At 37.5% G+C, this 947403-nt stretch overlaps 3 protein-coding genes, 2 non-coding genes and 3 pseudogenes across 6 annotated transcripts; 3 read left to right on the top strand and 5 right to left on the bottom strand.

The window, feature by feature from the left end:
• The first annotated feature begins 28345 nt into the window (after positions 1-28345).
• Positions 28346-30456, top strand: LOC144256947 (protein FAM221A-like; annotated as a pseudogene).
• Positions 30457-65539: 35083 nt separating this feature from the next.
• On the bottom strand, positions 65540-162924 carry Cnst (consortin, connexin sorting protein). The gene is made up of 11 exons (XM_077802369.1): positions 162656-162924; positions 123753-124182; positions 100635-100828; positions 98093-98123; positions 95778-95864; positions 94895-95009; positions 92819-92840; positions 92544-92640; positions 87446-88344; positions 72396-72531; positions 65540-68171 (listed from the first exon to the last, which is right to left on the bottom strand). Exons 2-11 carry the CDS (start codon positions 124129-124131, stop codon positions 67966-67968), a joined length of 2166 nt encoding a protein of 721 aa, XP_077658495.1. The 5' UTR covers positions 124132-124182; positions 162656-162924; the 3' UTR covers positions 65540-67965.
• A 119-nt stretch (positions 162925-163043) lies between these two features.
• Positions 163044-186967, top strand: Tfb2m (transcription factor B2, mitochondrial). 2 transcript variants are annotated; one of them, XM_077802445.1, is made up of 8 exons: positions 163044-163478; positions 164198-164286; positions 169982-170135; positions 170993-171141; positions 175707-175796; positions 179886-179948; positions 183400-183560; positions 186197-186967. In XM_077802445.1, exons 1-8 carry the CDS (start codon positions 163166-163168, stop codon positions 186399-186401), a joined length of 1224 nt encoding a protein of 407 aa, XP_077658571.1. In that variant the 5' UTR covers positions 163044-163165; the 3' UTR covers positions 186402-186967. The 2 variants fall into 2 exon arrangements, with proteins under 2 accessions (XP_077658571.1, XP_077658572.1); XM_077802446.1 differs by lacking the exon at positions 175707-175796.
• Positions 186968-204382: 17415 nt separating this feature from the next.
• On the top strand, positions 204383-916218 carry Smyd3 (SET and MYND domain containing 3). The gene is made up of 12 exons (XM_026390740.2): positions 204383-204625; positions 372921-372984; positions 399312-399419; positions 400276-400333; positions 403916-404052; positions 757432-757499; positions 759009-759111; positions 770149-770259; positions 807917-808004; positions 813741-813915; positions 896930-897038; positions 914105-916218. The coding sequence occupies exons 1-12, from the start codon at positions 204462-204464 to the stop codon at positions 914204-914206; spliced, it is 1287 nt and encodes a 428-aa protein (XP_026246525.1). The 5' UTR covers positions 204383-204461; the 3' UTR covers positions 914207-916218.
• On the bottom strand, positions 333986-334230 carry LOC113184134 (SS18-like protein 2 pseudogene; annotated as a pseudogene).
• Trnav-cac (transfer RNA valine (anticodon CAC)) lies at positions 401256-401328 on the bottom strand. Its single transcript has one exon. It is a non-coding gene; the product is annotated as a tRNA-Val (tRNA).
• Positions 659549-660645, bottom strand: LOC113184151 (histone deacetylase 1 pseudogene; annotated as a pseudogene).
• Positions 668332-668436, bottom strand: LOC113184172 (U6 spliceosomal RNA). The gene has a single exon (XR_003300959.1). It is a non-coding gene; the product is annotated as a U6 spliceosomal RNA (small nuclear RNA).
• Positions 916219-947403: the final 31185 nt, after the last annotated feature.

The following is a 947403-nucleotide window of genomic DNA, read 5'->3' as shown; positions in this document are numbered from 1 at the left end:
ATTTTATTTTTATGTGGTGCTGAGGATCAAACCCAGCGGCCTCCCCTCCCATCGCGTGCTGCGAGTCACATCCCCAGCCCTAAATTTATTAGTTTATCTTGGTACTAGGGATGGAACCCAAAGGTGTTCTACCACTAAGGTACATACCCAGTTCAGCCTATAGGCTGCCCTGGAACTTGCCATTCTCCTTCCTTGGCCTCCCTAGTAGCTGAGATTTCAGGTGTGCACAACTACTCTCTTGGCAATCTAAAAGTTATTTGTGTGCATTTGTACCGGATATGTGTAAATAAGTCATCTCATTTAGTGCCATTCAACAAGCATTTCCAGGGACTCTACTATGTGTTAGACTCTGAAGTAGGCCCAAGGAAGATAATGATTAATAAGACAAGTTCATTGCTCTTCCTCAGAGGGAGTTAAATAGCTACATTGAAGTACACGAAGAGAGGAACTAACTCTGAGATGGAAGAAATGAGAGGAAACCCTTGTCTCAGGCTGTACTCTGTTGGTGGTACCCAATATTATGCCAAGGACTCTTGCATACATGGTAATATTGTTTATTGAAGGGTGAAGTATTCAGAGAAGAACTTGGAATTAATTGGACTTGGATATAGAAGAATTGAGAGAGGGATAGATATTCATTTGTTCAAAAAACATTAGGCATATCTTATATACTGTACTAGAAAACAGAGCCAGATTTTGAAATGAAATGATATTTTAATAAACACTGACAAGGTATTAGATAAAACGCAGCATCTATTCCTAATTTAAAATTTTTTCATTAAAATAGGAATATATGTTTTTTTAATTATGAAATTTATTAGTCAAAAAAGGTAAAACAAACAAAAAAAAACCACAAATATGTACCCAAGACATAGCTTAAAAAAATATTCCAGATAGGCTTTTGGGTGCCCATCCTTGAACACATTTCCTTCCTTATCCCCCAGGAAGCCCACTTGCCCAAATTTGTTGTTTATCATTCATATTCCAATCTTTCTTTCTTTTTTTAATGTTTATTTCTTAGTTTTAGGTGGACAAAATATCTTCATTTTACATTTATGTGGTGCTGAGGATGGAAAGTGCCTTGTGCATGCTAGGCGAGCACTCTACCACTGAGCCACAATCTTAGCTACTATCTTTCTATTTCTGCTATACATGTGTGTATTTCTAAACATGATAATGCATTTTTGCATATTTTGAATATGTTATAAATACTAATTCTTCTGCAGATTTTCTGTTTGGTCATGATGTTTTTAACTTACTCCCAAATAGTTCAGAGTAAAAACATTATACTGTGGTATGTATACACAGAGAGGGTATAATATACACATGATAACAGTGCATTCATATAACACAAAGAATGGTACAATAAAATTTGTTAACATTTCTCCTTGTGCACATGTTCAATACATATCTACTATGTATTAGGAATGGAAACAGTTGGTCCTAGAATATGCATATTTGAGATGTTATTAAAGTGCTCTCCAATAAAATGAACTAAGCTACACTCTTAGGATATGAAAACTTTCTGTTACTTTACATCCTTGCCAATAATTGGTATTGTCAGACTAAATTTTTGTCTGTCTTATATGTGTAAAAACGGTAGGTATGTCAAGAATTAATTGCTAAATAGTAGAAATAAAATACTGGGGAAATAGCAAAAAACAAAGAATGGAGGAGGAGGGGAAAAGGAGAATTTTGTAGAAAGGAGGGGAAGTTTGCACAAAGCTCTTTTAAAAAGTAAAAACCAGGACTGGGTTTATAGTTCATGGATAGAGTGCTTTTCTAGAATACACAAGACCCTAATACTTCCATCCCTAATACTAAAAAAAGAAAAACATTACAAATTGATTTAATAGAGAATAGAATCTATTTTTCCTGACTCCATCAATCATTAACTTAAGGCAAGTTACCTAACTTCCAGTTCCTTGATTTTCTTTGTTGTTGTTGTTGTTGTTGTAGTTGGACACAATACCTTTATTTTATTTATTTATTTATTTTTTTTTAATTTTTTTTATTATTATTTTTTGTATTGGTTGTTCACAACATTACAAAGCTCATGACATATCATATTTCATACATTAGATTGAAGTGGGTTATGAACTCCCAATTTTACCCCAAATGCAGATTGCAGAATCACGTCGGTTACACATCCACAATTTTACATAATGCCCAATTAGTAATTGTTGTATTCTGCTACTTTTCCTATCCCCTACTATCCCCCCTCCCCTCCCCTCCCATCTTCTCTCTCTACCCCATCTATTGTAATTCATTTCTCTCCTTGTTAATTTTCCCATTCCCCTCACAACCTCCTATATGTAATATTGTATAGCAATGAGGGTCTCCCTTCATTTCCATGCAATTTCCCTTTTCTCTCCCTTTCCCTCCCATCTCATGTCTCTGTTTAATGTTAATCTTTTCTTCCTGCTCTTCCTCCCTGCTCTGTTCATAGTTGCTCTCATTATATCAAAGAAGACATTTGGTATTTGTTTTTTAGGGATTGACTAGCTTCACTAAGCATAATCTGCTCTAGTGCCATCCATTTCCCTGCAAATTCTATGATTTTGTCATTTTTTATTGCTGCATAGTACTCCATTGTGTATAGATGCCACATTTTTTTTATCCATTCATCTATTGAAGGGCATCTGGGTTGGTTCCACAGTCTAGCTATTGTGAATTGTGCTGCTATGAACATCGATGTGGCAGCATCCCTGTAGCATGCTCTTTTAAGGTCTTCAGGGAATAGTCCGAGAAGGGCAATAGCAGGGTCAAATGGTGGTTCCATTCCCAGCTTTCCCAGGAATCTCCAAACTGCTTTCCAAATTGGCCGCACCAATTTGCAGTCCCACCAGCAATGTACAAGAGTACCCTTTTCTCCACATCCTCGCCAGCACTTGTTGTTGTTTGACTTCATAGTGGCTGCCAATCTTACTGGAGTGAGATGGTATCTTAGGGTGGTTTTGATTTGCATTTCTCTGACTGCTAGAGATGGTGAGCATTTTTTCATGTACTTGTTGATTGATTGTATATCCTCCTCTGAGAAGTGTCTGTTCAGGTCCTTGGCCCATTTGTTGATTGGGTTATTTGCTATCTTATTGTCTAATTTTTTGAGTTCTTTGTATACTCTGGATATTAGGGCTCTATCTGAAGTGTGAGGAGTAAAAATTTGTTCCCAGGATGTAGGCTCCCTATTTACCTCTCTTATTGTTTCTCTTGCTGAGAAAAAACTTTTTAGTTTAAGTAAGTCCCATTTGTTGATTCTTGTTATTAACTCTTGTGCTATGGGTGTCCTATTAAGGAATTTGGAGCCCGACCCCACAATATGTAAATCATAGCCAACTTTTTCTTCTATCAGGCAAAGAGTCTCTGATTTGATATCAAGCTCCTTGATCCATTTTGAGTTAACTTTTGTGCATGGCGAGAGAAAGGGATTCAGTTTCATTTTGTTGCATATGGATTTCCAGTTTTCCCAGCACCATTTGTTGAAGATGCTATCCTTCCTCCATTGCATGCTTTTAGCCCCTTTATCAAATATAAGATAGTTGTAGCTTTGTGGATTAGTCTCTGTGTCCTCTATTCTGTACCATATTTTATTTATTTATTTTATGTGGTACTGAGGATCAAACCCAGGGCCTTGCACATGCTAGGCGAGCGCTCTACTGCTGAGCCACAACCCCAGCCCCAAGTTCTTTGATTTTCTTTTGGTAAAAGATAGGACCTGATGAGAAGACATTATTTTGTAAAAGAAATCTAACAAAACATACACATATTAATCAGTAATGATATTCACTTGTTGAATCAGTCATCTAAGTGATATAATTGCTCAGCCAATACTATGCTCAAATAAAAACTGAAGGACCATGAATCATTGTCTCAATCTACTTATTTCTAATTGTTAAAACCAGTAGTTGTAAGGACATGATCCTAGGAAATAAGACATAATATCTTATCTTTCAATATGCTTTCTTTCAGGAAAGCCAGGCAGGGTGGTGTACATCTGTAATCCCTAAGGTTTGGGAGACTGAGACAGGAGGTTCATGAGTTTGAAACCAGCTTCAGCAACTTAGTGAGGCCCTAAGCAACTCAGAGAGACCCTATCTATTTAAACTTTTTTGTTGTTTAAAAGGGTAGGGGATGTGGCTCAGTAGCTAAGTACCCCTGGGTTCAATCCCTGGTAACAACAACAAAAATCCTTCAAGAAGGTGTTATTCATACTCACCTGCCAACCAATAAAAGTTAAACAGCTTTCCAGTCTTAGATTGACAAGAAGATTTTTTGTTGTCATGTTCCAGCAGAAATGTCTCAAAGACTCTTTTCATCTTCACCAAACAATTTCTTGCCAAGGGCCATGGAAGACCAGCACACACCCATAATAAGTAATGTATCGTTATTTTTGTATTGATTACCTTAATTTTCAATGGGCATATGGGGAAGGCGATCCCCCACTCACTGTCTTGACAGGATCACAGTGAGAAAAAGTGTTGGCAAAGCCGCTCTCCCACTGTCTTGACAGGGTCACAGTGAGGATGAATGCTGGCAAAGCCATGCTGGTTGGTGGGTAACCGAAACCATGAGACCCTTTTTTATGTAATTGGGACTTTGCATTTTCATGCTTATGTTTCTCTCAGGAGGCATGAGTATGTTAAATGCCAAACAAATTAAATTTCAGATGGCTAGAACAGAACAGGTAGTTCATGCCTTGGAGGCTGTTCTACTACCCGTCAGCATATCTAGGACAAAGTAGAAGGCTATTCTTCTATCTTAGTACATTGTGGACAAACCTAATAACGGACAACAATCATCCTCTGAAAGGTCATGAGAACTAGTGCACCTTGACTGAGAAACAAACTCTTTGAGAACTAGTGCACCTTGACTGAGAAACAAACTCTTTGAGAACTAGTGTACCTTGACTGAGAAACAAAGAAGCTCTTTGAGAAAGCAGCTCAACCAGTTTTATGAGAATAAATTTAGGAATCAATTAAAATAGCTTTATAAGACACAGTTTTAGAATAATGTTAGAAATATTATTTTATTTAGATTCTTAAGTTTAGAAATTCTTAAGTCTTTAGTTGTATAGGTTTCTGATATGTTTTAAGGATGATTCATAAACTTTAGGATATTTTAAATATAAGATTTAAAGGGACTTTTTTAGATGGGAATTTTAGATTAAAAATAAAATACAAGTGTACTTTAAGTTAATGATTGGTTAGGAGACTTAGAGTCTGGTTACGTAGTTTGGCATTAGTTAATAAGAAAATAACATATCTTGGGAAAAATAGTGAATCTTGGGAAAATCTGAAGGGTGTAAATTGGTGACATGTTTTATTGATGATTCTGTACTTTTGATGATTGTATGGCTGGGGGTCATATCCTGGAAGGATGTAGATTGGTGTGCCCTCAATCATAGTTAAGGAAATGTCATGTCTTGGAAAAGTTTTAAATTATATAATTAATGACGTATTGTGAATCTATAATGATGAGAAAAATTGTAATAAAAGGGGGACCCAGAGAAAGCAGCTTTAGCTCTCTCTCTGAAGATTGCTCAAACAGAACGACTCTTGTCTTTTCGCCGACGCCACTCATCCTTCAGGACTCCCTGGACCCCGCTGGGGCAGGACCCCGGCAATTGGCGCCCGAGCCAGGGACCTGAAGGTAAGCCCCCTAGGCATTTGCCCCCTAGTTTTCGGAGTGGATAGGCCATTACCCGTGGGTTTCGCGAGCCCCCTGTTGGCAGAACAGGTAAGAGTGGGTAATTAGGTAAAGGAAAAATGGGAAATACAGAATCTAAGGAACGAGGATTATTCACTGATATTGTTAAACATATGCTTAGAAAAAAAGGAGTTCAGGTTCCCACTTCACAATTACAGAGGTTTTTTCATTTTATTCAGGAATGTTGTCCTTGGTTCCCAGAAGAGGGAACCTTAGATCTAAAAACATGGGTAAAAATAGGAGAAGCTTTAAGAGCATTTTACTCTAATTATGGACCAGAAAATATGCCTGTAGATGCTATAGCATTATGGAATCTTTTAAAAGATATGTTAGATCCAGCTCAAGAAGCTGAAATCTTAAATAGGATCAACTTAACTGTCCCTACTGAAGAATCTCCCCTAAGGAAGGACTCTAGAAGTGAAACTTATGTCCTAAAAAAAGATGAGGAGAAGGATCAGTCTTGTTTAGAAAATAAAGATAATTTAGAAGAAGCAGCTACTGAATATCATAATGAAGAATTCTTTGCCCCCATAAGTACACATTCTTGCGGATCTTCTACCAAAAATAAATTGGGTTCCAAAATGAAAAATACTTTACCACCTCCTCCACGGAATGTAGGATTTAAAGGAGCTATGAAAGAGGCTCTACAATCTGGAGATTTAAGTTTTACTCTCCCTATCACTTTTGATTCAAATGATGAAAATTATATGCCTCAATGGGAGCCCCTTCCTTTAAAACTTTTAAAAGAATTAAAACAGTCTGTTCATGATTATGGGCCCACTTCTCCTTATACTTTACAGATAGTAGAAATTATTGCCACTAGATGGATGACTCCATATGATTGGTTTGCTACTGCAAAATCTTGTCTCCCTGGAGGAACATTCTTATTATGGAAAACAGATTATAAATATAAATAAATATAAATATAAATAAAAATAAATATAAATATAATAAATATAAAATAATATAATATAAATATTATATATAAATATAATATAAATATAAATTTTATAAATATAAATAAATATAAATATAAATATAGTTCTCCTCTTCATGTTTTACAACATGCTTTGTTTGTGATTAATCATCTTAATTGTGATTATAAAGGAGTAACTCCCATGTTAAGACATTGGGAAAATGAAAAAATATCAGCAAAACCCTTGGTAAAATGGAAAGATCTTTTGACAGGTAAATGGAAAGGACCTGATGTATTACTAACTTGTGGGCGAGGATATGCTTGTGTCTTCCCACGGGACGCAGATTCCCCCATTTGGATTCCTGGCAGACTGATTCGATCCTATGTCCAGCCTCCGGACCAGAAAGCGGAACAGATCGTGTCCTCCAAGTCTCCGACACGCCTCACCATTGACCACAGTTCCTGAGGAAGATTTGATGACTACCTTGATTCCATCTTTCTCCCGAATGAACTTTGATGATCCTCAATCCTTATTCAGACCATCATCTTCTACAAGATTTGCAGAATTACCAACTTGGGGACAATTAAAACAATTGACTCATCAAGCTCGAGAACTTATTTCTACTCAGTCAAACCCCTGCACTCCTGAAAAAATGTTTGTTGCTATACTAGCTATTCTTGCCTGTCAGGTAACCAATGTGTCTTCTGAATATTATTGGGCATATTATCCTGATCCACCTTTATTTCATCTCACTACTTGGGGAAAAGGAGATATTAAGGTATTTACCAATAATACTAATCTCCTGGGGGGTAAATCTAATTCTTTTATTACTCCTATATCAACTCATAATTTTAGTTTTAAGGGTCATAGTCATTTACCTCCTCTGTGTTTTAGTTATAATATTATTCCAATTGTGGGCTGCATACCACTTAATTATAGAATTTTTATGACAAATTCTCCAAATGAGGAAAGTGATATAAAGGATCTTTGGATGCTTTCTATTTTAACTTTAGATTTTCCTGATTTTAAAGAAAATTTGCCTTCAGTAAAGCCCCCTCCTATGTTTCAAGATTGTGAAAAAGCTGATCATTCATGGGTAAAAATAGATAGACAATTTGGATTTCCAATGTGGTATACATGTATGTTTATTAAAAGAGGATTTAAAATCTTTCCAAAAAATTCTTCTTTTCCAATATATGATTTTTCTATCTCTAAATCTGAATTTGATGCTCCTAAAATTTTATCATCACCTTCATGGAATACTCCTCAAATACGAATTATTAGGAGCGTTCCACTTGAACCCATGAATGAATGGTTCTCAGCTGGATGGATTGCCCCTTTATATTTTACTAAAATTAAACATTATCAGATTTATACAGAACTTTATAGATTATTGGCTTCTTTAGACATAATATATATGATTAGGCCTTCTTCAGTACATCAGAGTCATTTTGTTACAGCTTGTGTAGGATCTCCTTATGCAATATTACTTAAAAATCAAGGAACACTAAAGATTTCAAAATTAGAGGATGAAACTTATGATGTTGTTTGTGAAGGTTGTACATTAACAAATTGTATTGATCCTAGCATATCAGCATCCAATCATATTTTAATTGTACATCAACCTTATTATGTTATGTTGCCTGTTAAATTAGATTCTATTTGGTATGATGATCCTGGGTTACAAGCATTAGATTTAGTTAATCAAGCCTTAATTAGACCTAAACGTTTTGTAGCTACCTTAATTTTAGGAATTTCAGCATTAATTGGTGTAATAGGGTCCATAGTTGCTTTCACCACTGCATTAGTTAAAGAAGTTCATACTGCTCATCATGTAAATCAGTTGTCAAAAAATATTTCTACTGCACTTATGATTCAGGAACATATAGATAGGAAGTTAGAAGCTAGAGTTAATGCTTTAGAAGAGGCTGTCCTTTACATTGGTAATCAAATTCAAAACATAAAAACTCGAATGACAACTAGATGTCATTCTCAATATAAATGGATTTGTGTTACTCCTCACACATATAACTATTCTGAAGAAACATGGTCTCAGATACAATGTCATTTACAAGGATTATGGAAAAACACTAATTTAACTCTAGATATAGATGAATTACAGGAAAAAATTAAAGACATTAGCCAGGCACATATTTCAGAAACAACCATTCCAAAATTAGCTGACACTTTTGTTTCCAAATTAAATTCTTTAGTCTCCAGCAAAACTTTATTTTCTATTTTAATTAATAGTGGTTTAAGTATTTTAATTATTCTTGTCCTTATTTCTGTCCTTCCAGTCCTGTTCAGATTGCTGAGTCGTGGAATTCGTTCAGCCCATCTGGAACTAAAGTTACTTCATTTAAAAAAAAAAAAATTGGTGAAAGCGATCCCCCACTCACTGTCTTGACAGGGTCACAGTGAGAAAAAGTGTTGGCAAAGCTGCTCTCCCACTGTCTTGACAGGGTCACAGTGAGGATGAATGCTGGCAAAGCCACGCTGGTTGGTGGGTAACCGAAACCATGAGACCCTTTTTTATGTAATTGGGACTTTGCATTTTCATGCTTATGTTTCTCTCAGGAGGCATGAGTATGTTAAATGCCAAACAAATTAAATTTCAGATGGCTAGAACAGAACAGGTAGTTCATGCCTTGGAGGCTGTTCTACTACCCGTCAGCATATCTAGGACAAAGTAGAAGACTATTCTTCTATCTTAGTACATTGTGGACAAACCTAATAACGGACAACAATCATCCTCTGAAAGGTCATGAGAACTAGTGCACCTTGACTGAGAAACAAACTCTTTGAGAACTAGTGCACCTTGACTGAGAAACAAACTCTTTGAGAACTAGTGCACCTTGACTGAGAAACAAACTCTTTGAGAACTAGTGCACCTTGACTGAGAAACAAACTCTTTGAGAACTAGTGCATCTTGACTGAGAAACAAACTCTTTGAGAACTAGTGCACCTTGACTGAGAAACAAACTCTTTGAGAACTAGTGTACCTTGACTGAGAAACAAAGAAGCTCTTTGAGAAAGCAGCTCAACCAGTTTTATGAGAATAAATTTAGGAATCAATTAAAATAGCTTTATAAGACACAGTTTTAGAATAATGTTAGAAATATTATTTTATTTAGATTCTTAAGTTTAGAAATTCTTAAGTCTTTAGTTGTATAGGTTTCTGATATGTTTTAAGGATGATTCATAAACTTTAGGATATTTTAAATATAAGATTTAAAGGGACTTTTTTAGATGGGAATTTTAGATTAAAAATAAAATACAAGTGTACTTTAAGTTAATGATTGGTTAGGAGACTTAGAGTCTGGTTACGTAGTTTGGCATTAGTTAATAAGAAAATAACATATCTTGGGAAAAATAGTGAATCTTGGGAAAATCTGAAGGGTGTAAATTGGTGACATGTTTTATTGATGATTCTGTACTTTTGATGATTGTATGGCTGGGGGTCATATCCTGGAAGGATGTAGATTGGTGTGCCCTCAATCATGGTTAAGGAAATGTCATGTCTTGGAAAAGTTTTAAATTATATAATTAATGACGTATTGTGAATCTATAATGATGAGAAAAATTGTAATAAAAGGGGGACCCAGAGAAAGCAGCTTTAGCTCTCTCTCTGAAGATTGCTCAAACAGAACGACTCTTGTCTCATCTTTTCGCCGACGCCACTCATCCTTCAGGACTCCCTGGACCCCGCTGGGGCAGGACCCCGGCAGGCATAGTACATTTTAAACATACTTCCAGAAATTAATCGTGTAACTGTTAGCAATTACACAAATCCATTTTAGATACTGCTATTTCTTCAAGAAGTTAGAGATTTCGTTTTGTTAAAATTAGTTGGTGCCCCTCCAGAGCTCAGGCCTGGCCCAGGACTGCCTCCACCAACTTATAGAGAAGCCCAGGCCCAGAGTAGGCCCAGGTTCTCCCCACCACCCACCTAGGAGCCCAAGCTTAACCTACTTCCATCTTGAGTCACTGCAGCCATCCCAATAGCCTTCCCCATGCAGTAGCCTCTACTTTGGGATAACAGACAGGGCCTAGAAGCAACTGCATCTAGGAGCAGGCATCCCAAAGCCAGTATAAGGCCCACCCTTTTAGCCCCATCTCTAAAAGACGTGGCATCCATCTTGGGGCAATTCCACTGCTATCTTGAGTTACCTCCTCTATTGCTGCCACCACCCTTAGTTGCAGTAGTATCTATCATGGGTTACCGGCAGTGTCTGGAAGTCCAACGCCAAGGTGAGGTACAGATAATCTGCACAGATACCATAAGATTGTAGGGTAGAAACTAATATTCAGATCCACACTGCAAGAAAGGAAGACACATAAACAAGGTGAAAAAAAAAATAAGAGAGGAAAATGTCCCAAATAAACCAGGATATAATAACAAAACCAATGGACAGTGCAGTTGATGAAATGTCAGAAAAGGAGTTCAGAATGTTCATAATTAAATAATGACTAATGAATGAATTAAAGAATTACCTAAATGAGCAAATATAGGCCAAAATTGATCATTCCAACAAAGAGATAAGACAGCAAATACAGGCAACCAATGATGACACCAATAAAGAGATAAGGGAGCAAATACAGGCATCCATTGATCACACCAACAAAGAGATAAGGGAGTAAATATAGGTAGCAAAAAATTACTTCAAGAAAGAGATAGAGATTCTGAAAAAAAATCAGAAATCCTTGAAATGAAGGAAAAAAATAAACCAAATTAAAAAAAAAAAAAAAAAACTCAGTGGAAAGCATCACCAACAGACTAGATCACTTGGAAGACAGAACTTCAGATAATGAAGACAAAGTATAAAATCTGAAAAATAAAGTTGAACACACAGTGAAGATGGTAAGATACCATGATGAGAACATCCAAGAATTATTGGATAACATCAAAAGACTAAATCTAAGAGTTATTGAGATAGAGGAAGGCATGGAATTTCAAACCAAAGGAATGCGCAATCTCTTCAGTGAGATAATATCAGAAAATTTCCCAAACATGAAGAATGAATTAGAAAATCAAATAAAAGAGGCTCGTGTACACCAAATGTACAAAATTACAATGGATCTAAAACCAAGGCACATTATAATGAAAATGCCTAGCACACAGAATAATGGTAGATTCTTAAAGGCCACAAGAGCGAGGAATCAGATCACATATGGGGGAGAGCAATTCATATCTCAGCAGATTTTTCAACCCAGACCCTCAAAGTCAGGAGATCCTGGAACAACATATACCAAGCTCTGAAATAAAATGGATGTCAACCAAGAATCCTATATCCAGCAAAATTAAGCTTTAGATTTGATGTTGAAATAAAAACCTCCCATGATAAAGATCCTAAGTCATTTACATAAGAAATATCAAGAGCAGGGATGTCTCAGCTACTGGTGAAGGTGCAGGAATGGGTTCGATCAACTGCATATTTGGAAAAATAAAACTTTACTAAATAAAAAAAAAATTAAAACAAGACTGATTGGTCATGGCTGTATTTCCTTAGCCAGGTTCAACTACAGGTTTGGCACTGAGTTATCAGAGAGCTTGATACAAGAAGGATTAGGCTTAAGCCCAGCAGGGTGGTGCAACAAGGGGTGCTATTTATGGATTTCAGTTGTCTCCCTGATGAACAGAGGATTTGTGTTTTTGTTGGAGGGACAAACGAGGCAAGGCACCAAAGATGGCAGGAAACAGTTTTATTTGGCTGCAGCCAGGTTCAGAGGGCACAGATTTTGCTGTAATTAATTAATCCCCTGAACCCTGAGTTCAGGTAGTTTCAGCGTTTTATACTCAGCAGATAAGGGAAGAAGATAAGGCTCAGAAGTTCATAGTCTGCAGAAGTTCACATAAAAGCAGCTTTTTTAATCACTGTTTTATGTAAGTTAACCCTTCAAGGACAACACCTGAGAAGGAAAGAACTTCTTCTCCCCTTTCTTTCCTCCCCTGCCAGTTGTTACCATGGAGCCCAGATGGTAACTTATCTTAAAAATGTAGACATCTCTGTGAAGCCCCAGCTCAAGGCCAGAGGCCTTATTTGCACATTTCTACAAACTACTATACTGGATAGGTTTGTGAAAAACTAGTAAAGGGGTGCCCAGCACCTGGAGTGCTGGTATCTTCCTGGCCAGTGGCCAAGTAAAAGGGGGGGAGAGGCGACAAGAAAATAGAAATTTTATCTACATTGAACTCTTTTGCAGAGACTCTTTTGCTGACAGTCCTAAAATCAGCCCTGGTGAAGATTTCTGGAGAAGCCCTGTTAAGATTTTTCTGTGTAGTAATTCACAACTCCCCCTTTTAATGATCCTCCCCATAATTTAATCCTTTAAATGTAAGAGCATCATTACCATTATCTTGGCTTAAAGCCTCATATAATGCCAAAACTTTAGTTGTTGTCCTTTCAACAGCAGCTTCTATAGTGGACCCAATAGTTTTAATGTACAGTGGAGCCAAACATGGGACAATAATCAGGTTAACTGTAGAATACGCACTATACCCGTTAAGACTTTAAATCTACCAAGAGTTGAAAACCATCTCCGAAAAGCATATTTGGGACCCAACTTTAATGCCCTTCTAGGTATGCACTAGCACGTGTGCTAGTTCTATTGTATTGTTGGCTATATCCTTAACTGCTTGTCTATTGTCACCCATTTGGATGCAACAATCTGAGCTGTTGAACTCTGCACATATATTCTTTCCTCAGCCAGTAGATAATCTAATGCCAAGCTGTTTTGATAGTTAGCCACTTGCATCTGGGTCTTTTGTGTAGCTAGGAGGTCAAAGGCTGTGGCAGTCTGATTAATAATAATTCTAGTACAGTTTGTAAGTGAATAATTCTGTTTAACATGTAAATAGGAGTTCTATAGCTCCAACTGAATTTTGTGCCCAGGTAGCGGGACCATAAGTGGCAATAATCCTCTGGGGTGGCCAGTTACCTTCACCCCAAGATTGGTGACCTCCTAAATCAACTTCCTTCCCAATGGACTTCTTTTTCATTTCAAAACAGTCATCCATCTGTAGCATTCCTCTGGCAGGACAGATCCTAAATATGTGTTTTATCACCTCTTGATTATAGTGGATTGTCGTGACACATGGTTCACATGATCTCCATGGTTGGAATAGGAGTAGGATAGAACCCCTTATCAAAGGAAACCAAACTAAATAATAGACTAACATTTTGGTTAGCATAGGTTAAACAGCATAAATTAACAAAGCCAAACTAATAACATCAAACAAATCCTAGAAAAAAAGATAGATAAAAAAGTATAAGTGAAATTTTGTTACCAAGAGTCCAGTCAGTAGGAGTTACTGTTATCAAACCAGTAGCAAAAACCAAACAGAGAACTGTGTATATATCTAGAAGCAAGGGGTGGCAATGCATTACAATATAAGAACTATCTTAGAGGTTAAAAGAGTTCTTTAGTCCTGGTGGGAAGTTTATTTTCCACCTTGCATTGATCAGCCAGTTTCTCCTGTGTGGCTGAAACAGGGCCGTAGTCTCCTCAAGCTTCGGCCTTGTGTAGACCAGTCAGCTTCCGGAGTGACTGGAGCAGGGCTGTTGTCCTTCTGATCCTCAAGCTTCTCCAGTGCTCCTTTTTTTTTTTTTTTTTTCCTAGACAGTCAGCTTCAAGAGCGTAGCAGCATCTGGAGTGCCCACTCAGTCTGCAGCTGCAGGCTTGAGTCTGGTGTAGTAAATCCAGGGACCTATTTCTGCAAACTTTATCGCAGTTGGGGTGAATAAAATAACAGTGAAAGGGCCCTTCCAAAGAAGTTTAGGGGTTAAATATTCCATTCTTTGACCCATACTCAATCTCCAGGCTTGAAAGAGTGTACACCTGTGGTCAAATTTAGTGACAATCTTTCTCTAACCCAATGGTTGAGAACCTGTAAAGTTTTCCTTAAGGCCTGAAACTGTCATCTCAAGGTTAATTCTCCTTTCTCTCTTAAGTCTCAAAATAGTCCCCTAATAAAATGGAGGCCTCACATACATTATCTTATAAGGAGAGAATCCAGTCCTCCTAGTGGGAGTGGATCTAATCCTCAACAGTGTAGTAGGGAGAAGTTCATCACAATGTGAGTCTCCTGACACAGCTTACCCAACTGAGCCTTAAAATCCTGTTTATCCTTTTAACTTTACCAGAACTCTGCAGTCTATAGGTAGTATATAACTTCCATCTGATGTTTAAACTCTTGGTCAGTAATTGTATCACCTCTGCCCAAAAGCTGGCCCATTGTCTGAGCCAATAGTTATTGGGACACCAAATCTGGGAATAATTTCCCAGAGAAGCATCCTGGTTATCTCCCTAGACTTTTCAGTGCAGGTGGGAAAGCTTTCCACCCAGTCAGAGTAGGGACACACAAAAACCAAAAGTTACTTATAGCCCCGTGAGCGTGGTAGTTCAGTGAAGTCTATTTCCAAGTCTTCAAAAGGTGCTCCCCCTATAGTTTGGATTCCTGGTAAAGCTCTGGCCCCTGACAAGGATTGTTGTGAGAACAAATCTCACAATGTTTGCAGATCATCCAGGTGATGTTTTTGAGCCAGGGGACATAGAAATGTTGACTCAGAACTGTCTCAAGTGCTGTATGTCCAACATGTTCTCCTGTGGAACTGTTTGATACAGGCTGGGCCTAGAATCTCTGGGATGGCTTTACCAGCCATCAGAAAATCATCATCCACCTGGGAGAAAATTTTCTTGTTCAGTCTTATATCATTTACTTTCATGTTGGGAGTATGTCGGCCAGGCAGAAGGGCAGCATTTAAACCTGAGAATGGATTTTCTTCTCATTTCTTGCAGACAGCTAACCTGGCCTCTCTGTCAGCTCTCCAGTTGCCCTGAGAAACCACAGTGTTTCCCTTTCGATGACCTTGGCAATATATAAATCATAATCTTCCTGGGAGCCCACAGTGCATCCAAACGTTTAAGAATTTCTTGCCTGTACATCATGCCTTTTTTTCTCTTGAGTTAGTTAGCCCCATTTCCTTTCATAAGGCCCTATGAACATGAAGGGTAGTGAATGCATATTTTGAGTCTATGTAAATATCCACACAGACTCCTGCTGTCAACTGAGGTGCTTGAGTCAAAGCAATAAGTTTTGTGTTTTGTGCTGAGGTTCCCTGAGACAGAGGTTCTGCCTCGACAATGGGTGGAGTCCAGAGTGACCACTACATATCTGGTAAAACATACCCCATCTTTTATAAAACTACTTCTATCTGTGAAGTACTCTACATCAGGGTCCCTGAGGTATGGTCTGCCAGGTCTGGTCTACTGGAGAACATTTCATCCATGACTTCAATACAGTTGTGATCAGGTTGTCCAAGTCTGAGGGGCAACAAAGTTGATGGGTTCAGAGTCCAGATGACTTTAACATGGATATGTGGGTTTTCACATAACATGTCCTGGTATTGACCAATCTCTCATTAGTCAACCAATATTGTCCTTTGTACTCTAACAATGTCAAAATTGAATGAGAAACCCTGAAAACCAACTTTTGTCCCATAGCCAGTTTATCGGTTTCCAACACCAGAAGATCTGTGGCTTCAAGGGCCCATAACCAAGGGGGCCAGCCTTGGGCTGCAAAGTCTAGCTGTTTGGATAGATGTCCATGTCCCCAGCACCTGAATCAAGACTCCTACAGTCACTCCAGACTATTTATAGATGTACAGAAAGAAAAGCTTCTGTGAGGTCAGGGAGCCCTAGTCCAGATGCACTGGGAGTGCTTGTTTAATGTCCTCAAAGGCCTTTTGTTTAGTTGGCCCCCATATTAGAGGATCCCATTCTCCCCCCCACACCCTTTGTGGCTTCATAGAGGGGTTGTGCCCTAACTAAAAGTTGGGGATCCGTATATGGCTGAATCCAGTAGCCCCCAAGAATTTTCTAGTCTGATGGCAGGTTGAAGGGACTGGAATTGAGCAGATCTCCTATTTATTTTGAGGCCCAGTTGCTGATGTCTGTTCTGTTGCTGAGTCAGATTGTAACCAAGTTATGTGACTTTTTCCTTCATAAATGTGGGCTTTTAAGTCAGAGTCCAGTGCTGTCACAAAGATGGTGTACTCAAGCACCTGGGAGGAACTGTCATTTAGGGAAGGGAAGCATACATAGAGCCTCTGGTGCTTTAAGATGAAGGAATTTTTTTTTCTTTTTTTTTTTTTTTAAAGAGAGAGTGAGAGAGGAGAGAGAGAGAGAGTGAGAGAATTTTTTAAAATATTTATTATGTTTTAGTTCTTGGCGGACACAACATCTTTGTTGGTATGTGGTGCTGAGGATCGAACCCGGGCAGCACGCATGCCAGGCGAGCACGCTACAGCTTGAGCCACATCCCCAGCCCCAGGAATTTTTTTTTGTTATCTCCCGGTGCCAGATCTTGGCAGCTGGGATTCTCCAACTCTCAAATCTAATGTAAATCTTAGCAGAGATTGATGGCCTGGGGCATCATTTGTATACAAGGCACCTATGTAAATCTCGCCATGGGCTATCTGCCAAGGTTGGAGGGCAGCCGTGTGGTCCCCTGCAGGTCCCAGTGTGGCAGCCACGTTGGGCCCACCTAGGTGTTGCTCTTTGTCTGCGTGGCTTTCTCCTCTTCGGCCCTTCCCTTTGTCCGTCTCATTCACACATTTTCTCACACTTTCACACAGACATGGCCAGGACAGAATTTCTATACCATCCAAATTCCAACAATTCCAAACCAAACGGAAAAGGGAGTCACGGTGTCCCCTCTGCTAGATGACGCCAAACAGAGACTACTCAGGTGACTCCCCAGGTCTGTTTCAGCTCCAACCACTTTAGAGGGTTCTCGGGACCCAACAGAGGGTGATCAAGCCTCTCTTCCACCCGCTTAGGCCTCGAAGTGGAAGTCAGGTGGGCTACAAAACCAAATGGACCCGGGTCCTACCTGCTCAGATGGGCGGTGCTCCAAAACCCTAATTCTGGCTCCTGCTGCCTGTGGGTTCTGTTGTGCTCCAGGGAGGCAGCCCCAGGGCGCTGGGTGAGTGGGTCCTCCTTCAGGCGAAAAGTAGCCTGGGGCGCCAAGGGGACCGCTGTCCCTCACAGCCCCAGGAAAGCCAGTCCAGGGAAGCAGAATAGCCTTCCCTACCTCCCCTGTCCCATCTGGGTCTCCAAAAATGTTGTAGGGACAAATGAGACAAGGCATTGAAGAAGGCAGGAAACAGTTTTATTTGGCTGTAGCCAGGTTCAGAGGACACAGCTTTTGCTGTAATCAATCAATCCCCCTGAACCCCGAGTTCAGGGAGTTTCAGAACTTTATACCCAGCATGTAAGGGGAGGGCTCAGAAGTTCACAGTCTGCAGCAGTTCACATAAAAGCAGCTTTTTCTGTCACTATTTTGGGCAAGTTAATCCTTCAAGGACAACACCTGAGAAGGGGAGAGCTTCTTCTCAGCTTTTTTCCTCCCCCTGCCAGCTGTTACCATGGAGCCCATTTGTAACTTATCTTAAAAATGTAGACATCTCTGTGAAGCCCAAGCTCAAGGCCAGAGGCCTTGTTTGCACATTTCTACAAACTACTATACTGGATACATGTTTGTGGAAAAACAGTAAGAGGGTGTCTAGCACCTGGAGTGCTGGTATCTTCTGGGCCAGTGGCCAAGTAAAAGAGGGCAACATGAAAATAAGAAGTTTATCTACATTGAACTCTTTTGCAGAGACTCTTTTGCTGACAGTCCTAAAAATCAGCCATGGTGAAGATTTCTGGAGTATCCCTGTTAAGACTTTTCTGTGGAGAAGGAGGGGTACCACTTCATTTTGATTATATATATATATATATATATATTTTTTTTTTTTTGCTTTCTTTCTACTGCCTCTTATTTTTGCCTATTGCTCCAAATAGTAGGCACAGAGAAATTTTATTCTCACTTAGTTGGGAACAGGTAAAACATCAAAACCTAATGTTTAAATTCAAAATAGTATAAAAATGGGGCAGCTGTTGTATCATGTATTTGGATAAAGAAATGTATGAGCCAAGAAAATCATGAAGGTGCTCAGGGCACCAGTTCTTTGAGAGAAAAGAGAGTAAATGGCATCAGGGGAGTGAACTTAGTCTGTTTTAGAGCATTGATTATGTATAGATTTCTTAAAGTCTGTGATCAGGCTTCTCAACCTTGCCACTACTGACATTTGGGGTCAGATAAAACTTTGTTGTGTAGAGCATTGTAGGATATATAGCAGCATCCTGGAATTTTGCCCTCCACATACCAATAGCAGTCCCTAACTGTGACAACCAAAAATTTATCAGCCATTGACAAATATCCCTGGGACTGGAGGGGAGAAAAACTGCCCCAGTCGAGAAACACTTTGGCCACCCAACTCCTGCTAATACTTAGCAAGACAAGGAGTGAAGTGAAGAGGGCTTGCTAAACCCACTCACTTGTCCTCACAAGTTGCAGGTTAGGCTCAGAAACTTACTGAGGCCCTGTCTCCAAATTCAAAAATAAAAAATAAAAAAGGCCTGGGAATATAGCTCAATGGTAAATCTTGAGTACTCAAAAAAAAATTATAATGTTAGGCCCTTACCACAGACTGAACCACTGGAACCCAATCTTAGACATATAGCCTCCAAAACTGTAAACTACATCTTTCTCCTTAACCTTGTTAAGAATATATATAAAGATTTGCAACATGTTTTAATATGCATATACATATCCTTTGATAATTTGAGTTTCACATTTTATTCTAATTTATGAAAAAAAAATCTGTATGCTAATAGTAGAATTTTAAAACTAGTCTATAAATGTACATTTAGGCCATCTGTCCCTACTAAAATAATGCCACTCTATGTGTGTGTGTTTTTTTTTTAAAGAGAGAGTGAGAGAGGAGAGAGAGAGAATTTTTTAATATTTATTTTTTAGTTCTCGGCAGACACAACACCTTTGTTAGTATGTGGTGCTGAGGATCGAACCCGGGCCTCACGCATGCCAGGCGAGCGCGCTACCGCTTGAGCCACATCCCCAGCCCACTCACTCTATGTGTTTTTATAAAATGTTTTTCATAGTTTTATTATTTCCAGGCCTGAGATTACTGAATCAAAAGCTCTTAGTATGTGTCTTATATCTGCAATGTGTTTATCAAGGATCCCTAATGGGTATCACTTAGACTACTCCCTACTTATCAATAGAAGTATTTGAACTGCTTTTTCAGTTATTGCAAAGATACAGGTCAGGTCTGACAAAGAAAAATTCTGGTGGGAGTATATGGTTTTCAGAATTCCAATCAGATCATATTTTGATAAGGAGGGAGGGAAAGTAGTATCTTTCTTCACAGATAAATTGTAGCAATAAGCAATCATTTGGCCTTCGTTAGCAGAAAATAGATTATGACTCACGTGTACGTGGCAGAAAAGATTTCCCACAAGATATTTGGGAAGCGTTTGAAATTACTCAACCTGCCTGCTATATTCTGTCATTAATGTCTCACTACAGAAAGAGCTTTGTGTGTATTTGTGCGTTTTGCTGGAAATTGAACTCAAGGCCTTGCATGTGCTAAGTGTGTGCTCTACCATTGAGATATACTACCCTTCACCCAAAAGAGCTAATTTTAAATAAATCTTATAGATAGAGGGTGTTATGGTTTGAATATGAGGCATTCCCCAAAATCTTTTGTGTTAATGCAGAAATATTCAGAGGTAAAAATATGGGGTTGTGAGAGTTGAAACCTAATCAGTCCGTGCTAGTTTGAATGAACTAACTGGGTAATAACTGTAGGCAGGTGGGGCATGGCTGGAGGGCCACTGGGATGGAGGGTACTCTGGAAAGGAGCATCTTCCTGGTGTCCCTTCCTCCCTCTCCTTCTCCCTCCTCCCCACCCACACCCACCCCCATCTTTCCTCCCACATGCCCTCCCACTGATGTGCTGCCTCACCTTGGGCCCAGAGCAATGGAGTTGCCTCACCAATTACCAAACCTCTAAAACTGTGAGCCAAAATAAACTTGTCCTCCTCTAAGTTGCTCTTATCAGATATGTTGGTGACCGCAATGCAAAGCTGACTAATACAGAGGAAAAACAACCTTACCACTAAGATGTTGAACATTACATTCTTCTTTCTCCCTAATGTTTATTTTCTGAAAATGCTCAAGCCCACAGAAAGATTGACCCAGAAGAATGCAATGAACATACATAAACTCTTCTTGGTTCACCATTTAGCCACTTTTATTCTCTATCTCCATAGGGAGTTTTTTTGTTGAACCATTTGAAAGAAAATTGCAGATATAGTGACCTTCACTCCTAAAAATTCCTGCATTTATTTCCTGGGAACAAAGACCTTCTTTTAGCTAAACTTGACACCATTCCCATATTTAAGCATTGTAATGATAATATTAGCAAATATTTGGTACACATTCAGATTTCAACTTGTTTCTGAGGTATATCCCAGGATTTTTAAAAATCAAGGATGCAGGGCTGGGATTGTGGCTCAGTGGTAGAGCACTTTCACCACATAAAATAAATAAATAAAATAAAGATATTGTGTCCAACTACAACTAAATAATAAATATTTTTTTTTTTTTAAATCAAGGATGCGGGCCGGGGTTGTGGCTTGGTGGTGGAGAGCTTTCCTAGCACATGTGAAGCACTGAGTTCAGTATCACATAAATAAAATAAAGTTATTAAAAAAATCAAGGATGCAATGAAGCGTCATACATTGCATTTGGTTGTCATCTCTCTTAAATTTCCTTAAATCTAGAAAAGTCGCCTACTTTAAAAAATTTTTTTTCATGACATTGATAATTTGAAGAGTTTATGCCAGTTGTTATGTAGAATGTTACACAATCTGGATTTGTCTAATTGTATCCTTGGGATTGGATTCAAGTTAAACACTTTTGGCAAGAATACCACCACATCAGTGACTTTGATAGAATTCTAAGATGATCCTAGAGTGACCTTGGATCTTATATAATCTCCTGCTCTTGGGCTGGGATTGTAGCTCAGTGGGAGAGTGCTCGCCTAGCACATACAAGGCCCTGGGTTCGAGCCTCAGCACCATATAAAAATAAATAAAGTTATTGTGTCCAACTATAACTAAAAGAATAAATATTTAAAAAGAGTGTTTTATTAAAAAAAAATAAAAATCTTCTGCTCTTGAACATGGGAAGAACCTGTAGATAACATGAGCTATTCTTCCTCTGGTCATGTAACCTCATGTGAAAAGTGGGATTTGGGGGCTGGGGCTGTAGCTCAGTGGTAGAGCATTTGCCTTAGCATACATGAGGTGCTGGGTTTGATCCCAGCACCACATAAAAATAAACAAATAAAATAAGGGCATTCTGTCCATCTACAACTACAAATTTTTTTTAAGTAGGATTAAAGTCCAAATCATTTGGCATTAACTTGGAGAGATTATTCAAGCGGGCCTGACCTTTAAATCTCAAGAGATCTAGAGATCAGAGATGGGAGAAGCCAGAGCACTGAATCCCAAGGAACATTCCTGTGTCTTTGCTGGCTGGCTTGAAGATGGAGGAATCCACAGAATCAAGAATTCAGACAGCCTCTCAGAGCTGAAAGCCAGCAAAGAAACAACCTCAGACCTGTTGGATTCTGTCAACAAGAACAAGTTTTAAAGCAGATTTCTGGTAGAACTTCCAGATGAGAACACAACCTGGTCCACACTTTGATTTAGGACTCATGCTCTTGTGAGCAGAGCACCCAGGTATTTGGGGCCAGACTTCTGGCCGGAGAACTCTGAGCTGATAGGTGGGTGTTGTCTTAAGGTGCTAGATTTGTGGAGGTGTGTTATGCAGCAATAGAAAGAATCCAACACGAGTGCAGGGCTGTTGTATGCTTTTCACTGTCATTCTGGAACACAGAGAGGAAGGTGCTGTCAGTTTGTCTCATTGTGTGAGATGTTAAGTTATATCTTAGCTAAGGAAAACTTTTTTTCTTTGTAATGAAGAGGTCATCTATCATGTAGAATTTAGTGGTTGGGCAATGACTTTCTGGTCGTAACACTCGTTAATGATTCTTACTTGAGTTAATTATTACATCAGTATTTGCAAAACAGTGACTTTTTAAAAATATTTTTCAGTTATAGATGGACACAATACCTTTATTTATTTATCTTTATGTGGTGCTGAGGATCAAACCCAAGGCCTCACACATGCTAGGCGAGCACTCTCCCACTGAGCCACAACCCCAGCCCCCAAACAGTGATTTTTTAATGACTTTCTAGTCCTATCTTTCCTTTTACTTTAGGAAATAAATAAAATAAAGTTATTATGTCCAACTATAACTAAAAAATAAATATTAAAAAAGAGTGTTTTATTAAAAAAATGATAATCTCCTGCTCTTGAACATGGGAAGAACTTGTAGATATGATGAGCTATTCTTCCTCTGGTTATGTAACCTCATATGAAAAGTGAGATTTGGGGGCTGGGGCTGTAGCTCAGTGGTAGAGCACTTGCCTTCTAAAAAAGAAGAGATGTATTTCTTCTTCTATTTTTTAAAAAAAATTACTAAAGATTTATGAGTTCCATTTTAATTAAATATGCCATAATCCATTACAATCCTTTTTTAATGGTGAAATTATCCCAAATTTGGCCAATGTCAAGCCTTTTTAAACTATATCTGTTTATTTATTTTAATGAGGTAAATTTTGTATGCAATGAAGTGCACTAAACTATACAAGGGAAAAATTTTTTAATTTAAAAAATATGTGTAACTGCCAGGCACGTACGCCTGTAATCCCAGGTGCTCGGGAGGCTGAGGCAGGAGGATGACAAGTTCAAAGCCAGCCTCAGAAACTTAGCAAGACCCTAAGTAACTCAGTGAGACTCTGTCCCTATATAAAATTCAAAAAAAGGGTTGGGAATGTGGATCAGTGGTTAAGCACCCCTGGATTCATTCCCCAGTAACAAAAAAACAAAAAAAAAAAATGTGTAACTGATACCCAAATAAGACATAGAACATTGCCATTGTGCCAAAAACTTCTGTATTGTCCTTTGTTAGTCAATCCTTCCCTCGATGGGCAACCTCTTTGATAATTTCCTTCACCATGAATTAACTGTGCTTGTTCTTCCCAGATCCTTCTCTCGTGTCCATTAGTCTTTGAGCATTTTCTTCCTTTCAGATACAGACAGATGTTTCAGGCTCACTTTGCATTTTCTCATCTGCAGGCATAGAATTGACCATTTCATTAAGGACTGCTCATTCCTTTGGATGAGAAATGGCCCTTAGAATCAAGATCTGAATGTCCTTTTTTTAAATTAATTGTTGCTTTTAAGACTTTTCAATGGATAGAGAAAACTGACAGAAAATTTAGAAGTACATTAAAAACCAACTGAAAATAAGTTTGCTTACCTAATGCTACATTACCCTGATAGTATGTATTTTCCATAAATTTTTTTTTCTAAAAAAAATTTTTAGTTTTAGATTATTTTTAGTTTTTTAATTTTAGTTTATTTTTTTCTACTACTACAAAAAAAAATTTTTTTAAAGTGGGATTTTACAGATGTACTTAAAGTCTATATCATTTGGCATTAACTTGGAGAGATTATTCAAGCGGGCCTGACCTTTAAATCCTAGAGGTCTAGAGATCAGAGATGGGAGAAGCCAGAGCACTGAATCCCAAAAAGCATTCCTATGTCTTTGCTGGCTGGCTTGAAGATGGAGGAATCCACAGAATCAAGAATACAGACAGCCTCTCAGAGCTGAAAGCCAGCAAAGAAACAACCTCAGACCTGTTGGATTCTGTCAACAGAATCCTTAAAAAAAAAAAAAAAAAAAAAAAAAGCATACTTAGATCTTGATTCTAAGTGCCATTTCTCATCAAAAGGAATGATAATAATCTAAAACTTAATAAAACTATCAAAAAAATCAGGAAAATGACAGTGATACATCATTACCACCTGATCCTAGACTCCAAGTTTGGCTGAATTTGTCCCAATAATGTTTGAATCCAAAAGGCTCAAGTTAGAATCACACTTTGCATTCAATTGTCCTGAATCTTTGATTCTCTTCATCCAAAATAGTTCCTCAGTTTTTTCTTAATTTTCACAACCTTGACACTATTGAAAATTAGAGACTGATTGGTTTGTTGAGTTCCCTCAGTATTGGTTTGTCTGATGTGTCCTTAGGATTAGATTCAGAAACTCTGGTGATTTCAGTGAAAATTGAGAGGTAAGAATCTCCAAAAATTCCCTCCTCTATAAAAGCAACAAGAAAGTTGTCAAAAACTGTCAGAATACACTTTTTCCTGAGCCTTTGAAACTAATCAAAGACTTACAGCAGCCGGCAGATTGTTTATTCAGAAAAAATGGCAGAATCTAAACAAGTACTGTGAGATTTGTGGCATTTTAACTTGCCCTACTCCAATTCTCTTCTCTCCAGCTGCCAATAACCTAGAGTGACAGTGAAAGTCAGCAGTGTGGCAGTCACTGGAAAAGGCAGAATGGGGTTGAAACTTCTGCAGAGCCTTCTTCTCAGAGAATTGCCATTATTTTACCTGTATGGTGTGGGGATATCTCACTTGCAAGGCTTCTTTGAAAGGCTAGGAGCTCACCTACTAGGGCATTTGCCAAAATATCTAGGTACAGTTTCTTTGGGGGTTTTTTTGTTTGTTTTGTTTGTTGTTTTTTATTTTTACTTTGCAATGTAATGCCAGATTCGTGGGACCCCAATAGAACTCCAGGAGCCAAATCCGATGCAATCACACGAGAGTCTTTATTGCAAGTTCGAGCCTGGACTCTCAACCGTTTCTGACTCAGCGGTCCCAGAGAATGAGTCCCGGTCCTTTGTTCAGTGAGATTTTATAGGTTTTGGGGGGATACTCCATGCATCACAACATCACACAGCAAATCATTCCATACCTCGGGAAAATCAAACAACAACTCTTAACATTGATTAGCCCTTTCACTGGCAGGAACAAGTTGGGTAGGGGTGATTGGTGAGTACAAGAGGGGGATTCCTTTGAGCTGATTGGTTTAGGCCACGAGGGGTGTACGTGCTGAACTACATGGTTTCCCAACATGTTATCAACCACCATAAACTACTGGGAGGTCATCTGGCATCCCAGGTATTTTCCCTGTCTCATGCTGATTGGTGGTCCCTAGGCGGTTGCTATGGGTCCTCACCTAGCCTAACCGAGTCAGGGACACCTGGCGCCGCAGATCTCTCCTGTTATTTGCAGACAAACAACTCAGCAGGGTGGGTATGTGCCTAGGAGTGCTCTGTGGGTTTTTCCCAGGACAAGGGTCATGTCCCCTTCCTTAGGACAGGCCTTGAGGTGGAAGCTGGTTTCTCAAAAATGGAGTCACATCAGTTTCTCAGCAACTGCCTAAAGTTGGTAGATAATGATTAAAGAAAATGAAGTATAACAGAAAAGGTCAAAAGGAGAAGTTGGACGAGATGACTGAGGGGGACTTTGAAAAGCTCTGACCTCTTCTTGGGACTCTAGAAGGCCACACACATGCACAGGGCAGTGCACATGCCCAGAGAAGGCCCTAGATCTCACCTCAGACTGACCTTGAAGCTCCATGCAAGCAGAAGGCAAATGTTAAGGTGGAATTATAAACTGTCATGCCGAATGTTCAAGTTAAGTCCCAAAGTCCCAACATGCTCATCAAGCCCCTCAGCAAAGACTTCTCCATGCTTCATTTTAGAGGCACCTGAGATTCATTTGTCCCATTGGCTTTGATCACTTGGTTAATGTAGTGTCAAGCTTCCCCGATGTGTTACCATCTTTCCTTTGCTAATAAATACTTTGAGGGGGTTGGGATTGGGGTTGGGATTGTAGTTCAGTGGCAGAGCACTTGCCTAGTATGTGTGAGGCATTGGGTTTGATCCTTAGCACCACCTGGAAATAAACAAATAAAATACAGGTATTCTGTTCATCTACAACTACAAAAAAATAAAAATAAAAAATAAATACTTTGAGGGCTGGGAATGTGGCTCAGTGGTAGAGAGCTTGCTCAGCATGCATGAGGCCCTGGTCAGATCCCCAGCACAGCAATATAACAACAACAACCACAAAAAAACAAAAACAAAAACCACTTTGAAGCTATGTGAATATCCCAAGGCTCCTCAAACTTTCTCCCACTAGTTTCAGCATCCTTTGATGGTTTGTGCCTGAATTCATCATTACTGCAATGGTTGCTAAATGGTAATTTCCTAATTTCAACATTCCATCTACATGTATTAGTTGTGTTTCTTCCCCAATACATACACATACACACATTGTTTTTATCTTTGAGGCAGGGACAAGTTCAGGCAGTCAGTGTAGGTAATCCATGATGGGGGCAAGAAGGTGATGACTGGTTATCTAGGAGAGAACCCTGAGTTGCTAACAGTTAACCTCCATGCCTATGCTCCTAGTCATGTACACGGGAAGAAGGAGAAGGCAATGATTAAATCAGGGGCTTCTGGGGTCTATAAGAAAGCAAGTCGCACCCCCTCCCATGAGCTTTCAGCTCCGATGTCTCCTTCTCTTCCGAGAAGTCTGTCTCTATCACTTTCTTAAATAAAACTAGCTTGCTGTGCCTTGGCATTTCTCGAATGTTCTTTCTTCAACGCTGGGGAACAAGAACTTGTTTCCTATCCCAATGGAAGCATACATATCAGCATCATTATCAATCTGGATTTATTAGCTTTTATTTATTCAATGGGTTGTGATTTTTTACTGGCATTGTTCATTTTGGTATTCAAACTGTCCCAGATTTAGCCAGTGGGAACCCCTTCAGACTGGCTTCTGTGTCAGTAAAGATATTTTTTTGTTTTTATTTTAAGAATCTTAAGTCCCAAACTATCACCACAATTAATATTAACAATAATTCCTTAATATATTCTCATACCTAGTTCACATTCATATTTGTCTCAAATGTCTTTTTTTTTTTTTTTTTGGTACTAGGAATTGAACTCAGGGGCACTACTCAACCACTGAACCATATCCCCAGCCCTATTTTGTGTTTTTATTTAGAGACAGGGTCTCACTGAGTTGCCAAGCACCTCGAGTTGCTGAGACTGGCTCTGAACTCTCGATCCTCCTGTCTCAGCCTCCAGAGCCATTGGGATTATAGGTATATGCCACCATGCCCGGCTTCAAAATGTCTTTGTAAAAATTATTTCATTTAAATCAGGATCAAAATTTGTGTTGATATATCTTGTAAATCTCTTTTAATCTACAAAATTTTTCTACCCTCACTTATTTTCATGCCATTTATTTGTTAAAGAAATCATGTGTGAGCTAAATAATTTTCTCTTCCTTATGAAGTACCCAGCCTTAAGTATTTTGTTATAGCAACAGAAAACAGAATAAGATACTCTGTTAAAAAAAAAAAAATCACTAAGCCAGGAGTGGTGGTGCACACCTGTAATCTCAGTGACTTAGGAGGCTGAAGAAAGAGGATCACAAGTTCAAAGCCAGCCTTGGCAACTTAGTGAGACCTATCTTAGAATAAAAAATAAAAAAGAATGGGGATGCAGCTCAGTGGTAAAGCATCTCTGGGTTCAATTTGTACTGGGGAAAAAGAAAAGAAGACAAAAGAAAAGAAATCACATCTTTTGTCCCAAATTCAGATTCATATTCTGAATTTGATTGACCACATCCTCAGTATGCCATCTAATATTTTCCTTTTTCCTCTGTATTTCCTATAAAGTGGTTACATTTGGTTCATATCTTTTTTTTTTTTTTTTTAACAAATGTAAAAATGGGAGAGAGAGAGGAAGTCAGATGCCCTTTTAAACTCGATCTCCAAAACTCATCTCCTGGGTTACTGAATTGTTGGTGAGGATGATGGAGGGAAACTTTTTACTCCTGAAGAATATGAAGAATACAAAAAGAAAGTTTTACCTATGTGATTACAGAACAGATTATTTGTGAGCTGGTGATCACCAACAGGAATGGATTGTAAACTCATTGGTCCAGAGACACTGTGTTTTTGTACACATAGGGATAAGCAACATAAAACTGACTTTGAAACAATTCCACAGCAGCGACCCATTGATCTTTGCCGAGTGACTGTCTGCCAGTGCAGGGCTTACCTTTTTGTGCCTTTGAATGGCACGCAGCCCATTCGCTGCAGGTGCAAGCACTTTGCTGATCAACACAGCCCTGCACCTGGTTTTACATGCAATGCATGTAAGTTACACTATTATACATAGCCACAGGTTCCAAGTGTTCAGGATTCCATAGCTCTTTCACATGTGCTTGTGGTCAGCCTGCATACGCCCGTGACACAGTCGTGGAAACAAAGCAAGAAAGAATGGCTCAGGGTGGTGAAGGCGATCCCCCACTCACTGTCTTGACAGGGTCACAGTGAGAAAAAGTGTTGGCAAAGCCGCTCTCCCACTGTCTTGACAGGGTCACAGTGAGGATGAATGCTGGCAAAGCCACACTGGTTGGTGGGTAACCAAAACCATGAGACCCTTTTTTATGTAATTGGGACTTTGCATTTTCATGCTTATGTTTCTCACAGGAGGCATGAGTATGTTAAATGCCAAATAAATTAAATTTCAGATGGCTAGAACAGAACAGGTAGTTCATGCCTTGGAAGCTGTTCTGCTACCCACCCCTCAGCATATCAAGGACAAAATAAAAGGCTATTCTTCTATCTTAGTACATTGTGGACAAACCTAATAACAGACAACAATCATTCTCTGAAAAACAAACTCTATGAGAACTAGTGTACCTTGACTGAGAAACAAATTCTTTGAGAACTAGTGCACCTTGACTGAGAAACAAAAGAAACTCTCTGAGAAAGCAGCTCAACCAGTTTTATGAGAATAAATTTAGGAATTAATTAAAATAGTTTTATAAGACACAGTTTTAGAATAATGTTAAAAATATTATTTTATTTAGATTCCTAAGTTTAGAAATTATTAAGTCTTTAGTTATATAGGTTTCTGATATGCTTTAAGGATGATTCATAAACTTTAGGATATTTTAAATGTAAGATTTAAAGGGGGGGCTGGGGATGTGGCTCAAGTGGTAGCGCGCTCGCCTGGCATGCGTGCGGCCCGGGTTCGATCCTCAGCACCACATACAAACAAAGATGTTGTGTCCCCCGAAAACTAAAAAATAAATAAATATTAAAAAATTCTCTAAAAAAAAAAAAAAAGATTTAAAGGGACTTTTTTAGATGGGAATTTTAGATTAAAAATAAAGTGCAGGTGTACTTTAGGTTAATGATTAATTAAGAAACTTAGAGTCTGGATACGTAGTTTGACATTAGTTAATAAGGAAATAACATATCTTGGGAAAAATAGTAAATCTTGGGAAAATCTGAAGGATGTAAATTGGTGACATGTTTTATTGATGATTCTGTACTTTGATGATTGTATGGCTGGGGGTCATATCCTGGAAGAATGTAGATCGGTGTGCTCTCAATCATGGTTAAGGAAATGTCATGTCTTGGCAAAGTTTTAAGTTATATAATCAATGACGTATTGTGAATCTATAATGATGAGAAAAATTGTAATAAAAAGGGGACCCAGAGAAAGCAGCTTTAGCTCTCTCTCTGAAGATTGCTCAAAGGGAACGACTCCTGTCTCATCATTTCGCCGACGCCACTCCTCCTTCGGGACTCCCTGGACCCCGCCGGGGCTGGCCCCCGGCATCAGGGAAGTGGGACAGGATGTTCCTTATGCAGCAATGGGAAGATTAACTGGTTTCAGCTCACTGGCAGAAGGCTACATGCCATTAGATGACAGTGGGATCCGTGCACCTCCGGTTGCATTTTTAAATTCTCCAGTTTCGGCCATGGACCACCAGTTTCTAAAAGCATTGCAAGGACCATCTACTTCTTCTCCAGAAATACTAACAAATGGTAAAAATTGAAAAGGCTGCTAAGATGAAAGGAAAATCTCCGTTGCCATCAACTACAAAACCTTCGTGAAGGCTGTTGGACAACTTAAAACCATCATTTAAATGTAATAATAGAGTTTATCTTCTCTCAAATTATTTACTTTTTTATTGTGTAAATATGTCTTTTGGATGTTTTCTTCATTTATTGAAAGGAAAAGTTGCCTTATATCATTTTGATAAAAATAATGATTTACTTCTTTGTATATACTTTTCTCTCTCTTGGGTAGGGAAGTTAGGGTATTCTCATAGAAGTCAAACTCTGAAAATAGAATAAATATTTTTAGTCTATTATAATTTAACTTTTCCAGCCTCTTTAAAAAATTAAAGATGTTATCAATGTTTTTTTTTTAATGTAACTTTTTTTTAACTTAATCAGTGCTGAAGACTATTAGTGGAAGTTCCAAGAACATATTCACATGGAGCATGTTTAGATGTGATTAATTTTTCAAAATATTCCTCATGTCCCACTACTTAAACTGAATTGGTTAGAATATTTTATCATTTCTTTCTCTATTTATGTTCACTTAGTCTTGTGAGTAAACAATGAAATATATGGTCAGGTTTTAAAGTATTTGTTCATCAGAGAATCCATTATTTTAAATATTTGAGTCTTTCACACAAGGTGGTAAGAAGCTACTCGATTTGCCCTTAGAATTAAAAACCTCCAATCTTCTTGAAAATGTACATTGAGGAATATATTTGGACCTCTCTTTGTTTTTCTTCTGCTATAGTTTCATTGACTTGAAGCAGTTGGTTATTTCCTTTATGTGTTTTCTGAGAAAAAACACCTCCTTTGTAAAAAACATAAAAGAGATTTGGATTTGGAGATTTTCTCTATGGAATTCTGTTCAAAATGCTCTTCATCTTTTAACATGCTTTAATATGATTCACTAACAGGCAAGGCAATTATTTTATTTTTGGCAATGTTAAGGGGTAGTGGTGATTACTATTCCAAGTGTTGTTAACAATCATGTGGTACATGTCCAGACACCAAGTAATCACACAAGAGCAGTTGTTATTTATTTTATTAATACTGATTAACTTTGATAAAAAAATTGTTTTAAGTCACTTTGAGACATTAATCTATACTCGAAAATTGATTTTTTCAAGAGAATTTATTGTATTTCTTGCAATTGCAATTCTACTTCCAGCCATATTTCAGTGTTCCTCTGCTGAGGGCCATTACCAAGTAGGTATGACGCATCAAAATCTCCTTGCCAGCGTACCCCATGCTGCTTAGAGGACATTTGATGGGACATTGCATGTATGCTTTAGTAAGATGACCCTGCTCAAGGTGATCGAGGGTGGATCCAGGTTTGAGGAAGTATCCTGCAGGTTTGAGGAAGTATCCTGGTCCTTGGGTTTAGGGTGTTCCCGGTTTAAGAATATGGGTTTTAGGGAAGTTGAGGTTGAAGATTATTGCTGCTGGGATTAGGGTGTTCCTGCTGCTTGTTCCCGTTGAGTTCTCCTGAGATTAAAATGGGATTTGGAAAAAGCCTCGTGGAGTAGGTGGATTGTGCGGGCAGATTTTAGACTGCCCCTGAACGTGTGTGGAGGCTGGTGTGAGATCCGGAATAAAGAATTGCTGTTTGAACCTACAAAGCTGTGTGGTGGCTCGTGATTCTGTGCCAAGCCGAGACATTGGCACTTGGCATTTGGCATTCCTCATGCTCTGACTCCTTATACTCGAGTAAAGGACATTAATTAAAATATTATTGAGAAGCAAGTTAAGTCCTACAGACATTTATAATGTGCATATGGTGTTGGCTTTCAGTCCTGAAAAACAATTTTTATGGTTGTTGTTACTATTTTTAGTGCATTTTAATTATACATAACAGTGTGCTTCATTATGACATATTCCTACATGCATAAAACACACGTTGAGCATATCCACTCTCCTTAGTCTGTCTTACCCTCCTTTCTCACCGCATCATGACCCCCTTACTCTTCTCTAATAGTCTTTACTCTGTTTTTATGTTATCTTTTTTTTCCATCCTAGATTCTACATGTGAAGAAAACATGGGCCAATTTTCTTTCTGAGTCTGGATTATTTCACTTAACATTATATAATCTCCAGTTCTGCCCATTTTTCTAAGAATTCTTCTTTATGGATGAATAATACTCCAGTTAAATAAACCACATTTTCTGTATTGATTCATCTGTTCCTTGGCACCTAGACTAATTTCATAACTTGGCTGATTCATATCTTTCAATGTGAATACTTCATACATGGTGCTATGGTCTTCTATTATATCACATCGTGAGGCACATTATGTGAGACTGTCCCACACTCTGTGATGCCCAGGCTGATCAGTGGATGGGGGTAAGGTCAGTTTGATCCCTCCATATGAAGTTTATTATTAACCTTTCACCTGATTAACAAGCACTGATATTCATTGCCTAAAGCCTTTATTTCCCTAGCATTGTGAAATGACAGTTTAATAATTCTATTGTTCCTTCTGCATTTATTGGCTGAAACATTTTTATGATGGAAAAAAAATTTCTTCATCGATCATTTACTTTGAATTATGGTTGATAAGAAACAACAGGAGAAATGCTTGATTCCTTCCTCTTCTCAAATTTCAGGATAACAATGATCAATGAACATTTTTAGGATTATTCTAATTGCATTTTTCTTGCTTTACTACATCATAATCAAAATCTTTTTCTTTTTTTGCAGTACTAGGAATTGAACTCAGACCCCCTATACATGCTAGGCTACATCTCCAACCTAACTTTTTACTTTATTTTAAAAATTTAAGACAGCCTGTCTCAAAGCTTGAACTTGTAATCCTCCTGCCTTGACTTCCCAAGTAGTTGGGATTACAGCTGTGTACCAGCACTCCTGGCTGTTTAGTGATTTTTTTTTTTTTAAACAGAGTATCTTAGTCTATTTTCGGTTGCTGTAGCAAAATACCTGGGGCTTGGTGCTTTATAAGGATAGAGAAAATTATTAAGCTCACAGTCCAGAAGGTTTAAAGTCCAAGATTAGGCAGCCCCATCTGTTCAGCCTCTGGTCACAACATAGCGGGGAATGCAGAGTGGGAATCAGCCACATGTAGAAAAAAAGCCAAGTGCATGGGGTCACCTTGCTTTATCACAACTCATTGTCATGAGAATTAACTGCATGGACTACATTGATTTCTTCCAAGGGTAAGCCCCCATGACCTGCCGCGTCCGGCTAACAGAGCCAAGTCCGGCGAGAGACGGTGGGGTTAACAAATACACAGGACACCAAGGTTCTTCATCCAGGAGGAGGCGTGTGTGCGCTTTATTATCAAAGTTTATTCCCTTATATACCTTCTATAACTGCAGTGGAAATTTAGCCAAAACAGGGGAGGAATAACACCTGCTACTCTTGGGTTACCATGACCGTCCCTTATCAGGAAGCTCCGAGAAGGCCAAGATGTTCCCAAAAAGGCACATATGTCTGAGGCAGATAAACATGAAACCGCCAGCCTGCATCATGACCCTGTGAGCTGGCCACTTTGACATGCAGAACAAGGAACTGGGGGCTGGGCCCCGGGGGCCAGGGAAGGCCTGCTACCAGCAATGACCTAATTACCTCCCACTAGGCTCCACTTTGAATACTGGGAAGCCCAGGAGTGCTTAACCACTGAGCCACATCCCCAGCCCTTTTTAATATTTTGCTTAGAGACAGGGGACTGTGAGTTACTTAGGATCTCACTAAATTGCTAAGTGCTGGATTTGAACTTGTCATCCTCCTGCCTCAGCCTCCCAAGCTTTTGGGATTACAAATGTTCACCCAGATTTGCCTGGTAAATCTTTACTTTTACTAATATTTATTTTTTAGGTGTAGATGGACACAACACAATGCCTTTATTTGTATGTGGTGCTGAGGATGGAACCCAGGTCCTGCCAGTGCTAGGCGAGCGCTCTACCGCTGAGCCCAGCCCCAGAATCTTTACTTCCTAATGGCTTCACCACCTCTCTTATTGCCACAATGGGGTCCAAGCTACCAGCACATGAACCCTGATATCCAAACCATAGCACAGATAGTGATAGGATGTCTGGGATTACTTCAAAATAATCCAAGACACATATTAGCACTGAAAGTTAAAACATCTTTATATCCCTGAATAGTTTTTTTTAATAATCTGGAAAATTTTTTTATGAAAATTAAAATATTCCCAAGATGAATAAGGAGGATAAATATATCACATCTAATAAAACATACTTATTTAATCATGTATTGATTCCAACTAATTATACACCCACAGCTAACTGTCAGACACACTATTTCTGCAGTTGCCATCTGTTGCCTGCACATGTGAGTTGCCAAATTCCAAAAGTGTGTGACTCAGAGTTGCTGGGGAAGGTTTCATTTTGGTTGCCTGATAATGACCCCCATCTCTGCCTTCCAAGAATAGGTGCAGGCACAAAAGGAATCCAGCTTCATCCTCAGATCTGCTCTCCTCCTATGCACAGAACTTTAGGCTACCAAACATTCATGAGTAATCCAGTAAGCGTGGTGTGTCACTGGAATTAGGCCTTCCCTTGTGCTATTTACCCCCCACCCACCCACCCACCTGTATTTATTTATTTATTTATTTCTGGTGCTGGTCTAACCCAGGTCCTTACCTAGGCAAAGCTCTTACTTCACCACTGAGCTCCAGCCCTAGACCCACTTTCTTCTCTTTCTTGTCTCTTTGATCTCTCCTGCTCTCTCTGGCACATTTACAAATGTATATTTTATTTCTAAATTAGTTCTTTATTCATTTTTTTCCCCTATATTTTATTTGAACCCTATGACATTGATGCATACAAAATCTTTTTGAAATTCTAGTAGGGAAAAAAAACCTCACAAATTATTGCAAACTAGAAGAACATTTCAAATCCTGTAATCACAAAGATGACACAACCTGTAAAAAGTGATAAACACGATGTGTCATATAATTAAGGACGGGGAGCTGTGGCTGTGGCTCAGTGGTAGAGCACAGCATGCATGAGGCCCTGGGTTTGATCCTCAGCACCACATAAAAATAAAGAAATGAAATAAAGGCATTCTGTCCAACTACCTAAAAATTTTTAAAAATAATAATAATAAATAAGGCTGGGACTCCTAAATTAATGAAGATTATTTAGTTGCCACTTTTGTTTTGAACATAGAACATTTCAAGTAAAAAGGAGATCTTTAATTACAACCTCCTGGGGTGGGTAGTCAGCCCCCTATTTTACATGTTTGAGGCTCCCTAGCTGTTGTTTGGAACTTGGTGTTTTATCTGAAAGGTCTCTTCCTGTTTCTCCCATTCTGTGAGAGGTGGGTCTTGGTTTCTCCCTACTGAGTCAGCCCCATCAGAACAGAAATTTGTGGAAGTCACTAGATGGAGCTCATCTGGTTCTTCCTGCCCATAGTCTGTATGTTTTGATTGGCTTGTGTGCTCTCCGGATAAAAGAACCCCAGGGAACTCTCATAATAACTCTTCCCACTGTTTTGGCTATTAATAGTGACTCTGCCCCCCACAGTGTCCTTAGCCTGGGCCCTGTCTGAAGCCTGTTTTGTCTGCTCAGCCAACAAACCAAATCTGTTTCACCCTCTTCCTGAGATCATCCTCATAAAATAAGCATATTTAGGACCAATGGAAACATTTACCAAATACAAGTTTTTCCCTCACTTATAGATGTGCCACCATGAAAGGGACATTTGTGGGACCTGGAAATACAAGGTAAGCACTGCAAGCCACTGTTGCCACTTTTCTTCTCTCTATCACGTCCACACAGCATCTCCTGTGTGTGTTCGGGGAGGGACCTGTGGGCAGCAGGTCTTCTAGCAAGCATTGTAGACACTTATTCATATCTAACAGTCAGTATTAGACAAAAGGGTTTGCCCTCCTGGTGCTCCTCTCTGAAGTCCTGGGTGTCCACTAAAATGGGTACAATGCAAGAAGTCGTGGGAAGCAAAGTTGGAAGGGTAGAGAGTGAGTAGGAAAGGAAGAGGGGCTTCAAGTTACCCCCTCATAGTGGTATAAGCCTGGAGTGAAAAATTACATTTAGGGGAAAAAAAAAATTTGCACCATCATGTAGCCCCTGAGGATCAATGGTTATTGATGGGTGTTCTAGTCAACTTTCCAAGTCTATGACGAAAAACATGAGGTGATCAACTTATGAAGAGAAAATGTGTATTTTGGCATGCATGCTTGGTTGGCCCCATTGCTTTTCAGCCTGTGATAAGGCAGTACAACACAGTGGGAGAATGTGGTGGAACAAATCTGTTTATATCACAAGCCAGGGAGCAAAGAGAAAGTGAGTAGAGGGTCCCACAGTTTATTTCAAGGGCACACCCCCAATGACCTAAATTCCTTCCACTAGGCCCCACTTCCCATTAGTGTCAAGCTAAGAACCAAATCTTTAACAAGGGCCTTGGGGGAACATTCCAGATCCAAACCACTGAAGTGGGTAAGAATGAGTTCTGAATGCCCAGCAGGAATACCTGGGCATGATAATGTTGAGGGGTGATTGCTATTCTCTTTTCTCCATGGCTCATGCAAATCTACCAGACCCCAGCTACTCCCATCAGAATCAAGTCAGAGAAACTGGTGTTAGTTTAGTGGCTTTGTTTATGTGAGCCCCTGTTACATTTTCTAGTTATCTGAAATCCTAAATCACTCAAAATAGACTTCTATTTACATAGGAAAATTAAATAAGGATAAGAATAAGCACACGATTTGCTTCTTGGATTGTGAATAATTGGATCCAGATGGGTGTGGGAGGCCAACCTTACGGGTGACTGAGTTACACTCCCCAGCTGGGTGCCGAGGCGCTCAGTCACAGAAATGGGTGTGTCTTGCTACAGCCCCATGGGTGAAGCTATGCTCACCTGTTCCTTTGTAATATAACCCCTTGCCCTGTTTAGGATAGAATCTTCCATGGAAGTGCCTTGTGTGTGTCCCCTTCTCTTACTGTGCCCTTGGGTGTGGTCTACCCAGGTGTCAGTCAACCTGCTGTCAGTGGACATCAAGAAGATAGACTCAGCCCCCCTGAAACCTGACCCCTTGCCTCATTTGAATAGCTTCTCCTCAATAAAAGGGGTCAGCACGTGCTCTCGCTCTCTCTCTTTCTGCAGACCCTTAAGGTCAGAGGAGCCGTCACAGCGACCCCAAAGAAAAAGGTATTTGTGTCTCTTGTGTGGTTATTTCATGCAGCCCAGTTAGCCCAGTTTAACTAGAGTGACCCCTGAACCTTTTAGTCAGAACAGAAACCCGGCAGATGGGGTTGAGGGGGCAGCTCTAACAGGGACTAACTTTGGGGCTGGCCTTCCCTTGTGATTTCCTGAGCTGTGTTCTGAGAGAGAAGGTGGCATATTTCTGCTGGTTGACATCGTGTCCTCTGGTTGCAGCACTATGTTCTGCCTGCCTGAGGCCCTCCCCTCTCTAGCCCTGTGCCCTCCTCCTCTCTGATTCTGAGGAATGTGGGCAGGTGAGACCAGGCGAGTTTCCTGGGTGTAGTGACCAATCACTATGAATGTACTCACTCTTCTTGGATAACAGGTGCAGGAGTTTTTGTTTTGTTATTTGGGGCGGGTACCAGGGATTGAACTCAGGGGCATTCAATCACGGAGCCACATCCCCAGCCCTATTTTTTGTATTTTATTTAGAGACAGGGTCTCACTGAGTTGTTTAGTGCCTCACTTTTTGCTGAGGCTGGCTTTGAACTCGCGATTCTCCTGCCTCAGCCTCCAGAGCTGCTGGGATTACAGGTGTGCACCACCAGGCCCAGCCAGTGAAGGAGTCTTGCCTCAGTTCTTTTAACAGTCAGCTGATGAAAACCGGTTCAAAGAATCCCTTGCCTTCCTCCAGTGTCAGTAAGAATTCCTAGTTGTATCAATTCCATTCAGATTTTTGACAGGATTTTTCCGCATCCGGATGGCAGTGGGAGAATCCTTTTCATCAGCATTATTTTCCTCCAGTGAGGCTTGGCACCTCCAAGATTTTGGGACTGCCTCCAAGAAGTCCCTGTTCATCCCCACCACAGACAGACAGACACAGACAGACAGACAGACACAGACAGACAGACAGACACACACACACACACACACACACACACACACTTTAGTCACTTGACAATCTTTAGCCCTCCTGTCAATCTTTGGCGCGAGGCCAAACTGGTGCACTTCCTCTTAAAAACCACGAGGTGGAGCAGCTGAGCTCAAGGCCGCAGCCGAAGCCCTGGATTCCCCTGGGCTCTGGGCAGCAGGCTCCTGAGCATATCCTCACTTGGCAGTTAGTACTCCGATTTATTCATCATTTTTTTTTCCATCAACAAACATTCACTGAGTGCTACCAGGAGCCCAGAAGTGGAAAATTATTAAAACGGACATCGATGGGTATAGTTCTGGACCACTTGACCACCTACCAGCGCTTTCTCCATAGCTGCCGGGACCCTAGACTGAGCAGGAGAGAGAGCAAAGACTAGGTCTTGAGGGATGGGTGGGGCTTATAGTGAGCTGGAACATGGAGGGGTTTGCAGGTGGGGGCAGCCAAAGCCAAGGCAAAGGGGTTGGGAGTCGCGTGGAATGAGTTTGTCTGGGCCTGTTTCTTCTCTATGTAAGGCAGGACTGGACTTCCTCAGGATCCCCATGCAGCTCTATAAGGGCCTCTGTGGCACAGGTGTGGCCCATGCCACCACCTTCACCAGACGTGTAAGCAACAGCCAGGAGGTCCACTTCTTCCTCGGTGCCACAAGTTTTTGCCTTCTTCTGGCTGCAAGGTGCAAAGTGAATGCTGGAGACCACGAGATGGACAGACCTGCATTAAAAACCCAGCTCCACCGGCAGCTGTTTCAGTGACCTTGGACAAGTCACCTCTTCTGAAAGGTGGGATTGATGAAACTTGCTTCTATCTGGGAAGATGTATTCTGTAGGGTTTAAGGGCCAGGTGGCCTCGATTCAAGTTCAGCCTTAGCCACATACTGATCATGTGTTCTCAGGAAATCACTGATCCCACTGAGTCCATTTCTTCAGCTCTCCTAAGGGATATACCACCTCATGGAATTAATGGGAACTTAAATAAGGTGGCATTTTTAATACAGAACCTAGAGCATAGTGAAAATTGGTCACCATTACTTTCCCCCTGTAAATTCACACAGCGTTTGCTAATACAGCTTAGCGGTATAACCCTTCTTGTACTGCTTAGGGATGTTATGTTTGTTGGCCCCGTCTCCACAACAAGTTTTTAAACTTCACAAGGTCATGGATCACGTTGCCTAGCACCATGCCCAGCACACAGTAAGCACAGAATAAACAATTCTCTATGCCAAACACAAAGACCAAAATATACAGACCTTTGATCCAGTTAATATTCGAGGAGCTACTATGTTCTTACTTATAAATTCTGGAACTTTTGCTTTGCAGGATTTAAACTTTCTGTACAATGTTCTATACATGAGATGCTCCTGGGATTAGAGTGGTCTTTTGGATCATAATAGCTAATCCTATTGGATGCTTACTATGTGTCAATATATTTTATGAACATAACCTTATTTAATCCTTATTACAGCCCCAAGAGGTGATTTAACATTATTCTCACTTTACAGACAAGGAAACTAAGGCTCAAAGAAGTTGTTAAGTAATTGAGCAGAGGTTCACACAGCCCAGAAGTGGGAGAACTGGGATTTGAGTTCAAGACTTTCTGATATTGGATTCTTGCCCATGGTCACCTAATCACACTGCCTCCCAAGTGCTGACATATATACAAACACTGAGTGCCTGCCACATAGTAGGTACTCAGTAAAGTTGGCTCTCTTCCTTCAATCAACAGGTGTATCAAGAAGTAAGTCTAGACTGAAGCAGGCACTTGAATGGGTGAATAGGTGGATATAAAACCTTATCCCTACCCTCAGGTACTACACTATCCAGTCGTAAGTTCTAATGTGCTATGGGGAAGCCACTGATGCTTGGGAATTTTCAAGTGAAACATCTGGAAAAAGGTTTTGCTTCAGGCAAGATATGAGAAAGTGTTCAGGCTTTGCTGTTCCTTATCCAAGCAGGCACTGTATTCACTGATGTCATTGCAAGGCACAAAGGTCTGTTTCCAGGAGTGGACATAGAAAGGTATTATGGTTTGGATATAAGATGTCCCCCCAAAGCTCCTGTGTTAATGCTGGAGAATTCAGAGGTGAAATAATTGAATTGTGAGAGCTGAACCTCAGTCAGCTCTGAGTCCACCCTAGTTTGAGTGGACTAACTGGGTGGTAACTGTAAGCAGCTGGGGCATGACTGGAGGAGGTCGGTCACTGGCCATGGCTTGGAAGGGTGCATCTTCCTTGCAGCCTCTTCTCCTTGCTGTCTTTTCTTCCTGGCTAGAGTAAGGCAAGCAGCTTTCCTCTATTGCTATCTTTCCACCCTGATGTTCTGCCTCACCTTGGGCCAAGGGCAATGGAGTCAGTTGGCTGAACCTCTGAAACTGTGAGCCCAGATTAACTTTTCTTCTTCTAAGTTGTTCTGTCAGGCATTTTGGTCAGAGTAATGAAAAACTGACTGACACAGAGGGCAAGGAGAAAGTATAGGTCCCTGAAGGATTTAGGAACTAACTTGGTAATCTTGAGAGACAGATCTGTGTCCCTGTCCTAACTCTAAAACCCACAGCCTGTGATATGTATGTGCAGGAGCAGACTCTCAGTCAAGAGCTGGTCTTTGGAATTTCTTCCTTGGGGTAGAGGTTGGGGGGAAACAACATGAGCTTGCCAGGGAGCCTATTTGTGAAACAAAGATGCGGAGCTATTTTGAGCCACCATCCCCAGGAATCATGATAGCCCAACTTGGGTAACTGGAACTAGGTCACCAAGTAATCTCATCAGAGTCACAAGAAATGCATCTTGGAAGAACACTCACTCAGGAAGAAGAGAGAGGAGACCCTGCTTTGCCTCTTGTTAATTCACCCACATTACCAGGGAAAACTGAAGACACCAGAGATACAGGTTAGGTGTATATTATGTAATTCATTCAGATTGGCTATAATGTGGACACACACACACACACACACACAGTAAAATTACCAAGTCCCCTGGTTCTTGTTTTGGCATTATCATAGCTGCTGATGGTAGTCATGGAAACCAGCAGAGGTGTCAAATCTCAGCTTTCACAGTCAGAGGAGGTCCTGGAGTTATTCTGATCTGAGCTTTTTAAATATAGAAACTGTCTTAAACCTGGATAAACAGGCCTCAAAGTTCTTCCTCAAAGTTTTGCCTGGCTTGGAGATGTTATTTCTGTTTTGTCATTTCTGGTTAAACAGAAACTAATAATAATGCATCAAGAACTGGTTCTGGTAAAGTCCATACAAGGCCACATTAGCTCTCTTTTCAGTTGCCAGAGGCAGAAACCTAAATCAAAATAGGTTGGATAAGAGAAGAAAAACACAAACGGGAAGGAGATTCATTAATTTATATAGATGGAAAGGTCGGGAACTGGTCTGAGAATATTTAGGAGCTCAACTACAGTTTGGATCTGAAATGTCCCCCACCATGTGTTGAAGGCTTGGTCCGCAGAGACATGCTATTGGGAGGTTATGAAACCTTTGAGATGCTGTCAAGTGGGAAGTCTGCAGGTCATTAGGGGTGTGTCCTTGAAAGGAATGGTGGGACCCCACCCCTTCCTCTTCCTCTCTCTTTGACACCGAGCCATGAGGTGAACAGACCTCTGCCACCACACAGGCTCCCCATGAGGTACTTTGCCTCTGCAGGCCCAAAGCAATGGGCCTAATTGGTCACGGACAGAAAGCTCCCAAACTGTGAGCCAAAATAAACCTTTCCTCTTTTCAAGTTGATTATCTTGAGTAACAGAAAGCTGATGAACAGATTCAAACATGGCACTAGGGATGTGCCCTGCCTTGCCCCCTCTTATCTTGGTATGCATCACACTCTAAGGCTCCTCCTTGGCAAAGTCTGCCACAACACAGTGCTCAAGTCTCGTGGTTTCGTAGTCTTCCAGCTTTGGTTCAGGGTAGAGAGGCTGAATTCAGGATCAAAACATCCCAGGTGGGTTCTTGTGGGGAGCCATTCTCACACGTGATTGGGTGCCTCCCGTTGAGGGTCTGAGGCACTTTGGCATAAGTCGAAGTTTTTCCCGGCCCTCTCCTGATGAGAGAGCCCATCCGTGTGGGGGTGTGCCTGACCACTGACCCCGGGGACCCAATCGCTGACCCTGACCTTGGAGTGCAGCCCCCCCTCAACCTTCATTGGATGGAATTCTCCCCTGAATCTCTGGTTCCCTAATAAAAGGCTACTCCCCGGCGTGCTCGCTCTCTCTCTCCTGCTAGCCCTGAGTAATCCCTGCTGCCCTGCTGGGCGGCTAGAGGAGCGAACCAGAGAGGGGAGCCGTCTCGGACCTAGCAATAGAATTAAGGTAATTGAGTCTTGTGTTTTTATTTCGATCTCGTCTAACTAACTTTATGCCTAGAACCTCATTAATGAAACCACTGCGCAGGCTGCGTGGTAGAGGTTCTAATTGCCTCAGCTTGGAACAGCTGCTTGCACCCGGCCCACCAGGGAATGTGTGAGGGAGGAGGAGGGAGTCCTGAGATGAGATGAGATTTGTTGTCCACCCGTAATCACGTGAGTGGAGTGCTCAAGTCTTCTGCCCAAGGCTCATCCACTACATCAAAATTTGCTCTCAGGTAGCCAAGTATTGTAAAGGATCCTAAAAATAAAGATCTAAGAAACAAATTTTGTCTCAAGTGTATATACAGAAGGTAACCACATGCATTATTTTTTCCAAGGAGCACATACTTAAATGAGTTTGAGTTCAACCAGGACAGAGAAGTCACATAATAATATGAACAAAGTTTAATGTGAAGAATTTATTTTTTCATTTAAAAAAAAATTGGGGATGGCAGTGCTAGGGATCAAACCCAAAGGCTTGCACATGATAGGTAAGTTTTCTTGTACTGAGCTGTAGCCCAGCCTTGAGGTACAATAGGGGGTTGCAGTTAGGAGGGATTGACTAGTAAGAAAGAGAACTCTAATAGTAATGGAAACAGCAGATGTAAGAACCAGCCTTAGGGCTGAGAGCACCCAAGAAAATGCTGCCCACTCACTCCCAAGCAGGGTGGAAAGGCAGAGCTGTGCAGATATGATTTACTAAATGGCAAAGTGGTAGTGGCAGAACTTTCTGGAAATGTGCCTCCTGAGGTGCCCAGGATAGTGGTTCATGGGCAGTCTGTTCCACCTTCAGAGGCTCTGCTAGGTAAAACAGCACCAGGGATGGAGGGGCTTCCAGCTTGAGCAGGGGAAGTGCTGTCTGCTGGGGGCTGCTGGCTGCCATTACTGTAGGCACAGGCTAGTACAGAGGAACTAGACGGTGAACATACTGCAGCTAGGAAGCAAGCAAACCTCTTTTTCTTCTGTGGTGTCTCTCCTCATGCTCTGTTGACAAAATGACAATGCCAGCTAACACAGGAGGAAAAAAAAAATATTTAAAGGACCAGATCAATTTTCATCAGAGTCCAAAAGGTGAATTTGGAGCTGAGTCCCTAAATTGATAAGCTGAACAATACCTAAGATGGTTACTCTCTGTGGGAGAAATATCCAGATTTAGGTGCCACAACACAGCCAATGGGTATCCATCATCTATCATGTGTTACGTTTAGATTTGGATATAATGGGAATAAGGAATCTTAGGCCTTTCTTTCCTTTTCTTTTTTAGCAATTGTGTGATATGATGGGCAGAATTCTACAGCACAAAGATTCCTTTTTAGAGACTTTAAATCACTTTGTACACCAGGCGTAGTAGTGTGCATCTGTATTCTCTGTTACTCAGGAGGTTGAGGGAGAAGAATTGCTGGGATCCAGGTGTTGGAGGCCAGCCCTGGGCGACTTAGTGAGTCCCCATCTCAAAACCAATAAAACAAAACAAAACAACAACAACAAAAAAATAAACAAACTCACTGTGGAGGAGAGTTTGCTTCCTCTCTAGTAATGTGTTGGCAAAAACAAATAAGATAATGAAACCCAGGGCTGGCCAGGAGTTAGTTACAGATATTTGCAAACACAGCTTTCAACTTCAGTGCAGAAATTGTGTCTTTATAGAGAAAAATAATAAAATAAGAGCCTTATGATGGCATTCTTTACTCGGTAATCCAAACAACATTGTTCATGAAATTAAGAACTATCTATACAATAATATTTATAGTGGTATTAAAGAGAATTATAGCCAGGCACAGCAGCACACGCCTGTAACTCCAGCTGCTGGGGAGGCTGAGGCAGGAAGATGGTGAGTTCAAAGCCAGCCTCAGCAACTAAGCAACTTAGTGAGACTGTCTCTAAATAAAACACAAAATAGGGCTGGGGATGTGGCTCAGTGGTTGAGTGCCCCTGAGTTCAATCCCCAGTGCCCCCCTCCCCTCAAAAAAGAGAATTATAGAAAAGGACACCAGCAGTTTCTGGAAGCCCAACACCAAGGTGAGGTACCATAATCTGCACAGATACTACAAGATTATAGGGTAGAAACTGTAATATCTCAGATCTGCACTGCAAGAAAGGAAGACACATAGACAACATGAAAACACAAGGAAGGAAAGTGCCCCAAACAAACCAGGATGCTACAATAACAGAACCAGTGGACCACGCAGTTGATGAAATGTCAGAGAAGGAGTTCAGAATGTTCATAATTAAAATGATCTGTGAATTAAAGAATGACATAAATAAGCAAAGGCAGGCAAAAATTGATCACTCCAACAAAGAGATAAGACAGCAAATACAGATAGCAAAAGACTACTTCAAAAAAGAGATAGATTCTGAAAACAAAAACAAAAACAGAAATCCTTGTAATAAAGGAAACGATAAACCAAATTTAAAAACTCAACAGAAAGCATCACCAACAGACTAGATCACTTGGAAGACAGAACGTCAGATAATGAAGACAAAGTATACAATCTGGAGAATTATAAAAAGGTAGAAAGCCAAACCATCTAGTGAATACAGAACAGTTATATAAGCAAAGATATATTGACATGATAGTATATTATCCCTTGGTTTAAAATGATAAATGTGGGGCTGGAGGTGAAGTTTAGTGGTAGAACACTGGCCAAGCATAGGTCTTTGCACCTGAAAAAATAAGTAAAATAAAATAATAAATATGGCAGCTCTATGGAAACAGAAACATGAAAATGGATTAGGAAAAATGAAGAAAACAAAACAGAAAAGTGTTTACATACCATGATTATTACTATGGGCAAGATGCTTTATACATAAGGCAAATGAATATACTAAAACCCACCCAATTATATACTTTAAATTGGTGGATTTTATGGCATATGAATTCATATTTCAAATCTTTGAAAAAGACTAAATTAATCTGTAGAAATATAGAAATATCACTTAAGTGTTCCTTCAGAGTTGTTGAAACCTGAATAAATTTTTAAAAAGTTTGATTCTGTAGTCTCTACCCTACTTTACTGAGTAGGTCAAAGATGTTTTCACTACACAGCACTCAGTGAGGTCACTCTCAGTTTATAAGGGGTCTTCCAATCCCATAGGGCGAGAAGCCAGGCTGTGGACACCAAGCCCAGATCCTTGCTGGTGGGAAGAGTTCAGAGGCACTCGGATGGGCAATGGTGCTTTGACCTCTACGGGTTCATTTCACTCATGGTCTGCCCATCAGGTGTAGTGAGAAGCCTGGAATTCACACATGTGCAGAGTTTTTACCCCAATGCTAAGTTAACTCAGCAATCAGAGCTTCCACCCAACCCAGGATGGCCATACTCTCCAGGGCACACCCTGCACTTGGGCACACAGGGGTAGGTCTATAATACAGATTTTTTTTCTGGATGTCCTTTGGAGACTGGGACACCTTTTGTTCTCCAAAGTGCTCCTGGGCAGGGAGCAGGGGGCGGGGAAAACGGTGGTGATGTAGGAGTTGGGGGACACAATAGAACTGCCAAAGTCAAATTTCAGGGTTTCTACCTCCCTCAAAATATCCATTTTCTTTCTTCTGGAATGCTGGCCCCATTAGTAGGGTAACCATACAACCAAGTTTGTCTGAGACACTCCATTTTACACCTACTGTCCTTGCATAATTATAATAGAGTCCTTAGTGACTCTCCAAAGCTCTTGGTTGTAAGATAAATTAAAGATCATCTGACCCTTTGGTGGTAACTGTGTCTCATGTTAAGCCTGCCCTCTAGTGGTGAGAAAGGCTCATTACCCTTCTCCCTGCCTTGGTCCTGGAGGAGGTTGCTCTGGGGACCCCAAGCTTGAAGGGGTAATATGAGAGGTATGAGAGGGAGGAGACGAGGTGCTGCCTTGGGATATGGAGCTGGAGCCTACTTCCAAGCAAAGTCTCTTGTCTTAGAGTCCCTGAATCCCCAGGGGGGCCTGTCAGGATTATTAATAAACATCCACAGGGAAGGAAGAGAGCTAGTTACAAAAACAAAACAAACTAGTTCCCAGCCCTCCAGAAGTTTCTAATTTAGATGAGACCTAGAAACATCAATGACGGTGAAACATAGTTTGTACCTAGTCATGTAGGCATTTATTTACTGAACCATTAATTCATTCAGGTAACATGCATTATAATATCTCAGGCTCGTGCTGGGGATAGACAGGCCAGTACCACATACAGGATGGTACATGATAAACCAGAGTCACATGGTTGGCTCATTCCATCTGTGTTAATCAGTTTTCCATTACTATAACAAATACTTGAGATAAATCGACTTGAAAAGGGAAAAGGTTCATTTTGGCTCACAGATTTGGAGTTTTCAATCCTGTTGTTTGGGCCTCTAGTGGCACAGTACTTCCTGGTGTAAGCCTGTGGAGAAGGAGGCCTGTTCACCTCAAGACAGCCAGGAAGCAAAGAGAGGGGAAGAAGAGGGGATCTTGTCCTATTATTCCCTTCAAGGGAAGGCCCTCAATAACCTGCTTATCTCTCATTAAGCATTGAAGGTTCTACCACCTCTGGATAGCACCAGGCTGTGGACTGAGTCTTTAATGTGGGCCTTTGGGGGACATTTCAGATCCAAACACAAGCAAGGTCTAATTCCAAACTTACCTTGAAAGCTCTCTTCATTATTTTTATTTTTTTGAGAATTTTAATATTTATTTTTTAGTTCTCGGCAGACACAACATCTTTGTTTGTATGTGGTGCTGAGGATCGAACCCGGGCCGCACGCATGCCAGGCGAGCACGCTAGTGCTTGAGCCACATCCCCAGCCCTCTTCATTATTTTTAAATAAGAGTAAATAGCACTTGCCTCAAGGTGCTGACCAGCGCACTAGGGAGGGTTGAGTCCTTGTTATTTTGCACTGAAAGAGGCAGCTCTGGGAGAAGTGGTGTGGGAGTGAGGAGAAGGGACAGAGCTGGAGGGGAGCTCATGTTACGAAGAAAGACTGCCTTGTGAAATTCTTAAGGGGGACTTACCTTCTTAGGGCTCTCTGAGTGTCCAGCATGCCAACTATACGGTAATACTATCTGAGGAACAAATGAAAGAATATCCCCACAATGGCAAAAAGATTAAACACTACTCATGCCAACTGTGAAGCTTAGGAGGAGGGGTCTGGGAAAGGTGTCCCAAACCTGGTACGAAGACATTCTGAGATCTCTCCTGGGCATTTACTCCTCCTGGAGAAGAACAATGACCCTGCCCACAAAGGGCAGTGTTGGAAACTGGCGGCCACTGTCAGTAGGGGCCAAGGCTATGTTTGAGTTCCAATTCTGCACTCCTGGCATGGGAAGCAGTCAGTGTGTCTGTGCTGGGGTAGACAGAGTCTCTCTAGAGGCCCAACTTAAGAAGGCAGAACTTAATGAGAAATAATGCCTCATGAATAAAAAGACCTACTCTTAAGTGGTTTAGATGGAACTACAAGAATCTTTGCCCAACTTTAAATGCTGATTAATGAGTTCCCTGGGCTGGCCAATAAGTGGATGTTCAAAGACCAAAGCTACTCCCATGGGGGTGACCTTTCTCCAGGGGATAGGCTCGGGTTATACATTTACATGATGGTGCCTCCTGGCTTTTGAAGGAGTCACTGTTTGAGAGTTCCTTGAAGTCCTCTGGGCCAGGTCTTATCTGCTCCCCATGTTCCACCTACTTCTTTTCCCAGTGACCTGTTAGGCCTTGCACTAGATGGAGATCTAATCACTCAGCACCACCTCAGGCATCATCTGACTTCTTCCGAGAAGACCTCTCCTCATTGCCAAGATCAAAGCCTCTTCCTCCTCCTCCTCCTCCTCTGGGAAGCATGATCCATTTTTGCTCCATTTGGACCCCCACCCTTCACCTCAAGCCCTTCCCACACTCCTTCTCTCACCCCCAACTCCAGTTAACCTTGTGATTCCTACCAGTTATCATCCCTTTCTTTTTCCTTTTTTTTTTTTAAAGAGTATCTTGCTTATTGGGAAAATTTGAAAAATACAAAAAAATATAAAAAGGAAAAAAAAAATCTAAAGTTCCACTACTGTGAGACAAACACTGTTAACAATCACTGAGCTACATCCCCAGACCTTTTAATTTTTTATTTTGAGAAAAAGTCTTGCTAAGTTGCTGAGGCTGGCCTCAAACTTGCTTGAAGCAACTTGTCCAGGATCACACAGCAGGCACAGAATGGAGTGAGCCCTTGAGCTCCATCCTTGTGATGACAGCCCATGATTTATGACATCATCGATACCGGGCAAGCTTACATGCCATATCTAAAAGCTCCCTCATCTCAGGTGGGATTTTTTGACATTTATAAGGTTCTGTTCTGCCCACATCAATTAGCATAAATCTTTCCATATAATTGGGAAGCTAATATTGTTTAATATTGTTTGAATGGATTAAAAAATGAATATTGAATGAATAGAAGAGACAAAGTGATCATAATAGGCTACTTCTTTCTGTACTAAGATATTATCCCCAGAAAATCCAGTTATCCTGTTATCTCTAGAAAATCCCCCTTTCCCTTGAGGATGTGAACATACATTATTGTGAACATGGTATAAATGCATGTGTGTGCATGAACATGCTTTGACTGTGCTGGCCAACGTTAAGGTTACTTGGATTAAGCAGAGTGTATACAATAATATCCATGTTACTGGATTTAGGAAGACAGAATTATTTTATTTTTTAAATTTTATTTTAGGTGCAGGGGATTGAACCCAGGGCCTAATGTATGCTAAGCACATTGAGTTACACTCCCAGTCGTGGCAGTATGATTTTAAAAGGTTACTAATTGGCTTCTTATTTAGCAGTTGAAATTCTGTAACTCTATGATTTTCCTTTGATTTAACCTTATCTTATGTAGTTACATGTTGGGAGTGGTGATTTGAATCACAGTCTTTGAACTGTCCTGCCACAGAGCACACCTGAGCTGGGAACTCCTGATGTAAAGGCATAGTTGAGACTGCCCAGTTACTATGGTGATACCCTGTTCCAAGGAGATTCCATGCTTGCCACAGGACTATCAGTCTTGACACTGAGTTAAGACCCCAGCTGCAGGGGGTAAAGAATTATGAGCGCAGAGTTGATAATTATAATTGGGCTGCCCAGAATTCTGTCCTTCACCCTGTATACTCTGAAGAAACTTTCTCACAAAAAAACTTTGACGTGTGGGCTGGGGATGTGGCTCAAGCGGTAGTGCACTCATCTGGCATGCGCGAGGTGCTGGGTTCGATCCTCAGCACCACATAAAAATAAGATAAAGATGTTGTGTCCACCGAAAACTAAAAATAAATAAATAAATAAATATTAAAAACTCTCTTTTAAAAAAAAAACTTTGATGTTAAAACCTATATAATAAATGTGTCGAAAACTTATGCAATAAATATGTTGAGCTGGCTCTGGGTCATTCATCCCTCATCAGAGGATGGAGAACCACTGGTCCCCAGCTTTTCTCTGTGTCTGTTTGTCTTTTCTCCATCCCCCATCACCCCTCACTGGTATTCCGAACTAATGGCTGTGCAGGTTGCAGCATTTGAACGTTGAATTTGGTCTTTTATAATTACATGGGGATGGATGTGTGCTAAATGCCTGGGGTTTAGTAAACCTTGGGATATTAAGATCTTGATGTAGCTTGGGACCCTGGAGGACTTCCAGCCCTTCTGACCTTAGGGTTCTTGAATTCACCTCTTCACCCATCCCTCATCTTTCCAATAATCAGGTTTTCTTTGAACATCTCTTCTTTGAAGGTCATCTCATCTTCAGAGGATGCCTATTCCACTTCAGGCTGCTTTGCCTAGCTGGTAGAAAGCTATGTAGATTAACCAAAATAATTGTCCAAGTTCTGAAGGCAGCTCTGCAAGTCTGACATGACTACCCCCAGAGAACTGGCGCAATTTCAGTGCAGCTGGGGAGCAGCCCCTGAGCTGGATTTTAGTGTGCAGGATGTTGCTAAAGTATACCGTTAGTATCAATACCCTTGAAAAGGGGGACAGAAGCAGGGCTGAGCAAAGGAAAAGATGAACTGCAGTGCAGGCCCCAGGACAGCTTCAGCCAATCCACAGAGATCTTAGAGCATGAAAGCTCTTCAGAGGTGTCCTGATCTGGGCTCAGATGGCTAGGTCTTTGTGCCCTGCATTGACTCCTCATTGGGTATGGGCTGCTCTGAGAGTGTATAGCCTTGGGGAGACAGCAATTCCCAAAACCTCTATCCAGAAGACAGTGCAGCTCTTTGGAGTCTCTTATTTGGGGGAAAACAATGCAAGCTTTCCATAGAGCTTATTTATGAAGCAAACTCAAGAACCACCTTGAGGGACTATCTCCAGGAATCATCACAGGCAAATGGTTACAGACCTAGGTCACCAGTTACCCTCACCAAACCAGGAATTGTGAGTGTTGACAGCTATATTCACCAAACCATCCTGGTTCTATACATCTTTAATTAATGCAATCTAAGTCATTTCATTAGCATATGGGATCACATGTTAATTTTGGCTTGTGATGACTGTCCACTAAATCCCTTAATTCTTTTTCACATATGCAGAAACTTTTTTTCAAATTTTCCAGAGAAGAAGTGGCCCAGATTTTGCTTGGATAGAATTCCATGCTAGCTTAGGATAAAAATTAAAATTTTTTTTGTCACCTATATATGGTTCTGCCTTGGACCTCATCAAGTTCCTCCAAAATAAAATAATAAAGATTATTATTTAGCTAATTTCTTGGAGCTTCTGAAGGGGAAGCTACACTAGATTTCCCTTTACACACATTCTCTGCCAGCCCCCGCCCCCAACACACACACTCTGGCCCCGGGGCAAAGGTGAAATGAATTCCACTCACTGAATGGGATTAGGAGCAATTTTCTTTTATGTGCTATGCTAGGCATTTCATGAATAACTGAATTAAAAAGAAATCTTGCTTTCAAGTTGCTCCTGTGATATTTGATACATTTATTAGTGCTGAACTGCCTGATGAGCCCTCCATCAACCTGGCTTTATGGGAACAGAATCTGAAAGACAATATTCCTGCAGTAGTAGGATTGGAGCCAAGCCAAGTGCTCCCAAACAGCATCGATCCAATGGGCTGGAAGAAAACAAGAGGAATAAGATATGCTGAGTGTGGGGCCCAGAGTGCAGACCATGCAGGGAAGCAAAGTCCAGAGAATCTGGGCCCTTTGGATAGAGCGCTTATAGCCACATCAGGAGCAGGGGAGGAGAGTTTCCACCGGCCTCTCTCTTCTAACTTGCACTTTGTTTTTGAGTTTCACATAAGAATCTTTTTTAAAAACCTCAGTTGAAGTTAAATCCTAAAGATTGGAAAACCATGCCTCATTCTACCCTTTTCTTTCTTTTCTCTTTCCTTCTCTAAATAATAAGAACATAGCAACAAAGACCCAGACACCCAGCTTTCCATGCAGACTTATCTGCACACTATAGGATGAGGGTAAAGATTTGATGTTGATTTTTGTTGTTGTTATTTTGTCCACAACCCTGATTAGTGGAGAAAGAGAAGGTGTCAGGCTCTGATTTGTAGAGAAGATGGGGGGGGGGGCGGGAGGTAACTGCACTGCAAGCCCTGATTGGTGGACAGAAGAGGTCAGGTTCTGATGGGCAGGGAGTTTCCCTGATGCAAATCAGGTTCATTTCTGCAATTCAGTCAAATAATTCTTGTCGCCTCTTCCAAGCCTGTATGGTCGCTGACTTTCTTCCGGGTCTGATCATGTTTACCCTTTAAGCTGTCTGAGTGCCAGTCCCTCTCTACCCAGAGGGTTCTTGCTGAACCTCACCTATGAAGATTCCTGGAGTTGAGGGCTTGGAAATGTAAGGCTGTCTGGCTCTGGGACATGGGAACTTTTTGGAGAGGGGTCCATGTGGCCCTCAGTGATCAGCTGCAGCCTGCCCCATGTAACTCAACCAACACAGAAAAGATGACATGCATTAAAAGTCATGTCTAATTATGTTGACAACTTATTAGGAAATATGGAAAATAATGCTCACTTCCTTATCAATATCTGCAGATTTAAGGAATGCTGTTGAAGAAGACTAAAGATCCACTCTCCAATGCCTGCCTTCCAATTGGTTTAAATATCTGTTAGAAAGTCTCTGTGCTCTTTCCAGCCCCAGATTCCAGTCCCCTCTCTCTAGCAGTCCTCAGACTTGTGTACCACTGCCGCAGTCTGGCTGGGAACGATTCAGGAGCCACTTGTCAAAAGAAACAAACTTTATTTTTAGAACCACACACGCCAAACAAAACAGCTCCTCAGGAAAAACCCTCAGAGCCCAACTGCCACCACCGGCTTCCCCCAAGCCTCTCCCTCCAAACTACAAGCCTCTCCACCTCCCACAATCCTCCTGCTCTTGAGGCCGATTGGCTGGGTTGCGTGGGCGGAGCCAAAAAAATCCCCCAATGAGCAGCTCCGTGGTCTGAAAGGGCAGGGAAACAGCCCAATGAGCATCACCGCAGAGGAGCCAATCAGCTAGATGTTGCTAGGGCCGCTGTGAGCCAATCAGCAGCTGGCAGTCTGAAAGGGCAGGGAAACAGCTCAATGAGCATCTCCAATGAGCATCACCACAGAGGAGCCAATCAGCTAGATGTTGCTGGGGCCGCTGTGAGCCAATCATTAGCCGGCAGCTGGAAGTTTGCTGGCAGCTGGAAGTTTGCTGGGGCCCCTTCAGCTGTGGCTCTCAACATACCACAAGAGCCATGGTCTCAGAAAAGCATCCCAAACTGAGGTTGCTCTCTTGTTGAGGTCATCTGAGGCCCTGACTTGTCTACTTGTCCTTATTGGATTAAAAAAGATTCAGTTTTACCATAGAAGAACTGAAAATACTGTTGGAAAAAAACAGCACCATTAGAAAAAGGACTTGGACTAGTTAAGGGGGAAACATGAAGGGCATCTATCTCATAAGTAGCTGCAGAAACTCCAGTGGCTGCTGGCTGCACATTTACTCATGCAGCTGAGACAATCAGCACATGAGGTAACAGAAGGGCTGCTTGAAGGGTTCCCCTGGTTATCTGCCTCTTGGCAGCTGGGGAAGGGAAGTGCAGGCCCTGGAAAAAGGTCTTTTGAAGAAGGTAGGGCCCATCTCCCCCAAGATCCCGTCCTCTCCCAGGTCTCTGTTTTGGAATTTTTGTTCTTTTCTTTTCAATGTTTTCTACTTAGATTATTATTATTATTATTATTATTATTATTATTATTAGATTGAACCCAGTGGTTCTCTACCACTGAGTGATATCCCTGACCTTTTTAAACATTTTTTAAAAATTTAAAATAGCGTCTGCTAAATTGCACAGACTGGCTTTGAATTTGTGATCTTCCTGCCTAAGTCTCCCCAGTCAGTAGGATTATAAGCATATGCCACCATGCCTGGCTCAATGTTAGTTGTTATTTCAATTATTGATTCTTTAAGTGTTTATGCCCTGCCAGACTTGTAACTAGCAAAAAAAAAAAAAAAAAAAAAAAAAAAAAGAAAAGAAAGAAAGAAAAGAAAAACACACAATATACTCATAAGGTTTCTAAACTTCTGTTGTCTTTCCTTGCTTTTTCCTCTATATTTACTTACTTGCTTTTTATCTTCTGACAAACCCAGAATACTTTGAGGACATGCAGGCAGACGTGACACAGGCTGTGTCCTCCATTAAAACCTGCTTTGCCTTTACACAGTGGCCAGAGAGCTCCAGGGGAGGGACTTCAGGTGACACAGCACATTTTGCAGCAGGAGCCCTGCGTCATGCCCTCCAATGGCCTGTTCCCCCTTTCCATTCCTTTCTGCCCTTTTAATAGTTCATCACTCTTTGCTGAAGGGAAGAGACCAGATGGGGTTTGGCTATGGCTAAGACTAATGCACTCCTATTTATGAGTAATGATTTTTAATACAAAATGGGATTTGCTGCCCTGAAGAGAAGGTCAGACCAGGAAGTCCAGCACTTTCATCAAGAGCTTATCTCATCCTGTGAAAATAAAAAAAGCAGAGGGACTCAGTCGATGTCCCAAACAGTGAGGACAGAAAGCTATGCCCAGGAATACAGTGAACTGAAAAGTCATCTTTTATCCACCTAGAGTGATTGCATGTTGGCTGGCCGGGTGCAGTCAGCAATCTCATATCTGGAACAAGTCCTGAATCAAAACAAGATGATGTAAGAGTTAAAACAAAATAGGCACCATAGGCCATTTCTCATATTTGTGTTTTTAGTTAGTGCTATCTGAAAACCAGGAGCCAATCTCACCATTTTGTGAATTTTGAGCAGTGGTTGTGATGGGTACTAGAGGCCAAATGGCATGCAGAACCACATCTGAAAGATTTTTAAAAAATATTGAGTACTCAGTTATTTGCATTATACTCTAGGCTGTGATTAAATTTTCATTTTTGCAAAAGATTAAAAACAGTTTACATTCTACGGAGCTTTGAGTACCACAAATAGCAACCTGTTCTGACACCATCTTGCCCTTTGGCAGACTTACTGTTCTCCCAGCTGGGTGGATGCCATGTCTTCTATGCAAACCAAGACCGTGGCATGCTTGGGGAATCCAGATAGAGGAGCTGGAAGCTGCTTCCCAGAGCTACGACTGATCCCCCCCCCCCCCTGCTTCTCTGGCCTTGATGATCCTTGCTTCTCTGGTTTTCAATGTTTGCATGGCACTGATAGGATTCCCCAGATTAAGCAAACAAAAAAATTCAGGATGCCCAGCTACATTTCAATTTCATGTAAACATCAAGTACTCTTTTGTGTAAGTATAGCCCATGCAGCACCTGGGCATCTGTGTTTTCTCTGGCAGCCTCCTAGAGTGTGTACATCTTCTTCCCGGGATCCCCTCCCCAAAACTCACAAAGTAGAGATGACACACAGATATGAAGTAGCTGCCTCTATTGTCTTTTTCCATAGGTAAGACCCAGTGACCAAAGAGCAGGAAGAGAATGCATTCCAATCTTCTTTTCTTTCCTGCTGGGAATGGAATCCAGGGCCTGAGAAGTGCAAGTTCTAACACTGAGCTACACTCCCAACCTCTTGTGGGTATTTTCAGTTACTCAATTAGAAGTGGTATGTCTTAAAGCAAGGCATGAAGCAACTCAGTGAGACCCTTTCTCTAAATAAAAACATACAAAAAAGTAAGGCTGGAGTCATGGTTCAGTGGCTGAGTGCCCCTGAGTTCAATTCTCAGTATCCCCCCCCCCCCGCCCAAAAAAAAAGTGATCTTTCCTATCTGTTACTTTTCTGATTTTAAGTAAGTCACTGAAACTACTTGAGTCTCAGCTTTATTTCTGCCACAACAGGGCAAATCAGATAGTGTTTACCTTCAAATAACATAATTTTAAAGGACTAGGTAATATTTAGCACAAGATCTGTGGTGCAGATTATTTCAATTTACAGGTTATAGACTCTTTCTCCCATCACCTTGTGAATGGAGCACACATAATAAAAAGCACTCTCCCAGTGCCAGGCCTTCTGGAACTGCAATATTGTTTGGGTTAGGTCTTGGTGACTCTCAAGAGTAAGATTCGCTTTCTGCTCTAGTGGCTCTGCTGTTTCTGGACTCTTCCACCTTCTGCTTTCCCTGTCACCTGCTAGGGTTTCTGCTCCTTCCTATTAACAGGGCTGCATGCAGATTCTGTGCCCCAAATTCAAATTAGCTGAGAAATGACCTGCTTGGGCAGATACGATCTGCAAAAACTCCTGATTCTATGTTGTTCTGGAGATATGAACTCCCCAGAGAACTCATTCTCATCTGGACTATCCTCCCTTACATTCAAATTTCAAGGAGTGCATCAGACTAAGGCATGCATCCCTGACCTAACCACCTGCAGCCAGAATTGCAGGATAGTATCATACCAAGCACTGCATTTTTTTGATTAATTTTAATTTTTTGTTTTTAGTTATACAGACAGTAGAATGTATTTTCGTAGAATATACATACATAAAGTATAACTTCTTCTATTTAGGTTCCCAGTCTTGTGGTTGTACATGATGTGGAGTTACCCTAGTTGTGTATACAAACACAAGGCTAGGAAAGTTTTGTCTAATTCTATAATCTTTTCCTATTCCCCTCCCCACTGCCTTCCCTTCATTTCCCTTTGTCTAGTCTAATGGATTTCTACTATTCCCCTCCCCTATCTCTCTTGTTTTAGATTAGCATCCACAAATCAGACCATTTGGCCTTTGGTGTTTGGGGATTGGCTTATTTCACTTAGCATGATATTTTCCAGTTGCATCCACTTACTGGCCCATAATTTCATTCTTATTTATGGCTGAGTAATATTCCATTATATATACCAAAAAAAAACAAAAAAAAAAAGAAAAAAAAATATATATATATACCACATTTTCTTTATCTAGGTATCCATTGAAGGGCACCTAGTTTGTTTCCGTAGCTTGGCTATTCAAATTAGCTGAGAGATGACCTGCTATTGTGAGTTGAGCTGCTATAAGTATGGTTGTGGCTGTGTCACTGCAGTATGCTGTTTTTAAGTCCTTTGTGTATAGACTGAGGAGTGAGCTAACTAGATCCAATGGTGTTTCCATTCCAAGTTTTCTAAGGAATCTCCATACTACTTTCCATAGTGGTTGCACCAACTTGCAGTTCCACCAACAATGAATGCTACATTCTTGCCACCATTTATTGTTACTTGTATTCTTTATAACTGCCATTCTGACTGGAGTCAGATGGAATCTTGGTGTAGTTTTTTTTAATCTATTTAATTTTTTTTGAGAGAGAAGAGAGAGAGAGAGAGAGAGAGAGAGAGAGAGAGAGAGAGAGAGAATTTTAATATTTATTTTTTAATTGTTGGTGGACACAACATCTTTGTATGTGGTGCTGAGGATCGATCTCTGTACACATTCTTGTTTTCTTTGCTGGGAAGAAGCTTTTCAGTTTGATACCATCTGATTTATTGATTCTTGATTTTATTTCTTGTGCTTTAGGAATCTTGATGAGGAATTCGGTTCCCAAGCCGACATGTTGGAGAGTTGGTCCTACTTTTTTTTCTAGTAAGTACAGGTTCTCTGGTCTAATGCCTAAGTCTTAGAGTTTTGTGCAGGGCTAGCATCACATCTCATGGAGAGGGAACCATCCATGACAGGCTTTTCCTTAGAAGGGGAACTATGGACATGGTGGGTGCCTCAAAGTCTATGGATCTATCAGTAGATGCCATCTCTTACCTCCACTTACAGCTTCAAAGAATTCCCATCCAATCAATCCAACTTCACCCACCAAAAACACGAATCCAAGTTGTCTTTTCTAAATGAGAGAAAGAAAAATACTTCTGGATATTCAAAAAATTAAGAAGGACCACATGGCGGGATGTGGTTGCACGCCTGTAATCCCAGCAATTTGGGAGGCACGGAGGATCGTGAGTTCAAAGCCAGCCTCAGCAATTTAGTGAGGCCCTAAACAACTCAGTGAGATCCTGTCTCTATATAAAATACAAAAAAAGGGGGGGGGCTGGGGATGCTCAATGGTTAGTGGCCCTGAGTTCAATCCTTGGTACCAAAAAAAAAAAAGAGGGGCCAGGCCAGGCATGATGGCAAATGCTTATAATTCCATGGTCCCAGTGAGTCAGGAAACTGAGGCAGGGGGATCAAAAGTTCAAGGACAGCTTGGACAATTTAGGGAGACCCTAACTCAAAGTGAAACTCTAACAAATGGCTGAAGATATAGCTCAGTTATAGAGAGCTTTGAAGGAAAAAAAAAAGAGGCTTTTAAAGTTTGAATTTTTCTTAAAAATTGCATAAATCAGGAAACTGAAGAAGAGGTTGAACAGCTAGTTCATATTATCTCATTCATCATTAAGATTCCAACTCAAGGGACTTCTTCCCTTTGTTACTCTTAACTATCACTACTTTATTCCTATCTCAGCAATTTAGGGTTTTACTCAAGAAAAATAAAGAAGAAAGAAAGAAAGAGGATTGTCTACTTTTACAGACACATTTGGACCAAGTTCCCATCCAGATCCAAAGCTTAGACAAAGGTTTTCTTCTTTGTTTGGCTTATACAGTCTTGTCTACCTCAAGTCTTGCACTTGGAAAATAAGAAGCAGCCATTTATAGGCTGTTGCCATTCTGATGAATGATGTAAGCCACTTTTGTTCCCTAAGTGCACATCTCCTTCCTGACCTTTGATCCGAGGCAATTAAGAATAGCAATAAAATCATGAAACCTCACTTTTGATCAATGCCTTCTGACCAGAGGAGATCAGATTGTCCTTACAGAATACCTATAATTAGATTGGGTTTGAAATTTAGACTGCTGCATCAAGCAGAATAAAAGCACAGTTTTAAATCACCAACTCAACATTGAAAGGAACTAGAGGGATCTCAAAGCAGTGAACAGAATTAGGAATGAAATCAAGGCATTTTGAACTAGCAAGTTTATTGCAACACAGTATTAGCAATGAGTTGAGTGGTTAGTGCTTGTATAAATGAGGGCTGATGCTTGGAGGTCACCAAAAAAGATTTATCCCCCCTCCATTAAGCAACAACAGTGAAAGGGAATAAGATGTTCTGAATGACAGTAGGGGTGACCTTGTCCCTCCTATTACCTTGAGATGTGATGCTACAAACTGGGCATATTTTTTTTTTTTGACAATTAAACTTTATTGAGGTATAATTTCTGTACATAACTGCTTCCATTTAACATGTTCAGTTCAATGCGTTTTGAAAGATGTATGTGTCTATGAAATTCACAGCACAACCAAGATACAGACTGTCATTAGTATCAAAAATTGCCACGTGCCCATTGTGGACTTTCTCCCTCCAACCTCATCCCTCAGGGAACCAGTGTTTTTTCTCTGTCACTATGAATAAATTTGCATTTTCTAAATATTTAAATGGAAAAATGTGATGTGTGTAGTCTTTTGTTTCTGCCTTGTTTCATCTGGAGGACTTACCTTTTGAGATTCTTTGACTTCACATGTGTATCCGTTAATTTATTTATTTAGAATCACATATTTCTCTTGTATTGTTGATGATCATTGGAGTGTTTCCAGGTTTGGGTTATCATGGAAAAAACTGCTATGGACATTTGGGTGAGCATTTTTTTGTGGACACGTTTCCATCTCTCTGAGGTTAAGAACCTTGGTGTAGAATTGCTGTGTCATGGAGTAGATGGTATATTTAACTTCAGAAGAAACTGCCGAACTGTTTTCCGAAGTGGTTGTACCATTTCATAGTCCCACTAGTTGTATCTGAGAATTTGTTCCACATTCTCATCCACACTTGGTAGCTTGGGTATGTGTTAAAATACATGTAATATAACATTTGCCATTTAAACCATTTGTAAGTGTACGATTCAGCGGCATTAAGAAATTCAACACTGTGCAACCATCCCCAATATAAATTTCTAAAACTTTTTCACCACCCCAAGCAAAAACACTGCGATAATTAAGCAATAACTCCCCACTTTACCTTTCCCTAGATGCTAGAGCCTCTAATTTACTTTGTCTCTTTGAGTTTGCTTGTTATAGATATTTCATAAAAGTGAAATCATACAATATTGTTCTTTTGTGCCTGACTTATTTCACTCAGCATAAATTTCTACCACTGAGCTACATCCTGAGCCTTTTTTATTTTTTACTTTGAGACAGGGTCTTACTAAGTTACTCAGGTTGCCCCTTGTATTTGCCATTCTCCTGCCTCAGCCTCCCCAACCAGCTGGGATTATAGGTGTGTGCCACCATACTTGGTTCATTGTGGTTTTGATTTCCCTGATGACCAATGGGTGATGTTCAACATTTTTTTTTCATTTGTTTACTCTTTATTTTTATATATTTGGAGAAAGGCATAATTCAGTATTTTCTCTATTTAATTTTTTTAAAAAATTATATTACACATTCTAGATATAAAACCCTTACTAGATATATGATTTACAAATGCTTTTCCCCATTCTTTGGGTTGTCTTTGAATTTTCTTAAAAATATCCTTCGATGATATATATATATATTTTATTGGGCATTGAACCCAGGAGCACTTAACCACTGAGCTATATCTCTAGCTCTTTTTGTTTTATTTTGAGACAGGGTTTTGCTAAATTGCTGAACTTGAATTCTCTGTCTCAGCCTCCTGAGCCACTGGGATTATAGGTGTGCATCACTGTGCCTAGCAATAAAATATTTTTGATGACATCCAGCTTATCTTTTGTTTGTGCTTTTTGTGTCATATCTAAGAATCCATTGCCAAATCCATGGTTATAGAGATTTACCCCTATGTTTTCTTCAGAGTTTCAACTCATATTTAAGTTGTTCATCCATTTGGAGTTAATTTTTGCAAATGGTGGGAAGCAGTGGTCCTACTTCACTCATTTGCATGTGGAAATCCAGTTGTCCCAGCACAAGCTAGAGAGGAGAGTATTCTTTCCCCATTGAGTGGACCTGATACCGTTGTCAAAAGTAAATTGGGCAGGGTTAGGGATATAGTTCAGCTGGTAGAGTGCTTGCCTTGCATGCACAAGGTCCTGGGTAGAGTCCCCAAAACCCCCGCTACACACACACACACACAAATAAGCAAAGAAATATGGGTTTGTTTCTGGACTCTAGATTCTATTCTAATGATTTGTCTATTTGTATGCCAATATCACACTGACCTGATTACTGTAGTATTGTTAAGTTGGTAAGCGTAGGTTGTCCAATAGGTTCTTTTTCAAGATTGTTTTGGTGACTTTTGGGTTTCCTTTCAATGTCATATATATTTAAAAATAAATAAATAAATAAATAAATAAATAAATAAATAAATAAATCTGGTTGTAGATGGACACAATACCTTTATTTTATTTATTTTTATGGATGCTGAGGATTGAACCCAGTGCCTCACATGTGCTAGGCAAGTGCTTTACCACTGAGCCCCAGCCCCGGCCCCGCCATATAATTTTGATAAATAATTTTTGCTTTCCTGCCCCCGACTCTCTCAGAAGAGTTGTTAGAGTTTTGAGCAAGATTGCATTGAATCTGTAGATTGCTTTGGATAGTACTGACATCTTAATAACATTGTCTTCTGAGACACGAATGTGGGATAGGTTTTCATTTATTTAGGTTTTAATTTCTTTAGCAATGTTTTGTAGTTTTCAGCATATAAGTCTTTTAACCCCTTGGCTAAATTTTCCTCTAGATATTCTATTCTTTTTGAAGCTATTGGAAAGGGAATTGCCACCTTAATTTCCTTTTTGTATTGTTAACTGCTGATGTATAAAAAAAGCTGATTTTTATATATTGGACTTGCACCCTGTGACTTTGATGAATTTGTTTACTAGCTATAGAAAAGCTTTCTTGTGGATTCTTTGGGGTTTTCTCTCTCTATAGCAACTTGTCTGTGGAGTTTTGATTCTTCCTTTCCAAAATGGTAAAAATGAGCATCCTTGTCTTCTTCCTGATCTAAGGAGGGAAACTTTCAGCCTTTTACCATTATGATGTTAACTAATTTTTTCACAAATGCTCTTTATCATGTTGAAGAAGTACTCTTCTAGTCCTGGTTTAATCATGAAAAAATGTCTTTTCTACATCCCAAGAGATAATTATGTATTTGTTTCTTTCCTTTGGAGTATTGGGGTTAAAGTTCAGTGGCACAGTGCCACAGAGCTACATCCCTAGCCCTATTTATTTTTTGAGACAGGGTCTCGCTAAGTTGTTTAGGGCCTTGTTAAGTAACTGAGGCTGGTCTCAAACTTGTGATTCTTCTATCTTAGCTTCCTGAGTTGCTAGGATTACAGATGTGCACCACTGTGCCTGACAAATTATGCATTTTTTCCTGTCAATGTTGTGTTAATTTTCTTATTCTGAACTCCCCTTGCATTCCTGGAGGTAGTGGTCAGTCTTAGTCATTCTAATGAGGGTGTAGTAGTAGCATTCATTTTCCCAGTGACTACAATACTCACCATCTTTTCATGTGCTTACTGGCAATTCCTATGATCTCTTTTGAGAGGGTGTTCAGAGTTTTCAAGGTGTCATAACACTGAGTTGTATGGATCTCTATATACTCTGGATACAAGGTCTTTACAACATAAATGTACTGTGAATACTTCCTCCCACTCATTGGTTTGCCTTTTCATTTTCCTAAGTGTGTTGTTTGAAAGGCACATTTTAAAGTCCAGTTTATCAATTGTTTCCTTTTATGATTTGTGTGTCTTGTATTCTAAGATTTTTTTTTTTTAGCTAAAGGTTACAAGCATTTTTTCCTCTTATAGCTGTTTTATAGTTTTAGCTTTTAGATTTAGATCCATTTATTTTATTTTTATTTTTTTAAAGACAGAGAGAGAGACAGGGGGAGAGAGAGAGAGAGAGAGAGAGAGAGAGAGAGAGAGAGAGAATTTTAATATTTATTTTTTAGTTCTCGGGGGACACAACATCTTTTGTTTGTATGTGGTGCTGAGGATCGAACTCCGGCCGCATACATGCCAGGTGAACTTGCTACCGCTTGAGCCACATCTCCAGCCCAGGATCCATTTATTTTAAATTAATGTTCCTCTGTCTTGTGAAGAAGTCTATGTTCATTTGTTTCCCAAATAGATATGCAGTTTTTCTAGCATGCAGCATTCTGCAGCCCCTTTGAATTCTCTTTTTAAACAATTATGTCATTTGTAAAAAGTTTTATTTTTTTCTTTCTAATTGGGATGCTTTTTCTTGCTATAGATTCCCCAGTACAATGTTGAATAGAAGTGGTCTTTGCTTTGTTCCTGATCTTAGAAGAGAACCATTTGGTCTTTCTCCATCAAATATCTAATATTAATTGTCCTTATTTATTAAGCTGTGGGAATTAACTTCTAGTTTCAGATTTTCATATGAATGATGTATAATTAATGCATACTCATCAACATGATCATATGGATTTTCTTTTTATTTGGTTAAAATGATGAATTATATTGAGTTAATTTTGAATATTAAACTCATGGTATTTCTGGCATAAATCGAATTGATCATGATAGTCCATTGTCCTTTTATATGTTCTATAAAGTTGACCTACTATTTTGTTAAAGAATTTGTTTCTAAGTTCTTCAATGAGATTGGTCTTAGTTTTCTTACTGTCATTGTCTCGTCTTGGTATTAGAATAAAATTGGTCTCATAAAATGAATTAACAAGTACTCTCTCTCTCTAAAAGAGTATTTGGTAGGATAGATATCAGGTCTTACTTAAATGATTGACAGAACTTACTGTGAAGCCATCTGGGACTAGAGTTTTCTTTGTGTGAAAGTTTTCAATTCAGGGAAATTAAGACTTTAAATTTCAAAGAAGGCTTATGGAGATGATTTCCACTGCTGGAAAACCTGCCAGCTATTAATGCCAGAAGTGCTAACTACAAGTGAAAAGTAATAATTACTAGGTCACAATTACCAGGTCTTTGGCTGAGAGAAATGATCCCCATCAAGATTCCTATCAAACTGCTGTGCAGGTGGCCTAGATAAAATTTGACTTTTATTCCTAATAGTACATGACACATGATGATAGGAAAGAATGAGCTCCACCCCTAGGAGTAGCATATTCTCCAGTTTCTTCTTTTTTATTCCCTTTTCAAAAACACATTTCCCTTACCAGATGCTAAATCTTTAGGCTGGTACTATTTCTAATTTCTGGAGCCCCCACATGCTCTGTGCCAGGAACACTGCAGACATCCAAATGTCTGTCAAGGTACATGTAGTGACAAATACTGAAGCTCATGGCTCTGCACTGATCTGAGAGAGTTTAGGGAGTAACCCTTCCTTGACCAGAGAGAAGAGATGATCATAGGTCTTACCATTTCTCTCAGCAGCCTAAACTCAAGGAAATTTAAGTAGTACTGGAATTCCATAAAGAAATTTTAAACATGAGGCTCAAAAATGCTTATCTTTGAGGTTGTTGAGATAGAAGATGACACTAGAATTTGTGCCATAAATCCTGGACTCATTCTTATTTCTTTTTTTAAAAAATTAGTTTTAGTTGTAGATGGACACAATACCTTTACTCATTTATTTTATGTGGTGCTGAGGATCAAACCCAGTGCCACACACGTACGAGGCAAGAGCTCTGCCACTGAGCCACAACCCCAGCCTCCATTCCTAATTCTTTTTTGAAGGTGAAGGAAACATGACAGAATAGAAAGTATAATGGTTTTAGGACTTATAAGACCTGGACTTGAGGATATGTGTTTACTAATCTAAGCATTAAATGAATAAATATTAAAATGCTACGAATAATGCATAAAGTAGTACACAAGAGTCAGTTAATATTAACTGAGCCCAAAGAAATGAACAGAGTTACACAGGTCACATCAGCACCAAAGTTAAAAATTCATCTCCATTTGTATTTGGAGTACATGCCACAAGTCTAGACTAACTTCAGCCAAATGGGCTAACAACTGAGGGATTTCTTTGTTTTTATCCATCTTCCCTCTTTTTCTCCTCAACTCTTACCCCTTTTTTCATACTGGCTGTTCCCCTCACCCCATATTCTCCTATCATTCCAGCAAGACCAAACTTGGATCTGTCCTTACAAAATAAGGAAGGCCCACCTTCAAATTTCAAATCTTCTCCACATTTAAGACACAAATTCACAGCTTGATGAAGTAAACCTCCCAGAGGATTTTGATTTTCAAATCTGAGAGACTGTATTTTTAGAGTGGATTTCAGCCACTGTGTCAGGCAGATGGGGGAGGCGTTTTAGAAGCAGAGGAACCTTTACTTAGGGGGTGATTAGACTTCCCCAAATATCGGTGGGTCAGACCAATTCCTGAAATTACTTTTTTTGCTTTAAAGCAGTTTTTCTGAACATTCAAGGATTCAAATAAATTCTCTGAGACACTTCATTGGTGTAGATTTTAAATTACAAGCCCGATGTGATACCCTCAAATACAGTTCTTAAGGAAGATTAGTTACAAACAGTTATCAGTACTTTCAAATGAGAGGAAAAATTACATTTCAGTAAAACTGGATAAACTTTTTACGCATGATATAACAATCCTTTCATCACTGGATGGAATTACTCCAATTCATGCAATAATTTACTATTACATTTTTTAAAGTTTCCCTAATTTTTTCTAAGTGAGATTTCATGCCTATGTTAAGTCAAGATATTTGATATGCTCCTGAGCTCACCTCACCACCTCTGGGCAGTGGTGAAGATATCCTTGGTTTCTCAAGACATGACTGGGAGCCCTGACTAACAAGGTATTATCTCAACTTTTTCATTATAATGTGAAGGTTCCTAGGAAATCCCAGGTTTCAAAAAAGTGGCCTAGGTTGCAAACAGAACATCAGAGATTATATAGGACTCTCATGGTGACCTAAAAAGGTAAACAGGAGGGAAATTTTGACTTCTCTTGATATAAAATTGGCTAAAATAAGGATCACCAAATTCCTGCAACTAAAAATTATGAGGGTAGCACAGAAGAGGTTTGTCTATGACAAGGAGGCTCCATACAGTAGATCTTGTGAGCGGCTTTTATAGAACCACTTAAGATAGTACCGTGGACAGATTACATATTTTATATACAATTTGAATACAAAGTCTTAAAATTTATATTACATCATTAAAATAATCTTCTAATAAAATCAGCCTTAAGTATAAGGAATCTAAATTTCAGTATCTTGTTCACTTCTAAATAAATATCTTTGATCTATAACCATTCGAAATATTACAGTTTATAGTGACATGATAAAGACAAGCCAGACAGTATTACAAGAAAAAAACAAAACATCAGTTTAAAAATAAACAAGCCCCAAAACACACTGAGGTGAAATTATAGAAAAATCAAAACACTAGTACATAATAATTAAGTATCTAGCATTGGGATAACCAAATGCATGCTTAGCAACACACTTTCAACTTATAAAAAGCCCTTTAAATTCATATAATCTAAATAAATAAGCAAAAACACAAAGGAAAGTACTGTACCAGCCAGTAACAACTAGAAAGCAATTTCTCCCTTTTTCTTTCAAATGATCCTAAGAGGAAAAACAGAAAATAATAATCACTTGCTAAAAAACTATAATTCATGTTTTTTGTTTTTTAAATGCTGCCTGCGATATAAAAAGTCAAAGCAAGGCTTCCTAAATGTTAGGCCACCTAACTGACAGATTTAAATAAAAATCATACTTTTGCCTATTTAAGGTATGATTGAATTTTCACTTAATGACCCCACAATAGAGTCTAAATCAAGCCCATGATATGAATGCATATTAAAACACCTGAATGCATGATCTGTTAATACTGAATTATATATGGTGATTTAATTTCACTCGCCAAGGGACTGGCTTACTTTATATGACCAGAATTAAGACATCTGTAGTAGGGATTTTATATTTATGTCCATATTCTGGTTTTTAGATTCTCAGAACATAATAGATGCTCAATGTGTTTGCTGAATCATGTTGATTTCAGCGTTCACCACTTCAGGAAGCACTGAGTCCGTGATCAAACTGTTCCTGAGACTCAGGGGGAGCTCTTTAATTTTGCCTTCAGGCCTGTGATTAATTTCTGGATAGTCAATCAATTTAATTGCCACAGATCTGTCACAGTTTCTCATTTCAGGGCCACCATTTCTACAATTCATCTATTCTACAGCTAAGCCTTCTTCAAATATTTGTGCCTGCACATCATAGTCAAGTTAAAAGAATAAAGATAATCTCTGTTACTCTATGTTGGATATTTGCTTATGAGAACTGCTTGAGATACACGCGTGCGCGCACACACACAAACACACACACACACAGCCATTTCACAAATGGATAGCAGAATCTGGAAATAATGCAAAAGGCCTAAATTACATAGCTCCCAAGGGTAACTAAAAAATGACATTGGAACCATAAGGAACTCTGATTATAAACAAACTTATTGCATGATGGCTAGAAGCAATGACTGTAGACCAACAAATCTAAACCAGAGGTGTCCTTTAACCATTAGCTTGACAGGAGCTAGAAACAGTGTGGTTACAAGACTGCCCAGCATAATCTGCTCAGTGTTCCTCATTGCTCTAAGAAGCAGTGAAGAGATGGATACCTCTCCAAAGATCATTTCTTCATCCATGATGGTTACATCAATATCACCTCATTATGTAGATATTCTAACAGATGTCCTCTGGATTGCCATTTAAAGTTGCTGTTTTGGGTATTCTTGGGTCCTCATTGGGGGTTAGGGGGAATGTTTCAGAACTCTGAAATAAAAGCTGTTTAGAAAGTTTCACATCTTTCATTCTCACTGCCAATGTGACTGTCCCCCTTGAGTGTTGCTAGGAGAGGTAGATCCAGTGTTTCAGTTCTGCCATTCCCTGGAGTAACTTGGTGTAATAGAAGTCCATGTTGTCTGCAAAGTCTGTACAAACAGGTGACTCCATGTCGCCAAAAGTGCAGTATAATGCAGTTCCTCCAACACTAAGGAAAACTGTTGCTATGCACAGCAAGATCAGTAAAATACAAGAGCCACCTCCAACTTCATCTGCAAACATGAGAGGAGAGTGAGGTTAAATTGTCATCAATGGAAATCTTAGCATCTGCTGTCTCTCCCCTGATTAAGATAATAGGATGTTTCGTAGTTAAAACTCTAGAATCAGGGCTTTTAGACAGAAAACATGTGAATCTACAAACCCCACAAAGGCCTACCTATTAGTTACTACAAAGATTCATATTTGTGGAGCTTGTGAATGCTGAAATTAAAACCAGCTCATTTGTACAATGAACATAACTTCCATCAAAAAGACGAAAAATGGCAATATTCCTCAGATGGTGTAATGATGTTATTTTAGAATATACACTTTGGCTTTAATTACAATGTCTTTGAAGTTTATGTTATGGGACCACCTTGAATGAAAGTCAATTTTATGTAACACAATGAAAATGTCTTTGGGTGGGATCCCCTTTGCATTCTAGTCATACTCATTTTTGTTCTTATTTAGTGGGACAGAGAAGTTCTAAAAATTGTTATAATTTCTTCTTATTTTGCTTAACAATTTTGGCAGGCTTGTTTCTAATAAAAATGTCCACATTGGTCTTTCTATATTGGGGAAAATAACTATTCTTTGGTTGAAAAATCCTAATGATCTTTATAATTAAAGAAAACTAAAAATATTTTGGGAAGACTAAATAATTTTAAATCTTCAGCACAATGAAGGTGAATATAAACTTTTTTGGGAGGTAAAGTGGCAGTATCTATTAAAATTTAAAACTAATTTATGTTCTAGCCTGGACATGTCTAAGAGTGACACAAGGTTAACTGAATACAATGCTGAGACCCCTGGGAAAAACCAGGACTGTCTCGGGCCAACTGTGATATATGATCTCAACATTTAGTCCAACAAATCCACTTTCAGGAATTAGCTCACAGATGAGCCTAATATGTAACAACATATGTACAAATTTTTCACTGTAACAGAATCTGCTTAGCAGAATGATGCAAATAACCTGGTTAATCATGTTACATGGGATAGTTTAATTATGAGATATTTATATGATGGAATATTGTACAATTATTAAGCGGAATGAAGTAAATTTAGGAAATGTTCTTTCACAGAAAGATATTCAAGATTCATTGGGCTGGGGTTGTGCCTCAGTGGTAGAACACTTGCCTAGCATGTATGAGACACTGGGTTTAATTCTTAGCACCACATATAAATAAATAAATAAATAAAATAAAGGTCTACTGACAACTAAAAAAAAATATTTTTAAAAAAGATTCATGGTTAAATTTTAAAAAGAAGTCACCTAGCAGGATATATAGAACTCATATAGACACATGTACACACACATATGCACATATATACACAGAATATGACTTGAAAGAATGATAAGAAATTCCAAGCAGCACTTAGGAAAAGTGCTGTCTGAATTCATGATTAGCATATATTATTTCTTGAAAAATAAATTTTATAAAACCTAATCGATACAAAATACCCTTTATATGAAAGATTTTACAGTAATATATGAATATATTCTTCTTATAAAAATTTGAACATAAAGTATCTAAGTCTAAGGATCTGTCCCTTTTTCTCCTACAATCATATTCTCTTCCCTTCTCAGAGTTACACGCTGTTAAATATGGTATGCACCTTTCTAAATCAGATATATCTAATTTTAGAACTTTTATACAGATAGTATATGTAATCATATGGTTCTTTGATTTGCATTTTTACTTTTTTTTTTTTTGGTACCAAGGATTGAACTCAGGGGCACTCAACCACTGAGCCACATGCCCAGCCCTATTTCGTATTTTATTTTGAGACAGGGTCTGAGTTGCTCAGTGCCTCACCATTGCTAAGGCTGGCTTTGAACTTGCAATCCTCCTGTCTCAGCATCCTAAGTTGTTGGGATTACAGGCGTGTGCTATCATGTCCAGCTTGCATTTAAAAATAGTTCATTTTTTGTTAGTTTTTCTTGGCAGTGCTGGGAATGGAACCCAGGGCCTTGTGCATACTAGGAAAGTGCTCTACCACTGAGCAACACTTGCAGCTCAATACAAATTTTAAAAACGTAGAATTATATCATTGACATTGTGTTTTTTAAGTTTTGGTCAGTTCGAGCTTTCTCTTTCTTTCTTTTTAAAATATAATTCCCTTTCATGCGCTTATTTAATGCGTATGCATCTTTCCATATTTATCTTCATTATCATTTATAGTCAGCCCTCCATATCTGTGGGTCCTGCATCTGTGGATTCACTAACCACAGATGGAAAATATCCCAGGGGGTTGGGGACCAATTTCTATTGAGTATGCAGACTTTTTTCCTCATCATTATTCCTTAAATAATACTGTATGTCAACTATTTACAATGCATTACATATTATAAGTAATAGGGATGAGTGAAAGTATACAGGAGGGTAAGCATAGGTCATATAGAAATACTATGCCATTTATGTAAGGGATTTGAACATCCACAGATTTTGTTCAGGGATCCTGGAACCAGGATGATTGCATTCATATACGGTACAAATATCTGAGCAGTTTAAATGTTTAAAAATACTTCTTCTGTTTGTTTTATCTATATGTACTAAAACAGTTTAGAGCCATGCTTTATAATGTGAAAGTCATGAGCTGCATGTGGCTGTTGAGAACTTGACATGTGGCTGGTCTGAACAAATATGCTATCAAGTGCAAAAAATGCATACCAGATTGGGAAAATTCAGTGTGAAAAAAAGAGGTGAAAACCCATTTTTTTCAGATTGCTCACATGTTGAAATAAATATAAACTTTTTTTTCCAGTGGAAATGGGGATTGAACCCAGCAATGCTCCACCACTAAGTTGTCCTCTGCAATCCTTTTAATTTTAAATATTGAGACATGATCTCATTAAGTCGTTAAGGCTAGCTTTAAACTTGTGATCTTCCTATCTCAGCCTCCCCAGTAGCTGGGATTATAGGTATGTGCCGCCAGGCTTGGCTACAATTGATTACTATTTAAACATAGCTATTATAGAATTTAAAATCACATGAGTCTCACATTATATTTCTAGTGAATAGAGATGATTTAGTGGAAGAAGTGATTCAGCAGAATAACTTCCTTTCAGGAAGCTTTGGCAGAAGGTGAGGCTTATTCCTAAGCACTATGTAAGCTACACAGCTTTGGAATAAATCATTACCAGCATCAAACATTTACACAAAACTTTCATAACTGTCAAAATGACTTCATATTCATTGTCAGATGTTTTTCGGTTCTCATAAAGGCAGAGATGCAAATGCTATTCTTTTTATCTTTAAAGATGATGAATCTGAATCTCCCAAAGTTAAATGACTTGGTCTGGCTACTAAGTGAAATAAGAACTGAGATTTACAAATCCAGGTTCCACCTACTAAGCAGATTTAGTATAAATTAGCACAAACAGGACCAAGCACTTTACATGGAGAAGATCTTGACAGTGAAAAGCAAGGTGCAAGTGAGGGGTTAGAAAAAATTATTTCAAGGCCCCTACAAGCTTTATAGTTGTTAAGAGTTTAAAGGTTCTTGGCCATTTTTCCACTCTTATTTATCTGTGTTTCAGGTAAGCCTATTTGAAACCTCAAGAGGTAGCACTGTTTGCTAGGGCAACCACCTTAAGCATAAGCCTAGGAGGGAAAAAAATCAAACCATAGTAACAGTGTTAAATTGTTGCTCTTGGGAGACACTATTTTCTACAAAGTGAAGAAGGAATTGCTGAAAAGAACATACTCGTGATTCATAAATATTTTTCACAATTAAGGAGGAATATTAATTGGCTATTGAATATTAATTGGCAAGCTTGTTTTGTAAAAAAAAAATGCTAAAGAAAGAAATTGAAATGAAGTCTCAACATGCTGGATTATCTATGGAACAGGGAAACCATGAATTGAACTTCTTAACTTGCTCACTTATTTGAGCAAAATGCTTCAAAATAATTTATGATGATGGTTTGAATGTATATTTTATACTTTTCCTTCTCAGCAGATAAAGCAACTAAGTTCATATATTCTTTTACCTATTCTGTCAGCAAACATCACATCATATAGTAATTGATTCTTCCAGCAAACACTGACTGTTAACAGCATTAGAAAAGTGCTCAGCAAGGGCTGGGGGTGTAGCTCAGTGGTTAGAGTGCTTGCCTAGCACATGTGAGGCATTGGGTTTGATCCTTAGCACCACATATAAGTAAACAAAATAAAAGTATTATGTCTATCTACAACTAAAAATATTAAAAAGAAAAGGGCTCAGCAGTTTACCTGGATCCAAGTTATCATCTATTTCTTGGAATCTCACTCTTCTCTTAGATGATTTCTGCTGCATTTGGGCAGGATGATCTCCTACAGTATCATTCCTTTTCTTTAATATAGAGACCAACCCTTCAGCAGGAACAACCTGCCAGAGATCAAAGAATGATTTGTTATATTAAGGTGGGATATGTCAACAATATTTTACATGTTGTAAAAAGGCTAATTCAATTCAACAGATATTTGAATTTTTATTCAGGTATATCCAATTCTTATGGGAAAAAAATCATAATCAACATATAACAGAAAAAAATTTTCAATTCCATGCAGGTAGCTGACAAACACATAAGTCCAACCCCCTGACTCCTCTTCCTGACCTGGGACTGACTCCAGGAACCAGCAGGAGACCTCAAGAACTCCATTAACTACCTTGCTTTGTAGTTTAACTTCCCCTTAAGTTATCTGTACATGATCACTTACAGCCCTGGTTGCTTAATGCTGGTTTTGCTTTATACTGAATGCTTAAACTCCACCACAGCTCTTTTCATTCATCAGTAATTTTTAAGAAATAAACACATGAGACTTAGAAAGTATCCAACATCAAGCTTTTAACATCAAATGAGATTTATCTTCAATTCCTCTGAGAAAGTATTCATTTACTAAATAAAGCTCTATATTCAAAACATATTAGGGACATCTCTAGAACTTCTCTCAGAGCCAGTCTACCATAGATATATTATTTTATATACAGAGGTGGGCAAACTATGCCCAGCAGGCCAGAGAATCATTGTGCATTTTTATAAATAAATTTAACTGGAATCCAGTCCAGCCCCTCATCTACATATTGCCCATGGCTGTTCTGGGGATATAATGGCAGAAAGGTAGTTACATCAGACCATTAAGTCTAAAATATTTACAATTTGACCCCTCATGGGAAAAGTATCCCAACACCTCTTCAGGTCCCCACCACTACCCTTTTCTATGTTGCCTTCTAGTTTTCACCTGGGCTACCTCTCTCCTGCTTATGTTCTATTTCTTATTTAAAAACAAAAACAAAAACCCTTGCCATTTAGGAACTAAAAACTCCAAGATGCAGTGAGAGAGAAGAGGATCAGTAGGAAAGGCCAGGCTGGGAGGCAGAAGGCCTTCACATGGGCTCCTAGGCAGCAGACTCATCCACAGAAGTTGACTTGTGAGTTACCTGCTTGTTCTGAGCTACAGGTGATGACATAGGTGGCCATTGTGGGCCTAACACTGTGGATGTCAGCAACTTGCTGGTATCAGATCACTGTAAGCTGAGGATTGCCTGTCATGTCATTTATCTGATCAATGCCATAAAATGCTTAATATGATTTCCAGCTCTAGCCAGCAATCTCTGATAATGTGCTATGCATAAACATTAATGATTGTATTAGGTCTTTTTATAACTCAGGGCTTTTAGGGGTAAATAACTCCAGATAGTCTTCTACAGGCTTTTCTGAACATGGATCTACGGAAACCATAATGTCAAAAAAAAATCAATATTCAGCAATTTATTCTTTTTATAGGAGATATATATTTCATTTGTCTTGTTCTGAGAAACCTAAAATACTTTAGTGACATTAGGAATAGTCTTTAAAATCTTTCTTTATAGGGCTGAGGATGTAGCTAGCTCTAGCATGTGAAAGGCCTGGGGTTCCATCTCCCTCTCCCTGACACGCACTAAGTCTCCAATCTTTCTTTACAAAGAAACAATATCAAAGAGCTCCTTCAGGGCTGGGGATGTGGCTCAAGCAGTATCACGCTCGCCTGGCATGCATGCGGCCTGGGTTCGATCCTCAGCACCACAAACAAACAAAGATGTTGTGTCCGCCGAAAACTAAAAAAAATAAATAAATATTAAAAAATTCTCTCTCTCTCTCTCTCTTAAAAAAAAGAGCTTCATAAATAAAGAAAAATTATTTTATAAGCATCGTGCTGAAACTGAGAGGGAAGAAATTCTGAAGAGAAATCTTTCTAAAGAGCAAGAGATGGAAAATAGAAATTAATTTAAATTAATACATTGGTACTAAAGATGCATCACTGAAGTTGGGCATGGTGGTACATGTCCATAATGCCAGCAACTTGGGAAACAAAGGCAGGAGAATCCCACATTTAAGGCCAGCCTTGGCAACTTAGCAAGGCCCTGTCTCAAAAAAAAAAAAAAGAAAGAAAAAAAAATTAAAAGGACTGGGCATGTAACTCAGTGGTAAAGAGCCCCTGGGTTGAATCCCCAGTATGGAAAAAAAAAAAAAAAAAAAAAAGAGGGGACTCACAGAGTCATTCAATACCTACTTTCCCATAAAATAAATATGTACATTTACCAAAAGTGAATTTACCTACTGTGGGAGTTTTTGTTTTGTTGTGCTTTTTTTTTCCCCTTCACATTTTTAAATGTGAAGGGAAACTATGATGCATTATAGTTGTATATATTGATGGAATTTGTTTGTTGTGCTTTTGAAATAGGGGTCTTTGCTACATTACCTGACTAATCTTCAATTTCTGGGCTCAAGTGATCCTCCTGCCTCAATTTCTTGTGTGGTTAGAACTACAATCACCTACTGTACCATGCAACAGAACTGTTTTTTGTTTTGAGTAGTATTGGGGACTGAATCCAGGGCTTCATCCATGCTAAGCAACGGCTTGACCATTCCCTCCATTCTGGGAGCTTTTAAGGTGCTCTTTTAACTTTGAAAAAAAATTTTTTTCAGATTAAAAATAGTTCTAAGGTGTGGTATTACTTTAATTTTATCTTTCTGATATGAATTTGGAATCCATAAAAGCAAGAAATAAGCACAAACAATATTGTAAGTATGAATAAATGGATATTGACAGACTAAGAAAAGCTCTTAAAGTCCTCTGGAAAAGCACAGAATGTACCACCTGGACCCAGAGCTGGCCTGATGCAGCAGCTGCTCAGACCCTACCTTAGCTCTGCTCAACTTGTGGGGTGTTTTGCTATGGAAGCCATACTCTTAACGCACACAAGCCTGATCAAGCAATCCCACCTTATTCACTATATGGGCAGCAATGAACTTGGGCAACTTTTTTTTAAAGAGGAAAGAGGCAGAGTATGAGAAATTACAGTTGTGAGTTGTGTGGGATGAATCAACATTTTGTTTTGACTTGTCCTTCCCTTCATCCGTTAATTCTTTGTTAAAAATCTAACCACATATTTTCTTTTTTAAAAAACCCTATAAAAATCTTTTGTTTCAGGAGGGCCTGTCCCAGCTGTCCTAAGTGAAGAAGGGTGTTCTTTTCAGGGATATTCTCTAGGGTGTTTTCTTCCCCCCCTAACTGTTTTCTGGTCTTATAGATGAAGAACAAAGGAGGATGGGACCAACTTGAGGCAAAAAGATGTCCACCAACCTGGAAACTCTTAGAAATCAGGAGGTATGACAGGATTTGTCCTTTTTCATTTTTGCAAGAGCCTGGGACAGAGATCTTAGACCTACCATCACACAAAATTCCTATTTGCTCCATTGGGACAGAGCAAGAAACTACTTTGGTGGGCTTGCCTTATTTCCATGGTCAAAGGGCAAGTAAGCCCAAACAGGGTCATGGTCTTGGCTTACGGTGTCACTAAAGTATGCCAAGGTTTTCTAAAGAAAATAAAATATTGATTTAGGACGCACTGCAATGTGTCTCCTCCAAATTATTCTTGAAAAAAACATTTTTAAACCAGGCTTGGTGGTACATGCCTATAATCCCACCTATTCAGGAGCCTGAGGCAGGAGCATTGCAAATTTGAGGACAGCCTGGGCAACTTAATGAGAACTTGCCTCAAAATAAAATTTAAAAAATATTTTGTTTTCTTTTGCTGTTGTTACTATAATGTCAATATTAAAAGATAAAATAGATTGATTTTTGTAGGGCTGGGGATTGAACCCACCACTTTATGCATGCTGAGACAGATGAAGAATCTTAAAAAGCTCAAAAACAGCTTTAAAACTAAATTTAATTTCTCATTTCAATTAGCAAACTGTTTCCTACCCAAACAAAATATGCTAAACCCTTCTATTGAGAACAAAAAGGATGTCTGCGCCATAATTAATGTAATTGTTATTGGTGGAACTTTATGAATAAATGCAGAGCTTTAAAAAAATCCATCTGGCTGGGTCCTCTATATTTGCAAATAAACTTGCCCTCAAAAATCAATGACCACCTTACGCAGCATTTTCAGAATGAACTGGTTATAAAAACAAAATTATTTTGCAACTCTACTGGAATAGTAATTCCTAATAGGATAAGGAAAACATTCAGAATGGACTGCTGTTAGAGTAAACACATTCATTGCTCATGGGATTAAAGGAGAAAACAGATATCAAATATTATTTTAATGATATAGGGTTAACTTAATCCAGAACCTCCAGGCTAGTAAATTTTGAGCAAAAACATATGCTTGGTTTCCAACTAAACTGACAACATTCATAAATGGTATTAGTATATTATAAATACCTTAAATGCCAATGATTTTTCTGCAGAAGCACTTTCAAATTTACATCTAGCTTTCTTCCCTAAAAAAACAAGTGATGTGCTGGGAGTGTAGGTCCCTGGTAGAGAGCTTGCCTAGCAAGGAAAAAGCCCTGGTTCTATACCCAGCAGCACCACAAACAAACAAACAAACACCTGTGATTGTCTCTGCTTGCTCATTTAGTTTTAGGTACCACAGTGAGAACTATAGTGTATCCTGTGTCTTTAGATAACATACCGCGTTCAATCTTCACAACTCTCTTTTATAGGCCTTACCAGACCCATTATACAGATGAAGACACCAAACTTAAAAGAGCTTAAGTAACTTGCTTAAGCTTGCATTGCCCAGTAACTAGCAGAGTTTGAATATAAACTCAGGATTAAATCTCTTGCCATTTCCCCAATGTGAAAAGATCTTATTTTCTAAGACTAAGAAAATTTTGCTTTGTGCCATATATTTTTTTTTTTGAGAGAGAGAATTTTTAATATTTATTTTTTAGTTCTCGGTGGACACAACATCCTTGTTGGTATGTGGTGCTGAGGATCGAACCCGGGCCGCACGCATGCCAGGCGAGCGCACTACCGCCCGAGCCACACCCCCAGCCCGCCATATATTTTTTTTTAAAAAAGATTTACTTGTTTTCTTCTTCTTTTTTAAAATATTTATTTTTTAGGTGTAGATGGACACAACACAATGCCCTTATTTTTGTGTGGTGCTGAGGATAGAATACTGGGTCCCGCCCATGCTAGGCGAGCGCTCTACCACTGAGCCACAATCCCAGCCCCTCTTCTTCTTCTTCTTTTTTAAAAATCTTCATTTATTTTTATGTGGTGCTGAGGATCGAACTCAGTGCCTTGCATGTATGAGGCAAGTGCTCTACCGCTGAGCTATAGCCCCAGCTGCGTGTCATATCTTTTGATACAATTAAAATGGGATGAACAGAACTTTCAAATAAAACTAATGAGTTCATATTTTTGCCAGAAATTCTAATCTTATATATTTCCCCATTTCAGATACTTAAACTAGGGGATAGGGGTGGTACCTCAGTGGTAGTGTGTTTGCCTTGCAAACATGAGGCCGTGGGTTTTACCCCTGGTATCTCTCTCTCTCTCTCTCAAACACACACACACACACACACACACACACACACACACACACACACACCTTTTTTTTTTAAAGGAGATATTTAAACATATGGCTAAACTTGCCAATCTAGAGACATGGGGAAATGGGTGATTAGATAGAAAACCTTTCGTGGAAAGAGATTAATGTCATGGCCATTACTATAGCAAATTAAAAGAAGTAGTGACAGCTGGACCCAGGGGTGCCAGCTACATGGAGGAAAAACCATCTTCAGAAAGAGCAGGTGGTCAAACCCACAACCTTGAATTTTAGAGCACTGCAATAAGGAGAAAGTGCAAAATAGGAAAAAGACAAATTATGATGGAGTGAGTCAGTGTGGAATTTGGAAAGATTATGGTAAGAAGGAAAGAGTTTTTTGTTTAAAATAAGGAGTTTCATTAAGTAAATTTCTAGATTAGGCATTACTTCATATTTTTATAATTTGTTTTGCTTGCTTAAAGGGACAATTTAATAAATATTAAGATAGGAAAACAAATGGTAAGAATGTCAGCTACCACCCACTTTTTAACTTCCATAAAGTTGTTTAAAAAAACTACCAGTTAATGGGTCTGGGATTGTAGCTCAGTGGTATAGTACTTGCCTCACATATGAGAGGCAATGGGTTCAATATTCAGAACCACATAAACAAATAAAATAAAGTTATTGTGTCCATCTACAACTAAAAAATATTAAAAATTTAAAAAAAACCAAAAACTATCAGTTAAGTTACTTTATATCCCCTTACCTTGTGAAATTACTTGATAGCCCTTGCCAATATTTGAAACTACATTAATTTTATATGACCTTGTTTATGTGTCTCTCCCTCTAGAAAATAAGTTTCATGAGAGTAGGGACTTGATCTGTATTCACTACCCTCTCTCCAGTTTCTATTACATAGTAGGTGCTCAATAAACATGCCAAAGAGTAAATAAATACACAGATGAAGAATTTACATAAGGACAGTATCTAACATACTTCTTTGAACAATGTAGGTTTTCCTTGAAAATTATCAAAACAATCTATTTTCAAAGGTTATTTATTGTTGTAAGTGAACTTGGGGGGAAAAAAAGCCTTATTGGATATAGTGGTTGTTATTAACAATGGTCTATGTTGGTTTTATAGTGATATAAGATGTACCCAGCAGCATCCTTACCCTTACGGAATCTGCAATTTGGTGCAGAAGACAATAAGTGTCTTCCTATAATAACAAGGGAAGATTACACTGGGGACAAAACTTTATGGGAAGTATGCCTCTTCCCTGAGTAGAAATTCAGATAAGGGGCTCGGGATGTGGCTCTGTGGTAGCGTGCTCACCTGGCATGCATGAGGTGCTGGGTTCGATCCTCAGCACCAAATAAAAATAAAATAAGGATATTATGTCCACCTAAAACTAAAAAATAAACATTAAAAAAAAGAAGTCTAGATAAATAGTTCCAAAGGTCAAACATTATGAACTTCAGTGACCAAGGAACATGGCAGCAGTTAGCACTTGCTGAGAAGTCACCAGGAGCCAGGTACTATGCTTGGCACTTTGCACACTTTAGGCATGAATAGACGTTAAGGGCTGGGGATGTGGCTCAAGCGGTAGCACGCTCGCCTGGCATGCGTGCGGCTCGGTTCGATCCTCAGCACCACATACAAAGATGTTGTGTCCACTGAGAACTAAAAAATAAATATTAAAAATTCTCTCTCTCTCTCTCTCTAAAAAACAAAACAAACAAACAAACAAAAAAAACAGGCTTATATGTCAGATTGATACCCTTGGATGTATTTAATTTAATTATAGAGTGCTTCAACTTCAAAAGTGAATCTTTCTAGACAAGGCATGGAACCCTTCCTGTCACTCTACATTTAAGTCATTTCATTTACCTCTATTATCTAGCTGGGCCCTTGGGTATTAGTTTGGGACCCCAGGTTTATACAGTTAAAACGTAAAACCATTTGAGTTGGAAAGGTGAAATGAAGGATGGGGCAAAATTTTAAGTAGCCATTGAAAAAATTCAGGAAGAAGATATAAATTTTAAAAAGTAATTAAAATGGAAAAGGAGGTGGGTTCAAGAAACCTGACAATTAAGACATACATTAACTAATTAGAACACTTAAAGAGTAAGATAAAAATTGAAAGGGAAAGATGACACCATCTGGCCTAAATTAAGAATGGGTAATCTCTGGGTCTTCCCCTGGGGGCTCATTAGACACCTACATAAACCCTGGGTCAACCATGCTCCATAAACCCTTTTTCTCCTATTGTAAGGAAGCTGGACTTAACCTGCTGCCTTTGAAAGAGCTACTCTGGGCAGAACCACAAGGATCACTGTTTTAACGCTTTTCTTTTCTCTAAGACCCATGAAACAGTTACCTATACAATTTCATAAAGCCCTATTGCTTACTGTTAGCTATCTTAACTTGGTGAGAGAACCCTAGAGCAGCTAATCTTAAGTAGTTTCCCTGATCTCAGTGATCTAGGCAAGAGACAGCTACCTCAAGTAAAAGGCATCAGGGATGAGGAGTTCACAGAAGCCACTTTAACTGGATAGCTTTGCTGAAGTCAAACCCAACCACAATTTTGTGCTGTCATTTCTCTCCCCCACTAGACAGTGCCAGGTTACTTCCTCCTCTAGATTTTGTTGCGCTCAAGAAAAATAGACCCTCAGACATCTAACTAAATGCTGTTAATCTAGACAAAGAGTAAGGAACATGAGCTGCCCTCTCCCAGATTAATAGATTTCTTAAAGTCCTAAGCATTAGCAATGTGGTTCCTCCACCAGCTTTTAGAAATAACAGGATCATTCAAGAAAAATCATTTGGATCTGAATCATTTAAAATAAACACATGTCATCTCTATAAGTAGATTATATACATATGTATTAGTGAAGAAAAATGAATAGTTTTATTTCCATATGACATATCATATCTGTTCACATAGGGATTCTCTGAATTATATACTGTTTTTCATTTTTGTTATTTCTTTATTTTTGTTTCTTTTTCTGAGATAGAGTCTCTCTATGCTGCCCAGGTTGGTCTTGAACTTGTGAACTCAGGTGATCCTTCTGCCTCAGCCACAAGGGTAGCTGGGACTACATACAGGTATCTTGAACACACCGGTTTACTTTCAATGTTTTAAAAACAGACTCATCCTGTAGTCCCAGCTACTCTGGAAACTGAGGCAGGAGGATCACTTGAGCCTAGGAGTTTGAGGCCAGCCTGAGTAATAGAGATCTCAACTAAAAAATAATAATAATAGTTATAAAAAGAGAATAAAATCATGGAATTTGCAGGTAAATGGATGGAGTTGGAAAATATCATGCAAAGTGAAGTCAGCCAATCCCCAAAAACCAGAGGCCGAATGCTCTCTCTGATAAGTGGATGTTGATCCATAATGGGGGGAGGGCATGGGAAAAATGGAAAAGCTTTGGGCAAAGGGGAGGGAGGAGTGGGAAGGGGACATGGGGGCAGGAAAAATGGTGAAATGAGATGAATATCATTACCCTATGTACAAGTATAACTGCATATATGGTATGATGCTACATAGTGTACAACCAGAGAAATGAAAAGTTGTGCTGCAGTTGTGTACAATGAATCAAAATGCATTCTGCTGTCATATATACCTAATTAACATACATTAAAAAATTTTTTTAAAAATTCAATATTCAATTTACATGTCACTTATTTAGAAAAACAAAAAACTCCCTTACCCTCACATATGTAACAATCTACAAAAAGACAGGAAAGCTGAGTGGGCTTTTATTGCTAGTATGGGGCTGGGTCATCACGCTTCTTTGAATTTGCATAGCATATTTCTGCTATCAAATTTTTTTCTTCCTCTTTTATTTTTTTGGTGCTGGGAATCAAACCCAGGGCCTCACACATGATAGGTGAGCACTCTATTACTGAGATAAATAGTTTCAAATTTTGATGCTAGCCACTCCCTGTAATTCTCATGCTAGAGGATGGAAAAGCTGCAGAGTTTAAAGCGAAGATCCTTCCAAGTTCCAGAACCACTCAAATCAATGATTTATTTGCATTATCAGTTTCTGGGCAATGGGGTCTTGGATTCTGACATTAAAATAATCTTGTCAGGGGCTGGGTTGTGGCTCAGTGGTAGAATGTTTGCCTAACATGCACGCACTGGGTTCAATCCTCAGCACCAAATATAAATAAAATAAACGTATTATGTCCACCTACACCTAAAAATATTTTTTTAAAAAATCATGTCAGTATATCATGAATATCACAATAAAATTTCATCTTCTGTCAAAACCTCAAGATACTAAATGCAGGGCTGGGGACGTGGCTCAAGCGGTAGCACGCTCGCCTGGGTTCGATCCTCAGCACCACATACAAACAAAGATGTTGTGTCCGCCGAAAACTAGAAAATAAATATTAAAAAATTCTCTCTCTCTCTCTCTCTCTCTTTTTTAAAAAAAAGATACTAAATGCAGAAAGACAACACACTTAGAATCAGACAACTGTTAGATTATAGGCTTCATCTGTGCAATATCCTTACCTGTATTTTTAATTACTGCATTTGTAATGTTATAAGACTCGTGTAAAATTTGCTCACAATATTACTGAATGAAAGAAGTTTCTCCCTTTTTTTGTTTTGAGACAGGGTCTCACTATGTTGCCCCATGTTGGCTGCAAACTCGTCTCCATGCCTGACCTTATGAATAACTCTCTAATTTGCTATCTAATACTGCATAAATGATAATTTTTTTCTTAAAAATCTATAAAATGAAGTTGGGTGCGGAGGCACATGCTTATAATCACATCACAACCACTCAGGAGGCTGAAGCAGGAGGATTGCAAGTTTGAGGTCAGCCTCAGCAATGTAGCAGGACCCTATTTCAAAATAAAAAATAAAAAGGGCTGGGCATGTAGCTTAGTGGTAGAATGACCTTGGGTTTAATCACTATCAACATACAGACACACACAGACACACAGACACACACACACAGACACAAACACACCTATGAAATGAGGATAAATGCTTTTGATGTTTTTTTGTTGGGGGGACCAGGGATTGAACCCAGGGGTGCTTAACCACTGAGCCACGTCCCAGCCCCCCGCCCCTTTTATTGAGACAGGGTCTTGCAAAGTTGCTTCGGGCCTTACTAAGTTGCTGTGGCTGCCTTTGAACTTATGATCCTCCTGTTTCAGTCTCCCAAGTTGCTGGGATTACAGATATGTACATTGGCATTTTTGGTGTTTTTTTTTTTTTAAATATCTTTTTAGTTGTAGATGGACATAATACCTTTATTTTATTTATATTTATTTTTAATTTATATTTATTTATTTTATTCATATTTATTTGTTTATTTTTATGTGGTGCCAGGAATTGAACCCAGTGCCTCAGGCATGCTAGGCAAGCGTTCTACCACTGAGCCACAACCCTGGCCATGGTGCTGTTTTATAACATTGGAGACTACACTATTGATGATAGGTGTCATTTTTTTCTTTTTTACACAAAAAAGATAAGCAATACATCAGATATTAAGCTATCATTAAGCAAAATTATTTGAGTTTGAGATATATTTACCAACCCTAGAAATGTTTCATCTATGCATGTCACTATATTAATAAATTAAAGTAATAGAGTAGCTCAGTGGTAGAGCACTTCCCTAGCATGTGTGAGACTATGGGTCAGATCCTTAGCAATACATACACACACACACACACATACACACACAAAAAAAAACCCCACAAAAATAAAATAACAGAGATGTTTTTAGTTCTCCACAAACTTTTGTGAAATTTATTTTATTTTTACATGATGAATCTAATAGTTTAAAACAATACAACAAAACAAGTGCTTCCACTGGGCTGGCAGTGGTTATCAAAACCAAGTTTAGCCAAAGCTGAGCAACGCAGAAAAACAAGGGACAAAAAAAAAAGGGGAGAAAACTAGCAAAGAAAGAGCATACCAGTGTAGTCTACCCAAAACACAGAGGTAGGAAAAGTTTGTAGTCAGTGTGGTGCAGAATCACTGATGGGGGAGAAATGATAGGGAGACTGGGAAACAGAGTAGAGGACTGAAAAAAACAAATAGCAATATGTGGAGATGAGTAAGCTTAGGTGCCTTAGTGGCTCCCAAGGGCATGAAAATTACTATTCCAATGTTTAGTTATTAAGAAACTATGCTCACAAAAGGAGGGAAGCATACACAATATTTCAGAAACAACTGTAGTAAAACTAGCCAAATGTGATAGCCTAAAGATAATACAGAAGGCTAAGAACTGTATCTGATCCCTCACTGCATCCTCAGCACTAGATAGAGAGCTCTTAATAAAATTTTAATGCTTATTTTTTAATTATAGGTGGGCACCATATCTTTATTTTATTATTTTATTTTTATGTGGTGCTGGGAATCAAACCCAGTGCCTCACACATGCTAGGCAAGTGCTCTACCACTGAGCCACAACCCCAGCCCTCTTAATAATATTTTACTGAAAGCAAAACAAAGTGTTTGAATTAAAAAGTTATATGTTTGTACGTAAATTTTTAAAAATAGGATTTAATTTTTAATTTTAAAAATTAGGAGTTAGGGCATAATTCAGTGGTAGAGAACTTGGGTTTGATCCTCAGCATCAAACAATAAAATAAAAAAATTTGTAAGTTGCACTGATAAGCAAAAAACCAATTGACCTGGATATTTTAATCCAAACCCTCATTCTATTTATTTGTTTGTTTATCTATTTATTTATTATATTTGAGATGAATTGCATTTTTTTTTATGCAGTACTAAGGATCGAACCCAGTGCCTCACACATGCTAGGCAAATGCTCTGCCACTGAGTTACAGCCCCAGCCCCAAACCCTCATCCTTAAGGATTAAGATAACAGTAAGCATTAGTGATTTTTAGCTCTGAAACTTCAAGACCTCCTCTGCTGGCAGTTACATTTTACTAAAACATACCTCTCAAAATAGAGAAGGGATTACGTAGACAGAAAGCAAACATTTAACCATCTATTTAGAATTATCAAAGGAAAATAAACTAGTGTTGCTAATCATATGTATCTTTTGGGGTCCCTAAAATAGCCTAACTTAATAGTGCAATAGAATTTTAGGAAAAGGGGTCATTTGGTATTAATTTCCCAGAAAAGACAACCTTGAGCCTTAAGCACATATAACTTCCACTGCTAGCTGCTATTTTAGGAGGAAAAGAGACACTGTTTTATGAGTTTGAGGAAGGAATATGCCATTTAATACGCAATAGTAACTCAATAATTTGCTAATTCCCTGTACCAAAGATCTAGTTAAAATAAGCAAGACAGGGCTGGGGCTGTAGCTCAGTGGCAGAGCACTTGCCTAGCATGCTTGAGGCACTGGGTTTAGTCCTCAGCACCACATAAAAATAAACAAATAAAATAAAGTCATTCTGTCTATCTACAACTACAAAAAAATATTTAAAAAAATAAGCAAGACAGGGGCTGGGGTTGTGGCTCAGTGGTAGAGCGCTTGCCTAGCATGTGTGAGGCAATGGGTTCAATTCTCAGCACCACATGTAAATAAATAAAATAAAGGTCTATCAACAACTAAAAAAATTTAAAAAAAAATATTTTTTTAGCTGCCAATGCATTTTTAACTTTGTTTATTTATATGTGGTGCTGAGGATCGAATCCAGGCCTCACACATGTTAGGCAAGTGCTCTACCACTGAGCCACAACCCCAGCCCCTAAAAAAATTTTTTTTTTTTAAAAGTAAGACAATAAATATTGTATCTAACACTTTATCATAAACACTATTGAGCTGTTACTTAAAAATGACTTTTAAAATTGTGGTGAAATGAATGATTGATGAATGAACAAATAAAAAAATAAATAACATAAAATTGCCATTTTAACCTTTTTAAATATACAATTTGAAATGTTGTATAGCCATTACCACTATTTCTAAAAACTGTCATCACCCCAAACAGAAACTCTGCATACATTAAGCAATATTAAATAATTTTGTTAAGAGAAAATCAAGAAGCAAAACTCATAGTTTGTGGACAACTAGTTATAAATTACAATCCAGTGGTCTGGTTAAAATAAACAGAAAAATAAACAGTAGAACAAGTGCTTTACTAAAATCTACCTAATTTTGTCAAAGGGGAAAAAAAAAAACAACTAAGAAGAAAAACCATACTCTGGAGAATTGACTAAATGGCAACAAAGGAAGCTAGTAATATAATAGTTAAATTACCTCAGAAAGCTTTTCACAGAATTCTATATTTTGTTATATACTTTTGCTTTGATACTTTTAAAATTTTCTCTGAGGTCATTTTTTCAATGATAATGCTAAATTAAAATATAACGGGTATAAATGGAACATAAAGCCAATATGAGAAAAAATTAGGGTTAAGAAAAAGAAAGTCGGCTCGGATCCTAATTTTCAGAGAAAAGCAAGCAGGTTTAGAGAGGAAAAAAGCAACTTCAGGAGACTGGTGAAATGGTAGAATCCTTTTGGAACCAAGGCAAAATGATTCCACTATTCCCATCACAGCAGCCTTGGTGAGGGGGGCGAGAGTTTTGGTATGGCTTTTATCTTTCCTTTTTCTGAACTTCTTTATTGTACTATCAAACAAAAGAGAATGGTCACCTTTCCTTGACCTTTTTTTTCCCCCTCCCTGCAACTTAATAGCTTAAAAATTTATCTACTACCTGCCAGTCTCATTATATTTTAAAATGCTTCCTTCATCCTGTTATACTGTTTTAGAGAATTCTAAAAATATATTAACAAAAGGAAGAAACTATATGTAAGAGTACATACTATATGTAACCTTACAGACATATAAGAAGAAACATAAGATTTCCTTAAAGAATGTGACTATTTGTCTTCATCATAATTCCTGGGTATGCCAAATAAAAACCATAAGACTATTTAAAAAATCATGTTCATAATAATACTCATTGTAGGGGCTGGGGATGTGGCTCAAGTGGTAGTGCGCTCGCCTGGCGTTCGTGCGGCCTGGGTTCGATCCTCAGCACCACATACCAACAAAGATGTTGTGTCTGCCGAGAACTAAAAAATAAATATTAAAAAAAAATTCTCTCTCTCTCTCTCTCTTTCTCTCCTCTCTCACTCTCTCTTTAAAAAAAAAATAATAATACTCATTGTATCTGGAGACATGCAATATAACTTATTAAAATATAAACATAATGATTACAAGTTATCTTATTCAATACCTACAAAAAATAAAGACAGTAACAAGTGCTGGAGTTGTGGCTCAGTGGTAGAACGCTTGCTTAGCATGGTGAGGCACTGGGTTCAATTTTCAGCACCACATTTAAATAAATAAATAAAGGTCCATCAACAACTAAAAAAAAGATAGTAATGATAAAAAGCTCATTAACTAAAAAATTTCCCTCATGTTTCAAACCATGTTTGAAAACTTAAAAAAAAAAGCAATATTTTGTACATGTATCAGCTTTTAAAATTTCATTTTACTTTATCTCTAATTTACCTCTGCAATCTCTATCCTTTTGGCAAGATCATCAAGAGAAAGACAGCTATCATCAGAAGGCAGATTCTCCTGTAGACTGTAGGATGCTTCCTCTGGAGAAAGATCTTGAAGGAGATCAGAGTCCTCGTCTTGGCTGTCTTCATAGGAAAGAGGATTTTCAGTATCTTTTAAGCATCCTTCCAAAAGGCTATTCAAATAGTCTTCTGTTTCCTTATTGACTTGGTCTTCCTTATCTCCCTTTTCCTCAGGGGCCATATACACTTCTGGAAGCAATGTACTTAAGTCAGATATTTTATTATTTTCACAAAGTACATTCTCTGAGCCTTCAGAGTCAGTCTGGCCCTGTGGCAATTTTCCATCACTGTCTGTGAGATCAGGTTGCTGCAGCTCATTTAATTCATTGTTCTCAGGCTGGTCCTCTGGCACCGCCTCAGAAACATCCTTTAGGGGCAACTGGAGTTCTTTCCTTCGTGACTGTGAATATTTTCCCTTGGAATTCAACACAGGACATGATATATGGTCACAGCCTGGTAAGATCAATGGTTCTCTCACTGACTCACCAGAAGGTAACACCTGAGGGTCTTCAGCAATGCCCCCTGTTTTAGCCACATCTGGTCGGTCCTCTGTGGCAGCAGCCTGCAAGCGTCTGTCATTCTCACAAGCATTCTCTGAAGAGTCTGGCTCTGACCTGCTCCAGGCTGTCTCGGAGGGCTGGGTGTGGAGCTCCAGCGTGGCTTCCGTGCTGCAGAGCGGCTCCGTGTGGTCCTTTCCTGCAGTTACTGGAAGGCTTGGGGAATTTGCCTGTCCATCCATCTGATTACAGCTGGGCCTGCTTTCCTGAGGCTCTTCCGTATGTTGGCTTTCTTTACTTGGTTCCATGCCAAGACAAGTATCACTCTCTAAAGAAGAAAACAAATAAGCTGTTTTAAAATTCCAAACAATGCTTTGTATGGAAAGGAAGAGAAAGGATGTATGAATAACATGGAACACAATATTCTAACCTCTCAAATACAAATTCTATCTGTTGCATTATAGTGTTCTTAGAGAAGACAATCACAAAACATTCAGTAAATAACCCTTTACATATAAAAATTAACAGACATTATTTAAAATCATGTTAAGATGAATATTTAATTATCAATATAATTGAAAAAGTAAAAACCTTATTAACTTAATACCCTTAATAAATGGTATTTTGAAATTGCAACTTCTTAAAGCAGGGAAGCAAAGGGTAGCAATAAAAGAATACGTTATTGGGCTGGGGATGTGGCTCAAGCGGTAGCGCGCTCGCCTGGCATGCGTGCGGCCCGGGTTCGATCCTCAGCACCACATACAAACAAAGATGTTGTGTCTGCCGAAAACTAAAAAATAAATATTAAAAATATTCTCTCTCTCTCACTCTCTCTTAAAAAAAATACGTTATGGGGCTGGGGTTGTAGCACAGTGGTAGAGCACTTGCCTAGCATGTGTGAGGCCCTGGGTTTGATCTTCAGCACCACATAAAAATAAATAAATAAAAATAAAGGTATTGTGTCCAACTGCAACTAAAAAATAAATATTAAAAAATTTTTCCTTCATAATAGACTGGAGATGTGGCTCACACCAGTCTAATTCCCAGTACCCAAACAAAAAATACATTAAAAATAATAAAAAAGAACTAAAGTAAGCTGGACATGCTAGTGCATGACAATAATTCTAGGGATCTGGAAGGCTGAAGCAGGAGGAACAAGTTTGAGGCCAGCCTTAGCAGTTTATCAAGATGCTTAGCAAGTCAGTAAGACCCTATCTCAGAGTAAAATATAAAAAAGACTGGGAATATAGCTTGTATATACACATAGTATGATATATATACAATGAAATTGTATCATTTTCAGGAAAATGAATGTAACTCATTGTTAAGTGAAATAAGTCAAACAGAAGGTCAAGGGTCACATATTTTCTCACATATGCTGAATCTAGAGAGGAAAAGGAAAAAAAAAAAAGGTAGTTGTGGGGGTTGGATCTCATGAAAATCAAAGGAAGATCAGTAGAGGAAAGGGACCAAGGAGTGGGTGGTGGAGATGGAGGTGGGAAGTGTTAGGGATTGATACTGGCCAAATTATATTGTTATGCTATATGCATGCACAAACATGAAACAATAAATCCCATTATTATGTACAACTACAATGTACCAATAATAATGTAAAAAAAAATGTTTTTCTTTCAGAGCTGGGTTGTGGCTCAGTGGTAGAGCGCTTGCCTAGCATGTGTGAGGCACTGGATTTAATTCTCAGCACTGCATATAAATAAATGAAAAAAATAAAGGCTCGTCAGTATCTTAAAAATATTTTTAAAAATATTTTTCTTACAAGATAGATAAAATAAGAATTTTATTCTGTTTGCTTTTTAGTTTAATGGGTACTGTATAACCAACTAACAACTGAGGCCACTACCATACCAAAGAAAAGGGAATTCTTAAATGCTATATTAAGATTTCAGGGGCTGGGGTGTGGCTCAGCGGAAGAACACTCATCTAGCACATGGGAGGCCCGGTTCGATCCTCAGCACTACATAAAAATAAACTAAAGGTATTGTGTCCACCTACAACTAAAAAAATACATTAAAAAAAAAAAAAAAACACAAGGCAGAGAGACATCCACATCAGAGAAATAGGGTGTGCTACCCCCAGCTGAGGTCAGTTATTTTGGGGACAGAACAGCAGATCAGCTGGTCCTTCTGGACTCACCATGCTTCCCTACAACAGAACAACCTGATTCAGCCCTAAGCACTAATCTGGGTAGCTCCAGCTGCAGTACCCTCTGCTCCTAGTCCCGGCAGTTGGAGAGCAGAGAAGAACTTTGAATAAAATGAGATTTATCTAATGAAGTTTGGAGTTGAATAGAACTAAGTCCTCAGGAATCAAAATAAGACTATTTAACGATTAGTGTGTGGTGGCATACCTCTAATCCCAGATACTTCAGAAGCTGAGGCAGGAGGATTGCAAGTTCAAGGTTAGCTTCAGCAATTTAATGAGACCCTCAGCAATTTAGCAAGACCTTATCTCAAAATAAAAAAAATTAAAAGGACTGGAGATGTGGCTTACACCAGTCTAATTCCCAGAACCCAAACAAAAAATACATTAAAAATAATAAAAAAGAACTAAAGTAAGCTGGGCATGCTAGTGCATGACAATAATTCTAGGGATCTGGAAGGCTGAAGCAGGAGGAACAAGTTTGAGGCCAGCCTTAGCAGTTTATCAAGATGCTCAGCAACTCAGTAAGACCTTATCTCAGAGTAAAATATAAAAAAGACTGGGAATGTATCTTGTATATCACCCAAATCAATCCACAATACCAAAAGACAAAACTAAAACCAACCACCCTCCAAAAAACCTCTCAAACACTCCCCAAAACCAAAAAAGGACAAAACCATAAGTGACTGAAAAGTTACTGAGTCAGTCTAAGAAGTCATGCTGAGTGGGAAGTGAGTTTACCAACTACCATGACTGGACAAAATACAACTATTTTAAGTACTGTATCTAGTGAACTGAAATATCACTTTAATGGTAACAAATACTATCTATAGGTCCAATGTATTTACAAACTAATGAGAAAACAATTATTCCATCTTTAGAAATACAAAACATCACATATGCACACAACACACACACACACACACACACACACACACACACACAATGATGCAAAAGGCAAGAATTCCACACTACATTTGAACAGTCATCCCCATTGCTGACATTTCTCTTAAAAACATATTGTTTTATCAGGCTGGGGCAAGACATCCTCCTCCAGGACTTAGTCCCCACCCCTTCAAAAATGGTTGTTAATAGGATATCTGAATCATTGAAGCCTTTGATAATCCCCAATTCCTACAGTTTACTCATGCTGTGGGAAAACAAAACAAAACAAAACAAAACAAAAAAAACATGCTGTGCTCAATTAGAAACCAGAAGTCCCAGGTTCTAGCTGAGAAGCAAAGCACTCAGCTATTGTCTTTAAAGTTGGTACATCAGTTTCTCCATCCACATGCAGCCATGCAAAGGCCAAGCTAGTGCTGAGCAGCAACCAGTGCAGAGTCTCAGATTCTAAAGAACTGTAACAGCACTCTTCCTAATGTGTAAGATATGGAGACACGTCCACGTTCAAACTAGGTGGCTATTTAGGGATTCTCCCCGCCCTTTTAAGATGGTTATAAAGGTTATTTTACTATGGTTTCTTATTCAAAAATGTAGAAAACAGACAGAAAGAACAGAGTATAGTAGGGGTGACTCAAGGCATTATCTCCCCCTTGTCTCAAAAGGGAAAAGAGGATAGAGATTAAAAAAAAATTAAAAAGTACTTTAAAAGAAGAAATGGCTACTTGATGGTAGCATCTTATATCTTCAGGGTCACTCAACCAAAACAAACCCCTCAAACCACCTTATACCTCCTTTTCAATATGAGGACTTTCAGGCCCTAGAACATAAACCTTGGGATATACATTAGTAGTGAAATCAGATGCCAGGGGGAAAATCACCCTAAAACTTATTTATTTTTTATTTTCAAAAGTTTATTTAGAAAAAAGTTTCTAAAAATCTTTTGACAAAAGGCATAGGTTGATATAAAATATATCATAAATGTTTTAGAAGTATATATATACAAATTATATGTTAGTGTGTATAGCAATGTATAAAACACAGGAGAGACAAGGATATATTGCTATAAATAAATTATCAAAACACCAAACTACTAACTATCTAGATTTATAGAAAGATATCTGGTAAAGTCCATTCGGTGCTTGTTTTTTAAACAAAAAAGGACATCTAAATACACCAAAAACAATTCCATTTAAGAGCACTTTTGTACAATCTTTTAATATTCTGTTAGATACATAAAACCGCCTGCTGAAAACATGAAAATACTTTTATGTTTTTACAAGAATTTATATTTTATATTATCTACTACTGGGTAACTAAAAATGGAATTACATCATAAAATTTTTGCTTTGGTATTTTTTTCTACAAGAGGTGTAGACACAAAAATGTTCAGATATAACACTGAACAAAATATTAAAGGAAATAGGTATCTTTTACATTCCTCCCTAACTTAATTTAAAAACATACCTGACTCTTTGGCTGTAGCTCCTCTTTCCTTTGGATCTTCAGACACTATTAACCGTGTAAAGCATTGCCTTCCCAGGGTCTTTTCTATAGCTGTTATCTAAAAATTTTAAAACATCAACCAAATAAAACACAAAAAAAACATTTTTGGAAACTGTTGCATTAAATTAGAAACCTGAAATAACTTGAGAAATGTTTCTTTATTTTCTAAAACAGTCCATACAACAGACATGTGACAATATTTTCCCAATAAGTATTTTCAAAAGAAACAAACTTACCTTGTGTTTGGATAAAAGAGGACTGTAGAAAAAAGAAAGAAAAAAATTTTTTAAGTACAGCATGCTTCCAAACAAATGTCACTGAAATGGCTATAAAAAAAAATACAGCTTCTCTGGATTCTAATATTAGCACAGAACATTTCCATAGCTGAAACATTACCACAGGGTTACATAGTTCAAAGTGCAGCTATATCATGTGTTAAACTCCTTAGGTAGCCAATTATTATTGAAAACCCCCAAGGAAGCTATAAATGCTAAAAATCCTGAAGTAAAACAGAGTGTTAACCTTTTGCTAATAAGGTACTTAAAGACAATTTCACACACATTTTTAAAATCTCAGTTTATGTCATAATCTAAAATAGATTTTGGCAAAAAATGATTTGTTAAAATTATCCATGGAAACAAATTACCAGAAAAGTAACTTTTTAATATTAAATTTTAGGTAATACCCAACATAATGGGATATGAGTATATCTAGCAAAGGCATGAAAAAAATGCATAGCCACTTTATAATTCATAATGTTCAAAAACCAGGAGCAACTCACAGGTCTAGGAACAACACAATGGACAAGCTATTGCACAGTCATAGAGTGAATCTGCACACCAATAAACACAGTAAACTTCCATTACATGCAACCACGTAATGCGACACAATGCTGGATACAGCAATTCTTATTCTATGCAATATCAATTTCAATAATATGAAATTACAGAATAGGCAAAAGTAGAACTCAGATAGTGGTGACCATGGGGGGAAGGTGAGTATGGACTTCGTACTCGCATGATGGAGCCTTCTGAGAGGTGGTATGTTCTGAATCTTGGATCTTTCTCTGGAGTGGTACTCATGTAGACATACATGTATGTGGAAAAAAACTTATCAAGCTTGTATGCTTAACTATCTATAACTTGAGAATATTCTTTAATATTAAAATTATGAGTAATAATTTGGGGCAATTATCTAAAGATACCACACTCATATTATGCTCCAAATATTTGTTTATTAAATACTTAAAACATTTGTAACATGATAAGAAGTTATTAGTTCCATAGAAAGGGCAGTACTTAGAGTATTTGGAGGTTTTCTTTTCTTCTTTCTTCTTACTGGGGATTAAACCCAAGGGACACTCTACTATTGAGCTATACCCCCATCCCTTTTTATTTTGAGACAAGGTCTCACTAAGTTGCCCAGGCTGGTATTGAACTCACAATCCTTCTGTCTCAGCTTCCCAAATTGCTGGTATTAGAGGTATGTGCCACTGTGTCTGGCATACATTATTTTGAAGTTCAAAAAAAAATTTTTAAAAGATTCCATGATTATTAAATGTTACAAGGTTGAAAGTTAACTTATTTTAATTTGCTAAGAAACTAGGTTATAACTCAGAATCCTTGAAAATACTGTTTTAAACATAAGAGAATGTTTATTGTGAGAGATGAATGAATCTAGAATCATTCTTCAAAGGCCGACTCCAAAACAATAAGGTCCCACAGCAAGTTATCTATCTTCTGCATGAACAAAAGCAACAATTACTTAGGAATGTTTCATTATTAATAAATAGAGCTTTTGTTTACTCTTCATGTGTCTGAGAGAAAAGGAGAAAAAGTTATTAACAGAACAGAAAGCCTTTCACCTTCATATTGAGGACTCAAGTCCTGAGCCTCAGAGGGCTGCAATGAACACTATCATGCCCCCACATGTTCAGAACCTGAGTCTTCAAGTAATGAATTTAAAAATTGGGGGTGGGAGTTGGGGGGTAAAATTAATAAAGAAGTCCTAATGTAGAATTAAGTTCATTTGGATTGCCTAATCTCTTACACAAAAAGATGTCAAAATTAGATGTTATATTTTAAAATTACTAATTATAAGAATCTTTTGAGCCTATGTAAAATGACTGTTCACCAAGGTCAATGTAAAAAACAGTAAGAGCTGAGAAAGAAACCTAAAATTTTATTATACCCATTTTAATTTCTGTAGTTGAAAACATCAACAAAACAAAGGCCCTTGTATTTCAATACTCCATACAATGCTTCTTCAACATTCTACTGTAACTCATTGCAACTAAATTCTGACATACTTACTCTTGATGTGTTGTGCAAAATTTAGCAAGCCGTTCAAAATCTTCACCATTAAATCCTTTTTCTGAATTCCTTAGTGGTGTAACTGTATGTGGTTGTACAGTTTTCCATTTTGTTTCTAAATTTAAAATATTTATAAGTCACTGGCTCTTAAAAAAATATTTTGGAGGAAAAAAATGTTAACTGAACCACTGATAAAAATTAATATGCAAAATTATCTTCTCAAACACCAAAAAGTTAACAGAAATAGCTAAGTTATTATTTTGAAGTATAAGTAAATTCCATCCCAGAGACTGAATTAGCCAATAGGGCATGCAATATGTTCAGAAGAAATACAAATAGCTGCAAGTGTTCTTTTCTTGGCACTTAGTACAAAGAGCAAAATACAAAGAAAACAATTTTCTCACAGTGAAATAGACATGATAAAAATGCTACATTTTTTGAAAAATCTTTCCTTTTTGTCCCTCCCTCCCCCGGCCCTCATGACTCTGAGGATTAAACTCAGGGCCTGGTGCATGATGGGCAAACATTCTATTGAGCTATATCCCCAGTTCCATATTTTGCAATATTAACATGATTAGAAATTTCTGACTTATAAAACCAGGTTAAATGTGTTAACTTTCTTTTCTTGTTTTTCCCCTGGGGATTGAACCCAGGGGAACTTTATCATTGAGCTACATCCCCATCCCTTTTTATTTTTTTGAGACAGGATCTTGCTAAAATTACTTTGGGCCTTATTAAATTCCTGAGGCTGGCCTTGAACTTGCAATTTTCCTGCTTCAGCCTCCTGAGTTGTTGGAATTACAGGTATGTACCATCGCACCCGGCAAATAACAAATTTGTTAGATTAGAGATAGTTTCACATTCTATATTAGTCTATACTCACCCCACTGTTCCTGAATGGCAGAAAGATTTGCAAGCAATTGCTCATGATATAATCGTTCAAGCTGAATGAATTTCATTGCTTTCTCATCTGAATAGAAAATTTGAGGAAAACAGAAATCCAGACTATTTACATTAAACCCCATATTTGAAAAACAATGTCTTAAACAAGGTAAGAGAGAGAGAGAGAGAGAGAGAGAGAGAGAGAGAGAGAGAGACAGACACACACAGAGAGAGAGAGAGAGAGAACTCTAGACATTCTTAAATTTAAACATATCTAAAGTAATGCTTCTTGGTTTTGAAGTAGATAAATTTTATTCTAGTATATTATGCAGTAGCTATATGGATTCCATATTATCAGCAAACAGCAGGAATTAAAAGGTTTTCGTGCTCAAAGAGTGCCTGCTTGCTAACATACTTCTAGCAGAGTCAATAGAACCCACATGGAATCTGGGAGACTATTTGTTTTCCTTTTTGAAATTTTTCTCCTGAAATTACTTTCTGTCAAGCAACTATGTGACCTGAGACATAAGTGTTTATTTCTGGTTTCAGCTAACCTTCATCCTTGACTTATTTCCCACTGAGTGCTTTTCTCTTATAAGACCAAAAGACCACATGTCCAGACAATGGTGAGCAAAAATTATATGGATCTTTTCTAAAAATTTTAATTACTACAGTGGTTTTCAAAAGTGTCATGTGATTCCAGTTTTATGTAGATCTTATTACAAACTTTTGCCTTCCCATCTGTATCACAAATATGTGCATCTTCTGTGGTCAAGATACACTGTCCAATTTTCTACCTTCCTCTGGGCAGTGTTCTAAATGTTGACCCAGAAAAAAGAAAGAGAAAAATTCACAGTTTAGCTTTGCGTCCTTTCCATAAACACTCAGAGGTTCAGTTCTCCCTCTCATTTGTTGTCTTAAAGATATCCCTGGGATCCTAAAATAGGCCCAGGAGAAATGGGAACAATTTGTTCTTTCCTCTGCCATGTCTTAAATACACCAGTGTTTCTCAAACTTTATTGAACATAAAAATTATCTGAAAAATTTGTTAAAATACTGATTCATGGGCTAAGGTTGTGGCTCAGTGGTAGAGTGCTTGCCTGCCATGTGTGAGGTACTGGGTTTGAGTCTCAGCGCCACATATAAATAAATAAATAAAATAAAGGTCCATTGACAACTAAAAAAAAAAAAGAGCTGTGGTTGTGGCTTAGCAGTAGAGCGCTCGCCTAGCAAGGGCAAGGCCCTGGGTTTAATCCTCAGCACCACATAAAATAAAGGCATTGTGTCTAACTACAACTAAAAAATAAATATTTTTTAAAAAATATTGATTCATGGGTCTGATCCCTCAGAAGCTCTGATTCTGAGGCCCATGAACTTGCATTTCTAGGAGCTTCCCAGGGCTGCTGATATTGCTCTACATTGCTCTATATCAGATATTCATTCTTTGTTTAAGAAGAAGGGGTGGGGTGCAAGGAAAGGGAATGAATGCACATGTGTGAGTTCCCTCTTCATTTCACTAGAGTTCCAACATATTTAGGAAGCAAACTGTCCTTCTTTGAAGTACCTCAGTTAATTTGACAGGGTTTAGGACAATAACTGATTATCCTCAATCTGGTCAGAAAGGTGAAAGTCAATAAGGTTAGAAAGAAAAGTAAACTGTCTAGACAGTGTACACTAGGCCATCCCTTCAAAAGAAAAGCAATCTTCATTCTGTTTATTACTAGTGAAGAACTATTCTTTCCTTTGCAGCTATATACAGTCATGTACCACATAACAATGTTTTGGTCAACAATGACCTAACAACACAATAGCTGTCTTAGTATGACATTTGCAATGACAAAATCACCTAATGATGCATTTCTCAGGACATATCCCCACTGTCAAGTAACACATGACTCTAGCTGTAATAAGATAGTCATGAGATAATGTGTAATATATCTGACATGCTCCATCATGTAAATATCACTTGACTTTTATGTCTGTTTAATTTCAAAGAAAGAAAATCCAAAAGATTTTTACATCTTATTTTCAGCAAAATGTCCTTTTCCTCCTTCTTGAATATAAATATTTAATTTGGTAAAACTAGGGTTTATTCATGGAAGGTCAACTTTGGGTGGTTTTAAGAGTTTTCTGAAGTGACAGATATTTTCAGAACCTTGCTTTCTGAAGTAGTTACATGGGTACTAAAATTGTCAAAATCCACTAGAACCATATGATTTATACTTTTTATTATGTAGACCCCCATTTTAAAAATAAGGATTTGGTGAGTTTCTATAAGGGTTTAGTGAGTTTCTTCCAGTAATTAAGAAAGGATACAGTCCTCTTCCTGGAAATAGGACTCAGCTATCTGTTAAAAACAAGCAAATGAAAAAGAAAGCCAGAGGAAATTAAATTACTATTTGGGTTTAATGACAAATTTGGAAGAAATAAAAATTTTGAAACTCTAAATGTTTCTAATATGAAAGTAAGAAGACTCTTAATTAACTGGTTCAGAAGAGCTTTGTAGGCACAGGAAACAATTCTAAAGTCTGACACATTTCAAGCTGAGCAAACACAGGCATTCTCCAGTCTTTACATAAACACATTCTATTGTATTTAGAGTCATAGCAATCTTCTTTCATGAGAAAAACGTTACAGAAGCTTAAAAAGGTATAACATGAATAAAAAGATCATTCTATTTATTGTGAATTAAAAAGCAAATATGCCACATTATGTGAGGCCTTTACATCCATTCATTTTATTTTTATTTTACCAACTATCAGCTGAAGACCTCATGGACACTAACTTTTTGATTCTGTTTTGATATTAAACAAAAGGCCAGGCCAAGTGCTCACAATTGAATAATGGTGTTTGGAATTATGTACACAGTGCTGCACATTGTACAGAACGCTAGTCAAGAGTTCAGAGCCATGTGTGTTGGCAATTACCTATGATACTAGCTACAAGAATGCTCTCCTACAAACCTAAGATGCCATTATTCACTTGTAGAAATCATACTTTGACACAATAATATTATTTAGGATATTTCCTATACTCAAATTTCTTCCAGGTTGCTTCAAAAACAGATGCACTAAAATGGAGTAAAGCCATTCTAGCATCAGTGTTATAAAAACATGCTTTGTGATGGAGCCTTGTTTTCCCCCTTTGTGAATAGATGATGATAATACTTAATACTCCAGGTTGTTTGGAGGATAAAACAACATGAACTGTGAATACCCTTTGCAAACTCAACCTACTGAGCAAACGCTACAGAGGCTGAAAGATTAGAAGGCTGCCTTGGTGCTGGAGTTCCTCAACAATGACAAGTCAGTAATGGTCTAGGAGCCAAACAGCAGTACATATTTTCTCAAAGGCCTGCCTCAAGTTCACAAAGGAGGTAATAGAAATTTCTAAAAATATACATTTTCCTACCTTGGGTTTATTTTTTTTAAGATTTTACTATTTAATTTTGTCTCACATAAGTTAAAATGATATATTAGTAAATGTAAAAAGTAGAACTTTTTCCATTCCCACATATCAATTATTTTAAGTGAAAAAAAATGCAGTTTTATTTTTCCTGAATGGGCTCTTATGTAAAAAGAATTTCCACTCACTGGACAGTGAGTGGAAAGGCTGCCTATTTTCCAGGCTGTCCATCTTCCAATTTACCCTCCTAGTCATCAGAAGAATTATGTTTCTAAAGTTCAAACTGAATTTCAGGGGGCTGGGGCTGTAGCTTAGTGGTACAGCATTTGTCTATCATGCACAAGGCCCTTGTGTTTGATCCTTAACATCATAAAACAAAAACAAAAACTATAAAAACAAATTTAGTCCTGAAATTTTCATTATTAAAAAAACACCCAGCCCTTGGAGCTGGGGTTGTGGTTCAATGGTAGAGGACTTGCCTCGCATATGTGAGGCTCTGGGTTCGATCCTCAGCACCACATAAAAATAAAGTAAACAAAATGAAGATATTATGTCCATTTACAAGTAAAAAAAATTAAGAAAAAACATATCTATTAAAAACAACAACAACAATAACAACAACAACAACGCCCAGCCTCTCAAACTAACGCCTTATGGTCCCCAGCTATCAAGTCTCACCTGTCTCTTTTCCCACCTTCATCTCCAGCATTGTCCCAGCTGTGTCTTCTACACGCTGATGTCTCTTTTGGAAGCAGCTCACTGGGTCATCTGGTGAGCACCTAATCATCCTGAACAACCCAGCCCAAGGACCACCTTCTTTTCCCTAGTGCTTACAGGACAAAGTTAATCGCCCATTTTGTGCTAAACCTTAACCATGTGTCTATTTCGACACTTAATACAGAATTCTACATTTAGGTATCTTTGTAACTTTCTCTTATTCTCCACAGCTCTTTTAAAAAATTTTTTTAAAGACAGATACAACATTTTTAAAACTTTATTTATCCATGTTTGTGTGGTGCCAAGGATCAAACCCAATGCCTCGCACATGATAGGCAAGCACTCTACTACTGAGCCACAACCCCAGCTTCCACAGCTCTCTTAAGGACATTCCCTGATAAGTGATCCCCCCACCCCCCATGTCTAGCATAATTTTGGCATCTAATCAGTGTTTACTAAGTTGTTGTCACACTGATTCCTATTTGTATACAGCTTAATCACTGAATAAAAAGTGTTAACCATTATCCAAATGATGAGATTATTCAAGAGCAAAGTGTGGTCACTAGTCAGTAATATGCCAATCCACCAGCCACATATCCAGCCATTGGTCATCTTCATCTGGATTCAACAACCCTAGGTGGGTCAGAAGCAATTACAGAACACTGGATTTTAGATGATTACAAATACTGGTATCAGAATTTAAGTGAAGCTGAAAGTGAAGGGTTTAATGTGGTACCTGATGAAGGCAAAGAGGAAGTGCTCTTGAATCCAACTGCTCAACTTCGCCTCGTATTAGTGAAAACAGAGATTGCAAAACTAGATTTGGAGCTTCTGGTTGGGCATTAGCATTTACTTCAGTAGCCTCTTCACCACCAACAGGATGTGTGGCTGCACTTAATATCTTTTTTTCCATCAAAGGTGCAGTATCTCCTGAAAAAAGTGGATTATTTTAAAATAATTATGCCTATTAATCACAAAACTCTCAAATAAAACTGACTATAGGAAAAAAACCAGAAACCTCAAGTTATTGGCCTCATTAAATTAAGATTGTGGCACTTATTACCACTATTAGCATAAATGTAAACAATTTTTGCAGAAGTATAATTAAGGGTATTACCAAAAAAGGAAGCCAAAGAAAAACATGCAAGTTAAAACCTGACTCCAAACTTGATTCTCCCAAAGGCAAATTATATTAATTATCATTAGACTCATGGCTTGCAGAAAATAAAACAGAACTAAACAGGAGGGTAAATGAGTTATCCTATGACATGGCTAAAGATGTTGAATATTTTCTTTTTAAACTCCAGAACTGTGTCCAGAGTCCAGGAGAGTAGTGGGAATTCAGATGCCAGAGCCAAGAGCCAATAACATTCTTTTCCGGATTAAAAAAAGGGCTAAACAACATAAACCTTTGGGGAAAAAAAAAAATCACTAAATGCTTGACCCACCGTTCCTGAAATATGCAAAAATTTTTTAAAATAATCAATTATAACTTCACCCATGACCAAAATCTCAGTAACAGTTCCAATATTCATGTTCAAATTAAAAAGTTCATCTGCCTGTGTATCTCCTGCTAGTTTGTATCAGAAATGATCTTTCTCAGTAATAGGGTCTGTATATACCACATCCAGGATGCCCTCCCTTGACAGAGTGCCCAGAAGCCAGCCGGCCTGCTTCTGCCCTCCAAATAAACCCAGTATTTGCCTTCCAAATAAACTCAGACTGGTCCATTCTTCAATTTCCTAGTAAAATATTCTGTGCTTTCCAAAGCAATTACGGATCCCATCAATGTGCATTCATGTTCTACCCCAACAAGCTCTGTATCCTTCCATATAACATGAGTTTGAAACCAGTTAATTTCCTTCTGAATCCTGTAAATGGTATTATATTATACAGGACTGCATTATAGTAATTGGTGTGAAATCTTGTCTTTATTGGATCATAACTCATGCAGTTTGCAGGGGTTAATTTATAAGTGATGCCATTCCAATTACATTCAAGACAAGTGTCTTTTAACACTAAAATTCCAAGTTATCACTATAGTGATAACTTATATTTTGGAGAATTCTACAAACTTTGTCAGTTGGTCTTTAGATATACAAGGCCAGTGATGGCTTCCCATTTTGTAGAGACAGTATTTAATAAAAACATAAGTGATTCTTTGATTTTTCCAATTTTCTAACCACATGGTAGTGGGACCAAAAGAATATCAATGTGGTACTTGACATGGTGGCACATGCCTGTACCTGCAACTTGGGAGATTGAGACAGGAGAATATCAAGTTCAATGCCAGCCTCAGCAACTTAGTGAGACCCTGTCTGAAAAAATAAAAGTGGTTGGAGACATGGCTCAGTGGTTAAGTGCTGTGAGTTCAATTCCTGGTACAAAGAAGCTTTCTGTAGATAACTGCAAAGAAACGAGGAGAACAGTGTTTTCTTCCACTTTTCCCAGCCACGGCACTATGCCCAACTATGCCTAAGACATTCAACCTCATAATGACTGTGAGAAAACCAGCTTCTCATACACTGTTCTTTTGATTAACTTTGCTCCATATGGTTATCAAGATATTATTCTATGCTTCTTATTTGTTAAAAAAAATGCTGAGGCTGGGGTTGTGGCTCAGTGGTAGAGTGCTCATCTAGTATGTGTGAGGCCCTGGTTTGATTCTTAGCACCAAATAAAAATAAAGATATTGTGTCCAACTACAACTAAAAAATAAATATTTTTTTAAAAAATGGCTGAAATTTTACTAATTTTATTTGTAAAAAAAATGGCTCATTTTCACTAACAGGGAATTAAATAAAGTCCCCTAAGTCAATTATCAAAAATGAAAGGACCCTCAAATGTAAATAAAAAGGAACTGATGATTTCTTTTTCTAAAGGAGGCAGAAAAATAGTTCTGAATTGTGATTATCTCAGATTCATGATGGTCAAGTTTCCTGAATTACTTCAATAAGCAATGTTACATTATAAACAAGCCATATATCATTATATAGAAGTATGTAAGCTTGGCATAGTGATGCACTTCTATAAACTCAGTGACTGGGGAGGCTGATGCAGGAGGACTGCAAATTCGAGAGCAACCTCAACAACTTAGCAAGACCCTCAGCAGCTTATCGAGTCCCTGTCACAAAACAAAACAAACAAATGACTGGGAATGCAGCTCAGTGTTAAAGCATCCTTGGGTTAAATCCAGTACTAACATAAATAAATAGGTAATCAAAGACATTTGAATTGAAAGATGACTTTTAATTATAAAATACAACCAAGATAAGTCCCAAAAGTCTACAGGAGTCCAGGATTCTAAGAGCAACAGAAAGATGAAATGGGTGATTATAAAGAAGATGCCTAGTGTGGGGAGGGAAATATGACCTTATCTAGACCCAAGATAGATCAAGAGGTCAGCAAGTCACCAGACTAATACTACAAAAGGATTATCTTCCAGGGCTTAAAGATCATGAGCTTCAGAGATAAATGAACTATACCACCACCTTACCCCTTGAGATAATGTTTTTTGCTGGGACAGAGTATGTAATATAAATCACAGGGCACTGGAGCAGGGTTTAGGGACTTGAGCTCTGCCATTATTTTTCCAAGTGAACTTGGATCATTTTTCTTTTTTTTTTTTAATATCAGAGACTGAACCCAGGGGTGCTTAACCACTGAACCACATCCCCAGCCCTTTTTGTATTTTATTTAAACAGAGGGTCTTGCTGAGTTGCTTAGGACCCCACTAAGTTGCTTAGGCTAGCTTTGAACTTTCGATCCTCCTGTCTCAGCTTCCAGAGCCACTGAGCCTGGTGGATATATCACTCTTCCTAGGTAAAGTTTCATTATCTAAAATAAAGGGACTGGCCACTTGATCTCTTAAGTTGTTCCTAGATCTGACTGTCTAAAACATTCAAAATACCCACAGAGATTTTGGTAATTAAGAAAATAAGGGAGGGGTCTCACTGAGTTGCTTAGTACCCTGCTGTTGATAAAGCTGGCTTTAAACTGGAGAACCTCCTGCCTCAGCCTCCTAAACCACTGGGATTACAGGCGCATCGGGTGTGCACCATGGTGCCCAGATTTTGCCTAGATTGTTAACTGCATAAAAAGTAGCACATTAGATTTTTAAGGCAAGAAAATAAACCAAATTTAGTTGCAAAAAGAGTTCCACACTGGGTGTGGTGGTATAGGCATGTTAATCCCATCCCAGCAACTCAGCAGATTGGGGAGGAAGGATGGAGACCCTGTCTCAAAATTTAAAAAATATAAAAAGGACCAGGGAATGTAACTTGGTGGTACAGCGTTCTAGTACCGGGAGGAGGGCAGAGGAAGAGTTCCATAACATTCCATACTAAAGAGTAGATTTTTATTTCTAGCTGTGCCAAACTTTGAGGAATAGAACTCTATTGTGGCTTAAATAATCGCATAAATTGTAGTGCTATTAAACATCAAGGAAACATTTTACCTTAGGTAAACAAAAAATAAACATTTAGCCATATTCTAGTTTCATGGAATTGTAAACTACTAAAAATATGGCCTTATTAGTTTTATGGTAAAGCATTCATATTAGAAAACTACCTATTGCTCACTCAAGATTTATAAAAAGAATGATATGAAAATCAGAGCAGCAAGCTTCTACTGCTTATTTTATGCACTGTTACCAAGTTACATAATCTCTTTGATCCCCTGATTTCTTTCTCTGTAACATGGGAAAAATAACATCTGCCTTAAAGATTATTGTAAGGATTAAGAGAGACAGTGTGTACAAGAAGCAGGTGTGCTCCCAATCCTCAGCCTAAAAAGAGGCTTCACTGTCATTTAAGTGAAAAAGGTTACAGGATTGTCGAAACACTTCTGAAATAGTCCATTTTTTTTTAATTAGAAGAAAAACATTCAGAGGCAAGGATAAGTGAAACTAATAAAGCTTATACTCCTAAAGTTACAGAATATAATAATAACATTTATAACTATGTTGGATTATTAAAATGCTTAGTTTATTTCCACCAATACTATTGCTTGAACATGATTGAACTTGTTTTGTTTTCTTTCTATACAGTAACATAGAGTATACAGCCTTTTTAGGTTGGCTTCTTAGTAATACGCATTAAAGTTTCCTCCATGTCTTTTTAAAAGCTCGTTTCTTTTTAGCACTGAATAATATTCCAGGAATTTGTTTTTAGTAAGGTCAATGAGAAAGAAAATGAACAGCAGTATAATCCTGAGCACTTACCCAGGTTAACATATAGTGATGTACTAAAAGATTTAAAAATAATATTAATAAAGCATTCACAATGCAACATGGAAGTTTGAGTATTTTTCCATGTGAATTTTGAAATGATTTTGATGTTCTTTTTTTGATTAGTTCTAATCAGTTATACATGACAGCAGAAAGTTCTTCAATTCATTGTACACAAATGGAGCAGAATTTTTCACTTCTCTGGTTGTACATCAAATAGAGCCACATCATTCATGCAATCATACATGAACCTAGGGTAATGATGTCGGTCTCATTGCACCATCTTTCATACTCCCTTGCTCCCTCCCCGCCCCCTTTGCCCTATCCAAAGTTCCTCCACTCCTCCCATGTCCCCCTGATGTTCTATTCTTGATGCAACTTGAATCTTACAAAAGTTTTGCTTGAAAAAAAATGAATTTAAAACAAACTATAACTGTATTTCATGAATAAGTGTTAAAATTTCTTCTAATATATAAAAGGTTTTCTCAACTTGGGATGCCAAAGCAGGAGAATCCTAAATTTGAGGCCACCTTAGAATTTATCTAGGCTCTGTCTCAAAAAATAAAAAGGTGTAGGGATGTAATTCAGTGATAAAGCAACCTTGGATTCAGTCCCCAATTCCTAAATAAATAAATAGAAGATTTTTCTGGTAGATATATTAAGAAAGAAAACCAAATCAAAACATGAACTGCTATATGTAAAATCTCATCCAGTATAAATGAAGCTTTCTGTTGCCACATATGAATCAATAGCTGGACATAAACAAAAACATTGCATGTATCTTCACCTGTGAAAACCACACAAGTTATAGTTAAAATTACTCATTAAGAAATATGGATATGAAAAATTGTGCTCTGTATGTGTAATAAGAATTGTAATGCATTCCACAGTTGTTGTGTATTTTTTAAAAATAAAATCAATAAAAAAATAAAAAAGAAATATGGCGATGCTATTCATAAGTATTTATACATAATAACAAACAAATTTATAGGACCTAATTAAATTTAGTTTCATACCTGTCAACTTCATCAAGCTCTAAAATAGATGCAGCTTACATGTACCTATTAAGGTTCTATTTATTTTTAAAAAATTTGTAAAAACCTTGTGAGAGAGATTGGAGGAATTACCTTGACTGAGATATTTTATTAAATTTGTCATACCATCTGAATTCTGTATCAGTTCTGATACATAACTGAATTCATCCCTGATGTGGTCAAGAGGCAGTTTGTGGAAGAATATCAGAGTATTCTTTAATGACCTTTATCTTGAAACACTAAGAATATACCCTGATGTTCCTGCTCCTTTTAATAATTTAGCACTGATTTGCTCTTTGTAACTAAAGGACACCCCATTTCTCTTCATGATAGGGACAGTGATGTGACCAGATGATTGAAAGGCAAATATCTCATAGCTGGTATTTTAGGCAATCAAGAGAATGAAAAATTATCACAGATAAAATAGGGATTTGAAAGATGTCACATAGATGACATCAGGCCTAGGTTAAGACAGTGATAATAATTATACTTATGATGGGGGATGCTGACAACATAAGCTAAGCTGATAGGGATGTTTGGGGACAGGAACTAAAACATTTTGAATTCTGTACACTACAACTCTGCATAAGCACACCATTCTAGAAGCAGGATTTAGGGGGGGAAATATGCCTCTGTTCATGCTGTTCCCTCTGCTTTGACTGTCAGGCTTTTAGAGTGCAAGTGACTGAGTCACCATTATGATCTCAGGATGTAACACAGTGTTTGACCCACAGCATGTTTTGGAGGAAAAAACTGCTGCTAGGCATCATGAAGTACATGTATAACAAACCACGTACACCATATCATCTGAGTTTCATAAGATTATGAAGCAAATATTAGAAATTACAGATGAAGTAATTTAAATTCATCAGAGATTAAAATGAGAGCATGGGCTCACAAGTCAGAATGCCTGGGTTTGAATTTCTAATCTACTGCTTTCGGCTAGGGCACCTGTAATCACAGATAATTGGGAGGCTGAAGCAGGAGGAACATGAGTTTGAGGCTGGCCTGGCAATTAGTAAGAGTTTGTCTCAAAATAAAATTTAGGAAAGGTTGTTTGGGGATGTAGCTCAGTGGCAGAGCTCTTGCCTTTCATACCCTAAGGCTCTGGGTTCAATCCCCAGTAGTGCAATAAAAACAACAACAAAACAAACAAAAAACCCTACTGCTTTCTAGCTCTGTGACTTTGGGCAAGTAAGTCTCTTTAAACCTTAATTTCCCCATGTTAAGTGGGGATACTACTTTATTATCATATGGAGTCTGCTAAGAAATTATCTTTAATAACAAAGTAGAGGCTCTTCTATTTATTCACATTTTAGCTATCTCTCTTCTTTCAAATTTTGGGCAGAAATATATCAGAAAACAAACTACCTTTATTGCTTTTATTAAAATGTGTTGACTTATGTTGAATAAAGTTCCTTTTTACTGAAATAAAGCTAGATCAAATCAAGAATCTTAGAGAAAGTTATACTGTCAATCAGAGAAAATTACTGAAACAAACCAAACTCCACCACTTTCTTTAAGAGTGAACCATCCACCCTTTCTCTGATCATGTTTTGTCTTGTTGAGGCTGGCAGGCAGGAATTGTTTTGCAGAAACAGCTACCTACACACTCAAAGGAAAAGCATGTGCAACAATTAGGTGGCAAATTGTGGCAAGTCAAATATAAAAGAGAATTCCTTTAAACACACTTGAAATTTCAGCAGAAATGGGATTGTATGGTGTAACAACAGACCCAGAGTTTTAAGTCATTGCCTGGGATCATATCCTCAGTGTCAATTGTTAGCATTATGACAACAGGCAAGTTATTTAAAATCTTTGTGTTTCAGATTCCTCATTTATAAATTAGGGCTAACTGTAGTACTGCTTAATAAGAAAGGACTGAATGAGATAATCCTTATAAAGTATGTATCATAGTGGTGGCACATAGTAAAAGATAAATGTTTTTAATTTAGCAAACTATAATAAAATTAAGCTCTGTATGTTCCTAAGTTGATTTTTAAAATAAATATATAAGACAAAATTCAACATTTTACCATTTTGAAGTTCATAATTCAGTGGCATTAAATATATTCACAATGTTATGCAATCATTACCAATGTCTATTTCCAGAATGTTTTCATCATCCTCAAAAGAATATCTGCACCCATTAAACACTAACTGACATTTCCCTCCCCCCTCCAGCCTCTGGAAACTTGTTCCACTTTCTCTCTCTATGGATTTGCCTGTTCTAAGAATTGACTAAGTGAAATTACACACTATCTGTCCTCATGTCTGGTTTATTTCACTAAGCAAAATGTCTTCAATGTTCATGTTCTAGCATATATCAGATGATCATTCCTATTTAAAGCTAAGTAATATTACATTGAATATATATAAACCACATTTTGTTTATCCATTAATCCAATCAATTAAAATCTGGAATGTTTCTACTTTCAGCTATTGTGAATAATGCTGCTATGAATTTTGATGTTCAAGTATCTGTTTAAGTCCCTGCTTTCAATTCTTTTCGATATATACATAGAAGTGGAAGGGCTGGATTATACAATAATTCTGTTAAATTTTTGAGGAACTGTCCAACTGTTTCCCTAAATCTCTGATTTAAAAATTATTTTAATCACTGTATTGAGATGTCAATATTTGTGCAGTTTTTTTCCCACCTCTAAAACAGATATTGCTACTTCCCAAAGATTAAATGGCTGATGTTTCTAAATCAATGGTATTTTTATCTAAAACATGCTATTGTACAAAAATACAACATGGTATTCCTTTAATTTAATTCCCTGCTTCTGAGCATAGTTCTTGCTATTGAAGTCCTAAAATTTAAAGTCCTTGAGTGACATAAGTAAAATAGTAGAAGAGGCAACTCCAAACTCCCATGTCTGTAGAAAAGTATAAAAAAAAATCACAACTGTCAGAACTGACTTTGTCATAACTCTGGAAAAACCAAGATATACAGCAAAGTGAACAATAAATCAAGAAAAAGACTTGTTAAAATGGTAGGAAAGTTCTGAGTGTTTTTATTTGCCCTTGCCTTACCCCTACCCAGTGCGACAGTCTTCAAGCTTGGATCTTGGGGGAGAGTAGATCTCAGCTGCAAATCATTGTGTTTGTCTAATCTAATTTATCTGGAACTACCCAAAGGACTCACACAAAGCATTTGCCTCTATAGAACAGAAGAGTTCTGTTCTATAGTACCCATCTATAGAACAGAAAAGTAGTTCTGGAAAATACTGTCAGGTAATTGAAAAAAAAAAACAAAAAAACAGCAAACCACAGGAATGGTCTAGGGCTGGAATTGTGGCTCAATGGTAGAGTGCTTGCCTAGCATGTGTGAGGCACTGGGTTCAATTCTCAGAACCACATATGAATAAACAAAATAAAGTCCATTAACAACTAAAAAAATATTTTTAAAAAAATGGTCTAGACAAAACAGACATTTAAAGCCAGGAAGAAAAGCCAGGAAGACAGTTCCCTTAGGAAATCGCATTCAAAACTGTTGTATTGTGTGTGTGTGGGGGGCACTCTCGCCTAGCATGCGTGAGGCACTGGGTTCAATCCTCGGCACCACATAAAAATAAAATAAAGATATTGTGTCCACCTACAACTAAAAAAAAAAATCTTACATAGCAAAAAAAAAAAAAAAATTGTAGGTACTGGGGAGGTGAGAAAGCCACACTTGTCCAGGACAATATGAACACTTAAAAAAAAAAAAATCTGAGAAGACCCCGAGTTTTCTCCACTGGATGATCTGTATATGCAGGGCAAGCAGGAAGTGAAAGCTGAGCACAAGCCACTCTGTAAAGACTTCAGCAATCAACCACATCATAATATTCAAATGTCCAGTTTCCTATAAGTAAACATCACAAAAGCATACAAAGCATACAAAGTTAGAGTACAGAATAGCCCATCTGAGGAAAGAAAGAAAATAAGAAAACATACCTGAGGATGACTTACCATTGGATTTACTGATGAATTTAAACAAATTACCTTAAACATGCTCAAAGGAAATCAGAAAAACATAAAATATGAATAAAATGAAATTATTAAACTATAGAGACAAACTACAAAAAGAAATGGGTATAGAGACTCTGTTTGTGGTAACAGTGGTGAAAGCTATACAACATTATGAATATCATTAAAGCCCCTGAATTATACACTGAAATGCCTAAAATAGAAAACTTATGTTTCAATGTAAAAAATGCTTTCAGTTCTAATTTTACATTATAATTCTTTGAATCATTGCATAACTGAATTCTTCAAAGCACCTTATCCATTAATGTTGATTCCTATCCTGGCCATAATTTGGAAGACAGATGAAATGTGAACTTTAATCCATGGGTTATGTAGTTGCTATGCTAGGTTCTGTGCCTTGCTCCTTTTCCCCCTCATTTCTTCGCTCTAAGGTACTAGTTAATGCCATGAAAACAGAGGAGAGGGCTCACTGTTTAAATATCTCCAGTCCTTGTCTGAACACACTAAAGTGGCAAAAAGGAAATGTCCCTTCCTTCTCCACAGGAGACACTAGAATTACAAGTTAGATAAATCTAAAAACTGAGTCAAAGTCTTTCTGACCTGACCTGGGGTCAAAGGGATGTATTATGTAATTATGGCATGATTACCAACTGCTCCACGTGGCACATTCTCCTCCCATGCCAAGGGAGCAGGGCAGTGCTGTGGTTCAGAGTTGAGGCTGAAGTCAAGTCACCCTATTGACCCAACCAAAACTCTCAACCAAACTCCCTGTAAATTAATGGTAAAGGATAAAGAAAGAGTAACATAAAAAGTGCACCTCCAACTTAGGAAGCACTCCAAGTGGACACACTGTTCTCTTGATTGAGTGTTCAGTCAGTAGTTTCAATGTCAGTTCAGGGATGAAAAAACAAAAGCAGCCACTGGGCTTTATTTTGGGTAGCATCTTGGAAATTACTATTAATACTTCAGGTTTGTTTTGAGGAACAGGACTCCCCTGAGGCTGAGAGACCACAGTTCTCATTTGCTAAGTTACCTACTTTTTAAATGCTGTTATAGCAGACTCTGGAGAGCAACATATAAACAAACCTTCCAAAGAATATTCTAATTTTCCTCTTTGGTAGAGCGTTTGAGTGGAAGGAGCAAGCCCTTTTTATAGTTTGCTTGCTTGGCAGCACTCTTAAAGGGACAAAGCTCTAATTACTCATTAGAAATTTTAATGAATTACACAGAAACCACTGGCTCTAAGCCCATCTACGTATTTAAATACACCTATGCCTCCATCCAGACTATCCTGAACCCAAAAACCTTATTTATTTTCTTCTTTTGATCAAAAAGCATCATTAGGTCTGAAAGACACACTTCTATCCTAAATTCAGTATTGAAATTTTATGGATACACAGTGGATTTGAAAAAGCATTTCACAAAGTGAACTTCAGGAAACTAAACAGAGAATTTAACAAATGCATGTAGATGACAGCTCCCCAGGCTAATGTCTAAGACCAGTCTCCCTGTCCCCAAGGATGTAAAGAAAGATAACTCCAAGGGCAGTTACATCCTTTCTACCATTTGCTCACTACTTTCTAAAGCTTGCTCCAGGCTATTTTCATTTTGTATTCAAGGCACAATTAGTACACATAAATATTGCTGGGATTTAGTCTCTAAATTATGTAGCACATGCCAATTAGCACATGCCAATTAGCACGAACTTTTGGATTCCCTAATTTTCCTCTTTGATGCTATTTATAGTTTAACACATTTTATTTTTTTTAAATATTTTTTTAAACATTTATTTATTTATTAGTTATTGGCGGACACAACATCTTTGTTTGTATGTGGTGCTGGAGGATCGAACCCGGGCTGCACGCATGCCAGGCGAGCGTGCTACCGCTTGAGCCACATCCCCAGCCCCTAACACATTTTATTAAAAATGGGAAATATGCAGGATTTTCCCAAGCATGCATTAGTCATGTATTTCTTAAATTTCATATCTAGGTCCACTAACAACTCCAGCACAAAGTTTCAAATGAAATAAAATATTTCCTGGTTCTCCAGGATAAAAAATATATAAATAGGGACTAGGGCTGTAGCTCAGTGTCAGAGTGGTTGTCTTGCATGTGTGAGGCACTGGGTTCAATCCTTAGCACCACATAAAAAGAATTAAAAAACAAAAATAAAGGCATTCTGTCCTTCTACAACTACAAAAAAAAAATTTAAAGATATATATATAAATAAAATCCTCAAATTTTATGTGAAATTATAAGAAATCTTACATCTGAAAATACACATACTTTGTTTCTCTAGCAAATATAAAGGCATATATTTAAATTCAAACCTTAAAACTGGCATTTATTTGCAGAAGAAGGGGAGTCTAATAGTCAAAGGAAACCAAGCTGTGAAATTTTCCTTAAAGAGTTCCCTCTTTTTAACATTTAATCCTAGGGACTCAGGAGGTTGAGGCAGAAGGATGGCAAGTTCCAGGCTAGCCTCAACTTTGAGACCCTGTCTCAAAATTAAAAATAAAAAGGGCTGGAGATGTAGCTCAGTGGTAGAGCACCCTGGGTTCAATTCCCAGTACCCACTGGTCCACCAAAAATGTAATGGTAGTCCTTGCTTTGGCAACTCGTATGCCAAAAGTTGGAATGATACAAAAAGATCAGTAGCATGGTCCTTGCTTATAGATAATGGGCAAATCTGTGAAGCATTCCATATTTTAAAAAATAAAAGCTACTGACATCAGGGATTCTCTTTGTTAAGGAAACCATGTGAGAAAGGAAGATTTAGAAAATTCAGGAGTTAATTCTGAATTTTCAATAAGTTAAAGAAAAGCACAGGAAACATTATTTAATGACATTTTATTATATAGTTTGTAGAAAATTACAAGATATCAAATTTCATTACACCAGTAATCTAAATTTTCTAGAGACCCTGTTTCTATATATCACCAGACCAATTACCATCACATCCTTTTTTTCTTTTAAGAAAAGTTTTACTAAAATATAAGTGACATGATATACATTCATCCATTTAAACTGCATATATTTTCAGTGACTTTAGTATATACATTGTATACAACCATCCCCACAATCAATTTTAGAATGTTTTCATTGCTCCCTAAAGAAATTCTTGCATTCTTTAGCTGTCACCTCCAATCCTTTATTGCCCCCAACCTCCCTAGCCCTTATGCAACCAATAATCTATTTTTTGTCTGTATGAATTTGCCTCTTCTGGATATTGCATACATCTGGCTTTTTTCACTAAGCATAATGTTTTCAAGGTTCATCAGCCCTGTTATAGCATATCTTCCTATATTATTATTTTTTAAATATTTTTAGTTCTCAATGAACCTTTATTTTATTATATGCGGTGCTGAGAATAGAATCCAGTGCTTTGCACATGCTAGGCAAGCACTCTACCACTGAGCTATGACACCAGCCCTTCCTACATTATTTTTTTTTTTTAAAGAGAGAGTGAGAGAGGAGAGAGAATTTTTAATATTTATTTTTTAGTTCTCGGCGGACACAACATCTTTGTTGGTATGTGGTGCTGAGGATCGAACCCGGGCCGCACGCATGCCAGGCGAGCGCGCTACCGCTGAGCCACATCCCCAGGCCCCCTTCCTACATTATTTTTACTACCAAATAATATTCTACTGTAGGCATAAACCTTCTCTATCTGCTTTTGTATGGCTTTATTTTTCAAATGCTCATTCATATGTCAAATTAGAGAATCAGGTGTATATAATAATTTTGTTTGAAAAGGAACTTTTAAGGGCTGGGGTTGTGGCTCAGCAGTAGAGCGCTCGCCTCACATGTGTGAGACCCAGGTTCGATCCTCAGCACCACATAAAAATAAATAAACAAAATAAAGATATTGTGCCCTCTATAACTAAAAAAAGTATGTGTATATATATATATATATATATATATATATGAAAAGAAACTTTTAATTAGTTGTAGTTTTGACCCTATAAGTGATGCTTAGAAGGGTTTTTATCTTGTTGTTTTGTTATGCTTTTAAACAAATGAAGATAAGACATTGATTCTTTGCAGGGATCATGATCCAGCAAAAGGAGATTATTTGGAAAGTACTGACATTGAAAAGTCTGCCTCTAACAGTACAGAATTGAGAGAAGGCCAATTTCCCTAAACATCCCATCTAAATGTATGTTTCCCTTAAGCTTTCATTAAGTTGAGTTCTATGAAATCAATAAGAAAGTATTCTTAAGTATGGTCTACAAAATATTCCTTTACCTTAAGTAGATATTCATCCATTGATTCATCTATGTTTATAGTAACTACACTTAAATGAAGATGCTGATGTAAATTTTTTTCTTTTTTTAAAAGGGGATTGAACCTAGGGCCTCACATGAGCACTCTATCACTGAGCTACATCCCTGGCCCTTTTTATATTTATTTTGATACAAGGTCTCACTAACTTACTCACTTGTTTTGCACCTGTCTCAGTCTCCCAAGTAGCTGGGATTACAGATGTGGATCAATGTGTCAGGCTGAAATGTAAGTTTCTTAATTTTTCTTCATATATAATATCATAATACTTTAAAAAATGCACATCTTATTCCTGGGACTTGATGGAGAATGGTGGTTTCAGGACACAATTTGAAAGACTGGACTGATAGTATTTCAGTAATTATTCAGTAATTTTTAAACCTTATCTCTATGCAGATATTGAATTTTAAGAGCATGATAGAAATATTGGAAAAATAACTACACAAGGAGTAGAAAACTGCCTCCCTGGCCTGTCTGTACATACCATCATATCAGCTGACTCCCAACAGCAATCTCAGACCAAGGCACTCAGAAAAACAAAAAATAAAAACAAAACTTGAGTACAGAACTGCCTCTCAAAGGGCCCTTGCTACAATCTGAGATGCCGACATTCTCCTGGACAACTGTGGTGGGCAGGCTCTAAGATGGCCCTGGTGATCCTCTTGTCAATTCCATGTCTAAAGCTTTGAGTCCACTTACTTTTCTTCAGCCCCACAGCTACTCCCTCAGTACAGATTTCCTGTCTCCCTTGAAAACACCCTTAACTGGTTTCTTGGTTCTGATCTTAATTTGTTTCAATCTATTCTCCACATGGCAGATTAAGCAATCTTTCTAAAAAATGTGACTATGTCATTGTCTTGTTCAAACCTGTTGGTAAGGCTCAAATTGGCTATTTTAATACAAAAATAATATGATCAAGACCTTGTTAATCTCCGGAGCCTCAGTGTCTCTACAGCTCTACCCTCTACTACTTCTCCTTGAGTCTCCCTTTCCTTTTATTCTCCTCCAGCCAAGTGAATATTAACAGTTGCCGAAACATAGAATGTTCTCTCCTTGTCTTCTGTCCATGGTGTGCCTGTGACCTCTAATGATTTCACTCTTTATCCCTTTTTCTTTACTTAACTAGGATTTATTTGTTTTATCTCAGCCTAGATACTGATTCCTCCTAGAACCCTTTCATAATTCTCCTTTGACACAGTATTTCCATACACAAGTGCTTGCTCATCCCAGTTAAGACTCATCTTGCTAGACTACACTTGTTACTTGGCTCCCTCACTTTAGCAATTAAAACTGAAAGACAGGCTCATCATTGGTTTTATAGTGCTCAACATACATGCTCAATAAATATCTTTTGACTAACTAAGTAACCCTGTATGGTTCTACAAATAAAAAAAATATAATGAAGAATTTTTATAAAGTGAAGAACTATTAGGTAAAGTCATCACTAGTCTACATTAATTAAAATTGTTTTGAAGTGGGCAGAATAATAGCTATGAGAGATGATGGTGTCCCAATCCTCAGAACCTGTAAATATGTTATAATGCATTGCAAAAGGAAATTAAAGTAGTAGATGGATTTAAGATGGCAAATCAGCAGATCTTCAAAAAGAAAAATGATCCTGGACTATCTGGGTGGGCCCAACATAAACACAAGGGTCCTTAAACATGGAAGAGGGAGGCAGAATTGTCAGTCAGCCATGGTGATGTGATGTAAGAAGGACTCTCCAAACCATTGCTGGCCTTGGAGGAGGAAGGGCTCCATGAGTAGAGGAATGTGGGCAGCCTCTGCAAGGTGCAGAAGGCAAGGAAACAGATTCTTCTCTGGAGCCTCCAGAAAGAAATGCAGTTCTGCCATCAACTCGACTTTAGCCCAGTGACAGCCATGTTCCTGACCTTCAGAACTATAATAAATATGTGCTGTTTTAAGCCACTAAAATTGGGATAATTTGTTATGGTAGCAATAGAAAATGAATACATTTTAATATCAGAGTGTTTTTTCCCTGAAAGGAGTTTTGGCCAGTTGGCCTTAATGTATCTTCTGATTCTAAAATCATTTGACTATTTATGAATCCGGAATCCTTTTATTGTTTGTATGCATGGAAAAGCCCAAAAGGTAAATCAGGACTTCAGAATTTTAGAAGTAATATAGTCTGTAAGGAAGTTAAACTGTCCATTTACTTACCTAGTGAACATAATACATTACTATCCCCAAACCTCAAACATAGACCCAGTAGTTCTCTTATGGGGTCTTATCTAGGGGTTACACTTTTAAAATGTGAATATACTTAGTTAGGTTATGTACACTCCAATTGCAGTGATCTTCACCAGTTGTAGTGATCTCAATCCTGGTCATTACTGCCAAGATTAGATGTTACCCGACTGATTTCACTAGGCATTTGAATTTGGAGGCCAGTTACAAAGGATCTACTATGGTCAAAACCAGATATGTAAAATGCAAATATGCCTGGGGGTTTCATATATATGGCATACCAATTATTATTTTAGACATCAATTAACATGCCAGCAGGCATATCATACCCAATACTACCCTAGAGCAGGAAATACATATTTAGGAGTACACATTAGGGGAGAGGGATGGGGACAGGAAAGCCTGAAAAGAATATTAGAAAGATCCCAGAAGATATTTTCAGTACTAAGAAAAAAGACAAGATGGTTTTTAATGCCACTTAAAAATCATTTTGTGACACACATAATGATAACAAGTACCATTCAGAAGTAGCTGTGTTTTGCTGGGTATTTTACAAATTCCTTTATATACAGGATTGACATTTCATGAACAATCCTGCAAGATATGTAGAATCATCCCTTCTTACAAATAAGGAAGAAAATGAGTTCCTTTTTTAAGATTACATAGGTAGGAAAAGGCAGAGCCAAGATTCAAACAAGTCTTGGCTCTTCTAACTCATAAGTTTGACCTAAGGCCACAGATCCATTTATGAGGTTTGTCTCCCAGTAGCTTTATGACCTCCCTGTCAAATTGTGAGAAACTCTAGTGGAACAAGACAGGGCACCAAACTATGGCAAGTCAATCTGAAAGGGTCTTCCTTTCTTACTCTTCATGTGCTGTCTTTCTGTGGCTTCCTGCCATTTACTGAACTGTTTTGTTAAATGCTTATACACTATGGTAACTAGAGCTAAGTAAATAACTAATGTTGGTATGGCAACCATCAGACACTTAATCTGAACTTGACTCTTACAACCATTCAAAATTTATGGGCTACTGGTAGCCAGGGGCAAAGTAAAGGGAGGAATGAGGGATGATTGCTAATGGACACCGGTTTCTTCCCCCACCCCCTACAATTTTTTTATTGGTGCATTATAGTTGTACATAATGGTGGGATTTGTTGTTACATATTAGTACATGCACAGAATGTAACAATATAATTTGGCCAATTATCACTCCCCAGCACATGGTTTTTTTAAGAGGGGATAAAATGTTCTGGATTAGATAACGGTAATAGCTGTAGAAGCTTGTGACTACATTAAAATCACTAAATTGTACATTTTTTATTTGCTTGTTTTTTTCCAATTGTACACTTTTTTTTTTTTTGGAACTGGGGGTCGAACCCAGGGCTTTGCGAATGCAAGGCAGACGCTTTGCCACTGAGCTACATCCCAGCCCTCCAATTGTACACTTTTTAAAGGTGAAATTTAGCTGTGGTGATGCATGCCTATAATCCCAGCAATTCAAGAGGCTGAGGCAGGGGGATCACAATTTCAAAGCCAGTCTTACCAATTCAGCAAGACTCTAAGCAATTTAGCCAGACCCTGTCTCAAACTAAAATAAAAAAAGGGATTGTTGAGAGCTACAGCCAAAGGGGCCCCAGCAAACTTCCAGCTGCCAGCTGATGATTGGCTCACAGCGGCCCCAGCAACATCTAGCTGATTGGCTCCTCTGCGGTGATGTTCATTGTGCTGTTTCCCTGCCCTTCAGACTGCCAGCTGATGATTGGCTCACAGCGGCCCCAGCAACATCTAGCTGATTGGCTCCTCTGCGGTGATGTTCACTGGGCTGTTTCCCTGCCCTTCAGACTGCCAGCTGATGATTGGCTCACAGCTGCCCCAGCAACATCTAGCTTATTGGCTCCTCCACGGAGCTGCTCATTGGGCTGTTTCCCTGCCCTTTCAGACCACGGAGCTGCTCATTGGGGGACTTCTTTGGCTCCGCCCACACGACCCAGCCAATCGGCCTCAAGAGCAGGAGGATTGTGGGAGGTGGTGAGGTTTGTGTGGGGGAGAGGCTTGTGGAAGCCGGTGGTGGCAGTTGGGCTCTGAGGGTATTTTTTCCTGAGGAGCTGTTTTGCTTGGAGTTTGTAGTTCTAAAAATAAAGTTAGTTTCTTTTGACAAGTGGCTCCTGAATTGTGCCCAGCCAGACTGCGGCAGGGATGGGGATTAAAGTATTCCTGAGTTCAATTTTATGGTGTGTGGATTACATCTCAGTAAAAAAGAACTATAGGGCTGGAGTTGTAGCTCAGTGGTAGAGCGCTTGCCTTGCACGTGCAAGGCCCTGAGTTCGATCCTCACCACCACATAAAAATGTGAAATAAAGGCATTGTGTCCAACTACAACTAAAAAATAAATATTAAAAAAAGAACTATAGCTATAATCTAAGAATCAGGTATCCACAAATGTTGATAAACATATGAAGGAATTATAAATCAAAATCTTGCTGTTAGGAAAATAAATTTGTATAACTGGTTTAAAAACAGTTTGGGCCAGGTGAAGCAGTACACACCTATAATCCTAGTGACTCAGGAGCTCAGCCAGCTTCAGCAACTTAGTGAGAATGTTCAAAAAATAAATAAATAAATAAATAATAAAAAAGGCTGAAGATTAACTCAGTAGAAAAGCACCCCTGGGTTTGATCCCCAATACTAAGAGAGAAATGAGAATGGGCTGAGAATGTAGTGCTTGCCTAGCATGTGTGAGGCCCTGGGTTTAATTCCCAAAACAGAGAAGAGAGAGGAAGAGAAAGAGAGAGAGAGGGGAAGAGAGAGAGAGAGAGAGAGAGAGAGAGAGAGAGAGAGAGAGAGAGAGAGAGAGAAATATTGAATTTAAGATCCTCCAAATGACAAACATAAAGTTACAGCATTATCTAGTCATTCTATACATAACCAAGAAAAATAAAAACATCTGTCTACACAAAAACTTGTACACAAATATTCATAGAGGCATTGCTTATAATAGTCAAAAACAGAAGCAACTATTCACCCATATCAACTGATGAATGTATAAATGATACATTTATACATCATGCATATGGTATATCCATGCAATGGAACATTATTTGGTCATTAAAAAGAATTGATATATGTTAAAACATGGGTAAATAATAAAAAGAGTATGTTAAATGAAGCTAGTCACAAAGGACCATCTATTATGTGATTCCATTGATATAAAATTCCAGAGTAGGCAAATCTATAAAAAAAGTAAATTAGCAATTGGTGTAGGGCTGGATTGGCTCAAAGAAAATGAGAAACAACTGCTATGGGTACAGGGTTTCTTTACTGTAGTGAAGAAAAATACTAAAGTTGACCATGGTGATAATTGTACAGCTCGATAAATATACTAGAAATCATGAAAATGTACACTTTAAATGAGTAAATGTATGCATGTGAATTATACCTTAATAAAGCTGTCAAAAATTCATAGGCTAATTTCCATTAGTCTGTAAGATAATTTCTTACCTAAAGCTTTACCAATTTTATCTATAGTGAAAACTGCATGTAACACAGCTTGAATACCTGGTTAGTTGACTACATCTCTTAAAGGAGGGGGCGGGGGAGAAAAAGAAAGAAAAAAGCCCATAGTATAATGACAACTGGACTTCTCTGGGGATAAGTTCAAGATTTTAGCTGGTCTATATGGATACTGTCTCAGAAAACCTGAAGTAATGTTGCCCTATATATATTTTTCCAGTACTAGCCTTGGAATACAAAAATTAGAACAAATCAAACTAAGGGAGCATAACAGTAAATTAACTTATATTTCCATAAAAGTATTATAAGAATATCTACATACAAAAAATTTTTTTCTAGTTTAAAATTGAACATCATGGGCTGAGGATTTAGCTCAACTGGTAGAGTGCTTGCCACGTATGCACAAGGCCCTGGGTTCAATCCCCAGCACCATCAAAAAAAAAAAAATTGAGTGGGCTGGGGTTGTGGCTCAGCGATAGACCGCTCGCCTAGCATGTGTGAGGCCCTGGGTTTGATCCTCAGCAGCACATATAAATAAATAAATTAATTAAATTAAATTTAAAAAATTGAATATCATGTCTTATATGTCATGTCACATTTGAGAAGCTATTCTATTATTAGATAAGTACTCATCTACAAAATATTGAAACTTTACCTAGGATCTGAGAATTTATAGCAAAATGGGCAATAAGAGAGAGTAAATATCTAAAATTTTATGCATAAACTCTTTACATTGTTAGTATTTTTTAAAAATTTTCATTAGTTATGATGGACTTTTATTTATTTGTTTGTTTATATGTGGTGCTGAGACTCGAACCCAGTGTCTCACACATGCTAGGCAAGCATTCTACCACTGAGCTGTAATCCCAGCCTGGCCTGGCATTGTTAGTTTTTATTTTTATGTATGTATGTATGTATGTATGTATGTGTGTGTGTATGTATGTTTGTTTGTTTATTTATTTATTCATTCATTCATTTATTGGTGCTGGGGATTGAACCCAGGGCCTTGTGCATGCACGGCAAGCACTCTACCAACTGAACTGTATGGAAAACAAGTATGGAAGCAAGATGGAAAACACACTTAGGGAGCTTTTGTAGTACTCCAGTCAAAGGTAATGTTGAACTATGGCAGTGTAGATAGGACGAAAGAGACCAGCAATGTCACAGGGAAATACAGTCACCTGGACTTAGTGACTGGATACACACTGAGAGAGGATAAGCTTAGATGATCTTTCCAGGATGGGCCTGGCAAATAACTCTAAGGAGAGTTCCCCAGGCCAATTTAAAGGTTCTCTTTCCAGGTCCTTTCCAGTCAAAAAAGGGATGGTTCTATCCTCTAAATAATCCTTCCTTTCAGTTTAAAATTCTTTTGCCTATTTAACATGTTCTTTCATTTAATAACAAAATTTAAAAACCAAAATGTATCCCTTAAATAGAAAAAACAACAAAAGATACCCTCAAGGTGAGTCACCAAATTTTAAAGGAGTAGAGACTATACTCTCTCTGTTCAGAAATCTAAGAAATTTACAGCTTAGAAAGGAATTTTGTAGATTTGTGTGCATGAACATTATCATTATACAGAAGAGAACAAGGAAGTACAGGAGGGCTCAGTCTCACCAAGTGACCTAGGATTAGAAGTGCATCTTGAACTTAGATTTTACAATTCCTGATTCAGTTTTCTTACTCTCTCATTGTTTTTGTTTTGGTACTGGAGATTGAACTTAGGTACACTTTACAATTGAGCTACATCCCAGCCCTTTTCATTTTTTGAAACAGGGTCTTTCTAAATTGTCTAAGCTAATCTTGAATCTGGTAATCCTTCTGCCTCGGCCTCCAGAGTAGCTGGGATTACAGGCAAGTGCCTAGCTTCTTAATTCTCTTAAACTCACATTATATATTTGTGTCCTTTTATATATAAATATGACATATATAATTTTATATATAATAATTAAAAAATAAATTGTACAAAAACTACCCCTAAATTTTACATATATTTCAAATGATGGTGATTCTATACTTTCTCACAAGACAACGAATACTAACTTTAAATTATATAATCACACCAAGGGAAACAAATAAGGCCACTGAAGAGAGGAATAAAAAGACTCATAATCTTGAAGTTATGACTGATCCTTATACATATGCTGCTAGGTATCAGTTCTTAAACACATCACAAGATCAGATTAGAGAGGCAGTCAATCTGCCCTTGAATGATGGTTACAAAATAAATCCATTTATATACATATTTCACCATACACAATCTCTGTTAATCCTTAGGTCTATTAAGAAAATGCTTTTGTATCTCTTGTAAAAATAATCATTTTTTAAATTTTTTTTTGGTTTGGGGGGACATTGGGGATTGTACCCAGTTCAATTTTTATTGAGACAGGTCTCACTAAATTGCTCAGATTGGTTTCAAACTTGTGATCTTCTAACCTCATCCTCCTGAGGGGCTGGGATTACAGGGTATGTTCCACTGTGTCTGGCAAAAATTATCTTAAGTCTACTAAGAACACAAACGGATGTGAAAAGCCAAATTACTAGTTACATTAAAAAGTTATGAGGGCTGGGGTTGTGGCTCGGTGATACAGTGCTTGCTTGACATGTGTGAGGCACTTGGGTTCAATTCTCAGCACTGCATATAAATAAGTGAATAAAATAAAAGTCCATCAACAACTAAAAATATATATATTTTTAAAGGTTATGAACTCACCTTATTGAATAAGTAAAAACATACAAAAAAAAAAAAACAGGTTATGACAATACCTCTAATCAGCCAAAGAGGTACAAGATAACATAAGAGAAGACATTCCACTTTGTTCACTAGTACTTATGCAAAGACTGTTGCCTTGGGTAAAGAAGCAGTACACTGTTTAAAATTCTTTTGCCTACTTAACGTGGAAGGAGTCCCAGTCTAGGGCATACCAGCACTCTCCAGTCCTGCATATTTCTGATCAAAATAGCCAGAGGCTGCCTTTTTGTGAGGATACCCTGTGACTCAGACACAAAAATCCATAGTTTTAAACCTTAACTGCCAAACTAGTTAGAAAAATTGAGTTAATTTTGTTACCAAAAATATATAAATACACAATTAGAACCAGATAGCTTATTCAACATTAGTATGAGGAGTATGTTAATACATGTTCATATATATTATTCACCTATAGAATGAGATAAAAAAAAAAGATCCTATAAAGATCTTACGAGCATATAAATTCACAGGTGAGAGATCAAAGCCACAGTGATGGCAGAAAGAAATTATTAAGGCTTGTATTGGTAGAAAAGGATAATTTATAAAGGAACGAGATTATAGATAATGTACTTAGTATGAAAACGTACACAAAGAATGTCAATTTCAGCATGCTTACTACAGTAAAAGACTGGGAACAGCCATAAGGAAGAAGTTAAATAAATTATGACACACCTAAGTGATGGAACACTGTGGAGACATATCACATGCATGGAATACCACACAGCTGGATCAACATGTGCTGTTGTAAAAAAGCTCTGAAAATATTAAGAGAAGAAAAGCAATATGCAAGACAGTGTACACGGTATGTGATAGGGTTTATTTTCTTTAAAGAATAGTATAAATAATAACTTAAAAAATACCTGGTGGTATCTTCTTAACAGTTCCTCTTTTGGTTCTTGTACTTCTTTTTCCAGCTGCTCTTTTGTCCTTTTCAAAGAATGTCTGTTCATCTCTGGGGCCTTCACACAGAGTGTATTCTGAGTTCTCACATGCAGGCACCTCACAACTGGACATGAAGTTTTCATTATTATTGAGACTGTCCTGCTCAAACACTTCAGTTTTTCCCATTGCACTGTCACTGCTGGTCAGAAGCTCAGGCCCATCCCCATCAAGTTGATTTTCATTTTCATCAGACACAGAAGATAAGCATGTTACTCTGCTTTCCACGCTGTCACCAGGATGACATCCATCTTGTGGTTCCAATTGCAGATTATATGTAGGAGTGCCGCTGTCATCCATTAGCGCATCCTTTGTTGAACCGTTTAAAGTTTCATTAAAGTCCTTCCATGTCTACAAAGACAAAGAAAAAGAAACTATTTCATTTTCTATCCTCTGGTGATTCAAGATGATCTTTGATTTTCCTCTTCTCCCGAGCCATTTCACTGTGAATTAAGAGAAAAAAATTACTCAATTCATTTCATTTCTCCAATTGAAGCCCATCCCAATCTCACCTAGTTCTTGCTTCAATACAATTGGTTCTCAACCCTGGCTGCTCCTTACAATTACCTAAATTTATCCCAGACACTAAATCAGAGTCTCTAAGGACTGCACACACACTGATATATCTTTTTTAAGTTGTCTAAGTGATCCTAATGTGTATCAGGTTTGGACTGCTGACTCAGTGAAAAAAATTCCTGGCTAAATAGGTCATCTGCTAAAATCAGTCACTCATGTTATCCCTGGACACTTACTAGACAAGTGAAGGCTAGTTGTATAAGTCCTTCTTTGGTTAAACAGTAGCAATTTTTGCAAAAGTAAGCATTTAAAGATACAGTATTTATTATTAAAAAAATAGAAAAGGGGAAAATTCATGTAGTATATAGTCTCATTTATCAAGAGGTATTCTTTTTTTTTTTTAAAGAGAGAGTGAGAGAGGAGAGAGAGAGAGAATTTTTAATATTTATTTTTTTTTTAGTTCTCGGCGGACACAACATCTTTGTTGGTATGTGGTGCTGAGGATCGAACCCGGGCCGCACGCATGCCAGGCGAGCGCGCTACCGCTGAGCCACATCTCCAGCCCTATCAAGAGGTATTCTAACATGAACTTGCAGTTCAAATTACAGGGTCCTACTTGTATCTCCAAAAGACCCCACAGGTTACCTGCCAGGGGGGCCTGCCAGTGGAAGTAGAAAGCAGCTTTTGTAACCCCAAACAGAAACAATCACCTCTTCCTAAGTTTCCTACACACATCAGAAACTGTGTCAGGCACTTTACATACCTTATTTCTAGTCTTCAAAACAAGCCTATATAGTAGATAGCCATACTATATTTTAGATAAAGAATCTGAGGCTTAGAGAGGTAAAATGAGTTAAGACCATATTCCTGGAATGAAGTGGAAATGGATCTAAAAACCAGGTCTTTCTGATGTTGGAACCTTTGCAGTTCAGCATAATGGCCAACAGCAAAGGCAGACCTATGTTCAAATTCTGACTCTGTCATTAAACAAGCTTAGGCAAGTTACCTGGCATCTGCAAGCCTCAATTCCCTTGTTTGTAGAAGTGAAGAAGTGCAATACCTTCCTCAAGGTCATTTTTTACATAAGTAAAGCACTTAGTGGAGTGCTTGGTCCACAGTAAATGCTCAGTAAAATTACTGCTTCCCAATAAATCTCACATGTTGGCATTAAGCACTGCTGAGTTTACTCAAGAGGGTCCTGGCCTTCTGCAGGTTCAGAAATAGCTTTTCCAAAAACCCAGAAATGATCAGGTTTTTAATAAATGATCAAGTTTTAATAATTTGAGAAACTTAAAGTATTGATTTATCATGGGGATATTTCCTTTCATTCCTGGAACGTATAAATGCCTGTTCTAAATATCCTGTTTCAGATGACTAAGATATTTAGGAATTAGTGATTAAAATTTGTAAGTTGAGTATAAAAACTACAGATCATGTTTACAGCTTTGTTGAATGTCATATACCAGGTCCTGAGTTAAACTATTCAGATCAACAGTTTATTTAACTCTCAGAATTACCCTAGAAGATAGGTAATTCTAGTCCCATTATAGTGATAAAAAAACCAAGACTTATATCTTGTCAAATTATTCATAGAACGAGTTTAGAAATGGAATTTGGAGTAGTTATTATCTTGAGACCACATTCTTAATCTTTATAGTCTAAGGATATAAAGGAGCAAATAGTGAAAGAATATTTCACTTCAGCTGTGCTTTACCCTATAGCAGAAACTTTTCTAATGACCAAGAAGTTCAAGTCATTCTTCCCCAGAAAGTGCTGGATCCACACATTAGACCATTTGCAATGCACCTCACCTTCTTCTGTTGAGAAATTCTTGGTAGTGGTTGGGGAAAGGGAGTATATACTATGTAAATGAAGTGGCTATTCCCAGCAAAGTAGGTATTCCTTTCCATGGGCTTCAAGATATTTTGCCTCTGACTCTTTTATGATAACATAATTAGTTTAATTCTCAAAAGGAAATTTTATAAACTACTATCTAACATTGATTTTCATATTCTCTCCAAGGTATGCACATGCTGTAATCCTTCCTCCTTCCTTCCTTCCTTCCTTCCTTCCTTCCTTCCTTCCCTCCCTCCCTCCCTCCCTCCTTCCTTCCTTCCTTCCTTCCTTCCTTCCTTCCTTCCTTCCTTCCTTCCTTCCTTCCTTCTAGGAAGGAAGGTAGGACACCTATCAGTGCATCAAGAACTGGTTCAGTAGTCACTTACCCAATTTATCTTCTCTGATTTCCTATCCCCATGACCCATACAGTTCCCCTCTGAAAAGGGGAAATTCAGATTGTACATAAATTTCCATCAACATCCCTGTTCCTAGTCTGAGAGGAGAAGAGACCTATTGCACAGTATTTGGCTTCTATGGTTATTCTGATAACATTTACACATTTTATTAGAGTATCTTAATTAACAATAGATAAAAAAAATTTTAAGAGAAGGTCTTAACCAGGCTGATTTCAAACTCCTTGGCTCAAGTGATCCTCTTGCTTGGCCTCCCTGAGCAGTTGGAACTATAGAAACATACCACTGCTAGGCTAGGATAGTAGCTCAGTGATAGAGCGCTTGGCTAACGTGTGAGGCACTGGTTCGATTCTCAGCACCGCATATCAATCAATAAATCAATAAGTAAATAAAATAAAGTTCCAGCAAAAACTTACTTTCTCCACCCACCTCCCTCCCTCCCTCCCTTCCTTCCTTCCTTCCTTTTTGGGGGTACTGGAGATTGAACCATCTTGCATGTGCCAGGCAAGCACTCTTACCATTGAGTTACACTCCCAGACCTTTTTTGTATTTTCAGACAGGGTATTGCTAAATTGCCCATGTTGGCCTCAAACTCGTAATCCTCCTGTCTTAGCCTTCTGAGTTACTTGGATTATAGGAATGCAACATGGTACCTGGCTAAGATAAACTTATTGGAATTTCTAATCGGTAGTGTTCTACTGCTTTAGGAAATAGTTATAAATAAAATGTTATATTTGTCTCTTTCTCCTCATTCTTCTCTCCCTGTGCTACACCAACAATATTTTGATAGGCTGATCTTCTAGTACACATGCATCACTAAATTAAAATACTTGGGTAAAGCTAGATGCAGTGGCGCATGCCTGTAATCCCAGTGGCTTGGGAGACTGAGACAGGAAGATCACAAGTTCAAAGCCAGCCTCAGCAATATAATGAGGCCTTAAGCAACTCAGTGAGACCTTGTCTCTAAATAAAATACAAAGAAGGGTTGGGGATGTGGCTCATTGGTTAAGTACCTTTGAATTCAATCCCCAGTACCTCAAAGATAAATAAATAAATAAATAAATAAATAATACTTAGGCAAGAGAAAAATTATAAGGAGAAAGGGCCCCTGTTCAGTAACAGTATTTAAAAATATATGCTAACACTGCATGGGACCTGAGGGTTCTCAGTACAGTAGAGGTTGTATTCAAACTTATTTGCTCTATCTAAATAATATGGCTATTTTGCAAAAGTCCCTGTATCTAAACCAATTCCTACAAAAGAAACAGTGACACATTGTAACCACTGCTACAGCAGTGACTCTAACATATTTTGCCTTTTAAAAGCATGATAGTGAGTACTTCCCAAGTTTCCACACTCTTGTGGCAAAATAGCATTCCAAATATGTACACTGTATAAAAGCTATTTGACATGCTGGTTGTCTTCAGAATTCAAAGCAAACATATTCCAGTGAGGCTATAAAAAAGATGACAATCCATACAACTTTGAGAAAGATACATTAAATAAATAACTAAATTAACAGACCAAGAAAAAGAAATTTACAATTTGTTAAAAGCATAATCTCAGGGTTAGGGATGTGGCTTAGTGGTAGAGTGCTTGCCTAGCATTTAAGACCTTGGGTTCCATCCACAGGACCCATAAAAAACAAAACAAATAAGCAAAAAACAAGAAGCATAATCTGAATCCCAAATAGGATTTAGCTTTATTTTGTAATAAATGTGTGGTAAGACTAAACATCAGGTTTTACTAAAACTTTAATAATTAACATCCAAGAAGAGTTAAATGTATACTATCATTTATTTTATTGAAATGTTTTAAGGAGATTGTGAGTGCCATTTTTCCTGTAATCCATATAATCATTCCAAAACACTATTTTTTTTTTTTTTTTTTTTTTTACTTTTAACCAAGATCTTTCTTAAGAATTAAAACTGGGGTTAGGGGCTGTGCATGGTGGTGTATGCCTACAATTTTAGCAACTTGGAAAGCTGAGGCAGAATTGCCAAGTTTGAGGCCAGCCTTGGCAACTTAGTGAGAGCCTGTCTCAAAATAGAAAGCTGGGGATATAACTTGGTGGTAAAGTCTTGAGGATTCAAGTTCCAGTAGTCTCACCCCAGATTGCAGGTAGGATATAGCTCAATAGCAGACTGCTTACCTAACATACATGAGACCTTGGGTTCAATTCCCAGCAGTGCAAACAAAGAAATAAGACCAAATTCCAAATTTAAATGTGGTTATTTAAACTCAAATAAAAATTTATAGGAATACAAGGACCAAAATGATAATGTCAAATTTATCTTCTAGTTAATTCAGAATTGAGGAAGAAAGTCATTATACCCTTAAGTTGTTCTATTTATTATGGCCATTATATACTATTTTACATTTATTTTACCATCTTAGACACTAGATACCTTTTAATAGCACTCATATCTCATTGCTAAATCCATAGTTTTCTTTGATTAATGCTATGTTTGTTTAGTACACTGTACCTATAGACAATATTCATTAGAGCAGCAATCAAAAGTACACACAGGCTGGGTGCAATGGTGTGCACTCACAGTGCTTGCAACTCAGGAGGCTGACGCAGTATAAAGAGATTCAAGGCCAAACTCAGGAACTTAGAGGAAGGAAGGAAAGAAAAAATAGTGGAAGGAAGAAAAAAAGATGCTAGGTCAACCTCAACGACGCAGTGAGAGGAGGGAATGAAAGAAAGGAAAGGGGAAAGAAGAAGAAAAGGAATAATTCTCAAAAATTTTGTGACTCAGAATTAATTCATTTTTCATTGAAATCCCATAAACGCAAAATATACACATATATGTAACTAAAGCAAAGGTTCCCTAAACCTTAACAGATGTGGAACACTCTGATACGTCTCTATTCTATCCAATAGTATTCTGTGTATTTTTAAAATGCTGATCAAAGATCTACTAGATTGATTTCATATCCCAGTAATGGGTGTTGACCATAGTAATACTTTCCAGGAATTAACAGTGTCTCAACCTGAGGACCACCAACTGAGGACCAGACAAAGCTGTGGTTATCTCCACATCATTTCCTGAAAACAATGCTGAACCTATGAAACTCAGATATAAAACTTCATTCAAAATGTAGTCCTCATAATTTCAATACAAGTTCAAAGCCAGCCTCAGCAATATAATGAGGCTTTAAGCAACCTAGTGAGACCCTGTCTCTAAATAAAATACAAAGAAGTGTTGGGGATGTGGCTCAATGTTTATCATGCTTTTCACTTTAAAATCTAGCTAAAAGACTATCCTTGATTCAGGATTCCTTAGCTGACTACTTCCACTGTCAATTATATTCTCTGCCTAGTTTATCCCACATGGCAAACCATTAACCATATTTAGCTATGGAGGAACTGGAACATAAACTCATACTGAGGGGCTGGGGATGTAACTCAGTGTTAGAGCACTTGCTTTGTATGTGCAAAGCCCTAGGTTCAATCCCCAGTACTGCCAAAAATAAATAGATAGATAAATAAATAAATAGCTCACACTGAGGAACAGAATTGTTAATTTTATAATTTTAATTAATTAAAAATTATAAAGAGTATCAATTCAGTAATCAAAAAATTTAAACATGTTTGGAACTCCAGCATCCAAACCTATTTCACCTATATGCTTTATGAAACCAAAATACAGATCAAAGCTAGGTAAAGTGGTGGGCACTTGCAGTCCCAGCTACATGGGAGGTTGCGCCAGGAGGATCCCTTGAGCCCAGGAGTTCAATACCAGCCTGGACAACACAGTGAAACACTGTGTCAAAAGCAAATAAATAGACCAAGGATTTCCAATGAAAACTGTGTCCAAATTGAGATGTGCTATATATATATAAAATACACACCACAGCTCAATGAATTACTATGAATAAGAATAATTTTTAAAAAACAATAATTTTAAATGATTAAATGTTAAAATAATATTTTTAATATAATGGTTTGAACAAAAAATTATTAAAATTAATTTCAATGGGCTGGGGGTCTAGCTCAGTGGTACAGTATGTTCTTAGAATGTGAAAGGCTCTGGGTTTGATCCCTATCCCCCAACCCACACACAATTAAATTTTATTTCTAAAAATGTTTTTTTAGTATGGTTACTAGAAAAAAAAATTACACATATAACCCACATGACATTTCTACTGGTCAATGCTAGTATGACATGCATTGCCATTGTTACAGTAGTCAAAGTCATGGCTCCTGGTTAATCACCCCATGCCAGATTCTTGCTAATACAAGTTATGCTATAGGCATTTCCTGGCTTCAGATGTTATAATTACTGTAATTCAATGATGCAAATACTTACTGGAGGAAACAGATACTGTATGCCTTTAAAATTAACTTTTATGTATTTATTTCCTGTTTTCAGAATGTAAAACTCAAGGTTAATCTGTCTCTTTTTTTGTTACTTCCTTGTATTCAAAACATTCCTGGCACTTCATAAAAGTGGAATGGCAATTATAACTGGTAAGACAGTCTTTCAGGAAGGAACCCTTCTAAATACTTGTTTCTTCTATATAATTGTATATTACAAAAGTGTCATGAACCATCAATGGGCTGTGAGTGAACTATGTTGCGCATAGTAGCCTAATGAGGGGATAAGTCTGACACTGGGACCTCCCGTGGCACTCCCACAGGAATTGATCGCCTGATGCAGGTGAACTTCCCCCTCAAGCTCTGCCAGAGATCCCACACAGCACCTGAGATGGATGTGACCTGCCAAGATGTCAAGCAACCTGCTGACTACAAGATACCAAGAAGCAAGACTCCACCCTTAAAACTTATCCCTGTCTTTAATGTCCCTGGATATAAATAAAGCAAGCGGGGGCTCCATTTTGCCGTAGTATAGAAGCTTGATCCCTATGATCCGCTAACCCATCCTGCCCTTGCTTTCTGAAAATATTTTCTGTGTCCTGTAGATTTTTGTCATTCTATTTTTCTTAGCTTTTATTTCTCAGCCAGTCCATTCCACACAGGGGAACCCCATTTTCATTGCCTGTGCAGGACATGGGAGAGACAAAAGTACATCAGGGATAGGAGGTATGCAGCTAAGTGACACAGCATTTACCTACTCTAAGAAGGGAAAAAGAAAGAAAAAGAGGGGAAAAGGATAGAAAAGAAAGACTAGAGATTGTTTTAATATTTCTTTAGGAAGAATAAAAAACCCATTGTCATAAAAGAACCCTTTTCTTTGCTTCCTTTCTTACTCCACTCCCCCTCCTCTTCCTTCTTTCCTTGTTGAAGGATTAAACCCAGAAAACAACTTTTTCTTGTGAGCCAGAATACATCTGTATTCCAATCCACTCAGGAGGCTGAGACAGGAGGATCGCAAGTTGGAGGTCAGCCTCAGCAACTTGGTGAGACCCTGTCTCAAAATAAACATTAACTAGAGCTGGGAATGTAGCTCAGTGGCAATATACCCCTGGAATATTTTTTGTTGTTGTTGAAACACAGTATTGCTAAACTGCCCATGCTGGTCTTGAACTCAGCCTCCAGAGTAGCTGGAATTTTACCAGCAAGCATCACCTTGTCCAGCAAGAATTAGTTCTTAATATAGGAAAAAGAAAGGTCATAGAAAATTCATGTGATAATGTAAATGAGAAGAATAAAAATAAGATAAAGTATTATACACATTATATAAATTAATATAAAAATATAGGAGAAAAAACAGAAAAAAGAAATGGGAAAGCAATGATTTTAAAAGAGGAAACATTAAATATGGATTTTAATTTATGCAAAGAAAACACTTCTTAAAATATAAAGAAATTAACTGAAACTATGTGACTCATATGCCTAAAACAACCTTGGACTGATAAATGGAATGAAAGGTGACACAATTTGTTTCACTCTCCCTAGCCTCCAAAGCTCAGATCAACACAGCTTACAAATACATGGGGCCTCTGAGTTCATAATTCATTACAAAAATGGACAAGATATCTTAAAAGCCTCATTGTGGGAACAGATGAACAGTGCAAAGATACAGGACCCTCCCGTCCCATATACAGAGACATATACAGTTTATGTAAAGAAACAAAACAGAAGCAAATCTCTAAAACAGTATGTTTTCAAAGATGCCTTCAGGCATTCAGAAACATGCAATTATGGCAATACTTTCTACTATATATTTTTTAAACTAACAAACATCATTAACTGGAAATTTTGCCTACATCAAGGGACTGAATTTATGTTTCAAGATGTTTCTGGAAATTACAATTTCTAGTTTTCATTTGTAGCCAAAAGGATGCACAAATCAGACCATATGAACTTACCACAGCCATACAAACATTTTCTTCAGTTAGTTTCACAGTTAAAAACACACACATAGAAGGAATCCATCAGTTTAGGGGAAGAAGTCATCTCCCCAGGCCACACACGTTGTGCTTATTTGGATTTAAATGCCTTTTGTTGTAAAACATATTGCAGTCATATTTTAAGCCACAAGCAACAACATCTAAGTCTTGGAAATATTTCTCCAGACAAAAACTACCCTTTTAAAAACAAAAATCATGTTTACTGCTGAATTTCTATCATATATCCTCATGGAAACTATTTTTTTTGTTTTGTTTTGTTTTGACACAGGGTCTATGTTACCCAGGTTGGCCTTGAACTCCTAAGCTCAAATGATTCTCCTACTTCAGCCTCCCAAGTAGCTGAGACAACAGTCACACACCACTGCACCTGATTTTATTTTTTACAAAGCTGGGGATCAAACCCAGGGTCTTGTACATGATAAGCATGTGCTCCAACACTATGCTATTATCTTCAGTCCCATCTTTCTAATTTTTAAACTTCAATCATTTTGCTATATGACTAGTGATATAAAGCAATCTACCTATAATCATTAAATATACACAAAATTATATATTTTGTTTTAAAATGTTAATTTCTGAAAATATAATGGCAAACCCAAATAATTTCTTAGAAACTTCCTTTAAGAGGCCTAACAAGTGTTTGCTTTGGTAGCACATATACTAGAAATGGCCCCTGCACAAGGATGACATGCAAATTTGTGACGCATTCCATATTTTTATGGAAAAATCAAATATAAAATTTACCAGGGGATGAAGGCTCAGCAATCCAAACCAAAGTAATGCACAATCTTTTAAATAAAATTATAGCAGAAAATTTCCCAAACCTTAAGAATGGAATGGAAAATCAAATATATAAGGCTTACAGAACCCAAATATACAAAATTACAACAGACTCACACCAAGGCACATTATTATGAAATATACAGAATAATGACAGAATTTTAAAAGCTGCCAGAGAAAAATGACAGGTCACATTTAGAGGGAAACCAATCTGGATCTTATCTGATTTCTCATACCAGACCCTCAAAGCTTGGACATCTTGGAATAATATATACCAAAAAAGAAAGTATATAAAGCCAAGAATACTATACCCAGCAAAATTGAGCTTCTGAATTGATGAAGAAATATAAACTTTCCATGATAAAAGAATTCATAACTAGAAAGCCTGCACTACAAAACATACTCAATAAAATATTTCATAAAGAAGAAATGAAAAATAAGTGAAAACCAGCAAAGGAAGAAACTACACTAGAAGAATAGTCAATCAAAGGAGCAATTAATTCATGTTAGAAGCCAGAAATTAACTGACAGGGAATAAGAATCATTTCTTAATAATAGCACTGAACGAAAATGACCTAAATTCATCAATCAAAAGACACAGATTGGCAGACTGGATTAAAAAACAAGACCCAACAACATACTATCTCCAAGAGACTTGCCTCATAGGCAAAGACATCCAGAGACTGAAGGTAAAAAGATGGGAAAAAAAAATATCATTCACATGGATCATATAAACAAGTAGGGGTTTCTATCCTCTTATCAGATAAAGTGGACTTCAAGCCAAAGATAATCAGAAGGGACAAAGGAGGCCATTTATATTGCTTAAGGGAATTATATATCAATAAGACATAACATTTGTAAATATTTATGCCACAAACAGTAGCATCTATGTACATCAAACAAAGCTTTCTCAATTTCTAGAATGAAAAGGACCACAACACAGTAATACTGGGTGACTTTAATGTGCTTCTCTCATCGGTGGATAGATCCTATAAACCAAAACTAAATAAAGAACCTATAGACGGTCTGGGGCTGGGGCTCAGTGGTAGAGTGCTTGCCTAGCACGTGTGAGGCCCTGGGTTCAATCCTCAGCACTACATAAAAATAAATAAGTAAAATAAAGATAGTGTGTGCAACCACAACTAAAAAAATAATATTAAAAAAAGAAGCTCAGGGCTGGGATTGTGGCTCAGTGGTAGAGCACTCGCCTAGCATGGGCGGGACCCGGGTTCGATCCTCAGCACCACATAAAAATAAAGGCATTGTGTTGTGTCCTAATAAATAAATAAATAAATAATTTAAAAAATACAATTAATAATTTAGACTTTACAGACATATACAGAATATTTCATCCAGAAATATACTGTATATACTTCTCAGAAACACATGGATTCTTCTCTGAAATAGACCAAATCTTAGGCCACAAAGCAACTTTGAGCAAACACAAAACAATAGAGATAATACCTTGCGTTCTATCAGATCATAATGGAATGAAATTAGAAATCAATGATAAAATAAAAACTAAAAGCTACTATAACACCTGGAAACTAAATAATATGCTATTGAATGACCAATGAATAGCAGAAGAAATCAGGGACAAAATAAGAAATACTTAGTTACATGAGAATAGCTCATTTTAAATAATTTTTTTAATATTTATTTTTTAGTTGTAGTTGGACATGATACCTTTATTTATTTATTTGTATGTGGTGCTAAGGATTGAGCCTAGGGCCTCAAACATGGTAGGCAAGAGCTCAACCACTGAGCCACAACCCCAGCCCCAAGAATAGCTCATTTTAAAGGGATACAAATAGGGGCTGGGGATATATCTCAAAAAAAAGTTAACCCAAAAAACCTCCAACAAATAATGTAATCAATAAGTGGGCAAAGGAACTGAACAGGCACTTCACAGAAAAAGAAATAGAAATGGTCAACAAATATATTTAAAAATGTTCAACATTTCTAGGAATTAGATAAATGCAAATTAAAACTACACTGAGATTCCACTTCACTTCAGTCAGAATGGCAATTATCAAGAATACAAGTAACAAGAAATGCTGGCAAGGATGTGGGGCAAAATGTACACTCATCCTTTGGTGGTGGGACTGCAAATTGGTACAACCACTCTGGAAAGCAGTATGGAGATTCCTCAGAAAACATGGGAATAGAACTACCATTTGACCCAATTATCCCAATCCTCAGCATATATCCAAAGGTATAAAATCTGCATACCACAGTGACATAGCCACATCCATGATTATAGCAGCTTAATTCACAATATCTAAGCTATGGAATAAATCTAGGTGCTCTTCAACAGATAAATGGATAAAGAAATTGTGGTATGTACACACAATGAAATAGTACTCACCATAAAAAAGAATTATTTAGCTGGTAAATGGATGGAACTGGAGACTAACATTCTAAGTGAAATAAGCCAAGACCACTCTGCTAGTATGTAGCAAAGTCAGGATTCACACTCAGTGTCCCCAGACCCTCAACCACTATAACCATTTTTATAGTAATTTTAAAAACTCTACTCTCAGATGTATGTATTGTAAACACCAAACTGCTACGTTTAAGGACAATTTCCAGTATCCTGACATATTTTTCTGATATACAGAATTTAGAAAAATAGGTTAAGAGGCAAAATAAAACCTACCATTATTTCCTGTGTTCCTTAATTGATAGAGTAATTTCTTCAAGTTTATATGTTAAGTTTATAACACACCTGTTAGAAATCATCATTAGGTATTTGACATTTACCCCAGTATATATAGAAAAATTTCTATGAGACAGGTCATAGGTATTTAGTGAATCAATATTACATCTAAAGAGGAGGAAATAAAAAGCAAGAGTTTCCAAACTTGGATAGTATGCTTATAAGGAGCCAAGCTCATGCATTGTTATGTATTTCTATCCCTAGATGATATGCACATATACTTCACTAAAATGTGTATACATTCATTTTAAATATGCAAAAATAAACATTAAGAAAGGATGAAAAGGGCTGGGGATGTGGCTCAAGCGGTAGTGCACTCGCCTGGCATCCGTGCAGCCCGGGTTGGATCCTCAGCACCACATACAAACAAAGATGTTGTGTCCACCGAAAACTAAAAAATAAATATTAAAAATTCTCTCTCTTAAAAAAAAAAAAAAGAAAAAGAAAGAAAGAAAGGATGAAAAAGTTCTACCTCTGGAGGGCAGATCAGCTTGGTTCAAATACATTCCTCTGCTGCTAACAACTAAAAAATCTGGCAGAAAGCATCACAACAAAGGCCAGAAAGGCTGAGCAGAGCTTTCAGCAGACTCATAAGGCTGGCAAAAGCCCCCAGAATTCAGGGCCTGCTAAGAAGATGGGGGTGGGAGTAGACTTTCAGGTGGGAACCTAAAAAAGCTTCTCTCCAAAAGAAAAGATAAGCCAAAGCAGACCAGCGCTCACAGAGAATGAAGACCGACAGAATAATTTCATCTTGGAGTTAAGGTGATCTGCCAGAAAGAGTAAATACTCTTGGGAAAGAGTTAGGGTAGACGAAATAAGGAGAGGTAGAAAGAAGACAAAAAGGAAAAGAAAGAGGGATTGTAGCTTTAAGTCTAAAAGCTCTGTGAACCACCTCACCTTCACTTCAAAAGCCTGTTTTCCTCCAGCAATGAATTTTTAAAAGGTCCAATAAATCTTAAGAGTACTTAAGTCCAGTTAATTACTGCCTATATACTTTGTTAGTTTATAGAATGTATTTTTTAGACTGACTAAAAGAAGCCTAGAGAGAGAGAGTGTTAGAGACCCAGGATGTGAGTACAGTTCCTGTACTACTACAGATGATATCAAACTCTGAACCGGACAACTGCGGTGTAGTCTGTGTTCCATGATTGAAAGATCTGAGCTCATTAAGCTTATGCCACCCCAAATACCTCTCATGTTTGCCATTTACAAAGTTTCTTTTAGTAGAAGCCGCCTGAAACCCCAAAAGAAGTGCCATTTACTCTGGAGCACCAGCTTTCCCTCTTCCTTTAAGTGTGTATCCTGATTTATTGCTTGCTTTCCTAAATAAATCTCTGCTTGTGCTCCCCCCACTTTTTGTACTGGGGACTGAACCCAGGGGTGCTTTATCACTGAGCTATATCCCCAGTCTTTTTTATCTTTTTATTTTGAGTCAGGGTCTTGGTTGCTGAGGGTCTCTCATTAAATCACTGAGACTGACTTTGAACTTGCCATCCTCCTATCTCAGCCTCCAGAGCCTCTGGGATTTAGGCCTGCACCACACCTGGATTTGCACCTATTTTGATGTGTCTTGATATTCCTTTTTGCCACATAAATTGATAAGCTGCCAGGGATGAGGTGAGGTCCCCTTTTCCCTTCTCAGGACCAACGGACAGAGATCCTATCTGGTGATAGGAAGAAAAAAAATCCAAAAAGGCTCAAACTACTGCCACAAGTTTTAATCTATAATATCCTGTATATATGCCATACCAAGAGATCAAGTTGTGATAATCAAAGAAATAACTCTTAAGAGATGCATATATTGGAGAGGGGTAGGGGAAAGATAGTATGTTGGGAGGAAGCCTTGGGAAGTATACAGAAGGTATAAAAAAGTCAGTATGGTAATATGGGGCTAGGGATATAGCTCAGTTGGTAGAGTGCTTCCCTCGAATGCACAAGGCCCTGGGTTCAATCCCCAGAACCACACACATACAAAAAAAATCAGTGTGGGAAATTGTAACAATTAGGGCTAATGCCTACCTTCTCCTGAAATAATAAATCTGAAGTTTGCATCCTATTTGGTTATACATACTGTCTTCAAATTAATCTCACAAAGAAAATAAACAACAGCATAGCATCTTTTCTTCTAACCTTTTACATGAGTACAAAGTATCAATAGAAATAAATGGAATTTTCCAGAGTAATGGAAAGCAATTTCTTCAACCTATCATAACAATTTTCATTTATGTTTTCTTTATTTTGCATAGTTCTGTCATTCTTCTTCCTACTTCTTTATGTGGACAACTTAAAAGAGGCCTAGAGAGAGACTGTTAGAGACCCAGGATGTGAGTGCAGTTTCTAAAACCCTTGCTTCCGGTTTATTCAATAAAAAGGATGGGGTGGGGTTGCTAAATTAGAGTTCAGTGTCAGAGTACACACATATTATTAGCACGCACACGGCTCAAGGTCCTGGATTGCTTTGATCCCCAGCAACACACACACACACACACACACACACACACACACACCCCCCAAAAACCCAGAAATTTTCCTAAAGTGCCTCATTTTAACCTCACAATGCTATTCACCACTCTTTAGTGGTTCTGCATCATTTAGAGATATTTATTTTCTAAAATGTCATCTTTTATGTTGATGTCAACTTCAAATTTCATCTTATTTCTATCACAGATAGGAAACAAAATTCTTAAACCTATGTAAAAAGGCCAACATACTGACTTAAAGAATAAGAAAACAAGAGCTCTGATGTTATCTGTTGGTATCTAAGAGACCTCCTAACTTTAACATTTGATTCTAATTTAGGTCACAAGTTCTCTGTCATTTGTCTTTTACTGCTTCAAGTCTAAAATAAATATCACTTTCTAGTTTGCTGGGTATGTGAATTACAGTTACTTGTTATGTACTTTAAAAGTATTGCTACAGGCAGAATTCACACATTTTCTTTTGCCTCTCTTTTGTCTAAAAAACAATAATACAATGTTGTTTTTTGAATGAGTACTTGAAGTGCCTGCCCCAAATCCAAGAGAACACTGGTTTTGAACTGGTTACACAATATAGGTGTTAATTCTTTGTTTTACCTTGTGTTCTTTGAAAGAAAGCACATATCTGGCAAGCATTAAAGGTTTAACAGGAGGATACAAATGAAACAAAGCAAATATATCTCTGTGTGGAGACCAAAGTTTGACCTCAGAAGTTTAGTGCTTTAACTGAGCTAACCAGATGTCAAAGTAATCAACTGACTACCACCAACAAGCTATGCTTATTAAATACAATGGGGTAAAGAGAGAGAAATGGAAAAAGCGGGGGGAGGGGGATGAGACACAAGCTACCCTTAAGAGTTCTTACTGGAAAAAAAAAAAGAAGAGTTCATACTACACTGTAAAGTTGGATAATAAAAAGAGTTTATACTTCTATTTGGAAATAAACTGTAAGATATCTACAAACTATTCCCTCATCTTCCTTTTCCTCAAACATCTTGGCAACAAAGAATGTGATAAAGAACAGCTAAATTATTTGAGAGCCAAAGGAAGATTACTTGTGCTTGCGGAGAGAGGAATATGTGAATATTTAAGAATATCCAATTCTATTATAGAAAATAAGACCAAAATGGGGAAGCAAGATGAAAATAAGTACCAAATCAAACATCGTATATAGTTAGATTTAGAAAAAGCAAATAGAACATATGCATGCTAAACATAGAAGGGAAGCAATTAAAAAAATCAAGACCACCAAATATCCATGATACCACAGAAGAGACATCAAATATTCATGAAGGCATTGATACTCATGAGTTGTTAAAACAGTCACCATGGGTGACGTCCATTTCTAGACCTGTATGACCTTTGTCCCAGAAACAGATGAAATTCATAGCTGCTCACCATGCTCACAGGCAGGGAACAGTACCAGCAGGTGTACCTGGCCCTGTATTTTCTGAAAAAACACATGAGTTATTGGCTCCAAGCACCTTCAGTCTGTTAAGCTGTTTGGTTCACCTCAACTCTGGTCTACAACAATGGTAAAGAATGGTGATATAGCAGAGAGGATACAACATATGAATATTGTGTCACCCAGCTGCTCTAAGGTGGTATGTTCCTTCCATTCTACTTGTACCCCCACCTCAAGTGCACGGAGAGGCAATTTTAAGAGAAGAAAGAAACATGAACAAAAGCAAAAGGTAAGCAAACAGGGTGTGAACATCACTAAACAGATGTACTTTGGAATGAGTGCTGAAGGGAAGTAGTAAGTGATGAGAATAAATTATATGTGGCTAGATCATATAATTTATATGATTATACCTGCTGTGAAACACCAACTTTTTTTTTTCTTCTTAGAAAATCATGAACCAGTTACTTGGAGAGGGGATACAAACAGTCCCAATATTTAAAATTCTTGCATTAATAGAAAATTTATTCTGTCAAGACACTGTGAAAGTTTCTAAACACTCAACTTCTCTCTTTCTCTCTCTCTCTCTCTCTGGAATAATCTCAATGCACACAGATAACAAACAGTTGGTGAACTGTCACTGGACCAAGGACAAGAATTTGAGTGGCACCAATTTACTTTCTGTGATTGGGATCAAAAAGCCAGTAAAAGGGGCTGGGGTTATAGCTCTGTGGTAGAGCACTTCCTTAGCATGTGTGAGGCACTGGGTTCGATTCTCAGCACCACATATAAATAAAATAAAAATAAAATTCTATCAACAACTAAAAAAATATTTAAAAAAAGAAGCCATTAAAAGTTGGGCATGGAGGTCTGGGGTTGTAGCTCGGCGGCAGAGTGCTTGCTTTGCATGTATGAGGCACTGGGTTCAATCCTCAGCACCACATAAAAATAAACAAATAAAATAAAGATATGCTGTCCATCTACAACTATGAAAAAAAATTTTTTTTTTAAAGCTGGGCATGGTGGGGGGGGTACACACCTATAATGTCAGTTACTTGGGTGGATGAGGCAGGAGGATTACAAGTTCAAGGCTAGCTTGAGCAAGGTAGCAAGCCCCTGTCTCAAAAATAAAAATAAAGGATTGCAGATGTAGCTCAGTGGTAGAACACCTGCCTAACCTAGCATGCGCAAGGCCCTGGGTTCCAACCTCTGTGTGTGAGAGAATGGGGAACAACAGAAGCAGAGTGGGGAGCAACAGAAGCAGCAGCTGCAGTTGCCATTGAAGGCTTCCAAATATAGGGGACAGAGTATCAGAAATGTACTGCATGCAGACAAATCTGATGGTAACATACACAATTGATTTCAGCAAGAGAAACTGGGCTAGAGTGATGAGATGTAAGAAATGAAACCCTGATCATCTAGGATGAGAGTGATGGGAACATAAATGAGAAAATGTGAAAGTGGAATTTACAGTTTGGTCTACTGAGTAGATGTGGAAAGCAAGAGACCATCAGGAATTCAGGATACCTTTCAGACTTTGATCTGAGGTCTGGGAGACAGCAGTAGAAGAAAAGAGAAAATAAACAAAGAGGAACCAGTCTATTTACCAAGTATCTTCTTATCAGTCACAGCTGTCTATTAGCTATCTAACCCAGCACCTCCAGATACCTTTCTCTCCTCAAGTGTGCAGTAATAGGTGGTAGAAGATAAACTATTATGGCAAAAATAGAGGAAAGACAACGGAAGAAGCTGTTTTAACTTCACTTTTATTTGTGTAAAGAGTACATAAATTAATAACTCTTAGTTACATATCCAAATGTATGTTATTATTATTTTCATCTTATAAAAATGAGAAGTATATGTAAGATATTAATAATTCCATATTTGACTGATATATTAGTAAATATCCTATCATTTGTCTATAAATCAACATTCCGTGAATGAAATGTAATCAACATTTTGTCTGTATATTATTTCTTTTTCTCACAGAATCCAGTTTAGACATAAATAAAAATAAGATAAAGTATTAGTGGGCTACTGTTCAGGGGAATCAGTTAAAAATGTAATGTTCATTCAAACTCATAAAGAGTACATCATCTATTTATTTATATAATTTTTTGTGAAAGCTTGTAAGAAATATGAAACTGTAAAATGCAATGTACTCTTGCACACATAAAGAGTTTGCAATCGAAATGGTATACATTTAAGCAACCATTAACTTTACAAAGACCCAGACTAAGTTTTCTGAAAGATTGGGATTAGTTGGGGTACATTATGAGACACTGATGATTTATCCAATGTGATTAGATCATTACCATATCCACACATGGGGCTGGGTGGGAAAGAAAAATATACAATTAAAAGGGAGAAATAGCACAGAAATAGTACATGAGAACAGAAGGTCACTCGAGCAGGCATCAGTATGAGTGGATATTTTGATGAACTAATTTTTTTATGTGCTTTAAGAAACCTTCAGAAAAGTTCTTAAAATTGAATCCATATAAACTATGCCTAATCTTAAAAAAAACAATAATTCAATTAGGAACACTAATGAATGAATAGGGACTAAAAAGGTAGCTCCTTTTCACATGGAATTCATGAACTATTTGAAAGCCTACAATGCACAAAGTATTACAGAAATCTATAGACTCCATTAACAATGAAAATATGTCTGAAACTTTGCTTCAGGCCTTTGTGATCAGAGTAGACCAACTTAACTGTTCTCTCTAGTCATTAACCTAAGGTATGTTAAACTACATATTGGTAAATGGCAAAATAACACCTCACCATTGTGATAAAATTATTAGGGATTATTTTCAAAGTGTACTCAGTGAATTCCAATACTTTCAAGCACTCACATAATTTATGATTGAATGTACTTTAAATGTCACATCAGCTTTAATATTTCTATGTCAAGAGTAAAATCTACATATAAGCCTTGAAAAAAGTTCAGAGGTTATTTTATTTTAAAAAAAGAAAAACATCAATAAAAATAAGCACTTGGTAATGTTATATTTTAATTCAAAAAGTTTTAGAAATATATTTTCAAGAATCTAAGTTTTTATCATTCCTAGGTGTTAGAAATTCCGTTTCAAAACTAGAAACTAACAGTAGGGATAGGATAAAGCAACATAAAGGGGAGTCATTCCTTCCTCAGTTTGAATACAGATTTCTTTGCTTGCCAGCTGTTTAATCTATGTGCCTCGGTTCATTTGTTTTAAGAATGAAATGAGATAAGGTACAGGAAGTTGCAAAGGCCATCCAGAAAGATAAGAATGTCCTCATAAATATTCCTGAGATGCCAAGACACTCGAAACCCTATGCTTAGATTTAAAAGTCAGCTATTTGATCAGAGATATTTCTTGCCATGTATTCTAAATAGAAATATAGTTTTACTTACTCTGCTTAGGACTATGATATTCATATCTGAGTATTTATGTTTCATCAATTCTGAAAAACAATCAGCAAGTATCTCCTTAAGTAGTCTCTCCCCCATTTTGTTACTCTCTCCTTCTGTAACTCCTGTTAGCTTTCCTTACTCTATGGGAACTGAATCAGGGACCCAACTTCCCAAATATCTTCCATTTAAGTACTTCTTCTTTCAGCCGTGTGTAAAATTTGCTACCTACCTTGTCCATTTACTTCATTCCTGTGACTATCTTTTATTTTCAAGTCATATCTAGTATTATTTTTAAAGTCTTTAGTTTTTTAATTGTATTGTTTCCATTTCAAAAATTTAAAATTTTAAAGTCAGCGTAAACTCACTTTTTAAAGTTTTTTGAAGTCTAAATATGTTGTTTGTCATTTCCACCAATCTTTTTTTATTACTAGCTTTTTGTTTGTTTGTTTGTTTAAATTACTTGTTCTGGGCTGGGGATGTGGCTCAAGCGGTAGCGCGCCATGCCTGGCATGCGTGCGGCCTGGGTTCGATCCTCAGCACCACGTACCAACAAAGATGTTGTGTCCGCCGAGAACTAAAAAATAAATATTAAAAATTCTCTCTGTCTCTCTCTCCTCTCTCACTCTCTCTTTAAAAAAAAATAAAAAAAAAAAAATAAAAAAATAAAAAAATAAAAAAATAAATTACTTGTTCTTCTACAATGAGGGGCTTTATCTGTGGAGATCTTGCATAAGCTGACCTAAGAATTACTCTTTCACAAGTGCTTTTGCTTAGAACCAAAGGTGTGTTACCAGCCAGGACCACTTTTTATAATATATATGAGCCTCAAACCTTAGGTTTAACAGATCATGGTTACAAATTATCAGGAAGGCCTCTCTTCAAAAGAATATCCAGGATGAGAGAGAAAAACTTCTCCCTTTTCTACTGGGAATATTTGATACCCTACCCTAAATCCATCACTTTTGAAAACAGATCTTCAAGGGTCCTAGCATTAGACTTTTAGTTCCAATGTTCTATGGGGTTCCCTGGCTCAGATTCAAGGCCTCCTTTTCTATTCCCATGTGGCTCCAACCATTGGAATTGTGTACGGTGGTACACACCTGCAATTCCTGTGACCTGGAGGCTGAGGCAGGATGACTGCAAGTTCAAGGCCAGCCTCAGGAATTTAGTGAGATCCTGTCTCAAAATAAAAATCAAAGATCACAGGACATGTATCTCAGTTACAAAAAATGTCCTTCCATTCAATCCTCAGTCCAAAAAAATAATAGAAAAAAAAATTCAAACCCATTGGATACATGCACCAACCTATTCTCTTAAAATAGCTCTTGATAACATCTAACTTTTATTGAACATTGCATCAATGCCAAGTACTATGCTAAAACTTTACATATTTCATTTAATTCTCACAGAAACCCTGTGATTTCCCCCCAATTCTATGGACCCAGAAACAGAGATAAATAACTTGCTCAAGTTTATTTAGCAAGTAAGCTGCAGAAGATTTGAACCCTATCTGTTTGAATTTAGAAAGTACCCTGTTAATCACCATATGCTGCCACTTCTCAAAAGGTATTCCTAGTACCCAGGTGGTGCTAGAGACATCATGGTCACTGAAGCAAGATCTTTTGAAAAAACAGGGACCTATAAAACCACTATATGAGAAATGTACATATTTTGGTAACACCAATTCATTCCAAATATTGAGGTTAGGGGGCAGACACTAATTTATGTTCAAATAAACATGCTACAGAGCAGAACACAAAAAATATAAAATTGAAAAAAAAAAGACCTTTAGGTTCAAATACATTATTTTTTGGAAAAGTTGAAGTTTATTTAAGTCCATTGTGAAGAGTAATCATAAAATAGTATGAGACTAATAACAAACATTTATATGTTGCTTCCTCTGTACTATACACATAGTATCTCATTTATTTTCACAATAATTCTATTAGGTATCTATTTTTAGCATTGCTATTTTATAGATAGCAAATGGAAGCACTTAGGTTAAGTAACTCATCCAAGGTCAACCAATTCTCAGAATTAGAACCTTAAACCTAGTCATATTAGCTCCAGAGTATGCACTATCTCTGATATAGCAGACTCCATAAACATGGTGGAATCAACTGAGGTGTTGAAGAAGAGGAGTTTGGACAAGTTAGAAGAAGTAGGAAGGGAAATTGCCAAAATGTTACTTAGCCTTAGACTAATCCAAAGGTAACATGAGGCATAGTGAAATACTAATTTTACAATGAAACATTTTCAGAGACCTACTTCCTTAAATGAAATAAACATTATAATTGCTTTAGTATCCAGTGGACACTGTCTCAAATTTGCTTATTTATTGCTTTATTTTTTATTTCAAGTTATTTCATGCACATATCCTGTTATTTCCCAATCTGAATTTAAGCACTGGAAACAAGTTAATGTGTCTATTGTTTCCTTACCAGAACACAGCCCTGGGTACATGAGGGGTGCTTAATAAATGCTTGTCCAAATGAACTACAACAATAAAGTTGTTCTTTAACTATTTCTTACCTAAGGATACAGATAGAGAAAAACATATCATTTAAAATAACATTTAAGGGTTGGGGTTGTGGCTTAGTGGTAGTGGGCTTGCCTTGCATTTGTGGGGCACTGAGTTCGATCCTCAGGACCAAGTAAATAAATGAAATAAAGGTATGGTGTCCATCTACAACTAAAAAAATGTAAAAAAAAAATTGTTTTTTTTTAAAAATAACATTTAAAATTTACTTTTAAACCAGGCATGGTGGTGCACAAGGTTGGGCAGGAGGATTGAGGCTGGGCAGGAGGATTGCAGAGTTCAAAGCCTGCCTCAGCAAAAGCTAGGCCCTTAGCAACTCAAAGAGACCCTGTCTCTAAATAAAATACAAAATAGGGCTGTGGATTTGGCCCAGTGGTAGAGTGCCCCTGAATTCAATCCCTGGTATCCTGCCCCCAATTTACTTTTATAAAACCCCACAAATATTATTTGATAGGAAACAGAAATACCATGGAAACATCAGAGCTGATGGTATTTTTGTCAGTGGAACATAAATATGATAACAACAAGTCAGCAAACTACAAAAAAAGAAGTATGAATTAGTAAATAAATAAATTAATTCAATAAGTGGGTTTACTCTACTTTTTGACATAACAATGTAGAAAAATTGTGAGTATGTAATTACAAATCTTTGGTGCCTGTGCTTATGCAAATTAAAAGATTTAAGTTTCAAAAACTCAAAGAAAATATCTAGGAACTGTGTTAGGATCTTTTCTAAAATGGAGATGAGACAAATGGAATTAGACCAAGGTCAAATTTATTTTAACCTAGGCTTTCTGCTTTTTTTCTTCAACTATAATTTCACTTAAAGGCTCACCTTCTCACATTTTTTGTTTGTTTGTGTTTTTTGTTTGTTTTGGTACCAGTGATTGAAATCAGGGCTGCTTAACCACTGGAGCCACATCACTAGCTCTTTTTATGCTTTATTTTGAGACAGGGTCTAAGTTGTTTAGAAACTTGCTAAATTGCTGAGGAAGGCCTCAAACTTGCAATTCTCCTGCCTCAGCCTCCTGAGTTGCTGGGATTAAAGGCATGTACCACCCCACCTGGCTTTACATTCTTTGTTTATTTAGTTGTTTTTATGTGATGATGGGGATGGAACCCAGTGCCTCATGCATGCTAGGCAGGTGCTCTACCACTGAGCCACAACCTCAGACCTCCCCCACCCGCCTACCCCCAACCTCCCTTCACATTCTTAATGAGGTTTCCCCACTGTAGAAAAGTATGAAGGATAATTCCACATGTTTATACAAAGGCAAAATGAAAACCTAGGAAACAAATGGAATAAAACTAGTTCTAGTCAGAATTATGATTACCTTTATGAAAATTTAGAAAATACTTTATTTTACTAATAGGATGCTCCAGAGATTTTAAAGACTAAAATAATAGAGTACTCTAAGGTGTCCAAGTGAAAGTAGAGACATAATTTTGAAAATTTGAATAATGGTATAAAATATTGGTTGAAGTAAAATGCATTTTCCATTCTACTGAGTTTTGGAGGTAATTTTAATTTTAATCCAAAATTCAGTTCAAAAATAGACCCAGAGGATGGCTAACGGGTCTAGAAAGAGAACTGAAATAAGGAAGTAAATAGGAGGTTTTAAAGTGGGCTGGAATAGCTCAGTGTAGAGCAGTTGCCTAGCATTTGCAAGGCGCTGGGTTCACTTTCCAGCACTGTAGGGGGGGAAAGTCATAGTAACAGTATCACAGGATTTGGTTGTATTGTTTAAACTTCTGTTTCATAAGAATAATCAATTCTGAAGATTTTTTTTTAAGCATAAAAGCATTTTCACCTGAATGATGTCCTTAGTATATACTCTCTTCCTTACTAAATGGTCAATGTTCACCTTAGTATCTTTCCAAAAAGCATAATTTGGGCAATGTCAGAAAGAAATAGAGAGAGGGAAAGAGGGAGGGAGGGGGGGAGGGGGGAGGAGAGAGAGGGGGGGAGAGAGAGAGAGAGAGAGAGAGAGAGAGAGAGAGAGAGAGAAGAGAAGAGAAAGAAGAGAGAGAAGAGAAAGGGAGGGAGGAAGGGAAAGAGGGGAGAGGGGAGGAGGGAGAGGGGACAGGGGAGAAGGGAGTGGGGAGAAGGGAGAGGGAAAGGGAGAAGGAAGGGGGGAGAAGGCAGAGGGGAGGGGGAGAGGGCACAGGGGAGAGGGAGAGGGAGAGGGAGAAGGGAAGGGCAGAAGGTAGAGGGGAGAGGGCGAAGGGAGAGGGGAAAGGGAGAGGGGAGAGGGAGAGGGGGAGAGGAGGAGAGGGAAAGAGGAGAGGAAGAGGGGAGAGGGAGAGAGGGAGAGGGAAAAGGGAGAGGGAAGAGGGAGAGAGGGAGGGAAAGGAAAAAGAAAAGAAAAAAAGCAAGAGGGCAGGACAGTTTCTGAAAACCTAATTCAATAATTAAAACTTTAAAAAGTAAAAGCATGTTGTAACAAGACTTCCAAATGTTTCCACTCTGGCACTTGCCTGAATTTGGAAGCCAAGTTTCCATGGATTCCTAAAAGGCAAGGTTAATGTCCTTTATCAAACATTCACTGAGTGGCCTGATAAGTACATACTAGCAGGCTCACTGCAGCCTAAAGTAGGGGAGGATGAAAGAATTAAAAGCTGTAATTTGTGTCCAGGAATTCTCCACTTGAAGAGACAAAAGCACATGTAGAAGAAACCACAGCTTTTGAAAGGCAAGTTTTCAAAAGGATTAAGAGTAAGGGAGGAAAAAATGATAAATCTTAGGAAAAGTAAAACAAAACATTGAACTACAAATATTGAACTCTGTATTCTAATCCAATCTCTGTTAATAACTTGTTTAAAGACTTTGGGCAAGACACTTTTCCTCTGTGAACTTTAATTTCTTTACAATAAAAATCAAAGGATTGGATAGAGATCTGTAAGGGTCCTTTCAATTCAAAGCATTTATGCCACTATTTCTTGTAAATGGCTCTACAAAATAAATAATTATGATGGTCTTTAATCAATAACATATTCTATTTACTTATAAACTCATTTAAAGGGGTAGAAACAATTCTTACATGCTTATAACTCTAATAAAGCAAATCTTAAACCATATCAAAATGACAAATACAAGCAATAAAAACATCAATAAAATTAAAATAACATTAATATGATACAGCTCCGTAAAAATTAAAGTGCTGTTCACAATTGAATGTGGTGGAAATTCTGACTACATAGGTTCTTGCCTGTTTGGTACTTTGCTTATCACTGGCACATGAGGACCCAATTCTCCCACCACTATTTTCTACTCGCTACTGAAAATTTTGGTTTTTAAAACACCCTATACTATGTAGAGCCAAAGGCATAATTTATTAATTTTACTACCATGTTTATAAACAAATGGAAACTCAGACATTGAAATCCCATAGCAGAACGTTGTTTTAAGATGCTGATCTTGATTATGAATAAGCTTATATTACTTTCTTTCAGTTTGTCATTGAAATGAAAATACAGAATTTAAAAAATTCTAATAACTTTTCTTCTTTTTGCAATTTTCTGTATTTTACACATTTTTATGATAAGCCTTATATTTTTTTCAATTGAGTTTTAAAATTACAGCTTTATTAAGATATAATTCATATATTGTATAATCTTCATATCAAATGTACAATCTTCATATCAAATGTACAATTCATTATGAGCATATCCACATAAACTATCATTACAAACAATTCTACAATATTTTCATCACCCCAAAAAGAATCTCTTGTTCCATACCCACTAACAATTACTTCCCATTCACCCCAGCCCTAGGTACCAAAGTGTTATTCTACTTTCAACCTATGTAGATCTACCTATTCTGGACATTTCGTATGAATGGAATTACATGATGTGTGGTCTTTTGTGATTGGCTTCTTCCACTTACTATAATATTTTCAAGGTACGCCGATGTTGTAACATATATCAATATATCATTTCTTTTTATTCCCTAATATTTCATTGCATCAACTGTTTTCCAAGGGATCATACGTGTTACATTCCTGCCAGCAGTGCAGGAGGATTCTGATTTCTTTGCCTCTAAAAGTGAAGTGTGTGGTTTCAATTTGCATTTCCTTTTTGGCTAATGATTTGGAACATCTTCTCATGTGCTTACTGACGATTTGTGTATAACTTCATTGGAGAAAGGTCCATTCAAAACCTTTGCCCATTTTGAAATTGGGTTGTCTTACTGAATTATAAGTTGTATTTTTTCCTCAGAATACAATTTTCAAAAAAAAATGGACATATGTTAATATTGCTTTAAAATAAAATGTAAATATTGTGGGTGGAATGGTTTATCTAATTGGTAAATTTGGTAATATCTGAGATTAACTCAGACACCTTCTTTCTCCCTCTAAAGAGCTTGTTAGTAGACAACACACTGCTTTGTTGTGCTATTTTAGCTGGCCAGGCCTCCTGTGTAAGAAAAGACAAGAGGAAGCTCAGAATGAATCACAATAAGAGGGAAAGATTAAATATCTGGAACAGAGAGGTAGGAAGGAACAGTACCCCAATACGTAGAGAAAAAGAATATTTAGAGGACCTGGGCACACCAGGTTGATTATATGGAAAAGTATAAGAAGTTTGTGGAGACTTGCCGCTAGATTAACACTGCCCCTACTACAGTTTTAGTCCTTAAGAAGAACTGTAAGGATCATGTCACTCACGCAGTCCCACTCCCAAGCCTTTCTACAGGCTCTCAGCAAATCATCTCCCTAACTCTAGTAGTCTTCTATAAATCCTGTTCCCTAACTAAAATAGGCAATTCATTTGCTTCTCAAACTAAAAAGAATTTTTTAAAATGATAATATGCAATACTTGTGTGGGTGCAATGAAATATGCACTGTCACACGTTGCTCATGAACAATGTAAATTGGCACAGCTTACTGGAAAATGATTTCATAATATGTTATGAGAATATTAAAATAATTAAGTATTTTCATTTATTCACGTATTTACTTGTTTGTTTTTGTGCGGAAAATTGAACCTTAAGTCTTTTTATTTTAGGTATTTACATTAAGGAAATATTTTAAAGAGCAAAAAAAAAAGAAAGAAAAAAAAAGAGGGGTATCCACTATGTATAACAATGAATGTGGAAGCATTATTTTAAAGGCTATTTTTGGTTTTTAGCACTGCTCTATATATTCTATCCAAACTACCTAAACCAATCTTCATGGGTATTATCTTTCTTATTTACAAATGGGAAAACTAAAGGGAAAAGTAGTTAAATAGCTTGTCCAAGGTTACTGGTGGCATGGAGTGAAAAACTGGAAACAACCTAAATGTTCACTAATAGAGGAATGATTAAGAAAATTAGCTCATACTCCAAATGTTACAAGTCATAAAAAGGGTACATGACAAATCAATAATAAAATGAGGGAAGTAGAAACCAAAACTAATCATAAATATAATCTCAACTATGGAAAAACATACTCCAGGGGCTGGGGATGTGGCTCAAGCGGTAGCGTGCTTGCCTGGCATGCGTGTGGCCAGGGTTGGATCCTCAGCACCACATACCAACAAAGATGTTGTATCTGCCGAGAACTAAAAAATAAATATTAAAAATTCTCTCTCTCTCTCTCTCTCTCTCTCACTCTCTCTAAAAAAAAAAAGAAAAGAAAAGAAAAAAAGAAAAACATACTCCAAAGAGAATGAAAGTAAATATACCAAAATATTTATAGTTTGCTATTGGTTGATGGAAGCACAAGTGATTTTTCTTTTTTGCACTTTTCTGTATTTTGCCTATCTAATATGTACAATTTTTATACTCAAAAAACATACAGCATTGGATCAAGGACATAGAGTGTTTTGTTTTTTTTTTGGGGGGGGGTATAGTTATATTTTATTTATCTATTTTCTTATACCTTTATTTTATTTATTTATTTTTTATGTGGTGTGGAGGATCAAACCCAGGGCCTCACACATGCTAGGCGAGCGCTCTACGGCTGAGCCACAACCCCAACCCCAAAGTATCTATTTTTTATGTGGTGCTGAGGATCGAACCCAGTGCCTTGCACATGCTAGGCGAGTGCTCTACTGCTAAGCCACAATCCCAGCCCCCACATAAAATGTTTTTTAAAATCACTATGAATGCTAAATATTAATATTTTCACTTCTTTACAAAGAAAATATCCAAATAGGGCTGGGGTTGTGGCTCAGTGGAAGTGCACTTGCCTAGCATGTATAAGGCACTGGGTTCAATTCTCAGCATCATATACAAATAAATAAAATAAAGGTATATCAACAAATAAAAAATATTAAAAAAAGATAAAATATCCAAGTAAATACAAGCTTATAATGAAAATTTAGCAAATAAAAAACAAAAACATACCAATTACTAAGTGCCTTCTCATATCAAACACTGAAGGCAGGCACTTTCACAAGTATTATCTTATGTAATATCTTTGGGGCTTATTTATTTATTTTTTTCAGATAGTGCATTCACCAACCATTTTAGGAGCCACTCATTGCCATAGGGCTCTATTTTAGAGCATCAAAGAGTCACCCCATCTAATTGCCATAACCTACAGAACCAGGAATTCCTACAAAACCAGTTCTCAAGGGCACTCAGTGGAAACATTCATGACAGAATTGCAGAGAGCTTAGAAATGAGCCCATCTGATTTGTCTCAGAACTTTGCCCTATATGTTTACAGAATCCTAATTCAGAAATGTGACATTTAAAACTCTGGTAGCCAGGCACAGTGGCTCAGGAGGTGAGACAGGAGAATGGCAAGTTCAAAGCCAGCCTCAGCAATGGCAAGGCACAAAGCAACTCAGTGAGACCCTGTCTCTAAATAAAATACAAAATAGGCCCAGGGATGTGACTCAGTGGTCGAGTGCTCCTGAGTTCAATCCCTGGTACCGTAAATAAATGAATAAATAAAACTCTGGTAAAATTAAGAAAATTCTACACAATATTTATGAATTAATTATAAATTATACTAACCAAAAAAAGTTTCCACATGTATTTCCTTTTCTTTCTAAAAAACATTAAATCATATCTACCTAAAGTCAAGAGTGAAATTTATATTTATATTTGTATATATACATACACACACATATATATGTGTGCATGTATTTGGGACTTGTATTTTTCATCAAATATTCAGTGAAGGTCTTATACAAAGTGCTCTGTGTGGGCGTTGTAAATCCCATAGTACTTAGTATAATGCTGATTATCTATGGGGCTCCAACATTAGCCATCAAGTTGACAGAAACTAATGTTGGGTTTGGAGTCATTCACAAGACACCATACTTCAAAATTGTTCACCAAAGTGACAGATTTCTTACGGTATGTATATTATAATATGTAAATTTATATGGATTATCAGTTCACTATTTATTTATTTATAACTTCATAATTTAACTACAATAAGGAATGTAATATTCCATATGGCAAACAATTTTAACACTTTATTTATACTATACAACCTATAAGCAGATGGGGGGAGGACAGGAGGGAAAATGGGGGGGGGAAATGGGGAGATCATGAACTAAAATAGATTTCCACCCATGTTTGAGTTTATTGGGATGAACTCAACTGCTATGTATAACCATAAAGTTCCAATCAACAAAACAAAACCTAAGCAGTATTTCACTAGCTTATTTCCTATTTGTCTTCAAGGAGCAAAAACTCATTAATTCTACCATTTCAAAAGTTAAGAAATTTCAAAGAGTTTAGGCTAATGTTACTGTTTTGTTTTGTTTTGTTTTGGTGCTAGGGATTGAACTCTGGGCCTTGTACATGCAAAGCAGGCAGTCTACCAACTAAGCTATATCCCCAGCCCCCGATGCTACCTTTAATCAAATGTTCTCATCAACTTACACATCCCTTTCAATCCATCTTGCACATCAAATGCAGATTAATCTTTAGAAAACACTACATTTCTGTTTCACATAATATGAACAGTAACTCCATATATTTGTGGAATAAATAAATCTCCATTGTCTCAGAAATCTATAATGTCACCCTAGTCTTATGGTTTACTGAGCATCAAAATAAACAATATGTTTGACTCACTCCAGATGAGTCTCAACATCCAACTACCAATATCTTGGTATCTGGCCCTAAACTCTTTATCATTTACTCATAATCTCTTACTTTCATTATCACAGCTGTTCAACCACAGCAAGAACTCCAGACTCCTACCTTCTTTTCTTTCTTTTTTCTTTTAACTATAGTAGTCAGTCAATCTCCTTCTGCCGTTACTTTTTTTTATATCTAGTGCTGTATCCTTATCATTTCTCTAGTTCCTTCCTTAGAACCCCCAACCCTAATCAGGCAAACTGCTATCCATTGGTAAAGAATATCACAACTATGTACATTAATACAGTGTCCACACACCCTCCGCTACAGCCTCAATGCTGGCTGGATATCCTTCCCTCATGAAGTTCCGAGAACCAGATACCCCTCCAAAGCTACTCTAAACCTTTACCACAAGTCTCTAGACTTGTCTCCATTGTCTACCTGGACTCAACAGCTTCTACTGGACAAAGAAATTACCAAATATCAGTAATAAGCATATCTTCCCCTGTTATCTAGAATTCCTCTACTGCTCTTCAGGGGTAATCTTCTTAGTTGTACCTATTTTCTCAACCCTTTCTATTCATCAGAGAGCACGTCTATATAATCACACCTATCCATGGCTTATTTTTCTTACTAGGAAGGGCTTCATAAGACAGAGGTCTATTTATCCTAATCTCAAGTCTATAAACAATTTTTTGGACTTCAGCAAAAACTCTACCATAGGAATTGTTCACCTTCCCATAAAACACAAAAATGACAAAAAAAACCAAAGTATCCTGCAAGATCCCAGAGAAGTACAAAGAAAAAATCCTAAAGTCCTAAAAGATGCAAGGGAAGATATCAGAAGATTTGTTTTTAAAAGAATCACTGCGAGGGCTGGGGTTGTGGCTCAGCGGTAGAGTGCTCACCTCGCAGGTGCGAGACCCTGGGTTCGATCCTCAGCACCACATAAGAAAAAATAAACAAGTGAAATAAGGATGTTGTGTCCAACTACAACGAAAAAATAAATATTAAAAAAAAAAGAATCACCGCGAGCCTGGTGTAGTAGTGTATGCCTGTAATCCAAGATATTTGGGAGGCCGACGCAGGAGGATTGAAAGTTTAAGGCCAGCCTAGGCAACTAAGTGAGACTCTGTCTCAAAATAAAAAATAAAAAGGGCTGAGGATCTAGCTTAGTGGTAAAGCACTTACCTAGCATACACAAGGTCCTGGGTTCAATCTCCAGTATGGAAAAAAAGAAGAGTGAAACACTATGCTTTTCTTATAAAGTAATTAATTAAATTATTTTTGTTTTAAGTAAAATTATACTAAACGTGAAGCATCAACACAGGGATCCTTACAAAACTATAGCTGCTTAAAAGAGAGATTTAGGAAGTATATTTAATAACCAAGTACAACTTGGGAGACTGAGGCAGGAGGATCCTAAGTTTGAAATAAGCTTCAGCAACTAAGCAAGACTCTGTTTCAAAATTAAAAATTAAAAAGGGCTGAGGATGTGGCTCAGGGGTAAAGTGCCTCTAGGTTCAATTCCCAGTACCAAAAGAAAAAAAGAAAAGAAAATCTGTAGTTCTTGTCTTTTTTGGGGTGTCATGGACACTAGGAACAATTGGATAAAACCTAAGAACCCTATTCTCAGAATAATAGATTTACAGTACCACTAATTTACAAATGTAATTCAGGGAACCTACTAACCAATGTAGACTATTTTGGAGCTCTAGGTTAAAAACTTTGATTATTCCAAAGAAATTGTTAAAAAAAAAAAAACTTTTCTGTAGTGTTGAGAATCAAACCCAGGGTCTTGGACATGCTTGCACCACATCCTCAGCCCAAGAAATTATTTTTAATGCATACCATATGGTAAGCTACCATCTTCCATCCCTACAACACAACGCCTAAGTAAATAAATACAACATTAATCCTTATTTTGATCTTATGTTTGAGATAATGATGGCATACTAATTTATATCTCCAACACCTTGAAAGTTATTAGATAGGCAGGAAGGCAGATAGGTGTAAAATGAATGCATTTTCCTGAAATGAGTCATCCAAGAATGCATATTTTGATGGGGTTTTGGTAAAGAAAACATTACAGAGAAAGGGCAATGTTAGATTAGAAGTTCTAAGAAAAGGATAAACCAACAATTTTTATGTCAGAGGAGGGAGAATACCTTCTAGTGCTCAGAAGATTGCTGGTAGAATATATTTTTTCGCCAAAGATGTATGATATAGTACCAGTGCACAGATTTGCTTTGTACTGGAAGTTTCTTCTTGGCTAATTCATTATATATTGTTATCAGTAGGATGAGAGAGATTAATGGGTTCTGACTGTTAATGTTTCTTCTTTAGTTTTCCTTATTGAAAAAATACTAATTTTTAAATAACTGTTTTTCTCAGATTAAAATTTATTTACCTTTTTCTCTTTGGAGAATTATTACTTTTATAAAAGGAAAGTAAATCAAAAGTGAAAAGAATAACATCTATGTTCCTATTTTCTCCTCTTTCAAGTTTACAAAAAGCTGTAACTAGTTCCTACCTTTAGGCTTTCCACAGAAAGTGAAAAAACTTGGGGTAGGAGGAGCTGAGGGAAGGCAGAATATGCTTTGGTGGCATTCTGGATCTCTCTCTTTTTAAAAAATTTTTTAAAAGTTGTATATGGACTCAACACCTTTATTTGTTTTTATGTGGTCCTAGGATCGAATCCATTGCCTCACACTTGCAAGGCAAGTGTTCTACCACTTAGCTACAATTCCAGCCTCTGGATCTCTTTTTAAGTACTCCAAAGAGCTAGAGTAAAATGGAAACTCTCCAAAGTACTCAGCACCACATAAAAATAAATAAACAAAATAAAGATAAATTTAAAAAAAGACTTGAGAACTTTTTAAATGATATATTTATTTATAGAATATTCCATATAAACTATTTCAATGTTTAAAAAAACAACAACAGTATTCCCTGGTTGAAAGGAAATATAATCTCCCCATGAGAATGATTCAACTGCATTGAACCCAGGTAAGGGGCACTCTACACTGAGTTACATCTCCAGCCAAAACACATATATACTACATTAGAATATCAAATGAGAACACAATCCTACAGGAAACTCTTCAAATCTCATAAGGGATTTAAAAAAATTTTTTTTTAATTGCACTGGGTGCACTCACTGTAATCCCATTTACTGGGGAGGCTACAGCAAGTTCAAGATCAGCAACTTAGCAAAACCCTGTCTCAAATAAAATGAAGATAAAAAAAGCAGGGTGGAGATGTAGCTCAGTGGTAGAGTGCCCCTGGGTTCAATCCCCAGTATTGCAAAAACAGACAATAAGAGGAAAAAGAACTATCAATTATTTTTCCTCAAATAACTAAAATAAATTTTCAAAGGCTAATTTGAAATCAAACTATGAATCAAATTAAATTCAATTAATCGTTGTTTAATTGAATCAAACAATGTGTTTTCTTTCCGTGTCTTCTTTCTTTCTCTCTTTTTCCTTTTTCTTTTTTTCTTTTTTTTTTTTTTTTTTTTTTTGAGACTGGTGCTTATTTTGTTTCCCAGGCTTGTCTTGAAGCAATCTTCCTGCCTCATTCTGCCCAAATAGCTCAGACTACAGAAAAAACTGGGTAATTCTCATAAAAAAATTTAAAAATATGACAATTTCAAAGTAATGCTAACTTCTACAATCACTTAGATACTGCCAAATAAAATATCAAATGCTCGAATATTAATAAAGATTGCTAAATTTGCCACTATTCCACAATTCTTATTAGAGAGTCGAATAGGAAAATCTTAAAAAAAAAAAAAAAGAATATGGTACTGTCTATATATAAAAAAAGAATATGGTACTGTCTATATAACATATATATATATATATATATATATATATATGTTATAAGATACAAATACATAGGGGAGGGGAGGGGGGATAGGAAGGGCAACACAATACAACAGACACTAGTATGGCCCTATGTATAAACGTGGCTGTATAACCAATGTGATCCTGCAATCTGTACACCTGGAAAAAATAAAGATTACGTACCCCATTTGAATCAAATGTATGATATGTCAAGATCATTGTAATGTTTTGAGCAACTAATAAAAAAATTTTTAAAAAATGAATCACACAGACATGAACTGTATTCTCAAAAAAAAAAAGAGATACAAATACATAGTAAAAATTATTATAGTGAAACAAATTAACACACTCATCATCTCACATAGTTAACCATTTTCCTCCCTGTGGCAGAAGCAGTTATAATCTACTCCTTTAGCAAAAATTCAGAATACAACTCAATATGGCCCTCATGTTGTACATTATATCTTTTCTACCTGTTCATCTTATATATTGGTTTCTTTGTATCCTTTTAGCTACTTCTCTCCATTTCCTCCCTACAACACTGACTTAGTGTTTTCTTTCTTATTCAAATAAAATAACACCAATGGATAATCATCTAGTTTTTAAAATATTTTTATTAGTTATTGATGGACCTTTATTATTTACTTAATTGCTTATATGTGGTGCTGAGAATCAAACCCAGTGTCTCACACATTCTAGGCAAGCGCTCTACCACTGAGCCACAACCCCAGCCCCTAGTTGTTTTGTTTTGGGTTTTTTTAATATTTATTTTTTAGGTGTAGTTGGACACAATACCTTTATTTTACTTATTTATTTTTATGTGGTGATGAGGATTGAACCCAGGGCCTTGAACATGCTAGATGAGGGCTCTACTACTGAGCCACAACCCCAGCCCATCATCTAGTTTTAAATGCAAATGAAAACACTCTATTATCCTATAGAACATGCCCACAGTTCTTAAGAAATAAGCAACAACCAATATCCATACTCTTCTCCAATTCTGTGTTTGATCCTCTAATATTCCACACACTGCCTTATCCTGTGTCAGGTCTATAAAGACTAGATTTTATGGTCAGTTTACTGACCAGGTAATTTAAAAATTCTTTAATGTTATAAAGGTTAGGAGGAGGGCATGTTTCTTGTATTAAATTACAATGAATTTTAATTAGGGCTTCAGGCTAATTTTGACATTAAATGTAGATGAAACACATTGCAGCTAGAGTCAAGCTGGGGAGTTTACTAGAGCACGGGGTCAAGATAGGAACAATGATGGATCTGACTGATCCCCCACTGGGGTCAGCTGGCTTCAGTGTTATTTTTCAGCTCTGAACCACAGATGGCTTCATGCAAATCACCATTCCTTGTTGCAAAACATTTTATGCCATGTACCTAGACTATATGTCAGTAGCTTTATAAAACGGTCATATTTCAGGTTTCTAGAACCAAAACAAACCCCTTTTCCTTCTAAATCTTGAAAAAAAAAGTTTTGATCTTTCCCTTCATAAGAAACAGAGAAGTGCATTCCTAAAACTCTTAGCCATACCAAAAACTGGTTCAGAAAATAACAACAGCAGTTTACAATAAAGTTAAATCTTTTGAAGATTCTTAAGTTCTTCCTACTTAATGGCAATAAGATTTAGTAGACAAAGATTATTATTAGTACAGTGCCTTGACACGTTATTGACACAAAGATGTAAATAATGTAACACCACGCTGGGAAATGACTGAACACTGTATTCATCTTATGATCCTCATTAAACAAGCACTGGGCATCAGTGCTCACTAAATAAGCTTGGAACTCCGCGTTAACACTGTCAACACTAAGAGGAAGAGAATTCTTAGAACTATTTTCCAGCATAGAAGCTTCTCAGATTGAGTACCAAAGTACATCAAGAAAAGGAGTTTTTAATTAACCCCACAGAATCAGACTCTTTGGGTGAGAAGGTGTTTTAAACATAAAATGGCAATCCTATTGATACATGCTGCCACAGGCTGGGGATGTAGCTGAGTGGTAGAGTGTTTGCCCCACCTGCCTGGGGCCCTGGGTCCAATCCCAAGCAATGTAAAAAGAAAACAAACAAACCAAAAACCAGATCTGGTGCTACCAACTGAGGTAGTCAATCAACCATATGAGACTACTGAGTACTTGAATAGTAGCTAGCTAGTCTGAATTGAGATATGTGATAAATGTAAAATATACACCAGAATTTGCAGATTTAGTGTAAAATCATGAAAAAAAATCTCATTTTAAACTTTATTTGCATCTGTTTTGAAATGATATACATAGGACTAAATGTTATTATTAAAAGATATTATTAAAACTTAATTTCGTCTATTTCTTTTTACTTTGTTAATATGTCTACTAGACATTTTTAAATTACTTTTCTGGCTTGCAGTATAGTTTTGTTTTGTTTTAACATTTACTGCTATAGAACTACAACCTTGATTCTGACAGCAAACTGGTATTTCGCAGTTACAGATGTAATTTAAAAGCTAAAAAAAAAAAGCAGTTTGAGATAATAAGAAAAATAACTTCAAGCAGTCATAAAAATACTAAGCAGGATAACTTAGTTCTGGCACCATTTGAAAGAAAGATTACTGCAAAAATAGCACAGGATGTAAAACCACACATCTTAAGAAAATAAACTAACCAAAATTTACTAATGAAATAGGTCTAAAGGCTAATTATAACATTCACCTTTAGAGTGAAATGGACATTTCTTTCATTTTTAGTACTTAGGAAAAAAGCAAAAAGATTCTGTCTCTTTGTTATTCAAGCACTTTCAACCACAAACAAGTGAAACATTAAAAGTATAAAAAAGAGAAACACTTATAACCTAATTCCCTCCCCCCCAAAAAAAACAGCAGTTAAAAGCAAAATTAGAAAATTACCTGTTTCTTTAGGAATAAATCGACTAACTTTGGTCCACAGACGTTATGAAATAAGAAAACGTATTTTGTATTTCCGTCTGTTCATCTTACATATTTGCTTTTCCCCTTACAATGTTATTTTTTTAAATACATATTTTTCAGTTGTACACAATACCTTTATTTATCTATTTTTATGTGGTGCTGAGGATTGTACCCAGTGTCTCACACGTGCTAGGCAAGTGCTCTACCACTGAGCCCAACCCCGGCCCCCTAAAATGTTATTTTTAAAGTATTTTATTTATTTATTTATTGTAGTGCTGCAGATGGAACCAAAGGCCTTGAGCATGCCAGGCAAACATTCCACTGAGCTACACATCCAGTTTTAAAAAGCAAATTTTTAAAGTGAAAAATTCAACATTACAATTCTCTGAGTCAATTAAGTACTTCCTCTACCATAAGACATCTTTCTATTTTCTTTGATTTATAATATTTAGGCCTGCAAGGCGCTTTTTGAAAAAAGAAGAAAAAAAAATCAGCGTTTTTCTGAATCTATGAAAATGTTTTTAAGTAAAGGAGGGAAGCTTTCCTCAACTGTAGCAAAAGGTTCTAGAAATTTTTCAATGAAAGAAAACTTAAGGAAATAAGATCAGTGAGTGAATCCCCTAGGGTTTCCACAACAGTTGATTAGATACTTTTATGGTATCAAAAATAATCACCCCCAAAAGGCCCTATTTGGTTGTCAAGTCTTCATCAATTGGGAGTTTTATCAGTTGAGGATAATCTTCAGACTATTTGCTAGGTGACACATTCCTCTGGAACCTTTACCCTGTGCATTTAAATACCAAGCTCAATTATGCTCCCAGTAGAGTAAGCAGAAAGGATTGTACATATTTTAAACTAGGGAGTTGATTGGTTGCAGTTTGCTGCCTTGGTGGTCAAGCTCTTTCTAAGTATGATCCTCAAACAGTGAAATTAGTCTCAAAGAATAGAGTCTCTAACATTGCCCAACAGACTGCCAAAATTTCCATTAGAGCATCCTATTTTTAGTCTTTTGGAACTGGTCTTTTAAATTGCATTCTATAGTACAATGTGTTTAAGTTTATACAGTGAATAAAACAAGGATCCCAAGATTTTCGTTCTTTTGAGCTTTAAGCTTATAAATCTTAATTTTTTCAATCTTAAGTCTTTCAAACACCCAAATCAAAAATGGAAAATTAAGGTAAATATTGGCCTCCACGGAGACACCAGGTGGTTCCGGACAACTAAAGTGATGGTGGTGGCGGGAGGGGGAGGACAGGTATGGTGGGGAGTAATAAAAACCATCCACAAGGGTGGAGATACCAGGCTGTGGGCAACAAGGCAGAGAGGGACAGAGGCATAGTAGAAGCCGCAGGCTCTCCCGGGAGCCCAGAGAGGAACGATTTCTGGCGCTAATCCCCTAGGGAGGGAGAAACTGGCGCGACGCGCAGGATTAGAAGACCCACATTGGCTGGAGAAAAAAGGGGGAAAACAGGCTACCGGGGAGGGGGCGGAGGTAAGGGAACCCGGCTACACCTCAGTGCGAGGGCAAGGCGGCGCAGCCCGACGAGGACAGCGCAGGGGGAGGAGCAAGGGGCTTCCTAAAGGCTTTCCAGCGGCGGGTCCCCTGCATCCCGCTCTTCCCCTCCTCACCTGGGAATCCGAGGCAAAAGGAGGACTACCGCTGGGCGCCGGGTCTGTTTTCAGCCCCACTCGCTGACATGGCGGCCGAGGAGCTGTCACTGAGCTTGCTCGGGTCTCCCGCGGCTCGGGTGGATTAGACACCTCTTGCCTTTTCGCCCCGCCTCCCTTTGCGCATCCCTCCCCGCTGGCCGGCTGGCGGCCCGAGACCGCGGAGCATAGAGCACGAGCGGCTAGAGAGGAAGCGCCGAGGGCGGGATAACCATAGAGTACGAGTCCGGACACAGCCGGATAGTCGGTCTCTTTCCTCATCCGTCCAAAGTCCTCTGGCGGCGGAGCCGGGTCGGAAACGGAAGTGAGGGAGGACAGCAGCAGGGATCAGATGTTCGCATGCGCAGATTGTAATATTTACTTCCGCCCGGCCTAGATCGGCGTAGGGGAGGGTTAGCACGTGGGATCCTCTGCACAGGGTTTACCGAAGTGGATCCTAGGTGATCTTTGGGGACGACCTTAGAGGCGAGGATGTGGGGCCCAGCTACTGGTCTTGCTCCGCGACTGACATGGTCAGTTTTGGCAGCTGCTGGTCGCTTTAGTACTTTGAGGTCGGGAACAACTAAGCGGAAGGACTTGCCGGCGAGGAACCGCCTTGGATTGTCTGACTTCTCCCCACAGCATTTACCCAATACCGATTTGGAGGAATCTCCTTGGTGGATGTCCAAGTGCCGCTCAGAGTCCGGGCGTTATATAACCAATCGGAAATTGGCTGAGACCCTGATAAAACTTATGCGGAAGAAACGAAAAAATCCTGAAAAGCTAATCCTGGAGTGCAATCCAGGTGAGTCCGGCAGGATTCCATTTTCTTGGATGTTCTTTTCTGCATAATTTTATTGACCATTAGTGGAGTGCTGTTTAAGTTACTGCCCTTTACTTCAGGCGTCTTCCGTGGAGAGATTGCCCACAACATACACAGAAGATCTGTATTAATAATGGCATCACGAAATATTTCTGTAGCAGTTTGCCCCTTACGCATCATTTTAAATTTGCTCTTAACTTGCACCTTCTCCCTCACACAGCGTGAGCTCAAAGAAGTTTATCTTATCCATGCGCATCTATTATAGACCACAATAAGATGCCAAAAACACGATTTGTAGACTTTTTGAACATGTTTTAAAGCATCATTTCCTATCATTGAATGTCACTGCTGCTTAGGCTCGGCAATATTTTTGATGGTTGAAGCGTGAATAAGAGGAAGGGTAGAGGCAAGCTTTTCTGATTTGTTTGTTTGTTTGTTTGCCTTCTAAGAAGTAGTGAAACTTGAATAACAGTACAAATTTTGCAGTCACTGACAGGGTGGATTAAACCTGTTCCGTTTACCAGTTGGAACGTTGGAGTCAAATAATTATCTAATCCCCGCTAATATGTCAAAAGACATGTTGAGGATGTTGTGAGCATTGAAATTGTACAATACTTGTAAAACAATTATTAGGAGTTTGATAGTAAAAGAGATTGTGTTGTTCCTTTGCACATGAACTTTCTCTTCTGTTTACATGGTAGGTCCTGGAATCCTGACTCGAGCATTACTTGAAGCTGGTGCTAAAGTGGTTGCCTTAGAAAGTGATAAAACTTTTATTCCACATTTGGAGGTACAGTTTTAGTTTCTAAAAATAAATTGTTTAGTCTGCTAACTTTGAGTAGTTTAGGGAAGTAGAATTAAATACATTATTTTTATAGAATCTCCTTTCTGGGCCATGTCTTAAATACCTTGTTTGTTATCCATAAAAACACATAAAACACAGTAAAGTATTTGGTGCCTCTTGAATAAGAGTTTGGGAGATCTGTGATTTGTGTTCTAGTTCTTATTGGAGCTCAGAAAATGATTCCCCCAAGTATGATGTTTTGATGTGCTGAATACTTTGAAGTAAAGGAACATTGGAAGTCCTCCGAATTGGCCTCAGAACTAAGTTCTTTCTGACCTACTCCTGCCCTCCTATCTCTTGCCCTTCATTTTTCCCCAAAACAAGTCGTAGTAACTAGAATTCCTTTTCCCCAAGGCATTATAAAAACTGGACCTACTTTTTCTGTTTAAGAACTGACCATAAAGAAATTTTCCCCCTTCCCTTGTTTCATAATAAATCACAAAGCCTCATTTCAGAAGGAATTTTAAACCTATATCCAGGAGGAAGAAATGCCACAGAGAGAAGCCAAGAAACTGAACAGGCACGGCTTGCTGAGTTCCCCTGCTTCAGTCTATTACATTAGATCACACCCTTTTTGTCCGGTCACATCTCTCTGCTTCTTTCCATACTTCATTGAATCTACGCATAAAAATAGGCAGTTTTCATTGGATCTTTTGGGTCTTCATTATCTTTATCTTATGTTACATAAAGCTTCCCTTACTTATATTCTTTATATTTCTCCTTTGTTAACCAGTCTTTGCTTATAGGAGTATAGGCCATGACTCTCATGATGGTTGGGGCAAGGGATCATACCTTTCCACTGATACATTCAACCACAGACGAACTGACTGTGAATAAAGCGTATAGTTGGTATCACTAGCCTTTAGTAGGCTGTGCTGTGCCTCTGCTTTCTATTAGTTCAGAATCTAATTGGAGTGAATGCTAAGATTAGATTAATCAGACTATGTAAACTGGATTTAGAATTTCAGAGGCAAGAAAGATTTGGTGTACGCAGATACGATTGCATTGAGTGCAAATCTTATCCAAATGGATATTTCAGTGATCCTGATTCTCATATGGCAAGAAGTTCACATAACAGAAAATAAATAGAAATTCCTTGCATAATTAGCTAGCCTTCCCCACCACCACCTCTCTCCTTTATAAATTTCTAGATCAATTTAGATCAATCACCTACTCAAAGACAACTTCCTGAAACCATGTAGATTGGATGACTTTATTGTAAAGTATGCTATGTGAAAATGTCTCTAAAACTTAGTCATTTAATTTTTTTTAATACTTATTTTTTAATTTTAGGTGGACACAATATCTTTATTTTGTTTTTATGTGTTGCTGAGAATCCAACCCAGTGCCTCATGCATGCTAGGCGAGCACGCTACCACTTGAGCCACATCTCTAGCCCAAGTCATTTAATTTTTTAAAATAAAGCTTTGAACATTAGATTATTGTTCTAGGCTGGGGAGTGTAGCTCAGTGGTAGAACTTTCTTAGCATGTGGAAAGCCCTTGGTTCCATCCCAAGACAATTAAAAAAAAAACAAAAAACGATTATTGTTATTCTATAACTGACTTGAAAAGAAACCAGGATTTTAACCAGGTTATTTCATTGATGCTAAATCTGTTGGAATTCAAAAAAAGAAAAAGAAAAAAAAAGAACAGATAAAGTTGTTCAGGCCTAGGGTGTAGCTTAGTCACAGGGCACTTACCTACCATGTGTGACGTCCAAGGTTTCATCCCTAGCACTGTGTACCGCCTGCCCCCTCCAAAATCACAATTGTTCAAAGACTTAATGTCATGAAAAGTGATTTAGTAAACATAGCTGTTTGCATTTAACTTGGAAATTAAATGCAATAAGATAACTTTTATCTTGGTTTGAAAAAGATCTACATTTGAAGATTACATGTTCACAAAATAATTAAGATGACATTATGTCTATTTCTATTAAAACTTTGTTATCCTGTAACACATGGTTGCTTTATTGTAAGATCTTTACAGATAATAAGTTTAAATTTACAAACAATTGCTTCAGTGAAAAACTAGGATTTTTTTAAGGACCAGAGAATTTTTGACACACAATAATTCTTACAGGAACATCAGTAATAAAATGTTTCTGAGGCTATAAATGTAAACATCAGTGACTAAATCCAGTCTTAGATTAGATCTAGTTTTTGCTCCAGTTCAGGCTTTTATGTTCGTATCACCACTGGCACTAACTTAAACTGCCAACCAAGGCCTCACATATGCTTAGTACACACTCTGACATTGAGTACACCCTAGGGAACTCAGCCCTTGGTAGATGTTCTTTCACTTTTATTAATTATCCTTGGATAAAGTGAAAAGCCATTCAAATCATTTATGTGAACTCATCTATTTGTCAGAATAAAAGAAAAGAAATAATGTAAGCAGAACATTTGCTGCCCCTAATCGAGGAACAAGAATGGTCCTCTCAACAAATCATGTTTCTAGCAACCTAAAGGCTCTCAAGTTTGCTTCTGAAAAAAATTTTCAAGGATAATATTTGATTCTGGATTTTTATCTAACTTTAAATTCCTCTAGTCCTGGAATTCCACAATAACAATGTTTTAAGCAACAAGTTTATTTTTCCTATCTGAATGTACACATATTGCAAATTTTGTTTCATAATAATAAATCATGATATATCCATTTGAATTTTGAAAAAAATGTTGCAGAAATAGCTGTGATGTTCAGTTCAAGAACTAACTTTTATGGTAAATCCTAATTTCAGCAGGGATAGGACATAGTCATCAGCCCTAGCACTTCTTAGTTTTAGACCTGGTTCGAGTAACTAATTCAACCTTTCAGAACTTACAAATCTTATATGTAAAATAAGAGATACTAATATCCCCCTGTATAGGATCTTGATTAGGATTAATAAAATAAACTTAGGTAAAGTACCTAACTTAATGACTGAAAAATTCAAGGGTTAATTTCCCCTTTTTTGCTTCCTGTTTTTGACTCTTAAATGCATCCTAATTGAGTTTTAAAATGTGACCTTACAATTATTGTATGAATTCAGTTGTTTATTTTGGAGCTTTGGCTGTTATTGTGTTTGAATTGTTGAATGGCTAATTACAGGTGCTAAAGCAAAAATATATGATGTGGGGCTGGGGATGTGGCTCAAGTGGTAATGCACTTGAGCCTAGCATGCGTGAGGCACTGGGTTCGATTCTCAGCACCACATACAAATAAAATAAAGATATTGTGTCCACCTAAAGCTAAAAAAAATAAATATTTAAAAATATATATATGATGTTCCCTCAGAATACAAAAATCACTAAATAATGAAGTATACACTTAAAAAAAATTTCCATCAAATCAAGATTCATTAACTTTACTTACTTAAAACATATCTTTTGTACCTTGTGAGATTAGCTTACTGCTATACATGTTGGAGTTTTAAAATCATCATGTGCTTTACATCCATATACTATTCTTTTGGCTTTTGCAACACTGCACTTTTCAGGTTTCCTTCCTTATTTCCTTGTATTATTCTCAGGTTCTTGTCATTTGATTGTGGAGTTACACTATCCTTGGGTTTAGTCTTCTGTATTTCTCCTTGGGGGGGATCTACACTCCTGGCTTTAATTATCTTAACAAGTCATATTCTCACAAATGTATACCTTCAGCCTGGACCACTCCACTGACCTCCTCTTTCAAATATACAGCTTCCTACCCAACATCTTCATTTGACCACTTAGTAGGCATCTCAGAATTGATATGACAAAATACATATGATTTCTACCCCCAGTTGTTCTTTTAATCCTTGTAAATAGTCCCCTTGATGAAGTGATCATTAAAATCTACTAGATTTAGTGGCTGAGGATGTATGTAGCTCAGTGGTAGAGAGAGTTTACCTAGCATTTAATCCATAGTACCACCAAAAAAAAAAAAAAAATACTAGATTTTGAAATAGAATACTATTTATAGGTTGAACTCTAATGCTTAAGAAAAGTTGGTTTTTAAATTCATCGCTTTAGGTTGTGAAATTATTTTAAACCTGATGAATACCATTTGGGGTTGTAGCTCAGTGGTGAGTGCTTACCTCACATGTGTGAGGCACTGGGTTCAATCCTTACCACCACATAAAATAAATAAATAAATAAAATTAAGATTAAAAAAAAAAAAAACAGTATGAGGGCTGGGGTTGTGGCTCAGGGTAGAACGCTCATCTAGCACATGGGAGGCGCTGGGTTCGTCCTGGGCGCCACATAAAAATAAATAAAATGAAAGTATTGTGTCCAACTACAACTAGAAACTATTTAATTAAAAAAAAAAACAGTATGAGACTGTGGGTGCAGCTCAGTGTTAGAGTGCTTTCATAGTACTGTGAGACCATGAATTCAGTCTTCAGCATGGTTTTAAAAAAAAAATGCAGGCTAAGGCAAGAGGATTATGAGGATTGTGAGTTCAAAGGCAGCCTCAGCAAAAGCAAGGCAGTAGGCAACTCAGTGAGACCCTGTCTCTAAATAAAATACAAAATAGGGCTGGGGATATGGCTCAGTAGTCAGTCCCCAGTTCCAAAAAAAAAAAAAAAAAGCAAACCTCAGTGTGCATCTCAAAAACTTACTGCCTTCTTCTAGTTGATCTTTCTTTAACTTCAATTTAAGTTTAATGGATAATGAAAAGACTGAAATGTAGTGATTCTATTCCACTGGACAAAGTCTGTGGCTGCTTCTCTCTTTAGAAAATGTAAATGAAAAGGTGAAGATATAGATTGATCTATACAGTGAGCTTAAGTTCATTTGGTGGATGATTGACTAGATTCCCTTAGAAAAAAGAGATATTCTTTTGACTCCATTTGCATTTTGCTTTAATATTTTAATTCTTTTTCTCTTCTGAGAAATATCTTTTGTTTCTTCTTCCAGTGACCATAGCAGATGATGCACACAGCTGTGTGCTAGGGTCGAGCTATGATCTCAGAATCTTGGCCTAGTGCTCCAGGTAGCTACTACTAAGCAGTTAGAGATTAGTGTGAAGAAGCTTTTGAAGAACTGAAGCTATTAAGATAAAATAAAGAAAGTAAAAGGTTAAGTTAGGATTGTTGAAGCTTTTCTTTTGTTGTTATTATTTGTTTTTCTGTTATGTGGTGCTGGGGATTTAACCAAAGGCCTTGCTCAAATTAGGCAGTTTCTTTACTGCTAAGCTATACCCTCTGCCCCTGTTGAAGGTTACTTTTGTTTGGGAGGGGGTTTCTTGGTAGTATTGTTATACTTTGACTGCTTTTTTGGCATTAATTGATTTTTATTTTCTCTGTTAAGATTTAGGTACATTAGTAAGATTTGCCTTTTTCATTCTTTCATTTTTTGTTTGTACTGGAGATTAAACCCAGGACTTTAACACTAAGCTTGATTCCCTAGCCCTTTTCATTTTTTCTTTGAGATAGGATCTTGCTAAGTTGCTGAGGCTGACCTCTAACTTGTGATCCTCCGACCTCAGCCTCCTGAGTCATTTGGGTTGCAGGTGTGTACCACTGTGCCTGGCTAGTAATATTTTCTTTTTGGAGGTAGAAATATATTTTGTAAGGTCTTTGAATTATTTTTTGTATTATTTTTCTAAGTAGATCTTTGAACTATTGCATAGTCTATGTAATTGAAATTTCCAAACATGTTATCTCTTTGTTTCCAGTCCTTAGGGGAAAATATGAATGGAAAACTAAAAGTGGTCTACTGTGACTTCTTTAAAATGGATCCTGACAATTGTACAATAGCAAAACCGCCTGTTTACGCTTCAAATGAGCTTTTTAAAGATTTAAGAATACGAGCAGTTTCTTGGAAAGCAGGTAATTTTTGTCATTCAGTAAAGTAAATGCCTTACAATTTGCCAGGTTTCTTTGGCAATATACCCAGTTTGTTTAGATTTGGGTATAGTTTCTATTGCATAGTTCATGAGCAGCTTCTCAGTTGAGAATAACATTTCCTTCCCTTGGACACAACCATTTTATATCCTCAGAAGTCAACTTCCATATGGGGAAAAGATACTGAGGCTTAGTTTTAATTGAAATCAACTTAATTTTTTTTTTTTTAGTTTTATTGATTTTATTTTTTTTAATACACAACAGTGAATGCATTACAATTCTTGTTACACATATAGAGTACAATTTTTCATATCTTTGTATATAGAGTATGTTCACTCCCATTCATGCCTTTATACATATTCTTTGTTTTGTTTTGTTTTTGCATTACAATTCTTATTACACATATGTACCACAATTTTATCTCTGTATATATATAAAATATGTTGACACCCAATTCGAATGTTCATACATGTACTTTGGTTAATGATGTCCATCACATTCCACCATCCTTGCTAATCCCCTGCCCCCTCCCTTTCCCTTCCACCCCTCTGCCCTATCTAGGATTCATCTATTACTCTCATGCTTCCCCTCCCTATCCCACTATGAGTCAGCCTCTTTATATCAGAGAAAAATTCAGCATTTGTTTTTTTGGGATTGGCTAACTTCACTTAGCAGTGTCTTCTCCAATGCCATTCATTTACCTGCAAATGCCATGATTTTATTCTCTTTTAATTGAAATCAATTTAAAATTAACAGTGTTACCTAGTTTGCTTCAGTAAATTGTGGTCACAGAAGGAAAGTTAAGAACTTTACCTAAATCTTTTTGCTTATATTCCTAACAGGTATTCCTTTAAAAATAGTTGGAATTTTGCCATTTAGAAGTGAAAGAAACATACTTTGGAAACTTTTATATGATCTTTATTCCTGTACTTCTATATATAAATACGGACGAGTAGAACTAAATATGTTTGTCAGTGAAAAAGAATACCAGGTAACATTAATAAATGTTTTTTTGTTTTGTTTTGAAAGAGTTCTGTAATTTTAAGTTTTTTTTTTAATTGTAATTATATGTATACACACACACATATAAAGTTTACTATCATAGCTATTTTTATGTGTAAAATTCAGTGGCAAAGTAAATTTAGATTGTGCACCATTATGACCATCCTTATTTATTTATTTAGTTAGTTAGTTAGTTGTAGATGGACATTATGCCTTTATTTTATTTGTTAGTTTTTATTCAATACTAAGGATCGAATCAGTGCCTCACACATGCTACGCAAGCACTTTTCCACTGCAGCTACAGTCCCACATCCACCTTCTTTAAAACTGAAACTCTATACCCTTAAATACTAACTCCCCATTGCCCTCTTCCCCTAGCACCTAGCAACATTATTCTATTTTCTATCTCTGAATTTGACTTAGTGTTGTACCATATTTGTACTTTTCTGACTTCCTAGTTTCGCTTAGCATAATGTCTTCAAGGTTCTTCTGTGTTGTAGCATGTTAGAATTTCATTCATTTTTAAGAATAAATAATAATTCTACCATGTTGTGTACATCACAGTTTGTGTATCTGTTCATCTGTTAATGACACTTGGTTGCTTCCACCTTTTGGCTATTGTGAATAATGCTGGCATGTGCACAAGTTGACAAATATTTCCTCAAGTCCTTGCTTTCAATTCTTTTGGGTATGTATCCAAAAGTGGACTTACTGACTCATGTGGTAATTCTATTTTAAATTTTTTTCAGAATGTATCATTTTACTTTTCTACCACAAATGTTTCAGTTTCTCCACATCCTCATCAATACTTATTTCCTGTTTTGTTTTGTTTTTTGGTGTGTGTGTGTGTGTACACACATATGTTCTTTCTTCTGAGGATTTGACCCAGGGCCTTGCCCATCATGCTAGGCAAGTGCTCTATAAGTTATATCTTCAGCCCTTCTCTAATTTTATTTTTGAGACAGGATTTCACAACATTGACCAGACTGGCCTTGATCTTGCAATTCTCCTGCCTCAGCCTCCCTCCTGAGCCTCATAATTGTCTGGAATGATAGGCAGGCACTACTGTGCCGTGGCTGTTTGTTTTTTTTGTAACAGTTGTCTTGATGGTATAAGGTAGTATTTCATTGTGGTTTTGATTTGCATTTTCCTAATAATTAGTCATACTAAACATCTTTTCATTTACTTATATATAAGATTCTCTAGAACAATGTCTATTCAAGTCCTTTGCCCATCTTTTAACCAGGGCCTTTTATTTGTTACTGAATTTTAGGAGTGCTTTATATATTCTAGGTATTAATTGTTTACTAAAATACATGATTTACAAGTTTTTTCTCCCATTTTATGTCTTGCCTTTTTACCCTGTTGATAGTGTCTTTGATAGTCAAAGTCGTTAATTTTGATGAAATCAAATGTCTTTTTTTTTAAGTTGATTATTTAGTTATAGTTGTCGATACCTTTATTTTATTTATTTATTTTTATGTGGTGTTGAGGATCGAACCCAGGACCTCGACTGATGAGCCACAACCCCAACCTCAAATGTCTTTATTTTTGATGAGATAAAATGTCTTTTTCTTTTTCTTTTTTTTCATGCTAGAGATTGAACGCAGGACCTCACACGTTCTAGAGAAGGGTTCAACCGTTGAGTTACACTGTCAACCCTGCTAGTTTTTGTTGCCTGTGTCTCTGGTATCCTATCTAAGAAATCATTGCCAAATTCATTATTGTGAAAGTTTCCTCTGTGGTTTTCTTCTCAGAGTTTTCCAGTTTTAATTTAGGTATTTGATCTGTTTTGAGTTACTTTTTGTATATGTTGTCAGGCAAGGAAGGGTCCATCTTTATTCTTTGCATGTAAATATTTAGTTTTCCCAGCACTGTTTATTGTTACTTCTTTTCCCCATTCAGTAGTTTGGGACCTTTGTCAAAAATAATTTGATCATATATATGAGGATCTATATCTGGATTCTCTGTTGGTCTGTATGATTGTTCTTATGGCAATACTGTACTGTGTGTTATTAGTGTACCTTTCTAGTACGTTTTGAAATAAGAGTCCTCCAACTTTTTTCTTTTTAAAGATTGCTTAGACTATTTAGGATCCCTTGGAATTTCATATCAATATTAGGATGGATTTTCTTTCTCAGAAAGAAATATTTGGTAAGGATTGTATGGAATCCATATATTCACTTTGACTAGTACTGACAGCTCAACAATATTAAATCTTTCAATATATTCACATAGAGAATCTTTCCATTTATTTGTGTATTTTTTCATTTCTTTCAGCAGTGTTTTGTAGTTGTTAATGTATGTCTTTCACCTCCTTAGTTTGGTTTCAGGTTTTTAAAATTAATTTTGATAGTATTAGGAATAGAATTTTTTCGTTTCCTTTTCTGATTTTCCATTGCTGGAATATAAGTGTATAACTAATTTTTGCAGATTGTTTTGTTTTCCTGTAACTTTGTTGAATTTGATTTTTCTAACGGTGTTTTTTGTTTTTTTGTTTGTTTGTTGTGAAATCTTTAGGGTTTTAGACTTAAACGTTTAAGGACAGACAGTTCAGTTTAACAATCTCAATTGACTTTATTTTTTATTCTAGAATTCAGCAATACTTCTTTCCATAAAACAAAATAAATGTTTTAATGAGCAGAGCAGGGAATTTTGGTTTTATAGACAGGAAAGGGCTGATAAGCAGAAACAAAAAACAAAAAGTTGATTGGTAATTTCAGAGTTACTTTTTATTATGAGCGAGGGACTGGAAGACAGAGCTAAGAAAGATAACTTCAGGTTACCTTTTTAACATTAAGAGTAAGACTTATCATGCCAATTGAAACTAACCTGTTTGAGAAAATTGGCTCTTACCTTTCTAATCCTGATTTCTGGGAAAGTCACGTAAACACTTGGTTTCTTTGTGATCACATGGAATTTTAGTCTAAGTGATTCCACTTTGATTTTTTAGCTTGCTGTATTTGAGTTTAGTATAGGAGCTTACTCCAAAACAATAGTCTCCTGCAATTTTTACTTAGCAAACTCTTATGTTTTATTCTCTAATGTATAGGCCTACTTGATATTGCTATGGGAGTAATGTTTTACTTCTCCCCAGAATACTTCGCATTTCATTTGTTGATAAAATATAATAGGAAATGCTTATTTGTACATTAAAAAGAGGTATTGGTTGGGAAATGGTGTAAGAAATGAAGGATGATTTATTCACCTAGGTAGTAAATAAATATTGACTAGCTCTGGAAGGTAAGAGCAGGGGGTTCATATCTGTGATACATATAGAATTTATACAAAAGAATGAAAGAAATAGGAAATGCTTTATCAGATTTTATCTTGCTGCTAGGAAAATGTTCCAGTGGCATGTTTTTTAAAATACATTTTTTAAACATACAGTTTCCTTTTTCCTTTCTTAATTTCATGCACTGAAATTAACTCTTGTCTTTTGTAGTGTCAGCATTACAGTTCTTGACTCAGGCCAGGAGTAGTAGCACATACTAATCCCCATGGCTCTGAAGGCTGAGGCAGTAGAATCACAAGTTCAAGGTTAACCTCAGCAACTTAGCAAGGCCATAGCAACTGAGTGAGACCTTGTCTAAAAATAAAAACATAAAAAGGGCTGGGATGTAGCTCAGTACAAAAAACCCTGGTATTTGATTCATTACCAAAAAGAAAGAAAGAAACTCTCAACTCAAAATTTAAAACCCATCTGATACATATTTTTGGCACACCTATGCTCCATAATACATACTATAAGTTAATGAATTGTTATGCATTTATTAGCTAATGTTTTCTGTTATGCTATGTTACAGGATCATAAACAGGGATTGTTACTGTTTCACTCGAATCTATAGATGAATGATTAGTATTATACACTTTTATTTCAATTTTTCTTGAATGAGAATTTTGCCCTTAGATCACATGATTAAAAGAAACCAGTCTCAAATGCATTGGAACCCCTCCCCCACTCCCACCCCCATACACTGGGGATTGAATCCAGGGACATTGTACTATTGAGTTCCATCATCAGCCATTATTTTTTTATTTCAAGACAGAGTCTCAGGGCTGGGGATGTGGCTCAAGGGGTAGCTCGCTCGCCTGGCATGCGTGAGGCCCAGGTTGGATCCTCAGCACCACATACCAACAAAGATGTTGTGTCCGCCGAGAACTAAAAAATAAATATTAAAAAGCGCGCGCGCGCTCTCTCTCTCTCTCTCTCTCTCTCTCTCAAAAAAAAAAAAAAAAGAGAGAGAGAGAGACAGAGTCTCAATGAGTTGTTACACCTGCCCTTGACCTTGATATCCTCCTTCCTTAGCCTCTGAAGAGCTAGGATTACATGTGTGCACCTCTGAGCTCCACATACATACTTTGAATTTTAAGTGTACCTGATGACATGTTTTCAAAAGGAAAGCATAAAAAACTCTAAAATAATTATGATTAAGATTTTCTTTCTAATTTTTTTTACTTAGATACTTTTTAGGTATTTCTATTAAGATCTAACATTTAATTATGACTGATTATAATTTATATATTACATAGTTCCTATTTTTCTTTTACTAGAATCTAACGGCAGGTCCCAAAAATCCAAACTTCTATCAGGCATTAAGTGTACTCTGGCAAGTAGCTTGTGATGTTAAGCTTCTGCATGTGGTGAGTAAAATTATATATTCTAAGAGATGATTGTATTATATTTCAGAGACTAAGTATTAAGTACAGATTATGTACTAAAGATTGCTTTAAAAGATTAATGTTTATTATTTTTTCCAACTATTGAAGGTTATGGGGCAAGTTAGCTTTGTGAAAGAGATTCTTTGTGACAAATTTATTTTTTCTTATCATAAAAATAATATATGATAGTTGTAAAAATAGGAAGTACATTTCACTATAATTTAATTATTTTTATTTTCCTTTTTCTTTTCCCCACTTTTGTAGTCATGGGGATTGACAGAGGGACACTCTACCACTGAGTTATATCTCCACCCCTTTCCTTCTTATTGCTTTTTTGGTATTGGAGATTGAACCCAGGGAACTCTACCACTGAGCCACATCCCCAAGCCCTTCTAATTTTTTATTTTTAGACAGGGTTTCACTAAGTTGCTTAGGGCCTAACTAAATTGCTGAGGCTGGCCTCAAAATTGTGATACTCCTGCCTCAGCCTCCTGAGGGGCTAGGATTATAGGAGTGACCCACCACACCAGACCCATTTCTTATTTTTTGAGTCAGCGATCTCACCAAATTGCCAAAGATGGCCTAAAACTTTCGATCCTCTGCCCAACTTCCTGAGTCTCTGAGATTGTAGGTGTGCACCACTGCACCTAGCTCAATTACTGTAGTTTTTAACCCAGAAGTCAGTGTTGATTGTGACCTATTTTCAGTTTTTTATTATTATCCCTGTGCTTCTTTCTTGATATAGTGGAGTTTTTCTTCATTTATTTATTTATATTTTGACTTAATAGGCAATTATTGTAAACTTTTTCCTTTGTCACAAAACATTTAAGTTTTTAATGGCTACTCAATTGTTCAATGTAGAGCATGCCCTTTTTAGTTATCTTAAGTAAGATTATAGTTGTCTAATAGAAAGATAGTGTGAGCCATTATGTAGCTTTTCATTTTTTAATAGCCTCATAAAAAGTAAAAAAGAACAGGTGAAATTAATATTATATTGTATTTATCCACCTGTCAGGTCAGTATGTACTTAATATTTGCATTGTTACATAATTTATGTTTTTTGTGTTTGTACTCAGCCTTTGAAAATCCACCATGTTTCATACAATTACAGCCATGTCAATTCTGGACACATTTCAAATGTTTAATATATACATCTTGCTAGAAGCTATTAATACATTTAATATCAGAAGGCTGGAATATGAGGAAAAAATGATAAGCACTATTCCTTTCATACATAATTTGCCCTTTTTTTGCCCTGAGCTGCTGGGATTACAGGCTGCCCATTCTCTTACTTATTTTAGTAGACCAGATTATCTATCAAGTAGTTTTTATAGGATGTATACAGTCAGTTATCTGTGTCCTGTCCTCTATATCCATAGAGTTAACCAATTGCAGATAGAAATACTTGGAAAAAAATTATGACTCTACTGAACATGTATAGACTTTTTTCTTGTCATTATTCCCTAAATAATATAGTACGACAAGTATTTACATCATATTAGCTATTATAAACAGTCTACAAAGATGATTTAAAGTACACAGGAGGATGTGAATAGGTTATTTGCAAATAATGTGCCATTTTGTATGAGGGACTTTTGGATCTACAGATGTAAGTTTTGGAAGGGGATCCTAGATCAATTCCACAGATACAATGGAACAATTGTAGTTATATATTTTTTAAGGCCTTGTGTTTCTAAGAATGTATTGGTTTAAGTTTTAAATTTTGTAGTGTGTGTCTCCATGTAGTCTCTTCCCTACTTTTGTCCAGGAACTTGGTAAGCCCTTTTATTTGCATTTTTTAGTTTAGGAATGTTACCTTATTTTAGTTGAAATTTTGTTCCAATTATTTTTCCTTCTCCAAAACACAGGTATGTTGGGTCTTGTCTTTGTCTTTGGTATCAATCATGTTCTCATCATTTTTCTCAAGTCCCAGAGTCTTTTTATACTTAATCTTTACATTACTATCCTGTAATCTCCATACTGTAGTTCTTGGTTTGCCTAACCCCTTCCTTTCCCCATTCTTATCTCATCTATTGGCTTTTAATCTCAGCCTTCTCTGTCCTCATAGCTTTCAGCTAGTATCTTCATGGAGGCCTCCTAAGGACTTTGGCTTTCAGGTTAATATTTCCTTCTTCCTGTTCTTTAGTATTTGTTTTCAAAAGTCCTGTGTGATAGTTAGGTGTTCATTGCTGTGACCAAAGTACTTGACAAGAACCAACTTAGAGGAGGAAAACTTTATTTTGGGTTCAGTTTCAGAGGTTCATTCCATGGGCATTGCAGAGGAAAACTGCTCAGTTTACAGCAGCAGGAAAGCAGAGAGTGGGAGGAGCCAGGGAGACAAGATATTATTCCTAAGGGCACACCCCCAGTGACCCACCTCCTCCATCCATGCCCCACCTGCCTACAGTTACCACCCAGTTGATCCATTCAAACCAGGATAGACTGATTAGGTTACAGTTCATAATTTATTCATATCACTTCTGAATATTCCTGTGTTGACACAAGAGCTTTTGGGGAACACCTCATATTCAAACCATAACATCCTGTATTAAATTTTGCCATTTATTAACCTTGAGAAAAGAGGGCACTTTCTGAACAGAACATTTTTTTCAGCACTTGCTGCATTGTAAATCTATAATTACAAAGCAGACATTTAACTCATTTCCCAAGGTCTTGAAGATTTTCTTCTACTGTGGCTTTGGCAGGCAAAAGTGAAGTGTCCTTTGCTCCCACTGCTATATCCCAAACTGCTGTGGCTTGACCAACATTGCCTGCTGTGCACCCTTCCCAGGGCTTTGCCTTTCTCTACTTAAAATGATGTTCCTAGAACTGCTAGGAATTTCACAGTTGGGTAACAATTGTATTTTCCATTCCACTTCCATTCCCACCACAGTTAATAATAAATTATCACTTCTGACAGTAGCCTTTCAAACCTTATGTTTGACATTGTTTTAGTCTTTTTAAATCTGTGTCAGATGCTCTTCTAACCCAGTCCTATTTTGAAATTTTATATGTATATAGATATTTTTAATATAGAGAATTATTTTTCAGTTGGTTTTTTTAATATTTATTTTTTAGTTGTAGTTGGACATAATACCTTTATTTCACTTATTTATTTTTATGTGGTGCTGAGGATCGAACCCAGAGCCTCCCACGTGCTAGGCAAGCACTCTACCACTGAGCCACAGCCACAGCTCTCAGTTGGGTTTTAAGAATTACTTTATGCACTAAATTGTACATGGAAAAGTTAGAGCTGGGCATGGTGGTGCACAACTATGATCCCAGTGGCTTGGGAGGCTGAGGCAGGAAGATTGCAAGTTCAAACCCAGCCTCAGTAGCTTAGCGAGGCCCTAAAGGAACTTAGGGAGACTCTGTCTCTAAATGTCTGAATATATTCAAATCAGTTTGAATAATAGGCTTTTATACTAAAATAGGACAAAAAAAATCCTTGCTATTGATATGATCTCCCTTAAACTGTTGATTCTGACTCTAGTATGAAAATGTTGGCTTTTGTGGTTCACACCATGTGTGGGACATGCCTTCCTCAAACCGCATTACTGTCCTGTGTACATGGTATCTATTCGACATGAAAAAATTATGACTTAAGAACCTGTTTGTGGGTTGGGGTTGTGTAGAATGCTTGCCTATCACATGTGAGGCACTGGGTTCAAGCCTCAGCACCACATAAAAATAAAAGTATTTAAAAAGAAAAGAACCTATTTGTATGATCACAGTAAGGTGTTTTCTCTCCCCCCCTCCTCCTCTTCTTCTTCTCCTCTCTCTCTGTCTCTCTGTCTCTCTCTCTCGCTCTCTCTCTCTGTCTCTCTCTCTCTCTCTCTCTCTCTCTCACACACACACACACACACACACACACACACACAAGTAAGATAGAGAGTTGTATATGTGTTTTTCAACTATCGATTATTTTTCCTAAATCCAATTAGACTATGACCTGGGTTTAATTCATGCTGCTGTTTAAGCATGACGTTTTTTAAGGCCATAATAATTTGGGGAACTTCAACCAAAAAGAACTGAAAGAATTGTTTTGTATTTTGTTTTTTCTTCTTTAAGGAGCCTTGGTCGTCATTTGATATATGCCCCCAAAATGGGCAGCTGGAAAAGCTAAAGCACAGGGTAAGAATAAATTAATAACTTTTCCTTTTTTCCTTTTAATGGAACATCCCTCATTTTCTTTAAGATTATCTGGTATTGTCAGAGAAATGCAAATCAAAACTACCCTAAGATACCATCTCACTCCAGTAAGATTGGCAGCCACTATGAAGTCAAACAACAACAAGTGCTGGCGAGGATGTGGAGAAAAGGGTACTCTTGTACATTGCTGGTGGGACTGCAAATTGGTGCGGCCAATTTGGAAAGCAGTTTGGAGATTCCTGGGAAAGCTGGGAATGGAACCACCATTTGACCCTGCTATTGCCCTTCTCGGACTATTCCCTGAAGACCTTAAAAGAGCATGCTACAGGGATGCTGCCACATCGATGTTCATAGCAGCACAATTCACAATAGCTAGACTGTGGAACCAACCCAGATGCCCTTCAATAGATGAATGGATAAAAAAAATGTGGCATCTATACACAATGGAGTACTATGCAGCAATAAAAAATGACAAAATCATAGAATTTGCAGGGAAATGGATGGCACTAGAGCAGATTATGCTTAGTGAAGCTAGTCAATCCCTAAAAAACAAATACCAAATGTCTTCTTTGATATAATGAGAGCAACTATGAACAGAGCAGGGAGGAAGAGCAGGAAGAAAAGATTAACATTAAACAGAGACATGAGATGGGAGGGAAAGGGAGAGAAAAGGGAAATTGCATGGAAATGAAGGGAGACCCTCATTGCTATACAATATTACATATAAGAGGTTGTGAGGGGAATGGGAAAATTAACAAGGAGAGAAATGAATTACAATAGATGGGGTAGAGAGAGAAGATGGGAGGGGAGAGGAGGGGGGATAGTAGGGGATAGGAAAAGTAGCAGAATACAACAATTACTAATTGGGCATTATGTAAAATTGTGGATGTGTAACCGACGTGATTCTGCAATCTGCATTTGGGGTAAAATTGGGAGTTCATAACCCACTTCAATCTAATGTATGAAATATGATATGTCATGAGCTTTGTAATGTTGTGAACAACCAATTAAAAAAAAAAAGAAAATAATAATTCGAATATAGAAGTTTAGCTTTTAGAAATACTAGTTCATGCAGAAATGCAAATGTGATATATTCTAAAATCGTTAAACTGTAAAAGCTAATATTCTTAGCCCTTCAATATAGGAGTATAATCGGTAATGCCCTGTGAGGAAGGCAGGGAAAGGGTATGCTCTGGGATACTTCTGATACTTAACCACATATAACTAAATCTAATGCTGTCTTGGTTTGGGGGGTTTACTCATGATTGTATTGACACATGGTTTATAAATACTGGAAAAAAAAAAAAGATTATCTGGTATTCTAGATTTATTTAAAGTTTATATTTGAAAATAATTACAAATGCTCTTTCAACATGTCTAAATACTTGTTAAAATAAATTGAAATTATTTTGAAATAGCTGTATTTATCAGCTATTCAGTAGTAGATGCTAACATGGTAATAGGCTTAAATAGAGAATCTGACTTCTCTTTTGTCTTTTAAAATGAAGATATGGGTGGCATGCCTGTAATCCCAGTGACTTGGGAGGCTGAGGTAGGAGGATCCCAAGTTTGAGGGCAGCCTCCCCAAATTAGCAAGGCCCTAGCAACTTATTGAGACCCTCTCTGAAAACAAAAATAAAAGGGGTTGGGGATGTGGCTCAGTGGTAAAGCACCTCTGGTGTCAATTCCCAATGCCAGAAAATAAAAAAATGAAGACACATCTCAAATTTGTAGATTATAATTATTTTAATGTTCATTTAATAGGATAAAGTCAAATTTTACATCTTATTCATCAATCAGAAATTTATAATTTTGACTCTTCTTTATGGTTGAATTCACCAATAGGTACCTATTGGTTCTTGCCCAGGAATTGGGGCTTTCGTTTTTGTTTTTGTTATTCTTTTTTTTCCTTTCTAAAAAACCAAAGTGGTCATGTTATAAGGTGGCCCTCTATTTAATTTATCTCAGGGTTACTTGTTCAATTCTAATAAATTAACAGATGTTGCAAAAGGATTTTTTTTAGACTGAATTCAGAAATTCTACTTTAGAATTTGATGTTAATGATGGCCTAATACCAGCTTCTGGAAGATCCCATTTATTTCCCCCCCTTACTCTTCCCACTAAGGGAAAATGAAAATTACTGAAGAGCCTAATTATAGAGGATCACATATCATGGTGACCTGTTAGATTTCCCTATTCATAAACATAATTTATATTCAAAGAGTTGAATAGGAATAATGCATTTTGGCTTGGGTACCATTAGGAATTTATCCAAATGTCCAAAAAATGAACATGATTACGTATAAGACATTTCTCCCTTTTTCAATAAGATCAAAGGCTAAAAAATGTGCACTTTTAGGGATGAAGATGAGAATTTTATTTATGCATTTCATATCTAAGTTGTTTGAGACTTTCAGTTTTTAAATATTCAATTAAAGACTGCAAGTCAGCTGGGTGCCATGACATGCACCTGTAGTCCAGCTATTTGAGATTTGAAGGCAAGCTTGAGCCCAGGTTTTGGAGCCAGCCTAGGCGAAACAGCATGACTTTGTCTTAAAAAAAAAAGTCAATCTTTTTGTGGCACTGGGGAATGAATCACGAGCTTTGTACATGTTAGGGAAGGGTTCTACAACTGATATATGTCCCCAACCCCCTTTGAAAATTTTTTGAGACAGGGTCTTGGTAAATTGCTCAGGCTGGTGTTAAACTTGAAATCCTCCTGTGTCAGCCTCCCGAGTAACTAGTATTGTACACATACGCCACCACATCTTGTGTCAATGATGTTTTCTTATCTTTAGATCTAGCGGTCATGGTGGCATACTTTGAATATAGTAGGGAATTGGTACATGTTACTGTTTTGCAGATGCTGGCCAAGGAAACACAACTTCTTAATTACATAGAAAACTTTGTACCTCCAGCCCATGGAGTGATGTGATGTGGCTCAGTTGTATGCTGTGAATATAGTGGGCAGCTGAGGGATACAGATCTGGAGGAGTCACTTTTTTTTTTTTTTTTTTTTTTAAGTTGTGTTTGGACACAATATCTTTATTTTATTTATTTATTTTTATGTGGTGCTGAGGATCAAACCTGGCACCTCGAATGTGCTAGGCAAGCGCTCTACTGTTGAGCCACAACCTCAGCCTCAGGAAACACTTCTTTTATAGCAAACAATAAGCAGTCCTCCTCTTTGTTCTGGAGAGAGGCATTGTCTCATCTCTTAAAGTTGCTCACTGCAAACAACTTTGAGAGATGACCCAGGTAAAGAAAAGTGAGGGCTTTGTATTCATGCTTTCATGTCCAAAGAGAAAATCCAGAGACATTCAGGGACTGTGGTGATTGTATTTTCCAACAAATAGCTAGAAGGAATAAGTGAACAGTGCTTTGCTCTGATAATATTTTATCATTGACACAGTTTATTTTCCCTTCTCTCTAGGAACCATTAGAACCAATACAACAGAACCTGTATTTTATTCAAATGACTCCTCGAAAAACTTTATTTACAGAAGAGTTGACTCCCGTTAACTATGATGTATTTTTTCATATGGTAAAGCACTGTTTTGGGAAGCGCAATGCCAAGCTAGTAGATCATTTACAGTAAGTACAAAGAATAAATACAAGTACAAAAGTAGCAATTTATTGTGACAGTATTTTGTTAGAACTCTATATGAATAGGTGTACCCATATTTCACTTAAATATTTCTGGAAAATACTTCCTTCTCCCTGAAAGACTTTTTGAGAAAAATATTATCATATTTTTTTCTACATATCCTCCCACTGAACTTCATTGACTTTCCTTCTTTAAAAAGCAAACAAGTAAGCCCACAATTTGTTTTATCTTTATCAAAATATAGGCCAGACTGTAACCTATAGGAACAACCCAATGTTCACCATTAGCTGGGATGGAGAATCAGAATTGCTGTTGGCAAACCTGCCATCTGCCTTTTATTGCTACCTGTCCTCACTGGTTCTATTTCCTAACACAATAAGAATGAATAATTGTACCACACCATTCTTTTTGCTGTGGAACAGATTTTATGTTTCAATTTAAGTATTTATAAAAATTATGCTGTTATTACCTACTTTGTATCTATATAACTTTTTTTATTTTTTATTTTATTTATTTATTTTTATATTAGCTACACGTGTATCTATATAATTTTTATATAGGGCTAATGTATAAAGTCCTACACTGCACCTTGTATTCATCAGCCCATATTCATTCAGAGTATTGTCAGAAGATGAAAAAAATGTTAAAATAATTACTTTAATTATTTAGTATATAACTCTGAATTAACTGACTGCACATCGTTAATATAAAATGTATTTTAAAGTCAGGTGCTTTAACAAATAAAAAGGGTTGGAGGGGTTGAGGTTGTGGCTCAGTGGTAAAGTGCTTATCTAGCACATGTGAGGCACAGGGTTTGATCGCCAGCACAACATTAAAAAATAAATAAATAAATTAAATAAAGATTTTGTGTCTATCTACAACTAAAAAAAATTAAAAATAAAAAAATATTGAAAAAGGGAGATGTCGGGGATGTAGCTCAGTGGTAAAATGTCCCTGGGTTCTATCAGCAATACTATAAAAAATAAAAATTAAAATGTTAAAAGTGGCATTAGATCAGTAATAGTAACCTACTATTTTTCATCTTGCTATTTGTGGTTATGGCTATTTTGAATGCAAATATCAAGAAAATAGAAAAACAAGGAATAACTGGTAAATCATGGTATAAAATGTTAAAAATTCCCTTGGATATTGCTAACATAAGATTTTATTCAATATTAAAAAGGTATTGGAAATATTTTCCACAGAAATATTTTACTAAAATTGTTTTCTTTCTATCAGAGGTTTATTGATAGTTTCTTGCTAAGGTTATGTATGAGAAAGTTCTCTACTTTATAATTTATTTGCCAGTGATTGCTACATGAAATGTGAATTCCTAAGCAACTTAGCAAGATACTGTCTCAAAATATAAAAAGGGTTGGAGAGGTGACTCAGTACTTAAACACTTCTGGATTCAATCCCCAGTACTCCACCCCTCCCCACCCTGCAAAAATGTGAAAAATAATTTCCTCCTTAAAAAAATCACCTGTCAACTTGTGCTGTTTGTATTTGAACTTTTACATGAACTGAAATGGAGTTAGTAACATTTTTGCAGGGCTGGGAGGTATAGCTCAGGTAAAGTATGTGCTTATGATGTATGAGGTCCTGTATTTAATCCCCAAAACCAGAGTAAGAGAGTAAAAAGATGAAAGAAGTAGTCAGAATTTTTATTTATTTATGGCAATGCTGGGGATCAAACCCAGGGCCTTTTATATACTAGGGAAATGATCTCACACTCTCAGCCCCACAAAAATTGTTTTCTCTTTTTTCTTTTTTTTTTTTTTTAAGTTAAAACTGAACGAGAATTTTGTGTAAGAATTGACTACAACAAGGCATGGTGGTGCACACCTATAATCCCAGCCAGTCAGGAGGCTAAGATAGGAGGATCTCTACTTCAAGGCCAGCCTTGGCAACTTAGTAAGGCCCTGTCTCAAAATAAAAAGGATTAGACGTGTAGCTCAGTGGTGGAACACCCTGAGTTCAATCCTCAGTATCCTCCCTATCCCCGAAAAGAAAATAATTAGGGGCTGGGGTTGTGGCTCAGCCTCATGTGTGTGAGTCACTGGGTTCAGTTCTCAGCACTGTATATAAATAAATGAATAAAATAAAGGTCCATCAACACTAAAAAATATTTTTAAAAAAGAAAATAATTGATATTGATTAAATTATGTTAAAGCCTAATCTGATCTGGGTACCAGGGATTGAACTCAGGGGCACTTGACCACTGAGCCACATACCCAGCCCTATTTTATATTTTATTTAGAAACAGGGTCTCACTAAGTTGCTTAGCACCTCACTTTTGCTGAGACTGGCTTTGAACTCAGGATTTTCCTGTCTCAGCCTCCTGAGCCACTGAGATAACAGATGTGCACCACCATGCCCAGCCTAATCTGCTATTTTCATTACAGGTTAGCTGTGAAACCTTAGGAACAAATAAAATTATACATGTTATATTCAAGCTCTTAAACTAAATAAGCTTAATGTATGTATAAATACATGTGTGTGTATGTGTATATATGTATATATACTTGTATTTTAAATTGGGCTAGAGGCCAGCTTTATCAATATTAATTGACAGTTATTATGAAAAAGAATTAAGCAGATTTACTTTGTATTTATTTTGCAGTTCATTGAGTCCAGTTGATGCCAAGCATATATTGAGGCAAATAAGAAAAAATGAAGATGTAAAAACAATTAATATGTATCCTCGAAACTTTAAACAACTTTTTCAAACTATACAGTGTTCAGAAGATTATGCCCATAAATGGCTGTGTAATGAGAACCTGGAAGACTCAGCCATGTACAGAACAAATTGTCAGAATGTCAGCTGAAGCATTTTATTTGTAAACAAATGAAAAAGAACTAAGTTTGAAAAGATCATATCCTTTCAACAAGATGACTGTTCTTTTTGAGCACAGACTAGGCAAATAATCTCTTCTGTTGATACCATTGATATTATTGATGGCTTCTGTTTTTTTCACAACAGAATAAAATGGAAATTTCAGTTGATTATGGATTTCATCAGATTGTCTTTTGAAAAAAATTCCTATGTACTGTAGCGTTGGGAGTATAATATAAGGTGGTACAAGGCATGCTTAGTATGAGCAAAGCCCTGGCTTTGATCCCAAGTACCAAAAAATAAGTTCTTATGTGCTTATAGGTCATTACCAGTTGAAATATAGTAACTTACATCAGCACTTTCACTGGTGCCGATTTTTGCATATTCTTGGTGGGCAAATGAGTTTGGATATTATTAAGTTTAGAAAGTAAATTTAACTAATTTAAGTGGTTTGTTTTACCTTTCTGGTTGTTGAAATGTATTATCAAATGCTGTACAATGAAATTACTTAAATTCTAATTGTTTCATTATTTTTAGAAATTAAAATATTTTAAGTAACATTTTGTGGGGTTTTTTTTTTTTGTTGTTGTTGTTGTTGTTTTAAAATACTTAAATGAAACACTAGATTGACCCCAATTTATTCACCTTTATTTCTGTCATGTATAGTCACTGTACTTTCAGTGAACAATCTATAATTCAGAGGTCTTTTCCATTTTAGTTCCATCTAGAAAGCTCATCTAAAGGTAGATCTCTACATGAACCTAAGTGGAATTAAGAATATTTTTCTTAGCTCAGTGAAGAAGATTCTGGATTTTAGCTGAGATATCTAATCTCTCCAGATTTGTTTGCTATTGTAACACTTTATGATACCTAAGTCATTTTATTAGTAATTTTTTTTTGTGGAGCATGTTCTTAGTAATACAACTAATCCAGTTTTCCTTGACTTCTCTACTGTTGTCATTAGTTTGCAGTTTAATCTGGTTGAAAATTCAGAATCTTTTTTTTTCTCTTGTAATTCCTATCTTGCCATTATATAATCTGCCTAATCTTCATAAGTAATAGTCTTTTCACTGTTTCCTGCCCAGCCTTGTACCTAAAGCCACAATTTCTCAAGCATCTTAACTACTTTTCTTTGTCATCCAATCCATCAAATCACTTCCATATTAATCTAAAACATTTGTTTCATCACAGACTAAATAAAAATTAGTGCTGAAGTTCATGAAGCCTTGGTTTTCAAGTGGATAATGTTATGTTTTGGATATAAGGTGTCCCTCAAAAGCTCCTGTGTTAATGCAGAAATGTTTAGAGGTGCAATGATTAGGTTATGAGAGCTATAGCCTAATCAGTCTATCCTAGTTTGAATGGACTAACTGGGTCATCACTGGAGGAAGGAGGTGGGTCAGTATGGGTGTGCCCTGGAAAGGTTCATCTTCCCTGTGGCCCTTTCTCTTTCTCTGCTTCCTAGCTGTCATGAGATCAGTAGCACTGCTCAGCTTCTGCCCTTCTATGATTTTCTGCCTCACCTTGGGCCCACAGCAATGGAGGTGACGGACCAATCTCTGGAAGTGGTGAGCCCAAAATAAATTTTTCCTCCCAAATTATTCTTGTTAGGTATTTTGGTCATAGCAACAGAAAGCTGACCAACCCAAGTAATAGTGACACCTGTGTCATGGATTACTGTTGGGAACGAATGCGTTAAGAAAGAGCTTAGGAGAAAATCTGGCAAAGCAGGGAGCTACAAGTGTTTGAACAATGTATTTTCTTCCCATACTCCCTTCTGTGTAGGCCTCCCATGCTATCTTCATGTTGCATCTAACAGATTTTGAATTTAAGTTTATAAAAAAAGGAAATTGGATTGGGGGATGACTTTGTCATAAAGTGCTTATATAGCATGTCTTAAGGCCCTGGGTTCCATCCTCAGCACAATAAGTAAATAAATAGAAATTTATTGTGGATTCACTGAAATATGTAAATAATTAATAAAGCAAAACATAAGTGTCCCAAGAATATGAAATTAAGTGCCATTTTTCCTGTTGTATGTTAAAATCCAGAGAAGTCAAAAATGCCCTGAGCCTTTGAAGGGGTTAACTAAGGTAACCAAAACTTTGCAGCAGTCCCTTACAATTAACCACTAGGAAGTCAGTACTACAAAATTTAAAAAAAAAAAAAGTGTACGTGTATACACATTTATGAGTGAAAGGGTTGAAAGATAAATTAATACTTGCTAGGTGCTATATTCTCTGAGAAATTACAGTCACAGTGTCATACAGAGTAGAATAAAGGACTGGAGAATACAAAGATCTGTAGTAACTCCTATAGACAATAACCAAGGAAGGGGAATTAGGAGGAAATGACATAGGACTTAGCTTCAAATTTGGAACCCAAATTTATGGCAATATAACTATTGTATACCATTGTGTGAACAATGGAGAATATAATAAAGATAGAAGTGCATGAAGGGGACACCTTTCATTCTGTGTATTTGAATGTACTTTGTGGGAGGCCAAACTAGCACATGACCACATTTGTCTCCTCTTCTGATTGGTGTGGCATCTCTGTGATCTGGTTGCCTAGGTAACCCAGATGGTAGCCCCATTCTTTAGGGTCCAGCGACTGTGTGTTCATGCATGGGCGTGGCTTCCTACATCCTCATGGGTGGAGCTATGCTCACCTGTTCCTTTATGATATTATCTCTTGCCCTATTTAGGATAGAATGTTCCATGGAAACGCCTTTTGTGTGTCCCCTTCTCTTACTCTGCCCTTGGGTGTGGCCTACCTAGAGGTCAGTCAGCCTGCTGACAGCAGACATGAAGCTAGACTCAGCCCCTTGAAACCTGACCCCTTGCCTTATTTGAATGGCTTCTCCATAAAAGGGGTCAGCACGTGCTCCTGCTCTCTCTGTCTCTCTTTCTGCAGACCCTTAAGGTCAGAGGAGCCATCACAGCACCCCAAAGAAAAAGGTATTTCTGTCTCTTGTGTGGTTATTTTGCGGAGCCCAGTTATTTCAGTTCCCCTGGAATAACCTGAGTGTTTAAATTGCCGGGAACGCTGACAGTGCTTCTTAGTTGTAGGCTGAGAAATTAGTCTGGCATTCAGTGTCCTTCAGACTGTATGTGGCCAAACCTCCAGTTTGGGGTAGAATAGTTAGTTGACTTATATCCCTGAGCTACTGGCCCTCTGAATCCACTACTCTATTTTTGCCAAGGCTACAATTTCTATGGGCACAGTGACTCATGCCTGTAATCCCAGCCCCTTGGGAGGCTGAGGCAGGAGGATTGCAACTTTAAAGCCAGACTCAGCAATTTGACAAGGCCCTAAGCATATTAAGACCTGTCTCAGAATGAAAAATTAAAAAGGGTTGGGGTTCATAACCCTTTTGAATCAAACTGTGAAATATATCAAATTAGATGTAATGTTTTGAACTACCAACAATAAAAAAAAAAAGGGTTGGGGGGGCTGAGGATATGGTTCAAGTAGTAGCACGCTCACCTGGCATACCTGAGGCACTGGGTTCAATCCTCAGCACCACATAAAAATAAAATAAAGATTTTGTGTCCACCTAAAGGTAAAAAATAAATATTAAAAAAAAAAGGGGGTTGGGGATGTGGGATGTGGCTCAGTGTTAAGCTCCTCTGCGTCCAAAAAGAAAGAAAGAAAGAAAAAGAATTTAGCACTTCTAAAAATAGTTTACCAAAAGGGCCCTTCTCCCCTATCCACCCACCCCCTGTAGCTGTGAATGGACAGAATGCCTTTCTTTTTTTATTATGTGATGCTAAGAATCAAACCCAATGCCTCACACGTTAGGCAAATGCTCTGCTACTGAGCACAACCACAGCCCAGGGCCTTTCATTTTTGTTGGTGGTTGAGCATAATGGATAGTTGTTTTATTGGGATCATCCAAATCTAATGAATTTAGCAGACTGTTCAAATGGAGTATTAAGAATCTGGATTGGAATCTCTGAAGAAAAGTTTTCTTTACAAAAGTAAAATATCTGCCTATACAATTTACTACAGATAAGACCATGATGGCTGGTGGTGGCTAAGAGAGCTAAAGGCTTGAGTTATTCCAACAGGAGACTCTTCAGTGGTATTTAAGAATACTTTGTTTTTGTAATATTCATAATCTTTCAATAAGAAAATAAGATGCATTTCTCTAAATTGTAAGAATGCAATTAGGGTCAATTCACAAACTGATTTATGCTAACAGGTATTGCTATAGTTTGATCTTGAATGTCCTCCAAAGACCCATGTATTGAAAGCCTGGTCCCCAGCCAGTTGCACCATTGAGATGTGGTGGAATCTCTAGGAAGTGGAGCCTAGTGGGAGCTTTAGAATTACATGCCTTCATTGGGGCTGTGCCCTTGTTTTAGTCAGCTTTTTCACTGCTGCTACTAAAAGACCCAACCCAGAACAATTGTAGAAGAGGAAAAGTTTATTTGAGGGCTCATGGTTTCAGAAGTCTTAATCCATAGAAGGTAGCTGCATTAGTTGGGGCTTGAAGTGAGGTAGAACATCATGGTGGAAGAGTGTAGTGGAAAGAACCTGTTCATATGATGATCAAGAGGCAAAGAGATAAAAATATATATACCCCAGAGCCACGCCCCCAAAGCCCCACTTCCTCCATCCACATCCCACCTGCCTTCAGTTACCACTGAATCCCATCAGGTGGTTAATACACTGATTTGTTTAAGGCTCTCTTAACCTAATCATTTCTTATCTGAACTTTCTCACTTAGTCCATGCATGAGGTTTTGGGGACCCCTCACATCTAGACCATAACATTCTGCCCTGGATCCCCAAAAGCTCACACTCATCTGACAATTTAAGATACATTTAGTCTATTCCCATAGTCTCAACAGTTTCAAGATTGCTCAAAGTTCAAGTCCAAAGTCTTCTCTGAGGCTCAAGGCAATCTCACATTGTAAGCTCATGTAAAATTAAAAGCAGTTTTCAAGTATCTAGCATATAATGGTACAGAGTAAACATTTCCATTCATAAAATAGGGGCATAGAAAGAAGGGATGGGACTAAAGCAACACCAAAATCCAGCTGGACAAACAAGTCCTTTAGCTCTGTGCACAAGGCATGATGTCTTCTCCAAAGGCTTGAGTAGCTCCACCCTTGTGACCATGTTGGTTGCAGCCCAAGTTGTCTTTTGTTGGTTTGTGGCTGCCTGATTCCTGCAGGTTTCCTAGGACAATGTCCTACTTTACTGGCATTTCTTAATCTTGGGGGTCTCCACTACAGCTTTGGCCTTTTCCTCACATCTCCACACGTTGCCTCTCAGGGGTGCCCGCAGGGACTCTGATCCTGCTGCACTTTGCCTGGCCTCCCAGGCCTTCCTTTGAAATCTTGGTGGAAGTACCCATGACTCCCTAACTCCAGCATAATGGTTGACATCAAGGTCCGCCACCATCTTGAGCAGTAGCCAAGCCTCCAGGGACCTTGGCGGCAGCAGCCTGAGTGCCTGGGTAGTTGAGCATGTTGAAAAACATCCTAGCCCCCCTTGTGTAAGAAGGGTACCCCACTGGTCTCAGAGAATTTTTACTTTTATTTCCTTGAGCCTGAGGAGGGTGTGGTCTTGCCAGCTCTTGAGATACCGTTAGGCCATCTTTCTTATAGTCTCTGGGAAAATGTCTTTAACAACTGCAACTTCCTTGGCCTAGTTTTACTCCTGCCTTTCAAGTCCAAGTTTTTCAAATCTTTTTGCTCAGTTTTCTGCTTCTGAATATCACATAAACTTGGCTAAAAGCTACCAGCAATATCCGTGCCACTTCCTGAATTCTATGATGCTTAGAAATTCCTTCCACCAGATTAAGAAGTTCATCACTTTTAAAAACAGTCTCATAGAAAGTCTCAGGACATGGGCAAAATGAAGACAACTTCTCACCCAGAACCTAACACGAGTGGCTTCTACTCCAAAGTCCAATAGAGTCCTCCTCCTCCTCTACAATCAAAGTTTAGATTTTATATGAAAGCACCCACCTTGATCCTGAAAGAAATTCAGCAACTTTGAGCATAGAGGTGGAGCCCTGTCTTTACTATCCAGAGACTTATTGGCATTCTGGTCTTCTAGAAGACAGTCCTCTAGCTCCCTGGGAGCACAGTTTTATAGCACAAAAAGTTGCAAAAGGGGGGTGTCTTGAGAACTTACAGATAACAGGATTTTGTCAAGCATAATACAAAGGTAGTAGGTTAATGGTCTAAATGGTTCAGCACTTAGGGAGTAAATTTAGATCCCAACATTAGAATTAGTGAAGCACCATTAGGGTTTCAGAGAGGGTTGTTATCTGCTCAGGGAAAGCCAGGCATGGGTGAGTTCATGGCACAGGCAGACATTCCAATCAAGTTTAGAAACTGCAGTAATTTGTAGTAAAGCAGAAATTAACTTTTCATGTTTCTGTGACGAGATGGCTCCAAATCTTAAGAGGGAATTAGGATAGGTTTATCACAACCTAAAGCATTTCCAGCCTGCACCACTACACATCTCAAAATTCCTCCAATTAATTCCAAAAAACTCTAATAACTTCTTAGTCATAGCAAAGATCATACTTCTCAGTACCAATTTGTTTTATTCATCTTTTTCACTGCTGCGATCAAAAGACCAGATCCAGAACAATTATAGAGGAGGAAAAGTTTATTTGAGGGCTCATGGTTTCAGAAGTCTTAGTCCATAGAAGGTGGCTCCATTCCTTGGGGCTCAAGATGAGGTAGAACATCATGGTGGAAGACTAGCAGAAGGAAGTGGCTCACTTGATGATCTGAAGGCAAAAAGAGAGATCCCCACTTACCAGATACAAATACATACCCCAAAGCCCCACCTCCTCCAGCCACACCCCACCTGCCTTCAGTCCCCACTCAATTAATCCCATCAGGTGATTGATTCACTGATTGGGTTAAGGCTGTCATAACCTAATCACCTTTTCTCTGAACCTTCTTGCATTGTTTCACATGTGAGCTTTTGTGGGATACCTTACATCCAAACCATAACAGCCCTTGAGGGGTATATTGGGACCCTGGCCCCTTGTCTTTCATTTGCTGCCTGGTGGCCTTGAAGTGAGGGCTTCCTTTGCTAATCACTCCATCCATGATGTTCTGCCTCACCACAGACACAAAAACAATGAGCCAACCAACATAGACTGAAACTTCTAAAATTATGAGCCAAAGTAAAACTTTCCTCCTTATAAGTTGATTCATCTTAGGGATTTATTATAGTAACAGAAAGGTGACTAACCAGGTATGCTTTGTATTCTGGGTTAAAAAAAAGTTCCTGGCTCTCAAGGCCCTGGCGGGGGTTGCAAGGTGGGCTAGAGGAGCGGATTGGTCCTCATAGCTGCCAGTCAGAGCAGAGCCCAGGAAGGGGAAGGTAGAATAAGAAGATCATGAGATGTTGGAGTAGGAGGATTTATCTTGGTGATTCAGGATGCTGGTTTCACTGCAGGTATAATTATGCAAATCAAAGAATTCAGGAAAGAATTGCCAAAGAAGGAATTAAAAATTAGATTTAATATGAAAGTATCCACCTTGATCCTGAAAGAAACTGAGCAACTATGAGCATAGAAACCCAAAACATCTCCCTCAAGTCAGTGTGAACAACATTGGGACCAACTACATAAAATATTATGTACAATAAAATCAAGTAAACTTCAAAAAGTTTGTGTTATTGTGGAACATTACCATTTGTTTTATGAAATTATAGAATGGTATATAGCAGGTTACTTATTGGTTTTGGTTTGTGCAAAATCAAAAAGATTTAATTACATAGTTTCCTTATTTGTGAAATTTTATAATTATCTGACAAGTTATTTAAAATGCATTTTAAATAACATGGGGAGGATAATTTCTTCTTGGCCCACTCCTCAAGGAAAATCATAGAGAATGAAAAGTTTACAGAGAAAGTAGAAATAAGGAGAAATCAACGTGACTAGCTGTACCTTAAACCACATACATGTTCAAAGCTAAACAAATGCTTGAAGCCAAACATTTTCTTTTTTGTTTGAACTAGTTTGAGATGGAATTCTACCACATTTTACCAAGGGTCCTGATACAAATACTATCTTTATAGGTCTCATCAATAGCATCCCATTCTTATATTACTGCAGGAACTTTCTGAGTATAACTACTAAAATTGCTGTGCTCCTGAAGTGCTGACTGTAGTTGGTAACATGTAAGTCTCAGAACTGGCCCTTGGGATTAATAGAAGGAAGAGCTTGAGAATCCCATGCCCAATGAATATATATTTGCATGAGTCTATGGCTCAAAGAAAAATTCTAGCTTCCTGATAATACATGTACAAGACTTTTGGAATAATTCAGTAATTCTTGGTTAAATGTACACTCAGTTTATTACTAAAACTGCTGGTGGCTCATTCCATATTAAACATTTATAGCTACTATTTAATTTGCCTCTTGCTAATAAAACAGTGGGTTAAATGTACAGTTAGGGTTTAAGAGGAATTGAAGCACATCATTCCATATTTTTGGGGGTTTGCTCATGAAAAGCAGCGATATGAAAATTTGTAATTAGTGTGAGAAAACATTGATTTTTATGTGTATTTTTAAGAAATCAATTTGGATTTTGTGTATAGCAATGAGGAAGGATTTTCATTAGAAACATCAAAACATTTTCCAAGACTTAAAGAAGGATGGTCAGATTCAGGGTCCTGTCCAGGATTTCCTTATTATCTGTTATTTCCTTATTTTCCTTATTATCTGTTTGAGACTTCTGCTCAAACACAATGAACCTCTCTTAATATTCCTAGTTCTCTTGGGTTGTTTATATTTTTGGTTACTGTGAATAATACCATTGTGGACATTGGTGCACAAGTATGTGTTTGAGTGCTTTCTGTTATTTTGAATGGTGTGAGGTTCCATGCCTACCATCCAGGAACTTGAGAGGCTGAGTTAGGAGGACTGCAAGTTTAAGACCAGCCTTCCCAACATAGTGAAACCCTGTCTCAGAAAAAAAAAAAAAAAAAAAAAAAAGCCTTGTGCAGTGGTATGTATGTGCTTATAATCCTAGTAATTTAGGAGGCTGAGGCAGGAAGATTACAAGTTTGAGGCCAGCATCAGCAATTTAGGAAGGCCCTAAGCAACTTACTGTGACCCTGTTTCAAAATAAAAAAATTAAAAGGGCTGGGATGTGGCTCAGTGATAAAGCACCTCTAGGTTCAATCCCCGGTCTAAAAAAAAGTAAAGAAAAGAAAAAGGATTTGGGGTTAAGGGTGTAGCTCAGTGGTAGATAGTATACTTAGAATGGACAAGGCTCTGGGTTCAATCTCTAGTGCACACATATGCATATACACACAAATCAATGAGTTCAAATTTAAGTACAAAAGTAAATATTTGGAATTAAAAAGTCACAAAAATCATAAAATTTTAAAAGCTGACAAATACTACAAACATCACTTAAAAAAAAAAACTTTTTTTTTTTTTTTTTGGTACTAGGGATTGAACCCAGGAATTCTCTACCACTGAGCTATCCTCTGAGCTGTTTTTTAATTTTTTGTTTAGAGACAGGGTCTTGCTAGATTACCCAGGCTGGCCTGAAACTGATGATCCTCTTACCTCAGTTTCCTGACTAGCTGGGATTACAGGCATGCACCACCACAACTGGCTAGAAATATAATATTATCATCAATAGTGACAGAGCTCTATTATATATTTGGCTGCATATTTTGATTGCCTCTTCATAAGGCAATAATTTTATTGCATCAATTTCCATAAAGAAAAGATAATTTTTATAACATGGTTGATTAAAATTTTATGAATATTAAGAGTTCAGAAAATCTTTTAGTCTCTTAACTAAATTATTGGTAATTCCATGTGTCTTAACTTCCTCAGCATTTTCTTGCATTGATGATGCTTCTTGCCTAAGGGGAAGCCCTTTGGGACTCTAGCCCTTTGAGCTCCCTCCACAGGGTCACAGGTTCACCTCAAGCCAGTCCTCAAAGTCCCTGGTCCTCCCCCACAGGAGGATGTTGAGGCCTGGTAGTAGTGCTTCAAAACAACCACTAGGAAATAGGGAGTGATGCTCTGGCTGCCACAGAGCTCTATGACTCCTGTGCACCTGAAGCTGCTACTTCCTTCCCATGTCCACCAAGGAGAGCACAGTTGGCCTTAGAAATGGGCTTTTTAAGTGAGGGTCCTGTAATCTGAAGCTTCCTTACCCTCTGTCCATTGGGACAACCAAGGGCCAGTGAATGATCTAGTTTGGTAAGAAAAATTCTAAGTATGGAGAGAGATTCTTCCGAGTCTGTGCAGCATTCTTTTTCCTTCTTAGTTCCAGGGTTAGCCCCTGAGAAGCAAATTGGGGAATAGCTAAATAATTCCAGCTTTACCTTTGCTCTGAGACAAAATATCTTGGGCCCTGTTGGCAAGTATGGGTCCTGAGAAACTGCTGTGACTCCATTTTTGAGAAACCAGCCTCTACCTCAGAGCAAAGCCTGTCCAAGGAAGGGGGCATGACCCTTGTCCTTGGAAAAACCCACAGAGCACTCCTAAGCACATACCCACCCTGAGGTTGAATTGTTTGTCTACAAATAACAGGAGAGATCTGCAGCGCCAGGTGTCCCTGATTCAGTTAGGCTAGATGAGGACCCATAGCAACCCCCTAGCAACCATCAATCAGCATGACAGGGAAAATACCTGGGATACCAGATGACCCCCCCAGTAGTTTATGGTGGTTGATAACATGTTGGGAAACCATATAATTTAGCATGTACAGCCCTAGTGGCCTAAACCAATCAGTTCAAAGGAATCCCCCTCTTGTACTAACCAATCACCCCTTCCCAACTTGTTCCCGCCAGTGAATGTGCTAATCAATGTTAAGAGTTGTTTGATTTTTCCGCGGTATAGAATGATTTGCTGTATGATGTTGTGAAGCATAGAGTATCCCCCCCAAACCTATAAAATCTCACTGAACAAAGGACCGGGACTCACTCCCTGGGACCACTGAGTTGGAAACGGTTGTGAGTCCAGGCTCGAGCTTGCAATAAAGACTCTTGTGTGATTGCATCGGATTCGGCTCATGGAGGTCTATTGTGGTCCCACGAATCTGGCAATTCAGTCCAAATAGAGATCTCTTAACAGCCAAAGCCTCTTGAATCACAATGACCTACTGTAGCATCAACAGCTGAATGAGAGTTCTGCTGCTGGCTCTGGTGAAAGGATTTGATCCTAGGTCTAAGTATCTCTTGCCTGCACTGTGAACTATTATATCTCCAAAGTGACAAGAGAATCAAGAAAAATAACAAAGAGACATATTACCTCAATGTCACATGTCACCTTAATTTGGACTCAATCAAACCAACCATCTCCAAACACAAACGAAAAAAGAAAATATTTATGAAACTTTTAGGTATTTTTGTTTTTGTTTTGTTTTGTTTTGCATTGTTGGGGATCAAACCTAGGATTACATGCATCCTAGATAAACATTTTTCCACTGAGATATACTACTAGCCATAGCAGAACTTTATAAGTGGAGAAGATGGCATTTTTCCCTTGACATTATATTAAGAAAATTCAAACATACAGAAAAATTGAAGGAATTTAGCATGAACCTTGTATGCCACCACCACGTTTCTGTTTATACCCATCAATTTATTTATCTGTCCCTTTATCCTCTCATTAATCTTTTTTTTTTCAGTACTGAGGTTTGAAACTAGGGGTGATCTACTATTCAGAGACATATCCCCAGCCCTATTTTATTATTATTATTTTGAGACAGAGTCTTGTTTAGTTGCCCAGGCTGGCCTTGAACCTGTGGTCCTCCTGAGTCAGATTATCAGCATATACCTGGCGATACAGATTACTTTTAAAGGGGAACAATGAAGTATTATGGATGTAATAATGCCATGTTTGGATTTTCCTTCAAAACAATCCCAGGGAGAAGAGGAAAAGTAGATATGTATAGAGGTCAAGTAGATTAGCTTTGTATTGACCATTGTTAAAGTAAAATGATGAGTATGTGGGGGGTTTATTAGACAAGTCTTCTACTTTTACATATTTCAATAATCATATAATAAATTTTTTTAGAAATAGAGAGGGAGAGAATTTTAATATTTATTTTTTAGTTATCGGCTGGCACAACATCTTTGTATGTGGTGCTGAGGATCGAACCCGGGCCGCACGCATGCAAGGCGAGCACGCTACCGCTTGAGCTACATCCCCAGCCCTCATATAATAAATTTAAGAAGTGAATATAGTAAACCCAATAAATGAGCACTTTAAAAAGTAATATGCTTAAATAGCCACTAAACTATGAAGCTCAATATCATTAGCTATTCATACTATGCAAATTGAAACCTCAATGACATCCCATTACACAACTATGAGATAGCTAAAATTAAAATGACTACTCCTAGCAAGTGGCAGTGAGCATGAGGAAGTACTGGAACTCTTACACATTGCTAGCAGGAATGTAAACTGTACAAATAATTCAGGAAAATTGACATTATTTACTAAAGTTGAACATAGGTCCATCCCTTGACCCACCAATTCTATTCCTATACATATCTCCAGTGGAATATACAAAACAGTAGAATTATTTGTAGTAGCTCCAAACAGGCCACGACTTCAATGATCTTTGACATCAGGATTAAATGGAGTAATAAATTATGGTTTTTTAATAAAATGGAATACTACTCATCAGTGACTATGAATTAGTTGCAGTGACTTTTATTACCAAAAACATACTGTGATCAAAATAAACTAAATACTAAAAATATGTGTTACATAATTATATATTTAGTATTGAAAGCCAGGAAAAGCATTTTAAGGAGTTTGAAACTAGGGTGATGATTATCTTTGAGTTATTTGGAGAGAGCATGAATGAAATAATGTTCTGTTATGAATTATGGTTACCTGGAGATGCTCACATTGAACTGTACTTTTATCACCATTTTCTGTACCAATTTTATATTTTAATAAACATTGAATTTATTGTCAAATGAAAGATATTGTGACACAACAAAGCTAGCAAAATCACAATATGAATAGTAATCTATAATTTTCCACAAAAACAAATGCTTCTATATATACATATTTGCTTGCATATACATGATGCAAATGGTAGAACATATTCAGATCTATGAAGGATATAACAGAAACTGGTGGGGTTGTGGTGTGTAGAGCACATGGTTAACATGCATGAAGTCCCCAGTACAGAAAGAAAAAACTGGTAACAGTGCTCAAGAGAACCAGATCATTAGCTGACAGTGATGTGAAAGAGATTTACTTTTCATCAGTTGTTTTTCCTATCTTAAAAGTTGTGTATTTGGCTCAATCCCAAGCACCACACACACACACACACACACACACACACACACACGCAGACATACAAAGTTGTGTATCTGGGCTGGGTGCTGTGGCACATTCCTGTAATCCCAGTAATTTTGGAGGTAGAGGCAGGAGGACTGCAAGTTCAAAGACAGCCTCAGCAACTTAGTAAGACCCTAAGCAACTTAGTAAGATGCTGTCTCAAAAATAAAATAAATAAGTAAATAAAAGGGTTGGGGGATGATGCTCAGTGGTTAAGAATCTACCACGTGGGCTGCGCAGTGGTTTCATTAATGAGGTTCTAGGCATAAAGTTAGTTAGACGAGATCGAAATAAAAACACAAGACTCAATTACCTTATTTCTATTGCTAGGTCCGAGACGGCTCCCCTCTCTGGTTCGCTCCTCTAGCCGCCCAGCAGGGCAACAGGGATTACTCAGGGCTAGCAGGAGAGAGAGAGAGAGCATGCCGGGGACTAGTCTTTTATTAGGGAACAAGAGATTCAGGGGAGAATTCCATCCAATGAAGGTTGAGGGGGGGGCTGCACTCCAAGGTCAGGGTCAGTGATTGGGTCCCCGGGGTCAGTGGTCAGGCACACCCCCACAGGGATGGGCTCTCTCATCAGGAAAGGGCCGGGAAAAACTTCGACTTTTGCCAAAGTGCCTCAGACCCTTAACGGGAGGCACCCGATCACGTGTGAGAATGGCTCCCCACAGTTAAGCACCCTTTGTTCAAGACTTGCCACAAAAAAATTGCATATTCAGAACTGGTATGGGGTCATGTGTCACAAAATTAAGCTTTTATTTCGTATTTGGCCAAAATAAACTATTCAGCTTTGTACTTGAAATCCCAAAACTTGTATATGATTAATAATTATGTGAACTCATGGGTATAATTATATCTATCAAATGTAACTATTAATACACACAAAGACTTTTTAGGATTTATTGTTAATATCCACATACTCATTTCCTGTTTAGGTAAGAATCTAGAGTCTACTTGAGATGAGAAATATCTTTATATGTTTTATGTGTTGCCAGTTAATTGAAATGTAAATATACATTCATTATTGCAGTGAAAATCACTATAATAATTGAGTGTGAAAGCTGTTAGTGTCATATACAGAAACAAGTACTTTCATAAATTAAAAAAAAACAGGGAAAGTTCTATGCTAAGTTCTGGATACAGTGATTAAACCATTGATATGAATGTATATCTAATATGTAAGAAATACTAAATGAGTGAAATAATGACAACAATAAGAAATAATTGCAAATCATTATGTGTTAAAAAGATTAAAGGCTGTTTTCCTATAAAATTTCACTTGGACCCTAGTGTAAATGGAGCATTCTGAGAAGGTCTTTCTTTTTTTTTAGTTGTAGATGGATGAAATACCTTTATTTTATTTATTTATTTTTATGTGGTGCTGAGGATTGAACTCAGTGCTTCACACATACTAGACAAGAGCTCTAGTGCTAGGTGAGCTGTCTACTACTGAGCCACAACCCCAGGCCGAGAAGGTCTCTTGAATAGGGTCATTAGTGGGGCCTTAGCTTACTAAGAATTAAAATGAAGGAATTAACCATGAGATGGGTTGAACATGGGTGTGCATACTCACATGCAAGTGCGTTTTATGCTTGGGAAGGCCCTGAGGTGAGAAAGACTGTGGCACTCTTCAGGAACTGAAAGAAGGTTAGTACAGTTGGGCATTGTGAGAGGGTGAAGAGTGGTATGGTTGCCAGTTTTTGGCTTGCAAATAAACAGATTCTGTGGCTGAATTAAGACAGAGGTTACTAAAGGGTTGGAATTCTTGCACACATGATTGCCAGGAGGGCTGGAGAAATAGGTATGGGGTATGTGGTCTCTATATCCACTAACTTTGGGCCTCAGAACTGGTCCAGTGAGGGCATGTTGCTGACACTGCTAACAACCTGAACTTCTGGAACTCCTTCAGCTGTCACAACTCTGCAGTGGGTGAGTTAAATGGGCAAATTCCAGATCTATGCCTGCACATTTACTGCAAAAAAGACTGGGAAATGACAATATTAGTATAGCTTCCTTAACACAGACTGAAAAAGAGTGACTTAACAAGCTGTCTTTGTCATTTAACAGTCCAACCAGGTGAACAGTCCAGAGGTATAGGGCGCTTCCTTTCCTGCTCCACCATTTTTTGTGATGTTGCTTTTTTCTTCATAGTGGAATATGGCTCATCATCAGCCCTACATCCAAGCTTCAGACAATAGGAAGTAAAGCAGAGTACAGGCTAGGGGAAAGACAATGAAGGGGGCACTCCTATAAGCTTCAGGGTAAGTTTGTTGAACCCGATGCAAAGAAAAGACCACCAACTCCAATTTTAACCAAATTAAAGCAAGCTTATATTGTATATACAAGTGAGCTGGCCAGCGACTGTCTCACCCAAAATTGCAGAGCCTGAGAACAGACCCCCAGCTCTCCAGGAAAAAGGTTTTATAGCACAAAAAGTTACAAAGGAGGTTGTCTTGGGAACTTACAGCTAACAGGGTTCTGACAAGCATAATATAAAGGGAGATAGCAGATTAATTATCTACATGGCTTAACATTTCAAGGTAGGGATTAAATTGAGATTCCAACATCAGAATTTATGAGGGGCTGCTAAGGTTTTAGGGAGGGTTGTTATCTGGTCAATGAGAGCTAGGCATGGGTGAGTTTAGAGCATGGGCAGGAATTCCGAACAAGATTAGCCCTCAGAGTATGATCAGTCCAAATAGCAGTCTTAGTAAAACAGAAATGAATTTTTCATAACTTTGTGCCTTGATGGCTCCCAATCTTAGGATAGAATTAGGTTGGGCTCATCAAGTTGACTTTCAGGGGTGAGGGAGGGAGGAATAAGACATACATTAGGGGAAATGGGTCATATCTGGATATCTGGAATCACATTTGGAACTGTTAAGACTACATTCCATCTGACATATTTTTTCCTGAGAAGTCTTTCTCACAGTCTTTAGTAACTGGGGACCTGGTTCTCTGGATCTCCTTATGATATGCTATTTAGTTCAGTAAACAATATTTTGATTTCTTCTATGTATCATGCTTAATACGAACCACTAGTATGAGATAATTATCCTAACAGCACTGGTAGCATTCAGTACACAGGCATTATCATATATTATAGACTGAAAAATCTTAACTCAGTCTAATGATTCTTTACATTTATATGGTACTTTAAAGATTTTTCAAATTCTTTCAAAAGATTTAATCTCATTACTCTTTAAAGTATCATCTTCAAACAGGTTTAGAAGTTACTTGAGATCACATGGTAGAGTTGGGACTCAAATCCATGTTTTTGGAATCCTCATCTACTGTTCTTTTTCCAAATCAAAAACCACTTCTGGGGCTGGGTTTGTGTCTCAGTGGTAAAACGCTTGCGCAGCACACGTGGAACACTGGGTTTGAACCCCAGCACCACAAAAAAGCTAAACAAAATAAAGGTATTGTGTCCATCTACAATTAAAAATATTTAAAAAACAGAACAAAAAAACTTCTAAACTATTCCAGTTAAGTCTCAAAAGTCTGACTCTCCAGGTTGTAGGAATCAGGCCAGTCTCACAGTACCAGAATATCACCCATATCAGTTACTAATATTACTGTAATATTAATATTAGTACATTTTTACTTACTATACTGTAAAGTGTTAAGTTTATAATGAAATCTAGCGGCTACTACTTTAACCAACGGATCAAACTTAATTTTATTAAAAGTGGGACAACTTGATATTATACACCTTCTGATATGAAGTGAAGCAATATGAAGTGAATAATATCATTTTAAGTATTTTTTTTCCCCTAAAAAATGTTTCACTTGAATCAAGTCTTTAGATTCTAACATCTAGACTTAGCGTACAGTTCACTGGGAATATAGAGAAACAAGTTAAATGACTCTATGAAATAAAAAATCAAATACTGAAAACAGAACATTTTACAAGGCTTCCAGCTTCTATCCTAAAAGAGTCAATATCAGAGGCGGGGGATGACCCTTGGTTGGATTCTGGTTAAACACACACGGCATACTTTAAGTCAGTATATTTTTTTGTTTGCTGGTATAATTTTCTTAAGGTGTAATAAGGACATTGTAGTTTTGTAGGATATTGTCCCCCTCCCCATTCACTTATTATTATGCCGTTTGGGGAATTGAATCCAGGACCTTGTACATGCTAAGCAGGAACTCTACCACTGAGCTACACCTCAGTACAGGATATCACTCTTATTCTGTGAAAATGAATATTATAGTATCTAAGTGTAAAATGTTACGAGGAAAAGTATCAGTTCTGGACTGTTATGATGTCTGCAACTTAGTTTCCAAAGGTTCAACACAACAACTTTGAAAATGCAAGCAAATACACTTACAGGTGGGTAGAGTGAGCGATCAGAAATGGCAACATGTTAAGAATTGTTCTAGGTGGAGGGTATAACAGGTATTCACCGAATTGTTCTTTTAACTTTTTCTACTGCACTAAAATTAATCATCATAAAACATCGAAAGGGAAGAAACCCGCCCATCCTTACTTAGAAAAGCCGTGGGGCGCTAGCTGCACCAGTAGAGTCCCCAGGCGCCCCGCGGCTGCTCCCGCCGGCCCCGTCTGGGCATGCTCTGAGGCCCGCCGCGCCCGCCCCGCCCCTCGGGCCCGCCCCGCCCCTCGGGCGTACGTGTGCGCACAGGGCGCCTGCGCGCGGGTTCCGGCAGCCCGCGAGACGCTGTCTGCGGGACTTGGTAGACGGCTGAGGTGCGGGAGCTGCGGGAGGATGGAGCCACTGAAGATGGAAAAGTTCACGACTGCCGACCGGGGAAACGGGCTGCGCGCAGTGGCCCCGCTACGCCCCGGGGAGCTGCTCTTTCGCTCGGATCCTTTGGCGTACACGGTGTGCAAGGGGAGTCGTGGCGTCGTCTGCGACCGCTGCCTCCTCGGGTACGTATGGAGCGCCTTTGCCCACCTTAGTCCCGAGCGGTGCGGGGGTCCAGAGTGCTGGGAGCGTGGTGTGGTCAGTCCTCGGAGAACTCCCCCTGCACTCGGCTGTGCAGCAGCTCGGCGGTTCCGCGGAGATCACGGGGCCCTCCACTCCCCACGGCACGCGTATTCCTGGGGGCAGGTCTCCCCTGACAGGCCCCGCCGAGACGACCCCTCTGCTCTCCAGCCAAGCGGATTGAGGGATCCCAGCCCCTGCTGCTCTATAGGGCAAACGAAGCAGGACTGGTTACCCTGGCTACTCCTTCCTCCCCAGTGTTGCAGGCTTGAGGGGAAGCGTTGGCTGTGGGTAATTTTGCTAGGGAACAAAAAGTCTATGTCGTGTACGACAAGCTTCTTTGGTGTGGCTGGGGAAACCTTAAGTGGCAGGGGTGGGCGTGAAGGAGCAGGGATGTGCATAAAGCAGGCTCAGAGCTGAGGCCCTGCTGGCAAAGAACTAGGCTTGAAGAAGGCAGAAGAATCTTAGTGTTTACGGTGCACTTTTATGGTCCAGGTTTTGTGTGGCTCAGGGATATGGATATTAATGGAATATCCTTAAGAATTCCTAGAGGAGGGGAGGGGGGATAGTAGAGAATGGGATAGACAGCAGAATACATCAGACACTAGAATGGCAATATGTAAATCAATGGAAGTGTAAATGATGTGATACAGCAATCTGTATACGGGGTAAAAATGGGAGTTCATAACCCACTTGAATCAAACTGTGAAATATGATATATTAAGAACTGTGTAATGTTTTGAACTACCAACAATAAAAAAAAAAAAGAATTCCTAGAGGGCAGGTGGAGTGATAGAGTTACACTGTATCAGAAGGGCTGACAAAGGGGTGCAAATAAAGTGGTGTGGTAGCCTACGTAACTGAGATTCCTCAGTGTGCTTTTCCAGTTAGTGACTGCAGGCAAGTCTAACTCTTCAACACTTATCTAGTTGTGAGAATCCATGTGGCAGTGTTTTGGAAGCCTGGAAGCACAGTGCCAGTTTAAAGTTCTATGAGAAATCAACTTCTGGAAATATATATGTACTATACCTTTAGTACATAAGAATTGCATTCAGTTAAATAGTATTGAACTCCTACCATGCACAAAGCAGAAGAGCTCTTTTTTGTGATGGTTCAGATGATTTTAAGCATTCCTGCTCTTGCAGACCATCAGTCTAGGGTTGGGATGAATGAAGGCAGGGAGGTAATCAGTAGCTTTACCATTAATCTTATTATGTTCTTATTTGGTTCATATTTGCATTTTTAAGTTATAAATAATTGTATCTGTTGCTTTCCGAAGTAATGCTGACAACACATACACCTGTTAAGGAGAGAGTACCTTGAAGTTTTTGTAAACTGTGGGATTGAAAGCAATTCATTCTTTCAAGACTTGACTTTTTTTTTTTTATGGAAGGCCTCAGCATTTAAAGTCATGCATCTTTGATTCTTATTCAGGCAAATTATAGAAAGCAGGACTCTTAAACCATTGCATCCTTTGGCATGTATCCTGAATTTGAATATAGTCCAAAGCAGAGAACTTACTGTTTAGGTCCTTTAATATTAATTGTTGGAGAAGACATGATTTAGTTCTTGGAACAGAAAAGTTTTGGAATGAATAAATGGTGACAAAGTAGTAACTGAATTATCAAAACTGAACTTGTTATTCTATGTCATTCCTGCTGTCCATTGCTCATTTTTCTTGCAACAACTGTGGTGATTTAAGCACAAAAGAAATTTCTTTAAAGTGTATTGGGAAGCCTTAAATATTGCTTTACTATCTGGAGAAACCTGGGTTTGAAAGTGGGTAGGAACTATGAAAATTGCACTGTAAGAGTAGTTGGGTTAGGGTCTAGAAGTATATCACTTAGGTTGCCTGGTAAAAATGATTCTGCAGCATGTACCACCAGCATCATGGAAACTGGACCTTGCTGCTGCTTTTTGGGATACTTATTGTTGCTGGAGAGTTGCTCTTTCAACCATTCTTCTTTGTGTTATTAATTTCTGATTCAAAATCCTTAGTGGTTCTCTTGGATTGGCTGAGTTTAGGCCACTCACTGCCTGTACACCACCTGCAAGAGAATTTGAGAAGGTGAGTATTTGATCTTTTTGGCTTTAAGATAGGAGGCAGGCTCTACTTTCCACAGATATTCATCCAATGGGGAAATCAACAAATATAAACATAGAAAAAATGATGAAGGCTAATGCCAAGAATCCAAACAAAACAGACTGAACAGATGGATACTTCATGTTCACTAACAGATACTTGCTTATTAGTTCTTTGCACAAAAAATTTATTTGTGCTTATTTTGTGTTGCCAGGATATCTATCTGTGTATCTGTGCATCCATCCATCTATCCTGGTGGCCACGTATACCATAGTTCACTTGTGTTGCAGTGGGCACTTCATTGAACACTTCCTCTTCAGTGGTTGTAGTATTCTCAACTGCGTAGTTGGGATTCATGTCAGCCTGCAAATATTGCTGGGGAAATGTTGGTGCATCATTTTGTCAAGTTTTCCACCACTTTTGAATGCCCATCATTGGGGGTTAAGTATCTTTGTTTTTTCTCTTGTAAGTAAAATTGTTTCTCTTTATTGACTATCAATTATGATAGTCAATTTGAGAACAGATATTTCATTTTTCAATTATTATAGGCCTAACAGGTAGCACACAGTGTACTCTTAGACGGTAGTATAAATGTCGAGCAGAAATTTTCTGCTAACTGAACCACCTCTTCTGCTGTTGTTTTGTATGTAAATTAAGTAATGGAATAAAAATGTTATATACTTTGTAACAACATGGGAAGGGGAACCAAGTAGAACAAACAAACAAAAAAAAAAATTTGTTTTAATTACTTCATTAGTCTCTGAAAATGGTTGTTACAGTGTTATACATACTTTCCTTGGCCCTAGGGCTGTTTTGATTGGTGCTTTAGTTCTACATATTTATTTTTGTTAATTGAGAAACTTGAACTTGCTTCATGGCTTCTCTTTCTCTTTTCTTCTCACTAAGGAATGGTTTCCGTTTTTTTATGTTGTGAGTGGAGAAGAAAATGAAGTCAGTCAGAGGAAGGCTAATTGACAATGACATTGTGACCTGAAATCATTTATATCATCCTTCCATCACACACATTTTTTAGTTTGAAAGAGATAGAGAAGATCATTTGACAAATGAGTTAGGCATGTTTTCTCTTTGTTTTGGTAAACACAACACATAAAATTTCATTGTTATTATGTTTGTAGGTCTCCTTACCCACAGAGTAGTAATCTAAATGTAATCTTTGTCCTTAGTATATAAAGTACACTGTAAATGCTAATTGTTGAATTTTTAATAATTTTTATTTAAGTTTTTTTTTTCTTCAGTACCAGGGGCACTTAACCATAGATTCACATCCCCAACCCTTTTTATTTTGAGACAGGGTGTCACTAAGTTGCTTAGGGTCTTGCTAAGTTGCTGAGGCTGGCTTTGAACTTGTGATCCTTCTGCCTCAGCCTTTCTAGCTCCTGGAATTACAGGCTAATTGTTGAATTTTTGAAACGACAATGTTTTGGGTAAGTTTAAGTCAATATGTTTGTCTTTGGTTTTCCAAAGTTCCAAGTTGCCTATAGCTTCCATATAAAAGCACACTCTAATGATAGTTTCTTCTATCACATCCATCATTAAGCCTAATGTTGAGGCCTCGTGACTCCCAGGAGGAAGGAGGATGGCTTGGAAGTGGAAAGTCCATCCTTTTCAGCCCTGGTGAATTGTGGAAAAAAGGGGCATAGAGTAGGGAAAGCAAATTGTGAGATTTACACATTCTGAACTTTCTTGTCTGGCTAAAGTTCTGGGGATACAGAGGGAGTGCTAAGTGGACTCAGGGGACAGTTACCAGTACAGGAGATTTGGTTCTGCTCCCCGCCTTTTTTTTTTTTTTTTGTGTGTGTGTGGTGGTACTAGGGAGTGAACCATGGACACCAGGGATAGAAGCCAGCATGACATCCCAAAAGATGAGATGGTACCAGTTCAGTGACAAGACTTGACTACCTTCTTGCAGGAGAAACCTGTGAGGATCTAGAGACATGCCCCACATGTAAGGCCTTCTCACCATCAAGAATTACTGATAAGACCCTGGAGAAAAATTTACCTGAGAGCAGCCATTTAAACCAGTCCTGATAAGGAGTTTAACTTAGTCTGAATATTAACTGGAAGAGATTGAGGTATTATTTGACAAGTTTCAAGTTTTCTGGCTCTTTATTAGGGTAGATGTTAATGAAGAATTTTAGATTAGTTATCAAATGAATAGCACATGTAAAGGAGACAGATTAGATCAATTATAGAAAATAAAGTAGCTACATTTGAGTTTCAGTGTGAATAAATGTGAATAGGCAATAAAGGAACATTAGGTTTAGTAAGATGATGGAGTCTGTCCTGGCTAAGGACTGAGCCTGGGGTATAGGCAGGAGGAAATAGCTTCATGTCATAGGTAAGAAGAAATTCCAGAGAAGCCAACAGCAGTGGTGTAAGGTTTGAGACAACCAGGGAAGTGGTTGCTAAGTAATTTGGCCTTAGAAGATTTGCAATAATCTTCTAGGAGAGAAGAGTAAATTTCTTAGTGAAATATAGGGTTATTGGGAAGTCCTGAGGGTCCATTTAAAACTTGTAATCATTTATTTAAAGTAAGGAATGCTTAAGAGGGTATTGCTTTTTAAATATTCTCTCCCAGTGGCTAATTTCTCGGCTCTGAGAATTGGGTTTACCCAGGATTGTCAGTTAGTGTGATGGATGAAGAGGGAGTAGTTGTTGGAAGTTGTAGGTAAGGGAGGATATAATCATGGATCATGGTTTCTAAATTAGGGAATGGAGTCCTGAGGAGGGTGATAGTGAAATGTGGTAGAATCATTGGATTACAGGTCCTGATGTGGTCAAAGATCAGGTGGAATGGTCAAAATTGGCTGAAAAAAAATATATATATACACACACACACATACATACACTTATAAGTAGGACAAGTATTGGTATATTAAAGAATGGCTGAGATCTGGAGTAAGAAAAGCCTGGCATGGTATTGCATTCCTATAATCTCAGAATCTGAGAGGCTAAGGTAATAGATGAACTTTCTTCAAATGAAGTTATCAAGAAAGTTAGGCATTGGGGTGAATAGTTCAGCAATGGCAGATTTCTCACATTGGCTTCTTGATCCACGATAGAGTAGTAAGAGCCAAATGGAGACTGGGAAGCCCTCCCTGGCTCAAATAATATATAAAAAATATTACCTGGGTTGATGGCTGATTTGGGGAAATATACTGGTAACAGGTACAAGTCTTATAGATCCTCCTGAGGAAGCCTGAAGATCAAAGGAGTAGTGAAATAATTTCATAGGTAGAACCTTGAGAGATGACTTTCCTGGGCAGGCTAATAGTTTATCTTAGACTCAAAGATTTGGAATGAAATAAGGTGTAGGAATTGAGAATAAGGTGGTTTGAAGAGGGCATTATGGACATGACTTCCATTTTTCTTTTTAAGTGGGAGTTATAATTTCTGTTTCTTTTGCTTCTTCCTTTTCTTCTGCAAGGAGGTTTGGGAAAGAGCTGTATGGCTGAACCCTGAACCTGAAATCATTTGGTCCTGTGAATGCCACAGCAGAGGATGTTCTTAATCAGACAGGATCACCTTCTTTGTGGATAGCAGTAAGTTGTTCTCTTTTTCCAGAAAACCTGTTGTTTTTTTCAGAGGGCTCAAGAACACAACGACTGTGGGAAAGAGCTAGAGGGTGGTGCCTGGAACTCAGCAGCTTAGACTTCTCCTAAAGCCATTGTGGCATCTATTGGTACAGAGAACCTAATTTGCTACCAGTAGTAACTGATCCTGGATTCTCCAAATGGCAACACACCTCAGGACAAACCAGTTGCTCTCTGGTTTTTATTTTATACCCTTTTGTCATGAAGCAGTCAGTGATTTGTTCTCTTTGGAATACCCATTTCAACTCCCCCTGCACTTGGATTTGTCTTCTCTGCATGTACTACCATTTTTGAGATCTATTGAGAATCTTCTGTAGAGCTGTGTTGCCTCAGAACCTCACAGAAAGAGAATTGAAGCAGAGAACTATTGCCTGCGGTTTCACCTGCTCTTAATGTACACTGTCATTTGAGGCAGCCCCTTTGCATTCCAAAAATTAATGAAATGAATTTAATAGGAGGAATTTTAAAGAATGTTATTGAGGATGCTGGTGCATGTGGGTTATGCCTATTGATATTTATAGTATAAAAACTTAAAACTGAAAAGTTTTGAAATACATTTAAAAAACAAGTACATTATATTTTAACAAAAATTTTTAAAGAACAAACTATCTAAAATGAGAAAACTTAGTGGGAAAAGTTGCACTGCTTTACATTTTTTCATCTCTCTAATGTCTGGCTTAATAGAACACACTTGGATTCTTGGAACTGCTTCTGCATTCAGTGTATTGCAGAATCACATGTCAAACAACTTCTGTCTAGTTGTGTGAGAATGAGAATCAAAGAGGTACTCCAGGGAAGAGAGAGGAAAATACTTCCCAAACAGCCAAGAAAAAAGATGTGCAAATACAGGCTGGTGCAGATCTCCCAGAGAAATAGCTGGGTTTCTGCCCAGCTAGTAGTCAATGGAGGGATGTTCTCCTGAACACTCACTTCTTCATATGTCCTGCCTTTTTGGCTTTTTAGTGCCTTACTCTCAAAGGTAATTTGAGAGTATTTGGGGAAAGGCTCCAAAAATAATATTCTTTTGTTTAAAAAAAAAAAGGAAATAGAGAAAGATAATAAAATCCTTGAGCTATAGAATGCACCTGTAGCTCCAGTTACTTGGGAGACCAAGGCAGGGGGATTGCTTGAGTCCAAGAGTTTGAAGCCAGCCTGGGCAACATATCAAGACCTTAGCTCTTAAAAAAAATGCCTGAAGATATTACTTATGGAAATTGAAGAATATAACAACTAAAATGAAAACAGAGAAACTAAATGTAATTTTGAGGAAGTCTTCCAGAAAGCAGAACAAAGAGATAAAAAATTTGAAATATGAGAAAGAGGGCCCAAGATGACATGTTTGTATAATGAGAGTTACAGGAGAAAACAAAAAATAAATGGAAGAAAAAAAATTCTCAAATTATTAATATAAGAAAATTTCAGGAAAAGACATGACTTTGAAGATTGAAGGAATCTACAAGTGCCTAATACAATGAAAACTGAAAATATGGAGAGAATCCTAAAAGCTTCAACTGACAAAAAAATGGGCCATATAAAAAAGAATAGGGAATCAGAAAATTCCCAAACATTATACCAATAACCCTGGAGATGAGAAGCAAAAGAGAAATGCCCCAGAATTCTGAGGAACATTATTTCCCACCTGAATTTTATGTTGAACTACACACTAATGAAGTAGGCAGTTAGGAAAATAATATTGTTAGACTTGTAGGGTTTTAAAAATTTTGCTATTTTACCTTTTTTTAAAAATTTTTATTTTTTTTAGTCATACATGACAGTAGAATGCATTTTGATATATAATACATACATGGATTGTACATACATCAATCATATTGTCTATTCTGTTCTGCTGCCCTTCCTATCCTCCCTACTCCTCCCCTCCTCTCCCATCCTTTCTCTCTATCCAATCTAATGTGACACACTTTTTTTCTTTTTCTCATTGCAACATCATAAATGTATTCTGTATAACAATGAGGTTCTCCTCCCATTTTCTGTGCAACTCCCCTTCTCCCTCTTTTTCCCTCCCACCTCTCTTCGCTATTTAGTGGTAGTCTTCTTCTCATGCTCTTCCTCTCTATCCCATTTTGAGTCACCCCCCTTATATCAGAGAAGACATTCAGCATTTGTTTTTTAGAGATTGGCTAACTTCACTTAGCATAATCTGCTCTAATGCCATCCATTTGCCTGCAAATGCCATGATTTTATTATTTTTTAGTGCTGAGTAATATTCCATTGTGTATAAATGCCACATTTTTTTTACTCCATTCATCTATTGAAGGGCATCTAGGTTGGTTCCACATTCTAGCTATTGTGAATTGTGCTGCTATAAACATTGATGTGGCTGTGTCCCTGTAGTATGCTCTTCTTAGGTCTTTTGGGAATAGTTCGAGAAGGGGACATTTTACCTTTTTTGAAGAAGCTAATGGGACAGTGTTTCTTTTTCTTTTTTTTTTTTTAAAGAGAGAGAGAGAGAGAGAGAGAGAGAGAGAGAGAGAGAGAAAGAATTTTTTCATATTTATTTTTTAGTTTTCAGCGGACACAACATCTTTGTATGTGGTGCTGAGGATCGAACCCGGGCCGCACGCATGCCAGGCGAGCGCGCTACCGCTTGAGCCACATCCCAAGCTCGGGACAGTGTTTCTTGAAGTGATTTTAAAGTAACTGTTTGGTTAGGCAATACTTTAAAAAGTATTTTTTCAAGTTAGTTTCACTCCATCAGCAAAATATTAGAAGTATCTATTTTTTCCTATTCCTACTACCAGTGGTATTTTATTTAAAATCTTTGTAAATTCACTTGGTAAAAATGGTATTCTCTTGATGTTTAAATTGGCATGGTTGTTTTAGTAAAATGAGCATTTCCCCAACATGTTTGTTAGCCACTTATATTTATTTCATTTTGTATTTTTTTTGCTGAATTTTATATTAGAATGACCTTAGTATTCCCCTCCACCAAAACAACTGTCATGTGTTATAACTGTTGTATAATTATCTTTTATAAACTAGATGATTGTGCATTCTTATTAAGATTCTTTTAGTTGATCAATAATTTACTTGATGTACATACTTATTTTTCAGTGTTCTTCATAACATCAAGTAACTTCTTTAAGAAAAATAACTGGGGCTGGGGTTGTGGCTCAGCTGTAGAGGACTCACCTAGCATGTGCAAGGTGCTGGGTTCCATCCTCAGCACCACATAAAAATAAAGGTATTGTGTCCAACTACAACTAAAAAAAATATATATTTTTTAAAAAACTGGGTTGCATATTTTCTGAGAAGTTGCATACAAAAGAATATATATTTAACAAATATTTAGGATGTGCTTGACCTGTGTCAGGAATTTATTTTTCTATTTATTTTACACCTTAAGGTCCATTTTTTTCCCCCTATAGAGCAAGTCTGACTTTTTTGTTCCTTTGTTAGGGAATCTGGTTTTGTGTTATCATTAAGAGTTTTGTTGGGGGGCTGGGGTTGTAGCTCAGCGGTTGAGAGCTTGCTTCACATGCATGAGGCACTGGGTTCGATCTTTAGCACAACATTAAAAAAAATAAAGATATTGTATCCATCTACAACATATATATATATAAATAAAATAAAAAAGTGTGGTGGGGGGCTGTGGTTGTGTGGCCCGGTGGCAAAGTGCTTGCCTCATACATTTGAGGCATTGGGTTTGATCTTCAGCACCACATAAAAATAAATAAACAAAATGAAAATATTGTGTCCATCTATAACTAAAAGTTAAAAAAAGAAGTTTATTTTTCTTTATACTTGAAATATTATCATTTTACTGGACTACATCTAAGTGTGAATTTCCTTTGATATATTTTGTTTGGAAGTTAATATTCAAAAATTACTGAATGCACACAATGAAATGCACTTTAAAAAGACAAAAAATATCTTCATATTATGAAATAGTTTTGACCTTGTGGACCTCCTGAAAGGGCTTGAGAGATCCCCAAGAGGTCCATGGATTATACTTTTGAGAACCACTGTTACAGGAAAATGGACTTACCTTTTGTATCATTTCGAGACAGTGGGGTTTGTTCTCTAGTATGTTAGAATTAGTGAGCAATATTTGGTTCTGGTTTTCTCATAGCCTTATAGGATATGTGGGACCAGTTAGGGTAACACACACACAATTTTTACTTCCCTTATTCAAACTCTGGGCTGATCAAACTTTTTAGAAGTCAGTGAAAAGATGTTCTATTGAACTTGACCTCTCCCTGCCTCCTGTCATGGCTTAGCAGCTTTCTTCCTCCACACCTGTCTGTCATTGTTCTGCCTCATCACAGCCCTGAAGCAGTGAATTGGCTGACCATGGACAGAATCTCTGACACCGTTCCAGGGTATCCAAGAAGCTTTCACCAAAGTCTTCTCAAATGAAAGGACAACAACTCATGGTGCCAGTGGGGGAACCTGTATCATATATGAGCAAACAGTCTTTGGATGGTGTTATGGTTTGGATATGCAATGTCCCCCCAAAGCTCCTGTGCCAGTGTAGGAATATTCAGAGGATTATGAGAGCTAAAACCTAATCAGTCCATCCGAGTTTAAATGGACTAGTTGAGTGGTAACTGTCGGCAGGTGGGTGGCTGGAGGAGGTGGGTCAGTGGAGGGTGTGCCCTGGAAGGGTTCATCTTCCCTGTGGCCCCTTCTTTTCTCCCTCTGTCTGCTTTCTGGTTGCCATGAGTGGAGCAGCGCTGCTCCCCGCATACCCTTCCACCATGATGTTTTGCCTCATCTTGGACCCAGAGCAATGGAATTGGTCAACCATGGACTTAACCTCTGAAACTGTGAGCCCAAATAAACTTTTTCTTCTCCAAATTGTTATTGTTGGGTATTTTGGTCACAGTGATGAAAAGCTGACTAACAGATGGTTGTCCTTTGTCTTCATCTGCATAAGCATATACTTTCTGAATTTGTAAAGAGAAGATGAAATTATGAATATAATAATAAAAAAAAGAATACTAGGTCTGGGGTTGTGGCTCAGCCGTAGAGTGCTCGCCTAATGTGTAAGTAACTTGGCCTTAGAAGATTTGCAGTAATCTTCTAGAAGAGAAGAGTAAACTGCTTAGTGAAATATAGGGTTATTGAGAAGTCCTGAGGGTCCATTTAAAACTTGTATTCATTTATTTAAAGTAAGGACCTGGGTTCAAGCCTCAGCACCACATAAAAATAAATAAAATGAAGGTATTGTGTCCCACTACCACTGAGAAATAAATATAAAAAAAATACTACTACAAGGAATCTGTGTACCCTTTACCATGATTATTAACATGTACCTCACTTGCATACTTCTTCCTCTTTTTCTTAACCTTGCACTCCTGTCACTTATTTGCTGGCATGTGGCGCCTGCGCGCACACACACACACACACACACACACACACACACACACTTTATTCTTTCTGAAGGTATAAGTTACATAGATCTTGGCTCTCTATCCCTAAGTACTTCAGCCTGTTTATCTAAAGAACTGGGATGTTATCATACATATCAGGTTCAATAAATTTAACATTACTATGATGCTTTATCATCTGTATTCTAGTTTTGTCAAGTGAAGTGATAATTTTCTTTATGACTTACTTTTACCCTTTCAGTGTGTACCCAGTCTAAGGTCAGGAGTTGTGTTGAATTGTCATGTTGTTTTGGTCTGCTTTAATCTGGAACATTCCCACAATTGTTTTTTGGCATGTATAATGTCTACATTTTTTAAGTGTACAGTTCCTTCCTTTTTTTTTCTTTTTAAATAGAACATTCCCCATTTTGGGTTTATGAAATGTTTCCTTATGGTTAGATTCAAGATATGTATTCTCAGTTGGGGTGTTACAGGAGTGATATATCCTCAAGGTATCACCTTAGAAGGCTCATATCATCCAGCTACTTTCCATTAATGGTGTTAAATTTTCTTTTTCTTCCTCCTTCTCTTCTTTTTTTCTGTTGGTTTGTGGTGGTGGTGGTGCTGGTGGGTGTTGGACAAATGCTCTATCACTGAGCTACATACGCAGCCCAATGATGTTAATTTTGATAATGTAGTTAGGCTATATAGTTTCTCCACTATTAAGTATTTCTCCCTCTTGCAAGTAAAAAATGTGGTGAAACCCTTTAACACTATGCAAATAGTTTGCTCATTAAAAATTTGCCCTAGATTTAGTATCCATGGGTAATTCTTTGCTCACTGAATGTTTGGTATGATGGTTGCAAAATGCTGATTCTCTTTTTTATATTTATTTTTTAGTTATAGGTGAACATAATATCTTTATTTTATTTTTATGTAGTGCTGAGGATTGAACCCAGGGCCTCATGCATGCTAGGCAAGCATGCTAGGCAAGTGCTCTACCTCTGAGCCACAACCCCAGTCCCCCAAAATGCTGATTTTCAAACATCACAATCCCTAGTTGGCATTCATCTCAGCATTCTACCATAAGCAAGCGTCTTCTCTTCTCCCTTATTTATTTTTTATTATCAGTGTGGACTCAGGAATTTCAATTTTTCAGTGGTTTATAATTAATTATGTTCCTAATTGTTTTGGTGCTCAAATTGTCCTAAATTTTGCCAGGAGGAAACCTCTCAAGGTTATACCATATTATTGTAATATTATTCTTCCTGTTTTTTTAAAAGCATTTCATGCTTTATAACAAATGTTCCAGTCTAATTCTGTTCCTCTTCTGCCCCAATTTTTGAGTCAGTATTCTCCAGAAATTCCTGTTTTCTTTTAGTGAAGAATAATATTAGAGACTGAGACCTGGGGGCCACTGAGATGTTTTTGCTTTTTGACTCTTTTAGCAGACAAAGGAAGTATGAAAGTATATGCATACATGAACATGCATATATGCAGACATTGTATAAATCATGAGTTTACACCAGTGTTTTCATTTACAGATGTCTCTTCAGTATTCTTTCCCCATTCTGTAATTGTATGTCTTTTCTTCATCAGGGAGAACTGTTGCCCTCAGTATCATCATAATCTATTTGCTTATTTATTCAACTCTATACAGTATAAAATTGTTTAAAATTGCTTTGCCCACATCACAGTAAAACAACAACAACAACAACAAAAACAAAAACTATCCAAAACTGTTTAGACTTTGTTTGCCTTTCCCTCTATTCCACCAAAGACTGGAATTGTATAGTAAAATACTGTGTTACATCTTGGGTTCTTTCTTTAGTATAGTTATTGGTATTAATTTGAAATAGAGTTGAGTTTATTTGTTTCATTTTTGCTTTCAGTTTTAGCTGTCCTTTTCCATCCTTTTGGATTTAATTTAGTTTTTTGAATGTGTAGAATATTAACATGCTTCCAAAACCTAAACTAAAAAAATAGAAATGAATTTCTTACAGTTTTAGAGGTCAAGAAGTTCAAGGTAAAGGCACCACCAGATTTGATATCTGTTGAAGGTCCATCTCTCACAGATGGTGATTTCTAGCTATGTCTTCACAAGATGTGGCAGAAGGGGCAGGCAGCCTTGTTCCCTGGAGGCCTTTTTTTTTTTTAATAATGGCACTAATTCCATTCATTAAGACTCCATCTTCGTGACCTAATCATCTTCTAAAGATCCCAACTCTTAGTACTACTGTATTGGTGGTTAGGTTTCAACATAACAAATTTTATGGGGACACAAATATTCAGACAGTTGCATCTGGATCATCTGGCTGCTGCTTGCTGCTGCTGCTGCTTTTTTTTTTTTTTTTTTTTTTTTTGAGTTGGGGTTTTGCCCAGACTGGTCTGGAACTCCTGGGTCAAGGGTGTCTCCTACTTCAGCCTCAGGAGTAGCTGGAATTAGGCGTGTATCATTTTGTCTGGCCTTTTTTTTAACCCCATCAAGATAAGCAAATATATATATATGTGTGTTCTTTTTTAAAAAATATTTTTAGCAGTAGATGGACATAATAACTTTATTTATTTTTTTTTGTGGTGCTGAGGATCGAACTCAGTTCCTCACATGTGCTAGGCAAGTACACTACTATTGAGCCACAACCCCATCCCTGTGTGTGTGTGCTTATTTTCCATTCTTATACAAAAGGTAGCCATTTTGTATTTGTTCTTTTGCACTTGCTTTTTTTCACTTAGTATCTATTGAAAATCATTCCATTTCAATTTTTAGAGATCTTTCTTTTCTTCTTTATGGCTCTATGTCATCCATTTTGTGTGTGAACCTTAGTGTTTTATTTCCTATGTATGGGTATTTAGGTAGTTTTTTATAACTTGCAGTAGGGTATACTGCTATAGCAAATAACCATTTATGTATTGTTGTAGTTATATCTTCAGAGTAGATTCCTAGAAGTGGACTTTCTGAATTAAAGAGTGAATACTTATGTAGAATTGTACCATTTTGTAGTTCCCCTAGCATTGTGTGCAAAAGTTTTTTTTTTTTCTTCTTAGGTTTGAAGCCTTATTGTATTGTTAAACTTTTGAATTTTTGATCTGATGGGTGAAAAGTGGAATTTTAGTGCAGTTTTAATTTGCATTTAAATTGATTATGAGAGAAGTTAAAGAACTTTTCATATGTTTAATGGCCATTTTATATCTCTTGGTGAATTGTCTGTATTTATCGTTTTGCCCATTTTTCTATAAATTTTTGCTCACAGATTTTTTTTTTTTTTTTGGGTACTGGGGATTGAACTCAGGGATACTTGATCGCTGAGCCACATCCCCAGACCTATTTTGTATTTTATTTAGAGACAGGGTCTCACTGACTTGCTTAACACATCGCTTTTGCTGAGGCAAGCTTCCAAAGCCATTGGGATTACAGGCATGTGCCACTGCACCTCAGATTTTAAACTTTTATTTTGTGTCAGGGATATTAACTTTCTATCTCTGATAATGATGGAAATATTTTCTCTCAGGTTGTAATTTGTCCTTTGACTTTGGATGTGATAGATTTATCCCATTTTCTTCTAGACTTGTTTACTTTAAATCTTTATTGTTTAGATTTCTGATTCATTTAGAGTTCATGTTTATGAATGATGTAAGAAATGAACCTAATTTTATCTTTTACCATGTGCTTACTAAGTTGTCCCGCTGTCATTTATTGAAAAGATTTTTTGGAGGCTGGGGAGATAGTTTAGTGGTAGAGCACTTATCTACCTTGCATGAGGCCCTGGGTTCAATCTCCATCATTAGATAAAAAATAAACAACAGAAACAAAAGATTAAAAAAATTATCTATCTATCTACCCATCTATCTATCTACATACACATTGTGTGTATGTATGTATATATACACACAATGTGTATGTAGATAGTTATTTTTGAGTCTGTGATTTGCTCTAGTGATCATGATAGATCATATACTAGTTGAGTCTATTTCTAGACCTTCTTTATTCCATTGGTTGACCTGTCTGTTGATATTTTAAATTATACCACATTGTTTTAATCATAGAGAATTATGGAGTATTTAATTGCTATGAATACTCATAAATATGTCTTCAAATGCATAGTATTATTATTTTCCACTTTTATGCCTCTAAGTGTGTTTTTTGGCTAATTTTTTGGAGTCATGCCTCTTAACAATGTTAAATAGTAGTGAAGATACTGGGCATTCTTGTGTTCTTGGCTTCTAAAGTTTCCTTATGAAGATACTAGCTTTAGGATTTAGGCACATAGATTTTATTATGTTAAAGTAGTATTAATCCATTTCTGTTTTCTCAAAAGTCCTATTAAGAGTAGGTTGAGGCGCTGGAGCTGTGGCTCAGTGGTACAGTGCTTGGTTATTAGCACCTGTGATGCACTGGGTTTGAGCATCAGCACCATATAAGAATAAATAAATGAAATAAAGTTATTGTGTCCATCTACAACTGAAAAATAATATAATAATAATAAAAATAAAAAAAGAGTAGGTGTTTAAACTGGGCACTGTGGTACAGGTCTGTAATCCCAGTGACTTGGGAGGCTGAGTCAGGAAAATTGCAAATTTGTACCAGCCTGTGAAATTTAGTAAGAACCTGTTTTAAATTTTCAAAATAAATAAACAAAAGGGCTAGAGATATAGCTCAGATGTAGAGAGCTTGACTAGCGTATTAAAGCTCTGGATTCAATCCTAATAATACCAAAAAAAGGTGTCGAACTCTTCCATAAGGGCATTTTTATCATTTATGCATCAATGGAGATAGTCATATGACTTATTAATATCTCTTCTTAAATTTACTTAAGAGAGCCTATAAAGCAAGTTGTATGAGTTTCCTTATATTTCAAGCTTGCTTGTTTAGGAAAGGGCATCATTGAAATAAATTTGTTTCAGAATTGTGAAATATCAATTTCTTTATGCAACTTAACGTTTCCTTCCCAGTCTTGCTATTTGAAATTTGTAACCATTTCACCAAGAAAAGTTGAAATTTTAAATTTAAGTTGCATGGAATTGTGGGTGGATGGGATCTCAGCATCTAATTCTGTGCCTTCAGATGGGAATCATCAATGGATACTAAAGTGAATGGGCAAAATATGATCAGAAGTAGATACTTATTAAAGTTCAAGGGAAAACAGTGATTTTACCCTGGGCAGATAACACTTTAAGTGATCCAAGTTATCAGCATTAATAGGATAAATCAACATAATATGCTACTGAGACAGACACAACATTCCTTCTGTGATGAACATACATCAAAATGCAAAATCTGAATTTAATCATGAGGAAATATCAGAGAAAATGAAAATGAGGAATAGTCTGCAAAATAACTGGGTAGTACTCTGCAAAGGAATCAAGATCATGGATGACAAAGACTGAAACACTTCCAGATTAAAGGAGACCAAGATGGCATGACAACTAAATGGAAAATGTGATCCTGGATAAAAAATAGGAATTTAATGGGACAATTTGACATTTGAATAGAGTATATAGATTATAGTACTAAATCAGTGCTTATTATTTTGACAATTATTTTCTTTATTCAAGACATTTACATTTGGGAAATTTTTGTAAAAGGAAGATGGGAATTCTTTACACTATTTTTACAAAGTTTTTGTTAGTCAGAAATTGAAAATGAAAAGTTACAAGTAAAAACAATGAAAGATCTTTTTTTTTTTTTTTTTTTGAGGGATTGAGCCCATGGGTGCTTTATTACTGAGCCACATCCTCAGCCTTTTTTAATGTTTTATTTTGAGACAGGGTCTTGCTGAGTTGTTTAGGGCGTTGCTAAGTTGCTGAGGTTTGTCTCAAGCTTGCTATCCTCCTGCCTCAGCCTCCTGAGCTGCTGGGATTATAGGTGTGCACCACTGGGCCCAGCTCTGGCAAAAGATTTTTATCCTTATAAAATATATCATGAGTGAAATGCTTGTTGTTTGGGGTTTGCTGGAAAATAATGTAATTGGGAAGTATGGGGGGAAGGTATAAGTTATGTAAGGTTGGCCATATGATGATGATTTTTGAAGCTAGTTTATGAACACATGTGGTTCATTATGCTGTTCTATGTTTGTGAATATTTGAAAATTTCTGATTAAAAGAAAAATAAAAGAAAGAATAAAAGAGCTATCTTCAAGTATCATGTCTTCTTGACTTGTTTAAGAAGGAGGCACCAAAATGTTTTTGGTTATAAACTTTTGGTTAAAAAACACCACCGGGGGTGGGGTGGGGTTGTGGCTCAGAGGTAGAGCACCCGTGTAGCATGTGTGAGGCCCTGGATTTGATCCTCAGCACTGGGTAAAAATAAATAGATATTGTGTCCAACTACACCTAAAAAAATATTAAAAAAATAAATAAAACAAAGCCACCACCAGGCATTTGCACAGATTCTTACCTAGTGGATATCTATATGATTATCTGGTTGTCTCCCACTGTCAGGGGTATTTTCTGGGGTCAATTTTTTCTAAAGGGGTATATCAGTCAGATTTTGATCAAAGAAACAGAGCTATTGAGTGATAAAGAATAAGGATTATAGGGATGAGGCCTTACATTACCTGGGGAGTTGGTGAAGATGATGCTGCCTATGCATTACATAGACCTGAAGTTATATGAGGTAACAGAGCTGGCAGAGAGGTGAGCTGGATGTCAAATAAGAGAAAGGAAGAAAAAAACTGGAATTCTATTGGAATTTTTACTTAAATCTTTACTTAAAGACAAACAGGAATCTATGTCTTTGTCCTTATTTCTCAACTTTATGACATTGATAGCTTGCAGAAATTTTTGATGCCCTTTGCCACTGAACTTTTCATGTACTGGACCCTATAATCGAGGGAAGGTTAAGGAAATGATTCAGAGTGAGCTAGAAAAGGGGACCTTGCTGCTTCTGTCTGTCAACAAGGCGAGCAGTTGCATCAGTGACATTGTATATAAGCTTCAGCAGTACCTGGCACTTTATACAAGACTGTCAGGATATAGTGACAGTTGTTTGACTTCTGTCTTCCAAATCTCACACCTGGATTTATAGAGAGATGTCGCGCGACCAGCGCGCGAGCTTCATAAAAGAAGGTTTGAAGCATAAAAGAAGGTTCCAAGCATAGAAATTTACTAGTGAGTTTTAAGATTAAAGAGACATACTCTCATTACCTTTAATTCCCAGCTCCTGAGACGGCTTCTCCTAGCTCCCACCTCCATCCACCTAATGCGGTGGTGAGGTTTTCAGAAGAGGCTAGCGAGAGAGGGAGAGCACGCCAGGGAGTGAGCTTTTATTGGGGAACAAAAAAATTCAAGGGAAAATCCCATCCAATGAAGGTTGAGGGGGGCAGCTCCCCAAGGTCAGGGCCCGCTATTGAGTCTTTGGGTCAGTGGCCAGGCACGCCTCTACACGGACAAGCCCTTGTACCTGGGACAGGGTGGGGAAGGCTCTGACAGTTGCGTCTAAGTGCCTCTCACCCAGCCAGGGAGGTAACTCAAATCATGTGCGAAGATGGCCTCCCACAGGGAGAGATACTGGGTTTATGTAGTCTAGCTTGTTATGTTGATTATAGAAGCCACCACTGTTCTTACCTTGTCAACTATATACACCTCATTTAATAATACTTTTAATTGTACTTAAAGACAGTAGCAGTTCTTCTCCTACCTAACTATCCTTTGGACATCTGAAAGCATACTAAAACCCTCCCCAGAAGATTATAAAATCTTGTCATCTGTCTTTGGGTGAGTTTATTATTCTTAGAGCTGAGTCACATTCTCTCTTTGATATTCCATAATTTTGGGATCCTGTAATCTACCATCATTCTCCAAGATCCGTCATTCTTCTATATTGGTCAGATAGGGAATTTAAATGGTTACTATTTCTACATCTCTTATTTGGCCTTTCCAGAAATTACATATTGGTTTTAATTTACTATTTAATAGGTTAAGGTAGTTCTATGGCTTGCATCCAGACTTTTAGATTGTAATAATCATTACACTATAGGTAAGAGAACAAGTGAGGGTTCTGTCTTTTCCTGCTATGTATTCTGAAATAGAGGCCATAACTATAGGGTAGGCTTAGGGGCCCTTTGGATCTACTATGAGATGAATCTTCTTAGACCAATTCCCAGTCATTCCTTGATTTTTTTTTTTTTTTTTTGTTACCGGAGATTGAACTCAGGGGTACTTGAACACTAAGCCACATCCCTGTCGGGGTTTTTAGTCCTCGTTCCCTCCTGACCTGCAGGAGAGATGTGGAGAACATGCCCCTGCCAGGACGAGCCAAGAAAGGAGTGGGCCGACTGACCACCCGCACCCAGCCCTCCCTTACCAGGTGTCAGGGAGACCAGTCAAGGCTGGAGCTCATTTATTGAGGAAGAGCACACAGCTAATATAAGGCACAGGAGTCAATCAGGATAAAGGTCAGCAGGGTGGGGAGAGTTCATATGTACACCCTTCTATAGGTAGTAAGGGGAGACATGAGCTGTCCAAGAGGGTGGCAGGGTTCTGAGCCTATCCTAGAGGTGGTCTGATTTTTCGTCACAACCCATCCTAATGCCTTCTGGCTGATCGCCAGGCGCCATCTTAGCCATGTGCGGCCCCAAGACCAGGAAGTGAGCATCAGTCTGCAAGTTAGGTTTCCTTTTCTCCATCATAGGTTTCTATTTCTCTGATGTGACATGCCCTACACATCTCCAGCCCTGTTTTGTATTTTATCTAGAGACAGGGTTTCACTGAGTTGCTTAGCGCCTTGCAGTTGCTGAGGCTGGCTTTGAACTTGCTATTCTCTTGTCTCAGCCTCCCAAGCCACTGGGATTACAGGCATGTGCCACCACACCCCATAGATCCCTTGATTTTAATAAGCTCCTGTTACTGAGAGAGGGGCCAAAGTAGGATTTTGAGTCTTTAGGAGTTACCTTTAGTTCACAGGCATTTTCTTATTCTCCTGAAAGTCTGGTTATATCCTTTTTCCTAGTGCCCAGACAAACTTGTAATTGGCTGTAGACTTTTGGGAAGCAAAGGAGGAAGATTTATAGTACACAGGTTATTGGAGTTCAGGTCCTTGGGTTCAGAGATGGTAGAAATGAAATTAGACCCAGAAAGAATTTACGCACAGGAGAGGTTTTATTGGGGGTGAGGGAGTATCTGCTTAAGCACAAACGGAGATAGCACTGATGGATAATATCCTTCTAGCTCAAGCAAAGGACACAGATACACAGCTTTTATGGCATCTGCAGGGTAGGCAGGGTTCCAGTCCCTTGATGTCATCACATGGAGAGGTGGGGTTTTAGTTGAGCCTCTTCTTCATCATGCTTCTCTATGCATTACATGTCTCATTACCATCTTAAGTCTCCATCTAGAGGTAACCAATAAGGTAAAGGTAATTGCAGGTTACTTTACTGAATATGAATGCATGTGGCCCTCACTAGCTGAAATTTGCTCCTCGTCATCTGGAAGAGTTCACAGTATTATTTTCAGAACAGGGCAAACTATTGTCCTATTTCAATGGGTTTGGTTTTAGTTATTTTGTTGGTCTGCTTCTGGCCTTTTTTTTTAGTATTTCTGCTGACCACATAGTCTCCAAAGCTGAACTGACTTCTCAGTGTCCTGTTTCCAGGTGTATTATCTTCATTGTATAGCCTTGGACACTGGTCCACTTTAGTTTAGTCCTAATTTTCTAATATATCTATCAATCCTGTAAGGCTGAGAGCTAGTTTGATTGTGTTACTCCTTTCTGAGACTTTTATTCCCTTAATTTTAAGGGATGCTATTTTAAGGGGTGTTGGGGGTCCCTGACTGTTCCATGTGTTTTGTGTGATAGAGTTCTTCCTCAAGGGAAACTGACCTTCCTTTCATTCAGGAGGCTTTGGGTCTGTGAAGTGGCACAAATCTGGGAATTGGTGTGTGGGGCACAAGTTTTTATTCTGGTGATATAAGTCATGCTCTCTTTACCAGTTTTACAGCTTTCCTGCTAATACCAATAAGGTAAGACTTTTCCAAATTGCCCATCTTTCAGTTCTAGGGGCACTGTGACCAGTAGCAAGCATCAAAGAACTCTGTAGTTCAAACAATTCTGGTTACTATTTTGGCTGCCATCCCATTTTGCCTTTGATGATAAAGTGCTACTACTTGGTACTTGCCATCATGGGATCTCATCATCTTTTGCTGAATTCAGGAGCCCAGTCTGATGCATGCCTTTCTACTTTTATTCATGGCCCATTGAGCATAGCCACAATAGAGCTTTTAAAGGAGACCAAGTCTCCTCTCATGAATGTTTCTTTCTTTCTTTTTTTTAACCTTTATTGAATTAATTTTTTTTATGTGGTGCTGAGGATTGAACCCAGAGCCTCACACAAACTAGGCAAGCACTGTACCACTGAACCACAACCCCAGCCCCTCATGAGTGTTTCTCATAGGATGGTGCATGAAATGTTTTCTGGCTCCTCCTATGGACATGGTTAAGGGATGTGTAAACAGGCCTTGCATATTAAATCCATTCCAGCATTTTAATCTTCCTAAACCCTTTTCCTCAGTAGGCCAAAGAAGTTCTGACATTTGCAGCTTTGTTTATTGTTGTCTCCTTTGGGTCCAACTAATTAACCAAATCATTTGAGCCATTCTCAGCTGCTTAAGCCAATCTATTAATGTACCCATTTCAATGCATTCAGCTTGTTATATCCTAATCCCACAGCCAGGTTCTGATCCTATTTGTGTTCCCCAAATGTCTATTGAGATAAATTGGCATAATCTCATAATTCTTTTAATAGGTCATGTGTTTCCTCATGCTTCACATTTTTTAACTTAGATTGTAATGACAAGTGAGGTTGTGAGGATGGTCCTTAAAGAGTATCAGTAATCTTCTGCAAGGCAGTTTCCTAGCTAGGGGAGGCTGTTGCTGATTTTTTCAGGCAAAGAAAGACCAGCCTCTTTAGAGTGCTTCCAGTGGCAAAGGTAATTCAACAGAATTTAATCACAGATTTATTAGAGTCTTATTCCTAACCAAAGTAAGAGTTAAGCACATGAGGTTGGAAATTCAGTTTGCATTATAATTCAGTTCTTACATCTCCAGGTCTGTGGGTCAGTATTGGAGCTTGTTAGCAACAGAGAATTTTATGCTGTGCCACAGACTGTATGTTTTCTGTTTGATTTCAAGGTATGTTTAACTTGTCTTACATTAAACTGAGATGAGCTGTTTTCTCTAAGCACTTTTAAATAAGTTCTTCGCAGATTAGTTATTTGATTAATGTTTATTTTGAGATTCTTTTAGGGTTTCTGTGATTTCACCTTACATTTAAGTATACATATACTACACGTAAAGTTCTTGCAGATAGTTTTAGATGATTTTCCATTTGTATCTGGGAAATTGCTGATGAGATCTTAATTAGACGTGATGCTCCCTCTGGTGGACACGGACGTGAAAAGCACACAACACTTTGGGGAAAAGTGGTTTATTTTTCAGCTATTAAAGCTTACTAATGTATTACATGTAAAACTTGTGTGGGCCCCTTAATGAACTTTCTGTACAAACTGTTATCAGCCTCTGACACTTACCATAAACTTTTTTAATACCTTTATTTATTTATTTTTATGTAGTGCTGAGGATCGAACCCAGGGCCTCGCACGTGCTAGGCAAATGCTCTAGTGCTGAGCCCCAGCCCTTACCATAACTCTTATTTTGAATTGGACCAAAAAAGAGCAAGCAAGTCAAATTTTGTTACAAATATCTACATAGCTTTCCTCATAACGAAGGAGCACTGGTCAAATTCATATGGTACAGCTGGCTTTTTAATAACATTCATGTTTTTCACAGAGTCAAAATCCATGTTTGAAATTGGTAGCCACATTTGAATTTGGTATGATCGGGGAAAAAACTGTGCTTGTTGGTCCCTTTACATTGGGATTTATTACTGTGAGAGATTTTGTACAAATTATTTTCCCCCTAGTTTTTCCTATAATAATTACTTAGTAGAACACAAAAGAAGGTCACTCTTTGCAATAAACTTATCTTTCATTTACATTTTAATCTTGGAACTTGAATGATTACTTTCTCAGCAATGCAGAAAACATCTTAGGCATTTAGTTAATTAATTGATTTTTAAGTTTTAATATTGCTATTTTTGGTGTTGGTGATTGAATCTAGGGCTTCACACATGCTAAGTACACACTCTACCACTGAACCATACCTCCAGCTTAGGCATGTTATTTTAAACATAGAAATAGACAAAGCCAGTATTAAACTTGTTTAAATATAGTAAAATCAAGAAAGTTTTCTTTTTTAAAGTTAGTTGTTGCCCCTTTACTATTGTACACATGGCCTACTCATATTCACTTTTATAGTGAATGGAACATTTATAATTTTAAGTTAACTTTTAAAAAAAAATTCATTACTTTGGTTAAGAACATGTCAGGAAGTCCTTTTTTGGGAGGAGGTAGTTGTTGGTAGACTTTGAGGCAAAAATAAATAAGAGAAACTACCAGGAGACAAAACTAGATTAATAGATTGGAATATATCACTGCATAAGAGTTAAAAACATGCATGTGAAAGAACCATCCTGTGAAAAAGCCAAGAAAGTGAAGAAAATATTTGCACCATAAAAATGAGTATGGGGCTGGGGATGTGGCTGAAGCAGTGGCACGCTCGCCTAGCATGCTTGTGGCCTGGGTTCGATCCTTAACACCACATACAAGCAAAGATGTTGTGTCCGCTGAGAACTAAAAAATAAATGTTAAAAAATTTCTCTCTCTCTCTTAAATTTTTTTTTTTTTTTAAATGAGTATGTCTGGGACTGGGGATGTGGCTCAAGTGGTAGCGCGCTCGCCTGGCATGCACAGGGTGCTGGGTTCGATCCTCAGCACCACATAAAAATAAAATAAAGATGTTGTATCCACCGAAAACTAAAAAAAAATTTAAAAATTAAAAAAATTCTCTCTCTCTCTTAAAAAATGAGTATGTCTGTAGCATATAAAAATTACTCATAAAATAATAAGAGAAAGCACCTTACTTCTAAAGTATTATCTGATTCTTGGAATGTTTTTTCTCTGTTTTGTGAACAATTAATTTTTTTTTTCTTCTTTTGAGTTGATGGTGGTGCTGGCAATTGAACCCAGACCCTTGCACATGCTGGGGAAGCAATCTACTACTGAACTATACCCTAATCCCTCTTGAACAGTTTTGATCTTTAAATTTTTCTGTGAGAGATTCCCTTATAGTTTAATTGGCTCTTAACATTGTTTCTTTAAAACAACCTGAGGAGTTTTAAAGAAATACTGATGCAGGCTGGGGATGTGGCTCAGGCTGGGGATGTGGCTCAAGCGGTAGCGCGCTCGCCTGGCATGTGTGGGGCTTGAGTTTGATCCTCAGCACCACATACAAACAAAGATGTTGTGTCCACCGAAAACTAAAAAATAAATATTAAAATTTTCTTTCTCTCTCTTTAAAAAAAAAAAAAGAAAGAAAGAAAAGAAATACTGATGCATCAGGCAAGGTGGTGCATGCCAGTCATCCCAGCGGCTCAGGAGGCTGTGGCAGGAGGATCACAAGTTCAAAGCCAGTTTCAGCAAGCAAGGTCCTAAGCAATTTAGCAAGACTCTGTCTCAGAATAAAATATTTTTTTTTTTTTAAATTTATTTATTTATTTCAGTTTTCGGCGGACACAACATCTTTGTTTGTATGTGGTGCTGAGGATCGAACCCGGGCCGCACACATTCCAGGCGAGCGCGCTACCACTTGAGCCACATCCCCAGCCCCCAGAATAAAATATAAAAAGGGCTGGGGATGTGGCTTAGTGGTTAAGCGCTCCTGTGTTCCATCCCTGGTACAAAAAAAAAAAAAAAAAAAAAAGACTGATGCATGGGTCTTACTCCCAGAGATTCTGATTTAATTTGTATAGAGTATGGCTTGAGCATAGAAATCTTAAAAATTGGGGCTGGGGATGTGGCTCAAGCCGTAGCCCTCTTGCCTGGCATGCGTGCAGCCCAGGTTCGATCCTCAGCACCACATACAAACAAAGATGTTGTGTCCACCGAAAACTAAAAAATAAATATTAAAATTTTCTTTCTCTCTCTTTAAAAAAAAAAAAAGAAAGAAAGAAAAGAAATACTGATGCATCAGGCAAGGTGGTGCATGCCAGTCATCCCAGCGGCTCAGGAGGCTGTGGCAGGAGGATCACAAGTTCAAAGCCAGTTTCAGCAAGCAAGGTCCTAAGCAATTTAGCAAGACTCTGTCTCAGAATAAAATATAAAAAGGGCTGGGGATGTGGCTTAGTGGTTAAGCGCTCCTGTGTTCCATCCCTGGTACAAAAAAAAAAAAAAAAAAAGACTGACGCATGGGTCTTACTCCCAGAGATTCTGATTTAATTTGTATAGAGTATGGCTTGAGCATAGAAATCTTAAAAATTGGGGCTGGGGATGTGGCTCAAGCCGTAGCCCTCTTGCCTGGCATGCGTGCGACCCAGGTTCAATCCTCAGCACCACATACAAACAAAGATGTTGTGTCTGCCGAAAACTAAAAAAAAAAAAATTAAAAAAAAAGAAATCTTAAAAATTTCTCAAGTTATTACAATGTACAATCTAGATTAACAGCTACTATTTTTAATTTTCATTTTAACTGACTTCCCTCTCTCCATCTATATATTCAAGGGCTAAAGTGAAATCTCCATAGCTGGGTTTAATGAAGATACTTATGAATATTCACTAAGAAGTCTGGGTGTTGAATTTTAAACTGGACATTTACATTAGCATGTTCTGCACACATTTAAATGATTGTCATATGTAGGGCAAGCATGGATTATGCTGAAGTTTTCATTTGAATGGTTTTGGTGTTTCTCACAATAAATTTGATGAGTATTTAAAAATTTAATTCTTATCATTTTTAATCTGTTGTGTTTACCCCTTGTTAGAAAGTAGATGTTAATTAGAAAGATTTGTGTTGTACAAGTGATCAAGAAGAGAGAATGCTTGAGTATTTAGGTAACAGTTCATATGGGTAATTTGATTTTTTGACTGTCATTTTGTATATTCACTTTATATGGTGAAAACTGAAGCATCTTACAGAAGGACTTTCTTTTTTCTTAAAGAGAGAGAGAGGGTTTTTTTATATATATATCTATTTTTTAGTTTTCCGCCGACACAACATCTTTGTTTATATATGGTGCTGAGGATCGAACCCGGGCCCCACGCATGCCAGGCGAGTGCGCTACCACTTCAGCCACATCCCCAGCCCCCAGAAGGACTTTCTTAAAGCCTGTAATCATTGGTTTTCAGTCCTTGTACAAATTTACCTGTAGAATTTAATAAACATATTCAAATGTCTGGCAACATCCCTAAAGATCTTCTAGTTCATTCATTTATCGATCCCTTCCTTCCTTCCTTCCTGTTGAATTCTTGCTATGTTGCTCAGGTTGATCTAGAACTTCTGGGCTCAAATTACCTTCTTGCCTTAGCCTCCTGAGTAGTTGGAATTATAGGTGTGCACCATCGCACCTGACTAAGGTCTTATAATTTTTTTAAAGTTTCATAGACATTGCTGATACTTAGCCACAGTTGAGAACCTTTGGTAAAGGAAAAACATATACAAACATTATAATAGTAAAATAAATGATATAGATAATAAATATGGGGGAATGACTAGTGAAATGCATATAGATTGTGCAATAGACTGTTTTGACTGTAGTCAAGTGGGTTTTGTGCAGAAGTTTAGAGTTCAGCTGGGTGTGGTGGCCCACACCTTCCAATCCCAGCGGCTTGGAAGGCTGAGACAGGAGGATCACGGGTTCAAAGCTAGTGTTAGCAAAAGTGAGGCACTAAGCAACTCAGTGAGACCCTGTCTCTAAATAAAATTTAGTCCCTGAGTTCAATCACCAGTAACAACAACAACAACAACAACAACAAAAAGTATACAGTTCAAAGATTGGGATAGATTCTAGAATACAGAAAGTCTTGGTGGTGAGGCTAAAGAATGTGAACTTCATTTGGTAGAAATTGGGGAACCTGTAAAGATATTTCAGTAGCAGTATGAAATGCACAAAATTATAGATTAGTACTGATTTGGATGAATTTTATGATTAGGGGAAGATGAGGATTCCAGTTGGCAGAAAACTTGCTTTATTTTGTGTGAAGTAAAGAAGACCTGAGCTAGGATAGGCAAAAGTTCTGGAACAAAACAGGTCCTTTTGAGAGAACAGTTGACTCAGTGTGTTGATTGATTAAAGGACAAGGAAGATGTGAGGGTGCTTGCTGGGTTTTGAAGAGAACTGTTGGAGTGGTGGTGATACTACTGTGTGAAATCATTGGTGCTCTTGAGATTCCAGGTTGTAAGTTAGGTGACAGGGCAACACTGCCAAGGACCATGCTTAACCAAAAACTCTTCCCAGTACTAGGAGATAGTTGAAGGACTTTAAATTAATAGTGCCTTTTTTTTCTGGCCTTGTTTTTGCTCTGTAGGTGAATGAGATTAATCTGAGTCATAATTTTATTATTTTTGATATGAGTCCTTGAAGAGGAGGCTTGTTTGAATGATTTCTAACATCCTTTTTAAACTTTCTACAACTTTGAAGTTTATTTATTTGCTACTATTGCTGCTAACTCTTCCCCCATTTTGTAACATCTTTATTGAGATATAATCCAATACCATACTGTTTACTCGTTTAAGATGACTTGAAGTAACATACTAATTTTTAAGTGGAGAATTCTGTTATGTAGGTACATTCAAAATGTTAGGTAACCATTACCATAATCAATTCTAGAAAATTCTCATCATCCTCAAAAGAAATGGTATCTTAAGGCTGACTTGTGCTCTAAACAGAGGAAGACATTAGGATTAAACCTTTTAATTTATATTTACCTCTTTTCCATCTACCTTCTAAAGCCACCTGGCCATGTCTTCCAATTCGAATTGATACCTTGCTATGCTGACCCAGTAGGTGGCAGTGTGGGAACACCAGGTAGGAAAAGTGGCCCAGGACTTCACCTTTATTTTTAGAAGCAGGCTGTACACAATTACATCTACTTGTAGCAGTAGGTGTAGTTGTTGTCCCTGCATCCACAGAAGACCATAGATTGAAAGTCTCCTTGGAGATTTTGCTAATGCAGAATAGTCTTTACCAGTTGACTGTGTTTCCCACCCATGTAAACCAATCTTTAAATGCCTGTCTGGTTTCTATCATTTGGTGAATATAGTAACCCCTTTATCATTGTTGTTACTGTTGCTTTATCTGGCAATCAGCTGCTTAGAATTCAAGCCATTTTTTTTTCACTTACCTTTTTGATTAAGTACTTCCTTGGGTCTCTTTCTACCCTTTCCATTGCTTTTCTTTTTTCCTTCCAGATTTGAGCAATGGGCATTCTCTTAAGGTAGTGATTTTAAACTTTTGCTGTAGATTGGAATCTCCTGGGGTGCTTTTAACAATCCTGATACCAAGGCTATACTTTTTTTTTTTTCCTAGTATCTGGGATTGAACCCAGAGACACTTAACCACTGAACTATATCCCCAGCCCTTTTTGTGTTTTATTTTGAGACAGGGTCTTGCTAAGTTGCTAAGGCCGACTTTGAACTTGCAATCCTTCTACCTCATCCTTCCAAGCTGATGGGATTATAGACATGCTGTGTCTGGCCCCAAGGATTTCAGAAGGGATTCATTATAGGGTTTGGCTTGTACTGGATGATACTGGGAGGGATTAAGGAAGAATAGTTTTGCTTTGCATTGGTTGTTGTCAAGAAGTGGGGGTAATTCTACAACTGGATATTTTAAAAATTATTTTTTAGCACTTAGAATTGAATCCAGGGGGTGCTGCACCACTGAGTTACATTCCCAGTTCTTTATTATTTTCAGACAGGGTCTTGCTAAGTTGCTGAGAGTTTAGCTGAGTTGCCCAGGCTGACCTTGAACTTGTGATTCCTCTGCTTCAGCCTTCCAAGTAGCTGGGATTACAGTTGTGCACCACTGTACCTGGTTATGATTGGGTGTCCTAATGAATCTTATCTGTTTGTTAAGAGGAATAAAATGAGGCTAAATTTGTGATTGGTAAAGAAACAGCAGTTGCTTATATTAGCCTAGATGGGGGATGTTTGATCATTTTTGTTTCTTGGACAATATTCATACTTTATGTTCAGATGTGATTACAGAATGGTCTTGTTTTGTCTTGATCCATCAGGTCACAGAGTGGACTTGTCTGATGTCAGTATTCTGGTAAATTGTTTACACTTATCAGAGGGACACATGGCCTGCCTATGAGGGCATGGCCATCTTGCAGCCTCATCTGCCTACCTGATAATATCAGGCCAGTTCTTAGATGTCAGGGGCAGTTCATTTGTCCCCTCCACCCCCTTCCTTTCTTCCTTCTTTCTTTGGGAGTAAGCCCAGGGTGCCCTACCACTGGACTACATCTCTATACAACTTTAACAGCATGTTTAAAGTCGCTACTATTTTTTTTTTATGAGCTTAGCTTGGACTTTTTCTTACCATGATTCATTTTCTTCTGTCTTAACCTTTTCACTGAATTTCTTGGACTTGACCTTTCTGTACCACAGATTTATAGTAAAATCTTTCTTCTGTTAGTTCTAGTCAAGATATACAAGTCAAGTTGGCAGATGATTCCAGAAATCTACTTTTAAATGCCCATACTGATTTTGAATGAAATTATTCATGTAATAACTATCTTAATGATTAATTTATTAGCCACAGATCAAATAAATGGAATTTATTGTAATTTGGAGCCCAACTTTTAATGAGCAGGATTTAATGAGCAAGGTATTTGTAGAAGATAGGTTTATTGGGAGGTCTATGATTCATGTGATTGCTATGACTTGGAAATGCTTGAGGGCAGGTGGAGCCAAAGCTAGAAACTGAGAAGTTTTTTTTTTTTTTTTTTCTTGTGTGTTGGGGCATATTTTATTGTTTTCTTTTTGATGAACAAACTATTTGGTAGAGTGGGGCTTTCCCTTGCATGTACTTGGAGCATTATATCTTTTATCTCACTCATCATATTGTATTTCTTTTAAGTCAATATATCTTATTTTTATTTTTTACTTATTTTTTGAAGCAGGGTCTTGCTATGTTGATCAGGTTGGTCTTGAACTCCTAGGCTCAGCCTCCTAGGTAGGCTCCCAAGGAGGCCTGTACCACCACACCTGGCTTTACATTGTATTTGAGTTAATAATTATTCATCTGAATGAATACTTGTTCAGTAGTTTTCTTGGTTCTCTGGAAGCTTTGGATATAGAAACTCTCTTGTATCCATTCACATGTTCTTCCTTATATAAATTCTTAAGTATGGTTCTGGGCCGTTTTCCTTTTATTACCTGTATATATTTTATTTATTTTGTTATCTTAGCGGTGCTCTGTCTTCCTTGTAGGTCCAGGGGCCCACCTTTTTACTTCTTTAAATCTTTTCCACTTCTTATATCCTTCCTTCCCTCTCTCCTTCCATATAGAGGATTGAATGTTAGCACCTCTCCTTTTTTAGAATGTCATACATAGTTTAGTGAACTACATCATTGCTTTGTTTCTAATACTTTGATAATTGATGAGAATGAATATTATGTATAGATTGTGGATTAGTTCTTTTTTTTTTAGATGACATTTTGTGGGGATGAGTTGCTGAGCACATACTCTACCACTGACCTACACTTCTAGCCCTGAGATCATTTCTAAAATGATCTGCTTATCTGCATGTATAGTGATGAGTAGTACTGTATTTGGAGCAAGACAACTTAGGTTAGAGTCCTATTTCGACTTGACAGATTTTGACCTTGGGCAAAGTCACTTAATTTATGTTTGTTTTTCGTTTTCCTCATCTACAAACTGGGGATAATAATTCCTACCTATTCCAGAAGATTGTTGTAAAGATAAAATTACATAATATACCAAAGCATTAAAGTAAATGCAATGTTTTTTTAATAATCATCATGCTTATCCCTGAAATAGTTTTTAGAAATGAAAGAACAATAAATTCAAGGTTGAAATTGAGTTTTGGACTTTCTCTTTTTGACTAAAATATTCAGAAATTAGTGTAGATACTTACAGATTAATATCATTTGCAATGTCTGTTGGGTAATAAATTGCTATTGCCCATTCTAGAGTGGCTGCTAATACTTAACATCATATCTACTGAGTTGTCAGATTCTGGGTCAGGTTCTGGTTATGCCATTTACTAATTGTATCGACCTGATGAATTAATTACTACGTGAACTTCACTTTGTGTCTTCATTGGTAAAATGGGGTTAATAATAGTGAAAGCACTTTGGAGAAAGAATAAATGAGATAGTCTATGATATAGTGTTTAGCATCCAGCATAAAGCTTGGGACTTGAATATGATTGATAACTAAGCAGTAATGATAATTGTAGTCAGTCAAAGAATGATGAACGGAATACTAACAATGAATTGGGGATGGTGCCAAGGGCATTAATGTGTATTATCTCATTTAATCTTGCAAAATCTTGTGAGGTTTTTATAGGCATTATATTTACTTTACAGATAAGGAAATTGAAGTTTAGAGAGGTTGTAACTTGCCTGTATTATATAGCTAACTCCACCTGAATTCAGAGCCCACGATCTTTATTGTTAAACTTTTGTTTTTGTTGGAAACTTGTCAGATGTCAACAGTAATTGTACATTCTGTGATGCTATAAAGTTGATAATGAAATAATATCTGTCTTAAGAGATTAAAAAATGTACAGGCAAGATTTAATCCATGAATAAACCCTACCTGGTAATGTGTTACTTGTACAATAATTTAGATATTTATGTTAAAATTATGTGCTTTTGTTTTTTCTTCAGTATCTTTAAAAAATTCTTATGATTGGCATTTGTTAAAATTCTGGAAAATTATGATAAATGGTGAATTTATTAAAATACAAGTCATTATTTGGAATTAATCACAAATTACTTAGATTTTATTGTATGGAATATATTTTCCTTAAAAAGTTCCCAAACTGTAGAGTGGATGGGAGAGTGGGAGAGAGAAATACCAATTACTGTGTCTTCTGTGAATGCTCATTTCTGGTAATTTTTTCCCTGGACTTTGACATCTCAATTTTTCTGTGCTCTTGTAAGAAAGCTGGTGCAAGCACCAGAATTATATCAGAGAACATAATTACATAATTGCACAGCCCCTCTTTCCTTAGGAAATTTCTTAAGCCTTTAGGTCAGCAGTAGAGATAACTACTGTTCTTCCAAAGAAGTTCTTTAGTTTTATTTTTAGAGAAAGAAGTTCTTTAGAAGAAATCTTTGTATTTGCATACAACAGTGCTTTAGGTAAATGAGTATTTAAGGGGAAGAATAACTTACTTTTTGGGGCTCAGATTTTGATGTTAGTATTGAAACACATTTTCATGCTGTAATGATAACTTCAGATAACTTATACTCTAGCGTCTTAATGGCTGTTCTTTTCATTGCCATTTTAGTATGACTCATTATGTAATGCTCTTTAATGTTTTGCTTGAATTAATGTGAATGCTTTATAATAAATCCAGGTTTTAGGGACTTATCAACAGCCTAACTCTTAGCTTAGCATTCAGGCTCATTAACTGAGGTATACATATCATCAAGGGGGAAATCCTCCTTTGATTATTTTAACTTTGGTAACTTTAAAAGGAACATTTAAAAAAAGTCATCTGGGTACAATAAAAAATTAGTTTTGTTGCTGTGAACAGTAAATTCTTTCTAAGTCTGCAACTAAGTTTTGTTTAGGTTCAAGTGAGGGACAGTGGAATCAACCTGGTGGTATAAGGCCATATGGTCCAAATCAGAAAAAAGCTAAAATTTGGGTTAACTAGTTTTATCCCTTTGGAAAATATGTTTGTAATTGTGGACTCTTGGAAATCTTAGAGGTTTCCAAGTGCATTCTTGTCTGTGGTGCAGTGTTTTCCTCTCTCTACCCCTGACTGATGGTTTTCCAGGATCTTATTTGACATTTCCCCTACTGAAAAGTTTATGGCTTTGATTTCCTTGTATCTGAGATTGGAGCAATTCTTATTTGTTGATGTATCCTAAATTATTATGTTTATAAAATTTGTGGAACCTGTTACCTTATTTTATTAGCTCAGATTATGTGTCTATTACTTCATGGGCTAGACCCTCCTGCCTTTTTAAAAAGCACTGTATTGAAATTGGGTAGCTGTTTCTATTATTGTTTTCTGTTGCTATAATGAAAAACGCAAGACTGGTTATTTTATAAATAAAAGAGTAACATTTCTTTAGCTCAGTTGTGGAGGCTGAAAGTCCATAAATGGGTTGCCCTATTTATTTGGCCTCTGGTCACAGACCCCTTGGTGGGTCACATAATGGTAGGGGAGTATATGCAAGAGAGGTCAAATGGTGAGACAAGAACCCAGAGACTAGGGAAGATTAGGTTTACTCTTTTTAATTTTTTTATTTAAAAAATATTTTTAGTTGCAGATGCATAATATATTTATTTATTTTTATGTGGTGCTGAGGATTAAACCCAGTTCCTCACACATGCTAGGCAAACACTCTACCACTGAGCAACAACCCCAGCCCCATAGGTTTACTCTTTAATAATAGCCCTCTTGAGAGAACTAACCAAAGGTCCCAAGAGAACTACCTTGGTTTATTCCAAGGGGAGTGCCCTCCTTGACTTTTTAAAGGCCCCACCTGTTAAAGGTTGTACCACCTCTTACAGTTGTCACAATGAGGAACAACCTTCTAACATGTGAACCTTTTGGTGACACACTCAACAGGTGCAGACATTTCTGAGTAAGAGTTATTGATAGCCCACTAAGGGTACTAATTTGAGGTGGAGGAAGGGCCTTGTACTGCCATTGATCTGGACCAGGAAAGGGATAGGGTGACTTTCATCAGCCATTATAGTTGTGGAAAAAAAAATCTGGAGGATAAAATTCAAGTTTGTACCACGTGGATTCTTATGTATGTGATGTATGTATCTACGTGGTGGGCCAATTTATGGAGTGATAAAAAGTACCCAGTATGCATCTGTAGCACTGAGAATTGTAGCAGTTAGAAATGCTGTGGCATTAAATAAGATAGTCTTGGGTGGCACCATTAGTGTAAAGATTATAGGCTCTGGGTTGACTCAGCATTTCATGGTAAACTAAAGATCACTTTGATGATAGAAGTTATGTAATTTAAAATAATCTGTATTAGGATTCTCCAGAGAGAAAAGAACCAATATATTCTCTCTCTCTCTCTCTCTCTCTCTCTCTCTCTCTCTCTCTCTCTCTGTGTGTGTGTGTGTGTGTGTGTGTGTGTGTGTGTAGATTTGTTATGAGGAATTGCTTCACACAATTATGGAAACTTGGAAAATCCCATGACCTGCTGTTGACAAGCTGCAGATCCCAGTGGATTTCCAAAGTCCCCATCCAAGAGCAAGAGACGACTGATGTCTCTTAGCTCAAGTAGTCAGGCACTGAGAGAAAATTCAGTTTTGTTCTTCCTTTTTGTTGTTTGGTTCCTTACCAGGTTGCATGATACCTACTTACATTGAAAACGGAAGTTGTCTTTCCTTAGTCTACCAATTTTTTTTCCCCCTTAGTCTACCAATTCTAATGCTTATCTCTTCCAGGAAATTTTCATTGACATATTGAATTCGGGGTATTTGGGCAGCTTTATTACACCCATCATCTGTGTATAGCATTCTTTTCCTGTTGATTATTTTAAAAAAAATTGAGATCTAACAAGATCTTTTGGGGGAAAAAAGCCAGCTGGAATTACATTGAAATTTGCTTTTATTTTATCAGAAGATCCCAAAATATCAGTGTGAAGGAGGGCAGGAGATTAATTACCTTCTGTGAATACTCCTTGCTGGTGGTTTTTTTTTTTTTTTTAAGAGAGAGAGAGAGAGAGGGGAGAGAGAGAGAGAGAGAGAGAGAGAGAGAGAGAGAGAGAGAGAGAGAGAGAGAGAATTTTAATATTTATTTTTTAGTTCTCGGCGGACACAACATCTTTGTTGGTATGTGGTGCTGAGGATCGAACCCTGGCCGCACGCATGCCAGGCGAGCGCGCTACCGCTTGAGCCACACCCCCAGCCCCCTTGCTGGTGTTTTTGCTGTGCAGTGGCAGTTTGTAAGAGAGCTGATGTGAGAGCCACAGATGTAACAGAGGACATAGTTATGCCCCTTTCCCTTTTTCTTAGAGTATACAGATTTTTGAAATATTTTAATATAGTAAATAAAATCTTGATAGTTGTTGAAGCTGATTAATGAGTTCACAAGGGTGTTTTATACTTCTTTGTAAGTTTTAATGTGGAAAACATTCTATGAAACTTTCAAATGTGTGTGTGTGAGAGAAAATCTCACAGAGTCTCAGGAGCTAGACTTGTAACTGACTCTAAAAAAAGAAGATCAAAAGGGATTAGGTTGCAGCTAAGTGGTAGAGTGCTTGCCTAGCATGTGTCAGTGTATCTCAGTAAAGTTATAAAAACTAAATTAAAAAATAATAAATAAGAGAGACATAGATATAATGCTACTTAAAAATACACCTGCTCAAGGATCCCAGGAGGATAATTTATGCAATATTTGACACTAAATAATTTTTCAGTTTTTATTGTGAATCTTTTACCTGCTGGCCACCTTTTTAGGTACTGATGATATAGCAGGGAACAAAATGAATAAAAATATCTCTGTCTTGTTATTGGTTTGTTTGTTTATTTATTTTTGTATGGGGATTTAACCCAGGAGCAATTTACCACTGAGCCACATCCCCAGCTCTTTTCATTTATTTATTTATTTATTTATTTTTAAATATTTATTTTTTAGTTATAGGTGGACACAATATTGTTATTTTACTTTTATGTGGTGCTGAGGATTGAACCCAGTGCCTCACACATGCTAGGTGAATACTTTGCCTTTGAGCCACAATCCCAGTCCCCTTTTTATTTTTTTGAGACAGGGTCTTGCTAAGTTGCTTAGGGCCTCGCTGAGTTGCTGCAGCTTGCCTTGAACTGGCGATCCTCTTGCCTCAGCTTCCTGAGCCACTGGGATTACAGATGTACACCACTGTGCCTAATTCTGCCTTGTTCTTGACACATGTCAAGCACATTATTTTTATACCTAGTCCCCAGTGACTAGCATAGTGCGAGATGGCAAGATTTATACTCTGAGTTATACTCTGGAGACGTGTTAAAACACCTTATGGGTGTTATTTTTATCCCCTTTTCATAGTTGAGATGACTGAGGCTTAAAGTGGTTACCAGACCAAGATCACACAGCTATGAGTGACAGAGCTGGCTCTTGAACCAGGTTTTTCTGCCTGCAAGCCCATGGTCCTGCACTCAAAGAGATAGGTGTGCACATTTGAGCATTTGAGTATCTAACACCATATTCTAGTAGGTCTTCAACAGATATTACACTAAAAAACCAGGAGGACCTTAGAAGCCGGTCTTGTCAGTCATCTTTGTCCTTGGGATACATATGTATTTCTTAGGTTACATGAACCTGGCTTTATGGTTTTTTTTCCTTGATAGTTGATATTTAATAATTGGTTGTCTTAGTGTAGTACTTATAGTGTAGGTGCAGATGATTTTTGTGCCTTGTTATTAAAGATCCATTCTTAGTATGTGGTGAATACTTATCCCAGTTAAGCGATCAGTAACTCTGTGACAGAAAGGAGAAATCTTGGGCTTTGGAGTCAGAGCTGAACTCTTTCTTGTTAACTTTCCACGTATTGTGTGACTTTCAATAAGTTGCACAAGTTTCATCAGTTTGCATTTTCTCTTTTATAAACAGTTCTGTAATATATATTGCAATAGTAATAACTATACAATGGAGTGTTTATATGTGCAAATGAAAGAATTATGGTTCAGAAAGTTTAGGTAAATCTGCACATAGGTCACATGGTCACTAAGGGCAATTGAAAACTCAGATGTAAATCTAGGTCTGTGTAATTCCTACTTTCTGCTAGGTATGCCATTAATAATAGTTCTCTTTTAACTTTTCCTTAAGTAGTTTCTCTAGGTTTCAAAAAGAGTATTAGCATATAGTTATGTTAAGAGGTAATTTGCCAGTTTGGTACCTGTTAGAGAATCTACTATAATTATTTTAGTATTAGTAAGACTAAAATTTAATTTTAAAACCTAATACATTCTTTGATTACATTTATTCAGGTATCAGATAAGGAGGAAAACAATGCATAACAAAGAAAACTGAATAGCCCTTTATAGATTAAAGCCTAAGTTTTCAATTCTGTGAAAATTTTAATGAAATTGACACAGGTGCATTAAAATAGGTCAGAAATTATAATCTAGAGCTTACATATATCATTATATTAATTATTATAATTTCATCATTATTATTGTAGCATGTATTATATACTGTAAGTTTTCATATGTGTTCTACATCTGGGGTGATGGGACAAAATGGATGAAAGGGACTGTGCTAGAAAAATTTTAGAAATTGCTTGAACTTGAGAAATTTTAAATGAGATTTAAGTGTATATTAGGAATTAACCATATTTTAATGTTGGTTTAGGTTCAAACAAATCAGTTTCACTTCACGTCAGGGATGTCTAAAGCTAAGGGCTTAAATCATGTTGTTTTTAATAGAGAAGCATGACTAGTTGGAACAATTTATTTTTGTAATCCCTCCTTTAAAAAGTTGCTGAGTTTGAGTGTTACAGAGACAAGCTGTCTTGTACAGCTTTTTGTGGTATATTTGAGAATTGACTAGTCAAGAGTTTTGGTCTTACTGGTGTGTTTGTTTTTACATGTAATGTTCAGTCACATGCCAAGTTGAAAATCTTGTCTGGAAAAAAACAAAAGCAAACCCATGTTGTTTTCTTCTGTGTATTTACATAGGGAGGCTTTTGCCCCTAGAGTAGAAGAAGGGACATTGCATAAATGAAGTGTATTTTTACTGGGTCTTGAACTTCATTGTACATTGAAACTTTGTGTGTGTGTGTGTGTGTGGTGCTGGGGATTTAACCAGGGCCTTGTGCATGTGAAGCAAGCACTCTACCAACTCAGCCATATCCCCAGCCCTGAAACTCTTCATATAGGCTGAAAACAGCATCTTGGTTCAGTACTTGGGGGGTACAAAAGCTTTTTTGCTCAAGTTACTATGTTAAAAATTAGCCCTTTCTTAGTGCTTAGTTGGGTAGTATAACAAAGTGGTCTGTGGACCAGCAGCAGCAGTGAAACTAGATGCATTTTGGAAATGTAAATTCTCAGAGTAACTTAATTAGAGCCTACATTTGTGTAGGTGATTTGTGTGTATGTTAAAGTCTGAGAAGCACCAAATGAATTTGAGAAAGCCTAGGTACATTCCTGTTGGCCAGCAAGTAACCTTTGTCCAGCTTAGCATATAAACCCTTTCCTCCAGCCTCAGGGTGTGGGAATCCTCCTGTCTTGCTGCTGCCCAAGATAAACCTCTGTCCACAAGTCCCTAATATATTGCATTTTGTGAAGTCTTAAATTTGTCTCTTTATTTGTTCACCCTTTTCTTTGCTCTGTCAGTACCTTCTTCCTTGGCAACTGGTTCTTGTACATCAGGTTTTCCTGAAACAAGCCAGCTGTTACAGAAGAGTGAGCCTGATCCCTGAATCACTCTCGGGCTTCCTGTCTTACCATATGATCTCTCTGTCTTGCCTGTGCTCCTGCCATATGCCATCTGTCATGATGTGAAGCAGTGAGGGGGACCCTCACTAGAGCTGGTGCTGTTTGGACTTTCAGCTTCCCAAACTAAGAGCTGAATATGAACCTCTTTTCTTTATAAATTACTGTAGCTCAGGTATTTTGTTATAGAAACAGAAAATGGACTAATAGACAACCACAACCCTTCCCCTGAGGGATAGTGTATCTTTATTTATTTTTATTTTATTTTTTTAAAATCCTTCAGTTTTTTTTTCTTAATATTTATTTTTTAGTTTTCAGCGGACACAACATCTTTGTTTGTATGTGGTGCTGAGGATCGAACCCGGGCCGCACGCAGGCCAGGCGAGCGCGCTACCGCTTGAGCCATATCCCCAGCCCCGATAGTGTATCTTTAAAAAAATTCATGACATGGAGGAGTTACTCCTCTTCCCCCCCCCCCAAAATTCTGAAGGGATTAAGCCATGTGTATTTAGCTTCTTCCAAATTCAGCAGTCTGATGAGTCATAAATGGCTTTTTAGATTTCTAGTGTATCGTGTCTGTGTTATGGGAGGGAGGCAATTTTAGTATATCAAAAGTGTTTTTCAAATACTACAAGATCTATTAGAAAGTCAGTAATATTCCTTCCTAGCTAGAAGCAACTCAACTTGTAAAACCATGTTTTTAGAAAAATGGTTCTGAAATAAGCCTAGAGCAGTAATTTACAGAGCTAGTCATAAAAGATTCTTTTTTCTTGGAGTCAAACAATACCCATCAGCAAAAGTAATAAGGAACCAAGGCATTTTTTCCTAGCTTAAAATATAAATATATAAATCCAAATAAATACTATGTCTGATTTATTATAAATATGTTCTGGACCTAAACTGCAAGAGTACTATTTATCTCTAAGATATAAAACCAGTTAACTTATTTTAGTACTAGTTTTCCTTATCGCTACAATATAAGCCATGTAAAAAAGTGAACTAAAAAACTAAGATAAATACTAAATAAAGGAATGAAAAAGAAGATCAACTGGCCAGAAATGTATGCTATTTTAACAATCAAGATGTAGAATGCATGGAAAATCCTTAAAAGGAATTGTTGCATTCTCTACATTGAAACAGTCATTAAGTTCTGCTAGCTGGCCTTTAAACAGAGCCTGAATTTGTACAGTCCTCTGTTTTCACTGCAGCCAACCTCAATTAAGCTGACAAATGTGCACATGCACATCTGCATGTACATGTGTATATGAGTGTGTTTTTATGAAAAGAAATGGACCAACAAAACCACATACTCTGTATTTGTATTTTGGATAAATAAACTTGAAACATTGTAGTCTTTTCTGTCCCAAATTTTGGGATTTCTGTAAGAGTAGAAAACAGCATTAAAACGCAAAGGTGTAGATGAGTCATCCAAGAAGAGTAAGCTCACTGTGTGTAGGATTCCACGTTAGCTTTATTGAGTGTACAGAAATAATTTCGATTTTTAGATCAGAAATGTAATCTACATGTCATGAGTGCTACCACTCTATTTTCCATTTATATTTTTTCCTGAGAAAAATTGACTAATCTATGGTATTTTTTCCCCACAGTGCCTAGAATTGGCCTCAGGATCTTTGTCGATACCTTTTCCTTTCTAGCAGGCCATTATCAACTGATCACTGTTGGGAAATAATATGAAACCTGTCTATAATTATTATATAAGTGAGGGACCTGGGCAGCCTCAGATATCCCAAGTTTCATTTGTCACCATTGTTTGTAATTCACAAATCTTTTTTTTTTTTTTTTAAATCTTGATTATAATAGCTGGATTTAAGCCCTAGACTCTGTTCCCTGTGTTGGGTAACAGCTGAAATCTCTCTTCATTTTTTATGGCTTTAGCTGGGTTGCTTGGGTCTCCCTGTATATTTGTTGTTTGGGGATCCATCAGAAATGTGGACAGAATTTCTACTTTGAGTTTGGGCACACTCTGTCTCTCTGGTTTCCCTTTTTTTGGTTTCCTTCCTTCACTTTCCAGCTTCTGCGGTTATTCCAAATTGGTTCTTCAAGGCAGTAAGGCTGTAGGTTTTTATCCTAGTTTCAGCTGCCCTTGCTTAGTGCAGACTAAGGCCTGATCCTAAGAGTTGTTCAACAACCACCACCTGGTGGACACCTGGAAATTCTCCCGGTGCCATTCCCTTCCTCCAAGTGTAACATGCTTTCTACTCCCTGCTGCTTCCCACTTCTTCCTCAAGTTTCTCTCTGCTTTTGGTTACTTTCCAGTACCTTCACATAATTTTAAAATTTAGTTTATAGATGCTGTTGGCAGTAGCTGTGGTCCATGTAGGAGTCATTACTCATCACTTTTCATTTATTCTTTAATTTATTTATTTATTTTTCTTAAATTAAGTTGTACACGAGGTTGAGGCAGGAGGATCGCTTGATCCCAGAGGTTTGAGACCAGCCTGGGCAACATAGTGAGACCCCATCTCAACAAAACAACAAGTTATAGAGATGTGACTGTCATCCCATAAAATACATCTTCAATGTATAATCAGCAATTTTTAGTGTATTGACAGAATTATGCAACCATCACCACCATCTAATTCTAGAATCTTTACAACTCATATTGCCATAGTGAACATCAAGCTTCTAACCCATGAAATTTAGGGGACAAACACCATGCAAATCATAGTAAAATCCTTCATGTTTCGAACTCCCTGTCACTTCTAGCTTCCTTCCTGTACCTTCTTCCTGTACTTAACACATCTTCCTGTGTTAAGCGATAGGTGCTTCTATAGCATTCTTTAACTCTCTTATCATAGCACACTTTACATTATAGTAGGATTTCTTATTCCTTTATCTGTGTCTTCTACCATACTTCGAACTGCAAGAGGAACTATTTTAATTTTATTATTAGAAGAGTTCTTAGCTCTTGGGCTGGGGATGTGGCTCAAGCGGTAGCGCGCTTGCCTGGCTTGCGTGCAGCCTGGGTTTGATCCTCAGCACCACATACAAATAAAGATGTTGTGTCCGCTGAAAACTAAAAAATAAATATTAAAAAAAACTCTTTACTTTGGCTAATTAAAAAAAAAAAGAGTTCTTAGCTCTTATTATAGGAATTGGCATATCAGGTACTCAATAAATACTTGTATAAGGAAATGAATAAAATAATGTTGGTGTAGTTCGTTGGTTTAATTACTATGTATTTAGTAATTGTCAACTGTAGACAAAGAACTATCTGAGATGATGGGCAGGGTATAAAAAATGGGGGAAATAAAAATGCTAGACTCATTGACAAACTTATATAGTACTTATGGAAACAAATGAAATGATTGGAAAACAAATAACAACTATCATGAATGTTAATTCTTGTGGTTCAGATGGTAAGTACAGTTCAGGGATCCATAGGGGGTATGAGTATACAGAGATGTGTATGTTATATAAGAAGGTTTTAATTCAACCGGGGAAGAATAATAACCAAATTCATGAAAAATAATACTTGCTTACTATTAGGAATTAAAAATGACTCTTAATAACCCTTTTTAGAAGATACTGTAATGAAGCTATTTATTACGGTTTAGATCTGAGATGTCTCCCAAAGGCTCATGGGTTGAGGGTTTGGTCCTGAAAGCAGCAAGGTTCAGAGGTGGGACTTTTGAGAAGTGTTTGGGTCATGAGGTTTCCTACCTTATCAATGGATTAATCTTATGGATTTGTAGGTTAATGGACTATTGGCAGGTGATGGAAACTATGGACATGAGCCTACATGAAAGGAGTGGATTGTGTGGGGGGGTGTGCCTGTGGGGACTATATTTTGTCCTGGCCCCATATTCTGTCTCTGCTTCCTGACCTCTCTGGTCACCTGAGCATCTCGCTCTGCCATACCTTCCCCACCATGATGTTCACCAGAGGCCCAAAATCAACAGAACCAAGTGACTGTGGTCTGACACCTCTGAAACCATCAGCCCAAATAAGTCTCTTCTCTTTTGAGTTGTTTTTCTGAGATGTTTTGTCATATTGTCATAGCAATGGAAAACTGAGTAACAGTATTACAGCTCTTTCATTACAAGGAGTTATATGAAATTATAAATTAAATCAAGAAACAGTGTTTTTCACAAAGTAGCTCAGAATTTTTTTTTTTTAATATGGGAAATTTGTGAAATTCAGGAGATTTCATCTTTTGGGGGGAGTTCAAATGATTTATTCAGGCAGCTGGAGTAGTGTTCAATGAAATGGTTAGAGTTGGTGATTATAATAAAAGTAGTGAATTCTTTAACCCATTAATGAATTTTATTAGGATTCATGAACCAACTCTTTGGCTCTGAAAGGTTGTGAAATGTTTGAAGCATGCTGGGCACAGGAATTAAGAGATGCAGATGGAGCTGGGGTTGTGGCTCAGCGGTAGATTACTTGCCAAGCATGCACAAGGCACTGGGTTCAATCCTCAGCACCACATAAATGTAAAATAAAGATATTGTGTCCACCTAAAACTTAAAAAATTAATATTAAAAAAAGAGATGCAGACAGATAAGCAATTGCCTTTAAGCTGAGTGGTGTTAGAAAGCATCTTAATTCACTTATCTAATAGGGAAAATCTTGCTAAAATGAAAGATTGTGATTGTTCATTGAAGTTATCCTTAGTATATGTTCATTTCTTGTATAATTCAGTGTATGATAAAGTCCTTTGCAAGAAAAACAGTTCTTTGAATTTTGACTGTAGTAGCTGTATTATCTTTGTGCCTCCCTCCCATGCCTTTCCTCTTTTTTCCTTTGTGTTTTTTAGTAGAGTTTCTGATACTATTTTTATGTTTGGTCTTTTTTTCCTCTTTGCCAGCTGTACATTTGCTTGTTCAGGTGGGTTTATTTTAGTCAACAGATATTTACTGAGCAGCAATTAGGTATTGTGTTAGATATGGGTAATTGTGGGAGTCATGGGAATGGACGAGACAGGTTAGGGTGACCTCAGAGTGAGAAGAGAGAGAGTAGATTTGGGGATTGAACCTGAGTAAAGAAAGATTACGTGGTGATAGGGTAGAGGGCATAGAGACCCAGCAAGAGCACAGCATTAAGAATATCAGGAGATGATCATAGGCACTGGGAGACGATAGGGCTTTAAGAAGGAGGAGTGGCCAGTGTTTATATCTTTGAGAGAAATTAAGTAACAAGAGAATAAAAGAGGGACTGCCGCAGTCTGGCTAGGCGAAATAACCGGGGGTGGGTGACAAGGAACTTGTGAAGGTTGATACAGTGGGTGCGGGAGCCGCTTTATTGTATGACAGTAGGGGTATATATACATAACTGAATACACAGCTTGTTCTTAATTAACATAAACTAGATACAGCAGTCAACCAATAAGGAATCCTCATCATCTTAATCATTACACACAGCTTAATTTTATTGACATAATCTAGACACAGCAGCCAGTCATTAAGAAGTCTATCATCTTAATGGCTTGCTGGTGTTACTCAGAAACCACTCCCTCTGGCAAAATGCCAGGTGCCATCTTGACTTGTTTAGGGACCCTAACAAGGGACTACTGTTTTGGACTTGAAAGTCCAGAGGTTGTTGGTGACTTTCAGGGAAATTTTATCTTAGAGAGATGGGTTGGGGTGTACTGAATGGAAGGGAAGGGGTCAGATTTGGTGAAGATACAGATGAAGTCTGGAGGCAGTGGGGAGATTGTGTGGGAATCCATGGCATCTGACTTCCTTTCTCAGTGTAGCATCCAGATACATGCAGATAGGGTTAGAGTTGTACACTTGAAGGGAATAGAAGAGTTACAAAATAAAAATGTCTTGCTTCTGTGGAATAACTACTAGAGTTTGGAATTCAAAATAAGCCATTTGTATTAGTCTTTTGTTGTTGAGGCTGACCTTGAATTTGTGATTCTCCTACCTCAGCCTCCTAAGTCCCTGGGATTACAGGTATGTGCCACCACGCCTGGCTTGATATTGGTTTTCTACTTCATTGATTTCCTCTGTATCTTTTGCTTTCCCTTGAAATTTATTAATTGAAGAAATTGATGCCACTGCCACTGCCTCCTCTTCCTCCTCCTCCCTTTTTTTGCCTATTGGTTTTTCCCAAATCTGGATTTTTTTTCTGGTTGTATCCCCAAACTGTCATTTAATATGTTTCTCTTTCCCCTATAAATTATAAATCAATAGTTAGATCTAAGATTGACCAATTGCAGGCTCAATATATACACTTTTCCATACCAGATATTCCACCCACGGGCATTCTACCACTGAGCTATATCTCTAGTCCTTTTAATTTTTTAAATTTTGAGACAGGGTCTTGCCAACATGCTGAGGCTGATCCTCCTGCCTCTTGCTCCTGAATAGCTGGGGTTACAGGTGTATTCCACTGCACTCAGCTGGGGCTCAATATTTTATGAGAACATTTAATAGGAGGCTTTGTGTTGAATTAGGTGACACATAATCTTTCCTTGTGTTTTTGGAAAACACAAAGGGGGAACTTTTCTATGTATATATAACTCAGGGTGGCTTCATCTACTATCTTTGGTATGGTCTAAACAATGAATAATCTTGATTTTACCTTATAGTGGGGAAGGCCTCATTTTTGGAGAACTATATTACTTCCCACCTTGCATTTCTTGCTGAGGCTGACACCTTTGCTCCTTAGGGAGCTGCTGCACCATCCAGTGCTCCTTAGAGAGCTGCTGCATGGTTTAGGGCTGTACCACAGGCATACCCCTAAGAGTGTAGTTGCCACTCTTTCCCTTTCTCTTGCTTAGCTGAACTCAGCCAATGGATATGATCTGTGGTTTGCCTCTCAAATGTATTGAATCAGCACACTTTTCTCCACCTTCACTGGTTATCCTAATCCTAGCCCTTTCCACTCCTGCCAGGGTAACTGAAGTAGCTTCCTATTCTCGGTTTATTTTGGTCCTTTCTTAGCCATTTTCCCCATAGTTGCTGGTTGATTTTTTTTTTTTTTTTGGTGTGGTAAAGTAAAATAAGTGTTGCCATTTACCCATTGTAATTGAATGGAATTAATTATATTGTATAGTGTTGTGCAACCACCAGCATTCTCTGTTTCCAAAACTTTTTTCATCATTTTGAACAGAAACTCTGTAATCATTAGGCAATAGCTCTCTTCCTCCGCCTCCTCCTGACCCCAGGTAACCTCATATCTACTTTCTGTTTTCCATGAGTTTGCCTATTTTGGATATTTTATATACGTAGAATGATACCTTTGACCTTATGACTGGCTTACCTCCCTTAGCATAATGTTTGGCTATTATGAAAAATGCTTCTGTGAATGTTCCTGTGTAAGTTTATGTGTGGACATATTTTCATTTCTCTTGGCTGTATCTCTAGGACTGGAATTTCTATATCTTATGGAAATTATTTGCTTAGAATTTTGAGGAACTGTCAGACTGTTTCCCAGAGTGGCTGTGTGATTTATTTTATTTAAAAAAATATTTTTGTAGTTGTAGATGAACACAATACCTTTATTTTATTTGTTTATTGTATGCGGTGCCAATGCCTCATGCATGCTAGGCAAGTGCTCTACCACTGAGTCACAACTTCAGCCCTGGCTGTGTGATTTATATCTCACCAACAGTGCATAAGCATTCTACTTTCTCCATATCCTCTTCGACATTTGTTATTATCTATCCTTTGGTTGTAGTCATTCTAGTGGGTTAGAAGACCATCTTCTGGTGGCTTTGACTTGCATTTTTATGATGTGCAGTACCTTTTTTATTCTTGAAACAGCTGCTTCCCTTCACTTTTGCATAATATTGCACTTTCTTGATTTTTATTTTATCTCACTGAATACTTCTTAGTCTCTTACTTACTCTATGTCTCCTACCTGCCTGCTAAATATGGTGTATTTCAGGATACAATCTGTGGTCTTCTCATTTTTCTGTGCTCTTAGGTGATCTTATCCAGTGCCTCCTCCTTCGGTAGGAGATGCAGTCGTTCTAGGCATCCATTAGGTTTGATGTAATGAGACTCCCTTAAGGGGATCATTAGATAACTGATCAAATTAAAATATGTGGTTTTAAAGTTGTGAGCATTTTTAATGGTATTCTAAATATTGGGTTGAACTTTAGATAAGTATGTATGTAGTAGGGATAGAGTGGAGAAGGACACTTTTGGATATAGCTGGTGGTAACTGGAAATTTGGAGCATGTTTTTCAAGGGCTCTTGGGAATTTCTTACCTGCTAAAACCTTGTCATTATGCAGAAGAGCTATTTTTATCTAACCAGGAGAAAAGACTCCTGTGACTCACAGGCTGCTGAGACCATGGTCTGCTTCCCTCCTTTCTGACTGCAGATCATGACTGTTATATGAAATTGTGAGGTATGCCTCCTGACCAGAACCCTCACTTAGTCTCTCCTTTTGTGCTAAGGATAGATGGGTGGTAATAATAAGTACATTTATATGGAATAAAAGTATTTATTGTTGTTCTGTGATACCAAAAGATAAAGAGCCTGAAATGGAACTATTATCAAGTTTGTGCCTAGTAATAAGCCTCAGCCATCTCTTAAGATACTGCCTATAAATTGATAACTCTCAAATATGTATCTTTAGTTCTAACCTTTTCTCTAAACTCCAGGAAATAATAAGTTACTTTGTAGTGCTGTGAAATCCCAGAATAGCTGCTTGTAACATGCATACAATTCAGTTGGTTCAAATTAAAAGAGAAGATCATTAGTTTCCTAGTCTAAGCAATGGACTGAATGAGTAAAAGTCCCCCTGCCACCCCCCTCCCCCCCCCAAAAAAAACATACAGGAGAACAAATTCTAAAGGGGGAAATAGTACAAGAAATTGTGATCTAAGTAGTGTGCTGTTGAGCAGTTGGTAGTGAGACAAAAAGGAAATGCATTTTATTGTGGCACTATGAACTTTCTCCTTCTCCTCCTCCTCCTCCTCCTCGCAAAAGGATTATGCCATTACAGTTATAGAAAATGCAATGTAATCTTACTTTACAACTTGATTCTTTGATGAGCAATGTTCTTCATTGGTTTTTCATCTTTAGAATCACCGTTTAGACCAGTGCTTCTCAAAGTTTGCTCTCTTGAGGAGCAATATCAGCATCTCCTGGGAACTCTCAAGAAGTGCCAAGACTCACCCCAGACTTAGTGAATTAGAATCTCTGCAGGTGGGGTCCAGAAGTCTGCTTTAACAAGTTCTCCAGGTGATTCTGATGCACAATATGATTCAAGATCCACTGCCACAGACAGTGCATGGAAGCCTTATTAAATTATGGCTACATTATGGAATGTGAATTATATAGCTCAATAATGTAAAAAACAGGTACAGCTGACAGAGTTTGGGAGAAGATGTAAAAGAATGGATATGGGTTCTCATAGTTTATTTTGTGAAGAGAAATCCAGATAGTATGTAGTTGATAGAACAGAAAAATAGAATGGAAAATTTATCTTAAAAGTAACCAACAGAAGATCGAAAACTAGTGGAATAATTGAGGTGGGGTTCATGGTCATTATAACTTGGCTAAAACATCATGTCTTATATAATAATGTCTAATAGGTATATAAAAGTGATAAATGAAGAAATAATGGTAAAAGCTTACCATTTAGAAATTTGAGAGACCCCAGAGAACCCAATAATGAAATGGTTAAATATGTTTGCTTTTGAGGAGTAGGACAAGGAAGCCCTTATGTACTGTGTGACTTTGTAACCATATGGCATATATTACTTTGATTAAAATTTTAAAAACAAAATGTGTTTCCAGCTATTGTGGAAGCATATCTAATTAAATTGCAGAAAAGGCTATCTTTCACGTTTCTGGGTTCTTTTTCACAAGGCCAAAAGCCTCTGCCTATTGTAATTGAATATGTTACTTTCTATATTGATGCTAGGTGAGGAGTTACTAGGGGTGTGGTGTGTGTGTTTTTCTGAGGCTCTTTGTGACTTGTGCTGATGTGCTGGGTAAATGACCTACGGTTTGTGTTTTTCCCATTTAAAAAAAAAAAGCATTGAGAATCATTGGAAAACTAAGATCAAGCATTTTATTTATATATACTTAAAATTTTTTTTTAGTTGTAGACGGACACTATACCTTTATTTTGTTTATCTATTTTTATGTGGTGCTGAGGATTGAACCCAGTGCCTCACACATGCTAGGCAAGTAAGTGGTTTTCTACTGAGCCACACCCCAGCCTTAAGATCAAGTATTTTTTATTGAATGTTAAAAATACTTTTATAGAATCATTCAGAGCATAATATTTCTCATATAATACCTTCTTATGGTTATTGTTCCCCATGATTGGGCTGCATATTCTCCACTTTCTATATTTAAGTTGTGCTCCCTGATAATTAGCTTTTAGAGGCTAATGAGAAGAGAAGCCAAATTTGGTACCCTGCAGTTCTTAACCTAGTTGACTTAAGGAGCAGTTTCCTTGCATATTTATAGTCTTCATTCAAATATAATGATCTATTTATAGATAAGAGACAAAATGTTTTAATCTTACTCAGGGGATCCCTGATGAGCCCTAAATGAAATCTAAGCAGAACAATAAACAGTACCAGTGCATAATTGCTGTGTTAGCTGAAGCTTTAATCCTCTCATAAAACATTTATCTCTGTTATCTATCACATTAATTTTTAGATATTTTTCATTGTAAAGTATATTTTGCTAGTTTTCTGTTTATGGTTGAAATTAAAGGTGACGTATAAATGCATTCTTATTTTTAAATAGGTTTTATAATTGGTCAAATTATTTTTTAAAAAAGCTTTATTTTGGAATAATCTCAAAATTACAAAAAAGTTGGGTATACAGAGAATTCTCATATGCTCTTAATCCAAATGCAGCAAATTTTAAAATTTTTTACTTGGGCTTCATCACATTTATTTTCTCTCTATGGATATCCACATGCACAACTATTTATTCTTTTCTGAACCATTGAGAGTAGACTGCATAATAAAGTTCCTTCACTTAATCCTCAAGTGTGTGTTTCTTAAGAACAAGGATATCATTTTATATAACTACTGCATACTTAATGAAGTCCAGGTAATTTAATATTCAAATGATACCTTTTTTTCTTTTGCTATGCTAGGGGGTTGAATTCAGGCTTCACACATGCTAGGCAAGCACTCTACCACACAATATTTTTTTATCTCTATAGTTATAGTCCATGTTTCCAGTTTGTCAGTTGTTTCCATAATGTTTTCTGTTTCATTTGTCCTCTTCCACTCCAAGATCCAGTCTAACATTGCATGTTACGTGTAATTGTCATGTCTCTTAGTCTTTGTTAATATGCAATAGTTCTTTGATTATTCCAGGTTTTTAAATTTTTTTTTGAAGGGATGATTACAAAAATTTAACACATAATGCTTTTATGCATTTATAGGTTACAGTATGATAATTTGATGCTGTATGCAATGTATAATGATTCAATCAGGATAAGTAGCATTTTTCTCCCTTTAAACATTTATCATTTCTCTGTGTTGGCAAGCTTTGAACTTTTCTTTTCTAGTAGTTCATAAAGTGTATAATAAATTGTGAACAGTAGTCACCCTATTGTGCTGTAGAAAGTTAGAACTTATTTCTTCCATCTCACTTTGTTATGGAACCTGATATCCATCCTCTCTCTATCCTTCCTTTTTCCCTTGCTAGTCTTTAGTAAACACTATTCTACTTTCTTCTTCTATGAAATCAACTTTTTTTTTTTTTTTTAGCATATGAGTGAGAATAGTCAGTATTTGTCTTTCTGTGCCTGGCTTATTACATTTTCTAGTTCGCACCATTTGATGAAAATGATAGGATTTCATTCTCTTTTTCACATTTTTTATTGGTACATTATAGGTGTACATAATGATGAGATTTATAGTTATTCTCTTTTTAAAACCAAGTAATATTTCATTGCATGTGTATGCCACATTTTGTTTATACGTTAGCTGATTCCCTGTCTTGGCTACTATGACTAGTACTGCAATAAACATTAGTCATGTTGAGTATTTTTCATATACTTGTTGATTTTTTGTATATCTTTTTGAGAAATGTCTGTTCAGATCATGTCTCATTTGTTAATCAGATTTGTTTTTTACTTGTATAGTTTTTTGAGTTCCTTAAATATTTTGGGTGTAATGTCTTGTTGGATGAATAGTTTATAAATATGTTGTCCTATACTGGGTTTTTTTTCCTTCTGTATAGAAGTTTCTTGGTTTGTAAATTACCTCATTTGTCTAGTTTTGCTTGTGCATTTGGTAGTCATATCCAAAAACATATAATTGCTTGGCCTAATGTCTTGAAGATTTTCCCTGTATTTTCTTCTAGTAGTCTTATAATTTCAGGTCTTACATTTAATGCTTTGATCCATTTTGAGTTGATTTTTCTGTATGGTGACAGGTAGGAATATATGGTTTTATTCTTCTGAGTGTGGATATCTAGTTTAGCTAGTACCATTTATTGAAAAGACCATCTTTTCTTCAGTCATGAGATTTATAGTTATTCTTTTTGTATATGTTGTGGAAGATTATTTGGCCTAGATGTGTGGATTTATTTTTGTGTTCTCTGCTCTTCTCCTTTGATCTGTGTGTAGTTTTCGTGCCCGTTCCATGCTGTTTTGGTTCCTATAACTGTAGTATGTTTTGAAGTCAAATATTGGGATACCTCCAGATTTATTCTTTTTAAAATATATATTATTTTAGTTGTTGATGGACCTTTATTTTATTTACTTTTATATGGGGGTGGGGGAAAGGAAGATGGCTGTAATTATGCCAACATCAACATTTTAATAATTTTCTTCCAGTCCATGAGCATAAGACATCCTTCCTTTTTTAAATGTCCCCTTCAATTTCTTTTATCAGAGTTTTATAATTTTCATTTTAGGTGTTATGTTAGTTTTGTGTTTTGATATCAAATACTTGAGATAAGAAACTTAAAAAATGGATAGGTTTATTTTAGTTCATAGTTTAGGAGGTTTCATACCATGGTTGATTGGCCCATTTTTTGGGGGGGGGGGGTCCTATGGCAAGGTAGTACATCATGGCTGGAGTGAGTGGCAGAGGAAGATTTCTCTTCATGGTATTCAGGAGGTGAAGAAGAAGAGGGGTCTGGGTTCTATTATCTCATAGAAGGACATGCCCTCAAGTGATCTAATTTCCTACTAGGTTTTACCTCTTAAATGTTCTACTGTCTCATAGTAGTGCCAAGCTGGAGACCAGGACTTTAACTCATGGGCTTTTAGGAACATTTCAGATCCAAATGATAGCAGAGGTCTTTCACTTCTTGGTTAAATTTATGTGTAGTTTTTTTTAAAGCTGTTGTGAATGATATTACTTTCTTGATTTCTTTTCAGTAAGTTCATTATTGGTGTATTCAAAAAAGCTGTTGATTGCAACTACTCAGGAGGAAGATGCAGGAAGATTGCAACTTTGAGGCCAACCTGGGCAACTTAGTGAGACTGTCTTATAAATAAATAAATTCTTCTGAGTGACTCAGGATATAGCTCAGTGGTAGAGTGCTTTCGTAGCATTCGCAAAGTCCTGGGTTCAGTCCCTATACCAAAAAACAAACAACAAAGCTACTAGGTTTTGTGTGTTATTTGGATATCCTCTAAGTTTATCAAATTTATCAATTCTAACAGGGTTTTTTTTTTAATTCTAGGTTTTTATTTATTTTTTTTTTAAATGTCATTTATTTATTTTATTTTATTTTATTTTATTTTTTTAATATTTATTTTTCAGTATTTGGCGGACACAGCATCTTTGTCTGTATGTGGTGCTGAGGATCGAACCCGGGCCGCACGCATGCCAGGCGAGCGCGCTACCACTTGAGCCACATCCCCAGCCCCAATTCTAGGTTTTTCTATATATAAAATCATGTTGTCTGCAGACCAGGGGTAATTTAACTTCCAACTTTCCTATTTCGATGCCCTTCTTTTGCCTTAATTCTCTAAGACTTGTAGTGCCATGTTGAATAAGAATCATAATAGAAGACATTCTTTCCTTATTATTAATCTTTGAGGAAGAACTTTTATCCCCACCCCCTTCAGTCTTGTTGGCTGTGATAGGTGTAATACACACACACACACACACACACACACACACACACACCACACAAACACCTTTATTGGGTTGAGATATATTACTTCTATACCTAATTTTAAAATTTTTTTATTATGAAGGGATGTTGAATTTTATTGATTGCTTTTTCTGCATCTTGAGCTGATCATATGATTTTTGCCCTTTATTCTGTTGATGTGATGTACTATGTTTTTACTTTGTGTATGATGAACCATTTTGCATCCCTGTGATAAATCCTACTTGATCATGTAAAATCTTTTTGGTATGCTATTGGATTTGGTTTGCTAGTATTTGTCAAGAGTTTTTTGCATCTGTGTTCATCAGGGATATTAGTCTGTAGTTTTGTGTTCTTGTTTGGATTTGGTATCAGGGTAATGCTTGCCTTAGATAATGAATTTCAAAGTCTTCTCTTCCTTTCAATCATTTAGAACAGTTTGAAAAGAATTAGTGTTAATTCTTTAAAAGTTTGGTAAAATTCAGCATTAAGCCATCGAGTATTGAGCTTGCCTTTTGTTGGGAGATCATTTTATTACTGATTTGGTCTCATTACTTGTTATCAATCTGTTCAGGTTTTCTATGTCTTCATGGGTCATATTTGGTAGGTTTTATATATATATATATATATATATATATATATATTCCACAAATTTTATCCATTTCTTATAGGTTTTCCAATTTGTTTGCATATAGTTATTTGTAATAGTGTCTAACGATCCTTTGCATTTTTATGTATCAGCCTGTTTCCCAAGGTTGTAGGAGGGGTAGGTAGTACTGCCTCACTGCTTCTTGGTGCTTCTATGGGTCAGCTGCTCAGGGTGGGCTGCATGGCTACTTCCTGGGTCGAAGCATGCCTGAATGCTTCCTGTGTCAGCAGAAGGGTAGGTGGGGCTGCCTGGCTGATTGCTGGGGTTCCCTGCAGCCTAAGCTGTTCTGAGTGGGCTATTCAGGTGTCTCTCAAGGCCATTATAGGTGGGCAGTGCCACCCTGGTTGACAGGCCTAGGTTTGCCAGTTAGCTGTCTCTGTTTTATCAGATGGTAGGTGGGCAGGGTTTCAAGATGGCCCATCCAGCAGGATGCTGGGTGTGGGAGTGCACAGTGTGGTCTGGGCTCTTTCTCCTGGGCTTTCTCCCAGGCTCAGGGCCTGTGAGGCTTGCAGGCTTCTCTAGCAGTAAATGCTTCAGTTGTTCATGGTGTGTGTGGGAATTGCTAGGGTCTTCCTAATTACCCTGTCTCCATGTGGAGTGAAGTCCCTCTTGGTTCAGGGTGCACTCCTCCAATCCCAGCAGCTCCAGTGGCAGAGGCAAGGAGGATTGTGAGTTCAAAGCCAGCCTCAGCAATGGTGAGGCACTAAGCAACTCAGTGAGACCCTGTCTCTAAATAAAATATAAAATAGGGCTGGGGATGTGGCTCAGTGGTCGAGTCCCCCCCCCCCCCCCGCCAGAGAGAGAGAGAGAGAGAGAGAGAGAGAGAGAGAGAGAGAAACAGATATGGGATGATAGATACCGTGTGCTTTGTTTCTTTCCCTTTAAGGCCATTGTGTATCTGCAAGTCTGAGTCAGAATATCCACTGCGTTCTAGTGAAATAACTGTTGTTTTTCTTTGTTGTAGTCTTTTATTATAGAGGAAACATGCAAGGCACCTTTGGTCACCTATCTTGCTGACATCACCTATGTCCTACATTTTTATGATGGATTTAAAACAATTTTTTTTTTGGTGGTGCTTGGTATCAAACCCAGTATCTTGTACATGCTAGTCAAGCACTCTACCACTCAGCTATACCTCTAAGCCCTTATGATGGATTTTAACATATCAGTATTTTATGACATTGCACATGATATGTTGTTCTGCCCAATACCCGGAATGGCATGTGCTAAGTGTTCAGAAAATATTCCTGTTGACTAATCTAGAGTGTCATAATGTCCACTGTCTGATAAAGATTGACAGTCTGTCAGTGACAGAATAAACATGTTTGAATTAGTTGCCCTTGAAATGAAATCAGATTCTTAGGTTCCAGACACTTGGAAAATATGAGAAGTATCAGAAAATGCCCAAAGCTTGGTGTGTTTGATGTGCTGATATTCTTTTGAATCTGTCTTTTTCAGAAGTTACCTTAAACAGTTTAGGGTAACATAGAACACAGCTGCCTTCTGCTTCCTAGACTTGTTTTCTCCAAGCTAACTTGTCATGGCTTGGCCTGATGATGATTGGGGTTTAGCATAGTTAGCATTCATTAAAGTATAGTAAAAACTTACTAAATTTATATCTAGCTAATTAAGAATTTATAAAAATTTTGACATGCTGGTTTGAATTTTTTTTTTAACTGTTGAAGGCAAGGAGGCAAGGATTTGCTTAGCTAATTAAAACTGTAAACAAGAAGGAATCTTTAATCTATTGGAGTCAAACCAGCAACTGTTTCAAGCACTTGTAAAAATCAACACAAACTAGGGATATGCCAATTAAAAAAATTTTAAATTAATTAAAGCATTAATGGATTCTCTAAGGCACTCTTCCTTGGCATTTGTTGAGATTATTAGGAAGCAGGGACCTATTCATATTTTTCATATTCTTTGTTTATGACTTATATACACGTTATATACACGTTATACTATTATCTAATACATATACAGGTAACTGAAACAGAAGTTGTAGAAAACAAGGTTAACCTTTTTCCTTGTGATATACCATTTTTATTTTCTTATATTTCAAATATTTAAAAGTGTTTCTTGAAACCCATTAAATCAGTTTTATAAATTGATCAAGACCTGCAGTTTGGGAAAAAAAATATTGCACTCAATAATGAGCTTTAGTTATTTGTTTTTCTTTTTCAAAGTGCTAGTTCAGTGTCTGGCACTCAATAGTTTGCTCAGTATATGTTAAATGACTGACTTGATGATTGGAAAGAGGAGTAAGATGTGAAGTAGAAATTCACATCTTTGCTGTTGAAGTTCTTGGGTCTGATAAATATAGCAGAGGCAAAGCACTTTTTTTAATATTTATTTTTTAGTTGTAGTTGGACACAATACCTTTATTTTTATGTGGTGTGGAGGATCAAACCCAGGGCTTCCCGTGTGCTAGGCGAGTGCTCTACTGCTGAGCCACAACGCCAGCCCAAGGCAAAGCACTTTTGATACTTATGTGTCCTCTTGCCTGCCTGCCTGCCTGCCTGCCTTCCTTCCTCCCTTCCTTTCTTCCTCCCTCCTTTGGAAGCCTGTGTTACTTAGCTCAAGCAAAGAAGAATATATTACAAGGATTCCTTCCATCTTGCAACTTGAGAAAGGATTGAAACTGGCCTTCAAGGGTCCAAGCATATCATTCTGTATTTTTTTTTTTTGTCTTTGTATCTCTGTTCTTGGTTGCTCCCCACTCCCACCCAGGATGGTTTTCTCAAAGTATACACAACAATTTATTTTCAAAGCTTCTGATTTTATATTTCAGATCCAGCTCTTAATATTGCGTGTGTCTTGCATGTGCTAGAATAAATTAGTCTTCTATTATGTACTGTGTGCTAAGTAGTCTGAATACATTCTAAAATCCAGTATTTCTGATGGCTTTGTTTTACCTTTTGGGGCATATAAATACACATTAAATGCATGGTTGTATATTACAATCACTGTTTGAAGAAGTGTTAAAATTAAGTCATCATACTTCCACAACACACAGTCCTAGGTTAGCCTGCAGGATGGTTACAAAGATGAATGTAATGTATTTTGAATAGCTTTGCCACTTGAAGGTTATGGCCCTGTTCTAGCAGAATATACCAAGTCATGTACAAATGACTGTGTTCATGATGTTAGGTCAAAACAATTTTCAGCTTTTCTGTACCTCAGTTTTATGTCTGTTTGTCTTTTTTGTTTATATGTTTGCCTCTATCTTTCTCATCTACAATGCAGATTTCAACACTTTGCCTTTGGTTCATATTTTGTATTCTACATGTGGGCTTCTGTCCTTTTTTTTTTTTTCTTTCTTTCTAGTATCAGTACTTGTAGTTTGAATCAAACTTTGGTCAGGGGTTTTTACTAGGCATGGCTTGGCATTCTGAGCCCTTCTTAAACCATGTTGCAGGGCCTAACCTTGGACCCTAATTAAGGAATGCTTATCTTGCTCATTGTGCAGCAGAGAAGTCCTAACATAGAACGCTATGTCTGGGGACAGAGTGCTGTCAGAACACTGGCAAGCGCCATTTCCTCGCTCCCTTGACCAGAAGTTATTCCCCTGTTGGTACAAGGTCGGCCTAGTTGGTAGTTTCTGGACTCTTGGTTTCTTGACTCCAATAAAATGATATGTTGTGTATCACCTCTGGCCTATCATGACTGTTATATGCAAATTGGCACAGACCCACTATAAAAGCTATTTTGGCTACACAATAAAGCAAACACTGTTCTCTGAAACCATCTCCAGAGGGGTTTCTCCGCACCCTCAAGCTCCCCACAAGTCGATGCTGGAAGGGCAGGCCCCTCAGCAGAACCAAACCAGGAAAACAAAACAACTAGATCAGAAAGAAAATATGGTGGTGGTGGTTGTTGTCGTCGTCGTCGTCGTCGTCCTCCTCCTCCTCCCCCTCCTCCTCCTCTTCCCCCCCTCCTCCTCCTCATCCTCCTCATCCTCCTCGATTGATAGAAGCAATAAAATCACACAGTTTTAATGCACCGTGATAAAGATCATAGTTGAAGTTTGAACAAAGCACCATAGGAATGCCAGTGTCTGTTAGTAGTAAGGCCTCCAGAAAAACTTTTGGAAAGAATCGGTAAATGAATGGCATGTCTGGTATTGTTAAAGAATAATCTTACTGAGGAGGAAACATTGAGCTGGTTTCTGAAGAATTTGTCATGTTTTGGTGATAGGAGGCAATGGATTGGGCCTTTGACTGTAAAAACAGCTTGTGTATAAGAAATAAGTTATGAATTGATGGAGAACATTTGAATGGGAATGTTGTATTGATTACATGGGAGAGTAGATGAAGGGATAGGATTTGGATTTCATTTTCTAAGATCTATATAGGGTTTCTAGTGGAAGACTAATGGGAAGAGATATGTTCTTTTAAAGGGTAGCTGTGGTCAGTGTTAGCCTGAAGTGGAAAGAGATGGTCAGTATAGACATGAATTAATTAAGATATTATTTTAGCTGGGCACAGTGGTACATGATTATAATTCCAGCGACTTTGGAGGCTGAGGCCAAAGGATCACAAATTCAAAAGCCAGACACAGCAATTTAGTGAGGCCCTAAGCAACTAAGTGAGACCCTGCCTCAAAATAAAAAGGACTGGGGATGTAACTCAATGGTAAAGCACTCCTGGGTAAAGTACCCCAGTATGGGGGGTGGGAGGGGTAAGCAAGATATTTTAAAAGTCTAGAAGTCTAGGCAAGAGATAATGGTTCCATCTAAGGCTGTAGCAGTAGAATGAAAAATATTTTAAATTTGATCTCTTTTAGGGAGGTAGACTGTTCAGGAACATTTGCTCCAACATAGGGCCATATTGAACCAGGCCAGACTGGTTCAATTCAGGGTCCTAGGATGGGGGTTAATAAAGGTGAGCCCTGGGTCTACCTTCCATATTTGCCTGTGTCTTCCATGATTCTGATCCTTTGTTTACTTGGTTAATCATCTTTTAGGTCTGCTTCCAGTTTTACAATCTTGGCAATTGTTCCTCAGACCTGACAACAAAAATTTGGTAGATCTTTTTGGCTTTTGGTTATTATTCAACCTCTCATGCCACTTATTTGTGGATGGTTTAGATAGTAAAACAGTCTTTTTTAACATTTAAAAATTTTTATTTAGATATAGATAGACACAATATCTTTATTTTGTTTATTTTTATGTGGTGCTGAGGATCAAACCCAGTGCCTTACATGTTCGAGGCAAGTGCTCTGCTACTAAGCCACAACCGAAGCCCCTAAAACAGTCTTACAGGGAAGATGTCATTCACAATAAATGGTGATTAATGCTTTAATGGAGCCATTTAATGGACAGAATACTGTGGAAGCTAGGAGGGAGGGCTGTCTAATGCCACTGTGCTCAGGTTGGGAGAGAAAATGCTTTAGTTTGGTGTGGGTGTATGCATAGGTATATCACATAGGAGAGAAGTTTGAGGTGCCTGTGGGATATTTAGGTGGAGCTGACCAGGAGAGGGCTGGAATGATGCATCTGAATGAGTAGTTGGTCTCTGCTTTGGCTGCCCTGTAGGGAAACTAAATGCTAGCACAGAACCATGTCTTGGTCCTAATCATAGAGATTCTTATTCAGTTAATCTGATACAGGGAGCCAGCGTGACATTTTAAAGGGATTGAATTGATGCAAATCTGCAGCCAGGGTTGACAATCACTAATTTGGGAGAGAACTTTTCCTGGAGAAGGTGGAACATTAGATAACCTAGTGATAGTGGAAACCTTAGATGTAGATCAGTTGGGGAGCAGATAAAACAAATAGAATATTATTGAATCACATGCAAAAACATCAGGGAATGCCAGCATTGTGGTGAACAAGGAGCTGCTAGCAAAGGAGAGCCTGCAAACACATTTCCTAAGTCTTAATTGCACCTTATTAAAATTTAGGTTATTGATGTATGTTTTGCACAGTTTTTCCCTTTTATGAATCAGAGTGGATTGTGTATCAGGATATACCTTAAGTGCCTATTTCACATATATTTAGTAGATTGTCAGACTGATACAGCTGAGATTAATCTTTTAATCATTGATGTAGAAAAATATGAACTTTAATTTTTATCAGTAGCTAATACCCTTATTTGCTTCCAAGTTTATTTAAAATAAGATTGCATGAAAGTAACAATCTTTAAGAATCTGTTTTATTTTCTGAATTCAAAGTCACCTGTCATTTTTGCCATAAATTCTTTGAGGCATGAAATAGCCTGCCAGTTGTCTATTGCTTTCAAAGTTAATGAATGGTTATCAATTTATTATGGGTAATAACCTAGCTGCAAATTGTAAAGAAGGTATTCTATCACTTCCTAGCATTTTTTGCCTCAAGGCAGTGTCTGCCTTTTCTATACTCTCTGCCTTTCCTACAGCATTTGGAGGCCCAGTGTCCCTAAAGCTTTTAATAGAGCACATTTCTTACTTGGAAACCTCTTAACATTTGGTAATAACTCAGTGAAATATTAGCTGTTTCTATCTTGCTTTGTGTCATAGATAATGTGTAAGTAAAATTTCTTGACATAGGATTGTAAATAAAATCTCTTGATGTAAGGTGAACCAGTGTGGCATTTTAGTTCAATATATTTAATTCTTATTTCCAGTTCATATTCCATTCAGTACATACAAGTGTGGCAGTTTAATGATTGGAAAAATGGGATTGTTTCAAGGAACCTTACTTTTAAAAGACACACTTCCCTACCCTGAATGGAGAGAATTCCTCTATAGCATGAGATCTTTTCTTTTAGACAGGGATTTGGACTTGGCTATATCTTTATGTAAAACAAGCAATAACTGTGGTCCATATTTTATTCAATTTTACATTTCAGGCACTGACTACAGTATTGTAACAGTAAATACTTGTTGAGTTAATGTGAATCATTATCTCATTTCTTTAGGTATAAATTTTCTGTATTTTAGAGTGGTTTATATTAGAGATAAGAGGTCATTGATTTAACCCCATTTATGGCTTTTATCATAGCAGTGTGAATAGGGGCAGCTATGCAGCTAAATGTGCGTATTTTTAGTTGCAAACTCAATTTCAGTCCCAGTTCTTTCATTGTTTGAAAGCTTCCCTCTAGTCCCTGTGTGGTGGCACATGCCTATAATAGCCTAGTGACTTGGGAGGGTGGGGCAGGAAGACTGCAAGGTCAATGTCAGCCTCAGCAACTTGATGAGACCCTGTTCCAAAATTTAAAAAAAAAACATAGAATAAAATAAAGAGGACTGGGGATATAGCTCAGTAGTAAAGTGCCCTTGGGTTCAACTTGCAGTTTAAAAAAAAGAAAAAAGCACAATTTTTCATGTCTCTGGTTGTACACAAAGTGGAGTCACATCCTTGTGTCTTCATACATGTACTTAGGGTATGAATTGTAATGCACTCTGTTGTTATATATAACAAATTAAAATAAATAAATTAATGAATAAGCATATTGCACATGAAAAAAATTCAGAAAATTGGATGAATAGATGCTAGAAATATTTTGAAGTCAAAGTATTTCTACAGTCTAAAGAAAGGATTAATATTTCAAATCAAAGTCCCCAAGTAAAAATTACCATTAGCATTTAGCAATAAAATTCATTGTAATTAAAAAAAAAAAAAGAAAAAGTAGAGCTGCCCTCAAAAGTGAGCTTGCTTCCAGTCCTGGTCTTTATATAATAATTGAATATTTTTATCTGCTTCATTTTGGCTCATTCAGTAAGAGTCTAGCACAGTGGTTTGTGTATAGTAGTGGTTAAAGTAATTAGTGAATATGCTTTAATGAAGTAGGAGTATAAACATTATTGAGATTTGTTTGGGTCTGTAGTGTGTTGTTGGTCTCTCATCAGTTATTGCTATTGCTATTAATCATTTACCTGTGTACATTTTAAAAGCCTCCAAAAAATCTGTTCAGATGGATTACTTCATAGATTCTTATTCTAAAATACATATGGGAATTAGGAGAGAGAACGCTCTCATTAGCTTACCCCATTCATTTCTTTTCACATATTTGCTTTGTGCTTTCCTCACATGTTTACTTTGTCTCCTCAAGCATATATAATAAACATTTCTCTTGATGGAAACATATCTACATTTTATTATAACTGCTACAGAGTTATGCACATAGTAGGAACTCCATAAATAATTGTTGACTAGTTGTTCGGTTGACTGTTGAGTTAGGAGGCTGAGATGCTGAGAGCATTTTTCCTATATATCAGTGCACTGCAGTTTCTTAACGAATGTATGTTTGGTCATTAAATATTTCCTTGAAGGGCAGGGCATGCCTGTAATCCCAGTAGTATGGGAGGCTGAGGCAGGAGAATCATAAGTTCAAAGCCAGCCTCAGCAATTTAGTGAGGCCCTAAGCAACTCAGTGAGATCCCGTGTCCAAATAAAATATAAAAAAGGGGCTGGTGATGTAGCTCAGTGATAAAGCGCCCCCGGGTTCAATACCTGGTATCCCCAGAAAATTTCTTTGAAGGAATCCTAGTTTTCCTGTTAATTTATTTCGTAGTTTAATGCTCCGTATTTAAGGGGGCATTTCTCTGTTTATTTATTCAGAACTTCTCTGTGCAGTGTGAACCATTTTCTAACATATGACTGGTGTGCTCATCTTTGAAGCAGCTGCTCACATCTAGGCATTGTCTGCTCACCTGTAATCAGGGCGTTCTACTTGTTCTGTCACACCCCCTTTTGCCCCTGATTTGATGCAGTTGGTGCTGTTTAGTCATTGTGAGCTGTTGTGTGAGTACAGCTGGGGTTTATGAATACTTGGTGGCAAAGCTGCTCTGTTGTCTTGATTCTCTTGGCCTGGTAACCCAGGGATTAAATTTGTTGAAGGTTGGTTTAAGAGATTGGGCATAAGTTTTAGTTGATGGAACTCATGTGTTTTTTCTTGTGCGCACCTACTTCATTCAGGCAGTGTGATCCTGTTCAGGGTTGGTTTGCTTCCTGCTCTAGCAACTTAACTTAGGTGCCAGAGGACATCTTTGACCAAGTCCACACTTTTTGAATACCTCCTTTTCTTTTCTTTTTTTTAAATATTTATTTATTTATTTTTTAGTTATCGGCAGACACAACATCTTTGTTGGTATGTGGTGCTGAGGATCGAACCCAGGCTGCACGCATGCCAGGCGAGCGCGCTACCGCTTGAGCCACATCCCCAGCCCAATACCTCCTTTTCTATAACTTTGGAGTTTTATGTTCACCAATTAAACCAGTAGAGTTGTAAATTTCTTTTTAAGTAGGAACTATCAGTTTATTTTCATTTCCAGTTATTTTACCTTTTTTTGTCACTAGTGAAAATAGTATTTTTAAAAATAAAATTTCTGTTTTCATGTAAAAATATGATTTTTTAAAACATGAGTTTATAATCAGCCATTGTACTAAGTTGTCATTTCTAATAGTATTTTAGTTTTTTCCCCTTAGAGTTTTGTAGGCACAGTCTATCTGCATATATGGATTGTTTTGCCTCCTTTCTGATGGAGAGTTTCATATATCACAATGGTGGAAAGCATGGTAAAGTGGTTCTGGAACCACAACCGCTTGGATTTTAAGCCCTATCTCTGTCAACTTGCTAGCTGTGTGACTTTGGGCAAGTTACTTACATTCTTTCTGCCTCAATCTCCTCATCTGAAAGTGACTATTGCCTCGTGAGATTGTTATAATATGACTATATGAATTAAACAGTTTAATATTTATAAAGTGTTTAGGACAGTGTCTGAGACATAGTAAGCACCATAAAAATGTTTCATAAATGAAAAACATATCTTTTCTCCTTGTATTGGCTAGTAATTCTTGATCAATATTTAAAAATGATGGTGGGCTTTCTTTTTACCACCCAGACTTCAAGAAGAATGTTTCTCTGTTTTCTTGTTTAAAATAGTGTTTCTCATAAAGCATGAGAAAGTTATGGAGTAATATCAAATTTTGTATTTTTCAGTGATGTTAACCAAATAGTTATCCTGTTTTGCTCAGAGTTAAAAATCTGGAGTTGTTTTAAAATTTTGCTTGTATGCCTATTTCATATCTACTGAGATGATCATATAACTTCTTAAATTATTATATGAGTTATTATTTAAAAGTGTGGATTTCTTAATATTGAACTATCTTTGCATCAGTGGATAAACTCTAGTTTATCCTTTGTTTAGTGCACTTTGGAGTTCTCTTTGGTATAACAGTTTCTGTATTAAAATTTTAGGTGCAATTTGGTGTGATTTTGTTTGTTTGTTTTTGTGATGGTGGGGATTGAACCCAGGGTGTTTTGCATGCTAGGTAAATACTTTGCCACTGAGTTGCATCTCCAGTCCAGATTTCTTTTTTTTTTCAGTCTTTTAATTTTAATTAGTTAATCAATCAATTAATTAATTTCTTGCAGTGCTGAGGATCCACTCCAGGGCCTTGAAAATGTTAGGCAAGTGCTCTGTCACTGAACCACACCCAGCCCAAATTTCTGGTTTTCATTATTTTTTATTTCTTTGGGATTCTGGGTATTGAACACCTCCCATGTACTAGGCACACACTCTAACAATAGCTATACCAGCAACCCTGCTGGTAATTTAAAATGTGTCAAGTTTTGGTGTCAGTTTGATGCTGTAAATATTTGTCAGTTTTCCTTTTTTTCTCTGTGCTCTAGGAAGGTTTAAATTATATTATCTATTCTTTTAGAGTTTAAAAGAATGTAGGGCTGGGGATGTAGCTCAGTGGAAGAGTGTTGGCCTAGCATGTACAAGGTTATGGATTTGACCCCCAGCACTGCAGAAAAAAGAATTTAAAAGAATGTTGAATTAGGATGAGATATGAGAAATTTAGTTCAGGTGCCTTAATTTTCTAGCGGAAGAATGAGTGATTTGCTTACAGCTGTTTAGTGGCCCACCCTGAGGGTAAGGGTTTGAGGTGTTGCTTTGGAGGTGAGGAAATAACATTTATTAAACATTTACTTAGGTATTTTAAAAGCAGTATCATACCGATTGACTGATTGATACTAGGGATTGAGGCCCAGGGTGCTCTACAACCGAGCTTTTCAGCCCTTTTTATTTTTTATATTGAGAAAGGATCAGGATTTTGTTGATTTTTTTAAAAGAGAGTTTTATTTTTTTAAAAATAGATTTTATTTTTTAGAGTGGTTTAAGGTACAAAGCAAGATTGAGAGGAAGACAGAGTTCTCACATACCCCCACTCCCATACACCTAGTCTCCCTGTCTATCTTCATCCCACATGGAAGTGGTATATTTGTTACAATTTATAAACCCACACTGACACATCATTGTCATTCAAAGTCCATACTTCACATTAGAATTCACTCTTAGTGTTGTATGTTCTGTAGGGTTTGACAGGTGTATAATGACATGTGTGGTAGTTTCCTTGTCCTAAAAACCCCTGTGCTGTGCTTGTTCATCCTTCCTTCTCCCTAAATTCTGGCAACATTTCATCTTTTTTACTGTCTCCATAGTTTTGCCTTTCCCTGAATGTCGTATATTTGAAATCATACAGTATATGTATAAACTAATTTCTTTCACTTAAAAGCATGCATCGAAAGTTATTCTATGACTTTTCATGGTTTAATAGCTCATTTCATTTTAGCTCTGAGTAATATTCCATTGTCTGGGTAAAATTCTATTCCTTTCGAGTGGCTCAATATTTTCCCCGGATCTTGTCAGTGAGCAAATACTTATTGAAATCCAGCAAAGTGTTTTGCAACTCTTCTTGGCTCTAGTTCTGCAGTGATCAAAACAGACAAGAACTGTATCTGTCTTTATGGAACCTGGATGGTTTCCAGAACCCAACAAGTATCTGCTGAAGGTTTGTGCTTGAATTCTGTTTGCTCTTGGCCCATCAACCCATTTGGAGATTCTTTTGTGTTTTTGGGGGACTTCCAAGTGTAGTAATATGCCTTTATTTCCACTAGGTGGTGGTAGGGTCATGTATACTGTAGAGTTTGCAAAGTAATTGAGTCAATAATTGTTTGCTTATAAACAGTTCTCTTTGTAAGTTAAATTTAATATGTTTATATTAATCCACTGGAATGTAATCATTAATTAAAATGGGAACTTTAAAACACGTCTTTCAGAATAAATCCCAATATGAATAATATCTGAAATTCTTAAGTTTGTCGTCTTTGTTTTAACAATGAAGCATTTACTGATATATAGCTACAAGCTGGGCATTGTCTTAGTGTTGAGGATTCAAAGTTGAATGTGATTTCTTATTTGTCACAATTTAATGAGGAAGAAAAATATGAAAAAAGATCCATTACATACAATGAAATGCATGCATTCTAACATTTAGTTTTGATAAGATGCACACACCTGTGAAACCCAAGTCCCTATTAAGTTATAGATCTTGACCATCTTAGGGAGGCCACATGCAGACTGCATAATCAGAAGTCAGTTGAATGCTGGAGTTGTGGCTCAGTGGCAGAGCACTTGCGTAGCCTGTGTTAGACACTGGGTTTGATCCTTAGTACTGCATAAAAATAAAAACAAAATAAATGTATGCAATCCATCTACAACTACAAAAAATTATTATTTTAGCTGTGCTTGGGCTTGAACCCAGGGCCTTGGGCATACTGCAAGTGCTTTACCATTGAGCTACATCACTGGCCCTGAAACATTGGAGTAAGTAAAAATCCTTTAGTGCATAGTGGTACTTAAAAAGGGTGGTAGAATTGGGGGAGAAGAGAGAAAAACAAGAAAGAAATTTCTGTAGTGGAATGCTTTCTAGTAAATACAGATGGATTGTAGAAAAACCATCATTTTGTAATCCTCAGTGTAATAGTAGATTCAAGCCAGGGTCATGAGTTGATGCACAACAGTGGGTAAAAAGTTGTTGGAGAACAGAGAGCAGGGTTTATGCATGGTGCCAGAGTTGCAGAGGAAACATTACCTTTACAATGGAGTCATCTGGTGACTACCACTTAACTGATCCTGACTTTGTGTCCCTGTTGTGATGCAGTATTAAGTATATATCAACTGTGAAGTATTCTTGGGAAAATGTTTTTTAATCTAATCACACCTGAACTGTACTGAAGTTTCATGAACCAAGGTAGATGGCCACACAGGAAACTAAATTCAAAATACAAGACCATTTTCTAGGAATTTAAAAAACATCATTGTACAAAATCCAAAGATGTGTGTTTGCATACTCCTGTTCTTTAGACAAAAGAAAGCTAAAAAAACATAATTACCATTTGTGATGTGTAAACTTAGATTGGATCCAGATTGAATTGGGAAATTATAACAAATACCTTTTTCATCATTTGGAGAAATTTGAGTATAGACAGCATACTAGATAATGTTATGTGTTGTGGTAATATAAGAGATTATATTATTCCTGGACTCACATGCTGAAGTTTTTTGGGGTAAGATTTCTGCATCTTTCAAATGGGTGTGCAAAGGACATAGTATATATGGAGAGATGAAGCAGATGTGTCAAATCATTAATAACTGTTCAATCTGTGGGGAGGGTATGTTGCTAATTATTGTATTTTCCTTCCCCCTTAACTTTTCTATTTGATAAAGTGGAAGAAAAACAATCCTCTTAAGAGGTTGGAAGTAAAACAGCAGAGCTCAATAATCCAAGTGATTATTACATGGCAATTAATTCCCCAGAGGACAGGAGGCTACCCTGTACTGGGAAAGGATGTTGAATGAAGAATTGACTAAGCATGGAGCTGACCTGTCCACTATGATTTATGATATGTGTGTGTCCTGCTAGCTCTCCTCATGTGGGTACTTCTGTAGACTATAAGATTGAAAAAGAAATATTGGAAAGACAATCATCCCTTGTATTGAGATAATCAATCTTAAAGACAGGTGAAACAACTTCAGGTATGTAGCCTGTGGGCCTGTCTGTCTGTCTCTTGTTTCTGTCTTCCCTCCCATATTTGAGAGAGGAACTTGGAGGTGTTGATTTTGTTTTCAAATATCAAATATTTTAAAATATTTTCACCTTGGAATTTTCTTCTTAATTTCATATCTGAAATTATTTTTTTGGCCAGGTACAGTCGTGCACGCCTGTAAGACCAGCGACTCAGAGGTTGAGACTGGAGGATAGAGAGTTCACAGCCAGCCTCAGCAACCATGAGGCACTAAGCAACTCAATGAGACCCTGTCTTTAAATAAAATGCAAAAATAGGGCTGGGATGTGACTCAGTGTTCGAGTGTCCCTGAGTTCAATCCCTGGTACCATAAAAAAAAAATTATTTTTTTGTCTTGAAGAAATTTTTTACATTAAAAGTATTGATTTTATAAGTATTCTTTCTCATACTGTATTTTGTTACTCGATATTAAGAGAGTTAATGGGGCTAACGTAGTGTAGTGATACCATTTAACTCACTTATTCACCTACCCCATTTCTCCTTAAAAGGTAAAACATCACAGATTGCTCTACAATTAAACTGAGTTTCCAAAGGAAACATAGTGATAAAGCATTTAACATTTTAATTAACTTCATTTGTAGGACTTGGTATAGCTTCTTGAAAGCTATATAGCTTAGAATATAAAACTTGCTCTAAATTATGGTGTGATAAAATTAGATAGGATGCCATTTCTAAATTACTGTGTTATTGCAGTAATAGAAAATTTCTTTTAAGGGAAAGAAAGGTGTATGTGGGTGAGATCTCATGAAAATCTAAAAGTGACCAGTAGAGGAAAAGGATCAGGGAAGGGAAAAGGAAAATACTGGGGAATATGTTGTTATATTCTGTACATGTATGAATATGTAACAACAAATCCCACCATTATGTACAATTTTAACATACCAGTAAAAAATATGGAGGAAAAAAAGAAATAAGCCAGACTCAGAAAGTCAAGGGTGTATGTATTCTCTCATGTGTGGAAGCTAGAGAGACAAATGGGTGGGGAGGGAATCTCATGACAATAGAAGGGATACCAGTAGAGGACAGGGATTAGGTTGAGGATGGAGAGGGGAAGGAGGACTATGGGGGAATGAATTAGACCAAATTATGCTATGAATATATCCCAGTGAAGTTTACTATTATGTATAATTGTAATTCACCAATAAAAATATTTTTAAAAAATGCCCTTGGGGTGGGGACTGGAAAATTCCTTTTAAGAGTGCAGTGTCAGGGGCTGGGGTTCTGGCTCAGGGGTAGAGTGTTTGCCTACTACATTCGAGGCCCTGGGTTCGATCCTCAGCACCACATAAAAATAAATAAATAAACAAAATAAAGGTATTATGTCGAACTAGAACTAAAAAATAAATTTTTAAAAAGTGCGGTGTCATCAGATGCCTCAATTTACAGACACTCAAAATTAATCTCATACGGTAGCAATCTAAATCATAAGATGTTTTAATTGAAATTTTAGGAATGAAACCTTTTATAGAGACTTGTTGTTTATTTTGAGTGGCTTTACAAAAATAGCACCTATAACATCTCTAATATGAAGGTCCCCTGACTGAAGGTTAGTGCTTTTTTTCTATCTGATCATCAAATTTTGTGGATAATACTGCATTTTTATTTGTAACATTATAGTAAATTGTTATAACTTTTCTTGCTAAACTATTTCTAAATTTGTCTTACATTTTCTTATGAATGTAACATTGTGATACCTTGATTCTGTGTTTACCAGCTGTTTACTGAATGTAGTGATATATTGTGTTTCATAGTTTAGCTATAATTTTGGGTTCTGCTCTCAAAAAAGCAATGGGAGACTACAATATCCTCTTCAGTATCTCAATATTTGGTCTTTAGTTTTAGAAGCAATTGATATTTGTGCATCCTTGGTCTTCTAACTTACCTGAGTAAATGGGAGGGTAGAGATTAAAACAACGACAACAACAACAACAACAGCCTGTTCAAGTAAAGTTTTATGAAATGGAATTAATTGCTTTTGATTGTGCATGAGCCTGATCTGGTTAACAGGTATAAAGTAATTGCTTACTTTGTGTGAATCATTAATTCCTTCATTGCTATTTTTTAATTTTTATTTTTTGGATGTCCTCTCAAAAATAGAGCTCCAGCTCCATTTGAGAAGTGAGAATGTTTGTGGGATTAAGTTTAAGTTGTTCAGGCAAATTAAGTTTTTTATCTATACTAAACTCTGATAAATGGATCCTTACTTGCACAAATTAAAATCTGAATCTCTTGGTTTGCAAAAGATTATGTTGTAGGGGTTTTCTAACTCGGCCCACTTGGGTTTATTTTATTTTTTGTTAACTGTGATGCAAGTTATTAGACTCTGGGCAATTTAAACACAATTAGAAAATCAGCTAGAGATTTGAGAATGGCTTAAAAATACCAGAATTTTGTTGTGCTGTTTATTCCTTGAGTCAGTATTAAGATGGGGAAATTCAGATGTTCTGCCCTAAACTCGTGATTGTAGTTACATTCACGGAAGGCAAGTTTTAGGAATGTGGGACAGGCTTATAACTGAAAATAACATATCTCCATTTTTATCTAAGTGGCTGGGTGCCCCTAACAAACCTTTCCTTCATCATAACCTAAACAGGTAAAAATGAGCAATGGTTTACCTTGATATTGTGTACTGTCTCACTGTTAACATTCATTGAATGTTTACTACATGTTAGGTTTTGTGCTGAAGTACTGGCAATTGTCATTACCATCACCACCACCACCACCACCATCACCACCATCACCACCATGACCATCATTCTGAGACAAGCCTTAAGGAGATAACGAAATTCGTCCAAGATCACATGAATAGTAAATGACAGAACTGGAATCCAGACCCATATATAATGATTCTAGAGTCCAATTTCTGCACTTTTATGTTGAATGTAGATATCCTAAACTTTATCTACATGAACCTATATCTTGATTCTGTTTCTGTGCTTACAGAATTATGATTGACAGCCTTTGCATTTTATGTGCCTAGCTTTCAATTTTGAGTTCAGCTCTCTGGGGTCTGTTCCTTGGAGTAATCGTTTTCATACTGGGGTAAATATATGCTTAGGGGCTCATGGAGATTTTCCAAGGGTTTTGCATGCCAGAATAGTTTCAGTAGAATTTAAATGCTTGATGTTCATGTTTACTCTATCCTACTATAGTTGTGAGAGCACTTGTGGCAGGCCAAGTCTCTTTTCCTACCTCTGTGTTGACAAATTGCTTTTCTTCCAGGTGACGAAGATTGTCAGTCATGCTTTTCACCCAGCATGATTCTTGAAATTGTTGATTGCCTCAGGGAATAAAAACATGCAGTTTATCCAATAAAGGGACCATTAAGAATTCTTAGCTTCTGGGTAAGAATTTGAAAATAGTCAAGTGTATAAAACTTTGGTCAGAATCAGCCGTTTCTTCCAGGTGACAAACACAGGGCAGGACTCCAGGCTTTATTTCTCTCTTTTAGAATCAACTTGATTTTGTATCTTTGGTGAGCATTTACAAGGAAGGCAGATTAGCACATTTCTTTGAATAAAAAATGAATTTTTTGACATAAAGTTTGTTTGATTTTTATTTATTGATTTGACAATGAGAAAAGGCTTAGCAATTAGATTGTTTGGTGGATATATTCCATCAAGTAGATGAGTGAAATCTGTAGTTCTCAAGAGTTGTAATAATAACAAGTATAAATTACACTACACTATACTGGCAGTTATATTCTCTGCCTCATTAAGTTTATGACAAGGATTTAAGATGTCAACCAAAAAGTGCCAGAGGAGTACACCAATTTTCAAAACCTTTTTAGGAGATGCACAAGCAAAAATGGAAGATGGTGTTAGGTCATTGTGCCCATCTTGCCTGTCCCATATAAGCCTGATGCTCCCTTGTCCAAGATTAGATAGGGCTAGAACCCCTAATGGTCTGGTTTAGACTTATTTCTTCCAGGTGTTTAAAAATTAAACTGTTATCTACTTGCAGCAGCTTAATTACATTAACCTCAGTGGCCTGGTCACTTTGCTTACAGACTGCCTCTTAATGTTATGTGTGTACTGACTCTGTGGACACTTTGTCTTTTGAACAGTTACATTCTGCAGCTTCCTTAGTAGATTGAGATTTAATTTATATAAATTTCTGACTGTGTATTGAGTTCTTGAGAAGTTGGTAATTGTTATAATTTACTTGTAGGAAATGGAGAAATGTCCAATTTGAGGATAAAACTCTACGGCATTAAAAATAATTTAACATTTATTATGATCTAATTCTTGGTGAAACCTGAGTCATTGATTGGCAAGAGAAAGTTGAGAAAAATTCTTATGCCAAAAAATGCGTAGGTGAACCAAAATGTTACCTAATGTAAGAAGTAGAGGGTAAAAGCCCAGAATAGCCACAGGGAATATGCAAAACCTTAAGTAGACAGAACTGCCTCTTTTTTTTTTTTTTTTTACATTTCAATAAGAAAAATATAAAACAGTGGAGCTTCAAGCCTGAAGCTGGTACCTGGAACAGCTTGTGTGGGAAGTTGGTAGGCAAAAATCCAGAAAGATAGAGAAGACAGAACAGGTCAGGAGGACACAGTTGCCAGGTGCCAGAGTGGGAAAACTAACCATCGTTCCCAAAGCATTGGATTCCTACCTGAGTTTATCTCCCAGGATCATCCATCCATTCCTTTTTGCTCTCCTTCATCCCACAGAAGTCTTCAGGAAGTAGTACTAATTATGTCTTAATGGTTCTGCTTCACCAGTGAGTTAATACTGTTTGTTTATTCTGAAGCTTTAAACCTCTGGCCTAGTAGATATCCCATTCAAAATAAAAATTTTTTTTTTGCCCCCTCTCACTTAAACCTTAACTGGTCTTCAATTCTATATCAGGACATTTATTTATCTTAATATTATTTCTTTTTCTCATTTTCTGTGTGATTGCATTTACTTTTCTGATTCCTTGTCACTAAAACTCTTTCAGTGGCCTTTTAATGAAAATTTTTTCTTAAAGATCCATTATTTTTGTGCCTTGTTCAATATAGCTACATCATTCCTTCTTTGCCTGAAAAAAGGTACTTTACCTGTTTCAATTTACTTCTCCACTAGCTCTCAAAGCCCTCTCATATTATAGCTTGTATGTGATGTTGCCATGGTGGGGTATAAATTGAGCTTCTCAAACCAGTCACATAAGCCTTGAAGGAATGACTGCATAGTCTGTGTTTCTCCATTGTGTTCAGTAGTGCATCATACATGGCAAGCATGTTATGATTGTTGACTGAATGAACAGATATCTACCCATCAAAGAGGGCCAGGTGCAGTGGCACACACTTGTAATCCTAGTGGCTTGGGAGACTGAAGCAAGAGGATCGAAAGTTCAAAGCCATCTTCAGCAAATTAACAAGGAACTAAGCAACAGTGAGACCCTGTCTCAAAATAAAAAGGGCTGGAGATGTGGCTCAGTGGTTAACCACCTCTCAGTTCAATTCTCTTACAAAAGGAAAAAAAAAAAAGAAGTGGGAGGGAAAAAAGACTAATAATATTAGCCAGCATTTATAGCATGCTTATTATATGTTTACTTCTCGAGTTTTATCTCATAGATTAAAGAGGAGTAAGAGTTGCTTGGAATTTTAGCTTTCATTAATTCTTAGGTGGAAATACAAAGTAAGTTTTATTTTGTTGATGTTGAGATAGGGTCTGACCATGTTGCCAAGCTGGCAACTGTACCCAGCCAAAGTAAGGTTCATAGTGTTCAATTTGACTCACTGTGGGAGGCTTTACAGCACAGTAGTTAAGACGTGTGCTCTAGCGCCAGGCTATGCACATTTAAATTGTGGCTGTGACTCAAATAAACTCTGCAAGTTATTATAGACCCTAATTTGCTCATCTGCAAACACTTTTACCTTAACACAGTTAAATGTTTTCAGTGTCAAACTTCTAGCTGTCTCCTTTGCTTGTTCAGATAAGATGGTTTTAGGGAGCATTGATTTTCTACAAAAGTTCTCTTTTTAAAACTTTAAAAAATTTCCATAAGATTTAAAAGTCTCTCAGGTCCTAAAATGTCAGTGTTGTTAATTTAGGGAAAACCAGTGACCATGCTTTATCTTTGTTTTAGTACCTTTGTTGAATAGCTACTAGAATGCTTTCTGATTTCTAGAAGATTTGAAAGTTCCAGTGATATCAGAAAAGGAATGATCTGACCTCTTCTTAAACAGATAATTTGTAATACGTAATTTCAGTTTATGAGTTTTAAATTAGACTCTGTTTGCTCATCAGATTAATGAACAGATTTGGCCCTTTTCTCTCAGGGTTCTTTTTTTTTTCCCCACTTTTTTTTAAATTGGCGTATTATAGTTGTACATATTGATGGGATTTGTTGTTACATATTTATATGTATACACAATATAATAATATGATCTGGCCAACATCATGCTCTCTCAGGGTTCTGTGGAGCCACTCTTATCACATGTTGTGCAACATTTTAATAAACCAGATAGGTGAAGTAACCTTGAGTACTTAAATTTATATCAGTGAAGACAAAGAATGACTTTAGAATTAATTGTACATGATTACTCTTGAGATCTTGGACCCCTCCCAGTGGCTCTTTGAAAGTCTTAGGGAAAAGAAGCAGAATGTGCTTATTAATGGCTTGCCAAGTAGACAGAAAACAGTGGTTGAGAGTTACCCATAATTTCATTTTGCACAGTGTGACCAGATTGGAGGACCATGCTTCTCTTTACTAACAGGTGTGTGTGTGTGATTCCATAATTGCTGCTTGGCCTTAAACCAAACAGCAATCCTGTAGGTCTTTTAGCATGTGGCATTGAGACTATTGTTCTATTCATGAAGGAATTTCTTCTTTCCTCAGGAAAATATAAAGAAAGGGGTATGTATACCTGCATGTTCAGAAAGATGGCTACAGGTGAGAATGCTCCAGTCCTACAATTACAGAAGGGATTTTATGAACTGTTTTTTTTTTTTTTTTTTGCTGCTGGAATTTGAACCCAGGGCCTTAGTGCATGCCAGGCAAGCACTCTACCAACTGAGCTATATCCCCAGCCCAGGATTTCGTGAACTTTTAACTTTCTCTGAAAGCTCATAATACTGCTGCAGGTTGATTGAATTACTCCTTGTGCTTCTGTGTAGTAGTTGAACTTGAGGTTTTCCTTTTTAGTCACATCAAAGTCAAGCTTTTCATCTTCACTCTAAATATGTTTGTATACTTATTTCAATTTAGTTTTTGTACCTTTATTTTTTTCGTAGATATATTCTTACAGTGTTTACTTATAGATTAGTACTTATAGCTAATTTGCTAGCTTTTGACCAGAAAAAGTCTATAAATTTGACTTCATCATTTAAAAATTCATAATTATTTGCCCTGTGACCCTAAATAAATATCATTAAATATTGACATGTACTTTGATTATCACTATAGTGGGCATTATAATATCTTGCTCACAATTTTTTTGTGAGTATGAAATAATTTATGCAAAGTGCCAGTATAGTATTTGGCAAATGCTAAGTACCTAATTTTTGGTAGCTATTTTCACTAGTGTTAATTTCTTTTTTTAAAATATTTTTTAGTTGTTGACAGATCTTTATTTTATTTATTTTTATGTGGTGCTGAGAATTGAACGCAGTGCCTTACACATGCCGGGCAAGTGTGCTTCCACTAAGCCCCAGCCCCAGCCCCAGCCCCAGCCTCTAGTGTTAATTTTTTAAAAAATATTTTTTAGGTGGAGATGAACACAATATCATTATTTTATTTAATTATATTTTATGCACCTCACACATGCCAGGTAAGTGCTATACCATTGAGCCACAAACCTAACCCCACTAGAGTAATTTTTAATGATATTTAGTGACATGGGGCAAAAAAATCATATTGAGCAGAAAAAGTAAATTACAAATCAGTGTTCCAGGTCTTGAAAATAAAATTGTACATATATATTATATTTTATTTGTATTAATTCAACAATGATTGCCTTTCCAGGTGAAAGGGTAATTTTCTTTTGTTTTTATCATTATTTAGCAAAAATATAAACATAACTAAGTGAAGCTTTATTTAATTTTTTTTTTCTTTAAAGAATGCTGTTGAAACTATCATAATTGTCTGCAGTAATAATGCTTAACTTTTTTTTATTCAATAGTAAGTTTAGGTTATCACCATTTGGGATAAGATTGGTTTGATTTATAGGATCTGTGGGTGATGTTTGGTCTTGGGGGCAGTGATGATATTTGTGAGAAACATTCAGAATTATAAGATGGCTTATCACTGTAGACTTCACCCAAAAATCTGAATTAAAAAAAATTTCTGAACTAAGTTGCTGTGTTTGGATATGGTTTGCCCAAAGATTCATATATTGAAAACTTGGTCCTCAGTATGGTGTAGAGGTAATGGGATCTTTAAGAGGTGGAGCTTAGTGGTATAGGTCATTGGAGCACTGCCCTCAGAAGGGATTAAGTCAGTTCTCTTGGGATATCTTGGTTAGTTCTTTCAAGAAGGTTGTTTATAAAAGGAGCAAACCTGGCCCCTCCCTCTCAGAAATGGAGTTGCTGAATCATATGATAATTTTTTTTTAATATTTTGAGAGTACACCATACTGTTTTTCAAAATAGCCACATCATTTTATATTCCCACCAACAGTGATTCTAATTTTCCCACATCCTCATTAGCACAGTTTATTTCTATTTTGTGCAACTCTGGTTGCATTTATGTGTAACAGTCAAGTTTGTATGTATGTATACTATTTTAAGATTTTTGTTGGATGCTCTGAATTCCCTTTCCCAGTGTTTCTAAAACTTGCTAGATAATAAGAATTACCTAGAGTAGTGCCTACAAACTCAGTGAATTAAAATACCTGAGGTAGGCGCCTAGAAATCTGTATGTTTGACAAGCATCCCTTATTTTTATAACCAGGCAAATTTGTCACGTCTATTAGATCTCTGTTGTTTTCCACAATTATTGGTCAGATAGGTTTTTATAAACCATCCAACCATCTTGGAGATTCACAATAAACATTCATTTATTCAAGGATGTGTAAGACCTCCCCGACCCTGAAAAGCCATTTTGTTTCATTCAGCATTTTGCAACTTAATCATGAACACTTCTGTTTTTTTTTTTTTTTTTTGGGTGGCATATCATTTAACTTCTTATACTATTTACCATTAATCTGCAAAACAAAAGTTTGGTAATTACTGACTTAGACATATGTTTCTCAACTCTCATTTATGAAAATTTTAGCAATGAAAGGCCTTGCTAGAAGTGGTCATATATAAACTTACTCATCATATTCAGGCCTTAACTATCAATCAATTCTCTGTGCTAATGAGGTCTTTTTTTCCTATATCCACACCACAGTCTTGTCAGCTTATAATTAGTGAGAGTGGTTCATTTTTGTGTGTGTATGGTTTCTCTAGGTTGTTTAAATTATTTTAGTCTTAAATTTGTAGACATCAATTGTAGCCTTTTGGTAATGAAACACAAAGATGATTTACAAATATAAGGCAGAAATACTTAAAGATCTTTACATTTTGTGACTGTGGTAATGACAGTGAGTCAGATGTTCTGTAACTATAAAAAAGGAATCCCAGCCTGATATTTGCAAAGCAGAAAAATTGTAGATGCTATCTAAAGCTACACTGTCTAGCATAGTAGCCACGAGCCACAAGTGGCTTATTAATCTAAATTAATCTAATCTAAATATAAAGCTAATAGAAAAAGTTCTAAAATTCATTTTGAAAAATAAAAGACCTAGAATAGCAAAACAATTCTAAGCTAAAATAGCAATCCTGGAGGCATCATAGTACTAACTTCAAATTTTACTACAGAGCTGTTGTATTCATGATACCGTCATACCATAGGGCTGGCCAGACACATAGACCAGTGGTACAGAATAGAAGACACTGAGACAAATCTACACATTTACAGTCTTTTGACCCTTGATGAAGATGCCAAAAACATACATTAGAGAAGAGACAGCCTTTTAAACAAACAGTGCTGGGAAAACCAGTTATCTATATTTAGAAGAATAAGACTAGATCCTTCTCTGTCACCCTGCACAAAGATCAATTTACAATAGATTAAACCTAGGAAATAGATCAGAAACTATGTAGCTTTTAGAAGAAAACATAGGGTTACATACAGGAACAGGCAACTACTTTCTCAGTAGGACCCCTTGAAGCTCAGGAAATAATGCCAAGAGTTAATAAATGGGATGACATCAAATTAAAAAGCTTCTGCACAGCAAAGGAAACAATTAAGAATATGAAGGGAGAACTCTACAGAATGAGAGAAAATCTTATGCCAGCTACTCACATGACAGAAGATTTTTATCTAAAATACATAAAGAACTCGAAAAACTTAACACCAAAAAAAAACAAATAACCCAGCTAACAAATGGGCAAATGAATCAAACTGACACTTCTCAAAATAAGCAATATAAATGGCCAACAAATATATGAAAAAATGTTCAACATCATTAGCAATTAAGAAAATGCAAGTCAAAACTACACTGAGATTTCATACCAGCAGAATGGCATCCATCAAAAATACAAATAATAATAAGTGCTGGAGATGATGTAGAGAAAAAGGAACACTTTTACACTGTTGGTGGGATTATAAATTAGTACTACCACTATGAAAATCAATGTGGAAGTTCCTTAAAAGACTAGGTATGAAACCACCATATGACCAAGCTATACCACTTCTTAGTATTTATTCTAAAGAATTAAAGTCACTCATACTACAGTGGTACATGCATACTCATGTTTACAGCAGCACCCAATTATGGAACCAACCTAGATGTTCATCAACAGATGAATGGATGAAGAATATGTGGCACATATATACACTCAATGAAGTTTTATTCAGTCATGAAGAAAAATGAAATTATGTCATTTGCAGGAAAATGGATGGAACTTGGGACCATATGTTAAGCAAAATAAGCAGTCTGAAGGTCAAGGGTCATATGTTTTCTCTCATATATGGATGCTACAGAGGATAAAAGAAAAGAAAAAGAAAGGTATCTCATGATGAAAATCAAAGGGAGATTAATAGAGGAAAGGGACCAAGGAGTGGGAGGTAGGGAAAGTATCGGGAAATGATATTGGCCAAGTTTTATTGTTATATTGTATGCATATATGAATACATAACAAATCCCATCATTATGAACAACTGTAATTCACAAATAAAAACACGTGGAAGAAATTCTGAGTAATAGAAAGTCAGGGGTCATATTTTTTTTTTTTTTTAGAGAGGAAAAAAGAAAAGAAAGGTGGGAGATCTCATGAACACAGAAGGGAGAACAGTTGAGGAAAGGAACTGGGGGGAGAGAGGAGGAGAAGAAAACAGGAAATATTGGGGAATGCTGTTGGCCAAATTATATTGTTATATTGTGTCCATGTATGAATATGTAACGATAAATCCCACCATTATGTACAATTATGATGCACCAATAAAAATATGGAAAAAAGAAAAAAATAAATGTAAAGTTCATTACTTTAATTGAACCATCTATATTTCATATGTAAAATAGCCACATACGGCAGGTGGCTTCTGTATTGAACTATGTAGATAACAGAACATTTTGGTCCTTGCAGAAAGTTCTGTTGTATAGTGCCAGTCCAGAGGATCTAAATCACTATTCAGGTTTATTGTGTGGCCTGGATCAGGTAAGTATGCCCAAATGGCTATGTGTCTGTTTTGGAAATGATTTGCTGAATAAAATCATGAAGCCAGAAAAAAAGTAAAAAAAAAAAAAAAAAAAAATTGGATTAGAAAATAAACCCAACCATGCCCTTCAGTAGAGGAATGGATAGGGAAACTTTGTATATATACACAATGGAAAATTACTCAGCATTAAAAGAGAATAAAATCATGGCACTTGCAGATAAATGGATGGAGTTGGAGAATATAATGCTAAATGAAGTAAGCCAATCCCAAAAAACCAAAGGCCGAATGTTTTCTTTGATATGAGGATGCTGACTCATAATGGCGATGGAGGGGGAGCATGGGAGGGATGGAGGAACTTTAGATAGGGCAAAGGGGAGGGAGGGAAATGAAGGGGGCAAGGGGGTAAGGAATGATGGTGGAATGAGTTAGACATCATTACCTTAAATGCATGTACGAAGATACGAATGGTGTGAAAATACTTTGTGTATAATCAGTGACTTGAAAAATTGTGCCCTATATGTGTAATATGAAATGAATTACATTCTGCCATCCGGTATAACAATTTAGAATAAAGAAATAATAAAAAAAGAAGGAAAATAAACCCAGATGCCAAAACAGATACAAGAGCAATGGTATACTCTTCAAAAAACTCCAGCACTCACGTAAGAGTTTTGTTTGTAAACTTATTAATCTTTCTAGAAGCTTTTTATCGAACTAGAATGTATATACAGAAAATAGCATCTTTCAGATGTTCCACCTCAATGGATTTTTATAAACTGAACAACATAGCATCACCAGCCCCCCATATGCCTCTTTCCTTATGTATTCAAAATGTTATAAAGCTTGCTTACTTATTAATGGTTCATTTTCTTTTTTAAATGTATTTTTTAGTTATAGGTGGACACAATATCTTCATTTTATTTTATGTGGTGCTGAGGATGGAACCCAGTTCATGCATGTTAGGCAAGTGCTCTACCTCTGAGCCACAACCTCAGATCCAATTAATGGTGAATTTTCACTTCTAAATATTAAATGAATTTGAGATACTGAAGCCAGATTTACAGATAGGTAGTTAGTGTAGTTAGGTAAATCGGGTCTAACATTGTGTAAGATAAATAAAATGGAGGCCATTATTGAGAATGGAGTCCAGGAAACCAGAGCAACACTTGGGGAAATTGAAATTTTTTTTTTTTTATACATACAGTTTTTTTTTTTATTGTTGGTCGTTCAAAACATTACATAGTTCTTAATACATCATATTTCACAGTTTGATTCAAGTGGGTTATGAACTCCCAATTTTACCCCGTATACAGATTGCTGTATCACATCAGTTACCCTTCCATTGATTGACATATTGCCTTTCTAGTGTCTGATGTATTCTGCTGTCTGTCTTATTCTCTACTATCCCCCCTCCCCTCCCCTCCCCTCCCCTTTTCTCTCTCTACCCCTTCTACTGTAAATCATTTCTTCCATTTGTATTATCTTGTCTTACCCCTCCTTTCCTCTTATATGTCATTTTGTATAACCCTGAGGATTGCCTTCCATTTCCATGCGATTTCCCTTCTCACTTCCTTTCCCTCCCACCTCTCACCCCTGTTATTGTAAATCTTCTTCTCAAGCTCTTCGTCCCTACCCTGTCCTTGTTTACTCCCCTTATATCAAAGGAGTCATTTGGTATTTGTTTTTTAAAGATTGACTAGCTTCACTTAGCATAATCTGCTCTAATGCCATCCATTTCCCTCCGAATTCTAAATTGAAATGTTAATGTCCCCAAGGCCCAGAACCCATCCTAAGGAACTGAAGCAGCTCTCTGCAAACCAGGAAGTTCTAATCAAAAACAGCCCCAGGCCATTCCTGCCCAAATTACTCCTCCAGCCCACCTATCTCCCATCTTTTGAGACTTCCCACCTGCATTCTATCAAGATATGGGGAACAAAGGACAGGAGTGTGGGAAAGCTAAAAGAAGACCTCCCCATTCCACAGATTCTGCCTTTTGGGTCCCCTTCTTCCTCCTGGGAGAAGTCTTTCTGCTGTCTTTTAATAAAGCCTTTTACTTTCCACTCTATACTTGCCTCACGTGCTTCTCTGGTGTTATACTTCAACATTAGGGGAAGCAAGGACTCATCACCAGTAAACAGCGGTAACAATACTACCACAAAAACATTTCCTTTGTTATGTATGAAATTAAAATTGAATTTTGCAAAGGCTTCTCCCAGTCCTCTATAGTAAATACTATCTTCAATTTGTGAAATAAAATATAAAAATAGTATTTTAATTTGAAGCGCACATAACAGAATAATTATGTAATATAGCCTTTTAATTTTTTGAATTATTATAAGATATGAATATAATAAGCAATGGAAACATTATCTGTAAATACTTGATAAACACTTCCTTGAAAAAAAAATTTTTTTTAGGCACTGGGGATCAAATCCAGAGCCTCCTGCATGCTAGGTAATTTTCTACCACTGAGCTATAATCCCAGCCAGCACTTTATTGAATATTTAATATCTGCTGTCCAATGGAAGAAGCCTTGCTTTTGGGAGACATAGAAATTACCATTTTGTGAGTGTGTGTAAATCACAAAATATCATTTCATTTTCACTGAAGAAGAAAAACCTACAGAATTATCTTCAGATTTAGAACTATAAGTGTTTAACAAAAAATTATAACAAGTTGGAGTCATTAAAGTTTCCCCAAATGGGACAATAAAAATATTACTCATTTTTTTGGTTGTAAAGCGAAGCTTTGGGTCTTTTTTTTCTTTTTCTTTATTTTTTAGTTGTAGGTGGACACAATATCTTTATTTCATTTTTATGTGGTGCTGAGGATCAAACCCAGTGCCTCACATGTGTTAGGCGAGCACTCTACCACAAAGCCACAACCCCAGCCCCAAGTTTTGAGTCTTTATAATGTTGAAAATCCCAGAATAGATATGGGTTGGTTTCTAGACTCTTTATTTGTTTTCTTTTCTTCTTCTTCTTCTTCCTTTTTTTTTTTAATATAAGAGATCTCTCTTTTTCCCCCCTACCTTTATTTTTTTATTTGTTTTTATGTGGTGCTGAGAATGGAACCCAGAGCCTCACACATGCTAGCTAGGTGAGCACTCTACCACTGAGCCACAACCCCAGCCCTAGACTTCTTTATTTCTTAACCTACATATTTAACTTTAAAAATAGGAATTAACAGGAAAATAATAATCATGGGAGCATTTTTAATTTCAGCAACTTATTTTATAGGTATTTCATGTAACATATCTGTAGACGTAGTAGATGTACTTTCTTGCATACATATGGAGTAGTAAATATTTTTTATATCATTCTTATGATGAATTTAAGTTTTATAGCTTTGTAATGTTAATGATTTGTAGCAAACATTTAGTAGGTCTTGCAGACTTTTTTTTTTTCCTTCCAGATTTTTTGGACTAGAATTCCCAATAATACATTTAACATTTCATCTTAGCACACACACATACACACATATTGACAACTGAAACCAATAAGTAGGACCTTATTACCTGAAACTCAGTATATATTTTAGTCCATTCATATTTAATTTTTTAAAAATTTTTAATATTTATTTTTCAGTTTTCGGCAGACACAACATCTTTGTTTGTATGTGGTGCTGAGGATCGAACCCGGGCCACACGGATGCCAGGCGAGTGCGCTACCGCTTGAGCCACATCCCCAGCCAGTCCATTCATATTTAGTTCCTTGTTTGTTCTCTTAAAAAAAATTGGCTGGTTATGTCCTACTAATTGTTTTTACAACACACTAATGGGTTGCAGCTTGCTATCTGAAGATCGTGTTCTAGACTAATTTATCAAGTCAGAGGTCAAAGTTCAGTGGTTGCCAGTTGATGGGCCTGCTTTTTTCATTTCATGTGAGATTGATGTGGGTGTTCTTCCTCACAGCCACTGTTGGCTGGCCAAATGCAGGTTTGCCTCTGTGAGTAAATGCACAAGCCCACTTTTCTATCCTGTGGTTATTGCTTCTTAATCCTGCGCCACTCCCAGCTTCTTAAATCCGTGACTGGGGTTCATCTCCTTTAGCTGTGTGCTTATCTTGATCCTGGGGAAGAGCCACAGTGAGAATTCTGCTCAGGGAGAGTCTGCAACTTGGCTTCCAAGTTTCTTCATTTTATCCTTCATATTAAAAAAAAAAAAATTCACAAACATGAATATCATCCTTTTGCCATTTGAAAGTGTATAGTTTAGTGTAGAATATAGTTTAGTATTGTTATACTCGAATTCAGGACCCCCAAAGACCACCAGAGATCCAAGATCGATGTAAGCAGCAGAGAGGTGTTTAGTGCGAGCTAGCTCGGTCCTCCTCGTGCACACACAGCAACTGGTGATGCTGAGAGGCCCTGAGCCCAGGGTTTGCAGCATTTTTATACATTCTTTGGAGAGGGCAGGGACTTCACATACATCATAGCAAATCATCACACACCTCGGGAAAATCAAATAACAACTCTAAAACATGATTAGCACATTCACTGGCAGGAACAAGTTGGGTAGGGGTGATTGGTCAGAACAAAAGGGGTATTGGTTTGAACTGATTGGTTTGAGCCAAGAGGGGTGTACTGCTGAACTACATGGTTTCCCAATATGTTATCAACCACCATAAACTACTGGGAGGGTCATCTGGCATCCCAGGTATTTCCCTGTCTCATGCTGATTGGTGGCTGCTAGGGGGTTGCTATGGGTCCCCACCTAGCCTGACTGAGTCAGGGACACCTGGCGCAGCAGATCTCTCCTGTTATTTGTAGATAAACAACTTAGCAGGGTGGGAATGTGCCTAGGAGTGCTCTGTGGGTCTTTCCATCGACAAAGGTCATGTCCCTTCCTTGGACAGGCTTTGCTCTGAGATAGAGGCTGGTTTTTCAGTATAGTGTATAGTTTAGTATAGAGTCTCAATATGTTGCCCAGGCTGGACTCAAAAACTCCTGGGCTCATGTGATCTCCCTGCCTCAGCCTCCTGAGTGTGGGGACTTGTTTTTTCACTTTCTTGATAGTGTTCTTTGATGCACAAAATTTTGATGAAGTCCAGTTAATTTTTTTTTCTTTTGTCATTTGTGATTTTTGGTATCATGAGAAACTATTGTCTAATCCAGAGTCATGAAGATTTAATCTACATTTCCTTCAAAGAACTTTATAATTTTAGTTTTTAACATTAGAGCTTTGATTCATTTTGAGATTTTGATTTTTTTTTTTGACGGGGGTACTGGGGATTGAACCCAGGGGCGCTTTACCACTCAGCTACATTTCCAGTCCTTTTTATCTTGGGGTGTGTGTGTGCGCGCGCGTGCATGCTCGCACACATGCGCGGGCACACAGACATACACAAACCTGAAACCAGGAAGTAATACCTTATTTCCTTTTTTAAAAGACATTTATTTGAGCATTTCTTCTCCTGTGGAAAAAATGTGCCATATCATTTGCATCCTGGGAATTTCATGATTATTTTCTTTTTTAAAAAAATATTTTTTAAATTTTTTAGTTTTTTGTAGTTGGACACAATACCTTTATTTTATTTATTTATTTTTATGTGGTGCTGAGGATTGAAACCAGGGCCCCACCTGTGCTAGACATGCTCTCTACTACTGAGCCACAACCCTAGCCCCTCATGATTATTTTCTAAGTTGAGGGCACAAGACAGGGTTTCTAGGCTTTTCCATGAAGTAGAATCCAAGGAAACTGGATTTGTTGGCCTATACCAGGAAAGCGATTTTCTCTTAGCCTGGTTAGCTGCATTTCTCAGTGTCTTGCTCCAGCTGTCTCTCATCATGCATCCATAGGTTTGTGCTTATAAAGTCCTCTTGATGGTTGAAAATTCATTTACTATGTGTGGGTTTATAATAGAAATCTGATCATTTGATATATTTGCAGGAAGAAAGATATAAATAAAAGACAGTATTTTACTAACTAGATTTTATTTTCCTATTGTTGACATCATTTATATTTTGGCAAAAGGGAGTTGGATCTCCTATAGAAGAATTCCCTCTGAAAGTTTGCCAGAATAGTTCACTGTCATTTTTAGTTAAAAAGATTTTCTTTTTTTCAAACTTAACATATACCTCCTTTCTTGCTTAGCAGATGGGAAAGATCATTGAGCTGCTATAGAGAATTATAGGATTGTTTTTTCTCTATTTGATCTTTGATCTTAAGACAACTTTTAGCACTGTAGTAATCTCCCAAGAGATTTGAGAAAATATTTTGTGAAACCAAATTATGGGGACCATGAATACATAATTGGTGTTCTGAAAGCATTCTGTCAAACACGAAGCAAATGCTTTTAAGAAATCATTATCAGCTGTTATATGTTTTTTATTAGTCTGAGTTCTTAGTGTAGTTTATGTCTTAAATGCATTATTGCAATTACTTTTGAATTTATTTTATTGTTCAGGAAATATGAGACCTTTCTTGACAGTATATCAACAGCTGGGAAAAATCACATGGATGAGCAGCCAAAACTTTTCAATTAGATTTTAAGATGAAATATTAGAATATTTTAATTTGGAATTTGAAATGTTGCTTTTAACTTGACTTTTCAATAAATCTTAAATTTGTTTCAGTCTTACCTCTTAGCAAACAATTTCAGGCATCAATAACAAAATTGTGATACAGAAAGAGAATGATTTCTAATCTTAAAACCTGAAAAAACAAAACAAAACAAAAATTGGACAACTACAAGATCATGACTGTTTTTGAACCCCAGAGAGCTCAGATTGCAGGGTGGTCAATGAATTAGAGGTTGAAGGAGGGACAGATGCCTATAAGGAGAGACCTGGGGCAAATACAGCTGGACACTGGTAAGAATTTACCTAGAATAGTTACACCAAGTTGATGGATGCTGTATATAGGCTAGTAAGAGAGTGCAGAGTCCCTGGTAGCTGTAGATAGAGAGGGAGTTGATACCCACTGGGGTAGGCTTTTTCTCTACAATTTGTACCAGGTCTTCCCCAAAAAGACAGGTGAGATTCCTGAGACAGCATCTTTCCATGGTGCAGGTATAAGGGAGAAGAACAGCTGCTGCAGATGGGCCAATAAACTTTGCCAAGACTCTTCTTATCTTTTCTTTCTCCTCTGTAGCAGGAAAGCAGGGAAAGGACAAAAAATAATTGTTAAAGGGCTGGGGTGTGACTCAGTTGTAGCGTTTGCTTAGAAAGCGTAAGGACTTGGGTCTAGTCTCCAGCTAAATAAATAAATAACATAGTTACCTTTAGATGAAAGTGCACTGGTGAAAACTTACTGCACTTGGGAGAAGGGAATAGAGGCAAATTTGTTGGAGTGGGTATGTTGGCCCTAGAGCCACAGCTGGGGCATGGACAGAAACACTGAGAATCACATCCTTGAGATCCAGCAATATAGTGACTGCCTGAAAGTGGTGCTTAATCAGAGCATCATAGAAGTCTCTATTCTTATCTCCGATCCCTAAAGTAGTGACAAGGGACAGTGGACTACTGCTGGAAAGTGTCCAGAGCGTGCAGATAGACCCTCGCTGAGGCAGGATGCAAAGGGAAGACCTAAAGCTGAGGGATAGCAGATGTTGAGAAAACCTTCAGCAAACCAGTGTCCACTCTAAATACAAATTATCACTAGAGAAATTTGAAGACTGTGCTGAACTGAGGGTAACTACATTCATAATAAACCTCAAACCCAGCCTACCTTTGGACTCAGTTAACCCTACCAAATGGCATGCCTATTTCTAGGCGTGAAAACCATTACCTTCAATTTTACTTTCTTTTACAAGACATCCATCTTTCAACTAAATAGGATGCATATAAGCGCCCCCCCCCAACAAAACAAACTACTACAACAACAAAGAAACCACCACTGCCATGAGACAGCAGATTAAGGTACAACATAGATATATTGGAACTACCTGATATCAAATTAAAAGAATTGGTCAGTATATAGAAAGCTTTAATGAAAAAGATGAACATCATGATAATTGTGTAATTTTAGCAGAAAGAAACTACCAGAAAGTATTAAATAGAAATAGTAACAGGAGCAAAGAATATCTTTGATAATCGTGACACATCTTAGGACAGAATCAGTGTATTTGAAAACAAGAGTAGAAATGACTAAAAATAAGAAATGAGGAAGAAAATCCTAAAAAAGTATAAACAAACAACAGCAAAAATGGAAGAGGGCATCCAAGAGCTATAGAACAGTATCAGTTGATCTAACATAAGTGTAATTGTAATACTCAAAACCACTAAAAAAATTGCATTGGAAAAGACAGAAACTATAGGGAGGGAAAACTGTTCAGGGGTTGCCAGGGTTTGAGGATGGGGAAGTAGTTGATTCCAAGGGTCAATATGAAGGAATTGGCGGGTAATGGAACTTTTCTGTATCATGATTGTGGCTGTAGGTTCCTGACATTATGCATTTATCAAAACCTGTAGAACCGTATTCCTTAAAGAGTGAACTTTATATAAAAATTTTAAAAATCAATTAGAGAGTGAGAAAAAATTAAAACAGAATACAAGCTATTACTCAGAAACCTAAATATATTGCAGATGAATAATAACTTTACTGAATGGAGTTGGGGGAGAATGAACTAGCCTATTAATGTTGGAAAATAGTATTTTGATTTGGATATTATAAAAGAGCTACACACAAATATTGTACTTCTTTTTCTTTTTTAAAGAGAGTGAGAGAGGAGAGAGAGAGAGAGAGAATTTTTAATATTTATCTTTTAGTTCTCGGTGGATACAACATCTTTGTTGGTATGTGGTGCTGAGGATCGAACCTGGGCCGCACGCATGCCAGACGAGCGCGCTACTGCCTGAGCCACATTCCCAGCCCAAATATTGTACTTCTGTTAGTAAGTTAGTTTCTTACAGAAGTATAGATTAGCAGTTCTGAAATAAATCGACTATAGAATTGAAAAAATAAGTACAGTAGATAATGAAAAGTAAATTTTTCACTGTCAGAGAAAGAAATTACCAGTAAGGAAAGGTGACATGTTAAGAATGAACCCTGTGGTGTTTTATCGGTATGAATTCATCCTGAAGCTTTTAGCTATCTAGTCAAAGAGATAGATACAGAAATAAATAGAGATGTGTGTGTATACATGGATTCTATACATATTTCCTATCTCTACCCACTGTGAGGGTTTAGAAGCAGACACCCCAGTGACAATGAGTGTACTTTGGTTATAAATATCATTCTTTAATACAAGAAACCATGGTGTTTTGAAGTTGTTGATGCCAGGAGTTGAACAGAGAAAATACAGGGTAAGCTTGTAACATCTTGTAGTGCTAGAAACAAAAGAATTTCTTAAAAGGGATGACATAAACCAGGTGTAGTGATGCATGCCTGTAATTCTAGTAACTGAGGAGGCTGAGGCAGGAGGATCAAAAGTTTGAGGCTAATCTGGGAAATTTATAGAAACCCGATGTCAAAAAAGACTGGGGGTGTAGCTCAATTGTAGAGCACTTTTCTAGCTTGTGTGAGGTCTTGGGTTCCATACTGGTACTGGGGGGTGGGGGTGAAGATAGGGCATGTCAGAAGGACCCAACCTGAGAGAGCTCTCAGAGCTTGGCCAAAACTGAAACAAGTTGAGCAGCCAAACAAGTCACAGTAGTTTTAGATTATAAACAATGGAATAAAATACAATATCCATGAGCCCATACTGATCTAAATAAATAATTCAATGAATGATGGGGGTAGCATATGAAATAATTTTACTTAATAAGTATAGAAGGAATGAGGGAATAGAAAATCACCATTAGAAAAATGTAGTAGCAATTATTACAAGTATAATCCACTGATGTATATTAAGATTAGTGGATTAAAGTTTGAGAAAAACAGGATATTTGCAGAGTCTCCAGGTTCTCTCCCCAAATTTTAATTACAATGGAAAGAGAAATTTTACAGTGGTGGAGAATCCCTGTACAAGAGAAGAGCATATCACCTTTGTGGTATTCCTGCTAAAATGCATAATTCAATAATCTATTCCTGAGAAAATATCAGATACACCCAAAATAACATATCATGGCTCTTCAAAATTTAACAAGTGCCAAAGGCAAAGAAAGATTTAGGGATCATCACAGATTGAAGGAGATTAAGGAAACAGGATCCCTAAATGCACTGCAGAATCCTAGAAGAGAATAATTATTGGAAAAATTTATTTGAATGAAATCTGAGTAGGCTGTAGATAGAATTTCATCAATGTTTGTTCCCTAGGTTTGATTGTTACATGATGGTTAAGAGTATATAGGGTATATGGTTACTGAAGAGTATATGGAATTTCTCTTTACTTTGTTGTAACTTTTATGTAAATTCAAAATAAAAAGTTAAAGGAAAAATTTGTAGGCTTTTTATTTTAAACTTCTGACTAAGATAGTCTGCTTTCAGTTGCTATAGATTTAAATCTGAAAATTTTAGTGCACTTTTGCAAGATCAGTTTATTTTCCAACCTCCTACTATATTATTAGTTTTTCTTAAAACAAGGAAGAATGGTTCATAAATAGATTTTCTCTTGAAATATTTTAGGGCCTTCACATTTTATCTCTGAAATGAATAAAAGTAATTTGCATATGTAACTTTTTATTTGCTAAAAACTTCTGTTTTAAGGATTTTTAAAAACTTGGCCCCTGCTTCCTTTTTCCTTTATTATTGATTCAAGATATACTGCGTAATAGCTGAGTGATCAGTGCTACCTCGAGACCTATGGTATAAACACTATTAAGGTAGGTACCTGCCTTTAACAAATGTGCAGTCATTTGGGGACTGTAGAAAAAAGTGTAATAGAGAAAAGTTCAGTGTCATGTGGGATGTTCTAATTATTGTAGTTTCAACAAGCATGTTTCCTTGTATTTTCTACTTGGAATACTTCTGTCACTTAGAATCTCAACATTATTCACTCCTCACCCCCATCACCTCATTCAAGATGTTTTGGAATTCTCAGTAGTTCCTGGGGGTTTTCATAACGTAGAGTGGTAGTCTTTATCCTGGCTTTGCCTTATCTAGTGTTGGAGTTATTCAGAATGCCTCTTTCCTTAACATACTATGTAACTAAAGAAGCTATGAAATACCACATATATACCTTATATAAGTATTTCACTGAAAATTATGCTGCTTTGTTTTGTTTGTTGCCTGGTTTATTCATGGCATAAAAAAGTAACTTATGATATTTGTTGATCCTCTTTTTAGAAAAACATTGTGTTAGTCATCTCTGTCACTATAATGAATATGTCAGATAATCAACTTGTAAAGATAAAAGGTTGATTTTGGTTCACAGTTTTGGAGGTTGCAGTTCATGATTGACCAACCCTATCCCTTTGAGCTCATAACGAGGCAGCATATCATGATGGGAGTCTGTGGCAGAGCTAAACTGCTCACTGCAGGGCCATGGAGTGAAGAAAGTAAGGAGAGGGCCAGGATCTCACAAACCCTCAATGACCTGAAGACTTCCCACTAGGACCCATCAGTCAGTGGCATCAGTCTTGTGACCTATACCCTTTAGTACATGGCCCTTCAGGAGACATTTAAGATCTAGAGTTTAGCAAATGTACCTCATTGAAAAAAATTTGCAATAATTTTAGATAATCAGCAATGCCTTCTAAAGGTTTTCCTTCTAAAGGTATTAATGAGTCTAGGATGAGTTGCTCATGGTAGAGAAACATGTTTTGGGGCTGGGGTTATAGCTCAGTGGTAGAGTGCTTGCCTAGCATGTGTGAGGCACTAGGTTTGATTGTTGGCACCACATAAAATAAATAAATAAAATAAAGGTGTTGTGTCCATCTATAACTAAAAAATATTTTTTTAAAAAAGGAACATGTTTTGGCCCAAAATGAAATATCAGTTTATCCTTTTTGGTTAAGATATTATCACATCAGTAAATGATTTTAGGGGCATTCTTATGATAACTCAAGAACTAAAAACTTACCTTGCCCCCCAAAAAAGATGTTTTGTAATGATGACTACAAGGCATGTAGCAAGATCACTGTGAAATAGAAGGCTGCTTTCAGTATAAGAATATATTGGAGAATGATCTACTATTAGTTAAGCAGCCAAGACAAAGCAAGTGAGTACCCTTCTCATTTTCATTTTCCTTAAACAGAATAAGCAAGGGATAAGTGAAGGATGATAGACCTGGGTGTGTGGGGGGGTCCTTTGCATTACTCTTGTGTCTCATGTACAATTATGCAGAGCGGTCAGATTCTTTTACTTTTTCTCTCCGTTCTCAATGTCTTCCATTTGTTCTTATTCTATTGCTATTGTATTTATCTAATTTGGTGTAAAATGTGAACCTTCTAGTTCTTAATGGTTTGATGTCAAAGAGGTTGGGCTGAATTCAGAGCCCAACAGTGTTTATTGAATGCTCGCCATAACAGACTTGGTGACATCCACTTTTCATATACCTTATCTTGTGATTTAATTGAATAACATTTTGAAATACAGCGGGGGAACAATACCATTTCATTGTGGGGCTGAATTGCCTTGAGAGAAGAGGTGTTTAGTATTTTAAGAGTTGCTCAGGGATTATGAAGGTTGTAGAAGAACCAGATAACTTTTGTATGGAATAACATACATAAATGCCAGTAAGACTGTAGCGGGTAAGGTGGTCTGTGTGCTTTAAGAGTCACCTTTACTGCTGAATGACGTTTTTACCTACACAACCAGAATGAGTTTATTTTAAGATGGAATACTCATCTATAGTAAATTGCTTTATTATTAATGAGTCAAGGATGAGAGAAAAAATAGGTTATAGCTTGTGATTGACTTACTTAGTGCTAATATCTTGAATTCTATTGTATGAAATTCTTTTCATTCATCATTTAATTTGTAAGGCATTTGAACTAATTTTGAGTTCAGTTAGTCACAGATAATGGTTTTGTTTGCCATCTATTTCTTAAAAATATTTTTTAAAAATTCTGAAGTAGTAATTTTATTATATAGTGAAGTCTTAAACCTGACACAACTGAACATTTTCTTTTAAAATGAACATGAGTAAAGTCATTAAAAAGTATCTCTTGCTGTTTTCTGACTATGCAGATTACATATTTTGGGTTTTTGATATACTTATTTCCTGAATGAACTCTCTGTCTAGGTGCCTTCTAATTAACTTTTTAAAAGAGCCAAACACCACCACCTCCTTACTTCTTTTAAATATCTCTTTATGAGAACAAGTGGAATGATTAACTTTCTAATTGATGTGTGGTGGCATAGCTGTCTAAAATACTTTCATTAAAGCAACTTATTTTTTTTAAAAGATAGCCAAGTTAAATATGTAATCACTCTCCAGAGTGATTAAAATGAAAGAATGGATATAATTAGAAATTGTATCCGTCTTTTTATAGGGTGCCACATAACTGATGGTCCTGCTGTATACATGCAGTTGAAAATAAGTGGTTCTGATAGTTTCCTTGGAGGAAGGGCTAGAGGAAATTGGACTACTGTGTACTTTCACATTTACACAGTAGTCCAATCTGAGTTTGATGTAACTTATATTTCTCTTGATATCTCATCTGCAATTGTGTACTAAGGTTAAAAAATATGCATATTGACTTCCAGAATATGTTTTCTCCCAGAATATAGCCAGAGATATGTGTTTTTAGAAATGGAATTATTTTCTCAATTCCTATAATTTTAAGGATTTTTTTTTTTTTTTAGAGAGAGAGAGAGAGAGAGAGAGAGAGAGAATTTTTTAATATTTATTTTTTAGTTTTCGGTGGACACAACATCTTTGTTTGTATGTGGTGCTGAGGATCGAACCCGGGCCGCACGAATGCCAGGCAATCGAGCCACCGCTTGAGCCACATCCCCAGCCCCAAGGAATGTTTGTTTTTTAATCGCCTCTTTTATTACAAAGTATAGAGGACTTTCTAAGTAAAGAGGAATTGAGTAAAAATAACATTTGCGATTGAACTGATTACCTGGAGTCAGCTTGAACAGATTATGGCAGAATTAGAGAGTAAATTTGTGTAGCAGATGTACATAAATTTGCCCCGTTTACAAAGAGGTCATACAAAAGATGGGCCCTTATTTGCATACCTGTTCATCCAATTTTGCTGAGTAGTATGTTTGGTCGATTTTTTTTTATTGGGTTCATTTATCCCAAAAGTTAGCGTTACAAATAAGCAAAAGATTAATTTGCACAAAGTGATTAGTATTGTTTGTTAAATTTGAAAATCTTTTTAATGTGTGTTTACAACTGTTTTTGTTTAGGGCAAACATCTCCTGGTTGGATTCAGCCTATTCTTTGCATGTACTATTTTGCTTTTCTTCTACCTTGTGACTTTTCCTGTCCATCTGGTTACCTTCATCATAGTTCAAAGGCAGTCTTTTCTGGGCATCCTTTTCTGACCTCTCTGTGTATACACCACCCCACTTCCTGTTGTTTCATGTCTGCTGCTTTCAGATGGTTTGCCAGCAGCCTAAATCCCAGGGGATATGTTTCAGTTCTATCTTATTCCATCTTGCTGTGGAATTTGTCAGTATTCTCTCTTTTTCTGATTTTCCTTTTACTTATAAGTTTGCTGCTTCTTATTTTTTCTGGGCAAGCACCCTCTTCTGCTCATTCCACTAATATTGATGATCCTCAGGTTATTTCCTAGGTTCTTTCTCTTAAGTGTCAAATACTCCTGGGAAATGTCACTTATTTCATAGCTTCAGCTATTCATCTAGTCTTGATGATTCCCACATAAAAAAATCCTAGCCTCTATATGTTTTCTGGATTCTAGACTCATGTTTAGCTGGTTCTGGGCAGTACATGTAAGTGAAAAGAGTTATTAGAATGTCCTATAGGCCTTTTTAAATCCATTGTCTGCAAACGGCACATTTGGAATTTTTTTCCCTATCTCCCTGGTAATGTTATTCTGTGCTCAAAAATGCTCAGTGTCTCTTCTTGTGCACCAAATCTTAGCCCTTAAATATATTTATAGCTGCACATTTCACTGTGCTACATAAAGTGTGTTAAACTGAAATCCTTGACTTTCTATATGAGCCACCCATATCCCTGTTGTTTTCTTTTGCTTCATGTTTCTCCTTTAAAATGATTACTGTCTCTTGGAGATGCTCAGTCATTTCTGAGGCCAGCTTGATGCTAAACTTTGTCTGATAAGTTAACCTATATAAATTTGGGAACTTGTATGTTTTATTGATATATATTTTTTTAATGGCATCACCTCATTCTTCTAGTTGTGTTATGTTTAGCACTGTGCTTGTCTTACCTCCCCTACTAGCCAGTTAGATCCTTGAGGATTAGAGTCAAGACATTTTACTTTGTGGAGCCCAAACTCTGTGTTTGGCATGTGATGGGCAGTCCTCATCTGCAGTGGTGTTTGAGGGATGGAGTAGTAATGCTTCTTTAAAAAAAAAAAAAAGCACTTTTTTTTCTTTAAGTTGTAGATGGACAGCATGCCTTTATTTTATTTGTTAATTTTTATGTGGTACTAAGAATGAAACCCAGTGCTTCACACATGCTAGGCAAGTGCTCTGCCAGTGAGCTACAGCCCAGCGCTGGAGTAATGCTTCTGACAACACTTTTAGTTATCTTTTAAGTTCTGGGAACACAGCAGAATGATTCCTATTTATTTCTTAGCCTGCATATAGTGAGACTAGACTTATGCTGGATATATGTGGGAAGCACTTGTGGATATCTAGAACTCTTGATGGCACTGACTCATATTTTGATTCTAAGATGAACATTTTCCTTCACATTTTAATATTTCTGAGATTTGGATACATCTTACAGTTGATAGTTCTTACAATGAAACGGAAAATGCTATACAGTTAATTTTTTTTTTTTTTTTGTGCTGCAGATTGAACCCAGGGCTTATATGTTTTAATAGTGTCTTTAATCATGGCTTGTCATCCCCTCCAGAGCATCTTAGATTTGTTGAATTTTAGTAAATCATATTGTAAAGATATATAATGACTTCCATTCCTAGGGTCATGTCACCCAAGGCTATCATTAGTTGCAGTGGACTTCTTTCTTTCTTTGTGTGGCACTGGGGATTGAACCCAGGTTCTTTAACACTGAGTTGCATCCCCAGCTCTGTTGCAGTGGACTTTGTGGTTTCTACTCAATACTCCTTTCATCCCAACTTTGTTACACAGCAGTTTTGCAGCTTTAGTGGGGTGGACTCCCCTCATCCCATGCCTGTGGTGAATTCTGGTTTGTGTAGGTGTGGTTAACCTTATCCTCTGTATACAGTGGTCGGCTCTGTGGTGGGAATAATAACTAGGTGTGTCCAATTAAAGTGAGATTGAAGGTTTTTGTCTAGTGGAAGATATGCTTGCTGGCTCTCCTTTCATATGAAAATAAGGTAGCACATAGTGTCAGGAGCTACCAGCAGCCATGGTATCAGTGAACCAAGCCAGCTCAAGCTTCAGGCTTTCTGTGGACGAGAGCAGAACCATGATAATTGTTGAGAAAGAAAGTACAGTGTGAGAAACCATAAAGAGGCAGTAGATCACTAGCAATTCAGAGTGCAGGCTCTGGTCCATCTTGCAGGGACTTGAATACCAGCTCTGGTGGGTACTGATTGTAGCCCTCTGAGCAAGTATGGCAACCCAACCTCTATATCTCAATTTCTTCTTATCTGTACAATGGGGAGTTGTATGAAGGTTTAAATAGGTTAGAAATAGAGAAAGCCAGTACCTGGGATATAGTATTTGCTGTTATTACTCTTGTTATTATTATTAACTCTAAAACATACCCTGCCTCTGTACTTTTTTTTATTTTTCATTTAAGTCTTTTGTCATTTGCAATCAAAACTATCCTAACTGGAAAGAATGGTTAGTTCAGAACTCTCAGACTAACTTGAATTTAGCTTAAGTGTAGATCTAAGTTGAAAGAACTATCAAGGCTTGCCATCGGAGAAAATGCCCGTTTTTTGAGGAACAGCTCTGCATATTTATAAAGCTGGGGGCGGTTTGACAGTTATGACACTTTAATGGTTGAACGGTTTTGACAGTTGACTGGGGTGCTTTCTGATTGGTGGGTAAGGATCATGTGAGCCAGCAGGGCTCACCATTGGAAAGCAAGATCATGTGAGCCAGCAAGGCTCACCATTGGACTGCAGGATCATGTGAGCCAGCAGGGCTCATCATTGGACAGTTCTTCTTGGGGGATGGGGAAGTTAGTCTTTGGAGCCAGGGCGACTCCCAACATAAGTAGTTTGACTTCTTCCTACTCTATATTCTACACATTAGGTTAAAGGAACTCTAAAAATTAGAGGATCATTATTATTGTTGTTGTTATTTGTTGTGATGCTAGAGATTGTACCCAGTGCCTCTCACATGCTAGGCAAATGCTGTACCACTGGGCTGTAATTCTAGCTTGAGAATTATTATTATTATTATTTTTTTAAGAGAGAGGAGAGAGAGAGAGAGAGAGAATTTTCAATATTTATTTTCTAGTTCTCGGCAGACACAACATCCTTGTTGGTATGTGGTGCTGAGGATCAAACCCGGGCCGCACGTATGCCAGGCGAGCGCGCTGGCCACATCCCCAGCCCCTCTAGCTTGAGAATTAATAGTTTATAGATGAATTGCATAGGAATCAACAAGTCAGTCACATCCCCATCCCCTCTAGCTTGAGAATTAATAGTTTATAGATGAATTGCATAGGAATCAACAAGTCAGTCCTGGGGCTTTTAGGAAAGCCAGTTGAAGTGTTTCCCTTCCCCCTTACTTTAACAAATAAGGATTATTAATATTGGCTTTTGGCACCTACATTGTAAAGAGGTTTCATAGCAGGACATGGAAGCATGTACCTATAGTCCCAATGACTTAGGAGGTTAAGGCAGGAGGATCACAAGTTCAAGGGCAACTTAATGAGGCTGTAAGCAACTTTGCAAGACCCTCTCTCAAAATTAAAAATAAAAATGGCTGGGGATGTAGCTCAGTGGTAAAGTACCCCTGGGTTTAATCCCCCAGAGTGGGGGGGGGGCAGAATTTAAACATTTTTTATATTGGAATGTTTCATTGACAGGAAGCAACTATTTTCATTGACTTGCTGTGTCATGCTGATATACCCATTTTCAAGTCTGTATTTAGAATCCCTCCATAAGTTAAATATTTAATAATCTTTTAACCTTTAGATACACCTCCAAATTTTAACTTCTTGAAAATGGAAATTCCTTTTTTATTCTTTATTTTTTTAATTTTTGTGTGTGTATGTGTGTGTTACCTATAGCCTTGTAGGCAATCATTCCAACAGTGGTGCCCTGCCCTGCTCTGCCCTGTCCCACCTGTGCCCCCAGCTGAATTTTTTTTTTTTCATTTCAAACTTCATTTTGTTATAATGATGTTACAACAGTTAACCCCTGGTGAACATACGATCACTAATGAAAATATTCCTTTAGAAAATTTCTTCTAACCAGGTGACTCACAAGGCTGAATCAGGAGGATCACAAGTTCAAGGCCAAGCAGTTTAGTGAGACAGACCCTCTGGAACTTTTCAAGACCCTGTCTCACAAACTAAAAAGGACTGAGAATGTAGTTCAGAGGTAAAGTGCCCCTGGGTTCACTCTCCAGTACCAAAAATAAACACAAACAACAACATAAAATCTAGAAAGTGAAAGATAAAACCTTCCATGTAGACTATTATATATACAAATAAAATATATAAAAATTATATATATGTGTATAATTTTTGTCAATTTAGAAAAACAAACAAAAAAAACCTTGGGAAAGAAAAACTCTTCCTTATTGCATTTACTTTTTTTTTCCCATTTTGGTTTTTTTAATTTTTAATTTTAATTTTATTTTTTGATTTGTTTTTATATATATATATATATATATATATATATATATGACAGTAGGGTATATTTTGACATATTATACATACATAGGATATAATCCATTACAATTTTGATCCCATTCTTGTGGTTATACATGATGTGGAGTTACACTGGTTGTGTATTTATATAAGAACAAAGGAAAATTATGTTCAGTTCTGTCTAAGCTTTGCTATTTCCATCCCCATCCCTTCCCTTCCCTTCATTCTCCTTTGTTTAATCCAATGACTTTTCTTCCCTTCCCACCCCCTATTGTGTATTAGCATCTGCATATCAGAGAGAATATTTGGACTTTGGTTTTTGGGATTGGCTTATTTCACTTGGAATGCTCCAGTTCCATCCATTTCCCCACAAATGCCCAAAATTTCATTCTTTATGGCTGAGTAATAGTCCATTGTGTAATAGTCCTTTTTTAATCCATTCATCTGTTGAAGGGCACTTAGGTTGGTTCCATAGCTTAGCTATTGTAAATTGAGTTGCTATAAACACTGATGTAGCTGCGTCACTATAGTATGCTGGTTTTAAGTCCTTTGGGTATATGCCAAAGACGAGATAACTGGGTTAAATGGTTATTTCATTCCAGGTTTTCTGAAGAATCTCCATACTGCTTTCCAGAGTGGTTTGCACCAATTTGAAGTCCCCACAGCAATGCATGAGTCCACCTTTTTCTCCATATGCTCCCCAACATTCTTGATAATTCTTGATAATTGCCATTCTGACTGAAGTGAGATGAAATCTCAGTGTAGTTTTAATTTGCATTTCTCTAAATGCAAATATCTAGTGCTAGATATGTTGAACATTTTTTCATATATTAGTTAACTGTTTGTATTTTTATTTCTTCTCTGTCAAGTGCCTGTTTGATTCATTTATTGATTGGGTTATTTGTTTGTTTGTTTGAGTTCCTTATATATCCTGGAGATTAATGCTCTCTCTTGAGGTGCAGAGGGCAAATATTTTCTCCCATTTTGTAGACTTTCTCTTCATATTGTTAATTGCTTCCTTTGCTGAGAAGAGACTTTTTAATTTGATACCATTCTATTTATTTATTTATTTTTTTGTACTGGGGATTGAAATCAGGAGCAGTCGACCACTGAGCCACATCCCCAGCCCTATTTTGTATTTTATTTAGAGACAGAGTCTCACTGAGTTGTTTAGCGCCTCACTTTTGCTGAGACTGGCTTTGAACTCGCGATTCTCCCGCCTCAGCCTCTGGAGCCCCTTGGATTAACAGGCATGTGCCACCATGCTCGGCTCATTTATTCTTTTTTTAAAATTATTATTAGTTGTTCAAAACATTACATAGTTCTTGACATATCATATTTCATACATTTGATTCAAGTGGGTCATGAACTCCCATTTTTACCCTGTATACAGATTGCAGAATCACATCGGTTACACAGTGTGTTTTGGGAGATTGCCTGTTAGGATTGTATGTTCCCAATTCTTTTGTGCTCTCATTGCTGAAAGCTTGGTCCTTGTCCCTGATGTTAATCCAAAAAACGAAGACATGGTTTTGAGAAAAACAAAAAAGAAGACTCCTGTCCCAAAGGCTGTGATTCTGCCCATAAGCAGGCACAGGGGCTTTTAAAGAGATGACTCAAGGCTACATTCCACTATTCTCTGTCTGAAGTTGTAATTCATCTGTTAATTTGGGAGATAGTAATTTCTGAGATCTTCTGGTACCATCCCCCAAGTCTGGATGACTTAGTCCTTATGATGAGTGTGTACTACCTTGGGGAAGAAAGGTAATCCTATTTCCCCTGCGATTAGGGAAGGGGAGAGATTAGGGAGGAGCAGGGAGAAAGGAAGAGTAAGAAACATCCATTTGTTGCAGTGGCAGAGCAGCAAGGATTATATTCAAAGCATAAAGTAGACCACTGTTACACTTGGACTTACCTAAGAATGTGAGGAAAAGGAACTGTACCATTTTGAAAAAGGCTTAGAAAAATCAATGTGTTCTAGTATGACATTTGCTTTCCATAGCTAGCTTCCTTCCTTCTTTGTACAGCTTAAAAGATCTAATTGCCTTGTTATGGTGTATTAACCTTTGTTTTTCCTTGGTAGGATGTTAAAAACAGATACTTTCAAGGGTGTTCAGTAGTTCTCAAAAAAAAAAAAAATGGCATTGTAATACAGGTATATAGGTGTGTAGAGAATTTTAATGTGTACAAATAATTTTGTCTTCTTTGTAGGATCTCCAAGAAGTAGGTAGGGCAGATGTTATTTTACCCTGTTGTAGATGAAACAATAGAGGCATTTAATTAGCACAAATTTGGATGGTGACATACATAGAAATTGATATTTCTCTTGAAGTTTAACTATCAAATAATCATCATCTTATTGAGTAGGCAAACATTAGTGGTATTTCCACAAAGTTCAGAAACATTGTACTAGAGATATAACAAATGCAGTTGACAAGAGAAATCAGAGGTATTGTAATTGTAAAAATATTTCTATTTGCAGTTGGTACTGCATTTTATTTGGAAAACCACAGTAAATCAATGTGAAATCTTAGTGAACCTCAAAAATATTATGCTAAGTGAAAGAAGTCAGACACAAAATATGTAATATTGTATGATTCCATTCATGTGAAACCTTTACAATAGGCTATAGAGACAGGAAGTAGGTAAGTGGCTGCCTGGAGCTGGGAGGCAGGGATGGGACAGGGAAAGAGAGTGAATGGGCATTAAGATTTATTTTGGAGGTGATGAAACTTATAAAGTGAAATTTTGGTGATGCTGTACAACTTTATACTGAAACCTGGTGAATTGTACACTTAAGGGGGTGAATTTCATTATATGTAAATGATTTAAATAAAGCTGTTTAAAAATACACAGCCATATAATTATTCAGTAAGGTAGTAGGAATGATAAAATGAACATCCAAAAGCTAAAGGCTTTTGTGCATACAATAATCAGAAGATGTAATGGAAAAGAAAACCCTATGAACAATAGCAATAAAAATTAAAATACTCAAGAATTAAACTTTAAAAATATAAGAATTTATTTGAAGAAAAGTTTGAAGTCCTTTTGAAAGGCCTCTAAGTAGAACTGAATAAACTAAAGACATCCCTTGCTTTCAGACAGAATGACATTATGAAGGAAGTCATGGAAGTAACCCAGAATTTGAGTATAAGCAATTCATTAGGGAGATGATCCCAGGAAACACCTGTAAGGAAGCAGGGACACAAGATAGGACTGGACAAAGCCAATACAGGATGTGTTAATGAGCAGGCTACCAATGTTGGCAAGTGGAGCTGTGTAGAATCCACCTTAGAGTTCTCTTACCAGAGGGTAAAGAAGCTAGGGTATTTATTCTTCATTTCCTGTGTAGCTTTTGTGCCTGTTTTTGCCTAAAGTTCTCACCTGCCTCAGGCAGGCTCCCAGCCAGCCAGTTCTCTCAGGCAGAGGGTAGCTGTGGTCTGCAGTAAAAAGCCACAGGCTTGTGAGAGAATAATGAAGTGCTGAACTTAATGCTGTGAAGGCATTGAGAGATCTGTGCTTTTAAGATGTAGAAGATATTCTAATTTCACACCACACTGGGAGGTGGACAGCTTTGTGATCTTTCTTTGGTGATGGTGTCATCTCTAGTACCATAAAGGCTATGGTCTTCTCTGAATGGGACCCTGAGTGGGGAGAGGGTACAATTTTGTATTTTTTTGTTTGTGTTGAAGAGTTAGCGGGGACTACTACATCACTTGGGCCTCACCAAAGATGCTCTGCCCATTTTCATTCAGAAGCCTAGACTGGTTCTTGGAAAGAGAGCTGAGCTGTTCTTGCTATGACCAGTTTTACATTGAGCCTGAGATTTATGTTGATTAAATAAATGATCCATAGGATATATTGAAAAATCGATAAGATAGTTGTTTATTTTTTTAATTAGTATGTTTTGAGCCAGGATCTCACTGTGTTGCCCAGGCTGGTCACGAACTCCAGGACTCAAGTGATCTTTATGCCTCATCCTCCTGGGCAGCTGGGAATAGAGGCATGGGCCACTGCACCCAGCTGTTGTTCAAGTTTAAAATTATATATATATATATATATATATATATATATATCACTTCTTTAGCTCTGCCAATACAAATTCTAATATATTTGATACTTTACTACTATTATCACTGTGAAATAAAGTATAATTGCATGTTTTGCAAACAGGTTTATGTGATAACTTCTAATCAAGAAGCTATAGTATATAAGATACATAGTGGTGCTGTGTTAGTCATCTTTTTGTGTAGTATTTATAATGTTAGGGTCTTAAAATAGTATATTTTCACCTCCCAGTTTTGGTTCTATTTTTATTATACATTTTACTTGTACATGTTATAAATCCCATTTTATACTGTCATTATCTTTACTTTAAATAGTAAACTATCTTTGCAATAAAATTTTAAAATGTGTAAAATTTTTATTTTTGCCCATATATTATATTTATAGCACTATTTTTTTTTGTGTGTGTATGTGTGTGTATGTGTGTTTATTTGAGTTTCCCAATGGTTTCCTTCAACTTGAAGAATTTCTTGAAAATTTTTAGTTTCAGTTCTGCTGCTAGTATATTATCTTTGTATTTGCCCCAAATATTTATTTTTCCTTCACTTTTCTCCCCCCATCCCTCTCTCTTTTAGCTGAGGATAGAACCCAGGGCCTTTCATATTGCCAGGCCTTTGCATTACCATTAAACTACAACCCCAGCCCTACCTTCATTTGTTAAAGATATTTCTTCCAGGTATAGAATGTTGGCTTGACTACTACTTCTTTTTTTCTATTCAGCACTGAAAATGTGTTATATTCTCTTCTGGTTTGCAATGTTTTTCAGGTAGTTTCATTGGCAAAGTTTTTATAGAAGTCTATAAAATCATATGTCCTGAAACTTTTGGACTGACATCATTTTCTCCTCCCTCTTTTCTCCCTCATTCACATCTGCTTGATATTTTTGAATTTATTGTGCCATTTTGGGGATCCATCTTTGGAGATTACTCTTCTCTCAGTTATAGCTTAGTCTCTGACTTCAAGCATGAAAAAAAAGCAAGGAACCAGGAGCCGGGAGAACAAGAAATGAAAGATGGAGACCAGGCATAGATACACATGAGAGTTTATTTGTCAGAGCTGACAAATGAAGGCCATCTCTCCATAGATGGAGAGAGGCAATACGGGCTTGGTTTTCTTGATTTTTATTTGGCAGACCCAGGGATTACAGCTGAGCAGGTCCTAATGGTGGCGGTTAAGGGTAGGGTTGGTATGAGGGAGTGGTGAGCCTTCCTTAGAAACTCCCTTGGGCAGGAAAGCAAAACTTTTTCTTAAGATGGCGGCCTTCATTTAAGATGGCCATCCAGATGCTAGGCAAGACCTTACAATGCAGGCCATCTTAAGAAAAAGGCATTCTATGAGTTATTTTGTGTAAAATTGAAATACATTATATTTTTCTTTTTGATCCTACTTTCCAAAACACTTATCACTTTGTGATATACTGTTTATTTAAATAATATAATAATAAAATAATAATAATAATTATTATTATTTTACCAAATGTTAGATCAAACTAGGAAGAGAATTAATTCAGTTATGTTCTGGAGCAGTGCCTGACACATAGTAGGGCTCAATAAACATTTCTGGAAAGAAAGGAAGAAAGATAGTCTTCAGATCATAAAGGAGATAGTTGTAGAAGTTTTGGGGACTAAAAAGAGCTATCTTATCCTGTCAAAGGAGAAAATTACAACAATGTAGTTTAAAGTTCCTAATTGACTTTATTTTCCAGTTTAGAATTGGTGAACACTTCATTCCATAAAATAGTGTTCCTTATGAACTGAATAGAAGATGTTGATTTTCTAGGCAAAGAAAGACTGAAGAAAGTAGAGCCAAAAGAATAAAAAGCACATTGGTCACTGTATTAATCAGTTTTCCATCACCGTAACAAATACCTGAGATAATCAACTTATAAAGAAATACCTAAAGTTTACTTTGGCTCACAGTTTTAGTGGTTTCAGTTCATGATCAATTTGACCCCTGGCTTTGGGCTTGTGGCAAGGCAGTACATTGTGTAGAAAACACAGCCTTTACTATGTTTCAAAATCCAGAGTGAATTTTATACATACATCCTACCTCAATTTGGACTATTTACATTTCTATACTCAGTAGCCATGTTGTGAGTGGCTGCCATGTTGTACAGTGCAGACCTAGAGCAATTAAAAAATTGGAGAAGGGCTGCTGGATTTGGGCTGATCAACTTCCCCAGACAGTCTTTTGTCTGCTTGAGTTTATAAACCTGGCCACCATTGTTCTGGGATTCAGGTGCTAAAAGGGGTAGGTGCCCAGTATGGATTTTTACTCACCTGGGTTTCCAGCCCAACACCCTTATCCTTGGCTGTGCCTCTGCTTTCCAGTTACAGTTCTTGTTGTTCATCCTCCTCTGTCTTCCGCAGTACAGCTGTGGGGAGTCAGGGAGGGCTCTTGGCTTTACTGACTTGTTTGCTGTTCTTTCAACAGATTCAGTTTGCAGCATTTATTAAAGTTTTTTAAAAAATATTTCTTTATTCTCATAGTTTTAGAATGCTACTAATCCTTTAAAATTTGGAATCTCAGGTTAAATCTTACCTTTTTTGTGGTGGGGGGTGTCCTTCTAAGTGACTTTCCAGGCTACATAAGCCAGGTTCTACAGTTATATCGTTACAGTCTTTCCCAGAGTTTTTTAGTTATTGTCTGTTTATGACCATTTTCACACTGCCTCCTTTTAAAAAATCTTATTTTGGGGCTGGGGCTATAGCTCAGTGGCAGAGCACTTGCCTTGTACATGTGAAGTGCTAGGTTCGATCCTTAGCACCACATAAAAATAAACAAACAAAATAAAGATATGGTGTCCATGTATAACTAAAAAAGTATTTTAAAAAATCTTATTTTGGTGGAATTTTGAGAGAATGCACTGAACTAGATGTAGTTATTTGTCTATTTCCTACTGTCAACTCCTTTACATTCTTTTTACTGCATTTCAGTTGGTTCTCCAGGGAAACATTTTGCCTGCTGATGTGTCTGTGCTAACTAGAAATCTGTGATAAACCTTTGTTAGCATGGACATTAGCTCTTATTTACTCATTTACTGAGACCCCTTTATGTTTCAAACTCTGGGATTATAGAGACGGATACAATCCAGTGTTTGCCTTTGAAGGGTCTCTCATTCTAGTGAGGAAGATGTACAAAGGACAGAGAGGAATAAACAGCTATTGATGTTTTAGAAGCATACAGAGGAAGCAGTCTAGCTTCCCAAGGCAAGCTGCTATTTTCTCACTGCTCATCTAGTCTTTGTTTTCTCAGCATTGCTTGCCCACCCTGCTTCATTATTTTAAGATTTTAAATTGGCTAATGTTCATCTCAGTCTCCTACTTCAGCGTAGCCAGTCCCTCTCCTAGTACAGAGTTTCCCTGGAGCTGTTCACTTTTTGATCATTCTGTTCCTTTGACATACCTCACAACTCTCCATAATCAGGCACAACTCTAAGAAATGTCAGGCAGGCTGATTCATGGGCCCTGGACTAATGGTATGCCCTGATAGTCCATCTGAGAAATCATAGTTACTTTCTTAGTTCACATATTGAAGGAACAGTTTAAATTTCTTATCCTAGTAATTTGTGTGTGTGTGTGTGTGTGTGTGTGTGTATGTGTGTGTGTGTGTGTATTAATTTATTTATGTTTATTGTGGTGGTAGTGGTAAAATTTACAATATAAAATTAGCCATTTTAACCAATTTAAATTGTACAATTCAGGAGCCTTAATTGCATTCACAGTGTACATCAACCATTACCACTATTTCCAAAACTTTTCAGTATTGTGAACAAAAATTCTGTCACCATTAAAGCATAGCTCAGATTTTTCCTCCTTTCTTGGTCCCTTGTAACCTGTAACCTAGTTTTTGTCTTTAGAAAATTTGCCGCTTCTCAATATTTCATATAAGTGGAATCATACAGTATTTGCCCTTTTGTGTCTGGCTTATTTTACTTCACATAATGTCTTCAAGGTTCATCCATGCTATAGCGTGTATTAGAAATTCATCTATTGGTTTTTGATCTTGGATAGCCACACTCATTTTCACTCAAAACATTTGTGTGATTTTCAATGCAAAAATAAATTTTTTATTTCTCCTTTTAAATTTTATATGACCTTAGCTTTTTAAGCTCTCCCCCTTTTCACTTTCCCCTGTGGATACTGTGATAATTGTGGGTTTGTTGATTCATGGTGATGAATAGTAATTTCTTACAAGTTATCCTGGCATGTGGGGTTCATTTTTCATGTGATTTGCATAAAAATAATGGTGGTGAATATTAATCAACTAAGAATGTAGACCTGAATGCTAAACTTAAAAAAAAAAGGTTTAATTAGAACACATGTTGTATTAGTAGTCCCTCTACAGAAAAAGTACAGTACGTTTTGCAGCTTAAAATTTTTTTTTGTTGTTCTGATGTATACATTGGTTGGTGACACTCCATGGATGAGAAATTGGGGGTGAGATGAGGCAGAATCACAGATACTGTGATCAAATGAAGTTCTCAAGATTGTTCATTGTTATCAACAGCTTGTTTTATATTGAATTAAAATTGTTTTTCCCATGACAAAATGTGTTTATTCAACTAGTTAAAATAAGCTTATTTCTTTAAAAATTTATATGTGAAGCTTTACATTGAATAGGACATAGGAGATACAAAGAATTATTAGTTTTCTAGGAACTTCCTTTCTCCTGTACTTACCTATGGGGAGTTTATACCCAAATGAATGCAGTTCAAGACATAAATATGTTTATCACAAATATGAAGAACATTAAAGAATACAGAATTAAGCAATGCATCCAGATCATTGCAAAATTGATATTGAAGTTTGAATAATAATAGCTAAGTGAACTACACAGTCTAGTGGTGTTCAATATTTTTATTTTAAATAGAGGAACTCTTTTTTTGAAAAACAAACGAATCTTAAATTGAACTGAAATGTGTGAAAACAGAAACAAAGTTTTTATTTATTTTTATTTTTTAGTTCAAGAGTAGGTTTTAGACCCTACTGTTTTAGGTAACTGTTTTATAACCTGGGACTATTTACCAAGGTCAATTCTAGGTCAATTTCCTTATTAACAAATAGGACTAATAATGGAATTTTTGTGAGGATTAAAATTAATGGATGAAAACAGTATGAAATATTCTAAGTACTAAACACTTCTACTAATACTGCTCTTGTATTAGAAGAGGACAGGTAGGCACACAGCAGTTTCATCTCCCTTCCCACATATGGATCCTGATCTTAGAGAAGATAGATGCTATTTTAGTTGAGAGAAGAAAAAAAAATCATGGTGCACAGGAGTTTTTGACCCAAAATTACTGACACAATACCTGTGTTACCAGTTGTAAGGATTATTAGTTTAATTATAATTTTATCTGTTTAAAAATAGTAGGAAACATACCCTACCTTCAACTAAGGCAGTATTTGTAATAGCTTCTTTGCTCCTCAGGATCTGCTCTATGTGGATGTAACAAACCTGATTCCAGTTTTCAGAATGATTTACCTGATCTAGATGTATATTTATTTTCACATAAATATTTATATGTAAGTATCATATGTGGTTAAAATAGCTACATAAAAACTTTTAAATGATGGAAACAAGAGTTATTCACTTAACATCACACATTAAAAATCGCAGGGTTCTCAACCTAGGAAACTCATGCTAAATCTTAACTATCGTGGAAAAGAGAATAGTTTTGGTTCTATCTGGATCCTGATTTGTGTACAATATGGATGAGTTGAGATATCTAATTCTTGCTTTAGAGCACTACTAACTTATCAGATAACGTTGTTTTTCCTTATATATTTTGCAAGAATAAACTTAAAATGCCACTCTTGAAAATAGATTTTTCAGATGTTTCTTGATTTATGTGGGGTAACATCTATATAAACCCTTTGCAAGTTGAAATATTTTAAGTCTAAAGTCCATTTATAAAGTACATCTAACCTACTATACATCCTAACTTACTTAGCCCATTCTACATTAAATGTGCTCAGAATACTTGTATTAGCCTAATATCAAAATCATCTAACACAAAGCTTGTTTTATAATAAAGTGTTGGGCATCTCATGTAATTTATTAGATACTGTACTGAAAGTGAAAAATAAAAAATGGATGTGTGGTTTTGTTTTTTGTACCATAATAACATCAAAAGATTCTAACTTGAGCCATTGTAAATTGGGGGCTGTCAGTTTTAAGAATCTTTTGCTTTCCTCTGTCACATTTCTCACTGCTGGCTTTATTTGTAAGTAATGGTATATGGTATCTCAGCCCTGGTGGTCTCAAATGACTGCATTTGGGTGGGAGGGGCTTGGAGTTAAAGGAGAAAATGGACTTGCAGAAGTCAGATACAGGGATACATTTCTGTGTCGTACCATCCCCTCTCCACCCACAAATAGCTATGATAGGGAATCACTCTTTAAAAGAGGATATTTAATTCTTAGGGTTTATGGTTATATTTTTAAAAGTTTTAATAATTTTCAGACTAAAATAAAAAATTGCTACTTTAATTTGCTAATGTATCCCCATGAAGATCCTCATCCTTGTCCTACTGTTAAATAAGAAAATCATTCTGTTGGGAATTGAATTGTAATCACATCAGAAATCTTTACTAATGATAATTAGCAATTTACCCAATTTTTGCCTAGTGAGATTTTTAGTCTCAAAAGAGAGTTTAGAGAATAGGTTCTGGAGTCAGATTATACAAGTGTGAATTATAAGCAGCACCATTTGCTATGTGATTTGGGGCAGTCTAATCTACTTTTTCGGGGCTATATTTGGCATCTACCTCATATGGTTATTATGAAGATTAAATAAGATACTTAGCACAGTTTTTGGTATGGAGTTAGCAATAGTTATGATAATTATTGTCAAGAGGCAGCAGAGTGTAATTAATTAGACAAACATGGGTTGTAATCTTACTACTGGGATGGGACTGGGGTTGAGGGTGTCTCTCAACATGACTTTGAGCAGGTTAAATCCTCTAGTGATTTTATCTACCTATAAATTGTGATTAGCCTTCTTTATTAGGTAATTAAGAAAATCTGGTATACAGCAAAGTTTATAAACCGATACTATATTATTTTCTTCTCCCTTTCTTTCCAATTCTCCCTGGAATGAAAACACAGGGAATATTCTTTTTAATACATATTAAGTAGTGGTAACTCCATATGGTTTGTTTAGTTTTATTGAAATCTGATTTTTCAAAGTCTGCCCAATTTTTTTTGGGGGGGGCTCAATTGCAAGAAACAAAGACACTGAAAAGAGATCAAGTATTAAAGGACTTTTGAAGTTTTATTTCCAAATAATAATTAGGCAATGTAGTTTTGTTTTTATTAGAAGCTATGAGGTAAGAAACTAAGGATATGACACCAAGTCAGGGCAAATTAAATAGGAGCCCCATGTTTTGTCTTTGATTTGCTGATGGAAACATCAGCAACATTAGGAAAATATATTTAAGCTGAGAAAGAGCTGTAAGAACTACCCCAGGGATCATGAAAGTCATTCTTATTTACTAGGTGAGTAAAGATATTGAGAGATTTGAGATGATTTGATGGCAATAAGCCAAGATCATGAGCCTTTTTGGTAACCTCTTGGGAATGTGCTAAGAATGGTAGCACATTAACTCAAAAGCAAGTTGGCTCAGCCAAGGGGCAGTGATAATGGAAAAGGGGTGGATAGTAGCTTCTATGCCTTAAAGACTTGCTTCAGGGATAGGTATTAGGATTGTAGGGGCCATGACTCTATGGAGAGTAAATATTTTATTTTTCCCTCTGTTTATCAATACTCAGTCAGAATACTGATATTGAGAAAATGGAACTCAAAATTTTCTTAAAATATTGATAGAAAATAGCAGTAGGCTATCATGATTTTATTTTGTAGATTACCAGTTATTTTTCAGAGGTATGGAGCACATCTCACCAACTCATAGTAAAAAACCACACCAACACTGTAAAAAAACACAGTGTCCTCTTTTTATAAACATGTATTTTAAATCAATCTCTCCCTCCTCCCCCTTTACCTACCTCCGTCCCTCCCTTCCTCCCTGTCTCCCTCTCTCCTTCCCTCTCCCTCTTTCCCTCGCTCTCCCTCTCTCCCCTTGTCTCTTTCTCTGTTTCTCTCATTATCCTGAGATAATATAACTTCTTATGCACATAGTTTGAAAATATCAATGCCCTAATTATAATATAAAGAAGAAATAATAAAAAAGTCATTTGTCACAAAATAGTGTATGTCACCTGCTATAATCTGAATGTTTGTGCTGAACCAAAATTTATATAATGAAATCTTGACTGCCGAGGTGGTGGTATGATGAAGGAGGTATCAGGAATTGGGCCCTTACCAGATACTAGATCTGTAGGCACCTCGATTTTGGACTTCTTAGCCTCCAGAACTGAGAAATAAATTTCTATTATTTACAAGGTAAATTACAAGAATACCTAATTATTACAAGAATACCTAATCAATGGTATTCTATTGTAGTAGCCTTAGACATTACTATAGTAAATGTCTTAGTAAATGTTTAGGCACTAATAGAAGTCATGAAAAATTACTGTAAACATGCAGCTCTATTGGACACTGATATGCATATTTTATATTCATGATTCAAATAGCATGACTATTTTCTTAAATTATAAAGTTGGTAAAGTTCTGGAGAAAAACATACTCATTTCCTTCAATTTACTTAGTAGTGGCGATCCTAGAAAAATCAACATATATTAAATACAGTAAAACAAGAATGACTTCTGATATGTAAAAAGGGATTAAGTTCTAGCCCTGAATGTCCTCAGTGGACAATCTCTGTGGGATTGTGACATGTACTACAGGATGTAAGCATCCTTGTCTCCTTCTGAGTGCATGCCCAGGATGCCCTCAGGTCATTGCAAAAAACAAACCACTGTCACAGATTTTCTCACCTCTTAGGAACAGTGCCAACCCTTCTGAGAATCAGAGTTTGATTTTATCCACATTCTGCAGGGAATTTAGTCAGAAGATAGGACATTGATAGCTTCTATTGACAAATCCAAATCCCAAGACACTCACCCTTCCCTGTCATAGCCAATCCCATTAAGTAAACTATTTCTAATACTATTACCTAATAAACAGCTTGGGAAGGTTTTGTTTTGGAGTGGGGAATTCTACCTCTAGAGGCAATATTGTGTAATGACAATGAACAGGGAAACATACCACCTGTGTTTGAATCAGTCCTGTCACTTACGTGCTATATGAGCTTGCATGAGTTACTTAACCCCTCAGAATCTTCATCTTCTCATCAGAAAACAGACTGGTATATCAGATTTCTGCCATATAGTATTGTTATGAAGATTTGACAAGCTGGTACATGTAATGTGTTTTGGATAATGTCTCACACAGATTATGGTGCACACAGTGGGAGAGACTTGTTGGGACAGTAGGGCAGGAACAAGCTTTTTACAAGTGAGAAAGGAAACTGTTAAGTTACAGTGTAGAACATTATACAATGTAGAATATTAAAGGGATGCTGTATGTTGGTTTTTTCATATTGTTTCTTTATCAGAATTAAAAAATAATAAAATTCAGCAATTTAGCATCATGCTTTCTTTTGGTAAGGATAATAATTGTTAATGGCTAACAATCATAATGAGTTCTTATCACTTGCTGAGCATGGTAATAACAGGTTTGCAAGGATTGTATCATTTAATTTTTAAACAAACCTATGAAATAGATACTATTAATACCCATTTTTCTATACAGGAAAGGGAGAGAAGTTGAGTATATAATAGTTACAGTTGAGTAATCCAGAGTCCATTCTTCTAATCAGTGTACAACTGTAAACACTGAGAGAAGCCTCAACTGTCCAAGCCTGTGAGCACTCAGATTAATTGTGCTGGATACTATTCCTAGACATTTCCAAAAGTTCTATATTTTTTAGTATCCAGTACAGCAATTAGCCACTTGAACACTTGAAATGTGGTTAATGTGACTGAGGAAGTTAATTTTAAATTTTATTGTATTGTAGTTAACTTAAATATAAATAGCCAAACATAGTATTAGACAGCACAGGTGTAGATCAAGTAAAGAGGACACAAAGAGAAAGTGCTTGAGGGCCTTACCTGCTGTAGTTTTGTTGTCTGTCTCCTGGACTTGCACAATCCCCACTTTGAAGAGGAGCTGAACTGGAGCCAGAGTTTGCTAGAAGTTATAGAAATACTTAATAGGTGATGAGACCTATTTTGCCTTTTTGAATATAGAGGCCCAATGGCATATCTTTAGGAATATCCTTAGTCTAGCGGGTGGGTACCTCATGTGAAGCCCTTTAAAGTGTGCTCCCAGGTCATCAGCCTCAGCATCCCTCAGCATGGATCAAGGCTCCTTTAATTATTGCAGCATATGTTTCAGACTCAGGCTGGAAGAAATTTATTCTCCTTAGTCTGAAGCCAGCACAGATGGGATCTTGAGCTGAGGCCTCAACACACAAGAGCTAAATTGCTAACCCTTCACAGCTGCTGCTATGCTGCTGACCTCAACAGCTGTGGTCGCTACAGTTTGTGTAATGTTTTTATAACAAAAAGCTAAAAAAAATTCCATTTATGGCCATCATTCTGATTTGAATCCAAGGTAGATAGATGCAGGGAAACATATGTTGGCTGCCTTTGTTTATTTTAAAAATTATAGCATTAAAACAACAATAGGTTGTGTTTAGGGTGTTCACATATAGAGCTGTATACATTCAGTTCAGCAGTGCTTCCAAACATGAATACATTTCTGTGAAAATGTTGACTTTGAATCAGTGTATCTGACAGGTTTCTGTGCTTAGTTTCATCACAATTGTGTGTATTTTTTAATATACTTTTTCTTAAATTTGAGCTTAATAAAATGGTTATCATTTTAAATAATTTTAAGAAATTCAACATTACATTTTCAAGATGTGTCAATATTATTCCACATAGCCTTATTTAGTTCATTCATTTTCATTGCTATGTGATATTCCACAGTGTAGCTTATATACTTCATCTATTTTTATGTCAGTTCTGGGTTGTTTTCTAGTTTAATGTTCTCAGAATAGTTTATACTTAATTTTTTTGTAGTAGTGGATGGACAGAATGCCTTCATTTTATTTGTTTATTTTTATGTGGTGCTGAGGATTGAACCCAGTGCCTCATGCATGCTAGGTAAGTGCTCTGCCACTAAGCTACAGCCCCAGCTCAGTTTATACTTTTTATTGCAATATTGTTTGAAAGCAGCATGGAAAAGGATAAATTATTTTTATCTCCTAGAAGGAGGGACCTGAAGGAGAGGGACCAGGAATAGGATATGGAGAAGTGAAGGGAACTGACATAGTATTTTCTGAGTTCCTGCAACTATCGCATATGCTGTCTCATTTAAATCTCATAACAGGCATGTAAAAGGTCTATTATCTCTACCTTAAAAAGTGAAAAAATGGACCTACTGAGAGGAAAAGAAACTTTTCCAAGATTATACAACTGGAAGAGGTATAATTGTTCAGCCTCCATCTTTCTGATCTGAATCTATACATGGAATTGCCAGAACAGCCAGGCTTGTGAGACCACGAGAGGACACAGAATATATAAATGAAACTGTTACCGTTAGACTTTGTCACTTAAACAATAAGACAAATGTACTATAAGGGAAACTTGAATTCAGGGTAGGTCAAATGAAGGAAAACAAAAGAAATTTTAGGTTAAAGAATCCTGCATATTGTTTTCCAACAAAAGTTATTCTGATGCAACATCTTTCTTGGGTTTAACTTATCCAGCCACCTCTGTAGTCCTTATTCTTCTAATGATTTTCTTTTACTCAGAGATGAACTAAAAAATCCATGGACTCAGGATCACTGTTAATCAGCCAGTATCAGCAGATATTGGCCCTGACTTATGAACAATTTGCCATAACAGCCTTTGTTTGATTTGAGATGAAGTCTTGTTCTATTGCCAGGCTGGCCTTGAACTCCTGGATTCAAGTGATCCTTCTGCATCAGCCTCCCTCGTAGTTGGGACTACAGATGTATATAATGGTGCATAGCTGTTTGTTTTCATGGTGAATCTTTGTGAGTATTAGGGTAGAATGGGATGCCAGCCTAGCAAATGAGAGAACTTCATTTTTTTCACAGTCTGTAACGATTTTGACTGTTAGTAGTGCTATCTATAATAGAATATAATTTTATGTCCAAAATTTATTTCCATGATTTTAAATTATTGACTGTTGCTGCTAGGTTAGGACTTAGATATAGCCTGAGTGATTGTGCAGTTGAGTAGAAGGAAATCTCTTTATGGGATGGAGGCTGGAAATTGGTATTGCTCTGTGCAAGTGGCTATTGTCCTTGCTCATGTTTTATTTAGGTGTTTAGCAGTGCTGTTTGAGCTTCTAATTAAAATTGTGCCTACTCTTCAATTGTTTATGAAGCCTCACATGGACTTAATCATTGGATCAGCTTGATGAGAATTTGCAAAGGTAATCTTTATTCCTTTACACAGTGGTTTCTAGCCTCTTTCATGAATTGAAGGAGAGCATTGATTCATAAGAACATTACAAATAGCTCCATGATCATTGGAGTATATTGAGTTGAGAATGAAATGCAGAAGGCTATTACAGACACTCTGTCTTTATTAACCTTTCTAACCCTTCCTTTTAGTTTGATGGATAGAGGGATGTGTGCCCCGAAATCACAGAGGCATCACATGCTCAGTTGTGGGATCATCTTGGAGGTGGTGGTGTTAATCAAGACTCAGTTTAACCGGTTTGAACAGTTTTGCTTCACATTTTATTAAGGGATTTTATAAATTTGGACAGTAGGTAATCAGCAAATTTCATATTGAATTTGTTCATTAGGATGAGTAAACATCTGTATTTTGATATTAAAATAATCTCATATAATTATTTCTATGATTACAATAAAAATATTACAACTCAGATTTATACCATTCTTTTGGAAAAAGAAAGATGAAGGCAGTATGTGTTGTTTAGAGAGGTTATTCTTAATGTAGGATAAAATGCATTATGAACATCTTAAAATAGCTTTGAATTAACTGAGATTTATATGCAGTTTACTGGGATGTTTCCAAACTTTACATGATTATTACTTACCTTATATTTTAGAGTTTAATATTATTAATGTTTTCCATTTGAATGACTCTCCTTGGTTACCTAGAAATTTTCTTTCAACCTTCAAAGGAAGCTTTGCTTCAAAAATGATCATCAGATTAATTTAGGGAAATCTGAGTCTTAACATAATATGATCAGGGCCTGGGGTTGTAGCTCAGGGGTAGAGTGCCCACCTAGCATGCATGAGGTACTGGGTTCCATCCTCAGCACCACACAAAAATAAAATAAAGATATTGTGTCCACCTATAACTAAAAAATAAATATTAAAAAAGATAATGTGATCATGTTCAGCTGTCCAGAACACTTTTGTGAACATTGAAATTGTATTAATTATGTATGCCCAGTTTCTTTTGATTCATAGACTTCAGATCTTATGAACTCTTGATATGTCTGAGAAATACAGTAGCAAAAATAATTTCCTTTCAGACAAATGTTTTTATTTTCCAGAGAATATATACCTAAATACTAGGTAATTCATATTCCTTTTATTTGTACTAGGATAATGAAAGAAAAATTGGATCTTTCATTACATGGTTAATACTGTTTTCCATAACAGTTTTGTTAAAAAAGTCTCAACTTTTCTTTTTAAATATTTTTTCAGTTATAGATGGACACAGTTTTATTTATTTATTTTTATGTGGTGCAAGGTGAATGCTCTACCACTGAGCCACAACCTCAGCCCCTCAACTTTTTATCTTAGCTGTAGGAGCCCAAGAGGGATAAAGAAACTGTGGTGTATCAGAAAGAATTAGTCATGGCACAGTTAATTATTGGTGCCAACCATAATATTATTTCTTAAAATTATCTGAATACCTCAACTATTTGAATTTCTGTTTTTTTTTTTTGGTTGTTGTTGTTTTGAGTACTTTGAATTCAACCCCAGGCCTAACTCATGCTAAGCAAGCACTCTATCACTTTATCTTTTGCCCCTCAAGTAAAAAAATAAGGGGGGATTTTAAATCAAAATGTTCAAATGAAGTGGTAATGGGTAGCTGCAAAGAATGGCTTCTAATCTACAGTTTTTTCTCCTTGTGAAATTGTTTTCCGTCTAGACAAAGCCTTGTGAAGATAGGCACTATTTCTGTTCTGTGCTTATTTCTTGCTGCCTAAGATGGTATCTGGCTTAATAAACTATTGTTAGATGAATAAGTGGATGAATGATTCATTGATGACAATATCTTAAAATTATTCATCTAGCAATTGAGCATTTTTAAAGTATTATATATCTTAGACATATAGTTTTTGATCTTTAAAAAGTGGACTAAGGAAAGCAGAACAATGAAATTTGTAGCTTAAAAATATGATTATAATCTTCGTGGTCTTAGTGAATGATTTATTAACGTCTGTGTTTTGAATACTTGGGTGCAATGAGAGCATAACAAATTCAAAATTACAATTAACTGATTTTTTTAGACTCTAAATTTCTCTGCTTCAATTTTATGTTTGTCCATGCAAATAATTTTAAAGTTGATGTCAACGCCTCTCACTTATGGACATTGACAGTTTTGTGTATAGTCTCTGTCATAAAATTTCCAGGAGAATGTATTGCTATATATCCATTAATGCTATGGTTTACTTTATAGCCTGGTAGCATATAAGAGCCTGAAGGGTTGTGTGTGTCTTTGTTTTATTTTCATAGTGCCATTTTCAACAGTAATTTTAAAAATACATTAAAAATATGTGTATAGTTGAATTCTCAAGAGGAAATCTAAGATTGTCACAAGACCACTCCTTTATGGTATGACAGGTTATGATAGGCAATTGGCCTAATCAGTCTTTTAACTAATAGTAGAAAAAGGGCTGGGTATTAGATCTTGCTTGATTCCATCTATTTTATATAGCTGTGTTCAGTGCTAATTCTTGACTTCTCTGTTTCATTGACTTCTGTGAGTGACTTCACCTGTTTTTCTTCCTCTGCTGTGTATTCTTAGTTTTGTCCTTCAAGTCTCTTCCTCCTTTTGGCTTCTGTCTATTTAATAGCCCTAGTCCCTAGAGTCCCCTTAATGATCTGTGCTTCAGTGATTCTAGACTACTTACAATTCCCTGAATGTACTTTTGCACATGCTTTTCCCCTTATGCCAAGCATAGCCTTTCTTTTTCTTCTCAGTCTAGTGGAGAACTCTTTCTTACCCATTAAGAACCATCTCAAGGATCTCACTTTGTGAATTTTTTCTTAAGTTTATCACCACTCCATCTTGTAGACATCTCTATTGTAGGTATTATTATACCTTATTATAGTATATATTTGTTTTTATTTTCTTTTCCTACTAGACCATGAGCTACATAGGGATATGGCAATAATGAACACATTGTTTTTGATGATGAATAAGTGAAAGATTTAGGTTTAGAATAATTCCTATGTTCTGAGATACTTTTCCACCTCAGATCATAAAAGGTACCATCCCAAATAGATAAGGAGAAGATGAAGCTTGTACATTCTGTTTATGTTTTAAACATTCCTAAACAGGCAGATAAGAAATTGTACAGTTTTCTCCAAAAGGCATAAATTATAAGGATTCCAAATAACCTGTAGAAATTTGAGATCACTGGGTCATACTCTTTACCCTGTCTTCGGCCACACTGGTAAAGAAATAGTGTTGCTGCATATTCATTTGATTAAATATATGGTTTTTATACTTAAATATATGAAAGCACTGGTCATCTTATAATTATCAGAATACTCTGAGGTTATCTAATAGGGTTTTGGTTTTATTGAAGTTATCCTGTGTTAATCCAATATTCCGGAAATGGAGGAGTTGAGTGTATTGGTGATGTAAATCCAATTTTAATTCTGAAGCTCTCTGATGATCCAAATAGGGATCAGAAACTCAAGAGAGCTTTATGGTTCAATATCTAATTAGCAAGTGAGCCTGTGGGAACAATAATCTTTGAATAATATAGTGTGTCAGCTGAGAAGTAAAACTAAAATTCCTAAATCATATAGGATTGAAAAAAAAAAGAAAGCCTATTATACCAGTGGGATATAGATGTAAATATACCTATAATGCTCATTTTTTCAGAACTAATATATCTCTATCAATTATTTATGTATAAGAATCTTCTACTTTCACCCCACTCTGGAAGTAAATAATATATTCTCAAAGGCTCTCTCATATTTGGGGTATGCTTCTGAGGTTCCCTATATGATATGAGATCAGTAACCCAGTAACTCTTGACCATGTTCTTCCACCAGATATCTTCCTTTTTTCTGGAGGACTGCCTCAAAACATTTTATTTTTGTCGTTTGTCAAATCATTCACAAGCCATGTCTGCCCTATTCTGCAGCCTACCATCTGCAGGCTCCTGACATCTGATGTCTTTGCTCTTGTTCTTCAAGTAGTGGCAGAGCATAGAGGCAGTGATTGGAGTCTCCCTTCTCTCCAGCTCAGTGCTGGTCCCTGTGCAGCAGTGATGCACACAATCCATTTGTGAAAATGGGGGAACTTTTCAAAGCTGCACTGACAGCCAGTGATTTGGTCCTGTCTACTTTTAGAGAACCCCGTAGGGCAATTCAAATGACTCTTTGAAAAGAGTCAATTTGTCTCAGGCTGAAGGGAAATAGAAAAACAAAACATTTCCCCAAGGACTGCATGAGTTATGTTGGCATTGAGGTCATTTGTACAGTGTTGAAACATTTCAGGGATGGAGCAAAATGACATATTTCTTTACTTTGACTTTGACTATGTGCATGGATTTGTATATTAATATACTTAGACTTCCTTATTTCATACGATTATTTTCAGATCTGTGCTATTTGTTTTTGGATTGGTTGCTTGGGGATAGTGATTGAAGCACAGTCTTCTGTTTGATTGAGATGGGGTCTTGCTCTGATGTCCTGGCCTTGAACTCTGGGGCTCAAGCAATTCTTTTGCCTCAGTCTCCTGAGTTGCAGGGACTACAGGCATGTACCACTGTGCCTGGCTCTTCTATTTTAAAATGCAGTGAGTCAGAGCCCCCCTTTTTTGGCATTATGACCGGCTGTCCTCAGTGGTTCTACGTGTCAAGTAGCCAGCTTACCTCTCTTGCATTATAAAAGGTAATTCTCTACTTGATTACTGCTGTGCTTACCAGTCACTTTAAAGCAATAGGACTTAGACTTGAGAACCTGATTTCAGTGATTTCTTGCTTTGGAATATTCTGATCTCTATGTCAAAAGCCATGGTCCTCATGAAATCCAAAGCAAGATGCAAAGCTTCGTGGAAATGATGGAGGCTCAGCCTTTGCCAAATATTAGTTACTTAGGTGCTGTGGGGCCTTATAGTGTGTATGTGAAAAAGCACTAGATTTGGTGTTCTGACTTCAGGTATTGTCTGAAGCCAGGTTTATGTACAGTGGGGTTAAATTTACTTTTATATTGAAGAGGAGGTGTGTGGTAGGTCTCTCACAGTACATATTGGTCCCACCTACTGTGTGAATTCCATTCTTTAAGAAAATCAATCTTTTGGGGGGGAGTGTGGTGGGAGGACCAGGGATTGAACTAAGGGGCACTCGGTCACTGAGCCACATGCCTAACCCTATTTATTTTTTATTTAGAGATAGGTCTTACTGAGTTGCTTAGCGCCTTGCTGTTGCTGAGGCTGTCTTTGAACTCTTGATCTCCTGTCTTAGCCTTCTGAGCCACTGGGATTACAAGGTGTGTACTACCGCGCCTGGGCAAGAAAATCAATATCCGTGCAGGTTTAGATGTGTTGGAGATCTTTGGTTTCATCAGTTACATGTGTCACATACTTATGATATGTGAGTTAGTTGTCTAATATTTTAGGTAAATATGTAGTAAGAGTGATAAAAACATGTATTTTTTGCTCATGAATGTGATCCTTTCCTGAAGAACATTGGTCAAGTTATTTATTTCTGTATGGCACTGGGGAGATATATTGTAACTTATTAGATTTTCCTTGCTTTCTATTTCTGTGCAATAAAAGTGAAGCTAAGTAAAACAGAATCCACATAGAAAACTCCTTTATTTTCCATCACTAGTAGACCTTTTCAATTTTTACTATAGGATATTACCAAAGCATTGAAAGTAGTTCAGAAATAAATAACTATTCCTTTGAAATTTCTTTACTATCATAATTTTCTTCTCATGCTACTTAGCTTTTAAAATACAGAAATAGAAAAGTGCTTATTAAAATTTATTGCCTTGATTTGGATATTTAGATGAAGTCCTTTTTGAAGATGAGCTTCAAATTATGATGCTTCTCTTACTAATTTTGTGATGTAATATGAATCCAGAGCACAGAATTAGGTTGCCTGGTTACTAATTCTGCTTCTGCCATTCATAAGTGTCCATTCATAATGGACAATTTTCTTATTTTTAAAACTTAATTAAATTTTACATTAAGATAGTGACATTTCATATAATTCACCCATTTTAATTCTGTTATTTGTTATATTTTAGTACAGCCTCAGAATTTTGTGCAGCTATTCTCAATTTTGAAACATTCTCTCCCACTAGTTGTCATTCCCCACCCTGCTTGATTATACCATAACTCATTGTTTAACATTTTGAGGAATTGCCACATTGTTTCCATTGCATATTTTTACCAGCAATGTATGAGGGTTCCAGTTTCTTCTCATCCTTGCCAATACTTGTTGTTATTGTTATTTTTTATTATAGCTCTCCTACTGTGTTTGAAGTGGTATAGTTTTGTAGTTTTGATTTTTATTTCTCTAATGATTACTGATATTGAGCATCTTTCACATGCGTATTGGCCATTTGTCTATCTTAAGAAAAGTCTGTAGTTTTAAATGGCTTTTAAAAAATCAGTTTACCAACTTTAAAACGTTAGCAAAGTGAGTATTTTTCTAATAGAATTATGAAGATTGAAAGAGTGAATATATGTAAAATACTTTGAGCATTGCCTAGCACATAGTAACTTCACATTTATGTTTGTTATTATTGTTGCTATTATAGCAGTTCTTTATTCATTTGCTTCCTAGTAACCTAATTTCTCTTTATTTCCCTTAATTTCTCTTATGGGAATTTGAAACTAAAATTTAACTTTGTATTCCCAATTCTACCATCCCTGGTCTTTGCTACATATATTCAATTGTTCATTTGTTCGAAGCATTTATTGAATACATGAAAATACAAAAGAACAAAAACAACAACAACAAAAGGACCCTCCCCCCACTTACCCTCACCAGTCTGGAGACAGAAATGATAAATAAATAACATAGGTGAAACATTCATAAAAGGCTTTGTAGACTAGCTGAAGATTAAGTTGAAGTTTCTCATGCAAATATTAGTGTTCTGGGTTTAAACACGTAGCACTTTCAATAACTGTATCTTTAGGGTAAGATGAGAATCACAGGACTGCTGCCCTGAGTATTGGAGTATTGGAGTAGTATCAGCCAGAGGGGAGCAGCGCTACACAGAAGTACCTCTCTTACTTTTGGACTGTTAATGCTCAGAGCATTCTTTCTTCACTCCTTACATGTCCAGCTTTTCATTTTGCAATGTCTTCCCTTTCATTATCAAATGTTCCTCTTTGTCTGTAGTAAATATTACTGTCTTTAAGTCTTTTTTTTTTGGTTGGTGTTTTTGGATTGAACTAAGGACACTTAACCACTGAGCCATAGTTCCACCCACTTTAATTTAATTTTGAGATAGGGTCTCACAAAATTGCTGAGGGCCTTGCTAAATTGCTGAGGTTGGCCTTGAACTTGGGATCCTCCTGCCTCAGCTTCCATAGAAACTAGGATTATAGTCATGTACCACCATGCCTGGCGTGAAACACTCTGTGGTTACTGTCTTGTTTTCAACCTTTTTGTATCTTTCAATCTAGAATGTATCTTCATGTAGGCAGAATATAGATATAATCTATCATATATACAGAATATAGATATAATCTATGGTTGTTCTACTCACATTTAATATAATTTTTTTATATGGTTGGGTTTATGTCTACCATTTTTCTTTTTGTTTTCTATAGTTTCATTTCTATCTTTTTTTCCTTCTTCTGTTCCTCAGTTACTGCCTTTTGTGTTAAACAAATGTTGTTTGGATTGTATCATTTAAATTCATTTTTTTTCTAGTTATCTTTTAAAAATTTCTTTTAGTGGTTGCTCTAGAATTACACTGCTTAATATAGTAGTCACTATCTATATGAAGCTGTTATGCACTTAAAATGTGGCTAGTGTAATTTAATTTTTGCTAAAGTGAAATACAAATCATGTTTCAAAGATTTAGTATGAACTACAGAATGTCAAATATCTCATTAATAATATATATTTTTATTCTTATAATATTTTGCATATATTAGATTTAAATAAAATATTAAATTTTCATGTTTCAAAACAACTTTAAAAATAAGTCTAGAAAATTAAAATTACATATATGTCTTACATTTGTAGTTTTTATTATATTTATGTTGGGTGAACTTCTTTAATAAGGATCGAAACATACATCTTGAACACATCACAACCTGTTACAGTTTAGCAGTAACTTATCCTGGTAAAATATAGCAACTTTGCTCCCATATTGCTCCATCCTCACTCTTTCTGCTATTTTTATCATAAAGTCTACACATATGTATGTTTTTAACCTTACAGTACATATTTTACTTTAATCTTAGGATTTTTAAAGACATGAATTGAATGAAGCATATATGTGAGTATATATGTGTAACTTTTTCCTGTATTCTTTATTTCTATGGTGTTGTTATTATGTGAACTATACTCAATGACTATGTTATCAGACTTCCTGAATGTCTTGTTTAATGTAGTCTTGGTCTAGTTGCAATGAATTCTCCCACTTTTTTGTTTATGCCAAGTTGGAATAGTCTCACTGCATATAGAATTATTGATTGATACTTTTTATTTTTTCTTTCAGCATTTTGAATATGTCATTTTACCACCTTTCTTGTCCACCATTGTTTCTGCTGAGAAGTCAGTTATTAATTATATTTTTGTTCGTGTATTTAGTCACTTTGGTCTTATTGTTTTCAAGATTTTTTTTTGTCTTTGTCTCTGATTTCAACAGTTGGACTATGATATATCTAGGAATGGTTCTCTTTCTGTTTATTTTACATGTTTATCTTACATGGGCTTTATTGAGCTTCTCTGTACTAATCTTTTCAGCAAACTTGAGAAGTTGTAGGTCAACTGAAAATATTCTTTTTCTCTTTTCCTTCTGGAATTCTCATGTTAAATATATTGGCAACTTGATGTCGTTATACATACCTGCAAGGCTTTTTCAATCTTTCTTTTTTTTTCCCCTCTCTCTTTGTTTTTTTTGGTACCAGAATTGAACTCAGGGCCACTTGTCCACTGAGCCACATACCTAGCCCTATTTTTATATTTTATTTAGAGATAGGGTCTCACTGAATTGCTTAGTGCCTCACTTTTGCTGAGGCTGGCTTTGAACTCGTGATCTTCCTGCCTCAGCCTCCTGAGCTGCTGGGATTATAACCCTAACCCTAACCCTAACCCCCAGCTCTCTCTCTGTTTTTAACATCAGATAATTTTCATCTGTTCTCAAATTAGCAGTTCTGTCTTCTATTATTCAATCTATTCTTGAGCCTATCTAATAAGTTTTTCATTTTGGTTATTGTACTTTTGTATTCTAGAATTTATTTTAAAAAATAGCATTTTTTTCTCTTGAGTTTCCCTTTAAGTAATTGTCATCATATTTTCTTTAATTCCCAAATATACTTTGTGAATTCTTTAAACATCATCATTTATAATATTTGCTCTATTGCTACATCTGGGTCTCCCAGAGTTTGTACTTAACTATTTATTTTTCCCTATGTAAACATCACATTTTTGTTTCTTTTAAAAAGCTTCATAATATTTTGGATAGCAGGTGGACAAATTTGATAATATATTTTTTAGCAATCCTGCGTTTATTTTTGTTTGTTTTATTTTTTAATTTTTTTTTAACAATTCTGTTTTTTTTTTTTTTTGAGAGAGAGAGAGAGAGAGAGAGAGAGAGAATTTTTTTTTAAACATTTATTTTTTAGTTTTCGGCGGACACAACATCTTTGTTGGTATGTGGTGCTGAGGATCCAACCCGGGCCGCACGCATGCCAGGCGAGCACGCTATTGCTTGAGCCACATCCCCAGCCCTTGTTTTATTTTTGTGATTTATTTTTGTTGTTGTTTTTGCTTTGATGCCTTGCTTGAAATTATGATTGCAATTGGAGCAGTTAGAGTGAAAGTCAAGGTGTGGGGAGGGAATCCCATGTGAAAAGGAGGCACCATGCATCCCTGACTTCCTCTCAAGTAGAAATTCTCTGTTTCTAGGACCTAAAGTGGCCTGGGATACTCTGCCTCTATTATGCATATTCAAGGAGATGAGTCATGCAGAAGATGCTTTTCTAGGCAGGGAAGGTGGGGTATATGGTTTTTGTTCATTAATGTCCAAAGACCTCAGTTCTTTTGTTGTTGTTGTTGTGGTTTTTATTTTTATTTTTTTAAAAGAGAGAGTGAGAGAGGAGAGAGAGAGAGAATTTTTTAATATTTATTTTTTAGTTCTCGGCGGACACAACATCTTTGTTGGTATGTGGTGCTGAGGATCCAACCCGGGCCGCACGCATGCCAGGCGAGCACGCTACCGCTTGAGCCACATCCCCAGCCCTTGTTGTGGTTTTTAAATTGGCTTCTTAGGTGTCCTAAGCCTGTATCACTAAGTGATGACCTAATGTTTTGAGTGTAAGTACTTTGATCCCCTGAGTCTTCCACCCTCTGCCAGTGGATCTCTGTATGGGTGAGAGAACACTTTTAAAAGTTAAAACCAGTTCTCAAAACTTGGATTTCACATTGTCAGGCTCTCTTGGGTTTCCTGCTTACTTAAATGTTCTCAGTTCTGTTTTGTGTTTTTTTTTTTCTTTTTTTTTGCAGTGTTTTAATTTGTTCTTTTTAATCAAACATGACAGTAGAAACTATTTTAATATGTTTGTACAAACATGGAATATATCCTATTCTCATTAGTATCTCAGTCTTATGGATGTACATGATATTGAAATTCATTGTGATATATTCATATATGTACATAGGAAAGTTATAGTAGATTTTTTCTACTTTCTTTCCTGTTTCTATCTCTCCTGCTTTCCTTTCATTCCCCTTTGTCTAATCCTAATCTTCTATTCTTCCCTGTCCCTTGTTGTGGGTTACCATCCATATATCAGAGAGAACATCTTACCTTTGTTTTTTTGGGGGGATTGGCTCATTTCACTTAGCATGATAGTTTCCAGATTCATTCATTTACTGGCAAATTTACTTTCTTCTTTATGGCTGAATAGTATTCCATTGGGTATATAAATCACAATTTCTTTATCTGTTCATTTGTTGATGGGCATGTAGATTGGTTCCATGGATTAACTATTACGAATTGTGCTAATATAAACATTGATGAGGCTCCATCACTGTAGTATGCTGATTTTAATTCCTTTGGATATATATGGAGGAGTGGGATAACTGGATCAAATGATGGTTCCATTCCTAGTTTGTTGAAGAATCTCCATACTGCATTCCAGAGCTGTTGCACTAATTTGTAGTTCCATCAACAATGTATGAGTGTACATCTCATACATTGAGTGTACATCTTCACCAACATTTATTGTTCCTTGTTTATTTATTTATTTATTTATTTATTTTTTTGGTACCAGGGATTGAATTCAGGAGCACTCATTCATATCCCCAGTCCTTTTTAAAATATTTTATTGGGATACAGGGTCTCACTGAGTTGCTTAGTGCATTGCTAAGTTGCTGAGGCTAGCTTTGAACTCATGATCTTCCTGCCTCAGCCTCTGGAGCTGCTGGGATTACAGGTGTGCGCCACCTCCCCTGGCTTCTTTGTATTCTTGATAATTGCTATTCTGAAATCTCAGTATAGTTTTAATTTGCATTTCTCTAATTGCTAGATATGTTGAACATTTTTTTCATATATTTGTTGATTACTTGTGTTTCTTCTTTTGAGATATTTAGTTCCTTTGCCTATTTATTTATTTATTTATTTATTTGTGTGTGTGTGTGTGTGTGTGTGTTAAGCTTTTTGAGTTCTTTATATAGCCTGGAAATTAATGCCTTATGTGAGGCGCAGGTGGCAAAGATTCTGTATTATGTAGGCTCTCTGTTCACATTATTTGTTTCCTTTGCTGTGCAGAATGTTTTTAGTTTGATACCATCTTATTTATTTATTTTTGTATGCTGATTTTAATTTCTTTGGGTATGTATGGAGGAGTGGTTTATTTCTTGTGCTTTAGGAGTCTTGTGGAGGAAGTCAGTTCCTAAGCTGACATGTTGGAGTGTTGGGCCTACATTTTCTTCTTGAAGGTTCAGGGTTTTCAGTCTAACGCCTAGGTCTTTGATCCACTTTGAGTTGACTTTTGTGCAGGGTAAGAGTTAGGCATTAAATTTCATTCTGCTACCTGTGGATTTCCAGTTTTCTAAATGCTGTTTGTTGAAGAGGCTATCTTTTCTCCAATGTATATTTTTGATGCCCTTTTCTAGTATGCGGCAACTGTATTCACATTGGTTTGCCTCTGTGTCTTCTATTCCATTGGTCTTCATGCCTGTTTTGGTGCCAATACTATGCTATTTTTGTAACTATAATTCTGTAGTATAATTTAAAGTCTGGTATTGTGATGCCTCCTGCTTCACTTTTCTTGCTAAGGATTACTTTGGCTATTCTGGGTCTCTCATTTTTCTAAATGAATTTTAATACTGCTTTTTCTATTTCTATGAAGAACGTCATTGGAATTTTAATAGGAAGTGCATTAAATCTGTATAGCATTTTTGGTAGTACGGCCATTTTGACAATATTGTTTTTAAAGACAGGGTCTCACTCTGTTTCTCAGGCTGACCTCTACCTCCTGGGCTCATGTGATCCTCTTATATCAACTTCCCAAATACCTAGGACTATTGTCACCTACTACTGAACCTAGCTTCTCATTTTCTTAGCCAGGAATATTTTGGCTCTTTCTGTGACTGTCTCATTTCTAGTATCTTTCCATTTAATTTTTTGCTTATATGCTACTTGCCTGAGCTTGAACCGTAACCTTAGGGTAGAAAAGATACTGTTTTTTTTTTTTTTTCCCATTTGTTCTTTTTTGGTGTGGTGGTACATGACTATAATCCCAGTGACTGGAGTTTGAGGCCTGTTTTGGCAATTTAGTAAGGCCTGAAGCAACTAAGTAAGTGCCTGACTCAAAATAAAAAATAAAAAGTGCCCCTGGATTCAATCCCCAGTACCAAAAAAAAAAAAAAAAAAAAAAAACAGTTTTTCACTGTTTGTCTCCAACCTATTTGCTATTTCAGCTGGAAAAGACTTAAGTATTGCTCCTCACCCCAAATCAGGTCTATCCCTTTTAGTAGTAAAGATACTGGCCTTTGTGGACAACCCCAAGCTTGTTAAAGTGCAATTTACATCCCAAATGGAGGCAGTGTAGGCTGTAAGCAGCCCAGCGCAAGAAGGCTGCCCATAGACTTCTACTGTTTTTATCTCAACCTCTAACTCATTTTCAAAAATAATTGCTATTCAATTTATTGTCTGTTTCTGTTCCTGTGTTCTGAAGTGTTATTTTTAATATAACTTTATCCAGTTTTACCCTTGTCACATATAGCAATGAATGACTGCCCTCTTCACAGCCAGACTAGAAGTCTCCAGAACTCTAACTTTTCCTTCATCTTTTCCTCCATGGAGGCTTCCTTGTCCCACACTTCTGCTTTTCCTTTGGTCCCCCTGCTCTGTCTTCTGGTAACATTCAAAACTTTTTATTGTCAGATTGTTTTTCTTTATGATAGACTGTAAACTCTAGGAAGTCAGGTACCTTTTAAAACATTGCATTTCTTTTTAAACACAGTGCCTGGTCCACAGTAGCATATATGTTGAATGAATAAATGTTAAACTGGCATTTTGGATCTGGTTTAGTAATATGTTAACTTTAAGTGCTATTTAGAATATGTTGGAAAAAGAATAAGAATTGCCTCAAATTTATAGAGGACCATTTGTGGGGCCACTTGCTGCATTAAATGTTTTGCATACGTTATTTCCTTTACTCTTTTTTTTAATATTTATTTTTTTAGTTTTAGGTGGACACAATATTGTTATTTTACATTTATGCGGTGCTGAGGATCGAATCCAGTGCCTTGTGCATGCCAGGCAAGCGCTCCGCAACTGAGCCACATCCCCAGCCCTATTTCCTTTACTCTTTAAAATGAAGTTCGATATATTGCCTGCATATTCCAGAAAAGGAGTCTGGAGCCAGAAAAGTTAACTAAATTATCCTGACAGTATATGTGAAGCCAGGATTCTCACTGTTGAGTGTGAAGCTTGTACTGTATACCATATGTTGCAACAGATTGTCTTATGCAATGTTTATGGTATCTGTGGATATTTATTCAGAGAATTCTTTTCATGTGAAGGCTGCTTCTAATTGCTGAAAGTGTTCATGGGTCATTTCTGAGCACTGCTTGTAGCTGTGTACAAGCCAGTGTACTTGCTCTGCTCTCTTCTGCTTTCCTTCTGGGTCCTTGAGAGTCACATGCCATCCATGCATAGTTAGTGCCTTGAAAGGATATTAATTTTCTGGTTCATACCTGAAAGACTCTTCTCATTGCACAGCTCTGCTTTCATGTCTGTCCACAAAGTGGTTGGTCTTTTTGATGACAGACCATTAGAGTATATGGTATTCACATCATACAGAAGGAGAATGGGGACCTGTATAATAATGTGGTCAGGTGTTCCCACTGTTTCACCAATTCAACCTATTGTTGGTAGTGAGCATGGGGTAGGAGACAGTATTTGTTGTTCCTGGGTCAGTTTCAGCTCTTATGTGGCCTGCTTAGGAATAAAAGTGAATGACAATTATCTTACTTTTTTTTTTTTTAAAGATAGTAGTCTTACTATATTTCTGGAACTCAGGCTGGCCTTGAACTCCTTGGATTCAAGGGAGCCTCCTGTCTCAACCTTCCAAGTAGCTGGAACTTCAAGGTGTGCCATCATTGCTTCTTTATCAACTCTAGCATCTCTTTATTTCTTCTGCCTCCTAGATAAAAATGATTAAAATGTCCATTTAACAAATAATCTTTGGTTTCTGACAATAAATCCAGAGAACTTCCATTTTCTTTTATTTTTTTTGTGATAAAGAAAATTATACATCATTTATTATCAAATAATACTAGATAATAACTGAAGAATCACTATTAATTTTATTGACAACACATAACAGTAGTATTGTTATATACCTTATGGTTATTAAGCCCTTATAATTTTTGAGACAACCAAATATAACACTTGTTATATGGAAACATCTCTACCTTTATATTGTTCTTTTATGGAAAAGCAAGCTTTATTTCAAAGTAACCCAAGAAGAGAAAAGCCATCAAGGGGAACACATTTACAAACTGGATGGGAGCACACAGATACTGTATCCGTTTGGCAAAGGCTCAGTCAGAAGTCTCAGCAATTCCTGCTGATCCTCCAACACCTACTCAGTTTCCTCTTCAGGCTGAAACTAAAGAGTAGTCTTAAAGATACCCATGATGTCTTTGTTATCCAAACATACTCCCATTTCAGGAAAGAGGATACCTGGGGTCTACTTTCTGGGGGATCTGATTAATTATTAAAATAAATATTTACATTGAGAATATAGTTAAGCTAGTAGCTTTCTTTACATTTCCACATTTTAAAAAGAACCATAGAAGTTTCATATTTTAAGCAGTTGAGTGGGTGTGAAGATCCTATCTCCGTTTTATAGGAGCTAGATTACATTCAATTAGTCCCTACAACTGAAAGATCATTCCAATTGCTTTTGAAGTACTGGATGGGCTGACATCTGCGATGGTAGCTAAATGAGATTTCTGTGTAACACATGCTGGTACTCAACACACTCGTTTGCTCAACCCTTCTTCTGATAGTCCACGATACAGCAGATCAGCTGGTCATTCTCCTCCAGGAGCTACTGGATAGTCTCTTGATTGACTTCTGTCTTGCCCCTCATCCAGTTAGGTACAAAGGCCATGGACATTGCTGGGAGACTGGTTCGGCACCCTGCCTTGGAAAAAGATGCCCACTGTGCATCCAGACAAATGCTATCTTTGCGCTGAAGGCAGTACTTCCATTTTCTTTACCTGTCTTATAACATAGCACATGCACAAGCCCAAAGGCAAGTTCACTCTGTCTTATGGAAATGCCCAGTTTCCCATGGTGTGTACTTTTCTTTTTTGCAGCAAGTTCATAAACCTAACTGGTAGTCTTTAGGCACTGGACTTTAGTACCCCTTGAAAAGATGCACATATTCTTCTGCCTTTCTACTTAAAATGTGATCCATGGACAAGAGGCATCAGTATCACCAGGAAACTTATTTGAAATACAGAAAAGCCCCACTCTAGATCTACTGAATTAGAATCTGTGTTTTTAATAAGTTTCTCAAATAATTTGGGAAGCACAGTTCTACTCAAGTCCTTTATCTACTGGTCCATGTCTTATTTCATTTCTTTTTAAGGACAATACTGTATACTGTTAGGAGGGGCTTGTTATTTGTGCAGCATTCTCTATTGAATCTTTTTACTCAGGTTGTTCTTTTTCTTTTCCATTATGGAAAACATTTCCAGTATTTAAGTATTGAGGCTAACTCCTTTCTTTCCAAGGAACATGACTTAATTCAATATACAAAATTTTGAAATGAAAACAATTGCAATAAGGCATTAACCTCTTAATATTTATCAAATACTTTTTAAAAAATAAAATGCTTTAAGGCTTATAGTACCCGGTGAGTTTTAAATGATAAGCATAAATGGAAACATTCAAGAAATTTGTAAACTGTGGTTCTCTGTCTCAAATGTTTTTTTTGGTTCTTATTTACTGTGATCATTTTGTAAACTTTAGGTATTGTGTTTATACACAGAATTTAAATAATTAACCTCTTAAATTCATTTTGAAAGGCATTTTTGAAGAGAAAAGATAAATTTTCAATATTTGAGCACATGAAAGAAACCTAGCTTTGTAAGATTTTATCTAATAATATGACAAGACAGAAAATACCTAAGCTTTGCCCTGCAGAATGTTATTTACTTTTTTTAATGAGTAAATTAAATATTTATTATTAGAAATTTCATCAAGTTTTAATCATCCTGTGTCATGGGCAAAAGTGTATAATGTCTCACAACTGAATTATTTCTTTGGTGGGAAAGAAAATGAGCTTTATATATTTACTACAAATAATATCTTTTGACAGCTAATACCTGGGAGTATCAGTTACCTGATTTAGTCTTCTATTCCTGAACTTTTAAAATATGTTTTAAATTTTAATTTATTTTCTAAACCATGGTTTCTTTTTTTACCTTTATTTTATTTATTTATTAATTTATTTTTATGTGATGCTGAGGATCGAACCCAGCTCCCTGCACATGCTAGGCACAATCCCAGCTCCACCATGGTTTCTTAATGATAGAAATTGGTGATTGTTTTTATTGATATACACATACACACACACACACACACATACACACACACGTAAAAGACTACATTAAGTGTAGTATTATCTTGTTCTTCAGTTTTATTTTCTTTCTGAAATGGTTATCTTTGCCTAGAACATTACAGGGATTCATTTTTTAAAATTCATTCTCAACTTATATATGGCATGAACTTGGAAGGTTATGAGACCTGACCTGAGAGAAAGATGAAAACACACATTATCTAGCCTGAGAGAAAAAAGACACCTGGAAGATTATTATCTTTCAGGGATCCATAGTATAATATTGGTCCAAATAGATATATTTCATTTTATATTTTACCCAGAAGAAAATGCATTATTTGAGATACCTATATAGTGAAAACACATTGTATGTTTTCCATTCATCTCTTTTTGACATCACCTTCTTTATCGGGTTATCCTATTGAATGCCTGCAGGCACTCCCACATGTTTACTTTCCAACATCGGTCCTACCCGCAATTCCAGATCATTTAACTTTGTTTAATGCTATTATCTTTCCCTGGACCATGGATTTTTCTGCTATGTCTTTGCTTTCCTTTTTATGTTTTGTAGATACCAACATTGAGAGTAAAGCTTGTAACACGTGACAGGGCAAGAGAAGAAGAGGTGTTGAAATTTCCTCTGGCCTAGGAAAGAAGCAGGATTTTCTTAACTTTGATAGATTAGCCAACAGGAATACACATGCACAAGGTCCAGAGGAAAGTTGAGTGGAATGAGGAGACCAATGACTGGGATTTGTGTGTAGGGGTCTTTCTGGGATTGGACTGAATGATGATCTCTTATATACCCGTTATGAACTTTGAGGAACTGAAAATAACTTTCCATAGTGCTATTTTATTCAGCTGAGATATGAGCTTCGAGTTTTGCTCTTGCATCTACAGTCATTTTCTCCTGTGACTGGTGTAAGGTATTGGCAAGGTTCTCAATGAGGAAAGAGGGTTGACTATGTGAATGACAGTTTATTATGTAAAGCTACATGGGCTTTCTTTATGTAAGCTACATGGGCTTTCTTATAAAGAAAGACTGAGTTGTTGGAATTATTTATCCATTTACCGAATATTTATAGAGCACCTGTTAATTACTTGGCCATATAGCAATTGAAAAAAAAAAAAAGAAATGGGTCCATACTTAGAGGTAGTGAGGTAATGAATAGTAAGTCACTAAATATAACTCAGTGAAATAGTGTCCTCTGAGGGAGGACTCCTCTGTGACTTGCTTTAGTTTATCAATAAACTTAAATATTAAACAATTCAAGATCTTATGGCAGCTGTCTTCTGGGAAAGACTGAGGTACTTTGAAAAATTCACTGTAAAATACATTTTAAAAGCATTTTCCTTTTTACTTGAAACTTTGATATAAAATTGCTTCACTGAGGGGGAGGAGATGTGACCTTAAAAATCAGTTTGAAATATTTAGGGGTTATAAGTTATTAAGAAAATAGTAAATATTTGATACACTGTCTGTAGTCCCAACAGCACTATTTTCATGACTCTGTAGCACACTTTAACCTTCATTCTTGCTTTTTCCCCCTCAGTCAGGATTCTTTCTTAGGTAACTGAAAGCCCCTTTGTACCTGTCATCTTTTAACCTAGATATTTTTAAATGCCACTATTCCTAAGCTATAAAGGAGTTTACCCTTATCTGTGGTTTTGCTTTCTGCAGTTTTCAGTTATAGTTAAACATGGTTTGAAAATATTAACAGTAGGGGAGAAAGACGATGCAAAACGGCTGAAGGATATCTTTGGGAAGTTCAAGTGAAATTGAGGTGCTCCAGAATCTAGTGGACAGATTTCCATCGTGCGAAGTTCGGCTCTGAGAGCTCCATTTCCCCGCACGGAGGGTCGCATAGCCTGACAGGTGATCGCCCGGAGGCTGGAGTCTGTGGCGCGTGCTGGGGAGCGGCAGGGTGCCGGAGCAGGGAACAGCGATACGGATCCGGGGGGGCTCCCGCCTGTGGTACATCGGAGCCCTTAGCGCTGAGTTCCGGCTTTGAAACAGAGGAGAGAAGAGGCCCAGTTTGGCTCCAGACACCGGTCGGACCACAGTGGAGAACAGCAGCCGCCATTTCGGAGAGATGATGTAATCATCCCCGTGTTCTACTGATCTCAGCCCATTCAACTACGAACAGGTGATATCAGGCTGGTATTTGCCTGCTTCTAGCAGACAGATTTTCTGCTCAGGCTCGGGGCGGGGGTTCTTGTGGAGAATACTCCTAGAGGCTCGTGCCTGGCAAGGCGTGCGCCGGGCACTGAGCAGCTGGATTCGGGTTCCCGGGGCTAACCTGGCCCAGGTCTGAGGAAACTGCGGAGACTGCCGGCGGAGGCCAGCTCCAAGTGGAGCGTGCGCTGAGCTTGGGGCGACTGGGTTCTGACTCCCGGAACAGTTTTGGCCTGGGGCTGGGGAACCCGTGGGGTCGCTCCCTGGAGCCAGCTCCCAGCGGAGAGTGTATCAGATCGGAGAGGCGGGGTTCCGGCTACCTAAGCTGCTTTGGCCCAAGGCTAGGGAACCGGCGGTGACTGCTTCTCAATCAGGGTCCGGCGGGGTGTTGTAGGGACAGAGTGGATCTTCCTCCTGCGCCCAGAGCAGTCCAAGTGACCCGCCGGCGTGGTGCCATGACACCCCAAACGCAGCTGGGGCTGAAGAGAGCAGCCGCCCACGCATAGAATAGGACCAGCGATTCCGCGGCGCAGCAGCCAAGTAACCTCATTTGGAGTAGGGGCTTTGCGGAGCTGCCATCCGAGCAAGCAGGGCAGGCAGACCTGCCGCCAACTGGCAAGACAGGCCAGGTAGCTTGCCAGCGGGGTGGACACGTAACACCGAGGCAGTCGCGTCACACTGGTTGGAGTGGGGGTGGAGCAGGGTCGCCGCCCGGGTCCGGAGGGGGCTCAGCGACCCGTTGGAGAGGTAGTTAGGTACCCCCATTGGGAGTGGGGGCTGTGCAGAACTGCGACCCACCGGCCTAGAGGTCTGCCAGCGCGGTAGACTCGTCACACCAATTGGAGCGGGGGGCCCAGCTGAGCCGCCACCCACATCCAGATCAGGACCAACGATCCCAGGGCGTGGTAGTTAAGTTACCACAATTGGAGTGGGGGCAGAGCAAAGCCACCACCCGTGCCCGCAGCGGGGGCAGACCTGCGACCGATCAGCGGGGTAGACAGACCACCATAATTAGAGGAGGAGCACAGCCAATACCCGCCCTGCAAGGGAGACTTCCCAACTATACAAGAGCAACATAAATAAATAGGGGGTAAATTTCAAAAACACAACAGTGGCACCAAGCAGAAAGAAACGTCAGCAGTATGAAAAGACAAGGAAAGAAAGGACCACAAGCAATGCAGGTCAACTCAACTTTAGAAGAGGTAATAGCTGCAACAGATGGAATGTCAGATAAAGAGATCAGGATTTATATGCTTCAGATGATCTGGAGTCTCAAGGAAGACATGAGACAGCAAAATCAGACAATGAAAGATCACATTGACAAACAAATCCAGGAAGTAAAAGATCAATTTCACAGGGAGATAGAGGTAATAAAAAACAAACAAATAGAAATTCTAGAAATGCAGGAAGCTATAAACCAACTTAAAAACTCAATTGAGAATACTACCAGCAGAGTAGATCACTTAGAAGAGAGAACATCAGACAATGAAGACAAAGTATTTCAACTGGAAAAGAACATAGACAGCTCAGCAAGTCTGCTAAGAAACCATGAGCAGAACATCCAAGAATTATGGGATAATATCAAAAGACCAAATTTAAGAGTCATTGGGATACAGGAAGGCACAGAGCTCCAAACCAAAGGAATAAAAAGTCTTTTCAGTGAAATAATACGAGAAAACTTCCCAGACTTGAAGAATGAGACAGAATCCCAAATCCTAGAAGCCTACAGGACGCCGAATGTGCAAAATCTTAAGAGATCCACACCTAGACACATTATAATGAAAATGTCCAACATACAGAATAAGGAGAGAATTTTAAAAGCTGCAAGAGAAAGAAAGCAGATTACATTTAGGGGTAAACCAATCAGGATAACAGCTGATCTCTCAACACAGACTCTGAAAGCTAGAAGATCCTGGAATAACATATTTCAAACACTGAAAGAAAATGGGTTCCAACCAAGAATCGTGTATCCGGCGAAATTAAGCTTCAGATTAGAAGATGAAATTAAAACCTTCCACGATAAACAAAAGTTAAAAGAATTCGCAGCTAGAAAACCATCTCTTCAAAAAATCCTTGGCAAAACATTACAGGAAGAGGAAATGGAAAATAACTTTGAAAACCAACAATGGGAGGTAGGACAGTAAAGGGGGGAAAGTAGTCAAAGAGGATAACAAATCAGGTTTAGTAACATCAATAAACAAATATGGATAGAAGAACAAACCATATCTCAATAATAACCCTAAATGTTAATGGCTTAAACTCACCAATTAAGAGACACAGGCTAGTAGAATGGATCAAAAAACAAGACCCAACAATATGCTGTCTACAGGAGATGCATTTGATAGGAAAAGATATACATAGACTGAAGGTGAAAGGTTGGGAAAAATCATATCACTCATATGGACCGCGGAAACAAGCAGGAGTGTCCATACTCATATCTAATAAAATAGATTTCAAGCCAAAGCTAATCAAAAGGGATATAGAAGGACACTTCATACTGCTCAAGGGAACCATACACCAACAAGACATAACAATCATAAATATATATGCCCCAAATAATGGTGCAGCTGTGTTCATCAAGCAAACTCTTCTCAAGTTCAAGAGTCTAATAGACCAACATACAATAATCATGGGAGACTTCAACACACCTCTCTCACCACTGGACAGATCTTCCAAACAAAAGTTAAATAAGGAAACTATAGAACTCAATAACACAATTAACAACCTAGACTTAATTGACATATATAGACTATACCACCCAACATCAAGTAGCTACACTTTTTTCTCAGCAGCACATGGAACCTTCTCAAAAATAGACCATATACTATGTCACAGGGCAACTCTTAGACAATACAAAGGGGTAGAGATAATACCATGCATCTTATCTGATCATAATGGAATGAAACTGAAAATCAATGATAAAAGAAGAAAGGAAAAATCAAGCATCACCTGGAGAATGAACAATAGGTTGCTGAGTGATCAATGGGTTTTAGAAGACATCAAGGAGGAAATTAAAAAATTCCTAGAGTTCCATGAAAACACAGACACAACATATCGGAATCTATGGGACACATTGAAAGCAGTTCTAAGAGGAAAATTCATTGCTTGGAGTTCATTCCTCAAAAAAAGAAAAAACCAACAAATAAATGATCTCATACTTCATCTCAAAATCCTAGAAAAAGAAGAGCAAAACAACAGCAAAAGAAGTAGAAGGCAAGAAATAATTAAAATCAGAGCTGAAATTAATGAAATTGAAACAAAAGAAACAATTGAAAAAATTGACAAAACTAAAAGCTGGTTCTTTGAAAAAATAAATAAAATTGACAGACCCTTAGCCATGCTAACGAAGAGAAGAAGAGAGAGAACCCAAATTACTAGCATACGGGATGAAAAAGGCAATATCACAACAGACACTTCAGAAATACAGAAGATAATAAGAAATTACTTTGAATCCTTATACTCCAATAAAATAGAAGATACTGAAGGCATAGATAAATTCCTTGAGTCCTATGATCTGCCCAGATTGAGCCAGGAGGATATAGACAACCTAAACAGACCAATAACAATAGAGGAAATAGAAGAAACCATCAAAAGACTACCAACTAAGAAAAGCCCAGGACCGGATGGGTATACAGCAGAGTTTTACAAAACCTTTAAAGAGGAACTAACACCAATACTTTTCAAGCTATTTCAGGAAATAGAAAAAGAGGGAGAACTTCCAAATTCATTCTACGAGGCCAACATCACCCTGATTCCGAAACCAGACAAAGACACTTCAAAGAAGGAAAACTACAGACCAATATCTCTAATGAACCTTGACGCAAAAATCCTCAATAAAATTCTGGCGAATCGGATTCAAATACATATCAAAAAAATTATACATCATGATCAAGTAGGATTCATCCCTGGGATGCAAGGCTGGTTTAATATACGGAAATCAATAAATGTTATTCACCACATCAATAGACTTAAAGACAAGAACCATATGATCATCTCGATAGATGCAGAAAAAGCATTCGACAAAGTACAGCATCCCTTTATGTTCAAAACGCTAGAAAAATTAGGGATAACAGGATCATACCTCAACATTGTAAAAGCAATCTATGATAAGCCACAGGCCAGCATCATTCTGAATGGAGAAAAATTGAAGGCATTCCCTCTAAGATCTGGTACAAGACAGGGATGCCCTCTCTCACCACTTCTGTTCAACATAGTCCTCGAAACACTGGCTAGAGCAATTAGACAGACAAAAGAAATTAAAGGCATAAAAATAGGAAAAGAAGAACTTAAATTATCACTATTTGCAGATGATATGATTCTATACCTAGCAGACCCAAAAGGGTCTACAAAGAAGCTATTAGAGCTAATAAATGAATTCAGCAAAGTGGCAGGATATAAGATCAACACGCATAAATCAAAGGCATTCCTGTATATCAGCGACAAATCCTCTGAAACGGAAATGAGGACAACTACTCCATTCACAATATCCCCCCAAAAAATAAAATACTTGGGAATCAACCTAACAAAAGAGGTGAAAGATTTATACAATGAAAATTACAGAACCCTAAAGAAAGACATAGAAGAAGACCTTAGAAGATGGAAAAATATACCCTGCTCATGGATAGGCAGAACTAACATCATCAAAATGGCGATATTACCAAAAGTTCTCTATAAGTTCAATGCAATGCCAATCAAAATCCCAACAGCATATCTTGTAGAAATAGATAAAAGAATCATGAAATTCATATGGAATAATAAAAGACCCAGAATAGCAAAAACAATACTAAGCAGGAAGTGTGAATCAGGCGGTATAGCGATACCAGACTTCAAACTATACTACAGAGCAATAGTAACAAAAACAGCATGGTACTGGTACCAAAACAGGCGGGTGGACCAATGGTACAGAATAGAGGACACAGTAACCAATCCACAAAACTACAACTATCTTATATTTGATAAAGGGGCTAAAAGCATGCAATGGAGGAAGGATAGCATCTTCAACAAATGGTGCTGGGAAAACTGGAAATCCATTTGCACCAAAATGAATCTGAATCCCTATCTCTCGCCGTGCACAAAAGTTAACTCAAAATGGATCAAGGAGCTTGATATTAAATCAGAGACACGGCATCTGATAGAAGAAAAAGTTGGTTATGATCTACACGCTGTGGGATCGGGCTCCAAATTCCTCAATAGGACACCCATAGCGCTAGAGTTAACAAATAGAATCAACAAATGGGACTTACTCAAACTAAAAAGTTTTTTCTCAGCAAAAGAAACAATAAGAGAGATAAACAGGGAGCCTACATCCTGGGAACAAATCTTTACTCCACACACTTCAGATAGAGCCCTAATAACCAGAATATACAAAGAACTCAAAAAATTAGACAATAAGATAACAAATAACCCAATCAATAAATGGGCCAAGGACCTGAACAGACACTTCTCAGAGGAGGACATACAATCAATCAACAAGTACATGAAAAAATGCTCACCATCGCTAGCAGTCAGAGAAATGCAAATCAAAACTACCCTAAGATACCATCTCACTCCAGTAAGTCTGGCAGCTATTAGGAAGTCAAACAACAATAAGTGCTGGAGAGGATGCGGGGAAAAGGGCACTCTTGTTCATTGCTGGTGGGACTGCAAATTGGTGCAGCCAATTTGGAAAGCAGTATGGAGATTTCTCGGAAAGCTGGGAATGGAACCACCATTTGACCCAGCTATTCCCCTTCTCGGTCTATTCCCTAAAGCCCTAACAAGAGCATGCTACAGGGACACTGCTACATCGATGTTCATAGCAGCTCAATTCACGATAGCAAGACTGTGGAACCAGCCTAGATGCCCTTCAATAGATGAATGGATAAAAAAAATGTGGCATTTATATACAATGGAGTATTATTCTGCATTAAAAAATGACAAAATCATAGAATTTGGAGGGAAATGGATGGCATTAGAGCAGATTATGCTAAGTGAAGCTAGTCAATCTTTAAAAAACAAATACCAAATGACTCCTTTGATATAAGGGGAGTTAACAAGGACAGGGTAGGGACGAAGAGCTTGAGAAGAATATTTACATTAAACAGGGATGAGAGGTGGGAGGGAAAGGGAGTGAGAAGGGAAAGTGCATGGAAATGGAAGGCGATCCTCAGGGTGATACAAAATGTCATATAAGAGGAAAGGAGGGGTAAGACAAGATAATACAAATGGAAGAAATGATTTACAGTAAAAGGGGTAGAGAGAGAAAAGGGGAGGGGTGGAGGGGAGGGAAGGGGAGGGGAGGGGGGATAGTAGAGAATAGGACAGACAGCAGAATACATCAGACACTAGAAAGGCAATATGTCAATCAATGGAAGGGTAACTGATGTGATACAGCAATTTGTATACGGGGTAAAAGGGGGAGTTCATAATCCACTTGAATCAAACCGTGTAATATGATGTATTAAGAACTATGTAATGTTATGAACGACCAATAAAAAAAAAAAAAAAAAAAAAAAAAAAGAAATAATATTTCGGGGGCTGGGGTTGTGGCTCAGTGGTAGAGCGCTCACTTAGCATATGTGAGGCCCTGGGTTTGATCCTCAGCACCACATATAAATAAATAAAATAAAATAAAGAATTTGTGTTCAAAAAAAAAAAAAAAAAAAAGAAAATATTAACAGTAAAATTCTAGTCATAAACAAGTAATGTTTTAAGTTACATACTATTCTGAGTGGCATGCTTAAGCCTTTCCCATCCTGCTCTGTCTCACCTGGGATGTGAATCATCCTTTTGTCTAATGTATCCAAGTTGTATATGCTATCCACCCATTAGTCACTTAGAGGCCATCTTGGTTATCAGATTCACTATTATGGTATCGCAGTCCTTGTGTTCAAGTAATCCTTACTTTGTTTAATGACTATTTTGAGTCAGCTTTTTCACCAAGAGACCTAACAAGAACAATTTTAGAGCAGAAAAGTTTATTTGTTGCTCATGGTTTCAGAGGTGTCTGTTCATAGACAGCCAGCTCTATGGCTCGGTGCTTGCGGTCAGGCAGAACATTATGGTGGGAGGGTGTGGAGAAGTAAAACAGCTCACGACATGGCAAACTTTACAAAATATAGCCCTCAAAATATAGCCCTCAGTGACCCACCTCCTCCTCAGCCATATTCTACCTGCCTGTAGTTACCACCCAGTTAATTCATTAAACTGGATTAGTACACTGATAAGGTAAAGGCTGTCATAACACAGTAATTTCACCTCTAAACTTTCTTGTATTATCCTACACATGAACATTTGAGAGATAAATTTATATCTAAATCATAACAATTATCCCAAAGTGCAAGAGTAGTGATGCTGGCAATTTGGATATACCAAAATGGCTTCAAGTGATACATTACAAGAAAAGAAAACATGAGTATAGTCCAATATTTTGACAGAAAGTCCATATTTAAATAAGTTTTATTGTAAAATATTATTTAAATTGTTCTATTTATCATTATTCTTTTATTGTACCTAATTTAGGAATTAAATTATACCCTAGGTGTTCATGTAGAGGTGAAAACAGTGTAATGTTTTGGGTTTATAACTATCTATGATTTCAGGCATCCACTGAGGTTTTAGAACATATCCCTTGAGGATAAGGGGGTGGAACTACTAATATCACCCTCTATCAACTTTACTAAAACCTTAGTTACTTTAAATTTGAAGTTTCATAATGGTGAAATAAATTAGATCTATAAAAAAATAAATTTATGTAAAATGATGACTCTCAATTTTTATTTTTTTAGTATTTAGATTGATTGTAGATCCTCTACTTCTTTGGATTAATTTATTTTTGCTCATTTTGATATAATATAATATTGTATATATGTGTGTGTGTGAGAGTGTGAGTATATTCTAACCTAAATGACAGTTTTTTAAAAAATATTTATTTTTTTAGGTGTAAATGGACACAATACAATGCCTTTTTATTTTTATGTGGTGCTGAGGATCGAACTTGGGTCCCGCCTGTGCTAGGCGAGCGCTCTACCGCTGAGCCACAATCCCAGCCCCATGACAGTTTTTATTTTATGTCATATGTAATATATTAAGATTTGTCACTTATATATTGTGGTTAATATATTTTTAAACCAAAACTGCTTCATATCCATAGTAATTGCCTATAATTCCATTTTAGATATGGCTATTGATCAACCAGTCTGAGTTCACCGGTCTTCCTGATGGTATAAGAACATTTTCATAGCTTCTTTTCAACTTGATTATAGTTTGTGTATGATACTTCACACAGAAATATTTATAAATTTTCTCTTTCCTACTCTGTTACCAGTGGTTTTAGTTACTTTATTTCCATTCTATGTTTGTTTTATCATCTACAATTGTTAAAATAATGGAATATTTAATTGTCTCCCCTTTTGCATACATAAATACTTTGGGTTCACTAACTCTTCTAAATGTTTTCATCTCTAACACAAAATTAAGAGATCTCACTATGTTTCAGAGGATTTCTTGGGACTCCCTAAAGTACAGTTTGTTTTCTGACTATTCTTCATTGCTGACATAAATGAATACTCCTTTTCTAGTGACTGTAGAGGCAGAAGGTGGAGAGTGTTGTGAAGGGAAGACTGACCTCCATTGCCAGGAGAGGAGGAGAGGCCTGGAGTGAGGCTGCTTAGAATCTGTTGAGATGGGATTCAGCCATTGTGTGGCGTTCTGTTGTTGTCCCTTTGTGAAGGCAGCAAAGGTCTGTTTTAGCTGAGGATGAATATAGTTTTTTTGGCTTTTGAACATTCTCCTTCTCAAACATTAGAATAAAGCTGAATTAATTAGAGAAACTACCTAATACTGTTGACTCTTTTTTTTTTTGTTTTTTGTGTACTGCTTGAGATGGAATTCACAAGCAATACAGTTTACCCATTTAAAGTGTGCAATTCATGGGCTGAGCGAGGATGTAGCTCAGTGGTGGAGTGCTTGTCTACCATGTACTAGGCTCTGGATTCCATTTCTTTAAAATATATATATATATATATATATATATATATATGTATAGTTTTATCATCTACAGTTGTTAAAATAACGGAGTATTTAATTGTCTCCCCTTTTGCATGCATATATATATATATATATATATATATATATATATAGTTAGTTGTAGTTGGACATAATGTCTTTATTTATTTTTATGTGGTGCTAAGGATCAAACTCAGTGCCTCACATGTGTGAGGTGGGTGCTCTACCAATGAGCTACAGCCCAAGCTCTCTGGATTCCATTTCTATTATGACAAAAAAAAAAAAAAAAAAAAAGAACAACCAAAACAAAAAGTACAATTCAGTAGTTTTTAATACATTCAGAGAATTGAGGAACCATCATTGCAACCATGTTTTCGTTTTTGCTGTTGAGGGGGGAGTACTATGGATTAAACCTAGAGGCACTTTACCACTGAGCCACATCCTTAGCCCTTTATTCATTTTTTATTTTGAGAAACATCCTCACTAAACTGCTTGGGGCCTTGCTAAGTTGCTGGGGATGGCTTTGAACTTGCAGTCCTCATGCCTCGGCTTCCCAAGTTGCTAGGATTACAGGTGTGCACCACCACACTCAGCCATTGTAACTATTTGAGAACATTTTTACCATCCTCCAAAGAAATTCTGAATACATTATAAGCAATTTTCATTTTTCCTCAAATGTTCTACACTCTAGCCCTAGAAACCACTAATATGTATATTCTCTATGAATTTGTATATTATGGATATTTCATTTCAATGGAATTATATAATATGTGATCTTTTATAATTGAATTTCTCTTAGCATGAAACTTTCAATGTTCATCCATTGTGTAGCATGTAACAATACTTCATTCCTTTTATGGCTGAGTAATAGGCCATTGTATGGCTAAATCATATCACTTCCACTCCTTTATCAATTGGTGGATACTTGGTTGTTTCTGCATCTTTACTATTATGAATAAAGCTATTATGAACTTCATGTATAAATTATTTTGGCCTTAAACTCCTGGGATCAAGTGATTCTCTTACCTGACCCTTTCAAGTGCTGGGACTGCAGGTGTGGGCCAAAGTATTTGGCCCAGCTTCTGTACATCTTAAATGCTTGTCCTATTATCTGGAATGCTATTTTCTCCTCTTAACCTTATTTACTTAGCAGATTCTTATCTATTCTTTTGATATAAGTTAAGATGAATTGATTTCTGGTAGCTGTTTCTACTCTTGAGTTGCCATATATTTTCAGTATAGCACCTATCATTTGCATTAAGGGTATTTCATGAGCACAAATAGATTGCTCATTTCTCCAGAATCAGGTAACATCCAAAGTTATCCATCATTATTAGAATCTTAGCCCCATGTGACTCTTTCTCCTCCATTCTGACTCACTTTCTCAACTCCCTCCCTTCTTCCACTCATCCTTTCTTCTTCATTCTGAAACATGCTGTTTCAAGGAAAAACTGAATCCTCAAGGTCTTCTGGGAATGTTCTCCTCATCTTGTTGCTCAAAAGTCTTCACACTTCTTTCACATATCCCAATTGCATCAAGGTTTAAAAATAAACTGCTTGCTTCTTGGAAGCATTTGCCACTCTATATCTCATCACCTCACCTCCAGGTATTCCTTAACCTTCGTGGCACTCTTTCTTCCATCATCATTACTCCTGGAATCATTCTGAGTGAATTGAACATCCACCTACTACTTGGCCTCTCTGTCCCCACTTTTAATTATCTTTGCCTTTATCTTTTCTTTGCTCCCTTTTCCCAGGGGCATACCCTAGAACTTATGACTGCCAATAACTATCATTTTTAATATCTCAATATCAAACTTCCTCCTGTTGTACAACAACTACTGTTAAAAGTGTCTAGCCCAGTGTCTGATACAACAACAAAGGTGCTTAGTGATAATCATTGCTGTTCCTGCTGCTCTGTTATTGTTGTAGCATCAGCACCTTTTTTTTTTTTTTTTTTTTTTGTGCTTAAGATAGAAACCAGAGCTTGTGCATGCTAGGCAGGCCCTCCACCACTGAGGTTCATCTCCAGCTCTTCAACAATCCTTGGTAATAAGAATTATGTTTTATTGGTCCCTTTATTCCCTGAACCTGCCATGGCCCATGGTGCAAAAGATTCTAATGATATTAATGGGCCCAGTAAAACAAAGAGCAACAGTGGGAAGGGTGTGAAAGTCACAAGTAGATCTTTAAAACACAATTGGAATTTGCCATTTAAATTATCATATCATTTTTAAGTAATGACATTTAAAAAATTTGTTTCTTTCTCATTTTCTCTGGGGAAAATTTAAATTATTGCTTTTAGGATTCTTTCGTTTAGTCAAGGTTGATCAGTTACAAATTTCTATCTTCTGAGGATTTTTATAAATGAGCTATAAGACAGGAAATTGCTTTTTAGTGAAATGAGTTAGCTTACTTGAAAAGAGTAAGCTAACTTACTGTGTTGAAATGCATTTCATACTAGTCTATTTTTTCCTTTCTGTGTTGAAATGCTTTTCATGCTAGTCTAATAGGTACAGGAAAGCAGAAAGTTGATGTATTAAGATTTTCTTAGCCTTCTCTGTGGTTTAGGTAGAAGAATAAAAATACTTACTCTATTATATTATTTCTGATTTTTTTTGAGATAAGAGAAAAATGTATAAAATTTTTCTAACTAGGTGGGGATGTTGATTTTTGAAAATTTGTACTACTAACCAGGCATGGTGGCATATGCCTGTAATCCCAGTGACTCAGGAATTTGAGGTAGGAGGATCCTAAGTTCAAGGCTAAACTCAGCAACTCAGTGAGACCCTATCTCAAAATAAAAAATAAAATGGCCAGAGATGTAGCTCAGTGGTAGAGAGCTGTTGTGTTCAATCCCCAGTATCCCATCCTTCCAAAGGGGGTAAAAATTAAAAAAAAACAAAACAAAAAAACAAAACTTGTACAATGAATGAATTTCCTTCAAACACTAGTTTCATTGTTATTTCTCTTTGATTAAAAAATAATTAATAATAAGTTATATATCATTACTAGTTCAGTAAACAACTTCCACTTATATTATTATTGAACTTTGATTCAGTAATTTTTCATATTAATGTGTATAAAGGGCTTAGGTATATGAAGGGCCAGACAATAACTGGGAAAAACATTCCAAGGGTTATAAACAATATAAAATTTTAAATTTCTAGAATTTCAATATATTTCTACCCAATACAGAGATGATTCAAATAATATCTAGAAGCTTTCTTTGAGAGTTTGTTGTAAAACTATCTTAATTAAAAAATAATAAAAGTGAGAGTAATATTTACTGATTGCTTTCTGTGAACCAAGAATAATGTTTTTAATATTTTATTTAATTCTCATTACAGCAATGTAAGTTACAAAGTTCTGATTGATTACCCATTACCTGAAATCCTCAAGACTAGAAATGTTTCAGATTTCAGAGTTTTTCTGTTTTTCTAATATTTGCATAAATTTTATCAGTTGAGCATCCCTAATCTGTAAATCCAAAATCTCAACCATTCTGAGCAACTTTTTGGCCTCAAAAAGTTTCAGATTTTGGAGCATTTCAGAATTTGGATTTTTGAATAAGGGATACTTGACCTATACTGTTATTTATTCTTGTTTCATTTCAGTGGTTTAGAGAATTTAAATTGCTTAGTATCTTATAGCTACTAAGTGGCAAACAGAAAATCAATTCCAGGCCATTTGGCTGTACTATCAATGATTTAACTACTGTACCATATTCTCTTGGACTGACTAGTTGAGGAATAAATACAGGTATGGTCTGAGAGAAATTAATTTACAAAGCATTTCCTCAACAAGGAATTCAACTTGGTGAGAAAACTCAATAGATAAAGGACAAATGATATTACAGGCACTTCGCACAAGAGAAATCATGAGTGTTGAATGAACAAGAAAAGATGCTCCAACTCTGGCTACCTCTCAGGGGAATGCCCAGTGAAGTTCAGTGAGATAACATTTCACATCCTTAGACTGGCAGTAAATAGAATGACTGACAGTGTCAAGAGTTGATAAGATATGGGTTTAAGGCAGCCCTCATTATATGCTATGGAGTATAAATTCCTAAAACCACTTTGGAGAACCATTTGTCAGTACACAAAATTATTCAACTGTGCCTCTCTTCAACACAGTGATTCTGCTTCTTAGGAGTACATACTCTAAAGCACCAGAGTTAAAGTGGGGCCCAGTGACCTCTGGATGTCCCTGAGGTCTTTCCTGGGATCTTGTGAGAACTATTTTCCTAAACTGCTTTGGTATTCTTTGTCCTTTTTCACTCTCATTTTCTCATGAGTATATTGTGGAGTTTTCCACAAAGCTTCAATGCATCAGATTGAACACAGAATCATCAATGAGAATTTATCTGTCTTCTATTAAGCCAGGCTTAAAGAGATTTGCAAAAATATAAAGCATTGCCTCTCAATACACTAACTTTTGTTTTGGAAAATGCAGTTATCACAAAAAAATATTTATGCCAACATGTAATGAGATTATTATTTTAAATGAATTAAGCTTTTTGAGGTTTCTTCATTTTACTCTCTAACACATTAAATGTCAGTTAGTATAACCTATATAAATAAAATCTCTTTGGAATCCTTAAGTAATTTTTAAGTTTGGACTGAGACCAAAAGGTTTTGGAAAACATTTGTTTGTGTACAATGCAAGTATGTGTCATTGTAGTATTGCTTAATAAGAACTAAAATATTAATCAATCCTAATGTCTATCAATATGGACGAGGGATCAGTTCTGTCAATATGGAATGATAAGTTGTGATTCAAATTAACATTAAAATGTATTTTAAAATTAAAATAAATGCGTGAATATATATTTGTATCTGAATCAGGCAATATATTTGTCAGACATTATCACATGTCAAATGGATTTTTTTTACAATGTAAGCATATTTGTGTTTAAAAGTACATAATAAAATTAAGTGGAAACTTTATTAAGGATTATATTTTAGTCATATCCTATTATTGCAAATCTATTAACCTTAAAAGGCAGAAATAAAAGTGAGGCTAATATACTGCTGTATTTCACTAGAACATACTTATAATAAGCAGCATACATATGCCTGGATATTCTAGAATAGAACATCTTCCGTGTGTTATTTCAGTAGTATATACTATTTGCTGAAATGGAGGGAGCACCATTTAGTTACATCTTTGTATATATTACTAGCACTGTAGTGGCTTAAATAAATACTTAATGCTTTTTTTCTTTTTCAAAAATTGGAGACTGGCAATTTAAGGTAACAGAGCCTTTCTGTCTGGTGACATTTATTCTCATGCTGTCTGTGCTGAGAAAGTTGAAATGAATCAGAAATCTCTTGCTAGAAATCTAGTTGAATCTGGTTATTCTCAGTAGTTATATTTTATAAAGTCACCTCAAAAACTGAATTAGTCAATACCAAACCATTGCTCCTAGGAGATATACTGACTTAAGTTCCTGCGAGCCTCTTCTCAGAACACATTGTGAACTGATCAATACGTAACCTGTTTTATGTGTGTTTCTTTGTAAAGACACCTTGTATTGTTGACTCATTAATGCTGAAATCATGGCAGACAACACTATAACTCATAGCTGAATGAAGCTTTTTTAATCCCTGTATTTCCTCTGTAATGTACATCACAACCTTCTCATGCTTTAGAACCCTAAACACCACTGTGGCACTGTGTTTAGGGGCTATCAGCACAGAATTAAGCAACAGAATCCCCCAAAGTGAGGAAAATGTGGTACTCAGAGGAATGTGGAAAGGACTTTTTACTGTGTGAAAGCTGAGACAAGCAGACAGTGTCACCTTGTTTGACCTCAGAAGGGAATGTATGCATCAGGTGATTCAAATTTTTTGCCTTTCTATGCATGCCCAGGACTGACTGCAAAAGTGCTGACTACTCTTGGGATAAAAATAAAATTATTGATTTGGGGATTACAAATGAAATTGAATAAGTAGGTGAGTTAGTCTGCTCTCTGTCACTAAAATGAAATACCTGAGATAACTAACTTGTGAAGAGAGAAGGTTTGTTTTGGCTCACAGTTTTGGGAGTTCCTCTCCATAATTGATTGATCTCATTGCTTTGGGCAATGGCAGAGTGTGTGGTGGAGCAAACCTCTTCACATCATGAGCCAGGAAGTAAAGGAGAGAAGCCAGAAACAGGGATCTCACAATTCCCTTCAAGGGCATGCCCCAATGACCTCAAGGCCTCCCTCTCTTAAGATTCTACTGCTTCCCAGTAGCACCACACTCAGGACCAATCCTTTAGCACATGGACCTTTGGGGGAGCTTTCAAGATCCAAACTATAGCAGTAGGTAAATTTGCAAATATGGAGTCTGTGAATAATGAGATGATAATATATACTTTACAAGTCATCAGCTAGAACTGGAGCACCTTGTAGCCAGTAACCATGGGACAATGAGATACTTATTGTTGTTCAAGCCAGTTATGATTTATTCCCCTAATTCTGGCACCCTACTCTCCCTGAAATGAAGAGCTGTGTTTCAACAACTCATAGTTCTTTTACTGGGGAGGAGTGGGGTGTTGTTGGGTAAACAGTGAACACTTCCTGCCATATGCCTAATCAAGTGCTTGGCATTTGGAAGGAGTCTGGTACATTTTTGTTAAAAGAATAAATCAGTGAATAAATGGTGGGGTCATTTTTATAGGATAGCCTTTGACTTAGGTTATATTATCACTTGTTAAAAGAATTCTCCCTCTGTGCCTAGATTTTAATTTCTTTTATTTTTTTATTTGGTGCTGGGGATTGAACCCAGGACCTCACACATGCTAAACTCACACTCTACCACTGAACCACACCCTCGCCCCGTGTCTAAATTTTTGAAAGAAACATTAGATGGAATAGAAACCTCTGTTCAGAAAGAATCTAAATAACCCAAGTTCTGTTAAGCAAAAATTTTCTTCCTTTTAATATTAGTTCTTCTTCTTATTATTGTGTAGGACATTACATCCAGAAATATTAATCATTTGTATGTAGTATGATGGTGCTGATTTCATTATTTTAAGTTGTTGGTTTCTCATGTTATCAGTAACTAAGAAATGCTTTATTTCATAAAACCATTTGCATCAAATTTCATTTAGAAATGAATTCAATTAATATAGTTTTAATTTTTGATTATACAGAATATGTATTTATATTTACAATTCCAGATATTGGAATATATTGAAATTAAAGTTGATTTCCTGTCTGTCTGTCTCTTTCCTTTTGTGTCCTGTCTAGACCAAAACCAATTTAAGATTGTTAAATAATACATTTTTCTCTCTCTCTCTATGTGTGTGTGTGTATGCTTTTTTTTTTTTTTGTACTGGGGATTGAACTCTGGTGCACTCTACCACTGAGCCACATTTTCAGCCCTATTTTGTACTTTATTTAGAGACAGGGTCTCACTGAGTTGCTTAGCACCTCGCTTTTGCTGAGGCTGGCTTTGAACTTGTGATCCACTTGTCTCAACCTCCCAAGCTGCTAAGATTATAGGCATGTGCCACCATGCTTAGCTTTTCTATAATTTTTATGTTAATTTGATTATAGAAGTTAACTGATCTTATAAATATTGGAAAATGGAAAAAAGAGGTGAAATCACCACAATTCATATACTCAAGGAAAAAATTAATATATTTCTTTTCAGTATTTTTCCATACTTTGAAAAAACTTACTTTTACAAAGTGTGTGTAATGTGAAAAAATATTTTCAATATTTTAGGTAGCTTTTGCTTGTATTTTTAATATTAGAATAAATTTAGGGATAGGGAAATTATTTATTGCCTGAAATTACAGAGCAATAAATGAAACAGCCAGGGTTTAAGTACAGTTCTCCTAGAATGTTTTTTTTTTTTGCGATTAGCTTCTGTGTTCCGTACTTCATAACATGTTAAGCCTGATTCCAAATCTTAGGGAAATTGAAAATTTCTTCCATGCATTTTCATATTTTCTTCTTTGTAGTTTAAAAAAAAATGTTCTACCCTGCTATCCCCTGTCATGATGGGTAAAAGGTGTGACTTATGCAGTCAAGGGGGAGAAATAAAGAATTGTCCACATGCTTCTGCCATTTTCAGTGCTTTATTCATTCAAATCACTCTATACAATTTCACTCTAGAGGTTCTTAATCAAGAAAATGACAATCCTTAATGCTAGGCACTGCAATAAACATAATCAATTCACAGCAAACAATTCTAGATGTACTAAGCACCGCAAACACACTTAATCATGACAGGTCCATGACAGACATTCCCTCTGCATGCTAAGCTCAAGTGTCAGATCAGAAGTCTGAAGCCTTAGACTTGAAGTCCAGCAGATGCACACTCAGACCTTGGTGATCAGGTCAGATACCAAGGTAGGCTTCTCCTGGGGCGGAGCTGACAGGCAGTTGCTGCTCTCACCAGGTTCAAGATGTGGCTGTAGAGTTTGAGAGTGGTGAGGAAGATGCAGAGGATCAGGCAAACAATGAGAAGAGTTGGGATGTCAGCCCAGGTCCTCATCAGTTTCAGCTGGCTGAATGTTTGTTCATTTGCTCCGTCACTTTTACTAAATTTTGGGGCTTCTGACTACCCTTTCAATCCCTATCAGCTGCTCCCAGATTTCTCAGTGACATCATTTGCCCTGGGGTTAAAGCATCTGGTCTGGTGTTCCCCACCCTGATTTTCTTGCCTCTCTCCCTTATCAGGGTGAGGACAACATGACAGACACTTCACTCTGAGCTTGTCAGGGTCGGGAGAAGTGACTTGTTTATGTCAGGGATGTGCCTGATGATCATATTGGAGGGCTCCGTAGGTATGCCTGGTGAGACTGCAGGTTTCAAAGTGGAGTTTTTAAAATGGAGTTGCTTAGGCTAAGGCCTAAGGCCATCTGTACATCTTTCCCCTTCTGTACCTCCTCTAAACAAAATTTCTATTTCTAAAATCTCACCTACATGGGGAAAAGCAATATGATTATCTGATTAAAGTAATTCATACTAAGTTGCAAATGACTTGTAATCATAGCCTTTTGGAAGGATGTCTACATTTCATAACAAGATATTTTCAAACCCAAGTGTTGATAAGTAAATTGTGAATGTGATGTTTTGGGGCCAGTGACATCCTTCTATTGACCATATTACGTGCTCACTATAGGATGACAAAACAGGCCTTAACAAAACCCCCTTGTATTTGCCCCTGCTAGCTCTCTTAACTTGTATCAGCAGAGGATGTATCTTTTTATAAGAATCATTAAGAATTCATTATAACACATTAGCAGGTATATATTTAATTCCATGCCTCTTAAGGCCTTTTTAAAAAAAATTTCTCTCTCTCTCTCCCTTCCTCCCTCTCCCTCTCCCTCTCTCTCTCTCTCTCTTTCTTAACAGCTAATAATCAAACCTAGGGCTCCACAGATGCTAGACAAGTATTCTACCACTGGCCTTTACCCCATCCTGCCTCTTTTTAAGATTTATTTGGGGGCTAGGTCAGCATGGTAGTCTTTCTTTAAGTGTCATTTTATGCTCCAAAAGAGTGAGTTATTTGAGATTTCATTAATGTTTGTTTACTTGCAGAAGGACTTGAGGTAGCTCATAGTTAAAAGTCAAACTGGGCTGGGGATGTAGTTCAGTGGTGGAGCACTTGCCTAGCAAGCATGAAGTCCTGCGTTCCATTCCCAGTACTGCAAAGGAAAAAATAAGTTACTTAGTTATGACATAGAGGAGCAGATACTAAAAGCAGACAGAATAAGATGCTTCCAGACCTCTGAAATGCACAGCTTGCTTCAGACAGTGAATTTGAAGGGTTAAGTATAATAGTATATTGATGAAAATATTAATCAAATGCTCTTCTGATTTTTACCTGTGGTACTTTTACTTCAACATTTATGCTGTAGGATATTTGTACTAGCAACACTTACACACTTAAATGATGTTTTGAGTTCAATCTTTGGGCAAGGTCAAATTTTTTTCTTTTTCCTGATGTTTCATTTATTTTAGATTTCAATAAAATTTCAAGAAATGTACTACATCAATTAGTATTATCAGTTGTGGACTGGGGCTGTAGCTCAGTGGCAGAGCACTTGCCTAGCATGTGTGAATTGCACCACATAAAAATAAACAAAATAAAGGCATAGTTTCCATCTCTAACTACAAAAAAAAAAAAAAAAAGATTATCAGTTGTATTACTAGGTTAGGTTGAAGAAGCTGTCTGTTTAGAACTACATGTAGTATCACTAAGAAAAGAAATCCTTCTTGCAATTCATTTTGGCCACAGCTTTCTTTAGTCTTCTTTTGTGTGCTCTGCCTGAAAAACAAGCCAAATGTACTTTAATACCCTTATGTTACCAGTTTTTAATTATTATCTATCAAAGTGACCTACAACTTTGTACAACCTTGTAGTGGAATATTGTTAATATAATGAGGAAAGTTTAAATTTGTGCTTTTGTAAAAATGTTAATTTGTTCCTTAACTCTTTATAGATAGTACCCTGCATAAAGCAAACAGAATGTCAGGAGTTGAAATTGCCTTTTAATGTTATTGAAGATTCAACAGTCTCCTGTGATTTTAATTTCCATAAGTGAAACCTTAATAAAACATTTTCACTGCTTCAAAGTTAGAGCTTTTTGAATTGGACTTTGTAGTCATTCTGATGATATTAAAAATAATAATACTAGATACTTCAGTGAATGTAGATTTAGCAGTGAAACACAGTCAAAATTTGAAATTACAACCAAGTGCTGTGGGTACGTGTGGATTTCAAAAAGCCATACTAGGTATCATCTGTGTAAATGAATAGAGGTGACTAGATTTGTGGCATATATAGATTTTGCTGACTTAGCAACATGGGAGAAGCATACAAGAAACTTTTTTTTTTTTCTGATATGGAATAGAAATAGGCAAATGATCTTGAGCACTTTGTATACTCAGAAGCCTTAGTCTCTCCTCTGTGCTAGGTGCTCTGCTTGGCACTGTGTTAGTAGCCACTTATAGATGATCATATGGTCTGTGTGACAGTTTGATGAGTAGTAATGTATTCCCACTCCACAGTGGAGGAAGCTGAGGCTTAGTGATGTTACAAGATTGGACTGCTAGGTGGTGGGCGTGGACTGCAGATTTTGAAATCTAAACCGGTGAAGCATTTCACTTTCTTTCCCCCTGCCATCCTCTGCTCTTTACTGAGCGCTCTGTCCACCAGAAAGTGACTGAATTTGGGTTCTTTGTTATCTATACTGAAAATACAATTTTGGATTGTAGCTCATTCTGCAAGTGGTCATGTGTTGATCCATCCCCTTTGATTGTGTCCACCTGGAAGCAGCGACGGTATTGTTCTCTCTGCAGTCTTTCATCCAGCACCTTACTTGCTAGTTCCACATTGATCAGTCACTGAACATGTGTCAAATTAACAACTAGAGTTTGTGTTAATTGGTTACACATTCTCCACAGGGACAATAGCTTTAGTTTAGGGGACTGAGGACAGTGGAAAGGGAAATATCCAACTAGACAATCTGCCTGTCCGAACTTGTTTCAAATGCTTTGTTGTGCTTTTCCCTCAGGGCTAATATGGATTTAGGTTGTTCATGTTTCTTCCAGGATGGTATGGTGCCAGTAAATGAATCATAAGTTCTTTTTTTCCTGAAACATCAACAAGTTACATTTTCATATTTTCTATTTTAAATGTTAGAAAAGCAAAATAAAGTGATAGGGAATATAGAAAAATGAATCCAAATCAATTCTATTTTACTGTGTTATGAAATCTATAGTATTTTGACTATATCTGTTGCCTTGTATTAAAAACCATTTCATAGTTAGGTGGATGGTGGATGTGAATCTCTAGTTTTGAAAAAATCCTTTGGGCCCAAATCAATATAATTACTATCTAGAAACAAAAATGAAATATCTCTTTACTGTTTTGCTTTGAATATTTATGCCAAAGGCAGATTTTATGGTTAGCATTTTCCAGCATATTTTGTTTGGTTAGAGAAACAGTAATTGCACTACCCTCCTAGAATAACATGATTTTAATGGAGGAATCTTATTTTATTTCCTTCAGAAATTTCTGTGGGGTAACAGCCAAATACTTGGCTACATTATATTAACATTTCTAATGAATCTGGATTATATTTCAAAGATATATAAAACCATAAAATTTTATAAAGAGATTATTTCTATGGTCTCTCAGTTTTACAAATTATATGTAGACTTTACCCACTTAGTTATTTTTGGCATTTTCCATTAAAATGATATTTTTTTCTTTATAGGATTTATTCTTAAGGGTTTACCCATTGTAGCATTCGATATTCCTCAAGTGTATATCACCTCTCAAAAGCATCTTAGATCTCAGTTGTGTCAAAAATATTTTCAAAGGAATTCTATTCAGAGAACCTTGAAACTTCTTTTAAGGCATGTGGTACTAAATCAGACCTTCTCAAACCAGTGCTCTCTCTTTAGAAATTGTAAGTGCAGGCTTTATTTAATGTACTCTAGTCTTTTTCTCAGTTCATGTTTCTTCCTGAAGATCATGTTGATCAACTAAAAGCTAAATTCTGGTTCTTCAGATTTTATTCAGTGACTGTTAGGCTGGGATCTTAACCCTAAAATGGGAGGCTGCAAAGACACAGGGCTTGTTTCTGACTGTATAAGGCTATACTTCATCTGGATGAGTGTGCCTCAGAGGGCAGGGGGTTGTAGTGCTGCCCTGTGGTTTCACAGCCTGTCACTTGGCCCAGAGGGTCGTGGGTGAGCCATGTTCACAAAGAACAATCATGAAGGAGTAAGTGCTAGGCACATTGAGAAACTTCTAGAGGATCAGGACATAGCACTTCCATATATAAGTATCTTATATATGAAAGTGTCATATATAATATGAAGTTTTTAAATTTTGGGGGGGGAGTTTATAGGGTGTTTATTAAAGTGATTTGACAGTCACTAGGATTTCTTTGTTTTCTATACCTGAGAAACTTCTCTTCCTCTGTCTAGTAACTGAACATATTGTTTTAGGACAGAGTTTCTAAAACAGTGGATCTCCTCACCCAAAGAAGGGTAGAGATGGTCTCTTAAATAGTACCTATATTTGGGAGCCTATTAATTCCTTTTAATTTCTGGGACAGTGGATCCCCTTGTACCTATATCTGGCTTTTTGTGTTGGTCAGGTTTGTGTGTGTGTGTGTGTGTGTGTGTGTGTGTGTTTTGAGAGAGAGAGAGAGAGAGAGAGAGAGAGAGAGAGAGAGAGAGAGAGAGAATTTTAATATTTATTTTTTAGTTTTCGGTGAACACAACATCTTTGTTTGTATGTGGTGCTGAGGATTGAACCTGGGCCTCATGCATGCCAGGGGAGCGCGATACCGCTTGAGCCACATCCCCAGCCCTGGTCAGGTTTTTTTGTAGCTGTGATGAAAATACCTACAAGAACAACTTGGAGGAGGAAAACTTTATTTGGGCGAAAAGTGTTAGAGGTTTAGTCCATTATGGGTTGACTGTGTTGCTCTGGGCTCAAGGTGAGGCAGAAGATTGAGGCAGAGGAGCTGTGCTCTGTGCATGGCAGCCAGAAAGGGGTGGGGGTCGGGGAAGGGATGCAGGGAAGATGCACCATTCCAGGGCATACCCCTAGTAACCCACCTCCACCAGCCATGTCCTTCCTGTCTACAGTTTCCACCCCATCACCCCATTCAAACCAGGATCAATTGATTAGGTTACAGCTCTCATAATCATTTTACTTCTGAATATTCCTGCATTAACACAGAGCTTTTGAGGGACATCTCATATCCAAACTATAACACTTGTTGATTTGTATACTGGAAGAACAATTAATTTCCCTTCAGTTTTTATTTATTTTTTACATTTCAATATCTTAGGCTGTTAGAGAAACTAATATGGCCCAGCCTATACTTGAAAGAGAGAACTTAATTTATCATACTTCCTGAACCACTGTGTCTGAGACACTGAGAAACCAGAGAATTTTCTGATTTGACACTATTTTTTGGTAGTCAGAGTTTATATAAACAAGTGATAGGGAACTCCTTTTTGCTTTCTTTCTTTCCCCCAAGACAGTGGTTTCTTAAAGATCCCATTTACTTTGGTAAAACATGATTTTAATGTCTTCTCTTAGTTGGAAGTAGAATACTACCATTCATCTCTTAAGTGGAGGGGAAAAAGAGGTTAAAAATCAGTTTTCTATGATGGATGCATTCTTACCATGTTTCTGGATTGCTTTTCATTGAGAAATCCAGTTCTGGATGGACTCTTGAGAAAATCACTTTGCAAATAAGATGTTTCTGCAATCTGTGAAAATTGTATATTCATCACTTTTGCATTTCTCCAGTATTGCCATACTTTGACTTATAATATGCATAACTTTTATCATCTTCAGATTTAGTTTGTATTTGTTGGTTGCACAAGATAAGCAAAGCCAAATAATTTTGGAATTGGAAGAAAACATCTGATTCAATTTCCTTTGCAGTGCTGGAATTTCCTTCACACCATGTCTAGCAGTGTACCTATTAGGTTTTCTTTCAACATGTTAAGTTACTGGGAACTCCATGCTTCACAAAGTATATCATTTGATTTTTATAACAGTTGTTATCAGAAAATTTTTTTTAATAAGATAAAATCTGCCTTTTTCCAACTTCCATTCAGAATTTCTTGTTTCAGCAGCAGGAACTACCTAATAAAAGTGCTCTTTTTCCCAGAAGAGTGCTAATTATTTCTGGTTTTGATTTGACATTTTTCATTGCTACTTTCAAGAAATGTGACTTTGCTTTTCATTTGGAAATGATGTACTGATTTTATTTTTTAAGAGAAAAGAAGAAAGTTTTCATAAAATGTGTGGCAGTTGTGTTTCTGCTACCTCCTTTTCTCTCTCACTGCTGCTAAAGTGTTTTCTTTGCAGGGATCCTTGCCAGGGTGCTTTAATTTTTTTATTTTAATAAATAAAATAAAGCTTTTGTGTCTATTTATAACTAAAAATATTTAAAGAAGAGCTGGAGGAGGAGGAGGAGGAGGAGGTCGTCTCCAGAGGCTCAGTTTTTGGTCTAATCAAACACAATCAACTTTTTCTTAGATTTAGTTGAACTTTTTTTTTTCCCCCTCCTGAAACTTGAGACTTTGAATTTATTTTTAATTTTTAAAAAACCCAAACGTTTAAATAGTGTGGTAGGGAATTTCTCTCACACAACAAATAGCAACTAAATTATTGAACTACTTTACATCATTTATTGTTTAGTTTGCCAATATTCTGTGTTAAGATGCATTAAGGTCTCTGGTTAGTAGAGATGGGAGGCAGAAGACCAAGCATTGATATTTGATCACTGATCTTCTTAGGTATTTTTATTCTGCTCATTATTTTTAGAATAGAGAGAAAGTACTTTATAGAGTTTGGCTTTTTATTTCTAGGCACAGTAATAGCCTTTAAATAACTTAGACAAGAAAAAGGGAAGTGAGGGAAAGTCTGAGAGGGTAGGCCTGAGGAAGGCAGATTCAGGGGAGTCCACATAATCTCAATCTCAGGAGAGTTCCAACAGAAAGAATTCCCAGTTTGGGTTCCACGCTCTACACTGGTTATCTTTTGGCAGTTTGGAGCTATAGGAGTATTGGAAGCCTCAGTGGGACTGTTGTTTCCTCAGTGAAGCTATTGATTTCATTCAGGGTTTTCCTCCCTCCCTCCCTCCCTCCCTCCCTCCCTCCCTCCCTCCCTCCCTCCCTCCCTCCCTCCTTCCTTCCTTCCTTCCTTCCTTCCTTCCTTCCTTCCTTCCTTCCTTCCTTCCTTCCTTTCTTTCTTCTCCCACTCATATTTTGGGTTTGTTGTAGATATTTTCCAGGGTGGACTGGTGGTTGAGTTTTGCTCTCTTTGCTTTCTTCCTTCCTTCCTCCCTCCCTCCCTTCCTTCCTTCCTTTCTTTTTCTCCTCCTCCTCCTCCTCCTCCTCCTCCTCTGGCTCTTCTTTAAATATTTTTCGTTATAAATGGACACAAAACCTTTATTTTATTTATTAAATTTGGTGCTGAGGTTTGAACCCAGTGCCTTACACGTGCTAGGCAAGCTCTCTACCACTTAGCTACAAGTCCAGCCTGAATTTTCTGTTTTTGTTGTTATTACTTTGTTTTGTTATTTGGGGAAAGTCAAGCAGATTAAAAATTGTGCCACAGTTGTCATTTTCCTAGAATTATTTCTTGTAGGTTTTAAAATCTCTACTGTCTCTCTTTTTGTGGAGTCAGGGTCTCACTAAGTTGCATAGGGCCATGCTAAGTTGCTGAGGCTGGCATTGAACTTGCCTCCTGAACTGCAAGGATCACAAAGCCACCACACCTGGTTTTCTACTGACTCTTACATTCCCTTTTATTCTTAATATGTATTTGTGAATTTTCTTTTTCTTATATAATCTTACAGGAATTATTGGTGGTATTTGCCTTTCTGGTTTTGTTAATCCACTCAGTTGTATCTTTTTTTTTTTTTGAGAGAGAGAGAGAGAGAGAGAGAGAGAGAGAGAGAGAGAGAGAGAGAGAGAGAGAGAGAGAATTTTTTAATATTTATTTTTTAGTTTTTGGTGGACACAACATCTTTATTTTATGTGGTGCTGAGGATCGAACCCAGCACCCCGCACATGCCAGGTGAGCGCATTACCGCTTGAGCCATATCCCCAGCCCAAGTTGTATCTTTTAAAAAAAAATATTTTAACCAATTTTTTTATAACTATTTATTTACTTTTATGTGTTGCTGAGGATTGAACCCAGTGCCTCACACATTCTAGGCAAGTGCTGCACTACTGAGCCACAACTCCAATACCTCAGTTGTATCTTTTTAAAAATATTGCCTTATGGTTATAATTTCTTACCTTATGCTTTCCTTGATTTTATCTTATTTTAAAATTTAAGTTATTGATGTGCATGTGCAGCATTAATTATCACTTTTCTTCTTTTTCAACATATAAAGCTATAAATGCTCCAGTAAGTATTACTTTAAGTTTACCTATCAAATTTGAATATTTTTCTGTTATTTAGTCCTAGTATATTTTCTAATCTCTGTTATAATTCTTCTTTGATCCTTGAGGTATATGAAAGTATGCTTTTAAATTCCTATGCATATGAGATTTTACTGGGTTCATTTTTGTTACCGATTTCTAATTTAATTCCTTATGGCTGGAGAAAATGATCTATATTATTGATTCTCTGGGATTTTTGAGATTTGCTTTGTGTCTTAGTATGCATGAGTACTTTTAATAAATGACCAATGGGTGTCATTTATGGTATGGTTGCTTTTTATAGCAATAGCTAACTTCTTCCTACACATGACTTAATGTATTCCTGGTCATTTTAAGGTCATTAATAAAAATTAAATATTGTGTATCTATATATATATATATATGTGTGTGCGTGTGTGTATATATATGTGTGTATAGGTGTATATGTGTGTGTGTGTGTGTATATATATATATATATATATATATATATATTTATTTAGATCTGTTATTTGTACTTTATGTATTTTGAAACTGGTACATTTGTTACTAGGTACATTAATACCTGGTGACTAGAGTCTTCTATCATTGCATTTTGTCTTTTTTTTTTATTGATTGTTCCAAACATTACAGAGCTCTTGATAAATCTTTTATACATTTGACTCTATTGGGTTTTGAACTCCCATTTCTACCCCAAATACAGATAGCAGAATCACATCTGTTACATACTCACATTTTTACATAATGGCATATTAGTGACTGTCTTAATCTGCTACCTTTCCTAACCCCTACTATCCCCCCTCCCCTCCCCTCCCACCTTCCCTCTCTGCCTCCTCAGCTGTTGTTCAATTCTCTCCCTTTTTTTCCCCCCTCCCCCTTGCCCATCATAACCTCTTATACTTTTGTGTATCATTGAAGGTCTCCTACCATTTGCAAATTCATTCCCTTCTCTCTCCCTTTCTCTCCCCCCATTCGTCTTTGTTTACAGTGAGTCTTTTCCTCATGCTTTTCCTTCCTGTTTTGTTCTTAGTTGCTCTCTTTATATCAAAGGAGACATTTGGCATTTGTTTTTTAGGGCTTGGCTAGCTTCGCTTAGCATAATGTGCTCTAATGCCATCCATTTCCCTGCAAATTCTATGATTTTGTCGTTTCTTATTGCTGCATAATACTCCATTGTATATAAATGCCACATTTTTTTTATCCATTCATCTATTGAAGGGCATCTAGGTTGGTTCCACAGTCTAGCTATTGTGAATTGTGCCACTATAATCATTGATGTGGCCGTATCCCTATAGTGCGCTTTTTTAAGGTCCTCAGGGAATAGTCTGAGAAGGGCTATAGCTGGGTCAAATGGTGGATCCATTCCCAGCTTTCCCAGGAATCTCCATACTGCTTTCCAAATTGGCCTCACCATTTTGCAGTCCCACCAGCAGTGTACAAGTGTACCCTTTTCCCCACATCCTCGCCAACACTTATTGTTGTTTGACTTCATAATGGCTGCCAATCTTACTGGAGTGAGATGGTATCTTAGGGTGGTTTTGATTTGCATTTCTCTGATTGCTAATGATGGTGAGCATTTTTTCATGTACTTGTTGATTGATTGTATGTCCTCCTCTGAGAAATGTCTGTTCAGGTCCTTGGCCCATTTGTTGATTGGATTATTTGTTATCTTATTATTTAATTTTTTGAGTTCTTTGTACATTCTGGATATTAGGGCTCTGTCTGATGTGTGGGGGGTATAAATTTGTTCCCAGGATGTAGGCTCTCTATTTACCTCTTTTATTGTTTCTCTTGCTGAGAAAAAACTTTTTAGTTTAAGTAAGTCCCATTTGTTTATTCTTGTTGTTAACTCTTGGGCTATGGGCGTCCTATTAAGGAATTTGGAGCCCGACCCCACAATATGTAGATCGTAGCCAACTTTTTCTTCTATCAGACGCAGTGTCTCTGGTTTGATATCTAGCTCCTTGATCCATTTTGAGTTAACTTTTGTGGCTGGTGAGAGAAAGGGATTCAATTTCATTTTGTTGCATATGGATTTCCAATTTTCCCAGCACCATTTGTTGAAGATGCTATCCTTCCTCCATTGAATGTTTTTAGCCCCTTTATCAAATATAAGATAGTTGTAACTTTGTGGATTAGTCTCCGTATCCTCTATTCTGTACCATTGGTCCACCCGCCTGTTTTGGTACCAGTACCATGCTGTTTTTGTTACTATTGCTTTGTAATACAGTTTGAACTCTGGTATCGCTATACCTCCAGATTCACACTTCCTGCTTAGAATTGCTTTTGCTATTCTGGGTCTTTTGTTTTTCCATATGAATTTCATGATTGCTTTGTCTATTTCTTCAAGAAATGCCATTGGGATTTTGATTGGCATCGCATTAAACCTGTAGAGAACTTGGGGTAATATCGCCATTTTGATGATGTTAGTTCTGCCTATCCATGAACAGGGTACATTTTTCCATCTTCTGAGATCTTCTTCTATTTCTCTCTTTAGGGTTCTGTAGTTTTCATTGTATAAATCTTTCACCTCTTTTGTTAGGTTGATTCCCAAATATCTTATTTTCTTTGGGGATATTGTGAATGGAGTGGTTTTCCTTATTTCCATTTCAGAGGTTTTGTTGCTGATATACAGGAATGCCTTTGATTTTATAACCTGCCACTTTGCTGAATTCATTTATTAACTCTAGCAGCATCTTTGTAGACCCTTTTTGGTCTGGTAAGTATATTATCATGTCATCCGCAAATAGCGATAATTTAACTTCTTGTTTTCCTATTTTTATGCCTTTAATTTCTTTTGTCTGTCTAATTGCTCTGGCTAGTACTTCGAGAACTAAATTGAATAGAAGTGGTGATAGAGGGCACCCCTGTCTTGTTCCAGATTTTAGGGGGAATGCCTTCAATTTTTCTCCATTTAGGATGATGCTAGCCTGAGGTTTAGCATATATAGCTTTTACAATGTTGAGGTAAGTTCCTGTTATCCCTAGTTTTTCTAGTGTTTTGAACATAAAGGGATGGTGTACTTTGTCAAATGCTTTTTCTGCATCTATCGAGATGATCATATGGTTCTTGTCTTTAAGTTTATTGATGTGGTGAATAGCATTTATTGATTTCCGTATATTGAACCATCCTTGCATCCCAGGGATGAATCCTACTTGGTCATGGTGCACAAGTTTTCTGATATGTTTTTGTATTCGATTCGCCAGAATTTTATTGAGAATTTTTGCATCCAAGTTCATTAGAGATATTGGTCTGTAGTTTTCTTTCCTTGAAGTATCTTTGTCTGGTTTTGGGATCAGAGTGATGTTGGCCTCATAGAATGAATTTGGAAGAGCTCCTTCTTTTTCTATTTCTTGAAATAGCTTGAAAAGTATTGGTATTAATTCTTCTTTGAAGGTTTTGTAGAACTCCGCTGTATACCCATCCGGTCCAGGGCTTTTCTTGGTTGGTAGTCTTTTGATGGCTTCTTCAATTTCTTCCTTTGTTATTGGTCTGTTTAAATTTTGTGTGTCTTCCTGTCTCAATCTGGGCAAATCATATGCCTTAAGAAATTTATCGATATCTTCACTATCTTCTATTTTATTGGAATATAGGGTTTCAAAATACTTTCTAATTATCTTCTGTATTTCTGTAGTGTCTGTTGTGATATTGCCTTTTTCATCCCGTATGTTAGTAATTTGAGTTCTCTCTCTTCTTCTTTTCGTTAGTATGGCTAAGGGCTTGTCTATCTTATTTATTTTTTCAAAGAACCAACTTTTAGTTTTATCTATTTTTTCAATGGTTGTTTTTGTTTCAATTTCGTTGATTTCTGCTCTAATTTTAATTATTTCTTGTCTTCTACTACATTTGCTGTTGTTTTGCTCTTCCTTTTCTAGTTTTTTGAGGCGTAGTGTGAGTTCATTTATTTGTTGGTTTTTTCTTTTTTTGAGAAAAGACCTCCAAGAAATGAATTTCCCTCTTAAAACTGCTTTCATTGTGTCCCATAGATTCCGGTATGTTGTGTCTGTATTATCATTTGACTCTAAGAATTTTTTCATCTCCTCCTTTATGTCTTCTGTAACCCATTGATCATTCAATAACATATTGTTCATTTTCCATGTGGTGTAGCGTTTTTCCTTCCTTCTTTTATCATTGATTTCCAATTTCATTCCATTGTGGTCAGATATGGTGCATGGTATAATCTCCACACCTTTATATTTACTGAGTTGCCTTATGGCATAACATATGGTCTATCTTTGAGTAGGATCCATGTGCTGCTGAGAAGAACGTGTATCCACTTGATGATGGTTGATATATTCTATATATGTCAGTTAAGTCTAGGTTGTTGATTGTGCTGTTGAGTTCTATAGTTTCTTTATTCAATTTTTGTCTAGAGGATCTGTCTAATGGCGAGAGCGGTGTGTTGAAATCACCCATAATTATTGTGTTGTGGTCTATTTGACTCTTGAACTTGAGGAGGGTTTTTTTTATGAACGTTGCAGTTCCATTGTTTGGTGCATACACATTGATAATTGTTATGTCTTGTTGGTGGATGGTTCCTTTTGACAGTATATAGTGCCCTTCTTTATCTTTCTTGATTAACTTAGGTTTGAAGTTGATTTTATTCGATATGAGTATGGCCACTCCTGCTTGTTTCCGAGGGCCATGTGAGTGGTATGATTTATCCCAACCTTTTACCTTCAGCCTGTGTATGTCTTTTCCTATCATATGAGTCTCCTGAAGGCAGCATATTGTTGGATTTATTTTTTTGATCCAGGTTACTGCCTATGTCTCTTGATTGGTGAGTTTAGGCCATTAACATTTAAGGTTACAATTGAGATATGATTTGTACTTCCAGTCATGCTTCTTTATTTATTTATTTTAGTTTGGCTAATTTTACTTTTTGGTTATTTTCCTCCCCCTTTACTGAGCTACTTCCTGTTATTGGTTTTGTGCACTATTTTTCAACTCCTCTTCTTGTAGTATTTTGCTCAAAATACTTTGCAGTGCTGGTTTTCTTGCTGTGAATTCTTTTAGCTTTTGTTTATCATGAAAGATTTTAATTTCGTTGTCAAATCTGAAGCTCAATTTTGCTGGATACAGTATTCTTGGTTGGAATCCATTATTTTTCAGTGTTTGAAATACATTGTTCCAGGATCTTCTCGCTTTCAATGTCTGTGATGAGAAATCAGTCATTAACCTAATTGGTTTACCCCTGAATGTGATCTGCCTCTTTTCTCTCGTAGCTTTTAATATTATCTCCTTGTTCTGTATGTTGGCTATCTTCATTATTATGTGTCTTGGAGTTGGTCTATTATGGTTTTGAATGCTTGGGGTCCTGTAGGCTTCCAGGATTTGGCAATCCATTCTATCTTTCATCTCTGGGAAGTTTTCTACAATTATTTCATTTAATATGCTGTCCATTCCTTTGGTTTGAATCTCTGTTCCTTCTTCTATCCCAATGACTCTCAAATTTGGTTTTTTTATGACGTCCCATATCTCTTGAATAGATTGCTCGTGGGTTTTAAGCATCTTTTCTGTGTTGACTATACTCTTTTCAAGTTGATAAACCTTGTCTTCATTATCTGATGTTATGATTTCTACTTGATCAAGTCTATTTGTAATATTCTCGTTTGAATTTTTAATTTGGTTTATAGTTTCCTGCAATTCTAGGATTATCGTTTGATTTTTTTTTAAGATCTCTATCTCCTGGTAGAGCTCGTTCTTTGCCATTTGAATTTGTTTGTTTAATTCATTTTCAAAATATACTTTTATTTCTTGGACTTGCTGTCTCACGTCTTCTCTAATATTCCTTTCCATTTGAGTTAGGTATGCCTTGAGTTCTTTCCCTATCCCTGCTTCTGATGTTTCTATGTCCTCCTGTAGCATTAAGTTGTCTTGCATTGTTTGTACTCCTTTTTTCCCTTGTTTTCTCATGTTGTCCACGTTACTTCCCAGCTCTTTTTGATTGTCGTGTTTCTGCTCTCTTCTATAGCTTTGTTCTGGTTCTGTATTACTCTGATGTCTCTCCTTTGTGTTGTTAAACTATGCCTGCTAACTTGGATTCCGCTGGGAAGGAATTCTGACGTCCGAGCTCCAGTGACAACACTGCTCTGCTATGGCGGGCCCCAGGCTCCTTGCTGGGGTGTCCTAAAGGGGGGTGTGACTGGACTGCCTCTGTTTGATTTCGGTTCGCAGGCAGTCTCTAGCCGCCCAGTATCACAGGCCGCTGGCGGGTGATCGGTCCTCTGAGGGCGGCGTTCTCCTACTGCCCAGTTACGCAGGCAGTGGGTGAACTGTCGCAAGCGGGCCTGCGGTTTCCAGCCGCCCACTGGCCAGGGTCTTGCCTCTAGTCTCCTGGTTTCTCCTGTTAGTCTTGATTTCTCCTGTTTTGTTGTTGCAATCTGTCGGAGAGTGGTGGTGGATACTTCAGCTTTCCCAGATGGTGGCCGCTGACTGCCTCGGTGGAGTGTCCGCTGTGGGGGATGGGACTGTACAGCTTCCTTCCCCTTCTGAAATCCCATACTTAGCCCAAGGCTCAGTGTGGGCTTGGCTGGCGGGATTCCACCTAATGGCAGTCCCTAATCTCCCTGCTTGCTAATTAATCACTTCTCTGAGGGCGCCACGCCTTCTGTAGCCACGGGGCAGGCCGCGAGAATCAGTGGGCTTGGATCTCCGGGGTCCTGCTGCTGGCTGTTGGGATCCCCGGCACTCTATCCCTTTGATTTTTTTCTGTTTGCCCCTCCCCCAGCGCTGGCTAGCCAGGTTTCGTTTTGGCTGCTACTGGGAGGAGGGGTTGGAGGTCAGGTGTCTCTAGTTTCCCCCTAGTCTTTATGGAGGCTCAGCTTGATACTCCCTCTCCCGGAAAGCCTAGGAGAGATTTTATGCGAATTCCCGATGTCTGGGGGGTGAGCTGGTTGACACAAACCTGTTTTGATGTTGCAATCTGTGGGAGAGTGGAGGTGTATCCTTCAGCTTTACCGGATGGTGGCCGCTGACTGCCTCGGTGGAGTGTCCGCTGTGGGGGATGGGACTGTACCGCTTCCTTCCCCTTCTGAGATCCCATACTCGGCCCAAGGATCAGTGTGGGCTTGGCTGGCGGGATTCCACCTAATGGCAGTCCCTAATCTCCCTGCTTGCTAATTAATCACTTCTCTGAGGGCGCCACACCTTCTGTAGCCACGGGGCAGGCCGCGAGAATCAGTGGGCTTGGATCTCCGGGGTCCTGCTGCTGGCTGTTGGGATCCCCGGCACTCTATCCCTTTGATTTTTTCTGCTTGCCCCATTGCATTTTGTCTTTATCTCTAATAATGGGTTTGAGCTTCACGTCTCCTTTTTCTGATATTGATATAGTGACACATCTTTTTTTCTAGTTAAATTTTGCCTGGCATATCCTTCTAATCCTGTATTATATGTCCTTTTGCTTGAAGTGTATCTCTTAAAGAACTTGTGGTTAAACTGAAATTTTTTCAAGTTTTATCTAGGAGTAACTATATAACATGGTGATTAAAAGCAAAATTTTAGGGCCAGATAGTTGGATTTGATTTGTTATTTGGGGTGTTGATATCTGGTAGCTAGAGTTTGATAATTGCAGAATGGGAGGCATTTTTTACTTTATTTAGACTTTCACTCTCCCATGTTTTATACCCTAGTCCTCACTTCTCTTCTGGTGTATTCAGGTTCTGATTTTCTATCCTGTTCCTTTGGAACCACCTGCCACATTCACTCTATGGCATTTTCCATAGTCAATTTGAACCATAATGTCTATTTTTTATCTTTGAAAGTATTGAAGTGGGCATAATAATGTCTACCTTATATTACCATTTCAGTTGTAGCATGGGTTACCAGATCTAAAGAACATTAACTTGGTGTGTGACACATTCTAACCTAATGCTTAGAATAAGGCATTCTGCTTTGTTATTAATATATTACACTTTGATTTCTAGTATTCTTGGCCACCATGAAACTATTCACTGTCGTGTCAGTATTTGTCACTATTAATGTTATCATCAGATTTATTATTTTTATTGTATAATTCAAGCTTAAACTTTTTCTGTTTTTTTTTTTTTGTTGTTGTTGTTATTTCGGTGATTTGGGGAGATAATTTTGGAGCATCTCAAATCAGCATGTCTAAAGTAGTAATAAAATTTAATGGAATTTAAAAATAATTTCCCAGAAGGAGCATATTCATAAATAAATTATATTAAAAATGAAGACATAAAAATCTTGCATTTTATGGGTATAGAGTACATACAGGTTGAGCTTCTCTGATCTGAAATCTAAAATCTAAAATGCTAAAATCTGAAACTTCTCATGTTGACGTGACAGCACACATGGAAAATTTCAAACCTGACTTTGTGTGACAGGTAAATTATAAGTACACTAAAAATATGGTATAAAACTACCTCAGGATTTAGACTTGGGTTTCATTCCCCAGGATATCTCATTATGTATACACAAATGTTAACAACAAAAAACAAAACAAACAAACAAACCCAAATTCAAAACAGTCCTGGTCCCAAGCATTTCAGATAAGGGATAATCAACCTGTATTTCCAAGTAATACGTGTTCTGGATTTTGAATTTAATAAAGAGAGATTAATGTCTGTATAAAGTATTTTTTTGTCTAAATAGGAATCTGTACTTTAATTAAACAGTTTTAGAAAAACAGTGGTAGTGGTTATATGTTGTATAATACTGTGAATGTACTTAATGCCACTGTATGCTAAAAATGGTTGAAGTAAAAATTTTATGTTATGTATATTATACCACAATTTTTTGTTTTTGTTTTTCAGGTACTTGGGATTGAACTCAGGGGCACTCAACCACTGAGCCACATTCCCATTCCTTTTTGTATTTTATTTAAAGATAAAGTCTCACTGAGTTTCTTAGGGACTTGCTAAGTTGCTGAGGCTGGCATTGAACTCATAGTCATCCTGCCTTAGCTTCTGAAGCTTCTGGGATAACAGGCATGGACCACCATGCCTGGCTTATTATACCACAATTTAAACAAGAGTATTAGTCATTATTTAAATGTCTCACATTGCAGTTCACTTTCAGCTGGTGTGAAAATTTAAAGGATCATACATATGGAGTAAACAGAACATGCTGATTTATATACTCTTCCTTCAACCATATATTTCTCACTCATTTCCTAATATGGATTTTTTTTTTTTAATGCAGGAAGGAAAAGTTGATGCGATGCTCTCAATGCCGAGTTGCCAAATACTGTAGTGCTAAGTGTCAGGTAAGACTTCTCAGCTATATCATGAAACCTTCAAATTCTCTATTTGAAAATTTGTCCCCTATTACCTGTTGGTCTATTTCTGTTTTTAAACAATCTTTGACTCATTTTTACTTGTTATTTTTCCTTCAGTTTTAAAATTAATATATATACAGGTTGAAATACTTGGGACCAGAAATGTTTCAGATTTAAAATTTTTTCAGTTTGGAATATTTGCATAGATTTTACCAGTTGAGCATCACTAACCCCCAAATTTCAAAATTTTCAGCTTGGGGGCATTTCAGATTTTGAATTTTTGAATTAGGGTTGCTGAACCTATATATGGTTAAAATATAAGCATTGTTTGTATATATTTCTGCTATGTGAAAATAACTGTCTGTTTTCCATCTTTATGCCCCCTGTCTCAATCTTATTTTCCAGAAATAACCACTTTTAATTTTCTTAGATGTCTTTGAAATATTTTCTTATGAGAATTACTAACACATTTGAATATATTTTTTCTATGTTTAAAAAAAACAAATATTACTCTGGGACAATTTTTTAAAATATTTTTTAGTTGTAGATGGAAACAATCCCTTTATTTTATTTATTTATTTTTATGTGGTACTGAGGATTGAACCCAGGGCCTCACACGTGCTAGATGAGCGAGTGCTCTACCACTTTGCCACAACCCTAGCCCTGGGACAAATTCTTATATACCTTGATATTCTTTTAATTTAATATTCTATTTAGAAGAAAATTTATACCATCCCATAACTCCATTACATAGATACATGATAATCATAATTTCCCTGTTAATGAAGGCTTCAATTTTTTCCAGTATTTGGTTTGCTGATAATGCATCCAGCATCCTTTTATTTTATTTTTGCACACTTATTTAAATTAATTGTAGGATAAATTCTTCCTAGTTATATCAGTTAGTGAAAGGATGTATGCATTTTGAATTTTTAAATATAATGCCAAATTGCCTTCCAAGAGGTTAAATTAATTTATAATGAATACCATTGTTAATATCTTTGAAATTCCTTCAAGGATGTATAATTAACATTCAACATGACCTTTTCTTCAAAACTTATAATTAATCATTTAATATGAAATGTAATCATGCTCTAATGGATTATATCATATTAAAAAGTCTAAGTGGAACTTTTGTGACTGTGTCACAGAACTTGCCCCCACTTTTCACCCATCCTTCTTATTTCTTATTTTGTTGTGTGTATTTGCCTGCATTTGTACATAGGCACCCACATTGAGTTCCTTCCTTCTTTTAATCTAGGTCATGCTTATCTGAGGGATTTTCTGCTATCTTATCTTCTCCTTTGAAAGTAATTTCTTCAGACCACAAACAAAGTGAGCCCCTCTTCCCCTTCTTGTGCATGCTAGGCAAGTTCTCTACCACTGAGTTATATTCCCTCATCCCAAAGTGATCTTACTAGAAAAGAAAAAAAAAAAGGTACAAAAATATCATGGGTTTGAAGTTCTAATGCTAATTCTGCCATTTTCTAGTTAAATTATCTCAGGGAAAACACAAACTCTGTAGGCCTCAGTTTTAAATCTGTGACTGATAAGCAGAGCTAGTACTTATTAGATATCTCCTATGCACCATTTAATTCCATTTAATTTTCTAAGAATCTTATGAGAATTAAGTACTATTACTAAGCTCATTTTACCAATAAGAAAACTAAGGTTAGAGAGGCAAGCAACTTGCCAAATATGCTATAATTTAAAGGCTCTAGAGTTTGGGAAATGATTCTCAGTAGCCCAATTCCAGATTTTTAACTCTTCTTTTAAATATAAATGTTACTCTTGTTTTACTTTTCTGATTAAGTCTAGATTTCCATTATCTGTTGTATTCTTTATTTTTTCTTGGGGTTTCATTTTATTTTGATAAGGATGTACTCTATTCCCAAAGAACATAAAACAAAAATGTTAAAAATAGACATTGAAAAATGTAACACTTATTAATAAAAATAAGGTAGGATATGTTAAAAGTACTGAATTATTTTCACCTCAATTTGTAAACCAAATATTCTGTCAAAGGGAGATCCTAGATTTATGGAAGATCACTAGCGACAACAGTAACAAAAAAGCAAAAAAAGAAATAAACTCATGTTTTTCTACAGAGTAAATTCCAGAAAGACTGTTTTATGGTGGTGTTTTAGCTCTTTTATTCATGCGAAACTCAGCTACTCATTTCTCAGAACTTCAGATTAAGCAGAATACACACAGAACTGACAAATTATCATTTTATTTGACACGAATATTTTAGGTACACTTCCTTTCTAGTCTCAATGACCTAAACATTTATTTTTATTTTTTCCCTGTTTTTATGAATATTTTTCCTCTCGTGCTGCCTTCTCCATTTGTAGTAAAACACTAGGGGTGGGAAAAGGTCATTATCTGATTAGAATGAGTGGAGGGGTTTTGGTAGGTGGCATGTCATTTTGATTCATTATAGTATATATATTTTTACTACATTTATCAGCTGTTTACTATAGTGTCAATAAAAATGTTATCATCAGATATACTGTGGAAGGTAATGGAGAAGTAGTAAGGTGAAATATATGGTATTAGCTAGAGTCTGCTCATGTGTGAGTGTATGCGGGGTGAGTGGTTTTGATGTGTGTAGAGGTTTTGTCAAAAGATTGGCCAAACCATATGCATTTAAACTGCTATATTTATCTCAACCTTAAGATACAGCATTAAACACTGTAATTATTGTGGATAGCTACAAAGTAGTATAGAATTAAACTGACACACTGAACTATGAACAGTAATGAAAAGGAGGCAAAAGCAAGTGGAATGGAAATTGATATTGAGCATGTGAATTTGTAGCATAAAATCTATAATATGTCCACCCCAGGGGAACATAACTTTGGTTCACTAACTTAGCCTTTGATGTGTGGGGCTATGGCTTCAATGAGTTGCCTGAGAGAGGTTTTGTGGGTATTTCAGTCTGTAATGTGTCTTTTGTGCTCATTGTATGGCACCATTGCTGTCAGTATTCACATTTCATTTTTAAACATAAGTAACATAAAGATGTATTTTCATTATAAAAATTAACACCATATATAGTCATACAGAATAAAAAGCAAATCCTTTAGTTTCTTTTCCCACTCCTTTTTTCTGGTGGTAATCTCTTTGTGTCTATTTTGTGAGTTCAGGATACATACCCAACTGTTATGCCATGCTTCATCTGTAGTCTCTTTATGTATGTGTCTGTGTATTAGTCTATCTACAGCTGTGTAGGTACTGCTTCTGATACCGACAAAATATTTTGTTATTAGTGGCTTCATATTTTTTTCCATACCTTATTGTGAGATGTCTGATTTTTACAAGAAAAATCAGTATTATTTGGTATATTCAGATCATCCAGATGATTATGAAATTATAGGGGAGTAGCAGGTTAAGTTTTTCTCTAAAAAAAGTATACTCAAAGTAGAAAATGGCAGCAATATTGATAGCAAGTAAACTAATTTTAGGCAAATTCACCAAGTATTATTTTACCTGTTCTGGATTTAAGTTGACTCTTAATATATATGTTTATTTTTTTTCTTTTGCTTTTTTGTGGTAGTGGGAATTGAACCCAGGGGCACTTTACCACTGAGCCTCATCCCCAGCCTTTTTTATTTTTTATTGTATTTAGAGACAAGGGTTGCTGAGGCTGACCTAAAACTTGTGATCCTCCTACCTCAGTCTACTGAGTTGCTGGGATTACTGGCATGCGCCACTGTGCCCAACTCATATGTACACTTCTAGTTGAATTAATTACTGAACCAAATATACAGTTTATATTCTTTTAAAAAGCACTATATTAGCAGAGAGAGGCTCTTTTTTATGTTGATAATTATGGATCTCTTTAAACATGTGAATCATATTTTTGGTTTACATTTTATGCTTAGTTGTAGAATGATTTGATTCATTTTTGATGAGTAGAAAATTAATCCCACATTAGTAAGCATTTAACAGGGTAATGTAATAAGTTGTTTTCTGGAATAATGTACTCAAAGTGGTGATAATGAGAAAAGCCAAGCCCTTTATTTATTTCATAAATAGCTCTCTGCCAGACTTCAGACTGATAGTGTATACACTGATTTGTATTTCTTGATCCATTTTGACAGTGTCTGTTTAAAAAAAATTTTTTGTAGTTGGACAGCATGTTTTATTTTTTTATTTTTACATGGTGTTGAGGATCAACCCAGTTCCTCACATGTGGAAGGCAAGCGCTCTGCCACTGAACTCAGGCCCAGCACGTCTTTTAACTGGTTCATTTACATCATTGACATTCAAAATGATTATTGATATGGTTACATTAATGTCTATCATGTTTTCTATTTGTTGGCTTTACTCTTTGTTTCTGTTTTTTATTTGTTTATTTATTTTTGTTGTTTGTTTTTCTTTTGCAGTGCTGGGGATTGAACCCAGGGCCTTGTGCATGCAAGGCAAGCACTCTACCAACTGAGCTATATCCCCAACCCCTTTGTTTCTGTTTTTGTCTTTCACTGTTTTTCTGGCTGTATGGTTTTAATTGAACATTTTATTTTATACAATTCCATCTTCTCTCTTTTACTAACATCAGTTATACTTGTTTCTTTTTACTTATATTGGTTATGCCCTGGAGTTTACAACATACATTTACAATGAATCCAAATCTGATTTCAAGTAGTACTTCTACTGCTTCACAGATACCTTAAAATAACAAAATAGAACTGTGGGACAACTAAAAAAGGTATTAAAAATATATAGTGGGAATACCAAAAGGCAAAAAGAGAGAGAATGGAACAGGTGAAATAGCTGAAGCAATAATGATTAAGAATTTCTCCAAATTAATGTCAGCCATCTATGGACTGGGGATATAGCTCAGTTGGTAGAGTGTTTGCCTAGCATGCACAAGGCCCTACATTCAATCTCTACCACCAGGGTGGGGAGGCTGATTTAATGTCAGGCACCTTACCATGAATCCAGAAAATTCAGAGAACAATTAAATTCCCAATTTTACATCCTCCTATCTCTTGTATCATTGCTGGTATTTATTTCACGTATACATAACCATATGTGATCAAAATACATAATTATTATTATTTTGATCAATTAAGAAAACTTAGTGTTTTATCTTCACTTACTTTTTCCAATGCTCCTCCTTTCTTTATGTAATGCCAGCTCCCAGCTTTTATCAGTTTCCTCCTCTGTACAGAATTTTTTTCCCACATTTCTTTCAAGGCAAGTCTACAGGCAATAAATTGCCATTTTGTTGTTTGTCTGAGAAAGTCTTTATTTCTTTGCTTTTGAAGGATAATTTAATAGCGTACAGAATTGGAGATTGGTGAGTTTTTTTTTTCTTTTTTTCCTTTCTTTCTTGTAGCACTTAAAACATTTCACTCTACTTCCTTGCTTACCTGGCTTCTGAAAAGTTTGGTATAATTTTTATATTTGTTCTTCCATAGGTAAGGTGTTTGTTTTAGTATATTCTGTGTTGCTATCAAGGTATTTCTGTGACTAACTGACTTATAAGGAATAGAAATTTATTGACTCCTAGTTATTGAAGCTGGAAAGTTCAATAACAGGTCATCATATAGCCATGGTTTTCTTACTGCATTATCACATGGCAGAAGGACAGAGAAAGAGCAGGTCAAATTCATCCTTTTGTAATGACAGTAATGCTACCTGTGAGGTACAGTCTTCTGGCTCAATCACTTCTTAACTGTCTCACCTCTTTGAACTATTACAATGGCAAGTAAGTTTCAACAAAAATTTTGGAGGGGACAGATGTTCAGAATGTAGCACTATTTATTTCCTTTGACCTCTTTTGAGATTTTTAAAGTCTTTGATTTCCTGTAGTTTGACAATGACAATTATCGTGCAAGTGTTCTCTGACTTTTCTGGATCTGTGGTAAGGTGCCTGACATTATATTTATTAAATTTTTTTTGGTGGTGCTGCGGACTGAACCCAGGTCTTTGTTTATGCTAGGCAAACACTCTACCAACTGAGCTATGTCCCCAGTCCCTGGGTGCCTGACATTAATTAATTTGAAGAAATTCTTAATCATTATTGCTTCAGCTATTTTACCTGTTCCATATTCTCTCTCTCTCTCTCTCTCTCTCTCTCTCTCTCTCTCTCTCTCGCCTTTTGGTATTCCCATTACATATTTCTCATACCTTTTTTAGTTGTCCCACAGTTCTTGGAAATTTTTAAAAAATATTTTTAGTTGTAGATGGACACAATACCTTTGTTTATTTAGTTTTTTTACATGGTGCTGGGGATTGAACCCAGTGCCTCACATGTGCTACCACTGAGCCACAACCATAGCCCTTTTTTTGTTTTTATAAGTCTCTTTTCTCTTTTCCAGTTCTGATGGTTTTTATTGAGATATTCTTAAGCTCCAAGATTCTTCCCCTAAATATGTGAACTTTCCCAGTAAGCCCAACTGAAACATTCTTCATTTCTGTTTTGGCATTTTTTACTAATATTTATTTCTGTATTTTTCTTAGAATTTTCATGTCTTTCCTTAATTTTCATGTCTGTTCTTGTATGCTGTTTTCTTTAACTATTAGAACTCTTAGCATATTGATCTTAGTTGTTTTAAATTTCCAGTCTGATAATTCCACCACCCTTGACATATGTACTATATGTACTATACTAGTACTTATGTTTGCTGTGTCTATTCAAATTTTATTTTTTGCCTTTTAGAATGCCTTGCAATTTTTTCATGATGACGAACCATGATGTACTGACTGAAATGACATGAAATTTGTAAGATATAGAAAATGACAAACTCCAAAATAGTGTAGCTTGGGAAGAGGGAGTGAGGAAAAAACCCAAATATTAATAACATTGATCCTTTCCCAAATACATTCCTTCCAAGTGACAAAGACAATCCCTAGGAAGGAGATATTCATCAAGCCTAAAATGGCAGTCTCTGGGAGGAAGCCAAAACTTTGATCCTTCCCCAAATAAGGGAAAGAGATAAGCCTTGTATGTTGATCTCAGACCCTCCATTCTTCCCCAAGTAAAAACATTACCCAGAAATTTCAAATTCTCACAGCCTGTTTCCTTAGTGTCCAAATTGACACACTCTGTCAATAATTAAGTCACCTCTCTGTGTAGCATATATAAGCACCGATTCCTCCTTTGGCCAGCAGCTCATTTTCCATATGGAAAGTGTGTCCACCAGATGTATGAACTACCACTGAATAAAGGTTTTGCTGATTCCTGAAGTTTGCATTTGGCTCAGTCATTTGTGCTAACACTATTAATAGGTATTTATTAATGTGGTTGGGTGTGGGGATAAGAATGGGTAGGGAGTGTGTTATGGAGTCCAGTAATTAGGTCTTGGTTTTTTGATGAACCTTTGCCTCTGATTGTGAGCTTCACACAACTTGTCAGTTTAGGACTGGCTAGTTTGAATAGTCTCAGAGGATCTTGGACTATGAGGGGTGATTCCTAGATCCCTGTACTTGACCCTGGGGTGATTAAGGCAGAAGACTATTATTTCTTAGGATATTAGGGTCTGATATAAGAGGTGTGACTCTGAATTGTTTAGTTTACATATCAAAGAAATATTGCTGCCTTTAAGAATTGGCTATCCCTGGGGGGAATAGATTCTTGCTATATAGAAAGGTTTTTAAAAATGTATAACATAATATTATATAGAAATAAAAATTAAGTTGATTTTGAACCAATTTGCCATTGTAATTCAATAGTGAAAGGATAGTATTTTCAACAAATTGTGCTGAAAAAAGTCTATGCAAATTATATACATGTAAAACAAATAAATTTTAAAAACTTCTGAATAGATTATAGACTTAAACTTATAGGCTAAGTCTACAAAACTTTTAGAAGAAAACATAGGAGGAAATTTTTGGATATGACATATGTGAAGTTTCATAGGTATATCAAAAAGCACTGAGCATATAAGACAAACTGATAAATTGGAGTTCATCAGAATTAATCCCTCTGTCCTTTGAAAGAAATCATTTTAAATATGGAAAGGTCAACTACAGACTGGGAGAAAATGTTTGAGCTTGCATGTGCATGCTCTGTCATTTCCCCTGCCCCAGGAGCTGGTGTGTCCAGATTGATTGATTGATTTGCAGTACTGGGACTGAACCCAGTGCTGCTTTAACACTGAGCTATATATCCAGTCCTTTTAAAAAAATTATTTTTATAATTTGAGATAGGGTTTTACTAAGTTGCTGAGGCTGGCCTTGAACTTGTACACTGTTGCTTTAGCCTCCTGAGTTGCCAAGATTATAGGTATATGCCATTGCACCTTGCATGTTATCCATAGTTTTGAAAGAACACTTAAAATTCAGTAGTAAGATAATCCAGTAAAATAAGCAAAAGATTTGAATACTTCAAGAAGATATACATTGAAAAATATTCAACACCATTAGTCATTAGAGTAATAAAAATTATAACCATAATGAGATACCACTATATTTTCACTAGAAAACCTGAAAAAAAAAAGAAAAAGATTTACCTTGCCAAGTCCTTGCAAGATTGTGGAACAGCTGGAACCCTCATCCAATGAATTTAAAATGTTACCATTTCTTTGGGCATGTTTGGTAGTTTCTAGTAACCTTTAAGTTTAACTTCTAAGTGACCCAGCAATTCTCCTATGTGTTTACCCAGGAGTTATGAAAGTATATTACCACAAAGAAAGGTTTGCACATTAAGAGTTCAGTGTTCCAAACCTGGAAACAACTGAAATATTACCCCTTAGGTAAACGAACAATAAACAAACACACATGCTATACTATTACTGACCACACACAAAAAGGGGCAACTACTAACGTATGCAGCAACAGGAGTGAATCTCAGAACATTATATTGAGAGAAGGAAGCTAGTTGGGAAGTACTACTACTATTCTGGACTAGATAAAAGTAATCTGTATTGATGGAGACAAGATTACTAGTTGCTGGGAAGGAGGATATAAATATGAAGGGACCCAAGGGAACTTTTGAAGAGTAATGACATATTTTGTATCTTAATTTTGGTGTTGGTTATGTGGATGGATGAAGTATTTTATTGTCATTTAAATTATATCTCAGTAAGTTAAGAAATATTCTCTTATTACAAAGTCATAAAGTATATGTTAATTGCATTTCTTCTTTTTTTTTTTTTTGCTTGTTTGACAATGATCTACTCAAAAATCAATCTGTTATTAAAGAAAATTGTTCTAGGAGGGTAAGAAATGGGAAAGGAAGATCGTATAGGATGCTCCAGCAATGGTCTGCAGTAGAGATTGACTTAACATCAAATTCAACTAGGTTTTCCATTTTAACCTTCCATTGCTTACTCTAAATCACTCCAGTATTACAGAGTTGTTTCAAGACATTTTGGTGTATAGGTTTTTGGTTAGTTCTGTTTTTTTAGGGGTACCCTAGATTGAATTCAGGGGCACTTTACCACTGAGTCACATTCCCAGCCCTATTTTCTGTTTTATTTAGAGACAGGGTTTCACTGAATTACTTAGTGCCTTCCTTTTGCTGAGGCCGGCTTTGAATTTGTGATCCTCATGTCTCAACCTTCAGAGCTGCTGGGATTACAGGCGTGAGCCACCATGTCTGGCAATTGTCTGTTTTTCAGCTACTTTTCAGTGCGATTCTCTGACATAATATGTTTGATTCTAGATCCTTGCTGGGATCCTCCCTGTTAGGTTAGGTCAGAAATGGCTCTGATGGTGGCTACTCTTCTTGATGGGTTCCTCTGCTTCTCTTACCACCTGCCCTCTTACCCCACATTTGGATTTATAGATGAGATTAACCCAACTTCATCCCTTGGTGGCCCTTGTGGTTCACTTTGGGAGTTAAAATCTTGATAATTACTTTAGTGGGGTAAGTGAAATGCATGTGCCACTTCTGCCACGTTCAACTAGAACCTGGTGTTGATAGTTTGATTAACAGGTCACTTTCAAATAAGTTCTAAAGTCTATAGAATAAATAACTTATTTTGCCCTCCTGCTAAAATATATCAATTAAGTCAAGCCATGTTTATATGATTTCTTAGTAGATCAGAGTGGCGAACTTTCTTTAAAGGGCAGTATGAGAAATATTTTGGGCTTGTGGGCCATAGGATTTCTGTCATAACTGTTTAACTCTACTGTAGCATGAAAAGAATGAATGTAACGAATGAGTGTGGTTATAGTGCAATACAATTTTACAAAGAGTTGGCAGGATGTATTTGATTTGTAGGCTGCAATTTGCTGAACCCCAACTGGATGATGATTGACTTCTTTAAAGGAACTCATGTTATTATTGCCTCATATTCTGTGGTTCCTCAATTAGCCAATGGACTGTATTTTCTCTTTTCTAAAAAGTCATAATCAGTTCTTGTTTTTTTTTTTAATCTTCGTGTTCTATGATCATTCCTGTGTCTCTTTCCTTTATATTCAACTCCATGTCTAATTTGAATAAAGCCAGTGGGAAGGCACTCTTGTTCTATATATGATACAGTGTGCAGTAAGCTTTTAAGTGATAGGTCTAATGTCTATCACTGAATCTCTAGTGTGCTCTAAGGAGATTTTATGCAAGATTTTAATCAATACCTGTCAATCAGTTATAGCTGTTAGACAACCTGCTTAGCCTTCCAGTGTTCTTTTTCCAGATTCCAGCTTTTCAGATCTTCATGCATCTGACAACCTGTAATTCAATATTGGACTACTTATGAAACATAAAAGAGAGGTATGATTTGTTTGCTCTCAGTAGTCTGTAAATGAATAGAAGATTTTCAGGTTTCTTTTTGTCTGCAAGTTGCATGGCAACTTCACTATCCTACGTTTTGACCATAGGAAAAACTCTTGTAGATGATGGTGAGTAGAGTGAATCATGAACATGTAATAAAAAATTATCATGTCTGTATTTCAAAAGATGTTCAGTTTATTGATGATTATGTGAGCTGACTCAAAATAATTTTCTTTTCTACATATTTTAAAACTGGTTCTACCTTCCTAATGACCTAAAATCTGAGGAAAATACTATTCTGTACTTCTACTATGAAGCCTAACTTGGGCAGGTCTCAAGAATATTATCATGTTAATCAAAATATCATTTGTTTATACCATTTGTTTGGAATGGATATCACAGAATCATAGGATTTTAATCAATGAAAAGCTGCCTTTGAAATCTTTGAATCCAATCCTCTTATAGAGTAAATACCAGATAAACTTTGGTCATGACTCAGATGTATTTTATCCAGATTGTGTCAATATATGATGATCTCTCCCAACACTTTATTCCACATGACAATGAGTTGTCCTGAAATGAATGTCTACCTCAACCAAAATACAGTGTTCAATAGCATTTAAATCGGTTATTAAGTAGTAGTATATAGTTACTTAGTATCTAAAGAGAAGAGGAAAATACTACAATAATAGTCAAAACTGTTATTTTGTATAGGAAAAAATAAATAAATTGATTTTTTTCCTTTCTATTGTAACATTAGATCTTTCCTTTTATAATCAATCAATAGCCTATAAGATTGGTCTATAAAAAGAGTTTTTAGGGATTTTTCTTTCATGTCTTCTTTGGGATGGCCTTAATTTCTAATAATCAATGATAATATATAGTAAATTTTATCTCCTAACTGGTACTGGTTTTATAATAAATCATAGGATATTCATGGAACACCTGTTCACATGTAAATTATACTCATTAAGGAAAACCATATACATTTTGAGTTGAGTTTTGTACATGGTGAGAGATAGGGGTTTAATTTCATTTTTTTGAATATGGATTTCCAGTTTTCTCAGCACCATTTGTTGAAGAGGCTATCTTTTCTGCAATGCATGTCTTTGGTGCCTTTGTCTAATATAATTGTAATTTTGTGGGTTAGTCTCCTCTACTCTGTACCATTGGTCTACCAGTCTGTTTTTGTGTCAATACCATGCTGTTTTTGTTACTGTTGCTCTGCAGTATAGTTCAAAGTCTAGTATAATGGTGCCACCTGCTTCACTCTTCCTGCTAAGGATTACTTTAGCTATTCTGGGTCTCTTATTTCTCCAGATGAATTTCATGACTGCCTTTTCTATTTCTATGAGGAATGTCATAGGGATTTTGATCAGAATTGTATTAAATCTGATTAGGGCTTTTGGAAATATGGTCCTTTTGATAATATTAATTCTGTCTATCCAAGTGCGAGGTAGATTCTTTCATCTTGTAAGGTATTATTTGATTTCTTTCTTTACGCTTCTATAGTTTTCATTGTATAGATCTTTCACCTCTTTTGTTAAGTTGATTCCCAGGTATCTTATTTTATTTTAATTTTTTAGGATATTGTTAATGGGATAGTTTTCCTCATTTGCTTCTCAGAGGATTTGTCACTGATATACAGAAATGCCTTTGATTTATGGTTGTTGATTTTATATCCTGCTACTTTGCTGAATTCACTTACTAATTCTAAAAGATTTCTGGTGGAGTTTTTTGGGTCTTTTAGGTATAGAATCATATCATCAGCCAATAGAGCTAATTTAAGTTTATATATATATATATATATATATATATATATATATATATCCCTTTAATTTCTTTTGTCTAATTGCTCTGGCCAGTGTTTCAAGAACTATGTTGAATAGAAGTGGTGAAAGAGGGCATCCCTGTCTTGTTCCAGATTTTAGAGGGAATGCCTTCAGTTTTTCTTCATTTAGAATGATATTGGCCTGAGGCTTAGCATAGATAGCCTTTATGATATTGGGATATGTTCCTGTTATCCCTAGTTTTTCTAGTGTTTTGAACATAAAGGGGTGCTGTATTTTGTCAAATGCTTTTTCTGTGTCTATCAAGATGATCATATGATTCTTATCTTTAAGTCTATTGATGTGATGAATTACATTTATTGATTTCCATATGGTGAACCAAACTTGCATCCCTGGGATGGATTCCACTTGATTATGGTGCACAATCTTTTTGACATATTTTTGTATTCGATTTGCCAGAATTTTATTGAGAATTTTTGCATCTATGTTCATTAGAGATATTGGTCTGAAGTTTTCTTTCTTTGAAGTGTCTTTATCTTGTTTTGGAATCATAGAATGGATTTGGAGGTGCTCACTCTTTTTCTATTTCCTGAAATAAATTGAAGAGTATTGGTATTAGTTCTTCTTTAAAGGTCTTGTAGAACTCGGCTGTGTATCCATCCGGTCCTGGGCTTTTCTTGGTTGGTAGTCTTTTGATAATTTCTAATTATCCTCTGTATTTCTGTAGTGTCTGTTGTGATATTACCCTTTTCATCATGTATGCTGGTAATTTGAATTCTCCCTCTTTTTCTCTTCATTAGCATGGATAATGGTCTCTCAATTTTATTTATTTTTTTCAAAGAACCAACTTTTAGTTTTGTCAATTTTTAAAATTTGTTTCTTGTTTCAATTTCATTGATTTCCACTCTAATTTTAATTTTTTCCTGCCTTCTACTGCTTTTGCTGCGGATTTGTTCTTCTTTTTCTAAGGCTTTGAGATGTACGTGAGGTCATTTATTTGTTGACTTTTTCTTCTTTTAAGGAATGAGTTCCATGCAATGAATTTTCCTCTTAGTACTGCTTTCATAGTGTCCCAGAGATTTCGATATGTCTGTGTTCTCATTTACCTCTAAGAATTTTTTAATCTCCTCCTTGATGTCTTCTGTAACCCATTGTTCATTCAATAGCATATTGTTCAGTCTCCAGGTGATGAAGAAATATTTATTTTTTATTTTGTTGTTAATTGCCGCAGTCTGGCTGGGCACAAATCACGAGCCACTGAAGCAAGAACAGACTTTATTTTTTTACTGCAAGAAAAAAACCTCACACACGCTCCTGGGGAATCCTCCCGAAAGCCACGAGGCTCCTGCAGGAACTACCCGCCGGAAATATCTCCCCGGGAAATCCCTCCTCCTGCACTTCGCCAACCAATGGGAACTCCCGGGGAATCCTGTGAGAACTAAAAATAGCGCGAGAACTCAAAAGTAGTGGCAGAGGCGGATATTAACGCCTTGCCTGTCAATCAATACTGTTGGCAAAATGTCAGGGGCCATACAGACTCGGCTGTGGCTCTCAGCAGTTAATTTCTAATTTCATTCCATTATGATCTGATAAAATGCATGGTAGTATCTCCACTTTATTGTATTTGCTAAGAGTTGCTTTGTGGCATAGTATATGGTCTATTTTCCAGAAGCATCCATGTGCTGCTGAGAAGAAAGTCTATCTACTTGATGCTGGTTGAAATATTCTATATATGTTTGTTAAGTCTAAGTTATTAATTGTGTTTTTGAGCTCTATAGTTTCTTTTTTTTTTAAAGAGAGAGTGAGAGAGGGGAGAGAGAGAGAATTTTTAATATTTATTTTTTAGTTCTCGGCCGGCACAACATCTTTGTTGGTATGTGGTGCTGAGGATCGAACCCGGGCCGCACGCATGCCAGGCGAGCGCGCTACTGCTTGAGCCACATCCCCAGCCCAGAGCTCTATAGTTTCTTTATTCAACTTTTGTTTGGGAGAACTATCCAGTGGTGAGAGAGGTGTGTTAAAGTCACCCACGATTATTGTGTTGAGGTCAATTTGACTCTTGAACTTGAGAAGGGTTTGTTTGATAAACATAGCTGGACCTTTGGGGCATATATATTTATGATTGTTATGTCTTGTTGGTGTGTGGTTCCCTTGAGCAGTATGTAATGTCCATCTTTATCCCTTTTGATTAGCTTTGGCTTGAAGTCTACTTTATTTGATATGAGTATGGAAACCCCTGCTTGCTTCCGTAGTCCATTTGAGAGGTATGATTTTTCCCAACCTTTCACCTTCAGTCTGTGTATGTCTTTTCCTATCAGATGAGTTTCCTGTAGGCATCATATTGTTAGATTTTTTCCTTAATCCAATCTGCTAGCCTATGTCTTTTGATTGGTGAGATTAAGCCATTAACATTTAGGGTTACTATTGAGACATGGTTTGTATTTACAACCATATTTGTTTATTTTTGTTATTTAACTTGACTTGGTTTTCCTCTTTGATTAGTTTTTCCTTTAGTGTACTACCTCCCTCTGTTGGTTTTCATTGTTGTTTTTCATTTCTTCTTCATGAAATATTTTGCCAAGGATGTTTTTCAGTGCCGGTTTTATAGCTACAGATTCTTTTAATTTGTTTATTGTGGAAGATTTTTGTTTCATCTTCAAATCTGAAGTTTAATTTTGCTTGATACAAGATTCTTGGTTTGCACCCATTATCTTTCAAAGTTTAACATATGTTGTTCCAGATCTTCTGACTTTCAGGGTCTGTGTTGAAAATCTGCTGTTATCCTAATTGGCTTACCCTATATGTTATCTGATTCCTTTCTCTTGTGGCTTTTAAAATTCTCTCCTTATTCTGTATGTTGGGCATGTTCATTATAATGTGTCTTGGTGTGGATCTGTTGTGATTTTGCACTTTTGGCGTCCTGTAGGCTTCTTGGATTTGGATTCCCATTGCATTCTTCATATCTGGAAAGTTCTGATACTATTTCATTGAATAGATTGCTCATTCCTTTGGTTTGGTCCTCTATGCCTTCCTCTACCCAATAACTCTTAAATTTGGTCTTTTTTTAAATTTAAATTTTATTTTATTTTTTTATTGGTTGTTCAAAACATTACAAAGCTCATGACATATCATCTTTCATATATTTGACTCAAGTGGGTTATGAACTCCCATTTTTACCCCAAATACAAATTGCAGAATCACATCAGTTACACATTCACATTTTTACATAATGGCATATTAGTGACTGTTGTATTCTGCTACCTTTCCTATCCCCTACTATCCCTCCTCCCCTACCCTCCCATCTTCCCTCTCTACCTAATCTGCTGTTGTTTAATTCTCTCCCTTGTTTTCCCCCCGCTTTCCCCTCACAACCTCTTATACGTAATTTTGTGTAACATTGAGGGTTTCCTACCATTTCCATACGATTTCCCTTCTCTCTCCCTTTCTCTCCCCCCACTTCTCTCTATTTAATGTTAATCTTTTCCTCATGCTCTTCCTCCCTGTTCTGTTCTTAGTTGCTCTCTTTATATTAAAGAAGACATTTGGCATTTGTTTTTTAAGGATTGGCTAGCTTCACTTAGCATAATCTGCTCTAATGCCATCCATTTCCCTGCAAATTCCATGATTTTGTCATTTTTTAGTGCTGCGTAATACTCCATTGTGTATAATTGCCACTTTTTTTTATCCATTCATCTATTGAAGGGCATCTAGGTTGGTTCCACAGTCTAGCTATTGTGAATTGTGCTGCTATGATCATTGATGTGGCAGTATCCCTATAGTACGCTGTTTTAAGATCCTCAGGGAATAGTCTGAGAAGGGCGGATAGCTGGGTCAAATGGTGGATCCATTCCCAGCTTTCCCAGGAATCTCCATACTGCTTTCCAAATTGGCCTCACCAATTTGCAGTCCCACCAGCAATGTACAAGTGTACCCTTTTCCCCACATCCTCGCCAGCACTTATTGTTGTTTGACTTCATAATGGCTGCCAATCTTACTGGAGTAAGATGGTATCTTAGTGTGATTTTGATTTGCATTTCTCTGACTGCTAGAGATGGTGAGCATTTTTTTCATGTACTTGTTGATTGATTGTATGTCCTCCTCTGAGAAGTGTCTGTTCAGGTCCTTGGCCCATTTGTTGATTGGGTTATTTGTTATCTTATTGTTTAATTTTTTGAGTTCTTTGTATATTCTGGATATTAGGGCTCTATCTGAAGTGTAAGGGGTAAAAATTTGTTCCCAGGATGTAGGCTCTCTATTTACCTCTCTTATTGTTTCTCTTGCTGAGAAAAAACTTTTTAGTTTAAGTAAGTTCCATTTGTTTATTCTTGTTATTAACTCTTGGGCTATGGGCGTCCTATTAAGGAATTTGGAGCCCGACCCCACAATATGTAGATCGGAGCCAACTTTTTCTTCTATCAGGCGCAGACTCTCTGATTTGATATCAAGCTCTTTGATCCATTTTGAGTTAACTTTTGTGCACGGCGAGAGAAAGGGGTTCAGCTTCATTTTGTTGCATATGGATTTCCAGTTTTCCCAACACCATTTGTTGAAGATGCTATCCTTCCTCCATTGCATGCTTTTAGCCCCTTTATCAAATATAAGAAAGTTGTAATTTTGTGGATTAGTCTCTGTGTCCTCTATTCTGTACCATTGGTCCACCTGCCTGTTTTGGTACCAGTACCATGCTGTTTTTGTTACTATTGCTCTGTAATATAGTTTGAAATCTGGTATCGCTATACCTCCAGATTCACACTTCCTGCTTAGAATTGCTTTTGCTATTCTGGGTCTTTTGTTTTTTCATATGAATTTCATGATTGCTTTATCTATTTCTTCAAGAAATGCCATTGGGACTTTGATTGGCATCGCATTAAACCTGTAGAGAACTTTGGGTAATATTGCCATTTTGATGATGTTAGTTCTGCCTATCCATGAACAGGGTACATTTTTCCATCTTCTAAGATCTTCTATCTCTCTCTTTAGGGTTCTGTAGTTTTCATTGTATAAATCTTTCACTTCTTTTGTTAGGTTGATTCCCAAGTATCTTATTTTCTTTGAGGATATTGTGAATGGAGTGGTTTTCCTCATTTCCATTTCAGAAGTTTTGTTGCTGATATAGAGGAATGATTTTGTGTGTTGATTTTATATCCTGCCACTTTGCTGAATTCATTTATTAACTCTAGCAGTTTCTTTGTAGACCCTTTTGGGTCTGTTAGATATATTATCATATTATCCACAAATAGTGATAATTTGAGTTCTTCTTTTCCTATTTTTATGCCTTTAATTTCTTTTGTCTGACTAATTGCTCTGGCTAGTATTTCAAGAACTAAATTGAATAGAAGTGGTGAGAGAGGGCATCCCTGTCTTGTTCCAGATTTTAGAGGGAATGCCTTCAATTTGTCTCCATTTAGGATGATGCTAGCCTTAGGTTTAGCATATATAGATTTTACAATGTTGAGGTAAGTTCCTGTTATCCCTAGTTTTTCTAGTGTTTTGAACATAAAGGGATGCTGTACTTTGTCAAATTCTTTTACTGCATCTATCGAGATGATCATATGGTTCTTATGTTTAAGTCTATTGATGTGGTGAATAGCATTTATTGATTTCCATACACTGAACCAGCCTTGCATCCCAGGGATGAATCCTACTTGATCATGGTGCACAATTTGTTTGATATGCTTTTGTATTTGATTCACCAGGATTTTATTGAGAATTTTTGCATCCAAGTTCATTAGAGATATTGGTCTGTAGTTTTCTTTCTTTGAAGTGTCTTTGTCTGGTTTTGGGATCAGGGTGATATTGGCCTCATAGAATGAATTTGGAAGAGCTCCTTCTTTTTCTATTTCTTGAAATAGCTTGAATAGTATTGGTAGTAATTCTTCTTTGAAGGTTTTGTAAAACTCCGCTGTCTGTATACCCATCCGATCCAGGGCTTTTCTTGGTTGGTAGTCTTTTGATGGCTTTCTATTTCTTTCTTTGTTATTGGTCTGTTTAAATTGTGTGTGTCTTCCTGACTCAATCTAGGCATATCGTATGACTTAAGAAATTTATCGATATCTTCACTATATTCTATTTTATTGAAATGTAGCGTTTCAAAATACTTTCTAATTATCATCTGTATTTCTGTAGTGTCTGTTGTGATATTGCCTTTTTCATCCCGTATTTTAGTAATTTGAGTTCTCTCTCTTCTTCTCTTCGTTAGCATGGCTAAGGGCCTGTCGATCTTATTTATTTTTTCAAAGAACCAACTTTTAGTTTTATCAATTTTTTCAATGGTTGTTTTTGTTTCAATTTTGTTGATTTCTGCTCTGATTTTAATTATTTCTTGTCTTCTACTACATTTGCTGTTGTTTTGCTCTTCCTTTTCTAGTTTTTTGAGGCGTAGTGTGAGTTCATTTATTTGTTGGTTTTTTCTTTTTTTGAGGAAAGAACTCCAGGAAATGAATTTCCCTCTTAAAACTGCTTTCATTGTGTCTCATAGATTCCGGTATGTTGTGTCTGTATTGTCATTTATCTCTAAGAATTTTTTTATTTCCTCCTTTATGTCTTCTGTAACGCATTGATCATTCAGTAACATATTGTTCAGTTTCCAGGTGATGCAGGATTTTTCCTTCCTTCTTTTATCATTGATTTCCAGTTTCATTCCATTATGATCAGATATGGTGCATGGTATTATCTCCACACCTTTATATTTACTAAGAGTTGCCCTATGGCATAATATATGGTCTATCTTTGAGTAGGATCCATGTGCTGCTGAGAAGAACGTGTATCCACTTGATGATGGTTGATATATTCTATATATGTCAGTTAAGTGTAGGTTATTGATTGTGTTATTGAGTTCTATAGTTTCTTTGTTCAGCTTTTGTCTAGCGGATCTGTTCAATGGTGAGAGCGGTGTGTTGAAGTCACTCATAATTATTGTGTTGTGGTCTATTTCACTCTTGAACTTGAGAGTTTGTTTTATGAATGTTGCAGCACCATTGTTTGGTGCATACAAATTGATAATTGTTATGTCTTGTTGGTGGATGGTTCCTTTTAATAGTATATAATGTCCTTCTTCATCCCTTTTGATTAACTTAGGTTTGAAGTTGATTTTATATGAGTATGGCCACTCCTGCTTGCTTCTGAGGGCCATGTGAGTGGTATGATTTTTCCCAACCTTTCACCTTCAGCCTGTGTATGTCTTTTCCTATCATATGAGTCTCCTGAAGGCAGCATATTGTTGGATTTGTTTTTTTCATCCAGATTACTAGCCTATGTCTCTTGATTGGTGAATTTAGGCCATTAACATTTAAGGTTACAATTGAAATATGGTTTGTACTTACAGTTATGTTTATTTATTTATTTATTTTAGTTTGGCTAGTTTTTACTTTTTGGTTATTTTTCTCCCCCTTTACTGAAATACCTCCCACTGTTAGTTTTGGGCGCTGTTTTTCAATTCCTCTTCTTGTAGTATTTTGCTCAAAATGCTTTGCAGTGCTGGTTTTCTGGCTGCAAATTCTTTTAGCTTTTGTTTATCGTGAAATATTTTAATTTCATTGTCAAATCTGAAGCTCAGTTTTGCTGGATACAGTATTCTTGGTTGGAATCCAGTATTTTTCAGCGTTTGAAATACATTGTTCCAGGATCTTTCCGCTTTCAAAGTCTGTGATGAAAAATCAGTCATTAACCTAATTGGTTAACCCCTGAATGTAATCTGCCTCCTTTCTCTCGTAGCTTTTAATATTCTCTCCTTGTTCTGTATGTTGTCTATCTTCATAATTATATGTCTTGGAGTTGTTCTATTATGGTTTTGAATGTTTGGGGTCCTGTAGGCTTCCAGGATTTGGCAATCCATTCCATCTTTCATCTCTGGGAAGTTTTCTAGAATTATTTCATTTAATAGGTTGTCCATTTTTTTGGTTTGAACCTCTGTATCTTCTTCTATCCCGATGACTCTCACGTTTGTTTTTTTTATGACATCCCATATCTCTTGAGTAGATTGCTCGTGAGATTTAAGCATCCTTTCTGTGTTGACTATATTCTTTTTACGTTGATAAACTTTGTCTTCATTATCTGATGTTCTGACTTCTACTTGATCTAGTCTATTTGTAATATTCTCGGTTGAGTTTTTAGTTTGGTTTATAGTTTCCTGCATTTCTAGGATTACTGTTTGATTTTTTTAAAAAATCTCTATCTCCTAGTAAAGCTCGTTGTTTGCCATTTGAATTTGTTTTTTTTAATTCGTTTTCAAAATATACTTTCATTGCTTGGATTTGCTGTCTCATGTATTCTCTAGTATTCCGTTCCATCTGAGTTAGGTATGCCTTGAGTTCTTTCCCTATCCCTGTTTCTAATGCTTCTAGGTCCTACTGTAGATTTAAGTTGTCCTGCATTGTTTGTAATCCTTTTTTCCCTTGTTTTTTCATGTTGTTCACGTTACTTTCTAGCTCTGTTTGATTGCTATGTTTCTGCCCTCTCCTATAAGTTTGTTTTGGTTTTGTATATCTCTGTTGTCTCTCCTTTGTGGTGGTAGACTATGCCTGCTAAAGTTGATTCCGCTGGGAAGGAATTCCATCGGCCGAACTCCGGTGACGTCACCTCTCAGCTATGGCGGGCCCCGGGCTCCTTGCCGGGGTGTCTGAAGGGAAGGGTGGGACTGGTCTGTCTCTGGTTGGTTTCAGCTCCCGGTTGGCTACTTCATGAAGGCCTGGCTATAGACCTATTCCTAAAGTCTCTGCGCTGTACCTGCTGGGCTGCACCTCGGGGTCTAGCTGCGCGGTCGCAGGTGGGCGGGCCGTCTCCAGCCTACCAGTCACGGGGGCTGCAGGCGGTCGCATTCGGGCGGGCGGTCTCCAGCCGCCCAGTCACTCGGGCAGCGGGCGGGTGATCGCTTGCCAGCGGGTGGGTGGTCTCTAGCCACCCAGTCCAGAGGGCCTGGCCTCTCGTCCCCTGGCTTCTCTTGCTAGCCCGGCCTTCCCCTGTGTGATGCCTCTTGGCAGTTCAAACTGTACTCTGGGACTGCAGTTTGCTGGTTGTGGAGGGTGGCTATTGAAATCCGGCACCCTATTATTTTGATTTTTTTCCGCTTGCTCCTCCCCCTGAGCTGGCGAGACAGGTTTCGTTTTCGCCGCTGATGGGAGGGGGAGTTGAAGGTCAGGTGCCTCTACATTTCCCCGTGTCTCTATGCAGGCTCATTCTGATAATCCCTCCCGCAGAAAGCCTGGGAGAGAATTTATGCAAATTCCCCGCTGTATGGGAGATGGGCTGAGTAACACACACCTGTTTTATTGTTGCAATCTGTCGGAAAGTGGCGGTGGTGACGTCAGCTCTCCAAGATGGTGGCCGCTGGCTTCCTTGGTGGACTTTCCGTTGTGGGGCATCGAACTGGACCACTTCCTTCCCCATCTCAAACCCCAAACTCAGGCTGGAGCTCAGTGAGGGCACAGCTGGCAGGACTCCACAGAATCCGTGGCACCGTTTCTCTTTGCTTGCTTGTCGCTTCTCGGTGGTGCCCCGCCGTCTGTAGCCGTGGGGCGGGCTGCGTGGCAGATGGCGGATCAGTCAGCCTGGATCTCCGCTCGCACAGTCGGCTCACGTTTGATACTCAATAACTGGTTCTTGGTGATGGAAATCCTTCCTCTAGGTTTCGGTGCACCCCAATTTTGCTGTAAATTCCTAACAAGATAGCTTTTTGGCATTCTAACTTGTTATTCACCTGCGCAGTGACCTGGTACACGGGGTGTGATGCACTCTGTTTGAGGCCATCTTCCATTATCTGTGAAACTCCAAAACCGGTTCCAGCAGCCCTCCACCACACAGATAGGGGCCCCACCCTAAGAGCCTCCCTCAGGTGGCAAGATAGCCAAATTTGGTCTTTTTATGCTATCCCATATTTCCTGAATGTTCTGCTTGTAGTTTCGCTGTGCTGTCTATGTTCTTTTCAAGATGTTATATTTTATCTTCGTTGTCTGATGTCCTGTCTTCTAAGTGGTCTACTCTGTTGGTGATGCTCTCATTTGAGTTTCTAATTTGGTTTATTTTTTCATTCATTTCAAGGATTTTTTTTTCTCCCTGTTGAGGTGACCTTTTGCTTCTTAGATTTGTTTATGTAGCTCATTGTCGAAGTGATCTTTCACTGCTTGTATTTGTTCTCTTATGTCTTCTTTGAGATCCCAAAACATTTTAATCATGTATATCCTGAAATCTTTCTCTGTCGTTTTTTTCTTCTGTAGCTGTCAATATTTCTAATGATGTGTTGTCTTGATTTGTTTGTGGTACTTTATTCCCTTGTATTTTCATGTTGCTCACATTTCTTTCTTTCCAGCTCTGTGGGACTGGTGTGTTATTGTTTTTACCCTACAGATTTGTAGTGCTCTTGTATGGTTCCAAGATCCCTCCTTTGTGGTGAAGGACAATATTAATAGAACCCAATATCAACAGTACATCACCTATGAACAAATTATTGTTATTAAGAAATTTATAGTTAATCTCAATGTCCAGAAATGTTGGATTCAATTATTATTTAAAATATAATTAGTAGTTTCATAAAAGGTGTACAGTTTTGGTGGCGGACAGTGAACTGGGGATCGGGCATAGGATGATATGCTAAGAGGGAAAGATGTAAGGGTATGGGCTTAACATAACTTAGGAAATTTGAAGGAGAATTCTAATGAAGAGTGTGCATAGCAGGGGAATAGACAGGAGGTAATTTGGGGTAGACAAGTACGTTGGAGGACAGTAGAGTTAAACAAAAAAAACAAACACACATATGTATTTAGAAAATTACAGGATGTTAAAATAGTAAAATTTGGAGGGTGAAAGAAGAAGAAAGGAGAAGGAAAGAAGGAAAGAAAGAGAAAAAAGAGAAAGAAGAAAAAAAGAAAAAGAGGGGCTTATGCAATTCCTCTATATGATATTATTCAGGTGACTCAGTTCTCAAATATCTATTTCACGTAAAGTTCTCGGTTTCACATATGTTGGGGTTGTGAGGGCCAGAGGATAGAAGGGTAGAGGAGAAAGGAGAAGGATAAGATGAAAAAAAAATACTCTTAGACTTCCATTTCCTTCTTGCTTCTCATCTCTTCCAGTAGGTGGAGTTGTCTGTTTTAAGCTGGAGTCTGTCTTCAGGGTGGTGTATGTAACCAGCGTGAGAAGACTTGAGCCCCAGTATTGTCTCCCTCTCTTGTCTGGAGCTTCCCCTATCCTGATCTCTCTGTTTTGCTCCAGGTTTTAGACCCCTTTCCTCTCTTGCTTATCAGGTCCCAATTGCTGGATCTGTCATCCTCAGGCTTGCACTGCGCTCCCATTCAACTGAGAGTAGTTTTTGTGCTGGGTAGTCACTGTGCCAAGTTATTGCAGCTGGTGCGGGGCAGATTATTATGAAGTTGGAAACCAGGTACCTGTTCAAATGGAGATCCTCACTGATAGCCACGTCCACCAAAAAATTGGGAAAAAGGTTTTCCAAGATGGAGTTGGTATGCTTCCAGCACTGGGGTGTCTGGTGAGGTGGGGGGAGCTGGGCTGGCCATGTGCTGGGGCTAGATTGCAGCCATGTGGTCTGCGTGGGAGTGGATCACAGCTGATTAGGTGATTCTGCCACACTTCTTGCTATGCCGCTTGAGAGCTGTGTGCGCGCAAGAACTTTGGGCTTTGGGTCTGGAGTGCAGAGTCTTACTGGAACACAGAGACTCTGATTTCTTTGCAGGTGGTCACAGCTCTGATGGTTTCTGTGAAAATCGGCTGTAGAGGGGTCCTGTTGCACACTCTGAGATGTTGTATTCTGCTTAGGTGATACCTTGTGGAGACACCGCCTGACTGCTTTCTTGGTTTCATTCCTCAGAGCAGCTAGAAATGGTATCTTCTATATTCTACCATCTTGGATACCCTAAGGTGGAGGTTTTAAAAAAGGAGTTATCAGTTTCTACTATATTTGGGACTGGGGTTGATTAAAATCTGTTCTTAATTATTATTATTTTTTGTCTCAAATTACCTGTGCTTTATTTTGTTGAGGGTGATTATTGTTCAGCTGGATGTGTACTCAGGCATTTGAATAAATCTGAAGGTGCCTTCTCAGTGATTTGTTGGTACTTTGTGTTTTTTTCCTGCCCACACAGTTTGTCCATTAAGAGGTTCTTTCAGGTCTTACAACTTTCATAACCAAATGAAATCTCTTCTAGAAAAGTTATGGTTCTCTCTTCAGTCTGTTTCTTGTCAGTGTAAAGAACCATGAATTTGTTTAACCTATTCTCAAAGACCAGATGAAGGAAAGTAAGTACATAGGTATATATGAGTTGGTATATAATAACCTAACTTTCCAAAAAATGGCAATGGCAATCATGAGAACCTGAGTTAAACAATTTATACAGATTGCTTTAATGAATAATTTTTTAGGACTTTTAATAAGTTAAACTCATTTTGCTAAGTAGAGTCTGCATGATTTTTGTGTGTTTAAAACAGAATGAAACTGGGCTGGGGTTGTGGCTCAGCAGTAGAGCGCTCACCTAGCACATGTGAGGCACTGGGTTGCATCCTCAGCACCACATAAAAATAAAAAAATAAATTAAAGATATTGTGGCTAACTACAACTAATGAAAAGTATTTAAAAAAACCACAATGAAGCCATATATTTTGACATGTTGGTAATTTTTTATTACTAATCCTAATAATTACTAATTAGTAGCCCCATGAACAACAAACATTTTCTTTCACAGAGTTATATTTTGATATTAAGTCTTTAAGTGACTTAAAAGGCCATTATAGGTGTAAAATCTTATTCTAGAGTATTGTGAAAGACATTCTTCAGTATGTTGATTCTGATTCTTGGAGTGCATTTCTCCTGTGTTTAATGCTTTGTAAAGCAATGTGTTTTTCTTTTCTGTCCGATGAGAATGATATAATCCATTATGCTTTCTCTTTTGCCTTGCATGTAAGGCAACTCAAATAACGTAGTGGTGATTACTTAACTCTCATGTTTAGTGTACTAGGGAGTTTCACTCTTCCCTTTTCTGTTTAGCTTATTTGGTAGTTAGGTCCTGGTTCTTGAGCCATACCTTCTTCATCTTAAATATAAAGATAATATCTTCTGTTTGGATTACTGTGAAAATCAAATGACATGTCTTTTTGTATGCTTAGCCAAGCAGCTAGTACATTTTAGAGTGCTAAGTAAATTCTAGAAGATTTTTCTCCTCACCAATAATTTTAGCATTTTGCTTATGTTTTTATAAACTTAACTTCTTGCTTTTGTTTATATTGATGCAGCTTAGTCTTGTTTGAAGTGAGTGAAATATAAATTCTGAAAAGAAAGATTAAAGAGCAGGTTAAGAGGATTGCCATAGTGGAAGCAAGGCAGCCATGATTAGAGATGACAAAGAAGTGATAAACCTCTTGTAAACAATGTTTTCAAAACTTAGGTTCCTAGAAGTTCTAACCTATTTTGATCTTCCTAAACCATGTGTTTTATTTTTTAAAGTGGAGTGATATTTTCTTTTGTATTCAAAATGACTGCCTATTATTGAATCCCTTTTAGTCAGCTAAATGACTATCTTATATATTATTAAGTAAGCCACAATGGTTCTTTCTCTGGAGTCTGCCACATAGGTAATGACCAGAGGGCAAATTAAAGGACAGAGATAAGGTTGAGGCACTTTGGCACTTTGTGGTTCATTCCAAGCAATGCCCATGCTTGGTAATGTCATACTTGGCAAAGACTAAATCCTGAATCCTTGGCAGTGTTTGAATATTGCTTTTATTTTCTATTTTGCAATTGCATTTTGGCTGTTGAAATTAAATTAATGTTGGTGATTCTCAACATTCAAAATCAGTGTAAATGAAAGTTAAATTGTATGTTTCTGATGTGCTCTCCATTCTTACCTTCACAGAAAAAAGCTTGGCAGGACCACAAGCGGGAATGCAAATGCCTTAAAAGCTGCAAACCTAGATATCCTCCTGACTCTGTGCGACTTCTTGGTCGAGTTGTCTTCAAACTTGTGAGTGTTTACTTGTAAAAGACACTTGAGTTTTACTTTACCAGAAGCTTTTGCAGTTGCATTTATTATTCATATTTTAGACTGACATTGAACCCATGTTAAGGTACAGAGTAAATTATTGCAGGTAGTATCTTAAGATACTCCTATTAGTCAAGGAATTGTGGCAGTGAAGAAGTGCAGAGCCCTCTTTAAAATCCCTATGATCTCCTGGGAATAGAAGTGTGGGATCCTAAATTTGGGGTATAAGATGTTAGCAATTAATATTTGTTATGTTGCCTTTGTCATTTTCCTGCTGTGAGCTAATGTACAGGACATATATGTCCTTTTTGGTTGCCTTTTCCGGTGAGATATAAATTAGATGATAATTAATATAAAATTGAAGGGTGCTTTTGTCTTTTTGTGTAGCTAGGATTTATTGAAATAGTTTTTTCAGCCCCTTTTCATACAGTGCCAGTTAGTAGAATTTGTGAAATTCTCTTCTAAAGAAGCCTTCTAGTTTGTTTGGCTAGGCTTTTGCATGAATATCTTTCCCAAATTACTATAGGCTCCAGCTCTGTTCTTTCCTTTGTTTATTGATTTTTTTTGCCACTCTAAAATTTATAGAGCTTTGAGAATATAAAAAGAGGTTTGCATTTGACGATTAAACTGGTAGGTGAAGCTACAGGTTAGATTTTCTTTTAAAGTTGTTCCAGATTAGGTAAATCAGCTGTCAAAAATGATAAAGAGAAAGAATTTATATATATAAGAAATAGCCTTTTGGTAGACTTTCATTTAAATATGTAAAGGTATTCAAACCCATTCCTTCATGTATTGGAGTGCTTCAGATTATTTTTGGTTTCCCCCCTTTCCTTCACAGATGGAAGAAACTCCCTCAGAATCCGAGAAACTTTACTCATTTTATGATCTGGAATCAAGTAAGTGATTGCCTATCATCATCTTAAAAAAAGGAAAAAAATGTCTATCATTTGTTTGCTGAGCTGGTGAAGTGCTTTGCTGATGGATTGACTGATTGTGAACCCAGGGCATCACTCATACTGAGCACATGCTCTACCTCTGACCTGCACCCCTCCCCAGCCCCCAAACTGCTTTATTTTCAAGTTTGTTTTTCTGTCTCCTTATTATGTGAAACAAACCTAACAAAGGTTTTTGTTTTTATAAATAACTGACTCATTAGTTTATTTAATTTATTTCATGGCAGTTTGGGCCTTGCAGAAGTTTATGAAGTACTATAAAGATGTCTAGGGTGTTCAGGGTAGTGTCACCATTTGTCCAGTTGACAAAATTTTCCTTCTGTTTCTCTTTCCTTTTTCCCCTTCATTCCTCTCTTGGTTTCCTCTTCTGTTTTTTCTTTTTCCTTTTCTTTTTCTGATGACAGGAAAGAGAGATATAATGAATATGAGGGTTTCAGGGAGCTTTTGGGGTCACTGTTGCTTTAGGTAGTAAAGTCAAAGGTATAGATGACTTCGGCTTTATGACAGAGTGTTGTTCCTACCATGGCAGTAGTCCAGCTACTTGGAATGAATGAAAGGCTTTCCAGATCTGAGTGTCAAGCACATGTCAGGTTTGTATTGCTTTTTGTACTGGCACAGATCCTGTTCATTGAGTTTGTAAAAGACTTCAATCTCAAACTGGCCAGAGCTCAGTGTGAATTTGCTATACAGTTTAATATTTCTGGATGGACACAAATAAAAGATGATTTAGTACACATTTATGCTTATGGGATACTAAGTGCCAATAAATTATTATTTAAGAAATCATTGGGTTAGTACTAATTCCTTCTAACTATATTTTGTTACTTTTTAATTTTTTTTAATTTTTTTTTTTTTTTTTTTGTGGTGGGGTTGCTAGGGATTGAACCCTGGGCCTTTTGCATGTGAGGCAAGCACTCTACCAACTGAGCTACATCCCCAACCCCTGGGTACCCATTTTCTACCCTCTCATTATCCTTCCTCCCCTGCCCTTCCTACTCTTCTACTCTTTTCTTCAGATTCATTTTTTTATGTTTCCACAAATGAGTGAGAATGTGTGACATTTCTTTCTGTGCCTGGCTTATTTCACTTAACATGATCTTGAGTTTCATCCACATTGCTAAAAATGATAGGATTTCATTATTTAAAAAAATTTTTTTTTAGCTGTTGATGAACCTTTATTATTTATTTATATGTGGCGCTGAGAATCAAACCCAGTGCCACACACATGCTAGGCAAGCATTCTATCACTGAGCCAAACCCCAGCCCCTCATTATTTTTAATGACTGGAAAATATTCCATTGTACCACATCTTCTTCATCCATTGGAGGACACTCAGGTCAGTTGTATGTCTTGGCTATTGTGAATAATGCTGCAGTGAACATGGAGTGCTGCTCTTTGATATAATGGTTTTATTTGGATATATACCCAGTAGTGGGATTGCTAGATCATAAGGTATTTTCTATTTTTAATTTTTTAGGAGCCTTCATACTATTTTCCAAAAGGCTGTACTTTTACATGCCCACCAATAATGTAGGAGTTCCTCTTTCTCCACATCTTTACCAGCATTTGTTATTTTTTTTTGTCTCTTTGATAATAGCCATTCTCACTGTGGATATTTTTTTTCTTTTGTTTTTGTGCTAGTGGAGGATGAACTCTGGGGCGCTTTATGACTGAGCTACATCCTTAGTGATTTTTATTTTGTTAAAATCAAATAAAGCTAAGTTGCTGAGGCTGGCCTCAAACTTGGGATCCTTCAGCCTCAGCCTCCCAGTTCTTTGGGATCTTAGGCATTTGCCACTGCATATGGCTCTCAGTATGCTTTGGATTTGTGTTTTCCTGATGAGTAATGATGTTGAACTTTTTTTCATGTATTTTTTGGTCACTTGCATGTCTTCTTTTGAGAAATGCCTATTTAGATTCTATGCCCCTTTTAAATCCAGATAATTTTACTTTTTTTTGTTGTTGTTGTTGGTTTTGAGTTCCTTAAATATGGTGAACGTTAATCCCTTGTGAGTTGAATACTTTGCACATGTTTTCTCCTGATCTATAGGTTGTCTCTCTACTGCATCCATTGTTTCTTTGTGCAGGAGACTTTTAGGTTGTTGGTGATCCTATTTGCTGAGTTTTGCTTTTGTTGCCTATGCTTTTGGGGTCATATCCAAAAAATCTTAGCCTAGATCAATATCCTGAAGCTTTTCCTTTATGTTTCTTTCTTTTTTTCCTTTTCCCGAGTGGGTCCATAGTTTGGGGTCTTACATTTAAGTCTGATCTATTTTGAGTTGATTTTTGTATATGGTGAGAGGTATGGATGTAGTTTCATTCTTCTGCACATGGTATTTCCACTCTTCCAGGTACTGTTCATTAAAGAGACTGCTTTTTTTCCAATGTATGTCATTGTCACCTTTGGTGAAAATCAGTTGATTGTACATATGTAGATTCATTTCTGTTGCATTGGTTTCTGGGTCTAGGTTACTTTAGTTTTGTAGTTTTTTGAAGTCAGATATTGTGGTGCTTCCATCTTTTTTCTTTTTGCTCAGAATTTCTTTGGCAATTCAGTTTATCATGGTTCCATGTGAATTTTGTGATTATTTTTCCTATTTCTGTGAAGAATCTCATTGTTATTTTGATGGGAGTTACATTGAATCTTTAGATCACTTTGGGTAGTTGGACATTTTAGCAGTATTCATTCTTTCAATTTATGAACATGGGAAATATTTTCCTATTCTGTGTCCCCTTTAGTTTCTTTTGTCTTATACTTTTCACTGTAGAAGTCTTTCATTTCCTTGATTGAATTTCATCCTAGCTATTTTATTTTTAGTGTAGCTATCATCCTTTTACAGCAGTTTTGTTACTGGTATATAAAAAAATTTTACTGATTTTTTTATATATTGTTTTTGTATTCTATAACTTTACCAAATCTGTTTTATCAGTTTTACCATATTTTTTATGGCATCTCTCTTCAACTCAAATAGTTGTTAAAGTAGCTCTGTGTTTGTGTATTCAATCTGAAAGTGAAATTGAGATTTCTTTGTTTAATATGTTTTCGTGATGAATGTTCCATATAACAAATTTCATTTATTTGAACTTTGTCAGAATTTATTCTCCTTTCGATCTTCTTGCCTTTCAGATTATAACATTTATCAGTTTGTGATGACCTAGTTGTAAATTTTTCATGGTAAAATCTGTTTAAATCCATTGACTTATTAAAGATTTATGATGGTTTGTGTATGTATACATGTTGATGTAGAAAATCTGGTAATGCAAAACCTTAGTGATTTTAGTTTTTAATCTTTTTCATTGGTATAAGCATTTATTATGTTCTTAATAGGTATTTGATCTCACATTGTAGATAAAATTTGGTAGAATTTAATTGATTACATATGTATTATGATTTGTGGTTGTCAAATAAAAAGATGTCAGAATGGAAGGTGAGATGGGAAATATCTGGTTTAGCAGCCAACATTGAATACCTGAAAATTATCCATTGTTTACTTTGTGATTTTGCTGTTTATTTTTTTGTTAAAGATATTAGCAAACTCACTGAAGACAAGAAAGAGGGCCTCAGGCAACTTACAATGACATTTCAACATTTCATGAGAGAAGAAATACAGGATGCTTCTCAGCTGCCAGCTTCTTTTGACATTTTTGAAGCCTTTGCAAAAGTAAGTATTAAGTTTCATCTCTTTGCTAATGCCATGAATCAGTCCTTTACTACTACTACTTCTTTTTTTTTTTTTTTTGACACTATAGCTTTAGGCTATTTATTTATTTATTTATGTTTAGTCCTTTACTTCTTATTATGTTGTTGGTTATTAAAAAAATGTAGAAACTTCATGGGAAATGCAAGATCCTTAAGGCCTTATATGAATTCCCAATTATGTGAGTCCCCCTAAATGTATTGTGCATACTGAATACGGAATTACTTCTTTGACTTACCAGTATTCTTATTTTGGCCTGAATGTGTTCACTGTCGACTCGTACAGCATACTGTTTGTTAGTAGGAAGAGTCTGCTTTCTGTCTTCAAAAGAAAACAGCATATCTCACTCTTTCTCACTAAAGGGTTAAAGTTTACCATTGTATTTATGAGTTTGTGATGTTGTTTCAATATTGAATCTGTCTCTGAAGTGAAAAATGCATTGAAATCCATTTCTGATTAAATGAATTTTGAGTAATATGAAAGCATGACCATTTCTGATTTTAAAATAATCACCTAAAATTCTGGCAAAGTGTTTTAGGTTACTAAAATCCCAGTTTAGGGATAGAAAACAGGTTTTATGTAATATTTTTTTCTGTGAGCTGTTGGTAGTAGTTACCTGAAGTGTTCTCTTTGAAAATGATTCATGGCCCTGGGAGGAAGAATATGGTGATTATTTCTCTTTTATTGTGTGTGTTCTGGAACTAAACCTAGAGGTATTCTACCATTGAGCTACATCCCCAGTCCTTTCTATTTTTATTTTGAGATACAGTCTCACTAAGTTGCCAAGGCTAGTCTTGAACTTGTGATCCTCCTGCCTCAGCCTCTAAGTAGCTGGGATTATAGGGGTGTGTCACTATACTTGATGCAGTGAATGATTCTTGATATCTACCCTGGGATAGGATGATGTAGCACATACACTCCCCTCACTGCTGTGAATCTGCCATCCTTGTTTTCTCATATTCTGTTTTTATGTTTGTGTTAATATTGATCACATTTTAATAAAAAGTAAAACTTTACCTTTGAAGCTGATTTTGCTAATTATTTGACAATTGGTAAGCACATATTTAATCGCATATTTGTTCTATAAGTAATTTAATGTATTTTTTGGTAAGAATTTAAATGTGATTAATTTTTGCTAGATAAATATAAATATTTTTGTTCTTTAAAGTATGTTTTTATGATTTTCTGATAATATTTAGCATTATGTTTTGGGTTGTCTATATTAAGGTTGATTTAACAGTATAGTGGTTACTTATAATGCATCTGAGAAGTTTCTCATGTTCATTTCATATGGCTCTGAACCTACTGCAGTTCCACATGTATGATGTACACAAGGCTTTTTGGATATTAAACAGTATAAAAAACTTACTAAAAGGCCAAAATGTTCCATCTGGTGTCTGTTTTTGTGTTCCTAGATTTAGTCTGTAGATATTCTGCATCATTATTTCTGTTGTTGGAACACGTTCAAGGGCTAATTACAAGTTTGAGTGTGATTTAATAATCATGAAAAATATCTTAAAATATTTTCTAAATATAAACGTACATTTACTAAATGTAAAATGTGTATTGCTGTCTTATTTATCTTGTTAATTATTAAAACTTTTCTTTCTTTCTTCCTTTCTTTTCTTTTCTTTTTGTGGTAGTGGTTGAACTTAGGGGTGCTGTAGAAGTGAGCTACATTTCCAGCCCTTTTTATTTTTAATTTTGATATAGTCTTGCTAAATTGCCAAGGCTGGCCTGGAACTAGGGATTCTTCTGCCTCAGCCACCTATATTGCTGTGATTACAGGCATGTTCCGTCATGTCCAGTGTTAAACAATTTTAAACTTTTTTCTCCTAGAATGTAATTTTCTTCATGTTGTATGGGGGAAGTTCTGTCATTGTGATGAAGCAGGTAGTTTTTTTTTACAAAGTTTTAATAATATCCACCTTCCTTTCCACATACTTATATTCATTTTTGCTACAAAAGCAGAACATATACATGAGATTTAGGAGAGTAATTGGGCTTAGATGTATTGTTTCTGCCTTAAAGTATAGTTTAGTAATCAGAGGAAAGCAATATTAACCTGTAGTTCTTTGTGAAAGTTTTGTTAATGTTTTGTCAATTATAATTATTTTTCAGTTCATAAATTTGTCTTTACAAGAGATTACACTCTTTCCCCTCCTATCACCTTTTCTCTTTCCTCCCTTCCGCTCCCCACTTCTTGAGGATAAAATGATCTAAAGTCAAGCTAATTGTATCCTACAAATCTTAATGATAAGCTGCTGAACTCAAAACAATGAAAGTGTCTAGAGATGCACATCACTTCGAGCATTCTGGGAGTACATGGAGGACACCAGAGAGAATGTTATACCAGTCTCCTGCCTCTGTTCCCATTTTACTGTCATAGAATTAATTGAAGAAAAGAAATGGTCATGTCAGATTATACTCCCTGCAGTGGCCTGTATGTGCAAACTGTCAGTCCAGGATAGTTCCATATGAACCTACCTTCTTCAGCCTAAAGAACTTACTTTTGAATTTACACCTTGAAGAAGGTTGGCTTTGCCTGGCCTCAATAAACAAGATCTTGTTTTCTCTTTTGCTTTTGGTCCCTCTCTTTTATACTCACTAAAGTTCAGGGCAGGCATTAGAAATGTTAAGTTTTCATTTTAGCCCATGTCATTATCCCTGAAGACCTATGGAATTCTAAGAGCTTTTCTAAATTTGTTTCTATCCTAATTATTTTTTGATTTTTCTATTATGGATATCTCCCAACATATACAACAATTAGAGAGACCAGTATGAGGAACTGTTTTCATCCTCTGGTTTCAGTAATATTCAAACTTGTGTTACATCTGATATTTTTACTAGATTTCATACAGATATTCTTTTCCTTTTTTTTTTTTTTTTTTTAGATTTTTCCACCACTTATTACAGTTAGTCTTTTGTTTTTGTTTTGGTACCAGGGATTGAACTGAATGATACTTAACCAGTGAGCCATATCTCCAGCCTTTTTAAAAAAAATATTTATTTTTTTAGGTGTAGATGGACACAACACAATGCCTTTATTTTTATGTGGTGCTGAGGATTGAACCTGGGTCCTGCCCATGCTAGGCGAGTGCTCTACTGCTGAGCCACAATCCCAGCCTTTTTTTAAAAATTTTATTTCCTCAAGCTGAGTTGCTTGAGGAACTCACTAAGTTGCTGAGGCTGGCTTTGAACTTGTGATCCTCCTGCCTAGGACTTCCACACTGGGATTATAGACATGCACCATTGCAGTCTTTTGTTTTCAAACTTCAGACTTCTTGGTCCTCTGAGAAGTGTTCTAATGAATTCATTTAGTAAATCAGTGGGCCTTTTTTTACAGTAGAGGCAGTATAAGCCAAGCACTCTTGGTAAGGATAATAGGAGTAGGTAGCTAATTTTAAATCTGGAAATTATCTATCAAGATAAATAAAAACCTTAGCCTGTCAAGAGTCTTATTTGAGGATATTTATAGCTTTTCCAAACTTGTACTTGACTTGAGAGGAAGTGGGTCAGCAGAGGATGAAAAGTTCTTAACCCCGAGAGCATGTTTCATTCTTACCTCAGCTGATGCCTTTTCCAATGAAAACTTGTGATTCACACCTAGAAGGTAAGAAGTTTACAAATACTCTTTTAAGTTTCTGGTGGAAAAACAACGTATCTCTTCTGTTGGACAGGGTTCTCAGCTCATTGTGCTTCTTCTGGTTTAGTCTTTGTTTCACCTGTAAAACTTCTCTGCCATTACTCCAAAGACCTCACTGTGTGGTTGTTTTATGGATTGTTCTCACATATTCCTCCATTTTGCTCACTTCTTAGCACCAATTCCCCACCCCCACATAAACACACACATGAACCACAGTTGGGTTTTAGATTGTAGGATTTTACTATGAATTTATTCTGTTTACTTATGAATTCCTTGCTGGGCTGGAAAAGTTAAGTAACAAGAGAGGTAGGAAGGAGCCGTCTTTCTAGTGGTGGTCATGGAGGATTTCACATTGGATGTAGAAACTGACATGAATTCCAGAAGAGAGGATGGTGTTGAGAATCATTTACATACAGTGGTATAGAAATGCTGGTGGGGTGTGAGGTGATGCTGAGGATTCTTCCCCATGTTCAGAGAAAGGAACTGTCACCTGTGGAATACAGGTTTCATTTCCATTTAATAATTCCAGTAAGAGTTGTAATGAAAGTTTGATGTTTAAAATATTTTGTGTTAGATGGTAATAGGAAATTGGTGTGGGAAATTGATGTGCCTGCAGAATTTCTATAGAGGAGGAGCTTCAGAGTGTTGATCTGATAGATAGATGAAGGCTGAAGAAATTTACTTCCAGCAGCTTTATTTGCACAATAGGTCTCTCTCTCTCTCTCTCTCTCTCTCTCTCTCTCTCTCTCTCTCTCTCTCTCTCTCTCTCTCGTTTTTTAAAACTTTCATTGTATTCCTTAGCAGTGTGTGGTTGAATGGAAGTAGTAGTGTGAGGAATGGAAGGTGGTAAATGCCACTGACAGCAACAAAGGTGTCCAAAGTGTGGGATGTGCATTGGAGGTGTTTTTTAGTGAGACATGCTTATTTATACACTTGTGAAAAATAAAGATCAAGTTCATCTCTGCCAGCTCTTTTTGTATTTGTTTAGAGAAAACATATATCTCCATTCCTACAAGTGCCTCCTCCTTCCCACTCTGCGCTTTTGTTTCTTTCACTTCTATTTTCAAACATTATTTCTGGGTAGGTTTTGAAATGGATTTATTTTGGAGGGACAACTGACGTGATTTGATCTACTGGTTATGTACTAATTATTTACTACAGGTATAGAAATTGTTTCTTCTACTAATCATAAATATTAACTTTAAGGCTTGAAAATTGCAGTTAGTGATAGGGCAGACTGAAATGGAAGCCAAGTAGTGTAATGGTACAGTGGCTTTCTCCAGATAAGAAAGTGAAATTCTCTCAATCTCAATTGGCTCATCTTTAAATGAAAATAATAATATTATCTACCTCACAGATAAGAGTGAGGATTAACCATAAGGTACATAGCTGAGGGTCTGACACATATCATTAATTTCTACTACCAATGCCCTTCTCCCCACTTTATTGGCATTGAATATAAAACACCAGTGTTTTATGTTTCCCTGTGTTGTTGTCTAGCAGAGCACAGTCTGCAGCTGATTATAAACCAGAGTTTCAGATGGTTGCTCACAGTTGTGCCCAGTGCTGGTGTCTCTTGAGGTACTGAGGACTACCTGTCTTGATGAGAAGAAATTTTGCAAATAGTCAAAGTTGGTTTCCTATGATGAATGAAATCTTTCTGACATATGTATCTTAAGAGGTTGAAATTAAATTATAAGATTGTTTCAGATGTCCTAATTTGCTGAAATAAAAAAATGTGTAGTATTTTTCTATTCTATGCCTTAAAATTTGCATTGATAATTATTGGTGATGCTTATTAATTGGCTAAACTTCATTTCAGCGAACTAGTTTTGAGATTATTTTCTATTTTTAGGGATTATTTTATAGGGTTCTACAAAAACATCTGTTTTTTTCTGCACTTATAACTTTCTTTTATAAAAATGTATTTTGCAGTTTGATTAGAAATGTGGTGAGATCTGAGCAATACAATAGAAAATAGACGGGTTGCATAGAACTGTTTCAAAAACAGACATTAAGTTGAAAGCAACAAGAATAAAAGTGACCTTCTTGACCACAAAATATATGTCATTGTTAGCATTTCTAGAGCTCTGCAAAGTACTGTTTAATTTTACAGTGTTGTGCAACTGCCACAGAATTTTTTGATTAGAAATTCCACATCTGTTTGAGAAGATGTTCCCTCCCTTTTTCCTTCAAATGAAATAATAATTCTCTTAGTAGCATGTTATTTTTATTCTTTAGGGCATGTATGTGACCTCCAGAGCTTGCCTTTCTGAAATATAATTTTTAGTGCTATTAGCTAAGCTGGTTTTGTAATATATACTGTGGTTATATAGATTTGAAAGGGTATATTAGAAGGTGTTTTTGTATTGTGATACTTAAGTTTTATGCTGTTTCATGCCGAGTAAATTCTTTTTGGGGGGCAGGGAGAGAATACTTATTTATTGGAGAAGTACTGGAAACAGCGTTAAATCAAGAATCTTCCTAATTTATAATATGGGAAGAGATAGTGATTTAATATTTTTGAGATATGTTAGAAATAAGGCCAAAGAAAACAATGATGATATTATATTCAAGGTTACATACTTGACTTTGGCTAGCATGCATGTACCTCTAAGACCAAGAATTTATCTAATATTCTGCCATTAAACCATAATTTTTATAAAGTATATAAATTAGCATGGGGGAAAATTACTAAATAACCATCTTTTAGTGTTCTTTGTCTTCTTTGGTGAGCAGAGCACCACACTAAAAAGCAGGAAGGAAGATGATCATGATATATGCTGCTTTTAATCTTCTAGTTTTAGTTCCATTGACCATCCCATTTTAAATATGCTTGTGCCCTATTACTTCATTATTGCAGATAGTCTAATTTGTGGGCAGAATATTACCTCTGTTGTTGTTCTGAAAGGTCAGGAGTGTGTGTGTGTTTCTCACTTGAGGGTTTCAAGTTCATGTAGGACCAAATTTTAGAGCCTTTTTGTTGATGAGCTCACTTGGGTTTTACTACTGAAGCATGCTATAAAGTAGTAAAGAAAGCAATCTTTTGAATTAATAAAGTGATGGATTATCTAATTACAAAGTTGATGTGAAATGGCAGTATGATAACTTTGACTGCATTACTAAATGATCCCAGTGACTGATCAGATGTGCCTGGGTTCCATTAAGAAAAAATATGCCATTAAATATTTAACACTGAGAGCGAGCAGACACACTGGGATTGCTAACCTCCAGTCACCGGGGTGCATGTTATCTCTACATTTGGTGGTAACTACTAGATGAAGTATCTCTCTTGTTTGCTCAGAACAGCTGCTAGAAGACTTAGTTATTGGGATTATACTTCTCTGCTGGTTTTAAGTAAAGCAGGAAAACATCCAAAATACTTAACTGTACACAGATTCTGGCATTCTTATTATGAACTGGTGATGCACTTATGATTTATATGTTTTTTCTTTATTACAGCAGATTAAGTCCCTAAGTAGATTCAAGAGACAATTATTCTCAAAAATGATCTTCAACCTTCAAGTAAAGTGTTATTTGTAGGACACTTGGGCTTTCAAAAAAAAAATAAGAGTTATTGTTAGAATTTTAATGATGATATTTACTTATCATGTTTTTCATTTTCAGCTATTTGATTTATGTGTAAATAACCTATGATGTTTTGGTGTATGTTTATCTTAGTTAAAGACCAGATGCCAGCTAACTTTAGAAGTTGGGAAGGATAATTAGTAAGTTCTTTGTCAGCATTTTCATCTATACCTGTGTTAGTCAAGGTTAATTGCTTATGTATGGGCTAATGCTTTGATTAAAAGTATTGATGGATAAACATGTTTGCTAAGCCTTGTTGCCTCATCTGTTTGAGTTTATAACTCAAATTATAAATCTGAATTATAATTCAGATAAAGGTGATATTTTTAAAATGACAACATGTCATTGTGAAACAGCAGAGGTTACTTTCATTGTTTTGGCTTTTCCTTTAGTGGCAAAAATCTTTCCTGGGGTAATCACTCCCTATTAAAAAGTGACTTGGAATCAGGAACTGCATTTTATTTATTTTGAATTCATAGCAGCCCTCATGGTATGCAGTAGGTGTTTAATTGTTCACTGGAAGAGGAACACATAAAAATTGCACACTTTTTTGTTTTGTGGAGAATACTTAGATAAATATTGTTAAAAATTATATAAACTGTTAGTATGGAAGATAGGCCAACAGGAATCTTTAATATGATGGTAAGATTCATGAAATTCAGTAAGCTAGTTGACAGATAATAGAGACCACAGCTATGTTTAGTTCCTTAGCAGTGGTGAATCGTATTACTTATTGCAGGGTTTGGAAAATTTTTCTGTAAATTTCACATAGTAAATATTTAGGCTTTGCAGGCCATGAGACAAAAGTAGGTTATAATTGCAGGGTGCAATGAGAGCTCAACTTGTGGTCTCTATGGTAGCTTCTTTTTTAAAAAATGAATTATTTAAAGTTGACAAAAATATTCTGTATTTTATCATGTACAACACGATGATGTGAGATATGTAAACCTTATGGAGTGGCTAATTTGAGCTCATTAACATTTACATTTCCTCACATACTTATGTTCAGCTTCTCAGCTCTGCCATTGTAACCTAAAGGGGCCAAGGGGCAATCAGTGAAGGTGTTGCAGGATTCTCTCAGAGAGAGACAGAAAGGACATGGGGCTTTCACAGCAAGCCATGGTTATCAGTGTCAGCATTGGCTCAGCAAATTAGTGTCCAAAAGCTGAGCACTCAAAGCAGGAGGTGTTGCCTTATATACTGCTTCTTAGTTCCTCTTTTCGTGCTAATTCCTTGTCTCCCTTATACAGTAATACACATTCATTGGGCATTCTATTCCTATACTATTGAGTTACAATTGTGTTACAACAGAGTTGTGGAATGTGCACATTGAAATTGATGGTGCCATGTTATCTTTCCTTTGTTCTGAGAAAGTCTCTATTACAAAGGGCATGACCCTGTGCCAATGAGTCTTTGTTTAAGATGCTGAACATTGATTTTCATATCATTTTCACATTATTGCCCAATATTCTTTTTAAAAATTTGCCTCTTATTATTTAAAATGTAAGAAAACATTTTAATAAGCCATTAGTTCTATAGTTTTATACTGCAAGTCACATTTGTAAACACATGGTTTTTTGAGTTTATTTCTTTTTACTCCTACATGTTATAATTCAATAACTTCAATAATGTTTCAATTCAGTAATATTGTAGAAGAGATGCAGAGAAATAGAAATAAAATTGTCAAGTATAAAAAACATGTATTTTATTAGTGTCTTATGAACTTAAAATTATATTCTTAGGTTTTTTTAAACTAAAGATATAACTTTTGTTATTTTCCCCTCAAAGTGAAGCCTACAGATAATTTTCTATTAGAAATAGTTTGTGTAACTCAGGTTCAAACTTTTTGTTTGATACTTCAGATTTTCTTCTTAGATTATCAGTTATTGCACAAAGACTTTATATTGCGATTTGGTAACTTCTTACAAATGAGAAGGACCTTTTATAGGATAAAAAGTAAATATGTTGCAAAGGTATTGTATTAATAGTGATAAAAATTGTGATTAAAGTGCTCTATTAATTTGTTTAATAGGCAGAAATAAAGTGAAACTATTGAGGGAAGAAATCAAATAATTATCATTTGATGTGGAAAATAAGGTGACTTGGCATATTAATAAGACAAGGATTTGAATTTGGGGGTGTTTTCTCTAAACCAAATTAAGAATATGTGTTCTGATCAAGGGGAAAATAGTCTCCCTTCTCTCTGCAAAGATTGATTTGCATTAAAATTTTAATGTTCAGTACCCAGTGTTACATGTTTAAAGAGACATATTCAAATAAGTGTTCATTTATAAAATATGACAAAGAAAGGATAGAAAGCCATAACATATTGGGCACACTGATTATTGTTTAACATTTGAAAAAGCATTATGATTAGAGTGTTTCAAGGATGTATCAGGCTGCCCTAGTTCAGTTTAAAGCCACCTCTCCCTGGAAGAGTTTCATTTAGCATTAGAGTTACATGCAGAATGGATTGTCTGTAGAAGTAAAAAGTAAGACTAGATAATATAAAAAGTGCTCTTTGAATTTGTGAATTTGTGATACTCATGGTACATCATGGAATCATTAGTGACTGGCATTTTCTATGCCAAGCATTTGGCAACCTTGAATATTCTCTGTTTTTTAAATAAATTGTATGTCTTTGTTTCCTAAGTTCAAACTTAAGATTGTAAACTTCATGAGAATAGGAGTCATGTTCCCCTAGTTCTTTCCTTAAGTGTAATAGAACCATACAATTTTAGGACTGAGAATATCACAGAAACTATCTGATCCTGTAACCTGCCCACCTTTCCTCCTCTCTCTTTCCCCATGATGTATCAGTTGCTGCTCAGAGAAGGTTAAATAGTCACCTAGCAACAGGGAAAAAGCTAGAGTTTGTCTTCTAAAGTCAGCCTAATGTTCTTTCTGTTGGTTGATGTCCTAGCATTCAACTGCCTGCTAAATCAAAGTGAAAATGAGATGCAGAAAACAGAAGTTAAATTACAAACAGCTTTTCAGCAGTATCTATTCTTTGTATTGGAAGTTGTCTATATAAAACAAGAAAATTAAGAAATTATGCAATGGTGTTAATCTTAACAGTATTTGAAACTAGACTGGGTTGTCTCTATGTTGCTGAATTTCAATTTCAGAGTTTCTGTATGTCTGCATTTAAAGATTGTGGCTTTCCAAACCAGCTGGATACCCTCCCTTCAGATAACTCAGTTATAAATAAATTTTTGTATTACAAATTGCCAGTGTGTGGATTTTTCTTATAGTCTTCCCTTTGTAGCTCACACTCACCAAGAAGCCAATAGGTGCTGGACAATGACACTGATCTGTGTGTTATGTTAATAGATCAAGGGACAACTGAGGGATTTATCACAGGTTTTTAAGTAAAGGAATCAGAGCTTTATTGGCTCTCTAACTTCAGATTTCCTTTCTATTCCTACATGCCTAATTCTGTTTTGTAAGTTTTGTGTGAGAGCTCTAATTATGAACTATTATAAGCCTTAGGAGCAGAATCCAGAATGAGGGAAGTAAAAAATATTTGATAATATTTTTCTAATTCTAAAATATTGCTGTAGGCAATGTGGTAAATTAATCAAGAAACCTGCTATTTCTGTACAGGTAGTACATCATATCTCAGACACCTTTTTCTCTCATGTATTCAAATTTACATAAGTGCTGGTTGAGAAGGGGGAGTTTTTAATAGCAAATAGTTCTGCCCTGATGCCACTATAGGTCTAGGTGAAAATAAAAGTAATTGAAATGGAATTTGCATAGTGTTAAGCTTCCTTTGGAAATCTGAATTCTATAGTCTTGAAGTACTGTGTATGAAAACATTAATTATTTAAGAGTCTTACAGCCTGAGCCTATATTGTTTCCAAGCCATCACTGGTTATTTTTTTTCCTATAATTCTATGGATATATACATTTATATATTAAAACATTGTATAATGCAGTTGACTGTTTACACCATATAGAGAAAAATCTTCGTTTGCTTTCTCAGCACCCCCCTCCCCTGGGGGTATTTATTTGACCTTAACATTTATACCTGACATTAATGGCATAGGAATATAATTCTCAAATATTATTTTGGAACAAATACTTGTCAAAAAAAGAAAAGCATTGAAATTATAGCATGTGATCAGATTTTGCAATTGTGGGCACTACTTCAAGTTTTAATTGACATTTGGTTTTAGTTTTGATGTTTATAGGAAAAAATTATCAAGGTATTGCTTATATAGAGATGTTTCATTAAGGTCTCCTGTATTAAGATTAGGACTAAATATACCATCTACAGAATTTCTTCTCCTTTCTTTTCCTTCCCTTCCCCTATAATGACAGTACATTGTTTACATAGCAAAGCTAACAGAGTATCTGGAGAGACCTGTGTAAGTTGCTGGTTGGTATCCTGAGCTCTTTTTTCTCTTTATGGCATGAGAAGTTGGAAATATATGTTGTTTTGGTGCCTCAGAAGTCTTTTGTAATTAGAGGTGTCTGTGCTATGAATTTTATTATTTTCCCATTTGTCTAAGATTCCCTAGAACAATATGCATTTAAACTTTAAATATGCAGATCTTAAGTTGTGATATTGTCCAGCCTTAATTCTACCCACTCCCTCTCATGGTGCCACCCCCCTGCACCCCACCACGTATTCCACCCTACACTGCACCTCCCCAGGTCGACTACTCTACCACTGAGCTACATCCTCAGACCTTTTATTTTATTATTATTTTTTAAATTTTGAGACAGGGTCCTACTGAGTTGCCCAGGTTGGCCTCAAACTTGTGATCCTTTTGCTCCAGCTTCGGGAGTGGTTGGGATTACAGGCATGTACCACCATGCCCAGCTAGAAATCTTTTACTTGATTTATGTAGCATGACCTGCTTCCAGTTCTCCAACCTTCTTACCACTTTGTTTAAAAAATTATCATTTACTGATTTTTCTCTTATTATCTGTTAAATAACAATATTCTGCCGCGGTGGTTTTACTTGCCTGCCTGTGTTTTCAGAACAACCAAACTTCATTTCCATGCTTGACATTTTTTTCCTGAGATCTAATCCCATATTGTCTACTTATTAATGAAAATCTACCTGAACACTCTGTCTTAACTTCAGGTTCATCAAGTTCAATACTGAAGCTCCTCCATCTTTTCTTCATTGTATTTATAGGAAAAAATTATCAAGGTACTGCTTATACAGAGATGTTTCATTAAGAGAAACCCTCTTTGCTGGGTGTTGTGGTGCATGCCTGTAATCCCAGCTACTCGGGAGGTCAAGGTAATGATGCCATGACGATAGCAAATAAATGTGGGCAGGGTGAGCGCATTCTCTAGATGGGGAGTTTTTGTTAACTGAGATTTTATTTTTTAGATCTTTTATTTTATTTATTTATTTATATGTGTACTGAGGATCGAACCCAGGTTCTCACACATGCCAGGCAAGTACTCTACCACTGAGCCATAACCCCAGCTCCAAACTGAGATATTTTTAAACCAGTTTGTAAAGCTGATGTTGTACATGAAACACATAAGGAGAGGTCATCAAAGCCAGTGACAAGTTTGCAAGGTCTGGTTATGGCTGGTGTGTGTGTGTATAAGTATAAGTGAGGGAGGTGGAAATCTTTGTGTTCCTTTGGCTCCTGAGTTAATGCCTATAAATCATTCTGATTTGGTAGAAGTAGTTTAGCTTTGAGTAATAATCGTGTGGGAGTTGAGCAGGCTTCTGCTTTGTCAACACTTCTGGGTTTGATAATTAGATAATTACAAGATGTGATCAGATTTTGGAAATCCATTCCTGGAAGACATCCATGTATGTTTACTAATGGCTGCAGCAAGCTAACTTTTCTGTAGTGCCGTAGCAATGGGACAGAAATATTTTTTGTGTGAAACATATTTTCCTTCTATCAATGATATTGGAGTGATGTTTGTTACTTCCTCCCACCTTAGATTAAGCAAAGAGAATCTTGCAAAGTGATGGGGAATTTTCTTTTGCTTTTTGGGGATGAAAGGCATTATATTCTGTATACTTAAAAATAATCTGTTAGTTTATTGGAGTAGAAGGGTATTTCCACATGATGAGGAATGTTTAAACTTGGGTGATTTTTGGCATTAAAAGTTCTTTTGAAAACAACTTTATGTTTTCAATTCCAAAATAATAAAGTCCTCTCAGCAAGTGTGATTATTTATAGGACACATATTTACTGATAGTCATCAGCAGTTAGTTGAGTAGGCTTCAGAGTTTTTTAAAGCTTTGCCATGTGTCATTTTCTCTAAAGCTCGGGATTCCTTTTCTTATTCCAACCTTTGCACATACACTTCCTTCTATTATTCCTGGCAAATTTTTCTAACTTTTCATTCTTCAAGATGTTACCTTTTCTGGGAAACCTTTCTGAGCTCCCTTAGACATTGTCCCATTATGACAGGAATGGAAAGATGAGAGTGTAAAATACAAATGGGTGGAACATAAGAGCAGGCACATCTCTTATTTTCCTCCTCCAGTGAGGTGTAATGTCACGATTTGGCTGGTTTGAATAGCTGCTGAAAATGAAGGGCAATGCCTTGTATCCAGGGGTTTTGGATATCTTTCCTGTCCCAGCTCATTCTTACTCTGTCTTTTCAGGTAGTCTTATCTATGATCACTCTGGCTCTCTATGAAGAATCAAAAAATAGATTTGATCATTATATACTCCCCTCACATGTATATGTGTGGGTGTAATGTATGAGCATCATGTTGTACTCCATAAAAATGTCACATTATTATGTGTCTCAAAAATAAAACTGAAAAGAATCAAAGGATTAGTGAATTTTGAAAAAAGTAGATCTTCTTCCTTGGAGCTGCCACATTACTAATAATTACTTCTAATTGCTCTATAACAAAATAATAAGCATAGAATTAAATCCCATACTGTACACATATTTTTTCTTGAACATATTGCTTGCAGTCTTAATTTCTATAAATGATATATCTGGTTACATGAACTAGCAAAATATGAAGATTAACAGGGCTTTGTTATGAATCTTTGGGGAAGGGAGGTTTATTTTAGTTAGCTCTTTGCTCTGTTTCAAAAACCTAGATTTCCAGGCATGTACTGATGGTTTTCTCTAAAGAAAGTTACATATGTAATTAGTTCAATCTGTCTTTCTTTCTTTCTTCTTCTTCTTCTGCAGGGACCATTTTTTTTCTTTAATGATTTTCACCAAATACTTGGTGCCCCTTTGCATTTATAATTCTAGAATTGGGCGATCGATCTTGCTAAATTGTCATTCAGGGGAAGAGTATGATGAGATTAGCTCCTAAAGCCTTTTTGGCCATAAAGGCCACGTCTCAGCAAGTGGCTTCCTCCTTTCCTTAACTTTGTTAGTGTCCCAGGGAGCTTTTCTATGGGAAACACCTGTCTCACAGTTCAGCCTGCTCTTCTCTAAATGTGATTTCAAAATTACTTAAGCCGGTCTTTAGAACTACAGTAGACACAGAGTGTTAGAAGCACAATAGAATTCTGAAATTTTCTCTGTGATAAGTAGAAGAAATAAGAGTCATAATCATACTGCTGTTCATCTTTACATAGCCATTTAATTTAGTTGTCATATATTTTAAATATTGGAGCTTTTAGTTCTTTTCTCTTGCCCATTTGGGGTAAACTGGCCAGTTTCCTGTACTGTAGTTTGGCTAGAGGAGTGGAATCATCTAAGTGCCTGCTCTTACTTTCTTGTCTGCATGTATTTTGTATCTGCTCTCTCATCCATGTCATAATATGATAGCATGTTTTGATAAATGCATTGTTTTGCTTGAATTTGAGCCTATTCTGTGAAGTGGAAAGCCTGTGGGAAGATTGTAAGTCAGTATACTTGTTAACATTTAATATTTTTAACAAGTAAAAAAATTCTTACTGGTTTTAGAAACAACCTTGACATTCTGTAACTTATATTATTATGGAATAGGTGCTTTAAAAAATTTTTAGTGTAATTAAGCTTTTAAAATTTTTAGGCACATAAGTAGTTTTCCATTTTTCTAGATGGATACTAGTTTGGGCACTTATTTTGATGTTTTAAAAAAATGTTGACATAGCAGTTCTTTCTGTCTTTATTTTTAAGTGACAGCAGAATTCCAAGTATAAGAAAATGTGATTAATTCTCTCACTTTGAAGTCATTTAATCATTCTTTGCCTAACAGCTGCTTTCTATTCAGTACGTTGAACATAAAATTCTGGAGTGCCTTTGTGCTATCATAAATTTTAAATGAGAACCATTCTTCCTCTTAAGTATCATATGATATTGCTGTTTTGAATTTTCAGTGTGGTAGGCGGCTTTTCTAGAGATTGCTATTGCAGTTGGCTAAGAGGGCTTACTTCTGGGACTAAACTATTTCCCCTGCACTGTATGTCACTATCATATTTAGTTTTATATGTTGGCAATAAGAAGGGAGGAGAATTGGTTTGACTTGCTATTCCTAAGCTCCTTTTATCTCTATAGTATATTAGAGAAGTGAAGAAATAAGGTCAAATTAAAGCAGTGGAATTTTTAGTTGGATATTTTAGGTGAGAAAGAACCAGTATAATATATTTCATTTCAACAAATTAGTATGGACTTTATACACAGCACAATGTGCAAAAAGAATAGTTAAGACTTAGTTTCTGTCCTATTTTGTTGGAGAAATAACACACACACACACACACACGTACATATAGATATACACCCATATAGATATATACATGTGCATACATATATGCATGTGTATATGGAGAAAGTTTCTTGAAAGCATGACTGTGTTGTCTTCATTTTAATTTTGTCCACTGTATGAATTAAAATTCATACTTAGTACATAATAGGCACTCCGAATATTCTCCAACAGACAATGATAATGGTGATAACAGTCCTGAGATGGAGATTTGGGGTGGGAGATCATTTGATTTGGGCCTTCAATAGAAGGTGTATTAGTTAACTTTTCATCATTATACCAATATATCTGAGATAGTCAACTTAGAAAAGGTTTATTTTGGCTCACAGTTTTGGAGATTTTAGTCCATAATCAATTGGTCCCATTGCTTTTGGTGAGATAGCACATTATGATTATAGCATGTAATAGTCTAAAACCTGTCTTCTCCTGGCCAGGAAGCAAAAAATCCAGATTTAGAATCCCATAGTTCTCTTTAAGGACCCTCTCCCAATGACCTAAAGACCTTCCATTGGGCTTTACCTCCTAAAAGTTCCACCATTTCCAAGTAGTCCTACCCTGGGGACTAGTCCTTTGACACATTGGCCTTTGGGGGACTTTAAATGTCCAAACTACAGCATAAGATATTTTAACATTTGGAAGAATCTATGCTTACTTTCTAGAATTTAATGTCCACTGTTCCAGAAAGACCAATGGAGAACCCAGAACTAAGAATCAGACTTCAATGACTCTGAATCCCAAAGGAGAAACCCATCCAAGGAGGTTTTTTTTCCTAATCTTTTTTTTTTAAAGTTGGTTATATATAACAGCAGAATGCATTACAATTCATATTGCACATATAGAGCACAATTTTTCATATCTCTGGTTGCACACAAAGTAGTGTCATACAATTCGTGTCTTTATACTTAGGGTTATGATGTCCATCTCATTCCACTGTCTTTCCTACTCCTATGTCCCCTCCCTTCTCCTCCCTCCCCCTTAACCCTATCTAGAGTTCAACTAATTTTACCACATGCCCCCCTCCCCATTATGAATCAGCAATCCTTAAATCAGGGAAAACATTCTACATTTGGTTTTTTGGTATTGGCTAACTTCACTAAGCATTATCTTCTCCAGCTTCATCCATTTAATTGCAAAGGCCATGATTTTATTCTCTTTTAATGCTGAGTTATATTCCATTGTATATATATACCAGTTTTCTTTATTCATTCATCTACTTAAAGGCATCTAGGTTGGTTTCACAGTTTAGCTATTGTGAATTGTGCTCCAATAAATATTGATGTGGCTGTGTCCCTCTAATATGCTGTTTTTAAGTCCTTTGGGTATAGACTAAGGAGTGGGATAGCTGGGTCAACTGGTGGTTCCATTCCCAGTTTTCTAAGGAAATCTCCATACTGCTTTCCATATTGATTGCACCAATTTGCAGTCCCACTGGCAGTGTTGAGTATGCCTCCCCACCCCCCACCCCCACATTTCCAAGGAGATTTTTGCTGTTAGTTTATGCTAAATAAATGTGAGTATTTTTGGTCAGGTGTAGTTGATTTGAGATTTTCTTTGAAATTTACAGCCTGAGGTTGTAGTGAGCCTTGAAACTCTATGTGAGCACTCCACATGCTGCTTGCTCTTCCTCATAGGAGCCCCTCAATTCATGTTAGCAGTGGTCTTCAAATGGGAAATTTGACTATGGCTTTTGTTAGTTTATGTTGCTTTCTATTTTCTATTTTTCAGAGTAAACTTAAGAGGGTCTTTACAAAGACATGAAGAGAAAGCATAGTTAGAAGTCTGAGGTAGTTTGAGTACCAAAAAATTAGAAAGTTTTAAAAAGCAGATAGCTGACATATAAAAAACAGAGACACCAAGGAAGAATAAATTCAGTATTGAGTTTAGCAGTTAGAAAATTCATTTTTCCTATTTTTATTTTTCATATAGACTAAAAATGTGAAAACATTTATTTTTATTTCAGAATAGAAGTTGAGTGATTATACTTCTATTATTTTTTGCCAAAACATTGTTGTATTTTTCCTAATAAAAAGCTGAGTTATGGGCTGGGGTTTTGACTTAGTGGCACAGCTCTTGCCTAGCATGTCTGAGGCACTGGGTTAAATCCTCGGCACCACATAAAAATAAATAAATAAAATAAAGGTATTGTGTCCATCTACAAGTAAGAAAAAAAAAGCTGAGTCACTCTTTTTCACTTTTAACTCAACAAAGCTACTTGTAGCTGAATTGGTGTTAGGTCATTGATATCTAAATCAACCAGTATGTTTTGAAATGTATCACAGGCCATAAAGTCACAGTAATTTAGGATTTGGCAAACTGTGACTGAGTTTTATGATGAAAATGTCCAGTTTGATGGAGAAAGGAGGTCAAATGATTTTTATCTGAGCAAATGTTTGCTTTAGTTAATTCTTTGAAGAACATAATTTTATAATATTATATCTTAAAAGTAGCATACAAGTTTAATTTTGGTAGTACTCATGTCTTAGCAAATTGAAGGTTTAGGTTTATTTTTATGTATGTTGTATGATCTCTCATGTATTGTACTAAGGTACCAACTATCATGATTATCAATTGAAAAGCCCTATATGGACTGTGGATGTAGCGTAGTGGTAGAGTACTTGCCTACCATATGCCAGGTCCATGGTTCAATCCTTAGAACTTCAAATAATAAAAAATAAATAAATAAAAAATAAGAAAAGCCCTATCTGTTAATGGTTTCATCATACCAATAAATTATTCAAATTTTAGAATGAAGAATATAGTTTTATTCAGTTCATGAGCATTAAAATATTAAAAATGCAAGTTTTTGAAAAATTACAGCATTACAGTAAAGTTTAAAATTTTTTTTTTAAAGCTGTAGATGGACACAATATCTTTATTTATTTACTTTTATGTGGTGTTGAGGATTGAACCCAGGGCCTCCTGCTTGCGAGGCAAGTGCTCTACCACTGAGCTACAACCCCAACTCAATAGTAAAGTTTTAAGATACAGTTAGTTGAATATTTTTAACTCAGTTAAATTAGCCTTCAGTTCTGATTTGTAATGAAGGCAGGAGCAGAAATATGTTTTGTGGTGCCACCAAAACATTGTATAGATCTCTGTTGTGGATATCTGGCTCACCAATCAGCTTTCAGGGAATGAGAACTTGAGTAATTTGGGTTGTCATGGTTGATTTCTGCCATTAGATATCAGGAGCATACTAAAGGGCTGTGAAATATTATACTCATTTTTTAAGACAAGATAATAGTTGAAAATTGTAGTACAAGCTAACTTTGTATACATTTGAAAGAAAGGAACCTTATAGTATTTTAAATTCTTTTATATTAGATTTTCTAATTAAGAATTCTCCAGTATTAATAAAAATTCCAACTTCAGTTAGAATCATTTCTTCTAAATATAACTGTGGAAGCCAATATGTTAACTTCAAATTATATTCTTCAAATGACTTTATTTCCTTTATCTTCTCTCTTTAATATTCATTTTAACATTTATGAGGCCGTGTCCCTTATCTGCATATTATAAAAAGGAAGCAGTCTGACTTGACCATTAAATTTTTTTGAATGTAATAAAGCTGTGAAATTACCATGACCCCTAATACTTCATGTTAAAAGGAGAATTTGTGTTACATTGAAGATAACAAGGCTCTTGTGCTGAGCCTTGTGCTAAAATGAGGTTTTCTGTCGTTCTATTAATTGTTGTTTGAGTTCAACATTGTTCTTGTGACAGTTTTGTATCTTCTTATAAGATTTTAGCATAAATGGGAAATAGAATCCATAATCATTGCTTCAGTTAGTGAAGTCTGTGCTTCTCAAATTTGAGCTCTGAACTCCTTTGGAGTCAGGGATTATTGTGATACATTTGAGACATCTTTTCCCATACCTTTGAGGCAACATTGTACTTCTTATGTTCATGACTTCTTATATTATAGATACCATTTCTATAAAGTTATACATGCTCCTAACTCCAAATAATTGTATGGAACTTTGGCCTGCTTTCTGTGCCTATTGCTGAGATGCAAGACCCAGTTGGTACATGCTGGTGGTTCCAGGTGAGCTGAGCAAGGCTGCTTTTCATGGCAGAGCCCAGGAACATAAATTTCACAAAGATTAGTTTCACATTTAGTAGTTTTTAAACACAAACAAAGAAAACACAGTTAACCATGGCCCACAGAGATTTATCACAGGACTTATTCCTCTTCAGATAGAAATTTATTAATTTGTAGCTTATGCCTGAAAAGCAAATGGAAGAACATTTAAGTTTAAACTTAATGTCACAGATTTCTACAGAGCTTGAACTGCAAAGTAACATTTTTTAAGGCAATGATGATCATGTGATCGATGTGATCAATGATTGGGAAGAAGAAAAATGCTCCCAGTTTTAGCAAGTATTGTTGGTGGTAGGGTTATAGGCCTTAGGCTATAGTTTATTCAGCTCTGAGGGTGATGATAAAAATCTGATAAATTTTTCCTCACTATATTTTCCTGCTTATATATTCATTGAAGTCTATTTTTATCATATTTTCAGATGTTTTCTGTTGCTGGTCATTTACTAATATTCAGAGAAATATGTACTTCTGTGGCATGTGTGCACATGGAATTCTTCCAAATTTATTATTTTGCTGAATGTTTTGTAGTAGGATTTTTTTTAAACTAAAGTAAGTTTCCTCACTTACTGTGGCTACCTTCATAGGAATTTCTTTCAGTTTTTTATATTTTGCTTCATGCTTTTTACAGATTTTAACTATTATATTTGTTTTATATATGTGGTATATAGGAATTCATTCAAATATGTTTTACATTGTGGCTTATTTTCTTGGTTACTAGCATCTGAAATATAGTACCATTGTTTAATACTATAACACATATAATACTATGGTTTCATTTACCAATAAAATTTTTATGCCTTGCTCCCTGTTAAGCATTTTCTAATCCAATATGCATTGAAATTAACTTTGTGATCTCTCAATTTATTTTTAGGCTAGTAGATGTCAGTGCATATCCCTAACTTGTTATTTCCAATTGGATTCTAGACTATAGTAGATTAATATAATAGTTAGCTTTCTTATGATAGCAAATATGAATTTTTGTCATCAGAATCTCATTTTAAATGCATAAGAATATATACTTCATTGGAATACTATAATGATAATAATAGTTGAAATTTATTGAGGACTATGAGTCATGCTGTATTCAAAAGTGCTTTGTAAGTGTACTACTTTTCTATAGCTGCATAGCAAATCAGTACAGTCTTAGTGGCTTTAAACAGATCCATGTATTATACAGAGTGTGCACACCAAGTGGCAGCAATCTTCAGCACTGTCTTAGGATCCTGTCAGCACAATACATTATTGACTGAATTGTTCCTCACAACCCTCAAAGTAACTATTATTAACAAGCCTTTATAGATGAGAATGTTTGATCTAGAGTCAAGACCATAGAATAGAGGAACCTGGATAGTAACTAGGGCAACCTGATTTGACAGTATGGATTCCTTAATTATTTTAATCTACTCTACTACAACTACAGCCATAGGACATTCACTCAATGAAAGCTGTATATTTGATGGTGGTCCCATGAGATTATAATGTAGCTGAAACATTTCTGTCACTTAATGACATTGTAGCTATTATAAGTTTACAGCACAATTCATTACTCATGTGTTAGTGATGATGCTGGTGTAAACAAACCTACTGCACTGAGGTACACAAAAGCATAGCACTTACAGTTATGTTCAGTAATGATGATAATTAATGACTGTGTTACTGGTTCGTATATTTACTATACTGTAATTTAATCATTGTTCTAGAGCATTTTCCTTTTATTTATTAAAAAAGTTCAGTATGCTTCATTATGCTGGTAATTTGCTTTTGTGCTTTGCTGCAGTCTGGCTGGGCACAAAATCATGAGCCACTCACAGCCTTGTAGATTCAAACAGCAACTCTTTATTCCCGAACTCTCACTGACACTCTGCCCACACTTCCTGTGGACATACTGCCTCCACTGGGCTCTGCGCACCAATTCTCTCAGAACCCCGGGAGAACTCAAGGGGAACTCCCAAAGAGCTGGCACCTGAGGCAGCAGGATACGCCCTAATCCTGGAGCCGCCCTATTCCCAGCAGGATCCACCCTAAACCCAGAGCCACCCTAATCCCTGAGCAGGGTCACCTTTCAACCCAAAAATGCCATGCGTCATTCCTACTTGGCTATGGCTCTCAGCAGTGCTTGATTTAATCTCATGTTGTTTTGTCCATCATGGCCCTAGAAGTAACAGCCTCTCTCTCTCTCTCTCTCTCTCTCTCTCACTTACACACACACACACACACACACACACACACACACACCCTGATGTGCACTAGGCTATCCCATTCAGGTTTGTGAAGGTGTGCCTCATGATATACAGACAATGACAAAATTGCCTAATAATGTATTTCTCAGAATGTTTCTCTGTTGTTAAGTGAGACCTTACTGTATTCCTGTGGAAGGAGCTCAGTATCATAGCAGTTCATTCTATCACTTCTTTGAATGTCTAGAGTTTTCTTTCTTTCATTATATAGTGTTCCTTTGAAGAACACTAGTGTTTGTATTTTTATTTTTTTTAATTATTTTATGTTGCTTTGGCAGCATGTGTTTGTGTTGTTAAGAAAACCCTTTTTTGGGTCTACATACCTTTATATGGATTTGAATTTACTTCTTTGGTCATTATACGTAGCCCTTATGTGACAAATCTAACTGCTGGATCTTGTCCAATAGGCTTATTTATTTGGTTCGTACATTCCTGTCATTCCCTCCACTCCACCCCTGCCCTTTAGTATTAATGCTTGTTAACACTTTCAAAGTCTGGATTTAGCCTTTGGTTGAAAAATTTGTAGTTGTAGCTATACTGTGTCAGTTCCCATATGGCAATAATTTACCTGAGCTGGACCTCACAACACCTGTTAGTTAAATGTGAGGAGTCCAACTTGATCAACTCAAACTCCTTAGCTAGCCCCAACCCATTCTACTTAGACTTAAAACCCAAATGTGAATGAAAAAGATGTGATTGTTATAACAAAATTTGTCTTCTGTTTTCTTGTTGCCTATTGTTTGTGTAATTCCTTCCACCTGAATTCCCCTCTCTATTAAAACCTCATATTCTTCAGTGATGGATTTTAATTCCATCTTTCCATGAAAACTCTTACAGCTTCACATAACAGAAAATACCATCTAAACTGAATGAAGGAAAAGGAATTTGTTGGTTGTGAACAGAAAAATGCCTCTCTTTAGCATTGCCAAATCTGGGGGCTGGTCTCTCTCCATTGGTGGGCTTTCCTTCCATGAGTTGTTCCATTCTCAGGCAAGGCAGTGGGCAGAATTCTAAATTTTCACCTCTTAGCATCTAATCAGCAGGAAAATAACCTTTTTTGGTTGCTAAAATGTAATTCCCCAAATTAGCTGTGATTATATCTCATTGGCATGGATTGGGTCAGGTAGGCATTCTTGAACTAATTGCTGTAACCATGGGAATGTAGTATTTTGATTTATTTGGCCTAGGTCACATGACTGCCCTAGGAGTTGGTTAACAAAGGAACATAGAGGCAGAAAATGAGGAAGGGATGATTACTTGAGAAATATGGAGAGTGCATGCTGGATAAAAAAAAAAAAAATTGTTCATGTCTTCATCTTCCTTGCATACCCAGTGTTCCTCTCCTAGACTTCTCTAATACTGATTACCAGCAGCACATATAACATTGTATTTTGTGTCTTTTATATTTTCACATATTTGCCAGATGTTTATTTAGTGCCAATGATGTTATAGGCTTTGTATAAAAGAATGGCAATACAAAGATAAAAATACACATCAGATGTGCTGAGGGAGTTCACAGTACAATACATATGATTGCTTTCCAACTGGATTGTTTAGGATAGGAGATGTTGAAAATATTGTTGTGTCTCTTATAGCATGTAACATAATATTTTTCACTAAATAGGCTTTTCTTTAGAAAAACCCAGGAGTGTTTTTCTAAAAGCTATATCCCTAATCCTATATATATATATAATTTTGAGACAGAGTCTTACTAAGTTACTGAGGTTCTTGCTAAGTTGCTGGAGTCTGGTCTCAAACTTGGGATCCTCCTGTCTCAGTCTCCCGAGTTGCTGGGATTATAGGTGTGCGCCACTGCATCTGGCAAAAATATGCTCTTGAAGTATAAATTTGTGCATCCATCTTCTTAAAACATACTTTCATTGTTTTAGACTTATTAGTCTTGTGAATCTTAATTTGTGCCACTGTCATTTATACTAGAACCTGAAAAGCATAGCCACTGCAGTTATATTGTCCTCCCTTGTCACTGGAGGAAGTTCACTATCTCTTTCAGGTTCCTGTGGAGCGGCCTTCTACTGCTCTTCTCATTCTGTCATGTATCACAATTGCTGGTTTATCTTGGCTCCTGTTAGAATTGGATGTCCTTGGGAGCAGTAAATTGCTTAATAAGTGTTTGCTGACTTGAATCTGTTGAATGATGGAAATGTCTGGGCTTTGATCACAGCGACTAGTTTCAGTTCTTTTTTCAGTATGTTTACATTTTATTTGTTCATAAAACTTTGCCTCATGTTTTCCTAAAGTTCTCCTTTATATTTAATAGGGAGAGTTGGGTTTTGATGTTCATTCAGTTTCCCGTGTTTATATTTTAGACCTGGTAGTATTTTTAATACTTGCACACAGTCAGGTTGGTATTGATAATCAGAGGGGACTTGTATCTTTGGAAAGCTGAACTATTTTTAGGATGGGTAACATTATTATGGAAAGAAAATGAACTCCACTCACAGGCCAATGTTTTCTATTACCCATTCTGATGTTAATATTCCTTGTTTCTGTTTTGTTTGTACTAAAACTTGGGCTTTTTTCCCCTCGGGTCTTTGTAATTGGTAATGAAAAAACAAGAGCCAGCACTGGGTACTGGCTGTATGCCAGCCCCTGGTGTTGCATATATTATATTTTAAATCTTCATAGCATTTTAAACTCTTCATCTTGTCCCTGTATTACAGGAGGTAAACTCAGGCTTAGAGTAATGGAACTGCCCAGGATCATATAATTAGTTACTGGCAAAATTGGGCCCCTGATATAGGTGTTTCTGACTCAACACCTAGAAAGTACACAGGAATAAAAAATTACAAAGTCATACCTTGCTATCTCTGACCCCTCCAGAAAAAGGTTGATAGCACCTTCATTCTGGTAATACTTTATCTGAATTTGCTAGGCTAATTTCCTTACCCATATTCCCAGGAAAACAATTTTGAGTATTTTTTGTCTTCTCTAATAGACTGTAGAGATGAACTGTCACTTTACCTTCATTTCTCTAAGTATCTCTGATCCTTCTTCCATTAGCAAAAGCCATTGTCAATAACACATGCAAGTATCTAATTTTTCAACTTTGCTAATAAATTTCACAACTTCTTTGGAATGTTTGTTAAGCTTAAAAAAAAACTTTTCCGTGTATCATCATAGAAAATTACAATAATAAGTAAAAATAGAGGTCAGAAATTCAAATGCCCCAGAAACCTCACTCTTTGAATGTCACACTGTTAACATTTGGTTCTGTGTCTGTATCCAGACACACCTGTATATAAACCCTGTATAATTTTCTTTTAATGGTTGTACACTGTTCCATTGTTTGAACACATAAAAATTTAATCAACACCCTATTAGGTTATTTCCAATTGTTTCCACTGCAGGGAACATCAGTATACTGATGATATACTGATATATCAGAAAGTACCACCAAGCCATCAAAGTGGGTCTTTTTATGTAGCATAAATTAATAGAAATGAAGTTAGTTGTGGCAAGTTTTGCCTTTATTATATATGCTGCTAGATTGTGCTCCAATATACATTATACGGATTTACAAGCTTCAGCATGTGAGAGCACTGTTTTCTTACAACTTTGCTAGCATGTGATATTGTTTTTTTTAATACTTGCTGATAATTATAAGTTATTTATCTTTGTCATGTTAATTATCATTTCTTTAGTTATTTGATTCTGGTGGGTTTTACATCTTGAATTTTTACATGACAAAACCATGAGATTTTTGACAGTCCCCCTCTTCTCCCTGTGAAATTTTCAAGCTGTGACAATTCTATCAGACCTGACCATTTCCTCTGGCATTTAAAAGTACAGGCTTTCCTTCTTTCTTTAGACAATAGAGGATAGCATACAGGGGGTGTTAAAGCCATTAGGTTTAGAAAAAAATTTTTTTACTTTATTAGAGCAAAAATCCCCTTATGTGTCTGATTTTACAAAGAATACTTGGAACTAAATGTGGCAGCTCCTGTATGTCCTCTGAATTACATTGGTAATATAGGACAGGCCCTTACACTATTAACAGCTTCCCCCCCCCACATTCAAGTACTTTGAACTTAGTCACTCCATTGGTTATTTGGTTTAATCTATAAATTTTTCTGCATTTTGTGGGTAATAGTCAACATTTAGATATTTTTCAGTTTACTACCTTCATAGTCCTTGATAATATGCAGTTGTGTTTTAGTGCTTTCTTATCTTGTCTGCTGTAATAGCTGCTAATTATTATTTTTATACATCAGTAAGTGTGTTCTTGCATTTTATGAATGGTTCGCTTGAAAGTTCTTTTCTGTTTCTCTTTAGCTGTTGACAAAACTGTCTCTGCATCTACAGGTTTAAATAGACAAAGGAGAAAGCTTATGTTGTTTATTGTCTTTCCAGAAGAGGGTGTAGCAAGAGAGGAAAAGAGCAGCTATACTGCCCCATCTCCCTTCATATTAAGCATCTCATAAAAATTAAAGATGATAGAATATTATTCATCATACTGAAAAACACAGTTATAATTCATAAATAATATTGGCAATTAAATCCAAGATGTCCTGTTAACAGGGACCAAAGAATAAAGCTGTCTGCTTCTATAATATGGAGATCATTGTCCTATGAGACAAAGATGAGGGAATGCTTTCAATTGTTCTCCATTTAGAATGATGTTGGCCTGGTGTTTAGTTAGCATAGATAGCTTTTGTGATGTTGATATATGTTCCTGTTATCCCTAGTTTTTCTAGTATTTTGAAAAAAACACTGTATTTTGTCAAATGCTTTTTCTGCATCTGTTGAGATGATCATATGATTCTTATCTTTAAGTCTATTGATGTGATGAATTATAATTATTGATTTCTGTATGTTGAACCAACCTTGCATCCCTGGGATGAACCCCACTTGATTTTGGTGCACTATCTTTTTGATAAGTTTTTGTATTTGATTTGCCAGAATTTTATTGAGAATTTTTGCATTTATGTTCATTAGAGATATTGGTCTGAGAAACAAAGATGAAACAAAATAACACATATGTGGGACCTAAATGAAAGTCTTGGAAGTAAAAATCTTTTAATTTAATTAGAAAGCATTACTAATCCTAGGTAGATTTGTAAGTAAGTACTCTCCGATTGATGGAATGATCTGTGATATTTACACATTAGAAAAATAAATGAACTGTTGACATTTGATGCTTCAGAATTACTACTCCTATTTTGCCAAGAAATTTATTAATATGGCTAGGATTCTTATCTTTAAGAACAAACACTGCTGTTGTTTCTTTAGAATAGGAAGGGTTATGTGTAAGCCAGAATCCCAGGCCTTCATCTCTTGAGGAATCTTGATTTAGTGTTGAGGGCACAGGAGAGTGTTTGATGCATTGTTTTCATTTTCACACATCCTGGGTAGAGGAGTTTCTGCTCCCACACTGTATTGAAGTGATTTCACTAATAGAGCTAGGTGCTTCCTAAATGTTGAGTAGGCTTAGTTTTCCCTTCCTCTCATGTTTGCTCCCTTCTTGAAAACTTCCACGAATTTGAAGACACCTTATATCATCTTGTTTGTTCAAACTCCACTGACTTTTAAATGTTGTTCTCCCTCAAGGATCACCCTTGTTTTCTCTTACTCTTTTCCATATTGTTTTCTTGAGTTATATTACCCTCTTTGCTAGATGCAGTTGTTAACTAGCAAGTGAACTCGGGTCTCCTGTGTGCCAACCTGGTATTTCAACCAGTGTTTACTACACATCCTCATCCAGTTATCCAGACTGTTTAAAGCTTGGATGATTATCTAGCCCTTTTCCTCAAATCTATTTCACTCTATGTTTTCCTTTACTGTATTCATTTAATATTATGATTGTCCATGTAATTTTTTCAATCTAGAATCTTTTGAATCTGTCTTAACATTCAAATACTTCCTGATCTTTAAAAACACTACCTAAACAAAAATACAGTGCCTATTCTGGATATAGCTGTTGCTATTTATATAAGTAGTTAGTATATTATCTGAACTTAATAAAATTTGAAACATATTGCTATGTTTTGTTTTAATATTAACTGTGAATAAAAATATCTTGAGTTAATTCTCTTCAATAGGTGAAAACAGTTCTTTAATTTTATATGGCAACTAGAAGGAAAACTTTACTTTTTATGTAGAAAAAGGCGATTACATAGGTTTTAGAACTGTATTTCAGAAAATAAACTAGTTATATATGTAAGTATTTGTAAAATGCCTAATGTGAAATGTAAATATTGCAATTTTTACATAAATTTGCACTGACTGTAGAGGTTAAGGAAAGAGCTGGCTACTTTTTCTGTTTTGAATGCTTATATTTTTCTTGCAAAGCCGATTTATTGTTGAAATTAAGGTAATTGCAGTTTTTATTCTGGTTGTTTTTTAGGACATTCAGCATTCATGTGCTATTCTGTAAAATCATTACAAATGGAAAAGAAATGACTTGTTCTCTGCTGAAGTTGTGAGGGTAAATGTTACTATTCTCGGACAGTTATAGAAGCAAGTACTTGTAAAGGAGAGAAAATCTGTATGATTTTCCTAGGCATTACTGAGGCTTTGCTGATTGTGTAGAAATTATCCCTGTCTGCCCAAGCAGTCTGCGTGTCCAGACTTCACAATGGCCTAATTAACAACAATAACTTCCTTCCTTTTTTGTTTGGAATCAATTTATTTTGAATATGTCTTTCTGATATTTTCTACATAAAAGTAGAGGTTAAATCATCCAAGGATGTCCTAGAGTGTAGAACCTCCCCTCCAAACACACACACAGCAAAACAAAAAACCCAAATCAAACCTTTGAAGTTTTTGTGAGAAATTTACTCTTTATAATTCATACTTCCTTTGAGGATTGATTTTGTTCTCCTTTTGATGAATTCCAACTTTCTTGTTTCATAGCTGTCATCTCAGTTGTTTAACGATTTATTTTTCTTGTTCAGAGAATTGAGTTTTCCAGATCATATGGCTATAGCTTGTATTGTGTCAAGGTCAAAATCTTTTAATTTTATTGATGGAATTGGTATTGTAACCTGAGGGTGTCCTGCTGTATATTTAAATCCTGTCGTATTGCCTAAATATAGCTGTATGTTGCTTCTAGTCCAGCAGATACTTTTATTAAATTCCTTGGCTACATCTAGTTTACTTTTCCTTAAGAGAAATATAACAGAATACCACTGGCCTCCTGATCACAAATAGATTGCTACCATGGCAACCTGACAGTTTTTAATATTAGAATTTTCTTGTTAAAGCAAAACTTATGACACTGGGGAGCTTTCTTTGACTGTGAAAACTTTATGCTGTTTCTTATAGTTGGAGTTATACTGTGTCCAATCAGAAAAATGTTTTTCTTTGGTTAGAAAAATTAATTTAAGCACTTTGCTTAACAACTTACTAGCTACAGTGTTAAAGAAAAGGTGTTTGCTTTCTCAACTCTACTCTCTTTGGTTGGGTCTTTTACACTGTCAGGTACCAGTGAGATCTGTAAGAGACACAGTAAAGGGAATCATATTTGTGTCTCAGACACCAAAGAACTTTGCCACCTACTAACAGCAGAGTGGCCTTAGGGAAATTACTTAGGTTCCCTAGGACTGCTTTTCTAAGTAGGAATATTAATCTCTGTATTATTTGTGTCATGGGCTGTTTTTAATAAAGTAATATATAAAATATTTATTATTGCTTTTTAATTCACAGAGGATAACAGGAATAACAAATATGCAGCATATTGAGTTTATATATCATCTCATTTAACCTCTCAGTACCCCTGTGAAATAGACATATTATTCTCAATTTATGTATGATGTTTATAGGCAGAGAACTCAATTGGTTTGCCCTGATCACAGCTATTAAATGTCTGGATGGACGTGGGACTAGAATTGTCCGTTTCTCTTTCCACTGTTTTCTCCAACTAATTCTTTTGCCTCTCACAGTAGCTGGCCCATAATAGACACTGCTATTTGTTGAATAATGAATACTGAGCTGAATACTTCTGGGAAATGCTAGTCTGCTGTCAGTAAGACTGATCATTTATAAATAAGCGGAGTCTGGTCTAGGCAAGAAATTAGAAATTCTAGGGCTAATTCTACAATAGGGTAAACTCTAGTTCTCTCCTGTATTTTTATTTTTACTTTTATATCATTCATTCACCAGGGCTTAATCAGAACTTACTGAATGCCTGCTGTGTGCCTGTAATGTTCATATGCAGAGATTGGCAAGCCAGTTTCTGAAGCCATGGACCTGGTAGACACTGGTGTAATCAAGTCTTTGGAAGGTATACAGATTCCTTCAAGTATATATAATATTTATTTAAACATTTACTATATTATTAAGACCTAGAGACTATTCCAGTCTTTGATTATCTTTATTAGTAATCAAAATTAGCAAAAATATGTTTTTCTGAGGTTCTGAATAAATTCAATTTAATATAGATAAATTATACCAGAGGCAGACATTAGGCCAAACTGATACATGTTATTGGAATGCCAGTTATTGAGTAACCATTGTGCTAGCCACTTATATTTGGTTACAGTGAATAACTATTAGTTAATTTCCATTAATGTATATAGACATGGTTCTGCGGCATTTATGGGGCGCTGCTGGGCTTTGAGTACATGAGAGGGCATTTGACTCAAGTTGTGAAAAGGTGATGGGAAGCACAGAACCTCTTAGGTGAGTGTGAAAGGAGCATCCAGGCAGGGAAGGTAGCATATGCCAAAGTACAGATAGATATAAAAGATGTTGCTTTTTGGAACTGCTGAGCAATTTAGCCTGGCCAGAGCATAGCCAGGAGGCAGAAAATTAATGAGCAATGAGGCTAAAGAAAGGCAGGGACCAAGAGTTAGATTTTATCTTGAAGGAAAACCATTTAAGGATTTTTAATTTAACTAGAGAAATGGGATTTGGAAAGTGAAATTGGTACTTAAGAAAGTTCTTTTGGGGGGCTGAGGTTGTCTGTCAGTGGTAGAGTGCTTGCATAGCATGTGTGAGGCACTGGATTCGATTCTCAGCACCACATTTTTAAAAAAAGTTTTATCAACAACTAAAAAAAAAAAAAATTTAAAAAGAACCCAAGAACTTTTGGCTTTAGATTGTAGGAAGCAAAACTGAGATCAGGAATCTTTTACAATGATAAAATCAAGAGATGATGTGTTCCTGCTATGACAGTGGTAGTAGTGGGCACTGAGAAAGAAGGAAGCAAGGAATGGAAACATTTGAGAAGGTAAAATTGTTAGCACTTAGAGTCTGCCTGCAAGACTGGAGTCATAGAGCGTGCCCATACTTCTCATTTGGTTAACTGTGTGACTGGCAGTGCCTTGCAGAAAGACAGTAAGTACATACACAGAAGCAGACCTTAGAATTAAGAGAAAAGGTGCGAGAGGTGCCTGTGTAGACCATGCATTCCAATTTGGACATGTTGGATATGAAACACTTGTGGGAGATCCAAGTCAGAAAAGGGCTGGATATATGGGACTGAAACTTCAGAGAAAGATTTGGGCAGGAAATTGAGAATTCAGAATTATATAGATGATAGCTGATGCTGTAGAGGTATAGGAAGAGGGTGGAAACAGAGGCAGTAAGAGACAGAAGCCTTTAGAACAACAATACTCAAGAAGCAAGCTGAAAAGAAGACAACAAAGATGATTGAGAGAGTGAAGTAGGAGGAAAACCTGGAGAGAAAGTTTGCATAGAAAGAAGAGGTGGGAGACAAATACTTCCAGGAGGTAGGCAAATGTTGCAGGTCTGAAAAGTGTTGGTTGAATTCAGTAACAGGGTCCTTTGGTGGGCTTTGTTGGAGCCCCTTAGAGTAATGAGTGCTGGGTCTTTAAAGAAACTTGACTGTGAATAGAAGAGGAGGGCTTAATTAGAAGGGCAAGATAGAGTTCTTTAATTCTGTTAATTTGTGTTGAAGAGGTATGAGTATTGGAGTCAACAAAGATAATGATTTGAAGTTAAGTGTGTAAGGGGTTATTAGTGATTGAGAGAGAATTCTAAGAAGGTGAGAGCAAAGGAGTTACCCTTGAGTCCCAGGTTAGATACTCTTCCTCTGAGTCTGCTATGGGTTGTGCACCTAAGTGGAGGGCAGAGTTTCCTGGAGTAGTTTCACCAGTTGTCCCTCCCCTTCCCCCTCTCCCTCTCCTCCCCCCCTCCTCAGTTCTTCTGTATTTTTGCAGTGCAGGACATAGAACCAGGAACCCCCACATTATAGGGAAGTGCTCTTCTATTGAGCTGTATCCAAGCCCTCAATCGTTTTTTAAAAACCTTTGTTTATTTGTTTTTTATTGGTGCTGAGGAATGAACCCCATGCCTTACATGTGCTAGGCAAGCATTCTACCACTGTACCACAACCACAGTTCTCAGCCCCCAATCTTAACTCTTAATATTTACTAAAATTATTTTCTTGAAAATAGTTATTTATTGACTTGCTATGTTTTTGCAACATCTTCCACACATCCTGCCTAACCTCTCTCTGTCATTTGCTTATTTCCTTGTGTTTTCTGCTAGAGTCTCCTGTTTTAGAATGACCCTTTTGCCCTTGAATGTTCTCAAGTAATAAGTTGATAATACCTGTTCATGGTACTTTGTTTAAAGAAAGCTTGTAATATGTCATGCCTTTTACTGTTTCACATGGTTTACTACAGCATATCCCTATGAAAATTACATAGAGCTGTGCTGGAGTGACTGGTGTGTTGGAGTGGATTTTTATTAGCAATATATTTGCCCGTATAGTGATCATGTCTTCTTTAATACATGACAGTTATAGTAAGTTTGAGATGCAGGCATATTAGATTGGTTGTGGAAGGTAGAAATGACTCCTTTACTACCAACCTGAGTGATAATCAAATTCATTTTTTCCCAAGACCAGTATTTCCTTCTTTCTATTGTAATTAGCTTCCTCATTCTGCAAGTTAACTATGATTATAAATACTGAATACTTGGCATGTTTTCTCAAGTATGAAAATAAAAGCTTATACTTAATGTGTAAATTACAGCTGAACATAGGTCCATACATATGGTATTAGTGTTGCTTAAATCACTGGGACTTCTTGTCATTGCTGTTACAAATGTTCACTAAGGGCCCTCAAAGCACTTCCTTTTCTGTCTTCTGTAAATAAAATAAATACATTTTAAAATGCATGAATTTCTAATTTAAGGAATTACTCTCTTGGACCCTTTGTTTGGAGGTCTACATATAAATAAACAGCAACAACCAGTCCTGAGAAGTCCAGATGCCCTGGGTTTGCTTAGATGCCTCCTGGTCTCTAAACATTTGGTCTAGTGTTTCTGGCCAAAAGCCAGCAGCAAATTATACTTTCCATGCAACTCTTAGCTCATTCTCTCCCTTCTCAGAGCATGATCTGCAAAATGTACTCATAAGACATCAAATTTGAATTGCAAATTTGTGTGAATATTATTTTACAAGTAGTCAGGAAAGAAACCAAAGGGGAACATTTCCCTAATTTGTTAGCAAGCTGTATACATAATTTGTAACTGATGCTCATCTTGACCATGTAGTCATCAGTATTCTGTAGATTTGGAAATGCCAGTACTTTCAAATCTTTATTTTCTTTTTATTAAAATCACTTTATTAACCTATATATTTTCTATTGCGTTTAAAACAAAACCTTGTTTGATTTTACTATCTCAAGGTAACAAATAGTCTTATTTTTTTAAACAGCAGGAAGTATATATTATTTTATATTGAAAAATAGTCGTTAAAAAGAAGAATGTAACCAAAGGAACTGCCTATTATTAATTTTCTTTGTTTTTTTATTTTTGCTTTGTAACTGATGATAGGGTAGTTGATGATGAAGATGTCAGTGTGGTAAATTATGAAGAGTATGTGTCCAATTAGGTGTGTGTACTTCAGAATAAAGGTAGATATTTTTCACCCTAGGCCTGGCAGAGGAGAAGAGATAGATTAAGGAAACACACACATACACGTAGGATTTTCCCCCTTCATTATGTGAGACTTATTCTTTCTGCTTTTAATCCTTCTGTATTGCTAATCGTGGCATTGCTTACTGATATTGGTAAACTGAACACTAGACACCTGAAAGAAAAGCAGTGGTATGAGGAATTTGCAAATAGCTATGACTTTAACTGTGTGATGATGTGTCTGAAACTCTCACACTCTGAACTAAAGTCAAGACTTGGAATTTTTTATAAGTGAATTTGAAGGTTGGATAAGATTTTTTTTTCAGGTGCACTTCATTTATGAAGAAACTTCCTGTAGAGAAACCATCCTAACAGGTTAATAGGTTAAGAAATTAACCATGTGTCTCTTTCCTGATAACTTATTTTTAAAAAAAGTATTTTTACTTGTAGAGGACACAATACCTTTGTTTTATTTTATTCATTTTTATGTGGTGCTGAGGATTGAACCCAATGCCTCACATGTACAAGGCGAGTGAAGCAACCCCAGCCCCTTCCCTGATCCTTTTGCTGGAGAACTTTTAGGTCTTCCCTAGCCTGGTGGAATGTGAATAGAAATTGAAGTATACAGTTCACCTATAAGGTTTTTAATTTCACATCACAGCAGAAAATTGCTGAAAATTTAGGTATCTGTCTTAATTTTCTTTCTTTCTCCCTTTCCTCTCCCTGCCCGCCTCCTCTTCCTCCTCTTCAAGGATTGTTCACTTTACTTGAATATTTTTGTAAGATACTTGTTTGAGATCAGTGTTAGTGGGTGGTAGGTTTACATACACTCTAGATCCACAAAGAAAATATAGTATTAAATTATATTTTTCAAAAAATTAAGACCTAACTTTCACAGAAACAAAGAATGAAATGTTTCAAAGATTTATTAACTTGTTAATGAGGGAACCAGGAAAGGTTAATGCTGATTCCAAGAGTGTTTGAGGAAATCAGTATTTAAAGGCATTTAAAGAAAATGATGTTAGAATAAGCCTACTGGAGACAAAACTGGTAATGTTCTGCCTGCAATAAAATCATAACTTTTAGTTTTATTCCTGTTTGATAGAACTCAGACATTAATATAGTGTCATGCTCTAATGAAATAGTAAATATTAGTCATATTGTGGGGATATTTTTTCTGGAGACTGAAATGATCCATGGGCAAGCCTCTTGAGCAGTGTCCTGCTGTAACACTGGAAGGGCATGCAGCTCCCTCATCTAAGTACTTTGTTCATATTTAGGATAACATTAATTAATGATGACTTATTTATGTTCCATACCTAAGCTACCCAAATAGCCAGTCAAAGACAACTTTAGACTTATTTAAATGTCAAACTTTTGGGGATTGTCTTTATTAATATTTTCTTATTGATTGATGTTCATGAAGTTCTAAAATGACTTGCTTTTTAAAATGTGATTTTATTATATTTTGGGGTCAAAGGTTTTGCTGAGATGTACAACTATACTTTTGTATTGAATGTCACTGGAGAAAATTTCCCCATTTCAATTTGGAATTCAGAAATCTGATGATCAAACATGAGAAGCGACAGCTATACACTTTTTTTTTTTTTTTTTTTTGCCAGGGGTGAGAGGTACCAGGGATTGAGCCCAGAGGTACTTAACCACTGAGCCACATCCCCAGCCCTTTTTAAATATTTTATTTAGAGACAGGGTCTTGCTGAGTTGCTTAGGGCCTTGCTAAGTTGCTGAGGCTGGCTTTGAACTTACAATCCTCCTGGCTTATCCTCCTGAGCTGCCGGGATTACTAGCGTGCACCACCATGCCTGGCCAACAGCTATTCTATTTACTCAACAAAAATGTGCCATCTCCTGTAATAGGTGAATATATAAAGGTCAACAAAAATGATGTCTTTGTATTTACATTAATGTAAATGTGCTGTTTTTTGTTTATGACAGGATCGTGTGAAGAGTGGGACATATATTTATGTTGGCAATTTATTACTAAAACAGGATTTTTTAAAAGACATTTAGGGAGTTGATAGAAAACAAGTACTAATTTCCTAAGAATTTGAGAATAGAATAAGTGTCAGTGTTTTGTCATACTAAAATTATATATAAGAGGTTGTGAGGGGAATGGGAAAAAAAACAAGGAGAGAAATGAATTACAGTAGATGGGGTAGAGAGAGAAGATGGGAGGGGAGGGGGGATAGTAGAGGATAGAAAAGGTAGCAGAATACAACAGTTACTAATATGGCATTATGTAAAAATGTGGATGTGTAACTGATGTGATTCTGAAATCTGTATTTGGGGTAAAAATGGGGGTTCATAACCCACTTGAATCTAATGTATGAAATATGATATGTCAAGAGCTTTGTAATGTTTTGAACAACCAATTTAAAAAAGAAGAAGTTTGCATTACTTGGGTAAATAACTTACGTGGCAAATTTTAAATACATTTGAATTTCCCCAAGACAGTGGAAAAATATTTGCTTTTAGGAGACATTGATAGGAACAGTGTGATGATTTGTGTCAGATTTTTTAAAAAGTGCTGGCTTGTGCTCGAAGGAAAAGTTTTATTATTATCCTTTATTAAGTTTTATTGTGGGATGGAGGCTTTGCTTTAAATGCAGAAACCTAAGAGGATGGAAGTTTCACTTATGTTTCATGATATTGGGAGAATTCACCTTGAAGACCAAGTGACCCTTGGAGTTTTAAGTGATGCCCTTTATCAAAGGAAAGCTGAAAGACCTGTGAGCCCAGATTTTCTTTGTTCTGGGATTGCAGCACAATACCAGCTCCTAGATGCAGAAATACTGCTTCTCTTGCCTGTTGGGAAATCTTAATTTAACTCCAAAAATAGCTAATGGGCAGAATCTGACAACCTTGTATGCCAGTTTGCAGCACATTTACCAGTCTTGTTGTTATTGGTTCTGTTAATATTTATAAGTGACATGGAATGTGCTTCTTTTCTAAGATTTAATTGTAATTTCTAAAGGGTTCATGTAGTCTTTTTTTCACCAGTAATTTATAATGTTTAAGTTTTCTATTGATTGATTTGCTATTTTAGCCAATATCAATGTGCTAAATTTAAACACTTGACATTAGTTTGATAAACAGACTTCCTTTTGTTATTTTCCAATCACTTATGGGAGATTGGACTGTTCTGAATGGCATATCTGAAGGTTGTGTGTAGGTCACAGTTGTCATAGGCCTGAAAACTAGAATGTGCTGTTTTTTGTTTATGACAGGATTGTGTGAAGAGTGGGACATATAAATTCTAGAGATGTGGCAAGCAGGGATCCTGGTAGATTTCTCTGAGTGCTTTAGGTTTTGATAGAAATTATCTTGGACTTCTTATTTTGTAGTGTGCCAATTATATTTTTTTCTGGTCTCATAGAAACAAGTGTCATTAATCGATCAGCAGGGCAGAATATTTGAAATTAGGATCTTTACTGGTCAATTTGAAACCTCTAGTTCCCATAATAATTTTTATACAAGTATATAATAATGAGAGCTTCATTTATGTATGAACAGAAGAAGCTTTCCCATAGTACTGATGATTGGCAGGAAGGGAAAATGAAGAAGAAGGCAGGATGGACATAATTTAACACATGCAAGCCCAGTTTAGTTAGTGTAAGAATTCTGAGTTTCTGTCTTTTTTGTTCAGTTTTGTCATTAGAAGAACAATAGTATAGGAGTGATGATAATGGTAATAACTCAAGTTTATTGAACACTTATGTTACAGTAAAGTGCTAATAAGTGCTTTGTGATTGCTATGTTTTACAGTCTAGGTGATCTTATTATATCTCATTTAGAAAGATAAGTGACTTGCCCAAGATTAAACTTGCAGAAGTGCAGTCTAAACCCAGGCAGTCTTGGTCCAGAGCCTAGAAGCTTATTTTGGTCATGCTTATTTTCCATATGTTTTTATTGGGGGGTGGGGCAAGTGTGTGTGTAGTATATGCTTCTGCAATAAATTTTAGATTTTTAATGTGCCTATCATTAAGCAGAAGAACCATCATTTCAGTTGTCTCATGTTTTTCTGTCCCAGGGAAGGTACAGGAAGAAGTTAATTCCAGACATTCAAGGAATCAGTTTGCAGCAGTGATTTGGTATAGGGGAGGACAATATAGAAAGGACTCAAAATCCTGACAGTCCCCGGTTATTCATTCTTTTGTGGAGAACAAAAATTGGATCTTGAGTTTACTCTAGATAGTTAACAACTACAGTAAACCAGATTGATTTATGATATTGTCTAAGCAGTTTTGTTGACTGTTTAGTTATTTTAGTCATGAATACGTTTTTGCCATTTTTCCCATAACATATGTTAGAGCAGAAGTCTCATCTGCTAGAAGCAATATTAAAAGTGCTTACATAACAATAATGTTGATACAAAGGATCATTTGTATCCAAACAAAGAAGTTTAGTTACTGTATTTCATTTATCTTCATCTGTCTGAAGTGCCAAGAAAAGGTGTTGAAAAATAAGGGTAGGTAAGGAGAGGACAAGAAAAATGTGTGTAGCTATTTAGGAAGCATAAATTTTTTGGATCTAAACGTTGTTTTTGTTTTCATGGTTTTCTATCTTCTTTCCTACAGCCGTGCTCTGTATAAATTGAGTTAACATATATAGGTCTTCAAAACTGGATTCACATAATCCACATCTTGCAGACATATTTTTCAAATTAATTGATTTTTATCAGTATGTTACAAAAACAATGTAATTTATATTCTGTCTCCTCTTCCCTGCATTCCTGGATTCAGTGAACAGTGCTTGTGAATATCATCATCCTCTAATGTAGGAATCCTTTTCTTGTGTGATTTTTAAATGAATAGTATTAGCTGTTTTCTGTAGCATTTTTGTTGACTCATGTCTTGGGGCTTCTCTTTTTCTTGATTCTTCAATATGGATGTCCGTTTTCAGGAATCAAAGCTTTTTTCTCTTCACTGTTTTCCTCTGCTTTCTCAGTGTTTAAGCACAGGTCATGCACATAGTGTGTAATAGTCATATCCGTTCTGTAATGTCTTCATTCATATATTCTGGGAATATTTTTTGAGTATCTACTATGTGCCAGGGACTGAGGATATGCTAGAAATTGAGGATACAAAGATGACAATGACATAATTCCTTATGCTCAAGATGCTTGCTCTCATAGGAAAGAAACATCTATTCAAAAGAAAAGCATAGTGCAATAGGGTCAGTATTATAGCACAGATTTCCTATTCCTGAAGAATATAAGCATATGCATACCTATCTCACAGAGTTGTCCGGTGGGTTTGGTGCAATAGTGTATGGAAAGCACCTGGCCAGAGTCTCTGGCACAGATTAGATTGTCAAAAAGTAATTGTTAGTATTATTTGTAAAGTACATTGAGTTCACAAAGATGGAAGAGAAAAAAAAAATCGTAGGCTGGTTCAGGAATGAATCTCAAGCTACATAAGGCTAGGTAGAAGGCTAGGCAGAGGTAGGCTCTTCCACTGACTGTGTGGTGTCTAATCATATTGCTAGAATTTAATTCTCAAATGTATTTTTTAAATGACTGATACATACCTGGGAGTACCTACCTGCAGGCAGGTGCTATAATTTTGAGCATCTTTTCTTCCTTGTGGTCTCTTGGAAATCTGTAAGTATTTGTTAAATGAACAAATACTGTCGAATAAATTGGTAGGCAGCCAGAGACAATTCTATGGAAAGTTAGTGTGAATTTGTTGTGAGGTCTTTGCCAGTAAAATAGGCAAAGCTCTGAGGAAGGCATCCTTCCGCTTGCATTGGTGTACTACCCATCTTTTCCCTACATCTTGTTTTGATGTGGCAGTCTGATCAAATACAGGTTCAACTGGAGAATGCAGTTAGGTGTTGTAGCATCTGATAAATGCACAAGCAGAAAAGATGAAGCCAGTAGGGGTCAGTTTAATACCGGCATAAGTTGCAAGCAAGCACAGTATTTTTTTTTTTTCGCTTCTATGTTAAGTGGAATGAGAATAGAAATTGGGAATTGTAATGTAAAATGACAATAGAAATATCCAAGTATAAGCTTTTTAATTTCAAGCTATAGTAGAAAATTGCCAAAAATTTAGGAAGATATTGTTAACACCTTTTAGTGGATGGTAGACTAATGATGACAGAAGGTAAACTGTGGAATATAGATGGTTTAGCTCTCTTTTCTCTGATTTGGTAACATGGGACTTTAAGCCAAACTCATTTTTTCCACTATTTGAATTAATGTATGCTAGAAGAAGCCTGAAATATAACATGCATTTCTTTGATTTTAGTTTCTTGGTAGGCTTTATAAAATAATACTACTTTATTCCTATTTTTCCCTAGCTGGCTATGTAGATAAACTAGTGCTAGTTATAGTTTGCATATGAAATGTTAATATTTTATAGTTATATTTATAAGAAACTGGACATTAAATGACTACTTCTGGGTACTAATCTTCCATAAAAATAACCCACAGCTACTATACATATTTCTTTATTATCTTAGTGGATCTGAATGGCCTTTTCTTTGCCACCTGGATATATGGGGTTGACATTTATAAGACTGGGTTTCCAAATGCTGAGCTTTAAATGTGTTCTGCATGCTAATCTTTGTTTCTAAGAATAAATACTCTTAGCAGATAAAATAATTGTTTCCTTAATGCCTAATACATGTTTCCTCTCAAGCTCCCTGCCACTTATTATTTATTCAGTGGGCCCTCCATTCCATTGCATCCTTAGCTTCATCAAACTGTGGATCCAAAAAAATTTAAAAAAAAATATTTTTTTTTTTAGTTGTAGATGGACACAATATCTTTATTTTATTTATTTGTTTTTTTTATGTGGTGCTGAGGATCGAACCCAGTGCCTCACACATGCCAGGCAAGCACTTTACCACTGAACAACCCCAACCCTGATCAAAAATATTTTTTAAAAATTGCATCTGCATTGAACATGTGCACTTTGCTCTTGTTGGTCCCCAAACAATGTCATAGCTATGTACATAGCACTTACATAGTATCAGCTATTTTAAGTAATCTGGAGATGACTTAAAGTATATCCGGGCGATCTGCATAGGTTTTTTGCTGATACAATGCTGGTAACACAGGGAATTGAGCATTGCTGGATCTTGATATCTGTAAGGGGTCCCAGAACCAATTCCCTGTGGTATGAGGAATGACTGTAATTGTTCAGCTAAAGATTTTTATGTTAAGTGTATAGAATTATAGACTATTAGGCCTGGAATATACCTTAAGGACCACAAGCCCCTGTTCTGTGAAGAGGCTGTCAGATACATCATTAACAGGGCTTTCCCTGGCAGAACATTTTAGGCTTCTTTTTGTCATTCTTTTCCATTATACCACGCTGTCCTTTTGTATGTGCACATTATGGGCTTGCCTGATCAATGTTCTTCATATTTGAGTTTACTGCTAAGTATATTACTGAGGCTAAGAAACTGTCTTTCTTACATCCTATTCTCTCTTTAGCTATAGAATAGAACCCCATGCGCCTAAAGAGTAGTGGCAACAATCTCCTATCCTGGTTTAAATGGCTCTTTGGAATTGTTTTAAGTTACGTCCATCCGGAGTGCCTTATAGCCAAGAGGGTATTTATTATTTCCAGAAAGGAATAGGGTACTGGTTAAAGGACTGTGGGTATTATGCTCCCTGCAGTGCTCTTAAGGACTATCTTGGAAACTGTGCCATATCCTTTTGGATTGCAAATCCTGTTCATACTCACGGGATCAGTACCAGGAGGCTGGAGGCAGTAACCATAGTGAGGGAGTATCCTAGAGTCTGTCTTCCTACTCCCTACCCCCTTCAGACATGACATTTAAAGGGAACTAAACAAACATAAGAGTGACATGTAGAAGGAATTTTTTCCCCTGGGTTTCACACTCAAAGCATTTGTGGTCTTCAGGATGATCGAGACATTGAAAGCATGTTAGTTGTTAGCACTTGTTTTATCTCCTTTCTCATTTCTATTTTCCTGGTACTTTTTATTTAAATATATTTTGACTTTATATTTTAATGAGTATTAGCAAGTGTATATCCCATGTAACAACCACCACCCCAATCAAGATACACAATTTTCTATCAGCCTACAGGTTGCCATGTGTCTCTTTGGTGTCAATCTTCTCACACCTTTGGCTGCAGCAACCCTTGATCTGCTTTGTATCTGTAGCTGGATTTGTTTAATTGTCTGTTTTTGAATTTCATATAATTGGAACCATATGTTATAGACCCTAGTCTGTATTCTTTCACTTAATAAGGTGATTTGGAAGCATTCATGTTCTTTGTTTCAGTAGTGTGTTCTTCCTTAATACTAGGTGGTAGTCCGTTGCATGTGTGTAACAATTTGTTTATCCATTCACCTGCTGATGGACATTTGTGTTGTCTCCAGTGAGTAGATATTATGAGAAAAGCTGCCATGAATATTCATGAACAAGTCTTTGTGTGGACATATGGTTTATTTCTCCTGGATAAATATCAGTAATGAAATCACTGGGTCATATAATAAGTGTATTTTTCAATTAAGAAGATAGTACCAAACTGTTTTCCTAAGTGATTATAATATTTTGCATCCCACCAACAGGGTATGAGAGTACCATTTGCTCTACTTCTTCACCAGCATTTGATATTATGTCTCTTTTTCATTTTAGCCATCCTAATAGGTGTGCAGTGTTGTCTTATTATGGTGTGCCTTTCTTGATAGCAAATGATGGCGAGTATTTTATATAGGCTTACTGGCCACTTGTGTATCCTATAAGCTTTGCAATTCCTTGAAACAGAATGCATTAATCTGTTCAGAAGTTCACATACAGTACCTTCTTTTATGTGTAATTATTCAGATATCAATGTAGGGAACATATATTAAATGTTCACTGTGTACCTGTCATTTTCATTCATTGGCTTATATATAAATCTTTGTATCAGCCCTATGAGTTTGGTACTAAAATTATCCTCATTTTATAAATGAGAAACACATCTAGAGACATTATATAATTTGTCTGTGGTGATACCGTAATAAAAAACAGTATTTGAGGGCTGGGGTTGTAGCTCTATGGTAGAGCGCTCACCAAGCATGTGTGAGACACTGGGTTTGGTGCTCAGCTCCACATTAAAAAAATAATTTTAAAAAAACTGTATTTGAACTTGAGCATCTGACTTTGAGTCTATGTTCTTCGTCAGGATCAGGCAAACTGCAAACCCCAGGGCCAAAATTATCCACTGCTCTTCCATTTTGGTATTGTCTCATCTGTTGTTAAAGCATCAGTGTTGAGTAGTTGAAGCAGAGTGATATGACGTGCGGAAACTGCACGTCATATACTCTTTATAAACTCTATAAATAAAAAAGAGTCTGCTGACCTCTGCTCTTGGATATCATATTTTGTTCCTACTGCATCTACCTTCTTATCTGGTTTTAAGGAATGAGCTTTTCTGACAGGAAAGAAGCAGAAAGGGAGGACACCAGCTCAGGTTGCCCCCAAATATCTTCCTACCAAAAAGTATTTTCTCAAAAAAAAAAAAAAACTTCCAAAAAAAAAAAAAGTAAACAAATGTAGTAGTATCTGTCATGTAGTCTTATATTTAAGAGTATAAACATAAATTTCATAAAAAGTAATATGCTTTATCTTAGTGCTGACCTCAATAGTATTTCTATGTTTTGGGCTTAGCATTTCTAGCACACTACTTGAAAAACTGAATTCTGATTTAAACAGGGAGCAGTGCTGAGACCTTAGTTACTGGCTTTCTATTGTTGATTTGATTGACTTTCAGACACTGTCTGTGTCTGTGATGAAGTGTCTTATTTCTCAGGATTTACAGGCTAGTTAATAGAATGTGAATGAATTTGGTCTGGATAGAGTGACTCTTAGCCTGAATTACTTAAAATCCTAAGTTTTAGAATTTTTAAAAGTCACTGTATTGCTTTCAATTATATATAGTAATCTACTTATTTTAAAGCATGTAACAAATGCAGGTATTTGGAAAGTGGGATCCACAGCAATCAGCAGCAGTGGCTTAAAGCAGAGGCCCAGAATAAAACACTAAGTTGAATGTCATCATGCTCACATCAGTGTTTTTTATTACATGACTCTGTTCTTTCTATAAAAGTCATGCATTGTAAGAAGCCCAGATGTGAAGCTTGGGGTAATAAAACCAAAGGAAGAATACATCAGAGGTTTGTAAAATTTAGGTAATATGGAAGTAATTAACCATTGAAATCATGAGATGTCCTCTGACAGTAACCTTAATATTTCATTTTTGTGTCTAATGATTCATAGGACCCATTAAAAGAAAGGAAAGAAACAATAATATACTTAGAACATGAAGAAGTTTGGGGGTTTTTGAATTTTCTGACTTGACCAAGCAGAATCATGGCATTATAAATATGAGAAGAGGATGGCATGACTAACAGGTCTAACTCTAAAACTGCATATAAGGAAGTTAATATCAAAGTGAATAAGTAATGATTAACTTTATATTATAAAGAAAGGAACCCAAATGCTAGCAGAAAGAGGTAAAAAAAAAATAAAATTAAGAACAGTGATAAATGAAAGTCAAAAGTTAGATCTTTGAAATAATCATCAAAATTGACAAACTGTCAGCTAGATGGACTAAGAGAAAAAGAGAGCAGGCTCAAATTACTAAAATCAGAAACGAATTCAGGGACATTACTACCTAGTATAAATAAAAACCCTATGAGAGAATATTGGACAACCTAGATGAAATTGAGAAATTCCCAGAAACAAAATATTTCTCAAGACTAAATATGAAGTAGAAAATCTGAATATAGTTATAACTAGTAAAGTGATGCAATCCATAATAAAATATTTTTCAACTAAGAAAAACTTTGATTTGATAACTTCACAGGTGGATTCTTCCAGACATTTAAGGAAGAATTAATACCAATTCTTTGAGACTTTTTCCAAAAATTTGAAGAGGAGGGAATATTTCCAGACTCATTCTAGGAGGCCAGCATTACCTGGATAATAAAACCAGAAAGCCACTAAAAGAAAACTATCTGTCATTACCCCTTCTAACCATTGATGTAAAAATCCTTAACAGAATATTAACAAACCAAATTCAATAGCACGATAAAAGGATCATACATCATGACTGATTTATTTCTGGAATGCAAGTACAGTTCAGTATCCAAAAATCAGTTGTTAATACACCACAGTAACAGAATGAAGAAAAAAATCCCACATGACTTTTTTATGTGAATTGATGCAGAAAGAGCATTTGTTAAAACTCAACAACTCTCATGACAAAAACACTTAAAAAGCTATGATTATAAGGAAACTACTTCAACAAAATAAAAACCATCTATGTAGAGCCCACAGCAAACATCAAACTGAATGGTGAAAAAATGAAAGCTTTTCTGTAAGATCAGGAACAAGACAAAGATGCTTACTTTTCGCCATTTCCATTTGGCATAATATTGGGAAGTTCTAGCCAAATCAATTAGGCTAGGAAAAGAAAAGGCACCCGAATTGGAAAGGAAGAATTAAAATTTTCTGTTAACATAGAAAGTTCTAAAGTTTCCACAAAAACCGATAGAACTAATAAATTAATTAAGGAAATTAGCCAGATACAAAAATCAATACACAAAAGTTAGTTGTATTTCTATTCACTAAAAAAGAAAAATTTTGAAAAGGTCATGTGAAAACACTTCCCTTTAGGATGACATCAAAATGACTAAAATGCTTAGGAATTAACCAAAAAAGTTAAAGAATTGTACGAGAGTTACAAAACATTGCTGAAAGTGGAAACATATCCCATGTCCACGATTAGAAGATTTAATATTTTTTTGAGGTGTCAGTATTTACCTAGCATCATCTACAGATTCAGTGCAATCCCTGTCAAGATTCTAATGACATTTTTTTGCAGAAATGGAAAAACACAGTTTCCAATTCAAATGGAAACTAAAGGGACCCTGAATAGTTAAAACAGTCTTGGAAAAAAAAAAAAAAAGAACAAAGCTTACACTTCCAGATTTCAAAATTTACTGCAAAATTGCAATAATTAAAAAGTGTGGTACTGCCATAAAGACAAACATGAAGACCAGTAGAATGAAATAGAGAGTCCAGAAAAAATTCTCACATAAGTGATCAAATGATTTTCAGCAAGAGTGCAAAGACCATTCAATGGAGAAAAGCACAGTTTTTCAACAAATAGTGTTTGGGGAAACTAGATATCTATATTCAAAAGGATCAAGTTGTAACCTTATCTAATACTATATGCAAAATTTATTCAAAATGGATCAAAGTTGAAGTTTTACCTAAAACTGTAAAACTCTTGGGAAAACACAAGAATAGTTTAATGACATTGAATTTGTCAATGATGTCTGAAATAGGATATCAAAGGCACAGATGTTCAAAAATAAAGACAAGTTTTTCTTCATGAACGATTTTACAATTTTTGCATCAGAACACATTAACAGAGTAAAGAGGCAACACACAGAACGGGAGAAAATATTTACACATCATTTATCTGACTAGAGATCAATATCCAGAATATATGGAGAACTCCTAAAACTTAACAAGAGCAAAAACCTGATTTAGAAATATTATAGGACTTGGGTAGACAGGTTTCCAAAGAAGTTAAACAAATGGCCAATAAGCACATGAAAAGGTGTTCCACATTACTAATCAGTATGAAAATACAATTAAAAACAATTATGAGATTAGTACCTCACCCTAATTAGGATGGCTACTATAAAATAAAATTTAAAAAAGAAAGAAAATAAGAGGTGTTGGCAAAAATGTGTAGAAATTGGAATTTTTGTGCACTGTTGGTTGAAATATAAAGTGGTACAAGCATGGTGGAAAACAATATATTAGTTCCTCAAAATATGAAAATATCATCCAACAATATCACTTCTGGTATATTCTTAAAATAACTGAAAGCAGGAGCTCAAAGAGATGTTTGTAAATTGGTGCTCATAGCAGCATTAGTCACAGTAGCTAAAATGTGGGAGCAACCCAAGGGCCAATCGAGGGACAAATGGAAAAACAAATGTATCTACACACAGTGGAATATTATTAAACCTTTAAAAGGAAGCAAATTCTGACGTGTGCTAAAAACGTGGTTGAACTTGAGGACATTATGACAAATGAAATAAGCTAATCACTGAAAGACAAACCCTTCTTGATACCATTTATGTAAGATACTTGAGTCAAAATCTAGAGACTGAAAGTTGAGTGGTGATTGACAGAGGCTGGGGGTAGGGAGGGAATGGAAGTTATTGTATCGAGTTTTAGTTTTACAAGATAAAAAAGAGTTGCAAGAATGGTTGCCCAGGGCTGGAGATGTGGCTCAGCGGTAGCGCGCTCGCCTGGCATGCGTGCGGCCCGGGTTCGATCCTCAGCACCACATACCAACAAAGATGTTGTGTCCGCCGAGAACTAAAAAATAAATATTAAAAAAAAAAAAGAATGGTTGCCCAACATTATGAATGTGTTAACAATGAACTTTATGCTTAAATGGCTAAAAAAGCAAATTTTATGTTATGTATACATAAAAATATGCACAATATGAGGAATTTAAAAATAGTGTGTTTCAACCTAGGAGGACTTAAAATGCAACTGTAATTTGAGAAATTAATGGTTTGATATAAATGCAATTAGAAATAAAAATAAGTGCTTAATTTATATAATGTGCTGCCAGTATTTTAAAGAAAATTTAGTCTTTCTGTAGGTAAGGCTGGATGCAGAAATCAAGAAGACAGAGTCTGGTAAAGCTCCAGTTTGAACTGAAGCTAGTGGTTGTTGTAATGTTGGTTTTTAAAATTTTTTTTCTTAGTTGTCTTTGGACACAATACCTTTATTTCATTTGTTTATTCTTATGTGATGCTGAGGATCGAACCCAGCACCTTGCACATGCTAGGCGAGTGCTCTACCACTGAGCCACAACCCCAGCCCTGTAATGTTATTAATTTATCCAACCAGGATGTATTGAGAGAGGCCTAGCAAAGAAAAACTCTGTTCAAATTAACCAACTTGAGTGCCTTTTTAATTTGAAAATGCTATCCTTGGCATTCTAGAACTTACTGTCCAGGAGCCTTCATGTTTCTTGAGGAGGCAAACCTTATACACAGTCACTCAGGAATAGTACTTGAGAGAATACATTCCCGGATTATAATGTAGTATGTGGAAAGAACATGAATTTGTAAAATGGGTAGATTTGGATTCTAATTTTGACTCCATCATTTACTATCAATTATTTATCTTCTGATCCTCAGGTTCTTGATCTAGAAAATGAGAATATATTATTAATAGAATATGAAAATAATTATACTCTTATAAAGTGGTAACATAGAAGCCTTTCAATGCTTATTGAAATGTTAATAAGGCTATTATTAGTAGTATGTGTACTGGATGCAATGGGAGATCTAAAAAGGGTGAGGTAAGTCAGTTTGAGAACAGAGGAAACTGGGAAACTTCATATAGGAGATAGACTTAATCCTGAGCCTCAGAGGATACATTTTAAGTCTGGTGTGGTGGTGAGGACCTGTAGTCCCAGTTACTCAGATACTCTAAAGACCAACAGATGCTTGGTCTTTAGCAAGCATCTGTTGGTCTTTAGTAATTCTTAGTACTGAAAACCCTTTAGCTTTTTTTCTTCACCTACTTCATATTAACCAAATCATAAGGTTAATGGTGATGTTAATTAGAATTTGGACCATTTTGTTAACAGTGATATGATTTACAATTGAGAATTGATAACTTGATAAAATCTGTAAGAAATGATAGACAAACAAAAGCCTCCAAAAATCAAAAGGAATTTGGTGTGTATCATTTTATAAAGCCACATATCTTATGTTCATAGAAGTGGCAGAAAGGATCTTGCTTCTTTAGGGATTGATAGACAAAAGATGAAGGACCCTATGCTTGGACTAGGAGCAGAAGTGTGTTGAAACAGGGAGCTGAAGTTGTGACTGAGTAAAAGCCAACTTTCAGTGTGTCTAGTATCGCTGATCTTGCCACAGTGTGCTCTGGTACCTAAGAGCAACCTCTGCCTTCGAGTTATAGCCTAGGAAGATTTGAGAACCCTAAAGAAGATTCAGAAAAAGTGGTCTGAGGATAAATTAGCACAGTGGCTGCCTGGTCCTTGAAAACTGAGAGAGACTTCCACAGGCAGATAAGAGAGGAGGAAGAGGAATGCCAGGCAAATGCTTTCGATGTACGTGCTCAAGTTGTTTTGTTTTTTCTTAAATGTTTTTTTTTCCTAGTTATTGATGGCCCTTTAATTAATTTATATGTGGTGCTAAGCATAGAACCCAGTGCCTCACACATGCTAGGTGAGTGCTCTACCACTGAGCTATAACGCCAGCCCACATGCTCAGTTGTTGATAATTTCTCTATACCAGGAACCATTTTCTGGTGTTTGAGATGTACAAGACATATGCTCAAATGGAAATTTCATAGTACTTCCCCAAAGTATTATTTCTGTGAGATTGTAGGGATTTGCCTATGAACTGGGAATAATAAAACAATAAACCATGCTTTTTTTTTTTAAGAATTGGGCCACTAATATGGTATTGTAGATGTTTTATCAACTGATAAAGCTATAATTCATCATCTTCAATCCATATGTTGAATGTTTATTTGCTTTGTAGGTTATCTAGGCAATATTTGTAATTATGGTCCATTTTCTTCTTTTGGCTAAGTATCTACTCAACTACTATTTGTGATTTGTATACAACCTATGCAAATTTATTTTAATGTTCTATTTCATCTTTAATTAGGCAGGCCAATATTCTAATAAAAATCTTCAAAGAGAATTTAGTATTATCGAATACTAAATATCTATTCTGCAACATTGGAAAAAGTAATTTGTCAGATTCATAGAGCTAGATATAACTATTCATAAATAAAATTACCCTAAGAGAAGTTAATTGGATGTTGCAGAAAATGGATGAGAAAAGAAAAAAATGCTATTTTTTTCAATTTATATTTTTTACTTGAGACTTATTCTAGTTTTGGTTTTCACTTGAAAGTGTTTTCTTTATATTGTTTCAAATATTATTTAATATTATATTTTCCTTAAATAAAATTATCTAGGAACCTGGAGGTACATTAATGAATTTATTCAATACACATTTACTAACTACTCTAGACCAGGTACTTTTGAACATTCGAAAATTAGTAAGACTTCATTATCTGGAATATACAGTTTTCTATAATAAATATTATTGGTACTTCAATAGTAATGTGAACAAAATAGCTTGAGAAAAAAGAAAATGGGGTAGGAAGGAAAAAGCATGACATTCCTGGAAGAATCCTCTCCCTGTCTTCTAACAACAACAAAAAAAATGCTAAATAACTTATCACTTAATGACAATTAATGATCATAACCAATATATTGTGAGCAAAAAAGTTTGTTAGAGAACTGTTAAGGATGGGTTAAAATGAGGAGTTATTAAGGAGGATTTGTGGGATTCCCTTTTGAAATCAGGTTTTCAGCCAATAAATACAACTGAAAAATTGAGTAGTGTCTTGAGGAACAAATTATTACAAAGTCAAAATTCCAAGGAGGTGAGTCAGATGCGTCTGCTTTTTTATAACAGCAAATATGTGGAATTTAATTGTTAAAAACACATGTGAAAGACGAGCTAATTAAGAACAAAATAGTCTCAAACCTCATAGCTTGGGAGAAAAATCCATTTTCTCATTTACTAGAAGATTGTCAATGTAAGGGGATTGGAGCAGTTTTCAGTTACTTTCACATAATTCTACTTAAAAAGAGAAAGCACCATGGGTGTTGTTTCTGTTGATCCTTTGGTTCATGAAGATGCCCTCAAGAGAGAAGGCTAGACGATGAGCTCATTGATTAAGATATGAGATGGTCACTGGATGTCACTAGCCTTTGACATGTTTATTCACTCTTGCTGATTTGCTGACTTTTCATTGTTCTTTCATGTTTATATTGAGACCTGCTGACATCCTGAAAAATGTGTTCTTTAAGAATGAGGCTTGCAGGCTCTCTGGAGTCTACCTTTTGACTTTTGCTGCTGGTTCATACTTTACAAAACAAGTTCATTCTAAAAAAGAAAAAAATAACAATATGCTGAACAGAAGCTTCAGTCTGACCCATTGTCAATAAATAACCATAGAAAAGTAATCAGTCAATGTTTCACAAATCAGAAGCAGGATTGTTTCATTAAGAATATTTATTTTCACATGCATTTTTTGTGTGTGTATAAAAATCATTCTCTTCTAGTTTTTTTCTTAAAAATAATCATTTGAAAATTGAATTTCCCCATCTAATGATAAGATTGCTTCTATATGTATCACAGAATCACAAACATCGAGTATCTAAGTCTCTGTAAAGTGTTTAGAACCTTATAAATACTTAGTAAATAATAGTTATTATGGGGCCAGGGTTATGGCTCAGTGGTAGAGTACTTGCCTAGCATGTGTGAGGCTGGGCTTCATTCTCAGCACCACATATAAATAAATAAAGGTCCATCAACAACTAATAAAGTATTAAAAAATAATAGTTATCATCACCACCCCTGACTTTCTTTGTTAATGCTTACCTCCACTTTTCTTTTATAGGAGAGCTACTAGTAATAGAATAATGTAGAAGGAGTAGCTAGTTAGGTCTTAGATCTCAGGAATTTAAGGGGCCCTTAATATTTTGGACAGAGAAACTTTTGGTAAAGACTGCATACTTGTAAGTCTGTGAAAACAGTGTGAGCAATTCCCATGGAATGATTATAAAGCATTGTATTATAATAGAGGTCATGGGATTAAAAAAGGTATTCCTTATAAGACATGGCCTTAGAATCTTGAGATGTGAAAATAAAATTGGAAAAATCACCATATTTCATCAATTCAATGTTGCAGATTTTTTTTTAAACATCTGAAGTTAATGTGTGTTTTAAGTCAATGTCACATTGTAGTTAAATTGACACCACTTTTTCTTAGTATTATGAAGATCACAGTGTATCTTGAAACCAGTGACATGTTATATTGGATGAAATTTGTTGAATTCTTAACCATGTGGCATTCACAAGAAGGGCAGTGAAAGTATAGAAAAAGAAGTGAAGCTGAGACCTTGTGAGGAAGAGATAGGACTTTGGTAAAATTTGTGGATCTGGCTAGGGTCTAGCCTCTAGTGTTACTTTTTTCTGTGTGGCTCATGTTCACATTTATCTGTATCTTCTTAAGTTTTCAGTTTTATTTTAGGCCAGGTTTCTCATTTGGATTATTTTACTAATCTCCCAACTGATCTTTCTCCTCTAATTCATCCTTTTTCTAAGAGTCACTCTCCCCACCCCGCTCCAAGACTGGGGATTGAACTCAAGTATGCTCTATCAGGCCTTTTAATTTTGGGGACAGGGTCCTGCTGAGTAGCCCAGGCTGTCCTTGAACTTGAAATCCTCCTGCCTCAGCTTCCTGAGTAGCTGAGATTACAGGTATGTACCACCACACCTGGCTGTAGGAATTATTTAAAAGATAATTTAGATTTTCTTACTGCTCTTATTAAAAATTTCTAAAAATTTTCACTCCTCTCTTTCTTTTGGTCCCCACAATAAAATGGACATTGTTGCTGTGGCAGAAAAATGGTCTGGTTGGTTCTGTTGCTGAATCTGCCATGTACTTGTCACTTATTTCTGGACAAGGCTTTCAACTTCTCTGAGTTTATTTTCCTACTTATAAGATTATTGCAGTGATAATTATTCATCTCAGAAGGTCATGATATTTGTCAGTTTCCTTGTAAAGTGCTTGATACATAGCTGATACTTAAGAAATCTTTTTTTCCCCTCAATTTCCTCATCAGTAAAATGGGGATGGTAATTTCTGCCCTACTAATCAGTATTACTCTGATGATTGATGGAAATAATTTATGTGAAAGTACTTTTTAACTGTCAACTGCTATGTCAGTTTAAGTATTTCTTAATTGAAATATTCTAGATCTTTCATGAACTGTTTCTGAAGTTTCATTCTGGATTAATTAATTAATAAATAATTACATTCACTCTGCCCTAGCCACATGCCTGCCTGCACATCTCCAGAATATGCCAGCTACTTTGCCATGTTTTTGTTTTTATATGTTTATGCATTCTCTGTCTACAGCCATCAAGATCCAATGTCAGTATCCATCCTCACTTTTTCCTGACTTAACTAGGGACAACTGATTTTTATCTCTGTTTTTTATCAGAATTTACAGGAGTTTGACCTCTTATTTAACATTGCAATTATTCTGATTTATATTAATTTAATTGCTTTATAGGTTTTTTCCCATTAAATTGAAAGCTGCTTGAAAGTAAGGACAGGTCTAATTTAACAAAGCACCTTTTGCACAGAAATTGAATAGAATGGTACATGGAGACCAGCAAAAAAGGTACTTTTTGGCATTGGGATTAATAATGGAAAATGTAGGAGGTTTTAGAACCCATTCATGTTGATTGGAATAGTCAATGTGTTTGGGAAAGTTGTGAGAAGTAGTTTTGAAAGTAGAATAGTACCTATTAGGAGATCCCTGACACCTGAGACCAGAGAAGGACCCACAATATCAGAACAACCAGTTTTACTCCTTATTTAGCAACAAATGTTCATACCAAAATTCCAGTGTCTACAGAAAAGAGTTTTCTGTACCAAGATTCCAGTGTCTCCAGAAGGATACAAATGGAATTGCTGTGGTTGATGATGGCATTGGATTTCCCTGCGTCTGGGTGCACTCTCTCACACATTAATGTCCTCTTGGCCCCTCAACAGAACTATTGGGACTTCATGAAGTGAAGTTTGAAAACCAGAGAGTTGCCTTCTTGAGCTGGAGATTAACACACTCAGAGTTGTCTCAGAGAAATGCCTGGTAGTGATGTAAAGGAGGTTGGAGAAAGCGGCATTTTATTTCTTCTTCAATTGTTTGGCAGTCTTTCTTAACTGCCTGTCCTCCAACTACTCCATAGCAGTTGTTCCAGTTCTGTGACCTTGGCTAGGGTATGGAATGCCTCCAGAAATCTGACTCTGTGAATTATACTGCAGGCTGTTGGGAAATACCCCTTCTGTTGACTCCAGTGTACCAGTGCCAAGTCTTGGCAATTTTCTTTTTTAAAAAATAACAATATTAGTACTGAGCCCTGCCGTAACTTGAGCTTTGTTCCTTTCTACTTTCAGAAAGATACTTAAAATGGGCCCTTGGGAAGATGATTGTATTGAATAATTGTATTCAGAACAATTGACATACTAATTAAAAAGAAGATGAATGTCTCAATAATAAAACAAGAACTATTGGCTGATATACAATAGATTTTGTGTCTATTTTGTCTTCCCTCAGAAGCATATACTCTAAACCTTAATTTTCTCCTACCTATATGTAGGTTATAAAGTTATCCCCTCCCTCGCCCTGCCACACTCACACAAAATAGAAGACATTTCTTGCTTTTCTACTCAGACAATATGGTCTTTTGGCTAGGAGTCAGAAATGAAAAGCTTGATTTGTTGGTCATGTAGGCATTTTAAATCCATGGAATTAGTTTGGCTTGAAGTAATTTGGAGAAAAAAGATCTATCGTGTGCCACCTAAGAAGTAGGAATATAATTATTTAAGCCAATTGCTATCTTATACATTTTTATCTATGAATAAGAAGTTAATATAATTTCTTTTTCTGAAACATTTTTTAGGTGTTCAAACTTATTAATTTTTGGGTGTAATCATTCTTTGGAAAGAATTGGTATTTTCTTTTGAAAATGAAAAGGCATATTTTAAAGGGAGTATAGAATCATAAAGAAATCAATAATTTCCCTTTTCTGACTAAATTATATCATAAGCAGTTATTTTTCATGGTAATATTAAAAAGTGTGTGTGTGTATGTGTGTGTTACAGAGGATGCTATTCAATTAAGAAAGACAAATCAGGTAGTTTTTCTGGAATCCAGTGTTATAGAGATCAGCTCATTCAGCAGCTGGCATTTTTCTACATATTAAGAAGCTTTAAAGGTTAGAGAATAAAAAGAAGGAGATCATTGTCTATTGGGGTTAAAATCCATGCCTACCAGAAAATTTATTTTCTGCCCTTCCTAACTCCGTACTCCAATATAAAGTTAATATTTAATGAGACTCTGACCTGGGTATTTGCCAAATATTTTACACACATCTTGTCATTTAGTCTTCACAATAATCTCTGAAGTGTAAGATAGATGCTGTTGTAATCATTTCCATTTATAATACCAAAACTGAGGCTCAGAGAAGTGGAGTAGTTTGCCCAAGACAGGATATGCTGTAGGTGGCAGTGCTAGAATTCAAACCTGTCCACCCATGCCTGATTACAAAGTAATCCACACATTTTATGCCTTCCTGATGTTCAAAAGCTTTTCCTTTTGTCATCATTCCTTGTGTAAAAAAAGCATTGAAAGACTGCATGTGTGATGCTTGTAATTGAGCTGGGTATTCAGATCTCACACTTGCACACTATTTACACACATGGTTGAGAAAATGAGTGTTACACCACAACTTCCTTCCAGTGTGAAGCTCTTGTATTTGCCACCTATCATGGGCTTCCAGGATGTTCATAAGTAGTAAAATGATTCCCACTTTAAAAATTATTCTTAAAATATGTTTTATTTGAATTACAAGGTGTTTTAAGGTAATATAACCCTGAACAAATATCTATTTGAATGTTTACTTAGGAGAAACAAGTAACTACATCTTTCAATGAACCTTCTTTAAGAACCTAATATGTCCTAGGCTCTGTGCTGGGGGTTCAGGGTTATATGGTACAGTATAAAGGGAAAAGAATTTGTAAGATAAATATTATAACAGAAACTACAAAAGAAATATTTGTGAACTAAAAAAAGACAAAGTTGAAATAGTGATCCAGTTATACTGGGCAAATTAATGTCTGTACATTTGTTTCTTCATTAGAAATAAAAAATAATGAAGCCCAATTCAGAAAAGTCGTCATTGAGGTTAAATGAGTTAAAATGTGAGGCATGTGGTACATATTAGATGATTAATAATTGTTAGTTCAATAGTGATAAATTTTTCTTATCCCTGTTCTTCAACAGCGTCAACATTTAAAATGGGATTGTTTTGAGATTGGACTTTGGTTGTCAAATCTCTGAATTTGCTTTAAAGTTTTGTCTGAGCTTCACTAATGATGTAAAGGGGTTTTTTTTGACTCATGGGAAGAAAACACACATCACAACCACTCCCATGCACACCTCTACATCTGAACTCATATTTATTTCTTCTCCTCTTGTTCTCTGAAAAAAAAATTGCCTGAAGTTTTTTGCTAATACTATCAAATATTTTTACATTTGGTGCCTTCCATAATAACAAAAGAGTACTTGGGAAATGTGCAGAAGTAGCAGAATTATATTATTGGTGAAATCTTTGGATACAGAAAGAGATCTACAACTATTGGGATTATTAGCTAATTTTTTAAACTAATTCAACTCAGTGTGGTTCTTACAGATTTATCACAACCTTTCTTCTTAGAAGCAACAGGAATAAAGCTGAGTGATACCAAAGGTTTGTTATGTATAGGTGACCAAATATCACTCCTCTTAAAGATCTCTTAATAGGAAGAGAATAAAATCTCTTTATCTTTCCAGGCAATAGTGAACTGATTTGGTTTAGTTCCTATTGGTATTTTTTGTGAAAAATTGCTAGTATGAAGTTTTACAGAAGTAAAGTGGTTTTCACTTGTTAAAGTCAATTAATAATTTAATAATGTATTTTGGAGCGCCCCTATCTTCAGAGTTAACTATTTTTAAAAATAGTTAAATATTTTAAAATAGTTAACTCTCTAAGCTAGGTGCAGTGATACAGATCTGTAATCTCAGCTACTTTGGAGGCTGAGGCTGGAGGATCACAAATTCTAGATAAGCCTGTGTCTTGAGACCCTGTCTCAAATAAAAAAATAAAAGGCTAGGGATATAGTTAAGTGGTAAGGTATCCCTGGGTTCAGTATTTAGTACCACTCAATAAATGAATAAATAAATGAATTAATCCCTTAGGTTATGTTGTGACATTTTTGTATTTACTAAATGTCTTTATTTGAAGATTATTATACCTTTACTATAAGAAAACAAAATTATTTTCTGAAACTGTATTTAAATTGTCATTAAAGCATATATATATGACTATAAGGTAGCATTAAAACACCAAGAAAATTTATTAAAAATTGTACTACTACTTTCAGGCACACGTTTCCAACCCTTTTATATATACTCGTGAGTTACAGTTGAAATGGTAAATAAAATAAAATTTAAAATGCACACCTGGTTCAGTATTGCAATCACAGTGTTAAATATTAAACATTAATTTATTTCACACTGATGACAGGTTATAATGATTCAGTGTTTAATGAAAAAATTATCTAATTGATGACTTCTGTGTTCTATAATATGGTATGTATTTATTTACCATAAATTAACAGGCTTTGTTCTGCCACTATATACTTAAATATGGTTAAGTCATATATGAATATACCTATTTCTGACATAATCTACTTCTGAATTCTGTAATGCACATTCACAAATTCTGTAACTCTTGAAAATATCATTTTTTTCTTTTGTACATGAAATCATTATGTATTGAAGACCAACCTCGTTAGATCTAGGCCCTTTGTACTCAAATATAAGTTTAATATATGTAGTAAAATCTTGCTATTGAGAAGAAGACTAAAACTAAATAGGGAAGAAAGGTGGGAGGGAAAAAGAGGGAGAAGGGGAGTTGCACAGAAGATGGGAGGAGAACCTCCTTGTTATACAGAATACATATATGATGTTGTAATGAGAAAAAGAAAAAAAAAGTGTGTCACATTAGATTGGATAGAGAGAAAGGATGGGAGAGGAGGGGAGGAGTAGGGAGGATAGGAAGGGCAGGAGAATAGAATAGACAATATGATTGATGTATGTACATTCCATTTATGTATTATATATCAAAATGCATTCTACTGTCATGTATGACTAAAAAAGTAAGTAAAAATTTTAAAAATCTTGCTATAAATAAATATAAAATTAAAGCTGTTTTAAATAAAGGAACTGAATTTTGGAACAGAATTAAACAGAAACCTTTAACAGAATAAATTTATTTCATTATCTTTGAGAGTCAATGCAGTTATATATATATATTTGCTTAAGTCATTAACTATTTGTGTGACCTGGGGCAAGTTACTAATCTCTTTGTATTTTGTTTTCTTATCTGCAAAATGGGTATAATAATAGTTTTTACCTGATAGTTTACCTGGAATCACGCCTGGCACTTCACTAACACTACATAAGTGTTATGTTTTTATCATTGTCACAGATGGTGTATATGACCAGTCCTATGGGAGGAATAAGCAAGACAGAGAAATAAGGAAGACAAACCATTAAAAAATCAATTGAAATAGCATAGTGTTTGATGGATCTGCTAAGGATGCAGGCTGGATGTTGGTGCACTTGACATGCACCAGGTCACAAAATAATATTCCATGAAAGATGTTTTATGTTTACAAACTACCTATAAATATCCCAAGGAAAGGTACCACCATTTGAAGTTAGCTACTTTCCTTTATCAGAAAAAATTATCCCCCTTTAAAGACCCTTTATCCTGTCTCAACAACCCCAAAGCAGCAACATCCCAACTCAAATAACGTTTTTCTCCCCCACCTAAGTCTGTGTTGCTTCTATTTTTTTTTTTTTTGCATTATGAAATCACATCTGTGACAAACATTCAAACCTATAAGTAGGGTTGAATGAAACAAACTCATTTGACTCTCAAAGTATTGTTGTGTATTTAGTGTTTTAAAAGAGCAAAGTAGTTGACTTGCAGACTTTTATTTTCATTTTAATTTGTTGATTTCTTAAAGCTACTAATTATCACAAAAAGATGACTGCCTTTTAAAGTTTGAGTTATGAGAGTTGTATTTATAGCTCCAAATTTTTTAGTCATCTTTAAAAATGTACATCAATCTGATTTTTTTACCTTGTCTTGTTTGGGAGTATTCTAAATGGATGAAAATAGCCTAAAGAAATGGAGCTTGAATTGTCATTTTAATTTCTGCCTCAGTAGAATATGATACTCTGCTATTATTTGAGCATTATTATAGCAGAACTGGCTTTTCTCCCCTTCCCTTCCCTGCACTCTTCTTCCCTTTCCCCTTCCTCTCCCAGCCTAAGTTGCTCAGGCTGGCCTCAAATTTGTGATCCTCCTATCTCAGCCTCCTGAGTAGCTGGGATTACAGGAGTGTGCCACTGTGCCTTTCCTGGTTGGCTATTTCTGTCTGATATTATCAGTGGTTTGCTTTTGTAATATTCAAGGTGCTATATAAATGTAAGGGTGTCTTACTGGCTTTCTATAAACTTATCTGCCTGGTCTGGTGAAGATTTATTTTTTAAAACAAAGTTTTCTCTTATCAAGTGCAAACATTTTGTGTTTTTACAGCTAGCTTATGTGAAAAATTGTCTGCATTATGTACTATAGTTTTTCAGTCAGTGAAAATCATATTCTGAGTTTAGTTGTTTTCTCAAAATAGATATACCATGACACTAAATTTGTCAAGCAACAGTTGAATATGAGAGTACTGGACTATGAAAATGAAGTTTCAGAGCATTCACAGTAATCTTAGAGTGAGAATAGATTAGATAGTGTTGCCAAATGTGTAGAAAGAGAGGATTAGAATCTAGAATCAGTAAGGAGGAACATATGAATATACAGAAGTGCTTTTTGAATTTTCGATTTCATAATAAGATTTTTGAGACAGTTTGGCGGGTATGTATTAAGAGTGGAGAAGAAAGGAATGCATTTGAATTTATTCTGCAAGTGCTTAAAATTATAAATGGACTCCATAATCATATTGTTCCAGAAGATGGCTCAATTTGAAAGTAAGCCAACATGACATGACTGCCTGGGGAACTGCTCTCTGCAGAAAAGAGACCAAGTTTAATATTGAAAGGACAAGATCACCTATCTGTGGGGGAAATAACTTGAGAGTTCATACAATATCCGATCTAAGAAACAGTTGGCAAAGCAGATAATGCAGTGAAAGGTGAGTCTTGGCAGTAGACTTAATGTGACCATATCTTATTAACTGATAAGAAAACAAGTTCAGGAAATATATGAGTATGTGTACACATATATAAATACACACATGTTTTTCTCTTTTAAAGTGGAAAAAGAAGCAGTATTTTCAGTGTTGGTATATATAAAACTGTTTTGTCAATATTCTTAAATATGAATTTAAACAAAATTTTTTATAGAGACTATTTTGTAAAAATATTTTATTCCAGTGCATTCAGGAAATTAAAACATAAAATAACTTTAAAAATCTATAAGGTTTATAATGGATGGGTACTTTTTTGTGAATTAAAACCCAAAATAATTAACAGTTTCCATGTTAATTTTGTCCTTTATATGTTGTTTATATAATTGAATAATACCAGCAGTATCATCATTTGCTTTTATTTTACTTCACAGTTTTTTTGTATTGTGTTCATGATTGCATTTGCTCCTCAGAAAAACTAATTAGAGGTTGCATGGCTCACCCAAAGGAAGTATGGATGAGGTTACACTACACAGGCCTTTGGATCCTGAGTGCAAAGCATTTAGTAAGGACAGAGCAGGAGCAGAAGGAAGACCAGGAGCAACTTTGATTTATTAAAAGAACTATTTAGATGCTGACTAGTAACTGGCATTTGAAGAACTGTCTTAGAATAAACTCATCAGGAAAACCATGCAAAAGAGGCAGACTTTATGCCCTAGTGGAAGCATATGCTTGGGGTAGAACTGAAACTCAGTTTCCAGACTTAGATAAATTAGTTTACATATATTGATGTGGCCAAAATTATTGCCATATATCTATATATCTATATCTGTTTAGAGAGGTTTCAAGTTAAGAAGAAGAGCAATTTTGAGATAAGACAGGAAGATTTTAAATCTTTGAAATCTTTTCAAAAATCCAAAATTTAGTGTGTCAGAGACCAGCATCTGTTTTGTGACCAGACTTTTCCTGTCTGCATTATATTGGTTAGAGGACATGATTTGATTATGTGGTCAGGAAATGTCTGGGCAAAATTGTTAAATCATCAGTTTTTGTCTTCTTGGCTCCAGCCTCATTTTCTAATGCTGGTTTTTTAATTCTGTGAAATAAGTAACCCCCAAACAGCTCAATGGTGACTCAGTTTCCTAGTCTTTGACTCATATCTACTCTCAAGGAAAGTGCCCCCCACCCCCACCCCAATTAACTGTTTCAACTGAGAAAACAAATCTCTTTCTGAAACTCTGGGTTTCATCAAGTTGTTGGGAGAGCCTTGGTGGGGACAATAAAGCAGGAGAGGACATGAAAAAACATACTGCTAAAGCACTGTTTGCTCTCCCTAATCCAGATAATAATTATGTTGCTTCTATTGCTCTATGAATTCTTTTGGACAGGAAAAACTACCAAAACTTTGAAAGCAAATATTGTAACCTACCAAAAGAATTTGTTTTTGTGAAGGCAGTAGTAGATGGTTCTTAGCTACTCATTTTTGTTTTCTTTAAGAAACATTTTTACCAAAGAAAAGGCCATGTATTTTATCAAAAGAAATGAAACCCTGAGTTTTTAGCACTGTGCTTATAACTCATAAAGTTTGAGATCTGAGCTTGAGATACTTCCTCCCAAGCTGTACACGTTCTTTGAAATACCGTTTCCTACTTGAGAGGAGCTTCTGGCAATTTGTTATACTGAGCAGGTAATTTTTCAGTGCAGTTCCTGTGGGGCTCAGTGCAAAGTCATACCATACAACTGACTACCAAGTAGTAACCTGAATTCAGATCAGGTGCCAAGTAAGTTTACGACTCTGTAAACTTCAGTCCTAGTAAAGACATTGTTTACAAAACAGCATTTGGTTTATGAATTGATTTAGTAATGTGATGTACTTTGTATTTTAACATGTATACTTAACTGAAAAAATATGCTGAATGTTATTTTTTAGAAACATTTTAATTATCTGAAGAATTGAAGTTTGGATATTTCTCCCTCTGTGAGACATTGAAATCATATTCAGCAGTATAGATGTTGGAATCAGGCAAATTGGGTTTGAATTTTGGCTAAAACTTTGGGCATCTTCTCTATACCTCAGTTTCATATCTGTAAAATGGGGATACTAAAAATAGAAACTTGATGGGACTGTTGTAGAAATTAAATAAAATCATATATATATATATATATATATATATATATATATATATATATATATATATATACTATTAATTCACATCGTAAAGTACCCAATAGGTGATATTCTTATTGCATTTGATATGTTGAATTTATGAATATGAAGCTTCAAACTTCTTTGATCATAACAAATATATGCATAGTGTAGATTAAATTATACTTGCTTTGAAATTATTTAAAGTATTGTTTGACTTCATATATGATAATGATCTTATTTTGGATTGGTGCCCTTTCTACTATGAAAGGAATCGTGACAACTCAAATAGACTCAATTAGACTGTCTAGAAGGGAAATTTATATTCGTACACCATGAAGATTCTCATTTGAATAACTAGAGTAATGCCCAGTTCAGCATAATTACATTTCTATGCCTACAGTTTATTATGCCTACAGTTCATATTAACACATTTTATTCAATATAAAGGATACTATTGAACAAGAAAATCCATAGAATATACTTAAAATTCCTTGTTTTCCTTCATTTATATATTATAATAAATTTGTATATGTATGTGTAAACTACTTTGAATATCTTTATGATGTTAATTTTTTTGGCATAAACAGCAATTGTAATCACATTTGGAGGCTGAGTAGTTGTGAGCAAAAGATGTACATTTGCTTTTTACTCAGAACCATAGTTATCAGGGAGTCTGCTTCTTTCCACTGAGTCAGGGCAGCACTTTTTAGTTGCCTGCTTCCAGCTAATTAGAATCTTGATATTGGTTCTTCTTTTTTGGTGACTACCTGGTTCTTGGCTTGTTTATCTGCTTTGAGATTGGTTCCATCCTGCCTGCCAACACCTAGAGGGCAAGTGTTTCAAAGAGAAATAAAAGTACCCCTTTACCTGCTCTGGCCCCCACCTAAGCTTATCTCAAATGAGCATCACACCCTGATTTTTTTGTCTTCTTAAAAAACACATATTTGTAGTTCTTGAGAAAATAAATCCTTTGTTTTCAAATCACATTTTTGTCTTGAATCAGAACACCTTATCAATATTAATGTTCCAACATGAGTGAGATATGTTATACTGCCAGGTAATTCATACTGGGCACAGGTGGTGACATGATATTAAGAAGGTGAAGGCTGCATATCCCTCTGGTTGTTACACAGACACCCTCCCATTCCCTAATTGTTTAGCTATTTGTTACATCCTAAGTTAAAAGGATTGCTCTTCAATCTAGTCTGGTTCCCCTTACATTAGCTAGAAAGCTCATCACCAAGTTATCTTGTTACCAATGAAGCTATACCTCTGATTCTTTTTCCATATGGGTAGTAAATTGTTAAGAGAAATGTAGTAACTTTGCTATTACCTCCCATTTTGCAGTTTCATTGTTTGGCAACCCTATTTGGTTAAAAATTTCTGGATTTTTTTTTTAAATGAGTACTAGGGATTGATCCAGGGACATGCTACCACTGAGCAATATCCCCAGCCCTTTTATATTTTATTTTGAGTTAGGGTCTTGCTAAATTGTCCAGATAGGTCTTGAATTTTCTGTACTCTTGCCTCAGGATCCCAAGTGGTTGGGATTTCAGATGTGTAATTCCAGGCTTGTTCATTTCTTTTTACATGCCCTACAAGTGCTTGGTTTATATGTAACCTAGATCAGCCAGCCTCCATTGCCACAGAATTTCCTGGAGTAAATATTAGTCACAAATTATAGGTTTCTTATAACCAACCAGACATAATCTAAAGAAAAAATAGGCATGAGTTCTTTTTTTAAAAAAATATTTTTTTAGTTGTAGATGGACACAATACTTTTATTTTGTTTATTTTTATGTGGTGCTGAGGATCAAAACCAGTGCCTCGTACCTGTGAGGCAAGTGCTGTACTATTGAGCCACAACCCCAGCCTGTAGGCATTATTCCTTTTAAATTTTTATTTTATTTTATGGAAGGTATTTGTCTCTGGAGTTGAGATATCTGCTGTGTTCATGGATCCATCTTACACCGAAGTCATAAAACCAAGAGCTAAGATTCACCCTGTAGATTGTAATGATTCACATTGGTACCACGTTTGAGACCTTTAGCTTTAAATTTCCCTTCCAATATCAGTTTCTACCATATGACTTTATTCTCCTTCCATTCCACCCACAACCTTTTCCTTGTCATGGTATGTTCATTAAGAGACTTTGTATTGAAAGCAATAGAAGCCAGCTCTGGTTAGCTTAGGTAGAGGGGGAATTAATTGGTTGGACCCTAGCATATTTTATAGGATAAGAGAAATTATTTTGCAGCCATAACCTATGAATGAGCTCATTCTCTGGAATGTGTGTGTGTGTGTGTGTGTGTGTGTGTGTGTATGTGTGTGTGTAATATATATTACACATGTATATTTTGTGTATTCTAGCATGTTCCAAAATATTTTTGTTTCTAGTTTTTATTCTTATTTTTAAATTTCACTTTGGCAATAAAACCAAAAAGAAAAAGAAAAGATAGTAGCTGCTGATTTGGTTCAGAAACTTTATTGAGTCCAGGTTCTTAGACTTTTTGACCATAGCAGAATATATGAAAATCTAAATCATTAATGATGCCTGAAAGGCAGGCTGCCACACAGATGAATGCATTGCCCGTTCTGATAGCAGAATTAAAGAAATTTGAAACTTCAGCATTTTGGAGATCATTGAGGTATTTTTGTATGTGTTCAGAATATTTCATGAGTAATGTTGAGACAGAGTCCATATAAGTCCAATTCATGTTATAACTGAAATGTCTTTCCATACAGTAAATTGTTTTAACTACATAGTAGAAGATATATTTAAATGTTTATAGTAGGGAACAGAAAACACTGTGGAAAAATCCGGTGAAAGCAGTATTAGGAGTACTGCCTGTTTCTTTTTATGATTCTGGAAATCACATGAAGCAAAAAGAATTGTGATTATATATGCAGAAGAGCTACTCTCATGGTGTATATTTTATATCTGTCGTAAGAGACCAACATAGCATCTTTCACTGTCAAATTGAATTAGCTGTGGTTCATATCATGGGTAGCTTTAAAACTATTTTGCCATTAATAATAAGGTATTTAAAAATACTGTGGTAAGTGATTATAGTATATACCATTGGTGCTTTCAGTTTGCTGTTCTGCATGCATGAAATCCCATTTATAAGGTAGCATTATCCAAAATGAATGGGGGTGGGGGGAATGGCCTAGAAGATCAGGGCTTTTTTCATATGCACTAGTGGAAACCTCACTCTCTCCAATGGTGTGAGTCAGCATTTCAGAATTAAAAATTCTAATGTGAAGATAGTCTCAAGATGTATTTTTAAATGGGGTCACTCAATAAAGTGAAAGGTACAGTGAGTTTGCATTTTAATGTCCTTGGACTCTTTTAGGTGTGGGAGAGGTGTAGCTGATTCATGAATTATAACTAACCCCTTTTTAATTTAAAAATAAAAGAAGAAAATGCTTTGTGATAATTTTTCCCCTATGCAAGAGATCAATGAAATACTTTTCTTAACATGGAAAGCACTCAGCAGAAACTCTCTCTCTCTCTCTCTCTCTCTCTCTCTCTCTCTCTCTCTCTCTCTCATATATATATATATATATTCATATTCTTTTTTTATTTACAGTTACTCTTCTCCTAAACTACAGAGCTAGGGCACACTCTGTCAAGATGGTCTGTTGAATCTGTGGTTGCTTGGACACACTTTATAAAATAACACCAAAAAGGATTCATGTACAGAATATGAAGTTTTTTTATTGATGATGATAGGCTACATTTCGCTTATATTTCACATTAGATTTGGAGATTGATTGGCTTTTATCCTTCTAAAAATTATCTTCAGCCTCCAAACAAGGAAAAACATTTTAAAAATATGGGCATATATTGCCTAGCTTTAAGAAAAATGTAAAAAAAATTAAGGACACTTTAGTCAATGGGTGATTGTTCAATTATAATTCTTTCTATAATACAACAGACAAAACAATTGAAGTAGATTTATATGTATACTGAAATTAAAATTCTAAGTAAATGAAATAAGTTGCAGCATGGTATGGGTAGTGTGATCTAATTCAAGCTAAAGTGCTCTTATGCTAAAATATATTCATGTGGGAAAAAGTCCAGAAATTTACTTTCACTACTATTTATTTTAGTGCTTTGATTTTAAAGGTTTTCAGGAGATTTTTTTGCAGTTAAAATACTGAATGTAGATATTTCAAAAAATTCATATTTCTTGAAGCCCGGAGAGGAGCAAGGATTTGCCCAACATCAGCTGGGAAGCTAATGGCAGAATCAGGCCTGAAATCAGTCAGTTGGAGGAATGCTTAGGAATTAGCCCTCCCCTCCAAATTTATATCTGTCCTTCTAAGTCTCCCCTAACAATAATAATAGTAACAACAGCAACAACAGTAATAAATTTGTATTAAATTTTATGTAAAATGTGAATTAAACTATCTTCAAGGGGAAGAAATGTCTGTGTTCCTGTAGGTATGGAAACTGAACTGGTAATTGAGAATAGTCTTGAACAACAGGCACAGTTTTGATAGACAGATATGGGGATGGAGTTGTGGTCAGAATTATTGGAGGCAGTATAAAGTCCCCAAAATAACTAATTTGACAAATGTAGTCTTTATTGTTACCACTCATGGTTCTATTATAAGATTTAAGTCATATGCAATTAATAAGTAGGAAGTCATATTGAATTAAGGTGGCAGTGTCTTTGGTTTATAATGATTTTTCTTAGCATGTTAGTATAATGGCTTTTGTCATGAAGTAGTAGTAGCTGAATCTAAAGCAACTAACTCAAGGACATAGACAGCCTATCAAGGGTAAGGAATGGAGAAACACAGCTAGAAACCTGATGTCCCTTTACCTCTGTTAACTTTGGTTTGGTTTCATCACAGTTCTTCCCAGTGTGTGTTAGACAGCTTTCTGTTACTGTAACAAATAAACTTATAAAGATGAAATCAACTTATTGTGGCTCACAGTTTTGAAGGTTTCAGTCCGTGATTTGCCTTATTGCTTATGGAACAGTGGTGAGGCAGTACATTATGGAGGGGTATGTGTGGTGAGGCAAAGCTGCTTACCTCATGAGGGTCAGGAAGCAAAATGAGAAAGTCAAAGAGACCAGAGTCACCAAGTCTCCTTTGAGGATATGCCTCCAGTGATCTAACTTCTTCTCACTAGGCTTCATCCCTTAAATGTTCCACCACCTTCCAATAGCACCACAAACAAGCTGGGGACCAAGCTTTAACATGTGGGCCTTTGAGGGACCTTCCAGATCCAAACCATAGTACGGTTTTTCAGTATTTCCAAAACTTAGATGCTTTTCTTAAGCCTTCTTTCATATCACCTTCACCTTTAAAAGTATAGTGATACATTTACTGTAGTATTCCTTTATTAAGAACTTCAATGTGTCTTTTTCAAAGGTGCTGGTATTTTTTTAATTAGAATACTTTAAAGGGCTCTGGTTATAGTGTATATAGAGAGGTTTTGATTATTCTTCTGTAGAAGTCCTCATAGTGTAAGATTTTATAGATAATTAGGATTTTCAGGAATGATATATAACTATATATCATCATATATACAAGTCTATATTATATGAAGTATTGTTTTCTGTGATGATGGGAATGTTTTTTGTATTGCCTCCAGTATTGTAGCTACTAGCCATTGGGGACTATTAAATTTTAAGTTCATGAAATCAAATAAAATATTCAGTTCCTCTGTTACATTAGTGGTATTTGAAGTGCCCATTAGCCACTCAGTGACTTCTGATTCCTATATTGTGCAGTACAGCTCTAGAGAGAACTTGAATCACATAACAATTTATGAATCCCTTGTAATGATCCCAGGAACTCTTTTCCCCAGCATCCCCGTTTCAGAGATTAAGAATTTGCTCTAATAGAAAAATTCAAGTAGATGTTCTAGGACAGTATGAGGCATATATAACCCTGGAGAGGGGAAGCTCTGATTAGAAGTGGCACTGCCCATGAGCCTATGTTACCTATGAACTGGAGATGTTGATTTTATCTTAAACCTTTTCTCATCTTATCTGAACTGATCTAATCTAATCTAATCTAATCTAATCTGAACTAATCTTCTCTCCCCAGAGCCTTGCTGTTGCACAGAACTCTATTTACAGTTATGTAGACTTAGTTCTCCGTAACCAGATTCTTTGAAAACAGAAGGTGAATTTTATAATTCATCCTCTACAGTAAATAAAACTTTAGTAAACACAGGAAAGAACTCCTTAACTGACTTGAAGGCAGCATGTTATTTATATTCCAGTAGAAATTGAGAATAGTTCTTCAATTTTGATAAATTGGAAGGCATTAAATATAGAATGATTAGGACAGAAACTATTGTAGGACTTAGGACATTTTCCTGTTATGATGGGTAAAGCAATTTTCTTTTATTATTGAACACTTTCTGCTTCATTGTTACATTGAAGGGCAGGTCTATTAAAGAGGTGCTTACCCCGTCCCCATTAATTATTCTAAAGACCTACTGTTTTGGGTACTAGACTAGAAACCTAATGCAAGGAAAACCACAAGTGTGTGTTATAAGATCTGGTTTAATGTCATGCTTCACTTTGCATCTCTTGCCCATCCTCCATCTTCTCTTTAGAACTGAAACAATCATGTAGGTTGTACTGTTTTCCTTTATCTTGGTTTTAATTGCTCTTTATGCTACTTTTATTTCTGTTCAAATATGTATATTGAACATGATTTTGTCTCCAGAATGCCTAGTTACAAAGGCTACTTACATAAATTCTAACTTATTTACACAATTCTGTATATTTTTTTAATTTTTAAATTAACATTTTTGGTGCATCATGGTTCACTGTGTCTCCTATTGAACATTTTTTATCTTGCTGGTTAAATGCACTGTTCTATTACAAGAAATATTTTAAAGGACTAAAATTTAAAATATATAGTGATATGGATATACTAATAACCATCACAGTGTGAATTGAAGGAGTGCTTTCCCTCTTTTAGTATGTTCTTTAAAGCGAGCAGCCATTGCTTTCTACTTCATTGTAATTCACACTGCATCCAGTGCTACTGGAAAACTAATGAAAATGCTGGGACTACAAGGCTTTATTTTACTGTTGAGAATTCTCAGTGGTTACAGTATTATGTAGTACCTAATTCTCTTGATGTTGCCTTTTTTTAAAAAAAAAATAGCTATTTTTATTTTCAGTCCAGTGATGTTTCATTCATTAACCCCCTAACCACTGAGTAAACTTCATGTCACAAATGAGCTTCCAAAGGAAGAAGCACATACTGGATTTATTACAATATAGATATTCTAATCATTCATGCATCTCAACAAATATTTGTGTGTGGACATGCATGCATATGTGTATATATATTCATATTCTCATTGACATTTAAAACTATGGCTTTTAAGTCAATCTCTGAGAGAATAAAAGTGTTGGATTAAGAGAGAAAATGCTGTGTTTCTCCTGCAGTATGATCTCAAGCGATACAACTGTTGCCATAGCAAAATTAGGTTAAACTTAATAAAATCTGCTCAGTGCTCCCAAGGAAAAACTAAACTAGGGCATAAGGATTTTAATGTCACTCATTCCCCTTTTCATTTGATTGCCTCCCCTTAACACAACATAAATATTGGGTGTAGCCTTCCTTTTGAAAAATTGATTTGCTGTGGGAAGTTGACTGGTATTGGATCCTGAGTATAATCAGTACAGATTTGTACCCCAAACAATAATTGTCATTCATGCCATGTTTCATGTGTCAAGTGCTGTATCTGATGAGCAACTGGAGCCTCAGATAACTAAGGCTGTTTTGAAATGTAAGGGATATTATCTCTAGTATATTATGAAACATCTCATGATCTTTCCATTTTATTCCCTTGCAATTTAAAGAAAGTAATACTTTTTTTTCTGTAGATCAACCTGAGTGTATGTGTGTGGGTGGGTGTGTGTATTTTAGTAGTATCTGAAAAACCAATTTTTGATGTGAAATTTACAATATATTAAAACTTGTCTGAGCACTGTAAAAATGGCACAGCTGCATTTTGTATATTATACTGTTCCTGTAGTAGGAATGTATACTAATTTATTACATGTGCTAATTTATTACATCCACTGATGTGGATGTCAACTGCCAAGTGACTATAGAAGCAGCTGTCTGAATAGCATCTCCATAACACTCTGTGTGTTATGAAAAAAACAGGAAACAGGAGAGAAAATATACCTCTTTTGTTATTTATTTGCTTTGGGGGTGCTAGAAATGAAATACTGGGCCTTGCATGTGCTGGCAAGTGCTCTACCACTGGACTATATCCCTAGCCAAAACATAACTCTTTGGAAGCGGTTTGTCAGGTGGCATGAAAGAAAGGTAAGAATAATTCAGAGTTTGAGAATGAAAGACTGCTTTCAGAAATGAGTGACTACCAGAATCAGAGCACATCAAAAATTGTGCTTAGCAATGGTCCAGGGAACTCACCTGACAAGAGAATACTGAGACCCTAAGAATCCAATTCTCTTGAATAAAATAGTTAAACTAAGTTGAACTATTTAGGCAAAAATATAGAAAAATAGTTAACATCATATTTTTATGTATACACACATTAGAAACTGCACTATCAAGTATGGTAGCCACTAGCTATATTTGGCTGCTTAACTTTAAATTAATACAGATAAAATCTAGATGAAGTTAGTTTTTTTTTAAGTTGCATTAATCGCATTTCAAATGTTGTACACTTAATGTGGCTCGTGCCTTCGAAATTAAGCAGTATAGTCATAGGACATTGTTGCCATTGCAGGAAGTTATATAGGACAGGGATGCTCTGTAAGAGTCTCCCTTACTTAAGAAAAGCATTAGGATTATGATACTATTCTTTAATGATAAAAGTAAGCCAACCAGCATAATAGTGAAGGTATATTTTGCAGCTAATTTTGCTTGGGGATATAATGGTGATCTGAGAATCATAAACACTGAAGGTATTCTCAGCTTGGCTATAAAACTTCTCTGTGGTATACTGGACTTATTGGATCTCTACAAAGTTGTAACCTACTTTTAGAAGTACACATGACACTGTAGTAAGTATTTTGTATACTAGTATAACTATTGATCTCCTCTTTCCCTTCTCATTTTCCCCAATGATTTCTTTATGTATATAGTTTAAAACTTGTTAACTTATTGTGTTGAATGTGTTTTATGTTAACCACTTTAAGTCTTTCAGGTGGTTATGTACTGTTATGGCGTATTTCTCTTTCTATGTGTGTATGCATATGTGTGCGTGCACACCTGTATGTACAGGTACATATATATGGATATGGATATATATGCATATATATGTATATATATGTGTTGCGGGAGAGAGAGAATAGAGATTATTATTAATAGAGAGAGAAATAGAGATCACAGAAGTTGGAATGAGAATGAATTGATTATTAGGAATAATTGTAAAAATGTAGAACATAACATGTAGAATAGCATATAGTTCTGGACAAGGCCATTTCAAGTAGAAAATACATTGGTTTCTAAAGTCTTGGTGAATTATCAATTAAAAATCCATAGGCATTCCTGAGATTAGTGTTTAAATACTTGATATTGAAAATTGCCAAAATATTTGACAATTGCTTGGATACTGTGAAATTAGTACCAAAATTTTGAGGTCCACATTCCTGACACCTAGAAAAAATCTATAAGGCACAGGTTTTTAGGGCTCAAGATATGGATAAGTGTGTTTTAGGTGTTTATAGACACTGCAATAGTTCTATTAACATTAATAGATTATTAGTCATTAATAGGTTATTAATCATTGAAAGGTATGTTATTTAACTTTATGATATCTCTATAAGATAGATAAACGATGCTTATCATCATTACCCTTCTATAAAGAGAGTTCAGATTCTTAATTTCACTGGATTAAGTCCATTATTTATATTATATTGTTAAGGGGAAGATAGGTTGGAGCCATGCAATATCTTTTATCAAAAACTCATTATGCAACAGGTTATTGCTATTTGATTTAAATGAACATTAATCTCTTATTTATAGTTAGTAAGATAAGTGGATTTCAATGAATTTTAGCAGGATGATAAAATGAGGAACAAAACCAAATGTTCTGTTTCTTAAGGACAAAAACCAGAATTTTTATAGATGAGCAAGAAAATTCATTAAAAGATGTTCTAATAATTTATTTCCATAGCATAGCAATTACTATAATGAACTTAATTTTTAGATTAATGAGCTACTAATTGAAGGCTTAGATCAGTAGTCATAATTAATGTGAACAGTGTTGGAGCTTTATTTGTAGAAATTATTTCAGTCTCTAAATTGCTGTTCTTGGTTTAGATGAAATTATTTTAATTGAAATTAAACTTTGAAAAGTTTATCTAAAAACTTTAAAAAAGTTTGGGTCAGAAATCCCACTTTACCCGACTGTCATTTATCTAAAAACAACAAATAATAATAAAAAAGAAATCCCACTTCATTCAGTGATTAATTTTTGGTTTTGATATGAATCTGCCCATGGATGATGGGAACTTCTAAAAAACAATAGAAATATCCAAAGTAATATACATAATAAAAAGGGGAAAATAGCCTTTTTTAAAAGAAGAAACACTGAATGTAGATGGTGGGTTTTAGTTTTTTCCAAAACATCTGATTGAGTGTAGTGCTGGAAAATACTTGTTTTTGTTTTGTTTTGTTTTGTTTTTTTGACTGAGAACCTCATCCATAAGGAATAGTCATAGTATAGAGGTTTTGAACTTAATCAATGGACCCTAAATGGCCACTTCCTCTGGTATAAAAAATGTGTTATAGATATTAAGAATTTATGGTCTTTTGGGGATTTTTTTGTTGCCATCTACCTTGAACTGTAGGCCTTGGGACAGGAATGAGAGCAGGTCAAGAATCAACAGCTAGTGTTAAAAAGTGGCAAGAAAGGATATGTGGCGATTGAAACCAGATTCTTTATTTTCTTGTGATTCATAAGGTTGGATCTTGGGGTAGGATTACCACACAGTGTTATATTCTGTGAATAATGATATAAGAGTTCTAAATGAGAAATTATTTTAAAATAACATGGAAACCAATTTAACTGTCCTACATTATGGTCTTGTGAAGTAAATGTTGAAGTAAGGAAATGAGGTGTTATATAAATATAAACAGCATTTTGATGTAAAATCTAGTTATGAAAATATTTATCCTAGACATTTAGATGAGACCCCCAAATTATTTGAATAATTGTGTGTAAACTAATATTATTTTCATTTTGTGCATTAAAGATAAAAGGGCCATCCCAGTGGCTCAGGAGGCTGAGGCAGGAGGACTGTGAGTTCAAAGCCAGCCTCAGCAAAAGCAAGGTGCTAAGCAACACAGTGAGACCCTGTCTCTCAATAAAATACAAAATATTGCTGGGGATGTGGCTCAGTGGTTGAGTGCACCTGAATTCAATCCTGGTATTCCTCCTGAACCCCTCGCAAAAAAAAAAAGATGAAAGGGCCAGAGAAGTTAAGTGATATGTGCAAGATCAAATAACAAAATGGCCAAAGGGACAAGTTCTCCAGCCCGGAAACTTAGGAAAGTGTTTTTTTTTTTCTTACTACCCAAAGTTGCTTTGTTTAGTCCATTGAAAGTCCTTGAGTTCATGAGTTGGGAAGAAAGTATCCAAGGGTAAAGATTCCATAACCAGCATTTCCAAAAATACAAACTTTGTTTTCCAGTAGAAGAAAAGTGAAGAGTGCATCGAACCATGTGTTGTGATATGTATTACAACACTTGTTGAAAGTGTTACCCACTTGTCCTAGGGTCTTCCATTTATCGTGTGGTATATGGTAATGTGGACTAACTTAATATTCTCCATAATAATTTGAATTGTAGAAGTATAGGATTTAATGTCAATAATCTCAAGCAATCATTAAATATTAAGTATTAATATTAAAGAAAATATGGGGGACTAAACAACCTCATCTAATAATTGGATGTCAAATTAAAGTATGGATTTTGAAACCAAGAAAGATAAAATATTTGATTTGTAAGGTTTTCTTGAGCTTTAAGATTCAGTAACGATAATTCCTAGATATTTTTGTCCTAATATATTCCATATAAAATATACTTAATTATGTTGCCTTTTGTAGTACTTGTGTATATTCAGTTTACTCAGAGATTGGTATGATATTATTTTGAGTTACTATTCAGTATTCCAAATGTGAATTACAAAATCAAAGCAGGTAAATCTGTAAAATAAATAAATAAATAAATAAATAAATAAGTAAATAAAATCACTCTTCTTCCCAGTTGCACTCTAAATAATTCATGGGTAAAAGAAATTGGACACATCAAAGATTTATAATCTATAGGTGTAAATGATGACACAAATGGTAACTACAGCCTAGGCTTGGAGTGAAAAACTTTTAGTAAGTTAATCAGATATATAATCAGCATCAAACTAAGCAAACTATACTACTAACTGAATGCTTTATTTTTGTATAATTTATAATTATCCTTGAAGCAGTCATTGATGAAAATATACTCTCATGTAGATTAAATAAATCTGTAGTACATAGGCTCATCATTAACTTGTCTTTATGTAGATTGAAAAAATCTTTTAACTCATGCAAAGTGTGCTTAGTGGGAAAGAGGTCTTCTGACAAGTTAATGGAAAGGCTGTGGAATGCATTTCTAATACACTTAGGAGTTCAGTATCAGTGTGAAGTAACTATCAGGGCTTTTCACAGGTGATTTAGTTCCTCTTTCTCTGTCAGGACAGTGTCTAAACCATTTATGGAGACAGAAATGCTGTACTTTGAGTCTGGTTTAATAGATTAGATGTGTGGAAGTTTATTTTAGGTAACCAAATTGGTAGCCAAAGAATGTAAAAAAGAGGCTAATTCATAGTGGGATAGGGAGAAGGAACATGGGAGGAATAAACAAACTCTAGATAAGGCAGAGGGGTTGGAGGAGAAGGGAGGGAGTGTGGGGTTATAAATGATGGTGGAATGTGATGATCATTGTTATCCAAAGTACATGTATGAAGACACACAAAAAATAAATATATAATGAAAACTTATTCTAAGAAATTACTAGATCATAGATTGGCTTTCATTATGGGAAATAGGATATCAGATTGATGATGAAAATGTCTATATTTCCAGGTAGAGGATAATCTTAAATATTTTCTGTTGTATTCTATGAGGGATTCCTTCCTTATAATTTTGTGATACTTATAAAATCCTACTAATTCACACATACTTACGAAAATGAAGAATATAGTTGACCCTAAGCCATTCTCAAAGCTCCTGATTAGATTTGAAAGCAAAGTATAGATGGAGAGGTTGGATAAAAGAGATAATGGATTTGAGATGTATATTAGTTATGGATACATGTAATTTATTCAAGAAAAATAATTTTTAGGGGCTAGGGTTGTGGCTTCATGGTAGAGTGCTTGCCTAGCATGCGCAAGGTCCTGGGTTCGATCCTCAGTACCACATAAAAATAAATAAATAAAATAAAGGTATTGTGTCCAACTTCAATTAAAAAATAAATATTTAGTTAAAAATAATAATTTTTAGTATTAGACTTAAGCAGATTGTTTGAATAGGAAAACAAGGTAGAAGACACGTTCTGTTTCTTTCAGTAACTTCAGTTGTCACCTACTTTAACCATGTGCAAGTATGAGTGTGTGAACCCAGGAATGCTCTACCACTGAGTTATATCCCCAGCCCTTTTTATTTTATTTTATTTTTATTTTGAGATAGGGTCTAAGTTGCTCATTTGTGATCCCCCTGCCTCAACTTCCTGAGTAGCTGGGATTATAGGCATGCACCACTGCACACTGCTTTAGTGAAACTTCTTAAAAGACATATAATGACTGCCTCTTCCTTCTCACCACATCTTCCTCACCTTCCTTTCTCTTAGCCCATTCAAATGGGACTTTTATCTTCCACACTTCACTGAAATTGTGCTAATAAGATTGTCAAAGACCTTTAATCCTGCCAACGTTTTTTTATCTGTCCTCTTGACTTTTCATCAGCCTTCTCCACAACTGGCCACTCCCTTTTCTGTCATAGACTGTTATGTCTTGGCTTTCAGGACTCCTGTCTTCTCATTTGTTCTCTTACTTGTTAGCCATTTCTTTGCAATATATTTTGATGGGTTTTGATTCTTCATTCAACTATATTGGAATTCCCAAAGGTTCAGTCCTGTAGTTGTTTCTCTTTTCTTTCTAGTAAAGTTCTTGTCTTAAAGAATTCTCATTTAATTCTGTGACTTTAAGTACCCTCTTTTATACTAATATGCTTAAAGATTTATGTTTCCAGCTTTCTACAGGACATTTTCTCTTGACTTTCTGAAAAGCACCTTAAGTTCAGCATAGCCAGAGGAGAACTCTTGGTTCCTCAGATTCCCATCTTCCTCTTTCACCTGCTTGGCCCTGCCTCTATCTTTCCCACCATAGTAGTTAGCATTACCTTCTCTTCACTTGGTTCAGAACAAAAATCTGGTCATTACTGTCACCCACCATCAGCAAGTCTAGTTAGCACTTCCTCCAAAATGTGTCTAAAATGTGCGTCCTCCACCACCACTGTAGTTCAAGGTAGCCTCATAGCTTGCCAGAACCATTATAATAGTGTCCCTACTGTTTTTTTCCCCTTCTTTTCCTGCCCCTCTCCTATCAGGTAGAAAGTACAGTGATCTTTTAAAAAGTAGGTCAGACCAACACCTTTCCCCAAACCTTCCATTGACTCCCATTACATTTAGAATGAAATGGGAATTCTGCATTGCAGTCTTAACATATCTGCCCCTTTCTTTCCTCTCTTCATTGTCTTATATACCCACCCCTCATTATATCTCATCCACACTGAATTTCTGTCCTCTGACATACCAAGTTCATTTTCAAAACAGAGCTCTTGCTATTGCCAGTTCTGCTGCTTGAAATATATAGGGCTGAAGTCTTACTTCAAATATCATCCCCTTGGACAGGCCCTCCTTGACTGGTCTAAAGGAGCTCTCTAGTACATCTATGCCATATTGTCTTTGGAACACTTTACCATCTTATCAAAAATTCTGTTGTTCATTTATTTGTTATCTGTTTATTGTATCTCAGCTTTATAAGAACAAAACTATCTTCTCTCAGTCTTGTTTACTCTAGTCACTGTATACAAAAAAAGACCCTATGTTTTTAATGAAACTTATTTGAATGAATGCTTTGAAAATAAAATGTTTTAAATCCTCTTATAGATTGAGATGTCTTCCAGACTTAAAGAATTTTCCAGTTCCTTTCAGTTTATAAAAACTGGTTTAGAAAACAAGTGAAACTGAATGTATGATTTGATGATGTTCATCCAAATGAAATTATAGAATTTAACAGTTCCAGTACAATATAACTACTGGTGTTTTTTGTACTGCGAAGGAACATTCAAAGTGTACAATTCCAGTCTGCTGTACATGTCAGTTAAGAGAAAACTTAATGGAGGAGAAGAGGAACATAAAATGACTACTCTAACTAAAGTAACCTTAAGGTTAGGTCATTCATTGTGTCTTCAATACCTACAGCACAGTGGTAGGTGCATACCAGAAGCCAGAGCTACTGGGTATCCTTTCTGGTGACTGCATTTTCCATTTTATCCACAGAATGACAGAGTGAACAAATACTTTGTGAAGTGCTATATATCACTCTCAAGCTGAAGATACAGGGACAAGAAGCCAAAATCATGGAGATTGGAGGTCTGAGATTTTTTGCAGGAGACTCTAGCTGTATGGTTGATCTGAAAACATCCAAATCCCTACTTCCTGGTAGTTATACATCTTCAGCCCCTTAGCCTCCATGAGACCAATTTTCTCCTCATCCCTGACTATAGGAGACCCTTTATTGAAGAGACTCCTGTTTCCATTTCCAGAGGAATTGGGCAGAGTGCTGCAAATTCTTTGCTTCTATTTGCAGGAAGCTCCAGGGAAGAATCTACAAAGCACCAATATTAGAAACAGAGAATCAATAAATGAATGTTAGGGTCATCTGACCTGAAGTGTACTGTTTAACTGTGTAGAGAAGATACACATGTACTAGATGTTAAGGTAGAGTGTTACAGAATATATGATTTACCATCAAATTCATCATGGCCATTACTGTATGAAAACTGTATCCCTTCTCAATTATATAATGGCCACTAATTCTCTTCCTTTAGGATGACTATGAGAAGTCATTGAACTGTGATTGTAAAATGTTTAGAGTTCTTTGCAACCTTCAGTTTATATCGACGTAAACTTTTCTTTCCCCCTAAATTTGAGTCATTCTTGATTCTTTTTGAAAGGAGTAATGATGAAAGTTTTGATTTGTTTTTGTCAACTGGGACTTGTTAATTACAGATGGAAGGCTGTATTCATTAAGAACCTACTCTATGACAAGTACTCTTACTGAGAACTTTTATTATATTTTATATAATTTTCAGAGGAAACTTGTGAATTAGGTTTTATTGTGCCTGTTTACAAATGAGGAGATGGAAGCCCTGAGAAATTCAGTTACTTGTTCAACATTCTGCAGCTAATAAGGCACAGATGGGCTCAAAGTCCCTGTTTTGATTTTTGAGTTCAGTGTATCTTCTACAACATGGGTATCTCTCCTTCTCTGTAATACAGTTAGTAATAACATCAAAAGTATCTATTTCCTGGAACTGAGAATGAGATTAATAAGAACACAATACCCACACAAATTACAACCTCTGTTATAATTATAAATAGCATTAATTTAACATTACCAAAATGTTCTCTTGTTATTTTATACTAGGACTTCTGAATACATGATGTGATTCTGTGAGGATTTCTATCTGCAGCAGTGAATGTTTTAATTATTTGTTAGACTCCTTGTGGTTATGTTTGGGTTTCTTTGAGATTGAGTTTTACACCCTTCCAATTGTTGGCAAATACTCATCCTAGAGAAAAACTACCCATATGTTCAGCTGCTAGCCAAAACATCACAAACAGTCAAAACAGCAGATTCAGCTCTCACATGAATTAGGATGAGACAGTGTAACAGAATATAAGTCATGTCCTCGGCAACAAATGTGGAAATAGGTACAGATTGAGTATCTCAAATCCAAAGTGCTCCAAAATCTGAAAATTTTAAACATGGACATGATACTCAGCAAGTTTCAGATTTGGGAGCATTTCACATTTTTAATTTTTGAATTAAAGATACTTGATTAGTAAAATTGAAACTTGAAAAATTCCAAAATCTAGAACATTCTGGTTTTAAGCCTTTCAGGAAAGAGTTATTTGACCTATAGTATCAGCTTGGGAAATTTTAAGATTTTCATCATATAAAGTTATAGCTAGGTTTAGAAGAACATACATGCCCCAAATTGCCTTTCTGGATATCATTAGACTTGAAATCAAATGAACAGAGCTGGTGGGAGAGAGAAATAATCCCTAATTAATTAGTTTAATCCTATACAGATAAACTTGGAAACTCCTAGGTATGCTAGGGGGCAACTGGTATTTGTGGGATCAAGATCTACTTGAGGTGGCTGGTCGTTTACTTACCACAGTATCCTGTATTTTCTTAAAGCATATGAATATTTTGCTATGATCTTCTCGAATGTTACTAGTTTCCTCTTTCTAAATCATGTTTGGTGCTTGCAGAACTAATCTACCTTTATACTTTTGGACAAGCTATCCATGAGTATTATTGTTTTATGAAATAATTTTAACATTGAACACATAGAGAATGTTTGTAATATAGGCATATTACAAATAGTAGTTAAAGAAAGTATGGCAGTCAACAAGTCTATGAAGTAAAACATGATCACTACTTTTGAAGTACCTTGTACTCTTCCTGTATCTTACCTCCCTCCTAACCCTACGAAGTACCTATGTTCTTATTCAGTAGCTTTTGTTTGTAGTTTTTCATGTATGTCAATGCTTGGCTAAGTTTTATATATCTTTAATTTTATTTGAATGAAGTTACATTGTGCTTATTCTTTTTCTACTTTCTTTTTTGACCCAGTATTCTGAGATTTACCCAGGGTGATGCACACAGCTGCAGTTCACTGAGCTTCATTGCTGTGTAGGTTTCTATTCTGTGATGATACCATAATTTGATTTCTGTCTTTAACCATTATACGCTTTACTATTGAACATTCAACACTTATCTCCTATTGAATGTATGCAGGACGTTTTCTAGGATATACAACTTGTGATGGGGTTATTGGGCCATGAATCTGCTTACCTCAGCTTCACTAGATAAGGTCAAGTTGTTTTTCATAGTGACTGCATACATTTATACTAAACTATCCATGTATCTAAGTTCCTATTGGTCCAAATCTTCACCAACTTTTGATATTGTAGAATTAACAATTCTACAATAATTCTAAATTAAGGATTGTTGCCAATTTTTAAATTTACATTTGAATTATGATATTTTGCATTTTTCTTTTTTATTAGTTCTTTTTAGTTATAAAGACATTATAATCCATTTTGACATAATTATACAAGCATGGAATATATCTTATTACAATTCAAGTTCCAGTACCTCTTCTTCCCCTTCCTTCTCCACACTCCTTGCCCCCTTCCCTCTGTTGATTTTTCTGCCATTTACTTGTAGTTATTTTTTTAAATTAATTTCTTGTGGATGTACACAGTGATGAGATTCACTGTGGTATTTTCATATATGTACTTAGAAAAGTTTTGCAAGAATCATTCTATTCATTCATTCATTTTCTTTTCCTATTCCTCTCCCTTTATATTTTGCATTTCTAAAAGTGTTTTTCCTAGATATTAAAAAAATTGTCCTTTCTCATCTTTCTCATATTTTTAGTCTTTTATTTAAACATATTGGATATATTTACTTTAAATTCTGATAACACCAAGTTATATTCTTGTGAATTGATTCAGCTGAATGACATTTCCGCTGACACCGATTCATCGACCTTTGTTTCCTTATTTTGTTTGTGATGTTTTTTGCTTCTAATTGTGAAGTCATGCTTTTTAGAAATTCTTTGAGAACTCGATTCAAACTGTATTTATCCAGAGTGAGTTTGATTTTTATTTTGTGGATTAACTGAAACTTAGCAGTCCTGAATTTTCCTCTAAGGTTCATTTCTTTGCTTGATGTTTTTTTTAACCACAAAGATAATGTGGATTTAGGCTTTAAGCTTGAATAGAGGCCATCTTATGGTGAAGAGTCTAGAAAAAAATTATCTCCTTTCATCCTGTGCCAAGGTCTAGATTGGTGGCATCTTTGCTGTGCCTTCTGTGGAAGGTTTACTCTGATCTGCAGTTATTCTAATTCATGAGTTGTTCTAATTCTTAAATTATAGTCCTTTGAGATCTCAGGTCTATTCAGGAGTTTGGATTTAGACTTCCCAATCTGGGCAAAGACCAGCCAGCTACAGCATTATAGTCAGGTTTGTGTTGTTGTGACCGAAATACCTGACAAGAACAACCTAAAGGAGGACAAGTTTATTTTGGCTCATGGTGTCAAAGTTCTCTGTCCATTGATGGCTGACTCCATTGCTGTGGGCCCAAGGGGAGGCAACACATCATTGGGGAAGGGCACAGGTGAGGGAAGCTGCTCCCCAATTGGCAACAGAGAGGTGGGGGGAGGAAGGAAAGGGGAGGGGAGGGAGGGAAAGAGGAAGGGTGCACACTATCCAGCCACAGGGAAGATACCCCTTTCCAGGGCATTTCCCCATGACCCACCTGCTCTAGCCATATCCCACCTGCCTATAGTTATTACCTAGTCAGTAAATTTGGACTTGCATGGACTAATTAGGGCACAGTTCTCACTATCTAATCATTTCATCTTTGGATATTCCTACATTAACACAGGAGCTTTTGGGGAACACCTCATATCTAAACCATAACACGTAGTCTCTAGTGCTTTGTTCCCAAGTAGCTGTAAATGTGGGAGTTAAGAGTCTTCAGGTTAGTTAAATGGCTACAGTGAGAAAGCTAGCTTGAGAGTTTGTTTACCTCTTCTGAATTCTGCTTTTACTTGAATGTAATCATTTAATAATATTTTTCTTTCTTATCACTCACATAATGAACTTTACTTAATTTTTGAAACTTCTTTTTAAATATAATTTCTTCATTGTCTTTATTTTTGTAATTCTTTTTGTTATAAAAATGTTCCTTTATGAAGAAAAGGTGAAGGGATTCCACAGAACTTATAGGGCCCAGATTCATTCATTGTAAGCGTTTTGCTGTGTTCACTGTGTGTGTTCCTGAACCACATGAAGGTCAGTTGAGGATTTTGTGACACTTTCTCCCGGATCCCTGGATGCTTATATCTTCTAGCAAAAAAGATACTCTCCTTTGTAACAATGCCATATTACACCTTAGAAAATTATTAGGACCTCTCTAATATTTTACCTACTACCTAATCTAGATTCACATTTCCCAAGTTGTTTTTAAATATCTTCTCTTTGTGTTCCCCCACCCACCCATGAGACTGCAAACAATGCAATGATGCATTTTTAAAGATGTTTATTTGTAGGTATGACTCTTTGGGTCATTTGGTTCACTCTATTTTCAAATACGCAAATATACTTTGGCATTTATTTATCTATCTATTTATTTATTTATTGTCCTAGTTGAGCACAATACCGTTATTTTATTTATTTATTTTTATTCGGTTCTGAGGATCAAACTCAGTGCTTTGCACTAGCGAGGCGAGCATTCTACAGCTAAGCCACAAACCCAGCCCTACTTTGGCCTTTCTAATGTCTTCATTTGGCTTTATTTTCGTAGGTGCCCTGAGTCCTCCATCTTTGCTCTTTCCTTGTGAGTTGCTTATCATTTATAGTGTATATATTTGAAAAAATATTTTTATGTCTTTTCAGGACTTGTAACTCTCAAGACTTTCATCCAAGTAATTATAAATTAATTTTATCGGTAAATACAGTAACTTACCCATGATTCTATCAGCAGGCTTTCTTTAAAGAAAAAAAAAAGGCAAGAAAATCAGAACCAGTTTGTCTTTGGACTGTTCTTCAGGTAACTGAATTCTGCTGACCGTTTTTCTTCCTGTTCAGCCTAGCTGAATGAAGACAAAGCAGAATGATGAAGATTAAATGATTCAAGTTACTTCATGGGAGAAAAACAAATAGATAAAGATTTTTTTCTTAAATGCAAAGCTAACCCAATATTGCTGCTCATTACTGATAACATTCTATAGGGCTTAAGATTTGATAAATTTAATGTTGCCTGACATATTTTTAAGATGACTCACAATTAAAAAAAAATGTGTAGTGCTGTTGAATAATAATAAGCGCCAAGTAAGAAATATGGGTATGTTGCTTCTTTGTGAAGATCTCAAAGTTATTTATGTATTTAACTATGCAGAAGCCCCCTTGTTTGTATTTTTCTTTGTCAGTGACTTCATAGCAGCTCAGTAGGATTTTAAATATTTATATTTTATATTTTCCTGCACCTGCCCCATGACAATATACATACACTATTCAAACAAAGATGTATTTAGTGAAGAGCTTGTGAAACCATTTTATTTCTGTCCTGATCCCTGTTAGAAATGAAACTGCTTTTTTCAAATAGTATTTAAGCATGCTATCTAGCAGTCAGTAATTGTGCAGATTATAATCATGAGCTTCTCTTCAATATGTGTATGGCCATTGTGGTAATAACTGGTGAATCATTGCATTTTAATTTAAATGAAGAAAAACAGAAAACTCAGCAGAAACGTTTTTTTTAGATAGGTAAAATTCTTTAAAAAATGAAAAATAAAATAAGGTGTATGTGTGAGTTTTAATTGAAAATGGAAAATGACTTCGATGGAATATACATATGGTTTTATAGTACTGATGATGTATACATTAGAAGATAAGTTTTTTAGCTGCAAAATGGCTTTTCTCCATTTCCTTTTTTTAAAAAAATAATTATTCCTCAGTACTCAGGTTCTGTTTCTTGATCTTTAGATTTATTCCAATAGCTATCTTTGAAAGATTTCAAAATATTTTCAGCAATTACTATATTAGATTAGAATAGAACCCTCTCTCTTTATGGTAGGATCATTAGTCTAAACAGTTTCTCTCTTAGCCCTGCTTCTTAGGAATATATTTTTAAATGATTTTTTTTTTATTTCAACATGCTTTTAATGCCTTGGCTTTAATCTTGAGTCATTTCTTTTTCTTGTTTTTTCACTTTATTTATTTTGCAAGCATAGAAAGCAAGTTTTATTTAAGAGAGTACAGAGATAGCAGACTTCTCTGGAGAGAAGTTGGAACCCAGAGCTAGTGTCTACAGGAGTAGGCTTTTTTATAGACCCCTACCTTTCTTTCTTCTTTTTTTTTTTTCATTGTACAGATTGTATATGAGCAATCATACATGTACCTAGGGTAATGATATCCATCTCATTCCACCATCTTTCCTGCCCCCATCTCCCCTCTTCCTCACCTTTTCCCAAAGTTCCTCCACTCCACCCAACCCTCCCATTATGGATCAGCATCCACTTATCAGAGGATACATTTGACCTTTGGTCTTTTGGGATTGGCTTACTTCGCTTAGCATGATGTTTTCCAACTCCATCCATTTACTTGTAAATGCCATAATTTTATTCTCTTTTAATAATGAGTAATATTCCATTGTGTATATATACCACAGTTTCTTTATCCATTCATCTATTGAAGGGCATTTGGGTCGGTTCCACAGTTTAGCTGTTGTGAATTCAGCTGCTAAAAACATCGATGTGGCTGCGTTACTATAGTATGCTGATTTTTAAGTCCTTTGGGTATAGACAAAAGAGTGGGATAGCTGAGACAAATGGTGGTTCCATTCCACGTTTTCTAAGGAATCTCCATACTGCTTTTCAGATTGGTTGCACCAACTGTCAGTCAGAATGGCAGTTGTGTCATTTCTTAATATATTTTGTTCATCTTGTAATAAACTGATGTTATGAACTTATCCATGTTGGGTTGAAACTTCTTTGTTCTATCTTATATAAAATTAATTGACAGTTCTGCCCATTCTTTCTTTGAGATATTTTACCATCTTGGTTTATCATTCTAGCACAGAGTGGTACCTCACAGCTAGATTGCCATGACATTTGATACTTCCTTTTTTTCCAGAGAATTTAACAAACACACAGAGTACTTACTACTGATTTGTGACCTAGGATGTGAAGTGTAATCTCTGACTGGATTTCTATCCCTCTGCCTTGCCTTTTTCAACTTTTTTTTTCCAACTTAGCATTATGAAGATTACATTCTAGTTAGACCAATACCTTCACTTAAAAAAAAAATGTCTTATTCTGAACCAGTACCTAAAAGGTACTAAACTATGACCATCTTTTGCCTTTGTCTGAAGGGAGCTTTGGGGGTGGAGTTGGAGTTGTAGCTCAGTGGTAGAGTGATTGCCTAGCACATCATGTGAAGCACTGGGTTCGATCCTCAGCACCATATAAAAAATAAAATAAAGTTATATAAAAAGAAGGAAGCATTTGGTGTTAAAAGAGTCACCTAACAAGGCAGATTATAGGAGTTAGTTTTGCAGGGCTCTTGTTGGCAGTTCAGAGAGATCATAAACTAGGAAACCCAAGATGCTCTAGGAATGTCCTTTTTTTTTTAATTGGTTGTTCAAAACATATCATCTTCCATACATTTGATTCAAGTGGGTTATGAACTCCCATTTTTTACCCCAAATACAAGTTGCAGAATCACATCGGTTACACATCCACATTTTTACATAATACCATATTAATGACTGTTGTATTCTGCTACCTTTCCTATCCCCTACTATCCCCCATCCTCTTCCCTCTCATCTTCCCTCTCTACCCCATCTGCTATTGTTTAATTCTCTCCCTTGTCCTTTTTATTGGAAGAACTCTTCAGTAAGATAAAGCAACAGGGCAATAGTGTTCTTTCTTCATAAGCAGATTAAAAAATTGGGGTTTATTCCAAGCCAGTGGCTCTTAGAAATGTTAAGATAGTCCCAGTGATCATGGGCAAGTCATCAGGCTAGAAGGGATATATCAGGGTGGGTCTGATCTTAATCTTTGAAAGGAGCTCTTGTACTGGCCTGTAGTAGACAGGGCATGTTGGGGGAATGAACTAGGAATCTGAATGTTCTGTTGCCTTTGTTCTAACAAATGTGGGGGGCATAGGGCCAAGAATGTTCTGTTAATTTCCACCTCCCTGTTTTATCTAGGTTCCTTTGACATGGGTGACTTTCTCCTGTTCATCATCCATCACATATGTTCTTATGGCAGGAGCATGGACTTTGTAGGCAAAACTGACCTAGGCTTGAGTTGTGTCTTCTTGCTGATTCACTGGGTGACCCTGGCTAACTTACTTTACTATTCCTAAGTCCAGTTTCCTCCTTTTCTAATGGAGGCATTAGTATATATTCTGCAGTTTACAGATTGAAAAGTCAGACCCCTGATTTTGGGGCTTAGAAAAGTGCTTTTATTGGCTCCAATAATTAAAAGTAACTAAGGAAAAATATGTGGTATTCCGTGTATCTGTATGCATATAATGTGAAACTTAGAGGAAGATCTAAAAAATACTGATTTCCATTGACAGGTTTCCCTTTATTTTGTTTACTTCTCTGAATCCTTATTGCTTCAGTCTGGTGGCAGGGTGTTAGCAATTTGGGATAGCAGATCACCCACCCAAGAAGGTACTACAAACTCCCCTTTGTGGTTAAACTGTTACATAAGAAAAACACCATGTCTGGAGGCACAATATCTTCTGGAAGGACATGCAAGGAGAGCAGTTACCCCAATCTTTTCCTCATATTCCTTGAATGTCTTGTTTACATTTGTGTGCCCTCTGATTGGTACATATTTGTTGAATTGATATAGGATATTTTTAGGTTAAATTAAATTTTACACTTTTATGATAGATGTCCTCTGTGAATGTATTGACCAAATTAGATATTTATGGAAATGCAAAACTATTGATCTAAAATCCTTCGGAAACTTACTCTATTATGAAACTTGTCAATATATGGGAGACCTGTGAGGGCTTAAATTCTGAGTTAAGATAAAAAGTACCAGCTTAATGTCTTTTGCAGTGCATCATGATATTCTGTTTATGAATATATGCATATATTTATTTTTAATTGACACTTAATTGCATATATTTATGGAGTACAGTGTGATAGTTCATGATCTTATCATGTGTGATGATAAAGTCAAGGTACTTGGCATATCCATTCCACAAACATTTAGCATTTCTTTGTGTTGAACATTCAGAGTCCTCATTACTAGTTATTTTGAAATATACAATTAAGTGTTGTCATAGTTATCCTACTGTGGTACAGAAGATTAGAAGTTATTTTTCCTTTCCACCTGCAACCCTGTTACCCACAGCCTCTTGAATCTACTATTCTGCTCTCTACAAGATCACTTTTTACATATTAATATGAACCTACAATCTTTCAGTGCCTGACTTATTTCATTTAAAATAATGTCAAAATAATGTCCTCTAATTTCATCCACATTGCCGCAAAAAACAGGATTTAATTTTTAATGACAGAATAATATTCCATTATGTATATATGCCATATTTTTTTATCTATTCATTCCACTATGAACATGGGTTGATTTCATATCCTGGCTATTGTGAATAGTGTTACAATAAACATGGGAGTGCAGATATCTCTGACATGTTGATTTCCTTTTCTTTGAATATATATAACCCAGCAGCAGAATTGCTGAGTCATATGGTATTCTGTTTTTTTTTTTTTTTTAGGAAACCCCATAATGTTTTTCTTAATAACTGTACTAATTTACATTCCCACCAATATTGTAAGAGAGTTACCTTTTTTCTGCATCCTTATAAGCCTTGTTACTATTTTGTCTTACTAACAGCCATTTTTACTATGTTAGGTAATATTTTATTGAGCTTTTGATTTGTTTTGATGACTAATGATGTTCAACATTTTGTCATGTACTTATTATCCATTTGTATGTCTTGTTCTGAGATCCTTACAGATCATGTGCCCGATTTTTACTCAGTCTCTCTCTCTCTCTCTCTCTCTTTATTGTTGAGTTTTTTGAATTTCTTATATATTTTGGATATTAGTCTCTTGTCAGATGAACAGTTTGCAGATCTTTTTCTCATGCTTTCTAGGTCCCTTCTTCATGTCTTTGTTTTCTTTATGCAGAAGCTTTTTACTTTGATGTTGTCCTATTTGCCATGTTTGCCTTTGTTGCTTGTGTCTTTGGGTGTGATGTGAAACTCCTCCCCACAATATCCTGAAACTTTTCCTTAATGTTTGTTTGTTTGTTTGTTTCAAGTAGTTTTTATAATTTCAGGTCTTACAGTAAATCCTTGATAATTTTGAGTGGACTTTTCCTTATGGCAAATTAAGATACTGGTCTAGTTCTATTCTTCGTATGGTTTTCCCAGTACCACTTATTGAAGAGATTGTCATATTTCCAATGTTTGTTTTTGGCACTTTAGTTTGAAAATGATTTGGGTGTAAATATATGGATTAATTTCTGGGTTCTCTTTTTCACTGATCTGTGTGTCTGTTGTTATGCCAGTACTGTACTGTATTGGCTATTATACCCTTGTACTATGATTGGATGCCAGGTTTGGTGCTAGCTTTGTTCATCTTGCTTATGATTAGTTTAGCTATTTGGGGTCATTTTTGCTGCCATATGAGTTTTAGGAGAGTTTTTTCTATCTCTGTGAATAATGTTGTTTCAGTCAGCTTTTTCGCTGCTGTGACTAAAGGAGTTGACAAGAACAATTTTTGAGGAGGTTTTTTGGGGGCTCATGGTTTCAGACCATAGACAGCTGGCTCCATTCCTTGGGTCTTGAGCTGAGGCAGAACATTGTGGCAGGAAGCAAATCAGGACATGGCCACCAAGAAGCAGAAAGACACTAAGCTCAGCTCAACAAATATCTACCCAAAGGCACACCCCCCAGAGACCCACCTCCTCCAGCCACAACCTATCTGCCTGCAGTTACCACTCAATTGATCCCTATTAGGGGATTAATGCATTGATTAGATTAAGACTCTCATAAACCAATCATTGTACCTCTAAGCCTTGTTGCTTTGCCTCACATTTGAACTTTGGGGGGAAGCACCTCACATTCAAACCATAACAAATGTCAATAGCATTTAAGATTTTTTATTAGTGCATCGTAGATATTTTGACATAATTTTACAAGCATGAAATATAATTTTCTCCAATTAGACCCCGTACTTCCCCTTTCTTAGAGTATTTCCCTGTACTCTCCTTCCTCACTTTGTTCCCTTTCCTCTATTCTACTGGTCTTTTTTGTATTTACTTATAATATTTTTTATTTTGAGTCTCATAATGTACATAAAGATGAAATACATTGTGGTATATTCATATATGTACATAGATAGTTTGGTCATTAATATTTTGACAGGAATTGCAGTAAATCTATAGATCACTTAGGGCAATATGGACATTTTCATAATATTCTTTCAATTGTTGGATATGGGATACCTTTTCATTTTTTGGTGACTTCTTCAATTTTTTTATTATATCTTTATGGTTTTTATTATAGAGTTCTTTCATCTCCTTGGTTTTATTTACTTTTAGATATTTAGTTTCTTTGATAGCTATTATAAATGGGGTTTCTTTCTTAATTTCTCTTTTTTTACATATATTGTTATGGGATAGTATTTAATATAGTACAAAGTAGGTTATCATTGCTTCTTTTTTAAATTTTTTTTACTGGTTGCTCATGACAATACAATGATCTTGCCATCATACATTTAAATCAAATGGGGTATAATTTCTCATTTTTTCAGGTGTACAGGTTGCAGAATCACATTGGTTATACAACCACGTATATACATACAGCAATACTAGTGTCTATTTTATTCTGCTGCCCTTCCTGTCCCCCCTTCCCCTCCCTTCCCATCACCTCTCTCTACCCAATCTAATGTGACACATTTCTTTTTTTTTTCCTCATATCATCATACATGTATTTTGTATAACGATGAGGGTCTCCTTCCATCTTCCATGCAATTCCCTTTCTCCCTCCCTTTCCCTCCCATCTCTCTTCCCTATTTAGTGGTAATCTTCTTCTCATACAGCCATCTTAATTTCTCTTTTAACTAGCTCATTGTATATAGAAATGATGCCAATTTTTGGATGTTGATCTTTTTTTAATATTTTTTTTAGTTGTAGATGGACACAATACCTTTATTTGTTTATATGTGGTGCTGAGGATCTAATCCAGTGCCTCACACATGCAAGCAAGCTCTACCACTGAGCCCCGGCCCCAGCCCCTATATGTTGATCTTGTATCTACAACTTTACTGTATTTGCTTATTGATTCTCATAGTTTCTTTGGTAGAACATTTAGGTTTTTCCATAGAAGATTATGTCACTTGCAAACAGCAATAGTTTAACTTCCCCCTTTCAGTATGCATGTGCTTTATTTCTTTCTCTTGCCAAATGGCTCAGAATAAAAGTGGTGAAAATGGCCATCCTTGACTTTTTTCAGAGCTTTCAGAAAACATTTTTAGCTTTTTTCAGTTTGATATAATGTTGGCTGTTGATTTGTCATATAAGGGTTTAATTGTTTTGAGATGTATTTCTGGCATATATCAAATCTGTTGAGAGATTTTTATCATGGAGGGATGTTTAGTTGTTTTCTGCTTCTGTTTTTTTTTCATTAATTCTATTGATATGATATATGACATTTATTGATTTGCTTATATAGAATCCTCCTTGGGATATATCCCACTTGATTATACTGTATATAATCTTTTTGATATAATATTAGATTTAGTATGCTTTTTTGATAATTTTTGCACCTATGTTCATTAGGGATGTTGGGCTGTAATTCATTCATTCTTCCTTCCTTCCTTCCTTCCTTGTCTGCTTTTGGTATCAGGGTAATGCTACTCTCATATAATGAGTTTGGGAGAACTCCCTCCTTTTCATTTTTTTTTTACAATAATTTGGGAATAACTGATGCAGTTCTTTAAAATTTAATTCAGATTCAGAAGTGAAGCCGGCATCACTATTTGTATTTCACCACATCCTTATGAACATTGATTGTTGCTATATAAAATGAAAGCTTTGGATTGTAGTTTACTCATCTTGCCTGTGTTGCGGATATAATTCATATTAATTGGGATATTTTGTTATTAAACAAATATTTGAGTGATTACCATGATTTATATGACTATTTCTCTTGTAAGATGGTACAGGGATTATATTTTCTTACTATTTTTTTTGCCACCCATATGGATTTACATGTAGTGGTGCTCAATGAATGTGAAAATAAATGTCAGTGTCCACCTTGATGGATTGATTCTACTATGTCCTAACATATCTGCACATATACTTTAAGCAAATATCCTTTTAAAAACTATCACACTTTAAGATTCCTGTGTCTCATTCTTGTTTTTCTGTGAAGAATCTATTTATTGGTAGTATATATTGGCTTCTTTAAAATGAGAATTCTTGTCTCTTTCCTCCATTCAGCTTCCTTTTTGTATACCTTTCTTCTTTTTTTTGTAAAGTAAGTATTGGTAATATCTATGTTTTCACCATAGGCATTAAGTAATTTCACTTATAAGTATTGTCTATCTGAAGGAATTCTATGTTGTGTTATCAGTGGAGATATGTTGGATGTGTTGGTAGTTGTTAGGGAGAATGTACTTACGGCATGAGCTTTAACAGAGATATGAGATGTGTATTAAACCAGTTTGTGAAAATCATTTGCTTTTTGTATTTTATGGCAGTACCCTGTAGATCTGCATTTAGAATGATAATTCATGCTAATGGCTTTCATCTCCCATGAGGTTGCAGAAATCAATCCTAAAATGGCAGAATGAAAGGGTATAGCAAATAAAGTCAATGAACTGTCAAAGAATTTTTCTTTATTCAACAAGTCCCAGAGCACCCTGTGTTACACTGACCTTCTCTCAATCTTCTTTTCTGAGTTCTTAGGCCAGTTCAATTCATGATATTTTCACAATAGAATAATTAACAAACATACTTGATCATTGAAACAGAAGGTATTTAAAAATAATACCTTGGAGCGGTGTCTCAGTCTTCAGGAAAATGGTGAAGAGGAAATACAGCATTGATTGCCGTTGCTAAGCAACTTGTTTTACAGCAGATGTGCCGGGGACAGTGGTCGGGTCTGCCAGCACACCATGCAGGGTGAAAAGCAGTACAGCAACAGCATTATGATGTTGCTTAAATATGAGAGTCTAGGCCCTGCATTTTCTCTTTTTTTAAAAAAATCTTTTTTTGGTTGTTGATGGACCTTTATTTCATTAGTTTATTTATATGCAGTGCTGAGGATTCAACCCAGTGCCTCACACATGCCAGGCAAGTGACACTGAGCCACAACCCCAACCCCCATTTTTTCTTTCTTCCCAATTTTCTTTGATCAATATTTAAGATGTTAAGATCATATGATCAAATATATAGACTGCGAGAAATTTTGGAGTACAATGAGGATTTTTAGAGGGCTGTGAATATATTTGTAGAATCAATTGTAAAATAATCAGAATTCCTATATTGAGAAATACTGTTAATTTTCCTATTCACCTATTATCCATTTATCCATTCAGCCTATTATCCTATTCATCCTGTTTATCCACTCATTCATACATATGCCCACATATTTATTTTCTAGCAAACCAAATTTAAATATTTAGGACATTGTGATGCTTTTAAGTCTGATATTTGTCATGCTGCTGACTGTACTGGTTCCATTGATTGTGCATTGTAGGTATGATGGTAGGAACCACAGCAGTAGTGCAGTTGTGGTATAATGAAGAGTCTGTGAGCTTATCTCCAAGTACCATGACTCTGAAGCTTTAGGGCTTGTGGGGGTCTCCTGGGCAGCTTGTTAAAAGATTGCTCAATCCCACTCCTGGTGATTCTATTACCAGATGTCAGACAGGTAATTTAGAAATATGCATTTAATTTTATTTTTAACTTTTTATTCTAATTTGTTATATATGGCAGCAGAATGCATTACAATTCATATTACACATATAGAGCATAATTTTTCATATCTCTGCTTGTATACAAAGAATATTCACACCATTCGTGTCTTCATACATGTACTTAGGGTAATGATGTCCATTTCATTCCACCATATTTTTTACCCCCTTTTGTTCCCTCCTCCTCCATCCCCTTTTTCCTATCTAGAGTTCATCTAATCTTCCTATGCTCCCCCTCCCAACCTCACTATGAATCAGCCTCCTTATATCAGAGAAAACATTCAGCATTTAGTTTTTTGGGATTGGCTAACTACACTTAGCATTATATTCTTCAACTCCACCCATTTACTTGCAAATGTCATGATTATATTCTCTTTTAATGCTGAATTATTTTCCATTGTGAATGTATACCACATTTTCTTTATCCATTCATCTACTGAAGGGCATCTAGGTTGGTTCCACAGTTTAGCTATTGTGAATTGTGCTGCTATAAACATTGATGTGGCTGTGACCCTGTAGTATGCTGTTTTTAAGTCCTTTGGGTATAGATCGAGGAGTGGGATAGCTGGGTCAAAAGGTGGTTCCATTCCCAGTTTCCAAGGAATCTTCATACTGCTTTCCAGATTGGCTGTACCAATTTGCAGTCCCACCAGCAATGTATGAGTGTGCGTTTTCCCCCACATCCTTGCCAATACTTATTGTTGTTTGTATTCTTAATAGCTGCCATTTTGACTGGCGTGAGATGAAATCTTACAGTAGTTTTGATTGGATTTACCAGACCTTCAACTATATTACAGAGCAATAGTAACAAAAAAACAAAAAACAAAAAGCATGGTATTGGCAACAAAATAGACTGGTAAACCAGTTGTACAGAGTAGAAGACACAGAGACTAATCCACAAAATTACAGTTATCTTATATTAGACAAAGACACCAAGAACATACATTGGAGGAAAGAAAAGAAAAAGCCTCTTCAACAAATGGGTCTGGGAAAACTGGAAATCTATAAGCAACAAAATGAAATTAAACCCCTGTCTCTTACCATGCACAGAACTCAACTCAAAGTGGATCAAGGACCTAGGAATTAACCAAAGACCCTGTGTCAAAGAGAAGAAAAAGTATCTCCATCATATCAAATTAGGCCCCCTACTTCCTTAGTAAGACTCCTATAGTGTAAGAATTAAAGTCAAGAATTAATAAATGGGATAGATTCAAACTAAAAAACTTCTTCTCAGCAAAAGAAACAATCAGTGAGGTGAATAGAGAGCCTACAGCTTAGGAGCAAATTTTTACAACTTGCACATCAGATAGAGCACTAATTTCTAGGGTATATAAAGAATTCAAAAAGCTAAGTACCAAAAAAAACAAATAACCCAATCAATAAATGGGCCAAGGAACTGTACAGACACTTCTCAGAAGGTAATATACAATCAGTCAACAAATATAGGAATATGTATTTTAAACAAGCTCCTTGGTAGAAGGACTGCTCTTGAGAAATATTGAAGTAGATGGATTAGTGAAGCTTTCACCAGTACTACTAGGCAAGATGTCACTTGTTAGTTTACACTTAGTAGTGGGCAAATGTGGTTTTATGTGTTCTGTGTCCCTCCTAGCTTGATTCTTTAGTCTCTCCATTTTGAAATTGTTTTTGATTGAACAGAATAGACTAGTTTGGGTTTTTTCCAGAACCTGGTCTTTGGGTACCTCTCAAGGAATTTTTGAAGGGCAGCCCAGCATCACTGCTTGGGACTCACCAACAAGCAAGAAATGGAACCACATCAAAGTACTCAAGATTGATCTGATTCACATATTGTGCAATACAGATCCCTAAGACTGAAATTCCACACTGCCATTCATTGAAAACAAAAACATAAATGAATGAGCAAATATCAGAACCAAGTAGTCACCTATTTTTTTTTTAACTTTAAAGTTGGTATCATTTTAATGGTCTCTCTCAAATTGTGAATCTGGACAATCATGTATAAAACTTTGCCTGCTAAAAAAGTATTTACATAAATTAGCAAGTAATTGCTGCTTATATGAGCTTTAATAGATAATTCTTTTTACTTCAGTTGTTTATGCTCTGAATCCAGTTTTGATATCAGTGAAGACCATGATAGTATCCTGGCCTCATGCCAAGTAGTAGTATAGATTAATATATCACTCTTATTAGTTTGTGTAATTCGTTAATTATTCATCTATCCAGCTGAATGACTTATAGATGACTTGTACATTTCCAACTGTTCAAAAGTTATTAAGGTTTCTAATTTATCTTCACAACCATGTCTGACCTTGTTCTTGGTCCCTCACAGAATGAGATGATATGAAGAAGATTATATGAAGTTTCACTAACAGCTTTAGTGGGGAGATTTAAAATGTTGGCAGTAATCAATACTAAAACTTTATAGTGAAGATGTTTTTCATTACATTTATATTTTCCAAATTGCTTCCATTTTTAAATTAGTTGCCCTCATTTCAGTCTACTCAACAGCGAAATAGTATATTTTCTGAATTTTAAACCATCATATATAGGTTGACCTTTAGCTGAATCCAGTAGTAAAGATCAAAATGAATTATGCTTGAGTGGAAAGGGATTTTAATGTTGCTCCATGCTTGGTTTTCCCTCATCCCACATGCTGTTTAATATTATTAATTCAGCTTGAATGATAATGAGCCAAAAAATGACTTTAGTTGGTTTTGGCTAATACATTCTTGGATGTTATAGAAGTGCATGTAACACCTGAGTGGTTCTGCATAAATAGCAATGCATTTTTATATTGTCCACAAGAGAAAATGCAATATGATTGTCTCTAAGCAGCAGAGAACAGGTTTCTGGATATATGTTCTTCCCTTGCTGCAAAAAAAGTAACTTCCATTATCCCTAATAGGGGCTGCTTATTTGCATCTAGGAATTCAGTATTTAGACTGTGACAAGCACTGAATATTTGAGGAGTTATTACTGAACCTTTCAAATAAGTAAAAAGGCATAAGTGACTCTGAGTATTAGAGAAGTGCAGTAATCCCTTAGAAATGAACTATTCAGAATATTGAGCCTTATTAGCAAGAAAGTATTAGTGAGAAGGGAACTGTCTACATGTTTAGATTCATTTCAGCTCAGTAGTATCTATGTACGTTTTATAGTCATATCTGCTCCCTGGTAATGTCCTGCGCCATAGGAAGTCAGTGGAATAGCCGCACACTTGTTCACGATGCCTGGTCCTTTTGCACTCGCCTTGTTTAATGTGCTAGCATTATAATGGCTCATGCAGCAGCTCTGCTGTAGAAACACAAAGTGCATGCAGAGAGAGTGCCATTCTTCCTGTTAGCCTCTGAGGTAAAAATAAGTATCATTTTATAATTATTTTATATTATATAGATACAAACCATAAAGTAGAATCTTACTTTATAGAGTATGCATTTCTAAAAATTTTCTTATCATCTGAATTTTGTGTACTGAATTGACTTCCTTTAATATTTCCTTTATATAGCTAGAGAGATATTTATCTAGATGGAAGATCTTATACAGAGACATTGACATTATAACATTTAAGATGCTTTAAGGCTCTTAAGACTTTATAAATCACAGATTTATAGGAAAGTAATAATTTTTCTAATAGAACATCCCAGGAAAAAAATGATTCAATAAATTGGGCTGAAGAATCACCTGGGAAGTCTTGACTGTGTAGACCTTTCTAAGCACCATTGTCCTGGAGGAGTATATAGGTGTAATTGGGTTTAACTGAAGTTGTGAGTTGAGATGTAGTGTTACTTAACAGCTAGGCTCAGGATAATTATGGATCACTCGTCTCAGAAATTTGAAAATTACACCTTCCTTGCTCTATATATTCAGCTCAAATTTTTATTTTTAACACTATGCCTATGTAATTTAGAAATGCCTCAGATTTTTCCAAGATGTTTAAGCATAGCTGATAGCATTAGAAACAGAAATTTAAACTTGAATAATGAGTTAATATAAAAGGAACAAGCTATATTCTACCACTGACCTCTCTGTCAATTTAAAAATGCTATGATTTTCGCTTTGATTATAAAAGTAAGGATCCAGGGGCTGGGGATGTGGCTCAGGCGGTGGCGCACTCACCTGGCGTGCGTGCGGCCCGGGTTCGATCCTCGGCACCGCATACAAACAGGGATGTTGTGACCGCCGAAAACTAAAAAATAAATATTAAAATTCTCTCTCTCAAAAAAAATAATAAAAAAATAAAAGTAATGATCTTCATTGTAGAAATGGGGAAAAGTCTAAAAATATTTTTCATGTTTTAACCTGTAGCAGATACTCTAGGTATTTTTCTATGCTTGTGATTTTTATTTCTGTATAACAAAATTAGTGTCTAGTAGAATATAAAATGTTGTATGGTCCTTTTCATTTATTATCTTAAAATGTTGTATTGAAGTAAAAATTTTTCATGAGTATATTTTTAATCACTAAAGAAAGTCTTTTTGAAAATGTGCTAAAATTAATATAGTTCTTTGTTTTTTTTCTCCTGGATCCTATGGTCATTATCTTTTACTTAGCATATAAATGTCTTTCCTTTAAATCAGCAGTTAGAAAAATTTTCTATAAAGAGCCAAGTTGTAAATATGCTTTGTGGACCAAGAAGCAAAATTATTTTTGTATGGTTTATTATCTATCATTTAGGTATTTAAAAAATTTTTTATATTTTTACAACTATTATTAAGAGTTGATTGTTGAGCTGGGGCTATAGCTCTGTGGCAGAGTGCTTGCCTAGCATGTGTGAGGCACTGGATTCAATCCTAAGCACCACATAAAAATAAACAAAACAAAAGCATGCTATTAAAAAAAAAGAATTGATTGTTAAACTGTTGTAGTTCATCAGTGTTATCATACTTCAAATTCCCATTCTTGTCCCCTCCATCCCACAAATCTGATCAACATGATAATAACAGCAGAACAGTCAACACTTACTAAGTACAGTTGACCAAAATATTTGGAAAAACTTATATTCAACATATAGACCTTTGTCATTTCCTAAACAATATGGTGCAACAGCTATTTGTATAGAATGTATATTGGGTATAATCTAGAGATAATTTAAAGATATGAGAGGATGAGCACAGGTTATGTGCAAATCTGTGCCCTTTTATATAAGAGATTAGTGTATCCATGGATTTGGGTATCTGTGTTGGCTTCTTGCACCAAATCCCATGGATTCCAAGGGCTGTCTATATTAACAATGTCTTCTAGGCCCTCTACATGGGTTAATCTTTTCCATGTTGTTCCGAGGTAGATTCCATTAATATCTCCTTTTTACACATGAAGAAATGGAAACACCAGAGGGAGAAATCATTTGTTCATGGCCATGAAGCTTCCAGAGACAGGTCTCAGGTGAATTCATGTGTGTAGAGTCCACACTCTGAAGCCTTACCAACCTACTGCCTCACCTCTATATGACAGAAAAGAAAATGTACATTCATACATATTTAAAAAACTTTGTGATGCATGGTAAATTTTCTGAACCTTTGCATGTGTGAGAGTTTCTGTACAACCTTGAGTCACAGAAGACCAGCTTACGTATTATATTACATATTGAATATGATATTATTGTGTCAGCATTCCCTGCTAATGCCTGGTTATGAAATGTTCAGGGAACTCAACTGTCTCTGTTGTGCCATTATTTTACAGAAAGAAAAAAAAGTCTAACACTGCCTCATTTCTGTTTCTACACAGGCAACTTGTATTTTCTTCTCTGTCTCAACCTTGATTGTATATTCACAGAATTTTTTTCTTTAACATTAAGATTTAAAAAAAAAAGATTTTCTTTAGATATGAGTTATTTTTAATTAAATTTGCCTAAAATAATGTACCCTTTAATGTTAGGTTAGATAGTTTTTTTTTTAATCAGAAAATATGCTTGAATTATGTCTTTATTACTTTTGTTGTATTTGCTTTGGTTCTTCTCTTGAAATACCCATTATTCTTGTTAGTTGGATTTCCATAAAATAAAGACAAAGTCAAGCATGGAATCTCTGAAAAAATGAACAATAAACAGATCTATAACTTGCTTGTTGCATATTTATGTATCATTTTCATGTTTTATGCCACAGTATATTGTTTCATGTAGCTTTTCACCCATTTACCCAACTGTTTCTCCTCATATGCCTTTGCTTAGAAAGAAACATATTCTTTCCTATTATTCTTCATTTTAAAAAATTTTGAGAATGCAAATTTGCTTCTCCTCTGGCAGTTTGCATGTCTTGGTTAACTAGCACAGTTAATGCACAACATTACCCCTTCTCCTCAAATTTACAGTTCCCAAGCTCTTTAATGCCCAGTCTCCCCCCACCTCTCATTAATGTTATTTCTGTGAAGACTTGAGATTGAATAGTAGATGTAGCTAAAAAGTGCATGTCTGCTCCAAAAGAAATCTGAAATAAGAAAGCTTTCTGAAGCAAATCCTCCCTTATTAGGCACATAGAATATTTTTTTTCACTTAGAAAAGAAAATGGTTCATATTCTATAGTTGTTGTGTTTTTTATTTTTGGTAGACTTTAGAGCTTTCTGTTTGTTTCTTTTTGATTATTTTTTTTCTGAAACCTTTCTCTGCATATCCTTTTTTGTCTTTTATGCTTTACATAAGTGTCCTTGATATATATGACCATAAGTGGCCTTTTCCCTTGTGTCATTTTTCTGTTGTATGGTTTGTTTTTCCCCTTCATTTGGTAGCTCATGTTCCATTGACCTTTTCTATTCCTTATGCTGTATTTTAGGTGGAAATAAGAAGACATATATTTAAATTCTGTCTTGAAGCTCTTATAGGTCTTACATTTTACAAAGTAAAATTAATATAAGCACATGGACCAGTGATAGAGATGAAAATGTGGAAGAGGAAGCAATGTGAATAGAAAAAACATCCATTCAGATTATGAGTAGTGAGGATCTGTTGGCTGTAAGGGTGAACTGGAAAGACAGAAGTAAACATATGACTGACTTATTCCCAGAAATTTATATTTTATGCTTTCAAATGTAGCATAGCGTACTCATATAGCTTTGGTGTGGCAGATAACTTAGATCTAATTTTTATGTCCAATGACCATTTTCTTCATAGAAGCAACTGCTCATTGTGTTTAGTTTAGGCAGTCTGAAGTCCTGAGACCTGCCTATGTATTAGGACATTAATGGCATTCCCTGTTAATGCCTGGTAATGAAATGTTCAGGGAACTCAATTTTGTTTCTTCAGCCAGCTTCTGAGTCTGCCAAAATTTTCAGAAAACTGTTATTTTTGAGAAGAAATTGAAGAATGAATATGGATTATAATATTATGAATTTGGCTTTTTATAGTTAAATCAGTTGAAATGATGAAGTTTCTAAACTTGTATTAAAATGCAATATTCTAACTCTAAAGTGGGTAAGGTTTTAAGATTTTCCTAACGTTTCCTGAGTTTTATTAAAGCATTACATACAAGTGGTCTTTTGCCATGGTATTAGTTATGTATTGGTTAGAGTGACAAATTCACTTGTCTGAGAAGGTGCTGACTTAGGAGTACTGCTTAGGCAGTGCCAAATTGCCTTTATGCAGTACAGTGGATAAAAACCTAGAAATGGAATTGGTTATTGATTTTGCTTATTTTGCATTTGTGGCAAGAGAAAAATAATACTTGTAATCTTTGTTTCAAGCATACAAATTCTGTGCACAGTTTTTTTCTCTTTCATTTTTTCATGATTCTTGGTACTGCTAGAACTTTCCATGTAATCCAAACTCTATTTCTTATATCTCTGTGATGTTCTGCACACCCGCATTAAACAGGCAAGCATGTTGCTTTTACTTAAGGGATAATTCAAAAGTCCTCTTATTTTCTCATGGGGGTTTATGGTAGACTATTGATTTCCCCCTCCTATTTTGATGTTTAGTTGTGTGTAATCTGGACTCATTTTTTTCTTTTGTTCATTTTAGATTTAAATTGTTTTCAGTTTTTTTGTAAAATAGATTTTAAGGCTATTCTGTCTCTTCCTATTTCCACAACTAACTGAAAGTCTCCTAAGAATATCGGAAAGATATTGTTTCATGAAAGATTTTCAATAAAAAAATCTGATTCTTATCATAAATGCCACAACTGCAATAAGTGAGCACAATTTCCTAAGTCTGATATGAATATCTTAGCTCAAATGGTAATTCTAGTAAGTAGAAAGCTTATTTTTCTTTTGGAAATTGAATGAAGGCAAGATTTCTCATACTACTTAAATTGAATACTTTCTCAGCCTTTAATATTATGATCTACATTTCACAGGTGAGGAAATGAAGATTTAGAAATGTTAAGTAACTTGGTTTCCCAAGTAGAGCTAGGGATTTTTAATCTACAGTAGCAGTCTAATTCCTGTCATGCAGGAATTGAACAGATGCAGAGGTGTTTGAGATTATCCATTGTCCCTCACATTTTCCTTTTCTTAGGGAAAGAAGTTGCTTGGGCTGAGCCTTATTGTACTGGATATTTCTTGGTAAAGGGCTCCAGGAGAAAGACTCCCCGCTTATATTGCTCTACATAGTGTAGGGAAAGAGAGAGGGTATGGAACACTTGACTGGAACAATAGGAACTTCCAAGTCAAGAAAAAAAGTGTTGGAAAGGGAAGTCACCCAAGTCTTCTTGAGCCTAGGTGATTGCCGATATAGTTCTTTGCAAGAAGCCTCCCAGGCTTTTATGCTGTTATTTCCAAATCCCATGATGTCATTACTACTTCCTTGCAAGTAGGAAAACCTCTTTTGTTGTCATCTTCATAGATCCCATCCATCTGGGGTAATTTGACCATTCACAAAGAAGCAGATGAGGGTCAATTCAGTCTAGTGTAGCCAGGGCTCAAAACAACAACAGAGCAACAAAATGGTATGTCAGGAATTAAGTCTGGCTTTCAGGCTGATAGATTAGAAGGTAGTTATGGTCACATACATTTCCCCTCCAAATGAACTTACATTAGGATAGTTTCAAATTTAAGAGCAAGTTGATTCTGAATGTAGATGAGAAGGGATCACTTGAGTAAAATTAATGATCATGAGCCATCTAGTTTGATCAATCAGAGAATTCCTGTTTCTTGACTGTGTTCTAAAATGTTAAGCATGCAGATAAATGACATTTTGAGTAAATGAGATAATATCAGAACCTTCCTCTTAGGTCTTACTACTTGAAAGAAAAATGGTGATTTTAAGCTCTCATGCCATGTAAGAATACATACATGACAGGATGAGTAGGAATCTGTAAAACATTGAAGCAAATCATTAAATTTAAAAGTGGTGAGCCTTTATAAAATTATTTGATCTTTCTTTTACAATCCCTCCACTGCATTTGGATCATAAAGAGAAAAGCCAGTTGTTTATTTAGTAATCATTTACTTGAGACCATACTCTGTACTGGGCACAATGCTTAGCATTGGATATACAGAGATAAAATATCTATCTCCCTTTGGGGAGGTCCCTTTGGAATTGGGAAGGATGACAGTTAAGATGTGAAGTTTTAGCAGTAGCTGCTTCAATGGGATGTGGGAAAAGGAATTGGTGCAAAGAAGCCTGATTTCAGAAACATGAGGAATGAATGACAGGTTAGGAAACGGAGAAAGTGAGTTTAAGAGATTATAATGAAAAAAGAGATAGTCTACCTCTACACAAATAAAATGGGCCTATCCACAGTTTTTGGTTACTACCATATAAAACTTGGGAAATTTCAACATAGATACATTTCTGTGTTCTCTTCAGTTAGAACTGGATACCTGGAGATCTCTTTTCAAATATGTCTTTAGTTAGCTGGGAAAGGGTAGTGGTTTCCAGCTTTAAATGAGACTGGTACTTTCTGGTTCTTTACCTGGCCCCTCTATACTTGGGTTGGAGACTCTTAGTTTAGGCTATTTTCACCTCTTGCCAATGAAGGAAAACAGAATAGGGGGAAGACCTGGGCTAGAAGTAGGCAGAACATCTGTTGGATGTTAATAATATCTAATCATGTTATTTATTAAATTCAGGATCAAGTTGAGACCCAGGAAAATGGGGAGAGTAGCATGAGCTTAATTGTGCTCACCCAAAATCTATACATTGAAGTCCTAACCCTCAGTACCTCAGAATATAACCATATTAAAGAGAAGTTCTTCAAGAGGATGATAACCTGATTCACTATTGACTGGAGTCCTTATTAAGAAGATGAATAGACACTGGGCATATGTGCAGAGAGGGATGAACCACGTCGAGAGGCAGCAGGAGGGTACTCTGCCAGCTGAGCAGAGAGGTCAAGGGAAACCAAATCTTCAGACACTTAAACCTCAGACTTCCAGCCTCCAGAACTGTGAGAAAATTTTCTGTTGTTTAAGCCACTAGCTTGTGGTATTCTGTTGAGCCAGCCTCAGCAAATTAATTCAAGGTGGTCTTGGGAACAAAAAGGAGGAGATCACTGATGGAGCAGAGGCTGTGGTTCTAGAAAAGCAGAGACCATGCCTGATTATTGCTAGGCAAATTCTCAATTTCTTGCACTTATCTGGTTCAAAGGTCAAGGAATGTTTATTGTATTTATTTAACTTGAAGAACTTATTAGTGGGAAACAAAGACCTGGGCTCAGAGGAATTTCCTATGAACAAGGGAAGGAAGAGTCAGGTGTTCTTTAATTTCCATAAATACATTCCTTTACTAGTAAAAGTCTTGTTGGCAGAATGAAGGCCTAGCCTGGGATTAACAGGAATCTTGTGACTGGATTAGAAGAATAATTTTCACCAAGAGATTAGAAAGCTTCAGAGATGAATTTGTGAAGTCAGAAATTGCTTATGTATTAATGAGAAATGGTACAGTTGTTTTTTTAATATATAAGAAAAATGGCTTTATAAATTTATGTTTCAGTGACTGGAATAATACATAAAGTGACATGTAGGTGAAAGTGTGTTCATCACCTTTCCATCACTGTGGAAAAATATCCGAGAAAAACAGTTTAGAGGAATAATGATTTATTTTGGTTCATGGTTTCAGTCCATGATTGACTGACTGCTTTGATTCTGGGCCTATGGTAAGGCAGTACATCACTGTGGAAAGGGCATGGCAGAGCATAGCTGCCAGGAAGGTAGGGCAGGGAGAGAGAAAGAAACAGACAGAGACACTGAGGACAAGATATAACCTTCAAGGACATTTTCCCATGAGATAGTTTACTCCCAGTTGGCCCTACCTTCTAATGGTTCTACCCTTCCAGTGGCACTACCAGCTGGGTACCAAGGCTTCAATACAGGAGCCTTTAGGGGACATGCTAGGTCCAAACAATCAGTTACTGTTTCCTTCTTTTAATTAAAAATATTTCACGTCATAAAATACATTGTAGAAATTATTAGGAAAAGGAATTAAATAAAAATCATTCACCAACTATGTAAAAATACCAATTATTAATATTTCCAGAGTTTTTCCTAAGTATATATCAGAATAAATCATTTAAAAATATTTTTTTAATATACCCACAAGGCCTGAAAGTGAGTGATTTGAGCCAGATGACTCTGCCTAGGGTGACAGTTCTTCATTTGTAGGTGAAAAGTTTTGGATTGCTGATATTTTCGTGAACAGAATTTGTTGCTGAATTTTGCTTGAACATTATCTCCCCCCCCCCCCCCCCCCCCGCATATCTCCTTCTTTACCAAGGTCAGCAGGCCATAACATCTGGTGCTGCCACATTTCTAATGCCCTAATTAAATATTCCACAGAAAATGCATATACCATCTGCTTAGGTTATAGATATAGTGACCCAAACAATAAACTGAATTGAATGTCTGTGTTAAGCTGATCTAGGGATGAACACACACTTTCTACATGGTAAAAATGCTTGGTTTGCATTGGTTTGAAGATGCTCCTGCTTATGACCTCCTTTTAGTAGGGCTGTTTGCCTTTAGGGATTAGTTATTTTTGTGTATGTGTCCATATACTCACCTGGTGTCCCATATCCCAGTACCATACATACATAAACTTAGGCATTCTGTTCTTGTAGAGATAAACAAGTTTATTAATTTGTCTCTTGAGAATTGAATTTGTTACCTTGACTTTTTATATTCTGCCATCATGCATAGAAACTTTAGGTTTATGTATAAAGTAATACCATTTTTGTTGAATGAAAAGGATTTGATGAATATATTGTAGGAAAAGCCTAAAGAATATGAGGGCAAGATGCCCTTGTTTTCAAGAATTGTTCATTTTCAAGTTCTTGCATTTCTGAGACTGGGTGTGGTCTTAATGTTTCACTTGAGGCTTTGATAAGAAACTTTTGTTGTTGTTGTTGTTGTTGTTGGCAGAGAGAAGAGAATAAGAAAACCCTGTAACTTCAGATAAGGAACTTACACTTTTGAACTGCAGTTTCACCTTTAGTAAAAGGGGGCTGATAATACACATCTCCCTTTTTTTTGAGAATCAAATCAGATATATGAACAGCAGAATGCCTAGTGTAGATGCTGGGGATCAGTTGGTTATTCCTACTCCTGCTTCTTCTCTGTTAAGAGGACATCTGTCTTCATGTCTGCTCAGCCCGCATAACTCCTTTCTCTAGGAACAATACCCTCATGTTTGCTTTGGACAAAGGCTTAACTGCAATTGTTAATGTGAGCATACAACTCATGCTAGACAGTCACAGGCGCTCTTCTGAATTTTGAAGTGTATGACACAATACTACAAATGAGTAAAACAGTGTTCTGGAGTGACTCTCTAGTAGCTTCTGTTATTTAGAGCCCCGCAACTTCTCTGTTCTCTCAATTTTCACAGTGCTGGAGATGGAACCCAGGGCCTTAGCATGCTAGGCAAGAGCTGTAATACCGAGCTACGCCCACAACTCGTTTGACCCCTTTAACATAAAATAGCAGGTTGGCTGGGTGTCTTATTTCCTAAGTTCCTGATTGATTAGGAATAATCTCTCAAGCAAATTTTTTCATCTGTTAAACTCAAGAAATATTTACTGGTTACTTTTACCTTTATGCATCCAGTGAAAAGATCAGGTTTCCTCCTCTGATGCTGTCAGTTCAGTGGCTTCATAGAGGGTGTACAGTCCCAGCATAGCTCCATATGCAGAGTGTAGTCTGAGGGTATTGTCAGATCAGGCGGGGCAGGCAGCAGCCAAAGGAGGCAGATTTAAAAGGGCCGCTGAACAGACTTTATTGAGATATCACTCCCGGTCGGAACTCCATCTGACCCACAGAGGAGACAGGGGAAGGGTCTGAGGAGAAACCGCATGGAAGCTCAACCGGACTGGACTTTTATGGGGCTTACAGCAGGAAGGGAAGGGCATGGGACAGGAAAAGGTGTTTCTAGGGTCCCTTGCCCCCTTGAAGTTGGTCAGGGGAGTTGGGTGAACTCCAGGATTGGCCAGGGGGTCCTGCTGATTGACAGGCGTTAATCAGGAGATCTGGCTGATTGATAGGCATTTCCGCCTGCATCTGATTGATGTTCTTTTCTGGTGCGGGCTGCTTTGTTCTAAGTTCCCACTAAGTCGCCACCAAGTTGCCGCCACCGACCTAACAGGTATAACCCCAAATTAAATTTGTATTAGGTATAGTAGTGAAAGTTAGTCTAACTCCTAAATAGTTAATTAAGAAATTTTAAGTTTTTTTTTAAAAACACCTTAGTACCCATTGGTTAATGTAATCTAAAGAAGAGCTGATTATTTTCAGCTTTTTCATTTACTTTCATTTGTTTCATTTAATTTCATCTTTTTATTTATTCAGTCTTGTTAAGGAAAAAAGTATTAGTAGTTTTATATTAAAAAGTAGGTGACACTATAGAATTCTGAGTTTTTGATGAAAATTGTGACCTTTGGTTATTCATAGTGGTAATATTCATTTTTCTTTTTTATGTTGCTACTAAAGAATGCAAAGCTACAGACTAAGATCTAATAACTTAGAAGTACCAACGGCATTGTTAGCTCAAGATGACAAGCCTTTAATGACTATCTTAGATGCTAAAAGCCATTGCAATTGTTGCATGAATATTCATTTGAGGAGCATTCTTGGTAGGGAAGAAGTTGTAAATCTTATTATATGTGAATTTTTTTAATGAATAACACTATTTTTTATTAAAAGTATGTTCTGATACTTTCATCAAATTCATTTTGCTGTTTTTTTCTTATAATAAGCTTTGCTTATGAAAATAAAATAGTATTTACTTAGCTTCCTCTGAATAATAGAAATAAACAAGTAATGTTCATATCATGTAAAGTTGCTGACAGCTCTGAAAATCAGTCCTGCACTTTGGTCAGAGGCATTAATCACATTGTTCCTTGCATCTGTTCGTGGGAGAAAGAACTCGCCTTGACTGTGAGTGGGGTTCAGAGTACCTGGGGCTTTTGCTCAGTGTTATTCAGAGCACCAAGCAGGCCAACTCATTACTGGAAATGACTGCCTTGTGATAAACACATGGCTGATGGGACTCGACTGATCTTATTTTCTTTTTGGGAAAGCAAATATTATACTAGTTATAACTGAAACTAAGATGGGCCCATGTTAGCCATGAATAATGTAAAGAGCAAGCACAACACTAGTAAAAATTAGCTTGGACATAAACTTGGATTCAAATCCAAGCTGTTTGATTCCAGCAGATACTTTCAATCACAGTGTCACATGGGTATTTTAAAAATGAACAAAAATTTATGCAATCTGACTTGATTTAGAAAGATTGTATAAAATTTTGGAGTAGATTTTTTTTAAAAAAATATGACAGCGGAATGCATTACAATTCTTATTACACATATACAGCACAATTTTTCATATCTCTGGTTGTATATAAAGTATGTTGACACCAGTTCGTGTCTTCATACATACACTTTGGTTAATGATGTCTCTCACATTCCATCATCCTTGCTAACCCCCTTCCTCCTCCCTTTCCCTCCCACCCCTCTGGACTATCTAGAGTTCCTCTATTCCTCCCATGCTCCTCCCTACCCCACTATGAATCAGCCTCTTTATATCAGAGAAAACTTCCCACATTTGTTTTTTTGGGATTGGCTAACATCACTTAGCATTATCTTCTCCAGTGCCATCCATTTACCTGCAAATGCAATGATTTTATTCTCTCTTAGTGCTGAGTAAAATTCCATTGTGTATATATGCCATTTTTTTATCCACTCATCTACTGAAGGGCATCTAGGTTGGCTCCACAGTTTAGCTATTGTGAATTGTGCTGCCATAAACATTGATGTGGCTGTGTCCCAGTAATATGCTGTTTTTAAGTACTTTGTGTATAGACCGAGGAAAGGGATAGCTGGGTCAAAAAGTGGTTCCGTTCCAAGATTTCCAAGGAATCTCCATACTGCTTTCCATATTGGCTGCACTAATTTGCAGATTTTTAATTTTAGAAAAGTTTACAGAAAATTTGTGAAGATAGTACAGGAAATTCTCCTGTATATTTTATGCCCAATTTTCCCTATTAGCACCTTACAGTATGGTGCATTGTTATAATTAGTGAACAGTACTGATGTACTGTTATTAACTGAAGTCCATACTTTATTCAGATTTCCTCAAGTTTTCAGCTAAGGGTCTTTTCCTGTTTCAGGATTCTACACAAGATACTATATTACTATTAATTGTTATGTTTCCTTAGGCTCCTGTAAACTATGATAATTGCTCAGACTTTGTTTTGGTGATCTTTGTAGCTTAATGAGCACTGGTCAAGTATTTTGTAGAAGGTTCCTTATAGGGAAAGAAAGTCATATTTGTCCAAAGTGTATTTCTCACTCAGTGGAGTTTTAGGTTTTGGAGCGGAAGACCATACAGGTGAAGTCTATTTCCATTACATCATACCAAGGTGTGCTCTATCCACCTAACTTACTGTAATGTTGGCCTTGATCACCTGGCTGAAGTAGTGCTTGTCAGTTTTTCTCACTGTATCTGTTTGAAAGGCTGTTGCTTTGCCTAGCCTACACTTAGGGAGTTGGGAGTGATGCTCCACTTCCTTCAGTAAGGGAAATGATACTTGTGTAAACTACTTGGAGTTCTCTGAACAGGAGATTTGCCTCTGTGGTCCATTTATATCAGTATTTGCTTGTAGATATTTATTTTATCCTTTGAGTTACTGTCTAGTACCACTGGAGGTAGTTGTTCAAAGGATTCCAACTTTGGCCATGAGAGTTCTTTCAGTTGACTCTAGTTCCCTTTGACCTATTTCCATTTTGTGGAATTTTTTGGTTTTTAAATGTGTGCCCTGACTTTCTGGCACTATAAGATGCTCCAGGCTCTGGTATATTCCTGCTTGAGTCCTAGAAGCAGCAGTTTCTTCAGTGAACCATGGTTTCTTTCTTTCTTTTTCTTTTTTGTACACAAGGTGTTTTACCACTGAGCCACATCCCCAGCCCTTTCTATTTTCTCTTTTGAGATAGGGTCTCACTCAGTTGCTGAGGCTGGCCTCAAACTTGAAATCCTCCTGTCTCAGCCTACTGAGTTGCTGGGATTACAGGTGTGTGCCACCATGCCTCGTTTGAACCCTGATTTCTTATTTTGGAGAATGGTGTTAGAAACAAGATCCAAGCACTAGTTGTGTTCCTTGCTACTGGGTTTTCTTTGCTTCCAGGCCCATATAAAAGTTATAATGCCAATTTTTTAAAGCTGCTCGAATTTCTATACTGAGCAGTGCTATTTTGTTAAGTTTTAGAGATTCCAAAAGCATTAATTTTGCACTTTATTGCAGTTACAGTCAAGAGTTGCCAAAAAACAAAAGAAAAAGAACACATACTTTCATAAGAACTTACACTCAGTTTTTTTAGAATTAAATTTCCCTTTATTATTATTTACACTGAACAGTGATGCTGTAGGTAATGATTGTGAAGAGCGCCTTTTGTGCTTCTTTTTTTGGCAGTTTTGGAGATTTAACCCAGAGCCTTATCACATGCTCTGCAAGTGCTCTGCCACTGGTACTTTCCTTTTAGAGTGGGCTTTGTATTTATTTAATTTAGATTAGAATTAGAAATGCAAATAGGTCAACAATTTCATTTAACTCTTTGAATCTTTCTTTTTTATTTTTTGCTAGATATTTACTATGTTAATTAGCCAATTTTAAAAAAAAGATAAACTGTGGTGTCTATACCCAGGAATGAGTTTTGAAATAGTTAATAACTAGTTCTGAGTAAGCATTGATCAGACAGAACAGAATATTTAAAAATAACTAGGAGACCATATTAGGTGTATTCCTGACAAACATCACCCCTGCCCAGGCCTAAAGAACTGCCAAGGATCTGAGGACTATTGCCTTATAAATAATATAAAGTTTTTTTTAAGTCTTTAATGTTACATTTCAGTGATATTTATGCAAAGATAGGTATTTTGTTTGTTTTTAATATAGAAATGACTGTAAAGTTTATTTTCTGAACTTGTCTTCTGTATGGTAGGCTGTTACTCTGAGAAATCCCTCTTTATTCTTCCAGGTGAAAGGTACCATGTTACCTTAGGTATCCAACTACTACAACTCTTGACCAAGGCTCTAAATCCATTTGGTTAAAGATTCAGCAAAGTCAAGAGTTTTCTAGAGCTTCCTATCCAGACATTGAGCATGGAAGACCCCTTCACCCATTGTAGTAATCTAGGAGGCATGAGTTGTGATTTTACAGGAAGCTGTAGGGTATAGACTTAAGGGGATTCTTTGGCAGAACAGGGAAAGTCTGTACCACAGAGCTAACATTTTGAAGAAAGGTAAATTATTGTAATATTGTTTCAGTTTTTGTGTTTTCTTCTGCAACCTATCATATTGTCTAGAAATTCCTGGCCATTTTAGGTTTTGGAGGGTAGGATGTAAATATGCCTGTGCAACTGACAGAATGATGTATTACTTGTAGGTCACTGGAATAGAGTCCAGGTGTGCTTAAGCATTTATGAAAATATACCTACGGTCACAGAGGCCCAGTGCCACAATAGCACTGTCAGATGTTAAAAGAAATATAAGCATAATTAATACTTTGAAAGTGTAGCTTTTATGTATGATAATGATATTATACTCATTTAAAATTTTTTATATTCACTTTTAAGACCATTAGATTTTTTTATCAACTTCGTAGTCACAATATTTTTTTGTATCTTCATCTGAAGTAAAACCTCAGCACAAACTTAGTTCTGCATCTTGTATGGGAGTCAGACTTCATATGGGTCAATAACTTTCTAGGAAATTATAAGTATCATGTCATTTGTGCATGTAATTGCCTTTTTTGATTCAAATCTTTGCCAGACATTCAGGAAAGGTTAAGATGTAATGGGAGGTGAGAGCCTGGAGCTCTCAGTAGGACATGTAAGGTGCAGAAAATTGTAGTGATAAGAAACAATGGAAACAATGGGTAGCTGCAAGAGAGCTCATGCAGAAGGCTGTGGACTTCTAGTTCCAGCTTTAGTAACAAAGAATTAACCCTGATCATTCATTCCTTTGAACTTAAATATAATTCTATAGACTCTGTGTGTGTGTGTGTGTGTGTAAAATCGAATTAGGAGAAAGTTTCTTAGATCACTGTTGTCCTATTGAGTTTTCTGTGATGATGGACATGTCTTCTATGCTGTGCAGAATGGTAGTCACTGGCCATGTGGATCTGGTAAGCACTTGAAATGTAAATGTGGTGAATATGGCTGTAGAATTAAACTCTGATTTTATTTTAAATTTAAATAGGTACATATTTAAGGGCATCCTTTTGAAATACGTAGCTCTAAATTGCTGTTTGTAACATTTGTATGTATGATATAATATCTGTGAAAGACTGTGCCATGGCAGATACTCCCCAAATGTTTATTTTTCCGGTGAGGAAGTGTGTAGACTCCAGTGATACTTCATTTAAGTAACAACCCAGAAAAGTCTTTTGTTTCAACTTTCCCACTATAGCACCTTTCCACATGTACCTCTTAAATTTCCTGATGGAACCAGGAACTCTTAGAACTTTGTAGCTGTAGATAAGAACATGTAAACGCTACACTTCCTTTAATCAGACACATCCCCAAATGGAAGAATATGTATGATAAATTTATATCCATTTCCCCCAAGTATGGGATTTTGTTAGCATGATTTAGGATACTTTGCAACTTTTATCATTTTGGTGTATATTTTCCCTCCTTGAATAAAATTTAAAATAAAATAAAAATTTAAAGGACACAAAGATGAGAAGGAAGGAAAAGAAAGCCTAAAGTTAGGTAAGATAAGAAAGGAAAGTACCAGGACAGCCAAGAACACTGTGCCAGCTGTTGGCAGGTTGGTAGAACTGATATAATTTCAGCAGGAGAAGTGCTGCTGTGTTGCTGGGCAGCTCCTTCCTGAGGCCATCCCTGATAAAGCAAGAGAAAGCTACTAGGGCTGTGTTTCATGGAATCATAGGGCTTTTTCACCCTTTTTACTGACTGTGATTAGTAGCTAACTTGGATCTGGTTTATTCTATGGGGAAGAAGCCTAGAGAGAAGGTGGAGGGAAATTATGGAAGTGGTGGGTGGGAAACCTGAAGTGACTTTGTTTCTGTGCCTCTGGCCAAACTGCAAAGCCACTGCTCAGGCTTTGTCCAAGGCACCTAATCTCATGCATTGCATGGTTTAGAGCTTTACCTGTAGGACACATTTTAAAATGTCTTAAAAATCAACATATATGTTCGTACATAAATATATGTATATGTCTTAGTATAGTCCAACTTTGAGCTCCAACTAGTTGGTAATTCAGCTCTTTTGGACAAGTCTTTTCATTGAACTATTCCTATATGATCTTGTTATGTTTTAAATGCTAATTTATTCTTCAAATCTCCTAATCTCCTTTTCTTCACTTTCCTGCCAGATTTTCTTTAGATACGTGTATTCTTACCAACATGACTTTCAGGTTATCTTTGTCAGAAGCTGCAGTACTGTGTTTTCATAACTGGAGTCAACAAATGAGATATGAAGATAAGTGTGAGCTCGGGCATTTCTAATGAGAAATGTTTTTGGTTTAATTGGTTTAATTAGAATGTAGAGTGAATTTTTTTTTCTTTTTTTTTTCTGGTAGAAAGGATTGAACCCAGGGGCACTATACCAACTACACCCCCAGCTCTTTTTATTTTATTTTGAGACAGAGTATTGGCTAAGTTGCCCAGGCTGGCCTTGAACTGGTGATCCTTCTGCCTCAGCCTCCTGGATCACTGGGTTTACAGGCATGTGGCATTGTGCCCAGTTGAAAAAATATGTTAATTTTGTGTCTCAGTTTTCTGAGAATATTTTTTTGTTTGTTTTTTATTTGTTCCTACTTACTGGAACTACTCAAAGGATTTCTGTAATTATTACATTAAAAGCTTCCATAAAGTTCAATACCAAGGTCTGCCAAAACAAACAAAAAACAAAAACCAAAATTTCCGTGATTACTTGAAATGCATCCTTTGTAACATATTCTTTTTATTTTGACTTCCAAGTTTATCTTTTAAAATGAAACAGTTGTACTACTCATGCCTACAAAATGTAAAGATCCCAGTAAGACTTATTTTTCCCTTTTCCCTCAAAGAGTGGTGATCTCAAATTCATCCTTTCTTTTGTTAATAACTAAATTGAAATGAATTTTAGTTTCATATTTACTTTTTTATATAATATTTAATGATTATGAATTTGATTTCTTTCCCTTCTAGCACTTTTAAAATTATAATTAAATAATAGTGCATTTTAACATTGATAGGTGTCATAATTTTAGATTTCAGTTTATTGTATAGTAATATTACTTAAAAATCTGATTGTGATTTTAGGCTCTAAAGAAAAACCCCACATAGTCTCATGTATATTCAATTATGTGTAAGTTAAAATCCTTAAAATCTCCAAACAAATGTAATATCTTTAAGTTTTCCATAATAACAAAATTTTAGTGTTTTCATATCACTTTTATAATCAGAGTTTCTGATTTAGTAGGTCTGGGTGTGGCTGGAAACTTCCTTTTGAACAAGTTGCTGGCTTACCAATACTGCTGGTCTGGGGCCCACACTTTAAGAATGAGTGTGTTGTCATATTTGATCCTCAGGAGAACCTAGTGAGGTGTTAGGCACATATAGATAAGGAACATGAAATGCAGTGAAAGTCATGATTTTTTTCCACTGGCACATAATGAATTGATGTTTGATGAGATACCAGAACCCATGAAGGTCGTTCTGGTTTCTTCCTGCTCATGGCAAGAGGACAGTTCCCAAAAAATGCTATTGTGGTTTCAGGTGTGTTTGTTATTCTTGTTTCATTCTGTTCAGAACCATTTATGTATTTAAATATACCTATCTACTATTCACATTTGTTCATAATATTTATTTAAAATTTTCTTCTCTTTCAGAAATATAACTAATTTTTGTAACTGAATATATTATAAAGATGTAATGCCCTTTTGTAAAAATAAGAAGTGCATTTCACTTGTTAAGATCATTCAAGGTTCATCATGAGCTGAGATTATTTTGTTGTTGTTTTGACCCCCCAGCCTACTGCTTTGACATCTCCTGTGGTGATGTTCTTGGTAGAATCATTATTTGTGAGACTAGCAAGTGAGGGTGGATCATGAATAATCCAGGACCAGGAATCTGAAAAACATATCACCAGGCTCAGAAGAGCGCCTCTGATTTTAGGAATATTGTTATCTTTTGCAGCATCCCTGCAGAACTAATGGCTTATCTCTCTTTAGTTTGTTCTGACCCTCTTAAACTCTTGTGTGTAAAACCTTGATATACAGATTGAACTATGAGGTGTGCTTTTCTCCATCTTTTCCATGGCTTCTCCTTAAACTAGTTCAGGGTAGTGAGTTTGTAGGGAGCGTGGAATGAAACCTCAAATCCAGTGGTAGCCACTATTCAGAACAGATATATTGAATATTCCCTGATGATCTTTGCTAATATGAGGAAATGTTTCTGTTCTTTTCTGAAATTGTGTTTTTAAACTCTATTTTCTCTTTCTATCTTCCTTCTATTCTACTTTGATCTAGCTCCTTTAAAATACCCAAATCTAAAAGAGAAATATTAACGAAAAAATCATGGGTGAAAAACAAACTGGAAATATTGACCTTGACTATTGTTATGGTTTAGATATGAAGTGTCCCCCAAAAGCTTGTGTGTGAGATGACACAAAAAGGTTCAGAGGTGAAATGATTAGATTATGATATCTTTCTCCTGATCAGTAGATTAATCCATTGATATGGATTAACTGGGAGGTAGATCACTTGGGGCCTGCCTATCGGATTTTTATTTTGTCATTAGGGAGTGGAGCCATCTCTCTGCTTCCTGATTGCCATGTTCTAAGCTACTTTCTTTTTCCACACCCTTCCACCATGGCCCAGAGCAGTCCATCTTTGGACTTCGAGCTCTGAAACCATGAGCACCAAATGAACTTTTCCTCTTCTAGAATTGTTCTTGTCTAGTCTTTTTGTCATAATGGTAAAAAAGCTCACTGAAACAATTATTTTCTATTGTATTTACTGTTTTTTTTTGTGTGTGTGTGTGTGTGTGTGACAAAGAAAGCCATGATATTTTAAATTTAGTCTTATTGAGTATTAATTTAGATCAGTGCGCTTCAGCTACTCCTACCTTGCTATTTAATTAGTTAATTAATTTTTTTGAGTTCAGGTCTCACTGTGTTGCCCAAGCTGGTGTCCAGACTCCTGAGCTCAAGTAATCCTTTTGCCTCAGCCTCAAAGTAACTGGGACTACAGGTGTATGCCATCATGTCTGGCTTTCCCATGGTTTTCAAAGCTCATGTTAAGTTCTCAGTATTTGCTAGAGTCTGTACTTGGCTCTTTGCTTCATCTTTGCTTGAGACTTAAGGCATATTATCTTGAGGGAACATACAATTAGTGTAGTATAGGTGGTAGAGAATTAACTATTACTCTTTGCAACTTAATGCATGTAAGGACTAGCCTATATTACCTCTGCTTTGAGATCATTACTCAAGGGGGTGTTATTTTTAATAACTAGATTTCTGGAGTAAGTTGGGCTTCACAAATACAAAATCCTGGCATTAAGCTGATTTCCCCATTTTGCCTTGTTTACTATCAGTTCTTTTAAAAAATTCTTGAAAAGATAAGAGCTTTTATTGTTTTCAGAGTTACATGAATCTCCTAAGCGTATGTAGCTGATGAAGTCTGGCTTTGCTGTACCTGGAAGTTTTTGTTTTAGTCATTTGGAGTTTTGAAAGCAGAAGGTGATGGAACTTCAATTTGCCTTAAAGTCACAGAGTGCTAACATGACATATGCACCCAATAAACTGTATGGTTTCTTTTTCTTTATTATGCCCTTTGAGATATCTGGAAGCTTTCAGAAAAAAAGTGTTTTTTTTAAATGACCAGAGGTGATCCATTTTTAAGGAGGTGTTGAGACATCTTCCTGTGTATTCATTTAAAATCACTTTCTTAGCCTCTCCTATACCTTCAAAACATTGTCATTTCTTGTGTTTTTTTTCAAATGTATCTTGTTGTATGAGTATATATTTTAACAACATTTTCCACACAGTATTCACATGTAGAATAGGGGCTGGTGAGTATTTTTTTTGGGGGGGGGTACTGGGGATTAAACTTAGGGGCACTCGATCACTGAGCCATATCCCCAGACCTATTTTGTACCTCACCATTGCTGAGGTACAACTTTGAACTCGCCATCCTCCTGTCTCAGCCTCCCAAGCCACTGGGATTACAGGCATGCACCACTGTGCCCAGCAAGTATTTGTAAGGATAACTCTGTACTCAGAACACATTACTTAATTGAGGCAGTCAGTCAGTCACTACTCCAGATAGAAGAAGTATTATTGACTCTTGCATAGTAGTCTTAAGGAAAATCATGAATTCCTTTGGGCTTTAGCTTCCTTTTCTGTAGAAAGGTGATGCTAATATCTCTCCAGATATTTCTAAGAGTTGAATGAAATACAGTATATTGTTTAAGAAGGTTTCTGTGCAGAGGCATGGGGATGAAGACAGGATAGTTGAGGTGCCTCCCTCCTCAAAGCTTAGAGACAAATTTGTCTTCCTGTAAAATCAATTATGAAATCAAAACACAGTGGCTAAAGTAACACGTAGGCCTATAATGCAACTGATAAGGTAGATACCTTTGAAAGAATATGGTCATCCAGAAATGTTAATAAGCTGTGACACTTTTAAAAAGCGAAGTTATTACAATGTTTCTGTTTGGGAATGGGGGAAAAAACACCTTTGGAAATAGTGGTAATGATCGCCTATTTTTAATTTAATTAATGCCATTTAATTGTACGCTTAAAAATGTTTAAAGGCTGGGGAGATACCTCAGTTACAAAGTGCATGTAGTATGTATGAGTCCTTGCATACATACACACACACACACACACACACACACATATGAATCAAGGAGGTAAATATTCATAGAGCTTCTTTGGGCATTATTCAGGGCAGGGGAAGCTGAAACTAGAACTATCGTACACAGGTCCTGTGACAAGGAGATCCACTTTATGGAGTTAATGCAGAGATTATAAATTCCACAAGATCAGGAATCTGATCTCTCGTGTTAACTACTGTATTTCAAATGCTAGGCCAGGACATGTTGAATGAAGGAATAGCTTCATGTCCTTAAGTGTTTTATGCATTAAACTCACTGTGCTTGCTGCAGTGCCAGACAAAACAGTATTCTGATTATAATTTGGTGTCATGTGCAGGGAGAGAACATGCTGGTCAGAGTATAATGGTCTGATCCTTTCATTCATTAGTTTTTCATTGTAAATAAGTTGATATTTATTATACATTCTTAAAAATACAGAAACAAGTTGAAAATTTACATCTCCACTCTAAGAAGTGTAGAAGACAATTCTTTACCATGGCCATTCTTATTTAGTACATGTGAGGAATGTGAGCCCCAGCAACTATGTTACCCTTCTTCCTTTTGGTCTTACAATGTAAAGAGCTTTTCTAAAGGGGACTTGGGAGTGATATTTCCTTCAGTAGGTACTCACATGAAATCAGTACTTAATTGGCTTTTATTCTTTGTATAGTCATCATCGCCAAGGAATGGGTTCCATTACTGTGGGGTTGTTGTTATTGTTTGTTGGCTTGTTTTGTTTAATTCATAGTTTTCTATACAAACAATGTGCATAAGCATGTTCATTTCAAGAAAGATAAATGAAAATTTAGTGGCCCCTTTAAGGTTGTAGTTTTGCTTAAAGAATTAATTGAATCCAGAAATGTTATTATCTGACACTTAAAGTTTCAAAGCTTGTAGTTTGAATATGTGTTTTTTGTATTTTGAATGTGTGTTTTATTCTTTGGATTTTCCTTTGAACTTATTTTAGTATTTTACTGCTTTTATGGTTAGTAAGTTTAAAGAATACATGTGTTAATTTTTTCAGAGTCATTATTTTACTTTTATAAAAATTCATTAATACAGTAAAAGAACACCTTTCTGGAGATTAATTTATCCCTTTTTGTAATCTTAATCCATTCTCATTACCAAGTTATGGTTTCTTCATTTGAAAAAAAAAATACTGAGATTTATCTAGATTAACTCTAGTGTATTGTTCTTAGATTTAGATTTTTATGGTTTAATGTTCTGTAAGCTTTGAAACATTGTCTTAAGTTTGTTAATATCTAGGTGAATAGGCATGCAACTGAGGAACTTAAACATCTTTCTTATATAAGAATTCCAGTGGAAGTTCTTTTTATTAACTTGGCATATATTTGTACATAAATTAGCATTATAGAAGGTATTTTATTTGGTGCCTCTGTCTATTGAAATGAGTTTATATGATTTGAATTGCTTCTACAGTTTTCATTAGTGGGTAAAGAAAGGGTGAACATTCTATCTGTAATGTGGATGACGAGAAAAAGTTGTTTGCCTGTTAAATAGTAACTTAGCTTATAACACCATCAGTGCTTATAGAAAATGATGGCGGTTATTACAGTCAGTGGTTTTTCGGTTTGTTTGTTTGTTAACCATTATTGTGTTCAGAAAAGCATTTCTGAAACACCCAGCCTCACAGAGCATTGCATTAGGAAACATAAGAAACTAATTGAAATTCTTACTCTTGCTGTCTGGGTATAAATTAAACATTGATAGAGTCTCAGTCAGCTCAGTCTGCTACTAAAATTAAAAAAAAAAAACGAAAAACAAAAACCCACTTCTGTTATGGTTTAGATACGCAATTTCCCCACAGAGCTCCTGTATTAATGTGGGAATATTCAGAAGTGAAATGATTGGATTGTGAGAGCTGTAACCTAAGGAGTCCATCTTAGTTGGAATGGAATGGTATTGTAGGGAAGGTAAGGCGTGGCTGGAAGAGGTAGGTCCTGGGGGCATGTCCTGGAAGGTTGCAGCTTCCCTATGGCCCTACCCCTCTCCCTTTCTGTGCTTCCTGACCCTCCCCTGAGCTGAGCAGCTTTCCTCTGAAACTGCAAGCCCCAAACTCCTATTTTAAGTTGTTCTTGTTGGGTATTTTGTTCACAGCAGTGCAAAACTGTCTTAAACAACCATAGACTGGGTGACTTTAAACCCCAAATCTGTTTTCTCACAATTCTGGAGGCTAGAAGGCCAAGATCAGGGTTTTGGCTCTTTGCTTTTTGGTGAGGACTGTCTTAGCTTGTAGGCACACCTTCTCCCTAAGCCTGCACATGATCTTTCCTCATGCCTGCATATGGAGAGAAAGGGAACAAGTGAGCTTGATGGTGTTTCTTCAGACAGGGACACTAATCCTACTGGATTAAGCTCCTAGACTTATCCCTCATGTAACTGTAATGACTTCCAGAGTGGCCCCATCCCCAAATGCAGCTGCACTAGGGTTAGGCCTTCAACATAAGAATTTTGAGTAGATGCAAACATTCCATCCATAATAAGCCAATACTTTTATAAGCAGAAATCTCATATGTAAGATGCAGAGGAGAGATGGCAAGAAGTGCTATTCCCAATAGAGGTCAGGTCAGTGTTGAGGAAATCAGCCAAACCTTGATAATTTTTCTGCCAATGTGGGTGCTGACTTGGAAGACGGTAATTGTGCTGGACCATTGCTGTTTCTCTGTTCTAAATTTTCAACTTTTATATTCCAGGTTTATCCCAGTTGGAAAAACTGGCAAAGTACTTTCGTTCCTTTCATTTTAAAGTTAAAGTCTGGGACCTTTAGAGGTCAATATATATCTTTAGGTTCTTTCAGCATGTGTAACAATGTCCTAGAAAGGTGAGTGTTTTATATTCTTACTCTTAGTTTTTCTACCTGACTGCCTTTACTAGTTTGATGCTAATGGGAATACTGCCACTTAGGGAATAAAACACGATCCTTCATCGCTCTTGGAGTGGCTTACTTGGTTTCAAATAATCTAGTGGGTACAGATTGACTATTTCAAGTCCTCTGGCTTTACTTTCATGCATAATGCCTTTTCTCATCATTTATTAAGGATAGCCTTTTTGATTTTGATACATAATGTCATCACCTTATAAATCCTTTCAGCAGAACCTTGCAGTTGCTAAGGTATAAATGTTGTGGTTTCTACTCCATCTGCTTCTTTCTCTGTGTCATTTTTATAGGGCTCTTTAACCTGCTAATGTTACAGGATATTAATTTAAAACAGCCAGCCAAATAATAGAAACTTCCTCCTTACCTTTGATGAACTGACCTCTTTGTATCTGTTTTCTTTCAAATTCAGGTCAGAGAGTTCAGTTTTCCTAACCTTTTGAGCTTGTATTTTACTTCCCCGATGTTTATAATTTAGCAGCCTTATTATTTTCAAGACTCCATACTGAGAACACCCAACCAATTATCTCCCCCACCTCCTAGTTACACTCTTCTAGCTCAGTCAGAAGTTTTATTTAATGATCTTTCTTGATCTCATGGGAAATGGAATCTCTATTTGAATTTCTCTACTTTCCTCACCTTGCTTCTTTCTAACCTTATTCTATCAATATTTAAGGGACTTTGCTTGGATATTTCTTGCTGTTTTCTCTTTTCAACCAGACTTCTCATAGTTAGCTATGGTTAGAGCTGTGAAATTAAATAGCATCTGATGAACTGTATTTGGATTTTTGCTTGAATTTTTTTTTTTTTTTTTTTTTGCAGGGCTGAGGATGGAATCCAGGGCTTCGTACATGCTAGGCAAATGCTCTACCCTGAGCTATATCCCCAGCCCTTGAAAATGTTGTGAAGACTCATTTGATATTCTCTCCTTAGTTTCTAGTTATTTCTAAGCTTACAAGTTAGTCTATTTGAAAGGCACTGTTGCTTCAAAAACTGCCTCGTGTGTGTGTGGGGGGGCGGTTTTCATTGCTTGCCCTGGAATTTTACAGATTTTTCTATTACTTTTATTGATGGCTTTTTCTCTGTATTAAACACTTAATCTTCCTGAATTTAAGGTAGATATAGAAGGGAAAAGGGTGAAATATGGAAGAAAAAAGGTGATAGAGAAGCCAAGAGATGGGAGGATTAAGTGTGGGAAGGCAATGGTGGTGGGAAAAAGGAAGCAGAAGGGACATAGTAAACAGGGTTTTATTTAAGTGGGAAGTTAAAGAAAGACAATGTTTATGAACACCAGAAAGGGATATTTCTTAGTCTTAGAAGGTGTGTTTATCTTCTTTCTGCCACTATGACAAAATACCTGAGAAAATCAACTTGAAGGGAGAAAGTTTTATTTTGACTCAGGTTTCGGAGGTTTCATTTCATGGTTGGTTACCTCTGTTGTTTTGACCCTGTGGAAAGGCAGAACATCATGGCAGGGAGGGCCTGGCAGAGGAGATGTATTTACCACTTGGCAGCAAGAAACAGGGTGAGAAGTAGGGAAGGAGGAAAGAATGGAGGGAAGAGTGGGCTGGAGTCCCAAAATCTCCTTCAAAGGGGGCATACCCCAGTGACCTAATTTCCTTCCACTGAACTCAACTTTCTGAAGGTTCCAGTACTTCCCAGTAGCCCCACAGACCGGTGACCAAGCCTTTAACGCCTGGCCTTTTGGGGGACATTCTAGACCCAAACCCTGACAGAAGTTAATCTCTTAAAATAAAAACAAGGATGGATAAATAGATAAATAGGGCAAGATTTAAGACTGTTGCTCAAGTTTCTAGATCCTTCATAATTAGTCTAAAATAGTGCCCTTTCTTTGAGGATTTCAAACCATTGTCCTTCTTACTTAAAAAGGCTCATATGAAATAAGCAAAGGTAATTGTCTTTACTTTATAAATGGAGAAGTAAAGGTGCAGTGTGGTGAAGCAATTTATTTAGGAAATCAGTATGCCAGCATTAGAATCCAGTTCAACTCTCTAGACTTGGCTTTTGGGCTTTAAGTTGTGTGTGTCTAGAGGATATGTCATTTAGCCCAATAGCGGTTGACACACAGGCCACAGAAGTAATAATAGAGCTTAGGGACAAGTGTCCTTCATCCTCTTGAATTCATTTTAGGGGATAGATTCCTCAATCAGACCCTCGCCTGCATGCCTATTTCGTTAACTCATTGACTCAAGTTCTTTCATAAAGAAAACTATAAAAATTAAGAAAATTTGCACGCCTTTGGGGAACACATAATTCTGAGATTTCCTGTGTTTGTGTGTGGAGGGAATCTTTGCTTGTCCAAAGTACAATTCATGAAATAATTAGAATTCGTATCATTTTCCTTTAATTGTTTTAAGTCCTCTATGTAGCAAATAGAGCGTAAGATATACTATTTCCAGGGAGCAGTGTCAGATTGGGGGAGTGGAAAAAATGTCTGTTGGTAGCTTGAAATACTTTGTAATGATTTTTGTAAGTAGACATGTTTTTAAAATATTTTTCTTTAGTTATACATGAACACAATACCTTTATTTTGTTTATTTATTTTTATGTGGTGCTGAGGATTGAACCCAGTGCCTCACACATGCAAGGCAACCACTCTACCTCTGAGCCACAACCCCACCCCCGTGAGTAGACAGTTTTATCACATCACAGCTGCATATAATTTCAAGGGCAGTTCTTTGTTCTGCTGAAGAGGAGACCAGGGCATCTGTTTGAAGGTAGGACATAGGGAGAGTGCTGGAAAAACTTTTCTTTTTAATGATGTTTATTATCGTTCTTTTTAGTGTACTCTAGGCGAGATATGCATCTGCCTTGCTCTCTTGAGGCACTGCCTTTTCTCAGTGCAGTGAAACCTCTAGGAACTAGTTCTTCTCTGTTCACAAGAGCATTTGCTTGCACACCACGTAAGCCTGTGATTCCTACCACTTCTCAAGGATGGGAACACTTGTGCAGAGATGGATGATAGTAATTTTCATAGCTTAAACAATCACTTTATCTCTAGGAAGCAAATGGATGCCATAGAATGCACATATATAGTGGAATATATTCCTTGTGTGGTGTTTCTTTGTTTTTTGAAGTCCATCCCATCTCTTCATGGGCCCTTTCACCTCAAGGTCTGTTTTTGTTCATTCTAGAGTGTGTTTGTAGAGGAAGACCCCTATGCTGGGAACTAGCTGCAGTGATTGCTACCCATTCCCTCTGCCTGCCTGGGTTCCAAAATCAAGCAGCAGGCATGTGCATCACCTGCATAAATCAAATTGTCATGACTTTGAGTGGAAGGTATGAGATAAACAAGTAGTCTTAAGATTTCTAGTCACAGAATTTTTTGCTTACTTAAGCTTTCTTACTTGGGAATATTTAAATTAAGTAAAAAGCTCTGCTTGCTGAAGAAGTCTTAATGAGAGATTTGAAGGGGTTCTAAAAGGGATTAAATCTGCATTTACTCAATACCAGAACTCAAAGACTTTGGATTTCTGAGAAAGATGTGGGGAATGATTCCCTCAAGAAAATGTCAGAACTGGTAATAAAACCCTTAATGTCTGTGTTTTGGGACAATATTAGTGAATCAATTTATTTTTTTGAAAATAATCAAACATACGAAAAGAATGTTTACCTTGTTTTCCTTGATAAATTATTCCTAAGATTGCCTCATAATGATTGACAGAGACTCTTTTTATAGAACTAGTCCAGCTAACAAATGAGAAAGGCTTCAAGAAGTTGGAATTCATTATTTGCATCCCCTGTGACTAAATAAATCCAAGTGATGAACACCAGTGACTGCTGACATCACATATACAGCTGGAGATTATGTACCATCTCCAATGGAGTAAGCACCCTGTGATGTGTTCTTGTTCACATTCCAAACTGTAATCTGACCTGGCCTCTTCCTGCAGGACAGGAAGTACAGAAGTAGAGTGATATAAACTATATCATGGAGATAGAATTAAAAAAAAAAACTAGACTGGGCAGCTCCCCAGAACAAATTCCACTTGGTGTCATAAACCACAACAAGAAAATGCCAGTTTGGAAAAAGAGAAAGAAAGAGGTAGATACACACACATTCACACACACACACACACACACACACACACACAGGGAGGGAGAGAGAGACAGAAATCTATAAAAAGAATTTTAAGAGGTATATCAACTAACCTTATTATCTGGACCTTTTTGATGCCAATTTATGCAAATAAACTGTAAAAAATTATAATGCAACTTGTGAAAATGTACTCTGACATTTGATGATATTAAGGAATTATTGTTAATATATTTGAGAAGTAGAACATCAGGTTTTTATAAACAGCCTTATAAATATTGAAATAATGGCAGAATGAAATGTTAACTGGGATTTGTGTCAAAATATACAGGAAGGCAATAGTATAGGGTGTAAATGAAAGAAGACTGGCCATTGTTATTGAAGCAGGAAGACAAGTATATGGAATCTTCTCTGTACATGTATTTGAGTCAGAGATAACCTGTCAGAATATTTTTAAAAAAGAATTTCTGATGAAGGTATGTAATAAGGCTTTGCATACAATGAAAAATCAAGGGAAAGGAGGAAGAGATATAAAGTGCTTAGCATAACATCTGATATGTTTGATGTTTTGACCACATGTGGTTATTATTATTTTGAATTAATTTATGCACCTAACCACTCATTCATTCACACAGTCATTCATTTGCTCACTTAAATAAATATTTACTGAGCATGTTTGATGCAGCAAGCACAAAAATACTTCCACAAGTACCATGAGCAGGGTCCCTCACACCGAAGTGTATTTTGGCTTATATTCCTTAAACAGAGTCTCTGAACTATATGTAGATGGTTCCCAAAGAAGGGAGCTTTAAATGGTGTTGTGTTGTATCATTTCTCAACTCAAGTTCAGTCTTGAGTTATTATATTATTCTTTACAGGATAGCTCTGGCCATCTGCTCACATTTTGCCTTTCTCTTGAATCATCCAACTCTTGAAGGTTATGGGTGCCTCCTACCTGAATGCAGAAGGTCATCTCTGATCCTTGGCATGGTTCACTCAAGTGACTGCCAATTGAACACCTAGCTCCAGATTTATAGCTGAGATCCTATGGTAAAGCTCCTTCCTCTACCATTTCACCTTCAGAACTGTTGTTACACTCTAGAAGATTTTCCAATTACTATATCTAATTACAAGAAAGAATAAATTACTGAAGTAACTTAAATTATCCTGTGTGTCATAACAATAATTAACGTTCAAATTGAAACTGCTGCCATTTTACAAACATCACTAAGTGGAGGAAGCACCCCTTTGAAAATAGGAAACGATAGAGTCCTCCCTTCCTGAAGCTTGGTAGAAACAAGAATGGTCTGGGCAAATTGCTAGACTGTTTAGAAAATCTGTATGGGTGAGATTGTCATCATTGGAAAGATTTGAGAGTTGTACCATTTTTTATGCAAGTCTTCGGTGTACTTAGAATCAGTTACTCTCTCCTCATGTCCCTAAATGTTTTTCTTTTTTCTTCCATATTTCAAGTGGGTCTGGAACCTGTCTGGTCACAAGAAATTTTGTGTATTAGGCTTTACTTGGAAAGCAGTTCACAGCCTTTGTAGGTCCTGCCTTTCAACAATTTCACGCTCCTTGATTGCCCATTCAACACACTTACCTTTGTTCTTCTACCATGAAAATGTTTATTCTTTTCCATCATGCTTCTTTCTATGTGGTCTCTTGAGCATGGTCGGTAAATACTCTACCACTGAGATACACCCCCAGCCACGTTTGTGTTTTTTGAGCTCCCCTGTAGAGTAGTTCTACTTTTCTTCTCATTTGCTATATTTTCTAGACTAGCATCATCACATATAGTGGATAGTAATTTTTAAGGATGGTATTGAGTTGATGAGTCAATTATTTATTTATTTATTTATTTATTTATTTATTTATTATTCTATACAGTCCTTACTTAGTGTAAGGACTGTATAAAATAATAAACAAATTATATGTAGATATGGTTATCCTTATTTGGTGAGTAGTGGATGGGCACTTAAAACTCATCAAGGTTTGGGAGGATCATTTGAGTGAGCCATAGGTAGTTGGAATTATGTATTACATTTACTTATTCAGTAGACTACTATCATCTGTAGAATTTCTTTAGACAGTTGGTGAGGTAATTCTGGGTATAACTCTGGCATTTATAATAATGAATTATTATTTTGGTTCTTTTAAATTCACAAAGTTAAATGATGTTTGTATTTTGAGTGATAGGATCAAATTTAAGAATACAATAGTGAAGTTGTAAATTTGCACATAATGTAGATTGTTCCAAGTATGCCCTTTTAGATTTTGCTGAAGAAAATTGCATTAGCAGAGTGAATGAGGGTTCACATTACCTTACTTCTTATATCATGTATAGGTGGCTTAGGTGTTTTGAAAAGATTGACCACATCATGGGTGTAAGTATAGATCTTGAGCTAAATATGAGACTTAATGGTTCCTGTAATATTCACATAGTAGGCTTGAAAAAAATTCAACTATGCTTATTTTCTATTTCTACTACTTTCATCAGTTTTGGTTAAAGTCTATAATTTGAGAATTTGCACAGCATGTTTGTACCTTATGCATGTATTCTTTAACTCAAGAGTTGTTAAGCTCACCACCTAGGGGGAAGAGCCAGCATTTACCTGCAATATTGATAAAAGGCCTGTGTGTTAGTCTCATTGCTTTGAAAATATTTTCTTGTACATGATGCCAGACCATATATGTCATGTCTGATGTTTTGAAGAAAAATATTATACATTCTGTTACAGTATCAGTTTAGTTCAAAATGATGTTTTGTTTTTCTTCTCTGTTAAGGCTCTGAAGAACCAAATATGACCACCAAATTTTGGTCCTCCCATTGGAACTGGAGAGAAATGGGAGGAAAGAGGAATGTCCTTTAACAGCTGATATCTACAGTGTAGTTGAGAGAGGCTAGTATTGTCAGCGAATCTCTAATTTGGGTACTCCTCACTTTGTTTCTGAGACTGAAATCACATAAAAAGTAAGAATTATTTTGTGGTTACTGGTGAGGAGCTTTGGGTTAGAGGCTGGAGGAGTCAATGAAAAGGAAATCAAGGGACTGGAATTAAATTAAAAAAAAATCATCTCCTGATTTTGTGTAAATTAGCTTAGACTAGAAGACTTGGTTCCCATTATCTTGCTGCTTTTGAAAAAATAAATGTTCTGAAAGAACTGTGGAAGATGTGGTAACTTTAGTCAGTAAAAATTGTTTTTTTATGGAGAATTTATTGAAGATAGGAGACTACTTTGAATAAATTATATATTTGGAAAATGGTTTTTATTCTGTGTACTATGTAGTATAATGCATTTGGAATTCATGGTTAATTTACACGTTTCATTTACAATGTATTTTAAAGTCCTCCTCAATGAATAGTTGGTAATTAGGTGATTGACATATTCTCCCACTTGACAATTACACATGCCAGTAAATTGCCCTGTGTTTTCCAGGAGCATCTCCAATAGATGTTTGAAACTTTGCCTAGCAAATGTTGTTCGGCAAAATTGTATGAGATTGGAGGATACTGTATTTCCACAAACTGAGTGAGCGCTTACCCTGTGAATGTCCCTCTTTTCTTCCTGGTTTATGAAGTGCTTCTGATATGCCAGGAAGAGTATAGTTCAAACTTAAGCAGTTAGGTGTGAATATTTATGGTGTTTTAATTCTCAGGTGGTGAAGTGATTTTAAAGTTTAATGCACTTCTATACTGTAGAAGTTTACTTGTAGGAAAAAAATCATTTTTTTTGCTTGATAAGTGATTAATTTTTTTCTAACTCTCAAAGAATAAAGCAGTTATGTTACTTGGACAGTAAATTCTCAGTAATCCTTTTGTTTTATCTTAACAATAGGAAAACACATAGTCATTATAATTTAACACTGTTACTGAAATTACATATTTATGCAATATAGTTATACAGTATTTTGTAATATTAATATATAAAATATATTTTATAAAACAAAGACTCCAATACTATTCTGTTTGTGAAATTAATGTTATGTCATATCAAACAATATCCCTCCTACAAATAGTATAAAACTACTTCTTGACCCTTACTTACGTTTTCTCCCATACTCTTTTTTAAAAATTGAGGTATCATTTACAAACATTAAATGCTTAGATTTAAGTATGTAATTTGATGACATTTGATTATATACATATTTACATATGTGCATTCATGTAACCCACTCTTTCTTCAATACATAAAATATTTCCATGACCTTTGCAAATATTGTAATATTTCAGGCACTCCTTATTCTAAAACTAGTAGAGATCCACCAATTGTTAGACTCTATCCCATGTGCTCTCTTAGCCCCTAAAACAGATTCACTATTGTATTAGTAAATAAATAGGTGGCTTAAGTGTAAGCCATTTATAAGTGATGGCACCTGCTCCCCAGCCCTTCCCAAAAAAGGTGATCTAAGAAATTATGATTTAAAGAAAAGGATAGGCAAAGGTGAGACAGGCAACTTAAAACTAAAAAAAAAGGAGGGATTGCCATGTTTTTGTCATAAATAGAATTTAAGGTAAAAAGCATTTTAAATGGAAAAAGCTTTATATCTTTCATTATAAAAACTTTTTTTTCCAATTATCTTCAAAACATTTACCAATGATGATTCTTGGTTGGACATAAAAAACTATGGTTCTGTCCCAACCATTGATGTTTAACTATTGGACCAAAGTAGAAATAAAAAAATTAAAATAATAATAGAAAACCATAAAACTTACACAAAACAAATAGATGTGTAATCAGAGATGTATAATCTTAAAATAGTAATCTCTTTGCTCTGAATCATAGAAAACTATTTTGTGGTTTAAAAAGATTATAAGGAAAATACCATGTATTTTGTATATGAATACTCTGAGAAGTTTTGAAATAAAGTAGTTAGAGGCTACAAATATCACTAGAAAGTACAAAGAAATCTACAAACTTTAAGAAATATGGAAGATTAATTGAAGAGATATACTTTGTTTGTAGATAAGGCATGACATCATATTATTGGCAATATTTCCAAACAAAATTTTTGGAGGCACTTTTCCAGATTATTTTTAATGTGCATTCAGAAGATTGATTCAAGAGAGTATATTATACATTACACAGAAAATCAAAAGAAATATCATAGTAAGCCTGTAAATATATGAAAAACTAAAATCTAACTGTCAAAGAAAGGCAAATAGTGATATGCCATTTGGGAAAAAAATAAGAAATGTCATTGCTCAAATGTTAAGAAGCATTTATTAAGACAGATACTCTAATATTACTTCTGTTTATGTAAAGGGATTTATGTTTTGGTATGGAAAAAATCAGAAATATTTATCAAGAATTAAAAATTATTAATTCATAATGATTCTTGTGTGATAAAACTAGTAGTTTTACTTTTTAATAGAAGGAAAAATTTAAGCAATGTGCAAGTAGTTAAATAAAAAGTAAAGGCATAGAAAAGTTATGTGTAGCCTTTAGACATATTTAATAATATGGGGAAATAACCCTAAACATTTTAATTGGACATATTTCTTAGGAAGTGGGGGAAAAGCCAATGTGCTAAGTTTTTCAATTTAGGATGATGCAAAGTATATTTAATACTGGTCTTTGATAATTAGAAAATATACCAAAATGTTTTTTTAAGAAATCGTAGTTTTATCAAACATCTTTTTTTCTCCTTTATATTATTTTATGGTCTCATATTTTCTAGACAAGTACTTTAATAATGAGCCTCTGACCTTTTGGTTTCTAATTTTCTATAATGATCATAGAAAAACAATGATGAAGTACTCAGAATCACAACACGACACATTTTTGTTATCTAATCCTGAAAATCAAAATGGTTTTCATACTCTGAAAAATGAGGTAAATAAAACACCATTTTAAATCTGATGTTTCTTAAGAGCTGAAACTCAAACCTGGGACTTCTGTGCTGTGCATTTTTATTCTACCTCTTAAATATTTTCCTTTAACTATGATATGAAATATACAAGAGCATTTTGGGGACAAATCTAGGCTTTGATTTGATTGATGCTCCAGGAACATTATTTTTTTTTAAAGAGTTAGTCCACTAATAAGCTTGCCCATTTCTCATATATTATTAGAGAGTTTTCAGAGAAAGGAAGTCCTTTGCTCTGTAACTGACTTTCACTAATTTTCCTCCTCTCTACTTAGTAAATTAACTCTTGCATTTTTCCTTTTTACTGATTTTTGACCACCTCTTCTATTTTATTCATAGTTCTGTATTGAAAATAAACATGAACTTACCCATGACTCCACATCCTTGGCATCTGTCCTTTATAGAGCTTATGCTTTGCCATCCAAGTTAATTAGTATGTCAAGGCTTAAATTTGGTGGGTGAAAGGGATGTGGGGAGGCAAATGTAAGTCTTTAGGAACCCAAGTTCCCTGAGAGATTCAAGTGAAGAGAGGACTCCATTTCTTATTATAGCATCGCAAAATGACAGAAGGAATTACAGGTGCGAAATTACAGAGTATCAGTATGTAATTTGGAATCCTTTACCTGGAAGAGCATTTACTCATCAATTACACAATAACATTGTAGCAGAGGTGCCTTTGTATATTGAGAGTAGGCTGATGTCATATGTTTTTCTGAGTGCCCCTTTCTAAGGACTGTGCCAAGCATAGTGGTAGCAAGATAGACTTGGCAGAACACACATGACTTCAAGACCTGAGCAAGTGGATGGCTTGACATGATTCCCCTGGGTGCAATGAATTTTTTTTTCTGTGTACAGAAACTCAGTGAGAAATTGGCATTCCAAAGAAATCATGTTATAAAATATAGGAGCCTATAAACTTTTTTCCATCCTTTTCGCATTATAGAAATGTTGGATGGAGCAGATTTGGTCTCTGTTTAATGTCCATGGCACTAAACTTTCTTCTCAGATATGGGTTCTGCTTTCTTTGCAACAGTGTAGGCGTGCTTTATACTTTAAAAAGACATAACTTACCACCATTTTGTGCAGTGCTCATCATTGTTTTGAGACAATTTGGTCTTGGCATAGAGAAAAATCCTGCTACTTCTTCCCTGAAGTTCTTACTCTTACCTGCCTGAATCTGGCAGAAATTTCTGCGTTTTCCCTATACTTCTGAGGATACATATGCAGTTACAGGAAGGTGCTGTCTATACAGGTACTGATTGAATTTTGGAATATTTTATGGGTTTAATATACCTCAGATATTATACATTATATTGATAAAATTTTTTAATGTCACATATCCATGGTGATTACTATTAATACTTCATTTTACAGGCAAGTTTCTTATGGCTCGGAGAGGTAATTTTGTCAAACAAGGTCACTTAGTGACTAAGTTGCACGGTACATCCATGCAGTCTGGTCTCACAGCACAACCTCCCTGCCAGGATACTGCTAACATCTTGCTTTGCATCTTGTCTTCTTAAAGGAGTACATTTAAGAGTATCAAAGTGCCTTGCTTAAAAATGACTAAAGGACAAACAGCACAATGGAAAAAAGGACAGAGGGCTTGAACAGAGAGTTCTCCAAAGATACACAAATGGCCAAGAAGCACAGGAGAAGATGCTCCACATCATGAGTCATTCAGGGAACACAGTGAATGGTACAGTGAAGAACCACCACTCATTTGCCAGGATGGCTTTAATCATGAAAACTGGGGAAAAAATGCTGCAAGGCCATGGGAAATTGGAATCCTTACACATTGTTGATAGGAGTATAAAATGGCACAGCCACTGTGGAAAACTGTTTCTTATAAAGTTAGCCATAGAGTTATCATATGACCCAGGAATTCCACATCAGTTATCTACCCAAAAGAATTGAAAATCAGTACATAAGTATATACACATATATGTATGTTTATAGCAATACTAATTTAGAATAGTCAAAAGGTAGAAGCTGCCTAGATATTCATTAGTAGATGACTGGATAATCTAGTTGTGATAATCCAATGGAGTATTTTTCAGACATAAAAAGGAGTGAAGTACTGACATATGCTACTACATGGATGAACCTTAAGTATTTTATACTAAGTAAAATAAACCAGGCACAAAAGATCAAGTTGCATGATTCCATTTATATGAAATATTCAAAATAGATAACTCAATAAAGACAATACAAATTGATGGTTGTCATGGTTGTGGGAAGGGAGCATGGGGAGCAACTGCCTATGGGTGTAGGTTTCCCTTCTATAGTGATGGAAATGTTTTGGAACTAGAGTAGGTTAGTGGTTGAACAACATTGTGAATGCTGTTGAATTATTCTTTTAAAAATGGTTTGTTTTATGTGAATTTCACCTCAGAAAAAAATAGAATGCCCAAGATATCCCATGTCAACTAACCCATCAATAGTAGCTTTTATGAAGTACACACTCACATGTTTTAGTGCAAATAGCAAGTTAAACACAGTCACCAGCAAACATTACCTTGAGTACTTCACATGTTCAGAGAACCATGACTTATATGTTTTCCAGACTCTAGGAACTAGCCACCTCCAAAAGTGAACAGAATACAGGCAAAATACGAAGCCTCTGTTGATTTAACAGACACTCAGTAAATAGAGGGCTTGTATTTTGGGTAAGCCAAGGGATAAAATGCCTTTTCACACAGTCCTCAGAAGGGAGTTACCTACATGCCTGTTCAGGCAGTGTGACATTACCCTCCCTCTAATTAGGATAATTTCAGTCATGCATACTGGAACAAATGATTCAGCTGAGATAAATGCTTCTGAACAAACCCTATAGAAATATGTTCCTTTTTCTTCAGAAATGTGAAGAGAACACACCAGGATGTGGCCTTGTGCAACCTGTGCCCAGGAGATTCTCCAGTTCAATAAAATCCTTTGATGTTCTAAGTTGCCCAGAAAGATGCTTTTAAATGTACCCTGTATGCATCTCCATGGCATGCCTGAGGAGTTACAGAAAATAGAACTCTGATAAAAGGAAAACTCAGGCACAGTGAGGTGACACAGCTATCCTGGAATCAGGGTGTGGCTTACAGAGGATGACCTGCTTTGCCCTGCATTCTTCACCTCTTCTGTTCAGATGTGCACATTCACTTCCATGGTCCTTTTAGGTTTCTGAAGCTGTTGATTTAGTGAGATCTTCTTTTCTGAATTTCCCTTCCAGGCTTAGAGTGGTACATGGAAGCATTAACTTAAAAATGTGTGAAGGACTGACTGTTTAAGATTTTTTTCCTTCCCCTTCCCTCCCCTTGTCCTGCCTTCCTTCCTCTCTCCTTCCCTTCCATCTCCCTGATGGCACCCTGGGCCTCATGCATGGCAGACAAACACTATACCACTGAGCCATGACTGTCAGCCCTGCAAGTATTTTTTATTGCTTAGTCCTACAAATTTTATATATTTCTTTTTAATTAAATTTAACACACAAATATAAGCTACTTTCTCTGCTTCCTGATGCCCATTCACTTTTGCCAGTTGTCAATTAACATAACTTAAATGAACCTGAAAAACCTGTAACCAATATCTGGAGGCCTGTTCCATTGCAGTGAATCTTGCCTGTAAGTTTTCTTGGTCCCAGGCCATGAGGGAGAAGATTCTTTCAACTCTTAATCATCTGCTTTCCCCCACTGTCACCCATGAAATCATTAGCATTTTTCTCCCTTCAGTCTTGCAGTCTCCTGTGGAAAAGATGCCTCTTGCTTTCTAGATTCCACTCTTTTTTCTTTCCTGGGCCTCACTCCACCTGTTAATGTATCTATTCTCCTTTATTTTCACTTTTAGTCCTTAAATGCAGTGAAGCCTCATCTGTCTTAAGAAGGAAGAAAGGGAAAGTGGGAGGAAATGCCTCTCTCCCTCCCTCTTTTCTCTGTTTATCTTTGAATTGGACTCTCCTTTCACAATTAAAACTGAAATTGTCTGCACTCTAAGTCTTCATGTCTTTCTCATCACCTGAGTGCTGCAGCCTGGCATTGAGGTTCATAACTCAGTTGCAGCTGCTCGTGCTGAGATCACCAATAGTCTCCACGTTGCTAAGTCCAGTATTCAGTCATCTATGTATTTGACCTCATAGCAGTGTGTATCCTCTGAACAAAACTACTTTCCCAAAGCACTTCAGGGATACCAGCTGTCCTGGTTTTCTTCTTTTATGACCATCTCCATGTCTCTGGGCTCCTTTCTCACTTCCTTTGTTCTTTACACATTCCTTATGGGTTGCCTTATAAGTTTAGTAGCTTCATTTACCATCTATATGTAGCTGACTCCCAAACTCAGCCTGCCCCCTTAATTACCATTGCAGACCCCCAATAGCTAGCACAGAATTTGGTGCATGGCATAAGTCTTTGTTAAGTGAGTGAAATGCATCAACAGATAGTTTTTCTAATAGTTCTGATATATATATATATATATATTAATTTGTCACTCTTCACATGAAACAGACTATGTGAGCAGAGTTTTGTTCAAGGACCTGGGCCTGGTGCATGGTAGGTACTCATTCAATGTGAACAAATAAATGCGTTGGCTACCTGGGAAGATCCTGGCCCTAGAAAGAGTTATTCTCTGAGTCTGGCTTCCTCAGTTGCTAACTTCCCCCATACATGTACGCTTCTCATGGAAGTGATCCAGATATCACTGAGAATGACAGCTGTTGAGCTCTTCTCTCACCCCAATTCTACCAAGTTTGCTACTCCCTATGTTAAGTAGAAAGTTAGAAACTTTTTCCCTTCTAGGAAACTGCCTGACTTTCCTTACTTCTCCTTGCCTTCCCTGTCCTTGTAGTCCTGAGGGGAAGAGGAAGAAATTAAGCATGAAAGACTTGGCTGGGGGTGGGGAGGGTTCTGGTGGCTCTGATCTTTAAGATGCCCCCCCCCGCCCCACCTCATGAGAGCAATTTTATTTTTACACATCTCCTTTTCTCTCAGCTGGGGTCACACTTCAACCCTTTTCAAAGGAGTCTATTGGCAGAATCAAGCTCAACACTCTGTGCACATTTAAATTTGTGAGTTGACTTTGCTAGAGGGTGGGGTGAAAGAGGAACACCCAGCAGAGAACTTGAACTAAACTCTAAGTAGTGCCTTCTCTCCTCTGAGAATTCCTTTTATTATTGAGGGTCTCTTCTTTCCATCTCTGAGTATCTGGATTTCCATTCGTGGAGCTTCTAATTTTCCTCAGACCTTCTCCCAAATCTCTTGTGCACCAGAGTCTTAAAGGTGATTGTGATCTCTTTTGCTACACATGGGGAACACACTCAGTTTTACACAGGGGACCTGATAACATCCAGGTCTCAAGAGTATTGTCCTCCCATCTCTTATTGATTTCCTGTTTCTCTTTTAATTGCACTTGTTCCTTTTATGAAGTGACAGCAGCTAAAGTTATTTATCAAGATGCTTACATGTTCCCTTTTAAAGAGCATTGAAATTAATAAACATGGAACATAGAAACCTAATCTGAATTTGTGTTTTTATTGAGAGCAGTCTAATTAAATAAACACAGACTCAAGAAAAAAAATTAACTACTATATCTGTTTCCTAGTCTGGTAGTGTTAGTCCTGATTGCCTTTTTTTCCAAGTTTGGAGGGATACAGGTAGATGAAGATTAGAATGGCCTTGTAGTGAATATGTATAAGCCTATAAAATACATGTATAAATTGGTTAAAGAGCAATAAAATTTCTATTTCATGAATGCTCAGCAGTGTTGTAAAGACATGAACATATTGTCATATTTCAGCAAGCTGCAGCCTTACCACTTGATATGTTTAATTATTTTCAAGGTCATTTCTTTTTATAAAATCAAGACAAGCTGGAAAATGTCAAGCTGCCTACAAGTGTAGGATGAACTCCTGTTTTCATTATCATTTTATAGTCACATATAGTTGTTGGAGTTTCCTAGTTATAACCAGTCATTGTGTGTAAGAGTCACAATAATTTACAATATTAGAAACATGGCAACCATTATCTTTCCAATGAATGTTCCAAGGATTCTTTCAAGGGAAAGAATTGCAAAAAATAATTGATGTGTTCTGGGAGTATGAATATTTAAAGTTCAAGTTAACAATACAGATGAAGGTGGTTGTGTAATAGACAGTTACAGTAATGTAATTGAGGCATATAGCTGAAAGGATTATGTGCTTAGCCCCTAAACCACTTAGGATATGTATTAAATAATCGGGGACTCTATGATTTCAGCTGAAAATAATTTTTCTTTCTGCTAAGCAAATATCTAGTAATATAACATTCAGAATTATTGTGTAGGTATATAGTACAGTCCATTTTTCTGTTACAATTGTCCTGCTGTACCAGTAATCTCTGTATATCTGGAAAAACCCTCACATTTTGTCATGCTTGGGGGTTTGAGATGATTCTTATTTAGGCATCATAACCAAGAGATCAGAACTCAAGTCTCAGATTTTTGCAGCCATCTGCCGCAACCCGGCTGGGCACAGAATCACGAGCCACTCAAGCAGGAACAAAACTTTATTTTTGAAAAAGCCTCCCATACCCAGTAGGCGTCCGGCTAGCAAGCTGGTCCACACATGTGGTTGCGTCTCCCAGAACCGGGGCCCAGGACCTCCCCAGGAAAACCCTCCTACTATCCTTCCCCAACCAATGGGAATTCTCCAGGAGTCCCATTCCTTAGCAGGCCAAGGTGAACAGCAGGAGTCCAATTTCCATATGAATGTAAATCTTAACATAATCATATCATCTCAATGGCTAGCTGGCAGTCACCTAAACCAAAGGTGCCATGCATCATAATACTTTGCTGTGGCTCCTAGCAGCCATCAGCTATTAGGAAGCTGTTAGGAAGCTAGTTATTTTGTAATTTGTTCCTATTACATTCTCTCATAATTCCCTGTCATTTTCATCATAAGACCCTTAGCATAATTATGATTATTTGAATATTATTCATTGGTTTAACTCCTCTAGGGTAAATACCTTTACCCTAGAAATGCTGGTTTTGCTCCCTACCATATCCCACAGATTTCTCAGTGATGTGGAATTTGAATTAACACACACCCATGCACACAAATAAGCATCCATATAAATAGGAAATAAGACTGTAAAATGATTCAACAGCATTCATATCTATTTTGTTAGTTTAAAAACTATTGGCAGAGCTGGGGTTGTGGCTCAGCCGTAGAGCATTCGCTTAGCACGTGTGAGGCCCTGGGTTCGATCCTCAGCACCACATAAAAATAAATAAATAAAATAAAGGTTTTGTGTCCAACTACAACTAAAAAATAAATATTAAAAAAAACACAGTGGCAGTAGGGGATTCAGGATTCATTGACTGCAGTCTTTGGAAATTCTTCTCTCTATGGCTTCCACCTAGGCTCTCAAATTCCATTTGTCACCTCTGCCTGGTACTCACAGGCTTATTTTCCCAGACTCTCCCTTCACCTTGCCTCATGTGCTTCTTCTCATTAGCTTAACCTAGTTCTGGAATGTTCTTTGGTGGTACTTGAAGGTAATACTCTTTCTTCACTTAGTCACCATGACAACACTGGCTCTTTAATTGATGGTTGTTACTGTGTACCATTGTTTCAGTCTCGCTATAGACACATTGCTTCCACTGATTTAGCTCGCCCATTAGTTCCTCTGGCCAATTCACGAAGTCAGCTCATTAGTTTGTCCAGCCAGGTTCACTTCAGCATGGTTCAGTCTCACTTACCACACTGGGAACTCATGGCTTTACCACGCTGTTCCTCGAAACTCCCCAAGCTCCTTCAGTGTACACACAAGCTGTTTCCTCTGTTTGCACTTCTCATCTTTACACTCCTGTAACTTACACACATGCAAGTGCTGCTGTGTGGCACATTCCTGTTTCCAAAGGCACCCATCTTAATCCACATGCACAAACTCTGGCAAGCTTCCTCTCCCTGACTCCTAATAGGTTAGGTTCTCCCACTAAACGGTTACATTCTCTTGTAATTTCCTGTCATTTTCATCATAAGACCCTTAGCATAATTGTGATTATTTGAATATTATTCATTGGTTTAACTCCTCTAGGGTAAAGGTAATGCTGGTTTGCTCCCTGCCATATCCCTAGGACTTAGTACCATGCATCACCTTTAAGAAGCTCAGGATACAGATTTGTGGAATGGAAAAATTACTAATGTATTCCAAGTAGCATTTTATTTTTGGTTTGAAGACTGCTGTTGGCTTAACTTGAAAAGAGTAATATGAGGGTCTGGATAGGGGTCAAAAGAACCAGAAATATGCATTGAAAGCAAAAGTAGGATTTGGGAATATTATATTATTATTATTATTCTTTGGTCCTGGGAATTGAATGCAGGGGCTTTTCCACTGAGCTACATCCCCACACCTTTATTTTGTGATAGGATTTTACGAAGTTGCCTAGAGTCTCTGGGTTGCTGAGGCTGGCCTCAAACTTGTGATCCTCCTGCCTTAGCCTCCTGAGTTGCTGGGATTATAGCATGCGTAGTTTGGGAATTTATTTTCTTGCTTCTAATTTGAAATATACTTTTCTTTGGCATAACTTTATTTGACTATCTTTTTAGTGTTGAGGAACAAATTTTTAAGATTGTGCCTTTGACAAGAATCTATTGAACAACTACTTTGTTGCAGGCATAGTGCTAGGCTCTGAAGATATATCTATTGGGGGAGATAGAAAAGGAAATTAATGGTTAGTATGTTAGTTTGTTTTCTTGGTACTTCAATGAAGTACCTGAAGAAGGCTACTTTATAAATAAAAGAAGTTTATTTAGCTCACAGTTTGGGATGTTGAAGGGCATGGTGCTGTCATTGACTCAGCTGTGCTGAGGCCCTTTTTGGCTGCCTTCAAGGCCATGGTAGTGGTGAGGGAGGGAGGGAGGGAGGGGGAGAGAGAGAGAGAGAGAGAGAGAGAGAGAGAGAGAGAGAGCGCTCATATCTCACTCTGGGAGACCAGTATTCCCTTACCAGGGCAATGCCCCAGTAACCTAAGGACCTCTAGCTAGGCCACCTCTTAAAGTTCCCACTATGAACATCACCACACTGACAGCCAGACTCCTGCCACATGAACTTTGCAGGGATGAACAAAATCCAAACCCTAACAATTATAATGCAGCATGAATGTCAGTGTGGAGGTGTGCACAGGTGTCGGGAGCCTACAAGAGGTCATCTGAATCAGAAGTGCAGGCGGAGGAAACCTTCCTAGAGGAAGTGATGCCCCAGTTGTTTGTGGAAGGACTCATAGAAGATATTGTCATGAAAATGGAGTCAGCATGGAAGAATGGGCACTTGTAATGGAGGGAGTGGCACATGTGGAGACAGAGGAGACTGGAACAGCGTGGCAATCAGTAGAAACTGCAAGTTGATCTGTCTTACTGGTCCTCAGGGGACATGGTAAGAGGCACAAGGTGACAGTGGAGCACAGGTGGGGATCAGTCAGAAGTGCTTTAATACAAAATTAAATGAGTTTGAAGTCCAGACGGAAAGCCACAGGGCCTCTGAGAAGAAACCTCTTGGGGAAAATAGAACTTTTTGACTTCAGTGAAAACAGCCTGTCATACTTGGCAGCGTGCATTGAACTCCAGCAGGCGATTCGCCATGCTTTGGACTCCGCATTGAGGTGCTGGGTGTGGATGGTGGCAGAGGATGAGGGAACTGAATGAGGTTCACCTGAAGCAATTGCTAGATCACTGGTCTCATCCTCTGTTAGTGCCTTGGGCCCTCAGTCAGCATGTGGGGTAGTGATGTCCAGGTTGAGCTGAGTAGCGAACAGGCCCACTTCCCCACCTCACCCCCCCCCCACCCTCTCCTCCCCTCCTCCAGCCCTGGAGAATGCAGAGGAGCTCTGCCAGGCCTCACAGCAGCCTTCTTTTAGACTCACCATCTTGTTTCACTCTTCCCAGATTTTTAAATACGGGCTTGTCCTGCATGTGATCTAGGAGCATTTCCCCAGTGCCCACCCAGAAAGCTTGCTCCCTGCTGCCTCTTCTCCAGCGTGAGAGCTCAGGACAAGTTCTGTGTCAGGGAGTTGGTGATAGTGTTGCCAGTCATGCAGCAGGCAGGAGAGACTGTGTGAGGTTAGACAATAGCAGTCTTCATAGTCCCCCGCCTTTCTCCATTTTCCTAGACCTCTTTATTCTCAGATTCCTCAGGAAACTCAATTACCTTTCCTTCATTATACAGAGCAATTTAACTCTCAAGCATCCTTAGGCTCTGGGCCCACCTTTGCAAATTCAGAAACTCATTAATGTTTCAGAACTGGCAGGAGCTATGAAATTTGAGCCTTGTATTTTCTCCCTCCCCAGGTACATCAGAGTAAGAGGCACAATATAGATATTTATTTTTCCACTCATTTTTATTTTCACATCCCCAAACCTGAGCAGCAAGAGCAGATTCATTCAGTTTCAGTTTTATGAATTCTTTTATTCCCATACCTCTTAGATAGGTAAAGGGACACATGGCAGTTCTTGTATCTAGATCTTCCAAATACATGAAATATTAGAACAAATAAAGGCATGCTTCTCATAAATGTGAGTGAATAGAACAGTACCAATAACCAGAATGGGTTTGGAAGAATGCATTCTGTCAGGTCAGTACTCACAGGCATAATGTTAAAGCAGGGGTATGAGGAAGCAGAGGACTGGTTACAAACATGAACTTGGGAGCCAGATCAACCCGGGTTATACTTGTGTTTCCTGATAGTCCTAATTTTATGAATTGGTGAGTCACTTAACCTTGAAGTTTGCTTCCATTTTGTAAAATAAAGGTAATACCTACTCCATGTGGTTGTGGGAGTTTGAAATGAGGTGACCTTGTTACTGCATTTACCACAGCTAGCCTCAATGCCTATGACTCTCCTTTCACTGAAGGATTCCTGGGCTGTGCTCTCCTGAGTCTTTTACAGTCTTGTCATCTGGTTTACAAGCCAAACCTGTTGTGATATCAGGGGGTTGGCACTTGATATTGACGTGCCTAGGACACTTCCATAACCTGCTCATCATAGACTAGTATCCATTCATGTGCTCCTCTTATAAACAATTTTTTTTAAAAAGGCTTATGCCAATTAAAATCATGAAGCTTTCTGCTGTAGTTTCTATCTTAAATACTCTCTCCACAAGGCCTATGTAGTAAAGGCTTGGACAGCAGCTTCTCACTTTTAAGAGGTGGTGGAACCTTTAAGAGTTAGGGCCTATTGGGAGGAGGTCAGGTCATTGGGGGTATGTTCTTGAAAGGGATTATGGGATTTTGACTTCTTCCTCTCTCTCTGTTTCACTCCCACCCATGAGGTGAGTAGCTTTGCTGTCCCCTGAGTTCCCTTTATGATGTGTCTTCTCAGGTACAAAACAATGGGATCGATTGATCATGAACCAAAACTTCTGAAACCATGAGTCACAATAAATATTTTCTATTTATAAGTATCATTTCAGGTATTTGTTACAGAAACAGAAAACTAATATGCTTTCCAATATTTGCTGTAGTTGTGGGATGGTGTTTGGAGTACATATAATGAAGGTTTATGGGCAGGGCTTCTGGGAAAGTTGCTGTTTCCTGATCTTGAGGGACTGACTAGGCCAGCTGAGAAGAGCCCTGCCTACAGGCAAAGCATTTCATTTGTTATTCTTTTGTAAGTAACTGAATTGAATTCTGTCACACATGGTTTTCTAAACTCCACCTTTTCCTTTTTTTTTTTTTTTTAAATGTCTGGCTTCTCCATTCAGAACTCATTTGAAGTGTCATCTCATCTAGTGTTGCTCTTCCTTCTGCAATCCTGTGATATCATTATTTTATTGCTACCACATCATTAACATTATCTGAAATTATCTTTCTTATTTATTCATTTCTTTTAATGCTATGTGTACCTGTCCCTCTAGAGTTAAGCTCTATGAGAATAGGGAGTGTTTTTTTGCTCTTTCTACTCTGTGAATTGTGTCTAATATAAAGAGGTGCTCTGTAACTATTTCTTAAATGAATATAAAATATATTACCTAGATTAAAGAGGGACTTTTACAATTTAGCACAAAATTTATTGGGGAAAGGAAAAATAAAGTGATATTTATGGTGTTGGACAGGTTGTATATTTCTATATTCTGTGCTTGAGTATATGTTTATGTATAATTCAAATCAATAAACTGAGCACTTATGTGCCATGAATTCTAATCACTTTCTGCCTTTTAAATAGTTTTCAATAAACTGTTTGTATTAAAAAACAGATATAGCTGGGGTTGTGGCTCAGCGGTAAAGCGCTTGCCTAGCATGTAGAAGGCGCTGGGTTCAATCCTCAACACCACATAAGAACAAATAAACATATAAAATAAAGATTAAAAAAAAGATATAAAGGTTGGGGTTTATGTCATTGGTAAAGCTTGGGGTTGGCATGTGAAGACCCTGAGTTCAGTCTCTACCAATAAAAAGCAAAACAAGTATGAAGCCTACAGAAAAATAAGAGAGGAAATTTGCTTTACTTCTTAACTGTTGTGTATTTATTTATTCAAAATTGTTCAAAATGAAACTTGAAACAAGTGGTAAACTTTCAAATAGAACTGCATTTTGTCACTCCAGAAATGCTCTGTGTCTTACATATCTCAATGGATTCATGTCAAAACGTGCTATTTTACATGTCAAGATGGTCTTCTCTTGCTGTGCATTTCAAAAGATGGCAGTATGTAGAATGAAATTTTAGTGTGAGACACATCAATTACAAACCAGCAGAGCTGTTTCATTTTTCACTAACAGTGGAGAAAAAGAGTTGGAAGAATAATGAGTCTATTTTTACCTTAAAGTAGCAGCATTCAGGATAAGATCAAAAGACCAAACTTAAGAGTCATTAGGATACAGGAAGGCACAGAGCTCCAAACCAAAGGATAAGATGTCTTAACTTGGAAATCTGTCACACCCTTGACTGCAGACCAGTGCAGGTTTTAATTATTCATTCTGAAACCGGTGCTTCTGTGGCCAGTGCTCTGAACTCTTGACTTATTTAGAGGTCTGTTTAACTCTTGGTTTGCACCTGCAACTGTCCCTTTAATCTGCCATGCATAACTGGAGGAGAATGGTCCATTAGCTAGAATAATGTAAGTGCCTTATCTTCCTGCGGTCTTCAATCTATAGGGATGTCACAAACAACATATTTCTTTATAAGGCTCACCTTTTGTCTGAACCACGTGTCCAGATCCTTAGTTCAGTAATCTGAAGCTTGTGTTTCTGTGATGCTTAAGAATTTAGAAACCCCATAATATATAACCTGGTAAATAGTTCCACTAGGGGTTTTTATCCTTGTGCTAGTCTCTTATATAATTAACCACAACAGATTGGAGCAGACCTTCAGAAGGAAGTGAACCTGTGAAATGAAGATAGAGTTAATTATTGTGGCAAGAGAGGATGCCATTCCTTTAGGACGGGCTACAGGTGACTCTACCATGGATATAGAGTAATATTAATATTAAAATAGGCCTTTCACATGTAACAAAGAACATGATTAAAAGGGACAGCTTGAGAGAGAATGTCTTTAGCTTCTCTTTCCTTGATCTACACACAACTTTTGACTGAATAAGAACCTGTCTTTGAAGAACATGAGTTCAAACACACACACACACACACACACCAAAAAAAAAAAAAGGTGCTCTCTCTTAAACCAGAAAGTAAAGTGGGTCCTGGGGCAAGTTGGCCTTTTGTCTATTGTTTGCCTTTGGATGAGTCACTGGGTTTTATAATCTGTAAGCAGTTGGTAGTCTGAACTACCTGAAGGATACTTCAGACAACTCCAAAGCATAAGCTGCAAACAGAAAAAAAAAAAAAAAAAAAACAGAAAAAAAAAACAGAGGCAGGCAGGGGACACCATGGGAGAATGGGCAGCAATGCAGTGGTACCCCGATAGCTCTTGTCCTTTATCCTACACTGTGTCATTCCTCCGGCTTATTGATACAAACTCCAAATAGAAAGCCCCTGTGATTCCAAACAGATTTAAGGTAAAAGTTTGACTTTTGCATGGCCTGGAGGTGAGCTTTTCTTCTTCTTTTTAAAAAAATCATTAATTTATTTGGTGCTGAGGATCGAATCCAGTGTCTCACGCATGCGAGGCAAACACTCAACCATTGAGCTACAGCGCCAGCCGCTGAACTTTTCTTCTTTGCCTTCATATTTCTTAGAATCCCTTTATTCCTCAATGGGGCCACATTGACTTGATTGTTCAAAAGAGACACCTGAGTCGTTCTTATGTGTCATCCACTTCCATCATCTAATCAGCCACTAAATATGGTTTGTTCCACCTTTTTTACCTGCTACATGTCAAGTACTTACTGAAGTGCTTGAGGCCAACACAGTGTTTCAGATCTTAGAATTTTTGGGGTTTTGGAATAATTGCATTGATTTTACTTTTTGAGCATCTCTAATCTCCAAATCATCCAAAATCCAGGCTCATTACATATTTTGGATTTTCAGATTGAGGGTGCTCATCCTGTACTTTCTTTTCAGTGTAGCACATTCCTGTTTTATCTTCAAATTCAGCTGAAACATGACCTCTTTGAGGGAAGCCTTCTTGGACTCTGTTTCTCAGTCTGATTCAGGTTCCTGCATTCTTTGCTCTCCCAATATCTCCTGGGTATTTTAGCAAACAGCATGTTCTGCAAGCATTAATTTGGTTTCCTCCACTAAACTCTAAGCTTCTTTGTGTTTGTATTTGGTTTATTTCTCTTAACATTTGGCACACACCTCACCAGAAATAGGCATTTAATGTTTTTTAGAAAGACCAAAGAGGTAGGTGTTTTGTTTTTAACATTGGATCACAGTTGTGATACAACTACCAAATAATTTAGATTTACAAGCTTTAGAGTACTGTATTTCACCACATAATCATTGCCACCTCATTATTGTATTTTCATGAGTATTCCCTGCATCCTAATCGTGTACCAAAGACAGTTTAGTAATAAATGATTTTTAAGTAATACTGGCACATTTTTAAAATGTGGACCACATTGACTTGTTTGTTCAAAAGAGACACCTGAGTCGTTCTTATGTGTCATCCACTTCCATTACATAATGGTTTTACTCACCTTTTTGCAAAAAAAAAAATGGTGTAAAATCTATGATAATTATGTGGTGAAATATAATATTGACAGCTAGTAGTTTCTTTCTTTAGAACTCAAAACTCTTTGCAGTGGTACATGCCTGTGTTCCCAGTGGCTCAGGAGGCTGAGGCAAGAGGATCCCAAGTTCAAAACTAGTGAGTCTTAGCAACTTAGTGAGACCCTGTCTCAAAATAAAATATAAAAAGTGCTGGGGATGCAGCTCAGTGGTTGAGCACTCCTGGATTCAATCCCCAATACCAGGAAAAAAAAAAAAACAAATAAAAAACTAGAAAAAAAAATTCTACATGGTGGTTAAATTACTTGTCTCTTTCCTCATCAACAGTATCCCAGCAGGAATATTTTAAAAATCTTTATGTTGTTTTTTTTTTTTTCTCTTTTGTTACCTATTTCTGAGAGTTCTGGGACAAAGTACTCTGATAGAAGGATATTAGCTGCATTTACTTGCACTGATGAATAGGCCCAACAGAGGCTCTTTACGTTGAAACATTAGTAACTACATCAGTTCTGTGAAGTTAAAAGTCAAAGCAAAAATAAATTTCAAAAATTCTGTCCTTGGCCATAGTTTAAGATAAATGATTCTTGATATGTTGTAGTTTTTCATGCTGATTCTGAGCATCTTTTGGGCAGGAAGTAGATCCTGTTCAATTTTATATTGCTAGAGTTTAGCATCATAAATGTTTTGAAAGATGAACCAATAGCAAATACTTCTCAACTTTATTTGATAATCAGACTATTTGGTTTGGTAACTTTATATTGTAAAGACAGTTTTTGACTGCAGTAGAGCAGAACTGATTGGTTTTGAAATTTCATATTTTTCTTTGCTTAAAGTACATATAAATTGGGCTGAAGTTGTGGCATAGTGGTGGAGTACTTGCCTGGCATGTGTGGGGCCCTGGGTTCAATCCTCAGCACCACATATAAATAAATAAATAATTATTTTAAAAATTCATTGACAACTAAAATATTGTTTAAAAAAGTACATATAAATTATCAGTGGACTGTTTGTATTGAGCTGTTATTTTGAAAAATAAAATTATGAGATTAAGAAATAAAAATTATCTGCTTCACATTCATTGGATCCTGAAAGAGTGAGAATTTTCTGTGGAGCAAAACCCTAAGATCAACCTGTAAGTTTTTTTTTTCTTTTTAAGTAATATCACAATAATTGCCAGTACTGTTAATATTGTTCAGTAAATATTTCAAATTCTTTTGCTGTGTTCATCAGGCATGGCTTATTTTGAGTAAGGGGGTTTGGAGGGAAGAAAAATAATTCATTAATTCATTTTACTAGTTTATTGTACTTTTTGTTTTGATAGTAACTTCATTTGTCCAATACATTGTCATTATAATAAATTAAGCATAGGAACAATAAACCAAGAGCTCTTTCTTTGTTGTGGTGCTTCTTAGTGCAAAATTTGTAGAGCTTTCACAGTTCAGGAAATTTTCCTATATAACTACTTTGAAAATTACAAAGTATTACTTTCCTGTTGTCTTTAAAGGAAAGGAGAGAACACTAGGGTATGAGCGATTAATAAAAGGAGCTAGGAAGGCTGGCTATTGATTTCAGTTTCTAAGATCATTATAACATCTCTGATGAAGCTGTGTGTAGTGTGCCATGAGCGGGGGTGAGCTTTGAAGACTTCAGTCTTGAATCATTTTATGATTATAAATGGATTTTGCATTGCAGCAAATTACTCACCCTGGAGTAGTAGCAGTCAGAAACTTGGTTGTTTCATATCTCATTTGCTGATGAAGTCATTTTAACTTTTTCAGATGTTAGTGGAGATACAAATCAGAATAAAGGCTTTGGAACAACCCAGTATTTCTGTTGATTGAATCAGAGAATATAGGCAAGGTACCATGTCAGATGCCTAGACATAGAGAGCGAGCCACTCCAGGTTTTGCCTTTCGTGAATTTGCAGAGTAACAAAGTCCTAGAAATGCAGAGGAGAGAGTAATGTAGAGGAGAGTAAGCAAAAAAGAAATTCAAAGTCTTCTGCACTTTGCATTTAAGAGGCCACTAGAAACCAATGCAAGCATAGACTCACTGCTCAATGATGTCACAATATGTATTATAAAAAGCTATAAGTTTGGGAATTGGAGATGATAGCAAGTCTAAAAAAATTTTTTTTTCTGGCAACATGGCTGTGAAGGGAGAAATTAAGTGTCATAGGTTGAAGAGAATGAGACTGAAAGATTTTGTTAAGATTTAGGAAGACCCTTCAACAGGACCTTAACATGAGGAGAAGTAGTGGAGCAAGAATGAGGCTGCAGATAAGGAAGCAGAGACTGTGGTTGCTGGAGCAAGATTCATGAAGGAGCTGCACACAAGGAAACCGATTTTCTTTAGGACAAGGACAGTTCCAAGTGAACAGTGGATTCTGTGAGGAGTTTATTAAAACTTTTTGGCCCATGCCTCCCCCCAGGTGGGACTCATTGGCAGACTTCACACAGGGGAGGTGTACTGGGGACAACTTGAAAGGGGTAGAGAAGACCTATTAGTAGTGAACTATATAGTTCAAATTTTTTAAAGTCACTTTACATATGAAGGGGCTTGGCAGCCATGAGAGTCAAGGCCTCACTCAACAGCAATTGAAGAAATAGAAGAAAATTTTAAAATTGGTTTCTCTAGTAATCTCAGTACTATTCAAAAAAATATCGATGGCAATATTAAAGCAAAAGTAGACAACTACAAATAAAGAACATTAAGGAATTTGTTCATTCCTTTACACAATCATGAAACTCTTAGAAAATTTGACCATGCATTACACAAAATTAAAATCTCAGTAACTACAGTGCAAAGAACCCAGAAATGTACAATGAAAAGATACCTCCACCTCAAATGTAACAACTTGTTAGTTAAAAAAATGCTTTCTATATAAGTCTGAAATATAACTGGATTGAACAGAAGAAGAAAGGGTGCATGTCCCTTGATCTTTGTAGAGAATTGGGTTTCAGATCATCTTAGGCAAGGCCAGTGATCTTGGGGTTTAGTCCTGCTGTTTCTTTACGTCTTAGGGATAGCAGTAGGAAGAGAAGCATGAACTGCAACCCATGCATCGTTCCCTCAGGATCCTTTATACACTTCAATATTGTTGAAGACACTAAAGTTACATTTTATGGGGATTATATCTATCAGTCTTGAAAAATATTTTTAGTGGACACATATTTGTACATACATATTGAGAAAACACATGTAATAAAATGAAATTGTTAATCTGTTCTTTAGAATGAAATTGTATGGAAATTTGTCTCATTCAGTGCCTAAAACATAGTAAGTGCTTAAAAAATATTATTAATCATGGAACTTAGGCCCTTGCACAGGCTAGGGAATTGCTCTACCACTAAGCTGCATCCTCAGCACTCCTACCTAGCACCACCAAAGAGTGGAAAAATTAAAGTTACTTGCTTCATTGCCCTAAGTAACAGAGCCAGGATTTTATACTACTTAGACTCAAATGTCATACTTTCTCTACTGTTATATCAGAAAAAGTGAGTTAGATTCACTGGCTACCAGGAGCTCCATCTGTATTAGTGAGCTTTTCCTTGCTGTGGCAAAATGCCTGAAAAAATCAATTTAAAGAAAGGAAAGGGAAAGATCTATTGTGGTTTATAGTTTAGGAGATTTTACTCCAGGGTCAACTGGCTCCATTGTTTTTAAGGCTTATCTTGAGGCAGAAACATCATGGAAAGTTGCTCACCTAATGGTAACTGGGAAGCAGAAAGAAGACCAGGGACAAGCATAGTCCTCAAGGAAATGCTCCCAAGGACTCACTCCCTTCAACTAGATACCTCCCAATATCCAAATAGTCCGTTCAAATTATGAGTCCATCAGTGGATTTATCCATTAATGAGGTTAGAGACCTCATTACCTAATCACATTTTCAAACCCCACCTCTGAACATTGCTGCACTGGGAACTAAGCTTTTGGGGGCCATTCTGTATCTACCAAAGTACCATCCATTCTGCATATAAAAGGACATAATGACATAAGGAAAGGGGAGGGGAGACTTGTGGGACTGTGATGTTTTTCTCCACTCAAAAGAATATTTTATGAGTATTAACTTTTGTCCCATATCATTTCAACCTAGAGCCAAACTTCTGTTTTTTAATTTTATTTTGTTTTGTTTTTTAATTTCTGATTTATTATATATGACATCATAATGCATTACAATTCATATTACATATATAGAGCACAATTTTTCATATCTCTGGTTGTATACAAAGTATATTTGCACCATTCGTGTCTTCACACATGTACTTTGGATAATCACATCTATCGCATTCCATCATCATTTTAACCCCATGTCCCCACCCTTCCCTCCCACCCCTTTGCCCTATTTATTTGTCTGTTCCTCCCATGCTCCCCTTCCCTACCCCACTATGAAACAGCTTGATGCTGGTTGTTTTAATGAATCATAATAATAGCCATTATTTATCAGGTGGTTAGTATGTGCCCAATACTGTTAAAACACTTCATGAACTAGATTTCTTTTTAAAGTGATATTTGTTGAGATATAATTTCTATATGGTACAATTTATCCCATTTAGTTTTATAGTTATATGAATTGTGATAACACAAATATAAAAAATGAAAATATAAATCTACGGATATATAGTACTGCATCAAGATACATAATGTTACCTTCCTCTCCCTTCTTTTCTTTTTTAACAAATAGAGAAATTAATCTTAATATATTTTCATTTAACCCAATGGATTGCCAATATAATTTGCAAAGAAAATAATTGTTAGTAAGATATTTCATGATCATTTTATTTTTTCTAGTAATTCTTTGGAATCTAATGTCTGTTCAACACATAGCATACCTCAATTCAGACTAGACACATTTCAAATACTCAGTGGCCTCATGTAACCAATGGCTGTCATATTGGCTCCTTTCTCCATCTTTCACCTTTTGGTGAGACATATGCTATAGAATGCATGATATGTCCCCTTATTATGTGGTTTCTTGTTGAGTTCCATCAGAAAGGGATAACAAAGAGATGAACTTAGAATATACAAGAGTAGAATTAGGTGTTTTATTCCTCTCTATAAGACTCTGTTAGACTGTGAGTTGGTTTCTACATGCTTTTGGTGGGAATAACTTCAGTTAGTTCACCTTCTCCTACAAGTTTTCATAATGGCTCTCTCTTATTTCACCTCCTACTTCCCCAAGTTTACAGAAGGAAAGGTGCTTCACAAAATTTGTTAGTTGCCCTCAAACTTGCCTTACCTTTATGAATACCTTATTAAACAATTTTTACTCTGATTGATCTTTTTTATCCTTGAATAATGGATTTTAAATTATAAGAGAGTAAAATATACCTCGTCTCATATTACTGGCAATGTATATACACATATCAGATTAATTATATATTAAAATATAACATATAAAATGGTAAAACTTTTAAAGAATACATTTGTATACATTGTATAAATATAACATATAAAATGCTGAAACTTTTAAAGAATACATTTGTGAAGAGAAATGTAAAACAAAAAAATATGAAGTAAACATAAAACTGAAATATTAGATGATATTGTAGTTAAAATTTTTATGTGTAAAAGTTTATCAAAAAGAGTTGCAAGAGACATGAATTGTATTACAGGTCATTTTTGTTTATTTTTGATATGTGGCTTGACTTGGTTTCTCCTTTGGTTGCCTTTTCCTTTATTGTAGTTCTTCCCTTTGCAGATTTTTTCATCATTGTTTTTCATTTCCTCCTCATGGAATATTTTGCCAAGAATGTTCTGTAATGCAGGCTTTCTTGCTGTAAATTCTTTTGGCTTTTGTTTATCATGGAAGGTTTTTATTTCCTTGTCAAATTTGAAGCTTAATTTTGCTGGATATGAGTTAGAGCTTGGTATATGTTGTTCTAGGATCTCCTAGCTTTGAGAGTCTGATTTGAAAAATCTGCTGAGATCCAAGTTGGTCTTCCCTAATAAGTAATCTGATTTTTCTCTCTTGCAGCTTTTAAAATTCTATCCTTATTCTGTATGCTAGTCATTTTCAGTATAATGTATCTTGATGTAGAGCTGTCGTAATTTTGTACATTCGATGTCCTATAGGCCTCTTGTATTTGATTTTCTAGTTCATTCTTCATGCTTAGGAAATTTTCTGCTATTATTTCATTGAAGAGATTGTGCATTTCCTTGGTTTGAATCTCTGAACCTTCCTCTATCGTAATATATCTTAAATTTGGTCTTTTGATGATATCCCATTATTCTTGGATATTCTGTTCATGGTTTCTTATTATCTTCACAGTGAGGTCAACTTTATTTTCAAGATTGTATATTTTGTCGTCATTTTTCTGAGGTACTGACTTCCAAGTGATCTAGTCTATTGGTGATGCTATCTATTGAGTTTTTAATTGGCTTATTCTTCCTTTCATTTCGAGGATTTCTATTTGTTTTTTTTTTCTCTTTAGTTTCTCTATCTCTTTCTTGAAGTAATCTCTTGAAACTTATATTTGTTCTCTTATCTCTTTGTTGGAGTGATCGATTTTTGCCTTATCTGCTCACATAGGTCATTATTTAATTCCCAGATCATTTTAGTTATGCATGTTCTGAACTCCTTTTCTCACATCTCACCTACTTCACTATCTATGGATTCTATTGTTGTAATGTCTTGGTTTGTTTGGGGCACTTTCCTCCCTTGTTTTTTTCATGATGTCTATGAGTCTTCCTCTCTTGCAGTGTATATCTGAGGTATGACAGCTTCTGCTCTGTTGTCTTATAGTGTCCCTATAGGTTACCAATACCTTACTTTTAAGGGAGAGATCAATATTATAGCACTCAGTGTACCCAACATGCAGCCATATATTGGTTAGCTTCTATTTTTACAGTTTTGTCACTATAATCAGAAATGATGAGTTCGGTTATCTTCCACCTTATAGTCAATAGGTTTGTGTAATGATTTACAGTTTCTAATGGTAGAAGGGGGCTTTGGGAGGTTGGTTGAGATGTTTATGAGGTAGGATGTTAGACTGTGGAGATATTAGATTATATGACAAGAAAGGGTAATCAAAAGAAGTTGGCTGTTAGTTGGAGAAACAAGACTCCCTGTTACCTCAGCAACAGGATAACTGTTAGCATCCCTAGTAGAGATATCTTTGGTGCAGCCAGACCCACAGGGACCTTGGTGACGTCTTACCAGGTCCTTATTGTTGTCCCTTGATACAAACTGTGATATCCCAGTTTTGTGGGGGTAACAGCCTCAAGCCTATATGTACCTTGATGTTGGACTGTGGAACCATACTTCAGTGAATAAGGAACCCCAGCACAGGGTGGCTTACCAAGTATCTCTGGACTCAGGACAGGCCTCTCTTCCTGATCTCCAGGCTGCATGTGGTGGGCGGGCCTCTCCTCCAGATCTCCAAGCCAAGCTTCTGAATATGCCTTCTTCCTGCATTATTTTTCAGGATAGTAACCTGGAAGCATCATGTTTAAAACATCCTCATTTTTTTAGCAGAATTCTAGGGGAGAAGTAACTAGCTATTGGGATCTACCTGTGGTCATGTGGATGGGGTTTGTTACTTCTTTCTCAGTTCTTGTGACCTTTTCCCTATGTCCTCACCTCTCCTAACTTTCATGGTTGGTCAGTTCTTTCCTTTCTTGGACAAATAGTCTTAGTTTATCTCTTCCCTGGTTGTAGATGAGAAATCTTAGCTTTGGGTCTCAATTTGTGCACATGGGTTATGCTTGTCCCTTATGAAGATGGATACTTTAGTATGTCCAGAATTAACATTATAGTAATAAGTCATTTTAACTAATATATGTAAAGTGTGCTTCATCATATTTCCTTACCATGCCTGCTTGCAAGAAGGTTATGGACTGTTTTCCTCCTCCCAGAGGAAGTTGTGAACACCATTAGCCAACTGTAGACAGATGATGATGATGATGATGATGATGATGATGTTGAAAGGACCTGGAAATAAAAACCAAGTGCTCCATATCTCTAATTATGAAAGGCCTAACTACCAGTCCACTCATTCATATAATGTTCATATTCATATTGAAATTTATTCTGTGTTCTATTTCTTCAATATAAAACATTTTGTTAGATTGATGTTCTGTATGTGAGACTGTATTTTTACTGAGGTTTTAGGGGTTGTTGAACACGGTATAATCATTTTATGATAGCTAGGACAAGATTTCAAAATGATTTAGAATGAGTGGTTTTAATCATGAACCTGCAGGAAGATGAATTGAACGTTTCTTCCAAGTTTAATTATAACTACTGCTGTTCTCCTGCCGAAATTAAAGCTGAACCTAAGATTGGTGGCTGACTTTTTTTGTTGAATAATGTGTTCAGCATGACTGAGCTATATTAAAACATACAAAACTTCAAAATGAATGAAATGCAATTAACTTTGCTTTATCAAAGTACCCCCACACTTACCTGAGAACTAAAATCTAAGCGCTATGTGTCAAGACTGGGCAGAATGGTGACAAACCAAAAAATGTGCTACGTTTGGAGAAAGGATGGAATATTATTACATATTGTATACTTTCTTCAGGTAATATTCATTTCTTTGGATGTTGAACTTGCTGGAGCAAGAATGAACTATTTTCTTCTGAGATTGAAAGGATTATAATATTTGTGTAGCAAGTTTTGTGTTTATGCTACATTTGCTTTACTAGAATCAGCCTCAGTGAAGTGAGTTAGAAACTGAAATTCTATATAGCTGCAAATGCAAAACCAAACCAAATAAAACCAGAGAAGTTAAATATACATGGAAGTAAATGGTTAATTCAGATAAAGAATCTATCAAATCATAAATCTCTATAAAGAAACTCTGTGTCTTATATGTAGTACTTTTAAGTTAAGAATTAGAATATTGATTACTATTTGACGACATTCAAGACTTGAAGTTAAACGGGCATGGTAGTACCTACCTGTAACTCAGGAGGTGGAGACAGGAGTTTCGAAAATTCAAGGCCAATCAGGGCAATTTAGTGAGACCTGCATCAATAGAAAGGACTGGGGATGTAGCTAAGAAGTATAACACCCCTGAGTTCAATCCCCAGTACCCTCCCCCCAAATTTTGAAGTTAATTTTAATTTTAATATCGTATCTACTTGACATATTTTGGAATTTTGTCTGATGTAGCAGAAAAATTCCTAAATAGAGTAATTTTTAAAATGTGATTACATTGGATTAGAGCAGTGAACACACTGCTTGTCTCAGTAATGCTTCCAGCTTTTGAATTCATTAAAATAGTAAAAGCTTTTCTTTATCTACCTCATTATTTTTAATGCAGTTCCCTCACAGAGTAGACTTAATCCCCTTGTTGGCAGAGGCAGTTAAAATTTCCCTTCTGAAAGGGAAAAAAAGTTCACTTCTGGTTAATCTGATGTCTTTCTCTTTAGGATCTTTTGAAATGTTTTAGTGAAAACCAGACCAAAACTAAAAATGAGCATCAGTCGTAGCAGAGCCTGCATGGCGTAGTCCAGAGGCCTAACAACAGCTCTTCTGGTCCCACGTCCTACCTCTCCTCCCTTCCCATTTCTCCAGTTTCCTTTACAGAACCACTACTCAAAAGACCCCACTTCCTGTCTTCCCATTTTTAAATTTTTATTTAATTTTTATTTTTTTTTTAGTTGTAGATGGACACAATATCTTTATTTTATTTATTTATTTTTATACAGTCCTAAGGCTCAAACCCAGTGCCTCACATGTGCTAGGCAAGTGCTCTACCTCTGAGCTTCAACCCCAGTCTGTCTTCCCATTTTTTAAAACTCCTCAACTACCGTATGCTCACTGGGGCTTTCTTTCAAGGTCCGACATTGCTAAACCCAGGCCTTCTGCATCATATTGCCATTCAGCTGTGCTTGTCCCATCCCCACCCTGGGGTGTAGTATTTCTTTGCTACCTGGATGAGGACACTTTAGGTACCCTAGGTTGGGTAGGTGCTGCAGAGCCTCAGCCTGGCCTCATCTCAATGGTACATCCGTGACAGATGCAGTATCACTTACTTATTAACAAATAAAGAGCCCGTTCCCCAGGAATTGTTAGAGGGCTAGAATGGGAACTCTATTTTCCATTTCAGACATCACTAAATCACTTTTTCTTTCACATGACCCGTGTATCATGCCCAGGACAGGGCCTGTTATAGGCTTTTATGCCTGTAAGATTTTTCTCCATTTTCTTTCTTTTATTCTTTTTCCGCTCGATAGTCTGCCTGTAAATCAAAGTGTGGAATTATAATCACAGAGCATGCTCTGTTTCAAATTACTTTCAACATGTAATAAAGGCATATTCTTCATGGGGGCTTTTTCCCAGCTTTTCTTCTCAGTCTCTCACCCTAAATAAGGGCTATTCCCTTGGCTGTACCTGTGACTCATGACAGGAATCCTCTGAGGTATGGCCTTTCTCCAGCAATAAATCATCTGAGCTGCTGCTATTTCTAAAGGGAGCCTTTCCTAGGTTTGGGAAATTAAGAGAGCAGGATACCCTCCCTTCCCATAGGGTTTGCCCAGGCAAAGTTTGTTTACAGTGAAAAATGCATCATGCATCTCCAGTTTTAACCTGATCAGCGAACATATGGATTCAGATGGCAGCAAAATGGAACATTGTAAATATACTGGGTGCTTCTGCCACTAAAGCAGAGAAGTGAGAGGGAATCTAATTATTCTTGAACAGATTGTCCTTTGCCAAGCACGCCTGTGTGCAGATTAACAAGAAACCGGCTGTGTCTGACTCAGAAAGCCACACAGAGCTCCAGAGGCCCCTTTGTCAGTTTGTTCAGTGATGAGGTGGACAACACCATCAACCTTCCTAAATTAGGAGCAGTTTGAAGGGGTCTTGAAAGTTTAAGTTGCTTCTTTCTCTTTTCTCTCCCATCCCAAATCCTTCCTCCTCCTCTACGTATTTTCTTCTCCCAGAATTCATTGTGCTCTCTTAATTATAGGTTAATTGCGTGTCTGCAGCTTGAGTGGGTAGTTGAATTTATTTAGATGACTCATGCTGTCCATTTCCTTTCTGTTCTTCTGTGTCCCAGTCTGGTTTCTACACTCTTTTAGTCTTTTGGCCTCTATTATTCTGTCTTCCTGAACGCTCACCCTCATTGGTCTCCTGTCAGTGGTTTATACCTCAGCAGGCCTTAGGTCCACTGGCAGGCCATCAACAGGAGAAGGCCATTTACATTTACTGACATTAGTTGCTGAAGGAAAGATTTTGTCCCTAGTTATGAAGCTTGGCACTTGGCAGGGAAGAAAAAAAGGTTTGTGTGAATAGGGGCCTCTTTCTCAAACCCTTGACTTTACCCTGCATGTGCAGTTGATTGCTCTTTTAAGATCTGGACATATGCATTTTCCTCCATTTTGGTCCATTTACACTCTTGCAATTTGAATTGATACTCAAATGCCTTGAGCTCTGGACACCTCAAGAAATATTTGTTTGACGAAAAGGTCAAAGTGTGAAGCAATGTAAATAGTTTTCTTTTTCTTTCTTTTTTAAAGACTGGGTTCTTTTTTTAAAAAAATATTTATTTTTTTAGGTGTAGATGGACACAACACAATGCCTTTATTTTTATGTGGTGCTGAGGATCGAACCTGGGTCCTGCCGGTGGCAGGCGAGTGCTCTACCACTAAGCCACAATCCCAGCCCCAAGTCTGGGTTCTTCTAAAGAGTTCCATGCTTATTCACCTTCCTGTTCCATCTGAATGCTGTCCCTTAACCCTATGTAATTTAGTCCTTCCTTATTCACAATTTTACTTTTCACAGTTTCTGTTACCTGTGGTCTGAAAATACTCATTGGACAATTTCAGGAATAAACAACTCACAAGTTTTAAATTACATGCCATTGCGAGGAGCATGGATCATCCATTTGTCCTGAGTGTCCTTCTCATCCATGCTGTGGACTCCATCTGCCTGGTAGTCACCTGGTAGTCACCTGGTAGTAGCTATGCTGTTTACCAGATCAACTGTTGGGGTGTTGCAGTGTTGTGTTCAAATAACTATTATTTTACATAATAATGTTCCAAGGGGTAGTGAAGCTGGCAGGTTTTTTTATAGTATTCTTTTACAATTGTTCTATTTCATTACTTGATATTAATCTCTTAATGTGCCTAATTTCTAAATTAAACTTTATCACAGGTATATGTATGTGTATGTGTGTGTGTGTATATATAATATATTATATATGTATATAATATATTATATATATATTAGATCAGATGATTTATTGCTGGAGAAAGACCAAAAAACCTGTAACAGGATTCAGTATTCTCTGCAGTTTCAGGCATCCACCAGAGTCTTGGAACATATCCCCTGTGAACCAGAAGTGACTACTGTATTTTCTTATCAGAGCACATGGTGTATTATCTTGTAGTGTCCCGTCTCAGTTTCTCACAAGTATGTAAACTCCTTGAGGCCTGGGAAATCCTCTTCCTTCTTAATTGTGGTATCCTCAACCATAAGCCCTATCAAATCAGCACACTATAAATATTCAATAAATGCATATTAGTAAGTAATGGTTGATACTGTTTTAAGAGATTTAATAGCATGGGATGGGAAATGAGTTTTGAAGGCCAACACACCTCCAATAAAATTGCCACCACAAGAACGGGATCAAAATTGTAGTGGGTTATATTCCATGTATGTATAAAATGTCAAAATATACCCTACTGTTTTGTATATCTAAAAACAAATTTTAAAAAATTCTTATCTCTACTCCTTAACATCAGTGGGACTCTTAAACTTTGTAAGCCTTAGTTCTTCATCTATAACAGATCTAATCTTATATTGTCACCAATTGGAAAATAGCCACTAATATATACCGACCACTTGCTATGTGCCAACATGGTACTTAGCAGTCTGCATGGATCATTTCATTAAACTTCACAGTGTATAAGACAAATAATGTTGTTATTGCTTCCATTTCTCAGATCAGAAAGTAATTTAAGAAGCTTAACTTACTTATTAAAGGTTACACAGCTAGGAAGTAGACTCAGTTAACACTGGGTCATCTGAATTCTCTAATGTATGCTCTTAAAATTGTAGATTCCCTCAAGGTAGGAACATTGGGTGAGACTAACAATCAATAAGCACACTTTGGTAACCAAAACAAATGAAGGGCAGGAACTGCACTTTAAAAGTTGTCTTTAATCCAATACAGCTCAGATAAGACAATGCCTTGTCTAATCTTGTCTAAGCACTTGAACAAAATTATTTAATTTGATCTCCACAACTCAGTGAACATTATTAACCAAACTTAATATATATTAACTGTAAGAATAAAAGCTTTTTGGGGGGCTGGGGATGTGGCTCAAGCTTTAATGCACTTGCCTGGCATGCGCGGAGCACTGGGTTCAATCCTCAGCACCACATAAAATAAAATGAAGATGTTGTGTCCACCGAAAACTGAAAAATAACTATTAAAAAAATTCTCTCTCTCTCTCTCTCTCTCTCATTAAAAAAAAGAATAAAAGCTTTTATTTATTGAGCAGCTACTCACTGGCTAAACTCTTTACTTACATAATTAATTTTACTGATAACCTTGTAAGTTAAGTGCTATAGTATTTCACTGCATAAATTTTGCTACTGCATTAATGTATATTCCCAAGTATTCCATGCATCCTAATCTTGCATCAAAGAGTTTAATAATAAATGATTTTTAAATAATACTGGCACAATTTAAAAAAAAAAAAAGCTTCACACAGTGGTTATACCCCTACTTTTTTTTTTCCAAAAGAATTTGTCATAAAATCTATGATGATTATGCCATGAAATCTGATAATACCACTGCCTTCATTTCGCAAATAAGAACCTTAAGATCAGAGAGGTTAATGAATTTGATCAAGGTCACATTGCAGCTACAATGGCAGAACTAAGATTGAAATTCAGATCTGATTTTGAAGCCAGTTTTCTTCCCACTGCACACAACTAACAACAGCACTGTGTCTAGAGAGCCCAGGATGTTTGACAGTGTGTGATGCCATCATAGTGAAACTACCATAGTACCTAAAAAGCAAAGAGAAGTTTCTGCCTAAGGTAGCTCCACTTTGACATAACCCAGTTTCTAAAAAGTTGTGTATGGATGACAATGTTGTAAATGAAAAAGGAACCTTATTTCAGCCGATTATTTGTATTTCTACTTAAAAAAAAAATTCTATGTCCAAGGAGCCTGGCATTCTATAAAAGGACCAAGCCTAACTAAAAATTATTTTGTATTTTTTCAGTTCCACAGACATTGTTTCCTAAAAGGGAATACTTGGACACTTTTCAGAAGTCACCATCCACATCATTCACACACACACACACACACACACACACACACACACACACACACACCTCACATCCATATTCTGGTAATCTCCAGTTACCAGAATAACAATTGTGTAGACACTGATGCCAAACTATTTTTAGGCAGTTTAAAGTATCATAAGGCCATGAAAATGACATTTGGTTATTACCATGTTTTCCATCCCTGGTACTGGGGATTGAACTCAGGGATGCTCTATTGCTGAGCCACATCCCTATCCATTTAAATTTTTTTATTTTGAGACAGAGTCTCACTGAGTTCCTGAGGATGACTTTGAACTTGCAATTCTCCTGCCTCGGCCTCCCAAGTCACTGGATTACAGGCCCATGGCCCCATCATGTGTTTTGTTTATTTGTTTGTTTGAGTCAGGGTCTTGCTATGTTGCACAGGCTGGTCTAGAACTCCTAGACTCTAGAGATCCTTTTGCCTCAGCCTCTCAAGTAGCTGGGACTAGAGGAACTTGCCACCTCTCCTGGCTTCCCATCCTGTATTTAAGGAGCAATTTCTCCTTCAGTTAAGTTTGACAGGATTCAGTCTCCTGAAAGGCTTTTCATGGTTCTCATGCACAAAGCCTCACCTCTGAGCGCTATTCATCATTAAGTGACATATGTGAGAATGCAGTGACTTTTGGTAGTTTTGTACTATTCTTAGTACCTGTTTCATGCTTCTGTCATCAGCCCATGTGTACATTTGCAGGGAAGATTCTGTGTTTTTTAGTCTTTAGTGAAGTAGGAACAATGACTGTGTCCAAATAAATGTCTTTCTATAAAAGTCAGCAGTATTCCAAAGGTCTTGTTTATGAAGGTTATTAGTTATGCAAAGTAGGCCTTTATGGATAGTTCTATGAAACGATTCCTATTAAAAAAGAAGTCAGAAGATTGCCAGTCAGTGTCAGCTAATTAAATTATGATATGCTCCTGTCATTAACAAGGACTCTGACTGGAGGGGAGTAAAAGGATAAAAGCAGATTCTTGAAATTTGTTGATAGGGAGGGGATATTACTTTATCTATTCTCATATAATTAAAAGAATAAAACAGCAGCTTCCCATTATGTATTTGAAATAGGGAACTCTGTTATTACTTTCTTCCAGGGTATAATTAATCAATTTCAGCTGCACTATTTTAGATGTTACAGTGAAATGGAGTTTCATTAAAAACCTTAGTTTAATAATAATGGGTCAATCATACTGACACTATAGCAAACACAAAAATGAGCTTCAAATACCAAAAGCACATTCTTTCTTTAGTGTTCCTCTGAGAAGAAATTGAATTGCCAAGGGGCTGCGTTAGAATTTGAAGGCTGGTTCCATCTAAGAATTTTACTGCAAACAATGGGGGAAACATTTTAGTCCACAGGCTTGCATTGAAGAGCGCCCAGGACGTGTAGCAGCATCATTTCAAATCTTCAGTAACACTCTGGAGGGTGTATCCATCACCTCTTGTCAGCTCTACAGGGAGGCTGTCGACTGAGGCGAGGAGAGCCTTGCTGGGCTGCAGTGTAGTAAGTAGCTTGTAAGTACAGTCAGGGAATGGAAAAGAAAATCTCTAGCTTTTCTTTCAGCTGAAGTCATAAATCTTTACAGGAGCTTCTAGAAGCAGGTTTTTGTTTTTTTTTTTTTTTTTTTAACCATGCTGCTGTTCTGTGAGGAAGAAAGTGCAAGGCTTTTGGAAAGTTACCTTTTCTGCATTAAATCAAATGTTCAGTACTGTGAAGCAGTGTCCTTCTGTAGGGTTGTGAGGGTGGGCATCTCTCCAGTCATGTAGATAAATGATGTTGACTTTCCCACCAGATGGGGGGATCTGGAAGCCTAGTGCCAGTACAGGAAGGTATAGAGGGTCTCAAGCAGAAATAAACAAAGTCTTAAGAATTTAGACTGTGCTAATTTGACATTTATGATGATTCATGTAGGGCTGCTTTGACTTCTTTCAAAATATAGCATAAAGAGAGTTTACTTGGAATGCCATTGAACACAATAGACTGCAAAGAAAATGTTTAAAACTAAGAAGGACATCTATTGTACAGCAAGCCTTTTGTGAATCTGTGTTTCATGCAATAATATATGACTTACGAATAGTATGAATTTAAGCAAGTCCCCAGACTCTACACAGTTGTCTAATTTGAGGATGCATGTGTTTATGTATTAAATATACTATAGCTATATTTCTTTTAAAATGTAAGCTGTACTCGAAGCCAACTTTTTTGCTGGTTAACCTACGCTAGTGAGTTTTGTTGCTTTGTGGTGGCAATTATTTCTTACTATATGATGATTCCTTGAGAGTCTTATACAATTAAGGGAGGCTGGTTGCATTTTGAGTGTGACTTACACAGCACTTCCTTCCCTTGTGCTTATCTCCATGAAGAAGCACCAAAGGCTGGAGCTAAGATAACTAAGCATCTTACTTTGTGTTTACTCTCAACATCCCTCATGATATTATGGCAAATTTGTGTTTGTGGACACACACAAAATAACAAGTTGGTTTCTACTGATTATTCTGTCACCTAGGCTTCACTGGGAGATTGAGTAGACTCATTTGAAGAAAAAAAAAAAAGAGGGCTAACCCTCTGGCAGTCAAAGAAAGGAAGGAAAAATAATCTGGTGTACTTACTAGTTTGAGGCCAGCAGTACCTAGTCATTTGCAACTGTTCTCATTCAAGCGTTTCTTTTATTTAAAGGTAATTTATTAAATGAGAGAGTGAGAAAGACTGAAAGTGTTGGAAAAGCCAAAGAACAGACCTAAGCATAAATTTTCTGTTTTATAAAATAATTAAATTTTTACCAAAGTAAGACCTCCATTCCTTCCAGCTAAACTGTGCCTCCACTGAATGTAGAACTCAGGAATGAGTGTTGTTTTCTAGTACTGAATCCAGGAGATATGTTTATTAAATATAACCTTTGAATATTTTTATATTGGTTCACAGAATTCTGGACCATTTAGTATATTTAAGTGGAGTTTTGTTTTAAAAAGCTTGTTTAGCCAGATATGGTGGCACATACCTGTATCCCAGTGGCTTGGGAGGCTGAGGCAGGGGGATTGCAAGTTCAAAACTGGCTTCAGCAACTTAGCGAGGCCCCAGCTCAAAATAAAACATAAAAAGGGCTGGGTATGTGTTTTAGTGGTTACCCATACCTGGGTTCATTCCCCAGTACAATCAATCAATCAATAAAGTGTTTATGTTGCCATATTAGTAATTTACAATTCTGAATCATTTCAGGAGGGCTGCGATTATATAAAGGACTTATCACAGTTTCTGGCACAATATACATGTTTAATAAACATAATCTATTATTAGCACCCACACTGTGAAAGAGAAAACTGAGGACAGTAAATGAAAATATTATAAAATATCCCATCTGGTTAGCTCTCCTATGTTGTACAGAAAGTTTTCAAGAAGCCTCCCCCATCAAAGTGTGTTTAAGAAATTAAAAATCCTTTGAATACAGAACAAACAACACAGAATTGGAGAAATAACTACTATTTATTTTGCTAGGAGGCTTTTTTTTTGGGGGGGGGGTAGCTGTAGCCTCTCACTTTGCCAAACATTTGGTCATATGAAATTCAAATCCTGGTAAATGTTATCAGAGTTTTCGGTACTCTCTGAATACAGTGAGAGCTGGGTACAGTATGGGGTACTAGAAAAAATGGATTGATTTCTGAGCCAGTTACTTTGGGGTTCATGTCATTTATTCCTCATGTATTAGGTCTGGGTGAGCTGAGAGATTTAGTGCCCTATGACACTTCCGAGATTTCATTTTCCTGAAAGTCACCAGCTTCAAGGAAAGTTCACTAATTGAATTCAGGGGCCACCCAAGCCTCCCCATTTGAGTGGCCTCTCACAGCACCTCTGTGTTGTTGTTGCATGTTAAGTAAGTCTACTGATCTCTATCCTGTTGAGCTAGGTACATGAATTTGAATATCATCTCCTTCCAAATGGATTGAATGACAGGGTTTGATGATTGAAAATATAAGCTTTAGTTAACAGGGAATAATCTACTGTGGAGCAGGTTTATTCAATGAAGATGGTGGAAGCATAAGGCAGTACTCTTATCGCTTCTCAGTTCTATTTCACACTTATAATGACAGTGAGAGGTATGATAAGTCTAATAACAATCACTAACATTTGTTTGCTAGAAAGTGTACTAAGTCTTTTGCATGGATTATTTTCTTTCTTAGTTCTACAAGCAGATTTTTACAAGATGAGCACCATTAATATTTCTTCAGATGAGGAAACTGAGGCTTAGAGAAAAATTTCCTGCCAAGATAACATATGGCCAAAGCAGTGGGCCTAGAATTTGAAGCAAAAGGCTCTGATCACCACAGTTCATCCTCTTATCTGTTTTATAAAGCATTTCAACAAGAACCTGATACTTATACCTCATTTGCCACTGCCAGCAAAACTTATTTTGTATATCTGTGCATTCTCCATTTATCTTCTTGTTTGTTGTTGTTGTTTTCATTTATCTTCTTTAACAGATATCTTGGTGTTAGATATTATTCTTATGTAATTAAAGCATGATTTATCCATTCTTGCTTTGTTTGTTTTTTGATTAACCATAAATAATGAAAAAGATATCTGTGCTTAGTGAAATAAACAGCTACTTCATTGGATAATGTATACAGGCAACTCTACTACATCTTTGTGAGAATTGTTCATGACATATTTTAAAGAGTTAATCAGCTACTCTTTACTTTCCAGCAAATTCAAAATAAAACATAAAAAGATTTAATTAAATCTCCCCTCAGAGCATGTTGAAAAATTAAGACTCTTTTGAATATCAGCTTGAACAAATGAAATTGGAGAAATAAATCTATATTTAAAGTCTTCTGTAGTACACCAGTGTTAACCATTTTTAATTTTTCTATGCAATATCAGCACATATCAAGAATTTTAAATTTAAATGCAAAATAATCATGAAGTCAGAATTTATTATTTTTGTTTAAGTGTTGCAAATTCAGCCACTCTAATTCTTATGGCCTGCAGTTTGAAAGTTTTACTCCAAATCAAATGGACAGGGAGACTTTAACAGGACAAAGAGGGTGCAGATTCCTCTCCTGAGACATGGAAGTGTGTTTAAAAACCCCTGTAACACTTGAAAATAATCATTAAAGATTAGACAAAATAATCAGGGATGTTTTAGATACTTGTTTTTTTTATCTGATTTTGAGTCAATCTATGTATTGAATACTTATGTTTGCCTACTACTTTCATTAAGGATGTTTTTAAGCTGTGTGTGTGTGTGTGTGTGTGTGTGTGTGTGTGTGTGTCCCTTGAGAAATACCCTTTATAAACATAAGGTTGAAAGGTTAATTTTAGATCTTCATTCTATAAAAAAAATTATACTTTACAGGGAAGCTTAATCAGATATTAATACAATACCCAGTCAGTCCTCTGGAACCTGCTGAGAATTTTGCCATTACTTCTTATTGATTGGAGCTTGTTCTTTTTGCTGCTCATGAATTATTTATGAAGGATCCCCTCAGGGTAGTCAGGCATTGTGAAGAAGATGAAATCTCTTCCTCTGAATGGCTCAGGCCAGAGGCTTGGTGGCTGCTGACTGACTATGAAAGCCATGTCCCCTGGGTGTCTGCTATCTCAACCACCCTGTAGCCCTATGAAGTCCTGGGTTGCTGGGAGGAGATACAAATGGTATTAGATTGTGTCCAGCAAACTTGATGGACCTGAACACTTTATAAGATATTTTTCATATGACTTGTCTATCCAGATAAATAAATAAATGAATATGGGTATGTAGGAAATATTTAAGCTTAAAAAATAGGTTTTGTTGATAATTGATAGGAAAGGTAAAGTGACTAAAACCCGTTATTTATTTATTTATAGTTCCAGATGCTGGATATCATGAAAGCAAAAAGATATTAATATCTTTTATAAACAGTGTGTGGATATGTGTGAAGGAGGTGTATGTCCTTGGAGCGTAGCACTTGGGGGCAGAACAGAAAGAGACAGATGAGGACTTGTACAACATCTGTGCTATTTGTAACTTTAGTCTCTTGGGCCATATTCACAGAACAAGGAAAAGGAGCAAAGAAGACTCACACATTATTTTTGTTCAGCTAGACTTAATTGTCTTAGGAATATATATATATATTTTAATGATTTTCTATGTTTTTTATAATAAATCAAAGAAAAAAAAATACTCATGGTATTTGATGTGGAGAAGTTTATAATGCCTGAAGAGATTTTTTAAAAATTCAGGGTGATAATAATCTCTGAGAGGAATTTATAGATTTGTTTACTTTAAAATGTGCTGCCCACTGTTATATATTAATGGGATACACACACACACACACACACACACACACACACACACACACACATACACACATACATAAAATGTGCTTCCACATATCAGAGAGCCATCCCAAACCCAATAGTACAATTACATGTAAAATTTAATGGAAGTATATTCTACTTGATCTTAAAGTGTATGTGTGGGGTGGGGGGTTGAATCAACTAAATCTAAAATATACTACTTACATCTAGGGACTTGCAGAGAAATTATGTGCAGTCCTAGACAGAACCCAGTTTCACTCTGTGGCTTGTAGGAAAAATCAATTATGATCTAATGCTATGGTAGCTGGAATGGGTGATTAGTTGTACACCATCTACTTAAACCATCTTTTGATCTGGCCACTATATTTAGGTTGTTATGGTATCCAAAGGGAAGAGAAACAACTTAAATCTTTGTAGTTGGGAAACAGTTACATTTTAAAAAACTTAATCAACCGTTGAAAATTGCTGCTTACCAAGTAAAAGGAAAAATGCCACTTTAGATAGGTAGAGAAGAAAATTGACTTCTTTGCTACATCCTGAGTTCTGACAGTATTTCTTTGGCAGATAATCATTTATCTCTTATTAAGGATTTGCTGTGTGCAGATGTCCATATATGCATTTTAGGGGAGATATATTCAAAAAAGAAAAGTCCATGTAAGATTCAAGTATGGACTAGGGGGAGGAAAACGGAAGTGACTTCTAATAGGTTAAGAGTTTCTTTTCGGAGTGATGAAAGTGTTCTGGAATTGGATAATTGCATAACTTTGCAAATATACTAAAACACAATAACCTGTACTCTATAAAACATGGATATTATGGTATGTCAATTTTGTCTTATTTTTTTAAAAGCTTATTAGCTTCAAAATGCCTATTATCATGTGTATAACATATGTTAATCTTGTGTTATCATAGTCTAATTTGTAGTTCTTACACTTGTTTATATTTTAAACAATATTTATATCATATTGTTATACTGTTTCTTATGCTCTCTTACTCCTACCTGAATGATCTTCCTCAGTCACTTGTTTGATAATGATAAAAACTTTGAATGGACTCTCATAACTTTCAGGCAAGTCTTTGCATATGATTGGGCATACTGTGCACTTTTCAACTCTGAGAAATGCGATATTTTTCTCATCTTTTTAGGATGGATTCAGACTCATGACCCTGGCATTGAGGACTATCTTATGTTAGTTCCAGTTTATCATCCGTCAACTCCATTCAACTCCATTTGTAGGTTCCTTATTCATTTATTTTCTATTTTCTTTGGTTCTTTAGTTCATTCATTCTTTTACTCTCAGTTCATTTACTAAACTATATTCCTTATCTTAAAGTTGTTTACTGGTTGGTATGTTTTGCTCTGCCAAATCTGCAGAGTTGCACAGAGCCTATGTGTGGTTCATTGTCATCCTCTGCTTCCCATCCTCTTCTTCTAACTCCTAGATATTTTCAGGCTTCTGCTTATATCCTGTCTCTTGCTTGCAACTTGTCTTTGCCATTGATGAGCCAATATTTTTTCTTTGTAAGTGCCTGATACATAACAAAGAAGATTCTTAGCACCCAGTGGAGGATGGCTTATGGGTGTGGCAGGAACAGGAAATTTATTCTTCCCAACTATTTCTGGTCTCAGCCAAGAGATGTTCAACTGTCTGCCATTCTTTCAACTTTCAAATCTGCAGGATTGACCTCTGCTTTTGGAATTGTTAATGGTTAATTAACAATCGTTAATTGTTAATGAGAAATGGAGAGCTGCTTACTTGAATAGCTAGTTTTTATGCTAGTGTAGGATAACAAATAAAAACTACCAATCAAGACAGAATTTATGTATTTATCAGAGTTGGCCTGAGTTTTAAATTCTATAGAATATTTTGTATAAGGCTGTTAACGCCAGACTTGGCATGATGACAAGATGGTAGTTTGGGAACATGTATACCTACTAATTATTTGAGAGGATTTCAAGATATGAATGATAATAAACCAGTACTAGTGATTCTCTGATCTAACAATCCCAGGTTCTGTTAATCAGTGGATACTGTTGGATTGAGAACCCTCTTCTGTTCTCATAGTTTTCTTTTTTGTTTGTATAAGTACGAAAAGACTGGTTTTGAGAAGCCTTACACTTAATATCATGCATAATCCTTCAGACACTTTATAAACAGGACAGAAAACTTTGTGATAAAAGGCTACATGAGAGAACTGGATGATTCCTAGCCATTGCTTATGCTATCTGGTTTTATATTCTTCTCTTTTATTTACAATTTAATTTTGATTTGTACACGAAAAGCATCTTAGGTGTTCTTTCTACGTTGTTTCTACATGTGTCAATATAGGTGTGTACATAATTTGGGTATGTGTGCGAAATAATATCCAAGCTCATTTTAATGGAGGAACTTTAAGGTGACTGATGTTGGGGTTGCTTATTGCCTCTGCATTATAAGTAAGTTTATGTTCTCTGACCAATTATTTCTGTTTTATTAGCATGGAGCTGTCATGAGAGACTTAAGGAATGTTATTACAAGTAATACATCCCTGAGATGACTTATTTATGACTCCTATTACTTTGGAGAATATTTAAGTTATATAAATTTGAATAACTTCCAAAAGTTCAAATTATAGGATTTAATTAGGTCATATATTAGTTAAGCAGAAATATTCTTCCTTAACTGTTGTTACTAGGCACAACGCCTGAGGCTAGATGCAGAAGGACTGATGACATAGGGTCTCTAAGCAGCCCACAAAAGAGCAATGGAGACAGACTATCTTAAAAAGTTTGAAATGGAGGGCTGGGATTGTGGCTCAGTGATAGTACACTCACCTAGTAAGATGCTGGGTTCGATCCTCAGCACCTCATAAAAATCAATAAAATGAAGGTATTATGCCCAACTACAACTAAAAAAACATTTTTAAAACAAGTTTGAAATGGAAAGCTTTCAGGTGGATGACTGAGCACATTATAATAGAAGAAAGAACTATTCCTTGAATTTTTATAAGCATGTTAGAGTTTTAAATAATAGTAATTTTCTTGATCTGAAATATTAATGTAGTTCAAAGTCAATAGCTCTTTTGCAAATTGGCTCTTATTGACTATTTCAACACTGAGGAATCAGACAGCAGCCCCTCCAGCATATATGTTCAATGTTCTTTACGGTTTGACCTTGCACATTTTCTAGGGGATGTGAATTTTTGTTTGATTTAACATGCAAACAAGAATCCTTTAGACACAGGTGTTAATGCTTAAATGAAAATTTAAAATGAGTCATAAAAGGGAGTGAAAATTTGGTAACCAATTTCAATTGCATATGGTGTAGAAGTAAGTGGATAGACCCCTGGTTACTTAAACCCTCTAAAAGTCAAAGGGCCTATGTCTAGTGTTCATAGACAGTGCTTATGTTTAAATAATATAATGTCCCTTTCAGAATAAACTAGTAGTTTTTAAACTTCTTTTTGTTCACATATACTTACACTATTTTAAGCATATATATGCATATGTAAAGAAATATATATATTATTTCAAAGCATTCCTGGGTCCTAAAGCACATCAATGTACCTGCTAGAAGTATATAGTTTGTTAATTTATCATATGAAAATCATTGGGGTATAATTTAAATTTTGCCTAAAAAGTTTGTAAATTATCTGGATTATTTATAAAATATATAAATGATCTAGCTGAGCTGAACTCATAAATGCTTATTAAATGCTCACTTATATAACAAGCCCACTAAGTAAAATACAAAAAAGGACTGGAAATGTGGCTCAGTTGTAAATCACACCTGGGTTTAATCTCCAGTCCAACAACAACAACAACAATAAAAAAAGGATCTCACAAAAATAGAAGGAAGATATATAGAGCAGATGGTAGAGATCAGGGATTGGAGGTAGGTAGCAAAGGGGAAAGAACTGGGGAATAAAGTTGACTAAATCATCCTATATGCATAAATAAATGTGGCACAATGAATCCCACTTCTATGTATAATTATAATGCACTATTGAAAAAATACATGTAATTAAATAGAAGGAAGAAAATTAAATAAAGTGCATCAGGGAGAGGGAGAAAGAATGGGAAAGAGAGACTTGAAGCAATTTATGTTATGTGTATAAATGAATGCCACAGTGAACTCCACTGATGGTACAATGGTAATGCCATAGTGAACTCCACTGTTGAGTATAATTGTAATGCATAATAAAAACATACGAAGACCCTTAAAATATATGTATTTCCAATTTTCAATGATGTCTTAGTGGAGTTTAGGTTAGATTATACTTTTTTTTTCTTTTTTTTTGGTACCAGGGATTGAACCCAGGGGTACTCAATCACTGTGCCACCCTAGCCCTTTTTGTTTTTTATTTTGAGACAGGGCTCTGCTAAGTTGCTTAGGACCTCACTAAGTTGCTGAGGCTGACTTTGAACTTGCTATCCTCTTGCCTCAGCCTGCTGAGCTGCTGAAATTACAGGCATGCACCACCATACCCAGCTTGGAGTACTTTTTCAAAAATGGGAACATTACCAAGGAAAGGCTATCCCTCCTAAAGTGTCAATCATATGCCACTTACAGAAGAAACGGTGGGAAATGAAAACATCTTTCTTAATGTAATACAGAAAGTGACAAAGTAATCTGACATGCTTATGGAGGTAAGTAGGAAATGTGGTTTGTAGAGGAAGATTAAAATGTCATTTTATCTGAAGGTTTCCTAGTCATATTCCCAGGGATATCTTTGCCCCTGCAGGGAAATGGGTTCTTCTGGTCCAAAAATGCATTTTTAATTACTTGATCATAACCGGTATATTCTTTTTGAAGTATATTTAGTCTATAGATGGCAATAATTTAATTACAATTTTAGAATGAAAATCTAAAGAATAATTTTGATTATAATAATAGCCACAGCAATGTTAATTGCTAGCTCACCTGTGACTATTAAGAGTGAAGTAATGTTTCAAGCATTATTTTTATAGCATTTTAGTTCATATCTGTTTCTGTCTCCTCCACTTTTTCTAAAAATATGTACATGTATATGTTTATGAAAGAGAGAGCTTTAATTTCCTTGAGAGGATGTTTCAGTTACTCCTCAGTAAAGCTACATTCCAGTGTCAACCAATTGTGATCATGATTTTAGGATCACAATTAGGATCACTAGACTTAAGTATCAAAGTTTTAGGTGAGGTAAGTAGTTGTTACAGATTGGTCACTCAAACCCTTCTTGTCTAAATTTTTAACTAAGGAAAACTAAATTGAAAAGTATTGAAGATACAATGAGATATTATTAATAGATACTAGGCTTAATAAAACTCAGTCCTTTCTAAAGTACTTGTTTTGCTTTTTTTGGTGGGGGGAGGAGGGATTTGGACCAAATGACATTTTCAATAAATCCAAGAGCCTGGAATAGAGTTCTCATGATGCTCTACTTTTATCTGTCATGCCATATGATTGATTGAAATGACATGCTCTGGGGAGGTTTTCTTCTCTGCATTAAATAAAATGTTAAGTTGTTCAAATTGTTGAGTCTTAAGTGTTTTATATAACCCCTCATCAGATATGTAAATAGTTTCTCCTAGTCTATATTATTTTTTTGTTCTCTAAACAAGTCTTTTACAGAGCAAATTTTTTTATTTGGGTCAAGTTCAGCTTATCAGTATTTTCTTTTGTGAGTTGTGCTTTTGGTGTTGATTCTAAGTGCTCTTTGTTCAGTTTTAGATCCCAGAGATTTTCTCATTATTTCTGGACTCTTGTTCCTTTGATTTGTGTATCTATCTCTACCAGTTACTATGTAATATCTTGAAATAGGATGAATTGATTCTTACTTTATTCTTTATCATAATTGTTTTAGCTATTCTAGTTCCTTTTCATTTCTAAATAAATATTAGAATAATCTTGTCTTTAGCTACAAAAATTTTTTTCTGGGATTTTTATGGTAATTACATTAAAACTGTATGTTAATTTGGGAAGAATTGACTTTACTATGTTGAGTCTTTCACTGTAGTCTGTCCATTTGTTTAGCCCTTCTTTGATTTCTTTCATCGGCATTTTCTAGAGTTCATCATACAACTCTTATACATGTTCTTTTGGACTTATAGCTAAGTAGTTATTTTTTTTGAGTAATTATAAATGGGATTAAATTTTAATTTTGACATCTGCATGTTCATTGTATACATATACTGACAACTGATTTTGATATATTTATCTTGTATCTCACATTCTTGCTAAATTTACTTACTCTGTTTTTTATTTTTGTAGATAATAAGTAAAATTTGATTTTTTTCCCTTTCCTGTCTGTGGTACAAACTAGAACGTCTATGACTATGCTGAATAAGATATGTGCTTATATTCTCAATTTTAGGGCAAAAGCAGTGAGTCTTTTTTCTTATTACATGTAAATGTTGTAGGATTTTGTTTGCCTGTTTTTCTGTTTTCATGCTAGGGATTGTAACCAGAGCTTTATGCATGCTAAACACATGCTCTACTGCTAAACTGTTTCCCTAGCTATTTCTGCACCTTCCCCCCAACACATGAATGTTCTTTAGGACACAGACACCATTCCCCTCTATTCCTTTTTTTGTGTGTGTGTTTGTTGTTGCTTTGTTTATTCATGAATGGGTGTTGAATTTGTCAGTTTTTCTGTGTCAGTTGATATGCTCGTGTGATTTTTCTTCTTTAACCTGATAATATGGTAGATTACACTAATTGATTTTCAGATATTGAATCAACTTGCTTTGCTGGAATGAAAACTCCACTTGGTCCTAGCATATGATATATTTTACATATTGGTGAAATATTTTGCTGATATTTTGGTAATAATTTTCATATCTATGCACATGAGGGGTATTGTTCTTTAATTTTTTTTATTTTTTTTGGTGATGCTGAGGATTGAACCCAGGGTCTTGTGCATGCAAGACAAGCACTCTACCAACTGAACTCTATCCCCAGCCCTGGTCTTTAGTTTTTTATATTATCTGTGTCTGGTTTTGCTATCTGGATAGTAATACCTTTGTAAAATGATTGGGGAATGTTTTGTCTTCTTCTCTCTGGAAGAATGTATAGTGTTGATAATTTTACTTTGAATGTTTCATAAAATTCTCTAGGGAAATCATCTGAACTTGGAGATAGATAGCTTCTTTTTGGAAGTTTTCAAATTATGAATTCAATTTCTTTAATTGATGTAGGGGTTTTCAAATTGTCCCTTTCATATTAGGAACTTTTGGTCATCAGTACTTTTCAAGGGATTAGTATATTTCATTTAATTTGTCAAATTTATGTGCGTAGAGTTATGTGTAGTATTTCTTTCACAATATTTTCATATCATGGGAAATATTACTCTTTCATTCCCAATATTGGTGATTTTTGCTCTCTATCTCTTTTCCTTTGTCTGTCTTACTTGGAGTTTATGTTTATCAATTTTGTGCTTTGAAAGTTCACTTTGTTTTGTTGATTTTTCTCCATTGTGTTTCTGTTCTTATTTTCACTGGTTTCTGTTGCCATCTGCACTATTTCCTTCCCTCTGTTTGGGTAACATACTTTTGTTCTTCTTATTTATGTTTTTGAGGTGAGATAGTAGCTTGTTGATTTGAGACCTTTTCTCTAATGTAAACTTTTATTTCTATGAGTTTCCCTCTCAATTTTTGAATTGTTGTATTTTCATTTTTCTCTATTTTGGGTTTTTTTTTTTAAATATCCAGTGAGACTTCATCTTCACTCACAAGTTATTTGGAGGTGTGCTGTTTAGTTTTCAAGAGTTTGGAGACTTTCCCATTAGCTTTCTATTGTGGGTTTCATGTGACTGCATTGTGGTCAGAGAAGACACTGTATGAATTCAGGTTTTTAATCTTTGTTTTATGGCATAGAATACTGTCTGTCTTGGTACATGATTCATGGGCTTTTAAAAATAATATGTATTTTGCTTTTGCTGGGTAGATTATTCTGTAAATATTGATGAGATCCTGTTGGTTAATGGTTGTTGAAATCAACAATTGTGTATTTTTTACAATTCTGTTAGTTTTTGCTTCACGTGTTCTGTAGTATTGTGATTTGGTACAGGTCTTCTTTGTAAATTGCTCCTTTGTCATATAATGCCCTCTGTCTCTGGCAATTATCTATGCTATCTATTTTATCTGACATTATAGCCATTCCTGTTTTCTTTTGAATAAAATAACATAACATGACATCCTTTCATTTTCTTTTTTAAATATTTTTAGTTGTTTATAGACCTTTATTTTATTTATTTACATGCAGTGCTGAGAATTGAACCCAGTGCCTCACACATGCCAGGCCAGTGTGCTACTGCTAAGCCACAGCCACAGTACAGTAGCCTGTACTAGCACAGTAGCCTGTGCTACTGCTAAGCCACAGCCCCCATCCTTTTACTTTCAACTGCCTACATTGTTATATTTGAATTAAGTTATTTATAATAAGTAACTTGTAAGCAGTGTATAGTTGGGCCAGGTTTTATAATCCACTTTGCCCATCTCTTGGTGAAAGCATTGACATCTGTTTTAACATTCTCATTAGATAATTTCAACTTCTCATTCATTTCATTGGCTTATTTTGATTGCTTTTCCTCATTTAAGTTGATTTTTTAAAAATTTTTGGTATGAAGGTTTTTCACTTGTATCTTGGTCACTTAGGGTTTTACATTATGAGGTGCTGGATCTTATTTAAATTTACTGTTGTAGCAGGCTTCCTCTGATATTATGTCATAAGGGGAAGGGAGGGATCACCTGCTTACCCTCAGATACAGGTAGAAATTCAGGTTCTTCACTTGGTTTCTCTGTTGATACTTAGGGCAGTGGGGAGGCTTAGTGCTGGATGAGAGTAGAGTTCAGGCTCCCCATTGGGCCTCTGCGATGTACCCTGCTTGGGAAGGTTTGGAGTACTTTGCTAGTACTCACTGCCTGGCCCTCATTGATGCCATGTGGGAGGTTTGTGATGGTGTTGCTGTTGGGCACTGGTCAAGCTCTTGGCTCTCCTGTAGCCTGCCTCTGAGGAGGAATGGGTTGGCCCTTGACTCATTGCTGTGGGATGGAGTAAAGAGAAAACTTCCCCACGTGGCCTTCACTGGTTCCTAGGAGGAGAGGTTGAGGTCTTATCTGTCAGCTATGATCCCAGCTCCCTCCTTGAGCTTTTCTGACACCACTCCTATCTGGAGGCTGGCAAGTGGGAAGTTCAGACTCCTCATTCATCCTTTGCTGTCATAATTGGGCATGGGACCACAGATTATTTTCTATATTATTTAATTGGAGCAGAGCAATTACTATCTAGGTTACCTATTTCTTGATGCTCTTGCTAGAGAGAGCAGGCTTTGGTTGGGAGTTGTTTTGTCTTTGCTTTATGGGCTCCCAGGTTGCTGTCTTCTTCAGCACCATGCCCAGCATAAACAAAAAGAGAACTCAGGGAGTTCACCATTGCCCTGGGAGCTGAGGTCCCCAGCTGCTTTGCCATTTTTCCTTCATCTTTCTCAGTCATCTTTGTGTTTTGTTTTCTAGATAATGCCCAGAGTTTTTAGTTGTACTAAATGGGATAAATAAGGGAAAATGTGTACTCCATCTTCTGAGAAAAAGAAGTCCTTTGGAAATCCAGTTAAAATTTAAAAATAAAACAAAATAAGTGTAACATGTAACATAAAGTTTGCCATCTTTACTATTTTTAAGTCTAAAGTTCACTGGTCTTAAGTATGTTCACATCAAAAGAATTTCCAGAATTCTTTTCATCTTGGAAAACTGAAACTTGGGACCCATTAAACAAGTCCCTATTCTCCATTACCTCCCAGATCCTAGCAACTGCCATTCTACTTTAATCTATGGATTTGATGACCCAGGTACCCGTATAAGTGAAATCCTACAATATTTGTATTTTTGTAACTGGCGTATTTCATTTAGCATTATAACTTCATGGTTCATTTATGTTGTAGCATGTGTTAGAATTTCCTTCCTTTTTAAGGTTCAGTCGTATTATGTTGGATATTTTATTTATCTGTTCATTCATCAGTGGACACTTGGTTTCATCTTACAACAATTGTGAATAATACCACAATGTTAAATGTGTTGTGTAAGTATCTCTTTGGGATGCTGCTTTCAGATCTTTTGGATATACCTAGAAGTGGGAATGCTGGATCATATGTAATTCTGTTTTCAATCTTTTTTTGTTTTAAATTAGAGCTTCTAGTTATATATAGTAGTTGGTTCATTTTGAACCTTTCTAAGGAACTGCTGTTCTTTTTTTTCCATGGTAGCTACACCTTTTACATCCATACAAACAGTGCACAGTGTTCCAGTTTCTCCGCATCCTTGATAACAGCATTTGTTATTTTCTGAAGCCATACTGAAGTGTACCTTATTGTGCTTTCAATTTGCATTTTCTTCATAGATAATGATGTCAATTGAGTATCGTTTCATGCAACTCTTGATAAACTGTAATTCTTTGGAAAAATGTCCATTCAAGTTCTTTGCTCATTTAAAAAATTAGGTTGTTGTATTTTGTTGTATTCCAGAGTTTGAAAATACATATTGGAAATTGTCCCCTTATCAGATACATTATTTGCAAATATTTTCCTTTTTATTCTATTGACATTCAGCAATATTAAATACCAGTTTATCTTCTTTTACTTTAGCTGTTTGTGTTTTTATATCATATTTAAGAAACTATTGCCAAATTTAGTGTCATGAAGCTTTCACCCTATATTTTCATCTAAGAGTTTCATAGTTTTAAATCTTATGTTTAGGTCTTGTGTTAGGTATTTTTACTTTGTTTTTGTATAGGGTGTAAGGTATGAATGTAACTTCATTCTTTTGAAGGTAGATTTCTAGTTTTCCCAGCACCATTTGTTAAAATATTGTCTTTTCACCACTGTTGTCTTGGTATTCTTGTTAAAAATCATTTCACCAAGAGGCTCAGGAGGCTGAGACAGGAGAATCAAGAGTTCAAGGCCAGCCTCAGCAATGGTGAGGCCCTAAGCAACTCAGTGAGACCCTGTCTCTAAATAAAATACAAAATAGGGCTGGGAATATGGCTCAGTGGTCAAGTGCCCCTGAGTTCAATCCCTAGCACACATACGTCATCCCCTGCCACCAAATCATTTCATCATCTATTCATGATTTATTTGTGAGGCTTTTGTCTATTTTTTAAATTCATAGGTCTGTTTTTATAGCAGTATTACATTATCTTTATTACTGAAGTGTTGTACTAAGTTTTGAAAACAGAAAGTATGATATGTTTAAAAGTTCTTTTTCAAGATTTTTTGGTCTATTTAGAGCCCTTTGAGATTCCCTATGAAATTTAGGATGAAGTTTTTTTCTGTTTCCATAACATAGAAATGTAATTGTTATTTTGATAAGGATTTCATTGAATCTGTAAGATCACTTTATATAGTATTGAGTTTTTAACAGTATTAAGTTTTGTAATGCATATGTGTACATGGAATATCTTTCCAAAGCCCAGTTAGTTTTTAGAACCTGGTATTTAATGCTGCTGAATGTAATCTTATCTCTTTAGGCCCATATTCTAATCTTATCGGTGCCTTGAAAAGCTTTTTTAAATTTATAAATTCAATATATTCACTGTTTTTCTCAGTTTTTTTTAAATTTTCTTTAAATACATACCTTCTATGATCAGCCATTGACATATTTAAGATGATTGTCCCAATTGCAGGACTTAATAACAATCCATTAGAGATGGTGCTAAAAATTGAATTTAGATATGTAACTGCATTGAGACTCTCTGAGTACATTGCAATATATCATTTTCCTATGTTTTTTATTTTACTCTGAAATATACCAAAATTTTCTAAGTTAAATACCATAATCAAGAGGCTGGATTTGATTCTCAGCACCACATACAAATAAATAAATAAAGGTCTATCAACAGCTAAATAAAATATTTTTAAAAATCCTAATCTTCTAATCTTCAGCTTTATGATCATTTAAAAAGAATTTTTTCTAGTTTCATATAAAGTATTTTAATGAAATCATTCTATGTTTTCATTTGGCCGTAATCTTCATATATGCCCATTATAGCTTAATAACCAGTTCTAGATAATTGGGGGGATTTATATCAGAATTAATCATTATCTTTGCAAAAATAGTAAAATTATAGTTGAAACTCATCTTCTTTAAGAAATAATTTGTATAGTTAAGATGGGACTTTTTAAATAGATATAATGTGTAAGAATTATGGCTGAAATTTATTTTCTGTCACTGAAAGAGCAGTTTGGGGAATATATGGTACCCCCTGAGTCATTTTTTTTTTATTAACTATGAAATAGTTAAAGTTCTTTCATTGTCAACCTGGTAGAGCAGGCATGGTCAATCTTGTGAACATGAACTTGTGCTGATGGCATATGAAAGCATGGCTGCCCAGAGTTCTGTTTTTGACTGGAAGTCTCATCTTTTTCTCTTCTTTCTGATTGATTGATTAATGGGAAGACATGATTCATTCATTCTTTGAGTCAGCAAACATTTACTGAACAATGATCATGTACCTAGTGCTTTGTTAGGTTCTTCTGTCAATCTGGAGATCAAGACAGGATCTTTGATCTCATGTAGTAGGGTGAAGGAGGGTAAGGCAGGCAGGTGGGCACCTATAATAGTAATGATGATAAAACAAGCATCATTTGGAAGATAAAACCTGTGTATAGTGGGAATGCAAATGAAAGGAGACAGTGTAACTACAAGAATTGAAAATGTCTTTGTGGAAAAATGTATGCATGTTAGAACAAAGCTAATTTTAAATTTCAGTAGTGGAGGAGTGGAGGGACTGTGAAAGCCCGATGAATTAAGCCTTGGTGCTTATGGAAAAGACTCTGCTCCCAGTCCTTGGAGCACAGGGCCAATTGAGCTTTGCTTGGATATAGGGGGCTGGAAAGGAAAGAAAAGGTTTGATTGTGGGCTTTCTTGGATACTCTGATATCAAGTTTGGAGTTTATTGTGTAGTAAGTGAGAGTTATTTAAAGTTTTTAAGCAGGGGAATAAAATGATTATGATTTTAGAAAGATAATTCTGATAATAACATCATGAAAAATGGATTAGAGAGTCAAGGGAACAGAGGGAAGTCCAACTGTCAAGCCAGTGCAATACTTCAGTCAGGATAAATGAAATGCAAAATTTGTCTCTTAGAAAAAGGTCATAACCATATGAAGTGCAGTGAATAACATGTAACTACTGCCTTTAGTCCAAATAGTACTGTCATCTTACAATTAGGAAGAGATTAAAATTCTCTGTTATAAGGAGAGTAAACATTAGATTTTTCAATACAAATATTCAACATTTTTACTTAAAAATTTTAGTTTCTTCTTAAATAATAAATATAGGTTGTAATTTTCTATGAGTGATACAGTTTTTAATTATAAAAGGGCAGACACTCTATAAGAATCAGTGCATTTTAGCATAAATAGTTTTCCTGAGAGAGGCAGTTACTCTGAGTTATGTTTTTTAATTTTAAATTTTGGGTTTGGGGGTTATAAAGTGGAAATGGTACATATTAAGGAGCTCAGTTGAGACAATGTTAACACTGTTAATAACACTGAAAATATAGAAACCTGGGAACATTATGAAAGATCAGAAAACCCTATGTAATTTTGGTGGTAATTTTGTCTACATATGAAGTATTAAAACTTTAATCCTAAATTGTCACTTCTTGGAGTGGTAGGCTCCATCCATTCATAACTGTAAGGAATTCTGTGGTTCTAGAAAAACCAAACAGCACATAAGCCGCTCTGCTAATAACTTGCTGTTTGGTCCTATGCCTATTTTCTGAGGATGCTCTTTTTTATGCACTTTCAAATCATTCTGGAATTATGGAATCATAATCTTAGTTTTTATTCTTTCTGCCTATTTGTATACTTATAGATGGAGTCTCACTATATTGCCCAGGTTCAAACTCCTGGACCTAAGTGAGTCTCCGTCAGCCTGATGAGTTGCTGATACTATCAGCACACACCTTCTTTCTCTTTTAATAGGAGTAGACATAGCTACAAGTGTACATTTAACTTGCCATAACTTTATGTTTTAAATGTACTTCAGATAAATAGTGAAGGGCATGCTGAAGAATTATTTTCTACTATATGATTCTTTGTCAAGAATTTAGTTAGTACTCTGTTCATATGGCCTAACAGGTGCTATAGAGTTATGTTCCATTTTGTTTTTAAAAAGAGAGGAAGAAATATATTCAGAACTTCCTCAACCCAGATAGAGAAATTATTCATGGAGCATGAACAGTGGAGTCCTTTCCTTGGCAGCCTCTTTTATGTAACCTCTAGTGGGTCCCTTGACACACTTTCCTTTCCTTATGTGCACAAGCACTTTATGCAGGTTTGATTAAACGGCAAAATAATAGCTGCAGACTGTCTTTGTTCCCTTTGGTCTACTTTGAATAGTGAACATGCAGCAGAAGATGCTGTGAGTTGAAAGGAAATTTCACTGAATGTCAAAAGGTTAGTCCCTCAAAGACAGTTTGACCAAATGAGAAAATATAAAATGTCACTTCAGAAAGTTGAGATCAACCATGCTCTCTGTTCTTTAATTTTCATTCTTATGACATTTGATGAATAAATTTCCTTTGTTTCATGGAACATTTAGGTGCATTGTGTTTTAAAGGTGTTAAGTCAACAATTACCTGTTAATGCTTTCATGACCCCCAAATTGAGGTATTCAGATGCATAGGTATATTAAAATATTGTTTTTAAAGGGTTAATCTTTTTAAGAGCAGTTATAGGTTTACAGCAAAATTGGGAGGAAGACAAAGATTTCCCATATATCCCCTGCCTCTACATTATTTTTAATCTTGGAAATTTTGCTAAGGATCCCAGTGAGCAAGAAGGGGATCAACAATTAGTCTGACTAATCCCAAGAATTCTTTCATCCACTAAAGGGAGAAAGATAATGTAGGATCACTACTAAGATTCTATCTCAATGATTATGAGATAGGTTTTCAAATCAGGCTGCCTGAGCATGGTTTGGTGTACACTTGAACTGTATCAGCTGCTCACTAGCTGTACTGTATGGAACAGCTTTCTTAATCCCTCAAAAACCCAATTTGCTCATCTATAGAATGTGGTTTAATAATGTTTACCTTACAGTAAGGATTAAATAAGATCCTCTATGTAAAGCATTGTCAGTATGCCTAGGCCCATAGAAAGCATTCAATAAATGGTACATAGTGTTTGTCATTCTTTCCACAAATATATATTAGTTGCCTAGTATGTTCAAGGCATTATTTGGGATGCTAGAACATGTAGTAAACAAAGCAGGTAATGGTTCTTCTTCATGGAAATATTATCCTAGTGATGGGAGACAATAATAACCATAATAAATAAATAATGTAGAATACTAGGAATGGATAAGGGCTATGGGACAAAATTGGACATCATAATATTATTATTGTAACAGAGTGGGAGTCCAGAAATTGGGGCATGTTGCATTTTTAAATTGGGAGTGAGTGTAGGGTTCATTGATAATATAATGTTTGAACTGTATCTCTGTGCCTACAATTCTACCTTTACCACATATAGTAAAATTTGAATACTTAATACTAATAATAAAATTTAATATCAACAATAGAAATTATAATAAACCATGAGTATGCCTATTTTATCTATATCATTTTTTCCTATTTTCAATATTTCACTCTGACCCACTGCATTGAATTTAGGGATTTTAGCCAGTTTAAAAATTAGTTCCTTAAAAACAGAATAAAACAAAATACAGAATCCCTTCTGCAGATTCAGGATTTCCCAACTGTCTCTTTTTCAACTATCTCCATCTTTCCAATGCAGTATCACACTCTAAAGCATTAGTATTTCTGAAAATACCTGGGCTCATCTCAGTTGAAGTTGTTGACAGAAAAGCTCTGGTCTTATCTGTTAATGAGAACAGGTGTTCATGCAGTCTATAGTTTGGTGTACACTTGACTCAGGTGAGTATAGGATTTCAGGCATTTTTACTCCTTGCAATGACTGATCATTCTCAAAAAGTGGGAAAACTTGCCTGTTCAGAGCTGAGAATGCATTAAAGTGTTAGTACATTTTACCGTCACTTTTTGATACTTTTGCCTTATGACTTTCTATGTTGGAAAATTAGAATCCACTCTATAGGGTTCTTCTGATGCATCAAAAGTAATAGTTACCAACCCTACTAGATTCAAGGCCCTCTTTTCATAATATGTTTTAGAATGTCCCATTTGTTTCTGAATTTAATTATTTAGAAAATAAACTAATTCTTTATATAGCTTAAAATTGAAATAATAATAGTATTATTGTAACATAAAGAATAAAGATAGCTTTAAAGCACTTTATGGTGTAGAAGTTCGTAACTATTCTGAAAGATAAAATGAAGTAATGAAGTGTAATCAGCAAATTTGGATTAAAGAAAAGTAAGACAACCTTCAACTGAGTATTGGCAAAAGTTTTATTATATATTTAAAAATTTTAAATAAGGGCTAAATAAGCACACACATAAGCATGCACAGTATCTCCATAACTGTAACATCTACAAATGCAGATTATGCAGGTGTGTTGTGTTAGTAACTTAAACATCATGAATTGTTGACATGAGTTTCCATAACTGTGAGCAGCTCTTAGTACAGTTCCAAACAAAACAAAGTATAACTCTTCCTCTGCTTACGTTTAAGGAAGTTGTATTCCTTGAAATTTCAGTGTATGTTAAACTGCCTGAAATACTCGTACCTGGAAGAAAATGGAGATAGGCTGTGGAATCAGAGAATTAGAAAAAGGATTTTTTTTCATTTACCAGAAAGTCTTCTGGGACATCTGAAAGACATGCAGGATGTAGTAAGTCTTTGTTATCCAAGAATGTCCTGTCTAGCTTGCTTGATAAATGCCATGGTGACAAGCAAAAACACTAAAATGGCCCCTTGTACCACCTGGCACCACCCCCACTGAGAATCACTGATGAAAAGCTCTTCTGCATTGCATGTGCCCACATGGGGTCCATCCAAGCTGCAGTGCTCTGATACTTCATGATTTAGCTTGGCACTGCCCGTGTGTAAGGAATACTCCTTAGTGCTCTGGTACTATTCTGCCTCAAGCAGTTTCCAGATGGCTGGATGATAGCTTCTGGGGATACTGAAATGCTGTTCAGGTGGTTTCTAATTCCATAGTCTTCTTTTAGAAAAATCTTTTTAGAATCCTCAAAGGTTATTGTGTATAAAAGGGACACAATGGATAGGTAGTTGTCACTTCTTTTTACTTCCATTCTGATTACAAAATTTTTTGTTGTATAGGTTTTATTGATGGATGGATGGATTGAATGGCCATTTCCCTTGCTGTTTTCACCCAAATTTTATTGCTCTATACTAGTACATGTTGGTTGGATCCCTGTCACCACTTCTGATCATGATAACATCACTTTTACTGTTGCCACTGCTGTTCTCTTTCCTTTATTCCTTTTTAAAAAAGGCTTTATTAGCCTGTCTTTTATGATGTTAACTATGCCATCAAAGTATGTCTTTCCTTCTGACTCATGGTCTAAAGCTGTGTTTTTTTAATCATTGTTGATTCAGTAAATCACATCTTCAGTATTAAATAGCTTAAACATTTAAAATGGATAGGTAGTTTATTTAAAATTTTTTTTTGCTTATTCCTTAGTTCTTTCTGGGTCCAAATCAAAAAGTATCTGAAAGACCTAGTTTCTAAAAAGCAAGTGTCTCTGTTATAGAAACCTGTAGTATGGTTACCATATTTACCATATGTGTGTGAATGCATGTTGGACCTGAGGAAATGTGAATTTGAAATGACAGATTCTTTTTTTTTAAATTTTTATTGTTGGTTGTTCAAAACATTACATAGTTCTTGACATATCATATTTCACACTTTGATTCAAGTGGGTTATGAACTCCCATTTTTACCCTGTATACAGATTGCAGAATCACATCGGTTACACATCCACTGATTTACATATTGCCATACTAGTGTCTGTTGTATTCTGCTGGAAATGACAGATTCTTGATCCTGAAAATTCTTATGCAGGAGTTCTCTTTCTTCCTTTCCTTTCTTTTCCTCCCTCCCTCCCTCTCTCTCTCTTTCTTTCTTTCTTTCTTATTTTTTTTTTCTTGAGAGAAATTGGATGAGGATTCTATAATATATGGAATGCTAAGGAAATTATTAAGGTTTTAAATATGCTTCATCTACATCTCTACCAATTAAAATAACATTGCACATTCATTGCAACATCAGAAATCCATCAAGGGCTGCTGAGAGCCATTGCCAAGTAAGAATGACTCATGGCATGACCCAGGTCATTTGCAGTGACATTGCATGTAAGGTGACCTTGCTCAAGGACCAGGGTGGATCCAGGTTTAGGTGCTCCTTGGGTTTAGGGCGGTTTAAGGTGTATCCTGCTGGGAATAGGGCGTATCCTGCTGCCTCAGGCGCGCCTGCTCCTTGAGTTCCCCTTGAGTTCTCGAGGGATTCAGAGAGTATTTTGGGATACAAAGCCCAGTGGAGGTGTGGATTTCCCCAGAACATGTGTGTAGAGTGCCAGTATGAGTTCGGGAATAAAGAGTTGCTGTTTGAATCTACAAGGTGTGTGGTGGCTCCTGATTTTGTGCCCAGCGAGACTGCGGCAAAGGGCAACATGATCAGATTTTGTTTAAAATGAAGATCACTTGTTACAGTGTCATAGGTGGTCTGGGGTGAGACCTGTCCAGGTCTCTGTGTATGACAATAGGGTATATTCTAGACACAAGGCATATTCTCATTCGAGACATCATCACACCCTGTTGTATTAAGGCTTCATGTGTGTGTTTTACATCTTCAATTATGCTCTTTGTGTCTGTATCTAGTGCTTGTGCCACCTGTCTTCTGTTGTGATTAGTCTTTCACGTATCCACTTACCCCATTAGGTTGAAAACCTTGGGCATATTCTCTGGCAGTTTGGTGCACTTACTTTGCTTAGCACAGGTGCTTCTCATAAAGTTACAAAAAATTAATTTTAAAACTAACTGTTGCTTCACAAATGATAGCAATAGGATAATTCACCTTTAATTCAACATATTTATTGTTTTTTATTATATACAAAGTATATTAAGCATTGGCAGCAAAGTATATACAAAGAAAGTTTTTAATTTGCAAACGTTCTTAAGCAGAGAGATTTAAAAATAAAGACAATGCAATCTATTCATAGGTAAATACAATGATAGGATAGTGACAGGAACAGCAGATGACCTGCAGGAAGCAATGAAGGAAGAAAGGCTGATGGCAACAGAGAGAGAATTAGTTCCATCCTTTGGTGCTGGAGATGATATTACTTAGATAGTTTTAAAATAAAATTGCATATTTCTCAAAAGCTAGAAAATTTAGACAGCATGCATTGCTTTAAAATGGTTTAATTAAGGCTTTTGGACTTAGTATTCTAGCTTATATAAAACAAAACAAGCATATAATTCAATTTTAATACCTTCAGCTTTATTAGGAACAAAAATATAAAGATTCAATCCAAGGACTGGCACCATTAGGAAGGTCATAATTTTATAGTGCAGAGTGATTTAGGCTGTAATATCAGATGGTTCTTTTTAGGTCATCAATTGCCCACATCATAAAATTCTCTTGTTTTTGTAGTGTTTTGAATATATTTGTTGCCTATAGCTCTGTCCTTGTCACTGATACCAATCTAAAAAAAAGGACGCAGTTTTGAGAAAAAAGAAAAAGAAGGTTTATTACATTGCTAGCAAAGGAGAAATACAGGGGACTCCAGTCCCAGAGGCTGTGATTCTGCCCTTTAGCATGAACGGGGGCTTTTAATGAGGAGATTCAAAGGCTACATTGTTAATTTGGTAGTATTTCTGGGATCTTCTGGTTGCATCCCCAAAGTCTGGATGACTTCATTTCTATGGTGGGTGTGTACTCAAGGCCAGATAAATCTGCCTAGGATGGGGAAGAAAGACAATCCTGTTTCCACTGAGATTAGAGAGTGGGAGAGATTAGGAAGGAGCAGGGAGAGAGAAAGAGAAAGAGTCATATTCATTTTAAAAGTTAAGTTGCAGTGACAGAGAAGCAAGGACTTTATTGAAAGCATAAAGTAACATATTCATCGCTAATTATGTGACAGTTTCCTAGGTATTCAAAATTTCAGATTTCTGTGGTTTTTGAACTTCATAGTTGCCTAAAGTTATACTCAATTATCAGTGGGAGAACAGTATAAGAGATGAGGACAATTCATTATAAAGAACAATCTCTTATCTCCCCTTAATCTTTCTCTTCACACTTCATGGGTTATCATAGAAATAATGTCTTGTAGAAATCAAAATAAAACCTAAAAATCTCCAAGTATGTTTTTGCTTGATAGAAACTTCATGTGAAGAAACTTCATGATTTGTAGATTTAAAATCCAGCCTCCTTGGGGAAACCTTGGGATTTGTGTGAAAGTCCTAATTGCTGCACTCCTCTTTATATATTTCAGTGCAGATATGAAAATAGCCCTGCATGGCAGTGGGTGTGTTTGCTTTGTTTCCTTAAGACATCAGCTGAGCTTGGCCTGGTCACCACACACACTGCCATCTTGTGTTTGGTTGCTGGGCTTTAGCTATGTCAAGTGGCACTGATCAGAGTAGTTACTCAGAGCTCCATGAAAGGGTTCAGCTAAGAGTTAAATAAAACATGGCCTTTCCTCAAGTATGTGATTTAGTCTTCAGTAAGTTGGTGTAATTTTGCAATTACTTGGCAACTGGGGATATTTCATTTACTTGTAAGAAGATTAATATTTAGTGAATCATTTTTGAAATACATGACAGATGTTTGGAACCTCAGCAATTTGTCATTTGGCCGCAAGAATAGTTTTCAGAATTCTTGTCATATCTGAAAACACCTTCATAAGGGCATGTGTCTCTGTGTGTTTGAGATGAACATGTGCATATTCTTGATATTCTGTCTGCTTGAATAAAAGAATATTGAAAATTCTTTTTTTTTCTTTTCTATAGCACTCATTTTGCCTTACCATTAATTCTACAATTATGTTTAGTTTTAACTTGGAGAGAATAAAAAGGGGATTTTCCTTTGAAAATGGAAATTTTTTCAGTACCATTCTGACTCATTAGACCAGTTTACAGAATATGTTCTTCCTCCTTCCTACAACAGTCATTTTGTAGTTACTGCACCGTAGGGCACATCTTCATTCTTCCTTTAAAAGGTCTGATATTAGCTGATGTTGTTTTTAGAACAGGACAAAAATAGAATCATCAATATTACTTCTTTGGGAATATGCTGAAAAATAAATATGTAGACCAAAAAGTACATTGTGTCTTGTTGACCTTTGTTATTTTTAACAGATATGTTTAGGTGAATTTCAGGTTCTTTTATTTCCAAAAGATTATAATTAAAATGAACAATAATTAGGAAAGCAGTTTTCCTTGGAAAAATGTAAGGAATTTTAAAATTCATGATAATGCTGGAAAGTAAAAGATTTAAAACCACAAAAACAAAAATAACATTAAAAAAATGAGAAAGGAACCTCAGAATCAGTTTTCAAGAAACCAAATAGCTTCCAAATGGTTCCTTGTTGCTACACATTTACTAGGTGACTTTTAAAAATACTCATAGAACAAGATGAATCATGTATTAAGATAATGTCCTAATAAAAGATTACTTTTGTCTTTACAAAATATTGAATTACAAAATATTGAAAGACAACTACATAATAGGAGCTAGAGATTGCAAACATAACATGATGTTCTATCTTAAAAGCTATGCTCATATTTTCTAATTATTAGAATGTAGCCTTCTCAATGCAGGGATTGTCTCACTCTTTTTTATATCTTTACTGTAGCAGTGTGCCACAAACATGACATTTTAGCTTTTCTTCATTTGGATGATTTTAATCAGCACTGAGTAAATATTTGTTGAGCTGGTGTTGTAAGCTAGGCACATTGCTCAGTGTTGGAGGTACTAACTTGTATAATATATGGCCCTTTCCCTTCTGGATCTCCCAATCTAGCAGGACAGGCAGATGTGTAAATAACTAGCTCTAGTACATTATTCACAGGTTTGAACAGAGAGTTCTGGAGGCACATAAGAAGTATGCATTGGGTTGGAGATGGGGATTGCACAGAATAAATCACATTCATGCTTGGCTGACCTTTGATGCATTATTTATGAATCAACTATTTGGCCATCTAGCCAAGGTCATTATGAGCCAGGAACAATGCCAAGTGCTAAGGATAGAGAGATACACTTGACATACTCCCTGTACTCACCCACCCATTGATTTGTAGAAAGCAGTCACATATAACATGTAGGGCTGCAAGTGAGATGCTGCAGAGAGAGAGGGGAGAAGGACAAAAGAGTAAGACCTCCCCAGGGCTGGGGAAGAGAGGGCCAGCCAGACCACAGGGGAAGAAATCCTTGAGTTTAGAAAGGGGGCTAGGAATTAGTAAGTCATTAGTTGGTGTTTGGGAGACTGGCTGAACCTGATATATGAAGCTTGGTGCATTATAGGTGATATGGGGTATAAGACATGCTACCCCCAAATATGACATCTTGGTATTTGAGCAAATAGCAGAAGCCAAAGGTCACTCTCAACTTTTCCTCACTCTTCTCCCTGGAAGCAAATCATAAAGCCTTCCTTCCTGGGGTATCCTCCTTTTACCTGGAGGGAAGGAACATCCTCATCTTCGAAGACAGACACTAAGAAGAATCTGAACAAACAGGTCTTACTAAACTTCTCACTGTTTCTTACTATTAGATCCATTAGATCACACTTGCTTTGTCAATCATACTTCCCCACGCTGTCCCTTTTTATCAAACCTAAGCAAAAATAAAGTTTTGCCTACTTCTTTGCATTTTCATTTCTAAAGTCTCCTGTGTCATGTGAAATTTTCATAAATAAATTAGTTTGCTTTTCTCTTGTAAATCTGTCTTTTGTTGTAGAGGTCTCAGCAATGAACTTAGCAGTGGGTGAGAAAAGAAGCATTTTCCTTCTCTAGGCAGAGAATAACATTCTTAGGTGAAATCTTGTGTGTGGTAGGGAATGAAGCTGTAAAGGCAGCAGGGCTTAGAACTTCTAATGAATGATGGAGTATGGTTCAAGAGTGAGAATATTATTTATAACTTGTCTTTAGCTGCAAGAAACAGACCCAATTACTGAGGTGTAAACACACAAGAGTTTACATCTCATATGAGAGAAGTCTTGAGGTAAATATTCTTCGACCAGAGCAGCAGAGATCCAGGATGGATCTGTCTCTTGGCTGTGCTGTACCTGACTTTCATGTTCAGAGTACTGAATGGTTCAAGATGGCTGTGGGGCATCAGCCATTACCTCCGCATTGAGGAAGAATAAAAGGTAGAAGAGCAAAACAAGTCACAGGGCTCATGCCTTCTAAATAGGTTCCCTGAGGTTTCACACAATATTTCTATTTACAATATATTAAAAAAAAAGTTAGGGTCAAGGAGGAAGGATGAATGGTTTGAGAATAACTAGCATTCCCTATCACCTGGAAGAGTTTCATCAGATTTGGATTTTTAAGCATTTCCTTGGCAGAGGATTGAGAATTTCTTGGGGGCAATCCACAGAAACAGATGCTCCATCATCTGCTTTTATAGGATTTCCCATCACTGACATTTTTGAGTGCAAGTGATAGTTACAGCTTGGTTCATTTTGGTCATTGGGGTATAGGTGGGTCACACGTATCTGCTCACGTTACTCTCTGATGAGATGAGATGTAACTCAGGCTTCTAGGACTCTAAGTGTCTTTAGTGCATTTGAGATGAAGGATGGAGTCCAGTTAAATCTCTTTTATTTTTATTTTTAGCGTGAACCTCCTTGGGGGGAAAAAATCTCATAATCTGCTTCTTAAAAATTTTTTTAGTTGTAAATGGACACAATACGTTTATTTTATTTTATTTTATTTTATTTATGTGGTGCTGAGGAATGAACCCAGTGAACCCAGTGTCTCACTTGTGCTAGGCAAGCATTCTGCTACTGAACCACACCGCTAGCCCCTCATAATCTGCTTTTTTCTCCTTTTTAAAGACAAATGTGTGTGTATGTGTGTGTGTATGTGTGTGTGTGTGTGTGTGTGTGTGTGTGTGTGTGTGGTTTTTTTGATCAATTATTTTGTTTATTTATTTTTATGTAGTGCTTGGGATAGAACCCAGTACCTCACACGTGCGAGGCAAGTGCTCTACGGCTGAGCGACAACCCCAGCACCCCCATAATCAGCTTTTAAAATGTCTTTTATCCTTTAGGGTGGAACTGATGATGTTTTTTGTTTCTGACTTTTTTCTTTGCTTAACATTTGAGTTTTGGAAAGTAAACTGGAAGGTAGAGTTGGATTTAGCTGTTCCCCCTTTCCCCCCTCAAACTTTTCCTCTGTTATATATTTATCCATAAAATTTGATAATACTTCAGGTTTATATACTTGGTTACTAAAAAGGCATTTTCAAAATCACTACTCTTCTTCTATTCCCTTTCCTGTATTTATTATTGCCCTGCTGGGGATTGAACCCAGGGCCTTAAGCATGCTAGAAAAGTGCTCTATCACTGAGCTACACCCTGGCCATTCCTTTCCTTTTCAAGTTTATTATCAATATTACACAATTATTGGTATTTATCTCCTGGGAAGGTGCACTCTTTGTACTACATGCAATGATAATGAGATAGATAGAGGCTTCAATAGTCATGGCATTGTGACTATTAGCTCATTAATTCCTAAAGAGAGAAATCCAACAAAGAATATATTCATTTGACCCGTAGTGAGAAATAATCATGTTGCTGAAATGAAGGAACCCAATTTTTAAAGTATTTTAATGTTTTTACTATGAAATATTCATAAAATTTCTGGCTGACACATGCCATAATAGATTTCTGAGAGTGAGTTCATGTGTGTGTGTGTGTGTGTTAGGAAAGACAGTGGGAGTGCAGCTTTGCTAGCACCGAGTTTGTACAATCTGACACATGGCTCAGATTTCAGAATACACATGAAATAATTTTGTTTGCAAAATGAAAACCCCCTTTTGAAAATGAGATTACCAAGCCTCAATGCCAACCTGAATTTTGCATTCTCTTCAGCCAGGCTTACGGAGATTTTCACAGGTTGTGTAGGCTGCTTTCTATGTGCTATTTAAGCAGAAGAGGGCAGCAGAGAAACCAATTAGAAAACCAGCATCCGGGTTTGCTTCCTTCTAATAGAACTGTTGTACAATATAAATCCTATGTAGTAAAATAAATGAAAATTGAAATTAATATCTTTTATTTCAACCTAAAAGTGATTAGAAAACAGTTTAAGGTTACATGATTCACAATTCTACTCGTTAGTTTTAGCTCAATTATACAGATGTGTATAATATTTGTGGGTTTTGATGTTGTTCTCAGATCTGACAAGCAAGAGTAGAGTGGATTATATAATGCAGTAAACTTTTGATGGGGTTTGTTTTTTCACTGGCCGTTTTGTGTGTTTATAGAAAAGCAGATGCTCCAGTGGGTTTTTCTGGTTTATTTCAATATGTTTACCCACTGGAGTTAGTTTCTAAGGAAAGTCACTTCATTTTTTGTTAAAACAAAGGGAAGTTTGTGACTTTTGACTGAATTTTGGGTTTAGAATTAGTGGTCTAGTTTTTTGTTTTATTTTAAAAACATTGCCTATGTGAACATTTTTTTCAGTATTTGTTGAAAGGAACGAGATCTAAATTGATGGATTGGTTTCTTGTCCTTGACCTTTGAAAATGTGCTATTTAATTAATTGAAGCAACACTCTTTTCCTCTAAAGGATGACTTCAGTCATATTCATGGGCCTAACTAGTTGTATTTACTATGTATGGAAGCTATTCTGTTGCTCATTAATATTCTATATTTGTTTTTCTAATGATTAAGGCCAATAACATAGCATAGCTGAGGGCTTTTCTCTGAAAGCCAGTCTAGCATTTTGATGTATTCTGTTTAAAATAAAGAACAGGATTCAGTGATTGTTAAACAGGTAACTAGTGCTTATTCTTCCTCTGCCAGGGAACCAATGAAGATGGAGCTGCAGTTCTATTCTAATGCATTATGTGTTTTATATTGTGGTAAATTTAATCTATTGATTTCTTTGTTATAGCCCTGTTTTATAAGCTATGAAATAAATGGCTTCAATGTGACTTATAAAGTGAGAAGTGTTAGTTATAGTCTAATGGTGAAGATGTATAACAGGACCTACTAGTTTAGCAGAAAGTGGGGGCAGGGAGACTCTGACTCAGGATGCTTAGGATATATGATTATAGTTCATTCTTCCTGGAAGCACTCAGTGGCTCATCCTGTGCATCTTCTGATCCTAGTCCTTCTCATCTTCTCCCTGTATTAAAAGTGTTGTTTGATCAAGTGCTGGTACTTTAATGGAAGTCAAGGGCCTGATTTCTTCAAAAAGAAGGTATCTCTGCTGTCATCTATGACTCCAGGTCACAACTGTCCAGTGAAAATGTGCTGCCACCCAGTGACTCCATTCTATTGTTTCCCCAAATATGTATTTGTCTTCTTGAGGTCATCCTTCAGATCACTGATGCTTTTCCCATTTTCATAAAAATATTTTCCTCCCTGTGTTTTGTTTTGGATATTGTCAATCGTTTTGCCTTCAAATTCACTAGCCATTTTCTTCCTATTACCTCTTACCTGCCATTAATCAAGTGCATTTTTCACATCAGACACTGTAAGTTTAATCTGTAGAAGTCTGAGTTAGTTTTTTGAACACGTGGAATATAGTTATGGAACTGTGTTAGTCCTTTTCATTCTAACTTCTGTATCAGTTCTGGATCTGTTTTGATTGATTTTTTTACAAAATTTTCTAATAGTTTATTAAATATGTAATAGGAAAAAGTTCTTCCAGTTTCAAATCTAGTAGTGTTGGCAGAATCAATGACAACACAGCCCACTGGTTGGCCTAAATATATAACTAAATAAACATTCACACAAAACACTATATATCAATTTTGAAGTGAGCAAGTGACAAATTGAATACGTTTTTGCTTAAATGTTTAAAAACCCCAATTCTCTCAATAGCCCTCCACAAAAACTAGGGAAGCTTTCCTAATCCAAATTAAATCTAAAGACTTTAAATATTGGGGCTGGGGATGTGGCTCAAATGGTAGTGCACTTGCCTGGCATACATGAGGCACTGGGTTCGATCCTCAGCACCACATAAAAATAAAATACAGATATTGTGTCCACCTAAAACTAATATATATATATATGTGTGTGTGTGTGTGTGTGTGTGTGTGTGTGTGTGTGTGTGTAAAGACTTTAAATATTATTCCATTTTTAAACTAGTGATTGAATTTTTTTCCTTTCTCATGGATTGTATTTTCCTGCTTCTGTTTATGCCTAGTAATTTTTGACTGAATACCAGGCATTATTTTCCATTTTGGGTGCTGGATATTTTTGTATTTCTTACAATTATTCTTAAGTTTGTTTCTTCCCTCTCTCTTCATCTCACCCCTGCCCCCATCTTTCTCTGTCCTCCCTCCCTCTCTTACAATTAAATTACTTAGATAATTTTGCTTCTGGAGGTCTGATTTTTAAGATTTGTTAGGTGGGACCAGGGCATCTAATATACCTTTAGAATAGGGCATATTACTGAGTTAAAACTATCTTAGCCTTCTATATTAATACCTCCTGAATGTTGAGGTTTTCTTCTCTGGATTATGGGATCAGGCACTTTCTGACCTTGTTTGAGCACCTGTGACTGTTAGCTTTATAATCCTCTAGTGTGCTCTTGCCCCCATCTTGGGTGCAACATTGTAGCTGTTCGCAGGCTGTTGTAGTTCTCTCCCTATACAGTTTTTCCTGGGGCATTCTGACATGTGAACTCTTGCCTTCTTGGTATCCCTAGACTCTTAGCATCATTGCCTTACTCAGGGAATCCCCCAGGCTCCACCTGGCTTCTTCTTCTCTACACTGTGGCCCAGAAATCTCTGGAGCCATTGTTTTGCTTCTTTCCCATTTCTCACTGATCACTGTTCTTATTCAGTATCATGAAAACTGTTAGGTTTGGGTTTTTCATGTATAAAAGTAAATTCAAGTCTTATTACCCATCTTGACTGATAACTGAATTCCTTTGTCTAAATTCTCAAAATGGTTCCCTGTCACAGCCCATTTGAATCTAGTATTTTCCCCTCCTCTTCATAATGGAATTACATTAGTGTTGTAAGTGTAAATTGTAGGCTCTACCTGAAAAACTGCATAGCATCCCTAAGAAATACTATTGCACTGCTGCTTGGTGGACTCTCTTCCTTTTGTGGATTCCTAAATAGTTTTATAGGGAGTGCTAAGAGGATGGCCACATTGGTGCTTGTTGATGGTGATTAAGCGCAAAGTGGGTGGTTTGATAAGGAGCAGAATGAGATGTTCATTTCTAAAAAAGTATGTTTATTGTTACCATACCCTCTTTATAAGTGGTTCAAGTATGAGATAGTAAGAAATTCTACTTTTGAAGTCCCTCTGTGACCAGGTACCACCTATAAGTGCCATAGCTATAGGATGAGTGGGAAGCAGATATTCTTGCCCTCAGGAAGCTCACCATGTATGGGAGAACTAAATATGCAAGCTTAAAATTGTCATACAGTGTAACAAAGTGTGACTTTTGGGGGCTGGGGTTGTAGCTCAGTAGTAGAGAAAATGTTTAGAATGTGCAAGGTCCTGAGTCTGATCCCCAGTACCACAAACAAAAACTATGGCTTTCCTACTTAAGGACTTTAAGAAGCCAGAAATATTCTAATTCTTTGTACTATTTTGATAAAAGAAGAACAATAGCATATTGATGCTTTTTTTTTTTTTGTACTTTGGGCTTCTTGGTGAAAACAAATCTATTTTATCTAACAGCAAACAATTGGAAAATCAGGGCAAAAATAAAAAAACAACAAAACCTCCAAAAAACTATTCTGAACATGACCTCTTACCAAGAATGATTTTGTCTCCATGTGCCACTTTTTATTAATTTAGCTAGCTTGTAGGCACCTAACTAGAATTTACTGTTTGTTTATATGTTTTTAAAATTCTGATAGGTTTTATTTTATTTAACAAGTGGAAAGTACCTCTAAGCCTTTATCCTTAAAATATGTATTCCCCTTAGTAGCAATGCTAGTGGAAGAAAGAGGATTGTCTCTTCTACTAAATATATTCCTTCTTTTATAAAACAATTCTAAAAGTTTGGTTTTCAATCTTATTTTGACCCATGCTTCAGGTGGCTGAATTATTTCTGTAAAACATGATCACTGAGGCATTGTTGTCCTCTAGGATAGCATTCAGTGGTAGTTTCTTTTCTCTCCCATGTATACTTTTTAAATTATATTGGTGTGTTCTTATTTTTACTTTCTTTGTTTAGTCTTTTGATACCAAAACAAATTAAATATTACTTCTCTAAGCTCGGTTTTTTAAAGACACATGATTCACAGTATAAAATTTTCAGTGGTCTTATGTGGTGCATGAAGTATGAAACTCTGAATCTAAGTATAGTTTTAGGCTTTCCTGGTGGTAGATGGTTAGTACCAATCCATCTGTATCATTGGGCTTTTTTATTTTTTTAGGAAAACCTAATTATTGACCTAATAAAGACGACTTAGGAGGAAAACAAATACAATTTTAAATAATTATAGAACCAAAATTTTAACATCGATTTGTAAGAACCCTTGGTCACTTTTAAATTTCTTCCCAAATTGACAAAAATGGGACTTTCTCACAACAGTCAATGGAATTCCTAGAGAGAACAGTTTCTATTTTGGCAGCCCCAGGAAAATGGAGGTTGGTGCTCTTTCTGTATGGTAATTTATCTTACCTTTTAATGAATTATGAGATAACTGTTGACTTTAGAATAGTTCTAACATGCAATAAAGTCTTAATCTATTAAAAATAAAGCTATCATTTTATGAATTAAACACTCCAGCAATAAGAATGGTGCTTTAAGGAGCAGAGCATATGAGTGCTGCTATTCCTTGCTTGGTGGCACTTGAGAAGCTTTTATAGTTAACCTAGCAATTTTATGTTTGTAGGGTATATATAGCCCACTTCATCTAGGGAAAATATCCCTCATTTAAAAATTAGAATCCTTTCCAAGGCTAAGCATATTGAATACAAGTAATATTCCTCCAAAGCTGATTTCTGTGCAGTTGGTATAAACTAATAGCTGGTTAATACACAGCTCTTGAAGGTAAGTCATAAACAAGGTCTTACATTACCCATAGACTGAGCAGACCTACAGCCAGTTGTACTGTCCACCCACTGTGCTGAAGTAGCCTGTAGAAAAACACTGTAGTTGGTTTGATCCATATAGAAGATTGTGACTATGGTGCTGTGGGATTCAAGGAAGTGCCCATTTTGCCAAGTACCAGGCACTATGATGTACTCTTGTTGAAAAGAGCTCAGAAGAAAGAGGATGCAATTCAGTCACTAGCTGTGTAAGCTCAGTATCACATGAGTGAACCCAACCTTCTGATACAGAAGAGCCGATATAGAGGAATGATGATACATACCTCAGTTAACTTTTTTTGAGCAAAGATGACCAGATGAAGAGTGGTATTGCAAAAATGAATGTCCTTTAGGCTGCACTCAAATCTGTCATCATGGACATTCTTGTTTGTGTCCTATTGATCGACCACTGATTGCTCATTCTGGCTTTTATCAGTCCCACAGACCCACATGAGTAGCCATTGAGCTCATTTGCTTTTGAGTCAAATTAGGGGCATTAAATTTAGTAGATCTTAATTTTGGTTGACAGTGGTAGAACTAATTATTGTGTTTGGGATTTCTTGCAGGACTCCCTTAACTGAGAAAACTATAAACACGTGACTTGTCCTCTTTTGAATATGAAACTTCTTCTTATTCCTTTTATTTTATTTTACCTTATCTATTTAATTTTGGGGGGGGGTACTGGAGATTGAACCCAGGGGCACTTAATCACTGAGCCACATCCTCAGCTCCTTTTTTTTTTTTTTTTTTTTGTATTTTATTTAGAGACAGAGTCTTGCTGAGTTGCTTAGGACCTTACTGAGTTGCTGAGGCTGGCTTTGAACTTGCAATCCTCTTGCCTCAGCCTCCTGAGCCCCTGGGATTATAGTCATGCACCACTGCACCCAGCTAATATGAACTTCTGAATCAGTATTAAGGAGGGCATGAAAGCCTGGGGCATGTTTCCATCATGTGACTCCCATGCATCACTCAGATATTATGCATGGGCAGAGTCTTTGGTAAGGCTCAACTGTCATTTCTTACGTGTGTTAGTTTCTATTTATGCAAGGTTTTGGTGATTTAGTTCATGTCCTATTGAAGGGTTTTCTTTTTAATTTGTATTTGAGAAATATCTAAACTCCTGACTTTTCTTAATGTTCATGGTTGAAACCCTTGCATGAAATTATTGTACTTAAGAATTAGAAAGGACTAAAAGATCATCTGATTGGACTCTGCAGATTAATAGAGTTTCCAAAGGTTAACTGACTTGCCCCAGACCACATTTCCATTTAGAAACTGAGTCAAGACAGAATGTGATTTTTTTTTAGAACTGTGACCCTTATTTAGTGACACAAAATTCAAAATTTCCATTCACTTGCTTCCACTTCATAGAGTTGGTCTGCATTGAAGTGGGTGTGTGTTGCTGAATGAAAAATAGCTTGAAAATGTGACTGAAGAGACATTCAGTATTTATTGTGGCTGCAGCTGAAGCACCAGTTGTTTTAATCACTGTCACCATTGCTTGTTTTGATCTTTACTTATATTTTTAAAATTCTGCATTCCTGTAACATAATGGGGAATCCTGGTAGCCATCAAAAAAACACTCACTCTTGAGTCCTTGCCTAGTCTCTGCTTCTTCCTCCATGTTCCTAGATAGCAAAATGAGATTCTCACAATAAGGTGGGCTGTGTTCCACCTGAACAGGCCCCCACCCCATCTCAGGTTTGCTCTTGTAGTCCCAGGAGGAATTAACTTTAGTGAAACAAACTTGGAGGCCAGACAATTTATAATCATTGGTTTGGTAGTAAGAACCAGGTCAGAGGCTTCTTTTCATTTTTTGATGAGCACTGGATGTTTGAAGTTGTTGATGCAACCTGAATTTTTAAATGCAAGTTAATACCTTTCCTGGAAGCCAAAGGCAGTTAAGATTTTCTTGTCCTGCAGAGAGTGTTTTTTTTTTTTTAAAGTTCTTAAGATTCTTTTGACACTTTGAGTTTTTTTTTTTTTTCTAACAAAATCTGACCTTAGGCTTAAAAATAAGTTTGTTAGATACCAACTTTGTGTTCCCTTGAGCTAGGATTTAAGCCCCCCAATGAACTGCAAATTGCAGAGTGACTGCTCTAGGGCCACCCTACAATAGGCTGGTACAGCTGAAGGGTGAGGAATCCATTTATTAAAACAATTGTATGAGGCTTTTTCAAGATTATACCAGTATTTCTTTATCAGGTCCAGTATAATTTTATCTTTGTAATATAGTACAGTCCCAGCCTAATAGGCAGTAATTTCCTTTATTAGACTTGCAGCTATAATGGGTTAGTAATTCTCTTAGTTCATTCATCAGATTTTTATCAGATACATCCTTTGTATCATGCATTGTGCTGGATTCTGGGAGATAATTAAGAAATGGTTCCTGAACTCACTGAGCTCATATCCATGAGAAAAATAAATAAATAAATAAAATCGCACCAGTCTACGAACACACTTTTACAGCATAGGCATGTGTTACAGAGGCATAAAGCAAAAATGCTGCCCTGTCTGGAGTCAAAGAAGTCCACACAGCAAAAAGACAGTGCAGCAGAAGAAAGGAAAAGAATTGGCTGGGCAACGATGAAGCAAAGGGAGAGAATAGGGGCTGGGATTGTGGCTCAGTGGTAACGCATTTCCCTGGCATGTGTGAGGCCCTGGGTTCGATTCTCAGCACCACATAAAAATAAATAAAGGTCCATCAACAACTAATAAAATATTTTTTTAAAAAAGAAGAGGGAATAATTTGTACAAAGCAGAAGAGGCCTAAGGTAGTCAGTTTTTCATTGCTGGGACCAAATTACCTGACAAGAACAATTTAGAAGAGGAAACCTTTATTTTGGTTTATGGTTCCAGAGGTTCAGTCCATGGTCAGCTGAATCAGCTACTCTGGACCCAAAGTGAGGCAGAACATCAAGGTAGAAGGGCATGGTAGAGGAGCTCTGCCCCATTTGTGGTAGCCAGAAAGCAGAGAACTCATGAAAGGGAGAAGGGGCCACAGGGCAGATAAACTCTTCCAGGGCACACTCCCAGTGACCCATCTCCTCTAGCCACAGGTACCACCCAGTTAGTCCATTCACACTAGGATGGACTAATTAGGTGGCAGCTCCAGCAATCCAGCCCTTTCACCTCTCAACATTCCTGCATTGACACAGGAGCTTTGAGGGGTCACCTCATTATCCAAACAGTAGGAAGGCCCAAAAGAGAGTAGTGATATGTCAGCACTGAATTCAGTGTGATTGTCTTTGTCTTCATTTGGTTGGGGGAATGAAGCACGTATTTGCTGGCTGGGATGAGCTGTGCTAAGTATTCGAAACTTCATCCTCTATCAACAGGAACTTCTGGAGGTTTCTCACAAAGGGAGTGAAATCAATTTCATGTTTGAGGAAAATGTTTTACTAATGAAGTGATGAATAAAATAAATGAAAATGGCATTCAATGATTGTGATGTAAAAATTGATCTGTATATTTAAGAATTAGATCTGGAACTCAGTACAGCACGGAGTTTAGAGAAGGTAAACTTGAGAAATTGATTAAACACTGATAGCATTGCTTATGGGAGGGCATCATCTCTTTGTTGAGATTATAAGTAGGGATACTGTTTTCTTTTTTTTTCCTTTTTTTTTTTTTGAGGTACCTGCATTCATAGCATAACCTGTGCCCTTCTTTGGCATAGCTCTTATGACTTTATATTGTAATTGTGAATTCCTTCCCTGAGCTATAAACTCTTTGATCTTAGGAACAAGCTGTATTGGTGGTATTTTTTTTCTCCCATAACACCTTGTCCAGGGTTTGGTATGTAGTAGGTGTTCAGTATATATTTTAATGTTTGGATGGATGCAACATCCATCTATGTAAGTTATTCTGTTGAATTATTTTTGTTCAAAACTACTTTTGTTTTTTGTCAGAAACAAGACTAATATAATTTCATCATATGGTTATATTTCTTTGGAGTTTCATTTTTTAGAAAATAGCCAGACACATTATATATATATTTATACACACACACACACACACACACACACACACACACATACATTTATTTTTCTTTTAAAACTTTGGCTATTTGAACCCTTGGCTCAGTGATATAAATAGTAGTTCATTTTTAGATGTTTTTATTTGGAAGATTTTTTTAAAAAATATACTAGCATGTGTTTGGTCCTGAGTTAAATACACTTAGGACTTCCATGGGGGTTCTCTGGCATCGTCACAGCTGGAGGTCTGGTGGGCTTTTGTAAATGGCATTTGGAAGAATGTTTAGTTTGCTAAAGCATTAGCAGTCTTTTGTATTGTTTCCATCTGCTTTTTGTCTAAAGAGACAAGTGTTGGGATTTTGTTTATTTAATGGACTTTGTTTGAATTAGCTAATTCAAATTCAGCTAAGTCCAAAATTACTAAGGGAGGACATGAACATTTGCCTCAGGGATTTATTCTCTGGATTTCTTGTTGGTGAGTGGGGGGCAGGGGCAGTGAACAATCACCTCTGTAACCATCAGCCACCTAGTATTCTGAGTTGTTGTGATTAAATCATAAAAAGAATCTCATAAAGCTGCCAGGGTTGGGTATAAGGCCACATATTTAAAGAACAATCTGCAGTAAGGTATGTTGGTTCAATTTTTTGTTTGTTTGTTTTCAGAAGAAGGGAGAAAAAATAGGTATCTTTACAATATGAAAGTTTTTTATTGAGTACCTGTTTTGTGCCCCACTCCTGTATTTTTTTTATTTCACATTAACACCAACCTACTTGAGAGCTTATTGTTATCCTCACTGTACTTTTAATAACAAAGTTTCCTGGCTGGGGTATGGCTCAGAGGTAAGAGAGCTCACCTGGCATGAAAAGCCTTGGGTTCTATCTCTAGCACCAGCCAAACAACAACAACAACAACAAAAATAACAACAACAACAACCCCTTTGCCAGACATGTAGCACATGCCTGTGATCCCAGCAACTCAGGAGACTGAGGAAGGAGGATTGCCAAATTCAAGACTAGCCTGGAAACTGAGCAAGACACTGTCAAAGAAAGGAAGGAAGGAAGAAAGGAGGGAGGGAGGGAGGGAGGAAGGAAGGAAGGAAGAGAAAAACAAAACACACAATGCTTAAGTACTTGATAAAATTCCCTTAGCAGTTATTACCAGAGGTGGTTTCAATCCAGGTATTCTAACACAGGGCAGAAGCTTTGCACCACCTCCATTCCCTCCATGGCTTTATGTGGGCTGGAGGTCTTCCAGATGCTTATAAAATTGACCAAAATGAAAGGTGAAGACTCGACCTCAGTTGGAAGGGGTGACAACTGTACTGTGAAAACCAACCAGAGGGGGGTACATTTCAGTTCTTCTTTGCTAACTATGGAAATCATAAATGAATTATGGCACCTCGGTATATTAAAACTTTTCATTTCAGAAAGCTAATGGTCTTTGTGCATCTCCCCTTCAGCATGATGTATGTAACCACTGATTAGCTGACTCACTTGGTAAGTACAGTTGGCAGATGCAGGACTAATCAGTTTTACTTGCCTTGCTGTTCAAAAATTATCGTTTAAAAATTGCGATAATTTTTGCACTCTCATTGTGAAATGGATGAGTTCAGAAATGGGTTCAGGGACTATCTGTGTTAAACCAATGCATAAGTGATTTCACCTTCAGTAAATTTAATTTCTGGCTTCAGCTTTAGACCACAGTAATCTTAAATGAGACGTTTTGTTGCATGCTAATAAGCTCAGGGATTTTATCTGCTGCTGTTATGGTCTTTTGAAGAGGACGCTCCCATTGCAAAAGATGTCTACAATATAATGAATGGCAAGAAGTATCAGGAGTATTTCTGATTGCTTAAACACATCTGAGGTTTATTAATTTTCTGGATATGGGTTAACATGGTTCCATGAATAGGCACAGGCCTAAAGAGTAGGATTAGGAAGGTTTCCAGGGGCTCTGAACTCATGTCAAGCAAAACTGGCATGCTAGGTAGCTAAGTCAACTGAAGAGAGAAAAGACCTCGAAAGTGCTTTATCTCACCACATAACATTTGTAAATTTTATTTAATTAATTTACAGCTGCAGGGCTTGTGAGGCTGAAATTAAAGTTTTGTAAAGTTTCAATAAGGAGGCAGCCAAATATGTTTGATTAGCAGTGGCTGTTTTGGAAATGAGTTGGCAGCGATATAAAAATAGAAGGTTTGGGTTTCAGGAGGCATGTTGTCATGGTCGTGCCCATTTCATTAACTGTGGGAAGCCTGTATTTCCCACCTGTCATCAAAGGCATTTCTGCTCTCTGCTGTGCCTTTTCCAGACTGACCTCTAATACTGAAGTAAGCATCTTTTATAATTAAGTCTCATCAGCCCTATATTCTTAGAGAGCTTGTTTTGATTTGTGGAAATCAGTTATCCATGCTGCCTTTTTCTTTCTACACCCTTACAGCATGATCTGTAATTTTTATTTTCAAGTTGTGTGCATTTGTAGAAGGTGTTTATCAAAGTTTGAAGCAGTAGATGTCCCTTTATATGGAAATCAGGTTGGCCATTCATAGCCAAAGGGCTAACAAATAGGGGCACAGAGCAGGCTTTCACATAATAATAAATAGACTATTAGATTGCAGCCTTCAACGTAAGAGTTACCATTAATTTTTAATGGATTTTCTTTTCTTTCTAAGGAACATTGCCATCTAAACTTCAGCAGGAAGATTTCAAACCCTTAAATAAAATTTAGTAGTGACAAAGATTCTTTTCTTGACCAAGCTTTAGTCAGTCTCCTGAACCTTCTGCCCAAACAGTGCTCACCTCTGTACTTCCTTATAGAAGCCAGCTTTAGGAAGATTCTGCTAAGTCACTTTAGCCAGAACCTCCCCCTCCCCAGTCCTCCATATCTGATCATCCTCTGCATCTCATTGGTTCCTTAGCCTCATCCATCCTTCAGGTGATGTCTGATCAGCCTGGTCTATCTTTAGCAAGAATCCTACCAGGTTGGCTTAGCCAGAATTCCTCTTACCCCTGATACTACCTTTTGGTCATTTTCTATCCCTGGGCACTTCCCTGCTCCTTGCCTATACCTTCCCACTTGCCAGTACTGTATTTAGAACTGAGACCTGATCTATACTGAGATCTTTCCTCCTAGTGCCATAGTCCTGAATTAAATCTCTATTTTCCACCTTAACTACTATCCAGCTCTGATTTGCTTTGATGAGAGCCTATTTAAGTTATATTGGAGAAGCTGTCTCTGGAGAGCAAAGAGGGACTCAAGGACTGGGAAGGGATACAAAGGTAGCTTCCATCTGTAATGTTTTATGTCTTGGAAAGGAAAGGTTTCAAATATGAAAGGAAATATGAAGAAACTGGTTGTGGAACATGGAAGTTTGCTATTCGATTTGATAGTCCTTTTCAAATTGTCTCTGGTGAGAGACCTTTTTCATTTCCAGTCTATGGGGCAGTATGTGGTCCTGTAGCGCTGTGGTTGTTCTGCAGCCCTTGACCCGCATGCCACTTAGCACATGAGTTGCACAAGATTCAAACCTGTCAGCACCCCCTGCCCCCAGACAGACTCACTGATCATGCATTGGGATGTCTCAGCCATGTCAGGCTGCTATAAAAGTTCCTGGAAACTTTTTCTTAATTTTAGTTCTTATATCATAGTGAACCCATAACAGAGGTTTCTGGTCAGGCACTCTGTTAGCTCTGTTAACATGTTTGTGTGCCACACATATTTCATAATAAAAGGGTCTAAATCATTTTGGACATATTTACCTTTTCAAAGCATTTTATTCTAACTTATTTACTTATTCTGCATATTTATCCCCAAAGTGGGTCATTCTTTTACTCCACAGATGTGTTTTGATCTTGAAGCTGTTCTAGATGCTTCCCAAAATTTAGTGATAAATAAGACCTTGTTTTTTCTCTGAGGGTTTGCTATGTAATGAAGACAGCTTCATTCAGCAAACATTTTTTGGCTCACTTGTTTTTCTTCAGGCTTTGTCTTAGGCAGTAAATATTCAAGCATATGTAATTGATAGGCTTTTTTTTTCTAGGAGTTCTATTTTATAGTGGTTATAGAGCCAATATTTTCTATGTCATTACATGCTATGGAAACCCTGAAAATGGCCATGATTTGTGATTGAGTAGGTTGAAAGGTTTTGCCCAGGAGAAACATTTGAACTATGTCTTCTGAAAGAATGAAATGGGGTCATTGTTGTTTGTTTGTTTTGAAGTTGACAAAGGGTTAAAGTCAAAGCAACAGTGTGAGCAAAACTGGAGAAACTCAGCTCACCAGAGCTTGATGGGAAGTGATGGGCAGTTTAGTTGGGATTCTAGCACGAAGCCTGTAGGCAGGTGAGAAAGGCAGGGTGGTGTAAGACAGCGTGGGCCTTGAAGTTCAGACTAACAATATTCAGCTTTTTCTTAACCACATGAGAAGATTTAAATGAATGATCAGATTTTGGTTGGGGCACAGGCAGTATAAAAAGTGGAGAGAGACTAGTAGGGGGAGAGTAGTTAGGAGCTAGTTAATATAGTCTAAGTGAGAAATTTGAACTATAGCATTGGCTCTGAGAAGTAGAGGAAGGAATACACCTAAGGACAATTTCTGAGATGGAAGTAAAAGAATGGTGTATGGGAAGAGAGAGGGTCTAAGAGAGAGGGTCTTATTTACACAGACAATCACCCAGAGAGGGACACATTTTTCCATGGATGAAGACATAGATACTTTTAGCAGCTGAGAGGATAATGGCCTTATTACTCTCAAAATAGTTGACATTATTTCAGAAAAGTGAAAGATAATGTAAAACTTGAAATAGAGGACAATGGAACAAATATAAATTTGCCTTGAGGAGTGTTAACACGGCTTTCTTTGTTATTGCAGCTAGGATGTTTAACTTTATTTCCTAATGATAGACCTTTAGCCCTTACTGTTGAGTTCCACATATTCATTCATTATTATTATTGTTTTTTATTAAAGACTTACCATGTGAGAGAAACATTGGATTATGAGCTTGGGATGGAAATTAAGTTGTAAATCCTGCCCTCAAGGAGTTAGCAATATGGTTGGGGTAGGTAGGCTCACAGGAAGGAAAGCTAATCTCGTTAAGAGTGTGGGGCCATGAAAGGCATGGAAGAGGTGAATGTGATATTAATTTTATGTGTCAACTTGACTGGGCTAATGGATGCCCAGACAGGTGGTAAACCATTATTTTATTGTGTCCACAATGGTGCTTCTGGAAGAGATTGGCATTTGGATCAATTACTGAGTAAAGAAAATCTGCCATTATCCAATCTGTCGAGGCCCCAAATAAACCAAACTGTAGAGGAAGAAGTCAGGTCTTTCTCTTTTTCATGTACAGATGGAACATTGAACATTGGTCCTCCCCTTCCCTCTTCTTTGACATTGGTTCTCAGGTCTTCAGGCTCTGGAGCTTCTACCAGAGGGCACTCTCCTCTCCCCTCTTCCCATTTCTCTAGTTTTTAGCCTTTGATTTGGAATCACATACACCATCAGCTACCCTGCCTCTCAGACCTTGGGACTTAGATTACACCACCAGCTCCTCTTTATTCTTTTCCCCCCTCTATGCTGGGGAGTGAACCCAGGGCTTCATGTATGCTAGACAAGTTTTCTGCCATTGAGCCTACATTCCCAGCCCTTAGCTCCTCTTTATCTAGCTTGCAGATGGCAGTTATGGTACTTCTTGGCTTCTATAATCACATGAACCAATTACCACCATAAGTGAGTGTGTGTGTGTGTGTGTATGTATTTCCTAATGATTTTATTTCTCTGGAGAACCCTGAATAATACAAGTTTGAGAGTAGTATTAAAGAATGAGTACAGGTTAGTAGCTGAGAAGAGATAAGAGGAATTTTCTAAGAAGACAGAGGTATAGAGGATAGAGGGAGAGCTAACTGGGCTAGATTCTCAAAGTTTTAGTTTTAAACATGAGAACTTGTTAAGCAATCAAAAAAGAGCCACACAGGGTTTAAGTGGAGGAGTCAGCCAAATTTCATTTTAGGTGGATTGTGCTGGCCATAACATGTGGAGAATGCAGGTGGAGATTCTACCCTAGTGCAGATAGGAGACAGTGCAGTTGTTCAGTGAGAGATGGCTGGCGTCTAAACTAGGTTAAGCAATATTGGGAACGAACTAAAGAACTAATAAATTAATAAATACAAAACTGGCAGGAAGTGGAGATTGATTCAGATCAGAAAGTGAGAGAGAGCTGATGGAGACTTGAACTTGAGCTATTTAAATGGTGCAGCCGCCATGCAGAGCTTGTTGACAACCATGTTGGGAAAAGGGTGATCAGTTCACCATTAGACACCATAGGAGGTGCCAGGAGATGTCTAGCAAGTGATAAAATATCCATATGCAAAGGTCTATGGAAAGGTGCAGTGCAAGAGGACTTTGGAAGTCACCAGCATGTACAATGAGATAGGTAAAATGCACAATGGAGGAATTTACACAGGCTAAGCTAAGAGAATTTCAAGCAACTACATTCTGTTTCATTCTTTAGTTAAAATTTACCAACAACTTCAACAGGTAGAAGTAGGGATGCTTACAGGGCACTCAGTTCAAAGGACAAAAGAAAACAATTTATATTTTACTGAATGATATTTATATTATGCTTACCTATCAGGAAGAGTGCAGAGATGCTAAAGAAAGATTGGAACGTGGTCTTTCCTTGAACTGTTGAACTGAAGGAATTCTTAAAAAGCAAGTGTGACATAAGTTGAGAAAAATAACTAAGCTGCATATTAAAATAATTTGTATACCATAAAATACCATTTTAGATGAACAAAATGTACAATTAAAAAAAAACTTTTTAAATAATATGGGGTCTTGCTATGTTACCCAGGTTGGCCCTGAGCCTTGGGCTCAAGCCATCCTTCTGCCTCAGCATTCTGAGTAGCTGGGACTAGTGGTATATGTCACTGCAGCCATCTCAGTTTAAATGAATTTTTTGAAATTTACATAAGCCATATTTTTAACATTTTGTGTATGTGATGATTGAGAGAGTGGATCACTAATGAGGCAGATTGCCTTCCAGGTGAAGGATAGAAAGAGGATGGGCAGAGATTTAAGGAGCACCTACTTTATGCTGTATAATGTTCTGGGAGGGGTGCAAAGAAATGGGCAGAGCCTGGGAGTTTTTTAAGGAGAATAATACCTATCTTCATTAAGCCATAAATGTAAATGTCATATTATATGTGTTTGTTTGCTAACTTCAGCCCTAAACTGAAGGTATAGAGTCAGATTTGCTGTGTTAGTCAGCTTTTTCAGGAATGCGACCTAAAGACAACATAAAAGAGGAAAAGTTTATTTGAGGCTTATAAAGTTTCAGAGGTCTCAGTTCATAGATGGCCAAATCCATTGCTGTGGGCCTGAGGTAAGGCAGCATGTTGGAAGGGTGTAGAGAAGGAAAACAACTTAGGACATGGCAACAAAGAAGCAGAGAGAACTCCATTCACCAGGACAAATTATATACCCTAAGACATGCCCCCAGTGACCCACCTCCTCCAGCCACACCCCACATACATGCAGTTAGCATCCAGTTAATCCAGTCAAGCAGATTAATGCACTAGATACCATAAGCCTCTCATAACCCAATAATTTCATCTCTAAACTTTGGTGCATTGTTTCACACAGAAGCTTTTGGGGGAACACCTCATAACTGACTCATAGCACTTGCATTACACTTATTTTTGTTTAACAAATATTATATTTGACTGCCACTAATTAATAATATAATTCTAAGCAAAACCCACCCTAGCATCTCAAGAAATTGTGGACATAATTTCACATATTTTAAGCTTTTTAATCTGGAAAAAGTATTAATGTATTACTAGTGATATAGTTATTGAAATGAATTTTAACAGTTTACCTGGCTTCCAGAAGAGACAAACTTGGTAATCCCTTTATCTCAGCCTGGTGTTCTAAAGCTTAAGTTTCCTGTCAGTTTTTATTGGTATTGCTTTATTTTGTTCTTTATCCTCAAAGCCTGTTTTCCTCCATGATAATATCCATAAGACTGTGAGGGGGAAAAAAAAGTTGCTTAGAGAATAGAATATTCACAGTCTCTTTTGTATAACTTTTACACAAAGTAGGTATTGGGTTTGTTATGAATCTTCTTGTAGGGGTTCATATTTGTTTTCTCAGAGGTTTATTGTCCTAGGATACTCATGGATACAAGAAATAAAAATAAAAGAAAATTGGGTTTGCAAAAAGGACCTGGTTCACAGTGAGGAGTGTATTGGGGAGGGGTGTCCTTTGTCTTGGAAATACGGAAACAACCTTGAATTTTGAATTAAACCCCTAGTCTCTGGAGCCAGGTTTCCAGCCCGAAGGGACAATAAGCTGATGGATGGGGATACAAAGGCTGCAGGCCACTCTGTGCAAACAATGGGTGTTGGTATGGGGTTGACCCAGGTGGCATCTGCCAGTGTGGGTACATGCTCAGCCAGGAAGCCCATAAACCTGTGAGTGACTCCTAAGTAGGGAGATCTTGACTCATCACATTGGAAAGCAGTGACAGCCCACAGTACTGTCTGATTTCTTCAGTATCTTCTTGGAACTCTTAATCAAAGTTTCTGCACTGACAGTTGAGGGGCTATGAAAAGATTATGCTAATGTAAATATTAACCCCAGTAAAGCAATTAGGAAGGGCAGTTTGTTAGGTAAATGTAACCTAGATGAACAGCATTTATTATTATTATTTTAAATTAGCCACTCCAGTTTTTCTTTTCTTTTGGCATGGAGATGAGAGCTGCTTATCTGTGCTGGACCATCCATAAATACTTCCTAGGTACTGTACTGCTAACGGTTATTTAATGATTTAATCAGAAAGGACTGGCTTTGGATTTCTGATGAGGTAATGAGAATTGGCATTTAACAAGTTAATTGGAATTGGAAAGAGCTATTAAAATGCCATGAGAAGGTCTTTCATGAAACCCTTGAATATGCTTCAGTCTGAAGATCTTATTAAATTATGCTAAGGGTGTATTTTCCTTTCACTTTGAATCACCCATTAGGATCATCTAATCAGCTTCCTGAATGTTGCTTCAGATGAAATTATTATTAGTATCATAACGTTAGAATTTTTATTTTTTTCTCTTCAATTGTCAGTAGTGAATCAGTGTTCAATAGACAGCAGTTTTTCTTAGCCCTGTGGGACAAAACCAGAATCAGTTTAAACTTTTCTTTACATATTTTTGGGTTTAAAACATCATTATTCTGCATATTGGTGATGGCTTTTAGTACTTAGTTTCAGCAATTGTGTCAAAGGCATGGTTGTTTCCTTTGAACAGACAGCTTTGCTTTACTCATGTGTCCCTTCCTTCCTTCCTTCCTTCCTTCCTTCCTTCCTTCCTTCCTTCCTTCCTTCCTTCCTTCCTGTCACTGAGTTATAGTGACAGACCTTTTATTGTTTTTATTTCGAAATAGGGTCTAAATTGCTTAGGCTAGCCTCAACCTTGTGATCCTCCTGCCTCAGCCTCCAAGGTGGCAGGGATTCTGGTATACATCAGCAGACAGCCTTCATCATTCCTTTGCTGTTTATTTCACAGACAATCATGAGACATAATTATTGTTTCAAAATAAATATTCCCTTGAATTTGTTCTTAGCAAGTAATTTCCTGTTTGAGGCAAACTATTAGGATATTGCTTTTTGTTATTCAACTCACCAGTTTCATAAAACCAAATATATTATATTTGCTAATTGAAAATTATTATATGCTAGAAGAGGTTGGCTAAATAAAGGGTGGGGAAAAGAAAATTAAGAAACAGTCTGTTGCTTTATTAACAAGAAAAATCCATTTTTTTTCTTTTTTTTATTGTTGGTTGTTCAAAACATTACATAGTTCTTAATACATCATATTTCACAATTTGATTCAAGTGGGTTATGAACTCCCAATTATACCCCATATACAGATTGCTGAATCACATCAGTTACCCTTCCATTGATTGACAAATTGCCTTTCTAGTGTCTGATGTATTCTGCTGTCTGTCCTATTCTCTACTATCCCCCCTCCCCTCCCCTCCCCTCCCCTCCCCTTTTCTCTCTCTACCCCTTCTACTGTAAATCATTTCTTCGATTTGTATTATCTTGTCTTACCCCTCCTTTCCTCTTATATGTCCTTATGTATAATCCTGAGGATCGCCTTCCATTTCCATGCGATTTCCCTTCTCACTCCCTTTCCCTCCCACCTCTCATCCCTGTTTAATGTACATCTTCTTCTCAAGCTCTTCGTCCCTACCCTGTCCTTGTTTACTCCCCTTATATCAAAGGGGTCATTTGGTATTTGTTTTTTAAAGATTGACTAGCTTCACTTAGCATAATCTGCTCTAATGCCATCCATTTCCCTCCAAATTCTATGATTTTGTCATTTCTTAATGCAGAGTAATACTCCATTGTGTATAAATGCCACATTTTTTTTATCCATTCATCTATTGAAGGGCATCTAGGCTGATTCCACAATCTTGCTATCGTGAATTGTGCTGCTATGAACATCGATGTAGCAGTGTCCCTGTAGCATGCTCTTATTAGGTCTTTAGGGAATAGACCGAGAAGGGGAATAGCTGGATCAAATGGTGGTTCCATTCCCAGCTTTCCAAGAAATCTCCATACTGCTTTCCAAATTGGCTGCACCATTTTGCAGTCCCACCAGCAATGAACAAGAGTGCCCTTTTCCCGGCATCCTCTCCAGCACTTGTTGTTGTTTGACTTCCTAATGGCTGCCAGTCTTACTGGAGTGAGATGGTATCTTAGGGTAGTTTTGATTTGCATTTCTCTGACTGCTAGAGATGGTGAGCATTTTTTCATGTACTTATTGATTGATTGCATGTCCTCCTCTGAGAAGTGTCTGTTCAGGTCCTTGGCCCATTTATTGATTGGGTTATTTGTAATCTTATTGTCTAATTTTTTGAGTTCTATGTATATTCTGGTTATTAGGGCTCTATCTGAAGTGTGTGGAGTAAAGATTTGTTCCCAGGATGTAGGCTCCCTGTTTATCTCTCTTATTGTTTCTTTTGCTGAGAAGAAACTTTTTAGTTTGAGTAAGTCCCATTTGTTGATTCTAGTTGTTAACTCTTGCGCTATGGGTGTCCTATTGAGGAATTTGGGGCCCGATCCCACAGTATGTAGATCATAACCAACTTTTTTTTCTATCAGATGCCGTGTCTCTGATTTAATATCAAGCTCCTTGATCCATTTTGAGTTAACTTTTGTGCATGGCGAGAGATAGGGATTCAGCTTCTTTTTGATGCAAATGGATTTCCAGTTTTCCCAGCACCATTTGTTGAAGATGCTATCCTTCCTCCATTGCATGCTTTTAGCCCCTTTATCAAATATAAGATAGTTGTAGTTTTGTGGATTGGTTACTGTGTCCTCTATTCTGTACCATTGGTCCACCCGCCTGTTTTGGTACCAGTACCATGCTGTTTTTGTTACTATTGCTCTGTAGTACAGTTTGAAATCTGGTATCGCTATACCGCCTGATTCACACTTCCTGCTTAGCATTGTTTTTGCTATTCTGGGTCTTTTATTATTCCATATGAATTTCATGATTCTTTTATCTATTTCTACAAGAAATGCTGTTGGGATTTTGATTGGCATTGCATTGAACTTATAGAGAACTTTTGGTAATATCGCCATTTTGATGATGTTGGTTCTGCCTATCCATGAGCAGGGTATATTTTTCCATCTTCTAAGGTCTTCTTCTATATCTTTCTTTAGTGTTCTGTAATTTTCATTGTATAAATCTTTCACCTCTTTTGTTAGGTTGATTCCCAAGTATTTTATTTTTTGGGGGGATATTGTGAACGGAGTAGTTGTCCTCATTTCCGTTTCAGAGGATTTGTCACTGATATACAGGAATGCCTTTGATTTATGCGTGTTGATCTTATATCTGGCCACTTTGCTGAATTCATTTATTAGCTCTAATAGCTTCTTTGTAGACCCTTTTGGATCTGCTAGGTATAGAATCATATCATCTGCAAATAGTGATAATTTAAGTTCTTCTTTTCCTATTTTTATGCCTTTAATTTCTTTTGTCTGTCTAATTGCTCTGGCCAGTGTTTCGAGGACTATGTTGAACAGAAGTGGTGAGAGAGGGCATCCCTGTCTTGTACCAGATCTTAGAGGGAATGCCTTCAATTTTTCTCCATTCAGAATGATGCTGGCCTGTGGCTTATCATAGATTGCTTTTACAATGTTGAGGTATGATCCTGTTATCCCTAATTTTTCTAGAGTTTTGAACATAAAGGGATGCTGTACTTTGTCGAATGCTTTTTCTGCATCTATCGAGATGATCATATGGTTTTTATTTTTAAGTCTATTGATGTGGTGAATAACATTTATTGATTTCCGTATATTGAACCAGCCTTGCATCCCAGGGATGAATCCTACTTGATCATGGTGTATAATTTTTTTGATATGTATTTGAATCCGATTCGCCAGAATTTTATTGAGGATTTTTGCATCAAGGTTCATTAGAGAAATTGGTCTGTAGTTTTCTTTCTTTGAAGTGTCTTTGTCTGGTTTCGGAATCAGGGTGATGTTGGCCTCGTAGAATGAATTTGGAAGTTCTCCCTCTTTTTCTATTTCCTGAAATAGCTTGAAAAGTATTGGTGTTAGTTCCTCTTTAAAGGTTTTGTAAAACTCTGCTGTATACCCATCCGGTCCTGGGCTTTTCTTAGTTGGTAGTCTTTTGATGGTTTCTTCTATTTCCTCTATTGTTATTGGTCTGTTTAGGTTGTCAATATCCTCCTGACTCAATCTGGGCAGATCATAAGACTTAAGGAATTTATCTATGCCTTCACTATCTTCTATTTTATTGGAGTATAAGGATTCAAAATAATTTCTGATTATCTTCTGTATTTCTGAAGTGTCTGTTGTGATATTGCCTTTTTCATCCCGTATGCTAGTAATTTGGGTTCTCTCTCTTCTTCTCTTCGTTAGCATGGCTAAGGGTCTGTCAATTTTATTTATTTTTTCAAAGAACCAGCTTTTAGTTTTGTCAATTTTTTCAATTGTTTCTTTTGTTTCAATTTCATTAATTTCAGCTCTGATTTTAATTATTCTTGCCTTCTACTTCTTTTGCTGTTGTTTTGCTCTTCTTTTTCTAGGATTTTGAGATGAAGTATGAGATCATTTATTTGTTGGTTTTTTCTTTTTTTTGAGGAATGAACTCCAAGCAATGAATTTTCCTCTTAGAACTGCTTTCAATGTGTCCCATAGATTCCGATATGTTGTGTCTGTGTTTTCATTTAACTCCAGGAAGTTTTTAATTTCCTCCTTAATGTCTTCTAAAACCCATTGATCACTCAGCAACCTATTGTTCATTCTCCAAGTGATGCTTGATTTTTCCTTCCTTCTTTTATCATTGATTTTCAGTTTCATTCCATTATGATCAGATAAGATGCATGGTATTATCTCTACCCCTTTATATTGTCTAAGAGTTGCCCTGTGACATAATATATGGTCTATTTTTGAGAAGGTTCCATGTGCTGCTGAGAAAAAAGTGTAACTACTTGATGTTGGGTGGTATAGTCTATATATGTCAATTAAGTCTAGGTTGTTAATTGTGTTATTGAGTTCTATAGTTTCCTTATTTAACTTTTGTTTGGAAGATCTGTCCAGTGGTGAGAGAGGTGTGTTGAAGTCTCCCATGATTATTGTATGGTGGTCTATTAGACTCTTGAACTTGAGAAGTGTTTGCTTGATGAACACAGCTGCACCATTATTTGGGGCATATATATTTATGATTGTTATGTCTTGTTGGTGTATGGTTCCCTTGCGCAGTATGAAGTGTCCTTCTTTGTCCCTTTTGATTAACTTTGGCTTGAAATCTATTTTATTAGATATGAGTATGGACACTCCTGCTTGTTTCCGCAGTCCATATGAGTGGTATGATTTTTCCCAGCCTTTCACCTTCAGTCTATGAATATCTTTTCCTATCAGATGCGTCTCCTGTAGACAGCATATTGTTGGGTCTTGTTTTGTGATCCATTCTACTAGCCTGTGTCTCTTAATTGGTGAGTTTAAGCCATTAACATTTAGGGTTATTATTGAGATATGGTTTGTTCTTCTATCCATATTTGTTTATTGATGTTACTAACTCTGATTTGTTATCCTCTTTGACTACTTTCCCCCCTTTACTGTCCTATCTCCCATTGTTGGTTTTCAATGTTGTTTTCCATTTCCTCTTCCTGTAATGTTTTGCCAAGGATTTTTTGAAGAGATGGTTTTCTAGCTGCGAATTCTTTTAACTTTTGTTTATCGTGGAAGGTTTTAATTTCATCTTCTAATCTGAAGCTTAATTTCGCCGGATACACGATTCTTGGTTGGAACCCATTTTCTTTCAGTGTTTGAAATATGTTATTCCAGGATCTTCTAGCTTTCAGAGTCTGTGTTGAGAGATCAGCTGTTATCCTGATTGGTTTACCCCTAAATGTAATCTGCTTCCTTTCCCTTGTAGCTTTTAAAATTCTCTCCTTATTCTGTATGTTGGACATTTTCATCATAATGTGTCTAGGTGTGGATCTCTTATGATTTTGCACATTCGGCGTCCTGTAGGCTTCTAGGATTTGGGATTCTGTCTCATTCTTCAGGTCTGGGAAGTTTTCTCGTATTATTTCACTGAATAGACTTTTTATTCCTTTGGTTTGGAGCTCTGTGCCTTCCTGTATCCCAATGACTCTTAAATTTGGTCTTTTGATATTATCCCATAATTCTTGGATGTTCTGCTCATGGTTTCTTAGCAGACTTGCTGCGCTGTCTATGTTCTTTTCCAGTTGAAATACTTTGTCTTCATTGTCTGATGTTCTCTCTTCTAAGTGATCTACTCTGCTGGTAGTATTCTCAATTGAGTTTTTAAGTTGGTTTTTAGTTTCCTGCATTTCTAGAATTTCTATTTGTTTGTTTTTTATTACCTCTATCTCCCTGTGAAATTGATCTTTTACTTCCTGGATTTGTTTGTCAATGTGATCTTTCATTGTCTGATTTTGCTGTCTCATGTCTTCCTTGAGACTCCAGATCATCTGAAGCATATAAATCCTGATGTCTTTATCTGACATTCCATCTGTTGCAGCTATTACCTCTTCTAAAGTTGAGTTGACCTGCATTGCTTGTGGTCCTTTCTTTCCTTGTCTTTTCATACTGCTGGCGTTTCTTTCTGCTTGGTGCCACTGTTGTGTTTTTGAAATTTACCCCCTATTTATTTATGTTGCTCTTGTATAGTTGGGAAGTCTCCCTTGCAGGGCGGGTATTGGCTGTGCTCCTCCTCTAATTATGGTGGTCTGTCTACCCCGCTGATCGGTCGCAGGTCTGCCCCCGCTGCAGGCATGGGTGGTGGCTTTGCTCTGCCCCCACTCCAATTGTGGTAACGTAACTACCACGCCCTGAGATCGTTGGTCCTGATCTGGATGTGGGTGGCGGCTCAGCTGGGCCCCCACTCCAATTGGTGTGACGAGTCTACCGCGCTGGCAGACCTCTAGGCCGGTGGGTCGCAGTTCTGCACAGCCCCCACTCCCAATGGGGATACCTAACTACCTTTCCAACGGGTCGCTGAGCCCCCTCCGGACCCGGGCGGCGACCCTGCTCCACCCCCACTCCAACCAGTGTGACGCGACTGCCTCGGTGTTACGTGTCCACCACGCTGGCAAGCTACCTGGCCTGTCTTGCCAGTTGGCGGCAGGTCTGCCTGCCCTGCTTGCTCGGATGGCAGCTCCGCACAGCCCCTACTCCAAATGAGGTTACTTGGCTACTGCGCCGCGGAATCGCTGGTCCTATTCTAGGCGTGGGCGGCTGCTCTCTTCAGCCCCAGCTGCATTTGGGGTGTCATGGTACCACGCCGGCGGGTCACTTGGCCTGCTCTGGGCGCAGGAGGAAGTTCCACTCTGCCCCTACAACACCCTGCCGGACCCTGATTGAGAAGCAGTCACCGCCGGTTCCCTAGCCTTGGGCCAAAGCAGCTTAGGTAGCCGGAACCCCGCCTCTCCGATCTGATACACTCTCCGCTGGGAGCTGGCTCCAGGGAGCGACCCCCACGGGTTCCCCAGCCCCAGGCCAAAACTGTTCCAGGAGTTAGAACCCAGTCGCCCCAAGCTCAGCGCACGCTCCACTTGGAGCTGGCCTCCGCCAGCAGTCTCCGCAGTTTCCTCAGACCTGGGCCAAGTTAGCCCCGGGAACCCGAATCCAGCTGCTCAGTGCCCGGCGCACGCCTTGCCCGGCACGAGCCTCTAGGAGTATTCTCCACAAGAACCCCCGCCCCGAGCCTGAGCAAGAACTCTGTCTGCTAGACGCAGGCAAATACCAGCCTGATATCACCTGTTCGTAGTTGAATGGGCTGAGATCAGTAGAACAGGGGGATGATTACATCATCTCTCCGAAATGGCGGCTGCTGTCCTCCACTGTGGTCCGACCGGTGTCTGGAACCAAACTGGGCCGCTTCTCTCCTCTGTTTCAAAGCCGGAACTCAGCACTAAGGGCTCCGATGTACCACTGGCGGGAGCCCCCCTGGATCCGTATCGCTGTTCCCCCGCTCCGGCACCCTGCCGCTCCCCGGCGCGCGCCACAGACTCCAGCCTCCGGGCGATCGCCTGTCAGGCTATGCGACCCTCCGTGCGGGGAAATGGAGCTCTCAGAGCCGAACTTCGCACGATGGAAATCTGTCCACTAGATTCTGGAGCACCTCAATTTCACTGGAACTTCCCAAAGATATCCTTCAGCTGTTTTGCATCGTCTTTCTCCCACTTAGTGATGTGGCGCCCTGGGGTGATGCACTCCCTTCGCCGCCATCTTCCTATTGAGTTATCTGTGCTCCACAGGAAGGAGGATCACTTTGATTTTTTCTGCTTGCCCCTCCCCCAGCGCTGGCTAGCCAGGTTTCGTTTTGGCTGCTACTGGCTGCTACTGAAGGATTGGAAGTCAGGTGTCTCTAGTTTCCCCCTAGTCTTTATGGAGGCTCAGCTTGATACTCCCTCTCCCGGCAAGCCTAGGAGAGATTTTATGCGAATTCCCGATGTCTGGGGGGTGAGCTGATTGACACAAACCTGTTTTGATGTTGCACTCTGTGGGAGAGTGGCGGTGTATCCTTCCGCTTTACCGATGGTGGCCGCTGACTGCCTCGGTGGAGTGTCCGCTGTGGGGGATGGGACTGTACCGCTTCCTTCCCCTTCTGAGATCCCGTGCTCGGCCCAAGGATCAGTGTGGGCTTGGCTGGCGGGATTCCACCTAATGGCAGTCTCTAATCTCCCTGCTTGCTAATTCCATTTTTTTTTCTTTTTAACTCAGAGATAACCTGAAAATTGTTTGGCAGATGACATTTCAGATTTTTTTAGAATTTTGTTTTTCAATATTTTAACATGTGTTTATGTATAACGCTCAAAGGATTAAATGTGTGTGTGTTTGTGTGTCTGTGTGTACACATCAAACTGGTTATACCTTCCTCTATGTAGTAATTATGTTTTTGAAAAGCTGAATATAATAAAATTTTTGTAATTTAAATACCAGTTTTACAGGACCAGGGAAGCTGTCCCAAAGAAATAAAATCTCATATTCTCAGTAATAAACATATATATGTTTTCTTAATGTAAAATTCAGAACAATATAGATAAAATTTAACTCAGCACAGATGTTTCTAATATTTGTTATCTAAGCATATATTTATTTTGTAGATGAAATAAAATATTATAGAGAAACTGAAAAGGAGATTCTTTTGAAGAAACTAATAGCTTCTTATTGACCTTAAATACTTAAATGTTCCAATAGTAGGTTTTTTCTAAATCCACAAAATATGAAATATTTTCTTCTGAAGTCTATGGTTGGTGCCTTTTGACTTTCTTGAACTCTCTTAATACAGTAGGTTCTTAAATGTGCAGGACATCTGGAAACTTAAGTAATTCCCACAGGGCTTTTGACCTAAGATTCAGGACTTTCTTAGATTGACAATGACAGAATAGTGGACATGTACCTATTGACATGCAAGCGGCAGATGAATGTGAGGGTCAGCACTTTCCGAACTAATCCATTTTCTTACTTGTGATTTTTACTTGTGTACCAAATCATAGCTATTTTGAGTGCATGTGTAGATATAATTTTCTCTAGTTTATTACTAATTTTTAAAAAATATTTATTTTTTAGTTATAGTTGGACAAATATTTTTATTTTATTTGTTTATTTTTATGTGGTGCTGAGGATCGAACCCAGGGCCTCACATGTGTTAGGCGAGCGCTCTACCACTGAGCCACAACCTCAGCCTCGTGTATTACTAATTTTTGAGGACATGTGTTTATATCTTGTTCATCTTTTTATGCAAATAAAATATTAAAAAACAAGTCAAAAAGTAATGTATAAATAAGTAGACACAGGAATTGCAAAAAACAAACTACCACCACCAACAACAACAACAACAAAACCAATACTACAACCTTTAAGGATGGTAAAAATCAAGTAGGTAAATGCAATGCCAATAGCTATCTCTGAAATAAAATACAAATTACACTTAACACCAAATAATTTCAATTACAGAATCATACTTGTAAAGAAAGTATGTACTTGAAGAAAACCAACTGGATTTAGGATTGTCACTAAGCTTTTATTTTTTTTATTTGTTCTTTTTAGATTTACATGACAATGGAGCATATTTTGACATATTAGACATACATGGAGTATAACTTATTCTAATTAGGATAGGATTGTCACTAAGCAAAGTCAGTTCAGAGGCTAACTAAGGTGACCTGGGTCTAGTACACCATACATTTTTCTAGATCATACTGCTATGGAGATGTGCAGGTCTAATTTGGGCATGAAGCAGGGCAAGCTGTGTGCCTGCGAGTGGCACAGCCCTCCCAGCAGGAAGTACTGAGTGGGAAGTAGTGTAGCCTCGAGGTGGATATTGGTGTTCCAACATTCTCCCTACTTCTGCTTAGTGCTTGGCACAGATGAAGCAAACATAAAATTAAAGGACTTGAATTGAAGACCATTTTGTTACTGCGGAGAAAGTATAAGGTGACCAGAGCTATTTCTTTGAAAAACTCTTTATTTTTCATGTTCTGTGCATCTTCCAAAAACTTGTAAGAATTGAAGAAACAAATATTTTGTAATTAAAGCATATTTATAAGGCCCCATGAGGCAGTTTCAGATTCGATGTCCATATCTAGTACTTCTGAATCTTAGATTCCTGGATTATGTACAGGGAAAAGAATCAAATAAATCAAAAGACTTGGATGAACAGTGCCCGTGACGAGCAGAGAGCCCATCATTTCCTGGCCTTTGATGCAATGGGCAGATCATTTGGCTCTTCCTCTGAGTGTCTCTTCTCATAAACTATACTTGCTGTTATATGATTGGTCATGGAGTTAGAGTGATAAACATTTGCAAGAACCATAAATTCTTTTGTTCAACAAAAGCTGGTTCGGGTATCTTTTTCATGTACATTATCGTATTAGTCCTTACTACTTTTTGATACTAAGGCTAAGAATTATGTTGTATTCTAGTTAAGCCTTTGTGGACTGGCTCCTAAGTACTCACATTAATCAGTATATCTAAAAAGAATTCCCATTAAGTACAGTGAACTGAGATTGCCAGATGTCTTATGCGGAACAAAGAATATTGCTGTTTAAAGGATTTAAATCTCAGATCTTCATTCTTACCACTGTCATAATTTTCTGAGTGCTGAGGCACTGCAGATCTTGTCTTTGTTTCTTCAGTAGGCTTTTTGCCAGCAAAAGGGCCTGGAAAAGGGGGTAATAAGAGAGACTTTCTGCACAGAGCTTCTTCCTAGCCCACCACTGCCCTCTGAGAAGAGCACTTATGGGTTTAGTATTTCAGATAGGCTATCCTCTTTGGTCTGTTTGCTGTTGAAAAAAAGCAAGCCCTAGACACAAAGCAAGCTCTAGACACTTGAGCAAATAGCAATCAGCCTGACTACATATACATACTCCATAGCAAGCTATTCTGCATTCTTTCTTTTTTTTTTCTTTTCCTGCTCCTTAAACAGAAATGTTAATGTTTCCTTTCAACTCTAGAGAAGTTGTTTGTTATATGCTACTTATTACTCCATCCTCCTTAGAATTGCATTTCTAGTATTTATATGGGGAAATGTTTTATATAATTTCCAATAAGTATTAAAGCATACTATTTTATATAGTATTTAGTTAGAAGGTGTGTTTGTATGACTGATTTACTTAAAGGAAATTTTCATACTGATGCTGATGTATAAAAATTATAATGGGATTGAAGTTGATGTTTCAGGCCATTTCTCCTTTGAAGGGAAGCAGCTGCATCATGCAAGCTTGGTGATTGGCTTAATTAATTTGGTGATTTTGGAGTCATGGCCTGCATTTCCCTTGTGGTTTTCACTGTTTAACTCCTGTTGATGCATCAGTACCCAGCTCAAACATCCAATCTTTTGTCCATTTTGTTTCTTCCAATCCTTTAGGCAGGATTTGTCTTCCTAATGTGTGCTCTCAAAGAATTTTGTACTTAACTCACTATTTTATAATTACGGTTGTGTGCTGACTCTTCCACCTCATCGCATCCCACTGTGTCTTAGTAATTTCTGCACTCGTGCCTTGCTGATTATCTGGCATACATCGTAAGTTCAGTAAGAATTTGATAAATGAATTATTAAGTAGCTAAAACCTATAAAAGACTAACTTAAGGGTGATTCTTTGATATCATACAATCCAACAGGCTTAAAAAGTCTGGAAAGTTATGGATTGTAGAAGGAGAAGTGCTCTGGAGAAGGTCCATCTAGAAGAACCCCAAATATCCAGACATATATATACATCATGATTATAAAACTTATGTCCTCTAGTCTTATGCAGTGGGTAGAAGTGCAAGGAGTGGGCCTCTGTTTCAAAGTTCCTTAACCTGTAGAAGGTTACCTAGAGCAGATTGCAAAGTCTCCTTTACAAAGTTGGTGTGGATTTAAGTGATGGAAACTCTCTTCTCTTTGTTTGTTAATTGTAATAGAAGATTACCAACAGCCATCAAGTTAGTATTTTCTGTGGCCAGAAATGACTTGAATGTTAGAAATATTGAATGATCCTTTTCCAAGCAGTTGCCCTATGAAAGGGGCTGGAGAAGTCCTTGCAGTGAGAGTATAGCTTCTGTCCCTAGTGTCTACTCACCTGCTTCTCTCACCGGCAAATGGGTTTTACTATTGTGGTAGTCCTGGCCCTGCCCTGATGGGGGATATAAGTGGGGTGGTGGGACACATACCACACTACTTTAAACAAACCATCAATTTGCATAAATTTATCTTTTATGAAAATCAATTTTATCAGGGGAAGGGAACACGCCAGTAAATGAGATTGTTTTTACATTTGGTATGTATTTAAATCAGCACAGGGTCCTTTGATACCATTTTACAATTGTTCTCATGCTAATATACTTTCTATTGGAGTTTTAAAAACAAAGTGAAGCCAGGCCCAGTGGTGCACACCTGTAATTCCAGTGAAGGGGGAAGCTGAAGCAGGAGGATTACGAGTTCAAGGCCAGCCTCAGCAACTTAGTAAGTTCCTAAGCAACTTAGTAAGACCCTGTCTCAAAATAAAAAATAAAATGGGCTGGAGATGAGGCTAGGTGGTAAAGCACCCCTGGGTTAAATCCCTAATAACAACAACAACAAAGTATATATGTTGCTCAAAGGTATTGTTTTATAGTGTTAGAAGCTTAAAAATTTTAATGTACAGAATTGTTTTCTAGGGAATGGAAATGGATTTATTGCTTGTTCTCCTGTAGTTTCCTCTTTTCTGATAGATGTTGGGTAATTTTAAGCAGCATTTTAAGTTTGCACTATGCCACTCCTTCAGACAAAAATAAGCACTTAAAATGACCCCAACCCTGGAAATGTAAGATTATGCATTTTAATTAATTAAATTTATCATAAGTAAATATAATACCACACATATAACCTTTAATCTAAATTGACTCTTTGCTTGAAGCAAGATTTGAATGGATAACATGCATAATAGGACAAAATCTTTTCTCTTTTATAATGTAGATAAGTAAGAGCTACATATGATTTTAAAGAAAACATTGTGTTAAATGATTAGGGGATGTCCACAGATTTTTTTGTTTCTACAATTGACCAGCCTTGCTGGTGATGAATAGTAAGTAACAAGTTGTTTAAGACACTATTTTCTTGTCTCTTTTGTCTTTGTGTCCAATATAAAGATTATAGGTATTGTAGAGATTAATGTTTATATAAAAATCCTGTGACATTAAAAATAAAAGTAGCATTTGAAGCACAGGATTAATGTTCCTGATGCAGACTTAGCATCAAGCTAATAATTCATGCCTGTTGACACTATATTTAACTCAGTGAGCTCATACTTTCCCAAGAAGTATTAGGATTTCTAGTGGAGCGTCAGTCACACACAGAACTTTTTCTAAACCGTGTTTTAAAAAGAGCTGCCTCTAAGTATGCCACAGAAATGCCAGAGCACAAATCAACAGCATATTCTCCTTGACCACTGGAGAAAAGAGCGGCAGTCAAATTTAAAGCACATTTTCCCAGTGTGACTCCAGAACTAATTTCGGATCTTGAGTGACATCAGGGCTTTATTGAGAAAGAAGTTGCCATTCTCTCCGCTTCCCCTTGTCCATTTAATGACCTACTCTTAGTTGTTACTGAGAGACTGGAGGAGAAAAGCTCTTGCATGTGATTACGTGGACTGTCCTTTGCTGGAACTGGTTTCTCCTCTTTTCAGGACACATGGAGTGTCCTCGAAAGGGTTTTAATGGTTGTCGCTTTTGCTGTTCAAATACATCTTTGTAGATTTTTCTACATCCTTTCTATTTTACTTTACTGTTTTGTTTCTTTGCAGTTTAAGGATGGGTTTGAAATGATTTCACTTTAATCTTAATAATACTAACTAATTCCTCTTCAATAATAGATTGAAAAATGGACCCTCAGAGGCCAACTCCTAAGGTTCCAAGGGAACAGAGGGAGAAAAAGAACAGGAAAAAAAAAAACCTGACTGGATTTTTTGAGTCTCAGCCACTTGGGAAATATAAAGAAATTTCTTTCTCCTGCATTTCCCCCAGTCTGTCCTGTGCAAAACACCTCGGCACCCTGAAAAAAGGCACCAAATCCAGACCAAGGTCTTCAGTTTAGCCTTATGGGAGTGACAAGTACCTTGAAGGATGAGGAGATGCTGTTGATATGTGTGGCTGGTGTAAGGGTCTTCAGTTGTATCTACTCTTCTGGGTTCATACTGCATAAGATGAAGAGGCAGTTCTGCAAGACAATTTTGGAAAAGTAGTCAGAATCTTATTTTTTTAAGCTATTATAAATGGGATATGAAAAAATGTTCAACATCTCTAGCAATTAGAGAAATGCCAATAAAAACTACTCTAATATTTCATCTCACTCCAGTCAAAATGGCAGTTATTAAGAATATAAGCAACAATGAGTATTGGCCAGGATGTGGGGAAAAAGGCACACTCTCACATTGCTGGTGGGACTGCAAATTGGCACAACCACTCTGGAAAGCAATATGAACATTCCTCATAAAACTTGGAATGGAACCACCATTTGACCCAGCTATTCTACTCATTGGTTTATACCCAAAGGACTTAAAATCAGCATACTACAGTGATGCAGCCACATCAATGTTTATAGCAGCTCAATTCACAATAGCTTAATTGTGGATAGTTGAATTCTAAACCAGTGGATATTTGAATATTTCATGATTAAGAGTTGGAGGAGTGATAAGGATGGGGCTTCAGTCTTTTAAAATGTTCATGTTAAGTCCAGAATGAACCTTATCAATTGTATTCTACCTAAATTGATAATTATGGCAGTTTGGAATCCTACTTTGCAAATTGTGTTGGTTTGTTTTACTGTAAAGTTAAATATTAAAATGATGAGGCGCAAGCAGGTTCTGTCACACTACATTTGCAGATAAAGTTCCTATGTTGGTAGGTAGTATTTCTGATAGAATATATTTGTTTTAGTCTGTGTTTTTATTGCTGAAACAAAATACCTGAGTCTGGGTACTTTATAAAGAAAAATGTTTCTTTAGCTCACAGTTCTGGAGGTTCAAGAGCATGGCATCTTCTTGGCTCTGTGAGGGTCTCAATAGTAGATGGCACCACAATGGTAGGAGCACCTTAGAGTGGCAAGTGACATGTGCTAAAGAAGGAGATCACATAGTGAGACAGGAAGAAAGAGACTAGGGAGTGGCTAAGCCTAGTCTTTGAATAATATACTCCTCTCACAGGAGCTAATCTACTGCTGCAAGACACTTTGTATTAATCCATCCATAAGTTGGAGCCTCCACAACCAAATTACCTTCCCCAGGCACCTCACCTCTTAAAGATTCCACCACCTAACACAGCCATACTGGATACAAAGCTTACAGCCCATGAATTTTTGGTGGAACAAACCATGTCTGAACGTGACAATGTTCTTTATTTAGAGAAAAGTGTCATGGATACTATGGAAAACAACCCCCTTTCAGCTTTTGTAAGAGCCTCTGTGATTTTTTCCCCCTTAATATTGTTTCCCTATTATTTGAAGAGGAGAGAAACACCTACTGACATCAGGATGAGAAACCAGGAAAGCTTTATTTTGCTTATTCAGTCAACAACTTTTTACTGACTACCTAATATATTCCCTTGTGCTAAAACCCAGAGATGTAGAGATGTAACTTTTCTGTTTCATGACTCTTATAGTCTCATGGGGGAGTGAAGGTGTTGTATAAGTGGTAAAAAGTAGCAAGAGATGCTTATTCCCTTAGAACAAAAGTAACAGAATGGATACAGAAACAAATTTATGTGTTTGTAGATTTGATGGCAGGAATTCGAGGACATTTCTAACCAGAAGCTAATTTTTCAGGGTAAATGGTGAATTTGGATTTTTGGAGACTCAGGAAGGCCATAAATGATCATTAGAGAATGAGGAGGCTAGCATAAGACGAAATTTAGGGCCAGATGAGAGTGGTGTCCATGCATGTATAGTGGTGTTGAGCTTCTCAGTCCTGTGCATTTGGCCTGGCTTCCCTCAGTAGTCAGCTGTAGGCAGGGAGAGGAAATGCTTACTTTTCAGTCATATGAGGGATTGATATTGAGAATCTCTCCATGTTCAGTTGTATTTATTCTGGAATATGCAGGGAACCTATTCCTTTGTTGAAAGTATTTGACACTCAAGAAATTTTCACTAGCTTATTTGATTAGTTGACAAAAAATGGTTTAGATTGACATTGTATGCACCAAAGAAACACCCACTGTTAAAAAAAAAAAGACATCTTTCTAAGAAATATTGCCTAATGATCCTTTCTTTGGGAGCTGGGGATAGGTTTAGTTCCACATGATTGATCTCTCTCATGTGAGTACAACTAGGACCTCAGCCCCAGAGGTACTGTTCTCAGGGGAGGGACTGGCAAGTCACTCTGGTCTGTTTCCTTGAGGTCTTAACCATAAAAGGTTTGTTACAGCTTTGCCATTCAACTCTGTTTTCATGGCTTTTACATCTTTATGCATAGTGACAAGCCTCATAGTGTCCTTGAGATGTGTATTTGTTGCAAACAGACCTAAGCAAATTTTTTGTTGTTGTTTACTAATTACATTTAAATATATCTGTATCCTTCAAGAATTACAGTTAAACAGAACTGGAGGTGTTTTCACCTATAAGCACAATTCTAGGCAACATGTTATGAAGAAAGCAAGTCTCAGACTGGTTCACATACAAATATAAACATTTTTTCCAAGCAGGCACCAAAAACTGCTCTACCAGCCTATTCTGTAAACTTATTGAAAACCCTGCCTCCTTGTCCTTTTAGGTACTTCAATAAGTACCTCATATGGAAAGATTCACTCGAAACAGATGAAACAGAATTTTAGCTTCAGGGTTCAGGTCACCTACTTGTAGTTGGTTGACAAAAATCCACAGCTTCTCGTTCCATTATATTATTAAGCCTAGCATGCCTTTCAGAAGCACATGCTGTTATAGGATGTCTATATAGTTTCCAAGTAGAATTCTTGGAGAACAAAAGGGGAGCTATTAATAATTATGCTGTGGTGTGTGATAGTAAATGGGACTTTTGCAGCCTATGGTTCCTACAAGTTGACAATTTGGAGCCTATGGTTATGGCTATTGTAGCTATTGGGCATGCTGGACTTTCATGCCCTCCCATGCCCATGTTGGACTCTTACACAATGGCATTGAAACCTCTGTTTCACAAGGAAGAATTATTTCTCTCACCTATAATGCAGATTAATTAGACCTTTAAAGCTGATAAAAGACAAAGATATTCAAAACCTTTCTGGAATATAGGAGAGGAAAAATCAGCCCATCTTGGATTCATGTGTGGGGCTTCTATAGCAAAAGACTGATTAGGGGCTCAGAGACCTTGATAAGGAAATGAGGACTGGAAGAAACAGTTAAACTGGAGTGTTTTTAGTAATAGGTTTAGTGGAGAATGGAGAATAAAGGGGAAATATGGTAGGACAAAGCAGGGATCAGGAAACTATAATAAACCAGAGTCCCTTAGCAAGGCCTGTTATGGTTCAGATTCTTCTCTGTGTGTTAGAGGTAAGGATGATGCTCCTTTCTGGGTCTATGGAGGCCACCTTTCACATGAGGGTCTTTTGATCTGCTAAAATGTCCTTCCTAAGTTTTATGACCTGTTTCAGGGAGGAGGGCAGAAGGAAGGTCAGAGTGGCCTTCCTGCTTCTTGTCATTTTCTCAAAATCCTTTAGCTTTAAATATCCAATATGCCAAGATGCTATATGTTAGAATAGCATGTCCTGAACTCCATCAGCCACCTGTGGGTTTGTGGCATGTGATTAAAACATATCAGATGATAAATAACCACCCTAGAGTATTTGAGATATTAACTAATACCATTAAGACATGAGCTAAAACTAAACAAAATATGTATAAATCACATTGTGGACATATTTAATATTTATTATAGGTAGTGTAACAGTACCTTAGCTTGAAATAAAATCCAGTGTTTTCAGGAGAAAATACAGTATTTCTTATTCTAACTTTTAAAGATGCATGAAGAGAGGGGGCTGGGGATGTGGCTCAAGCGGTGGCACGCTTGCCTGGCATGCGTGCGGCCCGGGTTCGATCCTCAGCACCACATACAAACAAAGATGTTGTGTCTGCCAAAAACTTAAAAAAAAAAAAATTAAAAAAATTCTCTCTCTCTCTCTCTCTCTCTCTCTCTCTCTCTCTCTAAGAAAAAAAGATGCATGAAGAGAAAAATACAAGTAAATGCAGCATTTAGCAACAAAGTATGCTCTTTTCTTTTATGTACTCTTATGTGTCCTCTACCTATAAAATATTAATGTGCATCTTTGCTGGTAAAACAGTATGCTCTTAAGAATATGGATAGTCACTGATAATTTGTAATTATTTGTTAGATTTTTAAACTAAATAATTCAAAGGTAGCACTAAAGGATCAATAATCAGCCTGTTAAAGAATGAATAATGCAATCAATTCACATTTCTTTTGCTGTGACTGATAGAGCAATAACAATTTACCTTTCTTATGTTCTGAAGGCATCTAAGAAGAAAGTATATAAACATTTTAATGTATGCAAGTATATTTTTCAAAAAGGTAAAAATATGATTCTCATACAAAAAGATAGGAAGCATTTGTCATTTTTTTTGGGGGGGCGTAGTCAATAGGATAGGAAATCAGACCTCAAAAAAATTCCAGTGATTAAGTATTTATAGACACTGAGAGAATGCTGAAGTAAGTTTGTAAGATTAGAAAATTGGTTAATGACTCAGGGCAATAAAACTAATCATTTTGGCTTTATGATACAAGAATCATTTACACTCTTATAGACAAAATTCTGAAAATTAACATCTCCTTTTCATTCTGACCCTGAGAGATAATAAAAATAAATCAAAAAATGGTATATTATTTTTAACTATAAAGTAATCCTTCACTGGGCTTGTTTAGACAGTGGGTCTTATGCTGACATTGAAAGGATATTATTCTTTTGAGGCTGAGGACATAGCTCAGTTGGTTGAATGCTTGCCTCGCATGCACTGGGTTCAGTCCCCAGCAACACACACACACACACACACCAAAAAAAAGCTGTCCAGAAAGGATATTATTCTTTTGATCCATTTCTACATTTTAATAATATTGATAAAGATTCTATTTGGTTTGGCTTTGGTTTATGTTGAATTATACAATTAGTAAGCAAATACCAAATATTGACTTTTGCATGTGTATTGTGTTTTGTTTACATGTTAATTTGTTTGGACTAAAGAGTGATTTAGGATCTAGTATGAGAAGGGGCTTATAGTTTCAATTTGTCTAATTTATAAGTAAGACCAACTGTGTTTTGATATGGAGCTTTTATTTTGGATGAAGAAAGTTCCTTGACTATCCAGGAGCATAAATGGTCCTTAGGCCACCTTGGAGAAGTATATCTATTTTAATTTTTTTATTGCAAGGGGAAAATTGTGTTCAATTCTGAACTGGCATGCTAGTAATTTAAAAAATTGAAGTGAGGACAAAAAGAAATTGATTATTATATTTAACTGTACTTATACCTTGCAAAAATTGTCTTCTTTTGGAGCTTGAGAGAAAAAAAAATGCCTTTTTATGCAGAGAAGTCTTTGAGGTCTAAGATTTTAGGCATTGCTTAGGTAGGAGTTTAGGTTCTGACTTTGGATTATAAGGTAACCACACCCTTCCCAGGTGGAAACCAGCTGATTCTGTAGATGACACTTTTCCTTCATCACAGTCAAGGTCATGGGAATTGAAGTGTCTTAAATTTTCTTGCATTGGGTTGCATTGTTTGTTACTGTACTAATCAAACAAATTGGTAACTTATTTGCATTGGTGATAAACTTCTCTAAAAAGTGTTTCAGTGTGTTTCTGATTGACACACACTAATTACCTATACATGTAATCCAAAAATAGACTGTACAGCCATCTAAGCCTTGATTCTTTCATTCATTCAGCAGCTGCTACTGACAACCTATTAGTTTATTATCAGACATTGTTGTAGATATTAGGAATCCAGCAGTGAAGAACCCAGGGAGGGAAATTCTTGTCTTTAATAGAGTTCACATCCTAGTCAGGAAGACAGAGACAGTAAACTAACATAAATAAAATCTTGTGGTTTTTAGTGCTTTGTGTAGCAAAAGAAATCCTGAGCTTGGACACCAAGTTTAAGGTATCTTCAGGATTTCACCCCTCATCTGGTAAGAAGGAAAGAGTTCTGGGCAGTCTTTTTCTTTAAAATCATAGCATTTAGATTCTCCAGCTTTCTCAGTTTTTTTTCTAAAATAAAAAAGAACTTTTCCTATAAATATGATAAGGTTGCCCCTAGGATATTAACCTAAGAGTTGATGAGGAAAGTAAATGAGAAATTTAGGGATCCTAAATAAAGGATAAATAAAGGATTTATTTAGGATAAATAAAGTTGAGTTGTCATGAGCAGCACTAATCTTTCTAATTGTCCCAAGGTGTTCAGAAATTAACTGCTCCCCCATGGAATTTTTAAAAAATTTGCTCTTTCTTTGCGTTATTCTAATGTGATTCTCTAAGTCACTAGAAATCGCATTTTTTGGCTGATAAAAGTCATTTAAAATTAATGTCAATTTTTGTGGTGTTGTGTGAGATATTTATTTAATTCTGTTTTTCATGAGATAGATTTCACTTCGTCTCTATTACTATTATTCCATAATTTGATTTTGGTTGTGTTTTGTGTGGAAAACCAGAGTTTGCAATAAGGATGTGTTTGAGCTTCATCAGTTTCCACTCAGCTTGTCTTTATTTATTTATTTATTTTTAAAAGCAGTTCACGTGTGCCAGGAACTCTGCTAGTGACCAGGCAGTGGGAAAGACACACAAGGCTCGCAAGGATCAGTTTTTGTCTCCATGAGCCTAAAACTACTTGAAAGCTTATGCAAGTCATTTTATTTACTTACCCATATTAAACAATTAGAGAAAAATAACAAGAAATACAGTGGACTCTACCTGGGAAATTGGGATGGGAAATAAATTAGGTTTTAAACATATCACATAATGTGAAAAAAATATAGTCAAAATTCTCTTGAAATTTGTCCAAAAAGTTCAAGCAATATTTCTTTTTCTTTCCTAGAAGACAAAAAAAATCCTTAAAAATCATTTAGACATTCTTTTAACATAAATGGCCTATTTCAGACTTGATCTGCTCTATCAGAATGGAGGAGTTCCAACCTTGCTTATCAATCTATCATTGTTTGTATGATGTGAATCTGCTCTATGTCATTAGGTTCCAAAATGCATGGTGTATTGCACACATCTAAGGAAACACAACTGGTATTAGCCAGAATGATCAGAGCAGGTTTTGTGGGGACTGTTTATTTGTTTATTGTCTGTCTTCTTTCACTAAAATAAAACTGCCATAAGAATGAAACGTTTTGTTCGCTGGCGTATCTCTGGTACCTAGAAACAGGGTATTGCTAGGTACTTGGTAAGTAATGGTTGAATGGCTCTATGGAGAACCCCTGAAAGTCATTGACTCCTTTCTCCCTTATCTCTACATCAGTCAGTCAATACATCTGGTCAGTACTATTTCTTTAATCTTTTGTTTTTTCTTTTGTAGTACCAGAGATCGAACTCCAGACTCACCTAGGTGAGCACTCTACCACTGAACTATATCCCCATTCCTTTTTTTTTTTTTTTAATTTTGAAACAGCATCTCATCAAGTTGCTGAGGCTGCTCTTGAACTTGCAATCCTCCTGCATCAGCCTCCCTGTTAGCTAGGGTTATAGCTGTGCACTCCTGTGCACCCAGTCTATTCTCCTTTTTAATTTCAACATTTCTCTCCACTACCAATACCTCAATTCAGGCTACCATTATATGGGTCACTGCATCAACCTTTGTCCTGATTTCTATGCTTCCAGTTTGGTCTTCCTTCCTTCAGCCAAGAGTAGCTCTATAGAATGTTGATGGTAATGACTTCTCTTCTTTAAACCATCTGGTGATTCCCTATTACCTGCAAATAACACCCAGGGTTATGTTCTTAGAGTAATGACAAAGACCCTCACATTCTGTTCCCTGCTGACCTCTCCAGTCTTTTTGGCTGTGTCTACACACTTTGCATTGGTGCTCCTGCTGTACTGAGGCTCTTCAGTCCTGCTGTGTTTTCTGTCCTGTGACAGAACTTGAATTGCCTCTTTTCCACTCTCTACCTACAAAGCTTTTCTCCAGAGCTTTCCCTAGGCTCTCCAGTCTGGGTTACATGTCACTCCTTTATGCTCCAATAATGTCCTGATTCTTTCTTCCCAGACTTAGTTACTTTTCTCTGGGGTTGATGGGATCTGCATCACCTGTTACTTATCTGCTTCCTCTTGTTGTTGTTTTTTTTTTTATCATCTCTTTGAGGTAAGGAATTGTATCATGAATTTTTGTAACTCTAGGAACTAATATAGATCTGAGATGTAGTCTATAGCATATGTTTGAAAGATGGATGAGCTTCACATATTCTAAAGACAAAAGTGAATTGAATATTAGAACATAATGGATAATGGATTCAGAGTAGAGGAAAACCAATTTAAAAAGAGTTCATTTTGTTGTTGCTTTTGTTAGAAATTGTGAATAGCAGGCTGTGCCCTCCTCTGAGTTGCTCCACGTTGTATAGAACAGCAATACATACCCCTGAGTTACTACATTTTGTAAAGCAGCAGTTTACCTTTGCTGCTGCTGCTTCTTCTTTGGTACTAGAGATTGAACTCAGTAGCAGGTACCCACTGAGTCACATCCCTGTTTTGAGATAGGCTTTTGCTGAGTTTCTGAGGCTGGCCTCAAACTTGCAATCCTCCTGCCTCAGCCTACTGATTTGCTGAGATTATAGGCATGTGCCACAACACCCACCTGAGCTACTCCATTGTGAGTGCAAATGCTAAGGCAGAATGACTTGGCAACTTGTTTAGGCAAATAGATAATCACCAGATGTTGAACACACAGAGAACTTATTGAAAAGAATAACTCCCAACCTCAAAGCTCAATTTTAAGGTACAAACTGATGAAAATATTAATTGTACTAATAAAAGATGACCACTTGTGAAATCATGACATTAAGTCAGAAGCACATAGATGGATGGACTTATCAAGCCCATAGCAGAGGAACCAAGCCCATGAGCTTATCAGATGAACCAGACCACCAAATATGCAACCTCATCACCTCAATCACATTAAAGAAGTGGCATCAAAGACAGTGGTATGTTTTTATGTTCTTTGGGTATAGACCAAGGAGAGGGATAGCTAGGTCAAATGGTGGTTCCATTCCCAGTTTTCCAAGGAATCTCCATACTGCTTTCCATATTGGCTGCACCAATTTGCAGTCTCACCAGCAGTGTATGAGTGTACCTTTTCCCCCACATCCTCACCAACACTTATTGTTGTTTGTCTTCCTAATAGCTGCCATTCTGACTGGAGTGAGATGAAATCTTAGAGTAGTTTTGATTTGCATTTCTCTAATTTCTATAGATGATGAATATTTTTTCATATATTTGTTGATTGATTGTATATCGTATTCTGAGAAGTGTCTATTCAGTTTCCTTGATTGGGTTATTTGTTTTTGGTTTTTTTTGTTTGTTTGTTTAGCTTTTTCAGTTCTTTATATACCCTAGAGATTAGTGCTTTATCTGATGTGTGAGGGGTTAAACTTGGCTCCTAAGCTGAAGGCTCTCTATTCACCTCACAGATTGTTTATTTTGCTGAGAAGAAACTTTTTAGTTTGAATCCATCCCATATATTGATACTTTATTTTAATTCTTGTGCTATAGGAGTTTTATTAAGGAAGTTGAGGCCTAATTCCACATGATGAAGATTAGGACCTACTTTTTCCTCTATTAGACGCAGGGTCTCTGGTTTAATATCTAGGTCCTTGATCCACTTTGAGTTGAGTTTTGAATGGATAAAAAAAATGTGGCATATATACACAATGGAATATTACTCAGCAATAAAAGAGAATAAAATCATGGCATTTGCAGGTAAATGGATGGTGTTGGAGAAGATAATGCTAAGTGAAGTTAGCCAATCCCAAAAAACAAATGCCAAATGTTTTCTCTGATATAAGGAGGCTGATTCATAGTGGGATAAGGAGGGGAAGTGTGAGAGGAATAGATGAACTCTAGATAGGGCAGAGTGGTGGGAGGGGAATGGGGGCAAGGGGTTAGAAATGATGGTGGAATGTGATGAACGTCATTATCCAAAGTACATGTATGAAGACATGAATTGGTGTGAATATACTTTATATACAACCAGAGATATGAAAAATGTGCTCTATATGTGTAATATGAATTGTAATGAATTCTGCTGTCATATATAAAAATATCTATAAATAAATAAATAAGGCATCAAGGGGAGGGGGAAGACAATGGTATAGTGACACACACCAGCCTTCAATGATGAATTTGTTGAGGTTAACAGGTGATGAACTCTTGACTCTGTACCCAGGGCTTCAGCTCAGTTTTGTCTCTGTGCTTGACATGGCCCACTTAGAAATTACCTGCCATCCAGACCCTCACTTAGAACATGTTCTGTGCCCTGAACACCTCTCTGAACAAGTTCCTCTGTAGCTGGCTGGTTCATAGTTTTCTCTGATCACCTGCAGTAACTTGTGTATTTGTATCTGCCTCTGCCTTTGCTCTTGGCAAGACCCCTTGAAGTTCTGTGTTCTCCTTAATCCTTTTGCAGACTTTTTGTAACATATATTGTTGTGTGAAATATAATGTGTGATTTGAGGGTTATAAATGTTAGACATTAGAATGAAATGAATTAACTTGTGACTGCCTCAGTTATGACACCAAGTGAACCATGATTATTTTGGTGATTTAAAATTGATAAAATATTGTAGCTTATGAATTTATTGTTATTCAATAAAATCTGACATTGTGAAAAGACAGTGTTGGTCTATGTTAATGACATGGGTCACTCATGATGGAAATAGGTATGATTATCCTGGGGAACACTGGGAATTGGGGATATCTGGGCTCAATGTGATATTTGACACATTAACATCATTCATTTTGTTAAAAAATTTGTCAACAACTTTGGTTTCAAGATATAATTGGCTTTTATTTGTAATTCATGCATTGGAGAACATCTCATCTAAAAATTTACAAAAGCTACTCTGATGAGCTGAGCACAAGAGGTGGGCTTTACAGGAAGAAAAGGGCTGAAGAAGCAAAAATAGAACAAAAGTGGATTAGTCATTGCTAAGTTATTTTCCTTGTAGAGATAAAGAAGAAGGGGACTTCTTTAACATGCTGGCTAATACTGACCTCTTTGGGGGATCTGTCTGTCATCTCTCTCTCTATTTCTCAGAAGGCCAGATATATTGCCTGTTCTGGCATGGTAGTCTGGAACTTTAGCATGAATAATTCCATTTTTGGTTCAGTCTGTTGGGCCCTTGTACAGAAACTTAGTCCATACCAAAGTCCTCCATCTCTTTAACCCTTTTTCCCCTTAAGTTTTCAGAGAGTGAAATTAGTGTAACAATAGTACAATAAGGAGTGTTTGAGGATAGTGTAATCCTAGAATGTCTCAGATAAGAGTTGCCCCAGGTGTTTTGCAGTAAGAAAACTAACATTGCTTCAAATCCTTGGCAAAATTGTGTGTGTTTGTATGTGTATTTATGTGTGTGTTCTGCTTGTTTTATGAAGGACACTTTAAAAGAAACTACTAAAATGTACTTGACCAAACATCAGTAATCAGATGTTGAGTCTTACTATTAATAAGTTTTTTATTTGAACTAATTTTGAAACTTTCAAGAAAAGAAGATAATAGGTCTTTTTTCATTTGATAAGCCATTCTTTTCATTTTTAAAATAAGAATGTCACCAGAGTGGGAAAGGAACACTGGAAAATTGGCAAAAGCAATTATGCATTAATTTTTGCCACACTAAAAAAATCTTTCTTCTTTCAGGCCACTGGTTATTTTATACTATTTTATGACTACTAGATGATAGTTATTCTTATTACAGCAAAGAATAGATACATTTTCTAGCCTCTCCTTTTCTTCTTATTTTAAATTATTCTTTCATTGTGTATGAGTATAGACTGGAGGGCCTGAATTTGGTCAGTCCCAGGCTCGGCGAATTAGCTAGACCCAGGTACAGTTTGTTCCTCTTCCCTGCTGCTTTGGAAATTATTGCTCTCTGCAGCTCCCCTGTTAGATTGCACTCTTTCACTTCTAGCTTCCTAGAGCTGATTAAGAAATTACCAGAAACTTAGTGACATACCATTGGACTAATGATTCTTATAATTTGAGAATTTTTCAGAAGTCCAAAATGAGTCCCTGGGCTAAAATCAGGGTGTAAACAGAGATTTGCTCCTTGTAGAGACTTTAGGGGAGGATCTGTCTTGTTGCATTAAAAGAAAAGAAAAGAAATTTAATTTATTCTTTTTAGATACACAGGACAGTAGAATATATTTTGACATATTATACATACATGGGGTATAGCATCCTAAGTAGGATCCCATTCTTGGGGTTGTGCATGATGTGGAGTCTCACTGGTGGTCTATGTCTGATTCATTCTACTGTCTTTCCTAATTCCATCCCCCTCCCTTCCCATCATTCCCCTTTGTCTAATCCATTGATGGTCTATTCCCCCCCAAACCCTATTATTGCCTTTTCTACCTTCTAAAGACTGCCCCAACTTTATGATGTATGACCTCATCCTTCCACCTTCAGACCCAGCAATGTCACTGTCATCTCTTGCTTCTTTTATTTATTTATTCCACTTACAAGGATATTTGTGATAATATTAGGACCAGCTGGATAATCAAGGAGAAACCCCAAGTTAAGATCAAATGATTAACACCCAGGTTTTTTTCTTACTTTTTAAAAAAATTTGTTCCAGTTAGTTATACATGAGAGCACAATGCATTTTTACACATTGTACACACATAGAGCATAATTTTTCATTCCTCTGGCTGTATATGGTACAGAGTCAAACCAGTTGTGTATTCATACATGTACATAGGGTAATAATGTCTGTTTCATTTCACCATCCTTCCCACCCCCCTTCCCCTCTGCCCAATCCCAAATTCCTCTACTCTTCCCTACACACCCCACCCCACGCTGCCCATTATGGATCAGTATCCACTTACCAGAGAAAACATTCGGTGTTTGGTTTTGGGGGTTTGGCTTAGTGTGATATTCTCCAGCTCCATCCATTTACATATAAATACTATAATTTCATTCTTCTTTAAAGCTGAGTAATATTTCATTGTGTATATATACCACATTTTCTTTATCCATTCATCTGTTGAGGGGCATCTAGATTGGTTCCATAGTTTAGGTATTATGAATTGAGCTGTTATAAACATTGATGTGACTGCATCACTGTAGTATGCTGATTTTAAGTCTTTTTGATCTAAACTGAGGAGTGGGGATAGCTGGGTCAAATGGTGGTTCCATTCCAAGTTTTCTGAAGAATATTCACGCTGCTTTCCAGAGTGGTTGCAACAATTTGCAGTTCCACCAGCAATATATGACTGTTCCTTTTCCCCCACATCCTTGACAACATTTATTATTGCTTGTATTCTTGATAATTGCCATTCTGACTAGAGTGAGATGAAATATTAGAGTGGTTTGGATTTGCATTTCTCTGATTGCTAGAGAAGTTGAACATTTTTTCATATATTTGTTGATGGATTGTATTTATTCTTCTATGAAGTGTCTGTTCAGTTCCTTAACCCACTGATTGAATGGATTATTTGTTTTCTTAAAGTTAGGTGTTTGAATACTTTTTAGTTATACATGACAGTAGAATGTATTTTGACATATTATACATACAGGGACTATAACTTCCCATTTTTGTGGTTGTACATGGAGTTACATTGGTCATGTATTCATTTATGAACATAGGAAAGTTATGTCCAATTTATTCTACTGTCTTTCTGATTCCTATCTACACTCCCTTCTCCCCACTCTGCCCTGTCTAATCTGGTGGAGAGCATATCATATGTAATTGTCATACTTTAAACATCTTAAGCAGTCAGAAACAAACATCCATCTATCTATCTATCTATCTATCTATCTATCTATCTATCCATCCATCCATCCAGAGAAGCAATGATAAAAATAGTAGTGAGTTTTCCTCAGAAACTATGAAGGCCATAAGATAGTGAAACATCCCTGTGATAGGCAAAATAACAGTTGTACCAAAGATATCCAAGTCGGGTTTTTTTCCTGTCCCCTTATCTCTTTCTGGGACTTCATTTACGTATATGCTATACTTTCTGATATTATTCTTGAGGCTATTTACAATTTTTAGTCTTGTTATCTATGATCTATAAGATTAGATTATTTCACTAACTTTTTCTGTTATTTCTAATATTATGTTAAACTACCCTACAGTTTTTTAAAATACAGATATTAGAGTTTTTAGTTTAAAATTTAAAATTTTCAACTGGGGCTCTTTATGTTCATTTTTTTAAATACATGATTTTTTTCCTATTCATTCATTTGCTATAAGTATATTTCTCTTTCCTTTCTTAGGCATAGTAATAAGCTGATTGATAACATCTTTATCTAGTTATAGCATTATCTGGATCATTTGGGTTAGTCTCCATTGATTTGATTTTTAAAATTTTCCTTGAGAACCATTAACTTTTTCTCTTTTTGTCTAATAATTTTGGATTTTATTCAGAACATTTTTAAATTTCAGGTTTTGAGATTCTGTTGAGATTCAGTTTTATTCCTCTGAAGAATATTGATGTTAGTTGGTTTGCTCTAACAGGCTATTAGCTTGGCTGGATACATGGCCCCAAATTGTTACCCCTGTTAACAGTTGAACAGCAACTGAAATAAGTTTTCAGTTCTTTTAGACTGAGCTAGACTGCTTGACACCTGCCAAGTGGATTGAGATTTCAGGGATCGCCCAGAGGTTCAGGCAGAGTTGATCAGGGTTTCCTCTCCTGACTCTCACTGGCAGTTTTCCTCTTAACTTTCTTCAAACCAGGAAACTGCAAGTTTTCTATTCCAGATTAGTTCCCCTGCTAGCATAGCCATATGGCTTCTGGCTCAGCCGAAATGACTTTAAAAACAGAAAATTCACTGTGATGGGTAATTTTTATGTCAAAATGACATATATGAAGAATGCCTAGAGAATTGGTAATGTATACTTCTGGGTGTGCCTATGAGAGTATTTCCAGAGAAAACTAGCATGTGAGGAAGACCCATCCTAATGTGGGTGCCACCATCTAATAGGCTGGGGGCCTGTATAGAATGAAAAAAAAAATGGAAGAATTGGAAGCTTGCTTTCTTGCTCACTTCTCTCTACCCCAGCTTGCGTGTGTGCATGTTGGTACTATTACCCCTGGACTTCATACTCAAAGTTCTCTAGCATTTGAATGTGGACTTGCATAGTGCTCCTGTTTTGGTTAGCTTTGGTGCTGCTGTGACCAAAAGACCTAATAAGAACAATTTTAGAGGAGGAAACGTTTATTTGGAACTCTTAGTTTTAGAGGTCTCAGTCCATAGACAACTGACTCTATTGCTCTGGGCCTAAGATGACGCAGAACATCATGGAGGAAGAGTGTGGTGGTGGAAAGCAGTTCAGGACATGATGATCAGGAGAGAGAGAGAGAGAGAGAGAGAGAGAGAGAGAGAGAGAGCGAGCGCTTTGCTCATCAGGTACATATTTTATACCCCAAGTCAAGCCCAAGGTTTATTTGTCCCTTTGGACAAAGCAATAAGAAAAGATAATTTTTTCTTCTTTTTAAATTTTCAAAGCACATCTTGTTCAGAATTAGCCTAAAATACTCAAAAGTACTGTTAGAAGTAAATGCTCTGGAGCTGCAGACCACTTCTTAATTTAGTGTGATTCTATTTAGATATCCCTCTGGTCTTAGCAACCTCAGTTAAGATCAGTTTGTTACTTATTACAGTTTATTTCTCCTTGGAAAATTGTGCCTGAGGCATGGAGCTCATAAGGTTGCAGAAGAATGGTGTCATGTTTTAGGACCTTTAACAGCATCTGGCATAGTACTTTCCTAGTACCTTTAAGGACTAGGCTTCTTCAATACTTAGTAATTAATTACAGTAGGATAAAAATAATCTGAAATTTAAAAATTGTTTTTAATTGCAAAAACATGTATTGACATACTTTTTTAAAAATATAAAACATTTTAAACAAAACTAAAATTCCCTCTGATTACTATTCTTAATCCTTATTTCCTCTTCTCATACCTGTCCTGTGAGAAGAGAAATAAGGACTCACACACACACACACACCATGAAAAGCAGAAATGTTTTTGATAACTAGCATTTTATTATATACACATCAGCAGCATCCTTATTTTTACATACTAATATATCTTCAATATCTTTCTATGTTCATTATATTCAGATCTATTATATTTGATATCATACACTCCAGTGTTTCTACTAATAGACCTAATTTATCCTATTGTGATCTCCTTAGGAAATCCTTCAACTTGTATTCCTAATGGAACCAGTAAAGCCTCATTGTTTTGGAGCCTACTTATTTGAAATATGTGATAATTAGGCTGAGCATAGAATTAAAATTTATGGTTGCCAATTAATGACTTTAAAGAAAATTTTTCCCCAACTAAAAGATAAATAGCTTTTAAACACCAGTTTTAAATATACCAATTACACATAATTTTTTATGTGTGTTTTATTATCTAACAACATAGTAGCTTGTCCTGTTCAATCTGAGCATTTGAATGCAATAAAAGGTACATTCCATTAAAATAATTCCATAATCAGATTCATGACTATTAGGACTCTGCATATGTGAATTTGTATATGTTCATTCCCTTCCCACTTTATCCTAACTCTTTACTTTGTTATTGCTTTCTATTTAGTGCCCCTTCGGATCTCTGAATCAGGGCTTTACCTCATGGTGAGGAGTACTCCCCTTGCACCAATCATTGGTACTTCAGGAGGGAATCCAGGAGCATTCTCATTTGGTGTTATATTAACCTGAAGTTTTTCATCATTTTGGGTGTTATTTTTCTAAAGACAAAATAGGAATTAATGGTTTGTATTAGTTAGTTTCTTGTTATTGTGACCAAAATACCCAACAAAAACAACTTGGAGGAAAACTATTTTAGCTCATGGTTTCAGAGATTTAGTCTGTGATGGGCCGGAGGTGGGGCATCAGGGTGGAAAGGCATAGCAGAAGGAAGCTACTGAAGACATGTCAGCTGGGAAGGAGAAAGGGGGAGAGAAAGACAGAGAGAGAGAAAGGTGTGGGGGAGGTGCTGCAGGGAGGCCAAACTCTTGTGACCCACCTTTTCCAGTCATGTCCCACCTGCCTACAATTACCATCCACTTAGTTCATTCAAACTAATGGACAAACTGATCAGGTTTCAATTCTTATAATCTAATTATTTCATCTCTGAACACTCCTCATTAACACAGAAGCTTTTGGGTGACAACTTGTATCTAAACCATAACAGAAGTGTCAGAGAACTAATAGCTAAAAGCATATTATTTTGAAATGGATGCATTTTTAAGGTCTCTTTTGTTCACTACAGAAATGCCCATATGTATTTCTTGCTAAATATTGGGAAAGTATAATTGGATCTGATCAGTATTAGATACTGTTTCCTTTTTCTCCTTCTTTGAGAATTAGACTCATTTGTGATGTCTTTTTTCACCTTCCATAAAGAGGTAAGGGGGATGCTATCAGTTCCTTCCTCAGGAGAGAGAGTAAAGAAAAGAGAGAGTGCTATTGCTGTGGGATAGAATTTGCCAGCCCTCCCCCAGCCCCCATTAGTGTTTAGTGTGCCTCTTTGGTAGTTTTGGTGACTCCAAATCCCCAGGCCTCTCAGCCTTGAAGATGGTTTTAAAAAAAGCAGGGCTACAAGATGGCCACCTCATCCATGGACATGCTTCTGAGAGGGTGAGGACAGGGGCCTGTTGTGACTCATTTTTCTTCCTGTGGGGGAGGGGCTATACATAGTACACAGGGGGAAATGTTGGCTTCAGAGGCTGTATGTAATCACCTGCCCACCTAAGCATTCCCGGGGAGGAATTAGAGCATTTTCTATCCTGTGTCAACCCCAATGGGAGTTTAGCCCTGGGAGGTGACTGGGGTGGTGAGAGAATGCTGCTGCCTCTGCTTCAGGAATTAGCCTGTGGAAGATGTTGAAACTTGTTCAAAGGAGCTGGCAATGTGTGAAAGCAGCACGCTGGGCTGTGGGTGCAGCTCAGTGGTAGGGCACTTGTCTAGCATGTGCAAGGCCCTGGGCTGGATCCCCAGCATGGGATGGTCATTGGTTGGGGGAACTGAAAACAGAAGCTGTCTTTCTCTTTCATGCTGCTCTGTTTCCTGATTTGGGATTGTATTTTTTAGTTTGACTTAATAATATTAAATAATCATAAAAATAATGCATTCATGTAGGAATGCACGTTTAATTTCTGGCAACATTTTTTGCCTTAAATGCTTAGCATGGTTTATTGTCAAGAACAAATACACTGCATGATGGGTTAGCTGATTAACATCTTCAGATAGGCCTACTCTCAAGGTTTTTAAAAATCTAATTTAGGAGCATAATGATCATGAGGGTATTCTTTTGTTTTATGTGAAATGTGTTGGCTATGAATGTTGAGTTGAAGGTTATATGGCATGAATCTTTCCATACACAGAAGAAAATTTTTATACCTTTGACAAATCTCACAGTTGGGTTCCTTTTATTACAAAATGAAACATTTTGATGTAGACATCTATTTCAAAACTTTCCTTCTCATGGCAGACTGAGGGGACATAGCTGTAGGGTCATGATGAAGAATATAGAGTCCAAAACCAGGCTGACAAGCTGTGTAACTATGGGCAAGTTATTTATAATCTCTGTGCCTTGGTTGTAATATCTGAAAAATGGAGATATTTCAAATAATGTTGGCTTCCCCCATTTTATTTGAGGTGAGAGCTACCCTTGTCTTCTGTGTGAACAGAACTTTGTCAGGGATTCTTTTTCCTCTATTGATTTTTGGTAGTTTAAGTTTTGAAAGGGAGATCATCTTTATTTTTACTTTTCCAGAAGAGGCTATCAAGATAAGGCATGGACCCTTTCCCTGCTCTATGAATGGTAATTCTGAATTGATAACTTTGCAAATATGTGGCTGTTTTACCTGCAGAACTAGTGCCTTGCCAAAACGCCAGATTCCATATTAAGGAAAGTGCTTCGTTTGTGACTAATGAGAAGTGTACTTATTTTTTGTTGTCTGTGTGTAGTGTTGGGGATGGAATTCCTAGTTCTGCAGGTATTAGGTAAGCACTCTTCCACTGAATTTCACCCCTAGCCTCTTATTGTGGTTGTTAGTGTAATGGTAACAAGTGATTTTGGAGTGCAATACTATTGATAATATACTTATGTACGTTATTGTACTTTTGTGTAGAGGCGAGGTCACCGTGGCTAGGGATTCGATTGGTAGCAGGTTGCTGGTACACCATGCTCTGGCTTTACCCTCTTATGCTTCCTGCAGCTTTTTTGGTTCCTTGCCAGTCACATCCTCCTCCTGAGTATTGCATTGATCATCAGACATATAATTTTGTTTTGTTACGTCTAATTATCTTTTCTATATCATCAGAAGAGGCTTTGTTATGAAGAAAGGTATAAAGTGTAGAATTGAGGGGACCATATTATATATACCCTTTTAGTAAAAGCAACTGTGAAATGAAACCTTTTTACTACTTGGGTGTTCTTTTTTTGCTGACCTGTATTTTAATTTCCACTGTCCAGACTTAATAGTCTTAATTTAAACACAAGTCATATAAACGAAAATCATCTGGAACTGATTTTTTCCACTCTAAACACTTCATTCTGAGCCCAGTTTCCAGGAGGCTCCTTCCTCCAACCACACCTCCAGATGAAAATCACTTAATTAACCGAGGAAGATTTAACCATCCTTAATTGCTTTTCTAAACAGTCACACATATTGAATTCACTTATGTTGAGAAGTGACTAGTCAGTTGCAAACCACAGATTCATGCTGATGTACCCTTCTCACAGTCTCTGGTTCAACCCAAATAGGGTCTTGCTAAGGCCCACTTGTTCTCTTCCAGCAACACCAGCCCCATTTGGTGCTGGAGTGTGTGGCCTTGGTAACTAGCTGCGGTTTTCCTGCCTCATGAGCCTCTTTGGTCTAGACCTCTGTGTGCCTATTGCACATAAAGTAGCGTGCATCCCAGAGCTCTGATTTCTCTTCCAGGTTGCTGCTACACATCTGTTTTGCATTCAAACAAAATAATAGAATATATTTAACTCAAGCCATTTATACAATTATATGTGTAATGCAAATAATCTTTCTTGCTAGATTCATGTCCAGGAGCAAGTTGTCATAAGTAAAGTTTTTGAGCTTTACTTTCCTTGGAAAGCTCCAGGGCTGTGGGCTGCAGGAGCGAATTACTGGGTGGAGGAGTGTCTATTATTCTATTATTTGTACCAGGAGGCACAAGTCTGCAGAGAAACATTTAGAGTTGGAAAAAACTACAAATCCTGACACACTAAGTGATAAAAACCACTGAGTGATAAAACTCTGACTGGATTTTTAAAATCTTCTAGCCCAGGAGTTAAGAGGTAAGAGACTAGTAGGGGGAGTCTGAGTGGATGAGGGAATGTTTGGCTTACTTGCCAATCAGATAGTCTCAACTCAAAATAGTGTTCCAATTAAGAACAAAATAAAATCATTCTCCCCCACTGATGGTCTGTGTATAGACAGATATGGACACTTGTGAAAAACAGACATTATATTAGAGTTTGATGCATTTCCACATTGAAATGAAGTTTCTATTATTTTATCACTGAGGATAATTATGATCTTTATAACATCCTCTGTCTCTCTTGTTCTTCTAACTCTGTCTTAATTCAACTCTATTGTCTTCATATGGCTGTTATATTGATTTAAAAATGACTCTCCCAGCTCTTCATTCATCAGAACTTTTATTCACTCCAAAAGTTTGCTAGTTGAAAGAAAGATTATTTATACTGAAATAAAGTTCCGAATTCTGCCACTCTCTCTTCCCATCCCAGACTTTAATTATAAAACCACAATCACACCAGATAGTAAACCTTAAATATTTAAACATTTTCCCCAGCAGGGAGACAGCAGCACATAAAGCAACATGTAATTATACGGAAAGATTTATTTGTCCCTGACCCAGGAAGCTATGCCTCAGTGCTTTAAGATGATGAAGTCTGCCCTGCCCACCCTGAGGGAGCTAATGAATTAGCGTAAATACCTGTGAGTAAGGGAAGTACACTCAATAGGACAGATGACAAAAAAAGGAAAGCTTTAAGCAGTTAATAAGTATTTTAAAACATTGATCTATCAGACTTTCTGGAAAGTATTTGCTTGTAAATTTAGAATTCAGCTCAGATTTTATTGAGCAACAGTAAAAACAGTTATGTAAAAAACATGAAAAGACTAATTCCTAGCCCACATGAAAGAACAGTTTTCAGATGCTTTCTAAAATGTATTGTTTATACTCAAATTATTGAGAAACTAATTATAAATTTGTGAATTTATTAAAATTAAACCTTTTAGCATATCCACAAGCCACCTTTTATAACTTTTTTAAACTTAAAAATTTCTGTCTTTTTTTTTTTTTTAATTTTGGGGGTTTCTGAGCCACCTTTTAGTAACCCAGTTTGAATGACTGTTTGTGTACTTGAGATAATTGAACTGAATAGTCTTTAAAATTTTAAATCTGTAATGAATTCACAAGGAGTTTTTATCTAGTAATCCAAAAGAGTAGTAAGAGCTAGTATTTAAATTTAGACATTTATATGGTGAGGAGTTTTAACTCTTACAAAGCAAGTTAATGACAGTTGTCTCATGCCAGGTAGTTTATAAAACAAAATCAGATATAAAGGAGAAAAATAAAATGAAAAGATTAAGGAAGAAGAAAGTCTGAGGTCTAATAAACATTTTTCATGGGTATGTGAGATGTTGGACCTGGAATTTGGGTTTTATGCCTGCTAGGCAAGTTCTCTGCCACTCAACCTCATCCCTAGCCTGCAGATAATCCTGCAATAATGAAGAAAAGGGAAAAGGAACAAAGAGAGTTTACTGTTTAAGGAGGCAGTAAGTTCCCTGAGAGCAAGAACTTTGCCTTAATTATAGCAAATCCATTAATACCCGGGGAATAGTGTGTTACTCAGGAAGTTGTCAAGGAATGTCAAAAATCAGGGTGCAGGGGAGGAATTAACAGGGCTTTGAGAGCATTCTCACATTTGAAATGCTAATAATATCTGGTGTGCATTTGTGATAATAGTGTTTCAATATTTAATATTAATTTGGTTTTTCTGTCTGGTTGTGAACTTGAATTATATTTAGAGGTGATAACAAATGAAGAGGATTGTATGTTTATACATAGTAGAACCTGAGCAAAGTGTTCTAATAGTCCACCTAAAATTACTTTAGCACATAAATCTGGGATTACCATATAAATAAATTTTGGCAGGATTTCTCTGTTCACCTCAAAATTACTTCATTGATTTGTCCTTGTATTCCTTTTAATAATTTCTTTGTAAATAACTCATTCTATACATGGCTTTTCAGTAGCACATTGACTGATAAAGCAAGGTGCAGGACTGGACTCACTTCTTTGAGCTTCATTGCAGTTGTGAAGAAAACATGGGCACACCTATGTGTTCCTTTATTTAGGTTCACTGAATTGCATAGTGCTGAGCTTAGAACCAGAGAGGAAATATTTCCTTTTGTTACACTGTGCATTAAAACAGTGTGGATTCCTCCAGGACTGGGATTCCAAAAAAAAAAAAAAAACAGAGAGAGAGAGAGAGAAAGAGAGAAATGGAATAATGCTTTCATTTCTTGGAAGTTATCTACCTGCCTACCTACCTATCCATTCATCCTGCCATGATCCAAAAAGAATTAATGCTTTGAAAAACATGACTGCCACACACTTGCAAAGACAAAAATAAAGTGTAAGTGAAGTAATCAACATAAGAGGTTAGGAAAGTAAAATCAGAATTTGGATTGGTGTACCAATGACAGGCTGTGACAGCCTACACTAAACCTGCTAAAAGTGTGACATTCATCCAGTCAATAAATAAGTATCAAACTGGAACAATTTGTCAGTTACTGTGCTGGACCCTGAGGATACCCAGTCCATACCTTAAGAATACGGTTAGTATGTGGTGCAGTGCAATGAATTCCATAGAAAGGACCAAGTATGAGGTCTTAAGATACCTAATTCAGACTGGGGGAGGGGGAGTTTCTGGGATGCTTTGAGTTGATGCCTCAACTAAATGACAGTGATCCATACTTTTTTTTTCTTAAGTTATAGTTGGACACAATACCTTTATTTTATTTATTTATTTTTATGTGGTACTGAGGATCGAACCCAGCGACTCTGATGTGCTAGGCAAGCACTCTACCACTGAGCCCCAGCCCCAGCCCCCCAGCCCCGATCCACATTTTTTAACGAAGGCAAAGTCAAAAGGCATTTTAAGTAGAGAGGGTGAGTGGCATTATAGTGGGCAGAAACAGGTGAGAAAGCGTGATGCCGTCTGCAGAGTGCATATGATAGTTCAGTTTGACGGAACAGAAAGTGCAAAAAAGAGGAAGCATTGAGAAATGAGAAAAATTAACTGGGCATATCAGAAAAAGGCTATGCCAGGAGATTGGGAGCAGTGAGAAACCACCCTTCAGCAACTTGTAGCAGATGGACTGGAGGATGGGCAGGGAGACAAGATAGGAGCTACTGCAGTGATTCAAATAAGAGATGACAGAGGCCTGGCTTACAGCGGTGATGGTGGGAATGGAAGGAGAGTTATATATGCACCTTATTAAGGAGCAAAACCAATGGGATTTGGCCTTGAAGAGATGAGAGACAGAAGGAGTAGGAATGGAGATTATTCTTTGTTTTCCCCCATGGTCACTGTGCATCAAAAAGTTAATTTAGGGAGCCTAAGCTGTTGTCCTTGAGAATGCCTGCTTGCAGTGTCAGCCTTTGGCTGCATCTGGCAACTTAGATTTCAGGAGGGTTCCACTATTAACCTTTAAAAGTGGCTCACTGTGGCGAAACTGTATAAGCAATGTGGTTCATGCTCAACATGTGCTGTCTTTCTGGGAGTCTAAAATTAAACAGAGGCTGCCTGTGTGATTGGCCTCCAATAAAAACCCTGAACACTGAGTCTCTAACAAGCATCCCTGGTTGACAGCACTCCACACACATGTTCTCACTTGCTAGAAGAATTAAGTACCTCCTGTGATTCCACTAGGAGAAGATACTTGAAAACATGCACTTAGTTTCCCCCAGACTTCTCCCCATGCACCTTTTCCCTCTGCTAACTTTGCTTATTCTTAATGTAATAAACTGTAGTCATGAGTGAGATTAATATGCCAAGTCCTGTGAGTCTTCCTAGTGAATCATTGAAACTGAGAGTGGTCTTATGTTCCTCCTGACACAGTCGCCTGTTGATACAGGTGATTAAGCTGGCTTGGGAATGGGAGCAGTGATAATGTTGTACTGTAAAATTTCTAATTTAGTTAAATTAGAAAATTGCCTATGTGCTTTACTTGTTTACTTTGAGTTAAAATATTTAGTTATTGATTATATGTTGCTTCCTAAAAATAAATCTACTAGGAAAATCTTTTTTTCAACATAACTTAATTCATTATTTCATTCAGCAAATATTTGGTGAAACTTTATTGAACATTTGGCATCATTTAGGCATTTTAATGACCTTAATGATGCTTAGGAATATGATTGATTATTTCACCTTTGAAAATGTGAATATTTTTATCATTGAGACATTTTCCTCATTCAGGTTTTTAGATTTTAATATTATGTCCTATTTTCCCCTCAATTAAGAAAAACAGAAATTCAGTTTCTGGTTTGAAAACTATGAGCCACGGGGCCACTTGCTCTGGCAGTACACATCTTTATAATAGAGCCAGTCTGTCAAGTCCATCAAGTCTATTTTCATTTCATGGCAAATGAATCAAAGGGTCCACTTCATACTACTGTTTCTCAGTTTTTGCATATTAGTGCTTATTTTGTTAAACTTAATACTTTTAACCACTGTACTGGATGTGAAAGAATTCTCATACCCCACATTTAGGTTTATTTTTGTTTTTGTGTTTTGGGGTAGTGGAGATTGAACCCAGGAGTATTTTACCACTGAGCTACACCCCCATACTTTTTTATTTTTTATTTTGAGACAGAGTCTGGTTAAATTACTGAATGCCATGCTAAACTGCTGAGGCTGGGCTCAAAAATTACAATCGTCCCATCTGAGCCTCCTGAGTCTCTAGGATTACAGGCATGTGCCTCTGTACCCATCTACATTTGGTCTTCAAAGAGCATGTCAGCATGTTTTTCCAGTTGATGTATGTTCGTTGAAATACTCATATGGTACCCACTCACCTCCACTCATACGTCTTATTACAACTCTCTTGATCTATTATTTTATCATTTAGAATTTAAAAGAGTTTTAAATGTGTTTTTCTCTCAATAAAACCAGGATTTGGTTAGCAGTGAAAAAGAAGGAATGGATGCTGAGTAGGCAGCCAATATGTACAGTACGCCAGCTGTAGTCTCAGTAGCAGTGGGTAAGAGTGACCATTTCCCCAGGTTTTGATTGCCTGACCTCTCAAAATACCAGGAAGACAGAGTGGGTCCTGGATATCTGTCTCTGTGGGAGCCTGAGGGCTTACATCAGAGCTCAGATTTAGGACTCTTTCTGCAAATGAGGAAAAAATAACAGGCAACTAAATGTTTTCAATAAAAATGATGCCTGAAGGAGGAATCGTCATGACTGAGGGACCATAAAAATGTACTTGAAATGTATTAAAAATGAAACAAGAATCAGTGTCTCTTTACTGCCTTTTCTTATTTCCTTATCTCCAGATATCAAGAAAGATATTTTACTACTTGGGGAATGCCATGTCATTTTTATCATTAAGAAAAACACTCAGAATTAAGATGTGATTAGGATAGGGTAAAACTTCAAGAAATATTCTCTCATGAAAATGTATGGAACTCTGAAATCAGCTGTTTAAAATGAGATACTTATATTTGGCTGTTCTTGTCAGATATGTAATGTTTTTAAAAAATAACCATTTTTAGTTTAAAGCAATATATTTAGTGATCTCTGGAGTGATTCTATTTGTTAACACTGACAAATTTGAAATTACAACTTAAGTAGTTTGTACTGTCTATTCTATTTTAACTTTCATATTAATGTTTAAATGCCTTCTGTTTCAACATAAATGGATTTTGCTTAACAAACATTGCTAGTAATTAGGCTCTTACCAGTTTAAGCTGGCTTCTGCAAGCAACACATTTCTTCTTCATTAGTTCTCCTAATTGAGTTCCAGAAAATGAAATATTATTATGCCACATAATAATTATATCTTATTTGCCATTTTTTAAAAAAAGCTTTTCAGAAAAGTTTTGGACTTTTTAAGGGAAAGGAACTTTTCTCCCCCTTAAATCCACCTATCCCTCAGCCTCAAGTAGATAATTTCTGATAACTTCTGAGATACATAGTTTTTAGCTTGTTTTCAAAACTATGCAATTCTTTGATGTGGCAATGGTTGGCTCAACTGACTTGTTAATAAACTGTGAGTAAATGATCCTTATGCCAGTGGAGTAGCGGGAGATGAAACACCTCCAGTTGATCAAACCTCTGTACAGTTTTAAAAGCAATGTGATTTTAATGTCTTCTCATTTAAAATTCCATTAGTATATAATATTTATATTCATTTAAACTTAGTTCTTTTTTCCCCTAAGTGCATGCATTTTATTATCCCAGAAGCTGCTGGTTTAGAAAACCTAGCAAAAGCATGCCATCTGACAAGGCTAGAAAATCAAACCCAAAGGATGCAGTGCCTTTGTCATTGACTAGTGATTTTGAAGTTTGTTAGCAATATAGATATGAGTAGGTAATAGACACACTTTCGTTAACTGTAAGAAGCAAAATCAATACGTTATTTTTATTATTCTTTAAAGTCCTTCATGGTATTATGTAATTTTGAAAATTTCCAACAATTTTTATTATTTCTTTAATAATAATAGTTTTGCTTTTCTGAGCTCCTACAATTTAAGTTCTGTAGAATAGCGAAGTGTTTTTGTACAGTCCTTCAGACTGCCAGCTGTTATACTTGGCTATAAAAAGGCTTTCTTGAGCTTGCTCATTCTGGTTTTTCAAAGGGAATCTTCCAAGTGTTTGAAAAAGTGTAAAATTTTTATTTCCCTGGAAAGAAAAAGGCAGGGAAAAGGCCCAATTCTGCCAAAGATAAATGAATCATTTATTATTTTATAAGATAATATACTGCTTCAGGTTACTGCCTGGGGTTTGCATCCATCATTCATAATTTTATCATACATGTTTTTTAAAAGAATTTTTTGAGAGGTTTTGGGTTCATAACAAAATTTAAAAGAAGGTACAGAAATATGACATATCTGCTCCGTCCATGCAGAGCCTCCTCCATTATCAACACCCCGGCCCCAATGGTACATTTGTTACCATTGATGAACCTGAACTGACATATTACTATCAATCCCCCAAAGTCTATAGTTTACCTTAGCATTCACTCTTGGTGTTGTAAATTCTGTGTCAGACAGATGTATGTTGACATATATGCACCATTATAGTATCATATACAATAGTTTGACTACCCTCAAAATCATCTATACTCCATCTGTTCATCTCTTCTTCCCTATTATCTCTGGTAACCAACAGTCTTGCTACTGTCTCCCTAGTTTATCTTTTCCAGAATATCATAATAGTTGGATAGCCTTTTAGATTGTTTTCTTCCACCTAGTCATATGCATTTAAGATTCCTTCATGTCTTTTCATAGCTTGACACCTCATTTATGTTCAGTATCAAGTAATATTACCTTGTCTGGATGCATCATGGTTTGCTTATCCGTTCACTTACTGAAGAACATCTTTGTTGCTTCCAAGTATTGGCAATTATGGATAAAGCTGCTATAAACATTTACATGCAGATTTTTTGTGTAGAAATGAGTTTTCAACTCTTTGGTAAATAGCAATGAGTGAAACTGCTAAATCATAGGGAAAGAATACATTTCGTTATGTTAGAAACCACTAAGCTCTTCCAAAGCGGTTACATCATTTTGCATTGTCACCAACAGTGGAGTAGTTTCTGTTGCCCCATGTCCTCACCAGCATCGGTGTTTTCAGTGTTCTGGATTTTGGTCATTCTAATAGGCATGTAATGGTATCTCATTGTTTTAATTTGCATTTCACTGATGACATATGATGTGTAATGTCTTTTCATATGCTTATTTGCCATCTGTATCCATTATACATTTTTAATGCAACGACTATATTTGAGGAACAGTAATGTATTTGAAGGGAGAAAGGATGGGAGGAGGGAAGGAAGGAAACATCTGTGAATCCAAACTACTACCTAAGAAAACTAGCTTTTGCTTGCCTGTCCGTCCATCCTCTCTTCCTGCCTCCCTCTTTTCCCACCTTCCTTCCTTCTTTCCTTCCTTTCTTCATATAACTCTACTTATATCCATTGTTTAATTTTTTTCATCATAAAAGTCCTTTGAGATAGATGCAGTTAAAATCTCCATTTAGCAGTTGAGAAAAACATAAGAAGAGGTCATATATGGTGCAGCACCAGGGAGGGGAACTACAGTGTGACTCTGGAGTATGAGCTCTTAATCTCTGTATTAAACTGTTGAGTGAAGGAGAAATTCCCAAAGACAAAAGTTTGGAATGTTTTGCAGGAGGTCCTTGAGTGTGAATGGAAATGCCTATTTTTCAATGGTATTTTGACTGATCATGCACAATTCTCAGGGCTTTACCTGTCATTATTTCCCCTGGTGTTTATAGGCCTGGTGAAATCACAGGAAGAAAGTTTCAGCCATGCACATCTGTGAAGACTTCCAGCCACAGATGTTGGTGACAAATTGAGCTTCATCATTTACTCTGTGTGCCCTAGATGAGTTACTTCACCATGCCAAACCTCAGTTTTCTCATCCTAAACCTGTAACACTGTTACTAGAGTAACAGTTGAAATTGATTTTCCTTAATTATTTATTGAATGAACGAGTTTCCTTTTTTTTCACTTTATTTTTTTCTTACTTCCCAAGTAAAAGAAAATTAGTATGCTTGGTAAGATGAAATGGGGGAAGGCAGGAAGGAGAGATGTAAATTATATTCTTGCTAATTTGCTGGTATCTTTTTTTCCCCTCATCAACTTTATTGAGCAATAATTTTATACAATTAAATGAATCTATTTAATTGGATGAGTCTTGACAGTTTCACACACCCATGAAACCATACAGTCAGGATTAAGACACAGAATATTTCCATCACTCTTAGAAGACTCCCTGTTACATTTAGGGTCTTTTTTTTTTTAAATTATTCTGTTTTGTTTTGAGATGGGATCTTCGTATGATGGCCAGGCTGATCCTAAACTCTTGGGCTCAAGCAATCCTCCTGTGTTAGCCTCCCTATTAGTTGGAACTATAGGTCTAAGCCACTACACTCACATTTATACTGATTTTTTAAAATTGTGGTAAAATATACATAACATGACCCTTGCCATTTTAACCATTTTTAAGTAGACAGTTTAGTTTTAGGATATGTGTTTTGTCATACAATCACCACTCCCACCCATCTCCAGACGTTTTGACGGAAACTCTGAATCCATGCAACAGTCACTCCCGGTTCCTTGTGCCAGCCTCTGGCAACCACAATTCTATCTTTTATCTCTATGACTTTAACTATTCTAGGTATCTCATATAGGTGGAATTATATCTGTTCTTTTGTGTCTGGCTTCTTTCAACTAGCATAATATCTTCAGAGTTCATCATTGTGGTATTCATCAGAAATTGCTTCATTTTTGAGGTTGAATAAGTATGTATATATCACATTTTATTTATCCATTTGTTGACTGATAGTATTTGGATTATTTCTACCTTTTGGCTATTGTGACTAGGGCTTCTGTGAACATTGGTTTTCTGATATTTGTTTGAGTCTCTGCTTTCAGTTCCTTTGGTTTTATATGCAGAAGTGGATTACTGCATTATAGAGTAATTCTGTGGTACATTTTTAAAGGAACATCCAGACTGTTTCCCACGGCAGCTGTCCCATTTTACATAACCATCAGCAGTGCACAAAGGTTCCACTTTCTCTGTGGCCCTACCATCATTTGTTGTTTTGAATAATAGTTATCCTCATGGATATGAAGTAGTATCTTATAGTTTTGATTTGCATTTCCCTAATGATTACTGATGTTGAGCTTCTTTGCATGTGCATAATAGTGACCCTTTGTACCCGTGGTTCCCCCTTTTTTGTAAGTGAGTCCTTCCAGGATCTACAGGGGATGCCTGGAACCCCCCTGGCATGTCTGACATATAGACAGTACCAAACCCCATATGAACTGTTTTTTCTATACATACCTATAATAAAGTTTAATTTATAAACTAGTCATAAGAAGAGGCTGACAGTAACAATAATAATATAGAACAATTTTAACAATATACCACAATAAAAGCTATGTGGATGTACTTATCTTACTGTACTTTAACCATTTCTCGTAAAGTAGTCACTTTATGGATTATCTTATCCAGATTGCCAGCATCACACTCTTGTGTTTTTCTTTTTTGTTTTGTTTTGTTTTTGTGGGGGGCATTACTGGGGAAAGTAAAGGTTACTTGAACACAGGCACTGTGTGCAGAATGGTGCACAATTCAAACCTTATGGGTTGTTTATTTCTGTTTCATTTCCATTTAGTAATTTTTAGATCACAGTTGGCCTCAGGTAACTGAAACAGCATACTAGGAAACTACAGATAAGGGGAGACCACTGTACTTTTCTGCTTGTACCCTTTTCCAATCCATCCTTTCCTCCTAGGTCCTGATTTCTTTTTTGTCACTATCTATTAATTTATTTTACATCAGTGAAATCATTATATGCCCTTACATCCACCTTCCTTCACTTAGCATAATGGTTTTGAGTCACATCCATGTTCTTGGGTCTGTCAGAAATTTACTTCTTTCTATTGCTGCATAGAATCCCAGCCACGTGGGAGGCTGAGGCAAGAGGATCTGGGTGCAGTTCATCCTGTGTGTGTGTGTGTGTGTGTGTGTGTGTGTGTGTGTGATTTGACATTTGTATATTTTCTTCCAAGTAATTTTTCAAAGTAATTTTTCAGTTTTGGGGCCTATTTTTGGTTGTTTGCCTTCATATTGCTGAGTTCTAAGCATTCTTTATGTAACATAGATGCAACTCATTTGTCAGATATGCATTACATATATTTTCTCTTTATCCCCCCACCTCTTGTGCATTTATTTGTTTATTTTTGCAGTACCTGGGATTGAACTGAGGGGCTCTCTACCACTGGACCACATCCCAGTCCTTTTTATTTTATTTTTTTGTTTGCCACAGGGTCTGGTTAAGTTGCCCAGGCTGGCCTTGAACTTACGATTCTTCTGCCTCAGCCTCTGTGCCTCCATGCCAACTCCTTTTTGTTTCTTTAATGGTACCTTTTGAAGACCAAAGTTCTTAACTTTGATAAAGTCCAGTTATCAATTTTTTTCTTTTATGGTTTGTGTTTATAAAGTGTGTGTTTAGAGAAATGTATCATTTTATTATAGAGAGTCTCACAAAAAAAGAAAATAGTATCTCATAAAAGAAACTAGACTACCAACTACTACCTGCAGAATTAGGAGAAGACAGAGGGCAGGCAATATGAATTTCTTAGCTCACTTGAGGTCAGTGGGAAGGTATGAGAACAGAACCAATCTTAAAATGACTTATGTTATTTTTGGAACCTCAAAAGAACAGGGGGTCCCTGAAGATCCAGCCACCCCTTCTAGAACACTCAACTAGGGCACCTTTACAAAGCTACTAAATAGGCACTTGGCATTTCAAAATTTTGTCTTAGGTCTACATAAAAATATCCCTTTCACTCAGACCTGGCACCTTTTATGGTTCAAAATTAAGAACTTAAACTGGGAAAGCTGGTATAGCTCATTGGTAGAATATATGCTTAGTATGCACAACGCCTGGAGTTCAATTTCCACCAAAAAAAAAAAAAAAGCTGAGCTGTGGAAGGGCGGTAAGGTAGCTGATACAAGAGTTAACAGTTGCAGGGTCGTAAGTCCTGCACTGGACCCTGCACTGAGCTCAGGATCCTGATTTCTGGCTAATATCTGGGAACATTTATGTCTTATACATTTGGGGGGGTCTTTCTCTTTTTTCATTCTCTATTTTGACTATCTTGCTATCTTGGCTTGTTGTTGTTGTTGTTTTTGTTTTTTGTTTGTTTTTTAATACTGAGGATTGCATCCAGAGGTGCTTAACCCCTGAACCACATCCCAGGCTTTCTTATTCTTTATATTGAGACAGATCTCGCTAAGTTGCTTAGAGCTTCACTAATTGATGAGACTGGTTTTAAACTTATGATCCTTCTGCCTCAGCCTTCTGAGCCAAGACAGCCTCACGGCACCTAGCTGTCTTGACTTTTTTGTATTTAGAAGAGTTCTTGTGGCCAATCTCTCCCTCCTCATCAGAATCTAAGGCAAGTTTTTTTCCTCTCCTTTTCTTTTTTCGTTTTATTTATTTATTTATTTATTTATGCCACAGGAAAAGGTCAAGGTAACTTGTCAGGGTCTCCTTTCTCCTCTTTGCCAATTTCCTCTAAGTCAGCATCTTCAGGTTCTCAGACAGCTGCTGTTTGATCTTTTCCAGATACTCATTTGTGTTGTGGTCAGTCAAGTTGGAAAGACAGATCTAAAGCTTGAAATCTGGTGTAAAGTATTTGAATTAGCCATTGTATGGAAGTTTATTAGGAATCTCTATGTCCAGGGCCATACTCATTAAGTATGTCTAGCACCCACTTCCAGTGTCAGCACAGACAGGTTGAAGATCTTCAGATTTCATACACATGGCATTGTTTTGATAGTCAGATCAAAGCAACCTAACTGATCCTCAGATAGGGAGTCTGAGTCACACTATAAGACCACCACATTAGTTGGGACATCTCCATTACTTGGTTTGTGACCAACCTGAAAATGATCTCATCAGACTCATCATCAAGCCCATCTTGGAGCTGATAGTTATAATACTTGACTATGCCAGTCCCAGTACTCCAAAGTCCCCAGTTCCAAGGAAGTACTGTTTGTATTTATTGAGGGGCACAAAGTACTGTTTGTACTTATTGAGGGACACAGTTATGAGAGGGTCTGTGCTATATGAGACCTCTTCTATACGTTGCCATGTAAATATCAGTGTCAACTTACAGCAACCTGTGGTGGCACTTCAGCAGCTCCTAGATGACCATGATGATATTGTTAACCTAACAGAAGCCAGATCCCTGTGACTTATTTGCATGATGAAGGCCTATGTCCAGTTCACAGTGATGACTATGTGATGCTTATTAAGTTCCATAGCACTTGCCATGGAACCATTGGTAGACAACTGTCAGAACTGAAATAGGTTATCAGATACTGAAGAATCCTTACCAGTACAAAACCTCTGCATCTGCTGGCCACCTTGGACCTGTTTGAACAGATGAAGCACAAGAATTTAATGTAATTACTGCTGTGGTGCTTGGCCACCTCCTTAGCATTGGCTTTGTGAGGGTGATAGATTTCCATTTTTCAATGGAGACTATAATGGTGCACTAAGAATCCTGGATTCAGTGAGGCTTCTTTGGGTGGCCTTCTTCATGATAGTAACTTTCCAACATCTCCATCATAGTAGTAGCAGTCTTTTTGTCCTGGTGCCCTGAGCATATGCCATGTTGCTCACCTCCTGACCCTCTCATCAGTCTATCCATCTGTCCTCCCCCTTTTTTGTTTTATTTAAGAATTATTTTCTTTTGAAAAGTCACAAAGATTTTCCTCTAGGAGTTTTGTGGTTTAGCTTTCACATTCAGATTTATAATCCATTTACAATCCATTTATTTAACTCTTAAATATGGTGTGAGATCAGAGCTGGTACTCACATACCATTCATGTATCCAAATTGGAAAAATTTTCCAGCATCATTAATTGAAAAGACTTTGTTTTCCCCCATTGAATTATGTTTGCGTCTTTGATGAAATCAATTGACCATATTTGTTATGGTTTGGATATAAGGTGTTCCTCCAAAATCTGCTATGTTAATGCAGGAAGTAAAATGATCAGATTATAAGAGCTATAACCTAATCAGTCATCCTAGTTTGAATGGACTAACTGGGTAGTAACTGTAGTTATGTGGGGCATGGGTAGCAGGGTGGGTGACTGGGGGGATGCTATCAAAAGGTTCATCTTCTCTGTAGCCCCTTCCCCTCTCTCTCTGCTTCCCAGCTGCTATGAGGTGAGTAACTTTTCTCTGACATGTCCTTCTACCATGATGTTCTGCCTAATCTTGGGCCTAGAGGGATGGAGTCAGTTTACCATGGATTAAATCTCTGAAACTATGAGCTCAAAATAAACTTTTCATCCCTAAGTTGATTTTGTCAAGTACTTTGTTCACAGCTTGACTGATATAACATTTGTATAGATTTATTTCTAGATTCTACATTCAATTCTTTCTTTAATGCCACACCATCTTGATTAGGGTAGCTTTTTGATAAGTCTTGAAATCAAATAGTGAATGCCCTATAAGTTTTTCTTTCTTTTTTTAAAAACTGATTTGGATATTTAAAATTGTTTTCCTTTTTATATAAATTTTAGAATCAGCTCAATATTTTTTTATAAAGCTTGCTGTTATTTTGATTGAAGTGGAATTGAATGTAGATCACTTAGGTGAATTTTGACATCTTACTTTGAATCTTTCCGTCTATTAACATGGTATATCTCTTCATTTATTTAAAGATGTTATTTAATTTCTCTTAACTATGCTTGCCTTTATGGATTGTGATTTAACTTAATGAACACCTATTATAAACCAGGCCAAATCCTAAATGCTATGCACTTAATCCACCATAATTACTGTACTGTTTTCACTGTATATAGATATAGCAATTGAGTCACAGGGCTAATAAATGTGGCAACTGGGATTCAGAAGAGAGCTATTCACTCCAGAGCCTGGGCTCTAGTTTCTAGTAGTCAAGATAATACCTTTGGGACATGTGTAGGTACATATATGAGGAACTAAGCCTGTTTGCCTGTTTCTTACCTCCTGTCCTCCTGCAATCAAAATTAAATAAAGGATCTATCTGAGCGGATAGATACATCTGTGGGTGAATAGAGTGAGCTTTAGTTCCTCATCTCAAATTCACAGTAGACTTGCTTATTGATAAAGAATCATGTTGGAATTATCTCTGAAATGTATTTTAATTAGTCTTAGTTTTTTTCTTTCTTGTGTGTCTTATTTAGATACCATCAAGCATAAAACATGTCTTATACTATCAGTATCACATAAGAAATCATTAGAATTCCCCAGAGTTGTGTAATCCCATGCCATCCTATTGATGTGTCTGTCACCTGACACCATCATCATGCCCTTGTGTGAGGTCTCACAGTATGGCAGACTTGGATTTCACTGGATAAAAGTTGTCTGAAACTTTAGTTGTGCCTAATGGTTCTTTCTCCTCCTTTTAAAAGACAAGAAAAATGAATGGGCTGTTTTATAACCCTTTTTCAGTCCTCTGATCTTCAGAGAGGGAAATGTTAAAAGGCATGGTGCAGCTGTTTTATGTTGCAGTTTATAATCTAATTAAATGCATTTTATCCAGATCATTATGGACTTCATTAAAGCTGGACTTTTTATAAGAAAGATGATGAGCTAGATTTATGCAGAATCATTTGGGTCTTTTAAATTTTGTGATCATGCCAGCAGTGCCTGATGAAAATAAAATTTCAGATCTGCCTTTCTGATTTAGTTGTTCATTTATTCTTGGAAAGTTCTTCCTTCCAATTTTGCCTACTTCTGTGTGCATGCAGTGTTCAGAATAATTAATAAGAGAAGTTTGTTGTTTAGAGAGAATACCATTTGAGAATGATATTCTGTTACATATGGGAAATAAAAAAATCTAAAGTAGTTGGCATGATCTATTTCAAAGAAATATGAAATTACATTTTCTTTGGTGTGTTTTTTAATACTGTAGAAGAAATTAGTTTTATGGCCCTCAGTTTAATTGCTAATTTTTCCAGCATCAGTGATAAATATCTAAGAAATGGATTGGATTTGAAAAGAGAAAGTGATTCTTGATAGTCTTAGTCACATAATCTATGCAAAGATTAAGAGTAATTTTCCCCTGAATAAATACTTAAAATAAAGGTAGTATGTTCATCTACAACTAAAAATAGATAAATAAAAAGAATACTTAGATGTAAAAAAGAAAAAAGTCTAAATAATAGTAGGTATCCAGAGCATATGAGCATGGATATAAAGAAACCCTTGTACAAATGTTGTTGAAAATATCAATTTAATAAAGCTGTTTTTGAAAATTAAAAAAGAGTAATTTCCCATATTTTAGATGATGACCTACTTTTGTTGTAATTCCCTGGCCTGTTATGTTTTTAAAAATTAATATTAAGCTGCGGTTAGGGAAAAAATCTTATCTTTCCAAAGAATTGTACTTAAGATGTCTTTCTCTTCATAATTTTCTATTTCTGAATAAAGGTATATCAGTGGTCTTCAATTTGCTTACTCTTATAGCTTTGATTATATAATTCTAATGGCATTTAAGTTTTCTTTCTACTTGGATAATTTATTTTGTCCATTTAACTGTTGGTCCTAAGCAATTCTGAATTGTTACTCCGTATGGGACAGTATTAAAATCTAGGTTCATGGTTAATATTTAGTTGAAACATTAGTTTTAACCAACTTCTTTAAGTCATGAAACCAGCCCCTCTCTTGCTACCTCTGGGTTTGTTTATATACATGTGTGCAACTGTGTAATCATACAGACACAACATGCAACTGGTACAACGTAACAAAAAGCCTACAACAACCTCTGTCCACAGTTTGCATTCTAAATTAGTTACAAAGACTAATTTTGCTGTAGTCATAGCTCTTAACTCCTGATCTTCATGTCTATCCTAGGAATTCTTTTTGCTTTTTATGATTCTGTACACTGGACCTGACACTCAGAAACACTTCTTCATTCACATGTTTTTGCTCCCTTCATCATTAGTGATTAATATTGTTCCTCTTGGTAGACTACCTTAGATTATTCTAGGTGAACAGTGACCCAGTCTGGCATGGCTTTGAGACCCTCATCTGTTGTCCAGCTTCCTATGCACCATGGCCTCTTCTTTATCTGGTAACTGTCTTGATAAGTATATGGTACATTGATCCTTTTTGAATTCATAGCAAAAAATTATCTCTATGTATCTGTATGCATGTGTTTTTGTGTGTGTGAGAGCCTGCCTGGCTGGAAATCATGATAGGGCTACTACTTCAGGACTTTCAGATGATGCTCTTAATTATAGTAAGAAAGAAAATTCTAGACATGAGTTTGGGTCTAATGAAAGCCCACAGTAAATCTCTCGTTCATTCTGAAATGAAAAGAGTACTGTCTTAAAATTTTGGGCTATAATCTATGTATTCTGTGAAAGGCTGTCTGTTACTTGTATTAAAACATTGACTACTTGCTCTCTAATATTGTTTTCTTTACTGATATTATAATCAACTTCTATTTGACATTGTCCAGTATATACTACCTTTATCTGAAAATTTGTATAGTTTCATCTTGATTGAGGCCAGTATTTACCAGTGAGATATTTAAGTGGTAATTAATTCCTGAAACATTTAGATGGGTTATGCAGTAATCCTAACTTCTCCTAAGGATCTGTGAGCCATTCATTGAGTAGGCGTGAGAGGAATTTCATAGACTTATTATTAGAAAATGTCAATTTATAGTGTTGCTTTATATCTTCTGCCCATTTTACATTAAGTGCTAATTTGTTTCCCAATTAACATGATACATAGAGTCCTAGCCCAGTTCAGCTGATTTTTAAATAGTTTTTAGTTGTCAATGGACTTTATTTTGTTTATTTATATGCAATGCTGAGAACTGAACTCAGTGCCTCATACATGGCATACTAGCCAAGTGCCCTACTACTGAGCCACAAATCCAGCCCTGTTCAGCTGATTTTATTAAGTATGCACTGCATGCTTTTCAGAATCTGCAAATGAAGTCACCACACATATACATTGGCAATTCGTGATCTGCAACTAGAACTGGAGATTAGTCTCCTCTATAGGAACATGTGTTTATCTGTTTGTTCCTGTATTTTTTATATTCTTCAATAATATCTATTTTTTATGTTAAAGTTATATTGTGTTAAATTTATCCTATTTATGTATTTATCTTATTTATTAAGTGGTTTTCATTTGCTATTTATTTTCAGTATAAAGGTAGTGATTTTTCATAATTATTTTCATCTATTCATGTGAATAAATTTGCTTATTACTTTTAATATTTTTATTAGAGATTGATTTTTCAAAGTATATAATCTTTTTTTAAAAATTTTTTTAGTTGTTGATAGACCTTTAGTTATTTATACGTGGTGCTGAAAATCGAACCCAGTGCCTCACATATGCCAGGCAATTGTGCTACTGCTGAGACACAGCCTCAGCACCAAAATATATAATCTTATCTTCAAGTAAAGATATTTGCTTCCTGTATATGTATATATACATGTCATGTATATGTTTTAAGTAATTTCTTATTATATCAGGCAGAGTATTTAAAGCAACATTTAAATTAATGATAGTTACCCTTGTAAAACATCTCATTTTAATAACAATGGCTTTAACACTTTACAACTCTGCCTTATATTTGCTATTGAATTTTTAAAAATTCTCCTTATCATATTTAAGCAGACTTCATCTTTTTATTTAAGTATTTTTACTAGACATCCTTTGTTACATGTAAATGTGGGACCTCATTACCTCTTCAACATCTTTGCTCAGAGTAGGAAATGCTTCATAAAATTATGTCCTGTGAAGTTAGTTTGCATGTGCTTTGTTCTCAGTGACCTCTAGCCTCTCTGCCAACCATGAGACAGAGACCCACTCTTCTCTAAATAAGTTCTATTTTTATATACCTACAAATTTTGACTCTATGCCACCCATTTATATTAAGTCCTTTATACTGGCATTGTCAACTGGCTTGTGTACATTGCTCTGAAGACAAAGTAGACATCCTATAATAATCTGTTTTACATGGAGTTCTAATTTTCATTATAGTATGAACACCAGTATCTTCATCCAGAACATGTTAGGTCAGTATGTATGGATATGAACTTGCTGAAGTTATTTCCTATAGATTGGACCATGAGTCATAATTTGTGCTAAAAATTAAATCCAAGTTATGTTTTTTCCAGCACAATGAATTCCTCTTAATTTAGAAATATACACTGTGAATCAGCCCAGATTAGATATGCATTTAATTTTTTATGATACTATTGGTTTAGAAGAAAATTTGAATATATGTTATTTTGTGGAATGATTTCTTTCCATTTTTACAATCAAGTCTTGGACTACACAGGTTATAAAAGAATCTCACTGAAGTCCTGGAGAATAGCAGAGCACACCTAGAAGGACTTCCTCATCTCATCAGGAACCACCTAAGGATACTGCATCAGTGATAGTTAATGCTGACTATTTCTAAATGAGTGTTCAAACCGATTTGCCTTTACCTGAAGATCCCAGAAGTTGTGGGTAGGAATCTTTCTGTAGTCTGCGCTGCACTCAGGATTTTTGCCTCTGGCAGAGTTCTAACTCCAGTGTTCGTAAGAAATGGGAAAACACACTGTAATGGCTTTGGGCCAGTGCCAGGGAAAAACTACCCCCACAGACAATCACTTCCCATTATCCTTTACTGCACATATGATACATTATTCATCATTTTCTAAGCATGTTCATTATAAATGCTGTTTAATCACATTTTAAAGGTAAACAGCATTTATCAAATTATCATCTAGTATCTCACTCCAAGTCTGCCCTGATTCTTTCTCACAAACTTGTGCCCTGCAGGAGAACATGTGTGTTTAATTTTTGTCCCATTATTTGTCCAAAGAATGAGAACAACACATGTATCCTATTGAGTTAGTCTCTGTATTTCAGGCCATCCCCCAAATTAAAATAATTGTTGTTTTGGTAATGTTGCTCCTATCCCAAGATATAATTTCAATATATGCAGTACTTAACTCTTCTTTTCTGGAACTTTCTGGATATCTCTGTATTTATTCAAGCATTTTGTATATAGAATACATGAGTGCCTAAATGTTTACTTGTAGTTCTTTACATAATAATGTGTCCTTAGGGAATATTGGTTTAATTGAATGGCTACAATACATGGCAAGACTTTAGCATATTGTGTAATTTTTGTGAATTACTAGAAAATCTCATGTTTTTGATTCTCCTTTGTCTAATTTTGATATTAAAGATAGTGAGGGCAGTTACTCCATAGACTGGACAGAATGAATGTGGTGTGTGTGTTTTGTGTGTGTGTGTGTGTGTGTGTGTGATTGTATGTATTTATTTGCATGTAGTTAAGGGTGAGGTTAAAGTAGGGAGAATGAGAAAAGAGAGAGAGAGAAACTTCCCCATGCACTTTGTAAATTTTATTTGGGCATTTGATTCATGAGATTTTTTTATTTATTCCAGAGAATAATTTATTAATAGAGCAGGTACCATTCAGAGGCCCAGAAATAGCCCGAAAGAACTTAATCCAGCAAAAGGGATGCCAGGGAAATAGGTGGTTAAGACTTTGCATAAAGGTAAATGTAGAGTTCCTGGGGACAGGAGGGAAAGACAAACTGAATGGAGTTTAGAAAGGCTTTTAACAATTGAATTTGAGGCTCAATCTTTAAGATAAAGGAAGAGATAAATTGCCAGAAAAGGGAGGAAAAGGATTTCTGTACAAAAGAAAAAGCATAAATAAAGGAAGAGATAAATTGTCAGAAAAGGGAGGAAAAGGGTTTCTATGAAAAGAAAAAAGCATAAACGAACAATAGATGAATGCAGCTTTGGTTTCTTCTAGAGGGATAGGCAAAACATTTTTTAACTTAAGACATTAAGGTGCCTATTGTAGAATTGGCTCATTGATAATGTTAAATCATTAAGTATTGTAGATGATTGAACACTATTCACAAAGAACAAAAATTAATTACTATAGAATATTTTATGGTTTGACGTGTACAGAAGTTGAAGCCGATTTGCTTAATTTTCAGTTAGGAATTTATAATTTGTCTGAGTGTATGGTTCTTTTTAAAAATTTAAATTTATTTTTAACTGATACTTAACAAATACATATTTGTACATATTTAATGGGGTAATGTGATGTTTTGATACATGTATGTATTGTGTAATTTTTAAATGAGGTTAAACATTTATCTCCTTGAACATTTTATCATTTTTATGGTAAAAACTTTTAATATACTTTTTTCTAGCTTTTTGAAATTTACAGTTCCTTATTGTTATCTGTAGTCATACTCCTGTGCAACAGCACACCAGTACTTCTTGCTTCTAACTGTAACAAAAATGTTGAGCACTTTATAAATTTGCATATCCTGCTTGTATAGGGACCATATTAATCTTCTCTATATCATTTCAGTTAGTATATGTGCTGCCAAAGTGAACACAATGTACGGTTATTTTTAAAAATTTTTGTAGTGCTAGGGATTGAACCCAGGGCCTTGTGTACACTAGGCAAACAATCTGCCACTGAGCTATACTCCAAGCCCTTTATTTATTTATTTGTTTTTGGTACTGGGGATTGAACCCAGGGATACTTTACTACTGAGCTACACCCTCAGTTCTTTTTTTATTTTTTTAAATTTTGAGATAGGTTCTCACTATGTTGCTGAGGCTGGCCTTGAACTTGCAATCCTCCTGCCTCAGCGCATGCTCCCACCCCCTATATATAATGTCTTTGGGCCATATTTATATATAGTCCTTACCGTTTTCTGGTAAATTTCCTGTGAATTTCACTCTACCCTACATTTTTCTTGTCATATTAATTTGTTTCTTATCTTAACTTTCCCAGTTGTCACAATATTTACTATATATCTGTGAATATAGGGCTTCATCTTATAAATATTAGTTAGCTCTGGTGATGGCCAGAAATACAATGTATGACCTATGTAATGGCAGAATTTAGAGGGATGTGGCTACCTATTTTCTATATATAGCCTTATATAGTTTAAACACAGGCATTGGAATCACATGGACTTAGGGGTCACATTCTCAGGGTTATTTATTAGTCATAAGACCTAGGACAGATTTCTTTTGGGCCCAGTTTCTTTAGCTGTGAAATGAGTAGAATAAAACCAGTCTCGTGGTGGAGGGTGTTAGAGAAAGTGTTTGCCCAAAGTGCCTCATTCTTATTGGTAGTTTTGTCTAGGGAATGTAAATTATGATTAAAGCATATGTATTTGGTCATACTTTTTTTCTTTTTTAAAAAATTTTTTAGATGTAGATGGAAACAATAATTTTTATTGATTGACTCATTTATCTTTATGTGGTGCTGAGGACCAAACCCAGTGCCTCACACATGGTAGGCAAACACTATACCACTATCTGAATTCACTGCAAAAGAGGTTATAACCTGTCTCATTCTCTTCTAGAACTAGAACTGATGATTTTTCTGATACATGCAGTATATTGGATCACACTTGGTATAAATAGCTTGCTTCCTCTGACTTTAGGATTTCTTATTTAGAGAGCAGAATAATTCTTGAATTGTGTGCCGGATAGTTTTGGGGCTTATTGTGTGCATGCTTAGGGCCCCAGCAATATGTGGATACATACACAGATGCCAGGTGTATATAATACTCCTCTCTCACAGAAAAGTTCAACTCTGAATAAGTAACCAAAAATTTAGTATTATAAATTCTAGAAAGATGTGTTAATTTCAACAGTTGCAAAATTTTGTCCTTTGATATTTCATATTGGCTTTATTTTGAAAAACACACTTGGGAGAAAGGGTGAAGAACATAAAATCTTTTCACTTTGTATGAGTTTATTCCCACCTTCAGGATCGTAGATGTTCCTATGTTTGTCCTACCATGTAATTCTTTAACAATTATACTTCAGAGATAGAAAAACCATCTATCTTCCAGGTTTTTTTTTTTTCCATTTGTGCAATATTTTACGTGATTTTCAAACAAAATTCTAGGCAGCAAACATTAAGATGCAGTAGAATCAGTGAATTATATACCATAATATTTTAGAGCTCTATAGGAGCTTAGGAATCAAAGAGTACAGGAGTTTTCAACATATTTTAATATGAAACCCATGTTTTAAATGAAAGAACACACAGGAACTTAGCAAGTTGTGTTGGTGAGGTTATATACATTCTTGCTGGGTTGTGCCAGGAGAGAGGGAACCTGCCAAATGGATTCCTCTTCCTTTGTGCTCGCTGTTCCAGTCTGTTGGACCTGAGGGGAGGCTCTTGGGAGCTTTGTTTAGATCTACAGGTCTAACACAAGCTAGTTGAAAACCTTCACACCAGAAGAATTCATCCCAGTGTGACTGAATGCAGATGGTAGTTTCCCTTTGGGTCTGGATTTTGCGTAATTTAGCAAATTCCTACTGAAATTTGTGTTTAGAGGGCAGTGTCAGCTGTATTGGGATATTTCTTTTGAGAGAAATGAAACAGTGGGTCAATGCCATTCCAGGCCCAAAATCATACTTGTATAAGAAAAAGATGAACAGAAGCAATCCTTATATTTATGGTCATGAAGCATAGTGGGTGATTTATGAATAAGCTGGGATGGTGGGTATCAATGCCAGAAAGCTTTCCTCTCAGTATTTTTCTATTTCTTTAATTCCTCTTCTTAGAGCTAATTAAATTCACTTATCAATAAATCCATTTTAATCTTTGTATCTTAATAATAGTTTGACTGAGAATATGGTATAGCAAACATCCGAAGAGCACTACATTAAACATTAGAGTACATTGATTCCAAAAGCTGATACTCTTTCACTGTAGCATCTTGTAAGATTGACTGAATAAATTCAGTTTAATACTACCCAGGATAAGTGTCTTAGTTTTAACAGTCACAGATCACATTGGATAGTAAGTGTAACTTATATTGAGACAGTGACATTGATCCACCCTGAATTGATGTTATTACTTCACCAGTACTTGGAAAGAATTGAGGCTCAGCCACTCTTTTTTTCCTCATATCTCTTATTTGTTTATTTGTTTATTTATTTTTGTTGTTGAATTGGGAATTGGACCCATAGCCTCGTGCATGCCAGGCAAACTACACCACTGAGCCACATCCCCAGCTCCTCATATCTCTTTTGATGTAATGGTAAGCTGTGGAGAGCTCTCGAATCAGGCCTGTGTATTTGAAATATAATAAAAGTAATTGGCAAAGAGAGAACTGAACCTTGACCTTGCCTCCCTTACAACATGACCTAATCAATTGAGAAAACTTCTATTGTGGCTTCTATTCTGATGGTTTGCCTTTCTTTACTTCCACATAAATGATCTTTGAACTATACTGTCACTAGTTACGAGTACTCTTAATCCCAAGTGGCTTCCTTGCACATGAGATACTTGGTAGAATTTATTGAATCAATTAGTAAATGGAGACTTGAAGTCTCTGACCAGATTTTAAGTGTCAGTTTGAGGAATACAGGTATAGGAACAACGTGGTTGAATTTCAGAAGTTGCCTGAGATCGTCATAGATGTTGTACTAGTTGTTGAGCCATGTCTTTCTTCTCCCCCAAAGCTTATATTTACCTTTACTACTTTAGTTTTTTATGTTAGTTTTGGTGAATACGCATTTTCTAATATGAACTCTAAAGACAATATGGTGAGATGAGGTAAGTGTATGTCTGCATATACCTGTGTTTACATCTGGATGAACATATGAATAAAAACATATATGTGCATATGCATATCTTAACTAGGAATAAATTTGTTCTGCTACCGACAGAGCAGCCGTCTACAATTTCAAGGATCCTTTTTTATAATAACTCAAGTGAGAAATTTCAAATTGCTATTGTCTGTTGCTATTTGTATTCCTCAGGATGCAAATCTATGCCAAAACCTCCAAATTTCTATAGTCTGTGTTTTTTTCCTTCACCTATAACTGTGTCTTCTTTTCCATAGTAGGAGAAAGTAAGCAAAACTCATTATGACTTTTAAATACTAGCCCCCAGTGAAAAATTGAATGTCCAGTTTCCTCCCAGAGAAAACCTCATCTAGTTTAAAGATATTTGTTTAACTTCTAGAAGGTGAAAACTAAATTCACTACAAACTAAACCTGAAGTCCTTAGACCTGGGGCAGAATCATGTGGGAATCAAAGTGTGGGTCTGAAATGGAAACACCAAGTATAGCACATGTCACCCTTTCACTGATGTTGAATAATGTTGGGGATGGGCAAGCCCTGCTAGAATGGAAAATTCCTGGAATATTTACATGAATATGTTGTAAGGGAACTTTTTTCTAATTCCTAGAGTCCTTAGTGGAGACTAAGGAGAGAAATTGTTTCTAAGGTCTAAAATCAAATGGCCTGAGAGTACCCGGGATACCTTGGGAGTAGAAACTTCTGCTGTAGTCAGGTTCTGACTCTATTTTATGCTTTATTCTTCCATGAATGGTTTGCCTTAAGAAACAGGTTTTATTAATTGAGTCTTAGAGGGCAGAATAGCGGTCTCATTAAGAAGACAACTGGGCTAACAAGTTCACTTAAGGTACAATCTTTCTTTTCTCATAGTTTTCTTAACTCTTCTCTAACATAGAAACTAGAAACTATAAATAGCAGATAAATTGCATTGTGTTAAAATAAAAATTCTAAAAAAACTTTGCATGGCAAGACCTCTAAGGAAATGTTAAAAACTAACTGGGAGAAAAGTATTTGCAGTTCATATCGTAAGAGAAAGAATGATTTCCCTAGCACAAAGGTTGGCAGCTACAGACCAAAGCCCAGATCAAGCTTGCTGAGTGTTTTTGTAAATCACGTTTTATTACAACACAGCCACACTCGTTCTTTTGCATATTGTTTGTGGCTGCCTTCACTTAGTAGTGGCAGAATCAAGTAGTTACAACAGAAATCTTTTGGCCCACAAATCCAGAAATATTTACTGTCTGGCTCTTTACAGGAAAGTTTGCCAACTCTTGCTCTAAAGAATAATGAACTGCTTTAATTATAAATAAACATGAAAATATCAACAATCCAATAGAAAAATAGGCAAGAGATATGTAAGTTAGTGTCTCAGCAAAACAAAACAAAAACAATCATTTTCCTCATATGGTTCAAATGAAGAGATGTAAATGAAGGGTAACCTGTAGTGGCAGGACTGTATTGCGGGGGAAAGACGGGATGATGTGATGCTCCCAGACCAGCAAGCTCAAGAAGCCAGCAGAATCTCTGTGATTGGAACCATAAAGAGAGAAAATGGTGTAATTGAACTCATTGGGAACTGGAGTGGGGGAGGACAGAGGAGACTGTAATTATGGAAGCATGTAGGCACTGTGAGAAATAGGCATTGGGAAAAAAAATGGGAAAGAAATACCTTGATCTTCCTCCGCCCAACTTCCAGTTTCCTACTGGTTCCTCCCAGAAGCTACCAGCCAACAAAACTCAGGTGATGCTGTCCTCAGGGATTAGCCTCCTGTAAAACAGATGAAAATATCCTCAATTCAATATTATAAAATCGGTGCAAATGAAATGCTTCAAAAACGTCACCTTTTAATAATTGGCTTGGCAAAGAGCAAAATATTTAATAGCATACTTTGTTATAGGGAAATAGGTACTGTATAGGTATAGATATACGTGTGTATAAAGGCAGTGTCCCTCAAAATTATAAATGTATATACACTTTGACACAGCAATTATATTTATAGGAATTTATCCTACAAATATTTTTGCAAATGCATGAAGGGATGAGTATATAAGGCTATTAACTGCATTTTATTTTCTGATAGGAAAAGAATGGAGATAACCTAAATGTCCATCAATTGGGGACTAGTTTTTATAAATGATGCTATATACCCATTCAGTGGAATAATATGAAGCCATACAAAAAGAATGAGGAAACTATGTCCTCCTATGAAATTAACACTAAGTTGTATTGTTAAGAGTACAGAGAAAAGCCATATGCCCTCTTTAACCCTGTCTTTACCTTGTCATTGGTGTGTTAGTACCAGGTACTGCTTCTTAAATCTTTGTTTTCCTCAACATTATTTTTTTAAGTCTCTAGCATTGCATTAGCTAATTCAGGCTGCTCCTTTCTGTAAGTCTGATGTATTGAAACTTTTGATTCACTTTACATATATACTTTAGTTGTTTGGAGCCGTGTCTTTTGAATATTTATTTTGACATGGAGCAAGCTGTATGTTATCAACAAGCAAACATTTGGACAATCAGAGGATCAAAATATAGGAACAAATGTGAATATCTCAAATCTGTCTCTTTTTATTTATCTTTTTTCTGGGCAAGACTTGCCTGAAGTGGAAGGAACTGAATATGGATGAGCGCATGTTGCAAACTGATTTTGAGCCATAATTGCTTGCAGTAAGAAAATAGGCAAAGAAAGTAAATTGGGAATATAGGCAATCAGAGATGAGATTCTTACACCTGCCAGATACCATGTGTAGCACACAAGCATCCATAGAGAAATTGAAATGGTGCTATCCTGTGACAAGAGTTCCAATTAATGTGATTCGGATGCATCTGTCTGCCAGTAGCTCACCTCATGAAACGACAGTCCTGTCCTGCTGTTGGAGTCAGTCAAAGGGCTTATTTAGTGAGCGGCACAGGAGGCATCCTGGGAACTCCCTCCTTTCCGTCCATTTACTTCAAGTCAGGAATAACAGCTTACAGGAACACATCTAGCTGGAAGGCTTGTAACAAGATGACATTTATATAGTCAGTGCCATTCTGAAAACCTATGCTCCTCAAATACGTGGCTAGTGAGAGTCTAACATAGCAAATTTTCATGGTTTTGATCATTAAAATACATATTCACTCAATTAATTTTAGAGCAAAAAATATTTGGACAATATGTGGATTTTTTCAGGCCCTAATTTAGATCTCTCTAGGTATGAGAAAGAGAGAGAGAGAGAGAGAGAGAGAGAGAGAGAGAGAGAGAGAGAGAGAGAGAGAGAGAGAAAGAAAGAAACCAGGAGCTTCCCTTACTCATGGAGTAACCAGGAGCTTCTTTATACAGGTTAAGTCCTACAGCATGGATCAGGCAGCAGGAGCATGGATCTCTGGGAGATGTGGGATTACTCTGCCAGCATCAGTACTAAGGGTTGCCACATTCTTTCCAAAAGTCAGCGTCATGCTCCAGCCAACAGTTTTCCACACGGTTCAACATTGAGGTGTAGAGTTGGCATCCTGCTCAGATGCGCCCACTTCCCTTCCTCATTCCCCAGCCCTGTCTTGTCAGGTACTCAGATCCCAGGCCTCATGCAGGTCTTGTCACATGGCTGGTCTGCTCTCCAGTTCTCTGAATATTCATGTGTAAGACTATTCCTTTCTTAAGTGGATCTGAATTTTGAGTACTTAAGACCAGATTTTATCCATTCCATTTTTTTCTTCATTGTTCTTAAAAAGAACATACTAATTAATTTTTGGCCTCGAGTCTTCTCTTTTAATTGTGGCTCTTGGCCAACTGGATCATAATCCTCTGCATCAACTAATTCATATTCAACTAATTCATATTTTTGATGAAGAAAATTGGCGGTATCTGAATTGCAAAATTTTGCCAGTTTTGTCCTGTCACTGAAACAAAATACTTGGGAGAAACAGCTTAAAGGAGGAAAAATTCATTTTGGTTCATAGTTTTAGAGGTTTCAGTTCATGGTTGACTAGCTCCATTGTTTCTGGATCTATAGTGAGGAGAACATCTTGGCAGAAAAAAGCGCTCACCTCTTGGTACCTGGATGGAGAGGGATAGAGGGGCCGGGGACAAAATATACTCTTCAGAGGCCTTTCCCAGGACAGACTACCTCCAACTAGGCATCACCTCCTAATAGTGTCACTGACTGACATCCAAGCCTTTACATCATGACCTTTGAGGAATATTTCAAATCCATACCACAACATGGGTATGTGGACTTAAACTATGTAGTATGAAATCATACACATTTTCCCCGAAGTCCTGATTTCCAGAAAAGCTAAATGTACTAAGAAGTATTAATCACACCATTTTTGTGGAATTACATTTTATTTTGATCCACAAACAAAAATTGGCTGGAACACATTCCTTCTGTGCATACCTTCTTAGAGTTTTTTTTTAAAAAGAACATTTAGTGAGCCTCTGTTATTGTCAAGATTTGACCATGCCAGGTAATTTTTCATATATTTAATAATTATTTAATTATTGCTCAATCCTAAATATTATCTAATTGTTGCTGTGATCTTCTTAAATGCATATTATTTTTCATTTCTTTGAATTAAGCCTTTTGAGATAATTATAGATTTGCATACTGGTATAAGAAATAATTCAGAGAGATCTGTCTCTCCTTTAGTTTATTACAATGGCAACTTTTTTTTTGTAATCTTATGTTGGGGATCAAATATAGGGCCTCACACATAGTGATTATGTACTCTACTACTGAGCCAATGGTAACATCTGCCGCAGTCTGGCTGGGCACAATTCAGGAGCCACTTGTCAAAAGAAACTAACTTTATTTTTAGAACTACAAACGCCAAACAAAACAGCTCCTCAGGAAAAAACCCTCAGAGCCCAACTGCCACCACAGGCTTCCCACAAGCCTCTCACCCACACAAGCACCACCACCTCCCACAATCCTCCTGCTCTTGAGGCCGATTGGCTGGGTCCCATGGGTGGAGCCAAAGAAGTTCCCCAATGAGCAGCTCCGTGGTCTGAAAGGGCAGGGAAACAGCCCAATGAGCATCACCGCAGAGGAGCCAATCAGCTAGATGTTGCTAGGGCCGCTGTGAGCCAATCATCAGCTGGCAGTCTGAAAGGGCGGGGAAACAGCTCAATGAGCATCTCCAGTGAGCATCACCGCAGAGGAGCCAATCAGCTAGATGTTGCTGGGGCTGCTGTGAGCCAATCATCAGCTGGCAGTCTGGAAGTTTGCTGGCAGCTGGAAGTTTGCTGGGGCCCCTTTGGCTGTAGCTCTCAACATCTTGCTAGACTGTACAGTATCACAACCAGAACCTTGACCTTGATTCGGTTAAGAAATAGACATTTCCATCACCATAACAATCTCTCACATGGCCCTTTTATAGTTACACCATCCCTTTTTAACCCTTAAAGCCGCTATTTATACTTTATTTCTGTAAGTTTGTCTTTTTGAAAATGTTGTATAAATAAAAAATACAGCATGTTACGTTTTGGGATTGGTTTTTTTTTTTTGACTTAGCATAATTCTCTAGAGATTGATTCAACTTGTTGCATGTATCCTTTTTATGGTTCTCTAGAGATTTATTCAACTTGTTGCATGCATCCTTTTTATTGTTAAGTACTAGTCTATACGTGGATGGACCACAGTTCAACCTTTTACCTGTTGGAGAACATCTGTGTTGTTTACAGCTTTTTACTATTACAAATCAAGTTGCTCTTAAAATTTATATACAGGTCTTATGAGAATATAAGTTTTTATTTCTTTGGAGTAAATGCTCAGGAATTGGGGGGTTATATGACAGTTTGATATTTAGCATTTGCTATGGTTTGTCCCTCAAGTTTCATGTTGGGAGTTGTGTCCCCAGTGGATCATTGTGGGAAGTGATTGAACCTGTAAGTGGCAGGGCCAAGTTGAAAGTCTTTCTGTCATTGGAGTGTGTCCTCAGAAGGGACTGTAGGAACCTAGCCTCTGGCTTCTTGTTTTGATATATGACCCTTCCTCCAGGACCTGCTCCAGCCATTGCCGTCTGCTATGAGGTGCTTTGGCCAAAAGGGGGCCTCATCAGAACCTGTGCCATGCTATGAGCTAAATAAACCTCTTTTTTTTTTTTTAAATGGGTAGCTTACCCCAGATATTTCATTTTAGTAACACAAAATAAACTGATATAATATGCAACATTCAGTGATCCTCTGAAGCATGCATCTTGTTTTTTATTTATTTATTTATTTATTTATTTATTTACAGATGAGGAAACTAAAGCCCAGAGTAGTTAATTTGCCCAAGATTAGATAGCTAGTAAGAAGTAGAGCTTAAGACTTCATTCCAGATCTGTCTGACTCTCCAAATCTACAATCAGGTCCTGTGTATCAAGAACTGTGTTATGATATGATGTGGCCTTCTCTGTTTTTCTGTTTTCACTTGATCTTGAATCACCAAAAATGAGGAAATGATTTTACAGTAATACTGTTTTGTATGTTTTTCTCTAAAAAGAGCAGGAAGAAAATGTCAGTACAGAAGACATCAGAGGGATGGTAGATATGATCACATTAGGATTCCTACCACTTTAATATAAAGAAGTGATCTTTATGATCCCATCTTTGCTGAGAGGCTGAGGAACTGGAACAGGTTTTCCAGTGAATTAAGGGAAATGCCAGTATTTAGACATAAGCTATAAGCTCTCCCCTTTTCTATCTGGATGCCCTTTCTTCTTTGGCTTGGACAGCCTTTAGTGCTGGACAGGCAGCTTGATAGCTGGCAATCCTCTGAAAGACAGATGCTATCAATTATTACTGTGTTTGTGGGAAAGATGTGGATGCAGGGGAGTGCAGAGAGAGACGTAACTAGGTATTGGATGATCTGATCATGGCAGGTACTGCAACTCTGGCGGTGTTTATGGTTATGGAGAAGGACTGTGGGGAATTGCAGCCCTTTCCCATAATCTAAAGGGTTATTTCTGGGTGACAACTTGACAGGAAAATATCCTGTGGGAGAAGAGTACTCACTCATTGTGCCTGACCAACAGTTAATAATTAATACTTCATGCCTCATAAGTAGAGTGATGTTACCTGAACATTTTTATGGAGCTATTGGCTTTTTGTTTATTCTTTCTTTTCTGATAAAAGAAGAGGGTTTTATTAAGCAGTTTTAGTAAATTACAGCCACAAAATTGCACATTGCTGCAAGAGTGAAAGGGTCTTTTCAGCATAACTTTAGAGGCTGTATAATTTATGCCATTACAGGAAATATCCCTTCTGTTTCAAAGATTTTAAACAAAGGCAGGGTGTTTACCACTCTGCTTTCTGCAGCCTAAATATTGTTTCTGAATTAAAATGGCTGATTTCAGTTTAGTCTCTGCAGACTACAATGAAGCTAGAATGAAAACAACCTAATTTTATGTTCATAGCAGTAAAGCCTTTTCAAAATCAGCTTCTTTATAACTTCTTTTTAACCTGAATGAATGTTTATATTCAAAGGTCAGTATTATTTCTATTATAATATCAGATTTTTCCAGTTAATATTTCACTCAGTTTCTAAACTCAATGTTTAATATTTCATAAACACATAAATAAGATTGCAGAAGTTAATCTGACTAAGCCATTACTCTTTCTTTTCTTGGCAAATAGATAATATGCTACCGAGATTGTTTAGTCTGATCTATTGTGATGATTATCATATCAATGATCTTCCTTGTTTTTGTGAGTTCCTATGAGGAACCTAGATAATGAAGCCTTAATACATTATTGCTAGAAGCACAGAAAAGAAAAATCAAACCTCTCATTTTATTTATAAGAAAGTTGCCTACCTGGCAGGTGATCCCATATTTAGTTCTGTCTGGGAATAAGGAGCTTATACCGCATCAGTGATTTTCAAACAACATTGTGGGGAACCAGCTTCCCCCCAAACACAGACCCACCCATGCATTCTCACTAAACACACACACACACACACACACACACACACACACACACACACCACAGCCTTCTTCCACATCACACCACTTTTATTCTGGGATTCTGTATTTTGGGGTTTATGTAACATTGTTTGATATAAAGGTTCCACTGCAAAAAAAAAAAATGAAAACTGTAGTCAAGATGCTTAGTAAGGCTTCTTAGAGCTCTGTCATTAATGATAAATAGTAAATAAGACATAATTTGTGTGTTTATATGTGTTTATGATCCATACAGCAGGTTTGGCAATAGAACTTTAAAGAAGCTTGTTTTGTAAGATTCTTTTTAGATTACATAGGTGACTGGCTACCTAGAATGTAATTGTAGAGATCTAAGTAGCTACCTGATTTTGCATGCCTTATAGAATTCTGATTTTTATATATACAATTAGTAAAGATGTATGAAAAAAAAAATTGCCCAACCTGTCTTCTCCCAAAATCAAAGAGAAAACTATTATTTTGTTCAGCTGATTTTTTTTTTTTTAGGTTTTGTGGTTAAACCCTGTAATTCTCTAGATGAGTGGGTATTTATAAAGCATTGATTTAAATGAGATTTCTTGATCCAAGTGTTCTTTATAGGACTTAGGGAAGGCTAGAGAAAGAATGTTTTTTTTTTTTTTCTTTTTGGTTGTTGTTGTTGTTTGCTTTTTTAAGAAAAGATAATCACATTTCTGGGATAGGTTTCCTTGGAACTTTCACATATGGCACCTGAGTTTGTTGAAAATTCTGTTGCTCCTCTCAGTAACATCATCATGTCCATCTATATCTATATTTATATCTGTATCTGATTTACCTATCAGAAATTCACTAAGCTGACAAAAAGAAGAGATTATATTCTTGGTCTTTATCAAGGTGGTATGTTGTTAAAGTTGAGGATGGTACACACTGAGTGTACTGGGTCTTAGAAATTTTTGTCTGTGTTACTTTCGTGGTACAGGCTGGCAGAATGTACAGGACTTAGCTAGCATTTTCTAAGTTACAGGCTCTTTGACCTAATATAATTCTCTTTGTGATTCAGTCAATTTCAGAGATTTCTCCTCACAGTCATCAATTCCTCTTTCAGTTTGTAGAGAGAAATTGTGGCTCTATGTTTGGACATTTTGATAGAAGAGACAGAGCCTTTCCAATGCACACTCTCATGTTCAGGGTGGTTTTTGTTTTGTTTTTGTTTTGGTACTGGGATTGAACCCAGGGGTTCTTTATCACTTTATTTTATTTTGAGACAGGGCCTCACAAAGTTGCTGAGGCTGACCTTCAACTTGTGATCCTCCTGCCTCAGCCTCCCCAGTCCCTGAGATTCCAAGTGTGTGCCACCCTTCTTGGCTGTGATTTATTTCTTTTCATTTTTTCTGGTGGATCAGATTTTTCATTTCTTTTTTCTAGATGTTGTCCACAAAAATATTCCTCACCTTTTGTTGTTCAGGCAGAGATTATACTGAGTTTTCTCCCTCTTTTTCCCTCCCTCCCTGTCTTTTGAAAAAGATGAAGTGTAAGCTATATTGTGTATCTGTGATAGTATCCTAGAATAATTCCTAAATTCTCTCTTCCATATCATATTAGTAAAAGTAGAATCTGATGCAGTAGTTGAAAAATTACTGAACTCTAAGACCAGATTTTATTATTAAGTTAACCCCTCAATTACCTGGCCCAAGACATTTGCTGTAAATATAAGGGCCTCTATATTTGTTATTTTATCCCTTCCCCACTGTATTGTGGTACTCATAACTTTGAATTAGTTAGTCTGGCATTATTCTCTTTTTACTTTGACTAAATGGTCAATATTTATTTGCCATTCACAGAAGTCTCTCTGAAACAGTAGTTAATAGGTATTAGGTGCATGTTTTTTATTTGTTTTGGTACTGGGGATTGAATCCAGGGATGTTTAACCACTGAGCTACACCCCCAGTTCTTTTTAAAATTTTTACTTTATTTTTTATTTTGAGGCAGAGTCTTGATAACTTGCTGAGGCTGGCTTTGAACTTGAATTTTTCCTGCTTCAGCCTCCTGAGCCACTGGGATTACAGGCATGCACCACCTTACCTGGCCCAGTCAATGTTTTAAAGCAAGCATATGTAGCAATTCATATCATCCTTAGAGTAGTTCTGTTCAGGGTGTTCTGAGATTAAAAAAAGTGGAGAGCCCAGATTTGAACCCTGGCATCTGAGCTCCTGGGTGTTCTTTCATTTTTGCTCTGCTATCTTCCTGTCTTGTTTCAAAGTTGAAAGCTATTACTTCATTTTCTAAACATGTCAAGCTCCCAAAGTGAAAGAATTCATTTTCAGCATCATCCTTTACAGCAGGGGCGGAGGGAGAGTATATATTTTTCTTTGACAGAACTAAAGTAGTGATGGCTTTGGAAAAATGACAAAGAATGATACTTTTCTAGTAGAATTGTGAGGTGGGGAGGAAGGAGGTGGTTCGAGCAGTTTCACTTGACCATTTTCACACATCTTATATTCTCTATCATATCTTTGAATTCTTAATCTAGCTGCAAGATACACTGTTTGTCAGCTAATCTTCTGTTTTCTAGTTGCTAATTTTAAGGACCATGGTTATACGGAGACACGCTTTCCAACAAAGCTCTCCATCAGGGCCCTCAGCATATAATTTTTGAGATTCTTCTCTGTGATTAGGAAGAGTTTGCTTTCTAAGTAGATGTTCTTTAATTCCTAGCACTTGTGTCTGTTTGCTGTTCTCCTTCCCTGGGGAGACTGAATCCAGGCCTGTTAACCAGTTAGTTAGTCAGGAACAAAAACCTGCCTGTTTCCTAAATGGAGAGGCTCACCTGAATGAGGCATTAAGAGAACATGCTTCTAGAGAAAGGAAGTGGTGTGCTCTGTTGCTGCCTCCAAGATTTGTAGGCTAACAAGTGACCTCAGTCATCCTACCATCTTTATGAGAAAAAAGAGAGTAGAAAATTCTTTACAAAATTAAAATTTAGATGAGAAATATTGGAGTTAAAATTGTTAGTATTGCTATTTACTATTGTGAAGCCTTCATGGAAAGGCTAAATAGGAAAACCTTTTGCTCCCTGGCCATTCCTCATTTCCAAGGGAATCTACTGTAACAGTTCAATATGTATCCCTGCAGACCTTCCAGGTGTGTGTGCACACAAGCACACATGGAAAACTATTTACTTATACCCATCTACAATTTGTAACTTACATGTTTTATTAATATAATGATTCATGATCATCTTATTTCCTATTCTAATAGATACAGAAATCTCTTTTTAAAAAATGTCCACATATGGTGCTGGGGTTGTAGCTCAGTGGTAGAACACTCACTCACCTAGCATGTGTGAGGCACAGGATTAGAGCCTCAGCACCACATTAAACATGAATAGATAAAATAAATGTATTGTGTCCATCTACAACTAAAAAAATTTTTTTTAAATGTCCACATATATAACAATAATAATGTACCTAATAATAATGACTAGTATTTTTTCAGCTTTTATTATGTGTCAGGCATTATATGAAACTCTTAAAATCCAGACAAGGAAACTAAGATTCAGGGATATTACCCAACTTGCCCAAGGCCACACAATTTGTATATAGCAGAATCAGATACACATAAGGCTGTGTGGTTCCTGAATCCCTTCACTATGCAGTTCATGCAACTGATCCCTGACAGAGTCGTCATTCTCTCATTTTTTTTTTACCAGAACAAATAATTCTGTAATGAACATCTTTGAACATAAATGCTTGTGAAAGCATTTCTTTATGATATACATATTAATGTTGGAGAGCCAACTTGATTTAAAAACTACTTTAGTTTATATTTACTTGTGCAAAGAGGTCACAGCTTGTCTCCAGAGGAGCTGATACCTTAGGCACAGTGATGTATCATCTCGATAATGACAATGAATTTTAATTCTCCTGTCACTTAATTAGACTTTTATTTATTTAACAATAGGCTGGCCAGTCTTCGGCAACATTCATTAGTTTTTGCTCTTAGTTGCTGCTAGAGTTAGTGTATCTGGCTTTCAGTGTCCTTCATCTCGGCAGTGGGAAACCCTGATTATGAAACAATTTGGGGTCCCCTCAGGAGTCAAATCTTCAAAGAGGTCACAGACAGAATGTGGAAATAACACACACATAGAAAGTGAGGTGCTGATATCTTATCCTCCGTGTCTCATTGAAATGCACAGTTCATTTTCTATTTTCCATTTGAGTGGGTTTTGATTTGCTGAAAAATAAATAAAAAACACACAAACAAAAAACTTGGTCTGTGAAATTTTTGCCTGTCTGCTGAGAAAGCAATAGAATTGTAAAACTGAGATGGCTTTTCATCAATGGAGTGATTAATTACTACATCAGAAAGTGTGTAGGCTGATCGATAATATAGTGATGGATAGTTGAATTTCCTGCCTCCCCAAAAGCATCTTCGGGACCTCTTTTTTTTCCTAGAATTGGTGTGATAGATCTTTATACTACATTGGGTGGCTGACTGGCTGGCTGGGCAAGTATTTTTGAGTTGGAGGAATGAAAGTCCATGGACTTCAGTTCCCAGTCTTCCGTTTCTTGACCAAAGACTGCTCCATGGCAGAGTCTCTGAGGACAGTGCTGGTGATCAGGAATCAGAATATGCCATTCCTACCACAGGAAGACTTAACTCTAAGTAGTTTTGGGTGTGCTAGAGATTGAACCCAGGGCCTCACACATGCTAAGCACTAAGCTACACCCCTACCCCTTAGCAGTTCTAAACATGGTAGAATTATATTTTGCAACAAAATAGAAAGACATAGTGGAATTCTGTAACCATGCCATGAGGCCATAAAGCTTCTCTTCCCTGAACTCTGTAGGTAGCAGCAGTGGCAACAGAAGGGATCCTCTGACTTTTGTCTAAGATGAAGAGAGGAACAGTAAGAGGTGAGATTCCATCAGATGTTGGCCAGGTACACTGTGTTCAGTTTTCTCAGGTAAGTTGTTAGTTACCTAGTGATAGTCACATATTTCTGCTACTAGTATTGAGAAAGAGTTACCCATTATCTTAACAAAGCAAATTATGTTCTGTTTAGCTTTTACTTTTATGATCAAATTTGTCATTGACCTCTATAAGCCTATAAGGATTTGTACTGGGAACTGTGTAAATGTAGAGTCAGGAACATGGTCATGCAGTCAGATCTGATAAAGAAGGAGTTATGAGTTTAGTGCCATATGAATGAGGGGTTTCACATTCAATCAAGTTTCATAAAGGGTTTCTTTTTCATTTTTTCATACTTTTCTAACAGTTCTTTAAGCATAAAAATATAACCTGAAAGAAACCATAATGTTTTGGACAGGATGGGAATAGAGAGGCAGAATAGTGGTTAAGGCCATTGATGTTTTACATTCAGACTTTCTAATTTCAGTCCTAGTTCTGACCTGGAAAGCATTATTCAAACTCCTAAACTTTAGTTTCCTTACTTATGAAATGGAACTAATGGTAATACAAGTATCTACTTTGTAGGTTGTCATAGGATTATGTGAGATAACACATGTAAATCATTTAGAATGCTGTCTAGAATAGTAAGCCTCAATAAATATTAGCTATTACTATAATTATTTCTGTGACTTAACAAATATTATTATTTTGTCTTTCTAACAGACTCCTTTCTTGTAACAAGTTGGGAAGGAGCCTAAAGCATTTGAAATGGATTGGCCAAGATTTCAAATGCCTTAGTGCTTATAGGAAAGGAAACAAAATTTATAGAATAAATTTATAGAATACATTGGCATTTGAAACTGAAATAGGCCAAGGAGAGTTCTCTTCTTTGTGTCCATTCCATTTTTTAGTAAGGAACCTAAATCTCAAGAAGCCTCCCTAACATGTTTAGCAGTTTCTTACTGTAAACCACAGGTCCTGAGAATACTGTTTTGCCTGTGGTTCTTCTTAAAAGGTATTGTGCTTAAAAAAAAAGGAAAGAAAGAAAAAGAAAAGAGAGAGTAAGAAAGAAAAGAAAAAAGAAAGGCAGCATAGATTTTTTGCATTTGGCTGTTTGGCTGTAGATAAGTCTTATTGGATTCAGCACTCGGCTTATTCCTGTGTGGTGATGGTAGAAAGTAGATGTCAACCCTGTCAGGAGGATAGGATTATGTTCAGATGGAGCTGGGACAAAGACACTGCTCTGATTGGATAGAGAAGGTTGAGAAATCCCTTGGTTCTAAGAATTGAATACTTGTGAAAATGATAGTAAACTATTCTGGCAGGCCAATAACAGTCCTGTACGCAAGAACATATGTGTTGAGTGTGTGGAGAGAAAAATGTTGTGAAATCTCCTTTCTTCTGATATATATAGCTTGTTAAATTTCTTTATGTTATTCTGCTAAGTATTTTCTTTCAAAGTCCTGAATTCCAAAAATGCAATGATTTGATTTTTAACACTGTTTAATTTTTTTTTTTTTTTTTTTGTGGTGCTGGGGACTGAACCCAGGACCTTGTACATGTGAGGCAAGCACTCTACCAACTGAGCTATATCCCCAGACCAATTTTTAAAAATATTTATTTTATCTGTGTATTTTTATGTGTGTGTGTGTGTGTGTGTGTGTGTGTGTATTAATTAGTCCTCTCATTTTGGCTGTAGAAGGATTTGAAATTACTCGTTGCCTTATTTTTCCTCTGGTATTTAAGAGAGTACAAATGTACCCACATAAACTAGATATGAATTATTTTTGGCAAGGACAAAAACGGACTTACAACTTTATGGATAAGCTGAGTCTCTTTATGTTGGGCTTTTATGACCAGCATTAGTAAATCAAACGTAGGATATAGGGAAAGTTGTTGCCTGTGTTTACAGTATTTCTCTTTTTAGCCTTTTCTTCCCCAATATCTTATTTTAGAAGAAATCAAAAGAACAACTATAAAGCAGTACAGAAACTCTAGGGCAGGCTTTGGCAATATTGACATTGTGGACTGGATGAGTCTTATTTGTGCGGTAGTCCTGTGCCTGTGTAGGATGTTTGGCAACATCCCTGGCTTCTGCCTTTCAGGTGACAATCACACTCCTCCATCCAGTCATCACAATCAAAAATGTCTCCAGGCATTGTCAAATGGTGGTGATGGGAGGTGCCTAAAATCCTCCCAGATTGAGAGTCACCTGAGTAGAGAGTGATAGATAAATACAAAAAGCTCAGAAAAAAATAGGGCTCAAAGGCAGTAAAAAATCAGCAAAGGGTTCAGCCTTTCTAAATCAATAAAATAAAAGGCTTATATTTTAAAACTAAAAGAAATTAAGAACCAAATATCAAGAAATGATTTTCAATACTTAAGGCAAAGAATTAATGCCTTCACCAACAGAGAACATAAACTAATCATAAGAACTGACACAATCCATATAGGTAAATGGATAATGCATATGTAAAGCACAATTTTCTTCACAAGTATAATCAATTCAAAAGTCATTGTATGAGGCAGGGCAAATAAGGAGCCTTGTTTGGGAATACACAGGTCCTGGAAGAGAGGGGAGCTACAGTGGCCTAGAGCTGGTTGTCATATGGGGGAAAGTGAGAAGTTCACCTTGAGGGTGACAGAGGTATGACTTATTTGGGAAAGGGAGGAAACTAGAATTAACCCTGTTCATTGGAGATATTGACATGAACTCATGGTATTCAGTAGAGGTAAAGAGATGTATAGAAATAAGCAAGATGCATATCTTATGTATGTGAGTGTATTTCCTCATTCTGACCTCTGAGGACCTGAGATCAGTTATACTTAGTGCAGACCTATTCCTAAACTTTGGTTTCTAAATACTGCACTTAAAAGTCCTTCTTGTAGAAATGACTGATTGATTTCTACATGAAAAGTACATAAAGTAGGAGAGTACTCAAAGAAAGATGAGAATATATTGAAAGGACACAGGAGCCAGCTTGAAGAGGCTCTCACTAGCCAAATATGGGGCAATCTGAGATTCAAAATAATGATAGTAATAGATTATACCCCATTGAGTAAAATAGGGATTCGTGAGTCAATACTGATCCAAATAAATCAGTTCCCAAAATCTAAGTGTGATGAGGCATGAGCCATATGCAGTCTCAAAGTAACCCCCCTCCAATACCCAAATGCTTATCAATTACAAAGGGAAAAAGAGTAACTTAACAGTAATGCTTGGCAGATACCATCTTCAAGAGATCAAATTTAATAGCAACAGAAATCAGACTTATTAGAATTGTGTACTGCCTAATAGGGTATAATGAGAACACCACATCATTACTATGGTGTTCCTGCCAAAGATGCATAACCTGAATCTAATCATGAAAACAGCAAACAAACTCCAATGGAGGAACTTTATAGAAATAACTGGCCTCTACTGTTTAAATGTTTAAGCTCATGAAAGTCAATGAATCATAAACTTTGATTCTGAACTGGATTCTCTTTGCTGTGATAAAGGATCACTAAGGAATGATTGGTGAACCTTGAATAGCATCTAAGTGTTACATGGTAGTAATATGTCAGTGTTACTGTTTTCATGGCTGTATCATAGGACACTGTCATTGTATATATAAATATGCTTAGAGGTGATGGGCTGTCATATTGGCAAATAATTTTAAAATCATTAAGAAAAAATAAGCTATACTGTTCTTATAGTTATTCTCAAGTTTGAGATTCTTTCAAATTAAACAAAATTTAAAAGTTAATAGTGGTCATGCTGATAGGCTCATATCTTGCTGATACCCTTTGCATAACAAATTGACAGTATCAGAAGCCTTAAAAATGCTCTTATTCTGACATCTGTGCATTTTGTTCTAAGTTAGAAAAAAAATTGGAAAGACACTTGAATTAAAGTTGTATTAATAATTGTGTATGCAATGGCCTAACCACCTACAAAAAGATAAACAAGGGACTGTAGTCCTCTCCTACTTCACCATTCTTAATGTTAGAACCACAAGGCATTATGTCTCTGAATGGCTTTACCTTGGCTGAAATTCTCCCATTATTTCTTTCCAGTGTCTGTTTTATTCCCACTAACATAATTCTAGTTTCTTTATTTTATATTCTGTCCTTCTTTTTCCTTTCATCCTTCATCTGTTCTTTCTTTTTTCACCTTAGCTACCTCACTGTGCTCCCTCTCTGCCTTGGTTTCAGCCCATCCCTGTCCCTCTTCCCAGGGGCTCTGCCTTCTTTTGTCTTATTAACAGGATTTCTTCTGTTGCTTCTGTTGAAGCATTTTGAAACTTGTGCTTTTATGCTATGATATTAGCATAATGTTTCCTTTCCCTTGAGCCATGCTAATTATGTATAGACCCTGGGTTAATGCTTTTGTTTCTAGACTGTGTCTGCCACAGATAGGATCACTCTGGCCCTGTCCATGAACCCTGTCAGGACCCCGGCTTTCATGTTAGCAGGGATGTACTTGGGGCTGGATCTTAGACTTCAAAATGCTGTCCATTTCTTCAAAAAATTAAAAGTAGAATTATTGTATGATCTAGCAATTCTACTTTTGGGTAGATACCCAAAGGAACTGAAAGCAGGGACACCAACAGATATTTGCACATTAATATTCATAGTAGCATTATTCACCATAGCCCAAAGGTGGAAGCAGCCTCTTTGTCCATCAATGGATAATGTGATATGTGCAGTAAATAGAGTTCAGCCTTTTAAAAAGCAGTTCTGATGCTGGCTACAACATGTGTGAACCTTGAAGACATTACACTAAGTGAAATGAGCCAACACTTAAGGATACACATTGTTTGATTCTGCTTAGAAGAGGTAACTAGAATAATCAGATTCATTGATGCAGAAAGTTGATTGGAGGTTTCTGGGGCTAACGAGGAGGAGGTAGTAGGGAATTACATTTAATGGGTCCAGCATTTCAGCTTAGAAGATTAAAAAGTTCTGGATATGGTTAGTGATGATGGTTGCACAACAGTTTAAATATACTTAGTTGTACTGAACTGTACACTTAAAAATGGTTAAAGTGGCCAACTTTATGTTATATTTGTTTAACCTCAATTAAAATTTTAAAATGCTATCCAGTTGATAAAGAAAAGAATATGCTTTAATCAGTAGTGTACTTAAAGGAAATTTTTTTCAGATTGTTGAATTTGTAATCTGCTCTTTAGTTTTTAGTCTGTGGCTAGATTCTGTATCTTTGTATGTTAATAGGAAATTAAAAAGCATTATTGAAGTCCACGAGGCTTGAAACTAGCTTTTATTAAATACTATAAATCAATAATCCTTTTAAGAAAAATTTACAATAGCTTTACAAAGGATCTGTTATTTTACCATTTGTCACATAAAGAAAATGAGGTTCGGAGAGGTTAATAACATGCCTGGGGTTAACCAGCTAGTGAGTTTTAGAGTCTAGGTTGAGTCCACAAATCCTGGTTCACAGTTCATGCTATTTCATGAAACCCCACTTCCTCCTGAAAGATCAAATGCAGCACTGCCTGATCCCAAGGAAGTCATAGGGACTGTACTCCATAATTTTTTGCTTAGGACAGATTCTTTCTCTTAACACAGATTTGCTAATGAAAGCCATATCTTTCCAATACTTTGCAATCATCAAATAGAATTTGATGTATTTTGATTCCCTCTATATTCTTTCTTTCTTTTTACTTATAAATTAATGAAAAGATAGTGTACACTCTATACCAGAAAAGGCTTCTTGGTGGAATTTTCCAGCCCCATGTTCTCAAAAAGCAAGAATTTGGACATTTAGTGGTCTAAAACAGGAACGGTAGAAGAAAAGCACATCATCTCTTTGTAGCGTAGTCTGTGATTTTCAGTGTTAATTTTCCTCAACCCACTCATCCACTTTTATACAAATGTTTTTGAGCACTTCTCCAGCTACCCATGTCAGACTGTGTCATACCTGGCATGTCCCTTTAGGTTGGTGATTTGCCCATCAGTCTGATCTCATCCTGGCTATCTTGGCCAGATTTGCATTGTTAAATTACCCTAATTTTAAAAAACCCACAGTTCAAAATTAAATAAGTATAATATATCAAACCAATAACTGTTACATTGCAGCCTAGAAATCATATAGTACCTGATGATACATGATAAAATTACACGTGTGAATGATAAAATGAGCGTGGGTATTGAAGGAGAGATTCTTGACATGGCAGTTTTCTCGTATTTAAAGCACACACAAAAAGCCCATGAAATGTAATCTGTCTTCTTGACATATTTGAAAAACAGTTTTGAATTCTGTGTTTTCCTTGTGAAATTGTAATTCCTGCACCTATTCGTTCCTTCCAGATATTAAGCATGCTCTTTAGGGGTGAAAGAGTGAAGACAGGGCTTACTAAAATTGGACAGTAGGTGTGTGTGTGTGTATGTGTTTGTGTGCATGTGTGCACGCGCATGTTTTCTCTTGATGTGAATTGAAAACGCAACAGCTTCCCCAGTCTTAGATTTCTGTCATTTGCTTAAAATGTGCCCCAGGACCTTATGCCATGAGTATCCTCTCTTATTGCACACTGGAGGTGGATGAATATATGATAATTGTATATGATAATTGAAGACAAGAACATATGCAATGGAGTCTGTTTCCCTTCAGCGTTTTCCTTGCTGCAGTGTTTCCTTAAAGAAAATAATTCCTGCCTGTGTGTGAATGAGCACGTGGGAAGAGGGAAGGTGGAGAGGGGTAGATCTGCATTTACACAAATCCTAACATTTCCCTACTTGCATTTTCATTTGTCACGTATGAACATATGTACATGCTGTCAACAGAGGTGATTACAGAAACTGTGAATGCCCCCTGGAAGGTGAAATCACAAACAGCAGAGGTTTCCTGCCAGGGAAAAGATAGAAATGACAGCGCCATCTGTTGTTTAAACCTGTGAAGTGCTTCAAGTTCAGTTGCACAAATATCAGGACAAACACTAGGAGTAGATTTCTCTGCTCATGTGGAAACTGCAACTCCTTGTTTATAATTGCATATACTTATTATAAAATGGGCTGTCAGGTGTGGGTCTTCACTGTGCACAGGAAGATCATCTATGGAACACACTTATGGGATGCTTGTTGACATCATATGTAGGCTTAACACTTTCTTACATACAGTGGTGTCAGAGAACTCCATGTTGTACGCCTTTTTTTCAAGGAAACAAAGGAGAAATCTCTCTTCCTTACAGCTGCGAATGACAGATTAAAAAGTGGGAAAGTGTTTGGGACTAGTAATAATGGCTTGCTTTCTGTCATCCAACAAGCAATTGATAGCCAATATCAGTGGATAATGATATTGACAGCTAATACAGGTTGCCTTTATTGCTATCCACACTTGGATTCCTTTGGGCATCGGAGGAGTTGCCCTGTTCCTGGGAGCTCAGTCCTTCTGCAGGGAGAAAAGGGTGGCTCTTGGGGGTGTTAACAGCTGGTATTAAGTTTGTGTAACAGAGCAAAAGTGACCTTTGAAAGAGGGGGTTTTCCAACCAATAATGTATGAGTGTGTGGGTTTCAGTGAGTCTTGTAAGTTATCAAACCACTTTGATTGTGAAAGACCAGTTCTTAGTTATAGTTCCCCCATATGAATTATAATGATATAATCAGTGGCTTCAACAATCAGAGAACACTGTTGAAAACCAAGTTGGCTCGGTCAGAAGGCAGTACAAGGCCAAGCAAGAGACAACACCTCACCGGATTCAGGCTCCAACGCTGTTACTATGTTTTAGATCATTTCTTAACATGCTAACATTTAGGGGCCTTGCACTGGGGTCTTTGTGAATAGGAATTCTCACCTATAGCATGGACAGAAGCCTGCATGGCTTTCTGAATTCTTCCCTGTCTTTATGTTCTCTTCTAAATTTCATGTGCCCACAGGCCAAGCTACACCTCACTTGTGACCATGCTTTATCTCATTGAGGATTGATAGCACCTGATGATTTTGATGTTGACACCTACAAATTCAAGAAACTGAAAGCTCAGGCAGAATAGTGAAAGAAAATGTAGAACCAGGATGAAGTTATAGATGGAAGGCAAAAGACATTTCAGGAGTAATTTTCAACTTTTGATAAGTTCTATCGCGGTTCTCCCCTGCAATGAAATTCAAGTCAGATCAGAAGATTTGAGGTTCTTTCTCTCTATCATTGTGTGTATCTGATTATGAATTTATGTTGCTAATATGCTATTAGATCTCTGCATTTATAATAATATTTATAATTCAGGTTTCTGATCTAAATGCAGCAGTAGAAATGCCCTCCTATTATTTTTTGTCACATAATGACCTCCTCAGTCCTCTTCGAGCCCCATCACATGGGAGCTTGTGTCCTGGTTCATTTTCTTCTTCTACAACAAAATATCTGAGACTGGGTACTTTATAAATAGATTTTATTTACCTCAGTTTTTCAAGCTTGAAGTCCAAAGTCAGGCAGCCTCGTCTCTTTGACCTCTGGGGTGGGCTTTCTGGCTGTGTCATAACATGATAGATGATGCCATGTGGCAGGATTGCATGGAAGAGAGATCACATGAGAGAGAGGAAGCAGGAGAGAGCAGGCATGGGGCAGGCTTACTCTCTTACCAACCTATGTGCTTTAAGGGAACTCATCCATTCCTGCCAGACCTAACCCACTTTGAGGGGTCAACATGAATCCCTTCAGTTACCTCTCACCAGGCCCCACCTCTTAAAGGTCCCACCACCCTTCATTGACATTACACTGGGGACCAGGTTTCTAGCACATGACCTTTTGGGGGACAGACTACATTCAAAGCATAACTTCATGTTATCTATCCTTCCCATGAATGGAATTCTTTAAAATGCTCATAGTGATATAAACAGAGCTTTCTTTGGGGAAACACTATTATCTTTTAATGCTCTTAAGGCTACTATTTTAAATTTTCAACCCGTGGCATCTAAACAGATGATATCCATCAGAACAGATCATATTTAATATCTGATGCCTTCTGACAGTTGCCCCTCAGAACATTTTAGATGTATAAACCTTAATGGCAGATAATTTTTTTTTTAATTCAAGAAGTATTTTAAGTTGAGAAATGAACCTTTCTTTCTCTCTGTCTCCACTTCTCTTTCCTACTTGGATTCTCTCCATGTTACTATTCATGGCAAAGATAATTCACTAACTGCTTGCCAAAAATGCACTCAGATTTCTCCTGCAAGCACTTAGTTTTTAAGTAAACTGAAGTAATAGGAAAAGAGTTTATTGGATTATGTTTAGACTCTCTTCCTGGCATCCCTGGGCTCTTGGATATGTGTCTATCTGGCTGCTTGCTTTAGCAGACATTTCTCTCCAGAATCTGAAGCTAGGTATAGCTCTTACTGGCGAGTGCACCATGCCAGAACTTGTGTCTGTCTCTGGTGTGAGGTTTGCTATTTTCCTGGTAAAGATAGGAGAAAACAAGAGCAGGGGTCTGTTTTTTGTTAAGTTCATTTTTATTCTGACTCACTTAAGTTGTTGCCATTAAGAGACAGAAAATAAGTATTGTGAATCTCATAGATAAAAGAATGTAACTTACAACATCCAAAACATCATTTCCACTGTTATTTTTCAAGTTAATATATTTTCAAATTCTTATTAGTGAGAAAGATACCAAGAAAGCTTTATGACAAATTTTATAATATGAGTAATTTTATATGACACAATGTCACCTTCCAGTAACAACTTATTCTTCATTCTAGGTATTCAACATGGAATTACAACAGTACTCTCGAAATATTGTAATCCCCCTCTCTCTTTTGCAGTACCAGTGATTGAGCCCAGGGGCACTCTACCACTGACCTATACCCTCAGCTCTTTTTTACTTTTGATTTTGAGACAGGGTCTTGCTAAGTTGCCAAGGCTGTCCTGGAAATTTTGATCCTCCTGCCTTAGCCTCCTGATTCACTGAAATTACAGGCAGGAGCCACCATGCCCAGTTTGTCTCTCTTTTTTAAATAATGAGAATACCAAGACCTAATCACAGAGGCTGAGACTTGCCTTAAGACTCTTGCCATCTTTAATATTGGATGCATGTGATCTAACTTGTAATGTTAGATATTTCTCACTATATTATATATACAAAAAATATTATTTTTTGCTTTATTGCCCTTTCATGTGTATTTTTGTCTTTGTGTATAAAGAGATGTTACAGAGTAATCAAAGTTCCCATTAAAAATGTGTACTCATAAATATTTTTACAACTTAAAAGTGAAATCTTGTGGTTTAGATGAAATTGCATTAAAGTTAAGATTGTGGAATCTTCTCAGAAATGGAAAAGACACTTTACATAAAAGTAGGAAAGAATACTTTAATCAAGACCTCTAGTTTCAGGCTGTTCTACATCAGAAAAAATCTAGGCAGACCATCTAAACTTTAGTGTCTACCCCCTTAAAGTGACCCATGGAGTATTTATAACTTAGTTACTATAGCCCATTACATAGTGAGCATCGTGAAGGATACTGCATTTGAACATGGTGAACATCCTGTTTCAAGTTCACACACTCCTCCAGACTGTTAATTTTGCTACTTAAGTTATGAATAGTTAACATTTACTGAATGATGGCTGTGTAGGGGCCAGGCATTTCACAGTAACCCTCTTTTCCTTGTTTTTCAGCCAAGGGGAGGAAACTGAGGCTAAATCACTTGCCCAAAATTATACTGCTGGCAAGTGGCATGGCTTGTACTTGAACTTGAATCTGTGAGTCCACGACCTAATTCTTCATACTTGAATATCTCACTTGGGGAAGGAGCTGTGTGTCTCAGAGGATTGGCCCACATCCTGCAGACCTAAACAGAATTAATCCTGTGGTTTAATGTCTCAACAGGGATGCTGAGGGCAAAGGAGAGGCTCTTATTTTTAAAACAAATGATTTTAGCATTCATAAAACCATGACTGAGGGAACTGCAAGCATGGCCTGTGTGTGTGTGAACTCCACTGCTGTTTCCCTGTGCTACCCTGCTTTGCTGCACAGTCCCTCTTGTGGCTTGAGAGAGAAAAGGAGAACTTCAGAGGTGCAGCTGCTCCCAAAGCACTGTGGCTGCCAGAGTCTCTAGTATTTACCTTTCAAAATTTGAAAAATAGTGGTGTCATACACACAGCCCTTATATCCTCTGGGATCCTGGGAGACTTGAAAGCACAGAAATGTTCATGGCCAGGTCAGGAAAAAAAAAAAAAAAGAGAGAGAGCACAGCCCCCTTCCCAGAGATGCAGGCTGGGCCAGTCCTTGTGAGCTCTGGCCTGCTTTTATTTCTAACTTATGCAGACTTATGGGATGTATAAGGAATTCTTAGGGGCTGGGATTGTGGCTCAGTGGTAGAGCAGTCGCCTAGCACAGGCAGGGCCCAGGTTCGATCCTTAGCACTACATAAAAATAAAGATATTGTGTTGTGTCCATCTATACCTAAAAAGATAAATATTTTTTAAAAAAAGAATTCTTGGACATCATACAGAGAAGAGGTAACTGATGTTTTCCCACCAGAGGCTCTAAGTGTGTGGAAGGCAGGGCCCTGTTTCTCAAAGGCCTCTTGGAATGCTAAGCAGACCTTAGCATCATCATTACTATCAATGTTTGGAACCTCTGACTACTTAGCTCTTCCTCTGCCGCCCTGGACACAGGCAAGGAAAGGCTAAGAGACAAGAAGGGACCCTTCCATTTTGTCACACAGCTGTTGTCCATTGGCAATACCATTGGCAGCTGTTGTCCTAGTGTTACAGAGTTGAGACCTTCTGGAAAACTGAGGCAGCACAAATAACTCTCCCCCTTCAAACTCCAATTCTTGAGATCAAATCAGAAAGATTTTAAGCATGTCACTCAAAGTAACAGGAATGAGTTTATTTGAAGGGCTAGGAAAAGGGAAAGGGAATATATTCTCAAGGAAGACAGTAGGTCCTCTCAGAGAAAAGAGGGACAGTATGCCTCTCCTGCACTCCAGTTTCATTGGGGACCCCAGAGAAGTTTCCAAGGAATCCCACCCAGGTCCACTTCTTGACTTTTGACTGACAGCAGGGTGACATTAAACTTTCAAGTGCCCACTGCCATGACAATTCTAGGTTACCTTGGCCCATGCTGACTGGTTCTAATTGGATTCTTAACCATAAATTCTTATGGATTTGTTCGGTTAGGAGCAATTATCCTTATCTCCCTGAGTTCTGGGATCTGTTTTATGAAAAGAGTCATGAAAGTGTCCTCCTTCAAGGTAACTTGGGTTCCTCTTAGCTACATTATTTTGGGCCTGCATTTCTTCCACAGATAACAGGTAGTTTGCTGAGGAATGTGACATAACCTGTCCACTTAGGCCAGGCAGGGCTGCAGGTAAATTGCTTCTTAGAAAAGAAAGCATGTGGGAGTCAGCACAGTGGCCCATTTTTTAGATTTATCCCCTTAACCTTGTGTTCCTACCACTCTCATCTGTCTGTCCCCATCACTAGGACAGCAGTTCTCCCGGGGCATCACTGTACTTTAAGTTCCTAATGGGTAGGACTTAGCCCTTTTTCTTTTATTTTTAAATAAAATCATCCGCTTACACATGGGGAATAGCTTGCTAATTGACTGACTACTGTAATGTTTAACATTTCAGTCTGGTTCTTTTCTAACACATTTAATCCTGTTTCTCACTTCTGACTACAAATTGCCCCATGGTCTATTTCTTGTCAGACTCTTCTGCCTTTCTTTAGTTCTTATTTTCTTTTCTTCCCCTATTGCATTTCTCCTACCACATAAAACCCAAAGTGATAGATGAATGAAACTGTTTTGTTAATGTGCTACCAATTCCTTAGGATATTTTGGGGGGTATTTATTGCTACCTGTTGTTCAGTGTTTACTGCCCCCTTCTTTGAAGCTTAATGAGATTTGGGGTAACTATCTTAGATTTCCCATCATAGTTCGGTTACTGAAATTAGTCCAGTTCAGTTTAAAACTCCAAATCATACATCTGATTCAAGTCTCTCTCTGGATCATAGCTTGGACTTAGAACTCCAAGAGCTTATAGTAGCAGGCCGAGGGGTCTGCCTTTTCCATACCCTACGTGCTTTCCGTTCTGGAATACAGCACCTGCACTGTGGTGGTCAGTAGATGATGTGGTGCAGGATGAATGCCATTTTCTTTGTGGGGATGGTGCTGGTTTTTCTTGCTGCTCCATTGTACTCCCTGTGGCAACTATGCAAATGCTGACTCAGGGTGCATGAATGGGAGATTGGAGGGCCCTGTTCCCTCTTCTCCTTCTCCTCAGGCCCACCATTGTGGAACCACTACATGTAGAAGCTTTGGCCCTAGCTCCAGTGGCTGCTTCTGGAGTTAGGCTACAGCGAATAGCTAAAGCCTAGCTCACTTCTGTGGCATCCATTTGTCCCTTGGCATGCATGAGCATTTGTGACAAAGCAAGTGGTGGCATGCTGCCTATACCACTGCTTCCCAGTCATCTCTCCCATTCTCTTATTCCCTGCTCAAGTGAGATCAGAAAGTAGGTCCCCAGTAGAAGACTGCCCAGGGACCTGAGGCCAGCCACCAGTTACTAGGTGCCATAGATCTTTCCCTTCTGGGAAGGGGAAATGCTTTCTCCCATCCTTTATGGAATCACTTTCATCTTGAACACAAACCTCCCACAGGCCAAAGACAAACTCACTCCCTTCAAACCCTTGCCATCTACAGGTTGAGGACAGATGTATCTTGAGGAATGATGGCCGACTTCTGCTTGGTCAGCCCTAGGGGAGGAGGTCTGGCATCAATTGTTGTCAGCTTCTCTTAACACTCTTTTTAATGTATGGGGAGTTTATCAGTGTTGGCCTCAGCTTCGGACGTTAGCCTCAGTTCTGGGCCATAGGGGAAGCCCCTCTCAGCAGTATATATAACTGACAGCATCCAGTTCCCCGCAACTCTACCAGACTTCTCAAGTTCTGGGTTTTTTTCCTTGAATTTTATAGTGTTCATTGTTTTTGTGTTCCAGAGGCTCCACACTCTATATTTTTTGTTGTCATGTCACCAATGGCCCTGCCTTTGTGATCTTTGTTAAGTACAGTTAAAGTAGACATGGAGTCTGCATGGAGGGCTCCTTGGAGACTGCTATTGGTGCCCCATCTGCATTCTTAGTGGGCTAAGTCATTTTGTACCTGGAACTGGTCAGTGTTTGACACCTGTTGCCTATTTGTTGATTCACACATCAGGAAGCCTGTATCTGAATTCAGTTTCCTTCTGAATTATTTTGCTGTGCTGGGCTTTTATAAATGCTGGGCAAGTGCTATACCACTGAGCTACACCCCAGCCCTAATTTTTTAAAAGGTATCTTAAAAGTAACCAGGATTATAGGTGGGTTTCTTATCACTTCCCAGTTTCCCTATACATTTTTCCAAATACACGATGAAAGATGGATGTGAGGCAGGGCTTTTCACATTACCACCTAGGATTTCCATCTGGGAAGTAGGGAGCAGGCTCTAGCTGCCCCTGGGGGTAGGTAGGAGGAGAGTCATACAGGTGGGTCCAGCCCACACATTCCGGAGCTGTCCCTCACTACAAGTGTTATCTCACAGTCTTACCCCAACTTTCCAACACCCTGGCCCAGCACACATGCACTTACTCTCCTTAGGTATAAGGTAGCACAGCAAGGCTCGCTTTTAAGTATATTTAATAAAAATAAGTATATTTTTATTCCATAACTTTAAATTTTATTTCAGGGCACCATTGAATATTGTTAGATTTCTTTTAGCAGTGGGGATATGTTTGTGCTTCTAACATGAACACTCAAAAGCATACTCTTTATTTTTTTAAGTCAATCTTAAAACATTGTAATATAGTTGATCCCCAAGTGTTCAGTTAGGACCTTCCCTTTCTCCTTTTCTGTCACCTTTTCAATAGCTACTTGTTTTCAGCCTACATAAAACCTATTCACAGAGCTTGGGAACAGTTGGATTCTCCAGCTCCATATCTGCTGAGGGCAGCTCAGTATGGAGGGACTACAGGTAAATAGGTTTGAACACCAAAGAATTTGTGTTCCACCTCCAGCCAAGGCTGCATCCATGTGTTGATGCTGATATTCCCTCATCCATTGACCACTAGTGGTTGTATACTGCATAATGACTGACTAGAGGGTGAAGGGCTTGGCTTCTTCTATGTTTTCTTTCTTTCTTTTGCGGTTTCCATAAATTCTGTTTGTGAGAGGATTCAATAGCAAGCAAATACTTATTTTTACTTTTGTGATATCATTATGAAGATGCCTCTTTATGTCCTCAAACCTTGTGAACTAGTTGCAGAAAACAGAATCTGCCAAAGTTCCCTTTCATTTCAGCAGGGACAAGTACTGAGTAGAACTTATCAAGTCAGTTTTGATCTTCTGTGCTCACATCATCTAATTTTAGTTTTGTGAGAGCCCTTCGTGGAGATAAGTAACTATACCCATCTCAGATGTGCAAACAGGGATGTTCAGGGAAGTTGCCTAAAGCCAGACAGCTAGTTATCTGAGAAGCCAGAATTGAAAGTCAAATCCAGGTCCAAGAGAAGCGCTTGTTCCACCATATGTGACTGCTGTGGCTAGAGGTAGCTATAGGCTATATATATTTGCTTTGCTACTTTAATCACTCAGTCTCAGGGCAGTTGGAATATTTTAGACTTGCCCTATCAGGCTAATGAAAGAAATGGCAAAAAGAAAGAGCCCATATTTGTGAAACCTTTCTGTGAATTAACATTCTTAGTGTAGTAACTCTTTGCCCTTTAAATTTTAAATTGTAGTCCCCCATTTGTTTATTTCTAGCAGTCTGTACTACATGGGTCTCCAGGGATCAATGTTTACCGCTCCCATTTGATGGGTTGCCCTGCCTCAGCTCAACCCTGTAGACCTCACTCACCCATGCCTCAACCCTACCTAACCCTTGGTGTAGGCGCATATTTTCTGGGCTCCCAAGGATAGCGCCTCCTGCTTGAGGGAGCTGGACGAAAGCCTGGAAAGGTTACTTTGTTTAGATTCTTTCCTTGAAGTTCCCTTGGAGAAGAAACCAGGCTGGAAATCATACCAGAACAGTCCTGTTTCATAGTTACAATGTAATCGGGAGACTGTAATTCATGGCCATTAAATTGCTTCCTTTGAAGTGTAAGAAAAACCAGAACAACTTTTATGGCCCTTTAACCCACAGGATTATAGTACACATGAATTAAAGTCAAGTGTGTTATGAACTCTTCCAGGTACCGTGGCTGGCAGCATTCCATCCTTACCCCAGTGCTTATTAATTGGTTGACTTTTAAGTGAAAACTGGGGTGGGAGGTATCCGAATCTTGGAAAGCTTTTCTTCTCTCTCATTTTTGCATTTTTTAATAAAACAAATCAGAGATGAGAAGTCTTACTATGGTAGGTTAACTAAAAATAAGAATTATTATTTCTTTGCTGAATCTCTTCAGGCAAGGGCAGCAGAAAAGAATTAATATATGCTTGGCACCTTCTAAATGTCAGCACTGTGCATTTTTCATACCTATTTTATGTAATACTCACAGCAACCCTATTATATATTACCATTCCCATTTTACAGATAGGAATGGGACAGGGTGGGAAAATGAACAGGTCCCACGTCTCTCAGTAAGTGGTGGTGCCTGCATTCCAGTCATGATCTAAGCCAAAGCAATGGTGCTTTTGCCCCCACCCTATGTTGCTTCCCAGAACTTACACCCCAAGACACAGAAGAATTAGGAACACAGTTAGAGCTCCATATCCTGGTATGACCAGTTGTACAACAAATCACAGACATTTACACTATTGTATTTGTTCTTAAGAGAGTTTCATGGGAAAACTATGGAGAACACAGAAAACAAAAATTTGTATTAGTATTTAATGACTAGATATCTAATATATTTATATTTTATATATATAACAATGGTGTATCATAACACCTCTCTGTAATTTAAAGATATGCTCAAATTTTGAGACAGGGTCTTACTAAATGGCTTAGGGCATTGCTAAGTAACTGAGGCTGGCCTCGAACTTGCAGTCCTCCTGCCTCATCCTGTGGTTACTGGGATTATAGGCAAGTGACACCATGTTCTTCCAAAAGATATATTTTTCTTTAAAAGTGTAATATATTAATTTTTGAAAATCACATTGATAACTAAATTGATTAAAATGGGGGTGTAGGAAAAAATCTTTAGGAACATGGACTATAAAGTTTGTTCCACTTGTTCTGGTTCAACTCATCTGCTAACCCATCAGCCATAACACTTATGAACTTTAGTTATACCTATTTACTAGTAACACATAGTACCAGCTGTATTTATTGCCTGGAATATTTAGAATACAGAATGAGTCCTAAACAGATCTGGAGAGGTCATGATAAGTTCCACCACTCCACTAGATGGCGCTGCGGTAGCACAGATACACCTGATGCCCCCATCAGGGGTTTGAGAAGTAGATAGGAACTTTCTTTTGGAATACCCCAAAGACCAATGAAGTGTGAATAAAAGCCCCATGGTAAGATAGAACTTTTCACAGTTCAGTCCTGCTTCCAGTTCTGTGTCCACACATCTTCCCTTGGTATTTCTTTGCCCCTTTACCATCTTTTCCTCTATCTCTTCCAGCATACCTTTTCCTAAGGTCTGCCTCTCAGTCCTCTCCCCTATAACCTTCTTCTTCTCTCCCCTGCACTCCTTTCCTTTTTGATGAGTATAGAACACACTGGCATTGTCCATGGTAAACAGATGCAATCCCTGCAGCAGGACCAGGTGAGGGAGGCTACTTTAAGGGAGCTGGTCTTCTTGCCCTCTGGACTGGAGTCTTTCCTCGTACCTGGCTGGTCTCCTCAGTGGGCTCCCCTTACTGCTTGTCCTTCTAGTGAATTAAATGCTGTCTCAAAAATGTTGGCTTTGGTTCTAGCAAGTACAGTCATAAAAAGGGAAAGTACCCTGCAGTGGGATGTTGCATTTGGGATACTCTTGAGATCATCCAGAACCAGAGCCAGAAGAGAGCTTACAGAGACAATTTTTTTTTTTTAAGTGAAGAATGAAAGTTTTAGAGGATCTTAGATCTCCTCCAGGCTATTTAGTGCTCTGTGCTGAATAGCTGCCAGCTCCCAAGGAGAAATTTGCCATGTGAAGGAAGGTACCATCTGTTGGTATTATTTACTGTAGGGTCTGAAGTTCTGAAGATTATCATTCAGGGGCGTGACCTTTGTATGACTGTAATTTGTAGTTCCAAAAGACGATCATGGAAACATTTAAAATACTTTCAGTCTTCCTCATGAGATGTTAGTCATTGCTGTATGGGATTATTATTGTTTCCATCTTCAAACCACAGCTTGCAAAACTAGGGATCACATGATCAGAAATAGGCAAACTTCTTTTATCCAGGACACCTAACTTAAAAAACTTCCCATCTCCAGAACCTGATGAATTCCTTACACCCTGGGTTTCTAGAGAAGCTGAACATTCTCTCTCTTCCATAACACCCAGAGCAGGGAGATCTGTGAAAACACCTACATCCTAGAAGGTTAAAGGTGGGTTGGCAGGAGGAGAAAGTGCTTATTGGAATGAAAGCAGGCATGTTTGGACTTGTCTGGCATATTTTTCTTCTTGGTGCAACTCATCTGCTATTGACATAAATCTTCACTCTGCAGATGCAACACTTTTTGAGGATGTCATTTAATTTACACTGTGAAGTTGTAAGTTCAGGTGAATAGGTTGGAAGGTAGTGTTTGGAACTGGCCTGATACAGCCCTAGATGTGGTTCTGTCTGATGACTTTTGGGGTATCACTTGCATTACTTTGCTTACCTTCTTCATCAGAAAAGTACAGAACACTGACCCTCCTTCATAAGACTTGAGTGAAGTGTTAGAAATATGTTATTGTGGGTGTTTAAAACTTAAGTATAATCTTACTCAGGTGAAATAAAGCAGTGTCTAAGTTACCTGGATACTCAGTCCTTGAGGGATATAAGTTATAGTCTGTTTCCAGCTCTGTGTACATCGCAAGCGTAAGATATGGATTTAATAAATACTCACTGATACTAGGTTATGCTAGACATGTCCTTTGACTTCCAGAATCTTACAGTTCTGTAGATAAGACAAATAACCAGTGATCAATGTCAGGCTTGTAGCCTGGTATTTGAGTTCTTTGTTATCTCAATTAGTAAATACCCTGAAGGTGAAACCCCTTAATAACTGTTTTGGCTATTTGCAAAATAAAAGACCAGCTTTTAAGTATATGTATAGTGGTGGCAGGGAGAAAGGGAAATAGGGAAGAAATCTTTGTTGTCCAAAGAGGGTTTTTCAGGGTTTGGAGAATTTTCATGACATCTTTTGTTTTGGGGGCATAGTTAATGCTATGGGTCACTGTAGAGAGAAAGGGAAGGTGGGAACCCACAGTTCCCTTCCCCACTGGGAGAGAAGGGAAAGAGCTGTCTCTACATTCTCCTTCCATTGTTCCTTTTTTCTCCTCTTTTCTTTCTCTTTTCCCACCTCTTCTGGGAAGAGTTGGAGGGAAAAAAAAATCAAAACTGACTCTTATCAGGGTCCTGCCCTGTGTCACCATCTGGCTAGCTTGAGGGTAGGAAACAGGGTGGAGCACAAGGAACCAGGTAGCTGTCTGTATATATTTTTCTGCAGCCTGGCAGTCACAATGCCTTCATTGAACAGCGAGATACCAAGATTTATGTATCTTATCATTATCAAGAATTTTTATTCAGAGGAATTAGGCAAGAGAAAATGTCTTCAGTCAACTATACTGAGTGCCAATGAAGAACAGTCATACCTTATCTCATGTATCTTTCTTGACAGCCCTAGGAGGTAGGTAGCGTATGTTGTTTTAATAGCAGAGGAACTAGGATCCACAGCTTTAAGTGAACTGGCCAGCATATTGGCTGGTGTCCAGCAGATAGTCAACAAATGCCAAGGAACAAGTAAATGAAGTAAGCCATAGAGTCAGGATTGACTCTATGGACTTATAACTCCAAATCCAGGACAAAGTCAGGACTTACAACTCCAAATCCAGCACTCTTTCTTTCATTTGTTGTTTGTTTTTTTTCTTTCTTATTTGTTCTCCTAGAAGGGACCTGGATGAGTCTAAAAGATGGGTAGTATACTGTATTATTTATTCAACAATTACTGTTTGACTTTGAAATGAGAAGAAAATGTGGCTCTTGGTAGCCTTTACCACTCTTTCTTTTGCTTTACTCTATAATTATTCATACTTTCCTATGCTTAACCTCCTTTTTTTCCTGACTCACCCTTATATCTTTTATATTAGCAAGGAACTAGGCTGTTAGAAATATAGTTTCTGGGTCCAGACCCAGGTATAAATACAGGCTTTGGCACTTCCTACCTGTGTAATGACCTTGAGCAAGTTAATTTACCTCTATGGAACTCAGAATCATTAAAATGAGGATAATAATAAAACCTATCTCACAGGGTTATTGTGAAGATTATATGACTTAATATATGTATAGCACTTAAATCAGCTCCTGGCACAGGTAATATGTAAATGTGGTCAGTATAGCACTGTTAAGTCTATCATTATATTGTCATTTTGTGTGGGAATTTTTCTGACCCCCTCCCCCGCCTTGGCAAACCCAGGGCCTTGTGCCTGCTAGGCAAGTGCTCTACCACTGAGCCACATTCCTTTTGAAGTATGTCATTATCATATAGTCTCTCTCTGCTTTTTTAAAGTTTTTTTTTTGCATGCGTATGTGTGATTATATATGTAAACATAAAATTTACAATTTTGACCTTTTTTTTTTCTGGTGCTGGAATTGAGCCCCAAGACTGGCACATGCTAAGCCCATACTCTACCACTGAACCACATCCTCAGCCCCTACTCTAACCATTTTTAAGTGTTCCAATGGCATTAGTTACAGTCACAATGTTGTACAACCACGACCACTATATATTTCACTACCTTACATAGAAGCTGTATCCATTAAGCAATAATCCTCTATTCCCATCTTCCCCAGCCCTTGGTGACCACCATTCTACTTTTTGTCTCTGAATTTGACTCCTCGCATTTCCTCATATAAGTAGGATTGTGCAGAATCTGTCCCTTTGTGTTGGCTTCTTTTTCTTAGCATAGTGTCCTCAAAGTTTATGTTGTAGCTGGTGTCAGAAGCCCGTTCCTTTTTGTGGCTGCTTAATATTGCATTGTGTGTGCAGATCACATTTTGTTTATTCATCTGTTGATAGGCATTTGTTTGTTTCCATTTTTTTTTCAAATAATTCAGTGGTGATTGAATGATACTTCTGTGAACACTGATGTGCAAGTGTTTGTTCAGTCTGCTGCCTCAGCTTCCTTTGGGTATATACCTAGAGGTAGAATTGCTAGATCTTGTGATAATTCTATTTAACTTTTTGAGGGACTGCCAGACTGTTTTCTACAGCAACTGCCTCATTTTGCATTCTCACCAGCAAAGCATAAGGTTTCCAGTGTCTTCGCATCCTCACCAACACTTCTTTTTTCCATTTTTTAAAGAATGGCCAGCGTGGGAAGTGGTATCTCATTGTAGTTGTCACATTAGTCTCTTAATAGAAGTATTAGCTGATAAATAAAATGGAGCAGATTTACAATAAAAATGAAAGACATCAAACTCTATTTCAGATATGAATCCTTAGTTAGGTTGCTGACTTAGAATTATTTACTCAATAAAAATCATGTCTCTGTAGCAGGTTCCCAAATCCTAGACCTCAGAAATGAAGTTTCATTGTACTTTTGACCCAGGTGTTAAGGATCTCCACATCCTTTCCAAAGAAGCATAAGAGATGCGTGGGGTTACCTAACTAGGTGCTATTAGCAGGAAGACACTTCCTTATCTTCATTTCTACTGATGAAATCCAGTGAGCCACGCCTGTGACTGTCCTTTTAGAAGTCACTGGCTCATTCACTGGCAGCCCTGGCCCCACCTGGCACAGCATTTTCCCTGAAGGAACACCATGATTTGGGTTTCCTTGTCCACAGATTCTGTTATTGTCAAACCTTTCAAACCATCAGAGAGTGTTTGGTTTGTCTGCCAGAATAGTGCCTTTGCATCACCTCTTGTTTGTACATCTGCCAGAGGAAGGTGTCATCTCTTCACTGTGGTTTAGGTTTGCAAGTATACCTGGTGATGGCTGGTCCCCCTTCCAGCAGTTCTGATCACTCTCCTTCTCTCAAGGTCTCTGTACTCACCTCTTAGCTTGGTGCTTCCTTCTTTGTTGTCAGCTGCCTTGAATTGTGGCATATTTCCTGTTGCTTAGATTCTGGGGATAGGCTGGGGTGACAGTCTTCTGGGGATGATTTTGGGCTACAGTCCTTGCTCACATGTGCTATTTGTATAGCTGAGGGACCTGAGGAAGTCCCTCACTGCAAAGCCTTGCTCCCTACCTGCCCTGCCAGCCTACATCTTGGTTTTGTCATGGAAAATAATCCCCACCACTGATTCACAGCCAAGATGAAATGTGATCATGTGAGGTGAAAGTTCACTGCTCACCAGAAATGTTACTTGTTGTTCGTGATCTCCATTAAAAGCTTGTCGAGTAGAAAGCATGCTGTCCTCTGTGTCTCACAGAGGACAAATGTGCTGAGAAAGCTTTTCCATAAATCCAGTCTAGAGAAAGACGCCCACACTTCTGCCATCATGGTGAAGTTGATTGTCCAGTGTTTAATCTGTCCACCAGATCCTCACTCTCCTCCACTCGGACTCAGGTGACTCAGTTGCTGAGATGTCTTCCTTTCTCCCCTTATTCCTTTTGATTCTCCATGTAAGGGGCGCTCCCCATATTTGACATCATTAAATATTTGCATTAAATGTCCAGTTGTTTAGAGCCAGTGTGTCATTTCTTTAATTAAAATCCATGCCCTGAACTGAGTTCAGAAGCCCTGAAAGAACCACAGCAGACTGTGCTGCACCTGTGGGAAGCGCTCCCTGTGCACTTCCCTGAAAACAGACATGTGGCATGCATTCTGCACCAGCTGATAGACTCTCGGTGCCAATTCATAAATCAGACTTTCCTGGGATAAGGTCATGTGGGGCATACTTCTCCATACAAAGCACAGAGGCACCTTGTTAAAGAATAAGAAGGAGCCAGAAAATGTTTAAACCTAAGGCTGATAAACAGATGCCTTTACTCTCCCTTCCACAGGCTTTGGGCTTTGTATGTCCCTGAAGGGGCCCCAAGTTTGAGACATTCTACTCTGTATTTCGTACATGGAAGTAGAAGTCTTGTGTCTTCTGTTAGTCACTTAGTTTTTAGTTATTTGTTGACTGCATGTGTTCCCATTAGGTAACTAGGTAGATAAGGCCATGGCCTAGTGAGTCTATCTGTTCCATTTTCAAGTAGTTAGATCCCAGTGTTTAAAGGAACCCACATATCATCTCTGCTACTTACTGTATTCATGAAGAAAAGGTCTGTTCATCACACTGTAGACCCCTGATCTCAGCCAGCCAGTTAGCAGGCATGTGCTGTTGATGATTAGGGTCTGAGGAAGCTGTGAGCTGCTCTGGATAATTCGTCACCCATAGGCCAACAGGTTTTCATTTAGCATCCTCTCTATGCCTAGCAGGATACAGAAAATCATTTCAGAATGTACGCTCTGCTGATGCTTTTCTCATTAGAGCAGCACATTATGTGTGCTTTATTTTTTTTAAGACTTATACATATATATTTATAAAGTAAAACCAGAAAATGTATTTAACATTCATTACATTGAGTATTGTTAACTGCCAGAAACTTTTTAGGTACTGAGGAAATTAGACATTGCAATGGGTATAAATCTCAGTCCAAAAACTCCAATGTGCATGAAATAACATTTTTTTTTTCTATAAAACTGCTCAGTTCTGATTCTGATTCTGCTTTCTATTGATATGGTGGACAACTTAATCTTTCCTCTTGAGGTTCTGGAATCATCCCCAGGACCACAATTCTGGTGGCTATGTAATTCTTCCCTGTCACATGGTGGCCTCAGGGGCTATATGTGTCTTGGTCTACCCACATCCTCCTCTTCAGGAACTCTCTGCTGCCAGAGAGACAATGCTACCAGTAGTCAGGGTCCAGGCCCCTACTCTTGCCATCCTCCTGGACTCATTGGTCCCTCCCCTTCCCCCACTCTTCTGATAGTTAGCAGCTTCCTGCATTGCCACATACTGCCCTGAGGCACTGAGCAGAGTGCTCCATGAAAGAAAAAAGAGACAATGCAAAGACAGGAGTACAGATTAATGTCTCATGATATTATCCACTGCCACAGTTCATATTTTTATAATCCATAAAGATTTACCAAACGTGTTGGCATAAATTTTCTATTTAGTCCCCACAGCAATCTTATGGGTTTGTTACTAGTCTTTGTTTTTCAGATGCATAAACAGGCTTAGATTAAATACTTAACTTTCAGGTGGGAGTCCTACAGACAATAAATGAAGTAGTCATAGCCTCAGAGTTTGCATCTGGTTGTTCCTGCTCTAGTCTGGGAACTTTCTGGAGCACAATGGTTTTCAGGAATCACCTCCTGAGGTGTACTAAACCACTCTGATGTGTAGCATTAACACACTTTTACAGTTTGTTTGGTTGGCATTAGAAACATTTAGGAAAATAGTGTGGTTTATTTATTTACATTTTAAATTTTTAAAAATTTTTAAGGTAAAGCCTTACCTGTGCTTTTTTTAAATAGCATCTTTTTTTTTTTTTAGTTTCTTCATGTTTTGTTTTCTACATATCACTGCCTCCTACCCATTATTGTGATCTATGGATGGATAATAATGGGAAGTGGTTGGTGAATTAAACAACATGTCTTAACTAAGGACATAAATTTTCATTTTATGACTAGGATCTTTCCCATTTTGGAATGAGGCCAAAAATGCCTGTGGAAGTCTGCGACTCTCCACCTAATTTAATGATCTTGCCTTATTATCAAGCTTTGTATTATAAACTTAACAATTTCTTTTAAGTGGTACGTTCAGTGCTGGACATAGTGGTACATGCTGTAATCCTAGTGACTAGGGAGGCTGAGGCAGAAGGATCACAAGTTCCAGGCCAGTCTAAGCAACTTAGTGAGACCCTCAGCTACTCAGCAAGACCTTATCTTAAAATAAAAAATAGAAAAAGACTGGGGGTCTAACTTAGTAAAGCACCCCTGGGTTCAATCCCCAGTAACAGTAAGAGGGAAAAACAAAAACAGAAACAAAAAACACTATTCAATTTGAATTTGGGAAGGAGCTACTATAAATATCAAAAAAATTAGCAGTCACCAGTATAGGAAAATCACCATGTTAAGTTTTCTTTTGCTATTATAATAAATTGTCACAGACTTAGTGGCTTTAAAACCTGTAAATTTATCATCTCACAGTTCTGTAGGTCAAAAGTCTAACATGCCCCACTGGACTAAAACTCAAGGTGTCACAGGACTGCATTCCTTCCCACAGGGTTCAGGTGAAGATTCCCTTCATTGCCTTTTCCAACTCCTGGAAGCCACTCCTCTGTGTTCCTTGGCTAGGTGCCCCTTCCTCTAGACCAAGATGATTCAGCTCTCAGGTGTCTGGGTTGCAGGAAACATCCTACTTATCCTAGTTCCTGAGAATGTGATTGAGTATTGGAATGCAAATGACCAATCTACTCCTTGTTTGTGTTGAACAGTCATTACAAACCATATCAGATCCAGAAATTTCATCCAAAGTCCATGTAACTATATGAGCAGGTAGAAGTAGGACTAGAAAGGAGATCTCTCACCAGTATTTTTTTTTCCACTTAAACAAAGGCAACAAAATACAACAAATGCAGAAGAAGCACCACCCAACTCCCTCAGGAATCTAGGATAATGTTAGAATTTATAGAGTTGTGAGGTGTTATAGAAGAGGTCATGGAAAAGATGTCTTTTATTTGGTGTGCATAATATTTTTTAAAATTGAGTTTTCATTCCTTAAGGCAGAGTATTATAGGACTTGAGTTTTCTACCTTTATTAGAGAAAATTTTATTTGTTTTGTTATTTGTGTTAAGCTCTGAATAAGTGTAAGGAAATTGGAAAAGACTAGATACCATCTTCAGCCCCATAGACCTTATCACACCTAAATTGAACTATAAGCCTCTGGAGGAAAAATATAAAAACAAAACACTTGTAATTGGAAATCAGCACTATAAGATAGAGAATGTATTTCTCTGATTCCTTCCAGGTACAAGGTGTAAGAAAACCTAGCAGGCTAAGGCAAAAGCCTTTGATTCTTAATTTTCTCACCACGTATCTAAACCATTTTGTAGCATTGAGTGGCTCTGTGGTTGTTTATTGCAGGCCTGCTGCAGGTCAGACCCTGTATGAGACATTGGGCTTGCACAGTCAGCTAGCTGTGTGCTACTTTGCAGCTCAATTTGCCTGTAAACAAATAATGCTGAGGGATGGTGATGATGTCCTCAGGTGCTTGCTCACAGCCTAATTTAGAGGGAGATAGGCATGAGAAAAATTCACAATTAAATAAAGAATGAAAAAGAGGAACAGTAAGTGCTGGAGGAGTGCAAAGGAAGCTTGATAATTGGTTCATTTGAAAGACCTTGAGCAGAGAAGGCATTCAAATTGGGCCCTAAACATGAGGAGGACTTAAGAGGAGAACTTAAAGAGGAGAATGGGGATAGTGTGTTGCAGGTTGAAGAAAGAAGACACCATTAAATGTTGTAAAATTTAAGACTGGTATTGATTATATAAATAGTCTAAGAAATCATGGAGTCATAAAGTTGGAAATAATCTTAGTGGTTTTATCTGACCACTCCTATCCAGGGGATTCTGAGTAAGTTATAGTGTTATCAGTCTTGGCCACAGGAAAACAACCTCAAATCAGCTTAAATGATAAGATTAAGGGTGTTTATCAGTTCACAAATCTCAAAAAAGCACAGAGTTTGGTCAGGCTTTAGGTAGACTTCGACAAAGATTCTTGGTAGCAAAATGGCTACTGAGTGTCAGGTTTCCTGTTGACACACTACACAATCTGGAAGAGGAGATCCTTCCTCCCAACTTCAAACAAAAGTCCTTGGGTTATTTCTGATTGGCCCAATTTAGGACACAGGCCCAGCCTCCCTCCCAAGCCAGACTCTGGCTAGAGGAGCATCATCTGCTGCTCATTGGCCTCAGCTTTGTGGTTGCCCACTGCTGAGGCAGGGAAGCCAGCTGTGGGCTGATTGGATGAGGCCAGTGGGAGCCTACTGTTAAAAGCTGGGTTTGAATCCGAATTCCTGTATCTCATAACCACTGTAGAAGGTGGGCCAGTGGTGGGAAGAAGGAAGATGGATGCTGTAACACTGTCCACTCACAGAAGACGGGTGTGTGGTTGACTTTCAAGAAGATAGATGTCACTTGCTATTGAGCATCTTCTACATGCCAGCCACAGTGGCTGACATTTTATCTAATTATCTCTAATTCTTAACAACAGTTCCTTGCAGTAACTATTATTTGGTAATTTCTGATTCAGAAAACTGGGACTCATAAGAGAAAATAACTTGAGAAGGGGATGGAACTGGCAAGCTCTGTTTCCAGAGATTAGGCTTTCCGTTATATCTTGGTGAAGCTGCTGCCACTTCTGAGCATCTCTGATTGTTAGGACTGGTGTGTGTGTGTGTGTGTGTGTGTGTGTGTTTGTGTGTGTGTGTGTATGTGTGACCACCTCCTAGTAATTCCTCTACATTTATTCTTCTTCTGAGCTATAGAACAGTGACCTCAAACCTAGCAGAGTATTGTAAAAATAGTTTCCTGGCCTCTACCCAGGAAATCAGAAACTGGAGGTGGAATCTTGGAAACTTTTTTTTTTTTTAAGTTGCCCTTATAAGATAGGATTTAGGAAAAAGAGCAAGATATACAGAATATAAAAGGAAATGTCCATGAGCCTTTGAGATGCAGAAAACACACTTGTAAATCTTGAGCAAGTGGCCCTTGGCTCGTGCCCTTGTAAAATGAGGGAATTCTACAAACAGGGAAAAGTAGCATGAAATTTTGCAGCTTTGACTTGGTTCCACTTCCATGTCAGCCCCTAATATGGCCCTTCTATAAATCTTGGACCCTCAGCCCAATGCAGGGCTTCTTACTTTTAAGATAGCCCACATTCTCCCTTGAATGTGTGTCTACTTCCTAAATAAACCTCTGTCTGTTACTTTGTCTCACTCATGATGAAATTCTTTTCTGTCATGTGTGCCAAGAATCCCTCTGGTCCTGAGTTGAATTCCCCATCTTCTCTGGGCATTCCTTGTACATTTCTCCAGAGACATCTCTTCTCCCATGACACAGAGATGATAAATCCCAGATCTGTGCCGACAGGTTTGGGAACGCCTGCAATCTCTTCTGTCTTCCAAGTTGCAGACCTTCACATACTGAAACCTGCTGCACATCTCTCATGGGCCTTTGCTTCTTAGGTTTTGGTGTGCCTAAAAGCCAGGGCTTGGAATGGGAAAGATCAAGTTCAAATTTCATCTCTATTATTAATTCATAACAGTATCTTGGGCAAGTCTCTTATTATTTCTAAGCCTTAACCTTCGTATTGGTAAAGTGGGAACAATGATATATAACATTGTGAGGAATAAGTTAGGAAACACGTCAAGTTCTAGTGTACAGAAAGGTTTCAGTGGTTATTACTTGTTATCAAAAATTGTTGAACTTTCCTTGTCCCTTCAAGCTCTTTTTTAGTGTGTTTTCTGGATCCCTATCTCTTTTTTTTCTCTAATTTTTGGTGTTTCCTAATTTTTCTCTTGAAATCTGATTTCCCTCCACTTTCTAAAAGGGTTGTGGTAGGAGCAGATGCTAGTGCAAAACTCCAGATGTCTGACCACATCAGTGAACCCAAGGACTATAACATCTCGTGGTATGAGGGCAAAATTTTGTGGGTATAGATGTTCTCTGGATATTAAACATCTTGGAATGTCCCATCCTCATTTAAATTCTTTCCTCTTGGGAAATTTTAGTGGGTGATTACAGGAACCTCTGCATTCTTCAAGATTTTCTGGATACTCTTCAACTTGGTCCCATGTCTGTGCTGGAGGCATGAATCTGAGTGGGTTTCATCATAAAAGTGGGTTGTTTCCAGGACTACCTTGATCCATTTTATCTTATAGTGATCTGTCAGCATTTCCCTATTCAGCCACCAGTGATGACTAATTTGAAATGAGGGATACTGTCAAGTAGAGAGCTAACTTGCACTGTAACCTGTGCACTGACATTTACATAAAATACTATTTGATTATATTTATTTTTGAGACTCTCTTGATTCTCAAATATATATTTGTTAGCTGTATCTACCTGGACAAGTTTTCTATAAAATATCTGCAAGGCAAAACTGTGACTATATTCAGCATGATGAAGTCTGGAAAAGCCAGTTGAGGCTCTTAGCATATTCTCTTTGATGACACCATGTTATTGCCATTACTGCTGTTGGGTGTAGGTGGGCGCCATTTATACTGGAAGAACCAAGAGTGGGCAAAGAGAGAGTTTCTGTTCTTTGATGGTGTACAGAGTGGGCTTTTCAGGGAGCAAAGTCTTCATTGAAGACTATGAAAATGCCAAAATGCTACAAGTTCTGGTCAGCTAATTGAGGCATTTACTACTGTCCTTAAAATTTTACATAATTTTGTTTATGGTATCTTAATAGTATAAGAGCAGTTGTGCTCACTAGGGGGCTGTGTCAATAATCTATAAAATTTGGACCAGAAATAACAGCATGGTTGCATATGACAGAAATGTCCTTTGGGCTAGCTGGCTTTGATTAAAATGTCAGAAATACAAACTCAGATACTTTAGGAAATGGAAAATACCCAAGTATCAACTTCTCTTATTCTAATGACTAGAGGAGGAAAAACTATTGAAATGAGAAAACTTTTCCAAAAAATCTTTTAAAGGATTTCTGACCACCCCTAAATCCAAATTCAATGTATCCACCTCAATTCCTTGAATAAATGAAGAAGAGATCAAGCACATTCCAATTGATGGAGAATAAATATATGATGTTGGTTGACTAAAATTTAGTAGGAGCAAAGTTAAAAACTAAAATGATCCTGAAATGTTTATGATACTTTCTTAATTACTCTGCCAGGGAAATGTGTTCCCTTGTTAAGAATTTCTGCTATATGTTACTTTACAATAATCTTAGTACAGCTCATATTTTGGGCCAGGTATTATTCTCAGCACTAGGGATTCAAGGATTTACCTTTGAATGGTGCAGTGATAGTCTTATAAGCAGATAATTGCTTTAGTAGGGGCAGATTTAAGGTGGAAAGGGGGCCAGAAAGGGGCGCAAATCCAAGAGAAACTGGGGGATGTTCTAAAAAAAGAGAATACTGTTGCAAGAATTTTAATAAGAAATAATTTTCCAAGCAGAGGAAGTAGAATATATAAAGGTTTTTAGATATGAGAGAGCATGACTTGTTCATAGGTGTAATTAAATAGCTTGTTAATTATTGGAGCTTAAAATATGAGGAGGTAACTAGAAATGGGGTAAGATAGAAAGGGAAGAGCCGAATATTGAAATCTGAATGTCTTGTAAAAGAGTAGGAAACTATTTCAGTGGTAATAGGGAGCCATTGCAGAATTTTACATGGAGGATTATGTAAGATTTCATCATTACTATATCTGCAATATAGAGATTAAAGAGAGAGAGATTAGGAGAGGCCTTAATAGTGGACAGTACATTGGTTCTGATGAATGACGTTGACCAGTATTGGAGCAGCAGTCTTGGAGATGGGAGCAAAGGGACAGATTTAAGATTGACTTGGGAGGTGGATTGGACAGGACTGTGGTTATGTTCAAGCATAAAAGACAAGAATTGGTTTGCATAAATAATCAGAGGAGCCATTTTATTAGATAGAAAATAAAAGAAGAGGAACAAGAGTGAGGTAGAAGTTAATGGGATAACTTTTAGGCATCGATGACTTGGTGCCTATTGGGCAAATGAGAATTGTTATCTAATTGGTGATCATTATATATATTTGAAGTTGAAGAGAGGTATAACTTTGAGAGTTATCAGGATGTAGACTACAGAAGGGAAAAAGCATGGATAAGAATTTTCAGACTCGACATGCAGACTGACAAGAAGAGCTAAGAATAGGGCCTATGGGATTATCAACACTTAAGGAAATGATGAAAAACAAATGTTCTAGAAAAGGAGAGCCATGGGGCAATAAGAGCATTAGTAGGAGGCCCAGGATGGAAAGACATTATAAAATCTAAGCAGAGAGGGAATGCTGTAGGCCAGGTGAGCAGTGCTGGGCCTTGCAGAGAAATTGAGTCCAATAGAGTCTTAGGAAATAAGTTCCTGCTGGCCATAGGGTGTGCTGCTTCAACACACTTGAGAGGGCAGATGTCAGATTGCAGAGCAGAGAGGAGCAAATGGGAAGGAAGGAAGTTATGTATGGAGACAATTCTCTTAAGGATTTGAATGTGTACAGAAGGATGGAGAAATACACTGCACCCATCCCAGTAGGGTCAAGGGGGATTTTTGTTTGTATTTTAAGATGATATAAATTTGAACATGTTTATACACTCAGAGAAGGGAAACAATAAAGAGAGAGAGAGGTTCAGAAATCTAGGATAAGAAGGAAACCATTGTAGTAGGTCCTATGCTCGGAAACTGGCAGTATCAACAGCGCCTGAAAATTTATTAGCAAATCAGCCTCAGACTTACTCAGTCAGATACTTGGGTTTGAGGTTCAGCAGCCTGGGTGTGAACCTCCCAGCTGATTATGCTGTACACTCAAGTTGGAAAAGTGCTGCCTTGGAAAAGGAGGAGTGGGATCCAGGGCCCAGGTGGGTGGTGCATACACCTTGCACACACAGTTAGTGGGGAGGCACTTATACAGGGGACAGGTGCAAATTGATGTTTTTAAAGGTGGTAGATGGTTTTGAAGTTGATAAAGTTTACTTCAATGATTGTATAAGTTTTCTTTCCAAAATAGGAATCAGCTTTGTCCTTTGAAAGGGCCTGGGATAAAAATACAGTTGATGGACTCCATTCAAATATCATTTGCTTAAATACAAAGGTTCTGGAAACGTTGCCTTCCGATTGAATTAGAATACAATACTTCAAACTGAAATATTTCTTTTTATTTTCCCCCTCCCTCATTCCATTCTTGGTCCTGACCCTTTCTCACTGGAAGCAAACTGTTCTACTTATTGGCAACTGATTCCTTCCAACAAAAACGTAAATAATAAATAAATAAATAATCATAAAATAATCAAACCAAGTGTTTGGAGACTCAGCCTTTAGACATTGGGCACTTTTCATCATTGATCTTGATCATTGGATACTTTCAGGAGATTGCTGAAATCCCATCATTCAGAACCAGAATAAGCAAAAAAATTTGAGTAAGCATTCATCATACCATGAGAGATTTATGGATGTGAAATTTTATTAGCACTCCCACCCAGATGGTTTGAAACAATAAGAGAAAAACAGTACATGGATTTTAAGGGAAAAAGTCAAACAACCCCAAAATCTTCTCTGGGCATCTGGTCCTAGGTCTCCCACTGGGCCTTGTGCTGAACTTTTGATCCCCAGTATGATTCTTAGCTTCCATAAAAAGGTGGTATCATTTCATTTTATGATTTCAGTATTGTCAAGGACTTTGATGAAGAAGCAGCACATCAGTGTGTTTGGTTCTTATGGAAAAATGACGAATCTGCTGGGATTAGCCATTCATTTTTTTTTCTTTTAATGAAAATGCATTTACAGTGTGTAGTAATTCTAACACAGGCAAAGAAGCCCCAAGAGTGAGTCTGAAAAGTTGTAACTGAATACAGTGTCTTAAAAGCTACTGCCAAACAAGATAGGAAAGGAAAACAAGATTTGTATGAGACCTTCCACATCAGCATTCTCAGCTGGTGAATCAGGAGCAAAGGTCTAGCTGCAAGTCACCTGTCATCATGCCCTAGCTCTTCAAAGATTCATGGAAGAAATGTGTGGCTAAATCTCTAAAGGTGTGACTGCAAAGAAGGAAAGCAAGCCTATTTCTGAATGAACTCTAACACTCTTCAAAGCAAGTCCAGTGCGTCACTTGTCTGAATTGTGGCTCATCCTATGAAATAAATAAACTTTCTTAATATTTTAAAAACCATTTGGTGGATCATGCACATTTTCTGTAGCACCTGGATTTTGTGATGAGGAACATGAATTAAATGGGAATTAGGTGGGCTTAGAAGGGGAGGAGTTAAAAAACACTAAAAATTCGTATTATAGTCCTCAAACTGACATTTTGTCTCTTATTTGATCAGCAGTAGAGCTAAGACGCTACTTTTAAGTCTAAATGTGATCTTATAACTATGTAAAACTCTTTCCACTCTCCACAGTGGAATTCAGAATTATCCAAAAAATTATAAGAAAAAATATATCTGGGCTATGTAAAAAATTACAGCTCCACATCACTATAGAAAGAAGACTGCAAAATATTCAAGGTCCTAGTGACCATGGTGTGTCCAGAGCCAGCCTGGGAGGGCTAGGGGGAGTCTCCCCCAAAGCCTGGTTGAAGACATGTGCCTGGAAGCAATAGTTATTTGGGTGCAAGGAAAATATAGAATGAAACAAATAGTATCAAATTCTTCCTTTATGCTACAAGTTTCCAAGTCAAAGGACAACTTCAATTTAACCATAAACAATTTTATTGGAGCCAGAACTTGCACATGCTTTTAATATGAACATGAAGGATCATTCTCAGAAGTGTCTGGGTTTGTTGTGTCATTCTTTGCTTTTGTTATGGTAGAATGGATTGAACTTTTTCTTTCAGATCTGAAAAAAAATTTTTTTTCCACTAGGTACCTTGAGCATTTGTGTTTATAAATGTTTGGCTTCTGACAGCTGTTTTGGATTCAACTGTGTGAGGCAACCCTTAAATCTGAACTGTTTTGCAAGTGTTTATTCCCTTAAAACATTTCTAATGTAAATGTATATACATAGAAGAAGGATTTTGAAAGGTTCTTCTTAGTTAGATTTAATCTGTCCTGACAGCACAGTATTATTGAATTCTTAATGATTATGTCCTGGTTGTTTGTCCAGCCTGTTAATTAGTTAACCAGGGGACATCCAGTGGCAGCATCAATCCTCATCATTTGATCTCTCAGAGAGCATAGAGTTTCTGGACCCAGCTCTATCCCAGTGGACATGCCACCAGCACTGTGTGCTGTCCATTCTGCCCACCAGAGAATCTCTATTTGGCTACATATTCATTCTTTACTTAGAGCCTTATTGAGCACCTGCTATAGCCAGATACTCTTTTAGACATCAGTGATGTAGGTTTCAGCCAGAAACAAGATTTTTATCCTTTTAGAGCTTAATTTTTCATATAGCCATAATGGGAGGGTCCCAACTTGGGCTCAGCAGATATTTCTATAAAGGGCCTCTTAGTAAACATTTTAGGCTTCCTGGGTTATACTATCTTTGTTACAGTTATTTTGTTCTGCCCTTCTGACACAAAGCAGCCATAGACAAAATGTAACTGAATGGGTAAAACTAAATAATAATAAAGCTTCTTTTGCAAAAACAGGTGGCTAATGTACCCCAGGCTGTAGTTTGTGGACCAACTCTAGTCCAGAGAATGCCAATCCAGTGGGTCAGCATTCATGTGTGGACTAGGGTTTGCTTTCCAGACTGTAAAGCATCTCTGTAGTCAGCATGGGACAGCCATAGAGAATAAGTGCATTTCCTAAGCTTCTGCTGGTTATTGCAGAATTACTGACTGCTACGTTTGTCATGTTCTTGAATTATTTTCTCTGCCTTGGGTTTAATAGGTTTTCCCATAATTCTCCATAAGGAAGCATTACCCTGATTTGTTCTCCACGTCGTGTGTGTGATAAGCAGAAAAGAAATAGGCAAACACAACTCTTGAACTTGGAATGAAGCATTTAATACCCACCTCCATCCTAAAACTACTGACCTCCTTCCAACTGAAAGACTTTCACTTGCTTTTCATAGAGCCACTTACCTGACACTGGGCACTGTGTATGGCATAAGACTTGGATACCGCCCTTAGGAGTTCTCACAATCACAAGAGTCAAGTAGGTGAAATAAATTCTGGTGTTTGACTACCTGTCACATATATGCAAAGGAAAATAAGAGTGACTGGGGCCTAGCGTTGTCCTCATTACAGTAAAGCAGATGGAAAACACTGCACAATGTAATGCAATCCAGTGATAACCGCCAGTGAGGGAGCCCACTGTTTGTATTTCTGCGTTCTACCTCCTCTGTGTCATTGAGAAGGCTTCCCAGTGTGCCGTGCATTCTCATTTGTGAGGCAGATTACAATATTATTGCTACTTACAGATGAAGAAACCAAGGCACAAAGAACCCAGTGCCCTATATCTGGTGAGTGGCAGGGCTAGCATATGACCTCAGTGACTGAGGTCTGACTGGAGAATTCATGTTCCACCTCCGGGCCCTGGAAGATGATTCTGCTCTCAATAAATGTGTGTGTGTGTGTGTGTGTGTGTGTGTGTGTGTGCACGCGCGGAGAGTGGGGGGAGCTTTAAAAACATTTGAATAGTAAGCATAGAATTTCAGGCAGTCTGGCTGCCCTTGCCAGGGACTGGATTTGGAGAACCCAGGGTTTTTGTTTTACATCTGAATTTTGACGCGCTATTAGTTGCCTAGGGCTTCCATAACAAAACACTACAAACTGGATGCCTTAAATAAACCCAGATTAATGATTTCTCACAGTTCTGGGCTAGGAGTCTGAAATCAGGTATCAGGAATCTGTTCCAGCCCTCTCTCCATCTATGGAGACAGGGACAATCCTTGGCATCACTCTGATCTCTGTCTCCAGCGTCATCTGGAATTCTCCTTGTGTCTGTCTTCAGGTCACTGCCTTCTTGTAAAGATATCACTCACACTGGTTTAGGGACCCACTGTATTCCAATGTAACCTTACCTTAACTAATTACATTGTTATGGTTTGGATATGAGGTGTCCCCCAAAAGCTCATGTGTGAGACAATATAAGAAGATTCAAAGGAGAAATGGTTGGGTTGTGAGAGTCTTAACCCAATCAGTGAATTAATCCCCTGATAGGGATTAACTGAGTGGTAAGTGAAGGGATGGGGTGTGGCTGGAGGAGGTGGGCATTGGGTTCATGGCTTTGGGGTATATTTTTGTATCTGGCAAGTGGAGGCCTCTCTTTCTCTCTGCCTTTCTTCCCTCTGCCACACCCTTTTGCCATGATGTTGTGCCTCACCTGGAGCTCTGAGGCATGGTGCTAGACTTCCTCCTGTACAATTGTGCTGGTCAGGTCTTTTAGTCACAGCAGCAAAAAAAGCTGACTAAAACATACACCTACAATAACCTTATTTCCAAGTGAAGTAAGGGGATTTTGATTTCAACATGTCTTTTCTAGGGGACTTCATTCAACACATAACAGAACCAGTAGAGAGGTCAGGACATCTTTCTTCACCCCTAACCCATCCCCCATTATTTTACCATAAAAGAGATTCACAAATCTCTGTTGCCACTGGTCTCCTTTACCATTAGAGTTGCATGTTCCTTGCTTTAAGATTTTTTGTAGGTAGTGGTAAGTCATCTAGATTTCCTTCAGAAAGAAGCTGAGTCTATTCTTTTCACTGAATATGAATAGGAAGTGGGAGTCTCCTGGCTGGAAGCAAGTAGGAGGGGGCAGCACAGGTAGCAGTGCTGAAAGAAGCAAGAAACCTCTTGAATGAGGTGATTCTGTCTCATCACAAGGGACCAGCCAAACTGTAAAAAAATAAAAGGATCTGGAGCTTCCTGCTTTCGAAATAGTTCTTACTTCCCCCCTCTTCCCCCTTATTTTTTTCCAATAAAGATGTCTCCTATCTACTTCTGAAGTAGAAAGCCACACTCCATAAAAATGGCTCTTAAGTCTGGAGACACAAAGAATACCTTGAGAATCAGATCAGCTCTATAAATGACGAAAATGATGAAGAGCAACTGGAGTACTTATTTTTTATAGGACTATTTGGTTGAACTTTAGTTTATCGCAATTGTGGTTTATCTCTAGTTACATTTAATTGCCTGCAGACATTAGGCAAACATTTTCAAGCACCTTCTATTATGTTGGGTCCATCAGAGGAATGAAGATGGATAAATTATGATTTTTGCCCAGAGGAGCTTATAATTTAGAAGGGGAGAGAATATGCATAAATAATAGGACCGGGATGGGTCAGGAAACTTAGAAAGTTATCACCTTGCTCTGGATGTTCAGACTTTGAAGAGTTTACTTTGTTATTCTTTCTGCCAGTATTCACTGAGCTTCTACAGTGGACCAGGCACCCTGCTACATAAAGATTATAAATGGCAGCATGACAAGCAGGGACTCTAGCATAGGACTGGCTGGCCTTGCCGTGCCTAGGTGGTATTGGCTGTGTGACCTGAGGGAGGTGCTTTACCTCTGTGGTCTCACATCTTCCTCATCTGTATAATGGGGATAGTATTAATATCTAAGACACACACACACACACACACACACACATGAATGTTAACACATAGATTGAGAGAGATTGTGTATACGCATATGTACTCACAGGCCAAGGACACTATGAAATTGCCTACCTTTCTGGAACTTTGCTTTGGAGATGTTAGCAGCAGATCAGCAATGAAAACATTGAGGCATTACTATAAATTGCCATAACTGGAAGACAAAGATTATCATGCAATGGAGAGATAACTGAAGGGGTAGTTTACTTTAGATTTTTTTTTCCAGGAATGGGCTCTCTCCAGAGGTTGATATTTAAGCTGTGCCATAATGGAGCAAGCCTAGAGAAGAGACGGAAGTGTGGGGTGGCTGTTGGGTAGTAGACAGAGGCAAGATCAAGGAGAGCCTTGTAGTCATTTGTAGGAGTTTGGATTTTATTCCAAAGCAGTGGGAAATATGGTGTGACTGAATCTAATTGATGTTTTCAAAAAGATGATTCTGATACTATGTAGAGAATTGATCTAAGGGACTGGGAGTAGGAAATGAATCTAAGGCTGTTATGGCACCTCAGGACAGAAGAGGATTGCTTTCACAAGAAGGTTGGCATGGGATGTGGAAAGAATTAAATAGTCAAGTGGGGCTTGGTAGTGTGTGCCTATAGTCCTAGTCTGGGACTTAGAAGACCAGCCTGGGCAACATAGACCCTGCCTCAAAAATAAATAAATAAATTCAAGATGCATTGTTGGAACAGAATTATCACAATTCTCATGGACAGGATGTTACGGGCTAGAAAGAAAAAAACTAAGGTTCCAAAATCTCTCTCAAGTTTCTGGCCTGAGCATTCAGGTGGATGAGATGGGAGAGAAGGAGGAATATGTTTGGGGCAGAACTTAGTTATGTTAGCTTTGAAGTATCATTTAAAAAGAGATTTATACTTATTGAAAATTAATCTTATGTAGTAAGAAAATTAATCACAGTGGGAAGGAGGGTTCTGAGAGGGTGCCTGAACCAGTAGCAGCATCTTGTAGCAAAAAGGTCTGAAGGAAAGGCATGATTTGATTTTGGAACTTGATTGAAACTACTTAGATCTGGGCTGGAGATGTGGCTCAGCGGTAGCGCGCTCGCCTGGCATGCGTGCGACTCGGGTTCGATCCTCAGCACCACATACCAACAAAGATGTTGTGTCCGCCGAAAACTAAAAAATAAATATTAAAAATTCTCTCTCTCTCTCTCTCTCTCTCTCTCTCTCTCTCTCTCTCTCTCCTCTCTCACTCTCTCTTTAAAAAAAAAAAAAAGAAACTACTTAGATCTATAATTGCAGGTATTAATGATGATGATTTTGTTAAAATGTCTAAGACTATTTTATAGAAAGATTCTCAACTGAGAAAATATATTTTTTTCTCTGTGAACCAAAAAAGAAAAAACTAGGGGGTGGTGGGGGGTGAAGTCCTTTTAGTAGAGTTCTTTATGCAGATCAAAGAATGTCACTGAGAGAAGTAAGTATTCCTTAGCCAAGCTAATTGGGATAATTGTCCTTGAATTGGGGTGGCCTATGCTACTTAGATAGTATCAGGTTACATGAGTAGCTGATAGATGGACTATAACTCTTTTCACTGAAAACTAAGACTCTCTTGTTACCACAAAGTGGCCAATCATCACTCCTCTCTCTTCCCCTTCCACAGGCCACAATAACTACCTACTTCTTCTTGATTGTATTTGGATAAAACTCTTATGAAACAGGAAAGGCTCATTTCTATACCTTGCAGATACCTGGTATATAGCTGATGTTTAATAGATACCGGTAGATTGACTGAGAGCCCTGTGCACAACGTTATATGACCTCCTGAAATTCTTCTGGAGCTGCATCTATAAGCATTCCTATGATAGTCTCAAAAAATACACCCAGTAAAAGCAACAAAGATTATGGTATTTTATCCAACTGGTGTATCCTGCAATAGGTTTCTGCTACAGCTGAAAGTTTTTTCTCCAGAGCCATCCACAATTCATTAATTTTCCTTTCTGTAGCTAAAGGCAGCCATGGGGTCTGTGGCCATGGGGCCTTTCATCCTGTGTGGAAAGAAGATGCTTTGCATGATAAATGTGGCAGTAATTATAGTAGCAGCAGCAATGGAATCATCATTTATTTATTGAGTACCTACTTAGTTCCAGGCATTGTGATGGGTGGCAATACCTCCATTGTTAGGTAAGGCCAGACTCCTATAACAAGTGATGGAACAATAATTCGGCAGCTCTAGAGGAGATAGACATTTATTTCTTCTTTGCTAAGAGTTCAATATGTGTTCTGGTTGGTGGATAGCTTCCTTTCATTCTTGTTATTCAGGACCCAGGCTTTTTCTATGATGTTTCCTTACCATCCCTTTTGGACTTTTCTTCAAAGACTCCATCCAATGAGAAGTAAGCAAGCACAAGGGGCCAGCCCAAAGTCTCAAGGAATAGGCCCAGAAGTAGTTTGCAGTGCTCTTAGTAACAAGAGGCCAGAGACTGAGACTGACTCTGGGGAGTCCCAACAGACTAGGTCCTGCAGCTTGCCCCCAAAACCAAATAGAAAAGGTGATCATGAAAAGCAGGAAAGGAATTTATTCAATATAGTCATAATTGGAAAAAAAAAAAAGGGAGACCAAGTGTCTTCAGCTCTGTCTTCTGGGATCAAAAGAGGAAGTAACAGAAGCAGGGGGCAAGAAGCTTGCATAGTTAAGCAATCTCCATTAAATTGTGGTCTGGTTGGTCATTATCTCAGTTCTGGTTTTGTGAGGTTCTGCTGGCTCCAGGGAGGTCTTTGCCACTTGAGGGGACAGTTCAGTTCCCTCCATGAGATAATTGCTCCTGCTTAGGGAGCCATCATGGGCTAATTGCTCCTGGCATCATAGATTGATCTGCCTACAAGGCTTACTGTTCTTGAAATCTTGAAAATATCTCAGTTACTCTTATCTTGGAAGGGGAATGGGAGAGGCTAGGTAAATTTAACACTAATCAACCATTTAAGCAGATTTTAGACAGACACTCCCTGAGTGATTAACACATCTGTATGCAGAGTTGAGCAGGAATCTGACCCAAAGTTTATGGGAGAAAGGAGACATACAAAATGAAAGCAGAGATGTCAAGCTTTTATGCACTTTTGGTTACCCATCGGACATCTATAAGCTCAAATGAAGAATCAGTACTTGTAGCAAAAGCAGCCTGTAAGTCCTTATTACACTCTCAGAGTCCATGGGAAAGAACTCACTCATGGTTATGCTTGATTCCATGGGATGGGGAGGTGCCCAGATGCGTTTCAGGCCTATTCCCTAGGAGCAGTGGCAAACACGTGTTGGTACAGAGCTAGTGATCTCCACCACACCCTGCAATGTAGACCTTATTCTATACATTTTGCAAATGAGGAATTTGAACTTTGAGGAGTTGCCCTGGATCACCAGGTCATAAGTGGGAGGGTACAGGTTCTAACCATGTTGTGTCTGATTCCAAAATCTGTCCTCTTTCACCACTACAATGCCATTAAACACTGTGTCATTGTCATGGTGCCTGTTAGAGTTTCCAGTACAACTTTGCAGACATTAATTTGTTTATGGCTTCAGTAGCAGGTCTCTATCTACCAAGCTGGACTTTCCTAGGTAGATAAGGGCACTTAAGTCCTAGTAAAAAATTGAATGTTATGCATAATGCTAATGAATCAAAATTGGTTTCCTTTCCTGGTTCTCTCAAGAGATATAGGTGAGGACAAGATAATAATCTGGTATTAGGGACTCACTAAAACATGCCAGGGCATGGCCTGAAGTCAGGTATGTTCAGATCAGTGCCCTCTGTACACCCAATGCAGTTATAGAGAAGTCTCTTTTAGCCACTTATCAGACATATGATCTTGGATAAGTTTCTTAATTTCCTAAGCTTAAGACTTCTCATCTGTAAATTAGGACTGATTAAACTTCTACCCAGCATTGTTTCAAGCATTAATGGTCAGGTAAGCAAAGTGCCCACAACAAAGTAGCATCTAGTTAAATGGTAGGTGTTATTAAAAGACAAAAGCAATCCCAGCACCACAAATTGAGTGCCTGCTATGTGCCAAGCACCAAGGTAGGCTCTGGAGAGTCAGTTATGAAAAATAGAGTCCTCAAGAGCCTCAGAGATATTTTTAGACAGAGTGAAAACTGATACTCAGGTTCCCTCTGGAGGAATAACCTAGTCTAATCAAACTAGAGTGTGTGTTCTGTTAATAGATAGTGTAAACTGGAATGGGACATAGCCAGCTCGGGTACAACGAGGTATTCAAATGAAACACTGACGTTTTTATATGTTGTTTTAATAGTCCTTATGATAAATGTCAACAAAATAATACTTTTTAGAGACACTTGGTTTTTACACACACTTTGAGAGGTAATAAAATCTCCCATTAATGCTAATAGCATTCTGACAGAGTGAAGATGTAGTGGTGTGACAAAGACTGAGGCACCTTGCTCTTTTCTTAATGTACTCTGAATTTCAAAATAACACAAAGGAATGCTCTCAGTATTTATTCAGGGATTTGTGTGCACGTTTAATAGATACCATTTATCTTTAGTGAGGGAATCTATATTCCTGGTGTCTTTTTTCCCCTCTCGGTTAGTTTGGATTTCCTCAAACCCCTTTGCCCTTTGAAGGACTGTGCACCATTAAATAAATGAACAGAGTGTAGTTCTTGGTTTGTGCTGACTGATTTACAACAGGATGGCAAACGCAGTTTAGAAAACAGGGTCAGACAAAGACCCAGCTATGAGACTCAGCTGACGCCAGCAAGGGAGGCTTTGCTTGGTAGCGTTTTCCCCTCTGGTAGAGAGAAGTCTTGGCTGAGGCCTCAAAAGCATGTGTCCTGTAAGCTGACAGAACATTGCCATCATTATTATTGTCAGTGGAAATTGTGCAGTTGTCATGATTAACACTGGCTGTTTTTGTTATGTTCTGTCCGCTGAGTAGTCATTAATTAGATTATTATTTTTCTCATAGCAATCCTATGTTAATTTTGATACCAGGCTCTCAATTTCTTAATTTAAATAAGAAATCTAACAGTTATTTTTATTTTATTTTGCCTTCCCTCCTGGCTTTAAGAGGATTCACAAGTTCTTGTGTTTTTTGGAGAAAAACAGAGATCAATTTAAACAGTACCAGGGCAACACATTATTAACTTTAAAAAAAAAATCAAAATTACATTCTTTTTAGAGGTTGCTTTCACAGGACACAGAAGCAGTCCCGGAAGTCTGGAAATCTCAGTCTTGTGATATTATCAGGGATGGGGAGAAGGAGCCCTTCCTCCTAAAGTCAGTGGAACTAAGCCTCCATTGGTGAATAGTAAGGGAAAAAAGAGCTGAGACCAAGAAGGCTGAAATTTACAAGATAGGAAAGACATGGACAGCATGGAATTGTTAAATGGAACATTCAAAGTGTGCTTTGTATCTACAGTCTATGCTTGCAAAATATGTATCATTTGATTTTGTTATATAGGTGAGAAAACTATTTCAAGAGGGTTGAATCTCCAAGGCTGTGAGATTAAAAAGCACCAGAGCCGGGATGTAGCCCATGTGTATCTATCTGATTTCCAAGTCTATGTGCTCTTCTTTGCCTCACACTGGTTTACATAAGATGCATTGGTAGCAAAATTTGCTTGTCCTTGAACTTTCCTTCGCCACCTCGGTGGTGTCCTTTTTCAATGTAAGATCAATTCTGCATCATTTTATTGAAATGAAAATTTTTAATCATTCCTTCTTTGAAAAAAGAAAAGTTTAGCCTTAAAGGATGATTGTCATTTCAGTAGTCTGATCGAAGGCATTTCTAGTGGACACAGCTAGGCAAAGGCACAGAGCCGAGAAGTCGTAGTTGTGGGGAAGATTAAAGTGCTGGGCCCAAGATTGTTCTGACAGCAGCATGTAGATGGAAACCCTGGGAGCTGTCGGGGAGTGGAGAAATCTAGATTGTCATACATTTGGTTCAAGAGCCATTAACTTTGTCACAGATGTTTCCCAGGGCATTGAATAAATATACACTGTACTGATGAAGGATGCAAGGTTTGGGGGAAATTAAGAACACCTTTGACCACAGGAAGTTGCTCAAAAATTAAAGAGTGTCTAGAAGTAGTGAGTAAACAACAGAAATATGGAAAGATTGGTTCTGTAGCTCATCTGCGTGTTACTTAGCCACCCATTCCAAAGAGATCTGACTTCTCCTTTGGCTGTTTGGGTTAATTAGTCACATATGGAACTGTTTCTGGGAATGATGTATCCACTTTATAATGCTCTGCCATCACCACTCTATTTAGGTTTTGGATCTGTTACTTTAAGAGAAATTCTTGGGTTTTACCTGACCCCTGATTTCAGGGCCCCAGGAAGTCTTTGTCACACAGGTTTTCAGGGACAATCCCATACTTTCCTAAATGTCCACTTGCTTTTGTCTTTTCTGGGATGCCTTGTTTAGACTCATGACAGAGATATTGATTACCAGCTACAAGCCTGGAATTGTTTTAGGAATTGATAGAGGAAAGTCCACATGTACAAACTAGTGTTTGGAATACTGAATTTTCTAATTTATTCTTCTAGTAACTTGTCCATAGCTTTAAAGATAAAAAAGACTCTTCCAGAAATATTCAGTCAAGTTTGAAATGGCTGCATTCCTTCCAAATAATGGAATACATTATAAAGTTATATTAATAGAGACAATGTAGCACTAGAAAATGGCATAAGAGTAAAAATTATGGTGGAATAAGGACCTTTCTGTTTCTTTTTCTAAAGAATCATTTATCAACGTAGGATGGCAAGGGGAGTAAGGAGTAGGAACTCAATTCTACTTTTGATGAGACCAAGAGTCATCTAGAGCATTGATCCCCAAAGATAAAAATAGAAAGCAGTTGGAGGTTTGAGCTAACAGTGCAGAGCTAGCTGAGGACTGAGTGCCTACAGAGGTGGGCATCAATAGAAGCAAGCTCTTCCTGTAGAACTCAGGAAAGGTTCAGAAATTAATGAACCTAAGTGCTGAGGAGGATGGGTGATATGTGGAGCTTAAAGCAAAGGAGTGTTCAGAAGACTGCATAAAGTCCTGTCCTACAACCAGGGCCAGTGCTGCCTCACCTTCAGAGTGAGGTTGGAAATAAGGAAAAAATAGTGATTATGTTATCTGAAAGTCTGTCTCTTTGAAGGCCAGACTTTAGCCGCCAGCATTATGCTCTACATTGACTAAAACATTTCAGTGCCTAAAAAGAGTTTGGAAGGAAATATTCCATAATTTTAGTCACAATGGGACAACTGTTGATAATAATAATTTTTGTCTTTATTCTTCATGTTTTATTTAATGCATGATCTGTCCATGCTAGAAAATAGTAAAATAATACAGAAAACAATAATTGTGATAAAGAAGAAAGAAGGAAAAATGGTTATCAAGACTTGATACACTCTAGAAAAATCATCCTATTATTTAGAAAAATTAGTAGACCTTATATTTTAGAGCAGTTTTAGGTTCACAGCAAAAACTGAGCAGAAAGTACAGTTATTTGCTACATGTTTACCCCTTGCCCACTTAGAGCCTCCACCATAATCAACATCCCCCACCACAGTGGCACATTTGTTATAGTGGATGAACCTACACTGATGCATCATTATCATCAACATTATCATTATGGACCCAAAGTCCATAGTTTACATTATGGTTCACTTTTGGAGTTGTACATTCTATTGATTTTGACAAATGTAGAATGACATATATCCACCATTATAGTTTCACCACCGTAAGAATCCTCTGTGCTCTGCTGAGTAAGCCCTCTCTACTCTCCACCCATCAACAGGGATCTTTGAATTGTCTTCATAGTTTTTCCAGAATATATAGTTTAAATTATATAGTATAAAGCCTTTTCAGGTTGGCTTCTTTCACTTAGTAATATGTATTTAAGTTTTATCCATGCCTTTTCATGGCTTGATAGCTTATTTCCTTTTAGTGATGAATAATATTCCACCATCTAGATTTACTACAGTTTATTCATTCACCTACTGAAGGACATCTTGGTTGCTTGCAAGTGTTAAAGAATTTTCTTTCTTTTGTTTTGTTTTTATTTGCAGGACTGGGGATTGAAACCAGGGGCTCTCTACCACTGATCTCTATCCCCAATCCTTTCCTTATTTTTTATTTTGAGACAAGGTCTTGTTAAGTTGCTGAGGCAACCCTTGTCATCCTCTTGCCTCAGCCTCTTAAATAGGTGGAATTACCAATGTGTATCATCACACCCAGTATAAGTTTTGGCAATTTTGAATAAAGTTATATTTTATGTGATTGCATTTTCTTTCCTTTCTTAACATGTCAACCATATTTTTTTTTTAGTGTTTCACTTACAGTTGGCAATACATACTTATAACTAATCTAAGTTCACTTTCAAATAACATTAAACTTTTTTTTTTTTGGTGCCAGGAATTAAACCCAGGGATGCTTAATCACTGAGAAACATCCCCAGCCCTTTTTATGTTTTATTTGGAGACAGGGTTTCACTCAGTTAATAAGGGCCTCGCTAAGTTGCAAGGCTACCTTTGAATTTGTAATCCTCCTGCATCAGCCTCCCCAGCTGCTGGGATTACAGGTGTGCACACTACACTTGGCAACATTAAACATTTTTATGGGTAGTATGAATACCCTACAATGACAAATGTTCCCAATTCTTCCCTCATGCCCTTGTATTATTGCTATCATTCATTTCACTTATACATATGAGTAAATATGTATGTGTGCATAAATAATTAATACATTGTTGCTTTTATTCTTTTGAACAAATTGTTGTGTTAGTTCAATTAAGAAAAAAGTTTCTATTTGGTCTCCACTTTTTCCTTTTCTAGTGCTCTTCCTGTTTTTTTTTTTTTTTTGTATATATCCAAGTTTCTATCCTATATCACTTTCCTTCTCTCTGAATAACTTCTTTAAACATTACTTATAAGGTATTTGTACTGTCAACAAAGTCTGTTGATTTGTTTTTGTCCAAGCATGTCTTTATTTCTTCTTCACTTTTGAAGGATAATTTTGCAAGGTTAAGAATTCTAGATTGGTAGATTGTTTTTTTTTTCTTTCAAAACTAAATATTTTATTTCTCTTTCTTCTTGCTTGTGTGGTTCTGAGAAGAAGTCTCAGGTCCTCTATAGATAACTTTTTTTCTTCCTCTAAATTATTTTAGGATTTTAAATTTATCTTTGATTGTTTGAATTTTAAGTATGATATGTCTAGTATACTTTTCTGATATCCTGCTTGGTGTTTTTTAAGTTTCTTGCATCTGGTTTGGTGTTTGACATTAATTTGTAGGAAATTCTCTGTCATTATTTTTTCATATATTTATTCTGTTCCTTTCTCTCTCATCTCCATAGCATGTATGTTACACCTTTTATAATTGTCTATAGTTCTTGGATAGTTTGTTCTTTTTATTTTATTCTTTATTTTCTTTGGTTTTCCATTTTCAAAGTTTCCCTTGTTGTATATTTAAACTAGGAGATTCATTCCTCAGCTCTGTCTGTTCTACTAATAAGCCCATCAAAGGCATTCTTCATTTCTTTCATAATGGTTTTGATCTCTAGTATTTCTTTTTTATTCTTAGAATTTTCATCTTTCTGTTTAAATTTCATTTTTTTCTTAGATATTGTGTACTTTTTTCATTAAAGCCTTTCGCATATTAGTCAATTTTAAAATATTTATGGTCTGGGAATTCCAACATTCCTGCCATATCTGAATCTGACTCTAATGCTTGTTCAGTCTCTTTAAACTGTGGTTTTTGCTTTTCAGTATGCCTTCTAATTCTATGTTGACAAGTAGATATCATGAAATACTGGGTAAAAGGAACTGCTATGAATGGACCTTTAGTGATGTGGTGATAAAATGTGGGGTGAGAGGACATTGTGTGGTACTATGACAAGGTCTTGGCCTTTCAGTGAGCCTGTGTCCTAGACTGTGAGCTCCATCAGTGTGTCTCAGTTTTTTCCTTCTTAGGCAGCTCAGGATGGCTGGAGGGGGCTGAGTTTGGTAGTTCCCTAACCCCAGCAGATTAGGCTTTGGTTAAACAGTTTCTCCTGAGGTCAGGACTTATTAATAACAGAATGAATCCTCTGGCATTTTTCAAAATTATACCTTTCCCCTCCACCTGTGGGAAGCAGAAGAGAATTTTTCTCCAATATTTAGTCTGAGAATCTAGTAGAGCTCTTGGTGGTAAAACTCACAAAAATGTGTTATATCTCTGGAGTTTTTAACTCAGAGACTTGTCTACAGTAAGTCTCCAGCAGTTTGTCAGTTATAGTGCAGGTTTTCCTACCCTGGTACTGGTTCCTGTGGAGGTTTCTATCACTCTGGTTTTTGGGGGCAGCAGTTTGTTCTATGACCTTATGTCTCTGATAGATCTAAGAAGAGTCATTGATTTTTCAGTTTGTTCCCCTTTTGTGTATTGTTAGGATACAGTAGTGACTTCTAAGCTCCTTACATGCCAGGCTGGAAGCTGAAAGTCTTATCCTGTTATTAAAACGGGACTTTGAACATTTTTATTTTTCTTAACACAATGCTAACAACAGAAACTGTGTGGCAATCCAGTGGTTTCTAGTCTTATAAGAACATATAAAGAAGGACTTCATGTCCTAGCCAATAAAAGCTCCTTGATTCTTTTATAGTTCATGTAAAATCCAAACTTCTGGCAAAATCAGAAACTATCATCTGTCCTTCCTTCCTTCCTTCCTTCCTTCCTTCCTTTTTTCCTTCCTTTCTCTCTCTCTCTCTCCCTCCCTCTCTTCTTCCCCCTCCCTCCCTCCCCTCTCTTTTTTTCTGGTTACCTGTTTAAAGTATCATACCAGAAATAAGCCTGTGAGAGGCATTATCAGGGATACTGTGTGATTTCTTACCCCTATATGGATAGTTCTAGAAATTTAGTGAAACACAGAGATGATTGGGTTTGCAGCTATTGAGGGCAAACCAGGGCTCAAGATTTTGTGTGCCTATTTTCTCTTTACTAATCAACGTGACCAATATGCAGGGTTATGTTTCTCCTTCCCTTCTACCTCATCTGGCTGACCTGTTGATAGGAGCTTGGCCAGGCTGCCTGGAAACTGAACCTAATGCCACATGGCTTGTTCAACTGAAAAAGATGTTTGGGGATAAAATAACCATGTGGACAAGCACTGTGCAAGCTCTTCAATTACAGAGGCAATGACCTTTAGTAGAAGCTCAGTGATTATCTAGACCTTGTCCTTATTTCATAATTTTAGAGTGAACACTAAAAAAATTCTATTTCTGACATCAAGATTCTCTAATCATTTTATGTTTAGTAATTTTGCAAGGCAAGTGATAAAATAAGATGAAGAATACCTGAAGCAGTGAAAAATTAACCTGCTTGCTGAAAGTCCCAAGGGTAGAGGAAAAACAAAGAAATGAGATTTGTTATTTGCAGTCTTTGGAGCTCACCAGGAAGTCAGTGGTAGTTAAACATTTTTTCCCTTCTCGATTTAACACCAACCATTTCTTCAGCCAAATTATAGGAAACCTCATATGTAAAGCAGATGAAAAAAAGAAGCTGGCCCACGTGGGAGGCTGTGAGGTGTGGTGGAGTGTGTGGGAGTGGGACTCCTGGGTCTCTGGGCCTCATTGTCCTCATTTGTAAAGTGGGGATAACTATTGTAACTACCTGGTGGGCTTTAATAGGGTTTGCATTCCCAGTAGGTCCACCGAGACCTAAGGCTTGGTTTGGGGAGGGTGCTGTTGGAAGGTGTGGGACATTTGAGAAGTGAGGCCTAGTGGGGTGTTGAGATCGCTAGAGGTAGGGGTGTCTCCTGAAGATGGCTCTCTCAGGACTCTTTGGTGGTTCTTTAGATGGTTGTCATCAAAGCTTGAGTTTGACTCCTCCCAGCTTGCTGTGACCTGGCTTACTGCACTACATACTCTGCTATCCACCATCTCCCAAAGCCAAAACCTTTGTTATGCCATTTGGACTTTCAGGCTCCACAGCGAACTAAATAAACCTCCTTTTCTTTATAAGTTGTCTGCATCATATTTTATGACAATAAGGAAAAGCTAACATACTACTTCATAGGGTTGCTGTGAAAATTAACTAGACAGTGCCCAACTATAGTAAACCTGTAATCCGTTCGTTCTTTCATTTATTCATTCAAAAACTTTTATCAAGCAACTTTCTAAATTCTATTCCCTGTTTTAATCACAGGGCTGTGGCATTAAACAAAACAGAAATCCCACCTTTCACAGAGTCTACATTCTTGTAATAAATGTAATTATAGTAAAATGTGTTTAAAAGAAATAGGTTCCCAGGCCTGGTATTGTGGCTCAGTGGCAGAGCGCTTGCCTTGCATGTGTGAGGCACTGGGTTTGATCCTCAGCACATTTTTCATTACCAACCTACATTCTTCCAAGAATGACAGGTAGGAGGCAAGGATAATTCCTGTGTTAGAGACCAGTTTGCAGAGCTAATTAGTGACCATCTTGAATGCTTACAACTCTTGTGTCTTGCATAGCATCTTATGCAAACTCATAATTTAGGCTGAGAAGGAAATTGGGATCGAAAGTGCTGACAAGATAAAATGTGTTCTTTAAAGGCTTATTCCCCTAAAAAAATGAAGTTATGATCCAATTACCTTCTCTTAGGCTGATGTGAGTCAAGTGGAAACCTAAAAAAAATTGTGCAGTTAAAAATTATGTTCCTAGGAATCAGCTTGACTTTCTTTATATCAGAAGAGTGAATGTACACAGCTCTGCTGAGAGGGATGCAAGAGGAATATCTTTGTTGTAGTGTTGTAATTAAGAGTAGATAATGAACTCTGTTTTAGGATTTATTTGTGTGGTGTGGGGGATCAAACTCATAGCCTCATACTTGCTAAGCCAGTGAGCTGCACACCACCTCTGTTTTATGATCACCTTTCATTGTTTTTCAGATACCCACAAGCATTTAAACATTATCCAACTCTGCATTTCCTGTGGAATTTCTAAAGGCAACTGGTAGAATTTTAACAAATTGAGTTGGTGTAGGGGTAGGTGGTTAGATTTTTAAATTGTTGCTATTTTAAGGGGCTGCATACTACACAGGAGACCTTGGGCATTCATACAGAACAGGACCCAAGACAGTTATGAATTTCAGAATGTAAAAATGCCTAATTCTTTCTTCCTTTCCCCTTGAAACTGTAAAGTATAACTGGAAAAATTAAATGACTCCTCCAGATATGCAATGATTCTATATATTCAGAATTAAAGTAATTTATAAAGCTAATTTTACCCTTTTTTTAGGTGGATTCATTTGTATCACTAGCACTATCATTTCATTTTCATGTCAACCAGAAAATGTTTTTGTCACTTTAGCCAAGTTTCTGCTTTCATAACAAAGATCCAAGAATAACAAAGCCATGTGAATCACAAGCATTAGTTAATAGACTTTTTTTCCCCTATAGACATCAACTACACAATAAGGGGAATTCAAATATGCTTCTTAATAAAATAACAAGCGATTATATTATCACAGACCTTTGGCATCAAAGTTAGATATGCAAGAGCTAGATTTATGAATACCAAGCATGTAGTTCAGTTCACTGATTAAATTTTGTAAGTCAATACTGATTTCCCTCTAGACTCAGATTTTACCTGCTTTATTTTGTTTCATTAATTTTTTTAATAAGTTTCTCTGTCCAGGGGACTCATGTAGAAAGTATATTTACTTTTTTTTTTCTTTTCTTCTCTGTGCATATGCTCTGTTGTTTAGAAAAATGAGCCTTTGGGTAGGGAGGACAGCATTGGTGTAAGTCGAGCTGGTAAGGGCTTTTTAGCCTCCATGTATCCTGAGAACACTTTGTATGATGGGGAAACAAACAAGATACTTTTCTTAAAGTTCATGTTGGAAGGTGTTTAAAAACCATCTCATTGGTCACCTCAGTTCTTCTTCCACCTTTTATTTTATAAAATGGGAAACTGGTATGAGCTGCTTCATCCCTATCAACCAAAAGTCACACAACAGAGTCAGGACTAAAACCCTGTTTTCTGATTCTGTGTCTGTTGTTATTATTGCACTACACCAACTTCTGAGATATTGATTGATCTACTTCAGAAAACCCTGATTTGGAGCAGTCTGGAACTATAGAATGCAGAGCTAGAATGGATGTTACCGGTCCTATAGTGTTCCTCCTCAAGGGTGAGACTTCCTTTAACATTTCAGGTATATTTTTGTCTAGCCTCTGCTTAAACACTGAGACAGCCCACTCAGGTTTTCAAAGACTTTTTGAAGGATGATCCCAGATCTACCCTATGATTTCTCTCAGTTTGTCTCAGTTCTTTTTTGGGACCACAGAGCCCCTATGAGTTATCAGTCACTGTGCCACATATAGAACTACAAAGTCAAATAAAATGTAGTTCCTTCCTTCCAGGAGGAACTTCAATGGATAGTAGGAGAAATAGAAAAGCAAATCAGCAATTTTTGGTCCAGTGGGATCAGTATTATGGGAGGGATAGGGACTTTGTGATGGAAGAGGAGAATCTAAGTCAAACTACTACCTTATTGAAGGTGACCCTTGAACTAAATTTTGGAATATGAGATGGATAGATGAAGCAAGACAAAGGATATTTCACACAAAGGAAAGAACCTATGGGAAGGCACAGAATCATCATCAAAAGGCATTTTAGAGAACAGTACAATGTTCTATAGGCCTGGAATAAGGAGATTTGTGGCAGGGATAGAGGAAGGCTTGCAGGAGCCAGAATGTGAAGGACTTAGTTGATAAGTAGTCTGCATCAAGTTTGATTGTATTGTCAGAATATTAATTTATAGGTTCAGCCCTCTTATGATGCCTTCGAATTTAACTCATCCTGCTTTGGAACATAAGGATCAGGAAAACCTAGATTCAGAGTCCTGACCTTGGCTACTGTGAACTCAAACATTAGGCTGAGATTTTTTTTGCAAGGATTCTATCATTTTTTAATTTGACCACACAATTGCACATTTTTAAATTAAGTCCAAAGTAAAAGTTTCTAAATATTACTTACTAAGGAGAGAGAGAGAGAGAGAGAGAGAGAGAGAGAGAGAGAGAAAGTGATTAGGAAGGGAAGTTATGACTTTTCCAGATATCCTGCTTTTAGCAGACAAACTAAGAGTCAGACGATGAAGATTGTTGGAAGAGAAAGAAAGCAGACAGAAAAGTCAGGAAACTGTTGGATTTGATTGATGCCTATGGAGGAGACAGTATTGATATGACAGATAAATTTTGATTGAAGTAGAGTTTTGAGCCTACTCAAATACAGAAGCAATATATCTAGAGCAGAGGGTTTGCATCAGTCAAAACAGATGTAAGAAATATAGCAACGCTAAGAAAGATCCAGGGTGTAAAAGAGAGTTGAGTTATTTGCAGTGAAGCAATAGCTCAAATTAGAAAGGAGAAGGGGAAAAAAAAAAAAAAAGCATGCCCAGAAAAAAAAAGTTAAGGTTAGAGAGTGAGGATGGCCACTTTCCAAGAAGGGAAGAGAAATATGGAAGAAGGGAGTGAATTCAGTGAAATGATGGGAAAGAGAAAGGGGGAAGCTAAACTATGGAATAGAAATGAAAGGGTGATATGGAGGCTTTATTTGTACATCTGTTCAGAGTAATGTGTTTTTTTTCTTTCCTCCCCAGCCCTATACTCCTTATTTATTATTTATTATTTATTTATACTAAATAGATAGGTCTAAATTGTGACCATGGGAAAATGATGAAGTCAGAGGGAGATGAAACTCTGTGAATAATACCCAATTTCATAGAAAAAACTTGTCCATAGCTGACAGTCTTCTGTTTACCTTTGAATTTAATTCCTTTTCCTAATTTTCTGTACCAGTTCTTTTGAAAGTAATTGTCTAGTGCTGCAGATAAACACATAATCATTTGGTTTGGTGTGATTTGTCTTTCCTTGCATCTTCACTAGCGGTGTTATCCTGCAGATTAGTTTCTATTTCAGTGAAATGAGAAATAGACTAATAGCACCATGGGTTGGTGATTATTTTCCTAGGGGTTTGGTTCTCTCTCTCTCTTTCTTTCTTTCTTCTTTCTTTCTTTCTTTCTTTCTTTTTTTTTTTTTTGTAGTTGTAGATGGACAGATTGCCTTTTTTAAATTTTTAAGTGGTGCTGAGAATTGAACCCAGTCCCTCACACATGCTAGGCAAGGGCTTTGCTGCTGAGCTACAGCCCCAGCCCTAGGGGTTTGGTTCTTATGAGGAGTTAGCATCAAGTATGTTGAAAAAACAAGCAGGGTAACTGAACTGCCTTAGATTGAAATGTGCCTTGTTCAAACCAAGTGATGGCTGAGTGGGACACAAGCCATTGCCCCGCAGAATATCATCACTGGATGAAATCAGAGCTTGAGATGGGAAGGCCAGCAGGGAAGGGAAATCAAAGAGTTCTAACCGTCTTCTCCTGATCCTTCCCAGAGAACCATAACAGCTCATATCCTACAGAGGTGATAGTAGAGGAAGAGGAAGAAAGAGACGAAACAGATAAGGAGAGGGAGAAAAGGATACTTGTGAACTTTAGTGTCTTGTAGGGCTCAAAAGTAAACAAATGGAATTAACCTCACAAAAAAATGATGCTCTGCCTGCCTAGATTGGGGTAGGCTCTCAACATATTACAGATGCCATTTTGTTCCCTCACATGTCTCCGCCTGGATTATCTGTCCATCCACTGCAAGCCTTAGGGCTAACCTGTTTTTATGGATGAAAGTCTCAGATGTTTACTGACAGTCTGAGCATGTGCTGGGCTCTGAGGAGGAGGAAGCCACAGTGAATCAGACAAAATATAGCATTTTCCTCAAACTCGTTTATTTAAAATGTGAGTGTGTATAAGACATATTATGTGCCACAAACATGATTTATTTATATAACTTCCTAATAATGAACATTTGAATCATTGCAGGTTATTTTTCTTTTTTCATTTACAACATTACTGTGGATGTTCTTTTTGTTAAGTGCCTCCTGGAACACATTGCAAGAGGTTCTCTAAGTAAAAATGAATAAACTACTACTACATGTACATATTTGAACCCTAGGAATATAACATTAAACCAAAAGTAAAAACTAAAAATAAATTGTATAATGAAAGGTGCTATGGGTTTGTACATATAGGAAACTAAAAGCATTCAAAGGCAAACATAACAATGTGCTGCTTAGAGTTATACACATGTGGGATAAGAGTATTATAAAAACAAGGGAATAAGAAACACCAAATCAGAATAGTCATTACCCTTGGAAGATGTCAGGGGAGTAAGTTGGATGGAGCACAAAGGATATTGTACTGTTTATCAATACTGAGGGTAGCAGAAGTTGTTTCTTCAGGAGGTAGGAGGTAAATGGAACCTTGGCATATTATAAATATCATAGCATAATACAGCAATATAAATATAACATATTTATATTATAAATATGTTTAATTTCTCATTTAAAATAATTCTTAAATGGAAATATGGATCATGACCTCAAGGAATTATAGTTCATTGAAAAAGAAAAGACATATAAGCAAATAAATGCCACAAAATGCTTAGGAGATAGGAGTCAAGGTTCAGTTACTTATAATTCAGTGGTAGAGATTGACTTTTTCATAATTATCTTCTATTTAAGGCAGAATGTGGTAAGTAGGATAGTTAATGTTTGAATGAAGTGTCATGAGGGTATATAGTAATACATTTAATGGGATGTTAGGAGAGTTCCTTGAAAAAGATGACGACATCTAATCTTGAAGGATGAGTAAAATTATGAGAGCTAGATGGTGAGAAAAGCATTTTTAAAAAGAGGAAACACTTTAAACAAATGTATAATACCACATGAGGGCAGGACATGGCTGAGGAATGTCAAAGAAGACAGTGTAACTGAAATAAAGCAAGGGTTGTACACGACGGAAAGATAGGCTGGGGGTAGATTATGGTGGCATTTTAACACCATTCTAAAGCATTTTGTCTTCATTCTGCAACCTCTGGGTAGATCTCATATTTCTCTTTGAAGAATCAGATCTGTTCTTAAGAAATATTTATCTGGTAGCAGTTTATAGAATGAATTGAGGAAAACATGAGGCCAGAAAGACTGTCTCAAAGTGTTGCAAGCAAACTATAATAAATAACAGCAATGGAAATGGAAAGGAAGAGATAAATATGAAAGTGACACAGACATGACATGGTGGGTAGCTGAATTTGAAATGAACTCCCACCTTCTTTACCTTGCCCTTTTCTTATCTTTTTGCGTTGGCCTATTCCTCACCTCTCTCTCTGTCATCTTGATCTGTGTCTATGTACTAAAGAAAGGGGGCGCTAACAGCATTTTAGCTATCATCTTTAAATATTTTGGAAAAACTAGCAATGTTTGATATAATAACTAAGAAAGAATAAGCTTTTCCTAATTACAATGTTAATTCCTCAAGATATTGACCATTTATTTGTAATTTAATTATAGTAATTAACAAGTAAAAGTGGGTGATATACTACATGTTGATTTCTTTTTGCTTAAAAGTACTGTGTCAGTTTGTCCTTTTAAAAAATCATTCACAGTAAAGAGAATTATTGGATAAAAAATGTTAAACAGAAAATCCAACTTTTATTTAATTTAATCCTACTGCTAAACTTCTAGCCTTCTTTTTTTGAGATGTACTGTGTTGAAGAAATACAAATGGTCAACCAATATATGAAAAAATATTCAACATCTCTAGCATTTAAAGAAATGCAAATTAAAACTACACTGAGATTTATTTTTTGAGAGAGAGAGAGAGAATTTTTTAATATTTATTTTTTAGTTTTAAGCGGACACAACATCTTTTGTTTGTATGTGGTGCTGAGAATCGAACCCAGGCCGCACGCGCTACTGCTTGAGCCACATACATCCCCAGCCCATTACTACACTGAGATTTTATCTTCTTCCATTCAGAATGGCAACTGTCAAGAATACAAGTGACAAATGTTGTGAGGATGTGGGCAAATGGATACACTCATATATTGCTGGTAGGACTGCCAATTGGTGCAACCACTCTGAAAAGCAGTATGGAGACGTCTCAAAACACTAAGAATGGAACCATCATTTGACCCAGTTATACTACTTCTCGGTAGATATCCAAAGGAGTTAAAATCAACATACTACAGTGACACAGCTATATCAGTGTGTATATATAGCAGCTCAATTCACAATAGCCAAACCATGGAACCAAACTAGGTGTCCTTTAAAAGATGAATGGATAAAGAAAATGTAGTATATATACAATGTAATATTTCTCAGCCATTGATAAGAATGACTTTATGACATTTGCTGCTAAATGGATGGATCTGGAGACTATCACACTAGGTGAAATAAGCCAATCCTAAAAAACTAAAGGTTGAATGTTCTCTCTAATATGTGGGTGCTAACATGCAACAAGAGGTTAGGGGACAATAGAAGTTTAGTGGATTAGACAAAGGGGAATGAAGGGAAGGGAGGGGAGATAGGAATAGGAAAGACATTGAATGAATCTGACACAACTTTCTTGTATACATATATGTATACACCATAGTGAATCTCCACATCATGTACAGCCCCAAACTGGGATCCCAATTAGAATAAGATATACTCCATGTTTATATGTTAAAAATATACTCTACTGTCATATATACCTAAAAAGAATGAATACATTTTTTAAAAAGACACAAGAGTAATTATGGAACATAATTTGTAAAGTATGTGTAGAGTTTTTTTGTTGTTACTGCTGTTCACTTTTTAAAACTAAACCCTACTTGTTAGCTAGTTTTCTTGAGATTTGCTTTCCCCATCCCCTCTCTTCAGAGTAAAATCCTAATAAAATATTTTTAGTTTAAGATTTGATTTAATTGGTATACATATCAATATATAATCAAATCTCCCAATGTGGCAAATTTAAACTATGGAAGAAGGGGGGGGAATGAAGATAATCTTATCTTGCTTTGTTTCTCCTGATGCACTGATAATAATTGTATTATGACTAAAGAGATCTTGAATTTCTCTTTGGGGAAAATAATGACACTTTACCCAAAAGTGTTTATTTTTATCACTTTCTGGGATGTTTTGGGAGATTTTATGATTACATGCTTACTGAGTTCCTTTGTTTTAAATTCTTACAGCCTCCTGCTCAGCCTCTAATTGCTACCTGCTCTGTCCGATAATTACCTTTCTGCTGGAAATCTAGTGTCTTACTACAACTAAAGATATTTAGTGTTCATCTGGATACAGCATCAGGATGTGTACCATCCTGATGTACACATCAGGATTAAGGATTGTTCAAAGACTTTCACTGGCACACTCTAGATTCCCTTGAGGGCGTTTGGGAGGTTCAGGCTCATCATTTTAGGAAGAGTTTTTACACTTCTGCAGCAGTGCATCCACTGCTGTATCTGCCTTCAGCTTAGTGAAAGCCTGATCTGTCTATATTACACTATCAGTCATACTGCACGCTGACTTCCTATGTTTTTTTGCATGAAATGCTAGCCACCTATGAGCAGGGTGCATACCTTTCACTGGTCATTAACTTCATTTGGGGAGCTAGAATCACAGTCTTCTCAAGTTAGTTTGATGAGAACAATGGTGATATTAGTACTCATCAATCAATATTCAATGTTTACCTATAGAGTGACCCTTTAGTCACTTGTTTCTGATGATCAACTTTTTGATTTGTTCAGTTTAGGTTGATAATGGACTGAACTTATGAACTATCATCAGGCAGCCACATAAAATCATTGTACCTTTTTTTCCCCATTCTTGTCAATCTTTTCCTTTTCTTCATGACAATTCAGATATATACTGAGAGTCAGTAACTCCCTTGCTTATCTTTCCTCCTGGCTTTTGGGGCTTTTTTGTTGTCAACTCATTTGTTGTCTTCTTTTCATGTTGTATTTCTTTCTGTTTCATTTTTGCTCTGTTTCCCAGTGATCCTTACATTTCATTTTTTTAAACTTATCTATTATTTATAATACTTGGTTTATTTTTTTCCCCTTCAAATAGGCTTTCCAATAATAACCTTTTACCTCAGCTTTATTGAGGTAAAATTGGCATATAAAATCATCTTTACTTAGGAGGTTTTGTTTTATTTTCTTTGAAACCAACATTTCTTTTCCTGTCATTGATAACTTTTTTTTTTAGAAAGAGATTAATTTTCATTTGTTCTATTGTGCAATAATTCATTGTCTTTGAATTAAAAGTTGGAAACCTCACATATGCAAATTCAGTTATGTTTGCTGTTAATTATCAAACCCTTCTTTCTTTAGCAGATATGTTCTGTTTTGCATTTAGATGTTGGGGGAAATGAGTAGAGAATGTATGCAAAATAAAGCTGGAGGAAAAGAAATTTTGGGACTTTATTTTTTATTAAAAATCATTAAATCTGTGTAGCTCAAGAAAAGGAGAACTTGATTCTTTTGTTTGTGATATTATGCAGGGTAATTGGTTGAAACTCACATTAGGAAATTCAGATGTCTCTTCTTGGTGAAGATAATACTGAGCAATGATCATTAAAAAGGGCAATACAGCTGAAAAGCGGGGGGGGGGGGGTTGAATGGTCAGAACACAGGCAGCAAAATCAGACTCATTAATTAGGTATTTTGCATAGTCATAAAAATATTTTAAAAGTTATCTGAAGAGCTTATGTGCCAAGGACACAACAACTCTTAGCCACCATGGACTCTGGCTCATGTTTTATGTCACCAACTCCCTAGGCTTGCAGATCATAAGAGTGAAGCAGAAACAATGTTTCTGTTTCCCTTCAAGTCTTTTGTAGTTTTTCTGTAAATATCTTTGTGTATCCTTCTTCAGTCCCCTTTCATGTTCAGTGGTCTTGACTCTCCATAACAAATAGCCATCTAAGATGCCAGAGTGTTCAGTACCTAACCCTCCAATTGTCAGGCTAATGATGAATGGCTGTGGAATCCATCCCCCATTCTTCTATACCAACTGTCCACAAAAATGCATTCACCATGTAATAGGTGGAAAAGAAATGTGAACTTGAATTTTAAAATAACTAATTTAAATTCAGTTCCAAGGGAAATTGCTCTGCTTAACTCAGTATGGAAAGAAGATGTGGAAACACATGTACATGTATTCACCTCCAGAGTTGTAACCACATTCGGCCAGCCCATTGATTTGGCACAAGCAGTGTAACTTTATATTGGAGTTGTATTTTGGGTTTTGAGTGACTTATGGTAGTCTGTTATATGACAACTGACTCAGACAATGGTGAAAACAGAGAACTCTGGAGCTGAAAAAGGTGCTGATTGCCCTGGGTGACGCTAAAAGGCAGGGAGAGAGCCATGCAACCCAATCTGCTCAGTTGGCCAGGTTCCAAGAGACAGGGGTGGTCAAAAACTCAGGGCCTAATGTGGCCACAGTGACAGAAATGTCCTGTACTCAGATACCACTTCTAGAGATTACAGCTTCTTGTTTGGTGATATGTTATCAATTCCAAGATTCCCCAAATTGGAATCTGTTTTACAACTGATAGCCTGAGAAAGTTCAACTGTTAACGTTTTTTCTTAGTGTACTTAACATAATGATACACATTACTAATTAAGAGTAACTCAGAGTTGATGCCAGGAGTCACTCACAACACCTTTGGCTTATCATTTTCTGGTCAATTCTGATTAACTTTATTTCTGGTCTCTTCCTAATCAAAACGAATTGGCCAGTGGTTTAGAAATGCAGGCTCATGTACCATGGAGCTCATTTCATCCCATGTAAGGCAATCTATTCCCTGACAATTTTAAATATGAGGAGGTAGAAACAAGAGGAAGCAATTGGGTTTCTTTGGGGAAGAGATGGGAGGAGGCTTCTTTCTGTTTTGTCTCTGACCATTCCATGTGTGACTGACCACACCTACCGTGACAGAGTGTCAGGGCTTCATTTTCTTTGTTTTTTAGACATTTGCTCTTTTGTAACGGATTTATCTTTCCAGCCTGCGCTGGGGGCGAATGTCTCTCTCTTTGTGGTGCTAATTTGGGAATGGTGGCTGCAGTTGGACAATGGGAGAGTGGAAAATTGAGAAGTCATCCATTTTACTTCCTGCCTCCCAGCTGGTCTTCAGTAATCCTCAGCAGTCCTTCCTGCAGATGATCAGAGGGCCCTGGAATAGCAGTGGACTCATGTTTCTAAATTGATCTGACAGGTTAGAATGCCACCCCACATTATTGTGACTTATATTTTGACAGAGTGACTTACAAAGAAATATGGCCAATAGTCAGGAAAACCATCTTTGGCTGAGGAAATCTAAAATTTGTCAAAATGAGAGAGAAACATGACATTTTTTACATTGTTTTGGACTTACTTGGAGAGTGAAATAAGGCAAAATGGTGAAAGGGACAGTTTTTCTTCCTCCTCTGTTCCCTAGTGCTGTGCAGATATCTAATTGGTGGTTAATGAATGAATAAGCAAGTCTCTTGCTCATGGCCCCAGGGTACAGCACCATGTCTGCTGAGGAGGTTATCTTGACAAACTAACCTTTAGCCTTTGCTGATGTCTAAGAGCATGTGACTCTGTAGCTTATGAAATTCTGTTGAGTTCTTAGCCTGCCTTTCAATAAAATAGAAGACAGGATGCTAGTAGTCCTTTGTTGAGGGACTAGGAAAACCAAAGGACACAGTGAATATGGAGTGCTTCAGAATGTCAGTGGGGTTGAAATAGATGTTCTTCTCTTAGGCAAAACATTTCAGTCTTCATGAGGATGTTTGCTTTGATGAAAAACAATGGGTTTAATGGTGTGACTTTCAGGTAGCCTCTGCAAGCTGAGGAGTGCTTTGTGGACAAGACGGGTGCACAACATCCCAAGACCCTCCCTGCTGTCCTCTCTAGATTTGCTCTTGCCTGCATCCAGCTCTTCCTGTGTTTCTTTTCTGGTTCTTCAGAGACAAAAGGTGAAATTGTGATATTTTAGGCAGCTCTATCTTTTTTGTGGTGCTTTTTTCCTCCTTCCCACTTTCAATGACGTGGAGTGAGAACAGGGCACATTTTAGAGGTTTATAAGTCTTTCAAACCTGGGAGAAAGCCTGGTGGGCATTGTGTTCTTCTTCCTGTGGCAAACCTTATTATGTCCCTGTTCCTTTTACTTCTTAGTGCCATGTCTGATATTATCAGATGTCCCAACCGTCAACTTTTGAAAGTCTAGGTATTAAATTTATGCCAGGTCTCTTCAATCTAAGGAAAAATAGAAGTTTTTAGAATTTACTACTAAGTTGGTATTTCTCACTAGGACACATAAGGAATGGGAAGTTTGAGTTAGACTTGTGATTTTTAGATCCCAGGTACCTCCTTCCTGGCATCCCTTCTCTGAGGAGCTTTCTCTGACCTGCCCCAGCCAAGTTACTGACCTGTCTGGTGAGCACTATAACAGTGTGCATGTGATTTCTTTTTAAACTAATATTTCATTGTCCCATACTACTCTCAGAATTACTGAGGGTAGGGTTCTCATTATACCTCCGTATAGCTTCAGAACATGGCTTGTGTAGGTCACTGAATGAGTGTTTGAAAAAAAAGAGGGGGGAAGAGAAAAAGGAAAGAAAGAAAGTTAATCCTTTCTTTACCACTGTATCTCCAGCCCACTCCCCCAACTTTTTAAATTTTATTTTCAGTTATTAATGGATCTGTATTTTATTTATTTATATGTGGTGCTGAGAATCAAGCCCAGTACTTCACACATGCTCTGCCACTGAGCCACAACCCCAGCCCTCTAGCCCCTTTTTTATTTTATTTTGAGACAGGGTCTCCCTAAGTGAGTTGCCCATGCTGGCCTCAAACTTATGAACCTCTTGCCTCAGCCTCCTGAGTAGCTAGGATTACAGGCCTGCACCACTGGGCCCAGCCCAGCAAGCATTCTTTAAGCACTCAGTATGCTATACTAGTCCAATATGCTCACCAGTAAGAATAAAATAGAATTTCTACCTTCTTAGAGCTCAAATATAAAGAAATAGGTGTCCTATAGTGCATCAAATGCTGGAGTGGATGTGTGGGTGCACAAGGCAAGAAGTCTTTCTTCTCTAGATGAGCAGGTCTAATAAAGGCTTCTCCCCAGAGGGGACTTTGGCCCTGGACCTCAAAAAAGCAGTGATAGTTCAATGGATGGAAAAGGGAAGAGGCTATTCAAGGTTGAGGGACCTTCCAGCCCTGCAGAGACTTGAAGGCATGAAAAGTAGACAATTCAGAGAGAGGGCAGCATGAGAGGGCAAACTCCAGAGAAGAGAAGGGAAGAACTGGGGTGAGGGGATCAGCTCCACACTCAGCAGCCAGCCTCTCTCCTACAGGCAGGGGCTTGTTTGTCTTTTGAGCCATGCTTCTGCAGTGTTTTCTTACTCATTAACATCCCACCGATCTATTCAAAAAAGTCATCAAACTTTACTTTCAGGGGCTGGGGTTGTGGTTCAGTGGTAGAGCTCTTGCCTAGCATGTGCGAGTCCCTGGGTTCGATCCTCAGCACCACATAAGAATAAATAAACAAAGGTTTCGTGTCCAACTACAACTAAAAAATAAATATTTTTTTAAAAAACCTTTTAGCAATGTCCATTACCAAAAGGAAGATATGCTTAATCTACTTTTCCAAATTACATCCTCTCTTCACATTCTGCTGAACTCAGGGTGAGGGAGGGGATCTCTCTTGTGGATTCCAATAGGAACTCCTGAGTGGGTGCAGCTCCCTGAGCTGTTATTCTATTTCACCACCAATTTAGGAATCTCCTCAGGAGAAAGCTTCGGAATAGTGCCCTGTATGCATTAAGTGACTGGTTTAAAATGGTACCAGCTGAGAAGATAATGATCAAATTGTGTCCTTGTATGGAAGCCCCCTGCCCCAGTCTGTTCTGTGTACCCAGCCTTTAAGAGGTGCTGGAGGAAGAAGAAAGAACAGGATTGGGCAGGGATTGAAGCCATGGTTTATTTTCTTTTTTATTTCCTTCCATATTTCTGAAAATAAAGAAGTGTGCCTTGAGGGATCATAAGAGGGACTATCTGACTTCAGCCTAATTTCTTGTAGCCTTTGCACTGTATAATTAAAGCTATGACTTAATATGATTTCTTCCCTGACTCCTGCCCACTGGACAGTGTCTAGGTATTGGGTCTGCATGGGCAATCACAGGACTGTCCTGCTAAGGTGCCCCCCACCCCACCCAACCCGTCTGCAAAAGCCCTGGGTCCTAGTCCTGAAAATAGCTTCATGCATGTTGTAAATGAGTCATGCACCATTCATATACTAGAACATGAAATATATATGTTTCTGGGTTTCACTCCTAAGATGTCAAGCACCATCAGTACAAAAAGCCCTTGTTTGCCAACCATTGTCTGTGAGAGAACATTCACCTTAATTTCTACATAGCAAGGATAACCGCAGAATGGTCTGGAATTTATCTTTCATTTGGGAATTACATTAAGAAGTTGTTGGTGATCAGTCTTAATTTTCACATGGATCGTTTTTCTGTAGTTTTCTTTTCTCCATTAGCTTGATGGGAAAATGCAGTTGATTTGAGCCACACACTCTGCTACATTTAATTCAGCCTCGGTTGGGTGATGTACATACCACCTAGCACAGTGCATTTGGGAACTCAGTACCGGAACTAAGACAAATTACAGTGAAGAACACTGGCATTGCCCCAGGGGTGAAATTCTGCACCAATTATGTGCAAAAAAAATAATGAAACTAGATTATCATGTAAGGGAACATATTTTGGAAATCGAAGCTGCACAAAAGAATTTTTCAGTAAGATCTATAGGAGAAAGTTGAGTTTATTGTGATAAACTTTTTGGGAAAGAACATGTCTAAATGAAACTTGTAAAAGAAAAGGCATATTGGAAGAGCTGTAGAAACCTACAACAATATAGTATAATAAATTATTTAAGAGTACCAAAGTAGTTCTAAACCTCAGGATGTGTGTGGGAGGAAGATTAAACAATGAAAATTGTGTTATAGAGCTTTCTACTTTATACAGATTTGACATACATCTATAGTAAGTGCTTTTTCCATCAAATCATTTTAAAGAGGTGAAATGCCAGGTAATAGACTTAGAAAAAAAACAACGGACAAATTTGTGAATATCATTCCTGTTTAGCTTTCTATTATCAAGGATAGATGTTTAAAGTATAATAAGTTCTGTGGTGAGTAAAGCCCTTGGGAAAGGAAAATGTGGGTGAGTTTTAGAAAGCAAGAATGTTATCTAAAGAGGCTCCATTTGCTAAGTTTGGCACTTTGGCCTTGGGAGAGATGTAAAATAATAGGCACAGTTTTCTGATTGCTCTTCCCTCACTTATGATATTGGCTTTGATGTTGATTTCAGCCTTGGTAAGTTATTGTTGACTATTTTGTATGCCTAGCATGTGTTACATATCTACTTGTGGTCAAAGCTTGCAAAGTGACAGACATCATTGCAGTTGTAGAAACAATTGAGTGTACCAGGGACATATGTCCAAGTATATTGTTATGTCACTGAGAGGAAGAAGTTTTCTTAACTAAGATTATTTTATTTTACTTTGCTTATGTGATGAAGGGAATTTGTAAAATACCTTCAGTAATGTTCACATATAAAGAAAAATATTTTAAAAATTATGTAAAGAAAAAAATTAAAATTTTCCCATTTAATAAATGGTCTATGTAATTTGACTTTTTAAATTAGTTTTTGTATCAAGAAACATTATTTATCAACACAAATTTTTAAATCAACTATTTTTGATTTGGGTCTTAGGTAGTCTTTTGCACTCATGATCTGATGCTCAATATTCTTACAGGTTTTCTGTCAAGAAGCCAGCTAGGTTATGTTTTATAATTTTCACATTTCTTTTTCTAAATGAGGTAAGAGAGAGATTTTAGGAGGCTTGATGTGAGCACATTTAAAATGACACACTGGAGACTTTAATAATCTTCATGCCATCCACATAAAATTATGTGTTCATTCTACGTTTTCTTTCTAACATTTTAAAAATACTAATGAAGTCTTGAGATGCTATATAAAGGTTCCAACCAGATAAGTCATTATATGAGGCATCTTGAAACAAATTTATAGAATTATCTTTTCTTTTATGTTCATCCTTGTTTTTCAGTACCTTTACTTTCTACATTTAAATTCTTTTTAAGTTTTAATTCACCAATAACAATTTATGGGGTACACTGTAGTGTTTTGGTATATGTATTCAATGTGGTATATCACATGTGAATATAATTTGATATATGATTGAATCAAGCTTATTAACATGTCTGTCATATCACATCATTTTGGGGGATGAGACACTTGAAATTTGCCAATGGAAACTTTGAAACATATAATACATTATTATTAATAATTATGTTGTGTAGTGGATTTCAGAAACGTATCTCTCCCCTGAAACATGGCACCTGTTGACCAACATCCTGCTTCCCTCTACCATTATACAACTACTATACTTCTATGAGTTTGACTTTTTTTATTATATATATAAGTAAGATCATGTGGTTTTTATCATTCTGTGCTTGGCTTATTTCACTTAACAGAGTCCTTCAGGTTCATCCAGGTTGTCACAAATAACAGAATTTCTTTCCTTTTTAAGGCTAAATAATATTCCATGTGTCTATATACCACATTTCCTTATACACTCATTCATTGATGAACACTTAGGCTAATTCTGTATCTTGGCTCTTATGAATAATGATGCAGTGAACATGAGAGTGTAAATAGCTCTCATTTCCATTCTTTTAAATGTATACCCTACCCAGAATTGGGATTTCTGGATTATATGCTAATTCTATTCTCAGTGTTTTGAGAAGCTCTATACCATTTCCATAATAGCTGTACTAATTTACATCTCCACCAACACTTTTCAGGGCTTCTCTTTTCTTCATGTCTTCACTAACATTTATCTTTCATCTTTTTGATGATAACCTTTTCTAATAGGTATGAGGTGATGGCTCATGGTAGTTTTAATTCACATTTTCCTAATGATTACTGATGTTCAACATTTTTTCATGAACTTTTTATTCAGATATCTTCTTTTGAGAAATGTCTATTCAAGTCTTTACCTCCTTTTTAATGGGATTGTTTTCTTGCTATTGAGTTGAATTCCATATGTATTATAATATTAGCCCCTTATCAGATGTATGGTTTGCAAATATTTTCTTTCTTTGTAAGTTATTGCTTCACTCTGTTGTTTCCTTTGCTGTGCAGTTTAATTTGATGCAGTCCCACTGGTCTGGTTTTTGCTTTTGTTTGCTGTGTTTTCAGGATCATGTCTACTTGCTCTTTGTCCTTAACCAGTGGTCCATTAGGTTTGCAAATTAAATCACATGTGACTAAGAAACAATAGAAAACTCTATAATGTCAGACCACCACAAAGAGGCAGCTCAGAGTCAATAAGCATGGTCCTTTGCACCCCTGGCCTTAACACATGCCCATTGATGGAACATGAAGGTTTTCTAGCAACTTCCTGATAAAGACTAAATATAATGGTTTTAGTTATTGATTTTTAAAAATTGAAATAGAAACAGATGCCATTATAAACCTTCTAGAAACACTTCTGTTAATTCACCAATAATAATCTATGGAGTAGAGTGCAGTGTTTTGATATGTGTTTACCATCCTCTGGGAAACACTGCCTCTTCTCTCCTGAGCAGACCTTCCTCCCCAGCCCCTCTCTCTGCCATTGTTAATTCTAGTTTGGAGATTGCAAACCTCCAATGTGAGTGGAGGTTGAACTGAGTCCTGAGTGATGGATAAATTTTTGCCACACAAATAGGAGAGATTGAGGAGAAATTTCAGTTTCTTAAAGTTTAAGATTCTGGAGGAAAAAAAAAATCAGTATTTAATAAAATGTCATACTCTGTGGGAGGAGAAAAATATACCCTGACTAAAATACTTATTGTGCTTTTCTAGTTTCAGAATTATGAGTTCTAGGTCTAGAGGTGAGGGTGGGGGGCATTTTCCATGAAAATTTCTGCTTTTGGTTTTCATCTCTGCCAGTTCTTCCCACTTCCATTTCTTCAACCCACCCAGCTTAATGAAACCAGGTGCAATAAACTCTTCTGAAAATTCACCTGTAGTCCCTCTAGTCAGTGAACTCTGTGTCTAAAATCCTGTGTGCCAAACATTCTACTCATGAGGTAATTAGAGAAATAAAGACAACATGGATGGGCATTGAGGAAACCGCTACACATTTTTGTTCAGAAACTGAGTTTCCTTGTATTTGTTTTGGATTTTATTATGTTTTTTGAAATTGGAAGAATTCTTTGACATGGGCTTTGTGTCAAGTCGGTCATTGAGACTCTACTGTGGTTGGGTTGTAAGTTTTCTTATAGATTCAGCTACTGCAAGGTACAGTGGTGAATTTTCCTTGTGTCTCAAATATCTCAGTTTATCTGCTGCCACAAGAAAATCTACAATTCCATAAACTTGAGGGAAAATGTAAAATTTGAATATGTGGTATTTAACATGAGTAGGTATGTCTCTGAGGTGCTCACTTTGTGTTTGGCATTGATTGCTATTTGTATCTACTCTCCAGGGGGATTTCCACCTCAGAATGCAAATGTTGGATTCTGCATCTACCTGCACCAAATGACATAAGAATTTTGTTTCATAGAATATTTTAAATTTCATTTTGGTTGTTTTTATAAAATATAAGGGTTCAGGAACCTTGTACTCACTAGATTTTCTTTGGTGCATTATAGTTATACATACATAGTGAGGTTCATTTCAATCCATTCGTGAATGCATGTAACATAGTTTTCTTCATTTTAATTCCCAGTACTTTCTCTCTCCGACTTCTTTCCCCTGATCCCCTTCTTCTTTTCTATGGGTCTTTTTTCTGTCTGTCTGTCTATCTATATCCATCTATCCCATTCTCCCTCCCCCATCTACTCTGTTGATGTCCCTTCTATTTTCATGAGAGCTCCATTTTTTATTCATTTTTTTCTCTTTAGCTTCTATATCTGAGAGAAAATGTTTGACCTTTGACTTGATCTGACTTATTTCACATAATATGATGTTCTCCATTTCCATTCATTTATAAAGGACATAATTTCATTCTTGTTCATGGCTGTGTATATATAACATTTATATTACATTATATATTATTTATTATAACATACATGTTGTGTATATATAACATTTTCTTTATCTGTTGGTCTGTTGATGGGTACCTAAACTGGTTCCATAACGTGGATATTGTGGATTGTGCTACTGTAAACATTGGTACGCATGTATTACTATAGTATGCTGATTTTAGTTCTTTTGGATAAATATCAAGGAGTGGGTCATATGGTAGTGGGATCATATGTAGTTCCATTCCTAGTCTTTTGAGGAACCTCCATATTGTTTTACAAAGTGGCCAGCTTATTGGATTTTAGATTTTTGTCATCCAGCAAGGCTGCAGTATTATAAACATGTTTTCTTCCAGTACTAGGGATTGAACCCAAGCATGTTCCACACTGAGCTATACCCCCTACTCTTTTTATTTTTTATTTTGAGTGAAGATCTTACTAAGTTTCCCAGGCTGGCCTTGAAGCTGAGATCCTCCTTCATTAGTCTCCCAGATTGAAGGAGATATAGGCATGCACTACCATGCCCTGTGGTATTGTTTTAAAGGAAAAATTATGAAGAGTAAACAAAAGTCACATTTAATAGTAATGAAATGATTATGAAATAACATGCTTCATTTTTTAGAAAGAATTCTTTAAAAAGATTTTTTTTTAGTTGTAGATGGTCATAATACTTTTATTTTATTTATTTATTTTTACATCGTGCTGAAGATCAAACCCAGTGCCTCACATGGGCTAGGCAAGTGCTCTACCACTGAGTTACAACCCCTAGAAAGAATTCTTTAATCTAATTGCTCATTGGTGCCTAACTGCTCTTAATCAAAATAATCCCATTGATATACTTTTCTAAATGTGTCTTTGTGTGAAGTATTCATTCCTTTATTGTGTACTAAGGACAATTTCCTTTAAAAAGCTGTTTGTACAAAGTTAATACTTTTAAAATGTGTAAAATTTATTTACAGACTTTATTTTCATCATTTTATTTCTTAATAAAAGGAAACAATTCCTTTCAACTTAATTCCTTGAGCACACATGGATATATTATCTACCTACTCTTTCATTTAGAGAAGAAAAACCCTGAGAGCTACCTCATACCCATCATGGCTACCAGTGGTACAGGTCAAAAATAGTTTCTGTAAAGTTCTTAATTCAGGTAGTGCAGAATGGAACCAACATTATTAATAATAGTGAAAGTAGCCCCCCCCCAAAAAAAAAAAAACTGCACTGTCTGTTCACCGGCTCAAGACTAACATATGACTGTCCCTATTTGTATTGTGGAATTGAAAGATGGGAGTGACAGATTGATAATAGTGGAAATAGACAAAGAAAAAGAAAGAGGAAAGTAAAGAATAAAAGGAGAAAGTGCAAGAGAAGCCAAAAGGAAGGAGTGTCACTTACTCCAAACATGTGGAGTGTCATTCACTGATTTCTTCATTAATTCACTTGGCAAATATTTACTTCATGCCTAGTATATAAGGCTGTTGGTCATAACAAGAGAATCAAACAAGTCCTTGTGCTCATCTCATGAATAAGACTGTCATTTCATCCCTTGGACTAGTAGAAAAGAGGATGAAACAAAATATAAGCTAGACTAGAATGGACAAAGAGATATGACCCGTTCCATACAAAGATAGGACACCTAAGGACAAGAGGATGGAAGATTGACTTCTACTCAATCCCATTCATGGCCCAGAACTCTACCCATCTCTCCCCCTCCACATCCACAGGGTCCCTATGAGTGGTTTCTGGCAGCTTCCCTGACCCTTTTCTGGATGTTGGTCCTCTGGAGATGCTGAGGACCACACCCACATAGCCATCCATTTGAAATAGGCCTATTGTGTCTTCTATGTACCAGGCATTGTGCCAGCCATGGTGATAGTGAAATACTGTCTCTTCCCTTTGAGTATCTTACAGTCTGGTTGTGTATGGTGGCAAGTAAATGGGTAAATAATGATCTGGTATGAGCCCTGCTACTAAAGGGATAAATAAGAACCATGTAATGAAGATAAAAGTTTTACCAGAGGAAGAGACTACCACCTTGACATTTTCCCATTAGCTCTTCCTCTTTGAAGAGAAAAGTTTTACCAGAGGAAGAGACCACCACCTTGACATTTTCCCATTAGCTCTTCCTCTTTGAAAATGCCATCAGAATAAACCTATTTTGGAAAAACTTTTAATTTGCTTCATAGTTCAAAAAATTAATTTTGGTTTGATTCAAAAGTTAGCAAATTAGATCTGTTTGTTCTGTTTTTTTTTTTTTTTTGATGGTGGACTATTTCAGCTTAAGTTCTAGTATGCTTTAAAATATGTGTTAAAATCCATGACTCTCCTCCAAAATGTATATCCATATCCATTTTAATATGTTTAAATTTTTTAAAACAGGATCTTTTGTCCTGTATTTTTATCATCCATTTTATGTGTGTGTGTGTATAAACACATAAATGTGTGTGTATATGCAATACACTGTTGCAGTTTAATGCAAAACAGATGCTCATAAAGTAATTTAAATGGCATTTGTCTAAAATATGTGCATATATACCAATTTATTTCCTGATTTGAAAATGCAATTTTATTAGACTTTTACAGGAAGAACGCCAAATTGTGGTAGGTTGCACTGGATTTCATGAAAGGGCTATTTGGCACAGTGGAAGAGCCTCAGAAGACAGGACACTTTCATATTTTGTGTTGTTTCATATAAACTTGATTCAGAGAAATTCGTTCTTACTGCTTTTTCCTTTACAGAACTTTATAACAAGTCAGCATCCATTTGTGGCTCTAGTTCATCTCAAGTCTGTAATGACCTCTTCTGCTTTCTTTTTGATAGGCTTTATTATGTTCCATCCTAAATTTATATCACCAGCCCTAACTGTCCCCATGGACTCCATTGGCTTACTCTCCGGCTTGACTTGGATATTAAATGGGCCATTTCAAATTTAACATGACTAATACAGAACCATGGGACATTCTCCCTGCTCCCTGCAACCAAGCCCATGCCTTTTACATCCTTCCTCGCCTTCATGAGTGGCAGCTGTATTTTTCACTTGTTCAGGCCCAAATTCAAGCATTATCCTTGACTCTTTTTATTCCCCATAAACAGCTCTCCAGCAAATCCTCTTGGCAGTGCTAACCAACATGTTCCCACTTCTGTTGCTACCAACATCCAAGCCACCATCATTTCTCACCTGGGCTATTACAGTGACTGTGTTCTCTACTCCCATCCTTGCCTTTTAATAGCATATTTTTACCCACCAGCCAGAGTCATCCTTTCATAACAGAAATCCACTCATTCCTTGGCTCTGAATCAATCCAGGGACTTTCTGTCTTGCTCAGAACACAATCCAAACACGGCTATCTGGCCTTGTATGATCTAAATACCTCTCTGATCTCATCTTACCCTTCTTACCCGCTCTGCTTTGTCCACCCCAACCTTCCTACCATTACCCTGGGTACCCATAAACACTCTCACCGCAGGGCCTTTGCAGTTGCTCCTTCTCCTGACATGAACTTAAACTGCCTAAGTATGCATGTGCTCATTTCTCCTGTCCCTTCAGATCACTGCTTAAATGTCACCTTACCCTAAGGAGCTTTCTTCACTTTTTTTCCCCTCTCCATTTTACTTTATCTTATTTCGCTCTTTAGCATTTATCCACATGTGACATTTTTCTGTTGTTGGGTTAAAAAAAAAAATCTGTCATTCCACAGAACTTAAGTTCTCTTAAGACAAGTACCTTGTTCTCTTCTTCATTGCTCGTGCCCTGACATCTGTCTTGGGCAACATTGTGTGGCCAAGACCTAGATTTTCTCATTCCAAGTTCAGTGCTCTTTCCATGATTCTGTGTGGCGTCTCATACACTGACCTTACTACACAAATAAGCACAGTGATCTTCCCTTCCTTCCTTGCCTCGTACTAGGGATTGAACCCAAGGGCTCACAACATACTAGGCAAGCACTCTACCCCTGAGCTGCATTCTCAATTCTTCTTAATTTTATTTTGAGATAGGGTCTTGCTAAGTTGACCCAGGCTAACCTCCAATTTATAATCCTCCTACCCCAGTATCCAGAGAAGCTGGGATTACAGGCATGTGTCACCATACCCACATGTCTTTTATTTCTTTTTCTGTATCCCCCAAAGGATAAGAGACACATAGCCAGTGAGGGGTCCCATGTAAAGGGGTCCCTAGTAAATAAAGGTCATGGCTTGACTGAATGACTTCCTGTGCTTATGGTCTGTGATCAGTTTGGGTCATAAAATCACTCAGAGTGTGCTTTACTCTTTGTAGGACTAGAAGGCTGCTATAGTTTTCAGACACAGTGGCATTTGGAAACTGTAGGCAGTTTGAGTGAAAAATGTAGGTATAGTTCTCAATAAGTAGCTTACTTATATTCTGAATTTTGAACATTTCTTCCAATTTTGGGAATTGGGGTGGTGAGACTACAGTTAATAGTTGCTGGGATGATGCAAACCTGTTTCTCCTCCTCCCAGGATGTTGATATTTCTATACTTAAACACCTGTTGTCTTCATGGGGAGTGTGCCCCAGAGCTCTTTTGCAAATCAAAGAGCATCCATATTCGACTTGGATCTTTCCAAAAGAACTTTTAAAAGGCTCCCATGTTTTATTTTGAATGTTTTTATTCTCTTCTTACTGAAGTTTAGTCACACTGATTCTCTCCCCTTTGTTTTTGCAGGTGATCTGCAACTCTTTCACCATCTGTAATGCGGAGATGCAGGAAGTTGGTGTTGGCCTGTACCCTAGGTATGGCTGATGGTATTTCATTGACTAGAAGTCACATCATTAATTCCTACCCAGTTCCCCAGCCTTTTGGAGGTAGAAAAGCTGTTGCAGCAGCTGGCTTAAGAGTCAAGCTCAATACCTAGTGATAAATTATAAGATGTAAAAATGTTAAGTCATAAAACTTCTATACCACATTATATGCTGTGGTATTCATGAAGAGGAGGATCTCAGACTCAAATTCTTGTTCTTAGTGGGGTTTGGGGAAGGAAGTTGAGGATTGTGGTGCTCACTAACCATCAGGATGAGGTTTGATTTTTTTTTTCCCCAACGCCTACCCTTATCTATTCCCAACCTCCTGGGCTCAAGCACAGGATGCTTTCACCAGATTTACTGTCCTGTACCAGTGGGTTTAATTTTGTCTTTTGAGCCTCTTCACTCAAGGAGGCCAGAAAACTTTCAAGTTTGGGCCTCTGGAGGGTTCTACTATGGTGATCTCTCTCCCCAAGCTACTAGACTATTCTTCTACAATCACTCCTACTTTTGTTTTGTTTTTTTATTATTAGGTCCCATATATAAAACACCCTTTCTTATAATGAAACTGTGAATAAGAGAATTCAGCTTCTTATTTCTCTCCAGTGCCATTAGCTGTAGATCAGTTTTGTTGATAGTGATTCTCAAAAAGCAGGAACATAGGATGTTCAAAGCATGGGCTCTGAGTTTAGACCACGAGTTTCAGATTCAGTCACTACCTTACTAGGTGTATGTTCTAGGGTAAGTCATTTAACTTCTGTGTATCAGTCTCTTTAATTATAAGTGATCCTTATAAGGTTGTTGTGATGACTGAATTTATAAAAACATGCTGAAGTACTTTCTACATAGAAAATGCTCATTCTGATTATCACTTTATGTTGGCAATGTAAATTCATTCCATTTCCCATGTGGTAAAAAAAAAAAAATGTACCTCCAAGATAATAAGATGACTAGGCTGTGGTTCAGAATGCAGCAGGATCTATATAGCAAGACTGCCTTAGCTTACTATATTAGAGGAAGTCCTCCTAATTATTCTTCAGTGTGGAAGACTAGCATAGGCTGCTGTACCTCCAACAGAGCTCAACAAATGAGATCCTCTGGGGGCAAGGTCAGTATAACCTTGGCTGCAGTGATTGCTGCTGCAACCTATTATCTTAGAGACACTTTCTTTGCTAGTCCGATTTTCCCCCATTTCATGTTGGGTACCTAATGAAACAACTACCTTCTCACCCCTGTCCCCGAAAGGACTAAAACCAAAAAGTTTTTATTAACCAACTTCCCTAATTATCCTCCATCTTGGGAAGCATTTTACTTCATATGAAGTGGGCATGTGACATTTCTGTGAATGCATCCTCAGCCCTCAGTGCACTCTGAACCTAACCCGTCTCTGTCCATACCAGCCTATAGTGTCTTTGCACATGGCATTTATTAAATGTAGCTGTTTGACTCTATCAACTGAGCCATGATGGTCACCTTGTTTTAATTTTTTCTTTCCTTTAGTATGTCATTGCTCAACCACAGCTGCGACCCCAACTGTTCGATTGTGTTCAATGGGCCCCACCTCTTACTGCGTGCTGTCCGAGACATTGAGGTGGGAGAGGAGGTAAGGAAATCTGTGCTTCTCATTACCCAGCCTCTTTTCCTATGAAAGAATCTTTCAGTGTGGTCATCCTAAAACCATTTGTGCTCTAGAGAAGCTTTCCATTTTCCTTCAGCCAATGGGAAGATATGTAACACAGTCTCCTCTGTCCAGCAACCTATCATATGCCAACTATGGAAGGGCTTTATTTTTCAATTGTCATATTTCTGGATGATGATATAGTTCTATTGCACATATATGAGAAGTGTTTATGTGTGTGACAGAGGGTGTGTGTTTTATGCACATGCATAGGAGTCATTAAATCTTCTCAATAGCAACAGCTCAGCAGCCTGTCACATCTCTGCAAATGATCATTCTTCTGTGGGTAGGGCAAGCAGCCCAGCTTGTGAATAGTACGCTCAGGACATACTTATTCTCAAGGCTGCTAATTGCATTTTGAAGATAATTACACATTTAAAATCCCATGTTAAGAAAGCAGACAGGTTTTACTCTTTTTGGCTGTCATTGGGGCTTCACAAACCCATCAGCATCTCTGGATAATTGTTTAAGCAAAGATGCAGAGGGAATGGAGGACTGGGAACATGACCTCCAGCAATAAATTGTTCTTGACCCTTCCAGTTTTATAGACAGCCAAGTCAGTCTCTTTTGATGAGGAAACTTTGCAGAAGCCTGAGGTTACTCAAGATATCTTGTCTTCATATAGGCTGTTCCAGGGCTACTGAACCTGAACCTGCATAGAGTTACTTAGTTACCACCTGCGTTTAGTTCTTGGTTGTAGATATTTATGTTTTGTAGGATCCAGTTTCCTTCTACCTTCTAATTTGCTAAAGTGGATATTTATTGTAAGGAAAACAGAGATTTTATTGCACTTACTCAGCATACAGCTCATAAAACCTAAATTCAGAGGTATCATGTTTTATGAAGACAGGGATTTGGCTTTGACAAGACTCCTTCCAAACTGATTTTCAACCAAATAAGGTTCCTCTTACACAGCAACTTGGTGAATTTCCGGTTTTTAAGACCAGTTCACTAAGTATATCAGGCTATTTGTCAATGATATGGAGAATTTGAATTTAGTTTTTTGGGGCCATATGTGACTTCAAGGCAGGTAAGAAAGTGAACTACCATCTATTTTTGGCAGTATCAATTTAGAGGCTGAAGAGTGGCTGCTCCTGTTATTGATGATGATGGTGGTATTTTAGTGAACTTTGAACAACTAAACAAGGGCTGGGGCATAGTTGAGGTAAAGTGCTTGCCCAGCATAGCCTAGGTTTAACTCATAAGGTCCTAAATTCATTTTCCAGCACAACACCCAAACAAATCACTTGACAAGCAAACAAAAACCTCTTAGAATGGTTAGAGTTCTCAAACAAAACAAAACAAAACAAAACAAAAAAAACACTCTTGCATCTTAATGTTTTTAGTCATACTCACCAGTCATTCTTCTTGGCTGGTTTTCACATTGGTGAAAGAACACCTCGTCTTTTGGTGCTATTTTCACTTTTTCGCATCAGTTTCTTTCTGTCTCTGGAACAACAAGCAAATCCTTCCTTTGGCGTAAAACAAAACAATTCTGCTCAGCATTAGGTCCTACAGACTCAGATATTTTCTCTGTGGTACTTATTCAAGGCATCTTCTCAACAGCAAGAGGATTCTGCCCTTAAGTCCTTTTTTATTTTTATTTTTTCCCCTCAGTCTTCAAATATCCTTTATTAGAAGACTATGCATTACCTTCATTTATTGTAGTTCAAATCACATATAGTTATTACTTTTATATGAAAACACTGCTTGCATTTTCTTTTCTTTTTTTAAAATTTTTATTATTGGTTGTTCAAAACATTGCATAGTTCTTGACATATCATATTTCACACATTTGATTCAAGTGGGTTATGAATTCCCATTTTTACCCCATATACAGATTGCAGAATCACATCGGTTACACATCCACTGATTTACATATTGCCATACTAGTGTCTGATGTGTTCTGCTGCCTTTCCTATCCTCTACTACCCCCCCCTCCCCTCCCATGTTCTCTCTCTACCCCATCTACTGCAATTCATTTCTCCCCCTTATTTTTTTTCCCTTTCCCCTCACTTCCTCTTATATGTAATTTTGTATAACAATGAGGGTCTCCTTCCATTTCCATGCAATTTCCCTTCTCTCTCCCTTTCCCTCCCACCTCTTGTCCCTGTTTAATGTTAATCTTCTTCTCATGCTCTTCCTCCCTGCTCTGTTCTTAGTTGTTCTCCTTATATAAAAGAAGACATTTGGCATTTGTTTTTTAGGGATTGGCTAGCTTCACTTAGCATAATCTGCTCTAATGCCATCCATTTCCCTCCAAATTCTGTGATTTTTGTCATTTTTTAGTGCAGAATAATACTCCATTGTGTATAAATGCCACATTTTTTTATCTATTCATCTATTGAAGGGCCTCTAGGTTGGTTCCACAGTCTAGCTATTGTGAATTGTGCTGCTATGAACATCGATGTAGCAGTATCCCTGTAGTATGCTCTTTTTAGGTCTTTAGGGAATAGACCGAGAAGGGGAATAGCTGGGTCAAATGGTGGTTCCATTCCCAGCTTTCCAAGAAATCTCCATACTGCTTTCCAAATTGGCCTCACCAATTTGCAGTCCCACCAGCAATGTACAAGTGTACCCTTTTCCCCACATCCTCGCCAACACTTGTTGTTTGACTTCATAATGGCTGCCAATCTTACTGGAGTGAGATGGTATCTTAGGGTGGTTTTGATTTGCATTTCTCTGACTGCTAGAGATGGTGAGCATTTTTTCATGTACATGTTGATTGATTGTATGTCCTCCTCTGAGAAGTGTCTGTTCAGGTCCTTGGCCCATTTGTTGATTGGGTTATTTGATTTCTTATTGTTTAATTTTTTTGAGTTCTTTGTATACTCTGGATATTAGGGCTCTATCTGAAGTGTGAGGAGTAAAGATTTGTTCCCAGGATGTAGGCTCCCTATTTACCTCTCTTATTGTTTCTCTTGCTGAGAAAAAACTTTTTAGTTTGAGTAAGTCCGATTTGTTGATTCTTGTTATTAACTCTTGTGCTATGGGTGTCCTATTAAGGAATTTGGAACCCGACCCCACGATATGTAGATCGGAGCCAACTTTTTCTTCTATCAGATGCAGAGTCTCTGATTTGATATCAAGCTCTTTGATCCATTTTGAGTTAACTTTTGTGCATGGCGAGAGAAAGAGATTCAGTTTCATTTTGTTGCATATGGATTTCCAGTTTTCCCAGCACCATTTGTTGAAGATGCTATCCTTACTCCATTGCATGCTTTTAGCCCATTTATCAAATATAAGATAGTTGTAATTTTGTGGATTGGTCTCTGTGTCCTCTATTCTGTACCATTGGTACACCCGCCTGCTTTGGTACCAGTACCATGCTGTTTTTGTTACAATTGCCCTGTAGTATAGTTTGAAATCCGGTATTGCTATACCACCTGATTCACACTTCCTGCTTAGAATTGTTTTTGCTATTCTGGGTCTTTTATTTTTCCATATGAATTTCATGATTGCTTTATCTATTTCTACAAGAAATGCCGTTGGGATTTTGATTGGCATTGCATTAAACCTATAGAGAACTTTTGGTAATATCACCATTTTGATGATGTTAGTTCTGCCTATCCATGAACAGGGTATATTTTCCATCTTCTAGATCTTCTATTTCTCTCTTTAGGGTTCTGTAGTTTTCATTGTATAAATCTTTCACCTCTTTTGTTAGGTTGATTCCCAAGTATTTTTTTTTTTTTGAGGATATTGTGAATGGAGTGGTTGTACAAAAAAACCCTTAAAATTGTTTCACTTAAATAGTAAACCATAAGTCCCTCTTAGATATCAGCTTTTTGCAAGAATTAAACTTTCACTATCATACTGAACATACACCAGGGTGAATGACATTCCTCTGCTCAGTCCTTCTCTCTGTCCACCATTTCTTCCTGTCTTAACACTATGTATCCTTCAAGGCCTTTTCAAACACCATCCCTTCTGTAAAGCTTTTCCTGACTTCCCATATTATGGAAAAGTCTTCTCCTCTGAGTTCTTCCTTTTAGTGGTTATTAATATATATATTTGGCATTTATTCTGGCTCTTTTGGTGATTTCTATATTCAACTATGAGCTGCATGATGACACATAGTTGGGTCTTGTTTATTTCTATATCTCCTAGCACTTAGCCTTGTACTCCAGAGGCTTCGATACCTTTGTTGAACTGACTCTGTCTTAATTGAGCATACTTTAAAGACCAGCAGTATTTCTCAGTAGGGCATTGTTGGCATTCTGCATGGAACAGTTCTTCATTGTGTGGGACTATTGATCACTGAAGAAGACTTGTGTCTTTAGTCCCTGCCCAGGTAATGCCTGTAGCCACCGCCAGCAACCAAATTAACATCAATGGACATTTAAAACTGACCCTTGGAGCAGAGATAGGAGAAAGAGAACCAAGAGAAAAGTTATTTATATTAATTGTACAAATTGTTGGGACTCACTGTGATATTTCTATACATGCATATAATATGCATTCATCTGTGCAAATACCCTCCTTCTACCTGCAACCTCCCCTCCTCACCAACATGCCTCTCAGTCCCTAAAAGTCCCTTTTAATTTCTGCCTTCCACCACCACCCATTTCCCTTCTCTGTCTCTAGTGATAACAATTCTATTCCATTCTTCTACAAGTTGGTTTATTGGATTTCTTAAATGAATGAGAACATATGGTATTTGTCTTTCAGTGTCTGGCTTGCTTCACTCAACATAATGTTCTCCATGCTGCATCCAACATAATGTTGCTGTCAATGACAGAATTTTACTCTTTTTCTTGGATCAGCAGTATTCCATCATGTAAATACATATTTTCTTTATCCATTCATCTGCTGAAGGGCATCTGGGTTGATTCCATATTTTGGCTCTTGTGAATAGTGTGGCAGTGAACTTGGAAGTGCAAGAATCTTTTTGGTATAAAGACTCCTTTTGGTATATACATAGTAGTGGAATTGCTGGCTCATTTGTTGTTCTGTTTTTTTTTCTGTGGACTTCCCATACTGTTTTCTGTAATGGCTATACTAATTATACTCCCACCAGCAGTGTATAAAAGCTCCCTTTTCTCTGCATCCTCACCAGCTTGCCTTTTTGGTGATGGCCATTGTAACTGGGGTGAGATGATATGTTACTGTGGTTCTGATTCACATTTCTCTGATAATAAATGAAATTGAGCTTTTTTTTGTTTTTGGTTGGGCATTTGGTTGTCTTTTGAGAAGCATCTGTTTAGATCTTTAGACTACTTTTTAAGTGGATTGTTTGTTTCTTTGGCATTCATCTTTTTGAGTTTCTTATATATTCTGAATGTCAAATCCTTGTTAGATGTACCATTTGCAGATATTCTCTCCCTTTCTTTGGTTATCTCTAAATCCTGTTGATCATTTTCTTTGCTGTGCAGAGGCTTCTTAATTTGATGTAATCCCATTTGCCTATTTTTACTTATATTTCCTGTGGTTTGGGGGTTCTATTTAAAAAAATCATGGCCTACACCAAAGTCTTGTAGGGTTTCCCCTGTGTTTTATTATAGTATTTTCATAGTTTTTCAGGTTTGAGATTTAGGTCTTTGATCCGATTTGAGTTGGTTTTGTGTATGATGAGAGAAGAGGATCTGGTTTTATTCTTCCGCATATGCATATCCAATTTTGCTAACATTATTTATTGAAGAAACTGCCTGAGAAAAGACATTTTGAGGCATTGATTAAGAAGGCTAATTCCTATTTATTGTGCAAAATTAGTTTTGGCTCAATTGATTAAGGGAATAAATTTAGATAGCTTGGTATTTTTATAGCATCAACTTTGTATTTTGTCTTCACCACTCACTAAAACATCCCAAGTTTTAATGTGGGTTGTCTGTGACGTAAGCATCAGAATATGGGTTTCATGAGCAAGGGCTAGTAGTTCCTTAAATATAACATCCTTAGCTTGTATTTGTCGAGGAAATGAATGAGGCTTTCTAAAGACAAAATAAGAGGTGGAATGGAATCTTAGAGCTATTTTTAAACTACCAACAGTTCATAGGTATGTCCCATGGCTCTTGGAAAGAAGGAACATGAAAGCTAGCCCATCACCAGTTTGAGATGGGAACATTACATTCCTCACACAAAGAGAGCTGGAAAATTGCAGCAGGTTCCACAATATCAGAGTGATCTTGAACATTTCTTCCCCTTGGACTCCACATAAAACCATCCTTTGGAGCACCCTTTCCCTTCAAACCAGCACCAATTATAACACTTTGAAATTTAAGGATTATCATTCTGAGTTGTTGTGTCTCTTCTGTTTTTGTTGCTTTGGTCTCCTGGTTTAGCCTCCTTCAGAGAAATGTTTTTGATATGGTTACACAGTTCCTGTGCTTGATTTCTGCATGGTGACTCTCACGCCAGGATTGCTGATGGATGCCCCTTCTGAATTATGTTAAGCTATGACATACATTTGATGGCCTAATAATCTTATAAAACATGGAACAGAGAAAGGTGGACAGTCCAGGCCACCCTCATGGGAATTCCTAGTTAAAAGAACTTGTAGCTGTTACAAATACTGCCATTGGCTGTCACCATTCTCTGGAGCATCATCACTTGGAAGAAATATAATCTGCATGAATTGAACATATCCATATCCCTCATGTCAGTTTTAATCTAAAGTGTTTTGAGATTAGAGCTGTCTGTTTCTTTGCTCAGCCATCTTATTAAATTGTTTAACAAATTCACTAGTGTTACTGGGTGATAGAAGTTAGAATTGCAATTCCAGAAACTTTGAGGAATTCAGAGGTGAGTAGGACCTGGACTTACCTTCAGGAGTTCAAGCTGAGGAAAGTGACATAGAATAGAAGACAGCAATGCACTGTGAGAAGAGCAATGGTGTCAGTGTGCACAGAGCTTTACAGAAGTCAAAGCACGGCACTCAAGGCATTGTAAGGGTCAGGAGTCAGGGAGAAGTTAAGGAGGACTTCCAGAGAAATGAGTCCTAGATCTGACAGTATCCATAGAATTAAAGTTGAGTAAGGCAGGGAAAGGCGTTCTAGACAGAGACACAGAGGTCAAAAACAGAGGGTGAGTTCAGGGGACAAGGAGCGGTTCATATCTGTGGACTGAAGAATTCAGATGTGACCAGGTCAGGTGGTGACTCAGGATGGAGGATCTGAGAAATATAATATTTAGAAACCAAAATTAGCAGGATTTGTGAGACAAAGAGACAAAACTGACACTCAGGGTTGACTTTAAAAAGAAATGAGATTTTTCAAATTCTTTTTGTATTTTAGATCAGAGCCAGTAGTAGCAGAAAAATTTGTTAACTACAACAATATAATTCAAGAAATAAAAACAAGGTCTAATTTTAATTTGGTCATATTATCTACTGAGTTGTAGATGGGAAAGATGGTTTCATGGAAAAGGGGTTCATTTTGCCTGAGATTTGAGTATAAGCAACATACTCAAGATCCAGAAACTATCTTTGATATGTAACTGTAATGTTTAAAATGACTTAATATATTTTCTACAAGAGCTGCTCTAAAATGGCAGAGTGGTGGTCAGTGGTGTTAATAATTTTAATATAGCTTTGTTCTATGCCATTAAAGCCTCAGTTGACTAAAGCATCAATGGCTAAGATTTTTAAGTACTTTTCTGCTGAATGAGCCCTATGTTTAGTGAGCAGATACTCCATTAAAACTGGTGAGTCTTTAATAAAAGATTCTTATCTTGAACGATAAAATGATTTCACTGTCATTACCAGTTCATAATCTGGCTATGTTTTCCAGAATGTTGTGCCACAGAGCCCCTCACCTTTAAGAATAAATGTGGGGAAAGGGCACGGGCTAGCCAAGGCAGCAGTGTATAGTTATATGTTGGTGTGGGTGCATTGTTTCTGGGATTCACAAATGTGCATAATGGTGACAGGCTATAAAGTGCAGGGGAAGATGTTGAGACTAGAAAGCAAATCTAAAAGCAGTAGCAGAAAGCCTTGTGTGATTTTATCCCACTGGCAGGTAGAAACCTCCAGAACTTATCATGTAGAGAAATGACAGGATCAGATTGGATTTTCAGAAGCTCTTTCTCAGAGCAGTTTAGAAGATGAAAGGTAGACAGAAGGCAGCAGGGAGGCCAGTTAGAGAGCCACTGCATAGTCCAGCTGATGGTGACAAGCAGTTATAAGACCCCAAGAGAGGCTGTAAGAGTCTATTTACTGGGGTTAAATGAAACAACTAGTCTCCTGTTGCCCATTCACTACCTGGCACCATCACTCATGAGTTCTGCTCTTGAAATAAAGTCTTGGGTTAGTCAAGCACCCTGGAGTCAGTAACTTCACACTGAGTGTGTTGTAATCACCCAATAACTGCTGCCAATTGGCCTGGTCTGGTGGTGAGGCTGATGGCTAGGACCCATTTGGCTGGAATGAGAACTAGGGTCCTAGAATTAACCCAGGAGAGAATATAGAGATCATCTAATTTACCACTTCCCCTCGCCTCACGTAGGGAAGCTATGACCTGGAGAGCCTGAGGATGTAAGATGAATATGTACACTGCCCTGAACTTACCAATAGGCTTTGTAAATAGTGTGCTGAGGAGTCAGGTGGATTGTAGAAACTGGTGTTCTCTAGAAATCAGAGGAACTGACCTAACATCATGGCCCTTTGCATCTCAGAGGCAACTCTGGCTTCGAATCATGAAGCAAGAGGGTCAGGGAGTGAAAAAGTGACCACTGTCTCTGCTGAAGGAGTCCAGGTGCCACGGAACACTGCTTTGCACAGGCTTGAGTTCTTCAATTTGAGGGTGCGGCTGCAGCTCCTGTGTACTAGCCTCTCCCACAGCCCCCAGGAGTATGAGAAGCAGCTGTTCCTATTCAAAGAGCATCAGGCTTGAATCAACAGTTACTGGTACAAATTCCAGCATTACCTGAACCCTCAACCTTTGCTGGTGTGCAACATGGCCTCCGCAGGTGCCCAGCACATAGTTAGATAGTCAGTAACATCACTGACTACATGTTGTAAGGGCAGGTACTCTTGTTCCTGCGTGTACGGTGGCATGTAATAATTGCTCAACAGGTGAAGAGTCTATGGAAAGCTAGCCAGCCAGGTCAGTCTGTGGCTTCTGGCACCCTGACGATGGCCGCGGTACCTCCTACAGGTCTGTCTGGCCAGGCTTTCTCCTCCTCCCCAGGCTGCTTTTGTGACGCCTTCCTGAAGCTGGTGTCTATTTAAGAGGACGGCCTTCTCTGCCCCACTGTAAATCTCAACAAGTAAGCTCATGTTTGGTAGACACGAGATGCTTTCTTTTAAGTATAGGAAAAACCACAGTAGGTAATCCTGCCTTCTTCCTCTTCTACAATATCCCCTTCTTCCCCCACCACACACACCCCCATAATTACTTTCTACATTTGAAAGCAAATAAAGAAGTAATTTATCCAGTATGGTACAAGCCGATATATGTTACAGGGTTGAAAAGAAAAGAGAGAAGGATGAGGGAATTAGGAGTGCTGGGATGGCATGAAAATCAGGTTGCTATTTTAAATAGGGTGATCAGTTAGGCCTCACTGAGAAAGTGAGACTTGACCAAAACAGAAGATGGGGATTGTCACCATCATGGATCTGGGAGATGGGCAGAGGAAATAGCCAGTGCACAGGCCTTAAAGTGGGCATAAAAGTCCAGTGTTTTATTATTAAAATCACAAAATTACTCTTACCAAATTAGTAGACAAGTTTCTAAATGTTTGGCTTTGCATTTCTTTCTGCATTTCATGGTGGACTTATAGCCCACACCATGGACTAGCACCAGTCCAGGGACCACACTTTGCATTGCGGTGTGGGAGTCCATTGTCTATTGTAAGGACTTGGCCTTTACTCAACCAAAAGCTGGCTCTGTTGGGGCATTTCCAACAGAAGAAAGCACTGATTTTATGTTTTGATGAGTTACTCTGGCTAAAGGATGAATGCAGGAGACCTAGGGAAAAAAGCAGGGAGACTAATCATGAGCAAGAGATTATGGTAGCTCAAATCAGGATGGTAGCATTGGAAAAGGTAAAAAGTGGTTGGTTCTCAACATGTTTTAAAGACAGATCCAACAGAGTTTCCTGGGATCTGGATGGCATTGTTAAGGAAAGACCCAAGTCCAGGATATCTCTGAGGTTTCAGCTTGTATAATACAAAAGAGGAACTGCTGTCACCTAAGACTGTGAAGGCTTTGTGATGGAACAGGTAGGGAAAAATCAAGAGTTGAGTTTTGTTTTATATATTCTGAATTTGATTTTCAGTACAATGGGGATCTAGGTAAGTAAAACAAACATTTACTCACCGTGACTTCAAGTGAATTCTTGGAATTCTCTAACGTCCTCTCACCTTGGTCTTTCCCCATCCAAGGCAGTTACTGTATTCAAAGGGACCCAAAGAAATCAACTTCAGAGCCAACATCAATGATTGTACTCTGACATTAAATGCCCCTCTTATTGGAAATTATTTCATATACTTTACCTTGTACAAGTAAGAGAACTGTTTCCTAATTTCACAGATACCAAATTTGGATGGCCCTAACTTCTGTGAGGTAGCTATAGAATTGATTAGGATTTAAGAGCAATCTAGCTGCATCATCTGCCACCCATTGGATTGCCAGAATGAATTTGGTTTCTCTGACTACCAAAGGTTATAGAATTTATGGCTAAACTCTAGTAATACCAAGAATATAATAGCTTCTGATATTTTACTGTTTTTTAAATTAAAAAAAAAGGTAAGGTATGAAAGTACAAAGAGTTCATGAGCCCAGTTCTTTAAAATAAGTATATGATGCATATGTGCTTACACTTAACAAAGACTGGAAGGAAATATATTAAAGTTTGACATGTAATTATTTGCGTAAGAGACTATAAGTGGTACCTTCCCTTATATTCATTGGTGTGTAATAAAAACAAATTTTTAGCCTAATAACTGTCATTAATAATAACTGTTAGTTAAAGAAGATGAGCACAACAGCCATATGAACTCTTCCCTCTCTTGGGTGTCCACAGCTCACCATCTGCTACCTGGATATGCTGATGACCAGCGAGGAGCGCCGGAAGCAGCTGAGGGACCAGTACTGCTTTGAGTGTGACTGTTTCCGGTGTGAAACCCAGGACAAGGTATGTTGTATGGAATCAGATATGAGCACTCCCCACTCAATTCCTTAATGGTCTTTTGGAGAATTTTGCTTTTATTTTATTAATCCCACAGTCAAAGCCCTTAGTGAATGGCAGGGAACAGGGATAAATAAAAGAGCATTGAGCTGCATACATTTTATTTCCTGGAATCTTTTCTCACCCAGTAAGCTGAGATTTAAGCATAAGTAGAGATCTATGGAGCTTAGAGTGTAGTGGAAATATACTTAAACATGTGATTAAAGGATATGGAAGACCAGACCATATAGTAAGAGGATTGAATTATATTATGATTGATAACAGTTATTGCTCAGTAATAAATACACCAAATTGTATCTAGTTTTTATTTCTTTAATTTTGTCCCATACAGCCTTTTTACCATAGTACTTTTATCAGATGGAAATCACTTATCAAAGTAAAAGTTGATAAACTTTTACTTTCAGAGGAAGGAAGAAGAACCAAAATAAATGCTATGAAGATAATTAATGAAGTGTTCTCCTGTTACTCATATACTTTCCTTGTTTGAACCTACTTTTAGTTTACAATCTGGCTGCATCATCTGCAGATTGTTATCTGATGAAATCTTATTTTTATCAAGTGTTCTTGTTGTCAGATCTCATTTGTAATTAGTATCTCATTTAATGTGAGTACTTACAAATAATTAGGAAACAGAATTTAGGAAAGTTCAGAGATATGCTTCTGGGATAAAAATGAAGAAAAAGTGGCAGAACCAAGTTTCTCACTCCAGTCTTTTGACAAAACTGAGTACTTCTTGCACGTACCCACAGCTACCAATAACATCAAAGCAGAAAGATAATTGCTGTCACTGCATGAAAAAGGACCATTAGATCATCCTAATGCTGCAGGAATTGGGGAATATAATTATTTTTGCATTAAAAGAACTTTGAGAAACAAGTGGGAAAAGTTGGAATTACTGCTGATAGCCCTCCAAGAATGGATCCACTTTAATGTTAGCCTTTTGCCACCGGGAAGCATATAAAAAATCAGAGCAGATAACCCATACTGTAATCTAGAATGGCTCCAAACTAGTGTCCCACCAGCATCCTGGGCACTTGGATCCTCTTAGGGACCATTAAGTATGGTGGATCTTTAAAAAATTCTTGAATAAATGAATGATTATGTTTATTAAAAGTTGGGGTTATGCTGGGCTGGGGATGTAGCTCAGAGATAGAACGCTTGCCTAGCATGTGTGATGTTCTGGGTTCCATCCCCAGTGCTGAAAAGCAAAATGGGTGGGGGAAGGTCTGTTCACTTTTGTTTTATTATAATAGCTGAGACCTGGACAGCAATAGGAAACCAAAGGGTTTGGCTACAAGTAAAAGTTAACCCACCTAAAACTAGCTTCAGTAGGTAGGGCATATTTGCCTTAGGAATCTAGAGAGGTAATCTGAGATGAGAGTAGCTACTCATCATAAACCCCTAAGCCCTTTTGTCTTTTTTCCTTTCCTATCATGTGGCTTTTGTTCTCATGGTCACAGATGACTGCTGTCCCCACACCCAATCAGTGTGTCCAGTCTCTAGACAGGAAAAACAATGAGTAATAAAAAGGCAGAGAGCAAAAGGAAGTCCTCCTAGGGATCTTCATTATCATTTTATTATTCCAAACCGTGTCACATGGCCACCCATAGTTGTAAAAGAGCTAAGAAACTGTAGTTTACTTCTCAGACTTGATGCAAGAGAAAGACAAGCAAGGAAAGAGGTGCAAATGGCTTTGGGAAAGCCAATCCACATTTTCTCCATTCCTTTGAGACCATTTTCTTTACTTTCTTACTCTGTCAGGCTTAAGAACTGTTGAATGTTGTATGAGTCAAATTTCCCCAGAGAAACAGAACCAATAGGACACACATGTATACAGTCACATGTCGCTTTATTGTGGGGGAAAACGTTTTGAGAATGTGTTGCTAGGCACTTTTGTGGTTGTACTAACATAGGCTAAGACAACATATTGTTTTACAGCAAAATTTTTTTTTGTAAGTAGGAGGAGTATAGTATAAAAGTACAGTATAGTAAATACATAAAACACTAGGAGAGTCGTTTATTTTATTATCCTCATTGATTTATACTATACATAATTATGGTATACCTTTGCACAGCTGGCAGTGCAGTTGGTTTGTTTCCACCAGCATCACCACAGAGTGACGGGTTGTAGTGTAATGTTATGATGGCTATGACATCACCAGGACATAGAACCTTTTCAGCTCCCTTATAATTTGTGGGACCACTGTTTTAAACACGATCTGTTCTTGACCAAAAAAATCATTTGTAGCTCATGACTCTGTGTGTGTGTGTGTGTGTGTGTGTGTGTGTGTGTGTAGGGGCTCTGGAGAGAACTGATGGATTGTAAGGAATTGGATCATATGATTATGGAGGTTAAGAAGTCCCAAGATCTGTAGTTAGCAAGCTAGAGACCCAGGAGACCAGCAGTGTAAGTTGCAGTCTAGAAGGTGTCAGGCTCAAGACCCAAGAAAATGTGATGTTTCAGTTTGTGACCAAAGGAGGAAATAACCAATGTCACAGCTCAAGCAGTAAGTCCAGAGAAGCTCCCTTCTACTTGAGAGAGAGTCAGCCTTGTTGATCTCTTCAGGCCTTCCAGTGATTCCAGGAGGGCCACCCACATCAGGGAGAGCAATTTCCCTTACTCAGTCTTTGGGTCAAATGTTAATGTCAAATGTACCCTGTGGTCAGTCAAGTTGATATATAACATTAACCTGCACAAATAATATGTTAGAGATGGGCCAAATGGAATAACAACAACAACAACAAAAAGTACTTGATTACTCTGCAGGATTCTAGTTCATTCTGTATCTAACAAACTGAGTGGTCTTGGGCAAGTCATTCAACCTCTTTGAATTTTTTCTACCATCTGTTATATAAGGAACTTTAAATAGAAGACCTTAGGCCCCTTTTAACTCCATTATTCTATGATTCTATGAAATATTTCCCAGTGGAAGGAGCGGGGTATGTGCTTAGATGGGAATATAAACTTGGTTTGCAGTTAGTTAATTAGTTATATTTTCAAGTTTTCACTGAACTGAGAATTTTGTTCTGTTTGATGATATGCACATCCCTTTGGAAACCTCTATATTGTTGTTTTGCTTAGAAAAAAATAATACAGAGGTAAGTCCAGCTTAGTGTATTCTCCAAAGATTATAAATCCACAATTTAGTTCAGTCAAAATTAATTGTATTTTAGTTCTTAGATTTAAAGATTCAAGCTTATTTTTTGCTTTTCCTGGAACCTAGAGAATTCATCTTACCAGGTCTCTGCATCAAGCAATATTTATTATGTGCCTGCATCTGCATTTAAGTGGACTTGTGTGGTATCATTTTTCGGGAAGATGGAACCCTTTTAATAGTGGGTTAATTTGCACGTGTGGAATTGCCATTTGTAATAAACAGCAGCCTAACTCCTAGAAGAAATAAAACTTATCACCTAAAGGAAATTCTGAAATGATTTGGGCTTTTTTAAGCCTTGCCCAAGTCAGAATCTAAGGCAATACAAGCAGAACAGACCAAATGGAATTGATTGTTTCCATAAGTTTCTACTCAAAGCCATTTTTTTTTCTAAATAGTGCATAGCATGCTTCCCTCAATGTCACATGCTTTATTTCTGTATTTACTTGCCACATCATTTCTCGAGGCCTGCTATATTTAATTCTGCTTTCAAAACATCATGTCCATCAAAGCTCTGTTGTCTCATTCCTAGATATTAAATAACCCCTACTTGTTCTCCTGGCCCTCAGTATTCTCCTTTTGTCCACCCACACACTATATTAGAGAAAACTTTCTCAAATACCACTGTTCTCTTGTCATTATCATTAGTGTTCAGGATATACTCAGAACTCTTAACTTGACATTTACTGTCCTTCATAGTCATGATCCCATGATCCAAACCTTGATTTCTTCTCTTTTTCAAAATAACCAACTTCTTTTATCTAATTGTGCCCTTCCCCATCCAAAAGATTCTAAAGTAGTGCACACACACATTTGTACACACACAAACAAATGCACCTGTATGTAGGTGTACTTGTACATATAAGACAAATTTGTAATAAATAATAAATAAATTTGAGAAATAAAAGTGACAAGAAATAAGACAAAATTAGGTTAGTGCCCAAAATGTATGCATATGATCTTTTTTTTATAATAGCCAAGGTAACTCATGGATTTAATCTTAAATTTCTCAGCAACCAAAGCTAAAATCCTAATTTCAAAATTCACAGAAGCCAAAGGCTTGAACACACATGTGTCTTTCAGTCAAACTACAGTTTTTCCTTACAGTGGGGCCTGAAACACTCACAAAGTATTCTTATCAGACTTATACAAGTACTGAAATATTTGAGTTTTATAATGTTCCTCAATGTGGCTGATTGACATAATTCAAATAATAACTTAATAAAAGAGATAATAAGAAGGGTTGATGCAATCAGAGATCATCTCTCTCTGATGGTTTGCTTTATTCCAAGAATAAAATTTAGTCTCTATAGAGGAAAGCCAAGACTGCAAATTCTTCCAGTAATCCTTTGTTAGTGTTATTTCTTGCAACCAGGCTTTTGCATTTTTTAATCATTTTAGTTTTTTATTAAAGTGACACACATATGTAGTTTGAAAAGTCAAAGTCTTATCACACCGTTGAAATCATGAGAACCCTTTCTCTTTGTGCTTCGGGTCAGGTCCTGCCCCCTAGAGATAACCCCTTTCTGTTTCTGGCATTTCCCCATGTTTCTAAAATTAAAGCTCCCGTAAGTTAATGCTAGGGATGCTCTTTGCTACTGGGTTGGAAGTTTTTACTGCTTTTTATTCCAGGATTTCAAATTCACTTTTTTTCCTATCTTTCAGTTTATGTCTCATTTCTATTTTTATTTTATAATCTACTTCCCTCTTTTGCATGCCATTACATGAGTTATCTAGTTGAAAAAATTAATCATGCTTCTTTTTTAAGTCCTAGTTTCATAAAGTTTATTTTACAGAGGGCAATTTTGTCCTAATGCTTTTTGTTGATTTTCTTCCTTAGTATTGCATTTCACTAAGTGTTCTGGAATTTTGTATGGCAGACTCATTTTCAGTGCACAGTTTTTGAGTTTTATTCTTTCTTCTGTGTTCTTCCCTTCTGCCTGGTAGTCTAGACTCCCCAGACCCTTTAACCTCCAATTCAAAATTGTGATTTACAATATTCAGATCTTTTGCACCCCAGTGATGTGGAGACTGGTGTGGTTTTGGTGATCTAGGCTTTTTGGTTCTATGTCTTCTAACCTCATGCTCACAGCCACTTATTAGTATTTAGCTCAAAGGAAACCAGCAGCCTTGTTTTCTTTAGCCACTTTTTATAAGCAAGTTAGTGTATCCATTCCCTGGCTTTAAACTTTGGGGGTGACTCTACACTCTTAACATGAAACATTTTTATAACCACTGGAACAGAACTTGTGCCCCTCCCCCCCCCCCCACTGCCTGCTTTCAGACCCCAGGCCTTGTAGCTTTGGCTTTACTTATTGCTTTGCATTTCTCTTCTCTTTCTGGTCCAAGGAGGTGCTTATCTTGTTTTTTCAACTGGCAAAGCTATTTTGGCTTCCCTTATTATGTTTTACCTATCATTCCTATGGGTTTGGAGTAGAGGGGAGCATTTCAAGGTCTGAACTTAACAGTAAAGTCTGTAGTTTGCCTTTCAAATACATAGGTAAGAATCTGAATCTTTGGAGGAAGGGAAAAGGCAAGGATAAACAGTGACCTAATGCTCCTGAAGGCTTCCAAGCATGTGTACACCTTTCACCTAGCCCCAGTCTGTCTACGGAACAGGGATCTGTATCTCCTTTTATCATAGGGCCTTCTGTAGAGATAGAGTTGAGTAGAGTCACTCTAAAAATGTATTCATTCTGGAAACAGTTCAATAACTGATTCTGGGGTGGGGGAGCCTTTATAACCTGCTCATTTCCTGAGGCTACAATTCTAAGCCCAATTCCTCTTATTTTCTTCTGCATAAATGAAGCAGAATTAATTACTGTCTTTAGTAATTATTTCAGTTTTTTTTTCTTCTAGAAATCCTCTTTTGTAACTCAGAATTGCCTTTTGTAGGTCCCTTCTGAGAACTCCTCCAAAACCTATGGTTTACAGAGCCTTGAGTAGTAGCCCAGCATTCTACAAAGAAGCTGCTCCTGCTGACACTATGGGAGAACAGCCTCAATTTCTTTAGGTTTCATGCCTCAGCAAGGCTATAACTGACAAACTCTGAAGCTTGGGGAAGGGAGCAGGGTAAACCCAATAAAGACACAAAGCTTGTCTAAAGAAGTAGTGAAGAAATGTTAGAGTTAAAGCTATATTCAAAGGAAACGAGAGTTTTCTGCCCAAGAAAGTTTTTATGGGAACTTGAGTCTATTTGAAATATGAGCAATTACTTAAAGGTCATTAGCAAACCAAGATTTTTTTCCTGCTGCCTTCCGCTAGTTTGCTAAATTAATTGTGAGCAGAACTGCCTTGTGGCAGGATGATGAGCCCAACCAGCTCAGAATTGTTTTATACTTCAAGTTTTAACAATCTAAGCAGAATGTGTTTCCTGTTCCTGAAGTTTTCATCATAACCAAAGTATGTTATCTTCAGGAAGATTAGAAAGTTTTAGGGAAGAAGTGTGTGTGTGTGTGTGTGTGTGTGTGAGAGAGAGAGAGAGAGAGAGAGAGAGAGAGAGAGAGAGAGAGAGAGAGAGAAAGAGAGAATGTTAGTTTTTTTTTTTTTCCCCATTTGGATGAGTTTTTAAATGGCCAAAACTGTATGTTATCTTTATCTTCTCTAAATGACCAGAAGAACGGTTTTCCCAGGAATGAGTGCAGGGCTGGCTGGCATTCATGTTAAAAAGAGGAAAGGAGCTTATTGACTTCATAACCACATAATCCCATCTGTAATGTTGCCACCAAACACAGGGAGAGGCTTCTGGGGATGGTACAATGGACTGTGAAGTTGACTGGAAAATAAACAATGTAGCTATTATGTTTGCCTTGGAATCTGCTGTTCACCACATCACAGGATGTGGTGCTTGGGCACTGCCTTCTCCCCAGAGCACAGGCAGCTGGGCCCCTAGGCTCCTTCATATGGCTCTGTTTGGTCCAAAAGTCTACAGCTGGGGTAAGAAGAGGTTCTCTCCACAATGTGTGATGTCATGAATGCCACCTTACTTTTCCAATTCTTATACAAATATTCTTTTCTACTGTTCTTTTGGTCTACACAAAGCTCCAGCTCAGGGGATAGACCACAGATGTTGTAACAGAGAGTATATTTTCTTATGAACCAAGCACCATACATTGCTCAATGCACAGCCTGCAAGAGTGCTTAAGAAGTGTTATGGAATAAGGTGATTTTTCAAAGAATATTATAAATTAGAATGCCTGCTAAAGTTTTGACAACTTATTTATTATTTACTAGGTATTCTGAGTTCTTTATAGGCCTCCTCTCATTTAATGTCTACAGCCTTATGAAGGTACCATGTGATGTTTCAACACATATATATATATATATATATATATATATATATATATATATATATATTATATAATCATGTAAAACATATCTAGCCTTCAAATATTTATCACTCCTTTGAAACAAAAACATTCAAATTGCCCTTTTCAAGATTTTTGAGGTTATATAATATGCAGTCACTACCTATGTTTATCCTGCTGTGCAGTAGCGCACCAAACCTTTTCCCTGCTCTCGCCAGTCTGGCAACCACCATACTACTCTCAAAGTCTGTGAGATCAGCTTTCTGGATTCCACATGAGTGAGATCATGTAGTATTTGTCTTTCTATGCCTGGGTTATTTTGCTTAACTTGATGATCTCTAGTTCCGTCCATGTTGTTGGCAAATGGCAGAATTTCCTTCTTTTTATAGCTAACTAATATTCTATAGTGTATCCGTATCGCACTTTTATCCATTCAGCAATAGGTAGACACTTAGATTGTTTCCATTTCTTGGCTTTTGTGATAATGTGGTGGTAAACACAGAAGTACAGATATCTTATTGACATACTTATTTTATTTCCTTTGGATATAGACCAAGGAGTGAAATTGCTGGAAGATGGCTGTACTATCAGCATTATGCAAGGGGTGAATTATATTTTCATTTATATATTTATATATTTCATTTGAGTATAAATGTAGGCTTGCAATTACTGGGTTACATGGTAAATATATATTTAACTTGTTATGAAATTGTCAGACTGTTTTCCAAAGTAATTACCATTTTGAACCAACTGAGCTACATCCCCAGTCCCTGGACACTTCAGTTCTTGATTTTGTCAGATGTTTTTTCTTTTCTTTTCCTTTTTTTTTTTTTTTTTTTGGTACCAGGGAATGAACTCAGGGGCACCAGCCACTGAGCCATATCCCCAACCCTTTTTCGTATTTGCACCTCGCTTTTATTGAGGCTGGCTTTGAATTTAGGATCCTCCTGCCTCAGCTTCCTAAATCACTGGGATTACAGGCGTTCTTGTTTTGTTTTTAATCATTCTGACAGTTGCCTGGTGATTTCTCACTGTGGTTTTAATTTGCATTACTCTAGCCCTGGCCATGCAACTGGGAGGCTAAAGCAGGAGGATCAGATCACAAGTTCAAGAACAGCCTGGGCAACTTAGTAAGAACCTATTTCAGAATAAAAAGTAAAAAGTGCTGGGAGTGTAGCTTAGTGATAGTGCCCATGCATTCAACCCTAGGAACTTGCCCACATGCACACACACAAGTACATGTGTATGCGTGCCCCCCCCCACACACACAATTGCATTACCTTAATAAATAATACTGTACTTTTTCGTGTGTGATCTTTCTGTCTTATTTGGTAAAATATTTGCTTAAGTCTTTTGCATATTTAAAAAATTGAATGTTTTCTTATTATTGAATTTTGAGGTATAATAGTATTTTTCTTTTATAGATCAGTCTTTTGGTGTGATATCTGAGTCTTTGCTTAATCCAAGAGAACAAAGATTTTTTTCCTGTATTTTCTATTTAAAATTTTCATAGTTCTAGATTTTACCTGTAGGTCTTTTATCCACTTTGAGTTAACTTATGTCTATAGTACAAGATTTATTTTTTGCCTATGGATGTCTCATTATTCCAGTGTCATTTGTTGAATCAATAAGGCCATAGGATAACATAGAAAGAGTGCAGAGTTAGGTATAGGAGAAGTTGGGTTCTATCCTGGAACATCAACTCTAACATTAATACCAATAACTCGAGTAAGAAAGAGGAGATCCATGCTGGGGAGTGATATTGACCAAATTATATTATTAAATTGTGTGCATGTATGAATATGTAACAGTAAATCCCATCATTATGTACAACTATAATGCTTCTACTAAAAAATGTGGAGCTGGGCATGGTGATGCACTCCTGTAATCCCAGTAGCTCCTCTGGAGGTTGAAGTAAGAGGATCACAAGTTCAAAGTCAGCCTCAGCATGAGGCCCTATGCAATCTAGTGAACCCTTTCTCAAAATAAAATATAAAATGGGCTGTGAATATGGCTCAATGGTTAAGCATCTTTGGGTTAATCCCTGGTACCAAAAAATAAAATAAAAAGAAAAGAAAGAAAGAGTAGATCCGAGCAGTGGGTAACCAAGCACTTCATATACTGGAAGGAGCACATGCTTTCCAGGCAGACGGTGATGGTTTCTGCTGCATACTAACCATTTGTCATTAGCAAGTTTCTGTATCTTAGTTTTAATTTTTTTCTTTCGTAATGTGAAACTAATCCATACCTGGCAAAGCTGCTTTGTTTTCAATTAGATAATGCATGTGTATCTTGAGAGATGGGAGATGCTCAGTAGTGGCAACATTTATTGTTCTCAAAAGATCTGCAGAAATAGTCTATTTGGAAAGTTCCAAGAATTAGAGCATCCTTGGTTCCCATCATTTGCTGATCAGAGTCTTCTTGATGGCTTTTTAAGTCTTCCTGCATCTACTCTTTAATAATCTCTGCTTCTTTCCCCTTTGTTTGCCTTTTGTGTGCTTTTACTGCTCATCTGTTGGGACAGCTGGAGCTTTCATTTCTGTATTCTCCTTGACATGTTTCCTCTCAATAGCCTGGGCTCTTCCTCCTGAGAAGTGAATTGAACTTGTCCAGACTTTAGGGGTACATCGCTGCCTCTCTCACCCCTATAGTTCCTGACATTGCACTCATAAAGGGAATGTACATACATACGTAGTTCAGGAAGGGGCTCTGAGGGCTAAGTAAGAACACAGCATGAGTGACACTGTGCAGAGTAGAAGCCAGGTCATTTCTTGCCTCCCTCACCCCATCCTTGGACAAAATAAACTTCATTCTGCACCCTTTACTCAAATTCTCTCCCAAATGAGAGAGATGCCTTTTTTTAGGGTTTGCCATGTAAGGATTGTTTTCCCTTTCTGGATAAAACTGCCCTTGAAATCTTTGCTCACAATGAGACAGAAGTGATGAAACACTCATGGGACAGACCAGACAAGGGTTTTCTTGCCATTGATTCCTTATTCATTACAGCACAGTGGGAGGAGGGACCCCCCACACTTCGTTGGCTCTAAGCCTGAAAATAGTGGTTACAACAGCTTCAGGGCTCCAGGGTGGGTGGAGAGCAGCTCACTGTGCAATGGACATGGGCAGCAGAGGGCCCCAAAACTTGCAGCCAGCCACTAGAGTAACAGTGGGAAGGATGTCCTGGAAGTCAGAGGTGAGAGGAAGGAGTATTCTAACTACTTTCATTTTTTTTTTTATTCTATATAGAAATTAAGAATACATAATGCCATTCAAAAATTACTTTTATTTATTATACTTGAAAAATACACTTCTAGGATTGGGGATACAACTGAGTGGTATAGCATTTGAGGTCCCAGGTTCAGTCCCCATCCCTCAAAAACAAAAAATTACATTTCATTCCTTCCTTCATTTCCTTATCTATTCAGAGGACTCTACAGAGAACATGAAGTCTAACACTTTCAGTCCATGGTCCCTGCCCAAATCCCCTGAAGTATAGCATGCTTAACTTCCAAAACTTTGATTTTCTGCAGGTCTTTGCCAAACAAGTTCTAGTGATATCTTCCTGTTGGAATATGGACAGAAGTAAAATAGCAAATTTCATCAATATTGGTGTTCACTGTTGCCTAGCCAGGGACAGCCCCCTGCATAGACCTTGCCTCCTTGGAGGGATGAAGCTAGGGAATTGGTGGCATTGGTGAGCTCCAGGAAGATATATAATGCAGCTGTGTGAATTAGGGCTAATGGGCTACCAAGTGTGTTTCCACTTTACTAGGTCCCTGCCTCAAAAGTAACTACTGAGCTCCAGTGAAGATGGCAGGTGGAGCTTGTGTAATTCTCCACTTTCTCCCAGAAACCTGTTGAAATGACAGCAGATAAATTTGGCAATTTATTTCTTGCTACATGCTGATTGCAGACCTAGAGCATATTTTTTACTTAGATTCGTAAACAGATACTACATAGGCTAAGTGGTGTGTCAGAAGGAGTCAGTTAAACTGGAATAGCTGGAAGAATCATCTAGCTCAATACCTTCATTTTACGTAGAGGACAAATGCTTGTGCTACACCATAATTCAGCAACACTGGACAATCAGACCCAGCCAATCCAGATCTTGGACTTCTGGGGCAGTCTTCTTGCTAAAACATGGTGGGTGCTATACCTGGGTGTGAAGGCAAAGGTAAAAGGTAAAGGGATAAATTGATCTAGAACTTCCCTGTTGACTAATTTTCTTGAATATAAAGTCTATTTGCTTACTTTAAAGTACTTAAAATGTTATTTTTATCCAAGCTTATTTCTTATATCCTTTGGATAGCTGAACTCTAGAAAACTCAGTTGGTTGTACCACTGAATAATTTAGCATATTTTAATTATAATGTCTGTTTATGACCCTGGACTAACATAGTTAATGTTTCTACCATCCCCTGGGGAAAATCAGACTAGGTCCGTGTATTAAGAAGAGACTAAACCCTTAGCTACTGTGGGGCGTACAAGGAGCCCTAACTCACATGTCCCAACAAGGTCTATGATTAGGATTAATATGGTCTGAGTATGAAACTTCTGGAAACAAGGCTTCTGCTACTGCTTAATGCTTAAATAGACTGAAGCCTCTTTTTGTGCTTATTAAGCATCTGTAATGGTCATATTTATCTCTAGTCTTTTGGCAAACCTGCTTGAGTTTTTCCTTTTCTCCTCCCTCCCTCCTTTTTTCCTCACGTGTTTTGTGAGGTGAAGCTTATCATAAACCCACGGTGGAGATCCTAAGATGAAAAAGATTGCCCCTTCCTGCAAGTGGCTCTTGGAGGCAGATACCTAGATACACAATTTATTTCATTGTAGCAGTTATCTTAATTACCTGCTTGAAGTGCAGTAGGAGTGGGAAGAAAAAAAAAAAAATCTCCCTAGTCAGTCAGGAAAGACTTCAGGAGGAGGAGACATTAGACCTAAGACATAAACACTATATAGGAGTCTCCAGGGAGAACAGTTCAAAAGGAACATTTTAGGCTGGGGACACCTTCTGTAAAATATCCCAGAGGCTGAGAGGACTGTATGGGCGAACCACACATGATTCTGAATTACTGAAGGATGAAGGTTGGTACGACTAGTGGTGATAGGCGAGAGGCAGAAATGCCAGGCAGAGTTTGGAAGTCAGAAAGTGTTGCACAAAGGAGAACCAAAAATGGAAAAGCCGGTCAAGGAAACCATTATGTCCAGAAGAAGGGCTTTCAGAGAACTAGTTTTATACATCTGTGGTGCAGTTTTCTTCCTCCCTAACAGAGATGGTATTGGGTCCAGTTGTCCCTTAGAGATATGACCAATGGTTTGTTTCAAATACTCATTTGCTTTCAGGCTGTATAGGGTGCTTCAGTTGCAGATTAGAGCATTTGCCAGTTGTCCGGGTTATTAACTGTTGGGGAGAGGTGTGCTGGCTGTCCTACCTGGGCTTCCTGGTGGTTAGGATACTGGGTGTTTTCTTTTGCAGGCATCAGCCTTTCTTCTGTTTTCTTCTCTTTCAGCTTTTATTGCTAAGTCATTTGCAGACACTGAGAACTCTAAGAAGCAAAGAGAGATGCAGGCTTTCTCTGTCTTTTGTTTGATATGTAAATTAGAGTCCTGGAATTATTAAAAGCATTGATAATGCCTTCCTGCCTATAACTGGTGGTTTCACATTTGTCAGTAAACTCCCCTATGCAATAAATAACCTTATCCTTCATTTGTACTCATCTTGCTTTTCTCAGAATTCAGTTAATCTTGGCATTTCTTCAATTCCTTCCTAATGCTAATTTCTTTACAATAACGTGCCTTTTAAGACAGAACACATAAAGTCACAATCAATTAATAAATTGTGTTTTCTACAATTGAAATACAAACACATTAATTATTTCTGAACAATTAGGCTGTATTCAACATGAGATAACAAACACAGCCTCAAAGAGAGGAAATTGCCCTAGTTTGACATCATACAACAGCTTCATATTATGAGTAAGGTCAATTAAAATCATTGCACAAATAGTGAATACTAACTTCCTTAATTTTATACCACTGCCTTCCAGCTCAACAAATGACCCAGAGCAGGGTTCTATAGAAGCTTTTTCCTGCATGTGTACTATAACTATCTCCAATGACCTTATAACTTTAAAGGAACAAAGAAAACTTCTAATATTGCCAGAGAAGTTCCATAGTAGAATAAGACTGTAGGGAAAAAAGGCAGGAAACAGGAACTTAAGCCTAAAAGAGAATGGGGGCCTTGGCTAGGCAGGGTGACCTATAGTTTTCAGGCTTCCCTGAATTGGGGAGAAAAAAGACTTAATCTGTGGGTATTTGGATTAGATGTACTGAATGTCAGGACTTGATTTTATTTATTTAAGATTGAGTGGCATTTCCTCTGTGGAGGTCTTCCAAGAACAGAGTCTTTCCCATCGGTCTGAACTCTGAATTTACAGAAAGCTTCCCACTCCTTCAGTTCTAGAATCCTTTGACTTGGCTGGATAAGTCCTTGTATAAATTATATGTTTTGGAATTAAAAATAAAAATCAGACATTCTACCCCTAAAAGAAACTTTTTTATTGATTTAAAAAAAAAACAAATGACAGCAGAATACATTACATTTTTTATTACACGTATATAGCATATTTTTTCATATCTCTGTATATAAAGTATGTTGACACCAATTTGTGTCTTCATATGTGTACTTTGGATAATGATGTCCATCACATTCCACCTCCTTGTTAATCCCCTGCCCGCTCCCTTTCCCTCCCACCCCTCTGCCCTATCTAGAATTCATCTATTCCTCCCATGCTTCCCCTCCCTACCCCACTATGAGTCAGTCACCTTATATCAGAGAAAACATTCAGCATTTGTTTTTTGGGGATCGGCTAACTTCACTTAGCTATTATCTTTTCCAACACCATTCATTTACCTGCAAATGCCATGATTTTATTCTCTTTTATTGCTGAGTTAAAAACAGCATACTACAGGGTCACAGCCACATCAATGTTTATAGCAGCACAATTCACAATAGCTAAACTGTGGAATCAACCTAGATGCCCTTCAGTGGATGAATGGATAAAAAAATGTGGCATATATAAAAGAAACTTTTACCCTCTAAAATTAGATGTTTTTAAATTGCTTGTTCTAAGTTTGAGCCATTTCCATCTTTATCTGTTGCTTCTTATGATAATCAACCAACAAGCATTTATTAAACACCTACTATGCACCGAAAGGCAAAAAAGAAGACCATGCCATCCAGAGCTTCCTGAAAAGCAAGCTACAATAGGCAACAGTGAGATAGGGGTAAAACCTAGTATATTTGTGCCTAAATTCTTATCAAGCTTACCAACTATAACATGCTATTCTGTGGACCTGCATGGATAAAGGCTACTTTAAATTATGGACAGTGAAAAGCAACAGGTATTGAATGGTTGGAAAGAAGTAATGTACCTCTAGCTCTGGTATCTCTAAAAGGAATAAATTATTACTCAGAAAATAAACTTTTTGACTTAAATCCTGTGTTAGTTAGCTTTCTATCACTGAGACAAGAAATTCCTGAGATAATCCATTTATAAAAGGAAAGATTTACTTTGCCTGACAGTTTCAAAGGGTTCAGTCCATGGGCACTTGTCCCTGTTGCTTTGGACCTGTGGCAGCACAGTAATCATGGTGGGAGTGTACGGTAGGGTAAACTGTTCACTCCATGGTGGCTACAAGTGAAAGAGAAAGAAAAGGAAGGAAGGGGCTGGAGTCCCAACATCCCTTGAAGGGCACACTCCCAATGACCTAACTTCCTTTTATTGCATCTATCTACTAAAGGTTCCACCACCGCCCAGTAACTCCACAGGCCAGTCACCAACATGGGTGGGTCTTTGGGGGTACTCAAGATCTAAACTATAGCAAATTCGAATATGTTTTTGGTTTTATTTTGTATTTTGTTCTATTTTTAAGCATGAGAAGTGAAAGAAATTAAAAGTGAAAGAAAGGAGGCAGATCATTTGTCCTTTAACCCCAAGTATATAGAAAACAGCACAAATGTTATAGGGTGTCTGAGGTTTCAGACTTTGAGAGGTTTCAGGGTTTGAATAAGTACTCCTGTCAAGTTTATTTAGAGAACACCCTTCCATCTTAGTGCTGGGAGCTTACTTTAGGTGTTATCTCGATTTTTCCAAAGTAATCTAAAACCACTATATAGTTTGGGGGAAAAAAAATTAACTGTTTTCACAATGCTGAAGGCTTGGTATCTTGTTACCAAGGGTACATTCAATGAAAGACAGAAGGGTTTTTAATATTAATAGCAGAGCTTCAAGGTATTGTTTATACCTTTTTCACATTTCTTTTCAGCCCATCAAGATTGAATAGACAGGTTTAAATAGAAAAATCACTAATATTGTCAATTATGGGCAATTACTGGTTATCAGTCTCAGTTTCTCTGATAATCACAGCGCTGCTATGGTAGTGAGTGGAGAAGCACAGCCCACCTCTCTATAAAGTGAGTTCTCTTGAAAACAGTTTGCCCATATAAGTCTCTATATTGATTGAGCCTTTCATGCTACTATAAGCTCATCTCAATAATTTTTACCCAGGAAAATTACTACTCCTGCCATCCAGCCTTTCAATTAAGTGTGCTTTGCTATGAGATGTATCATTTAGATTTTTATTAATTTAAACATTTTATGTCAACAGAAGGTAGATCATTATTAACTTATGCAATATGGTGTCTCACAAAATACATACATGTCATAGAAAAGTAATTAACTCCCTCATTCTATTGCAGAACAGATGTGTAACTGAATAAGAACCAGGACCCAAGGGTACTCTTGCACATTTATTTATTTTTTAGTCATTAAATTGTTGACTCAGAGACTTCATTGCAAGTTTCTCAAACTTTGTTCTCAGCATTTTCCCAACACCACCAATGATTGAAAATAGATTTTGATCCATTACCCCAAGTTATCAATTCATCTTTGGCTTATTGTAGTATTCAAGTCAGAGATGGGCTCTTTATTCCAGTGAAAGAAAGAATAACTAAAAGAGTTGAGAATATTTAAGGCATAGAGGGATTTTATTGAAAACCTGGAGAATGTGTAGCAGCAGCTGTTTGGAGGCAGCAGAGTTTGGGGTTAACAGATGAGATGAGTGTTTCCCAAGCAGACAACGAGAATGAGGTGAGACCTCATCATTGACAGCAGCCTGCCATCGCTTCTTTCTTTCCTCTCTCTCCTTCCAGTAACAACTATAATTCTGTGAGTATTTCTCCAGCACCATTTTCTCTTGTCTGGACTACTTTAAGAATGTCCTGAGTGATCTCCAGGTTTCCACTGTGCGTTCCAGGAATTTTGTTTTGCACAGAAGCCAGAGACTTCTGAAAGGGCCTCTTCAGCATCCCTCCAAGTGGAGTTCCACCTTTCCTAGAGGCCAGGTCCCTGTGTGGCCCCAAGATCTTTGCACTTGGCTTCCCTCTGCCTGAAACAGTCTTCCTGTAGCTTGTGCTGGTCTCTTTATGGTTTCTTCTCTTCACTTCAACCTCACCTCACCTTCCCGGGGAGACAGTCTTGACCATACTGTGAAAATCAGATGCCTCTTACCTTGTTCTTTTCTGCTACATCTTTATTGTAGCACAAACATTACATATTATTGGTATTTGCTGTCCACCAAGTAAGAATGACCTTATCTTCCTTATCCTTCTTGTTCTCTGGTGTGTCCTCAATACCCAACAGAATGCTTAATAAACTCGTGTTGCCTGAGTGAATATGTGAATAAATACTGTCGTTCGACTAGCATAGAGTTAAGCTTGATAGGATATTCCAAGTATCTGTATTACTTGATGCTTCACAGTGACTTTTACTCATAGACCAATTTCATGATAGTTTATATGCATTGACCATGACTCAGCCCACTTTCCCACACCAAGACTTACACACCAAGACAGGATGTATTTTTCCAGCTATCATCTTGATAGAGATGCTCCTCCCATGCAGGGCAGGCATCTCCTCTATAGTATCCCTGCTGGGTGAGTGTCAGACTCCATGTAGACATTTTTAATGGAGATGTCGGCACACTGTCTTTGAGAAGATCATTCTTCTCTTGGGCAACTGTGATTGCACACTTAATTAATCTCATGAACTGAAAGCTGCCTTTTATAACATATTACAGGGTCATGATTCTGTTCCATGGAATAATAAAGAAAGCATAAATAAGCCCTTATTCCACCTACCAGTCTTCATGTACTTGAATTATTTGAGGCAGCATGACATAAAAAAAAGCACTCAGGCTTTGCATTATGCAATTGGGAACTCAAACCCATCTCCAAAACTTTCTAACTACTTGAACTTGAGGAAGTTACTTCATCTTACTCAACTAAAGGCCTGTCATCTATAAATTAGGAACTGAAGTGGCTTTTTAAACTTACACGTTGTTGAGATGCTTAAATGAATTAAAGCATTCAAAGTGATTATCACAATAAACCTCAATAAATGTTGTATTATAATTATTTGACCTGCAGCTACCCAGTTCTGCAAAATTTAACCACATCTGTAGAATAAGGAAAATGATTCTTATTGAAGACTGGTGCAAGGTTGACACATTAGTTAATCCTGAAATATAGTTGATTGTTCAGCCAACCAGGAATACATACCTGCATTCTTTTTTTTTTTGAGAGAGAGAGAGAGAAAGAATTTTTAAATATTTAAATATTTTTATTTTTTATTTTTTTTTAGTTTTCCGTGGACACAACATCTTTATTTTACTCTTATGTGGTGCTGAGGATCGAACCCAGCACCCCGTGCATGCCAGGCGAGCACGCTACCACTTAAGCCACATCCCCAGTCCCATACCTGCATTCTTATTATCTTTCATGAAATTATCTTAGCACAAAATATCATGAAAGGCTATCAAATCCTTGTTGAAATCAAACAACATGATATCAGGACTATTCATCTGAGATACCTGGACAATCTCCATGAAAAAAAAATAGAGTTCAGATTGACAGGATTTGTTTTTCATGCTCTTGTGCCATCCCTAGTGAATACACATTCAGTCTCAATAAGCATTAGTCAATAAGCAACCTGCTTAGAGGCTTCCATTATGCAAACTTTTATTTTTGTGTTCTTTTTTCTTTTTTTTCACTTTTTTAATTTGTTCTTTTTATTTTTGGTTATTTTTAAAATTTGTTCTTTTTAGGTATACATGAGAGTAGAGTGTATTTTGACATGTACATGCATCGAGTATAATATCTTCTAATTAGGATCCAATTCTTGTGGTTGTGGAGTTACATTGGTCATGTATTCATATATGAATGTAGGAAAATTATGCCTGATTCATTCTACTGTCTGTCCTATTCCCAACCCCAACCCTTCCCTTTATTCCCTTTTGTCTAGTCCAATGAAATTCTATCCCCTCCACACACACCTTATTATGTGTGTGTGTTTTTAAACCGTATTTGCCACCACTTTGGTCTTCTGCTGCTACTTCCTCTTGGTTCTTCAGAAAGGAATGGTAATAATTTCATGACCATATTTACAAAGTTCTTTTGCTACCCTGGGTTATAGTCCATCTGGAATTAAAGATGGACTATAACCAATTTTTTATATAAATACCTTATTTCTCTTAGGAGAAAGGAAAATAAACTAAGAAGGCAGGCAGTTTTCTGTTATCTGTTGATGCCTTTCCACTTGCTCCAAGCAGTGGAAATGGTCTCCTATGTGCTTTCTTCCTTGCTGTAGAGAGCCAATGTGTTCTTATAAGCTTCAGTCATTCTGCATGGTCTACCTCACACTTTTCCCAGAGACCATGTCCTCTTGCTGTCTGCTATTGTCTCCTCTGTAATAGTACAGCTCAGGTGTGGGCAGTGGTTACTGCAAATCAGTTGCAGTGTAAATCCCTTTGCACACATGAGCTGGTTTGGTCCTCATACCAGCCCCCTGACCTAGGCCCTCTGGTCTTGTTCCTGCTGAGAAACACTTGCAGCTGCTTTACCATCCTTGTTCACAGATTTTTGTTCTAGAAGATGAACCTGTGCCCTCATACAAACTAGCAATGAATAAAGCAAATACAAACCTGAGTGACTATCTAGGATTTTCCAAACTCATAATTTTCCAGTAGTTCAATGATGGCCATGCCCTTATTATCAAGATTTCAGCTTCTCTTCCACAAAACAAAAAGTGCACTGAAAATGAACATAGAGCAAGCAGTTCTCACATGTGTTATAGAAATGTTACCCATTCTTCTTGGAGGATAAACAGTCAACAAATACAAATTGGCTTCTGTTATGGTTTAGATATGGAATGTTCCCCCCAAAGACTCATATATCGAGGGTTGGTTTCCAAAGCAGCAGTGCTCAGTATGGTTTTTGGGAAGTGATTGGATCATGAGGGCTCTCACCTTGTCTTGATGGATTAATAATTTGATCACATTAGTGAAGAAGGAAGTAGGTCACGGGGGCATACCCTAGAAAGGTATACCTTATCCCCACCTCCCCTGCCCCTCTGCTTCCCAGCTGCTGTGAACTTTCCTCTATCACTCGTGCCACTGTGATGTTCTGGATCCAGCTGACCATAGACTAAAACCTTTGAAATTGTGAGCCAAAATAAGTCCTCGCTCCCTTCTATTGTTCCTCTCAGGGTTTTGGCACTACAATGAAGAGCTGACTAATACAGTTTCATAGACTATGTGTACTTGAAGAAAAGGAGGGTCCTTTGCTCTTTTGAAAATCTTACTACACTGATTTCCCCTTTTCTGTCTAGCCATGTGTTTGCTTTCCACCAAACACACAAACCTCAAAAACACACCCCTGCCCCCCTTTTCTGCCGCCCCCTGCCTTACCTTGCCCCAACCATGGATGACATCAGCAGCATGTTCCTGCTGGTCTGGCACCTGTGATGCAGAGTGATGCTGGTGAAAATCCCAGGATCCTGCAGATGGACACTGCGGTTGCATCAGGTCTTCCTTCTGCTGGGCTCTGCCTTGCCAAGTTGTCCTATGTGTCCTCAGGTGGCCCCTTCCCCATTCTCTATAGCACTCCCAGACCCTCACTACTGCTCCATCCCTGTCCTCTCTTGATGTCAGTAGATCAGTAATAAAGTCCATGAGACAAAATGTAACTCCCCACTGTAACCACTTCCAGGCGCCGCTGTGTATGCTCCCATTATCTTCTCTCTTCCCCTTGTTGCAGAGGAAATGGGGGCCTCCTTGCCAAAGCCAAGTCCCTGCCACACACTTCTATCAGCACCTGTGCTCTTGACTCCACCCCCTGCCTCCTCCTTGGCCTGCCTCCTCCAGCTACTCCTTCTATATGGCCTGCCTCTCTCTGTCCTGACTCCTTTCCTAATGCAGAAACAGGCTCATAACTTTCCACAGCACTAAAAAATGACAAAATCATGGAATTTGCAGGGAAATGGATGGCACTAGAGCAGATTATGCTAAGTGAAGCTAGCCAATCCCTAAAAAACAAATGCCAAATGTCTTCTCTGATATAAGGAGAGCAACTAAGAACAGAGCAGGGAGGAAGAGCATGAGAAGAAGATTAACATTAAACAGGGACAAGAGGTGGGAGGGAAAGGGAGAAAGAAGGGAAATTGCATGGAAATGGAAGGAGACCCTCATTGTTATACAAAATTACATATAAGAGGTTGTGAGGGGAATGGGAAAATAAACAAGGAGAGAAATGAATTACAGTAGATGGGGTAGAGAGAGAAGATGGAAGGGGAGGGGAGGGGGGATAGTTGAGGATAGGAAAGGTAGCAGAATACAACAGTCACTAATATGGCATTATGTAAAAATGTGGATGTGTAACCGATGTGATTCTGCAATCTGTATTTGGGGTAAAAATGGGAGTTCATAACCCACTTGAATCTAATGTATGAAATATGATATGTCAAGAGCTTTGTAATGTTTTGAACAACCAATAAAAAAAAACAACTTTCCTATTGTAAAAAGTAATGATCTCTTTTCTCAGCTCAGCTTTTATCTCTAGCCACTGTTTCCTCAACTTCACTTTATGAAACCCCTTGTAAGAGTCATCTATAGCCATAATGACGCCAAGTCTTTATTTTCTCTTAAACTCACTGAAGCACTTCCACCATCTTCATCCACGGAAACTGTGCCTCCTGGCGTCATCAGCAAGCCTCTGATTCCAAGTCCAGTTAAGCCTCCTTTGAGTCTTTTCTACCCTGACACTTCTGATGTATTTTATCCTTCAATCCCTCTCTTCCTCCTTTAAGGAATACTCTCGCCTTAGTTTTTACAACCTCCTCTAGTCCTCCCCCTTTGACCTTTTAATGTTGGGATTCTTTCTCTTGGATTGGCTGATCTCCTCTGGCCCCCATATTTTCAGATTCTGCCTTTATGACATTGTCCTCCATATTTATACGTCTCGCCTTTGCTTGTCTTCTGGGTCTAGTTTCATATTTCTGTCTTCCTAAGCAGAGCAGTTCCTCTTGGATTCTCTGCAGACATCTCCTATTTGGTATGTCTAAAAGTGAACTGCCTTTCCTAAACACCTCCATTCTAAAATTCCAGTGTCACCTAGAGGCTTCACCATGCACTCAGTCACTGGAGCCAAGTGTCCTCTTCCTTTACTCTCCACAGACAACTTACTCCTAAGACATCATCTTCTTGGCTCTCTTTAGTTGACCCCTTCCTCTTGGTCTTTTTTTGTAAGGCTATTGCCTTATTCAGGTTCACATTAACTCTTTCTAAATTGTTGCAATGTCTACCTAAGTGGTTGCTTTAATCAGATGAAAATACCTGGCAAGAATAACTTGAAGGAGGGCAAGTTTATTTGAGACTCACAGTTTCAGAGGTCTCAGTCCTTAGATGGCTGACTCCATTGCTGTAGGCCCAAGATGAAACAGGACACCATGGTGGAAGGACATGGCAGAAAAAATGCTGTTCAATTCACAACAGCCGGGAAACAGAAGGGGCCCCAGGGAAGATGCACCTTTCCAGGACACATCCCCAGTGACCCACCTTCTCCATCCACACCCATCTACCTGCAATTACTACCCAGTCAGTCCATTCAAAGTAGGTTACAGCTCTTACAGTCCAATCATTTCACCTCGAACATTCCTGCATTAACACAAGAGGTTTGGGGGGACACTTCATATCTAAACCACATTCTTTCTGCCCTCGGTTTCTCCACCTGTCAGTGTATTTTCTACATAGATATTTGAAGAAAAACAGTCTTTGGACTTAAAATCCTCCCATATCTCTGTGTTATCCACACAGGATCAAATTCACCCTCTTATCTGGCCTCTGTCCACCTCTTCATCATCATGTCCAAACCTTTATCTTCTCTTTTCTCCCCATAAACTGTTAACCCAGCCTTATGTTTTCAGGCCTGTGAACTTATTCTGAATTAAGCCTCCAGAAGTAAGGGGAAGCTTCTAACTCTGAAAAAGCAGCCTCTGGGCAGCGAGTGACTTCAGACAGTGGGGCAGCAGACAGGGCTCGCCCACCCTCCCACGCCCCTCCTGCTAGGTTTGCCACCCCACCCTCTGTTCCCTCACACTCTTCCCTCCTTCTGCACTCACTGCCCTTCCTGCTTTTCTGCTCTGGACTAGTCCTTCTAGAGCCATCAAATCCCACTTGAGCAAAGGGCCTTGCCTCTGTGCCCTCATTGCCTCCAGGCTGGTCTCTGTTACCATATGCCATATTTAGAAATGGGACACGTATGTGGCTGTTTTAAGCATTACACAGTATGCGTCTCAAGGTGGAGGTTACTTCTCATCTAAGTCTTTGCAGTTCCAATGTTTGGCTCACTTGAACATTTGGGAAATGTTGTTACATATCAAACTAAAGACCATCTGAAGGGCCTAGTATTATGCACAATGCTGTGTACTTGATCACTTTTTTATGTCTATTGTAAATAAGTAATTTGTGCAAAAGAAGAGAACATGAGAGGTGTTACTATAAATTGAGTACATAGGAAAAAGAAAAAGCCGAAACCACAAGCACTTGCAGCAAACCTTACTGGTGTCGCTATGAAAAGTGCCAGCATGGTCACAGAAATTAGGAACAAGTGAGACAGCGACGACCAGGCTGGAGGTCCTTGGCCCTGACTGCACATTAGAATCACTTGAGGAGCTTACAAAAAAGATACAGACCTCTGCCTGGCCCCCAAATTCTGATATTGTTTGCTTGGATGGGATCTTAAAAGCCCCCCAGGTGATTCTGAATGTACAGCCACTTCACTAGACCCTGGAAACAAAGAAGAGAACAGAGCTAGAGAAACAATAGGTCTGCAGACTGAAGGAAAGCCGCAGCCCTCAGCAACTCTTTCAGCACATTCCTGGGATGTGTGTGGGGGGGGGGAGTGTGAAGGTGGGTGTCCAAGTGTTAGTGCATTATTGGCAGGGTGGGAGAGGAAGTAAGCCCACTGCAGCCTCCCAGAGTGAATGAAAGCCTCAGATATATTAAAATAAGCAGATCCAGAACAATCCAGTTCCCATTTGTGATAAGAAACTGAGTTCTTCTCATAGTAAGCCTTCTGACTGAGGCCCTGTCTACCCCCTGTTCTTGCACAAAGACAGATTTTTATATTTGTTTACTTCAAGAAAAGAAACCTCTACATGTTCTAGTTTATGAACATTTACTAACATTAAGATCTTATTTCCAAAGTAATCTAGAAAGTTAGATAATAAACAGAAATGTTAAAGGCAATTGCTAAAGCTATGTAATTTTGATCCATAAAGAATATAACCCTAAAAGAAAACAAAAACGGATCAAGAGATAATTATTTCATAAATCCTCTGAGGTTGGCATCATAACCTTCCAGGGGGCACACAGAGAACACTGGGGGAAGAGAAGAGAGAATCATGTCATCTTGTATATCCTAAATGCCATTGTGGACATCCAAAATTTAATAAGGACCTTATTAGATATCAATACCCTGATTATAACTATACCTGTACTGTTTGGAGCAGATTTGAGGCTTGATGTTTCTAGCATGATGGGTTCTAATGAAAGGTGTCTGGGATTCTGGCATGGTGAGCAGTTTCTTGGGAGTAGGAATATTCTGACGTTGTATTTGAGCATATACTTTTAATTCTCCCCATGATTTCCAGTATGCTGGGTTCTGTGTGAAATCACTTGCCCTCCCTGAACCTCTTTCTCTTCCTGTGAAGTGGGGATACCTCTGCTCATCATCTGGTAATGTTTATGAAGCTCCATCAGACCTCTGTCTGGAAGACTCTGTTAACAGTAACGCATGCTTGGTTTATGAGATGGTTACAAGAGAATGGAGGTGGGGGCAGGGTGCCAAACATGGCCAGTGCTTTTATCTTTGACATTACAAAGAGGTCCCCTGGCTGAGAGCCAGGCTCCAGTTTACTGGAATATAAAACGCAGACATGTGCTTTCTGTTGGTGGGGCGCCAGGGGGAAGGCTCGGCCTGCAGTCAGCCAGTACTTTGCTTCCATGGGATGCACAATTGCCAGGAAGAGCATCTGAGTCTTGTTGATTTTGTGCAGGATCTCTCATGGGTATAAGGCAGGGTGAAAAGAACTATACCATGCAATCTGATCACCTGCCCACTCCTCCCAAACCTGGGAAAGGAGCAGTTGCCCTGCCAGATCTTTAGCCCAGGAGCCATTGCCCACTGGAATGACCCATGTCCCAGGCTCCAGAAAGGGGTCTCTATGTGGATTAATTCACTGGCTACAGAATTGTTTTGTAATAATTGAGGGAACCCTGGCCTTTTTTTTTTTTTGCTGGGAGACAAAATAGCATTATAGGTTCTTTTTTGAAAAGTAAGGCTGCAATATTAATTCCTTCCCTCAAATTTGACACATGATGTCTGATAAGGTCCTTATTAAATTTTGGATATTCTGCCTTAGTAAGCAGTAGTAAGACCTAGGAAATTTGTGATCCAACTCTGAAAAACTGGGGAAAGCAATTGGAAACTACATTAACTGATGGTTAAGAGTCAGGTTCTGATGTCAAATAATTTCCTTTGGTTACCCATTTGTTTTCCTTCTTTAAAAGTATGTCTAGACTCATATCCCAGGACTTGTTATCTGAAATTGTTGGTGTGGACTCTGACTGAACCATTCTAACTTGGTGTAGAACCACAGATTAAATAATCTGATGTGCTTGCTTTAGCAGATAAGCAAATACTATGTGCTCGCCTGAGTTTGGAATGTTGCCCATGGTAATCATTATACATACAAAGGTTAGAGGGAATCTATGAATTAAGCAATCATTGTCAAAGTCTTGGGTTGGCTGAGTGCAGTACTGTGTTGGGTATGGTTTTTATTCAGTCCTGCATAATCTGTGCTTCAGTTTGTGTAGTATATATATGAGAAAACTGAGAACAGAATGAAGGGAAAATATATAAAGGAATGAAGGGGTTTACAATTTGTTTGTACAGCCACAAATCCCAAAGTCTCTCCTATCAGAATTTCAGGTTTCTCCTCATGCACAGCAGACACCTTCTACATAGGTGACTAATGGAGTGTCATGATTAGTTTCTATCTCCATGGTAACCTTAATCAAATTCTCACCTGGGGAAGCTGAGCAAGGAGGCACCGTTAGCCTCTGGGTCTCAAACTGGCCAGCAGCAGAGCTGGGATTGGGGTCCAGGTGGCTCAACTCCACTTTCATGGTGTCGCCTGCCACATACTCCATACACTTGGAGCATGGAACCCCAACCACACTGTTGTTTGTCCTATTTTTAAAAGCTTCTGAAGCAACCGTATCTAAGTTGTCCTAACCTTTGCTATCTGGACATTGCCTTTTAAACCTAACTTGAATCTCTTCTGCTGATTAAAGCATTTTCTTCTCTGTTTGCAGAGGAGAGTAAAAGCAACTGGTTCCAGAGAGGAAAATAAAAGATGGAGGTGTGGCAGACTAGAGGAGATGAGAGCTGCGGTTTTGGTTTCTATTAAAACAAATCCTACCCTGAAATTTGGGGGTATACTTTATCTTAATAGCTTTTGCCATTAGAATGATTTTCCTTTAAAATCTTTGCATTTTTCCCAGTGTTTCAAACCTCCCACCTCGTGATGTTTACATAATGAGATTGGCAGGACTCTGCCAGGGGTTGTATGAGTTTACAGCTGCACAAACCATCCATTTGATAGTCTCTCCACAAATTTGAAAAGAATTCGCTTGTATGTGCTTTTGCAAGCTGCACCAGTAGCCTTCTGCTTCCTATAATCCCCATTATATGTTCTCAGGAACACATCTTCCTGGGATGGGGGAGGGTACAAGGAGATGTCTCCTTCCTAAATGTCTTCATGTAGTGTTCAGCTGACTTTGTGTATCAGCCAGCCATGCCAGTTTCCTTCAAAATGCTGCAGCCAGCACCACTGACACTGGTAGGCTCTCAAACTTCCTACCTGTATAGATGCTAACTGTTTTTTAATTCTAATTGACTTGATTTTATGTGAGCAAATGAGCTTATTTCTCTGAGAAGCAGTTTTATTCAGCGTGATGGGAATACCAGCACAGAGAGAGGGAAGGTGTTGAGGTTGTAGCTGGAAAAGGTCTTTGGTGGTTCTAGAAGTTCTGATTTCACACTTGTAAGATTCTTGTCCCTTTCTAAGGTCATGAAGGGGACATTCCCCTTCCTTCTGGCAAGTCTGTGTAGCTGAAATTTTAGCCTTGAACCTGCAGTTGGGTTGCATACATGTCCTTGTAGAAATTTGCATTTGCAATAGAACCCTGTTTCTACCTGAAAGATAAAGCCAAATGGGCCTTTGGCAAGGCTAACAGCTGCAGCGGGAGCTTAAAGTCAAGTGGTGATTAAATAACTGTACTGCTAATGGCTCCAGTTGTTTTGTGGGTACTTCTTCTCAACATCTCTTTGGGTGGGGCTTAGTGTCCCCAGGTGCCCAAGTGTTCCTCAGTGAGATCCAAGGCAGGGATAGGACTGAGCCACCTGGAGGAAAAGAAAGCTGTAGAGGACTCTGTTCTGGAGCCAGACAGGAAAGGGAATGGAGGGGGAGCCTGGAACTAGGGCTCTTAAGGGGGTGAGTAGTTGATTGAACCCAGAGTTCAGAGGTCTGCTACCTCCTTCTCCTGGGCATCTATTACAGGCCTGAAGATCTCAGAATTTCATGAAATAGGTGAAAAAGTAACCTATGCAAGGCAATTTTATATAATCTGCAGACTGATAACAAGCACTTGGATGATGTCTTTTCATCTGCATCACAGTTATTCTCATTGCAACAAGATAGTAAAGCAAGCATGGAGCCCAGTGGAAAGTGTGCCTGTAGATGTCTTTGTTCTGGTTCTTGGTGGATGAGTTTGTTGGATGGGTTAGTTGAGGAAGAGCCTTCCAGGCAAAGGGAATGAAACATGCAGAACTGTGGGGCAGGGCATCGTTGATTCTTGACTACTTTGCAATTGTCTCCCTCCTGCTCTAGAATAAGCCTGCTTTTCTCCTTCTCACCAAGCAAGGATGACTCTAGTCAGCTTCTGTTGGCCTCTTGCTCTCTATGGTAGGGATTCAAAATTCAGACCATTGTGCCATTCATGACATTAGTGTTTCTAGAAAGGTACAAAGGAAAGGATTAGAAGGGGCATCTACTCAGAGGATTATTTCCACTGAAGTGATGTCAGGGAAGTTGACTGACTTGCCAGGGTCACACAGTTATGGAGCAAAGATTCTAATTCACATCTTATGACTTTAAACCCAGTGCGTTCACCAGTTCTCCTAATCATTGCATGCATTTGCTCATTAATTGCTAATTAGAACATATGAAAATTTAATCAAGCTGCAAGTTGAGAATATTTCTTCTTTTTCCTTCTTCTCCTGCCTGTAGTGCCTATTATACCCATTGACTGGTTTGTGGTTGATACAATAGTGAATGCTCTCTTTTTAGCCACTATTTTTCCATTTTATGAAAGACCCATTTTCCCCTCAAGTTAAATCTGAACTGCTTTCAGTTGTTTTTGCCAAAGGAAATGGAAATTGGTTCCAGAGAGATGTTTCCTGTTAATCATAAAGGTTCTGAATGATGTTGTATATTAATCTATTAGTCCTAGTATATTATCCATGAACCAGAGGACTGCAAAGACACTACAAGTTAAACTTTGTTTCCTTCATGATTTTGAACTTCAGCTCTTCCTAATCTTTCTCTTGAGTGCAGACACTGTTTTTTAACCTCATTCTACTTGAAAAAAAAATACATAAGCTCTTTCCTCCTTTTAAGATGCAAGAATTATTGAATTACTGGGAAAGTTTATAAATGTTCATTAATTTTATTTCCCATCCTATACTCATCTCTCTCCAGTCCAATCTAATTAGAGTTTGCATGAGGATTGGGTAACAGGAAGTACTGGAAAGCAGATTGCCTTTCTTCTTTTTCTTATTTTTTTAATGAGAACCATCTGAAATTAGCCCAGTGCAAGAGTTGCAACATCAAATGCTTGTGAGCCAAATGAACACATCTGTTTGAGTGTTCCAGATGCAAGGTGGATCTGGATGAGTGCATCCGATGCAACCTGATGAAGCCGGTGGTCACTTTCCGAGCAGTGTGCTCGGGCAGGCTTGCTGCATTCCAGCCTTACCTATTGAAAAAACTTGGCTAATTCACAGTAACTACTGGCACCTGGAGGTATACTCCCTCCTCTGAAACTCAAAGGAAGCATTTGGCCAATTGAATGTAATTGTGTTGACTGACACCCTTTTATGTGGTGGTAAGATTATCTCATATCATCTGGTACCTATTTTTACAGTTAAAAGAAATTACCCTGAAGTTATGTATGAGGAAATGTAGATGGCTTCACTGATCCATTCAGGATACATGTAGCCAGGGACCTCTTGACCAAGAGAGCCACGTGAGACTTAGGATAATATCTGAGGTAGAAGCCATGGGAGTTAACTTAGCTCACTCCTCAAAAAGCCCTTGGTGCTGTTGTCAGAGAGCATGGATCCTAAGCTAGTGTGGGATTTCTTGTGCTGGGAGAAGGGGGTCACATTTAAGTTCTAAATCATGACCAGAGTCTAGGCATTTGGCAAATACCCTACAGCTACAACAGGATTGTTTTCCAACATAATCATGGAGTTGTAATATTAGAAACAAGTCGAAGTAGAAGTGTGATGTGAAAAGAACAACTCTGAGTTTTCCTGGTTGGAATTCTCATTGATGTTGTGGAATTAAGGGTTTTGATCTTACAACACTATTACCCATGGATTGTGGAAGATCACTTATCTCTCCTTGCTCATTCTCCCTATCGTCAAACGTTACTGAGAAACTTGCCTGGCCCTGGGTGTACAAGTATGATTAGCTTGAGGTCCTTCTGAGAGTTCTGGGGTTAGTTGGGGAGACAATCAGGTAGATAATTAATGACATCTCTGTGCTGGAAGAGGTTGCTGAATGGCTGCTGTGGCTCAGAAGGGCCAGACTAACCCAGAGAGACTTTTATGTGGTTAGAGCTTTCCTGATGGCCCCTGAATTAGGGGTTGAGTGCTAAAAGGACAACTGGGAAGACAGCCAAAGCAGTAAGGGAGTGAGTGGTGATCCCAGGAAGAGGTGGAAATGGCAGTGCCATTCCTGACAGAATCCACAGGGAAAGGGTTCCAGTTGGAAAAGTAGGTGAGTCAAGAGTGAGACAGACAGGCATGGGTGGAGCGCAGGGTGGAGCTGCGAGGGTTAAGGAGTGGGATGAATGGATTGGGAGTGGGTATGAAAGGAGCTTGAGTGCTCAGAGAGAAAAGGGAAAAAATAAGGAGATTAGCCTTACCTGAGAACAGCTGTCACAGCTTGGCCTAAGCAAACTTATCATATTGCTACTGTTTAAAATTAAGCCTTGTTGTTTACAGACTTTTCTGGAGCCATACAAGAGTGTGGTCACTAGAGGTGAAGCTAAATAGGTTCTAGATTGCTTAAATCTCTAGAATGGTCAAGCATACGGAATATCAGTCTCATTTTGGAGATGAGGAACCTGAGGGCCAGGAAGAGAAAGGCTTTCCTAGGGACATACAGCAGGTACAGGCAAAGGTGCTGCTGGGGCCAGAACTAGTACACTCTGAATTCTCTTGATCCTTCTCTGGAGAGTGAACTTTCTCAGGAATCCTTCAACTTATATTCTTTTTTTGGCATCAAGCATTGAATCCAAGGGCGTTCAACCACTGAGCCCAATTTTATATTTTATTTAGAGAGAGGGTCTTGCTATGTTGCTTAGACCCTTGCTAAATTGCTGAGGCTGGCTTTGATCTCACAATCCTCCTGCCTCAGCCTCCTGGATTACAGGCATGTACCACAGCTTGTATTCTGAATTATTTTTATTATTTATAAAAATACTTAATAATAGTTTGTTTTGTTTTTTTCTTTTTGTGATACTGGAGATAGAACCCACTGAGCTATATCCCACATTAGTACATTTTATGTTTTAAATTTGCCAACAATATGATTCTATACCTAGAAGACCCAAAAATTTCTTCCGGAAAACTTCTAGAACTAGTAAATGAATTCAGCAAAGTAGCAGGATACAAAATCACATCCATAAATCAAAGGCATTTCTGTATATCAGTGACAAACTCTGTGAAAGGGAAACGAGGAAAACTATCCCATTTACAATAGCCTCAAAAAATACTTGGGAATCAACCTAGCATAAGAGGTGAAGACCTCTATAGCAAAAACTAAAGAATGCTAAAGAAAGAAATTAAAGAAGTCCTTAGAAGATGGAAAGATCTCCCTTGTTCTTGGACAAGCAGAATTAATATTGTCAAAATGTCCATACTACCAAAAGAATTATACAGATATTATGCAATTCCAACCAAAATCCCAATGACATTCCTCATAGAAATAGAAAAAGCAGTCATGAAATTCATCTGGAAAAATAAGAGACCCAGAATAGATAAAGCAATCCTTAGCAAGAAGAGTGAAACAAGTGGCATCACTATACCAGACCTTAAACTATACTACAGAGCAATAGTAACAACACAGCATGGTATTGGCACCAAAATAGACTGGTACACCTGTGGTACAGAATAGAGGACACATAATTACAGTTATCTTATATTAGACAAAGGTGCCAAAAACATACATTGGAGAAAAGATAGCCTCTTCAATAAATGGTGGTGGGATAACTGGAAATTCATAAGCAACAACTCTCTTACCATGCATAGAACTTAACTCAAAGTGGATCAAGGACCTAGGAATTAAACCAGAGACCCTGCGTCTAATAGAAGAAAAAGTAGGCCCAAATTTCCATCATATCAGATTAGGCCCCTACTTCCTTAATAAGACTCCTATAGCGCAAGAATTAAAATCAAGAATTAATAAATGGAATGGATTCAAACTAAAAAGCTTCTTCTCAGCAAAAGAAATAATTAGTGAGGTGAATAGAGAGCCTACAGCTTGGGAGCAAATGTTTTACCACTTGCACATCAGATAGAGCACTAATCTCTAGGGTATATAAAGAACTCAAAAAGCTAAACACCAAAAAAACCAAATAACCCAGTCAGAAAATGGGCCGAGGAACTGAACTGACATTTCTCAGAAGGTAATATACAATCAGTCAACAAATATATGATAAAATGTTCAACATCTCTAGCTATTAGAGAAATGTAAACCAAAACTAATATTTTTATCTCACTCCAGTCAGAATGGCAGCTACTAAGAATACAAACAACAATAAGTTTTGGCGAGGATGTGGGGACAAAGGCACACTCATACATTGCTAGTGGGACTGCGCGAATTGGTGCAGCCAATCTGGAAAGCAGTATGGAAATTCCTTGGAAAACTTGGAATAGAACCACCATTTGACCCAGCTATCCCACTTCTCAGTTTATACTCAAAGGACTTAAAAACAGCATACTACAGGGACACAGCCACAATCAATGTTTATTGCAGCATTATTCACAATAGCTAAACTGTGGAACCAATCTAGATGCCCTTCAGTAGATGAATGGATAAAGAAATGTGGTATATATACACAATGGAATATTACTCAGCAATAAAAAAGAATAAAATCACGGCATTTGCAAGTACATGGATGGAGTTGGAGAATATAATGCTAAGTGAAGTTAGCCAATCCCGAAAAACCAAATGCCAAATGTTTTCTCTGATATAAAGAGGCTGATTTGTAGTGGGGTTGGGAAGGGGCGCATGGGAACTCTAGACAGGGCAAAGAGGAGGGAGGAGAAGGGAGTGAGCAAGGGGTGTAAAAACGATGGTGGAATGAGATGGATATCATTACCCTAAGTACATTGATGAAGACACGAATGATGTGAATATACTTTGTATACCACCAGAGATATGAACAATTGTGTTCTATATGTATAATATGAATTGTAATGCATTCTACTGTCATATATAACACAGTAGAATAAAATTTTTTAAAAAAAAGTAAGTATAAAATGAATGTTTTCAACCTTTTAAAGACAAACCACAAGACTGACCTGTTCAAGAATCTTTTACATTTGAATCTGAAATTCAAAGAGGTTTTTTTCCTAAAATAACTTTGACATGAAGTATAGCAAGTGTCTTTGATGTCTTTGGATAAGAAATAATGGAAACAAGTATATACATTTACTAATTTTATAACTCAGAGACTATGAAAAAGAACATATTAATTAACTCTTTTATTTGCATATTGAAAAGTAGAAGATTTAAATTATGTTTCCCTGAGTAATTGTTCTAGTTATGTGTACATGTCCTGCTCACATACATATGTAGCTGAATGTCCTCCTCCGGCTTGGTGTGGGGAGAGGTGAGACAGACCCCACCACAGGCAGAGATGTGAGGAGCCCCTGGGGTGGGGAGGTGGGACCTGAGTTTGCAAGGACATTTACCATAGAGGAGCACTCCAGGGAGCTGATGGTTGGCAGTGAGAGTAGCTTTGCCTAGCTACAGTTTGTTTCTGAGTGTTTGAAAGCAATTTCAAAGCCTGCTTGCTCTTCTGTTAAGTAAATAAAGGCTTAGGGTCAATCTCAAAGAACAGCTAATCAGATTATGTTCACTGGTAGCAGATTTAGTTGTGAATATAATTCCCATATGAAATTGTTCTGAGCCATGGGTTCACCCTGCTTGGTGGACAAATATGAGATTTGCCAGGAGACGACACGTTGTGGGATCTTACTGTCCTTTTTGAAGTGCTAGTGCCAGGAAGATCTTAGGGACCATAGTTAAAGATATTTTGAATTTATTTTTTTAATTGTTATTATTTTAGTTGTAGATGGACACAATAGCTTTATTTTATTTTATGTGGTGCTAAGAATGGAACCCAGGACCTCACACATGCTAGGCAAGCTCTCCACCACTGAGCCACAACCACAGCCCCATATTTTGAATTTATTAACTCAAAAGATACAGGTTTCACCTCTAAGTAAGCTCCAGAGAAAAACAAATGAAATTGCGTGAAAATAATCTTGTGGAGAGGCCATGGGCTTAGAGCCAGCCAACCTCTGGCAATTAGGCGCAGAAGGACATCTGGACCAGTTTTTTCTTAAGCTTCAGGACTATCTTGTACCTTATATGTAAGTTATAGGGATCAATTCACTCCAACAATATTGTGAGGAATAATTGAGATACATATGAGAGACCTCCAAGTAATTACCAAATATATGTTTTCTTCTTCCAGATTGATTCTATAGACATTTAGCTAGGCATTTGTTACACACGAAGCACTTTGCTAGGTATTTGGCAGAAGCAAAGAAGAATAAGGCCTATATTTAGCTTAGAGAGCTTACACTGAAGTGGGGAAGATAGGATTGCCTGTGACTGCAACCCACCAGCTCCGGCCACATTGGCCTCCATGCTGTTCTTGGAACATTTAGCTTGTTCCTGCCTTAGCACTGCACTCTGTCCCCTCTCCCCAGGCCTCTTATCTCCTACTCATTCACCTCCTGCAGAGCTATACTCACATATCATCTTCTCAGTGAGACTTTGCCTGATCACTCTGTTTACAAATTCGTGGATGCTATTAATCTTGATCCATCTTCCTCATTTGGTAGTTTTTCTTTGCCGTAATTAATATGATTGTGAGTGTGTGTGTATGTGTGTGTTTTCTGTCACCTGTGTTCCTTTTATCTCTTCAGTGTAAACACCATGACTGATTCTTTACTGCCCATCCCATTGCCTACAACAGTGCCTAGTAGGCTCTTAGTAAATGTTAATGAAATAAATGATCAAATTAACTAATTTCAATTACAGAGAGGGATATGTGTGAAATTCCAATGGTTAGAAGTAGTACAGAAGGTATGTTAGAGCCTGTATTTAGATTTTTGCTGCTGTTCTGTCAAATGATCTTGAATTTGGTGCTTAAACAATACAACTGTATTATTTTACATTTCTGTGGGCCAGAAGCCTGACACAAGTCTCACTGGGTCAGAATCAAGGTGTCAATGGGGCTGGCTTTCCTTTGAATAAGCAAGATTTTTTTCCTAGAGCCTAAGGTTTTGACTGCCAGTAACAAAATATAAAATGGAAACATTTAATTATGAATGACTGTGATTGTTGAGTAAGGAGAACAGGGTGATCAAATGGACACTAAATTGGCTTTGAGTGGGGATTCAGAGGGAGACTGATACCTCCTTTCTCAAAGACATTTGATTACCTTTGCCTTTCTATGTATAAAAAGCTAAGTATGGATTTAGAATTTCCTAGAAGTAAGATGTACTTATGGTATCTTTTTTAAAAACGACTTTATTGTGTTTTGTCTGTGTTTAGCACACAGGCATGGAGGCCATAAAGCCCAGGTTCATGGGCACACTCAACAACACTCACATCTCCTTATGGGTACAGCTACTGCCTCGCCTACTATTGGGATCTCACTTCTGTGGTTCTCAGTGACCTCAGTTTTTTTCTCCCCTGTCTCAATACACCTGAGGGATTTGTACCTCTCCACTAGCAACACAGACTTCCTCTGGCAGTGCTCTCACAGGGACCATTCTGTCCCCCCAGTAGGCACACTCAGGATCTCTAGGGAAATGCATGTAATATGAAAAATGTCCTCCTTCACCTTTCCTATCACCCCACACTGGCCATGATTCAACTTCCTAGGGTGGTTCTCCCTCCTGACTCCCATGCAGTCATGTGGACATGGAACATCTGGGTTGAATAGTGTCTGTTGAGCATTTCCTGCTTTTTGAGTAACTTATTTAAAGTAGTGTTGTTCATCAGAACTCCCCACAGTAACAGCACTGCCCAATATCTGTGCTGTCCAATGTGGTTATCATAACACTTGTAGCTGTTGAACTCTTGAAATGTGGCTGGGACAACTTAGGGGCTGGACTTTTTATTGTATTTAATGGGACTAACCTAAATGTAAATAGTAGGTTGGGGCCATAGCTCAGTGGTAAAGCACTTGCCTAGCATGTGTGAGGCATTAGGTTCGATCCTCAGCACCATATAAAAATAAATAAATAAAATAAAGGTATCATGTCCATCTACAACTAAAAAAATATTTTTAAAAAATGTAATAGCCACTTGTAGCTACTATGTTGGACAGTACAGCTTTCCGACTTTTTTGTTTCCAAGAATAAGACTTGCCGAACATGCTAAGGAGTTCATAATGATGTCTACAAGAAGTAGCCATGTATGTGACAGGAACACAGCCTTTCAGAGTCAAACAGACCTGGTTTTTAAGAGTTGGCTCCATGCTTGTGAGTTTGGGGCAAGTCACATAATCTCTCTGAATCTGGTTTTCAAATTTAGTGTACTATCAGGGAAGGGAATAGCAGATGCCCTCTGACCTGGTGGGGAAGAATATTTTACCTCTAAGTTGTTTGGAGTTAGTAAATGGTGGTAAAAATCAGATCTACCTTCTGTTGGTTTTATTTTTATTTTCTAACATTCTAAAGACTTGGTACCCTCTCATTGCCTGACCTGGGGTACCCTGTGCCCATTCCCCACCTGTGTAATTGCATCAAGAATGATCTTATATACATAAAAGAACTATGTGAAGATAAAATGGAACAATATTAGTAAAGTACTGGTACCATTACACATATTTTTTGGTCATTTACTGAACAGGTATTGATTGAACACCTGCCATATGCTCAGCACTGTGCTAGATACTGGAGATACAATGGTAAACAGAAAGATAGAGGACCTCCTTACCAAGGGGGAGAGTAGGCGTTTAATAAAAGCTCAAATTTTTGTTTTGATTGCTTTTTTAAGGAAGGTTGTTTGTTTTGTTTTTAGTTTTTATGGAACTTGGAGTTGGTTTACATGGATCTGGTTGTATGTATCTTCCTTTATCCTAGCTTGCTTGATAACAGACTTGATGAAAGTGCTATCTGAAGGCCCCCTAGCAAATAATTCTTTTTCTTACCTCTTTTCCCTTTAGGTTTTTTAAAAATCACAGTTTTATTAAGAGATAATCCACATATAATACAATTCACTAAGTTTAAAGCATGCAATTCAGTGGTTTTTCATCTTTCTACAGAGTTGTGCAATCAATATCACAGTCAATTTTAGAACATTTTTTTATTATCCCAAAAGGGAAAACTTACCCATTAGCAGTCACTCCCCAGTTCCTGCTCTGTCCTCACCTTATGCAACCACTAATCTACTTTCTGTTTCTGTGGATTTGCCTCTTTTGGACATTTCATATAAATGGAATTATACAACATATGGTCTTTTTTTGATTGCCTTCTTTTATTAGCATAATGTTTTCAAGGTCCATCCATATTGTAGCATGTAGTAGTCTCTCATTTATTTTATTGTTGGATAATATTCCATTGTATGAATATTTTATTTATTTATCCATCCATCAATTGATGGGAATTGGAATTGTTTCTACTTCAGCTTTTATGAACAATGTCACTGTGAATGTTTGTGCATGTATGTTTTCATTTCTCTTTGTTATAAATCTAGGAGTGGAATTGTTAATGTAGTAACTAACTGGTAATCTGGTAACTCTGTGTTTAATCTTTTGAGGACTGAAAAGACTGTTTTTCAAAGCTGTACCATTTTATATTGCCACAAGCAGTGTATGAGCCTTTCAGTTCTCTACACCCTTACTGATAGTTATTACCTGTTATCTTTTTGATTGTAACTGTTAGCAGGTGTAAAATAATATCTCACTGTGATTTTGATTTGTATTTCCCTGATGACTAATGATGTCATTAGTCATCAGGGACTTTTCTTGTGCTTGTAGGCCATTTGTATATCTTCTTTGGAGAAATGTCTGTGCAGTTATTTTCCCCATTTTTTAATTGGATTGTTTTTCCTTTGCTCTCTTTTAATTTGGCTTGATCAGGATGCTGATATGCTAACTGGCGATGAGCAAGTCTGGAAGGAAGTTCAAGAATCCCTGAAAAAAATTGAAGAACTGAAGGCACATTGGAGTATCCTTTCACCTGTGGATTGGATTAACTGTTGGCATTGCTTCTTTATTGTTGGAAGTGTGGTATTAATAAGGTCAAGAGCAGGATTTGAATTCTCCATAAGTTTCTTTCAGTTCCATGGCCATAAGCTGCATCTCTAACCCCAGCCAGCAATTTAGGTTAATGGCTGGGAAGGATCTGGTAATATCACCAGTTAAAGTAGGAGGGCAAATAGTAGTTTTTTTTTTTTTTTCGTATATAAGAGGTAACCAATTTCTAATTGCCTTCCTCCCATGGCCACCTTCATCTCTAGCAAAGAAAAGAATCCTTATAACTTAATGCCATTGACCCTCAGACTTAGAAGCTACATAATAAATCAGCCACAATGACAGCAGCAATAGGGAGTTGCTATATAATAAATTCTTACCATAAATAGTAAGCTCCATGAGTGGGTCAAAGTTCAGAGCAAAGGGAGATAGCATGTGACAGAGGTCCCCTGGGAAGTTCCATTGATGCTCTCCTGTGTAAAACATGTTCCAAATAAGGACAGGATCTGGATAGATAGCACCAGAGAGGGGGGGTACCTATTCCCAGTGGAAGATTTCACGTGAGCAAAAAATGTGACAAAGGAAAACCACAGATAAGAACAAGATTGAAGGTTGCAAAAAGATCAATGGCTGAATTGGGTTAATTATAATTCAGGTCCTGAGAAAATCTGCAAAAGAGTTTTTTAATCTACAAACAATGTTTTTTAAATAACTTAAAGAATAAGAAAGGTAAGTAGGTGGATGTTTCTACTTTGAAAGGTGAAATATTTCAGAAATCTATAGCCCAGTGAGTTTGTTAACAGTCTCATTAAAGAATCTATAATTGCTTACTAAAAGAACAGAATCACCTGCAATCACCAGTACATGGTATGGATTCATTAAGAGCAAGTTTTTTATCTAAATTTCATAAAGGACTTGAAAACAAGTAGTCAAGAAATTTATGCTAGGGCTGGGGATGTGGCTCAAGCGGTAGCGCACTCGCCTGGCATGCGTGCGGCCCGGGTTCGATCCTCAGCACCACATACCAACAAAGATGTTGTGTCTGCCGAGAACTAAAAAATAAATATTAAAAATTCTCTCTCTCTCTCTCTCTCTCTCTCTCTCTCTCTCTCTCTCTCCCCCCCCCCGCCTTCTCTCACTCTCTCTTTAAAAAAAAAAAAAAAGAAATTTATGCTAGATACTGACAGAATCCATGTAATAGGTATACTGAGAGAATGATGCTACCTGCGTCACTGTCATCCTGGAGTGCTTTGTTCCCATCTCAGTCCTCCTCAACCTTTGTTTCAGTGCCTTGAATGAAGATAACCGAACACAGGTTCATGAGCTATCCAAAGATGTGTAGATGGGAAAGACAACAGAGGTGCAATGATAGCATCAAGAGCCTAATCGATCCCTGAAAATCTGAATGGCATCTGAGCTTCAAAAGATTAAATTTGACAGGAGTATATGTAAACTCTTCTCTTTGGATCAAAAAGTTCAAGTGTATATATATGCAGAAAGCTTACAGCAGAAAATGTTAGGGGATTTTAGGCTCTGATAAACAGTGAATACTAATAAAATGTAGGAGTATGACCCAACCCTCCAAAAGACAACTTTGATTTTATGTATTCATAGAAATGTAGAGTATAAAATGAGAAAGGGGATAGCATTGGTCTGATCATATCTGTAATTTTATATTCAGTTTGGGATAGGACATATTATGAGGGATGCAGAAAAATGGAAATAAGCTCTGAGGAGCGGAAACAGAGCCAAGGTGGAATTTGAAACCCCATCTGGAGATGGAATGGAAGATACTGATTGGGAGAACAGCCAGCTCTGGGAACAAGGGGTCCACATTCATGGGTTCCAGGAGCTATTCCATTGCAGAGGTGGAGACCTGTTCTCTGAGGTCCAGTGCAGTGGGATCAGGTCCTCTGAATTACCCAACTATAGCCCAGTCTCAGCTGGACAGGTTTTACTGAAAACTGACTCTATGCCAGTGACCTTGCAAGTCATAATACACCTTATGATTCATGCTGAAGTTAGAAGACACAGCCCTGCATTCAAAACTGTCACACAAAGTGGAATAATAAACATGTAAATTAATTCATGCTATAGTTTGGGTATGTATCCCTCAAAGTTCCATCTGAAAAAGCTCAGTCCCCAGTGTGGCAGCAGTGGTAGGTGCTATGGACCTTTCAGAGGTGAACCTGTGAAAAGTTCTCAGGTCACTGTGGGCCTGCCTTTAAAAGAGGTTGTGGCACCCTGGTCTCTTAATCTCCATCTGCTTCCTGTCTCAGACATGAATGCTCACCTGTGGGTTTCTGCCATTGCCATCCCTCACCAACAGCCAACCAATGGAACTGCCCAGTCTTGGATGTGAACCTTCAGAACCATGAGTTAAAGTAAACCTGTCTTCACTTAATAAATAGTCTATGTCAGATATTTCATTATAGAGATACCAAAATGACTAATACAATACATATCACACACACACATACACATGCACACATATATATTTATAGGAGCAACAGCTGCACAGAAGTCAATTTTATAGAGGTTAAAGAAGGTTTCACAGAGCTATATCAAGGAGGAAGAGGTGGCACTCGCCAGGCCAGTTATGGAAGGGAGATTCCAATAGAGAGGAGAGTTATGCAGAAGCACAGAACAAAGAGGCATGCTGTGGAGAGATGGCCAGTTGTTCAGCGTGAGTGGAGAGGAACGTGGCAAGGCCTCCAATGCCATGCACAGGAGAAGAGAATTTCAAGGTGAGGGGACCCTGGGTGGTTTTACAAAGGACAGTAATATAATTAGGTAAGAGCTCTGTGGTCTGACAGTCTAAGAGTTTCAAGAGGTTGATTAATTCCCAAGTGAATTGACTTGGCTCCCTTTGCTGTTTTCCCCTAATCCTTTTATGATCATTTAAAAGTAAAAGGTATCTATCCTGCTTATTGGTGATCCATTTTCTTTAAATGGGCCACCTAGCCCTGCTTTGGTCCAGGGCTCACTGGAATAAAGTGACTTATAGTAAACACATAGATGCCAGAGACTAAATCCTTGAGCAAATACACATCACATTAACTTGGAGAAAAAGCCTCTTAAAGTTTAAGTTATTCTCTTTTTTTTCTCTCTTTTTTGCTCTCACTGGGGTATTTTCTAGGAAAGGTTTTGCCTCTCTTTGCCAGGAGATGATTGCCAGTGTTGTGGAGGGGAATTGACACACAGTTCTTCATAGCTCACAGGAAAATGCAGTGAGTGGATTGTCCTGTGAATGGCTACAGGACATCACATCTGGTTCCAGCTGCTAAGGCTTGTCACCTCAAACCTCTTTAGAATGAGTTGGAACACATAGAAATGAATAGGCAAATAACAATGGAGGTCATACAATACAATGTTAAAATAAGGTACAAGTCTCGCCACAGAAATGTCTAGTGTTGTATAAGAGACAATCATTCCTCCTGACAGTTCGTCAAATATCTAATCCTGGAATGAAAAGCCACAGAGGTTAGCCAGGCAATCTGTTATAAAATCAGTGCATTGCCTAAGATACGCTTCCCCCCCCCCGTCCCTGGGGGACACATTCAGCAAACTTTAAACATCCATGTCAGATGAATACAAAAGAAAATCACTAACTCATTTTTCTTCAATAAATATACCTCTTATGGGACCAGAGTCAACTCCTTAGAGCAGAACTTGTCCTAAAATAATAAGGGTATGACTTAAAGGGCCCTCAGCCAAGCTCTATCATGCTTTAAATTCCCACTGAGGAAGTCATGCCTCAGGGTAGGGTGTTCTGCCTCAGCTGAAAGGAAATATGTTTCCTGTGAGGGTTCATAAAGCTATTGGTGCCCACTCATACAAGTGGCTTGATTGGTTTGGTAAAAGCAGTTTCTAAAGTCTTGGGAAGCAGTGTCTGAAGCGTATGGACACTGGAAAGGTAGATTTTGCTAGAGAGGAATAAAGGAGTGTGTGCCCAGTGGGCTCTCTGTTCAGGGTGGGTCTTGCAGTGTCAGGATGTCAGAGAAGAGGGCTGGAGTTGGGGGCAAGGTTGGAGCACAGATGACTGGGTTGCCAAGAGACTGGATCCTGTGGGAATGGAGAGGTAGGAGTGGGGAAATTCCATCAAACTAGGTCCTTTGTCCCTTTTCCTTAACTCTAGTCTTGCTCAGAAATCTGAGAGAAAAGACAGAGGAATGCAATAATATCTGTGTAGCATTGTACATGCCAATAGGTGTTTTCCCTCTGTGTCCATAATGCATGGAGCTCTGTCCGGCTCATGGTAGCACACATGAAGAGTCTATTCAATTTATATACAGTATTTTATTAAATAATTATAATGATATTAGGCATTTCTATTTCTAGCCTATCTCAAAGCACTTGGACTTCTCAGAACCTCAAATATGACAGAACAAGCTTAGATTTGAATACAGCTTTATCGCTGATCAAAGGCTATGCCCTTTCTGCTATTTCTGAAATCTTCAAACATTTCCCCCAACTGGAATCCCAACATGAAAGCAGATGAATGCAGAGTTATGCTGGCTGAAGGTAGAATAGGGTTGGGAGAAGGGCCAATGCCAACATAATATCCTCCTCGGCTCTTCCAGGCCTAATGCAGCAACATAGCAGAGAAACTGTGAGAGGTCCCAGGGTCCCACAATCCCGCCTTCCGCTCTGCTCCTGAGCTAATTCACCTTGGAGAGATTCAAGGTTCGCTCAGTATACCACATCTTCCATCCTCTCGCTGCCTCTGATATTTTCTGACTGAAAAGATAAAGTTAAAAGCTGGTCACAGTGGCACATGCCTGAAGTCCCAGCTATTCAGGAGGCTGAGGCATGAGGATCACTTGAGCCCAGGAGTTCAAGATCAGCCTGGGCAACATAGCAGGACCCTCTACTCTTGAAAGAATGAATGAATGAATGAAAGAGAGAGAGAAAGTGAGGTCACACTGAGGCTCCATGAGGTTCAGTTGTTGACTCATGGTTAATCGGAAAGATGCTATTGCTCAGAAGCAGGTACTGGGTCTCTTGTCCTCATTAAAGATGCATTTCTCCTCACTTGGTTTATATGCATAAACCATGTTCTTAATGCTTTTATTTCATCAAATAAGAATAACTTTATTTGGTTAAGTTTAGGTTTGGGTCACTTTTGCTTTATAAGAAAAATAAATATAAATATAAGATACATTGGAAATTAATTTCTTTGCATTATTGCCCATAGCATGTGCCTATGAGTTGTGTGTTTTGTTTCATGAATGCCAAAGACTCACACAGCACAGAAGCACACATATGCTCCTCCTTTTGCAGAAGAAATCTCTTTAAATCTTCTTTAATTTCAAATCAACTTTTAAACAGAAGCTAACGAAGTAATACATAGTTATATATGGAACTAAATCTTAATCCAGTTTAATTAACAGCCTCATTCACTTCAGGACTAGTTAAAGAGAGTCCATGTTGGAGTGTGAAGAAAGAACTGTTCTTTGGCAATTTTAATCTTCCAAAGCATAGGCTTGGTTAGAAGATGGTTTGTTGATGTAAACAGAATTTACTTTGCTAAGATGCCACTTACATGTTTTTGTTTCTCAAGAATGTTTTCAGGCAGCTCATCTGTGTGAAATAATGGGCACTCCCTTCCCTCCTGCGCCTGGGCGCTCTTCATCCTTTTTGAGAGTCTCATGTTGCTTTCATTTTTTCTCTATGAAGACAATGAATCCTTAACTAAGGTTAATAACAGAGTGGGAACAGGTTCTGGCCATGTGCCAGGCGATCATAAGCAGCAACTCTGAACGGCTTCCTGATATCAACATCTACCAGCTGAAGGTGCTCGACTGCGCCATGGACGCCTGCATCAACCTCGGGCTGTTGGAAGAGGCACTCTTCTATGGGATTCGGACCATGGAGCCCTACCGGTGAGTCCCAGGGAGAGAGCCAGAGCACAAGCTAGAATATTTTTTCCGTTGGGCAAAGGATCAAGAATGTGGGGTCTGCTAGGTGTGGTGATGCACGCCTGTGATCCCAGTGGCTCAGGAAGCTGAGTCAGGATGATCACGAGTTCAAAGCCAACCTCAGCAAAGGTGAGGGGCTTAGCAACTCAGTGAGACCCTTTCTCTAAATAAAATACAGAATAGGCTAGGGGTGTGGCTCAGTGGTCAAGTGCCCCTGAGTTCAATACCTAGTACCAAAAAAAGAAAAAAAAAAAAAAGAGTGTGGATTCTATCTGATTGCCCCATTTCATATCAGGTGTTCCTAGCTACTTCTCAATGTATAACACCAAACCCCACTTTATTCATTCCTTTGTGCATTTGTGCGTTTGTAAAAGCTCCTGCTGTGTGTCAGTCATGGTGGTTGGACAGAGACTAAGTTAGACATCTTCAGTGTGGAGCAGATGATTATGGTACAGTGTGTGCTTGCAGTGACAGAGGCAAGCACAGGGTACCAGAGAGGAGCATATGGCTTGGGACATTGTGCTACTAGCCTTACCAAACACTGGTCCCAGTGAGGATGGCTGTTGTGGAACCCTGGGTCTGGCAATAATGATAGTCCTTTCCATTTTTCAGTCCTTATGTTTCCCAGAATGCTTTCACCTGAATCTTTCCCTCATAGCCACCTTATAATCCAGGCCTAAGAGCAGGGACACCACCCTGCTCAGGCTGTCATTGAGTCTAACAAAGCAACTGTCGGTTTAGCTCCTCCAGACTGAGGGGTGAGTGTTTTGCTCCCATAAGTTCTTGTAACTCAGAGGAGCTTTGGGAGGGAAGGCAGAGTTGGAGTCAAGGGCTGATGGGTTGGCTCTGGTGAGAGAGGTTCCAGTTTACCAGGGTTAAGAATACAAGTCTGAACGTGGGGACCAAGATCAGTCCAAGGAAATAGGGCACAGAAACATATGAACTATAATCTGAGGTTAGAGTAACCCAGTCTCCAGCACAGAACAAGGTCACTTTTAACAAGGTGCCTTGAAAGCGCTTGACACTAGGGCAGCGGCAGTCCCTGGAAAGCAGGGGTACCATTCTAGGAGGATGTTGAATTTCCTAGCTCTGCAGACCATGGAAACACAGTATTAGCCCAAGGGATCAAGTAGAAGGAACACCCAAGTCTAGACCTCTGCAACATGGAAAACAGGCAGAGGGGTGGCTCTAAGTGAAGCAGAAGGAGGGAGGGAGGCAGCACCCCATGCCATCCCTGTCCCCACTGGAAGAATCGCCTCAGGAGACAACAACTTGGGGTGGGGCACCATTGCCAGGATCTGTACTGGAGGAAAAGAAGCAAGTCCAGGGTCTAGGATATTCATGCAGACAAAGGTAGAAAGCCAGAAATGAAGCACTTGGTCAGAAAGCCAGACCTGGGCCAGGAGTTGGGGCAGGAAGAGAGGAACCTGAAGATGGCAAAGGCCCCATCAGCCAGGTGAACGGCAGAGGTCATAAGCCAGCTGAACCATTTGCTGTGGTACCAGCATGACCCTGAGGGAGTTTTCAGATTTTTGTAGGTGGTTTCCTTCACTGCCTTGTGGGTGAACAGCTTTGGAATCCAGACTGTGAGTCAGCTTTAATCAAACTTATAAGAGATTGCCTTGAGGGCTGAGACTGTAGACTTTCCCATGAGCAGTGAAATATCTATTCAGTATGATGAATCTTGTGGGTTCTCAGAAAATATGAATTGAATAGAGAGATAAAGCTTCATTCTCAGAGCCTTGGTGTTGCAATGTGAGGCAGATCGGGGATGGTTGGCGTTAACTCTCTGAACTCTTGGCCTAGGAAGCCAAACTGCTGCTGGGAGAGTGGATGGACTCCAGCCAGGAGCTGCAGACAGAAAGGCCTCCTTCCAGGCCGCCTCAGCAGCTGCTGGCCCCACATTCCTGGCAAGTGCTGCCGACCCTTCCTGCCCCATCTTCCCTTCCTTTTGAGTCCAGGCTGTTTTGCTCAGACCACACTGAAGCACAGCAATTTTAAATCAGTACACACTTACATAAAGAAGGCCACACACCTTCAAGGATGCCCATTCTGCACCTATTTTTGTATCCTAGCAAGCCTCCTGCAAAGCACCGACTTACCCCTTAATTAACTGGCAGTCTGACTGACCAACTTTTGAGTCAAAGAGGTCTTTCTTATAGAAAAGGCACAGTCCTCCAGAATATACGTACCCCATATGTTCGGAAAATGTTTGGGTATATTTTTTCTGGTGTTTGGCAGGTCACATTATCTCTGTAAATGTGAACTTTGTTCTTATGCTGGTGACAAATTCCCCAGCCTCCCCCAGTTTCTCTTCCCTGGGGCTTGTTAAGGAGTTGCTAAGCAGTGAGCTGCATTGATCCACTTCAAATGAATGAGAGTTGAACCATTTGCTGACAAAGTTGTAGACAAGGAAAAGACTATAAGCAATCCAGAACCAACAAAGAGAAACAGGAGCATTAGGTGCCCTCATATTTTGTCCTTTTACCTCTAGCTCAGGCAAAAATGAAAGTGAGGATTGTGCACAACCATTTGATGCCCTATACACGCTTTAACAGTCTTAGAATGTGAGCTAGGAATGTGGAAGCTGGCAGCTGGTGTTTGTCCCTCTTGTGTGCATAAGGGACTTTACATTATGTGCTGTCAACCATCTCCATGGGTGCCCTGCAGCTGGTTCAAGTGGGTGTTTTGCTCAACTTTCACCAAGGACGTGGACTGTTAGCTAGGCACGGGTTACCAAGAGGTGACTACATTGCCATCTGCTCTAACAGTTTTACAATGTTAATATACTGCTTCCAATACCTAGATTGAGGTCAATTCTCCAGCAAGCACTTTGTCACTCTGACCTTGGCTAAAGTTTAGCTGCTGATTTTAAAGGACATGGGGTCCATATTCCATTTCTATCCAAATCACTGCTCTCAGCACCCTTCCTGCTACTCTGTCATTTACTTTTACTCAATGGATTTTACTCAGGATTTTATGATACAATTTAATTCTTTATGTTTCAAAAAGCACGTTGGAAAATTCATGTACAACGAAATGTGTAGTCTTTAGTATTAGCTGATAATATGTCTTCTGAAAGTAACTGTATGTGTGTGTCCAATGTTGTATACAAGTATTGCTATGTCCTTTCACGTTAAACACACTAAACATAATGAAAATAATTTTAAGTTTTAATAACTTTTATTATAAAAAAGTTTAAGTCAGTCAAATCTTAATCATAAGATAGCTCAGGTTCTAAAAGCTTGCCAAAAAATGGTTTACTATGTGGAATGCATTTTCCTCCTAAAGATAGTATTATCTATCATGGGGAGTTCGTAGACCAGCTCAGGAACATCTACTCACCCTATAATATCACCAAGGTATGCTGTAAATTTCAAAAAGAGAGAGAGAGAAATACAAAAGCAAAACTGAGCACAAGTTGTTTTAAATGAAGTTGCATATTAGGTTTAGTACTAATTAAACTTGACTTTTCTAGGAACTGGAGAGTGGTAAGTAGATACAGAGGCTTTCTCGGGTAAGGGACTTTCAGTACGTTCTGCTTATTTTTGTTGTGAGAATAGTTGAAACTTCTAGGGAAGGGTATTTTCTAAAGGATAGTTTATAACACAGTAGCAAATGCCTAAAATGACTGGTTTATAAAGTGAAAAGGTTTATTTTGGCTCAGGGTTTTTGAGGTTTCATTCTATAATCAGTTGGCCCTGTTGGTTTCAGGCATGTGGCAAAGCAGACCATCATGGTGGGAGATTGTGACTGAGCAAATAGCAGTTCACCTCATGGCATTGGAGTGAATGAGGAGGAGAAATGGGCAGGTGCCCATAGTTCCCTTCAAGGACATGCTCCCAATACCAGGAGTTTACCCACTAAGCACCATCTGTTCAAGGTCCCACTGTCTTACTTAGTGTTACCTTGAGGACCAAGCCTTTAACCCCTGTGCCTTTGAGGGACTTTTTAGACGCAACTATACCAGATAAAGGTAAAAATCACTCTCATCCAGACTTTTTTCCCACTCCCTAAAAATAACCAATGCTATAAGTTTCTTTCCTGAAATTTTCTGTGAATGGCCAGTGTGAATATATTCTAAAACTCCACATGACTATATATATCTTCCATCTTTTCCTGGGAGAGAGAGAGAGAGAGAGAGAAAGTAATCCTAACATTTTTCAGGGTCTCTCAAAGAGCATAAACAATGGTTGTGTTTATAATATACTGTTATTTCTTTAAAGCCCCTATTTCCCTCCTTCTTTTTACTGTTCACCCAGCTATTCTCATACCCTCACAACTCTTCCCTTCAAAACTGTCCACTTCCTCCACCTTTCCATACTTTCTGCTTCTCCTCATCTTTGTGGTGGAAGACTTAGTCCCCAATCAATCTGTTAAATATGCCTAGTATGGTAGCAAGTAGGGGAGTAGGAATGAGAAGGAATAAAGAGAAGGAAAAGCTGAGAATTCTCCTTGTGGGCATAAAGAAGGGGGAAAATGGGATCATTCTCTAGCTCAAGTTTATAACTTGCTTTTTTCACTTTTCAGTAGGATGTAACTATTTATGTACCTCATTCTTTCTAACAGATATGTAATATTCTCTCTCATGAGTATATTATAATTTTATATCAATCCCTTTTGTTTCCACTCTTATTTGTTGTGTCAAACAATGCTATTAAATTAAATCACAAGCATCCCTATAGTGGAGTGTGGAAGTGTAGCTCAGTGGTAGAGCTCTTACCTAATATCTGCAAGGCCCCTGGCTTCACTCCCTAGCACCACATGCACCAAACAGACAAACAAATCCATGTACTTGTATCTTGTGTACCAATGTGACTGCATCCTTAGGGTAAGTCCATATGGTAGATTCCTAAATGTTAACTTGCTATATCATAAATTATACTCATCTTTAAATTTGGATAATTGTCACCAGATTGTTCCCCCCCACCATCACCAAAATGTCACTCCTCAAGAGAATGTGAGAAAGGATGACATCCATTGATGTCTTTATTTTAGCTGATCTTAATTTATTTCAAAATATATAAGAGCCTTCTCCTGCTTCTTGATCAAAGCCTGCAGAGAAGGGTGATATCAATATTGTCCTTAAATAGTATTTTTGTAGCCAAGTATGGTGGTGCACACCTGTAATCCCAGCTTCTTAGGAGGCTGAGACAGTAGGCCAGCCTGGGCAACTTAGCAAGACTCTGTCTCAAAATAAAAGGGGTAGGCATGTGGCTAAGTTGTTGAGCACCCCTTGGTTTAGTCCTCTCTAGTACTCCACCCACCCACTCAATAGTATTTTTGTGGCAAAAGGAAAGACATTTTTGTGAATTACCTAGAAATAAGCAGCCAAGAATAATGAAGGGACTTACTCAACTTGTGGCTGCATCTGTTAGTGGCGCTGTGATCAGAGAGGGAGGGGCACAGAGGAAACTGAACAAGTAAGATTTCATCTCAAATAGGTTTCTGTACTTTGCTGTTTGAAAAAAAAATGTAGCTGGTAGTTTGTGGACATGATATGTTTACAACTCAGGTGTTTATAACTCAGAGATTGCCAGTAATTATATGGCAGCTGCATCAGTTTTCATTTTGCCAGTAATTTTTTAACTTTTTCCCTGGAAGCTTTGGCAGATAAGTTGATAAAATGTAAGGTTTCATCACAGCAGAACATTCTACTACTGTTTTCAAGCTAGCTTTTCTTCCAAAGGCCTACAATTGCTCTTTTGTGGGTTTCTGTCATCAATCAATTTGACTTCCTAGTACACGAGCCAGCAGAACTTGCCAGGTGCACCTTGGAGTGGGGAGACCTGGACGAGGGATGCATGCAGTCACGCACGCAGTACTCTCGGCTGCTCAGCTCTCCCTGCTGCACCACTGTGGTTAGATTGCTTTCTGAGGATTCTCATGTCTGGATATCTGTCTCTGAAGCTCATTTCTAGGGGACAGGAGGGGTCCTTAACTGTTGTTCCTAGTTTAAAACTTTCCTAGTCCAGACTCATGGAGCAGGACCTAGAGAATGAACCGCAGTCATTCTCTACCCAAGAGAGGAAATAGCACCTGAACTTCATCCAGCATTCTTCACTCATGTTGTCATTTATCTTTCTTGGTGAGGTTTACAGAATTATTTTACCCAATGTTTATTGATGTGGACAATAATCCTTTAGCTACTTTATCATTTTTTCCACATTATAGTTTTCAATTGAAGTATCTTTGGTGGCAGAACCTCCATACCAGAGTTTGAGCTGTGTGTGTGTGTGTGTGTGTGTGTGTGTGTGTGTAATACTGGTTACTTGGTATATCTAATCAGGACCTCTTTCTATTTGCTGTCAATTTTGTAAGCTTGGTTTCTTAGCCACAGCCCCTTGTCTTGACACTGGGGCAATGACTGTGTCTTGCACAGCAGTGGGACAAGGAGTTCAGCAAGGCTCAAGAATTTTCAGTCTTTAATACATGGCCATTTAATTTAATTCCGAAGGGTAAGAGAGATTCTTGATTCAGAATCTAGAAATACAACAAATGCAAGCATCAAAGGAGAAGAGAGGAGCCAGGAGGAGGAGAAAGAGGGAGAAAGGGATGACAGTGACAATGACTACAATTCAGTTGCATAAGTAATATTAAACCACTACCCTGAACTCAGACCTGATTACTTGTGTTTTACTAGTAGGGATGATCTAGAGCTCATAGAAGGCTTTTGAGAAAGGGTGAGGGAGAGTATTATAAGCAATTCCTCTGGCTGCACTTGTCTTAGGAAAATAGAAGAAAAAAGACCCTCATTCTCCAGCAATCCACTCCTTGAAAAGTATCCTGCTTCCTTTAGCCCTAATCACCTTGCTTGAGATGCTATGTAGTCATTTGGGCAATAACTGGTGTCTACCTGTGCTGGGTGTTTCAAGCCTTGAACTAGCAGCATGAAAATGACCCAGCTTTGTGGTCTTTGTTGGAAGAGAAATCAAGGATAGTCTGTGCATGGAAAGCCTAAGGCTTTGCCCTCCAATTCCTCTGAGAAAAAAGGGGTAGATTTCCACCACCCTACTTATTCTGAATGTGGTAGCCTTCTCCTATGGGCTGCTGAATGAGTAAGATTTCATCTCAAATAGGTTTCTCTACTTTGCTGCTAGAAATGCTTTTCATCAAATGCTTCACATTCTTGCAGAGCTCTGGGTGACAGCAGACTGGTGTAGGTCATCTGGAAGCTTCATAGACATAGGCTTAGTACAGTAGCTATTTCCTATCTGAATTATGAATGATGAAACAAAATGACTGGGCACTGCTGATGTATGTATGGAAAGGGAAGGTGACACATATCACCACCACTGTGCTGAGGAATGTGGATAGAACCTGCCCCTTCACCTCCTGGAGCTCACAACTCCATGGTGTTTGTTGTTTCTGGCTCCTGGAAGATGACTCCCCAAGCATCTTTCAGAGGAACCCACCTTCTGCCTCACTCTGGATCATGTTACAAAATCCTCTACGAACTTTATTCTTTATTCCACTAACTCCCCTGTGCCAGGTGTACTGGATAAATATATAGACCATAACCACTTTCTTTTCAGACAGGAAAGTTAAGAAGCTGTTTGTTCCTTCCTTCCCTGGTCATATTATTGGTTACACTTTGAACTTGTCTTCTTGCCCCAAGTCTGTGTGTGTGTGTGTCTTTAGGAAATCATATATCTGTAGGAATCCTAATATTATCTGTGTTCAAAAAGTAGAAGAGGCTTTTTATATAGGCCTTGGCTAGTAGGAGACATTGGTGTGCCAATGCCTACTGATCTTCCATGTTACTGCATGGCCTTCTGGATGTACAACATCATGACTGATTCGACTCTTTTTTGTGTGTTCACCAGCATATATGAGCAATGTATGTACTCTGTTAACCGACCTCTAGTCTTCCTATTTATTTAGGGGGGAAAAAAGGCATTTCCAGGTCCCAGGAAGCACCTACCTACCTTTGGGTCATCATCAAATAATGAAAAACAGAGCTTCTTATACCAAATCAGGATTAATAGGCTCACATCATTGCCTCTTTCTGTTAAGCTTAAATAAGACCACAAACTACATCAGGATCCCCATGCTGGGTGACACCCCTTCTTCCAGGGGCATATCCATGGGATATAGTTACCCTGTACACAAATGACACTATCTTTATGGTGATCCCACCACATCTCTGAACAGAGCCCTGTCCACACCGCTTCTGCCCACTCATTAAACAAAGAAATACATTGTGTCTTCATGGACTACCTGGCCACCAAATAGTTGCTTTTGTTTTTGTTTTGCTCTGTTTTGTTTTGAAATGCAGTTTAAAGGCCCTTCCAAAATCATATTCCCTTATCTACTAGAAAGTACCTGGGCAAGCTGCTTGTAAGATCTGGTAAGAAGTGTACCAACCAGCATCAAGGTCTAGGGACATCAGTGCCATTGGGCTCATATTCTGGTCCATATGCTTCACTAACCTCTACTGAAAGTCAGAGGATACCCTGGAGCCCCTTCAAAATAGTTGGAAATCTTCAACATCTCTCTCTCTCTCTCTCTCTCTCTTTTTAATAATATGCAAGTCTCCTTCACCAAATCCTGCTCCTTCTGACCTTCTAAGCCCCTCCTTCAATCCTAAAGCTCTCCCTTAATGAACATTATCATGGGGAAATGTTGGACTCCCCATGACAGCATGACTCATTCTAGCAATTAGTCTGCTGGACCAGGAGCAGAGCTGCTAGAATCTGTCTCCTTTTGGATAACTCCCTAGTGCAAGTTTTTTTTCCAACCTGGAGGGACTCAGTCCTGTGTCTCCCTTAGTAACATATCCAAGGAAGGCAGAAGATTCTACCTATAGCTTTCACACAGTCAGTGGATGTTCATGCTATTAGGTTACCTTTTCTTAAACTCTAGTGCTTCAGATGCTGGCTCCAGGAACTCTCTACAGAATCCAGTTGTTTTTCTGTCTGGCCTATCCTCTTTGGATATCTTTTATTCAGGTTCTCGTTCTTTTCCTATGCTCACTACGTACACTGTAGATCCTCCCTCCCTGGGACACGGATGTCCAATCCTTTTAACTCCAAATCCCATAGCCATGGAGCAACCTATCCATTTCCAACCTACAATGGCTCCTGAGCTACCAAGCCAGGTCAGGACACAGGAAATACCAACTCCCAGTAAACAACTTCACTGTTGAGCAAGGAAGAAGCCACTCTTCCTCCTTGGTGCTAGGTTATCTGCATAGGAAAATATTGACTTTTTTATGTAAATGAGCAGCACATTTTCTCTGAAAAATGACGTCTAGTCTTCCTATTTATAAAAATAAAAGCAAAATTTTAAAAATTTAAAAATTTTTTCCACTCCAGCTCACTTTTTCTTTTATACTTTCACAAGCTATCACTGAACACTTTGGCTTTTCTGACAGAAAGTCTTCAGTTTCTTATTACAACAAACTATACCCTAAGCAGCAGGATATCAGATCATAGGGAATCTTTTGGAATATATTTAATATCTCCTGCGCCTTCAACTACAAAATGACTCTCTTTTCCTTTTTTCACCTTTTGGAAGAGAAAATAAGAAGGAAAAATTCCATTTTCCCCTGTAGAGAACCAACAGAAAATCATACAGGACTGAGATATGGAAAATAATGGATGTGATTTTGAAAGACTTAAAAAATAATTGATTAAAAGACGTTGGAAGCCAGGCGTGGTGGTGCACGCCTGTAATCCCAGTGGCTTGGGGGACTGAAACAGGAGGATTGTGAGTTCAAAGCCAGCCTCAGCAATTTAGTGAATCCCTAAGTAACTCAGTGAGACCCTGTCTCTAAATAAAATACAAAAAATGGCATGGGATGAGGCTCAATGGTTAAGCACCCGTGGATTAACTTCCTAGTACCAAGAAAGAAAAAAAAAAAGATATTGGAGAGCTAGGGATGTAGCTCAGTGGTGGAGGACATGCTTTGTATGTGTAAGGCCTAGGGTCCAATCTCCAGGCAAACAAAATGCTTTAATTTCATATAAAATACATACTTTGTGAATTTAATCACATTTAGATGCTATTTGTATATTTCAAGTGAAGTCCTTGGTGGGTTTTCAGAAATTCTCTAAAGATAGTTGAATGAACCATCAATTAAATTGCATAAGTAAAACTGATTTATCCAGCCTCATAAATCTGATCCTTTGTAGAGAATGGCGATAGTATTTGCAAAGAACAGCAAGAGGTTCTTGAAAGAAATGAAAAATGGTGAATAAATGTCTCCCCAAATTAGGTTTCCTAGTTTTCAAGACAGCCATGTTATTTTGAGCAAGAAAAATATCCTCTGACCTACTTAGTAGAAAGCTATTGAGCTTGTGAAAGCATACTGATTGGAAAAACAGGTAATATTCTCTTTGTTCAATATATTCCAGGGAGGTGACCCAACAGGTATTAAGAAATAGAGCAGGAGGCTGCAGCCCTCAAATACAGAGAGGGTGGGGGCTCAGGGAGCAGTGAGGAAAGTGGAGACAGCATCCGCTCTGCAAAGAGTGAAATGGATGATGGAATTGCTCTTGCCACACAAAGGACACCAATCATACTAACACTGCCCTTCAGAATTAAAGAGGAACAAATCTGCTCTCACTTATAATGGGAAATATCACCGTAATGTCCTCCCCAAATAAGATAAATCGGGTTCAACAATCATAAAAGCATCTGCCAGCTATTTGTTAGCATCACCTTTCTAGAGAAATAGGTGAAAGGACTTTAAGAACTCTCCTTTGCCTTTCAACTTTCTTAAACTGAAAAGTAATTGCTGTTATTTATTAAGAGCCTGCTGCAATCCAGGTAACTTGTTCATCTTCTAATTCTCACAGCTGTAGAGAGGCTGAAGTTAGCCTGTCCTGTCTTCTAGATGAGGAAGCTGAGGACTTGCTCCCTTCACACTAGAGTCACGGTTTAAATCCAGGCTTCAGGTCCATTTATTTTATTTTGGTTATAATTCTTTAAAAAAAAATGAGTCAAGACTGTTAACTGCACTGCAGAAAGCTGTAGTGGTCTCTCTCTTACTACATATCAAGATTCTTTTCATTACAAGTGACAGAATTCCAGCTCAGAGTGTCTACACACAGAAGGGAGTTTGCTGCCCACACAGCTGCACAGCCAGGCATAGATCTGGAGGGACAGAATCCAGGGAAGCAGTCTGTTTCTCCCCTGCCCCCTTCTTGTCTCCCTCTCCCTGGATCCCTCTTTCTACTCGGTTTGTTCCTCATTGTTTTCCTCCTCTCTCCCACAATCTTCTCCAAAATGTGGTAGGGAAGATGGCTTCTAGCAGCCCTTAGTTTACATCTTTTTAAATTTATAGCAAAATAAAATGTTCTGTTCCCTCCAGTAGCATACGTTTGGAATGGGGGCAGTTCTTCAGAAGCTTGAGATTAAGTGGATGCTGGACAAACCCAAGGAACAGATATCTACTGTACTGTTGCCCTCAGAAATAGTCTAGTGAAATTTTCCACTCAAAAAAGATCCAAAGGGGGAAAGAGAATCCAAAGGCTAACAAACTGAAGTCTGGATATGTAGGAGAAAGTTCAGCACTATCAGAGTTATGCATTTGGATGAAGTTCTGCAAGAGCAGGTTCCTGTGCAGCAGCAGGACCCACTTGGAACAGAACACCAAAACTGCTCAGGAGGAAAAGATGGATCCAGGAGGCAGGCAAGGCCATGTGAAGAAGAGAAGTTGTACAGGGACCCGCATGGCTGATGGCAATCTGACTGATCCTGTGAACACTCCCAGCTCCATGTATGTGTTCCTGGATATAGAAGACTGCATCCATTATGAAAACTGCAAAAAAGTGTAGTTTCAGCATTGCATTTCAAGGAAAATATGAGCTAGTGAGGTTTATTCATTCCTTTTAAGTAGCAGTTTCTGAACTATAGTCATAAACGAATTGATATACCCCATATGTAGACATATGATGGTAGGTCTCAAAGCTCCTCTTTTTTTGGTCATATTTCAATATTTTTATTAAAATCTAAATGAGAGAAATACATAGAAGTTGTGCATGTCATATTTTCAAGGGCTTCAAAGCTGAGAGGGAATAATAGTTCTGGGGACTCAATCAAGCTTAAAATTACCTTCTTAATCAGGAACATTTGGTCAATACCAACAAGATAAGCAGGGACACATGAAGAAGTCTTCATTTAGAACTTATAAGTGACAGAGTAAGATAATAGATGATATCACTTTGTTATATATGTGTATGTGGCGTATTTATAAACATGTTTAAAAGGTATGTATTTCTAGTCAGCTTCATGATGTGTTTTTAAATTGAAATAATCTCTAACTTCTAGAAATTAGGACCTTTTAAATTATAAAAACATCTAGATCTCTAACTTTTCTTGAGATATTGGAAGGTGTGGTCTGTGGCTGCTTATCCCCAAAACAACAATAACCATTCTGGGTAGCAGCTGCCTTCTATTATTTGTCTGTTTGTTTGTTCATTCATTCATTCATTCTTTCATTCATTCATAAATTCAAAAGAACCATCACCACAAATAGATAGACGTGCAGCTGGCCTTATCCCTAGTTTCTTACAATTTCTTTTATCTCATCATCTTATGTCACTTTCTTTTTCTTGCTGCAATTTTTTCTTTCTTTGTTTTTAAAACCTGGCCTATGCTCTGCTGATTTGCCAGTCCCCAGCACTCCCCTACCAGACCAGCTTTATTCATCGAGAGTCCCTCAATCCCAGTGGATTTGTAAGGATGCGGTCCCTGTGCTAATGTCATTTTCTTCCCCCTCAATGCTCCATGGTGACCATCCTCATGGTGGCCCTTGCTAGTGGGAGAGGAGTGAGATGTGGAGGCAGTCTGCAAACGGCCTCTCAGACCCAGGAGCAGAGGGAGGCAGCACAGGCTTCCTTCTCACCTAGGAGTTTGCCATGAAAACATGTTTGTGGTAAAACCTAATTAAAAAAATGTGGAGCTAATCACTATTGGGAGTGGATGAATAGACTGTAGAGTCTTACCCAGATTTATAGAAATACAACATCTGGATGAAGTGGTCTTTTCTCATTAGTTCCCTCATTATCGGTTTCTGACTCATATCCTCATCCTGTGTTTTCTAGGGCCTACAGCACCAGCACCTGCCTCCATTCCTCTTCAGTTGTGTTTTCCAACGTGTATTTCAAGAGGAACTTAATTGTTTCATTGCTAGAAATACAAAATTAAGGCTGATATTCCATTGGAGGATTATGGAGAGTAGACTTAAAATGCTTGAAGGTTTAAACGAAGTTAAAAATGACATTCAGAAACACTAAAAAGAAACCAGAGGCAACATAAGTAATCTCATTTGTGGACAATGATTCATTTGTATTAGTTTGTATTCTACTAACTTGTTGGATGTTCCAGTATTCCCAAGCCAGTCACATATAGGTACATGCCTATAATCCCTGTGACTCTGGAGGCTAAGGCTGGAGGATCTCAACTCCAATCCAACTTCAGCAACTCAGCAAGACCCTGTATCCAAAAAAAAAAAAAAAAAAAAAAAGGCTAGGGATGTGGTTCAGTGATTAAGCACTCCTGGGCTCAATCCCAGTACCAAAGAAAAAGAAAAGCATTCTTGTTACAAGTATTAAATCTTGAAGAAAAAAAATGACAGTCAGAAAATTTGCTAAAGTCAGTAAATTAATGATTCATCAGGTTGATCTTGGAGTGAGTTGACTTTTAGTCGAATGAAGTTAAACTATTTCCTTTCTTTGGAACTTTTTGGAATTTTTAATAACTTAATGTATATTTTGAATCTCTAGAAGGAGTATTTAGAATAAGTCAGCAATTCCCAAACGTAAATAAATGTGAAAACCATGATCTATGAAGGAATTAGTTTTTTGCAATAAGATCATTTCTCAATATTCATGAAGGATTGGTTCAAGGACCCCCAAAATTCAAGAAATTCACAGATGCCAAATTCCCTTGTATATAAAGACACAGTATTTGCATACAACTTACACATATTCTCCCATGGACTTTAAATCATCTCAATATTACTTATTTTTAAATTTTTTTAATATCTATTTTTCAGTTTTCAGTGGACACAACATCTTTATTTTTATTTGTATGTGATGCTGAGGATCTAACCCAGCGCCCCGCGCATGCCAGGTGAGCGCGTTACTGCTTGAGCCACATCCCCAGCCCTCAATATTACTTATAATACCTAATACAATGTAAATGATATGCAAACAGTTGTTATACTGCATTGTTCAGGGGGAGTACATGTTCAGTGCATTGTTTTTACTGAATATCACTATGAGATGGTTGAATTCACAGATGCAGACCATGTGAATGAATATTGACTGCCAGTGTACACTTGGGAGTAGCTACTCAAGCCTTGAGGACTGGGCTGTCTTTGGTGTTTCTAGGATCTGTATTTAAAAAGCACATCTCAAGTAGATTTTAAAATATACAGATATCATACATTGCATCTCAGTTTTGAAATAAAAATTAACGGAGTCCTGCCTTGCCTCTCCACCTTCTGGTTTGCTTCCTAGCAGTCATTTTTTTTTTTTTTAACCATTTCTGTTTTCGGTACTTCTGATAGTTACATTTAAACCTCTAAATAATTAGGCTTGTATCTACAAAAATTATTTCTACCTCTGAAAATAAAAATCTAGTGTATACTATCCTCTTTTATCCTATCTCTCATCTCCCTTTCCACTAAAAAAAGATAATTTTTTAATTCTTTTATTGGCTACCTATGAAACCTCAAACAATATATTGAAATTTCTTTCTTGTTCCCTCAACTTTAGACAATGTCTTTTGGTTTCCTGCTATACTAATAGAGATTTAATACTTCGTTCTTGATTGATAGAGAATTTGAAAATGAAGCTCTCAACGCAAAATCATTTCAATAACAATTAAAACACCTGTTACCCAGTCTTCTAAGATCCATTGTTTCTAATGCTAGATACATGTTATTTCCTTTGATCACCTATTTTTATCTTTCTGTAAGCTTGTAGGATCTATTCCTTGATGTTCTCAAAGTTCATACTGATATGTCTAGGCTTGGGCTTATTATTATTATTATTATTATTCATGCTAGACCATTTCATTTTATAGACTTGTCTTCTGATAGCTCTGGGAAATTTTTTTCTGCCTTTTCCCTTTTAATTTTACTTTATCAATTTTCTCTGTTCTTTCATTCTGAATGTTCTGGTTTGTCAGATGTTAAACTTCTGTGTTTTCATGTCTTGGGCCTTTTGCTTTATGTTCTAGAAGTTATCCTCAACTTTATCTTCCAGACCTTTAATTGAATTTTTTATACTTCAGCAAATTTATTTTTTTAACTTAAAAAAGAATTCAATCTTACTCTTGGATAGTTCATTTTTCATAGCTGCTTTTTTTTTTTGATTCAAGATCTTCTTGAAACATAGGAAGTTCTTTTCCATTTTCTGAATGATCTTGGTTTTCTTCAAGTTTATTCCTCACCCCCATTTTTTATTTATTGTGGTCTTTTTATGTTATAAACTTTTTTTGAATTTTAGATGTTTCTTGGTTGTCCATTCATATTTTTAAACAACTTTATCAAGAAATAATTATCTTATAATATAAATTACTCTCTTAAGTTACAGTTCGCTAGCTTTTGGCATATTCACAAAGGTGAGCACCCATCACCAACTCAATTTTAGGACGTCTTATAATCTCCCCCCAAGAAAACCCCATATTCCTTAGCTATCTCTCCCTAGTCCTCTCTCACACGCTGCCCTCCCACCCTATGGGACCACTATCCATTCATTTCTTAAAGTAAGAGATTAGAAAAACTGTCTGGTTTCAGAGTCTCAAGTCAATAAGAAGATAATGGCTGGGAAGGAGGAGAAAGCAGAAGTTGAGACTGAATAGTGTGCATGTCTCAGAAAGCCAGGTGTGGGATCAGAATCTTAGAGAGCCTGAGAGATAAGAGGGCAGGCCATTCTCCATTGATTTGTTTCACTTCTGTATTCAGGATTCAGAGGACATCCTACCATAGAGGACGGTGTAATGCCACTAAGCTTAGGTTTCATAATTGTAGGATCAAGTCTTGTTCAAGCTTCATCTCCTACACCTAGCAAATAAGCACACAGTAGTCATTGCATAGTTGTGAAATAACTCAGCATCATGCCTTTGTATATGTTTCACAGTGTGCACATTTATTCACTTCTTATTTGATACAGCCAGGTGTGCAAAGTACATTTACTATGGCACTAATGAGGTTTCAACCACAGGGCCCTCCACTTGCATGAGCCCTTTTCAAAACCTTGTTCCCAGTTCTGTATTTGTTGATCTTGCATTCTTTTTCTGAAATAAAGCTTATAATTTTCTGTTTTGCAATGTTGGGTATTAGAAAACCTGAACCTAGATCTACCCTACCTACAGCAGGACTGATTAGTCTCAGTTTTGAACTATCAAAGCTGGGGTTCTGACCTGAGTGCCTTCCCCAAGGCCATACTTGCAGTGTTCCCCAAAAGCTCATGTGTGAGACAATGCAAGAAGGCTTAGAGATTAAAAGATGTGTTATGAAGGCTGGGATTGTGGCTCAGAGCCAGAGCACTTGCTTCACACCTATGAGGCACTGGGTTCAATCCTCAGCATCACATAAAAATAAATAAGTAAAATAAAGGTATTGTGTCCATCTACAACTAAATATATATATATATATATATATATATATATATATATAAAAGATAGGTTATGAGAGCCTTAACCCAATCCCCTGTTGGGATTAACTGAGTAGTAACTAAAGGCAGGTGGGGTGTAGCTGGAGGAGGTGAGATACTGTGAGGAGATATACCTTTGGGGTATATATATATATATATATATATATTGTTCTTGATGAGTGGAGATTGCACTCGCTCTCTCTTTTTCCTGGAGTGATGTCCTCAGTTTCTTTCCTCCACCACAGTCTTCTGCCATGCTATTCTGCCTCACCTCAAGCCCTAAAGAATGGAACTGGCCTCTGTGGACTGAGACCTCTGAACTGAACTCCAAAATAAACTTTTCCTCCTCTAATTGTTCTTGTCAGATGTTTTTGGTTGCAGTAGTGAAAAAAATGTACTCAAACATGCATTAAGTGGCAGAACATTTTACTCCTGAATGAACCAAACCTGTCCTCCCTTTGCCCCTAAGATGAAGGGACAGCTCCTGATTGACACCTGTGTCTAAGACAGCAGTACTGGGAGCAGTGTAGGACCTGGACTCTGCCCAGGGTGCCCCTGGTGATAACTGCAGGTAGAAGGCTATTGTTCCCCCAGAACTCACAGGCTGCCTCTCTTTCCAACAGAAACCAAGCAAGGAAAGCTCATGCACCTCCCTCTCCTACCTACACATTTCAGTTTTAGTTATGAAATACCTTGGGAAGAACTTTTTCTGAATAAGAAAAATAGAATTCTCCTTCCCATTTTGTTTCTGAATGAGACTTTTCATCTCATGTTGTTTCATGGTCTTAAAATAAAATGTAAGATCTAGGAGGGAGTGAAAAAAAAAAGTCAGAGATCATGCTTTCAACTGCCAGCTAATTTGGTGATGTTCCCAGGTGGGAAAATCAATGTCTGCCCTGCAGAGGTGAGTCGTGCATCCAGTGTGTCAAGCTGCTAACTCTTCTTTGAAAATTAACTTACCCTCCACGCTTTTCAACTTTTCAATGCAGTATATTTCATGCTTGCCTTTCCTCAGACACGTGTGTGTGTGTGTGTGTGTGTGTGTGTGTGTGTGTGAGTGAGACAGAGAGAGAGATGTGGTGAGTAGAAATCTGAGCTGGCAGTGCCTGGAGGAGATGGTCCCAAGCTGTTAGATGATTGAACTGAGGTCTCTGGTGATAGACCAGAATCTCTGGGTGTCTCAGGGCTGAGTTTCCAAAGGCCTGCGAGTTCTAAGCTGATAGGGAAATTGGCCTCAGTATGTGTTCTATACTCATTAGGACTCCTTTATCTTGATGTTACAGATCCAGTATCACTTTAGGTGGGCTCTTGGGTTGTGGTAAAAAATGCCACAGGATACTGAGGATTTCTTTCTTCCATGTTTCTTTCCTACATTCTCTGGTGCTCATCTTCCCTGAGAGAACCCGGGGCCACTCAGAAACCCTGGTGGGCAATACTGCTCACTAAAGCATTAGATATTTGCTTCTCATGTGGAAAACAGCCACTGACCCAGCCCCTCTGCCCAGCCACAGAGGCTTCCCTTCAGGGATTTTCACATAATTCCAGAACCAAAAATGGTGGCTGTCTTGCAGCACAAGGGAATTCTGCATTCCGGGACCCTGCTGCATTGCTATAACCGCATCTCTTTTGATTGGTCAGTGATTATGCCATATTATACTGCTGGATACACACATGGAGCTGTGTACATACTAGGCAAGTCTCTTACCACTGAGTAAGTCCTTAAGCCATATTATAAATTTTGAAGTGTTAAAACATTAAATAATGAAATTGTAGGTAATTTGAAAAATCACCTCCATTCCTGAAAAAGTCAGGATCACTTGGGCCTGTTGAAATGGACGGTAGGTTGCTGTTTGATACCCTAGTTCCTTGGCAGATCTGAAGCAAGTTGTCTATTTGAAGGTTGAATTCCTTTGGTTTGTCAAAAGTTTCATCAACATTGGCGACAGAAAGACATGAGATGAGGTGCTGGAGCCATCCCGTAGTTCATTGAACTCATTGTGAACACAGTACCAGTCCCCGGCTGGGAGTGAGAGAGTGCTCTCCGAGTTCCACTTCCTTATAAGAGCATATGTAAGCACTGAAGAATGTATGCCACAGGCAAGGCCAGCTTTCATCTGTCAGCAGCATGAAATGTGTAGGACAATGCATCGACTGGAAAAATGCACCACAGTGAGGTGCTCAGCAGCAGATGGAACATGTAAAACCCCACTGACTCAGAGCATTTGTGCCTTAGGTGGCTTTTGGTTGAGCCTAGAATTAACCCTCATAAACACACTCTTCTCTCAGGAAGACATCTTACATGAAGAATGCTCTGTACAGCCAACCCCAAACTCAATTGTGCATACATGGCCAACACAGGACCATGCAGAGGATGGAAATCCCAGTGACTGTGATGGAGGTGGCATCAGGAGTCCAGGTTTCAGCCTTGCAGGAGGTTAATTTCAGTTTCTTCCCAGCTCTCTGTGAGCCACACTATGCTGCACTGAATCAAAGCTTTGGCTTCATCCTATCTCATCTTCATAAATCTCCTGACTATTTGTTTCTAACCCAAACAGTATTATCCTTCTCCCCTGGCCACAGAAGTATTTAAAACTAACCAAGTTGGCCAGGATTTGTCTTTGCCAAAGGCTATTTTTCCCAGTGGCTTGGGAGACTCTTCTGTGGAGGTTATACCCTGAAGAGTAGCTGAAGTTTGGTTTGGCAGGATTTAGGGACTAGATAGAACAGGATGAACAGCTGAAGTCTGTCTTGCAGAAGTTGATTTAAGATCTAATTGCATTGGTCCTGACACAGACAAGTCTGCTCAGACTTTGTTGGGGGTATCCCCACCTTCTTATTCTGGGTCATTCTTTTTATACCTCCCTTTTCTTTTACCTCCCTCAGAGGTGGCTCCTCTAACCCCTGTCAGGCTTAAGGCCTTGCTCTTCTCTCCTGTGGCTCCTTCTAAAAGTCCATCTTCAGATCTGTCTGTCCCACTGTGTTTCCTGACTGGCACTCCTTAAGCTGGCTTTTCTAGGGATGTCTGTATTTTAACAGAGGTCAAAGCCTTAAGCTGAACTGTGGAATCGCTGATAATCAAAGTGTATTCACTAAGCACCAACCTAAACAATGAACTGATGGTCATCCTGGAACTTGAAATCAATGCTTATTAATCTATCCAATTATAAATTGAATATTATAAAATTCACAAGGGTTTTGATACTTTTGCCTCTTAACCTTCTCTCAAGTGCAGACTGGACATGACTAACAAAGCAAGTCTTGACTGTCCTCTTGATTCCTACCCATGGGCAGTGTAGGAGCTAACTAGCCATGTGGACAGAAAGAGAACAGAAGGGAGAATTTCCACCCTGATGCTGTTGAGAGGAAGAGAAACCATGACCTCATGGAGAAATTCAGGATTGTTCAGGTGAATCCATTTGGAACATTGGCATCTGTCTTTTTTTCTGATGAAGCTCCATGATCCAGAGATTGTAAATCTCTCATCCATAGATTGTTGATCAAGGGGCTCCTGCCTCTTGAGATTGTATTTGAGGTTTTCCCAAGGATGGAGTTTTAAGAATACCAAGCTTGTACAGAATTTAGACCAAACCAGCTAGAGTTAGTTGGCCATGAAAAGATCAACTTTGAAAGGAAACTTGCAGTGAAAGGGAATTCCATGCTTATTCACTATCTCTTTATGCCAGGCACTGGCTCAAATGCTTTAAACAAATTATCTCATTTGATCCTTACAATATTGTTGCCAAGTAGCTAGTGTCCCTGTTTTATTGCCAATAACATTAAAGCTCAGAGAAGTTAAGAAATTTACAGTAACCAGGATTTGAACCTTAGTCTCCTAAGTTTTCTACCATGTGGAGCTAGGGATGTGGCTCAGTGGTAGAGGACTTGCCTAGCATGCATGAAGTCATGGGTTTTGATCCTTGGCACCAAAAAGGAAAAATCCTTTATCATCAAAAGATACAAGATGACAGATTTTTAAAAATAAAATGAATAGCTGTCCTCGTTTGTCTCTAAGCTCACCTTGTCTTAAAATTAAAAAGGCTCACATTCTTCTAATGTGGGATTTTTCCCCCAGAGACTCCTGTGTGAGTTGTTTATTTGATGGATGGCCCTATACACTTGTGTATGCATGCTACATACCAAATGCCATCATTTAGTAAGAAAAAAGATGTAGCCCTGTGTCCTGAAAGACCTTGTCAATAGCCAAGGCAGAGCCTGGGTTTAAATGACATTAGCATTGCCTTCTTTGGTCTCCTGCTCATGGGCTGGGCTAGCGATTACTCACTGTGTGGCTGTGATCTCCTGAACAGGAAGATTGCTCCACTGGGGCCACTCAGAACTGTGAAATGAGGTTGCCTAGGGTGTCTATCATGATTTGGTTCCTAAATTTCCAGCTTATCAGCCTGGCAGTACAGCACTCTTCAGAGTGGTTAAAGATCCTGTGCCTGAGAACTGAAGTCCATTCTATCAGAGCTGTAGATGAGTCCTGGCAGTTAAAGGGCAGAAAGGTTAGTGGGGGCTGGGGGGCAGCATGTCCTCATTCACAGTGGTGCAGCAGGCAGTTATGATGTGACTCTGGGGAGGGGGAGGAGGTCATTGTTTGAGTGCTTGGCTGCCCATTTAGACCAGTTTTACTCTTAACACAGTGACAAGGGTCAGCCACTCCCATCGGACTGTCAGCATGTCTGTCCACAGCTCACAGAAGAGCAAGCACAACCTTCCCCGGGTGTATGAGGGGTCAAAGAAATCCATTTAAATGCATCAGAATGTGGCCAAGGATGTCAGAGGTTGTAAAGAGCATTGCTGTGAAAGGAACTTAGCCAGGGTCAGGCACAGGCACATTCAGACTATATATCTGATTCAGTGTCCTTCCCCTCATTTCTCATTTCCAAAAAGAGGGTTAATAAGTTTGGGTAAAGAGAGGACTCTCAAGTGAAAAAAGAGCTCTGTGATCAAATTAATTGATTACCTATAGACTTTGTAATATACTTTATTCTAAAATAAAGAGCACATCTTTTTATACTTTGGTGTATCTAAAACCAGAGTCTTTGGATTGATGTCAGAAACCAGAATGGGATAGAATGAGACAAATGAGGTGCATGGGGTGCAGGGTTCAGGCTGGGAGGACCCTAAGAGTGATTGTGTCTGGTGTCCCACTTGCCTTACCTACCAGAGGGCTGGGGTTGTCCCCATCTGCACAAGAGGCAGGAACTTACCCCATCTTTGTAGAGATCAGTTCATCTGATGACACCTTGAGTGAGTTTTAAAATATAGAGCCCAGTGGAAAGACTTGGTGAATCCCCATGTGGTCAGGCCAGCATCTTCAGTGATAGGATGCGATGTCCTCTCTGGCATGGTACACTGAGAAGGGCACCTAACTCTATGGTACTTTTTACAAAAACCCATAACTCCCATTTAGTCTGGAGGGGGAAAAAAAGAGAGAAACCCAGATCAGGGTAGATTGTGCAGGATACTTGGCGACCAGTCTTCAAGACTGTCAGACAAAGATTGAGAAACTACCACAGACCAGAGAAGACTAGGGAGACACATTGTCTGAATGAAGTAGACTCCAGAATAGAAAGAATATATTGGTAGAGATTCTACCAAAGAATATATTGGTGAGATTAAAGTCTGCAGTCAATACTAGTTACTATACCAACATTAGTGTCTTAGTGTTGACAAATGTTCCTTGTTAATGTAAGATGACCACAGAGGAAACTGGGAATTCTCTGTATTATCTTTACAATTTTCATGTTAATCTAAAATTATTCTAAGACATAATATGTATTTTTTAAAAATATTTTATATAACATCAATATAAAGATAAGTTTTCTATCTCACCCCAGGAAGTAATGTCTGTTTTGGTGCCAGTACTATGCTGATTACCAAACCTCTAGGAATTAAGAAGCTTCAGTATGAGGAGAAAGTGGCTGATGATTCTTAGAAAGTTGATTGCTTCATTATGAAGAACTAGGATCCTGTTCATATATTCCCATCACTAGGATAAAATACTTGAAATAATCAACTTCAAAGAAGAAAATGTTTATTTTGGCTCACAGTTTCGGAGGTTTCGGTCCACGGTCTGTTGGCCCTGTGGCTTTGGACCTGTGGCAGCACTGTACATCATGGTGGGAGCTTGTGGTGGAGAAAGCCTGTTCACCTCATGTTTCTCTCCTGGGAAACAGAGACAGGAAGGGGCTGGGGCTCCAATATCCCCTTTTAAGTATGTATATACACTCCACATTTTCTTTATCCATTCATCTGTTGAAGGGTAGCACCTAGGTGGTTTCCATAGCTTGGCTATTGTGAGATGTGCTGCTAGAAACACTGATGTGGCTGCCTCACTGTAGTATGCTGTTTTTAACTCCTTTGGATATATGCCAAGGAGTGGGATAACTGGATCATTATGGTGGTTCCATTCCTAGTTTTTTGAGGATTCTCCATATTGTTTTCCAGAGTGGTTGTACTAATTTACGTTCCCACCAACAAGTATAAGTGCACCTTTTTTCCACTGCCTTGATAATACTTATTATTATTTGTGTTTTTGATAATTGCCCTTATGACTTTAGTGAGATGAAATCTCAATGTCATTTTTATTTTCATTTTCCTAATTGCTAGAGATGTTAAGCATTTTTTTCATGTGTTTGTTGGCTATTTGTATTTCTTCTTTTGAGAAGTGTCTATTTAGTTCTTTTGCCTGTTTATCAATTGGGTTTTTTGGGGTTTTTTGATGTTAAATTTTTTGAGTTCTTTATATATTCTGGGTATTAATGCTCTCTATGAGGAACCGGTGGCAAAGAACTTCTCCATTTCTGTAGGCTCTCTCTTCACACTTGCTTCCTTTGCTGTGCAGAAGGCTTTTTGATTTTATAGCATCCCACCTATTGATTTTTAGTTTTATTTCTTGCGCTTTAGGGGTCTTGTTAAGGAAATTGGTTCTTGTGTCGATATGCTGGAGTGTTGTGCCTACATTTTCTTCTTGCAGTTGCAGAGTTTCTGGTCTAATTCCTAGGTTTGATTCACTTTGAGTTGACTTTTGTGAAGGGTAAGAAATAGGGGTTCAGTTTCATTCTTCTATATATGGATATTCAGTTTTCCCAGCACCATTTGTTAGAAAGCCTATCTTTTCTCCAATTATGTTTTCTGCACCTTTGTCTAGTATCAGATAACTGTATTTATGTGGGTTTGTCTCTGGGTCTTCTATTTTATTGGTCTTCATGTCTGTTTTGGTGCCAGTACTATGCTGTTTTTATTATTGTAGCTCTGTATTATAGTTTCAGGTCCAGGATTGTGATGTCTCCAGCATCTCTCTTTTTGCTCAGAATTGCTTTGGCTCTTCTGGGTCTCTTATTTTTCCAAATGAATTTTAGAACTGCTTTTTCTGTGTCTGTGAAGGATGTCATTGATATTTTGATGAGCATTGCATTGAATCTGTATGATGCTTTTGGTAATATGGACATTTTGATTATATTAACTCTGCCTATCCAAGAACATGGGAGGTCTTTTCAACTTCTAAAGTCTTCTTTAATTTCTTTCTTCAGTGTTCTATTCAGTTCAATATCCCCTTCAATGGGTACACCCCATAACTTAACTTTCCCACACTAGACCCTACCTCCTGGAAGTTCTAACCTTCCCTGCCACACCCCCCATACCCCCACCCCAATAAAGCCATAAGATGAGAACTAAGCTGCTAACACATGGGCTTTTGGGGGGATGTTCAAGATTCAAACTACAGCACCCCGTCCCCAAGATTCTCTGTCAGGAGCTTCTGGCTGATACTTAAATAGTGTTGGTACAGATAAACACCCAAATCTGAAAATCTAAAATCGGAAATGCTCCAAAATCTGAATTTTTTTGAATGCAGATATGACATTCCCAGTAGAAAATTTCACACCATGAAACTTTGTTTCACATACAGAATTGTTAAAAATATTGTATAAAATTATTTTCATGTGAATAAGGCCTACATGTAACAAATAAATTTTATGTTTAGACTGTTATTGTATATTTGCAAGTGTTCTAAAATCTGAGAAACCCCCAAATTTGAAATAATTCTGGTCCCAAGCATTTCCAAAAAGGGCTACTCAATCTGTATTTCGCACTTACTTGTTGTTCAGTTAAAGATAAAATATATGAAACTATAAGCTTATCAAAAAGAAAGACATGTGAAACTTGAATATTCCATTATAAAATTCAAAATCATGTTATTTATTCTATTTTGAGATCAAGATCACAAAATGTTTATAAAATTGTCACTGGGATATTTAATCTAACTTCTGATGGTCAAAAGTAACTTATAGTAAACCTTAGACTTTGAAGGCAAAGAACTATAATATATAAACTAGAACTGAGAGGTTGAGAAGAAAGTGTTTAGCGTTCATATGGATAAATGTAGGCTCATACCACTTAGTTAAAAACAAAGCTACATACTTGAAATCATGTACCCTCCCCCCCCCCAAAAAAAAATCCTGCTATTAGATCAGTGGGGAATTTACAGTTGAGATGACTTAGAATCCCAGAATTGAGGCGGGAGGGGAATTTGTTTTCCTAAATTTAAGTGCCCGTGGAACCCTGGGATTCCGTAGAACACACTTTGGGAAAGAGTGCTGCAATTTATTTGCTGCCTATCCATTCAATAAAGAATAAATTCTTAGCCTGAAGATTGTCAAGATTGCAGCTCTTGAGTTTGAGAGGGCGTGTCCTATGTGGGTATTTTTTATGGAGAGTTTCTGAACCCCGAGGGACTCCCCATATAAATGAACCCTGAAGAGTGAGACCTAACCTATTGATTAATTATTGAGTCAGTCATTATTAGGTTAGATGAAATAGACCCCCTTAAGACTAAATGTGCTAAGGATTCCCAGACCTGCCTGTTCATTTGAAAAGAAGTCTGAAAAGTGAGGAGCTGGATATAGTGAGCAAAAGCCTTCCCTCCTTTCTCCAGGAAAGGCCATAAACCTTCTAGAAAGCTGACATCTGTCGCTGAGAGAGGAAACAAACTACTTTTTTACACTGATTTAGACGATGCCTGGCAAGGTTTCCAATTCAAAACTCCCTAGTTGTGGGCCAAGAGTCTCCTACAGATGCACACACACCCACACACTTGGAATCGTTGACCTTCTTCAGAATTGGCACCACTTTTCTCAGGGCCAGCTTGACAGTGGTTGGCTAATAAAGCCTTGCTGGACGGTGTTCTCTATTCTCTGGTGGGTGATGAGTTAAAGTGTCATTCTAGCAGTTCCCCTCATGGGGGCTTTATTAATACAATCCCCTGCTCCAGACTTGACCTTCAATCACTGGAAAACAAGAAAACATTGAAAACAACTTCAACTAAATGAAAAATACTTCAATGGACTCAGTCCAAACGTCGGCAACCTTTGTGTGAGTAATGTAGAAAAAAGGTCTACATGGCAGGTATGTTTCTAGCTGATGCAAACTTCAAGTTGTTAATGGCTCTTCTGGGACATGGCTATGGGGGCAGAGTTGGCTCCTGCTGTGGCAGAATAACAAATGAGAGAAAATTACTTGGGCTCATGCTTTGCCCGAAAATAGCCATGAACGGAGGGGCCGAGAGAAGCCCTAGCACTTATCAGATGTCTTGGCCAAATGTTAGCTCCTTCCTCCTGGTGCAAATGAGAAAAGACACTTAATTTCTTGCTGTGTATATGTCAGGCTAGCATTCCATTATGGTAGATGGAACAGCTACATTTTAGCCAATTCGTCATTTAAGGTCCTGAGTGTACTTCTGTTGTGAAGGACAATCTTTCATTAGTCTCAATAAGACTAGAGAACTGACATTACAGGAAAACAATGACTGAGGGTGGACCCCTGCTAAAATACAGTAGAGTGTCATTCACACAAACATATGGAACCAGACTTCTGAAGTTCAAGTGCTGTTTACTTGGGATTAGCTCAAGTTTGGTTAAGAAGCACATGTAATTTGGATGAGGTCGTTGATTCTGTCATTTGTGGTGAGAGAAACCAGTCCAACACTTATGATCTGAAGAAGGGAGTGGGCTAGGGGCTTGTGCTGAGAGGCCACCCACCAAGACTCTACATCTTGCTCTAAATGCTGGTTCTAAAACTCAGTACAGTGATTGTTGAGTGATTGTTGGGTGATATTTGGAGAAGAAAAAGAAACAAACGTGTCTGCTATGGATTTGATCTTAAATGTTCTCCAAAAGCCTGTGTTAAATGTTTGCTCCCTAGCATACAGTAGCTTTGGGAGGTCTTAGAACCTCTAATACAATTAGGTGGTGGGGCCTGATGTGAGGAAGTTAGGTGGCGGAAGGTTTGTCCTTGAAGGGATACTGACTCTTCTGTTTCATTCTTGGCCTTCTAGCCAAAAAGTGAGGGTTTTTTCTTTCTTTTTAAAATTAATTTCTTTTAGTCATCCATGGACCTTTATTTTTTATTTATTTATATGCTGTGCTGAGAGTCAAAACCAGTGCCTCACAAATGCTAGACAAGCACTCTACCACTGAGCCACAACCCCAGCCCATAAGGGATTTTTCTACCACATGATCCTCATGTACTGTAGCATAGGCTCCAAAGTAGTGGGGGCCAATGAACTATGTACTGAAAAGCCCAATAACCCTTTCCTCCAATAAAGTTGATTATCTCAGGTGTTTTGTGACAGTTATAGGAAGCAGACTAAACACGCTCTCTTCTAGTTTAGAGGAAGTGCTGCCCACCCAAATGAGATTTTAGTGAATCCATGTAGAGCATGTGCCACTCTGGTAAATTCTGAGTCTTATCAGTGTCTGAGTGGTTGTCTAGAAAAATCTGTTCTAATTTTTCTTCTGTCTGCTGTAGTCTGGCCAGTGTTTGTTGAGTACTTCCAGTCAGATTTTTGCTCCTGAAAGTTCCCCAGAGATACATTCTCTTACAGGTTTACAGAAGATAAATAAGTTGTACCCAATTACCTGCTCACTTACATAGCCACTGAGGCCATCTTTCACTAGATCTTAGGATTTATTCTTAATAGGTTGTGTATTATCTTTTCTTTTTCTTTCTTCCTTCCTTTGTTTTGGTAGTTTTATTGAGGTGCAATTTATATACCTTACTATTTACCATGTATAACACAGTGTCTTTTGGCATATTTTCAGAGTTCTCATTTTCATCACCCCTCAGCATCCTCAAATTCATTTTCAGCTACACCCCAAGCCCCCAGCCCCCTAATCTCCAGGCAATTGGTAAGCTACTTTCTATTTAGAATTGCCTATTATAGATATTTTATTTATATAAGTGTAATTATACAATGTGTGGTCTTTTGTGACTAGCTTCTTTCACCTGACATATTTTCAAGATTCATTTATATTGTGCCATCAGTACTCTATTTCTTTGTATCATCAGATAGTATTCCACTTATGAATATATGATAGTTTGTTTATCCATTTATCACTTGATGGATATTCAGGCTCCTTTCACCTTTTGGCTAAAAATAATACTGCTGTGCACATTTACACACAAATTTGTATATGGAAGTGTGTTTTAATTTTTCTTAGACATATATTTTGGAGTAGAATTACTTGAGTATGTGCTAACTATACATTTAACATTTTGAGGAAATGCCAAACTGTTTTTAAAGTGAGCATAATTTTACATTCTCATCAGAAATATATGAGGGTTACAATTTCTGCATCTCCTCACTGCCACTTCTTATCTGTCTTTCGAGGATGTAGCCATCCTTAGTGGGTATGTAGTAGTATCTCATTGTGTTTTTTTTCTTTTTCAATATCTTTTTATTAGTGCATTCAAATTAAACGTAATAGCAGGTTTTGTTGATGTGTATTCATACATGCATACAATATAACAATATAATCTGATCAGTGTCATTCCCTAGTGTCTCCCCTTTCCCTCTCCTCTTTCCTCCCTCTGGTCCCTTTTCTCTACTCTCCTGGTCTCCCTTCCATTTTTATGAAATCCCCTCCCTCCATCTTTCTTTTCCTTTTTCCTCTCTAGCTTCTATATGAGAGAAAACAAAAGGATCTTGACTTTCTGAGTTTGGATTATTTCACTTAACATAATGCTCTCAAGTTCCATCCATTTTTCTGCAAATTACATAATTTCATTCTTCTTTATGGGCTGAATAAAATTCCATTGTGTGTATATACTATATTTTATTTATTCATTCATCCACTGACAACACCTAGGCTGGGTTCATAAATTGGCTATTGTGAATAGTGCTGTTATAAACATGAGTATGCAGATATCGCTACAGTATGACTGCTTTAATTTTTCAGGATAGACACCAAGGAATGGTATAGCTGAGTCATATAATAGTTGCACTCCTAGTCTTTTGAGATTTCGTTGTGTTTTAAATTCGTATTTCCCCTCTGGCTAATGATATCAAGTGTCTTTTCCTGTGCCTGTTGGCCGTTTGTATTTGTTCTTTAGCGAACCATCTGTTCAGATTTTTGGCTCACATTTTAATTGGATTATTTGTCTTTACATTACTGAGTTGTAATAGTTCTTCATATATTCTAAAGACAAGTCTATTACCACATTTACATCTTGCAAATATTTTCACCCATTACATAGGTTATCTTTTTGCTTTTTTTGAAGCACACACGTTTTTAATTGTAATGTTGTCAAATTTATTTTTTCTTTCATTGCTTGTGCCTTCGGTGTCATATCTAAGAAACCATTACCTAATAAAAAGCCGTGAAGATTTACTCTTAGTTTTGCTCTTATATTTAGGTCAATGCTCCATTTTGAGTTAATTGTTATATGTTGAATGAAGTGCAGACCACCCCTACTTCATGTGGATTGTGGCTTTGTTAGGGACCACTTGTCTGCACAGCTGCATTCCACAGCTGAGGGACTGGTGTCAGGAGAGCACAGAGGCTCCTCTACCTGGCTGGGTAGAGCAGTGAGGCTAACAGGTACATTGGCACTTTACTCTTTTCTCCCAGGTTCCTTGAAGTACTGACCCCCAAGAGAAACCAGCATCTTCTCCCAACCATTTGCCCCATTTCAGTGTCCACCACAACTCAGCAGTGCGTAGTCTGGTCTGACATGAAGGATGTGAGACTTTGTAGTCGAACAGATCTGGGATTGACTCCTGTTGCTCCCACTTACTAGCTCGGTAACCTTAGCAAGTGGCTTAACTTCTCCCAGTCTTCATTTTCTCACTTACAAAATGAGGGTGATGATATGGACCTTGCAAGATGTTTGTGAAGAGTAAACAAGGGGGCAAGTCTAGTGCACAGTGCACTGGAGCTGAGCACATAGCCAGTGCTCTATAATGGATGATGGTCACTGTTCTTCTGCCCTTTCCTGACTTTGCCCTGTCTCTGTGCAAGTTGTCTCATCTTTAAAAGAGGAGATAATTGGAATGTAAGCTCCAACAGAGCAAGAATTTCCCTGCTTTGTTGAATCTTGTATATGTAGATCCTAGAAATAGCACCCAACACAAACTAGGCTCCTGATAAGTATGTATTGAATGAAGTACAGGCCACCCCTACTTCACGTAGATGGTGGCTTTGTTAGGGACCACCTGTCTGCACCCCTGTTACTTAATGCCTGGAATTATTTTAAGAATAAACAATTCTAAAATAATGTATTCAAGTATTTTTTAAACTATGAAATGTTACAAAAATGTATGCCTTTCTTTGTTTTTAGTGAAAAGAGATTCATGGGTAGCAGTAACAGGAAAGCAAACCTGCAAATGAGGTGAATATGTATTTTCTAGAAGGTGTAATTTCATATTCAAGGTACTAAAGAACCAGTGATCCTTTAATAAAGTTAATTTATTAAAGAATTTTGAGGTCATAAAAAGTTAATGCACCTCTCCAGGTTTTCACACTTCACCCTGGGAGAAGTGCATTCTCCACTGCCCTTCTTGAGAGCAAGCACTGTGGAGGTGGGAGTGGGTAAGGGGGGATGGAGAGACTGTGTTTCTTTCAGCTATTTAATATCTGGATAAAGACTGGGAATTTGCACTATTCTTTATTCATTTCTTTCTGTTCAATATTCCTTTTCATCTTTTTTCCCCTGCAGAAATAAAAAAAAAAGTAGTACTTTCATATTGCCTGAAAATGACTGAGTGTAGAGTTTAACTTCTGCCTACTTTACAGCCTTAGGGCACAACTCAGATGCCAAGGAATCATTAAAAAAAGAAAAAAAAGTCCTCATTAGATGGGGATCAGCAGTGGGAGAGAACCAACCAGGAAGCAGAAGACCAAGTTCTGGACCTGACTCTTCATGAACTAGTTCTGTTACCCAGAAAAGTTATTTCACATCTCTGGGTTCCACTTCTCATCTAGAAAGTACATGTGTTAAGTCATATGCTCCTTAGGGGCCTGTCCAGGCCACATGTGCAGGTTACTTGGGGAGGGCCCAGTATGGGGAACAGGGAAATAGGGCAGAGATCCTTGGGCCAGGAGTCATGAGTTTCAGGACTCTACCCTGGCTGTGTAACCAGTGGGCTGTGGTCACCTCTGTATCCAGGCCTCAGGGTCCTTCTCCATATGCATATCATCTCTAAAGTCTCACTGAAAGGCACTGGAGAATGATGCAGGGAGGAGGCTGTCAGTGGGGCTTGGAGGAACCTCAGAGGTCCAGCTTGCTGCACTTTGGAGCTCTGGGACTTTGAACATGTGTGTAATCTCTGTGGGCCTCAGTTTTATTATCTGTAGATCACAGTAATGACCTTGAAGGTTTTATGTGAAGACTGTGAGAGGAGCAGTTAGCACAGTGTAAGAGCCCAATGATAGCAGTTTGGTTGTCATACTTTTAAAGCTTTTCTGTGAAGGAAGATGAATTAAAAGTGTATGGGGGGGCGGTTCTAAAGAAGCAGCCCTGATGAAATAAGGCATCCAAAGAAACCTGGTGGCATACATAGTGGAATATTATACAGCCTCAAAAAGGATGGAAAGAAAGCAGACCAGATGAAATGGTGACTTATAAATCTCATCCCAGTTACTCCCCAGGAGTAAGAGTCTCATTCAGGATCTGAAAGGCAGAAACAACTACAGACAGACTTAAGCCTAAAGGTATAGAGCCTTCTAAAGTAGCTTGTTGGTGGCCGCTGTAGGATTCCAAGACTAGAATAGGGGAATGGTGCTGGCTAATTGATACCAGCTGAGATTACTAAGAGACACTAGAGTTTCTTCCTTCACTGTCTGTCTTTAGGCAAATCTGGATGTGTCTGTGCTGCTTTTATGGGGTTGTCCCTGAGGGTGACGTATCTAGATGCCTGCTGAGCTCTTGTGGGGTCATTTTCAGGGATACTCAGTTAATGCTTGGCTCAAGGGAGAGAACAATGCTTTCCTTTTGTTTGCCCTTTATCTGTTCCTGTATCTCTTGGTTTGTACAGCCAGCCTCTAGCACGTGCCCACTGTGGAAGAGATGCTTGGCTCAGAAGCATCTCCTCTTTCATGCCATTTGCCTAAATGACTTAAATTTCCATCAACCGCCAACTGTGGGAAAGGCCAGGTAACTTCCAAGAAATATCTCCATTTCGTGTCTGTGCCAAGCACTAGCGCCTGTCCTCACCCCCTGCAGGGATCTTTGCTCAGTGGCATGGACCCTGGTGCTTTCACAGTCCTCACGGGTTGATTGTGTTTACAGGAGGCAGAACCCACACCTCCCTGGAGTCAGCCTGGGACAGGAAGCTGACTGGTAACAAAAAGAGGGGCCCAGGCCTCGGGTTCCTAGGTACAAGGAGCTGCTGTCTTGCTGTCATATGTGGCCGTGTCACGCCCTGCACATTGTGGCTTTCTGGCAGTGTACTGCTGTCCCTTGCACAGTCAGCTGTGGGAAGCTGAATCTGGGAACCTTGCCACCCCACAGTACCTGGTCCCCTGCCAGAATTTTTGGTACAGTGCAGTTTTATCCTGGAGCAAGTTTGGTAATGAACCAGAAAAATTCTTCCAATTTTCTTTCCTCCCTTGGCATTCTTGCCGTTTTGCCTGAGCTCTCTTCTGCAGACTAGGATGACAGAAATCCCTGTCTTACAGCTTCCTTAAAAGGTCACCCAACATCTGAAGTGGATGGCCTGGGGGAGGAACAGATGAGAGTCAACAAGGTAGAAGTTGGACCAGTGAGAGTTTCTTGAATGAATATCTATGAAAACTGTCCATATGACAGAATCTGATAAATCCTACTGAGACTCTCAGATGAGTGGGAACTTTGCCGGGACAAAGAAGTTGGCCCAGGAAATTGTGATAATATACAGGACCAACTTTCAATGTTTGGGTTTAAAGGAAATGGGCTTCTCTAGACTCAGATGCCTTCAGCATTCAGAAAAGAAAAAAGTGTGCGAGTTTAAGACACAATGAGAGAGGGCAAGGGCAGAGAAAAAGGGAGAGGAAAAAAGAAATTGATTTTTAAATTGTTCTGAAGAAGATGGAAGAATGTCTTAATCCGTTTTCTGTTTCTATAACAAAATACCAGAAACTGGGTAATATATAAAGCAAAGAAGTTTATTTTGGCTCATGACTCTGAAGGTTAGGAAGCCCAAGAGCATGGCATCAGCAAAGGCCTCATGCTGCTTCACCCAACTCATACCAGAAAGTGGAAGGGCAAACTGGTGCATGTGGGAGAGACAAACCACAGGGACAGCTTTGCTTTGTAACAACTCACTCTGAAGATAACCATCCCATGAGAAAGGCATGACTCCATTTGGGAGGGCTCAGCCTCCATGACACCAACCCCTTCCATTAGGTCCTACCTCCCAACACTGCCACGTTGAGGAATTAAGACCCCCACCCGTGAACTTTCGGCAACACACTCAAATCATAGCAAAGTGAAAGAGGATGTGAATCAGATCCTGTAAATGCCGTTCTTTTGATTCATTGTGTCCCCTTGTACTTCTTTTGTCCAGTTCTATTCCTCTGAAGCCAGTGGCTTCTATCAATTGATATTTCACATCAAAGAACTGAGCTCTCAATCATCAGGGTTCTTGCACCTATGGGATGGCAGACAGACGGCGTAGCAGGCAGGGAGGCAGACTGGGGGCCTTGCTGGCAGGGCCTGAGCACAGTACCTCCCCTCCCCTGGCCCTAGAGGACGGAGAACAGGGAACACGTCATCATGACTCAGCTGTTTATTAAGTACTCACTTGGACTCATCCTTGTTCCAATAGTGATTTGAAGAATGTCTTTTATAGGAGGACTTTTTAAAAATAGGTTTTATGCCACATGTGCAAAAATGTCTCTCTATGAAAGTTCAGAGAAGCCAAGGAGAGCCAGACTCAGAGTAGGCCGAGGGAAAGAGCTGGGGGGACTGGGAGTTGATGGAGGTCAGCAGGACGGCTGCGAAGAATGCTTGGCAAGTCCTCCTCCTCATCAAGGAAAGTAAGACCATGGTGTAAAGGACATCATAAATGTACCATGGCAGCAGTGCGATAGCTGAGCTCCTGGGACCAAGGCCACTGCCAGAGGCACACTAGCCGTGCCTTTTTCTCCATATGTGAAGAGGACCTCTCATTCTGGATTTGACTTGGATTAGGTTCTATCTGGCCTTTGCAGCAGACTGGCCGAATTTCACATTGTGTCGGTCTCCCCATTCTGAAACGTGTGTGATGTGTCTGAAAATCCCATTCAGTGGAGCTTGCAGAGAAGAGAGCACAAGCCCCACACTCCTCCGTCTGCCGTGATACTGATGACTCTGTGTTGCCTCCTTTACCCTAAGGAGCACTTTCTCCTGGGGAGTTTTTTAATTCTGTCTGGACTGAAATGGACTTGATTTCTCTTCCTCTGAGTATATGCTCAATTATAATCCCCTGAAAGAAAATTCTTCTTTTGTTGAGATATTTAGAAGAGGCTGACTATGGGGAGTATTATGGTTTAGATGTGAGGGATCCCCCTCAAAAGTCAACTGTGAAACAACACAAGAATTTTTAGAGGTTAAATGATTAATTATGAGAGGGATAACCTAATTGGTGGGTTAATTCACTGATAAGAATCAAGGGGATGTTTGGGGCAGATGGGGTGTAGTTGGAAGAGTAGGTCATTGGGGTGCACCTTTGGGGTATATATTTTGTCACTGGTGAGCAGAGCTCTCTCTGCTTCCTGGTTGCCATGTCCTGAGCTGCTTTCTTCTGCCAAGCCCTTCTGTCAATGTGTTCTGCCTCACCTTGAGCCCAGAGCTGTGGAGTAGGCCAACCATGGACTGAACCTCTGAAGCTGTGAGCCAAAATAAACTTTTCCTCCTCTGCTTTGTTCTTGTCAGGTCCTTTGGTTCCAGAAACTAAAAAGCTGACTAAAACAGGAAGGAATTTATGTATCTATTATGCTATTCCCTATGAACTTTATTGGACACACTGACCCCTCCTGCATGCCCCCAGGTTTTGGCCAAAATATTCCTGAGGTACCTGGCCCATCTTCTTCCATGGACGTGCATTGCTCTACCTGTTCACTAGAAAAAGTCAGCATTTCCCAACAGCTACACTACATACTTGGAGAGGAGCTCTGAGGAATTGGAAGGATCAGAGGATTTAAAATCATAGACCCAGGTCCAAGGCCTACACTATGCTCCCTACAAACTGGCTACACAACATTTTCAGGACTGAGAATTTCTGAGTTTTTGAAATCAGGAATCTGTCTCCTCATAGGGTGGATGCAGTGAGACCATGGAAAATCTTTTAGACAATTAAGTACAAAACAAATTACATTTTTTTTTCTGTCCTCACCTAAAAAGGGTGTTCTATTGCCTTCAAGGAAGAGAGTAGCCACTCACAGAGATGCTACAGGGACAGGGTTGCTTCTGCCATCACCAACAAGCTACTGTGAAAGGCTGGGAACTGATACTTCCTTGGCCCATGATGCTCGACTCTTAAATGTGGCAGAATCACTTTGGGGCTAAAATGCAAATCTCTAGACATTAGCCCTCTAAAACCTTGTTGGGTGATCTGGGACCTATTTGTAATTAGCACCCCAGCTCTTCTGATGCAAGCTACACATAAACTTTCCTTGAAGAAAAACTAAGAGTTCACAGTTGGGACTGGAGTTGCTTGCATGGGTTAGAAGTAGTGCACAATAGGGTGGCGTCTGTGTGCAGCCCTGGGAGGAGGCAGAGAATTCCTGCTGATTTGACCAATAGCTGTGCTTGGCTCTGCCACCACAGTGTCCCATTTGTTACTAATCACTTCCTTGTGTATGTTCCTGGATATTTTTCCTGGCTATGATATTTGGTGGTGTTTTTTGTTTGTTTATAGCTGTAAGAAACAGTGCTGGGCTCCCGGTTTTCTGTTGCCAGGTTTTGAATCTGTAGCTATAGAAGGAAGGCTGGAGGATTCTCCATAGTGATTTCCAGTGCCATCCATTTACCCAAATGCCATGATTTTATTCTCTTTTATTGCTGAGTAAAATTCCATTGTGTATATATACCACATTTTTTAATCTATTCATCCATTGAAGGGCATCTAGGTTGGCCCCACAGTTTAGCTATTGTGAATTGTGCATCATCTCTAGCAATTAGAGAAATACAAATCAAAACTACTCTAAGATTTCATCTCACTTCAGTCAGAATGGCAGCTATTATGAAGACAAACAACAATAAGTGATGACGAGGATGTGGGAGAAAAGGTACACATTCAAACATTGCTGGTGGGACTGCAAATTGGTACAGCCAATATGGAAAGCAGTATGGAGATTCCTCGGAAATCTGGGAATGGAACCACCATTTGACCCAGCTATCTCTCTCCTCTGTCTATACCCAAAAGAATTTTCTGCTATTTCTATGAAGGCGATGGTTTAGATGATTGTTTACTCCTGAAAACTGACACTATTAAAGTGCTTACATTCAAAGCAAGAGACTACCAAAAATCCAAGTCATTTTCCTCAGAACGGTAGTATAAACCATATTTAATAGGTTTTCCCCTTGTTGTTTGTTTATTTTGTAATGGGAACTGAACTGGGGGCACTTAACTACTGAGCCACATCCCCAGCCCTATTTTTTTTTTTTTTTTAAATTTTGAGTCAGGGTCTCACTATGTTTTTTACAGCCTCAGTAAGTTGCTGAGGCTGCCTTCAAACCTGAGGTCCTCTTGCCTCAGCCTTCAAAACCACTGGGATTACAGGTGTGTATCACATACACACACACCCTCATATTTAATAACTTTACTTAGAGGCATGTTTACTGCCTGGCTAGATAGTAAGTGCTCTAAGTTTGCGTTCCTTTTTGCAGCTTCCCAATACATGAGGATAACAAGAGGCCTTCTGTTTTTCTCCTTTTTTTTTTCCTGATTATAGGTTACGTTGTCATATTGTTTTTATAAAAAACATACAAAAAGATGAAACAATTTAGAATTTCACAAACTATCTCATCACTTAAAACCAATGACAGTGAATGCCTTAGCTTATTTTATGCCAGAAATTCATTTTTGCATATGTGAGGCTCCTTGAATTAACCCAGTGAAAGAGCAATTTAGATGCTTAGTACTTTGATGCCACCTAAACTCTAAATTTCACCTTTCCTGTGACACTTCCTCCACCAGTCCCAGGTCTTTATGGTCTTGAGGGCCTTTCCCAGCTTCCTGGCCTTACTGGGATACCTTTCTTGGAGCTCCTTGAAGTCACAAGAAACTCCTTGACATGCAGGGCTATTGCCCACCTAATCTTTAGCTTTGCTGCAAAGGTCAAGTAGATTAGTTAGACAGGGCTTGCCCTCCTAACTCCTTGTTGGTTATCTCTTTTTAAATAATTACTATGCATGCACTGCTCCCAAATGCCTTGTGGCTGGGGAATAGCTTCCTTTCTTGCTTGGCTAGATTTGGGGGCATAAGCTACCTCCCTATTTAAAGACAGCATTCATTTAACTCTTCTTCTTGAGGCTAGCTGCTAAGCTTACACCTGGAAAAAGCAGGTTTGCCCTGTGCTGTGCATGGACCCTTGTAAATTTTATCTTAGGGAACATTTTTAAATAAAAGAAGCTGTGTCATTATGGTTCCTCTTCCTCCCCAGCAGTATCTCATTCCTTGCTCAAACCAAACTCTTATGCTTGCCTGCTGGATGAGATCCACTCACTCACAGTAGTTTTTGCTTTATCAAAGAATTTTAGAAAAGTGCTAAGTTTTATATCCTGATGACTGTTAAAGTGCTTTTCTCTCACTCCACCCTTCTGGGTGAGTGCCTCGTTTTTCTCTATGTTTTTTATTAATGCATTATAATTATACATAATGGTGGGATTTGTTGATGCATATTTGTTCATGTACATAATAATAACAGTATAACTTGGCCAGTATCTTTCCCGATATTTTCCCTTTCCTTCCTCTTCTCCCTCTCCCTAATCCCTTTCCTCTGCTCTACTGATCTCCCTTCAGTTTCCATGAGATTCCCCCACCACATGCCTTTTTCTTCCCTTTTCTTTTCTAAACCTTCCACATATGAAAGAAAAAATGACCCTTGACTTTCTGATTTTGACTTATTTTACTTAGCATGATATTTTTTCAAGTTCCATCCATTTTCCTGCAAGTGATATCATTTTTTTATTATTGCTGAATAAAACACCATTTTGTATATATATACACCACATTTTCTTTATCCATTCATACTTTGACAGACACCTAGGCTGGTTCCATAGTTTGACTATTGTGAATCGTGCTGTTGTAAACATGGGTATCCATATATCACCACCATATGGTGACTTAAATTCTTCAGGATGGATACCAAGGAGTGGTATGACTAGTCCTATGGTGGTTCCACTCCTAGTCTTTTGAGGGTTCTCCATAGTGATTTCCATAGTGGTTGTACTAATTTACAGTCTCATCAACTGTGTGTTAGTATTCCTTTTTCTCTACTCCCTCTTGAGCATTGATTGTATGCGTGATGGCTGCCATTCTAAGTGGAGTGAGATAAAATCACAGGATAGGTTTTTTTAAAAGGTTTCTTTTAAAATTCATTTTTATTTTTATTTATTTTTATCTTTATTTTACTTGTTTATTTTTATGTGGTGCTGGGAATTGAACCCAGTGCCACACAGCATGCTAGGCAAGTGTTCTACCTCTGAGCCAGAACCCCAGCCCTTTATTTAATTTTTAAAAATATTATTTATTTGTCAATGAATCTTTATTTTATTTATATGTGATGCTGAGAATTTAACCCAGTGCCTTACATGTGCTAGGCAAGAGCTCTACCACTGAGCTTCAACCCCAGCCCCTTTTTTTATTTTTCTATTTGTTCTAATTAGTTATACATGACAATAGAATGCATATTGACACATCATACATAAATGGAGCATATCTTCTAGTTGTGCATGATGTAGGATTACACTGGTCATGTAATCACGTATGCACATAGGGTCATAATGTCAAATTCATTCTACTATCCTCCCTTCCCTTCACTCCCCTCTGTCTAATTCAGACTACCTCTATTCTTCTCTAGCCCTCCCCTAACCTCCACTGTGAATTAGCATCTGCATTTCAGAGAAAACATTTGACCTTTGGTTCTTTGGGATTGGCTTATTGCACTTAGCGTGATATTCTCCAGCTCCATCCATCTATCAGGATGTTTTGATTTGCATTTCCCTACCTGCTAAAGATGTTGAACATTTTTCATATATTATTTAGCCATTTGCATGTCTTTTGAGAAGTGTCTATTTAGTTCATTTGCATATTTATTAATTGGGGGGTTTTAGTGTTGAGGATTTTTTTTTACATATTTTGAATATTAATCCTCTGTCAGAAGAGTACCTTGGAAAGATTTTCTCCTGTTCTGTAGGTTCTCTCTTCATGTTCTGGATTGTTTCCTTTGCTGTACATAAGCTTTTTAATTTGACGCCATTCCACTGATTAATTTTTGGTATTATTTCCTGAGCATTCAGGGTCCTTTTGGGAAAGTTGTTGCCTATGACCCAATGTTTTCTTCTAGGAGTTGCATAGTTTCTGGTGTGATTCTAGATCTTTGATCAATTTTCAGATAAAGATTTATTCTCATTCTTTTACATTTGGATAACCAGTTTCCCCAGCATCATTTGTCAAAAAGGCTGTCTTTTCTCCAGTGTGTTTTTAGAGTGCCCCTTTTTGATTCCTACTCCTGGGTGAGTTACTCATTCCTGACAGATGATGAGATGTTCTCAGTCATATTACTACAAAAAGGTGAAAGTTCCCAACACCTATCTGCCTCTCAGAGTTGAATTGTCAGTAATTATATTGGTCACAAAGAAACAGAGGACAGTGATGGTCATCACACGCTGTCACAAAGCACAGTAAGGTATGTTCAAGACTGTGCTCACTTAATCCCACGTTCACTCACTCATCCCTCAGCAAGGCTGGAAACTGCTCCGGGATGAGGGAGGCTGACTCTTGCTCTCCTGAGCACAAGCTGCCTCTTCTTGTCATTGAAGAGTAAAGCAAGTCAAAGTCTCAGGGACACAGAATTTTAGAATTGCTAGCTGTAAAAGTCTTCTAATCTATTCTTAGGATTTTCTTGATGAGCAGAAAGGTCCACTGAGCTAAAGTGACTTGCCTTCCCAAACCATGGACCAGCATGGCCTACTGCCAGATCCTGTCAGTGGGCTGACCCGTGTCCCAGAGGTCAAGTCAATCTCAAGCCACTGAAAATATTTATCACCTGCTTCCAGAATGATAATTCATATCCCTGTCAATGGAAAATCCATTTTGAAACAACTCCAATAGAGAACAGAAGCATCTTCTTAACTGATGGGGATGTAGCAGGAAGAAAAGGGGTTCCAGAGTCAACACAAACTCATGTTCAAATTCAGATTCTTCTGTTTACCAGATGGTGGTCTGAAGCAGGGTAAAAACCCCTCAGAATATCAATTCTCATCATCTGTAAAATAAAGGCAGTAACACTGGCCTTTATTTCATTAATATTTCATCAGAAATATTAATGAATATTATTCATATAGCACCTGTACAGCATGTCACCTATATCTGAACATTGAAGAAATAGTGGTTTTTAGTTATTTGTGATTAGGGATATGTCCACGCTCCCCAATTTATGTTAAAAAGAGCTTTCTCCAAATACAAAAGTTTGTTATGGCTCTGATAAAGAGGTAGGAAACAGAACTGTGGTTGGAAAGGTGAAGGGACAGGAGCAGCCATATTTTACCATTAACTGTTCCAGAAACTTCACATCAGATGTCTTTCCAAATTCTGAAAATCTTAAGTCCCAGTCCTTTTAAGAAATAATGTTAAAAGTATAGTGTTAAGAAAACCCAAGACTTTCAACATTTCCAATCTGTCTGGGAGTGCAGATACTAAAAGCATAACAGATATTTAATGGAATCTGTCTTTTTGATGATAATTACAGCATTCTGAAGTAGGCTTTAAACACATCTGTATACATGAACTGCTACTTCAAAATTACTTGCTTCAAGGGGGCATTCAGTATCTCGCTAAACTTTCAAGTTAGATAACTACTGTTTAAATTGATGGCAGGTGTTTGATCTATAAATAAGAGTTGTACTTTGCACTTTAGCACTCTGTTTACCTGCTGCACAGTGCTCATCTGCATCACACCAGGAAATTGGAATGGTCATAGGACTATCATCAGTGGTATGGCAGAATGTGACAGCTGAAATGCAGCCTTCTAAATTCTGAAAGGGCCTCATTCTCCTTTTGGGGACAAGAGGCCCTTCTTGAATTGGAAGATAACCAGTGAGCCAAGGGGGGTGGTATGAAAAAATCATATCAGAAGGATAATGAAGACTTTAGCCAGAATATCCAATAACCTCAATAGTTACTTAAATTCCTTAGTTTTTTTTCTTTTTCTTCTTTTTTTTTTTTTTTAAGTTGGCAACTGTGTTTCCTCAGTCTCCAAGCCGTGTGGCTTTAGCAACCTCATTGCACTACCATTGTATCTCAGTTTTCCATGGGGAAATGCTTTGGAAACTGGTCCTTTCTCCACAGTTCCCATTTCAACTCTCATTCATTTTGACACTAGCTGGGGGCTTACACAGGCTGGGCATGTGGACTCTAATGGACTTTCTCTTTTCCAAGTTCTGTGAGCTGCTGCTCAGGTCCATCATCATGCACCCCCTAAATGCTCCTAAAAATGGCAGGCCATTTTTTAATTACCCCCCACTAACCTATAAGGAGAGGCTGAAGTGGAGACACAAGTTAGTGGATAACTGGGCAGATTATGCTATAGACTAATTGTATGACTGCTCACAGTTTAGTCTTATTAGTAATAGCCCCATCTAGAAGAGATTAGGGGATACTCTGAAATGGATGCTCCACCCCAGGACACCATGATCGTAGGTGGTCATTCTCCAGGGAGGGCTCCTTAGTGTTGCTCTGCTGCCAGCATACCTCACACCTCAGGACCTTAGGTCTCAGCTCTGGGATAGCCTTGCCTAGGTGTTGGGTATAAGGCCTCAGCGCGCTACCCAGCAGGGAGGCAGTGTTTGCTCTAATAGGCTGCTCCAACTCACAGAGTGCACTATCCCAGGATAAACTCACAAAGCATTGTCTGGAGAGGCAGTGCCTGTTTGGCCCAGGGAGCAGGGAGATGGTGACACTTGAGGAAATTGGCTTCCAGTGGTGAGATGTATGTCTTCCAAAGAGGGTTGGTTACCTTGACTTGTGCCCCCTGACACCAAGTCTTGGCTCAGGTGGCAAATTGCACACCCATTTCAGCAACCTAGAGGGTATCTTGATCTTATGGCTATGCAATGATGAGAATGGGAGAAAACCTCTCCCAGATAATGAAGACTGCTTAGTTGACTCCATATGCTCACAAATAGGACATTGCTAAGGGCAAAAGGAGCTTCTGCTACCAGCCTCTGTTTCCTTCTCACTAAGGAGTCATTGAAGAGCAGTGTGGCTCTGGGAACAGCCCCAATGTTGATCCCACTTGGAGTCTCTTTTCAGTGTCCTCTGCTGGTTCTAGTCACAGGAGGGCATCTTCTGCATCACTTCCTACACATTGTAAGCTTGGTCTTTACTTGGTATCTGAAGGGTGGCTTCCTGGTGTTGCTCCCTTCCCCCCATTTAGCCTGAGCCTTTTGTGTCTGTGGGACTAACTGCCACTCTCCAAGGATGTCAACAGCAGGCACCCTGAGGAGGCAGATCTCTAAGCTGGAAGAGCTCTGCTCCTTCCTCCTTTTGAACTCACTAGGAAGAAGGGCCTCTGGGGCTTTCTCTCTGTAGAGTGGGACTCTCTAACTGGGGTAGAAGCAACTGGTTCCTGAGGAAGACACATGAAATCCCCCCAAAACTTTATGAGGCACTGTGTGTTGGTGCAGGTTCGCTGCAAAGGGTTGGAGAAATGAAATGGGTGCACATTTGGAGAAGAGAAGTGTGGCAGATAGTTCTGCACAGATTTTTTTTCTTATTTGCCTGGCAGATGAAATTGTAATCCATTTACCAAATGATCACTGATAACAAGGTCCACACCTGTGATGTATTTGCAGGAGCCAGGGGCAGTGCAGAGCTCTGAGTTAGTTGGAGACTTCATGAAAAGTTTTATTTTGATCCTGGTCCAAAATTTCAAAATCACAACCTAATTTCTTTCCATATGAAAAATCCTACACTGGGGTGGGACAGCATCCCCAAGGAGAGGCTAATGTATATTGCAGTCCCAGTGGACACAGACATACACACATGCATCAAACCTCAAGATGCTTAGCAAGTTTAGAAGGCCAGCATGCATTTGAGGAATGTGAGAAGTGATCAGCTTTGCCCCCTCCACATGCCCTGCTGGCACCAGCTTGCTGCTCCTTCCTGAAGCAGTTGGTTCTCTGATAAAGTGAAAGCTTTTCAAAGTTAAACTTGTATTTTTAAATTCTCACCAAGACCCACTGATTTCCATTTTTGTGGAAGACCTGTGTTACCTCCTCTCCCTTTTCCTTTTGAAATGATGTTTTGGAATATCATGGAAGCACGTGGAAGTGTGTATTTCTGTGTAGGTGTGTGCTGTGCGTGCCCCGAGGGAGGGGGACACATGCCCATAGTGGTGTCTAGCTTTGAGAAACCAAAGAAACAAGTATGGCATCTTTGGATCTGATTTAAAATGTAAAAGAGAGAGAGAAACACCCCAGCCAAGAGCCTTTATCTGTTTAATGTAGCAGAACTCAACTGCAGGAAACCCGTTTCTGTATTAGCATATCAGGGAAATGTGCAGTGCAGCTGCCTGGGAACGGCCAGTTTATTATTGCTGGGGGCCGTCCTGGGTTATGATCTGGAAGAATTTGAATCACCCTTTACGTTTTTTTTTCCTCTGCTCTCATTTTGATTTTGGCATTGGCAGAAGAAGAGAATACTCCCTAGAGATTCAATTATTTCCCTTCAAAATTCTCTTGGAATCATAATGACTATTAAAAATTGAAGGCACCCATATCTCATGCTATTCAGCTTAAATGGTAATTAAAGTGCAATTAAATTTTTCACGGTGTAGATTGTGTCTTTTTCTTTTTCTTTTTTTTTTTTTAAGGGAAATTACAAACTCTGGGCCCTTGAGAATTATGGGATTAATCTGTAGACATTTAATAATTCAGCTTTGATCAGATGCAGTCACTGATGAGTCTCTGAAAAGGGGATTGTAAAGTATTGTTTTGTTATTAATCATAAATTTTAATGTTATTTGGCTTCTTGGAAATCAGAAAACAAGTACCAGTCCACGAAGGAAAGGCAGTTTTCAAGTGCAATTTGAGTTGGCTGTGATTGTTGTCACTAATGTGTGCCAGTAATTATCTCTCTGCTGCCAGGCTTACTTCCCTCAAGTAGCTTTCTTTGTGCCATTCAGGATCCATCCCTGAGCTGTCACCAGTGAAGGAAGCATCACCATTTGGCCAGGGAGGCTGAGTTTGTTGGACCCTTTCTGGCCTGGCCTTTCTTCCTTATTCTCCTACTTTTTTACTTCTTCTTTGTTGGTAAAAATGTGTTGGCAGGGCTGGGATTTTGGCTCAGTGGCAGAGCATTTGACTCGCAAGTACAAGGCACTGGGTTCGATTCTTAGCACCACATAAAAATAAATAAATAAAGTGTGTCCATCTACAATTAAAACAATATTTTTAAGAAAATGTGTTTGCAGGGGCTGGGGCTATAACTCACTGGTAGAGTGCCTGCCTCACACATGTGAGGCACTGGGTTCAATCCTCAGTACCACATAAAAATAAATAAATAAATATATTTTTAAAAATGGGTTTGCATAGCAAGGATAGAATAGTAAGTCCTTTCTTCCGTAAAATATTTTACTGATCTGAGGCCAGTGACTCTACAGAGACCTAGTCTTCTCCTGTGTCTGTGCTGCTGAGAAGAGTGACCCTTGTCTGTTTGGCTGGAAATGGAAGTGAGGGCTGCCCACTGCCGAACACCTGAAGCAAGACCTGCCAGTCACTTCCCAGCATCCCTACTGCCTGTGCCACGTGGCACTCAAGTACTAGGTGGGAGGGAACCAGTGTGGGCAGCAGCAGCTTGAAGATACCCCACTCAAGATTGGTGGCAGCGGTCAGCTTCAGACCTTCCCTCAGTCGTGATTCATTTCTAACTCTTGGGAAGGCATGGCTTATCTTTTTTTTTAACCCATTCTAAAAGTTGATCTTAAGATGAAGCATAGCACATCAGGATGGGAAATAGCTCAGTGTTAGAGTGCTTGCCTAAATGTGCAAGGCCCTGGTTTCCATCCCCAGCACTGGAAAGGAAGAAAGGAAGACAGAGGAGGAAAGGAAAGAAAAAGAAATACCCCATCTTATGCTGACAGGATGTAAGTGTAAGTTTAGTAAATTAGTGCACTGTAGCATAACAGTTAAGGATGCAGGTGTCAGAATCCAGTAGGTCTTACTGCAACTCAATTGCTTTGAGTTTTTTTTTTTTTTTTTTTTTTTTACCCCCAGACATGTGATTGAAATTGAACTTCCTTGAGCCTTAGTTTTCACTTTGTCTTGTCTTTTTTTTTTTTTTTTTTTTAAACTGGGGATTGAACCCAGATGCACTTTACCACTGAGCCACATTTCCAGCCCTTTTTATTTTTTATTTTGAAACAGGGTCTTGCTAAGTTGCTTACCGTCTCCCTAAATTGCTGAGGCTGGCCTTGAACTTAAGATCCTTCTGCCTCCTGAGTTGCTGGGATTATAGATGCACTCGACAATGCCCACCTAGCTAAGTTTTGCAATTCTAAAGTGGTTTGTTAAAAGAACCAGTACCAGCCTCATAGGGTTGTAGTGATGATTAAATGAAATAAATCTTGGCAAAACAAGTGGCAGAAAATAAGCACTCAACAAATATTAGCTGTTACTGTTTTTGTTGGTGGTGCATGGGATGGTATCAGCATTCCTTCTTTTCCTCCCCTTGGCATATCTTAATCCTCCATCTCCACTTTGGAGTAATTTGGGAATAGTTCCTAGTACCTCTCCAGAAAAGAATATTACTTCTTTTTTCTCTTCCTTTGAACTTTTCTATGAGTAGTAAAGAAGTTGAAGAACTTGAAAGAGTCATTCCTTACTATCTACCCAGTAGCTAACACTTTTGGCACACAGTAGGCACTCCCTGGATAATAGATGGCTAGAGGGATGAAAGGAATGCCTAGGGTTGACTAGATGAAAGGGTGGAAAACAAGAGATCCATTCTAGTTTCTTTATCCTTCTATCTCAAGTCATGCGTTACATATACTGAAGTGGTAATAAGGAACTCAGAAATACAAATTATGTTAAAGCTGCAGATTTTTCAAGTAATGAGCCCCCGCCTAGATTATGAAGGCATATTTGTCAGGTAAGGCAGTGGATACTGCATCTCATATTAGCACACAGGATAATGGCATGATGCATCATCCATCTGAGTGGGAACAGTACACAATTTTCTTTTGGTTGCCTAGAGTCATGGATGGGATAAGCACTGAATATTGATTTTTCAAATGGCAACTAATAGATGGTAAAAGCCAAATATTTTTTGTTCCAATTTCTCTCTAGCCCATGCCACAGAATTTGGCAGCAAATTAAAATTAACCTTTCTTTGCTGGAAACAAATTAATTAAAAGAGCAGAATTTCTGCAGGAAAATGTAGGACACAGATGAGCAGATGGTTGTGTACATTGCACATCAGCAAATATTTATCCAGCCTAGAAGAGACAAAAATGATTTGAAACATTGATTGCTATTCTTTCTTTATTATTACAATGTGAGAATATTCTAATAATTTTAATCTTATAATAATTTGATCATGTAAATCCAATTTCAGCTCCTAGCTTGTGCAATTTTACATAATTCGCTCTGTCTTCAGACTTTTCTCTATAAAGGCATGATTAGCTTGTTTCTGTCTTATAGTCTTTTTTTTTTCAAAAAAAATTTTTTTTAGTTGTAAATGGACACAAAACCTTTATTTATTTATATATGGTGCTGAGGATTTAATCCAGTGCCTCACAAGTAAGGCAAGTGCTCTGTCCCTGAGCCACAACCTCAGCCCCCTATCTTATATTCTTAAGGTTGGATTATGAAGTAGCCCGAGTCTTTTCTTCTCTGAATTAGATAACAACATACCAGTTAAATGTGCAGAGGTGAGAAATTTCTCTTTATTTCTCCTGTTTTGACAGGAAGCATTTTCTTTTTTGCTTTTACCTTGAACCTTTGATAAGCAATTCATCTCTGCATGTTTTCAACTACTGGGGCTCTGACCCCATGAATTGGTGAGTCAGACTAGAAGTCTAAGCTTTTTTGAATTTTCAATATGAAATAATTTCTTCCTGTTATTATTCAGCTGAACATTTTAAAATAGTTTAGACCAGTATAATAAGCTTTTGCTTATGTCATGTTTAATAACCATGAATGTATGCATAAATATGCGTTTCAATAAAAAGAAATGTGTTGGTTCATGTATAAAAAGTCCAGAAGTATTTGGCTTCAGGAATAACTGGATCCAGGACTCAGAAGATGCAATAGGGCATCATCTCCTTCCATCTCTGTTGCTTCTGTGTGGCTTCATAATCAGGCACATCTGATTTTGAAATTTATTAAAATGATGATGGGTTTTGCAAACTAGTCATTTTCCTGCCGACCTTTGTTAACTCTAGAAATAATGAATTTGTTCTTTTTCATAAGAACCTTCACCTGATTCTAGAACTCCCAGATGGCACTTCTACAGTTGTCCCTTTGTTATGCTTAGCCTCCATGTGGCCAGGCTTTGCATTTGGATTGTCATCCATCTTTTCTGCTGTCACAGCACTCAGAGGAAAACATGTAGGACACCACTTTTTCTAGCCATTGGGATCTTTGTAGATTTCACCTTATGGAACTGTGATGGTCAACCATTTCTTTCTTTTTTTAGTATTTTTTTTAGTTGTCAATGGATCTTTATTTATTTATATGTGGTGCTGAGAATTGAACCCTGTGCCTTACACATACCAGGCAAGTGCTGTACCACTGAGCCATGACCCCAGCTGCATGATGGTCAGCCATTTCTGACTGTTGAATTGGCAAGTTCCCAGGGCTCAGCAAGTTCACAGGGCTCAGTTCACTCAGGCTTGAGTGGCTGCGTTTCTCAGTACCAGCAACAGTAGTAGTGTCTAGGAAACCCTGCATACACTGGTAATTTACCCTCATTTTATTAGTGACAGTTTCTTCCTGGAGCCTTTCCTTTACCTCGATGCAATGTATAAACAGTTGCAGGCAAATGACACAGTGTTTAAGCATACGGCAAGCCATTCATAACTGCATCCCAGACCCAAGATGACCATCTTTCATGGCACCATTGGAGGTTCCAGCATGCCATTGTGGAATTTTACATTAAATTAGGCTCTGGGACTCAGATAAGGAGGAAAGATAGGAAACATTTGCAGAAGCCATAGGGCTGCTCTGTCAGCCCTGCCAGTCTTATACACTCGTGCTTTGAATTCTGGCACTTTCAAGGGACAGGAAATGTCCACAAATTCCCAAAAGACCTGTCTGCCTGGGTGCCAAGGCAGTTAACAGATCATTGAATCTCAGAGCTGCAGAAGACTTTACAGATGATCTAACTACAGCCCTCACTTTTCAGATGAGAATGCCCAGTTTCAGAAAGTTAAGAGAAATTTGCCTAAGGTCAGAGCTAGGAGGAGGCTCCAGGTTCCTGCTTCCTGGGCCTGTCTTCTTCCTCTCATTTCAATGCTTGCCTTTCAGAGGGGGGCAGTCAGATTCATTCTCCATCCTCTTTATAGTTTGCTTTGTTGTTTCACAGCAAATCAAAGAATTTTAGTTCACAGATAGGCCCATGAGGGAACATTGGAAATCTTACTAGCCAGATATCTTGAAAGCCAGAACTAGACCTCAGGCTGTAGCCTAAAGCCACTGACCTGGGATATGTGAACATGACTCATTTCTTCTCTAGTGCAGCAGTACTTCTGTTTTAGGAGGCATACAACATAAAAAATAATAATAATCTTTTTTTTAAAGCAACTCACTTTTCAAAAAAGTAAATGAATAACATAGTTGTGATCTTAGGAGCAAGCAGCTATTTTTATAATTTATAGTAAATCAAAAATAAGAGATTCACCTTGTGATTTGGACAAGAGTGTTACCGCTGTTGACCGGTGACGAGTTCTTGCTTCCCGATGTTGAAGAATAACACCAAAGAAGCACGCCGAGGCAAGATCAGAGTAGAAATTAGAAATTTATTAAAGGACAGAAGAAAAGAGCTCTCCCGGAGGAAGAAGGGGACCCAGGAGGTGGAATCCGTGGAAGTGCAGTTGTCTCCCCTTTTTATAGTTCTTTCAGTGATGGAATGTAGGTTGGAAGGCCCGAGGGGTGGGACACAGGTGGGCCAAAGAAGTAGTCTGAGCAGGAAGGACTTCATTATCACTTCTTTGTGATGGGCTATCTCCAAATCTGCTGGGGGCTATTCATTAATACTTCTTCCAGGTGGACTTTGGCCTAGGGCCTCTTCAGGACTTCATTAACATTCCATGAGTTGTCCTGTTTTCCCTGAGTCATTCCCAGCATGGCCTCCATTTTAGATTTTACTCGGTATTAGACCCGATTTACCTAACTACACTGACTACCTAACTTTAAATCTGGCTTCATTAGGGGAGGTCCAGTGTTTGATCCTCTGACTTTAGGACAAATGAGTGAGGAAAAACAAAACCAAACAAAAAACAAACTTTGAATTATGTCACCAAATCATGTTCTTCCAAAATATAGCAATGTCATTTGCAGTGGCAGTGTTTCTAGGCAATCCTAATAACAGCTTTGTCTCAGAAACCTTGCGTAAACAGAGGGGATTTTTTTCTCATATTGTTAATGGTAGTGTTACTGCTGTTGACTGGTGACGAGTCCTTGCTTCCCCAATGTTGAAGAATAACACCAGAGAAGCATGCTGAGGCAAGGTCAGAGTAGAAATTAGAAGTTTATTAAAGGACAGCAGAAAAGACTTCTCCCACAGGAAGAAGGGGACCCAAGAGGTGGAATCCGTTGAAGGGCGGACGTTCCTCTTTTTGGAACTTAGGGGGAAAGGGTTGGGACAGGTGGGCCAAACAAGTAATCTGTTCATTGACATTTCTTTGGGATGGGCTATCTCCAAATCTGTTGGGGGCTGTTTCCTGGGCTTCATTAACATTTCTTTGGGATGGACTTTGGGTCTAGGGCTTTTTTGGGATTTCATTAACATTCCATGAGTTGTCCTGCGTTTCCGGAATTCATTCTCAGCATGGCCTCCATTTTAGATTTCACTCATTTCCCGGAATTCATTCTCAACATGGCCTCCATTTTAGATTTCACTCGATATTAGACTACACTGACTACACTGACTGCCTAATTTTAAATCTGGCTTCAGTAGTTTGCTGGCTGAGGGCCTCCATGGCCTCGTAGCAGTTTTCATGCTGAATATCACTAGTATGTCATCGTCTCTCTCCCATTCTGTGGATCTTCGGTAAAGTTTTTTCCTTATATGTAGGTTGACTCTGAAAGTAACTCAAGTGATTATAAAACAGAACACAGTGGGATGCGTTTGCTGCTGTGTTGACACACCCCTGAAAGCAGTTCGCAGAGAACCATTGTATTGAAGTTGCAAATCGTGCAGCCTGCCTTGAACCAAATGGATTGGCTGACTGGCATTGGTCAAGGTCCTGCAAATGACATTGCTATGTTTTGGAAGAAGACAATTTGATGACATTATTAAAAGTTTGTTTTTGGTTAGGTGTTTGGGTTTCGGGTTTTTTTTTTTTTTGTCACTCTTTTGTTTTATTCATGTGTTATTGTGTGGATTTTTATCTCGAGGTATATTCTTGGAGCTAAATGCAGGATTCCCCATTAACCTGACCTAATAATTGTTAGTCTTAGCCCATTTTCCCAATTTGAGACCTTAAAAAATAGTCTTGCTTCTATTAATCTGTGCATGAAGAAAAATACATGACTTCAACTTTGTTGGTTCACTTTATTCACTCGTTATTCTTCACAGTAACTGAGATAGGAGTCATCATCCCCATTTTATAGATGAGGAAGTAGAGAGTCCAGTGGATTAAGTAACACACCACAAACATAGAGGTATTATTCTTTCCGTGGGGCTTCATAGCTGCTGCATGTTTGATAAACATGTCAAATATTTTCATCCAAATCATGGCAAAAAATGTTGAATAAATCCAGGCCACGGCTGGCCTGCTTCCAGTGCCCTTTAGGCCAAGGGAGACGTTAATCACCATCTTTTGGGAACCATTTTTCAACCACTTACTAATCCACCTTGTCAAATCTGATACTCTGTTTATTGACATTATTATTGTTTTTGAAAAGTCTTTTATATATAAAAGTATCAAGCACATTTTTTAAAGTTTAGCTATTTTAAACATTTGTAATTGGTTCTGGTATAATACGTAGCACACCCAAGCAAAAGTAAACTTCTTTAAGATCATGTTCTATAAGTGGGACTGTTTCTTGGTTTCGTCCACCAGAAACCTGACTTTAAAAGCCAAATAAGACCTGATCTGTTCTGTTCCCCTGATGTAATAATACCTAGAAGGCTTCTTCGACTCGGGATTTTATGTGATGAACTAAGAATTGAGACTCAGTATACCCCACACTCTCCACCTACACACCAGCAGACCTTATGGTGTTCTGTTTCTTTCCCATTGGGAAGGTGGTGTTAGTCTGTAGCTGCAGTGACCAAGAAAAGCTTTTCTATCTTTAGGCAGCCTGAGTCCTTTCCAGACCCAGGGCCCTGCTCTGTGCCTCTCATTCTCCCCAGGTGGTGCTGGGATGCCCACTCCTTGATCTAGAGCCCTTGTCACTAATTAAAAAACAAAGCCTTTGTCTTTTCTTATGCACTTGGGCAAAACACTCTTTAGGAGCAAAGCCTTTCACAGTTAACCCTAGGCATCCTCTTTCTCAACCAATTTGATCTACAGAAGTTAATTGCTTGTGTACCAAGATATCTTCACAGGAGGCCATTGTTTTTACCTGAGCTCCTGAGTCTGCATTCTTACTACATTCACTCATTTCACAAATAGCTAAGTATTTATTGAATAGTTCCTGTGTGCCAAGCACTGTCATATATAGTATCCTTTTTTTAAAAAAAGACACATGAGCCTTGTCCTTAGGCAGTGTGTTCCCAGTGTGAACAACAGACATTAATGACATGATTATCAACATATAATGACACATAGTTATGAACTGTGAGAAGGGGTAGGAAGGAAGGGTACCCTCTTATGGGAACTTCAAATGGAAGGACTTATGGAGCTGATGTCGTGGCCATGGTCTGTGGTAATCAGTGCACACTTAACACCCAGAGAATATGAAAAAGAGTTATTTTTCTATGAAAAAAAAAAGGTGGGCGGCTCCATTAAGGGGAAGCTTTAAGATGACAGGCTTCTGCTGCCTCTGCAAGCAGCAGGACTCAGAGAAGTAGAAAAAGACAAACCAGAAGAAGGATGAATTCAAGTGCTTTCTTGCTTTGTGTGGGAGACCTCCAGGTTGCTGTGCCCCTTGCGTACCTGTACAGGAGGAGCAAGGACTGCTGGATGCTCAGCTCCCTCCAGAGCTCTCCAACACTCTTGCTCTTTGTCAGTGTGATTAGAGCCAGCCCCACCATATCTGTGTCCTGCTCACAGGTGCCATCACCCAAGGTAGGCACTTTACCCCAAGTCTACAGAGGGTCCCTGTGTGTTTCCTTCCCCTTCAGAAGCTGCTCTCCCTGGGGCAGTCCTAGAGGTGAGGGGGGTTACTACTTCCTAGTATCTTCAGGTGGGGTGTGCCTAATTTCCGTTGTATAGAGAGCACTCTTTTGAGAGGGAATTGGCCAAGGGCTGGCACACACTTAGGCCAAGTGCTGCACGGTGGTCTTCTTGGGGTCTTGTTATTAAAATTCATCATCTCCTTGGGTGGCTGTGATGTGCTACCAGCTGCTTGCACAGTTGGCGAGAACTCCAGAGCTACAGCACGAGGCAGCAGGTGGCCTGTGCTGCTGGGTCAGGAGAGGCTGCAAGGACTATCCCCTGGCTCACTGGTTCATTAGCAGACATCACAGAGAAATTAATCCAGGGCAGGATGGGTGCCGCCTCCATCAGTACCAGCAGCCAAAATGCAAGAACAATGTGCTGTGCCCAGTTTACTCACATGATTAACGTTATTTATGCTTTACAGGAAAGCATGAAAACGTTCATTTGCAAGCTCACTCATCATTTAGTTGGCTTCAGGGTTACCTAATTTCCTTCCTGCCATAAACATCTCAGACTCAATGCTCCCAAACTCATGAAGTTTTTCTTCTGTTGAAAAGAGAGGGACTTGTGGAGTGGAAGATGGTCAGCCCCTCCTGCTTATCATGACTCTCTGTTGAGTCTGTGAATGCGCTGTTTCCAGACCTTCAGAGAACCCAGATTTATAGGTCCTAAACAGTTGAGGGGAAGTCTGAGGATAGGAATCCAAATCCAGAGAGATGGGTTTTTCAGTAGGACATAGCAGACCCCCTGCTTGGGCACTGCAGTGCTCCCCTGCTGCCTGTCCTCTTGTGTGGGTGACCTCCAGGTTGCTGTGCCCCTTGCATACCTATACAGGAGGAGCAAGGACTGCTGGATGCTCAGCTCCCTCCAGAGCTCTCTGTGCCGAGTCTAGTCTGCACAAGGAGATTGCCCCATCCTTCCTGGGAATGTGCATCATTCTTAAGAGGTGTAGGCAGGTTCTCTGACTATGGAAGCAAGCTCTCTGGGGATGGCTCTAATAAGGGTATGGAGGGAGCAGCGATGAGAGAAAGGGGAAGAGTGCATGTTGGATGGATTTGAGTTTTGGAAAAGTAACAAGGAGGGCTGGGGCTGGGACTCAGCAGTAGGGCACTTGCCTAGCATGTGTGAAGCACTGGGTTCCATTCTCAGCACCACATATAAATAAATGAAGGTCTATAAACAAGTTAAAAATTTAAAAAAAGAAAAGAAAAGTAACACGGACATCATCAGACTGCAGGGAGTGAAGTGGGAAGTAGAGAAAGCAGGGCATGATGGAGACAATAAGGTATGGTCCCAGGGGAGTGCACAGAACGGGACTGGAGGGCTGACTGGGTTATTGGGGGCAGTAAAGGAATGAGACATGAGAGAAGAAAATAGGTAGTAAAGGCAAGAATGGTGATCTAAAGAGATCTACACAATGCAATGGGAATGAAACTTCAAGTGGCAATTTAGTGAGAGAAAAGCAAGGACTCTGGGGAAAAATAGCAATGACTGGGAAAAGACGCTGCCCTGCTGTTGTTCAGCCTCACCCAGAACAGGCCCTGCCTGCAGAAAACACATCTGTGCATCAGAAAGAACTTGAGACCAAGATCCTTGAGACTTCTGGAATGAGCAGATTGAAAAGCTGACTGCCCTCAAGCATGAAGAAGGCTGTGTGTGTGTGTGTGTGTGTGTGTGTGTGTGTGTGTGTTGGGACCTATGTCCAAAGGTTAGAGCTCCTCAGTCATAGGACTTAACTTCCACATGGACTGCAGCCCCTCTGACTTCCACTGGAAGCTTCTTCCTCTAGAGGGTCCAGCAGGGGCTGAGTGGCACGACACAGGCTCTGCTCAGTGATGTCACTGCCGAAATGGGTAGTGGGTTGGAGTGAGGCAGCAGGGGGTACCATGCTTGCCTGCAATAGCTTGATCCAAGAATCCTCTGTGGTTTTCTGGAATTTGGCTATTATCCAGTAATAGCCAAAGGTTGTACTTTTTTCTTTCTTTCTTTTTTTTTTTTCAGAAAAGTAGGAATGTTTCTACTTTCTAGACCATGATTCATTTACATTGGAAAACACTGGACGATGTAATGAACAAAGCTTTATCTTGTTTCTGTGCCCCAAGCTACAAATCTCAGATATTTAGCCTCCTTAAACCCATATCATGAAAAGCCTTATAGCTTTTGAAAATGAAATTCCCCAGAACACATAGGAACCAGATCATGAGTAATGATCTTTGAGGGTCTCTTGATCCAGCTTTTTTTTTTTTTTTAAAGAATCCAAAAGCAATCTAGAGGACTCATTTGGCACAGTTTTGAAATTCTGCCAGTAGGGGGCATTTGCAGTAGACCTGGAATCTCTTTAGAGTTGGCCATTTCCTACACTGACAAAGTAAAGCCCTGATCAAAAGAATATTATACACCAAATCCCCTCATAGTCTATATCCTGTAATTTGGTAGTTGAGTAGAAATTCCTTGTAGTAACTGTTTTGAAAATCTTTCACTCATTACTACTAAAGAAGCAGTTTCCTCCATTTCCTGATTCTGAAATACACAAGCTGGTATAGTTATGTCTCCTCCTGTCCTTCTAAATTCATTATTTCTTAGGGCTTTGTACCTTAAATTCTGACCCATCATTTTTGAATGACTAATGGAATAGTGATACCTTCTGTAGAGTACTAGACAAAGAGAAGGAGACACAGAGACACCTCAGTCCTCAACAGATCCTTGCTGCATGTTTGATCCTGTTGCATGATGATCTAGTTGAGGTAAAAGGGCTAACTGCAGGTGCAGAAGCTGTGGCTGTGGGGTTGAGAGTGACTGCATTACACTCTTCCAAGTTTCCAGCAGAATATGCAAGAATTTTGTGCATATCAAATTTCATTGATCTGGCCTCACTGGTTTTCAATTTATGGTAATTTAGAGAGGGCCTAGGCTGATGTTCACATTTCCAGTGTCTATAGAAGAGGAAAAAATGTTGCAGAAGAAAGTGATGAATATGTAGGAAATTATAGCGGAAGTGCCAGACCATCCATGCTGCTTTTACAGCATGTCGTCCTAAATAAACATAGTTAATCATGGATAATTCCTTACTGTTCATTAAAGCTGGTCCTGCAGAGCTTCTTTTTGGCAGTGTTCTGTGAGCCATTACTCTGTGTTATTGTACAGGTTTATAAGAAATCAATCTCCATTTTTCTAAAAGAAATAGAATTTCAAATTTCTGCCCATGTGGTTATTTCTTCATCCCAATTAGTCCTAACTAGTTAGTGCAGTGTTATTGTATTTTCTTTCTGATAAAATACTGAAACAACAGAATCTTGAATTATTGGACATACTCTTTTAAGTTCCAGATAATTTCATCATCTAACTCCTGAAAAGAAAATCAGAATTCCAAACCCAAAAGGATGCTTCCCTTCTCACTGGGGCATGCCCTTGTATACACTTGACCTTTATGTTGGTAGATAACTCTGCTGTCAGTGTCAGCAAGGCAGGTAGGTTTTGTCAAAAAATACAGAAGAATGGTCAGTAGCTACTCGGCTACTCTTTGGGGGTATGTTGTGACTTTGCAGCTTTGCTCCAAAGAAAATTAACTGGATACAAAAAGTACTTGGGAAGTGGGGCCGCAAAGATAGAGTGATCAGAAAAGAACAGTCTCAGAAGGTGATATTCAAGCTGAACTACAACAGCTAAAAAAGAGTATTTGGGGAGAAGAGGGAACCCAGCAAGTTCTTCTTCCCTAGGAATGCATCTGGTCCTGAGGTAGGAGAAACCTGCTTTGACCATAAACCTGAAGAGCTGCCAAGGGGGTGACTGGAACATGAATCAGTGTCATGAGGTGAGGCTGTGGAGGTAGTCAGGGGACATCTCAGTGAGATGACATTGTTAATTCATGTTTTAAGCCACAGAGACAAAGTACATTGACAGGAAATTGAAAAGACACAGCAAGGACCCAAACAAGACAAACATTTCCGTGGCTCAGAAAAAGAAGAGAAATGCCCCCGTGCCCTGGCTCTGGGATAAGGCTGGCAGAATGACTGGCAATTTGGTTTCTGCAGTGTGACAAGGGCCACTCTATGAAATGGGAAGTAGAGTCAGGTTCTTAAAACCAGGACTGTTTATAAATGAGAGGGCCATCCTCCCTCTTAGCAGGACGCTGCTAAGTGCCTAGAGCAGTAGCTTATACAAAGCTCATGTGTTTGTTGAGGGTTAGGATCCCAGACACAGGATTCTGTCCAGGGCCAGAGCCAAGCCACCTCCTGACTCAGTGGCTGGATTTTTCAAAATCCTTGTCATCAAGAGTAGGATCCCTGAGCCACCATTTAAGATTCTGTTCAAGATGAGTAAACGGAGCATCAAGACAGAGAACCAATGAAATCCACAAACAGGATAAATTACTCCATGCAGTAATAAAATGATAGAATAAAAGTTTTAAATATATTTTAAAGCCTTAGAAAGAATAAAGGAGAAACAGTGTCCCCTGGGGCAGGAGAAACACACATGAAATGGGAAATGGAGAATAGGAACAGAGCCAATTGGAAATCTTAGAAATAAAGCTATAGCTACTGAAATAAAAAGCCAATAAAATATATTGAATTAAAAGATAGTACTAGAAGAATTTACCCAGAATGCATCTCAGGAAGAAAAAGAAATTTTTAAAAAATTATGAAAGAGCAGTTAAAAGGCATGAAGGGCATTTTGAGACTTTGCAAAAAACTTTTAACAAGAGATTCCTAACAAAAGAATAGAACAAATGATGAGCACATTTTTCATTTTCCATAGTTCAAAAAAGACATGAGCCCTCCAGTTCAAGCATATTGCCAAGTAACTTTTTAGGGTAGGGACCCTAAAAGAGTAGGAACACTGAAGCTTCAGAACACTGAGGACAGACAGACAGACAGCCCAACTTCAGTTCTCTCAGCTGCCACCCAGGCCAGAGCCCGTAGGAGAATGTCCTCAGTGACTTGAAGAAAATAATTGTTAAGCAAGAATTCTGGCTGTAGCTAGACTCTCTTTCAAGAGTGAAGGTGATATAAAGAAATTTTAAGACAAACACAGAATCTTGCTAAGAGGATTATTAAAGAATGAGTATTGCAAGAAGAACAGTAAAACTCAGGGAAGTTGTAGGATTCATGACGGTGAATATAGAAATTGTTGAAATGTCAGGAAACAGAACTCACAATTGAACCTAAAAGTAACAACTGTTCTTCCCATGTATAGACCAAAAATTGAACTTAGACCAAAACTGAAATTCTAGACAAAAAATGATAGATAGTATGAATCCACATATACTGCCATAAATATATGTGGATTATGATTAAATATTAGATTTAAATATTAAGACAGATTAACAGGTAAGAAAGGAACGAAGGAGAGCCACACACTGCTTTAGAAGAAAACCACACCAAGGGATTAAAAATAATGAGATGGAAATAGATATATTAAGAGAACATTAACCAGAAGAAAACTGGGCTAAAATCATCTTTATCAAATTATATAGACTTTAGGACAAAAGTATTAGTAGGAATAAAATTCTGTACATTCATAAGAGAGAGAAGAAAGCAGAACCAGGTCGTGTGGGGCTTGTGGGCCATGGTTTGAGGTCTAAACTATATGGGCAGTTACTGCAGAGCACAGCTGTATGGAGGTAGGGCAGGGGAGGGGTGCAGAGGGCACTGGACAGGAATGGGTGGGGTGGAGCAGGGATTGGAGGTTCTTCTCATGGATGCTAATAGGGGCTATTTGAAGGCCATGGCAAGCTCTGGTGCATGCTGCTGAGGGGTGACATGAAATATACACCTCTGGGTGGCATTCAGAAAGCAAGCTGTGAAGCTGGTAGAGAGAAAGTGTTGTGACCATTTTCAGCCTGTCCTGAGTCTCAACTGGAAAACTGGCCAGATTAATGCCACAGAGTCTGTGCCCTAGGGAAGTGCACAAGTGAGACTTCAGATGGAAGAAGATGTTTTCTGACTAGAAGTGCAGTGGGACAGGGGAGCTGGGGTTGTGGCTCTGTGGTAGAACACTTACCTAGCACATGGGAGGCACTGGGTTGGATCCTCGGCACCACATAAAATAAATAAATAAAACAAAAGTATTGTGTCCATCTTCAAATATATATATTTGGTTGCACCCTTTTGGGTAGGAATTTACATTGGGTGGAAGGGGCTGGCCATATATACAGTGGGAGGCATGAGGCCATGCTTCTGGAACTCAAGTCTTAATCCAGGAATATTACTTTTAACAAGTCTTACAACTGTGGGAGTGAATTGTGTCATCATTTGGCCCTGGGTGGCAGCAGCTACCAGGATGAACGCTTGAAGCCAGTGTGAGATCCTGAGAGGGCTTCACAGCTTTGAACTTTGGTTTCTTTCCCAAGAACCTGCCTCCCGTGCTCTCAAATCCTGCAGGTCACTCCTGCCCCAACAGCTGCTGTTAGGGCCACTGTTTATAAAGAGGCCATATACTAACTATAGACAATTTTGTCTGTTCAAAAAAACAGATATTAATGAAGTCATGGCTGTCAGATATGTTGGTAGATTCATCATTATCCTGACACCTCCCTAGATGAAAAACAAATGGAACATCAAAATTCAGTGATTATTGAGTAGAGGAATTGGCAAATTGTGAGAACTGAATAAATATTCCCTGAAGAAAAAGATGAATGTATTAACTACCATGAAGCTCCTAGGACATGGTCAGTCCTCTTATCTGTGTTGGAGAGCAAATTCAGAAAGATGACATAAACAGAAGTCCATGTGCACCCTTTTGTGTAGGAATTCACATATACCACTCACACACACAGAATATCCGGTGATTCTGTGAAAGTGAAAACTAGAAAGTATGAGAGGAGAGCCCACAAAGGAGAAAGAAAGGAAAGGGATTCTAGAGAGAAGTGAGAGGGAAGGGGAGGAAGTCAGGTGGTCGGGTGGAAGGGGCTGGTTGTCCTGCAAAAGCCACTCAGCTTGGGCTTCTTCAGTGGCTTCCAAACACATTTAATCTCTAGGCATCAGAAACTGGCTGGAAGCTAAAAAAGACCAGGATTTTTTGTTTAATAAATTGAATTTCTGAAGATCAAATGCCTACTAATGCTCATGTGAGTGCACACAAGTCCCCCATTCCTCCCTCCTTCCTTTCGTCCCTCCCTCTCTCCATTTCTTTCCTAAAAGATAGATAAACTCATAACCTAGAGAAAACGGTAATCCATCTGGCAGAGACCTGCTCCACAGCCCCACTCAAGAAAAACACAGACAGTGAGTACATAAACCTTGGTTACCGACAGAGACACAGTGTCACACCGTGCCCTGAGTTTGGGACTCCTGCCGTTTCCATATGCTATTTTGCAGTGCCGTGGAGCTTAGCAGGATAAACCAATCCATTGCATTAATAAGCATTGCAAGTAGTACTTTGGTGCCTGAGAGGGATTTGGAAAGACTCTCACTGTGCTTGCCAGACCTCTTTTCCTAGGTGAAATAACAGGCTGTCTTCTCCCCAGCTGATTTCACTCCCCATAAAATGCCCAAAGCAGTTTAGTAAAGTCATCCCTTGTGGATGAGGAAGAAAGTAGCCAGATTGAGGAAATGACTGAGTTCTCAGATACCTGGGAGGAACGGCTTGTCTAGTAGGGGTGAAACTTTCTCATGATACCACTTACTGTAGACATACAGCCTGGGTAAGCTCCCCTGAAGCCTTCTCTCTGCTCCCCATCTCCCATGCTTCATTTCTATGACAAGGACCAAATCCACATCCATAATTACAGAAAGGAGTTATTTGTATCATCTGATTTTATTTTCCCTGGGTTTTCGAGGTAAGTGTAATACTTTTCAACTGAAAAATATAGTTTTCTTGGGAATGTAGAGCATAGTGGAAAAATCATTTATTTCATAACAGGAACTAATGGGCCTGATGATGAGCTCAAACAGAGTGCCATCCAGAGCTTTGGATTCAGATTTGGTCCTGCAGCTGAGTTTCAGCTTTTGGCTGACCCAGAAATATGTGATACCATCTTTCCCCAAACTAGCAGTGTCCTCGCAAAAGATTCAAGTAACAGACCAAAGAATCACAGAGTCACTCACTTTCTGTGGAAGCTAGCCTGTGGCTTCAAAAATAAGACTACCCCTCTGTCTGAAAGAGACTTTTTCTTTATGTGCTTGTGGTTTTCTCTCATTTCCTGAAAGTATTCACATTACTGGGTGCTGACCACGTACCTGGTGTAGAAAGTACAATCACCCTCAAGACCAAGATCCTGCACTTGAACTTTGCTAAAACTTACCCTGACCCTGAGGCTCTCCCTCTCCTGGACCTCATGCATGAGTAGGTGGTAAGAGTGGGTCCTGTCTGATGTGTCCCAACTAATCCAGCATATAGGGTATCCTGCTGTTCACTTGTCACTACAGTATATAATCCTTATTTTATACCCAGAATTCTATAAACTTTCTTTTTTAAAAAAAAATTCATTGTAGATGGACAAAATCTTTGTTTGTTTATTTTTATGTGGTGCTAAGGATCAAACCCAGTGCCTCACATGTGCAAGGCTAGTGCTGTACCACTGAACCATAACCTCAGCCCCTAAATCTTTGTAATCAGTTGAATAAACAAACAAGTGAACACATTCTCTTGGTGTGTCTCTCATAGAGTAGCATGCCACAGTAAAGTTGGCTTTTTCTTTGGTCAGTAGACATGGAGCAATGCTTTCCATCTAGGAAGTCCTAACCTGTGAGCAGGGAAATTCATTAACCACAGAACATCTTTGTGCCAGGAGGAATTTGAGAGCAGCTAAGAGAAGTCAGCTATCAGTGTTGAGAGGAATTGGAAAATGATAAAAATGGGCAAAATATAGAGCTTATGAAATTGCCTGGTGCCAATATTCAATGTTAATGAAATGTCCAGTATGTAGACCATATGTGAATATAAATAAAAATAATCTTCAAAGGTCAGCGTCAAGGATTTGAGGTCATCTCTTGTTTGTAGATGAGGGGTGATCCCCATTTATGGATGAGGGGTGATAGGAGCATTTGCCTCATTAGGAGCTGCCTCTGAAAATACCTTTAAAAGGACTTAAATCAAAAGGTATTCAGGTCCCAGAAGACGGCACATTATAATGGACTGGACCTAATGCCACAGGGTGCCTTGTCAAACTTACATTTAATTAGGAGGTCATCTGCAGACCTTCTGGACTCCAGTAGCTCCTGGTGCCACATTTCAAGTGGCACTCTTTTTTTATTATTTATTTTTTAGGTGTAGATGGACACAACACAATGCCTTTATTTTTATGCGGTGCTGAGGATCAAACCTGGGTCCCGCCCGTGCTAGGCGAGCGCTCTACCACTGAGCCACAATTCCAGCCCTCGAGTGGCACTCTTGACCTCACCTTTGAGGGTATTTCCATGATAGAGGAACTTAGATAATGCTTCTCTGAGCATCATCCTCTCAATCCTCGTCCAAACCTCCTGAAAGGATGAAAGAGTAGGCCCAGGGGCTGGAGTGGTGGCTTAGTGGTAGAGCACTCGCCTAGTATGTGTGAAGCACTGAGTTTGAGCCTCAGCACCACATAAAGATAAATAAATAAAGGTATTATGTCCATCTACAACTAAAAAGAAAAAAAAGATATTTAAAAAAGAAAAAAAAAGAGTAGGCCCAGTTTCTAAAAGCCGTGGATAGTAATAAAAGATACACTATTTGACACAAAATTAGGATGACAACCTGAGTGAGTTGGACTGTCCCTTTTTTCTGGACTTTAATATTTAACCTATAATTTGTCCCCCCTGGAGATTAGAACTAAAGAAAGAGGAATGAAAAAAGAACACACAACCAGAAGCAGATGTCAGGAATCCAGCCACTAGTTTAGCAAACACTAACTAGGCACCTTTTGTGTACCAAGCATTATGCTAGAACTGCAGGACATGGAGTTTGCTTCATAGCCTAGATGGACCTGGGGCAACTTTGGTAGACTGCTTCATCATCCGTAAAATGACAGGGTTGACACAAGTGATCTCTGGTTCCTTCTAGCTGTAAAGAGTGTATGATTTGTTTTAATCATTGCAAGCAGAGAACCCCTACCCCTTTACTGTGTAGTCATATGCCAGGAATATCACCAGACCTCCCTAGTCATATGAAAGGTTAATAGAGGTAGAAGAATGCAGACAGCAGAGTTCATAGCACAAATCCTTCCAGATACAAAGATAGTAAAAAGTAGAAGAAATGCCTGGAGGGTGCCTACACCCCTTTCTCTTTTCCCTGTTCACCGTGGTGGAGTCTGTCCAGTGTTTTCAAGCCCTTCTGACATTTGCTTCACAGAACTAAACAATTTCGTGGACATTTCAGTAGCAAGCTTGAGTGTGTGATCTGTACTATTTTTCACCCCAAAAGTTGACAGCACTTGATTGTCAACTACCTTACATGTGAACCTCAGCTTTCTATGGTCAGGTTTTCAAAATCCTGCAAAGTACTTGTGTCCCAAATTATATTTTCTTCCCATTGATGAAAATCTATCACATGTTTCAAATTTTACCCATTAGAAATTCTTTTAATAAGAATTTCTCTTTCAAAATGCAAATGCAAGTCGGGCACGGTGGTGCAGGATTTTTGAAGACAATGTAATCCCAGCAGCTTGGGAGGCTGAGATGGCAGAATCACGAGTTCAAAGCCAACACCAACAACAACGGTGAGGTGCTAAGCAACTCAGTGAGACCCTGTCTCTAAATAAAATACAAAATAGGGATGGGGATGTGGCTCAGTGGTCTAGTGCCTCTGGATTCAATTCCTGGTACCAAAAAAAAAAAAAGTAAGTGCATTTCATCTCTGATATTATCAATAATTAACAGCTGAAATGAATCTAATAAGACTGATTAGACTTTTCTAAAGGAGGCCTGGAAGTTTTGACGGGGTGAAGTGGGAATTGGGGGGAAAGGTGCTCTGGGGAAGGCAGCATTTGTGAGACATCAGTGAGAAGGCCATTGGTGAGTCCTTCTACCCAAGTGAAAAAGAAAATTATCCAGAAATAAGAGGGGTGAGAGGAGAATGAAGGGAAATGATGCTTATTTCAGAAATTTGAGCTGCTCAGCACTGGGGCTCTGCTTGATGAGTTGACTATGGAAGAGATTGCCCATGTAGGAACCTAAGAGTCAAAAGTTATGGGAACTACATGTGAGTAACAGCCACATAGAACTTCAGAGAGGGAAACCGGGTTTGTTTCTCTAGCAGCAAAAATGAGATACCCTCCCCTGCCTGTTTTTTGTTTTGGTTTGTTTTAGCAAGAATAGCTGTAATTTGTGCAAGTCCTTCTAACTATAAAAATACTGAATATCCAGCACATAGCAGGGAAATGGTTCTGCCTGTAACATGATATGTGATTTTGAAAAGTAATGGAAATGGAACAAGGCATGTAAAGATACTCCTCTAATGAACACAATTCTGTTTGCTGGACATTTTTCCTGCTAGCAAATTATATTACTCCATCAACTTGGTAGAACATCAATAACGTCTCCAGAGAATAGCGTGTGAAAGCTGAGCTACTCCATGACAGGATTTTTGAAGACAATGTAATTTGGCATTTCTCAATTTTCTCTGATTTTGCACAGAGAAAATGGAAGACTATAATAGATATTTCCCACAAATGGTGTCTTAAATGGAAACACAGCTGGTAGGAACAGTATTCTGCAATGTACTTGGATGCTGGGTTCCAGGTTTTCTCTGGGACAACAGCCATGCCAGCATTGGTTTCACATTTTTCCAACACTTTTTTTTCCCCCCAGTTAAATGATGGATTTGATTCTGCCTATGGGCTTCTGGTGCAGGATTCAGGAAGGGGAGTAATTCCAGCCTGCTGGGATGTTTGTAGACTTAAATTATATTAGGGCTATTGAAATTGATTGGAAATATTTTAGTTGCCCTTTAAGGAGGTAGCACAGTGCAGAGCTAATCACAAGCAAGACTGTTGGATAGATGAGGTTTTAGTGAGGCAGTGAGACAGACAGACAGACTAGAAAGAACATAGACTCAGGGATCAGCTGCTGGGTTCTGATCCCAGCTCCCTGGGACATTTACTTGTTATGCTGCTCAGAGCAAACCGAATAGTCTCTGGGAACCTCAGAGTTCACATCTCTTAAAAAAACGATAATAAAATACATAGTTATAATTGTTTTGTGGTATATAAAGAAATTGTTTTGTGGTATATAAAGAGCTTATCTTTACCATGCTTATTAGCATAGTGTTTGTTGCCTTTGGAATCCTATTCAGCTTTTTGTCACTTTCTTTGCCTCTTAATGTTCTGTTGCCACCATTTTCCCAACCCTACCAACAACTCAATTTAATGCTTATACCACCAATTCAATTTGATGCTTATTCTTAGTTCTCAACTGTCAATGTGAGATTTATATAATCAGTGTACTGTCTAGTATTTCCAAGAGTTATTGCTTTTTTTCAAAAAACAAAATTTCCTACAAATTGAAATAAATATAATAATGGAATATGTACATTCTAAAAGGCTCTGGAGAAAATAATGGAAGGTGAGACAGAGCAAAGGGATCTCCACAGAGAGGAATCACCTACCCAGAAGGTGAGAAGAGGGGAAAACATGAAATACTTGCTATGTTAGCCTTTTGTCTCCTTAGGAGGGCATATGAAAAAGGCACATTTTTCTACTTGTATGTACAAATAGAACTGTCTAGGTGAGTAATGAGACAGCCTTCACCTGCCTTGAGACACTCCCAGCTATTCAGGTCACCCTAGCTGAGGTTCTGAGGAGAGATATCCCTGCTGCATTTTCTCTGAATCTCTTATCTACAAAATATATGAGCATCAAAAAATGGTGGTTACTCTAAATATTGTGGTAGGTCCTTCCACAGCAGTAAATAACTGAAACAACCATTTCCTATCCATAGATGCTAAGATACATTTTCTGCATTATTTCCACACTAACTTTTTCTTTTTTATTGATTTTTTTAAAAATAAATGACAGCCGAATGCATTACAATTCTTATTACATGTATACAGCACTATTTCTCGTATCTCTGGTTGTATATAAAGTATGTTGACACCAATTCGTGTCTTCATACATGTACTTTGGATGATGATAGATACAGTGGAAACCTATGAATAAGGGAGATGTGGTAAATGAACATGCCCAGAGAACTTGGTAGTAAACTGTATATCTAATCACTTGAAATTAATGTGACTCGCTCAATTTTGTTCTTCTTTTCCAAAATTGTGTTAGCTGCTCTAGTCCTTTACCTTTCCTTACAAATTTTAGAGTAATCATGTTTACACCTTGTTAGAAATTATTTAACATATAGATAAATTATAGATAAATAAATAACCTATAGATAAAACTTCATTGAGTTTTCCAAAACATGAACTCAATGTGTCTGTCCATTTTATTTAGATCGTAGATTTCTTTCTCTCCATTTTATTTGGATCTCTGAATTCTTGTTTGTTTTGTAATTTTCAGCATACAAGTACTATGTATTTTTAGATGTAAATATATTTTACTTTAGATTCATACCTAAGTAATTTTTAATGGTATTATATCTTTGGTTTTTGTGTAATTAACACTGTTTATACAATTAATTTTTGAATGTTGAATTTGTATTCTCCAGCTTTACACTTTACACTTATTGATTCTAGGAATGTTTTCATAAATTCCTTGGGATTCTTTACTAGCAGTCATGTCACCTGAAATAGTTTCTTTCTTCCTTTCTAATCGGTATCCCATTCTTTTTTTTTTTCTTGACTCATTGCAATGGCTAGTACTTCAGGTACTTAATGTTGAATAAGAGTAGTGATAGCAGACATTCTGCTTTTACCTTAGTTTTTATGAGAACATTTTCAGTCTTAGTGTTTGCCAGTGGAAACAGTATACAAATTACCCTTGGCCCAGTGTTCTTTGAATTCCTCATCAGATTATAAGTGAACTATAAATTCATGTACTCCATCCAGAATCATTTCTCATAACCTAGTGTATTTTTATCTATTGGGAACTAGTGGACTGAAATGATAGCTTCTCTTATTTTGCCTGTGGAACATGAAATAGATGTAAGCACAACAAAAACAAAACACCCCAAAATGCACTTCTGCAAAGGTTTTTCATGTCTCATTATTCTCTTACTACATTATTTAGAGCACTGACTTTGTCATTATCCACTTTGATACACCTAATCTACTCTTGCCACATCACCTTCCTCTCTAGCCAGTTATTTCCCAGGAGTTACAGTGTCTGAATGGGCCAGGATGACTGACTTCAGCTGCTACAGAAACCAGTTCCACATGTCATACAGACAGTTGCACAGATTCCTGCTTGGTCAGGCTTGCATTTCTGGTCCATGATTTGGACAGTGGGAGGGGTTCTTACCCGCACTTTTAAGCAGGCAGTTTTACCAACAGAGTGTGTCAGTGTGCATTGCAGTCAGCAAAGTTGTAGCCCAGAAAACCTTCTGGACCCTGGCATTAGGTAGTTTCTTTACACTCTGGCTTTAATCCTAGTTGTAAATTATATTTTTTAAATTGTCTTTAAAATTTTTTAAAATGTTTGTAGGTTTTGATATTTCTTTTAATAATAAAATGGGAGTGTTGTACTGGAGGTAACTTCACTAGATGCCATTTTAGCTGTGTGAGTACCGTTTTAGTCATTTTTTTTTTCTGTTATGACTAAAAGACCTGATGAGAACAAGTTTAGAGGAGGAAAACCTTATTTGGGGGCTCATGGTTTCAGAGGTCTCAGTCCACAGACAGCCAGCTCCATTCTTTGGGGCTCAAGGTGAAGCAGAACATCATGGTGGAGGAGTGTAGCAGAGGAAGGTGGCTCACATGATGATCAGAAGCAAAGAGAGACTCCACTTGCCACATACAAAATACATATCCAAAGGCACACACACACACACACCCCTGACCCATCTCCTCCAGCCACATCCTGCCCACCGTTAGTTACCACTCAGTTAATCCTATCAGGGATTAATTCATTGATTGGGTTAAGACTCTCATAACCCAATCATTTCACCTCTGAATGTTGTTGCGTTATTTCATACATGAGCTTTTGGCAGACATCTAATATCTAAACCATAACAAGTACCATGAGTGATTACCAATTTTGTCATAGGTGGCCATATTCCCTAGCTTTAAATTGCCAAAATGGCAAACAGGCCATTAACTATACTTTCAGGGAAAAACAATAGCAAATGTTTCTCAGGGACATCAATTTAAACTCAAATAATTTTACTACTGTCAAGTGTTTACATTTCTTGACTCACTTTGTCTTTGACACTGACAAAACAAACAGGGTTCCCAAAAGAGATGAACCATTCTTTTCACAAACATTTATTCTCCCCTCAAATCCTTTCCTTTCTTCCACCCTTTGAAAAATTACTGCTTGAGCAGCATGGACTGCATTGCTTAAAATTGTCAAAATCTTGCAAGTTGACAAGCATGAAGAAAGATTAGTCATGGCTACAGAGACTCTTCTAGAAATAAGATTCAAGGGACTAGAGTAAGTTGACCTCTAAGCAGGAATTTGATTATATAATTAAGCATATGAAATGCATATACATTTCTGTAATCTTGAAGGAGTGATACATATTTGGGTTTGGATGGAAGGGTAGCTGTACCTACCTGACCCTCAATAATGTCAGCACAGTCCATTAGCACAGAACGCTCTGAAGACACAGCTCTAAGAAGGACATATTTTATTTTATAGCAACTGTGGAACTTGGGAAGGGAGAGATCATTAGAAAGCACATACCTTTTAGCTGTTTTACAATTATGTATTTTTAATATAAAAAGGCCAGTCTTTATCAAATGGGGAAAATGTCATGTTTAAAAGAAGAATCCATTTTCATGAGAAATGGTGATACCAGACAAATAATTTGGAATTAGATAACCACTGGTTTAAATTCCTCCCAGCTGCCCAGTACTGTTCCAGTTAGCAATTTATACTGGGATGAAATCATAGCTCTGTTAAATCAATTCCAGAGCAGAAGGTAGATTAGTGGTCTACAGAGACTAGGAAAGGTAAGGGGAAGAGGAAGAGAGACAAGTCACACAACATTTATCAAGAGATAGGTATGAGTAATTATTTCTTGTGTTCTGTAGTGCAGTAGAATAACTATAGTCTATAATAATTCTTGATGTATTTCAAAATAACTAGAAGAATCTGATGTTTCCCAACATAGAAATGATAAAAGTTTTAAGTCATAGAAATGCTAATTACCCTGATTTGATCATTGTGTTGAATTATTATACTGTATTTGATCATTGTGTTGAATTATTATACTGTACCCCCTAAACATGTACAAATATGTGTCATGTAAATTGTTTCAAATTGTAGCTGTCATTTTTGTTGAGTTTCCCAATTGCCAAAATGTTGATAGTAGTAGTAGTACCTATCCCATAAGGTTCTTTCTTTCCCCATAGCTTTATTGAAGTATAATATGCATACCATAAAATTCAGCCATTTTAAGTGTATAATTCTTTGAGTTTTAGAAATTTTTACAGTCATGCAGAGAGCACCAAAATCCATTTTTAGAATACCTGTAGCAGTCCTAACGGTTTCCTTATGCTTGTTTGCAGTCACTGCCTGCTCCCATACCTAGCTCTTGGCAACCACATACCTGCTTACTGTCTCCATAATTTGCTTTTGTTAGAAATTTTATATAAATACAATTGTACAATATGTAGTCTTATTTAACTGGTTTCTTTGACTCAGCATAATGTTTCTGAGGTTCATTCATATTGTAGTATGTATCTGTACTCTATTCCTTTTTATTGTTTAGTACTATTACATTGCATGAGTACACTACATTGCATTTAGGTACTCACCACTTGATTATTTAGGTTATTTCCACTTTTTTGGCTATTATATATATATATATAAGTCCTGTGTGGACATAGTTAATTTCTCATCAATGATAGTAGTAGAATTCTAGGGCAGCTACAATTTTAATTGAGATGTAGGGCTAGGATGTAACTCAGAGGTACAGTGCCCGCCTCTCATGTGCAAGGCCCTATGTTCAATCCCCAGGACCTCCCCACCCAGCCAAAAAAAAAAAAAAATTGTGATATAACTCACATACCTGAAGTTCACTCTTTCAAAGTAGACAAGTCAGTGGTATTTAGTACATTCACAAAATTGTCCAACCATCACTACTGTCTAATTCTGGAACATTTTAATCATCCTAAAAGAAACTTCATCCTCCACAGCAGTCACCATAAACTCTGTGCTCACATCTCATGGGAACCCTAATCTACTTTCTGTTTCTGTGGATTTACCTATTCTGGACATGTCGTATTTATATTTCTTAAATCTTTTTCTGCCTGGTCTCTTTTACATAGCATAATGTTTTCAGGGTTCATCCATGTGAACTGTTTATCACTGTGGTTTTGATTTTTAGTTCCCTAATGTTAAGCATCTTTTTATGTGTTTATTAGTCATTTGCATATCTTCTTTGGAAAAATGCCTAACCAAAACCTTTGACCATTTCAATTGGGTCATTTGTCTTTGTTTGACTTTAAGATATTGCCAAAGTGTTTTCCAAAGTGCTTGTACCATTTTACATTCCTTCTAATAGGAAGGTCCTAGTTCTTCCACATCTTCATCAACACAGAAAGACAATAGTGTCAATCCCTTTGATTTTAGCCATTATCATAAATGTAAAGTGGTGCTCATGGTAAAACATTTTTCTAACATCTAATGACACTGATTTATCTTTTCCTGTGCTTATTTGGCATTTTCTTTTTAGAAAAGTCCATTAGTCCAAAAGTCTCTTTTCTTTTTCTTTTTTGTCTCTTATTGAGTTTTAAGAATTAGTTATGTATTTTGGATATACCTAATATCAGATATATATTTTACAAATAATTTCCTCTTGTCTGTCAGTTATCTCTTCATGTTCTTAATAATATTTTATAGAACAGGGGCTCTTAATTTTGAGAAATCTAATTTATCAATTTTTTTGTGAACCATATTTTGGTGTCATATAGGAAATATTGCCTGATTCAAGATCATGATGATCTTCTCCTATGTCTTCTAAAAATTTTATAAGTTTAAGTACATTTAGATCAGTAATCATTTTGAGTTCAGAACCTCATAATAAACTTTGTTATAAACTTTGTATATAAGTTCAGGTCAAGGTTCATTTTTCTTCCTAGACCAGACTAGACAATTTCCCAAAAAAGATATCAAAATGGCTAACTAGGATGCTCAACATCATTAGCCATCAGGCAAATGAAAATCAAAATCATAAAGAGGCATCACTATTAGGATGGTTATCATCAGAGACATAATAACAGGTGTTGGTGAATATGGTCAAAAACAATATCCTTACTCCACTGACTTTTCCTTATACCTTTGTAAAAAAATAATTGGCTTATCTTTGCATGGATCTATTTCTGGGAATTCCTGTTGTGTTCCATTCATTTTGCAATGACACCCTGTCTTGACTGCAATAGCTTTATAGTGAATCTTAAAACTAGATTATATGAGCCCACCAATTTTATTCTTTTACAAATTTTTTTAGACTATTCTAATTCCTTTAAATCTCCACATAAACTTTAGAACCAGCTTGTCTCTATCATGCTTGGAGTTTTATTACAAGTATACTAAATCTATCAACATCTTGACTGTGTTCGCCTTCAGTTTTGAAAGATAGTTTCTCTGGATATAGATATCTTGGTTGACAGTTTGTTTCCTGCAGGATGATGACTGTATAATTCCCCTGTCTTTCATCTCCATGTTTTTTTCTGATAAGAAGTCAGCTGTTTCCCTGTATAAATTGTTTTTCTCTTGCTGCTTTCAAAATTTTCATTTTGGCTTTCAGCAGTTTAACTGTGATGTGTCTAGTTGAGATTTTCTTTGTGTTTATTGTGTTTGGGGACTACTGAGCTTCTTGGATCTATGGGTTAATATTCTAAAATTTAGGATATTTTGAATATTCTGTGTGGATATTATTACTTCAAACATACTTTCTCCTCCTTCAGGTACAACCGTTATACATTACTCGGTGTTCTAGAGGTTTGATAATTTCTACTGATCTACTTTCCAGTTTGTTGATTCTTTCTCCTGCTATGTTAAACTACTGTTGAATATAGTGAATTTTTTTAATTTCTCCATTGAGATTCCCTCCCACCACTATTATTTATTATTTAACTATTTTCCTTTAAAATTTTTTTAATCATAATTTAACATTTTTAATTATTTTAACATATTTATAATAGCTGCTAAGGATTTGCCTTCTAACTTAAATATCAAGCCTCATAAGTCAGTTTCTGTTAAAGTTTTTTTCTCCTAAATATGTTTCCTACTTTCCTGGTGTTTTGCATGTATACTCGTTTCTTGTTGCTGCTGTAACAAATTACTACAAAATTAGTGGCTTAAACAAAACAAATTTATTAGAGTTCTGTTGGCTGGATGTTTTCATGGTTCTCTCTGGGCCAAAATCATGATGTCAGCATGGCCATATTGCTTCTGAAAGTTCTGTGGAAGTTCCCTCACAAATCTGTTTCCTTAACCTTTTCCAGCTTCTAGAGTGGCTCATATTCCTTGACTCATGGTTCTTTTCTGCATCTTCAAAACTAGTAATATGGCATCTCTTGGACCCTGTTTCTCTCATCCTATCTCTTTTCTCTGACCACAGTTGCAAATGGGTCTCCAGTTTTAAAGCTTGTGTGATAAGATTGTGTCCACCTGTATAATCCAGGATCATTTCATAGTCTTTTTGCCATGTAAAGTAACAGGTTCACAGATTCTAGGGTTCAGGGCATGGACTGATTTCCCTATCACAGAGAGAAAATAATGACTGAAAACTGAATATTTTAAGTAAATACATTATAACTCTGCATTCTGTTTTGTTGTTCCGAAGGTGCTTGATCATTTTGTGGTGTGCTGTTTTTGTAACTTCCTTAGACTTAAACTTCTCTGTGTGTTAATGTTGTTTTTCCTTGGTATTTTACTCTTTCTCATCTTTTTAGCCTGGTTTTCTGGAGATCTCTCTGGGTCCACATAGCTTTGTAGTCAGCTAATGATTTGGACAGAGGTGTGGCTCAAACACCTTGACCTATAAGGCTTCCATTCTGTGCTGGTCATTTGTATATTAGAAGGTAGATTCAGAGTTCTCAAACCTCCTTTTGGCTTTTTGTTTATTTGTTTCTGGGTTCTCTCTTGGGTACATGCAGTTTTCAACTGACTGGGTAATATCTTTATTCAATTTATGATGCCATAAAGTGGTTGCCTCGGGCAATTTGTTTTATCCTTGCTTTTTGCAGAGAAGAAGCTCTCACCACTTCACATCATCATTACCAGAGTCTACTTGGGTAATATCCTTTTGAGAAAAAACTGGGCTTAAACAAATAAAGTCCTTACAGGAGTGCCTGACACATAGCAGGTGCTCTATCTAACCAAATTAACTGCTATCATCATTGTATTGTTTTTATTAGTGATAAAACATCCAGAGAGCACACATCCAAGACATATTCATAGTTGTCCATGATTAATATTTTTGGTAAAGGATCCTCTCTAGCCTCTTACTTCAGGAAACTCCTTTACTATAGAACAGGTGTCAGCAACTTTTTCTGTAAAGAGCGGGTAGTAAATATTTTAGGCTTTGCAAGCCATAGCCACCTACTCAGTACTGCTGCTGTAGCATGAGAATAGTGGAAGACTATGCAAATGATGGGCATGCTATATCCCAATAAAACTTTATTTATAAAAATATGTTGTGACTGGGATTTGCCTGCAAGCCATAGTTTACCAACCCCTACTCTAGATTCACTTCCTCATATTCTACATCCAAGCAGTATCAGATCCTTTGCCCCAACAGGCTATATTTTTCTTTGAAAAATCACCAAAGAAGAAAATATCTCTGCTTCCCAGTACCACAATGCAGTGATTCGCAACACCTGTGCTCTAGAAGCCCATGCCAAGACTTCTTCAAGGTTTATGTTTCTTGAGTACTTGGCACCTGTAGCAACTGATTTCAGTAAAAGTGCCCTTGTGACTGAAATGCACGTCAAAAAACACACATACATGTGGTATTTTTAGATACCATTGTAGATACAGTCATACATAACTTGGAAGCTCAAACTCTATTTCATCATCTATTTAAAATTCACTTGTGGAACTTTTTATACATTTTTAAATTTTTATAGCTTTCCTTTTTCTTCCAAATAAGGGAAATGTATACAGATTTTTAAAAACCATGGTGTTCCTTCTCACTGATTTAACACTCAACTTTTGAGATCATTAAATCCCTAGATTAACCTGACTATTCTTTATACATTGGCTTTATACCCAGAAATTAAAACAGAACATTAAATCAGCTTTTGAAGACTTTCTAAAATTAAATATATATGATGAAGAGTATATGAGTCATAGATGAGCTATATATGTAATTATGAAGAAAAGATGTGTGTAACTATTCGTGTTCTTTCTGGCTAAAGAAATGTTCTAAGTACCTTAGCATACTCAAGTCTTGTTCTCTCTCCTGCTGACATATATCATATATGCTATGATTATAATGTATTTTAATTTGGCTTTATTTTTAACCCAGAAAACATTACTTTAAATTCTCTCTCTCTCTCTCTCTCTCTCTCTCTCTCTCTCTCTCTCTCTCTCTCTCTCTTTTATAATTGTAGATGGACAGATTGTCTTTATTTTATTTTTTTTATTTTTATGTAGTGCTGAGGATTGAACCCAGTGCCTCATACATGCTAGGCAAGCGCTCTGCCACTGAGCTACAACCCCAGCCCCCACAAAACATTTTTAACTTGTCAATATTCATAGATTTACCCATCTTGAGGATTCTCTTTGTCTTCATTTCTTCTTCTTAGACCTTCCATATATGATCACTTGTTACCCAGAATCTTACAAGTTTTTCACCCCAAACAGGTCAGTAAGAAGAGAAGATTTTGCATTAGAGTCCAATATGTTGGATAAACATTGGGCTTGCTGTTCTGTCTTCCAAAGCCTCAAAAATCTGGTAAAGGCAGAGGTTCCAATCTGCCAGGAATTCCAACCTGCCATTCTCCTGGCTTTTTGGGGGTCCCTCTGTTCCTTACTATCTTGCTGGCATTTGATTGATTTTAAAAATATGTTAGCATTTTTTATTATTTTCTGCAAGATAATCAGTAACCTGCTAGTACTAGGAGCAGAATGCCAACCAGTTTTGTAAATTTGTACTAATAACAAATAAATTATAAAATTCTACTCACAGGTCCTTCTTGGGACATGATTCTATAATAGTACCACCACATGTGTGTTCATATATCTAATGGCTTTCAGAAATGTCTTTTATTGCCTATAAGTATGAAAAGACTATAGAAGACAGATGAAAATATTGTAATGAAAATCTCATTACCATTTTTTCTCAAGGACTTAATAAGCTAAATTATGGTTATTGCATAATTTAGTTATAGTGGTTGACCTTAAAATACTTCAAGTTATCACCAAATATTTTACACAGTAAAAAATGATGTTATAAAATATGAACCAGGCAAAAGCCAGTGACAAAGGACAACACTGTCACCATTCTGAGTATGAAAAGAAAACTATTTACATGAAATACAATATCATCCAACCTGCCTGGAGGCTTCTGACCAGTTCCTACCACTGTTCCTGCTTATGGCCAAGCTGCTTATGGGCTAAGCAGCACACGAAGCAGATTTGGCAAAAGGATGAGGATGTTTGCCTACAAGTCGAGCATTAAATGAAAACAGTTAAACACGTTTAATTTGAGAGTTAAAAATATAAGCAATGGTTTCTCTGTTCATTTTTTCTGTAAAAAAGATCAAAGTTTAAACTTTGTGGTTCAGAATTGGTTAGCTCTATCTGCAACTTAAGACTTTTCCCTTAAGGAGGTCACTTCTACAGAATCATTTTGGGTTCTCCAGCCTCAATGTGCATCTGAAAAGAAGCAAGTAAACATAAAGGTGAACCAAGTAGAGTTTTTGAACTGTTAAAAAATAAACATTTTGGGACTAGGGATGTATTACAGAGGAGAGGGGAGGGAAGGGGAGGGGAGGGGAGGAGAGAGGAGAGGTGGGGAGGAGTATAGTTGTATACATTTCCAAGTGTTCTCCCATCACTTTTCTTACCATCTGGCTAGTGGTGAGGTCTCGAACCCAAATATCCTGTCTCCTTTAATGTATGTACTATTTTACACCGCTTCCCAGTCTGTTGGCTGCTCCTGAGCCTAAATTACAGGGACATCTAGAATAAACAAAGTGGGTTTTTTTTCTTAATATCTGATTAAAGATTCTTTTTAACAATGGGCCATATTCAAATAACTGTTAACAGTCAAATTTGTGAGAAAAAGAAAGCCCTGCCTTTTGAATGAAGCATCAATTTGGAAGAAATTGTTAAGGGAAGTATTAATTTTTTTTATATAAAAAATGATCTTGCTTAGTCATTTTATGGGTTAAAAGAAATCTCATTGTAACATTGTCAAGTTCACTTTCAATGTCTGACACTGTGATTTTGTTGTGGTTTTGGTTTTTTTTCTCATACTTTGGTGCAAGGAGGGAGAAGGGTGCAGATCCATCTTTCTCAGTGATGGGGTTGATTAGCACATATCATGGACAGAGCAGGAGCTGAGGGTTCAGTCTGGGCTCTCTTACAAACAAGTGAGAATTCATGACTCTGGTTTCCCTGTCACAACAGAGGCAAGTAGTAGAGGTGATGGAGAAGTACTGATTCATCTCTCACCTGGGAAACCACACTTTTCCAGACTAACAGAGTGGGTTAATTAAGGTCATGGTTAAAAACGTTTTTCTGAGATGGTCTGTCTTTTCTTTGTTTTTTTTTTTTTTCTGTTAGGATTTTTTAAAAACTAGCAACAAGAAAAATGTATTATATTACAAATAAAGATGTCCTACCACAAAAGCATAAACAACTTCCATACTTCAGCTGCTTCAAATTAAATAGAACCCAGGGAGCAACAGAGATTGTCTCTGCCTTTTCAAATGTCCTTTGTCTGAGTTACCCATGAGTTCCTACCCTTGCTTTAAGACCCAAAGAAAAGCTCAATGTCATACTCAATGTTGAGTGTAAGCTGCTGCTCGTTCTGCTGTTATTCAAGCTATAGAGTCAGTGTCTGTTGGATATCTTGAATAGTGTGGAAGGCGACTATGTACTGCTCATTGTATATATCATTCCATTTCTATATAAGGGTCAGAATTTAGTAAAATTCCTAAATCTTTTGAAATGTGTCAATTAGTATAGGAGTCCCTCTTCCTCTCTCCTTCTGTTTCTTTCAATTTTCAATAACCACTTTTATCACCAAGTTAAATCAGACAGTTACAAAAATAGTTGAAGTTTTCTGGCAGGGTATCATTGATTTTTTTTAAAGTTCATTCTTACATAAATAATATGAGTACTTCACTGGGGCCCTACTGTTCCAAGGGCCCTGGCCAAATAACTTCCAAATGAAACATTCAACCCAAGGTTGTCTTCAGCCCACTGTCAATGAATCTTGGTACAGAGTGTATACCTTGAAGAGAAGAGTCATTTCTAAAGGTGAAAAAGTAAAGTCCAATGCCCTGTTTCTTTTTAGTTATGCAAAATTTCAAACGTATATAGAAATAGTGTAATCTAATGAACCTTCATAAGTCCATCATCTAGCTTCAGAAATGGTCAACATTTTGTGGCACTTAGTTCATCGCTAGCTTTCCCCACTGTTTTCACCTTTGCTGAATTATCTTTATGTGGTTCTTAGTGTTTCTGAATCTGTAACTTGCATCAGTCATATATTAGTGACTTTCATTTAGTTTTGAAAATTCTTAGCCATTATGGCTCTATAATATGTCGCTTCTGCCCCAATTTCTCCCTTCTCTCATGTGAGTATCCAGATAACATGTATGAGACCTGTGTCCCTGTTTATTTTTCATTTCATTGTCTTTCCATGTTTTATGATGCTGTATTCATTGATGCTGCCTTCCAGCTTACTAATTTATAACTGTGACTGATCTGATGTGAAACTACTGAGTTTTTAATTTTACTTTTCTATTTTTCAGTTCTGGAATTTTCATCGGTTATTTCTATATTATTTCTGTTTTCCCTGCTAATATTCTTTCCTGTTATTTGTTTTCAAACACTTATTGTTGTGTGAAAGTGTGTAAGAGTCTCAATATAGGTACCTATAAAAAGTCTGTTTTATTGTCTATACTTTTTTGTCTTGATTTTCATGCAGTTGTTGTCTTTTTGTTCACTTGGTTGTGATTTTTCTGAATGCAGAACATTGCATAGAAAAACTAAAGATAATTCGAGGTTTGGGATAGTTTTATCCTCTTTAGAGAGGTTTACTTTTGCTTCTGGCAGACAGGATAGAAACATCTCCTCTTGATTTAACAATACTCTGAATGATAGATGGTCTACTTCTTACTTACCACACTATTCCTAGATTGTAGTCCTTTGGGATTCACAAATGAAAGTCAGAAGTGTTTGCCAAAATCCCTTCTCATCCTACTTGAGCCCTCAGCTCCAATTTCTGTGTCTCCTTTTCTGTGTAGCTACCAAAACCCTTGCTCAACTGGTTGACCTGTCTGTCTCTACTTTCAAATTATCAAAGGGAAAAGTAGCGGTGAATCTTTCCAGAGCATCTGTCTTTCCATGAAGAAACCCTTCAAGACCCTGATGCCTCAGTTGCTCTGTGATACCTTCAAACAGATTTATTTTTAAAAAATTCTTTCTTTTCTTGTTATTAGCAGGAGTTGGTCTAAATCACCATTGCTGAAAGCAGAAATTCTGATGAAAATTTTTAAATCAAATCTCAGACATCATATAATTTAATGCATGTTTCAGTTTATATCTCTGAAAAAATTTGATGTTTTCTTATACATACAATACCATTTTATGTTCATATTTCTTGATTATTTCAGAAATGTCTTTTTGTTTGAGTTACAATATACAATATACAACATTGTTATAATATACAAGGTCCATTTACTACATATGGTTATTAAGTCTCTTAAGTCTCTTTTAATCAAGATTGTTCTCTTTGCCCAGCATCTTTTTCTTTTTATGCCATTGACTTATAGAAGATCCTAGATTTATTCTTCCCTAGCACCCACCACCCCCTTATTATGAATTAGCATCCACATATCAGAGAAAACATTCAGCATTTGGTTTGGGGGGCTTGCCTTATTTCACTTAGCATGATATTCTCCGACTCCATCCATTTATTGGCAAATGCCAAAATTTCATTTTTACTTTATATTAGGTAGAGGAGAGTGAAGGGAGGGAATGAGATATGGGATAGGAAGGATAGTAGAATGAAACAGACATTATTACCTTATGTACATATATGACTGCATGACTGATGTGATTCTACAACATGTACAATCAGAAAAATGATATTATACCTTATCTACATATGATATATCAATGTGCATAAATGCATTCTACTGTCATGTATAGCTAATTAGCACAAATGAAAAAAATATAAAGTAAAAAAATGTATTTGTGCTGAAAAAAAATACATTTGTATTGAAAAAAGGTTAAAGTTCTGTAGAATTTCCCATTGTTGGCAGCAGCTGACTGCTTTTATTTGTTCCTCTGTTATTTGTCCTGAAGTGAAATTTGATTTTATGGACTTGATTAGATGAGTTTGGGTTTGTAGATTTGGTTTGGTTTGGTTTGGTTTTGACATGGATGCTTTGTAGATAGTATGCAAAATAATTCCTATTTCCTCACATCAGCTGGCACTTCATGTCTGGTTGTTCCATTTTAGTGATGCTAAATTGGTTGGCGGGTTCGTAGATAACAACCTAATCCCACCACTGTGAAATTCTCCTCCATGCTTTCATCCAGTGGTTTTCATCTAGTGATGTATTTTCCATGGGTCAGTTATTTTTTCAGGAGATGAAGATGATGATTTTTCTAATTTCATTGCCATTACATATTTATACACTAAAACTCATGTAACTAGAGTTCTTTGGTTACTCTGAAATACAACTTAAACAGGCAGGTTAAGCTTTCCTTTTAGGTTTAGTAATGTGTTAATATCAGATTTTTGAAAATAGTCCTGAATACTAAATACCAAAAGCTGCTACCTTTAATGAAACAATGTGATTAGTCGTTATATCATATGAAAATCTCACCAGGATCAACAGAGGCCTTGCCATCAGGTATTCTTTCTCTACATCTTTTTAACTTGAGATATTTAAGTTCTCTGATTCTCCACCTCTTTGTATAATAAGACAGCAAGACCTTCATGCCCATAAGTCAAGGTTAAAGCTAGTATATGTGCTTCCTTGGAATCTCTGCTTGTTTAAACTCTTTCCCTTTATGCACGTATTCACCTCAGAAGCACCAAAGGAAATTTGTTCATGTGATTGCTATCATTGCTAACAACTGAAGAAGTAGAATGACTTGCAAAATAATTTTGTTATTATCAATTTGCTTGGGGTGTTGTGTGTATGTGTGTGTGTGTGTGTGTGTGTGTGTGTGTGTGTGTGCATGCACATGTGAACATTTCTGTTTCTGAATCTTGGAGCCAACTCTGGCTCCAGTGTACCCCAGCAGGTCCCAAGGTCCTATTAAATCAGCCCTATAACTTTTTTTTTTCTTTTCTCATTGCCACTAATCTTTGAGTCCCTTTGCTCCTAGGCTCTTTTCCAATTTTGTTTCCTATGAAATATCCCTCTTTAGTGCCTCATCTGCAAGGGGAGACCAAACTTCCCGGCTCTGCATGGGTGCCTCTGCACAGCCGGGCCTCCAGTGTACCTGCTCCTCAGGCTCCTCTTCTGCTCAGACCAGTGTGCTCACTCCCCCTTTGCATTCAGTTTCCCAAACCGTCATCAGAGCAGCCCATCCCTTATTCCCCACATGGTTGAGCCAGGATCCTCTCACCTCCTCTGGTCCAAACTAGCTCATTCCTGCTGCTCCCCCAATAACTGTCGTCCCCACTGATCCCCAAGTGCCCATTATGTATGCCATGGTTTGGTGGCTCTCGTGCTCCTCTCTGTATCATGTTTTAATTTGCCTCATTTCCGCAACTTAACTATGTGTTAACCAAGAGCATGGATTCATCTTGGACTTCTGAGCCCTTACAGCACTGGGCCCAGAACCTGGAATTTCACAGGTGCCTTCCCTTCACCTTCTCACCGAAATTCCTATGTAGTTCCTTCTCTGGTTCAGCTCTCAGCCTGGCCTCGGTTCCTAACAGTCCTGGGGTTGAAGACTACTTGTGGGCCTTCCTCTCCCCTTATCACTGTCATACACAGCAAAGTTGATTTTAAAAAAACTGCACCCTAGGTGGGAATTTCCCCCAGTAGGAGTGAGCTTTGCCAGTGTTCCTTGAGTGCTAATGCAGCAAATAATCATGATTCTTACTCCGTATGTCAGCTGGAAGGCCTCCAGAAACAAAGCAGGCCCCAAATGACACCCCTGCTGGGGCTGTGAGACTGATCCAGGAATACTCATGTAGAAGACTCTGCTACCCATCCTCTCCAGATGAAACTCTACTTCATTTTTTAATATCTTTCAGTGACCGAGGCAGGTACCTGTCACGGCATAATTATGCACCACTTTCTCTGTCATCACAGGACTGAAGATTTTCTTTCCTTCTGCTAACTGATGTGACAGACACCCACTTAGTGGAGAGATTATTAGTATAAAATTACTCTTTGGCCCTTAAATTTAATTATGCCACATTCATAGCAATAAAATAAAATCCTGAATCCAGGTGTGCTTTTCAAGGAAAGTGTCCGGGGCAATTACCTTCTGATAATGGCGTCCTGCGCTTAAGCCTTTTGTCTGGGGTTCTTAAAATCTTTTCCATACAAGTAGATAATGATGTTCATTCTGTAAGGGGTGAGAGGTGAAGTGATTGACCTCGTAGTATTCTCAAGAGATGAAGAAAAATCCAGGACCCAGGTGTCTCCTTTGTTTTCCCCCTTCCCTCTGCCTTTTCAGCTCTTTAAAAAGAGGCCTGGCCAACCTTCTATTGATTTAAATACTTTCCTCCCCAGTAGTGCTTTCCACTCTTGTAAGAGCAGGGATGAAAAAAGTTTCTCTATCACATATCATGGGAAGAGTTGAGGTTCAGGGAGAGAGAGTGATTTGCACGATACATCTTACACAGTTGCTGGAGTGTGGGGTCCACAGGCCCATAAATGAAGAGCAGGGGGAACGGTGCCTGGAACAGGCAGGCCCTGAGTGAGTGGTGACTCCTAGGATTGTCTTATGGACATCTGGGGCAGATACCTACTGTTTCTGGAGAAGCAACATTTGGCATGTGCCCTTGTGTTTTCAACAGTTGAGATGTACTTCCTTCCTCCCTGCATAGCCAAGCATTTCTGAATCCTTAAGAGTTAGTTTAGGTCCTGTTCCCTCCTCCATGAAGCCTTCCCCAGTCCACCCAATCAGCAGGCATCTCCCTCTTCATAAACTCTAGTATCAGTTCAACAAACGTGAACTGAATATCTAGCATATGCTAAGTACCACCTGAGTTAGGGACAAAATAAAGCTCTAGCCTATAGTATCATTTTAAAACTTGTTTGAATGTCTTGTCTTTTGTCTGATAAAATTATTTGAGGGAAAAGCACATCAGTACACAGTGTGTTGTCCCCCGCCCCCATCATCCCGAATATATAGCAGGAGCTGAGTATTCTCTTGGAGGATGTGGGAGCCAGAAAAGACTGAACTGTTGAATCCAATATGGTACAGTCTTGTTGAATTGAATTGAAATAATATGGGGTCTTCATGGGGCCTGGAACATAGCCCTAAGTCCTCATTCTTTGTTCTACCACAGCACCCTATTCTGTTCTGTTGAATGTGAAAGAGGTCAAGTATGTGTTGAGTTCCTTCTACATGCACATCATGGAGAAGGGTGCCTCAGTCAAAGGCACTGTAGTACAGTGTGATGACAAGCTAAATACACAAGTGCTGTAAATAGTGGGGAGCACAGTGCACTCTACAATGAGATTCTTTCAAAGATCTTTTCAGTTAAAGGGGAGGTGTGGTAGCATTTACTTGGGAAATCATGAAAAGTTTTATTCATTTATTCAACAAATGTATATTGAAAACCAATATTCTGTTCCAGGCTTCCATAGTCCTGGAGCTTAATGGAAAAGGATAGAGGACAGAATTAGTACCTAGTTTCCTGCCTTTTGCCCAACTATAAAAACAGAGGTCCAAATTTTTGTTTCTCTTCTCCAGTGTCTCGTAGGGAGGCATTCCAGTCCTGCCCTGACTTTCCCTGATGCAGACGGCATTCTGGGATGCTGAAGAGGGCAGTGTGTGAAATCCCCCTGGCACTGCCTTCTCCTGGATTACCAAGCTAATTTCCTTTTAGTAGCTCATTAACATTCACAGCCAGTGTTTGCTCCCACTTTCAGTCTCCTGATGAAATGCTGACTGTGAAGGTGAGAGCTCTGATTCTGTTTGCCTTTTGTTTCTTCCAGGATTTTTTTCCCAGGAAGCCACCCCGTCAGAGGTGTGCAAGTAATGAAAGTCGGCAAACTGCAGTTGCATCAAGGCATGTTTCCACAAGCAATGAAGAACCTGAGACTGGTGAGTGAACTAAGATCTTGGGGAGTTCTGCCTGGTACACCTCTTTCTGGCTGTCACTGGGCCTTTTCTTGGTAATTTTTTTTGAAACAACTCTATTTTTAGCACTATATAATGTGCATGCACACACATACCCAAGGTATGCTGGTAAATATTTAACAACCAGCTCTAAAAAGAAAGGAAAACTGATCTGTGACGTTCTCCAGTTTGATTGATTTTAAATTACCCACATGAATCAGCCTGCTCCCAAAGCTCATGACAGTTCTAGTAATCACTCTTGTAAACGGGTGCAAACCAGCCAGAGCATCCCTCTGCACATGTACCCCACCCCACCATGAACAAGCACCCTCTCTCTGCTGTACACAGTGCATCTCCTTGCATGGCAGGGAAGACCCTTGACCATCCGTTCATGGGCTGCCTTTGCAGGCCGCCATCCGCCCCCCGACACCAGACACACACAGTCACACTGTGCTCTCACCATCACCTACTCTGACCTGCCAACTCCTGGGTCTTTACAAAGCTCTATTCTCTGCCTTAAATTCCCTCCCTCCACCCTCCACCCTGGACCTAGCAGAGCTCTACTGATCCTTTAAGGCTCAGCTCCAATGTCATTTTCTTCTTTATAACCACAAATCTTTGCTCACTCAGCCTGTCGAGAACACTTCCCATATTGTTGTAAGCATACCTGGAGATACACCCTCCCATCCCCAGGAGCCTGCGAGGTCCCTGTGGTTGTCTTTGTAACTAGTTCAGTGCCATGTATGATACCCAGAACCTAAGAAGTACTCATTGTTGGGGAAGAAGGCAAGGAGAGAGGAAGGTCGGTCAATATGATCTTAGCAATAAGTGCTGAGAAACTAAATGGGAGAACTGGGTCTGTGTTCAAACACCTTGTTGGAGAGAGACACTTATTTTCATCCTCTTAGGGAATCTCCTTTGTCTAGAGGTGCCTTGGGCTCCTTGCCATCCTGGCCTTTCCTCTCCTGCAGAATCACCTCTATCCCAACCCATGGCCCTCCAAACAAAGAGCTCATGTGCTCAGCTGGTAGGTACTAGGGAGGGACCTGGTGTACAGGGTTTCACAGGGAACATTGACACTTAATGGGGTCCTCTGGACCACAGTGCCCTTGTCTGCAGAAAGCTGTGATAGAAGAATGAGAGGCCTGCATTAGGGATGCTCAGAGAGTATCCAGGAGCTGGCTTAGCCCATAACATGGGCAATTTTAGATGAGAAAAATGACAAATACCTAAGGGATTCTTTAAAAATAAGATTCCCTATTGCTAATTTTTGTTGAGCACTAACCACATTGTCTGCTCCTGATTTCTACTGAAATCAGCCCACAGTCAACAGAAAGACAGAAGGATTTCCTGAAGGCTCTCCGCTCATCTTGTTCTTTTTACTTTATCTAACATCTTTTCCCAGATTGGTGGAAGAACACCAAGCAGACTCTTGCAGTCTCAGGAGAACTTTTCATTTCTGGTCTGGTGATTCTTAACCAGTCCATTCAGCTAGGCAGAAATTCTTATTGGGAGTCTGCTGTGTGAAAGTTTCCGCAGAAAAATAATTCAGGGAATTTCCCCAAATACATGTTATACTCAACCCAGGGTCACCATGCAAATAGGTGTCTCACAAGTGATCATGTTAATCCTTCATATTTATATGGGACTGGAAATGATTAGTGCCACTCACACGTGATCTTACTTGGGCCTCATAACAGATGACAAGCATGTGAGGTCAGCAGGCCAGGAATTTCCAAAACCATTTGAAAAATGAAGGCATGAAGGCTTGGAGACACACAAGAGCTTGTCTAAAGTCACAGTATTCAGAGCCAGGTCTAGTTTCTTCAGTGTAATTTAACATATGTTGATAAAATGCCTCTTTTTCTCTGAATAAGACCCAGTATTGTCCTTACAACTTAATGGAGGAGACAGGCATGTCATTAAATCCAGGCCAGAATCCAAGGCTCTGCTCTTTTCCTCTAGACTTCCCCATTTAAATAGATGAGGCTTTCTAGTTACACTTGATACACAGAAATCCCTTTAAGTCTAGTCGAATTCCTGATGCCAACTCAGAGGAAAATGTGGGAGAGGAAGCAGAGCATATTTGAATCTCTGGAGTTCTTTATGTGAGGCTTGAGTCCTTGCCATCCCACGCAGAACTCTTGAGGGAGGGATCTGATACCCTTAGCTGCAAAGGCAAAATTGAAAGGCCCAGCAGGCTTCTCAGTGTAGGTTTATGGTGTGCTGTGGCCTGGGTCAACGGTGTGGACCCGCACCAGCCCTTCGATGGCCCCTTGTTTCTCTTTATCACTTACACCACCCGGGTCTGTTCTTCTTCTTCTCATGCCCTTCTGTGAGTTTCCCCACCTCACCAAGAAGCTGCCCCTGGTAGTCATCATACCATTCTCCTGTTCCTGTTCCAAAGATAAGTCTAAGCATGGACCCTAATAGTTGCCAAATGAGACATTCTTGATTTTCTGTCATGAGGCCTGTGCTTAAATTGTATTCTTAACCTGGAACTTCCTATTTGACTCCAGACAAAATCCCTGAGCTTCTTGCCCAGTTCTGATTACCAACCAAGAAGCGAATATGCACCCCTGGCAGTGTGGTGTAAGAAAAAGAGTGCCCGTATTTAAAGTCGGTAGGTTCAGATTCCAGTCTCACCATTTACCAGTTTTGTGACTTGAAGCAAGACAATCTCTCTGAATAGAATTTTAGTTTTAAAATTAATACTATCCAGGCTGGGGTTATGGCTCAGTGGTAGAGCACTTGCCTAGCACATGTGAGGCACTGGCTTCGATCCTCAGCACAACATAAAAATAAATAAATTAAATAAAGATATTATGTCCATCTATGACTAAAACTTTTTTTAATTTTAAAAAATTAATACTATGCTGTAGATTTATTTTGAGAAGTAAATGAGGCTATGTGTGAGAGTGTGCTTGTCAATCTCAAGCATTATTATTGTCACAAATATTCATTCTGATCACTCTCCCCTAGCTGGTCCCTTTAGTATAACTTGTGTTTGTAGTTCAGGCTTACGCTTCTCCTCATAAAGAGTTATGCTGTATTGTAGCTCCCCACCAGCTCACTAAGGTGTGCTATTTCTGTCAAACGAGAGGAAATTCCTCAAGGGCCCCTGTCTGATACCTTTTGTACCTCCTGTGCCAACAAACAGACACACACAGTCACACATGCCCCAAACACAAGTTCTATTAAATCCATGCTTTAATGTATGGATTTCTTAATGGATGGAGGACTTTAAAAGCCTCACCCTGGCACTGTTCTTTTAGCTCTATGTGGCAAACTGACCAGACCCTGTCATGACTTTTGCTGAGCATTTGCTAGCAGGGGAATGGCCTGAACATGTCCCTCTCTATGAGAGCTCATATGACCTGTGAACCCAGATACAGTTCTTTCCTGCAAAAAACCTCAGTCTTGAGCTTTCTGGGGACTCAGGCAACCTGGAGAAAGGAAGGAGAAGCTATATTCACTATATTCTTTGCCTTTTGAAACTGTTTTGCTCTCTAGATGGGTACCCTGGGGTATTCTTTCTTGTCTTAGAATCTTGGAAATAATGGAACAAAATAGCTTGAATGAGTTTTTCAAAGCCTGAGTGTGGAACAGAAGAAATCAGAGAAGCTTCAGAAACAGAAATCTGTTATAGATTCAATTAGGACCCAGCCTCCTCCAGGAAAGGAATCTACTTAGCCAGCTCTGATTTGGTTTAGGTTTTCATCTCCACTGGGCTCTGCAGAAATTCTTATGATTGCTGCCACAGGACAGGCCTGGAGTCCCTTCACAGTGCTCCCCTCCTGCTTTCTCTTATCTCTAATCTGTTTTCATTTCTTTCCATATATTTCTTGGAAGATTTTGTTTGCCACTGACTTGACTTCTTGAATCTCAAGGACAGCACTCCCCATCTGAGCTGTCTTGTCAATGAAACTGTTTCTTTTCCATGAAGTCAGGTTCAAATTTCATACACTACACTTTTTTTCTCTTCTCATTTTTAAATTTCTTTCATTTTTCTTGTTTAGGTACTGGGAATTGAACCCAGGTGTGTTTAACCACCAAGTTACATCCCCAGCCCCTTTTATTTTGAGACAGGATCTTGCTAATTGCTGAGGCTAGCCTCAGATGATAGCCTTCCTCATCAATGGGATTACAGGCATGTGCTACCATACCTGGCTCTTTACATCTCATTTTGAAGATCTGTTTAGTTTTTTCTGGGTACATAGAAGAATGCAGATTACAAGTCTCATTAGTTGCTCCTTTCGTTGATGCACAGTTATCAGCTATTCCCAATAACTGTGGAGAGTTTGAAGCACAACCACACTGGTCTTTCACTCCAGCCTGCACCCTTATTTCTAGCCACTAACAACGACTATTTCTAGCCATTAATGATAACATTAAGGTATGTATTTCTATTTTCCATTTATTTTTCTTCTCTTTAATTTTTTATTACTGCATTATAGTTATCCTAATAGTGGGATTTATTTCATTTTGACATCATCACATGCATGGAAAATAATTTGCTCCATTTCAATCCCCATTACTTCCTCTTTCCATCCCCTCCTCACTCCCCTTGTTCCCCTTCCTGTACTCCACTGGTCTTCCTTCTATTTGTTGTGTTTTTAAATTGATGCTTCCCATTTCTTAATTTGGTATCACATTTTGTAAAGAAATGATATACAATTTATGGCATGGATTAGTTGAAACACTTCTGGCTGCAGATGACAAAAATTGAATTTGAACTTTCTTAAGGGAAAAAGAAAGGGGGAGTCTAGGCCCATGTAAAGGAAATGTCCAGGGTTACATCAGCTCAAGGCATGGTTAGATCCAGGTACATCATCTGGTCTGCAGCTGTCTCCATCTCCTTCTCTATTTAGCTGTCATCTGTGTTGGCGTTATCCTCAGGCAGCATTCTCTTTGAGGTGGCAAGATGGTCACCAGTAGCATGGAGCTTACATTCTAGAGTTGGGCAGGGGCTGGGGTTGTGGCTCAGCAATAGCACACTCACCTAGCACAAGCAAGGTGCTGAGTTCAATCCTCAACACCACATAAAAATAAATAAATAAAGGTATTTTGTCCAACTACAAATATATATATATCACACACATACACACACACATACACACATACACACACACATACACACACACATACATACATACATACATACATATACTTTTTAAAAAAAAAAAAAGAGTTGGGACAATCCAGCTGTGATTGATTAAGTGAGAGAAGAGTCACATGTGAGGTTCCAGGGATGCAGTGACTATTCAGTGGACTCCCAAATAGCCAAAAGCAGACTTGAAAAGGGACAAAATTGGAAGACTCACAATTCTTGATTTCAAAATTTGCTACAAAGCTACAGTAATCAAAACAATGCTCTGATACATCAATCTATAGAATACAATAGAAAGCCCAGAAATAAGCATATACATTAAAAAAATTATTTTCAACAAAGGTTATCAAAACCATTTCATGGAAAGTAAATTTTCTTCAATAAATGGTTTGGGGTAAATTAGATATCTACACAACAAAAAATCAAAATGGCTGGAAACCATGAACACATATTCATGCTAACAATGTTAAAGGTTTCAACTCCCCAATCAAAAGACATAGATTAGCAGAATGGATCAAAACAAGACTACATGCGCTTTACAAGAGACTTATCTTATAGGCAAAGACACCCAGAGACTGAAGGTAAAAGGGAGGAAAAAAATATTTCATGCAAACAGACTCTAAAAGCAAGCAGGATAGCTATTCTCATATCTGATAAAGAAGATTTCAAGCAAAACTGATCTAAAGAGACAAACAAGGGAACAATTCAACAAGAAGATATAATGATAGTGAATATTTGTGTCCCAAATGTCAGTGTATACAATTACATTTTAAAAAATACTTTATGACAATAAGTCTCAGATCGACCCCAACACAGTAATACAGGGTGATTTCAACACACCCTTATCACCAGTAGACATGTCATCAAAACATAAAATCAATAATAATATTTCCAATCTAAATAAATATTTCCAATTTAAATAAATCAAGTGGACCTAACATATATTTGCAGAATATTTCACCCCAAAACAGCTGAATTTACCTTCTTCTCAGCAGTTAATGAAATTTTTTCCAAAATTCTAAATTCCAAAATTCCAAATTCTAGGTCACATAGTAAATCTTAGCAAAAAAAAAAACAAAACAAAACAAAACAAAAAACACCAATATAATCCCATGCATCCAATCGGGTCATAATGGAATGAAACTAGAAATCAACAGCAAGAAAAATAATAGAAACCACAGAAGCACATGGAGATTGAAGAATGGATCAAAGAAGAAATGAGAGTAGGAATCAAGAAATTCTTAGAAATGAATGGGAACAGAGATACAATTTATCAAAATCTCTGGGACAATATGAAAGAAGTTCTAAAAGGAAAATTTATAGTGCTGAGTGCCTACATTAAAAAAAAAAAAAAGTTGCCAGGTACAGTGGCACACACCTGTAATCCCCATGGCTTGGGAGGCTAAGGCAGGAGGATCACAAGTTCAATGCCAGCCTCAGCAAAAGCAAGGGGCTAAACAACTCAGTGAGACCCTGTTTCTAAATAAAATACAAAATAAGGCTGGGGATGTGGCTCAGTGATTGAGTACCCCTGAGTTCAATCCCTGGTCCCTCCCACTCCCCCAAAAATAATAGGTCTCAAATAAATATGCTATGCTCCACCTCAAGGCCTTAGAAAAAGAATAACCACCTAATTTCAAAATCAGTAGAGGACAGGAAATAATTAAGATCAGAATCAAAATTAATGAAATTGAGAATTAAAACAATTCACAGGGGGCTGGGGATGTGGCTTAAGCGGTAGCCTGGCATGTGTGGGGTGCTGGGTTCGATCCTCAGCACCACATAAAAATAAAGATGTTGTGTCCACCGAAAACTAAAAAATAAAATTAAAAAAAAACAATACACAGGATCAATGCAACTAAGTTATTTCTTCAAAAAGGTAAGTAAGATTGCTAAGCCCTTAGCCAAATTGACCAAAAGAGGGAGAGAGAAAAAAACAAATCAATCAAATTTGAGATGAAAATGGTGATATTACCACATACTCTTCTGAAATCCAGAGGATCATCAGAACCTTTTTTGAAAATTTACAATCCAATAAACTAGAAAATCTAGAAGACATTGACAGATTTCTAAATGTATGTGACCTGCCCAAATTAACCAGGAAGATTTAGAAAACCTAAACAGATCAATTTCAAGTAGTGAAATATAAAAAGCAATTAAAAGCCTTCCAGAAAGAGAGAAACCAAGGACCAGATGGATTATCAGCAGAGTCCTAACAACCTTTAAAGAAGAAGAAACACCAATCTTTCTCAAATTATTCCATGAAATTGGAAGGGAGTGAACACTCCCAAATACGTTATATGAAGCCAGAAAAACTTTGATACCCAAACCAGACAGACTCATCAAGGAAAGACTGCCAGAGGCCAATATTCCTGGTTAACATAGATGCACAAATTCTTAATTAAAAGCAAACTGCATTCAAAAGCACATCAAGAATATAACACACCATGAGCCAGTGGGTTTCATTCCAGGGCTGCAAGTTTTGTTCAACATATACAAATCAATATAATTCACCACTTAACAAAATTAAGGACAAGAATCACATGATTATCTCAACAGATGCAGAAGAGTCAGATGATAAAATCCAACACCTACTCATTTTAAAAATACTGGAGAAGCTAGAGATGGAAGTAACTTTCCTCAACATCATAAAGGGTACTTATGACAAACCCAAAGCCAACATCATACTGAATGGAGGAAAACTAAAAGCATTTCCTCTAAAATCAGGAACAAGACAAGGCTGTCCACTCTCTCCACTCCTATTCAATGGAGATCTAAAAATGTTAGAACAATCAGGCAAGAGAAGGAAATCAAAGGAATAGGAATAGGAAATGAAAAAACCTTATCCCTGGTTGCCAACAACATGCTCTTACATCTAGAAGATCTAAAATACTCCACCAGGAGACTTCTAGAGCATATAGATGAGGTCAGCAGGATACAAGATCAACACCCATAAATCAATAGCTTTCCTAAATTCCAGCAGTGATTCAGCTGAGGAAGAAATGAGGGAAAGCATCACATTCACAATATCCTAAAAAAATAAAATAAAATAAAATAACTTGGGAATTAATCTAATCAAGAATGTAAAAGAGCTCTACAATGAAAATTATAGAGCATTAAAGAAAGAAATGGAAGATGACCTTAGAAGATGGAAATACCTCCCATGTACTCTAATACGCAGAATTAATATTGTCAAAATAACTATATTACCAAAACCAATATACAGATTCAGTGCAATTTTTATCAAAATACCAATGACATTCTTTACAGAGTTAGAAAAAACAATTCTTAAATTCATTTGGAAGAATAAAAAACCCAGAATAGTCAAAGCAATACTAAGCAAGAAAAACGATACAGTAGGCCTCACAATATCTGATCTGAAATTATACTACAGAGCTATAGTAACAAAACCAGCATGATATTGACATCAAAATAGACATGAAGACCAACGGAACAGAGTAGAAGACAGAAACAAATCCACATACTTATAGCCATTTGTTACTTGACAAATGTGCCAAAAATATATTTTGGAGAAAAGACACACTTTTTAACAAATGATGCTGGGAAAACTGGATAGCTGTATACGGAAAAATGAAACTAGATCCCTATCTCTCAACTGGCACAAAAGTCAAATCAAAACAGAACAAATAATTAGGAATTAAATAGGAAGGCCTACAACTGTTAGAAGAAAACACAGGTCAACACTCCATCATATAGGTTCAGGCACCAACTTACTCAACAATATTCCTAAAATCAAGAAATAACACCAAGAATCAATATGTAGGATGATATCAAATTAAAAAGTTCTGCAGCAAAATAAGTTAGAGTAGAAGAAAAATATTTGCCAACTACTCCTTCAATAGGGGAATAACATCCAGAATATATAAACAACTCAAAAAGCTTAACACCAAAAACAAATAACTCAATCAATAAATGGGCAAAAGACCTAGACGAATACTTCTCAAAAGAAGAAACACAAAAGGTCAACAAATATTTGAAAAAAGTGTTCAGCATCTCTAGCAATCTGGGAAATGGAAATCAAAAGTACAGTAAGATTTTATCTTACTCCCAGCAGAATGACAATGATGAAGAATACAAATAATAATAAGTGTTGGTGAAGGTATGAAGAAAAAGATACACTCATACATTGTTGATGGGACAGCAGACTAAAACAACTACTCTGGGAAGCAACATGGAGATTCCTCAGAAGACTAGGAATGGAACCTCCATAAGACCAAGCTATCCCACTCCTCAGTATTTTCCTAAAAGAACTAAAATAAGCATTCTATAGCCATACAGCCACCTCAATGTTTATATCAGTGCAATTCACAATAGCTAAATTATGTAACCAATGCAGATGCCCATTAATAGATTAATGGATTAAGAAATGGTCTTTAGGGGCTAGGGTTGTGGCTCAGAGGAAGAACGCCCACCTAGCATGCATAAGTCACTGGGTTCAATCCTCAACACCACATAAAAATAAAATAAAGGTATTGTGTCCACCTATAATTAAAAAATAAATATTTTTTAAAAAGAAAGAAATGGTGGTATACATACACACACTCAGCCATAAAGAAGAATGAAATTATGGCATTTGCAGGTAAATAGATGGAAATGGAGACACTTATGCTTAGTGAAATAAGCCAGACTCAGAAACTCAAAGGTCAAATATTATCTCTCAAATGTGAAAGCTAAAGTAAAATAAAAGAAAGGAGGAGGGAAGGGTAGGATATCATAAAGATATAGAGAAGATCAATAATGTAGAATAAGGAGATTAAGAGGCAGAATAGAAGGATGAGAAAGGGAGGCAATATGGAATTAATTATTTAAAAATCACATTATGTGCATATATAAATATACCACAGGGAATTTCAACTTTCTTGCATAAGTAAAAAGAACAAATGAAATGTAAATAAACAGATGATCAAAAGAAAGTTTAGCAGAGTAGAGGAAAGAGAAGCAGGGAGGGAAGAAGGGGGAATCATGAACTGATTCCATGTGTGTATGATTTTGTCAGGGTGAATTCAACTACTATGTGTAACTATAAATCTCTAATAAAATTTTTAATGTTTGAGTAACCTACAGAAGTACACAAATAGGAAAATAGAAACAAAAAGAGCAGAAAGCAATGAAGAAAAAATAAAATGGCAGACTTAAACCCTAATGTATTAATAATTACCCTGTAAATTATATAAGTAGCTTTGTTAAAAATGTAAATTGTATAAATATCCAAATTAAAAGGTAGAGCTTAATAGAACAGATTTTTTTTGGCCTTTATTTTATTTATTTATCATTATGTGGTGCTGAGGATCAAACCCAGGACCCCATACTGCTAGGTAAGTGCTCTACTGCTGAGCCACAACCCCAGCCCCAGAACGGATTTTTTTAATGTGACCCAATTATATGCTCTCTATAAGAAGCTCTCTTTATAAGGATTTGGGAATTTGAAAGTAAAAGAATGGAAAAGGTGCATCAGGAAAACATAATCAAAATAAAGCTAGAATGGCAATATAAGTATCAGGAAAAGTAGATTTTAGGGCAGAGAAAATTTTACTAGAGACATGGAACATTATGTAATGAAAAAAGTCAATCTACCAAGAAGGCATAATAATACTGAATATATATGCACCAAACCACGAAGGTGTAAAATATTGCAAACAAAACTTATAGAACTGAAAGGAGAAAATAGAGAAAGCCAGAAATATAGCTGGGTACATCAAAACCCCTCTATTCATAGTTGATGGAACAACTAGACAGGAAATCAGCAAGACTATCGGAAAATTCAATGATGCCATCAACCAATAGGATTAAACTGACATTTTTACAATATTCCACCCAACAGCAGAATGCACGTTCTTTTCTAGAATCTGCAGAATATAGATTAGGATAGACTGTATTCTGGGCCTTTAACCAAATCTCAATAAATGTAAAATAATACAAGTTGTACAAAATAAATTCTCAGACCATGATGGGATTAATTTAGAAATCATCACCAGTATTTGGAAATGAAACCAATTCTCCATCTTCTAGCTCTGTGTCTTGTGTGGTGCACTGGAGAACACACTGGCACTCCAATTGCCCTTTAAATTTATCTTGTTTGGTCTTCTCATTCAGTTGAGGAAACAGTTTCAGAAAGGAGGTAGGACTTCTCTAGGGCTTCTTAGATACTTAATAAATATTCATTGAATTGATTCATTAATTAAACAAAGTGACACAACAGTCACTCCTTTTGTGGAATAGTTCTAGCCACCGGAAGGCACAGACTTGAGCTCGCCATATTTGTCACCCCTCTTGACGTTTCCCTAGGTGGCCATGGTCCCTCTGGGCACTCCAGTACTTTGCATCTTCATTTAACACAGGCTGTTTCCCTGTGACAACTAGGAGTCACATGCTATTTCTCTCTCTCTCTCTTTTTTTTTAATGTTCTATGCTGTATTTATTTTCAAGCTTCAACAATCCATGCTATTTCTCTTGACAGTAGGAGTGGAGTGGGGTCAGCAGGGTGCTGCTTGGCTCAGATAGGTGAGCAAAGGTTTTAGGATTTTCTGCTACCATTGTAAAGAGCTTTTTGTGGCTCCGGGGCATACATTTCCTACTTTGAATGCCCCTGTCACCTCCCCCACCCCACATGCTTCTTTCATCCTGAGATGGACAGGATAAAAAAACTTGCTTCCATGTTTCCTGTTGTGATCTGATTCCAGAGGTTCTTATCATGCATACATTTCTTTTCCTTCTGATTTTATACCCATATTTAAATCATGCTTGGGGAAGTCATTTATTAGATTCCTCAGGCTGATGGTAGAAAGTATATGAGATCCTTGATAAGCTTAATATATTTGTATTAAAAATTAATATGAAAGCTATATTGTTTCCAACTTTAAATCATAATTCAATTTAATTCATTTTACTTAATATATGGCCACAATTCTAAAATTACTTCAAAAGAAAAAGATGAGATTGAAATCAGTTCTGGGGGCCCTTTCTTTATTCCTTAGTGAACCATGTGCCTGTCATATGGCAGACAATCTATGCTGCCATTTCTCCTGTGACATTTAGAATCTATACATGGGTGCAGCACCTCCCCTCTTTGGAGGCTTCAGATGAGTCTTCTGTGAAAGATTATGTGCAGGCTCTTAAAGGCTACCATTAAAAAATAAAATTTAATGGAAAGAGATAAGTTTATCCCAACACATGCACATTGTGATTTTATATTTCCTTAATCTATTTTATATGCTGCTGCAGGAAATTAAACCAAAATTGGCCTCTCTGACATGTGCATGTGGCATTTGGGAGGCACTGAGAGAAGGGAGACGTAGAGCTACTGGGAGCAATTGTGCTGGTTTGTCAGAGATTCATTGAAATGTAATGTTTTGGGGCAGGGGGAGAGGAAGCACTCCTCTTCTTCTGGATGGGCTGAAGAGCTATGCCCAGGGCCACATGGGGCTTTCTTATTGTCTCACATGAGCTGTCTTCCCCAACTCAATGGTAGGTTCAGGATAAGGACCAGATGTCCTCCTCCATCACAGGTCTGAGCTGCAGCTTCCTGTCTGCCCAGCGTGTATCATCATTCATACATGCACACAGGAGAGCCACTGACCTAGCTGCACATTACTGAATTTCCTTTCTTATTCTGCCCATCACTCAGAGAAAAAACACAATATTTATTAATCATATCTACATGTAGTTTTGTTTTCTAGGCAAATGATAACAGATATTTTTTCAGCCTCTTCAGCTCTCTGCCCTTCCTACACCCATTTCCTCTCTGGTAGACAAAATCCTCAAACTTAATCTTACCACTTGCATCTCAGGTTTATACAAATGTGCGCAGGGACTGCCCCTGCCCTACCTCCACTTCCAGTGTTACAGCCACCATCAAATAAGAGAACACAGAGCATGACCAGCAGCATTTTGACTAAGAACACCCCTGTGGCTCATCACAGAAACCACATGTTGGAGTCCCAGGGTTACTTCCCTCGATCACTGTAAACTGTTCACAATGGAGGCTGCAGAGTGTGGTCATGGAATGGATGCTGGCCGGTCCTGAGACCTCTCAGGCCAGGCAACCTCAGGTGCAGTTCCTTTGGTAATTTGAGGGGGCTGGAGTGGATGATCTCCGTGACCCCGCCTTGACCAAGCAGCCTGAGGGGTGAAGGGTGAGGGCAGATTCCCCACCTGACTGGGGGGCTCTATAATTCCAGAGTGGCCCTGGGGCTCCAGGCTTCTTGCTAACACTGGGCCACTTACCCTGCTGTCAGACAGGCAGGTCTTCCACTTCAGTGAGTGGAAATGTCACCGCTGTTGACTGGTGATGAGTCCTTGCTTCCCCAATGTTGAAGAATAACACCAGAGAAGCACGCCGAGGCAAGGTCAGAGTAGAAATTAGTTTATTAAAGGACAGCAGAAAAGACTTCTCCAGGAGGAAGAAGGGGACCCAAGAGATGGAATCGTGGAAGTGCGGTTGTCTCTCCATTTTATAGTTTTTGGTGATGGAATGCAGGTGGGAAGGCCTGAAGGGATGGGACACAGGTGGGCCAAAGAAGTAATCTGGGCACTTCGGAGTCAGCATCTTCAAGTTTGCTGTTCATTAACACTTCTTTGGGATGGGCTATCTTCAAATCTGCTGGGGGCTGTTTCCTGGACTTCATTAACATTCCAGGAGAGTTGCTCAACTTTTCTGGGAATTCATTCTCAACATGGCCTCCATTTTAGATTTCACTCGATATTAGACCCAATTTACCTACCTACACGGACTACCTAATTTTAAATCTGGCTTCAGAAAGACTTCAGATCCATGGCAATGAACTCTGACCCTGGAGAGCAGACCTGATTTTCAAAGCAGAAAAGTGTGGGGGTTGGGGAGTGAAACTTACTCCTGGAACTGCAGGAACCGTGCCAAGGAAGGAGGATTGGCACCAGAAATATGTTCAAAAACCTGCAGACCAACCTTACACTGTCAGGTGACAAGAAGATAGCCGTAAGTCAAATCATAAAGAAGAGCAGAGAACCTGGAGAAATGTAACCCAGAGGCAAAGCTCCAGCTGGCTGGGGTGTCTCCAGGGAACACAGGCCAGGCACTTGCCAGCAGAGGGCTCCAGTGCTGGCGGCAGGGAGGTGTGCCCTTCCTCAGGCCTGGCTTTTCAGGGTGACAGGGGTGTCCCTTTCTGCAAAGCGCCTTTCAGGCGGTGCTTCGGGTCCATTTATCCTCCTTTGCAGATCACAAGCACATCTGGCTCTGTCGAATAGAAGGGAAGAGAACTTACAAGGAAGCTCTCAAGTAAAATTCGCCTGAAGGATCTCTGATCCAGAAACCTCTCTACACTCATGCTGACACACAGGCCTCTGCTCAGACCTTAGGATGTCCTGAACAGTGGAGTACCCACGGCAGTGTGGGGAAAAGAGAATGAAACATGAGGCATGTGCTCCAAGACTGGCAGCAGACATTTGTTTTTAATCTGCCCAGAGCAATCTCAGCCTGCAAGGTGGGGGCACCTCCCAACTCCTCCCTCCCACTCCAGACTAGCACCACCTCCAGACTGATTTGCCTTTACTGTGCACCTGCAGGGCAGACCCACTGGAGGTAACAAGGAAGTCCAACCCTGGCCTCCTGTGAGTCTGACCCAGTGTTCAGCTGGGTTCCAGGAGCACAGCTCTCTTCCAGGCTGGCAGACCCCACCATTTTTCCCTCTTCCCCTTTGTTTTTTTCTTCCTTCCTTCCTTTCTTTATTTTCTTTTGTTTTCTCAGTAGCTAGATGTAGTTTCCCCCTTCTTACCACTAGACATTTGTTTTCCTTTCTCCCAGCCTAAAGGGAACATTTTTAAGGAAGCAAAAAAGAAGCCAGGGGCTGGGCGCTTATAATCTCAGCAGCTTGGGAGGCTGAGGCAGGAGGATCACGAGTTCAAAGCCAACCTCAGCAAAGACGAGGTGCTAAGCAACTCAGTGAGACCCTATCTCTAAATAAAATACAAAATGGGGCTGGGGATGTGGCTCAGTGGTCAAGTGCCCCTGGGTTCAATCCCCAGTACCTGCCCTCCCCATCAAAAAAAAGCCAGGAACACAGGCTGAAAGCCCCAGTCCACCTGAATGCTTTGCTTCTTCCAGCTTCAGTTTTTCTCCTTTGTCTAAATGAAGGGGTCTCAACTCTATGACCAGCAAAATGTTTTCCAGCCTCCAGGTCTCAAATGACTCTAAAGATGTTCATACCCAAGAATTACACTGCTAGGAATTTATCTTAAGCAAATATTTAGCAAAGCAAAACAAAAGTCAGGTTAAAAGATACGTATCACGTCATAATAAAAAATTAAAAGTGATCTAAATTTCTGAGAGTAGTTTAATAAATAATGGTTTATAAACCTGATGGAATTAATTGTATACAACCATTAAAATTATAATTATGCTGACTATAAATTAACATTGAGTAATAAATAGTAGTTATTATTTGTTGACAGTTACTCTTTTAATTGTTCTCAGCTGATAGGGCATGCTAGAGTCTCCTGGAGCTCAGGCCCAGCTCCCAGAGAGCAATTTCAGTAGATCACATGGGTGGTCTGGGTGCTGGTCTGTACAGCCAAGGGTGAGAGTCTTAGGACGATGTGCCAGGGTACTTTGCTGGATGTTTAACAGTCGCCAGAGCCACATCTGTACAGGTCTCCAGAACACATTCCCATAGGATGCAGTGACTCTTGGAATCCCTCACTCCCCCACCCCCAGCCCACCCCGCCTATGATTTGGGAAATCTAAGATGATACTGCTTAAATTCTCATTTATTGGGGCTGCGGTTGTAGCTCAGTGGTAGAGCGCTTGCCTCAAATATGTGAGGCACTGGGTTTGATCCTCAGCATCACGTAAAAATAAATAAATAAAAATATAGATATTGTGTGCATCTACCATCAAAAATAGATTTTTTAAAAATCTCTTATTTATCTCAAAAAAAGAATGTTGAAGGTATTCTGGTTATTTATTGCTCCATAATAAACTGAGTAGAGTAAAACAACAAAATTATTTTTACAAATTCTGTGGGTTAGAAATCTGAACAAAGCACAACGGAATGGCATTCTTCTTGTCCACAATGTCTGGCGCTTCATCTAGAAGGATTCACTGATGGGGTTTCACCAGCCTGACTTCTGGTTGGGCACTGGAATTACCCATAAGTTTCTTTATGACACATCTCATGCCTTGGTTAGGGTGGCTTGAAGGATGGGCTCAGCTGGGACTGTCACCAAGAGCCACCTACACATAGTTTCTCCACATGACTTGGGCTTCCTCACAGCATGGAGGCTCCTGGTTCCAGGAACAGATAAGCTAGTGAACAAGGTAGAGGCTTTATGGCCTTTTAAGCCAGTAGCTTTCCTTTCACTGTATTCTCTTACTGAAGTATTCAGTCACAAGCTCTCCACAACTGAGAAATATTTTGGAGGTAGAATTGACAAGATTTAGTAATGGACTAATCATGGAAGATGAAGGATGGGCTCGTTGAAATGCCAATGCTGTAGTGTCATATGATATGAAAAGAACGGAAGAATATATGTAGATAATAATCACAGTCCACATAGATAAGAATTGAATGCAGCATACAAAAGAGTAAAAATATTGTAAGGAGGTATTTCTTCTTTCCTGTGACTTAATTGTTTTAGTAGTCAGTGGTTAAACCTCTATAAGTAGCCACCTAAACCTGTGCACTGTAACAGCCCCTGAAGATGGTTGTTAGTCACTGGGCCCTGGCATGATGTGAGAAGTGAGTCTACTTTCCAAACTCTACATTCACACATCAGCCTTGTCACTTATGTGCTGACTCAGGGAACCACAGTGCTGCAGTCCTGTTAGAAACTGCTCACTGTGTAGACTGCAGGGTCACCGGACCCTTAGCATCTTGGGGAAGGGAGGGGCAGTGACAGGGGCTCACCTGTTTGGAGGTCTGATCTGTCTTCTCTCCTTCCTCTTTAGGCTTTTGATATCATGCGAGTGACACATGGCAGAGAACACAGCCTGATTGAAGATTTGATTCTACTCTTAGAAGAATGTGATGCCAACATAAGAGCATCCTAAGGAAGCCCAGCTGGAGAGAGAGAGAGATGGCTTGTAACCTTATCGATGCCTTATTGAGGTCACACCAATTTGTACTTTGTTTGCTGTGTGGATCTTCCTTGTTGAAAATGCTGTTTTGTGTTTATGTAGGTAAATAAAGGCAGACATGTGGCTTGTCAACCATAGAATCCCTAGTTGTAGAGAAGCACGGTGATAATAAATACAAAAAAAAAGTTAGTTGAAATGCTATCTGGTAACTTTTTTTCTTTGTTTACTCATTGGTGATTTTAATGTTTAAGATCTCAATGTTCAAGATAGAAAATCTGATTAAAGGTATGACAGAATAAATTCCAACTTTCTCTTTGAATGTATGTGAACATGATTGGATAAATATCACCATTTTCATACTTGCTTCCAAGCACAAACTTAATGTCCATTTTGGCAAGAGGCAGGACTTTACTATTGCTTTATGTTAGGTTACTTATTGGTTTTGCAGTGCTGGGGACTGCATTCAGAGCCTTGCATGTGCTAGGCAAACATTATACCCTGAGCCCTTATTTTATGTTATTTTTTATTAACATGTATTGTCTATATTAATGGGGTGCAGTGTGATATTTCAATATGTGTATACAGTATGCAGTGATCAAATTCAACTCCTCACCCCTACCTAGTTTCTAGCCTCTAGAAATCACTATTCTACATTCTAGTTGACTTTTTTAAAATTAACTTCCGCATATGAAAGAAAATGTGATATTTGTCTTTCTATGTATGACTTATTCCACTTAACATAATGCCCTCTACTTCCATTTATTTTCCTGCAAATGACAGGATTTCATTCTTCTTGATGACTGGCTAATACTCCACTGTGTATGTATACTCCATTTTCTTTTTGTTTTTCTGTTGATGGACCCCTAGGCTGATTCCATATCTTAGCTATTGTGAATAGCACCACAATGAACATGAGCATGCAGGTATGTTTTGGTTTGCTGATTTCATTTTTCTTTGGATATATACCCAGAAGTAGGATAACTGGGTCATATGATAAATATATTATTAGTTTTATAAGGAATCTCCACACAGTTTTCCACAGTGGTTATACTAACTCACATTCCCACATACAGTGTATAAAAATTCCTTTTTCTTCACATCTTTGCCAGCCCCTTTTGTTTTTTGTTTTTGTTTTTATAATAGCCATTTTAACAAGGGTGAGATGGAATCTTCTTGTAGTTTTGATTTGCATTTCCCTGATGACTAATGATATTGAACATTTCTTCCCCACCTTTCTTGGCCATAAGAGATGGTCCTATTCATATTATTTACCCATTTTAAATTGTATTACTCATTTTTAATAGTTTTTTGAAGTTTCTTCTCTATTCTGGATGTTAATCCTTTGTCAGATGGACAGTAGCAAATATTTTCTCCCATTCTGTAGGTTTTCTAATGTATTTGATTGTATCTTTTACTGTACGATTTTTAGGTTGATGTAATTCCATTTATCTATTTATGCTTTTCTCCCTATACTTTTGGGGTTATATTCAAAAACTCACTCCCTATACCAGTGTCTATAAAAATCATTGCCAATCCCAATGTACTTTCAGGTCCTACATTAAGTTGGAGTTGATTTCCATGAAGGATGAGAGAGAAGGATCTAGTTTCAATTTCCATCTAGACCTCCAGTTTTCCCAGCACCATTTGATGAAAAAAGCTGTTCTTTTTCAATGTGTGTTTTTGGCGCCTTCATTGAGAATCAGTTGGTTGGAGATGTGTGGGTTGATATCTGGAATCTCTGTTGTGTTCCACTCATTTGTGTACCTGTTTTTATGCTAGTTCCATGATGTTTGGTTACTATGCCTCTGTAATATGTCTTGAAATTAGGTATTGTGGTGCCTCTGGTTTGCTCTTTTTGTTCTAGATTGCTTTGTCTAGAAGCAGAATTCAGATACTGTTGTCTTTACTCTTTGTAATAAGTGATGTTTGTGTACACTGTTTCCAACTACAACTTGAACACAAGAATGTTTATCTTCAATCCTAGAAAAAAGTCATTTTAGATGTTAGTAAGAAGGATAGGAAGGAAGTCTTACTGCCAAAAATACAAAAAAAGTTTATCCGAATGTCTCACAGTGCTTTGTGTGACTCTTTTTCATGAGCTTTTTATAATTCTTTGGGTGTGTCATCTTTTTTTTTTTCTCCTTAAAATTTTCTTTTCTGTTAATTCCCCAAATCCATGGTTTGATGTAAGGACAAAGCTCCACTATCCTGTAGGAAGGAAATTTCTAGAATCCCCCCTCAAACGAGACTTGTCCTCTTTTTCCCTCTTTTCTATTTCCCAACTCTTTGGCCTGCTTTTTCAACAACAACAACAACAACAACAAAGCTTTTCTTTTGCTTGTTAAAACAGTTTTTTATGGCTTACTGATCCTGGGAGCAATCGTCCCTCATGCCTAGATGAGACTGGTAGTGCTGGAGCCCTTGGATGCCTATAGCTGAGAGGGATGCTGTCAGCCATGCCTTATTCCACAAGTGAGGAAGCAAGACACAGCAGTAATGGCAGGATCCAGAGCAGCAATCCACACGCCTGGGTCCTATTTGGGTGCCCTCCCTAACTCACAGGAGGGAGTGGCAAGTCCTCTGGCCCTGTGGCTGCCATGCAGCAGCAAGAAAACACACTCAGAATGATGTCTGCTGGGGCTTGAAGGATCAGATCTTACTTTGTAGCAGATAAAGCTGAGAAATGGACACTGAAGTCTTCCTGTCCTACACTGGGCAGCTACAGAGACGGTGAGATGTGCAAGATATTCTGTGTGCTAGTAAGCTCCAAGGCCTCTTCATAAGCTTGCTTTTGCTTCAGAAGCACATCTCCAGGGCATACAGTATATTTAATAACCAAAACAGCACAATAGAAGCCTGTTTTATAAGCGAGGAAACTGAGGTTCACAGTCAGGTGTTCTGAAGTCCCTCCTGATTAACCTAGTGACCTTGAAAAAGGGGCTTACTCTCCGTCTTGGGGAGACCAGTTCCACCCAATTCAGCAAATATGTACTGAATGGCTCCTGTGTTTTTAGGAAAAGGGAACGCGTGGACCAAAGCAGACATGCCCCCATCCTGAAAACACACTCTCTAGTATAGAATTCTTACCCATTATCATTTACTGCACAACAAACTACCCCAGAACTTAGTGGCTCAAAGCAGTGTTTATTTATCTCATAACTCCATAAGCAATGTTTCCTTATCTCATAATTCTAGTTGTGCTTGACAGTTCAGGTTTGGTCCAGATGCCACTGGTCATGGATTAGTTCACATTGTCTGCAGCTGCCCGTGAGTGAGCTGGGAGCTCTGGGGTGACTAGGCAGGTAGCTCATCAGGGGAACCCAGCCTTGTTCACATGGCAGGAGAGTTCCAGGAACAATAAATAGGCAAACCCTAATGTATAAATGCATTTCTAACCTGTTTCTGTCACATTTGCCAAAATCCCATGAGCCAAAACCAATCTGAAGGCCAGCCCCAAATCAAAGGATGGAAAAACACTCCTGTTCTCAATAGGAGAAGCTACAAAGTCCCACTGCAAGGACATGGATACATGCAGGGAAAGAAATTGTGCAATTTACCACGGTGATCCTTAAACTCTTTAGGTGTTACGGCACATTTAGTGAATTTGATGAAATCTATAGGTCATCTTTCTAGAAAAACATACGAACAATTTGCTTTTAGGATCAGGGATTCTCAGAATCCCTATATGGCTCATCAGTGGACTCCCTGGGGTCCTTTATCGAATGAAAAATAGACTTTCCACATTTCAAAAAACACTGGTGGGAATTGTGCTGGAGACTCATGTTTTTAATTCATTGGGGGGGGGGGAATAGCAGGCCCTAAGAGAAGGTAAAGGTGTAGTAGCTTCCATGCCAAAATGGGCAGAGTTTACTGATAGAATGCTGTGTTTGCCAGTTCTCTGAATGAAATTTATCAGTCACTGATGATCCTGGATTAAGAGATTTGCCTTCATGCCTCCTAGAGAAAGTATGATAGACTTTTAAATCCCTCTCAGCTGGTTTGCAGTTTTCTAAGAGGAAAGGGCTCTGTTTGCCTCAACTTTTATTACAAAGCCAACATTAAGTAAAGGTAAACATTTACCCAACAACTTTACAGCAAAATAATTTGGGAGAAGGGAGAAGGGACAGGGAACATAATTTAAAATCCATGTCACCAGTGGCTGACGATTTATTGCAGCCTCCGCGACTGCTATTTCATTAATCCATAGTCATTGTAGCGGCATGCTTTTTTCACATCAGTAACTTGACGCCATTAGTCGCTCCTCTGGGATGAGAACACATTTAAACTGAAAATGAACACGCTGGGCATAATTTATAGCCATGCCATATGAATGCCAAGAGTGCGGGGGAGGAAGGCTGCCCGGGAAGCCTGCTGGATGCTCAGGACCTGCTTCCCCTAGTCAGGCAAGAGGGGCAGGCGGTCGGGAGGGCCACAGAGCCTGGGGGAGCCAGACAGCCACAAACCACAGAGGCCCCTCAGTCAGACTTCACTGCAAGGGATGAAAGAAATTCTGTACGTGGGGGCCTGTCCCTGAATTATGTCTTGAAAATTCTTTTCTGGTCCCACCGGGAGTTGATATTCTGCTCCCTCAGAGTAACCCACTAGGATTCTACAAGGAGAAGATTCTGGGCATTGTCTGGGGAGCACCATGAAATCCTCATGACAAGCAATCATTGGAGGAAGCTTCGGGAAGACACTGGAGCCCTCCATTTCCCTGAGGTCTGTAAGTGATCAAATTGATTGAAGGAAAGAATCAGCAACACCCCCAAATTGGGCTTTTCCCTTAAAAGTTTTGAGCTTTGTAAATATCAAATGCTATTGGCTCCCTGTCGATATATTCAAAACCTACCAAACTGTACTGAAAAACTGATGCTTTGTGTTTGGGTTTTGGATCTGGAATGTCCCCCAAAGTCTCATGTGTTGAAGGTTTGGTCTCCAGTGCAGCAGTGTTCAGATGTGGGGCTCTTGGGAAGCGATTTGATCATGAGGGCTCTGACCTCATCAGCGGATTAATCCATTGATAGCTTCATAAGTTGATGGCATTACTGGGAGGTGGTAGTAACTGCAGGAGGTGGGGCCGAGTTGGAGGCAGCAGTCAGTGGGAGTGTGCCCTGGAGGGGTATAGCTGGTGCCCAGCTCCTCCTATTTCTCTCTCTTCACTTTGTGGTTTCCATGAGCTGAGCAGCTTCCCTCTGCCACGCCCTTCCACCATGATGTTCCTGCCTCTGAGTCTGCCCTCCATAGACTGAAACAGTGAACCAAAATGAATCTCCCTGCTAAGTTGTTTTCCTCAGATATTTGGTCCCAGTAATTGGGACAAACACACTAACACATTCTTCCTTCCATATTGAGGTCACACAATCATTTTCCTCCTACTCTTCAGCATGGAAACTCAGTCATTGACTCTCTCTTTCTCCTTTATGAAGGGGATAAATTTCTGTTCTTAAGTGCTTTATTTTTTAAATTTCATTCATTTTTAGTTCTTATCCATCCCAGTACCTTTTCAGCCTCCCACCACCTCACTCCTCTGCCACTGCAAAGATTCATCATTGATCCCATCTATCCTTCCTCTTTTCCTTCTCCCTCATAGCTGTCAGAGTAAACTCCCAGAAACACAGTTTCATCATTTTCCCTTGAAACTCCTCTGTCCAGATCTTAGGGTGACTCTCATTGCCGCCTAAACTCTAAGTTTCAGACTGGCTTTCATAGCCTCAGACTACGGATTTACTGATCTCCATTGGAACCTGCTGCTCCAGCTGGACTTGCCTCCCTCCCCAGACCTTCTCTGTCAGGTTTTTTGGTTGATTTGTTTCATACTGACTAAATTTTATTTATTCTCCATGTACCTAAATGTTACCCATTTGTAAAGGTCTAACCCATGCCACCTTCTAACACTTTCTTCTTTTATTGATTCAAATATGTTGCAGTCTGTAACTGTAATTATCATTTTTGATGCTCATGTTGTATCACCTTTCACTGTTGGGATCTTCAAGTTGGTCCCTTAATTTAGGACCTTTAAGGTAATAGAGTCCCCTTCAATGATTGGGAGAGACACAAGATGGAAATAAAGGTTTTATACTTACAGATCCTGTCGGGGTAACAGATGCCTGTAGGCCACACACGTGGAAGTTAGGGAGTACATGGAGAGAAAGGGGAGCTGGCCTGGTGAACTTGCTTTTATTAGAATCCAGGGTGGAGAACATAGCCAGCAGGAGGGCAGGGTGGCGAAGGGGCAGTTTAAACCAAGCAGTTTAAACCATGTGAAGCAAATTGATGTAAAACCCTTTTCTGGGAGGAAGGGTCATCTTGGAATTCTGCTGACTGTAAGGCCAAGGTGAGTTTAGGAGGAATGATAAGGGGAAATGATCAAGGCCAGGTAGCCAAACACAAAATGGACCACAAGTCAGCATATTTGCCACAGATGTCAACAAAGGTCCTTTGTCCCATGTGTGCCTGTGCCTTTGGAAACACTTTTTGACTCTTGGGTACTGCAAGATGTTCCAGGCCCACCTTGCACTTTCCTATCCTAGACTGGGGGCCTGCCAATCTCCAGGGAGCCCTGGTTTCTACATTAACGAATGATATTTGGAAGCCCTGACCTGGGCACCTCATTTGCTTATTGCCACTAGAGCACCATGGCTTCCTAGACCTTTTTAAAATCATGAGTTGGCACTGATAGGATACCGAAAATTAAAATCTAGCATCCAGGGATGCTCTTCCTCTTCCTCTTCCATATTTGTGTCTTCATCCTGCATGCAAAATACTTTTGAAATTCCTACAATAGAACCACTACCAGTAGCAAACTTAAGAAGTAAAATTTAATATTCATTTAAGTACCCTTTTTTCCTTAAATAAGAAGTTGCGTGGTCAGAATACTATGTTTAAAAGGGACTTTAATTAGTCTTCTTTTCTGGCTATGTTTTTGATTTGATAGCCAATTAGGTTTGACTTTATTTTTATTCAAATGTAGGGCTTCTCCATCATCATTGATTTATGTCAGTATATAAATATCAATAGAGATACACAATATTTATTATATTTTGCTTTACAAATAATACTATAATGATAACATTGGGAAAATGTTTTTTCACACTGCTAGAGGTGTATCTTCAGGATAATTTCCTAGAAGGGAAGTTACTGAGACAAAGGATAAATGCCCATGTTATTTTATCAGTTATGGTCAAATTCATCCCCAAATGCGTTGTAAAACAAGGCATATTTTCCCTCTGGCTGCTCCTCAAAGTGGCGGTCCAGCTTGTGAATTTGTTGTTAAGATGATAAGTGAGAGATGGTATCTCAGAGTAATGGTTTTAATTTGTATTTTTCTTACTAGTAAAGTTGGATATCTTCTCAAATATTTAAAAGCCTCTTATCTATCTTTCTGTGAATAAACCTCATATGTATGTCTTTTGCCCCCTTTTTTTCACATGCTCTGATGTTTTTCCCCCTTTGTCTTTAGCTCTATATATCTTAGGGGGGTTTCCCCTTTATCTGTGATATTTAATCTTCCATTTTGTCATTTTCTTGTTGTTGTTGACTTTGCTTTAATATTTTGCTTTGTGTTCTTTGGAACATTAGCATTTTCAAAAACATTCTTTAAGCATTTCACTCCCTGATGGTCCCTTCCTAGGATTAAGCCCCACAAATCTCCCTCAGATTGTTGTTGATTCTTTACTCTTCATGAGTTGAGTTGAGATGATAAAATTCTTCATTTTCCACCCATTCAGTGACCTACGTGTCTTTAGCCAGCATCGTTCTTAAGATTTTTTTTTTTAACCTAGTAGAGTGAGCCAGAGTTCAGATGTTTACTTCTCACTGTCTGGAACGTCAGTGGTCTCACTTTTCTGGGTTGCCTCAGTTTCCCTACAGACTAGATACTGTGGTTACCATGATAGACTTGAGCATCCCCTGGGTTCAGGTGTGATCCTCCTTCCCTCCACTGTACAGCGGCAATTTGATAACATGATCAGTTGACCCAACCAGAGCAGGAATCTGCTTGTTTGCCTGTTGATCACGAGGCTTTAAAATGGCCAGATGGCAGTTTCAACTCCTTAATAATGGAAGCCACAGTTGTATTCCCTGGAGAGATCATTCCTTTCTTATAAACCAAGATATATAAGCCAACAGACAAAGGTACAGGGATACGAAGCAACAGTTCTGCAAGTGCATTATTAATCGTGATCATGAGAAGCAACCTGTCTCCTTACCTTCTGTTTGCTTCCTAGAACATGTGTTCTGTCTATGAGAGAAACGACTTTGCCTATCAGATGATGATTCAAAGCATGTCCTGAAGGAGAGCAGGGAGTCTCCCAGAGAATGACATAACTGAGTTTTATCCTTCTACCAGCTGTTTCTGAGTGAAGAGACACCAGCAAGGCCCATAAACTCTGTGGACTTGAGCTGATTGCGGCATTTCTGCTGTTAGCAAGTTAGTTCCTTGCTCCAAATCTTTGTCATCAAAATACCACAATCTCCTCTAAGTTTGTTTTACTTCTTCAATCTAAAGCTTTGTCACTAGAGGTGATCCAAGAAAGTGCTAGACAGGGGAAATTCAGATTAGGACAAGAGTGTCCTCGATGTATATGACAGAAAAGAATTTTAGCATGCATCAACTACTGAGCGAGACACAGAAATTTAACTTAAGAAATACTCTTTCAAGGGACAATGTCTTGAGAGTAAGACATGCATTTCAGGTCTCTGGTCCTTCTTAAAGGAAACTTGGTGAGGGTTGTGCATGGGAAGGTATGTGGAGATGATGTCAGTCTGGTGATTACAAGATGGTTTATGATGATCTGGCAATTCTCAGCATCTGTAGGCTGACATCATCTCCATTATCTGATCAGTAGATAACATTGGGAGTACCCTATATTATAGGTTTCTGGGAAAGTACCTTATATTACAGGCTTTATATCGCCCTTTATTCAACCTATTCTAAAAAATATGTATATTAGGGGGCTGGATAACAATGCACAGGGCAATTTTCATGAGCGGGTAAAGCAATTCAGTGAGACCCTGTCTCTAAATACAATACAAAATATGTCTGGGGATGTTTCAATCCCTGGTATCCCACCAAAAATATTATTAGAGCAAGGATCAAGCCGAATTTCTCAATATGGGTACACGTGGAAAAAATCGTGGATTTAATGTTTTAGCCTGAGAGCTTGTAGTGATTATAATCGTTTTCTTTCTTGCTTGACTGAACCCTAGACTCAGTTTTCTCATTTTGTAAGACTGAGGTTTCAGAACTTACCTAGTGTGATAAAGAGAAAACATCTTAAAGACTTAAGGAGATACACATGTTGGAATATTTTATCATGATTACCTTATCCTCACAACCATCCCATCTCCATGATATTTCCTAAAGTATACTCTTGTTGCTAATGCACTAAAATTGCTTTAGTGAGGGGAGCCTCAACATCTTTGGAGAACTCTGAGGTGGCTGTGCTCTTCAGAACCCAGGGATAAGGATGGGAAATTCCAGCACTGAAATGGGTTCTCCAGTTTCACTAGGAACAAGGAGATCCCAGAGGGGCAGAACTTAACCTCCAGAACCAGGTGGGGCAGTAATTATAATGTGTAGGTTAGACAGAATTTTTTGATTTCAGGCAATTATTTTTTCTCTATCCGTTTGCAAGGACCCCTAGAAGCAGTTTGCTTTTACATGGTAGGACCAACAGTACACCTTCACCTTGTTGCCTTAGGGCTATTTAAATATTTCTGCCAAAATCTGGTTTTCACAGATATTTATCATCTTGACATCCCACAGAACATGACTTGGTCCACTACACTGATGGCATCATGCTAAACTGACCTCATGAACAGTAAGAAACGGGTACCTTCACTAATTTGGTACCTTCACTGCACATTCCAGAACCCTCATGTGATAGTTCAGTTTCTGTTATAACAGTCTGCAGAATTTTAGGCTGTTCCCTTCAAAGTGAAAGATTGAGTTGTTGAGCCTTATAGAATCTACACAAAGAAAATGGCACAGCACTAGTAGACTTCTTTGGATTTTTCAGGCGGTGTGTACTATTTGACTGTGCTATTCCAATCCACTTACTGAGTGATTCAGTGAAAGGAAGATCCCTAGGATTTTGGAGCAAAGCCACTTTGTCTTCTGTAGGTAATTCTTTATAGAAACAGCACCTGGCTTGCAACAGAACTTCCCCACATGGAGTGAGTGTTACCTAATTCATCAGAACATAATGTTTAATGTATGAAGAATCAATCTATCACCAAGTGGAAATAGCATAAACAGAGGCCAGGAACAAGTAGTCATGAAGATGTGAATAAGTTGCATGAGAAGTAGCACAGGTCCTCGTGACACCTGTTCTTGCTGTTCTACTGTCTTTTATCAGTTCACTCTTTTGGCCACATAGGAATTTTTTTTTTTAACTGGGCAGTAACTGTAGGAAGGTAGGATGTAGCTGGAGGAGGTAGGCCCCTGGGTGTCCTTGATCCACTTCGGGTTGAGTTTTATGCGGATGGGGGTGGTGCGTTCATTTCATTTTGCTACATATGAATTTCCAATTCCCCCAGCACCATGTATTAAAGAGGCTATCTTTTCTCCAATGTATGTTTATGGTGCCTTTGTCTAGCATTTAACTGTATTATGTGTGTTTGTCTCTGTGCCTTCTATTCTGTACCACTGGTCTTCATATCTGTTTGGGGGCCGATGCCATGCCATTTTTGTTATTATAGCTCTGTAGTATAATTTAAGGTCTGGTATTGTGATGCCTCCTGCTTCACTTTTCTCAGAATTGCTTTGGCTATTCTGGGCCTCTTATTTTTCCAAATGAATTTCATGACAACTTTTTCTGTTTCTATGAAGAATATCATCAGAGACTTAATAGCAATTGCATTAAACCTATATAGTGCTTTTGGTAGTATGGCCATTTTGACAATATTAATGCCAACTGGCCTGGAGATTTTAAATCAGTGCACCTCCAGGGCCCAGCAACTGCCAGTCTATGCAGGAATCTCCCCTGGGTTCCACCCATGTGGTGGAGGAGCAATGTCTTTGATCTCTATACTCTCTGTACCCAGACATGCCTCAGACCTCTCCAAAATGTGGTTCCTTCAATTCCCTTATGCTTTCACTTTGCTTGTGAAAGGATGACTCTGTCTGGTGCCTTGGGCTTCGGCAGTGGCTATGGCACTGGAGATTTCTTCCTTGTTTAATTGTATCCAACCTGCTAAGTCCCTGATCTGCTTTGAATGTCCAGAATTAAATTCCAGTAATTACTCCCTCCCTTTTTATTGTTCACCTACCTTGCTGACAAGCTACCTGTCTGCTTTCTTTGTTTCATGCCACAGAGCAACCAGGAAAGCAATAGTCTCTATTCCACCATCTTGAAAAACCTCTGGAAATTCTTAAGTCCAGTTGGCAAAGAAGAAAAAAGGTGGACCTGCAGATTGTTCTTCGTGGTACCCTGGACTTAGCCTGCAGTGCACTAATGTAAATATTACAGCACCAAGGATACCCTAATAGACAGAGTAAAGCATTCTAATAGGCAGAACTTGAAGAAGTACATCTGATTTTCTCCCTTGTCAGGATGAAAAAATACCTTGAGGTATAGATCTGCACTAACACATGGGAATATCTAATGGTTAGGCCAGATGGTCAGATGCTTAATGATAAATATTAAAAGACTGTTAACAGAATTACAGGGAAGAAATAAATGGATTTACCCCCTGAAATGGGAAGAATGTGAGGATATTTATATCCCACTTATTTGCTCTCTAAAAGACAATCTATAAGACTATAGCTCTCAGTAATCAGACAAGATTATTTTGGGAATATCAGATTTTTGTCAGTCACACTGGCATATGACCAATAAAATTATATTTAAAGTAACCAAGGATGCAAAGATCATTTATGGACTTAATAAGATAGAGTTCCTCTTACCACAGATGACCTAACTACCATCAGAATACCAGAATTCCAGGTTTGCCAAAAGCAGAGACCAAACCCAAAATTCCACTATTCCCTAGTGAAACCAGTCTGCCATCTGGAAACAGATTAAGATGAATTATACTGTATACTTTTCATTATGGAATGGAGAGTTATTTGTCCTTACTGTGTGTGGCAGGGAAGGACACACATGTATATATATTCTCTTCTGTGTACATATAATGAGTCTTCCTTCCCCACAATTTCTCTACCAGAGCCATGTTCATATATTTACAGAATACCCTATTTATTTTCCTGATATTCTATATAACACTGCTCCTAGGTGAGGAACTAATTTTACAGCAAAAAGATAAAATATGACTGTGTGCTCAAGTCCAAGGAATTCCCTGGTCTTTTCATATAACCCATCATCCAGAAGCAACTGTACTGACAGAACAGTGGTATGGTCTAAAGAAGTTTCAATTATGACATCAGCTTGGAGATAAGCCCAGGATATTGGATATTCCCTATCCCTCCCCCATTTTAGGCACTTATCCTATAATGTTTAATTTAGGGTATCTTTACATTTACCCTAATTAGTGCCTGAAGGTATCTTTGAGCCAGGGACCATCTGATTTCTTTAATCTGCTATGGGATAGTCTCAGCAAATATTTATTCATATATTGCTTCTATCCCTTTTCTTGTTTTCTAAAACCTATCTGTTCTTTTTAGATATACATATGACAGTAGGGTGTATTTTGACATATCATACATACATGGAGTATAACTTATTCTAATTAGAATCCCATTCTTGTGGTTGAGCATGATGTAGAGTTACACTGGTCCTGTATTCATATATGAATATAGGAAAACTATGTCTGATTCACTCTACTGTCTTTCCTCTTCCCACCCTCTCTCCCTTCCCTTCATTCCCCTTGGCCTAATCCAGTGAACTTCTTGGCTCTCCATTTGTGTTAGCATTTGCATAGCAGAGGAGAACATTTGTCCTTTGGTTTTGGAGGACAAAACTTATTTTACTTAGCATGGTAGTGTCCAGTTTTATCCATTTACTGGCAAATGACATAATTTCATTCTTTTTTTTTTTTTAATGGCTGAGCCTTCTCTTGCTTTTTAAAAGACTACAATTTCCGTGTGCTATTCCTTCCTTCTGTTTCCCCTTATCTTTTACCCTTTCTTCCATTTTCTGTTCTTCTGATTCTATTTCATTCTATATTTTTTTTCCTGAGTTTTCTTCTAGTTTATAGTTCTCTCTTCAATTGAGTCTAATTCATATTATTATACCTAACCATTTAGTTTTAATTTCATCTACATTATTTCTCACCACAAGTTTTTTTAATATCCTATTTTTGTGAAAGTTATCAATTTTGCCTTTCTTCTTTTTGAACATATTAAGACAATCTGTTTTAAAGTTTGCACCTGATAATTCCGTATCTGGGTATCTTTGCATTTGTTTGAAGTATACATTTTTCTTTTGGCTTTTCTTCATGTTGTTTTGACTCTCCTATGCCTGATTCTTTCTTAATTGAGTGTCAAATAACATAAATATAAAGTTATAGAAATAATGAAGACAGAAAAAATAACATCTTCATTGGGAGATTTATACACATTTGTTTCTGGAATATGGCTAAGCAAACTAGCAATCTTGGATTACTTTAATTCAGTTTCAAGAACTGGGATGGGTTGTTCCTGAGTTCCAGTCTACACCAGTTCACCCTGACTTCTAGGATATGGCCCTTTGGAATCTCGGTGGCAAGCTAGAGAGAATTATCAGGCACTCATTGTTGAAACCTAGACTTCAATCTTTGCCCCTAGTTCCATGAGGGTGTCAAAAGTGTAGATTTTCAGATTTTATAGCTTCTTTTGAAGTAGGCATAGTAGCTAGTCAATGCCAAAGTGTAAAAACCTTCAATAATGTGATAAAATCATTGACTTTCTCATCTTCTGTCAGGAGGATTTTGCTTATTAAAAGTGGTCCCTCCAGGAGTGCTCTCAAGTTGACAAAGAGTATCATGATCCCTCCAGGTGACCAGATGTATCATGGGAATTTTTTAAAAAATGGAATCATTTTAAGAGTACTGTGTGTGATGTAGTTTATAAAGTGTAATACTACAAGAATAGTATTTTCTCTTTTCTTTGCTCTAGAAAATATGAAGGAATGTGGCTGCCTGTGTCTTATAACTGGTGGGTGAGGGGCAGTGTGTGAGAATTAAGGATTTCTGTGAAGGCCATCACACACTGCTTGACTAGATTCAGAATCAAGATAAGAAGGCACCATCAAAATACCTGTGTAGATGAGGCTTCAAAGCAGTTGATTTGGCTGAAGTTTCCAGAAGACCCTATGATAGATAAAGGTGCTAGTGCTGGTTTCCTGTGGGGCCAGGATAATTAGGCTGTCGGGGGACAAGTTGCCTCTCTGTGCTTTGCCAGGAGCCAGAGTCTGAGTGTGTGTGTGTGTGTGTGTGTGTGTGTGTGTGTGTCTGCCTTCTCTGTCCCAGAGCATCTAGGTGTTGAGCTGTCTTAACCTGCAGCACAAGATGTCTAGATTTTTCCAGGTTACTCCCCTGATTTTTGTACATTATTTTTTTTTGTCCATTTAGCAATCAAATGATGCTGAACTCTAATATATTTTCTTAATATCTTTATTTATTTTTACGTGGTGCTGAGGATCAAACCTAGTACCTCACACATGTGAGGCAAGGGCTCTGCCACTGAGCCACAACCCCAGCCCTGAAATTCTAATATTTTTGACAACCAAACTAATTTAAATTTTGGGGAGTGAAATGTCTATAAAATACAATTTACTATTTTAACCATTTTTAAGTTCTGTAGTATTAAGGTCATTCACATTGTTCTGCTGTCATGACCACAGGCCATCTTCAGAGTGTTTCCATCATTTCAAACTGAAACTCTTGTGCCATTAAACAGTAACTCTCCATATTCTCCTCCCCTCAGCCTCTAGAAACCACCTTTATATCCCATCTCTATAAATGTGATATTCTGTGTGCCTCGTCTGAGTGGAATCACACACCACTGGTCCTCTTGTGTCTGGCTTATTTTCACTTAACATAAGTCTTCAAGGCTCATCCATGTGTAACATGTCAGAATTTTATTTCTTTTTAAGACTGAATAATATCCCATTGTGTGTGTATATATAGATCAAATTTTGTTTATCCATTTGTCTGTCAATGGACATTTGAGTTGTTTCCTCCTTTGGACCATTGTGAATAACGTTGCTGTGAATGTTGGTGTGCAAACATTGGCTCAAGTCCTGCTTTCAGCTCCTTGGGTTATAGACCCAGAGCTGGAATTGCTAGATCATACAGTAGTGCTATGGTTGGTTTTTTGAGTGACCATTATACTGTTTTCCACAGCAGCTTGTTCCTCTCTCTCTCTCTCTCTCTCTCTCTCTCTCTCTCTCTCTCACTGTGTGTGAGTGAGAGAGAGAGAGAGAGAGAGATTTATTTGTGAGACAGGGTCTCATTAAATTTCCTAGGCTGGCCTCAAACTTGTAATCCTTTTGCCTCAACCTCCAGAGCAGCTGGGATTACAGGTGTGTGCCACCATGCCTGCGTTGCTATTTTCTGTTGTTTTTTTTTTTTTAATTTTTTTTAATTGTAGCTATCCTGATGGGTTGAAATGGTATCTCATTGTGGATTTGGTTTTCCTTTCCACGATGTTTACCCAAACTCTCTTTGATTTTGCCAGCCTTGACATCTGATCTGCTTTTTTTGTATCTGAAATTAGCATTAAAAAACCTTTTGATAATATCACATGCAAATTTTTGGTATGAAGATAAAAGCCATCAAAAATCCACCTGAGGAGCTGGAGGCAATGGCATGAGCCTGTGGGTCCAGCTTCTTAGGGATCTGCGGCAGGCGGATCATTTGAGCCCAGGAGTTCAGGGCCAGAATGGGCAACATCGAGAGACCCCCATTTAAAGAAAGTCCACTGGAGGGATTGAGGGGCCACCTGGGGCTGTGTGCTCTGTGCTGTGTGCGAAGTCTTCTGTTTTTGCATTTGTGCAAAGGCTGTGCTCTGAGGCCCTGTGGGCCCAGTCTGAGGAATGTGGGTGCAGAGCACCTTAACTCCTCACCGTCTGTGAGGCACAGTGAAAATCCACATTGGATACAGGGCTAGTGCCTTTTTACTGACGGGGCAATTTGACATTCATTTCGAAGAGGTGCCATCTTTTAGTTCCATGTGTTTCACGGGTCACATGATCTCCGATTACTAAGGTGACACTTAGGACAATTTTATGGCAAATTGAGTCCCAAATTACAGCCCCTGAAGGGGTCTGCATTAATAATGGCCTGTAAGAGCCTCAGCAGGGGGCCTGAGCCAGGTTCCAGTGCAATCAAACGTGGTTGCTAATGTAGCATTTCGGGAAGACGGAGAGGAATGTATTATTAAGACACATTCAGGATCTTCTCCTTTCTAAAAGGAATGTTCAAATTACCAGACACCCACTGGATCATGGGATAATGAAGACAGAATTATTTTTGCATGATTTGGGATTTCCCTGTGGCTGAGTTAAGAAGCATGGCCCACTACCAGCACATTGGAATGACTTTTTTTTTTTTTTAAGGATAAACCACTCTGTCTTATTTATCCTCTAGGCATTTCTAGACATTTTTATCTTTTCAATGTGAGAAGCCAATGCCTCCAGCACTCGAGTGTGAGGAAGCTTGGCTGGTAATTAATAAGCAAAATCTGTGAAGATAACAAGCATCACCCAAGAGTACTTTTCTTTTGGAGAGATTTCGGGTTTTGAAGGTACCTGTGCATAGCCATGTGCTGAGTTTCCTAAGAAGATGCTCTACAAAAAGGTACGTCTGTACTTTGGGGGAGTCTAAAGAAACCAGATACTGATGACTATGTTCAGTGTGGCTGTATGTGCATTTAAAATCACGAACGGGAAATAAAAATGAGTTAGACAAGAAAATTGTGCCCCATCAGGCAACATGACGATGGGAATTAGGTAATTTTTCCACACATTTAATATTGGGCAATTACTGGGCTCTTGAGAGGTTTCAGGCAACATTGCTTCATCACACTGCAAGCACACCATAAGCAGAACAAACTCAGCAACAACAACCACCACTAAAACAAGAAGAAGATAAAAGAAAGAAAACCTAAAAACAGAGAAAAAAGATTGCATGAACACAAAGATCATGCTAGGGCTTCATCCTGTGGGTTTTCACTTCCTCCAGGTAGAGTATGTGTTTCTAACAATTATAAAAGATTTAATATTGTCCAGGACTTTGCTATTCTATTTTTTTTGCTATTCTATTTTTTTTAAGGTTTCAGATTCTTGGTTAATGGGTCTATTGAATTTATTCAACCAATGAAAATGTCTTGAATATCTATCTACCATATGCAAGAGAACACTGAGTACTAAAGAAGCAGGCACTGCACTGTCTCTGCCCAACTAGAACTTACCATCCAGCCATGGAGACTCTTGTGAGCAAGAAGTAGCAGTATAAATGGGATGAATGGGACTTTTTTCACCACCAAGCATCTATCTCCTGGGTGCCCATGGCCCAGGCTAGGGCCTTCTGGAGATTCTCTCTTGCCAATGCCAAACCATAGAAGGGTATTTGACTCACAAGAGAGAAGAGATGGAAAAATAAAGAGAAGAAATGATCTGTAGGGGTGAATTGCATCCCCTCCCCTCAGTTTGTGTGTGGAAGCCCTGACCATCAGTGCTTCAGGATGGGATTGTATTTGGGTATAGAGACAAAAGTGGGTAGTTAGACAAGTGAGTGATGTAAAAAAGGCCAATAGGGTGGGCCCTAGTCCAGTCTGATTGGTGTCCCTGTATGGAGGAAATGCAGACACACATAGAGACTGGACACATAAATACAAGACCAGGTAAAGGGACAACAAGAGAGTGTCCATCTGCAAGCCCAAGAGAGGCCTCAAAAGTGCCCAGGTTGCCAGTACCTTGACCTTGGATTTCCAGCTTCCAAGACATTATCCATTATTTCTATTGGGATGTTTTTTTTTAAAAAAAGTAAGAATTAAAGAAAAGTTACAAGCATAAGGCATATTTTCCCCCTGAACTATTGGAGAGTAAGTTGCTGACATATCAGAAAGTTCCTGAGAATTCTCTATAAATCAAGAAATAATTCTAATTGAGCTGAAGAGATTAACATCTTAGACAAACAGGAGATTATTGCAAGTTCTTCCTGAGAAGATGACATACAGGTATTGCCTGGGATGTGTGACATTGTATAAGTCTGGGAAACTTCTTGTACCCTGACTTTAACATTAGCTTTGTGATCTTGGATAAACCACCTTTGTTCAGTCCACTGGACTAAACAACTTGAATCTCATTTTCCCTCCAACTTAAACATTTTATGTTTGAGGGACATTATTTTTCTACCATGAGAACCAAGGTCTCTTCAGTCCTGTGCACAAGTGCCCATGCCAGCTATCTGCCCCCAGTGCTTGGAAGCCCAAGCTTTCTAACATGGTGCCCAGCCCTCTCCATCCCATTGTCCAGATGCCTATATCACTTTAGTAGTCCAGCTCCTGGCCTGTTCTCTCCTGTGTCTGTGCTCATTCTACTGACTCCATTCAGAAAGCACTTCTCTCTTCCCTCCAGTATCCTAGGAAACCATTCTTATTCTCTGACTTCCCCAAGCTATTTCCTCTATGCTGCCTGAGCACCCTTCACTCCCCAGGGAGCTTACCACGTCTAACCATTGCTTCTTTCTCTGTACTAGATTCCAGATCTCTGGAGAAAGGGACCTGGGTCTCATCTCTCTCTGTCTCTTCAGCTATTGACACTTTGCTCATAGCAGGTCATCATTGGATAAATGTGCCTTAAGACCTGAAAGCCAGACATTGTCTATGTTGGGCTGGGTGGAGACGATCCTGCCCCTGAGGATGATAAAATCACCATAACTGGCAGAGGAAGCTTGAACTGGTGGGGGAGTTCACAGGAGGGACAGCTCTCAAAATTGGACCACCTTCTGCAAAATAGATTTCATCTCAACCCAGTCAGAATGGCAATTATCAAGAATACAAACAATAATAAACGTTAGTGAGGATGTGGAGGAAAAGGTACACTCATACATTGCTGGTGGGATTGCAAATTGATGCAACCATTAATGGAAAGTGGTATGAAGATTCCTCAGAAAACTTGGAATGGAAGCATCATTTGATAAAGCTATCCCACTCCTTGGTTTATACACAAAGGACTTAAAATCAGCATATTACAGTGATGCAGCCACATCAATGTGTATAGCAGTTGAACTCATAATAACTGAACTATGGAACCAGCCTAGTTGCCCTTCAACAAATGAATGGATAAAAATGTGAATACACACACACACACACACACACACACACACACACACACATATATGATGGAATATTGCTCAGCCTTAAAGGAGAATAAAATTTTGGCATTTGCTGGTAAATGGATGGAACTAGAAAATATCATGCTAAAAGAAATAAGCCAATCTCCCAAAGCCAAAGACCAAATGTTTCTCATATGCAGATGCTAATTCACAATAAGAGGATAGTGCTAGGGAAGAAGAGATACTTTAGGTGGAGGGGAGTGAAGGGAGGGGAAGGGTTATAGGGGTAGGAAGGATAGTATGTGCATATATAACTGAAGGGATTCTATATCATGTACAACCAGAAAATGAGGAATTATACTCCATTCATATATGTTGTATCAAAATGCTTTCTACTCTCATGTATAATTGATTAGAAAAAAAATTTAAAGATTTAAAAAAGATTGGGCCACCTTCCATTAAGCTGGGCCACCATATGCTACACTGTGCCAGCAGTATCCAGCCAGAGGCAGGTGCTGAAGAAACACTGCTAGACCTAAGTTTCATGAGGGCTTGAACCATGTCTGTCTCACACACTGTCGGCTCCCCACTCACAAAACCACATCTGACACATTGCGGTGACCAATAAATATTTGTGCAGTGAATACATGAATGAACCAACAGCAAATCCTTTTTTTTTTAATGTGTCTTTTTCACTGTCCCTCTTACCTTCTGACTCGTCCCTGTCCAAAGCTGTGAGCTAACACTTACCTCAATGGGGTGGTGCTGAAGATCAAAGGCGATAATAAATCTGAAGGCACTGGCTATACTATAAAGCCTTTATAAACTCGCCTCCCTCCTCCTGCCTCTTTCCTTCTGGGGGGATGCTGGGTGAAGCTGGGCTGGGCTGACCTGCTTGGGGTTCAGATGCCCTCAGGACCTATTTATGTTCCCGTCAGTGCAGAAGAGACTCCAGCATTCTCATTTCACCATTCTTCAGAAGTTTTGTAGGTTTTAATAAGGACCTTGGAGATTCCCTCCTTTGCAAGTAGAAGAGAATAATTCAGGTGCAGTAATTAGGGTTCCCGCAGTCTCTGTCCATGTGGAGGGTCCTAATGAGGGGTTTTCTTTTTTTTCTTGTTGGACTCTCCCAAAGGGAGATCTTATTAGAGAAAAAGGAAGTTCACAGTCCTGGAAGGGAAGTAGCCTAAGTCAGGTTTCTCCAGAGGATCAGAACCAACAGAATGCATGTCTGCATAGTAAGAGGATGGCCGACTCCCTACACCAGCAGATTCACACCAGAGTGCCAGGGGGCAGAACCACGCCTAAATAATAGAGGGGGCACAGGGGACGTGGTTCCTAAGCACCTGCCTGGCATGCAGGAGGCCCTAGGTTCCATCCCCAGTGCTGCCTCCAAAACAAAATAATCATAGAGGAGCCCGCACTGACTCTGGACCTGCAATGGCTCTGGAGGCTGAGAAGAGGGGCATCCAGGGGCTGGGTGACTTCCAATGTGCCTTCAGGAAAGGGGGAAATCTTCCTCCGACACCCCTCTAAGCTGAGAAGTGCTCACCTGGTTCACGTGGTTGCCATGGTGCAGGAGCATGCTGCATGGAGACGTGGCAGGGCTAGGTGACCTCATGAGGCTGTGCACAGCCCTGAGGTTTTGCAAGCTGCTCCCTTCCCCAAGTCGCTGCATCACCAGCCACGTAGACTGCTTACCAGGTGTTTGGCACACAGTTCCTTCACCCCGTAAAACACAGGCGATGCTAGATAAACTGGGCGAGGGCCAGGAGGGGGGAAGGAAAATGAGAATACTGTCTATCCCAGGTTCAAGAACACATCCACAGGAGAGCAGAGATTCATAGGGAGCCGGTAAAGTCTGTGTAGGTTGTCAATATTCTAGAAAGGAAACTCACAGGACAGGAAGCCAGGAGTTGAACAAAATAGCCAAGAGGGTAAAATCTGTCTCTTCTTGCTTCTTGGAAAAGCAGGCTCCTCAGCTTGTCTGCTACCTCCAGAATGAAAATACAGTCTCAAAACAATCAACAGCTCCAGGCTGGTGTCTTCCGATTAGACAATAAATTGAAGTTATTGAAGTTCTGCATCTGACAGCCCTTCCTTCTCTCAGGGCAGGTTTGCACATACAGAGGAACCTCTGTGCTGCTGTACGTGGGGAGGGCCAATATTCAAGAGTGCACTGAGCCAGGCTTCAGGACCACAGCTCTCCTTCTCAGCTTCCAGGGCTACCCTTCCATACCTGCTAAGGATGCAGAACAGTGGTCCCCAGCACGAGCACGTTCACCACCCACCACCCCCCCTGCCTCTCCCTCACCTTAGGTCATCTCAGGTGGGCTCTGTGAAACCTGGAGTCCAGGCGGGGCCTGGAGTGTGGTGTGAACATTTCTTACATTAGATCTGGGCCTTGGCTGCCTAGAAAGCCCACAGGTTCCTTGAGGATAGGAATTTCCTCCCCTTCTCATAGAAAGGCATGCTATGGTTAAAATCCATAATTCATAATTTCTCAGAGAAACAGTGTTAGACAAAGACTATTATCATCTGCTTTGTTCCAGCATGGAAAATGGAAAGTTGCAGTCCACCCTGCTCCTCAGTGGTGGGTAGAGAAGCTGCAGAGCAGGGTGGGAGGAGCAGGTGTGTGCTGAGTAGGCCTGGGCTTCTTCTAAGCAAGCAGGCTGTCAAATGAAGACCGTTCTATTATTTGGATGGTATCTTGTTTTAGAGTTCTCCATGTAAACAGTAGTAGGGGAACAGAGTTCACCTTGCTCCATACCTTAGGAATGGTGAGTTCACTTCTACAGTAATCATTTAGAAGCTACCATTCAGGAATGGTAAGTTAACCTCTGAGAAACTCAGTGCAAGAGTCAATATTCCAGAAGGCCCTCCAGGCAGCACTTTAAACATCATTACTGCTATCGTTGGAATTTTAAGTGTCTCCCACAGACCCATGTGGTAAACACTGGTTCCCCAGGGTCACACTACCGGGAGATGGCAGGACCTTTAAGAGGTGGAGCCCAGTGAGAGGTCTTTAGGCCTTTGGGGGAGTGCCCTCAAAGAGGACTGAGGGACCCTGGCCCCTCCTTTTCCTTTTTTTTTTTTCACTTTATGGCCATGAAGTGAGCAGATTTATAAATAAATTTTTCCTCTTGATAAACTAATCATCTCAAGTATTTATTTTACTAGATAGAAAGCTGACTAAAAAAAAAAAACAAACATAAATCTTACCAGAAGGCTAATGAATTAACATAGAAGACATTTAGAAAGGGTTCTTCTCCATAAAAGAAAAGGAGGTGAAAATATGTGGTTGACTTGAGAAGAAAGCACCACCACCTTTGCATGATGAGGTTGGTGTGAGAAGCCAGCAAGCCAGGGACTGTCACCTTCAGAATGGGGTCTAGGCCTCCGTTTGACCTGGTAAGGTGCTGGGACTGGCCGTTCCCCAGACAGAGTAGACTCTTTGGGAGCCTCCGTGCAATTGCCTCTCCAAGTGCTGGGGGACTGAGAGCAGGACTTCACCCAGGGCACAGGAGCAGCCCGTGGGGCCACCAGTCTGTTTGCTAACAGATGGCTATGTATGTCACAGAATCCCGTCATAGATCTGTTTTCATTAATCAAACTACATGAGAACAAGGTTGAGAGACGGTGGGACCTATTCCAACCTATTTCTAACAGATGGACGCCACTGATATTTACAAAGAATGGGACAAATCCATTGGCCTAGGTCATCCAGCCATAGGCACAGTGTGAGGGAGAAGCCAAGTTTGTCTGAAGAGTCTCTACTCTAATTATTAAAACAAACTCCAATAACTCTATGGTTTGAATGTCCCCTCCGACACTAATGTTGAAATTAAATTGCCATTATGACAGTATTGGGGTAGACCCTATAGGAGGTTGTTATGGTTTAGATGTGAGGTGTTCCCCAAAACTCAAGGTGTGAGACAATACAAGAAGATTTAGAGGTGAAATGATCAGGTTATGAGATCCTTACATAATCAGTGCCTCGATCCTCTGATAGGGATTAACTGGGTGGTAACTGAAGGCAGGTAGGATGTGGCTGGAGGAGGTGGGTCTTTGAGGGCTTGACTTGGGGTATATATTTTGCCCTGGCAAGTGGAGTCTCTCTCTGCTTCTCCGTGGCCATGTCATAATCTGCTTTCCTCCACCACACTCTTCGGCCATGATGTTCTGAGTCACCTTGGGGCCCCAAAGAATGGAGCCAGCTGTCTATGGACTAACACCTCTGAAAACTGGGAGCCCCCCAATAAACTTTTTTCCTTCTAATTGTTCTTGTCAGGTCTTTCGATTACGGCAATGAAAAAGTTGACTAAAACAAAATTGTTATCGAGAAGTGGGGTCATTGCTAGGACTAACCTGCCCATGTGGTCTGGAAGCTTTTGGAGTTTTTGGAATTTGAGGGAGGAATTTTGGCAAATTTAGTTATAAAATCTAGAAAAGTTTTAGAATGTTGACCTTAATGGTTAATTCTGGTGGGAGTTCAGAGGAATACTAAGACGGCAGATAGTAAAGATAAGGCTCATGAGGTTTCAGAGAAAAAGGAGGACTCTATTGGAAACTGGACTAGAGGCCATTCATTCTGGCTAAGAAGTTCTCTACATTTTGTCCACATCCTGAGACTTTTTGTGAGACCAAATTTAAAGGTGATGGACTAATCAATCTGGCTGAAGAAATTTCTAGACAGCATGGCATTCAGTCAGTATCATGGGTATTGTTGGCAGCTTTTAGCCAAATTTCTTGCCATAATAAGGAGGAGAAAACAGAGCATAAGGTTTTTTAAAACTTGCAGTTTGGCCAGAAAACTTTGAGTAAAACTGGGGCTAAGGAAGCCATGGTTGTTAAAGACAATACAGCCACTAAAGAAACACTAAGTACTTTACCCAGAAATGATAGGAAAGATGGCTTCAGAGTATCTCAGGAACTGGCAAGACCACATCCATCTCATGCTCAAGGGTGTAAAACAAATTTTTTTTTTTTTTGAGATTAGTGGGGCACCCTGCTTGCACAGGGTCGTGCCTTTCACCATGAGATCCTTACTCCCAGGCACTCAGAAGCTACTGAGGTCATGGTACCGTGAGGCTTGACTACTGCTTAAGAAGGCAGCAGACCTTGGTGCCAGGATTGCAGGATGCTGAAGTTAGGTGGTTCATGGAGGCCTCCATTGAGAATTTCAAAGGAAATCTGGGAGATCAGGCAAAGTGCAGCAGGGTTGGAGTCCCTGTGGGCTGCCTCCGAAAGGGCAACACATGGAGATGTGAGGAGGAATCCAAAGCTTCCATGTTGACCCTGAGATTAAGAAATGCCAGCAGCACCATGGGACTTCTGCCAAAGAAAGCTGCAGAAATCAATCAGAGACAAACCCAAAGAGAGGCCATGTGGGCTGCAGCCAGAAAAGCCATAGGAGTGGAGCTACACAAACCCTGAGAGAGAACATCAGGATGCCATGTGACCAGATGCTGGATGTGCAGCTACAGGACTTGCTTGCCCAGCGGGATTTTGGTCCTGCTTTGGTTCCCTCCTTTTTCTATGCCCCTATATATTCCTTTTGGAGTGGAAATGTTACTCTGTACCTTTATATATTGGATATATATATAACTTGCAATAGTAAGGCGGAGAAAACAAAGCTTAAGGTTTTTTAAAACTTGAAGTTTGGCAAGAAAACTTTGAATAAAACTGGGGCTAAGGAAGACATGGGTTTTTACATGGGTTCATGCTGAGAATTTGCCCTGAGTCTCAGAGTAGACTTTGGACTTGTACTTTTGGGAAATCCTGGAACTGTTGAGACTATGGGGACTCTTGGAAATAAACTAAACATATTTTGCATTGTGAGATGGGCATGAGCTTTTGGGGGACCAGGGGCAGGATGTTATGGTTTGGATATGAGGTGTCCCCCAAAAGCCCATGTATGAGACAATATAAGAAGGTTTAGAGGTAAATGATTGGGTTATGAGAGCTTTAACATAATGTGTGCATTAATCCCCTGATAAAAATTAACTGAGTGCTAAGTGAAAGCAGATGATAGGGTGTGGCTGGAGAAGATTGGTCTTTGGGAGTTGTGGGTTTATATTTTGTCCCTGGTGAGTGTTCTGCTTCTTTGTGGCCATGTCCTGACCTGCTCTCCTCCACCACTCTTCTGCCACTTCACCTAGGGCCCAGAGCAATGGAGCCATTGTCTATGGTCTAAGACCTCTGAAAACTGTGAGCCCCAAAATAAACTTATCTCCTCCAAAATTGTTCTAGTTGGACTTTTGGTCACAGCTGCAAAAAAATCTGACTGCAACAGAGGTGTTCAGGTCATTGTGTACTAAGGCCATTACCTCTTACTGGCTTTAGGCCTCTCTGTCTTGCTTGTACTCATTGCCTTTCTGCCTTCCACCATGCAATAATTCTCCCCACATATTAATGCCATGCTGTTGGACTTCCAGTCTCCAAGACCATGAGCCAAATATACTGCTATGGTTTATAAATTACCCTCCTGGTGGTATTCTGTTATAGAAGCCCCAAACAGACAGAAGCACTGACCTTTTACATCTGTTGAGTATTTACCAGGTTATGACACACTTCCTCATATGGGCTTCTTTCATCCTTAGAAGCAGCCCAAGGGAAACTAAGTGAGGCAGTCTGGGCTTTGCTTTTCTTACACAAGGGAGGGATTGGAGCCCAGAGATGCTCAGAAACCCTCAAAGCCAACTGAAGTTCCAGTTCTCAAAGCAGTACCCAGGCATCAGGAGTCTTCCACCATGAGTTCTCAGAAAGAGTTGAGATGTGAGTCTGAATCCCCATGGAGTATTTCTAAGACACATACTTATTCTGTATATAACATTCCTCTTATTTTTTTAAAAATATTTTTATGTTGTCAATGGACATTTATTTATTTATTTATTTATTTATATGTGGTTCTGAGAATCAAACCCAGTGTCTCACACGTGCTAGCCAAGTGCTCTACCAGTGAGCCACAATCCCAGCCCAATATTTCCCTTCTTTTGACAGCTTTTCATAAACATTCTATATTTTAACCCAATTGTATGCCCAGTATTGAGCTACCCACGGAGAGCCAGAGACCCTAACCCTAACCTCTGGCCTCCAGAAACCTAATATTTAGAGATAAAGATACATATACAAAGAACTTGATGCACCTTATTACAGGAGCACTGTCCGATGTGGGAGCTCCTTGATGTGCACTTGTGAACAAATATATAGTGAGTCAGTGGAAACAGAAGTTTAGAGAGGAAGAGATGACTCTATCTAGGGCCATCAGGGAAGGCTTCTCATCATAGTTCGGGTTGGACGATTTACAGTGTGATCACTCAACGTGTGTGAAATGCCTTATAATGTTTTACTCCTCCTGTTACAGCTATTTCACATCTAGGAATTTATCCTTGGGGATATGTCAGAGGGAAAAAAAAAGAGAGAGAGAGATTTATGTTCCACATGTTTATTACAGGGTAATTGAGAATAGTGAAAAAGTAGAAGCAATCTTAAGGTCCAGTAGCAGGGAACAGCAGCACATAAATGGCATTCAGTCTACGTGACAGAATAGTCTGCAGGCATTGAAGTCATGTTGTCACAGCACGTGTTCTGACTGGAAAAATAATGTACATGGTGGGAATATTAAGAGAAAACTGAATCCAAAAGGGTCATATTCAAGATCATCAAAAATTTGTAAAAATATATGCACATGTGTGGGGGTGTCTACAAAGTGAGTAACAGTGCTGCTCTCTGGTGTGAGATTAAAGGGAATTTTTATTCGCTATTTGCATTTTTTCTTTTCTTTCTTTTTTCTTTTTGGTACTGGGGATTGAACCCAGGGCCTTGTGCATGCAAGGCAAACTCTCTACCAACTGAGCTATACTCCCAGCCTGTATTTGCATTTTTTCAAAGCTCAATTCAAGAGGAAAAAAGATTTCTCTCACTGGGTTGTCAGGAAACTTATGGGTCTGTGGGACTCTGTTTCTGGTGTGAAGTCTTTTAAACTTGTCTTCTGAGCATGCTCAAGGTGTGTCATGTACATATCTTGACCCTGAGACCCACTGAGAAGGGAAAGAGCATAAAGGATGGAACAAGCAAGGAAGAACAATCGACACACTGTTACCCTGCATGCAGATGGACGGGGCACACCACAGCAGCTTCCTCAGGTGGCAAGCATGGTGGCTTCTAGGTCACCTCTCCTAGTCAGGTGACCAACTCTCATTCTTTCCCTCTTCCTTACCCTCCCAACCCCATGACTTAGAAGACTCTTCAGGAGGCGATGCCTAGCCAAAGGCCCAAATTGGAGGGTGAAGGGTGCATGTTGGGGTTGGCAGGAGAAGCTGTCGGCCTGCATTGTAGTGAGGGGCACGTTTGCCTGTTGGAGTTGGTTGCTGTATGCAGGCTGGGCAGAGCTCTTGAAGCCCAGGATTTGTTTATTCATCAGCCACTGGAAGTGTGTGGGACAGAGCAAGTGGTGCTCAGTAAAGATTTGTTAAACAATTGCTTTATAAATGTGGGTAGAATTCAAGTGCACAAATACTATGCCTTTTCATCTTTTGAAGAGGAATATGTTTTAGGAAACCTGAAGGCCAAGGCTGGTCACTAACTTGGGAGGCCAAAGAGCCTAGGATTTGGCCCTGGTTGGGGCCCCTCTTCATTCCACCTGGGGATAGGCAAATGCAGACTCTGACCAGGTTTCTCTATTGCCTCCTCTTCTAAACTTGAGTTCTTTATTTCATTTAATCACTCAGCTAATACCAGTTGAGCTGCTCCAGGCTCAGTTTTAGATGCTGGGATGTAGAAGAACAAGAGACATCTATGGTGCTAGGAGATACTAGCCACCATCAGGTCCATATGCCAACACTCCAAGTGCTCTGCATAATTATAAGGTAGAAATACCCTTCAACTAGAAAAGCCATTTTATACTGCAGTAGGCCCAAATTGAGACACAGAGGCAGTTTGTCTGTCTGGGTGCTGGAATAGCCTGACCAACACCTAGATGAAGGTGTTGCTTTGTTTTTTATGTCCTCCCAGTCCTAGGCACACACAATGACCATGGAGAGACTGATTGATGTCCCCTGAGACAAAAGGATAGGATCAAAATGACTGAGAAAAATAAAACGTACTATCAGTACAGTATGAGAATGTTAATAATTTGAGAGAAAAATACAACTAAGACTATACATTTGGAGAATTTTCTTCCCCAATAATAAGATACTTCTTTCTGATGGCCACATGTATCCTCCTTCCAGTCCCCTCAGAGGCTCTGATGGGAGTTGAGGATGGGGTGGTATTATAGGCCTTGCCAGACCGGGGTGAACTGAAGGATGCAGGCTTTAGTGGGGAGGAGCAAGGGGATTGGAAACAATTCCAGATGGGGCCCTTATGTTCTCTTCTCCGAGGAACTGATCTAGTAGGTAGCACCTCCATTAGCTCTTCCACTGGAAGGCGTGTTTTTCCCCTAGGAAATCACAGCTTTTTAACTTAAGGTTTCTTTTCCTGTGATGTCAAGAAAGCCCAGGAAGGTCTTGTCAAGGATTCAGGGAGTAGACGGCAGGAAGCCTGGGTGATGTGCATGCCAACGAGCTTCACAGAGCAGGAGACAAGGAGGGATTCAGAGCAGGGCCCTTGCCAGGAAGCAAGAGGGTGTATTTGCTTTGGTGGGCACCTGGCCCTGTCTTTGGGACTGTGGTGCATTCAGCTGATTAGATGCATGTGGTACCAACATTGAGGAAGAAGCCTCAATACTGCTGAAAGAATAAGTCTACAGTGGAGGGGAAGAGGTGGTCCTTAGGGGCAGGGGGTGCCTAGGGGACATTTGTCCAGTCCCAGTCTGGTTTGGCTTTCTTGCTTGAGTGTGCTTAGTTGCATCTGAGACAAGTATCCATGAGAAAAGGGGCCCGTGTGTCCGGGACCAAACTCTCTGCAATGACTGCAAATGCCCTGATTTTATGTGAATCCTAGAGACACTGGGTTAAGGACACAGGCCACTAAAAAAATGAATAAACACATAAAACGTACAACATCAACACTAAGCTTTTCAACATTTTCATGTGTGTTCAGCCCATGGCTGACTCTCTGGGAAGGACAATTCCAGGAGCTCTGTGACTTAGCCACATCTCCACCCACTCGTGGCTGGTTTCCAAATATGTTAGAGGCCAGCCCCAAAGGACTCACCCCAGGAAGTGCTGAGGGACCTGGGAGGCAGACCCAGGCCCAGGTGTTGTTATAGTGAGAACATCCCACCCTGTGTACAGAAGGATAAACTGGAGAGAGAAGAATTCGTGACTCTGGGTAGAATAAAAGTGAACATTTAATGCCACCATAGTTTGATTCTTTTAAACACCAGATTCTTTTTTGACAACATTTTACACCTCATATGCCACAAAAAGTCAGAGATCGTAGCCAGCAAACAATGTCTTCACACAGGAATGGCACACAGCTCAATGGATTCATGTCACCAGTTTGTGAGAACTATGTAACACTCTGTTCCAGACTGTTCTCCAGGTAGCCTGCTCATAGTTATCATGACCAAGCCAACAGCTAATTTTTATAGAGCTATATAAAGGCCCATACACAAAATCCAGCCTGCAAATAGGCTGCTGGGACCCGCCCAAGTACTAAAGAGTTAATTTTCTGACCTTAACAAATGAGCTTTATTTTTTTTAAAAAAAAAAATTAACAGCAAACACTTATGAGCTAAGAACTTAATTTTAAAAACAGCACCAATCTTCTATCCAAACAGTGAATTTCAAACAATGACATTCAATACCACCGTTGACTTCAAATAAGAATTTTTTGAACATGTTTGTGAATTCACTGTTTCCGACACAATAAATGCACTTGGGCAGGCCTTGTCTCCAATCTTCAAATGGGTCCATTTCTACAGATAAGCATATTTATATATACATACATACATTACTAATCATGGAATCATAGAACCAGGGTTTGAAGGAACCACAAAGATCATGTAGCACAATGTCCTCATTTTACAAATTAGAAAACAGTTCCAGAGATGTTGATAAGGTGTACATAGATGGGACTATTGTGGAAACTGGAATCTGAACTCAGGTTTTCTGTCCTGTGCTCTTCTGCCATGCCACATACCTTCTGCACACACGCATCTACATATGTACACACACAGCAGTACAGAGGACTGATGTGTGTTCCTGTCCACACACCTGGTACAACACCATCTAACAGGAAGTCCTGGACTCAAGTCCGGTTCTGCTATAAAACTGTTCTGTGTACTTGGGCCAATTGATGACCATTGACATCAGTTTCTTTATCTAGAAATGATTCTCCCCAGCTCCTAAAGAGAGCTTTAATTTCTTCAAAGCCCATCCCCCATCAGTTTTGCCACTGTTTTCTCTCTTTACACAATCCTAGAAGGACAGCTATGATGACCCCAACCTTTCACAGCAAAAGGAAGCAACTCACCCAAGTTGCATAGCTAGTGATGAACCAGGCGTGGCCCCTGGTCACCTACTCCTGGGGCTCCAGGCTTTCCTCCTAGTTTTAGTTGCCTCTCAAATGAAACTACTTGCCCCAGCCCTTCCCTGCCTCTCAGGGATCCAGCAAGGGACAAGATGCCTTAAGTATTACGGGTTGTAAGACTCACTAAAGTGCTTTGGTTGCTCCAGAAAAAAACTGCTCTGATATATCCAAGGTGAGGACCTGTCGTTGCTTTCCCAGCCCCCTTCAGTAGTACCGCAGGTGGAATGAGGGTCTTGAGGAAATGTGGGAAGTTAATACTGTCAGCACTTTTCTCAGGAATTTGATGTTGAACCAGTAAGAGAAGCTGAATCCTCTTCCACCCAGGCCGGTGGAAGCTGATTTCTAAGCTCATTATCATCCAAGTCAAAAGGAAGGATCCTTTCCCCTTTGGTTACTTACTATAGAAACAGCTGAGATTTTGAATTAAGCCCTGTACTCTGAGGACTGGACCCTAATCCCTGTTCTCCTGATTTATTTATCTCCCCCAACCCCCGCTCATGTCTCTGCTGACAGATTTTGCTAGGGAGAGAAAAGCAGAAAAACAGAAAAATGAAAACAAAAGCACACACACACACACACAAACCCACATAGTCACAGACATATCCACCAGGCTTACACTTCAATGCATAGCAAGGGAGACCATTTCCAACCATGATGTATAAAGAAATTCTAAAACACAAGCAGGGTTATAAAACAACATCCTGAGTTTACAAATAAATCATAAGTCTTCATAAATTAGGTATGACAATGTGGGATGTTAGAGATGAAGACTCTGCTAGTTTTCTTTTTTAAATATTTTTTTAGTTGTAGGTGGACGTTTATTTTATTTATATATGGTGTTAAGAATCAAACCCAGTGCCTCATACATGCTAGGCAAGTGCTCTACCACAGAGCTACAATCCCAGCCTGACTCTGCCAGTTTTGAAGGTAACTTCTGTGTGATACATAAAATAGAAGTGTGAGTACCAGTATCTGAGTCACCAATGCACACGGGAAACAACTATATTCAGAGAATATCAATAAGATGCAATGTTGATGTGATACTGCCTCAAGCACTAGTTTGTGTCTAATGTCAAGACCACGCCTCAGGTTCTGAGTAGGGCCACCCCAAAGCAGAATATGCTTGTTTAGGGATGAGTGAATTCGCTCTTGGGATTTAAAATTAAAAAAACAAAAACAAAAACAAAAACAAAAAAACCCCCACAAAAATCAAAATACTTTTTTGAGATGAGAAGCTTAAGTTTTAATAGCTTCTCCTGGATTGGAGTTCTGCTTTTATTACTGCAGAAATAAGAAACAGTTTGTGTTTTAGAAATATGTCATTTTGTCAGGAAGATTGCTAAGTGACACAATTTATGAGATTTAACCCGCAAATTGTGACACATTTTGGAGGATAAGAAAGAGATACTAAGATCCAAAGAATGCCACATGGCCAAACCAATTTTAGACTGGCAGTTCCAGTGAAGCTGAATGCCTGGCTTCGTCACCTAGAGTAAAGCAGCCTGAACTGTTCTTTTTCTCCCTGCTTGGAAGTCTCGTATGTGGTGGCCCTATAGAGTGTCCCTTGCATTGTGGAAAGCAATGTCCAGGCAGAGGCAGTGAGCCCAGGAACAAGGGCATGGGGTGGTTTAGACAGCATCAACTAATAGCACACGGGACTTCCAGCCTGTTTCTGACTGGCCTGGTTGCAGGGTTTAAGATAGATATTGCCTTGAAAAGTGAGGAGATATTTTTGCATATGCTCAAAAAGTGGGCTAATGATGTTCCAGCAGGGAAGAATGACTAAATTCATGAATCATATTCGATTTTGGAATGAATTAATCTCTAGTAATTTTTATAGCTGAAATTCTTGTTGGAATAAAGAACCTAAAAACATTCATCACATCATTATTTTGGAAGGCTTGAGTATAGATCAGCAGTTGCTAGTGACATCAGCAACTGTGTTTGCTTTGAACAAATTATGGGCCCTTGCCAGACCTGCCTTCTATCCCAAGAAGTCAAGGTCGGGTGGATGATTTCAAATAGACACATCTGTGATGAAGGCTTGTGGATGAACCCAAATTAATGATGAGTATTAGAATTTGAAGCCTAAAGAAGGTGGCTAGTTTATAAGGACATGAGATACATACCCAAGTGGGCACAAATTCCCTTCTCCTTCAACTCCAATCATGGAATGAAAATCTTTGGAGCAAGCACAAGACTTGGATGTGTGTATAAAAAGACTTCTTTTTGGAACCACCACTGTGGATGGAATAAGTGTCTGTGATCAGACTTCCCGCTTTAGGCTACTTCATGACAAACTGGGCCAAATTCCTGCCTGCCAAACGCCCCCCCCCCTTTTTTTTTGGTAGGAGCTAATGGGTCTTCTGTGTCCTGTTCTGATGAGTTACAAGTCAGGTTCTCTGATGCTCATAAGACTTCAGTTCCTGTTTAGAACCTAGCTGAGCCCCTTTGGCTGTGTGTGTGTGTGA

This window comes from Urocitellus parryii, chromosome 9, assembly GCF_045843805.1.
Source record: "Urocitellus parryii isolate mUroPar1 chromosome 9, mUroPar1.hap1, whole genome shotgun sequence".
Lineage (NCBI taxonomy): Eukaryota > Metazoa > Chordata > Mammalia > Rodentia > Sciuridae > Urocitellus > Urocitellus parryii.
Note: the sequence above shows the minus strand (reverse complement) of the source record. Positions and strands in the feature narration are given on the sequence as shown.

Coding starts and splice junctions, on each gene's coding strand:
- Tfb2m (XM_077802445.1), top strand. CDS start 163,166: ATGTGGGGCCCAGCTACTGGTCTTGCTCCGCGACTGACATGGTCAGTT. Junction 171,142..175,706: donor TCAGTGAAAAAGAATACCAG/GTAACATTAATA, acceptor TTCTTTTACTAG/AATCTAACGGCAGGTCCCAA. Junction 175,797..179,885: donor ATGTTAAGCTTCTGCATGTG/GTGAGTAAAATT, acceptor TTCTTCTTTAAG/GAGCCTTGGTCGTCATTTGA.
- Smyd3 (XM_026390740.2), top strand. CDS start 204,462: ATGGAGCCACTGAAGATGGAAAAGTTCACGACTGCCGACCGGGGAAAC. Junction 372,985..399,311: donor ACTGTAGTGCTAAGTGTCAG/GTAAGACTTCTC, acceptor TTACCTTCACAG/AAAAAAGCTTGGCAGGACCA. Junction 400,334..403,915: donor ATTTTATGATCTGGAATCAA/GTAAGTGATTGC, acceptor TTTTTGTTAAAG/ATATTAGCAAACTCACTGAA.
- Cnst (XM_077802369.1), bottom strand. CDS start 124,131: ATGGATGACAGCGGCACTCCTACATATAATCTGCAATTGGAACCACAA. Junction 100,829..123,752: donor TGTTAAGAAGATACCACCAG/GTATTTTTTAAG, acceptor CACTTTTTTCAG/GAGATACTGCACCTTTGATG. Junction 92,841..94,894: donor TTTTGCACAACACATCAAGA/GTAAGTATGTCA, acceptor TTTTTTCTACAG/TCCTCTTTTATCCAAACACA.